This window comes from Anolis carolinensis, chromosome 1 (genome assembly GCF_035594765.1).
Source record: "Anolis carolinensis isolate JA03-04 chromosome 1, rAnoCar3.1.pri, whole genome shotgun sequence".
NCBI classification, from domain to species: Eukaryota; Metazoa; Chordata; class Lepidosauria; order Squamata; family Dactyloidae; genus Anolis; species Anolis carolinensis.
The window spans coordinates 305,658,822-306,783,338 of record NC_085841.1 but is presented as its reverse complement, the minus strand read 5'-3'; the positions used below and the strand labels follow the sequence as shown (position 1 = coordinate 306,783,338).

Here is a 1,124,517-nt window from a genome sequence, read left to right as displayed (position 1 = left end):
GTCCGACTCTGGGGATTGATGCTCATCTCCACTTCTAAGCCTAAGAACCGGCGCTGTCCATAGACACTTCCAAGGTCATGTGGCTGGCATGACTGCATGGAGCGTCATTACCTTCCCGCCGGAGCGGTACCTATTGATCTACTCACAATAGCATGTTTTCAAACTGCTAGGTTGGTAGAAGCTGGGCCTAACAGCGGGAGCTCACCCCTATTCCCAGATTCTAATTGCCGACCTTTCAGCAAGTTCAGCAGCTCAGTGGTTTAACCCGCTGCGCCACCTGAAGACTCCTTAATAATAATAATAAACTTAAATTATATCCCGCCCTATCTCCCCATGGGGACTCGGCAAACAGCGGCAAACATTCAATGCTGTAAACTGCAACCAGAAATAAAACAACCATAAATCAAATAAAGCAGATTAAACAACATCAATCAATAGTGAGACATTACAACAAAATAGGGATCACATGACTAAAAAGTTATGATATAACACATGAACATTTAGGAACAAGACTTTAAACTGGGACTAATAGAGAATTAAAACATGAATTTAAAAGCCGGATGTGTGGATAGGATTGCAGTACTATTTTTAAAAATTATTTTATGTGTACAGTCATACATGTCCCATAAAAACTTGGCTCTAATCTACTGTGTTCATGTTTTCAATCCAAATAAATGCTGTCTCTCCTACACAAACTTTATTTTCCTCCCACCAGCCCTGCTAGTTTTTATTATTTGATCTCCACACTATTCCCCACCACCGTAAGTACAGAAATGTACAAAAAAAATGCACACACAAATGATAGTAAGCAAAAGCCTGGGGATTTTCAAAAATCAAGTTACAAATGTCGTAATTCACAATACCAAGCTAAAATCATTCCTTAAAAATAAAAGTGTTTTTCTCTCCGCTACCCCAAGAGTATTCCAGCTTGTGTAGATAACAAAGATTCTTATCATAGTACTACAATTAAATTGTTATTCCTAGAAAAAGATTCCTATTAACTATAATCTGCAAAACCACAAGGGGCACTTTTTAAAAATTATTTTCCCCATAGGGTTATCTAGTCTGACAGGCAGACCTGTAACAGTGAAACCCTTTTTTAATTTATTGCAGTAGCTGTTTCTCTTTATTATTAAACTGTAAATGATGACTGTATTGTATGCAAATATTAAATCAGGAATAAAATGTAAATTTCTTTCCAGGAAGGTATTGGAGAACATATAAAATTAATGTGACAAATGGTCTTTGCAGTTCACAACAGCTCACATTCGCCAACAGTTTAGCAACACTGGCTAAAATCCTTCATGGGACACATATCTACATTCTGCTCTAATGTGATCCCCTAAAACACATATCAAACTCAAGCCCCACACATACACATCATCTTCCAGTTACTTGGTTGCTGGTAAAATAACCTCTTCAATCCTTGGTAAAGCTGCATGTCTTTTAAGGTAAGATTTAGAGGCATTCGCAGTCATGGCAATGGTGCCAGAATTATAAATGTAAACATGAAACTTATGAGGTCATACATCTAGTTTACAGCATTGTAACTGCCTAATATAATTCCAGTATCTGCTTATTAATGATCTATCATGGTTGAACTAATGGCACTCTCTACTTTCACCTGCTCCATGGCATTTGATATGCAGCCAAGAAGTTCATACATAAAATCCCCCAAAATGTGATTTATTAATCCTCTTCTTTATAATCCATATACACATAATGGGTGATTTAATGGCACCTTATAATAGAATTCTTTCAAAAATGAATCTGCATATAATTACAAAAAAGGCTTTATGGAATAGAGCTTTAAAAGTGATGTTTAAGGGGGCCTTCTAAAGTAACTAGTAACTATTGGAAGGCAGGGATAATCTTCTGAAAAATTAAAACAATGGCCTAAAATCTGGCAAATAAATGCCCTCAAATCATTTTTGTCTCAAAAATAATAAGGAAAGTTATCAGTTAAACATTACTTCTTAGATGAGAAAATAATGTTAGGGTTTGGGCAGACATTCTGCACAAGGACCATTGTTATGATTTCATTTACTTAAAAAGGAATACATTTCAGCAAATAAAGCAAATTAGAACTTGTTAGTGTTCGACTATTTAAGAAATGGTCAAATGGGAAATCATGGAAATAAATTTAATTTTTGTTTTCGTCCCCTTTCTTTAAATGTAGCACTCTCTTCAGCATTCCATTCCTATGCAAATATGGTGATGGTAGTAGACAAGAGTTTATGATTCGTGAAACAACTCCATGCCTGCCCTCTGAACCAGAGGGGGTCTTTATTTTTTAACTTTTTGATAATTTTATAAAGTATTTGTTAGATATAAGAAGCTTGTGTGAATCGCATTTGTGATTTCTCGACGTAAGCAAGTCTGATTTCTTGCTGGAGTTGCAGGAATATGGTCTGTTCTGTTAAAATGTTTAAAAAACCCCACAAATGAAGAAAATCTCATTAAGCCTTAAGTTGTGGGGTTGACATCTTGTGAATAGCTGAGTCTAGGGTCTGTTTGTGGGCTGGGAGAGGCATCATTTGAAATATGGCAAGACACTATGGGTTTCAATAACAGGGACTTGATTTGAAATCACTATATCTCTAAAACCATGATCTGCCCCTGAATGAAACTCTTACCCTTTCAAGCGGTAAGAGTTTCATTCAGGGACAGATCATGGTTTTAGAGATATAGTGATTTCAAATCAAGTCCCTGTTATTGAAACCCAGTGTCTTGCCATATTTTTCCATATTTTTCCTCCCTTGTGAAAGTAAAACACTTTCTACTTTCTAAGACTTTCTGTTCCAAATGTTCTTCCTTGCATTATTGGAGACATTAATCTTTGCTTATGGAACTGGCATTACATATTTCTTTTTGCATAATGCAATCTGATCCCAGTATGGAAGTTCCTGTTTCACTATCACAACAGGATAAATACTGGTTTTTGTGGGAAAGGCTTAGCTGCGGGTCGTTTTCTTAGGGTTAGCCTTAACAAAATTTACTTGCATTACTCCTTTCTGATGAAAAGAAAACCTGAACAAACAAAAGTCTATAGGTAAATGTGGGGATACTTTTTTTCCTTTTCTGGTCACTATTATTCACTTCTATTGAGCAATCAAAAGCCCTTCTTGGTTAAGGCAAAACTAACACATTCACACTTCCATCTGCCTAGGTGCATTGGGACTGAAACAGTTTTAAAATAATATATTGTTGTTGTAAAACAGTAGAGTCTCGCTTATCCAACCTCCACGTATCCAATGTTCTGTATTATCCAGCGCAGTCGGTCTTTTAGTAGTCAATGTTTTTGTAGTCAGTGTTTTCAATACATTGCAATATTTTGGTGCTAAATTCATAAATACAGTAATTACTACATTATGTTACTGCGTATTGAACTGCTTTTTCTGTCGATTTGTTGTAAAACATGATGTTTTGGTGCTTAATTTGTAAAATCATAAGGTAATTTAATGTTTAATAGGCTTTTCCTTAATCCCTCCTTATTATCCAACATTTTCACTTATCCAATGTTCTGTTTATGTTCGATAAGTGAGACTCTACTGTATCTTTATTAGATCAAAGGCTCAAAATACATTGCACAAACTTTCATAATGAATTTTGTGCCTCGAACAATGAATGTGTGCCATTTTGTTGACCCAATATAGTACAACAATATGGGCTTTTGGAGGTTAGGAGGAGCTAAAGATAGAGATCTGTTAAAATAAACTCTGGGAGCTTTGGATAGAGTAGAAAGCTGACTTCTGACTGTTGAGGTAGTAATCTTATCAGATGGCTATAGACCTGGCTGCTAGATCTAGATCAGTCAATAGAATAATTTTAGCTGAGCTGTTTTTGTTACTTGTGTGCCTGTGGGTGTTAAAGGAGGGAAATCATTAACTGCTCTTTCCAGCAAACTCAGAAGTGATACTTTGACACAAACTCACTTCTCTGAACCTGTAGTAACCAGTTTCAAACATGCAGGCCAATTCATCACCCCATATTTGGGACTTTCTTGTTTCTATGACTAATGAAGAATTCAAAAGCTTATACCATTGGTATGCCACTTTTCTAACATTCAAGTAGTGCTAATAAAAGGTATTACCATTTTCTAAATATTCTTTATCAACTACCTTTTGTTATGTGCTTTCAAATTGTTTTGAATTCATGGTGGCTCATGGTGTTTTCTTAGCAAGATGTGTTCAGAGAGGGCTTGCAATTGCTTTCCTCTGAGGCTGAGTGTGGCTTCCCCCAGGTGACCCAGTGTCTGAGCAGGGATTCAAACCCTAGTTCAACACTCAAATCACATTGTCCACTTTTGTTCCTTATTTATTCACGTGACTTTTTGTATAATTACTGTATGCATGCTGATCTATTATTTGGGAGTGGAAGTTGCATTTCATATGATGCTGCATATTTGGGGACCAAATATGCTTGCCCAGAACACAGCAAAAAAGCTCTTTAATCTCCAACCATTTGTCAGTGGTTCCCTATCCATGTCATCATCTCATCAGCTATCTCTCATGGCTGAGAATTATTGCCTTCCAAGTGTAGAGTCTTGACAGTGGGTCCGTAGGTGACTGTAGAGACCTATTCTTGATCTGCATGCTCTTTCGCAATGAGGACATCAATTTCCAGGTGAAAGGCGGTCCCAACAAGGGTTGGCTTGACGTGCCTACCTCTTGACATGTTTCCCCCTTTCACCCTCCATTCGTGCCTCCTCAAAATCCACAACATTGTTGGCAAGCTGACCTCCAGTTAAAATGCTCAAGGGGCAGGGCTTCCCAGATCTCGGTGTCTATGCCACAGTTTTTAAGGTTAGCTTTAAGTCCGACTTTAAATCTCTTTTCCTGCCCACCAACATACTGTTTTCCATTCTTGAATTGAGAGTATAGTAACTGCTTTGGGAGATAGTGATCAGGCATTCAAACAACATGGCCAGTCCAGCAAAGTTTATGGTGGAGGATCAGCACTTCAGTGCTGGTGGTGTTTGCTTCTTCCAGAACACTGACATGTGTCCGCATGTCTTCTCAAGAGATTTGCATAATTTTTCAGAAGCAACTCTGATTGAATTGTTCCAGAAGTTGAGTGATTGGGGTGGGCTGGGATTTTGGTTTGGGGGGGGGGGTGAGTCTGTGTGAGAGGGGATCTACCCTAGCAAACCTTTTGTATCGTTATCCCAATACCCCCATGCATATGGGATATATTGAGCATGTGATCAGATCATGATATGAATAAGCATACAGTTTAAATAATAATAATAATAATAATAATAAAAAACTTTATTTATACCCCGCCACCATCTCCCCAACGGGGACTCGGGGCGGCTTACATGGGGCCATGCCCAGAACAGTACAATAAAGCAAAATATAAAACAACATATCATAATACAATTAAACAATACAATAAATAATCATGTACAATGCAACACTATATATATATATATATATATATATAACAGGGCGGGCCGCATGAGACACTTAGTTAAAATAAAACTTGGGGTGAGAAAAGGATAAGAATACAATCACGGAGAACAGGGACATAAGATAAAAAACAATCTAGAGGATAGATGTTGGGGGAGTAACAAAAGAAGTGTGTAATAGTTACTCTCAGAAAGCACATCGGAAAAGCCAGGTTTTTAAATCTTTCCTGAAGGCTAAGAGAGTGGGGGCTTGCCTAATTTCGATGGGCAGTGAGTTCCATAAACGGGGGGCCACAGCAGAAAAGGCCCTCTCCCTTGTTCCCACCAGGCGTGTCTGGGATACAGGCAGTGGCGACAGGAGGGCCTCCCCTGATGATCGAAGAGATCGGGCAGGTTTATGGTAGGAGATACGGTCACGAAGGTAGGTGGGTCCCAAACCGTTTAGGGCTTTATAAATGATGGTCTGTAAGGCCTTCTCGCGGACCACCGAGAATATATTGTACTTTGAGCTTCACATGGGCATGCTTATTTATAAAGCTATTGTCTTCCCGCCTCTGTAATATGCCTGCAAAACGTGGACCATCTACAAACACTCCCCCCCCCCCCCCCCCCCCGGCTACATGCCTGTCTAGGCCCATTCACCACAGAGATAGGCCATATCTGCAAAGCTTTTCTCCAACACCTTTCAGATTAGTGGATTTCTTCCCCAAGAGCTTTCCAATCAACATTTCTCCGTATTGTCACCTATTCCAATGAGTCAAATATTCTCATGATATGGCCAAAGTACAAGAGTCTGGGTTTAGTCATTATGGCTTCTACTGAAAGATCAGATTGCAGTCTGTCAAAGAGTAAACTCTAGAAAAATAAGTCATTCAGGAAGGACCTGGCTAAGAGGAATCATCTGTATACAGCAATAGGATTGGCTCTCCCTTCCCCAGCACTGTGTGAGCACAAGATATTTGCACATCTGATTTCATGACACTGTGGTAGTGAATGGCTACTTTCCTGTGGTTATCCTATAAAGACGGTGAAAAAGAAAGTGTCTTCCCCTTGGTACAGCACTTGTTTTACAACTATCCACCAAACCATTCTCCCAGCTGCTACACAGCAACAAGGAAAGCATATAATCCTATAAGAGCAGTATTAACAATCCTATAAAGGCTGTATTAGTCCAATAAAGCCTGTACCAGGAATCACAGGGATCAAGTTGACTATTGGTGCTGCTTTTTGGGACACTATTTTATCATGTGCAATCTAGCACAAAAGTAACTTCAATTTTATTCTGAAGTTTCCAGTTGCTTGGGAAAAACTACAGAGTTGCCCTTATTCACTCACATAGCTTATTTCTTGGAGCACTGGCGCATGCAGCAACCATACATATTAGGAAAGTCTCACTCTGAGAATTATTCTAAAGCATTCAATTTAAACAAAGTGAAAAATAGGCCTTTCATTCTGAATTTCATACATAAATAGAAGTGATGTGGACTTTTTTGGAAGTTTTTATGTCAGTTGTATTAATTAATATAAGTCATTAGACAACAACACTGTGTTTCTAAATTTAACCAGTAGTCTTATACAGATCAAATGCATAATCCAAACGCAACCCGCTTAATCCAGATCAAATATCAAGCTGATGGTGCTCCTTTTGTCTTTGCCAGATGGCTCCTTCAACAATAAACAATCAAAAGCATTAGTTAAATTGGAAGCAATGCACTCATAATCAATCAATGGAACATATGAAGTCACTTTATTCTGTGTTTCAACCATGGATCCTTCTAACTCAGCAAGGTCTTATGCAAGGGCATTCTTTAGTGCAGCTACTTTATTTTGTTTCTAAATATTCCCCATCATTTTAATACTCCCACTCAGTTTAGACATTGATTACAGAATGACTCACAACCAAAAAGCTAGGATAAGGTAACACTAAATGAATACATCTAGCATATCTACGATATCATCATCAAATGCCATTTTGAATAATAACATTTCTATGCCATTTCAGAAAAAGACAGCAGTCAGGATTTAGCGATTCTTCAGAGAAACTACATTACAAAGATCTCTTGGCAGGATAAGTCCAGAGGTCTGCATTTATTTAACTGTCTGAAAACCCGCAATTCCGTTAAAAATTATGACCTTAACTTCTGTGCAATTTACACAAGTGGATATTAAAAACTAATTAACTTGGAATACAAATACACGCAGTTCCCAATTTATGGACAAGATCGGGTCTATAGGTATGTTTGTTTGTTTTTTTAATTTTTTTATTGAAGCTTTTAAGTTACAAAGGTCGCCCTAAAGGGAAGTTGGGGAAGGTTTAGTCAAGGTAGGGGGATCTAAACTACGACAAAGGGAAAAACGGGGTGGGGGGGTGGGGGTAAAGGGTGTGGGGAGTGGGGGAAGGTAAATTCCCTAAATCAGATCGTATGGGGAGGAGGGAGCGTAGGGGAAGGGAAAGAATACACTAATGATTGGGGTATAAGGGGAGGGGGTGGTGGTTGACTTCCTTTCTTCATTCTTCCAGTTTTCTGGTTTCTCTTAAGCGTAGTTTTCCTTTAGGTAGTCTTCTAGATCTTTCCAGTCCGTTTTTTTCGTTCTGGTACCTTTATTTTCTTTAACTAGAAATGTTAATCTATCCATGTCTTTTATCTCAATGATTTTGTCTATCCACAAGTCTTTTGTAGGTGGAGTTTCTGATTTCCAATATTTGGCAATTATGATTCTCGCTGCCGTTATAAAATAAGTGAAAAGTTTATCTTTATTTACATCCAATTTTTCTTTTGAATCTACGAGGCCTAATAAGAAGGTTTCTGGTTTTAACTCAAGGTTTGTTTTTAAAATTTTGTTGCATTCTTTTTGTATTGCTTTCCAGTAGCTAGTTAACTTTTTACAATTCCACCACATATGAAAGTAAGAACCAACTTGATCCCTACATCTCCAACAGTGGTTGTTAACGTTTTTCCACATTAGTCCTATTTTTTTGGGCGTCAAGTACCATCTGTGGATTACTTTTAACCAGTTTTCTTTGAGTTCTGTTGCATAAGTATATTTCATTTTTTTCATCCAAATTTCATCCCATTCGTTTAATTTTATTGATCTACCTATATTTTGTGCCCATTTTGTCATTGAATTGGTGGTCTCGGCATCAGCCGTTTCCCATTCTAACAATTTTTTATATATGACTGATACTACTTTATTCTTTCTTTGGATCAAAATGTCCCAGAAACCATTTTCCATTGTGAAGCCTGTCTTTACGTCGTTTTTAAAGGCTTCTTTAATTTGCATGTATTGGAACCATGAGATATTTTTAAAGGTTTTTTGTATTTCATTCAAGTCTATAGGTTTGTTCATAAGTTGCATTTGTATGTAAGTCGAAAGAGGTAAATTTTTAAAATGTAACTCCAGCTATATATACACATAAGTTTTGAATAGCATAGGGAAGGGTCAGCACCCCTGTGGTGTTTTGCTGCCTGTGCCTGTTCAGAAGATTTGACCTCACTTTCTGTCCCTGTGACAATTAGATTTTGAAAAAAAAATGGCTTATTATGGAAACAAGGATTAGTGATAAAGCTTCAGTGGAGACACTTTTTCACCTGATGACTATTCCAGGAGTTATTTTCCCTTCTTAGGAGTAGATTTCTCAGTTTAATCCAGATTTTAAATGCACCTGTAAAGATCCGGCCCATAACCTAAGGTCTGGACCTTTACAGGTAAGTGACTGCAGTCCCGGCAGTCAGTCCCCACAACCATCGGGGTAAGTTTTGGGGAAGGAAATGGGAGACTGGAGGGATTTTTTTAAAACGTTGAGATTCCAGAAGACATTGAGGAGACTTCAGTCTTGTTGCTATTCAATCAGTAAAGTTTTAACTTTGAGCATGGACTCTCAAGGCAATACAGAATCATAGAATAACAGAGTTGGAAGAGACTACACGGCCCCCTGTCATGCTGGAAAAGCACAAAGTATCCCTGACAGATGGCCATCCAGCCTCTGTTTAAAAGCTTCCAAGGAAGGAGCCTCCACCAGATTCCGAGGCAGGGAGTTCCACTGCTGAACTGCTCATACAGTCAGGAAGTTCTTCCCAATGTTCAGGTGGAGTCTCCTTTCTTGTAATTTGAACCCATTGCTCCAGGAAATTAAGACTTAGCATAAGTTGAAATGGTTATCTGACAAAAGTTTTAAAACTACACACAGAGTGAAACAAGGATAACTACCATCCTTTTGGACTTTTCATTTTGCTCAGATAGACTCTCATTCTCCTGTAACAAGATTAGAATGTTTTTCATCATGATATGGACAAGAAATTTAATGCTCATCTCTTTTTCTTGTTTAAAAATTTCTAAATTAAGCTACTACTGGCTGAAAACAGGAAAATGTATCAATACATTACTCCCAAGTTACAGTCAAAAATACAAATTCATTTTACCATTGATCCACATGATAGAGAAACCCTGCTTATTTAGAAATTTTGCTATTGTGTTGTCGAAGACATTCATGGCCAGAATCATAAAATCACACAATCGTAGAATTGGAAGAGAACTCGTGGGCCATCTGGTCTAATCCCCTGCCAAAAAGAAGGAAAAAGCATTCAAAGCACCCCTAACAGATGGCCATCCAGCCTCTGTTTAAAAGCCTCCAAAGAAGGAGCCTCCACCACTGGGTTGCTGTGAGTTTTCTGGGCTGTATGGCCATGTTCCAGAAGCATTCACTCCTGACGTTTCCGCTCACATCTATGGTAGGCATCCTCAGAGGTTGTGAGGTCTATTGGAAAACTAAACAAGGGAGGTTTATATATCTATGAAAGGTCCAGGGTGGGAGAAAGAACTATTGTCTCCAAGTGTGAATGTTGCAATTGGCTACCTTGATTAGCATTGAATAGCATTGCAGCTTCGAGGCCTGGCTGCTTCCTACCTGGGGAAATCCGTTGTTGGGAGGTTTTAGCTGGCCCCGATTGTTTCCTATTTGGAATTCCCCCTTTTTCTGAGTGTTGTTCCTTATTTACTATACTGATTTTAGAGGGTTTTTAAATACTGGTAGCCAGACTTTGTTCATTTTCATAGTTTTCTCCTTTCTGTTGAAAGTAAAGAAATTGAAGAAAATTGAAGAAATTCATATCTTGGAATTGTTTTCATTGAGTCTCTTCCTTGGAAATTATATGGGAGAGGTGAAATTGAAAAAGAGATCCAATTAAATTTAATTACAAGTAGGAATGGCAGTTAGTTGAATAAGTCTCAAACTTTTAATTCAAATTATTTTTGGTGCTGAAATTTGCAGGTTTGATCAAAGTCTTGAAACCCCCACATCATAAATTATTCAAAAAAGTTTCCCCTCTCCCATCTGGAACACTTGCTTTGCATTCAGAATTTGCCCAACTGTAACTGTGTCCATTTTAAATGAACGTATTTTTACTGTCATCTTAAGATGTTGTTTTTATTATGTTTGCTATGTTCATGCTACACTATGATGTTTTGACTATTGACCTTTTTTTTTTTTTTTGCACACATGTTGGAAACCGCCCTGAGTCTTCTTGAGGAGATCCAGCAGTATATAAAGGTTTTATTATTATTATTATTAACTGAGGACTTTTTAAAATACTGCTTAATCTGTTGTCGAAGGCTTTCATGACCAGAATCACTGGGTTGCTGTGAGCTTTCCAGGCTGTATGGCCATGCTCCAGAAGCAAGAAGAAGCCAGACTTTGAAGCTGCAAGGCCATTCAATGCTAATCAAGGTGGCCAATTCACCATTTCACACTTGCCTCAAGTAGACAAGAGTTCTTTCTTCCACCTTGGACATTTCACAGACATATAAACCCCACTTGCCTAGTTTTCCAACAGCCCTCACAACCTCTGAGGATGCGCGCCATCGATGTGGGCGAAACGTCAGGAGAGAATGCTTCTGGAACATGGCCATACAGCCCGGAAAACTCACAGCAACCCAGTGCTTAATCTGTGGCTGAAATCTGTTTATTACTCTCCAATACTTTTTAATGCATTCGCCCTGGCCTTTGGCTAACCTTTACTTCCCATTCCCAGTTATTTGGGAGCGCCTCCTTTCTTGCCTTACTCGCCTAACACCCCCAACCACAACATATCCCATCCTGCCTTGCTTCTCACTCCCGCCTCCGCCTGGCCCGCGTAGATACCGCCCGCCTACAAGTCCCACGAAGGTAGCTTCCTCTCTCCAAGATGCTTGAGATGCGTATTTCACCGCACTGCCTTCTGGGGGTTGGAGTGCAGGAAGGGGTTGAGGAGCGAACGGACTGCGCAGGCGCCGCCGCTCTCCCTGCCGCTCCTCCTAAGGGAAGCAGCGCCGCCATTTTCTCTGGCGGACCGTAGCAAGTGGGGCGGGTGGAGGCTGTTACGAGTTCGGTTACACGCCAGAAGCGCCGGTGAGTGGCCTGGCCTCATGTCGGGAGGGCGGAAGGAGAGGGAAGATGGAGGGAAGGAGGCCGTCGGAGAAGCAATGATGGCGGGGAGCGCGGTTGGGCCTTTGTTTCTCCGTTGCGCCAGCCTCGGTTGGGCCCTCGAGGAGCGTCTCGCGCGTGCGCGCGCGCTCTCTCTCTCGGTTGCCCCCCCCCCCCCCCCCTCTCTCTGCCTTGTATTTGCTTCCGAGGGACGGGGAATGCTTTCCCATTCAATTTCTGGCCCTTCTTTCCTCCCTTTCTGCTTTCCCTCCTCGTGTCTTAACACGTCGCTTTTTGCTCCCTTCCAGGTTCTCCGAGGCTAGGACTCGTCAGCGCATCTGAAACAGCCAAAGTTCACTCCATTCCGCGTGGAAGGTAAATAAATGCTAGGAAAGAAGCCTGAACTTTTCAATCGTCTGCTCCGCAAGTTGGCGAAAACTGCCTGTATACAACAGGTATGGGCAAACTTGGGCCTTCCCTCCAGGTGTTTTGGACTTTAACTCCCACCATTCCTGAAGCCCAAAACACCTGGAGGGAGGGCCCAAGTTTGCCCATACCTGTTGTATAAAACATGCCATTTTGATTTGATTTTACCTTATTTATTTACTTATTTATTCATTCAATACGCCATGGCTGTTTCAAACTGTGGATATTGGAGACCGACTTCTTTTTTTTCTGAACTGTTTCCTACTATGTTGGAGTAATCTCATGGGTCCTATCTACACAGGCAGTTTCAAACCAGCGTGGAAGAAAATGGTTTCGGTAGGCCGCTGACCCCATAGGAAACCTCGGAACCTGTTGGTGTCTCAGATAAGGATCGCACAAAACACAGGCCACCAATGCACATTAAGGGGTTTCTTTCACATGCTTTTGTGGGCGTTTGTAGTCAGCCTCACCCCACAGTTTAAAGTTGGATTGAACTGCATTAAATGGCCAGTCAGTGTAGATGGGCCTGAGGCTGTTAGGGTAGGAGGCTTGTTCTGTAGCCCATTTCGAGTGCACGATAGAGTTCTCTTTTTCTGAGCCTTTGCCTCTTGTTTGGAGGACCTTGCCAAGCTTTGAATTACAATTGGCCCTTGCAATCCATGACCCACCCTAGGCATCAAAATCTGTGGGTTATATACAATGGCCCGTTAAAGTGGCAATTGGGTTGCTGTGAGTTTTCCGGGCTGTATGGCCATGTTCCAGAAGCATTCTCTTCTGACATTTCACCCACATCTATGGCAGGGATCCTCAGAGGTTGTGAGGTCTGTTGGAAACTAGGCAAGTGAGGTTTATATATCAGTGGAAGGTCCAGGGTGGGAGAAAGAACTTGTCTGTTGGAGGCAAGTGTGAATGTTGCAATTTATCATCATAATTAGCATTGAAAATCCTTGTAGCTTCAAGACCTTGCTGATTCGTGCCTGGGGGAATCCTTTGTTGGGAAGTGTTAGCTGGCACTGATTGTTTATTCCCCTATTTTCAGAGTGTTTTATTTATTTACTGTCTTGAGGTTTTTAATACTGGTAGCAGATTGTGTTCATTTTCATTGTTTCCTCCTTTCTGTTGAAATTGTCCACATGCTTGTGGATTTCAGTGGCTTCTCTATGTATTCGGACATAGTGGTTGTTGGAGTAGGCCAGCATTTCTGTGTTCTCAGATAATATGCTACTACATAGAGAAGCCACTGAAATCCACAAGCATATGGACAATTTCAGCAGAAAGGAGGAAACCATGAAAAAGAACAAAATCTGGCTACCAGTATTTAAAAAACTCTAAAATCAGGACAGTAAATAAAGAATAACACTCAAAAATGGGAATTCCAGACATGAAACAATCAGGGCCAGCTAACATCTTACAATAAAGGATTCCTCCATGCAGGAATCGGACAGGCCTTGAAGTTGCAAGGCTTTTTAATGCTAATCATGATTAATGATAACATTCACACTTGCCTCCAACAGACAATAGTTCTTTCGCCCACCCTGGACCTTCCAGAGATATATAAACCCCCCATGCCTAGTTTCCAACAGACCTCACAACCTCTGAGGATGCCTGACATAGATGTTGGTGAAATGTCAGGAGAGAATGCTTCTGGAACATGGCCATACAGCCCGGGGTACTCACAGCAACCCACTGATTCCGGCCATGAAAGCCTTTGACAACACAAAGTGGCCATTGTTTTAAATCCCAACTAGCAAACATCAAGTTATTTGAATGTCTGATCTTTTAGTGGTCAGCTTGATAAGTGTCTCATGGTGAGGAGGCTTGTTCTGTGGCTGATTTTGGCTTATCACTGACATTAGGGGTGTAGTATGGCATTATCTTTTTCTGAGCCTTTTCCTTTTGGAGGACAGTGCCAACCTCTGAATTACACAAGAATTCCTTGCAACTTGAAAGCCTTCATCTGCCTAATGCTAGTGCAGTTGGTGCAAGGAAAAAGACCCCCTGAATTATTTATTTCAGTGGGTTACTTGTTAGTTTGTCAGGTACAGTCTGGATAAATTTAGATTCCTTTATAAATTGTTTGCATCTTTGTCGTCATGTAAAATTTTGTAACTGTTTTGAGAACATTCAAACAGAATTTTGGCATAATTATAATTCAACTTTTAATGAGCTAAGAATCTTTCCTTTTTGCCATTTAGAATAAAATGAGTGGCTGTCGTGTCTTCGTTGGACGTCTAAGTCCACACGCCCGAGAGCGAGATGTGGAGAAATTTTTCAAGGGATATGGTCGCATACGTGAAATAAATCTTAAAAATGGCTTTGGTTTTGTGGTAGGTATACCAAGCTAAATGATCACAAGCAGCTATCTGTACCTCATAACAGTTAAGCAACAGGACATCTGATTAAGTAAAATGCCAGAAACATAGCACTTGTATCTTTATTCTTGCTGATTTGTTATTTGGAAAAGAAAATACCTAAAGGATAAAATGCATTTTAGCTGAATTTTTTTTACCAATAGTCTTGATTTGTAAGTTGGTTATGTCCTAATGGGTTTACCTAAATATCTTTTTCAGCGCAGGCAACTCTCTCCACTCCTATAATTGGGTGTGTTGTATTTTTCATTTACCCTCTTTTCAAGGTCATGAAGATAGAAGAGAGGCAACTATCATTAGTGCTGAATGTTCTTTGCTTTATAGCTCTAATTGCTTAATATTGGTTCTTTCTCTTGGATGTAAACCTAAGTGCAAATGTTTGAGATGGCTGAAGACTTTATGCCTGAAAGAAGAAACTCCAGAGGGGGGGGGGGGGGGTTGCCCCTGGAATAGAAAAAAACTATACAGTCTACGGTGATATCTTTACATTTGTACTATAAGTTCCATAATTAGGTTAGTTGCATGAGAGTATACTCATTACAGCAGAACATCATTTGTTTGCTTTGAGAATTGCAGATGTAAATATGAGAAGTGCCTTTCTGCCTGACCACTTCACCTTTCTTTGAAAGAATCTAGCAATGAAGAGGCATTAGATGGCCCTTCAGCAGTCCATGCTCATATTTTCTGCACACCTTAGCTCTATGTACCGTGTTTCCCCGAAAATAAGACAGTGTCTTATATTAATTTTTGCTCCCAAAGATGCGCTAGGTCTTATTTTCAGGGGATGTCTTACTTTTCCATGAAGAAGAATTCACATTTTTTTGTTGAACAAAAAATTGAACATTTATTATATACTGTACAGTAGTTGCCATCACAAACCAGCATAACCAGACAAACTGTGAATCCTATCAAGAATTTCTTGTTACTACCATTATTTCCATGTACAACACGCTATGGTACATACATTAACCGATCCTGCATGCTCTGGTGTTCTGTTTGGCGGGCATGCTTCCAAACACAAACTTTGCTAGGTCTTACTTTCGGGGGATGTCTTATTTTCAGGGAAACAGGGTATGCCTGGGAGAACAAGCAAATCCATCCAGCTCTGACTGTTTGGAAAGCACAACAGCACTAGTGAGACATTCATCTTTCTTTACCACTGTTTCATGCAGGAGAGGGACAGAGAGTAAAGCATGTTACTTCCTCAAGATTTGATCATTTGAGTAAATTTAGTAGGGCTCATTGATTTGCATGTTCTGTTTCTCTTTTTAGCATCACTTGCTGCTTTGATGATCCACTTCCTTTGACCATCTGGCCAAGGGGATATTTTTCAGGGTTTGCAGGCTAGAATTTGCCCTGTCACGTTGTTTGTCTGTATAAAAATGTAGGTTTTGTTTTCTTGTAGAAAGAGATATATGTCTCAAAAAGTTTGTATTAGTTCGGTGGCTCGCCTTGTACTGATGCCTAATGATTTATGAAGGCATTGCTGTAAAGTTGACTAATTAATAACTGTGTAGTACAACTTGATGCATTTTAACTGTTCTGCTAAAAGTTTTTTTCATCTGGAAAGATCCAGAAAATGCATGTTAAAATTAATTTGAATTCATACATATCTTTTCCTGTTTCTTCCGAACATATCTGTAGAGGGAAAAAAGATGTTTGCCTTGCTTTCTCTTTGGTCAGGAGAGCGATTCATGTTAGGAAAAATGCATATTAGGTGAGGCAACAGCATAGTAGTGGTTATCAGCAGTAATTATATAGTAGTTCCCCCCATGGGCATAAATACTCTTAATACATGCATGGGCTAACTTAGGCTCTCCAGGTGTTTTGGAATTCAACTCGAGTAGGCTTTTAGGAATTGTAGGAGTTGAAGTCCAAACATATGGAGAGCCGAAGTTTGCCCATGGCTGCTCTAATGGCATCAAATCCCACCGGATCTCTTGGAAGCTGAATAAAGTCAATCCTGGTTACTGGTTGGGTGGGAGTTAGGGAATACCAGTGCTGTGTTTCAGAGGAAGGAACTGACCAATCAACCTATGGGTATTCTTTGTCTAAGAAAACCACTGTGTAATTCATGGGATTGTCATAATTCAATAGGCAACTTGAAGACACATACATATGGCTCAGTTCCAGGCTATTTGTCAAATCGCATCTCCTCGTATAAACCATTTCGACCACTGCAGTCAGCGGAGGAGGCCCTACTCCCAGTCCCACCCCTGTCTCAAGTGCAGTTGGTGGGAATGAGAGAGAGGGCTTTCTTTGTGATCACTCCCCATCTCTGGAATGCCCCCCCCCAAAGAAATAAAAATGGCCCCCTCCATTCTCTTATTTAAAAAACAAGTTCAATAACATATGGAGAGGGGGAGGATTAGAAGTTTACATGCAATCAAATGCACCATCTCCCTGGTACTGCTATCATGCCTTAATCTTAGTGGTCTTGGCTTACTCGGTATGGTTGGCTTACTGGCTTCACTGACCGTTTAATATTGAATAACCTTTTAAATAATGGTGTTTTGATATAATTTATGCTTAATCTATATATATATAAGAGTGATGGCATCACGGCAATTCACAAAACAACAAAAGTACAGGCCCCCCAACCTCAAAATTTGACAACACAACCCATCATCCACGCCTCAAGGTTGATACAACAAAAAGAAAAGAAAAATAAAGTCCTAATTAGAGGGAGAGCAATAATTTTTTTTATCCAATTGCTGCCAGTTTAGAGGGCTAATCGCTGCCCACTTGGTTGCCTAGCAACCAAGGGACAGCCAGGTTTCAGTTAGGGGACAGGCAGAGTAAGGCCTCACTTAGGCTTCTTCCACAGATTATCTAATTTGCACTGGATTATATGGCAGTGTAGACTCAAGGCCCTTCAACACAGCTCTATAACCCATTTATAGTCTTATATTATCTGCTTTGCACTGGATTATCTTGACTCCACACTGCCATATAATCCACTTCAGTGTGCATTTTATACAGTTGTGAAGAAGGGGCCTCATATAATCCAGTTCTAAGCAGATAATATAAGATTAGAAATATACTGTAGAGTCTCACTTATCCAACGTAAACAGGCCGGCAGGATAAGTGAATATGTTGGATAATAAGAAGGGATTCAGGAAAAGCCAATTAAACATCAAATTAGGTAATCGTTATACAAATTAAGCACCAAAACATCATATTATACAACAAATTTGACAGAAAAAGTACTTCCATGCTCAGTAATTCTATGTAGTATTTACAGTAGAGTCTCACTTATCCAACACTCGCTTATCCAACGTTCTGGATTATCCAACGCATTTTTGTAGTCAATGCTTTCAATATATCGTGATATTTTGGTGCTAAATTCATAAATACAGTAATTACTATATAGCATTACTGTGTACTGAACTACTTTTCTGACAAATTTGTTGTCTAACATGATGTTTTGGTGCTTAATTTGTAAAATCATAACCTAATTGAATGTTTAATAGGGTTATCCTTAATTCCACATTATCCAACATATTCGCTTATCCAACGTTCTACCAGCCCATTTATGTTGGATAAGTGAGACTCTACTGTACTGTATTTACAAATTTACCACTAAAATATCACAATGAATTTAAAACACTGACTACAAAAACATTGATTATGAAAAGGCAGACTGCGTTGGATAATCCAGAACATTGTATAAGTGAATGTTGGATAAGTGAGATTCTTCTTTAATATGAAATAATTACTGGGATAGAATAATGCAGAACAATATAATCTCTAAAACCAGGACAGTAAATAAACAGGGGAATTCCACACAGGAAACAAATCAGGGCCAGCTAACACCTCCCAACAAAGTATTCCCATCATCAAAGTTTGGAAAATCCTCTGTTTTCTCAGGGCCACAGACAGTAGAAGCACATAAAATATCGCAAACAACACCACTCTGAAAACAAGGGAATTCCAGACAGGAAACAATCAGGGCCAGCTAACACCTCCCAACAAAAAATTCACTCAGGGAGGAAACAGCCAGGCTTTAAAGCTGCAAGGCCATTACATCCTAATCATTTTTCCTAATTGCAGCATTCATACTTGCCTCCAACAAACAAAAAAACCCAATCAGAAATACTGTATATTCACAACCTTTAGGAAATAATATCCCCTGATGGCGCAGCGTGTTAAAGCGCTGAGCTGCTGAACTTCTGGACTGAAAGGCCGCAGGTTTGAATTGGGGGAGCGGAGAGAGCCCCCACTGTTAGCCCCAGCTTCTGCCAACCCAGAAGTTCGAAAACATGCAAATGTGAGTGCATCAATAGGTACTGCTCCGGAGGGAAGGTAACGCCGCTCCATGTAGTCATCCCACATGAACTTGGAGGAGTCTACGGACAACGCCGGCTCTTCGGCTTAGAAATGGAGATGAGCACCAACCTCCAGAGTAAGACACGACTGGACTTAATGTCTGGGGAAAACCTTTACCCTTGACCTTAACAACCACCAATTCCTCAATACTTTATTTCCCATACCACCATACTTCGCCACAGCAACGCGTGGCCGGGCACAGCTAGTGATTTTATATATGATGTTAAGGAAATTGGTGGGTTGTTTTCATTTAACTTCTGCTTCTGTTGTTGCTGTTGTTTTCCTTTTTGATATTTGATTAGTTTGTTTTTGTGTTTTTATTTATGTGTTTGGCATTGAATGTTTGCTGTTCTTGTTGGAATCCACCCTGAGTCCCCTCAAGGAGAGAGGGCGGAATGTAAAGTAGCAGTAGTAGTAGTTATTGTTGTTGTTATACACCCATCCACACAGTTGCCTGCACCTGTGAAGTACTGGAGCAATACAGCAAAATGTTACTGTGCCTGGGAAAAGAGTTATTTTTGACACTGCTCCTTTGAATATTCTGATGGCTTTTGTCTTTCTGGTGTTTTTCTGTCTGGAATGCAGAGCCAGTCTGTTCTGGTTTTTTTCACGAACAGTTCACTACATCGGTGCAGATTACTTACTATAACGCAGTAATTTGCTATGACATAGTAAGTAAAATACATTTGTCCAACAGGTTTGAAAGCAATTCAGCTTTTTTGTAGTGTTCATGCTTTCTAGTTGACGTGGTATAGTGATTTGAGTGTTTGGATTACCCTTTTGGAGCCCAGGGTTTTGATTCCTACTCAGCCATGGAAACCAACTGTGTGATCCTGAGCAAGATCTTAGGCAGAAGGTAGTGGCAGATCTTGTCTGAATATATATTACAAAGAAAATCTGATTGTAGGATTGTTATATATTGGAGTTTACTTGAATGTACATAACTACAAGTCGTTTTTGTACTGAAATACTGTGTTTTTGACCATCTGTTTTATGTGTTATTGTCAAATGATCAGTTTATGATACCGTCATGTGAAGGAGTTTTATTATGAGAGGAAATATATATGGAAAACACACATACATTGAATATGATTGCTACCATTTTCCAGTTGTTACTCAGGAAATATGCTAAGGGTGAAAATGTAGTTGCAGAAGTTTAAGTTGCAAAATTTGAGGGGTGTTATTGGCAGACCTGTACATGGCATAACTAGCATTTACTGTGGGACTGTTTTGAACAAGTGGAGCTATCCCATTAAGTCCTTTGTGAATAGAAATGTTTCCATATAATTTGACTGCATGTTGTGATAGAATGGGAGCAATTGCTATTGAACATGCCAATATGGGAGCAGTTGCTATTGGACATTCTAATATGTGCCAGTGTCCTTCTTCCTGGTGGCACATTATCCACCTGTATTTAGCATGAGTACATGAGTCAGTGATATTGCAGCCTCTGCTCCCTTACTGTGCCACAGTGTTGTCTTCCATTTTATAATGGTTCATTATTAGTTTTCTGCTGTCATGTGTAACAGAGCTTTAATCAGAAACTGCTCTTTTGCAGTTGCCAGGATACACTTTTCTTAATTTTAGAAAAAGAATCTGTCTCCGAAAGCACCACTTTTTAAAAGCATAATTTAACCAGATAAAGCAAATGTCATGTTTCCTCCCCTAAATGTAGATTTTGTGCAGAGAAAGCATAGAAAGTAAATCCAGCAGTCATATTTGAAATAGCAACAGCTGGCTTTGGGAAAATGAATTTTTCAGTGTTTCACTGTGATGCTTGAAGTTCCTTACTAGATATATGTAAGGAATCTGTTGGCACCATTGCAATGATTTAAAGACTTTTTAGTTACAATAGTCTTCTTTATCTAACCTTGCTGATTGGGAGTGATAGACAGTCAGTGATATCTACAAGGCACCACATTGGAGAAAGTGGAATTACAAGTTTCCCTTAAAACGCTCTTCAGAATTCAAAGTTCTAGTGATTTCACTTGGATTCAAAGGAAGGTATATGGAAGGTGAGAGTTAGTATTTCTACCCCACCTTCCTCTGACATCCCACTTCAGCCTGTGATGCCTTAAGGATATTTAGATCCATGGAGGCAACTGCCACTTCATTAGTGCTGATGACTTCTTCCATGCTGTGCAGTAGGCCCTCCTGCCTCACTTAACAGTCTACTGAAAAGGAAAAGGAAACGATCTTTTTTCCTCTACAAAGTTTGGGATATCCTTTGTTTAGGGTAGACCCTGGTACAAAAATACAGGGATCTAAAAGTCGGTCTAAGGTCCCACTCTAGAAAATGTCCCAGCCCATCTTTAGAGGACAATTTCCATGGCATACCATAATACATTCATATAATTTAATTTAAAATGTACTTTCTCTTTTTAAAATGAGTCCATTTTTGTATATGGAGCACTAATAAAATTCGAATTTGATTTTAAGAAAATTCTTCATGAAATGAGAGCCACAGTATGCACCAACCTAATGTGCTAGGTTCTGTTTCACCATATACTCAATGAAGGATTTGGAAGTTGTCTCTAAACTTTTGACCAATAAAATCTTCTTCATAGTTAACATATTTTATTATGTGTCTTCAAGTCATTTCCGATTCATGACAGCTCTTTCCCAGACTTTTGTTTGGGCAAGATTCTTCATAGAGGGTTTGTTCTTTCTTCTATGAAATCAAGTTGCTTTATATAAATGAAGAAATACCTGGAATTTGCAGCTGTTTCTGTATTCTCCATTTATATTTTTAACTGAAGTGTGTCAGTCTAGTTTCTTTTATACCTAAAAATGCAATCTCTGAAGAGTGTTAGGGTTAGGGTTAGTGTTGTCTCATTCTTTCTCCCATTACTCTTTTATCATTTTCTAGGAATTTGAGGACCACCGAGATGCAGATGATGCCGTTTATGAACTGAATGGTAAAGAACTATGTAATGAAAGGTAAATTTAACTTGAAATAAAACAATTGTTAGAGCAGCCGCAATTAGTAAATTGCTATAACTGATGCTTACTATTAACAGTGAATTAACCACAAATACATCATTTTGTTTTGGCAATTTGTTAACCTATTATTCCTAAAAGTAACTCCCTTTATTGAAGAATACATTCTAAATCACTTTGCTTGTAAATGAAAAGATTAACATTTATATTGTGATCTGGAGCATCTTATCCTTTTTCCTTCATTTAAGTCAAAGGAGGTGAACCTGGACTTTTCAGATGATACTGAAACACAACTCTCATTTCACTTTGACTATTTGCATGCTTGTTGGAGGTCATGGGAGTTGAAGTCAAATCGCTTCTAGAGGCTACCCTTGCACATTCCTGAATTTGGGATGGCATTATCTTCCTTGATAAAAGTAACATGGTGTCCAGCATTTTCTTGGTAGTCTTACATAATTTATCAGAAGTAACTACTAATTTTATCCTTTTGTCTCATTTTTTAAACTGAATAGTTTAAGGTATATTTTAAAACAAAATTGCAAATTTTTAAGTAATTCATTCAGCCAAGAAATTATTTTCCCATGTCCTCCAACTGATTGAAAAAGATAAGAAACAACAATGTTTTATCACACAGTCAGAAGTCAGGAGAGACTAACTTCTCCTAGAAACTGGCTTCTATTAATCCAGTACAAGAAGACTTTTTCAAACTGCAGTACAAATGAGACAACCCTAGGCTTTCATTTGTGTATTATGATAAGCATAGAGAGTTTGAGAGAAAATGCATAAGTTTAGAGACCTTCCCCTGTTCATACTCTCCTCTGTTCTTGAGCACAAACAGAAGAACTCCCACTTTCCCCTTGCTATCAGTACATGTAATGCAAAATATTGCCTTGACCTTTTTAGTCAGCTGCTGTCTATTCCTGAACAAATATACAGTAGAGTCACTTATCCAACATAAACAGGCCGGCAGAATGTTGGATAAGTGAATATGTTGGATAATAAGGAGGCATTAAGGAAAAGCCTATTAAATATCAAATTAGGTTATGATTTTACAAATTAAGCACCAAAACATCATGTTATACAACAAATTTGACAGAAAAAGTAGTTCAATATGCAGTAATGCTATGTAGTAATTACTGTATTTACGAATTTAGCACCAAAATATCACGATGTATTGAAAACATTGACTACAAAAATGCGTTGGATAATCCAGAACGTTGGATAAGCGAGTGTTGGATAAGTGAGACTCTACTGTAATTAAAACAATCAGGTATCTTACGAGTATTTCAGGTTGTCTAAAACAGATACATGTCGGAAAATGGTATTCTCAGAATGAGAGTCCCTTTCTTGTAGTGACCAGAGTAGATGCTTTTATTTTCAAATACTCCAGAAGTTTTCATTGATTTATATGGGTGCATTAAAAGAAAATGCATAATTTCAGTATGCTCATTTCCATCTGTCTTTTTTTCCCTCTTTGTTATGAAAGAGTTACAATTGAACATGCCAGGGCCCGGAGAGGGGGTAGGGGCAGATATTCACAACGGTTCAGTTATTACCAGTCCTACGGGGGTGGATCTAGGTAAGAATTTGTTTATTTTTTATTTATGAGAAATCTAAAAAGTATATTACTATGTTTGTACTTTATGTATTGGCAAGTTCTATGACTCAGAGTTGCAGAGTTGGAAGAGACCACATGGGTCATCAAGTCCAACCTCCTGCCATTCTTTTAGAGTTTCAGATATTTCATATTTGTAAGTCCTTATATGAAATTTAAAGGTCTCTGTACAACCAGCTGTGATTACTCTGTTATTTACCATTTAAATTTTTGGTAATGTCTATATAGTTAGCACAAAATTCTGCAAAGATTGTGAGATCTTGGTTTTTTAGGCTGACTTTCAACCATTTATTTTTAAATACCATATACACATACATACACTATATCCTAGCTATCTCACTGTGAAGTGACTTTTTACCTCCAAAACTGATGAAAATATGTGCTAGTGAAGTATTTAATTATTATTGTGCTGTAAGTGGCTCAAGGGGTTTATGGTTAAAATGTAATACTTTTTATAGTCACTGATATTCATTATGATGTTCAAGTTACATTCAGTTACGTGTCAATAGCCTAAACTTGTGATAGTTTCATAGAATCATAAAAGGAACTGCCAAAGCCATCTAGTTCAGTTCCTGCCATATTTTCTTAAAATATAAACCTCAAGTGAAAAATACTTGTATCTTGAAAAGCTTATGATGGCCCAGTGTTAGCAAAATCTACATCAAAATAAAATGTGTGGTTTACAAATCTATAGTGATCATTATATAATATGTATTTGTTACACGTGTTTGCTAGTCTCTTATAAAAAAAGTTATTCCTGAAAATGTTTCTCACACAATGTAGATAATTGCTTTTTCCACTAGAATCTCCTGTTTGATGTAGTCTCTTTTAAGAAATTGTTTAGATACTTATAATAAAAGCCGCTTTGGCATAGTGTATTTGTATATTATTCAGGCGCGTCCTTTTTCCATTCCAGTGTTGAATGGAAACAAATGGAATGGAACAACACATTTTGCATATTAAAACATTCTGTTTAGATTATTTTTCATTTAGTACAGTGATGTTATTTTGTGATGATAATTTTAAGAAATTGTCAGGGGGTGCTGTGATTTTTAACTTTGAATGTGTTTTAATTGATTATAACTGATTTTAATACTGTTTATATTTAATACTGTTTTAATGTTTGTATTTTTGTATATTTTAAATTGTATGCTAATACTTTTATGTTAAGTCACTTTGAGTCTCATTCAGGAGAGATAAAGTGAGGTATAAATAAATATAATAATGTTACTGCAGTAAGGACAAGGTTAAAAGTGAACTTTAAAAGAAGGATATAGGAAAGGTTTTAATGGGCATCTGGCATGGTAGTCACATTCATGACATTTGGCATATGGTGTGACAAGAAGGGATTTCAGAAGTGACTTCTACTTAAATACCTTGAAGGTTTGGATATTCTGAAAATGTGAGGCTCTTAGAGACAAACAAGTAAAATTGAATTGATTCTGCTTCCATGTTCAAAGGGAAATTTGATGGTTGTCATGTTTTGTAATATGAAAGAACCATCACCTTGGGTGGATTTTGACAGCTAACCTGAAATAATGAATGTATAATTCTCTATTCATATTACCATTTTACAATTTGTGGCTGTGATGACAGGAAGCTGGATCTTATAGTACCAAATGCATTGATATAATACGGACTATCGTGTCCTATTCACTGGAGATTATTGAAGTTAACACAATACTATATACCTTCAGCATAGCCTGATCCATTCCTAAGATTGATTCATGCAGGCACATTGATCATGTGTCTTGTGTATGCTAACTGTATGAATTTTACTAACAGAATTAACATTAGATGACATCTTCATATATAGAAGCCATTCACTGATTATCATGTGTGTGAACTAGTCTTTTTGCCTCCGTCTTACTGTTTTCGTATGTACTCATTTTGCCTTACCTACTACAAACAGTGTGACACCTGCTTGATGGTCTTGCCCTGATTTAAATAGAGCATGATCATATTTCTAAAAAACAGACTAGCTTTCAGAGCAGCATGCATTTTAATTTTGGGAAGGGAGAAGCATAAATGGAATAATGGGAATACTTGTAAGGGTAATTGATTTAGATCTACCATGTCTATTTAATTACTTATCTTTTTGGCTAGTTACTATAAGTTTCTATTGATGTGTTTGTTTACTGCTTTGATATGGTTTGGTTTGTTTCTATTGTTTTTTATAACATTTAATGTCCGCGATCTTTTGTTGGAAATCACCCTGAGTCCTCCCAGGGAGATAGAGAAGGTTATAAGCAAAGTTTATTATTATAATTATTATTATTATTATTTCTCTTGTAGCCAGTATGGTCCACCTCTTCGTACTGAACACAGGCTTATAGTTGAAAATCTTTCTTCACGCGTCAGCTGGCAGGTGAGTTGGACTTTATGTTAAATAAGATTTCTCTTACTCAAAAATGGTCTTATTTGGTTTCCTGAAGAGAGTAACATAAAATGTAACATCACTGTTAAAAGAGAGTCAGAAAACTTTATTGAAGCCAAGGCTTAAAGTTATTTGATATAAATATCAACATATAAGCATTTAGTCAGTGAATTCTTTAAAAAACAACACAACCTAAAATGCTGATTAGTGTTTCTTGGACAACTATAATCTTCATCTAAAAAGAACTGTGAAAAGTCAATTTTAGACATGTAATCTTTTAAATTAAAAGGCAGGTCTCATTCAGTGATAAAATCTGTGGCTTGTTTCCAGTTTGTATCTGGCTTTAATAGAATGAACAGAATAACCACATAGTTAAGACTATTGGTTTTCTTTCTAATAAAGGAATGATTATATATTACCTGTACTCTTCGGGAGGTTTGTCGCTTATATTGGCTAGCTGGACTGTATTTAAAATATATCTAACTTGCATATGAATTTATGCATTGTACAGAAGTTTTTGGTTTCCTTGCAAAGTGAGCTTTTTTTTAATTGCATGAACTAGGTTGTCTAAGAGTAGATTCATACTATAAACTTTTATTTTAAATTGTCTATGATGTCCTTTTCTCTTAATTGTATTTTGCTAATGGGACTGTGTAAATTCAACAGCTGTCTGTAAACATTTCCCTGCAAATCTGAACCATTTCATGTTTGAAATATTCGGAATTATGGGTTCATAATACCTGTACTGTTTTTTCTTCTCTCCTTTTGTAATATTTTAATATGCTAAATTGTCAATTCTAGCCTACCTTACTGAAATAATAGAATCATAGGATTGGAAGGGACCACCAAGGGCCCTCTTATCCAACTCCCTGCTGTGCAGGAACACATAATTGCATCTCTCCTGACAGTTAGCTGTCTAACCTCTGCCACATTCCAAAGGAGAAGATTCTCTTCTTGTCAGTTTTGTTCACTGTTCAGTTTTTTTTACAATTATACATAGAAATTGGAACTTCAATGGCATGGACAATCCTGTCTGTCATATTCAATGATATATTTTGAGAATTTTGCCTAGTTCCTTCATAGTGGCCCTTCCAAACAAATGTACTATACAAGCAGGTAAACTATATAAACCAAATGTACTGTATTCACTGCATTCCCCATGTGGAAGAATGAAAATGCTTTGAAGGGGATGGCACTAGGAAGTCTTCTTTCACTACCGCTGTTAACAAATCTCAAAACTAAAGTTTGAGTGAGGAAACAAAAATTGAGTTTTAATTGAATCAGTAAAATTATGTTTGAATGTGGTTTTATGTGCAATTGTTTTTGGAAACACAAGCCAATTATTTAATTAGGATAGGCCTATTTTCATAACATAGTTTAATACGTTCTACAAAAGCTGAAGCTTCACTTTTGCTATATGTCATATACTAATGTCTTGAAATTGAATATTTCACAAGTTAATTCCTTCCACCATTTTGGTTGTGTCCTGAATAGTAAGATTCTGTTATACTTTGGTTACCATCCATTCTAAACTTAATATTAATTAGCAGACTATTGTGGTATGGCTATATAGCATTTTTAGCTAATCTCAAGCTCATTATTTTTTCAATTCATGTAAATTTTAGAATGGGAAATGAGTGCTAGAAACATGACAAACAGGGTTTTCCTTGGCAGCTTGAAGTAACAAGGGGTAGGAACTGGCTAAGCTTGAATGTGTAGAAACTGGGCATAACGTTGTATAGAAGAAACTACTACTGGGAAAAGGAAACATCAGTGGCCAGCATATGAATTGGGGGGGGGGGGCTTGCTGAAGAATGAAAAACTCCTGAGGATGTAGAGAAGTCTGACAAATATATTATTTTTAAATTAATTGGGGTTTTATTGCTGTTTTACGTATAATTTGATCAATTTTATAGTTATTAATTTATACTTTTCTGTATTTTGTTGTATTTGTATATTGTTTGCTTTCTGTGAACTACCCCGAGTCACTTCGGGGAGATGGTGGTGGGATACAAATAAAGCTTTATTACATTATTATTAAATATAAATATATACAGTATATGGAATATATATGATACATTACAGCAGGATCCATTTTAGAATAAAATGCATCTATTTAACACATAACTGCTAAAGATAGTATAGTAATCAAAATAAAATGAGTGAATTAAAGTACTTTTTTCAGTTTCCACTATTTTCTTTGAATTTTTAAAATATGATATTTCAGAATTATAGTTACTTTCTTGCATGTTAGAAAAAAGTGTTTGCTGCTGCAGTTTGTTACAGGTATTTACTAAAGTGTTGTACAAAAGAACACATAATATATATCTGCCAGAAGGAGATTTGAATGGATGGAAGAGAAAAGCAAGATTATATATACAATTCATTTTTAAAATAACCATGTGGAATGTTCACTGATAAGTGTCTATCCATGGGTGGAGGGGCTTGGTGACAATTGGTTCTTAGAAGAAGAAAATGCTAGCTGACCATACCCAAGGACCCTTTATCTACCGTCTGATACGTTACTCTGGCTTGTGATATGCATCAGGGAATGGTACAAGCAAGCTTTTTCTCCCCAATATTGACTGGTCCACTTTTAGTGCCTCTTAATTTGAAGTGTTCATTTGAGCTGCTATGGATATTCTTCCATTAATTTGGTTTGGTTACAGTTATGGGAAATGTTTTACTTTCTGTCCAAGACTAGGTGCAAGTTGGAAACTTGTGTCTCAAACTTTTTAATATATTTTCTGAAATTTGGGCATGTTGTATTTGTGTCTACTCTTTCTGACATCACAAGGATGCAGATGCTCCTGGATACTTCTTGTATATTTATTTTTATTCCACCTCATATAATAAGATCTCTGGGCAACTAAGAGTAAAATCAGAACAATTTAAAATGTAAGACTGTAAAATGTTACAATACACAAAATTTCAACATTTTAAACATTAAACATGGCCTAATTTTAAAAGTTCTATTTAAAACAATATAAAATGTTACATCAGTACACAAAGTGAAGTGTCCAAAGGCTTTTGTAGAAGGCCAGGTTATAAGACAACATTTGATGCCATCCAAAAGAAAGGAATTTCATATCTGGCTGGTCCATTCGCTCATACAGTATATTGTTTCCATTACATTACAGCAGTAGTAACTATCAAGCCAGTTTTCTAGTTTACAGTGAGACTAACCTGTGCCTTTTATGATAGTTCTCTTGCATTGAATTTAGGCATTTGTACTGAATATCAAAAAAAAATCTTGAATATGAACTAGATCTGGTGTACACTACTGCCTCCTTTACACATACAGGAATGGTGTGCTACTCTCCTTTCTTGGGTGAATAGTTGGAGCTACTCCTTCTGACAGTGTAGCTTTATGAAATTCCTTGGATGGGACTTTCACGCCTAACCTAGAAAAATAGCCAGAATCACTTAGTCAACTTCTTTGCATGGTGGCTTTCTGGATAGAGCAGTTTGATTTTGAGTGCCTTCCCAGCCTCAGGGCTAAGAGCAGCTCAAGGAAAGCAAACACATTCTAAGAAACATAAAGGCAGTGATTATTATACTGAAGGTTTTTAATTACAAAGTTAAACATTTCTGTTCAAATCTGTTTTGCTGCCATGATACAAACTATTGGCTGCTTTATGGAAAAGCCATGTATGCTTTGGGTATATGTGAGATTACCAATTGTATGAGAAACACTAAATAATTTCAGGCATTGGTTTATCTCAGAGGCTGCTCAATGTTTACAGAATTTATACTTTTCTTGAGAAAAAAGTGGTGACTAATTTGAAGATGGTGTGGCAGATGTTCATGTCTGCCTCGTGAGGGCAGGGAAAATCCATGCACATTTCCTTTTCATTAATTTACTTTGTCATTTTCTGTACAGTTTGAAACAGGAAATGCTAAATAGCAAAATGTAGAACTTTCTAATGTATTGTTTCCCATTTTAACATAGCTAATTGCATAATCTGCTCAAGCCCTTATCACTTAGTGCCCATCAGGATCAAATAGAGAAACTTTATCTAAATGAAACCTTTGTAAAGATTTAAACTCACTGATTTTGCTAAGGCTGGCATAGTACTAATAATAATAATATTGAAGTGCAGTTTGAAATACAGTACACCAATAACTTTAAAGACCGTTGATGTGCTGTTAACCTCTTGTGAGAAGTAGTTTCACATTTCTTGCATTTGATCATTAGTTCTTTTATATTATGAGCAAATAGTGCAAAACAGCAGAGCCAGGACTTTAAACTCACAGGTTCTCTGAACATGTGCCCTGATATTCAGGACTTAATAAATAATATCTTTTGAATCCAGCATGCAGCTAAGTAAACTTTTATTATGAACATGCATACATTTTCTTTACCAGGCCTCCTTTTGATTATGAGTAGAACCTCATTTTGTCATAGCTAATTTTCCCCTTTCCTTTACAAGTTTTTTCACATACTTCAGATAGGAAACCTACAAACCTTGGCCTCATGTAGAAAGGTGTAGCAACACAGTTACTTTCCTAAATGGTCTCTGACCAGACTCTAGGTAGTAATATTTAAGATGAGAACTTTGGTACATCTTCCTTCTCCATGTGCCTAGTGTGCTAATTAAATATTAAATTTACAACAAGTTTCAAATAGACATGCAATCCTCATTTCATATGCAGTATAGTCAGATTTTAAAATGTAAATGTGTGCTTTTGTATGTATATTTACTTGTGCTGTCAAAGCTAAAGAATTGCTAATTATACAAGGATTGGTTAAAACAATTATTTAACTTTGTGTCTTATTTACCGTGGATGTAATTAGTTTGAAATATTTGTAACATAATTTTTAATTATATGTTATGAAATTTATATGGTGAGAATTCAATCTTACAGATGCTAAGTACTCTGGTCTTGACTATTCAAAATTCTTGTGCTCATTGTTTTAGCATGACCAGAACCATTACCACTAGTAGATCTTGTTAGACGTTTGAGATGTGCATTTAACAATGTCATGTAAAATTTGGACTGGAGTGCTCTGCATGTTGTAGAATTGATTGCTTCTCTGAAGAAATGTCTGATCTTGAAACTGTATAAAGGTTCAGCTTTTCAAACTGTTTGATTCACATGTTAGTTTGTTTTAAGACTAAAGTGAACAATATTAAGCACTGAATAAGTTGAGGCATCCTATAAACTGTCGTTCAGTTTTAGGCTTTTTGTTTGTATTTTTTTTCACAAATATATATCTAACCAAGTTCATTTTGAACCTCTTTTAACAGCCTTGCTTTGGGTTAGCCCTCGTTTCTCTTGTGTGGAGGAGAAAGAACCCAAGAGGTTGGGGTTCCTAGTGGCTGAATTTCTAGGGCTTGGCCTGTTCTGAGTTTTCCCTTTGGTACCCATGACACACCTATCTTGGCGATGTAGATCTTGGTTGGCCCACAGCTCGATTGGCTAGCACAGGTCAACCTCAGGTTCTAGAGCTGCTTCCGGAGACTGTGTCCAGTGCTTTCAGGGTCTCTGGTACATCTCCCTGAAGCGCAATGCTATGATCCATTCCTCTGCCCCTCCCATGTAAGGGAGATCCTCTTGGTCTGCTAGGCAATTATTGGACAAGCGACTCTTTGCTTAAGGTACCTGCTTATATCAACTGACCTCTTGTGGTATATTGTGGTAAGTAGCCTATGGCTATAAAATGTCAGCTATTATTTGGGGCACTTTGTAAAGGTTTAAGGTTATAATTCATAATCAACTTGTTGTAAGACATTGTTAATGCTTAAATTGAATAGTGTTTGCAACAGTCTCAATTTCATTAAATGCAAGTCTCTGTTAAAATAACACTGAGGTTGTGGCACGGACTGACAAAAGCCAGGAAGGTTGTTGTTGCGGCCTTTTGAGAGTTTGTGACAAAATCTTAGCATTAGCTTAATAAAGACGTTTGTGTTTAATTTTTTTTGTGTAGAAGTGGAAAGGAAAATGTTAGCCGGCAAACCTTTAATATACTAGCAATCTGAGACCAGTTTTGATCAAATCCTTGCATTTAATAATGCCTTTCAAATGTCACATAGTTAAATGTATGTGGTAATCCTTTAAATTAACAGTATAGTGTTATATGTGAGCTATTAGATTAATTTTGCTCGTAATAGCCATAAGATATGGGATTTTACTATAATTGTTAGCCTTAACCAGAAAGCCTGTTTAACATCGTTTATTGAGTTCTTTTTTTTATAAACTGAAATGTAACTTTTACTGCAGGATTTGAAAGATTTCATGAGAAAAGCTGGAGAAGTTACCTTTGTAGATGCTCACAGAAACAATCCAAATGAAGGGTAAGAGTGATTTTTATATTTAGTGTATTGATTCAGATAGCTTTTTAAAAAACACTTCTAGTGGGTAAACCTTCTATATAGGATAATCAGTTTTTGAAAATATGTTCACATCTAGAATTGCCATTTGGTATAGAGGGAGCTGTTCAGAATTTGAATTTCAGAGCAACTACGTGTGTCTCTTTGGATCTCAGCCATTGGAGTCATAGTGTTATTGCAACATCGTCATAAGGAAACTCCCTGTAGTTGTAAAATCCACAGGCTTGGCAGAAGGAAAGGAAGTAGCATACTCCACTGGACCTGTGCTTCCAGGTTTCTTCCCTAGGTGACTATATTGAACCTTTTGGCTATATAATGTTTTTGTGCAATTTCCTCAAAAGGAGCAAGGAATCTATTTCCTGGTATCCTAAAAGCATCAAACCACATCCTGGTCTTTTAGCACCAATACGTAATGTGATTATAGGATTTGAAGAAAACTAGAATTACTGCTAGACCAATTAGGAAACAAACTGCTTATGATTTTAAAACGCAAATATTTCTCTCTTGCCACCAATCACAAACTCATATGGCACTTTTGCTCATGGTTGTAGTGTTGTGGAGTTTGCATCATCTAGTGACATGAAGAGTGCAATGGACAAGTTGGATGGCAGTGAGCTGAATGGGCGCAGAATCAAACTAATTGAGGATCGCAAAAGACGCAGGTATGTTTCTCCACAAGAACATCTGATAGGTAGATGGTATCTATAGACTCCTGGTGAATAAAACACTACTGCACCAGATCTTCTCCCTGAAGTTTAATTTGCTCATGTCTGAATTAGGGCCAGTAGCAGATATGCTGCTTCATGTGCTCTTCTAGCTGTCATTCCAGATTGTGCAGGCAACCATTATTTCCTATTAGTCATTGGTTCGGTCTGTTCCCAGCTCAATATAGTCAGTCTCAGCAGCTGAAAAATGTTTCATCCTATGATATGATTTCAAGGAGAGTAGAAGAGAACTATGTGTCCATTCAGCAGCATTAGAAATTAAGCTTAGTGGAGAATATAAATTTAGAAATAGTTGCACAGTTTCCTCCTTTACTCCAGTTTATTTGAAATATTTATTTATTTATTTATTTACAGTATTTATATTCCGCCCTTCTCACCCCGAAGGGGACTCAGGGCGGATTACAATGAACACATATATGGCAAACATTCAATGCCAACAGACAAACAACATTCAGTTTTAGACAGACACAGAGGCATTTTAACATCTTTCCAGCTTCATGATTCCGGCCACAGGGGGAGCTGTTGCTTCACTGTCCATTGGTGGCTGTTCTTCCTCATTCTTTTCCTCGTGTTTTGCTGGCAGTTTTATGGTGTTGTAGATTAGTTAAATTAGCCTCCCGCATAAAGCGTACCTAAATTTTCCCTACTTGACAGATGAAACTGTCTTTCGGGGCTGCATAGGTCAACAGCAAGCCGGGGCTATTTTTTTTTAACTGTCAGAGGCTTAACCCGACCCGGGCTTCGAACTCATGACCTCTCGGCCAGTAGTGATTTATAGCAGCTGGTTACTAGCCAGCTGCGCCACAGCCTGGCCCCTAGGTATTGTTTTCATTCCCACTCAGAAACCATCACTGTTTGTAGCCAGGTGAATAACAAATCACACAACAACAAAGAAAGTCTTGTGTTGTTGAAGGCTTTCATGGCCAGGATCACAGGGTTGTTGTGTGTTTTCCAGGCTGTATGGCCATGTTCCAGAAGTATTCTCTCCTGACGTTTCACCCACATCAATGGCAGGCATCCTCAGAGGTTGTAAGGTATAAAATCAGTAGATTGGTGAATTGTCCTGAAACTTGGTAGGCCTGCAGTTGTATATGGGGTCTAAAACTGAGGTAGCTTTCATAAAGATAGGCCTTAAAATGACTGAGGATTGAGCCTTTAAATTTTCTCATTGTAGCCAATGGGCCGAAGCTTTGCCTAATAAAAATGGCAAAACTCCTCCCAATTCGAGAAATTTCCCGGTAAACAGAATGAAGGGTTAGCTGAAAATGGACCCCGAGAAGGTGTGCCTTTTGGCTGAATTACCACTCACTCACTTTGTTGTAGAATCAGCAGTCCAATCCAATTAACAAAGCCTTTAACGGCGAAGCTACATTGTACAAAGTCTTTTTATGCATATAACACACTTTTTCTCCTCATCTTTCGAGCTGTCCTTTAAAAAAAATTACCCTGCTGACTGTATAAAAGATGTGCCCTTTCTTGTTTTAAATATTTTTTATAAAGATGTGCCCTTTCTGATGCATCAAACTGCTTCTCAAACATTTTAATAATAATAATAATAATAATAATAATAATAATAATAATAATAATAATAATAATAATTTTATTATTATACCCCGCCCCATCTCCCCGAAGGGACTCGGGGCAGCTTACATGGGGCCAAGCCCGAATAGAACAATAAAAACAAGACAAGAAACCAATAAAACCAATAATCAAACCATAAAAACAAGTCATAAAAACCACATACAAAGATAAAATGTTAAAATCATGAATAAGGTTCAAAGAATCTAGGCCAAAGTACTAAGAGTGCAAATAAATCCTATCATCAAGGGAAGGAGGTTACTCAGCTGTAATGGCTATAAAGTGCCATTATAATACTAATAATAATTTTAATGTTTTTACAAAACACAAAACTATAATGAAATGTCTTTGCTTAAGTCCAGTTGCTTTGAGTTAAAATGTTGTGTGCCTTCAAGTCATTTCTGACTTGTGGCAACCTTATAGCACCTATCATGAAGTTTCATAGCAAGATTTGTTTGCCTTTGCCTTCCTCTGAGGCTGAAAAATTGTAAATTGCCCAAGATCACTAAATTGCTTTTCATGACCCAGTGGGTCTCCAGAATCTTAATCCAACACTAAAACAGTACACCATGTTGGATGATTTTTTTTAAAATGTCATTCCTGGATGCAGGGATGGAAGGAACCTTTAACTGGTGTCTAGAAGGTTTGAAACTATTTTTGTTTTGTGTGTGTGTGTGTGGGGGGGGGGGGGGTTGCTTAAACAGTGTTTGCATGGCCTAGTTTCATTTCACACGTGCATCACATTGGTTTTGAATAATAAGTTCACTAAAACATGTTGAACTGTTTTTCTGTTCTGGAATGTAGGAACCTATCCCTATTATTTTCATTTTATCTCTAACTCTGGTTCCAGATTATCTATTAAAGAAACAATGACTTCCAACACATCTACGTTATTAATTAAGACATATCTATATTATTATATATGTAGATTTGTGTCTTTTCCAATAATAATTTTAGGCCAGGTGGCAAAACAGCTAATGGCAGCTTAGGCCGTTCACTGTTTTGATGGCTGCTTTGCAAAGGACAAAGAGGCAAAAGGCAGCCATGGAGGAAAAGGGGGTGGGGAGCAGCAGCAACAGCAGTCTCCTTAGCTCCTGGGGCTTGCGGAAAGTCAGCAAAGCAGTGAACACCCCAGGAGCCAAGGAGGCTGCTCCTGCTCCTGCTCCTCCATGGGCTTCTTCGCCTCTTCATTCTTTGTTCCTGGGGCCTGCAGCAAAGCAGCTCACGGCTCCAGGAGCCTAGGACGAAGAGGCAAAGACAGCCAGGACCTACATACTGCAGCTGTGGCCGCCTTTGCACCTCCCTTCCCTGCTAGCCGGGGCCACTGCCTCACCAGGGCCATCTCCCTTGCCAGCTTCCTCTATTTTTCCTTTTCTCTGCCTTTTATTTCTCCCCTTTCTTCTTGCACCTTCTTTCTATTCTCTTTCCTTCTCTCTGCATCTTCTTTCTCCCCTTTTTTTTTGTTTCAGGGTCTTGAAAATTGAGTTGTGCATTAGATTCGATAGTTCACTAGATTCAAGTAAATACTGTATATAAGATTGGATGCAGGCAAATTATTTGATTGAATATGAATACTGGATATTGAGTGTCACATGAGAATTCTTGAAATGTTTTCATTACAAAATGTCTTCAATCTTTATCAGAAGCAGATCCCGTTCCAGAAGTTATTCGAGATCTCGCAGCAAGTCTAGGTCTGCAAGATCTTCCAAATCGAGCAGCAAGTCTCGCTCCCGAAGCCGTACCCCTGACAAGAGGGGCTCTAGGAGCCGCACCCCTGAGAGGAAGGGGTCTGAGAAGCACCCCCAAAATTCCTCCCCATCTCCTCCCCCGGCCAAGAAGAGGTCCCGCTCTAGGTCAAGCTCTGCTGAGAGCCGCAGTTAAGGTATTTTGAGAGGTGTATAAATATTCCACTTTTAAGTCGAATTTTCTATAAGCTTGAATAAGTTGCAAATGGGAGAGAGGGAAAATTCACCCAGTGACCATAGGCCTCTAGAGAATGGAGCTTATCCAACCCTCGTTCCACCCTTAATAGAGTTAGGTAAAGTGTAACCAGTAACAATAACAATTTGAATTGGAAAATTATAATGATCCAGATGCCCTTGCTGAGTAAAGCAGCCCATGTTGAAGTTAAATGTGACGGACAAAAGACACAGACTGTAGTGCCACTGTGGCTCTGCTTCTTCTTTGCATATAGATTATCTTCTCCTGACTTAGCATTGACTAAACCATCGTGGCTGAACTGAGCTAGTGATTAACATGCAGTTTTGAGAACCTCTCCTTTAATGGCTCACAGAAGGCTATCTGGATTGTGAAGGGATAATTTTATTTCTTCTGAACTCATGTTGACATGAAAAAATAACAAACCAATGAAGTTGTTTATGTTATCCATTTAAGCAGATGCTGTGCATTTTGAAATGATAAGCTGTAGTCAGGAAGTATCTATCTTTCTTCGAATTCCATCAAGATTGGTTGCAGTGTTTTTCATGACTCAGTTCATTTTATAAATGATCTTAGCATAAGGGAGACCACAGTGCGGCGTATAGGAGAATATTCAATCTGCTTCATTTTACAGAGAAAAATTAAAGAGATATAACATTTCTTGCAATCTGAGCTTGTATTTTGATATTGCAAAGAGAGCATTGTTCTGTGTGACTACCAGTGTGTGACATTAAAAATTGCAAGGTGTAATGGTATCAGAAGCAGTAAATTGTCAAATTTCATAGCGCAGGGTTATTTTCAAACTGTTGAAACACATTTTCAACAAAAATTTAATGTGATGTGAATTTATTAATGCTAAAACATAAACAGGCATTTTCATTTTACAAAATAGGTAGTACTTTGTTAACTTTAATTTTGTGATCACTAAACTGTCTGGCTTCCACACCTAAAATGAGGGAACCGGGTTAAAATATTTGTAAACAATTCTAAAATGTTTAAATGTATTGATGTGATACAGTAAATACAATAAATGTTTCTCCCCTGCTTTATTGTAGCTTCAGCAATGTTTCTGTGTTGCTCATTAAAATTTAAGTTGGTAAATTTTTTCTTGGTTAGCAACAGTTTTTATTTTCAATAAAATTGATACATAATGAAACTATCTTGTCAGTCATTATTCGTTCTCTGCCAGTAAGTGTTTTGATCTTTAGTGCAGCAGCTGTGTAACAAAGATGAACTCCATGTTTGGCTTTATTGAGAAATTTAATAATAATAATAATAATAACAATAACAACAACTAGTTTCTTCTTATATCCCGCCCCCATCTCTCCAAAGGGACTCAGGGCGGCTTACATGGGAACCAAACCCAGCATAAACGAGGATTACAAGGTAAAACACAATTAAAAACATATAACAAATAAACAATATACATAATTAATACAGCAATACAAATAGATGCTATGGTCACTTAGAATAGTTGTATAATTTTGATCAGCTCTCATCTAAAAAGATATCATGGAGCAAACGAACCCAAAGGGTGTTCACCAATTCGTCGTCTTCATCTTGGAAAGAAGTCACGAGTGGAGTGCCACAAGGCTCCGTCCTGGGCCCAGTTCTGTTCAACATCTTTATTAACGACTTAGACGAAGGGTTAGAAGGCACGATCATCAAGTTTGCAGACGACACCAAACTGGGAGGGATAGCTATTACTCCAGAAGACAGGAGCAGAATTCAAAACAATCTTGACAGACTAGAGAGATGGGCCGAAACTAACAAAATGAAGTTCAATAGGGACAAATGCAAGATACTTCACTTTGGCAGAAAAAATGGAATGCAAAGATACAGAATGGGGGACGCCTGGCTAGACAGCAGTACATGTGAAATGATCTTGGAGTCCTTGTGGACAACAAGTTGAACATGAGCCAGCAATGTGATGCGGCTGCTAAGAAAGCCAATGGGATTTTGGCCTGCATCAATAGGGCTATAGCTTCTAGATCCAGGGAAGTCATGCTCCCCCTCTATTCTGCCTTGGTCAGACCACACCTGGAATACTGTGTCCAATTCTGGGCACCACAGTTGAAGGGAGATGTTGACAAGCTGGAAAGCGTCCAGAGGAGGGCGACTAAAATGATTAAGGGTCTGGAGGACAAGCCCTATGAGGAGAGGCTTAAAGAACTGGGCATGTTTAGCCTGCAGAAGAGAAGGCTAAGAGGAGACATGATAGCCATGTACAAATACGTGAAGGGAAGTCATAGGGAGGAGGGAGCAAGCTTGTTTTCTGCTGCCCTGCAGACTAGGACACGGAACAATGGCTTCAAACTACAGGAAAGGAGATTCCACCTGAACATCAGGAAGAACTTCCTCACTGTGAGGGCTGTTCGGCAGTGGAACTCTCTGCCCCAGACTGTGGTGGAGGCTCCTTCTTTGGAGGCTTTTAAGCAGAGGCTGGATGGCCATCTGTCGGGGGTGCTTTGAATGCGATTTCCTGCTTCTTGGCAGGGGGTTGGACTGGATGGCCCATGAGGTCTCTTCCAACTCTACTATTCTATGATTCTGGAAAAGAGAGGAAAGAGACAATTAATATAATCCAGAAAGCACAAGGCATGTATTTCTTCAACAGGTGGCGCTCTTTAGTTTTGGAAAAAAGAAAGCAGAGAAGAGAAGCATGGCTGCATGACCACAAATTCAGTAAATATGTCAAAGGTCTAAATATGTGCACTGCATAGGAATTTGTTCATTTTTTAAAATTAGTTCCCCATCCATTTGCCTCTGGCCCCGCCTGTCTTGACTAATTTTAAAATGCAATGTGACCCTGTGTCCAAAAGTTTTGCCTGATATAGACAGAAAGGTCCTACTTGACAGACCTAACCGTAGTTCATGTGTTGTTTCCTGAGCCTGCTTCTTTAATATTGTCATATCCTATTAACTAAACCTATGCCTTACAATCCCCTATTCATATGTGACCAGAAGCACTGTTAGAAAAGGAATTTTCATGTTGTGAACTACCCATGTTTACTCAAGTCTAAAGCGCCATCGAATCTAATGTGCACCTCAGTTTCCAAAAGCACAACCAAAAAAGTATTTGCTGGCAAATGTAATGCGCAGTAGCAAGAAGTACTCTGTCATTTGGCCAAAAACGTTGCGCACTGCAGTTGCTGCCTGCTTGGGATTTCTTTTTTAAAAAGTGTTAGAGCAATGGAAAAGAAAACATTGGGTTGTATCTGTGCTGTAGAATGAATCCACTTTAACTGCCTTGGTTTAATGCTATCAAATCATGAGGGCAAAGGTTTGACACAGCCTTGAGCCTTCTCTGCTAACGATTACTGATGCCTCATCAAACTACAGATCCCAGGACTGCATAGCATTGAGCCATGGTGATTTAATTAGAGATGACATCTCAAAGAGGAGCTCCAGGTGCAGCTCCTGAAGCAGCTTCCTCTTTGGCTTTGGCTCAGCACTAAGATTACTGTGTGACACGAATCTAAAGTGCACACTAAGTTTGAAGACGTCATTTAGCCAAAAAAGGTGAGTGTTAGATATCGAGAAAATAGGGTATATTATTTAGAGATGAGACTAAACTGCCCCTGACTGAAAATCCTATGTAACTGAAAGTTGATTTGATTGTCCAGCTACTTAACACTACCAAAGTACCAAAGTAAGACAAGAAGATGAGCCTTGTAAGTAGAGTTCTAGGAAAAATTGCTGAGGTTACAAGCAGTGAATTTGGCTCTGATTTGGTGCACAGAACATGACAATCTGCAAAATGCAAACCAAAAGTAAGCACATGCATACTCTTAATATAGTGGATCTTCCTCCCAAAATGCTTCAAGAAGTATTGGTCTGCAACTTACAATGCAACTGAAGGGCTGCTATGTCGATGTTAAAGTGTCCGAGCTTCCTTGCAATGATAACAGTCCTGCGTTCGGGGCGTTTGCTGTCAGTGTTATCCAACAGTGTCCGTATGTTCCATGTTCCAAAGTTCATTTTTCTTTTTTGGCCGCAGAGTATTGACCCCTCTGGATGCGGCAGTCTAGTCAGGGATAAGAGAGGCAGACTATGTTTAGGGCACCTTTTCTAGCCCCTTCCCCGTGTGGGGTGAGCCGAGCTGATCCTAAAAAGGGCTGCTCAGTCATGGATACAGCTGGACTACTCAACTGCCTCGGATCTTGAGGTAGAGCGACTGAGTCCATATCCACCGCCCATGGGCCAGTCTGTGATTAGGGGCTTCCAGATTTCACAGTCCTGCCCCCGTCACCACTCGCTGATCACCATGGGACTTTTGTTTTTATTTTTCTTCGAAGACGCCTGTGCGTGATTTTTTTAAATGTGTGGAGGTTGGTGCACGGCCGGCAATACACAGTCTTCACAGAGTGAGGTTCCAGCAGTGGCGTGGTTAACACAACGACAGTGGCTTCTCAGTCTGTTGCAGCCTTCTTCTGCCTTCACAGCCATTGTAACATGTACCACTGTATTCTCCGCCTGCTCCGTTGTTGAGGTCTTAGGGTCTTCGGATTGTTCTTGGTCTGGATCCTCCCCTGTGGCCCCTCCTGGGAGTACATGACTCCAGTGGTTGTGCCTGCAGGTTTATTGGAACACCCAAGCCCCCTCACCGTGACAAGGTGACAATCCATTGAGGGGGAACCATGCTAGTTCTCACTAGGCACCACACCTGGGGAACAATGGGAGATAGCAGCTTCAAAGCTTTGCTGTTTTTTAGGTACCAGCTTAAGTTATATATTTTTTAAGGATATTTTAATTATAGAGCAGGGTACAAAGAAATAATCCTAGATACTTATTTTAGCTCTTGGATGATGTTCCTATACAGGGTTTCCTTACATTTTTCATGCGTTAATCCACTTGTGCAGTCATACATATTTCCACCAACCTTCATCAACACAAAGATATTTTTCCACTTCTTACTTCCCACAATAGACAAGCACACTCATTCTGCCCCAACCCATTCATGTATACATCCTCTCCCATGCACCTTCCCATTTCCAGTTCAAGTGACGTTGAATAGTGTTAAGGGAAGCTAAAGGCACATTTTGAACACAAGATGGCACTCTTGCTGCAGCTGAAAAGTTGACCAATTTAATGAATTTTTTCCCAAATCTTTTAAAAATAGAACACAGGTTGTAAAGTTCACCAGTTCATTCACAGGCAATCCTTATTAATAAGAAACAGCCTGTGTTAGCTTTTTCAACAGAATCTTTGAAGAGGAAAAAAAGAGGAAAGACTCCTAATTTTGTTTTGGCTGCAGATATAATAATTCATGCAGGATCACAACTGAATAGATAGCAGTAGCAGGTATTTCAGAAGGGACGATTTCAATAATAATAATAATAATAATAATAATAATAATAATAATAATAATCCTATTGGGATCTGCACGCATCATCCGAAAATACATCACACAGTCCTAGACACTTGGGAAGTGATCAACTTGTGATTTTGTGAAACGAAATCCAGCATATCTATCTTGTTTGCTGTGTCATACAATAAAATAATAATAATAATAATAATAATAATAATAATAATAATAATAATTTTATTTCTTACCCACCTCTCCTCATGGCTCAAGGCGGGTTACAAAACAATTAAAATACATAAGCACAGCAAAAACACTAAAAATACACACACTAAAACGTACCTCCAGAAAAGTTAACACACCAATATGTATCTCTATAAAATACTTATTAAAGCACCCAAAACAGAGATAAAACAAAGGACACTTAAAATTCATGCTTAAAGACTGTCTGGGTAGGCCTGCTGGAAAAGATAGATCTTTACATGATTTGTAAATTCTGAAAGCTCATTTAATTGTCAGAGTTCTTCTGGCAGGTCATTCCACAGTCTTGGGACAGTGAAAAGGCCCTCTGGGTGATAGTCACCAATCAGGTTCTGGCTGGTTGGAGCAGACACCCCCCAGAAGACCAAAGTGTGTGGGGCAGATTGTATGGGAGAAGGCAATCCTTTAGGTAACCTGGACCCAAACTATGACGGGCTTTAAAGGTCAAAACTAACACCTTATATTTTGCCCGGAAACTAATTGGCAGCCAGTGGAGTGACCTTAGGATAGGTGTGATATGCTCGCTCCTAGATGTTCCTGAAACCAATCTGACTGCCGTATTTTGAACCAGCTGGAGTTTCCGAACTTGGTACAAGGGTAGCCCAATGTAAAGCGCATTGCAGAAGTCCAACTCTGAGGTTACCAGTGCATGCACTGCCATTTTCAGGACCTCCCAATCCAGGGGCACAGCTGACGTAGCAGCCAAAGCTGATAGTAAGCACTCCTAACCATCACATATACCTGGGCTGACATTTGGAGAGACAGATCCAAGAGCATTCCCAAGCTGTAGACACAGTCTTTCAGGGGGAGTATAACCCCGGCCAGAACTAGTTGACAGACCTCCATCCGCAGATGAGGACCCTTGATGGCAAACACGTCTGTTTTGTCTGGATTCATTTTCAATTAGTTTTTCCTCATCCAGCCCTTTACCTGCTACAGACATTCATTCAGAGGAGACACACTATCCTTAACTGAAGCTGTTTTTGAAGGCATGGAGAAATATATTCGGGTGTCAACAGCATACTGATAACATCCTGCCCCATGCATACGGATAATCTTTCCCAGTGGCTTCATGTAAATATTAAAGAACAAGTAAATATTAACTGCCTATGAAGAGAGTATTCAGGGAATGTAAGCCAATACCCAACATTGGTAAGCTGCTCCTTTCTCAGGTTTCAAAGATATGTAACTTATATAATCATAGCACAGTGACAGATCATATATCTTATGAGCCTAGATTTAATCTCTAGTATCACCAGGGTTTTTTAGATGGGGGGAGAGGTCTTTTAAGAAGAAATCAGATGTAGGGAATATCAAAGATCTCTTGATATTGGAGAACAGCTGGCTAAGGGCCTTTCAACACAGGCCCTAAAATGCAGAAGAAATTGGGATAAAAGGGGGTGGTGGCTAAATGATGGTTCCTGAAAATGTGCACTGGATTGTATTAACAACCAAAAAAACACGTGTTAAAAAGGTGGCTTAAAATCCCATTTGTCAAAAAAGACTTCACATATTTTCATGACTGTATATCCCTTCACTCAAGCAAAACATGTGACTTTGTTCTATAAACTGGTGTAGACTGCTCCAGAACAAGTCCACATTTTAAAATCCTGAAACAGCTTATGAGGGTTGTAAACAAATATAGCCACGGACACACAGGTTGCTTAAAGGATGCACAATTGGAAAGCAATCCCCATTAGAACTCTCTGCAACAATTCCTTTGTTCTAATGTTTATGAAATTAAACAGAGCTTGAATTTACACAGTGGGCATCAGCATGGCAGGCAAGTGATCCCAAAAAGAAATGGGGTTCAAGAGGGAAAAAGTGAAGGCAGTAGGAGAGTGAGAAGAGCTAATGACAAGAAATCAGCTTGTATGCAAATTCAGATATCCGCATCAGTACTTATGAGGTCTAGCGCATCTTGGAGAGTCAATTACAAAAAATTAAAAGTAAACTTCCGGCAGATGTCCCCTGTCCATCTTGTGGATTTTTTAAACCTACTACAAATCAACGTTTCAGGATGGCAGGGGAGCGTTTACCCGGACTGATAGCACCGTGTTTGGACTTGTTGTCGGGTACTACGATTTTTTGCACCACTTATTTGTCCCGTATTATGAGGCTGTATGAAAGGACCCTAAGTAGACCAGGATTTTCTAGTAAACCTGAGTAATTCTAGATAGAACTCAAACAGTTTTTAACAAGCTTAACAAGTACAACTGCATTTATTTATTTATTCATCCATCCGTTTATTTATTTATCTTTAATTTTCTGCATAACTGGCCTTGTGTTAATTTATTATCTCTTAACCTCAGTGTTCCTTGCCAGTAAGTATATCAATTGCTTTGCTTTGACAGGTTTTTTTGTGCAGCTCAACTAGCCACTTAAAGAGTTGTGTTTATGTCTCTGATCTATGCTAATTCAGTTGCAGAACTATACTTGTATATGCAGCATATGTGGCACAACGAGCAATTGACACCTATACCAAAGTGAGAAGAGCATGTTACATCATTTAGATAATTGTTGTAAACTTTGCCTAGCATTTTCAAGATCACAGTAGTGAGATGTAGCTAAAGAGGAAAGGCTTCTGAAGGATGTGGTAAGAACTTCGATCATGTCAGCCTTTCTTGCCTCTGACTGTAGAAGCAAGACTTTGTGCGACTCTTGCATTCTGAGCTGAACATCAGACCAACAGCACTATCCAGTTCTAAACTTGCTTCAGAAAAGACTTAAGATATGCAATGGTGCAGACGAGATCGGGCGTGTTCAGGGTGGTATGGCCGTAGAAAGAACCAAAGGTATAACAAGTGATATTTACAAATTGCTAATAGATAAAGAACAGGAGCAGGATCACCTTAAAGAAATGTGGGAGTTAGATTGCAATAAGGAAATACACCCTCAAATCTGGAAAGAAATGTGGAATATGCGTATATTAAAAACATGTCTATAAGAATAAAAGAGAATTATTATAAAGTGGTTTGGAGATGGTACCTCACACCAATTAGATTAAATCAAATTGATAAGAAATACTCTAAGCAGTGCTGGAGGGCTGCCAGGAAAATGGTACATATATACATATGTGGTGGTCCTGTAAATATGTTCAAAAATTTGGGAGAACGTTTTTAAAGAAAGAAAGGGAATCACCAAAACAGAAATAATAGGAATGCCTGAAATAGCACTGTTGTCATTTATGGATAATATTCAAGTATCAAAAGAGTTAAAGGAACTAATCGCCAACTTGCTAACAGCAGCAAGATTGTAAATAGCCAAAAGATGGAAAGGTAGTGAGGAGTGCCAATTGGAAGAATGGTATAAGGAGATTTGGGATATTGCGATAAATGATAAATTGACATGTAAGATTAAAATTAAAAGAGGGATATTAAAAAAGGATGATTTTGGGAAGATATGGGGAAAATTTATAGAGTTTGTATATGTAGAAGGTAAGGGGAAAAAACCTGTAAAAGAAACAATGGAATTTTGGAAATAAATAATTGTAATTGGCTGGTCTGGGGTGAAGGGATAGCACTAGGTGAGGGGTAATAAAAGGTAAATAATATGAGTATGTAATATAGAGAGTGAAAATACTATATGACCTTGATATACATAACTCTGTATTGCAAATTTGTTAAAGAATGTATAAGTTTTAAGTATAAATAAATAAATAAAAAGATATGCAATGGTGCAAATCGATGGACATTTATAGGGTTATTTATCTTAAATTTCATTGTTTTGGAACTCCTTTGACCAGCAGATATATTCCATTCCCTTGTAATTATAAGATGATGCCCAAGGTAAAAAAAAATCTTCATGCTTTTATATATGGAACACTCAGAACAATAAGAAAATGCTATTTATTTTATTTTAGTTTAGTAAATGCCCCCTCTTTTTTTTTTTACAACTGATACAATTATTGTGTTTTGAGAAGTAAGGTTGAAGGCTATAAAGACAACTGCTGAGGGCCCCCAAGTTCTGCGATAAAATAGTTGCGCAAAAACTTGCATCTGGCATCTTTCAAGAAGTACCTATGTCCTCTGGTGAGGACATAAGCGAAAGCTTTATCTGTAACAGCATTTCAATTGTGGAACTCCTTGAATGTGGCTCCATTCCTACTGAGCAGGCAATCAAGCTTGCATTATTCCAGTAGCCTTTGGTCTTTAAAACCAGCTTTGGGATTAGATCTGATATTGTTCTATTTTGTCCAGCTTGAAAACACCTGGTCTTTTATAAGCATTGTAATTGATTTTTAATTGACATTTGTATCCCTTTGGGAGCCCCCACAGTATAACTGTTGGTAAACTAACATTTTAAATTAATAAATAAAAATAAATATCTAGAAATCCAGTTTCTTCATCTTTCCAAGGAACTGGGAACTAAGTTTGGGATACACTGTGCTTCGCCTTGAGTTCCAAGGTAGTTCTAATTTTAATCTTAGTAGGCCACAGTTAAACATGAGTTAACATCCAATAGGTTTCTAGCCTGCATCAATAAGAGCATAATGTCTGGATTGAAAGAAATAATATATCACTCTATTCTGCTTTGGGGAGACCTCACCGGGAATCTTGTGTCCAGTTCTGGGCACCACGACTCAAGAAGGATATTGGCAAGCTGGAATGTGTCCAGGGGAGGGTGTCCACAATGGCTAAAGGTCTGGAAACCATGCCCTATGAGACGTGGGTTAGGTGCCTGGGTATGTTTAGCTTCGTTGAATGTGGTCATGATAGCCATGTTTTAATATTTGAAAGGAAGTAATTTTTAAAATGGAGACATTTTGCTTTCTGCTGCTCCATAGACTAGGACAAAGAGCAATGGATTCGAATTGCAGGAAAAAGGATTCCACCTAAACATTAGGAAGACCTTACTGATAGTAAAAGCTCTTTTCCAGAGTGTGTTACAATCTCCTTCACTGGAACTTTTAAAACAGAGACTGGATGGTCATCTGCCAGGAGTGTTTGTGTGATCTCTTCCAACTCTATGATGGGTCTATGAAAAGGCAATGTGGTGTAATGGCTGGAGTGCTGGTGCAGGATTGACAGATCTGGGTTTATCTTCACATTCTTGGTGATCCACAAAGCTTCCTGGGTTCAGTCACCATTTCTGTCCAATCTACCTCTAGAGGTTTTGGTAGAGATGCGTGCAATATGTGCAACATATACAGACACCATTTTTGAAAGCAGAGATTTTTTTAAAAAAACAACAACCCTAAATTAGCTTCCTCTCCTGCTCATTCTTTGAAGAATTTAGCAACGTGTCATACCTTGAGTGTTGTGAAAAGACAACAAACATATAGCAGGGAAAGAAGTGGGGAGAAGGTCTTGCAGGATGATTTGTCCCAAATGCCAAAATAACTGGAGTAAGCTTGAAACCTATTGCCATTTGACTGGAGGTGAAGTTATTCGCTGTGCTACTTCAGACAGCAAAATGTCTGATCACCTAAAAAGCTACATTTTTAACAAAGAGGCTGATTTTTGTTTCACTTCCAGCCATTTAATAACATCAACCAAATGTCAATATATAAATATTACAATAATAATAAAATGGCTCAGGAAGGAACTTTCTGCTAATGTTGGAAGGGCATATATAGTTGTTCCTCTTGCCCTGCACAGCATGAGGCATTACTAACTTACTTGAACCATCTGGAAGTGTTTTACTAAATATTTCCTACAGGCAGTTTTGAGTTGGTAGAAAGTGAATGTGTAGTCTTGAACCATTTACCATTTAGCTAATTCCCAAAACAATCTAGTGATGCAGTTCATTGTTATTCTTATTTCATTGTTATTCTTATTTTACCCATTAGAAACTAATAATGAGAAGTAAAAACACCGGCTGGCATCCAGTTGAGAAACAACATAATTGGGAACTGACTTTAGATGGTGTGAAGTTGAATTGCACTGTTGAACAATATTCATAGTCTCAGGAGAGGAGCCAAGACGTATCTTTGTAATAATAACAACAATAACAATAACAACTACTTTATTTTTGTTTCCTGCCTCCATCTTCCCGAAGGGACTCGGGGTGGCTCACGTGGGGAAATTCAACAACATAGTTAAAGTGAGCATATTAATATTTAATAAACACATCATAAAACAATATAAAACAACAACAATATAACACAATATAAAATAACAACAACAACCAGTGACCTAAAATAGTAAACAGTTTCTGGGCTTGGCAGGCAGGTAGTAAAAGTCAGTTATGGGGCAGAGCTGATGGATAAAGTGAAATGTCAGAAGGGAAAACTTAGGGATAGGGGCAATATAAGTAGAGCACTATAGCTCTGGGTATGAAACAGTAATAGAATGCAAGGACTAGAATTTGGATCATAGCTGGGGCCAAAATTTTTTGGGGAATCGTCTAATCAAAAGGACAATGGAATATCCATGTTTTTAGCTCTTTGCTGGGGTGCCACCACAGAGAAGGCCCTCTCCAGAAGGAGTGAGAGGAGAGCCTCCCCTGAAGATCTTAAAGATCATGCAGGTACATAGGGGTAGATGCGATCGCCAAGATAGGCAGGCCCCAAACCGTTTAGGAATTTATAGGTGATAACCTGCACCCTGAATTGGGACCGGAAACCTATCGACAGCCAGCAGAGCTGTTTGAATAGGGGGGTTGATCCCCTGTGGTCATCAGGACCATTGTGCAAGTAGAGCCAGTAGCTTGGCTGTTGTGCAAAGTGTCTCAATGCATATACATAATTGTAAAACGAGAGCCTCTATTGCACCATGGGCATCTTGCATCGTGCCCATCATCTTTCACACCACTGAAGTCAACTAGCATAGTTGTGTGTTGTATTAGCACAGGCCCGCACAACATGCAGCCCTCACAAGGGTTTGGGGTGGCCCTAAGAGGCTCTGAGACTAAGCCTTAGAGCCAGAGAACACACGCTGTGTTGCAGCAGAGTAGCCATTGGAACCTACTATTTCCTTCTCCAAGTTTTTTGCCTCTAAACATTTCCTTGCTATATGCACCAGTTATCAAAACTAACCTGTGGCAAAGGAGGCACTTGCCAATAGATCCAGTCAGGATGCTAGACGTGCTGGTCTCAGTTGGAAACACAATCTGGGGAGATTGTTGCACTCGGCCTGGAGTAGTGGGGAGCAAGGATGAAAGTGTATTAGGCCTTAAATCATGGGAGATGGAATCTTGGACTCCAGGTTATGCTAAAATTCAACATTAGATTGGCTGTTCTAGAGAGAACAGGGAGGTGGTTATAGAAGAAGTGCCTCAGTTTTTGCCTCTGCTGTCTTCTTTTCTCGTATCTGTCGTCTCCTTCTCGTCCAGTAACAAAACCACCATCTCCACACCATTCATTTCCCTTGTTTGCGAGGGAGAAACTTAGCTTCACCATGAAGTTTCTACTTCACAAGTGAGGCTGTTTTTCCATCTGGAGGGGAAGGAGACGACCGAAACAACCCAGAGGCAAAGAGAAAGGAATAGTGGCAGAGGCAAGAACTCAGAAAAGGACTGAAACCTGCCACCACACTGAGGGAAGGCAGGGAAATCAGGACTATTCCACTTTGCTGCTTGCCCTGAAAGAAAGGCACCCTCAGAGTGAGGCGCTAAAAACCTCTGTGGCCCAAACAGGTTTTGCCTCTTTTAATTTCAGCCCCTTACTACTGCCAAATTGTTCAGGCCTGTGTTAGCACCATAGCTCTCTCATCATAAAGTTATGCATGGCAGCCTCTGAAGCTAGGTGCCGGCCATCCAATCCGTTTAATTCGGTCCTTCAAAGCATAAGCACAGCTGTAAAGATTGCTCCAAGAATTCTGGATGCAGATAACTAGAAATCTCAAGCAACTCCCATAATCTTATGCTTGGGGATCTTCTGCTTTCTTAGCATGTTTGCCCCTATTTATGTGCAGGATTCATGTTTATATATGAGTAACTCAAATGACTGATCTTCACAGGTATGCTGCTTTTATGATCCAGCTGGCTGTCATACATTTGCTGTCTAAAAAGTGGGGCTGAATATTTATTTATGGATTAGACTCAATGGATTTTTCTTCAAAACACACCCTCATGAGCCTGCCATTAATGCAATAACCAAAAGGCAACTTCTCCCAACCCAGAATATATTTGAAAAACACTGTATTTTTTATTCATCTTGCAACACAGGTTATTCTTATTTTATTCCTGTTTAAAGGCAAGACACACCAGGAAATGATGGGTAAGTCATAAGGGGATAAGTTGTCATAATGGGACCAATCGGTTTAGCAAACATATGTATGTACACGAGGCCCAAAAAGGAGTTAAAAATAAAGGAACACACTCAACAGCCTTGTGTGTTGGTCTTAATCAATAACAGCAAGAAGCAACAAAGAGCATCTGCATGATCGACCTTGCAGGTAAGGTCTTATAGTTAGGAATTCATAATTATAAGAGTTGGGACACTTTGGAATGGGGTGGGAACAAAACAGATCATCTGATAACAATGTGAAATGATTAGATGAATTGACTAAGATCCTATTTCTAGGATGTGGCAGGTGTACTTCCCTGTCCTTATACGCCTTGGTGGATGTCAGGTTCCAGAGGAGCTCTTGTTGCTGCCCCTTAACAGGGAGAAGGGGAGGGAGGTGGTGGTGGAGAAATGAGAGTGGACATACCTTTTCTTTCCCCAACTTTCATGGTCTGCAATGCCTCCCACCTTCTCTCCCCTTCCTCCCCAGTAAGTAACAAAATCAAGGTGGTGAGTGGATTTGGGGCAGAGTTCAAGACCAAGTGAAGAGCCTGTTGTGCCACCTGGAAAAAAGGGACTTATATGTGCATAGATCACCAAGAGCATGCCAGCTTCTATAAAGAAAGTTCCTCATTGCCTGTACATACGGCCAAAACCTTACTAGTGGTATATGGAGGGGAGACCGTTGGTTTGGGTGCTGCACCCCCTCAATTTTCCACAGACTGAATCACATCATTTTGGTGAACCAGAAGTGTTTATTGAATCACTTCCAGTTTCTCCAAATTAACTATGGCATTTGGGATCTTTTAAAGATGCAAGGGTCCAATGTAAAGATTCAGAAGAGAATCATTCTTCTTGGACCCCTTCAATTTAGCAGACATGTGTTATCTCAATTTACTGGAAGAATTAGCTTCTACGTGTTTTGCAATCTGTGTGTAAATGTGTATGTACATAGTCATTTGCATAGATAATCTGCAGTAATACAAGATTGCAAAACGCTGTGTTATATTTTTGCATGCATATTAGTTGACTTCCTGATGCAACTGCAATCTGACCATGATGTTTTAATCAGAAACCTCTCTATATATTAACCTTGAAGAGATGTCTAGCTAATTTCTTTTTCATTCCCAAGCAGATACATGAGAGCAATCAATCAAAATTGGTGCAGTCATAAGTGCTTGTTAAATTTGTTTTAAAAGCTGTTATTTTGCTTGGTTAGCAACAAAAAAAGAGGCAAGCTCTCTTCCCTATGCTTATCTCCTTTAACCTCTATGTCTTTGGTCCTCTCTCTTTACTACTTCAGATCAGAAATAGTAAAGATCATGGTGGTATTACATAAGGACCTAAATACTATTGTTAATCCTAACTAGAGCAGAGCAATTGAATCAAGTGGACTCCATTCAACCAACCAACTGGATTTCAGTTGATGTTTTCCATGTACTGCTGGATGGAGTGATGTCAGGTTTCACGATATGTGCTTCATCATCCTTGTCTCTTCCCAGCTTTGATGGAGTCCTCTACTTTGTGCTTCCACATCCTTTCCCCACATTAAGATTTATGACAGGCCTTCAGGCACTCTCCCTCAGTCTCAGAAAAGTGTTATGTTATGCCCAAAAGAATGTGTAATAAAATCCCCACATTAACTGTCCTGTCTTCTATGGTTAATATTACCAGCGGGGCAAGTAACACAGTTGCCTTTGGGCCCTTTCATACTATATAGTTAGCAGTATGATCCTACGGTAACTGTATCCAATCGAATCATGAGATCTAGAGTTTAATGAGTCACTAGATCTTTCTTCCGAGAATGCCAAATATACCTCCTTACACTGCAATTCCACTAGTCATACAGGTTGAGATGTTGGGAATTATAGTCCAGTACCAAGATTGACATACCAGGCTTCCCTCTACATATCACAGAATGAGACAGATTTTTTTTTACCAAGTGACCTGGCATTCATCCCCTGAAACTGATATTTGCATTTCAGCTGAAGCCCCCATTGGCATTCAAGGGTCCAGTGCACCCTTACACGGAGAGATATGAGGGTTACAGATTTAACACCATTTTGCAATTTGTTTTTAAAAATGCAATTGTGCACAAAATGAGCTGGCTGTGTGGAGCTTTCTGTTCTTAAGTTGGCTAGAAATTAATATTCTGTACAGAACAAAACTAATAAATCCTACACTAGATGACATAATAGCAAAGGTGGGGGAAAACATATGAACCGATACTGTTTTTCATCAAACGGCTTTTGTTTGTACATATTAAACCAATCCATCCTGACTGTCCGAACAGTCTGGGTGAAGCAGATGGAATGCAGTTAGTCATTAACTGTATTTGAAGTCTCTCCCCCCAAACTCCCTAGTTAACTCTTCTATGCCTGGAAAAGACTAGGCACCATCTTCTTGTAATAAAAAATGTGAAGTAACAAAATGGCTTACTCAAATGTATACACTGGGAAACAGTATGGATTAAATGTATAAATGGATACAGGGTGGGAGCAATACCGTATTTCTTGAATTCTAAGATGCCATCAATTGTAAGATGCACACTAATTTCTTTACCACCAACAGGAAAAATGTGTTACACACATACACACACACATATCTATATAAATAAAAATGTAATGTCCATTTGTGAGGACATCATCTCTGCTAAACTATTTCACGGATTGCTATGAAATTTGGACACAATGTAGCATTTGAACTGATGAGTGTTTAAAGCTATTCACATACTTACTATCACAAACCTGTCACACCTGAGACAAGTAAAACCATGCCCCTTAGCAATGGCCAATCAGTCTCATCCTTCCTTAGCAAAGGCTAAGCAGTCCCCTCCTCCCTTAGCAACCACTGTAGCAGATTCTCTATCAGTTCTTTCCCATTGAACCAGACTGGGCCACAGCAATACGCGGCTGAGTACAACTTTATATATGTGTGTGTGTGTGTGTAGTCGTGATTCTAAGATACACCCCATTTTTAGAGATGTTAAAGTGTTCCTTAAAAATGAAGAAATATAGTATATGTAGACATATGCTCTCTATACATCACACCAGGATTTAGGAAAGTTAATGTTTAGACAAGAATACCCAAGGGCCATGCTGGCTGATGCATACTAGGAACTGTCCAAAAATAATTGTTGCTAAGCTCTGTATTATACACATACAGGGCAGATTCCTGCAAAACAGAGTAGTAATAATAATATTAATAATAATAAAATAAAACTTTATTTATACCCTGTCACCATCTCCCATAGGGACTTGGTGCGGCTCACAAAATAGCACACAAAGGTGCCATACAACACATAAAATACAGTACATCAACATTTAAAAATCAATAACAAGTCAATTTACATAAAACATACACATAAAAGTAACAAGAACACAATTCAAATTGAATAAAATGATCAGTTAAATGTGGCAATAGGTTGTTGCCACATTTGTGGGAGGGATATTAGGTACCTCCCTCCAAAACCAACCATTTTGTTGTCAAAGTATCTGCAGTTGTGAACATGCAATATGGACATCAGCAAGTAATCACTTCCGTATTCAGATCCCATTTCTCCAGATGACTGGTTTCTATATTTGCGCAGAGTGTGTCTCTCGTATATTGCCCTTTTGTTCTAAAATATACTCTTTGCATACTGGTCCAGTGCATTCTGAGAGCCTTTACAATAAAAAGCCTTACTCAAGACAACTTGTAAGATATTGCCAAATGAAAACCTTCTTGACAGCTGTAGAAACACCAGTATCAGTGGCAACAACAGTGGGACTCAAGCCACAGCCCTGGCTTTTCAGTACTCAGAGCAAGCTCACATTTGAATGTATAATTACAACTTTGGCTTGTCTGAAATCCAGCACTGGGAATTGTAGCAGTAAAACCACCACACCCTCATTCCCAATTGGCTAGAGCACAAGGTTGCCTGATAGGTTGTTCTAGATCATATGGATATTTGCTAGGAACTGGAAACAGGTTTCGTATACACTTATGCATGCAACACTGGAACCTCATTGTCTGCTTGCTTCAGTTTTGCATCTGTGGTTCAACTGCTCCCTGGAGTCGTTTGGTTTCTGTTCTTGATTCTTGCAGAAGCTCTCAGTGTATTTAGTTCCATCTGGTTTAAATGGCTGGTGCTTGCTCGCATGCTGGAGAAATAAGTTTTGTTCATATATTTTGATGTGGTTAACTTATTGTAAGACGATTCTTGCCTCACTTTGTCCTGATCCTGCAAGCCGTATCTTGAATTTGATTTTGTCCATCCATAGTCTTGGGGCTCTGTACCAAGTCTGTGTATTGCGGAAGGCTTTTATGGCCAGAATCACAACCTCATAACTTCCGAGTATCCCTGCCATAGATGCAGGTGAAATGTCAGGAGAGAATGCTTCTCCAACACAGCCGTACAGCCCAGAAAACTCACAGCAACCTACTGGACCAAGTCTCTCAAATAACTTTTTGCTTAAATAAAAGCTAGGTTCATTTATTTACTTACTTTATTTATACACTGCTTTTCTCCCTGTGGGAGCTCAAGTGGCTAACAATCTCACACTTTGATCATAGTTTAAAAAGCACAATACAAAAATTAAAAAAAACAAATAATACAGTGGATTAAGGTAAGAAACAAATTAAAACATATTAAAATATAATAAATACACTTAAAATAGCCTTTAAAACTCACAATGTCTCACCTTGCTTTTGGAAGGACTATTTTCACTAATATTAATGGCTGGCATTCTGTCTGGCAGTGGTGGATTTGTAATCTAGAGTTATGGATCCATAATTGCTTCATATTCAGTAAGGCTATGTAGTCACAGCTATGAACTTATTGCCATGATTATACAATCCCTTCTTATCCCATCTCAACAGCTAGCAACCAGATTGACTGGGGAGGCCTGTTCAGTTGCCAATCAGAGCACAAGGAACGTGTTTCCAGCTCCCTCTGACTAGGGAGTGAGGTGGCAAGAATCAGAAGCAGGACCCCATTACAATTCCCCAGTGCAACCTCACTCACTGGGGTGGGGATGGAAATGCCATCTTGCATAGTTTTTTACTACGGTTCCCAGGATTGTGCAGTCAGCTTGGTCAATAGCTATCCTATGAGGTGGAGTCCAAAAGAAGTACAATTTTCAAGCTCCAAATCAATTAGATGATAGCAAGAATTGGAATATTTATAATCTCAGATCCAGCAATAGTCAATCTTTGTTTTTAGTTGCAACATTAGTACAACAGGATTCAAACTACAGGAAAACAGATTCCATCTAAAATTATGAAGAATTTCCTGATAGTAAGAGCTGTTCAATGGTGGAATATATTATCTGGGGTATTTTAAAGAGAGGCTGGATGGCTATCTGTTGGGAGTGCTTTGACAGTATATTCCTTCATGCCAGGGGTTTGACTGGCCTTTTCCAACGCTATGATTCTGTGGTCAGGAAATACTAAGAAGAATGTTAATCTATCCCCCTGCCAATATGGAACATTGCATATTGCCTTTTGATGCAGTCAAATAATCTGAAAACTATTTTATTTCAGCCACCTGCAACCTAGTGTTTCAGATGTTTGGCTGCAAACCCTTTCACCCCTGAAAGCAAGGGACGCTTGTCATTGTAGACAAGACCACTTGCAGGTGATGGTTTGTAGAACTGCTTTTTAAAATCAATTCCCTGTAGGAGATACTAACATTTCTGCTGCAGGCCCTCTCATGTGGAAACAGCTGGGCTACACAATCCCAGGACAACATTCTCCTTGAGCCTTTCACTTGACATTGAATTCAGAGAAGGAAGTAGTCATCATGGGAATTTTACTGTGATGTCACCATTTCATAACGGGGCATGTTATTCAAGCATATTAGATAGCTTTGATCAGGGGCCAGAAAGTGAACCACAGCTACACTGCTTGAACTGTTTCTGAACTGTAAAACCTAGCATTCTTTGGATTTTAATTATTTTGTTTTCATTACAGATCTCCCACTGGTTCTCAACCTGTGGGTCCCCAGATGTTCTGGTCTTCAACTCCCAGAAATCTTAACAGCTGTTAAACTGGCTGGGATTTCTGGGAGTTGTACACCAAAACACTTGGGGACCCACAGGTTGAGAACCACTGCTCTAGATCGCTGTGCTTTACCTGCATGGCAGGGGACTGGACTGGATGGCCAGCGTGGTCTCTTCCAACTCTTCTGATTCTATGGTCACTATTCCTTGTTTGTTTACATGTGCCATGTTTCCCCTAGCATGGGACTCAAGGTGGCTTATAAGAACTTCTGAAAGATTGATGCCTCACTAAGATGTGGAGATAAAATGTACAGGATTGAGATAATTGGACTAAATTGTCTATTACTGGAAACGTGACACATTATTAACCTGTCTGATTCCACCCAATAAGAATTATAACGTGCCAATTACCTTTGGAGGCAGCAGACTGTTGAGTTGGTGAGCTCTTTATTCCACAATCATCTACCTGAGAATTAATTGAGCTCTTAGTTTGGCTCTGCCTATTATTATACACACACAGAAGCAACACTTAGACACAGTAGTAATTAATGGCATTCAAGAAAATAAAGGCTATTACATTTCTTAAAAGCAAAGCAGTTTATCTATGGATGCTGTTTCACAAGCCATGGAATGGTCTGTTATGTCAGTCACTGGGCGCAAATGATCACAATACTGAACATTAATAAAGGAATTATGTGTCTCAACTTACTACATATATCTTTGTAGCATTGCTGCAGTCTTTTCAAGCTCTCTCTGCTATCTCTCTCTTGCTAGAAATTGCTTTCATTACATGCTCTGCCTCTGCCTGGACTTGATCTAATACTGCCATTTTCTTAGTGGGCAGAGATCCAACTCAAAGAAGATAGTTCATCTTGTTCTTCAGGCACCACCTCTTTCACTCAGCCCTACACAGCCCAACACACTCAGTAAGTTTTTTCTTTGACCTTCCACGTTGTATTTCTGGTGTTTGTGTGTGAAGAAAGAAGCAAGAAGTAAGAAAATCCCCTTCTGTCTGTATGACATTAGAGAGAACCTTCTGCCCATCTAGGATTTTAGCCCACCTTTTCTATAAGAATTACTTCAAAATCTCTAACCTTGTTTTTGGTATTCTGTTTACAGAAGTGATTCTTAAACTTCCTCTAGATGTTTTAGACCTCAGCTCACAGAAAATCCAGACTCTAGGGCAGATATGGGCAAACTTGGACCCTCTGGGTGTTTTGAACGCCAACTCCCAGAAGTATTTAGTTGGCACCAAGCTTTTATTCATTTAAATATGAGGAGGGTGACTAAAATGATCAAGAGTCTGGAGAACAAGCCCTATGAGAAGTGGCTTAAAGAGCTGGGCATGTTTAGCCTGCAGAAGAGAAGGCTGAGAGGAGACATGACGAGAGCCATGTATAAATACGTGGGGGGAAGTCATAGGGAGGAGGGAGCAAACTTGTTTTCTGCTGCCCTGGAGACTAAGATGCGCAACAATGGCTTCAAACTACAGGAAAGGAGATTCCATCTGAACATCAGGAAGAACTTCCTCACTGTGAGAGCTGTTCAGCAGTGGAACTCTCTGCCCTAGAGTGTGGTGGAGGCTTCTTCTTTGGAGACTTTTAAGCAGAGACTGGATAGCCATCTGTCAGGGGTGCTTTGAATGTGATTTTCCTGTTTCTTGCTAGGGGGTTGGGCTGGATGGCTCGCAAGGTCTCTTCCAGTTATATTGTTTGATGATTCCATATGATTGTCCACTATTACCACTTAAATGTGCAAATGTTTAAAGTTTGTTTTAGGCTGGATGCACTAAAAGTGTGCAAAAGAAGATTGTGAGAGCAGATTTCTCATCACCATACAGGACCAAAAGGCTTAAGGGAAATCAGCTCAAAGGGCATGAACAGCTCTCTTGTGCCACTGCTTCCTCAGTGACTAGTTCAAAGATATGGTGCTTTTGAAAAGGGAGATTCCATTATTGTGGCAAATAACTTTTGGTAGCCACTTCCATTAATGCGTTGTTTTGTTTTTGTTTTTAAAAAGACAAGAAGTTTTATACTTTGGTAGAAAAATGGAGCCTGTTGTGGATGTGTGTCTGGGGATAAAAAATTGGTCACAGAGGAACAAAACAGAATAATAATAATAATAATAAAACTTTATTTATATCCCGCCACCATCTCCCCGTGGGGACTCGGGGCGGCTCACAATGTTACAAAAGTAACAGCATTAAACAATATACACAGTTTAAAACACAAATACATTAAACAATATACACAGTTTAAAACACAAGAAGATGATAAAACAGAAGTTAAAACAAAGGTTTATATAATAGTAATAATATCAAACAACCACCAATGCAAATCCGTTAACTTCAAAGGTAGGGGGGGGGGCTATAGCAGCAATATAAGATAAAATCATTAGATTAAAATACCCCGATGAAAGGAGCCTAATAACATTCAGGATAGAATTATAATGAGTTATAGAATTATAATGAATTATAATGAGACTGGTCATCCAATGGCTGTCTCTCCAAAGGCCAGCCCGAACATCCAGGTTTTCAATTGTTTCTTAAAGGATGGTAGGGAGGGTGCCAACCTAATCTCCCTGGGGAGGGAGTTCCAGAGCCTAGGGGCCACAGCCGAAGGGAATGAAAAAAAGACTTTGGATTATAGGAACTGAGATGGGGTTTTTTTGGGGTGGCGGGGGGGGGGGGGAGAGGAAACTCTTCTTCTCAATCTCCTCCACCCCCATTTGACTGGATCTTCTAATACTCTGTTTATTCCCCCTTCCTCCCTAAAAAAGAGGGGTGGCTGGCGGAGAACTGGACACTCAGAAATGTGTTTAGGCCCACAGCCATGTGTCTCCATTTGCAGCAATGTACACAATTCCTGTAATAAAGATTATTTAATAGTCTATTCCCAATTTTAATAACTATGGCTCTATCCCTTCTTGTCCCTCTCTTCCAACCAGCTTTATCTTCTGCTGTCTTTGGAAGAGAGGTTGGTCTAGGACCTTTTACATAGTCCCTGGCTATTTAATTTCACTAGCGAAATGGCAGGCACGCCAGGGTGCCTTGTGGTGCCCTGCGTGCCTTTCCCCCTTCCCCATCACATGGTGGGGACGGGACAAGGTGCGTTGGCACCCTGTCCCCATCAGATGGAAGAAAGCGTGGCAACGCGTATTGCTGTGTTGCCCTTTTCCTCATCAGATGGAGGAAAGGGCAAAAAAAACACACACATACCTTTATGTAGTTGCCGAGAAGGCATCTTGCAATGCTTCCTCGGCACTTGGAGGGTAAATGGGATGGGGCCTGCTGAGTGTCATGTGATGGTGCTTGGCAGGCCCTGTCCCAAAGTGCTTCAAATGGGCAAACAGTCCCAATGTGTTAAGATCCTTAGACAGTGTATGTAATATATCTTCACTCCTGCAGATTCCCATTTTCTGGAATGAGCTGTCTCTCCTTCAGCCTCTCTTTCAATACAGCCTCCTCCCACTCTGTCTCTATTATTTATTCATTTACAGTATTTATATCCCGCCCTTCTCACTCCAAAGGGGACTCAGCCAAATCTGTTCCCAACACACCATGGATTTCACTAGATTTGAGACTTCTCACCATTTCACTTTTCTCGTTTTCTGACATACTTAACACACCGTTATAAAATTCTGTCCTTTCCCATTACCAGTCTATCGGTATCACCCTCCACGCACGTGTTTATACCAGGACTTTGGAATGGTGCTAAATAAACGTTAGTGATATCGCAGATCAATAGACAAAGAGTATTTGCTATGATCTTTTGGGAGTTGGCAGTTTTCCCAAGGCAAATCTCAGCTCTAGCCAACTACATTGGCACATGCAGTGAGCGTAGCAAACATTCATCACAGCAGGACCACTACTGCATTCTCCCCCCACCCTCTTAAGTGTCTCCATTCTACATGAAATCAGTGGTTGGGTGGACTATGGACAGCATCCAGCCCACCATCCCCTTTTCTTTGGCTCTCACAATGTAGTGACTCATGTGTGAATTGATCCTCCCAAAGCAGCTGAGGGCAAAACTTTAAGGGACTGCATTGTTCTTCCACACCCACTTCTCAAAGTGATAAGGCTCTGCTTTCACAAGTTTGGTTTCCTATGGAAAGAGGTCACTGAAAGCTCGTGACATATTTGTGTTTACCTGTAGGCACACATGTTAAGCATAGGTGGAGTGATGGCTTCACACTCCCAACAGGTAGCTCAATTTATTGCCCCATGTTAGGATTCTAGAGAGGGCAAGACCCAGTTATGCTAATCTATAAAGTCATTTCTCACACTGGAAAGGTAGCCTATAGTTCTTTTCACACACACATGAACTTACATGTGGGTGGTGGTGAGAAGTCTGCTTTTGCTCCATTTAGAAGACTTAAGATCATCTAACAATTAGATCACATGGAAACTCATCACCCATAATTTCCATGAGATAAATGCTTTAAAACTTTGTTGTGGAATGTCAAAGAGCGGTTGCCGTTTTTCTGGCTCATGAAACTTTCTTGAACAAACTCTGAATCTTATGAAGTTATCCTGGTTAGCGTTCATCTACACAATGCAGTGCATACATTATTCAACATGGCTTCTCTGGGTCAGAAAAATCAGCCGTTATGCTTATTTGAGATGCTGTAACTGAAGAACTACTTCTGCCCAAGACTATTGCAGGTCGGATCTTCCTTTTCCAGAAATTTGAGATCTGAAAGACTCCAAAACTCAAAACATTTTACTGCCATGTCCACCTTTAAACACACTTTTTCTGCTCAGACAATGGTGAGAAGGGTGCCTCAGAAACAGTGCACAAAGGACAACTGCTGTATGGACTACCTGGCTGCCAGAGATTTCCAACTTTTTCTGAGTCTGTGAAAGGCAGATGCATTGGGACTTTTCTTTCACCTAATATCTGCTTTTTACAAGGGCTTTGCATAAATTAAGTTATAGTACTTGGATTCCTCCCACCACTTTCCCCCTTCAAATTGTTGACAGTAGTGGAGCAAGAGCTCCTTGAAGAAAATTCAGCTGGCAGTGGATGTGTAGCTATGTATATACAAATATGATATTCCAAACATCGAAAAAACCTGAACTCCAAAAAATCTCTTGTTACAAGTATTTTAGATAAAGGGGATCCAACCTGAATGCACAATTGCTCCTGTCCCGTTCATAGTGGAAGTGCCACTGATTCCATAGAGTTAATGGCCACAAGTCCTTATGTCCACTTTCACTTCTAAACCTTGCAATGAGGTGGCCTCTTGCTTGTATCAAAGGACATAAGCAAAGATGCAGTTTGCATCTCTGTACACAGGGAATGCCAGAGGTCGTAACACACCTCCTTGAGCAAACAGGGATCCACGCCAATTGATAAATTATTTACAAGCCAAAGTCAGATGTGAAGAGCTAGAGATTAACCAGGTCATTAGGTGTCCTAACAGAATGACGTGTAGGAAGAGCTGAACCAGCAGATCCTGGGACTATAACCAATAAGATCCCACTGCACTGTTCAAAGAAAAGCAAAACACCCTTCAAGAGACAGACAGATCTATCACTAGCAGGATGGATTTGTAGTGGAAATATTTAACATTGAACTCTGAAACCCAAGTTTGGATCCTTGCTCGCACATGATATCCTAAATGTTTGAGGGAAGTCACATCTCACACCCTCTGTTTTCATTTGAAAACAACATGTCCATGATTGAAATGGGGCAGTTGGGTTTAAGGAAAAATACTGTGTACTTACTAGAACCCTGATTGTGGTGGAACACATTAATTACAGCTTACAACGAACAAATCAATTTTTTAAGCCAGATAAAAATTTTAAAGGAGAGAGAATGTTTCTCACCAAAATGCATAAGAACATCAGATGTATACCCTTTCGTAACAATCTTGTATCAATCTCACTTGTCTAATCTCAGATTAAAAGTGATCAAAAACCATCACAGTGGTTAAAAGTGAATCAGACAAGGGCCCCATCTGTATTGCCATATAGATAGAAATTAAGGACAAAAAAAGCAGAAATCACAGGAAGGTGAAATGATTGTAAGAAATAAGAGATATTATTCTTCTAAATTGTGGTCAAAGGACACACAAAGAAGCTGCTGTTCCTTAGAACTAGGCTGCCTACCATGGTTATGAGCTTTTTTTTTGGTCTCCTTTAGGTCCTAGATCTAAACCAAGTGTGGGAGACACAAACTGTTATCTTGATGTGACAGAAAATACTGCACCAGGAAAAGCTTTTTAACTTTAGTAACTGAAATAAATTACATGAACTACCCCAGCCCTGAAGAAGCCCCCAATGGCACAGCAGGTTAAACCGCTGAGTTGCTGTACTTGCTGACCCAAAGGTTGGTGGTTCAAATCCGGGGAGCAGAGTGAGCTCCCACTGTTAGTCCCAGCTTCTGCCAACCTAGCAGTTTGAAAACATGCAAATGTGAGTAGATCAATAGGTACTGCTGGGCCAGCGGGAAGGTAACGGCACTCCATGCAGTCATGCCAGCCACATGATCTTGGAGGTGTCTATGGACAATGACAGCTCTTTGGCTTAGAAATGGAGATGAGCACCAACCCCCAGCGTCAGACACAACTAGACTTAATGCCAGGGGAAAACCTTTACTCTTATTTCCCCAGCCCTGAAGAAAGATCTAAGAAGCAAAGAATCTAAGATTTTGTTTTAAAACCATGATTTTGAATGGATGGAATGTATAACAACAATGTATGTATGTGGCAAAAGATTTACTTTATAGAGGTTTTAAAATGTGAGATTAAAATGTATTTTCCAGTCTTTCCGCCTATGTTTGTCCTAAGGACTTTACTGCATCTCAGCAGAAATGGATGTAGACCTTTTATAGCCCAGGCCGCTCATGAATGATATACCAGACATTTGTTATTTCAGGGAAACTCATGCAGTGCCAATTCAATAGCTTTGATAAAAGTTCGGCTGTGAAAGATTTATGGTTTGTTTTCTTCTTTAATTAAAACCCCGCTGTGGAATTCTTTCAGAGTTAAGAGTCTTTGGATGGAGATCTAAAAGAAAGTCATTCATGTTTCTTGAATGTGCCCCTTTAATTGCAATCTGACAGAAGACAGGCAACCTATGAAGCCCTTTGCTCCTTGGACTACAAGGGAATAAGAACAGGTAAAAGCCCAGTAATTCTTTAACTAAGAGACCAGGCATAACGTTAGGTGAACAACAAATACTCCCTTGTTTCTTTGGCTCAAAGTTGCTGACCAGAGAATCTGCTTCACAGCCAATAGTACTTCAAAGAAAAGAGCATGTGTTGTGCCAGAAATACAATAAATACTCTTTTGGTTTTTTGGCTCAAAGTTTATAACCAGAGTATTTGCCGCACAGCCAGCTACCAGAAAGAGTAAATTTGAGTATTGCCTGTCTCATCTGATTCAAGGCCCTCCCTATGAAGGACATAAAGTTCATGTTCATCACCTCATGTTTGTGATTCACAAGGAAAGACCTAACACTACCTTGTTGCCCATTCTCCATGTTAGAGTGGCACCTTTTTAGTTGCAGTAAAGATTAGGGGCTTGACTAATGTAAACTTTGACAGTCTTTTTCCTTTTAGGATGCCTGATCAACAGCTTTTGGACCTTAGGAGATGTGGTAGAGCAATTGTTCCTGAACCTGGATCCCAACAAGTTACCTTTAGCTTCTAAAAGTTCCTGATGAAATGGCTCATGGTAATAAAATCTAGTCCAACATCTGATGACTAGCAAGTTGGGAACCACCATGGTAAGGGATCAAGAACATGAGAAGTTCTAAAAGAATTTCAGGTTAGAGTTGTTCAAAGGGATTCAAAGGAGAAGAGTGAATGAGAAGACTACAACAGAATTGAAATAGTTGGATCCCATCCTAAAATCTACTGTTTTAACTATAGTCCTATTGGTGTTGTTCTGTACCTTCAAGCTGTGGTTTTCTTCAGCACCAAAATGAAGCCAATGTCAACACTAACTGGGCCTCCAATTGGGCACTGCAGCTGAGAAGGCCTTCACCCATATCCCCACAAAGTGAATTGATCACACTGTTGTGATGTAGAAGAAGACCCTTCCAGATAGATATTAGGCTGAAGAGTAGGTTTCCCTGAGTGTCTGGTACCATTTTCTCCACTCCACAAGATGGGAGCATTCCCCTAAAAAGAATGTGTACATTGATCATTTTATTCGCCCTCCTCTGGACACATTCCAGCTTGTCAACATCTCCCTTAAATTGCGGTGCTTAGAATTGGATACAGTATTCCAGGTGTGGTCTGAACAAGGCAGAATAGAGGGGTAGCGTGACTTCCCTGGATCTAGACCAGGCATGGGCAAACTTTTTAACTTGGGGACTGCATGGTGGGCCGGAGCGAAGTGGGTGGACCAGAAGGGAGGGGGTTCTTCCCAAGTCCCCTCCTTGCCCTTTCCTCCCCTTCCTCTTTTTTTCGGAGGCAGAAAGTGAAGGAAAGATGGGAAATGTTTGGATAACAAAAGGGTTAGCCTTGGTTAAGGTGAGATGGTGGATGGGAGAGGAAAAGGTGTATTAATTAGACCCCGTATTTCCTACTCCCAATATATAATCCTAGAATCCTAGTGCTGGAAGAGACCCCCAAGGGCCATCCAGTCCAACCCCCTGCCATGCAAGGAGGCACAATCAAAGCACTCCCGATAGGCAACCTCTGTGAAAATGCCTCCAGAGAAGCAGACTCCACCACACTCCCAGGCAGCCTAGGCCACCTTCCAACAACTCTTACCCTCAGGGAGTTCTTCCTAATCCTTCAGTTGAATTTCTTTCCCTGCCATTTGAACCCACTGTTCCCTTGCGCCCTGGTCTCTAGAGAAGCAGAAAGTCAGTTTTCCCCCTCCCTCCTCCTCAGTGGGACACCCTTTTACATCTTGAAACATGGTTCTCATGTTCCCTCTCTACCTTCTCTTCTCTCCCAGGAGGAAAGGAGGAAGGAAAAAAAGAAGGAAGGAAAGAAGGGAGGGAGGGAGGGAGGGGGGAAGAGAAGGATGGAAGGGCGGGTGGAAGGGAATGAAGGATGGGAGCAGGCACGTAGCCAGGCTTGAGGGGCTTCAGCCTCCCCCGAAATTCTCAGAGTGGTCCGCGAGAAGGCCTTACATTTATTATTTAAACTGTTATGTTTGTTGATATCATGATCTGATCACCATGCTCAATATATCCCATAAGCATGGGGATATAGCGATAACGATACAAAAGGTTTACTATGGTAGATCCCCTCTCACCCAGACTCAGCACCCCCCCCCAGCAAAATCCCCTCCCGAATCAAAATCCTAGCTACAGGCCTGGATGGGAGGGAGGGAAGGGAGAAGGAAAGAAAGACAAAAGGGAAGGGAGGGAGGGCAGGAGGGAGGGAAGAAAGAGGAAAGGAAGGAAGGAAAGAGAGAAGGAAAGAAAGATAGTATGGTGAGAAAGAGGGGGGCTTGAGAAAAGAGCCCCAGGGGCTACATCTGGCCCCCAGGCCTGTGTTTGCCCATACTTGATCTATGATACACTATATTCTTATTTATGCAGGACAAAATCCCATTGGCTTTTTTAGCTGCCGCATAACATTGTTGGCTCCTGTTTAACTTGTTATCCACGAGGACTCCAAGATCTTTTTTACACATACTGCTTTCATTCACAGTGCCTTCAATCCAGACCAAAAGAATATTAGAATTCTATTAGCAACTGTCTTACTCTTCTATAGCAAATCACAAACATGTCTTTGCATCATTAAAATGACTGATTAATTTATTGTACTACACATTTTCTATGCCAACACGTTTTTTTTCAGATGTGTTAAGCATTCTGGAAAAAAGCAACGTAATGTATTTTCCATGAAGTCTTTTAAATTTTTTGCCACAAAAGATTCGAGTCTCAAGTCTTTAATCACGGAAGAATCTCACAATGGCCTTTTACAGAGATAGGCATCACAGATGTATGGAGTAAGTCAAACAATAAGTATTTATACTACCTAGCCACTTCAAATTGTCCTTAGTCAGTTATAGGACTGGATTTGGATTTAGTCATACTTAAAGTAGACACATGTAAATCAACTATATTTAAGTTAATCATTACTAATGTTAGCCACACAGTGATTTCAGCACGTCTGGGTTCCAAGTTGCTACAGGCTTTTCCTAAGATAAAATAATCAGATAATAAGAGTTCCTTATACCATATTTGGAAAGTGAAGAAAGCACGCAACATCACAAAAGAAAAATTATTTTAAAAAATCAAAACAGTTAAATCGAAACTTGACAGGATGGCTACTATATTAGTCAAGGGAAAAATACAATATTCAAAAGAGGTATAGCATATAGTTTTTAGGTCTACACTTCTGTTTATGTAAGAGTATATATAGGGTTTAAATACTCCAAGAGCACCATATGCTATCAAATTTTGAAAGCTTTGCAGAGACAGACTTAGTACTTGAATGGGGAACAGTCAAGGATTACACTGTATATGTAACAAAATTTGAAAAAAAATATGTTCCTGGTTTAAAAGTGTTATTTCTTGTTTAATTGTGTGGTACTTATTTTGAAAGTAGTTGCTATACTCCAGAAACTTTGTTTTTGTGGCTGCCGCAAACTATGTTGAATTGGTTGAGACCCAATGAGATATTCACTGAAAAAATTATAGCAAAATGTGCTGTAGGATGTCCAGCAAAAACAAAGTTTTTGCAGTTTAATAAACTTTCCCCATGTTTTTATGATATAACCAATTAGGAAATGACATTTATAACCCAGGAACAAAAATAGTGTTATATAGTGATATCAGGTGCTGTAGGTTATATTCAGAGTAAGGCAACAGCAAACCTCATCTGAGTAAAATATTTTGTCTAAAAATTCTCTATGAAATTCACAGTGTTCCCCTAAATCTACAGGCAACTTGAAGTCATAAACACACAAGAGTACATAAGGTTTCAGGTTATTCATGACTCTTGGGCTACGTCATCACTTTACACAATATTTGCCTGGAAACAAGTTTCAGCAAACATCAATACAATTTACTTCCATGTGGTAATATTTAACCTCTGGATACAAACTGCTTTCCATTTCTGTCTGTTGAATCTCCACAGATTTTTCTGTGGCAAATCAGAGTTTATATTTTTGCAACCATACGTTTTGTATCCTTCATTTAAAATATGTATAGGTTTAGAGGGGAGAACTAAAACAAAGAGGGACTGTTTCAGTGGCCACTTTAACATGCAGTGCCTACTGCTAACCCTACACAGAAGAGTTCTGTGGTAGATAGAAAATCCAGTATTCAGCACAGCAGTATCCAGTACTTTACATGATGCCTGGAGCATTCAGGAAACGTTATCCAAAAGTACCTTTCCCAAGCTCTGTTCCTGTAGAAATTAGGCCTACTGCATCAAGGTTAGCCAAGGCTGTTCCAGTGCTGCATTGGGCAAGTGGGAGGTCAGAATAGACTCAAAAAGTGAATTAAGGAGTGAGCAATCATCATGGACCATGGAAATTTCAAACCCAACTCTTCTCCTTCCCATTCTTGCCATGTTGACATCCAGTGGTAATACAGGGGTGGTCATAATGACCCGTTGGATCATCCGTCCCAGGACATGTGCCAAGGACTCATACTCCCAACACAGATCCACTAATATGTCCCCTAGGCTAGTTTCTTCTCTGCTCATTGCAAACTGATTGTCTATCTGCCATTGGTGTTGCTAGGTTTCCAAAACAGCAATAAGTAGAAATCAACATTCATGACATGTACAGCTGACACTCGGGGGTTGTTATTCACAAGATTGTGTTCTACCTAAATACCAAAGGAAAATGTTGATTTCAATGGACTTAGCAATTTATCTCTAAAATTATTGTCTATATCCATAAAATAATGATACATATATTTATGTCTTTTTAATGAAAGACCCACACTCCAAAATACTGGAATGGGGGCATCTTGTTCAGTCTATATAAAGGGGCGATATCTCCAATACTCAAACACAAGAGATCCCTTATAATAAAGGGCAACCTTCGAGTCCAATAAAAGACAAGCTTTATGGAATTCACATAAGGAACATCTCATTTGGCAACCTTGCCTAACTTTGCTCTAGATAATGGTGGTGGCAAATAAAATGTAGGAAAAGTAAACGTTTTAGAGGAAGGAACTGGCAAAGCCATCTCTTAGTATTCCTTGCCTAAGAAAACCTTGTGAAATTCATGGGGTCACCAATAGTATACAGGTGATGTTGACACACATATAAATATACAAGAATGAAAAGAAGACAGAAGGTTGGTGATTTACTAACATTTTAGTGTTAAGTTTACTCATTTTAAAAACATGGATAAAATAATGATACTGATGTGCAGCCATCAGTTTATTTCAATTATGGTATCTTTCTTATTGTTATTTTCCTCCATTTATTTTTCTTCTGTTAATCCAATAATTCAAGTATTTGCCCTGAACCATGATTTGTTGTACCTGTTACTATATATATATATATATATATATATATATATATCCATTTGAAATATGATCTTCAAGTCAGACTGCAGCCCTTGTGCTAGACTATGTCATTCCATCGTTCTCTGAAAACCAGGCTGTCACATTGCCACATAATCTAAGGTATTCTCCCGATACAAAAACGTAAGTGCATTTAGTTTGCTGAACATTTAAACAAGGCACCGTGAACTTAGGTTTCACTTCTAAAAAGGGAAATTAAAGAGAGAAGTGAATACTTTTGAAATAAAGCTCAAGTTTATAATGGAAAGAACAGAGTTGTTAGCCACATCCTGACTCGCCGTGCTGTTTATAACTGGTGAAAGTCCCTCTGAAATTTACTTTCTGCCCACATAACCTAAATACAATTATCTGTGCAACATTAATATGTTAATAAATGTTCTCCTTCACCCCCTTTCTCTTTCTCACTCACAAATGCCCCTCTGAGAATGGATGGCTCATTCTATACAGATGGAACTTGGATCCAGCCAAATGTTGGTCCTCCAGGTGTTTTGAACTTCATCTCACAGGATTCCTGAAAATTAGATAATCTGGCTGGGAGTTCTGGGAATTGAAGCTGGAGGACCAAAGTAGGGATCCCACTGCCCAGAGGAAAAAAAGAAAGCTAGGCACATCGCTCACTGTTCCAGAAGGCCCCCTGATCCTCCAATGACATTTTTGAGGAGTTGCAGGGAAAAGGAGGAATCAATGAGAACCCACACTTTGTTTCCTTCCTCCATTTGGCAAATGACTGATCAAACCACTTCTATTAAATAAGAGGTAATACATAGACTCTCCTAAGTATTTAGTTCTTGCGCAAGTCATATTCCTATGCATGGGGCACTATGCATGTACAGTATTCATATGCATGGAGGTGATGCTGAAAGTCATTCTTCATTATGGACCCAAATAAGAGTTAACAGGCGCTCTAGTACTGTATAGATGCCCCCAGAATCATACCAGGATATAGCCCTAGGATTAAATATACTGTATATACTAGAATATAAGCCGAGTTTTAGGGCTGAAAAAGCCCCCCTCGGCTTATATTCAAGTGAGGGTCTTGGTCGGCTTATATTCGGGTCGGCTTATATAAGTAATCAGAGTTGGACAGTCTTATCCTATTAAAATCTTATTATTCTCTTAAATTACAGTTTTATGTAAATATTCAAAAACGTTTAATCTATTGATGCCCCATTTAATGTAATTTTATTGGTAACTATTTTTATTTTTGAAATTTACTGCTGCATTTCCCACCCTCATCTTATACTCGAGTCAATAACTTTCCCCAGTATTTTGTGGTAAAATTGGGTGCCTTGGCTTATATTCGGGTCGGCTTATACTCGAGTATATGAGGTATACATACACATGCTCTTTATAGATATAGATATGATATACCTTTGAAAACAAAATGTTTTTATCATTCAAAAAAACATGACTACTAAGATATTACCAAAGATCACTCAGGTTCAGACGTTAAGAAATACTGATGAAAGAAGCATGTGGTAAAATCAGATGACTTCCCAGTTCTATCAGTTCTGTGCACCTCACGTAGAAACAGCATCTTATCCAAGCCCAGTTAACAGTTTTCCTGTCCTTTGTTTTTGATTAACTGAAGTTCCAGATCATGTTCAAAGAGAAATTGACACATGACGCAACACAAGCATCCTGCTGGGAATTTACTTTAGAGCAAAGTTCTCTGTTCAGGTAGTGTAACTGCTGAAACTTGAAAGAAGGATCTAGAACAGAGGTGAGAACCAGAAGATTCATTACAGAGTATCATCGCTTATCCTCTCACTTGGCACAGACCAAAAAGACCTTCCTTCACATCTTTGTTCCACTGGAAAGCATGCTGCCTTGATTCAGGGCAGTTGCAGGGCACTTTTAGCCTATCCCAAGGTGCACTGTGTGAATAAAAGAAGTTGTAGGGGAACACTGACGTTTTGACTCTCTGCAAAAAGGGTGGGATAAACCTGTCATTAACACTAACAATCCTAACAAAATCAAAGTGTCGAGTTAGTTAAAATTCACCTTCATGGGCAAGTAGATTCCTTCTTTTTTGAATTGAAGCCTAGAGGTCGCAGGCAGGACCAGCCACTTCATCACATTGAAGCTGGGAAGAGTAGAGCTCAGTCTGACTCAGTGTTGGAATGAAACTGATGATTTCCCTACCTTCATCGCCCTGTTAAATGTATCTGTGGTACTCAGCATTCTTTCAATCATTTTTTCATCACACTTTAATTGCTAGGCACTGCCCACCATCCCCCCCCCCCCCCACCACCACCACTGTTCTTTGTGGGTGGAAAATCTCCTGTCTTTGAAATGTCAGCTGTTGTGTGTCTTCAGTTCCAGAAGCAAGGAAGCACGGAGGGAAAGCAGTGACTACATAGTATGGAGCTATGGAGTTTAAAGGGGGTCCAAGAGCATTCATTCCATAGTATAAATACACCAGGAGAAGGGTATGGACCTTGGAAAACTATGACTCCCAGGGCTGCACAGCATGGAAACACAACACAACAACAACAACAACAACAACAACAACAACAACAACAACAATGGCATTTAAAATGGGTCCCAACTGCATTTATTCTCCAGTGCAGATGCATCAGGAGAAGGGTATGGACCTTGGGAAACTATAACTCCCAGGTCTGCACAGCATGGAAACCTGGTATAATAATAATAATCCTTCTCTCCTGGCTTTCCCATGCAACACAAAGCACAGACATATCACGAAAGGAAGGGAAGGACCCGGAAATGCTATTAAAAAAATTTGTTCTGGCAAAGTAAAAACTTGATGAGCAAAAGGTAATGCTTTATCTAACAAGGGTACTTTTCGCTCCTCCCATATTTTCTCTCCCACAAATTGGGGAAACGTTTGGTTTTAAGCCTGGGAGCAACAAATGGCAAATTGGCCAAACATCCAGATCATTACCAAAAATTCACTTTCCCACCACCTCGTCAAACGTTTGAAAAGAATGCTGGCCCCCACGCTTAAAATACACAAAGAATGCTCTATCCTACACTTGAAGACAAACTAATGTGATGAGAACCGTGGCTTCCTGAAATTTAAGTGTAGTACTCAGTGGAATTCAGCAAATGTGATAAAATGGCAGTCCAATCTGATGACTTCAACAGCCTCCACTCTCCCTTGACCCCAAACTGGGGCACATGTTGGCAGTGACACTTCCCATGCAGTGGTGAAGAAAGCCTCCCTAGATGAATTTTTTGCCCTTCATAAACATATTAAAAATGTAGACACCCCTTCCTCCTAAAAAAGACACCCACACTCAGTTAAACATCATTTGTCTAGCTGCCAGTTCTTCCCATTCTCTTTGCCCTCCTGAAAGAATACGAGATATAGATGTTGAAAGGAGTACACACCCCATGCCACTTTGGTCCCCTCTTTCATTAGGCATTTGCCACCTGCTGCTATCTTATCAACTGCCATCAGGAGTTGGAATCACATAACCCGGCAGGTGTTATTGGACTGCAAGTTTCAGCAGCCATATCTGGCACAGCCAATGCTGAGGAATCCCAGGAATTATAGTCCAGCAATGTTGGGCTGCACGATTTCCTCATATACTGTACTAAAAAAGATAAGGCTTGTAGATCAGGGAGGGCAACTTTTGAGGAAGGCCATTTGATTCCCTTATTTTCAGTCAAGACGTTGGTGGCCTTGTGCCTTGTGGAGAGGTCTCAGCAACAGTGGAAGTCTCCACTTCACTTTAAAAACTCAACTTGAAAATAACTCCTATTCACAGGTGTTGGGGGTTTATTTCTGTGCAAATGGGAAAGGAAACGAGCACCAAGCAACAAACCATGACCTGCAGAAGGAAGTCCAACCCAAAATTCTACTGCAGAACAATTGTCTATTGTGAGCTAGAATACTTGAAATGAACTCTGTGAATCAGAAGTTATTAAATAGCTTTTCAAGCCCTGAGAGAAAGCTGTTGTCACTGCTTTTCAACATGTCATTGAGCAAGAGAGAGAGACCAAACAGGTTAGACCTGACTTATCTTGTATGATCTGTGAGTCATTCTTGCAAATCTTATTAGCCTGCTTCAAAAGACTTTAAACATCTAATAATCAGCTATGGCGGGGGGGGGGGGGGGGGGGGGGTGAAAGCCGTACAAAACACCATTTTCCTTGTTCTTGCTTATCATAACCTCATTTTGTCCTACTTATCAATGATACCACACAGAGTTCGACAGCCTCTATTTAATTGGCTTGATTTGGCTTTCTTCGGGTAGGTTTGCAACATGCTTATCAGAACCTTCACCTGGCAACTGCTTTACAGCAAAGAAAATGTACCCTTTCTGACTAACGCACATCTATGGATCAAAGCACACCTGGACTTATTGAATTAGCTTGTTTAGAAAATGTTGGATCCCCTCAATACTGTTTTTTGCTCCCCTACATCCACAAGTTGTAAAGCCGGTGGTCTTAATACAGTCAATGAACTGTGCAATGCTTAAAAGATGAAGCTGCAAGTTCCAGGGATGAGGAAGTAACGTTGTGAGATAGAGGCACTGGCTTCCTCCCTCTGTTACCAGGTCGCAACCTGGAAATCTCACCTGTCTTTTTCACAGCTCGGCAGCCACAACAGAGGATGCAGCTGTGGTTTCTCCTCCCCCAGACTCATTGCGTAGCATCCTGCCTGCTAGAACTAGGACTCACAGCGGCAGGGGGACCGGGTCTGTGGAAACAAGGGGTGGGAGGTACAGCAGTTACATCCTTTTCTGTGGCTTGTGAGTCTTTAAAGTGAGAGGCAGCATCTTGCGATCTGTCAGCCGGCTGAACGTTTCCCTTCAGTGACATTTGCTATAGGAAAGGTGAAGAACTTTAACAGTGTTCTCTTGCCAGACTTTTTCAGAACATGGAATTCCGCCTCTCACACGCTCCTTGTCACTTGAAAAGCAGGTCATTCAATAGGAATATCATGTGCTGGATGAGGTTATAGGAAAGGTAAAGGTTTTCCCCTGACATTAAATCTAGTTGTGTCCGATTCTGGTGGATGGTACTCATCTCCATTTCTAAGCCGTTGTCCATAGACACCTCCAAGGTCATGTGGCGAGACTGACTGCATGGAGCACTGTTACCTTCCCGCCAGAGCAGTACCTATTGATCTACTCACATTTGCATGTTTTCAAACTGCTATGTTGGCAAAAGCTGGGGCTAACAGTGGGTGCTCATCCCGCTCCCCAGATTTGAACTGCCGATCTTTCAATCAGCAAGTTCAGCAGCTCAGCGGTTTAATCTGCTGCGCCACCGGAGACTCCTGGATGAGGTTATGCTTCCCCTGAAATCCCAGGCTCACAGCTTGATGGTTGAGTTCCAGTAGTGGCCAGGAGTACATTTGCACTGTCAAGGGTTAGATCTGGTTACAGTGACACATGCCTTGATCACAACCTGTTTGCAAGGCACTCTACATCAGATCACTTTTGGAAACTGTTCCTTAATTTCAACAGGTACAAAACACTATGTCCAGAAGGCTGACGGGGGTCAATTATGGAGAGCATAGGAGTGCCCTGTTGAAACAGCTACACTTGCGACCCATACATTTCTGGACACAACTTAAAAGTCCTGGTTAGAACTTACAAAGCCTTATATGGCTTAGGACCTGACTATGTGAAAATTGCATCTCCCTGTATGAACCTGCTCAAGTTCTAAGAACCATGGAGATGGGCCCATCCAGAGCCGGTCCAACAATGAGGCGAATTAAGCGGTCGCTTGGAGCGCAAAACATATGGGGGCACAGTCGAGACTGCTTTTTCTGTTGATTTGTTGTAAAACATGATGTTTTGGTGCTTAATTTGTAAAATCTTAATGTAATTTGATGTTTAATAGGCTTTTCCTTAATCTCTCCTTATTATCCAACATTTTCGCTTTATCCAACGCTTTTATTTTTCAGTGATTGGTTTGGGGGAGGGGCGCCAAAATTCTGTTCACCTACACTTGAAAAATACCTAGGGCCGGCTCTGGGCCCATCACAAGCCCTTCCGGTGAGAGATCAAGAGAGAGCTTTCTCAGCGGCTGCTCCTGGCCTGTGAAATTTGTCTCAATGGGCAGGTAGGCTGGGCCTGTTTTTTGCCAGCAACCAAAGACCTTTTCATTCAGACAAACATTTAAAGATTAATTAGTTTCATGTAATCTTTTATGGTCTTATTGCTGCAATATTTACTGAATTGTTATTGAAATCAAATGGTGTTTCAATGTAATTATTCATTTACCTGTTTGTTGGTTTTTAAAAAAAATCCTTTTATTATCATTGAATTTTTAATTTATCTTAGCTTTAGCCTTTATAAATTGCTTCAGTTCCCATACTAGGAGAAGGACAGCAATAAAAAAATCAATAACATGCAGAGAGGGCTACCGTATTTTGCATTTCAGTGTTATAAAGAAGAAAAATATACTATTAGATACGATGTCGACAAACAATATGATAGGAAAAGCTAAACCTGATGAAACTCTTTTTTATGCAATCTCTTTTAATAAGGAGTATTAAAACCTCTTAAAGTCTGGGGTTGATCATTCCGGATACAAATCCATTTTGCCCATTACTACAGTTCTTGTCACTTCTCTGCCTCACACTTTTGTAGAGGACAGAGTCTTAAGTTTTTGTCTGCCTCACATTCTTTATGTAAAAGATCAAAACAAACAACCCCAGTTTAAACCACTGAGCTGCTGAACTTACTGACCAGAAGGTTGGTGGTTCGAATCCACGGGACGGGGTGGGCTCCTGCTGTTAGTGCCAGGTTCTGCCAACCTAGCAGTTCAAAAACATACAAATGTGAGGAGATAGGTACCACCTCAGCGGGAAGGTAAATAGTGCTCCATGCAGGGCCAGCCCCACTATGGAGGCCACGTGAGGCCTCCGCCTCGGGTGCAGGTCCGGGGGGGCGCCGTCAGGCTGGGCCTCCCGCCCAGTGCGCCCTGGCCTGTCTGGCCTTTTCTAGCTGGCCAGACTGCAGCGGAGGTCCCTCCAGGCCGCAATTGCGGCCTGGAGGGACCTCCGCTGCAGTCTGGCCAGCTAGAAAAGGCCAGACGGGCGAGCGGGGGTAGTGTGAGATGCGGGGCCATCTCTGGCCCCGCCCCCCGCCCAGCGTGCCCTGGCCCCGCCTCCCACGCAGCGTGGGAGGCGGGGCCAGGGCGAATAGCATGGGAGGCGGGGCCAGAGTTGGCCCCGCCTCCCACGCTATTTGCCCTGGCCCGTCTGGCCTTTTCTAGCTGGCCAGACTGCAGCAGAGGTCCCTCCAGGCCGCAATTGCGGCCTGGAGGGGCCTCCGCTGCAGTCTGGCCAGCTAGAAAAGGCCAGACGGGCGAGCGGGAGTAGCGTGGGTGGCGGGGCCAACTCTGGCGCCGCCCCCCCCCGCCCAGCGTGCCCTGGCCTCGCCTCCCACGCTGGGCGGGGGGGGGGGGCGGCGCCAGAGTTGGCCTTGGCACCCACGCTACTCCCGCTCGCCCGTCTGGCCTTTTCTAGCTGGCCAGACTACAGCAGAGGTCCCTCCAGGCCGCAATCGCGGCCTGGTGTGATGACTCATGGGCCATGTAGTCCCGTTCCTAGTACTATTGTGGCAGATGAAGAGGAAAACTTGGGTTTCCCACTGTTTCAGCCAGAATTGGAGCCCTTGCACCTGCAAGATGTTTGCCCACAAGAAGTCAGCCAAACAAGCCTTGAGCAGAAATCTCCCCCATTTTCTCGCCGGGATTATTATAATCGAGATAGAGGCGCTAGGGAGGCGAATCGCAGAAGCACCAGGATTGCTGCCAGACAATTAGCTGATTAAGCCTGTTTCCCTTGGGAAATCTTAAGGAGTCATGCATCTGGACACAGTATGGGTTTCGTTTCTTGTTCCCCAGGGAAAGTGTTCCTTGGCGGGAAAACAAGATCCTATATAGGTGTTTACCCACAAGGAAATCCTTGCGGAGTCAATTCGTCAGCTTCGGGAGTGAGATCGTGTGTGGACTACGCTACTCCAGTTCCCTGTTTCCCGGACCTTGCCACGGACCTTGTTCTAGTTCCAAGCCTGCCTTGTCCTCGGATCTTGCCACGGACCTCGTTCTTGCTTCTTGCCTCTTGTTGCCACGTATCAAGCCTTGTTTGCCAAGAATCTAGTTTGCTTCCAGCCTTGCTGTCAAGCTCAATTGGACTAAAGGACCCTGTCATTTCCCCACACTTTGCTTGGCAAAGTGTGTGTTTCGGTTATTGGATTATAACTTTGGACTCTAATATCACATATTGGACATTGTTGTCCTGGACTATATTTGACCTTTCCTGAAAGGTCTACTTCTGAACTATATTCTTCACTTGTTTTTATTGACTTTATATATTCCTTTAATAAAGATATTAGATAGATTCTGGTCTCTGCGCATGGTTATTGGTGCTCTGCAGCCTGGGTCCTGACACCTGGAGGGACCTCCGCTGCAGTCTGGCCAGCTAGAAAAGGCCAGACGGGCCAGGGCGAATAGCGTGGGAGGCGGGGCCAACTCTGGCCCCGCCTCCCACGCTATTCGCCCTGGCCCCGCCTCCCACGCTGCGTGGGAGGCGGGGCCAGGGCACGCTGGGCAGGGGGGTGGGGCCAACTCTGGCCCCGCCTCCCGCACTATTCGCCCTGGCCCCGCCTCCCACTCTGCGTGGGAGGCGGGGCCAGGGCATGCTGGGCGGGGCCAGGGCGTGGGAGGCAGGGCCGGTGGCGGGGGCGCTTTTCAGCATCCCCGCTTAACATTAAAAATTATCTCCGGACGGCCCTGGCTCCATGCATTCATGCCAGCCACATGACTTAGGAGGTGTTTACGGACAACAACGGCTCTTCGGCTGAGAAATGGAGATGATCACCAACCCCCAGAGCAGGAGATGGAACCACTCCTCAAGAGCCGGAAAGGGAAACCTTTACTTTTATCTGTGTTTGTTGTTTCTAGGTATTGAATGTTTGCCTTGTGTCTGTGTTTGGAATCTGCCCTGACTCCCCTCGGGCAGATAGGGCGGAATACAAATAAAGTATTATTATTATTATTATTATTATTATTATTATTATTATTATTATTATTACCACCTCGGGCCTGCAACCTTTCACTCAACAATGACATTACCCCCTCTGCCTGAACTCTGGAGAAAGTACTAATTTGGACTCCAACTTCCAGAACCTATGGGGAAATCTGGGGAGTTGAAACCCCACCTCCTTCCTTACCAACTCTGCAAAACAAAACCATATTCCTGCTCTGGTGAGCGCATATCTCAGCAGGTCATATGGGCTTCCCTTCCACATCAGTGGGTTACCCTGAGGATAAAGGAATGTCCACAAGGATTTATCTTTCCAGTGATGAGTAATCACCTCCGTCATTCACAAGAAGGATAAAATTCCTATAGTAAGCCAAGGTCTAATAACAAGAAAGGTCTCGGCTTTCAAAGGCACTCATTAGAAACTGGGCCGGAAGTGCATGAAGCAATCTCCCTCAGTTTTGTATTGCAAACATTCAGTGACCCTGTGCTTTAAAAAAAATGATCACAAAGAACACATTGTAAACTTACTGTGTTTCAGCTACAGTTCAACCCTTCACAAGTTATGACTCACAAAACTAAATGCAGTTTAACAGTCTTGCGTAGTCTTGATAAATATGATGGTGTCATCAGAAACATAGAAACATAGAGTTGGAAGAGACCACTAGGGCCATGCATTGATGCTGCCTGCCTGAAATGGTAGAAATAGGGAAAGCATGAAGCACCTGACAGGCCCCTGTAGTTTTGGAAGGCATAGTGTGAGTCGATGCAGGCATGGGTTTCCTTCTTTAATTGTTTCTCTTTATTTCACCATATGTGTGTGTGTGTGTGTGTGTGTGTGTGTGTGTGTGTGTGTGTGAATACACACACACACACACACAAAGTAGGTCCACATTTTACATGAGGATCAGTTCCTGGACCCTTTGTAGAATACATTTTTTCTTACCTGAAATGAATGATACCTTGTGCTTCTGGGCCAAAGCATGCATGTGTGTGTGTGTGTGTATGTGTATATGTGTGTGTGTGTGTGTGTGTGTGTGTGTGTGTGTGTATATATAATTTTATTTATTTACTTCATTTCTATCCCGCCTTTCTCACCTGAAGGGACTCAAGGCAGCTTACAGGTCTGGCAAAAATTAATGCTGATAAAAACTAACAGTAACAGTAAAACATAAAAGCAGTTAAGAACGATTTACATTAAGCATTAATATACATAAAACAGTATACAGTATATATCTCCCTGTAGTTTGATATATAACCACCAAAACATGTTTTGTAAGCCAATCTTACATGTACTGTATCCATTTATTTGTTTATTTACAACATTTTTACCCCACCTTTCTCTGCTTTGAAGGGGACTCAAGGCGGCTTTACAAACTGGCAACTATTTGATGCCTTAAAAACAATGTACAATTAAAATGAATATTTAAATAGAATAATAAAATAAATTTCTATATCAGATGGCCCTTGCAATTTCTATGATCCTGTGAAATTAATTAGGTTATTTTTATTATACAACACACTGAGATGTTCAGATATGGGACAGGATATAAATGTTGAAATAAAAGAAAATTTATAGTTCAGGCTTCAGTCTATTTTAATCCATACTTAATTTCTGTCTTGTATGGTTTCTATACTCTTTGTAAGCAGTGGCTTTAATGTGATGATTTTTAAAAATTTCTTTTCTAAATTGCATCCTCTGGTTTTAGCTGATTCTCCCACATGGACAGCAGAGTGACATATAAATGGAATAAACGGATGAGTAATCCTGAAGTTGCACCTATCTAAGGTTCTCCGATTCTATGGCCTGAACCCTCTTCTCTAGTCACCAGAGTGAGACACTGTTTTGAAAACTGTATGTATATGTATATTAATGTTTCTTCGTTTGTAAGATTTGGAATTTTTTGAATGGCACACTGTGTAACGATGAGCTGATAAGTAAAATATCGTGTTCCATGACATCACTGGTGGACCTCCCGCATCAGCAGAAGTTGTCCTTGGTCTCAGGTTTTGGCCCTGAAATCTAAAGGACTGGGATAGTTTGGTAACTTATTATCTATTCCATGGGGCTACCCTAGTGGCCTCTATTATATGACTCCCCCCCCCCCCCACAAGATTTTCTCTTTCTCATTCCTTTCCCATAATTTAAAACCATCATGTTCTGCTAACTTATGACATAGGTACTTGCAATATGGATTTGCTGTAGCAAATCCAATGCTTTCTACTTCTTTGATAAGGGGTTACGGTTAACTTCCAGCTCTGCAGAAAGCAATGAGTTTCAAGGTATGTCTTTGTGGCAGTTCTGGGAACTGGATTCCATGCTCTGCTTCAGACTGTCAGCACAGTATAGGGTCAGGATGTATGCCAAATTCAATTAATTGTTTGGCTTAACCTACATACGCTTGAGCAGAATGGTGCATAGTTGGTGGCTTGCCAGTGTTCTGCCATGGGTATTATTGCCGTATGTACATAACTACTATTTTACTCACAGATGAAAACAAACCAAGCCGAGGTTATTGCCAGACACCTTTTTCTCAGATAGTCACCCAGCCCTTATTACAATAACAGTAATTATTATTACATACTCCCTTATTATGTTCAAGCACAGGGAGCTTTTTCCCACACATCAGTAGCTCTGCTTGGCTCTCATGCCTCTCGTAGGCTTCTTACCCAATGTTCTGGGACTGATTCTGTATGTTCTCTTGAAAGCTACTGTTAAATAAAACACACACAGGTAACACATCACTTACATGTCTCAGTCATTTTGAGATGGATTATATCTGCAGTGAGCCATTTATATGCTATGGGCTACAATGCTAAGGTAGCCCACCTGCATAAAGATTCTCAGCCATTCATGGGCTCCCATGCATACAAATCTATTGAACTGACAAAATGAATGGACATGATACAAACTGGTAGTGTGCACTGACCATGCAATGCATCTATTCACTAACTTTGTAAAAATTCATGAATTGGCATTGTAATCGTGACCACAGAATCTCACGGTATTGGGATTTTGTTGTTGTTGTTATTTATAAGGGAGAAGTCTCTAGTATCCTTTAAAGCTGCAAAAAATCAGATTTCAAAATGTGTAATGAATGTCTGGTGAAATCTTAGGGCTCATGATAGATTATACACAAAGTAAACAGACAGTTAAACCAATCTATATTAAAGTGAAAGTATTTCCCAAATCTGCCTATTTTAAAATATAGCATCAAGCCAATACCGTAAACTTGCTAATGTTGAAGATGAAGCACACTACAACTCCCATATCTGTGGGACCACTACCCATGGCATCATTTCTCCACATATGTCAAAATGTGTTCACACTAGGCATTGCCTAAATCCTCCAGTTTAACTCTATGCTGTTTTTGTACCAGATGTTCTTCATTTCAATAGGGTTTGCTATGAACTATGGTTTCACATATCCATGGGAATCTGAGAATGTATCCCTGCAGGTGCAAGGTTCATGCTGTATACAAAAAAAAAGGTTTTAAAGGTAGTGCCATCAGCAATAGGTTCTTTTTCAAAACAGCATAAAATCAGATTTAATTAGGAGAAATTAATAACATCAAGTATCAGAATCCTGTATCCAGCACAAAAATACAGTAGGGCTGCTAGTTCAGGGGAACAAACTAACCACACTGAGCTCCTAAAAGCTACTCCCCTCCCAACTGCTAAATCCAGTGTAGAGCCCAGGTGTACAGAGCCATATGTTTCTCTCTAAAAAGAGGTATCTGCCTCTTTCATCTGTAAAGAGAAGTGATGGAAGTCTGGTTGTGATTCTGTCTGCCAAGAAAGGAATCCTTTTTGCAGAGAGAAGCGACCCAAATCAGGCTGCATTTCTGCCCACTGAAAAAGGAAACTGCCTCTTTCTTGGGGGACAGACATGACGGAAGCCTGTCTACATTTTTGTCTGCTGAGAAAGTCTGTGTCCTTTCATGGAGGACAAAATTGACTGGAGCCTGGTTGTGTTTCTGTGCACTGAGAAAGAAACCCGACTCATTTCGCTGGGGAAGGAAATGCAGCTAGGCTCCAGTTGCTTCTCTCCTCAGAGGAAGGAGTCAGACTCCTTTCTCGGTGAAGAGAAGTGTTTGGCTCCACACAGACAAGCCTCCTGCTAGATTTGATACCTATGGAAGGGGCTGCTTTTGGGAGCTCAGTGTAGGCACCCCCCCCCCCCCGCAACTTCCCTTCAGCTACTCTCCCCTCCATGTGGCAGCCGGTGACCAGGAGAGAAAAATATTTTGATTTTGCAGTGTAGTGTTTTTAGCAGCATGCTGCTGTGTGGAAGAGATCTATAACGGTCCTTCACAGAATATACTGTATTTCCAAAGAATCCTACAAGGCAAAGATTTTTTTTCGTGTAAGGAGAGACTTGAAAAATTGCAAGTTGCTTCTGGTGTGAAAGAATTGGCCGTCTGCAAGGACGTTGCCCAGGGGACGCCAGATGTTTTGATGTTTTACCATCCTTGTGGGAGGCTTCTCTCATGTCCCTGCATGGAGCTGGAGCTGATAGAGGGAGCTCATCCGCGCTCTCCCCGGGTGGGATTCGAACCTGGTAGCTTGCAGATCAGCAGCCCAACCTTCAAGTCACAAGGCTTTAACCCACTACTCCACCGGGGGCTATGTTATAGTACTGTGATCCCACATTAACTGCCAACGGAATAAGGTATTAAGAGACTGAGAATTGGAAATTCTCCCCCCTATAATGCCGATCTCAGGAGTCCATTGAATGTTGCCTTGGATTTGTAGATTCATGAATATATTCTCTACTATCAGAGGAGTTCGCAAGGAAATTCTTAGGACGTCACACAACTATAAATCCCAGGATGCCATAGGACAGAGCCTGGTGATTAAAGCAGCATTAGGCTGCTATCATTGTGCAATGCGGATGCAACCAATAAGAGTATATTTCTCTCTTTGGTGGCAAGGCATTGCAGGGAGGGGAAGGTTCCTGGGTCACATCCATTATGCACAGCAAAGAGGAACAGCAAGGAACAGAGGGGTGCAGTTGGCTCTAGCAGCCTTTGGACATTGGAAGAAAAGCAGGTGGTAGTGATGGAGTCTCAGTTCTTTTGTAAATGCCTGCCTAAGCAAAAACACCACTGCCTCTCAAAGGTGCCATATTGCTCAGGGAAGTAAATGGGTGTATACAACGATGAGAACAAAGCTGCAATAGAGATGGGTACATTTTGTACAAACACAAAAACAGCTTGGTTTTATGTATATATTTACAGCTTAATTTCACTGAGTTTGATGAAATTCATTCCAAACAAAATGTACAGGTTTATGGCATCAAAGCTACACTCAAGCATATTTTCTCAGACTGACATCCCAGCAGACAGAGCTAGGATTTAGCAATGGAAAGGAATCCTATTGTGCTTCCTTAGGATTTCAATTCTCTTAAAGGTACAATAAGAAATTTGGTTCTATTTTGATGGCTCAGTGTGTGAGATGTGGCATCCTATGTGACACCCCTACACGGGAAAGAGCCCCAAGGTTCATCAAGTGGAAAAACATTAGTGACGAATGTGTGAAACAGTTCACAGTTATCATCACTCACATCTTACAGGCTTCTCCACTTCTGATGTATTTCAACAGGAAGATATTACCAATCAGGGCACTGTGTTTGGGGTTACTCTTTCAGATTTGGGATCTGACGGTGTTTCAAATGTAATTTAAAGGGGTCAACAAATTGCTCTTATTAGTCGCACTAAAAGGCAACAGACTCAAGAGGATAATAGTGCAGCAAAGGATCAGATTAGACTACTGCAACGCACTCTACGTGGGGCTGCTTCTGAAGACTGTTCGGAAGCTTCAACTAGTCCAACAGGAGGCAGCCAGGTTGATAGCCGGAGCGGTGTACAGGGAACGTACTACTCCTTTGTTATGCCAGCTCCACTGGCCGCCGATCAGCTTCCGAGCACAATTCAAAATGCTGGCTTTAGCCTATAAAGCTCTAAACGGTTCCGGCCCAGCTTACTTGTCTGAACGTGTTTCCCGCTATGACCCACCATGTGATTTAAGATCTTCAGGAGAGCCCCTGCTTTCGGTCCCGCAGCCTCACAGGTGCAGCTGGCGAGGACGAGAGACAAGGCCTTTTCAGTGGTGGCCCCCCTGCCTATGGAATGCCCTCCCAGTGAAATCAGACAGGCTTCCTCCCTCCTCTCCTTTCGGAAAAAAGTTAAGACTTGGCTGTGGGACCAGGCTTTCAATCAATAGTGACAGTATTAATTATAGCATATGGCTCAGGATGTAATTGACAGACCAATTGTGGACTCAGAAAATGCCTAAATATTTATTTATATGTGTATTTATGAATGTTTTTAATGTAATCTAATTTTAAATTGAGTTGAAATATTACTGTAACTGTTTATATATGGGTTTTATATTGTAAGCCACCCTGAGTCCCCATACCAGGTGAGAAGGGCGGGGTAGAAATGCTGTAATAAATAAATAAATAAAATCAGTAAGACCTACAAAAGCAGCAGCATTAGCAATGGGCTTAAGAGCCTTGTTAACAGCTTGTTGGCACTAACCATTCCTCTGTCCAAAAATGATCCTCACACCTAGGCAAAGGCTTTTTTAAAGCAAAAAAGACAGAAAGTGGTGCTCAAGGATGAAGCCACACCTTCCAATAACTAATCTGTTGTTTTTTTTTCTACAATGACCTATTTTATGGTTGTTATGGATTATCAAAAGCAGTTATGCAGCCTCATGCACAGGGTTTGACAAACAGAGATAAAACAAGTTCCCTGCCCTATAGCATTTACGGTTTAAATAAGAGCAAGACAAACACAAGATAACACATGGGGACAATAATACCAGCAGAGCAGGGTGTGTGGATTATTACCAGTGCAGAAAAGGGTGTGTTTTTGGAGGAGCCAACTGGAGACGGGGAGCTATGAGATCAAGATACAAGAACGGTTAAAGGAACAGAGCTGAATTCCTCAGGGCTGTCTGTGTGACACAGACCAGACTGTGAACAGTATAAACATCAGAACTGGGGAAGTACTGTGCTTTATTGTTACATTTGAACCAGATGTTCTGTGTACCTGACAGTTTACAGAAGCAAAAAAGAAAGATCTCTGCTCTCTGAGATCTTGCTGTCTTAAATGTCAGTGGAAAGGAAGACAACCGAGGAAAGTTGAATGTGACCCAACGCACTGAGGTTTGCACATGAGGTTTAACAAAGTGCTTCTTAGCGGGGATTGCATAAAAAACAGAACAGGCACCATGAAAAATCCAGACACAATGTAAAGCGTGGGATTAAGAGTGCAGGAAAGTGTGGTGACTGAGGCTGGATCTACGCTGCCATACAATCCAGATTATCAAAGCAGATAATCCACATTATCTGCTTTGAATTGGATTATGTGAGTCTACACTTCCATCTACACTGTAGAAATAATGCAGTTTGACACCACATTAACTGTCATGACTCGATTCTATGGAATTCTGGGAGTTGTAGTTTGATGAGGCATCAGCACTCTTTGGCAGAGGAGGCTAGAGACCTCCCGCGATTCCATTTAGTTGAACTATGGAAGCTAAAATGGTGTCAAACTACATTAATCCTACAATGTATATGCACCCTGGGAATAGCAGAGCTACAACAACAGAAGTAAGTCACAGTGTGAGCATATTGACAGATAAAGGCAGAAAGGCAGGACAGGGCAAGGTTAACAAGCAGAAACAAAAAGTTTGCGCTTCGAATGGGATGGGAAACCAATGAAGGAATGTGAAGGAGATTCCCATTTTTAGAATGTCATCAGAAGTGGGCTATTTTGGTAGAAGAGTTAGGGATATAAAAAAAAGAGAACAGATGCCGGAAGGCCAGAGAGAGAGGAGGCTGCCACAGTCTAATCATGACCAGAGGGATGACCTGACATTTTCTTTTCTTATCTTAATCTAGCTAGGTATTTGTAACATACTTTACCTTTCCTCTCATTAGCTCAAAGAGAAATACATGGCATTTCTTTCCATTTTTACTCTCAGATAACCCAGTGAGGTGGGTTGTCATTAACCCAAGGTCACGCATGGTAAATTCTTCATGGTCAAATCTCCATGAACGCGTATTTGAACCTAGATCACCTCAGTCCAATTCTAGCACTTTAACCACTTCACTGTGCCGGCCCTGTGCATTTATTCGGTGTCACGTAACCTGAAACAGTTCTTGGAGTGGCTTACAAAACTGAAAACAGTTTTGACTGCAATATGAAAGAAAGTACTGTATTATAGCTTTTTTCCGTGTCAGGAGAGACTTGAAAAACTTGAAGTCGCTTCTGGTGTAAGAGAATTGGCCGTCTGCAAGGAGATGCCAGATGTTTGATGTTTTACCATCCCGTGAGAGGCTTCTCTCATGTTCCCACATGGGGAGTTAGAGCTGACAGATGGAAGCTCACCTTGCTCTCTGGATTTGAACCACCAACTTTTCATTCAGCAGTCCTGCCAGCACAAAGGTTTAATCCATTGCACCACCGGGGGCTTCTGTATTACAGTTGAAAGTCAGCAATGAGAAGACTAGAGGACAATATTAAGGGAGGAGAACAAAGGAGTTAAAATATCAAACCTGGCAAATGCTTAGAGGCTTTAACTTCTTTACATTGAGTGAAGATTGAGTAAGTACAGTACAGAGGTGAAATCCTTTTGTTGTTGTTGAGGGCCCCATTTCCTTGAGACAATCTTGGTGGCCAGAGCCCAACATGAGTGCAGCACCTGCTTCTTTTTCCTTTGTTCGTTCCTTCCTCTCTTTTTCTTTCCTTGCTTCTTTTCCTTCCTCCCAATCTACCATAGGGAAAGAGAAAAGATAGTCTTGCCAGATATTCAAAATTACAGTACATTTAAAGGATCTTTTAAATTAGTTCGAGGGCTACAACATGCCAAACCCTGACCCAAGTGGCCTCCCTAGGATGAGAATTTAAGCTGAGCCTGGATTGTTCCTCATTACTCCAATTTGGAATCAGATTAAAGTGGAATACAGAATGGGTTATTTTCTAAGCATCTTACAATATTGAGAAGTTAGAAAGGAAGATTGTAAACTGGGCTCAGGCTGTTTAGAAAACCTACCACTTTGAAAAGTACAATAACTTACTTTCTTCCTGCTGAGCAGCAACTTCAAATGCTATGCCATTCACAATTATCACAATTATGATTCAGTTACCCTAGAAAGGGACTGAGGTTCTTCATAGCGTACATATGGAACAGGAAGGATGTAATAGAATGGCAGTTGAGCTAACAAAAGAACCCAAGAGAGGGGAGGAATGAAATATTAAATCCACAAGCTGAGCAGTGATGTTGTTGGTGTATATAGAGGAAAGAGAAAGTTTGGAAATTATGTATGATCAAGAGCAGTCTGGCCCATAGAGAGCAGTATAGGAAAAGGCAAAGATCTTTACCAAAAAAGGGAGCTAGGAAAACAGGCATTTGGTGAAGGAGGTTTAGAGGCAGCTGGTGGGAACCCTAGCATGGAAATATAGCCATCTTAATTGAACCTTATATACATCTCTGCGTTTTTCTATTATTTCATCTTTCTTTTACACTCAGACACACAGAGCAGTAAAGGAAATCATTTCAATCCATTTCTGTAAGGTTTTTCTGGTTTTGTGACAACACAGCTTCCGTCATGGACAATATTCATTTGAAGCCTGACAGTAGGTGTGGTGTCTGTATTTCTCACTGAATCACTAAGCCACGCCTCCTCAAGGCACATTTTTCATGCTCTTTTTCCTTGTCACGTGAGGTTTTTTTTTAGCTTACCACAGCCATCAGCTGCACACCAGCTTGGACCTGTCCGCAGTGGACCTACAGATCACTATCCATCATGAGATTCACTTCTTCTCCTAGAACTAGCATGACTGTAAGGTGTACAACCTACATGTTAGTGTGTATGTGCCTTCAAGTTGCCTGTGGACGTATGGTGAACACATGCATTTCTTAGGGTTTTCTTAGCCAAGGAATACTAATAAAGGAAAGGTAGGGGGGAAGGATGGGGACTTAAAATTAGATCATGTACAGGGGTCTCCGATTTGAATTCAGGATGCTATCCCACATTGGACGGGCATGATCCCATACTGGTTCATCCAGTAAACTACATAAGACAGTCTGCCTTCTTCATGTTTACCTTTTCTTCTTGGAAATCTAGACAAACAACAGGCACAGAACACTGCAAGCAATGCAGTAAGATCAGTATCTTATCCAAATATTCAGTTTACTGCATGACATAATAAAGTGTATTGTTCTCTTAGGGAAAAAAGAAGATTTTGCAGAAATCTTGGGAACTATCCTAATTCTGGAATAGGATCTTTGTTGTTGTTCTGACTTATGGTGATCATAAGGCAACCCTATCACAGCGCTTTCTTTCATTGTTTAGAGGAAGTCTGCCATTGCCTTTCTTTTAGTCTGAAAGAGTGTGACTTGACTAAGGTCACCCAGTGATTATACATGGCTGAGTAGAGATTTGAACCCTGGTCTCCAATAAGAGACCAATAAGGTGTAATGGTTTGAGTGTTGAGCAAGTATTCTGGGAGATCAGTGTTCAAATCCTTACATGGCCATAGAAATCCTTGTGCAAGTCAGTCTCTCTAAACCTAAGAGGAAGGGAATGGCAAACCTTTTCTGAAGAAATCTTGCCAAGAAAACCCTGTGATAGGTTTGCCTTAGATTTGCCGTATGTCAGAAATGACTTGATGGATCACATCAACTTGTGGATCCCTAATCCAATACTTAAATTTCTACACCATGCTGGTTTGGATTTCTGATACAATACAATAATATTAAGTCTCTCCTGAACGTTATTAATATTTCTTGTAAATTATGTAAATCTTGAGGGAACATATAACATAGCCCCTGATGGAGTAGTGGGTTAAAGCCTTGTGACTTAAAGGTTGGGCTGCTGATTTGCAAGCTACCAGGTTCAAATCCCACCCGGGGAGAGCGTGGATGAGCTCCCTCTATCAGCTCCAGCTCCATGCGGGGACATGAGAGAAGCCTCCCACAAGGATGGTAAAACATCAAACCATCCAGGCGTCCCCTGGGCAACGTCCTTGCAGACGGCCAATTCTCTCACTCCAGAAGCGACTTGCAGTTTCTCAAGTCGCTCCTGACACGAAAAAAAATATTACACTTCATCTATTAAATGTTACTAGTTTGACATGCAAAACCTGAAGACCAGTGTGATCAGATGCAAAAGAGGGCAAGGCTTCTGGACCGTTAATAACTTTGTGGAAAAAAGCATTTTATCTTCTATAAGCTTGCATGACAAGAGTAATTTTACTGTGAACCAGTTTTGGTACCTGGCAATGCACGATGCCTAGGTTAGATAATATGTAATACTATTAATTCCAAAAAGTCATGTTTTGCTTTTGTTTTTTTTTTAAATGCTCCCATTAGAAAATGTGTGAGGATGTAAATGAACCCCAACTCCCAACATCATGGGTCAATTCCCCCCAAACCATGGCAGTATTCAAAGTTGATCACATTGAGTATGCATGCCAAGTTTGGTCCAGATCCATCATTGGTTAGGTTCACAGTGCTCTCTAGATATGGGTGAACTATAGCTTCCAACCCCAAAGGTCAATTGGTCATGGAGGTTCTGTGTGCCAAGTGTGGTCCAGAGCCATGATCAGTGGGAGTCAGGATCTCTGGATGCTGAGTGAACTACAACACCCACCATTCAGAACCCACCCACCTTCAAAACTCCCTCCAGTATTTTCTGTTGGTCATTGGATGTCTGTGCACTAAGTTTGGTCCAGATCCGTCATTGGTGGGAGTCACTGTTCTCTGGAAGTGGGAGCCATCTTGGAAATAGCATACAAACATACATAGAAAAAAAACCCAAATCAATATTTTAAGTTGAAAACACCCCAACTAAAACAGTCTTCTTAAAAACTATTCCAACCTGCTTTCCCTGATGCATCACCCATCTTCTCTTCTTCTAGTAAATAGCTACTAATAAAGTCAAATTGAAATGCATACTAAATCTTCTTTCTATAGAAATCCAGGTACTGATCGATTTCCCAGGCAGAGGCCACAAGGGCGTGCTAGACAGAGAAGGATAGTCCATTTTAGGAGGACAGGGAGGTTGGAAGAGTAAAACCGTTTCCCTCTGTTTTCCTGTTATTCCTCTCACCCATGTCGCCATCATGGAAACAACCTTCCTTTTTTATAAAATGGGAAGTGGGGAGGGGGAATCACCAGTGAAAATGGGGAATATGGTTTTCCTCCTTCAACTCCACCCATGAACTATCCTTCTCTGTGTAGCGCCCCTTTGTGGCCTCTGCCTGGATAATGGAACAGCACTGAAATCCATTAATTACAATAATATTTCCACTGCAAACTAAACATGTTTTTTCTTTTCCTTTTTTTTTACATGACAGAGTGTCAAAAAGAATACTTCTAAATTTTCCAGTTACTTTGTCATCACCAACATCACCATAAAATATTTCACAATTCTCCTCTTGGTTCTTTCGCAGGAAATCAAAATCTTCAGGTACTGTAACTGTTTTACAGAATGGATTTCAAGTGCTTTGCCTATGTTTGCTTTAATTCAGAAGGAAGAGGAGCAAAAAAAAATGCTGTATGTGGTTTTCCCAGCTTTTAAAAAAAAAGAGTCAGGTCATGTAGTTTTGCATAACATCAATGGAATAGAAGAGGCAGATACGATTCAATGCAGCGGGCCCTTGATATCTGCTGGAGTTTGGTTCTAGGATCTCCCATGGATACCAAAATCCATGGATGCTCAAGTCCCATTATATACAATGGCCTAGGAATATGGTGTCTAATGTGAAAATTAAGGTTTGATTTTGGGATTTGAAAGTCTTGGATGACTGCATCTGTGAATCCACTGTATATCCTCTTACCCACACCAAACTTTATTAGTACTACTAGTGATAAAACTGATCATGCACCAGCTTTTGAGCTGGACTTGGAAAGGGAAATGCATTTTTATCACTTAAAAAAAAACCCTTTAGAGGGGGTGGCATCATTAGGACAGGACATTAAATATCCTTGAAAAATAGACCAGTTTTCTGATTTACATTGTTTTTCCAATGTGGTGGTGAGGAACTTGAGACTAAAAGGAATAGTGACATCCGGAAATTCACCTTGTGAACTGTTCTTAAATTCACATAACACTCAGGGCCGGTTGTTACTAGGCGGCCGCGGACGCGGCCGCCTCGGGCGCTGGCTGCTAGGGGCGCCATTCGGGCCTGACTTCCTGGTCGCGGCCGGCGATCGCCCGGGCGGTCGCCGGCCGCGACCAGGAAGTCAGGCCCGAATGCCCTAGCTGTGCTGTGCGCGTGCGCACAGCACAGCTAGGCCATTTTGCCCTTAGTAACAAACTAAGGGCAAAAATGGCTTCTCTGGCTGTGCGCATGCCAGAGAAGCCATTTTTGCCCTTAGTTTGTTACTAAGGGCAAAATGGCCTAGCTGTGCTGTGCGCACGCGCACAGCACAGCTAGGGCATTCGGGCCTGACTTCCTGGTCGCGGCCGGCGACCGCCCGGGCGATCGCCGGCCGCGACCAGGAAGTCAGGCCCGAATGGGCTATCTGCGCTGTGCCCGTGCGCACAGCGCAGATAGCCCATTCGGGCCTGACTTCCTGGTCGCGGCCGGCGATCGCCCGGGCGGTCGCCGGCCGCGACCAGGAAGTCAGGCCCGAATGCCCTAGCTGTGCTGTGCGCGTGCGCACAGCACAGCTAGGCCATTTTGCCCTTAGTAACAAACTAAGGGCAAAAATGGCTTCTCTGGCTGTGCGCATGCGCACAGCCAGAGAAGCCATTTTTGCCCTTAGTTTGTTACTAAGGGCAAAATGGCCACGCTGGGCGGGGGCGGGGCCAACTGTGGCCCCGCCCCCCCTCACTAATCGCCCTGGCCCCGCCTCCCACGCAGCGTGGGAGGCGGGGCCAGGGCACGCTGGGCGGGGCCAGGGCGCGGGTGGCGGGGGCGCTTTTCAGCACCCCCGCTTCCCATTAAAAAATATCTCCGGCCGGCCCTGATAACACTATAAAAACAAATAAATCGCTATGTACAGATCTTCATCAATTCTGTCCCTGTAGTCACCACCGAAGTACAGGCTAAATGGCAACATGCAGATCCACATGGGAGGTGCAGCCTTGCAAAATGTTTGAACCCTCTTGCAAACAGCTGATTTAAGAACATAACTTCTTCTTGCAGGATTATGTAATCTTATCTCCTAGATACTCTTGTATTATTCATAAGTGTAAAGTCAAAAGGATTATGGCTCATGTTTGTCTGTACTGCTCTAAGGATTCCTGCAAAGTAATGGTGTGTTGGCGACTGAGGTTGTGCAATGTGTACAAACACAGGCCTTCTCCTTGAGACTCACTACTCCACCCTTTGGGCCTTTGCACATTGCCTTCCTTGTTTACCAGCTGCTTCCCTGCTTATATTTGCCTTTTCCTCAAACAATTACAGCCTTTTTGTCTGTATGTGTAGAAAGCATGCTTTCTAGCTTTATTCAAACATAGCCCATGCTATGCTCACCGTAGCATGGGACAGGTAACATAACGCCAACAGAAGTTGGGAAAACTACTCCAAATTCCCCACATAAGAGTTAAACTTCCCCCCACCCATCCGCACCCCAAACCACACAATTTTAAAACTCAAGGAAAAAGTTCCTTGCTTTAGGTTAGACCTGTTTGATATTTACACAATGCTGGTGGGTGAGATCATCACTATTTGGGTTTGGTATGGATGCATTTACACTGTAGAATTAACAATGTTTGACATACTTTAACTGCCATGGCTCCATGCTATGGAATCACAGAAGTTGTTGTTTGGTGAGGCAACAGCACCCTTTGGTGGAGGAAGCTAAAGGCCTTGTAAAACTACAAGTCCCATGATTCCATAGAATGGAGCTATAGCAGTTGAAGTAGTGTCATTAATTCTACAGTGTAGACCAGGCATGGGCAAACTTTGGCCCTCCTGGTGTTTTGGATTTCAACTCCCACAATTCCTAACAGCCTATTTTGGGAGTTAAAGTCCAAAACACCTTGAGGGCCGAAGTTTGCCAATGCCTGGTGCAGACATACCTTGAGAGAGTGACTTGCCCAAGATCTCCCAGTTGGTTTCCATGATGGAGCAAGATTCAAAACTTGGTCTCCAAAGTCTTAGGTCCAACACCCAAACCACTGCACCACACTGATTCCCTAATTTGCCTCTATCTGTATGCATACCTGTATTTGCTCAAGACTAATATGCAATTGAATCTAATGCACATCTCAATTTTCAAAATCCTGAAGTCCAAAAAAGTATTTGCTGGCAAGTGTAATGCGCAATGCCAAAAAAAGCACTCTTTGTAATTTGGCCAACAAAGATGTGCATTAAAGTGGCTGCATGATTATAACTCCTTCTATCAAAACAAAAGTGTTAGAACACCAAAGCTTTCAGCAATGCAAAAGCAAACTTTGGGGTGCATCTATGCTGTAGACCCACTTTAAATGACCTGGCTCAATGCTGTGGGGGCTGTAGTTTGGGATCATGGTGGCTCCAAAGAATGCTGATGCCTCACCAAACTACTAATCCCAGCATTGCATAGCATTGAGCCATGGCAATTAAATTAGAGATGATGTCCTGCAAATAGGAGCTCCTATTGTGGTCCTGCAATACTTCCCCTTTGGCTTTGGCTCAGCACTAAGATTACCATATTATCCAAATCTAATGTGCATCCTAATTTTGGGAAGGCAATTTAGCCAAAAAACGGTGAGAGTTAGATTTGAGTAAATACAGTATATGGTTAGAGACTACTTTAAAATGGGTTGCTATGAGCTTTCCGGGTTGTATGTACGCAGCATATTATTTGAGAACACAGAAATGATAGACCCCTCCAGGCAGTAAGCAGCTGGACTTTGAACCTGCAAGGCTATTTAATGCTAATCAAGGTGGCCAATTGCAACATTCACATGTGTCTCAAATAGACAAGAGTTCTTTCTCCCACCCTGGACATTCCACAGGCAGTATAGCAACCAGACCTTGAAGCTGATTATTCAGTGCTAATCAAGGTAGCCAATTGCAACATTCACACTTGCCTATATATCTGGAGTTTCCACAGATATATAAACCTCACTTGCCTAGTTTCCAACAGAACTCACAACCTCTGAGGATGCCTGCTTCAGATGTGGGTGAAACATCAGGAGAGCAAGCTTCTGGAACATGGCCATGCAGCCCGGAAAACTCACAGCAACCCAGTGATTCCGGCCATGAAATCCTACAACACATATTTTAAAATGGTTTAAACTGGTGTATATGGAACTTCCTGACCGTAAGAGCTGTTCAACAGTGGAACTCTCTGCCTCGGAGTAGTGTGGTGGAAGCTTCTTCTGTGGAAGCTTTTAAACAGAGGCTGGATGGCCATCTGTCAGGGGTGCTTTGATTGTGTTTTTCCTACACGGAAGGAGGTTGGACTGAGTGGCCCTTGGGGGGTCTCTTCCAACTCTATGATGTGTTTTTAAACCGTTAACTTCTTCCTTACGGTTTCATATTTATTTTATGTATATGCCACCCTAGTAGCCAGTTATGGAGGAGGGGCTATAAATATTAAAGCAAATAAATGCATGCCTTTCCAAGCCCTGACTTTCACCTCCTTGGGAGCCTTCCAGGAGGTCATACTTCACACCTGGACAATTAAAAGACTGCTCAGAAGCAGAGAAAAATGCAAGCTCAGACCATTCAATATTCTTCCAGGCTTGGCTTTCTTTAGAAAATCCCTGTAATGACCTTTTAAAAAGGTCTAATAAAAGGTTCTGAGCCTATGAGGAAAGCTAGAAAATAACAGTAACTGAGAACAAACACTGCTTGTTCTTTGTGTTGTTGGAGGCTTTCATGGCCAGAATCGCTGGGTTGCTGTGAGTTTTCCAGGCTGTCTGGCTATGTTCCAGTAGCATTCTCTCCTGATGTTTCGCCCGCATCTATGGCAGGCATCCTAAGAGGTTGTGAGGTATATTGGAACTTAGGCAAGAGGGGTTAATATGTATCTGTGGAAAGTCCAGGGTGGGAGAAAGAACTCTTGTTTGTTTGAAGCAAGTGTGAATGTTGCAATTGGCCAGCTTGATTAGCACAAAATTGCCTTTCAGTTTCAAAGTCTGGCTGCTTACTGCCTGGGGGAGTCCTTTGTTTGGAGATGTTAGCTCTCCCTGATCAGGGCAGTAAATAAAGAACACCACACAGAAAACAGAGGAGTTCCAGGCATGAATCAATCAGGGCCAGCTAACACCTCCCAGCAAAGGATTCCCGCAGGCAGGAAGCAAGCAGCCAGACCTTGAGGCTGAAAGGCTATTCAATGCTAATCAAGGTGGCCAATTGAAACATTCACATCTGCTTCAAACAGACAAGAGTTCTTTCTCCCACCCTGGACATTCCACAGATTGCCTAGTTTCCAACAGACCTCACAACCTCTGAGGATGCCTGCCACAGATGCAGGCGAAACGTCAGGAGAGAATGCTTCTGGAACGTGGCCATAAAGCCTGGAAAACGCACAGCAACCCACTGCTTGTTCTATTCTCATTCAGGAATAGCTTCTCCCTCTCTTTAAAGAACCTAGGGGTGCCTCTACGCTGTGGAATTAATGCAATTGACACCACTTTGCCAAGGCTCAATGCTAGGAAATCCTGGGAGTTGTAGTTTGGCGAGACGCCAGTACTCTGGGGCAAAGACCTTCATAGAACTAAAAAAAACCATGATTCCATAGCACAGAGTGTAAAAGTGGCGTCAGAACGGCATTCTTCCTATAGTGTAAACGCCCCCCTTTCCTCTGCTTTCCTCACGCCGTCCCTGGAGCCAGGCCTCAATTTAGTAGGCCATAGGGAAAGGGGGCGGGGCTTCGTACTTCCGGGGAGAGGGGTGAGACCCTCATTGGCAGACGACGTTGTGGCTCTAATGACGTAAACGAGGAACTAGCTCCGCCCCCTCCTTCTCTTCTTCGCGGCCAAGAGCCCTTCCTCCTCCAGCCGTTTCCTCCCTTTTAAGCGCCTTTTGCCTGGCAGCGGAAAGGGAGGGAGAAGCGCTGCTTTCCTCCATTGTTTAATGGCGAGAATAAGGCCGCAACATAGAAAAGTGTTGTCGAAGGCTTTCATGACCGGAATCACTAGGTTGCTGGGAGTTTTTCGGGTGGTATGGCCATGTTCCAGAAGCATTCTCTCCTGACGTTTCGCCTGCATCTATAGCAGGCATCCTCAGAGGTTGTGAGGTCTGTTGGAAACTAGCCAAGTGGGGTTATATATATCCCTGGAAACTCCAGATATATAGGCAAGTGTGAATTGGCCACCTTGATTAGCATTGAATAGCCTTTTAGCTTCAAGGTCGGGCTGTTTACTGCCTGGAGGAGTCCTTTGTTGAGAGGTGTTAGCTGGCCCTGATCAGGACAGTAAATAAACACTCAGAAATCAAAGGAATTCTGGACATGGATCAATCAGGGCCAGCTAACCTCCCAACAAAGGATTCCCCCAGGAAGGAAGGAAGCAACCAGACCTTGAAGCATTGAATGGCCTTGCAGCTTCAAGGACTGGCAGTTTACTGCCTGCCCGGGGGAATTCTTTGTTGGGAGGTGTTAGCTGGCCCTGATTGTTTTCTGTCTGGAATTCTGTTTTCAGAATGTTCTTAATTTACTGTCTTGATTTTAGGGTTTTTAAAAATATTGGTAGCCTGATTGTGTTCATTTTCATGGTTTCCTCCTTTCTGTTGAAATGGTCCACATGCTTGTGGATTTCAATGGCTTCTCTGTGTCGTCTGACATGGTGGTTGTTAGAATGGTCCACCATGTCAGACTACACAGAGAAGCCACTGAAATCCACAAGCATGTGGACCATTTCAACAAAAAGGAGGAAATCATGAAAATGAACACAATCTGGTTACCAGTACTGTACTAACAAAACCCTAAAATCCGGACAGTAAATAAAGAACACTCAGAAAACAGGAGAATTCCAGACATGAAACAATCAGGGCTAGCTAACACCTCCCAACAAAGGACCCCAGCAGGAAGCAGTCAGGCTTTGAAGCTATAAGGCCATTCAATGCTAATTAAGGTAATTAATTGCATCATTCACATCTGCCTCAAACAGACAAGAGTTCTTTCTCCCACCCTGGACATTCCACACTTGCCTAGTTTCCAACAGCCTGGAAAACTCACAGCAACCCAGTTCCTACTTTGGTTTGAACACACAATTTGCAGGCCTTTTTTTTTTTTTGAGCCGTAGGTCACGTTCCAATACATGTGACCCTCCTGGAGCTCCAATCCCGCCAAAAAAATGACATCAATGGGAACCGGGAAACAATGTTCAATATTTTGTGTGTGTGTGTGCTTCAGCACGGTTGCCAAACGCACATGTTCAAAGTCAACAGAAAACTTTTTGGAATTAAAAATAATCCATGCCCAAGTGTTGAAATGAAAACCAAAGTATGTTTTGAAATATATGAGCAGATAAATTAAAAAGAAAAAAATGAGAAAACACTGAGCATAAGACTGCTGTGAGTTTTCCGGGCTGTATGGCCATGTTCCAGAAATATCTCCTGATGGCATCTGTGGCAGGTACCCTCAGCGGTTGTGAGGTCTCTTGGAAACTAGGCTAATGAGGTCCAGGGTGGGAGAAAGAACGCTTGTCTGTTGGAGGCAGGTGTGAATGTTGCAATTATTCACCTTGATTAGCATTGGAAAGCTTTGCAGTTTCAAAGCCTGGCTGCTTCCTGCCTGGGGGAATCCTTTGTTGGGACGTGTTAGCTAGCCCCGATTGTTTCATGCCTGGAATTCCCGTTTTCAGTGCTGTTCTTTATTTATTGCCTTTGAAGTGTTCCTTATTTTGTCTTGTTCTTTATTTACTGTCGTTTGAACCTTGCAACTTCAAAGCCTGGCTGATTCCTGCCTGGGGGAAATCACTTGCCTCGTCTCCAATAGACCTCACACCTTCTGAGGATGCTTGCCATAGATGTGGGCGAAAGATCAGGAGAGAATGCTTCTGGAATATGGCCATGCAACCTGGAACACTCACAGCAACCTAATTAATTTGACTGTTCTTTAGAATGGACGTGCAAACAGCGATGACAGGCATCCTCAGAGGTTGTGAGGAGAGAATACTTATGGAACCTGGCCATACAGCCCGGAAAACTCACAGCCACCCAGTGATTCCGGCCATGAAATCCTTCGACAACACACACTGCGCCTAAGAATGGTATAAAAGCATCGTTTCCCTAAAACTACGTATTCAACTCGTCAGCAAAAACAGGACTGTACAATGTCGCAACTTGCAAGGCTCTTCTTTCTAAAGGTTGTAAACAGAAATCTAGTTTCCAAGTCATGGCGGTGGCTTGCTATTGCTATCCCTGCGGGGAGGGGAGGAGGTGTTCTTTTACTCCAGAGTAAACCTATTGCTCCAGCTAAGGTTTGCTCCAACTTCGTTGTGACAAGTTTCCTTCTTGTTTTGCTCTACCCAATATGGAGGGAAGCGGAGCAAGGAAGAAGCCACTGGGACGCATAAGAAGGCTTCCTTCTCTTTCTTTAAAGTCCAAAACCCCTGGAGGGCCCAAGATTGCCCATGCCTGCTTTAAATACGAAACGAAGATGCGCTTTGGAGAGTTCCCAAAAGTGTGCAGTCCATGGAGAGGAGATTGTGGTCGTACCTTCCCTTTGCTTTACTTTGGCTGCTGTTGGTGGGAGCAAAGAAAGGCTGGATCCCGCCTTCGAGCCCAGAAAGGAGGAGGGAGAGGCACAAAGCAGGCCAAGCGAATAGCATCACATGTTGCATTCAAGCCCTGACAAAAGCCCTTTTCCCCTCCCGCCTTGTCCAAGAAGGAACTGCCCCAAGAATTAAAAACGTTGCCCTCCTTGAAAGAAACTTTTCTCTCCCCCTTCCCCTCCCCTCCCCTCCCTCCCAAAAACTTCTCCGTCCTCCTTGAAAGTATATATACATATTGCTTTTGTGACCGCATGGCTGGCTGATTCAGCCTCCAAGCCTCTCTCCTCTGCCCTCCCCCTCCTTTCCTCTTTCCTCATTCTCCTCCTTCATTTAAATGAAGTCGGAGCTCCTCCCCTGGGGTCAGCTCTGAAACTTATAAATTGAGTTTACAGAAAGTTGTTCTGGAAGGAGAGAGAAAGGCGGATCGGAGGAGCTGGAGGGGGGAGGAGAAGAAGAAGAAGGAGGAGAAGAAGGAGTCCATCCCAGGGAAGCTGGACGCACTGAGTGAGATCCCTTGGCTTTGCTTTTTTGAGACTTCTCCCTTCCCCTCTCTCGCCTCCGTCTCCTTGCCAGAAGAAGAACATGTCTACAGCCATCGTGTCTCCCACCATCTTCGAGCTCAGTGAAGTTTTATGCAAAGTAAGTCCACTTTCCCAAACTTTTTCCAAAAAAAAGGAGAGCTAAAGTTGCTGGCTCTCTCTCTTGCCCTGCCTTTGACACAAACACAAAGAGTTTCCCCTCCTTGTAAATTGTAGTTTGGGGAGTTGTAGCAAAGTTCTGTTTAGGGTTGTAATGGAAGGAAGAATCCACAGTTTGGGTAAAGAAGGATCTTCTCTCTTGTCCTGCCTTTTTTTAAATCACAAACACAAAAGTTTCCCCTACTTGCAAAGAGGGAGAGGATTAGTTTGGGGGTGTTGTAGCAAAGCTGTAAGGGATCCAAATGGTAAAGAAGACGTTTGGGGAGATTGGGAAAGTGGGAAAGGCTGCGCCCAAAGTTCAATGTTTAGGCAACTTAAAGTTTAGTTTAAACATTCATGGGCAAACTTGGGCCCTCCAAGTGTTTGGACTACAACTCCCACCATTCCTAACAGCCGGTAGGCTGTTAGGAATGGTGGGAGTTGTAGTCCAAACACTTGGAGGGCCCAAGTTTGCCCATGCCTGCTTTAAAGCAACGGAGAAATGTTGTCGAAGACTTTCTGAGTTGCTGTGAGTTTTCCGGACTGTATGGCCAGGTTCCAGAAGCATTCTCTCAATGGAGAAAGTTGGTGGCGGTGCCAAAAGTGTTAACGTTTAGTTTCAAGCAGTTCTGGGATCCTTTCCTTCCCTCCACACCCCTTTTCTCTGCTCCTGGTGTTTGGGTCTGCTTCTCTTCTTCCTTTGACCGTGAAATATATTTTTTCCAGCACAACTTTTTAAATATTCTCTTAAGTGACTTACTGGGATTTTGCCTTTTTGGATGCAGCCCGCCTGGCCTCACAACCTTTGAAACAAGTTTTTTCTCAAGTCACTAAAGCAGGCATAGGCAAACTTGGGCCCTCCGGGTGTTTTGGACTCCCAACTCCCACCATTCCTAACAGCCGGTAGGCTGTTAGGAATGGTGGGAGTTGGAGTCCAAAACACCCGGAGGGCCCAAGTTTTGCCTATGCCTGCTCTAAAGTGTATCAGAGTTGAGCCTCGTGTGTCAAAATCTGGAAGTGTGATTCAATTCTCCATTTTTGCAAGAATTGCAAAGCCAGTGGTGGGACCGCACACTTTCCCCCCTTATTCTTAGCAGACTAAAGATTTTAAAACTTTGTCAAACTCGTGTCCTCCTTCTTCTTTTTCCGTGTAAATGCAAAACAAAAGAACAAACTTCTTTGTGTTTGGAGAGCAAAACCTAGAGCTTCCTTCCTTGCAACTCTGTTCAGTCCAGGCATGTGTTAGGAGGGAAGTTTTATGGCTTGCAAGGCGTTGCTGGGCCTTGGAAAGATGGCTGTTTGTTTCCTCCATTTGTCGCAAGTGTGGCGGGTTGCTCCTCGGGGGGTCTGCGGCTTCAAGGGGGCCATCGCGTGTCTGGCCATGTGCGTGTGGAGGCGCGCTCACGAGTGTCAGCAAGGAGGAGGAGGGTTTTGGTGCAAAATAGTGTTTGTGGCCACTCACCCAACCCCTCCCTCTCCTTCTCTTTTGCTGTTGCTCTTTACAGCTTGCATTTTCTGTAGTTTGCCCTCCTTATCGCGCTTCCCACTCGTATGGCTTAGGTTTTTTTCCTCTCGTGAGCTTATCTTTGTTGAGCCAAAGTCTCTCTGGGTGCGTTTCCCTTCCATCCGTGGTATAGTATGTGTAGAGGTTGAACAAGAAGTAGCAGGAAGGCCAAGAATGTGATTCATTGAAGGCTTCTGTTTAGAACAGACATGGGCAAACTTGGGCCCTCCAGGTGTTTTGGACTTCAACTCCCACAATTCCTAACAGCCGGTAGGCTGTTAAAAATTGTGGGAGTTGAAGTCCAAAACACCTGGAGGGCCCAAGTTCGCCCATGCCTAGTTTAGAACAACACAATGTTCAAGATTAAGGGTTGTTTGTTTTTCTCTGGTGGCACCAAACACTACCAAAGGAACTGCTTTAATTTCTAACTTGTTAAAAGTTGAACACACAACTTTTAAAAAGAGGGTGTGTGGCTTAAACATGTCATATGCTAAGCTCGATGTGTTGCACTTCCTCTCCCAAATTTTCACTTTTCTGATATTTTAAAGATAGCCTAAAGTTTATCTTGCTGACTTTTCTTTTAAAACATCCAAAAGGCTAATTGCAAAGGAATGAATCCTCTTGTGGTTATGGATGAAGCCTGCCATGGATCACATGAAATGCAATTCCTGTGCAGGAGGTGGAGCAAGAGGGATGGGATTAATTTAGATTAGTAACTAACTAGTATGTTTCCCAAAGTCTCACTCCCGCCTTTCAGCTTCAGCCTTTTACTTCCCCCTCCCTCTTAGGCACAATCGGTTGTGTTCTCGAAAGAGGTCTGTTGTATCTATATGCACAACAAAGGTGTTAATAACTCAAAATTGTCACTTTTCTGTTTCTGGATGATTGGTGGGGGTGTGAGGTGGTACAGTTTGGACTAAGTGGTTTTGCAAGGAATCCCGTTAAGCCTGGCAGCATAAATTACAGCCTGGGAAAGGAGAGTGATTTGGGAATATCGCTGTAGGGTTTTCAGGAGTGGCTGTGTAGTGTGTTTAGGTCCTTGCCTTGGGCAGAGATGCAACATGTATTACTTAATACCATACACTTAGTTGGAGAAAAAAATGAACCTAAGGCAAAGGCTGTGTGCAGGAGCAGTGGTTGCCATGCTACTTGGGAGCATGCATGGCTGCTCCACATAAGATATTAGGCCAGTATTTGGGGGTCTTGCCCTCTTCCTTGACAGGTCTGTGGCATGGTTCAGGACTTGTTGGTTTAGTGACTTCAGATGAGTATGCTGTGTGGAAGACAGGTTTGGGCTGCACCTTGAAGCCCAAAGTTGCTTAAGAAACTGGGTTGCTGTGAGTTTTCCGGGCTATATGGCCATATTCCATAAGATATTTTGCCTACATCTATGGAAGGCATCTTTAGAAGTTGTGAGGTATATTGGGAACTAGGCAAGGGAGGTTTATATATCTGTGGAAGGTCCTGGGTGGGAAAAAGAACTCTTGTCTGTTGGAGGCAAGTGTGAATGATGCAATTAATTACCTTAATTAGCATTGAATGGCCTTGCAGCTTCAAGGCCTGGCTGATTCCTGCCTGGGAGAATCCTTTTGGGTGGTATTAGCTGGCCCTCATTGTTTCATGTCTGGAATTCCCATTTTCAGAGTGTTGTTATTTTATTTACTGTCCTGATTTTAGCATTTAAATGCTGGTAGCCGGATTTTGTTCATTTTTATGGTTTCCTTCTTTCTGTTGAAGTTGTCCACATCCTTATGGATTTCAGTGGTTTCTCTGTGTAGTGTGACATGGTAGTGTTAGAGTGGTCCAGCATTTCTGTGTTCTTAAATAATATGCTGTGCCCAGGTTGGTTCATCCAGTGCTCTCCTATGGCTGACTTCTGGTTGGATTAGTGTGCAGAGGAGTTTTGCCCTCTGCCTTGACAGGTGTGTGCCATGGATCAGGGCTTGGTGTAGTGACTTCATATGAGTCTGCTGTGTGGAAGACAGGTTTGGGCTGCACCTAGAAGCCCAAAGTTGCTTGAGGAAGTTGGGGTTGCTGACTGCTTTCTTGCTTCCTCCTTGCAGAGTAACAAGATGTTGAACTACAACCCCTCGGCTGTCGGAGGGTGTCTCTTGGACAGGAAGGCGGTGGGAACCCCGGCTGGCGGGGGTTTCCCCAGGAGGCATTCTGTCACCTTGCCGAATGCCAAGTTCCACCAGACCCACCTCCTGAACAGCCTCAAGGGGGAGCCAGGCCCGGTGCTGGGCCCCAGGGAGAACCGCTTCCGAGACCGCTCCTTCTCCGAAGGTGGGGAGCGCCTCCTCCAGCAAAAGCAGCCTGCCGGCCAAGTCAACTCCAGCCGCTACAAGACAGAGCTGTGCCGTCCCTTTGAGGAGAATGGGGCCTGCAAGTACGGAGACAAGTGCCAGTTCGCCCACGGCATCCACGAGCTGCGGAGCTTGACCCGCCACCCTAAGTACAAGACGGAGCTCTGCCGCACTTTCCACACCATCGGCTTCTGCCCTTACGGGCCTCGCTGCCACTTCATCCACAATGCTGAGGAGCGCCGGGCTGTGGCGGGGGGCCGAGAGGTCGCCATCAACGAAAGGCCCCGCCTCCAACACAGCTTCAGCTTTGCTGGCTTCCCAAGTGCTGTTGCTGCCAATGGGCTGCTGGATAGCCCTACATCCATCACCCCTCCGCCCATCCTGAGTGCCGACGACCTTTTGGGCTCTCCCACTCTGCCTGACTGTGCCAGCAACCCTTTCACCTTCTCCAGCCAGGAGCTGACCAATCTCTTTGCTCCCAGCATGGGGGTGCAGGTGTCCAGTGGAGGCTCGCCCACCGCTTTTCTCCTCAGACCCATGTCTGAATCCCCCAATATGTTTGACTCGCCCCCGAGCCCTCCAGACTCCCTCTCTGACCAGGAGGGCTATCTGAGCAGCTCTAGCAGCAGCCACAGCGGCTCGGATTCACCCATCCTGGACACCTCAAGGCGTCTTCCCATCTTTAGCAGACTCTCCATCTCTGACGAGTAACCTGGTGTTGCTTCTTGACCTCTTCCCCCAACTCTCTATTTACAATGTTAAGCTTGTAATCTCTCTCTCTTTTTTCTTTCTCTCCTCCCTGCCCCCTTACCCAGCCCCTCCCTCCTGAATGTCCTTAACATCTCTGGGTTAGATGTTAACACAAAGATGGTCCACCTGCCTAAAGTCCACCCACTGGCTGAAAAATCATAAGTGCCAAATTGCAACAACAAAAAGTGATAATCGTTTACAAACCTAGTGCCTTTTTAACTTGTTCACTGTGACTTTATTACCTCTCCAGCTGCAGAGGGCACCAGCAGCCTCCTCAGCTCTGCCTTTCCAGATGTGCAGGGAATATCCGGAACCAGCAGCTTCTATCACTGGCCATAAGACAGGACCCTCCTCTTCCTTTTCCCTTTGGCCAGTGTTCTGTAGATGTATGGCACGTGGACACCTGTTAACATCCAACCCTTTCAATCTTCTAAGTAAAGACTAATCTTGCCTGAATCTGCTCAGGTCAGCCAGAAGAACAGCTGAGAATGGACAGTAACTGTTAAGACATGCGTGGGGCTTGGTGACTGGAGAGAATAGCCAGATGGACAATGAGAGACTTGTTTTTGGTGCTACAAGTTCCCCCGTGTGTACAGGTGACATCTTCAAAATGAAATTTGGGGAGGGGGGCTGTCTAACGGTGTTCATTCCACACAAGCAAGTTCTGTGTAAACAAAGTTCCAGTAGTCATAGCTTTAATGGTTTTGCTCTAGAGTACAATAGACCTATCCATAGAGCACTCACGCCAAGCTTTTTTTATGTTTATTTTTTCCCTGGGTTTTTAATTTTGTATAACTTTTCAGAAATTGGAAAGCAAATTTTGCTTGTCACTGCACAACAATATAAAGCTTATTTAACTTATCAAAACGTATTTATTGCTGAAACCTATGCTTTTTTGTTAATTTTGTTCATATTTATCTGGATGATGAATTCATAGAATATATTCTTTTATGTTTAAATTATGATCTTCCATATTAATCTTAAGATTGTGAAGTCTTTTTTCTTTCCCCCTCCCCCACAGTTTAATATATTATACTACAATGACATTTTTGTAACTTTACACTTTTTGTTATTTTATTTTAAAAAAATGAAAAATTAATTTAAAAAATGCAACAGCTGTGTTTGGATTATTTATTTTAGATCGTTCCCCCTTTTTTGTGTCAGACTGCAAATTGAGTTTAATGTGCTTCTTTGCCTCTCTTTGCCCAAACAAGGCCTTTCCCAGACGGGACAGATTTCTGGCCACACTGATGTCAATTGAGGTTTTGTCACTGACTTCAGTTGGGTGAGGATTTCATGGCCTCTAGAATGTATGTGCACAAGCTGTGCTTTGAGACAATAAAAAGGAAGACTGCTTGCTTCCTTTTTTTCTAAGTATTTAAAGGAAAAACAAAGTCTGCCCTTGGGTTTCAAGTGCCTATCTTAAAGACATTCCAAATGCAGTTTGTCTTTGCATTTCTGTATTCCAAGAATGGAGTGTTTCCGCTTTTAAGGTAAACAGTTCTGGCACAAAGAACACATTGAATGTAATTTTCCCATTACTGTTCACTACATTGCTTTTTCCCATCTCTTTTCCTTTGTGTGAGTTTATTTAAAAGAATCTTTTGTAACGACTGTTTGCAGTTTAAATCAATAAATCCCAAGTGTTTTTTCAAGAATTTAACAGTGAAACTGGTTTTACTTGCAAAAAATATATATGAAAATGGTTCAAAACAAATCCTATCTTGCCACTCATCCTTTCACACCAAGAGGATTTATACAAGAATCATTGGTATAGTCCCCTAACTTTCCATAAGGTCTGTGTCAGATCAAGCTGAGTTTTATTTAGTTTTTACAGGTGGGTTCTTTCAATTTGGCTTGTGAATCAGTATTGGAGCATATTTGATTCCTTCTTATTAGAATATGTTAATGCCCGGTTCACCTCATCTGTTAGTGTAGCAAAAGCATGGAGTGACTTGCCTTTTTGGCCAAATGTTGAAGAATCTTTGAATATGAGATTCTGTATCCATAGACCTCTCTACCCCCCTCTCTTCCTCCGTATTGCTAAGTTGGGTGACAATTTAGCTAGACTGAGAACCTTTATTTATTCTAGATGAAACATTTTTAAGGGATGCACACACACAGTTTTCTTAGTTCTGCTGTTTAGTCTTTCGTACCATTGTAACTTAGCATTCCCACAAACATACAGCAATAAAGGGAAAAGATTACAATAAATTGACAGTGTAGTAGGTTTATGCTTCTTTAGGTTGTCTGGAAGAGAATTCCTTGATTCAGCTTGATTCTCTAGGGCAGTGATTCTCAACCTGTGGGTCCCCAGATGTTTTGGCCTTCAACTCTCAGAAATCCTAACAGCTGGTAAACTGGCTGGGATTTCTGGGAGTTGTAGGCCAAAACATCTGGAGACCCACAGGTTGAGAACCACTGCTCTAGGAAGCTTTGAAGAAGCTCTGAATCCAACATTTGGCAAGGGGGAAGGACAACATTGTGTCTCCTGCATTCACAACTTGGTTAGCCACAGACCAGCATCTCTTGACCTTATTGACCTTTGTTCCCTTACTGCAAATAGGATTATGCTGAATATATCCAACAAGATGGGCATTAATCAAGGAAAGCAATAATCTTTTTAAGAGTCCTAAGTGCTGTTTATAATAAGCGCTCGGTCTCCTTTGCCACAATAGGGGTGTTCTTCTAAATGGCCTCTGGGCATTGATGAGAAGTGGGAGCTGTGCATACCAGCCATGCCTCCTCTTTGTTGTGGTCTGGCAGTGGTTCCCTACCAACTGCTTGGCCAGGATAGGAAAGGGTCCCACTGTGTGATAGCATTGGCATATGAAAGGAAAGGTGGTCCTATGTCAGAATCTCCACTCATATGAATATCAGATATGCAGCGAGCTTATTAGACTTCCTTGTACCAGACTAATGACCATGTTAGCCAGAGGATTCTGGGAAATGTCTGAAAAGGTAACTTTCCAAGTTCAGGATGCCAAATTGGCAGACTTTTCCCCACCAACTCTTGAACACACATAATCATTGACCAGGCTGGTCGAGATACTCTACAATCTTCACCAACTTTTGAATAGAGAATGGAAGCTGTCAGCAAGATGTGCGTGCAATTGTAACTTTTGTGAAGAAACTGACAGAAGAGACTGGAGCAGGTGTTAAGGCACAGAAAATTGTCTTGAATAGAGTGAGAGACCGGAGAAGCTTGGATGAGACTTCAGGAAGATTGATGTGTGTTGGAGGCAGGGAATGCAGAGGTGGGGGAAAATAGGGCAAAAAGTATAAAGAAATGAATAAATTAGAAAAACTGATGCCACACATGCACACATTAATATTCACTATTTTTTCAAAATCAACATCCCTTGAGGACAATAGGAACTTGGAGGAAGTCTGTAGAATGAAGAATCCAAGATAGCAAAAGGAAACAATGAATACCCTGAAGTCGCTTCATCCTGATTGACCTTGAAAGCTAAGCAGAATCCGCCCTGGTTAGTGCTTGGATTGGAGACCACCAGTGAATAGGTGGTGCTGTAGGTGACACTTCAGAAGAAGAAACTCACAAAACCACCTCTTTAAGTATTCATTGCCTAAGAAAACCCTACCATATTGAAAGGTCACCATAAATCGACAGAAGGTGTGCATACAGGATGTGGTTTGAAAATCAAGAAATATACGTAAGAGGTGCTATGTAGATACAATAGAAGAAACACTGCACAAAGGTTTCCATAATATCCAGGGATGTCTGTGACCATATGCATGTTCCTGACAGGAAAATAGATAAGGTTGCTTTGTGAGTCAAATAGTCCAGATACATTGGATTGCTATTTAGACTTGTGTAGAAGGAAGCATTGCACTAGCTGTGACATTTGTCTTCATGGCAATATTGTGGCCTGAAACTCCTTAGGAAGCAGTACAAGCATAGAAAAGTAGTGCAATGGGCCATATACTAGGCAATTCTAGCATTTGGCTTCTATTCCAAGTATTGTCACATATCCAAGATAAGGTGGAAACGAGGAGGAGACTTCTCTTAATTTGTTTGATTATCCAAATATGTTTGCTGTAATAAAAGTGGAGTTCTAGCAACAACAGCCGGGATATACGGAGAACTTATTTTCTGAAAAGTCCTCTCTGTTGAAGCAATGTAAAACAAACAAGATCATTTACCAACTTTACAAATAGTCTCCACTTGTTTTGGATGACAATTTCTAGCACTGTTGACTATGGACTATGCTGTCAGGAACTGTTAGAAATTAGGAGCTCAAAACATTTGGAGTACATCATGTTGGAGAACGCCATTATTAAACTATTTTTGGAGCCATCAGATAAGAAAAGGGGCTGCTATTTCTACATAGATGAGTCATAACACATGAGCTCGCAAAGAGCAATGAGTAATTTATGAGTAAGAAATTGCTTAGCAGAAGAAGTTAGGAGTATTTGACATAGGTTTGGGAACACTAACCCTAGGTAACTGGGTGAGTTTCCCAAGATCCTACTGCGTGTCTGTGGGTGGAATGAGAGAGAATTCCTCAAGGTATACAGGGAAGTTTTACCACTGATGGCAAATTTCACAGGCCAACAAAATTTGAGGGTCATAAAAACGTTTTTAAAATATGTGGTTTATAGGACTTTGGTATACTAAATCCAAAAATGACCTCAGATTTGCTCCATCTCTGGCATTTTACCCAATTGTTTTCTGTGTTGTAAGACAAGGGTCCCCAAACTAAGGCCTGAAACAACTTGAAGACACAACAACAACAATCTTAATTAACTCCACTATCTAATCAGCTAAAAGCAGGCCCTCAGTTCCCACTGAAATACTGGTAAGTTTACATTGGTTAAATTGTTTGTCATTTTGAATATTGTATTGTTCTTTCATGGGTTTTTTTTTTTTGGAATACAAATAAAATATGTGCAGTGTGCATAGGAATTCATTCACTCATTTTTTTTCCAAACTAGAGCCTGGCCCCCAACAGTCTGGGGGACCATGAAAGGGCTCTCAGCTTAAAAGGTTTGAGGACCCCTGTTATAAGATATGACTGAATGAAGTTAGTATTGATAATTGTAATAAAAGAACTCTGTGGTTTGACATTTTTATTGTGCTTTTTTAATTCAGCTCAAAATGCATTAAAAACTGCTACAATATTGATCAAAGCTTTTCATCATAGGTGTTAGATAGATATATAAGTCAATATAAGGATCCTCCTATGCATAGTGGTGGCGGCGCAGTGTGTTAAAGCGCTGAGCTGCTGAACTTGCAGACCAAAAGGCCCCAGGTTCAAATCCCGGGAGCGGAATGAGCTTCCGCTGTTAGCCCCAGCTCCTGCCAACCTAGCAGTTCGAAAACATGCAAATGTGAGTAGATCAATAGGTACCGCTCCGGCGGGAAGGTAACGGCGCTCCATGCAGTCATGCCGGCCACATGACCTTGGAGGTGTCTGCAGACAACGTCGGCTCTTCGGCTTAGAAATGGAGATGAGCACCAACCCCCAGAGTCAGTCACAACTGGACTTAACGTCAGGGGAAAACCTTTACCTAACCTATGCATAGAAAAGGAGGAAGCTATGTTTTATTGAGTCTGACCATTAAGTGATCTAGCTCTGACTTGCTCCAATGGCTCTCAGGGTTTCAGGTGAGATTCTTTCCTAACACTAGCTAGAGAATGACCCTTTTATTTTTATCTTGCTTTCTATCCAATTATTAACCAGGTCTGACTGTCTTTAGTTCCCAAAGTAATATAAGAGCAGGCACATTCAGGGTGAAATCTCGGTCCTTATAGTGCCTATATGATAGGGTTCAGCTGCTCCTGTTTAGCTACCATACTAGAAGTTGCAGACATCAAAATGAGAAAGTATTAGCAGATGCTTATGTTTCCAAAAATAAACCCGAGGAATGTTTTCCTCCTAGGCCATTTGTGAATGCCCAGACAACAAGAGGGCATGAGAATTTGCTTCTTCCTGGTGCTGTTTCCAACACTTGTGTGTTTCATCTGATCCTCAATTTCTTATTCCACACTTTTCATGTGCATCAAGAACTTGTGCCCAAAGTAATAGTTCCACATGTCAGAGAGACTGCCAAATTTGAGTAGAAATACATATTCATAGTTAACCATTGTTGTTGCACAACTTCATGCCATTTCCTATCACAGGGTTTTCTAAAACTAAGTGTGTGTGACTTGTCCAAGGTCACTCCATGGATTTTTCGGGCTAAGAAGATATCCAAACTCTGTTCTCCAGAGTCATCATCCAGTACTCAAACCACCACACCATGCTGGCACTGCTTAATAGATACTGTTTATTAATAGGCAGATGTCACACCAAACCAATTAGTGACCAAACAGCATGTTGAACAGCTCTAGAAAAAAGTGCATTCCTCATCCCCTCTGCTTCCTCCTTTGTAGGACTTGGATCCACAGGACACATTCAGTGTCCTAGGCAAAAAGCTGGATTGGCTTCTTATTGCCTTCAACGTTATGAGTAAAGACAGAACCATAAGAAGGGGGTGCTGAAGAATACTGAGAGTAGCAGTACAACAAGGGTCATATGATTCCCTGTCCTGCAATAAGTTGGGTGCGAGAAATTATTTTGGCCACCGAAATCTTGTTTTGTTGTTGTACAAGTTCCAGTGGGCCCATTTATGTAAAACAGCCCCTGTTTCAGTGTGAAAATGTTTTAACAGCACACTCCTGTATGTCCTAACGTGAAAGATAAGTCCCTTTAAATTAAATGAAGGTGCTGGATTTAGCCTATAAAGCCCTAAATGGTTCCTGCCCAGCTTACCTGTCCAAACGTATCTCCCTCTATGAACCATCTCGGAGTTTTAAGATCACCTGGGGAAGCCCTGCTCTTGGTCCCACCCCCTTCGCAAGCTCGATGGTGGGGACGAGAGACAGGGCCTTCTCAGTGGTGGCTCCTCAGCTATGAAACTCCCCAATGAAATTAGATCAGCCCCTTCCTCTTGGCCTTTAGAAAAAAAAGTAAAAACCTGGTTATGGGACCAAGCATTTGGGCAGTAAGCAACCAATGAATGATCAAGGATTGTGTGCAATAGATAGGACATTTGGAATGGCCTGGACCACGATTGCTGGATTATTTGATTTTAATGTTATATTGATATGTTTTTAATTCTATATTTTAATGTTAAATGATGTTGTTTTATGATTTAATCGATTATTGTACGTTACTATTATTGTTTTAGGTCTTTGTATGTAAGGCATTTAATTTTGCCATAATTATGTTGGAAACCACTTTGAATCCCCATTTGGGGAAGAAAAGCAGTATACAAATAAAGTAAGTAAGTTAGTTAATGGGCATAATAGTGAGTCCTAAAACAGCCTGAATTAGAAGGAAGCCATCTGTCCTGTGTTTCTTGATCACAGTTCCCATCCGCCTTAGTTTGGATAGCCAATGGAGAGGAGTCAGGGGAGCTGCAATCAGAAAACATCTGGAGGGCCACAAATCACCCGCCTCGGTCCTAAAAGAGCATCTGTTGAGCTTTGATTGAATAATAAGGGCACAACACTATTGATTTATGGCCCTCCCCCTCTGAACCAAAGAAACCCACTTCAGTGTTTAAACAGCCAGAGGCGTTAAGGAGCAGCTCTGCAATAATAGCACCGGAAACAGGACTGTGGATCGGTTGCTGCCAGGCGTGATGTGGTTTATTACGTTTCCTCATGGGTATAACAGAACTCCTATTTGCTGTGGCTGTTTTATGACCCAGCCTAGGTTACAGTGGATTGATTGCATCGCAAATGCTTTGAATTCCACCACTTTGTGTTCATGCTCTCCCGTCCCCCTCCCCAGTATCTCTATATTTTGATTCTTGGAACTACAACTGCTTGCCAGTCCCTGGGGAACAGTCTCACTCCAATCTGGTGCTTTATTATTATTTTTGTTGAAGAACACTAAGGAGGAACATGAAAGCTCTTGCCGCTTTAATATCTGCTATGAATTAATCTTTTTAAAAAGTTCATCGTCTCTCCCTTACCACCCCCTTCTTGCTTAACAGGCAGAAGTGAAACCTCCACATAACTGTCTCCAGATTTTCCAACTGTCTGCTTAACATCTGGCTGCCATCTTCAGAATTGCCACAGGGATCACAGTATGCAACAACGATGGGTCCTTCCTCATTTTCTAAAGTGCCAAGGAAATAAAGTGAACCACTAGAACATCAGATGCACAAAATATAGTTATCATTTGCTGGTAAACAACAAAGGTGTACACGCTTTAATTGTGAACTTTCTTGGGCTGTTTCCCCCCTCTCTTCCTGTTCTCCTTGTGTGCGCCATGCTGACAATCTCATAAAGCATTCCTCAGCAATGTTGTAAGCGCAGTCATTAGGATTTCCTGCTGGGAATTTCATGCAGGTCAAAGCTGAATATTTTCCTCTGCCAAACTACATTGCCTCTTTCCCCGCCGTTTGCTTTTCACCCTTGAAGTAGATGGCAGCATTAAGAATGAGGCACATACTTACCAAAGTCCTTGATTGCTTCTTACCAAGAATTTGGAAGGCTTAACCATTCCAGTGCTCTCCGTTTCTGGGTGTCTATTACACATTTCCCCAAGTAACATTACTTCAACTTTCTTTGAGATTCCTTAATATGTAGCACCATATGCATTTTGCAAATGTTAATTGCCACAGAAATCCTTAGAGAGAGGCAAATAGGCCTCTTTTACAAGGGAACTGCATGAGGGAAGTTTTGTAACCTGTCAGTCTAGGAATCGTGTTTAGCCGTCCCCACCATCTCAAAGTTCACAGGAAATATTTGATTTGGATGAATTAATGCTAACATTGGTTTGCAGGGCAAAGTTGAGAAACTAATGCCACACAGATATCAGAGATAATTCAGGCTAGACATAGGTATGTTCTGTACAGAGTTTGGAAAACGTACTTTCTTGGATGATGGCTCATAGAATCCACTGGCTGGCATGATAATTGGACAGGAGCGACTTGAGAAACTGAAAGTCAATTCTGGTGTGAGAGAATTGGGCGTCTGCAAGGATGTTGCCCAGGGGATGCTCTGATGTTTTACCATCCTGTAGGAGGCTTCTCTCATGTCCCTGCATGGGAAGCTGGAGCTGACAGATGGGAGCTCACCCTGCTCCCCAGATTCGAACCACCGACCTTTCAGTCAGCAGTCCTGCTGGCACAAGGGTTTAACTCATTGTGCCACTGGGGGCTCCTAATGGACAGGATGACTGGGGGATTCTGGGAGCTGGAGTCTGGAAAAGTAATTTTTCCACTCTGGCTTTGTGAAGATGGCCCTGCCATACCTAGAATAAAAAAGGAAGGTTTTGCTGAGTACATGTACTTTAGGGAATCATTCCTTTTCAGACTTGTAGATGACAATTGCCTCACTTATTTTGCATTAAACAACAGTACTCTGATTTTCCTGTTTACTTCTTTTCCTCGATGATTTCAGCAAAGGCAATATTTGTCCTTTAAACAGGTAAACTTCATATGTGTCTGTGCATTTCCCATCATGATGAAAATGTGTCACTTTTTTCTTTGGTAGTAAATTATGGCTAATGTAGCAGCTAAAGGGATTAAATTTTGAGCATGTGCTCTGTGGCGGAAAGAAAAGCTCGACAAATTACAAATTGACTAGGGGTACATCTACACTGCAGAATTAGTGCTGTTTGGCACACCTGCCATGACTCAATACTATGGGATCATGGGTAGAGAAAACTAAAGACCTTGTAAAACTGGAACTTCCATAATCCCATATAGCATTGGATTGGGGGGGCAGTTAAAATAGTGTTAAACTGTACTAATTTTACAGTGTGGGTGCACCCTAGATTGCCTTCAATAAGCTACAGTATGTTTCTACCCCTGATCATTGATCTGTAGGTTAATAACATTGGCTTACCTGTGGAGCCTCCGGTGGTGCAGTGGGTTAAACCCTTGTGCCAGCAGGACTGCTGACCTGAAGGTTGGGTTGCTGACCTGAAGGTTGCCACTTTGAATCTGGGGAGAGCATGGATGAGCTCCCTCTGACAGCTCCAGCTCCCCATGCAGGGGCATGAGAGAAGCCTCTCACAAGGATGGTAAAACATCAAAACATCTGGCTGTCCCATTTTGACCAAGGCCTGCTTTACCAGGGCCCACTTGACCAGGGACCACTTTGACCAGGGGCCACTCTCCAACATTAGTACCAAAAGGGTTATGAATAAGTTTTTGGTCAACATTAGATTTGGTTTGGTTATTTGGGGTGCTGATTCAGAAAATTGCATTAGATAGACCACATCAGCTCTAGTTTCTGATACAGAACATATGCCATCCACTAGTCGCCATCTGCTCTCCCACAGAAAACCGTATTTAATAATCTAGAGCTGAGGTGGTATATCCAATGCAATTTTCTGAATCAACACCCTAAATAACCCCAGGAACAGGCCTAAAAATGAAGACACCAAGAAAATATTTTTTTTATTTGGCTGTGTTATTATCTGTGGATTTTCTTAACACTTGGGTCAGCTCTGCGGAAAGGAGTGGGAAAAAATAAATAGAGAGGAAGGAGGTTCGCAGACCAGATTTTTGTTCTTGTGGCCCACTGCTGGGCTGTGGCCCACAGGTTGTGAACCACTGCTGTAGAAGAAACCTTTGTGGACTGGAACCCACATTTTTGCTGGACTCATCATTAGATTTTGGCAACAATACACTCTTAAGGGAGATGCCCCTTAAGGATTGATCATTCAATTCCATTCCACTGTGGGTTAATCAAAACTATGGATTTACTTCCTGCTGTAGGCGCCCAGTTATCATAGAATAGTTAGAAATATTTAATTCTTTTCTATTGCAAAATTGGTCCCTCTTTCTGTATCTGGTATACATCTGGGCTCTGCATGGATATGCTGTTATCCCTTTCAGTTCACAGCCTTGCAACTCCCCACATTTAATATGTTTTTTTCTGCATGTGTGCAAGCACAGGTATGCACAAGATATTTACATAATCTACCAATCCAGGATAACACTTCACAGATCTGATAGAAAGATCTCAGTCTGCGAAAGTTTGTGCCATAATGAATCTTTTACTCCTTTAAGGTGCCACAAGAATCTTTACTGAGTGAAGAAATATCAAGTCATGTATATGTGAATCAGCTCTTAGTGTACTCATCACAAGGACAGAGAAGCAACTTGTGATAAACCTGAAGGCAGATATCACATTCCCCAGACGAACCACTATGAATGTGCCAAGTATTCATGTTCCCTCAGCCTCCTCTGAATACTAATGATAATCAAACAACTGAAGCCTTCTTCTACCTGGTAAATGTACAGTGATCCGAGAGGAGGCTGGGCGACTCAGGAGGAAAAAGCAGGAAAATTTAAGAGGTGGGAAACTGGAAGAGTCTCCCTTACATACATCTGGCAATAACCTATGTAGGTTTGGCCTGCCTGCTGGATGTAACAGAGCTTCAGCACCAGGTGGGGCATGCCACCACACGGTGCAAGCATTTGCCTGCTCCAGCATGCCCTGTTCCCACAGGTTAACCTCGCCCTCTTTCCCATACAACACAGGCCCCAAAAAAGCCACACAGAACTGTATGTTCTCCCGGGTGTTTTTAACCACACACTTCCTCTTACTAGTTTATTTTGTTTCTGCACTGGAGCTGAGGCTTGACTGGTGGTGGAGGGCGTGGAGCTTGTGGCACGACTGACTAAACATACCGCTGCTTCTTCATGCAGAGTGCTGTTTCAGCAGGCACACAGCTACGGTTGTTGTTTTTTTTCCCTTCTCACCCAAGTTGCAGCTGCGTCCTAGAACACATCTCAATTGTAGCTGATAAGAGGCATTCCAGACACAACCAAAAGGTCCGGTAGTTGGCTGTCTTATCCCCAGCAGTCATTAATGAAATGAAGGCTGCTTGCTTCCCGAGTGATTTTTTCAGTAGTGCATTGTGATTCCATGAAAAAAAAGGGAGGGAACAATTATTTTGTCCATGGATGAAAAGAGTACGTTAGGGTGCTGTAACTGAGCTGAGATGTCCTAACTTATAGGGGCATTGTTGTCATTATTGCCTTCAAGTCAACTTTGACTTATGGTGGCCCTATGAATGAGAAATCTCAAAGTTACATTATTATCAACAGCCCTACTCAGGTCTTGCAGACCTAGGGTCTGGCTTCTTTGAGTCTATCCACCTATGTCCTTCCACTTTTCCTACTGCAATCTATGTTGCCAAGTATTATTATAATAATTATTATCTTCCCATATGTCCAAACAGTTTTAGTCTTGGCTTCTAAGGAGAGAGTTCAGGCTTTATTTACTTTTGGACCTCTTGGTTTGTCTTTATGGCAGACTGTGGTATCCCCAAACTCTTTGTAAGCACATATCTTCCAACATTTGAATGATGAAGACTGAGACACAATATCAGAGTGTGGCCAAAAGGGCTTATTTATGCAAAAAGAGAGTAAAAGTTATTAACAAAGAAGAAGACACAAAATACTGTATTTTAAGATGATAAACCCTGGAATTTACATACAGAGTTCAGGAAAACCTTGACCAACTGGGAAGGGCAAGACCCTTTCTGCTCCTCTCTATCCTGAATTAACTACTGTACTTTGTACCTTGAACTCAGTGTGTGCAAGAGAGCCAGGATAATGGGCGGAAATGGAAGGAAAGGAGAAACTGGGACATTTTAAAAGCAATTGAGGAAGTGGAGAAGCGGACAATCAACTAGAGCTGTTCCTGCCAAACTGGGATAGTTGGAGGAGGGTATCAGCAGTTAGTTAAATTGGTAACCAGTATCTGGCTCCAGATGAGCACTTACAGAGCTTAACAGCGAAATGTATCTAGAGCAGTGGTTCTCAACCTGTGGGTCCCCAGATGTTCTGGCCTTCAACTCCCATAAATCCTAACAGCTGGTAAACTGACTGGGATTTCTAGGAGTTGTAGGCCAAAACACCTGGGGACCCAAAGGTTGATAATCATTGATCTAGAGCTTGTTGGACTCATACAGGTATTCTAGGTCTTCTTAAATCAATACAGGCATACTTCATGTCACAGAAAGAAGCCTCTGGTTGAGAGATGGGGAAGCCTATAGCACTCCAAAAGTTGCTGGATTGAAATTTCCACTATCCCACAGCATTGTCTAGACTAGCTAGAATTTGTTGTTACTGGGATTCAATGACATCTGGAAGACCAATGGTTGTTCAGCCCCTGCTCCAAATGACAGCTGTTTCATTTTTTAAAGATACTCATGCAGTAATGTAAGATTCTCTGGAACTAACTAGTCTTCATGCATTTGATTTGCCATTTCACCCGACTTGAGACCCTGTGTAAACTTTGTGAGTCTTCCAGCCTTTGATGGTTTACAAGTTGCTTTTGTTATTTTTCAATGGCGCAGTGCTATCTGACTCTGCACTTCTCGCTGCTGTCCAGTTTGCTTGTCTTCCTTCTGTACACGGTGGACAGCCCTTCTGGAAATTGTCTTTGCTGCCAGATCATGTTAAGTGTTTAATCTAATCATAACTGCTGGCAACATTCCTATGCTACGTAAAGAGCTATATTTCTTAGAAACCCATGGCACTTAGGTTTGGAAACTGGTTCATAATTATCAGAAGTAAACCAATCACTTTATTTCTTGCGCTGATGAGGAAACTGGCAATTGTTATTTATCACTATGATACTGTACCTGCTGTTCGGACCAAATGGTCAAACTGTAAAACCTGCACAGGAATATGGAAAATGAAAGAAAGGAACTAATTGTAATCTTTTAAAAAGTTTAATAGACTCTTAGGCCCCATCTACACTGCTATGTAATGCAGTCTCATAAAGCAGTTTAACTGTAGTTAAACTCATTATGTAACTGCATTATATGGCAGAGTAGATGACGCCTCAGTTAACTGGCACTCATTGGGATTGGCAAGTTCCAGATAAATATGTTTTCTGGTTTCTTGAAAGGCCTAACTAATACTATACCTTATACTATATTATACCATAAACTCTGTATTGACAAGATTAATATTGAAATGCAGTAATTAAAAGCAAATAAAGACAAATGTAACTTAATGTTACACAGTTTTATATTTCCGCTAATATAGATTCTATTTTTATTTAAAGTATTTTTTTTCTATATATTTTCTGCAGGTTACTTGAGCATTCTGCTTACTTGAATTTGGGTTAACTGAGAATCTACTGCATTATGCCCATACAGTACTGATAACTTTTTCAGGCCCTGCTAATTATATACTCTCTCAAACCCCAAGCCTGGGCAAACCCAACGTCTATCTTTAAAAATTTCAGGTGCAGTTTTGTTAAGCCTATTTCACGTGTTGCAGGTTTGAAGTCACCATTTCATTGTTATTCACAGAGTGTCTTTCCACCGAGAAAGTAAAAACTAGCCAAAACGGAGGCTGTGTCTACAAATATGTTGTTCCTCTCTCAAGCCTGTTTGTTATGATACTCTGGAAATACAAGGGGAAGGATACTTAGAGGAAGAAGTGGCAAGCAGATCAGCAGGCAGAAGGAAGCTGCTTAACTCTTGGCCCTCACACACATTCCACTTTTGGATTCTAGTTTATTCTGAAATTGGAAACTATTAGCTGAGTCCATCTGCTTTGTAGAATTAATGTAGTTTGACAATACTTTAACTGACATCTCTCAATCCTATGGAATTCCATTTCCCCCTCATCTTAAGCGTCTGAGGGGGGAAAGGAAAGGGCCTGAGGCTGTTAGGAATAGTGGGAGTTGAAGTCCAAAACACCTGGAGAGCCAAAGTTTGCCCATGCCTGTTCTAAGGGGAGGCAGGAAGGGCCTCTGGGCCTGTGCATGGCCAGGTGGATGGAACTGCACCTGGGAGCCTCAACTGCTCAAGCTCAAGGAGTTACTCAAGGAGTAACTTGATACCGGCTTGTGCAACACCAGCATAAGGTTACACCACTAGAGGTTATATCAGCATCTGTCTGACATAGAACTTCAGCTATTATGTCCTGATCTGGACAAAATGTGAAGCCAAGGCTAATTAGAGATGGCTGATCTAATTACTTGCATTGCGACAGGCTGAAGGAAAGAGAGGCATGCACATATTGTGATTCATATCTTTGTCCACAAAACTGAGATGCAATCATCTGGATGTGGCGACTACTCATTAGTCCACGCCATCGATTAATTTTATTATCTTAAGCTATGCTATATCTCTACTGCAGACTTAGAATAACTCTTCCAGATTGCCAACCCCTTCCTTAACCCATCACACAACCCACCCTCAAAAGCCACAGCTTTTCAGTTATTATATTTCATCACCACATAACTTAAAAAAAACTGTAAAAAAATGACTCAAGAGCCAAAGAACTTGGCAGCTTCCAAAAGATCTAAATATAATATCATTCCATTGAATTAAAAGGAGCAGCCTTCAGTCCTTGTGTCATTTTATTATCTAACACAAAACTTCATTTTCTGAGGAATGATCTCTGTTCTACAATACACTCCTGTGTCTCCAGCTTCTCTCCACTGCTTTTCCAACAGCTATAATCTGCATCTTGAGAAATTAAGGGGTTGTATTATGTATTCACACTCCACTATTATAGATGTATGACATAATTTTAACTGCCATAGCTTCAACATATAGATTCTTGTGATTTGTTGTTTGATGAGAGCTTGAACATTAGCATTAGAACTATCTCTAGCAAAGAATTCTAAGTACTCTAATAGGTAAAGGTAAAGGTTCTTCCCTTACATGAAGACTAGTCATGTCCGAATCTGAGAGTTGGTGCTCATCTCCATTTCTAAGCCAGCGTTGTCCGTAGACACCTCCAAAGGCATGTGTGCTGTCACCTTCCTGCCAGAGCAGTACCTATTGATCTACCCACATTTGCATGTTTTCAAACTGCTAGGTTGGCAGAAGCTGGGGCTAACAGCAGGAACTTACCCTGCTCTCTGGATTCAAACCACTGATCTTTCGGTCAGCAAGTTTAGCAGCTCAGCTAGGGGCTCCTCTAGCAAATTGCAAATCCTAGGACTTCACATGAAGAGTGAGCTAAAGAGTTATTAAAATGTACTATAATTCTGTATGGTGGAAAGGAGAAGATTCTGGAGCAGTTACTTCTTTGATCTAAAACTCCAAGAAGACACAACAAAGCCACAACTCCCCCAGATTCTGGGAATTACATTCCAAAGAAAGTGCCTTTTCCAGATTCCAGTCTGGTGGTATGAAACAACTAAACTTGAACTCTATGTAATATTTACAAAACAGCAACAAGCCCTCTGATCTGATGTTCCACTTCACTGAGACTGGGAGTCAGACCTGTTGCAGATAACCAGCCAGACAACTGCGTTTTCTCACAGAAGATGAGCGTGACAAAACAGAGTAGCTTCTGGAAAGAACCAAAAGCAGCCTGCTCACTAAAGCTTTTTGGTTCTATCTGGCCTCAATCCCTTAATTGATCCAAGAATTTCATATTATTTGCATTAAATAATTCTCTGGATTGAACAGCTACAAATAATTTGCATTGTGTCAATGCTTGTAAAACAGGGGTGCTTAAATTTTGATGCTGACAAAACCTATTTATTAAATGCTGGGTATGGGGTGAGCAGATAAGACTATATGAGTGAAAAGGTAATTGTGGGCTAATTTTTAAAAACTCTACTATGAAAGAAAAAAGCAATACTAGATAGCCAAGCCATCTGATGTTGGGTCCTATGACCATGCAAATGCACTGAATTGCCAATCCATTTGCAGTCATGATATTTTCTTGATTAGTGCCTCTTCTGCAGAAGCACTGTGTGCCCACTCAGTGTGGTCCGTATTTGGTTGCTGCTCCTGCAGCTGCTTGCTCTCAAGCTGACCTTGATTTATGGCAAGCCTATGAATGAGAGATCTCCAAGTCACCCTACTCAGGTCTTGAAAATTCAGGGCCATAGATAGACTCTGTTGAGTCCATTTACTTGTAATATGGTCTTCCTCTTTTCATACTGCCTCCCACTTATGTGAGCATAACAATCCTTTTCCAATAAGTCTTGCCATCTCAATATATTCAAGGTACAAAAGTTTAGTAATTTTGGCTTCTAGTGAAAGTGAAAGTGGGCTTTATTTGCCCCAGGACCCATTAATTTGTTTTTGGGATGCTCCATGGTATCTGTACATCCCCTTAGCTCAGTGGTACTCAACCTATGAGTTCTCAAATGTTTTGGCTTCAACTCCCAGAAATCCTAACAGCTGGTAAACTGGCTGGGATTTCTGAGAGTTGTAGGCCAAAACACCTGGGGACCCACAGGTTGAGAACCACTACTCTAGCTGCACACCCTCTTCCAATTTTGTTGATTTTCTTTACCCTCCTGCTTTCACAAACCAAGAATCTGGCTTGGTTTATATCGCTTTTGCTGTTTAATGATATAATAATAATAATAATAATTTTATTTTTGTACCCCGCCACCATCTCCCCAGAGGGACTCGGGGCGGCTTACAGATATAAAACCAACATACAATAATATCAAATACAAAAACCCACAAATAAATTTAAAGGCATTAAAAATCACAGTCATTATAAAACACTTGAGAAACACAGCAATAAAAACATAAAATGAGCTGGGCAAAGTGCAGTGAGTGGAACTTGTAAACAAGAAGGAAGTTAAGGTGCTACAAGGTCATGGGAAGAGCCTTAGACTGGGGTGAACACTGAGGCTATGTCAGGGAGTTAACCAAGGGGTACAACTGGTCAGAAGGACCCGCTAGTACCAGGGTTTAGTATACTTCTTCAAAGGCCTGTTTGAAGAGCCAGGTTTTCAGGCTCTTCCTGAACACTTCCAAGGTGGCAGCTTGCCTAATTTCCCTGGGAAGCGCGTTCCAGAGCTGGGGGGCCGCCACGGAGAAGGCCCTCTCCCTCGTCCCCACCAGCCGTACTTGTGACGGAGGCGGAAGCGAGAGGAGGGCCTCCCCCAATGAACGAAGAGATCGTACAGGTTCGTAGGGGGAGATGCGGTCAGAAAGGTAAGTGGGTCCCAAACCATTCAGGGCTTTGTAGGTCAGCACCTGCACCTTGAATTGGGTCCGGAAGGTGAACGGTAGCCAGTGGAGCTCCTTGAACAGGGGCGTAGACCGCTCCCTGTAATTCGCTCCTGTTAGGAACCTGGCTGCCGCCCGCTGAACTAGTTGGAGTTTCCGGGCCGTCTTCAAAGGCAGCCCCATGTAGAGTGCGTTGCAATAATCCAATCTAGAGGTAACTAAGGCATGGACCACCGTAGCCAGATCAGACTTCACGAGGTATGGTCGCAGCTGGCGCACAAGTTTTAGTTGTGCAAAGGCCCTCCCGGCCACCACCGACACCTGAGCCTCAAGTGTCAGAGATGAGTCCAGGAGAACCCCCAAGCTGCGGACCTGCGCCTTCAGGGGGAGTGCGACCCCATCAAGCACAGGTTGCCACCCAATACCCCGATCAGACATGCGACTGACCTGGAGGACTTCTGTCTTATCAGGATTAAGTTTCAGCTTGTTCGCCCTCATCCAGCCCATCACAGCCGCCAAGCACTGGTCCAGAATCCAAGGGGCTTCCTTGGAGTTTGATGGAAAAGAGTAGTAGAGTTGGGTGTCATCTGCATAGAGATGGCACCGCACTCCAAAACTCCGGATGACCTCTCCCAGCGGTTTCATGTAGATGTTAAAAAGCATGGGGGAGAGAATGGAACCTTGCGGGACCCCACAGGTCAATGGCCAGGGGTCCGAGCAGGTGTCCCCCAGCTTCACCAACTGGGATCGGCCCTCCAGGAAGGACTGGAGCCACTGCAGAGCAGAACCCCCAAGGCCCATCCCGGAGAGCCGTCCCAGAAGGATACCATGGTCGATGGTATCGAAAGCCGCTGAGATGTCCAAGAGAACCAGCAGGGTCACACTCCCCCTGTCCAGTTCCCTGCGGAGGTCATCCACCAAGGCGACCAAAGCCGTCTCGGTACTGTGCCCAGGTCTAAAGCCGGACTGTGATGGATCCAGAAAATCAGTGTCATCCAAGAACCCCTGGAGCTGAGAGGCAACCACCCGCTCCAGGACCTTGCCCAAAAAAGGAAGATTCGAGATTGGTCTGTAGTTATTTAGGATGGTCGAATCAAGGGATATTTAGTTGGTATTGGTCATAATAAGGACTACATCGTATCTCTAGGATCAGCGCCAACATGGCTCTGAAGATAGGTATACAAGATCTATGGCCCTTACGTCCTCATGTGAGTTTCACAAGGCATAAGAAAAGCTAAACCGGATCAGACCAAGGTCCTGTGCTTGTTCCCAAAGTGGCTAATAGGGTGCCTACGGGTAGCCAACCAACAGGACATGAGTGAGTTGTCTATGAACCAGTGGAAAACAGTTGCAGAACTAGACTAGCTAGGCTTTGGATGTGATCCATCTGGATTCTTCTTTTAAAAAAATGGCTACTTTTTGTTATAGGAGGCAAGACTAAAAGAACGTATAGCATAATAAAAAAGGCAAGGCCAAGGAGTCTTTAGTTCAAATATCTCCTCAGCCACAGTTCTCCAATAGCAATATTATACTGGAAATTTTAACCTTACTTTATACACCTGTTATATAGATTGCTGGAATGTGTGTAAAGCACATATGCTTGCAAGTATTACAAGTGAAGATTGGATTCTGTAGTTTCTAGAAACCTTTATGACTCACCATCTCTTGTTAGACTGCATCACTCAAAAGACTTATTACATTTTCTCTTGTCATTGAGGGCATCTTGCACATTTCAGTCCAAAGTATTTATAGCACAGGCTTCTGTCTGGTGCACACAAACTGTACTATCAAGTGATCAGGAAAGACGCTAAACAGGTACTGCAAGGCCAGTGACAAAGCAAATTGTTCTTGAAGAAAGATTCTAGGTCAGTCTGGACCAGGCTGGTGAAGAAGGAAGCTCACCCAAGAAGGTTGATGCACCCCAGGCTGAATGCCTCTGTGTGACTGCATTTTATGGACACTAGGATTATGGCAATGTCTGCAGGGTAAAGGCATATCATATATGCCTTTACCCTGCAGTAGATTGCCTATCAGTAGAATGCTCAACAGAACACATCCTCACTAATTTCTGTCATTCCCAGAGGTCTACAAGAACAGGATGTTTATGAAATCCCAAACAGATCACAATGCAGGGTTTGTGAGCTTTGTCATGTAGCACTGGCAGGTCTTGGAAATGCAATTTTTGGATCTTAAGTCCTAGAATCCCCTATGTGGTTTTGAGATGTAATTGCTTCAGCCCAAATATACAATGTTTTCTATAACAGGCAAGCTGAAATGCTGAGGATGGCTGTAAGAGAGGGAGGATTTGTTAGTGGCAGCCCCTGGGGGACAGAATGAGCTCCCATGCTCCCCTTGCACAACCTCTTTGGGTCCATATACATTAATGCAGTTTGACACCATATTAACTGCCATGACTCAGTGCCATTGGATAAAGGGACATCACTTTAACTGCTATGGTTCAAGACTGTCAGATGAAGGGAACTGTAGTTTTGCTTAATTTACTGATGTTAGGTTCTAATTTTACATTTACATGTGGGGTTATTCTGGATTATTTTGCCACTACGTGTTTGTTTTTATTAAGGCATTGAATGTTTGCCTTTTTGTATGTTGGTATCTGCCCTGAGTCATCCTGGGGAGATAGGACAGAATGTAAATAAAGTTTTATTATTATTGTTGTTGTTGTTGTTGTTATTTGGTGAGGCACCAGTACCTTCTGTCAGAAAAGGCTAAAGACCTTTTGAAACTATAATTCCTATGATTCCATAGCATTGAACCATGGCAGTTAATGTGGTGTCAAATTGAATTAATTCTACTATGTAGTATCATATCAAAAAGTTTTAATTTTCCTGGTGTTATTTTTTTAAGCTGGGTATTAGTATTATTTGTATATGCTTTGGAGTATGGTTGGGTTGTTTAGTTCACAAGGATCTTGTTCCTAAATCTCGATGAGATCAGATGATTCATCCTTAGTTGACATTTGTTTTATTGTCTCTATTCATCCTGTGTTGTTTATCTTGTTATAAATTGAATGTTTTGATTTTGCTTTAAATGTATTGTATATTGCCACAATAACGTATGTTGTTAGCAAATAGCAAATGTAACGATCAAGCAACTTTTGGAACTTGCTCGCACTGACCAGGGAATGTGGCTGGAACAAAAGGAACAACATGCCAGGACTCTGAGGTTAACCTTGTGGTTCCCAGTGATTTTGCAAGTACAAGTGCATCAGGGGGATAAATGAAGAGTTAATTGTACCATAGAAAATGTTAGTTCCTAGTTAGTTTCATCATCTACATTCTTGTCTTTGTAAACTTTACCTTCGTATATTGCAACACTGTTATGTAAAAGACTCATTAGTAAGGAAGGGAAGGGTTTGCAAAAAACCCTCAGAGGGACTGAGGGAAAATGGAAAGAATGAAGTAAACAATATAAACTAAGTGACACAGAGGAAAAGAGGGGGAAGCGGCAATGATCTCACACTAACCACTGCCACTTGCATGATATCCAATCCAGATATTGGATCTCATGTTATAAACTGGGTATAAACAGCAGGAGAAAAAACAGGGGAAGGATGAAAAACCTTTCTGAATACAATTTCCTGAGATGGTTAGCAGCATGTAAGGGTGAGCCAATGCAATTTGTTTTAATAAGACATTTAGAGTACACAGTACCCAAGTACATCCCTCTCTCCCAGCTCTAGCAGTAAATGTCTAGCATTGTGTGGGTCTAGAGCTCCATTTGGAGTCGTGTTGTGAGTTGTATTGTAGACTTGTGACACAGAGCTACACCCTAGAGCAGTAGTGCTCAACCTTCCTAATGTCGTGACCACTTAATACAGTTCCTCATGTTGTGGTGACCCCCAACCATAAAATTATTTTTGTTGCTACTTCATAACTGTAATTTTGCTACTGTTGTGCATTGTAATGAAAATATCTGATATGCAGGATGCATTTTCACTGGACCAAATTTGGCACAAATACCTGATACGCCCAAATTTGAATACTGGTGGGGTTGAGGGGAATGATTTTGTCATTTGGGAGATGTAGTTAACCTACAACCAAAGAGCATTCTGAGCTCCACCAACGACGGAATTGAACCAAACTTGGCACACAGAATCCCATGACGAACAGAAAATATTGGAAGGGTTTGGTGAGCATTGACCTTGAATTTTGGAATTCACATACATCCAGAGAGCACTGTGGATTCAAACAATGATGGATCTGAACCAAACTTGGCACCAATACTCAATATACCCAAATGTGAACACTGGTGGAGTTTGGGGAAAATAGACCTTGACATTTGGGAGTCGTAGTTGCTAGGAGGTATAGATCACCTACAATGAAAGAGCCCCTTAAACCCCACCAACGATAGAATTGGACAAATTGGGCTTTTGTTGGGAGGATTCGCCGTCTGTTTCCAAAAAGGAAGAGGACAAGCAAAGGGATTTTCAGCCTTCTTTGCCAAATAGAAAATATTTGTTTTCTGATGGTCTTTGGCCACTGCTCTGACATCCCCTCGTGACCCCCCACCCCCAGGGGTCCCAACCCTCAGGTTGAGAAACGCTGCCGTAGAGCCCACAAAGTTACTTTTTTTAAAAATCTGTTATGTAACTGAGTTCCAAATACTACTGCATCTTCTTAACAGTTACCTTAAGGATTTAAGAAATAGCTAAAGTCAAGAAATAGCTACATTTAAAAAAGGAACTATTTGATTTCCTAAATAAATATTATTATTATTATTATTATTATTATTATTATTATTATTATTATTATTTCTTTAAATTAGCTAATTTAATTTTGAATTTTAATTTTGGTGGTATACAATGTATTAATTTCCCCCTGCCTCATCGCCATCTCCATCACTGCCTTTAACCCTATGCTGAGGGAAAGGTGGGATATAAATTAAAAACAAACAAACATTGATGGCAGAGAATTGGATATAGCGTGAGCCAGCACTGGAAGCATGTGAGATTCCTCCTCTAGCCTTCTGTGAGGCCACACCTTCCTAACTATACAAGTAATTTAAAAGTGACAACCACAATACATAAGTAATTATGTTATTCCTCTTTAAGATATAGCTGTCATATAACCTAGTCATACTTTCATTGCTGATGAAAAAAATTAATTACAAATAGCTTGTTATGTATGACTAGTTGCTGCCAAGTTTTGTCACAATCCATTTTGAAACCCAGTGACAATTAATACACTAGCTGAGATGAAAAGTGCATGTCATTTTGTAGAAAATAAAGTGCAACCACTATTGGGAAAATTAGTTAAGCAGCATTTAAGGATTGGCATAAAACAAACGTTTACCACCCATTCCACATTTTAAAACTTGATAATCCAGAATCCCTTAATAAAGAGAAACATGTTAACTTTGTTACAAATAAGACACCTGTGAATCTTTCAGGAAAGAAGGAATCTGTTCTTTCCTGGTCAGTGTTTTTCAGTACTTTCTCTTGACAGATCAGGTAAGCTGCTCATAGTGACAACTGCATACATCTTTCATTTCAGATTTGCATTCTGACATAGCATTAGAAATTAAACAGAAATGTAGAAGTTAAAGTATGCACCATTTGCCAGGACCATTGTAAAAGTGGAACTGATTCACAATAAAACAGGGTCAAGGATGTTTTGAATGGCTTTCAGCGTGTAAGGCGAAATGCCTTGCAATCTTTTCAGACACTTGTCTTTATTCACACTTTTCATATCAGGTCACTGGAAGCTGCCTTATAATATGTTCGGGCATCAGGTCCATTTAGCTAAGTTTTGCTGACTGTGAATATTAATAACCAACTTTCCAGGGTTGGCAGGATTGAACCTGCACTTACCTATATGCAACAGAGTGACTATTTCATGTTATTCCTTAGTCATTGTCTCTCTGCCTGTCCCCTCTCTTTCCCTTACTATGCTCCTTTCTCATAAAAATACATTAAACAAAGGAAAAAGAAACATAACAAAAAGAATACTCTTGGGTAAGAATACAGTCCTGTAACTGGTCATAAAAGCTCACCAATCAAACACTAGTATTGGGGCCAGCTTTAAAATCAGTGTTGGGTTCAGGCAGTTTGAAATCCTGAGCTATGATATAGTTAAGAGGCCTCATACTACTATTGTCCTAATGATGGTGGTAAAGGTGATGATGAATCAGATTTTGTAGATCAACAAATCAAGATTTGATGCTTCTGGAAAAAGAATACAACTGTGATTCTGGCAGTCAGAGGTGTTGTCTAGAAGCAATTACAAAAAGTGACACCATTTGGAAAATGTCACATTATCTGATGATAATTCACAATTCAAAGTGCTTGCCTTGGCCTATAAAGCCCTAAACATCCCTGGCTCACCTTTCCAAATGCATCTCCCTTTATGAACCAACGCAAAGACTAAGTTCTTCTGGGGAGGCCCTGCTCTCGGTCCCACCACTGTCATAGGCACGTTTGGGGCGGACGAGAGATGGGGCCTTCTCCGTGATTGTCCCCCGACTATGGAACCCTCTCCCTAGGGAGATTAGATCAGCCCACTTCCGCCAGTCCTTCGGAAAGATGGTAAAGACCTGGCTGTGGGACCAAGCCTTTGGGGCAGTGCAATGAGGCAATAATAGTGTGGTGTTCTGAATTGGTTTAAACATCTGATTTTAAAGTAGATATAACTGATTTTAATGTTTGTGTATATTTATAATTATTTTATGTACCAGCATGGAGTGCTTGATGTATATATGTTGTGCTCTGCCTTGAGTCCGCTTCAGGGTGAGAAGGGCGGAAAATAAATGTTTAAAATAATTAAATAAATATCCTTGGGTAGGGGTTACTGGTCCAAAACTTCAGTAACACTGAGCACACTGTGAAATGAGTGATAGTGTTATAGGAGAAACAACAATTTGATAATATTAATTTTTAGTAGCAGTAACTCAGATAAATACAGACGCATTAAAGCTTGGAAGCATTACTGTTTGCACTATAGGTCCCAGAAACTGCCACTTAGCTATACAATATTGCAGTTCAAAAAGGAGCTTTCCCACGTGTAAATTTCCACAACATCAGGAATTCAATTACCTCTGTGCCAATATTGTAAAAGCTGTACAGAACAAAGAGCAGATATCTATGCAGTTCTCTGAAGAAGCCTTTAACAAGTTTATTCTGCTGTACCCTGCCCTTCTGAAATCTCTATCTTCCAACTTTCCTACAGAAAGAAATGTCTCCCTAGGCCAAGGTATGGTAAGGAAGTGCTGAATCCTCATTTGGTTTGAGATGGTTTTGCCTTATGCAGGTGCTCCATTGCCAGGTCTCATGTGTCCATCTCAGCCAAATCCTTCGTAGAAGTAACATCTCAAGAATTTGGCAAAGGTTTTTCCAACCCTAAGCCAGGATCAGGGAGGGGGCCTCCAACCTTCCAGATAATGCAACTTGAGCACAAAAGGCCAAGCAGGGAGGTTGACATGCTGAGATAATAAGGGAGGACAAGCCCACAGAAAATCAATACTCTGGAGTAAAGTTAGCAGCACGATTTTAGATTCTCAACACATGCACATGAAACGCCATACCAGTCTATGTGGCAAGCAAGCTTGTCCTGCCTAGGGCAACAAGTGCTACTCCATATGTAAATCTGCTGCAGGCTGTGAGTGCAGGGAACAGCTTGTTTTTCAAGGAGGAAATAGATAATGTAATTATAAGATTACATGTTGTGTCTTGTGGTTGCATAGTCATACCTTGGGCTTGTTAAAGGTTTAGTTCAGTTATCAAAAGACTAGTGCTTTCTCTTAGCATTCGTCCAGTCCCCCTGTGAAATTATGACCCAGGAAAAACACAGCTTCTTCTCACATCCCCATTACACATTAAGCATTTCCTAGTTTCAGAGTTTAATCTGAGTTGTGGCAACAGAGGCATCTAGGAGTAGGGATGAAGGTTTTTAGGAACAGAAAGTAGAAGTTTCAGGCAGCCTTGAAACCCTAATAATTAGAGAAACCACGAGTAGCACATTGTTTGGTTCTGAATTGTTGCTTTTTGGCATAAATATCTTGCACTTTATGTCCTCAGACTTTTACGGCAAAACTGGGTGTGGTTATCCATACCTATGAATGTCTCTGATCTCTATAGCAGCTGCAAAAGAAAAATACTCTCTATTTACCACAAAGTGCAGAAGCTACATTTTCAGTTACCATATATACTAATGTATGAAGTAACCTCATCTGTAAATTGAAGGCATGTCTTGCAGCCAAAATTATGCATTTTGATATGACCCATGGATAAGTCGAGGGTCATTCTATGGAGAGGGGGAAAGCGCCAACACTTCCTTGTAGATGTATACAGTACATGAGTATATACAAAACATAGATAGTTTTTCATTCAAATGTTGCCACTGACAATTTAAATAGCAGTCACTTATTTACATTGACAAACTCCTTATAGTTAGTTGTCAGTATAAATTACAGGTTTTAAAAAAAAATCATTCTTTATTTTCCTATACCTTGAAAATACCTAAGGGCCCTTCTAACATGCCTAAAAACCTGGAAGAAACTGGGGAAAAAAAGAGGGGTGGCTAAATGACGTTTTGGGAAAGTGTGTGCAGAACTGAGTTAACATCTGAAAAGTACATGGTTAAAAGATGAACTTAAAACTCAGGGCAAAAATGTGCACCTTTGCATGACTGTACAGTGTTCCCTCACTACTTCACGGTTCACTTTTTGCGGATTTGCTGTTTTACGGTTTTTTAATAAACTCTAAAAGACTATTATAAATCATAAAAAATTACAATTTACAGCCAAAGGAAGGGAGGAAGGAGAAGCCAAAGGGAGAGAAAAGGAGCACAAGAGGCAACAGGAGGAGAAGGAGGTGATTTATCAACACACGATTGGTTGATAAAGACTTAAAATAGTGTATAACTACTAAAATAATGTATAAATATAAAAATAAATATAGCTTCCCTACTTTGCGGATTTTCACTTATTGCAGGTGCTCCTGGAACCTAACTCCAGCTATAAGTGAGGGAACACTGTATATTCCTGCAGTCATGGAAAACATGTGACTTCTTTTCAATCCCCTGGTGTGGACTGTTTCAGTGCATGTGCACATTTTAAGAGCCCAAAACAGCTGATTAGGCTGTCAAAAATGGAGCCACAGACACACCGGTGGCTATACGGAAGCATATTTGGAAAGTAATTAGAACTGTGCCACCATTCCTTTGTCCTGATCTTTATAATATTAAATGGAGCTTGAATTTACAGTCGGGTGAGGAGAGATAATATGAAATCTGCTTGTGTGTACATTTAGATCTCCACATGAGTGCATATAAGTTCCAGCGCATTTCGGAGAGTAATTTTTTTTTTTAAAAAAAAAACCTCTGCTGGATGTCCCCCATCCATCTTGCGGATTTGTAAAATCTTCTACAAAGGAAGGTGTTAAGATGGCAGAGGGCCATTTCCTAGGACTGATAGGTCTGTGTCTGGACTTGCTGTCAGATCCCATGATTTTTAAGCCTACTTTTAAAACCCACATTTTGATGCTGCCTGGAAGCACCCTAAAACAGTTGAACAGGCTTGTGTAACCTGTGGCCCTTGAGTTGTTTGTGACTTCAGCTCCCCGAATTCCTAACCTTTGTACAAATTGGCTTCTGGGAGTTGGAGTTCCAAACACCTGGAGGGCCACTGATTATTCAGGCCTGGCTTAAAACAACACACATCTGAATGCTACAAACCACTAGCCTGTACAAAGCACATTCTCTATCTCCTCCTACCTCACTGTTACCCACAACAGAGCACAAGACAACAGCAAACACATTATGTGATGTCCCTCTTTCGTCATCTAATGAAAACCATAACCTCCAGCAATAAAAAACTAAAAACAAATTAAACAAAGCCACAGAAGCCATGTGATCCATGACTAAAAACAGTTATACCGCAGAAGTGAAGTTATAGTTCATCAAATCATAGTTGCAGTACAACCTAAGCTTCAGTTATGCCAAAAAAGAACAAAAGTTATTTAAAACTAGTGACTTACAATTTATGATATTTTGTATCTCATTCAGTGTAAAGATGAATTATCTGTCCTTGAAAGTCCTACCTCTGGTGTGCATGTCCACCTTGCCAGTCCATTTCAGACCAGTAAGTGGTTCTAAACCTGTGGGTCCCCAGATGTTTTTTGGCCTTCAACTCCCAGAAATCCTAACAGCTGGTAAACTGGCTGGGATTTCTGGGAGTTGTAGGCCAAAAACATCTGGGGACCCCAGGTTGAGAACCACTGAGTTAGAGAGTAATCCAGAACTGAGATGGATAAGCAAACTACCTTTACAGTAAGAAGAAACAGAAGCAAACAAAGTTCATTGTGATATAAATTAGGATACATAGAATCAGTATTACTAGTCTTGTTCTTTATCTTTAATAATATTTTGATTTAGCCATTAAATGCTGCATTCCTAGATGTAAGCACTCCTTAAACTCAATGTGCTTATGGCTTAAGTAAACCTGCATAATATTTGTGTTGTAAGATTCCAATCCAAAAGACTTCAAGACTAAACATGTTTAAGATGGCACTATAAGCTATCCAGTTTGCAGCCTTTTGTATTTCACATATACTTTTTGTCTTTTACTTTCTATTGAGAGCATAAACACTCTCCAACTGTCCTGATTTGGCAGCAACAGTCTCCCAATTAATCCTCTGTCATCTTATTTTTTCTGCTGATTTTAAAATATCTCAGTTTCCCTCTCCACTTCCCACTTTGTCCTGTGCCATCCTTCAGTTTGTGTGAAATGTTCAATTTGCACAAGTAGTCTGTACTAAATCAACTCAACCACAGGAGAGGACAAGGGTGGAGTCTTGTCCTTTCCTGAAGACTTGGGCAAAAGTAAACCACTGCAACCTCTCATAGATTATATGTTCTTCCTCACAAATAACTCTAGCCATCTTAGCCACATTCTGATATTGCCTGGCTAAATCTTGAAATGTTGAGAGTGTAAAGGTAAAAGTAAAGGTACAGGTTTTCCCCTGACATTAAGTCTAATCGTGTCCAACGCTGGGGGTTGGTGCACATCTCCATTTCTAAGCCAAAGAGCCAGCGTTGTCCATAAACGCTGGTAATGTGGCCAGCATGTCCGTTGTCCATAAACGCAAGGTAATGTGGCCAGCATGACTGCATGGAGCGCCATTGCCTTCCCACCGGAGCAATACCTATCGATCTGCTAATAATTTTTAATCTGATTTATAGTGCATTGTACAATTTTTATATGTGTGTTTTATTGTAAGCTGCCCTAAGTCCCCTGTCGGGTGAGAAGGGTGGGATATAAATGTTTTAATAAATAAATAAATAAATAAATAATACTCACATTTGCATGTTTTCAAACTGCTAGGTTGGCAGAAGCTGGGGCTAACAGTGGGAGCTCATCTCACTCCCCAGATTCAAACCCCTGGTCTTTTGTTCAGCAAGTTCAGCAGCTCAGCGGTTTGGCCCACTGCAGCACTGGCCATTGGCCATTGAGAGTGTATGCAATCCTAATCCCAAATGGGAACAGTAAGTAAATAGGAGGAGGATGTTAAGGTTTCTGTAAAACTGGCAGTAAGTTTTGTGTGGAATTACTACCTCCCCTGCAACAGGTGTGTTAAGAGAAAAAGGACTCCTTCTGGTGGTTAATATACGCAGGTTACATGAATGTGCTCATTAAGGCCAGTAAGTTTGGGCCACTCCAGGTGGGGTGTAACTGGGTGTCTATACTTGTTCTCCCTTGCTCGTTCTCTCTGGGGATGGAAGTTGGAGAAGCCATGCCATCTGTGTTGGTGTGCTTGCATACTATGTGACTTCTGTTACTCTGAAGGACTGTTATTTTGATGCAATGCCACAAGCTTATTTTGCTGTTTTAAACTCTGCTGAACAAGAGTAAATTTAATGTGTTTTCGAAGGCTTTCATGGCCAGAATCACAGTGGTGTTGTGTGTTTTCCAGGCTGTATGGCCATGTTCCAAAAGTATTATCTCCTGACATTTCGCCCACATCTATGGCAGGCATCCTCAGAAGTTGTGAGGTATATTGGTATAAAACTTCCTTCCTTGCTTAGTTTTTCCAATATACCTCACAACCTCTGAGAATACCTGCCATAGATATGGGCAAAATGTCAGGAGAGAATACTTCTGGAACATGGCCATAAAGCCCGGAAAACACACAACAACACCAAGAGTAAACTTACATTTCCTTTCCGTGTGTTGCTACTGTGTCTTTGATGGACAAGCTTCTATGTTAACCGCAACAGATGGCATCAATCTCCTACCTTTTTATTTTGAAATTCTCACATATCTTTGACTGTGGGAGATAAATGAAGGGAAACAGGGCTCATTTGGCCAAGTATGTACCAATGTACATAAAACTACAGTATAGGACTCCAGACAAGGAGAAGCACATATGGTGCATGGTTACACTGCATAGGACCCCATGGTCCTTTCTGTAGTGCTCCCACTACACTCTCAATTCCTCCACAGAAATATAGGTAATATCAGGCTAACTGGACAGTTTAATCTGGATTAAGATAAATCCCCCCTATTGCTGGTTCTCTCCAGCCACCCAGAGAGATGACGTGGTGATTTTTTGTTTGGTCTTGCTTACATTAAAGCCGATCTGGAGAATAAGGTAGCCTTCTGGATATTATTGTTGTGCAGCTCTCATTAGCCTTAGCCAGCATAGCTAATGGCAAGAAATGATAGGATTTGCAGTTCACAAATTGTAGCCCCTATGGCAGACCAGGCCATACAATCGTATATTTACCGGTAATTGACTTTGGGGGGGATGAAGCTCCTCTGTGTGTGTGTGTGTGTGTGTGTGCGTGTGTGTGTGTGTGTGTAGGTATTGCTCCCCAAATAAGAATTCTGCCCCAACCATGAAAGTTATTTTTGCTGCTCAAATGAGAGCATTGCAAGAGTGAGCCACTGAAAGTCATCCACACCTAGAACTCATATTTGCTGTATTTGCATTCCCTTGGTAACTTATCTGCCCCTTTTCTTTGGGTGTCTAAACGGTACTTCTAAATTTTAAGTTAGGGTAATGCTAGAAATTTGAGGACTGAAAGCATATTTCATATGTGGAAAACAAAAAAAATTGCAAGGGCAATGCAATTATCTTGCTTTTTCCTAGACTTACATTCAGACCAAGGGCCCATTTCATCTATGGGTAAAGGTAAAGGTTTTCCCCTGACATTAGGTCTAATCATGTCCGACTCTGGGGGTTGGTGTTCATCTCCATTTCAAAGCCAAAGAGCCAGTATTGTCTATAAACATCTCCAAGGTCATGCGGTCAGCATGACTGCATGGAGTGCCATTACCTTCCCACTGGAGCAGTACCTATTGATCTACTCACATTCGCATGTTTTCAAACTGTTAAATTGGTAGAAGCTGGGGCTAATAGCAGGAGCTCACCCGCTCCCTGGATTCGAACTGCCAATCTTTCAGCTAGCAAGTTCAGTGGTGGTTTAACCCGCTGCACCATCTATACTCCCAATTTCTCTATCCAGATTATCTGCTTTGGACTGGATTATATGGCAGTGTAGAGTTATATAATCCAGTTCAAAGCAGATAAACTGGATTCAGAAACTGAATTATATGGCAATGTAGATCCAGCCCAAGAAAACTACAGACGTACTCTGCTCAAGGAACAGTTGCAGTACTGCGACTGAAATATTTGACCACATTTATAGAGATGGTGAATCTTACCTGGAAAATATTTCAAGAGAAAATTATACACATGTTTTAGCTGAAATGTCATATCTACTGATTTCAGTTGGTGCAAACTGTGTTCAAAGTGCAAATGTAGTTTGTGTCCAGCTCTGCAGGGCATAGAGAGGGGCTGAATCTTGCTCTTTGTTCCCAGTAAACTCTGGCAAAGGCAAATGGCTGCAGCCTATCCTGGTTATGTGTTCTTCCTCATTAACTCCGGATTGCACTCAGATGTTTCCAAGCATCACATTATCCTGGTTTTCATCTGTGACAAATTGAAGGGCATGCAATGCTGGAAAGCATGATTAGGGATCACATAGGGTTTAATGGTTGCTGAAGAATATAGCATGATTCAAAATGTAACAGCAATCTTCAAAAAATGACAGTTACTTTGCAAAACCGTCTTGTGCAGTCTAGCACGTGTGTTGAGTTCCCTTTTCATCTTCTAAAGGAAGTGGTAGAAAGTGGGTCCATGCCTACCCTCACGTTGGTTTTTTCAGTTTCTTGCAATATGCTCAGTAAGCCAAAGTCGAAGTGCTGAGAAAATGCTTTACACAGCATGTCTTTCATTCTTTTAAACACATTTTGGAGGGTGTTTGTAATGCTTAAGAATATAGGCCCTCTTTTCATATAGTACTAAGGATCATTCTTTGAAAAGTTACTTTTTGGACTACAATTCCTAGCAGACCCTCAATACTTGCTGAGGGGTTCTACAAGCTGAAGTTACAAGAGTAAAATTTCCAAGCTTTCTCATTAAAGTTTAGGAGATTGGTTTGTTCATATCTTTATAGATTTGTAATGTATTAAATTTTTATGCATTCCCAATGCCTTTATTTGAGGAAACCAACCACATAGGAACACCAATATTTAAAATGATTTATTACAGTGAAATAAATTCCTTAAATACTACAAAAGAAATGTGTGTAACTAAGGGGTGTTTTTTTTCCAAATTTCTTGTGAGAAAAGCCAAACTCTGAAATATATTAAGTTGTTTTTCCTGGCTTTAAATATAATATAGGCTTGTTCTTCTTATAGACTGTTTATTGATTTTTGTCCTTTCTCATGAGTTGCCATCTGTGAAGTCAGTATATCCCAGCCCAAAATAATTTGGAGAATTAGGAAGCAAAGTGAATGCAAAGATGTCTTTCTCTTTTTTTAAATAGAGGCCAAAACAAGCAAACCATTAAATTTATGTTTAAAAATCCCATAGAAATTAATATAGGGAAAAAAACTGTGGGCGTCTAGATAAATTGTTGTGTGTTCAAACCTTTTCTGTCTTTCAGTGACCCTAAGGAGACCCTGTCATGGTGTTTTCCTGGCAGAATTTATTCAGAGACTGGTTGCCTTTGCCTTCCTTTGAGGCTGAGAGTGTGACTTGCTTAAGGTCACCTAGTGAGTTTCCATAGTTAAGCAGGGATTCAAATCCTGGTCTCCTATTTGAGGCTAACACTCAAATGACTACACATACTGGCTCTCAATCCAAAGCTAGGTCTAAAAATTAAGACTAATTTTAAATGATAAAATACCAGACATAAATCTGCAAATAAAAAAAATCTAATGTACTTACTATATAATTGCTAATCAAATTTTACCTGAAGCAAATGGGGATCGGTGGTCCTGCCCAATCCTTACAATTACGGAGATTTCAAAGACCATTCAGGGAACATTTACATTGGGTAGAGTGGAGGTAGGCAGTGGATGTGGCAGCTATTCATGCAGAGAGCCGTATGTGTCATGTAGCTCGCCCTGCACTCCCTAAAAAAGCTCATTGTTAGTGCCAAGGCTTGAGAGCCAGCTTGGCTCGTGGTTTGAACATTGAACTACCAGTCAGGGGACCAAGTTTTGAATCTCTGCTCAGCCATGAAACCCATTGAATATGTCACACTCTCTCAGCCTCAGAGGAAGGAAAGCAAACAACAACAACAACAACAACAACAACAACAACAACAACAACACCATTCTGGTTAGGTGCTATACATGGAATTGGGGTTGACATCTCTTCCATTTCAGGAAACAAAATATTCTGGGCTGGACTGGGAAAACCTTTAATGTTTAGAAACAAAGAATAGACTCCAATATCTTTGTATAACAATGCTTGCCTCTACCCATCCTGTTTTCAGAGAAACCCTAGAGACTCTCTTCAGTATTGGACATGGTCTTATATCTGCCTTCGCAGAATGTTTTGTATTTGGTTGTTTTTATTGGCCTGGATATTGATTTTGTCTGGAGACCATTAGAGATCAGAGTTTTGCCAAAAGGGTTGTACAGATATATCTCAGTTTACAAAGAAGCTCTTTTTTTTACAAAGTCTTTGTATGTCCCACCAGTCCTCCTTCCCCTTGTCTTCTGTCTAGTTGGCATTTTTTGGCACCATTGGCACTGGAAAGATGGTGAAGGTGGGCTGAAGAAACTATATTCTAGGAGCTTATTCCTGTTTTTTCCTTTCTATTTCTATCTCTAATACAAATTTTATGTTCCATAACAGTAATAACCAGAAATACCTCCATTTTATTAACAGATCTCTCGTATTTACCAGTAGGGAAGAACAGTCCCTAGCCAATGCTCCTCTGCTACAGCTTTGGTAACTATAAAGCTCCCAAACTGGGATCCCCTCCAAACTTATATCAAAGGTTTTCACATGTTTTGTGGCATTTTGTAGGGAAACCCCCACATGTTTCTTTACCCCCAAAATTGTAAAACATGTTTCAAATCTGGGTTCCTAGTGCCTCTCCCCTAAATTCCAAGAATGCTGTGCTAAATGTGTGCCTAACTTTGCAATACTTTGTCTGAGTTTTATAATAAAAGCCTTGCATTTGGCAGTCCCCTAGAACTGATGAACAGATGTCTCAAACCAGGATTCCAAGTAAAACCCCAAAATCTAACAGTGCCAGGTTTGCTCTAAACTGGTGCCAAAATGTTGCAAGAGTTCGGCAGCAAAACCTCATGTTTTGCAACATTCCCCAAACTTAGTAACAGATGTATTATACTAGGGTTCCTGGTAAACTATCTAAGAACCCTAGTATAATACAGGGTTGTCCGGATCTCTATAGCTCACCGTTTCTGTAGGAAATAGCACCAGATATTTTCTGCAGAACTTGGAATTTATTAACTGACTGAGTCAGTTTATCTAGTTAACTTTTTCTTCTATTGTCGATCAACTCACTAAAGCTCCCAGTTCTCATTGAGATTGATCGTCTCAGTGAGAAACCATGAGAGTTTTTAGGGTAGATGGCTCTTCCTCTTGAACATTCAGGAAATCAGGAAGATCTAAAGCAATGGTTCTCAATCTGTGGGTCCCTAAGTGTTTTGGCCAGTTTACCAGCTGTTAGGATTTCTGGGAGTTGAAGGCCAAAACATCTGGAGACCCACAGGTTGAGAACCACTAGTCTAAAGAGAAGGATGAAGACTAGAGGAAATTGCTCTGGTTGCTGGGCTGGCTATTCTGTGTTATGAATATCTTTGAACTGTATCACACAATTACAGCAGGATAAAAGTGCTGTTGGTCATGGCTTATTTTACAGCATTGTGCCCTTAGTTGCATTGTGCTTCAATTATGATAGGATTGTATCTTTTCACTGATGAGAAAAACCTGTCAATTAATTCAACTATTGTACAATTTCTTATTCAATGGTTTCCAATTCCATCCACTTCAGTCCCAATATTGCAAAGTGTAAGAAGGCCTCATGAGGACACCAAAACCTGTGACAACATAGAAAGGCCAGTGTGCATGCACCGAGTAGGGTGAATACAGGTAGGAAGCAAAGCTATTCAAAAGACTGATAGAGGGATTTCACATTGCCAGAAAACCAGCACAGCACAATTACGACAAGATGCAAAACTGATCATTACAGTAACAGTGTGTTTCCATTTGTTTAAACAGCACAATTGCCACAAGACTATAGTTTGGCATGATTAATTCCTTTGAGTAGGGACAGAAAGCGATGGCTCTGGAAACCCATCAAAGAATATCTGAAAAGAAACTGAATATATCAGATGGGGAGAATAATTGAAAAAGAGTAGAAAAGGAGAGGAGGGGAGCCCTGTTCTGGAATAGAATTATTCTGAGATGTGATTTTCTTATCACTCAAATTTTACAGCCTTTAAAGAAAGTCTCCTGCTTTAGGCCTGAATGATCAATCCTTTTGATATTAGTGTTGCTGACATCACGTGATTTTATACATTTCTAATGTCTAACGTGATGGAATAGATGTCCAGGCCTAACATGCCAGGCTCTGATTCTCTGCAAAGCATGGCTGAGAGAAGGCATGTGAAACTTTAGCCCTGACTTCATATAATCTAGCAATCTGGAGCGACAGGGAGATAGACTGTGGAGTGCAGATGAAAAAAAAAATCAAGCTTGATTTTTCTGATCAGGCTGAAAAGCCTTTATGCATAGTAACATCTGGAATAAACATTCTGCATGGGCAAGGAATGTGCTGCACCCAGCAAAGATGAATAGAAGAAACTGGGGAATCAGACTATGAGTGTGGAGTGACAAGGAATTTGGTCCATATATTCACCATATTTATGGTATTTCTCAGATTAAAAGTCTGGAGTGACAAGGAATGAGGTTAATACATTCAAACTATATATTTTCCCTATTGTCATTGATTAAAATCAGCAGGTGAAAGAAGATGAACATTGCTGTGTGCAGAAAGCATTTTTGTGCGTCTCCACAAATGTCTCTGAGATCTGGAATTTGTAGTAATATTGAACAAAGCAATCCATAAATTAGGACTTCATCAGAAGGGCAGGGGGAAAGCGTGGGAAAGAGGAGGGAACCATCCTCCTTCATTCCCTAGCGTCTTTCCCTGTCTTCTAGGATGACCTCCCATCCCATATGGTTTCCCGTCCTTTCTCCACTTCTTCTTCATGTTCTTCAATTAGTTGCCTGACTCCTTTAAAGTCACTCTGAGCTCCATTTCTCCATGTTGTCAAAACGGAGCCCCATGGACTCTTGCTGGAAGTTGCCCTGTGTCATGTAACGGGCTCTGTGGGAATCCATTTTGGCAATGGGGAAAAGATAGAGAAGACTGCGTTTGATAAGGTCCTTGATGCAGGTTGGAGTGCACCAATGGCGTACAAGGAGCAAACGAGAGAACTCCTCTTTCCAAATAAGAATTATGTCCCTCCAGTTAAATCTTCCTTCAGTTACCAAATGTCCAGCATTGCTGTAACTTAAAACTGCACTTGATTGTTTAGAAATTCAGTTTAGGCATCCACAGATGGTGTTATGAAGCCCAATGTGATGTTTGAGGATTCTGGAAGACCAGGTGACAAATCCCCACTTAGCTATGGAAACCCATGTAGTGATTTTGGGGCAAGTCATACACACTCAACCTAATAAGAGGAAATCGTAGCACAAGAAACCCGTATGATAGGATTGCCATAAGTAAGAGTTGCTGTGAAGGCCAATTGCCAACCCTGGATGGCGAAGTGCTACCCCCGTCTCTACTGGTAAAGAGTCTGGGTGTCCTCTTGGACCCTTCATTGACGATGGAGGCCCAGGTCTCCGCCGTTACCAAAACTGCCTTTTTTCATCTTCGGCAGGCTAGACGGCTAGCCCCCTATCTGTCTAGGGACAACCTGGCTACGGTGATCCAGGCTACAGTCATCTCGAGACTGGATTACTGTAACGCCCTTTACATTGGCCTTCCTGTGTCGGTGATCCGGAAGCTCAAATTGGTGCAAAATACAGCTGCCCGGCTCCTTGTGGGAGTCCCGATAAGATGCCACATAACACCAATCTTACGGCAGCTGTACTGGTAACCAATTGAGCACCGGATCACTTTCAAAGTGATGGTGCTTACCTTCAAGGCCTTACATGGTCTAGGTCCGATGTACCTGAGGGACCGCCTCACTCCCTACAAACCCCAGAGATCCCTCCGTTCTGAGGACCAAGACCTGTTGGAAGCCCCCAGTTTTAAGACCTTGCATCTAACAACAACTAGACGCAGAGCCTTTTCAGTAGTGGCGCCATCTCTCTGGAACACCTTGCCACCTGAAGTCCATGCCTTCCGGGACTTGTCGGCCTTCCGCAGGGTATGCAAGACACATCTGTTTCGACAGGCTTTTGAGTTCTGTTGTTGATGTTTTAAAAGGTCCTTTTAGGATGTTTTTAAGATGGTTTTTAAAGATGTTTTTAAGATGTTTTTTAAATTGTTGATTTTAGCCAGTTCTTGTAAGCCGCTCCGAGCCCTAGAAAAGTGGCGGCATATAAGTTTGAAAAATAAATAAATAAATAAATAAATAAATAAATAAATAAAATATTTAAAAAGCTGATATGGTAGAATCCAGCGAAATCCAACACTTAAACATCATTGTACCTGCACAAGGAAGCCTTTCTATGTAGGAAGGCCAAAATGGATAAAGTGTGGCCCATGGACCTCAGGTGGCTCCCAGGGCCATTTTTGTGGCCCAAAACCATTCAAGAAGAATTACCCTTCAAATGAAGTAATTGTGGGCACATTTTAGCACACGCCCTGGACCTTTTAAGCCCAGGAGAGAACTTTATTTAACAAAAGGAAGTAAATAGAAGCCACTTCCTATTTTGTAAAAAAGGTTCTCTTGGGACCAAAATGCCCTAGCAAACTTAAAACATGGTAAAAATGTCCATCACACAAACTAAAAACGTGATTGGGAATTATGAAAAATGCAGGGTGGGGGGAGATAAAACCCTGGAAGGCTAATGTGGCATCCTAGACTTCTACTATTGCCCATCCTGATGTGGACATTTTCCACCTTGTCACATGGCCACTGAGACTGTTGCACGTCATTGCGTGGTGTGGAGAACCCAGCGCCCAATGCCCCGCATCACCCAGCTCCAGCTGAGGGCAATCCCATGGGTGGAAGCATGGAGCATTGATTCCCATGTTGCCATAGAATCAATGGCAACATGGGAAGCCTCCCATGTTGCCACGGAAGAGGCATGCACCACTTTTGCCCTATTTCAGCCATGGAGCCCCACCAATGTTGTTTGATGGCGAGCCAGCGGGCTCTTTGCGTGAAGTAGGGCGGAGCCGGAACATGCCGCCGAAAAGTGCACTTTGTGATGAGGTTGTAAGGGATATTTGTTTTAAAAACTGCTTGGTGGTGGAAGAGATGGCTTCAGTAGATGGTGGACTGTCCATCTTTAGCCGTCTTCTTTCTCAACTACTTTAGTTGTATGTTAGTGATTGGCAGGAGGTTGGATTAGATTGCCTTTGTAATCCCTTCAAATCATAAGCTTCTATGAGACCCAAATTCATCTGCCCTTTCTGATGTTTGTCTCTCGGCTCTGTTAAGAAATGTTTTGCAATAACCCTGATACAGATATAAATGTTAATATTAATGCCACCATGCCAAGCCAATTTAATGCCAAAGCATAAAATACTTAAAGGAGTTGAAAGGGGAACTTTGGTAGCAATGAGTGGACATAAAAATGCTGTTGGGATCCCATGAAACCCAACAAGTATATGTTGCCTACAACCTGGTATATGATTTCACATCTGCTGCAGAAACATGGTCTCTGTTTGGAGCTTAAGGTAATTCTAGGATTGGTCTCTCAAATATGACTGATCTTGTGGTTTTTCAGCTATGGCCAGTCCTGATAGTCTTGAACAAAAGTTCAGTAATTCAGTTGCTCTTCCAAAATAACAGAGTCAGCAAATGAAGTTTATGGCGATAGGCTGTCAACATTTTTGGTACTTCCCCTCTCCCAGTGAGCAATATTACTTGATAAACAGCTTTTTTTGACATTTCAGCAGTTTCACTTCTAGTTAAAGGCAAAACTAAGAAATGTAGATACATTGAAACCAAATGAAATTTAAAACACAGCAAAATATCTTCACAGTTCCAGAAAAGCCCAGTAAGAGTGGTTACAAGGAACCTAGATGCAACCAAGAAACAGAGAAGTGACTTAGGCGATTCCTCATAGTTCGAGGATGATGGTCCTCCATTTTTTGGAAGATGCCTGTGCGTGATTTTTTTTAATGTGTGGAGGTCGGTGCACAGCCAATCAACACACAGTCTTCACAGAGTGAGGTCCCAGCAGTGGTGTGGTTAATACAACGAGAGTGGCTTCTCAGTCTGTTGCAGGCTTCTTCCGCCTTCACAGCCGTTGTAACATGGACCATGTTATCCTCCGCCTGCTCCGCCGTTGAGGTCTTTGGGTCTTCGGATTGTTCTTGGTCTGGATCCTCCCCTGTGGCCACTCCTGGGAGTGCGTGACTCCAGTGATTGTGCCCTCAGGTTCATTGGAACACAAAGCCCCCTCACCACGTCAAGGTGACAATCCATCGAGGGGGAGAGAAGTGAAGAGTCTATTAAAATACAATTTTGGGTGTTTTTCCTTCACAATTAATTTTATAATTTTATAATGAATTATGATTCCCATATCCATGGGGAATACATTCCTGTACTTACCATGGAAATGTGAAACTGAAGATAATAGCAAACCTCATTGAAATGATCACTAGATGCATATCATATCAAACTGCATTAATTTTACAGTGTAGCATTCAGTCACTAAAAAAAAAACATAATCTCTTTGGGGAATGCTGAGTAATGTACCTATTTTTTTTTCATGTCAGGAGTGACTTGAGGAACTGCAAGTGGCTTCTGGTGAAGGAGAATTGGCCATCTGCAGGGATGTTGCCCAGGGGGTGCCGAGATATTTTGATGTTTACCATCCTTGTGGGAGGCTTTTTTCATGTCCTTGCATGGAGAGCTGGAGCTGACAGAGGGAATTCATCCGCACGCTCCCTGGATTCGAACCGGCAACCTTCAGGTCAGCAGCCCAACCTTCAAGTTAGCAGTCCTGCTGGCACAAGGCTTGAGCCCATTGCGCCACCAGGGGCTCCAATCACGTATCTATATCGTCCTAGGGTTCCAGGAACCCTTGGTTGAAAACCCCTGTCCGAGAATCATAAAGTTCAGAGAAGCCACCAGGGCCATCCAGTCCAACCCCCTGCCATGCAGGAAAAGCACAATCAAGGCACTCTCAACAGATAGCCATCCAGCCTCTGCTTAAAAACCTCAAGAGAAAGAGACTTCTTCACACTCCAAGGCAGCATATTCCATTGTCAAGCCTGTAGCTGGGGAGGGGGGTGGAGTTACAGGTTCAACCCCCCCCCCCTTCCATTTTCAGGGTAAAAAAATGGTTTGCTCATGAATTTTAACTTGTTAACCAAATCCTCATGCTAAGTCTATGAGAAGCAAAAATTAAAAGTCCCCCCAGAACTGCAAGCACTATCTCAACCAAATTTTAACAATTTATTCACACTGTCATTACTTGCAGTAATAGCTGATATAGCAGAAGCAACCAATACAAATTTGATTAAGCCTATATAAAATATAGAATGAATCGTATAATTAAAATTGTTTTGTATTATGGACCTACTCTTCATGATTTGCAAAAAAATATTTCAACCTCCCCTCCCCCCGAATTTTTTTTCTGACTACGGGCTTGTCAGGTCTTCCTAGTGTTCAGATGGCATTTCCTTTCCTGTTATTTGAACCCATTGCTCTAAGTCCTAGTTTCCGGGGCTGCAGAAAACAAGCCTGTTCTCTTTTCCTTATGACATCCTTTCAAATATTTATACATGGCTAAATTATGGTCCGCGGCCTCACCGTTACTACACCGTTGCAACGAGAGCGACTGGTCTCTCAAAGCCCTCTTACAGTGCCGAAGCAACGGGGATGTCGGGACAGGAGAAGCTGACTACTCACGAAAGGTGCGACAACAAGCCTCCTGACTGTTGCTTCTCCTCCTCCTCCCTCCCCTGAGCAGAGCCATTCCATGTGGCACCTGGAAGTGGGGGTGCCTTGGTATCTTTGTTTTTAGGCCTGTTCCTGGGGTTATTTGGGGTGCTGATTCAGGAAATTGCTTTGGATAGACCACATCAGCTCTAGATTATTAAATTGGTTTTCTGTGGATGAGCAGATGATGACTACTGGATGCCGGCATATGTTCTGTATCAGAAACTATAGCTGATGTGATCTATCTAATGCAATTTTCTGAATCAGCACCCCAAATAACCAAACCGAATCTAAAGTTAACCAAAAATTGATTTGTAACCCTTTGGGTACTAATGTTGGAGAGTGGTCCCTGGTCAAAGTGGTCCCTAGTCAAAAAATGTTGGGAACCACTGGACTAGACACTGTATGTGGCCCAAAATCCAATTGGCTTTTTAAGCTGCTGCATCACATTCTTGGCTCCTGTTCAATGTGTGGTCCAAGATCTCTTTCACATGTACTGTTGTCAAGCCAGGTGTCACTCAACCTGTATCTGTGCATTTAATTTTTATTGCCAAAGTTTAGTACCATATGTTTCTGTCAAAATTCATTTTGTTACTTTTGGTCCAGCACTAATTTGTTAGGATCATTTTGGACTCTGATCCTGTCTTCTGGAGTATTAGCTACTCCTTCCAAATCGGTGTCATCTGCAAATCTGATAAGCAAGTCTTCTGTTCCATTCTTCAAGTCTCGGAAGATACAAAATTCCCATCCCTGCTCTATTGTCCGATAGCATAATTTGCTAGGCCTGGACACTTGGACACTTTTTCAGTGTGGTTATAATTTCTTTGTGAATCTGAATTTTTTAAATGACAACAAGAGATTATTGAAGCTGCCTTCCTGCTTTTGTTGCTGGGTTTTCTCTCCCATTTCTATCTACAGCCAATAGTCAGCCCTTGCCAGATTCTTGTTCCTTCCAGGAACTTCCCTCCTGGTTGCCAGGACATGCCGACATGCACCAGCGGTACTAGTTTCAGACTGGTGCAAGGGGTGGTGGAGAGAAAGGGGTGATCAAAAACTTGGCTGCATTTTTAAAAAATCCACTCCTTTTTTGGCAAGACTGAAAAGTTCACTATGGAGGGAGAAACTGGGCTAATGATAAGACCTTTAAAAGCTCATTAATTTGAAGTAAGCTGAACTATGTGGGTGAGTTATCTCATCCTCCCTCCAAACAGAAGACTTTTATCAAAGTGGGAGAGCAACATCTCTATGTGGTGAAAGGCTGGTGCCTTAGAAATGTAATTAATATATACACGCACACACACATAGACATACACACACTAGCTTAGGTATCCGGCGATGCCCAAGTTAGGTCTTTTATAATGGTAAACATAAAACATATTCATTGTTGACTTTTGGATTTTAAGACTGGATCCATTAGAAAATGCATAAGAATATGGGTAAAGTACAATTCCCATGATAATCTGTCATTGTGCCAACCCCACCCATATTCAAAGTTGGTCATGTCAGGTCTGTGTGCCAAGTATGGTCCAGATCTATCATCATTCGGGTTCACAGTGCTCTCTGCTTGCGGGAGATCTATAATTTCCAAAATTTAAGGTTTCTGGATGCAGGGTGAACTACAACTCTGACCATGCCTGGTCCGTCATCAGTGAGGGTCACAGCTCACTGGATGCAGGGTGAACTACTACTTCCATAATATTGGGTCATTTCCCCCAAACCTCTCCAGTAAGTTTTGTTGGTCATTGGGGGGGGGGGTGTCTGTGTGCCAAATGTGATCCAGATCCTTCATTGATGGGGCTCAGAGTGCTTTCTGGATGCAGGGTGAACTACAATTCCCACCATGGTGGGTTAGTTCCCCCAAGACCCTCCAGTATTTTCTTTTGGTCATGGAGGTCTTTGTGCCAAGTTTGATCCAGATCCATTATCGGTGTAGGTGGAGCCTCCGGTGGCCTAGGGGATGAAAGCCTCGTGACTTGAAGGTTGGGTTGCTGACCTGAAAGCTGCCAGGTTCAAATCCCACCCGGGGAGAGTGTGGATGAGCTCCCTCTATCAGCTCCAGCTCCATGCGGGGACATGAGAGAAGCCTCCCACAAGGATGGTAAAACATCAAAACATCCCAGCGTCCCCTGGGCAATGTCCTTGCAGATGGCCAATTCTCTCACTCCAGAAGCAACTCCGGTTGCTCCTGACATGAAAAAAAAATCAGTGCAGGTCACAGGACTCTCTGGATGCAGGGTGAACTACAACTCCCATCATGTGGAGTCAGTCTCCCCAAACCTCACCAGTATTCATAGTTGGTCATGTTGGGTATGTGTGCTAAGTTTAGTCAAAATTCATTGGTAGTTGGGAGCACTGACAATGCGGTGAACTGTAATTCCCAACCTCCAAGGTCAACCCCATCCAAACCCCACCAGTATTCAAAGTTGGGCATATTGGATATGCGTGCCAATTTTGGTCCAGATCCATCGTTGGTTGGGTTCAGAATGCTCTCTGGATATAGGTGAACTATAAGTCCTGGATTCTAGGGCCAATCCCCTTCAGTATTTGCTGTTGATAATGTTGGCTATGTGGGCCAAGTCTGATCCAGATCAAACTTGGTGGGAGTCAAAGTGCTCTCTGGAAGTTGGAGCTGTCTTGGAATCCGTTGCCCACAAACATAAAAACATTGACTTTTATTATAGGTATAGATAGAAGATAGATAGAGATGTAGAGATAGAGATGGGGAGGGGGTATTGACACATTCTAGAAAAATGGAGCCTGTTGAGCAGGAATCCTCAAACTTTTAAAGCCAAGGGCCGGTTCATGGTCCCTCAAACTGTTGGGGAACCGGATTATAGTTTGAAGAAAACATGAACGAATTCCTATGTACACTGCACATATCTTATTTGTAGTGCAATTTTTTTTGGAAAGAACAGTAGAATATTTAAAATGAAGAGCAATTTTACCAACATAAACTTACCAGGGAAGAGTGGGCCTGTTTTTGGCTGACAAGATAGTCAAGTTAATTAGGATTTTTGTTGTTGTTGTGTGCTTTCAAGTCATTTCAGACTTAGAGTGACCTTAAGTCTAAAATGTAGGGAGGGAGCTGGGCATCCATCCACAGGCCTTAGTTTGGGGACCTCTGCTTTTGAGCATGCTTCTCCAGAAGTCCAGGGATTTTAATTTCAGCAGACTGAACAAAATAATTATTTCTATGTCATAATCATAATTCCCAGGAAATACTCTTTCAAGCAAATCTGCATCTATCTCTCTTTGCTAGCCTATAAGCTATGAAAAAGGGGGGGGGGAATGAATTCTAGTCTGCATCCTGGATGATTTCATTTCTATGATACACTCTGACTCCAAAAATCCCAGAAAAAGATGGATTATGATGGGAAAACTAAATGTGGGGTGGAAAACATCAGAACAGCTATTCCCATACAGTGATCTATCATGGGGTTTTATTGGCAAGATTTATTTAGAAAAATAATTGCCTTTGCCTTCCTCTGAAGTTGAGGGAGTGTGGCTTGCACAAGGTAGGTTTCTGGGTTCACGTGAGGATTCGAACACTACTCAGCAGCAATGCTAACTATGGACTCCTACTCCTCAGTTCCTCCAGGAATCCCATTCTGTATTTAAGAAAGGCAAAAAGCAAAATCTGTAGGCAGATAATGTTCAACTCTATCACTCCTTTTCACCTGCTACTAATGAGGCTGTTCAGGTCCTGAACTGGTGCTTCATAACTGTGACGGTCTGGATGAGGGCAAACAAATTGAAATTGAATCCAAACAAGACAGAGGTCCTCCTGGTCAGTCGCAAGACCGAACAGGGCATAGGGTTACAACCTGTGTTGGATGGGGTTGCACTCCCCCTGAAGATGCAGGTTCGCCACTTGACAGTTCGCTACCTATGATAGTAAGGAAAAGAAGCTCAGGATACCACATTAAAAGAACTTATAGCAATAACCAATTAATGGACAAAGGTAGGTTAATTTTAAAAATCCCTGCTAGTGTGTGTGTGTGTGTGTGTGTGTGTGTAGCTTCTTTTGAGAATACTGTGTCCAATTTTGGGCACCGCAGTTGAAGGGAGATGTTGACAAGCTGGAAAGCGTCCAGAGGAGGGCGACTAAAATGATTAAGGGTCTGGAGAACAAGCCCTATGAGGAGCGGCTTAAAGAGCTGGGCATGTTTAGCCTGCAGAAGAGAAGGCTGAGAGGAGACATGATAGCCATGTACAAATACGTGAAGGGAAGTCATAGGGAAGAGGGAGCAAGCTTGTTTTCTGCTGCCCTGCAGACTAGGACACGGAACAATGGCTTCAAACTACAGGAAAGGAGATTCCACCTGAACATCAGGAAGAACTTCCTCACTGTGAGAGCTGTTCGACAGTGGAACTCTCTCCCCGGGGCCGTGGTGGAGGCTCCTTCCTTGGAGGCTTTTAAGCAGAGGCTGGATGGCCATCTGTCGGGGGTGCTTTGAATGCGATTTCCTGCTTCTTAGCAGGGGGTTGGACTAGATGGCCCATGTGGTCTCTTCCAACTCTACTATTCTATGATTCTATGATTCTATGAAATTCCACAGCTCGAGTGCAGAGACCACCAATAAGGTCTTCACCAAGCTTGCTTGTACCACAAGAAAAACTTTCCTTGAAGATCTCCAAATTTGGCAATCTCACCAAGGGAGATCCAATCTTTCAGATGGTCCAGGTACAATATTTTTCTCACCACAGTTCTCATGGACTCATCGCTGAGCCTGGAACCCCAGGTTTTGGCAGTGGCCAGGGGAGCTTTTGCACAATTAAAACTTGTGCGCCAGTTGCTCCCGTACCTTGGAAAGTCTGACTTGGCCATGGTGGTCCATGCTCCTCTTACATCCCATATAGATTACTGCAACAGGCTCTATATGGGATTGCCTTTGAAGACTATTTGGCAGCTTCAATTGATCTAACGGGCAGCAGCCAGGTTGCTCACTGGAGTGGCGTACAGGGAGCACACAACTCCCCTGTTGTGCCAGCTCCACTGGCTGCCAGTCTGCTGTCGACCACAATTCAAAGTGCTGGCTTTAGCCTATAAAGCCCCAAATGGTTCCGGCCCAACTTACCTGTCTGAACATATCTCCCCTATGAACCTCTTCGGAAATTAAGGTTGTCTGGGGAAGCCCTGGTCTCGGTCTTGCCTGCTTCGCAAGCGTGACTGGCGGGGATGAGAGACAGGGCCTTCTCAGGGGTGGCCCCTCGGCTGTGGAACTCCCTCCCTTCTAATCTTCAGAAGGAAAGTAAAAACCTGGATCTGGGACCAGGCATTTGGAGAATAGTGCAGTGTAATAACAGATTTGATATATGTACAATGACTAGGAATGGCCTTAGACTACAATTTCTGGGTGGCGTGATTTTAATATTGAATCTGATGTTTTAAATGTTTAACATGTATTAATTTTAATTTATTTTATTTTTAAGCTTAACTTTTGCATGTGTTTTAAAGCATTGAATAATTGTCGTATGTAAGCCACCTTGAGTCCCCTGCGGGACAGAGAAAGGCGGGATATAAATAGGGCATAAATAAATAAATAAATAAATAATCTGTTTTCTCTTGGCTAGGTTATTGATCTTCAACAGATGTTTTTAAAGTTCAAATCTTTAGCTAGTCAGCTTCTTCTTTGGGTTGTTAATTCCCACCTCCTCTCTTGTTCCCATCATCTCCCTCTAGTCATAGGAACAAACTTGTTGGAAGAGGGGGACAGGATTTTCCACATGGCAGCTCAGTTGGAGACAAGCGCCCGGATGTTTGATCTCTCCAGGTATCCTTAAGCATCTCCTTGCAGACTGCTGTAAAGCAATCCATTCTGGTCAAAGTCTGTCTTCAGACTTCAAAGAGACAAACTGAAGCAAGAAGAGAAGGATCTGCCCTGTAAGAATCCTGTTGTCTTTGTATACCTTCCTCCTCTTCCATAAGAGCTTGCAGATAACAAATTACAACCAATGTGTCTATAATGATTTAGTTTTGTGTTAAACTAACTAAACACTAACACAAGTAGTAGCAGTGGATTACTTTTCAAATACTGTAATGAATGATGAGAAGGAATTACTTCTTAAAAGATCACTTTCCAAGCTCGAATCACAACCGCTCACTGCATAATCTTACAATTTGCTTATCCTACAGTTTCCTGAATACCTGGAGATGTTTGTTAAGAGTCCCATTCCTACAAAGTTTTGTGCACTAGCATTAGAAAGTACAGTATTCATTTTTCATCTCCACCATCATAAATCTGGAATTCTAACCCTATCTTTCCATATTTTAGAAAAGTTACTTTTGGTGGTTACATCTCCCCAAGTTCCCTGCCCTGATAATTAGCAATACTGGCTGGTGGAGGCTGGAAGTTTTTTGGTTTTTTTTTCAGTTTTGGTTTGTCCTCATAGTCACTCACACCCCAATCAGACATTTGTCTAAAGAGATTTTAAGCATTTTTAAGTAGTTGAAAACTTACTTTAGTTAGATGGTGTTTTAACATGCTAAACCACTTAATAGTTCTAATACCATAATGTAATTATGTTTTTAAGCTGTGTATCTTCTTTTTAATCACCTTATAAGTTGCTTTAGGTGGGATGTATCAGACTTATGGGAAAGATAGAATGTAACACTTTAAAATTAAATTGTTTTATTTTCTTTATGTTACTTGTTTATGTTGTTGCTCATAGCCAAACTGTGAGTGACACTGAGTCACATTTAGGGCCTTTGGGTGTTTTTACAAACAGAAACCAAACAGGCAGCCATGGAGGACGATCAGAAAATTTGTAGGGTGAGGGAAAGCTTTCATCTTTGGTGGGTGTATTTCTCACTCAAGCATCACTCCTCACAGTGGGAAAAACATGTCTTTCTGCCCTTCTCCAAGTTTTTTTCCTTCATGAAATGTAATTCAAACCATGCATGACATGATGTCATCACTTCAACGGGTGTCTCCTGCCAACCCAAGATGTGGGGTGGAAATGGGAACACTGCACAGCAAAATGTCAATGTTTCAATGTTCTTTGCCCAGAAGTTATAAAGAAAGGAGAAATGAGATATAAAATAGTAGGAGCTTTACGCATCTGACAACGTTTACTCTAGAATTTGGAAGAAATGTGTTTACCCCCTCCGTTCCCCCCCCCCCCCCACACACACACACACACTTTAAAAAAATCCAGCAAAGAGGATTGTTAGACATGTGGAGCTACTTACCATAAATTCTCAGATTTATAGCACTGCTGTTGTTATAAAGGAATGGTTGTGCATCCCATTTTAAGTGTTCACTGCTCTTGGGTATTTACCAGTAAACAAATGGAAGAGAGTCATTGCCTTTGCTTGTGGGCTTCCCAGGGGCAGCTGGTTAACTAGAGTAGGAGGAAAAGATGATTTGGTGGGAAAGAGAGGCCTTTGGTCTAATCCAGCCCAGACTTTATTATGTTTTTATATCAGATTCAATGTTAGGCAGTATTTGTAAACTGTTAGTTGACAGTTTTCAAACAGAGAATCAGAAAAGTTTTCTAAAACTACAGCTGTTATTGGACAGAATAAACATTTCCTGCTGAAGATCTTTGCCCTACATTTTTTATCTGAACTCTTCACAATAAGTATTTGAGATGGACAGTCTAATGTCACATGGTTACAATGGTAGCTAGTGGTTTTTGTGCAAGGAGAACTGTGAATCCACTCTGGGATTTATTCTAAACCAGAGCGTAATGTATGTGTCCTCATACATTACGTTATTACAATTTATGTATGTGTCTGTATCTTTTATAAGGGTTTGATTTAATCTCTGGTTTGCTATGAAAACTGCATTACTGTGCTGCAAAATAAGGCATGTCACCAACATAAAATGTTTGAAAAGCGCTGGTCTAAACTTTAATAGAACTATCCAAGGTACTGAATCTATTTTGAGGATAGGGTTCAAACCATGTGGATATTCACCACTAGTTGACTTTAATATATTGCAGGTGAAAGACTGTACACTGGGCCTTTAGTGTCCACTGTTGCTTGGTATCAGGATTTCCTGTGGATATCCAAATCTTTGGATGATCAAGTCACTATACATACAATGGTGCAGTAAAATGACATCCCTTAAATAAAATGGCAAAATCAAGGGTTCCTTTATGAATTTTGTTTAAATATTTTAAAACCATGGATGATTGAATCCATGGGTGCACAATCTGTGGATATGGAGGGTTGACTGTATTATGAAGGCAACAGACTGGAGTGGGACATGGTGCTGGCAAAAATAGACCTACAGATCAAAAGCAAGCTTTGGTATAGATTTTTTTAAAAGTTGCTGTTTTTACCTATCATGATAAAATTAGAGAATACAATGAATCGCTTTTTAAAAGAAGGCAAAACATAGTGCAGCATAGCCAAAACTTTTGCTCCAGCTTCCCAGCCACACTGACAATAATTTGAGAAACAGCTCTGATTACACACCCTTTCTAGGGAATAGTTTTGCAGCTGAAAGTTGAGACTATTTTTGGAATCTTACAAAGCATCTTGTATTTATATAAACATGAGCTTCTATGTTTGGAATAAAGTCAACAAAACAATGGCTGCTCTTGGACTTCCCCTGATACCAGGCCATGTCTGCACAGCTTGCCAACAAGTCAATTAATGGGATGGCTTTGGCACATTAAAATCATTGTGAGACGCAGCTCTTCATTGTTTACCTTCCCTGCTGACTTTGCCATATTAAGTCCCTTTTCAGAACCCCCAAATGGTTAGTCATCATGCCTGATATCCCATAAAGACGTGCCTGAATGCCCAAAGGATGCCCATTGGTGTGGCAAGATTGGCAAGCGGTAGTTAAGAGGCAGGGTCTGATTTTCGTTTCCTTCCCTCTGCTGCTGCAAATCTTAGATGCTGCAAAAGGGAACCAACACAAATGTGAAGCCCGGCCCTGGATTCTTCTCATTTTATGGCTCCTTGTAGTCTTTACCCATCCTACCACCTTAGTTCTAGTACTGTATGAAATATTGAAGGAGAAATCTGACTTCTTGCTTCAAAAAGTATCTCCAGCTGCAGAAATCATAGAATCGTAGAGTTGGAAGAGACCTCGTGGGCCATCCAGTCCAACCCCCTGCAAGAAGCAGGAAAATCTCATTCAAAGCACCCCCGACAGATGGCCACCCAGCCTCTGCTTAAAAGCCTCCAAAGAAGGAGCCTTCACCACAGTCTGGGGCAGAGAGTTCCACTGCTGAACAGCTTGCACAGTGAGGAAGTTCTTCCTGATGTTCAGGTGGAATCTCCTTTCCTGTAGTTTGAAGCCATTGTTCCACGTCCTAGTCTCCAGGGCAGCAGAGAACAAGCTTGCTCCCTCCTCCCTATGACTTCCCCTCACATATTTATACATGACCCTCATCATGTCTCCTCTCAGTCTTCTTTTCTGCAGGCTAAACATATCCAGTTCTTTAAGCCGCTCCTCATAGGGCTTGTTCTCCAGATCCTTGATCATTTTAGTTGCCCTCCTCTGTACGCTTTCCAGCTTGTTAACATCTCCCTTCAACTGTGGTGCCCAGAATTGGACACAGGTGTGGTCTGACCAAGGCAGAATAGAGGGGTAGCATGACTTCCCTGGATCTAGACACTATACCCCTATTTATGCAAGCCAAAATCCCATTGGCTTTTTTCGCCACCGCATCACATTGTAAGCTCATGTTTAACTTGTTGTTTACGAGGACTCCAAGATCTTTTTCACACGTACTGCTGTCGAGCCAATCTCAAATACTTGCATGAAACCATGGCAAGCAGTTGCCACTGACTGATATTTATATTTTGGATAAATTATTTTAGGATTACATATCCCTTGGCCAGCCAAGCTGCAGGTAGGCCACAAAAGTAACTTTTCCAAAGACTGGACACAACATTGGTCCAGGTGAGCAATAATATAATGCACTCTTTGCTTGCTTGTCTGCTAGTTATGGTTTTTTGAAAGTGCATTGTATCCTTCAGTATTATTTGCAGTTACTGCAATTAATACTAAATGAACTAGCATGTTGTAGTGGCTTGAGTGTTGGACCATGACTCTGGTAGACCATGGTTTAAATTCCTGCTCAAGCATAGAAACCGGCTAAATGACCTTGGGCAATTCATATTTTCTCAGTCCTGGGGAAGGATAAGGGCAAGCCTCCTTGGAATAAATCTTGCCAAGAAAATCCAGTGAAAGCTTTGCCTTTGGGTCATCACTAGTTGAAAATATTTTGAAGGCATATAACAACAATGCTAAGTAGTCAGAAGTACAGCCATTTCGAATGTTGAAAAAGCATGAAATATGAAAATAAGGGAAACAAGAGATGGAAGGAATGGGAAGATAATTTGAGAGACAGACTGTACAACAACGTTTGTGAACAAAGGCAGCTGTGTGTATTCTGTGCTTTGATAAGGGTTTACTTTTAGGAACAAAGAAGAATAGCTTGTGTGTCTCTGATTTTTCTCTCTTGTCTATCAAGCATCGCATAATTTGCCTGCTTTCTCTCTGGGTATTTCCACCCTTTATATCCCATCACCTTCCAAAATTATCCCGTGAACCCTTGGTATCAGTGTCTCTTTCCCTACCAAAGCCACTTTATTTTCTCTGATCTCTGGTGTAGGGACCATCACCAGTCTGAGAAGTGGCACTGCTTTGAATGGCGCTCCTTTATAACGTGGTGTGTAACTTCCCAAGGCTTACATGTACAGTTACTTCACATCTTTAGTTCCCTGGAGGGCAGCTGCCGCTGGACACTATTATGCCATGACTGCATGGGGTCGTGTTTCATAACCCTGATTCCCCTGTACTATTTCTAGTTATAGTGTCAATTGTTTCTTGGCACCTTGCTGAAAATTGTCTTGTACTTCCTAGTTTTTGTTTGGATTTTTTTCTGTGCCAGCCTTGCCTCCTTTCTCCCAGTGGGCTCTCCTGGAGGATTGTTAGCTGCAGGCTGGGTTCTGCAACTCTTCTTTGTATGGGTTTCCTACTTTTTTTCTTAATATCATGGCATCCTTACCTTTAATTTTGCATTGCTGCCCCTTTCACTGTTGGCTACATTTTCCAATTGAGCTCAGAGCCAGGCAAGAAAGAGAAAATTGAAATGGTATTCCAAAGCTACAGTATCTTTAAATGTTAGCTGCAAAGCAGGTGCCTTTCTTCTTTTCTAGTAGCATTGAAGTTGGAGATCAGTTCTCTTCCACTACACCTCCGCATGTCACCAGAGTCCACCATCTATCAAAGCCTGTTGGGCAAGTGCTGCTAGCTAACTCATGTTATTAAGGAACCTTTTGCATAGTCATAAACTCCAAATGGAACCTGCAATATATGGTGCATCTACACTAGAGATGAAGATGCAATGCTGATATAAACTAATGCAGTCTGACACCAATTTACCTGCATTGCTCAATGCTATGGTATCCTGGAATTTGTAATTTGGTGAGGTATCAGCATTCTTTAGCAGAGAAGGCAAAATACCTTGTAAAACTACAACTCCCAGGATTCCGTAGCATTGAATCATGGCAGTAAAGGTTGTGTCAAACTGCATTAATCATATGGTGTAGATGCATCCTTAATGTACTCTGAAATCATCCTGTCCCAGCCAATCAGCCACATCAATTTTTATAATATTCCACCCTGTTTTTTCTTTTAACAATCGCTGTTTGAAGTAATCTTGAAATAAACTTAAAATGACAACATGACTGACAAAGTACTAGTATCATTTGCCAATTACTGTAAACCTGCCTACTAAATCTTATAATTTTTAAAAAAGGTTGCCCAGATGCATTGCTCCCCCCAGGACGTAAAGGACTGACACTCTGACATTGCAGAATGCAGACAAAGAGGTTGCATGACAAAGGCAAGTGCTCAGAGCCAGCTGAGGAAGACATATCTTTTGGAAATATGTGATTTACGGTCTCCGCTGTGGTCCCAACACAGATGATGGATGAATCATGCTGCACTGTATGAGCTGCAGTGTCAGCTGAAATTCACTTACTCAATGTTTATGGATAGAGAAGATGAACCCTTTGACGTTTAACTTGCTCTCTTAATCTTTTTAAAGAATTCACTAGCTTTATGATTGGTCCCCCTTCCTCTCCCATTACTGAGCTTTGTTGCAGATGTCTCAAGAAGCATGCAGAAGTGGGGCATGGGATCCTTTAATGCTATGAAATTACAGCACCGTGATCCCAGTTGAATTATTATGGTTCCATCCTGTAGAATCTTGGGAATGGCAGTTTATGGAGGGACATTCAGAATTCTCAGCCAGAGATAGATACAGTATTCCCTCACTACTTCGCGGTTTGCTTTTCACGGTTCACTGTTTCGCAGTTTTTAAATAAACACCTAAATCATAGTATAAATCATAAAATAATATTATAAATCCCTCTTTTTATTTCTTTCTAAAGAGAAGCCTAAGGAAGGGAGAGAAAAGGAGGCTGAAGCAGCTTTGTTTTTGCCTCATAAGGCAGCGGTGGGAGCACACATGCACGTGCCTGAGAGGCGAGGAGGGGACAGAGACGCTACTTGCAAACAACACAAATATAGCATCCCTACTTTGCGGATTTTCACTTTTTGCGGGTAGTCCTGGAACGTAAGCCCCGCAATAAGTGAGGGAACACTGTAGTGCCATACCAAAGTACAGATCTCGGGATTTTACCAAATGCAGCCACAGCGTTTAAAGCGGAATCATAGTGCTACAATCATGAAGTGTGAAAGGTCATTTGGGTTCTACACAGCAATAGGGTGACAGCAGCTGCTATGAAGTAAGAGACATCTCCTAGGGAGGGGCTATAGTTCAATGGCAGAGTATAAGTTTCACATGCAGAAAAAAAACAAGGTTCACAGTATAAAAAAACAAGGTTCAGCTCCAGTATAAAAAGATCTTGGCCAGCAGGGCTAGAAAATAACTTTTTCTGCAGAGGAATAAAGAATCACTCTCAAGTCGCAAATGGGCCATTCTATAGTAAAGGTAAAGGTTTTCCCCTGACATTTAGTCTAGTCATGTCCGACTCTGGGGGCTGGTGCTCATCTCCATTTCTAAGCCAAAGAGCTGGCGTTGTACGTAGATGTTTCCAAGGTCACATTGGAGCATGACTGCATGGAGCATGACTGCATGGAGCTCCATTACCTTCCCGCCAAAGAGCTACCTATTGATCTACTCACATTTCGAACTGCTAGGTTGGCAGACGCTGGGGCCAACCATTCTATACATGACTTGAAAAAGTTATAATTCCCAGGATGTCAAAAATGACTCGATTCTTGGAATTGTGGCTCAAAAGAGTATCATAGTATCATATTCTGATTTTATAGGCCCATGTTATGATCCAGTTAGAGTAGCTCTGAATCAGTGGTTCCCAACTTTTGGGCCTCCAGGTGTTTTGGACGTCAACTCCCAGAAATCTCAGCCAGCTTACCAGCTGTTAGGAACTATGGGAGCTGAAGTTCAAAACATCTCGAGGCCCAAAGGTTGGGAATCGCTGCTCTAGATATTGCAGTGATGAACCAGATTTCATGTCATCAGCATCTGCCCAGATCGAAAGGCTTTCCCAAGAGCTTGGGGATACCAAATGGGACTCTTGACTTGGTTTCCCTTGATTATCAGTTTCCTAGACCATCAGCTCCCATTTTTATATCGTAAAGTACTTTGAAGTTTTCCTCAATAGCAAAACAGATTGGCTGATGTGATTCCTGTTAAAAACACAAACTCAAGTTCCAAGGTCATGCAGAACATGCTGTGCTTTTTTGGGATCCAGGCCAGAAGTGATAACATCCTGCCTCGCAGATCTTCAAAGTATTATTGAAATGTCAAAAAAAAAAATCCAACCACATTACTCATGTCAAGTAAAACTCCACAGAGATTGAATCACAACTTCCAAAATAAATGAAGATTGTGCAATGTCCACCATCTCCCTCAGAGTCATGTTTGGGTTGTTCTTATGCTCTGAGCAACCAAAGACAGGCCAAGGCCGACATCTATGTGCGTTTCCACATGTGTAATTCCATGTTTTCCCACCACTCAACATCTGTCAAGCCCTAAGAAGTGGCCCTGCTGTGGTTGCTTACTGGGGAGGGAGGGAGGGCTAAGGCATTTCAGACCATAGAGAAGTGTTCCACGACTGAAAAGGTTTGAGAACCTTTGCTCTATAGGATACCTGTCATATTGTGCTACTAAGCTTTTGTTGAAGTCATATGTCCTCAGGGGGATGGATATGTGGTCGATGTACTGTATAGGGTTGCTAGTCCTCAGTTTATTCAAAGGGGATTTAACTTTGACTTTTTCTGAGGCTGAGAAAGTGTCATGTGCCTAAAGTCACCCAATAAGTATGCATGCATGGCTGAGTGAAGATTTGAATCCTGGGTTCAGCAATCAAATCACTATACCCGGCTGACTCTATTTTATCTCGACAAAAAAGTTCAAAGAGGACAATAACAAAGTTAAAGCTCAAGTCAGTAAACATGTGTAGATGTTGTCATGCAAATTGAAAACGAGAACATTAATTTTGTATAGGTAATTACCCTAACGGTACCAAACCCCATTTGATCATGGAAGCAAAACAGGTGAATCATGGTTACTACTTCAATGGTACACCATCAACAAATACCAAATGTGATAGGCTATAATTCAGAGGCAAGAACTGGCAAAACCACTTGTGAGAAATTCATGAGGTCACTGTAAGTCTACAGGCAACTTGAAGGCACACACACAAATACAGTATGCTTCAATCTAGAGAACCAGAGGACTGGCCTCTAATTTTTTTTGTGCCATTCCCTATTAACCGTTTGTTTGTTTAGTTCTAATAGAAGCCCCTGGTGGTGCAGAGGGTTAAATTGCTGAGCTGCTGAATCTGGGGAGCGGGGTATGCTGTTAGCACCAGCTTCTGCCAACCTAGCAGTTGGAAATCATGCAAATGTGAGTAGATCAGTAGGTACTGTTCCGGCGGGAAGGTAACGGCACTCCATGCAGTCATGCTGACCACATGACCTTGGAGGCGTCTACGGACAGTGCTGGCTCTTTGGCTTAGAAATGGACAAACCCCAGAGTTAGACACAACCAAACTTAATGTCAGGGGAAACCTTTACCTTTACTAATAGGCCTATACAAAGCATAAATTTCAATGGAAGTTGCAGGCTGGGCTTACACACATATTTTCAAATGTTTTCTTGCCTTGTTTCTACACACTATTCAAAGAAAAGATGGCTTTAAGCACTTCCTGAGGTCGAATGTTTGCCAAGACTCAAGTTATTCACCAGGTTCAGTATCCCACCTTGCCAGTAGCTCTGTCCTTTGACACCTATACAAATCTAAATCTGTAATTTCTTCCAGAGGAAAGGAGGGAGAGACAGCATGTCGAATGCTTGGCTGCAGAAATGTTGAAGTTTCTTCCCAGAAAAGAAACACACTGCACACAGTGGAGTTAGATCTAGATTTACTGCTAAAACTTGAGACAATGTTTGATGGTTCTCATTCTACAAAGGCTTAAATCAGTTTGGCACATAATTCACAGTGATTTCTAATTTAGAAACTTGCCACACATGGAAATAGGCAAATATTATGCCAGTTATTTTTTAAAGTATTTGTGTAAGTTACCATTTTTAACTTATGATTTTAAATGTGGCTAGTATGTTTGCAAGTACTGACTTGAGCTTCTATAAACAATAGAATAAATATAGATGGTTGTACACCATAGGAAACAAGCGGTGACCCAGTGTCCTTTGCAAAAGAAGCCAAGAGAGAGAGAGAGAAAGAGAAAGAGAGAGAGAGAGAGAGAGAGAGAGAGAGAGAGAGAGAGAGAGAGAGAGAGAGAGAGAGAGAGCGAGCAAAGAATGAAATTCTGGAGCTTGTTGATCCCATGTCAATTGATTCCTGTAGGTCCCAAATTGTGAAATCTCTCCCCGAAGTAGGCCAGATGTTGTGGCAAAGGAAATAAAAACAAACAAACTCCAGGCTGGAAAAGGCATAGGAGACCAAAATGACACTGCTTTACGGTTCCCTGTGGGAGAGCTCCGTTCAGCTTTCCAAGTGACTGGACCAGTGAGCAACTGGAGAGCAAACAAGTCAGATAAACAAAGTGGCCTGAGCAAGTCTGCAATCCGTTTCTGTGGAGAATTTACAGTGAGAGGCAATTCCCAAAGGAAAGGGCGGAGAAAGAAAAGGAATATCTTCTAAATGATACTGACAATATTCTGCCCAGAGATCCTGGTGTAACAGAATGTACTGCAAGTGGCTTTTTTACAGTGTTCGGTCTGGTTTCTATGGCAGTCAATCAACAAAAGGATATTCAATTAATTCACTGGAAGGAATTCCCTCTTGCTCAGTAAGTAATTCAGAAGTGGAGGTAATGCAAAAGCAGGAATGAGCCCATGAAAAAGAAGGGAGGCTCAATTGTTTCCCTTAGAAGAGCTGTATAGAAGAATCAGCACTGAACTGGTTCTTGCAAAGGCAAAGAGCCTGGGAAGGTGTCTGAACCTTAGCAAAATCCCTCAGCCCAGCAGTCTTCATGTGTGCTAGATTAGCTCAACAGCAGTGTTGATTGGGGATAATGTCATTTGTAGTCCATTCCATCTGGCCATGAGTGGGGGAGACTAGAAGAAACATTCTCTCAAGACATTAGCCATATTTTAAAAATAAGTTTGAGAGTGCTATTAGGACAGAGTTGAGCTTTTTCTTCCCAGCAAAAGCAGAGAGTCCAAATATATATATATATTGGATTAGACAATGGAAAATGAGGAAAATGATGAAATTGAGGATCTCGAAGGAAATGAAGAGACATTACTATTTACCTGATTTTATTATTTCATCTCCAACTATAGCTTGTAAAAGTTCATGAGAAGGAGTTTGGCCAAACTGAGTAAAGAAATTACTCTTGCTTAGTACACTGTAGACCCAATAATAATAATAATAATAATAATAATAATAATAATAATAATAATAATAATAATAATAATAATAATAGACACCAACAACAAGCCTTCAATTTTTATTCATATAATTTCAAAATCCAAAATGTTTGGTTATTATAATCCATATATGATGGTCTTGGGAACCCCCAATGGCGTGGAAAAATTGCGGAGCTGTTGAACTTGCTGACCAAAAGGTTGGCAGTTCGAATCCGGGGAGTGGAGTGAGCTCCTGCTGTCAGCCCCAGTTTCTGCCAACCTAGCAGTTTGAAAACATGCCAATGTGAGTAGATCAATAGGTACTGCTCCGGCGGGAAGGTAACGGCACTCCATGCAGTCACGCCAGCCACATGATCTTGGAGGTGTCAATGGAAAACGCCAGCTCTTCAGCTTAGAAATAGAGATGAGCAGCAACTCCCAGAGTCAGACTCGACTATACTTAACATTAGGGGAAAACCTTTACCTTTACCTATATTATGGTCTGTGTAATTTGGATGTAGGCCATCTATTGCTCAGATAAACCATGAGCATCAACTCACTGTTTAGCCTGCGACACACCAAGAACTTACCACAACAGGCCAAGTTGAATGTTTTTTCAGTTACTTGGCTTTTAAAACTCGATTGCATTTCCAATCCCTTTTCTGGCTTGACTGCTCCTTTATTGCCTGTTACATGGATGGCCACCAGCTCATGGGGGGCCCCTGGGGAGTCTTTCAAATGAATACTGGGTTCCTTCCTAATTTCACTGAAACAGCCGCCAGTCATTTCCTACCATTGTAAACTGATTCAGTCAACTGACTGACCCCAAACTGCAGACTGATTCAGTCAAGCAATTGACACCAAGCATGTTTTCCCTGTTCCTGTACCCTTCACCTCCAACATGCTTTAGTGGAGGGAGATAACTCTAGGAAAGACGCTAGTAATTTTGTTTTCCTTTTGTTTTCTTTCTGTAGATCACCTAGAAGTTCATGGCCATTCTCAGGGGGGCCCTGGGCTGCACTTTTTAAGACACTCTGGATTATATTGCGACTGCTACTAACACTCTTAAGAAGAGTTTGTGTTGTCAACAAACAGCTATCATATACATAGGAAATCCTTTTCCACGGGTTTCCGTTTAGTCACAGATTCCCAATGGTCAATAATTGAGTGCTGGACCACTAGAAAAAAATAAGGAGCTCTCTCAGAAGGTTTTGTGGTGCTCCTTTATTTGGAGTTACCATCTGTTGGGAATGCTAGTATAGGACTTTAGAATGTAAACAGTGAGATCATATGATGCCTGATGCATCCAACATTATGCCTGGGCCCTGCCTTTCTTATTTTTCTTTCTTTTTAATTTTTTCTTGATTCCAGCAAGCAGGAAATCAGCCCATTCAATGGATAGGCTAAATGTTCTTCCATATGGGGCAGGGGCATAGCCAGGGACTAGGAGGATTTTGTATCCAAGACCTCAGTTAACCCACCTATGTCATATCCCCAGCCTTTCTCCTATTCATTTCTTTCTACCTTCAAGCTATGAAGGATTAGGGAGCCCTGTCTTTCATTTAAGGGGCAATCTGATCTTTCCTATGACCCTGAGGACTGCAGCTTTGCACTGATTATACTCTACCAATGTAAAATCAAGCTCTTTGATCTATCAAGTTAGCATGCCAGAAAAATGAATTCTAGTTTTTCCCCCCAGAAGAAGTTCATTCTTTTGTAACTATAGGGGTGTATTTTAAAATCCGAGGAAGCATTCAAACATATGTTTCCCCAGTTGTATTCTAAAATATCCGTTTCCCATGAGGGTTGTATCATCATGGGCTTGATCTAAAAATGTCAGTTAGCAGTTAGCAGAACTGCAGCATTGCTTGCTCTAACCGGGCATGGAAATGATCTCAAGAGAATTTTGTTTTTAAGCTCCTGTATGTGTACGTGCCTCCAAATTGCCCGTTGACTTACAATGACCCCATAAATTTCTCATAGCGTTTTCTTAGTCAAGCCATACTTGGAGATAGTTTTGCAAGTTCCTTCTTCTGAAATATAGCCTATAGCATTTGCTGGCAATCTCTCATCCAAGTAATAACCAGGCCTGACCCTGCTTAGCTTCCAAGATAAGAGGGAATCTGGTGCCTTTAGGCATTGAGCTCCCATAGCGGGGTAATATTTACAGTACCTATGCTATTTGATTTTTATCTTTACTTAGAAGCCTATCTGTAATTTAAGAACTTCTCTGAGACACTCTGAGTCAGTCATTCCCAGTTCCTCTTATATTCTACATTTTAAAATATGTTTTCTGCTTTCCTCTGTATCATAACCAGTTTCTGTCTTTCTTTTCAAATTAAGCTTGGAGCCAGGCCTAAAGAATACAAAGAATATATTGTTTCCTAGTATGTCCAAGATTGGTTGTATCTTCTTATAGGCGCTAAAATAATATTGGACATTTTGCAACAACCTCATCTTGCTGACACATTTTGTTTACTAATCCTAAAGATTCACTCTAGTTCTGCTATACAGCTATTTCATACTAATGCACTTCAATTTTCCTTTCGTAAGCATGAAGCTTGCTATTTTTGATTTTCCATAGCTGTTGCTGACCAGCAGTAAACATCTTTGTATGCAAGAAGTCCCAGACTTTATCTGTGGCATTATCATCTAAAAAGATCTCAGAGAGCTGTTGCCAATTCAGGACAGACTACACTAGGCAAACTGTTGTACTTAAATGGTGCAGAATTACAACTCTTACCTGACCACAGGCATAATGTCTAGGGCTTTGTGGTCCAAAAATCTGGAAAGAATCAAGCTGCCCACTACTTGATAAACAACAATGATGCTGAATGTCAGGCATCTGTCTTGATATCAGCGAGCTTCATATAGCATCCCAGTTTATCAAGAAACAATTAAATTCAATTGCTAGATTCCCCCTCTCCTCAGTTTATCCAGTTCTGTTGTCAGATTTACAGCTGATCTGAATAATGTCATCTTTTCCATGTTGTTCATATCAGCATTAAGTATCAAATTCAGGGAAACTTGGATGAACTTCATGGGAATGAGAACTGATGTTAGGGCTTGTTTATGTGTCAAACAGTCTAATTTAAAACACACTTGTAAATGTTTTTCCGAACATGATGACAGTCCTTGGAAGCATGGCTCTTCAATAAAAAAATAAAATTCTGTCATCTTATTCCTTCTGTTTGTCATTTGCCAAATATTAATGACTTTGGCCAGAACCCTGTGGGTACACTCAGCTGGTGGCTGCACTTTTTCCAGGATTATGCAGGGCTGGTGAGGGAAGGCAGACAATTGTCTGCCTCTTTTGTGCAAATGATCCTTTACTTTTGCAACAGCTACCTTTATTCCTCCCCTCAATATCACCGACTCCAATGTAGTTATGCTGCCATAGGACACCCATGACATTCTAGCCTCAAATTATAGTGTAATTTACCATGTGCAGTCAACATATATCTTTATGCAGACAAAACTGTGGGCCTGTTGTCAGGATTTGTTGATCTCTTAAGTATCATAGCAAGACTGAAACCTTGCATGGAAATGATTCCCATGTATATGTGCATTGCAATCCGCCCTGAATCCCCTTCGGGGTGAGAAAGGTGGCATATAAATACTGTAAATAAATAATAAATAAAATAAATATGGAAGGTAAAGTTCTTCTTTGGAAGAGCCTCCCCACACCTGCGCTCTCCCCTTCCATAACATTCACTTTTCTCCTGTGCCCCATGCCCAACATGTCATAGATCAAAACAAACACATGGCAGGGAACATCAGAGAGTGGGCACAATGTCAACATTACTAATGGGAAAGAGAAGAAAAACTTACAGCAGTTTGCTTTTGCCTATTGGGAAGAACAGGATTATGCCCACTCTTCCTTCTTTCTTCCCCTCCCCACTTTGACAGTTCGAACTCACTTTGCACCTGTAAGCTGAGGACAAAGGAGGAAAGTGGAATGAAACTGTGACATTGTAAAAGTAGCCATGTGGCTGGAGGAACTAAATGGCTGAGAAGTGTCTAGCTATGTCCTTAGAGACAAACACAAAGCAACAAGGGCATCTTCCAAGACATCTCTGGATGTCCTCCAACTGTTCCAAGATATGACATGGTTGTTGTATATCTGGTTATAAAGATGCCTTTCAGACTCCTCCAGGCCTCCTCAACTACGATACAGTTATACTATGGCAGTTGTTCTCAACCTGTGGGTCCCCAGGTGTTTTGGTCTACAACTCTTAGAAATCCCAGCCAGTTTACCAGCTGTTAGGATTTCTGGGAGTTGAAGGCCAAAACATCTGGGGACCCACAGGTTGAGAACCACAGGAGACACTGTGTCAGAGGGACAATACATTCCTCCTTCCTAAAACCCACAAACAGATATGTGCCAGTGTTGTTGGTAACAGGACATCGATATAATTATATATATCAGACATAAAATCAACATACATTGGTTGGTCCCACATCACATAAACATACACCGAAAGAGGAAGAGGAAGTGCCTACCCTTTTAAAGAACACATGCCCTCTTGCTATCTTTCAGTTATGGAAAGAGGAACTTATGTGTGACTTACATAAGAGACGCCTGCTCTTGGGTGGAAACCAGAGTTCCTCTTCAGTAGATCTAGCCAACTTCTGTATTTATGGGCAGAACTAGTAGGTTGAAACTTAATGCTGCCCTTAAAGGAAAACAGTGGACTCAACTGGCTGAATTGTCTGTTTCCATGAAGTTGAGATGTTACATGCTGAGGCATGACAGCTTATTAAAACTATTAAAAAGATCTCATAACATTCTTTTAAAAAAATAAGGTTAAAAAAAAGATCTCAGGGACTTTATCCATCCTTTCTTCCAGAGATTAAATTGGATTGCATGTTTTACTGCAAGTTTCAGCGCACAATGTATGATAAGTAAAAGGCATGCCACATACCCAATATCCTGGAAATCTTGTATTCAGGGTTTCCAGCAGGCCTGCACATGTGTTCTCCACCACACATATGACTAAATGCGAATTGCATGTCTGGTTTCAAGTTTGCTTACACCTCTTGCATGAAAGAATTGTGTGCATATGTGTCAGTGCAACCATCACATTCTACATCTATACAACAAAGGTCACAAACACAAGGGAGTAGAGTTAGAAGGGGAGCCAAAGGCCATCAGTCATATCAGTTGTTCATATAGGAATCCATAGCTAAAGCATGTCTTACAATTGGCTACAATTGTGTAAAGAGTGAGTGTATAATCTTTTAAGGTTATGCAGCTTTTTCTAATATTTAGTCAATATCTCCTTTCTGGTAATTTGAATTCACTTATTCAGATCCTGTCATCTGGCATGGCAAGACACAATCCAATATTTGAAGATAAATACAAATATTTCATGTAGTACATGATGTGGAACGGGCTCTTTGGTGTTATTCAAGGCAGTGTGTGTGTGTGTGTGTGTAGTATATTGAGCTATACTTCTGTTTACTAGACACTAAATACCCAGAAGTCTTTCTGCATGTCCAGAATAACCCTACCAAAATTATTCAATTATTCAGTAATTATGAATTTCTAAACTAACTTAAGCATGGGGATGCATCATTTGTATGGTATCTGTGTCAATTTTGAAAATCTATTTAAAGCTAATGGCTTATAGGAGGGAAGGGAATGCACTTCTGGAATGCAACTCCCAGCAGACCTAACCAGCATAGCCAAGGGTGAGGAATTCTGGGTGCTGCAATTCACCAACATCAGGAAGGCCACAGAATTTTTCTTCTGGGTTAGAAATACTGATTTCAAGGGGAATGCACTTAAGTAGACCCACTGAAATCTTAAATTAAACTTAAATTATCTGTTTCTAACCTACTGCTCATACTGTAAAAACACAAGATAATAGTTAAAATTTAAACTCAGTCAAGGAGCAATCTTCTTTCTGATGTGAACTCATGGCAATGTAATACATAATTCTGGAATGCAGTTTTTAATGTTCCATATGCTCCAGTGTTTCACAGGTGAAAACTAAAATGCATGTGGCCAAGCATCATCTGAGTATGGTCAAGATGCCAAGAGTTATTAATGGAGAAGAACAGAGACTTTAGGAGATACTGCGACAGTTTGCTTTTGAGTGAGCCTACTGGGAAGGACAAGATCTGTCCAGATTCTGTCCTCTCATCCTACTGAGTTAATTTTCACTTTGAAATCAGTTTGCAGCAACTGAAATAAACTGAGGGCTAAATGGGAGGAAGTGGGAGAAACAAAGACATTTCAAAAGCAGATAAAAAAGTGGAACGGAAGATTAATCAGGACGGCCCCTGCCAAACCGGGACACCTGTGAGGTAAGGTGTTCTCCAAGGCTGGCTGGGCAAGAAAGGGCCTGTTGTGTTACATTTCAAAACTTGTATCCCTCATATTGAGATATTTCAGCTGGTATTTAAAAGACAATCTGGATTTTTATGCCAATCTACAAGAATAAAAATACAATTTTGAGGGTCACAATAAAAGCTACATTGAAGTATGGCTTGCTCAACAAAATGATCCCATGAAATCTTATTCTTGCAAGCAGCATTCTCATGCAGTTTGGCTTGAGAAGAAACATTTCACTTTTTTCCTGGTCAACAAAAAGGATGTTCTTTTGTGACTGCACATGTCAATCTCTCGGCTGTTGTAGAGACAACTTGGACATAGTACAAAGGGTGTACTGAGTAGAATGAGAATGTAGCTTATAGCTAAATGGCAAGAGTACATGGAAGCAGGAGGCAAGGCATAACTGCCAGTACAAGGGGCCGTCTAAACATTATGTATGATGGGCTCTGGCTCTGGTGAAGGATTTCGAAAAAGGAAAGATTATGTAGTGCCATTTAGCCTGGTAGTCCAAAGGTCACTTTAAATGCATTTTTCTCTTGACAGCATAAATATTATGTCCACAGACTCAAAACAAAGGTTGGAATCCTGTTGGTGTTTTCCCTTCTGCATGTGGTTGTATTTTTGGGGCCATTGTGTAATGTCTGTATTTCAGTTCACAGCTGCGTAAGCAGAGTTCTGCACGTGTTGCCGTTGCACATGTGACTGTGCATTCTTGGACTTCAATGCACAGCTTGATTGGCTGCAATTGAGGAAACATCCCTCTTTCCAACTGCACAACGGGGGAAAAGCAGATTCACAGATACACAATTAACTGCACTGTGTTGGCATTCAGCAGAAATTTGGTGTAGTACAACCACCATTTAACTGTGTGACTCTAGATTTGACTATGTCAAATTAAAGACATATGTAGACATAAGTCCACTTTACCTTAATGACATATGTAGACGTAAGTCTACCTTATGTAGACATAGGTCGACCTTACCCCTGCACGCATCTTTTTTGTCATTGTAGAGGTTGCTATTCTCTTCCATCCTCTGCAGTGTGCAAAGCCATCCTCCAATTCAGTGGTTCTCAACCTGTGAGTCCCCAGGTGTTTTGGCTTACAACTCTCAGAAATCCCAGCCAGTTTACCAGCTGTTAGGATGTCTGAGAGTTGGAGGCCAAAACATCTGGGGACCCACAGATTGAGAACCACTGCTCTAGATGACCATTTAATATCTGCAGAGCTCCCATGGCCATTCCATGGCTGATGGAAAGCCATGTGAGGGTGGGAGTGGAGAAATGGCTATGTTCCTGTAGTCAGATACAGAACAACAACACCATCTCTTGGGTCCCCCAGAGGACCCTGGCAGCTGTCAGTTGATGATGTACTCATGATGCATGTGACTCTTCTCTAGCCTCTCCCTACTTTCCATCAACATGGAATAGGTATTAGAGGAGCTATAGCAGCAGTGAGCAGGGATGGACTGAGAGATATGTACAGCCAACATTTGATATTTGAAGATTTCATTTTTGCAGCTTTGAAAATGAGTGGATTTCATTAATATGGTCTCTTAAGAATCTCTAGGTCCTCCTGTCCAACCCTATAATCAACCTCTGTGGAAACTGCTAGGCCCTCCACCTCTCGGCCTTGCATCACAACTCTAGTTCAATTTCCTATGCAAATACAATGCAGGATTTTAGTCAAAAGATTTAGAATAGCTTCACAGTTGCTCTCACATTCTTACGAACCCAGTCCACAATACTTGATTGCCTGAGATGAAAAATAAGGCAATGACCCTGCCCATCCCAGGTATGGAGAGCTCCTTAGACAGGCAGGTGGATTTTCTTCAGCATTGGTGATGGGACAGCAGCCTGCACCAAATTTAAAGGCCACAGAATAACTTAGAAGGTACAGAACAGTCTGTGTAACATAGTTAGCTTTCTTTTCCAAAACATTACTGCTGTCTCTTCACAACTGCTGCCTGAGATGATTGCCTTGCTTTCCATAATGGCAGGCCTGGCCATAATTCACCAGGAACAGACTCATATAGAATCACAGAATCATAGAGTTGGAAGAGACCTCACAGGCCATCCAGTCCAATCCCCTGCAAGAAGCAGGAAAATCTCATTCAAAGCAACCCTGACAGATGGCCATCCAGCCTCTGCTTAAAAGCCTCCAAAGAAGGAGCCTCCACCACGGCCCGGGGGAGAGAGTTGCACTGCCGAACAGCTCTCACAGTGAGAAAGTTCTTCCTGATGTTCAGGTGGAATCTCCTTTTCTGTAGTTTGAAGCCATTGTTCCGCGTCCTAGTCTGCAGGGCAGCAGAAAACAAGCTTACTCCCTCCTCCCTATGACTTCCCCTCAAATATTTGTACATGGCTATCATGTCTCCTCTCAGCCTTCTGCAGGCTAAACATACCCAGCTCTTTAAGCCGCTCCTCATAGGGTTTATTCTCCAGACCCTGGACAAGAGAAATATTTTTCTCTTGTCCTGCTTCCCCCCCCCCCCCCCCATGCTTTCCCTTTGGAGTACCTGATAGACTGATTCTGCTCATCAGTTACAATATTGTTAGATGGAATTACAATATCGTTGCTGCAGGCGATTCACATATATGTTCCTGAATGATTGAATATGAATCCTAGGATTTGTAGTTTGGGGAGCCACTAGAACCTTCCCTAAACTGCAAATGCCAGGGTTCCACAGGGCAGACCAAGAGCAAAAGCAAAATAACAATGTTATAAATGTGTAGTATGAAGAGTCCTCAGGAATTACTACTAGGTAATATAAGCAATTTTCCCTGTACACAAAAGAAACAATCTGAAATTGCGCTGTACAGAAAACTAGAGTTCTAGAAGACTGCAGATCTGTCGTAGATGTTCAATTTCATCCCTGTATATGCATTCCTTCTCTTATCTCTCAGCTGTTAAGTAATGATATTTGGAATTCGGGAGAGGTTTGTACCTAAGAATCCAAGAGAGATTTCCAAGGATGGATGAAGCCGAGCTCTCTAATCCCATGCCAGCTTTGCTTTTAAGCAGATCTCTTGTGGTAAATTAGAGCAACCTTTGGACTGTTGCATAATAATTTGCAAGGCATGCTCTCAAGGAAACATCAGCCTGGAATCTTTGCTGTGAGGCCAGCGAGAGAACAAGCCCTTCAGCCACTTCCTGGTAAAGCATAAAAATAACATTTGGTGAGGGACTAGAGCTCTCTGGCTGAATTCTGAATACATCTCCCTATTCTGCAAATGCTGCAAAATGATAATCTAAATACCCAAAATACACCAGATCCCCTCTGATATTGGAAACTAAACAGGGACAGTTTTGGTTACTACTTGGGTTGGAGACTGTCAGTGATATAGACCAGTGGTTCTCAACCTGTGGGTCCCCAGATGTTTTGGCCTTCAACTCCCAGAAATCCCAACAGCTGGTAAACTGGCCGGGATTTCTGGGAGATGAAGGCCAAAACACCTGGGGACCCACAGGTTGAGAACCACTGATGTAGACTATTTTATAGGAAGAAACTAGCAAAACCACTTTCCCTAAGAAAACTCTATGTCATTCCTGGGATTGCCATAAGTCATCAGGAGAACTGAAGGTGTGAACCCACAAGCTTACTACAAATCCCAGGATGTCACAGGATATTGACTTAGTCGTTGAAGTGGAATTATCATGCTATTAACTGGTAGTCTGAAATCCACTCTTGGCCATCATATTAATTATTCACTATTTTAACACAGTGTAATAATAATCTGTAAAACTGATTAATGAAGTTTAAATAACAAAACAAGTCTGACTCTATTGGTCTTGATCATTGTTCATACAATGGTGCTGTGTTGTGCTGTACTGGGGGTGGTAGCATACAGCTCAACCTAACATGTAGATTTATTAGGCTACACTGACCTATGCAGCCTGGATCTGAACCATGTAGGTCATAGCCATCACTTTGCCTTGTGGCTGGAAATAGATTAGTAGCCCATAAAACTATTGTAGCAAAGCTCATTGTCTTCTGTAAGGGGAATGTTTTTGGAACAGTAGATGCCTCCCTGGGGAGCCCCCAGTGGCGCTGAGGGTTAAACTGCTGAGCAGCTTGCTGACTGAAAGGTTGATGGTTTGAATGCGGGGTGCGGGGTGAGCTCCTGCTGTTAGTCCCAGCTTCTGCCAACTTAACAGTTCGACAACTTGCAAATGTGAGAAGATCAATAGGTACCGCTCAGGCAGGAAGGCAACAACACTCCATACAGTCATGCCAGCCACGTGACCTTGGAGGTGTCTATGGGCAATGCTGGCTCTTTGGCTTAGAAATGGAGGTGAGCACTGACCCACAGGGTCCGATACGACTATACTTAATATCAGGGGGAAACCTTTACCTTTATCTAGATGCCTCCCCATTTGTCTCAGGCAGCAAAATGTCTTGGGCCATTCCAACATTATGATAAAAATAATCTGAACCACATTATGTTCACAGTTCTATTATAACAGGTATATGTACTGATTCTTTACTGTCCCAGAGGTCCATTGTAAGAATATTTGGTATCTATATCAAGCAGAGAACAGCATAACCAGGGCAGTATGAGTAGTAGAAAACCAGGAGAAAAATACACAGGATGCAATTATAAGGTAAAACTTAAATTTATTGTTTCAAGAAATCCATGTTAGGCTTGTGAACAGGTTGTGAAACAGTGAGCTTTTTGCTTTTGCTTTTTGGTGTATTTCTTTGCCAAGTACTTTGCATTTTTATATCGCCATTTGTTCAGATTTTTTTTCTTTTTTATATAAATATGGACATTTTAGCTCTGTTTTTGGTTTTTGGTTCTCTCTCCCTTTTTGATCCTTTTTAAATCTCAGTTTTCCCACTTTCTGTACAATCAAATGTTCTCACTCTTTCAATGTTAATTTACTCTATCTTATAAGGTAAAACTTCAATAAAAATATATATTAAAAAAAAAAGAAATCCATGTTAGATAGAAAATGAGACAGACAAAAGAATTGTGCCTATATTTTAGTAAAGCCGGCTCTCCTGTGTGGTGTAAGCTAACCTGAAGCACGAGCTTCATGAACGCTCCCTTCCCAGACAAAGGGGCATAAAAAACTCACTTTTGGAAGAAGGAGGAAGTGACCTCTGCAGGCAGAAGTAAGCAAAAAGGCTTGAGTACAGACATCAAAGAAAGAATCAGAGAGACACACAAAAGGGCAGGCATGAACTCCCTCTGTCACTAATTACTCTGTGCAAGTGTTGGTTCCTCTTCTCTTCCAACATACATCTGGCCCTCATTATGCACGTATGTTTTGTTCTGAACATGGAAGAATTCTTTTTAGCCAATGACCATGCTCGCTGGGAGGATTTTGAGAGTTGTACCAGTCCCAGTTTCATCTCCAGACAACAGATCCTAACTCCAGAAGAGTAGCACTGGCAAAACAATTTGGGCTTGCATGATGTATTATTTGCATTTTGGTTGCCTAATAAAGGTATCACTTTCTTGTGCGTTTTGTGTTTTGTTGTATTCTGAGCTTTTAAAATTGAAGCATGAGTTTTGAGCCATACAAATGACTATGAGTAGCAAATTCAACATGGATATCTATTCCAGATGAATTACTATATTTTAAAAAACCAATTGCAAAAATCTTAAATCATTTATGGCATATATATGGACAAAGCTCCAAATGCAGCACCAGAGCAAAGGGATTTCAATGGGTTAACACAGGACGTATGTGTAATTTGGCACATGCTGTCTATAAACAGGAAAGGAGTTGAGATGTCTGGCTGCACTTCAAGAGCATATACTCTTCACTGAAATATATCTGCCTCCAAAGACTAATTAGGTAATCTGAGTCATGCTGAGTCCCCTCCCAGGCAAAAATTCCCCTACTTATCATGAGCAGCTTTATTGAAGAAACCAGCAAAAGCATTATTCCCAGAGAAGCAGGAAATGTGCAACCCTGAGTTGCTGTGAGTTTTCCAAGCTGTATGGCCATGTTCCAAAGCATTCTCTCCTGATGTTTTGCCTGCCTCTATGGCAGTCATCCTCAGAGGTTGTGAGGTCTGCTGGAAACTAGGGAAGTGAGATTTATATATCTGTGGAATGTCCAGGGTGGGAGAAAGAACTCTTGTCTGTTTGAGGCAGGTGTGAATGTTGCAATTGGCCACATTGATTAGCATTGAATGGCCTTGCAACTTCAAAGCCTGGCTGCTTCCTGCCTGGAGGTATACTTTGTTTGGAGGTGTTAGCTGACCCTGATTGTTTCTTCTCTGGAATTCCCCTGTGTGACTCTGAGTTTGTATGTTGTGTGTATGCCACATATTCTGTCTCTCAGATACAGATAAGTCCTAGTAATTGTAGCTTGCAATACACGATTCCAGTGTGAAGCTGTTTTGTACAACCCAGCGAGAGTACTTTCTGATCACTCGGTAACAGAGGTGTTGGATAACTCAACCCTCTTCAAAATATTACAAAACAATTGGAGTTTATGATCCACTACATAGCTGCATATGTTCCTGTTTTCTGTTGGCTCCTCCTCAATAGTGGAAGCTGTGAAGGGTCATGGGGCAACCCTTTCGCCTCCAAGGGAGGGAACTGGGTATGGCCAGTGAGTTGGTAGCCATTGGGTGTAGCTACATCCCTTTCACTACCATCCTCGCACTCACTATCTTTTGCACACAAGCATGCACATAAAACCACAGGCCTCTAGTGAACTAAGCTGGAGGCAGGAGAAGGTCTGGGACAGTAGCAGCTCATTTGCACATTTCTTGCTGAAGTCATTGTGAACAAAAAAGAAGCCAGGTTAGGAAGAGCAGCAAGCTTTTTTGCTAGCAGCATGTACATGTATATACCATATAAATATTACAGGGAAGGAGGCAAGAGAAACAACTACAGATTTATTTCTCCAGATGTCTTCAAAAGGAGCCTGGGACATTACTTGTTAGGGGTGCTCTAGCTGGAGATCTTGTATTAAGGAGGGAAATGAACCTCATGGCCCATGAGGCCCCTTTCAATTCTGTGATTCTCTCTCTGTTAGAGAGACAGCTACATCACATAGTAATGTCTATAAATGGTGATATAAGCACACAGAGAATACAGGGTTAATCTCTTTAAAGGTAAAGGTAAAGGTTTCCCCTGATGTTAAGTCCAGTCATGTCTGACTCTGGGGGTTGGTGCTCATATCCATTTTTAAGCTGAAGAACCGGCGTTGTCCGTAGACACCTCCAAGGTCATGTGGCCGGCATGACTGCATGGAGTGCCGTTACCTTCCTGCCGGAGTGGTACCTATTGATTGAATAGTTTTTTATTGATTTTCCAGAAATTTAGGGAATTACATTACAAAAATTGTGAGGAGGGGAAAGGAGAAAGAAAGGAAAAAGAAGAAGAAAAGAAAAGAAAAAAAGAAATAAGAAAAAATTATTACACACAGCCAGCAGACAGCAAAAAAAGGAAAAAAAAGGTGTGTGGGGGGGGGGGAAGCCAAAAAACAAAAAGCACACCAATAACTTCCGGTCATGTGGCCGGCATGATTGCATGGAGCGCCATTAACTTCCTGCCGGAGCGGTACCTATTGATCTACTCACATTGGCATGTTTTCGTACTGCTTGGTTGGCAGAAGCTGGAGCAAACAGCGGGCGCTCACCCCGCTCCCGGGATTTGAACCTGCGGCCTTTCGGTCTGCAAATTCAGCAGCTCAGTGCTTTAACACACTTCACCACTGGGGCTTTAGGCCACATTAAATTTTCCTGTTGTTGTTTTCCATCAAGTTCACTTTGATTTATGGTGATCCCATGAATGAGACTGCCAAAAGCCTGCCTTAATGGCTTGGTTCAAGTCTTGCAAACAGTACTATGGCTTCCTTTGTTAAATCAACCCATCTCTTCCTACTGCTTTGCACTTTCCGAGCATTACATTTTCTAATGGATTATGTTGTTTCAAGGCGCAACCAAAGCATGAGAACCTACGTTTAATCATTTTGGATTTTAGTGAGAGTTCAGCCTTGATTGATTCTTGTTGTCCTCATCATTTCTGTGTGCCCTCAAGCTATTTCTGACACATGCCAGCCCTAAGGCAACTCGATCACTGTTTTTGTTTGTTTTTTCTTGGGCTAGATTTGTTGAGAGAGGTTTCCCATTGCCTGAGGTTGAGACGTATGACTTGCCTAATGATATCTAATGGGTTTCTTTGACTGAATGGGAATTTGAAAGATGGTATCTTGGGGTCCTCATCCAACTTTTCTCTCTGTGCCTTTCTTTGATATGCTTCAGAGCTCATTCATTACCCTTCATTATCATTCATTATCATTCATTTGGCACCCTACAGTATGCATAGAAGTCTATTCCAAAACTACATTTAAATGAATTGTCAACTATCTTCACATTCATATGTCGACATCAGAAATATGAGGACATGAGTGCTTCTGAGTTTGATATTTAACTTCCAGGTTCCATCTGAGAGTGTCAGCTTACTGGGAATTCCAGTGCTCGTTGTTATTGTTATATCTCTCCAATCAGATATCTAGAGATGGGCAGCCAAGTTATTTCATCACAATCTGTAACATCTGTGTTTCTAGATGTTGTTTTCAATATCCGGACAAAACTAGTTATTTGTCTCCTTTCAAACTGAAGAAGCAAAGCTGGAGTGCTTTCTGTCTCAGGATGTGTCAGCGGAAGACTGGGAACAATACAATGGTTCGAGTCCTTTGTACTCATCAATGTTACCCTCCCATTTCTTTTTCTCAACAGTCAGTCACAGCTGTTTTGTTTAAAGGATGGTTGGTTTCCATGTTTTTTGACAGGAGTTGGATAAACTTTTGTTAGATACATTCGTTATCACTTTTCAATAAAGGCTACAATTGGCTATAACTTGGGTGGCAGCAGTTATTGTTGTTGTTGCTAGGAAGAAAATCAACATATTTAAAATGTTGGGCTGGAGAAAAATTCAATGAGTACTGTGAATTGCTAAAAAGATAAGTACATGGGTACAAGAGGAAAACAAGCCTGAACTTTCTCTAGAAACCAAAGAGCTGTTCAACAGTGGAACTCTCTGCCTCAGAGTGTGGTGGAAGCTCCTTTCTTGGAAACATTTAAACAGAGGCTGGATATGTCAGGAATACTTTTACTGTGCTCTTCCTGCATGGCAGGGGGTTGGACTAGATGGCCCATGTGATCTCTTCCAACTCTATTATTCTATGATTCTATGACTAAACTAAGGCTGTTGTATTTTGGGCATATCATGAGAAGCCATGAGTCACTAGAAAAAACTATTTGTGGTACGTTGTGTTGTCGAAGGCTTTCATGGCCGGGATCACAGGGTTGTTGTATGTCTTTCGGGCTGTGTGGCCATGTTCCAGAAGTATTCTCTCCTGACGTTTCGCCCACATCTATGGCAGGCATCCTCAGAGGTTGTGAGGTATACCTCACAACCTCTGAGGATGCCTGCCATAGATGTGGGCGAAACGTCAGGAGAGAATACTTCTGGAACATGGCCACACAGCCCGAAAGACATACAACAACCCTATTTGTGGTACGTTAGAAGGCAGTAGCAAGAAGAGGGAGACTGCATTCCAGATGGCTAGATTCAATAAATTAAGCCATGGTCTTGAATCTGCAAGCCCTGAGCAGGACTCTTGATTATATGGGTTCATTATAAGTCAGACTCAATCTGATGACAGTTAACAACAATGCTCTTTCTCTTTTTGTGGTATAGACCATACTTTGACATATCAGGGTGGCAGTGGTTGTTACTGTTGTTGTTGTGGTGCTGTGTGTGTATGTGCTTTAAAGCATGTTGTGGTGTGTTGGTTTTATCTTTTGATTTCAATAATGATTCAGGGCCATTCCAGACAGGCAAAAATGCAAGAGGAATTGGGATTTTAAATTGTTTAGTTTGTAGTGAAGACAGAAGGAACAAACTGAATACAGTGTTCCCTCACTAGTTTGCGGTTCACTTTTCGTGGATTTGCTGTTTCGCGGTTTTTTAATAAACTCTAAAAGACTATTATAAATCATAAAAAATTACAATTTACAGCCTAAGGAAGGGAGGAAGGAGAAGCCAAAGGGAGAGAAAAGGAGCCCAAGGGGCAATGGGAGGAGAAGGAGGCAATTTATCAACACACAATTGGTTGATGAAGACTTAAAATAGTGTATAACTACTAAAATAATGTATAAATATTAAAATAAATATAGTGTCCCTACTTCGCGGATTTTCACTTATTGTGGGTGGTCCTGGAACCTAACCCCTGCAATAAGTGAGGGAACACTGTACTGAAACACATGGCATATGTTTTCACCAAAGGGAAAGCAACTCAGAAAGAAGGAGGGGGGTAAACAATGGAGGGGGTGACCTCAGCATTTGCCATTTTTAGCAAACATGGATCAACCTAAAGTGACATCAGAGAAATCCTGAAGTGAGGGTTCAGACAGCATTAAAAGATGTTCTGCCTTTAAAGAGGCTGTTCATGTGTGTTTTCCCCATGTAAAATTAATACCCCTAAAAGTAACACTTTTATATCTTCTTGGCATTTGGGACCTTGTATACAGGTCACCTAACCCATGGGACTTATGCTTCCTCAGTTCAAGGTCAGTTGGGTTCAGGATGACCTTCAAAGGAGCTGTCCAAGGTGCTGACCTTGATAACTAAATGGGGCCTGCACTTTGGATATTCCAAGTTTGTGCTCAAACCTGGAGGCAGATTCACAATCTCACTGACATCACTGTGCTACCTACAGCCACATTTTAAGTATGTTCGTAATACTCTAACTTCCCTATCACATTGCCTGAACAAGATGTATCAGGTATAAGCCTGACATTTTAAAAACTGAGTCGGAGAATAAAACATTTGGCAGTAAAGGCCTCAGATGGGCCTTTCTCTGTAGAACATTTCATAATCTGGTTGACACCACTAAAAAGGCCCTTTCTTTTGTAGTTGCCTACTTTATCTCATTTGCTAAAGGTAACTGGAGAAGGACCTCAGAAGAAGATGATTATGTTTATTTATATCCTGGTTTTTCTCTCCACAAGGAGACTCAAAGTGAATTACATTAAAAGCATTTCAATACGATTTATAATCTACAATTATGCAAACAATAAAACAGAATTAAATATCAATTGTATTTTTAAAAGATGACCTTAGGTTTTAGATATTTAGATACAGGAGGACAGGCTCCTTCAGGTAACTCACTTATTTTATTGTGAATACCAGTACTTTGAGTTATACATGGAAATGTAAAGGATGGTAGTGCAGGTCACAAGGCAGTGGCACAAATGTTCACATCAGCAGCTGCTGCTGCAATAGCAACAGCAATGCTGGTGGTGACATTAAAAGTTCCCTAAAACCATCTTTGGGAATCAATTATCCCAGTTTGGCATACAACCATTGCAATAAAGTACCCTCCCTGGTAGACTTAGCAATGAACTGCCATTTCTGTCTCAGCGTTATGCATAAAATAGTTGTTTTTATTGGAATATTTGCACTCTACCCTTCTTCATAAAACATTGACAGTTATAAACAAATCTATATAAATAATCTCCCATCTAATCATCATTCTGTAAATGTTCCCCAATCTGATGACCCCCAGATGTGTGCTGACTAAGGGATCTCTGGAAAGAAAACTTGGAGAAAGCTACATGGGGACATTTTAAATGGTTGTGCTTTTCTAGTACAATCTGCACGTATGCCATCACAAGACTATGGACTCATTCACACTACACAATGGTAGCACTCTGATTCTAATTTAGTTGATGTGGCAACACTCTACAGAAACTGGGATTTGCAGTTTATGGATGGGTATTTAGAAGTCTATGTCATAAGATTTCTAGTGCTTTATTAGACTACAACCGCAGGATCTCATAGGATATAGCCATAGGTGTTTTTACACTATATATATATATATATCATTACGGATTATATGATGCTGGGATTTGCAGTTTATGTGTGCATACGAGTCTGCCAACTTATGGCAAACCCATGAATGTCATTGGGTTTTCTTAAGCAAGGAATGCTCAGAGGAGGTTTTGAAATAATACCTTACAGCACCTGGGACCTCTTCACATGGGGCATTTTAGCCCTGTTTTGCCACTTTTATTCACGACTTGCATGGGGCCTGCCATGTGCTATCACACCATGCATGGCAGGCCCCGCCCACATTTCTCCCAAAGTGGGATGTTAGTGCCAAAAAGTGCTTTCTCCAACACTACAGGGAAGAAAGTGTGTTTTGAGTAGCTCCAATGGAGCTAAGCTCACTTTCCTCCCCTTTTCCCCATATGATGGAGGAAAGGGCAGCAGGGCAGCACATGTTGCTGCCCTCTCTCCCATCAGATGGGGACAGAGACAGGGTGCCTACGCAACATATCCTGTTCCCACCATATGATAGGGTAAGGAGGGAGGGCACATGTGGTGCTACGAGTCACCCCACACACCTTCCCTTTCGCCAAAAGGGCTGTGTGAAGAGGTCCCTGGTGTTTGTTGTCCACTCTTCTTAGCTTCCAAGATCGGATGGGATATGGTGCCTTTAGAGCATTGAGGCCATTTGCACCTTAGAGAGGGATATTAATTATGCTCCACTAGAGAGCTCTTATAGTATCTCTTCCAAGAGCAAACTTTAGCTCCATTAAGAGGCAGCAAGGACAGTCAAAGTGGAATCATAGCTCTACATTTTTGAAGTGTGAAAGGGCCCTGAAGAGGTCATGAATGTTTCCTATTCTCCACCGAGACAGGCCTTCTCTGTGTAAATGGTGCCTTGTCCAAAGCTCCATGTTACTGTGTACTGCAAAGGGACAGTGTGATATTTCACAAAGCATTTCCATCCTGAACGCACAAACTTGTTCTCACACACATCACCATTTCCCCAAACATGTTCCAACACAAGGAGTAGCCTAGTTATTCCACTGCTTCACTGGGCCTCAGCTCATCTGTTTCAGGGACATGCTACAGCTGACACTGAAAACCGACTCCATAATTGATGCTGGAGGAGGGCAGGCTGCTCTTAATCCAGCCCCCCAACCTCCTCCTATCACACGGTCTCCTCCAGCTCTTGATAGCAGAACAGCCTCTGAGCGACCCCAGATTAATGTAAATATTTGGCTTTCATTGGAAGGAAATGTAACATACGTTGGGGATGGAAGCTATCCAGAGGCTACAGGCTCAGGAGCCAAGTTTCTGGGAATGCAGACGCCGTGGTGGTCTCTGTGACGACGTAGTTTATTGCAGAGTGCTCAGCATCCGCATCCTCTTACCTAACTTCAACACAGAGCAGCCTTCAGGCAAAGCGTGCCCCATGCCCCATCTGGGTGCAAGAGATCAAGGGGGTCTACAGAGCAGGACTTCTCTCCCTCACAGGGTCCAGGAAACAGAGGGTGCACTCACATGGATGAAAAAAGCAATTTGCCACCCTCTAAGGGGTTTTTCAAAAGGAATTATCTTACACCGATACTGCCAAAATATTGTTTTCCAGACAACAGCTTCCAGAAATGAGAAATCAAGGTTGTTTTGTTTGATTTTTTAAGATACCTTCTGACTATTCCAAACTCATGTGGGCAGTCCTGATTAATCCTCAGTCATCCCACTTTTTCAGCTGCTCTAAAATGTCCCAGTTTTTCTCCTGTCCTCCCACTTTTTCCTTTGCCTTCAGCTTACTCCAATGTCTGCAAACTGAGTTGAAAATGCATGTGGAGTTTGCATTCTGTTAACTCATTGCTGGGACAGGAGAGGAAGAGCAGAGTCTCCAAACAAAAAACTCAGAGACAAGAAACACTCTCAGCGGGGATGTTCTTCCTCACTAATAATTTTTGCCAACTTTGCCACATTCTTTCTTTGAGCCATAAGTGTCTTGGCTTTCATCAATGAAGTGTTGACACATGTGTTATTTATATCATTCCCTTTAAGCTCCTGCCTTCAAACTGCTGATCTCATGAAGATACAAGAAAAAGGGGTGGAAGAGCGAATTTTCCAAGCTGTTAGCAGGGCTAGGCATTGGGGGATACTGTGAGGGATTCTTGAAGTGTGCAGCTCCATAGGGCGAGAGGTTGGTTTCCTCCTCCAAACCTCCTGCGGTCTGCACCACATTAAAACAGGTTCCAATACCTTCATTTTTTTCCTACTTTTTTTTCAAAATGGCAACATGATGTAACATTGGATCATTTCCTGCCACCATTTTGAGAAAGGCTATATTGAGAACAGAGACACTGGGGAAGTACACTTGCAACCTTCTCTGTGGTGGCCCCTCGGCTCTGGAATTCACTCCCCAGGGAGATTAGGCAAGCACTCACCATGTCAGCCTTTGGGAAGAATTTAAAGACCTGACTATTCCAGTGTGCTTTTGAAGAATGAATAACTAATCCCCATGACAGGTCTCCAATAGCTACATCTGATGTATTTTTTATTCAGCTCCATCAGCCGGGAATAATTCTACCATTTACCCCAGACCCAAGTCTCCCATTAAATACAGCACTTACCTACTTACCTTACCCCATTAGGTTTTCAATATACACTCCTCGCACTTTGGCCCAGTTCAGTCTCATTTAATCCTTGTTCTGTTTTCAAATTATGTTCTACTATGCAATTTTTACTATTTTACTATTTTTACTATTCCATTGTGTATAAATGTGTTTTATCCTGTTTTATTTTGTACTGTTGATGATGCATGTGATGTACGTATTTTCTTTTGTTTTATTGTGATTACCTGGGCTTGGCCCTATGTTAGCCACCCCAAGTCCCTTCGGGGAGATGGAGGTGGGGTATAAAAATAAAGTGATCATTATTATCATAATTATCATATAGGCTAAAATCGGCGGCAAACACTGATCTAGCCTCGGTCACCCATTGAGCTGCTGGCTCCCATCAGACAACATTGTGCTGGCTCTTTGAGTGAAGGGAAGCAGAACCAGCATGCTGCCACTGCTGCAGCAACACGGGAGGCTTCCCATGTTGCCATTTAATCTATGGGGGAAGCCACACCCGCTCATGCATCCCCCATATGATCACCCTCCCGGTGCAAGGTGTGGAGCTACGGATTGCCCATGCGCTGTGGCGACGCAGAGCACCACCGCCTCCTGCTGCCGGCTGTCTGATGAAATTGAAAGTCTACATAGATTATGAGTATCGATTGCAAATGAGCCACCATCTCAGACTGCTCTTAGTACAGTAGAAAGCTCACTTTCTCCATCTTTTTCTTGTGAAGAAGATCCCACTGAACATCTTTACAAGAGACTTTCCCAGACTTTTCAGGAAAAAAAAGCAGCAATAAAACACATTGAGGCAGAGACACATAAAGAACAATGCTGGGTAACTGGCAGATTGCTTCAGCAGATGTGCACATATGTTTTACAGTATAGCATCTGCGTTCTATTTTTGCAGAAAAATTACTTGGGGGAGACTATATATCTGGCCTAGATATGTCTGGGTCTGCTTGGCCCACTGGCTAAGATGCAGTAAAGGCTTATGTGTAAGAGAGCGGGACAGTATTCCTGACCTTGGAAACCAAGAGCTCTACAAAGTCTGCAGTAATGTACAGATGCACCATGAAATTTTCTGACGTGCACATTGACATTTGGGGGAATAAACACAACAAATGTTAAAACAGTTTTATGCCGTTGCCTGGAGTCAGTCCATCATTTTCTGTTGCAAGCAGAGACATTTTTGAAAGTTTACTTGAGTGGGCCAGAACTATAAAATAAGGACTGTAAAAAAACGGATTTTGAAGAGGCAGTCACAGGGACCTGTTTCATTTTAAAAAGGGAAGGCAAAAGAAATTTTGTTATTACATTACGACAACTGAATTTATTTCACGAGAGATATTTGTGAACTACTTGCTCAGATGTAACCTAACGCTGAAATAATTTGATTAGTCTTAAAGATGTCATCGACTTTATTAATTTTTAATGCAAAAACAAAACATATCAAGACAGATTGAATACCATATTTCTTCAGTTCTAAGATGCCATCATGGCAAGATGCACACTAATTTAAGTGCCACAGTTTTAAATACAGTAGAGGCAAAGGACATTATACTAAATGTCCTTTGACCAGTAGCTGGCTACTTGGAGTGCTTCTGATGTTGCTATGAGAAGGTCCTCCATTGTGCATGTGGCAGGGGCTCAGGCTGCATTGTAGTTGGTGGTCTGTGGTTTGCTCTTCTCCACACTCGCATGTGGTGAACTCCTCTTTGTGGCCCCATTTCTTAAGGTTGGCTCTGCATCTCATGGTACCAGAGCTGAGTCTGTTCAGTGCCTTCCAAGTTGCCCAGTCTTCTGTCTGCCAAGGAGGGAGTCTCTCATCCAGTGTCAGCCCCTGATTGAGGTTCCGGGTTTTAGCGTGCCACTTTTGGACTCTTGCTTGCTGAGGTGTTCCAGCGAGTATTTCTGTAGATCTTAGAAAACTATTTCTTGATTTAAGGCATTGGCATGCTGGCTGATATCTGAACAGAGGATGGGCCGGAGATGTCACTGCATTGATCCTTTCATTATTGGCTGCTACTTCCCGGTGGATTTCAGGTGGTGCAATAACGGCAAAATAAACAGTATAATTTCTCCAGTGGTGTAGGGCATAGACATTCTGTAATTGAGGCATGTCTCATTAAGGGCCACATCCAATGTTTTAACGTAGTGAGATTTGTTTCATACTGGCATGCGTACTCAGCAGCAGAGTAGCAAAGCACAAGGGCAGATGTCTTCACTGCATCTGATTGTGATCCCCATGTTGTGCCAGTCAGCTTTCGTATGATGTTGTTTCTAGCACCCACTTCTTGCTTGATATTCAAGCAGTGCTTCTTGTAGGTCAGAGCCGAGCAATTCTGCTAAAATAGAGTAACAGCTTAAATTGATGGAGTATCAGGGACTGATGTGACTAAATGGCAACACATGACAAGCAGTTGATGGTGCATTGTTTACCATGCATCTATAAAGGCTTCTTTATACATTCAGTGCTGGAGAACAGCTGGAACAATTGAGATTTTGCACTTGGCATTAACCAACGTATGGAGTCCAGCTCTTCTGTTTTATATTTAAGCAAAGATAGATCTGTCTTACACAATACATAAAGAGAAGGGGAATGGCAGGCTAAAGAATGGCCCTTTTCTTCTTCAGTAACTGTGGGATTTATTTATTGGTCTGTGAATGAAAAATTCTTTCACTTCCTTCTGGAGAATATCAAAGATGGAGAAGGTGATGTGGTAAGAGTGTTCTTCTTCCTTGAGTCATTGGACTGCTGTGTGCATTTTTCTCTTTCCCTGTTCAACACCCACCCACTTTTCTACTTACGTTTTCCTTACTCATGAAGAAACAACATCAGTGTGCAAGGTACACCAATTACTAATGGAAAGGTCACTTTACTGCCTGAAGCAAAGCACAAAATATTGACTTCTCCCACCCATTCCACACACAAGAGATGCTCAGATTGGAAATTTTATTTATCTTAACATCAAAGTCAGGACAGCCAGTTTTAATCAAAAATTTTAAACTTGCATCTTATATTTAATCTTTGTTCTGTGTATTTTATTATGTATTTTGTCAAAATACGTTTTAATATGTGTATTTGTAGAATGTTTTTAAATGATTGTGTGTTTTAGTGATGATGTAACCCACCTTGAGACACGAAGAGAAGCAGGTAAGAAATAAAATTATCATCGTCATCATCATCTTCCATTGCATTTGACAGCAGCAGCCAACTATCTTAGGAAGGACAGTGCAGGTTGCATGGCACGTCCACACTCAGAACTTTGTTTGGTGCTCCTTTGGTGCTCCTCTCCACAGCATCTGCTGCCTGAGTTGCCTCATCATGACCAATGATAGGATTGTCCCTGAGTGATGACATCAAGAGGAAAAACATTATAACTGGAATCCTCTTGATGTCTTAGGCAGTCATGGAAGATAAGTTGATATTCTTGTCTGATGCACAAGGGCTGCGTTCCATCAAGGTTGTGGAAGCAAATATACATTTGTGGCTGATGTGTAGTGATCTACACCTGGCTGAAACTGGGAGTAGTCCTCTTTTGGTTGGAGAGCTAAGTGTGGTTTAGCAGTTCCAGATTCAAACCCCTACTCAGCCATGGGAGACCCACTGGATAATCTTGAGCAAGTCAGATTTAGAGGCAGGTAATGGCATATGAGGATGAGGATGATGATCATCTTTATTTTTATCCTGCCTTTCTCCCCATAAGGACTCAGGAAGGCTAACAATAATTTTATCAGGAAAACTTTAAGATAGAGTTTCCATAAGTTAGAGTTGACTTAAAGCACATAAAAGCAACAACGACTTTGGTTGCACATTTTTCACCTGGTTGATCATTCAGTTGTATAATGTTGCTGTTCAGCACAAGGTGTGCACAGCTTATTCAAGACATACCTACTTCTGCATATGGAAAGTTATATGTCTTGGCCATGGTGTCTGTTCAGGCCATTTCCTTCACATTACCTGCTCCAGAGTGAAGCCAAAAGAGAGATATCTTATCTAGATGCTTGTTGAAAAAAGGAATATAATTGATAAGACATTACGTGACACTGGAGTTTGTTGTACATTCTTATATAGGTAGAGGTAATTTTGAATAACATTTACTTTTTTCTATAAATAAATAACTAGGCTAGACAACACACCATATTTCAATTTCTGCTCAATGCACAAGATGGAAGTTGACCTTGCTTCCAAGTAGTGTTGGAATTAATCATTAGAGCTTGAACTCAATCCAAATACCCTCAAAGGTCAGGGGCTTTCAGCACACACATTTGGCAAGGTATAAAAACAGGCACCAGCTGTGATATTCAAAGCCGTATCCAAAAGTTGAGTAGTTTCTAACACTTGTGTTATTTCACATGGGAAAATGATGTGGCTCAACAATGTGGTCTCTCAGCAATATGGTTGCTCAGCCATGAGAGAAGTGTTGGGGAACATGAGAGCAGGTTTCTTACAAAGAGAGTACTAATTAGTAGTCACAAACCAAAGGGGAGCAACAACCAGTCCCACAGTATTACCCTAAACATGTATGATCTAGTAGAGAAATAAAGCAATTTCAGTGTTTGTAAAAAAAATGTATGAAGCAAGTTTACTTACAAATACTAATGTGTCCATAACATCTCATGGTGAGAAACCTGTAAAATGTACTACACAAACACAAAGGAAAGAGAAACAACACCCGACTACAAAATAGACTATCTGCAAGCTAGCTAATGCAGGAAGAGGGTGTAGCTAAGAAATAATGTGAGGATATGCTATCCAAAACTCGTAGAGAGATGTGGAGACTTGTAACTACTGGGTATAGGAATGCAACGATTGCTTCCTTTCATCAGGAAAAGCCCTGGGAATCACTGATTTATCATTTCTTATCTGAGGTGTTCTTTTAAAAAATAAAAACAGGCAAATGGTTTTCCTCCCAAAGTAAAAGCAAAAGTAATTCAGCCCATGTTAACAAGCATTGCATTTGGCAAGTGAGGGTGTCTGTGTTGTATGAAATATGAGCATAAGTGAATTTAACATTTCCAAAATGTTAAAAACAGAACTTGTGAATGTGGCTTTTTGGGGGAGAGGGTTACAAATCCTGAAATCCTCTAACCATGCTAACTGGAGCACTGTGGGAGTTGTAATCCATAAAAGCAGCATCTTCAATCCAGAATGCTTCTGGAACATGGCCATACAGCCCGGAAAACTTACAACAACCCCATCTTCAATCTTCTTTCAAAGCAGAAGAGCACTTTCTGTCTCAGAAATAAAATTTTAATGCACAATTCAAAGAATTACAGCTTTGCAAGCCATGACTGATTAACAAAAGTCGGCCAAACTTGGCAGAAGATGGTTGCAGCATGGAAACGACACCCACCCTCCTGCTTTGCTTCTCTCTCTGTTTATCCACAGGATATAGGTGCTTGAAGACTGTGCTCCTTGTGAAGCCTCCTTTTCCTTGACAGAAGTATAAGCAAACATGTCTTAGCCTGCTGCCTGTAGGGAAATGGGTTTTGTTATGGAAGGAGCACCCGGCACTGAAACAACAAACAGAAGAATGGCTGTGTTTGTTTTTCCATGTGCTGGAGGTGAGGGTGCAGCCGCTACAGGCCTCCCTTCATATCCTCTCCAACTGACAGAGGAGGGCGAGGCAGAGATCTATGCAAACAGAGAGAATTTCCTGAGGTTACTGAATGAAGGATGTGCTCCTTAATCATCCTTGCACAGATAACCTCTCCCGGCACATGAACCAGAGCATGAAAACAGTTCCTTGGTTGGACTGTACAACACAATCCCAAATCGAAAAAGAGCAGTATCTTTATTGGCCAACTGAAATGCACAAAATACAGCAATGTAATTCTTTTAGTTGTGAGCTGCTTTGAGTCTCCATATGGAGAGAAAAAGCAAGCTATAAATAAACATAATAATAATAATAATAATAATAATAATAATAATAATAATAATAGTAATAATAATACCCCAAGTCACATAAAAAACGGAAGTCCCTTTTCTAAAGCAAAGGATACTGAAAAGTGTAAAACAGGACAGAAAAATAGAATTGGTAGTTTTTTAAAAAACAAAAACAAAAACCAAGTAGCAGAATGTCCTTTTCTCTCCCTTTTCCCCACGGAGTTGAGCAAGCGTCCAGACTGGCCTAGGAAGGCATATTGGCATAGATTTCAGATACTAGTTGTCAACACATCTGCTCCTACAAGATCTTGTTCTCATGATTTTGAGCAGCATACAAAGTTCTTTCTGTCCTTCCCTGCTCAAAAAAAGTATTATTTGTTATAGAGGCAGAGAGGGCAAAGGTTGCCGAAGAACAAACATCTGTCTTTTGCGAGCTGTACAGCCATATCCTTCTACCCAGGCATGTGAGGTACTCCATTCACTTCAAACGTGGCTTCATTTCCTCCCTTGTGTGCGGAAGTCATAACAACCTTTTCTATCATCCTTATGAATGCCATATAGAAAATCACTGGATCTTTGTAGACTCTTTACGAAATGTTTCACAACAAGCAACTTTGTTCCTTGGCAAGAGGGGCTGATGGCTCACATAATGAGTGGAAGTGGGGTGTTTTAGTCCAGATTTTACAAAGGCCCCCAAGATGCTGAACTTCAAGCTCCAAATATGTTCAGCACTTTGGAGAGCTCATTTGAAGTTTGGACTAAAGTCTTTTACAGATTCGCATCGCTGGTTGGTATCAGGACTACCAGCTACTTAGGCTTTCTTAGTTTCCTTGGCCAGTTTTTGACTTGGCCTGAAACATGATGTCATAAGCAAGAAGAAAGGGCATGTAGTCATTTTTTGTTTAAAAAGTACTTTAACAATAGATTTTTAAGCAATTTTAAAAGCCCGTACAGAAAGGAAACTGTTTTAAAGGTCAATGTCCATGTACATTTTTGACTGCCTGCCAAAAGTTCAGTAAGGCTGAGTGGCTCGGACACTACTGTTGGAGGTGACAGTCCCACATATACAGAATGCATAATATTTTATTTTAATAATTAGATATGTGCTATGATTTATAATATATGAAACTGTACTGAATTGGGTGTTATTAATTTTTTTACTGTCTCAGAGTTTCTATTACCAGCTGTATGAACAAAAACCAATTATTTAATTAAAATTTGAATAAGCAGCAAAAATGTCAATAATAATGGGAGGAATGCACGTGCCCCTTAAACTTTTTGTAAACACAGCTGTGAAACTTTAGTGAAAGAGTTAGCGATTGAATCAGAAATATAAACAGGTTTTCTTTTATTACTACACATCTTGAACATCATGAAGGCATGCTCAGTGCTGCTTCCCCTATTGTAAATTTCTTGTAAATATGCAACATGTGCATCGAACCAATGCATATTTAGCATCACATAGGGAGCCCTGGTGGCACAGCGGGTTAAACCGCTGAACTGCTGAACTTGCTGACTGAAAGATCGGCAGTTTGAATCTGGGGAATGGGGTGAGCTCTGCTGTTAGTCTCAGCTTCTGCCAACCTAGCAGTTTGAAAATATACCAACATAAGTAGATCAATAGGTACTACTCCAGCAGGAAGGTAACGGCTCTCTATGCAGTCATGCTGGCCACATGACCTTGGAGGTGTCTATGGACAACGGCGACTCTTCAGCTTAGAAATGGGGATGAGGACCAACCCCCAGAGTCAGACATGATTAGACTTAATGTCAGGGGGAAACCTTTACCTTTACCTATAATCAAATACAATATACCAGGGATTGAGGGCAGTTTCTTGATACAAACTCACAGGATAGAAATCACACTTTTACAATCGATGTTAAAGTGGAATGATTTCTTCCAGCAGATTTACATTGCATCCTTTTCTCCGTTTGTGTATGGCTTGCTTCCTGTTAGTGACATATTCCTGAATAATGCCATCATATGTCTTTTCATCATTGTTGCAGAAAGAGAAATTCACTACTTTCCTCTCACAACAATCTCCACTTCTTCAAAACTCACAATCCTCCAGATGAGTGGCCCCAACTTGGCCATTTAAACTCTGGGGGAAATGGGAGACGGGAGTTGGCCAAGAGCGTCCACCCATAATTGGACATCGCTTCGCCCCATCTCAACTCCCAGCCACTAAATGGAGACCCCGCATGTGGAAGCGGATCTTTATAGGAGGTTAGATAGGAGCCAACAAAAAGTTCTGCCTAGCAAAAGTTCATGTTTCATCTTCCCAAGCAGGATCTTGGGCTATGTGTATGTAGAAAACAGTAGGATTATATGTGTAGTAGACCCTTGGTGTCTCAGGAATACCAAAATAGGAGCTTTGGGTGGCTCAGTGCGTTAAACCCTTGTGCCAGCAGGACTGCTGACTTGAAGATTGGGTTGCTGACCTGAAGGCTGCCGATTCGAATCCAACCCAGGGAGAGCGTGGGTGAGCTCCCTCTATCAGCTCCAGTTCCATGTAGGGACACGAGAAAAGCCTCTCACAAGGATGGTAAAAACAACAAAACATCTGGGCATCCCCTGGGCATGGGCAACGTCCTTGCAGACAGCCAGTTCTCTCACACCAGAAGCGACTTGACACACACACACACACACACACACACACACAAAACAAAATCTCAAGTCCTATTATATACAATGGCATAGTAAAATGGTGCCCTTTATATAAAATGGCAATATCAAGGTTTTCTTTTTGGCATTTAAAAAAATATTTCCAACCTATGAATAATTGAATCTGTGGGTACAGAATCCATGGATATGGAGGGCTGACTGTATTAAAGTTAGTGTATTTCTTTGATTCTAAGACACCACTGATTGTATGACATGCGTTAATTGCATCACTGCTGCCACCGCCAAAATACAGTACATAAGACACTCCCACAATCCTAAGACACATCTCATTTTTAGCTGTGTTTACATGGGGAAAAGTGTGTCGTGAAATAGAGGAGATATAGCATAACCGCTTTTCTGCATCTTAGGCAGCTAAACAACGTAAGAATAGATTGAAATGGCAATTTACATCTATCAGTAAAGAGAACATTATCCAACTATGAGTCAAACGTCCTCCATCAACACCTACTATAAATGATAAAGATGTGTCATCAAACCAACCTTCATCTTGGCATCCCAAGCCACCACCCAGTTTACCCAACTCCAAGGCCAGCTCTGCTCTTATCAATAAGGTGGCAGAGCTCTGCAAGGAAAAGGCATAAAGTGTTTCTGCCTGCTTTGGCATGAGCCAGCCTTAATGGGAAGCAAAAAGGGGATAGATTCATGCAGAAGATCTAGTAGATTTTGAAAGGGTGATTATTTCATACTTCTGTGTTATGACTAATTCTGGTCTAAAATGAAGAGTGATGTGTAGCATGACAGATGAGCCAGGAAGACAGCCTGGAGGGCTTATGAATGACAGAAACCACCCATCAGAGCTTCTGCATAACCAAACCCCGTCTGAATGTTGGAAAGATTCCAGTGACAAAAAGGAGGCATTCCTCAAATGATTTTAAAATTAAACATGGAAAGTCATCATTATTTGAGGAGTCAGAACAAGTCCTGGAATTGGGGGTTAAACATTTAGACCAGGCCTGGGCAAACTTTGGTCCTCCTGGGGTTTTGGGCTTCAACTCCCACGATTCCTAACCGCCTCAGGCCTCTTCCTTTCCCCCCTCAGCCGCTTAATGAATCATTAAATAAGAGCAAACAACTGAATAGGCTGAATATTTTATTGTTATACAATTTTAACATTTAGTAAGTATTAGTAATGGGTTGAATTTGTATAAATTAGTATGCCAGAGTTCCGTCAGTGCTCTGTATCCATGGATCAACCACCCACATCTTGAAAATATCCCGTCCCCTGAAAAAAAAAATCAAAAATCAGACCTTGATGTTGCTTTTTTATGTAAGGACATCATTTTACTACACCATTGTATATAATGGGACTTGAATATTAGTGGGTTTTACTGGCCAGGATGGCTGTCCTCGAACCAAATAGATAGTAGATAACAAGGGCCCACTGTACTGCTCGTATCATATCTCCCTTTGCCCTATGGACAATTCAAGGTTCTGGAAATACAGTTGCACAAGTTGTGTGTGCGGGTATATATATATGAATGCATATCCAGTTGTGCATTTGCTTGTCCATAATACCATTCTACACAAGGTTGTGTAGAATTACCACTCTTGATACAGAGATTTCGACTGTGGAACGCCAATATAGGATATCAGCCAGAAAGGCTATTTATATTTTTCATGCTATTTAAGAAACTGAGATAATACCTGTTAACTATTCCAGTGTTTACTAATGGAAGTTACACAGCTGAATGGTCACGCTCTTCAAGATGTGTCTGTCAGTTAGACTGTGTGCATACATAGATGCTTATCTTGCAATGCAACATGGAAAGAGTGTCACTTATTATACAATTAAGACAGATGCAGGTAACAACATAATTGGGACTGTTTCGGTTGCAAATTGGGACAGACATAATATATGCCCCATTTGCCATGAGGCAGATGAGATGACATCACTATTTTTTACATTCCTGAATGACAACACCTGTGTCTAATTAATGTACTCTTGTAATTATGAATGGTGAACCAAGAAAAGCTCCTTAATTAAGAAAATAGGTAAAGAAACATGAATATTGGAGCTCAGAAGTGCTCTTGCACAATTCATAAAAGGCTTTCCCTATTACATAATGTAAGCAAACAAGGTCAATCTCCAGGCAACTTCCTGAGTGAAACAATATTCTGCTCATGTCATTTACTGCTATTTACTGTTTGTATCTCAAGCAGCAGAGTGAAAATGTTTGCAAGAATTTGGTGGGTTAAAAATATTTCCTCATATCTGAGAGAGCACTACGTAGTTTATTATGGAGTTTCCATGAACTTAAGCATGGGATAGTTAGTGTAGGCTGTTCAATATTTCAATACCTCAGAGCAAATGTCAACAGCCTTTTTCATAAGGTCTAGTGTTCTAACAGCAGCTAAAATCGATCACATTACAAAGAAGTCTTGGAGTTACCATCTTCAGGTCAAATTTTCCATAGTACTTCAAGGTTTGTGAAATTCTTAAAATAATAAAAGACAAAAGGCAGCATGGTTTCCCAGGATTCTTGTTTACATAGTGAACAGAGTTGCCCCTCAGTTATTGTGTGATGGAGGCTAAGCCCATTTCTGGGTTCAAGTTGAAGGAGGTGAGCAGAAGAGGCCTAACTGGGTTTGTCATCTGGAAAGGCCCACGTCAAAGAGCGACGGAATGATCAGGGAGCTGCAAGGAGCAGAGGGTCCAAAATATCCCATCAAACATTACTCACTATTCCCATTCTCAGCTGAAATTCAGTATGCTCCCATCTGAATGAACCCCAGAAAATCCTTCTTGCATTTGAAGGACCAGGGTCCATAAAACTGTCCACTCCAGAAAGGTTATGCCAGCTTTAAAAAATAAAATCTTCCTGCAAATGTGCATCTGAAAGTATTCACTTTCCCAGCTTGTATTTCTAAATTAAGGGCTCATACGACATTACAAATGACTATATGTAACAAAAGTCTGGACAGCTGCTGGCAAAAAGCCACTTAGAGAATCAAGGTGCTGAGATCCTCGGGGAAGGAAGAAGTGTGTGTGTGCTCACATCTTCCCCTTCAGTTGAGCTGACCAGGAGCTCTCTTGTGGTCTGAATCACCTGCCATTTCTCCCTATCCCTCCTGGATAAGGGCAGCAAAAAAGGAACTTGACAACTGGAACTTGACTGGAACTTGACAACTGCCAGATAGTGGCAGGACGTGGAACTATACCTACCATGTAAATGTTGTGCCTTAACTATTTATTTATTTATTTATTTATTTACAGCATTTATATTCCGCCCTTCTCAACCTGAAGGGGACTCAGGGAGGATCACATTACACATATAGGCAAACATTCAATGCCTTTTAACATAGAACAAAGACAAGACAAACATAGGCTCCGAGCGGGCCTCGAACTCATGACCTCCTGGTCAGAGTGATTCATTGCAGCTGGTTGCAGCTGGCTTGCTCTCCAGCCTGCGCCACAGCCCGGGCCTACAGAAAGTCACTTCATGAAACCATTTCTTTTTGCTATCAGATGATCTGGCCACCCTTATCCCAAAGTGTCCTAACGATCATATTCAGAAATCCCGAACAGCAAGACCTCACCAAGGTGGATCGTGCAATAACTGCATGTTGCTTATTGCAGTTATTGGCAAAGAACAACACACAAGGCTCTCAGCATGATCCTTTACTTTTAACTCTTTTTGGGGTAACATGTAAGCTCATATGTTTGCGAAACCTTGTTGGCATTTGAACTGATTGGTCCCATTATCACTATTTATCTCTTTATGACTTATCCACAATTCTCAGATATGTCCCAACTCAAAACAGGAATAAAACAAGCACTGCCTGTGTTGCAAGGTGAATAAAAATACAGTGTTTTTCAAATATTTTATTGGCTGGAAGAATATATCCTTTGGTTGTTGTGTAAATGGCAGATGTATAGGGTGTGTTTTGAAGAAAAATCCACAGAGTCTTATCCATGGATAAATATTCAGCCTCACTTTTTACACAGCAAGTGTAGGACAGCCAGCTGGATCATAAAAGCAGCATACCTGTGGAGATCAGTCATTTGGCTTATATATAAACATGAATCCTGCACAAAAATAGGAATACTAAGGAAGCAATCCCTAAGCATTGGATTATGGGAGTTGCTTGAGATTTCTAGTTATCTGCATCCAATATGCTTTAGCCAGTCTTTATGACCTGTGCTTATGCTTAAGGGACTGAATTAAATTGACTGTGTGGCTAACAGTTCTGTATCAGAGGCTACCGTGCATAACTTTATCATGGTAGACCTACACACGGACACAATATACAACCATGCTAGTGGCCAGTGATGATGTGCAATAGGGGCACCCTACAATATGTTTTATGGTGCAACAGGGGTGCAAAGGGGCTTCCCATTTCACAATTGGATGCTTGCATTTGGACACGTTGTACAACAGCCAACTGCACAACAGTCTACTTGCACAATGGCCCTGATGGCAAAGATATGTCTTTGCTCCCTTCTGAGACCGTGAATATTGTGCAACAGTGCAATCCAACTTTACAGCATTATAAATCAATTTCCAATGATGTAACTTTCCAACAGGATGCCAGTCGGTGTTTTTAATTCTCATTCTCAGCTTCTCATTGGTAAAATAAGAACAACAATAAACTGCATCACTGGTTTGTTTTTGGAATGAGCTAAATGGTTAAAGATTACACATTCACTTTCTACCAACTCAAAACTGCCTGTAGGAAATATTTAGTAAAACACTTCCAGATGGCTCAAGGAAGTTAGTAATGCCTCGTGCTGTGCAGGGCAAGAGGAACAACTATAGATGCCCTTCCAACATCAGCAGAAAGTTCCTTCCTGACTCATCTTACTCTTTTTAATAATATTTTTATATTGACACTTCATAGGTTATTAATGGCTGGATGTGAAAAAAATATCACTTTGATTTAAAATGTAGTTCAGGTGATCAGACATAAAAGGGCAATATCATCCAAGTTCACACCAGTTATACAGAAATACACATTGCTCAGGCCTGTAGCCAGGGGGTGGGGTGGGGGTGGGGGTGGTGGTGGTTCAAACCACCCCCGAAAATTTTCAGGTTAAAAAAAACTGGTTTACTCATGAATTTTAACTGGTTAACCAAATCCCCATGCTAAGTCTATGAGACGCAAAAAAAATTAAGAGTCCCTCCAGGCACTATCTCAAGCAGATATTGACAGGTCTGTAGCCGGGGAGGGGGGGGGAGCGGTTTAGGGGTTCAACCCCCCCCCCCCCCAAATTTTCAAAACCCCCTCCAAATTTTTCTGGCTACAGCCCTGTCATTGCTAGATCCTTTGAAGAAACAGCAGGGACCAAAGAATATTTGGTTTATTTCTTTCATTTCTCCAAAACGCTAAGTGTGTATTGAATCTATAGAACTCAGCTTTACAAGGACCCTAAAAGGCAAATTAGGCAGAATGACTGAGCACAGAAAACTGTGTGGATGACAAGAATATGGAGACCTTTCCCTATGGAGAAATGTTTGGCAAGATCCTAACTAGTCCCACATCTTCTTCATTAACAGCTTTCTTTTGTTGCAGAAACAAACAACCATGAACTACCTGGATGGTATGACAATCTTATTGGGAACGATATATAAACTGTGCTGAGCACTTTGAAGAATAGTCAGAGTAAGAGTAAATATAGTCAGAAGGAATAAACCAATAAACAATTTTAAAACTGGCACAGTAAGAACAGTTCAAAGGGATATTATACTTTTACTACTTTCAAAAGCTTTTGATATGTAGCAAAAACTTTCTAATGGGAAAGTATTTTATTCAGTATATTTATTTTCTTTAGCTTAAACAACTCATTCTGTCTACTGTATTAACTCTTAATATATTTGTAAAAGATCACTCTCTCACCTCACAATTTCCTTTTTACTAGGCTAAACAAGTCTAGCTTGTTTCCCACCATCTCATAAAACCCTTTCAGAACTTATTTGAAATGGTAAAAAACAAAGATAGGCTCCTTGCTCAAGGTAATGTAAAACTGTGATGGACAAGCTTCACTCTTTTTATGATCTCTAAAGAATTGTTCTTCTAAGCAATTGATGCAGAAATACACAATAGGAATTAGTCCCACTTTCCTTTTTCACGTCCAAGCTATAGAAAAGCCTCTCTTAGTGAAGTCCAATTTAGACAAGGACCACAGATATGAAGGGACTGTGCCTAGCGAGCATTATGCTAACTGCCCAATGTTCCAGATTAAAGAACACACTCAGCAGGTGAAGACAGCCATAGAAGTTTAATTTACTATTCAAAAGGATGCAAGCATGGCTGATACTAAATATGTACAAGGTGATCTATCCCCTGTTGTTTGGAAAACATGGATGGGATTCTATTGGGCATTTACAAATGAATAACTACTGTAATTACATAGCCATGCAGTGGATTTTGGTTCAAACCATCCAACCCCCACGTACTGAGAAGTAGCCATTGCAATTGGTGGGGGTCTGTTCTCCTATCACTTGGAGGCAGCTTCCCATCACCTTCCCAGAACAATCTTCATTGTGATAAGCAGAACAGGGTCCCTGTGGCAATTTCCCCTCACACCAGGTATCATTCTTGCAAAGTAACGTGGAATGTCAGTCAGCAGCTTCCCCAATAGATTTTCAGTAGTTTTTAATTATTGCTTTCAAATCCCTTGGAGCAGGAACCTGAAAGTCAACTACTCCAATATTGGATGTGTGTGGTTTGTGTGTATGTGAATTTGAACCCTACTGTTGATGTACTGACCTTGAATTATTTGACACGGGAACTTTAATTTCTTTTAAAGTTTTACTGCTAATTAATGGCGAAAATTATTCTTTGGAAATGTTCCTATAACTGCAGGGTTCCCACTTCACAAAAGATAGCTCACTGCTCTGTTGGAAAACATAACATTTTTACTAATTACTGGGCAAAAGAACTGTGCAGGTATTTCAGAATTCTTTTCTCAGTGCTATCACCACCACCACCACCATAAGTAATTTACTTATGTCTTGACTTTTCCCTTAAAAACCAGACACAATATCATTTATAATATTAAGCCAAATGCAGTATAAGTTTAAAATACAAAAATGCTAAAAATACAATAAAAATATGTACAGCACATTGTTAAAAACCTTTTATTTAAAAACGCTTCCTGAAAAAACATCTCCAGGCTGTTGGAACTCTAGCTTTACTTGTGCAGATGCAATCCCAGGCACCACAGAAACATGTCATTCAGACTTATAGCTTAATCAAGTATTATGCTCGAACTGTAAACCTAAATCTGCAAGGGTTGTGTAATTTTATTCAGCATGGGTTGAAACCTTGTTCCCTGATATTCTTTTTAACTGATCTGAAGCACCAACACCTTGTCTAGATTAAGCTTCAGGTTTTTTTTACGTTCATTCACTTTATCAATGAGACAAGATATTGGTTTAGAGGTGAAACAGCATCCATAAATTTAAGTGGGAAGCAGACGCAGAGCTGTATGTCATCAACATATTGGTGGGATTGAACCTTCAAGCTCCAGACAAATGCTCCCCATAGTTTCACAGATAAAGACAGAGATCCATAGAGATAGATGTATCAATGGGGGTTAACATCGAACCCTGAAGAAGTCCACAAAGGAAATTAGCAAGAAGGAAGTTCCCAACATTGACTACAAAGTTTATCCCTCCAGGAAAAAAAAATGGAACCACTGTCTTCTAACCCCATCTTAGAAGGAATCCCAGAAGAGCACATGGGAAACATTGTTTGGGTGAAAGATTTATTTTTATTCTTTGTACATGGGATACATACCTCCAAAATATTATAGGGAACTAATGTGCCCTTGTCTCTCAAAGTTGCTTCACTCAAGTGAAGGTTAAAAAATGGCACGGTACAATTGAAAGGGAAAGAGTCCTTTATGAATGAAGAAAAAAACATCCCATTTGTGGGTTACTTTCTTCTTTCTGAATCTATCATTGGCTTTACTAACACAACCAGAGAAGACCCCAATCTTTTGCCTTCTGATTTTGAAGGAAGGGTCATAACCATATGTCAGAGATGCTTTGAATGCCATTTTCCTTCTTGGCAGGGGGTTGGACTGGATGACCCGTGAGGTCTTTTCCAACTCTATGATTATATGATAATAGTTTATTAAATGTCACTGAAGGTAAGCAAAGCTCATACTCTAGCATCTGGAACTATCAACTGGGCTTAGACCATATGATTTATTTGACTGCCTTTCCTATTTGTAATGTCTGTATCTCATGGATTGACTAATTCTATATTGACCTGGATGTATATATGCAAATCACAGTTCAATAATATAGTGTTCCCTCACTACTTCATAGTTCACTTTTCGCTCCCTTGCTGTTTCACAGGTTTTCAATTAATATTAATGTAGACATTTATCGCGGTATTTTTGCTGTTTTGCGGGTTTTTGTGGTGTGCAAAGAGTTTTGGAAGCGGGTGGGAAGGGAGAAATAAAAGGAGAGGGGAGGGTAAGGAAGGGTTGGAAATTTAAAAAAGGGTTATTTAGCTTCCATTCTTCTACTCTGCCAGTGTACTGTATATTGTAATAAAGTACAGACTGCATTGTAGTAAGTGGTCTGTGGTTTGCTCTCCTCCACACATAGAATAAATATATTGTCCCTACTTCGCGGATTTTCACTTATTGCAGGTGGTCCTGGAATGTAATCCCCGCAATAAGTGAGGGAACACTAGTTTTCTCTTTAATGTCCAATAGACTTCCTTCTTCATGTCCAGTGTTTTCCAAATTTCAATAGGCTAAGTGCTTTTTATAACTTTTCAGTATGTGAAAAATGGAACAGGATTTCTCCTTCCATTCCCAGGGCCCCCTGCAATGACAAAGTCTCAAAAAGAAAGTACAAGTAACGTTGTAGGAAAATAAACTCACTGGATAGGAAGGACACCAAGGGCAACATGAAGCTCTGTCCCTCCTTCTTGCACTCAATTTCACTTCTTTACTGTTTATTTTCTTTCAGCAGCAGAGCTTTTTTATGTATTAGTACTGGATTTCACATTACTTGCGTCTGCCATAGATCACTTTGCAGCTGGATCATCTTCAGTACAGTTGCTTTAAAACGAAATGCATCCATTGTAGGAATAACGTTTCCTTCCAATGTCTGCCTGTGGTAAAAATGCTTCTGGAAAAGATGCAAGGCCGTCATTTCTTGTAGGAAGGCCCCCAAATTCTTGGACCTCAAGATCAGAAGGACGGATGTTAGTTAAAATGTGCTTGACCAATTTTTGCTGTTTGTAAGTCTTAAATTATTACCAGAATTGCAGTTTGCTCTTTAAACATGGCCTCATTCTGCAAATATTAATTTGATGTTATCAAAAAAGGATAGCACTGGCTGTATCCTATTATCTTAGGACTGAATCATGGATTCTACAACAGTAGAAGGATACCTACAAGAAAGAAAGAAAGAAAGAAAGAAAGAAAGAAAGAAAGAAAGAAAGAAAGAAAGAAAGAAAGAAAGAAAGAAAGAAAGAAAGAAAGCAGAAAGAGGGCTCTGGCTTCCACTATTTTTGTAAAAATGAAATAAAGATAGCAAATAAGCTTAGCAGAGTGCCAGCTTCCATAATAAATCAGTGACAGAATGCCTACACCTTTCCCTAACCTGTTGTTTGGAGTAGTGGCGATTACCTCTGAAGATAGAGAGGCTCTGTGCTTACCGTATGTATATTGCACTAGGACACTGGAGACCAGGGTTCAAATCCTTGCTCAGCCATGGATACCCACTGGCCAAGTCATACTTTCTCAGCCTCAGGGGAAAGTAAAGGCATCCCCTCTGAAGAAAGCATGCCAAAAAAATCTCATAAGTCTCAAATGACTTGAAGGCACACAGTAACACAACTTCTGAGTATAACCACACCTTTCCCTGAAGCTTCATAATGTGATCTCCACTGCCATATGTCCCACATAGAAATTATGGAGGAAAATGTAGTATTAGGAGCAGGTATTACGCAAGACTTAAAAAGCACATGGCATAGCAACAAGAAATCAAGTGTTAATAACCCAAAAGTCTCGAATAGAAGTACTGTGCAGTGGAGGCAGCTTTGAAGTTTGAAAATAGCTGCTGAACGTTGCCTAGAATCATAGGCAAGGAATAAGAAAGTGTGTGTCAGGAGGGGGAGACTTGGGACAGAAAAAACGGTTCTTTCACTGTTTCTGCCAAAAACCTGCTAACAACTCTGTGTGATTTCAAGACTCTCACTCAATTTCTCCATCTTTAAATCCCAATACTTCATTTACACTGGCAGGGAGAGAAGGTATAAAACTTTATTAAATACACTCAAGGCTTAGGTAATATATCTCCAGAGAAAATGATAGAGAAAAACATTTAAGAGTTTTGTCCTTACAAAATTATACTGTTCTTGACAGGACAAGAGGGCCTGGTTAAACAAATGCCACATTTTACGTTTTAAAACACCTCCCTGCCCCCCAACACACTCACAAATATGCTGTGCACACATTTTCTGTCTCCCTCCCTTTCATCCCCTGAAGATTTTTGGCTTATCCAGGCCATGTTGGTTCCCTGGAAACGCAAGTGTCCCTCTGTGGAATTTGCTTTGCCATTCAGTCTATTGTGTGGCTGAAAGGTCCTGAAACTAGACATGTGATCCCAAGGGAGGGGGAAGGAAGGGAAGGGCTTCTGTGCCTTTGGAAACATTCCCCAAATATCAAACGATTATCCAGCCCTGCTCTATCCAGTTAGAGGTAAAAGCGGTAGGCTATGCCATCAAATGAGAAACTCTCCCTTTTTGTTTTGAATTTCCAACAGGTAACACAGAAGGTAGGAAACAGTTCCCCCATCTAACTTAATTTGGATTTAAAAAAAGAAAAGTAGCTCATTGCAACGTAGTGCTATGCGTAGCTGTAGCAACAAGTCCTTTGTGTCTGGAAAAGAGAGCAAGCGTGGGTGTGTTTCTGAAAAGAGTCTCCTGGACGGACATGATTCCTTCTGCATCTGTAATAAAAGTAAAATGGTTGTGGATCCAAATGATACTTCCAAAGACATTGGGTCTCTTTGCTTTCTGATTTACGTGCAGTAGGTAGGGTGTGTGATGTGTAAAGTCCTTCCACCCTTTCAATGAAAACTCATTCTGTTCATTTCAATGGAAGAGGCACTGGGGAATAGAAAAACGATCAAAAGCCAATCGAGAACTTTTCACTCAGATGATTGTTTTGCCTTCCAGGAATGTTTGTATTCAAAAAAACAGTTTACAATACATTTATACACCAGAACAGATGATCTGTAAGAGGACTTTCAAGCCCAATTCTTTGGTATAACAATATATTAGGAAGGTGGTGACATAATTTCCTAATTTGCTTATCAAAATATAGTGTGTCCCGTAAAGTCTAATCCTGGCTCTTTTGCCAACATGTTTGATGAACCAAACATTCATCTCATTCAGCTAGCCCAGTTGACCTCTTGGAAGGGTAGGTATCTTTGCATCTGAATGCTACTGAAAAATAGCTTTTAAAATCCCAACCACTTTGGATATTGTCTTTGCAGGTGACATGAACAAGATATGCTCTTTCAGCCACAGATTCGCCAAATTGCAAATATGGGGATGACAACATTGACTACTAGTTTTGAACAAGACAATGCTAAGCATTTTGGAAACCCTGAGTCTCTATATAAATTCTTTTTTTGCTATTGTTTTCTTCAGTTCACAGTGAAACTGCTGCTGGAACCATTTTTTTTAACTTAGACTAGACTTCTTCTTACTACTTCTGCTACTACAAAGGAAATAGGAAAGAGACCCGCCCAGGCTGATATCACAGGTAAATACGTGGATGTTTTGTCCAAAACAGCATTATTCCTATCAAGCATGGGCAGAATATGTTGGTCTGCCTTGATACAATAAAAATGTATGATATCAGCTGAGATCTATGAGGTGCTTTGAGAATTAAGACGAATTCATGTTGATCTTTGGAATTTTGGTGGCCATGAGCTTTGAAGATCCTGCCACACAGAGCAAACTGAAAAGAGGTTCTCTCTACCTTCTCAAACCTGGATAGGTACATTTTTGTTACATCAGAAAACAGAGGGAGATCAATGCATCTCAAATGGAAGAAAAACACAGAGCTATTTATCAACCATATTGACCAACAAAGGTCAGTAGCCCATATTTCTGCTGGTGTTAATTAAGGAGAATGTGTAAGATGGATGCCAGAGGGTATCATCAGTTCAGAAAGTTCTAACAACCTTCATGCAGAAGTTGCTCCAGATGTAGAAAACAACATCAAGTGCCTTTGCTGTTGCCAGTCCTCTGGGCTTCATCATATTCCCTCCCCCTTGCTGTATATATTTCTTTATTTGGCAACTTCTGTAGTAAACTATGGACTCTTGCTGGTGAAACTGGGCAAAGGCATTTCAGGTTCATTGTTGAAAGTATCTTTCCTCACTTTTATTGCTTGCAGTGTAGGATTTGTTCCTTCCCAACTGCAACATTGCTGGTCCTTTTGACCTGAATCTGAAAGACAGAAGAAATACGGTCAGTTTAGTGATAATGTGATGTATATTATACACTAATTGTTGTTAGGGTAAGAAGTTTGAATAATAAACAAAGAGATAAAAAAATTGAGAAATCAGCACAACCTCAAAAGCAACACAGATGCAGTTTTCCACTGTCAGCTAGTTTTTGGCTGGTTAATAACACACCTTCTCATTTTACTTCTGCTTTTGATCGACAAATCATTATAAACTTTGCAGTAGTGAGATGAACTGTTCTAAAGGTTTCAAGGAACCAAGTCATTTGGCAGGGAGTGCACTTGAAAGACCATAAAATACAATTGAAATCAACTAGGAACTATGCTTGATACTATACTTGCCCTGTTTTGCTTTGTTGTCCACTTCTAGGTTTCTGAAAGATTTTACATGAACCTACCAAAAGGGAGCAATCCTATGCTACCAGGGAGGGCAGCTGTGCTTGTAGCCTGCTTCAGAGGACCCTCTCCATAGACAGAAAGGGAAGTCAGTGTGTAGAGCCATTTCCTGATTATTATTGTTATGGACTGTCATATTGGCTTCAAGCCTAGACATAAGAGAAGAACCCATAATAAAGTGCTCAGGACTTTCAAACTCAGGATTGTGGTTTCCTTGATTGAGACAATCCGTTTACAATGACATGCTCTTTCCCTACTGCCTTCAACTTTACTAAGGAACTTTACGCCTTCATGCAGCAGGAGAAAGCTTTATTACAATACTACACAGCTGTGTGGAGGGGCAGGAGAGGTAGTCTGAGACTTGTCAGGAAAGGCCTCCAATATGCACCCATGTAGACTTAAAGCTACACCTTCAACTAGTCTAGTTTGGTTTTGTGGAGGAAAGTACTTTTAAAAGTAGCAGAACAACTGGTTATTTTGAAAAGCTAAAAAGAGACATATTTACCAAGCAACTAATTAAAACCACTTATTACTATGATAACTTCCTTTAAACACCCCCACTACAATAAGATGTCATCATTGCTTCTAGAAATATCCCTAATCTGAATAGTATTTAAAGGACAACAATTTTGCCATTGCTATCTCACTTCCCCGCCTCTTCTTTTTTGCCTCACCAAGCCACTCTCTTCCATCCCACCATGCAGACAGATGTTCCCCAAGTCGCTTCACTCAGCTAACTCCTCTTTCTCTTCTGACTCCCTCCTCTCCTCCCAATTCTCCCTTTCCCTGGGCACTTGGCTGGGCTGGCCTCTGTCTTTTCACTTAGAGCTCTCAATGGAGATGGTGAGAAGGTGATGAGTAGGCAGTGTTGGCAAGCAAGATATTAAACATCTACCCAGATGAAAAAAAGAGGGCACGTTTAGGGAAGGAGGATAAATGGTAACCCTACTCTATAGCCAGCAGGGCCCCAGGTAAAGCAGTACCTCAGCTGCTTATCCCACCCAATCCCAGGTACGTATGATTGCCTTGCCGTTGAGAAATCTTTCTTTTGTGTGTGGATATACAGTAATCTGTCAATTTAGGTTTAACAAAGAGGTGTCATTACTTTGTAAAATAATGCAATAAATACTGTGTGTTTTTGTTGGGGAAGGGTTAGTCTAACAAGTAGCATTTACTCCAGAAGTGGACACAGTGTAGCCTTCGGATTACATTTGTCTATTCTCCTTTCTCTGCCTCCAAACTAGTAGGGCTTCATCACAGGAGTTTGGATCCAGTTTAAATCCACTTTAGGGAGGGGCCTTTAAACAGCTCGGCCAGACAGGTCCTGGGCCTCACCAAACTACAAACCCCAGAATTCTTCAGGAGGCAGAAACCGGATTTGAAGTGCTCAAGTGTGATGAGGCCCTAGGCTGACTTTGGGATCTGAACTCCTCTTTCTGGCAAAAATGGGATGTATTGTCTCCTCCTGAAGCCTTCATGAATGACAACTTACATTTAAATAGGTTGCAGCTTCCCTATACAGTGGAACATCAGAAAACTGGACTTCTCCTCACTACTTCATTTTTTTTTTCAAAACCAAAAGTGGACTCCTATTTGGGGGTGGTGGTGGTGGCATTTGCACACCTGTGTAGCACCCGCCTCCCAAAGTGTCCCCAGGGCAGAAAATTGCACCCTGGATCTTAGGAGGCTGCACACCACAATTTGCACAACAATTCAAAACATCAATGGCAGTTGAATGACAATGTTGAGGATTACTGAGGCATTTTGGGAGTTTTTAAAATTAATAAAAAACACATAATTGTAAAGCAACAAATACTGGCCATTTTTGTGTGTGTGTGTCAGGAGTGACTTGAGAAGGACGTTGCCCAGGGGACGCCCGGATGTTTTGATGTTTTTGATATCTTATATGATCATATAACATATTTCTCCGATTGTAAGAAACCATCATTTGTAACACACACACTAATTTCAGAATCACCAGCAGGAAAAAAACCTCTCTCCCCCTCTCCCTCCCTCTCTGTACTGATTCGCAATTCTAAGACAAACACAACCTATTATAGATGTTTATAAGAGGGAAATGTGTATTTTAGAATCAAAGAAATACAGTACTTATAGCTGACCTTACTCTACACACCAAAATACCGGGAGGTGGGGATTCTTGCAGGTGCAGGCTGCTTCATGAATGAAGGCAGCCCACAGAATGAAAGAGGCAACCCCCCTCCGCCCCATGGTGATTGGCACTGAGATTAAAAGGAGCAAAGCAAAACCCCAACTTGCCTACCTCTGATCTCATGAATAACCTCTCTGTCCATGAACTAACCTTCAGTGGGTGCGGTATGTGTCTGTTGAAATGGATGAAACTTTGCTGATCTCTATCTGCTGAGGATGTAAACCTAGGCATATTTATCACATATCTCAGCCCCAAGAAGACGTGATGATGGGCAAGCAGCCCGCTCTGCTAATCTATCCAATCTCTCTATTAGAGATTTTCTAAAGGCAAAAGTATTTACTAAGGTTGGACAGAGCCTGGAGAGTTTAAACAAACAAATTTATCTTGCAGCCTTTAATCAGGTTGCTTTGGAACAAGGTTCAGTATTTATTAGGATTTAATCTTTCTTGAATTTTACAAATTGTGGACTGGTTTGGACAATAGTCTCCTCTCATCATCTCCTTGTATGTCAGATTGCACCATATTTATTTGGCCAGTGGGCATATATCCCACTGGCCTGGGCATATATATTCATGCACCTATCCCCATGGCATAACATTTGAATCCAACATGTATCTGTGCATCACATCCAGTCTAGACATGCCTGGATGCCACGATGGATATCTCAGTTAGTTTCTGAAAGTGATCATGCAATCTAGGCCTAGAGAGGTTGGACTTTATGTTTATATACATTATTAAAATGGTATGATTATGTTTGGCTGTCTGGAGGAAGAGGTATGGCGTGGGCAGGATTCCTCCTGGAAAGCAGCCATTCCTCTCTTGCAGGAATATGTAGGAAACAAGACTAGGGAGGTCTATAGCTCAAAATTGGTCAATTTGTGGCCCGGGTTGCAATGTGGGAAGACAGAATTTGAAGGACCCTTTGGAAAGAGATGTTGAAGCTAGTACTAAGGGTGCCCATGCTCACTACTATATGCAAATAAAGATATAAGAAATGAGCAGAGAAGAAACCAAGTCTTATCAGCAAAACAATAATTCAGGTGATAATGAATGACTTCAGCTTGCATCTCCTTGTCTGGTAGAGAGCTTAAGCGAAAGAGAAGTGTTTGCTGCTAATAATTGTACTGCAAGGTGACAGAGGCCTGGACAAACATGTGCTTTGGCAGGCTGGATTTCTTTAGCTGATCATTCAAACAAGCTCTATTGTAGTAGCCCTGAAAAGCAAAGTTTCTCCAAGGACCCCCACGGGGCAACATGCACCGAAATGAGACAACTGCTATTGTTCAGGAACAAAGCACTGGAGAATGTCAACAAAGCTGGGTAAAGATGCAGTTTTAAGGTAAAGGAATTGTCTCAAAGGGACTGATGAATTGAATGGAAATAGTATGTCAACTGGAACTTTAGAGAGGGCATCTCGTGGACGCTGGAAGAAGAAAGGGAGTAAGTATATTTTAAAAAGAAAACAAAAATACAATCACTTCTCTTCTTTGTTCACCTCTATAACCCTATCAGCTTCATCTTCCAATCAGTAAAATAGATCACCCTACCAGACTAACAAGTTCTTTGCAAAAGTACGAGGTCTAGCCTGAGGTTCTTGACTTGTTCATGTATTGTAACTGATATTCATTGACACTGTGAAGAACAACATTCTGCAAACCTCACTAAATTAGGAATAAATCCAGAATGTGCAAACTCTCATTACAGAATGAACTTGTGTATCTGACAATGGGGAGAGACATGAACATCTCCCTTCAGATGCTGGGTTGGATGCAGAGCACGACTTTACCCATGCAGTTAGATTTTTTTTGGCTCCCTCTTCCCATTGCAACTCCCTGAGAAGCCACTCCCAAGAGCTGCAATTCCCTGGAGAATTGCATGTGAAGGGGCACCAGGAATTTGGAAAAGGTTGGCACAGCTGCCTTGTACAAGTGGAAGTGCCTTTTTTGCTTACAGTACTCAAACTGATGGGACTCGAGCCACGGTGACCAAACTTCACTCTGCAGAATGTCAAAGTGCCTGCACGAAGGTGCAATACTTCTCAATAACATCTTAATCCATGCTGATTTAGAGCAAATGAGTACAGTCTGATCCCCACATTAGTTGTTTCTGTAAATACCACTAGAGGTTCCTGCAGCTGGCACCAAATGCTGAAATTCAATTTGTGCTCTATGAGTATTTTTATCACTAAAATTAATACATCATAAAATAGTTGTTAGCCTGTCATGTAAGCAATAGCTGTTTGGTCAACTCTTTCCTAAATCCTTTAATCCTGGGAATTGTGTCACACCTATTCCACTTTCATCAGGCCTTTAAATATATCTTTAAAGGGGATTTTAAAACAGTCCTCATAAGAGAGGTATTTTTTCTCATTAACTTTTCACATTCTTGCCTATTTAACATTCTGTAGTGATACCAGAGAACAAGGAATTGCTGAAATAGTAGATGACAAGTGCTGTGGTGTAGACAGCCATACAAAAGGGCTAGAAGGGACATTATGGGAAGTTGAAATATTCTCTTAGAGCTGGATCATTTAAACCACACCCAGGGAGAAATTGGAGGGATGAGTTATTGTGTTTCAAGGGTTTGTTCTTGCATGGGTTACAGAATCATAGAATATAGAGTTGGGTCATCCTGTCCAACCCCCTGCCATGCAGGAAAAGCACAATCAAAGCACGGTGGATAGGCAGATTTGGAAAGAGGATGAGGAAAGTTGTCTGGGCACCTTTACTAACACCAGCAAAGGTGCTGAGTGATGGCCAGAAGCTCTTTGGACCTTCGTGGCCACTGCTACAGAAACAAAACGTGACAAGGGCCTAACTGGGAAGCCTAGGCTCCATCCTGCTGTCACAATGGGATGTAGGTGGGCAGTGTTGCTTCTCCTGAGGCGGGGCCGGAATACTGCTACTCTGGACCAGCTTCACATTATGTGGTCCATGTAGATGGCCCCGCAGAGCCTTCAATTATGACATATTGAAAAGGGGGAAAGGGTCCAAAACTGAAAAGAGACATGGCAACACTTCTGGTTTTTACAGAGTAAGGATTAATCTAATCCCAAGTGTAGATGTGAACTTAATATCGTTCTGGCACAGCAAAGTTGTAATGCACATTGTTTTGGAAAACCACAAGCCAAATCATTATAAAAATACACTCTCTAGAGAGACATCCCTAACCTAGCTGTTGGAAGGGTGTCAGTGGAACTTAAAAGAAACAGAAATCAGGACATAGGGTTGCTAGACCCAACATTTGTCACTTCATAGTACTTTGTTATTTAAGCAAGATCTCTATAAGAAAGTTAACATTTGCTCTGTGTTCGGTTTTTATACATTTACTGTATGTGGGTGGAAGAGACTTCTCTGTGATTTTGAAGGAAGATGGAGCCAGTGACCTTTTCATGTGCCTCATTTCTGTCATCCTAGTCACAGCCAGTGACAAAAGTTCTCCTCCTTTCTCTTACAAATCTCTCAAACTACTCACCCTGTTCATAAAAAAAATCTTAACTCTAATTTCTGATTTATTTGCTTTTGCCACTGACCTCTCCTCCATAGCAACAAAAACTGGAATACATCATATAATATGACACTAAACTCATATTTAGAAATTTCAGTAAAGCTTCAGGTAATCTATGGAGTCACAACCATTGTCCAGCGTATGCAATCTCGAAACTGCTGTTGTATAAATAATGCTGGGATTGGGGGAGAAATAGCAATATTAACTTCCATGAATATCACTGATTTGTTTGTTCATTTCATTTGTATGCTCCCTTTCTCCCAAAATGGGACCCAAGGTGGCTCTCAGAGACAATTTAAAACATTACTATAAAATTTAAAAATGATTAAAATTACCACATAACACAGAGTAATTTTTAAATTAAAAAGAAAAATAAATACCCCAGAAAAAAGTTCCCTTGTTTATACATTACTATATAGTTACTATAAAGGTTCTCTCTCGTATCCTCACGAAGCAAGCCTGTGATAGTGGCTTGAGTAAGAGAAAGCCTTCCCTCGAGGACCCTAAAGTGCTGGCAGGTTTGTATGAGGAAATATGGTCTTTCAGATAGTCTGGACCTAAGCTCTTATAGCGCATGACCAGCACTAGTAACCAGTGAAGTTGTTTTAACAAGGGACTTATATGCTCTCTATAGTTGTACTTCCTGGAGTGCAGATTTTCATGTTTTAATCCCTTAAAAGCAGAGGCTTCATAACCCACTAAAATGTGGTTCACCCACGTCTAAACATTAAATGTGTGTGCATACACACACAGAGACACACACATCCCTATCCACAATATTGTTTGGAGATTACCCAAATGGCAAGCATATGATGGAATATGCACACAGGCTGAGCAATCAAAGTAGGAAATGACATATGCCTTCAACACATTTTCTTTCTTTGGTTTCTTTCCAATAGGAGACCAATGGAGACAATTGCTTCAGTACTTGCTTGGAAAATCAAACACAGTGGCTCTAGTTTAGTCTTTTGATGTTTGTTTTCAGAATAGGGTCAAGGTGGCACCACTGTGACAAAAAAATGCTGTTCTTGTCGGTTCACAAAGTGTTTTGCCTAATGTTGCAAACTGAAAGTCTCCTGGTCTTCTGTGAATCACATGTATTCATGGTTTGGCTAGGAATTTATTAGTCTTATTGGACCCTCTGCATAGGCAATGTATAAATCAGTACTATGCCTGTATGATGAACATTGAAGGAAAGTGCTGAAAGCATGCCAGTTAGCACCCTGTGTACTCACACTTGTGGGAGTCAGCTAGCACACTGTTATGAAATGAACCAACAACAGGTGATTTAATGGGATAAAGAGAGGGAAGGTATAAAGCCATTTGGGCGGAGGTAACACAAAAGTCACACTAGCTCAGTTTCAAAGCAAGGCAAAGGCAAATCCTCTCCGAACAAAGATTGCCAAAAAACCACTGTGATGTTTACCTTATGGTTGCCATAAGGACTTCAAGGCACACACAGCAGCACCAATAGCAAAGCACTACAGTCAGCCTTCCACATGTGTATGTTTGGCTTTTGTGGATGTGATTATTTGTGGATGTGATTATTTGTGGATTTGAGTAAAATGTTCTCTCTAGAAATATCTAGATCTTATGCCAGAAGTTGACCACAGAGTTACGCTGGAGGATCTAGAGCAGTGATTCCCAAAGTGGGCGCTACCACCCCCTGGTGGGCGCTGGAGTGATCCGGGGGGTGGGGGTGGTGATGGCACCTATTAGGACACGGGGGCGGGGCCAAAGGAGGGGCAGGGCCTCTTCCCAAGTGCCAGAGACAGGGCTGAGCCCCTGAGGCGCCTGTTGGGACACACAGGGGGTGGAGCTAGAGGAGTGGGTGTGGCTTCTTCCCCAGAGCCTGAGACAGGGCTGAGAATCTATACCTCTCCTGAGGCTCTTGTTCGGACACAGATGGCAGAGCTAGGGAAGGGGGCGAGGCCTCCTTCCAAGAGCCTGAGACAGGGATGAGCCCCTATACTTCTCCTGAGAGGCCTTTTAGGACTAAAGGGCAGGGCTAGGGGTGGGGGCAGGGCCTCTTCCCAAAAGCCTCTGTATACCTCCCCTGAGGTGCTTGTTAGAACATGGGGGTGGGGTATAGAGGTTCAGCCCCGTCAGGCACTTGGGAAGAGGCCCCGCCACCTGTGTTCTGGCAGGCACCGCAGGACAGGGATAGAAGTTCAGCCCTGCCTCAGAGCTCGTAACTCCGCCCATCCCAGTCCTGGCCGCCCATTTATGGCCCTGCCCACCTCCCTTCGCAACTCTGCATCTTGGACTAGGGGAGAGGCTCAGCCCCGCCCGCTTCAGCAGGAGCCACGCCCACCCCTCTAAGCCACGCCCCACCCCTTTAGAGGGGGCGCTGAGTAATATTTTTTCTGGAAAGGGGGCGGCAGGCCAAATAAGTTTGGGAACCACTGATCTAGAGATTCCTAGAGAGAAAACCTCCCCAGGAACCCTAGATTCCCCAGTGTGATTCTGTGATCACATCTAGTGGAAGTTTACCATAGAATTGGCCACAGAGTCATTCCAGAGGACCTAGAAATTCCTAGAGAGATGTTATCACAGGAAAACAAAAATAACATTTTAAAATTATTGCAGTTTTCCTACTTTTGTTGGTGACTTGTGCCCCAAAGCCCAGCAAATGTGGACGACTACATTGGAAATTGCTGGCAAATAAACAGTAAGCATGTTCTGTTTCAACAGTAACTCCTTATTCTAGGGTTTTCTCTATATTTCCACTGCTATTCTTGCTCCAAATTGTACACATGGCTCCCATTTGAGTTCACATGGATACTTCATATGCAGTGCCCTATTTAGGACCAATGAAGCCCTGTGCTAGTTAAGCAATGAGGCCCCTGACTTGGGCCTTGAAGGACGGAGGCCCAGTAGGCATACACAGCCTTCTTTGTGGCATACTCCCAGACGATCAACTCAAATCATTATGTCTGGAATCGGTGCAAAACAGAACATCTTCAAATGTAAAATTGCACCACATAAGCCAAATTCATTGTAAAACATATTTTGGGGGGCAGGAAGATGGGCCCTCTGACCAACGGGGCCCTGTGCTTAAGCACACCTGAGCTATTCTAAAATGCTACAAGATAATTACATCCCCTTTAGAGGTCCATGTTGTATTACTTCAATTGTGAAAGACAAAATTAGTTCAGAAAACTCATATCCCCTCAACAATTCCATTCCATATTCAGTATCCACTGTTATATTCCCAGCAAGATATAGCAAGATGGGAGCAAAAGTGATTTGTCAGTTTAGATTTAAAAGGAGGAACAAAATACTTGCAAATATCACAATGACAAGAATAATAAGGTGTATAGTTCTGCTTGGAAATAAGCAACATTTTGTCACATACAAGAATAATGTACATTTTAAAATAAAAGTGATAAAATTAGCACTTCTGACAGTTATCTTTTCTGCCCTCTCCCTCTTGATTTGACTCTTATTCAGGCATCTACCTAATGTGTGTAGGGCCAAAACTGGGGCATGGATGCGAGAATGTATGTAAACCTCACTCCCAGATATCAACTATGCATCCAGGGAGAAACTCGACCTTGGTGTGTTGAGCATGAAGGCCTGAGAGCTCTGTGTGTGCTGGCTGACTGTGGTTACAGAAACATTTTCATACTCATAGTGCTTACTTTGAAAGTAGTTGTTCTACTGCAGAAACTTTGTTTTTGTGGCTGCCACAAACTATCTTAAATTGGTTGAGACTTTATGAGATATTCATTTAAAAACCATAGCAAAATGTGCTGTGGAATATAGTTTGTAGTTTAATAAAAAAAATTTACATGTTTTTATAATAGAACTAATTTGGAAATTACATTTATATGCCAGGAACAAAAATCGTGTCATATAGTGTCCTCTTCTCACTTCCAATGGTTTTCACTGTGATTTTTTTTTCCTTCAAGAGTCTAACAGGGCTTTTCCTCTCTGGGTATTTTGACCTTGTTATAGATCTTCAGCTGTCAACGTTCCATGCATTGTTCTTTCCACATTTGAATTTATGCTGATTCAACAAATCACTTCCAACTGTCTGCACGGCATAAAATAAGCACACAGAAAATACAGAAAAAACATGACAGCCGATTTATGAATAGGTGCTTGCTAATCATAAATGTTATTGTGAAACTGTTGAAGATGAACAACTACCAAAGAGTGAGAAAGAGACCGTGAAGTGGCACCATGGGCTTTTGCCCAGTTTCTGAACAGTTCCTCTTTCAACGGTCTTTGCTAACATGGAGAGGTAACTAATTTTCCGTTGTAAAAACCCAACTTTTCAGCTAGTACTTGTGAAGAGAGACCAACTACTCCAGCAGAGAATTTCTAGGATCTGAAATCAGGAAATAGTTAAGTAAAAGCAGGTGGAGCACTGTGAGAGCAAAGCAGGAAATAGCAGTGTGTCTGAATGCATTCAAAAGAATGTTCCCTGTCTCTCCCCCTTAGCCCTTGGGCAGCTGCAATGACTAGCTCTCCACCCACTCCTCCTCCGCAGCCCTTATCTCTATCGGCCCCTGAAGACACGCAGTCTTGAAGGCCGCAAACACCATTGGCCTGAGTAATCCTCAGCAATTCTGAGCCAGGCCCTGGGAGTATTAGGAGGAAGCTGCCTGGAAGGCAGAAGAAATAAGAGACTCAACCCACTGCATTAAGGGATGAATGAGCTTTTTTGCTCATTCACCCTATAAGCGCCAGACTCAGTAGCTGAAAAGAACTGCCTAAAGCCTACAGTTCTAAAAACAAACCATTTCAAAACTGAGGAAACCAGGCTGTAGCTTGAAAAAAGAGCTTTTGGATGATGGAATAGATGGCATGGCTATCAGATTTGCAGATGAACCTAAGTTAGGAAGGGTAGTTAATACCCCAGAGAATGGGATCAGAATCCAAAAATGACTTTTAACAGATTAAAGAGCTGGGCCAAAACTAACAAAGCAAAATCCAATAGAAAGTAATTATTATTTGAGGTAGCCTAATGAGGAACACAGCAATTCTGGCCAAATTTCAGAGGCATTTCACCATGCGGATGAATGCAGCAACCTTCTGAGTGTATGAAATGTTTCATACAGTTTCACTGGATCCCAAGCAATGGGCCCATCAGAATCAGCACTTAATATTCATACCCTTTTATTCTTATCATTTATTTATTTTATTCTTTTCATGTGCCATCTTTCATCCAACTGAAAATAAAAATCAAAGCATAATTTAAAATCACATTAAACAAATTAAAAATGTTTTTTTAAAATCTGTTCAAAAATATAAAGGGCTTTTTGCAATTCAGCACTCATTAAATGAATTAGGAGTTTCACAGATAATAATACTTTGATTGTATTGTATCCTCTCCAGCATTTCTTGGGTCCTGTGAGTAGACTCCAAGCAGGGGTGAGAAGAAAAGTAGGACCACCAGCAGCTCTGAAGAGAAGCCAGTTCCGTCAGGCGTTGCATCTGCTCCTGTTGTTATATCCAACAGTAGATTGTAAAGAGGAGGGATTGATTGAGGTTTTGTTGCATCTCTCTATTGAAGTGTGCAGCTGAGAGGAAAGTGACCCTGTACCCTTTCCTATGGGAGAGTTTGAGACTGAGACAGATCCACTTTCTTCTCCATGATAGCTGAGAGGAGAGACTTTGAATTCAAATCTTGGTTCAGAGGGATTAATGTGGCAACATACTTGTGATTTTTCTGGTTCTTTATAATTGACTGGCATTTCTAATACATGCCTATGGGGAGTGAGGTTAAGTGGAAGTTCTCGTATTTTGTGGATATTTACAATGTACAATGGTTGGTGGTTCAGGGTTTTTTTTGTTATTATTTTTGGAGTGTGTGGAAAGTCAACAGAAGTGAGGGATGGGTAAAATATTTGGGACTACCCCACCCACATCCAGCCAGTGAGCAAAGGAGCAAGTACATAGTATTGGGGGCTCCTAGATTCATTGCTCTCACTTGAGGCTTAATGGCTAGGGTTGCCTTTTACCAGCTTCAGCCAGTTTCATTACTATGGCTGTTCTTGTAGCCTGGCCATGGTGGTCCAGCACCTCTAAATCTCAAGCCTGCATTACTGCAGTACATTCCATGTGAGTCTATGCTTGAAATTAGTCAAAACATTGCAGCTGATGGAGAATGAAGTGTTGTATCGATAACTCAGAATACCAATGTTGAAAGAGCTCCCTGTTTGCCAGTATGCAATCAGTGCAAATTCAAGGTCTGATGTCTGATGTACTATTCTATATATCTAAATTCATGTGATATACTCTGGATCACAGTGTCTGATCCCAATTCCTACTGTGCTGTTTTTATTTTTAGGACCCACAATTGTGGCTGTGGCTGGAATTCTTTCATTTCAAATCAGTACTGAAGCAGGGGGTGTGGTTTACAGTTTCCCTTAAGGTTGTTGCTAAAGACATAATATCTGAGAACATGAGCTTGCTTGATATTGTACAGAAGATGATTTAATCAAGAGACATTTTTAAAAAACCCTGCATTGTCCATAAGTAACATTAAAATATTCCCAGATTCTGCTTGTGCACTGAGTGAGTTTGCTTTGTGTCAGCTCTAACTTTCTTTAAAAAAGCTTTCAATAGACTTTTGAATGAGAAGACTAAGAAACGGTGAGAAATAAGAAAGCTACTCCTTAAATCTTTGCCCTCTTCAGAGTGAACATACACATGAAGAGAATAGAAGATATGCATGAGCAGCTCAGTAACTCTGACCTCATGACCTTTGAGTCCTGTATTCCAGGAAATGTATTCTTCCCTTGCTACCCTTAAGAAAAACACAACAATGTGTTTGTATTTACCAGCCTCCTCCTGGGATCCTCTTGTCTTCTCTGTGGTGATTTTGTCTTGTGGCTTTATGGGAACACGACTATTTGTGGATCAGCGTTCAAACAACATGGGTTGAGCAATGCAACAAATCTTTAATTAAATGTTTATGAAGTCTCCCACAGTTCTTCCACAGGAAAAGCAGGCAAACATTATTGTGTAATTCAGACCCTTTCATCCATCTGCCTGCAGCTCTGGGGCTGAAGGAGAGATTATCTTGTATTAATCCTAGTTAGGTTACCTCGGTCAGTGTCAAGCCACTACAAAGCAGAGAACTTTGTCAGGATCTAGTCTGTTTTGACCATTTCAGCAATAAAAAAAATGCAGAGTGAAATGGGGAGGAAATACCATTTCTCTGAAAAAATTATGCAGATTGCACAGCTACACAGATGATGCTCTAGACAAAGTATTTTCCCCATGGGATTTTGAATCATTTCAGAGTGTGCCTACTAAAGCCTTAAGAAAGTCTGCCGAAACAGAATATTATTAAATTATGTACTGTCATCCTACTCAGTGCAAGTTCCAATTAATGGCCGTATACTCTTCAACATTACACAGATGAGAACCAGGACACGTGTCACCAAGACAGCATTTACCTAGCCTGATTTGGAGTGAGATATTCAGGATTAGCATCGCCGTTGTCCACACAGCCAGGCACCCAGCCAGTTTGGGGACTGGATAGTGCCCTCACTGCATATCCCTGAGCCTTCCTAGTGGGCTAGAATGGTGTCCAGATGGCTCAGCAGCACTAGAACCAGTTTAGTGCTGCTGGACTTCCACCATTACCTTGCCTTCATTACTTTGGGCATTGCAGTCCCACTTGGCATGAAAATGGTGCTAATCATTATTCAGCATCTCTAATGATGATCACCAGTGAAACAAGGAAAGAGAGGAGAAAGGGGAAAGGAGGAATTGCCCTTTCTTTCATCCTTCCCTTTTCTGATCTCCTTGTTACTCCAGCTGGTGACACTCTGGGAACCAAGCAACCAATATTGTCTTTTTGTGCCAGGTGGGCACCACAAAGGCCAGAACAACAGAGTAAGGTAGGTGCCATCTCCTTTCCCAGACTGCTCAAGCCCAGAATAAGAGGAATGGCCGTGTAAATGGATGCAGTCACTTTATGAACAGGAAGCGACAGCGACACAACTGTTCACATTTGCTCAAAACACAAATGAGCTCTGGAACTTCAGGGACTTTTGTTAATGTGGTTCAAGGCTGGTTTTACCTGAATCAGCTCCATGTGCCACCACAAAGCTGATCCCCATTCAGAAGCGGCCCTAGGTAATTTCGCCTTGTAGGCAAACCTAGTGGCTGCGCCCCCCCCCCCCCCCCAGGTCCCACACATACATGCGGCAGCGGCGGCAGCATTGGCAGCAACCATTGGTTTCCTGCTCGCCGAACATGGAAAGCCTCAATTGAGGCCTAGCTGCTCTCGCGAGAAGAGCTATGCCTCAATAGAGGCCTTCCACGTTCGGCAAGCAGGAAGCCAGTGGTTCCCGACGGCGCCCCCAGGGAAATGCGCCACAAGCGGGCGCTTACATTGGCTGCTATCATTGGACTGGCACTGTCCCCCTTCCAACTTGAGGATAAAGAATCCATGTAGATGGGCCCCAAATGTGATCAGGACAACAAAAGTTATTAATGAGGAAGAATACATAAATTAGGAGAGGTTACAACAGTTTGCTTTTGCCAGCGCCTTGTGGGAAGGACAGGATTCTTCTTTATCTTCTTTTTCTTCTGCTGAGTTTACTGAATGCAAACACCTTTTGATTTTGAACTCAGTTTTGAACAACAGAAAGGCACCCTTTCCCTCCTTCCATCAGATGGCAGAAAGGGTGGCAACGCACATTGCCCCGCTGCCCTTTCTGCTATTACATGGGGAAATGGAAGGAAAATGCAGGTAGCTCAGTTGAAGACTTTTGGTACTTCTCTCCGACTCTGGGAGGAAGGTGGACGGGGCCTGTCGTGTGATGGCACGCGGCAGGCCCCGTCTTGTCGTGAAGCAAAGTGGCAAAATGGGGCAAAAATGCCCAGTGTGAAGAGGTGGTAGGACATTTTAAAAGCCTATGAAAAAGTGTCCCTGCTAAATGGGGACAGTATGAGGGTACTTGTTCCTCAAAGAAACTGCAGCATTTTTCCTGTCTTACAAATACTACAACCAATTGAATGAAATCAATCAGAATAAAGTTTCTATTCCTGTGGATGTGAGTGGGTCCACTCTAAACATAACTAAGTTTGGATCCCACTCCTAATTCCTAAATAAGAGGAAAGGCTTGAGCAAAAGCAAGCAACAAGGGAAAAGAGGGCATAAGTGTAGCGAGAGCAATGTCAAGAGTTAATCCCTAGTATATTACACTGGAGGCTAAATTCATGTTGTCAGAGGAACCGTTCATGTAAGATTTATGTGTTCCCTCCCCCCTGTGAACTTTAAGGTAAACCTCAGCCAGGGACGGCTGCATTCCTCATAAACCCCTAGCATGGCCCACTTCTGCTATTCCAAACTGCTTTCTCATTATTCAATAGCACATTTTTCCACAGCACTCTGCTCTTGTTTATACATGCTTACTGAAGTACTAAGCTGGTTTTCTTTTTTCAAAAAATCCTACAGTAAAACACCTGTTTCTTATTAAGATTCGGAAATTGTGTTCCACCTTCTCCCCTCCCTCCTTCTCTCTCTTCTTGCTGCAGTTGCATTAACCCTATAAGTAGGCTGCCTTTTCATGGCTTCTCCTGAATGACACTCAAAGGGGTGGACTGTCAAAGACACATATGTTGAAGGGCTAGAAAGAAGGGAGGAAAAGAATGCATTTGAGGAAAGGGGGGGAGGGGGCTTTACCCCTTGGCCTCTTTAATTTGCTACAGTACAATGATTGGAGGAGAAAGAGGTGATGAAATTTAAAAAGTTATGTTGATGGTGGTCTAGAAAGAGTATTTTCCCCAAACCATGTTCCATCTGTGGCCTAAAGTGACCTGTTTGTCCATCCATACTTCACTGAATGGTATAATGGCAAATGTGATTCTACATTTGTGTAGTGTTCATGCTAGAAATCCCATATACCTACTGTTGGATAGGAAGATGCATATTTCTTAGTGGTGGCACATTGCAAAATTATTGTAGGAAGGAGGTGTCAGTCTATTAGAAGAGTAAAGATTCTTGTTTGTGAAAATGTTTTCTGCCATATCACATGTGGAGACAGGTATGGATGAATATCTCACTGTAGCCCAAAGATGTGACCCAGCAACAGAAAATAAAAAAGTAAATGGGGTCAGGAGAGACTGGGGCAGTAGATGTACACAGGAATGTGACAGGAACACAACACTGATCTGGAAAATTGAGGATTTAGAGGACCTACAAGCCCTGCTTGGAAAAAAATAGAGTATGAAATCTATGAATTCAAAAGCAAAGAGGGACATGGGAAAAGGAAGCTAAAGTGTTCAAGGCTAATGACTGAGGGATCATCTACAGTCATCAGTGTAGATGGCCCCAAATGGTGATATCAGCATTGCCATGGAACTCATGGTCAGTTACCAAGCTGATTTGGGAGCTGGTGGGATTAGCACTGTGCACCCTCAAGCCAGCCTTGTGGGGGCGCTGGAACTGGTTTGGTGCTGTTGGACCCCCATCCTTGCCATTGATCTGGACTTTGTGGTGACCACTAGGCATGAAAATGGAGGTGGTCATCACTTAGCACCTGTAGTGACGATATTCAGAGCGCCCTCCAATTGCTTCGTTGCTTTGGCTATCATTACTGCAAGCCCTCAGCAATACCACCACAATTTTTGTTTCCAGTGATCATCACAAAGGCCAGATTGCCAGAACAAGGTAAGTGCTATCTCCTGTCCCTTGGCTGACTGAGAATGGGGAAAACCAGATGGCGGTGTGAATTTTATTTCCAGCATTTATACCCCGCCCGAGGGGACTGCTGCAGCTGATTCCCAAATAGGAAGTGGCACAACTGTTCACACTGGCCTAAATTGCAGGTGGGGTCTGGAGCCTCCCACAACTTTTCTTCATGCAGGACAAAGCCGAGTTAAGATGAATGGAGCTCGTGTGCCATGTGGATACTACAGAGTCCATTCACGCCCAGACTGACTCCTACGAGCCATGTAGATGGGTCCTGAATCTTAGTTTTCCAAATGCTTTCCTCAGAATCAAATGAAAGCAGGACAGATATACTCGAAGTACATGCAAATGGAAGGGTGGCCCAACCTGTTAGGCCACAGAAGGGAATACAAGATAGTTGACGTCTCTGCACAACACAAGGTACTGTATTTGTGGTGGATTCCCCTAAGATGCAGGTACCTCTTTTCTTCCCAAGTGAATTGCTATTCCTAAAGCAGCAAATAGAGGCAAGAAAAAATCCTCCTGTTTAGAAGCATTCTCAAAGCTAGATTGCTGGCATGTTGCAGGGAAAATTTCCCTAGAGATAGAATGTGTCCAAGATGTGAAGGCATGAAGAAGTCAGTACAAGTGAACTAATGGAAAAATCTCTCACTACCATTTTCTTGACAGCTTAATGGATGCTGGTGACTGAAAACTTTAAAAGGTAGTAAAAACCTTGGCGATTTGGCTCTTTCATTAGCTTTCCTCTCAGTTGTATCGGAATTATAGGCTACCAGCAGTCTTAAGCTTTTTGGCAGTTGTTCTTTTCTCTGCCTCCCCATAATGATTGTCTTCAGGCTACTAAGCAGAGATTATGGTGTTTGCAACATTCAAGGAATAAATGACCACCTCTTAACAAGTTTCAAGGCAACATTCTTCAAGTCACTTCCATCTGCAGGCCTTCGGCAAAAAAGGAAATTTATTCTGGCATTATAAACTTGATGATTTATGTGAAATTGCAGAAAGCTCCATTTTCAAGCATTCTTTCAAAATCTGCCTATATAGCTACTGGGAGTATGAAGGGGAAGCCCCCTTATTATTATTCAAAAAAGTGTATGAACAAAAGTTTCATGAGTTAGACATTTATCTAAGAGTTGCTTCAAAATGTAAAAAAATCCATTCTTTTTTTTCCCTCGCCTTGGCAGTTTGTGCTATAGGCCCCACTTGGTCTGTTTGATCACTCATGGTGAAAATCAATATGGAAGCTACTAAATGTAATTAACAAGAATAATTAACTGTGGTTGGGAAGGGCTGATACAGATCAAAATCATGATCATGAACATGCAATTGCCTACAGAAAAACCCATGATCCAAAGCATAGTGCACATGAAATAAATATGGAATTTGTAAGCTAGTAAACCACAATCAAACTAAATTAAAGTTAGGTCCCATCTGCACTGACTGTTGAATGCAATTCAAAACTAGTTTGAACCTACGCATGCTTTTGTGGAGAAATGTCCACAAAAGCATGCAAAAGGAAGCTCCTAATATACATCAGTGCTCTGTGGTTTGTGTAATCATCATTCCTGTCTCAAACTGATTCCAGGATTTCTTATGTCCTATCTACACAGAAAAAACACTTTCTTTAATACTAGTTTGAAACTGCATTAAATGGTCCATGTAGATGGTGTCATGCAATAGTGGTAGTGACAAGAACAGCAATTGCAATAACAACATGGCTAACAGAAACCAGGCTTCCCCCATGAAATGCATAATATTGAAAAGGGTAAAAGCATGGTATCCTTTCAAATTCTTGAATGTTAAGACACCAAGGAAACCAACTAAGAAAACAGTTGAGTAGATACTAATTAGCTGTTCTGCTGGTTCCCTGAACGGTCAATAAACATGAAAAGAGAGACAAAGAGCTGTCTGGCATGAAGGACGGAGCCATACACTGCTTCTTGGATCAAACACAAGGGATTAGGAACACATACCTTTTCTCCAATTGTCTGTCTATTGCAAAGCCCACTTCATGCATTCAAAATCCTTATGTATAAATTGATTTGGCCAGAATTCTAAGCACTGCAGGGCTGGTCTTCATTCCTAGTGGAATTTGGGGGTTTGTTTTTGCAAGCGGCAGCCCTTCACACCACATGTCAAAGTATTTTTGAAGTTGAGGGGACTTCCAGAGGTAGACTGTGCTTTGGCATTGGAGCCAATTTGCTGCTTATAGAAACAAGAGTCAAAAAGTCCCCTTGGGATGCCCAGGTACTTGGTTATGCTTAAAGTAGATCTTTGGGTCTAGGCCTCTGTTATTTACTCAACTGATGCATTTCTGTGTTGTATAGAAATAAGTATGTGAAGCATAGAAATAAAAGAAAGCCCTGTACAAATGTTCACAATCCCACAAAACAAGGAAAAGGCACACCTAAAATTAACAAAACCAATTCTGATGTGATTTAGCAGGTAGGAAATACTCAGTTCGTTCATGGCAGCTGAGTTTAGACAGAGGTTGTAGCTCTTGGTACTCAAATGTGTTTTTTTGTGAAGTCTTTTAATGAATGTATGCTTGAAAATTGTATTCATATTGCTCAGTACACATAAACAACTTTCCAAAGGACCTCAGTGTCATTGTGTATAAGCTGATGGACACTTACAGAAATTCACTGGTTGTCAAAGCTGTAATTTGCATTTGCTTGTAAACTGTGGTTTTATGCTATTACACATCAGAGCTATAGAACTTGTGCAAATTAAGGTAATAACATGGCATTGCCACTAATTTACATAAAATGTAAACACACCTTACTCATGAAGTACCCAGGGGCTTCTTATTATGATGAGTAAACTGCAATGATTCGCCTGTTATTTATACAGCCACCCAGACAGGGCATTTTCCTTTACTGTCACCAAGTTGGGCATCACAGCAAGGGGTCTAAAAGTCAGCCATTGGCGTATGAGCTCCCAGAGGGGGTCATAATCATTCTTCATAGGTGGTCTGGCCACCTAGATTATGCCTCTCCAGTAATGTAAGGGTTGGCTTTTATGATGCTGTGGTTCCAAACCCTTATGGTGGGGACCTCTTCCTCTTCTACTACCATCATCTAGATTCTAGGGGACAGAGCAACTGAGGCATTCTCCACATCCCCAGCTCTGAATATATCAAAATTATTCCAGCCACAAATGATCCTCAGCTATTATACAAGGTCGTTGCGCTCTATGGCATAGCATTACTCTTGATGACAGGCTTGCCAGAAACGGGTAAGCGCAAAGTCTTGAGGAAAGTATCAGCATGGTGTAAGCTGTGATCTGAAGAATAAATGTGTCTAGCACTTACTTCAATTCACTTTGTTTCTCTCATTGTTCCAGTATCAATCCCCTTATACACTTCCAGAACTGAAGATTATATTTTGATTTTGTTGTCTGCTTAAATGCTAATTCCGCCCCTGCCTTCCTCACCCCATCATTATACCCACAAGCTTTTGTGATACATTTTACTGAAAATGATGCAAACAAGCATCTTGAAGCATGCTCAAAAACTAGCATCTTGAAGCTATTAAAGATGTTCGCAGAGAAAAGCAATATGTTTAGCAAATGTACACATTTGTGTGTATGTGCCAAAAAGATACATATCAACTTTCAATGATCCCATTAATTTCATAGGGTTTTCTTAGACTGAATATTTAAGAGGCAGTTTCTCCAGTTTCTTCCTCTGAAATACAGCCTATAGCGCCTGGTATTTTCTGGCAGTCTCCCATCCAAATACTAACCTAGGCTGATCCTACTTCCAAGATCACACAGAATATGGTACATTAAGGTATTTAGACAGGCAAATGGGTACAATGGCAAAGTCTTTCCAGTTAAAATGAAAGGCGAAGAGCGTTCTCATAATGGCTAGGGCAGTGGTTCTCAACCTGTGTGTTTTGGCCTACAACTCCCAGAAATCCCAGCCAGTTTAACAACTGTTAGGATTTCTGGGTGTTGAAGGTTAAAACATCTGGAGACCCACACATTGAGAACCACTGGGCTAGGGGAAAGGACAATGGCATTTTTCAGTTCCAACAGGACCAATAACTGAAAAGCTTGTTCTTTCTTTAAAAAAATTAGTATAAGCATTTGTACAAAGCCACAAGGAAATGAGGTATGGAATGTGCTATCTCTACACATCATTATGAATAGCAGTCTACACAAACATGCCCACCTTAAGAAACTTTAAAATATGTAGCTCAGCAACAACTGCAGTTGTCCATAACAGGCATAGCACAATTAACAAAACCTCATTTTCACAAAGTCTGTTTACGCTTGCCTAGTCACCATTGTCTTCGTCTTTTTTATCCTGTTTGGTTAAGGCAGTGGTTTTCAACCTGTGGGTCTCCAGGTGTTTTGGCCTCCAACTCTCAGAAATCCCAGCCAGTTTACCAGCTGTTAAGATTTTTGGGAGTTGAAGGCCCACCCTGGGGACCCACAGGTTGAGAGCCACTGGGTTAAGGTTTTTAGCAGGGTTGCCATTGTTAGGATGGTGAAGCTGGAATGGAGAATCACAGACTTTTTGTTTCAGTTTGCAGCAACATGTCCACATAAGACAATATAGCCTGGGCAGGGAAAGGCTGGATTTTTGTTTTGATTTTACAGCTGCCTTCAGGATTGCTTGCTAATATGTATGAACAGCATGCATGTGAGAGAAATCTACGTTGCTAGCTTATCTGTCCGAACGTGTCTCCCGCTATGACCCACCTCGAAGCTTAAGATCGTCGGATGAGGCCCTGCTTGCGGTCCCGTCAGCCTCACAGGTGCGGCTGGTGGGGACGAGAGACAGGGCCTTTTCAGTAGTGGCTCCCCGCCTATGGAACGCCCTCCCCATTGAAATCAGGCAGGCTCCCTCCCTTCTATCCTTCCGTAAGAAGGTAAAAACTTGGTTGTGGGGCCAGGCTTTCGAATAAGAATCAGCAGCATTAATTACTATTATGTATGCTGGAACTCAATTGATAGACCCAGTCTTTTAAATTTGTACACGCCTATCTATATTTTATAAATGCATTTTATGAATGTTATATGTAAGTTAATTTTTTAACTGTTTTATAGTGTATTGTACTGTTTTTATATGTCTGTTTTATTGTAAGCCGCCCTGAGTCCCCTGTTGGGTGAGAAGGGCGGGATATAAATATTGTAATAAATAAATAAATAAATAAATATAAATAGCTATCCTTGGCTTACTAAAAAGTATAGATCTCTATGTTTAGCCACCAAAATGAAAACACAAGAAAACTAAACTAAAAAGTCATTCCTGGATACATTTTTAGAAGAAACCTTCAAGTAGTCTCTAGAAAACATCAAATATTTTGCTTACTAAAGCAAGGCTTACCTGATTGCTTTATTCCACTTGCACATGCTGTTAGTTTTGAATAAAATGTTTGCCAAAACACATGCCTATTTTTTCTATAATGTTTCTGTTTCTGATACCACATTTTCTGTTAAAGAAGTAAAGCCCAGAAACACAATCGACTTTGTGGTATCAGGTCCATATCAACCACTACCTTCAACAAATGGAATGCATCTGTACTTTAGGACATGCTAATTATCTGTCATCACCTGTAATTTGGACAGGTCTCAAATGAGACGCAGTGAGTTTACAAAATGAAGACAGAGCCAATTGACCCACATCAGTCTCCCAAGTATTTTATGGAAAAGGAGAAGGATACCTTAATTAGCTAATCCATGGAGGAGCAGAATCTTTGTTCCATACCATTTTGTTCCACTTTCCTCGTTGAATCCAGCTCCATGTGGACTAGTAAAGTGCTTTTATATGAAGCATGGGAATATCCATGTAAGTACAACTACTCCAATGCATATTCACTTTGAGATGAATTGGCTGTGTTCACTGCCTAACCCCAGTAAGATTGTATATTTCACCAATACTGATGATCCATACCCTGATGTTATCATGTCTTCATCATCTCATTTGCTTTCTGAAGTGACCTTTGAGTCAGAAGAGAACTATCTTTATCTCCTGGATGCCAGCTGAGCCAGTTGACTTGAAGCTTTTGCCACATTACTTGCCTCTAGACTCAATCACACCCAAAAAAGGGATATTGCGAGATTAGGGCTAGGAAAGGAAGGATGGAAACAAAGCAGAAATGTGCCAGTCTTGGAAGTAATGCTTTACAAGTCGTGTAATGTGGAATATTTTGGAGGATAATAAGGCTGTAGTAATGTTACATTTCCCTTATCTTGGGTTTTCCAGTGAGAGAAAAAAGAGGGGATTATTGACTTTGCAAATATCACATAGGGGCCATCAGACAGGAGTCCTATCATTCTATTCTAGAGCCTTAAACAAGCAGCTCTGTAAGGACTCTGACAACATCCACAACTGACAATTAAATCTCGCTTCCTCGACCTTAACCCTCTGCTCTGACCACTTCTATAAACGCATTACGAAAGCTTTTATCTTATACTTTTGTGACACAAGTATATTCAGAGAATCCATCTAAAATTTTTCTAAAATACAGTAATGGGAGACTTGACAGTGCATCTCTCTCTGAGGAAAATGTGGAGATTAGGCAGACACTTCTAGAACGTAGGTGATTTAATCTCCTCCACATTACATATTGGAAAGGGAGATAAGAGAGTTTTCTTGGCCTGTATAAAAGTAACTTTGGAAGTGGTTCTTGGCAAATGCATTAGCTGACATCTAATCTGCACTTATCCATGTGTCTGCAAAAGATTAAAGAACTGTTTAAAATGCTCTGAAAAAAGATCTTCTTTTATTCCTCTAAAGCTCAGATATTAGAAATTTTTAAAAAAGCATAAAATAAAAAGAGAACAGGCATTTCTGGACTGATTACTCAATAAGGGCCATTTGTGACAGGAAATGCAGCTGTGTGACTAATAGGCCTGACTTTCTCTTGGCTTCCTTCCTTGTTCAAAATTCTTGTTTACTGATTCAGATCTTTTTAAAAAATATATATATATCAAAAGCTAGCCATTTTCCAGGGAAAAAATGCCTGTGCAGTAAGCAAAGCAGTAAATCTTACAAAGAATCAAGGCTACAGAACTCTCCTCCAAATTTTCCTCCCAGGTTTCTTACGTCATATTCCCCCACCCCTTGTTTTTCTCCAAACATATGCCTAGCAAATCCCTCTTTCTCCTTAGGGGAGGGAAAGCATATGAATCATATTTGGAGCATTTAACTCTGGGATTCCCAAAAGGAAAATTAACTCTATGAAGGAAACAAAGGAACTTAATTCAATGCTGTGGATGGTTCCTAATAATTATTTTGCTTTGCATATAATTGGAAAGTGATTTTGCACACATAACAGACTTGCTATATATGATTGGAAAGGGTGGTTCAGAGATTAAGAGAAAGGCAAAGCATTTCTGACACTAGTTGAGAATGTGGACATGATGAAAATTGAGGTAGGGCACAGAACACAGCAACAATCAAATCTATGGGTCATGGAGGAGACCACAAGAGTTTCTAGGAGCCAAGGCTAAAGTCAGACAACAAGGCTCACTAGTAAATACAAAGAAAACTTTGGAAGGTGATGTATGAAGTGACTAGATATCACAAGAACTATATGGGCCAGTATTTGGTTTCTTATAAAGGCCAGGTAGAAATTTCAGAAGCAATTTGCCACATAACAGAGATTCCACCAGGAGAAGAGATTCTGGGAAGTCTGAAACACAGTATCAAATTCATCTCTAGACCTGACACAGTTTGGTTGTAATGCTTTGGGAAAAACACATTTAAAGAAGGCATGTATGGATGGGTGTTTATGCTGCTCAAGATTTCTGGTAGCTCAACTATCTTCTGAAATAACAAAAATGCACTTTTTTCTGCCATGCTCAAGACGTCTAAATAGACAGAAGAATGTTGGCCATCACCACAGCCAAGTGCCATGGCTAATAAGCACATTTATCTAATTTTATTAAAACTATCAGCAGATCTAGCAATGTGTCTGCTTTCATTAAAAAAAAAAACTTCATCAGTCTTGATTCAACCGAGGGTCAGTTTCATTGTATATGTAGTTCTAGCGATGGCTTTCTGGATGCTCAGACAACTTCTTAGCGATTCCCCTTTTTCAGGCACCTGTGCCCATTCTTATATATGCTGGTCATAGACCGTAATAAATTGTTGATTGATTGAGACAACTTCTTATGAGAATCCGAGGATTGGAACAGCTGCAGGGTTTCTGCCACATAAACCGACTGCCTTCCTCAGTTTCATAAGAAGGCAAGGGCAGCCTCCCTCTGAACAAATTCTGCCCTAAGGTGCACCTTAGGGTTGCCACACATCAGAAATGAAGGAATACAACTACTATTGGGATATGCATGGATGCATTTTGATACTAACTAATCTGCATTCTGTTGGGTTTATCCTTGATATATTTATAACCTACCTTGAAGTCATTCTCTTATGAAAAGAGAGATATCAGTTTTTCAGATAAATAATTGAGATACAAAACACCACAAAACTGCAAAGAAACGCAAATCTGAAAGGAATGTCACTTGTAAGTTGTGAACTACCTTAGCTAAGGTATTCAAATAAGAAATTTAGAGCATCCATTTATTCATCTTAAGTCATATTCTTTTTTGTATATTCATCCAAGGAATAGCATGTTAAAGCTATGGATTCAAAGAATAAACAGAAATGATGGAAAAATCTGCTCTGGGTAGAACATCACCTACAAAAGAAGCCAGAAAAATTATATTATTTGAGGCGTGTATATTCTTGCAGTGTGACACAGTGAATAAAACAATTTTGTCGCTATTTTTAAATTAGCTTGGAATGTACACCCTATCCCCCATTTAATGGCAACTGTTTCTGTGATGTGAAATTCATGTATGTTTATAGAACACTTGGCCAGAAGCCACTATGGAAATATAGAGCTTTCAAGCAGCTAAACTGTCCCACTGACTGAGGATGAAAAATGGACCAGGAGACATAAGAAGGAGCTGAAGCCTAGAAGTAAACATCATTATGCCCAGCCCTGCTGTTGATCGCCCTTGTTGTTTCAGCTTGAAGTTGTTATTATTATTTTTTTCAAAGCAAAGGCAAAATTCTGCAGTCAGTTGAGAACAGTTGCATTCCATTCCAATGGTACTTGCTTTTCCACAGCAGCACAGCAATCCAAGAGCATACATCTGGTATAGGACATAGGGATAAGATGAACTATAGTATATAAAAGACAGAATAATATGTTCTACCTGAAAGTGTACAGAAACTCACACCGCCTTTAATCTCTTCTTGGTTTTGCTGCTACAATCAGACTTCAATTCCAGATGTTTTCCTTCAGGCTGCTTTGGTGCATGACAGGGTTGCTATTTTCATAGAATAAATAGTCTGGAATGTACATACAGTTAAACTCCACACAGTCCAATATGCCCATTCTTGGAAATTGCTAACATTTCATTTCTCACCGGGTGGCTAACATATGGGCTGCCAGTGTCTGAGGTATGTTAGCAGGGGGTGAGGGCAGCATTTTCCATGCTATGAATACATTCCAGTGTATAGCTATAGTAGAAACCAAGTTTCTAGGGGTTTCGCCCCCACAGGCTCTCAATTACAATATATATACATTCTTTTTTAAAATTTCCTTGTCAAGTTTAATTTGAAAAATATTCAGGAGAAATGATCCATCCTTTGATGGAGGTGTGGAGAGATCCAAAGGCTCTTGGCTAATTTTTCAAAGTCCCCCCCCCCCCCCCCCCCGCCATCGGTGATTCTTTTATCCGAATATGCCAAAATGGGTCAACGCTTTCTCGATACTGTTGCAGGCTTCAGATATATAGGACAGATTTATCAAACAGTGGCATTGGAATAAAACTGAATGTAAAGAAATTAATTTCCCTAAAACATCATGGTTCTTCCCTGAATTTTGATGTCAAACTTCACAGCACCCCCCCCCCCCCCCAATGAAACACACCAGTGTAAGAAAAACCTATGCAGGTATATTTCACTAAAAGAATGCCAGTTAATATTTTGGAGTATCAGTAATGAGCAGGAGGGCCATACCACACAATATGAGAGTGACAATTTATTGTCGCATTGAAAGATGATTTGAAAAATGGATTTAAGAATTCTCTAAATGAATGTTTTCAAGTGTTCAGTTTTGTTCCTCAAGATATATTCATAATCACTTCGAAGTCTCATCAATTAACAAGTACAGTGTATTGTTTGCATAGAAGGAACAGTTTTACCTTGGTAACAGAGCATATGTTCTTTTATTTCTTACCCGCCATGGGGAAAGGTGAGTAAGAAATAAAATTATCATCATCATCATTATTATTTCCAAAAGATTGGAGGTTCAATTTCCAAGCAAGGCTGGGAAAGAAGATCCATCTCTGGAGATTCACTGTTGATCACTGGAGATATGAATGACATGGATCAGTTATTTGACTTTATGAAGAGCGTATTGCTTTTTTCCTGTGTTAAATCATAGGTGCACACAGAAAATATCATTGTCTCTAAGCTTTACAGCATTTATCAATCAATACTTGACAAGTAACATAACAATATTAGGTATGACACAATGTTAACAACGACCAGAGGAGCCCCTGGTGGCGCAATGGATTAAACCCTTGTGCCGGCAGCACTGCTGACCAAAAGGTCGGCAGTTCAAATCCAGGGAGCAGTGTGAGCTCCCGTCTGTCAGCTCCAGCTTCCCATGCAGGGACATGAAAGAAGCCTCCCACAGGATGGTAAAACATTAAACATCCAGGCATCCCCTGGGCAAAGTCCTTCAATACAGCCAATTCTCTCACACCTGAAGTGACTTGCAGTTTCTCAAGTCACTCCTGACACACACACACAAAACAACAACAATGCACAAGCTAGTAAATATTTGCCAGCTGGCCTATGACAAAATGGAAAAACATGTGTAATTATTTCGTTAATATAGCCAATCAAAACTCTAGAACTTTGCCTTGACCCAACATGAGTTTGCGCTGACTTTTATAACTGTTCATTGATGTTATGTTTTTATTGATATGACATTGTTTTATTGCTGACCTTGTTTTATTGTTTTATTGCTGTTATTGTATTGTTGTCGGGCATGGCCCCATGTAAGCCGCTCTGAGTCCTTTCGGGGAGATGGGGCGGGATATAAAAATAAAGTTATTATTATTTTATTATGACACAGCGAACAAGATAGATATGCTGGATTTCATATCACAAAATCACAAGTCGAACACTTCCCAAGTGTCTAGGACTGTGTGATGTATTTGTCGATGATGCGCGCAGATCCCAGCAGGGTGGCCTTTTGCAGTTGGCAGATGGCAATTTTGTCAATGTCTATTGTTTCCAAATGCCGGCTGAGATCTTTTGGCACGGCACCCAATGTGCCCATCAACACCGGGACCACCTGCACCGGTTTCTGCCAGAGTCTTTGAATTATTATTATTATTATTATTATTATTATTATTATTATTATTATTATTATTGTTCTGGCTGTATGTTTTGAGTGGCTTTAGAGATAAGTTCCAATTGCTTTGGATCAAGCAAACTCTGGAATTCTTTGACTGTTTGATACTTAAGACTGTTCACTTGAGTTTAGTTACATTTCTAAAATTATATCCCTTGAAAAAGCTAAGTATTTTGAAAGTGGGTTAAGGATTAAGGATTAATGAGAATAGGCTTCTTTCCATAGAGTTATCCAATGTCTGTTCATTTTTTGGTGCTGGTCACTGACCCTAATAAATACATAAATAAATATTATATCATAGAGTTGTCTTAATATTTATCCCCAAACATTCATTATAACCTTTTAAAAATAACTGATAACCAGTTGCCAAATGGTTATTTTAAGAAAAGGGAGAAACCATGGGCTCATGGTTATCTAGAAGCTATTCACCTTGAACCCATTCTGCTGAATTTGAGTGAGGTGGGAACTGGTTATGATTACTCAGTTGTGAAGGAAGGGCACTTTATTTATTTATTATTATTATTTATTTATTTCCAATATTTCTACCCCGCCCTTCTCCCTGAGAGGACTCAGGGCAGCTTACACAACTGGCAGGATCACTACCAGTATATCATAATACAATAAAAAATACAACAATTAAAATAGTTAAATAACATAGTAAAATACAATATATAAAAGATTTAACACAGTGCAACGCCAAATATATATGCCACTTTGCACATGCATAAAAGCGTTTCACAATTCCATATGTTCCAATGTGGAGTTCAGGCATCCAGAACAAGGTCTGAGGGTGCACTGTTGGTTATATGAAGTCCAAATGAAACTGATCTCTATTGAAACCAGCAAGAATCATAGAGGGTCCTCAAAGGACCAAATTGCCATTGATTTTTGAACACTGTTATTAGCATTCATATACCCTTTTGTGTTGAGAAATCGCATTTTCTCCACCAAGATTTTTTTTAATTTAGGGTGTATTTCACATTGGAAGATGAAAGTTATATGAACCCTTGAATGGAGGAAAGAGTTGGTATCTTATGGACAACATAATAGGTTGTAACAGTGTTGCTGGGTGAATGGAGGAATTTGCCATTGGGTCTGATCGCTCTTCTGTCTATGCCCGTTACACTGTCTATGGTTATGTTCAATAGTTATTTTAGATTGATGCCAGTCTCTACACAAAATAATGAATGTACATATATCTGTCATTAAAATGGAAACTTTTAAAAAGCAATGAAATAAAATTTGGAGTACATCACGGTGGCTATTCTTAAACAAAGAAACATCAAAGGCACTTATCAATATGACAGTGCTGAAACACAATTCACCAAGAGAATCAGTTCTATTTCCTGTTGTTTGACCGAGAACAAAAAGTTGTCCCAACTAGGCTCATTCAATCAATTATTGAACAGTAAGTCAATACATGGGTAAATCCCATTGAATCAAGGGTCTATTGCCTTGGGGTGTGGTGGGGTTTCCTTCTTTTGCAGTTTTTCACTAGAGGCTGGATGCCTATCTGTCAGGAATGCTTTGATTGGGTGTTATTGGATGGCAGGTGATTGGACTGAAAGACCCTTGTAGCCTCTTCCAGCTCTATGAGGACTAACACTATGGATTTGGGTTGAATACTTTTTTTATGGATGGCCACTGTTGAAAATAGCTATCAGTTACTGTATTGTCTACATTTACATTGCCCCTGACCTCATTCATATCTCCAAGCATGTACACAGAATATGAGTGCACACTTGCAAATTCTTGCAATGTGCCTGACGAATATGTAGTGCTTATGAAAGCTTATGCCATAATGATTTTGTTAGTCTTTAAAGTGTCACAGAACTCTTGTTTTTACTAAAACAGATTAACACTGTCACCCTGTGGAAATTCATATTTGTCGAGTAATTTGAAATGTTTGCCTTTTCAAGGTGTAGACGTTGAACCCTTCCTCTGTTAGGCTTTGCACTGTTTCACTGCAATGGTTATGGAATCCAGATTCTGATTAGTAATTTCTGTATTTCATGTTGTTTACATTACATAGCAAAAATGTATACTAATCATATTACCAGCATTAGCTGTTTAGGTGGCATCGCAACTTCCCTTCAAAGAAATACAGTTCTGTTGAGCTACAAATCATTCCAGTGTCTTCAGCTTGTTTTTCTTTTCTGTTTTTCTTCCTGTCCTCTGCTTGTTTTTCTTTCTCTTTTTTTGCTGCTGTCAGTATTGGTGGTGATTCTGTCATTTTAATCCCTTGAGAAATAAGCTTCTCCTGCACGTACTCAGACACCCCAGAGGCCAAGACGGTGAGTTCCTCTGAAAGGTCAGTTTTATATAGAAAAACAAACACTTGGGGTAATCAACTTTTTTCTTCTCCTAAGGATTTTGGTATCTTGGTTGATTACGTGCAATCTACCATTCAACCCAGGCTTCCTATGCTGCATGCTCAAATGCAGTGGATACGAAGCTCATGGGAATTATTAACACTGAAACAATCCCTTTTACTTATGCTTATGGGCATGGCTGTGATATGGAATGAATATGCCAGTTTCTTCACAAGGCAGAGTGAAGCTGAAAGGCCTGCCTGCCCTCACTCTGATGCTTAACTACTTCTCACAATAATATGAAGTCAAATCAGAAGACAATAATTCTTGGAGGCTGTGTGTGCACACGTGCATACGCACAATGTTCATCACCAACCAAACATCACAGGATTGGAATAATTGCTGCTAAGCCCATGAAGGTTGGTGAGTAGAGCAGTTTCACTGAAATTTCTTTCATGAAGCCTGCACTTCTAAGTGAAAATGTGTGATGGAGAACACTTGAATCCTATCTATTAATTAGCACTTCTATTATGTGGCCTTTTTTGGTAGTTGGAAGGTTGTCGGCTTCCAAGGATACTAAATGAGTTTTAAATGTCCATATATTTAAATGAATTTCATGGGTAAAATGAGGTATACCTGTGATCTGTGTTCATCAAGATGTCTCCCGTACTGGAAGACATATGCTATCACAGGGGTCCTCAAACTTTTAAAGCAGAGGGCCGGTCCACAATCCTTCAGACTGTTGAGGGGCCAAATTATCATTTGGGGAAAAAAACGAACAAATTCCTATGCACACTGCACTATCTTATTTGTAGTGCAAAACAACAATAACAATGAAAGAACAATACAATATTTAAAAATGAAAATAATTTTAACCAACATAAACCTATCAGGATTTCAATAGGAAGTGTGGGCCTGCTTCTGCCCAATGAGATAGTCAGGTTAATTAGGGTTGTTGTTGTGTGTCTTCAAGTCATTTCAGACTTTGGGCGAGCCTAAGTTCAAAATTATTTATTTATTCATTTACTACATTTATTTACTACATTTATATCCCACCCTTCTCACCCCGAAGGGAACTCAGAGCAGCTGTATGTACATACAATATATTATATTATTAGCATAGCACAATATTAGCATTATACTATATTGAACTATACCACTATACTGTAATATTATATGTAATATATAACATATAATTAATATTATTATATGGTATTATTGTTAGCATTATATTGTATAAAATGATAATATTCTTATCAATATTATATGTATATACAATATATTATATTATTAAAACTGATATAAAAATATTATATTATAAATGAGGGCGGGGGCCAGGTAAATTATCTTGGAGGGCCGCATCCGGCCCCCGGGCCTTAGTTTGGGGACCCCTGTGCTATCAAATCTGCTAGTCTATGTCTCTCTCCAGACTACTCAACATATTCTGCTCATTATTAAGCCAATGAAATAAATGGTCAGCCTGTAGAACCATATTTCTCACATGGGAACTAGCATGTCTAAGACCTGTTATCTATACTCAGCTTCTCACATATACCACTGAATAGCCGCTCTCTCCTGTGATGGAAACCCTGCGGGTGCATTATTGGTCATTCCATCGATGGGTCTTTTTCCATCAGAGGAAGGGAGATACAGGAAGGAATCTCTCTTCCTTCCTTGAACTTTTATCCACTGTACACTCAAAAAATATGATCTAGAAGCTATCCAGAACCATACATCGGCCAATGTGGATGGCTGGGGAGGGGAGGAAAAGAGAGCTATGTTGTATAAGTAGTTGACTTGGGTGTGTGTCTGTGGCCCTCTAGATACTACTGCATATTAACTCTGATATGCTGCTACCATGGGCCAGGTTGGTAAGAACTGGTGGGAACTGCAATCACCTGCTCCTCATCTGGGTGGAAATACTGCCGCCTTTGGATGGAGTTGCTAACAAAGGATTGGCCTCATAATTCTGTTAGCTGGGTGGGACAAATGAATACACCCACATGTGCACAGTTATCCATAAAAACTGAGCAGTATATGTTTAAGTGACTAATCAACTTCCAACTAGCATTGGATGAGTGTGAAATTGGTCTCATTCTAGCAGAGAAGTTCAAGCAGAGTGAAATACGGTATTAGCTTCTGCTACTGTGTTAACTACAGAGCAATAAGTCCTGTTACCTACTGCTGAATGTCACAGATACACCCATATGTTAGATGTAGAATGAGTACTACTGAGTTAATGTAACTGCAGAATGTTGGGAATTACCATAATTTTAATTATGACAACACACATCACACATACCAGATACCCGGTTTATAAATTGACTTCATCTCTTACCTTGTTTTTGACATTCTCTACCCCCACCCCCAATCCCACATGCTAATTTCCCTCAACTCCATATATTTTGAAGTGTTTTTGACTTTAAATCCTGTTAGCCACCGTCAGCATGGCTTATGATGGGGGATCATGGGAGCACCAGGTTGGGAAAGCTACTAAAGACATTCATATGAAAAAGTACAAATTGTTTAGCAGCCCTAAGAAGCACAGAATAAATACCACCATGTTGTGCAGAAACTTTGGTACAAAACAAATGGGTTGCTGCACGTAAAGGGAAGCAATGTTTATTAGAACTTTAAAATATGTTGGACATGACAAGCAACACTGAATGTAATCTACCTTGGCTGCCCGGATTCTCCGTCTATCTTTATCTCTCCTCTCTTTAAAACTGTACTTTTTGTGTACAAGTAATAAATCAAAGAGTCTCTGATGTATGTATCCTCTCTTTAGATCACACAGAATTCAGAAACTAACAGACAAAGTCAGAATGTGGAAGAAAACAGGAGTTTGCTGGAAATTGCATGGAACCCAGAAACAAGTCAGTATTCCATATATGTCAAGGACAATGGCAATAACCCTTGATCTAAAAGATAATATATTGGAAACATTTTCTAAATCACTATAGAGCCCATAAGGTCACCATATTGGTTATATAAATGTTAGTCACCCTACATTTTATTTTAATTTTGGAACCTTTCAGAGTTGTGCATAAATTTCAAGAATGTGGAAGTCAGTGGAAACATAAACTAAAATCACACCTAGAATGATTTCTGTGTTAAGTCTAAAGCTGTCTGTACATTTTCTTTTGTAGAACAGTCGTTTTGCTCAAATGTAGAAGAAGCTTGAGTCAATAACAATCCATAATGACCATATATTTTTAGTATGCAAAAGAATCTTGTAGCACCTTAAAAGAGTAACTGAGATAGTAGCGTAAACTTTTATAGATTACATCTACTTCCTCGCTGACCTATTTATGGTTACACAAGCACAAATCTACTGTGTACGATATGTTACACCGACCTTGCCATACTTTTGTATCACCCATTAATCTCCCTTTCAAGATGTATGAAAGACTGGACAAACTCTGCCACTGACTTATTACACACGCTGGGAAAATTGGGTGAAAGTGAGCCATTTCCAGGAGCTAGGAAACTGAGTTGTAATCTGTTATTGAACAAGGTGGCATGATATCTAGACATATTTGATATTTCTGGGTAGGTTGGAAGGTATGCTCTATGCTGTTGCAGACTAGAGAAACGCTGCAAGAGTCAAGGAAGAACAAAGAGCCCCAGTTAATAGATAGGATGGCAAAGAGATGGCCCAGGATATTACATGCTGTAAAGAAGAGGGAGAGCCTGTTAATGAGCTGAGAAAAGGCATCCCAAGGAGGCAGCAGGTTCAGCAAAGGATGAATTAAATAAGAACTAAGGGAAAGCATCTGATAAGAACCAGAAACCATAAGAAGTTAGTGCAAAGAGGTGGAAAACGCGGTGTGTATGTGTGTGTGTGTGAAGAAACAGAAGGTTTGGCTGAAACAGGAAATCAGTGAATTAAGAAGCTGAATTTCAAATACCAAACTCTGCTAACCGATCATCTTTGAATGTAAGATAGAAAGTCCATGCTTCAGTTTATAATTCAACTTCAGAATTTCAAAAATATATTTCATGTAGCCAATTACAGCACTCCTTAGGTTTATAGTGTGTCGTGACACATCCACTAGTCCAGCAGTAGGAAGGATGGTGTTACAGTGGGGTAAGAAAAGCCATCAGGGCACAATGCGCAGAAAACAGCAATCCATTATTCAGGGCATACGTGCTTTAGGGAGTAAGGGAGTAAGGGATATGGGTTTCATTTCAGGCCTTCACTTTCTAGGTGCCCCCAAGGGGTATACATGTTTCCTATATAAACTTCAGTCTGTTTGTAATTAAGTCCTCCTGCTCTGCTTATTCCTAGCTAAATTAAAAATAGTAAAATCAGAATAACCTTGGACTCTTTGACATAAACAAGGCCACTGTTTCCAGGGGTATAAATATACTGATCAGGTTTATGAGTCTTAGAAGGCTGAAACAGTCTTGTGAACTTTTCATGTTGAACAAATGTTACATTTCAAAGAGCTAATAAGTAGCTGAATCTCCCTTTGCAATCCAAAGGCCTTTTAGTCAGAGAAATTTCTCGTTTGAACTTCAAGTGTATTTAGTGCTGAGCTGTAGAACATCAAACCTGAATACTTCCCTCCTTCAAATATCTCTGACAGCAGTACTGATAAATTATCAGACTGAAGTACTGAGATGTTCTGCATATGTTTTTTTAAAATCCTTATGATAGAAACCCAAATAAAAACATGGCCCAGAACTCCAGGATCAAGACTACAACAGAGGAAATGATGCAAGTTTGCATATTATTGCAGTACACCACAGAGATGGATGATCCAATGCAATTCAGTTCATCTCCAGTACAGAAGCTTGACGGGAGATAAATGCTACTAACTTCTCTATTCATGATGTTGTGGTCTTGAAGAAAAAAGTGTCCCTTGTAACCTAACAACACAGTCAGTGCAAAAAGCAATATAATATTTGAGGCTAAAGAAAAAAGGAGAAGAGGGGAGAACTAATAAAGAAAAGAACAAGTTTACAAACCTAGTCTGGATAAGTCAATAGCAAGAGACAGAAGCCATTATTTTCCAGTGCTTCATTTCTAACAACTACCTGGTGCAATTTAAAGTGAACAGAAAAACCATCCTACTGCATAGCAAGAAAACTCCATCCTGCTAGATGTAGAAAAAGTACATGGCATCACCAAGCTACTTCCCAAACTGTTTAACATTAACATTTTCCTCCTCAAAGGTTAGATATGAAAATGACTTACTTACTAGTCAGGCGTGTACTCTTCAAGACTGAATAAAAGTACACAGATGCATCAAAAGACAAAATAAATAGAAGAACAGCTCTTAAAGCAAAACAAGCCTCTTACTAGAAGCAAAGATGATTGAACTGTGGCTGTTGTACTTTGGACATATCATGAGACAATATGACTCACTGGAAAAGATGATAATGTGTAGTAAAGTGGAAGGCAGTGAGAAAAGAGGGGGGATAAAATAGAGTTGGATTGATTCACTCAAGGAAACCACAATGCTGAGCAAGCAATACCTAAACAGGACTGCTGGTAGTCCAGGCTCTTGGAATTGCCATAACTCAAAGTCAATGTGACAGCAAATAACTGCAATATTGTTTTTGGTCACAAAGAAACTGCAACTTCATGGTGTATATGGACTACACTATATATATATATATACACACACACACATATACATACATACATATACACATACATACACATACTACAGCACTGCATGCAAACACTGACAATAAACACAATAAGGGGTGTTTTGTTCAATTGGTAACATCCATGAGATAGATTAGTTTATATATCAGGAAAGGGAAATGTTTCTAGACTAGGGAGTGTACTGCGGTTTAGACAAGGTCATATACAGTACTGTATTCTAGCAGTGGACAAAACTAAGGAAATAAAACCAGGCCAAAGCAATGTGCATTAGTGGAAACACGATTCTGACAAATCTCAAGTATTTCCCCATCAAATATACACAAAGTGCATTGTTATGGATGTCTGCTCAGGAGTAAATGCCAAAGTGGCAGCAAAGAGTGTCTGTGCAAGAATGTTTTTGAAAGACACTGTATTCAGTATTTCAGGATTAATGAAATGCAGATTAAAATAAAGACTTCCAACCTTTTTTTTAAATAAAAAGAATAATTAGAATTTTGTTCTGAAAATGTATCCTGGATGAAGAATCTTTCAAATATGAAAGCTTCCATTGTTTTATTAAAGGAATTAGAGTTTGCCCAATAAAGGATGCCATAATCAACTTATTCTTTTTTTAAGCAGCTTGTGATTTTCCAGCTGTAGATGTAAACTTGAGCAGGCAAAGTGCTGCCAAGCTGTATTTCTTCTGTACTTGTCTCACTCTGCCTTGCCATTCGTTCAGTCCGCCAGTCTTTATTGCTTTGTTTATATTCATGAATGGGCGAGATTTAAAATGGGTTTTAAAAGTTCGTTCTTCAACATATGAAGTCATTTTTAAAACTCGCATCAACAAAAGATGATAATTTCCAGATTTCCTCTGCTTTCCTTTCTCTGATACTAAGGAAAGTTGGAAATCAGATCTAAATTTTCAGTAATACTGAAAGCGAATCCGTTGTCCCATTGATCCTACAATTGGAAATAAGCTCCACATTTGAGCCCCCAGTGGTGCAATGGGGTAAACCCTTGTGCTGGCAGGACTGCTGACTTGAAGGTTGCTGACCTGAAGGTTGCTGGTTCGAATATGGGGAGAACACGGATGGGCTCCCTCTCTCAACTCCAGCTCTCCATACTGGGACATGACAGAAGCCTCTCACAAGGATGGTCAAACATCAAAACATCTGGGTGTCCCCTGGGCAACGTCCTTGCAGACGGCCAATTCTCTCACACCAGAAGTGGCTTGCAGTTTCTCAAGTTGCTCCTGACATGAAAAAAAAATCAGCTGTAAAGTGGCCTGGAGAAACTAACCCTACACAAGTAAATAAAGCCATCAGGCATGTAGGCATATCTTTCTTATGCAGCAAAGATATACAACCCTGGGGGTACCAGAAAGAAATACATTGAGGCCAGGTATGTTTTCACTGACAATTCTAACATACTTCTTTATGCTCACTAAGCCATCTTTTGAAGCATTTCACTGCAAAGTTGATACCAGAGGTAGTGATTAGAGTGTGGTACTCAGGCTACACCTGGCCTGGGGACCCCACTCTTTCAGTCCCGGAAGCACCCTACTAGTCCCCAAAAGCCTCAACTTAAAAAATTCTGTGATTCTTCCAAAGCTTTTGCTTGAGAATGCTCCAAGTTCCCCCAAGCATTAGAAAACATCCCCAACCCACTTATACAACTCCCCCAGAACTTTCACTGCTCCTATGTTGTAGTCATTCTCAAAATGGTGGCAGTAAATGACACAACTTCGCTTCCAGCTTCCATTTGAGAAGGAATAAAGATCAAACTGCAGAAATATAGGATACTTTTGTGCATGACCCACTGGGAAGGGGAGTTGGATAAGAAAATTGTCTTCTTCTCACACCCCCATGTAGTTGCCCACCTCTGGTTTATACTGTTAAGACTAACATTGGCCCCAAACAAACTTCCTTATATTGCAATATGGCCACTGTACCTTAGATGTGTGTATGTTTAAGGCAAGTAGTTGGGAGGGCACAATTTAAATGTACATTGTTTTTCAGAAAAAGAATAGCAAATCAACAATAGAAGTAATAAATCAAACAAATGTGATGCTGAAATTCACACAATCTTATAACTTCTGTTAAAACTGTGTGTTCCATAACAATAAAAAATCCTCACATTAATATATATACAGTAGAGTCTCACTTATCCAACGTAAACGGGCCGGCAGAACGTTGGATAAGCGAATATGTTGGATAATGAGGAGAGATTAAGGAAAAGCCTATTAAACATCAAAATAGGTTATGATTTTACAAATTAAGCACCAAAACATCATGTTATACAACAAATTTGACAGAAAAAGTAGTTCAATACTCAGTAATGCTATGTAGTAATTACTGCATTTACGAAATTAGCACCAAAATATCATGATGTATTGAAAACATTGACTACAAAAATGCGTTGGATAATCCAGAATGTTGGATAAGCGAATGTTGGATAAGTAAGATTCTACTGTGTGTGTGTGTGTGTGTGTATGTGTATGTGTATGTGTATGTGTGTGTGTGTGTGTGTGTGTGTGTGTGTGTATATATATATATATATACACACACACACACACACACACATTGCCTCTTGCAAAAATGGATACTTGCAGAATCTGATCCTTGTAAATTTATTTCTGACCTGAGCATATCCCTCCTGCAATATTGTGTGAATTAGTATTTAACTCATCCATCACCTCAACTGTTTTGAAAAAAAATCTTGGCTCAAAACTCATATACTAAAATGATGTTTTAAAATGCATACTTTGAGAGAAAATATTATCATATAAAATACATTCTAAATTCATGAAATGTGATTGATCTTGTTAGTTTTTTTAATGCACAATTTAAATAGAATGGGGAAATGTATGAGAAAGTGATATAGATCAGAAGCAGACTGATTTACCTACCTGTGCTTGAAGGAAGTTTTGAAAGCCCATGGTCCACCATGTTCTAGTGGTGTGAAAATGGTGGGGAACATAACACTATGTAGATGTTGGGGGACTCCGTCTCTCATCAACACTACTCAGTGGTCAAAGTGATGGAAGTTGCAGCACACTGACATTTGAAGGGACATGCAGCCCCCATCCCTGCCATATGGGTTTGAGTCAGTGTTTCAGGGCCTCACCAGACTACAAAACCCAAAGATCTATGGGATGGAACCATGGCAGTTAAGTTCAAGTTATAATGTTAAGCTTGTGTAACATGAATAGGATCTAGATGACCTGTATATCTGCCCTATCCAGTGGATAATTTTGACTTTACAGAGAACAGTCCTCTATTTGAGAGACGTCAGAAGCAATTCCTGTATTTCAAAGTGCCTTCTGTTTGAAATGTGATTGAAGAAGGTCCTCTGTTTAAAAGTGTCTTCCATCTGAATGGTTCTTGGTCCAGTTCTGGTTTAAATACAAGGGACCTTATGAAAGAAGAGTAGAGACACACGGCCAGTGTTACTTCCTGCCTAATATCAACCTCCCAGGAGTGTAGTTATGGGGTTAGTAAAAAGGGATGAGGGCATTGCCCCCCACCCCAAGAAAGCTGCCCCTGATGACATTTCCCTTAGTCAACAAATTCTAGCACTGTAGTAATTTAAAACTACAGATGAGCATTTAGAAATTCTGTTTAGGTAACCAAAGGAAAGGAATAGGCAAAGTTACTAATGGATTGTGAACATAGCGAATGTAAGAGTTGCAGGTGTGAATAATTTTCAGAGTCTCACCCTGCAATGCTAGAAATTTAGGGGCAGCAGGACAATTTCTTGGGGGAAGCAGAATCCTAATGGGGGGAACAACAATGTCGCCACCTCCCACAGTTAAACCTAGATGCCTCCTGATTAAGTTTAATCCAGTTAAGCAGAGGCTTCCCACTGCTGGTTTCCCCATTCCTTTGGAAAGAGAAAATCTCCTTGGAACAGGAGACCTGGCAGGGTTTCATACTTCTTGCATCTGCTTTCAAGCTTTCTCAGAACAGGCCTGCAAAGTCTTTTCTGAGGATTCTTCAAGAAGTTTTGGGGAAATTACACAGAATCCCAGGAAAAGAACCTTTTCGTAATCTCTGCATTAGACAAACTTGTCTCTGTGCCCAAGCCCCCAAGGACACCTCTTTAAGCAATGGCAACAGTACTGACTGACAAACCACTGTGCAAAAAGAGACAGATGGCAAAAGAAATATCGAGGAAGAGCTCTGAAGTAAATCAATCAACTCTTGCATTCATTCTTTCTATCTACTCTGTGTTGGAGTTGGGTTTCTGATTCACCTTCTCTTCATTAATATTTGTTGATTATTCAAGATTATGAAAGGAAAATTCTGCCTGATGTACAAAGCAGGAATTAGCTTTCCCCATAGTGTCACAGATGCCCCCCTCATTTCTTGCCATGTGTTCCCGTAACCTGGGACTGTTCCAAATCTTAAATGCACACTGGAAAGCATATCCTTAGGCCAGCTGTGATTTGGTCAGGCTGAAATGAATGAGAGAAAACCAAAAACCAGCACGAAGGGAGGCAAACAATAGGGCTCCTTGTTCAGGCCTGGAAGTGATCTTCCCTCTCCATACTCCACTCCCCATCAAAGCATCCTGCAAAAAGCAAGGTTCTGAGAGGGTTATGCAGTATGCTCTGAGTGAGCCTTCCCTGCCAAAATTACAGTCTTCTGTTTTGGGCAAGACGCCTTGCATGTGAGACCAGAAGAGATTAGGAGCTATTATAGATCATTTGAAATAGGTAGCCAATGCTTTTGCTGCTTATATCTGTCATGATGTTAGCTGTAAAGTGCAGGAGGCTTTTTTCTAAGTCTCTACAACAACGACAAGACTTCTCATGGGAATTCTGGTTTTCACTTTGCCTAGGCAATAGTTTTGAGATAATGCCCAAATCTTTGAAACCAGACTTAATTTCATCTTGGAATTCTACTAATAATATATCTTATACATTATGAGACAAATGTATCCTTTGAGACAAAGAAACAGTAGTCTGCTAGTATTTTGACCTTGGATTTTTAGAAAAGTTTCTAAATATGTCCTTTTCTTCCCTATATCCAGGAGTATGCTTATCAAGCAAGATTAACAGTTTTTTCCTGCCCACACCTCGGGCAGGAAAAAAGAGTAGATGAAACCCCAATATATTTAGGGCATGACTGGAACAATTGTTACAAGGTGTGAAATCTAGAAACATGATAGCATAACAGTTCCCTGAACTACTGGCTCATCTGGAGGAACTTTCAGTCAGCATTTTAAAATGTTTTTGTAAACGTATTCCACTGTTCACCTCTACAACAGAAAATGCCAGATTATTACATCAAAAGTTAATACAGTACTGTATTAGTATATATACTGTATTTACTTTTTAAAGTGCATATATATTTAGAAAAAGGCATGAAAGGGATGGAGATTGGAATCATCTGTAAAAGGCAACATAGAACTATAATGGTTTGTTTTTGCCCTAGTGGAAGAAAGAAAAATATTCTAGAGATTGGGAGGGAAGGTTTCTTGTGCATTCTGCCCTGGATCACTGTAGCCTGTCCCAAACCTGAAACCAGACTAAAAAGCACCCAGAGAACCCATCTCAACAAAGGAAGAGTTGTGCATGATAGCTTGTGGGGCCAGAAAGTGAGCAGAAAGATGGCTCCCTTATTGCTTTGAATACTCCTAGCAGTTTCATGATGCTTTGTGGCATCACAAGGGAGAAAGGGAGAGCCAGTCAATGAGTTTGAACCACTAGTTTAGGCTCATTGACTGGCAAAGGCCATCTGGAGGCCCAGATGTGGTTTCTAGTCTGGTCAGGCTTTGCCTTACTTAAGATGGGGACAGCTGGGAGCCTTGGCCTGAACTTCATCCCACCTTTCCATCCTGTACTTGGTGTGTTTGTGTGAACATGCAGTTGTAAGTTATGCTAATTGTCACAACTTTTGGGAAGTGGTTGGCATGGGTCATGAATGCAGGAAGCATATTTTCAGGTTTGTTGGGGGGGGGGGCTAGGGCAGAACAGGGCTTACACAGGGCAGGCCTGTAACAGTCTTTAGTATTCCTTGGTGACAGGGCGACCACCAAGCGTGGCTGCAGCCCAAGGAGTTCCCCTCCTGCCATTCCTAAGGACTCTACCGTGTTTCCCTGAAAATAAGACAGTGTCTTATATTAATTTTTGCTCCCAAAGATGCGCTAGGTCTTATTTTCAGGGGATGTCTTATTTTTCCATGAAGAAGAATTCACATTGTTGAACAAAAAATGAACATTTATTATATACTGGACAGTAGTTGTCATCACAAACCAACATAACCAGACAAACTCTGAATCTTATCAAGAGTTTCTTGTTACTACCATTATTTTCATGTACAGCTGGTATGTACATTTACCAATCCTGCATGCTCTGGTGTTCTGTTTGGCGGGCATGCTTCCAAACAAAAACTTTGCTAGGTCTTACTTTCAGGGGAGGCCTTATATTTAGCAATTCAGCAAAACTTCTACTAGGTCTTATTTTTCGGGGATGTCTTATTTTCGGGGAAGCAGGGTAGTACTTGGGCTCATTAATCAACAGGTAGGTTTGTCAATGCTCAGATCCAGAGCCATGCAACAGCTAACCCAGTTCTGCTGCTGTAGCCAATAAAGTTGTGGCTTATTTTGTCCAATTCCTTCTGGACATGCATGTGGTTTGGTATTTTTATAGAGTAGCTTGTAGGTGGTTCTGCAACCTGGAGCTGTGATACTCTACCACCTGTTCTGAGACCTTATTCCAAACTACAGATTAGAGGCTAGTGATGTTACGAAGGATAAGGGGAGCCAATGAAGTCTTTTTTCAATAATGGTCCAATTCTGACTAGTTTGGAAAAGGAGGTATTTAAAATCTTCACCACCCAATTGGTCACCCCCTCTCTTACCGCTCTTATCAGCTGGGATGGGCAAAGTTGTAGGGTGCAGTTGAGCCAGCTTCATGCCTCTTGACCACTTGTTCACAAACTGAAAACAATCTGAAACTCCATATATCACTGCCAGACAAATGGTTGCCTCAAGCATCCTGTTAGAATCTGTTTTTTATGCTATGGCGGGGTTCTCATTTTTTGCATCTCACCATCCTAGAATGGAGAGCAAGACTTGGGAGTCCTTTAACCACCCAAGCACTTCCTGTTCTAGAGAAAGGATTGGACTACTGCCATCATCATCATCATCATCATCATCATCATCATCATCATCATCATCATCATCATCACCATCATCACCAGCACCACCTTTATCACGCATGCATGGCACTTTACATTAAAACAAGCAAAAACAATGGGTCTTATTAGAGACATACAATCTAAACATTTTGATTGTTCACTTGGAACATTATTTTTGACTGGGATCTAGAAAGCCTCATACAATCTGAAGGGGATGAGTTTCTATAAGAAATCTCAGAGCATGATCTACTTAGCCCCATTCCCTCATTTTCCCCACCCCCAGTTCATGGAAATGGGATTGCAGCCTGGAGAGTTCCTTTCTACCATATGTGCTTTCTCCTTTTCTCATGTTGGGACCCTGCAGAGTCTTACTATCATATGGCAGAAATAGATCATTAAAACAAAATACTAACTTAGCTCGAAGAAACTACATTTTCAAAGAATTAACCTGTACTTAAACAGCTTTCTCATTCGGTTACAATCAGTGCAGATTTTCTTTTAAAAATGAGCATGTGTGTGCAAAGAGAAGGAGGGAGCCAGGGAGCAAGAAAGTGGGGCGTGGATTAAGCTGGAATGCATTAAGGAAGAATGCCAACGTCTCAGCATATGGAAAACAGACACAAGGGCTATATATAAGACAAGATGACTTGCAATAATTCATGTAATTTTTAAAGGAAAGAAAAAGATAAATTAAAATTCAGGGTTGCTAGGAAAATGAACAAGATGTAATGGAAAAAAACTTCATCTCAGTAAAGAAGTTGGACGCATTTAAGTGAATTGCTGTCAGAAAAGCTGCAAGGAAAAAGACTGCCACATCACTAGCAAATATATTGATAAACAATATGCACACATGATATATTGCTGGATAAATGCTTAACTTTAAGAAAACGTAAAAGAATTTGCAGCACTGAACACTTAGAACATTCACAATATTACACGTATAATCATTATACATGGCACACGTGTGCAACTGGTTGTATCCTTAAGTTTGTTCCACATCCGATCCCAAAGGAAGCCAGAATTTCACAATGTGTCTCAGTTTGTAGCTACCAACCCTGTATGACTGTGAAAATGGGCTTGAAAATATATGGGCAATGCCTGCTGAAAGCTCATCAACCAGAAGGCTCCATAATAAGCAGGATTTCTCATGGTCAAAAGGTATATAGGCCACAGCATAGAAGCCCTTATCTTTATTAACAGGCACAAAATACACAAATACAGCATATATAATTTGCATGATATTTTTATGCATTTTAATAAAAAATCTCCAGTTTGACCAAGCAAGTCAGGCTGTCTGAAATAAATGCAATTTGATAACTCTGGTTCACTCCCAGAGGAAATGGGACATGAACTTAAAACACAATAAACAGACTCCCAGGGCCCCAGTTTTTAATGTTCTATGCTTAATTTTTTAAAGCTCCAAATGCTCATAGATTTGAAACGTTTATGCTGAATCAGCAGAAGACGAGGATTTACTGAAATACATTCCCAAGCAAACAATGGTGAGTCAGATTTGTCCTCAACCTGTTCCTTAGAACTCCTGTTCAGACTCAGCTGGGTCCTCTTTCAGGGCCGTAGCCAGAAATTTTTTTCGGGGGGGGGGGGGGGGATTTGAACCCCTACCCCCCCCCCCACTACAGACCTGTCAATATCTGCTTGAGATAGTGCCTGGAGGGACTCTTATTTTTTTGCGTCTCATAGACTTAGCATGGGGATTTGGTTAACAAGTTAAAATTCATGAGTAAACCAGGGTTTTTTTTAACCTGAAAATTTTCGGGGGTGGTTTGAACCCCTAACCCCCACCCCCCACCCACCACCCACCACCCCCACCCCCGGCTACAGGCCTGTGCTCTTTGTAGATCTGGTAAAGGTCAGGCCTGTCTCTTAAAAGACATAGTGAAAAGGAGCAAATTAGAAAAGGAAATTTAGTGTAAACAGCTCTCTGCATTGTTTCAGCAGCAATTAATGATGTTTGATCGGGTGTATTACACCCCAGGTGCGAATAAACAAGTAATACCATCAAACATAAAATTCAGTGTAGCTAAAAGGACTGAAACACTTGTTCCCACAGATAAGGTGGAAGCTAACAAGGTGTGGTTTGGGTATTGAACTATGATTCTAGAGACCATGGTTCAAATTACTTGGCCATGGAATCCCACTGGGTGACACGGGACAAGTCACTCTCTTGAAGGAAACAAAGACAAGTCCTTTCTGAACAAATAATGCCAAGAAAACTCCATGGCAATGGAGTGACTTAAAGGCATACAACAACAGTAACAACAGTACCTCGAGTTTCTCAGGAAACCCAACCAGCGAACACAATCTAGAATTATAGTCTTTAGAGTGCAATTCAGAAGATTCTGAGATCACAAATAGTTCTGTGTTTACTCATCAACCAGGCAAGCTAAATATTGCTGCACATCTTGAGCCCCTCCTTCGAATTACTACTCTTTTTCTAAATAAAACTATTTATTTTATTTTCATTCATTTGCAATATAACATTGCCTTCTTTGGAATTACCCAAACATATGTCTTAACCTATAAATCAGATCATGCCCAATAACTTGCTTCGTTTTTTCTGTATTAACAGAGTTAACAAGGATCGTCCAATGCTTTGGTTGAAAGGGCACTTTCCACAACTGTTATGATCGGTGTTAATCTCAGTTATCTGTAACGCCACCTCACCTATCTGCTTGAAAGGCCTGCAGTCCTGCCATAGTGTTGCATTATTAGAACAATATTATTCCAAAAAATGCAAATAGATAGACTCTATAAATAAGTTGCCTTCAGGCAGTTGAGGTAATTGAGTCTTTGCAGCCTTCTCTTGCCCGTAAAAATGTTTTTTTCCCCTTTATTTTTTGTGTGTCATGTGACAGGAATTGCTTCTGTATGCCCGTCAACGGTTTACTTTGCTCTGGCACTGTCTGTGTATACAAGGGTAATGAAGTATTTGAAGAACACAAAGCAAATCTGACCAAGCATGGGCTAGAGCATATTTGAAAGCCTACTCCACAGCAATGGAGGCAGCAGAGAAATTGTTCCTTGATGCCACCATTGCATCTGCAAGGCGTTGTCCAGCTGAGCTGTTTTGAGTGGTCAGAGGGCTATTACATAATAATAATAATAATAATAATAATAATAATAATAATAATAATAATACTTTATTTATACCCCGCCACCATCTCCCCAACGGGGACTTGGGGCGGCTAACATGGGGCCATGCCCAGAGCAGTACAATATAATAAAATATAAAAACAGCATACCATAACACAATTAAAAACAATACAATAAATGATAATATACATTACATCAAACCCCCCCCCCCCAAAAAAAAACAGTAATACAAGGGCAGGCCGCATGAACACCAAGATAAAAACTCGGAGTGAGAGGGACAGAGGAAGAGGGACAGAGGAGTACTCCACTGTGGACAGTGCGGGACAGTCTAGAGGATGAGAGTGGGACAGTCTAGAGGATAGATGTTGGGGGGGAGTAACACAGAAATATATAACCGAAATTACTCACCGAAAGCACAGCGGAAGAGCCATGTTTTCAAGTCTTTCCTAAAAGCTAACAGAGTGGGAGCTTGCCTGATTTCAGTGGGTAGTGAATTCCATAGTCGGGGGGCCACAGCAGAAAAGGCCCTTTCCCTTGTACTCACAAGGCGGGCCTGGGATATAGACAGTGGTGATAAAAGGGCCTCCCCGGATGATCGTAAATATCGGGCAGGTTTATGGTAGGAGATACGGTCACGGAGATAGGTGGGTCCCAAACCGTTTAGGGCTTTATAGATGATGGTCTGCACCTTGAATTGGGACCGGAAGATGAACGGCAGCCAGTGGTCCTCAAGCAGAAATCCCTGACCATTCAGCAGTACACTGTGAAGTATTTCTATGGCACTTTGAGATAAAGTCACTCAGATCCATTATGACTTAGATGCGGTTATTGATACAGTTCCAATGGATGTAACTTTGGCTCCTGCTTGCCCAGTGTTGATGGATTCCTTTCAATTTGTGCAGCCTGAGCATGTGGACAGGATCCTTGGAGAGATGAGAGCTACCACATGTATTCTAGATCCTTGCCCTTTCTGGCTGATCATACAGGTCGGGGGGAACTGGCAGAGTGGGTGAAGGTGGTGGTCAGTGCCTCCTTGGAACAAGGCAGAATTCCAAGGCAGTTGTGAGACCCATATTAAACAAAATATCCGTGAACCCCTCCATAATGGACAATTATCGACCAGTGTCCAACCCTCCCTTTCCGAGAAAGGTTTTGGAGTGTATGGTGGCCTCACAACTGGATGAAATGAATTATCTAGATCCATTTCAATTTGGTTTCATGGAAGAGAGACAGCTTTGGCTGCCTTGGTGGATAACCTACTCAGAGAGCTAGACAGGAGGAGTGTGTCCCTTTTAGATCTCCTGGATTCCTCAGCAGCTTTCGATACCATTGACCATGGTATCCTTCTGGGTTGTCTTGCTGGGATGTGACTGGGGGAATTGTCTTATAGTGGCTCCAGTCCTTCTTGGAGGGCCATACCCAGAAGGTGATACTGGGGGACTCCTGTATGAACCCCTGACCGTTAACCTGTGGGGTGCCTCAGGGTTCCATTTTGTCTCCCATGTTGTTTAACATATACATGAAAATGCTGGGAGAGGTCATCTGGAGTTTTGGAGTACAGTGCCACTTATATGACACCCAATTCTACTACTCCTTTCCACCTAAAGCCGAGGAAGCTGTCCTAACCCTAAACCAATAATGGACTGGATGAGGGCAAACAAATTGAAACTTAATCCAGACAAGACAGGGGTACTCCTGGTCAATTGGAAGGCAGATCAGGGAATAGGTCCACAGTTTGGGGGTCCTCCTGGACTTAGTGTGGAACCTGGAGGGCCAGGTGTCTGCAGTGGCTTGAAGTTCTTTGATATCCAGAGTATATTCCAAGGGGAACAAAGTATTTGTTGTGGTTGTGTACCTTCAAGTTGTTTCTGATTAATGGCAACTCTATGTGAACCTGTCACAAGATTTTCTCGGTAATTCAGATGAGATTTGCCATTTCCTTTCTCTGTATCCAAGAGAGTGTGACATGCCCAGGGTTGTGTGAGTTTCCATGGCTGAGCGGGGATTCAAACTCTGGTCTCCCAGAGCCTTAGAAATAGAAAAGGTCTTTGTCTGCTGATAGGATACCACCAAAGGATATAGATGTCTATTCATTTCATTCCTACTTCCAATAATAAATAATTTCAGTGATTTTCTCTCAGTTTTTGGAAACTTTAAACTTTGGTAAACATTGTGCTGCAGCACATGTATATTTATACCACGTTTTTGTGAAGTCCCAAGCTGTGAAGAGTCTTATGGTTGTTTTCCTTTCACTCAGTGGGGTGTCCTGGATATTGGAACACCTCCTTTTTATCATTGTGGATGTGAGTATTAATGAGTATTTTTTAGCTATAGCTTTTTATCGATTATTTTAAAAGTTTTTTGCTTAAATTCCACCATCCAGAAAGTGAGAACACCCATTTCTGATGCTAAGGCTGATACTTCTGTCAAATACAACATTTTTCAGGATCTTACATTCTTTAGCAGATGGAGGTGGGGGTGGAGATGGGGGTATTAGATTTACATAGAACAGTACTACTCTAAAGAGCAAGTATTTAAAGACTTCCTGGAAGAAAACACCTGTACCTTCCTGCTGTGCCCCCTTAAGCTGTTTCTGACTTACTCTTATGGAGAACCTATAATGGGATTTTCTCGACAAGATTCATTCAGAACTGGTTGTATTTGTATTTGTCTGAGACTAAATGAGGATTTGAACCCTGGTTTCTAGAGCTGTAGTCTAATGCTATTTATTGATGTTTTGATATTTTTGTATTACATTATAATGACATTACACTAATGTGTTAATATTACTGCACTGATATTTTAAATACTGGTGTTTTATAAAAAATGTTTAATTTTAAAAATTATTTTAAATTAATTTACTTTGTTTTAATTCAAGTTGTAAAATGCCTTGGGGTTCTATTCAGGAGAAAGGCAGTATAAATTTTAAATACATTTAAACAATGTATAAAATGTATAAAACAACTGCATTTCTGTAGTAACCACAGACACATACATCTTTTGACACTGTATTTAATGTCTCTTCTTTTCAAAGTACACGTCATGCTGAGAGGAAAAAAGACTACAACTGTCCTATAAGTGCTGTTTCCTTGAAGATGAATGAATATGGTACCAATTCCGACTGGTTCCATCATGTGGTGCCAGATATCAAGCAATAAATCAGCTGAGGACAAAGAAAATGGCACAATTTCCTGCACCAGAAGCCTCCGCAGTTTCAATAATTCTTCTGCCAGGTCAGAATGGAAAGCAAGTTTTGATAGCTATTGCCTTGCCAAGAAGCCTCAGAGGGGGAAGAAATGGCGCCAACAAGGGTATTACATATGGAAATATCCACAGAATCAAAGATTGTTACTCAGCTTGAAGAACACAGCATAGGAAATTATGAAAATAAGTTATTTTATTATATAATAAGCAAATCATAGGATAGCTGGAACACTTCCTTAGCTGCAGGTAAAAGAACTTGGATGCAGCTATGAAAAGAAAAACCATGGTAGTGTTTAAATGAACAAGATCCTGTAGAGCACGCATAAGGACCATGTGGTCCTCTAGATGTTGTTGGGCTGAAATATTTAGCATTGGTCACCACTGGCCATTATATTAACTGACAATCTTGCAAAATATGTGACACACAGACTTTACCAAGAAAAACAGAGGAAGTACAGAGTTGCAAGTGACAGAACTAAATTTCCATAAGCTGTAATCACTCTAAATCATTGTGCTGAGATAGCAGGACATATGAGTCACACAAAAGTTTAGTAAGAGGTGTTTTGGAGGACGGCACTCTTCCTTACGAATCTGCTGATCTTTGAGATCTTCTGGAGAGGCCTTTGTCTATGTCACACCACTCTCACAGGTTCACCTGGTAAAGGTATTTTCAGTGGCTGCCCCAAGACCTGGAATGCCATTTCTGGAGAGGTTAGACTGCCCATCTCCCTACTTACTTTCTGTAAGCAGGCGAAGCCTTCTGTTTCATTAGGCCTCTTAGGACAGGTTGTTTAGACAGGGCAGGCTTTGGACAATGTACTGGCAATAAATATAACAGCAATAACAATAACAGCATTTCAGACCGTCTGTACCCCTTGCATTGGATCAAAAGAGATATTAGAATAGTTTTTCCTCCACAATTGTTTTAGTTTCAAAAGGAAAGGGTTAATGGCTATAAGTCTTTGCTCTGGGTTCCTAAGAAAGGATGCTGCTTTCTATTTGTGCAACAGCTAAAGTGTGACCATAAGGATCAGGTCATAAGAAAAGAATAAAATATCAAATTAAGCTACTTTTATCTTGTAGATAAGCAACTGATCAGACTGCAGTGTGTAAGCCTCTATCTTCACCTCCTTCAAGTGGATCTGGGCAATGTATGAGACACTGCTCTTATCACTAAGGATAAAAGTCTAGTGGCCAACTTGTTGACAGCAAAGAAACAACTCCAGATATCTTCTTCCCTGTGGAACCACAGTGTTTGATCTTCTGACCTCGTATCCTGGTATATATATTTGCTTCCAGCCATCCTGATATATTGCTGACATACCAGACATGCTTTTGTCTAACACAACATGATGCCCAAGTCAGGATTTTAATTTATTTATACAGTATATTTTACGTTGACCTTCATTTACAAGCCTAGGGTGGTTTACATTATTAAATTGATACAAAACATAATGCAGACATTTATTAGCACAAAATTAAGGCAAGAAGTTGTTATGATGAGCAAAAAGACAATATATTTAACGTGAAAAAAGGCCTAGGAGTCTCTCCCACTGTTCTTAAAGGAGGCCAGTGGAGCCAGAATTGGCCTAAAAGATATTGCTGCCTGAGGCAGTCAAATTTTTCCACCTATCACCCCTTAACTCCCCTTATAGAAACTAACCTGACAGGGCTTATGTTAGTTAATTTATTCCATGAAATTCAACAGATGCATTATTTTATCTATTGAATCACTTCAGACAAAGGTACAGGAGACTTACGAAAAAAGACAACAGTTCTGGTTAGTGAGAAAATACGTGTAGGAAGACATTCCCACATGACTACTCAGTGGGGGGTTGCATTATCTTGCATGGTAAGCAATACTGGCATTAGAGATGTAAATAATACTCTTTTTCTCACCCTCTATCAAAAAGGGTGTCTCTACACACTTGAAACATCCTACTGAACAAATGGCGAATCACTGAGAGAGGGGCTCGGTGGGTTTGCATAAGATTTTTTTGTAAAAAAAATAATTCATGTTTTCCACAGAAAACAGTGTATTGTTTTCAAACCTGTCTGAATTTTATGATCATCAGCACAAGTCTTGTCATATGTTCCACTACCCTACTTAGTTAGGCTGAGCAATAGATATGAGAGGGCTTTCTGTGCACCAGCACAACAGCAGCAGCAACATAACAGCAACAACAACAACAACAACAACAACTTTATTTTTATACCCCACCTCCATCTCCCCAAAGGGACTCGGGGCGACTTACATGGGGACAAGCTCGATCAACATAGTTAAAATATAACATACTAAAATTCATAAAACAACATCATAATAGAACAATATAAAACAACACGCAACATAAAATATAATCAAACTAACCACCAATGCCCTGAGTAGTAAACAGCTTCTGAGGGGCGGGCTGGTGCAAATCAGTTGCAAGGACAGGGCTGATGGATAAAGTGAAGAAGCCAGATGACAAAATTAGGAATGGAGGGTAATATGAGATAGAGCACTATATTTCTGGGTAGGGAGCAGTAGTAAAGTGCAAGGACTAGACTTTGGGTCATAGATGGGGCCAAAATTATCTGGGGAACTGTCTAATCAAAAGCACAGTGGAACATAAGTCAGGTTAGTGCCATTCATTCTGATTGAATAATTTGAGCATACATAAAACGAATACTCTCTAAATTCCTGAACTTTTGCTGTTAAAAATAATTAAAAAATATCAAAGCCTCGTGCAACAGTACAAGTACTGTAGTTAGCGATTCAGAAATCAGTAGAATTCTGAAACAGAAAAAGGAGTCTCACCTAAGCAAATTATCTGTTAGCAGCTTTGAATTTGCACCTATTATATCAGAGAAGGTCAAGGGTGGGGTGAGATCTGCACTTCTCAGCATCATATATGCCAAGTTCATGCTTCTGGTAACATTTTAAAATTAAATGTATCACTAGAAGAAACTCCTCCTATTCCTTAGAAAACAGAAAGAAAATGGAAACAAACCATCTCAACATTCCCTGGCGGAATGGATTTTGGCATGCTCTTCACAGTTCCAAGTCATGTTTTTCTCTGTTTGAGTATGTCTCCAAAAGGCACACACATAAAAAGGTATGCAGAAAGGGGGGGGGGGGGAGTTAATGTAATTGAAAAATCATTATTTAACTCTTAAAAACCACTCCCATTGCAAAATTTTATGTTTCATTGTACTGCTTTATTTTTTGTTAATTTCCGTCATTATATTTGCAGAGGCAGAGCAGGTATCTAAGGAATGTATTTTGACACTAAATGAACACAAAGTGCAACTTCTGTTTTAAACACATTTAAAGGGACTAAGCTCATGTTGCCAGTTCAAGGGAAGGAGGTTAGGAATACTGGGAGATGAGCAACAAATCCAATCTTTTGCATTCCTTTATCAGTCTCACTTGCTACTAGCAACATAGCAGTATTATAAATAGACGCACCCTGATTTCTACCTGAGTTGCAGGCCCAGCTACTTGGATCCCAGTAATGCTGAATGTGATTCTCAAGTCTCTGTATACAGATGTATAAAGGTGAACAGCACTGAAAGAGTAAAATATGCCCTTCCACCACTGCCGCTCCCCACTTCCCCACAACCTGGAAGAGAGGAATGTATGTACTCCACTGTGTAAGTTGGCCTGTGCACAACTCTCTGAAAGCCAGCTGGGGGAAGGAGGAGCCAGGGCTTTCAGGGCTGCTTCACACTACAAAGGCCTCCTTTGTTATCCCAGCTCTGTTTTAAATATCTGATGACTATTCTGAGCCCTGTCAGTGCCAAATTCCCCTCTTTGCGGCAGACTCTGTACAACAGCACATTGTGGGCAGGCTGGATGGGGAAAGGCTGCTGGTGTGTGGGTATTGCCCATTCCTTTGCTTCTCAGGCAGGTTTGCTCATTGTCTCTACCATCTTTTTTCTTTCTTGTAATCCCCATGATACTACCTGGCTGTTTTAGGAGCAGAAAAAACAGCGCCAGCTCTTCAGAGAGCAGCTTACCCTTACACAGTGTGCCAAGCTGAGTGCAATCATTCTCTTTCAGCTAAGGAAGGCAAAACAGCTCAGGTGTACCCATTCTGCCTGGAACAGCTTTGTTGAAACTGTGTGTACCCATCTCTTTTGTGATACAGACTGGAGATTTCCTAGGGGAAATTGAGTGCAGAATTTGGCGGTGAATCAGGATCTTATATTTCCTTTAAATACACATCCACAATTGGCATGTGCGGGAAATGATTTCTTATACTGCTTCAATCTTCTGATTCAACCAAACCATTTAAAGTAAGGTTATATGAGTTTTTCACATTGTAGTTTTCATCAACACAGTGCAGGTGAGCTTGTGCCACACACAGGAGTAGAAATTCACATACAGAAATATGTGAGAAGTGTGTGTGAGAGAGAGAGAGCACATGCCTTCAAGTTGCCTATTGACTATTGAGCCCTCAGAGGGGTTTTTGCCAGTTCTGTCCTGTGAAATACAGCCTATGCACCCCCTCCCCGTATTTGTTGGTGGTCTCCCATGCTGACCCCACTTAGCTTCCAAGATCAGATGGGATCTGGTGCCTTTAGGACACAATACCCATAAAAGTGCCTAGCAAACACGGACAAGGCTGCTTTGTTCTAGTTTGTTATTTGCAACTTACGAAATTTTTCAAAGCAAGTGAATCTATGTACTGATGTGTGGTACATGGGCACAAATACCCTGTGGATTGGCTGCTCTCATGGTGCAGGGACAATAATCTGGTTCGTAACATCAATAAGACCAAGGAGTTCATAATGGACTACAGAAAGAACAGACCAGAAATCCAGCCCTTTGTCATAAATGGGGACCAAATGGAGGGGGTGGCCAGTTTTAAGTTTCTGGGTGTCACTGTTAAGGAGGATCTGACCTGGAGCACCCATACCGCAGCGTTGGTTAAGAGGGCCTAGCAGAGACTGTACTCCCTGAGACTTCTAAGGAACCAACGACTGCTGGTGACTTTCTACCAATGTGCTATAGAGAGTGTCCTACTGCATCTGTGCGTGGTTTGGTAACTCCATAGCGGCAGACAGAAAGGCGCTTCAAAGGGTAACCACAACTGCACAGAGAATTTGAACAATGGGTTCAAATTACAGGAAAAGAGATTCCACTTGAAAATTAGGCTAAAATGGTAGGTTTATCTTCTTATATATCGTATGGCTCCTTTATCCACCATGCATAATATGAACCCTAATGAAAGGAACAACTTCCACCAGAAATTACTATAGGTAGGTGAAACTTTTGAGTACATGGGTTTTTCATATATCTCTACTTTCAGTATAGGACACTCTTTCACTCAGAATGTGTTGAGAAGCTGCCTCAGGACCTGCACAGTTCTTGTGTGAAAAGACACAATCACCTCTCAGAAAAATGACACATTTTTCACACAATACTCTGAATTCAATGGAAAAATGTGTAGAAAGTGAGCTTTTCTATTGGAAGATCAATAATTACAATGTGGCAAAATTATTGGAACTGCCAACATTTTTATAAAGAAAGAGTGATTTGTTCACACATTTCATCAAACTTAGGATCATTTTATAAAATAAAGCCAAGAGAACCCATGGCAATTAGGATTAGGATGCTCTTTTTCTTGGGTTCAAATAGTTTAAAATGCAACAGGGTGGTACTAGCAAAGAATACAGATTTGCACATTTGCAATTGCAGCCCAAAAGATCAGAGCTAAAGTAGCAAAATCCAGACTTGAGGACAGAAATGGAAATGGTGATGGTTTGGGATGATACAAATCAGACACTGTCATTGTTATGTTGCTGCTATCATAATTTTAAAGAGCTAGTTTTAAATTTTTTAACAAGTTTTAATGTTTATATTGGAAAGTGCTTATAAAGGTTGTACATTACTGATGTCATGGCCTATGGCTAGTACAATAAACTATTCATCATCAGAACTTTGTACATGTTAAGTCACGAAGAAGCATCCAGATGTGACCACTGTTAAAAACAGGATAGTGGGATAGAGATTGGATCCAATCCAGCACATATACTCTTAATATTGTGAACTGTTGTTAAAACTGGATATGTGAGCTCCAAAATGTAAAGGTACTAATCAGGGCAAGTGAATATGATATGAAAGACATTTGTAAGGAAGTAATTAGCACAGAACAGTGCTTTTATCCAATCTCTTTAATATGTAGTAATATCTTTTAATTGCTAAAGCAACATATACATGTCTGATTTGGGGGGGGGGGCAGCAGATGTCAGAAAACCATTCACATTGCAAAGGATCTCAAAAGAATTGCACACTTCCTCTGAAGAAGACAGAAAAGACATGTTTGGTTTGAAGGCATTCATTCCAGGATTTTAGATCTTGAATTCACAGAAACATCCTTTGCATTTAATTTGTTCCCTTGAGGCATTCAAAATGCTGAAACTGGTGCTTCTGTGTGTATGGGGGGGGGGGGGGAACTTTTGGATTTCCAGGTGCACTACTTATGTAAACCTACCTCAGGGCCACGACTCACCTTACACACAAAAATCTGCTTTCATAGAAGCTCCATTTACACCTGTTATTTATTTTGTCAGATTAACAGCCAATATACAAATACAATCAAAATAACTCAATCTATAGAATAAAAGCAACTCATTTTCTCAGGAAGAGTATCCAGATCAACACTCCTGCAGACACTTTCAAATTGCAGAATTCAGTGTTTTGCATGAACAAGTACTCATACTACTCTTGTTTCATGAAGAAATAAGATGGAAAATGAACAGGGTAGGAGCTCTGGATACAGTCCAGGAGTATGCCTTCAACAATACATAATCCAGTTGTTGATTTCTAGTTAGAATATGAAAATAATTCAGTTTTGTGTCCTAGACAGAAAATGTTGCATGAGACTTTTAAAAAAGCAGCTCTTGAGCAGTCAGACTTCGGATAAAAGCATTATACCATAAGTTTGAAATGACCTGAAGGCACACCAACATAAATGATGTAACTAAGACTCAAAGACTTGGTCTAGCAGCTGATGGATAATTTAGATAGTACTAGGAAGCCATCCTATTTTATGACACATCCTTACTTGTATTAAGCCACATGTTATATAAGAACTTTCTTTTTTGAACCCTATTCAGCTTGCAGAAGTTAAACCAGTATCCACAATGTTGCAGATGGATTGTAGTTCATCCTTTAATATCCCCAACTCAGCTATTCTTCATACAGCTAGGGTAACAGGATAAGGAACTCCCCCAAAATGTATAAACAATTTTTTCATGCTGAAAATGGGATGTGACTTCACCAAGAAGGGGGTGGTTAAGTTTCACTAACAGTTCTTTACCTGTCACCAGTCATATCTAAACAAACAATGACATAGAATCATAGCATCATAGAATCATAGAGTTGGAAGAGACCTCACGGACCATCCAGTCTAACCCCTTGCCAAGAAGCATTCAAAGAACCCCGACAGATGGTCATCCAGCCTCTGCTTAAAAGCCTCTAAAGAAGGAGCCTCAACCACAGGCAATGATCCGCACACCTACACATAACGGGTGGGACTTTGGATCCCAACCCCCCCCCCCCCCCCAATTTTAACTCTAGCTTCCTTGTAGCGTGTGGAAAAAATCACTTTTGGAATCCTAGATTTTTCAAAAGTGGCTTTTTGTGTGAAGTGGGGTTTTTTCTCAATGAAAATGGAAGTGGGAGCGCTTGCTGAATGCTAGATACATGTAACTGAACATTCCATACTGTGACCATGGTCATATGAAGGTAACTAAAAGAAAGCAGATGAATGTATCTAAACGGAAATCTACTTTTTTGGGCACTAATGCTTCAAGCACTACAGAAGAAAACATTGGGAAATGTGAGACAGAAGCATTGCTTCTAAAGAGAGTACTTTTAGAGGTTACTACATGACATTACTAGCTGTTTATAAAGTTATATTAGCTGTGAGATCCTTAGAGGGACATCACATAAGGCAACATTTGCTTTTAAAGGATTATTTCTTTCGGGTGGGGGGGGGCATGGATTTCCATATGGAAAAATCACATGTTTTGCAAAAAATGTGTATGTATAAAAAGAAACAAACACCCCTCCTCTTCTTTTGCCCTTTCTTGTTCCTCATAATGTCTTTTCCATTTGCTGCTCCAACTGCATTCTACTCTGCTAGGGAATAAGAAGAAGAGGGATCCAACTGGAACTGACCTACTTGATTTAAAAATATGAAATTTAAATACTGCATGAACCCTTACCATGCTCCATACAACATTTTCTTAGTAGACAGAATTTACAAACATACCAAACTGGCCTCGTGGCATGCTACAGGGATGCATGTTAAGAAGAGGTGTAAAAACTGGATTCCAATATGCCTTAGCCAGTCTGCCTAATCCTAAATATTTGCACTAGCTGGCCTATCTAGCACTGGTCCACAAGCCCAGTTATATGCCATCCCTGCTCTCTAATAGTCAGAAATTCTATCGTATTTGTGTTTTCTTCACATCTCAGTCTTGGCTGAACCAGGTCTAAGAACTGCACTTCATTTCTTTGGGAGGAAAGGCAAGTCTAAGGGAAAGGCAGCAACCATAAACACTGGGAACTGAATAAGAAATTCCTTTAAAAATTACAAATCTATAGAAAGGAAATTTGAAGGGAAGACAGCAGGCATTCCTCCCTTTCATGTACTGAGCCATAAAAAAATCAGAAATACAGACAAACAAGAATCTATCTCTAATGTTTTCCCACTTGACTGCATTTAAGCAGCTTTAACATGGGAATATTACATTTTCTGAACGACTTTCCATCTGGCAAACATTGATTCCTCCACCCTCATGTTTCGATTTTAGCTGCAATTAAAATGCACAGCAGTTTCCCCCTTAGCATCACCAACAGCTTATGCAACACCTGAGCTTGCCAAAACATCTCTGCTTTGCTCATCAGCAGAGCACTAGCCTGTATGTTGATGGAAATAGGACTTGTTACTTAACAAGTTCAAGCAGAGCCAGCAGAGGGAGCACAAAATATTCTTTCTTTAATACACCATGAAAGTAACACACTACCTCTCATTTTCTTGGGAACGGAGTCATTTATTAGAACACAAAGTGTACCCGCTCCCAGCTCTTCTGCAGAAAGAAATCTTAGGGATGAACTCTGAAGTGGAAGGGAGAAAAAGAAAGACAAAAATACAAAACCCGGATGATTCTATTTTTAAACGTCTAAGAGATAAGCACGGTTCTGTGGCAATACAGGCTTGCTAAATACCCACATGGGCAGGATGGAATTTTCCCTGACAGCTTTAAGCAAACCTGAGTCAAGGTTTGAATTGTATTGCAGCAAATTAGATGCTAACTGCAGACTTCCTAAGAAATGATGCATATAAGCTGACCTTTCTGTCTGTGAGAAATGCCGACTTTCTAATAGGAAAAAGTTGGAGAAATGAAGACCTTTCAATATTTCATGGATGAAAATTGAGCTACATGTGGCCAAGAGTGTGGCCAAGCCAGCAAAGGTTATTAAAGATACAAACTAGGAGAGGCTACACCAGTTCGTTTTTGCTTAACACAACAGAAAAAAATCAAAATACTACCCCTCTTTCTCCACTAATTCACTTGTTTATTTCGCATCAAAAGCATTGCATAAATAAAGTTTAAAACTGATAAAATAAAGGGATCACAAGCTGCTAAATAGTTTTAGACCAAAAGGGGCAACAGCGACTGCTTTGTCAGTAGCTTTAAACCAGTGGTTCTCAACCTGTGGTCCCCAGATGTTTTTAGCCTTCAACTCCCAGAAATCCTAACATCTGGTAAACTGGATGGGATTTCTGGAAGTTGTAGGGCAAAAACGTATGGGGACCCCAGGTTAAGACCCACTGCTTTAAACAGTTATTCCTCTGCGCATAAGGCAGGGCATTGTGAGCAAGCATATAGATACTGAGTTGTTTGTTCTGTTCCACAGTCACACGAGGTGAAGGATTCTTCTAGGTCAGTGGTTCTCAACCTGTGGTCCCTAGATGTGTTGGCCTTCCAATCTCAGAAATCCTAATAGCTGATAAACTGGCTGTGATTTCTGGGAGTTGTAGGCCAAAACACTTAGGGACAGGTTGAGAACCACTATTCTAGGTAGTGCCATTTTGTCAGGTTGTATTTTGATCACTAATTGACTGCAATCACACTTTTTAACAGTTTGCATAAACTGAAATCAGTTAAGGACAAAGAATAGCACAAAGTAGCACTGGAGACCAAGAAGCTTAGAGAAGACATATTTTGTTGGACATGCATAAATGAAATCTCAGATAATAATCTCTTGGCTACAGGGGTTGTATTGTCTTCCCAAATGTATAGCAGGTGGAAAGACTGTAAATCAGCAAGTAGAAAATATTCATAACAGTCAACACCAGAGAAATAGCTGAGTTTTAGGAGAAGGAAGATAAAGCCTGCACTGAAATCATTTAAATACCAGTTTCTCTCTATTCAAAATGTATCTTCCAGTCACAGTTTGGACTTAATGGGATATATGACAATTCAAACATGTAACAAATAATCCCCAAAAACCTTGATATAAGAAGCCTGAATAAAAATGTTACATAGCAAACTACCTCTGAATATTTCTTGCTTAAGAAAATCTGATCAGATTAATTTCATGCTCTATTATTAGATGATTTTGTTGTTTGAAAATTGTGCAGTTACTACTAGACTATGATGGCTGTAGCAGTCAGTTGATTTCTTTATAAATAAGATCTGCTACAAGTTCAGAAAAAACTCAAGCTACATGTTTTAGTGTTGCTGGGTGATAAAAGAAGCTTAACATATATTATGCTGAATAGCCCACAAGTGTGAAACATCAGTGTAGCGGTTGGGCCCATACTAAAGACCAATTATTTTTTCCCCTGTTTTTCAGGTTGTGTATACATTTAGAGAACATTATTCCCTGATGTCTCCTGACATTGGAGAAAATGGGAAATATTTCTAGCACTCTGTGTTGCCATGGGAAAAATAGTTAGGGAATTCTAATGTGCATAGGAATAAATCAGATTGTGTGGAAGTTATGTGTGAGGGGGAAAAACCTGGCATTATTTACTTGTCAGTCAAATAAATCATGTTAATTGACCCTTTAAATCAAACAAATATGCTATTAAAATTAAAATATGTACTCATATAAACTGAATATAAATGGAAGTATCTTCTTGAGAGCACTAGGAGAAAATATAAGATAACAAAACAAGCAAAAGCCATCATTCTTCATTACAAGGAAGATAATTACACCTTTAAAAGGAAGGGGTCATCCCCAACCTTTTCATTCTTTATTAGAAAAAAACACCCCAGGCTCACTATTAAAAATAAACTCCTACAGACCAACGATAGTTTTGGTAGATTAATTAATCTGTTGATTAAACCAAATTAAACCTGTAGTCCTACCAGCTTGTTCTTTGTCAAAATGCAGATTTAACCTGAAGGCATTTCCGGAGAGACACATTTTAAAGCCTCAAATGCACTGAATCATTATTCTGAGCACTAAATGGGGAGCAACTACTGAATTCTGCTAGTCCAAAAGATCATCTGGATCCATGCATGGCCAAGTACCAGCAATATGAACCCAGTCATGATGGTATGTCAGACACCATGCTAGGAAACTTCTTTTCATTGAGTATTTTTGGCTGAAGATTTTGTTCTGCATTTTGCACTTATATGTATGATGAAATAAACCACAGGTGCATAGCAATACCAAAAACAGCATCCAAAGAACCACAACTTGTTGCATATCAGCAACAATCAAATCATAATTACAATAGGAACTCATGAAACTCAACAGTAAAGGCAGTTTTTATAAAGTTTAAATTTCAATGAATTCATCCTGAAGTAACGGAATTAAACAGGGGCACATTCACTCTTCTCTGAAGACATCTAGTTGTTGAGTGTACACATTCAAACCTTGGGCCTAACCTCTCCCTCCTCCAGCTGGCAGAATCTGAGAATGCTATGCAGGAATATAGCTAGGAATTGGGAGAATGCAAAGGAACAGAATTTGACAATCCAGATGGGCACAACTGCTTGAGCAATCTCCAATTTTCAGCAGATGTTTGTTACCCCCTTGAAATCTAATGAGAAACCAATTCAGATGCCAACTTATGAGCCACCCTGTCCGACTTTCATTCCCATACATTTGGGAGAGATGGCTATGCTCTCTAAACAGATTTCTTTCTGTGCCTTCTCTTTAAGAAAAAAACTCTTACTGTTACAGAAATGACTGTGTATTTCTCTCTGGTGAAAACATATACTCAGAGAGAAACACACACACACACACACATCCTAGTGATTGACCTACATGTGGCGGTGGTGAGGAGGAGGTGCAAAGAAAACAATGTGTTTTTTTTCTATACCATTTGCCAGTATTTTGTCATTCTTACATCATTTATCTTCACAAGCCTGCCTGTGTTGTCAGTTAGGTCAAGAGCCAATGATTTCCCCCAAATAGCATGGCTTCGGCTGTGGCCTAGTGGAGATTTAAAACTCATTGTTTTAAAGTCAACCATGTTTGATCAACTGGCTGTTTTATGACAGCAAAGATAGTTGGAAAGAATATTAATGTCACTGGGAAACTTCAGGAGAAGTACAGTACTATCCTTGCTGTACAGTGCTTTGTCTGGGTATTGCTAAGGAGCTTCAGGAGATGTTTGACAATGCATAGGCAGGATAGTCCAAATTAAGGGCCCATTTGGCCATAATCAGTATTCATGTAAGGGAGCAAGAAACAAGATGCTGAGGATGGTAAAGTGAGACCCTGACCTAAGCCTGATCAGCATAAGCTGCTTGTAAGGCAAAAAGCTGCTACAGCAAAACCAGCACATGATGAACATCGCCTTTTCCCTTTCACCATTTTATCAGGGGTAATGCCTATTAGTACCTACTGTAGTTGGTGGGAAGAAGGTGAGGTCAGCAAAGACAGAGCCAACTACATGAACGATGCCACCCAGCATCAGCAAAAAACAGGATTTAAAATGGCATTCACAGCAATAGCAAAAGGGCATGGAGGTTACAGCAAAACATTTGGTACTGTTTTTGGGGGGACATGTATTTATTTATTTACTATATTTATGTACCATTCCTTACAGCCATCCAAATCCTTCACACCATTCTTTAACAAGAGGCTTGGCCCCAGAGGTTTCAGTGTGGAAAAAGATCTTATTTTCTACTCAGTAGTAAAGGTTAATAGCACCATACAAAATCCCCCAATATAAGTCTATTCACAATTCAGAAAGACTGGGTTATGTAAGAGTAAGCACTGGTAGCATGTTCTGGATGTGTAAAAGTACCTCTTTACATAAGCAGACTTTGGCATGCTCTACTCAGAAGTAATAAAACTAGGATTACCAAACATTCAGCTATCATCCCACTCAACTATCATCCCATGACCAAGAGCCTCCTCTTCTGCTGCTCTACCCAGGTGTACAGTGCTCACAATTTTTACTTTAATTAAAAAAATCAGCCTCTGGCATCCTCAAATAACCCATTTTGGAGAGAAAAAAGGAGAACAGATTATGCCAACTTTTATCAGTGGGTAAGAAGTAGTCCCCTTGGACTCTGTCCCACTCACTGACTCAGAGTTGGAAATAACCATTCATTTTTGATATGAATAAGTGGTAGGTCCTCCTTATACCTTAATTTTAAGAAATCAGAAGTAGATTTCTGGTCACTTCTAGATGTCTTTTGGTTTTAATTACCCCATTATCTTCACGCTGAGAGGACATTTCAGTTTAATTATTTGAAGGGATGTCACAATGAGGTGGGGGAAAGCTTGTTTTCTGCTGTTCTAGAAACTAGAATATGGAGCAGTGGATTCAAATGGCAGGGGAAAGAACCCAGCTAAACATTAGGAAGAACCTCCTGGTAGTAACTACTGTTCAGTAGTGGAACATGCTGCTTTGGGGTGTGGTGGAGTCTCCTTCTATGGAGGTTTTAAGCAGAGGCTGAAGGGCCATCTGTCGAGAGTGATTTGATTGTGTGTACCTTCCTTGTAGGGAGTTGGGCAGGATGACCCTTATTGTCCCTTTCAACCCTACAATTCTATGAAAATCTCCTCTCTAACATTTTCTTTTCTTTTCTATAGATGATTTCTCTCTTTTCTTAAATTAGTGTAGTTTATTCTCAAGTGCCTCTACTTAATCTTAAAGTAATAAGACGCATTCACAGGTTTGTTATTTCATCTTTGGCTTGCGAAAACTAGGCCTACAAAACCCTTTTTTCCATCTGAGGATCAAATCTCACACCACTTTTCCATGATAGGCAGGCCACTCTTTCTTGATACAGATGTATCCACAGAAAGCCGTGCCTGTGACTTATTCCCTGACAAGCCTATGGGGTAAGACATCTTAAGCACATGATACATGTTTGCCAGGAAACAAGACAAATAAATCCATGCAATGTCTTTGCACCAACATGCAGAATGGAAAAATCGTGCATGGGAATTATCCCCTATCTGGGAATGCTGTTAAGATTTGAATTGGTCCTCAACTTTTTGAAAATTTTCCCAAAGGCAGTGTTCAGCAAACACAGAGTTAAAGATCCTCTCCTCTCCCACTTGAGCTTGGCGCCCAGTGTATTGATTACACCCCTCAACAATAGCAAGTCATTAGGAGAGATTTTCTTATTCGGTCTCACAATCGTCCCTGACACTAAAGCCACTGCCGAGGGGCCTTGTCTTGAAGAAGGCACAGCAGGAATAATCCAGCAAGGTCAGAAGGAGGGAGCAGAGGCCAGAGGTCAGGACAGGTCAATGCTAGGCACCCAAAGCTCCAAGCCAGTGGAGCAGGTGAAAGGTCCATTTCGGTTTCACACTAGCCCGCCTGTCGGAAACTTAAGATGCACTTTGGGAGACTTGGTGAGCTGGTTCACACTAACGGGAATCATGGACAGGAGACGGCATATGTCTCATCTATTTTCACTCAGAAGAAGAATGGAAATTTGAAATGGAAGAATGAGGAAATATACACTATACTTTACATCTAATCGTGCCCAACATAGGCAGAGGGAGAGGGGAAAACCAAGTGGTTTATCTTGTAGCACTATCCAGTTGAACAAGCTTCATATGAAACAGAGGATTTTTTCCAAGTTAAATTATGTCACAATAACAACTGCAGCTCATTGTTGTTCCTTCTGTCTTGTCTGTATCTGGAAATGTTATCTGAGAGCAATCTATTTATTCCACTTGTTTTCATTCTGAAGGTATGCATGGGCAGTTTCTTGCCTTCTATAAATCGGTATGTAATACATAGAATATACTTTTTTTTGGGGGGGGGGGTATTTCCAAAAGTTTCCAACAGCTCTGCTTTAGTCTTTTCTTTACCTTAGGGTGCTTGATTTTATAAAAATGTGATTAATCAATAATAAGAACAGAAATAACAGCTGTACTTAGGCTGTTGGTAAAAGTCATGGCCAAACTAGAGTCCCAGATGAATGATAACTTAGAGGGTCCTATAAAAGGTATCCATATTCCCATTAAAATACCACACAGCTGGATCCTTTGAAAGGCCCACTCAACTCAGAAAATTGTATTTTTAATTTTCAGTCCACCTCCTGCTGTACTTTCTCCTCATTCTAATGCTCACTATTATGTCATAGAGAGAAAATGTATGTTGCCCAAAAACTTGGGCACCACTACTGAAATGGCTGTGAGACCTGAACCATCCAGTCTTGGGGATGGAGCGATACATATACAGGAGAGAATGACAACCAAAAATGGATACATTTAGAAATATTGTTGCCATCCTACATACTGTTTCTTGTCATATTAGACAGTGAGAGGAGCACATAGGATGTATGCAAAGGGATCTTGCAGTACGTTTAACAGCAACTAAAAGAAGTCGGTAACATAGATTTCATAACTTGTTTTGTAAACATAAGCTACAGACGTATGACTCTCTCTTAGTCTCAAAGATGCTACTAGATCCCATTGCATAATATGCATGATTAAATAATATTGGCTATGTCTTTGGATTCTACCACATATAGGATATGGGAGATCTGGCTTGATAGCACCATAGGTGGCAACATTCTACGAGTACTAGTAGATCATAAACTAAAAATAGGTCAGTTGTGCATCAGGATAACGTGACACTATTTGGTTAAAGACAGTGTGAATGGTTTAGGAGTGAAATAGGCTGTCTCAAAAGACTGACTTTCCTTTGTGGGTTTTAAAGTACAGATTAGATGACCACCTATAATGGGCATGGTAATGGTGGATTTACTTCTTTAGCAGAAGATTGGCCTAGTACTATAAGATCTTTGAGATCTTGTCTAGCTCTCAGATTTTGGGCTGGATCAGACATAAAGATTAAGATAAGAACAACTGTCGAACTCACTAGTTCCTTCCTCCCTTTGTTTATGCACTGGAGTTGCAATACTTCCAGATATAACAATGTGGGTTTATCTCTTTTTATGAATATCAAGTGCTGTGGGCTGTATTTCAGAGGAAGGAACTGGCAAAACCACCTCTGAGTATTCCTTGCCTAAGAAAACCCTATGAAATTAATGAGATCACTGTACGTCAACGGGCCACTTGAAGGCATACACACAGAATATGAAGCCAGAATATGATGCCAGAATTAGAATGTGAGTAGATAAGACCCATAGGAAATAGCCTGTCTAAGGTCACAGAGGCCCCTTCTACACAGCTGTATAAAATCCAGATTATCTGCTTTGAACTGGATTATCTGGCAATGTAGAAGGGCCCTAAGCGATATTGATAGTTAAGCAGGGAGTTGAAACTCCTTAATGCACTGCAGTTACTATAGTAATCACATATCCAGTGATAATACAAATACAAGTGTTCCCTCACTTATCACAGCGGTTACGTTCCAGGACCACCCGCGAAAAGTGAAAATCCGCGAAGTAGGAATGCTATATTTTTGTTGTTTACAATCTCACTGGAAGTCCCCTCCTCACCTCTCAAGCACACGCATGCCTTGTGAGATGAAAACAACGCTGCTTCAGCCTCCTTTTCTCTCCCTTTGGCTTCTCCTTCCTTCCTTAGGCTTCTCCTTAGGAAGGAAGTAGAAAGAGGGATTTATAATATTTTATGATTTATACTATACTATTATTTTAGTGTTTATTAAAAACCGTAAAACAGTGAGTCCATGAAAAGCGAACCGCAAAGTAATGAGGGAACACTGTATAAAGTATAGACTAAGCATCCCTCACCCAGAAATATTCCAAAGTCTGTAACTTTTTGCTGCCAGCCTCTGCCATTTTCAAGGCAGAAGTGGGAAGTTGGTAGGCTCCCCAGAGACAGGAGAGACACTGAAGAGAGACTGAGGATCTGTTAAATGGTGGGAATCTAAGCATAGTGTTTAATGTGAATCCATGCCTCCTGCCATTTCACAGATTCTCAGCCTCTTCCTTATGTCTCATGCACAATAAAGTAGTGAATGAGATATGTGACTAGGAAGAGATATGAGGCTGAAGAGATATCTCATTATATACATGCAAATACAAGTACAGGCAGCCCCCAAGTAATGGACAAGATAGGTTCTGCAGGGGTTTGTTCTTAAGCTGAATTTGTTTGTAAGTCAGAACAGGTACATTTTGCAAGTGTAACTCTAGCCAGCCAGCCAGCCAGCCAGTGATATATGATAATATGGAGCCCCTGGTGACACAGTGGGTTAAACCGCTGAGCTGCTGAACTTACTGACCAAAAGGTGGTTCAAATCCAGGGAGCAGGGTGAGCTTCCGCTCTTAGCTCCAGCTTCTGCTAACCTAACAGTTCAAAAACGTGCAAATGTGAATAGATCAATAGGTACTGCTACGGTGGGAAGGAAACGGAGCTCCATGCAGTCATGCCGGCCACAAGACCTTGGAGGTGTCTACAGACGCTAGCTCTACGGCTTAGAAATGGAGATGGGCACCATGCGTGCATGCCTTGGATAGCATAGTGAAGGGTTAACATCCCTGTGGTGTTTGTTTTGCTGTCTGTGCCCCTTTTCAGAAGATTTCACCAGACTTTCTGTTCCTGTGATGATAGCAAAAAATTGGATTGTTGTGGAAACAAGGACTGGCGATAAAGCTTCAGTGGAGACACCTTTTTGCCACGATAATCCTTTCATAAGTGAATTTCCCTTCCAATTGGTAGATTTCTCACACTTCACTATGAGTCATTTTTAAGTTGAATGTTTGTCTCTCAGGGACTGCCTATATTTCAAAATCTGAAAAAAAAATCAGAAATCCAAAATACTTCCAGCATTTCAGATAAGGGTTAATCAACTTGCACTAGTTGTCAGTCCCTCTCTCCTCCCTCTCTCTTTCTCTCTCCCTCTCTCTTCTGATGGAAAACATTCTTTAAAGGATATTCTGTACCTCCCACTGCTTGGGGATGGGAAAACTGCTTAATGTTTTCAACAGCAGTTGCTCAGGCTATGACCCATGGTTGTCTAATATATGCATTATCTCCCTGAAATTCTTTTATACAGTGATTGAGAAAACATGTGTGATTTGAGTGAGTGATGGCCAGTGGTGGTGCTTAAACTAGATTTTCATTACCAATACCCATCAGACACTTTTATTATCAGGTGTCTTACTTTCTTAGCCATAGGCATGCATAATGTATCCACATGACAATCACTTTCCAACAACTGCTGAGGGCTCTTGAGACTGGAGGAGATAAACTCCACCCCCAACTACAAAACAAGGGGGTTGTTAATATGATAGAAAAGAGGTATCTGGAAATTTATCCAAGTCAAACCTCTGAAAGGGAAAGATGATATGTAATTTCACTGAACTTGTCATGCCAAATAAATAGACAACCTGGTTATCTTAGTGTGTAACCTTACAAGATGGCCTTGGGTCTCTAACCCACTGAAGAAGAGGAAAGTACGTTCTTGGCAACGTACTTACTGATGCATCTCATAACCAAGACAAAACAGGAAATGGCCAGAAAGCAGCTGGGTCAATGCTAATATCAGAACATGCTGATACAAAATTCGCCTTCATAAGACCTGCTGCCACTTTTGCGGGTAGATCCCCCGTTTTCTGTAGATTCTGGGTGTGTTTTCAAGTATATCTAGTTCATTGCATGTGGAAAGTTATGTGATCAGTTTACTTTTCTATTCTGGAATGGAGGAACATAGTCTTTATGATGCATAGCCTGCAATTATTCTTGCTTCATGGATAAGTGGCTACTTATTTGTTTTAGGATAGAAACAGGCTTAAATCTCTGTACAGGTGAATGGACTTAACAAGATGGTCTACGATTTCTGATTTATTTTGACTCCTTACTTTTAAAAATAGTTTCATTTTAGCTAACATGTTTTCTTTTTACAGACCACATCCTCCTTTCCCAGTTTGCCTGGGTTCTAAGATGTTAAGAGGGTCTCTATGGTGGCCTTTGACAAACTTGGCAAGCAAACACTGCTTTGGAATGTAAGCTGACTCATTGTTGAAAAGGGCTTAAATTGGTTGGGTGCTATTTTGTTTTTAAATTTTGCTTTAATGTATTTGTTTTAATTTATGTTTAAAATAAAGTCATTTTAATTAATAAAGGTAAAGGTAAAGGTTTCCCCCTGACATTAAGTCTAGTCATGTCCGACTCTGGGGGTTCGTGCTCATCTCCATTTCTAAGCCGAAGAGTCGGCGTTGTCCATAGACACATGACTCCAAGGTCATGTGGCTGGCATGACTCCATGGAGCACCGTTACCTTCCCGCTGGAGCAGTACCTATTGATCTACTCACATTTGCATGTTTTCAAACTGCTAGGTTGGCAGAAGCTGGGGCTAACAGCGGGAGCTCACCCCGCTCCCCGGATTCGAACCACCGACCTTTCGGTCAGCAAGTTCAGCAGCTCAGTGCTTTAACCCGATTAAATAATGAATATTTAATTAATATTGTGTGTTAAAACTTGTTGTATAGGATTAGGTTCCTTGAGTGCCATTTTGGCAAAATAAAATTAAGAATAAATTAAATATAGAACATGGGCACAACTCCTAAAAAGCAGTCAGTCAGAACAGTACTCTTCTAATTGTTATCCTACTGAAAAACATCTTGACATCAAGTTGAGGAGGAAACCAGTCTAAATTCACTGAGAGAAGAATAGAAAAAAAACCTGTCACTGAAAATTCTGGAAGCCATCTTTCATATATTTTACAGTAATCCTCAGGGTTCTGCAGTTAAGTCGTAGTATTGGGACTGTAGCAAGCCTTGGGTGCATATCACACTTTCCATCTACAGCAGGAATGAAAAAAGGTTCTCAGACCTAGGCCTTCAGAGAAACCTACCAGCATCTGCCACCAAACATCTACATAGGGGCATGCATTTCACCTCAACTGCCAAAAAGTCCTCAATCCATCTACAGCTTTATATCGTGGAAATTTTACTAGAACACAATGATTGGTAGTAGTGGAAAAGCCATCTCACAGTGAAGTTGTTTTGTTATCACTGAGAATTTTATTAAGGCATCTCTAATTCAAGTAAAGAGACGACTGAAGCTACTGGCTTGATGCTTAAACTGATGGATATGGAACTAGAGTTTTCTTAAATTTTCAAATTCATTTGAAATTGTGTAGTACAGTGTTCCCTTGCCTATTGCGGATTTGCTTATTGCGGATTCGCTGTTTTGCAGGTTTTTTCATATGGCCTGCCCTCCCTCGCCCAGGCTGAGGTGCCCGGCCTGGCCCGAGCTGTTGTCCTCAGCCACTCACAGGCAGCACCAGTAGGCCCCGCCTGCGCCTCAGCAAACAAGGAGTACAGTGCTGTACATTAAAAGAGGGAGGGAGGGACACTATATTTATCTACTTCACGGATTTTCACTTATTGCGGGAGGTCCTGGAATGTAACCCCTGTGATAAGTGAGGGAGCACTGTATCTCTTAATGATAATGAGATGCACAGCTATTAATTTGGATTCACTGTTTTCCCAGTGTTGGAGGAAGCGAAAACAACAGACTTGAAAAGAGAAGTGGAAAAAGAAAACAAAATGTCGTAAAAGTTGAATATTCATCACCATGTTGTTGTTGTTGTTGTTGCTCTTATTATACTTTCAAGTCATTTCTGATTTATGGTGACCCTTAAGCAATTATATCATGGATTTTCTGGGGCTGAGAGTATGTTATTTACCTAAGATCACTCACTGAGTTTCCATGGCCTGAAAACTTGGTCTCCAGACTCTTAGTCTGATGCTCAAAACAATACACCACACTGGCTCTTAGTAAACAAGTTACTGTGTTGTTTTTGGTTTAAAATAACTTCTGTAACAAGCCATATGTCTTCCTGATATGGAGAAGATAAGCTTGCTGGGCTATGAGAACAGACTCTTTATTCTTGATATATGGAAGAATATGGGCAATAAAAGCCATATGATGTGAGACCATCTCCTTGTCAAATCTAGGTTTCAGCAAAGCAAACTGCCCTTGCTTTCAACTTGCAGAAATAAATCTGTCATGGTGCAGAGTGCTAGATCAAGACCTGTGCCAACTGCAATTACGGGCTCCTAAACCTAAGTAGGATAGGAGCATCAAAACTAAATCCTGTCAACATCCACACAAATAAATCAACTCCAGTCTTAAAACAGACCAGGCTCATGGCTTTGTATTTTTACCCCCTAAAATCATTTTAACCTCTGCATTTTAAATCACCAACCACTTCTTGACATTTGGTCATTGTATTTTACCTTCTCCTCCAGTGTTTAGGACTGTTTGCTGCATCTATCTGTGCTGGGGTTTTTTTAAAAAAAAAATGTGTGCAGGGGTTAAAGTTATTTTCTTTAATCTTTCTGACTTCTAAGTGAAATCTAGCCTTTCCTTCACTTATGAATGTTTGCAATAAATTACAGTAGTATTCATTTCGCATCACATTACAATTGTTGCATATCTTGAAAAACCACCTACACTTATCCATGCGTTGAAATTACAGTAGTTGTTAGACCCAGTGCTTGATTCCACATGATCACAGTCCTTATATGAACAAACTATTGTGTAAAGTAGCTGGCAACGCAGAATGATAACAAACCTTGTATCTTCTACTACATTCTGAGAAGAGGTCCATGGTTTTCACCTGACTAATAAAGGGGTCTATGGAACAAAAAAGGTTCAGAACCCATGACTTAAATTAATGGTACTCAGGCTTATAATAAACACTCAAAGAAAAATCAAAAGATAAGCTTGTTTCCAGTACATGCTCTTTTTTTTCAAATGGGAAGAAGACAGCAAAACGGAACTCATCAGTCATTTAATGGTCCTGGCTGAACACAGGCTGTTCCAGTCTCACTGACCTTGGCTGTAAACTCCAGTTTTCTGTCACCTCTATTAGAGAATTCTATATCTGGCCTCTTGCCCTCTTAGCCTTGAACAAGCTACATATGCTTCTAAAAAGTCTAAGTGAGGGACTCAGGTTACATAGGGGAGAATGAAATCGCTGATCAAAGCTCTTCCTAGTTCAAAAAAGAGTTGGGAACAAATATTGTTGTTGCTCCTGCATTCACTAACTGAACCCACTGTTTGTACTGTGACATCATACCAATGCTGCTTTAACAACAGCACATTTCATTTCTCGAAGGCTGTTATGCTCCAAGAACTTCCACTTGATAACATGATCCAGGAAACCATGTCTTAGCACAAACAAAAACTTTCTAGTTTATCAGTTTCTCTCCATGCCCTCGTGAAAAAGATAAGAGAGACTTCCAGGAAGGTGTGCCACTTTAATACTTAAGTTTTTTAACTGAAAACCTTTGAGAGTAGTGAACTTTGAAGTACTTCTGCAGATGATCATACATTATGTGGTTCAATCAAGTTTATGCTCAAGGCCTAAGCCAATTCATTCATTCATTCAAATATTTCACCTAACTTTTCCAATATAAAATTATTAATGTAGCTTAAATCTCATTGAATGCAGAGGAGGGAAACTGGTAGAAAACTAAGCAAAATACAGTTTAATTTTAAAGTTAAAAGATACACAACTAGAAATATAAGGATAACAAAAAATAAATCCTGTTGTAGAACAGAGATGTGGGCTAGAGTCTATTAAATCTTATGCCAAATAAAATGTATTCATTTTTAAGATGTCACAAGAATCATTGTTTTTCCTACAACAGAATGACATGGTAATCCCATCTAAATGTAAGATCTTTTTAAAAGGTCTTCTCACTCTTTTCCTTTTTCGAGGCTTATTGAGTGCTCTCCAAACTGAAATGAGATGGAATTTTTCAGCATTTAAAACAAACTCAATACAAAGACAGCAACAAAATGGCAGGGTATGAGTGAGAGCTGTGGCTTGTCACCATGTCAGAAGCACTACTGATAGTGGACCGTGAGACCTGCAGAGTAGTAATGGGTAGAGCAAAGGAAGGAGGAAATTATATATCCCGAAGTGCATAATGCTACCTAATAAAGTACCTATATCTGCAGAAGAATTCTAAATCTTATGCAAAGGTATATCATTTGTGCTCATTTATCCTGTGGCAAATAGTGGTTTAGACAGTTTTTCAACATCCCCATTGCTCTTATCTGGGCATTTATCTTGGAGATCAAGATGCCATGTCTGTTAAATAAATATTTAGAGGCTGCCTTGAATTATTAACTAAAGAAGGGCTTCACATGAACATTTTTTTAAACCAGACCTACTCCCTTCCCTTTCCCCGTGGTTTTTTTTTTATTGTTCAGTCATACTCAAGAGAGGAAGCCCTTAAAAAGTAATTAGTAAAAACATGTATTTCCCAGTTATAGAAAAACAAATCAACACACCAGTTCCTATGATCGGTTAAAACTGATGCTTTCTATCTATTACATACTGTAAGATTAGGATATGATGATACTAATTTGACCAGATTCAACACAACAGAATAATACCAGGAACAGATATCAGAATTTGTGTACAGTGATATTTTTTAGTTCAAAAGAAATTTAAAGTAGAAGGCAATTCTCTTAAGAGTTTGATTACTAGTCTCCCTTCTTTGGCTGCAGCATTCATTGGGTTGCAAATGGTTGTAAGAAATTTTAACCTGGAAGTTACCACAGGTGTCAAGTGCCCCCCACCTCCTGCAAACTTAACGTTCAGAAGATACAGTCCCTCAGATAACTTGTGGCCTTCTGTAAGTTTTGGAATTACAACTCACATCCCTCATGACTGATTATGTTAGATTGGGCTGATGGGAACAACAATTCCTTAACATCTCCTGTGCAACAGGCTGGCCACCCTAGGCATTCTCATGTGATGTTTGTTGAAAATACGCATACATTGTAATAAATGAATGTGCAAAGTCTTAACAACATGAGGTGTTATCCAGAATTGTCTCACTCTGCTGTAGATGTGAAGAATTTAGTGGATCATGGTGAGATCACAGTGAAGAAAGGTATTTATGACTAACAGCCACCACCAGGGTTACAGCTTCCTTTTTTCTCCCTGCCACCAGTGGCACTTCAATCACTTTGTCATTAAATTCATATGTCTGGCAGGGAAATAAAAGCTAGTGCAAAGGTAGCTTACGCCTTACTTCTGCCACCTTCTCAGCAGGCACAGAAAATTCTTGTGAATGCTATTCAAGTTTTAATTAGGGAACTCAAGCAAAAATTTAATTGGGCTTATCTGAAGTACAACTTAGCACAGTCTGTTGCCTCTATTGCTTTGCTTTGGCTTGTCTGTCTCCCAAATTTTCCCTGCTTGCTACTTTCTCTGTTCTGTGAATGTGCATTTATCTTTCCTACTCTATATAGGACTTGGCTTGTTATTATGGGCTCACTAACAAAGACAGATATGTTCATACTTAATTAACTGAAAGGTTCCACATGATTATTGACATGGTTTTTCTGGTTTATTTAATATAATAAGATTCAGACTTCCTTTCAACTAAGAGGTAGTTATTTCAAAATGACCAACATAAGGAAAATATAAGGGATCCCACAAATACTAAATTACCCTGTTGTTTGTTTTGTTTGAATGGGGGGGGGGGATGGTGAAGGTGGTTTCAAAGGGTCAAAACACCGCTTACCCTGTGTGCAAATGTGCTTTATGATTCTCCACTTTCAGTGGGGGTAATGGAGAAGAAAAGATCTAATACTTCTGTTGCTGAGGACCATTTGCTTTCATTGGCAGGAGTAGGCTGGGCATAGCCTGCTCATGTGGGAAGCTGTAAACCGGGGTCAGGGAAAACCGCTGGCCCTGGACAGACATTGGCAGTTGCTAGTACTAGTCAAGACCTGCCCCCTTCAGGACTGAACAGATGTGAATAACTCCCCCCAACACAATTCTCAAAATATTTTTGCAGCATGTACAATTATCAAATATCACATCCCCAAAACCCAGAGGTTTGTGTAGGATCCTTTCCAGAAAGAGAAGAATGTCAAAAGCAAGCCCAAAGAAACCTCTCCCAGGCAGACCAAATGTTCATCATTTTTGCATAGTACCCCGAAATCCTATCCTCTTCCTCTTAAGAAAAATAAAAATGAAAGGCAAGTTTCCGAATAGTCTCTAAAAACCACAAACCCTCCTCATGCATGTACTTGTTATAATTGTATGGCCAAACTTAGGACTAACATGAAACTCGGTGGTTGCAATTCTGACAGTCAAAAAATGAACACAAATTTCTAGGCTGGAAGGGAGTGCTTTGGGCCAACTGAAACGCTCTTCAAAATGCATAACCATGAGAACTAGAGGGAAATCTCTTTTCCACTTCGTGAGGTCTAAAAAACTTGGTCTGGACACACTTAGTTGGAAACACAGTTCATTGACTATTTTGCACAACTGTGAATGAACTGTAGATAACACCTGAAGCATTTTGGAGACAATAAGGATATACAGCAATGGTGCTTTCTGAAGTTACCAACTATGTTGGATGAACAACTGTTCCAGAATTATTTGCACTGACAGGGTTTTTTTTAGTTTTATAAAGCTCTTTAAGATATACAAGTGAAGGGCATATACCCCTTATTTGTCTATTTTTCACTTCTGTGTTTATCTTTGGCTGAGACCATAGTGTTTAGCACAAATGCTCTTTCTGTTTTGTAAGGAGGCGGGGGATTTAGAAAGCAGACTGCATCCCTAGGTTAAATATGGTCCTCTGAGCAGGAGAGACTGAAATCCAATTGACCATGTTAAGCCATGGTCTCCCTCAGTCTCAAAGGTTTGCAGTAAGAGGATCCTAGCTCTCCAATGTTTTTTCCTTTCTCTTCAGGAGCCTGTGATGTATGGAAATTTAGGGCTCAGATTCTTTCAGCTCCAGCAGGCGGTAAAGAAGCTAAGGAAAAATGAGGGGAGAAATGTGCACATGAAAGTCTGCGGCTCTGTTTTCCTTTCCAAAGTGCTGCTATGTTCCCATAAGCTTGTGGCTTCCTGCATCCTGCTGCAGTATTAAAAAAGATCCTTTCTATGATATCTTAAGAGGCAACTGTCCAGTACTAACAGGAGGCCTTTTGTTCTCTTCATTTCTAAGTGGACTTTAACCCAGTTACTACAGAGTGAGTCACTGTATAAACAAATAAAACAAAAGCTCTTCTGTTTTGTGCCCCCCTGGACAGGTCAGGGACATGTTAGACTCTGCTCTGCTCTGACCCTCTTTGCTGCCTGCAAGCAGTAACTAACTACGGATGGCATCACTAAACAAGAAACATGCTTAATTGCTGCTCTTTTGTCAAAATGAAAGGCCAGAAATCCCACACAAATCTATTCCTTTTAATCCCGTAATTGTTGATATTCCAATAGAGTTGGGGTTTCATTAGCCAAAATAATGCGGAGTAAAATTACTTCAAGTAAATGCATGGTACTAAGGAACTGTTGAAAAACTCATCTATATTGCCTTTGACAGTGGGGAAACCTGCTAGCAAATGTAGCTATAGGCCTGTCACAAAAATAATCAGGTAAAAGTGAACCCAGAATTAGAAAAATGGCCTATTTGGGGGAGGGAACAGCATGATTAGTACCCAGTCAATAAGGGTTTGAAAGACGGGAGGTGGAAATGAACCTGTCTGGCTTCAAGTATTAGAAAGAGAAGACAAAAAGGATGCTTTAAGAAGCATCTTAAGAATAAGAAAGGGTCCCCCTCTATGATAATTGATGAAAACTGCCAGCTCTTCATAGTCTGATTTGCTATGGTATTCACCTGGAAGTGAGCCTTATTGAACAAAGCAAGGCACAGGATTGGGCTTTTTTTGTCAGGAGTGACTTGAGAAACTGCAAGTCACTTCTGGTGTGAGAGAATTGGCCGTCTGCAAGGACGTTGCCCAGGGGATGGCCGGATGTTTTTGATGTTTTACCATCCTTGTGGGAGGCTTTTCTCATGTCCCCTATGGAGCTGGAGCTGACAGAGGGAGCTCATATGCGCTCTCTCCAGGTTGGATTCGAACCAGAAACCTACAGGTCAGCAACCCACCCTCAAGTCAGCAGTCCTGTCAGCTCAAGGGTTTAAGCCATTGCGCCATCAGTGGCTTCCGGTTGGGCTAGAACAGTGGTTCTCAACCTGTGGGTCCCCAGATTTTGGTCTTCAACTCCCAAAAATCCTAACAGCTGGTAAACTGGCTGGGATTTCTGGAGTTGTGGGCCAAAACACCTGGGGACCCACAGGTTTAGAACCACTGGGTAGTATAATGATGAACCATTCATTACAATGCAAATACAATTAAAGTGTTTACTTACCTAATAAATGAAATCTAGTAGACCACATCCCAAAGTGCATTAAGTAAACTTGAGTGTGTCTCTAGCTGAGTTCCCTTCCAAACGAGGCCTAGGTCATTTTATTAATTAGCTTGGGCTCAGTCCTGTGAACACTTATTCTTCAGGTAGGAATGTAAGCATGTGGGAACACACACTAGGCCATGCTTTCCTTGACAAATCTCTTTTTTTGAGGACTAGAAGGGCTAATGGTTTTATTGCACAACGGTACTATCTATATGACATGTTGTTTGGGATTATTGGTATATTAAGTAAGATGACAAGGATAAAAGATATATCTCAAAACATGCTCATATGTTTACTTCATAAGTGAAACCAAGTGAAACCATGGGTGGCAGTTTTACTACAACTGATCAAATTTGTTTATCAGATATATTCAAATGATAATTTTTAAAGAAATAAATCCAACTTCATCTTGCCATACATGGGGAAGTCTAGTGTTTGGGAGGTCCACAACAAACTGGTAGTCTCATATAACATGCCCACTGTAGGCTGAATGATTGATCACGATTTATGCACATTACATTGTTTGAATATGTTGGGACTAACAACTGGAGCAATTTTGCTTCTACTTAATAGGCAAAATCTATCTGACTTAGTTCGTTAATTTACAAAATACATTTTATAATGGAATTTTGGTTGATATGCTTTGCAAATTAAAAAAATACAGGTTCAGTCTCAAATAGATCTTTAAAATATTCCAAATAACAGGCTAGCAAAGATATCTTTCCAAGGCCCCAGAAAGCTATTGGAAAGTTATATCATAAATATAGTGAGAAAAATGCCCTGTTGTTCCAGTTCAATGCAGAGTAGCCCCTTATATTCTTTGGTTCAATGAACTGGGCCAGCTATTTTCAGGTTCATCTTGCTTATTTTAATCTACAATAATATTTTGCAACTCTTCAGTTAAAACACAGCAAAAGCAAAGTATCAGAGAAGTAAAGAGCTAGATCATATCTCCTTATCATTGCTCCCTAAAACTATGTTTTCCCTTTGTCAGTGTAAACAAAAAATAGCAAGGAGATCAAAACATTGGGGAAAAGGGGTCAGACTCATGAAGTAAACTGTGAATAACTTTCAATTACTGCCGTTAGACTTTAGTTCAAAACATATTTAATAGAAAAGAAGACCAAGAACCAAACTTAGAAATTTGGCATGTACTTTTAGGGACAATATTATGTTGCAATTAATACTGGTGACCCTGTCTGATTGCTTAATTTCCTTGCTATAAAATACTTTCTGCTGGTAGAAAAGTAGCAGAATGAGAAAAAACCTAAGATAAATCAGAAGAGTGAGTTATCAAAGGCAAGAAATTAAGTTATTTAAATCTGATGCACATTCTAAAATACAGCCTCCTCAGAAGCACTACAATAAATACAGTTTTTGAACCGTATACTTTCATAGAGAGGAAGATTAAAGGTAGGCAGAATTTTCTCAGCTGAGAATTTCTTACTCTGCCAATTAGCCACTTGATAATTGGCAACTTTTACAAAGATAATAGAACATAACCTGACCACAGGTTATGTATAAACTATATACTACATATGAATGTATGTATTAGACTTCTTGTCTCCCAATCTGCCTAAAAAGGAAATTCTTATGGGGTTATTGATTGACAAGAGATGACTGAGATCTTAACTCCTTGATATGTCTTTGCTCTAAATCTCCCCCTCTAAGCATCATCCTGGGGGCCAAAACGTGCTTATTACACACTTTACAGTCAGTCCTAGGACTCCCACCAACATGTCTCCATTCTCCCTTGCCAGTAACTTTCACTGGGTAATGCACAAATATCTATAACAACACAGAACAATAATGTATGTGTATATACACTCTTGTGTAACTCACAAGGAATATAACACAAATCTGGTTTCTACAACTTTACCTGAGAGTAAGTTACTTCAAACTATATTACATATAAAGAAATTACTTTCAGAATATCAAAAGTAAAGTTACAATTTCCATGTAATAATCCAACAAAGGGTATAATGTTCAAGGAGTAAATAACAGACATAAAGAGACAACCAAGTCCATATTATTCCTGGAGCTGTGTGAAATCTTGGACCAATGTCAATTGTAGTAAAGAAATTCAGTCTCCAAGATAGCAGCTTCTATATTCAAAGAAATCCTTCGTTTGATATGCAACGCCAAGACTGATACACAACAAGGTCTCCCGGGTTGTTCCTCTTTTTTCTTTGTCACTTTCACTGGGCCAGTAAGTACACTACACAAAGTATGGTATTTTAGTGTTTCAAGGTATTTAGATTCACTGCCAGACAACTCTAATGGTGTAAGAACTCCCATCAGAGAATGCTAAATATCTACCAGACTACAAACCTCAGATCCCACAGTCATGCTGGTTCGAGTGGAATCAAGATGTTATAAGTTGGGAAAGGTAGACACTTTTCATATACAAAAAGCATTAGGGATATAACATAAAGCTCTCAGCTCTCAGGGCCTAAGTCTTTTTCTCTGGTTCTCAGAGGCAGGAGGAAAAATCTCTGAGTGAGACCATTGCCTTGAAAGGTCTACTCTGTGTACATGTATAGGTGTGTTCCTCATTTGGTGCTTTTCTTTTCTTTTTTGAAATGGCATATGCTTAACATATGTAACATCACCAGTGCTGGCACTCTAGGTCTTGGTTATTGGCCTTGATAGTTCAGGAACTCGGATAGTCCAGACATGGCATCCCTAATCTGGTATATACCTTTATACTTAATGCATGGTCTGATTTAACTGAGAGCTTTTATGCTCAAGACTGAATTCAAAGCTTCTAGGCACAAGGTTATGGTCCAATGCACACCTCGGTTCAGTCTACACCAGTGATTCCCAAAGTGGGCGCTACCGCCCCCTGGTGGGCGTTGCAGCAATCCAGGGGAGCGGTGATGGCCACAGGTACATATATCTTTCTGTTTAATTGCTATTAAATTTTTTAAAAAAAAATTAATTTCCAGGGCGCTGAGTAATATTTTTTCTGGAAAGGGGACGGTAGGCGAAGTTTGGGAACCACTGGTCTACACAGATGTATTTTTAAAAAGATGTGAAATGTAACTATCATGGTATGTGTGTAATGTTGGAATGGAGAGCCAATTCCTCTTAGATTCTGAAGAAAAGCCAGCTGCACAGTAGGATGGAATGGGCAGTGGAGTGTGGAAGAGTGACTTGGTTTCTTACTGCCAGTCCTTCATTTTTTTCCAAACAGAAGCCTGCACAGCCATTGGCCCCGTAACCCTGGAGGGACAAATTCCCTAAAAGTAGGTTTGTGAATGGCTTTGGGAGGCTGGCCTGGGAAGACGCTGAAGTCAAGCTGAGGTTCTGAATTGGACTCGGGATGGAATTGCAGTACACCTGCTGTGTTTTCTCTGCTCTGGGACTTGATAAATCTCCTCCTTCTCCTTTTTTTAAACCTGACCCTCATCCCTGTTTTCCACCGCAAAGGACATGCACAAGAAGGCCCTTTCATCTTGGCCTCTCCCCCTGCTGATTAATGTGATGCAGTGTTCCCACGTAGGCAGAGGCAACAGTATGTCGGCCGTGTAATTAGGAGCCAGATAATGAATGCTTAGAGGCTATTCATTCGCTGCTCCCATCTCCCTGCCGACCAAGGCTGTTTTTCAGCAGTGAAGCCAAGTGGAAGAAAGGGTGGCACAAATCCTATTGGCCCTCTGCTTAATTGTGTTGGAAAGTAGGGCCTCATACTGCGGAGTGGGTGGGGAATGGGGGTTGGGAGGGGGGAGATGGACAAATTCGTCTCCTTTAATACTGTAGAGCCAAACTTTCAGTTGTTGAGGTTTTTTTTAAAATGTGTTTGACCTTGTGGCCGTAGAAGCTCTAAACATGCACATCACTGTGTGCATTTTTTGTTTCAGATCATTAGGGAAAGCCATCATAATAAGCACAAGGCTCTGCCTTCTCAGTAACCCAGGGGCAAAGATGCTGCTGCTTAGTAGCCTTTGAAATGTGGGAAACAAGCCAGAGATACAATGGTGTTATTCTTTTTATGGGGCTTTACAGTTACACCTCCATTCATTGTCCAATTAATAGTTGTAAAAGAGGCTCTCCCTTTCTCCAGCCGTCTCCACTCTCACAGGGAAAATAATAATCCATTGCTGTAAATGCAGCCACCCAGGCTTGGACAGATGTCTGACAGAAATAAAATATAAAGCAGGGGTCCTCAAACTTTTTAAACAGAGGGCCAGTTCACAGTCCCTCAGACTGTTGGCGGGCCAAACCATAATTTGGAGGGGGAAAAATAAATGAATTCCTATGCACACTGCACATATCTTATTTGTATGAATGAAAGAACAATACAATATTTAAAATTAAGAACAATTTTAGCCAACATAAACTTAGCAGTATTTCAATGGGATGTGTGGGCCTGCTTTTGGCTGATGTTAGGATTGTTGATATTGTGTTCCTTCAGGTCGTGTCAGACTTAGGACGATCCTAAGTCCAAAGTTTACTGCAGGAACCAGGTAAATGACCTTGGAGGGCCACATCTGGCCCACAGGCCATAGTTTGGGATCCCCTGCTCTAAAGGAAGCATCATATTTGTCTATTGAACCCAGCAGAATCTGTGCCAATCTTGTCAGCTCCCACAGCTAAAAAGTTTCCAAGATGCTTTCTAATGTGTTTATTTAAAATGGATGCTTGAGTGGGTGGGCAGATACCATCTGTGTATGTGACAACTCTAAAGTATCTGGTTTACATCCATGTAATTTTGACTGGAATTTTAAATTCATTGAGTCTCTGATTCAACAGGCTTGAGAAAGTGATTTGGAATCTAAACATCATTGGTGACTACTGGTCCAGTTTCTACAATACAAAGCCCATAGTGTTGTGGATATGAAACATACTCCTAAGCGTTCCTTTGTGACATTTGACAAAGTGTCCAAGAGAAGAACTTGAAAATTTTCAACGTAGCATATCATATGAAAAGGATTTTGAAGGTTCTTCTCTACAGATAAGCTCTTCTAGCCTATTTAAATCACATTGCTATTTATGTTATTAATGTTCTATCATAAATTAGACTGGCTCAGGGGACATAGGGAATCAAACAAAATGCTCAAATAAAATGCTAGCCAAAGGAGTAAATGCTTCTAGTACACATCAAAATCCTCTAACAAGCTACTCAGGATCGTGGACCTGAAGGAACTGAGAGAATTCATCTTTTTGAGTTTTTAAATAAAAAAAACAACAGCTGAGGACGATTCTTGGTATGATGCCTTTGGTATGATGTCTCTGTAAAAATAGCGTTTCATGTTCTTTGGCCTCTCTGTTTGTGTGCTCTCTTGAATGTTATTGGAGACAATGTTCTTGGATAAGACCTCAGAGCTTGGCATCTTCTTCTGGATCAGAGCTGTAACTATTCCCACAGTAGTCTAGTCAAAAAAAAATTTCAGTCTAGGAGTGGGAAACAAGAAATGCTAGAGTTCTTGTTCTGGCTCCCACCTCCTTGGGTAAATCATTCTCTGTTCTTCGCAGTGTCTCTCCCACCAATGGGAAAAATGCTGTGCAGAAGGAAAACCAACTGCTTACAGTTGTGTTGGTAAGGTGCTTTTAAAATGTGGTAACATGGTTATGAAGTGTGATTTCATTTCATCATCTTGAATAAACCCTTGGCTGTTTTACAGTTGTTCCTCATTCTGAGAACATGGAATACTTCCTCAAGTAGCAATATCTTGACTCTTAGAAAAATGTGCCAGTTTAAACTCTTGAGAGAAAACCTAGGGAGCTTGGTCATCTGCTATTTTACAGCAAAGAGAATTTTGTCTTAGATTATTGATAAATATACAATTTTTTATAATTAATTTTTATGTAAACAAATTATTGCAAAACCTACATATAAGCGTACAAACAAAAATAAAGTTAAAATACTTTTTCTAGAATAAAAGAAAACATTGCTACTACATTCAGAGCATCAGAAAACATAAACAACATACCTTCTGCATTAAAGACTTTATATTCTCTGCCTGATTATTATAGTCTCTCAATATTTTATATCCATTAAATGAGAAAGAGCCACTGATACATCCTGTCCCCACATAATAACACTCTTCTAGTCCAAAAAACTAGTGATGGAGGTCTGACCTCCATAAATGGATAAAGATACATATTGAAATTTGATTACAACTTTAACTCTTGCTGAGATTTAATTTAGAGACAATTTATTCCTCCTCCTGCCACTTTTATGCGAGAAACTATTTTGTATGTTGTCATTATTGTTGTTATTTCTACCCTACTTTATCTCTCCAGAAAAGAGACTCAAAGCAGCTAACAATAAAAGTAATATAATTTTAAACCTTAAAAAATACAAACATTAAAATAGAATTAAATATAGAAATATTAAATCCAATAGTTAAAACCTATAAAAACATTAAACAAATCTAGTAAAATGCACAAAATACAGCACCCTTCTGACTTGGTATTAAAATCTCTCTTCTTTAAAAGCCTGCTTGAATAAAAAAAAGTTTTTGCTTGCCACTGGAAGGATAAAAGAGGGCCATTGTGGCATCTTTAGATAGAGAGTTCCAAAATGGAGCATCAGCCCCTGAGAAGGCCTCCTCTCTCATTCCCATTAACTGTGCTTGTGATGGTGGTAGGACCAAGAGAAGGGCATCTCCTGAGGATCTCAGGGCCCGGGTAGGTACCCTGAGATGCAATCAGCCAGATAGCCTGGACCAGAGCCATATAGGGCTTACTAGGTCATAACCAGCACTTTGAATTGTGCCTGGAAATAGACTGGCAGCCACTGGAGCTTTAATATCATACCATGAAAACTACTATGCCAGTAAGAGGCTTAAGATGCACCCTGTAGAGGACTTTTTAAAAAGAGGGCACAGAAGATAATTGTCCCAGGCCTCACATATGAGTAGAAGAGGGTCACATTAACCCTGGCACTGCCCCATTGTTGCCAACTCATTTTTTTCACTAACATGAGCCCCACAAACGCAATAGGTAGATGACTAAAATGAATATTCTGCCCTGAACTTCTAAGTGTCTCAAAAAGGGTCCTGATCTTGTAAACCCCCCCCCCCCCCCACACACACACACACAAAATGAAAAAAAAGCTAAACCAACAAAAGGGGTCAGCATACATTTGTAACACAGGACTCTTTTTTATAGAAAAGTAGGAAGAGTAAAGGCAACAAAGATCTTTGCAACACCTATTAATGTTAAAGAGTTCAAGTCTTCATTTGAATCAATAGATTTAGGTTTGTATACTAACCTGAATAACTGTAGTAAGATTTATATTCTACATATTAGAATGTCCATCTTCTTTTCAGGATTTTTATAGAGGGGGGAAGGTGTCTTGTTTATCCTCCTTAATCAATTTTTATGCATAGTATTTGGGATTGCTAGTGGGTTCACAATTGGGTCATGATTATCTGGAGGAACTAGGTGATGAATTATCATCTCTGTATGGGCAGTGCATATACCTAAATGATGTGACCCTCTTTCAGTGGCAGAACCACATAAATGTGGCCACACAAACAACCAATATTCGATACAAGTGATGCTCCCTTGCCATTCTGAAATTGTTGCTAGGTCATCAGCTGATCAAAAGGCTATTTATGGTTCATTTGCAACAGGCAACAGAATTAATGTTCACAATTGGTTAAATATTCTAGACAATGCACCAATTTAATGTTTGGTTAGTGTTATGGAAGCTGGAAATACAATTTGCTTAATGAAGGGTGCCTTCCTCCAAACCTTTATGCATCTAGTTCATTTTTACTACAGAGTAAATGACTATATGGAGGGGGGGGGGAAGAGATATTTTCTAGATGCACTATGAAAAAAATATACTCTATATTGATATGAGAGCAAGAAGAAGCAGCTTACAGCCTGCACAAAGAACTGCACCTAACCAGGGTCTGGAGATTGCCCAATTCTAGTGCAATATGAATTTAGTTTTCCATACCTTATCAGTAGGCAACAGCATTCAGTGTCAGTTGAAACCACTCAACTGTGCTGAAGGGTAGCCCAACATTTAATACATTATAGTAGTCCAGAGATAGGGTTGCAAAGGCATGATTTCTCTGGCCTGCCCACCTTAGCAGATGAAAGGTCTCAAGTAGTGATGGCCATATAGATGACCAGCACCAAAATAAAGCAAAGAGTGCTACCAAATAAAACAACCTTATTAAAAACAGGGTCACCTTCCCCTTTCTAAACCCTGGATATGCCTGCTGAACAATACAACTGTCTTTCAGAATTCAGTTTACAGGGCCTCAAACAGCTTGTAACTAAAGAATGCATGAGACAAAATGGAAGCCTTCAGCACCTTGCTGCTAGAAGGTTATAAAGCAAAAGAGATGACCCCCTCCCCATATTACTTTATGGAAAATGTCCTGAAGAAATGAGTGCAATGCCTGATTTACATCACTTGCCTAGCTGCTGCATTCAACAATATAACCCTCAAACCTAGGAGGAACAAGAGTCTCACTTCCTCATATCTCTCCCAGCACAGGCCATAGCATCATGGTGAAATGATAGTCTGAGTGCCAAATCACGCCTTGTGAATGTGTGTTTTGAGTGTACATAAAAGGGGTCATCAGCTTGATCATTAGTGATAAGCCTTCTTTCTTGCATTGGTGCTTGGTGGCTTCTGTGTCAGTGAGATGGTGATTCTAGTCTGGGGTTTATCCAATTTTTAAAGAGCTATCAAAGATGCTGAACATGATGGATAGGGTGAGGATGGAGGATAAGTTTCAATGCCTTTTAATGAATTTCCATTCAAATTAACTGCTTTTAACTGCTTTACTAACATGGAAGTCACCAGTTATTACTGGGATATGCATAGATATAAGACATACATATACACATATGCATATAACTTTGAGTCTCAATCAAAAATTCTGGAAATCCCAAGTACATTAGGCCCTCAACTTCCACAGGGCAGGGGGAAGACCCCCAGAAAAGTGGGAAACTGTGAATGTTAAAAATGCTGCACTTTTTTAACAACCTGAGAAAACACTTCTTCTCTAGGTTCTCCAGTATAATTCTGCACCCAGCCTCTGCCAGAGCTTGACCACAGAATCATACTGAATGACTAGAGATTCCTCGAGAGGTGTTCACTCTAGCAACCTCGGGGTCCTCAACATAATTCTGTGGTCAACTTCTGGTGGAATTTGGTCATAGATTTGAACTGGAGGATCTAGAGAGACGGTATTGATAAAATATTCAAATAATCAAATCTATAAAAATTAAACCCACAAATGCGGAGGGCCAACTGTAATTAAATGTTCATTAAACATAGATGTATATTTTCTTGTAGTGTCATGAATTATGCAAATAAAGTTCTCCCCCACATGTATATTCCATAGAAGCTATTCCCTATGCCCACCCAAGTTATGGTGAGAAATGCCAAGGATCAATGTAGAAGAAGCAGTCTGATGAAAGAAACAGTCTTCCAGATTTCTCATTACGCTTTAGTAATCCAGCCATTTTAGAGTTAAGCATTCACACTGACATGAATTGTTAATGTAACTATGATTATCCAACATAATTCTTATTCATGGCCAAGAAAGGTAGGTGAGAGCAAAGAGAAATCAGAGAGGTCAGAAAGCATATGTCACAGCAGCAAGCAGTAAGACCCAAGCGGATATTCCAAAGCAAGCTAAAAAGAAATTGTGCCTCCTTTTAGGAAGATTAGATGAACTAGTTCAATCTCTGAGAAAGCAATCCTGCTCTTCTGAGTGTGCATTTTACGAGTGTGTGTTGCACAGGGAGAGGATGGGTTATTTCTGATGTGGTTGTGTCTTCACAATCCAAAGAGAATATACGGATGCACTTCATAGGAATATGTTTGCCAGAACATTAATAAGGAAAGGGCAGGAATGTAATCTTACATAATTCATTGCTGCTGAGAAAGGAGAGAGGTTGAATGGAAAAAACAGTTCATAAAGATGCCAGTGATCTCTAAGCAGAAACAGCTGTTGAAGTCTTTTTAAAAAGGCGAGAGGTCAAGCCTTTAGCAAGCCCCAGCAACAGAAAAACCTGCAGTTGATCATTTCTACCTTCATCTATGCTATGAGCTGTGACCCCCTGGGATCAATACAGATGCTCATACAATAATTTACAGAACGCATTGAATATGTCTTTTAACGTGGGTTTCAGGAACAGGACTGGGAATCCTACAGTTAGGAAAGGACTATTGGGGTGTTTAAAGGTAATTTGGGGGGGGGGGAGTACATACATGAAAGATCCACCAGATTACTCAGCCTAGCCTAGATGTGTACTTGCCAGTGTTTTATCCTGTTACTGAGTCCCCTCGGGGAGAAGGGCGGGGTATGAATGCATGTAATAAATAAATAAATAAATAAATAAATAAATAAATAAATACTTTTAGATGCCTCGCATGACAGATTTTTCTTGACAGTTGCCCAATGTTACGTTTTACCTGAAAAATTGCATTCACAATGACTTGTTGGGTATAAACATGGACATACGTTACTTATAATAGGAGCCCAATTTCCTCCCAACCTCATAATTTTTCACAACAGCTTTACATACAAACAAAGCTGTCTGGCTGAACCATCCCCCTCTAACAACAACAACAACAACAACAACAGAATGAAAATAAATGGAATAGGTTTTACAAAGCTTTCTGCTGGAACATAAAGGTATGCCTGGTGGTTGTAAAACAGCTATACTGCCTTTGCCACTCTCAGAGAAGTACTATAAGTCTGAATATATTTTTAAAGCCTTTTGACAGCAGATAGGTTAAATGGAGAAAAGGATTTTAGTTCCTTTCATGACAACGAAAAATGTGCATTTTAAGTGTTACATTATTGCTATCTTAAAAGTAAGCACTGCATAACACAAGCATTATGGTCCATGACTCCATTATACTTTTTTATTTTTTAATCTCAAATCGCAAAATTTCAGATAGTTTTAGTGAAGTTACAGCCTCTGAGTTCAGACAGTGTTTTAATTTATCTTTGAGTTCCTTCCCAATAAAGTGTGGAAACAGAATTTTGAAAGAAACAATATCCTTACTTTTGGGGTGGATGGGCAATGGAGATATAACTAGGTTCCTTTTGCAACTAATGTAGTGACTGGAACATGGCTACTTTTTCCTGGGTGATGGATAATGTTGTCTGATTATAGTTTCCAGCTAAAAGTATTTCTTGGAGCACTCAGATCGCATTTTGCAAACATTAGGCCATTTTCTTCCTTTTCTATATTAAAAACTAGCTGTACCCGGCCACACGTTGCAGTGGCGTTGTCTGGTGGTGTTGGTGAGAAATTGTTGAGGTAGTGGTGGTATTGAATGTCTGTTGTATGGCTGTCTTTATGTTTAGTATGCATTTGGTTGTTTGTGTACTGTGAAAGTGGTGAGGGTAGAGGGGGTCTATGTCCCTGTGTAGTATTGTATAGTGTTTATACGTTGTCCATGTGTTGTGAATGCTTGGATTGTGTCCTGCTACATAGTAGAAAGGGTTGGGCTGGATGGCCCTTAGGGGTCTCTCCAAACTCTTGTGCCTGTCCCCTGGGCTGAGTTGGTTGCTAGGAGACCAAGTGGGCAGAACTTAGCCTTGTAACTGGCAGCAATTGGATAAAAACAATTATTGCTCTCCCTCTAATTAGGACTTTATTTTTCTTTTCTTTTTGTTGTATCAACCTAGAGGCGTGGATGATGGGTTTTGTTGTCAAGTTTCGAGGTTGGGGGGCCTGTAGTTTTGTTGTTTTGTCCGCTGCCCTGATGCCATCACTCTTTTATATATATAGATAATAATTAAAAAGCATTGAAAAGTAATGGTTAAAAACCCAGAAATATAATTGTCACAAAGTTACAGCTAAGAGGAATGGATGAAACAAATTACACTTTACTTTTAAAATGTAATTTTTAAGGCTCTGCTTTACAAATATTGAATGGGAAAAGGGAGAGATTTAAAACTGGAAATCCTATTGGACTACTTATTTTATCCAAATGAGCCTATTCTCTTTGGCGAGGGTATGCTTATCAAATTTGCAGCAAACACCAAATTAGGAGGAATGGCTAATACTCCAGAAGACAGGACCAGAAATCAAAAGACCTCAACAGTTTGGCAAAACTAGGAAAATGAATGTCAACAAGGACAAATGTAAGATACTACACTTAAGCAGAAAAAATGAAATGCAAAAAACCTGAATTGGTGACGCCTGGCTCTACAACAGTCCTCGTGAAAATGATTTTGAAGTCTTAGTGGACAACAAGTTGAACATGAGCCAACAGTGTGATGAAGCAGCTAAAATAGCCAATAAGATTCTGGGCTGCATCAAAAGGAGTATAGTGTCTAGATCAAGTGAAGCCATGGTGCCTCCCTATTCTGCTTTGGTCAGACCTTACCTGGAATACTGTGCCCAATTCTGAGCACAATCTCCAGAGGGATATTGACAGGATGAAATGTATCCAGAGGAGGGTGACTAAAATGATCAAAGGTCTGGAAAACATGCCCTCTGAGGAGCGGCTTAAAGAGCTGGGTATGTTTAGCCTGCAGAAGAGGAACTTGAAAGTAGACATGATCGCTATGCATAAATATTTGAAAGGATGTCATAAGGAAGAGGGAGAAAGCTTGTTTTCTGCTGCCATGGATACTAGGACTCCGAACAATGGGTTCAAATTACAGGAGGTTCCACTTGAACATTAGGAAGAACTACCTGACTGCAAGACCTGTTCAGCAGTGGAACTCTCTGCCTCAGAGTATGGTAGAAGCTTCTTACTTGGAAGCTTTTAAACACAGGCTGGATGGCCATCTGTCGAGGGTGCTTTGATTGGTTGGACTAGTTGGCCCATGTGGTCTCTTCCAACTCTATTATTCTGTGATTTCATAGTGAATCTATGATCGACTATTGGCTAACAGCCTTTTCAGTTGAGATCAAGGTTTGCATGACTGGGGCTTGGATCTTGTTCAAGAAACATAACAACAGACAAGACCCAGCCCTTTTATGCCTTGACAAGGTAGCATGACATTGTCAACAGTGTATAGTTTCCTGGTGACATTTCATTTCCGCCATGGACATACGATTTGCCTTGTAGCCATAGCATTACTTCAAAGTACAAGAACAAACAGGAACCTCTGTGCATCATGTCTGTCTTATCACAGGCCTTCAACAGGGCACAAGAAGTGGACTAAGAGTTTTAACTATCCACTTTCTACTATTGACCCTTTTTCGCTAACACAAGTAGTGAAATCTCTGGATGGAAAGGTTTAAGCTTTAAAAAAATAAAATAAAACTCAGTCAGAGCTTCTACAAAAATAAATGGAAGTCTCTCTGACATTTTATCTCTCAGTTGACAGATTAAAAATAATTCTTCAGATCAAAGGCACAATACATTCTTTCTTAATTCTTGTCAAACTTGGTACTGGTCTAGCCTGCCAAGGAAGGAAGGTTGCAATGTCTTGTTAGGTCAGTCATTAAATGCAAAGAGCCCAGAAGTCACCAGAGACCATAAACCAGGAAGAGATTCTGTCATCCATCAGACAGCATGACTTCTGACCCCTCTCCCACCCCCTTCTCACTCTTGTTACTGTAAAAGAAGAATCAATCTGGTTTATGTATAAGATCTGGCTGAAACAACTAGTAAAATGAACAGCCTTGTGTTAGCACTGATCTTGTCTTTGTCACACTGCATTCATTGTCCATAAAAACATAATATCTGATTAATATCTGTTCTGATTTAGTTAACTGTGTACCTATGAGCTGAACCTCTACTCTAATAATCTGAAGTGAGGTGTGATGCAGTTACAGAAGAGGGAAAAAAGCAAATTGATATACAGCCCAAAAAACTCACAGCAGCCCACTGATATTCAGTTGCTTTGAGTTTCTTCAAATGCCTTGCAGAGTGAGCAAAAACTGTTCCATAATCCAAACAAACTCTTATCTAAAGAACCAGGGAAATGACCCTTTTTTCTAATATACACATATATGAAGAAGAAATGAGCCTTTGGCTGATATTCTTACTTGGAAGCATTCAGATAGAGGGTTTACAAAGAATCACCATGGTATCAGTAACAACTTAAATGCATAAAATGATAGCGGCGGAATTACCAATACTGTACTTCCTTAGATCTACCTCTAATTATATTGGGCACATCAGATTTTTACAGCCACTACAGACATTGAGAATCATGCACATCCTTTCTGTCATCCTTCAAGAAATCTGCACCCCACCTTCCCAAATTCACATCCCCCCCCCCCAAAAAAGGGCAATGAAATCTAAAACTAGCCTGTGTGGGTAGGATTGGTTTTTTCTTTCTTTCAACACACAGAGGAAACAAAAGATGCAAAGTCAGAGACTGGATAACTTCCAAGGACCTCAGGAAAAGACATGTCAAAAATGCCTGGCTTTTCCATTTGTTTGTTTGTTTGCTTACTTCCTTTTGGTGGAAAATGAGTAAACATAGCTGGAAGGCTGCAGGGCTGACAGAAACAAGATAATATGGGGGCCCCACACAACACAAGGTTTTTGAGGGCTGCTTTTCATTAGTCCCGCTTCAGAGCCACTCATCTCCTGCAAATCTCATCACGCCCTGGCAAAGCATCCATGGCATGTTAATCTTTTCATTTAAGAGCAAAGCTGCTATAATCTTCCTTCCTTTTTCCTTCTTAAAGGGCAGACAGTAATAATAATAGTAATCGGGCCAAAATTATTGCAGATCATTTTCCCCCTCAAAACTGATACTTGAGGCTTTCCCAGGAATGACCTTTGCATGCATCCGTGTGTGTGTGTGTGTGTGTGTGTGTGTGTGTGTACACATGCACATTCTGGCTGATAACTACCAGCTGCAACAGGCAGCTTGTGCTATGTAGGATATAGAAGGAAGTGTCTGGCTGCTTTTTAGCTGGGGTGGGGAGTGGGGAAACAGCATGACAGTCTGAAGGCATGGCTTCAAACTCAATTCTTGGGTTCAGAGGTTTCAACCGAGGCTTCCTGAGAGGCAGGAAAGAACTGGTTTTATCCAGTGCATCTTGGAGACAAACACTGTATTCCTTTCTGACAGATATCATAAGTCACACAAGCCAGCACTGCTTCTGGATGTTTTGTGTGCGAAAAAAAAGGAAGAAAGGACATATAAGGAGCTGAATTGTATGAGTTATGTATCTCGGAAAGGCACACATCATATTATTTGTCTGTAATTATCAAAGGTCAAATCGAATACAATGCTATACCCACCCCTTCCAAGTGTTTGGAAATATTTCTTGATTGCAGTGATTTATATATCTTTTATTTTGAACAATTTAATTGTCATAGCTCATTCCTCGATTCTACTCATGATTCAGTTGCAAAATCCTGCCACACATCAGTTGAGTTTTCTCACCCATTATTTAGAATCACAGTTGGAAGGAAACTAAATGATCATTTAGTATCACCATCACCATCATCTCCCTGGTATCTTAATAATGGATCTCAACGTGGTTTACAAAATTTAAAACAAATAGAATTAAAGAGACATATGCAGAAACATAAAGGCTGCAATTAAAATTCAACTATCTATAGCAGCTGTTGTCAAAGTGTGCTCCGCAGAGTCCTTGGGGCTTCATGAAGCATATTGAGGGGCTCCATGCTTCCCTCCTCTTCCCATCCAAGTTTTCCCTCCTCTTTCCTGCTCCTACCCTTCTCTCCACTTCCTCGCCCACAAAAGCCTTTCCCCGCTTCCCTTGACCCCAAAAGCCTTTTTCCTCATCTTCCTCGCCACCCAGGTTCTTTCCCCCTCGTCTTCCCTGCTTCCAAATCCCTATTTCCATCCCACCGTTCAGGGGTTGCTTTGCTTGTACTTAGCTTGCATGGCAAAAGGGGTTGAACTGGATGGCCCTGGCCATCCAGTCCAACATAATCTGAAATACTGTTTATGTTGGTCAAAAAGTTTGCACATGCCTTATATATGGATTGTATATAATATAATATATAATAAAATATATAAACATTTATTGGGGCTCCACAATAAACTTTTGCTTTAAAAAGAGCTCCAGGACTGAAAGGTTTGAGAACCCCTGATCTATAGAATTATAGCCATTTAAAACAGATTTAGATCCCAACCAAGGCCCTGAAATATTTTGGAAAGACTCTAATTTGTGCACACACTAGAAAAGGATCAATATACTTTTTGTAAAATGGAACCAAACATTCTACTGGCAAATAAACAAATTAAAACAACAACACCACCAACACCACCACTAATTACCATGTATTCCAAATTCTTTCTTAGACAAAGTAATTTGAGCATGGGGGAGTTCCAGCAGCAAGGTTTTGGCCCTTTGGGTACCTGCTCTTTCTCCCTGCAAATGTAGTCATAAGTTTAGCCTATGAACCTGGACAAAATACCTATCAGGAATTACATTAAGGTAAAAGGGACCTGCAGAGCAGAGTTTTTAGATAAGGGAATAATTAATCACCCTCCTCTTTCAGGTTACTTCCTTTGCAAATGTCCCTTCAGGGAAAACTTGTGTTTACCAAGTAACGTAGTTTAGCCTTCAGCAGCTCAGATGCTATCAACAAGCCATTGAGAATGCACTTCTCTCACACCATTGTGCTTCTAGGCCAAGAGAAGAAATGGTGAGAAGAAATTACTCAGCTGCTGTCCTCATTTTTATCTAGTCAATAATAAAACAGAAGAATATAGCCTTGGTCACCTTTAATTGTTGCATTTATGTGGACTAAAAATGTCAAGAAACAATGAAGCCAATTCACAAAATGGAGAAATGCATATTCCAGATACCCAAGGCTAAAATTCTTCCTTTAAACTTTGACATTATTGGCTTCAAGGGAGTCAAATGGAACAATGTCAATCTTTTATGTTGAGCAAGCTGTTCGTCTCATTATGGAGAAAATGGAATTTTCCTTACCATGAATATCTAATCTTAGAATCCCTGAATACATTTCTTACCTCCAGGTGATACCTCCCCTCTACCATAAACAGGAAGAGTCCAATTATCAATTTATTTTTATCTCCCTGTTGCTCTTTCTCATGGGAGAAGTGTCACCCTGCCTGTCCAAGATTCATTGGAAAAGTAAGCTTTTTGACTCACCACCGCATGCTAGGTACTTCTTGCTAACTAACATTGAACAATTGGAACAACACCAAAACACTGCAGAACTGTGAAAACAGGAAAAATTCAGTAAACCCATGCAATGCACTATTTCCTCCCTTGATATTGTAAGACAAAAAACTTTGATTTTCATGCTTATCTTGAAGCTGAGGCAGATGCAAAGTCCTTTGGACATCTCAAAAATTGTAAATTAATCTCCGTTTTTGCCGAAGGAATCTCATGAGCATGTTAGGATTTGATAGAAGAGTCCAACTGAAATAAGTATGTTAAGAAACTAATCCTTTGAAGGGCATTCCTGTTTGTAGAAAATAAGGAATCTTGATTTCTATGTGTGTTCATGCAGGTATGATCTATTCCCTGAAACACTGTGCCCCTTCCTCTAAGTAAAATAATTGTGGTTATTTCTATATGATCACATATGCTTGGGCAGTGCCACTAGAATGAGTGGTCATTTGGAATTGGTGCATTTTTTTAAAGCCTTTTCTATTTAGATTTCTCAAGGAAATGGATAGACTCACCTGGATCCAGGTGGGGTGTCCAGATAAAACCTTTCCAAGCTTCTAAGATATGCTAACTCTTTTCCTGACTTAGAGAGTATGGCTTGAAAGGAAGTTGATTTATTGGATCTGTAGAATACGGACTTGAAGAAAGGATACATCTGACCTAAGTAGCATTTTGTGTATGCAGAAAATGTTTTGTTAGGGGTCAGGTGATATTGTCATAAATTCTGATATCTATATATGTTTGAAAGCTAGCAGGAAAAAAAATTTAAGGATGGACACTTTTGTATTTAGAGGGAGGTTCCATAAGAGTTGTGATTACCAATACAGATACTATGTAGAAAATTGTGTATTCTTGGAGGACTTGCAAAGCCACTCCTCTTAGTTTCCCAGTTTATGACCTACATTATCTTTCTAGCTCATTTTCTGTAGGGTGATAGTGTACACAGCACTTATTCAGAAGATCCTAAATGTGTCACCCCAACTGGTAGACAAAAGGGTTCTCGACGCAGATGTAAGAAGCATTGTGCCCCTTGTTGAATCTAGAAACTGATATCTAGGTGGAACTGGCAGACTAGATATTATTTATTCCTGGAATGTTGCAGACACAGTTCTACCAAAGTTTAATCTTCTTAATGTTCATGGCTTTGGTATATGCTGATTTGAAAAGCCTTTTCTTCTGCTGTTTGGTGTGTGAAGTGTATTTGTCAATTGCCTCCAAGGGCTTACCAAACAGTTTTGCCTCTGTGGAAAGTATGTTGGGTAATCTCGCTTGGGATCCTGGTTTGACATCCCAGATTCTGGCCACCATGTTGGCTGCTAGCTCAGAAGTGAGCAACCTATGGCCCTCTTATGCAGCAACCCTTATAGACCTACAAGCATAATGAGGGAAGAATGGTTCTGTGAGTTGCAGTTCAGTGACATCTGGAAGACCAGACGTTGCTCCCCTTTCTCCAGCTAAAAATGACACCATATCTACAGAAGAACCCAACACAGGAGTCTTTGCAAGGCTGTATTTGATCAGCTGTGGAAGTACTACAGTTCCTATAAATCAATTCGGACAAATATTGAATTGCCAGTGCATGATGATGAAGGCAGCCTCTGGGATCTCTTGGATCTTCCAGAGGTGCTGGAGAATGATACCAAGAACCAGACTATAGCTGGATGACAATCCTTGGCAGTTTCTGCCCTGCCCACCCCATTTCATGGCTGTGTCCGCAGGAAATGGTGAGTGTGTGCATGAGGGATATGTTCTCCATCTTGGAGTTTTTAAAGATATCACTCTGTGTGTAGGGGGGGGGGCAGATTATATTGTATCATCTGCCAGTTAAACAGAATCCAACTTTCAATACCCTACAGGAGAAAATTATAACCAAAATAATATATCTTGCATACAGTCCTTCATAGGTATTATGTCTCCTGCTTTTTGTCCTGGACATGTTGAGAGGGATTGAGAAGGTGTGTGTAAAAATAAAATTGGGGGAGGGGGCAGGGGAAGATGATTGAGAAAAAGAAGGGGAGAAGTGCTCAAAAAAATGTGACTAGATTCTGGACCCATAGAATTGCGAACAGATTCAACTATTCTGCATTATAGACAAGGCCAATATGGAATGATTTGGTGTCCCTTTCTTCTGGAAAGGCAAACTGAAGCTTGGTTTTTGCTTAGCTGCAGAAGTAATCAAGACTCCAAGATTGCTTCTAGGAGAGTGTGTGTGTAGCCTTACCATCCTGAAAAGTACAGCCCATGTGCAAAAGAGAAGAAGTGTTGTCTTTCTCAGCACAGCTCAATGTTCTGTGCTGTGGGGTTTGATTACTGGACAAGGATTCTGGGTGACCTTGGGCAAGTAAGATTCTCTCAGCCTCAGAGAAAGAGAATGACTAACCTCTCTGAATATACCTTGCCAAGAAAACATTGAAGATAACTGTTTTAAATCTGAATTAGAGCATAAACCTTGAAAATGTTGCTATTCCATTATTAAACTGACACAAATAATAGATATTTCCCCTGAATATATGTTATAAATTGCTGTTGATAAAAACTCAAAACTACATGTGGAAAAAATACTGCAGACAAGGTCATAGTACTTCTAGTCTTATCCCCTAGTCCAAAAGCACACGCATGCAGCCATTCCACACTGATTTCCAATCACCACCAAATATTCTATGGTTGTGCAAATCTTTACTAGGAGAACATCCATGACATTCACAACTGTAGACATGTAGAAAGAGCAATGTGGAATTTTCTCACGAATAGGTTAACTATTCATATGAACTCTCTTGGTCTTTTTAGAAAATATACCCAGAAACACATGCTCATAATGTTAGAGATGGCTGGTGATAATTTCCTTTTATTCAGTTGGCAGGAATATAGCTTTCAGGTTGGCTTGCATTCTAAAAGGAAAATGTTTGTCAAGTTGGCAGGACATTCACTGTGCAGGAAGGTGCTTGTAGCTGGTCTCATTAACTAAGGTTACACAGGTGTTGCTGTTTCAAACTGCAGAGAAAAATAAATTATTACTTGTTTGATGGGGATAAAACACATACACATATATTTAACTTAATGCTTGGATCCTTCTACTGCAGAGATTTTTAACCACAAACTTGCTTCAGCAGTGCTGATTTCCTTCACCCAGCCAAACATCGCAGTGAAATTCTTTAGTGACTTGTGGTTTCCCAATTCTTCCATATGCAAAGCTGAGGTCTGCTCAGTTCTTAGAACTAGTAACTATTTGTGTACGTTCTGGTAAACTTTACGGCTCAACGTGCCAAGGTAAATCTCACAGGCTAATGGGTCTATGCTTTGGGATATATTATATACTGTCTTGTAAAGTTTCACAGTTTTGATATTTCTTAAAACAGAAACACCTCTCCTCTTTACCACAGAATGAGAGATCATCCCATTATATAATGGAAAAACTGAAAACTGATAGCACTTTTAAAAACTATCATTATGACCAGAAAATACTTAAGAGTAATGAAAGCCTAAAGCAAGGCAGGTTCTGTTGCTAGTAGAAATGGACCTGAAGCAAAGCATATCTCCAAAATACTCAAACTTGGAGAGATTCAGTTTTAGGTGGAATAGTTACTTAATGGACATCCTTGCAAGAGTTCTCACTTATATAACAGTGGAAGAAACAGACCAAGTAACCAAAAGGGCAATGGGACAAGAGGGAACACATGTTGACAGCACTTCTAGGATTACAGATTGTTCTTTGCATTCTCCAGTTCTGTAGTGGACAAAAATGCAAAACCCTTAAAAAAATCCAAAGTCCACTATCAACTTATTTTTAAAGAGTGTGCATGCCTTTCATTTTAGGTATCTTAAAATACAAAACCAATAAAGCAGCACCTACAAAAATTCCTCCTGAAGTGGTCTCTCCTTTCTCCTCACAGTACTTATTTTTCACTGCCTATGAACAAGAGATGCAATAAAATTTGCCATAGCCTTGTTTGCCTAGCACTTCAAAGCCCAGACGGCTTCTACATTTCAGTCTCCTGCTTGCTTAAAAGAATAGAGCAAAGCTGGATTTGGGGGAGGAGGCAAAATATATTGTGGTTCAGAATGCAAGTGAATATACAGTAGAGGTTACTTCTTATATCAATCTTGAGACAGTTTCTCTCTTCCCTTCAGAGAGATAAACAGGAAAGAAAACATATCAGGGTTACATACCACTAAGCAAAAAGTCATGTTGGGAATGAACTTTTTTGTCTAGTGCAAACTTTATTTCAAATACAGAACAAAGCAAATATGATGGGACAAATTAGATAAGAACATGGGAATTGTCTTGATCCTTGTGTTGATAATACATGAGGTTAATACAACATCAAAAATATCTTCATGTGTTATAAATGAATTTTGCTATTTTAAGGCACTTGTTAACAGGGAAAATTAAAGTATGAATATATTATTTGAGCACTATACTGAAGATAAAAGAGAACAAGAAATCCCATATTTGGAAAGCTCTTTTAATACAGAATGCAATCTTACACATATAGCTCAGGAGACATTAATCTCAACAGAATTTTCATATTGAAAAGTGGAAGGAGGACCTATGCCTCCAATGCTTATGCAGAATAGGGGGATTTCAGCAAGTGCTGCTTGCTACCACTGAAGGTACAGGAGCCCTTTACAGTTTTCAATCTGACAACTTCAAACAGGAAAGAATATTATATTTGGATATTTAGGTCAGAATTCTGTTGCTACAATACACTTGCATAGGAGGTGGTAGTAGAGTGAAAAAGGTTATGGGTACAGCGGACGTGAAGAAAGTCAGAGCAGGGAGATTTTGTTTGCCTATCTTGTCACTGTTGCATAACCTCACAAACAAAACACAACCACCAGCACAGTGCACCAGCAGCACTCTGGCCATCATCTTAATTCCAGATTGTCCAAGTGGAATGTTACCCATCTTATCAGCACTCTGAGTCTAGTGATAAGGAGCACAGACTTACTGGGAATGTAACTTCCTTGCAAAACAGTCTGCACGAAATATACATTCTCATTACAGAAGCATTACACTCATATCCAGTTATTCTACAAAAAGCTTTAAGTATCCATTTATTCACATCAAACGACCATTTCTATCTGAACCCTGAAAGTAAGGCACATTCATATCAGTACCAGAAAAGGCCTTGGCTGCTCCTCTCTAACACCACTAATGATTTTATTTATTTATTTATTTATTATTTTTTTATTTATTTCCTGCTTTTCTCCCACGAGTGGGACTCAAAGCAGCTAACAAATGGTTAAACAAAATTTCAAAATACAAAAGCACAATATCATCCCCCACCCTACCCCAAAAAACACAATAAACTAGCACATTGCATCTACAGTATATATTATATAAACCATATAAAATGATAAAGTACAACTGGAAAACAGCTACTATGACTGCTACCACATTTTCTGCTATGATACTTGCAAGATTTTACAGAATTTCATTTGTAAAGGTTGTACTTCTAATAACTTTTATTGAAACTTTGTCCTCATATTGAACAGTACACTGGTTTTCAGGATTTCCCCAAAATGTTTTGCCATCTTAAGTAAAAAAAATTAGAACACACACATATGCACATAATTCCATGTAATAAACCAACTGGATTGGCAACTGAATTTTTCCTCAACACTAAATTGTGTCCCCCACCACGTTTGAGTAGGTCTGAGGAAAGTGTGGCCAATTTGTCTCTCTCCTCCGAGTCCATGCTGCTGAGTCTCATATTTACTGTCTGAAGTGACTGTCTCATTCTGCTTTTAAGGTAGCTAGGGCCATCATTGTTCCTACTTCTCCTTTCTTCAAAACCACTGCTTAAGCTATTGATGGTCATTGACACTTTTATTTAAAATGCAAGCACACTCTCACACTATCCGATGTAGGATATGAATTATGCCATTAAAGCTCAGTCAGAGAAATTGCTAATGAAGCAAAAGTTATAAGCTAAATACTGGCAGAATGTTATTGAATATGGTTTTGTGCTAAATTAAATATGCTCAGAGCTATCAGATTAGGCTGCTTCTCCATACTGACAAGCAAACATTTGTTTTCACCATAAACTGAAGGTGAGCTAATTCTGTAATTGGTCTTTATTAGCCTCTCGTTTATAAGTAAAAATAAAGTGATGTCTTAAGTTTCTTGTTACCAGGCAAGAAGTAAAAAGGAAAACCAGTGAAATTTTACAAATCTAAAGGGAACATAACTGCTGCTTTTGTGAAAACAGTGTGACCTCTGACCCATTTTTTTCAGGCCTGATCCCAGACTTTTTCTAGCCAGCTGCCTGGAAACCACAGTAGGGGCTTAAAAGCACATGAGAAACAGTTGGTTCTAATCTTATGGGGAGGAAACTGAAGGAACAAGGTGGCTACTTATGGCAGAATGTTATTTTTTCTCCTGTGTCTGCCTGCATATTTTCCTAACATGTGTACTCTGTCACATTTCTTCCTTGGGTAAATATCTCCTATTTGAATGAAAAGGGCCTGGGGGTCTTACTGGTTAAGGCAGCACTCACTCACCTTGATATGTTGTTTTTGAACAGAGCTTATATACTTCAGATACAGTGGATGTGTTACAAAACAGGGGAATAACTGTTGGTTTTACTAATACTGCCCCAGATGCTGCAAGAAGCAGTAACCGGGGCTCCATGGTTTAACCATCACCAGATGCAAGGGGCTCCTGGAAGGGGATTATGCCAGTCTATTCGAAGCAGCTTGAATGTCTGAACCGTTTTTTTTTCTCCAAGGGGGGGAAGAAAAGAGAAATCCATGGTGAAACGCCCTTCAACATATTTCGAATACAGTTGAGGATTAAAGGTTAATTAATGTTAAAGGCTCTTCTGTTTGGCCAGAAAGAAGCAACACTTCCTACTCTATGGGAATGAGCAGGGCCTTTGATGTCTTGCCAGGGGAATTTATTTAGATAGATGATCAAGAGAGATTACTTGATTGCACACTGCACTGTTCAGCCCTCATCTACCAAGAGAGCAAAGGAGAACTTTTGGGGTACTGTTCCTTTAACAGAGAAGCCCGTGGTATAAAAACACAGTCTGTTACGTCTTCTTGCAAGCAGCTTTTAAAACCGGCTAACTGTTTTAGATCCAACCTTTCATGATATAAATAAATAATATTCCCATAGAGATTTCTTTGAACTGTCTGGCATATATACACTTTTGCCTTAACTACTTTCTCAACATTCCTTCCTGAAGAAGGGAAAAGCCAACAAGTTTTTTTTTCTAGGCAAACCATATGTGTGCACAAGAAGACAGATTTCAAGGGAATGTCCAATATTTTCCCTTCCCGTTGCTAAATGACCGACCATTGAGGAAAGCTTTCAAAATAAAAACTTTCTATAGGAACTAGGGCAAACACACCACTAAGCTAGACTTCTTACAAGCTCACATCTGGAGTACAGACACCAGGATATTAATGAATTTCTATGGTTTTCTTCTACAGAAAAATACCTAGTCCCTGTTTTCAGATATATAGACATTTCTGTTCTATATAATTTAGCAGCAATACAGTACAAAACCTAGTTGTATCTTTAATCTACAGTTGGAACCAACCAACCAACTGAAATTCACAGTTTATTGGGATCAATTGAAATGATATAGAAAGATCCACAATCCATGTTCTTGAGACTCTGAAGAGTCAGATTGGAGCCCACAAAAGCTTATCTAAAAATCATAAAGGTGCCAGAAACCTCTTTCCTTTTCTTCTTTAGCTTTCATGGTATAAAAGGTAGAGGGTGGGCAAGAGAAACAGAAAACTTCAGAAATTAAGGTAGGGGCACTCAAAACTTTGCACATTTTAATGTCACTTTTGTTCGGCTGCCCAACTGTGGGTTCTGGATTTCCTCCCTCATGGACCAGTGTTACTATCTGGTTGATTAGGGGATCAAAGCAAATGATTATGTGTGGCCCATTATTGTTAGATCAGGAACAATGAGAACACACTTTTTTTTAGTACACAAAATTCTATAATAATGTAAAATTCATTTCTGTAGCTCGAAGAAGTGAAGAGCCCATTTTTACTACAGTACTTTTAAACTGGATAGCAAGGGAGTTCAATTCAGACTATTTCTTAAAAGAGGTTCCAAACAAAACCATTTTAATTCTAGCTATATTCTTTTCCCAACAGCATGGAGGTAATACAAACCAGTGTATGTTAAAGAGTGTTCTTGCCACCAGGCCCGCCCTGAAACCATTTCCAAACAGGGAATCTAAAATTACCATATTTACTGCATCTGCAGTTGAGCCAAGTACAAATCAAGATGAATAGCTGTGACGCACAAGGTAGAGTGTAAAAGTATGCAGCTGGGTCTGTGAACAATATAGGCCCTTGGTGCTAAAGCTCCTCTAATGCCTTTCACAGAACACAGAAACAACAACAAAGGGAAAGAAGGGGGTGGGAGGAGGTGAGGGAAAGCAAAATTCCAGTAAGATGAGTGAAGACATAGCTTAAATCCCAAGCTGCTCTGCTAATGGGCAATAGAAATAACTCACAAAGGGACAAGTAGGGAATTCAATTAATTAGCAATGTGGCTGCACTACAGGGAAGAAGGAAAGAAAAGAACACTGGCAATATCAGGAACGGCCCCATTCTGCCTTTCTTGTTATTTATTATTAAAAAAAAAATCCTGCAGAACACTCCAAGGGAACGAGGAGAAAGGTGGGATTTCAATAAGATGGGCCTCATTTGTAGGAGTGGCTCCTTGTAAAATGTATGAGGATAGACCCAGACAGAATTTCTTGAGTCTAAGATGAGTCTAATATCTCATTGCAATCTCTTCCAGTAATGAGCCTGATTACAAGAAGTATGTTATGCACTTATGAAATCTTTGCTATTGTGTATCTTCAATCCTCCCCCCCCCCACCCCCCGCAATTTATGGTGAGCTCTGAGGTTTTTCTTGGCAAGATTTGTTCAAAGGCAGTTTGTCCTTGTCTTCCTCAGAAGATGAGAGAGAATGCTCAAATCTCAATTTCTGTATAAATATGAAAGGCGTGGGGGAGCTCCATGTATCCGGATCTTGCTGCCCTTCTTTGGATGGGGGTGAATAAGAAGCAAATTAATAAATGTATTAAACAAACCGAGGAATCATTAGGCTTTGCACGTTTTCCCCACAAAATTGGCTATTAAAGATGCCATTTTAAAAGGCAGCATAAATATAACCTAGCCATATAGATTATGCACCTATTTTTCTAAAATACATAGTTTTCCCTACATAAATTCCCCTCATCTTTAACCATACGTTATTGTTATGCTTGCAGTAAACTCATTGTTAATGCCAACCAGCTTTACTTCTGATAAATTCTGACTGGCGCTAACTCTAACAATAAGGTATGTTAAGATTATTGGGAGAAGTGTGAGTAGAATACAGATCTGCATTCAACAGAGGTGGGTCACTATCAGGAGTTAGGGGACCATATTGGCCTCTAGGGATCCCCAGATAGCTGCAGCTTTCCATAAAAGAAGTTTCAAAATATCAAACAATATTAACTTTGGTGGGGCACCAGAACGGCCCTCCGGACCATGTGGCCCATGGGCTGGTTTAAGGGAATGAGAGTGCAATCCTATGACATGGCCTGATCCTTTAACCATGGGTAAATATCCAAAAGGCACCAGATTCCATCTGATTTTAGAAGATAAGCAGGGTCAGCCCTGGTTAGCACTTGGAAGGGAAACCACCAATGAATACCAAATGCCATAGCCTATATTTCTGAGGAAGGATATATTCCCTGCCTATGAAATTCATGAGATTACCATGAATTGATAGGCATCTTGATGGTAGGCACATGCAATACACACACACACACACACAAACTTTGCACAATTGCATTTTGTATGTGTATATTATTATTACTATCATCATCATCATCATCATCATCATCATCATCATTTCTTAGCCACCTCTCCTTATGACAGGTTAAAACAAAGCTAAAAACACATAATCATGATATAAAACGCACCTATGAAACTGTATTTCTACAAAATACATATATTAAAATACACAGAACAATGATTAAAATATAGTGGGCACAAAATGCGAGTTTAAATGCACTAATAAAAGTGGCTGCGTAGGCCTACCAGAGGGGATAAGTCTTCAGATGTGTTCTGACTGTTCATTTAGCTGTTGGATCTCCACATATGTTGTATCCTACTAGTATACACTATTATTAACTTAGGTGTCTGTGATTCCTGTCTGCATGGAACGTCATGCTTTTGATAGTTACAGTGAGACAAAATATTGGAAGAAGAATGGACTACTGCCCCCAAAATATACACAGGAGAAGGTATATTGACTATTACGCAGGGACACTTTGCATATATATTGAATTGGTTTATGAACTACTGTTGGCATTCTGCAGGTGGCTTGCCTTGCTGCCTAATGTACTTCATCTTATTCTGCTGGCCTTGCATATATAACGCATATCTAGATATTCATAACTAGATACCTTCCCACCGTTATTCTCCAAGTTCTATCATCTCCAAAATTAAAACAAGATTACCACATATACTCATGCATAAGCCAGGGGCTAGGTTTGGGCACAAAATTATGCATTTTGATATGACCCATGTCATAAGTCAAGGCTCATTCTATGAAGAGTAGAAAGCACCAATGCTGACTCAGGGGGCCAGCTGCTTCTAGCCATTGCCACCATTTTCCCACCCAGGCCCCTTCCACACAGCTGAATAAAATCCCACATGATATGATTTGAACTGGAATATATGGCAATGTGGACTCAGATAACCCAGTTCAAAACAGATATTGTAGGATTTTCCGCCTTGATATTCTGGGTTATATGGCCGTGTGGAAGGGTCTCCAGGCAGAGAGAATAAAAGAGGGTCAGTGCTTATTTTAAGTTCTCCTGGGACTGACTAAGCTCTCACCCTTCGCCACTCTACTCAGAGAAAAGGATGCTTTTTTTTTTAGTTAAGGTATAGAACTTACACTGAATATGAATAAGTCAGTCTAGGTCAATGGTTCTCAGCCTATGGGTCTCCAGATGTTTTGGCATTCAACTCCCAGAAATCCTAACAGCTAGTAAATTGGCTGGGATTTCTGGGAGTTGTAGGCCAAAACACCTGGGGATCCACAGGTTGAGAACCACTGGCCTAGGTGAATTGGGTCAATTCTGACTAAAATTTATACAGCAAGTCTTTAAATGCATAGTACCATTGAATTCTCACTTCTGGTCATAATAATATACATTTGACTGCACAAGGTAACTCTGTGGTTTCTGGAACATGCAATCTAACACTTTTGGAGGATACCAGGTTGATGCTGGCTGGCCTTGATAATAAAATGAATGCCCCTACTCTACCTTATTTTGTCTCTGCATGCCTTTTGTTTTCACAACTATTAGAAAGACACAGTACATTCCCCACATTCTTAATCTAGTCCAGTGGTTCTCAACCTGTGAGTCCCCAGGTGTTTTGGCCTACAACTCCCAGAAATCCCAGACAGTTTACCAGCTGTTAGGATTTCTGGGACTTGAAGGCCAAAATCTCTGGAGACCAACAAGTTGAGAACCACTGATCTAGTCAATTTCCCATTGCTTTTTGCTTGCTGGACACTATTGGTCACTAAGTATGTTACTTAGAAAAATACTCTGACAAGAAGAGCAACATTTCAGAAGGCTGGTCCAGTTGGTTTATAGAGATTATAAAACAAACCTCTGTCACAAGTATATTGATTTGCAGCGGTTCAATTCATAAAATTAGGAAAAAACCTTTCTTCTATATTACTTACCAAATATCCCATTTTCCTCCTGACTTTGCTAAGAGAAATATTTCAAATAATTCTCTTTCAAAAGTTTCCCGAGGCTCTCTTATTGGGCAGTTAGGAGACACAGCAATTGCAACAGCAGTGTTTCATAAGTTGAGGTGATTATATTGTATTTGTTTGGTGTATAAATTTAAGATGCTAAAACCATCCTATAAAATATGCTGGCAAAGCAACTGACATAAAATAAATCAAGATGAAGAAACTTGGCATTGTTTAAGATGGTCTTTTATAAGCAATGTGGGTACATGGACTGGATTTGAGGTCAACAACATCCCATCTAGAAGAACTGGCATGACTCTCTAAGCCCATAACATCACTGATGCAAGATAGCAACCATTTACCCTGAACTTTAGACCTTTAAAATCCAACTAGACAGGGGCAGCATCCCAAGACTAACAACTAGATTACTGCCCAGTTCATATAAAGCAGAGAGTCAGAGATGTGTATAAAAATCCAATTACATTTGTGTTGTCGAAGGCTTTCATGGCCAGGATCACAGGGTTGTTGTATGTCTTTCAGGCTGTGTGGCCATGTTCCAGAAGTATTCTCTCCTGACGTTTCGCCCACATCTATGGCAGGCATCCTCAGAGGTTGTGAGGTATGGATAAACTATGTAAGGAAAGGGAAGAATATATATCTCTGTAGAGTCCAGGGTGTGGCAAGAGTCCTTTGTCACTGGGAAGCCAGCATTAATGTTTCAGTTACTCACCCTAATTAGCACTGGAAAGGTTTTTGTCTCTTGCCTGGGGGCATCCTTTGTTAGTCATTACCTGTGCTCTGTCCTCAGAGTGTTGGTTCCCATCCACTGTTTTGATTTAGAGTTTTTTTTAATACTGGTAGCCAGATTTTGTTCATTTTCATGGTTTCTTCCTTTCTGTTGAAGTTGTCCACATGCTTGTGGATTTCAATGTGTCATGGAACCAAGTCCCAGGGCTGAATTTCCAAGCCCTGGACTTGGAGTCATAACATAAATAATTCCAGATGTCTCATGAAGCACCTGGCAGAAGAAGATAGAAGAGCCTGGGAACTCGGGGTTGAAAGTATAAACAATTATAATTGGTAGAATGTGTGGGAATAATAGTAATGTGATACAGGGGGTGGGATTTGGTGATGATATTTACGTGTGGTGTGACGTTACGACAGAGGTGATAAAAATGATTGTATGTAAACATTAGGTCATTCCCGACTTTTCCAAAGTCATGTATTCTTCAATAAAGATTGGATTTGAGAGCAGCAATCTTTGACCTGCGTTCAGACTGGTCCTTTGAAGTGAGCCTGACATTAAAGTCGGGAATCCCCGTTCTCACCCTCCTGCGGATTCGCAGTGAAGTGATAATGAGTGGAGAAGGCGATCAAAGCCTAAATGGAGCAGAGAGGCCTCTGCCAGGGGCCCGGCCGTTGGGGGAAGAAACGCTGCAAGCCATAGCTTCCTCTACGGGGTACCCCAGGCCGAACGGCGTGACCCAGAGGATTCCCAGAGGAGGAAGAGGCGTCTCGGCGGCTGCAGAAACCAGTTGGGGATCTGGAGGAAGCATGCCGGAGACCGTGGCCCTGCGGTTATCCATCCTGGAAACTAATTTATCCAGGCTGTCGGAAACCGTGGGGAGATTGGTGCCACTATTGGAAGAGAATCTCCAGAAGGAGCCCACCCGATATGGCGCCGAGAGAGAGCCAAGTAAAGAAGGGGCTTGGAGCCAGAGGGGCCAGCGCGCCTCAACGCAGAGCCCCGTGGCGGCGAGGGGCGAGGGGGATGAGGAATACTGGCAGGAACTGGAGTTCCGGGACAGAATGGCACGCGAGGTGGAGCGCCAGCAAGCTCTGGGAACTCTGAGACCGCCAACTCCAACAGGATTCCCAACCCCCCGAATGGGCGTCGGGGTGGAAAGACCACTGGGACCAGGAATCGGGTCCAGTGGATTAGCAGAGGAAGGCGGAGAGGAGCCGGAGATCCAGGAAGAGGAGGAGGATGTGCCGTACGACGAAGGAAGGCGAGGTGCGGGGGCTACGGCGAGGCCCGCATTCGGATGGGGAGAAGGGTCGACAGCAGCGGCAGAGTTTCGGGAGCCGCGGGGAACGACCGCCAGGATGGGGCGCGGCGTGTTCAAAGGGGCCGTCCAAGGGAACCCGATGCAACCCTTCCCCATGCCTCCCAGACAGCATCAACGGGCCGCAGAATGGATGCAGAGGAGGGAAGAGCTCAAACTGGAATACGGAGGGGAATCATCTGAACTGAACTTTTTCCTCATTGGCATCAGGGGATACATGGCGGACAATGCACACACATTCCCCTCCGAAGGAAGCATGGTGCGGGCCATCGGCAACACACTAAAGAGAGGAGCAGCCAGCTGGTATGTGCAACTACATGCCAGACGCGACCCGTGCTTGAGGTCAGTGCCCCGCTTCCTCGCCGCACTGGAAAACCGGTTCAGAGACCGGCTAGAGCAATTGAGGGCTCGAGACCAGCTTAAAGGAATAAAGCAGAGGGACAAAACGGTGCCCGAGTACGCAGAGGAATTCCTCCATCTCGCAGAAAGGGTACCAGAGTGGTCTGAAGTGACCAAAGTGGAGATATTCAAAGAGGGACTACGCCCCGAGGTTTTTAGTTGGGCGGCGCACAGAGACGATCCAGAGACACTTCAGGGCTGGATACAACTGGCAGGGCGCGTCGAATCCACCCTGGCCCAAGTAAAGCGGTTCCGGAGCGGCGGCGGCCAGCAAAGACCGGTGGCGAGGGGTCGAGGAGAAACGAGGAAGCAGGAAAGGCCCGGAGGGAGGCCGGGGATCCCCTTCAAAGGAGACGACAACAGACCCAAGCCGGGATGCTTTGTGTGTGGGAAGACGGGCCATCGAGCAGCAGAATGTTGGGCCCGGAAGGGGGAGCCGCAAAAACCCCCAAAGCCCAAGCCAGCAGCCGGGAGACTAGCGGAGGAGGAGGTGCGAGCCCCAGAATCTCCGGAGAGGCTGGTGAGTCAAGACAAACGCATGCTAGTAGTGCCAATCTGCCTATCGGGGTTAGAGAATCGGGCCACCTGCAGGGCATTCGTGGATTGCGGTTGTTCTAGGAACATTATAACTCCGGAATTAGCAGGAGCGCTAAAATGCCGGCAGACGCTGCTTGACTCCCCGATTGCATTTTCGCAGCTAGATGGATCAGTTGCTGCTGGAGAGGTATCTACGAAGGAAATACGGGGGGTCCCATGTAAAATAGGCAAATGGGAAGGAAGAATATCCTTTGTGATAGCCCCTATTGCCACATACAATGTCATACTAGGGATCCCATGGCTCGAACAGGCAAATCCCGAAGTAGATTGGAGAGGAAAGAGCCTGGCATTTAAAGAGCAACAAACACAATGGGAGATAAGCAAAATAGCAGCAGAGGAGGACGAGGGAGATGAAACACCTGAATACAGAGACTTTGTGGATGTTTTCAATCAGAAAGAGGCAAGTAAATTACCTCCCAAGAGGAATATAGAAGTAGAAATTGAAATAACCCCAGGAGCAAACTTACCAAAACCAAAAGTGTATCCCATGTCTGTTCAGGAGAAGGAGGAATTGAGGAAATATATTGATAAGAACCTGGCGCGAGGCTTCATTAAGCCATCCAACTCTCCTCTCGGAGCCCCAGTGTTATTTAGGAGAAAGAAAGACAACTCTCTAAGATTGTGCATTGACTATCGAAATTTAAATGCAATTACTAAGGACAATAAATACCCTATGCCCTTAGTAAAGGATTTAATTACCGTATTGAAGAAAGGGAGCATATTTACTAAACTGGATTTAATTGAAGCATATCATAAATTAAGAATCAAACCCGAGGATACTTGGAAAACTGCATTTTCCTGCGCATTCGGCCATTTTGAATATAAAATTTTGCCATTTGGGTTAAAAAATGGCGGCGGTTGCTTTATGCAGCTTATAAATGAAATACTGCACCCATTGTTGTACCGAGGAGTATTCATATTTCTGGATGACATCTTGATCGTGAGCGAGGATAAGGAAAAGCACGTGGAATTGGTCCGGGAAGTTTTGCAAAGACTAAGGGAAGCAAAGCTGTATGCAAAACTGTCCAAATGTGAATTCAATAAAACTCAAATTGACTTTCTAGGGTACCGGATATCTCCAGAAGGGTTAGCTATGGACCCGTCTAAAGTATCAGACGTAAAAGAATGGGGAGTACCCCAAACAAGGAGACAATTGCAATCATTTCTGGGATTTGCAAATTTTTATAGATCGTTCATAAAAGGCTTTGCGCAAATAACCGCTCCCCTTACTGAACTTTTAAAAACAAAAGGGAAAGGGGAGACAGCAAAAGTGAAAGCTCCTGGCGCCAAACTGAGTTGGACACCAGAATGCCAAAAGGCATTTGAAACCCTAAAAGGACGCTTCACAGAAGAACCTGTCCTAAAACACCCCGATATCCGGAGCCCTTTCATAATTCATTGCGATGCTTCAGACTGTGCATACGGGGCAGTACTATTGCAAAAAGATCAAAATGGGAATTTAAAACCTTGTGGATATTTGTCTCGGAAGTTCAGTGAAACTGAAAAATGTTGGCCCATATGGGAAAAAGAAGCATTAGCCATATTAAAAGCCTTAGAATGCTGGCGGCACTTCCTCGAAGGGAGTGGAATCCCATTTGAAATTTGGTCTGACCATAAGAACCTCCAGTATTTAAAATCTCCTCGAAAATTGTCCCCTAAACAAATTAGATGGGCACAATACTTTAGCAGGTTCGATTTCCAATTAAAGTTTTTCCAAGGGAAACAGAATGTCTTGGCAGATGCTCTTTCACGCATGCCTCAACACGAGGGCATAACCACTACAAAAGAGGGAACATTATTTTCCGATAAACAATGGGGTTTAGCTGTCAGTACAAGAGCGCAGACCCAAAGAGAGAACACTGCTATGATTGAATTTGACGAGGAAAATAGTTGGGGAAAAGAACTGAGACAGTCATACGAAGGAGATCAGTGGATTGCATCCAACGCAGAAAAGGGGGAGCAGAAGGGGGGATTTTGGTTTGTGAACAAGAAACTGTATATCCCGGCAATATTAAGAATTAAGATTTTGCATCGTTTTCACAATAACCAGAGCGCTGGTCATACAGGGATTACAAAAACAACAAAGGCGATAGCAAAACATTGTTGGTGGCCTGGGATGAGGAAGGACATATCATGTTGTCCAATGTGATGATTGTGCCAGAAATAAATCAAGAGGAGGGAAGCCAATGGGATTATTACAAACAGTAGCAGAACCTACCAGACCTTGGGAATGTGTGGCTATGGACTTTGTGGGGGAACTGCCGGTTAGCAAGGGACATCGTTATATTTGGACAGTATTAGACCTGTTTTCTAAACAGGCCCACTTTATAGCACTGACGAAACTACCATCGGCAGAGAAGCTGGCTGAATTGTACATAAACCATATTTATAAACTTCATGGATGTCCCAGTAGAGTGGTCAGTGACAGAGGGGTTCAGTTCACAGCAAAATTCTGGGAAAAATTCTTGGAAATGCTAGGAGCAGAAAGGAGCCTAAGTTCTGCTTTTCACCCCATGACAAACGGGGCAGTAGAACGTACTCAACAGACGCTTGGACAGTTCCTCCGCATGTACTCAAACATGAGACAGAATGACTGGTCTAAATGGCTAGCCTTCGCAGAACTAGCTTTTAATTCGGCTATACACTCCGCAACAAATAAAAACCCCTTTGAAGTTGTTTACGGGTATGAAATACAGCCTCTGCCCCAATTGCCAAGATGGACAGAGAATGAAGAAACAGGGGCAGGGAAATGGAAAACTCAAATGCTAGAATGTTGGAGTCAAGTGACTGCATCCTTAAAGGAAGCACACAAAAAGTATAAAACATTCGCAGACAGAAAAAGGATGGAAGGCGAAAAATTGGAGAAAGGAGATTTAGTATGGTTAAGTACACAAAACATCAAGTTGGGACTACCTTCGAGAAAACTGGGCCCCAAATATATTGGACCATTCAGAATACAGGGTGTTATAAACGAAGTGACTTTCCAATTGGCCTTGCCAAAAAGTTTAGGGAAAATACACCCAGTATTCCATCGCAGTTTACTGAAAAAGTATATGGGTACTTTGGACAAAATGGACACATAGAGTTATTGTTTGATTTATTTCAGAATTGTGATGAAAGCAGCACTGAAGAGGAGGATGGAGAAAAAGGGGGCGCCATGTCATGGAACCAAGTCCCAGGGCTGAATTTCCAAGCCCTGGACTTGGAGTCATAACATAAATAATTCCGGATGTCTCATGAAGCACCTGGCAGAAGAAGATAGAAGAGCCTGGGAACTCGGGGTTGAAAGTATAAACAATTATAATTGGTAGAATGTGTGGGAATAATAGTAATGTGATACAGGGGGTGGGATTTGGTGATGATATTTACGTGTGGTGTGACGTTACGACAGAGGTGATAAAAATGATTGTATGTAAACATTAGGTCATTCCCGACTTTTCCAAAGTCATGTATTCTTCAATAAAGATTGGATTTGAGAGCAGCAATCTTTGACCTGCATTCAGACTGGTCCTTTGAAGTGAGCCTGACATCAATGGCTTCTCTGTGTAGTCTGACATGATAGTTGTTGGAATGGTCCAGCATTTCTGTGTTCTCAAATAATATACTGTGTCCAGGCTGGTTCATCAATGTGATGACTCATGGGCCTTGTAGTCCCGCTCCTAGTGTCCCTGGGGCAGATGAGGATGAAAACATGGGGTTTTCTCCGGATCAACAACAGCCGGAATCCTTTCAGATGCCCGATGTTGATGTTTTTGCCCAAGAAGCAATTAAAAAAGACCTTGAGCAATCCTCGCCTCCTTTTGCCAGGAGACAGTCCTATACTGCGGAAAGGAGAGAAAGGGAGCAGATTCGCAGGAGTCTGAGAATCGCAGCTAAACAAGACACTGATTAGCCATGCTTCCCTTGGGAAAATCTAGGGAGTCTCACATCTGGAGAAAACTGGGTTTCGTTTTCCGTTCCTTAGGGAAAGAGAACGCTGGACACCTGTTTGGCGGGAAAACGAGACCCAGATATAGGTGCCTGGCACGGTTGGATCCGTGCGGAGTCAACAGAGCAGCTTCAGGAGTGATTTGGTGTCCCAGTCTAGTGTGGACTTCGCAAGTCCGCAAACCCAGCTTCCTTGCCTTGCCAATCCAACTATTCAAGAACTGCCTTGTCTTTCCAAGTATTCAAGAATTGCCTCGCTTCGCCCTTAGCCACGGACCTTGCTCCAAGAATCAAGTCTTGCCTCGTACCTTGTTGTGGATTTTTACCTTGGACCCTGAAAGACCCTGGACGTTTCCCCACACTATTGCTTGGCAATAGTGTGTGTTTCGGTTTGGGATTTAACTTTGAACTCTAATATTATTTATTGGACAAACTATTTCTGGACTATATTTGACCTCATTTGAAAGGTCTGCTTCTGGACTATATTTTTTACTTGCTTTTATTATTCTTATATATTTCCTTAATAAAGATATTAGATAGTTTATTGGCCTCCTTGGTGCTCCGTAGCCTTGGGCGTGACAGTTTGACTCCGCCACCCAAAGCACCAAGCAACCTAAGGCCAATATGTCTGTTACACCAGGAGCCGGAGCGGGCACCCCTGCAGGGCCACAACCGGCCAGTTACACCATCTCCCAAGACGAATTTAACCGGATCCGGGATAAGCTTCGGGAACAGGAGGGAGAGATCTGGGGCTTAAAGGACCGTGGAGCCCGACTCCCTGCTTTGGCGCTGCCAACCAAGTTCTCCGGAGAAGCCTCCAAAGTTCATGTATTCCGTCGCCAGTGCATGGCGTACCTAGAAGCCCGCCACACCGAGTTTCCCCAAGAAGATGTCAAGGTGGCGTGGATTTACAGTCTCCTAGATGGACCTGCGGCCACATGGGCAATGGCGCTGTACAATGCGGGTTCCACGTACTTAAACACCGCACAGCAATTCCTGGCCCACCTTCGAAACACCTGGGGAATCGAAGATGACCAAGAGGCGGCTGGCCACAAACTCCGGCGCCTTTTCCAAGGGGACAGGCCGCTATCACAGTACATAGCCGAGTTCCGGGTGTTGGCCCAAAACACCGGATGGAACGATATAGCCCTCAGAGGACAGTTTCGTGAAGGTCTTAACCACGAGATGCAGGAAGAAATCTCCAAGGTGGAAGCCCCAGACACTCTTGAAAGACTCATCGCCCACTGCTTATGGGCAGAAGTCCTGCTCTCCAACAAGAGGCAGTGGCTCCGGGGCCAGGGTGGAAGAGCCAGGCCGAAACCCCCTTCCACTGCTAGGGTCCAGCCTCGCCCGGTCTGGAGACCCCCACAGCCAACCTCTACCCCCATGGGAAGAGAGGAGGAGCCGATGCAACTGGGCAATGTGCGCCCCAGATTGGATGTTGCAAAGAAAGCCCACCGTCAACGTTTGAACCTGTGTTGGTACTGTGGAAATGGGGGCCATTTCGCCAAGGAGTGCCCAGCAAAGAAGAAGCCCCCCACCCGTTTGGCGGCGTCCTCCTCCGCGGATGCGGAAACTGCAGAGGCGGCTGGAACAAAGCCGGCGGGGGAAGACAGCAACCGGGTGTAGAAGGGCTCGCCAACCCGGTCAAAACCTCCACTCAAGAGCCGCAAACGGGGGTCCTATTTCTCTTGGTGGTCACGCTGTGGTCAGCAAAAAAGGGCCCCATCATAATCCATGCCATGATAGACTCTGGGGCAACCAACAACTTCATTGATAGGGACTATGCTAATTCATTGGGACTACAATATCATGACTTTAAGAATGCCCGGGTGGTGCAAGCCATCGATGGTCGACCCCTAAAGACAGGACCAGTAAGTCAATGGACCGAGCCCACTCGAATGTGGATAAGAGAACATATGGAAGAAATTTCCTTTTTCGTTACTGAGGTTCCCCATTTCCCCATGATTTTGGGAATTCCCTGGCTGACACTCCATGACCCAAACATCTCTTGGACCAACAGAGAACTCCAGTTCACTTCCAAATACTGCCAGAACCACTGCCTAGTAGCCAAGGTCTGTCAAGCCACGGACACAGAGCCCATCATCACCTTGCCTAAGAAGTATTCGGACTTCTGGGACGTTTTCAATGAGAAGGAAGCCGAGAAACTACCCCCGCATAGACCCTATGACTGCACCACTGATCTGATTGAGGGGGCCCCAATTCCGCGAGGACACCTCTACTCCCTGACTGAACCAGAGCAGGAAGCTCTCAGGGAGTTTTTAGAGACAAACCTCCGCAAGGGGTTTATTAGACCCTCTCAATCCCCAGCCGCTTCCCCGGTGCTGTTTGTGAAAAAGAAGTCGGGGGACCTATGCCTTTGTGTGGACTATCGGGCTCTGAATAATATCACGAAGAGAAACCGCTACCCATTGCCACTAATCTCGGACTTATTGGATCAACTTCGGGGAGCCAAGGTTTACACTAAACTGGATCTTCATGGGGCTTATAATCTGATTCGCGTGAGAGAAGGAGATGAATGGAAAACCGCTTTCCAGACCAAATTCGGATTATTCGAAACGTTAGTCATGAATTTCGGTTTGTCAAACGCGCCCGCAACATTCCAGCATTTTGTCAACGATATCTTCCAAGATTATCTGGACCGCTTTTTGGTTATATATTTGGACGATTTTTTGGTGTACTCAAAATCACAAACAGAGCACGATCAGCACGTCAGAATGGTGCTACAACGTTTGCGGGACCATGGACTATATGTCAAGTTAGAGAAATGTGCTTTCGATTTGCAAGAAGTAGACTTCCTGGGGTACCGCGTCTCGCCACTGGGGCTATCTATGGACCCGGCAAAGGTTTCGGCCATACTAGAATGGCGGGCGCCAACCAACAAAAAGGAAGTACAGCGCTTCTTAGGATTTGCAAACTACTACCGCAAGTTCATCCCAGATTTTGCTTGCTGGTCTGATCCAATTACCAGCTGCATCCGAGGGAAACAACCTTTCCGCTGGACAGAACAAGCTGAGAAAGGATTCCAGCAACTAAAACGGTTATTCACGACCCAGCCAATTCTACAGCACCCTGACCTTAAAACCCCCTTTGTTGTCCAGGCGGATGCCTCTGATGTGGCGGTGGGGGCCCTGCTGATGCAACCAGTGGGAGAACATCTCCACCCATGTGCTTATTACGCCAGCTAACAGCTCCGGAGAGGAATTACACCATCTGGGAAAAGGAGCTCCTAGCCATCAAGGCAGCCTTTGAGAATTGGAGGCATTGGCTAGAAGGAGCCAAATTCCCTATCGAAGTTCATACTGACCATCGGAATTTGGAGCACATAAGGACTGCGCGGAAGCTAAACCAAAGACAGCAACGCTGGGCTTTGTTCTTTGAATGTTTTGACTTCCGGATCCATTATGTGACTCCTGCTCAGACCAAGCAAGCCGATGCCCTATCACGGAAGCCAGAATATGCAGCAGGGCGTAAAGACATCCCAGAAACCCAATTGCTGCAACCTGAAAACTTTGCCACGCTCACGGTGGGAAATATCAAGTCTACTTCAGTCGAGCCAGCTTCATCTAACCATAAATCCACAATCACAGACTCTTTATTCACTCAGGAGATCAGGGCCAGTCAGCAGACAGATGCCTGGGCCCAAGAACAGATCCGGCAAGGACTACGCTTCCCATTCTCACTTAAGAATGGACTATTGTGCTACAGGAATCATGTGTATATTCCTCCAGGCCCCGGCAGAGAAAAAGCTCTCAACTTGTGCCATGACAGCAAGCCTGCCGGGCATTTTGGACTATTTAAAACCATGCATTTGATCTTGCGGGACTTCTGGTGGGCCAGGATCCGCAAGGATGTAGAAAACTATGTCACCACCTGTCCTATATGCCAGCGATCCAAGACACGAAGAGAGAAGCCGACAGGACTCTTGCACCCCCTTCCCACACCCTCTCGCCCGTGGGAGATAATTTCAGCGGATTTTATCACAGACCTACCACCATCCCTTGGATTTACCACAATTCTAGTAGTGGTGGACCTCTTCACCAAGATGGGCCACTTTATTCCTTGCGAAGGGCTTCCTACGGCCAAGGAGACCACGGACCTATTCCTTCAGCATGTATTCCGGTTACATGGCCTGCCCAAGAGTCTGGTCACAGACCGAGGGACTCAATTCACCTCTCGTTTTTGGAAGGCCCTTCAAAAACTATTGGGCATTGACTCACGTCTATCCTCAGCTCACCACCCTCAAACGGATGGACAGACTGAGCGCACCAATGCTACACTGGAACAATATCTCCGCTGTTACATCAACTACCAACAGGACAATTGGGCATCCCTGTTACCTCTTTCGGAGTTTGCGTACAACAATGGTGTCCAGAATTCAACTAAAGAAGCCCCATTCTTTGCGAACTACGGATTTCATCCCCGTTTCTTCCCTCCCGTTGTGGAGGCCTCGGAAGGTCCTGCAGCAGAGGATTGGCTACAGGAACTCACAGCAGTACAAGAACTTTTACATCAGCAACTTAATCAAGCCAAGGAGGACTACAAACGCCACGCTGACAGCCATCGTCAGCCTGGCCCCGAGATCAAAGTAGGAGATCGGGTTTGGTTGTCCACTCGTTTTTTACCCTCCCATCGCCCTTGCCGGAAGTTAGATGCCCGCTTCATTGGTCCCTACCCAGTGGTGGCGCAACTTAACCCCGTGACTTTCAAACTCCAGCTTCCGCGTTCCATGTGCATTCATCCGGTGTTCCACCGTTCCCTCCTCCTTCTGGCGGATGGTGCCCGATGTTGATGTTTTTGCCCAAGAAGCAATTAAAAAAGACCTTGAGCAATCCTCGCCTCCTTTTGCCAGGAGACAGTCCTATACTGCGGAAAGGAGAGAAAGGGAGCAGATTCGCAGGAGTCTGAGAATCGCAGCTAAACAAGACACTGATTAGCCATGCTTCCCTTGGGAAAATCTAGGGAGTCTCACATCTGGAGAAAACTGGGTTTCGTTTTCCGTTCTCTAGGGAAAGAGAACGCTGGACACCTGTTTGGCGGGAAAACGAGACCCAGATATAGGTGCCTGGCACAGTTGGATCCGTGCGGAGTCAACAGAGCAGCTTCAGGAGTGATTTGGTGTCCCAGTCTAGTGTGGACTTCGCAAGTCCGCAAACCCAGCTTCCTTGCCTTGCCAATCCAACTATTCAAGAACTGCCTTGTCTTTCCAAGTATTCAAGAATTGCCTCGCTTCGCTCTTAGCCACGGACCTTGCTCCAAGAATCAAGTCTTGCCTCGTACCTTGTTGTGGATTTTTACCTTGGACCCTGAAAGACCCTGGACGTTTCCCCATACTATTGCTTGGTAATAATGTGTGTTTCGGTTTGGGATTTAACTTTGAACTCTAATATCATTTATTGGACAAACTATTTCTGGACTATATTTGACCTCATTTGAAAGGTCTGCTTCTGGACTATATTTTTTACTTGCTTTTATTATTCTTATATATTTCCTTAATAAAGATATTAGATAGTTTATTGGCCTCCGTGTATGGTTCTTGGTGCTCCGTAGCCTTGGGCTTAATTTACCTATTAAGCAGTAGACCCTCTGGATTGTTTTTAGGATTCATTCAGCACTTTAAGTATTACACCTGATGTATAATTATCCCTCCCTGATAACTTGATACCTTGGCCTGGATCTTTTGACCCAAATCGGGATTTTAATATTATTGTCTATATTGACTTTTATGACTGTTTTTAATCATGTTGAAGTTTTACTGCTCAGTTTAATGTTTTATCTGATTTGTGCTGTCGTGTCTGGGCATGGCCCCATGTAAGCCGCCCCGAGTCCCTCCGGGGAGATGGGGCGGGATATAAGAATAAAATTATTATTATTATTATTATTATTGGGCGTGACAATCAAGTGTTCTGCTATGGCTGATTTCTCTGGTTGAATTAGTCTGCAGTGCCTTTCATGTTCTTTGACTCTTGTTTGGGCGCTGTGTTTGGTGGTCCCTATGTATACTTGTCCACAGCTGCATGGTATCCGGTAGACTCCTGCAGAGGAGAGAGGATCCCTCTTGTCCTTCACTGACCGTAGCATTTGTTGGATTTTCTTTGTGGGTCTGTAGATAGTTTGTAGGTTGTGCTTCTTCATCAGTTTGCCTATGCGGTCAGTGGTTCCCTTGATGTATGGTAAGAACACCTTTCCTCTGGGTGGATCTTTGTCTTGACTCTCATGGCTTGTTCTTGGCATTGCAGCTCTTCTGATGTTTGTGGTGGAGTATCCATTGGCCTGTGGAGCCCAGTTTAGGTGGTTTAGTTCACCTTGGAGGAGGTGAGGTTCACAGATTCTTTGTGGTTGATCTTATTCCTGATAGAATGTCAAAATATCGATCACATTCTCAAGGAAATGTCTCATCTTCAAGGATGAGAAAAATATGTAAGAATTCTTTGCATTATTAAAAAGACGGATGGCTCAGCAAAAGGGAGTCAAATGCAGGATGAAACTAACCCACACTAGAAGAAAAAAGCAAGGGAAAGATGCTGTTTTTGGGCAAGTGGTGTGGAAATATCATAATTACCTTTTCTATCCAATTGCACTTGGAAATTTGAAGAGAAGAGTTCAGCATTTGAGATAAGAATTGCTAATCCCATTTTGTGTTCAAGGAGTGCAATTATGAAAAAGCTGTTAAATACATTCAAAGCTATAGCAAGCATTCTAAACCACAAAATATTCAAGAATGCCACCACTAACCTTCTTCCTCAAAACAATGAAGCACTGCACAACTCAAAAGCAGGCCACAGGTTTGTGTCTGAGGTCTGAAGTTCCTAAAGCAGGTATATTGTTATAAGTCCACTGTGTATGAGTGGAAAATACTTTAAAGAAATTGAATCAATAACTGATTGATTCTTTGTCAACTGAACAAAAATATTTAAGTTACAACAATCTGCTAAATGAAAGTAGTATGTGGAAATGGTGTAGAATGTGGCAAAACAACTGCTAAATCTTGGCAGAGGTTTGGAGGATATTCCGAAGTTATGCAAGTATAAATCTATGCAAGCAGTCTGCAGAATGGATTTGATCTGAGTTTCCTTCAAATGCTTGAGGAATCTGTTTGCATCAGTGTGGTAAAAAAGATGATGCAGAAAATCTGAGAAGGCATTATGGTTTAGGCTGTCTGCAATGAATGAGGTTATCCTACCAATTGGCACGAGTGTGGAACCTCTTGGAATAGCTTTACTTCTGAGAGCTTTCTATAAAGCTGTCATATTTGGATGGTTCTCAGAGTTGCAGCTCAGTTAAAAGCGTGGTGGAGCTTCCACTGTAAGCTTCAACTATTTGCTTCTCAAATGCTAGAAGGAACAATTAGAAACCTTATTCCCTAATAGTTTGTGAAAGGTGTTGCATATTTTTCTGTGTGTTTCTTTTTTTTCATTCTCAGACTTTTGTGCAAACAAAATAGTTGAATTTTTCTGCACAAGATTGAGCTTTCCTTGTGTACGCTCACATACAAAGAAGAATAGAACAGAAAACAAACAATACAAAATTGCACCCACAGGCTCTTTGCCATGGTCACTTGCAGATCCTGGACTCAGCTATAGTGTTATTTTCCAGTACTTTCTCTAATCTTCCAAGTGTTGCTATTACTGCTTAATAGCTGTTTTCTGGACCTGCAGCAAAAACTGCTATCAACTGACTGGTACTAACTGATTTTATTTATCTAATTTATAGCATGCCTTTTTTCTTTGCACAGACCTAGAACCCTAATGTCAAGGTATAGGACTTAAATAATGATATACAGATACCAGTAGGAAGAATGATACACAGCACTGGTCTCGTAACCAAATACAAATCCACCTACAGTAATAGTAGCCTTGCTTGGCCCACATTTGACTAGTTTTCTTGCAAGAAGGTTAGGGTTGATGGCCTTTCTGAGATATGCTATATCCACAGCATTCCCTGCATCTACTAAGCTTGTAACTATATTAAAAAAAGAGATAGGATTAGCCTTGCATTACTTGTTTTTGAGAAATCTATGTTGACTTTTAGTATTCACAGCATTACTTTCTAAGTGATTGCATTTTGGCTCCTTAATAGTCTGCTCCAGGATCTTTCCCGGTATTGATGTCAGGCTGACTGGATGGTAATTGTTTGGGTCCTCTTTTTTCCCTTCTTGAAGATAGGGACAACATTTGCTCTCCTCCAGCATGCTGGGACTTCTCTTGTTCTCCAAGGATTTTCAAAGATTATTGCCAGTGGTTCTGAAATGTCTTCTGCTAGTTCCTTCAATAACCTTGGATGTAGTTCATCTGGCCCTGGAGATTTGAATTCATTTAGAATTCATTTAGGTACTCCTGAACTAATTCTTCTTTTGGGTTGCATTTCCCCTATTGACCGGCCCGTTCCGTATTGCTCAGGCTGAACACCAATCTCCTTTTGGGAGAAGGCTGAAATCAAGAAGGTGTTGAGCAGCTCTGCCTTTCCCTTATCCTGTTAGCATTTCACCATCTTCTCTAATCAGAGGCCCTACCGTTTTCTTTTTCTTCCTTTTTCTCCTCACATAGCCAAAGAACCCACACATGGTGTGTGTATGTGTGGCATTGTTGGATATTAATCATCTTGAGAGCTTTCCAGTCTTAAAAGCCTTAATAAGTTTGGATCAAATTATCTTATAGTTGCTCATATTAAGCTACCTGGGTTTTAAGACAGAATGGTAAATTTGTGGGAGTGCCAGACCAATGGAATTATTCCCCTAGAGAGGTCTAACAAACTCTTCCAATTAAAAAAGTCTTGAAAAATATTTTTTTACTAATATACATACCCAGCGTTGCCCAGGTTTTTTTCTTTCTTGCATTCCTTCCTCTCTTCCACTCCCCTTTCTCCCTTCTCCAGCTTTGAGAGGGCCTACCTCACAATGTCTCCATGCCAACAAGGCTCTCTTTGTGGCTTTCTTTTATTCCTCCCTTCCCCTCATATTTTTCCCAGAGATATCACAGAAGGCCACTTCACCTAGCAACAGCAAATCCAATTAATCCACAGAAGGTCACTTTGCCTAGCGACAGCTTTGTGATAAAAAACAGACAGATTTTGTATATAACTCTACAAATATAATTAAGATTCTATTTTGTTAAACAAATTTCTTGAATTGTTCTACTGTAAATCTGTTTTAGGAAGTTACTTTTAAGAAGACAAGATGCTATTGTGCTGTTCCAGTTTGTAGTTACAGAGGTAAAATGGGAGGGAATGTAGCTTATCCTGTAGTCCATTCAAGGATAACATGTTCTGCCCTATTTTACTTTTGTTTTCTTTCAAAACAATACAAAGCAGAAAACACATACACATAAGCTCAATTTAAAATAAGCACTAAACTCACTTGTCTGACTCAGTAAATGGAAATTCAGATTGCACCATCCCTTCCTCAATCCTTCCAAACATGGCTGTATCCATTGTCTTCTTTCTACAAGTTTGAAAAGTCTCATCAATTTTATCTCTATTCCCCATTGTCTCCTTTTAGGTATTTTTGTTATATTTTGACTGTGAAGCTTCCCTTCATAACATTCTTAATTATTTTTCCTGTGATTCACCACTCGTTTATGGGCTCTTCCACACAGCCATATAACCCAGAATATCAAGGCAGAAAATCCCACAATACCTGATTTGAACTGGGTTATCTTAGTACACACTGCCATATATTCCAGTTCAAAGCAGAAAATGTGGGACTTTATTCAGCTGTGTGGAAGGGGCCCATGACTTCTCTTCTTGCACATAATTTCCACTAATCACTTGTCATTCATACCTTCACTCTCCTGTTTCAGCCTTCAAGTGCACCTGATGTGCCTATTTATTTTCTTTCTTTCCAATTTGATTTCCCCAGACTAATGTTGGTGCATCTAACCATGCAGAGAAACTTTATTTGTGTTGTGTATTGAGGCTTTCTCAAGAATTCTGTTATTGTAGAGAAACCAGATTATTATTATTTATGAAACTGTACACATAATCCACAGTTGACAAACATTAATCTAACGGTAAGAGAGAGAAGGAAATATACTACAGATGGTTACTATGTAACATACACATCTCAGAAGTTCACAAATTCAAAGGAACAATTTAACCTCAAAAATGGGCAGGGTTAAAAAACACCAAAAATAGCATCTGAAAAGTGAGGTTGACAACAGAAATGTATTGCATCATTTATGGTATCTAAACATATGTATTATTAACTCAGTGCACTAGACCTGAAGCTAAAGGTTTTCAGGGTTTTTTTTTTAAAGGTGACTACTTAACCTTTGTTTGTGGAGACTGTTGCTACTCTGAAATTTGACAGGTGGAAAATCCCTTCATCATTCCAGATGAACTGCAGTGTTAAACAAGTCCAGAACTGCTGGATTAAGCCAGCCTGTGACAGAAGCTTTGTAGAATAGCAGAGCGGGAAGGGACTTCAGAGTTCATCAAATCTCTGTTTGAAAATCTCTAATGAAGACTGAATGAGAAATTTGAGGGAGTGGGGTCCATTACTTTTTGAGGCACTCTATACTATTGTCAAATAACAGATACTACCAAGAGGTTTCTCCTAATGTTTAGCTAAAAGACATGGTGTCTCTGGTCCAGGCTGTTTGAAAGACTATATCTCCCTATATTAGCTTTTATTTATTTTATTTATTATGTTTATTTATATCCCATTTTTTTCTCTTCATAAGGAGACTCAAAGCAGCTCACAACTAAAAGCATCACAATACAACTAAAATATACAAATATTAAAACAGTATTAAATGTCATTAATATTAAAACAATTCAGATTAAAACCATAAAAGCACAGCAGGCCCTGACAATCTTAAAAAACTTCTCTTTAAAATGTCTGCCTGGATAAAAAGGTTTTAACCTGCCACCAGAAAGACAGCAGGGAAGAGGCCATTCTGGCTTCCCTGGGCAGGGAATTACAGAGTCAAGGGGCAGCTACCGAGCAGGCCCGCTCTCTTGTTCCCATCAACTGAGATTGAAATAGAGGTGGGACCAAGAGAAGGCATCTTCTGAAGATTTCAGGGCCCAGGCAGGTTCGTACAAGGGAATGTAGTTGGCTAAATAGTCTGGACTTGAATCGTCTAGGGCTTTAAAGGCCATAACCAGTACTCTGAATTGTGCCTGGTAACAGACTGGCAACCAGTGGAACTGCTTCAATGGGCGGTTGTCTGTTCCCTGTAGCCAGCCCCAGTTAGCGACCTGGCTGCAGGTCTTTGGACCAGCTGAAGTTTCCAAGCACTCTTCAGAGGTAACCTGAGGTACAGCATGTTATAGTAATCCAGACGGGATGTAACTAAGGTGTGTACGACTGTGGCCACATTTGGCTTCTCAAGGAATGGGCGTGGTTAGTACACAAGTTTTAATTGTGTAAAGGCCCTCCTAGCCACTGTCAACACCTGGGCTTCCAGGTTCAGCACAGAGTCCAGGATGACCCTCAAACTGTGGACCTGTGTCTTCAGGGGGAGCATGGCCCCATCCAGCACAGGCGGGATCCCTATTTGCAGGTCTGTCTTCCAACTGACCAGGAGTGGTCTGTCTTGTCTGGATTAAGTTTCACTTTGCTTGCCTTCATTCAGTCCATTAATGATGACAGACACTGGTTTAGGGTCAGGACAACTTCCTTCAGATCTTCAGGAGATGACTTTTTTCTGGGTCACTCTTGCCTCACATTTTTCTTTGTTTGGCAGGAACAAGGGAAAAAGCCTTCTTGGTGGCTGCATCCAGACTTTAAAACATCCTCCCTAGAGTAATCAGGATGGCTTCGTCCTTTGTCTCCTTCAACTGAAAAGTGAAAACTTCCCTATTCCACAAGGTTTTAAAGGAACAGAATGATGTGCTGTTTTGTTCATTTTGTTTTTTAAAAACATTCTATTTTTTAAATAATGTATATATTTTTTTAACTCTTTAGGTTAATTTAATTAAAGAATACACATTACATGTTTCTATATGTTTTTCCATTGGTTTTATTGATTGGTATGCAGTCTTTAGTTCTAATATGAGGGGAAAGTGGGCTGTAAATAAATAGAAGAAGAGGAAGAGGAAGAAGTGGCATTTGGAATGAATTGTCCTTGATAAACTTTTGTTGGTTTTTGTAATTACGACACATGTACACACTCAACTCCCCACAAAATTCTCACAGACCATTTCACAACCAGTCTTAGTCCTTTCTAGTGTCTAGTCAATTCTAGCATCTCATAGTTGGTGGTTGCTTGGATCTCACTTCCTTGAGGATGGAGATGACCTTTGTCCATGTTCTGGTTTCATGGCATGCTTCCTGTTCTAAATCATTTTTTTAAAAAATTACAGACAGAGACTCTAGATTCACAGGTTCCTTAAGCACATCATGCAAATCTCAACTTCATGTACAACGGTTTGGTGCTTCCCAATCACGTTTTCACCTATTTGGGCTTCAGCAGCTTCCCTTCCTCATTTGATCCATTTCTTTTTCAGATGGAGCAATTTCCCTTCTGGAAAGATATAGATGGAAAGTCAGAATCCAGCAGCTCCATTTTCTCAATCCCACTTGTCTTGTTTATTCCCCATAAGCTGTGCTTTATTACAAAGACAAAAATTGGTTGTACATGCAGATCACACTCTTACTGGTTTTTCCTGTTTCCTGGTGGATACCTCACTCAGTCTCAGTCTGCCTGGACCATGTGGACATAATGTGGTGCCACCACAGGTTTGATCGGGTGTGCCTGCCCATCCATGCAGCCAGTCTGGTCAGTCCTGGTCCAGACCGGCCTCAGATTGCGACCAGTGTGGACTTGCTAAAGTCAGTAATATAAATTAATCCTTTGTATACCATTGAATGGCTGTTAATGTTTGGTCATGATACTGACAGAGTGCTAAACCTATCGGCTTGATTGCTCAGGCTCAACTCAAGCTTTATACTCCTGTCGCCACAGCTGTTTTCTCGCCAGCAGAGGTATGCTTCAGTTGTCTCTAAAATCTGCACATAGAAGGACCTCATTGTGAACTTTTACAAGCTTCCTTTAAAAAGATGATGAAACAGACCAAGACAAACCAAGGATAGTTTGGCAATGTACTTCTGAACATTATAATCTAAGCATTCCCTTATCTATAATAGTGTCCAAAGCAATATGTAAATGCACATATAAAAGGACATTTATGTTTGCAAAAAGGCCTCTAGCTACTTATAAAGGCTGCCACTGCATGCTGAGACATGTTTATGCCCAAGACACTTTCAAGGACTGCCAGATAGGAAGTTACATCATAATTCCCTTGGCTCCATTCCTATAAAGGCAGTAGTTTCATTGATAGTCATTGAAAAAGGGAGTCGTATAGGAGACATAAACAGGCTTGAAGGGCTACAACTACTAACACTATGAGATCTGCAGCTGTGAAGCAACTTACACCAAGTAAAATTATTGTGAGTAGATGCAGCTGTGTAATGTCTAAAGGATGGGAAGCCATGTCCTTTGCAATGTCAGGCCAGGCTTTCTGGGGAGATTTGGGGCTGTGTAATGTACTGACTTTCCCGTTGCAAAACCCTGAAGTTGAGTCTTAATCAAGGTCACAACTTGGGATAAAGTGCAGACTTTACCGGCTGTTCACAGTATGTTCTGGGACACATTCGGCAAAAACAGCTGCTCAGGGATAATAGGAAAACAATTGTTCTCTTAATACAGGTACTTTACATAAGATGGTTCTCTTGGTGAACAGATTCATGCAACCCACATAATTAAGTTACAGCTTTAACTCACTGAATTACGTGGATCATGGGGAAGACAATAGGGATGAAATTACTCCAAATAAACATTCTTTAGTTATATTATAAAATTCAGTACTACTGATCTTAAAAGATAATAATTGTCAAAGATAACATTATGACTATAAATATCACATTTGATTTTTATTCTTTAAAATATTTGGGTTCTTGCCTCTTACAGAACTTTGTTATTTTGCCCATGAGTCTGAGAATCATGCAAACAGTACCAAAAGGAAAGTTCTCAAAGTAATTATTCCTCATGAAAATGCTAAACCCAAACACATCCAGAATCCTTTTATTAGTTATTATGATCAAAGTTTGATAGACAGATATCTTTTTCAAGTACCACAGTGAATCTTATAATATTTTACTCTCAGACCTTGGCCGTGGTTTTTTCTAAAGTTCATACTTTTCAGCAAATAAACTATTCCATATCTGTCTCCACCTCTACTGTAAATGTGAATAGCTTGCATTTATTTTTATTTCAGTCCAGAAGCTTGTACTGAACTCAAGAAGAAATGAGTTACCAGTGAAGAGATCTTTAAAGTGGGGTAGCTTGATTGAAACAATGGGCCCAAAAGATAATCTTAGCAGCAGGTGTTGTATGGAAACCAGAGGACTAAGGTTAGATATTGGAAGACTGGTCAAAGCTTATACTAATCAAGGTGGAAAATGAAATTGAAAGGAATGATAAGATAAATAGACTAAAAACATATTCAAGGATTTACATGTCAAAACAAAATGATTTAAAACCAGTTGAAATAGTTTAGTATGATTTCAACATGCACAGGTACCATTAATTCGTATGACCCCAAAAGTGTTAGAAAAATGTTTTAACTTAGAGTGCAAATGGCATTAATACTGATGCCAACTGGACTTTTAAAAGAGAGGGAACTCCATAGCTGGGTTGCCACAGCAGAAAAGATTTGCTCCCACTTTTTCACATGAAGTGTTGCCCCACTGGTGAGATGCACAATCCTTATTGATATATATATATATATATATATATATATATATATATATATATATATATATATACACACACACACACATACACATACACATACACACACACACACACACACACACACACACACACACATACACACACACACACTAGCTGTGCCCGGCCACGCGTTGCTGTGGCAAAGTATGGTGGTATGGGAAATAAAGTCTTGAGGAATTGGTGGTAGTTAAGGTAAAGGGTAAAGGTTTCCCCCTGACATTAAGTCCATTATAAATGGGTTATATAGCTGTGTGGAAGGCCTTGAGTCTACACTGCCATATAATCCAGTTAAAATAAGATAATCTGTATTTTATAGGCAGAGAGGAAGAGGCCTAAGTGAGGCCTAACTCTGCCTGTCCCCTGGGCTGAGTGGGTTGCAAGGAGATCAAGTGGGCGGAGCTTAGCCTTCTAACTGGCAGCAATTGGATAAAAACAATTATTCCTCTCCCTCTAATTAGGACTTTATTTTTCTTTTCTTTTTATTGTATGAACGTAGAGGCATGGATGAGGGGTTGTGCTGCCAAGTTTACTGTTTCTGGGATGTGTAGTTTTGTTGTTTTGTCCTAGGCCGAAATTTCATTACCCTTTTATATATATAGAAAGAAGGAGAGGGAGGTCCTAAGCTATTTAGGAATTTTAATGTTATCACACCAACATCTTGAATAATAATAAGAACCATAATGGCAGCGAGAGCAGTTTCTTTAAGACCAGTCTTATGGTTTGTGAATGGTGTTCCAGTTAGCAGTCTTGTTGCTGCTGCATTTCACACTAACTGCACCTTCTGTGTGATCTTCAAGGGCACTCTGCACAATGTTTATTGCAGTAGTCTAAGTGAAAAGTGACTAGTGCATAGACTACTGTCGGCTAAGTTATCCCTGTCCAGGAAAGTGGCAGACCTGCCTCGCCATCTTTTTATCTCAGAAAGGGGGCCTATTGGCCATTTTATTAAAGGCCTCCCAGCATGTGAAACTTTAGCACTGTCAACAGTTCTTTTTAATGCCTTAGTAACATAGCAACTACAAATAATCCAAAGACTTGCAATTGCTAGTTATAACAATACACTAAACCACAAATAACAAATACCTCAAGGATGCTATACAGTCCTCAACTGCTAAACAACGCTAAACTCATTAGACTCTGAATCAACAGCCCCTCCCTCCTATCATTCCCCCCTCCTCATATTTTTTCTTCTTCTGGCACTTATTAGTGTCTTAAGTAAACAGCTGCCTTCCCACATGTTGGCCAGAGCCAAAATAAGCTGCCCCTCCAGATGTGAACACCCAGACACAAACATACTGCTTTTCTCTCACAATCTCTTTCCTCTGTAATATGAGACATGTTCAAGAGGAACCGGGTACAGTTCTGAATACTGCACTGGAAATTCTTGTTTTCGCACTCTGGCACAGAGAGGACTACTGTTCTTTTTTTCTTTCTTTTTTAATCCTGCTCTTGGCAATGTTTGTTTTTCTAACTCGTTCCCAGAAATCTCTTGGGGGCTCCATACCCAGAAAGGAGTAATTACTGTATTACCTTGGCCTAAGCCACAATGTCAACCTTGTTAGGCCGGGTCTGTGGAGACGGCCAGATTCAAACACCTGCTGCTGCAGCATTTATTTGATAAGCTTCATGGTTTGTTAACATAAACCCGATCCCTGTTGACCTGAAAGAGGATGAAAAAGGAGGAGAGGTGGAAGGGACAGACAACTGAAAAGGTCTCATGACCTTCCACAGCACAACAGGAGAAGCCTCTTCCCCCCTGCAATTCCCCTATCAGTAGTATTTCACATGTCATGTAAAATGCTTTGAAGGGCTGCTTTTCTGCCTGCAGTTAGGCAAAGAGATGTGGAAGAAGCTTGGATTCCCACACTTTATGAGGGATTAACCAACAATCATAGGATCAATACAGGATTTGTTGTTGTTGTGGCTGCATAAGGGGCTTTCCAATGTAGAATGGCTTCACACACATGTTGGCAGGGTAGCATGCCCTGGAAGGCTGAGGGACTCATATAACCCATTTGTTAACAGCAAGAGGGGAGTGATGGCAGGACTGAGCATGACTTAAAACAGGAGATGAAAAAATTGTGGGGGAGAGGTGGAAACCTCCACTGGATTCTCATGACACAAAGGGTGCCTGTTTTGTAAAAAGGAAATGAAATAATACCCTCCACCCACTCTAACACAGAGATAACCCAAACAAAAGCTGGCTTCCTCCTATAATTGGTAGCAATTACACAGAAATATCTTTCAATTTCTACAGTGCTTAAAGCCTAAAAATACTAGGAAAAGTGAATAAAAGGGCAGTTGGTATGTTTGGAAGACAGTAATCCACAATGTATCATATGTGTTTACTTTCATGTTATGTTCGGCATGTAGTAATACTGCTGGTGATTTCAACTGTTGGTTTCATATATATAAGCAGTTCAGAAGTGTGTGCTTTTCTAGTACTGAGAAAAACAGACGTGAGATATCACCATGTCAAGCCTACATCTGTCAAGAATGTTTAACACTGAAATGGAAAAAGATGTGTCACAAAGCCTTATGATTTGAAACATATGACCAAATATTGAATGGTTCATGATTTCCATCTTCTTCATCTCCTTAAACAAGTGTTAATGATGAGTATGTTGCAATTTTAGCACTGTGCATGGAAAGATCTAATTATCCACTTTTCTAATTTATTTCTATTTAAAGAGATGTTGGTTTGAATTAAAATGAGATGGTTAGGAAGCAGTATCAGCATAAAAATTAATATAAAAATATACACTCTTGTTTTAATGAAACAAAAATCTAGAATTCTGGACTTATTGTTAACAAACAAGCATGCTGAGCAGTGTGCACATCACTTGAATTTTCCTGGTTTTTCTATCAGCGGAGCCAATGTCAGTAACTGGGTTCTAACCAGAAGCTTAGTGTTATATCCAAATCCAGTTTCTGGATTTTTGCTGCCAAATAAGATAGGAATTATAACTCTGACTTGTTAGGGGAAGGACAAATCAAAAGTCCCACTATGGGCACAACACTAGCTAAGGTCAATGCTATCAAAAGCCAATAGAATTTATCGAACAAACCCATGTACCTGAGGGAAGATAGACCAAACCTCATGTCTCCCTTGCTGGTGTAGTGACATTCTTATTTAGAGAAGGACTATAGCTCACAGGCAGAACACATGCTTTGGTCACAAAAGGGCAGAGGCTTGATTCTTTTCATCTCTAGGTAGGGTTGGATAAGTCTCCTGTCTAAAACCCTTAAAAAGCCCCACTAATTGGTCTAAGCAAACTAAAGATCAGATTCAGTATAAGGCAGGTTCCTCTGATCCAAACTTGTTTAAACAAGCAGTGACCTCTTCTATAATATCCACTAATGGTGGCAATGGGTAGAAATTACAGCCATAAAGGCAGATTTAATAAAATTCAATTCTTTACCCCATCTTGGTACCCATTCAACTTCGTTATATTATTCATTCTTGGGACCATAAGTCCCTGAAATTTTCATTTCCTCATTTATGTACCATCTTCCTTTAAGACCTTGTTGACTTATTTTTATTGCATGCTTCCTTTCCCTTTGCTTGTCTGACTTCCATGGAGGGAAGTTGCACTTACCCTCTTTTCAGGATATCTCCTTTAGAAGGTATTTTATTAATTCTTTTTATGTGAGAAACTTTCCCCATTTAAGTTTTTTTTTAAAAAAAAATGTGGTACAGATAACACTCTAAATCTTTCAACACAAACAATTCCTTGCATAACTGACTTTAAGATATGCTAAATCAAAATTAAAATCTCTTTCCAGATACTTTTAAACCCAACTAAGAACACCATGTTTATCTTGGAGATTTTGAACAAACTGAAGAGATTCAGGTAATGGATGACTGATGCCCAGGATTGCTCTTCTACATTATGAATGTTCTGCTATTTAGTACAAAAGAAGAGGGCCACATACATTCAGAAACCCGTTTTTCCCCATTTCTCTAACAATGGTAAGTGTTATATGTCTCTTTGTATCTTTCACTGGGTCTACACTGCCATATAATGAAGTGAACTACATTATATGGTCAGTGTAGACCCATATAATGCAGTTCAAACTGCATTATATTGAAGTACATCCAGCCTTTGTGAAGTGCAAGGAGAACACATGCCAAATGCTGCTATTAAGCAATAACAGTAAAAAAAAATCCCTAACCACACTGAAAATAAACCCAAAGAACCCAACAGTGTCTATTGCTGAATTATTGTAACAGCTGTGTCTTGGGAAGTGCTATGGGATACAAAACAGAAGGACTAATTGACTTCAGGCGAGAAATAATCCAGTTGTTTGGAAAACTAGATTCTCAAGTATGAAAAAGACAGATGCAATCTCTTAACAGTTCACTGAACAAGTACTGCCCTGAGTACAAATCTACATGGTGGGGTCTGGTACGTTCAACCAGTTTAAAATGAAATCTGAACCAACACTGATTTCCTTGTTTTTTAAAATTTTGTACTACACACTGTTTAGCTATTTTGTTTGAACTTACATTGTAATGCTCTTTGGGTCCCATACTGGGGACCCAAAGTATAGGGACCCAAAGTGGGGTACAGACTAAATCTAAGTATAAATTGTAAAGTATCAATATCTAGAAATCCTATAAAATACCACAGAAAAGATAATACACATAGTGTACTTCAGAACAGATTGTTTTATATAATTAGAAAGGAGACTAACAGCCATTTGGTGGAAGGTTTGTTTTGTTTCTCTAACTGAGTGGGGGTAGTTTTGGGAAGTAAAGACAACTGGAAGAAAACTTTTGACAAAGTATTTCCTGCTTGTGTTCTATTTAATAATGAGTGCTTGATTCATCTGTTTTTGTCTTGTATGTAACAAGAGGTGCCTCACAACAGAATTAATGTCAAAGTGTCCAGAGGGTTCACCCGTTTGCCTCTCTTGACTGCAGCTGTTCGATGTAAGTGCCATACCCTAAATAATGCCATATTTCATGTTTCTTCTTGGATTAAAAAAAGAACAGCCTAGTGAATCCAGATGCATTTTCTGGAGGTACAATACACATAAGCTTATTATTTGAAATATGAGATTATTGTCTCTGTATACCTTCTTGAATTTTTCAAGAAGGTATTTATGAATGGTACCATCCTATGATGCTTGACTGAAAAGTTTCACTGAGTTCAGTTAATTATTCCCAAATCAATGCATAGGAATGCAATCTCAGCTTTTGTTTTCCCCTCTAATCCTGCAGTTATTTGGGGATTTCAGTACCTAGCTTTCTCTTGTAGCGCTCTTCAATCCATTATATCTGGCCAATAGTAGATATAGCTATTTTGAAAGATGAAGTATGTGGTTATAAAATAAATCAGATTATAACTGTCATCAAAATTATTACCTGGTTTGTAAGAAAATAGTTTCTTTCATCTTCCTATTTTCTTGGTTTCTCCATTTTGTTAGTGCATTTTGAAAGTTGTCTTTATGTGACAGTTTCTTTTCTTTTCTGGTGGATTTATTTCAAGAAGTTCATAGAATGCAGACCTTTGCTTGTTGCTTTAGAAACTGAAGCATGGTTGCATTTATTTGTAAAGAACAGGTCATGTTTGTATGCATATTCTGAATTAGATAGTGTGACAAGAGCGGCTGTACCCTTGAGGTAGCATGGTGCTTTCTCCTCTTTGCGGAATGATCCTCACTTATCCATGGGTTATATCAATTTTGGCCTCAAAACCTGCTCTTGATGTATACATGAGTTCACCTTGAGTATATAAAGTATGCACATAGCAAATATGTATATGTATATGCCACATGCTGAATATATTTCCTATGTAACTAAAATCTGACATTCTGATTCTGTGATTCTTAATTAATATAACCAGGATTCATGTTTGCTCCATGGCTTTTGGGATACTGCCTGAAAGAATTATGACCATATTTTTGTTACAACTGTATGTAGTCTTCTAACACAACATATACAGTAGAGTCTCACTTATCCAACATAAATGGGCCAACAGAATGTTGGATAAGCGAAAATGTTGGATAATAAGGAGGGATTAAGGAAAAGCCTATTAAACGTCAAATTATGATATGGTTTTACAAATTAAGCAACAAAACATCATGTTTTACAACAAGTCTGCCACTTGTTTGGGGGAATGGCTGCACTTGTGTTGTTGTTGGGGGTGTTGGCCCACTGCGCGTTGCTACCTAGAAAAATAGTTGTGGATCCAGGAGGGAGGCAGACTGCGTTGGACAATACAGAACGTTGGATGAGTGAAGGCTGGATAAGTGAGACTCTACTGTATAAGAATTGATGTATTCTGAATCCATGTCCTGCATACCATGAAATTAGTCCTCTCTACAGTCCATACCACCAACCTTCCAAACAGAAATATTTAAAAATTATTTTTTTCTCCCCTCACTGCCCCCCAGAATACTACAAACTAAAGTAGGTGGTCTTGTAATTTTCTTTTTTTTTATCAAGTCTTTTTTATTAAGTTTTGATATATTAGTGTACATATATACATAAAAATTGTGCACACAGATATACTAGGGAAAGGAAAACCTACAAGGAGAAAAGAAGAAAAGAGAGAAAAAGAAAAAAGAAAAAAAAAAGAAAAAAAAAGGAGAAAAAAAAAGAGAAAGAAAAAAGAAAAAAAAAACAACAAGAATAACAAATACATTGAATCACAAAACAAGTTTAAAATATCGGTGGTTTGACTTCCACATCTCTGGCGAAATGGATCTATCTTTCTCTAATGGTTGGTTATTTCATCTGTGGCCACACTCGTTTCTTCCTTCTCAGTTTCTGCTGTTCATTCTCTTCTTCCTCCTTTCGGTGGGGGTTTCAGTCTATTCTTACTTCAGATATAGTGTTCAGTTTTTACATTGAACTTGAATAGTTCAATTCCCTATTACGTATTTTTAAATTCCAGGTATTTTTCTATCTGTTGCCAATTTGTCTCTTTTCTTGGCCTGCCCTGAGTTTTTGCTATAATGTAAGTTAATCTGTCCATATTTTTTATTTCGGCAACTTTAATAAGCCAGTCTTCTTTCTTGGGAGTTTCTTTTTGTTTCCAAAGTCTGGCATAGGTCATTCTTGCAGCGGTAGTTAAATACGTCATTAGTTTCTCTTCATTCTGATCTTGAGATTCTGTAAAGATTCCTAATAGATACAGTTCTGGGAGCTTTTTTAATTTTCTATTTAACATTTTTTGTATTATCTCGTGTACCCTAGTCCAATACTCTTTAGCTTTTTTACATTCCCACCATATGTGGTCTTGTAATTTTCATGTTATGTACAAATATTTATAACTCCCCCTCCCTCCAATGATTTGTACTGAACTTTGCAGTTTAATTTTGAACTGAAGTGCCTAAACTATAACAATGTACATATGTGTTCAATTACTTTCAAACTCACAAACATGGCTCAAACAAAGGCAGGCCAATCAAATTTAAAGAAAAGGTAGCAATAAAAACAGTGACAGACATTTTATTCTCTCTACATACCGGGATACTCTGATCTCTCCTCCAAACATTCTTCCCAAGCATTGCCTGGGACTTTTCTTTGTTTTTTCCCAGGCGCATCAAACACATTTTCCACTCTGTCCATTCACAGAAGTTTGCAACAAACACCAATGTATTTTGACATTCTTATTACAGATATGTATTTTAAGAGGCTAAGAAAATCTAACTAACCATCTGTCCTTACGTGAAAGTGAAGTAAAGTATCTCTTGATTTCTTGAGCATATGCAATATGAACATTTGACTACTTGGGGGGGGGGGAATCATCAAGCTAAAAAAAACCTAGCTACCAAAACAGACACAGATGTGAACGTTTAAAGTTTGGTGTAAGATAACCTCTGCCTAGCAACAAAATATTTAGACTAGGTTATCACTAGTACTGGGGCACCAACGAAGCAGATTTTCTGGAACTGCAGGATATCTTGCTTCAACTTCCAAAATGTTGAGTTTGGCTAGGGAGTGCTGATGAAAGGTTGCAGTGTAGAGCCCTGCTTTTCCTTAAATCTACTATTAGAACAGCCAAAATCTACAGGGCTCCCTATCTGTTCTGATATCAGCACTTTTTTCCTTCCTGGTTCACATTAAGAAACAATACCAATGCAAACATCAGTGCTAGATATTCTAAGATGAGAGTCTCCTAAATTCAGAACCTGACATATAACTTGCAATCAGTTTTGTTTTTCAAGGAAATGGTGACTGCTCTGTGTGGACCTTTAACCTCAACATCATAACTGTTTTTTCCTATTATCTTTCATGAATGTGCTACTCAAAGCTATGCAAGCACATTTGAAAGAATAACAGGACTGCAGCCAATGGGTGGGTAGGTGTGCCGCGCGCAAGCGCACGCATGTACAAGATTGTGTTCTTTTTCACAAAACACGGCAATTTTGCACTCACTCATACAACCATGTGGCTACATGGAAACAGTATTTTTGTGAACGAAGAACCCATGTGTATTTCTGTGCAAATTAAGTACCCAAATACAGGCAAAAAGTGGTCAAAAGTCTTGCCACTATGTTATTCTTCCTGTATTGATCATTATACAAAAATATACTGCAGCACCTTTGAGACTTACTTAAAGAATGCTGCAACCAAAGCTTTTGTGGACTGAGTCTACTTCACCAATACTCACTGTCTATGAAAGCTTGTTGAAAGCAATTGAAAGCAATTTTCTTTCTTCCTGTCTGGGTTTCCCAAGTGTCAGGAGACCCATTTTTCAGCTAGGAAATGAATAATGACAAATATTCTTTTCATTATGAACACTAAGGCCTAAATCCAGAATAGGACCACTGAATCAATGGGATTTAAGTTATGTGGTGACTTTTGATTCAGCAGTTGATTCAATAGTCTACATTTATTAGGAATAACAGTTGGAGTCAAGTGTTCTATTGTTGTTGTTTTTTTCCTGAGGGATGAGTTTGATTTGGTGGGGAAAGGCCAAGCAGTACTAACAGGGAATGTGGGGTACTGGGGGGGGGGGGGTAGAAAGAGGTCTGTGGATCAAACAAGTAAGGTAGCAAGACAGCCAAGAAGTCAAGGACAAACATGAGTTTATTATCTGCTGTGGATTGACAGAAGATACCATTTATGGTTATAGATTTCAGATATCAGTATCTGGCTATGCTATTTCTATATTTAGCTGTGCATCTTTCAGGAATGCTTGAATTGTATATTCCTACATGGTAGGGAGTTGGATTTTTTATCATGTCAGAAGTGACTTGAGGCAAGTCGCTTTTGGTGTGAGAGAATTGGCTGTCTACAGAGACATTGCCCAGATGTGTTACCATCCTGCTGGGAGGCTTCGCGCATATCCCCACAAGCTAGTGCTGACAGACGGGAGCTCACCCCGTCTTGCAGATTCTAACTGGCAACCTTCAGCTCAGCAGTTCGGCCGGCACAAGGGTTTAACCCATTGCGCCACTGCGGCTCATAGTGAGTTGGATAGGATGGTCCTTGTTGTCTCTTCCATGTCTATTATTCTATTATTCTATGATCTCATAAAAAGTAGAAATCAAACACTTTCCTTCCTGCAAATTTTCTTTTATTAAGCCCTATTACGACTCTACATGTCAAGAAAGCATTATTCAACCCTTCTCAATTACCACAAGCAACTCTTACAAAGGAATAAAAGCTATCACACAGTGATACAACTTGATTTAATGCTCTTTGAGAAACATATCCCAGTGCTTATATATAAGAAGGAGCATACTCATGTAATCAGATGTCTGGATAATGAAAGGGGGGGAAGCATTCTGCCTGTTACTTTGTTCAGTGTATATCCTCCCCCAAAATGATCCAGATGAAGAAACTGCCAAGTTCATACTAACATTGTTTCTCTTCAAAAAGTTCACTTTTCATGATGAGAACCAGGGCTTGACTTAGTTATAAATTGAAGGGACTATTGGATATGCTGCAGAAAGCCAAAGCAGTAAGGTAACATTTTTTTTCCTTTTAAAGACATGCCACAAACAAACTAGTTTATCAAATTGTCATGCTAGTAATACATACTAAGTAATCATAATTTTAAGAGGAAAAGATAATAAAGGAACACTACCAGTCTTAGACACACAAGCCATTGTTTCTTGGCCGGTTTGGAGAGCATTGGATAAGAAAAAGTGATAGATAAAAAGGCTGGTGAGGAAGGATTCTAATGAGTTTCCTCCTGAATCATCTCTCTCTCTTTCCCTTTCTCAAAGGATGTGCCAGAACAGCAACAGAGAATGAAGTAGGAATGAAAGAAGAGCAGAAATCTGCTAGGAATGAATGGGGTGCTGAAATTGCTCATTGTATTCCCAGGACTCAGTAAGCAAGTTTAACCCTTCTTCAATGGACGGGTTTGATTTGTGTACATACAGTGGTGTGCTGACATTTCCTGTGCCTTTGGGAGTATACATCAATTGATGAAGCCTCTGCCAAATCACGCAGCTGTGACCAGCTAGCAGTTTGCCTTTGCTTACTCCTGCTCAGACTTGCTGGTGGAATTTCACTCATTTTACACTCAGTTTTCCAGGAGGAGAAAACTGGAGTCACTCTTGGCCTCTTCTATTGCTTGTGAGCTTTCAGTTTTCAAAAAACTGAAAACGAAGCTGCTTTTCTGGTGGCTATGCAGTTCTGCTATATGGGAAATTCAATATCTACTTTGGTTCTGCCCTTGCTTGAACTAGAAAGATTTGTGCAAAAACTCTGGAAAATACGTACTGGGATCATTTCCCCTCACATGATCAGTCATAATAAAGGACAGCTGTGACACTGACTAAAGAGGTGCTATTCAATAACATCAGCAGCAGAATGATAGTCATAAGTCATATTTGTTATAGTAGGTATCATGAATGAGAAACTGACAAGATAGGCCCATGTCACTGAGTCATTCCAAACTGCCAAGAAGTTTAATTATTTATATAAAACAAAAGTAGGCCATTCAGATTTCTGCCTGGAACTATTCTCAGCATCATTAATCTTTTTATATCAGACAAGCAGGAGTTGATTGGAATCTCCATTAAGGAGTAAGCTGTTGTAAAGCTATGCACACCATTCTTACTATTGAGCTGTAGTTTTTCAGTCTGTACTAAAACAAGTATGGTTTATTTTCTGTTTTCTGTTTTCAGTTTTAAAGCCAAGTGCATAAACATTTTAGAATAACTCAGTCTGGCCCTAAAGACTTCAGTAAATAATCATGTTTTTAAGTTGCAATTGGGCCCCTAAAGTAAGGGCATTCCAGAACTGGGGTCCCTCTCCCATGTTTTCACACAATGTATTTATGTTGTGGTTTGAGCATTTGACTATAACTTTGGAGACAGGGTCAAATCCCTGTTCAGCCATAGAAACCTACTGGAAACCCTGGATGAGTTACAAACTCCCAGCCTCAGAAAAACCCAATTATAGGTTTTCTGTTGGGTCTCCAAAAACTGAAAATAACTTCAAGTCACACAACAAACTTATCCTAATGGAAATATACAGAAGAGGACCCATCTTGTATCACAACTCTCTACAGTGCAGGAATCCTGATAATTTTAGAAGGAACAGCTATTTCAGAATTTCCTATTTACAATCATGCCTCCCCTTTTAGAATGTGACCATCTAATCTTCTCACTTCTTTAAATCCTATTCAACTACTACAATACTCCGAGAAAACGAGAAGAAAAGAGGGAGGGAAGGAAGGGGATTAAGAAAAGAAGTAAAGTGATGATCAAAGACAGGCTCACTTTCTTTTGGGGATGATCTTCCCAGTCTCTGGGAACTGGTACCATTTAAAACAGAAAGTATCAGGTGAATTATAAGCAATTTTAACCACCACATGAAACATTTAACATCTCTGAAAACCCTTCTCAATATTTTAGGGTATTCATTTCTTTCCAGTGTTGAATCCAGATAATTCTCTTAACCACTAAATCCACCCTGGCAATCCAATCATTCAATTTCCTTGGGAGTACCCAGATGGGTGATATGTATCCAAATATTAAATGATTAAAGGTAAGCGTTAGATCCTGCGGATAAGGTAATGTTTATGCAGTCTCCCACTTCTTCCCAGACTGGCGAGATGACAGCCCAGTGCCAGAACATATGGGTTTAATTAGTTTGTGGCTTGTCACACTTCCAGCAGAGATCATTTGCAGTCAACCTCAACATTAAAAACTTACTCGGGGACCAATGAAGTCTCCGGAAAACTTTCTGCTGAATTGCAGATCAAGAGCATAACATTTCACTGAAGTAAAAGAAGCATTCTCCTGCCTTTTTCTGAGGTTATAATTTTTGTTCACCCAATTTCGACCTTAGATGGGCTATACTAGGTTGAGTTGCTAACTATACAGAAATCAATCTAAGCTGATCTAGACTATAACTCCAAATGCTGGGCTGAATAAGAACTCTAAAATTGTAAGTCTTAGGAAATGTCAGAACCATGTGATGAGCCTAATTCTGCTATTTAAAATGATAATTAAAAAGTTGTTTATATCCTGCCACCATCTCCCAGAGGTACTCGGGACGCATCACAAAACATTCAAGGTGTGACACAAAATACAACAAGTGCAAAACAAAACATAGCCAATAAACAGTCAACACTTGTATAAGTATGACTAATTAAAACAAAGTCAAACAGAAGTACCGCAATAATACAGTAAATGTACTAATAACAACCATGGGGAGGAAAAGGGAAAATCGGGAAATATATCTGAGGTTAAAATCTAGGGAAAATTAAATGGGGTTTGCTTGATGCTTGAAAGCCATTGGCATAAGCACCTCTCTGAGGAAAGAGTATTTCAAGAAAAGGACCACTGCACAAAGAGCCCCCTTCTATTGTAGCCGTTTGTTGTTGTGTGCCTTCAAGTCATTTCCAGCTTATAGTGACCCTCAGGCAATTCTATCATAGAGTATTCTTGACAAAATTTGTTCAGAGGAAGTTTGCTTTTGCCATCCTCTAAGCCTGAGAGAATGTGACTTGCCCAAGGTCAAGTGTAACATGGAAGTCTGTTGTGGAGAAAGATGTTTTCACATATAGTCAGGGGAAAGTTAAAGGAATGTAGCATTTTGTGTTATATTCATAAACAACCTAGGAACCAAAAGAGCTCTTTGGGGTATTGCTGTGTTTTATCTATGATGTATTATTCATTATATTTTATTGTATGTTGTTTTGTATTTGTATTAGAATTTTTTGGAAATCGCCCTGAGTCCCTTTGGGGAGATAGAGCGGTATATAATAAATTATTACTATTATCATTTATTATGACACAGCAAACAAGATAGATATGCTGGATTTTGTATCAAAAATCACAAGTCGAACACTTCCCAAGTGTCTAGGACTGTGTGATGTATTTTCGGATGATGCGCACAGATCCCAGTAGAGTGGCCTTTTGCAGTTGGCAGATCGTGATTTTGTCAGTGATTTTGTTTCCAAATGCCAGCTGAGATCTTTTGGCACGGCACCCAGTGTGCCCATCACCACCGGGACCACCTGCACTGGTTTCTGCCAGAGTCTTTGAAGTTCAATCTTGAGGTCCTGATCGCGGCTGAGTTTTTCCTGCTGTTTTTCGTCAATGCAAATGTCACCTGGGATGGCAACATCAATGGTCCAACCCTTTTTTCTTTTCCACAACTGTGATGTCTGGTGTTTTGTGTTCCAGAACTTTGTCAGCCTGGATTCAGAAGTCCCACAGTATCTTTGCATGCTCATTTTCCAATACTTTTGCAGGTTTGTGATCCCACCAGTTCTTTGCTGCTGGCAGGTGGTACTTGAGGCAGAAGTTCCAATGAATCATTTGGGCCACATAGTTGTGCCTCTGTTTATGGGCCACATAGTTGTGCCTCTATCTGTGCGATTTTCTTACAGCAACTGAGGATATGATCAATGGTTTCGTCGGTTTCCTTGCAGAGTCTGCATTTTGGGTCATCAACTGATTTTTTGATCTTGGCCTTAACTGCATTTGTCCAGATGGCTTGCTCCTGGGCTGCAAGGATCAGGCCTTCTGTCTCCTCCTTCAAGGTCCCATTCGTGAGCCATAGCCAGGTCTTCTCCTTATCAGCTTTTCCTTTTTGTCAAGGAACTTTCCATGCAATGTTTTGTTGTGCCAGCTGTCAGCTCTAGTTTGTAGTGTGGTTTTCTTGTACTGGTTTTTTGTCTGCTGTGCTTTGAGGAGTTTCTGATTTTTGACTTCAATCAAAGCAGGTTCTTCACTTTGCTTTACATATTCTGCTAGGACATGTTCTTCTTCTTTGACTGCTTGTTTTACTTGCAAGAGTCCTCTGCCACCTGATCTTCAAGGCAGATATAGCTGGTCAACATCACTGCGAGGATGCAGTGAATGATGAATGGTCATGAGTTTTCTTGTTTTTCTGTCCAACTTGTCCAGTTCCAACTGTTTATGATGTCCAGTTTATGATGTCAGAAGTATATCTTATGACAGGTATGGCCCAGGTGTTTATGGCCTTGATGGTTTGCCTCCATTGAGCTTGCTTTTGAGAATTTTTCTGACCCTTTGTGTGTATTCTTTGCTGACCACAGTTTTCACATGTTCATGCTTGATGTTGTCCAGCTGTAATATGCCCAGATAATTATAGACCTCTGGCTGGTGACACTTTATTGTTTGGCCATTAGGCATATTTATGCCCTCACTTTCAATGATTTTTCTCTTCTTCAATGCCACTGTCGAACATTTGTCCAAGCCAAACTCCGTGCTGATATCAGTGCTAAAAATTCAGACAGTGTTAGTCAGAGACTGGATTTCAGTTTCCATTTTCCCATACAGCTTCAGGTCATCCATGTACATCAGATGTGAAATTTTGTGAGATTTCTTAGATGTTTGATAGCCGAGATTTGTTTTTTGTAAGATTGTTGACAGAAGGATCATGGCAATAATGAAAAGCAGAGGGGACAATGAGTCTCCCTGGAAAATTCCTCTTCTGATGTTGACAAGTCCATAGCTTTCATTTCCAACAGACAGTTCAGTTTTCTAGTGCTCCATTATCTTTTCCATAAAGGTGCCAACGTTTTTACTATTCCCGATGGCGTCCAGGCACTTGATGATCCAGCTGTGTGGGAGTGAGTCAAAGGTCTTTTTGTAGTCAATCCACGTCATGTAGGTGCCACCTTGCTGTGGTGGTGGTGGTGGTGGGGGGCCTTAACAATTCCGAGGATGCTGAGGGCTGTGCTGGCGGTAGTGTAACTACCGGGCAGGTCCAACCAAGCCAGAGAGCCCTCAGCTGTGGAATGGAACCATGAGCACCTAACCCATTAGCATTATGGAGAATCAAACCAAAACGAAGTCTATACTGACTTGGTCGTTGCCCAGGATAAAAAGGACCGCGGTGGATGCCGTTGATTCTGGACATCCATCGACAAGTGGGCTACGGAATCAAAATATGAATGAATAGTCACAGAAGCGGCAGAAATATACAATGCCTGAAAACCACACTTATTATTATTATTATTATTATTATTATTATTATTATTATTATTATTATTTCCTAAAGGCCTACTCTCAGAACGCAATGTTTTCATTCTGAAAACACTGCAATTTCCAGGCAATTTTTAAAGGCAGACCCTTATGCACTGTAGCAGTCCAGTTTGGATGTTATAGAGGACTGGACTACTGTAGTCAGGCTCTCTACATCAAGGAGTAGCTGGAATTGATGTAGTAGTGTTTGCTGATAAAAAGCACTTAGATTTCTAGCAGCAGATATGATGCAACAAACAACCTCAAACTGTGAACTTGATCTTTTACTAGGAGTGGAAGCCCTATCAAAAGAGACAGGATTAGGAAAGAATGCTTTGTAAAACTTGAGAGAACTGCTAGCTGTCAGTTGAGCACAAAGATTTCTTCTCAAAGGAGGTATGTGAGCATCAGCCCCTAGATTTGAGCTCCAGGAAGCTTCCGAGGTACAATCTTTGAAAGTGCTGATATAAATATTTCAATAAAGACTACAAATCAGAGTATAACATTAATGACACCTTCAAATGTTAAAATGCTTTTTAAAAATGGTCATTATATACCAGGCATATGGTAATTTAATTTGCGTAAGAGATAAGGGGGCAAAGATAAAGAGAATAAAGAAAGAGCAACGGTTTTTATTAGTTCACCAATTCCTTTTCAAATTAATTTCATTTAATCTTTTGTTAAGTTTTTCTTTGGATGTATCCTGCGCCCTGCAGTGCAGTACCGATACCATCCAATTTACTTTTCCTGCTCTGAGACTTTCAACAATCGGACATCCTGACTACTTCCAGCCGCTGAGGAAAATCATATGCTTTCATATCCTATTTCAGAGTGGAAAGCAAAGATAAAAGCTGTTCTTTGGACCTGAATTAACTCACTATTCTCCCTGATATGTGCTTGATACAGACACAAACAGGATGCAATGTAAAGCTGTGAATTGTGTTCAGGAAATAGGCATACAAGTAAGAGGCTACAGTAAAAGTGTACTTCTCACCTTTTGCTTAATTTAACTGTTTAGAGTCATGAAGAAACCTAGGAGGATTTTAAATGGTAGAATTGTAGACTTGGATGGCACTTCAAGGATAATCTAATCCAACTCTCTAACAATGCAGGAAATCCACATTTAAAGCATCCCTGACAGATGGCCATCCAATCTCCAACAAAAAAGAAGAGTTAATTATCTTCCAAAAGAATTAATTGCAATGCTTTTTTTTAGTATCTGGACATTGTTCCTAATATTTAGCCAAAACCTCTTTCTTGTCATTTGACTCCATTGGTGTGAAGAAACGACCCAGTTTCACTTTCCCATACTGCAAGGTCCCCCACGTGTACCTTCTCCATGGCCAGAGACCAATATGGAAATAGTTAAAGATCATCTCGGGATTGTTGCAAGGCCTAAATGTTTTATGTATTGTGTGTGATTGTTGTTTTATAGTTTTAATGGTTTTAATCTATTGTCATTGTTGTTGTTTTGATATATGATGTTTTATACATGTAAGGCATTGAATTTTGCCATTGATTATGTTGGGAACCGCTTTGAGTCCCCCCGAGGGGTGAGAAAAGTGGTATATAAGTGCAATAAATGAATAAATAAATCAGTTGGACCTAGAGAATGAAAGGACCTGCTCTTAGCCTATATAACCGTCTCCAGATTTAGTTACCATATTTATTATGAATGGTTTTTCCCACTATAGTTAATACATAACTATTAGCCTACTTTTGACATTATCCCCCTTTCTTGGATGATTGGACTGTTTATGCCAGAACTAGATTCCAGTTGTGAACTGACTTGGAGATTGGCCAAGGGCAGTCTCAGATATTTTCTCTCTCTCAGATGCTTTGTATCTGAAGTGAAGCCAACGTGTAATATCTCTTTTGAAAAAATAATGGTGTAGGGATTTTTTCTGGCATAGAAAACACATGTAAGTACTTTGACCTGAGAATGTGTGTATTTGTGCAAATGTAGGGTGATCTATATGGCCTCTATGTATTACAATTCCTGGGCAAATGCAAGACAATATCAACGTTTTAATGTTAATATTAAATATGGCATTTTAGGGTGATCAACAACTATCTGAACTGGGGAGCTGGCTCTGATAGGGTCAAATATACCAAAATGTTTTGGGAAATACCTTTTTTATACAACTGCTGACTTTTAACAGTAGACTTATGTTGTGATATTGCAAAAGTTGAGTAATGGTGGCTGGAAGCTGGTTATCATGAGAAAGCATCCTTTTTGCCATTGCCTTCAGAGGCATCTGGCTATTGCAGGAGTGGGGTAAGCACAGGCTGCGGACCACATGCAGTCCCTGGACCCTCCTGTTGCAGACCCAACTCATGCAACTTCCATGGCAGTTAAAATGGTGTCCAACTGCATCAATTCTAAAGTGCTGATGCATCTTAACACACCTAATAAGTAGGAATGATAAGACAATATGTGAAGTCATTAGCTCCTAGAAATAAAAGTGAAATACAATGTTGCTCCCCACAAATGATACAACTTCACTATTTATTTACTTTCCGTTCTTGTTGAGTTTGGTAAGGAAAGAAAAAGAGGGAATTGAAAACTCTGCTTTTTGTTCTTTTTCATTCATAAGTAGACTGTATACCCTACACCAGGGGTCCCCAAACTTTTTAAGCCGAGGGCCGGTCCACAATCCTTCAGACTGTTGAGGGGCCGGATTATCATTTGAAAAAAAAATACAAACAAATTCATATGCACACTGCACAGGTCTTATTTGTAGTGCAAAAACAACAACAACAATGAAAGAACAATACAATATTTAACTATAAAAACAATTTTAACCAACATACATTTATCAGGATTTCAAAGGGAATTGTGGTCCTGCTTCTGGCCAATGAGATAGTCAAGTTAATTAGGATTGTTGTTGTTGTTGTTGTTGTGTGCATTCAAGTCATTTCAGACTTTGGGCGAGCCTAAGTCTAAAATGTATTTATTTATTATTTATTTACTGCATTTATTTACTACATTTGTATCACACCCTTCTCACCCCTAAGGGTGAGAAGTGGTTTACAAATTATATGTACATACAATATATTATATTATTAGCATAGCACAATATTAGCATTATATATTACTATATTGAACTATACCACTATACTGTAATATTATTAGTAATATTATATGTAATATAGAATATATAATTAAAATTATTATATGGTATCATTATTAGTGTTATATTGTATTACATTATAATGTTATTATCAATATTATATGTATATACAATATATTATATTATAAAACTGAGGGCAGGGGCCAGGTAAATGACCTCAGAGGGCCGCATCCGGCCCCCGGGCCTTAGTTTGGGGACCCCTGCCCTACACCATCTATTCTGAGCTGCAAGGTGTGATTTAAACTAGCCAGAATGAATATCTGTTTCCATTTCTAAAAAGAGAAACCAAGCCAAATAGCCCTTCCAGTTTCATTTTCATTTTGGTTATTGTAAAAAATACATTTGCTTTTAAGGATGCTTTTAAGAAGCTCTTGGAACTGCATCTTTGTTTGACCATACCATGAATGCTGGAAGAAAGCCAGAAAACGTCCCTTGTTTTTAAAGACTAAGTAGACTATAAGCCCTGCACCATCTATTCTGAGCTGCAAGCAAGGGTACCTGACCCTGTCTCACTAAGCTTCCCAAGACTGAGCTAGAGCTTAGACAACACCTCATATTCCCTTACAAGTTGAAAAACTACAGAACTCCTATGTTCCTAAAGCAGGGGAGTTTTCCTGTGTTGTGACCTATGGGCATGTTCAGACTCTGTTTGCTTTCCTGGAGACTTAAGAACCACCCTTTGGGGTACCTAGATTTGGATGAAAAGCAGAGCAACATTTCTGATTTTAGTACAGTCCGCTTAGCATTTTGACAGAAGGTTCTCTTTTGTCAAACATGCAAATTGACGTTTAGAAATAAAGTCTTACAAAACTTAGTTCAGCCGTAAGTATAACTTATGCTCACATTCCTTTTTGTATTAAATTAGTTAATAAAACCTACTATTTAATTACATTTTGGGATTTTGGGTCTGGTCCAACAAGCCACTTAAACACATCTTGATTTCATCTGACCGCTACATTCTCTTGAAAGCAATCCTAGACTGTGAGGGAGAGCAAGGAAATCCTACAGATTGAATGAGTTCTAGACTGAGGTTTATGCCAGAACAAAAAGTTTAGTTTTATTTTCCACAGCCACACCTCTTAATAACTTCTTGGAGAGTGCTTATGGGGTAAAGGGGGTGCTTACAAAACAATGTAAGAGCACAGTTAATTTATTCCAGGAACAAGCCACCTGAAGGGAAAACAGATACCTGGTTGTGTTCTCATTTGTTGTGTCTATTACATCTGTTTTGACTAGTGAAATTTAAAAATTGGCTCAACCATGTAGACACAATTGATTAACTAACTTGAACCATTTTTTAAAAGTTATATGCTCTGCTCACATTCTCAACTAAGATTGCATTTATTTCTGATAGACATTAATTCTCATCCATGTGTTGACCTGTTCTGTAACTCCCTCCTTTTATCTAAGGGGTTTCTTTCATTAGACTGGAGGGTTGTCGCCAAAGTTTTGTAACAATTGGGGGAAGAGAGAGGAGCAAAAAACTCATATATGAAAAAGAAAAACACTCAGATAGGACCAGAACCCCAGCACAGTTATGAAAGCTGGTGAGCGTCACCCTGGTCAATGTTACAATGGATTAAGTTATTCGTATTTGAATTTTCTAGACAAATTATGAAGAATTCTGAGCTTTCCAAATTTTATCCAAGAAACCTCAGAAAAGTAAAGTCTAATAGCCCTCCAAGGCAGATTCTCTGCTCTCAAGTGAATTCATCCTCGGAAAAATGTGGAGAGAACTAGTAGTAGAGACAGTTCATCCTTAACCACTAGATACATGTGAGTCTACTCAACGCCACAATTTTCTACAAAATTCTAGTCCTTTGTTCTCTGTTTAGTTCACTAAATAGGGTGGTAAAGAAGCAGCACTTCCTGTATCCACTGAATTTATTACAATTTCTTAATACAAAATATTTGATTAAATCTTGGTTCTCTAGGGCAAAGCCCCAACTTGATCCAGGTTTAGCAGGAAAAAATGGAATATAAAAAAGTCATTGAGCAATGATCTGAGGTTCTTACAATTTTTGTGAGTCCCTTACAATCTCACACCCCCAGTTTAAATGGAATTCTCACCCATTCTTGTTTGCAAGCAGAGGGAACTGCCGAGCTGACTGTTATGAGATGAAAGAGGCACCTTGGCATTCAGCTACTACTGGGTGAATAAACTGTGGCCTTCACCTGTGAAGGGGCCTGCAAGTTCCCTTCTGGCCTTATATGACTGTTGATTGTAGACTGACAACTCAAGCAAATCACCTTGTTATATGGAAAGGTAAAGTTGCATGTAGACTGCCTGGTTTCCTGTTCAAACTTTTACTGAGTTGCTGACTAGCTGCTATTCAACAAGTGAAGGCTGAGCATCTTTAGACCACCTGACTGTTCAAGCCTCCATTAAACTGCTGGTTAGCATAACTACCTGGTTCACGTTACAAAGCCACGGACCTACCTTTGGTTTTATGCCAGTCCCTTATGATCCTAATCTGAAGGCACTACATTTGTGTAGGATGGATACACCAAAAATACCATCATTATTTTCAAATATGACTAAGAGAAGACACAAAGATATTAAGAGATAGATATGAGTGAAATTTAAAAAAGAAAATGGTAATTAAAGAAAGAAGCAAGACAGACATCTAACAGTAACTGTGGCCTTAAAGACAGAGATTAAATTACTACACTGAAAATTATTGCTCATATAGTTGACCAAGAGGGAAGGCCAGATTATGGAGATTGCTGGACTTTTGGGAAAGCTCACAAATGGAAAAGTAGCCTTGTACAAGTCTTTCTTTATGCACCCAAACAGAAGTAAACAACTATTGGAAATTGAGGGATACACTGCAAACCTCCAGTCATAGCATTGGAATCACACCCATTGCTGCTGCTGTGCCACTGGGGAAAACCCCTGTTTTTGTATATAAAACAACCACTTCCTTATCAAAGCTTCCTTGATTAAAACATAGTTATTTTTTTTCTAGTACAAACACATTTCACTGTTTCTCCTTTACTAACCAACTATAGTAAGATAAATGGAAGTGCATTCTTTTTACTTATATGACCTCAACAAAATCTGAATAAGTTAGATGAATAAAGAAAATGTATTGCTGGAAAATGTATGTATGAAATACAAATAGATCTCCAAATGATTTTTAATCTTGTGTGAATGCTCATAAATGTGTACTAAAGCTCATATCTCTGCAAGAGAAACATCTTTTAGTCTGCATGTTTAGCTTCACAATATCAGGCTCAAAGGAAAAGAATAAATATAAATATGATATCTTGTTCCTGTTTTCAGAAGTCTTTTAGAGCAATTCAGACTTTTGATTTCTTCCTTTGTGTTTATTATAGATCTCACACAACCAGAATTTTAAACTCACCAATCATGCCAACCCCTCTGGGACTTGCTTATTTTTCTCCTTGTTTTGCAAAATGTGCTTGAAACATGGTTAGGAATCTAACCGAACCCTTTGACCAGTCATCCTTGTCTCCAAACTGTTGAGCAGCATTTCTCAAGAGTGAAAGCAGCAATAAAAGAACCACTGAATAATTGGATTCTTTTCATCAATGAGCACTTCAGGTTTACAAAGGCACAGAAGTCTCCCACTGCAGTGCTCTTGGGCAGCTTGGTGATCATCTAAAATGATATAAGAGCTGTGGTTTCCCCTCCACCCAAGACTCACTAAACAATTTTCTCTGCTTGTACCTAGACCATGAGATCCAAAGAGATCAGGCAATAGAGCAGCAATTTACATCAACAAAGGGGATTTTGATGCACTCCCCTGAATAGGGCAGCATTACCATCTTAATAGCTTTTTCACTCTCAGCCTAGCAGGCTGGAACTTTTGCAAATGGAGAACAGTTCCGCTTTCCATTTTAACTGCAACAATAGAAAAGGAGCTCCTTAAACTGCATCAAACAGCAGTCAGGGAAATCCCTAACTAGCCATCCGCTCCTGCCGTTTTTATTAACCACCAGGACACAGGAACAAAAGGGGGAAAACAACTTGGATTTTTAGCTCTATCCCCACCTCTTAATCCCCTAGGGACAGCAAAAGGAATTGCCTACAGAGCAGTTTAATCAAACTTTTTCTTTTACTGAGGATTTCTTCTTTGGTGTTTTCTTCCTTCCCTTTGCAACAAAGTAGTTTTCAGGTATGATTTCAAACGCTAGGATATTTTTTTCACCTCCTGGTTAACAGAGTTGTGATGGGACTTCACTTCCCTCTCCCCACACCCAACTTCATTTCTCAGGCAGCTGTTCTTCACCGGTTCCCACACGCATCCATTTGTTCCTTGTCACATACGTTGAATGTGCACTCCTTCTGACACTGACGGACTTGCACAATAAAGAATGAATGGAAACATTGCCTCTGCAGTCAGACTGTGGAACAGAGCCCATTCATTAGCACTAAAATATTCTTCTGCCACCAGCGTAGCTACCATCCTTTACCTGGCTTCTCTCTACAGGCTTCTTTCTAGAAAAACATTCTTGCTTTTAAGAAATTTGTGGTCAGCTTTTTAGCTGGCTCAAGAAATGAAAACATAGTCTTGTTTGCAGGCTATTCTCTCCTAGTCACCACTATGTGCATGAGAACAAGCAAAATCTGGAGCTGGCATGCTTCTTTTCTACTACTACTCTAGTCACTTATCAACAACAACCAATAAATTTTGTTTCTGGTTGAACTGCAGAAGTAGACAATTACAGAAGCAATTTCCTAGTATTCTGTGCTTCTCAGCACACAAAGTAATACCTGAACACAGAAACACATTTATTTGAATGTGAGTTCTGTCTGACCACAGAGAATCTGTGTTCAAACAGATTTATTCTGCTTATGATGAATGAAGCAGGAGAGAGAAATGTGTGAACCTTAACAGCCACTCCCAGTTTCAGAATGCATCTACACTGTAGAATTAATGTGGTTTGACACCACTGAAGTACCATGGCTCAATACTATGGGATCATGGGGGTGCTGCTGCCTCATTCTACAGTGTAGATGAACCCTCAATGCACAAGATGAGGAGGAAGCAATATCTACAAATGCAGATGAAATTATTCTTTACAGTGCTGTAGTATAGATGGGTTCTGAAACCAAACAAAGCAAGAATATCCTAAATCAGGGGTCCCCAAACTAAGGCCCGGGGGCCACATGCGGCCCATCAAAGCCATTTATCCGGCCCCCACGGTGGCGGCTCCCTCCTCCTCCACATGCCTTTCCCACCTCCTCCCTCTCCTGGTGCGTGCCTTCCAAAACTTTGCTTGTTTATAATAGTATTTAATTATTATTTAATTAATTGTTAATTATTAAGGGATGCTTTACTAGTGCTTTTGGTGCACAAAGGCAGAAGGGGGTTGGACTAAATGGCCCAAGGAGTCTCTTCCAACCCTCTTTATTATTGTTGTTGTTGTTGTTGTTTTTATTGACAGAAGGACACAGTATAACACAGCAAATGAGATGTATATGCTGGATTTCGTATCACAAAATCAAAAGTCAAACACTTCCCAAGCATTTAGGCCTGTGTGATTTATTATTATTATTATTATTATTATTATTATTATTATTATTATTATTGACACAACGACATAGTCTGACACAGAAAACAAGTTAGATATGCTGGATTTCGTACCACAAAATCACAAGTCGAGCACTTCTCAAGTGTTTAGGACTGTGTGATGTATTTTCGGATGGTAAACACTTGGGAAGTTATTATTACTATTATTATTATTATTATTATTATTATTATTATTATTATTATTAACATTAAGGCTGGGTGGCCATCCGTCAAAGGTGCTTTGCTTGTGCTTTTGGTGCACAAAGGTAGAAGGGGGTTGGACTAAATGGCCCAAGGAGTCTCTTCCAATTCTATTTATTTTTATTATGATTATGATTATTATTAACATTGAGACTGTATTTGTTCCCGTTTTGTTTTTTTACTTCAAAATAAGATATGTTCAGTGTGCATGGGAATTTGTTCATAGTTTTTTAAAAAACTATAGTCCGGCTCTCCAACGGTCTGAGGGACCGTGAACTGGCCCTCTGTTTAAAAAGTTTGGGGACCCCTGTCCTAAATGAACCATATTGTTTGTGTAGAATGAATGAGTTTATAGAAGCTATATCTCAAGAAATTAATCCAGTATAATACACAGTGAACAATGTTTGAAAGCATATCACTTTTGAATGCTGAAGATCAATAAAACAAAACTCATTTTTACTTCACTGCCTTACCTTGGAGAACCAAACCAGATTTTTCGATCACATATAAGAAAGATGTGAATGGTGCAGAGGGGGATTTGGCAATCTGAAGCTGCAAAAACAAAACAAACAGTAATTCCTATGGTGAGCACATTACAGTTCCATTTTGCAGTGAAATTCAGCAACTTCAGCCTCAAATATTCCAGCATATTAACTCACAACAATGTTACAAAGATTAAATACTAACATTTATTTCTAAAAATGTGTCTTAGATCTTTAGCAGCAAAATACTGATCTAAAGTTTCTAAACTCCACATTTTAAAAAATGTCCTTTTAGTGGTGTAAATCCCAATGTGAACGGAAAAGGTTCAAAATGCCTGTGCTTCAACAAACACAAAAGAGAAGAGGAATTTCATCAGAAAACAAGAGGTCTTTGGATTTATAAAGAGTCATTTCTAACAGAAAGTAGCCAAAACTTATACTTGGACTGGTTGAGGTTTTCTATAAGCACCCAGGACATAAAATATTGCACTGTAAGGCCAGTACCAGTGCATGTGACCAGTTTCCTACATTATGATCTGCACAGAGAAACTGCAGAATTAACACTGGCAGGTCATCAAGGTCTGAGGACTCATTGCTGCCACAAAATCAAAATATGAAGCAGATTTCCTCATTCACTTTAGCCTCAGGAAAGAAAGGGAAAGGAACGGGAAAGCAATTTCCCAGTTTGTGGTTTTCAAAGTGGCATTTCCAACTTTGTAGCCCTTAGGGCATCATTTAACAAGGCTGCTGATCCAAAGCACATTCTGGTTCCTTTTGGAGCTCCATTTCAATTAAAGTGGTGTCACGTCCATTTCACCAAGACCCAAAAATACATACTGGTTCTTTTATTTTGATCTATGCATTTACATGGATATTTGTAAAATATCACAATGACTGCAAGCAGTACTACAATGATCATTTTTTCTGTCTCAAGGTTAAAGTTCCCCAGCTATATACCTTGTCCCTATTATCAACTTTGGGCCATGAAAAATTCTGACATTTCCCATTGATCATTATATAAAGTAGTTCAGATGCAAAAACCTTTTTTGCTAGCATATCAAATAATGTTTAAAGCACCATTCCACAAACCAAATGGTTTGATGACCCTGAAGTACATCTGAAAGTATTCAGCTAATTTGAAATTTCTTTTATAGAGTCTTATGCAGCACCAATATATGGGCAAGACCCAGAATCTCTGCAAAGGAGAGGAGATATACAAAAATATTTATAATATTACTTTTGTATGTCAAAAATATTTATAATATTACTTTTGTATGACAACTCGGAATGGCATTTGATACACCATGTATATAGTTGATAGGTATGGGCAATCAGTAAAAAAAAAAATCCTAGGAAATTACTACAGTCTCACTTTTGATTAGTTGTCTTTTTCTAAATTAAGGAAGGTTTGAAGTCAGGAGAATTTAGTTATTAACAAATCCAAAGCACAGGTAACTATGCCCTGTAAGAGAAAGCACCCTCAGAAATTGTGGTTAGATTGACATTTAATTGAGTTTTATATTTAATACATTTTTCAAAATCTGGAAGTAAACCTATAGGTTGTCTCATTACTGAATAGGTGTAGAATTCACCCATAAGAGCACTGTTCCAGAACCTGAATGCGTCGTCTTCATCTTGGAAATAAGTCACAAGTGGAGTGCCACAGGGTTCCGTCCTGGGCCCGGTTCTGTTCAACATCTTTATTAACGACTTAGACGAAGGGTTAGAAGGTACGATCATCAAGTTTGCAGATGACAACAAATTGGGAGGGATAGCTAACACTCCAGAAAACAGGAGCAGAATTCAAAACAATCTTAACAGACTAGAGAGATGGGCCGAAACTAACAAAATAAAGTTCAACAGGGACAAATGCAAGATACTTCACTTCGGCAGAAAAAAAGGAATGCAAAGATACAGAATGGGGGATGCCTGGCTCGACAGCAATACGTGTGAAAAAGATCTTGGAGTCCTTGTGGACAAGTTAAATATGAGCCTACAATGTGATGCGGCTGCTAAAAAAGCCAACGGAATTCTGGCCTGCATAAATAGGGGTATAGCATCTAGATCCAGGGAAATCATGCTCCCCCTCTATTCTGCCTTGGTCAGACCTGGAATACTGTGTCCAATTCTGGGCACCGCAATTGAAGGGAGACGTTGACAAGCTGGAAAGCGTCCAGAGGAGGGCAACTAAAATGATCAAGGGTCTGGAGAACAAACCCTATGAGGAGTGGCTTAAAGAACTAGGCATGTTTAGCCTGCAGAAGAGAAGGCTGAGAGGAGACATGATAGCCATGTACAAATACGTGAAGGGATGTCATAGGGAGGAGGGAGCGAGCTTGTTTTCTGCTGCCCTGCAGACTAGGACATGGAACAATGGCTTCAAACTACAGGAAAGGAGATTCCACCTGAACATTAGGAAGAACTTCCTCACAGTGAGGGCTGTTCGGCAGTGGAACTCTCTCCCCCGGACTGTGGTGGAGGCTCCTTCTTTGGAGGCTTTTAAGCAGAGGCTGGATGGCCATCTGTCGGGGGTGCTTTGAATGCGATTTCCCACTTCTTGGCAGGGGTTTGGACTGGATGGCCCATGAGGTCTCTTTCAACTCTACTATTCTATGATTCTATGATTCTGAACATTATTAAAACCCTTTAAAAAAAAACAACAACAACAATCTTTTGGCTACATCTACTTGAAAATTGGGGCTTTAATATCTATACAAAGTTCTAACCAAAGTAATTCTGCCCTGTAATAACTGCAGGAAGTGACTTTATCTTTGTTAAGGTGCTAGCAGGCAAACTATAAAGCAAAAAGATTGACATACATGGCATGATGCTGGAGTCTTCATTCACCAAATAGAACTACTACAGAAAGCTTGAGACAAAACACTTCATCCCTCGGTTGTTGTATGTCTTTCGGGCTGTGTGGCCATGTTCCAGAAGTATTCTCTCCTGACGTTTCGCCCACATCTATGGCAGGCATCCTCAGAGGCTGTGAGGCATGGATAAACTCTGCTGTGATCCCGGCCATGAAAGCCTTCGACAACACTTCATCCCTCATTCCTCAAGAAACCATTTTAGGGCTCAGTGGGTTGTATATACAGATATACTATTCCTGTCAAAATTGAACTCAAGGAAGCAAATTCTGGCAACATGGAGCAGAGGGCCAACTGTGCTCAAAGCCAAAAAGTTAGACTCCAAACTGACTGGTGTTTGCAATGACATCTGGAACAGTCTTCAAACTATAAGTGATAACTACTCATAGTAATAAACATTCATTGTGTAGTTTTTAAACAATCCCAAAAAGATAGAGTTATATCAGAATTAGTATAATGAGCAAGTGTATTTGTAGAACAAGCTGGAACACAGGGGAAACAAAGCCAAATCCACGTTACATTTGTAGATACTAATACAAAACCTTTCTTCCATTTTAGATATAACATTTGCTCACGCATACAAATCTTCACAAACTGGCGAACTATAAAAGTACAAGACAAACAACAAGTATAGGTATAGTAAGCAGTGTCGTCCCTGAGTAATAGGATGACAATAAATGAGAACTATGCTATGGTATGAAATTAGTGAACTACTTCATGGCATTTATTTGCAATACAGGCACTTTCCCTTCCTTGGTGTAAAATGTAGTTATTCCTGACAAGGAAAAAAACCTGTTGTAGGCACAGCAAGGGGTTTACTTCAAGTCATAATCAATCTCACAGAAATATAGTTCCCTTTCCTACACTTAACCATACTGGATGATGCAAAAGTGGGAATATCACTGAGTGTTTCATGTTCTCTCTTTCTGTGAGGTTTAATGCAGTAGAGTTGCATAAGGGGGGACGGGGACATTTCAACCTTAATTATCTAGCAGAAGAAAGAACAAGTCAAATTATAAGGACTCCCTAGTGAATCAATCAAAATGTCACTTTCTGAAATTATATCAGCAGTAGATAGAAGTATAAATATAGAATTCAAGCAATAGATTCATGACAGTGGAGATGTAAAAATCATAAAACAAAACTCCATCTACCTTGCACAGATCTTCAGAATAGCAAGACCTTAGTAGACTTGACCGGAATATATGGTGTGCCCCTAAAGCATTCATATAGATTCTGACCTTAACAATTAGTCACATCCTCACATCAAACAAACAAAAGTTTAAGACACCAGGTTGAACTTGGCTAACTTAGAAACACCAAGTTGTGCAGGTCTTCATAACTGTAGTAGATCGGAGGATCCTTATTATTTCCCTTGGATCTCAGCAGGAACCCCCTCCCCTCACAAAAGTTTTTGGCTAGACACCCCACCCCCATCACATCCCTGGCAAGCCATTATATAACACACATATATATATAACACATGTGTGCCTGATATGGCACCACTTATGTTTGAAATTGCCTTTTTTGTTTGTACTGGATTTCTTTCTGGCTTCTCGGTTTTTAGGGACCATGCTAGAACTCCTGGCAGACAACATGTAGCCTGTCAAGGGGGAAAAAGATTCTGCTACCTTTTTTTATCACAGTCTAAAACAAATGTCAGTATCTAAGGCTATCTATATAGAATCAGTGTTTTGCATAATAATCAACACATTAATGTCCGCAGTGTGAGCACCTTCCTCAAGGAGTGCAGCCTAACACACATCACCAGGGGCTACCTGCCCGAGACTCAGAAAATAGAGGGGTTGTTAAAGACTTGGCACACCATAGTACATACTTTGCAGAGAGTTATCTGCTTGGTCACATATTGTGCAAGGTCCTGTTGCTTTAGGGAGAGTATATTTTCCTAATAACTTCAAGTCTACTTTGTATACAGTTGAAATGAGATAATTCTCCCATACGCCATATTCAAGGTGATTGACACACAAAACATTGCTGTGTATTATGGACCCAAAAGGTGACTGGCAGTGGCTACTTCCCAATAAAGGTTGCAATTCAGCTCCTTTGCTTCCAACTGTGTGAACTGTTTGTTTGTTTATTTGTTTTTGTTTTTTGAAAAAATGCACTTCACAAACTTTCCTTTGCAGCAAGGCTTCTCCTCCAACTTATTACATGCAGATGAGATATTGTACTACTGTCACTAGCTCATGGAACTGCTTTGCATTGGCAAGAATATCCTTACAGAGATCATGTTTTCAGAGATCATGGGAGAACTCCACAGAATGATGGAGTTGAGATTTTAAATTCAAAATATGCACTCAGCCATGGCAAGCAGAAAGTCTTTACCTGAAAGCAATGTTTTCTGGAAGAGTAATTTGTCATGTGGCACTGATTACTGCAATTACAAACTTGAAATCCTCTAACCACACTTTAACTGTGATGGTATTCTATTACTGGAAATGGTGAGAGAAAAATAGTGCATCTATATCCTGTTTGGTGAAGTATACAGTTACATCAATTATTGTGATTCAGCTGCTGAGTCCACACAAATAGCATATTACGCTGAGATGCACAGCACAAAGAGAAACAAAAAGTGCCTTTAGAACCTTTGCAGAACACTTGTAAAGACACCAATTGCTCTTTAAAAAGGGTTGGGAGGCAGTATAGACACACTTGGATCATTCTTCCATTTTATTCTTCTTGAAATAACAAGAACAGGTTGCTTACCTGCAACTGTGGTTCTTTAAATGGTCATCTGTGCCATCATACAAATGGGTTTTGCAACTGTACCCTATTCAGAATCTAGGGATGAGTAGTTTGTTGGAACACTCCACCCGCTCTTGCGTACCATGCATGTCCCAGGCCCCTTCTACACTGTCATATAATCCACATGATCAAATCAGATAATCCACATTATCTGCTTTGAACTGGATTATATGAGTCTACACTGCCATATAATCCAGTTCAAAGTGGATAATCTAGATTTTACCATATTAACTAATTAATAATTAATATTACTAATTAATTAATGAGAAAAATTCATTCAGTCAGCAATGTCATTCAATAAAGGATGTATTTAACTCTGAATTTCTAATTAGATACATCTTCTAATAAAACTACTATGAAGAAAAGAAATCTTTCGTTTGATCATGCCATATCTCTGAGACAGAAAATCCTTAGTCTAGAGTTTCCATTCTTATTGTAGATGGAGAAAATTTGTTTCTTCAGCTACTTCAAGAAAACAGAAAAAGAATCACTGTGCAAAACAACCCAGTTGGTTTTTGCATCAATTCAACAAACTTTGCTTTCCCATTAACTCACATATTCTTTACCATTTAGAGCTTTAATCTGCTTTTCTGGCATAAAAGCATAGAGGCAAATATCTCTCAATCCCAAAGTGAAAAAAGAAGCTGGAATTCAACCTTTCAAATGCTAGTTATAATTAGGAATATAGGAAGGAGTACAGTTCTGCCCTATTGTGGGTTTGTCTATCATGTTCAGCGTCATCAAGGAAGTCTTTTCAGGGTTTCAAGGTTACTTTCCTAGCCTAGGGTGAAGATGTCCATAAGTGAACCCAGAAGCCTTTGCTATAAAAATACATGTTCTCCCATGATGTTGCAGCTCTTTCCCAAAATCGTACAAGACTGTGGAAGCGTCCTCATTTTATTGTAACAAAGGTTAGGAAGCTTTATGGTGTGAAGGAAGCATCTGCACTTGTCAATTATAAGGCTTGTTCACCAAAATATGCACAGCCTTAAGAGTATTCTTGGATCCATCAATGCACCTGGGTTGTCAGACTGTTTTGAAGTCAACAACTCGCAATCATTCCTGTTGCTTTAATAACCTTGACACTTATAATAAGCTGAACATAGCACCTACCCTTAAGGATAGTTTGGAACCTCCAGCTGGATAAGAAAATATTACATCACCATGAGCACTTTACATCAGTTGTCTACAATTTGTATTGAGTTCTTAGTCCAATTTTGGTTTTGAGCATTTATTTCATGCACAACACACCATATCCTGCCCTCTAGCAACCCGTAAGAGCAACTTTGAGATATGCTTCTTGGAAATTTTATTTCTACCTTTAAGTGACTGATATGAATATAGAAAAATAACCTGTATTCCTTGATACTGGTGAAGTTTCTTTCTCCTCAAGATACAGCAGCTTAGGTACGGCAAGTAAATTTAGTCATAACTAAGCATTAGAAAATTAGTTCATAGATTACTTTGAGCCTTTTCCTATGGATCTACTGAGTGGAGTAGGTGTGGATTAGAGTGGAGTGGAGACTTCTCCTTGGTCCTCTTTCTTCCCTGGTTGTGCAGTTCTCACCGTACCTCGATCCCTCAGCAACTGAGGTGGGGGGGAGGGCTGGGCAGTTCTGCAGCAACCTCATCAATGGGGATTAATGAACTCTAGCCAACTATCTGAAAGACTGGGTGATTAAGCTGATTGAGGAGAAATTATCCAAAGGCAAATGTACTTGTGTATTTCTCTTTCTCTAAACAGAAGCCTGTGGTATTTCTTACTAGTGTTAGGTGAAGTCATATTGTACAAAGCTGAGGTATACTGGCAGCAACAGTTCATCTATGAATAGTTCAAAATTTGTCCCCAAAGAAGAAAACTCATGTACTTATTCTATGCTATAGTGGAAAAAGTCATACCGCCAAAGAGTAGTAAGTTTGAAGAGGGTTTTTTAAAATTAAAATCAGGTTAGTGGGTCACAATTCAATAAAACTCTTTATGGGGCAGTCTAAATGCAACATACCTCTCCCTTCCCCATGAGAAAATCCTGTCCAACGGAAGCTGCTTAGAAAGGGATTTCCTCTCTCCTATTTTATGGAACAGCAGCAATGGTAGCTTGGGGCACTTTATGAGAAGTGGGCCATAAATCCTGTCCAATTAGTGCAGACAGTACACAGGCACCATTTGTGTTGAGTATATATCCCACACAAGAACACTTCAGGAGGTAGGGATCAGAATAAACAGAAGCAAGATGAACAAACATAAGCCACTGAAGTGGCCCCTTCTCCAGAAACTCATGATGACATTTTCTTGCCTTGTTTGCTCTCCCCGCATTGCCCTCTCACTCAGCTTAACAGTAAGACTTTAGATAGCATTTTCTTAATATTAATTTCTTATCCTTCCAGCATTAGAAGGGGGGGGGTGCATATCTCATCCATGTACCTGGTTCTTGATAAAGAACAACAAAAGGAAAGGTCCCTGATTCAAAGTCTTTGTTGTTGTTGTGTGCCTTCAAGTAGTTTCTGATTTATGGCAACAAGGTTTTTGGGGCCAAGCATGTGTGACTTGCCCAAGGTCACTCAGTGGGTTTTTATGGCCAAGTATAAAATTGAACCCTGTTCTCCAGTCCTAGTTCAACGCTCAAACAACGTTACACTGGCTCCTTAAAGACTAGTAACATAGATACTCTTCCTCACCGGTCCACTTTAATTTGCAGGTAAGTGATCATAAGTACTTCTTCATCAATGACTAAAAATCTAAATTGCAGACAAACCAGCCACAGTATTCATAGAATCATAGAGTTGGAAGAGACCTCATGGGCCATCCAGTCCAATCCCTTGACAAGAAGCAGCTAATCGGATTCAGAGCACCCCGACAGATGGCCATCTAGACTCTGCTTAAAAGCCTCCAAAGAAGGAGCCTACACCACACTCCGGGGCAGAGGGTTTCACTGTCAAACAGCTCTCACAGTGAGGATGTTCAGGTGGAATCTCCTTTCCTATAGTTTAAAGTCATTGTTCCGCATCCTACCGTAGTTTCCAGGGCAGCCGAAAACAAGTTTGTTCCTTCCTCCCTATGACTTTCCCTCACATATTTATACATGGCTATCATGTCTCCTCTCAGCCTTCTCTTCTGCAGGCTAAACATACCCAGTTCTTTAAGGCACTCCTCATAGGGCTTGTTCTCCAGACCCTTGATCATTTTAGTTGCCCTCCTCTGGACACATTCTAGCTTGTCACCATCTCCCTTAAATTGTGGTGTCCAGAATTGGAAACAGTATTCCAGGTATGGTCTGACCAAGGCAGAATAGAGGGGTAGCATGACTTCCCTGGACCTAGACCAGGGGTCCTCAAACTTTTAAAGCAGAGGGCCGGTCCACAATCCTTCAGACTGTGGAGGGGCCGAATTATCATTTGGGAAAAAAACCGAACAAATTCCTATGCACACTGCACATGTCTTATTTGTAGTGCAAAACAACAACAACAATGAAAAAACAATACAATATTTAAAAATGAAAACAATTGTAACCAACATAAACCTATCAGGATTTCAATGGGAAGTGTGGGCCTGCTTCTGGCCAATGAGATAGTCAGGTTAATTAGGATTGTTGTTGTGTGCCTTCAAGTCATTTCAGACTTTGGGCGAGCCTAATTCTAAAATTATTTATTTACTCATTTACTACATTTATTTATTACATTTATATCCTGCCCTTCTCACCCCAAAGGGGACTCAGAACAGCTATATGTACATACAATATATTATATAATTACCATAGCACAATATTAGCATTATATATTACTATATTGAACTATACCACTATACTGTAATATTATAGGTAAGATATATCATATAATTAATATTATTATATGGTATTATTAGTATTATATTGTATAACATTGTAATATTATTATCAATATTATATGTATATACAATATATTATATTATTTAAAATGATATAAAAATATTATATTATAAAACTGAGGGCGGGGGCCAGGTAAATGACCATGGAGGGCCGCATCCGGCCCCCGGGCCTTAGTTTGGGGACCCCTGACCTAGACACTATACTCCTATTGATGCAGGCCAAAATCCCGTTGGCTTTTTAAGCTGCCGCATCACATTGTTGGCTCATGTTTAACTTGTCGCCCACGAGGACTCCAAGATCCTATTCACATGTACTGCTGTCGAGCCATTCTGTATGTTTGCATTACATTTTTTGTTGCCTAAGTGGAGTATCTTGCATTTGTCCCTGTTGAACTTCATTTTGTTAGTTTCGGCACATCTCTCTAATCTATTAAGATCGTTTTGATCCTGCCTTCTGGAGTATTAGCTATCCCTCCCAATTTGGTGTCATGTGCAAACTTGATGATCATGCCTTCTAACCCTTCATTTAAGTCATTAATAAAGATGTTGAACAGATCCAGGCCCCTGCAGCACTCCATTTATCACTTCTTTCCAGGATGAAGAAGATGCATTGGTGAGCATCCTCTGGGTTCATTCACTTAGCCAATTACAGATCCACCTAACTGTAGTTTTGCCTAGCCCAGATTTGACTAGTTTGTTTCCCAGAAGGTCATGAGGGACCTTGTTGAAGCCCTCAAAAAGCCTCAAATGATTCTTGTCACTGTCTTTTGTGATTTGGCCTATCTTTCATCAGTATTATTGTAACTCTACATGATTGGAGATTCAGTTGATAGCATTTATTATTGGGGAAGGGGGACATATTCTTCATTTTCTCAAATGTTCAGTATCATCGTAACGCAAATATATCAGAAGTCATACTTGGGAATTAAACTAAATGACAAGATAAGGCAGCAATATTTCTTGATCAAATGTACAAAACAAGTGAGGCATAACAGGATAAATTTCATCCATCAAATTATATTTAGGAGCAAATTTTTACCATGTTCTCACTCAAATATAAATCTAAAAGTTTTTCTCGTCACATACTTTTAAGAACTTGAGGAGACCAAGAATCTTGGAATTCCCAGCGGCAACCAAGGATCCTATCTATGCCTGCAGAATGTACTATACTGTTTTCTAGTTAACTACAGCAAGATTGTTTGTTTGTCTTTATATACGGCTAAAGATATTTATAGAGCCAGCATGGTGTTATGGCTTGAGTTTTGGACTGCAGCTCTTGAGACCAGGTTCACATCCTCTTTTGGCCATAGAAACCTACTGGGAGACCTTGGGCAATACATACTCTTTCAGCCTCAGAGAATGGCAATGGCAAAGGCAAACCCACTCTGAACAAATCTTGTCAAGAAAACCCTGTGATAGGGTTATGGCTTTAGGATTGTCACAAATCAGAATAACTTGAAGGCACACAACAGAACAATAATGAGATTTATGGCTACCTATTCTCTGTCAGTATTTCTTTTTTCCTAATTTGGTTAACTTTTGCAAGTCCATATGTAGTACTTCTAATGTTGTTTCATTTGGGTATCAATAAATGTAAAGCAATCAAGATATCAACAGCTGAGTTGTTAGTATGTAATTTCCAGGAAACCAGTCTATAGCTCTTTCTCATAAGTTATAAATGCTTGGGAGCTTTCATGTGATGACAAGATTGACAACTATGGGGATAAACATGAAAGAAATGTAACCAGTGTCTCTCCCTCTCACTCTTTTATGAAGGGCATTGAGCACTTTCTCAAACACATATGTAACCTAAGCTAATAAGAGTCCCAGACTCTAGCCAAGAAACAATGAGATTTATGAAAGCTCTACACCACACCATAAATACATTTTCACCCATGACAGTGGTTATAAAATGTTTTTAATATCGATCAACATGTTAGAAAACAAAATCTAGTACAGGAGGAAAAATGTCAATTTAGGTAATTGCATCTATAATCCCATGCCAGATTTTGCCTCAGTTAAATTGCCTGGTTACATCCAGATTAGATCATTGTAATGCACAATATACAGGGCCTGCTTTTGAAGACAATTAAGAAGATTCAAATGGTTCCGGGTATATCAGCATCTATATTAGTAGAGGCCAAAAGTTTGCATCTGCAATTCTGTATCAACTGTGCTAGCTTTCAACATTTTGAATTAGGATTGTCAGGGCAGGCACATTCAGAGCCCAGACCTGGGACTTATGGATAGATCCTGTTGATGTTACAAGTGGCAGGTCCTGGTGATGCTAAAAGGGGTGCCCTCTGATAGCGTCACTGTCATACCACATCAACCACAGTTGCTTGTAGACTACATCTCAACCTTTTCTTTAGAAAGGCATCAAGAAAAGAAACAATGAAATATTTTACTAGTTTAAGTTTTCTAAACTCTGCATTGATGGAGCGGGGAGGATGGTGAGATGAAAATTTTTCCCAGCTTGGTTTGTAACACATTTGCAAATACTGCTTTTAGAAACATGTGGGAGTTATTGTCCAATCATAGAAGTTTTACAGTAAAACAAATGTTTTTCAAACTACTTTTAGTTACTTCTACTAAACAGTGTCTCTTACTGGCACCTTTTTTTTCTTTCTACACAGGCTGTGAAATCTACTCATAATTATAGTACCTAACATCACCAAATATCTCTGTTTGAACATGGAAACCTACTCAGTGACCTTGGACAAGATACACTCTTTCAGCCTCACGGAAAAGCACAGGCAAGCCCTCTTTCAATAAATTCTGCCAAGAAAATCATGTGTTTGTCTTAGGGTCATCATAAGTGCAAAACTGCGTGAAGGCACAGAAAAACAAGATGGCAGAAGTAGTGACAACGATAAACCAACGGAGCAACAGAAGCTAATAGGACAATCCTATTATGCATGCCTATTAAAACATCTGATTCAATGTAATAGAACTTATAACATTAAAATGATAAGAATAAAACATATTCCAGTCATAGTTTCAAAGTTTTCCAGAGACATGGGAAGGCTAAGGAAAAAAACAGGAAAGAACCGGTTTGGGGGGGGGGGGAGAGATATTGGATTTAGTTTGGAAAAGTGGGGATAAAAGAAGAAGCTGACAGCATCAAACAGTGGGAAGCATAAGGAGATACAAGATATATGTAAATTAGAAAATTGAGAAGACATGAAAGAAAAAAGGAAGAAATAGGGGGAACTATGCAAAAAGGGATTTTCTTGTTGTGTTAGGGGTGACTTGAGAAACTGCAAGTCGCTTCTGGTGTGAGAGAATTGGCTGTCTGCAAGGACGTTGGCCAGGGGAATTTCGATGTTTTACCATCTTGTGGGAGGCTTCGCTCATGTCCCCGTATGGGGAGCTAGAACTGACATACGGGAGCTCCCCAGACTTTATCCACCGACCTTTTGGTCAGCAGTCCTGCCGGTACAAGGGTTTAATCCATTGCTCCACCGGGGCTCTGCAAAGAAGGAAAAGATGAGTGGAAATAGATGTGAAAGCAGAAGGAGGGCAGAGAAAGGGAAATGATTATTTATTCTCAGTGGTGGCCCCTCGGCTGTGGAACTCCCTCCCTAGTGACATTAGATCAGCCCCTTCCTTCCTAGCCTTCAGATGGAAAGTGAAAACCTGGCTCTGGAATCAGGCTTTCGGATAATAGTGCAGTGCAGTAATAGATGGGGAATATGTGAAATGACTATGGAACGGCCTTAGACTACAATTTTTGGATGGCGTTTTTAATGGAATGGAATGGAATGTTTTTTATTTTAACCTTATGTATTGTATGTGTTTCTAAGGCATTGAATAATTGCCATATGTAAGCCGCCTTAACCCGCCCTTCGGGGTAGGGAAAGGCAGGGTATAAACAGGGTAAATAAATAAATATCCAGAAGTTGTATACAGGGAATATAAAATGATACAATTTGGGAGTCATATAGGATTCTTTTTACTTTTGCCTTTGATGCTCATTTTGTTTAGTATTTTAAAGTCAATGCAGGTATTAATCTTTTTTGTGTCTTGGATATTACCATGAGGAAATATTATGACTCCTAAGAAATATATCTTCTAGATCTTGGTTTTTCTGCTGGGGATATAACACTGGCAAGTTTATGAAAACTGGTAGACTCTGTTATTTACATTCCACACACATCTAAGGCACAAACAATTACTAGGTGAAACTGGGAGAAGTACCTGAAACAATAAAGTCACTGTATCATTTTTCCATTTCATTTAATACAGCTTCTAATTTAGTTCCCATAAAGAAGCCAGCAGTGATATCTGACTGCTCAACAGATTAATATCAGAAAGTCTAAAATAAAGTAAACATTTTAATCTATAAAAAGCCTTTCTGAAAAGGAGAGGTACATAAATCCAGTTCTACTAGGATGCTTTGACAATGTTTGTTTTACGCATACATCCCACACATGTCCATTAGGAGGCCTGAGCCTTGATTAACAACAGCGTCATGAATAAACATCCACTGCACATAACTCTCCAGCCAAGGTTTAGCACTTTAGGCCTCTTTTCTAGATTCTCCTTTTCTGTCCTGCAGCAGTCTTTCTACCAATGCTTCACAAACACTGAGATAGCAAACATTTTTAAAGGACAGGGACAGCTATCCATCTTAATTGGTCACTAACAGTCACACAGATTCCCATGGCAAGCAAATCAAATGGGAAAGAAAGGGCTAGGGTTTCAGCTCCCACAGAAGTAAGAAACTAAAAAATGGGACAGTATGTTGTCCTTTGCCAGACACAACAATCAGATTTATATCATGAAATACATGTTTATCTTTATTGGAAAGGAACATGATAGCATTTGAACCTGTGCTTTCAATGTGTCCTGTTCAATCAATTTAGCAAAATCTGGAGTATGGACATTTTTCTGGTAAGTTATAATCAAAATATTTCATTCTCTTTTTAAAAGACCCCTCCTAGATATAAAATGGTCCATCCCTCCCTGCACTCACCTAGAAAAATGTCTGCAACATTCTTTCATGGGGATGAGAGGCATTTGTGGTCACTTTTTTAAAAAAACTTTTAGAGTCAACAGAAGCTCTAGGGGCACAAAAGGGGCACTTTTCCCAATTTATGGTATATACTTTTGTCTTTGATTCAGACTCAAAATGTCTCATTTCTATTTAATTAATTAATTTCCTGCCTTTCTCCTAGTACTGGACCAAAGTCAAATGTAAATTGTACACTCTACAGATATGTACAATTTAATTTTCCCAAGACCTTTGCTTAGTTTATTAAAAGAATGATGAATTAACACTGCGGCCCGATCTTATAGTCAAACTGTATGCTATATCTCCCTGCAGTGTGGAGGCTAAAACCAGTGCTCTGCCTGCACAAGCAGTAGGAGAGGCAGATGAAATAGCTAGGTAGTCTGAATCAAAGCAGAAAAAAGCTTATGTTCAGTCTGCTAGCTGGCAAGAAAAAAAAACATTAACCCAGGAATCTTCTTTTCCTTTCAGAAATGCCTTGGGGCAAACCAATTTTGAAATGCAGCAATATTTAATTTTCCTTCTAATTTAATAATTTTGTCATACCAAAGTGTTAATGTTAGATGAACTTCAAGATACTGACCTAAAGCTATTGTGTTCCTATGGAACAGCTACAGTAAAGGTAACCATTTTTTTAAAAAGCGATTTGTGATGGGAATGTATTAAATATTATTATTAATGGATAAATTATGGCTAAACAGAACCCCCTTATTGGAAATATCTAAAGGTATGTCTTGGAATAACTGAAAATAGAAACCATTCATAGTGCAGCAAAAAAAATGGAAGTCATAAGAAAAAATCTGAGTTTTTAGCTAAAATGGTTGCATTCAGAAACAGAAATGAATTATTTTTAAACTGCCTGTACATTCGGATACTCAGTTGAACATTATAAATATACTCAATGTATTGCTTTACTATTACATATAGCAAGTATCATATAAACAGCATTAGGCAGACTGAAGCTGTATTTATTTCACAGGACTAAGCTGAATGTTTTCCAGCAAAGGTTTATGCATCACCATCTATCTACATATGGTACTCTGTCCACAAAGCAGCCCTTGGATCACATTACAAGGACACTTAATTGGGATTTCAGGTCCCTTTTCTTTCCTGCAATGCTCATTTGCTGCACACCCCATAACAGCAGCTGTAAATTCCCCTTTCTAAAGTTAGAAAAAATTCTAGAGTCTTATAATGGTCTGTTATATTTTTAAAAACCAATAAATCTTTGTATTCAAGGTCCTTTTCTAATTCAAAATTAGATTTAAAAGGAGTTAAAGTGGGCCTGGGTATGTGGTGGCATTCATTTCCAGGACACTGCTCTCCAATGTTGTCCCCCCCCCCACCCCCACCCTTCAATGTATACCAAAATCCACAGGTCTCACATCCCATTATATATAATAGTATAATAAAATGATATCCCTTATATAAAATGGTAAGATTAATATTTGGTTTTTGGATTTTAAAAATATTTTCAGTCATGGATGGTGGAATGTTTGGATACAGAATTCATGGATATGGAGGGTTGATTTAAATGCCTTCAGATAGTCCATGATTACTGTCTTCTCCTTTTCATGTCATTTCTAGTGCAAAAGCTTATTTACATTTCATTGGAGGCCTCCATCCTTTCAATGTTTGTAATTATAAGGGGTAGAAAAACAACATATAAATAAATAATATATAATTAATAACATTAATGATTTTAAGAGTATGAAAAAGGGGATAAAATAATTTTCATCGTTCAACACTCAAATATATTCAGAGTAGTCGGTAGCCACCACTCCAGATTATGTTTATGTGACAGTCATTAGGCTGGGACACTATTTATACTGCCCTAATCAGACAAGGGCAAAGACAGCTGGTCTGTAACCAAGGACATCCAGAAAGTTATGTCTGGCATCAACAGACCAGGGGAATCTTTTATTTGTTCGTAAAACATGGGAAAATGACTAATCTACAGTTCCTGACACATTTATTGACGACAGCCCTTTTTGCATTCTAGGTGCATGAAAGAGGCAACAAGGATTCTGTGGAGCTGCTTGTTTAGCCTTATCTTCAAGGTTCCATGACTTCTCTTGTGACAAAAATGAGATTTTTTTAAAATCCCTGAACAATTCAGAATACTGCAAAAGGCTTAATGTATACCTTAAAAGACTGAAGGTTCAGAGTTCTAATCCATGCAAGGAGCTTCTCCTGCAGAAGTCATTCCTTAATGTGAGAAGACCAAGGAATAAGTGGGCAACTTGGGGGCAGTACTCAACATGTAGCCAGCCATGCAACACCGCTGTTTCATATTGCTTCTTCATTCTTGTAATTCTTGAACAGGTTTCATACAATTTTCTGTAATCCCAAATATTTGTACAAGATACAAATTCTGTATGCATATTCACATATACCAGGGATGGTGTGCGGTGGAGGGCGGGGATCTTTTTGAAACTCTTGTTTGTAACACATATGCAAAAAGGAAATTACCCCTATAGTTTACATTCTCATCCTTCCAAGGGAGACTTCAATGTACTTGGTAATATTCAGTAATTCTCAATAAAGAATGATTGATCATAGGAACAGAAGCATAAGAGCCTGAAATTTCCTATGCATCTTATCTGCATGAGCTTAAATTATAAAATTACACAAATGATGTTTTGGAACACTGCAGTTTTGGGTAGTGTATGTTTAAGAACACTGAAGGGTCAAAACAATTCATCATGCACCTATAAAATTAATGGTAAACTTGGGGCTTTAATGCCATGTGAGAACTTACATTCAATGAGAACAGAATTTCAACTATATATACAGAAAGAAAAAAAATCAATAGTATGCTTGCTGGAAAGATATGCTCCTGCAACTTTTATTTCTGTATCTTGCAGTTCCTTTTCAAAAACAATCTTTCCAATCCCCTAGATCTACCCACAAAACATTTTCAGACAACACTTGAATATATGAGTCCTACCTATTAAATCGGTGGGTGTATTTTTACTCCTGAGAAGTTTTTGTTCAAGGAAGTAAGGGAGAACTGTTGGCAGACAGAGATGACAAAATCCCACTCACAAATAGCTACAAAAAGATAAACATTCCTTAAAATGTAAAACAGACATTTCCATTAAATTACCGGAAAAAATAAGATTAGCCTCATGCACCTAAAAGTCTATGCCTGGAAATGCTACAAAAAGTAATGAGTCAAATCTAGTTGTGTCTGTTTTCTGACAGAATGGCATCCTCTTGCCCTGCGCCCCCTAAAGACATTTTGTTCTCTCTGAGGGCCCACCAGAGAAGAGGCTGGGATGCACAGAGAGTTGCTACAGAGAGGAAAGGATAGGGAGATCTTTGCACAAGTCAAAGTCTACTTGTACAGCCTGGCATGTAGTCTTAAAACCCACCCTCCAAATTAATAATAATGTAACTCCTAAAAAGCTAAAATGAACACCAGGAGATTTTTAATATTCTGCATGAGAAACTTTTGTCTCTCTATAAACCATAAAATGTTATTACTGATTGTGATTGTGGAGTTGGAGAAAATAGCTTGAACATCAGTCCAAAGGCAAGCTCTAAACTAGAAGAGAATCCAAGGGAAAAAATGAGATTGACAGAAAAATGGACAATAAATTAATAGGTGAGAACAATTGAAGCTTCAAATGTTTATACACCAACGCATAATTTGAAAAACAAACAAGATAAGCTTGTTTGTATTCTAGGGGAAATATACTTTTGCAAGATCTGCAGGGTTGGTGAACTTCCCAAAGTAAATAAGGAACTTGGTGATGCATTCTCTGAACTCCTTGCCATGTTTTGAGAAATCTTGGAGAACAAGTGGGGTGCCAAATGACTGCAGAAGCACAAACATTATTCCTCGAGGAGGAGGAGGTGGTGAAGGAAAGGGATCCAGGACCCTACAAATGAGTAAGCCTAATCTCAATACCACAGATTACACCAGTCTGTCTGCAAGTATCTTGATAAGAAGGCCTTTGACCTTTATAAAACACAAATTTGTAAAATGTTATTCTTAATAAAAAAATGTTTTTAAAAAGAGAAGGCCTTTGACCTGTGGGGTTCCTCAGGATTCCCTTCTATCTCCCATGCTTTTTAACATCGGCATGAAACCGTTGAGCGAGGTCATCCAATGTTTTGGAGATGGGTGCCACCTCTATGCAGATGACACTCAACTCGACTATTCCTTTCCACCCAACTCCAAGGAAGCACAATATGTCCTGGACCAGTGCCCAGCCGCTGTGTTGGACTGGATGAGGGCTAACAAGCTCAAACTTAATCCAGATAAGACAGAGGTCCTCTTGGTCAGTTGCATAGCCGATCAGAGTATTGGGTGGCAACCCTCACTTGATGGGGTTACACTTCCCCTAAAGTCGCAGGTCCACAGTTTGGGTGTCCTCCTGGACTCAGCACTGACACTTGAAGCCCAGGTGTCGGCAGTGGCCGGAAAGGCTATTGCACAATTAAAGCTTGTGTGTCATCTGCGACCATACCTCGAGAAGTCTGACTTGGCCACGATGGCCCATGCCTTAGTTACCTCCAGATTGGATTACTGCAACACACTCTACATGGGGCTGTCCTTGAAGACGGCCTGGAAACTCCAACTAGTACAACGGTCGGCGGCCAGGTTGTTAACGGGAGCGAATTATAGAGAGCGGACAACCCTCCTATTAAAACAGCTCCAGTGCCTGCCAATAAGTTTCCAGTCCCAATTCAAGACGCTGTATTACCTATAAAGCCCTAAACAGTCCGGCCTATCTACTGTACTACTATGAGCCTCCGCGATCCCTGAGATCTGCTGGGGAGGCCCTCCTCTTGCTCTCGTCACTGTCCCAAACACAATTGGTGGGGATGAAGGAGAGGGACTTCTCGGTGGTGGCCCCACAGCTCTGGAACTGTTGTGGCTCAGCCATCATGGCCCATGTTTCATGAAGAGATGGAGTTAGACTCAGATGAGGCAGAGGAATTCGGATACATTTCTGCTACGGACCAAAGCCCCATGGCCTTGCAGCTAACGAATGTTGATGAATCACAGGACTCACTAATTGGCGAGCATTCCGATTACTCCCCAATGCTACCTATGTCAGATGATGCAAACTTGGGTGATGATGCAGACTATGTCAGATGATGCAGACTTTTAATCAGAGAGATTTTGTTACAAAAGATAGAAGCAGGAGAGAGGGGGTGAGAAGAAGTAGAAGATTAGCTCTTAAAACTTGATAATGCCTAACTTTCCCATGAGAACTGTTGTGGGTTCCATACTCCCTAATCTTGCATCTTGGTGATTCCCTTAAAAATGCCCCTCACTGTGTTCTCATTGCGGTGTCAACTTTGCCTTTCCTCGGAAGAGGTTTCAGTTTCCAGCTCCCTGCCTTGCTTCCTGAATCCTTGCCGAGCTCCCAGTTCCAGCCGCGACTCCCGAGTAGACCTTGTCTTGTTACTACGTCTTCCTTGTTCCTGAACCAAGATTGACTTGCCTTATTTACCTTGCTTCTTGATCCTGCTACGGGACTTTTCCAGTGAAATTGTAGCGTCTGTTCCTGCTATTTTTTCATGGACAAACTTTGATTTTTTTTGGAGGAAACTATCGAGTTTTCACTTGTGGATTACAATTTAGACATTGCTGAACTCTTTCTGAACTGCAATTGACTATATATTAAGGACTATTTCTTACTCTGACTTTCCACCTTTAATGCGCATAGATATATATAAAATATGCTTCAATAAACAGCTTGTGTGTTATATTGACTCTGGTCTGGTTTTCAGGTGCTTGAGCTGCCTTGGGGTACAACAGGAACTTCCTTCCGATTTATGACGACTTATGATTTTATATGTTTACATGTTTTAAATGTTATTGTATGTTATTGTATATTACTGAGCTTGGTTCCCATGTGAGCTGCCCCGAGTCCCTTTGGGGAGATGGGGAAGGATACAAAAATAAAGTTATTATTATTGTAAGACAGTGATCAGGAGAAGCCAACACAGCGGTGGTGTTTAAAACTCATCAATAATCAAAACGAGGAATGTGAAGTTTTGATTATTCACGAGATTTAAAAACCACCGCTGTGTTGGCTTCTCCTGAACACTGTCTAGTAATAATAATAATAATAATAATAATAATAATAATAATAATAATAACAACAACAACAACAACAAGAAGAAGAAGAAGAAGAAGAAGAAGGCCTGATCCTTACAGCCCAGGAGCAAGCCATCAGAACAAAGGCAATTAAGGCCAAGATCAAAAAATCAGCTGATCACCCAAAATGCAGACTGCAAGGAAACAAACGAAACCATTGATCATATCCTCAGCTGCTGTAAGAAAATATCCTCAGACTACAAACAGAGGCACAACTATGTGGCCCAAATGATTAATTGGAACTTATGCCTCAAGTACCACCTCCCAGCAGTAAAGAGCTGGTGGGATCACAAACCTGCAAAAGTATTGGAAAATGAGCACGCAAAGATACTGTGGGACTTCTGAATCCAGACTGACAAAGTTCTGGAACACAACACACCAGACATCACAGTTGTAGAAAAGAAAAAGGTTTGGATCATTGATGTTGCCATCCCAGGTGACAGTCACACTGACGAAAAACAACAGGAAAAACTCAGCCGCTATCAGGACCTCAAGATTGAACTTCAAAGACTCTGGCAGAAACCAGTGCAGGTGCCGTGCCAAAAGATCTCAGCCGGCATTTGGAAACAATAGACATTGACAAAATTACGATCTGCCAACTGCAAAAGGCCACCCTACTGGGATCTGCGTGCATCATCCAAAAATACATCACACAGTCCTAGATGCTTGGGAAGTGTTCGACTTGTGATTTTGTGATACGAAATCCAGCATATCTATCTTGTTTGCTGTGTCATACAATGTTGTTGTGGCAATAATAGTAATAATAACTAAGAGTGTGAAAGGAGCCCCTGGTGGCGCAATGGATTAAACCATTGAGCTGCGGAATTTGCTGGTCGGTAGTTCGAATCTGGGGAGCGGGGTGAGTTCCTGCTGTCAGCACCAGCTTCTGCCAACCTAGCAGTTCAAAAACATGCAAATGTGAGTAGATCAATAGGTACCGCTCTGGCGGGAAGGTAACAGCGCTCCATGCAGTCATGCCGGCCACATGACCTTGGAAATGTCTACGGGCAACGCCGGCTCTTCGGCTTAGAAATGGAGATGAGCACCAACCCCCCAGAGTCGGACATGACTAGATTTAATGTCAGGGGAAAACCTTTACCTAGGAGTGTGAAACCCACAAAAGTAAAAGGCTGGCTGTTAAGTCTTTTACTTCTCCTTCCCACAGTACTTCCATGCACACCTACTAATTATAACACCAATATTATTGCAATATAAAAGTGCCTTCTACAAACAAAATGGGTTGATTGGATGTAAAACAGAACCTGTAAGAGTAATATACCTCATTGGGTTCCTCACCTGTCTTGTCTGTGAATTCAGATACTGCAAGATGAGTCTTGTATTCACACTATGACTCCAAGTATTTCCCAATGCTGCAGTTACATAACCAGATTCTCCAGCTCCATTTCTAGAAGGTCCTGGAATAACAATGATGATGATGATGAAGAAGAAGAAGATGAAACCGTCTGGAGACATGCACAAATCCCACCTCTGTATTATATCATCAAATGACCAGGCAGCATAGCAAAAAAAATAAAAATAAAAAATAGAAGTTTTTCTCCAACTCATCAGAAATTCAAAGAATTTTATTCAAGTTGATACCAAATTTTCCAGTACTCTTACTTCTGAACCATCTATCACCACTCCCGAATATTGAATTTTTGAAACTGATAAATGGAGATAGAAACAGGTAGCACATGGTTAATCCAGGTGGAAGAAATATATCATTACTCTCTAACTTCAGGGCACATTCCTCCACAATCAGGAATCCCCAGTAATGTCAACAGGTACTCTGAATGAAGATGGGAGGAATGGACAAGGGCATAGTGATTAGAAAGAGAACAGGGAAATAAATTACTTTGCTCTTACTTATAAAGGGAGAAAGCTTGCTGGTACCAAGCTATGGAAGCACCTGCTTTGACTATAGCTTGCAGGGCTATTTGTGTGATCCACTTTCAGATAACTCGCCAACACAAAGTTAATGATATGCATACTGCAGTACAAGACAGTTTTTATGGGGAGAGCAACCTCCTTTTTAAAGAGTAGAAAAATCAGTTGTGAGAAAATACTTTTTAAAAGACAAATACTATAAACCTCTTGCAGCCCTTTCTTTACATGTTTGAAAATCAAGGAAAGCATACCAGAAAGAAAGGAATGAGCCATGAAGGAAACTGACCCCCCCCCCCCCGGCCCCTCAAGAGAGTTCATTGGCAGTTGACTGCCAGAGACTTTATCCCTTTCTCCAAGCACTGAACTCGAGAAGACAACAGATGTCTCAGGGGCAAGAAATCGGAAATGGCAGGAAAAGAGATAGCAGCTCACACATGATGTTTAAAATTATTCTGTTATTTCATCTGCTGAATGAATTTTAATAAGAACATGAAAGAAGATAAATGGAAATTAGTATATTTAAACAGATTTGCCTGACCCTGTTTTTGACTTCACTGATAATACTTGGAGATGAATGTTAGGTAAAGGTAAAGGTTTTCCCCTGACGTTAAGTCCAGTCATGACCGACTCTGGGGGTTGTTGCTCATCTCCATTTCTAAGCCGAAGAGCCGACGTTGTCCGTAGACACCTCCAAGGTCATGTGGCCAGCATGACTGCAAGGAGCGCCGTTACCTTCCCGCCGGAGCGGTACCTATTGATCTACTCACATTGGCATGTTTTTGAACTGCTAGGTTGGCAGGAGCTGGGGCTAACAGCGGGCGCTCATTCCGCTCCCGGGATTTGAATCTGGGACCTTTCAGTTTGCAAGTTCAGCAGCTCAGCGCTTTAACACACTGCGCCACCACCAGGGGCTCTAGATGTTACCTTATCCTAAAATGGGCTGTAAAAGGTACCAGTTTTTCAATGTTTTTTTTTTAAAAAAAAAACAAACCTTGTTTAGATAATGACTTGTTTCCTTCTGAAATGTTTCTCTTCATAAGTGATGAAATATAAAAGGTAAAAACTTGCAACAAACTCTTAATTTGTTGCTAGGTTGTTCTTGCTTGTCACTTTTTGCCCTCTATCAGTCCTGTAATAACCAGGATATTAGGCAGACATCTACAAGCAAGCCTGAAAGGTCACCATGCTCTATGGCTCCTAAGGGGATGAATGCCTTCAGGTGTAGTAATAATACTACTACTACTACTACTAATAATAATAATAATAATAATAATAATAATAATAATACTTTATTTTTATCTTGCCCTATCTCCCCGAGGGGACTCAAGGTGGCTTACAGTACAAAAAACACAGAGCCAAACATTCAATGCTGAAAACCAAGAATAAACATATAACATGTGTTGTCAAAGGCTTTCATGGCCAGGATCACAGGCTTGTCATATGTTTTCCGGGCTGTATGGCCGTGTTCTAGAAGCATGGCCATACAGCCCAGAAAACATACAACCCAAACATATAACAAATCAAAATTGGAGGATGCTGTTCCTTTATTGCCACTGAAGGAAGATCCAGTTAGTCCAGTTGGTTTTCATGCATGGAACAGGATGGAGCATCATCTTATTCATGAGACATAATGTCTTGCTGTTCTTGTGTGTCTTCAAATCTTTTCTTGTTTATGGTGACCTAAAACAAATTTATCTTCCTTGGCAAGACCAGGACTGCCTTTGCCTTCCTCTGAGATTGAACTATTTCACCGAAGTCACCTAGTGAGCTCCCAAGGCTAAGTGGGGATTGTACAGTGAGGAAGTGCCGTCAGAGTGGATGATGAAGCAGCTGCTCCCCCCTGTGGCCAGAATCAAACATCCCCTCAGGAGAAGGTTAACTTGCCTCTGCGTCTGTCTGTCTCGGTCTCTGTTTGATGTGTTTATGGGCATTGAATGTTTGCCCTATGTGTGTATAATGTGATCCGCCCTGAGTCCCCTTCGAGGTGAGAAGGGCGGAATATAAATACTGTAAATAAAATAAATAATAAATAAATAAATGTTTTTCAAAAGGGGACATGGCAGTCAACTTAACTGCCATTACTACATAATTATATATATTTAAGATGTAAGATATGTGTAGATGGTTGCATTTTTACTTTGTTGTACTAATGGACAAATTTTAAGTTTATACACTCTCATTTAGTTTCTTTGAAAGTGCAGGCTTTGTTTTTACAATTATATGTTAATGTAATTGAAAAAATACACTCATTTAGTTACTTGTGCTACATCATTATGGGCTTGCAGACCATTTAAAAATGTACAATTGAGGAAAACACATGACTGAATATATGTCTACTCAAGAAGTACGTCTAACTAAGTCTAAATCCAGTTTTCTGATCCCAAATAAAATAAAGCCAGGAAATCAATGGGATTAGCATAAATATTGATTTACCATTAATCGGTTGATTCCCTGGAATGCCTCTAGTTTGGATGAGCAAATTAAGTTAGGCCTAACTTCAGACAAACAAGGGAAGGGGGTCCAAAACATTGTTAGAGAAAACAAAACAGTAGGCATGGAATACCTTTTGTAACACATGCCCATTTTGAAAAAGACAATAAATGTGTTACATTTTATTAGCTTTCAAACAGTCATCATTTAGATAAGAAGTAGTCACTTCTCCACTCATTCATAAAGGGAACAGCTACTCTCATCTTTTACAAAATATGTCAACTCCCTAGACTAGTCTCAGAGGAGCTCTATCTTCCATTGCCCTCTTCCATCTGCTAATGTCCTTACTTAATTTATTTTATTTATTTATTTATTTACATGGGGGTAGGTGGGAGAACAAACATATATGTTGTATAAAATGTTTAAAAAATCAATATGCTAAGTTTGAAGCTGATAAAATTAATGATTAATATTGGAAATGCTTTTTATACTTTGTGTACAAGTCATATGTAAAGGTTTAGGAAACTGAGGTTGAATTTTTGTTAGCATTAATAAGCATTTCCAGATTGTGCATATTCAAAATGTTTTTTAAAAGTGCAACATTTTGTTGCTAAAGTAAGTTAGTTTGTTTGAAAACTTCTTGATCAATTCAATTTAACTGAAAAACATTTTTAATGTAACTAATTTGAATATGAATATCTCTTTTAAAATAGCAAGCATCTTATTGGAAGAAGCAGTGAATTTTACCTCCCACACAGAAGGGAATGCCTTTTATAAAATGGTGGTTGGTGCCAAACGTACACAAAAGTCTAAAAACAAAGGAAGCATGTTCCTTGCTCCCTTTCCCCCCTCCCCCCAACTGTTAGTTTTGCTCCAATGGAAATACACACAAATTTAATCATTACATTTACTGACATGTTTAAATTCATGGGACAGCTCTAATCAAAATAATGATGGGGATAAACATTTTAAGAGTCCCTTCCCTCCAACCAAAACATGTACCTACATGAATGAGATATCCTTCACATATTTTTACCTCCCTCTCTTCCCCCTCTCAATTCCAAGCTCTTTTCCCGCATGACAGTATTTTGTTTGATCAGGAAGTGTGCCTCACAGACGTGATGTCCGAAAGGCTGACCTCACTCCTTGGGCAGGCTGGCCAAGGTGCATGCCGTACCCATTACATGGCATAGGCTCCACTGCCAATCCAAGTGTAGCTAATCAACAAAGGGTTGGAATCTATTCAAGTGCACTTGTGGGCCCTCTACATATAAATCACAAAAGACATATATGTAACCAGTCTGCACTGCATTCCCTTTCCTACCCCCACCTCAAAATATCAGTGTGAGGCACTGGATGCACAATATAAAGGTGCACATACTGTTCAGATAAACTTAAGTTGAAACATTCCACATCACTTGTGCCCGAGCAATCCATTATCTTCTACAGCTGTATTGAAAGGCAGAATTTGGCCAGTACCAACTATCAACAAAAGAGCTTGGTAATAAAACCTTCATAAGTGATCTAGAGGTGTGTACTATTAAGACAAGCAGTCATTTCTCCTGCTTGCTGCTGGTAAAACACTCAAGCAGAGAGGACCGCAGTCACACCCTGGAACATCAGGACAACATCTACTTGTTCTTTCCTAAGTATTTTCATATGCCAGCCCCAGAGAAAGCAGCAGTTGCTAGTTAACAAGTTGATAGAGACCGCCCAGGACAACACAAGCATGCTTTCTAGACTTTGTAAATTATTTTGAGAGAACTGCTGAGAACAGAAATTTAAATAAAACAATGTTATTATTTTCATTATTTATGTATGACACCTATTAACAAATCAAGACTGGAGCAAAAATTAGATGCCCCTTTGTATTTGGATAGTAGCTAAAAAGCATGGAAGTAAGTCCCCTTGAGATGGTCTGGCACTGCCATCATGTTTTGCATTAGAAAATTTTATCCCCCAAATTCAGAGCATTCATAACAATTCAATTTTGTTTTGAAACTCTTTAGTGACAGAGGCTCTAAACCATTATTTATGTTACAATCTACTAAAGCAAAAGACTGAAATGATCCAGCTGCTTTGAAACCTGTCTAGATGATCCACTGGATGCAGAGCCGGTCCTAGGTATTTTTCAAGTGTAGGCGAACAGAATTTTGGTGCTCCCCCCCCCCCCCGCAAACCAATCACTGAAAAATAAAAGCGTTGGATAAGCAAAAATGTTTGATAATAAGGAGGGATTAAGGAAAAGCCTATTAAACATCAAATTACATTAAGATTTTACAAATTAAGCACTAAATCATCATGTTTTACAACAAATCAACAGAAAAAGCAGTTCAATACCTTGCGGAGGCAGGCCGCAGGAGACAGGAGTTGCCTTGATGGCGCCCCCAACAAGATGGCGCCACAGGCAACTGCCTAGTTTGCCTAGTGGTTGAACCGCCTCTGACTGGATGCACCAAACCTGAATAAAATGATCAGGTTTCACAGACTCTACAGAAGTGGGAAGGCAGGTGGTTGTTTTACAGCAGAAGATCGGTGTGAAATTAGGTAGAGCTGAAAACCACAAACCTAAGAAACTGATGGGAATACCTGTCGCTATTACAAAATAGTCTTATCTGATTCAGTAATAACAATTCAATTTCCAGTATGTCGTCACCTTTGCTTTCTGAATGATTGGTGCCCAGTCTGCTTTTGCAGAAATCATAGAGGATGAATACAATAATGTATAAGATGAAGAACTTTCTCTTCTTCCCAGCAGTTCACTGTAGTGTTGATTTGATTTGTTATTTTCCTCTCTGTTCCATTAGGCTGAAATACCATCTTTTCTGACCACAGCTTTCAAAACTTGCTCTTGCAAAGCTCTGGATGTTTTTCCTGGTATTGTTGGATTTGCATTAGCTAGAAACTTACAGTCATTATGCAGTGTTGTTTATAAGTATCTGCTTCTCAGCACAATTTCCAGATCTTCCAATTGTTTATTGTGTGACACTGTCATTTTTTGCTACATCAGGAAAAACGAGATCACTGTTATACAGGCAAACATCTAGCATTAGCATCTAAACTTTCTCCCCTTAGGAGACAATATAATGGTGATAAACAGATTATATAATGTATTTACACAGAAGTGACAGCTGTAATACTTGGAATTGTATGTGTTTATGTCACTTAAGACTTGTGTAAAAAAGAGAGATCAAAATTTGTAGTGCAAATGGAAGCTATACAACACACTATTTTGGAAACCTCAGCCTAAAGCATGCCATTTTCTCACGCTACTCTCTTTCAGCTGTTATGCTATGTCATTCTTTGCTTCTGTTCACCCTTCATCCAGATTTGCCACTTTTTCACATTCCAGAAGTGGAAACATAGTAAGCTAAGGTCAAAGAGCAGGAAGTGGGTGAGAGCAAAAGAAGTATACCTTCATCATCATCACTGCTGTATTGTTATTTTAAAAATCAATACAATTTCATAGGCCACTCCAAAACATACTGCTCCATGTTATTTATAAAATGTGTCAACATATGCAGCAGAAGATGGAACTGGCTAGACCATCTCTGGGCTTTCCTTGTCTAAGAAAACCTATGAAGGCGACTTGGAGACACACACACTACATACACAGGTTCGCACAACTTTCAATGTATGTTGTATTCAAGCATTGCAATCAGATCTATATGCATAAAATTCCTTTTGCCATAATTGGGCAATCACTGCGGTCACTTGATTGCGAGATATATCACTGCAGTCACTTGATTGCGAGTTAAAAGCAAACTACAAGAAAGGTCCAAAGTGTGTTTTCATTACAGATCAAAAAGAAGTTACCAAATTATTTTCTCAAACATAGTTCAAACAATTTCCATGTAGATTTCAACTTTAGGTAAACTGCTGGGGAGGGATCTCAGTGTGATTAAAAACAGCAGCAGTAGCACTAGCAGTAGCAACAACAACAATGAGGACTCATCTATAGTTAACCTTAAACTGGGTCATCACTGGAACCCACTTTTCTATTATTTATTTATTCTATTTATATCCCGCCTTTCTCTACCCTAAAGGGGACTCAGGGCGGCTTTGCAACTATTTGGCAACTATTTGATGCCTTTAGACAACAGAAAATTGAATACATTTTTGTAAAATTTAAAAAATTAGCGTTAAAAAGCACATTAAAGCATATAAACATTATTATCACTATGTTGAGAGAGGCAACAGACCACCAAACAATTTGGTCAACTACCTTAAACTCAGGGCGTTTCCAGACATTACTAAAATCCATGCCAAAGCAGGTGAAAGTAACCCGCTTCAGCTTGGGTTCTAGTGCCCACCTCTTCCCACAACCCAAGGATTTCAATCCCGGGGTGGCTGCATTTCAATTGGGATAGCATGAAGCCAGTACAAAGCCTCTAAAACTTACTTAAAAAGGTCCCTGGCAGCCACGAAGCCTCGCTTCACATCCTCCTGGCATGAGAAAATGATGCCTGCAGATATGGGAGGGGTGAAGTGGAAAATCCTTCCTCCCCCCCCCCCCCCCCACCCATCATTTTCTCACACCAGGAGGATGCGTTTGGACATTTTGGACACCTCCAAAAAAAACCCGAGATAGCTCTTGCATTTTGGGCCTGTCTGGATGGGCCCTCTTTTTTTTTTTTTTTTTTAACCTAACTGCTTCTAGCTTACTTCAAGCTCATTTCAAAAAAGTCCACAAATGCTCTTCAGGTGGTATTGTGTACAAAGAATTCCATACCTTTCATGCAGGTAGGCTCTCTCAAGTCCTACCCTGTTTCCCCTAAAATAAGACATCCCCAGAAAATAAGACCCAGTAGAGGTTTTGCTGAATTACTAAATATAAGGCCTCCCCTGAAAGTAAGACCTAGCAAAGTTTTTGTTTGGAAGCATGCCCAACGAACATAACACCAGAGCATGCAGGATCGGTAAATGTATGTACCATAGATGGTTGTACATGGAAATAATGGTAGTAACAAGATGTTCTTGATAGGATTCACAGTTTATTTATTTTATTTATTTATTATTTAAACTTATATGCCGCCACTCCCCTAGGGCTTGGGGCGGCTTACAAGAAAGGCTAAAATCTAACAATTTAAAAACATCTTTAAAATATCTTTTTAAAAAAAATCTCAAAACCACTCCCTCAGGGCTCGAAGTGGCTTACAAAAACAGCTAAAATCTAAGCAATTTAAAAACAGCAATTTGTCTGGTTATGCTGGTTTGTAATGACAACTACTGTACAGTATATAATAAATGTTCAATTTTTTGTTCAACAATAAATGTGAATTCTTCTTCATGGAAAAATAAGACATCCCCTGAAAATTAGACCTAGAGCATCTTTGGGAGCAAAAATTAATATAAGACACTGTCTTATTTTCGGGGAAACACGGTAACTGCATGAAGTGTATGGAGAACAGCCAAACTAATATCTCACTGAGGAGCAAGACATAATTATAAGATAACAGGTCCAGACAAATGTGGGACAGGTTGGAATGAAGATCCAGCAAACAGTTTATTGAGACAGGCAGTAAAGCAAAATCCATGTAGTCGAGGCATGGAACAGACTTTGTGAGCTGTAAATAGTAGGCCTATTCTGCATGATGTCTGCTAACAGGAGAAGAGGTTTATGTATGATAGCACATAGCAGTGATGATGATGATGATGATGATGATGATGATGATGATGATGATGATAATAATAATAATCATCATCATCCTCAAGGGGATTCAGGGCGGTTTTCAGAACAAAAGTGGCAAATATTCAGTGTCATAATGAACAAAAAATTAGATCAAAACAATAAATAAATAGTATCAATATAAACTTATAAACTTAAATGGCTAACCAGAGAACAATTAAAAACAGATAAACCTCATAATACGCATTTACATTATGACAAAATCTAAATAATTAAAGTACATTAAAAGTATAAAATGATGATGAGTGATGTTGTATAAAATAATGTAATGATGATAAACAATAGCCAGACAATGCCAGAGTGGATTTCCAGTGTCCAAATGAGGTTATATATCAGGGGTCCCCAGATGTTTTTGGCCTTCAACTCCCAGAAATCCTAAGGTAAACTGGCTGGGATTTCTGGGAGTTGCAGGGCAAAAACATTTGGGGACCCCAGGTTGAGAACGACTCTTATATAGTAAGATGTTCTAATCCTCCTCCTCTCCATGGGATAAGGCGCACAGATGGGTTTTAAAACGTTTTCTAAAATCAGTTTGGTAAGGAAGGAGCTAAAGCAGTAAACAGAGGAGGGCCTAAGGTATTCAATGAGAGGCTTGTGGACTGAATGCACTTTTTGTAAATAAACCCTAACAGTTCATGGCTACAACTGTTGTTTATTATAAGTGTTCATATCCAACTAAGCCATGCCAAACATTTGGCCCAACTGTTGGATTATCTTCAATATTAAGAGAAGTATGAACCCATGTATCTTGCAAATTGCTTGAAACATCTGGCTGTAACATCTGCTAATCATATTTTTAAAAGATAGGTTTGAGATACAAACGATTTTGCACTTCTAAATCCATATGCCAGCACTTCTTTTGTTACAGAAAAATTTATTGAAAGAAGCAATTTTTCAGTCTTTCAGATAAATCCTAGCCCAAATTGCCTTTGGATGGTTCTAATGCAGAGCTTGGCCAAGAATACACAGCTAATAGGTGAGGAATTCTGATAGCAGTAGTAGATCTTTCCATCTATTTTATTAGGTAACATGGGCACTGAGGATAGTTGAAAAATTCATGCTTGTCCACACTAATTGACCTGGAGCAGACTATCTGGCCTACCTTATAGGTTTGCTATGAGAATAAAGTGAAAGTAGGATAGCTATTAGCTTTGAACTCATTGGCACAAAGGAAAGATACAAGTCTAACTAATTAATAAAATCTGAGAAAGTTAAATTTACATGGGAAGAACTGAATCAACAACAGAAGCCAGATTGGCATTGGATCATTTTATAGAAGCATCAGAATGTAGCATCTATAACATTAAAGAAAGGATCTCAAGTCTGATTCTTCACAACAGAAATAAAGAAGGCTAACATCAGAAAACATTGCTTTTAAACTCACATGAATATAGAAAAACTTGTTGGCAAACACTGTGACCAGAGGGAATATCACAGAATCACTTTGGCTTGCTATCAGAATCAAAATAATTTGTTCAACCCGCAGCTAACTAAAAAGGCATGACAATACAGGTTATTTATTCAAAATATTTTATACCCCACTTCACTAAATGCTATTCGGGGGTGGTGTATCTGCCTGTCTGTTCATGTGCATATAAATAAATATTTAAAATCTGATCCAATAAAAGCACTAAGATAAAACAGTCACAGCCATTTTGTGGCAGACTGTGGGATTATACAAATTAAGATGCCAGGATCAATAAAAACCTTAATCTGGCATTAAAAAGGATTGTAAAACAGGTGGCAGACATACCTTCTTAGGGTGGGTATTATAAAGACAAACAACCACCTATCAAGAAGATTGTCTATTGTGATTACATAATACATTTTAAATAAAGAAACACTTCATGGAGGATTTTAAGAGGTGAACTTCAAACATGGGCAAGATGCTATAAGAAGAGACAGTTCCTAGGGTATTTAGGGTTCCAAGCCATTTAGAACTTTAAAGGTAAGTGCCATTACATAAATAGTGCTCAGAAATTAAGAGCCATGCAGATCTTTTAAGAGTTGGTTGTACAATTCAAAATATAAAATAACTCTTTCATATTGTGTCCACTGCATTACAGTAATTCATAGAATTATAGACCTGGAAAGGACCTCATGGGCCATCTTGTCCAACCTCCTGCTCAATGCAGGATCTCCAGATAAAGTATCCCAAGCATTTCCCTCTGTGAAATGCCCCCCCTCCATTCAGTTATGCAAAAATCCAAAATGCCTTTTTAAAAAAATAGGGGGGGGGGGAATAGCTAAAGCTGCTAGAGACCAAACTATTTCACAGAAACTTGTGTTGTTTTTGCAATAGAGTGGAAGTGAAGGAGGGAGGGGGGAAGATGGGAGGAAGAGAAGTTTCAAATAGCAACATTGTCCAAAAGGGTGAAAGGGAACAGATGGCCGTGGAGAATGCAGACTCAAAGCTCTGAAGAAAAGGCCTATATTGACAGATCTTGCTGTTTCCTATTCAAGCATGAATGCTCTGGCATAGAGTGTTACGGTGATACAAGGAGCGACCTCTGTTCCCAGCAACCCGCTACGGGCAACTGGCCCCTGAAGCTTTCTGAGAAAAACAAGGAGACACAGACAGACAAACAGATATGGCAGCAAGCCCAAGTCTTAGCTATCAGGGAAAAAATAGAAAGGCCAGAAACAGCTGCCTTTTCCTGGCTCCAGAGCCGAGCATTAGAAAGAGCATTTCCAGCCTTTCACATCTTCCTTTTCAGAGCAAGCTTCTTCAAGAGGTCAACCTCAAGCTGCTGGTCTTTGCCCCGAGCCGAGGTGAAAAAAAGGACAGATCAGAACTTGTCTTGCTCATTGAAAACTGCTCCCTTTAATCATAAGAACTCCCTCCAGCAAACAAAAATATTTCAGACATAACTCCCTAATGATAATGCTTGAGGTTTAGTGTGCAAGAAGCCTGGGGGATTTAAACTTAAAGAATTTAAAGCTGCAGTTCCCACAGTCAGGTTTAACCGAGCCCATTCTCTAGTGCGCACAGCACAGAGATAGCCCTCCCCCCTTCTCCCCCCAAACACGGGGCTGGGAGAGTTAATTACTGGCTGTCCGATGGGACTCACACTGCTAACAAGTGGGGTGCATGAGTGTGTTGGTGTGTGCTTGTACCACAAAGAGAGAGACAGAGATTTCGTAGGGAGGGATTCTACTATCATATTAAAGTCCCAATTCTTATTGACTGATGATGTTGGGTATATTTAAGGCACTTACCAAAATCCAAATCCTAGACAGTAAAGATTAAAAAATGCAGCAGGTCCTTGCTATTCATTGTAGTTTGTTTCCAGGATGCTCAAGAGGTATTACATATATACAATGGTATAGTAAGATGATGTCCCTTACATTAAAAAGGCTTTTTAAAAAAAAGTCAAGTTATGAATGGCCAGATCCATGGATATGAAGGTGCACACTAATGTACACATCAGCCCCTTCACCATTTGGAGTGCTATGGGAATGGTTGTCAGCACTGATCTTTTATATTCAAAATGTATATTCACTACAGGTGGCAAGGAATATGTGCGAACATTACTTGGGTTCCTTGTCCCTAAGCCATTGTTAAATATATATTTTTTCTTCCCAGCATTAAAAGTTGGGAATGTCAATTGCTAAGCTCTTAAAAAATACCCACCTCTATCACACATATAATGCATATACAGACCTGTGTGTTCTCATACAGTTCTCATCACTGTCTAGCTAGAGATAGTGACAGGTTTCAGTGTTAACCTCCCTGCAGAAAAGAATGGTGGATGCTGTGCTTTCCTTACCCTTTTTCTTTTTTGCCTTCTTTTTCATTGACTGCTATTATTCACTGATGTTCCAGTTTTACTTTTCAATCCTGGCATTTTCTTGAAAGCCTTAAAACTCTACTTGTTCCTCTCCTTCCTCCAAGCGCACAGTGTAGAATGGCAATAAACATTAAGCTTCTTGAACCCACCTGTCTTTGAGAAGGACTTGTGTTTGGTCAGACACTTCCCTATCCTGAAATGTATTTCCTCCTGAAGAAGGGGTACATTGACCAGTACATCAGTGTTCTATGTGGCCATTTTTATGAGTAGATTTTCCCATGCTCCCTGAGTAGGAGACCCTGAAAGCCAGCTATTTCAATTGAGGGAGAGAGCAAACAATTGCAGCCATGAATAGTGAGAACATGTAACTTGCTAGGAGCTTTATGCATACAAAAAAGACACAAAATTCTTTTTTTAAAAAAGATTTGTATTGGAGTTTTACAGTGTTTAATAAAACTGGGAGGGAAAAGTAAAGGATTAAAGGGAGAGGAATGCATAGGGAAAGGGAGGGGAGGGGAGTAGGTAAGTAAGGACGAGGTTTAGGGACAGAAAAAAAAGAGGGGGATTTGTACTTCCGTTCTTCTTCTTTGCTGTGTAATATTATTCTTATAGTCCTTAGTTGTCTTATAAAATAGAGTCTTTCCTTCTTCCTTAATTTTTATTTCTTTATTCTGATATCTGTCTCATTTTATAACGTTTTCATATAGTTTTCAAAAGGTCGCCAATCGTCTCTCTTATAGGTCCCCCTGTATGCTTCTTTATCAAAAACTTACGTTTGTCCATGGCCATAATATCTGTTATCTTGTCCAACCAATCCTCTTTGAATGTGACTTCTTCTTGTTTTCATGCTCTTGCATATACCATCCTTACTGCAGTTGATAGGTATGCAAATAGGATGTCTTTATTGTCTAATTCCAATTCATCTGTCATACTCAATAGAAAGTATTCTGGTGTCAGATGTATTTTTACTTTTAAAATCCTTTAACTTGTTTCCTGAATTATTTTCCAAAAGTCTTTAGCTTTTTTGCAGGTCCACCATATGTGGTAAAAGGTTCCCTCATGTGAGCCGCATTTCCAACATTTATTTTGTAAATTCTTATACATCATTCCCAATGGTACATCATTTTGTACCAATTTTAAATCTGTTGCATAGGTATATATCGTATTTTTGTGTTCCACATGCATTCCCACTTGGCTAATTTAATTGATTTCCCTATATTTGTTGCCCATTTTATCATGTAGTTTTTTTACTAATTCTGTTTCGGTGGACCATTCCAGTAATTTGTTGTAGATTTTTGTTATATTCTTCTGATCCCAAAAGACACAAAATTCTTAGAGGGAACAAGACCCCTGACTGATTTTTTTCAGTTTCTCATAGCAGTTCCCAAAGACAAAGGAAAACTCCTATTTAAGATAATATGTTGGAAGTATCCATCCTGAAGCAATGATATTTGGATCACTAATTACCTCCCCAATTCAGAACATGGGCACATCAATGGCCCCTTCTTGTATCTTGTGGTCTACCTAAAATAAATACCATATAATCACACCAGCCATCTTTCATGCATCGCAGTGCATTACTAGTGGTATAAAAGAGAGGGAATGAAATCCAGGCTTTAACAGTGACAGTATCTGAAGAAGTATATATTCGAAGCACTATGCTACATGCACTCAGGCCACATTAATAGACCAATCCAGCTGATCCATATTTGGGGAAAGGAGTCTCATTTTGTTTATTGCATTTAGCTCCAGACACATAGTAGTTTCAGATACAGATTATTTGATTTATATATAATATGTTTTCCAGCTCTCTGATAATGTATGTGTGAGATTGATACAGATGGAATTAGGATTATTATAGTCAGTCAGCAACTAAGTCCTGCAGGTCCTCATGCAACCTATGGTCCACAACATCCTACTCTAGCCTAGAAATCAAGATCTAAGACTCTTGTTTCCATAAACATACAGCTGGAAGTAAAATGTTCAAAGTAAGTTAAGGAGGAAGACCTGCCATGAAAAGTAGTTTCTCAGATGGAACTGCTGGCTTCATTTATCTTTGCCTGGTTATGGGAACTATTTTGGCAGTCAATGGCAGAGGGTGGTCTATTAAAACGTTCCACCAGATTCAGGCCCTCTACAACCTCGTTCGCTCTTCGCATTTACGATCGGTGCAGGGGTATATGGAAGCATTTCTCTACTATGGACTGGCAAACGAGTTCTACAAAGACTCAGGGTTTGTTTGTTTTTTTTACACAGAAGGGCCTTCAAAAACAAAGGGAAGGATTGTAAGGCCTGAACACAAAGAGTATATGCAGAATTTATCATCTTTGAGGAGAAATGTCACAACACAAAGAATCAAAGATTTTTTTCCCTAGCAGGTACACTGAAACATGAACCAGAGTAAAAGATCTAGTCTAGTTCATGTTAAGAATGAGCGAAAGGGATCAAACCAAACTGAGTTAACTTTGAATAGCATTGGCTTTGGCCCTGCTTCCATTTGCCATTCTCAATGGGCACCAGCTGCAATGGACCAAATTATTACAACTAACATTTGAAAATGACTCAACATTTTCAAATGCTAGAATTAGTCATGCTATATAAGCTGCTATGTTAATTCCAGTGGGAGCATAAGACAATTTGGTCCAAACCATCTAGAGTAAAACAAAAGAAGTATAGATTAAAATAATAAATGCATCTTGCTATCACATATTTCTTTAGAATGCCTCAGTTTGATATTAATATTACATTATAATTCTTATGTTAACAAAGATCATATCTGAGCAAGAGAAAGAATATATGGCTAAAACTAATCTAAGAAGTAGTGCTTGCAGACTGGATCTGTCTTCCACATTTCAAGACAGGTGTCCCCAAAGTATATTCCCACACATTCCATTGACCACATCTGTTGTCTAATGCACTTTTAGGCTGCCATAGGAACAGTGGGAGTTTTAAAATATGGGATATAAAGACATTAACTGATCTGTTACAACATCTACAAGCATACCAGTATCCTTGTCACTTCCAAATGAGATTTATGTCATTAAAATCTTTATACATGATTACATCAAACCATTCTTCTTATGACTAATCACTTGAGATATTGGTGTGTACATTTCATACTAATTTGCATTCTAGACTACATTTTGAACAAGCTAATTATACATCAATGGCTCAGGATGTTACACTTTTTAACACTATGTTTTTCCCCTTAATTTAATCTTCATTTTGTGTGTGAAATTTGTAGATTATTCTTTTTACATAAAAATAAGGGTTATATAGTAGTAGTGTAAATTTTTAAATCTTCAAATATTTATTTATTTTAAATTATTCTTGGTGACATGGCAGTATGTTACAGAGTTCCTATTTTAAATGCACAACATTTAAAGATTTTTCTTGATTACTTCCATTATATTACTTTATCTTCATTTTAACTGCAGAAGAAAATATATAGAAAATCAGTTAAACAACAGCAACAACAATAAACAGATATTCTGTTTTGGATTTAAAGTGCTGCTGGGATTAATAGCTATGGAGGTCCTTTCCATTATAAGGTGGGGATACATTATTTTCTACTAAGATATGATGATGCTACACCAAACTAATTATTGTATACTTTTCGGGAATTACAAAACATATAAATGTATGTTTATTTCAACTGTTTTGTTTAGACTCAAAAAAATCCTGTTCTACTTCTTGCTCATACTCAGTTATTTTGTTATTTCATCATATTTATGTGTGTGCACATAAAGGTGACAATTTTATTTACAAACTGGAACAAATCAAAGAAGAGCAGATTTGAATTTTCAACTAAGGGAACATCCAATGTAGACACTAACCTAGTAAGATGAACTTTTCCAACTATAATCATCGCTTACATACTTCCACAATGGAATCCTTTAAACTTACTTACTCCCTATTATTTTGCTCTCCACAAAGAAATCTGAAATAGTTCTACACCAAATAACAGTTATTTTTTAAATATGCAGATTTGCTCCAAAACAGTATTAAACTTTCAACAAAAGGTGTAATTTCCCCTAGGTAAATGGCATTTAAATGTATGCACACATATATATACAGTACCTATTGATCACAAATCTGCTTCACTGCTTGTTTTATTTGTTGTTTTTATTTTCCATCAGTTTGATTTCGACGTATGGTGATACAATGAACGAGAGCCTTCCAAAATGAAGGCTGGGACAATGATAAACATAAAATAAGGCAGTATGTACTCGACTGCAGAATATAATACCTCTAGCAACAAACATTTTAATTTATACAATACTGACAAAGTGAATTTAATTGTCATTCATGTCAATGGGGAAAACATAAGGATGTACTTAACTCTTCTGTTTTTTGGAATTGGTTTTCAGTGAAGGGGAAAAAGAAGCAATGCCATCTGATTGTATAAACACTCCTCTTGGAGCAATAGTATGGGATGTCTCAGTGTTACAACAGGAGAGAGGAAATATCATTCAGAAATATCATGTACCATCTGCATAAAAGCCTTCTTCAAAAATGTTTGTTTTTAAAAATGATTGAGCCATTGCATCTTCTTATTTCACAAGATGAACATTAGAGCATGCACTTTTTTCTGTTCAAACATACATACATCTGTTTTATATCAAACCTAGATGAAGCAATGACAATGCTTAATTAGTGCTTGGCCACAGTAATGAACTACATGAGGAAGAAAAAAACTGACACACAATACAGTCCCCTCAGGTGAGAAAGGCAGGGTAAAAGTGCTGTAAATAAATAAATAATAAATAAATACAGGTAAAAGGGAGATCTGTTGGAGGTGGCTTCATCTACCAAGAATAGTGCTGTTAAATTGGCTCATGGCAAGGAAGGATTAGACCAGTGGTTCCCAACCTATGGGCCGTGGCCTAGCAGTGGGCCATGAGAACAAAAATCTGGTCCGCAAACCTTCTTCCTCTTCATTTATTTTATTTTATTTATTTTATTTCCACTCCTTTCCACAGAGTTGACCAGCCCCAGGCAAACCAAATCTAAAGTTGACCAAAACCTGATTCGTAACCCTTTTGATAATAATGTTGGAGATTGGTCCCTGGTTAAAGTGGTCCCTGGTCAAAAAAAGGGAACTACTGGATTTGACTGTAATTTCTAGGTCCCTGTTTTGTCTCTCAAGCCACAAACATTCATGGCTTACAGGGACGACTTTTACCAATATGGACTGGCTCACTACCTACAACCCTACTTGTAATATCTCCCAATAATGTGTACTTAGAAGATAGTCTTTAGAAGTTCCAGTAAATACATAATATGGCAACAATGATCAAATTTTTCCACTGATATATCATCTGCACTTATTCATTTCTGGGTTCCGTTCAATGAGATGGTTTGATCTATGGAGCCTTTCAAGTGTTGTCTAAAGCAGTGATTTCCAACCTTTGGTCCTCAAGGTGTTTATGACTTCAAGCTCCCACAATTCCTAACAGCTGCTAAACTGGCTGGGATTTCTGGCAGTTGAAGTCCAAAACACCTAGAAGATCACAGGCTGGGAAACAGTGATCTAAAGGATCATGTCCTCTGATATGTTCCTGCCCATGCCATCCGATCTTCATCAGACCCATGCTCTATGTTTACCTAGGATTCAGTAGATGGTTACTTAAGTGATAACTCCTAAACCAGAGATGGGCAACTGTCAAGAAGTTGATGCTAATTTTATCCTAAGTTGCTTATGAGCTACACCCCACAACAAGTTCAAATATTTTCCTCTGCAGACCATCTCAAAATAGGGAGATGAAGGAACAGCTCTTCCTGTAACCATTTCCAAAGTGACAGCAAAATAAAATGGAGGTATTTGGAGGCAGTACAGAATTCTGGAGTGCTTGGAGAGTCAGGTGTTGACATTTAGAACATTTTCATATGAAAGACTTTCTGGGTGATTTTAGGGCAAACACTACCTGAAAATTACACCTTTTTTGCAGGGTTTGGGAACTTGGGGTCACAGAAGTGATGTCCAGTGACCACTGATGGAAAGGGCCACATTTTGTCCACCCTTGCCTTAAACTGTGAGGCGCAAACATTAGAGAATTATGCCTCACAACAACCTTGTAGACCTTTTGGCACTGGGACCAAGACTTTTTATTCCTTTATTTTTACTGTTTTTATTATTTTAAATAACTTTAAAGATTTATTGCCTTCTCTGTTCTGCCCTTATATTTATTTTGTCTTACTAGTGACTGTTTTTACTGCTGTTTTTAATTTATTATGCTTTGAAGGGATGCTTTAGGGTTTATTTTTTGTCTTATTGTGCTATTTTTTATTATGTACCCCCCCCCCGAGCTGTGGTTATAGAACCATGGAAAATGAAACAAACAAACAAACAGCTTGCAAGACCTTTGTTTTGTGTTGTTTAAAGTGGTAAATTATACAAGGCTATTAAAAATCCCCAAACAATGGCAAAACATTATTAGACAGAAATTCAGAAACCAGAAAAATATCTTTCTTCAAATGATGTTGTAACCCAATTGAGTTAATAACCTTATTTAGAGTCATCCTAATAAATGCTTTTAACTATATTTGCCTCTCCTACAACATTCATCCTGAAGTAGGGCATAGAATCATTTAACACAGAATAATAATATGTAAAGATGCTGCTTTAGGAAACAATCAACATTTGTCTTGAGAAAAAGTGTGCCTCCAGCTTAAAAGACAGAGCTCCCAGGGTCTTTGAATTACAGGACAGATGTTGCTGGATTTAAAGCAGTGGCTGGGCAACCAATCAGCTACAAACACATATTTTATACTATTTTGAAAGTCTCTTTGGTCTCTTTTTTTTCTTGAATTTGTCATGGGAGCCAAGTGAATATGGTAACTTGTTCTTCTTTGTTGACTTTTAAAGCCCTCTCAAAAATACTTGAGACACAGGGGGGCAACAGCGGGGTGTGTGAATATTTGCAGTCCTGTATGTCAGATATTTGGCTGTACTGAGAAATAAATGTCCTATTTATTCACAAGGCCAGATGTGGTGAAGGCAGCTCTGATGCAAACTTCCTTTTGCGTTCTTTGCCAAGGATTTCAACCCTGACCCATAGAGACATTCTCTACAGGAGGTGAGAGGCAATTTACTTTCCAGGCTTAGATCAGATGCTAGCTCTACTAAATGCAACAAATTGAATACCAAGCTTTGAAGACTTAGACTTTAAGATTCTGACTGTTTTAAAAGGGAAATTTTTACTTATGCCCATGCCTGAGAATATATGAAGAGCAGATTGCTCACCCAAGGGATTTTGATTACATGAAGCACACAGAATTATCTCATTTGAAATGAAGAATGACTGATAATGCATTTTAAATATTTAAGTTAATAGTAGGGACCCACTGATCTTATCAATGTATATAAGGATGGGAACTGATGCTTACTAATTAAGTCTGGTCATTTTCATCCAAACTATCTCAAAAGAAACCTACCATACTGGAATAATTCTGTTAATGGAGTAGATTTGTTCCTGAGCACTACTTCTTTAACAAAAAAATTGTACCAGAGGCAGAAGTAAACATGAAAACAGGTTCCTACATCACAAAAAAGAAGAGCAGTTGAAAATGGTTGGGACTCTATGAGCGGTTAGACTCAAAAAATAACCCTCTCTTGGGGTGATTCCACCAAAAATATAGCAGAGTGCTAGAAACACACTTCATAACCAGCAGAAACTTACGTGCGGTGAACTGGGATAAGCCTCAGTTGCTTAGGATGGCACACGACTGCAGAGCCAAAAATATAAGTTCAAAAGTATTTATTGAAGTAAAAGAAATACATTCTGGATAGGAAAGTTCTTGGAGCTAACTAACTTTATAAATCTCATGTTCTAAGGAAGGCAAAAGGTAAAGATATCAAAAAATATATGCATGCAGCTACATCTTGTCTGGAGAATTGCAAGATGCTTCCTGACAGGAGGAGACAAAATGCAGAAGAGGAAGGTGGAGGCCGACCATGTGATCAAAGCTTAGGCTCAAACAAGATGGCAATAGAGAGGAGGTTACCTCACACCTCAAAGAGATCACATTGCTACATCAACAAATGGGGGAGGAGATAGTAGCAAAGAGGAAGAGAAGAGTAGAGACAGAAAGCCACTTCTAGGAAGGCATGCATAGGAATAGGGAAAGGAATCCCTCATTATAATCCTGTTTTTCTAGTCTAGTTACTCATTAGGGACTGGAGACTTGTGGAGTCCAGGATGACACCCAACAAAAATGTTTCAGCACAACTTTCATTCCAAACAAACATGTACATATGAAATGAAACAACCTTACACAAGTAAACAAAAAATGGAACTTTCTACTTGTGTAGTTTCCGGGCTGTATGGCCACATTCTTATAGAACTGTATAGCCATGAACACCTTTGAAAACACATTATTTTTCTCATAGCTAGCTTCCACATTCTCGGAATTTTCATTTTTGTGGGCAACCTTTTAGATCTATTTTTTTTTCAAACATGCTGAAATTAACAGATGCTGAAATTAACAGGTGGGCTAGGGAGGACAAATCAGCTCCATGGCTGTTATGCAACACACAGAGCTGACTCAGCATCACACAGCTTTGAACCATATTCACAGAAATTGCTGGATACTCTGGGGTTTTCAGAGAATTGTCAAAATGAAACCAGACAGTGATTTCCAGGAGGATCTCTACAAACATAAGAATAGCAACTCCATCCAATATGAGCAAGCACAGGATAAGAATCCCAACACCGTGTATTTGCAGATCTGAGTGACTGATTAGTACCATGATTTTGTGGTTGTGGTAGAAAAACTTGATGAAAACCTTGACCAAGTATGCAGCAGCTGTGAATATGGGAAATTCCATGTTGGGGATAAGTAGGAAAGGAAAATAAAGCTTTTATACAATCTCTGGTGCAATCACACTGGGAATACTGTGTACAATTCTATTTCTTGCACTTCAAAACAAGATAGTGTAGAAATGGAAAGGCAACAAACATGATAAAGTGTGTGGAACCATGATAGTGTGTGGAGATTACAATTTTTGGTGCTATTTAATTCAGAAAAAAAACCAACAAATCAACAGAGACATGAGATAAGTACATACAGTAATGCATGGTATGGAGAAAGTGGATGTGGAGAACAATTCCTTTTCCTGTAATACTAGAACCTGAGTTCATCCACTGAAGTTGGATAATGGGAAATTCAGAAAAGTAATATAGATGTGCCATAGATGCCATTGATGTGGGCGAAACTTCAGGAGAGAATACTTCTGGAACATGGCCGTACAGCCCGGAAAATATGCAACAAGCCAGTGGAGACTAAGTTGAGTCATTTTCAAAGAAGTAGTTGTGTTATCCTCTTGCAACATGAAAAAGAGAAGAGGAGGAGAAAAAAAGAAATGCGACAGCTCTTTTAAGGCTTTTATCTAGTTTCTATAGTACTTAATACAATATCTTATTTGTGCCATTATAATTCACCAACGATGCCAGCTCTAATGTTTTTCAGCTGAGGCAGTTCAAGGACTATTAAGTGTTTGAAAAATATCATGCCACAGACAAATGGGCTTGAAACAGCCATTTTCCACATTCACTTTTGTTAAAGTCAAAGCTGATCCTTACATTCCCAGTGGTTAATCTTTCTTGGTCATGACAGCAGTTACCTTGGCAAGATAAGAAGACTAAATCTCTAATGGGAGCTTTGTATTCTAAAAAATGTTCCCCATAGGAAATATATGATAAAAATCAAACTTGTAATGACTTTAACCCCCTTCAATAAAAAGGTAAATATAAGAATTGTGCCAGAATTTAAATATTGTAATACAGCTTTAAAAAATCTATGTGACTACAACCCTTATACTGCACAGAGGAGGTATAATGCTTGCAGTGACATAAGGCGGTCCAGACAAGCAATTATCCCAGGAACATTCACATTTAAAAAATGCGAATGTTCCCAGGTGCCTATCCACACATACCCCAGAAAGCCTGGGAGAACACCCAGACACTGTAACCCCCTCTCCAAAAAAGAATTTTCCTCCTCTTCTTCATCCCTACGCGCCAGGAGAGCTGCGGGACTACTCTAATGGAGGCCCAGTAAGTTATTTTATTTTTAAAGGGCTTTGGGGGTTATTGTCCTTCCAGACTATGAAGTAGTGGGTTTATCCTGCGCCTTTCAATAAATAATAAACCCATTATCAAATTAAAACATGAATTAATTTGTGTTTTTCATGGACGTCATCTAGACAGCCCCCTTTTTATTGTAGGAAATCCCACATTAAAGGGGCTGTCTGGATGCGCCCATAGATTTTTTTTAACACAAAGTTCACATGTCTGTATTCTGGTTTCCAGTAAGAGCTTAACGTTATACCATTTTACAATGGCTAGACTTCAAACAGAAGAGTCACAATTTTATATTCCAAGGAACTTGAGAATGAAAGGGTATGCAATAGCAAACTGCCTGCTAATTTAGGCAACCAAGTTACAAATGACCTTATATTTTTTGCAAAAGTCTCAAGGCCATTAGATGTTTTCCAATTATCGTTCTCAATTGAAAGAGCGGAAGAGGGAGGGTTCTCAAACAAATCCACAACTATGAAATGTTGTGCTACCAATAGCCTTTCGTTTCATTCAGAATATCTTCTAGAACCAAGAAGGATTTCATTAACGCATCAGCAACATAAAAATTGTCTCCGAAGTTTGAACCAGATAGTGAAACAACAGTCCTGTTGTTCATGTATTAATCCTACAACTTTGCCAGTATTTGAAACATTTTACTACTCTAACTACATTGGATTGAGACTGACATGCTGGACACCAAAATTACAAGATAAATGCTGGTGGCTACAACTGTATTACATAACAAATGAACATGTCAAAATACCTGTCAACAAATGGTTGGAAGGGGGGAGAACAGGAAGCACTGGGGTAACTTAGAACAATGCCTGTCCAAGCAGAGTAGGAAGCAATTAAGGCACCTGAATGGCAGGCAATTCTTGCAAAGATCTGCTAATCAGAGGAGAAATCAGAACAGTTCAATAGAGGTGTGTCAAACTACAATGTCCAAAGTCACATGTTAGTCATCTCATCAGCAAACACTCGTGTACAAGTAGGATGCCCTTCCAAGTCTAAGGTCTTGGTGGTGAGTCCGTAAGTGACTGTGGAGATCTATTCTTGACCCTCATGTTCTTCCACAGTGCGGACATCGGTTTGCAGGTGGAAGGCAGTACCGGTCAGTGTTCGTGCCTCTTCTAATTCCACAGCACTGTTGGTAACAGCTGATCTCCAGTTAGTGCACCCAAGGGCCAGGGTTTCCCAGTTCTCAGTGTCTATGCCATAGTTTTTAAGGTTGGCTTTAAGCCCATCTTTAAATCTCTTTTCTTGTTCACCAACCTTCTGTTTTCCGTTCTTCAGTTGGGAATAGAGTAACTACTTTAGGAGACAGTAATTGGGCATTTGGACAATGTAGTCCGTCCCGTGGAGTTGATGGTGGAGGATAATCACTTCAGTGCTGGTGCTCTTTGTATCTTCCAGCATGCTGACGTTGGTCTGCCTGTCTTCTCAAGAGATTTGCAGGATTTTTCAAGGCAACGCTGATGGAATCGTTGAGTGTGATGTCTGTCAACGGTCCATGTTTCACAGGCATATAACATGGTAGTCCTCCTATACTGACTGTGGTATAGTGATTTGAGCACTGGCTGGGCTATAACTCGAGACCAGGATACAAATCCTTGTGTGACCATGGAAACCTACCAAGTTATTCTAAGGTAAGTTGTTGCTGTTGCTGTTGTTGTTGTTGTTATTATTCCCCGTTTTATCTCCTCAAAGGGGACGCAAAGCAAATTGACATAAAAGCATTTGTATCCAATTTAAAATACACAAATATACAAACATTGAAACTGTCAAAGACAGAACGCCACCAAATAGAGTACAACACAGTTTATTGAAGTTACAGAACTAAAAAATGCCCGTAGGAAGCAAAGGACTAGGCAAACACTTGTCTTCAGTGTGAAAAGTAACAGAAACAGCTCCGTTTGAATTAAAACGGTTCGAAAGAATAAACCGGATTAAACAGGAGTTTAATCCGGATTAAATCAAAAGTGCTTACTTCAGCCTGGCAATTTAAACAAACAAAAGTTGGTAAACAGAGGTCAAAATGAACACAATAAACTGGCAGCAGATTCCTTTCTGCTACTCAAAAGCTACAGATGAGTAACTCAGGCTGTTTACTCCTCCGTGCAACGAGCGAAATCCGGGTCCAGGCACATCAATCAGGGTAACGACGGTCAGCAGGGTCCCAATCCGGTCCGAGGTCGAAAGCCAAGTGCAGACGTCTAAAGTTCCACAAGTTCCACCGATAGCCACAGAAGGGATAGTCCGAGGTCGTAGTCAGTCAGTCAGTCCAGCGTCAATCCAGAGTAGGTAATTAATGTCCGTCAAAAAGACGACGGAGGTCCAAGGTATCCAGCAACGAATCACACCCGTCTTCAGGAAGTTCCCCAACAAGAGCCCAAGCGTTCGTCCAGATTACCTTGCCCAACGCAATTAGCCATTGATCCTAAACCCCATTTTATCCCAATTCATAACTCCTCATCGCTGTCAGCTGCTATCCTAATTCCAGGTGCCTCATCATCATCCTCATCAGAACTAAAACACCTTTGACTACACCCCACAGCATCCCCAGCTGTGGATCCCGCTCCATCCCTCCAGCCCGTCCATGGGTCTGGTCCTGCAACCCGCCAATCGCCTCCCATGCTATCATTGCCGGTGACACCCAAATCCTCCCTCACACGAGTCCACTCCATGTCATCCTCCTCTGAGCTAACCATCTCTTCCTCCATTCGCTCGGTAAAACCCTCAAATGAGTCTTCATCTGTTGGTTCTGCAAATAAGTCCCGGAGCCGTTTCCTTTCGCGCTCCTCAAAAGAGTCTGACTCTCGAGGAGTCTTACGACCCCGTCTCCTAGTATCGGAGCCAGAAGGCTCAACCATAACAGAAACACAATTAAACACAAACAGCACTAAAACATATTCAGCATTAAAAAACATATTCAAAACATATTCAAAGTTAAACAATAGCATCCCCTGACTAGATCTTAAGCACCTTAATTTTTTGAATAAAAAGGTTTTAGCCTGTCGCCAGAAGGACAGCAGGGAGGTGGCCATTCTGACTTCCCTGGGCAGGGAGTTCCAAAGCCAAGGGTCAGCCACCAAGAAGGCCTGCTTTCTCGTTCCCACCAACCGAGCTTAAGATGGAGGTGGGACTGAGAGAAGTTACACTCTCTCAGCCTTGCTACAATTTTAAAATGTTGCCAGGCACTAAAGACTACCAGCCTGAACTTGGGGAATCGCATAATATGCATGATAGAATACAGGAAGGATGGGCATACTGAAGATCCAGTTGAAAATGGCTGACCAGGAAACCTGCAGCTTTGAATATAAGCCTGCCAAAGTCCCATAAAGTCTCATGAGACTTGTGGTGTTTCAAGACCCAATGAGATAACATGCTGAAGTCACATGATGATTATCCTATATTCCAGACAGCACGTGACCTAGAAACCAGGGGTTTGGAGTAGAAGAGCTGTTGAGCAGTAAACCAGAAGAACTCAGCAAGGAGTAAAGAGAGTTGTCAAAGGGTTGCTGTGAGTTTTCTGGGCTGTATAGCCATGTTCCAGACACATTATCTCCTGACATTTCACCCACATCTATGGCAGCCATCCCCAGAAGTTGTGAGGTATATTGGAAACTAGACAAGGGATGTTTATATATCTGTGGATATAGAGTTGTCAAAGCATAGCCAGGCCAGGGTCAAAAAACCCTGAATGCCCAAGAATACTGTCAGTCACCCAGATAAGATAGGTTATGAGTAACAGAGATGATAGGAAACCGCAGGGAGATTTATGACCAGCTGTTTCAAAACACCAGGTGCCTAATTAATCGGTGTCTACTATTTAACAGCCACTGGGATCAGTGTAATCTTTCCCTATCTCTTTACCCCCTGCTTGGGAGCCAGGCCTCCCACTGCCTCTGCATCCAATTTCCTGGATCCAGAGAAATCACTATTATCACGAACTGTACATTCCTGGACATCCAACCTCTCCATGTCTGCATCTTCTAACCCCAGAGGATGAGTTATGGCAATGGCCATGTGTCACATCTGTGAAAAGACTTCTTCTCAGGTCTCTAGTTGAGTAGTTACTCAACCAAACCTGGTAGTAGAAGTGCAGCCCTCAGGTTCAACAGAAGTCCCCTCTCTTTGACTGTGTCAGGGATGAGACTGTAATGTATTAGAGCTTGGAAAAATTACTGTTTGTTGCAGTTCCCAAAATTGGTATTATCAAATTGGTTCCATGACAAGAACTCAGTGCTGAAAATATGAAGAAGAAAATGTGTACACATGCACACACACAATTACACAGCCACACATACCACAGCTCTCCCAGCAATAGCAAAGGGTATCATTTTAGATGAATCAGCCTTACGTGAATTATAATCATTCCTACGCCTGCTATAGAGTCTGTAAAACTGTGGGAAACAAATGACCTCCAAGTCATGGTGCCATGTATAACTTTAGAAAAAGAGGAGGGAAACAGTGGGGAGGGAAATCCAGGCAATGCTGAAGCAGGATGAGCTGAATCTATTTTGTAACATCTTCAAATTATAACCCTACTAAGCAATCTCCTGGCACAGTAGAAACACATTGCTCATGCCACTGGACTGCAAAATGCAGGCTAGCCAGGAATAAAATTATATGACAATACAAAGAACCCTATTCTAACATTTCATCTGAAACTGCGCTCTCAACCTAGCCAGTCATGCCAGTCCAACTGTCAGTACTGAGAAAATACACATTCCCATTTCAGTTGGCAAGTAAAAATATAGATAAGCCACACATATATCTAATTAAAAGCTGAGGTCATAAATTAAATTATCATACCAACCCTCCTCCCAACAAATTGCTTAAGAGCATGAACTTTTCTACAAATATGCAATAATGTAATATCATTTAATTGCTATAGAATAACTCCGTGCTTGGCGTATACAACACATGATTCTATTACATAAGTAATTTAAAGATAACTTTAAAGACTCTGCTTTCAACAGATGAATTAAACATTTGCATTGTGTCCTTTGGAACACTGAAGGCCTCTGCAATTAACATCAACAGCATAAACAAAGATTTAGCTTTGGCTGGAAGGTGCTCCAAGATTTTTTTGTTTTTAATGTAAATCACATATTACATCTGAATGACAGTCCAAATCATTTTTGTTTGTTTATTTGCAGATTTTATATACAGGTATTCAAATCTAATCAAGGAAAAGGATATACATCTCTGGGTGAATCTACACTGTAGAAATAATACAGTTTGAGACCACTTTAACTGCCAAGATTCAATACTACAGAATGCTGAGATTTGTCGTTTGATGGGGAACTCTTGCTGAGGAGGCTAAAGACCTTGAAAAAACATAATTCCCAATATTCCATAGCATTGGCAGTTAAAGTAGAGTCAAAGGGTATTAATTCTACAGTGCAGACACACGCTCAGATTCATGAAAGCAGACAGAAAGGACAAGATGATAAAGATTTGACAAAGTCCATTCAGATACAACAGTCCAATGAGCAGCTATGTATCTACATAGATTCTATGTTTTAGTATTTATTTAAGAGATTTATGAGTCAATTTTCAACATTTCCCCAAGGTAGCACAGAAAACTCAACAAGTCAAATAAAAGTATAAGAACATAATTTTTAAAAATGGTGTTAAAATCACTTTTTCAACCAACTAGAAGATAAAAGAATAAAGTAAAATAAAACACCAGAGTTCAAAAATGTTCTGAGTAAGGAAAAAGGAGAGACTAAGAGCCTGTTACTCAACTCAAATCCAAAGATTTTAATAATGAGTCAAATTCCTTAGAAAATATCAGCAGTCTGTATTACACACTTGATATACTCTGATGCACATATCTAATGAGCTTGTAACTGCCTGGTGCTGGCAAAAACCATTGCGGGGAAGGGTGTGATTCTGTGGTTATGGAGAAGCATTATTCACAGGGTTAGCTGGCAGCATTTATTCCTTCAGTCATGGGAATGACCATATGCCAATTTATTAAGAATGTCCTTCAAGCTCCTGGGCATATAGACATCCATAGGTCTAAAGTGAAATGCATATAACTTTGTAGTACCTCTGTCTAAATCTCCCCCCTCCCCACAGGTCCTTTTCCCACTGACAAGTGTACAGTATTTGTTAATCAAGGGTTTATTACATCTTTCCACTTGCAAACCCTTTTGCCCTGAGAAATTTTTACATGACCCCAATTTATTTAAAATAGGTATAAAATCAACCATTTACAGATAACAAACCAGCATTGCAAAGCTTGCTAAACTGGCTGGTTTTCGTTTTTATAAAGTACTAGCTGTGCCCAGCCACGCATTGCTGTGGCAAAGTGGTGGTGGTATTGGTTAAAAATTGTTGTGGAATTTTTATTTGATGTTATTTGTATTTTTTTAATTAATTTTATTGTAACTTATCTTTTTATTTATTATATTTTATTATTTTCTTGTATTATTGTTAGTTATTTTCTGTTATTATAGTATTTTATTGTATTAATTTTTAGTGTTTTTAATTATTTTTAGTGTTTTTTATTATTTTTATTGTATTATTTGTATTTATTTTATTTTTATTCCTTCATTATTATTTGTGTTTTTATTAATTTATTTTATTACTAGCTGTGCCCGGCCACGCGTTGCTGTGGCGAAGTATGGTGGTATGGGAAATAAAGTATTGAGGAATTGGTGGTAGTTAAGGTCAAGGGTAAAGGTTTTCCCCAGACATTAAGTCCAGTCGTGTCTTACTCTGGAGGTTGGTGCTCATCTCCATTTCTAAGCCGAAGAGCCGGCGTTGTCCGTAGACTCCTCCAAGGTCATGTGGGATGACTACATGGAGCGGCGTTACCTTCCCGCCGGAGCAGTACCTATTGATGCACTCACATTTGCATGTTTTCGAACTTCTGGGTTGGCAGAAGCTGGAGCTAACAGTGGGGGCTCTCTCCGCTCCCCCAATTCAAACCTGTGGCCTTTCAGTCCAGAAGTTCAGCAGCTCAGCGCTTTAACACGCTGCACCATCAGGGGATATTAAAGGTTGTGAATATACAATATTTCTGATTGGTTTTTTTTGTTTGTTGGAGGCAAGTATGAATGCTGCAATTAGGAAAAATGATTAGGATGTAATGGCCTTGCAGCTTCAAAGCCTGGCTGTTTCCTCCCTGAGTGAATTTTTTGTTGGGAGGTGTTAGCTGGCCCTGATTGTTTCCTGATTGTTTCCATCCCTTGTTTTCAGAGTGGTGTTGTTTGCGATATTTTATGTGCTTCTACTGTCTGTGGCCCTGAGAAAACAGAGGATTTTCCAGACTTTGATGATGGGAATACTTTGTTGGGAGGTGTTAGCTGGCCCTGATTGTTTCCTGTCTGGAATACCCTTGTTTTCAGAGTGATGTTGTTTGCGATATTTTATGTGCTTCTACTGTCTGTGGCCCTGAGAAAACAGGATTTGCCAGACTTTGATGATGGGAATACTTTGTTGGGAAGTGTTAGCTGGCCCTGATTGTTTCCTGTGTGGAATTCCCCTGTTTATTTACTGTCCTGGTTTTAGAGATTATATTGTTCTGCATTATTCTATCCCAGTAATTATTTCATATTAAAGAAGAATCTCACTTATCCAACATTCGCTTATACAATGTTCTGGATTATCCAACGCAGTCTGCCTTTTCATAATCAATGTTTTTGTAGTCAGTGTTTTAAATTCATTGTGATATTTTAGTGGTAAATTTGTAAATACAGTACAGTAGAGTCTCACTTATCCAACATAAACGGGCCGGCAGAACGTTGGATAAGCGAATATGTTGGATAATGAGGAATTAAGGATAACCCTATTAAACATCAAATTAAGTTATGATTTTACAAATTAAGCACCAAAACATCATGTTAGACAACAAATTTGTCAGAAAAAGTAGTTCAGTACACAGTAATGCTATATAGTAATTATTACTGTATTTATGAATTTAGCACCAAAATATCACGATATATTGAAAGCATTGACTACAAAAATGCGTTGGATAATCCAGAACGTTGGATAAGCGAGTGTTGGATAAGTGAGACTCTACTGTAAATACTACATAGCATTACTGCGCATGGAACTACTTTTTCTGTCAAATTTGTTATATAATATGATGTTTTGGTGCTTAATTTGTATAACGATTACCTAATTTGATGTTTAATTGGCTTTTCCTGAATCCCTTCTTATTATCCAACATATTCACTTATCCTGCCGGCCTGTTTACGTTGGATAAGTGAGACTCTACTGTATATTTCTAATCTTATATTATCTGCTCAGAACTGGATTATCTGAGGCCCCTTCTTCACAGCTGTATAAAATGCACACTGAAGTGGATTATATGGTAGTGTGGAGTCAAGATAATCCAGTGCAAAGCAGATAATATAAGATTATAAATGGGTTATATAGCTGTGTGGAAGGGCCTTGGGTCTACACTGCCATATAATCCAGTGCAAATTAGATAATCTGTGGAAGAAGTCTAAGTGAGGCCTAAATCTGCCTGTCCTCTAACTGAAACCTGGCTGTCCCTTGGTTGCTAGGCAACCAAGTGGGCAGAGATTAGCCCTCTAAACTGGCAGCAATTGGATAAAAAAATTATTGCTCTCCCTCTAATTAGGACTTTATTTTTCTTTTCTTTTTGTTGTATCAACCATGAGGCGTGGATGATGGGTTGTGTTGTCAAATTTTGAGGTTGGGGGCCTGTACTTTTGTTGTTTTGTGAATTGCCGTGATGCCATCACTCTTTTATATATATAGATAGCTGAAGCATTTTCTGCTGAGTCCACTGTAAACATTGCATACTGTTGCTAACAGATTTATGTAAATGTGTAAAACAGCCACTAGGATTACTGCTGCCAAATTTTTGTGACTCCAACATTGAGCTAAAATTGGATCCCATTTTGAGTAAGGACCCACAGTTTAAGAAGCAGTGCCTTATGGAACAGGGGATAAACAACTGCAGTAGGCCCAGGGGCCAGTTATCTGACTTTCATGCCCTTGGGGCTACACAAACTGTCAGCAAACAATAACAAAGCAAAGTGGTCAGAAGCCTACTTCTGGTTTGGAAAAACAGGTATTTGATTGTAAATAATACAAGGAGAACCTGCAACTTATTTAAAATGTGAACTGTCTTTCCCAGTCATTCCACAAGAGACTCATCCTTTTGGGATCCAGAAAAAGGACAGGTCAGGAAGCCTACAGAAATCAAGAGCTGGCGGGAAATCCCTGCCTGATTTATTTACCAGGCAGGGACGTTGTGGTGGCAGGTGTCCGCCCGCTCACCATAGCACCTGGGGGGCTCCTTCTTCCCAGCCCCCCCCCCCCTGCACTGGGCATTTTTCCCGTGGTGCGGAGCAACCAATCAGTGGCTGGTTCCACCCTGCTCCCTGATTGGCTGGGTCCAGCTTCCATGATGATCTGCCGGCAGCCTATTTAAGGTTGCGCAAGGCTGCTCCCCAGCTAGTGTGCCTTTCGGCTGTCCTAGCCCACCCATCTTTCATATCTGTTATGTTGTTTGGTGGTTTTGTTAAGAGTTTTGTTCCTTTGTCACAACTTGCACATGGGCCCTGGATCTGGCTTGCTTAATCCCCCCATCCATTCATCCAATGCTTTTGGGTTAATGGATGGGGGGATTAAGCAAGCCAGATCCAGGGCCCATGTGCAAGTTGTGACAAAGGAACAAAAAAAAAACTCAGAACTCAGAGAAGCCATCAAGCGATGTAAGACTGGTAAAGCACCTGGCCTAGATGACCTGATGATGGAGCAAATCAAACACTTGGGCCCCAAAGCTGAAAACTGGCTTTTGAAATTCTACAATCAATGCCTGGCACACAAACAGATTCCCAGAGCATGGAGAAAAACTAATATAATTGCCATCTTAAAACCTGGTAAAGATGCCTCCAATGCCAGGAACTATCGACCAATCTCCCTCTTATGTCATCTATATAAAGTCTATGAGAGGATGCTATTAAATCGACTAGGACCTGTTATCGAACCCAAGCTTATTGCACAACAAGCAGGTTTCAGACCAGGGAAAAACTGTACAGGTCAAATTCTTCATCTGACTGAACATATCGAGGAAGGCTATGAGAAAGGCTGCATTACGGGAACAGTCTTTGTGGACCTTACAGCAGCCTATGACACGGTGCAACATAGAAAAATGCTGCATAAAGTCTACCATATCACCCGGGACTTTGACTTTACAAAAACTGTCCAGACCCTCTTAGAAAACCGCAGCTTCTATGTGGAGTTTCAGGGCCAGAAAAGCAGATGGAGGAGGCAAAAGAATGGTTTACCCCAAGGCAGCGTTCTTGCACCAACCTTATTTAATATCTTCACGAACGATCAGCCACAACCACCACTCACAAAGAGCTTTATATATGCTGATGACCTTGGCCTTACAACACAAGCAAAAGATTTTGAAACAGTTGAAAAGCAACTCACCAATGCCTTGAAAGATCTCTCCAGCTACTACAAAGAGAACCACCTGAAGCCTAACCCTGCCAAGACACAAGTGTGTGCTTTCCACCTACGTAACCGCGAAGCCAACAGGAAACTGAAAGTTACTTGGGAAAGCCAAGAGCTCGAACACTGTTTCCATCCTAAATACCTTGGTGTCACCTTAGACCGAACACTAACATATAGGAAACACTGCATGAACACCAAGCACAAAGTAGCTGCACGCAATAACATCCTGCGGAAACTGACTGGCAGCGCATGGGGAGCAGACCCACAAGTAATAAGAACATCAGCCCTGGCCTTGTCTTTCTCAACTGCAGAGTATGCCTGTCCTGTTTGGCACAAGTCTGCCCATGCAAAGCAGGTGGACATAGCACTGAATGAAACATGCAGAATCATCACAGGATGCCTTAAACCTACACCTGTTGATAAACTCTACAAGTTAGCTGGCATTGCCCCCCCTGACGTGCGACGGGAAGTTGCTGCTAACGGTGAGAGAAATAAGGTTGAACATCATGAAAGCCACCCACTGCATGACTATCAGCCTCCTCCCACCAGACTCAAGTCAAGGAAGGGCTTCATGAGAACCACCACTCCTCTTGATGTTCCTCCAGCAGCAGCAAGGGTGTCTCTCTGGGCAGCTAAACCTGGCAATTCTAACTGGATGGCCCCCCAAGAGGGTCTTCCTCCAGGGGCAAACCAAGAATGAGCAAATTGGAAGTCCCTGAACAGACTCAGAAGTGGAGTGGGCAGATCAAAGACAACTTGGCAAGGTGGCACTACCTGGAGGAATCCTCCACCTTTTGTGACTGTGGAGCTGAACAAACAACTCAGCACATGTATGCTTGCCCACAATGCCCTGCCTCATGTACGGAGGAGGAGTTGTTTAAAGCTACAGACAATGCGGTTGCTGTTGCCCGCTTTTGGTCCAAAACTATTTAGTTGCTTGTGATTTCTTTTCTTTTTTTATTTCCATTATTTGAAATGTATTTATTGTACAATGCTTTTGACACAAAATAAAATAAATCCCCCCATGGGAGGGGGGAGCATCTGGTGGCTTAGCTAATGGTTTCCCAGTATTGTGCCGGTTGGTAAACAGCTGCACCCCCTGGCATGGTTAAGTGGTATCGGTTAGCAGCGGGCTTTCCAACTCCAGATCCAGGATCCATGTATGGCGGCCAACACTGTTTCTCATTTGTAATCAATAAACAAGTTGTGGCCTTTTGTTATCCTAACACTGAGTGTTTGCCATTCTTGGGTTCTGTGGTGAGATATAGGTAATCGCCCATGCCCATGCAAAAAGCTTTATGGAGAATTGCATTTTACCTGCATTCTTGTTTAAGAATGTATGAGATTGATTAGGAGGTATCCTTAGACACTGTAGATGGCTACAGAAGTAGTGGGCTATTTATTGACGGGAGTACTATGTCAAAGTAAGCAGCACAGCTTTCACTGAGGTGTTGGAAAACCTGAAACAAAGCCTAAACGTGGCCAGGGCCCAAGGCAAGAAGAACATGCTTGAGAGGAAACCAAAACACAGACAGTGTTCCGTCCCCCAGGACGATGGTTTGCCTTACCTATTGGTCGTTTGTTTGTTTTCCCTCCTTTGCATTCTGTTTCAGCCTCTGGCTGCAAAAGCCTAGGAAAAGTGACTTGGAATCTGCAAGAGCTGGCTGCAGTTTTCTTTGCAGTGATTGGTCAAAGAGTGCAACATCTTAGGACCGCCCTTTTTACCAGGGTCTAGTCTCCATTTTGGAGCTTCATTTTGGCTATAGTCTTCCAACGTGCTGCAGCTGTGCAAAGCTAACTGGGACAAATCATCCTCAAAACCAGGCCAATCTAAGCCTATCCAAATTAGATAAGTATTGAATTATATTGATCTGGAATAGGAACTCTAGTTAGAGGAGCAGGGTTATTCTGTCGCTTCTAGAACTAATCTTTGCTGTAAAAATAGGGAAGGAAAGAGTTTCTCCTTCTAATATAGGCAGCGTGATTAGGGTATAGTGGTTTTATAATCACCTTTGCTTTCTGGAACCAGGGATAATTCTGTACCTAAAACCTATAGAAATTTGTTTCATTTTCTGCAACTTTAAGATCTGTGCCAGGTTTACAACCTTGTATGAATAAACATCCTTTTTTGAAGTTATCCAGACTCAGTCGTTCAATGTCTATAGGACAGCTTATAGGGATTTGCAGTTCGCCCGGATAAAGGACAGCACGTTTCAGTTTTATAGTTTTTTATTGTCCGGCGGACGGCACAGTTTTGAGGTAGATCAGCGGTTTTTCCGCTTGAGCTAGCTTGCACGGCTTATAGTTTTTTATAGTTTAGGAAGTTTAGTATAGGCCGCGGCTTTTCCGCCTGAGCTCAGTCTGCATACCTAAAGACTCTACCAGCGTCTGAGGCAGTGGAGCCCGCTCTCAGACCTGAAGGAGTCAAATAGTGGGGCTCTATTTCCTTGCTATTTGGCTCGCGTGTGCGCACGTGGCCCAGTGGCTTTCTGGGTTTGCACAGGCTGTGCAGTTCCCAGCAACGTCCAGGGCTCCCTCGGCGGTAGACCTCGAGCCGCGGAGCACCAGCGACAGTTCTTTGGCTGGCTCTGAGGCGTGAAGCCCACCAGAACCAGGCTAGAACCTGGACAGGCCTGGCAACGCTGCTGCGAGTTCGGCCGGAGCACTCGGCCGGCTTCGACCTGCCTCATCGTCCTGCGGTGGTGACCTGCCTCATCGTCCTGCGGTGGTGACCTGCCTCATCGCCTGGTGGTGGTGACCTGCCTCATCGTCCTGCGGTGGTGACCTGCCTCATCGTCCTGCGGCGGTGACCTGCCTCATCGTCCTGCGGGGGTGACCTGCCTCATCGTCCTGCGGTGGTGACCTGCCTCATCGTCCTGCGGTGGTGACCTGCCTCATCGTCCTGCGGTGGTGACCTGCTTCATCGTCCTGCGGTGGTGACCTGTTTCATCGTCCTGCGGTGGTGACCTCCCTTCACAGCGGGGAGGAGGCGTCTCTTCTCTCCTCCTTTCCAAAGCCAGCCTCGGTGCTCCTTCGGCGGCAGGCCTCGAACCGCAGAGCACGAGGTGCTTGAAAATTTGGCGAAGTCGCCATTTTGGCAGTTTACGTCACTCGGGCAAGGGAGGTATCAAGTGGCAAGTTGCTGTCAGTTGACATTTTGCAGCTTGCCTACCAAAGTCTGGCGCCAAAGGTCACAATCTTTGTAAAGTATAGTTACTTAGTGATATATATTGCTATGGTTAAGTGTTGTGCATTGTATTATATATTGCATTTGCTTTTATTGTAAATTTACTTGCTGGTATGTTGTATTTGCTTTTGTTGTAAATTTACTTGCTATTAAGAATACATAATGTCTATGCAATTTCAAGATGATACAGATGGTATACCTCCTTCTGAGGCTGAAAGTAGGAATGAAAGGCCCCAAAGGATAAAGCACCCTTCAGCCAAGATGCTAGCCCATCTAATAGGTGAAAAGGAGCTCCTCCATGTGAGGTTAGGTTCGGCATGGGAGCGAATTGTAACATTGATGGGCAGAATTGAGAGCTTGGGTATTACAAGGGTGCCATCCATATTACAGACCGACCTTGAAGAGACCTTCGGTCTCTGGAGGGGTTTGGTGTCTAAGATAGTCCAGGTCCTCGAGCGCATTAACGCCAAGGATTCAGAGTTAGAAATAGTGAGTGTCTTAGCTGACACTAATGAGAAAGAAAATAAGGTGAGGGCAATTCTAGATGCCTTGGAATTTAGTTCTCCATCTGTTAATCTAAGGTCTGAGCCAAAAGGAAATCAGTCTTCCTTATGCAGCCATGAGACCAATCTTTTAAAATCACCTGCTGTGGCACTTAGTCTTAAGTCCAACCGCTCTAGCCAGGTATCTAAGCTAAGGGAGTGTGCATCATCTAAACATAGCCACTCTAGCAAGTCTTCTGCTGCTGGGAGTGCCATCTCTTCCCTAGCTGCCTTGCACATTAAGGAGGCTGCACGTCTGGAGCTAAAGAGCAAGGTAGCGGGGGCGGAGGCTGATGCTAAGGCAGCTGATCTCACCCTTCCCTTTAAAGAAGAAGAGCAACGACTGCAAATAGAACAGGCCCGTAGACAAAGCGAAATGCAAATGGAACAGGCCCAAAGGCAAGGTGAAATAGAAATGCTTAGAATAAGGATGGATGCTACTGCCAAAAAGGTAAGGGCTGAGACTTTGGCCAAGGCCCTAATTGAGCCACTCACAGAAGAAAATGTAAGTCAGTTGCCGAAGCAGGACCCTTCTTCCAAGGTGCTTGTGCATCTTAATAGCTTAAACAGCCAGTTTTCGGATGAGGAACAGGAAGACTTCTCTCCTTACCCAGAGCAGGGCCCCAAAGTCACTTTTGAGTTTCCTGCAGAGCAGAGCGTCATAGCGGGGAGCTCACCCTTGCTCGAGCTACCTGTGCCTCCTGCTAAATCCCTAGGTCAGTCAATCAGGGCCTCAAGGCCGAGTGCTAGTTGGCCCTTACAGACAGCTGCACAGGGAGCCACCGATTCGTCAGTGGTCGATGTCATCCCTCCAAGAGGCCAAAGGTTGACGCAAGGTGCACGGTGGGAGTCCACTCCACAACAGCAAACTCCTCAATTGTTCCCTTCGACGCCAGAGTCCCAGCTTGTCTCCATCATCAGAAGCCCCAGAAGAGATCTTAAGGACAAGGGTGTCGAAAAGTTTTCGGACAAGCCTGAGGAATTTCTTCTCTGGAAGGCCACCTTCCAGAGAGCAATCAGAGACTTAAAGTTATTGCCTGAGGAAGAACTGACTCTTCTGGCTGCATGGTTGGGCCCAGCCTCATCCTCACAAGTTAAGAAGATCTACGCAGCCCACGTAGCCGATCCCGACAAAGCCCTGGAAAAGGCCTGGGCCAGGTTGCAGCAGAGGTATGGGGCCAGCACAGAGATTGAAGCATCTCTTATGGACAAGCTCCAAAGGTTCCCAGCTTTAAAACTCAAAGACTTCAAACTCTTGTGGGACCTCAGCGATCTCCTTGCGGAATTAGAGTCGGCCAAGGAGAATCCAGAACTGCCCGGTTTGAAGTGCCTCGATCAGCACCTGTCCCAGAGGCAGATCTTGACCAAGCTGCCCTTCACTTTGCAAGAACGCTGGGGACAGGAGGTCTTCAACTACAAGGAGGCCCACTCCCAGGCATACCCTCCATTTTCTCATTTGGTCCAGTTCATCACCAGGGCAGCCAGAGAAAGGAATGATCCACAGACGGGCCTCCCCACCTTATACCAAGGGACCCAGCCAGAGAAGGCACCTGAAGTGGACAAGAAACCACCTAGAGAGGCCAATAGACCTGTCAGCGTAAAGGCAGTCGAAACTCAACTCAAGACTGACGAACCCAGGTCGGAGGTAAAAGAGTTGCTTTGCCCTATTCACCAAAAGCCTCACAGCTTGGCCAACTGCAGGGAGTTTAGTAGAAAGACATACAAAGAAAGGCAACAGCTAGTTCAAAAGCAGGGAATCTGCTTTAGATGCTGTGGAGCAACTCCACACTTTGCATCCAACTGCAAAGAAAACATCAAGTGTGAGAAATGCAACAGCCTCAAGCATTGCACCGCAATGCACAACTCCAATATCATCTCCCACCCCAAAGAGAACGCTTCACCAAAAGAAAAGTCAGCAGTCGAAGACACCGACAAGCCAGCCGCACCAGAGATGCAGGTGGAAGTTTCAGCAGTCGCCTGTACAGAGCTGTGTTCTGACTCGCACCAGTACAGAGTTTGTCATCCTATCTGCCTAGCGGATGTATATCCAGCCAAGAGCCCTTGGCTTAGAAAGAGACTCTATGTGGCCCTGGATTCACAGAGCGACGCCTCCCTGGCTACTCCAGAGTTCTTCCGCATGTTTGACCTTAAAACCAAGATGGTCGACTACACTATGACTACGTGTGCAGGAAAAAAGAAGTTGCAGGGTCGCATAGCATCTGGCTTTGTTGTCTCCTCTTGCGACCAGAAGAGACAGTTCAAGTTGCCAGACCTGATTGAGTGTTCCTCCATCCCTCGGAACAAAAAACAAATTGTAACTAGAGAAGTTGTGGAGGCTCATCCACATTTGCGACGGTTAAAGAATGCTATACCAGCCTTTCGGCCAGATGTGGACATTGCCCTTTTGCTTGGCTCGGACTGCCCGAGCTTGTTCTGTGTGAACGACCAAGTTAAAGGACCTCCAGGTGCACCTATCGCACAACAATTGCCATTAGGCTGGACAGTCATAGGCCCAGTGTGCCTAAACAAGATGCACCCACCATCGTCGTTGGACTCCAATCAAGCACAGGTGCTTAAAGGTGGACGTCCTACACTTGTGCGCAGTTGCCTAAGTCATATCTCGGTCTACTGCCAAGCAATAACTCCAGAGTATTCCTCCATCTTCAAAGTCTCTGAGAGAGACGAAGCCACAGCGCTCTCGAAAGATAAGCAAAGGTTTTCGGACATTATGAATGCTCAAGTCTCACGAAGTGCAGAGGTGAAAGCCTGCAAATCAACCACAGAAATCAAGATGGGCCAAAGATCTTGCCTGGAACCACACCGTTTTGAACGTTTTTCGGAGTGGCACAGTCTTCTTAGAGCAGTTGCTAGGCTTATACATCGCTTAGTCTGCAAAGATAGTCAGCCTTTGCAAGTTCAGGACATGTTGAAGGCTAAGGGAGTAATATTCAGGTCAGTTCAGAGGCATGAGTTTAGTCTAGAAATAGCCAGGTTAGAACAAGGGCTTGACACCCCCAGTCGGAGTTTCTTGCGTGAGTTAAACCCATTTCTAGGCAAGGAGGGTATTTTGAGAGTTGGAGGAAGGTTAGCCAAAGCTAAACTCAAGGCGTGCATAAAAAACCCCATCATCATACCCCCTAATAGTCACACTGCATTGCTGCTCGTTCGGCATCACCATGAAAGGATCCATCATCAGGGTAGAACTCTGACTGAGGCGACCCTTAGAAATGAAGGCCTGTGGGTGGTAAATGCTAAAAGTTTGGTCAGCAGTGTTATTTTTAAGTGTGTCAAATGTCGGCGACTCAGACGTAACTGTCAAAGTCAGTTAATGGCAGAACTACCTCAGGATAGGACTTTGACAGACCCACCCCTTTCCCATGTGGGAATCGATGTGTTTGGTCCTTGGGAGGTTGTCACTAGGAAAACCAGGGGTGGTGTTGTAAATAACAAAAGATGTGCGGTTTTGTTTACTTGTTTGTCAGTACGAGCTGTCCATATAGAGGTTGCAGAGGGAATGGACACTTCATCATTCATAAACGCATTGAAAAGGTTCATAGCCCTCAGTGGGCCAATTAAGTCAATTCGATCGGACTGTGGCACCAATTTTGCATGTGCAGACCTTAGCCAACCACTTCTGGAAGAGGTGGAAGGCCGAATACTTAAGCCAGCTTTCAACCAGAAGACTCTGGCAAACCCCAGAGGACAATTTCAAGGTGGGAAACCTTGTGTTGCTAAAGGACAAAGACTTGCCCCGCTATGCCTGGCCTATGGGCATTACACTAAAGACCTTTCCTTGCCCTGACGGTAAGGTTAGAAAAGTTCAAGTAAAGACTCATAGTAAGGACAAAATGTCTGTCCTGGACAGACCAATTAGTGACCTCGTGTTGCTTATTGGAGATGTTTAAAGTTTTATACTGTTGTATTGTTGTGTATACAAAGGTGTTTGTATGTTTTTGATTGGTAAATTCCCACATCCTGGGAATTTAGCGGGGAGTGTTCCGTCCCCCAGGACGATGGTTTGCCTTACCTATTGGTCGTTTGTTTGTTTTCCCTCCTTTGCATTCTGTTTCAGCCTCTGGCTGCAAAAGCCTAGGAAAAGTGACTTGGAATCTGCAAGAGCTGGCTGCAGTTTTCTTTGCAGTGATTGGTCAAAGAGTGCAACATCTTAGGACCGCCCTTTTTACCAGGGTCTAGTCTCCATTTTGGAGCTTCATTTTGGCTATAGTCTTCCAACGTGCTGCAGCTGTGCAAAGCTAACTGGGACAAATCATCCTCAAAACCAGGCCAATCTAAGCCTATCCAAATTAGATAAGTATTGAATTATATTGATCTGGAATAGGAACTCTAGTTAGAGGAGCAGGGTTATTCTGTCGCTTCTAGAACTAATCTTTGCTGTAAAGATAGGGAAGGAAAGAGTTTCTCCTTCTAATATAGGCAGCGTGATTAGGGTATAGTGGTTTTATAATCACCTTTGCTTTCTGGAACCAGGGATAATTCTGTACCTAAAACCTATAGAAATTTGTTTCATTTTCTGCAACTTTAAGATCTGTGCCAGGTTTACAACCTTGTATGAATAAACATCCTTTTTTGAAGTTATCCAGACTCAGTCGTTCAATGTCTATAGGACAGCTTATAGGGATTTGCAGTTCGCCCGGATAAAGGACAGCACGTTTCAGTTTTATAGTTTTTTATTGTCCGGCGGACGGCACAGACAGCACTTTGGAAGAATCGAAGACTTAAAATTAAAGTCTGCAAAGCCAAAAGGCAAGAGTGTAAAATGGTTTTTGAAGTCATGAAGGGCCATTTAAATGGACTAGATAAAAACAAATCCTTTAGAGTACTGACTTTTTTGATTAAGATAGTTAAGGCAAAGTGTTATTAATCTGTCAGCTTGATGTAAAAGTAATCTGATTTCCTTTGTGCCGCACTAGCACCAAGAAATGGAAGAGTAGTGATTAATTTTCTCTCATTTTTTTTTTGAAGTGAAAGGAAGGGAGCAATAAATTTTAGTATTGCGAAGAAATGACAAACCTATGTGATAATTCCTGAATATCAAACTATACTATGATATTTTTAGAACATAAAGCTGGGTTGTTGAAGCAATTCACCAATTCCCAGAGAGAAAATAACTGCTGAAATGAGACAAACAATAATTACATACAAGCTAAAAAAGAAACTGCCTGCCCACAAACTAAACAGGAAAAGAGGGTAAATGTCTGAAAGCCAGTAAAGTACAACAATGCATTAGCTGAGCATTTCCTTCTTTGGAAAATGAATATCTGTATTTGTGTACGTACGTCACAAGGTTGTAGAATACCCATGACATTTTTAATATTTAAATACTACATAGTTTAGCATAATTATGTGCGTACTAAACAACCCATATTTACCTACTTCACATTCCACACACATGGCCACTCCCCTGTCACTTATTTTGTGGGACATGAGGAAGAATGATATGAGAATGCAAATTTGAGGCTAGGGAAACCTGAATTAGGTATTCCCAACAGAACTATGTGAATGTTGGGATAAAAGCAATAAAAGCATGTTTATACTCATGCTGAAGAAAATATATATATTTGAGATCAGAAAAGGCAAAAGCACTTTATTTTCATTAGAACCTAATAATCCTTCTGTAAATTATCCAAATTCAACAGAGCAACAGCCTGCTACATGGATTAAGGAAGGTATTTGATGCAGCTCACTGTAATAGCAATTGGGTACATAATATGCACTCCGTTGCTGAGGTCAGCATAAATTAATTTCAGAAGAGACAGTCTAAACCTGACTAATCCTACAGTCCTACCTTACTTAAATCTCTATGCTGACGTTGAAAATATATGAGTAGGAACATAGTTCATAAAATGGCATACTAATGATTTGCTAATCTATATCCATATTGAAGAATAAAATGGAATTTGGAGATACAATATCAGACATTAGAAATGATGATTTTCAATGCTGGTTGAGTCCTGTATTGATCTCTGGAGCAAGGGAGAAAGCATTTTTCATTTCATCAATGGATTGCTATAAATCTGCTCCCAAGAGACACAGGACCTGTGACCTCAGGTTATATGTTCTGGAAAATGTAGTGGAATATAAAAATTACAATTGGTGGGAGTGCATTTGAAAAGAATTCTTTTAAAACTTACAAAATGTGGTTAACTATTATTACATTAGAACAGTTTCCCTACAATATTTTTTCATTCTACCTTTGTTCTAAATTACAGTACATGAAGAAATGGTGCCTGGAGTATACTTCCAAAGTAGATTCAAGAAAATGGATTATCATGCTCATCTCAAATAATAAACAAATTATTTGGGACCATTTTGGATATGGTGTCTTTTTTTAATAATATTTTTATTGAAATTTTGCTATTACAGAAAAGTGAAATAGGGGCTAAAGACTAAGGGAAAGGTTAGTGAGGAAGGATTTGGGGGGGAATGGGGTGGTAAGGGAGAAAGAGGGAGATGGGAAAAGGGGGAGGGGGAGAGGGTAAATATGGATTGAGGGGGGAAGGGTAGAAGTACTGGCTATTAGTCAGGGGATGTCTTTTCTTCAAGGGTATAAATGTGCATATTAAAGTGTTGCTGACATCCTGTTAGTGACATATGCATGCTATGCAAGTGAGATGAATTATTAACAATGATGCAACAGACAAATTCTACTAACAGTAGTGGGAGCAGAGCTGCACATACACAACAGCAGCCACTGATTTGCATGTGTTGCACAATGTTGCTATTCTACATGAGGCTTGTGTAGGCCTGGCATAATATATCTCTGCATGTGGATATTCCCACTATGCTAAAGGGTAGTAAATAATAGCCTGTATCAAACTGTAGATATTAGGAACCAGATGGAATGCATATATACATGTGATGATGTACCATCATCTCCACCTCAAAAAGGTTTATAAGAAAAAGACTATCATATTAAGTTTCCAGTAACGGGACAGAAGAAAATTAATCACTGTATTATTCCATCCAGCACTGCCTCCTTAAAAAGAAGGCAAGAGTAAAAAAAAAGACAGAAACCATGCAAATTTGCAACATCTCCTGGATAAAATCATGCTGATCATATCAGAATGCAATTTGCAGAAGATTCTAAGCCCATGGTGTAAGGCAGTTCTAGGGCTTGGGTTTATCCAGCATTAACAAGCCTTGATAGTCTAGTTCAGCTCAGACATAACAAACGGAAATGTCTTTAAATTATCCTTCCCTTAAGACATGATTTCATAAGAGAACAAACTCTATATGCGTATGGAGAAATTTCCAGTATAAACATGTGGTGGACTCTAAAAGCTGCAGTCGAGGTTAGGATAGGGATATGCCAAATGCTGAGTGCAAGATAAAATTTCAAAGTGACTGATTTCTTTCTAATTCACAGCATGTACTTGGAGGTCTGAAGAACACATGTGAGATGCTTTCTAGCCAGAGTATAATCTGGTCTATTTCATTTCCCCCTACATAAAATGAATGAGCTATAGCTGCCAGTCAAATTATCTGATCATCAGCATCACAGACCTTTAGTTTCTTACACACTCCACCTCTGTGCCTTGGATTTGTCATGTATGGGCCAGGGAGAAATGCCTCAAAATCAATCCCCAAAACGTTAATTGACTTACATATAGGTGAATGTGGTGTCCCTGTCAGAGCACTGTTTCCACCTTTTTATAATGCCTGTGCAAAACAATGATGACAGTGGATCTTTTGCGGGGAGATCGGAGGAGTCTGAGGGAAGCTGAAAAAAGCAGTAACACAAAAAGCAACTCCACCATGATGGCAGGTCTTTGCTGCTTCTCTGCCAGGATAGAGTGAAGCTAAAAAAGCCCCCATCACCTGTACTTACTCCACCACGGCTATGGTTTTCTGATGCTTCTCCATCTCAGTGGGGAGAAGTGGGGGAGTAAGTAGAAGCTGAAACAACCATGATCCATTCTGCTTTCTCCGAGGTTGCAGTATATCCTAGCTGCTTCTCTGTGGAGATGGAAGTTTTGAGCGGGTCAGGAGGAATTGAAAAAAATGTGATCTCCTCTCCTCTTTCTGTGGTGGCAGTAGTTCTTTGCCTCTTCTCTACCAGAGTAGGGACAATTAGAGATGATTAGAAGAAAGTAAAAAAAAAAAAAAAGCCTCGAAACCCTCTCTTTCCACCACAGTAGCAGTTCTTTGGCGCTTCTCCACTGGGACAGGCAGCAGCTATTGGGTCCTTCCACACCAGGTGGGGAGAATGGGAGGGATCAAGGCTTCTTTTAGATTCTCTATGGACAGACTAAGCTCTCTTTCTTTAGAGCTTTGTCCGTCCTTGGAGAACCTAAAGAAGCACCAATTTCCCATACTCTCTCTGGAAATCTTTTGCAATGTTTGTACAAGAAACTGATAGCAGTCAGGGTACTGGCACTTTTGCCTCTCCGTGGAATAAATTCAAGGATCCCCATGATGGGGTAAGTTTTACACTTGCCTTATCTATAGATCATATCAAAATCCATAATTTTGGCCTCAAAATCTTACCTTGATTTATAAAAGAGGTTATCTTATACACAACTATATACAATGAACACCGTTTGCTCCTGGGGAAATTTGATTACAACTGTAGATGCCTCCAAGGTCATGTGGCCGGCATGACTGCATGGAGCGTCGTTACCTTCCTGGCGGAGCAGTACCTATTGATCTACTCACATTTGCATGTTTTCAAACTGCTAGGTTCGGAGAAGCTGGGGCTAACAGCGGAAGCTCACCTCACCCCCGGATTCGAACCGCCATATTTTTGGTCAGCAAGTTCAGCAGCTCAGTGGTTTAATCCACTGCACCACTGAGGACTCCATATAAATTGTTTAACTGTCTCTAATAATGTATATTTATACTTTTATCAAAGTTGTGTATAGTTTTTAAACTGTATTGTTTTTAAATGTGCTGTTAGCTGGCTTAAGTCCTATTATTGAGAGAAACGTTGGATATAAATGAATACAATATGGTCTCCACTAGTACTCTGCACAAACTTAATAGGGGCTTAAAAGAGAGATTACATTTACAGCTCTCTGCAAGCCTTGTTTCACATCCATAGACACTCTGCAAGTCTCTCCAATCTCAAAAATGTGTTGGACAAAGTACAGTACAGGTACAGTACTGTGTATTGTGCATATTTGAATCAACAGTGAGCAGAATCCATAGACTGTGAGGCCATGAACATGACTGGTGCACTGATTCCCACCATCAAATATAATTTTAAAAACCCACCAAGTCAACATGTCATGAACTCCCATATACATTAAAAAATTTCCCTTATGATGCAATTGGCCCTTCCCTGGCTATAAAAGCTGGGGGCTGATGGGAGGTACAGTTCAGTAACATTGGGGAGGCTACAAATTATGCACCCCAGCTTTATTGATAGCTCTGATGAAACTCACAGCTGTAATCTCAAATAAATTACAGCAATGTAAATTTTTATTATAATAGTCTCATCGCACCAACAAACTCACAGGGCTTGTATCGTCCTTTTATTTTTAAAAAAATTTGAACAGATCTTTGTGCCAGAACTAAAAGCAATAGAATGATGAATGCTTCACGGCTGAGATAACTCCAGGAATGCTGGAATTCACTCCCTTGCCATGAATGATCAGAAATCAGTTATTGAACACAATTAAAAATATTCCCGCATTTCCTTTTCTACATAAGAAAAAATTATAAAGATGAGCAAAAGAGAGCAGCAACTGAAAGCAAAGAAAGATCCATTATTCTATAAACTGGCATCTGGCCTAAAGGAAGCTGAAATGACTACTCCACTGTGAACTATTCTTTCCAGAGGCAGTTATTTCTGAAAGAACTTAAGTTGCCCTAGATAGTTTTGACAGATGACAGGAAACCAAATCCAAATGAGATGCCAGTTACAAAGCGATAAACACGAGAACTACTGTTGAGCCATTCTCGGACTCTCAATTCAGACACAGCAAGATCCTAGGATATGCAATTGGCAGCAGGAATATGAAGATGGCAAGATGAACTGGGAAGGCCTCTCAAAGAGCTGAAATCCAATTTGAAAATGCTGGACTCTTGCCTATAAAAGCTCATGCCACACTGAGATAGTTAGTCTTTAAGATGCCAAAGAGTGTTTCATTCCAAGAAAGAAGGCACTTGTATCACATCCTCCTGTCATAAAAATGACTCCAGTATCTACTCCTCCTCTAGCAGTATAAAACTTGAGCTTCCTCTTATGCCATCAGACACAGCAGGAAAGGAACACATTGTCTGCAGGAGCACCTTACCCTGTCATTTTGTACTTCATCATATGTAGTTTGAAATTATGTTTGACATTCATTGGTAGATTGCTACTATAGTAGAAATTATTTCAAAGTGGGACCATTTTTACAGGATGCTATCCACAGGCAGACACCAACACACAACACACAAATAATCAAAGCCAACCCAAAGCATTTATTGTCCTACTCAAAATCACCATAAGTACAACTAACAAGGAAAAGTAGCCACAGTTTCTATCCACTCTTTCAGCAAGCTCACTGATCTTTCATTCTCACTTTCACTTAATTCCAACACACTTAGAAAGATGAAGGTCGAGAATCAAAGCATCATGCAATTTATTTAGTACTATGTGCCTCATGGAAGCACTTTTTATAAATGTTTTTGAAAGTAAGGGATCTTTTCAACTGAAAAGCAGTATGTGATATTAAGGGTGTGTGGCAGACATCAAATAATTGTACCTCACTGTCACTACTCTAGATATTATTCTAGTTCAAAAACTAAATTTTAATGCTTGAAAGCATTAAAATTGTAGATAGATAAATGCTTTAAAATCTGACAGCTTCTTAGTGTTTTGAGAAGATTAAAGTTTTTGTTTTACTGCTTGGGCTCACTTAAATTTCCTAATTTCTCATAATCTGTACAGTTACAGCACACAAATGGTCAAAGAAAATACACAAAATCTCAGCTACCATTTTATGTTTCCCAACAGAGACACCATGATTTAAACAGTATCAATTTTATTCAAAAGAAGTTAAAAGCATATCAAGTCACACAAGGAAAATCAGTATGTTACTTAGGGGATCCCTCGTAGTTCGAGGACGATTGTCTTCCATTTCTGTTGTCTTGGGGGGGGGGGGGTCCGTAGGTGGCTGAAGAAACCTATTCTTGATCTGCATGTTCTACCACAGTGAGGGCATCGGTTTCCAGACGGAAGGCTGTCCCGGTCAGGGTTGGCTTGACGGGCCTTCCTCTTGGCACGTTTCTCCCTTAATCCCTCCATTCGTGCCTCTTCAAACTCCGCAGCACTGCTCGTCACAGCTGACTCCAATTAGAGCACTCAAGGGCCAGGGCTTCCCAGTTCTCAGTGTCTATGCCACAGTTTTTAAGGTTGGCTTTAAGCCCACCTTTAAATCTCTTTTCCTGCCCACCAACATTACGTTTCCCGTTCTTGAGTTGGGAGTAGAGTAGCTGCTTTGGGAGACGGTGATCAGACATTCGGACAACATGGCCAGTTCAGCAGAGTTGATGGCATAGGAGCATCGCTTCAATGCTGGTGGTCTTTGTAGGTCTCCTACAGAAATACACTCGTCATATGTCTTCAAATCTCTAAGCTTAAGATCACTATGTCTTTCTGGCAAGATTTGTTCGCCTTCCTCTGAGGCTAAGAGAATGTGGCTTTCCATGGCTGAGTGACATTTGAATCCTGGTTTCCAGAGTCCTAGTGCAACCAACAAACCACTACAGCACACTGGCATTCTGTACTGATTCCAGAGTGAAGAATGCTGTACAAAAAGCACTTGTAAATGTCATTAGTAGTACTACAGACCCTTTTAAAACATAATTAGAAACTAGTCTGCTAAGAGCACCTTTTTTGTACAAGCAATGTCTTTAAGTCTTGAGATCACCACAATTGGTTAAGCTGGGACCTTCAAACGAAAATGAGCAGAAAATATTTGAAGTACACATAGACACTTTGCTGTTGGAGGAATATCCAAACTGTTTAGGCCTGAGGACATGTGATGTACACACACACACTAGTGTACACATCCTAGCAACCCTCTTTCCTTATTGGGAGTGGAGAAATGTCATCCTCTGCCACTCCTGAAACTGCTGATTTAAAGCAATCCTGGTTCAGAATGATCTTTCAGCAATGTAAGAGCACTCTGTATAAGTATTTCTGGAGAAGAATGCAGGAGGAAGCAAAGAACAATCTGTTTCAAACCAGACTGTGGTTGTGGCAAGGGGGGAATGCAGTGGTAGCAGGAAGAGGGCAAAATATTCCTGCAGGGAAAAAACCGTAAGGATTTAAGGGGTCGTCTGTTTGTGGTTCCAAAATTGGAGACTATGCACATCTTTCCTAATGGATGGATTTATGGAAAGTAGTTTCATGACTTCAAATACAATAACACAAAGCTCATTTTTAACAGTGTGTTCTTTTTCAATTAAAACAATAAAAAAAATAAGTAGAAAGCAACTGGCTAAACATTTATTTCCATTTGGGAAAAATGCCCCCCAAAATTTTTTTACACTGGAGTCATTGCTGTTTCTTTACCCAGTTATATTTTGAATGTTACTTTTGACACACTTTAAAATTAGTGGAGAACAATAAGTGGCACTAAGATGGAATTGGAAAGATTTAAATATCAAGATATTGCTGAAGTGTGGAGGTTACAACAAAGAGACCTCCTCCCTGTATAATGAAAACCAGGACGATAAGGCATAAGGAAAAGGCTGGACTAGCATCCTGACATGCTATTGTTGATAGGAAAGACATTTTGTCACCATATTTTGTTTAAATCACAATAAATAATTGCTGTTCAATTTATTTTGTACGTTGCAGGGAACCTGCCCTTCTTCATTCCCCGCTTTGACAGCAACAATGAGAATGCTAATGCACACCATGGAGAGACTCTCTAGGGTAGAAACAAAGAGAAAAGAACTCAAGAAAAAAATGTGCTCTCCTCCTTTGGCCTGAAGAACATCTCTCTAAGGAGGACACATACCAGCACAGCAGGTCATTCGTCCTTCCCTCACAGAGATCTTGTGAAAACATACTCTAGAGCACTCGTAGTGCCCTTTGCAAGATTTGAAGGATAGGCCCTATCTTGTGTAGGGCTCAGGCTGTTCAGGGCTCTTTAGATCAAAGCTAGCATTATGAATTATTCTCGGATAATAGGGAAGCAATGCAGAGGCTGGAACATTCATCTGCTCTCCGCATTTAGCATTATCTGCATCCCTCAAGTTGTTTTCAAGGTCAGTTTGGATACTGACTCTTGTTGGAAAAAAAAGATGTCATTTGCTGTATACGTGCAGCAATGAGAGTTGCTTGAAGGAATTTAAAAGTCTTTTAAAATTGTCTCCTATGTTTTTCTGCACATATTCAGAATACTCTGTAAACTCTCCCTTTATTCTCTCACACCCATTTCATGTCACAACATGCTGCTAACTGATATTACATAGCTCAAGTGCAGTAGAGCTTACATTGCTGTCCTCTATTCCCTTTCTCTCCACTCAAACTGTAATGTTATGGACAGGCAGCTTTCTGAATTAGCAAGGAATCAACAATTTCTTTTTGCTGTATTCAAAAAACATTATTACTATACACAGACACATGCTCCTATGAAGCTGCAAAATTAAAAATATAAATGTGAAGAACAAGTTATATAGGCTAAAAAGAGTTTTAAAAGGAAAAGGTTGGGAGCTTTAGCTGATTTAAGCATAGTAGTGGGAGTGGTGGTGTTTTTAAATTGTTAGATTTTAGCCTGTTCTTGTAAGCCACCCCGAGCCCTAGGGGAGTGGCGGCATATAAGTTTGAACAATAAATAAATAAATAAATAAATAAATAAATAAATAAATAAATATGATCTGCTCTTCTTTTATAAAGATAGACAAATCCTAATACATTAAATCCGAATACACCCAGAGTGCTTCACAGAGCACGATAAGAAGATCAAAGGAGAAATATATGTTTTTAAAAGAACAAAAGCACTGAATTCAAGTGTTCATAATGGTATTCAAATACCTTGGAACCTCAACACCTGAGGAAGTAAATTCCCCCAATATACATCTGCCCAACACAGGTTTGCTGTACAGGCTCTCCTTTGTGCCCCACCAGTAGGAGGATATATTGCATGTGGATACAGGAGAGAGACCTCTCTGCTATGGCACCAAACTCAAGAATGTCCTACTATTGGAGATCTGATTGCTGCTGAGACCACATTCTTTCTGGCCCCAAGTAAATTTGTTTTATTAATGCTTTGGGCTAATGGTTTTCTAAAAATCCACATGTACATGAAACCGTTTATATTTTACATTGTTTAATGTACTTTTAAATGTGTTTATTTGTACCGTTTCACATTTTGGGATTAATCATCTATGGTAGATCATGAAAAATCATGGGTTTTCCAAAAGGAATAGTTGTGTCACAACACTTAGCTGTCCTGATGAGTAAACTATACTCAGACAAAACACAATATGGAGAAACAGAATGCTTCCCAATTGGCAATGGGCAGGGACAGTTTATCATTCTATTAGTTTAATGTATATGCAGATCACATCATGAAAAATAAAGGAAAATGTAAAAGCACTTTAAAATTGTTTAATATTAAGAAAACAAAAATAATGACCACAGATAACTTCAAAATGTATGATGAAGACATCCAAATAATCCAAATTTTCTATACCTTGACTCAGTCATAAATCAAAAGGGTAACTGTAGTGAAGAAATTAGAAAGGCAGCTATGAAGGAACCCGATAAGATTCTCACATGTAAAGGTATATTATTGAATACCACAGTTAGAATTATCCATGCCATAAAAATCTAAAATACTATGTATGGCTGTGAAAGCTGAGCAGTGAAGAAAGCTATCAGAACGGGTATCAACACATTTAAAGTGAAATTATTTGAAATTATTTTATTTTGCCCCATCTTGAGATCTTATGACATAGAGCGGGCTAAATACTTTAATTTAAAAACTGCAGCCATGAGCTTTTTTTAAAAAAACAATTATCCCGAGTGTCTTTTTCAGTAAATTTCACTTTTTCCAAGAGTCAGCTTCCACTATCTGGTCAGTTCTGTTGTTCAGTTTTACAACACAGAGCACAAAATCTTGAGTCAGAGCTGAAGAGGGAGAAACAAGGAAATGTGACATCACTGTCGGGTTGAGCCTACCTGGAAAAAAAAAATCTTCATCTTACACAAAAGATGCTGGTAATACCTAACAATGGGAGGAACATGCAGAAAAATACATGGTCATTACTTTGAGGTTTGGATAAATTACTGTGTTCCAAAAAACTTGCCTGAGTTTGGCATAGCTCCTACAAGTCTGAATTTCAAAGCACAGACCAAGCTCTTTGTTTATTGATGTTGCTGGACTGTTTTTTTAAGGCAGGTGTACGGAGAATATACAGACTATAACAAAAACACACACCAGTTCTTGTTCACTGCAATTTCTAGAGTGGCTTTTGGAAATAAATATGGCCAGTAGTGTTTCTTACAATAAGTTGGCACTCTATAAGCTCCTCTGAAATTAAATGTTTTACTCTCAATTCATATCTGTAACTTAATCTATGTTTTTTTAAAGGCACTAAATCCTAATTATAAGCTAAAAGCAGATAAATTATTCCATCTGCCTGGAATAGTTGTTCAACACAACTGAGTCTTTCTAATGCACATTTCTTGGCTAATCTAATTAGTATCTCTTAATCTAGACTCAAACTTCGACTATGAAGTCCTTCATACATAGGCAAAATTCTGACATAAATCTACAGAGAAAATCCATATACAGTAGAGTCTCACTTATCCAAGCCTCACTTATCCAAGCCTCTGGATAATCCAAGCCATTTTTGTAGTCAACGTTTTCAATGTATCATGATATTTTGGTGCTAAATTTGTAAATACAGTAATTACAATATAACATTACTGTGTATTGAACTACATTTTCTGCCAAATTTGTTGTATAACATGATGTTTTGGTGCTTAATTTGTAAAATCATAACCTAATTTGATGTTTAATAGCCTTTTCCTTAATCCCTCCTTATTATCCAAGATATTCGCTTATCCAAGCTTCTACCGGCCTGTTTAGCTTGGATAAGTGAGACTCTACTGTACTTAGTAGTAGGAATTAAAACAGTATAATAAAACAGTATAATGAAGGAGCCCCGGTGGCGAAGTGTGTTAAAGCACTGAGCTGCTGAACTTGCAGACTGAAAGGTCCCAGGTTCAAATCCCGGGAGCGGAGTGAGTGCCTGCTGTTAGCTCCAGCTCCTGTCAACCTAGCAGTTCTAAAACATGCCAATGTGAGTAGATCAATAGGTACCACTCTAGCGGGAAGGTAACGGCGCTCCATGCAGTCATGCCGGCCACATGACCTTGGAAGTGTCTACGGACAACGCCAGCTCTTCGGCTTAGAAATGGAGATGAGCACCAACCCCCAAAGTCAGACATGACTGGACTTAACGTCAGGGGAAACCTTTACCTTTACCTTAATGAAAGAGAAGCATAAGTCCCTCCAAAAACATTACTTTTAGAGCAATTCATCACCGTTCCAAGGCACTACCCATCAAATGGTTAAGTTATAGTATCTGTGGATTTGATGCCCAGTTTCACATACCAACATTCCAAAAAATGTTATCCACAGCAGTGTTTGTGGATCTCTGTAGGCTCCCCAGTGCTATTCCTTGGTATGGATAGTCAAAATATAGAGTTCACTATCATCCACATTTTCAGGTATCCACAGGGGTGTCTTCGAATATATTCCCTGTTGATACAGGGATCAAAATGTACTGTCAAAGCTAAACTGTTTTAGAGTAGTTATTTAATTTCTCATTATTTAAAAATAACTAGACGTTACTTTATGTACTATAATGATGCCAAAAAATTGGCCTATGGTATAAAATACATCTAAGTAATTATGTCATGGAGCCCCCGGTGACGTAGCAGGTTAAACCGCTGAACTGTTGATCAAAAGGTCAGTGGTTAGCCCCAGCGTCTGCCAACTTAGCAGTTCGAAAACATGCAAATGTGAGTACATCAATAGGTACCTCTACGGCGGGAAGGTAATGGTGCTCTATGCAGTCATGCTGATGACATGACCTTAGAGGTGTCTACGGACAATGCCAGCTCTTCGGCTTAGAAATGGAGATGAGCACCAACCCCCAGAGTCGGACACGATTAGACTTAATGTTGGGGGAAAACCTTTACTTTTTTAATAAAGTCATAGCTACTTGGTAAGTTTAAATGTAATTTTTTAGCAAAATTGTTACATTAAACACCAAAAAAGAGTGACCATATTTTTCTTGAGTTGCAATTGCAATGTCTTGGTTATGTCTTGACTGTTGCAATAAAATTAATTGCAAGCAATTAGCAATTTCTAACTAGTTTATTTCAAAAGCTGGTGTCTCCCTCCACAACACACAAAATGTTCTGTATTTGTCAAGGCCTCTATATAAATGACCAACTATGAAATGGACCTCTGTCATTTATTCTGCCACCAGCCACTTTTAAAAATGGGCAGATTCTCTGTTCAAATGAGCAATTTCACATGAGAGGCTAACCCTACTAGAGAAGAAACTATGTTCATCTTCACCACCCTATTTCAACATTAGTCTCCCGTAAATGTATGAAATATAGCTCTATCATTTCCCAGAAATCTGTAATAGGAAATAACACCCTTTAGAGTGGCTTTCAAGGCTTGTATCAATTAAACCCATTTCTGGCACTTTCTTAATGGCATACTTTCCCTGGAGTCAAAAGCAGCTCCAAAATCTGAGGTCATTTGTTTAATATAAAAGCAAAGGTTATGGAACAACAATGTCAGGTTTCATCAGCCAAATCCCCATGGCTTTCAAGAAAAAATAAACTAATAAATTTGCTGTCTTATGAACAAGATAAATTAATTATTCTGTTCCTGTTAAAATATCAAATTTCAGCCAGGGTTTTACTCCATTGCTGCTATTTTTTTAATGCTAAATCCTTCTCTGCTCATTAAGTTTTAACATTCTTGTCTGACTTTGTTACTTGCTGCTCTTGCCCACCAAACATCTGGAGTAGATTTTGTCAGCTGGGTTTAAAGGAAGAACTGTAAACGATGCAGTAATTTTTAAAAATTAAATTTATTTATAGCAAGACCCAAAATCATGTTTTAAATGGTTGAAGTTTCAGGCTGGTGGGTCTCCAAGAATGTGTAGTGCATGGTCTTTGCTGCTGTTTTCTTAAGAATTCCCCGGGTGGGATTATGTAATGCTTCATCTTCTACAAGACCCCTTAGTTCTGCACGTCCTGTGCCTGAAGCAGCTTTATTATACCAATATGTGAAACATTTTCTGTGTTGTTTTCTTTTTCCCTATAAGAAAAGCCAGACAGTCCATCTTGGATGATTAATAAAAGAGTGTGCCTTAATAGTTAGAGATTTGTGGATTTGTTTCCCACTCCACCACTTTTAAATAAGCATGAGATCTGGGGTACATATCATACCCCTGGTCATTGAGGATACTAATGAAATTACATTGAGATTTCTGAATGAGTTCTTATTAATATGTTGAGGATACCTAACTTAGTTGTTGCATTTCATCATTACGTGGCCCCCACTATTTACAATGACAAACGGAACAATATGGTCAAGATGATGATACAGACAAAACAAAAGAATGATTGGAGGGAGAAGTTACCATTTTGTATCCCCAGTCACTCACGTTTACAAAACGTATCTATCATTATCCCTAAAGATCTAGTTTTTACATAGGATCAATAATGCTTTCAATAATTTTACGTAATGAGAAGCAATATCTTTCAGAGTCAGGCCTCACAATTATCATGTATCATTGCATAACCAAAATTTCTAACATCCTCTGCATGGAGCTCTCCTACAAGGCTAGAAACTTTGCATCTAGTGGTGTATTGACTAGAGTCATGCTGGAAGACCTAGAGATTTATAGACAGATTTTATCTCTGAAAAAAAATAGCGTTTTCTTAATTTATGATCTTTCACCTTTTTTTGGGGGGGGGGGGGTCCTCTTCCGCTAACTGCAACAAATATGGAGGACTGACTGTATTGTGGTGACAAGCCATAGAGGGCTTTAAATACCGAGTGTTTCAAATAGACCCGATTGAGATTACTATATCTCTGCAACCATGAACCCTTACCACTTGAAAGGGTGGGCATGTAGATTCAAAAGATTACCACTAGATGCCTCTCCCAGTGCATAAACAGCCCCTCATTTCCAAGATGGTAAACCTGCAATTTAAGACCTAATGAGATTTGTTTCTGGCTCAAAATACTTAGTAAAACTTGATAACGTGAAAACTCATGAAACCATTTGTAACTTTTTTTGCAATTATAACATGTGTCCATTTTGAAATATATTGCTTTGAAATTGAGTTCTGAAACAGTCTGTATACTCACCAGCTCACAAAATTGAGTCTAGAAGCATATTGGCATCACTACAGGACTTTTACTTTCATTTTAATTTTAAATTATTCTATGTGATAGATGGATTTGATTTACTAACACTCATTTTCAATGTGTGGAGATTTTTTTTTCTTTCCTCCTATGGAGCAATATTAAAATATGGATCAAAGTCACTGAATACAGGGATGGTTTTGCAGAATCTTACCAAAGATCATCAAAGGCAGTATGTTTATATGCAAACAGAAAGTTGCTTGATTGACCTAGAACTTGCACTAAAATAAGATACAATACACATTTGCTCCCGAACTCAGCAATTTAAACCTATTTCAATCTGGAATGAACCTCTGAATAAAACTAGTGGTATAGCCAAAGTAAAAGCTGCTGCAGAAGAAACAGTATGTGAGACAGAGAAGCTTCCTTCCTTTCTCCTTATTTTATACTACACGTGCACTCCTCTCACACTAATGTAAATTTAAAGCATGAAAATATAAAGAAAGGGTTGCTGTGAAAGACAATTAATGGTCTCAGCACTAGACCTTAGACCTTCTTCCCCTACTTGATATAGATGCTGATTTTCCCCATTCCTTCTAATTTTTTTGCAATAATGGATCCCAGACTTCAATCTTTTTTTAAAAAACAAAACAAAACAACAAAACCTCTGGATCTACCAAGAAAGGCTATTTTGTAGCATCCTTGGGCAATGTCTTTAAGATTTAAGATATGGTATTACACACACACTTTCTACAACATCTAGTCTCATTGCAACTGAAACCCAGGGCTATATGCTCTAAAGGTTTACATACTGGCTAAGGATAAACAGGAAAATTGAGAGAAGTGGTAAATATTTTAATGTTTCAGAACACAGGGGAAATCCATAATCTAAAAGTTTAAACAGGAAAAAAAGAAATAAAGTATCAATTATGGAAGTATCTGGCAGTCATGTGTAGTAATCAGACACAGCAAATCCTTTTTCATGAGATTTAATTGGATACTTTGGTTTCCTTTTCAACTCTGTGATCCTTCAGAAAATAAAATATGAAAACCCAAGGAGCACTTTCCAGTGCACCGAGTCTGTCTGGCACATTCTCAGGGCCGCTTACAAATCTTTAGTGCTATTAGTCATCATAGCATAGATATGAATGAAATGAAATCTTACATTTGCTTCAGTTTCTCAAAACACTGTTATCTGAACATGATTTAAACAGTCATTTGCAGGATAGTGTGGGTCATGTTCAAATCATGGGCATCTTTTAAAAGGACTGAATCACACATCAACCACCAGCATTGAAGCTTCAACTAAAAATAGTTACAACCCAATTATGTCTTTCTTTATTTCTAAGTTTAAATGATCCAGGCATCGCCTTAAATATGTGGGAGCAATCTATTACCCTTTGAAGTCTAATCTGTCTACAGAATGACTCCATGAACTCAAGCAACATTTGGATTTAATTCTTTGCTTCCACAGAGCTCTTGTTTCTAATGGACTGTTTCTACATGCGCACATGTAAAATGTGCCTGAAATGTGATATTTTGTATTCCTACCCAGAATACCCACACCACACAGACTTTCAGTTACTGTTAACAAGAGTTTCTTTCCATTCACGAACATCTAATGCTGGAGCATAAATCATCACTAACATTAAAGTCAATTTCAGGGGGATCCAAATGATAGACATGGGTGGCTGTATAGTGCGGCAGGAAAGTGTAATCCAATACTCTGGCCATTAGCTAGTATGATGTGCTGTCAGTTTATTCTACTCAAAATGCTAACCAAAACCAGATATTTTATTACCACTGCTATGTATTTAATTTCAGGAAGCAAATTTTAACAGATTTGAGGCTACAAAGGATGCCTAATCACTTATGATTTGCTAAAAACTTTCTAGTAAAATTGAGTATTTGACAAATTATGAATCATTCTATTTCAGAGCATGTCTCTATGAAACACAGGGGTAAACTATAGCTGCCATTGTAAGGAGCTTGCACAAATAGGTTTGCAATAGATTTAAAGAGTTTGCAGCTGTAACAATGAAGAGAACTCAACATGTGTCAAAATGTTATCCCCTCAAGTGTTTTTTTAATTTTTAACATGCTGGAACACTTAATGCTTGAAATGCTTGTTTAAAGAGTTGCTCACAACCAAACAAATTCTGAGAGTTGTTTGTGCTTGAGACTTTCACAAGAATTAGTAAATATTACTGTAGCTCAGGGATGTCCAAGTCACTCTGAATTATGAATCCAGTCACTCTGAGGGACATTTTATTAATGCAAGAAGGGTGTGTCACTACTTCAACCACAGAAAAACATTCTTTCTCTCTATTTTAACGATTTATTAAGCCCACTCTGTTAGTCCATTATTATTAGCACACAACATCCTTTTCTCTGTTAACTTCCTCTTTCTTTTCTTTCTTTCCCATGGTGCATGTTTTTTTCTCTTACACACACAAATTCTCTTTTCTTTTTTCAAGAAGTCTGTCTAGATTCCCATTGAATAACTAAGAGTAACCATGCTGGATCAGATCAAAGGCCTCTGGAATCCAGCAATCTGTTAATGCAATGTAATGCTTATGGGATGTGCATAAGCACAGTGGCTCCCTGGCACTGGAATTTCCTAGCAACTTATATTCAGCGATATATATTGCAATATATATATATATATATATATATATATATATATATAAGCAATATATTGTCTTTGATATTTGGATTAATATTTAATAATCATGACAAATAGCTACCCTATATACTCATAGAATCACAAAATCATAGAGTTGGAAGAGACCACATGTATATGTAAGTCTTGGAATTTTAGTATAAATATTAATGGGGGAAAAAAACACCTGGGCTGACATCCACATGCACACACAAGCTATGGCATCATTGTTAAGCACATATTCTTCCCACAAAAGTTTCATTAAATCTAAGATAATATCTGGAAACATTTCAGCCTCAGAAAGTTAGAACCAATCAGGGGATTGAATGGAAGCTGACTTGAAACGAATGTCTTTAGAAAAAGATTCATTTAAAGATGCATTCGCATATTGGACAATGCTCAGAAGCAAAGAACGGGAAGCGGATTGAAAAAAACTGAAGAGAGCTTTGGAAAAACAGAACAAGTACCAAACAGCGAGAGGACAATAGGACATGTGCAATCCAAAATAGGTAAAGAAGTAGTCAAGAAATACCTGCCTATTCTAAACGAATTCAAGTCTCTGGGCCAGATGAACTACATCCAAGAGTATTGAAGGAACTAACAGTAGCCATTTCAGAAACAATAATCTTTGAGAATTCCTGGAGAATGGGAGAAGTCACAGCAGACTGGAGGAACACAAATGTTGTCCCTATCTTCAAGAAGAGGGCCCAAACAATTACTGTACAGCCAGCCTAGCATCAATACCAGGAAAGATTCTGTAGCATATCATTAAAGAGGCAGTCTGCAATCACTTAGAAAAGAATGCTGTGATCACTAAGAGTCAACATGGATTTCTCAAATATAAGTCATGCCAGATTAATCTTATCTCTCTTTTTCAATAGAGTTACAAGCTTGGTAGATGCAGGAACTGCTGTGGTTGTAACCTATATTGATTTCAGTAAGGCTACTGACAAGGTCCCCCATGATCATTTTCAAACAAACTAGTAAAATGTGGGCTAGGCAATACTACTGTTAGGTAGATTGGTAATTGGTTAAGCAACCAAACCCAAAGGGTGCTCACCTACAGTACCTCTTCATCTTTGAAATAAATTACTACTGGAGTGCCGCAGGTTTTGGTCCTGGGCCCCGTGCTGATCAACATCTTTATGAAAGTTTAGAGAACATGCTTATCAAGTTTTCAGATGACACCAAATTAGGAGGGATAGCTAATACTCCAGAAGACAAGATCAGAATTCAAAATGACCTTAACAGATTATAGTTGGGCAAAAACTAACAAAATGAATTTCAGCAAGAAGAAATGTAAGATACTACACTTAAGATGGGTGACACCTGGCTCAACAACAGAGCACATGAAAAAGATCTTGGAGTCTTAGTGGACAACAAGTTAAACATGAGCCAACAATGCGATGCAGCAACTTAAAAACCCGATGGGATTTTGGGCTGTATTAAAAAGAGTATAGTGTCTAGATCAAGGGAAGTCATGTGCTTCTCTATTCTGCTTTTGTTAGACCTCACCTGGAATACTGTGTCAAATTCTGGGCACCACAATTCAAGATACAGTAGAGCCCCGGTTAACCGAGCTCTGTTTAACGGAGGCTCTGTATTATCCGAGGCGCCGCCGGGGGTGCCCCTCCCTCTCCCTCTCCTTCTCTCAAGTTCGAGAGGAGAGGAAGGAGGAAGCGCCCCACGATCGCTGCTGCCTAGCAGCGATGGCGAGGTGCTTCCCAAGAGGCGAGGCCTCGTGCAGGGATGAAAGAAAGAAAGAAAGAAGTGGGATGCAATGTGAGGCTCTGCGACAGGCAGCGTCGACGCCCTAGGTGTGCAGCAAAAGGTGAGGCACCTCAACAAGAGGAAAGAGGGAAGGGGGGGAGAGAGAAGTCGTGACTGAGCTCGACCCCCCAGTTTGGCTGCCTCTGAGGCGGAGCAGGCCCCAGGTCTTCCTCTTGCCTTCCCTAGAACCGTCCGCCCGATAATCATGTGTGTCTGTGTGTGTGTGAGAGAGAGAGGCATGGAGGTATCTGCAACCCGGGCACGTCCCGGGAACCATGGCAGACTCCCTGCCTTGGACTGATAGGCAGCCAGAATGGTGCACTGGGCAATCTCAGGAAGAGCGGCCTAGCCAGGAGCGATGGCGAAGTGCTTTCCAAGGGGCAAGGTCTCACAGAGGGGCATTCCTCCACGAGACTTCACCCTATCCGAGCCATTCAGATATCCGAGATGGGGCCCACCCCTTTATCTCGGATGACCGGGGCTCTACAAGGAGTAGGGGAGGGAGCTAGTAAGAAACCTCTCATCAATTGGGGAAAGTGCCGATAGACTAACAGAGAAATTTTGGGAAAGGACTTTTGGGAAAGGACTTAAGTGTACCAACCCCCCCATAATAGATCAGGACAAAATCAAATGGTAATGCTATGAAATACTGTTAATGCTTATATATCTAAATTCACCCCATTAATTTAGAGAAACTCAGAGAAAGTAAAACTGAAAATAAAGCTATTGAAGATGACTACCCCAAGAACAAAGATAGAAGACAAGAAAGTCTCCGCAAGAAAGGGATCAATCTCGGAGGAGGTGAACCTGAAAGACATTATGAGGGAACTTCAGAGAATTGCAGAGAACCAAAAAACGTTTCAGGACCAGCTGACAATAATGAAAAAAGACCTTACAGAAGAGTTTACAGAAATTAAAAAAGAAATGAAAGGCTTGCAGGAAGACATTAAAGATATAAAAGAAGACAACAAAAAATTAGAAAAAACACAAGACAATTTTAAAACAAAACTAGAAAAATTAGAATTGAGGAACACCAAATTAGAAGAAAGACAAGAAAGACTAGAAAGGAAAGAATTAGAGTTCCAAGTGAGAATAAGAAATATAGTAAAAGAACCAAGAGAAAATGTGAAGCAAATAGTAACTCAAATTCTAGCAGATCTGTTACAAGTGCAAGATGAAGAAATGGAAGAGAACATAGAAAAAGCCTTCAGAGTAACAACAAATTTTTCAAAGAAAAATAAAGTAGCAAGAGACGTGGTGGTCCATTTTGAGAGAAGGAAAACCAGAGAGGAAGTACTGAGACTAAGCCAAAAAAATACTATCAGATTTAAAGGATTAAAAGTAACAATCCTCAGGGAATATCCGACTATCACTATGCAAAAAAGGAAGAAATATCTCTTTCTCACGGAGGAACTAAAAAAAAGGCACATTAGATTTAGGTGGGAAAGAAGAGAAGGAATCATGGCCACCTACAAACAAGAACAACACTGGATCACAACAGAGGATAAAGCGAAGGACTTCTACAAATTACTAATGAAAGAAAAAACTAAACCAAACCCAAATATTAGCCCCCCGGAAGAAGAACTGGAAAGGGATAAGAAAAGAGCCAGAGCCATTTCCCCTGAGAACCACTCTATTAAACCCGTCGCACAACTCCCAAATTTGATAGACTTAGAGGAAAAAGAAGCAAAAGAGGATTAAGAAAACAATATGGAAATAAAATGTCACTCAAACAATATCAATGGATTAAATTCCCCTAATAAAAGAAATAGATTATTCAACCATTTAAAGAAGTCGAGATTTGATTTAATAGCCCTTCAGGAAACACACATCTGCCATAGACACGAAGAACTACTATCCCACAAGGGTCTAGGTGTTGTATTCTCATCGACAGCTAAGGAGAAGAAAAGGGGGGTAGTGTTGTATATAAATGAGAAATTGAATCCAGAAATAGCATTCAAGGATGAGGATGGCAGATGGGTTGGTGCAAAGATTAGGACAGAAAATCAGACAATTCTAATTTGCAATATCTATGCTCCAAATGGTCCAAAAATAACATTCCTAGAAAACTTAAAAAAGAAAATAGATGAACAAGAATTCGATGAACTAATAATATTGGGGGATTTTAATGGAATAATTGACCCAGAGATAGACAAAAAGGGAGGCTGTACAAATAAAAAAAAAGAGGTAAGAACACGATCAGGCTTATTACCAACGAAATTTGTGAAGGCTTTACAAGACTGGGATCTAAAAGATGTGTGGAGGATCCACCACGATGAGCAAAGGGACTTTACTTACTTCTCCAACAGACATAATATCTGGGCGAGAATAGATATGGTTTGGATGACCTCCCCAATGATCCTTAAAGTGTCAAAAATAAACATCCTGCCTCGGTATATCTCGGATCACTGCCCAATAGAATTCATAATTAATAAGAAACAAAGAAACTATAACTGGAGATTAAATGGGAATCTCATTAAATCAGAAGGAGATATTATAAAAAATAAAAAAATCCTCCAGGAATACTTCGAAATAAATAACACGACTGAGGTCCCCCCACAAGTAATCTGGGACACGAGTAAAGCATTTATGCACGGACACTTTATTCAACAAAATGCCCAGAAAAACAAAGTTAAGAATAAAATTAGAACCAATTTAAAGGAAGAAATCAAACGGAATGAAAACAAACTAAAACAAGATCCGACTAATGGCAAAGTAAAACAAGATTTGGAAATATTGAGGAAACAAATGACCTCTATAGATTTAGAAGAGATGGCCAATAAGTTAAAATTTCTGAAACAGCAGCACTTTCAAAACGCCAACAAACCGGGAAAATTGCTAGCCTGGAAAATTAGAAAGAAAAAAGAGGCTAGAACAATAACAGAACTAAACTCAGACGGGAAAAGATATACTACAGAGCATGAGATAGCGGCCCAATTTAACAAATTCTACAGTAAACTATACTCCAAAGATAATATTAGAAAGGATAAGATAGGGGAATTCCTTAGTAACCAAAAAATACCTAAAATAACAGAAAAACAGAGGGAATTATTAAATAAAGAAATAACGGAAAAAGAAATCCAAAAAGCAATTAATAGCATGGAGAGTAACAAGGCGCCAGGTCCTGACGGACTAAATGGGCTGTACTACAAAACGTTCGCGGAAGAAATGATCCCATTCTTAAAAAAAATCATGAATGAAATCTTAGAAAACAAAAAAGTGCCAGACTCATGGCGCTACGCAACAATAACAGTTATCCCAAAAGAAGGGCAAGACTCAAGATCAGTGAAGAACTATAGACCCATATCTTTGTTAAACTCAGACTATAACATTTTTTCAAATATATTAGCAGAGAGATTGAAGGAATTTCTGACCGATTGGATAGGGGAGGATCAAACAGGTTTCCTGCCCAGAAGACAAATGAGAGATAATGTGAGGGAAATCATAAACATAATTGAATACTACGAGGGTACAAAAAAGGAAGAATTGGCGTTACTAACGATAGACATGGAAAAAGCCTTCGACAACTTAAATTGGGATCTTATTAAATTAATGATAAAGGAATTGGATATGGGATATAAATTTACTAACGCGATTAATCAAATTTATGACCAACAAGAAGCTAAAATAAAAATTAACTCATTGGAATCCAAAAACTTTAAAATCCAGAAAGGAACAAGACAGGGCTGCCCACTATCCCCTCTTCTATTTATCTTTGCAATAGAACTGTTACTAAATAATATTAGAAACGACCCCCAATTAAAAGGAGCCAGTATCAGAAAACATAAATATAAAATTAGAGCATTCGCTGACGATTTGATATATATAATAGAGGATCCAATTAAAACAATAAATATTTGGCTAGCCAAATTTAAAGAATTCGAAAGAATATCAGGACTAAAAATAAATCTAGACAAAACTATGATATTAACAAAAAATATGACTAATACTAGACAAAAGGAATTGACAGAACTAACAGGTATCCAAGTCAAAAAAAAATTAAATATTTAGGAATAATACTATTGGCTAAAAACTCCCAGCTTCTAGAAAATAATTACGATACCAAATGGAAAGAAATTAAAAAAGATTTAGAAAAATGGAAACACTTAAAATTATCATTATTAGGGAGAGTAGCCGCAATAAAAATGACTGTATTGCCAAAAATGATATTTCTCTTCCAAAATATCCCAATTATAAGAAACTCGTTAAGATTCAAAAGATGGAATAAAGATTTGAGTAAATTTATATGGATGGGGAAGAAACCAAGAATTAAAAGAATATATTTGATGGATGAGAAAAAAAAGGGGGGGCTAGCCTTCCCAAATCTCCAACTCTATCATGACGCCTGCGGATTAATGTGGGTAAAAGACTGGGCCACTCTCCAAAAAACAAAAATCACAGCATTAGAAGGGGCGGACTTAAGATCAGGGTGGCACGCATACTTATGGTATAACAAAAAGTCAATAGAAAAAAATTTTGGGAATCATTTTATTCGATCATCACTGCTGAAAATATGGGATAAATACAAGAAGAGACTATACTCAAAAACACCGTTATGGATATCCCCGTTAGAGGCGTGTCAGAGAAGGGAATTGGGTATGGAAAACTGGCCAAGATATAAAGACATATTAATCAGAGTAAATAACTCTTACAATTTGAAAAATCAGGAAGAATTAAATACAGAATTTAAAAACATAGGATGGCTCCAGTACATGCAACTAAGAGACTATTATAATAAAGATAAAAAATTAGGATTTGAGGACAAAGAGAGTTTTTGGGATAAGATAATGCAACTGGAAAAGAAGACAATATCAAAAATTTACAAAAAGTTGCTGGAATGGGAAACAGAACCAATCAAGACGTGTATGACAGAATGGGCAAAAAATTTTGGGAAACCGATACAATTGGCTGAATGGGAAAAAAGTTGGAATATTAGACTCAAATGTACATATGCCACAGATATGAAGGAAAATTGGATAAAAATGTTTTACAGATGGTACTGGACCCCACAAAAAATTGCAAAATTCTACAATAAAACATCAAATAAATGCTGGAAGTGTGGGGAGGAAGTAGGGACCTTTTTTCACTGTTGGTGGACATGTAAAAAGGCAATGTCCTACTGGAAAGAAGTGCACCAAAGAATTCAAAAGATGTTGCAGATTAGAATTGATCTGAACCCAAAATATTTCCTCTTGGGGATGTTAAATATAGAAAAAGATAGGAACAAGGAGATCCTTTTTAATTATCTCACTACCGCAGCGAGGATGAACTTCGCCAAGGTCTGGAAAGATAAAGAAATACCGGATGTAAATGGTTGGTTAACAAAGATTTGGGATGTGATGAATATGGATAAATTAACCTATTTGCTACAAAACAATCAAGGGAGACCAAAAAAACAGACAAACTGGGAATTGGTAATAACCTATTTGAAAGAAACAGAACATAAGGTAATTATCTAGAAAGGAATAAAAGTCTCGTAAAGGAATAGAACATGTATATAAATGGAAACATACATAATAAGGACACTAGATGGAAATGGATGAAGGAACAAAATTTTGTGATTTATTGTTGTATAGGACACTGTGCAAAGATGGAAGTCAATTTTAAGCAAAAGTCTGTACGTCTGTCTTTGTATATCTTTATTGGTCTTTGGATCGAGGTTTTTTTTTTTCTTATTCTCTTTTTTCTATATTTATGTATAAACATTTTTTTTAATTATTTTTTTTACTTTCCTTCACGCTGTCGGATTCTCCCTCCACACACCCCCCACCTACCCTTACATCGGTGTGATTTTATTTATATGTTGAAAGCATCAATAAAATTATTTGAAACACATATTCTGCTTTTGTTAGACCTCACCTGGAATACTGTGTCAAATTCTGGGCACCACAATTCAAGATACAGTAGAGCCCCGGTTAACCGAGCTCTGTTTAACGGAGGCTCTGTATTATCCGAGGCGCCGCCGGGGGTGCCCCTCCCTCTCCCTCTCCTTCTCTCAAGTTCGAGAGGAGAGGAAGGAGGAAGCGCCCCGCGATCGCTGCTGCCTAGCAGCGATGGCGAGGTGCTTCCCAAGAGGCGAGGCCTCGTGCAGGGATGAAAGAAAGAAAGAAAGAAGTGGGATGCAATATGAGGCTCTGCGACAGGCAGCGTCAACGCCCTAGGTGTGCAGCAAAAGGTGAGGCACCTCAACAAGAGGAAAGAGGGAAGGGGGGGGAGAGAGAAGTCGTGACTGAGCTCGACCCCCCAGTTTGGCTGCCTCTGAGGCGGAGCAGGCCCCAGGTCTTCCTCTTGCCTTCCCTAGAACCGTCCGCCCGATAATCATGTATGTCTGTGTGTGTGTGAGAGAGAGAGGCATGGAGGTATCTGCAACCCGGGCACGTCCCGGGAACCATGGCAGCCTCCCTGCCTTGGACTGATAGGCAGCCAGAATGGTGCACTGGGCAATCTCAGGAAGAGCGGCCTAGCCAGGAGCGATGGCGAAGTGCTTTCCAAGGGGCAAGGTCTCACAGAGGGGCATTCCTCCACGAGACTTCACCCTATCCGAGCCATTCAGATATCCGAGATGGGGCCCGCCCCTTTATCTCGGATGACCGGGGCTCTACTGTAAATATTGACAAGCTGTCCAGAGGAGGACAACTAAAATGATCAAACATCTGGAGACCATTGGCTTAAAGTCCTGGGGATGTTTAGCCTGCAGAAGAGAAGATGGAGAGGAGACATGATAGTCATGTATAAATATTTGAAAAGATGTAATAAGGAAGAGGGAGAAGGTTTGTTTTCTGCTGCCCTGGAAACTAGGACTTGGAACAAGGAGTTCAAATTAAAAGAAAGGAGATTCCACATGAACATTGGGAAGAGCTTCATGAGCGTAAGAGCTGCTCAACAATGGAATTCACTGCCTCAGTGTGTGGTAGAAGCTCCTTCTTTGGAGGCTTTTAAACAGAGGCTGGATGACCATCTGTCAGGGGTAATTTAATTGTGCTTTTGTGTATGGTAGGGGGTTGGACGAGATGGCCCATGTGGTCTCTCCCAGCTCTGTGATTCTATGATTCTATCCACAGGTCAATATAAGTACTCTGCCTTAATTCTTATCAAAGAAGGAGACATCCTTTTCTCTGAGTAGAGTGAGGAAAGACGAGAGCTTGGTCTTTCCCAGGAGAACCTAAAAGAAGCAACCCCTGATAATCTCTCTGCCGTGGGTCCACTTCTGACCTTTCTAAATGTCCGAATGGTGGCAGCGGCAACCAAGGATGGCTGGCCTCTTGAGGCATGCTAGCGCTTTCCCCTATCTGCTAAATGTCCCTCGACTTCCCACGAGTCATAAAAAAAATTGTAATTAGGTCCCCAAAACCTGCCCTTGACTTATATATGAGTACTAGCTGTGCCACAGACAACTGTGGCGTTGTCTGGTGGTGTTGGTGAGAACTTGTTGAGGTAGTGGTGGTACTGAACGTTTGTTGTATGGTTGTTTTTATATTTAATATGCATTTGGTTGTTTGTGTACTGTTAAAGTGGTGAGGGTAGAGGGGGTCTATGTCCCCGTGTAGTAGTGTATAGTATTTATATGTTTCCATGTGTTGTGAATACTTGGATTGTCCTGCTGCATAGTAGAAAGGGTTGGGCTGGATGGCCCTTAGGGGTCTCTCCAAACTCTTGGATTCTATGCTTCTATTATTATTATTATTATTATTATTATTATTATTATTATTATTATCATCATCTTATTTATTTATTTATTTATTTATTTACAACATTTATATCCCGCCCTTCTCACCCGAGGGGACTCATCATTATTATGTAGAGGCTGGATGGCCATCTGTCAGGAGTGCTTGGATTGTGTCCTCCTGCATGGTAGAAGGAAGTTGATCTGGATGATCCTTAGGGGTCACTCCAAACCTTAGGATTGTATAATGTTGCTGTTATTATTATTATTATTATTATTAGTAGTAGTAGTAGTAGTAGTAGTAGTATTAGTATTGAGAGGCTGGGTGGCCATCTGTTGGGAGTGCTTGGATTGTGTCCTGCATGGCAGAATTGGGTTGGACTGGATGGCCTTTAGGCGTGTCTCCTAACTGTCTGATGCTATGATTCTATGTGTATTATTATTGTGCAGATATTGGATGGCCATCTGTCAGGAGTGCTTCATTTGTGTCATCCTGCATGGTAGAAGGAAGTTGAACTGGATGATCCTTAGGGGTGTCTCCTAACCTTATGATTGTATGATATTATTATTATTATTATTATTATTATTATTATTATTATTATTATTATTATTAAGAGGCTGGGTGGCCATCTGTTGGGTGTGCTTGGATTGTGTCCTCCATGGCAGAATTGGGTTGGACTGGATTACCACAGTAATTATTTCATATTACAGTAGAATTTCACTTATCTAACATTCGCTTATCCAGTGTTCTGGATTATCCAACGCAGTCTGCCTTTTAGTAGTCAATGTTTTAAATTCATTGTGATATTTTGGTGCTAAATTTGTAAATACAGTGACTACGACATAGCATTACTGAGCATTGAACTACTTTTTCTGTCAAATTTGTTGTATAACATGATGTTGGGTGCTTAATTTGTATAATCATTACCTAATTTGATGTTTAATCGGCTTTTCCTGAATCCCTTCTTATTATCCAACATATTCACTTATCCAACGTTCTGCCGGCCTGTTTATGTTGGATAAGTGAGACTCTACTATATATTTATAATCTTATATTATCTGCTTAGAACTGGATTATATGAGGCCCCTTCTACACAGCTGTATTAAAATGCACACTGAAGTGAATTATCTGGCAGCGTGGACTCAAGATAATCCAGTTCAAAGCAGATAATATAAGGTTATAAATGGGTAATATTGGAAGGACCTTGAGTCTACACTGTCATATAATCCAGTTCAAATCAGATAATCTGTATCTTATAGGCAGTGTGGAAGAGGCCTGAGGCCTAACTGTGCCTGTCCCCTGGGCTGAGTAGGTTGCTAGGAGACCAAGTGGGCAGAGTTTAGCCTTGTAACTGGCAGCAATTGGATAAAAAACAATTATTCCTCTCCCTCTAATTAGGACTTTAATTTTCTTTTCTTTTTGTTGTATGAACACAGAGGCATGGGTGAGGGGTTGTGTTGCCAAGTTTAGTATTTCTGGGATATGTAGTTTTGTTGTTTTGTCCTAGGCCGAAATTTTTTTATCCTTTTATATATATAGATTGTATTGATAACTGTATTCTACATGAATTTGACTCCCTGGGCCTGTTTTGCAGGGAATCAGTCCTGGCCATGCACATACAATGACATGGGACACACTTGTCTACATAGGCTGTAGTCACTTTATTTCTCTTATAATAATCCAGTGATGGATTCTGATGAAATGTTAAGGTGGGACAGGCTCTACAATACAAGGAAGAGGTAATCTGAAGGCTAGGGCATTTTTTATAACATGCTACATTAAAGTCTATTGCCACAAACTATATTACACTCTAGATAAAATCGCATGGTAGGAAGATGAAGAGTCACCTTTTATATGATGTAAAACTATTAGCTGTATCTATTTTAACTTTTATAATCTGCTTGAGCCCTGGATTGGAAAAAGGGCTGGATAAACAAATGAATTTTCATCACATCTAGTTAGAAAGTTCTCGTAGTTACTTGTAGTTAATTAGTAATTAATACTGGCAGTCCCCAAATTACAAACATTCGACTTAAAACAACTCAGAGTTAAGAATGGAGATGAGACAACAGGAAGTAAGAAAATATACTCCTAGGAAGGGAAATCCACTTCTGAAAGAGTTATCATGAGGAAAAGGTGTCTCAACTTAAGCTTTATTACCAATCCTTGTTTCCACAAAAAGCCTAATTATCACAGGGACAGAAAGTGAGGTGAAATCTTCTGTTTTATTCTTAGGGGCACAGAGAGTAAAACATACACTACAGGTGTATTAACTCTTCCCTATGCTATCCAAAGCTTTTATATCTCTATCTATCTATCTATCTATCTATCTATCTATCTATCTATCTATCTATCTATCTATAAATGTAATGTCCGTCCATTAGGGACATCATATCTCCCAAACTATTCCACCGATGGCTATGAAATTTGGACACAACATAACATTCGACCTGGTGAGTGTTTTAAGCATACTCTCACAAACCTAACCCACCTTAGAAAGTTAAAAACAATCCCAAAAGCAATTGCCATCAGTCACCTCCACCCTTAGCTACCGTCCTAACAGACTCCTCCTCCTCTTAGCAACAGCCAAGCACTCTGCTCCTCCCTTAGCAACTGTTGTAACAGACGGCCTCTCCCCTTAGCAACGGTGCAAGTAATGGCTAAGCAGTTTCCACCCTTTAGCAAACGGTGTGGTCGGGGCCGCACAGCGTGAGGGGAACGGATTCCTCAAGTATTTTTTTCCCTCACGAAGGCCTCTCCCGATGGAGAGAAGGCCTTTAGCTGCTTAAGCAGAAAAAGAAAGGGAAAAGGAATAGAAATGGGCCTGAGGCTATTAGGAATGGTGGGAGTTGAAGTCCAAGACACCTGGAGGGAGGGCCCAAGTTGGACAAGGCCTAAGAGAGAGAGCACTCTGCTCATGCCCAGAGGCATGTGGTACCTGCCCCTTTCCCTCCCTCCAAGGAGAGAGAGATAGAGAGAGAGAGAGAGAGAGAGAGAGAGAGAAACATACGTTAAAATGTACCTATTCTGACTTACAAACAAATTCAGCTTAAGATCAAACCTACAGAAACTATCTTGTTTATAACTTGGAGACTGACTGTACAGTGTCAAAATAACTAAATTTAATCCTTTCTGGTAGCAATATTTCAGGCTACTATTATAGCCATCATCAATGTTATAAAATGACAAACTTTAATTATTTCTCTATAAAGTGATTCCCAATCTGTGTTTCGACATTCATTGCCTGACCACATCTTCAATAAAATAGCAGATTCAGAAAATTGTCTCTGATTTTAACTCCTATCATTTCACTGTGCTTCATCTCTTGCATGATATAAGCATAAAAAATATAAAGTACTTAGTATAAATACATGACCATATGGTTAGATAGAAGATAGGGTCCAAATTGCATCATCTCCATAATCTTATCAGATGGAAGTTTTAACAATATCAAGCTGTGTTACATCATATACAAGTTTCAACAGCATAATGTAATATTTAGAAATGCATGTTATTAAAGTATAGTTGAAATAAAAAAACAAGGCATGGTTTGAGATGCACAAGTGAATCTATCTTATTTTTCCATCAAAGCCAAGCCGGTTTTTTCCCTTCTGAATAGCTGATCATTACAATCAATGCTTAATTTCACTCCATCACTCTTGAGGAAGAGAAGTATCTAAGTGATCCTTTAAATATCTTGCCTCTAATAGTGAGGGTTAAGTCCTGTAATTCACCGGGTCAGTGAATGCTTAGAAATACTTTCACACACACAACCAAATCATGAGCTGAAAAATTCCTGCTATGGACTAAGAATGTAGGTCTTAGATTAACAATTTACTGGTCTTAAATAATAAAGATATAAATAATTTTAAATTACTTTAAATTGTAGCTGAAATTTATACTTTCTCTGATAACTATATTGGCACTGCCCACTAAAATGAACAAGAATGCCAGTGGAACTTTGGCTAGAGTCAAATTTCAACTGTAATAAAAAGGACCGCTTACCTTCGGACAGGGACAAGTCATCAGCTGGAGACAGCAGGTCTGCCTGTAGAGCAAGGCCTTCGCTCAGCCACGTAGTAATCTGATTCGTCAAGATAACCTGTAAACAGACACAAAGAATAAAAATATCAGAATTACAAGAAGTCAGACACAATAGCATCCAAGACAAAAATAAGAATGTATAGACAGAAGGCAACCCCCAACACACACCTTAATATTCAATCATTTCATCTCCTTCCTGAAAAATGTGTATCTACAATAGTAGCATCTTAACAGATTAGTACAGAAAACATTTTTTTTCAAGCAATTCTTTCGAAATCACTTAAGGGGTTTCACATTACACATCTGCTCTCTCTTTTAAAACTATACTTTGTTGAAAAGGAAGAGTGGAAACAGAAAAAATAAAAGTGTAAGAGACAGAACAATAAATGATAAATGTGTAGGATGGGTTTAGATGAATAAAACCAAGAAGAGGGAAAGGAGCGTAGATGGAGTATAACAAGTATACAAATTGGAACAGTTGGAGTACCTACTGGAGATAGCAAAGCTACAGATGCAAGGTGCATGAATAATATTGTGATATGATGCGTCCATTTCTTGATATAAGATGATGCTACTTGTTCTAAACAGTAAGGGCTACCTTGGAAATAAAACATAATTAGGGCTATTCTTACTTTATTGTTTAGTGGTAGCAAGTGTTCAGCATTTAAAATATTATTGGATTGATTTCTAGATAAGGTAAAAATCTACAGTAGCTTCTTCTAAATGTTGACACATAACACAAAAAACAACATTGGGAGGGGGGTATACTGGGAGCCATGTGACAATCTGAACCTATGTTTATTGGGGTCTCAAGGAAGGCGAGTTCAACGTGTGCATATCAGAAGCATGTCCTTACAGATGTTAGCAACCTAAACAGAATTTGGAAATCCCTCTATGAGAAATTATGAATCTAAAATGAAAAGAGTATATGAGAGCCCAGGCCTATACACATTGGGAAATAAGTATTAACTTTTAAATTAATTAATTTTATTTGAGGATTTATTTATAAAGGTAGTTACATACTGCCTTTGAGCACCTCCTACAGAAATGCCCTGGAGGTGGTTTATAACAATAACACAAAATACAAGAAAGAAAAATGGGACCATAGAAACAAACAAAAGATAGCACAATTAACAGACAAATAGGAGCCCCGGTGGCGAAGTGCGTTAAAGCGCTGAGCTGCTGAACTTGCAGACCGAAAGGTCCCAGGTTCAAATCCCGGGGGCGGCTTGAGCGCCCGCTGTTAGCTCCAGCTTCTGCCAACCTAGCAGTTCAAAAACATGCCAATGTGAGTAGATCAATAGGTACCGCTCTGGCGGGAAGGTAACGGCGCTCCATGCAGTCATGCCGGCCACATGACCTTGGAGGTGTCTACGGACAACACCAGCTCTTCAGCTTAGAAATGGAGATGAGTACCAACCCCCAGAGTCAGACATGACTGGACTTAACATCAGGGGAAACCTTTACCTTTACCTTAACAGACAAATAAAACCCACTGATAACCTGGCAGAATATATATTATCTTCACTGCCCACCTAAGAAAAAACCACTGAAAGGCATTAATTATTGTGAGCATTACAATTATAGAAAACAGAGGTGGTTACATTGCAAAACTGAAGGCATAGTTGTGCTGTTAAGGATCTGGGTTAGAAACCCTGAGCGATTTCCATTTAGGAAGGGCAAAGTCTACCTTGAGAAGAGAAAGACAATTACAAATTAGGGAGTAAAAGACATGCATGTTCAAAATGTGTATATCTGTTTCAACCTTTATACCTCACCAGAGAATTTACCTGTCTGATTTTATAATGATAACAGTAACAATTATTAATATTATCGTTATTATCAGTATGTCCATTTTAAAGTCAACACCAATCACCCATTCATTCATTCATTCATTGTGTGATTTATGCGAGGCCGGCTATAGACTTCTTTTACCTTTAACATTTTTTTGGAAATATATCATCATTTTTTTTACATATCCTTGTTTCATATAAGGAAATAAGTATTCATTGTGGAACGTTTACGGCCCAAGAAGTTATGCAGTCTACAGCCTCTATGAATCTTTTGAGGAGGGGAGGGGAGGGGATGGGGTAGTCCTGGCATATTCCATTTTCTCTTTATTTACTTCAGAGCAGCATTTTGTCTCTCTTTCCACATCTCCTTGCACATGCCTGCTTGGGCCCAGAGGTTTTCAGGAGAGGCCATTCTCTTGGTCCCACCTGCATCACAAGCTCGGTTGCTGCTCCTCAACACTAGAACTCCCTTGTCCCCCCCCCCTCCCCTGGGCGGCAGGTTAAAACCGTTTTATTCAGGCAGGCTTTTAAATATTAAGGTTTTTAAGATCAACTCAGGGGGTGCTGTGGTTTTCACTTTGAATGTTTTTAGTCAGTTTTAAGGATTTTAACCGTTAATTTTTAATTAATAGCATTGATGATTAATTCTATTTTAATGTTTGTATATTTTTGGATTTTAAATTGCACTGAAATGTTTTTAATGTAAGTCTCTTTGAGTTTCCTTTGTGAAGAGAAAAGGTGGGGTATAAATAAACTAGTCCACAGCATGGAGAGTGCCCGAATAGGGCAGCCTAACATTAGGGGAGACTTAGAAACTGGAAACTAGAAAAGGGAAGATGAGAATATAACCAGTTAAGGGCGAAAAATTCCACACCAAGGTACCAAAAATTTCAGAAGCACTAAAACCCTTCCTAGAAGCATTTACGTAAGTACATGAAAAGCTTTTGCTGGCTAGTAATTATTTCTGTCTGCCCACAGATTATGCGGGTGCTTGCGATGTTCAGCCTTATGTAGTATTGGTTGGAAGAATGGAATTCCAATGTCAAATGAATTCTGATGGGATTTCCTTGGCATTTCTAACTGAGGTGCAAGGAAGTTGTTTTCTTTTTTGATGTGTATACAGTGCTGTAGACTAGAGAAAATCATCATGCAATCATATGGGATGACCGAATATAATCCCCAATTCAGTACAGTCTGTTATCAGCATGCAGCTCCTGAGAGAATGCAGACCTTGACACAAAATAATCCTGGCCCACCCATCCCGCTACTTCAATTTGATAAGGTTTTTGTAATTTGGAAAAATGTTAAAGGAGATTGGGTGTGAGAGATTGTCATTGGAATGAAAGGCCTATTAAGAGTATATGCAGTACTCCATTCACAATGTAAGTTCTCAACTGTTGGATGGTGAGTTTGAAGAACCAAAGCAGAAAAAAATACTCTGCTTTGGTATTCTCATCAAGAGGAAGATTTATTAAGGGTACATTCTTGGCGAGCAATAGCCTGATCTTTTCTACACTAATCTAAAATAGAAAAGGATGTGATGGAGATATGTTGCAACATGTACCTCTTCATCAAAGAGTAGATGGGAGGGTTCAGTCTTGCCCCGGTCTTTTTCTATTACAACAGTCACATAATTAACCTTGCCTGAACCAGACAATATCATCTGCTCAAAATGCTTTTGTGATAGAGGAAGGAAAAGCAATCCGGAAATGAAGACAACAAACCCTAATCCTTCTCTTTTTAAGCCATCCCATCCCTAGTGGACAAGAGAGCAGCAAGAACGAATGCTAAAGTTGCGGTTTCTTCCAAAGCATGCGGAATATCTGATATTAGGTATGACATACTATAAAAAGAAGGAAAAAGCCACCATTTATCTCAACTTTATTTTAAACACGTGCTGTAATGCATACATCAATTTTATGCCCCAAGAAGCCACATACACACACACATATACACCATACAAACGACATATGTAATTACTAGGCATGAGCGATCCATGAAAAAAATGGTTCTAAACTCGCTTCAAAAGTAGGGGGCACTGGTGCTTCGTTTCTGATGCTACTTCCAAATTTTGTCTTCAAAATTTGCGGAACCTATTGAATATTCAGAATTTGATTTGTTAATGGCAGATGCGCATGCGCAGTTGCGAAAACCAGCCCTGGGGGGGATTTTACAGGGCTCTCCTGCCCTCATTTTTTTTTAGCTATCCTGATCAAATTTGGTACAGTGGGAGAACACATTCAACCCTGCTAGCTCACCAAATTGCAGAACGTTTGCCTTATCCTCAGATTTAATGCTAATTTTCATAGCTTAAATAAGAAACCATTTTTTCAAAATTGCAGAAATTTGTTCCTGCATTGAAAGTCTTATTTCTTGTTCAATTGGGTTTTCTTCACTGTGAAAGTCCTTCTTCTACTTGGGTAACTTTGTTTCTGTGGCCGAAAATCCGTGAAAATGGTGGACATGGTGGACAGGACACACTCTGCTGCCACAGGCATCCGGGAAGGAACCCATTCCCTGGACACTGGCGGTGTAATTACAGGTTACCTTGAGATCATTCATGTACTTGTGTAATTGCTCCCTATTGACAGAAGTAGAGACCACCATTAAGAGTTGTCAGAGATCCCAGTATAGCACTCTTCTCACTACAGGAGATGAGCTGTCCAAAAATTACATGTTCCAACACCACAAGATTGACTTCTACCCTGTCACTGTTAACACTTGAAAAAAAGGCTTATGCTTGTGTGTACAAAGAGCCTGAAAAACCACCAGAAACACAGACACAGAAAGGAAAGTACAATTTAAAGAATTCTAAGGAGTGCTGTGGAAGTATAATCTTACATAAACAGCAATGACAATTCCGTCAATTGCAGCCGGTCCAATGGTAAAAAGAAAGGAGTGGATTCAACACTAAAGCAGGCTTCATTGCTCCCAATATACCAGTTATGCCAGTGTGCCAGTTCCATCCTTCAAGTGAACAGAGATGTGTAGGAAGAACCAAGAGAAACTGATGTAAAAGCAAGGAAAAGGATACACTTCAGATTAATATACAGCGTGTACAGACTTCTCCATACAGCCTGGTATAATGTTTTTAGTGGCAGATGTTTGTACTGGGTACATTATTCACAAATGAATCCATGATTGATGTGGTCATCTCAAATTTGTTCCAATATAAACTTTGCACTGTGCCATTTGTGTGCTTTGTTTATGTCACATGCCTTTTTTTAAAAAGTAACTGCGGTACATGTGATATTTTCTTTTTAAAGCCAAAGTGCTGCAATTCATAGCCCACTTCAGCGGAGGGAGGGGGACTTAATTCTATTAGCTTCCAAATACAAAGAAAGCATGTCTAAATAACAAATGAGTAACTGGAAAAACAAAGATCTGTAACCACAACATGCAGTACTCTCTCACACACACAGAGGGGGTGTTTTAACTGCTTTGTAAGTTGTCTTAAGTTTAAATTTTCAAAAGTTATTTATTTATTTAACATCCTGTTTTCTTCAGAGCCCTGGGACTCAAAGCACCATACAAAGTAAAAAGAGACAAAGATAAAAGTACACTCCATACAACAGTTATAATTAAACTATCAATAGAAATAAAAGCATGCCTATTAAAAATATATAAACTATATAGCACATTATCAAAAGCCATTACTCTATGAGCAGTAACTCTTCAAAGGCCCGCTGAACCAATTTTCACCTGCTTATGGAAAAATAGCAGCAAATGGGTCATTTTAAGCTCTCTAGGAAGGAAGTTCCAGAGCCTGGGAACATCTACTGATAAGGCCCTCTCCTATGAGAGAGCTAAGGCCGAGAGGCCTCCCAAGAAGACCTCAAAACATAAGCAGGCTCACATGTGATTTCACTGTTACCGCCCATTTTGTGAAAGATAAGTGGAGTACAAATATAATAAAGTAGTTTACTTTGGCCATGAACCCACATTACAGCTCACGTTCTGGGCTGTGGTTTGCGCACAACAAATCCATATGTTGACAATGTGTTGGAAGCACACTTGTTAATCAACATCTAAAGTACTTACTAATGTTCAGTTACATTGACTTTCATACACATTGTGCAAATCTATAGCTCCTGAGATTTCTAAAATGGAGAGATTCCATCAATTGACCTAAAACTGTTTCCTTATAGCAGACTACGAAAGCTATTTTTATGGTGCATTTTCCCTCAAATGCATATTTCCTACCCTCCCCAGGACCACACTGAAACTACTATATCTTACTCTGTCATCCATGCAAGTCTGCTTGAGTAAATAAAACCATTGTCTGTAAACTTGTGGTCTCAGCCTCCTTGTTGGTTTATTGCAAAATTAAAGGGAACATAGTACGGAACTGGCAATCAGTAACCAGAAAAAGGTACAAAGACATTGGAATGCACCAAAAGAGGAGGGGGAAACCTCACATGAAATGGCTGTTTATTATGAGAACAGGGAACAAATCCTCATTTCACATGGCACATCGTTTAGGAAAATACTTATTAAAGACTTCCAGTGGAGATGGGAGAACTAGTACAAAACACTGAAAAAGAATCTAAAATGACTCTCCCCATTATTAGTTCATGTTTCTCAGTGCTATTAGTGTGCTCCAGCAACAAAGCCAAAGCTAATGAGGTTAAGCAGGCAGTTATTTGCATTGATCTGGAGCAGCCCCTCAGCTATTATAGAGGAAGGGGGTGCATTTTTAAAAATATCTTTAGGTCAGCAATTTCATTTATGTCTGGCAAAATGGCTGGGCTTCTCAAACCCCTAAGCTATATGTTTATCCTGCCCAAAAATGTCAGGGTGCATTTATATAGGCAGCAGCACTCTTCTACATTGTTGAACTGCTGGCCATTGGTCAAAAATGGTTTCCTGAGTTGAACTTTGATGAAAAGGAAGTGCATGGCAGAGGTAGGAATACTGCGAAAACATCTGTCAACCCATCATGACAGGTAAACACAGTGGAAAGGTGGAGAGGCTAGATAGAATGGTGATGAGATGGTGTCTCCTGTATGTTGACCTCAGGCAAAAAGCAGTGGTCATCTGAGCCCGGGAGAGCAGCTGTATTCAGGTTTGCACCTGCTGTGAGAGGAAAGCAGTAGTTACTGACAACACATAACTTAGACTAGACATTGGATTAGCAGCTTCCTTCAGGTCTGGGCTCTCCTCAGGTAAAATCTGTTCCATGAGAATTAATAATAGCTTGCCACACATGGTTGAACAGTTGCCCATTATCTCATCTAGACTCACAGTAAATCATTGTGATATTAACAGTTTCAAAATAATTATCAGATTTTATACAACCCCATCCACAGGTATTTAAAGGACAATTTGAGATATTAGTGCAACCAAGAAATATGAGACGTTAGAAAGAATAAGAACTTTTCCAACTAATATAACCATGAAAATTATTCTGTCCTGTTAGAATTCTTCCATGCTTGTGTTACATGAATTGGCATTCCCAGTGGAGGGTAAAGATCTGGCTGAGCTCTTCAAGGATCAGAACTGTACAGAGCTTTTTCTACCAAATGTTCAGTGTTCTGAAAACATCTGTTCTTGTTAGTGCTTCCACTTAATTTACTGAGTAAAATTCACTAAAAACAAGGCATTTTCAAATAATTCCAAACGAATACCACTCAGAAATCTTAGTCCCGCGTACAGCACCTTGCTGCTTCCATAACTGGTGCTGGAAGATTTACACCCAAAAATCCTCAGGCAGCTGAATGTGAGAGACAGGAAAAATATATGTGCTATTCACAGATCACTCACTGAAGGCGCCTCTGATTTCTTTTTCAGGAGATTGAAGAGATTGTTGTTGGGGGGGGGGGGGGATTTAACTTATACCAACATTTGGATTCAGCCAACATATGGTAAACCACAAATCTCAACATTCACAGGACAGAATTAAGAATGGCCAGTTAATTTTGATATTTGTGATTTAAAATACATTGACTGCCATAGTAGAATGTTCTCCCTGTAGGACAGTGGTTCTCAACCTGGGGTCCCCAGATGTTTTTGGCCTACAACTCCCAGAAATCCCAGCCAGTTTACCAGCTGTTAGGATTTCTGGGAGTTGATGGCCAAAAACATCTGAGGACCCCCAGGTTGAGAACCACTGTTGTAGAATGATACTGGATTTTCTCAGTTTGACTTGCATAAGAATACTAAACTAATAATATTTCTTTGCATATAAATAACATTCATAAACATTCATAAATAACCCTACAGCCTAATAATATTTTCCCCTGCTCAGAGCCCTTATTAAAGCTCCCATGAATGTCTAGCACATAGTTTCTCAAACGGTGCTCCTCCAGATGTTTTGGACTTCAGCTCCCACAATTCCTAACAGCTGATAAGCTGGCTGGGATTTCTGGGAGCTGATGTCCAAAAAACCCGGAGGAGCAGTTTGAGAAACACTAGAGGTGAGCAGGTTTAAAAGACATGCTTCCTGCACCTTTAACAACTGTTTAAAAATGAATTTCAGTAAATGAAACAAGCTACACTGTTTTAACCACTTACTAAAGATTCAGAAGAACTATTTTCATTTGCCATCTATCTAACATGCTAAGTTTTTATACTGATTGAAAGTTTAGTGTTTACAGATTTGCCAAAATGTTACAGAAAAGTAGCTCTCACAAAGACTGTACAATTATATTATCACAGCCATGAACTTGAACCATGTTCAAATCCTGGACTATGAAGGAGTCAAGGTTTTATTTACAAGATGACCACTAGCTATACAACCTACACAGTCAATTTGAATATTAGAGTAGAAGAATGCCACCCTAACAAGAGATACTGTGTTTAACCCTAAATAGTTATGAACAGCTTGGTGCTAAGCCTAAAGATTCAGGTGTGAAAAGATACTGACCAAAAACACTCTAACATTAAGCAGTTCAGGTGTCAGATGGCAGAGGCATTGCCTGGTTACAGTAGTTTTATGGTTTGGCAGATTTTCAACCATATTGGGGAAATCTTTAATAATACAGGTTTGTCCTAGTATAGCTGAAAATGGCCTGAAGCACCTGGGCATGATTTTACAAGTAACTAACTAAGCAAGCAAGCTACTCTGGGATTTCAGCAGCATTGGTATCATAGGAATAAGAAGTGAATCATCCAACTTCAATCATTAACATTATTCCTCCATATCTTTTAAAACCCCTAAAGTCATTTGTAACAAAGTTACCACATTTCACGGATAGGGGAACTCCATGGATTTCAAGTAGCTCTCTTCTCTTTGAAATTATTAGTCTAATAATGGTGTCTACCCATAATAGTTTCATGGGGGAAATGTACTTTTATAAGCATACTCTCCAGTCTGGAAGCAGGACTTTTTGATATAATAATAATAATAATAATAATAATAATAATAATAATAATAATAACAACAACAACTTTATTTTTATACCCCGCCCCACCTCCCCAAAGGGACTCGGGGCGGCTTACATGGGGCCAGGCCCGATAAAACAAACAAATAACAGTAACAAAGCAATAAAACAATTATCCCAGTAAAAAACATCAACATCAATAAAAACAATCATTAAAATCAACAAGCAGGATACAGTGTTAAAAACAGGAGACTAATTCGTAGATCCCAGGCGAAATGCAGAGTGTTACGAAATGAGAAAAGGAAATCTCAAGTTGAATGGACAATAAAGTGCGGTATAAAATGGCAAGACAACAACAATAGGACTATTAAGGAATGGACAGATAGATCAATCCAGCAACAACTAAACATCGAAGGCCTTTTGGAACACCGAGGTTTTTAAGCTCTTCCGGAAGGAGAGGAGGGTAGGGGCCTGCCTGATCTCTCTAGGAAGAGAGTTCCAAAGCCGGGGGGCCATGACGGAGAAGGCCCTCTCTCTCGTCCCCACCAACCGCGACTGTGAGGGTGGTGGGAGCGAGAGAAGGGCCTCCCCCGACGAGCGAAGAGAACGTGTGGGTTCATAGAGGGAGATGCGGTCTCTATGAAATTGATTTCCCATCTCAAAGGAGACGATTTGTATAGGCCATCTAGAGTTCCATGTTTTCCCAGTAGTGCTCTGTGATTTTATGTAGCAAAACTTCTTGCTTTGATGTTTGTTTGCTGTCCGAATGGTGTCAGGATTTTTGCTATCGATGGGGATAAGGATTTTCTAGGATTGAAAAATATAAAGGGTGGAGCCTCCTGCTACATGAAATCTCACTGATGTTCTTCAAGCCACAAGGAGTCTTACCAGATACCAGCCACAATCAAGTATGCCACTGCTTCTTTTTCATTTACTATAAATGCCACCAGGTTAGACTTCAGTATATGCCTAAGAAACAGCCAGGCACTGACTTTGTTTGCCCAGCTCCTTAATCATGTTTCAAGTGTCTTCTAGTTTGAAAATTCCCAAGCTGTCAGTGTCTCCATTTGCAAATCTACTTCCTGCCTCATATCTGCATCCCAATGTGAGCATATCCTCAATAGACATTTGTCTGCAATTTACTTTAATTTCATGTTACAGAACTGATTGATTTTGTTCTATGTGTGCCCGGTCCCTATGGTCAAGCACTGACAAAAGGTTGTTGTTGTTTATTCGTTCAGTCGCTTCCAACTCTTTGTGACCTCATGGACCAGGCCAGGCCAGACCTTCCTGTCAGCCGTCACCGCCCCTAGTTCCTTCAAGGTCAAACCAGTCACTTCAAGGATACCATCCATCCATCTCGCCCTTGGTCGGCCTCTCTTCCTTTTTCCTTCCTTTTTCCCCAGGATCTAATAGCCTTCCCGCCAGTGAGCAGCCAGGCATTATTTCCTGGATAAGATAATATTTCCTGACAAAAGGTAGCTCCTGTAAAACCTTCCTGTTGGGGCACTTCAAGCAGCATACATTCTGTATAAACCAGTAGACAAAACCAAGAGAATTAGTAGTAAAAAACTAAATCTTGGTGCAAACTAGGCCTTCTATTTAGTTCTGCTTCAGAGAGGAAAAATACCAAGTTATGCAATTCTTCTTTAAACGCCTTCTGGGAAGAGCAGAGCCTGGATGCAAACCTGTGCCAAAAGCTTAAAAATAATCACAAGAAATTAATAAGAGTTCTACAACAAGAGAGGAAGACACAAAACAAACAGAAGAAATGTGTTAGTCCCAAGCAGCTACATGTCTTCAACTTGAAACTACTACCACCCAGAAATAGCCTCTGGGTATTGCCTTTCCTCCTCATGAGCAAGGAACGCAGCCAACACAAACGTAACCTTCAAAACCTACCCTCCTGCCCCCCGTGTTGTTCTGCTCCACCAAAAAAGGTCTATGTGCCCAGAGGGGCTGCTTCATATCCAAACAGTGCTCGCTTTTGCTGCCTGTATAAACCTGTTTGAAGAGACATGCGCAAGACATCCCCATAGGCCAAGGCGGATCAGATTGCCTTGCCTCTTCCACATCCTGCCAGACTCCCAGGGCTTATGGGTCTGTTTCAACATGCTTTTCTGATCCTCCATAAAGTATTGAATAAAAGCACAAATTTCTGAATGAAGATTCTTTGCTCAAAAAATGTGAACTGTTGCAAGTAACTTGATAGGACAATTCTGCATTACAACTAATTGACTGATCGAGATTTTCTTCATGTAATAGATGCAAACACTACATAGAGAGTTGGAGACCAAAGGCAGGTGGAAATGAAACTATTTTGCACAATCTTACTATTAAATTTCTTCTACATTCCAGAGAGTACATGTATAATAAACAATATTTTAATGGTGTTAAGACTCAAAAGCAGTGTTTCTCAAACTCTGCTCTTCCAGATGTTTTGGACTTCAGCTCTCACAATTCCTAACAGCTGGTAGGCTGACTGGGATTTCTACGAGCTGAAGTCCCACACACCTAAAGTAGCAGAGTTTGAGAAACACTGCTCTAAAGCATTCTATAGCTATTTGCTTGAAGTCCAGATTTTACTGTTAGAAGACATCACTGTGATCATTTGCTTAGCTCAGTGATTCAAATGTGGACCCTACTATAAGTTGGTTTTAAATCATGAGTAAGAAGATTTGTTTATGATGCTTCGAGGCATATAAATGGCTGATCGTTATGCCAAAAAAGTAGTTTTCTCAAGGAAATCTTTAAGCAAGAAATATCTTCAAGAAATGCAATTTTCCCTATAGAAACATTTAAAAAGCTTATGGGAAGACTGCAATCAGGACATGAGTACTGTAAACCCTTTCTGTCCAGGAACCGATTCTATGACTAGAAGTAATAAAGTCACTAGACTAGTAGCCACTGACAGTCTCTAACAGAGCATCTAGCTCTTGTTTACTTCAGACAACAGTATGCCGAGTTTTAAATATACACCAGTAGCTAAAATAAATTTACAGAAATACATTGCTTATTGGAGTGAAGCTGGAAAAAGCAGGAAGGTCATTACTGATTTGCAACATATACGCTCCTAACGGATCCAAAACAAAATTCATAGAAAAACTCAAAGAATTTCTTTCGGAACAAGAAGTAGATGATATAATGTTAATTGGAGACTTCAATGGAGTGATGGAAGAAAAATTGGATAGGAACGTGGCAAAGAATTTAAAGGGATCATTAAAACTAGGGAAACTACCAGAAAGATTTTTTTACATTCAAAAAAGATTTTGCTCTGGAAGATGCTTGGAGAGTACATCACATCAACAAACGAGATTATACCTTCCATTCAGAGAGGCACAAAGGTTGGTCCAGGATTGATATGGCCTGGACCTCCAAGACCCTCACCTCAAAAATTCACAAAATTAAAATATTACCAAGAAGTATATCAGATCACTGCCCCCTGGAAATTGTTATAAATCAAAGGAATTCAAACAAAAAATGGAGATTAAATGACAATCTGCTTAGATCAGAAGAAGATATATAAAAAAATCAAAAATTCTTAACAGAATACTTCCAAATAAATTCCTCGGAGGATGTCGACAATCAAACCATTTGGGAGGCGAGCAAAGCCGTGATGAGGGGCCACTTCATTCAACAGAACAGTACCAGAAACAAGCGGAGAACCCAGAAATTAAAAGAAATACATCAAGAAATAGAAAAATTAGAGAATAAGTTAGTGTCAACCTGGAAATAACAAACTGAAATGAGAATTGAATCTTCTGCACAAACAAAAGAATTTTATGGAACTGAACCAGATGGAAAAAGAATTAAAATTTATAAGACAATATCAATTTCAAAATGCCAATAAGCTCGGAAGATGGCTCTCAAGAAAACTCAGTAAAAAGAAACAAAAACAACACATTTCGCATGTAACCATTGGAGACAAAACCTATATAAATGATCAAGATATTCTAGAACAATTCAACAAAAACTTTAAGGATTTATATAAGAAGGATAACATCAAAGAGGAAGATATAAATAAATATTTAGGGCAACAAAAGATCCCTCGTCTAACAGAAATGAAGAGAGAGGCACTTAATAAAGATATCTCGGAGGACGAAATAGAAAAAGCAATAGACAAACTAGTCACGGGTACAGCACCAGGACCGGATGGCCTGACGGCAACCTATTATAAGAAATTTAAAGATATCTTAAAACCACACCTTAAAACAATAATGAATGACGCTTTGCACTACAGGAAAATCCCAGAAACATGGAAATTGGCTAATATTATACTAATTCATAAAGAAGGGTCCGACCCAACCAATATTAAAAATTATAGACCAATCTCCCTTCTCAACATCGACTACAAGATCTTTAGCAACATCATTGCAGACAGACTTAAAGTCTTCTTAATGTAATGGATCAAAGAAGAGCAGACCGGCTTCCTCCCACACAGAAACATCAGAGATAACGTCAGAAGTATAATAAATATTATTTATTACTATGAAGCCCATAACAAGAAGGAATTGGCTATACTATCAGTAGACGCCGAGAAGGCATTTGATAAGCTGGATTGGAATTTCTTCAAAATGATCCTCAAGGAAATGGATATAGGTCACTATTTCTATAATGCAATTGAAGCCATCTGTAGTCAACAAGAGACCAAGCTTCAAATCAACGGCCAGAATTCGAAGAAAATAAAAATATAAAAGGGTTCCTGACAGAGCTGCCCCCTCTCTCCATTGATCTTTATTTTAGCAATGGAAACACTACTAAACTCGATTAGAGAAGACCCAGAGCTGACAGGTGCAAAAATCCACAAAGAAACATTCAAGCTCAGAGTATATGCCGATGATTTAATTTGTACAATTGAGAACCCTCTAATTAATATTCACAAATGGCTTAAGAAAATAGAAGACTTCGGAAGAGTCTCAAGCTTCAAAATTAATAAAGACAAATTGAAGATACTGACGAAAAACATTTCGAAAGTAAAAAAGGAAAAACTAAAAGAATTTACTGGCCTAAATATCACTACCAAATTAAAATACCTTGGAATCTACATCACCGCAAAAAAACTCCCAGCTTTTACAAAATAATTATGAAAACAAATGGAAGGAGATAAAGAAGAGTTTAACTAATTGGTCATACCTCAAATTATCCTTGTTAGGCAGAGTAGCCACTGTAAAATCCAGCATCCTCCCCAAAATGTTGTATATCTTTCAAAACCTTCCGATAATCAGAAGCAAAAGGATATTACAGCAGTGGAATAAAGATATCTCAAAATTCATATGGAACAATAAAAAAAACCAGGGATCAACTACACAATTTTAACAGACGACAAACGAAGAGGAGGACTGGGTCTGCCTAACCTGGAATTATATTCAGAAGTATGCTGTCTAGAATGGGTTGGAGATTGGACAACACTACAAGACAAGAAACTACTCACACTAGAGGGCCATGATCTTAGGGCTGGTTGGCACGTATACTAATGGTACGAAAAGAAAAAAACCGAGAAAAACTTCTGAAACCACTTTATCTGGTCTGCCCTGTTAAGAACATGGGAGAAATACAAAACCAGATTTTACAGTAAGACTCCACTGTGGATCTCACCTGTTGAATCGTGTCAAAGAATAGAGCTGGGGTGGGATGTGTGGCCAACTTACAAGGATATATTGATAAAAGAAAACAAAGACTACAGGATGAAATCACACGAGAAATCAACACGAAATTCACCAGGATATCTTGGCTTCAATACTACCAACTGCAGGAGTACTTCAAAAAGGACAAGAAACTAGGGATCGCAACAGAGCTATCTTACTGGAATGCGATAAGAAAAGAAAAGAAGAAAGTTATAACAAGAATTTACAAAACATTACTAGAATGGAGCACCAAGAAAGAATCTGTCAAACAATATATGATAAACTGGGCAAGGAACATAGGAAGAACAATCACGCTAGAGGAATGGGAGACAATTTGGAAAAGAAAAATGAATTATACATATTCCTATGAATTAAAAGAAAACCTGATCAAGATGACTCATCAATGGTACTTAACCCCATACAAATTGGCAAAAATCTTGAAAGATCCGAATGGAAATTGTTGGAAATGCGGCAAAATTGAAGGAACCTTCCACCACCTTTGGTGGAACTGTGATAAGGCTAAACTGTATTGGAAAGAAATACATGAGATCAGTCAGAAGATTTTGAAAAAAAAAATTCCTCTAAAACCAGAACTCTTCCTGCTTGGCTTAGCAAACCCCGAACGGAGCACAAACATAGACAAGCTTCTTACTTATATCATCACCGCTGCAAGAATTGTATATTGACCTCCTGGATTGCCATAACACGGGCAAAGAGCAGAAACAAGACCGACTGGACTCTATTTAAAGAATGGACCAAAGAAAATAAGCTTAAGTTACTTATTTGAAAATGAAGATAACAACACGACTGATATATAAAAGAACACAGTAAAGAGAAGCACAATGGACAATTTTTATTGTATCTATTTCACATACTCTTTTGTTTTATTCTATTTTTGCACCAACCCACTTTAAAGAAGAAAGGAAGTTTGACTCATCCCCCTCCCCTGTGTTTTTTTCTCCCCCTTTTTTATCATATTGCTTCCTTTTTTAATTTCCCTCTTTTTCCTCCCTCTTCTTGTCAACTCCCCCCCCCCGCTCCCTCATCCCCTTCCCCCCTCCCTTTTTCCACAATTTCCTCCCCCTCCCCCTTCCCTGGAAAATCCCTCAATAAAATTATTCAAAAAAGAAAAAGAAATACATTGCTAAAAATGTTAATCATATAGCCATCATCCCTTAACAAGAACTTGACCCTCAGATAAATTTGTGTGAATATGTGCATTCTGATACATGACTTTTGCTGCTTCTTTGAGGGCCCCAACATCTTTCTTATACACCTGTTCTAGCCAACATACAATTTAGAATATATTTAAATTGCTTTATATGTCTAGGACAGATAAGAAGACTCCAAGTATAATGGTATAATGGCCCCCTGATTGTGGAACTCACTGCCCGGTGAGATTAGGCAAGCCCCCACATTAGCAGCCTTTAAGAAAGACCTGAAAACATGGCTCTTCCGTTGTGCTTTTTGAGAGTAATCACTATATACATCCCTTTTGCTGCTCTCCTTCAATATTTGTCCTCCAGATTGCACCGCCATTTTATGACCCTGTCCTCTGTGGTTTTTACTCCTACTTCCTTTCTCACCCCGAGTTTTAACCTAGTGTTCATGTGGCCCGCCCTTGGTTTTATTGTTCTTTTGATCTTGTTTAATATAGTGTATATTTTCTTTTATTGTGTTGTTTAATGTGCTATGATTTGTTGTTCTATTATATTTTGTTATATTGTATTGTTCTGGGCATGGCCCCATGGAAGCTGCCCCTAGTCCCCGTTGGGGAGATGGTGGCGGGGTATAAATAAAGATTATTATTATTATTATTATTATTATTATTATTATTATTATTATTATTATTAAAAGCAGATTGACATTTCATTACCAAAGTCTTCCATTAGTGTCATTCCTCTACAGTCTTGTGTGCAGAAATAAACAAAGGTTAGAAAGAATAAGCAATAATATGGGCTACACCCAAAACCACAAGAGCAAACTTTCATTCACACAACAGTACTTCCTAATCCTCAAACTTCCCTGTTTGCAATCTATTCTACAGCGTTCCTCAGACTTCAAGACTTTATTTTACGGGAAGCATTTTTGCTGGTTCATGGACCCTTTTGAAATAAACAAAACATGAAAAAATGTTAATAAATATGGAGGTACTCTATGGCCATTTCTAGTTTTGAATCTTCTGCTGAATCTTCTGCTGAAGATTAACATTTACTACCAAATGAAACTTGCTTCCAAACGTAACTGATATGAATTATTGCTGGCACAGATACACACTAATAGCAGAACTGCATACTGTGGAGCAACTCACACCTGCCAGATCGATGTTCACTATTTTGTAATGGAATATATCCTTGTGTAAAGAGCTTATATAAAATAAAGATTACATATTTTGTATAGTGTTCCCTTCTTTACTTAAAAGAAGATGGCAGGTGTGGTTCTCCCAATTTTAACTGGAGTAGGTAAAGGTGAAAGATAGTGTCTGGCCCAATGTAATACAGTGACCTTCATGGCTGACGGCCAAACTATAGATAACATTAGAGACATAGAGCTGAACTTAAATGCAAGGTGGAGTTTTCAAAACACAACAGATGGCCAACATGCACTCCCAATCCCGATTGAAACCTAAAGAGAGAGATGGGTCCTTTTAACCCTTTCCACAGGTCCAGTCCAAATCATGGTGCCTGAAACGTACAATTTGCATCACAGAAAGGAGTTGCTATTGTTCAATGGTTGTTTTTCCTTTGTCTGCTCATTTTTGTAGGCAAATTTAATGCCTAATGTGGAATGTTAAACACCTTCCCTCAAAGTATGCATGGCTCCATAAGGATATGAACTTGAATATCCACAGATCTCATCTAAAACTCTAATGACTTGATCACGTTTACTCTTTATATAAAGCCTGATCTGAAGGCCTATTCCACAATCTCATTTGGATGGAGGCACTAGAGTGATTCAATGGTGCAGGAAATGAACTCATTTAGACACACTCACCCATTATCTATTGCTTCACTATGTCCTGGCATTAATCACAGATTTCGGCACTGTGTTTCAGAAATTACCAGCTCACATCACCTGTTACTGATACCACTGCATTAGAAATGTAGTTTGGCAGAGTCTAAATTAACTCAAACAAACCTCACAAGAAATTATCACCCTAAGAATGAAACAGAAGAAGGTACTATCAATCATAGTGGATTATAACAAGGATATTACAGAAAACAAGGTACTAGATGCAAGAGCTGTTGCATATTCTGAACCAACAGGAGAGTGCCCTGTGACCCATATGTAGTAACAAGTTTTATTTTCTATTCAGTTTCAAGGTGCCACAAGACCTTTTACTATTCCTATGAAAACAGATTAGCATAGTTACATTTTGAAGTTCAAGAATACAGTCGACATGTTTATAGTCTCCTCATACTGAACAATCTTGCTGGTCTGGGTAACAGAAATAGTAATAAAAGTGAATGGGAGAGAATGATAATTCATAAACTTCTGGAAAACCTACAACATTTGGTTGGAGTTAGACTTAGTTATTTTACTTAGTGAGGGGATGAAAGCAGAAAGCTTTCTACTGAAATGAATATAGAATATCCCCACTTTCTTGATTTAGGGAACATCAATGCCCTTAGGACATGAGAAGCTATGACACCCATTTCAAAATGCAACTTAGAAATTAAAATTCTTCAGTTTAAGAAGGGCACCTAGTTAAAGCCAAGCTTAAAATATAAGGCAAAGAATCTAAAACAAACATAGGCTTAAAGAAGCATGGAATTGCCAGCAATTACCCATCTATTCAGATACTTCTCATTAGTATGGTCACAACTCATACACAGTTCCTCACCTGGTGGATGATTTTATGGCTGAACGCAGAATGGTTTGGGCAGGAGCACAAAAGATGGGAATTTAGTACCTTACAAAGATAGTTGGTGAACCATATGAAATTTCGATGACTGAAAAATGTGCTGAAGTGTCAGTTGGGTTATCTTAATAATGCCAATTTGAAAAGCTGAAATTATGGAATTTTTAAATATTTAATTGTACTGTTTCATTTCTGGAGAACCATATGCAGAACGTATGAACTCTCTATGATATTTCTATTCAGCAATTATATGGGACTTCTCAGGGCTCCCATAAAGAAGATTGATCAGATCTATATGGGTTTGGCGTCAGTCAATGTTGCAGCATAGGTCGTTCCCAGATGACTCATTGAGTCCCCTACAGAATAATTTGAATGATAAGCTAATTGCATTAAAATATGATGTGGAACAAGTATTGGTATGAACACCACATGGCAAAGCTCAACATATGCCCCAATTAATGCTATTTTCCAAGGATCATCAAAACAAGTATCAACTAGAAAACAGTTTTGCATTTAAAAAATTAATAATACAAAATCCCTTTAGCTATTGGCTTTCAACCAGGATTTAGGAGATCTGACAAAATGAAATTTGACATTGTGCCCACAAAGGCTGCCACAATTTAGATTCTACATGTGTTTATCTCATCATAAGCATATTGGCAAGTTCACACATATGCAATCAGGGGATCTGTTTCCATGTTACTTGTATCTGTTTTCACATGAAAAGACAGCTACTGATTTTCATTCATGTCATATAGTTTCTCTGACCACCAAAAAAATCACCCTATGTAATCTAAAAAGGTAATCTTGCCTGTCTTTTTTCATGTTTTATAGCAAAACTGGGGAAAATGGAAGTCTCTAGTTGGACTGCAACTCCCAGTATTCCCCAGCATTTGCTATGTCAATGTAATATGCAGCTCAACACATGAAACTTCTGCCTTTCACTCTGAATGACAATTTTTAAAAAAATGGTTTAACAGAGCATTTATGGTTTAAAACTTTTTAAAAATCAATAACATTTTGACTCTTATCATTGATTCCAACACTCAAAAGCTATTGCATCTAAGAACGTCATGTAATATTTTGTCGATCTAGATATTAAAATGGCTTAAGAAAGTAATTCCTACAAAGACACAAATCAAAACTCAGACTGAAAAATAAACTATGATTGACCTCTGTAACAAACCAAACCAAAAGCCACAAATGACATATCCTTCAAAGTGTTCCAGCAATTATGTGTATAGGAAATCAGATGACAGCTGAACTGTTAGAAGACAAGGAAAGTTCTGTCAGCTGTTCCCCAAAAATGTGTGTGTAGCGGGTGAAGAGGGTGTCAAAAAGTTTTCAGGCAGCAACATGAATAGAGTCCAGCAATCACATTTGTTTAAAAAATGAAGATAAGAATTCCCCAAAAACTGGAAAAATATAAAAACTATAGGTTGTAAATAAACAGGCTTGTCAACTGGGAAGAAAAAACAAGCATTTTAAAGAATCCATTAACAAATCCAATGAGTGAACTGTTTTCCTGTTCCTAATGGCTGGTTTCAGAACCACTGACGGTCTCTATTCAAAAAGTGCTTAACTTTGCACTTGGTTTGGATAGGAGAGAGCTTCCTAACTGCATAGCCCTTCTGAAGGTTCATAAATTGGTCTGAGCTGTGCCTCATGGGTTAGGTCAAGAATTGCATAATTCCCCAAAGTTTTACAAGTCAGCATTTAGAGACCTTTGAACATTTCAGACTAGTTCAAACATAGAGCTAAACTATCGTTCAGCCATGAGATTTAACCACAAGGACATTTAACCGCAGTTCTTGGTGACACTAAAACCCAAGTGTGGGAAAGTCTTGAGGCACAGAAGTAGTGAAACTCTCCCTCCTTCAGGCTTTCCATGATGACATAATAATGGCAAAATATAAGAATAAAAAATAAAGATCTATAGCACTCAGTTATGACACTGATTTCCAACAATCTTTCCACCCATCTAGGAGAGAGACCTCTTGTATCCCTGCCTTTTCCCAGCATTAATAGCTGGATTACATAGAACCTTCAACCACCCACTTTTTAGAACTTCCTGTCTCTCCAAGGTAGGGGTGGGCAACTCTGGAAGGCTGGGGAACTACATTACCCCCCTCAGAGACTGTGGAGGGTTGCACTTGCTCTCAGAAAAAAAGGACCATGTGGTGGAAATGTATTCTATGTCTCCAGTTAATTTTCTGGAGCAATTGGGAGAAAAAATAGATTTTAAAAGGAGTATTTTAGACACCTGTGAGGTCCAGAGGGCTCTAACATGGTAGCAATGCCATCCATGCCTCAGAGTGCATCTGGGACTATTATGGAAAATAGCTGTGTATCTAAAATAAACTTCCCATAGTTAGTTGACTGGTTTTTAATTTAGTAAACATTTTAAAACTGGTCTTTATCCTTGTGGACATCAGAGCAAATTAGAAATATAATTTAAACAATTAAATATACACAACAAACAGTAAAGGCTTTTTAAAAGGTCCTATATAATTATATCCTTAAGAAAAGCAGGAAACATGTGAAAAGGGACAGAAATGTAGGTGAAAACTCATGCTGAGATGGGGGTGTTGAAGGTACTGCAGCAGATCAGGGGAAAGGAAACTAATGGCCAAAGGTGAAGATTCCCCCCACAGTGAAGCTTTCCTGCCACAGGCTGCTTTGAAAACAAGGAAAAGGACTCCGGGGGAAAGGAAAGGAGGAACCTTAAACTTTTTCCTCCAATCCATAACAAATATATATTTTGGGCAGTATGGAGAAGGCATGTAACCTACTTCCCTCATCTCACCGCTGAATTAATTGGAGATTTAAGAATGTGCAGTTTAGATCAGGGAAAGGGAAATAGGAAGAAACGATTAAAGGGTAAACTCCCTTTAACAAAACATCACTTTCCCAAATGTCAAAATAATAGCATGGGCTTTAAAAAGCAATTGCATCCTTAATTTTTAGCCATATAGTGAACCAGTGACAACATGCTGTATTAGCTGAAAAATCTCATAAACCAGGATATACCACATGCTAAAATGAAAGCAATCCATTTTGAACATAATTCTGTCCTAGACATAGGCTGATGAGAACATTCACTCCAGACTTTGCACATTAGTCTATTTTCATGCACTAGGAGGAAGGATAGCTAGAATCCACAAATGAAAGTTCAAACCATCTGAGAAAAAAAATCCTTTGGACCTGATTGGAAAAGAAGAAAAAGATCAAGTGTGTCAAAAAGCTGGTGAGAGATCAAATAGAACAAGAAGTGAATAGAGGCTCTCTGATTTAGCAGCCAGAAGGTCATTGGTGATTTAACAAGAACTGTTTCAGTAGAATGAAAAAGGACGTAAACCAGACCAAAAAGGGTCAAAGGAGCAATCAGAGGAGAGAAATGTATTACAGAAACTGTAGTAGACCACACATTCAAGTAGCCTGGAGACAAAAGGAAAGAGAGACCAAGTGGTGCTTTCTGAGGATGAAAGAAACAGGGAATGTTTGAAAGCTGTGGGAAAGTGAGAAGTTGATGATGTGCAGCAAGATGGTGGCCTGTTAGAAGAGAAAGACTACATAGTAAGAAAAGGCAGTAGAAGAAAAGACACTGAACATTTCGCTCAGAAAACCAGCATTGAAAACATTTTTAACTGACAATTGAATAGGAAGATGGTGAGGTGAAACATTCAAATTTAGCCACTCTTGATTTCTGAAATGAAGAAAAAATGGAGTAGAAAATATAAAATTTTAATAAAGAAATGGGGACTAAAATTCAGAGTGCATGGCTTTGTGCTGGTCATGGACCGTAATAAAGATAAATAGAATAAAGAAATGGGGACTGAAATTCAGAGTGCATGGAACTGATGAAAAGGGCAGTCTTTTTGGAAGAATTCATTGAAATGCATTTAGTGTATGTGACTGATGCACACATGCACATTCTTGGCCTTTGGCTATCCAAGCAAAGCAGAGACAATAACAATGAGCTACTTTTCACATGTGAAAACCAGCACATCATGAACATGAGACAGAGACTATGTGCAGCATCTATGTCACTGTAGCTATTTGTTCAATATGGTATTTAAATAATTTCCACATAAAGACAAAACTGGACCTTTACTGTTGTGGCTTCAGTATTCTCAATTATTTTAGTTATTAAGACTGTCTCAATCTGTATTTGCAATTGGTCAAAAAAGCTATTCAAACTTATTCAGAGGACTACTTTACACATGATGCTTTGATAGACCCCTGGCCATTGACCTGTGGGGTCCCGCAGGGGTCTATTCTATCCCCCATGCTATTCAACATCTACATGAAACCGCTGGGAGAGGTCATCCGGAGTTTTGGAGGGCGTTGCCATCTCTACGCAGATGACACGCAAATCCACTACTCCTTTCCATCTGAATCCAAGGAAGCCCCTCGGATGCTGAACCAGTGCCTGGCCGCTGTGGCGGACTGGATGAGGAGGAACAAGCTGAGGATCAATCCTGACAAGACAGAGGCCCTCCTGGTCAGTCGCGCGTCGGATCGGGGTATTGGGTGGCAACCTGTGCTGGACGGGGTTGCACTCCCCCTGAAATCACAGGTCCGCAGTTTGGGGGTCCTTCTGGACTCAGCGCTGACGCTTGAGGCTCAGGTGTCGGCGGTGGCCGGGAGGGCCTTCGCACAACTCAAACTTGTGCGCCAACTGCGACCATACCTCGTGAAGTCTGACTTGACCACGGTGGTGCATGCCTTAGTTACCTCTAGACTGGACTACTGTAATGCGCTCTACGTGGGGCTTCCCTTGAAGACGGCCCGGAAACTACAACTGGTTCAGCGCTCGGCGGCCAGATTAATTACAGGGGCGAGCTACAGGGAGAGATCTACTCCCCTGTTCAAGGAGCTCCACTGGCTGCCGTTCACCTTCCGGTCCCAATTCAAGGTGAATACCATCATTTATAAGGCCCTAAACGGTTTGGGACCCACCTACCTTCGTGACCGTATCTCCTATTATAAACCTGTTCGATCCCTCCGCTCATCCGGGGAGGCCCTTCTTTCGCCACTGCCTTTATCCCAGGCCCGTCTAGTGGGAACGAGAGAGAGGGCCTTTTCTGCTGTGGCCCCCCGACTGTGGAATTCATTGCCCTCTGAGATCAGGCAAGCCCCCACCTTATTGGCTTTTAAGAAAGATCTAAAAACATGGCTTTTTCGATGTGCCTTCGGGGAGTAAATGTTATATACCTTTGATTACTCCCCTTGGATTTTATTCTTTGGACTGTCTGGACTGTTCCATCTTATACCCCTGTTCTCTTTATTTATATGCCTCTCTCTCCCGAGTTTTTAATTAAATGTTCATGTGGCCCGCCCTGTCTGCTCTGATCTGTGTTGTAATGTATATGATTATTTTTGTACTATTATATTGTGTTATGATATATTGTTTTATTTTGTTATATTGTATGGTGTCTGGGCATGGCCCCATGTAAGCCGCCCCGAGTCCCCATTGGGGAGATGGTGGCGGGTTATAAATAAAGTTTTATTATTATTATTATTATAGACTACACTGCATTAAACAGGAAGCCAAAGGTGACCATAACCCATAGATGGGGGTACCTATGCAACTCATGGGTTTGACCCATTCATATATTTTATATTTTGGCATATGCTCATTATTGGACATACATTTTGATATACATCTTTAAAAAATAGCAGATATATTTTTGCATTCAATGAACACATGAGTTCACAAGGATGATTACAGATATGTAAAAATAAAATTCCATTTGAATGTAACCAAAGATTTAGTAATGAGATAACCTTCAAAATAAGATACAGAAACTCATCATTGTGTCTGTTGTGGAAAAAGTCTACAATGAGTCATCTAATGTGGGCATGCTGTGGACATACTCTTATTGGTACAAATGAAATATAAAACATGCCATTTAGATGTGCCTATTCTGCCACCTGCTGTTGCTTACATTGATAAATTAGAATTGCTACTGATTAAATGAATCAAGCACAATAATGCTTATTAGTGGGGGTTTTCTTTATCAGATGACACAAAATGTATGTACTATTTCAAATTTTCCATAAAAGAAAAATTAAATACTGTGAATACTTGCAGGACAATGACTATTACATTTCTAAAATTCCTTTCCCCTCAATTTATCTTTCTGTACAAAAATAATTATTATTGCACTATTACTGTTTTATTGACTCCATAAATACATTACTGAAATCTCATTTAATCTTGCATAACATGATTCCTTGTAGACTACTCGACTATAAAACATTACATAGCTCACAATTCAGACCAGAGAAAAGTGGTATATACATGAAATAAATAAATAAATAAACTGTATGTCGTGACATGTTAGTGTGTCAGTTGCAGGTGAGTAGCGTGGACATAATAAAAATGATAAAAACTTGGAAATATATGTTATTATGTTACAATATATATATATTTTCAAAATATAAATGAAAGGTTTTCATGATATATGTTGTGTCTCCATATGTTTCAGTATTACAATTTATGTACGTATATCTCTTATAGGGAGTTGGTATAATCTCCAGTTTGCTAATAAAACTGAATTACTGTGTTGCGAAATGATACATGTCACCAACAAGAAATGTTTGGAAAGCTTTGACTTAGAACCAAGGGTAGACCTCAGCAGCCCTCCAGCTATTGTTAGATTGAAGCTCCCACAATTAGCTATATAGACTTATTTTGGTCAAAATACTCCAAGTATTTTAATCTAGTGATTCCTAGCTTTGTTGTTGATTCTTGTTAAGTGCCTTCAGGTTAACACCAATGGATGTCAACACAATTATAGGATTTATTTTGGCAAGAGGGAGTTTGAGGTATTGAGGGGGTTTGCCATATATTCACCGGAGATTTGACATTACCAGGGGCTCAGAGTGTGTGACATCTCCAGTAGGCTTCCATGCCAGAGTGGGATTCAACCCCTGGACTCCTAGGGCCCATATAATCCAGAATATCAAGGCAAATAATCCAGAATATCTGCTTTGAACTGGGTTATCTGAGTCCACACTACCATATAACCCAGTTCAAAGCAGATAATGTGGGGTTTTATACAGCTGTGTGGAAGGGGCCCCAGAGTCCCAATCTAATACTCAAACCAATATACTAGCATTTCCCCAAATTTTATGTTTATCCATCCCAACATCTAAGTCAAACACCACATTCCAGACTTTTATTATATTCTTGTATCAGCCATACAACCAACACATAGCACTCTGCCAACCCATTTGCAGACTGGACCCATAGTTTAAAAATCATGCACTCAACTACATTTTGATATTCTGAATATGGAGCCCCCAGATGGCATAGTGGACTAAGTGACTATAAGGTTGGGTTGCTGACCTGAAAGCTGTCAGGTTCGAATCCCACCTGGGGAGAGTGCAGTTGAGCTCCCCCTATCAGCTCCAGCTCCATGCGGGGACATGAGAGAAGCCTCCCACAAGGATGATAAAAAAATCAAAAAAACATCCGGGCGTCCCCTGGGCAACGTCCTTGCAGACGGCCAATTCTCTCACTCCAGAAGCGACTCAAGTTGCTCCTGACACGAAAAAAAAATATTCTGAATGCTTAAACATTACTCTAAATTATTTGTCATCACAGATCCCACTGTAGTGTAATTATCTTTCAGTTCCCCACTTTGTGGTTTTGTTACTTCTGCTGCCTGGGATCAAGACTTGCTTTTTGGGTTTTGTTACTCTACATTTTGTCATGTATACTCTACAGCAGGGGTCCCCAAACTAAGGCCCGGGGGCCGGATGCGGCCCTCCGAGGTCATTTACCTGGCCCCCGCCCTCAGTTTTATAATGTAATACATTGTATATACATATAATATTGATAATAATATTATAATGTAATACAATATAACACTAATAATAATACCATATAATAACATTAATTATATATTCTATATTACATATAATATTACTAATAATATTACAGTATAGTGGTATAGTTCAATATAGTAATATATAATGCTAATATTGTGCTATGCTAATAATATAATATATTGTATGTACATATAATTTGTAAGCCACTCTGAGTCCCCTTTGGGGTGAGAAGGGTGTGATACAAATGTAGTAAACAAATGCAGTAAATAAATGATAAATAAATTTTAGGCTTAGGCTCACCCAAAGTCTGAAATGACTTGAAGGCACACAACAACAACAACAACAACAACAACAACCCTAATTAACATGACTATCTCATTGGCCAGAAGCAGGACCACACTTCCCATTGAAATCCTGATAAATGTATGTTGGTTAAAATTGTTTTTATTTTAAAATATTGTATTGTTCTTTCATTGTTGTTGTTGTTGTTGCTTTTGCACTACAAATAAGACATATGCAGTGTGCATCGGAATTTGTTTGTATTTTTTTCGAATGATAATCCGGCCCCTCAACAGTCTGAAGGATTGTGGACCGGCCCTTGGCTTAAAAAGTTTGAGGACCCCTGCTCTACAGTCAAGAATGGCACAACAATCACTGACACAATGTTAAAAAAGACATTTCCACAAGGTAATGAACTTCAGTTTCTTAGTTTCTGTAAATTGTAGGCACTACCAATAAGGGAAATAAAAGGTTAAAGCACTGTGTCTCTCATTTACAGTTCCATTAAAGAAAGGCTTGTGTTGTGTTAGTTTTGGCAGCTAACAATCACTATCTAAAGTAAACATACACCCTCTCTCTCTAGTCTTTGATTTCCAGCTGCCTCATAAGACTATTTTTTTCACTTCCCTAAGTAACACACTTGTAGAAGCATCAAGGACACAGGAATTCATTTCATTTCACCAAGTTTACAGATTAACTGTCATGACAACATCACACCTACAGTATTTCTCCGGGATGTATTCGAGGAAATCCCATGATGAAAAGCCTGCAGGAAAACACAGCCAGATACTTCAAGCAGCAGCACAAGGGGACTGACAGAGAAACAGATTTTCCATTAATTCATTAGAGCTGCAGGAATGTACATGTGGATTTTCTGGTTGAACTGCAAACTACAGTTTATGCTTAATTATATTGTTTATTATATTATTATTATTTCACAGCCAGAAGCCATTCTTTCACTTGCTTCAGGAATGGGAAATGTATGGTCAACAGCACATTAGACTACAACTTTCTTCATCAATCATCAATGCCAGCTGCCTAAATCTAACAGCCCAATATCCCAAGGTACATAAATAGTTCACCCTTAATTTTTGTAAACAATCCCCTCCAAATATTTTTATTTTATTTATATCCCACCTTTCACCTAGCATAGAATAGTTATGATCCTGGTCAATCTTTATACCTAAAGACGTGTACAACGTGAGTATCCCTTATCTGGAATTCCAAAATCAAAAATTTCCAAAATCCAAAAATGCCCTCATGGGTGGCTAAGATGATGAATTTTTTGCTTTCTGGTAGTACAATGTACACAAACTTTGTTTCATGCACAAAATTATCAAAAACTATTGTGTACAACAGTCTCTTTCGGCTATATGTATAAAGTGTATACGATTACATTAATTTGACATTTAGACTTGGGTCCCATCTCCAAGATTATCTTTTAAAAAAACCCTGCAAAACACTTCTGATCCCAACCGTTTTGGATAAGGTATACTCAACCTGTATTTACATTTTTAAAAGACACAAAAATGTTATTTTCATAATTTTTTTCCGTGTCAGGAGCGACTTGAGAAACTGCAAGTTGCTTCTGCTACAATGGTCTCACTATACAATTAGGATAATGTGTGTGATTATATGATCACTAAAGATCATATAATTAATTGACTAGAATCCTTCTTCAAGATTGCCCAGTTACTAGAATCTGTGCTCTCCCAAACTATTTTATCTTTTTTTTAATTGAAAACTAGTTTGGGGACTTGGCAATGCCCGGATTAGAATCATAGAATCATAGAATCATAGAATAGTAGAGTTGGAAGAGACCTCAAGGGCCATCTAGTCCAACCCCCCGCTAAGAAGCAGGAAATCGCATTCAAAGCACCCCCGACAGATGGCCATCCAGCCTCTGCTTAAAAGCCTCCAAAGAAGGAGCCTCCACCACAGTCCGGGGGAGAGAGTTCCACTGCCGAACAGCCCTCACAGTGAGGAAGTTCTTCCTGATGTTCAGGTGGAATCTCCTTTCCTGTAGTTTGAAGCCATTGTTCCGTGTCCTAGTCTGCAGGGCAGCAGAAAATAAGCTTGCTCCCTCCTCCCTATGACTTCCCCTCACATATTTGTACATGGCTATCATGTCTCCTCTCAGCCTTCTCTTCTGCAGGCTAAACATGCCCAGCTCTTTAAGCCTCTCCTCATAGGGCTTGTTCTCCAGACCCTTAATCATTTTAGTTGCCCTCCTCTGGACGCTTTCCAGCTTGTCAGCATCTCCCTTCATCTGCGGTGCCCAAAACTGGACACAGTATTCCAGGTGTGGTCTGACCAAGGCAGAATAGAGGGGGAGCATGACTTCCCTGGATCTAGACGTTATTCCCCTATTGATGCAGGCCAAAATCCCATTGGCTTTTTTAGCTGCCGCATCACATTGTAGGCTCATGTTTAACTTGTTGTCCACGAGGACTCCAAGATCTTTTTCGCACACACTGCTGTCAAGCCAGGCGTCCCCCATTCTGTATCTTTGATTTCCATTTTTTCTGCCGAAGTGAAGTATCTTGCATTTGTCCCTGTTGAACTTCATTTTGTTAGTTTCGGCCCATCTCTCTAGTCTGTCAAGATCGTTTTGAATTCTGCTCCTGTCTTCTGGAGTGTTAGCTATCCCTCCGAGTTTGGTGTCATCTGCAAACTTGATGATCGTGCCTTCTAACCCTTCGTCTAAGTCGTTAATAAAGATGTTGAACAGAACCGGGCCCAGGACGGAGCCCTGCGGCACTCCACTTGTCACTTCTTTCCATGATGAAGACGACGCATTGGTGAGCACCCTTTGGGTTCGTTCGCTTAGCCAATTACAGATCCACCTAACCGTAGTTTTGTCTAGCCCACATTTTACTAGTTTGTTTGCCAGAAGGTCGTGGGGGACTTTGTCGAAGGCCTTACTGAAATCTAGATATGCTACATCCACGGCATTCCCTGCATCGACCCAACTCGTAACTCTATCGAAAAAAGAGATCAGATTAGTCTGGCATGACTTGTTTTTGGTAAATCCGTGTTGACTATTAGCAATGACCGCATTTGTTTCTAAGTGTTTGCAGACCACTTCCTTAATGATCTTTTCCAGAATCTTGCCTGGTATTGATGTGAGGCTGACCGGACGGTAATTGTTTGGGTCGTTCTTTTTTCCCTTCTTGAAGATAGGGACCACATTATTTGAAAAAAGCATGATTGGTCTTTGAATGTTATGTATTCTGTTTGGAGTGGGTGAACTACAATTCCCAGAATTGTGGGCCAATCCTCCCCAAACCCTGCCAGTATTCAAAATTGGCCTTTTTGGGTCTGTGCACCAAGTGTGGTCCAGATCTGTCGTTGGCTGGGTTCAGTGCTCTTTGGATGCGGGTGAACTATAACTCCCAGAATCAAGGCCCATTCCTACAAACCACTGAAGTATGTTTAGTTGGTCATGCGGCTTCTCTGGGCGAAGTTTGGTCCCAGTCCATTTTCGGCGTGGGCCAGTTTCTCTGGATGCAGGTGAACTATAACTCCCTTTCCCCCAAACTTGTCCAGTATGTTTTATTGGTTATAGAGGCTCTGTGTGCCATGTTTGGTCCTAGTCCATCATCGGTGGAGTTCGAAGTGCTCATTCATTGCAGGTAAACTATAAATCCCAGTACCTACTACTCCCAAATGACCAGGCCAATTCCCCTCAAAAACCACCAGTATTCAAATCTGGGCATATCAGGTATTCATGGCAAGTTTGGTCCAGACACATCATTGTTTGGGTTCAGTGTTCTGGGTGTAGGTGAACTACAACTCCTTTACATTTCCCAGTAGGAGTCACAGTTCTCTGACTTGATGTCGGGTGAACTACAACTCCCACCATGTGGAATCAATCCCCAAACTCCTCCTCTGCTGTGTTTGTTCTGCAGACAGATTTGAAAGGGAAGGGCAGTAGGCAGGGTCATGCAAATTTCCCACAGTGGAGAACCCTGGGATGCCTGCCTGTGGTGGAGGAAAATGCAAAATCTAGGATAAAATGGTCCCCAAATGAAAGCATTCCTTGGGTGGTGGGCCGTAGTGTTTGGGGAGGGCATTGGCAGGGTTTGGGCTAAATGTTCATGGAGCTCGCTGTAACCGCAATGTCAGTGGAAAAGAGTGTCTTGCTGGCTCCTCAGCACTGGGAACTGTAGCCTGTTTGTGGAGGCTGGAGGCTGTCTGTGTGAGCAGACACCCATGCCACATACATACATACATACATACAGGTTTTCACTTTTATTATGGACTAGCTTGGGGACCCGGCGATGCCCGGGTCATTTGAGAATTTTATTTTTGGCTTTTAATGTTATGTATTCTGTTTGGAGTGGGTGAACTACAATTCCCAGAATCGTAGCTGAATCCTCTCCAAACCCTGCCAGTATTATAAGTTGGCCATTTTGGGCGTGTGTACCAGGTGTGGTGGAGTACTCTCTGGATGGGGGTGAACTACTGCAATTTCTAGATTCCCGGGGCAATTGCCCCGAAATATCTATCAGTATCCACAGCAGGCAATATTCAGTCTGTGTGCCAAGTTTGGTCTAGATTTGTCATTGGCTGGGTTCAGTGGTCTTTGGATGGAGGTGAACTACAACTCCCAAAATCAAGGCCCCTTCCCACAAATACCTGCAGTATGTTCAGTAGGTCATGAGGATTCTCTGTGTGAAGTGTGGTTCTAGTGCATTGTCAGTGGGGGTCAGTGTTTATCTGGCTGCAGGTGAACTATAGCTCCCTTTTTCCCAAACTTGTCCAATATGTTGTATTGGTTATGGGGGCTCTGTGTGCCAAGTGTGATGCTCACTCATTGCAGGTGAACTATAAATTCCAGTACCTACTACTCCTCAACTTCCAGTCCAGTTCCCCTCCAAACCCAACAGTGGTCAAATCTGGGCATATCAGGTCTGCATGGCAAGTTTGGCCGAGAGCCATCATTATTTGGGTTAATAGTATTCTGGGTGTAGGTGAACTACAACTCCTCTATGTTCCCCAGTAGGAGTGACAGTGCTCTGACTTGATGCAGGGTGAACTACAACTTCCACCATGTGGAGTCAATCCCTAAACTCCTCCAGTAAGTTTAGTTGCAGCTCAGTTGTGCTCTGTTTGTTATGCAGAGAGATTGGAAAGGAAAGGGTAGTGGGCGGGGCCATGCAAATTCCACAGCAATGGAGAACCCTGGGATGCCTGCTGTGGTGGAAGAAAAAGCAAAATCTAGGATGAAATGGTCCCCAAACTAAAGCATTCTTTGGGTGGTGGGCTGTAGTGTTTGGGAAGGACATTGGCAGGGGCTGGGCTGCATGTTCATGGTGCTCGCTGTAACCGCAATGTCAGCGGAAAAGAGTGACTTGCTAGATTCTTAACCCTGGGAACTATAGCCTGTTTGTGGAGGCCGGAGGCTGTCTGTGTGAGCAGACATCTGTGCCACATACACACATACAGGTTTTTGCTTTTATTATGGATTTAGATAGATTTAGATTTTAGGTATAGGTATAGGTATAGGTATGGATATGGATATAGATATGGATATAGATATGGATATGGATATAGATATAGGTAGATAAATATTTCTGTATTCTTCTCATTATGTAAACAGAAGACTTTTTTCATCCTGAATGGTATAGTCAGGATTTTATATTCCCATGCATTTTTCTATTTGTTCCTTACCTCCCACTTTCCCTCCAAATTTAATTTTTTTCAGTCATTCCTAGTTTTCCTCTGAAACTTAAGCTGCCTTGCACTCTAGCTTTATCTGTGTATTTGTATGTTATGGGAGTTATGAATTCTATTTTAAAACTATTTCTTTGCTAACTTTACTCTTAGCCTTGGGATAAGGAGGATCAAATATAAGTAGAACTGTGTTTGTCTAATAACTGGTGATAAACACCTTATGTAAAAGAACTGTTAACGTTCTCACATTTACTCTATCTGGTTTGTACACATCTACAAAAAATTGTGTGAATCAAGTCTAGCTGCTTTCTACTAAATATATTCTAATCTGTTACTCCTTCCTTGTTACTCTTATTATTTGGGAAATAAATAATGTTCAATTTTTTCTTTCCAAGCCAAAATTATATTATAACAAAATATATCCCTTTTTAGGGCCGACAGAATTCAATGAAATGTGATAAGCAGCAGTGTTTTTACCTTAATCATTATCTAATAAATCAGGTATCCATATTTGATGCAGTCATGCGTCCCCAAGTCAGTTCTGATGTATGGCAACCTATCATAGGGTTTTCTTGGAAAGATCTGTTCAGAGGGTTTGCTGCCACCATCCTCTTAGGCTGTGTGAGTGTGAATTGCGCCAGATCATGCAATTTGTTTTTAAGGCTGAGCAGCAAATTGCATCCTGGTATTCTGTAGTCCTAGCCTAACCATCAAACCACAACACTACTCTGGTTCTAAGTTCTAAGTACCCATTTTTATTTGGGTAAATGAGCCCCTTATGTAAGTAAGTAAGTAAGTAAGTAAGTAAAAGTTTATTTGTATACCGCCCTCTCTCCCGAAAGGGACTCAGGGCGGTTTCCAATATAAAATCAGCATAAAACATTGTACAATAAAACACTGAAAACACTATAAAACGCTATAAGAATTTTTTTTAAAAAAATCACAATTGACTAAAACAATCACATAAACAGAAACAATATAATCACTCAAATAACATATGAATCAGAGAAGGAGAAAAAAAAGACCACTGGGATGGAGGAGAGGATGGCCTGGAGGGGCCACTAGAACTAAAATGCAATGTTATATTCTAAGATGCTTTGGGGCAGAGGAATAAGGTGCAGTGTTTCAAGTCAAAGAGATGGCCTGTGTAACTGCTATAGCTATGGGCTCAGTTATCCAAAGGCGCAGCGGAAGAGCCAGGTTTTAAGCAGCTTTTTGAAGGAAGCCAGGGTGGGTGCTTGCCGGATCTCCTCCGGAAGGGAATTCCAGATCCGGAGAGCAACAATAGAAAAGGCCCGCTCCCTCGTCCCCGCCAACCGAGCCTGGGATGGTGGCGGGAGCGATAGAAGGCCCCTACCGGATGAACAAAGAGGACAAGTGGGTTCATAGGGGAAGATGCGGTCACAAAGGTAGGCGGGTCCCAAACCGTTTAGGGTTTTATAGGTAAGAACCTGCACCTTGAATTGGGACCGGAAAATAATGGTGCAGCGAGTTAAACCGCTGAGCTGCTGAACTTGCTGACCAAAAGGTTGGTGGTTTGAATCCGGGCAGTGGGGTGAGTTCCCGCTGTTAGCCCCAGCTTCTGCCAACCTAGCAGATCGAAAACATGCAAATGTAAATAGATCAATAGGCACTGCTCCAACAGGAAGGTAACAACGCTCCATGCAGTCATGCTGGCCACATTACCCTGGAGGCGTCTACGGACAACGCTGGCTCTTCAGCTTAGAAATTGAGATGAGTACCATCCCCTAGAGTCAGACACGACTAGATTTAATGTCAAGGGGAAACCTTTACCTCTACCATTATAACACAAGTGCCAATGTGGTGTCACAGTCTGAGGGTTGGACCTGAGGCTCTGCAGGCCAGAGCTGAATTCCTCACTCAACCCACTTCAGCGAGTCATACACTGTGAGCCACAGAAAGCCCCTTGATTGGGTTGCTTTAGGGTTGCCATACATTTGGAAACAACTTAGAAGCTCCACCAGTGCAAACCCTCTAATTACTGAGTACAGTGTTCCCTCACTTATCGCGGAGGTTAGGTTCCAGGACCACCCGCAATAAGTGAAAACCCACAAAGTAGGGACGCTATATGTATTTTAATATTTATGCATTATTTTAGTAGTTATACACTATTTTAAGTCTTTATCAACCAATTGTGTGTTGATAAACCACCTCCTTCTCCTCCCATTGCTACTTGGGCTCCTTTTCTCTCCCTTTGGCTTCTCCTTCCTCCCTTCCTTAGGCTGTAAATTGTAATTTTTTATGATTTATAATAGTCTTTTAGAGTTTATTGAAAACTGCAAAACAGCAAATCCGCGAAAAGTGAACTGCAAAGTAGTGAGGGAACACTGTAATAACATTTTGCATGTGGCAAAAAAATAGCAGAAAAACCATCCTGTGACACTGCTCTTATCATATGATTTGATGAGTATCATCTCTTCTCTTAGACCAATCTAAGCAATGCTTCTTATTTACTAAATGCCCTCTGTGCCTAAAGTGAGCACAAACAACAGCATTCCTATATTTGTAACTGTGGGTCAGGCACAGAAAGCCTCTATGGCATTTATTTCCTCACTAGCAAAGTGCTTCACTACAGACAAGTCAGGTAAAAGTCAACAGTGAGTCAAGCTGACATTGATATGGCAAAGCAACTACTACTGAAAAGAATAGTAGTAGAAAAAAACTACTACCGAGAACCAAAATATCCCAACTCAGTATGTACATAAAAACTGCCAGAGACAATACCCTGTTCATACCAAAACAACCTAAACTACTTCACATGTCAAGAATAAGGTGTTGAACTATGATAAAACAATTGGAGTTTAAGCCACAAATGGAACACAGAATATGAAAATATTCCTTTAAAATTTCAAGTATTTCATTGTTGTTGACATTCATAATTGAAATCATTTGATTTAGTTAGGTTAGCGCTGCTTGATACATTACTTACAATATTAGGTTTTAAACTAGGTTATTTAGGTTATTGGACCCTTCAAAGGTATTATTTTTGTCACTTTAAATTTACCTTCCCCCAACCTGTCACCTCCAATTCGATTGCAAATTGACAGGTTGGTACATGCTGTCCTGAAGCACAAAACCTCATCTTATGTAGTTATTTTAATTACATTTGTCTGCTCTTCTCTTCACCCCGTTAATATGTATATATCAACTATCACTTTAACCTGATTTGTTAATGATTAATAAAAAGTGATGCTAAAGATTATTGAAGGAATATGTTAATTTCAGCTAGAGGACACAGATTCACAGCAAGTGCAGAAGTAGGTGGCTGACTACAAAAGTAAACAGCTCTTCATCAGAAACAATGACTGTCACCGAGCATCTGCACAATATTTTTCTGCACAAATGCAATCTCTGCATCCCTTTTGCCTCCCAGCTTACTATCGAGAAGCAAGGCCTCCAAGGGTCAGGGGTGGGGCACATGATTTCCACATGGGAGCCAGGAATCCCCTATTCAATTTGTGACATTTTCAGTTTTAAAAAGCTATATTTAACAAGCCCACTATTCTATACACCCGTCTTACATTCATTTCATTTCTCTTTGTCTCGCACTTTCAAGACTAATAAATTACGTGAATGTTTGCATTCATTCATATTCTAGTTTGTTTCTTTTTAAAAACCTACATGAGCTGTTTGCAATAAAGATTCAGCAGGACATCAAAAAGCCCACAACTTATGAATAATTACCATTTTAAAAACCCCAAATATCTACACCTGCAGTCTTGCCTTACTGGCCCTCTGTGACCAAACCTTTAAAAAATGAAGTTAAAAGTCCAACCTAGTTCCACAAAGCAAGGATGGGTGGAAACACAATGGAAGAAGGTAAAAACAAATGAATAGGACAAATGTGAAAGAAAAAGGAGAAAGCCGAGACAAGAGAAAAATGAAAAGCGGTTTGAGGGTTGCCTTTGAAAATTGTTCAGAAGCTTCAAATAGTCCAACGGGCGGCAGACAGATTGCTTACTGAAACGGCATACAGGGAACACACAACCCCCGTTTCATCAACACCACTGGCTGCCAGTCTGCTACCAAGCACAATTCAAAGAGTCCTCCGTGAGTCCCGCCCCCCCCTTCCGCTTCCTCCTCCTCTTCTCCGACTCCTTATTACGCGCCAGGCTCCTCCTCCTGCTCCCGCTCCCTGCTCAGGATCCACGTGTGCGCACACAGGGGCCACAGGCAAAGGCGGGAGAGGAAGAAGCATCAGCTTCCCTTGCTGACAGTCAGACCCTCCTTTTCCTCCCCGCTTTCAACGGCGGCAAGGGGTTCCTAGGCGAGGGCTTTGGGGGTGAGCGAGCGCAAGCGACTGCACGAGGAAAAGCAGCAGACAGTGCTGCCTTGCCTTGCTTCCCCTGCGTCAGAGGCGAGCGGGGCAGGGCGCTGCCATTCCCCAGCCTCTTTTGCCAGGCGCGCCTTGGTCCTAGCAGAGCCCACGTTGTGTTTCTTCTCCCCTCCAGGTCCGAGAACAGGGAGGCCAGCCACATGGGCGCGAGTGGAGGGAGCGTGCCTGCAGCACCCCCGCCAGTGAGTGGGGGAGGCCAAGCAGGACCCGACCGCAGATGGGTCATAGGAGGAAAGGACCAAAATAATGTATAAATATTAAAATTAAAATAGCGTCCCTACTTTGCGGATTACCACTTATTGTGGGTGGTCCTGGAACATAACCCCCGCGATAAGTGACAGATTTCTACATTTTCTTTATTAATTTTTTCATTAAAAGTCCTAAGAGGCACATTTCTGGATTTTCCCTAACATTTTAAGTAATCATTTTGTTTGTTTCTTTTACATTTTCCCAAAAAGTTTGTATCAATTTACAGGTCCTCCAGGCACGGAAGATTGTAGCTTTCTTTTCTTTTTTTAATTTGTTTTTATTGTTGTTTTGTCATTTTATCCCACTCCCACCCTCCCACCCTCCCCTCCTTGTACATACACTTTATACAACAAACGACAGAAGTTACATTTGAAATATCAATCTCAATCTTAATTTTTCCACTCCACATCTTAATACATTCTCTAAATAGTTCTTAACTGGTTCTCACATCCCCTTGATTATTGCAACATTTTCAATTTTATCTATATTATTCCATTTGCAATTTGTGATTTCTACATTTAACATATCAACTATATACTTATACCAATTTGTCAGAGTCCATTTTGTTTTATCTTTCCAACTGCTCACTAAAACAATTTGTGCACATGCTATTAATTTGTCAATCATTTTTTCTTTTTGTATATTCTTCACTTCCGTTCCGTAATTTACATCTCCAGCAATTCCCCAATGACATTTGTCTATTTTAGCTATTGCCTCAGGTGTTATGTAGCTTCTATAAACATTTTGTACATGTTCTCTTTAAAAGTTCCCACTATTGAAAATTTAAATCCTTTTTTCCATAAATCTTCCCAATTATTCAACTCAATATTTTTCCCTAAATCTTTAACCCACAAGATCATTGCTGGTTTATTTGGTTATTTTCTAGACTGTAATCTAATACGTATCTATATAATCTGGAAATTAATCCCTTATTCACCTTCTCCAAAATGTTCTCCAATATCCTTTTCGCAAATCCGACCTTATTGTCTTTTTAAAAATCTGTCATATAATTGGTGACAGTGAAACCAATTGTTTATCCCTAACTCTTCTGTTCCTTTTAATTTTTAATGCTCATTTTCTTTAATTACCGTATATACTCGAAGATAAGCCAAGTTTTTCAGCCCTTTTTATCAGCTGCAAAAGCTTCCCTCGGCTTATAATGGGGTCAAGGTGGGCGGAGCCTGGAGTCCATTGCTTGCAATATATGATATATTTCTCTCCTCCCTTATAAGTGTGTTTTATTTTGCAAAACCTCCCTCACTCTTAACCAAGAGAATGTTTTGAAAACGAAAATAAGCCCTTGCAAGTCAGGAAGAAGAATATATATATATATATATATATATATATATATATACCCATTAATCTTATAAAAGCATTTCCCCCTGAAATATTAGTTAATCTCTGCTACAGATATGTAGGCACTTCCCCCTTCCAAGCCTTTGTAATCCCTATGTACCTAAATATTTGTATCTCTCTATATATATTAATTTTATATATGAATTTCCCCTCATATGTTTGCAAGTCTTTGCACATTCTATATACATGTACCTGTATATATGTATCTATGTGTATACATTATTTTTATATATGAATTTTTGGCTCACATGTTTGCAAGTCTTTGCAAATCCTATGCATATATAATTATTTATATATAGAGAGATGTCTAGCTAGATATATATGAATATAGATATATAGGGCTTGGAAATACTACAGGGGAAATGCATGCGCACGCACACACACACAGATTTCTAGATAGATGCAGGAGGGAAATGCACATATATAGAGAGGATTTGCAAACATTTCAGGGGAAAATGCATATGTGAAATTAGTATATATAATTTAGATCTATATCTCTGCATTGTTTATATAGGCATTGAATGTTACCTGTTACTATGTTGGAAGCCGGCCTGAGTCTCCATGGGGAGATAGGGTGGGGTACAAATGAAGTTCTGTTGTTGTTGTTGTTGTTGTTGTTGTTGGTAAGTTATCGTTAATACCATATTTTGTTGACCCTACTTTTCCACTTACAGAGCTCGTTTACTGTTTTTCTTTAAAATATGGTAAATATTCAAAAATATTTAACTTGCTGGTGCCTCAGTTAATGTAATTTTATTGGCATCTATTTTTATTTTGAAATTTACCAGTAGCTGCTGCATTTCCCACCCTCGGCTTATACTTGAGTTAATAAGTTTTCCCAGTTTTTTAATGGTAAAATTAGGTGTCTCGGCTTATATTCGGGTCAGCTTATACTCGAGTATATACGGTAAGTACTCTCTATAGGTTCTCATTTTCTCGTTAAATGTTTGGTTTAGCATTACTTCCAAAGGGTGCAGCCATAGCGGGGTTTGTTATTCCATCTCTGCCTTATATCTTTTCTAAATTGCTAAAAGTGTAGCTTTTATAAGATGTCTATAGAAGTCTTTATTAATCTTTATTAATCTTATCTTTTTCATACCATAAATATGCATGCCAGTCAAATCTTAGGTTATATACCTCTAAATTGAGTAAAGCTTGTTTTTCTAATCTTATCAATTCCTTTAGCCAGCTCAAACCTACCACATAATACCTAAGGTCTGGCAGTGCTAAGCTCCCTCTTTCTTTGGCATCTATTAGATTTTTATAAGCAATTCTAGAATTTTTCCATTCCATATAAATTTAATCAAATCCTTCCTCCATTGTTAAAAAATCCTCATTCATTTAATTAACAGTAGATTTTGGAATAAAAACAGCATTTTGGGTAAGACCGTCGCTTTTATCACAGCTATCCTTCCCATCCAAGTTTGTTGAATTCTTTGCCATCTTTCCAAATCTTGTTTAATCTCATGTTTTTTAAATAATTATTTTGATATAAGTTGTTATTTTTGTTGGTTAACCATAATCCTAAATATTTTACTTTCAAAGCTACAAGTTGATAAATTTTCCAGTTTGTCAATACTGCTTTTTGACAAATTTTTGGTTAAGAACATAGACTTCTCTTTATTCATTTTAAATCCTGCCTCATTCCTATACTTATTGATAGTTTCCATCAGGCTTTCAATGCTTTTTTTTTTGATCTTCTATAATGCAAACCATATCAATACTCAGATTTTGAACCCTGTGTCATTTAAAAAACAATCATAGTCATAACTATGCTATTCATAATAATCTTATATTTTGAGATATATTTTTGGGATACCCGTTCCAACTTTTGGCTTGTTTTGTGCAGCCAGCCACTGAAAACCTATGTGTCATGAGAGAGGAAAAAAGAAACAGTGAAGCCAAAAGCTGAGCTGTTCACAAAGCCCCAAAATTGATATGCCCCGCTTCTCTGAAAAAGTTGCTTGTTTAAAACTTTTAATTCTAGAAATGTCTACATCTGAGCGCACACATACACACACACGCACATATATGTGCATGCACAGTTTGATGCAAATGTTCATTGATAGGTGTGGGCTTCAAGTCTTTCATGTATCTAGCAATTTCCCTAGGAGAAAACTAGTCAAGTTATAGTGACATATATTTGTTCTGTCTGTAGCACTCAGTGTGAAGAGATGTAATAAGACCCAAAGTAACACAACCACCATCTTTTTTTTTTAAAGCAAAGAGTTCCTGAGCTCTACCTATGCAAAAAAGGTACTTGTTAATGCAACATGTTTATATATGCATGCACTTATCCAAACTGTTTACATACTGCTTTTTATCCAGTATGTATATAGGGTAGCACACACCATGCAATATTGAGATATTCAATAAAACTGTAGCATTAAAGATAGGCAGCAATCATGAGGAAGCAACAAATAATCTATGGCATTTATTATACTTAATTAAATGTAAATGTCAACCTGTCAAAACAATCAATCAACCTATTTTGAGATTTCTGAAAAGTTAAATATTATAAACAGTAAGAATGTAAGAACCAGACTTATAAGTATATATTTTCCACATTACCCTTTTGTTTCAAAGGTTAGCTGAAACTTTGCCAAATTCCTCAGCAGCTTTAGTTTCAGTTTCACAGTTAATGCAATGCAGATTTTGAAAATACAACTACCAGTAAAGAAACCCATATAGTGAAAGCAAAGTCCTGAAGAGTTCTATAAAGACTTGGACCATTTCCTGCTTTGAACTGGAATTGAAGATGAGATTTCATGCACACAACCCCATTCTTTCTTGATTGCTTCAAAACACATATTTGTAGTTCCAATTAAAGAAATGGGCCTCTGAAAACAACTTGTTTCTATTTTAGCTAACTGGCCCTTCAAAGGGAAGTATTTTTCTGGCGAACATAATTAAGGTAGGCAACATAGCTTCTACTGTTTACTTTTATCATCCACTTTAACAGGTAGAAGTAATATACAATCTTCCACCTCTTTTTAAACTTATTGTCCTCTAAATATGCTGGACTGCAAAATCCAAAATCATGCAGTTAGATATCTAGGGAATTCTGAAAGTTGGAGTCCAACACAACCGGGAAGCACAATTCTGGGGAACGCTGCCGTACCTTACAGAGAAATGCATAGAAACCTATAGGTTAGGTAAACTATCGTAATACATGATATAACTTGCCACAGTTTGAGTTTTATGGAACAATCTGAGATGGCCTCTTCCAATTAGGCAAAATGTATTGTTTGAAATTTAAACGCAGATTATAACAGAATACACCTTCAACCTTAAAAGGAGTGAAGGAAATGGTGGGAGGTCTTGCCCTTACCTTTAAATCTGCTTTTGACAAAGTAATCCCTTGAATGTAGGGTTAGAAAAATTGTGGGAAAGTTTATCTTAAGAAGGGAGACTTCACAAGAAATATCTTACATACAGCAAAATAAAGCAGAGACAGCAATGTCAGGAAAACTCAAAGTGGAGTAATAAGAGGTAATCAGAGGACTGTTTGGTTTATTTTTGCACTAACTTTTAAAAGCTGGATACTTCTAGACTGCCTAAGTAATAATTTAAGGGAAATACAAAGATGGGTTTATTCATGTAAGAAATACAGTGTTGTAACTGAGTAACAAAACAAAATCTGGAGCAACAAGGTCAGAAATAATGGAATATAAAAATATCAAAAAGTATGGGATATGATACTAATCATAAACTCATGGACAAAAAGTATAGAAAATAATGCTAATCATAAACTTAAGGAAAATGACTAATGGGAGAATCCAACTCTGCACCAGAAGAAATCTGCTTGCAGGATTGGACTTCTTCCTTCCATATCCCTCCTCTCCATCTTCTCTGCTATGATCCGCCTTCAAGAACAGGATTTCAGAGCATATGGAGGGAGGGACAGTGACCTCCATCCTGTTTCTGCTGATGGAGACAAGTGAAAGGGCTTAACTGGATACAACTCTGAGTAATAAAAACACATATTTGTACATATATTTAACAGTAAAGTATAGTGAATGTAGGTATTATTTCTAAGTGTCAGGAAAAATAACACATGAAACTTAATACAGAGCATAACATGACTGTGCAGGCTTATGGGTTTGTCAAGCAAACAGACAAATGCTGATTTCCCAACATACAGTTTTGAAGGTCAGGAACTTACCACATTACAAATCCTGTAGAATAATGAAATGAATTTCAACACTATAAGGTACTAGAACATTGTAAAACACTACTTAGAACTCTTGTGTGTCTTCAAGCCTTTTCCAAATTATGGTGAACCAAGCACAAGGTTTCTGAGGCTGAGTGTGTGTAACTCACCCAAGATCACACAGTGGGTCTTCATGATCAAGCAGGGAATCAAAGACTTATCTCCAAAGTCACAGGCCCCATCTACACTGACCATTTAATGCAGTTTCAAACCAGTATTGAAGAAAGTGGTTTCACTATGCCGTTGATTGCACAGAAAATCTTGGAACTAGTTTAAGGTCCAGATGGTGATTGCACAAACCACAGAGCACTGATGAGCATTGAAGACTTTATTTCATGCACTTTTGTATGGAGCTTATTGTTTGATCACCACTGCTGGAAGCAAGCTTCAAATTGCATTAGATGGTTGGTGTAGATGGGATCCTAGTCTAACACGCAAAGCACTACAGCGTGAAATGCAGAGATACAGGATGGGTGATACCTTGCTTGTCAATAGTACATGTGACAGGGATCTAGGAGTCTCAGTAGATCACAAACTGAACTGAGTAAACAGTGGGATGGGAAAGCTTAAAAACCCAATGTGATTCTAGGCTGCATCAAGAGGGGCATAATATCCAAATTGAGGGAAATAAATGGTGCTCCTTTAATCTGTTTTGCTCAGACCTCATCAAAAATACTGTTTCCCATTCTGGATGTAACAATTCAAGAGGATATTGACAAACTGGAACATGTCCAGAGAGCAGCCACACTGCATTATATGACACTGTAGATGGGACCTGAAGTAAGTTTGTCTTTATTTGTTGCTTCTAATTACTGGATTTCAATATTAATATCAGGTCAATAGGGTTTATGGTATGCAGTTTGAGATTTAGTATTAGTTAGGCCTATTTTAATAGTAACTCTCAAGCAACCAGAAACTACATTTTTCTGGCAAGTACCAATCCCCACAGATGCTGATTAACTGAGAGTCTACTGTAGTATAAAATAAACCAGTGTATTTTTCTTAATAGTCACTGTGGCTGCAATCTTATACAAATGTGTCTGGCATTAAGCACTACTGAACTCTATAGAGTTTACTTTCGAACAGACATGTATAGAATTACACTACATGGATCTTATGCCTAACTGAAGTTCAAAAATTGCCTCTTGTTCTGAATAATGAACTTAGCTTTGCTCAGCTGATGACTCAACCTGTTCACAAATTAGCTTCTGGGTTGAGTTTAACTGACTACACACAAGGCCTGTGTGTCCTATACCTGGAAAAGCAAGTATGTTGTAACTTTAAGAAATCCTCATCTTGTTGACTCACATAAAATTCCAGTTTACCACTATTATCCAACTGCAAAAAGCAATCCAATATTGCCTAATAGTTCTCAACGGTTAACAGCACACTACCGTAGTTTCTATTACACTGTAAAAAAGAGTATTTGTCAAGTCCACACAGAACAAATATTCACTTGTAAAATAATTATAATAAATAATTCTTTAAGCGTGGCCATCTAACATTTCATACAAAAATCCTACACAAAAAATACTGGTTGTATCTGTTTTCGTGGTTGTTTTTTAATTTATTTACAGTCATCCAAACAAGAAGTAACCGCTGATCTTGTCACTTTGCTGGGCCAGACCTGTAGCCCTATGAAATTCTTCAGCTTAAAAGAAAAAATGGTTTACCCATGAATTTTAACTGGTTAATCAAATCCCCATGCTAAATCTACAAGAAGCAACCTAAAACATGGGGGGGGGGGGATTTGAAGGCCCTCATGAAGGAGACCAGACTTAGTGGTGGTGGTGGACAGGGACGGAGCTGCAGGCTATTTGAGGCTGCTCCGTGTCCCCCCTCCCCCCCCCTGCTGTGCTTTGCTTCAGCTTGAGGTAGGAGACAGGTTCCTAATGGGTAATTAGGCCTTTCCCTCCTTACTCCCTTCCTTTCCCTTTTCCAGAGGATAGTAGGATTCTCATTGCTATGCCTTTGCGCCAGAGATCAATCCTACAATCTGGGCAGTTTCTGCCCTTGGCATTTATTGGCAGGGGTTTCCCAGAAGTTCATAAGGACTGGGCTGGAGGTTCTAGTACTAATAAAAACCCCAGAACATGCACACCTGAACTGCAGGTGAAAACTGAGGAAAATGCAATGTCTACCACTGGTTCATCTAATCCAGTGGTTCCCAACCTTTGGACTTCAACTCCTAGAAATCCCAGCCAGTTTACCAGCTGTTAGGAACTGTGGGAGCTGAAGTCCAAATCACCTGGAGGCCCAAAGGTTGGGAACCACTGATCTAATCCAAGCCCTGTCAAAGAAACCATGGAACAGGATCAAAGACAAGAAGCTGTGTCATTGTTAGACCTTGGACTTTATATGAAAAAGACTGTTTCTGATAACCAATTTAAAGCTCTATTAGTGAAAAATCCAGACTCCATTGCCAGGATGTGTATTTCTTGTGGATAAGAAGAGACATCTAAGTATTCAACTGAAATGGTTCAGCAAATTTCCCTGGTTAGGCTACTCATTACATGTACATAGTGCACTCTGCGACTACTGTGTGGTGTTTGGAGGAGAAGTTGGGGCTAAATGTGGTCATCAGCAGCTTGGTGCATTGGTTGCTAAACAATTGTGGCAATGGAAATATGCAATAGAAATCTTCAATAAACACCAAACACAGAGTACAATCAGAAGAACTTGTGATTGGTTGAAAACATCTTGCTAATTCACAGTGGAAAACCTGTCATCACAACAAAGGAAATAAATAATAATAATAACAACAACAACAACAACAACAACAACAACAACTTTATTGTTACATCTTGCCCCATCTCTCCAAAGGGGCTCGGGGCAGCTTACATGAGGACCAAGCCCATTGGAACAAAATTAAAATACAACACCATAAAATACATTTACATTTCAAAGCATAGCCACATAAAAACATGTAAACCATCATTAAAATATAAACTCAATAGCAACTGATACCAGTAGCCACGCCCAGTAAATATGGTCAGAGCTAAAAGGCGGGCCAGGGTTTATGCAGTGTACTCCAGGGACGGGGCTGGTGATAAAGTGCCAAGGCTAGATATTAAATAGGGCTTACAGGGCCAAGTCAAAATGTTAATAAGAAGGAAATAGAAGAAAACAGAAAGGAACTTCTGTCAAGTGTAGAAACTATTGTCCTTTGTTGCCAACAAGAACTGGTATTACCTATGAAGAACCTTTGCACAATGATGGTAATTTCAGGGCCTTGTTGAGATCTTGTGCCAGATCAGGAGCCCCTGACCTAAAAATCATCCCGAAACTGCAGCTATGAACACCTCAAATACAAAATGAACTAATAAACATTTGTAGTGACAAGACAGTCCAAACAATTATTGAAAGATGCAATGCATCACAGTGTTTTTCTGTTTTGGCAGATGAAACTTTGGATATGAGTACCTCAGAACAGTTATTGCTCTCAGTAAGGTACATTGATGTCGAAGTTGCAGGAATAAGAGAAGACTTTATAGGCTTTGTGAAGATAAGTGATATGACAGGTGATATGACAGTGTCATAAGTAATTAAATAGGGCTTACAAGACTGGAAAAATTGGGCTGAACTCGCAATATTTGTGTAGACAGGGTTATGATGGTGCTGTCAATGTGAGTGAAGCACAGACAATTACATCGTAGAAGTGTCCAATGGCTGTCTACATCCACTGCAGTGCTCACTCGTTAAATCTAGCCTTAGCAAAGACTTGCAGCATTCCATCTGTCAGAAACTGCCAAGGAACAATATCATCTGTGTGTAATTTCTTCAGAACATCTTTCAGCAGACTGGAACTGAAAAATATAAAGAAAAATAAAGAAAAATATAAAGGACTGTTTTCCTGCATCAAAAGCAAACAGCCTGTTGCTGCTTTGTGAAACCCGTTGGGTTGAGCAACATGATAGAGTTTTATGTTTTGTTGAAGCGTATGGGGCTATCACTGAAGAGTGTCCAGAAACGTCAGTTGGTGAAAAAGCTGCAGACAGAGCATTAATTGGGATGCTTACAGGGATCATACAACTCTCCTACTCCAGTGGCTTCACTGGCTGACAGACTGCTTCTTGACAGGTTAAATGTGCTAGTCATGAGTTCCAACATGTACAGCTTAGTTCCAGGCATATCTTCTCCATGATCTTGTTCAGGCCCTAAACTCCAAAGGAGAGGGGTTTTTTTGGTCCATCTTTACAGTAATGGTTGGTGGGAACATGACAGGACCTTCTCAGTGGCTACCCCATGACTTTTGAATCCTGTCTCCAGTAAGGCTTAGGGACTTTATAGCACAAATCTGCTATTGCATGGCAGATACGCAAGCACCAGTAGTAGCTACATACTGGTATGAACCTTCCTATCACACATCTCTTCATTTACTCAACTGTGTCACATAACTGCATAATTCCACCCTCTCAGTTTCGCTCTATATTTTTAAAAATTCGTTTGAAGTAATTTCAGTGGTATTTGAATTTTTTTTAAAATAAAATACCGCTGAAAAAATTAAAAATCCAGCTCAGAAATAGTGAGGGGAAGGAGGAAAGAGTGGAGAAAAGAGACAGAATGCCAGCTTAGAAGTGGAATAGTGACAGGAGCGTGGCTCAATTTGCAATTCTTGATGGGTTTCGCCTGCAGTCAATAGCATGGGTTAGCTTTGGAGAAAAGTCTCAAGGAACTCAGTGGGCCTTATTTATGAGTCCATAGCTATTCAACCGTAGTGTCTGAGTACTTTAATACTGAAATGAAACATTGCATAAAATCGAGAGTCAGCCCAGTTGAAAATAATCTAAGCCAAATTTAAATGTCTAGCACCAAATACTGCAAAATTATTTTTAAATAACATAACTCCAATTTTCTTTCAAACATATAAAAAACAACTGTGCAATGTTGAGTTTTATGACAGTTTTTCAGCTGAGAATTGTGAAGCTTGGTGTTCTGAAGATTTCTGAAGAATCACGGAGAAAATTATTCATATTTGATTGTGAACTTGAACTAGTCTTTGATACATACCGTAATTGACTGCTAACGTGAACTGGTTGACTTGAATTCTGTATTTCTTTTTTCTCAAATTGTTTCAGCATTAAGAAGTTCAAATACAAATTTGTATTTGCATTTTGTGAAGATTCATAAATTAAAATAATTGAGGATTTGTTTCAGGTGGGTTTGATTTTATTTTACACCTTTACCATTTTAACCCTATGCATGGAAGCAGGTTATTATACTTATCCCAGTGAAAATCAAGACCTAGTTAAGCTTAACTCAGAATATATTTCCATGCTTTGCGCTCCATTCTCATTTTACTAATTTAAGCCTCAATAAGAACTTTCTAATGGAGATATATAGTCATATGCTTGCAAACACAGACTTTTCTGGATACCAGGCACTGGGAATTACAGGGCTTCAAGGCTTTAAAGGAAGAAAAGGCTTAGATTCCAATAAGGAACCTTTTGCTTCAATAGAATGGTGCCATAGAAACCAATACTGACTCTTAAAACAGTTTTCATGAAACTGTATATCACCAGTGGTGCCAGAGGTAGCTTTAACCAGCCAGATGTAAACTGAATGAAGAGAAGTTCTTCTCATTTGTCGTCCATTTTATTGAGATGAAACGGAACTGTTGCACAGATTTTTTGAAAAAAATCAGACTTCTTTGGATCATAAAATGCCAACCAGAATAATCTGTCCTCATATGTGATAAAAGTAGAAATCCCATAACTTTCTGTTCACTGTTTGTGAATAGCAGCTATGATTAGACACATGTTAAATACAAGACTTCAGTTACATATTTGTACCATTTTTAAAAAAAGCCTCTAGGTTTCTTGCAAAGTTTAGTCAGAAACTTCATGATATTAAAATTCTTCAGTCTTGTCACAGCTTTATTATTATAGTTTCTTCTCTCTTTAATTTTCTGTACAGTCAACTCTTCATATTTATTGATTCTGTATCCATAGATTCAACCATCAATGGCTAGAAAGTATTCCAAAATATATTCCAGAAAGCAAAGCTTGATTTTTCATTTTATATAAAGGGCACCATTTTCCTATGCCATTGCATATAATGGCATGGATTTTGGCCATGGATTTTGGTAGCCATGGGTTATCATGGAACTAACTCAGTGATATGCTGAATTTATAAAAATTGCTTCTATCCATCTGGTTAAGGGTGTTTTTTAGACATTGATGTTCAGATATATTCACAATATCCACGGCATGGAGCGCCGTTACCTTCCTGCCGGAGCGGTACCAATTGATCTGCTCATTATGCTCGCTATGTAGCTTCTGAATGTAATTGTTACTGTTTTAATTATATATGCTGTCGTCATATTGTTTTATCTGTTGATCGGGCTTTGTCCCCATGTGAGCCTGCTTGGGGAGATAGAAATGGGTTATAAATAAATTTTTTTTTATTATTATTATTATTATTATTATTATTATTATTATTATTATTATTCACATTTGCATATTTTAGAACTGATAGGTTGGCAGAAGCTGAGGCTATAAGCGAGAACTCACCCCGCTCCCCGGATTCGAACTGCTGACCTTTTGGTCATCAAGTTCAGCAGCTCAGCGGTTTAACCCGCTGTGCCACCAGAGGCTCCATAAGTGTGCATATGTATTTAAAAATGTAAAGATCATCATCAGTGACCTAAAAGAGAACTAAGTGCTAAATGAATACCAGTCTGAGCAAAAGAAAAAAAGGGGTCTTTCATACAAAAAGTGGTAAGTCTTCTTTACTTTCTTGAAAGACGTATGTTTTATGCAATGAAGCTAGGGGAACATAGCTGCACTATTTCTTAGTCCTTCTATTATTAGAGCCTTTAGACTAAACAATATGCCAAATACTACATAGAGCAGTGCCTCAACTGTAGCTCACAAATCAACAAGGCAGATGCAGAGACTGGATTAAGGGGGCTTTCTAGCAATGTTTCTCCCTAGTAAAAACTAAATTCAGCCATACACTACTGTTCTTCATTTACATAAAAACTGTGTCATCAAGAAAACCCTTTTATGAGTACTTTTAATAGTTAATTCTTCACCTTAACTCTAAACACAGGGAGACAGGAAGCAGACATTGAGCCTGCACAACATTATGCACTGAAGATAGCAATGGAATGTATATTCAAAATCATTTGAAAACTGCTACAGAAACATATTTTTCAAATGCCAAAAAAACTGAAAAGAAGAATCCTTGACTGAAAAGAATCTTTGGAGTCCAAGACTTATTATGAACAAAAATTGTGCATGGGTATTTCACGCAGCAAACACTATATTCTGCACAGAAAATTGGGGGCTTGCTTCTGTGTAAAATGTACCCATAGCTAACTTTTATACTTTTTTCTGTGCAGGAAAACAACTTTTTGGTCAAAAATAATGTTAGAAACAGAAGTATTTATGTAAAGAAATTTTTATGCCAAAAAAAATGTTCCTTACCATGCAAATTAACTGGGTACAAATTTTGCATACAACTCCTGAATTATAGGTTTCAAAAACTACTTGTGTTTGAAGATTTTCTCACAGTGGGAGGGACACTGTGAAACATGTCATCTATATATCTGAGATGTAATCAGAAGAATCAGTCAATTACATACCCTGTTTTCCCGAAAATAAGACAGTGTCTTATATTAATTTTTGCTCCCAAAGATGCACTAGGTTTTATTTTCAGGGGAGGTCATATTTTTCCATGTTGAACAAAAAAATGAACATTTATTATATACTGTACAGTAGTTATCATCACAAACCAGCATAACCAGACCAACTGTGAATCTTATCAAGAATTTCTTGTTACTACTATTATTTCCATGTTCAATGATCTATGGTACGTACATTTACCGATCCTGCATGCTCTGGTGTTCTGTTTGGCGGGCATGCTTCCAAACACAAACTTTGCTAGGTCTTACTTTCGGGGGAGGCCTTATATTTAGCAATTCAGCAAAACGTCTACTAGGTCTTCTTTTCAGGGAACCAGGGGAAACACCCAAGGCCTTAAAAGAATAAAGATGGGCTGGGAGTGTCACAGCTAAATTGTCAAGGAATGTGACATCTGACTTTGGATAAGCAATATATTCATTATAGGTACTTGATTTGTGTGTGTGTGTGTGTGTTACATACTTGCCACATAAGTGTAATAGTAATTATATATACTAAATCATTTCAAATTGGTTCTGTATGATGGCAAGGATAACAAGTTGATTATTATAAACCCCAAATGTCTAACATACATGGGCATTTTAATGTCTGAAGAAGCTCCATGTAATGGACTCGCTGTACTTCCAGAATATATTATGTGTATTGATTTCACTCATTGTTTTCTAGATAGTGTACCTTTTTACTAAATACATATTGAGCTCATATAGATTGTAAGACAGGACACCTGGTGACCTAGTCCCTCATGAAGGCCACAAACTCGTGGAGGCATCCCTAAGACTACTCTGTGATGAGATATGCCACTGTTAAACTTATTGGGATCCCAGTCATTGCCCCACTGATTATGGGAGAAAGAAGCTACTTCTTTTTTAAATTATCAGCTTAGAATTTTCTGTCTCTAACAGCATGCTTATACTGCTTCATTTGCATGAATAGTTCAGTAATTGTGTGGCAAGATTGACACTGTAGGTGCAACCCGGGGGAACCAAACAACAGCATCACTGGCACGATTACACTGTTTTGGCCAAAAAGGATTTCTAACCAGATTGGCACTGAATCATTTCACACCACAACATACCCAGTTCACAAAGTACTGACTACTTCTCAACATCCCCTTCCACTTCCCAAAGAGTTGGAGGAGAAGGTACACTGACTGCCCGAGCAAACTCACAGAAATGTAGACCAAATAAAAGCATTCTTGCAGCTTTCCTTCTTATAACTTTCTGGCAACAGAATTGAAAATAGCTTTAGTCCACAAGGTGGACTAAAGAGATCATTCTGTAAAGGATATTGTAAACACTGCACAACCCTCTCTATTTTTATAGTGAGCTAATTTTTGTAGGTAACACTCTCCCATTCTTTGTTTACAAAGTTAATTTGCCCTATTTGTTTACTCTGTCTCATTTACTTAAGGCAAATATGTTGAGAGACTAAAAGTCTTATCCAACCCTGGGAAAGGAAAACTAAATCAAGTATAGTGTTTTATTGGTAGATAAAGGGCAAACATTTACAATCTAACCAAATAGACAGTGAAGACCTTTAGCCAGTATTTACCAGAAACAAAATTAACCTTGAGTGGCAAATACTTATCAGATCTTAGAGCATTAATCATTGCTAGTGTAAAAAGTTAATCCCTTCAATTGCACAGAACACTATACAACTTGTAGAATTGAATATGTAATAAATACAACTTCATTCCTATTACATGTACTGTTTGGAAACCATCTGCTTTAGGTGAGGTATCTTTTAAACAAACTATCTACTTTTGACTAACTTTACTTCCCAACTAAATCACACCCAAACTCTTCAACATAAGCATTTAGAAGCAAATTGACTACTTGTGGATGATTTGGCATGTCCTGTTTGTAACATACATTTGATTAAAACAAACAACTGAACTATTCAATGTGCTGCCGGAAGCTTTCATGGCTGGAATCACTTGGTTGCTGTGAGTTTTCCGGGCTGTATGGCTATGTTCCAGAAGCAATTTCTCCTGATGTTTCACCCACTTCTATGGCAGGCATCCACTTGCCACTTGCCTAGTTTTCAACAGACCTCACAACCTCTGAGGATGCCTGCCATAGAAGTGGGCGAAACGTCAAGAGAAAATGCTTCTGGAACATGGCGTTACAGCCCGGAAAACACAGCAACCAAATTGAACTACTGTGAGAGAATGAGAGTACACAGAAAGACAGATTTCATCATGATTCCCATTAGAATGGCCTTATTTTAATTTCTGTTATTTATTTTTTATTAATTTCTACAAAATAAGAACACAGCGATAACCCATATGCCAACAATATATATCACAATCAAACAATGGTACATTAGAAAGTAGAGTGAGAGAAGAATGGGAGATACTGATTTATGAAGGTAATAAATAACGTAACTAAAATAATCATGAAATGGGTGCTAAGCTTTCCCTTGGAGTTAGCACTTGTTCGTCAAAGCAAGCTGGACTAGCAAACTGACCTTGCATGCATATGTGAAACCTAGTTAACTGACCATAGAACATTCAGAAATCCTTTTGGATTCATTAGTCTCTAGTGATGGACTATTTTAATAGTCCTCTTCCCCTGCAAAATTAAAAAAACTTATGGCAAATCTAAACCCAGCAAATCTAAACCCAGCAATAAATGCAGTGATTTTTCTATAGTAATATCCCCCCCCCCCCAAAAAAAACCCTACCTCTAGGTCACCATTAGATCAAAAAGTGAGATCAAGAGTTTATTCGGCTGCATATGTAGGGGCATAGATTATTAGAGACAGGCCCACTGCTGCCATGAAATCCTGAGCTGGCCCTGATAAGGGTGCCTCAGCATGGATGTTAAAAAATATTCAACACAAATAGTTTGAGGGAAGAGTAACACACCCGAGACCACTTCTAATAGTTCAGGTGGGCAGACAATTGCTCAGATTTGGGCTCCACATTGAAGGAGGGGCATTATGGAGAATTTCCTGACACTAAGAAGAACCTCCTTATGGTAAGAACTGTTCAGACTTGGAATATGCTGCCTCCAAGTGTGGTAGATCCTTTCTCTGGACATATTTAAACAGAAGCTAGATTACTGTCTGTCAGGAATGTTTTCTTTGTGTGTTCCTGAATGGAAGGGGGTTGTAGTCTCTTCCAACTCAATGATTCTATGATTCTATCTGGGTATATATATCCAGTTTTGATGAGTGAGTTTGAGTTTAATCAACATGATGACATGGACAAGTTGTTTGGAGAGATGAGACTAGCCACTCATCTGTTAGATCCATGTCCATCTTCACTAATTAATATTCCAAATTACCTCATTAGGCCAAGATCTTTTCATTTAGAGATGAATTGGTTGTTGCAGAGAAGTATTTTAAGAGTAAGAGAATTAATATGCTTTTATGCTCATAGCTATGCTTCAAATGCTTTTTAAATAAATAAATTGGTGTTAAAGTGACATTTTTGTTTTTTTCTAATACCTGCATGCTAAAATTGTTTACAAAGTCACTTTTCTCAGTGACTCTCAATCTAAAGTTCAGAGATAGGCAGGGTCCTTTTCAGCAGTCACCTCCATTGTGGAATGTTATCCCAAGAGAAGTTTGTCTCCTGCCTACTGTAATGAACTTTCAGCAACAAATACGAACATTTTAATTTTCCCACACCATTTTAATAGCATATCTACATTTTTATTATCACCTTCCATGACAAGTAATTTTTTTCATTAAGAAGTGTTTTTACATGATTCACCAACTTTTACTAATACATGCCATTATGAGTTTGTGCTGGATTTGGATATTACAGTTATGCTATTTTGTTTTATCAAGGAAATACTGTACTAAAACTAATGTCCTTTTCCTATATTTTTTCATAAGAAAAACAAATCAGTCACCTTCAGCAGTCAATTCATATGTTCGTGATCTAGTCTCGTCCATAACAGATTAGCAGTCTAAACATTCATAAACCAGGTAATGTACACTGGGAAATTCGAGCTAGAATGTAATCTCCCCTCATGAATAGAGGGATACTTCCAAGGACCCTTGTGGATACCTGAAACCATGGATAGTACCAAACCCTATCGTTTCGGAGCATGGTTGACTCCTGAAAGTTGATCCACTGCTACAAGGCTAAAAGGGCGTTCAAAACAATGTTCCCTGTGGCTGGGAAGATTCCCTCACCCCATCCCACTCACCTGCAGTTCTGCAGAGGACACGGGAACCAATCTGCTTCCATCTGTCCTCTCATTGCTTCCTCAACATGTGCTTGCACAGTACCGAGACGGCTTTGGTCGCCTTGGTGGATGACCTCCGCAGGGAACGGGACAGGGGGAGTGTGACCCTGCTGGTTCTCTTGGACATCTCAGCGGCTTTCGATACCATCGACCATGGTATCCTTCTGGGACGGCTCTCCGGGATGGGCCTTGGGGGTTCTGCTCTGCAGTGGCTCCAGTCCTTCCTGGAGGGCCGATCCCAGTTGGTGAAGCTGGGGGACACCTGCTCGGACCCCTGGCCATTGACCTGTGGGGTCCCGCAAGGTTCCATTCTCTCCCCCATGCTTTTTAACATCTACATGAAACCGCTGGGAGAGGTCATCCGGAGTTTTGGAGTGCGGTGCCATCTCTACGCAGATGACACCCAACTCTACTACTCTTTTCCATCAAACTCCAAGGAAGCCCCTCGGATTCTGGACCAGTGCTTGGCGGCTGTGATGGGCTGGATGAGGGCGAACAAGCTGAAACTTAATCCTGATAAGACAGAGGTCCTCCAGGTCAGTCGCATGTCTGATCGGGGTATTGGGTGGCAACCTGTGCTTGACGGGGTCGCACTCCCCCTGAAGGCGCAGGTCCGCAGCTTGGGGGTTCTCCTGGACTCATCTCTGACACTTGAGGCTCAGGTGTCGGCGGTGGCCGGGAGGGCCTTTGCACAACTAAAACTTGTGCGCCAGCTGTGACCATACCTCGTGAAGTCTAATCTGGCTACAGTGGTCCATGCCTTAGTTACCTCTAGATTGGATTATTGCAACGCACTCTACGTGGGGCTGCCTTTGAAGACGGCCCGGAAACTCCAACTAGTTCAGCGGGCGGCAGCCAGGTTCCTAACAGGAGCGAATTACAGGGAGCGGTCTACTCCCCTGTTTAAGGAGCTCCACTGGCTGCCATTCACCTTCCGGACCCAATTCAAGGTGCAGGTGTTGACCTACAAAGCCCTGAACGGTTTGGGACCCACTTACCTTTCTGACCGCATCTCCCCCTATGAACCCGCACGCTCCCTTCATTCATCGGGGGAGGCCCTCCTCTCGCTCCCACCTCCGTCACAAGTACGGTTGGTGGGGACGAGGGAGAAGGCCTTCTCCGTGGCGGCCCCCCGGCTCTGGAATGCGCTCCCCAGGGAAATTAGGGAAGCTGCCACCTTGGAAGTGTTCAGGAAGAGCCTGAAAACCTGGCTCTTCAAACAGGTCTTTGAAGAAGTACCGCCTACTGTATGCTAAACCCTTGTACTAGCGGTTTCTTCTGACCAGTTGTACCTGTTGGTTAACTCCTTGACATAGCCTCAGAGTTCACCCCAGTTTAAGGCTCTTCCCATGACCTTGTAGCACCTTAACTTCCTTCTTGTTTACAAGTTCCACTCAGTGCACTTTGCCCAGCTCATTTTATGTTTTTATTGCTGTGTTTTTCATGTGTTTTATAATGATTGTGATTTTAATGCCTTTTAAATTTATTAGTGTGTTTTTGTATTTGATATTACTGTATGATGGTTTTATATCTGTAAGCCACCCCGAGTCCCTCTGGGGAAATGGTGGCGGGGTACAAAAATAAAATAATAATAATAATAATAATAATTATTATTATTATTATTATTATTATTATTATTATTATTTGGAAGATGGGAGGTCAACATCTGGCCCAAGCATCCCTTGGAATTGTATTGGTAAACCAAGAGATGGCCATAAACACATCCACTTTCACATGACAATCTCAATCTCCCAGTATGTTTTCAGACTGGAGTTGACTAAGAAACTCAAACCATGGAAAATGAACCCGTGGATATTGTATTTGAGTAGGAACAAAATTACACCGCTTAATCCACATGAATTACAAACATAATGCAACTGTGGTAAAGTTTATCATTTAGGCCAAACAAGCAAATCACAGGGTTATATTACTTAAAAAAGCATATCTGGCAAAATTACAACTGTGCCAAGGAGATTCAGATAATTTACTCTGGCTGAATAAGCAACATTGATTTTGTTTTGTATGTACAAATATTTCATATTTGGGATGGAAATTAAGGATTTCAACGCTATACAACCAACACTTAGAAAACAAACAATACAAAGACAAGAGTAAATTAACAACAATAATAAAAGGCTTATGTTAATCTGCAGTGTATGGCTATACTCTAAAGTCATTCTATAAAAATATATCCGGAATGAACTCTATAAAAATCACCTAATTTCTGGTTACAAAATTACTCTTAATTTTTTATAATTAAAACCTTTTTATAATTGAAATCAATATTTTAACTTAGGAAAATGGCCCTATTATTTCATTCTTCACTAGGCTATAACAAAACATTTAAAGACTGTGTGTGCAACCAGCATATGTGGTGGTGGAAGGTAATAAAATACCCACTGTGTTGCTATGAATGCCAAAAGCATGGCTAGTTCCGAGTTATGTGCTGGTGTGTAAAACTATAATATAAACTATAGATTTGTGATTCTTGGCAGACAGTCACCATCTTGTTAAAGACATCTAAGATCTAGTATCTTGGTGGAGGTGATATTCACTGTTTATTTTAGCTTTGGTTGTTAGGAGTTACCATGAAGGTTTTGTTATTCCATGACATCAGCTGTTCTAAAGGGAATGTGTGCCAGTGAATTTCAGTAATGACTCTTGTCTCACCACACTGAAAACCCAGCCAAGCTTGGCTGCACCTGCAGACCAGCTGAGTAGAGGAAAAACTGAAGTATAAAGATTAAGTGGAATTTCTTATTTGGTTCCTAATGAATCAAAATTCCTCTGGAGGGAAGTGGAAGGCAGTCTTCTTTGGTTTTCCTTCACTTCTCAAAGTACAATTTTTGAAAGCTCCAAAGCAACACACATCTGTCCAAAGAAGGATGCTTCCTGCAGGATGCATTAAGGCAAATACATACATTACACAAGAATTACTGTTTTCCTTTGGTAACCTTTTTCTTCAAGTTGTAAAACTCATAATTTAAATTGGGAAAGTGTAAGCTTCTGAGCAGTGACTAGTATATATAATTCCAGCCATTAAAAAAACAAGAAAAAGAAGTCTGCTGACTAACAGATTTTGTAATAAATAAATTATTCCAATTAAAACAGGCAGTGATAAGCAATTATCAACTGTTAAACTATATTAATACTGCTACTATAGAAAAATATTTCACTATGTTTATATTCATCAAAATCCACAAGATATCTTAACTAAAAATAAATACTTTAACAGAACACACACAATACCATATCACCAACTGCAGCAAAACAATAATTATGCATACCATCTGTGCATGACTGTTCAGCTTTCTTCTTATTTCTAGTAATATTAGCTGCACGTTAGAACTACACAATATACTGTATAACTTGCGCATTAGCATTGCACATTCATTCACCTCTGTCCTGGTACTTCCTTCAAAATAATGTTGCTTTATGAAATATAAAAGTACAAACATGGGCCTATCCCAATTGGTTTCCGGATGATTTTCATCTTGAAAGATACGGATCTGTGGGCGGAGGTGATCAATGCCTCTGAGTTGTCATGGACAGATCACTTTCTGGTCAGGACTAGTATCACAGCTACAACCTTTCCCTGCAATGGTCCACTCTCAAAAGCTAATGGATCCTCTGAGATTCCAGGAGACCTTAGAGCAGTGGTTCCCAACCTGTGGGTCCCCAGATGTTTTGGCCTTCAACTCCCAGAAATCCTAAGAACTGGTAAACTGGATGGGATTTTTGGGAGTTGTAGGCCAAAACACCTGGGGATCACAGGTTGAGAACCACTGCCTTAGAGGATGGATGGCATTACTGACGATCCTGAATCACTGGTCAATAAGTGCAATCAAAATCTAACCAGGGCTATTAAATGATTGCTCCCAAACATCCTCTCCAACCCGTGACAAAACAGGCTCCCTGGTATATAGCAACCCTCAGGGAAATGAAACAGGAAGGATGACTAAAGCACAGATGGTGGAAAACTCAACTTTTATGCGACAAGACACGGTATAGACAGCACCTTTGCTTCTATAAGGTGGCAACACTTGAAGTGAAGAAAGCTTTCTTCTCTGCATGCATTGCGTCTGCCAATTCATGTCCAGCTGAGCTGTTCAGAGTGGTGAGAGGCTTAACCCAGGTGCCCTCCCCTTTGAACCCTTACAAGGTCTGTGCTGTTTACAAGATGAATTTGAAAGATAAGATTGGGATACCTAAAGCACAACCTAAAACACTAAAATAGAATTAAACCAAGGACTATTAAAAATAAATATTCCCTGCTCTGCCTTCTGACTGACCAGGAGCACCTCTGTCTTGCCAGATTAAGTTTCAGTTTGTTTGCCCACATCCAGTCCATTACTGATATCAGGCATTGGTTTAGGATCAAGACAGAAAAATGTAGCCTCTTCCAAATTTTCAAGCAAATGAGAATGGGAAGTTCATCAGGTCCAAGGATGAATTTTCTACCCCGGGACCCTTTGTTGGCTGGGAGTGGGTGGGAGTAAAGCACCACTTAAAACTGTCAGAAATCTCCTTCTCAGCTTGAACAATTCTCCTTCCCTCCCTCACGCACATACACCAAAGAGAAAGGGGCCATGTGATCTATTAAACCACTGCTTCTGGAGGCTTCCAAGAGGCAGTCTACCTTTTCTTATTTTTTTCCAGATAAAGAATGATCTGATGAGTAAAGGGGATCAAGGGGTCTCAAAAAAGTTATAGGGTTAGAACTAAGGCTGCATGAAGTTTTAGAGCCTTCCTTAACCAAAACCATAATATATGAGGTTTGAGGGAACATTCCATAAAGCTTTTATAAAATAAAACATCCTAGGCCTTTATATCAATAACAATTAAAATATATTTCAATTGAATTTTAAAAATTATTTCCACTATTTTAATTCTTTTTCAATATTTACTTTGCTTACTTTTAATTGTATTGCTTCTTTAGTCATTGTGAGCTTCTTTGGATCGAAATCTTGATGGAAAAACATGATGCAAATGTAAGAAAAACAGGGAGGAGTCACTACTAGATTTTAAATGCTTTCACTATGAACACCACTGGAGCGGTACCTATGGTTCTACTCACATTTGCATGTTTTTTAACTGCTAGGTTGGCAGAAGCTGGGGCCAACAGCAGGAGCTCACTCCGCTCCCTGGATTTGAACTACTGACCTTTCAGTCAGCAAGTTCAGCAGCTCAGTGGTTTAACCTGCTGCGCCATTGGGGGCTCATATAGTATAGTTCAATAATTTAACTATTAGTTGAATTTATATCTCAGTAAAATCGCCCTAAAAAATAATGCCACTGATCACCCAAGAGGTAGGTAGTCCTGCAATAAAACACAGCTCCATACTTGGCACTCCCTGTAATTGTTTGCCTTTCAAGGCAATGGTCAATGGTCTACAACAATGAACGTAGCCATAGGCTACACTCTAGCAACTATTCCCAAAAGGGGGGAGTTGACCTTTTCTGTGACCTATGGTGAAACACTTCCTATTATCAGAGAAGATATAAAGACTAACCATAAATTCTGAAAACTCACATTTATTTACACACATTTGTGTGTTTGGCCTATTACTTTTCATCCTTCCAACTATTAATTACATTCATTTTTGTCTTACCTTAGATCTTTCACTTCAACGTGGCCTGGCAGATAATTCATAACACTACCAAGATACAGCAACTGCATTGAGATCACAACAGATGAGAAAAATATATATTAAAAAGCTGCTGTGACTGCTTCTTCTCTAGGTCTGCTGTTAATAGAACACAGCTGGGATACATCTGTCAGTTTTAGTTCGCAAATCTTCATTAAAAACAACTCAGGCTGATCTATCCCTGAATTACAGAACACTGAACGTGGGCATTCAGAACATTAATTTTTGGTCTGCTGCTAGAGGGTAACAAACAACCCTAAAAGGCTAAGATGTATTGACCATGGTACCATTTGTGTATATGGCATTTAATGATACAGAACACTCTTCCTGCATTTAGAGCAGCAGAAAAGTATGTCTGCTATTGTATTTTGTAGCCTTCAGCTATGAAAGACTGGAAAAGGTTGTAATAAAAATGCAGCCTATTCGTACAGAGTTGGTATTTTCACTTTTTTTAAGATCACAGTTGCAATGTCTGACAAGCATTTTGCTCTTATCAATAACAGAAAAATGTTTTATAATCTCCGCCTAACATTGTGTGATAATTTATTATTGGTGCTTATAAGTCACTTTTCCACGTGTGGCTCAGTTATTTTGAAATAGAATATAGAACAATAATACAATAAAATATAAGCAACTGAATAAACATGATGATGGGCTGTTAACTGTACTCAGTCATGCTCACGCCTTTCTACCATTTGTGCCCTAGTTATTCTCCCATTGGCTTTGTACTTTTACTTTCTCAAAATATCAAAGAATAGGTACAGGTCTGTGGTGTGATGCCTGGAGATATTCCTGTATCAGGCAAGAGAGCTGGGCTCATGTCATCTCATTTCATGAGTCCCCAAAGATGGACAACCGCCCATTGTTGAAGTATATTACTAAACTGACTGTTATATTTTATGTGAACTGTGAATAAGTCAACACCTCCTTGGAGATGGAAAAAAACAAGAAGCTTGAGGCAGATGACTTGATGACAGACTACTACAAAAATCTGTTCCTAATACAGTAGAGTCTCACTTATCCAAGCTAAACGGGCCGGCAGAAGCTTGGATAAGTGAATATCTTGGATAATAAGGAGGGATTAAGGAAAAGCCTATTAAACATCAAATTAGGTTATGATTTTACAAATTAAGCACCAAAACATCATGTTATACAACAAATTTAACAGAAAAAGCAGTTCAATACGCAGTAATGTTATGTTGTCATTACTGTATTTATGAATTTAGCACCAAAATATCACGATATATTGAAAACATTGATTATAAAAATGGCTTGGATTATCCAGAGGCTTGGATAAGCGAGGCTTGGATAAGTGAGACTCTACTCTACATGTAAGAAATTATTTAATGGAGGGTGACAAACCCATGTGGGTAAAAATGCTGTAGGTGGGGTTTCCTACTCCTTTTGACTGGTTTGTGAGTTAAGTCCTATATGGCATTCTTTCTTTTGCTGTGCATGCCATGTAAATATGTAGGAGAAGAACAAGGCGAGATCAGGTAAACAAAATGTAACGAGATAGGGGGATTTCCAGTTGCCGTATATATTTCTACTAGAACACCTTTCAACCCACGTATTTCTCCATGCTATACTTCCTACTATAAAATATGTACTTTAAATGGCAGCTTTTAAGGTTTATACAGCTGCTCTACTAGTACCAGAAAGTTCAATTTTTTAAAAAGATACCACTTTAGAATTCTCAACTAACTTTTTCCAATTAAGTACATTTTTCTTTAGCTGCTTTAAGGAGCACTTAAATTTATTATAGTTTTTCTTTAACAAATAGCCTCAAGAGCCATTGCTTCCTCTGAACAAAACTGGAGGCCGGATGTTCAGCCTTATTACAAGTACCCTATATAAACACATTGAACCACTCATAAAAAACTGCTGTTTAGAAAACAAAGAGATACGAATAAATGAATGTTCCCTACACCAAAGTCATCAAGCTGTTATTCAAGCTTAATCGTCCCATGTGCTTTTTATCAAACTTTAAATCACTCCCTACCCCTGACAACATGCTTCAATGGACTGTGTTGTTGGCCTGTGACCCTCTTATAAAGTGGTGCAAACGTCAAGTCCTGTAGAAGTCTGCTCTAGCTAGGCCATGGACTCGAAAGCTCCTAAATCAAAGATATGCTCCTGGGAATAAATGTGGTTCCAAATGATGTAAGTATAACAGTATGTCACACACCATTTCAAAATTAATACAACATTAAAAATAAAGAATGTGTGGGTAGGAAATATAAACACAGATGATATAACGTTAGTTTGATGCCAGTTGCTGTCTGTTTTCAATCAAGCCAGCTGTTGACAAGTTATTTTAAAAGGAGGAAAAGGCTCACTAACTTAGGGAGAATTTTGTTTAGAGCAGACCCAAGGTCATTTTTAAAACTGTAATACAAATAAAGCCATTCAAAGTACGCATACACACACCCAAAGAACAAGGCAAGTATAGTCTCACATTAAGCTACTACTGTACAAAATTTATCGGCTTTACGGCAGGGCTGGCCACAAAGAAATTAAAATAGTTATATAAATACAGAAAAGATGAATGTGCAAAAACATTACAATGGAAACACAAAAAGATTGCCCGAGCCTAACATGATATACTGTATTCATGTGTATCTTTTCCTTTTATCTCACTTAAAGAGGCCAACAAGTTCTTCAAAACACCTTTAGAAGCCACATTAAAATCACATTAATACAGAATAAAACAATTTCTTAAAATTAGATAGATAATTTCTACAACCAACTGCAATAAACTTACCCACAGTCCAGTCATGTTAACAGGGAATAAATAGTTTGCTAACCTGATACGGTCAGGTTGCTTACCTGTAACCATGTTTCTTTGAGTGTACTCTGTGAATTCATACTAATGGAGAAGGCTGCGCCTGCGCAGGCTCCAACGGAAACTCTTCCAAGCTAAAGTTTGAATTTTGGCGGTAACCACGCCCCTCTCGCCGCAGGGCATGTAAGGCAGCCCTGGGCGCTCACTCCCCAGTTCCTGCGTCGCAAAGGCAACGAGAAAGAGAGAGGTTTGCCAGCGGGGATGGAAGGGCGAGTTTGTGTGAATTCATAGAGTACACTCGAAGAAACATGGTTACAGGTAAGCAACCTGACCTTTTTCTTCGTGTACTCTGTGAATGCACACTAATGGAGACTAGCAAGCTGAGGTCCAGGACGATGGGACAGAGCAAACCCGTCAATGAGTTGAATGTCCAAACCCAATGTTTATTTGGTACAGAAGAAATAAGGCACAATGCGGAATGGGATCGGAATGTGGACCCAGTGCACATAACGAAAGACATAACAGCGTCAAAGTGTACCCCCTGCCATCATGGCCACTCGGTGTGAGCAGGGGACAAGTGCAATCAGAAATAGCAATATCTCCAAAAAGGAGAAACAAAGTATAACCCGTCCCTGAAATAGGGCCTACGGGCCAAAGTAACTGCAACCAAGAAAGCTACTTTCCATGAAAGCAAATGGAGGTTTGCTGAGGCCAGCGGTTCGAAAGGGGAGGACGTGAGTTGGGACAACACGAGCTCGTCGGCAGACAGACGTTATTGTAGCCCCTCAAAAAGGTTTTTTATGAGATAGTCTGCAAACAGGGAAGGCTAGCCATGACACTGAAAACACCAAGACAGGGCAGCTAGATAGGATTTGATAGAAGCCAGAGACAGCTTTTGACCGGTATCAGGGTTGAGAAAGAGTCGATGTTTCGGGACTAAAGGAAGGTACGAAACCGAGAGATCTTGTAAGCGTAGGCCTTGGTCGTAGCAGGCTGTTGGGCTGCCTGGAGGTTCGGAAGGGAGCTCAGGCAAGGATCCTCCATGCAGAGAGATGGAGAGAATTTGCCCGTTTTGCCTGGTCAAGAGGTGAGGAAGAGACGGAAGAGAGCGAAATGGATACCCAATCTGTGCTATGGTGAGAAACTCACAAGTGATAAAGCTAATAGTATAGTTATTTATTTAACATCAAAATAATCATCATGATCATCCTGGAGTCAAAATACTCAGGTTCTATAGTTCTTCCCCCCCTTTCAAAACCACTTTCCCTGTGTTCTCAGCTTCCTCTTGAACCATAAACTGCCTTTCTTATTAGGCACCCAAATCACAAGGCTCATTTTATTAACAAGTCTCTGTTGGTTCCTCCTGCCCAAAGGTTAATATGGATAATAAATCAATTTATCATTAAGACTGGAGCTTAAACAAAAACATTGTTGCCACCACATTTATTCATTTATGGTGCAAACAGCACATATCTAAGAACTTTTTTCAATGAGAAAGAATATCTCCAACCTTTCATTCTCAGATTTGCTAGCCTGAATTGAGGCACCAGGATTGTATTTTTGCCAGCTCAAAAAAAAAAACTACACATTCTCTAAAGCAGGACTTCTTAAATTTTTCCACTCACAACCCCTTTCCACCCAAGACATTTTTACATGATCCCATGTATATAAGGTTAAAGGTATAAAATCAAAGATTAACTAATAATAGTTAATAATTATTATTAACTAATAATAAATAGCATTTGCAAAGCTTGCCAAACAGGCTGTTTTTCATCTTATGAAGTACAGCTGAAGATGAGTCCACTGTAAATAACGCATGTTGTTGCTAACAGATTTGTGTAAATGAGTGTGTTCAAAAATATTTTACTGTGGCCAATTTTTGGGACCCCAACATTGAGCTAATGGGACTCCATATAGATTCAGGACCCATGGTTTAAGAAGCAGTGCTCTAAAGAAATGGCTCAGATTGTTTCTGTGTTATTATACCATATATAACATTGTAATTTTATTTCTATTTTGAAACCTTATAGAAAAGTCTCTATGTAAATAGGCCTCTATCTCTGAAGAGCAAGGTAAAAGCCAAGTTGAAGAAATCACAAGATTCTCAAAATCAAAACTCTGGAAAACTTCTAAGGGGGAAATCCAGAAAAACGGGGGAGGGGGGGGTGCGGAGACAGAGATGGGACTGACAACTGAGTAGGAGCGGAAATTAAATTGAGTGCCTGAAAAGGAAGGACGAAAGAAGCGACACACAGAGATTAAAAAACAGTACAGTGAAAAACATCTCATTTTCTGGATAGTACATTTCCTGGTTCACAGCAAGAAGTTATTTTAAAATGTCCCCAGGGATGGAAGTGACACTGCACGTTACAATATTTTGCAACTTTTCCCTATTTGTTCCATTTACAACTTTTGCACTGCCCATTTAACCATTTCCTTTCTTTAATAGCATTTTAAATCCCAAACATTTTATAATGGTTAATACTAACCAGCTTAGTCAAAATCATCTCAAATCAAGGAAGGGCTTCATGAGAACCACCGCTCCTCTTGATGTTCCTCCAGCAGCAGCAAGGGTGTCCCTCTGGGCAGCTAAACCTGGCAATTCTAACTGGATGGCCCTCCATGAGGGTCCTCCTCCAGGGGCAAACCAAGAATGGGCAACTTGGAAGTCCCTGAACAGACTCAGAAGCGGAGTGGGCAGATCTAAAGACAACTTGGCAAGGTGGCACTACCTGGAGGATTCCTCCACCTTGTGTGACTGTGGGGCAGAACAAACAACTCCGCATATGTATGCTTGCCCACAATGTCCTGCCTCATGTACAGAGGAGGAGTTGCTTAAAGCTACGGACAATGCGGTTGCTGTTGCCCGCTTTTGGTCTAAAACTATTTAGTTGCTTGTGATTTCCTTTTTTTTCATCATTTTAAAATGTATTTGTTATGCAATGCTTTTGACACGAAATAAATAAGAAGTCAAAATCATCAATCCTGAGAGGGCCATCCTAGGCCACAGAGACAACGACTAAGCTTTGCTGAGTTGCTCATCTCTGCTGAGTAACCATAATGATTCAAATCATATTAATGGATCAAATCACATTAAAACTCATTTAACTGATGGCAGCACACTGGACATACACCCATGTGATAAAATAATGACTAGTTAATTTAGTTCACTGGAGCAAAAATCCTAATTGTGCCTTATGATTTGCAACCAGGCAGCAAACTGTACCGAATAGGGATTAGGATAAAATAACATTCTGAGACTGATAATGGAGCAGCAGGATGCATAACTAATTGTTCTTTTCTCATCCTCCTCTCTGCATAGCCTTGGACTCCCAAGAAACCTTATCCAGTGGGTGAGTACTCCCACCTGAACTATAGGATCTGTTTTGTACTGAACTATAGGAGGAAAGATTGGCTGGGAAACATTAACAATTTCACATGTCTGTGGGCAAAGTAGATGGTACAAGAAAAGGACAAAGTTGCATGTTCCTCTTCTATTGAATATAGCATCTAGTCCGAGGGCCTTATAAAACTCCCCCTCTCATCCCAGAATTGTTTTGAATTTTTCTTACCAGATTTCAAAACTGTTAGTGGCTCAAGTGAGGAACAGAACCGGTAGACACAAGATGGGTAAAACCCCTTCTCTCTCATCCATTTATCAATTCAAAACACTAATTCCCTTGTTTTCTTCATAATGGGTTGAGACCACACATTTGCCAAGACAAACTCTAAGTTGACCCTGTGGTTCATGGAAAACTAGACAAAAATGCCTGTGGTTACTGAAAGACAAATCACCAGCAGACACCTATATATTCCTTGATTAACTGATAAAAATGTGAATCATAATTTTTGTTGTTCTGTTTGTTAGCTTCTTTATGAGCAAAGTAATTTATATGACAGATCCATAACCACTAAATCTGAACCAGAATGTTAAACGTAATTCAACAGCATGAAGAACATTGTAGAAGTGTACACAAGTTTTCATTAGTATAATAAAGCAAGTGTCAATGTACACACGGCTTCCTGGAGATTAATGAAAGGTAAGACAACATTGTTACTTGATACCCACTGGGTATTACCCAGGAAATTCTCTCTATATATTGATTGAAAATCTTATTCTTTCCTTACCAGCAATGTTATATTTATTTCCTGTTCAATGGATGATGACACTTGTGATATCAATGACACTTCATTTACTACTTACATTTGGAGCAGTCCCACATTCTACAAGGTTAGCACAGAGAGATATAGGTTAACTGTCAAATAATAATAATGATCGTCTAAGAGTATTACTATTTCGCCATTGTAGTTCTTAGTATGGAGAGAAATGTTTTGACATCTAATATAGTTTTGAAATATATAGATTTTATTTCCTAAACAAGTAAAAAGAAATATGACTTCGCTACTCTCACACAGTATCACTGTTGCAAAAACTGACATTGACCACTTAGGTCAGTTTCAAACTGTCATAGAAGAAAGCAGTTTCGGTATGTGAATGATTAGATTGGTAATCCTGGACCCAGTTTGAGACCCAGATAATGCTCACACACACCACAGAGACTGGTCTTGGACTGGTTCCAGGATCTGCAGGTTTTTCTCATCTTCTCCCCTAAGGAGCCAACTTTGTGTACTAAGTGGTTTACACTACAGCACACTGATGTCTACTAAGGGCTCCATTTCCAACTATTCTCCAACTTTGCTTGTATTAGATTATCTGGTTTAAAGCATGCTAGAACATGCTTCCACAGCATGCATTGTCTACCACCACATTTTAAAGTTAGCTTGCATTAAATGGTCGGTGCAGAGGGGGCCTAAGAAAAGCCATTTAGAAAGGGAAAGGGCAATACAGCTTCACAAAATTGCTCTTGCTGATCTATGCTAAGAGCTGCACCACTCACACTCCTCAGAAATGGCATAGTGAGGACTTTCTTTGCACCAAACCAAATTGTGCTTTCTTTTCTGTAGCATGATTTGACTTCCAACTCAATTTGCCTAAAGAGAGATACTCTAGACATAAAGATTAAGGAAGAGAGATGCCTCCTGCTTTTACTGTCCAATGCAGCCTGGCCTTTACCATGCGGTTTTAACTTTTCATACTGAGTGAGCACACCTCATTTCTACATAGCTATTCAGAATACTGAGTCACACGATAGTACTACCCAGGAATTTTGTCTATGTTATCATCACTAATTGAAGTGAAAGAAGCTAGAAATCTGATGTTGCTGTATGCTTTCAAGCCCTTTCCAACTAATGGAGAATTTATCATGGGTGGTTTTTTGGTGAGAGTACTCCTGTCAAAAACCAAAGGTTGAATTCCACAAAAATGTAGATGATGCTTCTTCTTCTGGCATAGCCTGACCTCTACCGGCAGAATCCTCAGGAGGGAAAGCCTGTCCCTCCCATTTTTCCAGTAACATCTCAAGTTACAGAGGGGAAAATAGAGAAAGCCATGTTTATACCCAAAGTATAGCCAATAAAGCAATATTCTCAGGTTCTGTCCTCACTGAGAAACTGATAAGTCATCTCATACATCTAAGGAATCAACTGATGGCACAGCAGCCACCAACTTTACTATTTAAGAATAATAATAACAATAACAATAACAATAATAATCCTCCCCGCAGGTGCCACCTTGACGTGGTGGGGGGGGGGGGCTTAACCACTCCAATGATGACTGAGGGCTGTGCTGGCGGTAGTGTAACTACCGGCAGGTCCAACCAAGCTAGAGAGGCCTCAGCTGAGGAGTGGAACCAAGAGCACCTAACCCATTAGCATTATGGAGAATCAAATCAAAACGAAGTCTATACTGGCTCGGTCGTCGCCCAGGATAAAAAGGATTCATTGAAAGTGAGGGCATAAATATGCCTAATGGCCAAGCAATAAAGTGTCACCAGCCAGAGGCCTATAAATATCTGGGCATACTACAGCTGGACAACATCAAGCATGAACATGTGAAAACTGTGGTCAGCAAAGAATACACACAAAGGGTCAGAAAAATTCTCAAAAGCAAGCTCAATGGAGGCAATACCATGAAGGCCATAAACACCTGGGCCATACCTGTCATAAGATATACTGCTGGCATTATACATTGGACACAGGCGGAACTGGACAATTTGGACAGAAAAACAAGAAAACTCATGACCATTCATCATTCACCGCACCCTCGCAGTGATGTTGACCGGCTATATCTGCCTAGAAGATCAGGGGGCAGAGGACTCTTACACGTAAAACAAGCAATCAAAGAAGAAGAACATGCCCTGGCAGAATATGTAAAGCAAAGTGAAGAACCTGCTTTGATTGAAGTAAAAATCAGAAACTCCTCAAAGCACAGCAGATAAAAAACCAGTACAAGAAAACCTCACTACAAACTAGAGATGACAGCTGGCACAACAAAACATTGCATGGCAAGTTCCTTGACAAAATTGAAGGAAAAGCTGATAAGGAGAAGACCTGGCTATGGCTCACAAATGGGACACTAAAGAAGGAGACAGAGGGCCTGATCCTTGCAGCCCAGGAGCAAGCCATCAGAACAAATGCAATTAAGGCCAAGATCGAAAAATCATCTGATGACCCAAAATGCAGACTGTGCAAGGAAACCGACGAAACCATTGATCATATCCTCAGCTGCTGTAAGAAAATCGCACAGACAGACTACAAACAGAGGCACAACTATGTGGCCCAAATGATCCATTGGAACTTATGCCTCAAGTACCACCTCTCAGCAGTAAAGAACTGGTGGGATCACAAACCTGCAAAAGTATTTGAAAATGAGCATGCAAAGATACTGTGAGACTTCCGAATCCAGACTGACAAAGTTCTGGAACACAACACACTAGACATCACAGTTGTGGAAAAGAAAAAGGTTTGGATCATTGATGTCGCCATCCCAGGAGACAGTCGCATTGACGAAAAACAACAGGAAAAACTCAGCCGCTATCAGGACCTCGAGATTGAACTTCAAAGGCTCTGGCAGAAACCAGTGCAGGTGGTCCCAGTGGTGATGGGCACATTGGGTGCTGTGCCAAAAGATCTAAGCCGGCATTTGGAAACAATAGACATTGACAAAATCACGATCTGCCAACTGCAAAAGGCCACCCTACTGGGATCTGCACGCATCATCCGAAAATACATCACACAGTCCTAGACACTTGGGAAGTGTTCGACTTGTGATTTTGTGATATGAAATTCAGGATGTCTATCTTGTTTGCTGTGTCATAATAAAATAATAATAATAATAACTGGACAATTTGGACAGAAAAACAAGAAAACTCATGACCATTCATCATTCACTGCACCCTCGCAGTGATGTTGATCGGCTATATCTGCCTAGATCAGGTGGCAGAGGACTCTTACAAGTAAAACAAGTAGTCAAAGAAGAAGAACATACTCTGGCAGAATATGTAAAGCAAAGTGAAGAACCTGCTTTGATTGAAGTCAAAAATGAGAAACCCCTCAAAGCACAGCAGATAAAAAAAATCAGTACAAGAAAACTGCACTACAAACTAGAGATGACAGCTGGCACAACAAAACATTGCATGGAAAGTTCCTTGACAAAATTGAAGGAAAAGCTGATAAGGAGAAGACCTGGCTATGGTTCACAAATGGGACACTGAAGAAGGAGACAGAAGGCCTGATCCTTGCAGCCCAGGAGCAAGCCATCAGAACAAATGCAATTGAGGCCAAGATCGAAAAATCAGCTGATGACCCAAAATGCAGACTGTGCAAGGAAACCGACGAAACCATTGATCATATCCTCAGCTGCTGTAAGAAAACCGCACAGACAGACTACAAACAGAGGCACAACTATGTGGCCTAAATGATTCATTGGAACTTATGCCTCAAGTACCACCTCCCAGCAGTAAAGAACTGGTGGGATCACAAACCTGCAAAAGTATTGGAAAATGAGCATGCAAAGATACCGTGGGACTTCCGAATCCAGATTGACAAAGTTCTGGAACACAACACACCAGACATCACAGTTGTAGAAAAGAAAAAAGTTTGGATCATTGATGTTGCCATCCCAGGTGACAGTTAAAATGACGAAAAACAACAGGAAAAACTCAGCAGCTATCAGGATCTCAGGATTGAACTTCAAAGACTCTAGCAGAAACCAGTACAGGTGGTCCCAGTGGTGATGGGCACATTGGGTGCCATGCCAAAAGATCTCAGTCAGCATTTGGAAACAATAGGCATTGACAAAATTATGATCTGCCAACTGCAAAAGGCCACCCTACTGGGATCTGCGCACATCATCCAAAAATACATCACACAGTCCTAGACACTTGGGAAGTGTTCGACTTGTGATTTTGTGATACGAAATCCAGCATATCTATCTTGTTTGCTGTGTCATACAATGTTGATGTGTCATAATAATAATAATAATAATAATAATAATAATAATAATAATAATAATAATTTGAAGTATGCTGCCTCAGAATGAGTTTCTTTCTTTAAAGATTTTTAAAGAAAGGCTTGATAGCCTTCAGTTAATATCTCCAAACAGATGGTGTGCAGCTCTGTCTTTCCTGTTTCAAGCAAGAGTAGTACTAGGTGGCCAACAAGACCTTACAATTCTATGATTCTTTGGTGAATGGGAAGAGCCACAGCTCAGGGTCCAACATAAGCTTTGCACGTATGAGGTCATAGTACCATCAGAACATGGTAACAAATTTAAAAGAAACCTTTCTATGAGACCATTTACAGTTTTGTTAGCCAGACTAAAACTTGGTGAAAATTGGTACCAAATTGGTACCATAATTTTATATCTAATGTGGTTAGCTATTTGGATTACTGATAAGATGTTGCTTCAACTGCATTAGGCTAGTTATTAACTTCTCACTTGAAACTTGATTACTCTGCACATTCTTATTTTCTTTACCTTTCCAGTCAAATTACGTATGTGTATTTCCATACCTTCAAGTCACCTGTCAATTCAGAGGTGGTTTGCCCAGTTTCTTCCTTTGAAATATAGCCTACAGCACCTAGAATTCATTGGTAGTCCCCCATTCAAGTACAAACAAACTATATGGACTGCATTAATTTCATCAGCCTGGGTCTCACAATGTTAGTCTGCTAACAGCAACATTTAAGTTATGAATGTGGGCACCTCCCTGCCTCAAAATCCCTTCCTGATTCCTTCCCTCCCCTCTTCCTTCCAAATCTGTTCCAGTGGACTTCCCAGGTTTTAAGAGCAGATAATAAGGTGTGTGGGCAGGTACAGGATTATCCTGAAAGTTTAATTGAAAAGCTGTTTCTACTGGCAAAACTACTTTCCACACTGAACCCACATAACTAGATCTAGGCCATCATGCATGAAAAGATATAAATTTTCTTCTCCAATTACAATTTAAATGCTAGTCAGCATACTGCAAAATATATTTATACTTTATTTCTTCAACACTTGTTAAGTAAGTTGTCATATCCACATTGAATTTGCTACCTCCTATATCGCTCCCTCACAATTCCTAGTTTGGGAAAACCAAAACTTTTCCACTTGATTGAATGTACTCAATAGAAGAGCTTGAATTTCATAGCATTTCCCCTCACAGCTTAATTTAAGTGGAACAATATCAAATTCTCCCCACAGTTAATCCCCACAATGGTTTCATTGTTACTGGAAGCTACCGTCAATCCACCTGTCAAATGTTTGCAGGGTAAGACAAATTTAAGAATTTGTACAAACTTCCTAGGAATGTTTTCTCATCAATGTAGTTCTCAATATAGTTCTGCACTTACCAAAGCAATGTCATCCAAAGAAGCTGGATGCTGAACAGCTACGTATTTCATGTGATATAAGCATTTTGGAGAAGGGAGGGAATAAATGTAAAGGTTTTTTTTTTAAAAAAAAATCTTTCATAAAGTGGATTTCCACTAAGCAACAATTGTGAAAAATGACTCAATCCTCAATTTATCAACTCTTCTCTAAGGGTTCTCAAACCTTTTCAGCCATGAACCCTTTTTGAAGCAAAAGTTTCTCATGGAGCCCCAAAAAATGTTTACACACACACACACACACACATATATGGCATGGGCAAACTTTTGAACAGAGGGCCCCATTGCATTTTAAAATTTGACAGACGGGCTAGGCCAGTGGCAGATGGATGAGCAGTGTTTGTGTGAACTAATTGAAAAAAACATGAACAAATTCATATGCACACTGCACATATCTTGCTTGAAGTGCAAAAAAGAAGAAAGAACAATACAATATTTAAAATGAAGAACAATTTTAACCATCATAAACTTAACTGTATTTCAGTGAAAGGCCCCAGGGGTCATCCAGTCCGACCCCCTTCTGCCATGCAGTAGAAGCACAAACGAAGGCTGGATGGCTATCTGTTGGGGGTGCTTTGAAATACAGTAGAGTCTCGCTTATCCAACGTAAACAGGCCGGCAGAACGTTGGATAAGTGAATATGTTGGATAATAAGGAGAGATTAAGGAAAAGCCTATTAAACATCAAATTAGGTTATGATTTTACAAATTAAGCACCAAAACATTATGTTATACAACAAATTTGACAGAAAAAGTAGTTCAATACACAGTAATGTTATGTTGTAATTACTTTATTTACGAATTTAGCACCAAAATAGCACGATATATTGAAAACATTGACTACAAAAATGCCTTGGATAATCCATAACATTGGATAAGCGAGTGTTGGATATGTGAGACTCTACTGTAATAATAATAATAATAATAATAATAATAATAATAATAATAATAATAATAATAATAATAGGAGCAACCTCAGGAGCCATCCAGTCAACTCTTTCTGCCATGCAGGAAAAGCACAATCAAAGCCCTCCCTGAGCGGTGGGAAGGAAATAAGGTTTTGGAAACAAAGAAGGGAAGGGGGAAGGTCCGGGCAGAGAGAACTAGAGTGTGAGCAGCGAGGGAGGGGGGGGAGAAAGGGTCTGTGCCCCAGGAGAAAGCTGTTGCTGCTGCTGTTTCAGCAGCTCCGAACTTTAATTTCCCTACATTTCTCAGGAGGAGGAGGAAAAGGGGAGATGGGAAACAAGAGGCCACGGAGCCCCTCACAAAGCCCCAAGTGCTCCATGGAGCACAGTTTAAGAACCCCTGCAAATCAAAAGTCTGTACCTGAACTTGCATAGGCTGTCTCAGTTTCAGCAGCCGAAATCACTCCAATAGTACAAATCACACCAGGAAACGTACACAGCACTAATCACAATCAACTTATTTTTAAAAGTTCACCTGTGTAAATCTAGTTTTTATTTTCTCTGTTCCATCAGAATCTGAAACGAGGATTCATTGTTAGAAAGAAGTGGCCTAGGATTTATCACTGCTGTCACTGGGTTATGCAAAAGCAATGTTAGAATCAACACATATGGCAAAGCATGAGTTAACACAACCAAATTCAAGATGCAGAAGGAAGTTTGCTTACCATTGACTATGATTCTTGGACTAGTCATGTGTGTCCTCACACATATGGCCAAGAGCAGGAGTTCACATACCACACAATGCACTCCTTTCTCTCATTTCTAGGTTTTCTATAACAGTACAGCAAACAGAAAGGGTGGACATTTGGGTGGGAAGTGGAGTGTGTGAGCAAACACATGACCACTCAAATACCTACAATTACGGGTAATCAAGCTGTGCTTCTCCTTAGCCTACACCAGGGCAGAGATCTGGAATGGAGGCAGGGGCTAATTCCTACCCTCACTGTGAGATGTACTTCAGCTGAAAATCAGTCCTGGATGTGATTAGAGATCTAGCTCAAGCTTTCACCTCTAGGCTTTCTAGGCAACTGTAGTGGATGAGGACCTTCAGAATGCATGGGTCACTTTTGTTGTCATATTTTAATACAGATAATACAAACTGTGATATAAGCCAATTATATTTTTGCAAAAATATACAGCATAGTCCATCCAAAAATGCAAGTCCTTTCAAAGAACCAAATAACTGTCACTAGCTTAAAGGCCACTACTGAAATATGCACATACACAATCAAGGTAAGTCACATTCCTTCACATGAATGTTGGATATCCATAAGCATGTGTCATAGTGGAACTGATATTTCTTGTCATATTCTTGGAATATTAATATTCATATTTCCTGTGTGGAAATAAAGTTATTTTTAGAGAAATTATGATATGGCACAATTCCTAATCAAAATTTCCCATTTTTTCCAGTAAATATATCTTCCTATGGCTACCATTGCGAGGGAATTGGAAATAATTCTACTGTAGCTTTTCTAATGTAATTATTTTTTATATCTGCAGTAGTGGGAGCCAGTGTAGTATAGCGGTTTGAGTGTATAAAAACTACCTCAAGACTAGAATTCAAATCCTCTCTGAGACTGGAAATCCATTGGGTGACTTTCAGCACGACACATTCTCTCAGACACACAGAAGCAAAGGCAAACTCCCTATGACTTGTGATGCCTCATGGGCCTTGTAGTCCCGTTCCTAGTGTCACTGTGGCAGATGAGGATGAAAACATGGGGTTTTCTCCGGATCAACAACAGCCGGAGTCCTTCCAGATGCCTGATGTTGATGTTCTTGCCCAAGAGCCAATTAAAACCGACCTTGAACAGCTCTCACCTCCCTTCGCTAGGAGACAATCCTTTACTGCAGACAGGGGAGTTAGAGAGCGAGTTCGCAGGAGTTTGAGAATTGCTGCCAAACAAGACACTGATTAGCCATGTTTCCCCTGGGAAAATCCAGGGAGTCTCACATCTGCAAAGTTGGGTTTCGTTCCCTGTTCTCTAGGGAAAGAGGACGCTGAACACCTGTTTGGCGGGAAAACGAGACCCCGTTAAAGGTGCCTGGCACGGTTGGTTCGTTGCGGAGACAACAGAGCAGCTTCAGGAGTGAGTTTGTGTTTCCAGCCTTGTGTGGACTTCATCCGCAATCCAGTTTCCTTGCCTTGCTTATTCAAGTATTCAAGATTTGCCTTGCCTCGTTTCTAGCCACGGACCTTGTTCTCAGTTTCAAGCTTTGATTCCTGCCTTCTTGAGAATTTACCTTGGACCTTGAAAGACTCTGGACAATTCCCCACACTATTGTTTGGCAATAGTGTGTGTTTCGGTTTATTGGATTTTATCTTTGGACTCTAATATCATTTATTGGACAAACTATTTCTGGACTACATTCGACCTCATTTGATAGGTCTGACTCTGGACTATATTTTCTACTTGTTTTTATTATTCTTATATATTTCCTTAATAAAGATATTAGATAGTTTATTGGCCTCCGTGTATGGTTCTTGGTGCTCCGCTGCCTTGAGCGTGACATGACTAAATTTTGCCAAGAAAGCCTTATGAAAGGTTGCCATAAATCAAGAACAACTCAAAGACATACAACACCAATAATCCAAAGTAGTAAAAGATAACTGTAGATAAATTTTTCAAGAGTTTTATTAGGCAGAAGGGAAGTGGTGGCATATATCATTTCATTTCTATAAAGAGCAGCGTACATTTACCTTTGAGTATCTCTGTAATCCAAGGACTTATCTGTAGGTAGACAGTACATATTGGATTGAAGCACCAGGGAAACATATTCCAAAAAGATCCTGTATCAGGTTTTATGATTATTTTGTTTTTAAAATGTCAGATATTTAAATAATCAGCATCTAAATAAAGATCTGGTCATTATCTGTATCATTAATTATGGTGAGGAACTAAAATAAGAAACTAAATTGAGGCTACCATACTCCTGCCACATCATGAAAAGATATCAGTCACTAGAAAATGCAATAATGCATGCTAAAGTGGACGGCAGAAGGAAAAGAGGAAGACTGCATTCCAGCTGGATAAGCTCAATCAGGGATGCCATGGACCTGAATCTGTAGGGTCTGAACAGGGCTGTTAATGATAGGGTGACTTGGAGGTCTCTCATTTACAGGGTCACCATAAGTCGAAGTCAGCCTGAAGGCACTGTGTATTGAAATGAATGACAGACAAAACGGAAACACTGGCACAGTTTTAGTGCCAGAAACCTCCACAGAATCCCACTTGTCTTCCATTTAGATCAGTCTCCCCCAACCTGACATCCTTCAAATATGTTGAATCACCACACACATCATCATTTCTCTATCTGGAGATGTTTGTGAGTACACCTGGAATCTTGTACACAGAAAGCATGAGCTTTATCAATATACTGCAGTATGCAGTCAATCACTTAAGTATCTTCACAGCATATATTCCACAAAAACAGAAAAACAAAGGGTATGAGGACAGTGGCTGAAATTATCAAAAAGTTAATCAGTCCTATTGGCCACACTATTTATACACTGTAGCGCTTGTTTTGTTTCATACTTTATGATATGACGAATAGATTTAATAAATTCTCTATTAAAATAGCCAGACGTCATGTGGATAGTGTGATGCCTCATGGGCCTTGTAGTCCTGTTCCTAGTACTATTGTGGCAGATGAAGATGAAAACATGGGGTTTACGCCGGTTCAACAAGAGCTAGAGTCTCTTCACCTGCCGGATGTTGACGTTTGCCCTCAAGAATTCAGTAAACCAGGCCTTGGGCAGTACTCCCCTCCGTTTCCCAGGAAGGAATCTTATTCTAAGGACAGAGGAGTCAGAGAAGCTAATCGGAGAAGTCTAAGAATCGCTGCCAAACAAACAGGCTGATTAGGCCTGCTTCCCTTGGGAAAATCTAAGGAGTCTTGCATCTGGACAGAGTTGGGTTTCGCTTCTTGTTCTCTAGGGAAAGAGATTGTTGGCGGGAAAACGAGACCCAATATAGGGGTTTGGCGCGAGAGATTCTTTGCGGAGTCAATTGATCAGCTTCAGGAGAGAGATCGTGTGTGGACTTCGAAACCCCAGTTCCTTGCTTCCCGGATCAAGCTTTCAAGCCTTTGCCTTGCCTTGCCGTTTAACCACCGACCCTGCTCCACGCTTCATGTTTTGCCTTGTCTCCAGTCACGGACCTAGCCAAGAATCAAGTTTATTTCCAGCCTTGTTGTCAAGCTTCATTGGACTTTAAGACTCTGACATTTCCCCACACTATTGCTTGGCAAGAGTGTGTGTTTCGGTCAAGTGGATTAAAACTTTGAACTCTAATATCATTTATTGGACAATACATTTTTGGACTATATTTGACCTCTTTTGAAAGGTCTGTTTCTGAACTATATTCTTCACTTGTTTTTATTGATTTTATATATTTCTTTAATAAAGATATTAGGTAGAGACTGGCCTCTGTGTAGGTTATTGGTGCCCAGCAGCCAGGGTTCTGACAGATAGTGAGCCATGATTACTTTGGATTTTGTGGTTATGAATAAAAGACACAATATATGTGAAATCCAATTATCTCAATCCTTGAATAGAATAGATATTGCTGGCAGAACAGATTCTTCCCTCCCCTGTTGCAGGGCCCTATACACTTCCAAAAAACCTCCATTTTAAGAGTAAGAAGGCAGGATATACAAGGGGAGAACAGGAAAGGGAAGTCCTGATGCATGAGCATCTGTTTGTACACACTGGTACGAAAGACCAAAAAGGACCTTCTCTGAAGATGTTAATAGACATGTTAATAAACATGCAAGATAATTTTGAGGGAAGTGTTCCTTTGTATATTTGGCGCCTTAACTATCTAGGCTTTAAATATGTGCCTTGATTTGAGACTGGTAGCACATAAGGTACCAATTAAATTCCGTAGGAATTATTATATTTATTTGCCATATTTATACCCCGCCCTTCTCACCCCAAAGGGGACTCAGATCGACTCACATATATATAGGCAACAATCTGATGCCATACAAACATGCATTCAGCAAATAAATATTCATATATTAAAACCCACCATTAAAAACATCTCAAATATTAAAACCAATTAATTAAAACCAATATTTCGCTATCTAGGAAAGCCTGACAAATTATCTACATTATGAAGTGTCTGAATTGTATTGAATGGTAAAACAATGTGTGTCAAATTTGACTGTAACCTGGACCACCATAGCAAGACAATGCCAATCTGAGAAAGATTACAACAGTAAGACTGCCCCTACTGTTAGGCAAAGTGAATTAGACACCCCAGGGCAGATGATGAGCTGAGGGGATGTGGAGAATGGCAATGAGGTGTTAGAAGACAAGGCATAGTGATTTGCCTTGTGGAGCTTATGTTAACCTGATAATTTCATGCACAATAATTTAACGCAGAATTGATATTTCCAGCACTGAATACTCAACAGCCACTCTTGTCATGAAATGTGGGTGGGAGTGATGACGTCACATCTTTCAATTCAATAGCATGACTATAGCCAATCCTGTCGTAAAATATACTCTGAAGCATCAAGGCCATAGGTCGCTATTAAAAAATTAAATTGTCAGCCTCCAAACAGCACACCTGCTTCTTTACAGGAAGTGCTGAAATTCCCAGTTCTTGGAACTACCTACCTAATTTGCCTTCATCTAATTCAGTTAATTTCCCCTTTAGCCATCTTTTTAATTCCAAGGGAATGATTCAATTGCACCATTGCCTCAACTAGTTTGGATGATATAGAGAATTAGAGCTGAATACCACTAAATATGGATGGCAGTTTACTTATAGTTCTCAAATGACCCTAGGCAGCAGCTTTCTGTAGATGTGAAGAGCAAAGAACCATACAGAATACCACAGTTGAAATGCCAGGAATTTAAGTACTGGTAATATCCTTCAAGACCACTATTACAATACCAGCCCTGCAGGCATAATTGGAAACATTATTACCAACGCCTACCCACAGAGCAGTTGTTGGACCAAGTTATCTAACAAATTAATTAGTGTTTATGGTTGATTGTCAATTCTTCCAGTTCTAGCACCCAGAACTCTGATTACAGGCAAATTTGCCAAATGTTTATATACCACTTACACAGGTCAGGGCAAGTATTTAGCATTCAAAACCTGGGAGTGTAAAATCAAATATGGTCTAGTTAAAGTGGGTTTATATATTGATGGAAGGAAATTAATTAAATTAAATCCAAGACTCGAGAACAAGCATGCCTCTAAAAACTCATCATGCAGATGAGATTGCAAATTTCCATAGTAGAAATTCCATTCTAACAGATGACCATGAAAAAAAATACTAGATCTTCTGAAAAAATTAGTGTTACTTTAAATTCAGTTTTACTTAAATTCTAACAACTGATTTAGCAGTTGACTCTTCCAGCAGGTCATTCCAAAGTCGTGAGGCAGAAGATGAAAAGGTCCTCTGAATGACAGTCACCAGTCAGGCTCTAGCCAGTTGGATTATCTACCCCCCAGAGAACCTAAATGTTCAGGATGGATTGTATGAAAGGTGATCCTGTAGGTAACCTGGACCCAAACCATGTAGGGCTTTAAAGGTCAAAGCCAACACAACCAATGGAGTGACTGTTGTATAGATGTAAAATGTTCACTACTGGATGTTCCTGTAACTAGTTTGGCTGCCAAGTTTTGAACTGATTGTTTCTGAACTTGGTACAAAGGTAGCCTGATGTAAAGTATATTGCAAAAGTCCAACCTTGAGGGGTTTTTTTGTAGTTTTAAAAGGGTACTACCAATACAAATTTCAAAACAAATGCAATTGATTCTCCACAAATTGCATTACAGAAGCAGAGGTTCTGAGATAGATACAATTATAGAAACCTGAAAATGTAGTTCACAAATCACTATTGTGTGGTAAAGATAGGCTGCACTTTACTTTTGGCACTTTACTTAAGACTGCTAGAGAAGTAGTTCCTAAGCTTTGTTCCTCCAGGTGTTTTGGACTTCAGCTCCCACAATTCCTAATAGCTGGTAAGCTGGCTGGGATTTCTAGGAGTTGAAGTCTAAAACAACTGGTCTACAGGTACCCTCTCAAATCAAACCCAAGGCCAAACTGCAAAGCCTTGTGCGTGTTATCTTCTCCCCTCCCCCTTGTTTCACTTTTAAATGTTCGAAAATGAAATCTTTTTTGGACATGCTAGTCTGCCTAGGTTTGCCCCAGGGTCGGTCTTGAGGTCATTTTGTATTGTTGGATATACTGTACAGATAATACACACAAAGCAAGAAAACAATGCAATATTTTGTTGCAGAATCTCACTAGTTGCAATATTATTTTCTACCAGGGCTCCTCTGTGGCTGAGGCAGAGTTTTTAAAATTTAAAGATATTTTCTGGAAAAAAGGAAAGAGTTATTAGGAGAGCCAATCAAGGAAATAATATTTAGCGTACCATACTCTATGCTTTATTATATATTTTTCTCCAACACTGTGTACTTGGGCATATCTTCCAGATCTGAATTTTAATACTGATTGACTGGCCATAGCTACATTAAAGAACATTAACTCTGCCTACCTCTATTGGCAGCTACTGCAGACATTTTATTCCAAGAATTGTAAGAGAGTTTGCTAAATACTAATAACCGTCTTAGCAAACGATTGGAGCAATTCATCTGTAGAAGGCTTTGTGGTAAGATTTCTTGACAAGACAGATAAGCAGGGAAATACTTAGTGTTCTAACTTGCTAGAATTTCACAGATTATAATCAACATATTTCTTGGCCTCAACACATGAACTACTATCTTGGCACACCTACAAAATAACACATCAAAAAGTACAATACATCTGCCAACTTTATTTTCTTACATTTATTGCCCTTATCCATTTGATACATTGAAATTTTAATTATTGACCAAATCTGCTCTCGCATATTCATCACTAACTCAATGATTGAAACTCAGTTGATCGAAGTACATGGGAGACTAGTCACATGAAAGTTGGGCATTAGTACAGAGAATGACTATACTACAATTACAGTTGCTTAATGCCAAATAATTAACTAATTATCATTGACATGCACAATGCATCAGATTCAAGTCAATTTGAGATTTTTTTTAAAATAGAAAATGATTCAAGCTCAAGGAAAGAATTTAGCCTAGTTAAGAAAATGCATTTTTCAAGCAGTGAGTTTCTTAAAAGCCAATCAACAAAACAAAATGCACAAAAAACTTTAAATGACTTTAAATCCATCTACACATGCTCAAAATGTGTTGTTTATGGCACATTGATCCTTTGTAATTATTATGCCTGCACACAATGGGAAACAATAACACAATGAAAATCACACAGCAAGTTCACTTATTATCTCCAAATAATAGATTACTTTGGAGTGTAATGTAGTTTCCAGGTTGTAGATTACTTTTTCATTCTGGTAGCCAAGGAATCATCATATCTGCAATTAACTAGTCAAATACTATATGCACACCAAGAAACATTCAGGGGCAGTCATGCAGCAAATTACAACACACATCATGCAAATTTTTGATGCTTCACTGGCTTCTTCATCAGGTAAAGATGGTTAAAAATCATATGGAAAAAAGTTATGATGTTTGAATTAGGCTCACATTTTGTTTCAGATGTTACTTTTATTGTCAGTTAAGATGATTACTATTCTGTTGCTAATGAAAATGAAATTGGGCGCTTGAAAGTTGAGTTGAAATTCTCTGCTCCTTCTTTCTGTCTTGCCTGATACCGCTTTCATCAACAGGAATTTCCTGTATCTGATCCATCTACCCTACCACCAACCTTCCCATGTGCATACAGGGAAAATACATTTGGTGTGATTTGGTTCAGTGGTTTTGTTGTTTACTCCATGGGAAAAACGCACATTATATGTGTGTGTGTCTGTGTGTGTGTGTATAGTGTATATCTGTGTGTGTTGGCGGGGGGTATTTGTTATTTATAAAGTACATTTTTCTATTTTAAAACACCTAACAAAAATGTCGGGGGTTTTCAGAGGGCCAGAACTGATTAATAGCCTTTCAACGCATTTCAACTGAAAAATTAACTTTGAGGGAAGAGCGTTTTTGAGTTAAGGCTTAATGTATTACTTTGTGCCAATACATTCAGATTTTTAAAAGCTTTTGAAAATGCTGCTTAGCTTATACTTAGTTGGTGTAAACCCAAGGGTAATGGCTACCATCCTGTTTTGGAACAGAAAAAAGTTATCACCACACTTTCCATGTTGTTATGATTGATACAATCTCTCTTTAGGCCTGGTATTGTGGCTAGAATCTGTAAAGCCTAAGATCTCACCTCCTTATTTTAGCTTCTAACAATACTGATAAGAAAGATAGCAGACAGAGCTTCTGCCATGCAGACTGAAACAGATAATTCAACAAAAGGCAAATGATGATGATGACACTCATAGCTACAAATATCACATTCTCAACGTAAATATTTAGGCTCAAGGCAAGAGAAATCGGGGAATTGGGCTATATTAATTTTTATGCTGCACATATGCTCACTTCAAACAAAATAATTTTATACATGCATAATGGGAAACTTGGACACAAATCTGGCACTATGAAATCTTCAAGTGGTCACTTAAAAGTCATATTTCAATACTTCGACTAATCCCTGATCCCTGATATAACGTACTGCAAAATCCTAAAGACTTGCATATATATTCAATAAATCAAGGTTTTAGAATTTCAATATTTTTATATCATAACTATCTGTAAGACTATATGAAATTTAGTACACACAATCTAAACTTAAATTCATAGAAAAAACTGGGACAAAATGTCCTGTAATTTCCATTATTACGTGTTGCCTTTCAGTAACTGGCAGAAACATAGAAACGTACTTTTCTATGGCCACAAAGGCTTCTGAATCACTGTCTGAGAAGCATATGGTCTTCCAGGATTAAGATACTCTCCAGGTGTCTACATAGATACGTCTATTTGTTTTTGGGAATCACAACTACCCATGATAATTGATAAAACATTTAATATTTTCCATTTTTGATGTCAGGAGTTTATTCGTTTTGGCAAAAGCTTATGGAAACGGGTATGAAATGGCCAGGATAACTTCATATTTCAATGAAACAGTTTTCAAGGAACAATTCCCCTTGTAAATTTGTCTGCACCTCATTTAATCAACCAAATTTCCAGCTGTTCACAGTTGTCCTTCTGTATCATAACAATATATAAATAAATGTTGTAAATCTGTACAGAAGAAGGCTAAAAATCAGAGTGTTAAGCGAACAGCACAGAAAATAGATAATAAATATGATGAGAGATAATAAAAACAAATATTTTTTCTGGTTGCATAGATCATATGTAAAGACAGTCTCCAAGTTATGAACAGGGTAGTTTCTGTGGGTTTGTTCTTAAGCTAAATTTGTATGTAAGTTGGAACAGGTACATTTTTAACTGTACCTCTAGCCAAATATTATATCTATATATCTGTATCTATATCTATATCTAGCCCTTTGGTTAGCATAGGGAAGGGTTAACACCCCTGTGGTGTTTATTTCCCCATGACAGCTCTTTCAGGAGTGAATTTCTCTTCTGAAGGGTAGATTTCTCTCACTTCCTATTGTCTCACCCCAGTTCTTAACTGTGAGTTGTTTATAAGTCAGATGTTGTAACTCGGGAACTGCCTATACTGTATTTCAAAAACTAGGCTAACTGAGCTCAGTGAATCATCACAAATTTTGTATTTATATTGTACTTTAAACGAAGCTAAAAGAAACAAAGCTAACCTAAAAAATCTAGAAGAGACAAAAACATCTAAATGGAAAGATGCCTCTAAAGATGCCAAAGAAATCTGCTGACACTGTTTTACCACCACACTGCAAACATCTGTAAGGGTATAGAAAGTCATAATTTCTTCCCATAGGGCTTGTCTAAACTACAGGTTTAGGCAAGTTATCAGTTAATTCAATGTGATTTGGGCCAAATATAATTGGAAAACATTTGGAAATAGGTAAAGTGCCAATAGATGTTGTGTATCAACATTGTTCAAGCACTACCACTCACTCTCAAGACCAAGCACATTACTCAGACTTCCAAGTTAGAGCTCAGTAATTATCTGCCATGTATGAAGAGCATCAAATGATATTTGTGTATCTACTCCTCCCTTACTTTCTGTCTCCTTCATCTATTCCACACAGAAGATACTATTGTACATGTAGGTAAGGATGAGGTGCTTGCTTGTAACTCTAATTCTTCAAATGGTCATCTGTGACTCACACAAATGTGCTTACAGCGCCTGCACAGTGCATCCTTTGGAAATTTCTAGAGATTTCGTGTAATTATTTTGGCAGTAGGCCCACTTTCCCTGGTCTATGTGACCAATCTAATTCCCGCTGAAACCCTCAGTTCCCTGGACACTGTAACAGCTACTAGAAATAATAGAGCACAATGTGGGGAGGAAGGGTGGGTGTTCTGTGAGCCACTTGAAGAACTATTGTACAACCCATTCTTTAAAAGCTTGTAGGCCAGGTGAATGGTGAAAGTGACCCAGTTTAAGAGACACCAAGATGAACCTGACAGACTCTTCATGCAAGAAGAGTAGCAGTCCTGTCAATGTAAAAGTCTAGTGCTTGTCAAACGTCAAGGCAGTGGAGGGCGTGCTCAAGGTCTAAAGCAAGATTCTGCATGAATACAGGTAAGACAATATCCTGGTTTAGATAAATAGGGAGAGAAAGTAACATCCAGTCTCAGCCTCAGTTTGTCCTTGTGGAACTAAGTATGGAGGATTTGCACAAAGGGCACAAAGGTCTCCTGCTCTTCTGGCAGATATTATTGCCACCAAGAAGGCAGTCTTCTAGGTAAACATATGGGTTTCACAAGACACATGTGTGTGCCTACTCTCCTTAAAATTATCTTAAAAGTCGCAATTCTATATTTCTGGAATGATATGTAATTCTTCTAATTCTGCTTAGCAGTTTGAAGTCTGAAATAAGAGCATAATAACCCACTTGCAAAGATGAACTATGGTGAAAAACGCACAACAGCAACAACCATAAAAAGTATCAGGAAGAAAACCTCACTTCTATTACATTATAAAATATATAAAGTATGCCTTTATTTAATCTCCCTGGAGCCTTTATATATTTGAGGATTTAACTGAATGGATGCATAAAACCTTAAAGAAAAATATCCTTATACTGCTTACCAAGCTTCCTTAGCACCAGATGGATAACTCTTTCTACAGTTCATCTGTCATAAATAGGAAACATAGCCTGTCTAACGACTCACCCATGTTATGTTTATATTTCAGTTTTATAGGACTCACCATAGAAATAGGATATTCTGGTAGGCACTTCATTTGCAATGTCTGCGAAAGCCATTTTATAGTATAAGGTTTGCTTCCCTCCCAGGGCACTTGCCTTGCTCAGATGTTATTTTCCCATCTCTTGATGAAGCCCAAAATGATGATAGCATTATCTCACACCATTTTGCAGCTACAGTAGCTTTCGCTCATAGAATCACAGAATAGTAGAGTTGGAAGAGACCTCGTGGGCCATCCAGTCCAACCCCCTGTCAAGTAGCAGGAAATCGCATTCAAAGCACCCTTGGCAGATGGCCATCCAGCCTCTGCTTAAAAGCCTCCAAAGAAGGAGCCTCCACCACCGTCCGGGGGAGAGAGTTCCACTGTCGAACAGCCCTCACAGTGAGGAAGTTCTTCCTGATGTTCAGGTGGAATCTCCTTTCCTGTAGTTTGAAGCCATTGTTCCGCATCCTAGTCTGCAGGGCAGCAGAGAACAAGCTTGCTCCCTCCTCCCTATGACTTCCCCTCATGTATTTGTACATGGCTATCATGTCTCTTCTCAGCCTTCTCTTTGCATGCTAAACATGCCCAGTTCTTTAAGTCGCTCCTCTTAGGGCTTGTTCTCCGGACCCGTGATCATTTTAGTTGCCCTCCTCTGGACGCTTTCCAGCTTGTCAACATCTCCCTTCAATTGCAGTGCCCAGAATTGGACACAGTATTCCAGGTGTGGTCTGACCAAGACAGAATAGAGGGGTAGCATGACTTCCCTGGATCTAGATGCTATATCCCTATTTATGCAGGCCAGAATCCCATTGGCTTTTTTAGCAGCCGCATCAATGAAACAGCAAGACAGCTATATTAGTAGAAATATATTTAATGCAGATTCTAGTGTATGGAATATTTTGAAGGCTGCTTCATATTTTAATTTTTTCCGACATAAACATGAATCCGGTCTTTCAATAACATACATACTGCCAATCACTTGTGTTGCTAGCCCCACGTTACAGTATTCTGACTTTCAAACAGAGCCAGGGCAGAAAAAATAGAAAAGAAATTATATTATTTGAGAAACTAGTAACAAGATATAATCTAAGCAAGTCAGAATAGCCCTAGTGTTTGCTTTAACCAAGCACCTAAAACAGAAGTTTGGCTACTAAATATGAAGGGACGGGAAACAACCTCCATTTGTAAGGAAAAATAAAACTAAAATAAGTCTAAAATCATTTCACTTTCCACATTTTTGTAGTTCCTTAACTGTATGTTAAGATGTTTCAATTCATCATAATGTTGATATTCAAATGAAGAAGCTACTTTAGATGGAAAAAACCTGCAAACAAAAGTATAGGTCTTAGTAACTTTTATTCACTTGCATTTAGTCCAGGTCCCACACTTAAACAACTAACTGAACAAAGGGTGACACAGCTCTGAGTCCATCCATTATGAAACAGTCCTTTAACTTCACAAGTCAGAGGTAAAAGCAGAGAGAGTTGTGTGTGAGCTTATGATGGATGATTGGATACACTTGGGATTGTGCATATACAACTTCTGTGAAAATGCTACCCACTTATGCAACTAGTTTTTCATTAGTATAATGCCCCAACATATTTCTGTTCTTCAGGATTTTTTATATACTGTTCTAAAATCACAGCAATATGTATTATTATTATTATTCCTATATCCATATTACTTGTGGGATATATGTTTATTGTGAGGTATTAGATATGATCAAGCTATCCAGGGTAGGATTTCAGCTAAGGCATATAAACTTTTAAGAAATTATATCAAGAACTGTAATAGGAAACAGAAAGAAGGGGAACGAGGGTGGAAAACTTTGGTGGCAATTTCAAAATTCCCTTTCCTTGAAAATAAACATTTTCTTGACACAAAAATAATACAACTACAAAAAATGTAAATTCACCACTCTCAAAAAAAATAACAGTCTCTTTACAAAAAAAACCCCTTTAAAACTTTAAAGGAAGGAGGAATCCACAAACTATTTGTTAATTTTGTCTTCGGGATACATTTCCAGAGTTTAGCCTCATGGGGATGTTTGAATCAGGCCTGTATAAACTATGAACAGAAAACAAACCCTCACACCCACCCCAGAGCCCTGTGGGGAAAGAGTGGCTACTTAAAGCAGCACACTTTTTTGTTCTTCTGCTGTTTTAATCCTTAGCCAAATCTGTTTTATGTATTTTTTCTTAATCTCTCTAATCATCACTCCTTCCAGGTCTCTAACATTCTTATCTCCTTTTTCATTTCTTTTTAAATGCTTGACATTTTGGTGTGTAACATTTCAAGGCCAGCAGCATTTTAGTTTGATGCTTCAGATATTCAGAATGTTACTCAAGTTTCATTTTTTGTGAAGGATATTTTTTCAAAAAGATGTTTGCCATTCAGAATTAGAGTAAAATAATTGTTTTATTCATCATTTTCAAAAGGACAGGATGATGTTAACGGCTCTAATTACATAGCTGAGAAGACATAGCAAGGGGAAAATACCTTCAAATTCAAGGAACTCTTTTATGCAGCTTTATATTCTAACTGAATTTTGGCATAAGGAAGGTGAACGCCTTATACATTGTTGGCAACTGTCCTCTCACATCTGCTAGAGATCTACTCTTGGATAAACTGCATACACTCATATACTTCTACTCAGAAAAAAGCCTTCACTGAATTCCATAGGATTTACTCAGTGGTGAGTACACAATTGCACTTTTTTCATAATGAACCTATTAAATCATCCTTGCTACATTATGCAGTTTTCTGCTGCTCTTTATCACCTGCAGCTGTAAAGATACTATGGCCAGTATTCAGTATTCTCACTCCACTAGCACAAATGATATTATACTTCACACACAAAGTGTGATACCACTCTCAAAGGGGAACCCAATGTATTTACATAACAGATTGTAGAACCAATTGCATTTTCCTGATTAGTAAATAGTAACATGCCTAGGAACTACAAGAATGAATAAATGTGTTTCCTCTTGTGTTTCTAAAAACATGCAAATGAAATTCCACTAGTGGACTGTCTTCCACAGCTAACATTAGGTCTATGTGTGTCAAGAATGAACACATGTAACTTATGGAAATCCAGTAAAGTCATAGTATTTCTTATGAAATTTTATAAAAACTATTCAAAACACTTGAAATCAGAAGTGTTTTCGATTTCATTTTGTTCAGATTTTGGAAAACTTGTGTTTGCATATATGTACATAATGGACTTGAAGTCCAAACAAGAAATTGCCAGTAATTTATGTTTCATATACACCTTGTACATATAGTCTGAAGGTAAATTTATACACTATTTTTAGTAATTTGGGCATGAAACAAAGTTTGTGTAAACTGAACCATCTGAAAATAAAGGTGTCATTATCTCAGTCAGTCTTGTGAATAATTTTAGATTTCAGAGCATCTTAAATTTCAGAATCACATATAAGGGGTGCTCATCCTATACCGCAAAGACCTTTTACATTTTTTTATTTTTAAACTGAAGTAAAAGAATAAACATTAGATCAACAAACACTGAATGGTTTCACAAAAAATGAAACCACAAGTTGGGGCATAAAAGAACTGATCGATTTGGGTAAGTGTCCAGTTTTACACCAGAAACAGCCTTAGACACAAGTGAAAGCAAATAAAAAGGCTTTACTTCAGACAAAATAAAGAAAATGCAATTAGTGAAACAGAAAGTTCAATCTCGATGAAAATGCACGGTCTTCAAGAAAACATAAAATAGAAGTTTTCATATCAGACAGAAATTAAAGTCTTTGATAAACAGGCTTATAAGTTGCAAACGACAAGAGCATTCAGAGATCCAATGCTGGAACGAAGACACAGTGCTCATAACAGAAACTCCCCCAAAATAGGTCAGTTGCAGCCAGTAGTGGTCCCCTGACCTTGCTGCTAATTTATACCCCTGAGCTTCTTTTTCTCCGATAGCCTATCTAATCTCCTGATTTCTTTCTCCCTTTGACATTCCAGAAACGTAGGGATTTCTGCTATATCTGCCACCTCTCCTCCTCCTCCGTCTTCTTCTTCACCACTTAACTCCAAATCCCCAAGTGCTACTTCTTCAACAACCTGTCCTCCTTTTCCCTCAGAATCAGAAGACCAGTCAACAACAGTAGGAATAGTTTAAAGGCAAAATAAATTTGTGACGTACTGAGAAATAAAATTGCTATAAAAGTTGTAGGGGAGACCTTTCCAAAATTAGGATCCAGGAAATCAATTAAATCTCCATACTTGAAAATCTCTTTACTTGAAGAAAAGGAGAGGATAACACCAAACACTCCACTTAACTTTGAGGCTGCAAGGGTATTGCTAATCATCCTAGTTCTAAAGATAAGAGAAGAATCTGATGAGGAGGACTGTTTGGCCAAGCATGGACTGGAGAACCAACCTACCAAGTGAAAATCCTGTCAGTCTTTCCTACTACAGAGCAGGGTTAGATATCACTCTCTCAAAGTACTCAAAACAGCTACCAGTAGCCTTTAAATTCCCCACTGCCCCATCCCTTGGGAAGCAGAATTAGCCTATAAACCTATGCCTATATATGTTTACTTCCCTTTCTCCTCCTCCACATCCTCTTTCAACTTTTGTTTTGCACTATACTCCCACCCATGACCTTTGCTCCTTTAGTTCTGTTACTCTCACTCTTGCATTCTGCTTTGTAAAATTAACCTCTTTATTTTTTGCGAGGAATCCTTGGACATGTGTCTGGTCCTATTTGTTTCTCTTCCTTCAAATCCTCTGTCAACCCAGCTGGGCATTAGGCTCAACTGCTTATTATTTATTAAAGGCACAAATGAGTGCAGGTAACTAATTTGCTCATATTCACCACTGCTTTATTCCACGTTTTCTTATTTTTACCAGAGTCTGTTTTAGTGTGTAAGTTAATTACTAGGGTTGTGCAATCCGGCTGAAACGCGATCCGTTTTTGGTATCCGAATTTTGGTGTATCCGCAGATCCATTTTTGCGAGCCTCCCGAAAATGGGTGGCATCTGAAAAGTCATTGGCAGCAATGGGGGGGGGGCTTCCTGGGCTTCCCCTTCCTGTCATTTTTAGGGCTACCAGGATGAAAATGGCCACACTTGGAGGTCACATCTACAACACTTAGCCCCCCAAGTTATATAACGTTTGGGTCAGCCCGATTTTTAGGAAATTCTTAACTTTCTAGAAATAAAATCTCATTTACAAATTTCCCAAAAAGGGATCCCCACTGGTCCCGCCCTGTCACTTTTCCAGGAGCAGCAGTAGGGACACCATTCCTTCCTGACATATGTCAAACTGTCAAAGTTGTAGAGTTCCACATCACACAGCCCATTATTATACTTTCTTTACTACAGTAGAGTCTCACTTATCCAAGCCTCGCTTATCCAAGCTTCTGGATTATCCAAGCCATTTTTGTAGTCAATGTTTTCAATCTATCGTGATATTTTGGTGCTAAATTCATAAATACAGTAATTACAACGTAACACTACTGCGTATTGAACTACTTTTTCTGTCAAATTTGTTGTATAACATGATGTTTTGGTGCTTAATTTGTAAAATCATAACCTAATTTGATGTTTAATAGGCTTTTCCTTAATCCCTCCTTATTATTATTATTATATTCGCTTATCCAAGCTTCTGCCGGTCCGTTTAGCTTGGGTATGTGAGACTCTACTGTATTAAAAAAACCAAAAGCTACTTGTTCAAAGCTTTTCCATTTCTTGTTTTCAAAACATACTGGAAGATGCCAGCTACCATCCACAAGCAAGCAAACAGCATGCCCCCTTATTAGAAAAACACTCCAATATGATCCACTAGGGGGAAAAGCATTTTAGAAATGTATTGCGGAAAATCTAGCCATGTTTGGAAAAAAAACCCAATGTTTTTGGAGCAGTATTATTATTTTAGGTTTTTTAGCAGTTCAGAGCATGTAATCAGCTTCACTGATTCAGAAAGGCAAGGCAGCATCAGCTCTAAAAAGAGCAATGGAGGGGCTCGGGGAGAAGGATTGCTGCAGGCAGGCAGGCACGGCGGCAGCAGTGTTTTGGCTGCCAGGCAGGTGACTGGCAACTGGAGAAGATGGGGACTGGGGCTGCTGGCTGTGGTTGGTTGCGACTGGATGCTTGTTTCCTTGCATGTCTTGGCCCAGAGAGCCAGCCGGGCACCCACCCTTTAGGTTAACCTGCTTTCCAAACAAGGGAAAGGTAGCAAGTAGCGGGGCACTGTGGGGTAGGTGCCTGCAGCCAGCATGTTCTGGCCAGGAGAGCCGGCCAGACACCCATCCCTTAAGTGAACTGGCTCTCTGCACTCCGCATGTTCCCGAATAAAAACCAATAAAAGCCACATGGTTTGTTTCAGATGAAAAAAAAACATGGCTGCAGAACCCTTGCTATTACGGGCGTCCGAACAAGCCAAAGATTGTTTTTGAAAGCGGATCCTGGCACAACCCTACCAATTACACTCATTGTGCATAACAAAGAACCAAAATAAAACAGAGGTAGAACAGGGACATCCCAGACCACTTTAGCGACAGATTCCTACATGTCAAGAACTGGACTAGATGGCCCTTACAGTCTTTCATCTCTATGGTTCTCTTTGAGTTAAGAGAAATTAGAAAATTAATGTAAACTTTCACAGTACATGAGACAGCATCCTTAAAATCTTTTGCTTTCAAGATCATAAGGCTATTGCCCACAAATAACTGAATTTTTTGTGCCCCTATTGCCATAGGACTCTGAGCGTTTTTACTTGTCCTACTGTTGTGTTTTTAACAGCCACCTGTGACACTGAAATTTAATAGGTAAAGCTTTTTCTGGCAAAGAGATTAACTGGGAGAGGCCTTACTATTCAAACTAATTAATATACTGTGAGTAACATGCCACCAAAGAAATAAATGCTATTAAACTGAGCCAAAAATCTCCAAATAGCAGAATTGGAGAGGACAGCCAGAAAGCAAGAGGCTTTATTGAAATGCTCCACTTGCAGACTGGAGACTTCGAGAACAGAAAAGAGATTTCAATGAATGTTGTAAACTATACAAAAAGGCCTATTAAAGAAATAAATCAAAAGCGGGAGCATAGCTTTCTTTCTCAACTGGACAAGTTCAATTGAGCAAACGATAGTGACACCATGTTGGTTCACAATGTTAATTAAGAGAAATTAGATCTAAGGAAGAAAACCAGGGACATGGTGTACAGTTCCTTTTTCTTAATTACTGTATCTGGAGAACCCCGGGCTCTCCTAAGAACATTAATTTAAAATTCTAGGTTTGCTTATCTATTTGACGGCTGTGAAAATCTGGAAGGAAAGAATATCTAGAGTATTGAAGTTATCTTATTTATCATGATTCATCTAAGATGGCAAGACAAATAATTGAAACTAACTAATACCTTGATCTATCCACCCAGTATAACCCACTTCAATGGTAGCAGATGTCCACTGTAACAAGCAAAGGACTTTGCCAACACTGCTGTCCAATGTATTTTTAGTGCCAGGGGTTTTGACTAAAGGGGAGAGAATTCTAATTTTGTAAGGATCTCTTGAGCTGCCTTCCAGTAATGGTCAGTGCTAAAGGCATAGAGGAGAGGCACAGAGTGATGTGATACCAGTTATAAAGGAGTACTGAACATAGATGGTGAGCAAGCTGCTGCAGTGGCACACGGCTTTTGTGCTATGTTTGGTCCTGGCCTGAGGATGTGAGGAGCTTTACCTGCATCAAGTGCAGGCTGGCTGCAACACTGTAAGAGAAATTGCAGCAGCTTGAGGCTCACATATCGACCCTCAAACTTATTAAGGAGAATAGAGAGACAGACAAAGCAGTGTTCTCCTGGAAGGACAACATACAGGTGATATCTCTAGGAAATCGCAAAAACCAGGAAGCATACTCTTGAACATGGTGACACATAGTAGAAAAACCGTAAGTAGCCATGCTAGATAGATAGATAGATAGATAGATAGATAGATAGATAGATAGATAGAACTTTATTTATACCCCGCCACCATCTCCCCAATGGGGACTCGGGGCGGCTTACATGGGGCCATGCCCAAGACAATACAATAACCATAACATAATACAATTAAATAATACATTACATAAAATAAACAGTACAACATAAGATCAAAACAACAATATAACACGAGCGGGCCGCATGAATACTACATTTAAAAACTAGATTAAAAATTAAAACTCTGGGTGAGAAAGGGATCAGAATAAAACCTCGAGGGACGGGACATCAGATAGTGAACCAGTCTAGAGGATAAATATCGGGGGGGAGTAGCATAGAACATTTACTCTCCGAAAGCACACCGGAAGAGCCATGTTTTTAAATCTTTCCTGAAGGCTAAAAGGGTGGGGGCTTGCCTGATTTCAATGGGCAGCGAGTTCCACAAGCGAGGGGCCACCGCAGAAAAGGCCCTCTCCCTTGTTCCTACAAGGCGAGCCTGAGATATAGGTAGTGGCGACAGGAGGGCCTCCCCTGATGATCGGAGAGGTCGGGCAGGTTTATGGTAGGAGATACGGTCACGAAGGTAGGCGGGTCCCAAACCGTTTAGGGCTTTATAAATGATGGTCTGCACCTTGAATTGGGACCGGAAGATGAACGGCAGCCAGTGGAGCTCCTTAAACAGGGGAGTAGATCTCTCCCTGTAACTCGCCCCCGTTATTAGTCTGGCGGCCGAACGTTGGACCAGCTGTAACTTCCGGGCCGTCTTCAAGGGAAGCCCCACGTAGAGCGCATTACAGTAGTCCAGTCTAGAGGTAACTAAGGCATGCACCACCGTGGTCAAGTCAGACTTCACGAGGTATGGTCGCAGTTGGCGCACAAGTTTGAGTTGTGCAAAAGCCCTCCCGGCCACCGCCGACACCTGCGCTTCAAGCGTCAGCGCTGAATCCAGGAGGACCCCCAAACTGCGGACCTGTGATTTCAGGGGGAGTGCAACCCCGTCCAGCACAGGTTGCCACCCAATACCCCGATCCGACGAGCGACTGACCAGGAGGGCCTCTGTCTTGTCAGGATTGATCCTCAGCTTGTTTCTCCTCATCCAGTCCGCCACAGCAGCCAGGCACTGGTTCAGCACCCGAGGGGCTTCCTTGGAGTCAGGTGGGAACGAGTAGTGGATTTGTGTGTCATCTGCGTAGAGATGGCAACACCCTCCAAAACTCCGGATGACCTCTCCCAGCGGTTTCATGTAGATATTAAAAAGCATGGGGGATAAAATAGACCCTTGCGGGACCCCACAGGTCAAAGGCCAGGGGTCCGAGCAGGTGTCCCCCAGCTTCACCATCTGGGAACGGCCCTCCAGGAAGGACTGGAGCCACTGCAAAACAGTGCCACCGAGTCCCATCCCGGAGAGCCTCCCCAGAAGGATACCATGGTCGATGGTATCGAAAGCCGCAGAGATGTCCAGGAGAACCAGCAGGGTCACACTCCCCCTGTCCAGTTCCCTGCGGAGGTCATCCACCAAGGTGACCAAAGCCGTCTCAGTGCTGTGCCCAGGCCTGAAGCCAGACTGCGAGCGGTCCAGAAAATCAGTGTCATCGAGGAACTCCTGGAGCTGCGTGGCCACCACCCGCTCCAGAACCTTGCCCAAAAACGGGAGGTTGGAAATTGGTCTGTAGTTGTTACATACAGATGGGTCTAGCGAGGTCTTTTTTAGTAACGGTTTTACCACCGCTTGCTGGGAGTTGGGAGCTATGCTATGCAATTCCAAACCATCTTCTTGATCAAACCTTTTAGCACAGGAGCAAAGGTCTTCAGAGAGCAAAAGGCTGGCTTTGGAGGGCTCTATAGATGGAAAGTCTTTTGTCAGTTTTCAGATGGTGGGGATAATCAATTTCCCAAATAAAAAGAGTAGAAGCAGTTGTGTACAGCCCTAAAAAGATATTTTAAGACAGTGGTTCTCAACCTGTGGGTCCCCAGATGTTTTGGCCTTCAACTCCCAGAAATCCCAACAGCTGATAAACTGACTGGGATTTCTGGGAGTTATAGGCCAAAACACCTGGGGAACCACAGGTTGAGAACCACTGTCTTAAAAGGTGAAGATAGTCTCAAGTGATTCATAATGTTACAAAGAAGCTGACAAGAATCAAACTCAGCAGTCATTAACTCCTCCTTCTGATCCACATGGGAACAAATAATATTGCAAGATTCTGTGGTTATTTCTTACCTGCCTCTCCCTATGAATTTGGGGGGGGGGGGGGGGACAACCGATTGAAATACAGTAATAAATGGACACATAACACAGTTAAAAGACAAAACCACTAATTACAAATCTATAATCCGTTAAAATAAAACAAAACAGCTTTCAATGTATTCCAAAAGCCAATTAGACTTGGGTAGAAAGCTCAAGGACTTGGGGGAACAAGTTGTTATTTCATCACTTTTTGTTGAAGGACTTGACCCATAAAAAGAAACAAGAAAACTGGACATGAACATAGAATCATAGAATTGGAAGAACCTCACGGACCATCCAGTCCAACCCCCTACCAAGAAGCAAGAAAATCGCATTCAAAGCAGGAAAACAAACTAGCTCTTCAGATAGTGCTACAGGGAAATATTTGTCTCCATAGACTCGTACTTTCATGAACGACAGCTGGAAGAGATGGGTTATGCCTTACAGAATTTAGTAAATTAGTGGTGTCGCACAATTGATCAAGACAGCTTTAAACTGAGTTATGCAAGGGAGACGGAGAGCCATATTTCAGAGGGTATGCAGACACCAAGTGCTAGGGACAATTGATTGCAATGATGCAAATGCTCAAATGTTCAAAAGGGAGAGATATTGTCATCTACCTAAAGTCAAACTGCAAAAAATGAACAGTCTGACACATACCTCACTTACTTTGCTGACAAATTCATTCCCCTGAGGAAGAAACAGAGGAGAACCGTTCAAAGGGGTAGAAGTAGTGAGAACAATGGGTGAGAGTTTTACAGTGGAAGGAGGAAGGGTCAATATAATATGACTTGTTGAAAGGTGATTTCACCTTCTCAGCAATCACCTCATCCCACTTCTGTTGACCCAGTCATAAGAATCTTGATCATGACATCATTTTCCAGAAGACATGTTCAATCTGATTCTAGCAAATTCAATTTCCGTGCAATCAGAGTGATCTACATAGCAAACAACTTAGAAATCTCACATGGAACATCCATCACCATGTCGCAAGATTAAATATATAGTTACTGTGATCCTAAGGTGAATGTACAAAAGCTTTTAAACCACTCTTCCTGCTGCAGTTTTTGGCAGTTCACAAAAAAAACACTCTTCAGGGTTAGGGGGAAATAAAGTGAAGTGCTTTAAGTATGGATATGGATATCTTTAGGTTTTTCTCCCATTTTATGTATCAGTTCTACTATTAGCAGCAAACAATCAACAAAAAGTATTAGAAAAGCAGAAGACAAGAGGATTGTTAAACCTTAGAAAGTAATCACAAAAACACTAAGGAATATACATGTGTCACGGAATCAGAGAAGAAATAAGCAACAGGAACAGAAAACATCAGCATAATTCAGACCAGTTACCATAAAACAACCCGTTTTTCTTGACAGTCATATAAAACACTGAAAAGCACAGTGTTTTAAGCACTATGTAATGTAGTACAGAGAAGCCATGAAACAGGGTTTTTTGGGGGGGAGGGATCATTCCTTTGTTCACACAGACTCAACTAACAGAAATATGTTCATAATCAAGAGAACCCAATGTGACAGGATCTGGCATACATTGAATGAATTACTTCCCAACCCATTTTAGTATGGTTTGCAATTTTGAGAAATGAGAATTAGAGAAAGTATGTTCCTTTTTTAAACAAGACAGCCAAAAAGACCAGGAAATGAAACAAGGAACAAATATTAGAGCAAATGATTGGAAGACCAGATTAAAAAACAAAGCAAACGTTTGGCAGCATTCAAAAGAGAAATAAATAGATAAATTTCACCAGTGTATTTATGGTTTCAACTGATTATGTCTTTCATTTTCAGAGGCCAATGGAGCATACAACCAGGAACTCTGAGAATAGTAGTTTGTTTTGGAAAATATTTAGACTATGCTTATCTTATCAAAAGCAAACACTTTCCAACCCCTTCACTGATGAAATATTGCCTATTCAAAAATAGTGTACTTCAGAGCCTAACCAACCTTAGATTTCTTTGCCATCTACATAACGAGGATTAAAGCGCCATCTACTGTGTCTACATTTCAGTTCAATATTTGTGTGGGTCTATCTGGGAAGAGGGAGAAGTACTGTAATAGTTTTGTGATAGTTGCTCCCAGCACACTAAATTCTCAAGACTAGATACAAAATTTTAGACTTCATATAATTGGAAAAGAATGGCCATGCAGGTTCAGCCGGCACACTAAATTAAAGCCACACACCAAGTCTCTTGCACTGTCAACTGCCCCAATCAATTTACTTCTTGCTTTTTGAGATTTCTTTTCTCTTCAAACAAGGTTGTACATTTGTAAGCAATTCAAAATTGAAAAAAAGGAATTTGTGATTTCAGGTAAGGCGTGGTGTTACAGTGGTGTTCAGAATGGACAATAACAAAACATTATTTCTATTTTCAACTGTATCGCTGTCATGGGAATCCACATCACTGAAAACAGGAAATGCCTGTAAGATAATACTTGAGATGATTGCTTAATATTTTTCACCTCCCAAAAGATGCTTCCAGACAGGGCTTTTTTATTTTCTCTAAATATATGCAAACAGTCCCCGAGTTACAAACATATGACTTGCATGACTCATAGTTAAGAACAGGAGTGAGACAACAGGAAACGAGAGAAATCTACCAATAATAATAATAATAATAATAATAATAATAATAATAATAATAATAATACTTTATTCTGATATCCCACCCCATCTCCCCAAGGGGACTCGGGGGCAGCTTACAAAGGGACCATGCCCAAACAATATAAAAATACAACAGTAAAAACAAATCCAAACACAGCAATAAATACGTCAATAAAAAACATACAACAATAATTTAAAAACAATTAAAACATGTTCAATGCCCTGGTACTTCAATCTTCATTTCCATATGAAGGGAAATTCACTCCTGAAAGAGTTATCATGGGGGAAAGGTGTCTCCACTGAAGCTTTATCACGAACCCTTGTTTCCACAACAAGCCACATTTTTCAAAATCCAATTATCACAGGGACAGAAAGTGAGATGAAATCTTCTGAACAGCGGCACAGACAGCAAAACAAACCACAAAGGCTATCAAAGGCTAGTGTATATATAGCTGTTCCAACTAACATACAAATTCAACTTAAGAACAAACCTACAGAACCTACAATAGTCATGACTTATCCAACCTTTGCTCATCCAACATTCTGTATTATCCAACTCAGTCTGCCTCCCGCCCAGATACACAGCTTTTTCTCTAAGAAGCAATTCTATCTTTATTTGTAGTCAAATTTTTAGTAATGTTTTTGTAGTCAATGTTTTCAATTCATTGTGATGTTTTAGTGCTAAATTGGTAATTATAGTAATTATTACATAATGTTATCGTACTGAACTGCTTTTTCTGTCAATTTGTTATAAAACATGTTTGGGTGCTTAATTTGTAAAATCATAACATAATTTGACATTTAATGGGCTTTTCCTTAATTCCTCCTTATTATCCAACATTTTAGGTTATCCAACATTCTGGCAGCCCGTTTATGTTGGGTAAGCGAGACTCTACTGTATCTTGTTTGTAATTTGGGGACTGCCTATATTATTATAGGGAGTCTAAAAACACTTTGTATTTGTGATCTCTTTCTTTTTTAAACTGCTGTTTCTAGCTTTTTAATACTTATTAAAAGTATTTGTCAAGGCAAATAAAGCATTACAGTATATTCCAATTTGTCAGAACTGAGCACTCTATCTAGGAGTACCTTACTTACAGTAGTTACCAGCTTGGGGACCGGGCAGCGCCCGGGTTATTTGAAAAATGCATTATTTGTCTTTGAATGTTATGTATTCTGTTTGGAGTGGGTGAACTACAATTCCCAGAATCGTGGATCAATCGTCCCCAAACCCTGCCAGTATTCAAAGTTGGCCATTGTGGGTCTGTGTACCAAGTGTGGTCCAGATCTGTCGATGGCTGGTCATTGCCTGGCTGCAGTGCTCTCTGGATGGGGGTGAAGTACTACAACTCTCAGATTCCCAGGGCAATTGTCCCAAAACATCTGTCAGTATCCACAGTAGGCAATATTGACTCTGTGTGCCAAGTGTGGTCCAGATCCCTCGGCTAGGTTCAGTGCTCTTTGGATGCAGGTGAACTACAACTCCCAGAATCAAGGCCCATTCCCACAAACCCCTGTAGTATGTTCACAAGGCTTCTCTGTGCGGTCCATTGTCGGTGGGAGTCACTGTTTCTCTGGATGCAGGTGAACTATAACTCCCTTTCCCCCAAACTTGAATATGTTCTGTTGGTAATGGGGGCTCTGTGTGCCAAATTTGGTCCTGGTCCATCATCAGTGGGATTTGGAGTGCTCATTCATTGCAAGTGAACTATAAATCCCAGTACCTACTACTCCCAAATCTCCAGGCCAATTCCCCTCCAAACCCACCAGTATTCAAATCTGGGCATGTCGCGTATGCATGGCAAGTTTGGTCCAGAGCCATCATGGTTTGGGTTCATAGTGTTCTGGGTGTATGTGAACTACAACTCCTCTACATTCCCCAGTAGGAGTCACAGTGCTCTGACTTGATGCAGGGTGAACGACAACTTCCACCATGTGGAGTCAATCCCCAAACTCCTCCAGGAAGTGTAGTTCTGCGGTGTTTGTTCTGCAGACAGATTTGAAAGGGAAGGACAGTGGGCGGGGTCATGCAAATTTCACATCAATTGAGAACCCTGGGATGCCTGCCTGTGGTGGAGGAAAAGGCACAATCTAGGAGGAAATGGTCCCCAAACGAAAGCATTCCTTGGGTGGTGGGACATAGTGTTTGGGAAGGACATTGGCAGGGGTTGGGCTACATGTTCATGGCGCTCGCTGTAACCGCAATGTCAGTGGAAAAGAGTGACTTGGTGGCTCCTCAGCACTGGGAACTGGAGCCTGTTTGTGGAGGCCAGAGGCTGTCTGTGTGAGTGGACACCCGTGCCACATACACACAAACGGGTTTTCACTTTATTATGGATATAGATGTTATAAAGTATGGTTGCTTACCTGTAACCGTGTTTCTCCGAATGGTGATCTGTGGAATCCACACATATTGGTAATTCCCTGCACCTGTGCAGCTTATCCGGAACTTCAAACAGCTGAGTCTAGTTTGGCTACAGCCCCACCCACCTTCCCCTGAAGGTATATAGCCTCAGGTGGGGATGTAGCCCACGTTCCCTACCGCCGTAGCGGCAGTTGAGAGAGGCATGATGTTAGCGGGGAGGATGGGTGGGGATGTGTGGATTCCACAGATCACCATTCGGAGAAACACGGTTACAGGTAAGCAACCATACTTTACTCCTCATGGTGTCTGTGGAATGCACACATATTGGTAGATTAGCAAGCCACTTACCGAGGACGGAGGGCATCATGCCACTGCTGAAAACAGCACCGCTCTCCCGAAGGACGCCTGGCGCTTGGACAGCAGATCCACCTTGTAGTGTGACACGAAGGTAAGTGGTGTAGACCAGGTTGCTGCCCTGCAAACTTCCTCCAAGGATACACCGCGGCCAAAGGCTGTGGAAGCCGCAACGGCCCGCGTGGAGTGGCCCCTGAGCCCCGAAGGCGGCTCTCGCCCTGCCAACTGATAGGCGAGCTTAATCGTGGCGATCACCCACGCCGACAGCCGCTGCGGGGACACTGGGGTCCCCCTGGCGTCCGCCTTATACTTTAAGAAGAGGCGGGGAGACTTCCTGAATTCCTTTGTTCGCTCAACGTAGAATGCTAATGCCCTGCGGACATCTAGCAGGTGGAGGGCCTGCTCTAATGGAGTAGCAGGTTCCTGGAAAAAGGCCGGGAGCACGATGTCCTGTGCCGAGTGGAATAGGGTAACGACCTTGGGGAGGAAGGCAATGTCAGTTCTCATCACCACTTTGTCCTTGTGGAACCTCATGTAGGGGTCGTCGACGCGCAGGGCGCAGAGTTCACTGGCGCGTCTCGCCGTCGTAATAGCCACTAGGAAGGCTGTCTTCCATGACAGGTGGGTAAGGTCGATCGTGGCGAGAGGCTCAAACGGGGGCCTCGTGAGCGCCGAGAGGACCAGACGGAGTTGCCAAGCGGGCGGCGGGAGGGCGGAAGGTGGATAGGTGTTTTTATAGCCCTGCAGGAAAATCTGAACCATGGGGTCCTGGAAGCAAGATGTGAGGCCACGGCGCTTCCGATAGGCAGAGATCGCTGCTAGATAGCATTTGACAGAAGAGAGCGCCATGCCCCTCTGTGCCAAGGAGGCGAGGAAGTCCAACAAGAGGGGTATTGGCGCAGCTAGCGGGTCAGCCCCTCGCTGTTTTACGAATTCTGCGAACTTCCCCCACTTATAGGCGTATGACCGCTGGGTGGACGGTCTGTGCGCTGCTGCCAATATGTCCAGCACGGCTTTGGAGAACGGCTGGGGCGTACTCTCCATGCCACCAGATGAAGCCAGTGGATGTCCGGGTGGCGAATTGTGCCGTCTTCGGTCGTCAGAAGATCTGGTCGACGGGGAAGGTCGTGATGACATCCGTCTGTCATGGCTGCCAAGAGGGGAAACCAGGGCTGGCGAGGCCACCAGGGTGCTATCACGATGGCGTCCGCCCTGTCGTGATACAGCTTGGAAACAACCCTGGACAGGAGCGGAGTGGGCGGAAACACGTATAGGAGAGGGCCTGTCCAACGGAAAAGAAACGCGTCCCCGAGGCACTGTGTGCCCTCCAGCTTCGCCCCCCAGGCGCAGAACAGGTCGCACTTGGCATTGTGCTGGGATGCGAACAAGTCTATGGTTGGGCGGCCCCAGCGGCGAAACACCGCCGCTACCTCGTCGCGGTGTAGGGACCATTCGTGGTCGCTGGACGGGGTCCTGCTGAGGTGGTCGGCCAAGGTGTTGGAGTGCCCTGGCAGGTGTACTGCCGACAGCAGGATGGCGTTCCCCATGCACCAATCCCAGATTGTCACGGTGAGGGCCAGTAGGGCACGGGATCTCGTGCCCCCCTGTTTGTTTATATACCAGACCACCGTGGTGTTGTCTGTACAAACTTGTACTGCATGCCCCCGCAGGACATCCTGAAAGGCCTGTAGGGCCTTGTATAGAGCAAGGAGTTCTAGGAGATTGATGTGTCGTGTGCGCTCGGCTGGTGTCCACTGGCCACGCACGGCGAGGCGTCCGGTATGGGCGCCCCACCCGAGGGGGGAGGCGTCTATCGTGATGGTACGGGATGGGTCCCGAACACGGAAGGGCATGCCCTTGCAGGCGTTTGTCCTGGACAGCCACCAGAGCAGGGAGTGGCGGACGTGCGGAGGCGGAGCGAGCAGAGTGGAGGGTTCGTCTCGCAGTGGCTTGAAGCTTCGAAGGAACCACGACTGGAGGGGCCGCATCCGAAGGCGTGCCAACGGGGTGACCGCCGTTGTTGATGCCATATAGCCGAGCGCGGACTGGATGTGGTCCGCCCGCACCAAGGGCTGGTGCCTTATCCGCAACAGTGATGAACGAAGCGCGAGAAAGCGCTCCTCTGGTAAGTATGCCCTCCGGGAGGTCGAGTCGAGGAGAGCCCCGATGAACTTGGTTTTCTGCGACGGCTGGAGGTTGGATTTTGTGTGATTCACAACCAGCCCCAGGCTCTGGAGGAGTGAAAGAGTGAAACTAATATCGGGTAGGAGGCGGTGGCGAGACTCTGCGACCAGCAGCCAGTCGTCGATGTACGGGAACACCGTGACCGCCTGGGTCCTCAGGTGTGCTGCCACCGCCGCCATCACTTTTGTAAATACCCGGGGAGCCGTGGAGATCCCAAAGGGGAGGACGCGAAAAGAAAATGCTTTATTGCCAATCATAAAGGATAAAAAACGATGATGTCGTGAAGTTATCGCGATGTGAAAATAAGCGTCCCGGAGGTCAATCGTCGCGAACCACGCCCCCTCCGGGAGGAGAGGGAGAATGGTTGCAAGCGTGACCATCCGAAAGGTGGGTGCCCAGATATAAGTGTTGAGGGCTCTTAAATCCAAAATAGGGCGCTGACCTCCGCCCTTCTTTGAAACTAAAAAGTACTTAGAAAAGAACGCCCTTGAAAAAGAACTAGGGGGCAAGGGGACTACAGCCCCTTTATCTAACAAAGTGCGCACCTCTTGCCATAAAACTTCCGAAGGCTGGGTGGCCCTAATGTGGCCTGTAACCGGCCGCGTATGGAAATCAATTGAGTAGCCATTCTGGACTACATCCAAGACCCACCTATCCGTGGTAATGGCGGTCCACGCCGCGAAAAACTGCTGCAGGCGTGACCCAAACGTAAAATGTACCCCTGGTAGGGCCTGACGCTCCTCTAGCGCCGTAAGGTCAGCAAGGGAAAAAGGAAAATCACCATTGTGCGGGGAGAAACCCATCACCACACGTGCCCTGGGCGCCCCAAGGGGCGAATGGGTGGCGCTAAACGCGCCGTCTGGACTGGGATTGAAAGCGGCCCCTACCCTGCTGTCGTGGGCGGGACGACGGAGGCTGGCGGGTTGCTTGAGATGATGACTGCTGCGGGAAAGGCCTAGTGCCCGAACTGTAGGGCCTACGACCATAGGTATTCGAGGGCGCCCATCTACCGCGACTGGGGTATCTTTGCGTGGTATACCCATACTTGTTGGCCGCTTGCCTGACCTCCTGCTTGTGCTTTAGCTTCTCATCTGTATCCGGATTGAAGAGGCCGGTGTCGTGTACGGGAAGGTTCTCGGCGAGAGCTTTCCCCTCTTCCGATAACGTCAATGCGCGCAGCCAAGCGTGACGACGAATCGCAATGGAAGTAGCAAACATACGGCCAGCGGTGTCTGCCGTATGCTTCGCCATATCCTTCTGTGCCCTAGAGAGCAGGAGGGCTTCCTGGTGCACTGCAGAGGCATAGGCTTGATGTTCCTGGGGAAGAGAATCTACATAGGCGGCCATACGCTTCCAAAGGTATTCTTGGTACGCCGCCATGTAGGCGCCATAATGCGCAAGGCGCGTAACGAAGGCCGCGCCGGCGTGTACTTTTCTGCCCAGGCCCTCCAGCTTCTTTCCTTCTTTATCAGAAGGTGAAGTTTGGGACCTTGACCCCCTTCCACGAGTCATATCCGCCACAATGGTGTTGGGTTGTGGCGGCTTGGCAACCCAGGGAGCTGTCGCCAGGTCAATCTTATACAGAAGCTCGTTCCTTCTGGAAACTGGAGCTACAGTGGGAGGTGCCACATCAGGGGTTTTAGTGAGTTGTAGAATGTAGGGAATGGCTGGTAAAACCGTGGCCGGGAGTGGGGCCTGCTGTTGCTGGTCAGAAGGAAACAAGAAGTCCTCCACTGGTTTTTGAGGAGGTGCTACTGGGACCTTGAGAGCCTTAGTAAGTCGTGACAACAAGGCTGGAAGAGAGGCAGCATCTGCAGCCATAGGTGTTTCCCCTTGAGCCTCCTGATCGTGCTCTACCAAAGAGTAAGGAGTGCGGGAACCAGAGAGAGACATGCCATCCAGGTCTGGAGCGTCTACCCCCACCCCAGTACAGGGGAGTTGCAAAGGCTGCGGCCCATCCTGCAGAGAGGGGACCGATGGCTGGGCCCTCTGATTTTCTGGCACAAGGATAGGGCCAAACACATAGGCTCGGCCCCCTGGTGAACGATGTACAAAGTCCTCCCGGTACGGACGGTCCCGACTGACAGAGTCTCCCTGCCATGTGATTAGGCTGCTGGATCCAGCCACTCGCCTTGGGGAGGATGCAAAGTCTAGGAGGCCTGCCTGGGACGGGCTTTTAGACCTACACAGGGAGGGCGAGCGAAATGGCCTACGCGGCGAAAAGGCCGCACCAGGGCCATGCCGGAAGGGGGATAGCTGCCGCTCACCCCAGGCAAACGATCCCACGGAGGCGGCTGCCTGCCGCTGGTCCCGGGGCCCCGGTTCAGCAGCAACATACTGCAGTGCGGCTTGGCCCTCGCTGCGGGGGGCTGCCTCCGCTTTGGGGAGGAGCTCCGCACCCGCTTGCCGGCTCGGCGTCTCCGGCATGGCTTGCCCAGCCTCGCCCGGCCTCTGCGCTGCGGTGGGCGGAGCTTGCGAGGACCCGGATGCTCCTCCTTCCGGAATCGGCCGCATGGCCGCAGACGCTGAGGCCTCAGCGTCCCCGCGTCTTCTTTTCTTCTTGTGGCCACGCTCCTCTCCTGAGGCCCGGGGGGACCGCTCTCGCTGCAAGGACGGGGAGCGTGGCCGCCTGGAGCCTGCCGGCCGCGAAGAGGTAAGTGAAGGTTGGTCCGGCCGGGAGAGGGCTGGAGGGCCTGAGGGAAGCTGCTGCTTCTCTGGCTGCACAGGGAAGAGCGCGCGCTCATACAGCAGCGCCTTCAGCCGCGCTTCCCTGTTCTTCCGGGCCTGGGGCGTAAATGCCCGGCAGACCCCGCAGGTTTTCACGGAGTGTGCCTCCCCCAGACAGAGGAGGCACCTGTCGTGGCCATCAGACTCCGGAAGGTTACCCCCGCAGCCTGAGCATTTCTTGAATCGAAGGGTGGCCATGCCGGTTAGCTGGGCCTGAGCCACACTGCCAATGTCAGAAAGCCAAACTAAACTATTGAGAGAGTTCCTCAACGCTGCTGCGGCGGCAAAAAAAAGGGAACGTGGGCTACATCCCCACCTGAGGCTATATACCTTCAGGGGAAGGTGGGTGGGGCTGTAGCCAAACTAGACTCAGCTGTTTGAAGTTCCGGATAAGCTGCACAGGTGCAGGGAATTACCAATATGTGTGCATTCCACAGACACCATGAGGAGTAATCTGTTATTACTTTATTATTATTTCAGAGTTTCAGCTTGGTTGTCTATTTGTTTTTGTTTAATTAATTATGGCATTGAATATTTGGCGTTTTTTGTTGGAAACCGCCCTGAGTCCTCTCAGAGAGATAGGGCGAGATATAAATAAAGTTTTATTATTATTTATTATTACTCTTGAACAATAAATATTTTATCTCTCCTGGTTGTTAATTAGGTAGTGATGTAAGAAAAATACAAATCCCACAAAGAGAGCATCTTGAATTTTCCAGTAGGAAAAAAACCTGGTTCTTAATTGTTTGAGACCTATTCTTTCTTGTTTAGAGCTAATATTATGGCATTAGAAAAGAAGGAGAGAAAAATTGAATATACCTCCAATTCCATATACATTTGGTCCTGGACTTTCACAGTGGTTAGAAGGGCAAAATCCACACAAAAATGGAAAAAGAGCAAATATCTTAACCTCCTGAGTGCTATAAGACTCCTTTCCTACCAAACCGCCTCAAGCCCACCTTTGGCGCCATGACATCGCTGCCTCGCTCTGGGGCTGCCTCACTCTGGGGCCACCTCACTCTGAATCACAGGAGTATAGAATTTTAGAGCTGGAAAGGGCTGAAAAGAGAGCAGAGTAATTGCTGTCTGTTGAACCAGTTGAACTAAACTCAAAAATACGTGAAGTAACAATGTCACCTAGGATTATCAGGTTACAAAACAGAAATTTCAATAAAATCTGATCTCAATACATTAAAAATCCTCCTCAAAACTATTACAAAAATAAAAACATCCCTCGCTCCTCCGCAACACAAACTGCATCAAGCAAATCCTTTGCTGAAATTTATTTCCACTAACTGTGATCAAAAGAATGCAAAATCTTAGAAGATCTTTCACTGATTAGTATTCAATTGTAATACAGTGGAGGGGGGGGGGAGTATTTAGTCAGATACCAATTGTACAAGTTCTCCCACTTAAAAAGATGAGAGAGGCCTGTAAATGACATCATAGGTAGACCTCAACTATGAGAGACAACATGAGAAAACACATTCAGAAAATCACATTGTCTGATTTTTCATGAATTTATTTTCAAATTATGGTGGAAAATAAGTATTTGGTCAATAACAAATGTTTATTTATTTTATTTATTTATTTACAACATTTATACCCCGCCCTTCTCACCCAAGGGGACTCAGGGCGGCTTACAAAAATTGGCAAAGTTTAATGCCCAAAACACAATCATAAAAACCAAATAATATAAACAGATCTATTAATAACATTGTTAAAACACATTATAAAAACCTTAAAAACGTATATATAGTTAATTCCATTCGTCCGAGATCCTCATGCTTCATCTCAATACTTTGTTATATATCCTTTATTGGCAATGACAGAAGTCAAATGTTTTCTGTAAATCCTCGTAAGGTTGGCACACACTGTTCCTGGTATGTTGGCCCATTCCCCCATGCAGATGTCCTCGAGATCAGTGATGTTTTGGGGCTGCCGCTGAGCAACACGGACTTTCAACTCCCTCCAAAGGTTTTCTATAGGGTTGAGATCTGGAGACTGGCTAGGCCACTCCAGGACCTTGAAATGCTTCGTACGAAGCCACTCCTTCATTGCCCTGGCAGTGTGCTTGGGATCATTGTCATGCTGAAAGACCCAGCCACGTTTCATCTTCAGTGTCCTTGCTGATGAAAGGAGGTTTGCACTCCAAATCTCATGATACATGGCCCCATTCATTCTTTCATGCATATGGATCAGTCACCCTGGTCCCTTTGCAGAGAAACAGCCCCAAAGCATGATGTTGCCACACCCATGCTTCACAGTAGGTATGTTCTCTGAATGCAACTCTGCATTCTTTCTCCTCCAAACATGACAAGTTGTGTTTCTGACAGACAGTTCTACTTTGGCTTCATCTGACCATATGACCCTGACCATTGGGACCATCTCTCCCAATACTCTTCTGGATCATCCAAATGCTCTCTAGCAAACTTCACTCGGCCCTGGACATGTACTGGCTTAAGCAGGGGGACACGGCTGGCACTGAAGGATCTGAGTCCCTGGCGACGTAGTGTGTTACTGATGGTAGCCTTTGTGACGTTGGTCCAAGTTCTCTGCAAGTCATTCACTAGGTTCCCCTGTGTGGTTCTGGGATTTTTGCTCACTGTTCTTGTGATCATTTTGACCCCACGGGGTGAGATCTTGAGTGGAGCACCAAATCGAGGAAGATTTTCGGTGGTCTTGTATCTCTTCCATTTTTTAATTATTGCTCCCACCGTTGATTTCTTCACCCCAAACTGCTTGCCTATTGCAGATTCAGTCTTCCCAGTCTGGTGCAGGGCTACAATTTTGTTTCTGGTGTCCTTGGACAGCTCTTTGGTTTTCATCATAGTGGAGTTTGGAATGTGACTGTTTTGAGGTCATGGAAAGGTGTCTTTTAGACTGATAACAAGTTCAAATAGGTGCCATTACTACAGGTAATGAGTGGAGGACAGAGGAGCCTCTTCAAGAAGAAGTTACAGGTCTGTGAGACCCAGAAATCTTGCTTATTTGTTGGTGACAAAATACTTATTTTCCACCATAATTTGCAAATAAATTCATGAAAAATCAGACAATGTGATTTTCTGGATGTGTTTTCTCATGTTGTCTCTCATAGTTGAGGTCTACCTATGGTGTCAATTACAGGCCTCTCTCATCTTTTTAAGTGGGAGAACTTGTACAATTGGTATCTGACTAAATACGTTTTTCCCCACTATAGGTCCTTCTTACACCAGGAGGGTATAGGCTAAACATTTCTGTTCAGGTGTTCAGTGACTCACAGCCTGATAATGGGAGACCCCTTTGGGAGCCTGCCCATATGCTAGTGTGGCAAGTATAACGCAATTGGTCCACTCACCACCACAAGCAGTTATACATTAAAATAGAAGTCAACATGGAGAAAAATGGAGCAGAGACACAGCAGATCAGGCCTATCCAAACCTTTCGTATTTTTTTAATTGGGCTTCAATAATCAAAAAATGAACATCAAAACCTAGCCCATTATAGAACACAAGTCTCTACATATATGAACAATGTTTTTCCTTTAAAACTACCTTACACATCAGATACTCTCTTAAGATAAGGCTTCAAACCACCTATACAGTTGTGTTTGCTTCCTCAGCTGTCAGCAGAGTTTTCACCTTTATGGTAAGTAACCAGAAAAGGTGGAGGAAATTACCCTTCTGCCCCCCATGAGCACAAAATCACCCTGTTGCAACAGTTCCACTGACTGCCAGTCTGTTCCCAGGCACAATTCAAAATGCCGTCCATAATCTATAAAACTCTATATAGCTCAGGTCCAGACTAATTGACAGATTGTGTTTCCCTGTTCAAACCTGCCTGGGCCTTGAGACCCCAAAAGAGGCCCTTCTCTTGGTTGCACCACCACCGCAAACTCATTTGGTGGGGATGCGAGAGGGCCTTCTCAGTGGCTGCCCACCAACTCTAGAACTCCCTGCCTAAAGATGTCAGAATGACTCCCTCCCTATTGTCCTTCCGGCAGAAGGCTAATATCTTTATTTTCAGGCATGCCTTTAAAGAAGACAGTTTTTAAGACCAAGGCAGGGGGTGCTGTGTGTTATGTAATTTAACAGATTTGTTTCTTCTTTTTCTTCCATCGGGGCACCTTGAGGAGGCATTGGACATGTGATATAAATAAGGAAGAACAGGATTTTCTTCAAAACAAGGCATTTCAACAACTGTCAATGCTTTAAAAATGGAGAGAATTGGTGTATTTATTCTATATTACTGGAGTACCAAAATATCATCAATATACATTCTATTTCTATATCTGCTTTTACGGAAACAGTTTAAAATAATCTTTCTGAGCCTTTGTACCCTGAAGGCACCCTAGACACAAATTTCAGGGCTCAGAAAATCCATACATTAAAATAATTAAATTTACACTCATTATTCCCCTTAAAAGCATGCTCCCACATGGAATTTCTAACAACCCACATGGAACCTTAGGATTCCAGGGAACCTTGGTTCAGAAACTCTGGTTTAAAGCATTCTATTTCCAGACCTACTGCTACTAATATCCTTGGTTTTCCAAAAACAAATGAGCTAAGTATCTATCTATTTTAAATTTTAAACCAGAAGTGGATCAGCACAAGCCACATGCATCGCTTTCTGGTTTTATCCACTGATAGGTCCTTACAATCATAGGATATTGTGCCGTAACTTCTTAAGTGTAAGCCAACAACCTTTTAAATGCAATTTGCATGCTCTTGTCCCAAGGGGAAGCAGGAAACCCAGCAGATTCTGATGCATCCAATAAATATTGACCTATTTTAGAAAGCTGGGTAAGATGGATTTATACCTCAACTTTATCCAAAACTCCTGAGATATTTTAAGATCCCACTGCATAAGGATCTCAGTTAACAAGTATTGTTCTCAGGGTCTTCCAACAAAGGTATTTAAGCTTTAGAGAATTATCTTGTTCTTTATAAATATGTGCATTTCATCCAGGATTATGGTTTCTTTCAACAGGTGTGAAGATTTTCAATTATTCTAAAAGTTAAATGCACATGGGGCTTTGGCAAAACTCTTTCCAGAAGAGTCTCAGCACCAGGCCTGCTCTCCATGGTCACTGCTATTATTACCAGACGTCTTACAAATTACTTATGCAATGCAAGTAAAATATAAGCCTTTTGTGGCAGTATTTATATTTCAATATAAAGCTGAATTGCTGTAATAGCAGGATTTTCTTATGTGGAATAAACACATGAGCAATAAAAGAGGAATCTGGAAATTCAGGCTGGCAGAAGTGAGTCAGTAAACTCCATATAAACCTACAGAGACAAGAATTTCTAGTGTTTTGTAATTTATGTGTTTTGAAAGTGCCCCAGATATTAAATTCAAAAATATTTCTTATATGCCATAAAATGCACTGACATTCAATATATTGAAAGAAATATAATTGAAACCTGAATTTTCCAAAACCGCTTCCAGGAATTTAACTTACCCATGTTAACCTGAAAACCGAACTATTGGCATTGTCTTTATTATTTCTGGTAATGTTTAATAAAACAAGAATAAAGGAGTAAGTGCTTGGTTCCAGATGTTCACTTTGTCTCCTAATATAATAGTGTGGCAGGCAGATTTTGCAGGAATCAGAGGTTAAGAAACTCAATACTACACTGAATGCTGCAGTTTGATTTTTTCCATAATAGGAGGCACTTAGATGGCTGCCATAAAATCACTATTACAACCATTACTGTCATTTTGGCTTTAAGTATGGGTGTGGTAGCATTATGGAAGCTATGATGCCAAGGATGTAGGGAAAAGACATTGTAGAACTGACAGTATTAAAAACTGACAAACTGTTAAAAGTATGAGAAAGCATTCACATCTTTTCCCAGAGTATATGGGCATTCATCTTGTCACTATAATTTTTTTCAACACCGATTTCTGTTTTCTTATTCTTGTGTGAACATAGCAAAAACAGCACCACTTGCAGAAAAGAAGGTATCAGCAAGGTCTCAGGGTTTGAAGGAATATGAAAATCTTTAAAAATATCAAGGTATAAAACTACAAAGGTAAACCAATGACACAGAAAATGGTAACAGGATGGATGGGTTAAGAAACAGCAATTGGAAAGATGGAAGAGGAAACACTCAGAATCAGCTCACTATCTGGAGATGGCATTTTCTAGATTACCTAGAGATACAATTTTAAAATGTCCCCATCGACAGAATTGAAAATGGTCCATGTGATTTTAATGTAAGTATGATTAATCACAAGTAGAAACCTCGCCCCACCCTACTAGTGGTGGGAGTAAATGAGAAATAAATGCAGTATGCACATAAATAATTAAGGTACAGGTAAATGTATAGGTGTAACATCCTCCAAGGAGCCAGCACAGTGTAATGGTTTAAGGATTTAACTACATCTCTGAACATCAGGGTTTAATTTCCCCCTCTACCATGAAGGCCCACTGGCTAATCTTGGGCAAGTCACACTCCTTTTGGTCCAGCAAGCACTTAAAGGTTTACTTTAAGCTCACTATAAGTCAGCAACGGCTTAAAGACACACAGCAACAAAACAGTCCTCCTATGGGTAACCATGACCTTTATGAATATCCTTGTGGCTAAGGAATGGCTGGATCAAAGGCTATTATAATGATAGTGATTTTTCATGCAGGTTAGAGATGAGGCCACGAAGGCATATACAGTACATTCTCATTTATCTAACATAAACGGGCCAGCAGAACATTGGATAAGCGAAAATGTTGAATAAGGAGGGATTGAAAAGCCTATTAAATGTCAAATTAATTATGATTTTACAAATTAAGAACCAAAACATCATGTTTTACAACAAATCAACAGAAAAAGCAGTGAAATACACAATAACATTATGTAGTAATTACTATATTTACGAATTTAGCACCAAAACATCACAATGGATTGAAGACATTTGACTACAAAATGTCCTAACAAATTAACTACAAATAAAGATAGAATTGCATAAAATGAACTTACTGTAACGACATTGTCAAATTAAATCTATAAAAAAATTCAGTCCTTGCTGCCTAGAGAAACAGCTGTGGATCTGGGCGGGAGGCAGACTGCATAGGATAATCCAGAATGTTGGATAAGCGAGTGTTGGGTAAATGAGACTCTACTGTACTTTTAATAATTTTAAAGTGTTTGCAAAACATATATACATACATTGTCTATGACCTGGCTACCTAGATGTTCAAGTAAAGGGGAAGCTCAGCAGAGCTGGTGCTCCACATCTTTAGGGAGCGAAAAGAAAGACAAAGGAAGAGAGGGAGGGCTCTTATGTGGTTGCAGGCACACCTGGAAGGTTCTCTGGTCACATGATGTTGTTGCTTAGGTGCATGAATATATAGATCACCATGAATTACAATTAGGTGGCTGAACAAATTGGGAAATTCTAGTGAAAGTATATACAGGAGACCCTTAACTATTAAACCCACATTGCCCTAGTTGCAAATGGGAAAAGTGGGCGAAGAGAGGCTGACTAAACACTTCATTGAGAAGGATTTTCTAACAGATTGACTTCATGCCTGGACCTAGTCTATGCCTACTCTCTCAGTATTATGCTGGTTAACACACAAATATTCCAGCTTTCTACTTTACACAGACACACTTGTTTCTTCATTATACAGGCTTTACAGATCTAAATTTTGCAAAATATTTTTCAAGTTTGTGCCCTGCATGTAACAGAGCAAAGTGTGAGTTACAAGCTAGACATGCCCCCCCCCCCCCCCTTAGGTTCAAAAAGCTTTTTTTTTCTCCTGAAGCTTCCAAATAGCTTCTTGAGGGCATGTGTGGAAATTTCATCATGTTTTGTCCCGGGGCTATTTTAATCCCTAAAGAGATCTTCTTTTGAAATAGGAAGTGACTCAGAAACATCCCTCATTCATTGTGGAAGACTGAGGTCCTAGGGTTGCTGACGATGCAGCATGGGCAAAGTTTTAATCTCCTTTAATAGAGTTCCAAGAGATAGATGGAGTAGGGGTGGCAGAAGATTCATTTTCTGTAGAGAGATTCCCCTCCTCCTTCAAGGGGGGTGGGATTGCTGTTCAGACTATTTGGTCACCAAGAATGTCCTCCTCCAAGGAAAACAGAAAAGACTGTGCCTCCATGGGGAAAGGAAGTAGTCTTGTTTGTGCTGGGGGGTCCTGGCCCAAGATCTACCTTTGGAATGGGAGGCCCTGGAAACCAATCTGGGGAATGAGATCTTGGCATCTGCCAAGACAGCTTCCAGGCATTTTGAGAGAATCTTGTCAGAGATTCAAAGTGTGTATGTGTGTGTGTGTGTGTTAATATGCCCCTTTTTGCTGACTGGAAGGGCAAGAGAGAAATGAATGAATAGGGAAGGAGATGAGTCAGTGCATCCAATTCTGGTTAAGGTCCTGAGCTGCTGTGGTGGTGGAGGTAGCAGAGACAATGGTAGCAGCTGCTCAGGAGATGTGGACTCTAAGTCACACTATAAGCTTCAAAGACAGTGTCTGACCTCTAAAGACCGCAGTGGATGGTTGAGTATTCACAAAGCCTGTTCTCATTACCACTTTGGGCTGGGCATCAGCTCCACAAGAAAGCAGTAGGACAGAGATTCTCCCCCAACTGCTTGTTTCTTCATTGCTTCCCTTGGGACTCATCCTCTAATACGGTCCTTATTTTAACTTCCCCAGAGATTAGATGTCTGGACCATCGCTGCTGAAGAGTCAAAAGGAAGAGCTGTCCTCACTGCCTAACAAAGTTGTGCCACCTCAGCAAAAGGAGAGATGTTAGGTAAAATGAAACTGACCTTCACAAGTTGCTTCCACTAGAGTGAAAGGGAGGAGCAACCAATATGATAATATTTCCCCTTCAGTAAATCTAACTAAGATTTCAAATAATCATTTTTGCACTATTTGTGAGCTGTTTCATTTGGTCTGAATTAAATTAGAAACAAGCTCTTCCAGTAAAATCTCCCATCTTCCTATTTTCTTTCACGCAAAATATTAACTAGAATCTCAAAAGCAGCAAGTTTTAGATAGCAATAAAAGAAAACCATACCAGCAGTTTATTAGACTAAACATACTTTCTGAAGCTATGTCAAAAATATAAATTTATGGCCTCATTTTAATAAGCTTAACTTGTAAATTTTTATTTTTACATATTTACAATGCTTAACATGCCATTAATGTTATAACCGACATAGAACTTCCCTCCCTTGTGAATAATTCCTCCCCAATATAAATGTCCCTAGGTTAATCTAGGAACTCTTATATTGGGAGGGGAACGATTTATGACAAAGTGAAGTTCTGTGAGTAGTTTCTCTCAAATATAAATGCTCCTTGTAGTAAGGATAACATTTAAATCCTTAAAGGTACCAAATTCTGTCTGATCTTGGAGGCAGGGACAATTCTGGTTAGTACCTGGATGGGAGATTGCCAATGAATACAAGCTTCTGTAGGCTTTATTTCAGAGAAAGGAACTGGCAAACTGCCTCTGAGTACTCCTTGCCCAAGAAAACACTATAATATTAATAGAGTGCCATCACAGCCGACTTGAAGACACACACACACATATGCAAACACAGGTTAAACTAAGGACGTGAAATGTAATTGTTTGGTATAAATACAATACATTGTTATTCATGTTAGTTCTATGCTACTTCTCAATTTTAAAAGTACATGGACATTTCCTAACATAACATAAACCATTATTCAGACCCAATACAAATAAATAAATAAATACAATTATTACCATAAAATAGCACAGCAGATATAATTCAACAGCAACAGGTCATAAATAATCATTAGAAGTAGAGGCAAATCAAAACTCGTACAATGGCATTCAGGACACCTGTCCAAAACTTCTGAGAAGGAGCACTCAAGCCACATGAAGCCATTTTGCTCTGAAGACCACAAACAGAACATTGTTTTTCCTGGAAATATTTTTCATCATGTCCAACAATAAATTTCTATGTGAAATTTTACCAACTGTATTTAGTGTATCATCACCCCGATTGACCTTTGCTCCAGTTTCCTGCTCATGCACAGAATTTTGTAAAGGTATTGACACAAGTTGTTCAAGACAGCTCTCTCCAATCTGTATTCCAGATTTTTCCAAGAGTACAATTCCCATAATCCCTAATGTATACAGAACTGATGAAGTTTGTCTCAGGGGCATCAGATTGAACATGGCTGTTCTAAATAACCTTTCATTTACAAACATACTGGTGGATGGAGATTAACTCTGTTCATCTGCTAAGGAAAGACAGAGCCACAAGTAAAAAGAAGATTCTTCTGTTAAATAACAACTCCCCAAATGCCGTGACAACTTTACATTGCATTTAAAAAAATAACGCTGTGAGTTGCTTCAGATATCTGTATTGAGAGAAAAGTGGGAGATAAAAGTGCTTGCTTTCCAATCTGCATCAGTCTATGACTCTGAGTGGAAGAAAGCAAAACACAGAACTTGATGTCAAGACTACCTACCCATCTCAGATTAGGAGAAAAGATAACACTGGACAACATACGTTTTGATGCCTCAAATGTTAGACCTGGTTCTGGGTATATTTGACCTGATGATTCCAAAAATGGCGCCAGTTTTGCTCTATCAACTCTAGTTTTTGAGATACAGAGCATATGCCATATACTAGTTCTTAATCTGCTTGCTCATAAAGAATCATGATAGCCATTTCTAAGACATTAGAGCTGATGCAGTCTATCCAATCCAGTTTTCTGAATCAGAACCTCAAACAACCCCAGGAGCAGGTCAAAAAAACCAAAACAACAAGAATTTTTTGGGGGCTGTGCAATTCAAGGATGCCCTTTTTGAAAGCAGCAGTTCTTCAATTTCCATAATCGCATAGCTTTCCCATGCATTGCCTTATTGTCTTAGGAACATCATGAGCCAAAATGCAAATAATTACTGCGGCTATCCCTTAGAACTTCTATAAATATACGTAACTTCCAGAGATAGCCAAACATCTACCACCCTTGCCATTCTGAATGCATATCAAAAAAGCTTCCTATGATATTTCAGAATTTGTTGTCTAATGATTACAGAATGAACTATCTGCTCTGATAGAACTTCCCAGCTAACTCTTCAAAAGCAAAGCAAAACATTTGATAGAACAATACACCAAACAAAACACAGTGTTCCCTCACTACTTCGCGGTTCGCTTTTCACGGTCTCACTGTTTTGCGGTTTTTTAATAAACACTAAAATAATAGTATAAATCATAAAATAATATTATAAATCCCCCTTTCTACTTCCTTCCTAAGGAGAAGCCAAAGGAAGGAAGGAAGGAGAAGCTGAAGGGAGAGAAAAGGAGGCTGAAACAGCTTTGTTTTCGCCTCACAAGGCAGCGGCGGGAGCACAAGGAGGGGACAGAGACGCTACTTGCCAGTGAGATTGTAAACAACACAAATGTAACAACCCTACTTTGTGGATTTTCACTTTTCGCGGGTGGTCCTGGAACATAACCCCCGCGATAAGTGAGGGAACACTGTATCTGAATAGTTGTAACAACATAAAATTATGTTCAAGGGAGGCAATTTTAATATTTCTTCAAGTAGGCAATTACTTTTCGTCTTCCAGAAGTTTGTGGTTGGTTTTTTAAAAGGTTACATTCAACAATCATTAGAATAGGCATTTCAATCATGTCAGATGTGATTACTTCCCATGTCCTAAGACCAACTCTATTATTGGACCAAGTACAGGCTTGCTTTCTGCTGCCCTGGAAACTAGGACTTGGAGCAATGGGTTCAAATTAAAGGAGAGGAAATTCCACCTGAGCATCCTGACTGTAAGAGCTGTTCAGGAGAACTCTCTGCCTTACAGTATGGTGGAAGCTGCTTCCTTGGAAGCTTTTAAACAGAGGCTGGATGGCCATCTGTCAAGGGTACTTTGTTTGTGCTTTTCCTGCATGGCGGGGGTTGAACTAGATGGCCCATGTGGTCTCTTCCAAGTCTACTATTCTATGATTCAGCCCCATAATACGCAATGGGGGAAAGGTAGCATCTTGAAAATAAAAACAGACACAACTTTCTTCATTGCTATATTACCTTAAAACCAGTTGCCCTCCTCTATCCATTATGCTAGCCATTTTCATTACTTTTCTCAACAGTATTAAAATTTTATGAGCATGACTATTCCTGAAGGAATACTGTATCAGACCATAAACTGTAGAAATGTATATTCTTGAATTACTCATAGCAAAGCACATAGAGTCATTGAAAGTAGTTACGCAATAAATATAACTATGATAGATTTTCAATGTAAAACATTGCAAAAAAAAAAGTAATACTGTAGCCATTTTAGAAAAGTTTACATGGTGAACTATTATTTATTTAGGCTAGAGGGCATTTAGTATTGACCCAAGAATGCAGGATGCTGGGATTAAAGGTAGAAGCGGGGGTGGGGGGGGGGGACTTGAGCCTCTCTGAATGAATATAAAATGTTCTTCCTAAAATACAACTTTCTTGCCAACCCAATTTTCAGTGTTACTGAGTGTTATGGCAAAATTTGAATTTTTAAAAGAAGCTAGCTATTTTGAAAACTTTGCACCATATTTCTGGAAGTCACAGATTTTAATTATCTGTTAGGGCAAGGAAAAATAAATTAACACTCAATAGGCATGAAAACAAACTGGTTGGTAACAGGGACATATTAATGATGAATCAATTTAATTAGAACAGCTGCCTTTCCACTCAAGCCTTCAAGAAAGAATCCAGAGTCAGCTTACATGGGACAGTAGGTGGACAGGACAACTCAAAATGGCAACATACATCATTCAAGATGCATCTACACTGCAGAGATAATGCAATTTGACACCACATTAACTGCCATGACTCAATACTATGGAATCATGTAACTCACCAAACTACCACTCCCACGATTCCACAGCATTGAGCAATGAAAATTAAAATGGTAACAAACTGCATTAATTCTACAGTTGAGATGCACCTACAGATGCTCTATAAATATAATAGTGATTGCTTGATCTCACATGAAGTATGTTGCCCATGGTGTATACGGGGTTAATATTTAAAGAGCTGCACTAATAAAATAAATGCCACTATGTCTTTTCCATTCATTTAGCATCTCTGGAAAACATTAAAAGCTTCATGCTTCTTAGCACCCTGTCTCCATGTTCTTAAACAAGGCCAAAGGGCAGGATTTTTGGGCTGTTCCCAGAACTCAAGTTTACAGTTTTAATCAACTGAAATTTAATACCTAACAGACAGAGATATTAGCATCTTCCAAAACAAATTGAATAACCTTCAACTTTGCCAGGGAATTTCATCAGGTTTGTTCTGAATGTGAAAAGAAGTGCCAGACTCTTTCAAAAACAATTTTCTGGCTTCTTTTAAAATATCTACTTAAGTAGTTATCATTGCGTACAATGGTCTGGGCCACTACATTTGCATATAGATTTTTAGAAATAGATTCAGAATGTTTTCACTTTTAAAGAAATCGGTCAAAGTTTCCACTAGATTACAAAAATAAAATTAATCCAACTGCCTCCAAGTTTGAAAGGTCCTTTGCTTCCTAGCTCAAAATGAATGTCTAACTGAAGCGACAGCTTGCAAGAAACCAGAGAAGTCAAAGACAAAAGAGTTCATTGGTGGAGCAGAACTCTCTAGCACACTTTTAAAAATGTGCTTCCCACACTTATATGAAAAAATTAGGTCCACATTGGTGTATCTTGGCAGCCATTCTCTTGTAAAAATTCTTGTTAGATACATTGAAAGTCTCATACAATAAATTATTTATTTTAATGCAGATTCAATTAACTTTTTATTTTTTTAAATGAATAAATATATTTATTATGACATTAGTTGTTTCTCCTCTAAGGATTTCAGAGCAGTCTCTGAACAAATTAAACTACCAAACATGCTTACCTTCAGTAATAAAACTCTAGGGTCATTTTCTTAGTTTCTTGTGGGCACACATGAGATAAAAACAAGTAGCATGATGTATTTGTGCTTTTTAGTTGGCCCAATAAATATTATATGTAGAAGTGTGATAACCTTTTGAATTCATCCCCACTACCGCCAAGTATCTCTGGCTCTTTCCATTCTTAAAGGATTTTTATTTTATTTTTCCCCACCAAGCTTTGACATTTTCACCTAAATCTGTGTTGCTCCCTTGCTGTTGGCTTTCTGCCACAATATCAAACATTTCCTATCCAATAAGCTTCAATATAAAATAATTATGATATATACTCAGCCTCATGTATAAGTCAGGGGCAGGTCTAAAATTTCTAGACTTATTCATGAGTAATATATATAGTAATCATTTAACTTGGTCTTATATTTATATGGTTCCCAGGAATCTTCAATACTTTAAACATGGAATAAAAAAAAACAAAAAGTAATCAATTGAAGGATGAGAAAGATTATCTCTGTCAGAAGCAACTCAGTTGCGTTTCATTGACCATCATGGAAAAAATACAAAAACAAAACTAAAAAATTTGCTAAATGTGTTAGCATTTAAATTAAACAATATGGTGAAAGATTATAAAACATCACATATGGATTAAACATGACCCTTGCTATGAATATTCCATTGTGCTGTAACTAGTAGCACACCCTATAAACTTATTTTTGCCAGAAACACTAATTCATGCTGAACATATAATTAACACAACATTAAAAAGCGCAAAAATAGTAATTTTAAAGGAATGAGATCAAAAGATGCCAATCCCTTTGTTAGCTTGACTTAAATGCCTTTATATTTGGCAAGCTACAGTGCTAATGGTTGATGTTGCAATCCTCGCCAGAACAGAAGCAGGGGGAGAAACTTACTGGTATTGAAAATTCTTCAGCCAAGTACTTCAATATTGATGCCTCTTTAGTCAATAAGTTGGTCCTTTCTCTCAGATTGCCTTGAAGTTTTGTATCAAATTCCTTTCTGACCACAGAAGCAATAGAGTCTAATATTACTAGTTTAACATTCTTAGAAATAATTTCTTCTTCTAAGGATTCAATCCTGAAAAGAAATAAAAATGTTGATTTAATAGGGACACTACACGACAGATTTACTATAAATATGTTAGATGCTAAACTGAACATGACAATAACAGAGTTTTCTCAAGGACCTTCTCTATTTCATTTGGAACTTTATATATGGTCCCTCAATACTGGTAACTGGAGCCCTAAGTGTACACACTCGTATGCATGCAAAGCACACATACATTCTCACATTCACTCCTCGTTGCCCGTCAAATATGATGTTCCATAAGGTCCTTAGAAAAAGAGGGTCATGAGATCTACCAGAGAAAGTGTGACCTAATAATAATAATAATAATAATAATAATAATAATAATAATAATAATAATAATACGTTATTTATACTCCGCCACCATCTCCCCAACGGGGACTCAGGGCGGCTTACATGGGGCCATGCCCAGGACAATACAATATAACAAAATATAAAAACAACATATCATAATACAATTAAACAATACAATAGATAATAATGTACAGTACAACACAAAGTCAAGAAAGCAATATAACAAGGGCGGGCCGCATGAACACTAAGTTAAAACTCGGGGTGAGAAAGGGATAAGAATAAAAACCTTGGGGGACAGGGACCTTAACATGTGACAGCCCAATAGTTCGCAATCATATGTATGATAGCATAAGATTGTTTTTGTTGTGTGTTGTTCTGATTCATGGCAATCCTACCATGAGATTTCCTTGGCAAGACTTGTTCAGAGGAGATTTGCTATTGCCCGAAATCACCCAGTGGGTTTTAATGACTGAGCACGGATTCAAATCCTGGACTTCAGAGTCAAACCAGTGCTCAAACTATTACACCACAGTGGGTCACCCTGGGCAAGTCATACTCTCTCAGCCTCAAAGAAAGGTAATAATAATAATAATAATAATAATAATGGTTCCTCACAACTTGAAGTGGGGCACACACAACACAGTCAAAATACATGATCAAAAATACATTCAATAAATGCATGTATCAAAACATATTTCTATAAAATGCAAGTATTAAAATACATGGAACACAGATTAAAATACAATAGTCATAGAATGTAAATTTTAAAATTCATTGTTCAAAACTGACTGGGTGGGGTCCACTCTAGACACACTCTCACCACATCTTTCCAAGAAAAATCTGTGACAGAGGTGCCAAGGTGGAAACCTGAGGGGATGCAAAAGCAACAAGCATACAGCAACATCACAGAAAGGTAAAACTGGAATATTCCTGAAGTTACAAATATAGTTATATTTTAAAAATAACAGCCAGTCTCAGGTGGCTTAACTTTTTTGGGGGGAAATCACTAGGGATACCCCTATCCAGTAACTTCAGTATTCTGTACAAAATATTTTAGGCAATTCATTTCTTGTTGCACCCAATAAAGAAGTCTCACCTTTTTAGTACACCATCACAGGTAAGTTCCCGATAAAGATAAATGCTACTGGACATTGATATCAGCTTTTCTTCTGATGCAAAATAATGAGGGAAACGATGCTGTGCTATTTCAATAAGCCTGTTCAGAGCCCAGAAGACATGTTATTGAGAGAAAATATGAATCTGAATTCAATCATGTTTTCTAAACCTGTACATTTATTTACAGAATTACTGATCCTAAATGAAAGAAGATAGCAAAACAAACCAAAACAGTGAAATGATATTGAGTGTACAGAGCAGCTTGATAATTTCCCCAAATCTCTCTGCACAAATCTTGACTCAAATCACAAAAACTACAACAGCACCTTTCTGACCATTGGCTTCTAAACAATTGAGGAAAATTATTTGCTACAGTTCCTACTACACAGAGTTGGGGGGACTTGGGGCTGCTGCTCTAAGTTACCATACCATTTTCTCTAAGCCCCCTTCCACGTAGCTGTATAAAATCCATAGCTGTATAAAATCCACTAGATTATATGGCAGTGTGGACTCAGATAATCCAGTTCAAAGAAGACAATGTGGATTATCTGCCTTGATATTATGGATTATATGGATGTGGAGGGGCCCTAATACATCCCTTTCCAAATAAAGGCTTTTTCATAGAACAGCATGCTTTGGTTGCTTCTTCAACATGGAAGTCAGGAGGCATTGTCCCCTGTTAACTGAGTTTCTGGGAAAGCTTTATTTGCCAGAGGCTGATCTCAGGAGGGCAGTTGGTTCTCGCAGAAGCAGAGGAAGCAGGAAGACATTTTTGCTCCCTGGCTTCAGGTAGGATTTGGCTAAGATTTGGCTAAGATTTTAAACTGAGTGTGGGCTTGGCTCCTGTGGTCAAAGTCTAACTGTTGTGTGACTGTTGTGTTGAAAGAGAGCCAGGTACTTAAGTTGATTGACAGCAGGTATTGTCCCCTGTTAATTGAGTTTCTGGGAAAGCTTAATTTGCCAGAGGCTGATCTCAGGAGGGCAGTTGGTTCTCGCAGAAGCAGAGGAAGTAGGAAGACATTTCTGCTCCCTGGCTTCAGGTAGGATTTGGCTAAGATTTGGCTAAGATTTTAAACTGAGTGTGGGCTTGGCTCCTGTGGTCAAAGTCTAACTGTTGTGTGACTGTTGTGTTGAAAAAGACAACTTTACTAACTATCCTTTGCCGTACATACAGGAAACAAAACAACATAAACAAATACACAAAGAGGTGGTTTGGGGCAGTCTGCACATAAAGCGCGTGCATATTACTTAACTGTACAAAGATCCCACTTGGCCACCACACTCACTAAGAGATGCAACAAAAGCAAAACATTCCCATCACATGCACCAGCTGTGGCATGTTCCGCTTTTTCACACAAAAACTAGTCAACTACATCTGCTCCAAATGCAAACAGATGACTCTGATGGAGCAGAGGATCCAACAGCTCGAGCACTGTATTAAGACCCTTAAGGACATTCAGGCACTCGAGCTCTTCTTGGACACTGCACAACACGCTGCTGTAGATCTGCAGCCTGCATCACACCAACACCACCATGACCATGATCAGGAACCTTATGGGGAGATCAACTCACAGATAGACAACCCCCAGGCTTGGAAGGAGGTCACCCATAGAAGGAGACATAGGACCCGGCAGCCTCCGCAGACCTCCTCTGCTCAGCTGGATTTACACAACAGATTTGAAATTCTTACATCATTAACATACAATCAGGAAACACATCTTGTGGAGGACCACAGTTTCTTAGATACCACTCAGTGGACCACCCTTGATCAATGCGCAGGGGATAGCCCTGACGGGGACAGTGCATCACCACATTCACACTTATGGAATCATGCAAATGCTCCATCCCTAATCGTAGACCAGGAGCAACAGGAACATCCTTGGGAGAGTAATGGGCTCTCGGATGTATCTCAATGGATTGTAATTGATGAATGCACTGGGGATGTTGAGGAGGAGGACAACACTTTACACCTACATGATTCACTTCAACAGGAACACTCTTCAGGGGACATACACACTGTCTTGCACAAAAGGGACCTTGTCAATCCTCAAAGGAAACTGGTCTTGGTAGTAGGTGACTCCTTAGAGGAACGGAAGCCATCATTTCCAGACTGGATGGGATGGCTCGAGAAACATGCTGCCTGTCAGGACCCAGGCTGCAGAGCACCAATAACCATGCGCAGAGACCAGAATCTATCTAATATCTTTATTAAAGGAATATATAAAGTCAATAAAAACAAGTGAAGAATATAGTTCAGAAGTAGACCTTTCAGGAAAGGTCAAATATAGTCCAGGAAAACAAGGTCCAATATGAGATATTAAAGTCCAAAGTTATAATCCACTTCACCGAAACACACACTATTTGACAAGCAATAGTGTGGGGAACTGTCCATAGTCTTTGAGGCTTAAGGTAAATCCGAAGGAAACTGGAAAACTGTCACGACCCGGCTGCAGAGCACCAATAACCATACACAGAGGCCAGAATCTATCTAATATCTTTATTAAGGGAATATATAAAGTTAATAAAAGCAAGTGTAGGAAATAGTTCAGAAGTAGACCTTTCAGGGAAGGTCAAAATTAGTCCAAAGAAACAATGTCCAATATGAAATATTAAGGTCCAAAGTTGTAATCCAATAACCGAAACACTCACTTTGCCAAGCAAAGTGAGGGGAGATGACAAGGTCCTTTAGTCCATGAAACTTGAGCAAGGCTAGGAAGTAACTTGATTCTTGGAACACAAGGCTTGAAACAAGGCAACAAGAAACGAGGAGCAAGAACAAGATCCGTGGTAATTACTTGGCAAGGTCCGGGAAGCAAGGCAAGATCCGGGGAGTAAACAAGGCTGGGAGCGGAGGCTTGGAAACAGGAACGAGGCTTGGAAACTGGAACGAGGCTTGGAAGCGGGAGTAGCGCTGTCCACACACACTACTCCAGTAGCTGACGAATTGACTCCGCAAGATTCCTAAAGGGCAAGGAACCTAAATAGGTTCTCGTTTTCCCACCAAAGAACACTTCTCTGGGGAATCAGAACCGAAAGTCAATCTCTGTGCCCAGATGTATGACTCCCTAAAATTTCTCATGGAAGCAGGCTTAATCATCTGAATGCTTTGCTGCGATTCTCAGGCTTCTGCGATTAGCCTGCTGAACTCCTTTTTGTTGCTGATAATAATTACGGCGAGAAAATGGGGGAGATTTTGACTCAGGGCTTGTTTGGCAGATTTCTGGAAGACAAACCTCCTGCAGGTGCAAGGGCTCCAATTCTGGCTGGGAAAGTTCCCTTTCTGGCTGAAATGGTGGAAAACCCAAGTTTTCCTCTTCATCCGTCACAACAGCACTAGGAACGGGACTACATGGCCCATGAGACATCACAAAAACAAGGCTTGAATCAGAGAAGCAAGGTCCGTGGTTTAAAACGCAAGGCAAGGCAATACTTGAAACTTGGCAAGATCAAACTTGAAACAAGGCAAACATGAATCAAAAACTGAGTCCATAGAAGTCCATGGTACAAGGCTGGGCTGGAAACTTGATCCGGGATCTGGGAACTGGAGTACGAAGTCTACACACGATTTCGCTCCTCAAGCCGACGAATTGACTCCGCAAGGATTCCTTTGCGGGCAAACACCTATATAGGATCTTGTTTTCCCGCCAAGGAACACTTTCTCTGGGGAACAAGAAACGAAACCTATACTGTGTCCAGATGCATGACTCCTTAAAGTTTCCCAAGGGAAGCAGACTTAATCAGCTAATTGTCTGGCAGCTATCCTGGCGCTCCGGCGAGTCGCCTCTCGAGCGCCCCTATCTTGATTATAATAATCCCGGCGAGAAAATGGGGGAGATTTCTGCTCAAGGCTTGTTTGGCTGACTTCTTGTGGGCAAACATCTTGCAGGTGCAAAGGCTCCAATTCTGGCTGAAACGGTGGGAAACCCAAGTTTTCCTCTTCATCTGCCTCAATAGTACCAGGAACGGGACTACATGGCCCATGAGTCATCACACTGCCTCCCGGGGGCAAAAATACACCATATCACTCAGAGGCTCAGCAGGCTCCTAAAGCCCCATCACCCTCACAACCTTATGTTGATTCATGTAGGTACCAATGACACCGCTAGGCATACTTTTCAAAAGATCACAAATGATTTTCGAGCTCTGGGAACAAAGCTAAAACTGTATAATGTACATGTGATCTTTTCATCCCTCCTCCCCGTTGTAGGACACGGCTCTACAAGGGCCGGAAAAATAGTACAGGTCAATAACTGGCTCAGAAAATGGTGTCAAGAGGAGCATTTTGGCTTCCTTGACCATGGTCTACTCTTCCAAGAGGATGGACTACTGGCAAGTGATGGGGTGCATCTCACACAAGTAGGAAAACATCTTTTTGCACACAGACTCACAAATCTCATCAGGCGCACTTTAAACTAGATCCGCTGGGGGAGGGGAACAACAGCCTGGCGAACACTATATTACCCACGACCAAAGGGAACTGCCAAAAGGCTAAACGGAGGGCTGCACAAACACAGCAAGGACCAAGTACAGAGAGCACAATAATCCCAAATAAACAGCTCGAGGGGAGGTCACAGGGGCTCACATGTCTTTACACCAATGCTCAGAGCATGGGAAATAAGCAAGACGAACTCCAACTCTTAGCACAGCACCACACATACGATGTCATAGGCATCACTGAAACCTGGTGGGATGACTCCCATCACTGGAATTTAGCCATTGAGGGCTATAACCTCTTTCACAGAAATAGAACAAAGGGGAGAGGAGGGAGAGTAGCTTTATACGTCAAAAACAGTTACGTTGCAGAAGAAATGCAAGACTGTAATCCGGGAAACCAGCTTGAAAGCATCTGGATAAGAATCAAGGGAACTGGGACTCAAAAAGATCTTGTTGTGGGTGTCTACTACAGACCTCCGAGTCAGGATGAAGGACTTGATGAAGCCTTCTGTCAACAGCTGACCAAACAGGCACAAAGAAGAGATATAGTAGTCATGGGCGATTTCAATTATCCCGATATCTGCTGGAAAACAAATTCAGCCAAGAGTACAAAGTCCAACAAATTCCTCACTTGCCTTGCAGACAATTTTATGGTACAGAAAGTAGAAGAGGCAACAAGGGGATCAGCAACTCTTGATCTAATCTTAACAAATGTGGAAGACCTGATCGATACAGTTGAAGTGGTTGGATCCTTAGGGACAAGTGACCATGTGCTCTTGCAGTTTGCAATACAAAGGAATGCTGAAACTAAGACAAGTCAAACACGCATTCTGGACTTTAAGAGAGCTGACTTCCAAAAAATGAAGGAATTACTGAGCGGCATTCCATGGACGCCAATATTAAAAAACAAGGGAGTTAAGGATGGATGGGAGTTTTTCAAAAGTGAAATACTCAAGGCGCAAATGCAAACAGTGCCAACAAAGAAGAAAAATAAGATAAGTGCAAAGAACCCAGAATGGATGTCCAAAGAACTTCTAACTGAGCTAAAGCTCAAAAGTGACATGTACAAGAAGTGGAAAAGGGGAGAAATCACCAAAGAAGAATTCAAACGTATAGCCAACACCTGTAGGGAAAAGGTTCGCAAGGCTAAAGCACTAAATGAGCTCAGGCTCGCCAGGGACATAAAAAACAACAACAAAGGCTTTTTTGCTTACGTTGGTAGAAAAAGGAAGAAAAAGGAGGCGATAGGGCCACTGCAAGGAGAAGATGGGGTGATGGCGACAGGGGATAGGGAAAAGGCAGAACTGCTTAATGCCTTCTTTACCTCGGTCTTCTCACAAAAAGAAAGCCATCTTCAACCTCAGCAACATGGAATGGACGAAGGATTGGGGGAAATTCAACCCCAAATAGGGAAACAAGTTGTCCAGGAACACCTGGCCGCTCTAAACGAATTCAAGTCCCCAGGGCCAGATCAGCTACATCCAAGAGTATTGAAGGAACTAGCGGAAGTTATTTCAGAACCACTGGCAATTATCTTCGAGAGTTCTTGGAGAACGGGAGAAGTCCCAGCACATTGGAGGAGGGCGAATGTGGTCCCTAACTTCAAGAAGGGAAAAAAGAACGACCCAAACAATTACCGTCCGGTCAGCCTCACGTCGATACCAGGCAAGATTCTGGAAAAGATCATTAAGGAAGTGGTCTGCGAACACTTAGAAACAAATGCGGTCATTACTAATAGTCAACACGGATTTACCAAAAACAAGTTGGGTCGATACAGGGAATGCTGTGGATGTAGCGTACCTGGATTTCAGTAAGGCCTTCAACAAAGTCCCCCACGACCTTCTGGCAAACAAACTAGTAAAATGTGGGCTAGACAAAACTATGGTTAGGTGGATCTGTAATTGGCTAAGCGAACGAACCCAAAGGGGGGTTCGTCTTCATCTTGGAAAGAAGTCACGAGTGGAGTGCTGCAGGGCTCCGTCCTGGGCCCGGTTCTGTTCAACATCTTTATTAACGACTTAGACGAAGGGTTAGAAGGCACGATCATCAAGTTTGCAGACGACACCAAACTGGGAGGGATAGCCAACACTCCAGAAGACAGGAGCAGAATCCAAAACGATCTTGACAGACTAGAGAGATGGGCCGAAACTAACAAAATGAAGTTCAACAGGGACAAATGCAAGATACTTCACTTTGGCAGAAAAAATGGAAATCAAAGATACAGAATGGGGGACGCCTGGCTTGACAGCAGTGTGTGCGAAAAAGACCTTGGAGTCCTCGTGGACAACAAGTTAAACATGAGCCTACAATGTGATGCGGCAGCTAAAAAAGCCAACAGGATTCTGGCCTGCATCAATAGGGGTATAGCGTCTAGATCCAGGGAAGTCATGCTCCCTCTCTATTCTGCCTTGGTCAGACCACACCTGGAATACTGTGTCCAATTTTGGGCACCGCAGTTGAAGGGAAATGTTGACAAGCTGGAAAGCGTCCAGAGGAGGGCGACTAAAATGATTAAGGGTCTGGAGAACAAGCCCTATGAGGAGCGGCTTAAAGAGCTGGGCATGTTTAGCCTGCAGAAGAGAAGGCTGAGATGAGACATGATAGCCATGTACAAATACCTGAAGGGAAGTCATAGGGAGGAGGGAGCGAGCTTGTTTTCTGCTGCCCTGGAGACTAGGACACGGAACAATGGCTTCAAACTACAGGAAAGGAGATTCCACCTGAACATCAGGAAGAATTTCCTCACTGTGAGAGCTGTTCGACAGTGGAACTCTCTCCCCCGGGCTGTGGTGGAGGCTCCTTCTTTGGAGACTTTTAAGCAGAGGCTGGATGGCCATCTGTCGGGGGTGCTTTGAATGCGATTTCCTGCTTCTTAGCAGGGGGTTGGACTGGATGGCCCATGAGGTCTCTTCCAACTCTACTATTCTATGATTCTATTATTCTAGGAGCTACTCCTAAACACCAATTTCACCATCTGCTGGCACTGCACTGCAGAGAGGAGAATGATGCTTTTACATTCTTTCTCACTAACCAACAAAAATATAAATGTGAACTGGAAAAACTAGCAATTATATAAGCCAACTATAAAAGGAAAATAGGTACGTTGGGAATGCTCAGGCAGGGTCCAACACTCCTACTCTAATGCCTTTAAGTTGATGAGTGGGTTGGATGACAGAAGCAACTTCCTATCAAAAATCTTTTCAAGGAGAATCAAGTGTTTCTAATGCATCTGCTATCAAGGATTTTGGTACTTGCAGTCCTAGTCCCAATCCCTAGTCTCAGAAAAGCACTCACCATTAACTGCACCACCCACACTGCCTTCCCGACACATTTTGTGCTTGCAGCAGCAAGAGAAGCTTTATGAGAAGTTTTAAGCATCCATGCCAAACATATACAAAGTTTCCTCGAGCAAACAGTAGATATGTTAGTAACTAATCAGCCTCTTTCAAGATAAGCACTCCTCTTTCTTGAAAAAAAAAACCCCTGCATATCCCTAGAAGGGCAGTTTTTATTAAACTGCTACATTATTGTTTTAAGTTATGTTTATTCTGTTAAAACCTTAGTTTATGATGCTTGTTTTGTTTGTATGTATTTTACTCTGTTTTATTGTGGTTTTTTGAGCCTGGCCTCATGTTAGCCGCCCTGAGTCCCTGCGGGGCAATGGAGGTGGGATATAAAAATAAAGTTATTATTATTGTTGTTGTTGTTGTTGTTGTTATTATTATTCTATACAGGATGATCAATTACATGCACTTTTTAAATGATGTGTTTCCTAATTATCTCAAATGTGAAACCAGAGAAATGGGGGATATTATGTGAAAGCATATAAAAAACATGGTAGCAATGATGCAAGCAGAGTGGCATTTCACTAAAGGCAACACTGTACTAAGACAACTCTTATACCAGTGGCATGGGTAACCAAGCTGTACAAGGCACAACCTTACATGGGCTCTAAGACCCAGCACCTTTTACAATTAGCCAGAGTAGACATAATTCAAGAATCATGTCTGCAGGCTGTTGTGCTTTCTCTCACTACATACAGCAGCAGTTAACAATAGTTTATTTCTCATGTTACTTATGAAACATTAATTTCTAGACTCTGGGCATATTTGGGAGAACAGAAAACTAAAACATAATGAGGAGGAAATAGCGACACTATAGTACATAAGTAACCTTAGGGTGGCAGACATATTAAATAAAGAACACTATATAAAGCTAAAATTGCTGTCTTTCTCCCCCATCTTTTTTTCAAATCATACCTCTCAGCACTGAATGCAGATTCTGTATCGATGTATATAACAGCTCCACTGAATCCTCCCATGCTGGTGGGTAATGTGGCCAACAAGCTCATCATAATACAAAACTGAGTTTTGCCACAACCTGATGGACCAGTTATCTAATGAAGAAAACCACAAACATGAAATAGGATTGGAATAATTCTACACAAACGGCAAAATCTTTGCTATCATTTCAACATTCATTTGTGATGCCATGTAATCTAAAACAGTGTACAGGTGTCCCTCACTGATTTAACATGTGAGAGGATTAATGAACCGTTGAAAACTGTAACTGGTCAAAATACAGAACCTGGTGTTTAAGATGGTTAATGAAACTGCTATGAGAGCAAGAAACCGGCACAAATGGTTACAGCACAAGAGGTGGAAGAAGAGGAAGAACAGGGACAGATGTGGGGCAGTTGAGATAAGGTGGGAATTCTTCCAAAGTATGCCCGCACAAAACTCATAACAACATCCTATCCCCTTTTCTTTAAGAAAATTTCTGATTGAGTGAGATTCTGAGAGGGGCAGGATATATAGATAAAGTAGTTCTAGTGACTATTTAAAGAACAGGCCATCAAAAAGCAGAGGATGCATATACTGTGCGTTCTAATTGATAAGAATGATTTTTTTGAGAGAGAGATTTATCAGCTCCAAGCATTCTGAGCCACAGAGGTCACCTGGGACCTCAATGTCTAAGGATCTAAGAGTATTCCCAACCCACACACCTGCAACCCCATCCAGGAAGGTCCGTCTGTGCAGTTTACAGACCACCAGTCCACACAACTTCCATCTTATCACAACTCAGCTTCAATTTACAGATGCTCATCCAACCCACTACTGCATCCAGGGACTGATCCAGAACCTGCTAAGTCTCAACATGCTTTGAAGGTAAGGATAAGCAGAGCTGAATGACATCAGCATACTGATGGCACACCATCCTCCTTACATTTTCAATAAGCATCTTTCCTCAAAAGAAGTAGGGATTTTTTTACATTATCAATAAGGGAACATTTTATACCAGAATAAATGAACACAAAATGTTGTATACAATTAAACCAAACATAAGCAGTTTTAGGTCTCACTGATATGAATGAATAAACTGAGTGAAATATTCCTCTCTTCCACAAAGACTTGAATTTTTTTTAGTTTTCCCTGATCATACTGCAAGACTGAACCTGTTGATGACACAAAATGCTGACGCCCTAACCTCTTTCCAAAACCTGTTGAAAATTCATGGAGTTCATCTCATTCCAATTTTAATTTGAAATCAGGTGTCCGCCCATGAAACAGAGATCTCACTATGATAACAATGTTTGGAAACCAGCACTTTTATTTTTCAGTAAATGGTACATTATTTTCTAGACATGCGTTGACTGACCACAAAAAGTTAGAATTCAATTTCTAACTTGAACCTCAATAGTGGTTTGGAAAAAAAGGGTCCATGCCAGTAGAGTTTCCTGGCGCGTTGAGAAAATGCACAAGATCTGGCAGGAGACTATACCACTGAAATCTTTACTTTAAATGACTCATATATTTGAGTTCCAACTTTCCAACCACCATCATTGTTGGATAACATACTAAGAAAGAGTAGCCAAAAACAGATAGAATAGCCACATTTTTCAAAACAATTTAGTTAAGACCACAAAAGTAAAAAATAAAACATTCCTCTTTTGAGATTAAAAAAAGCAGTGCATGCATTAGCTACAGTCCTGTTACATAGAAAAGCAGAGATTAAATTGCAAATGTTCTAATGAAATTAAACTCTGCATCTACATTTCAGCTTTATCACAAATTGTAATTTCAAAATTTTAAATAAAAAAAATATTTTTTTTAAAAAAACTGTAGTACTATTTTTTAAATGGTAGTACTATTGTAGCCCCCGCTGGTGCAGCGGATTAAACCGCTGAGCTGCTGAATTTATTGAGCGAAAGGTCAGTGGTTCGAATCGGGGAGTGGGGTGAGCTCCCACTGTTAGCCCCAGCATCCGCCAATCTAGCAGTTCAAAAACATGAACATGTGAGTAGATCAATAGGTACAGCTTCGGCGGGAAGGTAATAGTCATGCCAGCCACGTGACCTTGGAGGTGTCTATGGACAACGCCGGCTCTTCGGCTTAGAGATGGAACTGAGCACCAACCCCCAGTGTCGGACACAACTAGACTTAATGTCAAGGGAAAACCTTTACCTTTATCTGGTTCTATTAAGAGTAATATACATGAAAATCAACTTTTTTTTCCAAAATGGCTGTATTATACTGAGAATATACATCAATTTTATCTTGATTTTTGTCATACTAATAGAGTATTAATGATAAACACTTTTCTATAAAACAGTTGTCTTATTAAATGTGTTGAATACTAATTAATATTGTCTTCTTTACTTCGTAAGTCGTGCTTATTCATTCTGTCATGATTACTGAAACAAGTCAAGAAAGAAAGTGCAAAGGCAAGTCTATCGTTGAACATTAAGTAAATAAAAATAATGAGCACAGATTATTTACATAGCATTGAAGTAGATGAAAATAATTCAAGATGTTTAATATCTTGCCTCAGTCATTAATCAGAATAGAGACTGAAGACAAGAAATCATAAGAAGGCTAGGACTTGGAAGGGCAGTTATGTAGAAACTAGACAAGATCCTCAAGTGTAAAAACATATAATTGAATAGAGTTAGGATTGCCCATACTATTATCATTTTCCCAATGACTATTTCTGGGCGTGAAAGCTGGACAGTAAAGAAAGCTGATAGGAAGAAAATCAACCCATTTGAATTGTGATGTTGGGGCAGAATTCTACAGATACCATGAACTGCTAAAACTATAAATAAACGGGTGCTAGTGCAAATCAAGGCTAGTAGAAACTGTTGCACTTTTAACATATCATGGGAAGACATCACTCACTAGAAAAGCTTGGTGAGGTAGAAGGCAGTAAGAAAAGAAGAAAACAGCATTATGGGACGATGGGCTCAATCGAGGAATCCATGACCTTGAGTCTGCAAGACAGAGTGACTTTTGAGGTCTCTCATTCATTGACGGGGTTGCCATAAAATGAAGTCAATATGATAGCATATGACAACGATTTGTAGAAACTTGCAATTAGGGACAGGCACTAAAAATATTCTTGAACTCTTCAGACAGCTGAGGACTCTTCAGTCCTCAGCTGTCTTTCTGCATCTCTATCCTACTCACCCCGATCCCAGAGCCACTGCTCTCAGCCTGAGAGATGTTCTTGGAATGTAAAGAAAGATAGAAGGAGGAGAAAGTCTCATTGTAACGTCCAGACTCAACCCTCTATAAAGCTTGCCTCCTCCTTCCTATAAGTCTGTGTTTGGACCAGAATTCTTGGGAAATCATCTATGCAAAGGCACTAAAGTAACTTAAACCAGCAGCAGGGAACTTTTTAATCATTTTATTTTCCCTTAAAAATCAGAAACTTCCATGGATTTTATACTGCATTGAAGAAACATATTAATAAATAGTAACATTATTTAAAATATATCTAAAAAGTGTTAGAAAGAGGAAATTCTCAGATCGGAGACTATTCTCCTAATGTTTATTTTCAAAAATTTTATACTACTTGGGAGAAAAGTCAGAGATGTACAGTAGACAACAGGAAAAATACTACTACTTGTCTGAATGTGTCTCCCGCTATGACCCACCATGTAATTTAAGATCTTCTGGGGAGGCCCTGCTCTCGGTCCCACCAGCCTCACAGGTGCGGCTGGTGGGGATGAGAGACAGGGCCTTTTCAGTGGTGGCCCCCCGCCTATAAAATGCCCTCCCAAATGAAATCAGACAGGCTCGCTCTCTCCTATCCTTCTGAAAAAGAGTGAAAACTTGGTTGTGGGACCAGGCTTTTGCCCAATAACAACAGCATCGATTTTAATTATATGATACAAGATATAATGACATACCTGGTTTGGAATCGGAATGCGCTTTGAATGTATATCTACTTGTATATTTACGAATGTTTTAATGTAATTTAATTCAAATGATTTGAAATGTGAGTGCAACTGTTTTACGTATGTGTTTTATATTTGTAAGCCGCCCTGAGTGAGAAGGGTAGGGTAGAAATGTTGTAATATATAAATTAATTAATTAATACTTCTCCTACCTTCTGCAGGTAGCACTTCATAAGATACATTATAGAGAGGTTTAAGTGAAAAGCTATATTTTAATTCATAGTGAAAAGATTGTTAGACAAAATATTTTTATTAAGTACAGTAATTAGATCTGAAATGAACCATACTTTATCAAAAGAAATCTGTGCCTTGTGATTTAAAAGTTCTAAATAAATAACAACTCTTTTCAATGTGCAAAACAGAAAGCTGTCTTCTGTTTTCAATTATGCCAACAAAAACAAATGTTCATCACTATGTAAATCTTTTACCTCTGTAATAGATCCACAGGCAATTCCACCATGCAAAATTTTATCCAGATCTTCCAGTGTTGTTGGCAAGAATGCTGTTGAAGGATTCATAGTTCTTTTCATTTTCATTTCATAAACCTATAATAATCATATCCATTTTTAAATAATCAATTCAACTGGTAGGAAAAATGTCTGGTATTTATTTTTCCAAATGAAGAATTGCTTAGGGCTTATTTGCCAAAAACCAAACATACAGGCCCTAAATTTGCTTTCCTGTCCTTTAATAAAATTTTCTCCAACCTTCTGACCGAACCTAACATCACAAAATACTATTAAAGACTCTAGTGTCTGTAAAAATGTTTATAAAACAGTCTTTAATTTTACAAGCCTACAAACATATTTTAAAAGAATTGTTCATCTTTTGGGTAAAATACATTTGATTTGTAAATTACCACTTCAGAAGAAAATATTATCCTTGTGGTTAAGTACAGCTGGAAAAAATGCACAGTGAAACCGCAGACTAAGAAAAAACTGACTGTCCCTGTTAGCTATTCCAAAAAACCTGGGTTCACTGAAAGGTTTGTTGAGTTTTATTTGAGGAATTACAAAACTTTTACAAGGAAATATATTGAAGCAAATGAACTAAAATGGGTTTTTAGGTTCCTTTCTCAATACAGACAAACTGAACAAATCTTGTCAAGAAAACCCCATGATAGGTTCACCTTGAAATTGAAATGTCAAAACAGCTTAAAGATATACAGCAACAAAGTTTTTTAAAACATTTCTACACTATCACAATAATCCTTTATCATGTAAGTGCCCTTCCCAATATTTTGATACCAATATTTTGTTATCATATTGATCTCACAAGTAAGGATCACTCCTAAAAACATTAATTACATTTAATGAAATTCAAAGCTAGAGAACACACACAAAAGAAAGCCTTTAATGTGCATCACTGCTCTACAGTTTATGTAATCACCACAGAATTTCCTTATGTAATCATCTGCACAATGAAACCACTATCTTCAATGTCAGTTTGAAATTGAAGTAAATGGTTGATGTAGACAGCCCCCATGTTGCTTCTTGGTACAGGTTACTGATGAATGAGTAGAGTCTTTTATCTGCCCCAATGTCAATTTCTATTCATGGGAGAAGATATTATCCATTCCCTCCTTCGTAACAGCAAAGTAGCCTGAATTCTTCAAACTATTGGAGGACTACAGAAATCACTGACATGTTGTATTGCCTGGGTAATGTATACATTGATCAAAATGTTAATTCAAGCAGAAAACACCAATTTAGAAGTAACACATATTTGCTATAGATGAGAATCTAGAGTGCGATACCCAGACAGTTCAGATAGGAATGCACACAACTAGATTCCTTCTTCTTCTACTTTGCAAATAGATACTCACCGTTTGCATTCTGGGAGCACAGAATTGGCTGACTGTGTTAAGAAGTTTTTGAACTTTCCAATAGTTCTGTCCAGTCACTTTCATCAGTTCCAGTAATGAAAGACGTAAGAGGTCCTGAAACAATCATTTTAAAAAATGAGGAATTACTTACTTCTTAAGTACTTGGGCAAACTCATCATGCCTTCAGGATGGTTTTGTTCATGCCATATTGATTTATTTGTTGAAGAAACTCACCTGACAAGTAGTGATCTGATGTCGACTTAGTCTTTCACAAAGATTCTGTGGTAAACCTGCTCTTCTCAGTTTCTTGCTTGCCATGAGGATGTATTCAGTGGACAGAAACTCAATCCTATTAACATAACAAATGACAAATTATTTTAAATACACTTAAGAATATGTATACAAAAATATTTTCATCCTTCAAAATTTGATAATTTGCCGGAATACTGAAACAGTTTATGCTGAATAATGACTCAAATGCATTTGTTCTGTTTCTTATAAGCAGTGATAAAACTAGCTTGGGCTCCTCCAAGTATCAGTTAAAATATAATCAAAGAGGTGCCAAACTGATTGTCTCCACAGAACGCTTTATCTCAGTGATGCTGAGGGGCACTTTAAAAAACTGCTACAAACTTTCACTTTCTGGGACAGTGACCTATCTCCTACTAAGACTGTTCTCCCCAGATGTTCTGTATTCAGGGTACTTGAGCATTTGATGCTGCATGTTCAGCATGAGAGTTTGAAATCAGTTAGCTTCTATTACAGGCATTGCCAACTATATTGACCATTTAATGCAGCTTCAAGCAGGTACTGAATAAAGTGGTTTTGCTGTGCAGATAATTACATAGGAATTCCTGAAACTGGTTTGAAGCCCAGATGGTGATTACACAAACAACAGTGCACTGGTGTACATTAAGGGCTTTCTTTCGCTCACTTTTGTGGGATTTTGTTGTCTGGCTACCACAGTTTGAAGCTAGCTTCAAACCGCATTAAACGGTCAGTCTAGATGGGGCCTCAAAAAAAGTGCACTGATATTTCTGAAAGGTATTTATTTATTTACCATATTTATATTCCGCCCTTCTCAACCCCAAAGGGGACTCAAGGCAGCTTATACATAGGCAACAATTCAATGCATTAAAAACAATGTACAATTAAAATAAACGTTTACATTAAAATTAAGATTAAAATACATTAAAACATTTAAAATTATTACAATCACTATTAAAGCCACGCTATCCACAATCATAATTCAGGCCATTCCAGTAGTCATTGCACATAATTCCAAATCCATCTATTGCACTGTAATTATTTTCTGAAGGCTTGATCCCAAAGTCACGTTTTCACTCTCTTTCTGAAGGTAAAACCATAATTCCTCTTGATACATACAAGGAAGAAGTTTGAACCCTGGTATAAGGATAAAACCTACATTACAGCCACATAAATTTGTTTACTTGGAAACACTGCTCATGTAGGTCAATGAAAAATATTTTGATTGCGATCGCAACCTAAATCAAAAGTATATTTGGATTATTTCACATGTGCCCCATTCCTATCCAGGAATATCTTTTTTAGAAAGAATATCACAGAAATCAGGCAATTCCTTTTAATTAATGTCATATCTTTGAATCCAAGGTGTCTGGGGATAGTGATGGAAATGCAGTGTACACATAAGCTTAGGACTTGTACAGAATTCATGGTCTTAGCGCAGAGATGGGCAAAGTGTGGCCTTAATGTATTTCTGATTTCACTGTTGCAGTCTATGATTTTATATTGCTTGAAACTAATTATATAGTCATAACAGATTTTTTATTATTATTTACTGTATTTATACTCAGGCCTTCTCATCCCAAAGGGGACTCAGAACAGCTTACAAAGGATATTGTAGATATTGTAAGCCATCTTGAAGAATCAGCTGTTACAAAATGCAGTTTAGACTGCCACTATTATATCTCCTTTTTGCGCATTTTGCTTTCAAAGGATTTTATCAAGTTTGCCTTCATTTCTCTCTCACATACATCAAAATTGCATCTTCCATGATATAACTGTGCCATCTCAGGGGGATACCTCCTTTTATCTGCCTTGACACACTTGCTAGTTAGTTTCGCCAAATAACCCCAAATCTGGTATTTCTGAACGTAAATTGTTTTTAATCCCTCTATTTTGTCTCCCTTTACTCACCATCTAAAAAAATGACACCCAACATCATAACCTGTTATCATGATCAAGCTACTGAAATCTTTTGGCCATTTTGTTAGCCTTCTTTCATTGAGAGCTGCCATGCTGTAGTTCTGCATCCTCTACTTCAACTATCAGTTGGATTTTAGACAGAGACATTCCCCAGATTTTGGAAGTATCAGTGCATGAGGCTAGGACCCACTGCATGTACAGGATGTCTCTGCTACAAAGCTACAGACCTTTTGATGTTGGTGCTTTCCTCTGCAAAGACTTATAGAACTATATGGCATATAAGAGGCATTTGCTTTTCCTACAAAGCCAAAAAAAACTCTCAGAATTTGTGGGAACTGTATTAGCAGCCTATTTTTATGAAAACAGTATGACGTTTTTGAACTGAGAAGGCAGTCAATGAATAGAAAAAAATTACCAGACACAAACACTCAAGATTTCACAATACTAGAGCCCACCAAAACAAAACACTTTCCAGTGCTGAAACAGGTTTCCAGCAGACAGTAACGCATATTGAGGCCCCATCCACACTGACCATTTAATGCAGTTTCAAACTATTTTCTTTGCATGATTTGGTGGGAGTTAGATGTCTGGCTGCCACAATTCGAAGTTAGCTTCGCACTGCATTAAATGGTCAGTGTAGATTGTGCCTGAGGGTCAGATGATGACTCTAGAGACCAGGATTCAAATCCCCACAAGTCACTCTTTCAGCCTCAAAGGAAGGCAAAGGCAGGCCTCTGGCCAAAAAGCCTTGTGACAGGGTCGCCTTTGGTCGGAAAGGACTTGAAGGCATGCAAAAACATCAAGACGCAAGCTTCCATCCAGCACTATCCATGCTCAAATAGCAACTTGAGTAACTGAGTTGCTGTGAGTTTCTGAGCTGTATGGCCATGTTCCAAAAAGCATTCTCTCCTGACATTTCACCCACATCTATGGCAGATATCCTCAGAGGTGTGAGGTCTGTTGGAAACTAGGGAAGCAGGGTTTCTATATCTGTGGAAAGTCCAGGTTGGGAGAAAGAACTCTTGTCTGTTTGAGGCAGGTGTGAATGTTGCAATTGGCCACATTGATTGGCCTCGCAAATTCAAAGCCTGGCTGCTTCCTGCCTGAGGGAATCCTTTGTTGGGAGGTGTTAGCTGGCCTTGATTGTTTCCTGTCTAGAATTCCCATTTACAGATTGTTGTTCTTTATTTACTGTCCTGATTTTAGAATTTTAAAATAATGATAGCCCGATTTGGTCATTTTCTTGGTTTTCTCCTTTCTGTTGAAATTGATTGCAAGGCCATTAAATACTGATCAAGTTGCTCAATTGAAACATTCACACTTACCTCAAACAAACAAATGAGTTCTTTCTCCCAACCTGGACTTACCAGATATATAAACCCAACTTTTCTAGTTTCCAACAGACCTCACAACCTCTGAGGATGCCAGCCATAGATGTGAGCGAAACATCAGGAGAGAATGCTTCTGGAACATGGCAATACTGCCCAATAACTCACAGTAACCCAATGATTCCAACCATGAAAGCCTTTGACAACATATTGGGTAACATTTACACCAGGATTATTAATGCAGTTTGACACCAGTAAGAGCCCTTCCACACAGCTGTATAAAATATCACATTATCTTCTTTGAACTGGGTTATATGGCAGTGTGGACTTTGATAACCCAAGGCTCTTCACACAGCCATATAACCCAGAATATCAAGGCAAAAAATCCCACAATATCTGCTTTGAACTGGGATATCTGAGTACACACTGCCATATATGTCAGTTCAAAGCAGAAAATGTGGGATTTTATTCAGCTGTTGTGAAGGGGCCCCAGTTCAAAGCAGATATTGTGGATTATCTGCCTTGATATTCTGGATTATATGGCTGTGTGGAAGGGCTCTAACAAACCTAAAGAAAGTGAAAAGTACACTCGCTCTTAAAATACCAGAACTTCGGGGTTATTCAATGAAACCGAGGGCGCATCTTCTGTAGAAATGCTGAAGTTCAGCATCACCTTAACTGTCCTGGCTCAATGCTATATAATCGTGGGAGCTGTAGTTTGGCCTTCTCTTTCAAAGAGGGGTGGTGCCTCAACCTGCAAATCCCATGATTCCATACCATTTAGCCACGGCCGTGAAAATGGAGTCAAGCTGCTAACAAGCCCAGAGAAAGGCCAGCCTCAAAGCCTTGCCAATGGCGAGGGACTGCCGACCCCGCTCAGCCCTGTCCCCGGAGGCAGAAGCAGCAGCAACAAAACCAGGGCCTACTGAGGAGAAAGGCTCCCGCCGAGAGACTGAAAACACCCTTTCCTTGAGGCCGTTGCCACGCAACTTCCCGTCCTGACCTGGACACTTTTCAAAGTCTCCCACTTCTCGGCAGGAGGCGGCGACATAAGCGAAACAACACCGAGAGCTTCTATTGGTCACGGGCTCGGGGACGTTATCCAATCCCGTGCAAAACAATCCAAGTTTTTTTTTTCCGGACTTCAACTCCCAGACGCCCCAGCGGCCTTGGCCCATGGTCAGGAATTCTGGGAGTTGAAGTCCAAAATCGCTAGAAGACCCCGGGTTGAGAATCACATAGACCAGTGGTTCTCAGCCTGTGTGTCCCCAGATGTTTTGGCCTTCAACTCCCGGAAATCCTAACAGCTGGTAAACTGGCTGGGATTTCTGGAAGTTGTAGGCCAAAACGCCTGGGGACCCACAGGTTGAGAACCACTGACATAGCCCCCTATCTAGACGGCCATATAATGAGTTTTGAAACTGCATTATTTGGCCAGTGTGGACTCATATAATGCAGTCTAACTTCACAGAACCAGCTGGAGAAATGTTGATGGAATGTACCTCCGAATTCTACCAGGTATATAATTAATATAATTAATATGACAGAGTGTTGTCGAAGGTTCCACTGGAATCACTGGGTTGCTGTGAGTTTTCTGGGCTGTATGGCCATGTCCCAGAAGCATTCTCTCCTGACTTTATTTTTTTTAAAAAAAAAACTCTAAAATCAGAACATTGAATAAAGTACAACACTCAGAAAACGGGAATTCCAGACAAGAAACAATCAGGTCCAGCTAATCACCTCCCAACAAAAAAATTCCCCAGCATGGAAGCAGTCAAACTTTGAAGCTGCAAGGCTATTCAAGGCTAATCAAGGTGGTCAACTGGAACATTCACACTTAAACAGACAAGAGTTCTTTCTCCCACCCTGGACATTCCACAGATAAATCAACCCCACTTGCCTAGTTTCCAACAGACCTCACAGCCTCTGGGGATGCCTGCCATAGATGTGGGTGAAACGTCAAGAGAGAATGCTTTTGGAACATGGCTGTACAGCCCGAAAAACTCAAAGCAACCCAATATGACAGAGATTCGCAGCAAGAATGAAAAGACATGGATGAAGATTAATCCCAGGGACCAAAGACCAAGAAAAGAAGCATCTCAAGTAGGCAGAGAAGCAGAACTTTAAAATGCTAGTGTACAACAAACAAAAAGAAACGAGGTGGGATGGAGAAGAGCTCCTCTTAGTGTCTGAAACTAACTTGTATTTGCAGCCAAAACATATACAGTAAATCATGATCAAAGGACAGGAGTGTGAACAACAGGCATGGACAAACTTCGTCCCTCCCGCTGTTTTGGACTTCACAATTCCTAACAGCCAAAGTTCTCTTTGAGTACAAGTATATCTCAGTTAACAAAACATTTGGTAAAGGACCTCATCACATGTAGAAATGTCCTCATTTCATTTAAAAACAAAGTTCCAAGGTGGTGATCACACAATGCAAAGCTACTTCCAGGGGGTGACCGTTACCCCATTTTTATATTTCATAATAACATGGATTTTTTGAGGCGGGTATCTATCAACTCCACTTATCTCTATGCAAAACACGCGAACTTTCATGTGTGATGGCAACTGTTGAAGTTCTCCAAGTACAGTAATACAATTTTGTGACATATATTTGTGGTGGGTCTTTACACTTGCCCTCAATTTTTCTCCTGCCACCATTACTCTGTGAGGACGAATCCTCCAAAGGTTATTTTATTTATTTATTTTTATCATGTCAAAAGCGACTTGAGAACATACTGCAAGTTGCTTCTGGTGTGAAAGAATTGGCCATCTACAGAGACATTGCCCAGGGACACCCGGATGTGTTACCATCCTGCTGGGAGGCTTCTCTCATGTCCCTGCAAGTTAGACCTGACAGATGGGAGCTCGCCCACCTTCAGTTCAGCAGTTCAGCTGGCACAAGTGTTTAACCCATTGTGTCACCATGGCTCCTATCCTTCAAAGGTAAGTTTTCTTTTATTTTTTTAAGGACATTCTGTAATTACCGGCACTCAATATTCATTACTCAATGCATTGACATTATAATTTTTCCTTTTGAAGTAATTCTCCTTTTGAAATATTTTTGAGGTAATTTGGAAGTACAGTAATAATAATAACAATAATAAAAACTTTATTTATACCCCGCCACCATCTCCCCAACGGGGACTCGGGGCGGCTTACATGGGGCCATGCCCAGAACAATACAATATAACAGAATATAAAAGAACAACACATCACAACACAGTAAACAATACAATAGATAATAATATACATTACAATGCAAAATCAAGGAAACAATAAAAACAAGGGCGGGCCACATGAACATTAAGTTAAAACTCGGGGTGAGAAAGACATAAGAATAAAACCACAAAGAACAGGGTCATAAGAAAGTGGTACAGTCTAGAGGATAGATATTGAAAGGGAGCAACGGAAAAGAAATATAAAGTAGTTACTCTCCAAAAGCAAAGTTGAGTAGAGTCTCACTTATCCAACACTCGCTTATCCAACGTTCTGGATTATCCAACGCATTTTTGTAGTTAATGTTTTCAATACATTCGTAAATACAGTAATTACTATATAGCATTACTGCATATTGAACTACTTTTTCTGTCAAATTTGTTGTATAACCTGATGTTTTGGTGCGTAATTTGTAAAATCATAACCTAATTTGATGTTTAATAGGCATTTCCTTAATGCCTCCTTATTATCCAACATATTCGCTTATCCAACATTCTGCCAGCCCATTTATGTTGGATAAGTGAGACTCTACTGTAATTTGGAAGGTAAATAACATGTGTGCACAGTTCAATAGAGAAAGGGCCATATCTGTGGAAGAATTTGGGCTTTTGCTCGGCTTTTGATAATGCGGGGCAAGATGTTACTGCAGATCATCACCAGGAGGTGTATAGCTGTCGTGGGGCCAATCCTAATCTATGTGGTGCTTGGTAAAGAGGCAAAAAATGAGAGCTTAGTCTGTCCTGGGAGAACCTAAAAGAAACACTGACCCCATCTCCTCTTTTTGTTGCAGCACCACATCTGGCCCTTTTAAATGCCTGGGTGGGAAAATGGTAGTGTTGGAGACCAGGGATGGCTGGCTTCTGAGTCACCACTGAAGTTGTGGAATGACCCCCAACTTCTCCAGAAGCGGTGCTGGATTTGCCATTGTGCTTAGGCATACATAAGGACAGGACCCCCTTAACCAGGGGGCCATCTTCCTGCCAAAATAATTTTTATGATAGATTTCGCTTACATGATGCAATTATAAATTTGAAGGAGTTCCATTTCAGAGGGATTCCAGACATAATGACTGAGTTGATAGTCTCTGGGGGTGTGCCAGAAAGCAGGCAGTGTAGGCCTACCTCCCGGGGCCCCTCCTTCAGGGCCCAAGTAAGGAAGTGGCCTCCTAATTTAACTACCACAGGGCCTCATTTGTCCTAAATCTGGCACTGTCCACAAGTCATTTCACAATCCATAATTTTGGCCCCCAAACCTGCTTATACAAGAGGTCGACTTATACACAAGTATATATGGCATTTGAGTTTAGAAATGTCTTCAGGTGAAAAAAAATTAAGTATCTAAGACAGTGGTTCTCAACCTATGAGTCCCCAGGTTTACCAGCCAGTTTACCAGCTGTTAGGATTTCTGGGAGTTGAAGGCCAAAACATCTGGGGACCCACAGGTTGAGAACCACTGCTCTAAGGCCCCTTCTACACAGCTGTATAAAATCCACATTGAACTGGATTATATGGCAGTGTGGACTCGGATAATCCAGCTCAAAGCAGATATTGTGGATTATCTGCCTTCATAGTCTGGGTTATACGGCTGTGTGGAAGGGCCCTAAGAAAGAAAGAACAAGACTTTGCTCCTTTCTCTTCTCTCCCTGCTGCAGATTTCTATGAAAACTAACTATTTTTGCTCTTTGAACTGAATTTGTAGCAACTGAAATGAACTCAGGACAAAAGAGGAGAAGAAGAGATAAACTTGGTCATTTTAAAAACAACTGAGAAAGCAGGACAGCAAATGATTAATGCAGACAGTCCCTGACAAACTAGGACAGTTGGGGAATATGAAGTTCCCATTTATGTTTCTCTGGCAACAGTCAAAAGAAAAAAAAAGCCTTGAATTTCCACAAAGACAGCAACCTGCGAATCTATCACTGTTGGACAAGGAAGGAGACATATTTTGTGGGCTCAGCAGAGCAGTCATTTGCTTCTGTACTTTAAAGCAAGGTCTTCTTGCACAAAGGATGAGCTTACATACGTTTCATCTAAAAAATCCCCCAGGATAAACAAGAAGCCTTGTGGATTAGTCTACATTTAGCCTTGACTCCATTAAGAGGATTGTTCTCCAAGATCATATTTGTTGACCTTATCTTGGTTAGAGGGGAAACTCTTCCCATCTGTCTCTGGCAGTGTGTCTAAAATAGCTCCCCATGATCGTCCTCTTCAAAAAAAGCTTTGAAAGGGGTCAAGTGATGCCGGCAGAGTTCACCCATCACAGCAAGGCAGACTTCTGTAGAGCTCTGTCTCACTGTGAATGAGACTAAATGTGCTGGTTAGGGATGGGGCTTGCGAGACAATCTATGCCTGGTTAAAAGAAATCATATACACAACTATTAACGGTAGAAGAGCCCTGCTCTCCTTTCTCTTGTCACCTTCCCAGTACAGCCCAGTACCATCTTCTGCAAGCAGGAGCAGCGCAATAAAGCACAGAATTGCCATTGTGGTTTATTTACTGTGATGTCTGAGTGACAGGCTCCACTTTTTTGAACTTGTCTGGAAGGGCCTTTAAAAAGAGCAAGACTTTTATTTACCTCCCTCCACACCCAGATATGTGGTGGTAAATAAACCAGCGATGGAATAATCAAGATTTATTGAACTTCTTCAGCTGCAAGCAGGAGTGACTGACCTCTGGACACCATCATCCACCTCATCTATTACACTTTTCTTTATCATTCTTAAGTAAAATATTCCATAATCTGTTTGTTTGTTTTGTTTTGGTTTGGTTTTTCAATTTGGAGGTGGGGGAACTTCCAAGGTAAAAAAAAAATCACAAGAAAAACATTTCATTTCCTGATTTTTTTCCCAGCTTGGCATAATAGGTTATGCCAGTGTATGTCACCAAAGAGATTTCAGGCAGAATCATAATTTAACTAAGTATAGTTTTGATACCTCTTAGACCCCCTCCACACATCTGTATAAATTCCACATTGAACTGGATTATGTGGCAGTGTGGACTCAGATAATCCAGTTCAAAGCAGATATTGTGGATTTTTTTTCATGTCAGGAGCGACTTGAAAAACTGCATTATCTGCCTTGATATTCTGGGTTATATGGCTGTATGGAAGGACCCTTACCCAAGGAAGTATTGAGTTCTGTTGGAAAGAGCCAGCAGATGGCAGCAGTATACAGTCAAACAAATACCATAAGAGGAAATATTTTTAAATATATATTTTAAAACCTCTCTCAAGTTGTTGATGCCCCTAATGATTGAACAAGCAAAACAAACCCCAAGGACCTTGTACAATTTTCTGTAAGGAAATTAAGTATTTTCCAAGCCTGAAATCTAAGGTATTTGGGAGAGAAATTATTAACCAAGGAAATCATTTTAGTGGTTTAATGAGGACTGTGATTTTGTTTTGACTGTGTGTCAGTGCACATAAGAGGCACAGGTAGTTCTAATCTGTCTCCTGTTATCAATTTTGAGAGCACATCTTATGCTATGGGTTGATTCACATAATCACAAATAGTGTTTCCTCATAACCCAAGGCTCGCCAATGTTCTTTTATTAAGGAGAAGCTGGGATCTTTCTTCTCCGATTACATTCCCAGTGGGCAAAATAACTAGAGGGCACACACCCCTTCCCCACTGCTACCCACTGCACCAAACAGGATATTTATTGAGCGCACAGAAGGGATGTCAGGTAGAAGAGAGAGTGAGCATGTTTTCTGCAGCTCCAGAGACTAGAACCTAAACAAAGAATTCAAATGACAAGAAAGGAGATTCCACCTAAATATTAGGAAGAACTTCTTTATATTGAAGGGCTATTTGACATTATTTCTACCATGTAGGTGCAGCTTTAGTCCAACGCTCAGACCACTGTACTGTGCTGACTCCCCTGATATGTAATTTCAAATTATCAAGGATATGAGCTATGGCCCATCTCCCCTGATTAAAAGAAATTATAAACTTTATTCAGCTGTTTTCCTTATGTGTAAAATGGGAGCTCTAAACAAAAGATAAAAAAGTAAGGCTGATGTTCTAGTGTTGCCACTCCATTATAAATTAATTGATTAAATCTACATATAAAATCATAGAGTTGAAAGAGGCCAAATGGGCCATCTAGAGCAACTGCATTCTGTCATGTAGGCATACCCAATCGAAGCACACCCAATTGTTTTAATTAGATTATTTATGTGTTACCCTGTTTCCCCAAAAATAAGACACTGTCTTATATTAATTTTTGCTCCCAAATATGTGCTACGTCTTATTTTCAGGGGATGTCTTATTTTCACATTTGTTGTTGAACAAAAAATGAACATGTATTATATACTGTACAGTAGTTGTCATCACAAACCAGCATAACCAGACAAACTGTGACTCCTATCAAGAATTTCTTATTATTACCATTATTTCCATGTATAACAATCTATGGTACGTACATTTACCAATTCTGCATACTCTGGTGTTCTGTTCAGAGCAATGTTGCCATTCTGTGGAAACCTGATTGGGTAGAACTGGTATGAAAATCTGTCTTAAAATAAAGTGCTTTGTGGAATTTACATGTTTGATATTTCAAGAAGAACAGAGATTAGTAGATACGTTACATGACTACACAGACCAAAAATCCAGGGCCAATCCAGCACAAATTTCAGCCCATTACAGAGGAGAGAACAAGGGCAATAGTTACATAGCACACTACATATTGTGATGCAAGTGTCCTCATTGTTCCACATATAACAAAGGGAATGTTCTCAGTGAGTTTTGAACCCAGGAAAGCTGACTTTTGTTAAGCACATTTCTTTCTTTCACATCAGTACTAATTGTACACTATTCTTGATTTGCACGCTCTTTTGCAGTGGGGAGATTGGTTTCCAGATGACCTGTCCCTGTCAGGGTTGGCTTGATGCACCTTCCTCTTGACACGTTTCTCCCTTTCACCCTCCATTCGTGCCTCTTCGAATTCCACATCACTGTTTGTAACAGCTGACCTCCAGTTAGAACGCACAATGGCCAGGGCTTCCCACTTCTTGGTGTCTATGCCACAGTTTTTAAGGTTAGCTTTAAGCCCATCTTCAAATCTCTTTAAGCCCACCAACATTCTGTTTTCCCTTCTTGAGTTGGGAGTATAGTAACCGCTTTGGGAGGTGGTGATTGGGCATTTGGACAACGTGGCCAGTCCAGTGAAGGTGATGGTGGAGGATCATTGCTTCAATACTGGTGGCCTTTGCTTCTTTCAGCACGCTGACATTTGTCCACCTGTCTTCCCAAGACATTTGCAGAATTTTTCAGACACAATGCTGATCGAATTGTTCGAGAATTTGAGTGTGACATGATTAGACGGTCCACGTTTCACAAGCATATAACAGGATCGGGAGGACAAATCGCTTTATAAACAAGCATCTTGGTATCCCTACGAATGTCCCGATCCTCAAACACTCTCTGTTTCATTCAAAAAAATGCTGCACTCGCAGAGCTAAGACGATGTTACTACTGCTAAATTAGTACCCCACCAACATGTCTCACCAACCACAGCCCCAGGTTATAACATTGCGCAGCTGCCCTTCCAATTGCTATACAGTTTTATCTTGATACCAAAACTGTATAGCATCCATATAGAATCATAATAGAGTTGGAAGAGACTACATGGGGTATCTAGTCCAACCCCTTCCATGCAGGAAAAGCACAAGCAAAGTACGCCTGACAGATGGCCATCCGCCCTCTGTTTAAAAGCTTCCAAGGAAGGAGCTTACACCAGACTCCGAGACAGAGAGTTCCACTGCTGAACAGCTCTTACAGCCAGGAAGTTCTTCCTCATGTTCAGGTAGAATCTCCTTTCCTGTAGTTTGAAGCCATTGTTCCGCGTCCTAGTCTGCAGAGCAGCAGAAAAACTAGCCTGTTCCCTCTTCCTTATGACATCCTTTCACATATGAAGTTAGGGAAAATAATTGTCTATTACCTCGTATAATGGAATTATGGAAGTTGTAGTTTTAAAAGGTCTTTAGACTTTTCTGCCAGAGAGTGCTGGTGCCTTGCCAAACTACAAATGCCATGATTCTGTAACTTTGAACTATGGAAATTAACATGGTGTCAAAGTGAATTAGTTCTACAATGCAGACCCTAAACCATAGAAGATGGCAACAACAAATATCTGAATGAATTTTGCCAAACACAAGATGGGGTTATTTTACATTTCAGTCACATAAAACACACAACAACAGCTCAGTCTTAAACTAATGCCTAACACTTTGTTCATGTCAGGAGTGATTTGAGAAACTACAAGTCGCTTCTGGTGTGAGAGAACTGACCGTCTGCAAGGATGTTGCCCAGAGGACACCCAGATGTTTTTGATGTTTTACCATCCTTGTGGGAGGCTTCTCACATGTCCCTGCATGGGGAGCTGGAGCTCACAGAGCTGTTGGTCAGTGGTTTAACCAATTGCGCCACTGTGGGCTCCTATGCCTAACACTATGGAGACACTAAAGCTAATTTCAGACAAGACGGAGCTAGTCATTAATTGCTTCCTTGGGAATTTTAGAAAATCTGTTCTGTCATCCATTTAGTGAGTACTGATTTTCCCTGCTACTTGCACTTTAGCATTATTTATATACTGTTTTATGTGGTTTTATGGATTTATTTTTAATGGGTATTGTACTGTGGTTTAATTATTTTGCTGTGCATTGTTTTGGAAGCTTTTCTGGCAGAAAGGTAGTTACACTTATTGGAAAGAAAACTAAAAGAAATGAAATCCATTAGAAGACATTTGTTTCATAATGACCCAATGAATCAAACTTCACTTTAATCTATTATTTATTGATACAGCTTTTTTATCTAAAGTAGTCTCTTTCAAAAGGCGACACAGTGATAGTTTTTTTAGATGCAACCTTGCATCGTTTAAAAATAATAATAATTCTTCTAATTAATATGTCTGCAGACATTGTACCAAAGGAGAAATATGTCAAAGAGAACCAACTGTTCTAGGAAAGCTGCATCTGTACAAAATGGGAATTCTGCTTGGACTGCAACAATAAAATAGTCTCATAACTGTATTTATCTCCATGTGATGCTGACTTTTGAGGTGCCCTTGGCAGAGAAATTGCTCAGAAGATGACAACGGAACAAGAAATTTGCAATCCAATACTCTTTCCATCCTCTCGTTCTAAGGAATAGATTAAAGGCACTGAATATATTACAGGTGTCCTTTGTTCATATTAGAAAGAATAAAATTACTCTCCACTTTGTGTAACTGAAATAATTTCCCCAGGCATGGTTTCCCACTACACAGTGATAGAACTATGATTCCACTTTAACATTCATCCTCTCGAATCGTGGGTTTTGCATTTTAGGGAAAGGTATTCAGGTTTGGTAGTGCCTCACCAAACTACAAACCTGGGATGCAGTCATGGCAATTAAAGTGGAACCATAGCTTTGGAATTCTATACACGAGAAATGGCCTAAGGACTTAAAGTTGGTCTCCTGGTTCACGCCAAAGTCCAACGACCCTTTCACACTATAAAGTTAAGTACTATAATGCCACTTTAGTTGCTATAGCAACATCTTATGGAATTCTGAGATTTGTCATTTAGTGAGACAGTAGAATTCTAAGCCCGAGAATTCTAAATGCCCTGTCCCTAAACTGCAGATCCTAGGATTCTATAGGATAGAACCGTGGAAGCTAAGTGAGAGAATAGTTGCTGTAATTGCACACGTAAAGGGGCACCCTCATTCTGTTCCCTCAGTAACCAATAGCAGTTTCCTTCCTATTTTCACTAGCAATTGCTATTCAGAGGCATGTTGCCTTCAATAGTTGGAGGCAATACATAGCCTCCTTGAGAAGAAACCATCAGAGCTGGCCCTCTATTGATCAAAATGAGACAGCTAACTCAGCTGTAAGATGCTAGGAGTCAGCAGTGGCAGCCACTCCATCATTCCTCCAGAGCCCCCGCTCCAGGAACATTTCAGTTTCCTTGAGAAAAGAACTTTGTGTGACTTCTGCAGTCCTGAATGAGCTTGCTGCCCTAAGATATGTCAAAGAACCTATATTTTCAGTGTTTACTGCATATACACATGTATAAAGATAAAGGTTTCCCCTGACATTAAGTCTAGTCGTGTCCTACTCTGGGGGTTGGTGCTCATCTCCATTTCTAAGCCAAAGAGCCAGCGTTGTCCGTAGATGCCTCCAAGGTCACGTCACCAGCATGACTGCATGGAGTACCGTTACCTTCCCGTTAGAGTGGTACCTTTTGATCTACTCAGATTTGCATATTTTCTATCTACTAGGATGGCAGAAGCTGAGGCTAACAGCAGGAGCTCACCGTGCTCCCTGGATTCAAACCGCCGACCTTTTGGTCAGTAAGTTCAGCAGCTCAGCGGTTTAACCTGTGGTGCCACCGAGGCTCCCACGCATGTATAAGTCAACCTCAAGTATAAATAGAGTCCAGGTTTTGAAGACAAAATATAGATTTTGCTATGACCCATGCTTACTACTTAGAAACATGAAGATGGAACTTTTCAAATATTCAGATAGTAAAATCGTTGTTGTGTGCCTTCAAGTCATTTTTGACTTATGGCTACCTTAAGGCAACCCTATCATAGGATTCCTAAGGCTAAGAATGTGTGACTTGCCCAAGGTCTCCCTGTGAGTTTTCATGTTTGAGTGGATATTCAAACCCTGTTCCCCAGAGTTGTAGTTGAGTGCTCAAAGCACTACCCCACATCCAGGACTCCACATCCAGGAACAAATCTTGATTCACGGTGGCATACTTCCATTGAGGGGTCTAAATAAGCTTCCATGATAGGCAGGACATTTAATTTATCTTGTCAGATCCATTTCCATACCAGGTTCTTGCCAGCAATGTAGATTAACACATCTCAGTTCTGGGAGTGTTGCAGCTATCTTTGGTGCACAACCTTTTTTCCATAACTTTCTGAATATCAGCAGATTCTTCTCTTTTTTTCAGTAATGCTGCAACATTAGCACTATTATATGTCAAAGCTACCAACATCATTGAAGAGTTGAAGAGCTCTCTTTGCTTTCACCTATCCAGAGCTACATCTTTCAAAATTATGTAAATGTGGTGAAAGTGAATCAGGCTGCCTTTTTCCTTCTTCCAAGTGCCCTGTAAGACTGGTAGGATAAACACAATCCATCTTCCCACCATAGTGTAACTATCTGCATTCATACTTAACTACACTAAGCTACATACTCCTCTCCCAGCTTACGTGATAAGTCTCTGGGTCCATCTAATGCAGTTATATAGCAGTGTAGATGAGGCCCCATACAGCCATTCCATGATAGGGACCTTCCACACAGCTATATATATCAGAATATCAGAATATCAAGGCAGATAATCCAAAATATCAGCTTTGAACTGTGTTATCTGAGTCCACACTGCCATATAATCCTGTTTAATGTGGATTTTATACAGCTGTGTGGAAGGGGCCACAGAAGGCAGACAGGCTCAGACATGTGTCTGGTTATATCCCCACCGTTTATATAGTCTGTATGGTCTGGTTGCATCCCTACTAAATGATCACAGCAGTACTGTGATCCTTGGAAGACTCTGGGAACACAGATGGCACATCAGGCAATGGGAATGTAGCTAGACTATGGAATGACCATGTGGGACAGCTTCAGGGGCTTTTCTGTTAGGGGCAGTGGGCTTTGGATGCTGCATTAAGAAAAAAGGAAAAAACCAATTCTCACTGTATCTAAAAAAATAACATCCACATATGTACGAGAAACTTATGCACATCGGTTGGAAAAATATGGCAAGAGAAACTAATGCATGCAGAGATCCTAAACAGAATTCTGGTCTAGTGTCCAAGGAACATTTAGTTTGCAACTTTTTCAAAACTGTATTCATAGAGGTTTAACACCGTCCCACCAACCAGTTCTTTCTCTTTTCCTGTTTATACTTTGTTAAATTTTGACGTTCAGGTGGCTACCTTTATGCTTGCAGAAAGTCTGCTTGAGAAGCAAATACGTATTGAATATGAATAAGAGAAAACAAAGTTGCTTTGGTTATTCTTTGTTTCGATGTCATGTATTATTAAACTATATTGGAGTGCTCTTGAACATTCATACCCATTTTGTTACTTCTAAGCATCGCTGGGCAGTTTCATAATCTCCCATGGATTTCTATGGGAAGGGTATGCTCATTTTATGTTCAGTTATGTATGCTTGTTTACCTGGCTTTGAGAACAGACATCAGCAAGTTTTATTTTTAAATCAGTGTGTGTCAAGATAGGAACATATGGGTGCACATCTAGGACAGGCTCCTGTGTTGCTCCCACTTTATGCCAGAGCTGTGATTAATTCCCACACTCACAGTTTTCTAGAAGGATTTAGGACACATTTCTTCAAACTATCAATTAAAACTGATAGCTACTGGTAATTGTAATGACATTTTGATTATCTAAATGGCTTTATTTTCTAATTTGTTTGAAATGACTTTAAAGCTGCCTTAAATGATATTGTTTTTAGTGAAATTCTGAATTTATATTTAATTTAATGAATAAACAACCAAAAATGTGGAATTTCCATTCTGACTTTTCTTTTTTCTTAGGGCTAAAGCATCCAAAAGCATCCCAGTGCAGATGCTTCTTACAAAATAATATATGGGACAACTGAATAAATATGTACAAGGATAAGAATCAGAAAGAAAGAAAGAAAGAAAGAAAGAAAGAAAGAAAGAAAGAAAGAAAGAAAGAAAGAAAGAAAGAAAGAAAGAAAGAAAGAAAGAATTCTCTGAAATATGGTAAGCAAATTTAATAGAAATGACTGGGAAAAATAGAATACACCTGGAAGTAGAAATTATTTCATTTACAAATGGGTTGTATTGTAAATGTATCAGTGCTTCACAAGTGATTTTTCCTACATGAAGAACAGAGCAAAGTAAAGTATAAATCACATGTACAATATTTTCACTTTTGAGAAACAGCACAAGCATGGCCATAGCCAGAAAAAAATTTCGGGGGGGGGGGGGGGGGGGGGGGAGAGAGACTTTTTTTTAGCGAATCATGAAGAGTAGTTCCATAACGCAAAATAATTTAGAAATCAGGCTCCATCAATAAACTTCAATGGGCACTCAGAGGGATTTGGTTAGCCAGTTAAAGTTCATGAGTAAATCAGGTTTTTTTAAAAACCTGAAAATTTTCAGGGGAGGGGAGGGTTGAACCTCTAACCCCCTCCCCCTCCTTGGCTACAGCCCTGAGCACAAGTATATATTATATTTCATTCTACCTTACTCATTTCTGGGAGTTGGTGGATGTTAAAATAAACGTTGTACTGTCTTTTCCCTGTGGAATATGTTCTTGAGGTAACCTTGTGGTCCTCTTTTAACTCCCACACCATTTATGGGGACTACTATAATGCTGCTGCTAGCAATTGAGAAGACAGCTGCTGAAAAAGTACATGCTGATGCATGGACTTCTTGTACAGTCCCATAATCGGGGTTGTTGTATGTCTTTCGGGCTGTGTGGCCATGTTCCAGAAGCATTCTCTCCTGACGTTTCGCCCACATCTATGGCAGGCATCCTCAGAGGTTGCCTGCCATAGATGTGGGCGAAACGTCAGGAGAGAATGCTTCTGGAACATGGCCACACAGCCCGAAAGACATACAACAACCCTGTGATCCCGGCCATGAAAGCCTTCGACAACACAGTCCCATAATCGTAACTAATTTTACTCTCCTTAATAATTTGTGAATACTTCCCATGGTTGTGACACATCTTCTGCTGGAAGACTGAGGTGAGTGTGTTCTTGATTTCAGTTGACCTATATTAAAAGCCCTTTCAGTCAACAATATCCAATTGCCATCATGTAATGCTCTCTAATCTAGGTCATCTAACTACACCTATTTACATAGAGGCAAGTGATGCTGCAGCAGAAACCCAGGATTTGATTTCCTAAACATTTTACAATAATATAAATAAGGAAGGTTCTCTAGGAAGTGTGAGGATAATTTTACCATGTTTTTTGGGATCCCTTGGTCAATTTTAGATCCAGGAGAGGACTTTTATAACAAGGGAAGTGGGCAGAAGTAACTTTCTGGCACTAAGGAAAAAAACGAATAAGGAGTGACTGATGTTCTGCTATACCAGTGGTTCTCAACCTGTAGGTCCCCAGATATTTTGGCCTACAACTCCCAGAAATCCTAACAGCTGGTAAACTGGCTGGGATTTCTGGGAGTTGTAGGCCAAAACATCTGGGACACACAGGTTGAGAATCACTGTGTTATACTATGCTATCATAATGAGAGAAGACCAGGGCAACCTGATGTGGTGAAGAAACCTGCAATGATGCAATAAAGCATGATGTCATCCTCCCCTATTTTTATAGAACTATGATTAGATGAATTTTCTAGTAATAATTTGGAATTAGCTGAAGTCTGTATTGGGCCCATGAAAGAAATCTTTGATGTAATGGGGGAGAGTTTGTCTATTGCAATAGCCCATTCCTGGAATGCCTTCCCCTTGGAGGTCTGCTTCATGCTGCCATCAGCTTCATTTCACTGCAAAAACTTAACTACCCCCGTTTCCCCAAAAATAAGCCCTAGCATGATTTTTCAGGATGCTCAAAATATAAGCCCTACTTCAAATAATGTCCTAGTTATAGTTCATTAAAAAGTCAATTTAAATAGTATCCAGGCAGCTATATGTAGGTCCTAATTAATCCTTTGGAATAAAAATTAGTATAAAACCCTGTCTTGTTTTGGGGAAACCGGGTATGTATTATAGCTAATGGAACCTAATTCTGGGTTGTTGTATGTCTTTCGGGCTGTGTGGCCATGTTCCAGAAGCATTCTCTCCTGACGTTTCGCCCACATCTATGGCAGGCATCCTCAGAGGTTGTGAGGTATGGATAAACTAAGTCAGGAAAGGAAAGAATATATATCTGTGTAGAGTCCAAGGTGTGGCAAGAGTTCTTTGTCACTGGGAGCCAGCATTAATGTTTCAGTTAATCACCCTAATTGGCACTGGAAATGTTTTGTCCCTTGCCTGGGGGCATCCTTTGTTCAGTCAAGTCCTCATTGTGTTGGTTCCCATCTACTGTTTTGATTTTGGAGTTTTGTAATACTGGTAGCCAGATTTTGTTCATTTTCATGGTTTCTTCCTTTCTGTTGAAGTTGTCCACATGCTTGTGGATTTCAATGGCTTCTCTGTGTAGTCTGACATGATAGTTGTTAGAATGGTCCAGCATTTTTGTGTTCTCAAATAGTATTCTGTGTCCAGGCTGGTTCATCAAATGCTCTGCTATGGCTGATTTCTCTGGTTGAATTAGTCTGCAGTGCCTTTCATGTTCTTTGACTCTTGTTTGGGCGCTGCGTTTGGTGGTCCCTATGTAGACTTGTCCACAGCTGCATGGTATCCGGTAGACTCCTGCAGAAGAGAGAGGATCCCTCTTGTCCTTCGCTGACCGTAGCATTTGTTGGATTTTCTTTGTGGGTCTGTAGATAGTTTGTAGGTTGTGCTTCTTCATCAGCTTCCCTATGCGGTCAGTAGTTCCCTTGATGTATGGTAAGAACACCTTTCCTCTGGGTGGATCTTTGTCTTGACTCTCATGGCTTGTTCTTGGCCTTGCAGCTCTTCTGATGTCTGTGGTGGAGTATCCATTGGCCTGTAGAGCCCAGTTTAGGTGGTTGAGTTCACCTTGGAGGAGGTGAGGTTCGCAGATTCTTTGTGCACGGTCTGTCAGGGCTTTGATTGTGCTCCTTTTTTGACTTGGGTGATGGTTGGAGTTTTTATGAAGGTATCTATCTGTATGTGTAGGTTTTCTGTAAACTGTGTGGCCCAATTGTTGATTGGGTTTGCGGATGACCAGAACATCTAGAAATGGCAGTTTTCCTTCCTTTTCTTTTTCCATGGTGAATTGGATGTTTGGGTGGATGCTGTTAAGATGGTCCAGGAACTTGCTGAGTTCTTCCTCTCCATGGCTCCAAATTGTGAAGGTGTCATCTACGTATCTGAACCAAACAGTTGGCTTTTTTGGTGCTGTTTCTAGGGCCTGTTTTTCAAAGTATTCCATATAGAAATTTGCTACTACTGGGCTGAGAGGGCTCCCCATGGCCACTCCATCCTTCTGTTCATAGAATCCAGTGTCCCACTGAAAGTAGCTAGTGGTGAGGCAATGGTGAAACAGGGCTGTGATGTCTTCTGGGAAGTTTTGTTTGATTAGTGTGAGGGTGTCAGCTACTGGGACTTTGGTAAAAAGGGACACCACATCAAAGCTGATCAGGATGTCCTTGGTGCTTAGATTGAGGTTGCTGATCTTTTCTATAAAGTGTGTAGAGTCCTTGATATAATGTGCAGTGAGCCCAATGTGGGTTTGTAGCTGTGTAGCCAGAAATTTTGCCAGGTTGTAAGTCGGCGATCCAATGGCACTTACAATGGGTCTGAGTGGGATGGAGTCCTTGTGGATTTTGGGGAGTCCGTAAAGCCTGGGTGGGAGGGCTTCTGATTTGCACAGCTGTTGGCGTATGTCAAAGTTAATGGAGGAGTTCTTGATTAGAGTGTTCGTTTTTCTGGTGATTTTGTTAGTGGGGTCTTGTTTCAGTTTCTTGTAAATTGTGGGATCTAGAAGTTGTCTGATTTTTTCTTTGTATTGTTTTGTTTCCATGATTACTGTGGCATTCCCCTTGTCAGCTGGAAGAATGATGATTTCAGGATCTGAGTTGAGATCTTTGATGGCCTGTCTTTCTTTTCTCGTTATGTTGCTGGGGGGGAGTTTTGCATTTCTCAGGATCCTTGCTGTTTCCATTCTTACCTCCTCTGCTTCTTCCTCAGGGAGCTGGTAAATTGCTGATTCAACATTGGCAATGATGTTTTCTACTGGGATCCTGGTGGTGGTGACTGCAAAATTTCCTCCTTTTTCTAGAATGGATACTTGGTCTTCAGTGAGTTGTCTGTCTGTCAGGTTGATGATGGTCCGTGATTTATCCAGTTCTGGCTTTGGCTGTTGCTTACGGCATTTGTCAAATTTTTGTTTTTGTCTCTTGGTGTGGAGAACCATGTCTTTCTCCATTTTCTTGTAGGTAAGGCTGTCTATTTTATCCCAGTCCTGGGTATTCATCTTTTGGCTGATGTTGATGTGGAGGTGCAGCAGTTCTTTGTCTGTGTTTGCGAGTTCTTTACGGATGGTGTGGATTCTCTCTCTCAAGAGGTTGCGTTCCAGGCGGTTGTAAATGCGATGAGCCTGTGGTGTTTTGAAGGTCCTTTTGGCTGCAAGAAATTGTGGGATGGTATCTGTGTCTCTGCAGCGTAGAAGGAAGGTCAGGGAGCACAGTAGATGTGCTTTCCTGGTCCTTAGTTTTTCCAATCTCCGTGTGTCTTGGAACAATTTCTCCCCGTAGAGATGTTCAATGTGTTGTCGAAGGCTTTCATGGCCAGAATCACAGGGTTGTTGTATGTCTTTCGGGCTGTGTGGCCATGTTCCAGAAGCATTCTCTCCTGACGTTTCGCCCACATCTATGGCAGGCATCCTCAGAGGTTGTGAGGTATGGATAAACTAAGTCAGGAAAGGAAAGAATATATATCTGTGTAGAGTCCAAGGTGTGGCAAGAGTTCTTTGTCACTGGGAGCCAGCATTAATGTTTCAGTTAATCACCCTAATTGGCACTGGAAATGTTTTGTCCCTTGCCTGGGGGCATCCTTTGTTCAGTCAAGTCCTCATTGTGTTGGTTCCCATCTACTGTTTTGATTTTGGAGTTTTGTAATACTGGTAGCCAGATTTTGTTCATTTTCATGGTTTCTTCCTTTCTGTTGAAGTTGTCCACATGCTTGTGGATTTCAATGGCTTCTCTGTGTAGTCTGACATGATAGTTGTTAGAATGGTCCAGCATTTTTGTGTTCTCAAATAGTATTCTGTGTCCAGGCTGGTTCATCAAATGCTCTGCTATGGCTGATTTCTCTGGTTGAATTAGTCTGCAGTGCCTTTCATGTTCTTTGACTCTTGTTTGGGCGCTGCGTTTGGTGGTCCCTATGTAGACTTGTCCACAGCTGCATGGTATCCGGTAGACTCCTGCAGAAGAGAGAGGATCCCTCTTGTCCTTCGCTGACCGTAGCATTTGTTGGATTTTCTTTGTGGGTCTGTAGATAGTTTGTAGGTTGTGCTTCTTCATCAGCTTCCCTATGCGGTCAGTAGTTCCCTTGATGTATGGTAAGAACACCTTTCCTCTGGGTGGATCTTTGTCTTGACTCTCATGGCTTGTTCTTGGCCTTGCAGCTCTTCTGATGTCTGTGGTGGAGTATCCATTGGCCTGTAGAGCCCAGTTTAGGTGGTTGAGTTCACCTTGGAGGAGGTGAGGTTCGCAGATTCTTTGTGCACGGTCTGTCAGGGCTTTGCTCACTGAAGACCAAGTATCCATTCTAGAAAAAGGAGGAAATTTTGCAGTCACCACCACCAGGATCCCAGTAGAAAACATCATTGCCAATGTTGAATCAGCAATTTACCAGCTCCCTGAGGAAGAAGCAGAGGAGGTAAGAATGGAAACAGCAAGGATCCTGAGAAATGCAAAACTCCCCCCCCAGCAACATAACGAGAAAAGAAAGACAGGCCATCAAAGATCTCAACTCAGATCCTGAAATCATCATTCTTCCAGCTGACAAGGGGAATGCCACAGTAATCATGGAAACAAAACAATACAAAGAAAAAATCAGACAACTTCTAGATCCCACAATTTACAAGAAACTGAAACAAGACCCCACTAACAAAATCACCAGAAAAACGAACACTCTAATCAAGAACTCCTCCATTAACTTTGACATACGCCAACAGCTGTGCAAATCAGAAGCCCTCCCACCCAGGCTTTACGGACTCCCCAAAATCCACAAGGACTCCATCCCACTCAGACCCATTGTAAGTGCCATTGGATCGCCGACTTACAACCTGGCAAAATTTCTGGCTACACAGCTACAAACCCACATTGGGCTCACTGCACATTATATCAAGGACTCTACACACTTTATAGAAAAGATCAGCAACCTCAATCTAAGCACCAAGGACATCCTGATCAGCTTTGATGTGGTGTCCCTTTTTACCAAAGTCCCAGTAGCTGACACCCTCACACTAATCAAACAAAACTTCCCAGAAGACATCACAGCCCTGTTTCACCATTGCCTCACCACTAGCTACTTTCAGTGGGACACTGGATTCTATGAACAGAAGGATGGAGTGGCCATGGGGAGCCCTCTCAGCCCAGTAGTAGCAAATTTCTATATGGAATACTTTGAAAAACAGGCCCTAGAAACAGCACCAAAAAAGCCAACTGTTTGGTTCAGATACGTAGATGACACCTTCACAATTTGGAGCCATGGAGAGGAAGAACTCAGCAAGTTCCTGGACCATCTTAACAGCATCCACCCAAACATCCAATTCACCATGGAAAAAGAAAAGGAAGGAAAACTGCCATTTCTAGATGTTCTGGTCATCCGCAAACCCAATCAACAATTGGGCCACACAGTTTACAGAAAACCTACACATACAGATAGATACCTTCATAAAAACTCCAACCATCACCCAAGTCAAAAAAGGAGCACAATCAAAGCCCTGACAGACCGTGCACAAAGAATCTGCGAACCTCACCTCCTCCAAGGTGAACTCAACCACCTAAACTGGGCTCTACAGGCCAATGGATACTCCACCACAGACATCAGAAGAGCTGCAAGGCCAAGAACAAGCCATGAGAGTCAAGACAAAGATCCACCCAGAGGAAAGGTGTTCTTACCATACATCAAGGGAACTACTGACCGCATAGGGAAGCTGATGAAGAAGCACAACCTACAAACTATCTACAGACCCACAAAGAAAATCCAACAAATGCTACGGTCAGCGAAGGACAAGAGGGATCCTCTCTCTTCTGCAGGAGTCTACCGGATACCATGCAGCTGTGGACAAGTCTACATAGGGACCACCAAACGCAGCGCCCAAACAAGAGTCAAAGAACATGAAAGGCACTGCAGACTAATTCAACCAGAGAAATCAGCCATAGCAGAGCATTTGATGAACCAGCCTGGACACAGAATACTATTTGAGAACACAAAAATGCTGGACCATTCTAACAACTATCATGTCAGACTACACAGAGAAGCCATTGAAATCCACAAGCATGTGGACAACTTCAACAGAAAGGAAGAAACCATGAAAATGAACAAAATCTGGCTACCAGTATTACAAAACTCCAAAATCAAAACAGTAGATGGGAACCAACACAATGAGGACTTGACTGAACAAAGGATGCCCCCAGGCAAGGGACAAAACATTTCCAGTGCCAATTAGGGTGATTAACTGAAACATTAATGCTGGCTCCCAGTGACAAAGAACTCTTGCCACACCTTGGACTCTACACAGATATATATTCTTTCCTTTCCTGACTTAGTTTATCCATACCTCACAACCTCTGAGGATGCCTGCCATAGATGTGGGCGAAACGTCAGGAGAGAATGCTTCTGGAACATGGCCACACAGCCCGAAAGACATACAACAACCCTGTGATTCTGGCCATGAAAGCCTTCGACAACACATTGAACCTAATTCTTTTTTTCCTAAATTCAAGGTTTTTTAACTATTTTAAAGTTGACATGTTTTGACATAAGTTTTTAATATGTTTTAATCTGTTTGAATTATTTTGTTTTAAATTTTATATTGTTTTAAAATGTACTGATTTATTTTATTTGTCTGCGAGTTCAAGAAAATGCAGGAATAAATATTTTAATAAATAAGTTACTCAGCCAGTGTTGTGCAACACTTTGAATGCTCAAGTATTCTGGAAGACCGGGATTCAGATTCTCGTTTGAACATGGAGCCAACCTTGGGGATGTCACACTGTTTCAGTTTCAAAGGAGGGCAATGAAAGACAAATGAGAGAGTATTTATTTAATTGATATCCAAGTTCAAGTGTCAAGTTTTAATTCTCCTCTTACTTTGGCCACTTTGCAAAATAGGATGGTGGACTAGGTAGACCCTTTGTTTTCTGATCAGTTGTGATCATCTGATGTTCTTCCTTTTCATCTTGTTGCAGTATTTCTAATATACTCTCTCTCTTCCCTTTGTAGTTTTTAGGCTTTATCAGCAAAGATCTGTGATTGTCTTTCCTAAATTGCTGACTCCCACTAGTGTTAGTAAATAATTAATCACAAATAATTATGCTGTGGTCAATGACTGTACTTCAGGGCTGGCTGCCATTAATTCATCTAGGGTCTATATCTCCAAACTTTTCTCTGATTTAGCACTCATCTTTAATGTTGTTTTTTTAAAAAAATCATTGTAGCCGTTTGCATTTCTAAAGTGACAGCACTATGTTTTCCATATAAGGATTTTTATGACTCAATTGTTTATGTTAACCCTTTTATTGAAATATAAATCAATTATTGAGGAAAATATTACAGTGGGCCCTTGTTTCCAGACTACCTTGTAGATGCCAAAATCTGTGGATGCTCATGTCCCATTATGTACAATGATGTAGTAAATGGCAGCCTGTATATAAAATGGCAAAATCAATATTTTCAGAACTTAGATGGTTGAATCCTAGGATACAGATTCTGTGGGTAATCTGTGGATAGAGGGCTAACAGTATCAGGAAAAAAATACATTTATCAAGTAATTACATTGATAGTAAGCTGATTTACTATACAGTATGACCCCTGAATCCATAGGACCAGTATCCGCAGTTTTAATTTATGCACATCCCATAAAATATGTCATCTCGAGACATTTTCTAGGTCCTCCAGCATAACCCTATGGTATGCTTGGGCCAGAAGTCCTTCATTTAATAGGATTAGTAAATATATATTACAGTTTTGCGTATCCATACGCAGTCCAGTAACATACCGCATTATTGCATAATAGTCACATTTTAATCCGGCTGAAAAGGGGGGAGTACAACTATTATGTGGTAAAACAAATCCAGTTAAAATGCTTTCACTTGGTTAGCGTTTCACTCTCGCCAGAAGCTTCACTTGCCCATGTGTCTGCCCTCCTTCCAGCTACAGGGTTTCACTTGACTGAGCCTCACTCGCTTGTGTGCAAATGCCCCTTCCAGTTACAGAGCTTCACTCAGTGAGTACTTTGGGCCAATGAATCAAGGGTGTAACTATTGCTCAAAGAAAGCAAAAATACAAATTGAAAGGGCCAAAAAATGGGGTTGCAACTATTGTGCTGTAGCGACTATTATGCGGTGAAATACAGTATTCCCCCCACATATATGGTGACATACAATATTTGATTCTGCCTTTCTCATTTTATCCATTTAGAAGTTTATATCATCAATATTAGTTACCCTTCAACATAAATGTTTAAAATTACCATTATATGTTGACAGGAATTTATCTGATCTTGAATGAGAGCATGGAACCGAAGTAATGTCCATATAGGCTTTGTTAACTGCTGCTCAAATTTGAAGATTTTAACATTATGAAATCAGGCCTTAACTATTCCTGGGGGGAAAATTGCATACTCGTGTTAACTAATGGAACACTTATGTCATGAATTTTGCTCATTCTGCATCCGTTTGGCACAACCGGACAATCAGTAGCTTCAGTTTTGCTTGCTTAATGTGAGAAGTTTAAAAAAAATCCCCCTTCTGATAAATGCCTTTATATATAAATAAATCTGTGAGGGGAAAGGATAATTCAGTATTATCATCCTGGCTGTCATGTAGAAAATCCCAAGAGTAATGCCTGGAATCTTAGGGTAAGACTGAAAAAATAAAAGGATATTCTGAAACCCTTATGGCACACCCAGACTGGCGCAAAGGACCCAGATTTTGTTGCTGTTCTTTTCAATTTAATCCTGGTTGAAAATAAACCTGAGAAGCTGGTATTTAAACTTTCTGATTGTGCCAGTTTATAGAAAAAAATCTGGGAATATGTCAAACATGTATGTAAAGAAAATGGGAAAAAACAGGAACAAAATCTTGCAATACTGAAATGGACAATTGGTGTGTCCATTCCCTGCCCTAATATGATTGTAGTGAAATAGAAGGGTGGTGTGATAAAAGTCCAGATGGAGGAGGGAGAAAAGCTCATTTATCCTTGAAAAAGCACCCTGTTGTGTTGGTCCTGGAAAGATTTTCATGTGTGCTTTCAGCTGTGATTTTAGAAGTGTTTGCGGCACTCAGCAGCCATCTCACCTGTTTTGGAAGTCACGGCATACATCAGATGGGAAATAAGAGATGAGTTTACAGAGATCATTCTAAGAACATTACCAACGAATCTTTCTGCCCACCAGAAATTGCAATCTCTTATGTTCAGAAAAACATTTTAAAAAACCTTGAATATGCTTTGTAAACCAGAGAGTTTCCACGAAATCAGGAAGACTAGAAATAACATATTTGCAAAGTATTCCTGACCAAATTAGTCAGATGAGCAAAGTCTAACTTTCACTTAGAGATTGGAATTGGCAGGCATGAGAGTGGCTGGCAATTTTGTAAGCAGAAATGGAGAATATTTAATTGCAGCACCAGAGATCCCTACAGTTGAAGAAGGATGATTATTTAATATGGTGACCTTCTAGTATAGAAGCCTTATTATGGACAAGTCCTATATATCCTAGGGATGGGTGAATGTGACACAATTAGAATTCTGATTTCACACAGGTTCTGAACATTTCACCTGTTTCTGAACAAGACAGCTACTCTGAAGAAGGGATTTACTACCTTGTAATACAGCTTGGTTAAATAGCCATCCCTCCACATTTGTGGTTTTGACTTTTGTGGCTTTGATTATTCACAATTTGATTTAAAATGTTTTGTCTAGGAATCTATAGGTCCTCTAGTGTGATTCTATAGTCAACTTCCACTAGTTATACTGGAGTATCTAGAGATGTCTATAAAAAGCACCTCTCTAGGATTCTCCAGGTCCTCTAATGTAATACTATGGTCAACTGAGAGACCTAGAAATTCCAAGAGAGGTATTATCTTAGGTTTTAAAAAAGGCAATTACTTCATTTGAGGGTTTTCACTGTCACAGGGGTTCCAGCTAATATGGAGGGCTGATTGGGGGGGGGGGGGGCTTTGTGGTTTTGATGTTCTAAAACTGTGGTGTCCAACCATTGATTCTCCAAGAATTCCTGAACATTGGACAAGCTGTGCAAGGCTTCTGGGAGGACCAAATACTTGGAGGACCAAAAGTTGTACACCACGGTTCTAGAACTTTCAGAATACTACATCTGAATGTGCTAGGATTTGGTTGCCTTTAAATCTCTTGCAGAGCCAGACTCTGAAGACAAGAGTTGAATTCCCCATTTGGCCAAGGAAATTCACTGGCTGACCTTGGGGAATCACACACTCTCTGCCTCAGATTTTAAAAGAAACATACGTTCTCCAAAGAGTGCCTCCACCCCCTACGTAGAAGCATAGCATTTGGAAAAGTCCTAGAAAGATTCATCCATTGTCTGTGAAGCATGGAGCATGGAATTCTCTTGTTCATCCAGAACATAAGATGATTTGATAATCCATATAATCCAAATGTTGGTTTTGTTGTTGTTGTTGTTGTTGTTGTTGTTATGTTCATGTCCTTCTTTCTTCTTTTAAATGAAACTGAAAGTGTCTTGCCTAAGGCATATCATCTATGTGTGGAGGAAACTGTTTGAAAACTGCTTTGTTAGACAAGTTTATAATAGGTCCATCCTCCACCACCACGTCTGCAACAAATCAAATAGAGCCACCCTTTCCGCATGAGCAAAGGCAAAGCTAACAAACCACACCTTTTTTTATTGCTGGTGAATTAAAACAGGCAACTTTAATCTATTGAGGAGGATACACATACAAGCAAACATTTAACTGAGGACTGTGTGCGTTTTATTGTGTGTTTTAGATGCCAGTGGCTTCTCCACTGCACAGCTACTGGGCTACAGTTGTCAATAGTGTGGCCATTGCTATGTAGTTTAAGCAAACCAGTTATAAGAGTAGGAGTTCCCATCCACCCACCCCCATCACATGAACTGAAATAATGAGAAAATAAACATAAAGGAAATGAAAGAAGTATGTGGCTGCACATTTGGAACTTCCTCCTAAGTGAAGAGATCTGAAGGGCTGACACATACAATGACTTACAGAGGAGGGAGAAAATGTCAAAGAAAGGTCATATAGTCAAAAAGTTATCTGGAGGACATTACATGGGAAAATATTGATCTTTTGAGCTCAGTTCAGTTCCCCATGTTCCAAGTGTAAATAAAGTGCATGTGTTTGTGAAAATCGGAGCTCCTTGAGGAAATGGTTATGCTATATGAATTACAGAAAATGGCATAAAATAAACTTTAGGAAATGATATTCTGGTACATCATGGGGAAACATAGCTGATTTCTATGAGGTGTCAGCAGATTAAAGACTAGATGTTGTTCTTCAGTGTAAGTAAACAACTACTTACCAGCCTTTAAAGAATGGTGCCATTTAGGAGGAGATTAGAGTTACCCAAAGAACATGGGACTGTGTTATTAATTGCACAAAAATGTAACCCTTGAGACTTTGCTATTTTTAGACATTTTCCTTTCATGCTTTTACAAGCCCATTTAAAAGATCAGTACTTTGGAGAAGTATAAAACTGGACATCTACTCATTGGAAATCAGTCATCAGCATTAAAAGTGGCAAGACAGTACTTACCGAGTCTTACGTGATGCTTCACAAAACAAAATTACCAAGAAATGTAAGAGAAGCCCATTTTCTACTTTTACTATTCCCTCAATCTTTCCCTCAATCATGGAACATTTGGAGGAAAATTGCTTTTAGTGTTTTCTAAAAAGTTTTTCATGAGAAGCCACACAGCCAGCATCCAATATCTTCCCAATTTATTTTGAGAGAACAGAACAGCAGTTTAGAGATGTGGGATGCCAAGAAAATGTGTTTTCTCCTTACAGTATTCACTGCATCCCGATATCAATTAAGGCTGCAATCCTATGCCCACTTAGAATCACAAAGTGTTGGAAGAAACCTTGGAGGTCATTGAGTCCAGTTCCTGCCCAATGAATTCAAGTTGGCATGCTGCTGAGTAAACATGTATAGGACTGAACTGTAAGAAGGCTTCAAATCATGACTCCAGAAACAGCGGGTTTCCCATCCACCTTATTTCCACTCCAATTCACTAGTGTTGCAAGACTGCTAAGCAATAAATCAAGTATGCCCCCACACCACACAGAGATTGATTCGATCGTGATTTTAAAAATCTGACTAACTAAAAAAGAGACTGTTAATCTGTGTGGTTGTTTGCTAAGTGCTGAGTATTTCAGGAGACACTGTTAACCACAGAGCAGACCTGATTAAAAGTCTGCTGGCAGTGCTCCTGCCCATCCATTGCCAGCAATGGATGTCACACCTGAAGGGAAATGGGGAGACATAAATTAATCACACTCTGAAAACACAAGACAGGTTAATGCTACACTTTTTCTCATGTATAACACATTGTAGAATCCATTCAGGATGACCAGATGTCTTTTAGGTCGTCGGCAATGCACAGTTGTAGCAGTATGATGCTATGATACTTTAACTCATGGCTTCTTGCTTTGGAATCCTGGAATCTGTAGTTTACTAGAGCTTTCTAGCAGAATGGTGTTTCACCAAATAACACATCTCAGGATTCTACAGGATGGAGCCTTGACAGTTAAAATGGGATCAAACTGCTAAAACAATGTAGTATGGATACATTCTCTCTCTGGGTGTATTTTGTTTCCCCTTCAATGGAACTCAATAGGACAAAGAACAGCTGTTTGAGCTGATTACCAGGTGGATGAAACAGTCAGTGGTCAGCCAAAGAAATCATCCATATCTTCAAATGCAGAAGGGGCTTTGGGACCGACCACATGAGGAAATGCACATCACAAGTCAAGCTTGTTGCTAGTGCAATTCCATTCCATTCAGATACATGGAACTGTTCTGGCCCAGGTGGCCGAATCACAAGCATGACCTCCTCTTAAGGCTCTTGGATGCTAATTGTTTTCAACAAACCCACTTATCCCAAAAAAGATAGGTTGGGATTTGTTGTTTTTCTTTTACTCTAGGATTGACAAAACATCCTTTGATGGGTGCCAGATGAAAAGTATTTTCCTTATGATTGCTACTTCTTGCAAAATACAAGAAAGCCATGTCCCCTTGGGAAGTTTGCCTCAAGTTCTAGAAAACGTGCAGAAAACTGTTCACAGCCCATCTGGAAGATACTGGAGAAAAATTCTTCAGTGCCCCTCACGCTGAAGCAATAGGATGTCATCAGCAGCTACTCATCAATAACCTGATGAAGAAGAGGGTTAATTGCTGCACCGTTAACACTGTGATTAGCATACTGGATACAGTAGGCAGGGTGCAGAGAAAATGCAGTAGAAACCAAAATACGCACAAGCATTCAACAGTCTGTTTAACAGGATTCCAAATCCCAAAGAGGGCAGGTCTCGTTGACACCAGGGCTCGCCGATGATCCACAACAGCAGCATTAAGTGGCAGAGCATTTTTCAGCTGCGGAGAACACTTACTTTGAGAGTTGCAAGGATCAGACCTGGAGGAGCCCTTCTACTGAGTTCCACTACAAAGTGTAAGGACAGGAGGCAGGGAAGACTTCGGCCATACTTCTTTCCCACTTTTAACTACTTGGCCAAAATGCAGCTTGTACAGGAATGCTATCATTCATCCAGCAAAAATATATATATCCATATATATATATATATATATATATATATGAATGAATGAGAGGACAGGCTCTTGAGCGAGCATTACAATGGATGGTTCAAAAAGTGTGTATTTTATATAAATCCAGCAAGATGTCCAGCACCATAATATTATATGTGGTGGTGCAATCGTTTTTTTAAAAAAGCCTCAGGAGGAGCACACAAGACGGCAAATTTTACCTCCCCAGAAGGCTGCCACTGTTGGGCTGTCTCAGCAGCAGTTGGTTTTTCCTTGACCCTGTAGCATCTCAGGTCCCATGGGAGGTATTGGTTGCAAGCAAGCACCTGAATATTGCCCAACGGAATAGAAGCCAAATCTACATTAACTGGGCCATATGTGTCAATCCACTAACTTGTAATTTTGTAAAAGTTGACTAGCATTTGTCTTATCACCCCACCCCACCCCTATGCAGTAAAATGCAGGTAACAGGACTGCTTTCACAGTAAGTTACAAGTCAAAGTATCTAGCCAACAGATAGCTGACTGTGCTACTTGTTTAAGAAAGAAAAAAGGGCAAATTCCATAGAAAACCTATTGATTCAACTTTTTCATGCATACCTCCAAATCTAGGAGGTTTGTTTATCATACAGGAAGTTTTCTTTTGGAGGCCGTCATTGCAAGTCTTCAACAGAGGGGGCAGGAAAGTTCACAGCATCACTTCAAGTTCACCTTTCAATTAGTTTTCACATGGCCATTGGCCAAGGTTACAGTAGGACTGGGGACCCCGGGTTCAGCATTCTCATCAAAGCGCAAACGCAGGGTGTTCCTGATGACTAGCTGTTCCATGATAATTGCCGCACAGAACCACGGAACTGCATACTCCAGAGTTATGAGGCCCATGAAGTTCAAGTCAAACTGAGAGTAGTCCCAAGGGCAAGCGTTGAACTGGCGTAAGATGAAGCCAGTGGTGAATTCCCAAACATACGTCCACAAAGTATAAATGAGGCAGCGCAGGAGTATGTTACACTTGTCCTTCAGGTACAGGTACATCTTTTCTACAATGAGGATAGAGGTTCCATAGATGAAGAGGGCCCATACACTGGTGACGCCTGGGAACTTCCAGTTGAAATTAACTACAAACTCCCAAGCGGCTGTGAACATCACCTCACAGAAGTAGCCATGAATGGCATAGAGGTACCAGCGGGAGAATGCAGTCAGGGGCTCTGCAGCTGCCATCCTTCCGCACAGTCCCCAGCAGGAACTCTGTAAGACAGGAGGGGGAGAGAGGTTAAAGCCTCAGTACACACAAATAATGGCAGAACATCTTATCACACCAGAGATCAAATAGGTAAGGCAATAATACCCCACTTTCCCCCAAGAACTAAAAGCACTTTCCAAATCAAAACAACAAAACAGTTAAAAATAAACAAAAAGGCAATACTGGAATAGAACTAAATTATTAACCATATTTTAATAGTTTACAACACACATTTAACAAGTATAAAAAGCACTTAACACAGCACAACATACTGTAAACTATACAGCATTGCAAGCCCGTTCCTTAAAAGCTGTCAGTTTTAAAAGCCAACTGAAGGTCGCAAGAAGAGGACCATTCTGGCCTCCCTAGAGAGGGAGTTCCAAAGCCTAGGAGCAACTACCAAAATGACTCTATCTTGTACTCCAACTAACCATACCTATGAAAGTAGTGGGAATGAAAGAAGGGCCTCTCCAGTGTACTTCAGGGCCTGAATGGGCTCATAGCGAGAGATGTTAGAAAGCCGGGTCCTAAGCTACATAGGGCTTTTACGGTAATAACTAGCAGTTTGAATTATTCCCAGGAATAGATCAGTAGCTGTTGGAGTAGTTAGAGCAGGGGAGCTGTATGATTCCTATAACTACTCCCTGTAATAGGCAATTACTCTTTCTACCATCAGTAGTTTCCAAAAAAATTTCAAAGGCAATCTCGCACAGTGCATTGCTATAATCCAATTGAGATGCAACCAAGGGATGTAACACTGTGGTCAGGTCAGGCACCTCGAGGAATGGGCATTGACAGAATCATAAATAGCTTTGGGGATGATCCAAGGGACAATGGCCATGGAGTCAAATTGAGGTCTGCTCTTCAGGGCTCATCCTTCCAGGAAGAAATACAGTCACTGTTAAAATAGTGCTTCCAGGCCTCATCTATGCAAGGCAGCTCTGAAGGACACCACGGTCAAATGAAAACTGCTGAGAGATCCAGCAGAGACATCAAGGGCCTACTCTTCTTTTCTAGGTCATCCACCAAGCCAACTACAGCCATCTCTGTCCCCTGATCAGGCCTGAAACCAGATGGCTATGGATCAAGATAATCCATTTCGTCTAGGGATCCCCGCAGCTGGGAGTCCATCACATGTACTTTTAAACTGCTCAAAAGCAGAATGATGGATATTGGCTCCTATGGACATGTTGGAAACCTGCACTGTTGTGAATGGACATTGACTACAGGCAGACTCCAAGTAGGTTCTGTATGTTTGTTCTTAAACTGAATTTGTGTGTAAGTGGAAACAGGTACGTTTTTAAGTGTAACTCCAGCCATATATATTTGGATAGCATAGAGAAGGCTTTAAAACCCATGTAGTGTTTGTTTTGCTGTCTGTGTCCCTGTTTTCACCTCACTTCCTGTCCCAGTGATAGCTGCTTTTGAAGAAAAAAAAAGGCTTGTTGTGGAAACAAGGATTGGCAATAAAGTGTCAGTGGAGACAGCTTTTTTGCCATGATAACTCTTTCATGAGTGAATTTCCCTTCCAAAGGGTAGATTTCTCTCACTTCCTGTTATCTCACCCCTGTTCTTAGCTATGAGTCATTTGTAAGTCAGACGTTTGTAACTCGGGGACAGCCTGTACTCCCTTTACACAATCAGCCAATCCCACCTGGTGCTTTTAATGAGTCAAGAAGGGCAACAGTCTAGTAGACAAATGGAAGCTTTCAGTTCTCTTAGGATCCTGTTCACATCCTCAGGCTTGAAAAGAGTCAATTATTAGTGGACAAACAGAGGGCAAAATATCTTCTGGCACTGTATCAAGTGTGGCATCCAAGTTGGTAAGGATCTAAGAGGGTTTACTTCAAAGTGCCATGTAGGAAATAATTGAGTAGTTTAGATATTTAGCAGAATATTCTATTTATTTGAATTATTGTAGCATATTTAGAGAAATTGGTTTGAGTGTTAGATTAAGACACTGGGAGACCAGGTTCAAATTGTCACTCAGCCATGGAAGCCCAACAGATAGCCTTGGGTAAGTCACAGTCTCCTGGCCTCAGAGGAAGGCAAAGACAATGCACCTCTGAATAAATTCTGCCAAGAAAACCTCATGTAGATTCACCTCAGTGTTGCCATAAGTCAGAAATGACTTGAAGGCACACAACAGGAACAGCAGCAGCAGATTTAGAACCAGAAATCCAGTGTAATGAAGTGTCAATTTGCACACAGCTAAGGGAAATTTATCCTCAGACCTGGCTATGGAAGAAAGCTTTGGGTTCATATACTCTGTCATTGCAGATATGGCTTCCATGAGAACAGAGATTTTTGTGCATAAATGTCTAAATGAGGAAGTCCCACAAACAAAAAACAGGACACAAGAAGCCAAAGTAGCCAGGGGACAGAAAGGCAAGGACAGTCAAGCCTTTGAGGTCCACTAACCCAAATGCCAAGTAAGTAAAGATACATAATCAGTGTAAAGGTATCTACTTGCACAAAGGGTAATGAAAACTAAATTAAGAGATATATAAAAAAGAGTAATGCTAAAAAAGCAATGGATCAGTTCATGTGTATGTCAACAGCATGGTTTGGTGTTATGTGAATGAGTCCTTTCCTTGTTCACTTCCCCCTCAAACACACTGATTTCTTCCGTTATATCCAAATTAGAATCCCAATCCTACCTAATTCTAATTATTTTCTTTCTGCAGATATAAGTGCTAACTGTGCTGCTAAGGCAAAAAAGGAACACATATTGCCAAAGCATTATTTGGAATAATGTTTGCATCCCAAGCAGTCTCCTCCCTTCCAGTTACACTAGCTCACAGTGGCTATTGCAAAAAAAAAAAAAAAGCCATCTTTCTTTGCACATTTGCTACCCTAGCTGGATGAGCTGGCAAAGCACAGAAAACAGTGTCTATCAGCTGCTGTATCTCTCCCTGGACTACTCTGTTTGATATTGACATAGTTAAAGCTTGTTGGAAAAAAAAAAGGGGGGGGGGGGAATCAGCAGAACACCAGTAAAGAAGATAATCTTAGCTCTTGGGACAATGAGTTCCGTAAACAGGTTGCTGCAACAGAAAAAGACAAAAATCTTTAAAAAGCTCTTTGAACCTCCACCCTGTGCTATAGACTCTGTAATACAGATGCTCACTAGTGCAACCTTGCAGTGAATGCATATGTATTTTTGTTGTTCCAGAAGAGGTGTTATGTTCAGTTATGACAATAAAGTGGAGTTCTAAAAATTAATCAAATGAACTGAAGATAACTTCAAATAATTTTCTTTTATGGCAATTTGTTCTGACAGCACTTAGGAAAAGATTTCATCTTTTCCATATACAAAACATCTCGATATTAGCAAGCAACAGCCTGGGAACCTCAGGACGAATGTCCTGTGCAATGCTGTTTCCCCAAATGGGGACATTTCTCATGATACCGCATCCTCGGGACATCAATTTCTTGCTTTCCACAAATTTGGTTGGGCCCAGTTGTGCTTGGCTCAGAGGGGAAAGGCCAGTCTCAGACCTTCTTCAAGGTTGGAAGTGTGCTCAATTTTATATGTTCCTCCTCTCTCTTTCTTATATTTATGTTCCATTTCTCTTCGAGGTGTGTGGGTTCACAGAAGACACATCTAGGAATTACTGTCAGCCACCATAGCTTTGGAACTGTTTTTTATCTTCACAGCAACTCTTTATGGTAGGTTAGGCCAAGAGGAAATGACTGAATCAGGACCACCCATTAAGGTTCATGGCCGAGTGGGTACTGACCCTAGATAATCCTAGCCTGGTGTTTAAAGTGCTATACCACACTGAGTTACCAGGAGTCCCCGGTAGCGCAATGGGTTAAACACTTGTGCCTGCAGGACTGCTGACCAAAAGATTTGAATCTGGGGAGTGGGATGAGCTGTCAGCTCCAGCTTCCCATGTGGGGACATGATAGAAGCCTCCCACAAGATGGTAAAACATTCGAGTGTCCTCTGGGCAACTTCCTTGCAGTTTCTCAAGTCGCTCCTGACACGAAAAAACACCAATTTGTTGCAGAGCCAGTTAAAGGAACTAGTTGAGACTTTATGATGACCACTCCATCTCAACATAAGCAACCATTCAGACTGCAAAAGATGGGAAGTTGAGCCACACCATTAATTCTGCTGGTGAGTCTTCCTCTTCCAGAACTGTTTTCATCCTGAGTACTCAGTATAAGTGCTCTGATAATTTTACAGACTGATGTCTGAGCTTGTTTCCTCCTGACTTACTCTCCCTTTCCCCTTTTGTGTTGTCTCATTTAGGTTGTAAACCTGGCTGTGTTTTAATCTGTGAACTACTGAGGGCAATAATGCTTCAAATAAATACATATGCTTATGCAATCTACATTTGAGTGAAGAATTATTTCCAGGTCTCCCAGGAAGATTGAGGCAGCTCACTGTCCCCAAGGCAGTTAGCTATAATGGAAATTGCTACTGAGGAAAGTGGAGAGTGGCACGAACAAGGTGAGCACCACTCTATAATGGAACGTATTACAATCTCCGTATGAACACATCTTCTTTTGTTTGTTTCTCTTTGACACTACTTCTTCTGTACAAAAAAGAGTCTTTGGTACATTCAGGTCAACTTTAAATAAAAAGAAGTTGTAAAGGACAAATACCTACTTGATTTCAAATAGTTCTCCATGTGAGGTGAATGAAGCCAGTACTCTGTTGACATTCTGCCTTTTCCTATATTACATAATATGGAACTTTGCCCCCAAAGTGAGACATTTTCAGGCCAATATCCTATCCTATCCTTCCTGAAGACAGCACATTATCAACTGCTATTGAGGGAGGTCTTCACTGTCATTTTTGAGGGTTGTCTGTTGTCACTGATGAAGTCACAAGAAGTCCACTGACTTGGGAATAAACTAGGCAACAATATATTTGAAGTTAGTTATGTGTGTATTTACATGGTTATGTCCCAATACCATCCAAGTTTTTATGTTCTCAGTGAGCTCGAGGTATGATATTTTTATAGTTTGTGTGAAAATGTGTACATTATTGTGCACATTTAAATATATATTATATATATATTAATGTGCACTTCATCAAATGTACACATTTCAAATAATTCTCATGTTGAATAATGTTTTTGTGTTCATTTTTCAAAATGTATGTGTGAGTTTTTGTGTATATCAGGGGTTCTTAATTTGGGGTCCCCAGATGTTTTTAGCCTACAAATCCCAGAAATCCCAGCCAGTTTACCAGCTGTTAGGATTGCTGGGAGTTGAAGGCCAAAAAATCTGGGGACCCCAGGTTGAGAACCACAGGTGTATATCAATAGATGCCTTATTTATTTATTTTACAGTACAGTCCCACTTATCCAACATAAACTGGCCGGCAGAACATTGGATAAGCAAATATGTTGGATAATAAGGAGGGATTAAGGAAAAGCCTATTAAACATCAAATTACATTATGATTTTATAAATTAAGCACCAAAACTTTATGTTTTACAACAAATTTGACAGACAAAGCAGTTCAATACATAGCAATGTTTTGTAGTAATTACTGTATTTACGAATTTAGCACCAAAACATCACAATGTATTGAAAAGATTGTCTACAAAAACACTGACTACTAAAAGGCAGACTGCGTTGGATAATCTAGAATATTGGATAAACGAATGTTGGATAAGTGAGACTCTACTTTATTTGCAAATCAAATTCCAAACCTTGGATGGAAAAGTACTGACCGACAGATTTGCTAAATTCATGCTGAAATAAAAATCTCCTTAATTTCATCCCCTAATTGAAATTGGGTAGAATGTGTTAGACATGTTGATTGGAATAGTGTTTGACAGGGCTGGCATGTAGAACTTTTGATTCTAATTTAGAATAGTTCAGTTTAATTGATTCAATTTTTGGCCTCATTCCTGTGAAAATGTCTAGATGAACAAATCTGGAATTTTTCAAGAAATTCTATCCTATACATGTACACTCAAATGTTAATGTGACTTTTCTTCTAGACAGGTCTGCAATGGATTGCAGCCTAAATGTCTTCCATTTTTCATACCATGAAGAAAAGTATTCTTCAAATAATACATAATCATCTTATGGAATTCACCAAAAGATGTATGACAGCCATTAACCTGTGTTTCCCTGAAAATAAGACAGTGTCTTATATTAATTTTTGCTCCCAAAGATGTGCTAGGTCTTATTTTCAGGGGATGTCTTATTTTTCCATGAAGAAGAATTCACATGTATTGTTGAACAAAAAAGAACATTTATTATATACTGTACAGTAGTTGTCATCACAAACCAACATAACCAGACAAACTCTGAATCCTATCAAGAATTTCTTGTTACTACCATTATTTCCATGTACAACTGGTATGTACATTTACCAATCCTGCATGCTCTGGTGTTCTGTTTGGCAGGCGCTGAGCATGCTTCCAAACAAAAACATTGCTAGGTCTTACTTTCGGGGGAGGCCTTATATTTAGCAATTCAGCAAAACTTCTACTAGGTCCTATTTTTCGGGGATGTCTTATTTTTGGGGAAACAGGGTAGATGGCTTGTAAGAAGGGGTAGATAATTTCATAGAGGATTGCTCTATCAAACGCTATTAGCCACAATAGTTAGATGATATTATCTTGTTCAGCAGAAGCAGAATTGCGTATTTATACAGGGACCAATATGTAGAGGGTTATTTTATGATTGTTGGCTTATGGTGCCAAGTGATTGGCCACTGTATGAACATTTATTTATTTATTATTTCCAATATTTATATCCCGTCCTTCTCACCCGAAGGGATTCAGGGCAGCTTACAACACTGAAAAAAGCTAACTAGATGGATATTTGCCTACTCTATAGCCATTTGTACTAATCATTATTATTGGAAATGTTAATAAATTGTTTGTCATGAGCACCATGAAAGTGAGGCACAAATTGAAGAACAGAGCAATATAATAAATCATGAGACAACAAAAGCAGAAATGGAACCTTCTTTGAAACAAGCTGAAGAAAACCATTTATATTACAGATTATGAAGCAGTATTGGATTTACTACCTGCCTAGTATTTTGTAGAGACCTTCCCACATATAGAATACCTTATAGAAGAGGCTCCACCTTTGGTGCCTACCTACCTGCTTAGGGATGTACAATGGAACCTCTGATTAACATTGTGGATTGTGGGGAGATTCATATAGAAAGAGGTTGTCATTTAGATATCCGGAACCATAGCTATTTAAGGTTTTTTAGTTCAAACAAATGGCTTCAACTGGGCTTGACAACAAAACAAAAACCACTGTGGGTGACTCAAGTCCAGTGTTATTTGAATCTACAAAGCATATGCCAGATAACAGTCTGGCAGCCATGTTTTACGCTATCTATAGTTCTAGAATATTTTTCAAAAGCAGCTTCATGCACAGTGTGTGATCTATTGATTTATTTACTTACTTGATTTTTATCCCTCATTTCTCTCCATATAGGAACTAAAGGTGGTTGATGATAAACATGACACAGTGTAAATTAAAACAATGTAAATGTGCGTAAATATTAGTATAAAAATAAATAATAATAAAACCCTTTGCATCATTAAAACATTAAACATAAAATATTAAAATGCATTAAAATTACAGCTACCCCAAAATCCCAATCACACTAACCCCAGCAGCCCGCCTCTCAACAGTCCATAAATGCCTGATAGTAGGGGTATGTTTTCACCTGCCTGTGAAAGGCAAGCAGGGACAGGGACATCACTGCAATCCTGTCTCCTAGAACTACTACTCAAAGTGGTGGTCTCTAGCCTTGTGCCAGCCCATGAGGGATTAGCTGGTCCATTAAGAGTTTCTCAGAAAGAAAGAAACCATTGAACATCATCTTTACAATTTCAATTCTTTACAGAATTGAAACTATAAAGGATAATTTTGGATGGACTGTATGGTACCAGTCCTTGGGGCATGAGTGAAAAACTACTGCTGGTCCCCCATATCAGATCATAACCCAAGAAGCATAATTCAGAGTAAATTGCAGTAAAGGCTTCAAGGGAAACTCTAGATCTCTACATCTTCCACCCCATGTGTGGCAGAGTCATACAAGCAAACTGTGGATTCAGACATGGTGCCACAACACAGACCTCCTCCTCTGGCCCTACAGAGCAGAAAGAAGTAGCAATGAAGTAAGGGGAATATGAATGGGAAAGGAGAAAAGAATGATATTTCCTTAACTGCAATTGCTGCAATGACAGAACCCCCCTAGATTCCTGCCCTCGACCATGTTTTAACTCTAAGGCACAGCACGAAAATGTAATCACAGAGAGCTTTTAGAATATTGGCTGTGGCAGTTCCTAAGTGTATGTGGCACATATGCCACAGACGAGGCATATTAAATACACTCTAATGGATGGAAAGGAGCCAGAATGGACAGGACCACAAGAAATGTGATGGCAGGAGACAAGGATGAAAAGCACTTGATACTTCCATCTCCTGGGGAAAATCAGACAGGTGTGCCAGCTCATTTTCACAATTAAAGACAAGAATAAACAGAACACTATCTTTGGAGTATATCTCATATCTCAGAGACAACAACACTAGCAGTGCTTTATGAATAATAGCTGTCATCCCTCACTTGGAGTATTAAATCTGTCTTCGGAAATATGCTTCATTATAATGCTTTCCTGACTAAAGGGAAAATACAGCTGGGTATATTTTGCTTGTGCCCTTTGCTTGGTCTGTGGGTGAACTGCACAGCAATCATAATCTGACTGTGGCACTGACTGCCTAAGAGCAGATGGTATGGATAAGCCCCGTCCCTCCCTTTCTCTTGGTCACCGATAGGGATAGAGGCATCATAAACATCACAAGACACAGCCATGCACACATTGTTTTGTTCCAAACTGCTTTGGGCATGACCTAACACATCTCTTTTGATTATCAGGTTTTAAACTAGTCTGTTTTAACTTGTCACATTTTTAAATGTGCTTTTACTCTGTTTAAATTACTTTTGTTAGTTTGAATGGTTTAAAAATTATTTTATTCTATGCTGCCCTGAGATCCCATGATAGTGTGGGATAAAAATATTTCAATAATATATTTAATGAAATATAAAATTAATAATATATTCAAATGTATTACATATGATGATGATGAAGAAGAAGAAGAAGAAGAAGAAGAAGAAGAAGAAGAAGAAGAAGAAGAAGAAGAAGAGGAGGAGGAGGAGGAGGAGGAGGAGGGGGGGGGGAGGAGGGGGAGGAGGCTGTAACTTCCCAATATTTCTAAGGTCTTCTGGCTCTCACTGGATCGAATTTGTTGCTCACTATTTTATATATTAGGACAGCATTTGACATTGTATATAATGGGACCTGGGCATCCATGGATTTTGGTATCCACAGTGGGTGGGGGTCCTGGACTCAAACTTCAATGTATAGTGAGGACCCACTGTATAGTCATCTCCCATTCAGTGAATCTCGGGCCTCTTTTATTTGAAAAACCTCTGAAAAAGTAGGTGATAAGAAGGGCACTGAGAAGTGACAGCAAGACACCATTTCAACAAAGCAATTACTGAAAAATAAATGGTCTGCGGTTGCTGGAGAAAGGAAGGCAATCAGTAAGGTAGCATCTAAACTTTTTGGACAACTGAAACGGGGTCTAAGAATTCTCTTGCTGATCAAGACTATCAAAACACAATGAATTCTCATTTTATGACCAAGTCAGAAATAGCTAATGTGTGAACAAGAAATATTTTAGAATAGTGGATTAATAAAAGTGATCTACAAAGATAGGCCTCTTTCTGAAGTTATTTGGGGTGCAGATTCAGAAAACTGCATCAGACAGATGGCATCAGCTCTAGCTTCTCAGATAAGGTGATCATAATTTTCTATGGGTGAGCAGATGGCGACTTATAAATGGCATATGTTTTATATCTCAAAAACTAGAGCTGACTAGGGGAAACTGGTGCCATTTTTTTGGAATCAGCAGGCCAAATATACCCAGAAACAGGGCTATATTTGAGGCACCAAAATTTGTATTGGGCAGTGATTCTACCTTATTGAAACTGCCTTTGTTATTATTTGTGAACCTTAACAACTAGGAAAAAACAAAAACTAGCATTTTGAGAATTTATGTAGCAAGAATGGAATGACCTGTGAGTCAGATATGTAAGAACTTTCTGGCATATGGACTGGGATGGAAAAAAGACTTGCAAAATATCAAAACTATGGAACCATGAAGGATTCCCCAGTTATTTAATGGGTCAGTAGGTTCCTAAAAAGGTCACTCCCTCATTATCTGGGCTCCTCCAATACTCTTAGTGGGAGCAGCAGTTCCCACACTGTTTGGAAGATAATGACCATGACAACAATTGCGAAGTCTAATGGTAATGCAGCTGATTGGCTTGTCCCTTCCCATATGCCTTTAACCCATTCAAATGGTTATAAATGTCATGCCTTAAAGACAGTAATCTTTTTTTATACATATATAAAATTGAAGAATAGCCCTGAAGAGAAATTGGGAAGTGACATCCTCAGGAAATAGTCAATCAGTTCCGCCACTGGCAGCTTTATCAGGGAATAGGAATATATTTTGCTTGTGCTCAGTCTTTATGAAGACATATACATCAGAAAGATCACAGCAGGTACCTTTACCTAGTCTGCTCTTTGCTGTATTATTTTGCTCATAATGGCATTTTGGTGGATTCCAAGTTTGGAATGTAAATACTACTGGTGACTCCAAAGAAAGTTTACCGAATATCTGTCTACATTAGATGCATGCCACTAAAAGTAATGGAACTGTGTCTGGATCTAAGAAAAACAAGAAGTTTCGCTCTTGGGAGAACAGAATGATATGAAGAAAGCATAGTACACAAACACATTATACAGTGGAGTTCACAACTTTGATACAGGGACATTTTACACTCGAGAAGTTGTTCTGTACTTTGCAAAAACATCTGCCTTCATCGGCATTTCATAGCTCACCTGCCTAGATTCTTCCACATTCACAGGCATGTCTGGGCACGTACAATTCCTACAAGATAAAATTGAAAAGTGAACTAAGATTCTAGAAAAGGTCAATGTTTCTTGAGAGAGTTGCACAGAAATAAAAATACAATGCTGTAAGCAAGTAGCACTCAAACCTCACAGCTGTTTGTACAAGGGCTATCTCCTGTGATTTGTCAGAACATGTCAGGAATGGGTCCATATTATTAACCCAACCAGGGCAAAATATCCTGTATGGTGGGCTTTTGGGGATAGGAAGGCTGCTATGAATTTCATTTTTTCTACAGTTCTTTGATACAAACAATGGGGAACAACAAAGCAGAGGCAATGTGGCTGGTATCTTTTGGCCTTCCAAACTCAATTTTCAAATGTGACCATCAATTGACTTAAAATAGTTGTTCCCAGTTTTATCACGCTGGTCCTAAAAATTGATTGACTATCAGCACTCGGCACATAGACATCCATGAAAAGTACAACTAGGACATGGCCAGGATTCTGTTGTAGAGCGGTTCTACCCAGAACATTTTATACCCTTCTCTTAAGCAGTCTACATTTACTCTATCACTGCTGGCACCAGGGAAAGGGAAGACATACATAATTAGAACAGATCTGATTAATAAACATTTACTTAAGACCAGTGCAGTGTTAATCTAGGTGAGAAACAATCGGTCCATCAATCAAAGTTTCAACAGAATATGTGAAGATTAAAAAAATACAGATTGCGGCAATAGAATAATAGATTGTTAAAGTTTTTAAAATAGCAGAAATTGACAAATTAGCAGTGATGAACAAAGAAAAAACAAAAAAAACGTTATCAAAGACGGAGCCATTTCTAAACTCTGGAAAAAAAGTAAAAGAAAGACGAAAAAGATTGTATAGAAGGATTCATAATTGAATCTGTTAGAATCTTTGTAGGAAATGTATAAATAATAACTATTAGGCCAAAAGAAGGAATAGAAAAACAATGTTATAGGCAGGAAGAACGGAAGTTACCACAATGGGACGGATGGGAAGAGGGAAGGGCATAGTCAAATACAACTATTGTATAGATGTTAGGCAGTATTGTACTGCTCTATGTATATATATACATGTGTATAGATTTGTTTCATTTTGAATGCATATGTAAATTAAATAATAATAATAATAATAATAATAATAATAATAATAATAATAATAATAATAATAACTTTATTTATAACCTGCCTCTACCTCCCCAAGGGGACTCGGGGCGGTTCACACGGGGAACGAGCACAAGAATCAACAGATAAAAACAGAACACAATAACAGCATATATAATTAAAACAATAAAATAAACATTTATAAAATACATCAGCAGGTGTCAAGACAAAGGTTAAACTATTAAAAATAGCAAGGGAAGGCATATATATATATATATATATATACACACACACACACACATACACAGTAGAGTCTCACTTATCCAACGTAAACGGGCCGGCAGAACGTTGGATAAGCGAATATGTTGGATAATAAGGAGAGATTAAGAAAAAGCCTATTAAATATCAAAAGAGGTTATGATTTTACAAATTAAGCACCAAAACATCATGTTATACGACAAATTTGACAGAAAAAGTAATTCATTACACATTAATGCTATGTAGTAATTACTGTATTTACGAATTTAGCACCAAAATATCACAATGCATTGAAAACATTGACTACAAAAATGCGTTGGATAATCCAGAACATTGGATAAGTGAGTGTTGGATAAGTGAGATTCTACTGTATATAATGAGAGGGGGGGAAGAGGATAATTTTTAAATAATAATAAAAAATAAAATTTTAAGTATGTTAATGCAAAGAAGTGGCAAAACACAGTTTGTATGTAGGAAAAGAAAAGGGTGATCCATAAGATAAAATTGTGAGAAAACTTAAGTTTTTCATGTAATATTAGCAACAGTCTTGTTGAAGAAGTACAGAGGATTCCACTAGAGAGAAGAGGAACTCTGCTTTTATTGCCTTGCATTAAAAGTGGTTTGGAAGTGGTATGCAGATTGCTTTGGAGGTAGACAATCTTGTTTGTTAAAACCACAAAACTAAAAATACAGAGGCAGTGCAGCAAGGAGAGTAAAGGCGAGCCTTTCTGAACTTTATGGGAAGAGAATGTGATGGTGAAAGTAAGGAGTGTCAAAAGGAGGAAGAAGAGAAGGAACTATGGAAGAGAATATTGACAGGTTGTAAAGATTGGGGATCTAGAGAAATCCTTGAGAAATGCCTACCTAATAGAATTAGCCTAGAATAATGGCATAGAGAGACAAGATCAGTCGCAAGCAAAAATGGGAAACAGCTCAGCAGCACAGTTACTAACATTCAAAATGATAATGTCAACATGACAAGATCTTCAGCTCTTAAGAACACATGCTCTTTCAGGGGTCATACTAAATATAATGTCCATGCAGTTTATAAATTCATACAATTTGCCTATACAATCAACAACACTTCTAAAATCTGTTCTTACTGCCTCAACTGCTTTTAAGAGCATCTCTTTTGCTGCATGAATAGGGCTGGAACTGAAGGGATTTAGCCCAGAAAACCCCGTGACAAAATAAAATGATCCAGTAGGGCCATTTAGGGAGAACGTATTTCTGACCACATAGGATACTTACTGAAAAACATCTTTGTCAGTAGTAATTAATTATGAAGTATATAAAGTAACTACAACAAATATTCTTAATACCCTCTCTGGAATTTGACCTTGAATTTGATCCAGAGCGGAGCCTTTGAATCTTGCTGAGAACATTTTTTTCTGCCCTGAAATCTGACATGACACCTTTGCACACACTTTTTAAAATTTTAGCAATACATCCCAATGAAGTTCTAAGTTCAGAAGCTTAATTTAATTTTGTTGTGCTCCTGACCAAATAACTGTAATCCCCTGCTTGGGGGCATACAATAAAAAAGAACTATTCTGTCTTTACAGATATACCTGCACTCAGCCTCATGAAAGCTCCCAGGAGCTGCGATTTCACTTCTTAAATAGGTTCCAGTTGACAGGAAAGAATTCCATTTTTCAAAACCATACATAGACCTCCAGCTACTTCCTGTTTATTTCTTTTTTGCTGTTTGGAATTCTTAGTCTGTGCAGCCTAAACACCCCCTGAATTTGCCCATCCCGATTTAAAAGAATTGAGGATACATGCTAGTAGTGCTTGGTGGATTCTGTTCTTAGAGGCAGGCAACAGCAAACCACCTCCAAAAAAATCTTGCCAAGAAAGTCCTATGATAGGGTCACCATAAGATGGAAATGATTCAAAGACACATTAACAACAAATAATCAAACGAGGCATAGTTTGATCCACTAAATTTGTCATGCACAAAGCCCCCATATGTTAAGACTTGTAGGTTTCCCCCATTCTGGCTTAATAGCTTTGGGATGGGTATGATTTGAATCTGTCTTGTGGCAAGGGGGCAAAGATGATCCTAATCCGAAATCCTCTGCAGCTGCTTTTCAATTAAAAAAAGAGGTTGGACATTCCAACTACAAAATTCCTATGTCATGTGCAGTTTGATCCTTAAATCTTCTGTAATCACTACCAAACTGCTGTTGCTGTTGCCTGCTTTCTAACAGATAATTAAGAACAGTTCATTCTGGGGAATTAGAGCTCTTTCACAGATTACATAGCATGTCTACAGTACTTATTTATTTATTTAAAATATTTTTATTCTGCCCTTCTCACCCTAAAGGGGACTCAGGGCGCAGCACAACATATATATGGCAAACATTCAATGCTGGAACATACAATAAACCATGAATATACATAAACACTAAAATCAGTTATCTTCACATTAAAACCATTATTTTAAACCATCACAAGTCAGACGCACCTTATCTGATCAGCAGGGTGAAATTTCCTATTGCTACCATTATTGCACTGCCCCAAAGACTTGGTCCCACAGCCAGGTCTTTACCATCTTTCTAAAGCACAGGAGGGAGGGGGCTGATCTAATCTTGCCAGGGAGGGAGTTCCATAGCCAAGGGGCCATCACTGAGAAGGCCCTGTCTCTTGTCCCTGCCAATCGCGCCTGTGACAGTGGCGGAAGAGAGAGCAGGGAATCCCTAGAAGATCTCAATCCCCGTGGTGGTTTGTAAAGGGAGATGCGTTCGGACAGGTAAACTGGACCGGGACCGTTTAGGGCTTTATAGGCCAAAGCCAGTACTTTGAATTGTGCTTGGTAGCGGACAGCTGCAGAACTTGCTGGCCGGAAGGTCGGCGGTTCGAATCCACAGGACAAGGTAAGTTCCTGTTGTTAGCCTCAACTTCTGCCAACCTAGCAGTTTGAAAACATGCAAATATGAGTAGATCAATAGGTACTGCTTTGGTGGGAAGGTAACGGTGCTCCATGCAGTCATGACAGCCACATGACCTAGGAGGTATCTACAGACAACGCCGGCTCTTCAGCTTAAAAATGAAAATGAGCACCACCCTCCAGAGTCGGACTTGACTAGACTTAATGTCAAGGGGAATATATCTGTTAATGCCTAAAGCACTCTAAAAGAAGGAACAATTAGCATACTGAAAGGACTGATGAAATGCCATAGTTAGTGGAAGAGCAGGATCGTTGAAGAGAAAGGCCTTAATCTCCAGGTAGTGCAGAAAAACCTCCAATCTGAAAACCCTGGAGACTTATTGCAAGTCAGTGTTGCTATGTTGGATGGACGAATGATCTCACTACAACTAAGGCAAATTCAGTACTTTTTACAATTCAGATTATAACGAGAATATTGATATGCTCAATATTCCTGGAGACTCTGCCAAAAAGTCTTGAGGCAAAGGGAGAAATTTTGTCAGCTAGGGTATATAAATCTAAGGTGTATTTCAAAGCCGGGCATGTTGAGTACACTTTCTATCACGCTTGCTGGGGGTGATGGGTATCATAGACATGAAGGCTCCAAGTTCTGAAATATATAGACTCATTGTATAGAGCCATTTCTTGAAATGAGATATTGCTCTCAATGGAGGCACAGCTAGATCCCTATGGTAACTTGCTTGGCAGTTAGCCACTCTCTTGCTGGTTCCCAGCAATTATCCTACCACAGGGACTATTATGTTCCTTACACCTGTGGTTTGCCGACTAATTAATTAGCAGTGGGAACATATGGTGTGGTCAGTGAAGAGTTTGGCCCATTGAACTGCGTCTTCAGGGCATTTCCTGGAATCTGGAAATCCATGAGCAAAACACAGGCCGTTCTTATTTGCTTCGATAAGCAAAACAGAATCTGATGCTTGTCATACAAATGCACCTCTAAGAGATCAGAAGAGCCCAAGTGCTTAATCTCCTTTTATCCCTCTGGGATGGTTTCAGATCAAAGATATAATGGTGCTCTAGAGAAGATATGATGATGCTCTTGGATAGATTTATCAATTTATAGTGCAATTCCTACCCTAACAAATAGGGAACGACATTTTCACTCTCCCATTGGAAGATGCCCCATCCTGTATTAATGGAGTACACATGGCATGCTAAGTGCACAGGCTGGCACCCTCTGGAGCCTGCACCATCCCAACCTCAGCTGCTCTGGAGAGCTGCAGCATACCTTTTGAAGCAACCAGAAGTGATGTTGCATTGACCCCAGGCTGTTTGGCTGTTTCATATAAAACTAGAGCAATTCAAGGAATATATCTTTTCTTGCACTAACAGGTGACTACATTTCCTAGGAGACCATCCTCAGCATTTACTATCTGATAATCTTTCTCTTTCTCACTAGTATTCTTCTCCATCTACTCTAATGTGCATTCAGACCTTCCCCGTGCTCACTCCCCTTCCAAACTAGACAGCAGTACACACATCATCTGTGTCATTGAACTGTTTACAAAGTTTAGAAACTCTACATAAAGAAGAACTATGTATTAATATTAATTTTAAAACAAAATGACCCCAAACTATACACCCCTAGAGTCCACTTCGTATCCACCCCATGTTTTCGGGTATTTAGGTATCATTGCCCTGGAGCTAAAGCAGAAAGAGTTACACAATCTTTAGGTTGTGTCAATTTAATGCCTTCCTCCAAGGCATTCAAACTGATATACATGTTTCCTCTTCTATCATGCTGTTTATCTTCACAACAAGCATTTGAAACAGACTAGACTATAAGACAGAAAAGTCAAAGGCTGCCCGCTGAACAGTGTGTCTGAATGCAGATTTGAACCCAAGTTCCCTCTGGTGCCATAATGATCCAGTGTCTAAAGTGACCAGACATTGATGAGGGACAAGAAAGTATGTAACCCCTCTTTTGCATTTGTTTACCAAATTGGTTTTCAGCTGATTTCAAACTGCTGGATACTTATTGTAAAGCTTCACAAGTTCTGGAATCAGACGAAATGAAAGACCATTACCCATATGATTCTGCTTTGGTTATCAGGGATTTGCTATTGTGCAAAAGTTAAAGAAAGGTAGAATAGCAAATTAATTAATGCTAATATCAAGTTTTATTATTTGCAAACCATTTTGTAAAGTTATATCCTTGAAATGTCATATATAAATATATGAAAAGCATGGGTGGTGTATACATACATGGTCTCTCTGGATTCACTATTTATCTAGGAACAGAATATATTTGAGCACTCCAGGAACAGAATATATTTCTAAATATTCAGGAACGGAATCTATTTTGAGCACTCTCTGCAAAGAAATCAATTTCTGCCATCCACAGCAAGACACCGCACTAAACTGTAATACATAATGAGTCCAGGCCAATTTTGGAGACACCAACACACACTAAAAGAAGAAGCTGGCTAAAGAAAACATGGGTGGCATTCTGGTTGTGATTTTATATTCTGGAAGTATCAGCTCATTTAGACTAAGGATAAGTCAAATTTCCATAAAATTAAAGTTTCAACTGTCAGGACCCTGGCTGCAGAGCACCAATAACCTTACACAGAGGCCAGTCTCTATCTAATATCTTTATTAAAGAAATATATAAAATCAATAAAAACAAGTGAAGAATATAGTTCAGAAGCAGACCTTTCAAAAGAGGTCAAATATAGTCCAAAAATGTATTGTCCAATATAAGATATTAGAGTTCAAAGTTTTAATCCACTTGACCGAAACACACACTTTGCCAAGCAATAGTGTGGGGAATTAGCAGAGTCCTAGAGTTCAATGAAGCTTGACAACAAGGCTGGAATTAAACTTGATTCTTGGCTAGATTCATAACTGGAAACAAAGGCAAAACATGAGCGTGGAGCAGGGTCCGTGGTGAAACTGCAAGGCTAGGCAAGGCTTGAAAACTTGATCCGAGAAGCAAGGAACTGGGGTACGAAGTCCACACACGATCTCTCTCCTGAAGCTGATCAATTGACTCCGCAAAGAATTCCTCGCGCCAACCACCTATATTGGGTCTCGTTTTCCCGCCAACAGAACTCTTTCCCTAGAGAACGAGAAGCGAAACCCAACTCTGTCCAGATGTGTGACTCCTTAGAATTTCCCAAGGGAAGCAAGCCTAATCAGCTTGATTTCTGGCAGCAATGCGTAAACTCCTCCGTTGAGCTTCTCTGTTTCCCCTTTCTCTGGAATAAGATTCTTTTCTGGGAAACGGGGGGCAGTTCTGCCCAAGGCCTGTTTGGCTGAATTCTTGAGGACAAACATCAACATCCTGCAGGTGAAGAGACTCCGGCTCTTGCTGAACCGGCGAAAACCCCATGTTTTCCTCTTCGTCTGCCACAATAGTACTAGGGACAGGACTACAAGGCCCATGAGTCATCACATCAACTCAAAATCTGCTATTTCAATGAAAACCAAAAACTTCTTCAATTTTCAAAACGCCAAGCAAAGTCACAGACCTTGAATGTGACAATGACTAAGCAGCAGGGACTGTGAGAAGGGTGGATATGGCTGTTCTTTTGTTGATATAATTCAGATACATAAATTCCTTCAGAGATAGTAGAAACAGCAGCAGATGGGCTAAGGATGAATAAAGCATCTGGTCCCCTGCTTTGGAAACTTGAACCATGTCCCATGGTTGTCTGCTTAGGAGAAGTAAACCTGCTGAACCATCTGCTCTTCCATTCTTGGAATAAAGGAATTTTTGAACTTTGTTGATGCAGCCATCCCTCCACATTTGCGTTTTTGACTTTTGCAGATTTGATTTAAAATGTTCTCTCTAGGTTCTCCAGTATAATTCGATTGTCAGCTTCCAGCACAAATTGATAACATTGTTGTGCTGGAAGACCTACAAATCCCGAGAAAGGTCTTCTCTTAGATAAAAAATGGCAATTTCTTTATTTATGGTTTTTCACTTCAAAGGTGTCCTGTGCCTCTAATTCCAGAAAATGTAGAGGGCTGACTGTATATGTAGCTAGCTAATTATGAGCCATGTAAAACAAAACAGAACCCTTTTGGAGACATACATTGGCATAATCTCCATCATGCCAGCATAATTACCTCCGCAGTCCTCCCCAGCAAATGTGGAGGGCTGACTGTACTGCTATCTACTCATACAATGAGAACTATGAGAGACATACTAGCTCCTAAACACCTGAGGCTTCAGTTATTCATAACCAGCATGCTGACAGTAGCTGTACTCTAATGAATGACTTAAATCATGTGAGCGTTCGGTCAATCCTTCTCGTACAATCCTCTACAATTGCTCCTCGTACAATCCTCTACAATTGTAGAGCATGTAAATACCTCTGTGTATTCAGAGGCAATGAGGCATAACAGAGTGTGCTGCAGAGCAGAGCAGGAGGATGTAGTGTTCCCCCGCCACTTCGCGGTTCGCTTACTGTGGACTCGCAGTTTCGCGGAAATATTAATGTATTGACCCACCCCATTGCTGCTTTTAATAGTTAAATAAGTGGCCTTTCTCCCCCTTGCAAGCCTCAGGGAGAGTGAAGCCTTTCTTACCAGCGCCGGTGGGCCCCTTGCTTGGTGCCTGCCATGTTGCTCTGGCTGCCTCTGCTCCTACAGCCAGGGAAGAAGACACCACTCCTCCCGGTAAGTGAGCGAGCAAGGGAGAAAGGGAGGGTGGGTGCGAGAGTGAGGGTGGCCAGGCTTCTTTTTCTGCCGCCCGCTCCAGCCGGGCCATGCTGAGAAATGTGGAGGACTCGGAAGAGGGATTCGGAAGTCTCGCCCCCTCTTCCTTCTCCTCTGCTGCCCCCGCCCTCCCTCGCTTGCTCATTTACCGGGTCCAGCGGTGTCTTCTTCCCTGGCCTCACGAGCAGAGGCAACCAGAGCAACATGGCAGGCGGCAAGCAAGGGGCCTGCTGGCGCTGGTAAGAAAGGCTTCACTCTCCCCGGGGCTTGCAAGGGGGAGAAAAGCCACTTAACTATTAAAATAATGTTTAGATATTAAAATAAAAATAGTGCCCCTACTTCGCGGATTTCCACTTATCGCGGGTGGTCCTGGAACGTAACCCCCGCGATAAGTGAAGGAACACTGTAACATGAGGTTCGTGCCCCATTCCTCTGGCATTTTGAACTTTGCTGCTACATAGGTGGAAAGAGTTTTTATATACTATTTTGGCACAAGGCAGGCATCGCCACATCACTGGCTCCACAAGCAGTTTAAAAAAGAAGTGGCTGATGCCACAGGATCCACTATCTTATCTGTTGTGCACGTGATGACAGATATTTGGACCAGCTGTCCCTAAAGACTGTCAATGACTTCATCAAGGTCCTCAGTCAACCCTGGTTTTAAATTTCCATCTCAGTCTGTTCCAAAGGCAGCCAAAGGATAGGTATGTCATTAAGGAAAAGCCAATCCTGAAAGAAGTGGGCAGGTTTGGAGCAGCTGCTCTAAGTGATTCTACATCTACTGGAGAATCACCCACTGATTATCTCTAATTAACCCACTACCAGAAAGTGCCATTTATGAGTCAAGACGACAGCTTTTAACTGCTGAGCTCATCAACAGAGCTGCTCTTTTCTCTTTATCATTCCTATCACATGCCACATTTTGCAATTGAATCGACTTGCAATTTTTTTTGCTGATGCACAAGACATTTGAGCTTCCCATAACTATATGTCCTGGGGATCTACAATTGCAGGGACAATCGATTTGTGTCTTTTAAAAATGTCCATAAAAATCCTGGCCATAGAAGAAACAGAAAAGGGTCACTGTTGGATCGTGATGCATTTTGAACTCTACTGCTGTACTAGACAGTCTCAAATCTTCTTAGATTAAGAAGATTCAGATTCGAACTAATATAACTAACATTTTAGAGATAACGTTTCAAAATTCCACACAAGCCATGCAATGACTAAACTCAAGGACTAATATTTTCAGACTCGTGTCAAACCATTACTTTCCCATTTTATTTTTATTTTTTTGCAGTTTTAGATCAATTAGGATAAGACTGTCCTGCATATCAGTCTTTGCATTTTAGTTCCTTATCTTGAGAGTAAGGAACTTCTTACTTCCATGTTAGGCAGCACTTTTTAACCACAAATAGTCACTGTTCTGAAGCTTTGTCACAGCTAGCCTCTATCTGAGACTAGGTAAAATATGTAAAAATAAACTGAATATTTTTCAGAACAAACACATGAAATTGTTCTATACTGTTATACTATTTATCCTTGTAGCCTAATAACTGGCAGCAATTCTCCAGTTTTTCACATGTTGGAGATGTTGGAGACAGCTTTGAAGAAGCAAAATGTTCTTAATACATACAGTCAATTAGCACCTAAAGAGCGTGAATGTGAAACTTTGGATGTCCTCTACTCTAATTTAATGTCTCCCTCATGTAAGAATGCAAAGCATTAGAATTTCAGATAAAGGCAGCTGTCTGCTTAACAAATAAGTCACTGCATAGTGATCCAGGGTTCATCTACATGGGCCTTATAAACCAAACTCCCTATGTAATTAACTATCTCAACTATCCCCACAATATCCCTGCACTTCCAGTGGGTATTGTGGAGTAAACCAGAAAAGCTTATATTCAGTCTAGGAATCAAGCTAATTAATCTTATTTGAACTCAACACAAGCACACCTTAAAATGAATTATCTCATATGTCCAAAGTAATAGCAAAAATGCATCCCAGTTTCTTTATCAATTACCTAGTATCTAATATTATTGTGATCATATTGCAATTATCTTTCATACCAGATATTATACAACTAGCAAATCTGGAGTTCCTGTTTCTCAATCCAAGATAATAGAGGCATTTGCTGATCAAAAGAGGGGAAACATTGTACTCACAGTACTGTATTTCCTCTAGTATCAACCCAGCACTAGATGTGCAAGAGCTTTCCCACTAGTTAAAGAAGGGCAGCTGTGTTGCAGGGTAGAGATAAAAATGCTGATGCAAGGTGGAGATAATCCTGTTCACTACTAATGGCAGACGTCAACAGATATGTGCAGCCAAATGCTGGAGAGAGGCAGTATGCAACTTTTAAAAGAGGTAAACATTCGTTTCAGAAATTCAAAGGGTTGGGACTTTGGCTAAAACCAAACCGGTAAAATAATTTGTCTTTACCTCAATCTGGATTCTGTTTGAACAAATGGCATTCCTCCAGTTTCAAAGTGAAAGCTTTCAGGTGCCTGAAGGGTTTAATGAGATTTTTTTTAAAATAACCAACCTTTTTACTCCTCATTTTTCAAAAACAAAAGAGTTTTTTGAAATGTGTGTCCTGCACCACAGATCAAGAGGAATGGGAGGTTGAGGGGAGGTTGAAGGGTGGGAGGGGTAGGTGGGAAGCTACCTAGGTCTGGCAAGGTGCACAAGTTTTCAGTAGAATGGAAGAGGGGCAGAACAGAGAGTCACTGCTGTAGTCCCTTGCCATTTCTCTTGTAGCATTGGCCTTGTTGGGTTTGGTCTTATTAGAGCAGTGGTTCTCAACCTATGGGTCCCTAGATGTTTTGGCCTTCAACTCCCAGAAATCCTAACAGCTGGTAAACTGGCTGGGATTTCTGGGAGTTGTAGGCCAAAACACCTGGGGATCCACAGATTGAGAACCACTATATTTGAGGCTTAATTGAGGTCAATGCTGCAAGGGAAGTGGGAAGCGACTGTGGCCCATCCTCTCTTGAAAACATTTCCAAAATCCAGCACCAAAGGAAACATCACGTGAACATCCCACAGATATATGTACACCCCACTTGCCTCATTTCCTACAGACCTCTGAACAAATCTCTGAGGATGCCTGTCACAGATGCAGGTGAAACATCAGGAAAGAATGCTATATACAGCCCGAAAAACTCACACCAATCAATACAGTGTGGTGGAGGCTCCTTCTTTGGAGGTTTTTAAGCAAAGGCTGGACGGCCATCTGTCGGGGTGCTTTGAATGCGATTTCCTGCTTCTTGGCGGGTGGTTGGACTGGATGGCTCAGGAGGTCTTTTCCAACTCTATGATTCTACATGATCACTTCAAAGGCAGAAAACTTTACTAGTTTCAGAAAGTGTTCAATCTGTAACTAGAGAACAATGCTTAAATGGGAGCCAGTCCAGGGATAGAAATACCTAACCCTCATCTACCCAAAATCCTTCCTTGAAAGATAAGGAAAAGTTCTCTATCAGACAAAGGTTTTCAGAGAAGGAAACTGCCACTTTGGGTCTCCTGCAGGAGAGATAAAGCAGGGTATAAATAAATATAATAACTGAATGGCTTCCATTTCCCCGTTTGCTTCAAATGAATCATAGGAAATGGGGCTACAAACTGGAGTCCAAGACATGCCACCTTGAGTACCCTTCGGGGTGAGAAAGGCGGGGTATAAATGGGGCAAATAAATAAATAATAATAAATGTGAGTGTGGGGAAGAGCAAACCACAGACCACTTACTACAATGCATCATCATCATCATCATCATCATCATCATCATCATCATCATCTAATTACTTATTAATCGCCCTCTGCAGTCTGAGCCCTGCCACATGCACAGTGGAGGAGTACCTTCTCACAGTGACACCTGAGGCACTCCAAGTGGCCAGTTTCTGGTCAAAGGAAATCTAGTATAATTGCAAGTTTTTAACTTTACTTGTGTTTTAAATACATTATAGCTGTATCCTCAATTCACTTCTGACACGATAAATAAATAAAATAAATTAATCTTTTTTTTCCCTTTCTTCTCATGCTTGTTTTTTCTCCTTCCCTGACTGCAGTTCACACATAATTTCTAGGGCTTTTGTGCCACTATGCAAGCAGTGTATCTTCCTGAGGAAATCTGAGCATAACTGAATTGTTTGTTGTGGTGTGATCCTAGGCGAGTCAATTTAGAAACAAGCCCCATTGAAACCAGAGTGGCTTATTTGGTGTGTGTAAATATATTTGTATAAAGATGGAAGCTGTGCAGAAATTTCTCCTCGTCCTTCTCCCTTCCCTTGCAGCATTGGCCCCGATTAGTCTGGACTTAAAAGGTTTGGAAAAGTCCCTATTAAGGACAGATCCTTTGGGGCCAATCCTATATAGGCTTCCTCTCCTTCCCTCTCACTGCTCCCCCCCATCTTCCCCAAAGACTAATGCATCATGCACCTTCCTTACTTCTGCTCCCCCAATCCCATTCCTTTCCATCCCAAGAACCGGCAAAGATTGGTCCAGCCACCAGTTTAAATTCTTCCCAATGAGAAAAAAATATGGGGAGGATTGGGTCATTATTTTTTCTGGTTTGGGCCATAGGATTACAAACTACCTATTCCATTCTATAATTTAAAAATGTGACATAAAACAATGTGACATAGTGAATACCATGAACAGGTAGAAATGCCCCTTTTACCAACGCCACTTCAAGAGCAGGAAATGTTTGGCTTCTAATATCAATTTGTGTTTGAATTAAAATGGGCAAGTGTGGCTGTAATAGGGCTAAACAGGGACAGAATACTGTGCACTAAAGCTGGGATATACTGTATATATCTTGTGTAGATTCAGCCTTTACAGGGAATTGTCCAGTTCTGGTTGTTAAAAACTTTAATGACCACTTTCACATTGCAACAGAGGACAGGAATGAACAGCCTGCAAATGCAATGACACAATCGGTCAACCTGCCTGGTGGCAAAATGCAATACTCTACAGTTGTAGAAATGTTGCCTCGAGAAATGATAGCCAAATGGCTTCCAAGAAATGAATAAGAAGTGTGAAAATACAAGAATGGTCCCAAAGCCATCAGCCATGAAATAATAGCAGCATCACACAAATATGATTCACACATATTAGGCCCGTTTAGAATAAAACTAGAATTGTGTATAATAAAACTAATTTGATTCTACAGACAGAAAACACGGGTAATTACACTGAGAAACTATCCTCTCATGACTGTTCCCAATTTGCCTTTATTTTTGGACAACCTTGACAAGCATTTGCTAAACATAAGCTGATTTCCTTCGCATTACAGATGTGTTCATTCTAGAGTTATTGCTTTAATATATGAGCAAATTAAACAGACTTTTATTACCACTACTTATATTTTACTGAATATCAACAAATCACGGCAATCCTTAGTGCTAACAAAACAACCTGCATGAAGATCCTTGTACCGCAAGCCTAATTAATCCCTGGCATGCCGGTGCCCTTATAAAAGTGGGACGCAAAAAGCAGTCCAAGTGAAGTGGAGTAATCCAGCCATCCGAGTATCAGACTATCTTAGTCTGGGGCAAAGTTTCAAATGTAAGCCTTACAGAGAGCAAAGCGGGTTACTTTACCATTCAGTGTCTCATTTCCTGAAGCAGCTCCCTGTAGCCGTCAGTTCTTGTGAAATCATACCCTGTTCACAGTCAACTCACCCCTGGATGGGAGACAGAGTGAGCTCTCCGCTGCCGAGAGATCAAGTGAGCGCTATAATCAGCAGCTATAAGAGCCACCCAGCACTTGAGCTTCAGAAGGAAGTTGTGTGAAGGCTGCTTCCTGTTTATAGAGCTTTCTGGCAGCTGTAGTCATATTTGCTTATCAACATACAGACTGCTGAAATTTCAAAAAAGAATTTAGGAAAAATACGAGACACCTGCTACATTTACTCCATGAGATAGGCATATGTCCAAAACCTTATCACAGACATGTAATAGTGCCTGGAACTAAGATACAACAAAGATGCATCTACACCTTAAAATGAATGCAGTCTGGCACTATTTTAGTTGTCACAGATCAATGCTATGGATTTGTATTTTGGTACGGTACCAGCATTTATTGGCAGAGAAGGATAAAGATCTTGTAAAACTACCACTCCCAGGATTCCATAGCATAAACATTTCTAAATCAGGATGAATCTTACGATCGCAAGTGTCTTTGTATGTTTATAAATAAAGTTTTTTTCTGTTGTTAATACTGAAATTGATGTGCACCTTACAATCGATGTCATTTTAGAATCAAAGACACACACACACACATCTAAAACAGAACAACATCCCAACAGCATCTCCCTGGTAATAAAATAACAACTGTAAATCAAACTAAGGATTAATAACTTGCTGCCCTTTTTTGATAATGACAAACAGTTGCATGATTCAACTTCCTCTCACATTATATTCGATCCATCTTGCCAGTTTTTCCAGTAAGTCACCCTTTTGCAGTGGGATCTCATTCCTAAAAATAATTATGCCACCCTTTGTACAAAGACGACTCGTGACACCAATGATGACAATGCTACACAATCAAGAAGACAGTCTGCCCCTGTAAGACCGCAGACGAAAGTGTCCAGTATCACAGCCAGTATCACATACGTTTAAAATCAGATCTTAACACATTAATTTTAAAAAAGTTATTCAATACTCACCAGCAGCTTTTTTCTGAAATGAAAATGTTTATCAGAAAGGAATTCAATAATGCTACTTGTGATTAGCTCTATAAAGAGTAACATTTTACTGGGAGTTAATTATATGAAGAAAGGTAAAACTCATTCACTAGAGAGTAGACCAGTGGTTCTCAACCTGTAGGTCCCCAGGTGTTTTGGCCTACAACTCCCAGAAATCCCAGGGAATTTACCAGCTGTTAGGATTTCTGGGAATTGAGGGCCAAAACATCTGGGGACCCATAGGTTGAGAACCACTGGTCTAGGCTATAGCTTTCACCTTTTTCTAGATGAAACAGGACAAAAACTCCTTGAGAAATACAATTTTCTCTGTCTAACAAGAAGCAGCCAGTTAGCATAAAATGACACAGAGAAAGCAGGATTGCAAGGGAAGTTAGTTTTCAACTACTAACAGAATTCAAATTGTGTTACCTGTCTTATTGACCTATGTTCCTGGTCCTCTGCCTGCTCTGAGATGCCTCCAGACCATTTTAACTGACAACAGAGTAGCATCTAAGACAAAATATAAGCCAGTGCTCGAATATCATCATCTTTTTCTACTATATGATGTTTAACATCTGTTTCTAATGCAAAAGACAATGAAGCTCTTAAAATCTGTATGATATATTTTCTGAAATTTGGTTGTCTAATGCAGATATCACTCTTTTTTAATTTTTGTGTATATTACTAATGGGTTAGAATCATAGAATGATAGAGTTGGAAAAGACCTCATGGGCCATCCAGTCCAACCCCCTCCCAGGAAAATCGCAGTCAAAGCACCCCTGACAGATGGCCATCCAGCCTTTACTTAAAAGCCTCCAAAGAAGGAGCCTCTACCATACTCCAGGGCAGAGAGTTCCAGTGCCAAACAGCCCTCACGGTTAGGAAGTTCTTCCTAATGTTCTGGTGGAATCTCCTTTCCTATAGTTTAAAGCCACTGTTCCGCATCCTAGTCTCCAGGGAAGCAGAAAACAAGCTTGCTCCCTCCTCCCTATGATTTCCCCTCATATATTTATACATCATGTCTCCTCTCAGCCTTCTCTTCCGCATGCTAAACATGCCCAGTTCTTTAAGCTGCTCCTCATAGGGCTTGTTCTCCAGACCCTTGATCATTTTAGTTGCCCTCCTCTGGACACATTCCAGCTTATTAACATCTCCCTTCAACTGCGGTGCCCAGAATTAGACACAGTATTCCAGGTGTGGTCTGACCAAGGCAGAATAGAGGGGTAGCACGACTTCCCTGGATCTAGACACTATACTACTATTTATGCAGGCCAAAATCCCATTGGATTACATTTGGATCACTTTTTGTCATTTTCTAAAAAATATTTTAAAAATACAAAAATGGAAAAAAAAACCTGCACAATGATCCTTTTCCAAAATACTTTGGTGTAACCACTCCTAATTACACCAAAAAAGAAGTTATGTTCTGAAAAATTATAATTTATATGTCAGAGACAGAACGCCACAAGATAAGATATAACAAAGTTTATTGGAGTTACAGAACCAAAAATGCCCGTAAAAGACAAGGGCTAGGCAAACAATGGCCTTAAAAGTAAAAAGACACAAGGAAAACGTTCAAAAGACAAACCGGATTAAACCGGAGTTTAATCTGGGTTAAACCAAAATAGCTTACTTCAGCCTGGGACTAAAACAAACAAAAGCTGGTGAACAAAAGGTTCAAAGGAATACAAAAAACTGGCAGCAGATGCTTCTCTGCTGCCAAAAGCTATGTTTGAGTAACTAAGAGGTTACTCCTCCACACAACAAGCAATTTCCAGATACAAACGCAGCATTCAAGGGCAGAAGCGGTCAGCGAAGTTCCAATCCGGTCCGAAGGTCGTAAGGCAGGTACAGACGTTTGTAGTTCACCAGGTCCAACGATAATCACAGGAAGGAGAGTCCGAGGCCGTAGTCAGTCAGTCAGTCAGTCCAGAATAAACAGATGGCGTCCGTCAAGAAGACGACGGAGGTCCAAGCTATTAAGATTAAGCACAGGTTGCACAACAAAAGCCCACACAGTTCCTCCCGCCGTCTATGCCCAGTGTCCTTGGTAACTTACGTAGTCAGCAAACGAATCACACCCGTCTTCAGGAATTTCCCACACAGAGCCCAAGCGTTCGTCCAGATTACCTTGCCCAACGCAATTAGCCATTGCTTCCAAACCCCATTTTATGCCAGTTTACAGCTCCTCATCACTATCAGCTGTTACCCTAATTCCAGGCGTTTCCTCATCACTTTCCTCATCAGAACTGAAACACCTTTGACTACGCCCCACAGCATCCCCAGCTGTGGATCCCGTCCCATCCCTCCAGCTTGTCCACGGGTCTAATCCTGAAGGTCCCCAATCGCCTTCCATACTATCATTGCCAGTGGCACCCAAATCCTCCCTCACACGAGTCCATTCCATGTCATCCTCCTCTGAGCTAACCATCTCTTCCTCCATTCTCTCAGTAAAACCCTCAAAGGAATCCTCGTCAGATGGTTCTGCAAATAAGTCCCGCAGCCGCTTCCTTTCTCGCTCCTCGAGAGTATCTGACTCCCGAGGAGTCTTACGACCATGTCTCCCAGTATCGGAGCCATAAGGCTCAACCATAACATTATATCTCCTTGTTATCTCTCATACAAACACTTCCCAAGTAATGTCAATGGTATATTACTTTGAGCGCTGTCCAACCTTTGTCAAAAAGGCTGCAATAGCCTTCAGATGGAAAGCTCCCGCTCTAACAGAATGCTAGAGAGAAGGCTAGGCAAGGCATCATACCAAAACAAACTTCTTCAAGATCAAAGACCCTTTCACACTCCACAATTATAATGCTATGATTTCATTTGAATGACCAATGGAAGCTTATTAAAACCTTTGGACCAGAGAGTGGAGAATTGTCAAAGTAAAAGATTAAGCACAAACAGGAAGGTCACCGGCATGAATCTCTCTATGCTATGGAATCCTGGAGTTTCCAGTTTAAAATATATTTGCAGTTCTGACTGATTAAAAATTAGTGTTTTTCACATGTATTTTTTGTCCCTAACCTCAGTGAATGTGGGGGACTGGCTGTATTTGAATTCTCAATCAGAAAGCTTTAATGCCTTGCCAAACTACAAACCTTTGTATATTTCACAGGATGTAGTCATGGCTGTTAAAGGGGAATTGCTGAACTATCTATAACTTTGTAGTGTGAGAGAGCCCTTAGAAGTTATACAGGAAATTCACAATGGAAATGGTTTACAGACATATAAGACTTAATTACTCTGGTTACTAAAAAGAGTCCAACTCTCGCAAAAGTAAAATTCAAGAAGCAAAGTGCAAACCATATCTATACAAAATCAGGACAGTAAATAAAGAACAATGCTCTGAAAACAGGGGAATCCCAGACATGAAACAATCAGGCCAGCTAACACCTCTCAAAAAAGGATTCCATCAGGCAGGAAGCAGCCAGACTTTCAATCTGCAAGGCCATTAAATGGTAATCAAGGTGATCAATAGCAACATTCACATTTGCCTCAAACAGACTAGAGTTCTTTCTCCCAACCTGGACTTGCCAAAGATATATAAACCCTAGTTGCCAACAGACCTCACATCTCTGAGGATGCCTGCCTTAGATGTGGACGAAACATCAGAAGAGAATGCTTCTGGAACATGGCCATACAGCCCAGAAATCTCACAGCAACCTATATCTGTATTGCACCAAAAAAGGCTAATCTCACTATTTTTGAGACGGTCAAAGTCTATACTTTCAAAGTATAATATCTTAATTCTGCCACAATGAAAGCCGGCTCCTGTGTCCAGTCACACTCGCACATTACCCCAGTGTTCTCGATAGGAGCTTTACTAGTTCTGTGTGTGGCAAAAGGGTTCATAGGTGCACTCTTTTTTATGCATGGCGGGTCTGAATCATTCAACAGCACCAGTATGTGTCCATTTAATTGAAACAGCAAAGATTACTGCTGCCTGCCCCATACTGTCAGAGAGTGGGAGGACTAAAAGTGTGTGCAAATAAATTTGAGTTCTATAGGCAAATGTACAGCTTTAAAAAGCAAAGAATAAATTAACTGCAGGTAGGCAAATGTAAGACGGCATAATAGAAAATTATATAGTTGTTTTGAGATGCATAGCTGGAGGGTTGAATATAACTGTTTTAAATTATGCAGTTAAGAAAATATGGGAGATCTGAGTAGAACAGCTTACGCATCTAACACCCTTACTCCACATGTACAAAAGTACAATGTGTAGCCCCTATTAAGTAGAGACATTACAAGCATGCCACAGTTAACAAAGTAGCTGCATTCCAGGGCATTACTTACAGTACTTAATTTTTTAAAAGTTGGTACCAGAGGAAGAAGTAACAGGGAGGGATTAGGAACAGGACCCAATACCAAACAAAGAAGTGGACTTCAACATGTTTCAGAAAACGTTTTTAAAAACTAACAATATGTACATGTTAGTTTTGGGGGGGAAATAATATGAAACACAACAGGCAAGCCTAGCATAAGTTACAAAGAAGTTTGGAATCGTCTAGTGACCAATCTTGCAAAATGCCTTCAGAGATGACTTTGGTCTCATCAGGTTTCAATTTCTTATTTCCATTTTTGCAGCCAAACTTCTGGATCTATGTTTTTCATATGCTGGGAACAGCTGGTGAAGTAGGGTTATTTTGTCTCTCTTTTCCTCGTAGTTTTGCTACTAACATATGTCCAGCTGCTATTTGCCTTTCCTGTTGCAGGTAGGCACACACAACTACAGTAGGATCGGCTAGCATAGAAGTCCATCCATTCATCTCTCAGCCTTTTATGCAAGATTTATTGTAACTTGGTGCTACAACTCCATAGCAAAAACCTATGTTTTCCAAGCCCTCCATCATCTTCCCAATGTCAGAATTGCTTTAGAATTTCCAGTTGGACAAAGAATGAGGAAGAAAAGAGGATATGGGGTATAAAATGACTCTGTAAAAGAGAAGTTCTTTTTCAGAGGCTCTGCTATGCTTATATTTTCTCAGAAACTTGCTTCCACTAACACAAAAACAGAAAGGTCATATGCTGAGACCTTATTAAGTCTCTCCTTTTCTTTGTGATTAAAACAAAAACAATTATAAAAGCCCTGCATTCAGACTCACAATTTGAGGTTTTGTTTTATTTATTTTGCTGCTTTTTAAACGTCTTATTCCTGGTTTACCCAAAGGCCACATCTCATTTTTTAAAAGCCCTTGAAAATCGAGCAGGAAGAAATTATTTAAGAAAATTAAAAGAAAGCAAAGATTTTCATTGCTGGTCATTTTTTTTACAGAAGCAGTTTTACTATTTGATTAAACAAAACACCGTGATTTAATTTTAAATCTAGTTAATATAAATCAACATGTTCACCTTCATTGAAAACAAAATCCATAAAGTTCTAAAACACATACCTTGTTCGAATATGAGAATTCATGACACAAGCTTACAATCTGAACTCCAATTAATTTCAAAAGAAAACACTATTAGCTTTTCTTGCATTTGGTTAATTTAAATATATAAAGTGGGGCTGAGGTACACAATTTTTATTATGGAAAAAATAAGACATGCAAGATTGGATTTTAGGCAGATGTTACTAAGGCAGGCTCTGTATTGTGATCCATCATTTTGTCACCATCTAAAAACCTATCTCTTCCAGCAGGCCTAACCAGACAGTTTTTAAACACGAATTGTGTATCCTTTGTTTAATCTCTGTTTTGTGTATTTTAATATCTATTTTATAGAAATACATTTTAATATGTATCTTTTTATAGAAATACATTATAAAATGTGTATTTGTGGCATTTTCACAATGTTTATGTGTTTTAATTATTCTGTAACCCACCTCGAGCCATGAGGAGAGGCGGGTAAGATATAAAATTATTATTATTATTATTATTTGGGCACAAGCATTCTGTAGTCTTCTTTGCAAATATATATTATCTATTATCGCTAGAAAATTCTGGGCATTTAGGACAAGGAACAGTTATCTGAAGGTCAAACTTAAACCCATTACTTGCACAAATGCACCCTTCATTTATCTCGCATCCAGTGGTTGTCAACCTGTGGGTCCCCAGGTGTTTTGGCCTACAACTCCCAAAAATCCCAGCCAGTATACCAGCTGTTAGGATTTCTGAGAGTTGAAGGCCAAAGCATCTGGGGACCGACAGGTTGAGAACCACTGCTCTAAACACATACATCTGCATATAGACTGCAATTTCTAAAGCTTATATTCAGTGCCCTTATACAGAATAAAACCTCTCAGCTGTGTCCAGTGTTTTCACTGTAATAACGACTGGAAGCCCTGGGATAATGCTTTAAAACCCCTTTTCTCAAATAGACAACTTATCTGTTTTTAAAGTGTCATGCTTAGATCTTCAAAATAAAAAAAGACATAATCATAAATGCAAATTTGATAGGAATAGCAATCTTGACATGACCAAACTGCAAGTATATCTATAGTGATACACCTGTCAGGGGCTCACGTATACCCCATTTGAAGAGCAGTATCAGCAAGTATCAGAGTGTAGCACTTCTCTGGCTGCCATATGTCATGATATCATGAGGCAAAGGCTGAGACATCTGTGCTTAACATACATTAACATATACAGCACCATCTGCTGCTGCTCAAATACGATCCTCCAAATCCACATGAACTTTCCGTGGAAAAAGAAAAAGCAGGAAAAATCTGTCTGTGGGAGAGGCGAAACCATTAAAATCTATTCTTCCAAAAATAGTTTTCTGAAATACTCCTTTTTCAAAAGACAACCAACCAACATAAAATCAAACACAAACCTACTCTTGTCCAACTTTGGTTTTCTTTTCTCAACATTCATACATTTTATAGAAAAACTTGCTGTTTCTCATAGAAATGAATGGCAGGAAGAATCTTATAGCTTAGAATCAGCTTTCATGCAAAAAGTCAACGTTTCCACTTAAAAGATAAGTACTAGGTGATGTGAATAATTCTTGTTTAGGAGCCAATCAGATAAAGCAAGACTGGACTAGATGGACAGATTGCCTAACCAGGCATAAAGCAGTTCTAAAAAAACGAGAATGGGATGTCTAAGGAAGACAATTTCTTCACGGAAGCCCAGTATATATAAAAAGTAACAACTATATAAGACAAATGTACAGTGACAGACTTGTGAACAGCTTTCTGCTGGGGCAAAATGTGGCAATATTGCACAGTTGATTAATAGAAGTAGATGGTGATAGGAACATGAACAGTTTTTCCAAAGAATTCTCATCAGAGGTATACAGTATTTGCAATACACAGTGGTATCACCTTGATAGCTCTTAAGCCGCCATGGCTCCCATCCTGTGAAACCCTGGGGGCTGCAATTTCCTAAGTGACTAATGTTGATAGTGCTAATTAAACTAACACTGTTGGGCTGTAGTTTAGAGGAGCGCACCAGATAATTCTAAGTACTTCACTCAACTGCAATCTACTCTCCAGATGCCACAGGGCAGAGCGATGGCAGTTTTAAGTGGTATCAATCTCAGATAACTGTGCAGTGTGTATAAGTGGCAGATAATGCTGTCATGTTCTGATACCAGGTAAAAATTGTTTTAGCTTTCCAAATCACTATAAATGGTGCTGTTATTTTTTAAAGGAAAAATATGCCAAGGTTTTAATGGGTGCTGCTGCATTTAATAGTTGCTGCAATTCTTTTATACAGTACTATATGTACTACACTGTGTGCTGCTCTCAGAGCTTGGAGTCTTTAAAAATACAAAAGGGAAATAAATAGGCAACCCAATTATGCTTCTGTGCTCCCTGTGGCTATTATTACAGACTGAGAGGCTCTTATAAATGCCACTTACCTTCTCAAAGGTATGTACCTACCTCCATACATTACAGCAGAAGTGTTTTTCTGATTGTTTAATTGATTGATTAAAATAGTTCTATCGCGCCCTCTATCATGAGATCTCAGGGCAGCATACAATTAAAACAATATAAACATTTTAAAACAGTTCTAAATACAATACAATAATTTAATTAGACCAAAATCATATTTAAAAATCATCAAGTGAAAATAGTAAAAAAAAAAAAGGTGCAGACTTCAAACACTAGTAAGATTGCTAACCTTTCTGTCCCCACTCAATCTGTGGGGGGAGAAGAAATGCAAGAAGGGGTCCTAAAAGGCTGCAGGACCAAAAGGAAGGCAGTCCAAGCGCAACCGTCTTGAGCTGGAGTAGACAATCAATTGTCCACTGTAAGAACACTGACTCACGCCGAAGTTAAACACCTGCTTCAAATAGCAAGATAATACTCTTGCACACAAAGCTTGCCAAGATGGTATATTGCCTGTTGGATCAAGGATAGTTTAAACAGCCAAATGTGAATGCAAGTTATATATTATCTAATTCCTATCACTTGTTATCATCAGTGCAAACAAAAAGGATAAACGGCTGCACTATAATCAATACCCGGGAATGAGCAGACAAAGAGCAGGACTCATTGCAACTCACTGGCAATGTACAACGGGTGCCAGAGGGAACAAAGTTCTGTTTACTCTCCTCGCCTCCTGACTTTCTCCTCTCATCCTGGCTGCCCTGCCAACGCACCTCATTCTTGACCTAAAGGGACCCCTCCAAGGGCAGGGAGAGAAATTCCCCCTCTGAAATGCTTAGCTGCCAACTGTGATATGGCCAACTGCCCAGCTAGCGAGTGAGTGACTCCAACAACAAATTTACTTTGCTGAACAGCTATTTGCGCCACTTTGCTTCTGAAGAAGGTGTTTTCTATCAAGTCAAAGAATCACCTGTTTAAACAAATTTTTGGTGGAGACCACCTTGTCTGGATTTCTCCCTTGCTCCTTCTTCCCACAATAAGAGACACTACTAACGACAGAAATAAAGTGATTTCCACTAAGCAAAGAGCCACTGCCCACTCCAGCAAAACCACTCACCCAGAGAAAAAAGAAACCAATTCTAATGCTGCCCTCGCTATAGGACCTCTCGATGGCCCACCACTGTTTTGCTGAGATGGCAGCCCAGGGTCCAGCCTTCAGCCCGTTGGGCTGAAGACAGAGCAGCTCACTCTTCCAAACAGGAGGCTGACAGCAGCAACAATCAGTCTGAGGCTTTATCCCTGTGGCTTTAGAAGTCGATCTGTTTGCATCTCGGCAGCCAGAGCTCCAAAGCAGCCTAAATGGAGGGAACGGCACAGGAGGCATTGCAGGGCATGAATTATTCATTCCCTTGTTTGGCTGCCAATACATCTACATTCTTCGAGGCCCACATGGCGCTCCACTTTTGTTTTAACAGTAATGGAAGACATCTCACTTTCCTTTGATGGCAAAGGAGAAGGAGACATTGCTTCACCCAACGGCAACAGCAGGCTGCCTTTGACTGGAGCAGGAGGGCCGCCACTCGTGTCTGTCTCACCCACACTGCACTGTTAGGGTCCTCTGTAGCTCACCAGACACAAGGCAAAAATCATGCCAAGCATTAGAGGTGAGTGGTGGGTGGGGGGATCAATAACTGAGTATTGTAGTGCACACTGAAGTGTCTTAGACTTTGATCCATAGTATACATATTTCAAAAGACCGACCACTAGTATCCTGCTTCATACAAAATCCTACAATTAGCAAAACATTTAAAAAAAATAGTTACAGTATGACTTTCATGTTCACAGTTTTATCTAACCACATTCAACAAAAATGTCCTAAGTCTTCCAACACAATTCTACGCTATTCTTCAGCCAAAAGTATTTTACTTTAATAGGATTCACTATTATTCATGTTTTTGCATATCTATGCAAAGTCCTCATGGATAAGGAAATTGTACTATACTATCTTTCCATTTTCTTATTTAAATGATTCATGAATGGATGCTTCTGTCATTTGAACTGAGCAATGTTTGTAGGACTGCACAACTCTTACCTATGACATCAGAGCCAATCAATGTATGCTTATAATCTAACTTTTCTATCAAGACCCAAGTATATTCAGAAATAAGTACCGTGTTTCCCCGAAAATAAGACAGTGTCTTATATTATTTTTTGCTCCCAAAGATGTGCTAGGTCTTATTTTCAGGGGATGTCTTATTTTTCTATGAAGAATTCACATTTATCGTTGAACAAAAAAATTGAACATTTATTATATACTGTACAGTGGTTTTCATCACAAACCAACATAACCAAACCAGACAAACTGTGACTCCTGTCAAGAATTTCTTATTATTACCATTATTTCCATGTACAACTGGTATGTACATTTACCAATCCTGCATGCTATGGTCTTTTGTTTGGCGGGTGCCGGGCATGCTTCCAAACAAAAACTTTGCTAGGTCTTACTTTCGGGGGAGGCCTTATATTTAGCAATTCAGCAAAAACTCTGCTGGGTCTTATTTTTGGGGGATGTCTTATTTTCGGGCAAACAGGGTATTATCCCAAGCAGCTCCACATTTAAGAAGATAGGTGCTAGACTTAGCAGGGCTTTCTATTCAATATATGAAGATACCATAAACATTTTTTACCTAGAGAAAGTTAAATGAAAGAAGTGTCTCAATGCTCTACAGAACAATGTAGCAATAACATTCCAAAAATAAAGAAGATAGAATCTTCTGGGAGACAGCTATTGGAAATAAACCCAACTAGGCAAATGAGACATCACAGGAGAGGAAATTTTGTATTGATATAAGTTTGAAATTTGGAGTCAAAATAGAATACAAAAATAAAGTGTTGTTGTGTTGGTCTTCAGGACTAAGAATTACCAATGTCCAATTTTTTCTATGAGTCCAGGAAGAACAAAAGCAGCTCTCAGGTGTAAGTTCCTCATATTGTAACCTGGCTTGGGTCCAATACTGGGAAAAAGATAGGACAAAAATTGAATAAATAAAATATCCACTTAGCAATGCCTAGTTTTAATATAATGAGCATAAGATAATGATATGCTACAAATATGGCAGCCGTCTCTGGCACATTGATGAAAAATGTTGGTCCACCCCACCAGATAGTCTGAGGCATTGGTTCTCAACCTATAGATCTCCAGGTGTTTTGGCCCATAACTCCCAGAAATCCAAGCCAGTTTACCAGCTGTTAGGATTTCTGGGCATTGAAGGTCAAAACATCTAGGGACCCACAGGTCAAGAACCACTGGTCTGGGGAGCCCTGACCTAGAGGACTTCCCAGAGAGAAGGGTAGGGCAGGTGGCCCCTGAGGTCCTTATCAGTTGCTCTCCTGTTGAGCCAAATGTCTCTGCTTCAGTTAACAGGAACAGGCAAGAGGAAGATATTAGTTTTATTAGCCTCTGGTCTACTGAGAATGAGATCTTTCTGTGTCTAGTTATAACTCTAAGAATGGTTTGTTCTGACTCTTATTTCATCTTGGTCCACTAACACAACAATGGAGGATGAACACAGAAATATACTTTATTAATAATATAGAGGTTTGGATTCAATTTGCAGGTTCTCCCCCTCTCCCTAATAAAAATGTTACCAAGTAAAATGATATTTCATTAAATCAAACCAGGAATAACTCCTTTGTGCTATAACAAAATTAGGATGCTTTACATATATATCGAGATATATAGTGCATAAATATAGATATACATACATTATTATTCTGTCTTTTTTTGAAATGTCACTTTACCATACTCTGCATTTGACAAACTTTTTCAACAAAAGCAGAAGCAGAATTTATCTACACCAATTTCTTAACTTTGGCTGTCCTTATTTAGTGCAACTGAGGCAAGTAACATCATTGGAGTGACACATAACAATAATAACCTTGGTGTTAAACAATTTAGCATAAATATGATTCCCATGGAAGCCAGAGAGCATCCGCCCAAAGCCTATTTGAAAGATTACATGTCTCAAGACACCTGTTAAAGTATATACAAACTCCCCAGGATGCAATGTAGGGAGCAGTCAAACTTCCCGAGAGAGGCTATTCCACTCCTGGGGTTAGTCCAAAAAGCACTGGTTCCCGCGTGTACTTTCTATACCTTTTTCAGCAGGGCATGCAAGGATAGGCTTCAGAAGTGGAACAAATGTCTCAAGACATGAAACAAGAGAAAGTGATTCTTCAGATTCTCCGGTGAACCGTCCCGGCCATTGAAAACACTAACAGAAAACACTGAGAAACAAATTAATGGTGGAGTTTCTAAAGAGTAATCTGATCTGGTGACATTAAACAGAACCCCGGACAGCCATATTCTAGTCCAAATTTCCTGTACACTCTGCAAAAGCAGCACAGCACTTCATTCCAAATTAAAAGGTACAAAACAACATTATGTGCATTCTTGGTAAGATTATTTAGAGGAGGTTTGCCATTGTCTTTCTCTAAAGCTGAGAAAATCTGACTTGCCATGACTGAGAGGCATTTGGATCCTGGTCTCCTGGAGTCCTAGTACAACATTCAAATCATTGCACCATGCTGGCCATATAAAACTCTCCTTTGCTGAACAAAGATGAGAAAATCCACAATACTTTACACCCAGAGCTACCTATTTGTCTACCCCTCAACATAATTTGTCCTGGAAGGCAAGAAAAAATATTTCAACGAACAGCATAACAAATCTGAATAGGTTAGATTTGTAGGTCCTTTATTAAAGTTTGCTCTATGCATTTTAATGCATTTTTCTCTTCCTTTTTTATTTATTTCAGGAATAAATAATTACCTAGGCATCAGTATTCATTAATGTTAGTCGATGAGGTACAGGAGTGGATGGATAAGAGGCTGTACGCATATTCTCAGGGTACCTTATATTATTGGAAAGGGAGGTGGTAATCAATGAAGACAGGGTGGTCAAGTCAACAGACCCTTCATCCAGGGTCCGCTTGTAAGGAACCGGTGATTCAGTTCACAGATTTTTTAGAGACAGATAGGCCAGATACACCCAGCATGGAACAGAGAGGAGAGCAAAGGTGATACATGCTCGTGCAGCACTAGTTCCCAGCAGGTAGGAATGTGTTGTCTTGTTCCACTGATTGGCTAGAAAACAAAACCCAACAACCCACAGGCACGTCCAGATGATAGAGAAGGTAACATCCAGTACAAGGATAGAATACTTTAATTTTAATGCATTTTAATGCAAATGAACAAAAAAAAAAACCAAATGTGTGCCCTTTGAAGTCATTCCTGGGTCTCAAAGAAGGGCATGGAGCCATTGAATACATTCAAATAGTTCTAAGAAAAGAGAGGGAAACCACACCGATTAATAGCGGCATGACTCAACTGAAAAATAAACATTTTCATCCTGTAATCCCAGGGTCTCTCTGTCAAAATGGGAGAAGACTAAAATATTGAAAAACTATGGTACTGCAGCAAAAGTAAAGCTACAAGGTACCATGAATATAATATCACAGGGTGAGTAGCAGCGTACACTGAGTGAAGCTCATAAGATTCTGCCAGCTCTCACTCCAGATGTCAGAGTTGTCTTCTTCCTCCTAAAACAGGAAAAGAGGCAGACAGCATGGAAATTTTACTTGTTTAAGACTAGGCTCCCAGAGTCTCCTGACCAGCATGGCCACTTGCCAAACTTTCCTGAGCACTTCTTTATCTGCATTACTTTCTGTTGTCAGAAAGTCTCATCAAACATTTACTCTGATGATCAGGGGTCTGAACAGCCACAGCTTGTCACCGATAAGCAAACAATTACCTTTGTGTACAATGGACTTTCCTCTATGAAAACATATCTGATCCTCATGATAGCTCACCTGCAGAATGTGAATTTGCCTAAGGAAGAGTTAGGTTAAAGGAGGGGCATGAGATCTGGAACAAAATAATCCATATGGGCTGAACCTATCCACTATTTTAAGGGAGTGTCAGAGTACATACTAGGCACGCAAAAGATCCCATAAGCAGCTCTGAAGGATCCAGGCCTAAACTTTACAGTCCAGCAGCCAGTTCAAATAGATCAGCCTTACACAGCCTGACATCATCTCTTAATTTATTGGATTACAAATCCTCTAACTGAGGATGATAGGAGTTATGGTCCAAGGATCCAGATTAGGGAAAACTGATACATGTTCCCAGTGTTCCTAACACAGACCTAGCTTTTCCTACAGAAAAGAAGATAAACTTTTACATTGCTAAACATGCTTTTCTTTCCCCATTTTCTGATGATATATTGAACATTTAATGTGTGTGTTATACTTTGCCTCATTAACCATCTGTGTTTAGAATTGCAGCAACATACTGAAGTAAATGTACGGCTCCTACTGCCAGTAGGAGAACTCATTTTTACATTTTCTTTTGCAAAGTTTGTTTTGTGCAACTTCACACTGCTAGCTCCCAGTTTATTTTTGAAGCTTGAATTTGTAACACTGAAATTTGTGATCACCAAGCACTTGTAAGCAAATGAGAACTATGTAGAATAACCCAATTTCTGTGAACAAGAAAAAAGGGGTCCATTCTCACAAAACCCCACCCACATCGACTTGACCAAGGTTTAGAGTAGAAAATGCAATTCATAAGCAAAATTCCTCTTGATCCAATAGGGATTGAGGTCAGGACACAGTTGCTTAGCAATTTAGTAGATTAACATTTTCCAACTGTTATATGTTCTGAGGGCAGCGGTGGGGTGTTTACCAGGATAGGTCAATTCTATTCCTGGTCCTTTCATTCGTTTACTGCTTTATTTAGGAACTGGCAATGCAGGCTTCAATCTTATACATGCTTACTTGGGAGTAACACTAAATGAGGTCAATATGTTTTATTCTGCAGGCAATTCTCCTCTAAAACAAAGAACATGTGGTTTCATGTTTGTTTGTTTGTTTTTAATCCACTTTCTGAGAAATCAAGAAATAGGGGAGAGAGTACTTGTACTTTTTGCCACAGTGCTGGATGTTGCTGGCATCTCATAGTAGGAGGGACTGCAGCACTCAGCCAGATCCAAAACTAGCCTTCAACTTTGTGAAACTGCCTATGCCTGCTTTATCTAAACAAACCACAAATGTGAACCATGCTTTGAGGTTGTTTGGAATTATCATTAACTAAACATAGTTTGTTTCAGATGAGACACAATAAACAACAATAAGTTACAATGGTAAAGAGATGATTCTGTTAGCCTTAAACACTATGCTAAAGTGTCTTCATTTTGCATTCCTTCAACCATTTTTTTTTCATCTAGTGCCTTTTATGAACTCTGTCTGAGCAAGCAATGTAAGGAAAGCATGTGACCCCAAAGTTAACCTGAACAGACCATGCAGATCCAGAAGTCAGTTACAAACCCACTGCCAAGACTCTACCCTTGGAAGACAATTACACTCGGCCTATGATGATGATGATGAGACCGAACGTAATCATGATGGATTAGCTAAGCCATGCAGGTAGCAAAGATGAGCATGCATAGTTGTGTTGTCCATAATTGTGCATAGTTGTGCATAATTTTTTCTCATGCAGGTTACTAAAATGTGTGCACTTAATAAACTTCTCCCACTCACTCTAAGACTGTGTAACCTGAGGGGAAATCTGATCCTTTCAATCAAAATATTATGTGTGTGTTTCTTTTTCAACCAAGATCAAAGTTACTTAAACACCTGTGTGCTTGCTTAGGTTGTGGAAGGTGGACTTTTGGGAACTGCCTACAATTTTAATCTGCTGATGTCTCAGAGAAGGAAAACAAGAGGAAAGGAATAATCCGATCCAAGGCTTTCTTAGGCTTGGTTCTCTAAATTATGTTTTATTGCTACAGTAGAGGCTTGCTTATCCAACCTTCACTCATCCAACGTTCTGTATTATCCAATGCAGTCTGCCTTTTAGTGGTCAATGTTTTTGTAGTCAATGTTTTCAATACATTGCAATGTTTTGGTGCTAAATTAGTAAATATAGTAATTGTTACATAGCGTTACCGTGTATTGAACTGCTTTTTCTGTCAATATGTTGTAAAACATTATGTTTTGGTGCTTAATTTATAAAATCATAACATTTAATAGGTATTTCCTTAATCCCTCCTTATTATCCAACCTTTTCGCTTATCCAACGTTCTGCCGGCCCATTTATGTTGGATAAGTGAAACTTTACTGTATTTCTAAACAAGGACCCTTTATAAATTAACATTAGTGATTTACACTTATCTCATTTCTTCTTAGCTCTTTTTGTCACCTTTCTTGGCAATGAAAAGCAGTTTCTCTATCCTAAAGAAAAAGGATTTTACAGCTAACATTTGGTTCTGGTCAGACACTGGACTGAAACAGGAAAAAGTGAGAATCACAACTTAGTTCAAGCCCCGCCCCTCCCATTTAACTGTAATCTAATGAGCAGCCATTCTCCAACCTTATGCAATGTACAGAAGGTAACACAGAATACTGAAGGCGCTTAATGGATGAGATCCTCTTTATGCCTTAATCCATCTTTATATACAGCCTGAAGACAAGATTGCAGAGGGAGAGGATTTATTAGGAAGGGTTGTCCTAAACTGCTGCACTGGATTAATTAATTCTGTGGCAGCAGTCAAAGCACAGGATGATACAATTCCATTCATTCTTCCATACTAGCACAAATCCATTCCAAATCCTTACAGGGGTGATGTGCCAAGAGAACTTCCAGAGAGCTCGAGTCCAAACCTGTTATGAATGAGCACTCAGTGTAAAAAATAGTATACAACTTTCACGTTAGTTGTGCCAGAGACCGTGGCTCATCTCTGCTCCATGACACACATCGATAGTCATGTCACTGACAAAGAAATAAACTCTCTAAACGAATCACAATGTGGAATCATTAACCCAATTAGTATACGCAGCAGGGCTTTTTGTTAATGAGCCAGAACGTCAATGAAGTTTGGGTTCTTTTCTTCACGAACTGCCAAAGCTGCCACTTTGTCATTTAAGTCACAAATATCATGCACAAATGGCAAAGTGTCATCTTAAAGACAGGAGAGAAGAATGTATGCTATGTAGATAAGATAATATTGTAAGGATTACTATGGCAGGTACAGGGCAAAAAAACCTGCCAAAAAACCAACACAACTACTCTTGAAGTAGCCTGAATTCTGTATCTGGTTTTGAAAAACTTTTTCGGGATGTGTGCGTGTGTGTTAAAATAGTAAAGAGGATCCAACGATGTATTTAAAAGTTGAATCCTAGAGGCTTCCAAGATCTAGGGTCTTCCAAAGCAACCTGGGGGCATACTTTGCCCATCCTTTGCACTATGGATTATTTCCCCATTACATAGACAGGCTGAAAAGGGTGCCTTTGAAATGTGACTAAAAGCAGCTTTTTTCTTGAATCTGCACAAAGATCTATGGGAAACCTGTGCCTTCAAGGGCTACCAGGATGTAGATGTCAACATCCTGGTAGGTTATTTCCATATAAGGGTGCTGTGTTACCAGGAAAAGATCTTTCAACTGCAGGAAATTTGCATGAGAAACTGAATGAAAGATGTAAGATCGTATTATATAACATTAAGAGGAATTTGTCTAATAGAATTAAGACAATGGTTGTCAATCTCAAACAATTTCACTGGCTGCCTATTTCCAAGAATAATTTAAAGTGCTGAAGCTTATCTTTAAAATTCTATGATATACTGTCTGGGTATATAGTGGTTTGGCTTCTTCCATATATTCCGGCAACTCTTTAAAGTTATTCAATGGTCTTTCCTTGGATGCTTCTACAACTAACACCTTCTTGGGGGTGGCACTAATTCTCTCAAATACTCTCTCAGAACTTCATTTCTAGTAACTCAAGTACTTTAAAGACTCTTTTCTTTTTTTATAGTCAGGTTTACTAAAATATAACCTAAACTTGGGTTTTCTTGTGTGTAATACTATTAGAAATCTTACTCATTTATCGATAGTACTGTGACTGATTCTAATTGCTTTTCTATTTTATTCTGCTGACAGAGTAGCCATGGGCAAACTTTGGCCCTCCAGGTGTTTTGGACTTCAACTCCCACAATTCCTAACAGCCTATCGGCTGTGATAGAGTGTACTAAAAATGGATGAACTAATTTAGACCCAGAATTTATTTCATCAGCTAATACATACATGTACTTAGATGGATACGTTATGGTTTGCAAATAGGTTTCATGGCACATTGTTCTTAACACAGAATACCTCTATTTGTCTAGGTTCACTTTGCTCTGTTTGGACTTCTGGCCAGTGTGAGCTGAATGGGCATGCTACCTGGAGAATTTGGGGAAACTGTAGCTAAAAAGGAACTTTCCCAGGCTTCTATTAATTTTGGTGCTGGTTTTATGTGGTTTCTTTTTTCACTTTCAACCTTTTGCTTTAGTTTTTAGCATCTTTTTTTTAGTTCTAATAACACCTGAAGATAAACTCAACAACAATAATAATTTGTTTGAGCCCTATGCTTCAATAGCCACAAAATGTTCACCCTATTGACTATTTGTGGCAGCTATCCATAATACAGAAGATGTGTGAAAAATTAATTCAACCCCCCCCCCCCCCAATAGTTCTTTATTTATTGTAGAGGAAATAGGCTTCCTGAGATCCTCTGTTTAAGAATGCTGGAGCAACAACACTTTTGTTATTAAAATGGGTCAAAGTGTACTCTAATTCAAACCGTGAGATAGCGGCTTATACGCAGGTTCTACTGCGCTTTAGGGATTTTTTACAATTTTATACTCTTACAATTTTATTAGTGGAATTTTATATGTGCTGTTGTTTATATTTATGTCATTATATTTATATTTGTGCATTGTTGTTTATATGCAGCACTTGGAGTGCTTCTGTGAGCCACCCCAGGTCCCTTCGGAGAGATGGTGGTGGGGTACAAATAAAGACTTATTTTAATTATTATTATTGGGGTGTGTAAGAAGGATAAGGCTAGATTAATTTTGTTTGGCCCCTGGACTAGTTCCAAAGATACTGACCCTTTTGAAAACAAGTGAGCAACTGTAGGAGTGGCACAAAAATGAATAGGTGAACATATAAATAAATAAAATGCTAAATACAATTGATGGAAGAATGATAGAACCCATGTTTGGGTCTTTGCAACTTTGATGAATCTAACCACATGACCCAGTTTTTACTCTGTCACTCAAGTAACGCAAAAAGACATTAATAAAATCAGAAACATAGGGTGCATCTACACTGTCTAATTAATGTGGTTTGACACCACTTTAACTGCCACAGCTCATTAGTTATAAAAAAATGGGATTTCAATCCCTGGAACTTGCTGGTCGTGTTCTTCTTTCTGTAACTTGTACTAGTACTAACTAGTAGGGTGAGAAGACTAATCAGCATCTTCACCACCTTTCTGAGCACTTATGTAAGAGTGAATCCAGGCAGAGACAGCAAGTGGGAAGAAACCTGCTGCCGGGGATATTTTGCTCAAGGAAACACCAAAATCTGGAATCAGATTATTTGAAACTTCTTTAAGAAAGGAAACAATAGTGTTTCAGACATAACAGCAGACAACTTAAATTACGTGTCCGGCTTCTATGCTCACTGGGTGTTCATGGACGAATCACTATTCAAATCAAAATTTAAACATGATGAGAAAATTATGGTTTAAAGGGAGCCTGGTTTCTTATAATCATCTAAGCTTAATGTCAATGTGACATCGATGCAAGCATCCACTCAGTAGAAGATAACAGTAATAATGAAAACCTCTGCTCTGTCCTTCCATGTACTACCACTGGCAGTAGTATGAGAATGTAAGCGATGCTATACTTTTTAATTCATTCATTATTAAAATACTTATTGTGAATAGCCACTCACCACAGTTAAGACAAAAAATGCCTGAGCCTGGCTAGCAATGAAACACTTCTGTACAACAAACATGAAACAGAAGTTTTAAAGAGCAAAAATTAATGAGCTGCTGAAAGCACTCCCAACAACGCTGCGTCTCACAGAAATGCCTACATTGGTTACCAGTTCAATTGAAGATTATCAGACAGTTACCATTTACCTGAAAGCAGTTTCCTTTCCCTACAAATAGAATTTCTCTGTCCTTGTTTTGTAAGTGGAAAAATGAAGGTTTATTTCCTATCATAATGAACAGGGCTAAAGGCTGTCCCATATTACAGACGAATATGATATGATCACAAATCTTTCCTCCTTTTAAAAAATCTCTTGTCTGCTGCAGATATTTATATTCAATGCTTTAACATAAGTCTTACTGCAGCTGATAAGTTTTGTTATTTACTTCGTAGCATCCACGCTTACTTCTTGTCATACATGTTTTTCTAAATAACATTTCCAAACTATGTGTAAAACCTGAATTACACGTTCAGTGAGTAATGTCTAGAATTGTTGTTCTATGCATAACCTATGTAACTTATTTACAATCCACAGAAGTAACATTTAACAAGGCTAAGAATATGTTAGCCTCAGGTGGCGCAGTGGGCTAAACCACTGAGCTGCTGAACTTGCTGACCGAAAGGTTGGGGGTTTGAATCCAGGGAGCAGGGGTGAGCTCCCACTGTTAGCCCCAGCTTCTGCCAACCTAGCAGTTTGAAAACATGCAAATGTGAGTAGATCAATAGGTACCATTCTAGCGGGAAGGTAACGACACTCCATGCAGTCATGCCAGCCACATGATCTAGGAAGTGTCTACGGACAATGCTGGCTCTTCGGCTTAGAAATGGAGATGAGCACCAACCCCCAGAGTTGGATATGACTAGACTTAATGTCAGGGGAAACCTTTACCCTTTAATAATAATATGTTACTGGCCATCCTAAGATGTATCTACAGAATCTGAACCCAGCATTTTAATTCTAATATAATAATAACTTTAATAACTTTATTTTTATATCCCGCCTCCAGCTCCCCAAAGGGACTTGAGGCGGCTAACAGAAGCTGACGTAAGTTGTTCTCTGGCCAAAATAATGAGTGAGGCTTAAATATATATATTCCATTTTGAAATCCAAGTATGCTTAACTTTTAAGTTAACTGCATTCCAATATATGTCTTATAGCTAATTTACTCTCTTACCATACTCTTTTTTGTATGTATTATTTTACCTGTTCTTTAAACAAAACATTATCTCTTGTAAATACACATTTTGATTAGCTCTAGAATTACAAAGGTAACTACCTTATAAGCCATCATTGGTCTTATTGAGTCCTCTGGTCTTTAAATCTAGAGGGGAGTGTATATAGAATTAAAAACAACAGCCTTATCACTGTAAAAGAGTTTAATCTTTTTAAAATGAAGATAGGGAAGGAGAGAATATGACCTTGTTTCTTTTTATTCCAATGCAAGGAAACTTTTCACAGCAGAAGTACAGTACTACAGATCATGAGTGTATTCTAACAGAATATGCAGTGCTTATATACAATTTTCATAATAGATGGAAAATTCAGCAACTCCAAGAGTGTTTTATAAGGCAAGTTTCCAGACCCTATGATTCGAATAGGTTTGACAATACATCTCTGACATCTCAAAAGCTGAAGTGACTAGCTGAAAAAGAATTTCCACAATCAGAGGTTAAGGCAGGCCTGGGCAAACTTGGGCCCCCCAGGTGTTTTGGACTTCAACGCCCACAATTCCTAACAGCCTCAGGCCCTTTCCTTTCCCCCCACAGCCGCTTAAGCGGCTGTGGGGGAAAAGGAAGGGGCCTGAGGCTGTTAGGAATTGTGGGCATTGAAGTCCAAAACACCTGGGGGGCCCAAGTTTGCCCAGCCCTGGGTTAGGGATAACAAGTGCTTGAGTAGAATAAATTATGTAAAATAAACATTAAAAGTTGTCCCTCCACTTTTGCAGATTTGATTATTCATGGATTTGAATAAATGCTCTCTCTAGGAATCTCTAGGTCCACCAGTGTGAGACTATAGTCATCTTGGAGGACCTACAGATTTCGAGGCAGAACACCTCTCCAGGAATCTCTGTTCTCCAATGCAATTCTATGGTCAGCTTCCAGCGGAAGTTGACTGTTGAGTCATGCTGGAAGACCTAGAAATTGCTACAGAGAAGTTCTCCTAGGTTTTAAAAAATAGCTTTAGAAAAATCCTGCATATCTCTTGGGAAGGGAGATGGACAAGCATCAGCATTCTGGAAGAAGCAACGGCCACCAGCATTGAAGCATTGATTCTCCACCATCAACTTCGCTGGACTGGCCACATTGTCCAAATGACTGATTGCCGTCTTGCAAAGCACTTACTTTACTCTCGGCTCAAGAACAAAAAACAAAATGGTGAAGAACAAAAGTGATTTCAAGATGGCCTTAAAGCTAACCTAAAATAGTGTGATAGATTTTGAAGAGGCACGAATAGAGGACAAAAGGGAGAAACATGCCAAGAGGAAGCTGCGTCAAGTACATTTTTGTCAGGACTACCTTCCATCTGGAAATGTATGTCCTCACTGCAAAAGTCCATGAGTATCCAGAATAGGTCTCTACACTTACAGACCCACCGCCAAGACTCTATCCATGGAAGACAATTATACTCAACCACAAGTGATGGTCTATGATGATGACCATCAGGAAGCTCTTCCTAATGCTTATACAGAATCTTCTCTCTTTTTTTGAAGTTGAATTCATTGTTTAGCAGAGTTTATTCTATAAACTTAGATCCCAAACACACTCACGTATATCTGCAGAGTTTAGTTCAGACTTCTTGGGAACCATTTGCTTACTTTGGACATTCTCAGCAGAGATTATATCATTTCAACTATACATTCTACCCAATGGAGGACATTACATTACATTCATTTGATACAAGAATTCAGTACTCCCATAACTGTTCATAATATCAAATTCACACCCAACGAGGCTATAATCCATGAATGCATTTGCTCAATTGTCGTGGTTATAGGCATTAACAGTACTCCTTGATCACAGAACACTTGTAGGCATCTGTCAACAGCTGGCAGAAACTTAACTATGGATATTCTTTAAAAGTCATTGTAGTTTCCATCCTCTCAAATAGTTAAATAGGAAGAAAGCAGCTAACATATCATTCCCCCAACACTTTTGGCTTTAGTTCCTGACTTTGATTCTGGATGACGTGTTTTAATATTGTAATGTATTTTACCAATGCTACTATGTACGCACTAATTTTAATCCATTTTTATCTCATGTTCATGTTTTATGTTTTAAGGCACTGACAAGTGCCATTTGTAAGCTGCCTTGAGTCCCCCTCTGGATAGAGAAAGGCGGGGTATAAATAAAGTAAGTAAATAAATAAGTAAATAAATAAGCGATCTTGTTTTCAGGGTTTTGTATGGCTTCCCGGTTGTACGGCCCTGTTCTAGCAGCATTTTCTCCTGACATTTTGCATCCATCTGTGACTGGCATCTTCAGAGGTAGTAAAGCAAGTGGGGTATTCAGGGTGGAAGAAAGAACCCACGTCTGTCAAGCAAGTGTGAAAGGTGCAATTAGCAAGCTTGACTTGTGTTTGAGCAGGACCCATCCATTAGCAGGTAAGTAGCTATGAAGATCTCATAGTCAGTAGTGAGGGCATCTGCCTAGAAGAAGCCAGGAACAAAGGTTCTTTCCCCCACCCTGGACATTTCACAGGTATATATACTCCACTTGCTTTACCACCATCAGATGCTCTCAAAATGCCAGCCATAGATGCAGGCAAAACATCAGGAGAAAATGCTGCTAGAACACGGTCATACAGCTCGGAAACCACACAACACTGCAATGATTCCAGCCATGAAAGCCTTCGACAATACATTGCTCTTGTTTTCAGCTGAGAATTTAAAAAGTAGTATAGTCTTATTCATCAAAGCAACTAAATAAACTAGACATGTAAAATTTCTTTGGCTACCAAAAGCAGTGAAAACAATGATGCTAGTAGAAAAATTAACACAATTCCTAAAAGATGTTTTCCCTCCTTTCTCTGGGTGCATCTACACTGCAGAATTAATGCAGCTTTGCACCACTTTAACGGTCATGGCTCAATGCTACAGAATCCTGAGACTTGTAGTTTGGTGAGACATAGCACTCTTTGGCAGAGAAGGTCAAAGATGTTGATAAAACTACAACTCCCAGGATTCCAGAGCACTGAAGCATCTCAACTAAAGTAATATCAAACTACATTAACTCTACAGTGTAGATGCACCTTCCGTCTCTCACACATGCTTGTTGTTGACATCCAGATATTAATGGTGCATTACAAATACACAGATCACTTTCATTTCTTCTTTTAAAAAAGAGGAAAATCCTTAACTATCTCTTTCTTCCATGAAAGAATGAATAATTCTTTACTAATAAGGATTAAGGTAGTTTTCCTATTGCGAGAAAAAAATGAAAATTCTCCCAAAGTATTCTCCTCACATTTGAATGCCTCAAGGTGTGGAGTTTTTCTGCAGGAAAAAAAATACATTTTTGTGCAATCTACTTTTTTTCTGTACAGAAAATCATGCAAAACCATTTTTGCATAGACACAGGGACCCTTTTTTATTAGCAAAACAATTCTTCTGCTACACAACAGGACACTGAATACTGAGAGAAAATTCCGCCGGCCTAATATTTTTTCCAATGGGATTTCCCAACCTGTTTTGAACCTGGGAGCAAGGAATTACAAACATCATTTCCATCCCTACCCTCACAATGCTTCAAAGCACAGTGTTTTTCAATGCAGCCCAGTAACACATTTAGCAGCTGCCCGTCATCAGATCTAGAGTGATCCAAAGTAGAGAAATCAAGCCAGATTCCTGCCGATGAGTCAAGCACATTATTTTACATGTCTCAAGAGTCCCACTCCCTGCTTCCATGTACAGTCTCTGGATCAATGCTTGAAAAAGCTTCTTCCTGAACCCTCCAAACATCATGAACAGGATTCTGGGTGTTATAGGCTAAAATACTGCTTTTCCAAGATGTACGAGAAGCTCATTTCATTATCTTGATAAGGAGCCGCAGTGGGTTAAGCCCTTGTGCCGGCTGGGCTGCTGACCTGAAGGTTGGGTTGCTGACCTGAAGGTTGCCAGTTCGAATCCATGAGACAGGGTGAGCTCCCATCTGTCAGCTTTAGCTTGCGGGGACATGAGAGAAGCCTTCCAGCAGGATGGTAACACATTTGTGCATCCCCTGGGCAATATCTCTGCAGACAGCCAATTCTCTCACACCAGGAGCGACCTGCAGTATGTTCTCAAGTTGCTTCTGACATGATAAAGATGTAGTATGGGTGTGCCTACACTATAGAATTAATGCAGTTTGACACTATTTTAACTGCCATGGCTCAAAGCTATGGAATCCTGGGAGTTTCCATTTTTGGGGGCTCCAGAAATATTTTGAAGAGAAAGCTAAAAAAAACTATAACCTCCATGATTCCATAGGTTTGTGCCATGGCCGTTAGAGTGGTGTCAAACTGCATTAATTTTATAGTGTAGATCCTGAAAAGTAGGCTGCAAACGGATGGTGCTATCAAATGATAAAAAGCAAGAATTAACCCGGAGAGACGATGCAAATTAAAGGCAACATCACGGCCTGACAGCTGGAGAGCACAACATGAAGGCTGTATAACCAGAGAGTTTCCTGGCAGCAACTCCAGTACTTAACAACTATTGTCATTATAAATAACAACTACAAGTTGAGTATCTATTATCCAAAATAATTGGGATCGTTCGTTTTTGGGTTTCAGGCAGTTTGGAAAACCTGTGCTTCCCTATATGCACATAATCTTGGAGATGGGAGCCAAATCTAAACAAAATAATTCAATGATATTTAATATACACCTTAAGAGTTTGAAGATAATTTTATGGACAATATTTTTAATAATTTAGTGCGTAAAACTACGTTTATGTACACTGAACTCTCAGCAAGCAAAAGTATCACCGCCTCAGAGGACAATCTTGGAATATTTCGGAATTCCAGACCAGGGATGCTGTACCTGCACACTATGAAACAGACCTGCTTTGGCGAAAGGGAGAAGAAGAGAAGAGCAAAGCCAATAGGCCATGTTGCACATGAGGAACAAAGAGCCCTTCAACCCCACTCTCCCTGGTGCAACTCACACACAACCAGTGGGCTGTTGGGAATTATGGGAGTTGAAGTCCAAAACACCTGGAGGGCGAAGTTTGCCCATGCCTGGTTACACTGTAGAATTAATGATAACCATGTGTAGTCGAAGGCTTTCATAACCAGAATCACTGGGTTGCTGTGAGTTTTCCGGGCTGTAGGGCCACGTTCCAGAAGCGTTCTCTCCTGATGTTTTGCCCACATCTATGGCAGGCAACCTCAGAGGTTGTGAAATCTGTTTGAAACTAGGCAATTGGGGTTTATGTATCTGTGGAATGTCCAGGGTGAGAGAAAGAACTCTTGTCTGCCTGAGGCAAGTATGAATGTTGCAACTGGCCATCTTCATTAGCATTGAATGGACTTTCAGTTTCAGATCCCTCAACTCTGCAGGAGTCTACCGTATACCATGCAGCTGTGGACAAGTCTACACAGGGACCACTAAACGCAGCAGCATTGCCCAAACACAAATCAAGGAAAATGAACGGCACTGCAGACTAATTCAACTGAAGAAGTCAGCCATAGCAGAGCTCTTGATGAACCACCCTGGACACAGCATATTATTTGAGAACACAAAAATGCTGGACCATTCTAACAAATGATAAAATGTTTTCTGGGCTGTATGAGATGTTTCAGAAGCATTCCCTCCTGACGTTTCGCCCACATCTATGACAGGCATCCTCAGAGGTTGGGAGATCTGTTGGAAATTAGACAAGTGGGGTTTATATATCTGTGGAAAATCCAGGTTGGGAGAAATAAGTCTTGCCTGTTTGAGGCAAGTGTGAATGTCGCTATTGATCACCTTGATTATCACTGAATGGTCTTGCAGATTCAAAACCTGGCTGCTTCCTACCTGAGGGAATCCTTTGTTGGGTTGGCCTTGATTATTTCCTGTCTGGAATTCCCCCGTTTTCAGAGTGTTGTTCTTTATTTATCTATAAACTCTAAACTCTAAAATTATTATAAACTATAAAATCAGGAAAGTAAATAAAGAACAACACTCTGAAAACAGGGGAATTCCAGACATGAATCAATCAGGGACAGCTAACACCTCCCAACAAAGGATTCCCCAAGGCAGGAAGCTGCCCAGCTTTGATTCTACAAGGCTATTCAATGCTAATCAAGGTGATTAATTACAACATTCACTTGCCTCTAACAGACAAGAGTTCTTTCTCCCAACCTGGACTTTCCACAGATATATAAACCCCATTTGCTTAGTTTCCAGCAGACCTCACAACCTCTGAAGAAGCCCGCCATAGATGTGGGAGAAACATCAGGAGGAAATGCTTCTGGAACATGGTCATATAGCCTGGAAAACTCACAGCAACCCAGTGATTCCGGCCATGAAAGCCTTCGACAACACAATGATAACCATGCTCAAATATTTAAATCAGGCATGGGCAAACTTGGGCCCTCCAGGTGTTTTGGACTTCAACTCCCACCATTCCTAACCGGCTGTTAGGAATTGTGGGAGTTGAAGTCCAAAACACCTGGAGAGCCCAAGTTTGCCCATGCCTGATTTAAAAGGATGCCAGGGAGGGAGGGCTGGGAGCAATGGGGGTTTTTTTTCCGTGTCAGGAGCAACTTGAGAAACTGCAAGTCGCTTCTGGAGTGAGAGAATTGGCCGTCTGCTAGGACGTTGCCCAGAGCACGCCCGGATGTTTTGATTTTTTTTTTTTACCATCCTTGTGGGAGGCTTCTCTCGTGTCCCCGCATGGAGTGGAGCTGATAGAGGGAGCTCATCCGTGCTCTCCCCGGGCGGGATTCGAACCAGGCAGCCTTCAGGTCGCAAGGCTTTAACCCACTACACCACCGAGGTCTCCAGCAATGGGTTCAAATTACAGGAAAGGAGGTTCCACCTGAACATTAAGAACTGATCGTTATGGGAGTGTGCCGGTGTCTCCTTCCCTGGGGGTTGGGTGGCCATCTGCCGGGAGGGCTCTGGTGGTGTCTCCCTGCCTGGACCGGATGGTCCTGGGGATCCCTTCCAGCTCTAGGATTGGCTGATGCTAAGGCCGAGGCAGAGGCTTCCCTGCGGCTTTGTTGTGCCCTGGCTCCTTCCTGCCTCCCTCCCTCTTTGCCCGCCTGCGGGAGCGAGGCCTCTGCGGATGCACCTACCAGGGCGGGGCTGGCGGTGCAGGTGCTGCGAGGAGGGCGGCTCGGCCTCGGCCCCTTTTGGGCGGCGCAGGCGCTGGAGCCGCGGCGAGGGAGCCCCGCAAGGGAGCCCCGCGAGGCCCGCTCCTCCTCCTCCGGCGCCGGCTGCCTGGCTCCTTGCCCCTGCCGCCACCGCAGCCGGCCACGCCTGGCTCTAGCCGAGGGGACCCATCGCCGGGATGCGGCATTGGCAGGCAGGCAGGCGGGCTGCGCGGACGGACGGACGAGCGCCCGCCTCCTGACGGCCGGCCGGCCTGCCTCCCCGCCCCCTCCGCCCTGTAACCCTTTGCGGGATGGGAGGAAGGAAGGAAGGAAGGCCGGAAGGAAGGAAGGAAGGAAGGAAGGAAGGAAGGAAGGAAGGAAGGAAGGAAGGAAGGAAGGAAGGAAGGAAGGAAGAGAAAGAGGGAGGAGCGCCAAGTGAAAAAGAAAAGGAGGGAGGCAAGAGAAGGAAGGAAGGAAGAGGAAGAGACAAACGAAAGAAGGAAACGTGTTGTCTAAGGCTTCATGGCCCGAAGGCTTTCATGGCCCGAATCACTGGCTTGCTGTGAGTTTTCCGTGCTGTATGGCCACGTTCCAGAAGCAATCCCTCCTGACGCTTCGCCTGCATCTATGGTCTGTAGCGAGGGGGGGGGAGAGTTAGGAGTCCACCCCCCCCCCCCGAAATTTTTCAGGTTATAAAAAAACCTGCCAAGCTAGCAGTTCCTGCCAACCTAGCAGTTTGAAAACATTCAAATGTGAGTAGATCAATAGGTACCGCTCTGGCGGGAAGGTAACGGCGCTCCATGCAGTCATGCCGGCTGCATGACCTTGGAGATGTCTATGGACAACTCCCGTTCTTCGGCTTAGAAATGGAGATGAGCACCAACCCCCAGAGTCGGTCACCACTGGACTTAACGTCAGGGGAAACCTTTACCTTTAAAAAACCTGGTTTACTCAAGAATTTTAACTGAAGCCCCCAGATGGCATAGTGGACTAAGTGTCTTGAAGGTTGGGTTGCTGACCTGAAAGCTGCCAGGTTCGAATCCCACCTGGGGAGAGTGCGGTTGAGCTCCCTCTATCAGCTCCAGCTCCATGTGGGGACATGAGAGAAGCCTCCCACAAGGATGGTAAAAACATCAAAAACATCCGGGCGTCCCCTGGGCAACGTCCTTGCAGACGGCCAATTCTCTCACTCCAGAAGCGACTCAAGTTGCTCCTGACACGAAAAAAAAAATCTGGTTAACCAAATCCCCATGCTAAGTCTATGAGACGCAAAACATTAAGAGTCCCTCCAGGCACTATCTCAAGCAGATATTGACAGGTTTGTAGTGGGGTGGGGGGTGGTAGGGGTTCAACCCCCACTCCGAAATTCTCAAAACCCCTCCCGAATTTTGTTTCTGGCTACGACCCTGATGGCAGGCATCTTCAGAGGTTGTGAGGTCTGTTGAAAACTAGGCAAGTGGGGGTTTATATATCTATGGAAACTCCAGGTTGGGAGAAAGACTCCTTGTCTGTTGGAGGCAAGTATGAATGTTGCATGTGGCCACCTTGATTAGCATCGAATGGCCTTGCAGCTTCAACGCCTGGCTGCTTTCTGCCTGGGGGAATCCTTTGTTGGGAGGTGATTGTTTCTAGTCTGGATTTCCCCTGTTTTCAGAGTGTTGTTCTTTATTTATTTATACACTCTAAAATCTAAGATTCTTATAAACTCTAAAATCAGGACCGTACATAAATAAAGCACAACACCACTACAGTCACCAAGAGGGAGGAGCAAGCCTTGGGGATCCCGACTCCTTTTCCTCTTCCTGCATTGTGGAAGCCTCTCTGCTTTGCCCAGGAAAAAGGATGATACTCAGGGGACCAGAAACACATGGCAAACCAGAGGAGGAGGAAGTGACCCTGTGTGGGCCTGTAACATCACTTACCTGGTGAATCCTCTCCTCCTCCTGTATGCCATGTGTTCCTAATCCCCTGGTACTTCCCATTCTTTCCCCAGATAAACAGGAAGAGGAGCTGGATCTTCCCTATATGCTGCTGAGTCTTTGTTTCAGGGAGATACTGGGTAGAATAAAGACCTGGCACACACACACACCCCTCCTGGAAATGCCCCTTCCTCCCCAAAGGTGCAGAAGTGGAGACCCAACTGAGTATGACCTTCTGGAAGAGAAACTCTTTAATACCACAAAGGCCACCACAGAGAAGAGCAAGCAGGCCTTCTTGCTGCCTCAGCACAGAGGTAAGACCAGGTTTTAAGTTACAGGAGAGGAGATTTCAATTCAGCATTAGAAGGAACTTTTTTACAGTAAGAGTCATTTATTGATGAAAATAATTGACTACGGAGATGGTGGACTTTCCTTCTGTGGATATCTATCTGGTCACTGTGAATGAAGTGGAAGTTGTGAAGGCAGAAAGGGTGCAGAAAAAGGGTGAACAAAATAATCAACTCTTTGGAGCAATTCCATTGTGACAATATCAGGCACTGTTTTGCTTAGAAAAAGGCAAGCAAGAGGAAAAGTGATGAAGAGTGTACATAATTTAAAATAATACACCAGAGCTTTCCAAACATTTCATGTTGGTGACCTACATTTTAGGCATGCATCATTTTGCAACACAGTAATCCAGTTTTACTCGCAAACAGGAGGTTAAATTCAACACCTCATAAGAAGTACGGACACATACATAAATGGTAATAACGAAATGCATGGGGAGACAACATATCTCATGCACACCTATCATTTATATTTTTTAAAATATACATTTCCAAAATTTGTCATTTCTTATTACATTTGTGCGGCACACCTACACATTACAACTGACACACTAATGTGCCATGACACACCGTTTGGAAACTGTCATACACAATCTGGAGAAAATGGATAGGAAGGTTCCTCCTCTCTCATAATATATAATGTGAAAAGACCAAGGAATATTAGGTGCTGTAGGCTATATTTCATATGAAAGTAGTGGCCAACACCTGTAAGTATTCCTTGCTGAAGAATCTCCTGTGAAATTTGTCAGCATAAGCTGACAGACAACTTGAAGGCACTCACACATTCACAAGACTATTTCTAGGTACCAGTCATGATGACTTCTGTCTACCAATTAGAACCAAAGGAGAAGCCCTACTTCTGAGCATCCCATGGGGATCTACCCTGTTTCCACAAAAACAAGACAGTGTCTTATATTAATTTTTGCCCCCAAAGATGCACTAGGTTTTATTTTTGGGGGATGTCTTATTTTTCCATTAAAAAGAATTCATATTTATTGTTGAACAAGAAAATGAACATTTATTATATACTGTACAGTAGATGTCATCACAAACCAGCATAACCAGACAAACACTGAATCCTATCAAGAATTTCTTGTTACTACCATTATTTCCACGTGTAACAATCTATGGTACGTACATTTACCAATCCTGCATACTCTGGTGTTCTGTTTGGCGGGCATGCTTCCAAACACAAACTTTACTTTCGGGGGAGGCCTTATATTTAGCAATTCAGTAAAACATTTACTTGGTTTTATTTTCAGTGGATGTCTTATTTTCGGGGAAACGTGGTAGTTGGCAACTATCGGAACAGCATGCTGGACTAAACAGGCCTTCTGGTTTGATCCAGCATGGTTATTCTTTGCCTTTATAAATAGATTTTTCTGCCATCAAAAATAATTGTTCCAATTATTTTAATGACAGTTTATTTGAAGGGAGATGTTGTCAAGTTGGAGTGTGTCCAGAGGAGGGCGACCAAAATGATCAAGGGACTAGAGAGCAGGCCCTATGAGGAGTGGCTTAAAGAGCTGGGCATGTTTAGCCTGCAGAAGAGAAAGCTGAGAGGAGACATGATAGCCATGTATAAATATGTGAGGGAGGAGGGAGCAAGCTTGTTTTCTGCTGCCCTGGAGACTAGGACGCAGAACAATGGCTTCAAACTACAGGAAAGGAAATTCCACCTGAACATTAAGAAGAACTTCCTCACTGTGAGAGCTGTTCAGTGGTGGAACTCTCTGCCCCAGAGTGTGGCGGAGGCTCCTTTGGAGGCTTTTAAGCAGAGGCTGGATGGCTATCTGCTGGGCGTGCTTTGAATGCAATATCTGGCAGGGGGTTGGACTGTATAGCCCATGAGGTCTTTTCCAACTATTATTCTATGATTGTATGATTTAGCCCATTGGAAATTGGTATTGAGTAAACTGCATACATCTGCAAAGACTAAAAAAGGTATGAAATAAATTATTTCAGATAGAAAACACAAATCTTTTGCCACTTGTCAAAAGTTAAATCTTTTGAACATATATTTATCTCCACCTGTCACCTCTCTTATGAAGGTTTTTCTATTTGCTGAAAGCACATAAAAGGGGAAAAGTGAGCCATTTATGCAAACTGCACATGTTAATGCAGCTGATTTTCATGATAATCAAATCAGGTTTCCTGGTTTTGTGGATCTTGTGTCAGGCAGGCCCTTCTGAAGGAACTATGATTCAAATCATGTCTGTTCCAGGATGTGCCTGTGGAAGTCAGCTTCGTAAATAGGCTGGGGCTGCCAGGCCGTACGCTTGGCGGATACGAGGGATCAAATCTTTGCTCAGGCTAAGAAATAGCACCTATGAGTCCTACCTATGTTTTGGATATAGCGATATTGTAGCAAGACAGTGGGAGTTTCACTTTCTGAACACTTAACCATTTGTTCAAATGCATAACACCTATTTCTTGAATAGGCTTTGCATATACAGTAGAGTCTCACTTATCCAAGCTAAACGGGCCGGCAGAAGCTTGGATAAGCGAATATCTTGGATAGTAAGGAGGGATTAAGGATAAGCCTATTAAATATCAAATTAGGTTATTATTTTACAAATTAAGCACCAAAACATCATGTTATACAACAAATTTGACAGAAAAAGTAGTTCAATATGCAGTAATGTTATGTTGTAATTACTGTATTTACGAATTTAGCACCAAGATATCACGATATATTGAAAACATTGACTACAAAAATGGCTTGGATAATCCAGAAGCTTGGATAAGCGAGGCTTGGATAAGTGAAACTCTACTGTATAAGCGATTAAGACACATGCTAAAAAAGGTACCACTACTATTCACCATATTTTTCTTTCTCAGCATATGTAATGCATTATCTTTTAGAAAGCATAGTTAGACCATTAAATTCTGAAATAGTGCAGGGTTATGCATATTTCCTTGGAGGTAAGTGCCACTGCACAATCTTATAGGATTCTAACTCTGAAGATGGCACAGTTGAGAGCTACTCTTACTCAAATACTTACTGAGTAAGTACTTTCCTCTTGAATGGTAGTGGAATAAATCTAATCTGGACTTCCTAGGGCAGGTCAACCAAATCTGAACCTCAAAATAGGTTGGGCTTCCCAAGTAGCTTCATTAAACTTCAGACTATAACCCATAATGCATTCACTATCCCATTCTTGGTAAATTTTATGGGAGAAAGAATGGTGGTGGAAGACCATCACATAGTGCAAGCAATGGTTTCCACTGTGTTTCATTAAGTTACTATCAGAAATATTTAAAAGGAACGAATTAGTTAGAGTTGAGTATCGCTTATCCAAAATGCTTGGGATCAGAAGTGTTTTGAATGTTGTATTTCCTTTTTTTATTTTTTGGATGGATTTGCATTAACATTCATAATGGAGATGAGAACTAAGTCTAAATACAAGATTAATTGGTGTTTCATATACACCTTATTCGCAGACCCTAAAGATAATTTTATGCAATCTTTTCAATACTTTTGTGCATGAAGTAAAGTTTATGTATATTTACCCACCAGAAAGCAAAAGTGTCTCAGCCATCCATGTAGACAATTTTATTGGAATATCAAGAATTTCAGAATTCCGGCCTAGAGATGCTCAACCTGTATTAAAAAAAAATAGATAATACAAATGGTTATGTTTTCATTTTTGTGCACCTGTGGCAGTAACTAGCAAGTCTTCTGGGCCAGTGTACTTTAGCTAATTCCTTTCCAAAGTAATTGGCCAAACCTTGAGTTAGACAAGTGAACCAAATGTACATTTAGACATAATTTTAACTGGAAAAGTGGAATTAAATCAAGGAAGAGCCATGGAGAGTTCAGGACAAATGGACCAAAACCCTAGAAAAATGGAAAAGCGCTTCAAGAGGAAGCACAGTTTGAAACTCCACATTTGAAATGTAAAATACTTTCTCAGCGGTTATTCTCTGCTTTCTTTGGCAGAGTCTATTGAAAATCTGAGGCTCATAAAAAGAAGGTGACTCTTTTGAAAATCTAGAATATATTTCCAGCGTAGCAGAAGTGGCTTGAAAATATGAGTCATGATGGAACATTTGTAAAGTTTGTAAAATGCTGAACATAATATATTATTAATTAACATTTTTGTTGTGGAATTAATTTTTCAACTACTGTATTCAAACACACAAACATAACAAGGCATTTTCATGAACTCTAAAATATAAGTGTTGATATGCATGTATGTATACATGCTTATATGCCTCTATGGAAAGACACAAGTTTTCTTTTAAAGTTTATCATAATTCTTCGACCACAGAAGGGAATAGCAGTCAGGGAGAAGACATATGTGTGCTTAAAGACCATGGATTTTGATGCAAATGTTGACTGACATGCTATGGGAATGGCATACATTATTCACCACTACGAAACACAATGAACCAGGGAAGGTGATTTGTAGAAAAAGAATTTAGGTCAGAATTTCCAAGAGAGAGAGAGAGAGAGAGAGAGAGAGAAATGTGCTGTAAACAAGTTCCCTGAGGAGATGAGCTGAAAAATATTTCTGCAGACGTTTGTAGGACTGGAATTGACACTTTCTTGGAACATGGAGATATCATTAAGTGATCTGTGACAAGAAAAATACTAGTTTGCACAGCTCTAAACCTATTTTTTTGTGTCTGGAAATTAAAATAAAAAAGGTCAAAGCAAGATTTCTTAACTCAGCCTTGAAGCACTCAGGTAAGAGCCTTGACAGAATTCTGACATATATACCGCACAACCTCTGAGGATGTCTGACATAGATGTGGGCGAAACATCAGGAGAGAAGACTTCTGGAGCATGGCCATAGAGCCCGGAAAACATACAACAACCCTGTGATCCCGGCCATTAAAGCCTTCGACAACACATTCTGACATTTGTTTTAGATCTTATGATTTTTTTCTCGTGTCAGGAGTGACTTGAGAAATTACAAGTTGCTTCTGGTGTGAGAGAATTGGCCATCTGTAAGGACATTGCCTGGGGACGCCCGAGTATTTTGATGTTTTTACTGTCCTAATGGGAGGCTTCTCTCATGTCCCCCCATGGAGCTGGAGCTGATAGAGGGAACTCATCTGTGCTCTCTCCGGGTTTCAAACCGACAACCTTCAGGTTAGCAACTCATTCTTCAAGTCATCAGTCCTGCCAGCACAAGGGTTTGACTCACTGTGCCATTGGGGGCTCCAGATATCATAATTAACCAAATCATCTTGAGATGTACTGGAAATTAATTGATTGTTTGTACTATTTATTTATATAACACCATCAAATGTACATGGCACTTAACAATAAAAATGGTTTGTTGAAAAAATTAAATGCACAGATATAGAATGAATGTCACCTGGCTTGAAAATAGTACATGTGAAAGGGATCCAGGAATCTGAGTAGACAACAAGCTGATGCAGCAGCTTGAAAAGCCAATGCAATTTTGAGTTGCATCAATAGGAGTAAAGTGCCTAGACCAGTGGTTCTCAACCTGGGTTCCCCAGATGCTTTTGGCCTACAACTCCCAGAAATCCCAGCCAGTTTACTAGCTGTTAGGATTTCTGGGAGTTGAAGGCCAAAAACATCTGGGGACCCCAGGTTGAGAATCACTGGCCTAGACTGAGGAAAGCAATAGTACCACTCTATTAATCTTTGATAAGTCATCATCTGGAATACTGTGTCCCTTTCTGGGCACCGCAATTCAAGAAGGATATTGAAAAATTGGAACATGCCCAATGGAAGGTGACCATACCCTATAAAAAGCAGCTTAGGTAACTAGGTATGTTTAACCTGGAGACAAGGGAACCGAGGGGTGATGTGATAGCCACATTTATATATTAAAGATGGAGCTAGTTTGTTTACTCCAGACATTAGGACACATAGCAATGGATTCAAAGTACAAGAAAAGAGATTCCACCTAGACATTAGAACCTCCTGACCATTAGAGGCATTTGAGAGTGGAATATGCTGCCTGGGTGTTTGGTGGAGTCTCCTTCATTGTAGGCTTTTAAACTGAGGCTGGGTAGGCATCTGCCGAGATTGCATTCATTGTGTGTTCCTGTACGGCAGAGGGTTGGATTGGATGGCCCTGGTGGTCTCTTTCAGATCTTTGGTTCTGCTTCATTTATCAAGTTTATGCAGAGTGTCACATGCACTAGCCACTGAAAGTAAGTTAGTTATTTTCACAATACAAAACTTGTCATATAAAGGATAAACATGGCACACAAGTTTTGTGTGATTGTGAGCTGGTCAAAGATCCCAAAGCAGGTCCCATCTCTAAACAACCAGAAGCATTTAAACAACAGTCTCTTAGAGTTAAAGCCTGTCTTACTTGATTTATATCCTGTAATTAGTTTTCAGGAAGAGTTTTGCAGGCTCAAAATACATCAGTGGGGCTATTCACATAGAAAAAAGGAGCCTAGAAACATTGACCCAGTACTTTAAATACCGTGTTGCTTTCAGCTGCATCCCTTGAAGAAGAGATGATTGAAATTCTAGCTGGGTACAAAAGGGTATTGTTAAATGAAAGCAAATTAGGATGAGATTTCATGTCGCTAAGAGCCACAGCTTTGGTATGCAAGAGAGTCAAACAGCAAGGGCAGGGTAGAAGTATCAAATGTTTAATATTGCTTCGCACCACCCTTTGCCAAGGAAGTTCCTGGGAGCCTTTATAGAATCAGTTTCCATTAGCGCAAAGTTACAGTATTGCTCAGCAAAAGTTGTCACACATCATTATTCTGGTCATGAGCTTAGCTGCAAGAGGTAAGAGTTCTGGCAATGTGATCGAGGACGAGGGGAATTTAATCTGTCTTCAGAGGATTTCACAGCCACACTAAATGAATAAAAGATCATGTTAGTGTAGTGTTTTGTGTGTTGGGTTAGGGCACCGGAAGATCAGGCTTCAAATCTCTGCCCAGTTGTGGAAACCTACAAGAGCAAGACACTCACTCTCAGCCTCAGAGGAAGGCAAGAACAAATCCCCTCTGAATAAATTCTCCAAGAAAAACCTCTTGATAGACTCACTTTAGGATTACTATACATCAGAAATTATTTGGAGGCACACAACATGATTATAGTGAAGTGGTTCTCAGCCTATGGATCCCCAGATGTTTTGGCCTTCAACTCCAGAAATCCTAACAGCTGGTAAATTGGCTGGGACTTCTGGAAGTTGTAGGCCAAAACACCCGGGGACCCACAGGTTGAGAACCACTGGTATAGTGCATCCAAGGATGAAGAGGGATCCCTTACCTGTGCTATTTTATTTGCTGACAATTTATGGCATATTGTAATAATCTATATACCTGAACAGGGCCGTTAGGTATGGTGTGGCAGCCCCAGATACCTGAAATCTTACTGTACCATCCAAAGAGTTAGTGAGTCCACTATACTGTTAGGACAGTGGTTCTCAACCTGTGGGTCCCCAGGTGTTTTGACCTACAGCTCCCAGAAATCCCATCCAGTTTACCAGCTGTTAGGATTTCTGGGAGTTGACGGCCAACACCTCTGGGGACCCACAAGTTAAGAACCCCTACATTAGGAGGAGAGACAACTAAAATAAGTGCCATATGTTGGGCAGATTTTGGAAATGTTACTTTTAAAAACTTTCCAGAATCCCCCAACCAACATGGCCAGTGGTGTCAGGACCCAGGCTGCAGAGCACCAATAACCATGCGCAGAGACCAGAATCTATCTAATATCTTTATTAAAGGAATATATAAAGTCAATAAAAACAAGTGAAGAATATAGTTCAGAAGTAGACCTTTCAGGAAAGGCCAAATATAGTCCAGGAAAACAATGTCCAATATGAGATATTAAAGTCCAAAGTTATAATCCACTTCACCGAAACACACACTATTTGACAAGCAATAGTGTGGGGAACTGTCCATAGTCTTTGAGGCTTAAGGTAAATCCGAAGGAAACTGGAAAACAAGGCTTGAATCAGAGAAGCAAGGTCCGTGGTTTAAAACACAAGGCAAGGCAAGACTTGAAACTTGGCAAGATCAAACTTGAAACAAGGCAAACATGAATCAAAAACTGAGTCCATAGAAGTCCATGGTACAAGGCTGGGCTGGAAACTTGATCCGGGATCTGGGAACTGGAGTACGAAGTCTACACACGATTTCACTCCTCAAGCCGACGAATTGACTCCGCAAGGATTCCTTTGCGGGCAAACACCTATATAGGATCTTGTTTTCCCGCCAAGGAACACTTTCTCTGGGGAACAAGAAACGAAACCTATACTGTGTCCAGATGCATGACTCCTTAAAGTTTCCCAAGGGAAGCAGACTTAATCAGCTAATTGTCTGGCAGCTATCCTGGCGCTCCGGCGAGTCGCCTCTCGAGCGCCCCTATCTTGATTATAATAATCCCGGCGAGAAAATGGGGGAGATTTCTGCTCAAGGCTTGTTTGGCTGACTTCTTGTGGGCAAACATCTTGCAGGTGCAAGGGCTCCAATTCTGGCTGAAACGGTGGGAAACCCAAGTTTTCCTCTTCATCTGCCTCAATAGTACCAGGAACGGGACTACATGGCCCATGAGTCATCACAAGTGGCTATAGTGAATTGGGATCCTCAAGAGTTGTAGTACCAAAAGTAACCATAACCACCAACATTTTTCAGCCATGACCCTGAAAAATAGGTTTTTAACCATTGTACACAGCTTTTAATCCCATTCATGGGAGAAAAGCGGGATAAAAATAAATAATGGGTGCATTCAAGACTGCAATAATTATTAATGAGGAGGAAGACATAAGCTAGGAGAGGCTGCGGCTGTTTGCTTTTGCCTGAGCCTACTAGGAAGGGCAAAATCTCACCCCCTTCTCACCCTAAGTTGAGTTTAAACTACTTTTGCTCTTTGTACCCATTTCACAGCAATGGAATTAAGGCGAGGAGAGAGAGAGAAGGTGGGAGGAGGAGAGAGAAACTGGTATTTCAAAAGCAGCTCAAAAAGTGGAGCCAAATAGGATTAATCAAAACTGTTCCTGGCACATCAGGACAGTTGAAGGGCATGCAGAAACTAAATTGTCAACATGAGGAGCTTCTTCTTTCTACTCAGAAAATATACTAGATGCCTCAGCAATTGTACTCCCTTGTAAGCAGACAACACAAGGCACAATGTTAAGCCCTTTAACTAAATAGCCCATCACATGAAGATAATAAATTCCTTTGAGATGAGGTACCACATATCGCACAGGCAGAATGGAGACATCCGCAGGTCCCAGGCTGAGCAACCCATGTGGGTTGGATGTGTTCCCACTTTACATGTTCATTATCCCTAGATTGTGTATCATGTGAGCATAGCTAATGCCTCAGTGCGGTGCAAGGCTTTCAGCCAGAACACTTGTTCTTTTGCATTCCTTTCAGGCAGCCTCAGATGAGGAGCCAGCCTCACAAAGCAATCCCCAAACTAGGATGCAATAGTTATTGTGGGTTCTGGCATTTGTTGGTGCAGTGTCTGAGCCACCCACAAACTACCCTAGATATAGATCCCCTATAACTGATCTGAATACTTGTTAGCATCACCTTGTTACTTCCAGTGCCCTCCTTTCCATCATTGCTTGGAAGTAATGATAACATTAACACTTTACATGGTGGGGTGCACATAAAGGCATAGGAATGTTTTTTATGAAATGATATTATTGGTTGTCTATGTATTTTTAAAGAACATTCCTATATATTGACGAATATTCTCATTTAATGAATAGCCTTTAGCTATTACTTTGTAGTCGTACACATTTTTGGCAGACAATGTAAGGCAACTTTTTGAAATGTTAGCCCTTTTTCATTTAATATCACCTACACCCCCTGCATAGGCTCTAATAAGTATAGTGGGCTGTATCTGCAGGAGTTCATTTGTGGAACCCACCATTCATACAAAAAAATGCAGATAGTCACGCCCCATATTATGAAATGACATTGAAATGAGCCTGAACACTTCAATGTGTCCATGTTCACATTTACTGCTTTGGGTGAGAGATCTGGCAGTCCCATGGTAACACTAAAATTACAAGAAATCCAACAAATAATAGGGGAAACAGAAAAAGTACGGTAACCGCTCTTCTGAAAACACACCTATGCACTTTATGGAGAGAGGGAGAACTAGGACACTTTAACCCATTGGAACGCTAACTAACCCGCTTATATAATATGGCTGCTGTGGTACATCTTAAATGAACACCAGTGTTAGCCATTTTTAATGTAATTTTATCTTAATTGTTTTTAGAGTATTTATTGTAATGTTTTCTCATGTTTTAGTTTATTATATCTTATTGGACTGTTTTTGTTTTATTTTCATTTTGATGCTTAATTCTTTTATTGTAAGTTTACTGTAGTTACTGAGCATTATCCTGTATTATTTTTGATGTGTTTGTACTCATTTGAGGCATTGAATGTTTGCCTTTTGTGTGTGTGTGTAAACAGCCCTGAGTCCCATCAGGGAGAGAGCACAGTCTAGAAATAAAGCTTCATTATTATTATTATTATTATTATTATTATTATTATTATTATTTTATGTAATCATATTTAGATTTTTCCCATCGTTAAAAAAAGATTAAGAGAAACCTTTTCTCCTGAAATTCCTGCCACCTTCAAATGTTTCACTCCTATTGCCTCCTGTCTCGATGTACTAGAACAACATTTACTGAATTCTGAATATCTTCCAAACATTTAATATTTATTCGTTCCTGTTGTCTTTTGAGATTACCTTTGCCTCAGAGCTTAGAAAGAAATGTTGGAATCATACAGTTATCTAGAAGTTGTTGAACTTTTATTATTCCTCAGCACTCCCTTTACTGGCCAGGACTGACAGGACCCACAATTCAAGAATATCTGGTGAGCCAATTGATTCTTATTATAAGAATTTAGAATAAACACCATTCTCCAGCCAACAGTTGCACTAACATCCATATATAAACCTAGCATGATCTGAGTTCTACAAAGTGCAGAAAGAACTCTTTGTTTTTAGTTCATTTGCTGAACCATCAGCATTGCATAAGCATATAAGTACTTTCCCATTTGAGAGCATTTATTTCAGTGATCTTCAAGAAGAACATGTCATGTAAGCTGAGCCTTAGGGCAAAGGAGTTCAGCGTTTCAGGGCAAGGAAGGAAAAACAGTGAAGCCATGGGATAATTCAGATGGTGACTCATTAGAATCAATTTCCCCTTGAGTGGGGAACTTAATAAAACTCATTAAGAAGTCGGGAATGTTAGTTGCTTTATAAATCAGCTGCCCCAAACCTACAGGATGATCTGCCGGTAGAGCTCTCACAGCTAAATTCATGGTTGGAATTTAAGAGACAATTGAAGACCTATCTCTTCCAGGAGGCTTTTGTTCTGTGTATTTTACTATATGTATTTCATAATTTTAATACAGTAGAGTCTCACTTATCCAACATAAACCTGCTGGCAGAACATTGGATAAGCGAATATGTTGGATAATAAGGAGGGATTAAGGAAAAGCCTATTAAACAACAAATTAGGTTATGATTTTACAAATTAAGCACCAAAACATCATGTTATACAACAAATTTGACAGAAAAAGTAGTTCAATATGCAGTAATGCTATGTAGTAATTACTGTATTTACGAATTTAGCACCAAAATATCACGATGTATTGAAAACATTGACTACAAAAATGCATTGGATAATCTAGAACGTTGGATAAGTGAGTGTTGGATAAGTGAGACTCTACTGTATATGTGTTTTACATAATCTTTCATGATTATGTGTTTTAACAATGTTGTGACCTGCCTTGAGCTGCAAGGAGAGGCAGGTAAGAAATAAAATAATAACAACAATAATAAAAAGAGTGAGAACCCAGTCAGTACCATCATCTCCAAATGAATTTACTGCAGATTGTGGTATTCTATGAATACTGGACAGTTAATAAATCAGATGGAGCAGCTTATTCAAAGTGACATTAGATCAAATTTTGGACTTCTAGCATTCTAATTTCCAGCAATAATCCTCTCTCTTGTTTTCAGCTGACAATGAAATTGCACATTTTTATCAGGATATGAATCATGCAGCTCTCCTCCAGATGTTATTGGGCTGCCAGTCTAAGAAGCTCTACTCAGCATAGGAAATGGCAAAGAATGCTGGATGTTGCAATCCAACAAGATCTAGAAGACTGCATGATTTCCAATCCTGAAGCAAATATATCTCTTCCCTTCACCCTGATCCAGAAATGAGGTGGGAGCTTGTAGTCCAACAGCATCTGGAGGGCCACAAAGTTCATACCAATGCATACCAGTGCATTGAACAAGGAAGAAAATATAGTCATCAATGCAGTAAATAATGTTTGCCAGTAGGTGGCAGCAACAGGCAGGAAGATAATTGCATCCGGAAAAAGAGATTGAGGCCCCTTCCACACAGCTGTATAAAATTCACATTGAACTGGGTTATATGGCTGTGTGGAAGTGTCTTGAGAACCTTCTTGATGCTGCAAGAATTAACAGCATTGAGAGCTTGTGAGCATGTGCAGAGTATCTTTTTTCTTTAGCAATAAGTAACCACACCATTACAATTTGGGAGAGCTCTCAAAGTTGGAGGGTGCTTTTCAGGCAAGTTATTCAAAATTAGCCCATTGGTCTTCACAGAACTATTCAAGACAATGACGCATATATACACACTCATAACTGCGGAACCTGTATCTGCCATTTTACTTACCTATGTTCAGAGGAAAATGGTCTCTAGAAATGTTCTGGGTCCTTCAGGTAGTTTTATGGTTTGCTTCCATACCATAAAACCACCTGAAGGATCTAGCATATTCTCAGGGCCTTTCCACACAGCCATATAACCCAGAATATCAAGGCAGAAAATCCCACAGTATCTGCTTTGAACTAGGCTATCTCAGTCCACACTGCCATATATACCAGTTCAAAGCAGATAATGTGGGATTTTATTCAGCTGTGAGGAAGCGGCCTTAGAAAGTTGTTCTGGAAACCAAGCAAATTCCTCAAGAGGCCATTTTCCTCCTGGAATAAATGTATAAATGTAGAGTCAACACGGTGTAATGGTTTGAGTTTTAGACCAAATTCCCACTCAGCCATGAAAACTCTTTGGGTAATCTTGAGCAAGTCATGTTCTCTCAGGCCCCTTCTACACTGCCATATAATCCAGATTATCAAAGCAGATAATCCACATCTGCTTTGAACTGGATTATCTTAGTCTACACTGCCATAGAATCAAGTTCAAAGAAAGTAATCTGGATTTTATATAGCAGTGTAGAAGGGGCCTCAGTCTCAGAGGAAGGCAACAGCAAACTTTCTCTGAAGAAAGCCTTCCAAAAAAATCCCATGATAGGTGCATGCTAGGGTTGCAATAAGTCAATGGTTCTCAATGTGTGGGTCCCCAGATGTTTTGGCCTTTAACTCCCAGAAACCCTAACAGCTGGTAAACTGGCTGGGATTTCTGGGATTTGTAGGCCAAACCACTGGGGACCCACAGGTTGAGAACCACTGCCATAAGTGGAAACAATTTGAAGGCACATAAGACACAAATCCCCGCTTGATCCCCAAAAGAGGACATTTTAGGAGTAACAAGTAAAAATACTTTAGTTACTAGTAGTTGGATGATTATTTTTTTATTTATGCCCCACTTTTTCTTCACAAAGGAGACTCAAATTGTCTGATATTAAAGCATTTAAATACAATTAGAAATCCACAAATATATTTGTATATCCAAAAAAAGATGGCATGGGTGAGGGCTTTACTTATGGTGCATTACTTCCACTTTCAAGGTCAGCGGAGGCTGGTGGCTCCCAGGGCACCGTGGAGTGATGGATCTGTTTCAACTTTATTTTGGGGTGGAATTCAGCACCCTGGATTGCTGAACTCTTATCTCCCAAATACTGCTTCTTATTTCTCAGTTCTGCCAAATAACTGTACAGTAGTGGTTTCAGCAAATATTAGCCTTAAGGGAGAAGCTGCGGATTTGATGGGATCCCCCAAACAGACCTGGTTTCACTTTAGTTCTGGGTTGTATCAGCTGTGTTTGCTTCCATGAACCTTTGAATGACCTCTTCTGGATGATTCAGGCGGAGGAGAGCTCAGCAGGCAATTTCTTTCTGGGAATGAGATGATTTTCTGCAGTCACACTTTACTCTGACAGCCCTGAGAGAGAGATAAGAGAGCAGAGAATTCAAACATTTGGGAACAGTCTGCCAGCTGTCAAGATGAAGCTAAGACAAAAGCCAAAAAGACATTTGAGAAAATCGAGCCTCATCACTGATTAGCTGCTGTCACCTTTCAGCCCTTTCAATCTGTCAAAAACCTTCCCTGTCATTTCTTTGGAACCTCTAGTGTTTCAATTGTTCAGCAATAAGTCAACATTATTCACATTTTTGCAGAACAGTGAAGTATAATGAGTTGTTGAGGGTTAAACTGGAATTTAAATCTGTTTCTGATCTTGGTAGTCCATAGGGCAATTCTATTATTCCCCAAAAGCAAAAAATAGAGATACAGTATAGAAAACGTCTTAATTCATGACTTCAGATCTGACAGATTTACTCTACAGACACAGCCAATAATGATTTAAAATCTATATCAAATGTTAAATTATGTATGGCTCAAAAAATCAGAATCCGTTAAGGAAAGGCACAGGGACCAACATGGTGTAGTGGTTTCCAAAATCAGACTATTGCTCTGGAAGCTAGTGTTTTCATCCCTCCTTGACCATGAAACCCACTGGGTTACCTTAGACCAGCGTTTCTCAACCAGGGGGCATTCAGTGGGGTCACCAAAGACCAGTATATTTTGATGGTCATGGGGGTTCTGTGTGAGAAGTTTGACTCAATTAGATCATTGGTAGGGTTCAAGGGGATTTTTGATTGTAGGTGAACTATAAATCTCAGCAACTACAACTCCCAAATGTCAAGGTCTATTTCCCCAAAACTCCACGAGTTTTCACATTTAGGCATATTGAGTATTTGTGCCAAGTTTGGTCCAGATGCATCATTGTTTGAATCTACAGTGCTTTCTAGATGTAGGTAAACTACAACTCCCAAACTCAAGGTCAATGCCTACCAAACCCTTCCAGTATTTCCTGTTGGTCATGGGAGTTCTTTGTGCCAAGTTTGGTTCAATTCCATTGTTGGTGGAGTTCAGAATGCTCTTTGATTGTAAGCGAACTATACATCCCAGCAATTACAATTCCCAAATGACCAAATCATTCCCTTTCCCCAACCCCACCAGTATTCAAACTTGGGCGTATTGAGTATTTGTGCCAAATTTGATCCAATGAATGAAAATACATCCTGCATATCAGATATTTACATTACAATTCATAACAGTAGCAAAATGACAGCAACAAAGTAGCAACGAAAATAATTTTATGGCTGGGGGTCACCGCAACATGAGGAACTGTAATAAGGGGTTGTGTCATTAGGAAGGTTGAGAACCACTGCCTTGGGCATATCAGACTCTCTCAGCCTTAGATGAGGGCAATGGCAAATCTCTTCTGAACAAACCCTGCTAAATAAACCCTGTAATAGGGCTGCCTTAGGATTGCTAAAGGTTGAAAGTGACTTGAAGGCACACAAAAGCAATGAAAAACGCATACCGGTAGTTTAGAAGTGCTCACTTTTACATTGGTAAATGTAAAGGTAAAGGTTTTCCCCTGACATTAAGTCTAGTTGTATCTGATTCTTGAGGTTGGTGCTCATCTCAATTTCTAAGCCAAAGAGCTGACGTTGTTTATAGAAACCTCCAAAGTCATGTGGCCGGCATGACTGCATGGAGTGCCATTACCTTCCCATTGGAGTGGTACCTATTGATCTACTCACATTTGCATGTTTTCAAACTGCTAGGTTGGCAGAAGCTGGGGCTAACAGCGGGAGCTCATCCCGCTCCCCAGATCTGAACTGCTGACCTTTCGGTCAGCAAGTTCATCAGCTCAGCGGTTTAACCCACTGCACATTGAGCCTGTGGATAATCAAGTAAAAAAGAAAAAGAGAAAACAATTGATCTGAGCATGATTTCCAGGTTGGACTGCTACATCACCTACCTGCAAATAAAGTCAATTGAATACTTTTGGGTTTAATGCATGGACAGATTTTAGCCCTGAACTATATTTTGGATAAAAAAGCAGGTACAAAATACATAAAGAAAGACTAGACATGCACAGAATAACATTGAGAGATCTTTGAAGATTCTAATTGGGTTAAAAAACCAATGTGCTTGCCTTGGTGTCCTGTATTTAGAATCAGTATAAACCGAGAGGGGATAGTCCCTCTACCCAATTATGTTGGTTAATTGGGAAAGAATAGGATAATTGTTTCCAATTCAGGTTCTCCGGCTGACCAAGGCAAACAAAACCATTGCCTTATACTTCTTGTAGGGGTGTGTATGTGTGTGCTTGCATTCACAAACACTATGCTCCATATTTAAACCTTGCCAGGAGCCATCTAGATCAGTGTATGCTATTGTTTCCTTCATTGGCTAAGTTCCAAGTAGTTTTCATTCCTTCAAAAATTACCCATATCCATAGCAAATGGACTGGTTCTTTCCTTCCTGAGATATGGGATGTTTGATGATATTTACATGGCACTTACCAGACAACTTGCTGACTCAAGTGAAAGGTGTGTGTGGAGTGGGGGAGAAACACAGCGTGTACTGCACACCATCCAGCCCCAGGCACACAATGACTATAGAAGAGCTTATCTGTTCCCCGAACACATTCTTCTTTGCTGTGGCCTTGTCACTCCTACACCTTTGCTTCTCATTCTTTACCCCCTTCATAATCCGGAACAGCCACAGAAGAGAACTATGCACATATTACTTTTTTTTGTTTTGAGACTCCAATCACTACTGATGGCAGAATGATGAAAATGAAAATCTCTGGCATGTTAATGTGGTTCAGCAGTGAAATATTTGACAAATCTAGTGCATACCACTTGCTTCAAAAACAAAGAAGCCGTTTTGGGGACACATCAACAGCGACAAAGAGTGTGCAGAGATTTTGGGATTCTGAAATAAAATTCAATAAACTACAGGAGGATAAACTAGCTATAGGAAAGAAGGTCAAGGTGGCTGAGTGAGATTGCCATCTTACCCAATGAGCCATGTTTTTCATGGAATGTGTCCATGTGGACCATCATTTGGCTTGGACTCCAAACATTCATTTTCAGAAAAGAAAGTCTCTAGTCCTTATAAGAGCAAAGTTAAGAGCAAAGATCTGCCCCTGCTTTCTGAGTATACTTATAAAGGTAAAGGTAAAGGTTTTCTCTTGACATTAAGTCTAGTTGAGTCCAACTCTGGGGGGGGGGGGGTGCTCATCTCCATTTCTAAGCTGAAGAGCCAGTGTTGTTTGTAGACACCTCATAGGTCATGTGGCTAGCATGACTGCATGGAGCACCATTACCTTCCCGCTGAAGCGATACCTATTGATCTACTCACATTTGCATGTTTTCAAGCTGCTAGGTTGGCAGAAGCTGGAGCTCACCCTGTCCTGCGGATTCGAATCGCCAACCTAATGGTCAGCAAGTTCTGCGGCTTAGTTGTTTAACCCGCTGCTCCATTGTGATTCCTGAGTATACTTAACTAATGAGTAAATTCTCATGACTATGATTGACGTTGATGAGCTGTTGTCTGTTCGTTTCATTTCCTAGTTCCTTGGGTCAATGTAAAAGCTGTTCAGGAAAGTTTTAATTTTTGGAGGAAAGTTTGCTCGTGCCTGTTTTGCCAAGCTCATTGCAGAGGCATAGGAAATGATGGAGCCATTAAGCGAAGGAGGAGGGATGCAACAAAACCGGACAAAGTGCAAAACAGTAATTAGTATTTAAGGTTATTGGTTTCCAAGACTGGCTTGGTGTTGCAATGTTATGCATTTTTATTAGATGTCAAAGGGGATGGGGGGGGGACAGGTTCCATTTTATGATGGGCAGTCAGTTTTCAGCCACTTGATGTGGAATCAAAAGAGATATCCTCTTCTTGCCATCTACTCTCCTCCCCACCATGCCTCTCCCCCAACACTTTCCCCAACCTGGATTTATCTCCCATCCCCTCTCCCTGTTTGGCAAAAGTGGCAGCAACACTGCCTTCAAGAGCTGCCTGTATTAAGTCATTGCTTTACAAGGCAGGCAGGCAGGCAGGCAGCAGAATGAATTGAAACACAGGGAGGGAATTGCAAAGAAGGTACAAGGTGAAGTAAGCTAAGGAGGGAGGACAGAGAGTGTTGCAGATGAATGTAAGAAAAGAAAACTGTGGCAGCATAAGAAGAGGAGAAGGAGGGAGAACGAAGCTGCAAGTGGCAAACTGCAAAAAAGCAAAGGAAGGGGGCATGGCGATGGCGTGACATGAGGCAAAGGAGAGTGAGATGTGATGGTAGGTGGCAACGGGTGAGAGAAGTGGGCATAAGGTGATAGACACTGCAAGAAAAGGGAAAGTGGTGGCACAAGATGTGGCAAGGAAGGGTGGGAGGTGCAAGCAGCAAGGGCATGGAAAACATGCAAGGTGAGGCAAGGAAACAAGAGATATCTAGTCGCAAAGTAGGTTTCGAAGGCATCAGAAAGCAGGAGAAAAGGAGGGAAGGAAGGCAGGAGATACCATGAATGGAGCAAGAGAGTACAGGCAGTCCCCATGTTACAAACATCCGACTTACAAATGAATCATAATTAAGAATGAGGGTGAGACAAGAGGAAAGGAAATAAATCTGACCCTAGGATGGGAAATTTACTCCTAGAAGAGTTATCATGGGGGGAAAGTGTCTCCACTGAAGCTTTATCACCAATCCTTGTTTCCACAACAAGCCCTTTTTTTTTCTTTCAAAATCCAGTTATCACAAGGACAGAAAGTGAAGTGAAATCTTCTGAAAGGGCACAGACAGCAAAACAAATGTCACAAGGGTGTTAACCCTTCCATATGTTATCCAATACATACATACATATGCATAACAAAAAGTTGTTTTCATACCAGGCATCCCCGTGACCAATGTATGTGATTCCTATTTTGCTGCTTATTCTCACAACTCTGTCAGATTGATTTGCTGAGAGGCAACAATGGCCCGAGATCAGTCCATGGCCATATAGGAATTTGAACCCTGCTCTAAGGAGTAACATTTCTAGTTATTTTCAAACTGTGACTTTTGACTGCATTTTAAAAGGCATTTTGACACAAAGATTCCATGTATTATGCTGTCCTATTATTAATCCTTTTTTTCCACTAAAAAGGTAACATTAGTAAAGAAAGTACGACAAACAGTACAACAAACAGAAGTACAATATAATGTGGCGATAGAGTAATTGAAGTAGGTTATTTTTAACCTCACAACAAATAATGGGACAAATTATGTCCCAAAAGTAATATTTCAAGGTCTGAACATTAATTTTGAGTATTAGGATGATGATGATGATTGTGACATTGTTATATTTATTTGTATCATACTTGTCTCTCTTGATTGAGACCCAAAGCAGCTACTATACCTTATGTTAATAATGCTACTATCAGCATTGTTTTTATCCATCAGCATTTTTATTTCAGGCATTCCTTGCTTCTACTATTACAGTATGTCTATGCAGAAGACATTTATTTTTAAATTTCCATTTTTGTTAGTCTCCAAGATGTGATGTATCTTAGATCTCCTGGTTCTGGACATGCTTTCCTTTGTCGCCAGTCTCACACTGAAATGTTCATTAGCGAGAGACAGAGGTTCTATTCTCTCTTGTTCTTTTAAAAAAAAGACCCTTTGGGAAAACTTTAAACAGATCAAAACTGGTTATTTATTACAATACAATAGCAACTTCAAATAATTATTAACATAAATGGAAAACTCAGTCCCATCGTCTGCTCCCTGCCAGGTGCTGTTCACGACAGAGCTAGGAATCATTAGGACACAAAAGCTTCCTTGAGTGAGACTCAGCAGCTGCATCAGTAGTAAATTCAGCTCTGTCTAGACATCTTTAATCAGTGCCTGAAAACAGACATATGACACTTTCTAGCTGCCTGCCTCTATTCAGCCTCCATTCAGCTACCTGTGCATAGAGTCTCCCGTCCTTTCTTCTGTAACTGCTTTCCATATCACACTGTGCCAGGTACCATTACTTTGCTCAGCTCTGGACCTTTCTCCACTACAGTGGTAAACCCAGATTTGCTGCAATGTACAGTCATCCTTCCACACGTAGTTTTGGCTTTTGCAGATTTGATTGGAAACCCAAGTCCTCCTTTGTGACCTTCTGGTCAATGTCCTCTGGTCATGCTGGAATTTCCAAGAGATTTCTAGAGAGAACACCTCTCTGGGGACTTCATCCCACGGTCTTCGGACTCCATTTCCAAAGGAAACAAGCCTCATGAGAGTCCTCCAGAGGTCATCAGACAACGTAAGGGACTTCTGGTGGTACTCTGTGGTGCTGCGTTTCCCAAGCACATGGAAATAAACCCTGAAGACCTCTATTAGGAGTTGGGTGTCAATCAACTTCTGATAGAGAAAGATGGGGTACAGCGGAGGAAAGACAGGGGAAGGCACAGTAAGTAAGTGGGATGGCTGGCCATCTCTGAAGATGAAAAAACAGGAGTTAACCATGTGAGACTGCTTTGCCCCACTTTCCCCCTGCACATTTGATGAGGTCCTAGGACCCTCTTGGTGGTTCAATGCAGTTCGGCAGCCAGGCTTCTAACAGGAGCAAACTACAGGGCGCGTTCTACGCCTCTGTTTAAGGAGCTCCACTGGCTGCCGTTTGTTTTCCGGGCCCAATTCAAGGTGCAGGTTATCACCTACAAAGCCCTAAACGGTTTGGGACCCACCTACCTTAGAGACCGCATCTCCCCCTATGAACCTGCACGATCTCTTCGCTCTTCGGGGGAGGCCCTCCTCTCGCTCCCACCACCTTCGCAGTTGCGGCTGGTGGGGACGAGAGAGAGGGCCTTCTCCGCTGTGGCCCCCCGCCTCTGGAACTCACTCCCGAGGGAGATTAGACAGGCCCTCACCCTCCTTGCCTTTTGAAAAAGCCTTAAAACCTGGCTTTTCCAGAGGGCCTTCGACGACTAATTTTTGGGGGTTGATTTGTCTGCCCATTTAATTTAATTAGAGAGTGTTCTGCCATGATTATTGATACCTTGCTGAATACTTCTGCCACGAAGCTACAGAAGCCCTCTATTTCGGCCTAGAACTGTTTTATCTCCTTGTTTTTAACATGTGATGTATGTATTGATTGTATGACTGCTTTTCATGTTTGATTTTACAATGTGTAATTTGTCACTGTTTTTATTATTGTTGTGAGCCGCCCCGAGTCCCCTCGGGGAGATGGGGCGGGATATAAGAATAAATTTATTATTATTATTATTATTATTATTATTATTATTATTATTATTATTATTCCAGCAGAAGCCAACCATAGAGTCATGCTGGAAGAAACAGACATTTCTAAAGAGGTGTTATCTCAGGTAAAAAAAATAGCAATTTCTTTGTGTTGTCAAAGGCTCTCATGGCTGGAATCACTGGGTTGCCTTGGGGTTTCCAGGCTGTATGGCCATGTTCCAAAAGCATTCTCTCCTGACGTTTCACCCATATCTATGGCAGGCATCCTCAGAGGTCACAACCCAGCAATTTCTTTATTAGTGGTTGCAAAGGCAATCCCCCCAACAAATTTTGCCAAGAAACCCTTGTGATAGATTTGTTTTAGGGTCATCATAAGTTGGAAACAACTTGAAGGTATGCTGCTAGCACAACAAAAAAAGAGCTAGATTTTTGTTATTAAACCCAGTATTCGTAAAAATAAAAACTATAGGGTTTAGTTTCCTAGACATGAGATTACTAGAGCCTTGCGGTATCTCTATCTTATTGAAATAATCATGTAATTACGGATTTCTTCCTGTAGAGAGCAGTAGAACATTATGCTTAGATATCTTACCAGTATACTGTTCTACAACTCTAGTGAGTAGCACATCTCTGCTTTCTATTTCTTAATTTATTCATGTTTCTTAAAGTTCATATGAAGGAGAACTAAGACCTAGGACAAATGGGCCCCTTTGGGAATTCAAGTGCAGATTTCAGAGTCTTTGGCCCCATCTACACTGTCACATAATCCAATTTCTGAATCCGATTATCTGCATTGAACTGGATTATGTAGTAGTCTAGACATATAATCCAGTCCAAAACAGATAATCGGGATCAGATACTATGGCAGTGTAGATCCAACCATGCTTACACCAGTACATAGGAAGATTTTGTTTTTGGTCACATGAGGGTCTCTCCTTCCAGCTTAATATTGAGTCCAATGATTGGCAGCACCTCTCCTCTGAATATTCCTTGTCCAAGGCTGTATCCACACCACATAATTATAGCAGTTTGACTTCTCAATTCTATGGAATTCTGGGATTTATACTGTTGTGATATACTCTTTTGTTAGGCTCCTTCTACACTGCGATATAAAATCTAGATTATCTGCTTTCAACTGGATTATATGGCAGTATAGTGTTCCCTCATTACTTCGCGGTTCGCTTTTTGCAGATTCGCTGTTTCGTGGTTTTTCAGTAAAGACTTAAAATAGTGTATAACTACTAAAATAATGTATAAATATATAACGTCCCTACTTCACGGATTTTGATTTACTGCAGGTGGTCCTGGAACCTAACCCCCATGATAAGTGAGCGAACACAGTATAGACTCATATTATCCAGTTCAAAGCAGATAATGTGGAGTGTCTGCTTTGACAATTTGGATTATATGGCAGTGTAGAGGGGGCCTCAGAGACCTCTGGTGCCAAATTAAAAATCCCAGGATTCCATAGGATGGAGCCAAGTAGTGTCAAGCTACTATGCTTTTGCAATGTGAATGGCCTCTAAGAGAACCCTGTGGAATGTATGGAATTGCCATAAATTGACAGGTGACTTGAAGTCATCTATACACACACCATAGAGCTTTGAACAAAGCCTTTTCCAACCTAGATACAGACGCAGAACTACAGAATTGTAATCTGTTGTTGCCATTTGCCATCAAGTCAACTTCAACTTATGGTGACACCATGAATGCAAAACCTGCAAGAAATCTTGCCTCAACAGTCCTACTCAGATTTTGCAAACCCGGGCTTCCTTGATTTGATCAATCCACCTGTAAAGCAGTCTTTCTCTACTTGGCCTTCCAATGTGTCAAGCATAATCTTTTATATTTTAGCAATCCACAGTATCTGCAGAACTCTTCTCCAGCACCACATTCAAATGAGTTGATTTTCTTCCTGCCTTTTTTTTTACTATCTATTGCATAGAAATCAGAAATGCTATGTCCTGGGTGATTCTAACTATAGCATTTAATGATATATGTTTTTACACTTGAAACTTTTACAGCTCTTGAGGCTCATGACTACCTTCCAAGTGTAGTTCTGATTTCTTGACTACGGTTTCAATTTTGACGAATGAGCCAAAGTATAGGGAATTGTTATACATTTTAGCTACTTAATTCACCAGGGCATTATTTTGTAATCATATGTGAAAAGTGTCATCTCTAGTGATGGTTAGCAGGGGATATTCCACTCATTCTATAAGATTTATTTATGAAACATTGCTTCATTAATGTAATGTAATTGATTAATTTTAAAGCAAAAAAATGACTTGTGTATATGATACTTCAATAAAGAAAAAGGGGGAATGATTGATATTTGGGGTTATATTGTTTAGCACGTTTTGGGTGAAGTGAAAAGGAAAGAACAATGTTACTGAAAATGCCTACCAGGAGATGCAAGGATTCAGTCTGGAAACTTTTGCATGCAAAACTGACTCTTCTTTATGTCTATGGCATAGTGTTTATATCCTGTTGCTTCTTACATCTTGGGTCAATCATTTGCCACTTACTACCCATAAGAGTGAAATAAGTATTCCAGTTGTAATGCTGAACTAAAAGTCTGTCTGGTAACAACAACAACAACAACAACAACAACAACAACAACAACAACTTTATTCTTATATCCCACCCTATCTCTCTGAAGGTATTCGGAGCAGCTTATGTGGGTACCAAGTCCAATAGTACAGCAATAAAACAATGACATAAAATACAATACAATTACAAAGAATTAATACATAAAATATATAAAATATTATAAAACATAAACTGAACAACAACCAATAACCAATCGCCAAGTGCAGTGGACATGTTCAGAATTTGGGCAGGGTAATAATGATACATGTACAATATATTGCAGGGCTACTGGTAAGATGGGCAAATAATAAAGTGCAGAGGCTGAGTATAAGGTGGAGGTAGAAGGACTCAGTCAAGTTGTAACCAAATAAGTCAAAGGCACATTGAAATAACCAAGTTTTCAGGTCTTTCTGGAAGGTAGCCAAGGTGGGGGCTATTCTAAAGGAGGGAGTTCCAGAGCTGGGGGGCCACCACCGAAAAGGCCCTCTCCTTCGTCCCCACCAACCGTGCTTGAGATGGCATTGGGAGCATGAGAAGGGCCTCCCCAGTAGATCTTAAAGTTCATGCAGGTTCATAGTAGAAGATATGATCACGAAAATAGGCTTGACCCGAATCGTTTAGGGCTTTATAGGTGATAACCAGAACCTTGAATTGGGACCGGAAACTCATTGGCAGCCAGTGGAGTTGTTTTAATAGGGGGATTGTCCCTTCCCTATAATTCGCTCCTATTAACAACCTGGCCACCATCCATTGTACTCATTGAAATTTCTGGGCCTTCTTCAAAGGCAGCGTCACGTGGAGTGCATTGCAGTAATCCAGTCTGGAGGTAACTAAGGCATGGACCACTGTGGCCAAGTCAGGCTTCTCGAGGTACAGTCCACAAGTAATCCATAAGTCCTGCTTGTATATGCTCAGATGTATGTGAGAATCCTCTGAAATAAAAGTTGCCATGAGCAACAAAACCAAGCTGTTAAGTTTCCCTCCCCGGCTGCATCTGCACTGCAGAATTAATGCAGTTTAACATCCCTTTTAACTGCTATGGATAGGGAATCATGGGAGCTATAATTTTACAAGGTCTTTTTAGCCTTCTCTGCCAAAGACTGCTGGTGTCAAACAAACTACACATTCTAGAATTCCATAGGATGGAGCTATGGCAGTTAAAGGGGTGTCAAGCTACTTTTGCAATGTGAATGGCCTCTAAGAAAACTCTGTGAAATGTATAGGAGTGCCATAAGTCGACAGGTGACTTGAAGGCACCTATACACATCATAGGATTTCATAGCATTGAGCTGTGGCAGATAAAGTGGTCAAACTGCATTAATTCTACAGTGTAGATGCACCCCTTCATCCAGTAGTACTCATCTGCCTATCCAGTACTTTTTGGGTCAGAAGGGAGGTGGGAAAAGATATTTGCACGAAGGTGTCTGTATCAACCTGTACTACAGAATTTGTCCCAAACTTTCTCCTCATACATGATTCTGTATCTGTTGACATCTTAGTAATGTTCATTTTGTTCTCTCACTATTCTAGATTTTTTAAAAACCTTGTCTCAAGCCCTCTACCTTCTTTTCTGAAAAATAAAACGGACGTGTACTGTGGAGCACTTGGTAGCATGGATTTATGGATATGTTTGTGCAGCTTCAACATTGAAGAAACATTGCAAACCCAAGGAACAGATTCCAGGAATAAGATTTTCTTCTGGGCAAACCTGAAAGAAAAAAAATAAGTGACTGTTTGGATGACCAAAAAGCCACTTCTTACAGAATGACTACAAAATGCTTGAGGTTATGGAAGACCCTCTCACCTGCTCTTAATACAGGCAGATAATGGCTGCCCGGAAAGGGTTAAAAGTGTATAGTGCCAATGCTGATGTCAGTTCCCGTGCTTCTTTGGAGGGCTGGCCCCGCTGTGATATTTGAGCCTGGCTCTCCCACTTGAGGGGAAAGACACAGACAGCAAGCACCGAGAGAGAATGGGAAGGAGCTGAATGGGATCCCAGGAGAAGCAGAGCTCAGCCTGGGAGGGAGCCTTTGGTTGGGGTGCCCTGCCCCACCTCCAGGCCGCCTTTCTCTGGCTTCACAGACTGGAGGAGAGCAGGAGCGGGCAAGACGGTGTCCCTGAGCACAAGGCAAACTTGGTCTGATCAAGAACAATACAAGGTCAGCCACTGAGGAAACTGCTGCACTCTTTGCTCTTTCTTCCCTATGTCCCGCTTGCCTCTGCTCTCATTATTCTTGCTAGAGCAAAGGTTAAGATCGGATGGGGTACACCTGCTTCTCCCTCCACCCCATGCCTAGAGCCTGTTTTGTGCAGATCTACTAAAATAGTTGGCAGCAAGTGATGGCATTCACTTGGGGCTTCGTTGTTGTTTTTGTACAGAAAGTGATTGCTATAGCATGCATATGTTATGTACTATTGCTGATCTGATCAGAAAAATGTCATTTTTTGAGTGTCTACATCATGCATGGGCAAACATTGGCCCTCCAGGTGTTTTTGGACTTCGACTCCCACTATTCCTAACAGCTGGAATGGTGAGAGTTGAAGTCCAAAACATCTGGAGGACCAAAGTTTGCCCATGCCTGGTCTACATGATGGTGGGGATGCTTGCTATTGTTGTTTTCTGCTTATTAATACATACTACTGATATCAACCAATATGAAATATGGGCAGAATAACTAGCTGTGGGTTGTTGTGCATTTTCCAGGCTGTATGGCCATGTTCCAGAAGCATTCTCTCCTGATGTTTCGCCCACATCTATGGCAGGCATTCTCAGAGGTTGTGAGGTATTGTGGGCAAAACTTCAGGAGAGAATGCTTCTGGAACATGGCCATATAGCCTAGAAAATGCACAACAACCCAGTGATTCCAGCCATGAAAGCATTCAACAACATAACTAGGAGTATTTGAGATCTTTGCCATCTCTCTTAAATAGTTTAATTACTATATTAAACACAGAGGAAAAAGTCCATCAATACCAGAAAAATTGTTCGTAAGTAAAAATTTCAGATTGTGCTGTGTCTCTTGTACAAATGGATGCCAGAAAAAGCGGGATGCCATGAACTAATGTCAGAGTCAAGGGCTGTGGGAGATGCCTTCATGTGTTGCCTAGTATGAGTGTCCTTGGGAAAAGATAAAAGTAAACAAGCTTTTGTGGTCCTTTGGCTGCTGACTCCCAAGTTCTTAAAAGTTATTTCTTTAACTCATCATGATTTCAGCTTTATTGTTTATAGTTCAGCCTTTTTGCTTGGGTGCTTTATTTGTTAAAGGATTTCTATACTGTTTTCTTCCAAAATCAGTCTGAAGATATAAATCAATCAGTTAAACCATAAATAAAACATAACAGTAATATAAAACAGAGAAAGAGAAAACTACAGAAAGCATGGCACTGTTCCCTAAAACTCAGCTTTTAAAAGTGGACTTTATGCTTTTACTGTATTTAAAAATGAGAAAACCAGGTGCACTGATTATTTATCTGCATGAAAAGTCATTCTGCAACTTGTAACCAAAAGGAACTGTTCCCTCCCTTGAACTCATCTCATGAGTTCCCATAGAATAGATTGACTTCCCAGTAGCAGGCTTTCCAACTGTCTTTTAACTTGCAAAGTACTTGTGAATTTAGTTTAAGAAGAGACTGCCTGAAATTTCACATACAAATTAGAAGTCTTGTTGCTTGTGCAATGTTTGTTTGTTTATTTATTTACAGTATTTAGATTCCGCCCTTCTCACCCCGAAGGGGACTCAGGGCGGATCACAATGTACACATACAAGGCAAACATTCAATGCCATATGAACATAGAGACAGAGACAGACAGACAGACAATGTTACCTCTTTAGAATCATAACTTAACCTGTGATCTACCTAGTTGGTTATACATGTGTATACATGTGTTACAGTGATTGTTTCCATCATCAAATCTGTAGGGGAGCACAGAGTGGTCCAATTATGTATAACTCCGGCAAGTGCACTAAACACTAGAGTACCAAGTCAATGAGAAGATGTGAAGCTGACACGCTGCATTATAAGAGTATATAAAAATTGTAATGTAATAAAAGTCCTGTCTGATGTTGGAAGCTAAGCAGCATCTTTAGTGATTGTATGTGGGTTGGAGACCACCAACAAATACTAGATGCTGTCAGCTATATTTTAGGGGAAGGAAGTGACAAAACCACCTCTGAGTATTCCTTGTCTAAAAAATCCTTGGGAAATTAATGGGATCACCATAAGTCAACAGGTGACTTGAAGGCATACAGAGAAACATATTTTCCAAGCGCTTTGCTAGTTTCTAGTCTTTTGAACAAAAACAATCTTAGGAAGTTTTGAAAGGAGATTCCACCTGAACTTTAGGAAGAACTTCCTAACTGTGAGAGCAGTTCAGTGGTGGAACTCTCTACCCCAGAGTGTGGTGGAAGCTCCTTCTTTGGAGGCTTTTAAGCAGAGGCTGGATGGCCATCTGTCAGGGGTGCTTTGAATGCGATTTTCCTGCTTCTTGGCAGGGGGTTGGACTGGATGGCCCATGAGGTCTCTTCCAACTCTATGATTAAAGTTACCTGCTTGTGAATTTCTTATCTTCCACAGACCATCTGTGATCTGTGATGCAACAAGTTGTGTTACATGAACCTGCATTAGAATGAGCAAGCAGTATAGCTGGGCTGTTTGGCAGCTGTGCTTGATTTATGAAGTACAACACATTGTTGTGAACTGTGCTATTGCTAAAGCCAGCTAAAGTAGTGATAAAACTACTGAAGTGGCAGAATAAGGATGGTGTTAATTAACATGAGAAAACAATTTTAATTATTTATTTAATGGTTGGCATTTTTGTCATTAATGCGCTACTTTTGAAATGCATGATAGATTAATCTATTAGAACGCTTCAACTGACTAATCAGGTTGATGTGTCATTCAGAATTCTGTTGTGGACTTACATCTTCGTAAGTAGACTTGCATATTTGGGAATTAGAATTGCACAATTATGTAATGCCCATATTTAGGAGAGTGCAGCTATTTCTGTACTATGTCTCAAAGCCAGCAAAGTGTCTGCTGCACATTGGGGCCAATGTGTATTGCTTCTGATGTGCTATGTATTGGGCACCAGTGCACATCAGGCATTCCTTCTGGTGTCTCTTTATACCACTTTGCCGTTCAGTAAAAGGGTTCCTTAGTACCTCTGCTAAGTATAAGTAAAGCATAATGTAACAAGTCATATAGAATTCCAGCAATTATTTTTAAGATTTATAAAAGCAGAGATTCATTTTTTATCGCACTTATAGCACGTTCATGAGCATAATTAAGTTTGCCTTGTTCAGGAAGGATGTTTCCTGCATGGCAATTTTATGCAAATATATTTGATTGCTTAGTTAATTAACTAAAATGAACTATCAATTGAAGAGTTCTTTAATTGGGTGGCAGGCTGTGTAATGCATGTTTCCTAAGGTGCCTAGCAATATTCAACAAGATGTATATGATTATATACATATTGAAAAATACTGTGTAATGTCGAACAGTGTACAATACATAGTTTTTTCTCAAAATGAGCAGTTATTAGGCTTTGCTTTGAAATTGTTTGGTAAACAGAAAAGATACATTTCCAAAAATTTATTTTTCAAATGTGAAATTATAACAATTCCATATCATTCCCAGAAAACTGGCAGCTCCAGAGCCAAAAGGAACAGTTTCAGAATGAGTCATTTTGTCATAATAAGTGATAACAGAACTGTAAAACTAGATCTTTGATTACATTTTTGGCATTCCCCTCTAGAGAGATACATTCATAGTGCAAATGGCACAATGCACCACTAGTCTAGCACTACCAATGCCAAGTGATATATTGTTGCAAAAAAGGGGCTTGGTTTTAGATTAGGAGGAACATAATTTGTCTGAATTCTCCTAATTTTGAAAAATGAACACATGGGAGAAGGAAAGTGAAGCCAATACTTATCTAATCTTTGTTTAGAAATTTCTGAATTCTGTACATTTTTATTTCTTCTCTTAATGCAAGCAACAGCTCAAGTGTGTGTATGATCTGTCTTCTCCCATAAAAGAAAAAGTTTCTTATAGTGCAGAAAATAATAGAACCAACATTGTCCTCCTGTGTACAACAAAGCACAATGTTTTTACTTAGCAAAAGGGCTTGGGAGCTCATACTTTGGGCAGCTGGTGGTCAGATCTCTAACTCTTGGCCTCAAGATGGGTCATACCAAGAATCAAATGCCCCCTGGGATGCTCTGTCAAGACCTTGTAACTCAGTCCTTAATATGTTAAGTTGGAAGGGAGACCCATTGAGATTAGTGGGGCTTCTTCCCTGATATACATAAAATTTAAGATTTCAGCCCTGATAATAATATCATAGTGATCTCTGCCCAGGATAATCTGAAGAGTTAAAGTTGCATCAGGATAACAGCATCTTTGCTGAATTATCACATTACTTTGCTCCTTTCCCACCACACTCCCAATGGCAAATAGCCTGGAAAACATTTCTTTTAGAAATACACAAAATTGGTTAATTACCGCCTTTTAAAAAGAAATGTCTTTCAACAGCCTTCCTCTCAGAGAGCAGCGGGAAAGGAGCAATATCATGTGATAAATCCAAAGCAAAGACACTATTGTCCTGCTGTAATTGTGATTTGCCTGCCTCGTGATGAACTCCGAAGCGGTCATTATGCATCTATATTTAGCAGCAAAAGTGATCAGGAATAGAACAGCACTTAGTATTGTGGCATCTTGCCAAAACATTTCAATTAATTTTTATTTGTGAACTTTAAAGTTCCAGAAAGCATCTAAAGCATTTTCATGGCTTCCCTACAGAAACTACTCAATTGCAGTGTGCATGCTCACAACCAATGAGATTTGAGATTATTGCATAAATCAACCTACAACATATGGATTCCCATTTACTATTACAATGTACTACCGTACAACAACGGTTGTAATTGGATTCACTTTACTAAGATCTGAATTTTCAATCATCAATTATTTGGATTCAGTCTAAGAATTTAGGATTCAGTGAAATATCTTCAGATAATGTGGCACATTCTAATAAATATTACTTTTCGTCAATGTGCTATTGTGATTTTTATCTATAGTGATTTTACTGGGATTGCTCCAAGATAACTTATCATATAGGAACTTCTGTTGTTGAGCAATGTCGGAGTTACGACCTTTTGTAAAAGCGCTCAAGACTTGGCTGTTTGGTTGTGCATTTAAGTAAATCAGATCAAATTTGCCAAATAGTCACTGTTGAATGTTTTTATGTTGAATGTTTTTATATTGTGGAATGATATTTTAAATTGTAAGTCGCTCAGAGCACTCTGGTGGAGAGCGACTAATTAAGAAATAAAGTGAAGTGAAGTGAAGAAGTTTTCTAGGGGCGCTGAAATTCAATTTGTCTTAGACTTCATAATGTTTCCCCTTTCTTTCTCTTTGATTCCCCAGAGATTCTTGCATCTATAATTCAAACTTTCTTTTTCCCAGTCATTGTCTGACATATTATGTTTGAATCGTTTTGTCAATTTGGTTATTAAAATCTCATGGGGTTGTTACCTCCCTAATTTCAACAACTTTTCCAAGTATGTATCTTTCCAGATCTTGGTGAGTATTAGATTATATTTGCATAAATGACATTGATGGTGGTAATGATTTAGATGTTGATGAATTAACTACTTTGCTCTACCTTCAAGCATTTCTGTGTGTTGATTAATTAATCACAATATTTTATAGAATTTTTCTTTTTTGGCCACTTTTCCAAGATTTCAGCAGCTCTTTACATTTATATCCATTTAGCTTGAGAGCAAGAAAACAGACAAACAGACAAGACTAAATATATTTTATACTGAGTTAGTGATGTGATGCCCTGCTGAAACCTAATGAACCAGGCGGTATCTTTGCTCTCATTATCTTATTTGCTTGGATACTTCATAAACAAAGCTTTTGCCACAGAAGGGTTTCTGTCGTCTGTAAGGATACTTGGTATATTGTGTCTTCTGCCCACTTCAATTATCTCATGGCCTTCTAATGAAGGGACACATTGGCCATGTGAATCTTAAGTGTAAGCTAAGCAACAGGCCTGTTATTCATGCTTCCTTAGCAAAACCACATGCTAAATGATTAAATACATAGTGACAAGCTGTTGGGATAGACTTGCTAGCAAGTATTAGAGTCAATGTGACTTGGTGACAGTGGTTCCCAACCTTTTTGACTTGCAGAACCTTTTTTAGAATCAATTTCTATGATGGAGCCCCTTAGGCCTGCCCTATGTCTTACAAGTTGATGGTGTTTAGGAGTTTGTTATTTGAGGGGGGGGGGGGGGGGGCAGGAAGATAAGAGTAATGGAATGTAAATCATTGAGCAATGTTCATGCAATGACACTGTATTTTAAAAACATTGAAATTTACCATAATATCTCAATTTATTCTCAACTACTACCAATACACATGATATTGTCAAAACTTGGCTCAAAACATAGGCCAAAAATGACCCAATGGGAAAAAGCATGGAAAAGAAGAATGAAATACACGGCATGTCAGAACCTGAAGGAAAATATCTACAAAATGCATCTACGTTGTTATCTCCCTCCAGAGAGATCAGCGAAGATGTACAACTGCACCGACAAATGTTAGAAATGTGGAAAAGAAAAAAGCACATTTTACCACATGTGGTGGACATGCAACAAAGTAAAAAACTACTGGAAACAGATTCATGTATATCTCGAAAAAAAATGTTAAACACAAACTTGAAAATGACTCCACAATTGTACCTTTTGAACGTGCCAGATGAAGAACTAGAAAGGAAATTCAGAAAATTTTTGCTTTATATGACAGTGGCAGTTTGAATAATATATGCCGGATATTGGAAAACCTCAGAGAAACCTCCCTTAGAAGAATGGGGGAAATACATTACAGATTTGCTAAAGTAATTGTACTCTTGACAGGAGAATTATTAGAGAATGTTGTTAATGAATGGCAACCAGTGATTCAACATCTCAATTAAAAGTATAATTAAATTAATAATGTACATAGGGGATCTTAAAAGACTGTAGACACAGAGGAAGTGAATATTAATTGAGAACCGATGATACCTTTACATGTACTATTTAAATAGAAGACTGTGGCCCTTTATAAAAGGTATTATGCAAAAAATTATAATGAAGCATTAATAGCTGGAAAATATTGCACGATACGCAACAAACACCTAGAAATGTATGACTATTTGAATAAATAAATAAATATTCAAACAGTAAAAAAAAACTTGGCCATACATAAAAAATTCTTCGGTTCAATAAACCAAACCATTTGCATTACAACAGAACTAGAGTCCACAGTAGTGCAACAGTATGCCTAAGTTAAGGCATTACATAAAATAATATATAAATATTTAATGAGATACCTGTGGTTGCATTTTTTTTTTTTTTTGCACAGTGACAAATTCAACTCGGCAAATTTCTGTTCAGAATGTAATTTCTAGTTTTCTTATTTTGATTCTACTTTTTGTTTCTTATCCTTAATTGTTATTAATTTTTTATTTATTTTTATGTTCTTGGAGTGGCTGTGGAGCCCCTGGGAAGTGCACGCAAAGCCTTTAGGGCTCCGCGGAGCACAGGTTGGGAACCACTGCTTGGTGGTCTAAATTTGAAAGCTGTGCTGGAAAGAAAAGGAGAATATGGAAACCAGAGAGCTTTTTATAATCTTCAGAAGATGATGGTAATGAAACTATTTATGCCTGCATTTTCTCCATATTAAAATCATTGTTGTTAACTGCTATCAAGTTGACGCCTATAAATGTGAGATCTCTAAGTCACTTTGTCATCAACAGTCCTGCTCAGGACTTGCAAACTTAGGGCTGTGGTGTCTTTGTTTGAATCCATCCACTTGAAATGCAGTCTTCCGCTTTTCCTACTGTCATCTTTCCTCCCCAATTTATGGTGATCCTAAGCTGAACAGGATTTTATAAGGTTGAGTGTGTTTTTCCCAAGGTCCCCCAGTGGGTCTTCATGGCCAAATGGGGAATAAAACCCTGTTCTCCAAAATCTTATTCTAACACTCAAACCACTATATGCTGACTTCATTATTGTCTTATCTAGTGAGGCCCCTTCCACACAGCTGAATAAAATCCCATATTATCTACTTTGAACTGGGTTATATGGTAGTGTGAACTCAGATAACCCAGTTCAAAGCAGATATTGTGAGAATTTCTGCCTTGATATTCTGGGTTATATGGCTGTGGAAGGGCCCAGAATAATGTCTTCTCACAATATAAAATGATTACAGTATAGCTAAAGACATACAAAATGTTGTCGTATTATGTCTGCACTTACCACATTACACTATGTAACAGAATTTGGAAAAAAATGTTCCTGGTTTGAAAGTGTTATTTCCCGTTTAATCGTGTGGTATTTTGAAAGTAGTTGTTATACTCCAGAAACTTCAGTTTCATAGCTGCCACAAACTACCATATATTTAATTGGTTGAGACTCAATGAGATATTCACTGAAAGCAAAAAGTGGTGCAGGATGTCCCGCAAAAAAAAAAAAGTTTTTTGCAGTTTAATGCACTTTCCCCATGTTTTATGATAGAACCAAATAGGAAATGACATTTATAACCCAGGAATAGAAATTGTGTTACATAGTGTTATAGCTCCTACTGGTTTATAGCACACTTTTAAAGTCTTATGTTATGAGACTTGGTTCCCAAATGTATGATTTCTCAGCACTTGATTATAGTACACTTGGTGACTACCAGTTGACTGCCAGATTGATCTAGTGGGCTGGCTCCACTTGAAAAAGCATTGCTATGGAGGTGCTGGGGTCATCAAGTGACGGGTAAGCATGTATCAAGCATTTTTTTCATAAAAACAAGTAATAATAGTAAGACTTCATTTATATTCCACCCTATCTCCCTAAAGGGATTCAGTAGTTCTCTTCTCTTTTGTAACACTTAAAAATATTTTCCACTCAGTTATGGTAGACCTATTTTTTCCGAATGGAAATCTCCTTACCAATATTTGGATTGGAATCCAGTTATTTTAGCTTAGGAAGTATTCAAAAGCATTGTATAGAAAGTGAAATGTCCCAAAAGATTCTGACAGCCCCCCCTTTCTTTTTTATTTCTAGAAATCTATCCCATTTAGAATTTCGGCTTTTCATTTTTGAACTGGGCACTACTACCAGGATGACAATAAAAAACACTCTATGTATGTTGACCACAGTTTCCCAATGAGGTATGTCTTGGTTCTGTTTCTTTGCTTTTAGCGATCTACTCATACACCCAGTCTGAGGTTTGGAATTCCAACTCAAGATGAGCAGCAATCTTCAATACTCCATCCAATGTTGAGGTATCTAGCTGAATATCGAGAATAATTATGACTGCCATAAGCAAGCAAACACATATATAGGCATTCTCTTGTATTACTATAAAATAAACATATTTATTGGAAAGTAGAACTTTTTGCAATGTGAAGGCAGGAGACCTATAAAGATGACAAATATATGACAGATTTTTTTCCTTCTTGATCTTGCTTATTTAGGAATTTCTGAACACTGTAAAGGAGTTCAAAATGGCAGAGCTCACTGCTGAAAATGGCAGCTGTACGGACTGGCAGAAACGATGCTTTATGTTAGAGACACAGCTTTTCAAATTCCGGCTGCAGGCTAGTAAAATCCGGGAGCTTCTGGCTGAGAAGGTAAGGCAAAAGCCATGTATTCATCCACTATCATAGAATCAAAGGGTTGGAAGAGACCTCATGGGCCATCCAGTCCAACCCCCTGCCAAGAAGCTGGAAAATCACATTCAAAGCACCCCCTATAAGCACTATATTTTTTTGCTTATTTTATCAACACATGGATTGAGTGATCAGTAGAATGTTTGAATGGCTTTCAATAAGGTTGGTTGACCAATAGGGGAATATACAATATTTTCAGGACAAAAAGCTATGGAAACCATGTAGTGAGGAACTACATAAAAATGAAGGAATAATAACTGGATTGTTGTAATAGTTTCCCTTGTAAGCAAGATGATGCTCTAGATTTCACAGCTATTTTCTCTCTCTATGCATCAAAAACACACACTACAGATTGTTCTTTGAAGGATGATAAATAATTGTTGTATATGAGTTAGTGAGTACCTACGGGTTGCTGAGCTAAATGGACTATCTCGTCTTAACTAAGACCTTATCTTTGCCATTTTGAAAGGAATTTTGTTACTGTTTTTGAAATTCAAAACTATTTTTTGCCTTGTGTGTTTCTGTTGATTTCCAATACAAAATCTTGGAAAGCCCCAGTTAAAAGCCTTATCCCATAAATAATAATATTTTTTAAAATCACCTTTTGAAAAAGAAACATGTTTGTTCAATCCTTGTTCTCCAGAACACCTGACTCAGCTCTGAAAAGGGAAATGAAGGCTCTGGAATTAATCCAGTACAGGAATGGGTATATCTGTACAACTCTTTGTTGAGATTAGGACGTAGTTTGGTTCATTGGTCAGGTTACTCTGTAACCGGATGCCTGTCTTTGAGGGTTTTCCCCCTCCTCAAAGGCCAAGGAGCAAGCTGTTAAAGGATCTATCAAAACAAAGTTTTAACTGTAAGAATATGGGTATGCCCATGCTGTGTTTCAGGCTAACCAGGCAGTTGAAAATATGATTTTACAGTTGTACTTAATGCTTCTATTTCTTGAAGTAGAGGTTTCAGTACTTCAGGCCTAAATGATCTCTCACACATAATTTATTTAGGATATCTCCCACAGAAACGATAAAGGATTATTTGATAATATACTATCTAGCAGTGACTTTTGTGCATCAAGGTCCAGAATGTGGTTAAGAAACACAGCACTTTGATAAGGATTCACACATTTCACTTTGAACCAATATGTTTTGACTGCAGGGGAGAAGGTGAGAAATTATTGCATGTAGAGCTGACCTCCATATCTCCAGTATATATAACACAACCCCCGTATCTGTGGGGCATACATTCCTGAACCTACACTGGAAACAGGAAATTGATAATAGCGAAGTCTATAGTGAACCATGGGTAATAGTGAACCCTATAGTGAACCATGGATAATAGCGAACTCTATTAGTGAACCATGGGTAATAGTGAACCATGGGTAATAGTAAACCCTATAGTGAACCATGGATAATAGCGAACTCTATTAGTGAACCATGGGTAATAGTGAACCATGGGTTATAGTAAACCCTATAGTGAACCATGGGTAATAGTGAACCTTGGGTAATAATGAATCCTATAGTGAACCATGGGTAATAGTGAACCATGGGTTATAGTAAACCCTATAGTGAACCATGGATAATAGCGAACTCTATTAGTGAACCATGGGTAATAGTGAACCATGGGTTATAGTAAACCCTATAGTGAACCATGGGTAATAGTGAACCATGGGTTATAGTAAACCCTATAGTGAACCGTGGGTAATAGTGAACCTTGGGTAATAATGAATCCTATAGTGAACCATGGGTAATAGTGAACCATGGATAATAGTGAGACCTATAGTGAACCATGGGTAATAATGAACCTTATAGTGAACCATGAATAATAGTAAACCCTATAGTGAACCATGGGTAATAGTGAACCTTATTGAAAGTTGCCATAGAGTCACCCTGGAGGACATAGCAAATTCCTGTACTAAGCCATTTCCAATATTTCATTGGATGTGCTGTAATGCTGTAATGTTGCCTTAATAACAATTCTCTGCATTGCATTCTGCCATGATTCCCTTGAGAAACCATGACAGGTAGAATGCAGTTTTTATAGGATGCGTGAAGTAATATTGGGATCTGAGATGCTGTGCGTTGCATGTCTTTGGAGACTGGGATGGCGACTTTTCTCCAACCGTCTCCCATTTGCATTCACCAGGGAAAGGGGATAATATTCTGTTGATGAGTGACATGGCACACTGTTGCCATGGCAACTTGATGACCCCATGGTAAAACACGCTGTGGGGCCCCTCTGGGGAGGAAGAGAGCAGGGCACTGAATCCAATTACCGGTAGTTTAAAATGAGAAAAGGGGGGAAATCCTCAGATTTTGACATGAATGCCTGGCTGGGCTCAGAAGTGGATCGATGTGCCTAGGATTTCCTGTGCACCTTTTGCAGAGGCCCAGAGGAGGGATGTTCGTGCTGAAAGTCAATACATCCTCCGACAGCAAATCTGGAAATGCTTCCATGAGCTTCATGCCATCGGGAACTGGCATGTACTTACACAGTTGTGCACACAAAGGGAAAGAGCCGTAATATTGTCTTGATGAGTGATATGTCAAACAGTTGCCATGGAAGCATGAAGACTTTATTAACATAAAAACTCGAGACATGAGTCTTTAGCCATCCTTCTCATTTTTGAGACATACTGTAAATCTGGTGCTTTATTGTTCTAAAACCTGCAGAAAGAGAGAGTATGGTGGGCTAATGACTGGAAAAATACTAATCAGACTTTGAAAATGGTTTTTCAAAGTTTTCCAACTATTTGCCACTTGGCTCAATTTGGCTATTAGTACAACTATGAAATGTGATGTGTGGAAAGTACCGTTTCAATGTTCGGCACATGGTTAATTTCTCCCTTGAGCTCCTTGAAGAATGCATGAACTTCAAACAGCATTATGAAGGTATAGTCCAGCCATGGGCAAACTTCATCCCTCCAGGTGTTTTGAACTTCAACTCCCGCCATTCCTAACAGCCTCAGGCCCTTTCCTTTCCCCCCCTCAGCCGCTTAAGCGGCTGAGGGGGAAAAGGAAGGGGCCTGAGGCTGTTAGGAATGGTGGGAGTTGAAGTCCAAAACACCTGGAGGACTGAAGTTTGCCCATACTTGTTATACAATGTCCCTGATCTAATTTCCCCTCTGTTCTGCTATGTGCCTGTTATTCCTCTATCCCAAATCCTGGAATTTCTGCCAAGCATGTACATACAGATCCAGATTTATATCACCACATCTGAATGAGCATATGCTGTAATATAGGGTGACCAGATCTTGGAGCTAAGGAATTAAAAACAAAATAGCTTCCAGAAACTAGTTACATTATGGTAATCGGGGGTGTAATAAAGGTACATTTCAAAACTCATGTAATGAGTAGGATTGAACTTATTTTCCTGCTTTAATGTTTTTCTTGTGACTTTCAAAAGTTACTTTTTAAGTGTATATTATGGGATTTTTAGAAACATTTTTACAGTTCTTTTCTGAATTTTATGCAATTTCCTTTTGGATTTTTCAAAATAATGCAAGTAGCGAAATAGGAACGAGTAATGCAACAAGTAGTGCAACAAGCTACTTTTCCCAAAAGTGTATAACAGTAGGCTACTTTCTGAATACTGTACTAAGAATGAACTACAAGGCTTTTTAAAGGTAATTTCCCAAGTTATAAGAGTTACTATTGGAATACAGGAGTCATCACAAGTCATTTGCAAATGTTAGGTGTCTCACATTGTTGCAAATAACCTACTACAGTGACACTCCTAAATTGAACTTTTTCAACTGGAGGCCAAAAGGGCAGACTGTGATTTCCTGATCCAATTTTGGTTTAAGATCTACTAGGAACAGTCTTTGTTTCTGAGTGGTTTTGGGGAAAAAGTCTCTTTTGCAAAACGCCTAGATTCCCCTCATGTCTAGCTCTCTTACATTAAGATATTATTCTTCCAACAGATATTTAACTGGGTTTACAGCTTAACCTAAAGGTTTTATTATAAGCTCTAGTTTCAGTTCTATTGCTTTATTGCATGGATGACTTTGTGGTTGTTTTGGTCTTTTTGGAAGCTATTTTGAGCATGATCTGGAAGACTGGGTGCAAATATATTTAGATAGATAAATAATTTCAAATAGACTTACTGGCAGTCCTAGCCAGAATTAATTTATCTGTCTAATTTTATTGAATTTTAAATTGGACTTTTTGTAATGTGTTGTTTTTATCTTAACTGATGTTGTAATTGTTTAATACATGATGTAATTTTACCTCTATTTTTATGTGTTATCCCACTTGTATCTGCTTTTGTAAGCCGCCCCGAGTCCTTTTGGGAGATGGTGGTGGGGTATAAAATTATTATTATTATTATTATTATTATTATTAATTTAAATATTGGTGCATGTTACTATGAATTCAAGCAAAACTATTTGAATTGTTTTTAAAATGTACTGAATAGATTTGAAGAAAATGGATGCTGTAAATTGCATGTAGATATGGAACTTATTTTACATCTTTGGATCCTACAATGAAATATATGTAAGGAGTTCAAAGACAACACATTTTTTAGCTATCCTAATAAGATCTCTCTCACTCTCTGAGTTTTCTTCATTTCATCCCCCATCCCACCACACTGCCCTGACTAATCTGATGTTATAACTGATCTTTAGATGTTCAAAGTTAGAGCAATGTGGAAAATGACTGAGAACAGCTCTTTAAAAGTTGAGGAACACCAGTGCCAACCAAGGACAGAAGGAAGAAACTATTGACAGTTCTTAAGGCCCATTCACGCTATGAAATTATAATGCTATTATTCCACTTTAACTAGTTTAGGGTGTGCAATTTAAAACATATAGTCAGAATGCTCTTTTGCCTCACTCTTACCAGTTCCAGGACTGCACAGGATGAGACTATGGCAGTTAAAGTGGAACAATAGTGCTTTAATGGTGTAGTATGAATGAGCTCTCAGTTGCTGTTTAGAGAAAGTCAGTGTATTCATTCACCCAGTAAATGATTTTGGAATTCCTGGCTTAGAAATTTCTGAAGCTTTGATTCTCCACAGCCCTGAAAAAGTGTTAAGAGTGGCTGCTGTTGAAATATGTAGGCCTTTCAACAAATACACAGAACATCTCTGGAGCATCTTTTCTTTCTTTTATGAGTTTCAATGGGTTCTCCCCGGTTTTGTTTCTTTTGTTCTCTAATTACTGATTTCATACTTTAAGCATAGTCTGTTCCTTGAAGATCAGCAAAATGAGAATCAAAGCAAACCTTGGGTATCAGGTCTGAAAGGAACTTTCTAAAACACTTTTATTTCATCTGCCAGAAGTAATGCTGAGTCAGTGCTGCAGCGCAGTCATACCACAGCGTGGTGATAATATTGCTGACAGCCTGAGAAACTTTAATTAGGAAGGCATGTCTGAAAGAAATGAGGACATTCCTATTAGTGCAGTTAAACTATAATTGAAGGACAAAAGCAAGTGAGGATTAAAAGAATGTAGTCGCCAGTGGAAAATGGCCCTAAAGGGCCATTCAAATCAGAGTAAGATTTACATAATTCTTATGAAAGATGGCATAGAAGAATGAGAGCAATGTCATTATCACTTTCCAAAAGAATAAAGATAAGGATAAACAGAATACAGTGTGCTCTTGGTATCTACAAGGGTTTGGTTCCAGGATTCCCTGTGGATAACCAAATCTGTGGATGTTAAGTCCTATTATATAGAGTGGTCTAGTAAAATACTGTTCCTTATGGCAAAACCAAGGTCTGCTTTTTGTATTTTTAAAAAACACTTTACACTCAATCTTAACCAAAAGTCTGAGCAGCAATTTTGGGGAACATTTTAAAGCTGTGGATGGTTGAATCCATGTACACAGAACCCGTGGATATGGAAGACCAACGGGTATTACTAGATTACATAGCCTTGTAGTCTCATTTTTCTATTTAATTGTTTCATTTTTATCATTAACATTATCCTCCATGGGATATTGTGAAAAAAGGAAATACATTCCAAGCTCCACACTTTACATTATGATGCAGAATTGATCACTATTTTCCCCTAATTTTGATCACTTCCCCTTTATATTCTGCCATAAAGATGCAAGAACTGGAGCAAAGAGTGGCCGAGGCAGAAGACAGAGCCCAGAGTGCAGAGAAGCAGGTAAGCGTTTTCCTGATATAATTTCAATAAAATGTGAAAACCTTCACAGCTGCTCTGGCATCACAAGAGGCCAACCACTCACAGTGTATAATAAGTGACATATTATTCTTATGGAAGATTTTCTGATACTGTGGACAGGGGCTATAGCTTTTGATAGAAGCATTGCTGTCCATGAAGCCTGCACCAAAAGTGAGATAAATTCAGGAGGGGCTCAATTCCAAGTTGCCCAGTCTTCTATGTGCCCAGGAGGAAGTCTCTCATTCGGTATCAGCCATGGCTTGAGGTTCCAGGTTTTAGCCTGCCACTTTTGGACTCTCACTTGCTGAAATGTTCCTGAGAGTATCTCTGTAGATCAGTGGATGACCTACATTCTCGCCTTCCAAGGAAGACAAAGGTAAACCTCTTCTGAATTAGCCTTGCAATAAAAGCACTCTAATAGGTTCTCCTCAGAGTTGCCATAAGTCAGAAATGACTTGAAAGCACACAGTAGCAACAACATGCCATCCCACAAAAGGTATGGCAAGAAAAAGCAGTAGGCATAGGAAATGAAAGGGCTACAAGCTCAGTTTGAAAGGTGACATCTTCTGTGACCACAAGAGGTTGGAGCCTGATCTGACCATGCCATGGGCCCCCCTACAGTTGTCCTCAGATGAGAAAGTCATATGGTTATCCTGTCCCTCTGCTTGTTCATTGCTTCCAACACAGAGTCAGATCTCAAGCCTCAGACAGATGGAAAGGGCTTTTTCTTTTGGGCTGCAATTATCCAAAGCTCTAATAAAAACACATCCAGCTCAGCAGGCTAAATTTTTTTGGCTGGGATGCCAGGCGCTTGCCTTTCAGGTTCAAGGCGGGGGAGAGTCTGTTTGCCCCTCTTTGTCTAATGCAGACAGACAGGAGGACAAAACAGTTTTCTGCAACCGTTATGGTGAGGAATGTCCATTAGAGCATAATGTGTTTGCACAGAGAAATTGGCATGTAGACTGGGAAGTATCCCAGCATGGCATTGCCAGACTAGGGCTTTGTGGAGGAAGACAGAAGACTTTGGTCCTGTGGCCATCAGTGCTTTGAAAGAGGGAAAAGGGGGCGGGGGAGGTAATGAAAACGATTGGCCTCACTGAGAAGGATCACTTGATTTTAGGAACAGCCAAATAAGCTTTAAAATGCCTCTTTTAGAATATAACTCCCTGAAAGTGTGAAATTTCAAGAGTTGTAGTCCAGAGAAGTAATTTTTCACATTTCTCCTCAAAACCCTTGGAATAGTAATACCAATGATGAGATGGAGAGAAGGAAATGTGGGGATATGAAAAATTAAAGGCTTTGGCTAGTGTGCCCTGGCAGTGGCCTTTTCTTCGCCATCTCCATGCTATTGGGTCAAAGGAAAATGCTGAGAAAACTGAGCAGGTGGCATAGTAAAGAAGAAAAGAAAGATTGGAAGAAGGTCCCGTTTTCCCCCATACTCAAATGAAATGAGAAAAAGATTGCTATACCCACCCCACTCCATTGCTTGATAATAGGGTGGTTGTTTCTGAAAGAATAGGTCGTCTATAACAAAATATTCTCAACAACCTCCAAATTCTCCCTTATCATGAAAAATATCTCCTCTTTAAACCTTTAATATGAAGTTTTCGGTATAGATTCCAATGCAGTAGTTCATGGGATTAGAAAAAATGAAGAAACAGAGTGTTACTCTAAGTCTTAAAGAAGAACCATCACCATCCCCATTGTCACTGTCGCCAAAAGTAACTCCATCAGTGAATAAGAACTTTGTTCATTAAACCAAGGTCCAGTTTGTTTCTTTCCTTTCCCCCACCCATTCTCATGACATTAACAGTTGAGGGGATTTTTCAGGTTGAAATCATGGAAGAGAAGTTGAAACTTGCCAACATGAAAACCAATGAATCAAATGAATACAAGAAATATCAGCAGATGATGAGCAGAGTGCAAGAGAAGGATGAATTGATTGAAAAACTGGAGGTCCAATTGGAAAAGCAGGTAAAACTGCAATTACCTGGAATACATACAGTATTTATGAAAAGTGAGAGCCAGCATGGTGCAGTGGATTGAGTATATGGTCCCCAATATCAAGCACAATTGTCTTCCATATATCCTGTTGTTTCCAAAGCAACCAGAATGGAGTCCAAGGCACCAATGTGAAAGACATGACATGTCACTACCGAAACCATGTGAGATCCCTTCTCTACTATTTAGTGAGGTCACATCTTTGCATATGTAATTGCCATACTTACACCATAAAAATTACAATTGTTATGTAAATAATGTCTTTGTTATGAGGAAAATATATTAGATACAAGTAACTAGTTTTGTCACCAGTTAGAATTAGTTCTTCTAAACTATCTTCTGCTACTCTAACACATTTGTTTTTGTTTTTATTCACAGAAACTGCTAAGGGAAGAAGAAGCTAAAACTGTTCAAGAAAAAGCAGCCAAAATTAAGGATTGGGTGACAGCTAAACTAAGAGAGGTGATTGCCAGTTCCTTCTTTTCTGAGTCAATGGGTAGGATAAGTGCATGTTTTCACAGGAGTATAGACCAGTGGTTCTCAACCTGGGGTCCCCAAATGTTTTTGGCCTACGACTCCCAGAAATCCCAGCCAGTTTATCAACTGTTAGAATTTCTGGGAGTTGAAGACCAAAAACATCTGGGAATCCCAGATTGAGAACCACTGGTATAGATGAAGATAGTTTTGTGGGTATTAACAGTAAGACATTCGTATGATCAAGGAAGACTTGCTTATTGAGAATATATGAAATATAGTTATTTATTGGCTATGGTATCTGACCAGTGTGACATGAATTTTTGTCCATACACCTGTTCTGTAGTTCTGTATTACTGGATTAGGGCAATGCAATGCAAAGCTTCTTGCTTGTTTCCATTATAAAATTTTGTGTCACGAAACTAAGTGTTCAAGATTGGGCTGAGTCTTCTATAGCATGTTATAAAATGTATTGAGCTGTCCCTTTTCCTACATTGGCTTTTTAATTGTTCAATGTTGCACCTCTCTGTTCATTAGGGTTCCATTTAAAGGCCATGCCAGGGAGGCATCATTAAAAATAACACCAACTGTTCAACTGATACAAGGCTGCATTAGAATCCAGTCACTGCTTCAGTAATCTTATTTTTTTCTACACTGGCCCTATACTTCAGTTTGAACAGATGTTGCTCCTGGACATCAAGATGACATCCAGGACTTTCAGTTGGTTGTTAGCCCAGTTTCACCTCATATGAGAAGTCAGAGAATGCTCCAGAGTTCAAGCAAAACTCTAAAGCAGCCCAGCACTCCCAGGGTAGTGTGGACAGCTGAACCAGCTCTAATTCAAATCAGCCCACCGTCCACAGAGCCAGGCACCACAGTTTCCTTTCCCTGTGCTCTATAGCACAGAAAACGTTGTTGCTGTCACCAGAGTTCTGGAGAGATCCTGGTTGTCACCATGCCCTTTCCTGACATCAGCAAAGGCACTCACATGTCATGGGAAATAATAGGGTAATCCCCACACCTTCTCCTTGGTCTCCTTTGCTTGTGTCAGCAAAGATACCTGGCGTTGGCTGGGAGCTCTCCAGAGCTCTTGGCCGGCTGCTGCAATGATACAAATGACAGTCTGAGTGAGGGTGACTGTCTAGAGGGTCCGAACTGAATTCATCCCAACCATACAGACTGGACATTATCCACGTTGCACCTTCAGCTCAGAGAAAGAGTGTCTAAACAGCATTGCAGAATCCATGGCTGGTCCAAAGAAGCAATGCTCCAGACCAGCCCCAGATTTCAGTGTATGTGTAGATTAGCTCCTAGTTAAGTGTCCTCTTTCTGTTTTTCTTGTCCATGGAATAATGATCCAGGCTTGTAGTATAGACCAGGGTTTCTTATCCAGAGTCCTTTAGAACTTTAGTGTTCTACAAAAGGTTGTTAAAGTTTGTTCAACTTATGATTAGGGGAAAAGTGAACATTAGATACAGTAATTTTTATTCAGAAGTTCTCTAAGATTTGGAAATTATTTCAAGCTTACTGGTACTTCCAAAGAGAAAAGCTCAAGAAGGACTGGTTTATAGTATAGGCCAACTTTACATGTTTAAGCGGACTGAAGACGTGATTAGTCACAGAGAGTACAGAACAGAGAACAATTCCTAAAGGTAGACCTTGAAAGGATTTCCAGGGAAATATCTGACTTCAATATTGTTGAGATTAAAAAAAAAATCAGTGTTTTGGACATGATCAATTCCCAAGGAGGGCTACATCAAATGATTTCTTTTCTATTGTTTCACAGCTGGAGGTGGAAAACCATTATCTTAAGGATTGTAACACAAGGTTAACAGATCAGATCAAAGCTCTTCAAGCAGCTCTACAAGGTAATATATATTTTTTGTTATGATCATCAAAGTAGAGGCGAAGGGCCTTCAGATTTGATCTTGATTTCTCCATAGTTTTTGTGCAATACTTTAGCATGCATTTTCTGCATCAGTTTCATGATGGCCATTTTGGTTTCCTTCCAGAACTAGCATTATCAGAATGTGAGCTCCCTCATTTTCCATTTTTTGTTTTTTTTAAAAAACATACTTTCAAAAAAAGAACTGTCCATAAGATCTGTGTGTTGTTTCCATGGCATTTTGTTTAGTAATGTCAAACCTTAGGCAGCTGTTTTTACTTATTTTTGGGGTAACATACGGTACCAGAAAACTTATAAACAATACTATTTTATTGCATGGCCATTTTAGCAGAATGGAGATAAAGGCCCAAGAAGACATCTTGTACTTGGGATGTTACAATGTCATTTTCATGTTAATGATATGCACAGTGATTATTTTCACTGACATGATACATCAGTATCAACTGTTTACATTTGTTATGTTTACTTCTTAACATTATTGCTAATATTACTATTAGTTAAATAATATTCTGCCTTTTTCAAATTGGTGCAAGGTATATGGTTCCTCTCTTTTCGTATCCCAGTCATCCTGCAAAGGTCAGTCAGAGAATGAATTGCTCAAGGTCATCCTGTGAGTTTCATGGCTTAGTGAGGACTTGAGTCTGGATCTGTCAAATCCCACACCAACTCCTTAAACACTGCTTCACTTTGACTCATTGACAGAAATATCAGAAGCTGGTGCTCATCTGGGGATCCTGAAGGTGGACAGTAGCTTTCCCGTTCACATTGCTTTATTACTGAATGGTAACACTCTAAATCAGTGGTTCTCAACCTGTGGGTCCCCAGACAACCAAACTGAAGCACTATAGTATGCAAATGCATAAGAATGCCAGTTTTGTGCTGGTGCTCCTGAATGGTATGCATTCTGCTTCTCCGTGCTTCAGCTTTCTCTGCAAAGGGAGGCATCATTCCATTTGGAAGCTATGCAGTCAGGTTGTCCTCATCTGTTCTGACAGAATGAGATGGCTGCTATAATAACCTGGTATTAAGTGTTCCCAGAATGCCACCAATCAGACAGCTCTGAGTGATACATTGCCTCCTGCAAATAATTGTACTGTCTCATCGTGTCTGATTCAATTTGGAGGCTCCAGCTGAGGGGCTAATTTGAACTAAGGCTTAATCCTTTATCTTCCATGCCACTGCTCAGTGTGGCAACCTGACAAGTAAAAATAAAGAAAACATTGACTTTGTATGTGTGTAGAGTGACTGAATCTATAAATTGTTTTAAAAGCTGGGTCAGATGGTATCCAGTTCAACGTTCTCTGTGCTTTTTAATCCCATACTGTAGATCTGGTTACTGTCCCGTCTGAAGAGTCTGTTTCCAGCTGTAATATCAAACTACTTAGAGACCCGCTGTCATGCCTCCTTGAAAACTCAAACCAGGATCCTAGACTTCTAGCTGTGGACATCAAACAGACATGTCAGGATGTATCTACACAAGGAATTCCATATATAGCAAGTGTGGTCTTTATGGATGAGTCCTCTGTAGCTGATGCGGTGGATAAATCAGTGCTTTCTCAGAGCTCACTGAGGCTTATCTCTGACTCCTCAAATAACAATAATGCTTCTGTGAATGAACTGATCTCTATGGCAGAGTCTCCGTTTTGCACAACTTCATTAAAACACAAAGTCGAGGCTGTGAAAATCCGTGGAGCATTAACTTTTCCATCTCCTCTGGAGGAATGTAACAACTTGACTAGTGCCTCAGACAAGGCAGTACACAACCTGTACAAGACATCAGATGAAATGAATTCTGAGATTAACACTTCTAGGTGGACCTCATCCTGCTCTGGGGAAATGAGAAACATCTGCAGAAGTTCTGTCTCAGCATCAGCCCCAGCTTTGAAGCTGCAGAAATCCATCATGTCAATACCCTCCCATTTTCCAGGGAAGGAAGGTGGACTTGGCAGCAGCATGACTCTCCCCAAGGTGCGGACCCCTAGCAATCCAAGGGACAGCATCCTGCTAGCCAAGAGGCATTATAGCCAGCCACAATCAGGATCAGATTGCTTGCATCATGTGGTGAACATTGAGATCAGCACTTTTCATCCTAAAAGAGCCACTGCTCATTGCCAAGGAAAAGTTGAGGAGACAGATATCGATGAAGAGGTAGCAGAGAAGATGGAAACTGATGACCGTGTGGTGGAAATGCATCCATTGTCTTGTCCAAGAAGTGAGACCAACACTCCTGAAACCACTATAGTTCTGGATCCAGGAGGCAAGCCACCCACCCCTCCGTTGCACAGATTTCCATCCTGGGTAAGATCATCAGGATTTTATCTGGATTCGGATCTGCTATCCGGGGCCGGGAAGGTGTCACTACTGATTGAAAGAAGGTACCTCTGTACCTCCTTTTGAGTTCTTTGGGACCAATCATAAATGAACGTGGTAAACAAAATCACAATTTAATTTCAAAATATTTTAAAAGAAACAATAACAAAACAACACATTACAGCTTAAACCGAACATGTATCCAATATTCTAAAATTCTGTGCATCCAATGCGGCACCGTTGAAAGACTTGATTTTGTATGTTTTGTATATGCTGCTTAGTATAACAAGCTTGGAGACAAACTTTGAAGCTCTAAATAAAAGAAATGAAACAGGTAGAAATTTATAATAGAAATTCCACTATAAGAACTTTATGTTTTTGTCCCTTAAATACACAAAAATTGACCCCCTCTGCCTTGCTGGTTGCATGGGTCCCTGTTCTGACATAAGCAGAGGCATCCAATTTGACCATGAGCTCAGATGGAGCTCTGTGAATGGCTAGGAATAGCGACAACACAGAGAAAGTGAAATGTGGGCTGCCCCAGTGGAGCGGATGCACTCCCAGGCTGTCTAGATAAGGTCTCAGTTTTGGCATGAATATCCAGGGCTACTCCGAAGGCAGATTTACAACAGGTTCAACTGCCTAGTGTAGAGAGCCATCAGTCAACCTGGTTGAGTCTGTGTATTTTCAAATTGCAAAACAAGGCAATAGTATATATTTCTACTGCCATCAAATGAATTATCTTTCCAGTTAAAATCTCAATGGACTTACATCATATCTTTTTTCAATTTAAAAGCAATTTTGTTTGTTTGTTTGTTTTGTTTACAAATAAAAGGAAAACAAAATAGCTCCCTACTCTCAGACATGATACAAAGGAAAAGAGGATTAAGTTCAGCACATGCTGTCTCTTCTTCTCCCCCTCCGAGGCCAGGGCAATGGCAGTTGGGGTGGAGAGAGGGCCTTTTGTTTTCTTCTGGGTCTCGGCATGACAGAGTTGTGCCAGTCTCTTCTTCTCTTCCTCAAGGACCTACAGTTGAGGTGGGGTGAGGGCCCTGATTTGCTGCTGTTGCTGCTGATAATCACAATATCAATAATGTTGTGCCTCCTGCTAGTAGTTTCAGGAATAAGGTAAATGTGCATGAAGAAGGACAAAGCAACACAAGGTGTCCGCAAACTATATTTTTCATTTTCCCTTTTCTTTTAATATTTTTAGGAGAGTCGGATCTACGCAGTTGCTAAGTCTGGCATGAGACTTTCAGAAGTGGCTCTTGCAAGTGACTCTTCTGGCCATGGTAAGTACTAACTACAGTCAGCCCACAGATTTTACTCATGACTAGTTGCCACAAGTATTAGCTGGATAACACATACGGTATTGTTGCAGACATTTTGGCTGGTAAATGTATTAGCAGTTGAATTCATACTGCATTTATTGACGTATCTGTGGTAATAAGGGACATTTAGTCATAAAACAGTAGGTAAATTTCATACATTTGCACCCATATATTTCCTAGAATAGTTTTGCACTTTTTATCGTGTCAGAAGCAACTTGAGAACATACTGCAAGTCGTTTCTGGTGTGAGACAATTGGCCATCTACAAAGACATTGCCCAAGGAACGCCTGGATGGGTTACCATCCTGCTGGGAGACAAGCTAAAGCTGACAGACAGGAACTCACTCTGTCTCGCAGATTTGAACCAGCGAACCGGCAATCTTCAGGTTAGCAACCCAACCTTCAGGTCAGCAGTCCAGCCAGCACAAGGGTTTAACCCATTGCGCAACTGCGGCTCCTGCACTAAAACCTAGATAGAGTGGTCCTATTTAGTGATCCACTAGAGGGCAGCTGCATCAAAAAGTAATTCTGTTTCAGGATATTTCAAAAAGATGGACCCAATAAAAATAAATTTATGTCTCAGTGATACCATATCGGACTAGATGTCTCAACTGTTGGATACATTTACACATACATGTGCACACATTATACTCTTAAAATAAACCAGAACATCAAGGGCAAGGCTAGGCTAAACATTTGCTTTCCAAAGTCTAGTATTATATGTGAAAAGCAAATGTCATTTTGAATAGAAGATAATTTAGTCAAGCAATTCTTTGCAATACAACTCAAACACAGATTTTTCACTTGACTGAAGCTCATTTTGTGCTATTGCAGTGCATACTTGCAAATATTTATTCAGAAATCCCATTGGCCTCAGTAGGATTTAATATCCATTATGTCTCCAGGATTGCAGCCTTTAATTTGTGTAAAAACTGTATAAATAAGTAAATTTATTCAAGACAAATGGTGCTTGGATCCATTGTGCCAAGAACTTTCTTCTCAAACCTTTTCATTGTGATAAAAATGGCTCCTTTTAGATTTGTTTACAGTTGAAAAACCCAGTTGTCAGTTGCTAATTTTGATCAAGACTCCTTGTTTTCAGCATAGTCCTAACTAATTGTACAGACTGGGTTGCTGTGATTTTTCCGGGCTGTATGGACATGTTCCAGAAGCATTCTCTCCTAATGTTTCACCCACATCTATGGCAGTCATCCTCAGAGGTTGTGAGGTCTGTAGGAAACTAGGCAAGTGGGACTTAAATGGTGAATAGGGAGTTCTTTTTCAAACACCCTGTATATCTGTGGAATGTCTAGGGTGGGAGAAAGACCTCTTGTCTGTTTGAGACAAGTGTGAATGTTGCAATTGGCCACCTTGATTAGCACTGAATGGCCTTTCAGCTTCAAAGCCTGGATGCGTCCTGCCTGGGGGAATCCTTTGTTGAAAGGCGTTACCTGGCCCTGATTGTTTCATGCCTGGGACACAGAAATGCTGGGTCACTCTAAAAAGCACCATGTCAGACTACACAGATAAGCCACTGAAATCTACAAGTATGTGGCCAATTTCAACAGAAAGGAGGAAAACATGAAAATGAACAAAGTCTGGCTACCAGAATTTTAAAAACTCTAAAATCAGGACAGTAAATAAAGAACAACACTCAGAAGACAAGGGAAATCCAGACAAGAAACAATCAGGGCCAATTACAACATTTACAAACAAACAAAAGTTATTTCTCCCACCCAGGACATTCCACAGATATATAAACCTCACTTGCCTAGTTTCCAATATACCTCACAACCTCTGAGGATGCTTGCCATAGATGTGGGTGAAACGTCAGGAGAGAATGCTTCTGGAACCTGGCCATACAGCCCGGAAAACTCACAGCTAGCCAGTGATTCTGGCCATGAAAGTCTTTGACAAAAATTGTACAGACATTTGTTAAAATATTCTGTTAATGTTTATTTTCTGCTATATCTTCTTTCCATGCAAATCATCGTAGCTTCAGATTTCCCAACGTATTCATCACCTGGGCCATACACTTGCCACATTTACAAAAATGTCACAGTGCCAGTCTACACTATGCTAAAAGGGGTAAGGAATAATTTCTTCCGTCAAGGGAAAAATGGGATGGCGGGTCTAAGAATGCATGTAGAGATTGTGAAGTTGAGATGAGAAGTTTCCTACGTTTTTTATTTAAATATAAATTTTGACTGTTAGCAGAATTACATGTGTAACAGAATACTGAATATAGGAAAGGACAGAAAAACAAAGCTGTTTTTCAAATTAGGCTGATATCAATATGAAGCAAAAATATAATAGCATTGTCAGGAAAAGGGTAGAAGGGTGAGAAATGATAATATATTACTGTGTGAGTGTAATACAGAGACAATGTTGAACTTCTAAACTATAAATGCAATGAGCAAAGGAAGGTTAGGAAAAAAACTTTGATGAAAAAGTCATATACCCCATTCAGCCCCATCAGTAAAACCATCAAGGAGTAACAGGACAGTGGATATATATGTGATCATTTACTCCTGTCTGTATTGGACATCCCCAGAAATCCTTGCCTTGGGCTCAAAAAATATCTGGCTAATTCCAGAAATAGACTGGTGGCAGGAAATAGATCAGGATTGTACACTGTGGATATTTTAAAGAATTATGATACGTTCAGGTACCACTCCAACCAAATTATAATATCTTTGACCCATGTGGATGAGACCTAAAGGAGATAGTGATGGGACTTTAAGGTATATTTTGTCATGGGAGACTCTGGTAGAACAGGCATGAGAATATTTCTGGGAAAACAGAGAAGGTAAAAAAAAAACCTCATATCTGTGGGGAATACATTCTCAGACTTACAACAGTTAGCAAAAATCACAGATAATAGCAAACTAATGACTTCTGGTGGTAGTATACATCATGCTGGAGAACTTAGGAAATTCTTAGAGAGGATATCTCTCTTGGCATTGCTAGATTCTCCAGCATGACTCTATGGCCAATTTTGTACTAATTGTATTTATACAGTGCAGTATTTGAAACACAAAGAAAATTATTTGTAAATCCAAGATAAAGGGTTGACTGGAGCTACCTTGCTTTGATAGAGAGGCAAAGTGCAGAGCCATAGCAACCTAATGATTTCCCTTATGCTAGTTCTGCACAATTTGTGGTGTTTGTGGGGCGCTGAGTTGCTACTTTCCCAGTCATCCTAATTTCTGAAGCTTGATTTCCAGAAAGCCACCCAAATCAGCAACATTCCTTTCGTGGATGAGTCCTCAGGCTCTGATGATGACTGCAGCTCCCATGTTAGCATCAGTACCTCCAATGCAGGATGCGAACTCAGAAGAACAAGCATGCCAGGCAGCCCTCGTGCAGTGAAAAGGGGTAAAAAGAAAGAAAAAGAAAGGGGAAAGGAAATGCAACATTGCTGAATTATATGATTATGTGTAACATTATTTTTGAAAACTTCTACATAGATAAATTCAGACTAATATATCCATGATACAGAACTGCTCTAAAAATCTTCCAACGGTGCAACCTTGGTATATGTGCTCAAGTCCAGTGGAATTCTCTCTTAGGATGAGCTCAGAAAAAAACAATTCACACTGGTTTGAGAATTCAAGGAATCGCGGTCTCAAAAATGTAATTTTTCTGGACTCTGCACAGAGTTAACTGTGTTTATGTTTGCAGCCTAAATTAAGTACCAGTCTTGTGATCATCTTTCAACCCATATAACCAATAATTATAACTCTCATCTTATAGAGAGTGAACATTTGCAGTCTTGTAACTATGCTAGAAATGAGAATCATGTAACGCTCCAGATAGTGTTGGACCACAAGTCCTACAGAAACCACTATAGCCAAGGGTGAGGAATCCTGGAAGCTGCAACGCTATGATATCTGGTGGGCCATATTATTCCCACTCCAGCCTATACCCTCAGGATTTCAAAATTAAGAAGCAGAGGGTGTTATCTTGCCAGAATTTAGCATATTCACTCATATGATACAAGAAAGAAAGAATTTTTTTAAAAAAACAATAGGCTCATGTTTAGCTTTCCTTTTATGAGACATTACAAAGCCATTCCACCAAGCGAATTAAAATGATCCTGCAGGCTATAGTCCAATTTAAACAAAAAATGAATCAATCTATTTAAAAAAGAAAATCAAACAAAGCTATTGAGGGCTTGATGTTTAATTGAACCAAAAAATAGAACCAGCCTTTACAGTTGCAGTTCTACACCCATATAACCTGGGCCTATCAATGAAGCTTATTCTAAATACAATCGGTCCTTGGTATCCACTGGGGTTTGGTTACAGAAACCCTTGCCCCCGTGGATTCCAAAATCTGTCAGTGGTCAAGTGTACAATGTGGTGTCCCTTATATAAAACAGAAAAATCAAGGTCTGCTTTCAGGAAATTTGGGGGTGTGGGTATTTTTAATCTCTGTATACTGAATCCATAGAGACAGATGGGCACTCTTGATATTGTATGTGTATTTTAAAGATCACAAAGAAATTACATGTTTTCTAATTTCAAAAAATATTTCCAGCAGGTGTCTCTATGTCTTCAATTAGCTCAGAAAGTGATTATGCCATTCCTCCCGATGCTTACTCCTTGGAGGAAGACTATTCTGAACCTGAGCACAAACTCCAGAGAACATCATCTTATTCCACTGATGGTGGGGTAGGTAATGTGGACTAAGTTTTCTAAAGGGCATTTAAAAAATACGTGTCCAACTCAGTTTTTTAAAAAGTCAAGGCAACTTATACAGACCCATATATGTGCAATTATATAATGAATAAGAATGTTAAAATGAATTTCTGGTTAGCATTGTGGCCTAATAGCCAAACAGGTGGGATAAAGTTTTCATATTATTGCACAGTTGGTGAGCTTCACTGCAATCTTATTTTGAAAGCTGAGAAGTGGGCATTCAACTTCAGTTTATATTGGAAATTGCCTTACCTGGGCCCTAGTGACAGTAATTCTCCAAGTGGTTCAGTATCAAGTCAAGTAAAAAGGAGCCTTGAATCCCAGGAAAATGCACTTGTTTTCTCTTTTCTAGGAACTGCTAGAAAAATCTGGTTACCTATTGAAAATGGGTGACCAGGTAAAAGCATGGAAGAGACGATGGTTTGTTTTGAGAAATGGACAGATCATGTATTATAAGTCTCCGGTGAGCTGATAACAAAACACTCTTGCTTGTAGTTTTATTGAGTGAAAACCGTTCATACTTATGCTATCTTCAATATTTGTTTTCATTGCCCCCTTTTTTATTGTTCCCACACAAAACCCTTGCAGTAAATTCCATTTACTAAAATTGATTCCCATTAATAATTATAATAGATTATTGATCAGACATGCTTTCAGATGTGTGTGTGTGTATAAAACTTTCATGTTGCATGGACTTTACTTCTAGTTTTAAAAAATTAATCCAGGTATTTACTTGCAATGTTTCTTTTATAGAGTTTGCATCCTATAATACTGTTTGCTCATTCTTATTGGTGTTTATATCTTTTGGCCCTTTTCTACTCAGAGCGATGTTATCTGTAAGCCACAGGGGCGGATTGAACTGAATCCTTCTTGCCAAATTGTAAGGTGTGAAGGATCCCACATTTTCCAGGTGACTTCTTGGGTTTTGTTTATTATCTGTGAGCTTTCAGTGATAGTGCCTGGGTGGAGATAGGCCCAAGACCAATTAATAAATCATTATCGTTTCTTTAAAGCAATAGCGTGAACATTGATTCTATGGGGTTCCTTACTCAAACAGGAAGGCAAACCAACATCCCCCAAGCTGATAGAAAGTAAGACATGTTAGCATTAAAGACATTTAAAGCAGCTTGGGTGCAAAAGCAAAGTCATAAAGGATGGAAAGCTAGACACATCTATTCTATCACAAAGGATTCACTCCAGCCTAAGCCCAACAAAGCTCTTTTCAGAAGGGAGCAAGTACTATCTGAGCAATTTTTCAATTAAATTATTTTTTAAAAACAGAAAACCTTCCTGTTGTTACCAATGGCCATAGACACAGATTTGCTCTGAAGGACATCCATAGTTTACTTCATTTTGGAAGCAAAGCTGGGGAGTCATGAAGGCTAGGAATCCAACAAAACCACGTCTTTCCCTTCTCTGTCCATCTCCATGTCCCCAACAAAATGATTTTTGGTCTTTTATGAAGTTACCACCATGGAAACATCTGTTTTGCAGGCTTGAGGGACTGATCCAAAATCAGATCTCTTTTCTTTAAATTGTGGTATCATTGATAAATGAACAGAGTGGATTCTGAGTCATTCTATAACACCAGATATATATTCCCGGGACCATAACATTGCAATTTTAAGAAGAACAGAGCTGTTCCAAAAACAGGAAGGAGAAACATATTTCTCCTGTCTTCCCATTGCTTTCAACAGGAAGGAATTAAATCATACAATTTTCAAAGTTTGCCTGAATCTATTGCTGATTGGAGGCCAATCGGGAGACTATAGGAATTGGGGGGAGGCTGTAAATCAGGGGCCCAAAAACTTTTAAAGCCGAGGGCCAGTTCACGGTCCTCCAGACTGTTGTGGGGGTTGGACTATAGGTTGAAAAAAATATGAACAAATTGCTATGCACACTGCACATGTCTTTATTTGTAGTGCAAAAATCATGAAAGAACAATACAATATTAAAAATGAAGAACAATTTTAACTAACATAAACTTACCAGTACTGTATTTCAATAGGAAGTGTGGGCCTGCTTTTGGCTGATGAAATAGTCAAGTTAATTGGGACTGTTGTTTTTGTGTGCTGTCAAGTTGTTTCAGATTTAGGGCTACCCTAAGTCTAAAGTTTAGTGTGGGGGCAGAGTCAATGACCTTGGAGGGCTGCATCCAGCCCACAGGCCTTCGTTGGGGGACCCCTCTGGTAAATCCTATCCTGAGACATCCCTGTCACATCTCCTTTCCACCTCCTTCTGCCATCTGAGTTTCCATGCTGCCAGCAAATGTATGGACCTTGAGGTTTGATTTCCCATTCCAAGTCAGACGTGCTCTCCATATGTCTCCTTTATCAGAGGAAGATGTCAGACATTTCATCATAGGAAGTATTGAACTATAAGGCCTTTATGTTTTTTGTCTTTAGGAAATCCTTTTTAAATGAGTGTGGCCAAAAGATCAGACATAAACACCTTTACTACTCTCTCCCCACATCTGATTGCTCATGCCTTTTGTTCATGACATTTTCTTCACAGCTCATCACTGAAAAAAGAACTTACTTCCTGACAGCTGACTCTCCTAATATTTTGGAGGAGTGGATCCGTGTCCTTCAAAACATCCTAAAAGTACAAGTGACCAGTCCCTCTCAGGTGTCTCTCCGAGATGCCAAACCCTCTGTGAAAGGCTGGCTCACCAAGGTAATGGTGGAGTTGCATTGCCAGACTATGTTAAGGCTTCTCTCTTAACAGCATGCAGAATGGGCTATGGGACAACAGAGACTGATTAATTTTCAGTTCAAGCAATATGCAAAAGATTTAACCTGATTGAAAAGATAAAAGGGTTATGTGCCTTATAATGGATTTTAATGGTTGTAAATCCTCTTCCCACTTCATTTACTATCTTAGACCACAACTTTCCAAATATTTCATGTTGGTGACTCACTTTTTTAGACATGTGTCCTTTTATGACACAGTAATTCAATTTTACTAGTATTTATTTTTTTTAATTTATTGTGTCAGAAGCAAATTGAGTTATAATGTTGTTGTTTTTTAAAAAAAACGCAAACAAAGTTTAAAAATTGACATTATACTAGATTTCATTTGACCAGAAACTGGCCACTTGGAGTGTCTCTGGTGTCGCTATTCCATTGTGCATGTGGCAGGGCTCAGGCTGCATTGTAGTAAGTAGTCTGTGGTTTGCTCTTCTCTACACTCGTATGTCGTGGACTCCACTTTGAAACTCAATTTCTTAAGGTTAGCTCTGCATCTCGTGATACCACAGCGCATTCTGTTCAGTGCTTTTCAAGTTGCCCAATCTTATTTGTGTCCAGAAGGGAGTTTATCATCCAGTAACAGCCATGGATTGAGATTCTGGGTTTCATCCTGCCACTTTTGGACTCTCGCATGCTGAGATGTTCGTGCAAATATCTCTGTAGATCTTAGGAAGCTGTTTCTTGATTTAAGGTTGTTGGTTGATATCCGAACAGAGGATGGGCCAAAGATGTCCATGCCTTGGTCCTTTCATTATTGGCTGCTACTTCCCGGCGGATGTCAGGGGACATGAGAGAAGCCCCTCTGCAGGATTGTAACACATCCAGGCATCCCCTGGGCAACATCTTTGTAGAGGATGATTCTCTCACACCAGAAGTGACTTGCAGCATGCAACCAAATTTTACTCGTGAACAAGAGGTTTAACGAACCCCTTATAAGAGATACAGGCACATACATAATTTGTCATAATGAAATGTACAAGGACACAACACATCTCATGAAAACCTTTCCTATATATATTTACAAATATGTTATTAGAAAGAAAATAACATATATTTCCAAGATTTTTGTCATTTCTCATTATGTTTATATAACACACGTACACACTGTGACTGACACATTAATGTGTCATAATACTCAGTTTGGAATGCTCTGGTTTAGACTGAAATCTTCACCCCAGGAGGTTTCCAGGAGCAGTGAGTCTCTTTTCTTTGGCAAAAAAATGCAATTCAGTGGTGTAGTGGAGAGGTTCAGTGGGGTCCCGGAGGCCTGTAAAAATGGCTTTGCATAATTTTGCAGGATTTTTATCCCTGCTTTGGATATTTGTTTGTTTTATATATTACCTTTCTCACAAAGTAGAGAAAATCAATTAAAATAATACAATTTTTAAAACAATTATAAACAGTAAAAATTATTTTTAAAAGGTACAAAAAAGCAAAGCATGTATCCCAATTTCCTCTCTGAGACTAATCATATATGAAAAACCTGCTTGAAAAGAAGCACCTTTTGTTTCATCTCATCTTGTCTTACTCTCTCAAATCTGGGTTGATCAGATGAGCTAACACTGTGGTAGAGTGTGATCCATGCTCTTTCAATAGCTGCCTTTTTTGTAATTTTGCTGGATGCGCACACCCCAGCAGCCCAAAGAGAGATCAAATGAATATCATCTGAGCCAGTTCATGGCATCCACATGGATCAGAGGACTGCTCCAGGGTAGAAACTGGTGGAGGCATTTTGATCTGTCCCTCCCTTCTACGTCACGGCACAAAAAAACATAAAGTTTTACAGGGCAGCAATTTATTGGAGTTCGAATTGAAATTTAGACCCTCTCTCCGCCTAGGACTAAATGACATTTAATTTAAAGAACATTTTGAAGGAAGCAGTATAACTTTCATTTCTAGACTTTAAGTTGTTGTTTTATGTACCTTCAAGTTGACTCTGACTTACTGATAGTGTGGTGTAGTGGTTCGAATGTTGAACTAGGAGTGCAGGAGAACAGAGAACAGATCCCTCTAAGCTGTAGGAATCCACTGTATTTCAAGTCACACTGTCTCCGCCCTCTGAATTCATTTTGCCAACAAAATCCTTGGTTAGAGTTGCCATACATTAAAGTAACATAATATCTGTTTGTTGAGTTTCCGCAATAATTGTATTGCGGCGAAGTGCTTTAAAGCACTGAGCTGCAGACCAAAAGGTCCCAGGTTCAAACCCCGGGAGTGGCGTGAGCGGCCGCTGTCAGCTCCAGCTCCTGCCAACCTAGCAGTTCGAAAACATGCCAATGTGAGTAGATCAATAGGTACTGCTCTGGCGGGAAGGTAACAGCGCTCCATGCAGTCTTGTCAGCCACATGACCTTGGAGGTGTCTACGGACAACGCCGGCTCTTCGGCTTAGAAATGGAGATCAGTACCAACCCCCAGAGTCAGACATGACTGGACTTAATGTCAGGGGAAACCTTTACCTTTACTATTCCTCATTGTAAATTTTGTTTTATAGATTATTATTTATATGTATGGTGATTTGTATTGCTTTTATAATGTTGTGAACCACTTTGGGTCCCATTTAGGGAGAAAGGTGGGATATAAATAAAATTTATTGTTACTAATTTAGTATTATAATAATAACTGCAGTGATTTGTCCTAGATTTTAAGTCGTGTTCTTCCAAATGTGATAGTTGTAATTTTCTTTCTAAAAAGATACTTCTTCATATAACTTAAACAGTATGAATGGATCCTTACAAATAAACTGATACAAGGTCTTTTCATTCTACAGGTGAAACATGGACGCTCAAAGCTGGTTTGGTGTGTGCTGATTGGGAAAATATTTTATTATTATCGTAATCAGGAGGACAAGGTATGTTTCCTCCTTTCTTATATTGGATGTGTGTAATTATCTTCACACTAGTCCTAGCAAGTGTATTTCAACCCAGTTCATGTTCTCCTCTTTTTGTTATTCCTTTCTTATTCATTATTTCACAAACACACCCTTTTACACATTCAGTCTGTATTCATTGTATTCCTAACGCATGAAACTAACAGAGGCTGTTAAGTATTCATAGAAATCTCTAGTTCAATCAGTGTTTTTAAAGTTGCTGTTAGACCACACAACAGTGAATTCTAAAATTATCTGGGAGGAATTGTTAACAACACAGAATAGGTTTATTTTTAATTGATTTTTTAAATAGACTCAGTATGAAACGAACTCTGAGTATGTCACATCAGTGGCAATCAATTGTCTGTACAAATGTGAGGAAAGACCAACAAAATGCGCTATATTCACAGTAGGAACACACTTGAGTGTATATGCCCAAGCATTAGGATGATTCTACTTCCATTTAATTGAGGTTGGGTTGGACCAAAGAGGCTGGGTGGGCATAAGCCTGGAGCACATGCCTGGGCACAAGCATGAATTTGTATCTCCCCCATTGCTGTTGGCCCTCCTTCTGCTCTCCGGGCCTTTTGCCAGTTGTTACTTGTTCCATTTGTCTTGTAGCACTTATTGCTGAAGTAGCACTTCCTGAACTAAACATCCAGCTCGGAGTCTCCATTGCTGAATGAGTCTACAGCAGTGATATGATAGCAGTCTGGGAAATGATGCCAAGAGTAAATGCTTTTCAGCAAAGTTTACTGGATACAGAATAAGGGCTTGCTGGGCAGTCCTCCTGGCTATAAGATGAGAAGAGCACATCCTTGGCAATAGCTTTAAACACTACAAAGATTGTACTTGCATCAGCATACTCACTAAGTAGGCCAGCCAAGGGACACCAGCGGAGAGGACACAGACAACTAAGCCTCAGCCATGCCCACTGGGATTCAAGGAATCCCATGTATTTAAGCCCTGTCTAAATACATGGTATGAATAATATGACTGGTGGTGACTCACCAATGGTAATAACTTCAAGGGATGTCATCAGGCTTGAAGTATTTCATGTTTGAAGGTTTGTAAGGCATGCTTTTTATGGTGGCATCCTCCTATCTAATACTCAGCTAGAGAGCAAATATAAGGTTTTCCTGACTAGAAAGCTATGACTAGGTCTATGTCACTAGATCTGGTTTGTATATTGCACTGAAATACAATTTATCATCCACGTTTGCAGGTTTGATTTTTGCAGATTTTATTATTCATTGATTGAATTAAAATATTTTCCCTAGGATCTTCAAATCAACGCTGTGATCAACTTCTGCTGGAAGTTGAGCAAAGAGTCCTTTTAGAGTACCTAAAGATCCTCCAATGCAATTCTGTGATTAACTTCCAGAAGGAGTTGACCATAGAGTCATGCTGGAGAAAATAGGAAAATGTTTTCTCACAGGGAAAAAAAAGAAAAACCCAGACTTATTTTTGCAGATTTTTAGTTTTGCAGACATCCTATGCCTCTAACCCCAGCAAAAGTGGAAAGTTTATGGTATATTCTTGTTGTGTTATATTGATAACTTTGTGTTCTAATCTTTTGAATGCCATTTTATGTTACACCTTTTTTTCAAATAAAGGAACCACATAACTAAGATTAAGAAGCTCCCTCTAAAATTGTGTTTCCATAATCTGGTAGATTACAGCATCTGTCCAGGAGTGACAATTACTTAAGAGAGAGCCAGATACACTAAATCAGTGGTTCCAAGCCAGTGGTCTGCAGACCACCAGTGGTCCACAAGAACTAAAATATGATCCCCTAAATAATTCAAGTTTCAATGCGGACAGCACTGGCTAGTAGGATGCATGGCAAGCACAGGAGGCCGGGGGGAGGGCAAGCGATTGCCATACATCTCACGTACTCACACCACCCAGCGTTAGTCAGTCGCACATATTCTTTTGACTTGCTTGGGTGTGTCAGTCATTCTGTTTTGCTGTTTAGTGATTCGACGGCTCCAGTAGTTTTACTGACCGTGAGTCCTCAATATTCATATTCATATTTGACGTATTTAATGATGATTGAAATGTTGGAGAGGTTACAAAAGAAATCCAGGAAGAGCTCATTGAATTTCAAAATGATAGAAACTGCAAGGACACTTTTGAATCTGTTTCTCTTGAGGAGTTTTAGTGTAAAAAAAATTATACTAAAATTCGATGAATCGCCTTACGCTATCTTATGCTCTTCTTCACAACTTATTTATGTGAACAAGGGTTTTCTGCTTTGCTGGTAGTTAAAAACAAGTCCAGGAAGCGATTGAAAGAAAGTGATGATGTGGATGTAGCTTTGAGCCATAATATTAGCCCCAGGATTACCCAATTTGTAAAGAAGATGCAAGCTCAAAAATCTCATTGATGCAAACTACATGTGATTTTCTATTTAAAATGTTTTTTATATTATAACAGTACTCATAATTCATGTCACTATTAAGTTTAATGAATATGTTAAAAGTTTTGATTAAAGTTTATTTTTAGATTAATAAGTTTATTATTTTGAACCTTGTGGTCCCTGCTAACAGCAAAAAAATCAAATGGTCCCTGGTCAAAAAAAGGTTGGGAATCACTGCACTAAGTTAACCACCTGCTCTGGAGCTGGCAAAGTGCAAAATACATGTTCCAGGAAACTCCTGCATTATGACTTAATTTGTCATAATCCTGGCAGCATCTCTCCAGTCCTGGAGAGATGCTGATAATCACGTCTTATAGATGTTAACCCTTGAATTGGACTGAAAATACTGCTTGTTGCTTAAAATGGATAGAATGATCTTTACTGCAAAGTACCTGATAAAACAGGTGTACCTGGTAATAAAAAAGTCTGTCTCATAGGTGTGCCCTATACACTTGCATTCTTTTTTCAGTGTCCACTGGGCCATTTGCATCTGCATGAATCAAAGGTGGAAGAAGTAGATCGCTCCTGTGATTCTGATGAAGATTATGAAACTCACGGTGGGAACCTCCTTTCTTCACATTGCACCCTGGTTATTCACCCTCCAGATCAGAGTCCAACCTATCTGCTCATTGGTACTAAACAAGAAAAGGTATGTAGAGGTTCACAAATGTATTTGCTAGCACTTAAAAGTGACAACTACATTCAAGGACTGAGAAATAAAAAGGAAGTGGAAAAGAGGAATCTAGCAGCACCTGTAAGACTGATTTATTTTAGTATGAACTTTCATAGATTTCTTCAGATGCACAAAAGTGGATTAAAATCCAATAAATCTCATGCTAAAATAAATTTAGTGCTGCTAGATTTCTCTTTTCACTTCCCTTTTTTCTTTTTTTGCTGCAAGACTAGAATCTCATAGAGAAGAATTGGAAAAGTTACTTTTGAGGACTACAGTTCTGAGAACCATGCTGGATGAGGCAATCTGAGTTGCAATCCAAAAAGTAACTTTCCCAAGTTCTGACAAGCATTAGACCAAATATATTAGCTACTAGCTAGAAGAAACTACACTTAGATCTTTTCTTTGTTTAATTATGGATGTGAGTGGAAGATTTTTGCCCCCTTAGATTAATTGCAGCAAATAGTGTACGTGTGTGTAAATGGCTAAAGGAAGGGTTCAATCTTCCCATGTGCAATAATCCTGATGGGAATTGGGAAACCCAAACATTTAATTAAGTAATGAAAAAATCTACCATAGATGTCGTTACTACCTACATATTAAGATTAATGTGTAGTTTGAATCAAAACTTGATGCTTGGTTTGGGATTCCTTATTTTCCTACATCAGGCTTGTAGGTATAGCACTGTGGCCACCTTCTGGTAGCATATATTTGATGGTAAAATTAGGTCAGTGGAAGAATTGGGGCTGAAACATAGAAATACAAGGAAATGTATTGTCAGAGGCTTTCACAACTGGAATCATTGGGGCATTTTGTGGATTCCGGACTGTGTGGCCATGTTCTAGCAACATTTTCTCCTGACATTTCACCTGCATCTGTGGCTGGCATCTTCAGAAGATATAATGGTAGTTAAGCAAGTAGAATAATGATATTTCTAGTTTAACAAGATCTTTAGCCTTCTATTCTAAATAATGCTAGTTTCTCACCTAACTACAAATCCCAGGATTCCATATGAACAACCCTATTGCAGCCAGTTGGACAAGAGGGCAATTAGAGATAAAATCATTGAGATGGATGGATCTGACAATTTGCAGGCTAGTAAACAGCAGGGTTTTACTATATGGTATCCCATAATAAAGTTTGACCAATATTGCCAACAATATCTTCAAAAGTTAACATCTGTAGCCCTTAGGAAAGCATTTACAGCTCTGCGCTTCCAGACAATGCCATCAGGCTTGCCAGAGGGCAGATATAGAGGATTTCTGCATACTCAAAGACACTTTGTATTTGTAGGTCGAGGGAAAGAGAAGATTTAATGCACTGTCTGGTACATTGCTTTTTGTATAATGACCCCAGAAACAAACTCATGGGAGCCCTTCTGGAAGAAAGGGCAGCATGGCAACGGTCAGGAGTTACCTGTGACCTGTTAGCGTATTATTAAATATATATATATAACATTTGCAACTGCAACCCAAAAAATCAGAGCTAAATTTGTGAAGTCCACAATGGAGGCTAGAAATAGAAATGGAAAAAGTTTGGGATAATACAAATCAGATTTTGTTATTGTTATCATGCCTACGGGGATTGTCACTGCTACTCTAATTTGAAAGAGCTAGTTCATAGAATAAGTTTTAAAGTCTATATTGGAAAGTGTATAATGTACTTTTAAAAGTTGTATATTATTTGATGTCATGGCCTATGGCTAGTACAATAAACAACTCATTCATTCATATCATTGAGTCAGTGCAGTTGAAGTACTGAGCCATTCCAACTGAATTAATTTTACAATGAAATAATATCCCTAAATTAGTTCTGGCTCTTTGATACTAGAGCCAGTTAAATTATTATCATTATTGTTAATAATAATAATAATAATACACTTTATTTGTTACCCACCACTCCTCACAGCTTGAGGAAGGATACAACACAGTTAAAACACATTACCATAAAATACATATACATAGTACAAGGATTAAATGAAGCATTTGGAAATATGCTTCAAATGTTCTGGTGTATATTAATATGTCAAGTTTCACACTTCCTTTTTTACCCTTTTACTTCAAGGATACTTGGTTATACCACCTAACAGTAGCAGCAGGCAGCAGCAAGAGCAGTGCAAAGGTGGGCACTGCCTATGAGCAGCTGATTGGGAAGCTACTGGATGCAGAAGGAGACCCAAGTAAGTCCAGAGAAAACTGATTATCACTAACAGTGTTAGGTCTTATTTATGAGTCTGAATCTATACAAAAACAGAGTTTGGAAAGTTACTTGTTTGGACCAGAACTGCCAGGAACCCACAGTTTAAATACTTTTGTTCTGTCTTGGGGGTTCTACAAATATTATTCTGACCTTTATCTGTGGCTCCTCAAGAGTTTATCTGGGATTTCACACATTTATTACAGGATTTTTAATGGAACGTTCTAGAGTTAGGAGCCCCCAGTGCTGCAGCGGGTTAAACCGTTGAGCTTCTGAACTTGTTGACCGAAAGGTCGGCGGTTTGAATCCGGGGAGCGAGGTGAGCTCTTGCTGTAAGCTTCAGCTTCTGCAAACCTAGCAGTTCAAAAACATGCAAATGTGAGTAGATCAATAAGTACCACTCTGGTAGGAAGGTAACGGCGCTCCATGCAGTCATGCCGGCCACATGACCTTGGAGATGTCTACGGACAGCGCTGGCTCTTTGGCTTAGAAATAGAGATGAGCACCAACCCCCAGAGTCGCTCACGACTGGACTTAATGTCAGGGGAAAACCTTTACCTTTACCTTCTAGAGCAGTGGTTCTCAACCTGGGGTCGCCAGATGTTTTTTTATATATAATGTTTATTTATTTTCATTCAGATGTTTTTGGCCTACAACTCCCAGCAATCCCAGCCAGTTTACCAGCTGTTAGGATTTCTGGGAGTTGAAAGCCAAAAATATATGGGAACCACAGGTTGAGAACCACTTTTCTAGAGTTAGCTTTTTCTCATGAAACCCCATTTCTCACTTCCTTGGTGTGCTTGTTTGGGTACAACTTAGCTAACTCTCCTCGGTCCTTTTTCAGCCACAAAAATGAGTGTTTGGGGAGGTTCCTGCTGAAAAAAACTCAGCCTTAGAAGGTTCTTTGAAAGGCTTCCTACAGACACAACAGCTAATTGTGTGATTCTCAAAAAGAACTTAATATTCCTGCAACTACATTCTAAAATGGGGCAGTCCCTTATAAGCTGGCTGTGTGGCTTGGTGACACCTTTGTACATAAGCTAATTTTGTCCTGTCTACCAATCCAGATTCCCCTTTGTGGAAAAATCCAGTGCTCTGTTACAGCAAGGATGGGCTTCAGATGCCCCTCACCACCCTGCCTTCAGAAGCATTGCAGACGGAGGCCCTCAAACTCTTCAAGGTATTCCAATAGTCATTGTGGACAGTTATTGAAGTACACTATGACCCCCCTTATCCATGGATTTGATAAAAGATGACTTCCTGGAAGTATTTTTGGAGTCTCTCAAGATTTTCTAATGGGATTCTATGCTATATTTCCAGACCAAATATAGTCAAAGTACGGTATAGCGTTCACTATTACCCACAGATTAAGCATCCATGAGGAGTGTTGGAAAATATCTCCAATGGATAGAGGAGTCGTACAGTTTAGTACTCAAATTAGGAAGAAAATGGATCCTTCAAAAGGGCAAAAAGTAGAGTTGGGTATATACAAGATATATTAGCATGGTTGCATTTGTTACAGAGCTTGAAAGAATTGTTTTTTGGGGGGAGAAAGTCCTCAAAAGGAACTTTTTCAAATTTTAGTTTCATCCATCAGTTTTAAATTTTTGGCGAATTTCATCATAGTGTTGTAAAAGAAATTCAAGATTCCACCTTCATTTCTTGTTGCATATGCCTAGAAGTGTTGTGTCCCTCCAAATTGTTTCAGATGTATATCAACTCTATGGTAACGCTGCCAAAAGTGATATATTCTGAGATCTCTATGGATACCTTAGAGGAGGTTTATCTTTGCTTCCTTTGAGGTTAAGAGAAGGCAACTTGCCAAAAGTTACCCAGTGAGTAACGAGCTGAAATTTGAACCCTGGTTTCCAGAGGCATAATCTAGTGCTCAAACTACTACACTACATTGGCTTTTGTGCTTGGAATCCTAGAATATATACATAGTGCCTTTTTTCTTATTTTATTCAGTTGCCTCCTCTTTATTTTTTGAGCAATTTATTTCTCACAATCCAACTCTTACTCAGCCTGTTAGTAAAGCTAAGTATGTGTAATTGAAACAACTCAGTCTGCTTCTAAATTTACCTCCACTTCTCTTCCCTTGCCTTCCCTGTGTGTTTTCCCATATCAAATGTTAAGGTTTTCAGAAAAGGGTCTGCCCAATTCTGTTGTGGAGAGTACTATGAATACTGATTGGGGGGGGGGGGAGAATTAGCCTATATCAAACTGTCAATCCCAACTAGGGCAGACCTAGCAAATCAATGGGCCTTATATAAGTGTTGTCTTACTGAGTTCCCATTGCTTTAATGCAGTGGTTCTCAACCTGTGGGTCCCCAGATGTTTTGGCCTTCAACTCCCAGAAATCCTAACAGCAGGTAAACTGGCTGGGATTTCTGGGAGTTGTAGTCCAAAACACCTGGGGACCCACAGGTCGAGAACCACTGCTTTAAGGGGTTTATTCCAGTTGTGACTAACAGATGGAATTCATCTGTTATCATCATGGCTGATAGGAAAACTGAAATGCATAATGACTAAACTCTCTCCATCCATGTGCTTTTGTTCTGCTTCTTCCTGCTTCAGTCTTGCCAGCTGTTCATCAATGTCCCCGTAGAAGCTCCATCAATTGATTATCACGTTACATTGGCACAAACAGCACTCCAGGTCTGCCTGACCCACAGTGAGCTCCAGAATGAAATCTACTGCCAGCTGATGAAGCAGACCAGCAGAGAGGGTCAGAATCACTCTGTTATTCAGGTGAATGGCCCTCTACCTTTTCCTACTGCACAAAATGCCAATTGAGAATATTACTATGTTTGAGAGTTCAATCATTATTCGCAGAAACTGTATTAATACTGGATTATATGGCCCTTCTATACAGTGACATTACACAGTGGTGTCCCTAATATAAAATGGCAAGATCAGAGTTTGATTCTTGGGGAGGAGGGTGGAATAGTGAAAAGCTGTGATTGAATTCATAGATATGATGGTCTGATCATTTTTCCAAAAAAGCAATAATGAGAAAAAATGGAGAATTACTATAATAACGGTTGATTCTGTAAATACACGCTGAAGCAATAGGGGCAGGACATAATGATTCAGTCATGCTGGTTAAAGAAGGGATCCGTATCAATGACGGATCATTGAACTTGAATGCGTCATACTGAGAGTCAGGATTTATTTTACACAGAAAAATCCGTGGTCAGATCTCCAGATGTTTGCTATTGTTGTTGTGATTGTTTTTCAAAAGCTTAAAACCAGTAATGGGAAGGATACTCAAATTGGGTCAAGATTGAATGGGATCTCCAGTCTTTGAGAAGCTTGTAAGCACATACACAGTTTTCTAAAAGTTACAAGCTTCGGTAGCAGAAAGCAGATTTATTAAAACAAAAATAGTAACTCTCCTCAAAACCAAAATATAAGGAAGAAGTTGGTCCATAACAGAATGCCACAGTTTGTTAATCCAGCACCAATTTCATAGTAGAGAAACTGAATATGCTCAGAGAAAAATAATTGGTCAACACAAATCAGAAAACCCAGAAAAAGCATATACCACATGAAAACAACATACTGTATATGCACTCATACACAAAAATACACCAGGTAAAAATAAATGCTGTCTTATGACAGCACAAAAAGCCGAAGAACCAGGGAAGACATGATGGGGAGAGTGGTACGCCTGTCTCCTGGAGTCTTTTCTTTTATTAGGAGGGGAAGAGAGCAGGTTGTACCATTTAGTGCTCAAATTAGGAAGGAAACGAGTCTTTCAAAAGGACCTAAAGGAGTATTGGAAGAGACCAAAGGAAGTGTCCATGGACAGATTGGCCTCAGCATGAAATCCTTTCTTCCAGCATTGTTTTGTCAATAGAATTTAGTTTTTAGTTTGGGAACGTGGCAGGAAGTCTGAACCCTTTCCCTTTCCTCTTGGTAGGGGTAATAGTAAACACTGTGCTTTTGTGTGTGTGTGAAAGAGATTTTGATCTGAAAAATAAGATGGGAAGGGGAATTATAACCTTGCTCTGGCACAGTTGTCATGACCCTGTTTGCCCACTTTCCCTTTGTAGTAATGTTTAACAGTGTTTTTAAAAAAATCTTCAGGAAAATTTGATCTTTCCACAAAATATGTGGTTTAGTCCCTGGGAGTGATTAAATGTAGTCCTTTCTTCAAAGGCTGCTTTATTTGTTAGGAAGCACATTCTTAAAGATATAAGCCTCAAACAAGGAGCCTCAAGGAACTGCAACTCCCCTTGTGCTAGAGATATGTCTTCTTCTCTAGTGCACATGCTTGTTGTGTGTCCTTCTCACAGGACAATGCAGGACTTGTAGCACGTTAAGTAGTTCTCCATGATAATTCTGTTCAGGACTTCTTTGTCTTAAGCACAAAAGAACGGAACGTGAGTGGTTATTTTAATAACAACAAAGTGATGTGTTTTTCCTCCTTTGCAGTGCTGGCAGCTTCTGGCTCTTTGCTCGCCTCTCTTTCTGCCTCAGCACCACTTCCTCTGGAATCTCAAGCATCATCTGCAGCACCATGCGGACCCAAAGTAAATATTTTCTTTTGTCCCTGTTGAGTTATTTTGAAATTATTTTATCTGGACAGTATAACCGGATCAATAGAAAGCCCTTAATTAACCACTCTATAAAAAAAACAACCACAATACAGAGCCTATTTAAAATGGTCTTTGGATTAAGATTGTCTCACATGCTAATAATACTTCTGTATTTTTAAGCATTCCTTGTCTAAGAAATTAATGGGGTCACCATAAATCATCAGGTAAATTAAGTCAAAGCTTCAAGAGATTTATTCCGCTTTCAAAGAGATTTATTCCCCACTACCTCCAGCACCCCTGGCTTAATGATATAGAATCCTGGAAGTTGTAGTTTCGTAAATGCCAGTATTTTTTTGGCAGAGAAAGCTAAGGATCTTGTGAAGCTAGAACTCCCAGGATTCCATAGCATTGACTCTTGGCAGTTAAAAGGGTATCAAACTGCATTAATTCTATAGTGCAGATCATTTTCTTTTCTATGGAGAAAAGAGATCCGACCCCTAGGAAAAGAAGAGTTGGTTTTTTTTCTTTGCATTCGGGATGGTGATGAGGAAGGAAAGGCCACAATGGATGGCATATTCTCCAATGCAGAGATACATTTATTTCAACTCATAGTAAAGGTTCAAAATATCTTCAAAAGGGATTCGTGTGGTAGGAAGAGGGGCTAGGCAGACATGCTCCCATTTCAGCCAAGATGGGTTTAGGAGACAAGCGTGATAGCATCCTTACTTATTTAAAAACATTCCAATGCCACTTTTCATTAAAGGAATTGCAAAATGGTTTGCAGTAAAGTGGTTTACAATAAATACAGCTATATAAATAAATGCATTTCTTTATTTGTGTGATTAGAAGTGAAATAGGCAAGTATGCCATCTACTGTCAGAGGTCAATGGAGCATACTTTGAAAGCTGGAGAGCGAGAAGCCAGACCTTCCCGAATGGAAATTGTGTCCATTTTGCTGAGAAACCCCTATCACCACTCCCTCCCCTTCAGTATTCCAGTCCACTTCATGAATGGAACCTACCAGGTGAGACATTACATATGTAATGCCTATCAAGAGTCTTTCAAATATGGATCCGTGGTTTGCTGTGTGATCTTCAACATCAGCAAACATTTTTTGAAGTTAGTAATGCTTAGTGAAGGGCCGAAGTACCTTAAAGGCGTCAGATCCTGTCGGGTCTTGGAAACCAAGGAAAATCAACCCTGATCAGTACTTGGATAAAAGACTGTCAACAAATTCCTGGTGCTGTAGGTTATATTTCAGAGGAAGGAATTGGCAAAACCAACTTTGAGTATTACTTGTCTTACAAAACCCTATGAAATTCATGGGATCACCATTAAGTTGACAGCAAAAGCCTTTTTATTCAGAGAGGCTTTTAAATTTGAAGGTGTTGAAGATCTATTCACGGGGGGGCTGTGGGTTTTAACTTTGAATTTGTGGATTTGTTTTAGTGGTTTTTAACTGGGAATTTTGTAAATACTGTTTATATTTAATCTTGTTTTAATGTTCATATATTTGTATATTTTAAATGGTTATGCTAATGCTTTTATGTTAAGTCACTTTGAGTCCCCATGGGGGAAGATAAAGTGGGGTAATAATAATAATAATAATAATAATAATAATAATAATAATAATAATAATAAGTGACTTAAGGTACATATGCAAATTCACACAATGCTTTATGATGGGTTTGTACATGTGGAATGTGATACTCTTACTTACCTAGAGTCTTTATTGCATCTCTTACAGGAGTAGAAAAAAAACATTATTTCTCTTCTTGCTTAACTATGAGATGAACCATTATAATTCTTTGATATCTTTGAGCACATGTGCTGTAACCATAATAGATGTTATGCAGTAGTATTTGCTTGAGCAGCATACTGGGAAAAGCTCTGTACAAATCTTATATATCTGTCAATCCATTCCTAGTATAGTCAAAGTCTCTGCCCATCTATGGTAATGACAGAAAGATTTTGCCTCGCTTTCCTGATCATTTCATTTGTCCCATTTTAGGTGGTTGGCTTTGATGGCTCTTCAACCGTAGATGAGTTCCTGCAGCGGCTGAACCAGGAGACAGGGATGAGGCGATCAGCTCTCTCTGGATTTTACCTCTTTACAGATGATCCTTCTGGTAGAGATCTAGAACACTGCCTACAAAGCCCTGTGAAGGTGGTTGCAATACATTGCTCGTTCTGTCTTTTGTCTAGTTTCCCAAATTCTTGGGCACGTTTATACTGACCACTTACTTCAGTATGTCCAAAGATCAGCATTGTGGTGACTAAACACTGTATGGGGCTATTCCAGCTTAACCTGGGGGGGGCGGGGGGAGCCACATAAGTGTGCAAATATTGTCTACAAATACTGTCCCATGCCTTTTTTCCCAATGCATGTCTTGTGGATTTTCTGAATCACTTCAGACATTTCTGACTTCCTTTTTTTCCTTTTTAAGATCTGTGATATCATTTCAAAATGGGAGCAAGCCTTGAAAGAACTGAATCCAGGAAAATATGATGGTGGTACACGAATAGTGAAACTAACCTATAAAAATAGGTACTATATACTGTGGTTAAGGGTTTCATTATATCATCCTAGCTGCATATTCGAACATACATGATTATAAATGTTACACGCATCTACTGTTTTCCAGTTTTATTTTTTCTTATTTATTTTAGCAAATAATAAAACACATTCTTAAAAAAATAACTCATATTATAACTTTTTAATATATGTTATGGATATTGTTGGTTATAGTGACTGAGAGTGGCCATAGAGCAGGCGAATACCTGGGACTGTAGCAGTACTACAGAAGAACTTTAAAAATAAACTGACTCTTTGTAAGAGTGCAATTGTTTATTCCAAGAGGAGAGGAGAACTTCTCAGGAAATTGCACCTAAGTCATATATGAAGATAACTTTAGAAGTGTATATTAAAATAGTCCTTTAACTTAAGTGGTCAAACTCCAAATATTCTGCATGTAGGAGCCCTTTTAAAACTTACGTTGCCTTTTTTCTTAAACTTAGATTATATTTCCGAAGTCAAGCAAAAGCTGAGACAGACCGAGAGCGCTTATTGCTGGCTTTCCAGATCAATGGTGAAATAGTGAATGGGAGATTCCCGGTCAATAAGGAGCTGGCTCTGGAAATGGCAGCTTTGATGGCTCAGGTGAGTGGTCAGGCCTTTGTGCTTATAGTTATCAAGGAGCACTGGATTCATTGTCAGATATGGGAAAAGTAAATGTTGGGGACCAGAATACCCCAGATAGCATTTGTCATTTGGAGCTGTAGTGCCCAAAATCTTATTTCTTCAAGCTCTAGATTGGTTTCAAAGGAGCAAAACACCAGTGCCTTCCAGATACAGGAGAAGCATCAAATAAAGGTGAAATGTTTCATTTGTGTATGGCCATGACACACTACGTTAATCCTGAAGCTACCCATAAATGCCTCTGGGTGGCAGAATCAGAAAGGGCACAGCATTTTTATTTGAGAAGGAAATCGAATGGAATGCATAATACTACTGTATAGTTCAGGTTGAATATTCCTTATAAATTCCAAAATCTGAAATACTCCAAAATTTTAAAATGTCCATATACGTATAATTGAATTCAAATGATTATTCCTGCAACTATTACAAGTATGATCAATTGTGCCAATCATATTGTTAGATTGCTGGATCCAACAATCTCAGCCAGCTCACCTACTCACTGTGAGATATAATGGGAATTGCAATCCAACATTATCCAGCACATCCCTGCTCTAATAGTACTCTTACTTTTGCCCATAATACACATACCCACTCTAATACCAATTCACCAATTGAGTGGTGACGAGGCTGTTACTAAAACAGAGCCATTGAGAAACAAGAGAAAAGTATCAACAGACTAGGAGAAACCCCAGGGCCTACAGGAGTGATCCAAAGCAAACTCATCCAAAAAAGTCCCTTAAGGGCTGAGCATATTCAGTGGCTACAGAACATCAGGAGTGTAAACTGAAATAGAAGAGAGGAAATTGAATTAAATGTCCTGGAAGAGGAATCGTTTACATGGACACCTAACAAGAGCAATCCCTCCGGCAATATTCTGTTGAAGTATCATATGTTGGTATAGTATAGTATTCAAATGCTGTTAAGGACCACCCTGATTTATCCTGTTTCTGTTGGATACATATCTTCCTTTACACATGCACACAAACACGTGCTCACTAAAACTTCTTCACACAAAGCCGTATTTTTGTCGCATTCCATTTTAATTTCTTTTTCCTAACCTATCTTCAACTTTTGCTCCTAGGTGGAATATGGAGACTTAGATCGACCGATACCATCAAACCCTGGGGGATCACCCCATTCCAAAATGCAACATTTTCTCCAGCAGGTTCTGGACAAATTTTACCCCAAGCGCTACAGACACAGTACTTCTTCTGAACAGTTACGGTAAGATAAGTATGCCAGTCTGTATTCTGCTGTATTGGAGTTGGCAAAGTGCAAGCCTAGAGATGTGGGATTGTACTTCCCATCAGCCTCTGTCACCACAACCAGTGGTGAGGAATGCTTGGTCCAACCGTATTTGGAGGCTGCATGTGCTTACTCCTGTGTTTCTGTGGAGCTTTGTTGTTACTATGTGGTTTCAAGTTCAGGGCTGGTGGTATTGCCTTCTAAGGCCAAGAGAGTGTGAAAAAAGATACCCAGTGAGTCTCCACAGCTCACCAGGAATTCAAAGCCTGTCTTCTAAAGTCCTAGCTGAACACTCAGACCACTGTTGCATACTGGAGCTGTGTGTGTGTGTATGTATGTGTGTGTAAGTCTACTTGTGTCTGACTCTGGGGGTTGGTGCTCATCTCCATTTCTAAGCAGAAGAGCTGGCGTTGTCCGTAGACACCTCCAAGGTCATGTGGCCGGCATGACTGCATGGAACACCGTTATCTTCCCGCCGGAGCGGTACCTATCGATCTACTTACATTTGCATTTTTGAACTGCTAGGTTGGCAGAAGCTGGATTCGAACTGCTGACCTTTTGGTCAGCAAGTTCAGCAGCTCAGCAGTTTATCACGCTGCGCCACCAGGGCCCCAAATAATTACTATTGTTAATAAAATATCATTACTACAGTAATTATGCAGGTGGCTAAAACAAAAAGAAATACATTTTACCCTATACATTTTATAGTGTAAATGAAAGCAAATTACAATATTATTTATGTTTTAACAAGTCTATCATTCCACAGTTTCAATATGCAAATTTTTCATACTTATATAATTGATAATGACCACATGGTAAAGAGAAACCTAAAGGCTTTAAAAAATATTTCAGTATCTATGCAGGCACTTGTATGTGATCCACACCATCTTGCTATGAAAATAAATCCATTACTACTCTGAAAAGCACTATAGTCATTCTTAATGACAGATATGACATGAATGTAGTGATTTTACTGGCCTTCTTTTGAAAATTGTGACAAACTAAATACTATTCTTCTAGGCGGCTGGCTGACCGATTAGCTACCAAATGGATGGTGCTGCAAGGGTGTTCTATGCAAGAATGTGTTCGGATCTATTTGACTGTGGCTCGGAAATGGCCCCTCTTTGGAGCCAAATTGTTTACTGCTAAGGTAAGGAGAATGGGCTTTGTTGGTTTGTACTGGCGAAAATTTTCAAGCTAAGAAAAGAAACTTCTTTTACTTTCAGCAACATACTAACAATGCTTTATTCTGTTATCGCTTGTTTGGATGAAAGCCTTTAAAAAGATAGGACATTAAATCGATGTTTGATTTGGGAGAGCATTAATCAAACCGTATGGGACACAAGGCAGGGCTAGAACATACCATCTCTTTTGCTTTCTTAGTCAAAGTCAGTCAAGTTGGTGGACTGCAATTTCAAACTCTCAGCTTAGTCTAATACTGAGTTTTAGCTCTGCATATCTTATTCTAAAAATCTTTCTAAGATTAAAATGAGAAAAAGCCATGTTCTCTATGATTCAGATTTTCATCAGATACCATAATAAAGTGTTTAATAGTCATTGATTGCCCTTACGGCACTAGTTGACTCAGAGAGCTCTGAATTGTTAACTCTTAATTGTTAATTGTTGTCTTTAATATTATTTTATTATAAGGAATTGTTATATCTAATTTCCCCAGCCTGTCCTACCTTCTTCTTTGGAAGACGCTCCGCTATGGATCGCTGTGAATGAAGATGGGATCAGTATACTGGACTATAACACTTTGGTATGATTGGCAAATGAATTTGAATTCTTCTCTCCAGAAGCCTATTTCAGTAATTGCATCATTTATAATTCATTCAATGATACAGTTTATCAAGCAAGAAAGGCTATTTGGTTTTAGTCAGTTACAGCCAGCTTGATTGACTAAATCAGGAAAATTAATTATTTATCATTCTTGAGAAAGATAGTGACAATGAATAGAAAAGGCTATTTTAGATATGCACATAAAGCCAGCTTTTACCTTGTCAACTGGAGCCCCCGGTGGTGCAGTGGATTAAACCCTTGTGCAGGCAGGACTGATGACTTGAAGGTTGGGTTGCTGACCTGAAAGTTGCTAGGTCGAATCTAACCCGGGAGAGTGCGGATGAGCTTCCTCTATCAGTTCCAGCTCCATACAGGGACATGAGAGAAACCTCCCACAAGGATGGTAAAAACATCAAAACCTCCAGGTATCCCCTGGGCAACGTCCTTGCAGATGGCCAATTTGCTCACACCAGAAGCGACTTGCAGTTTCTCAAGTCACTCTTGACATGAAAAAACCTTGTTAACCAACCAATGTGTACTCTTGGGACATACAAACATAAATACTATTGTTATCTTGAGAAATTCAGACTGGCAGATATGCTCAAAGCTGTAAGTGAATGAATTGATCACTGCCTGCTTCTTTCTGCATCTCACAAATGGCTGCTTAGTATGTTTCCTTTATCAACAAAGAAAAACTTTACAGAGGGTCAGTGTTTTTCCTTCTGGGCAGCTTACTCAATTAAGACTGCACTGAACTGCACCTTGCTTCTGTTAAGGCGATCACACAACCATGTGATTACAGAGAAGATTTTGTCCAATATTTGTGTCAGGAAACCTATGCTGACCTTCTCAATTTGTTATTGTTTTTATTCCGCACTTTCAAGTTGACTCTAACATATGATAGACTTGCCAAAGGGGGTTGGCCATTACCTTCTTCTAAGGCTGAGAAAGTGTGACATTGCCCAACATCACCCAGTGGGCTTCCATGGTTGAGCAGGAATTCAAAATTGACTTCAGATAGCAACATATATAATAGAAGTTATCCCTTCCAACCTATTTGTGTATGCGTGTGTGTGTGTGTATTGTAGCAATCAGTTATTAACTAGATCTCCTAAGTATATTACACAAATATTTTGCATGTGTGGCTATGTAACAACATTCAATACCAGTCTTAAATACGTTCATTCATGTTTTAAAAGCATGTGGTGGATGGAATGGAAGGAGAGTTATCTTATTTGTCTGTCATTTGCTTTCATACAGCACTTAAAATTGGCTTATTCCTATTCTTCTGTGCTGACTTTTGGAGGCTATCATGATGACTTTATGATCGTAGTCAGTCAAGTGAAGGACAGGTGTTCTGGCAAAGCCAATCCTGAAAAACTGCTTTTTACAATGGCATCTGTAAAGGTGAGTCCAAAGAAAAACAACCCCTCCCTGTTTTACTAAGCACAAATGTATGTGAATTTTAGCTAAACAGCTGTAAGTGGAAAATTCCTTTTAACTAAGCAAAAGCGAATATGGATTTTAAACAAACAGCTGCAGCTTGCTTTTCTGGATGCAAAGAGCAAAGAATTATTAAATAATATTTTTGGTTATGAAATACCCAAGAATATTGCCATTCCTCTAGATCAGAGTTTCCAAACTGTGTACGTGTATTGTCTGTAGGTGTGTTGCGTAAATGTAATAAGAAATCTCTGAATATATGTCAAAACTTCTTAAACCTTGGGTTGCAACACAAACAGAGTAACCATAACTTAATGTAGGGGTCAGGAAACATTTGGCACTACTCTGTTAGAGGGGGGCCATCCTGCTGGGCAGATTCCTGTTAAGAAGAGCTGCGGCATCTGAAGAAGGAGGAGGAGTCGGAGTCTGGCCGGCATTGGTGGACCCAATCTTCCCCTTCCTTTCCTTCCTTCCTCAGCTTTCTTTCTCCTCCTCAGTGCCTCCCCTCCCCTCTTGCTCTCCACACAATTGCGGTGCCCTCAAACTTCCTCTCTTTCCTCAGTGCTGATCTCTACTTCGAGTCCTGCAAGCCCCTCTCATCCAGAGAGTTTTCTATTTCTCCTTCTCCTCTTTCCCCCCACTTTTCCTTTCCCCACCTCTTAAGAAATGTGTCCCAACATGTTTCATGGGCTGGTTTTGTTAGTTGTGTTATTAATGATTGATTAGTTGTTGCTCCAACCGAAAAAGAAAGACCAAAGGCAGCAATAGCCATGTTGGCATCCACTTCTCTTCAAGTTGCTACCAAGTGTCTACTTCATCGTGGTCAGATTACCATAACCCATTTAATTGATTTTGGAGCACCGTGTTTCTTAATGTCTTCTTAATTATTAATGTCAGCAAAACTAAATTTATGATTTTTACCAAGAACCTCTCCCTGATTAAATGGGCTATAGACTGGATGAACTATAGAAAAGGGTAGATTGTTTAAGCATCTTGGTGTCATTTTGAATGTTTTGGAACTGGGGCTTCTCACTGGGCTTTGGTTATTCAACCAGCTATGGTATTAAAGCTATAGTCCATTTATTTTAGCCTAAAGGAGGATAGTTGGGGTATTCCAGCCTCAGATGTTGTCACAACTGTTTTGGCTTCAGTAAGATACATAGGAGACCCTGGTGGCACAGTGAGCTTAAACCCTTGTGCTGGCAGGACTGATGACTTGAAGGTTAGGTTGCTGACCTGAAGGTTGCCAGTTCGAATCCAACCCGGGTGGAGCACGGATGAGCTCCCTCTATCAGCTCCAGCTCCATGCGGGGACATGAGAGAAGCCTTCCACAAGGATGGTAAAAACATCAAAACATCCGGGCATCCCTTGGGCAACATCCTTGCAGACGGCCAATTTTCGCACACCAGAAGCAACTTGCAGTTTCCCAAGTCACTCCTGATACGAAAAAAGATACCTTTTATAGTAGACCCAAGAACATTAATGTTACTGTATTTTTCCCTTCCATCTTTCCAATAGATTGTTGAAGTGACTCTCCTTATTGCCAGCTATATTAACTGCTGTTCTTCAACACCACACTTGTCTCCCGGTCCACCTGCTCAGATCATCAGTCCACCATGGAGTACGTCATCTGCTAAGAAGCTCATGGGACATGAAAGCAGGTCTTTCTTTCCTTCACTACCCCGGACCACTAAGGGACCTACCCTGCTGTAAGGACTGCTCCAAGTGCCCTTTTACTGTGAACTGTAAACTGCTGTGATTTCAATGATGACATGCCCTGTTAGTCAGGCAGACTCCAGGTCTACCTCTTTAATGAAGTGCAACATTCCTTGTTTAAAGTTGATTCCCTTTCTTCCTCAATAGCATTAGAGCTGGAAAGGGAGGGGTTGCCTGTTTTGAACCAACATGTTTATTTTATATTCCCCATCACCCTTTATTTTATGCCAAGATCTGCATTACCTCCTGGCAATTTCAACCATGCACCACATTCACTTCTTCAAATAACTTTACCAATTCCTTCCTGCATTTATACTGAAGTTATTTTCACAACTTGTTTACATATTAGGGTTGCTCTTTAACTTCTCATCCACTAGATATTGCAAATTTCCTCACTTAACATCTACTGCTAGAATCTTTATACTAACCTAATCTCTGAATGGTATTGCCTAAATTCAGTTCTAATCCCATCTAGATCAAATAATTCAGTGGTATTTATTTAAGCTTTGATCTATCACTCAGCAATTGATCCCTTGGATACCTTCTATTTGGGACATACAGTTGGATTTAGGTTGTGTGTTCCCATTCATTTTTTCAACTACTATTATTCATTTCTTACTGAATACTGCATATAATCATCTGCTCTTGACATGTAAACATCTTAAACAACAAGCTTGATTTAGGATATCTATCTCTTGATTACCTTTGTTCTCCACTTTTATCTATATATCTAATATTCTGATTTCTCCATTTTGTTTTCCTTTTTTTGTTCTCAGAAGCAAGTTAGGTAAATGACTAAATGACTTGCATTTGTACAGCATTACATAAAGTCCAGTACAATAGGAGAGGAACATCCTATGACCATACACTAATATTATTGGATGCCAACAGTATTATATATGTGATACACACTGGATTAGAGACTTTATACAATAGAATGGGGAATTACTGTGTGTCTATGTAAGTTGCTTCTTGACTTACGGTGAATTTCATGGGTTTTTCTAAGGCAAGGAAAACGAATTTATCCACTATATTGAATTATATGTTGTTGCTTTTGGAGAACTTTGGAGGAGGAAATTATTAGATAGCATTTCTCTTTTTGTGTCTAAAATCCACCTTATTGTTAGTTGTCTGAGAGACAGGGCAAGGGCTGGCTTTCAGAGGGAGAACCCAGAACAGAAAATAGCTAACCTGAGAATTTGCCCCCAGTACTAGTGACCTTTCTACCTGTTTTTCCACAAGCATGCTGTATTTGAGGAAATAGCTTGAAGGGCTGGAGCCAGATCGGTGTAGGAAAGCTTAGGCCCACAAATTAATATCTCCACTACATTTTATTCTAGCTACATTTCCCCCCATAAACTCTCTCCCATGTATCTATATATTTATACAGTTGTGAGAGACAATTGTAATGTTTACTTCTGCTTTTAGCTTTTGTATATTCATGCCACACTCATGCTACTCAACTACTTATGCTACATAAATGTGAAGCCTTCGGTCAGGGTGGGCAGTCTGTGGCCCTCCAGACGCTGTGGGACCTCTGGGCATGAATCCCTTAATATGACTAAACTGACTATAGCTAACTGAAGTTACAATCCGAACACCATGTGGGGAGCAAAATGTACTCCAGTCCACCCTGGATGCTGTGCTAGATGGTGCTCATTGAGCCTATATGCCTGTGAAGAGATGGGTGATACATAGCTAAATGCACCTCTGGACCATAGGGAACAGTGCAGTGTGGCCTTAAGAGTGAGCCATCCTTATGTTAACAGAAAATTGAAATTACATTACGGTAGTTTCCAACAGAAGTTAAGCGATAGATAAAATGTCCACAATATCACCCCTCTTCTGATAAAAGATGGCTACAAGTATCTAAGGGCTATGTTTTGAATGAATGGGTCAGCATTATGTTATAGCTGCCTAACTGACTGATGCCATTTTAAAGTGACTGCTGTATCAGCAACCAATAATGTCGACCAGAGGTGAAGAAATGCACCATGTAGTAATGCCACATCAAGAGTAATATTATCAGGATTGTTTCCAGTTATTTTTATCAAGTGAGAAGTGAATTGATAATATACTGTAAGTTGCTTCTGGTGTGAGAGAATTGGCTGTCTACAAAGACGTTGCCCAAAGGACGCCTGGATGTGTTACCATCCTACTGGGAGGCTTCTGTCATGTCCCTGCATAGCTAGGGCTGACAGACGGGAGCTCACCCCATCTTATAGATTCGAACCTTCAGCCTTCAGGCCAACAGTTTAGCTGGCACAAGGGTTTAACCCATTGTGCTACCTTGGCCCCGGGTCTCTCAACTTTACGATGATATAGTGGCAGAAAACCTACGTTGGGAAACAATACCTATGGAGACATAACTAACCCCCCCCCCCGAATCTACCTTTTAAGTATGGCAACACTCCCCCTCCCAAATAAGGACTTTATCCATATTGCTGGAGAGTGGGGAGGGGGGTGTGCATCTCTTTTCCAGAAGCTGGACAGACTATGAAAGATAACAGTCGCATGGCATCCTGTTACTGGAAAAGAGCTTCCTTGCTTCTCCCCCTGCTATCCAGCAACCCATTTCTATGTAGGTTTTATGGAGATTTTTGGTTGTTGCATGGCTCAGAGACTCTCCACTATATAATGACCATAAACGTGAATTGTGATGGCATGAGTCAGTATCCTAATTCATGAACACAATGCCAGGCATAATTTCACTACTCTGCAGTGAAAGTATTGGTCTGTTAATGAGAAGACTGTGTGTGGAATGTTGCATTCTTCTCTGAATATTGAAGACAATTCCTGGAAAGACACTTTGGTAGAACTTGGCATATTTATCCAAAAGAAAAGAAAGCTAAGATTCCAATTGAACACAGCGTCCCTGGTAATAATTCCCAGATAACTGTGGAAGCTAGTTGCAAGTTAATGTTCAAGGCTGCCTGAAGAATACATTGTTAGTTTCAGAATTATATAAATCAGAGACAACATTCCTCCACCCACACACTCCAAATACAGAGTTCTTCTCCAGTTCCCTTTTTAATTTTTCTTTTAAAAAATAAGGTGCCTTCCCCTGTTTCAGTCAAATTCCTGTTTGTTTGATATTTTTGTGGGTTTTTAAAAGCCTCTTGAGCATAAACCAGCCAGGTACAGGGACACAAATAAGGTAAAGTTGTTGCTCACACCTCCAAGTGGAGGGGGATTAAAAAAACTTTTTGTAATATTAGGGACCTCTAACATAATTGGGGGACAACATGTCAGTTTGCCTACACGATAGAAAAGAACATTTGAGAAATTAGTTTTGCATCCCATGTACTTAGGTCAAAAAAATAAATCAAGAGGTCAGAGCTATAAGGAATTGGGATTTAGTGTTTGCCTATGAATGATAAGAACAGTTGAGCAATATAGCAAGTTGCGTAGACTATTTGGGATATTTCCTTTCTGGGGTGTTTCAAGGAAAGCTGGATAGGTACAGTATATGAAGGCTTTTCTTAAGACAAGAATGGGCAAGTCATGGGTCACGTGTTTTGATCATTTTTATACAGGCCTCAGAAACTTTAAGGAGCCCCTCCTCATAAAACTTGTCCAAATGACTTAAATAATAGTTGATGAGTCTTAAAGCAGAAGCTGTTCCTAAAGCCCCTTCCATTGCATGACTGGGGTTTGGCTAGCCTTTGGAAATTAAACTAAACATAGAGAAAAGATAAAGTAACAGCCCATTGTTGAGCAGCTTTACTACCTCTAACCACACGGATATAGAAAAAGTGATTACTGTAGGCAAAACTTGAATGGCTATAAGAGAATAATTCTTAATGTGTCTAATGGACATTAAGGACAACCCTTAGGCTCTTTGTCATGGAGGTGCATTTTATTATACACATTCTCAGGTGCAGTTGTAATATTGTAACCACTAACTAGATAGTATTTATTTTTGGAAGTGCTGACTACTGCATTTGTACCTTCATTTTGAAATGAAAAGGTATATAATGTTCACTTACCTTTCCTTTTTAAAGCAGCTGTAATTTTATGAACTCCTACTTCTTTCCAACAAGGGGAAGTAGATAGCAAATCTTTTTCTGTGTGCTACTTTCTTCCTTTCCCAGCTAATGACTTATTAATTTCCATGATCATTTTGACAAAACTGGTAGATGTATGTCATGACATCAGTTGCAGGTACTACTGTGAGATTTTTCCCCTGGAGAAAATGTGTGTACCAACTATTTCTATAAGACAATAAGATTTACAAATACTATTTACTTAATTGAATAGATATCCATTATCTAATATTCTTGAGCATAAGGTGACTACTATAAGCATTTGGAAAGGCTTTTCTTCCTTCAAAAGACCAAGAGGAAATCTATTGCAGAATTATATGATGCAATTGTGTATCTGCCTGTACATCCTAAGCAAGGTGTCCATCTGGAAGCTAAAAAGTAGGCTAAAATAAGATCCTCATATGTCTGTCATGTCGCTGTCAGGAATATGTGCTCACATTGATTTTACAATTCAGAAGGCTGCATTCCTCTCACCTATTGTTTTGACACACTAGTCACATGCAATACTTGTGCCCAACTGGACTTCATTAGGCACACATTATGTACTTCTGCACCCTTCTCATATCCTGTAACGGAATCCTTTTAATCCTCTTTTAAAAGGTAAAGATTGATAAAACTGTGAAAAGGAACAGATAATCCATAAGTGTTTGCTTTTGTGTCAATGTTGTTTCTCTAATTAATGAAGACATTTTACTTAGGAATGTTTGGAGAGTTATATGTTGTCTACCTTCAGCAACTATTTTCAAAGGGTTACTTTTCAGCTTGCTCCCATGTCGTCTTTCATATATGTAATGCTCTAACTATTTCAGAATTAGAGTCAACTCATTCCAGAAGATCACTTTATTAGTCAGTGGTAATTTGTTTTTATATAGTAATTTGCAAGTTAAAAGTGCTTTGAGTTAGGTTTCCCATTGCAACTACAGTAGGAGCTAATTTAGTATTGCCATTTTACAGATGAGCAACTGAAGTCCAATTATAATAGCATACTACTTGATGTCCATGAAGTTTGAACCTATTCTACATATTTTATTCTGACCATTAAGTGTAAATTAACTGCAGCACTGAATCAGCAAAAAAGTTATTGTTTTTGCAATTATTTCCCTATATAGTAAAGGCTATGACAAGCTGTACTGAGTTTATAGTGATGCTAATAAATGTGAATATAAGCCAAACAAGAAAATATTCACCCGTTGCGTTAATTCTATGGGAGTTTGTTGAATAGTTTTGGATGATTTAAGCAGATGCTACTTCACTTGTCTGGGCAAGGAAGGGGAAAGGAGCACATTGTTGTTCAAGAACCCGCAAGAATCTAATGTTCCACTGTGTTTTAGTCAGATATGAGGTTTTCTAGAAAAACAGCTAAACTTGTAATCCAGAAATAACAAATGTGCATTTAAAATGAATTAATAAATACAATCTTATGGGCTCACATGAGATACAGCAAACTACTACTAACACACATTAGAGAAATCTTTATTTACAGGCATTTAAATCAAGTAATAAAAATGACAAATCTAATGAGAAACCTGAGTGTATAAGCAGGTATACCACATAAACCTAAGTACATCTCATAAGCAAAAACAAGTTAGCTTTGGAAAACGAAACTGAACAGCGTTGCCAGACTTATTCTATTAAGAAAAGAGTCACTTTCTTGCTTCCAAATCATTTCTGCAAATCTTTCCTTGTAGATTTCCAGTCATGGAAAGTTAATTTTTGACAGAAAAGATTTTCATTGAGTTTCTCACATCATCATCATGTTGACAAAAGAAGAACTTGGGAACGTGGTGTTTTTCTCTTAACATTTCAAGGTTGTGCATTCAATCCTTCCCAAGGATTCTTCAGAATACAGTACCATCTAGTTATCCAAGTTCATTAAAAGTGCTTCCTTTTCAATGCCTTCACAAGTATTTCTTAGAGTTGGCATTACAGCAAACATTTTGCCTCAATAAATATTCAGTGTTAAACACTGGTGTCAAGATTTCTTCTTCTGCCCCAAGATCTCCTGGCAGCTTTTATACACTTCTACAAGACAGTCTAAGCGTGGCTTGGAGCTCTATTAACAAAAAGATATGAGAGATACTCAGAAAGTTGAAAATGGCTCATTCTAGTTCCCTTTTTATAGTCAAAAGAATGGAAAAGCCTCACACAAAGCACCTGGTGGAATGAACCTGAATCCCACGCTGAAAAAAAGGTCAGATATACATTTATAATGAATACATAAATTGATTGCACAGGAAACAATGACTCAGTGGCCAAAATCAATACTATGCCTAATCCATTACTTTCTGTCCTCAGGATCTCCATGTTTATACCACGTTTACAACACTAATATATCATTTCCAAAATTTATCACAGACTAAAGGGACTCCAAAGAGTAACTGTTCTTTGAAAATCAGTTAAATCATTTTTAAAAATCCAAAATATTGTATATTAAAAACATTTATCATACAAAATACAAAAGTATAATGCTTAAAAATATTTTCTAGCCAGTTCCCTCTCCCAAATTTGGCATCTAAATTCTTTACCAATGATAGATGCAATTAAAAAAAATTGCAATCTGTAATGTATGCACAACTCAAATAACACTATTGTAAATCTGTTCCTGATTTCCTGTTTAATTGTGCAGTACTTACTTTGCAAGTAGTTGTTACACTTCAGAAACTTAGTTTTTGTGACTGCTACCAACTATGTTGGTTGAGACTCTATGAGGTATTCATTGAAAAACAACAGCAAAATGTGCTGCAGGATGTCCCACAAAAACAAAGTTATTTTGTAGTTTAATAAACTTTTTCCCCATATTTTTATGATAGAACCAATTTGGAAATAACATCTATAACCCAGGAACAAAAATTGTGTTACATAGTGTAACTGAATATGTTTCTTAATATTTATTATATTTAATAAGCTTTTATGAATAGAACCACGTTTTGTAACATATATGTGCACTTGTATTTCTAGATATATTCATCTACTACCCTGAACACATAATGATGAGGACAGTCTTACAAAGTCATATTCAGTTTTATTGCAATTCAGATGGCATTCACTCTGTCGCATAATCTTTCCCAAAATAGTCCACATACCATCTGAAAGGTATTGGCATGCAACAGAAGCTTTTTGCTAAAAATCTCATGGATTTATTTAGTTCTCTGAAAAATACCTTTCCAGCCTTTTCAAAGCTTCAGGCAACTAACAAAAAAGTTAATTTTTACTGTTGCACCCAAAACTACAGCTACAGCACTGCAAAGATAAATGATTATAGAGATGAATTAATTTTTGAGATCCAATTTATTAGATTCAGCTAATTTTGTTGTCAGCAGTCCACTTGATTATGTACCTGAAGTATTGCCTCAACAGGCAGGTATTTATATGTATGCTACAGTGGGAAGGAGATAGGTGGGAATCCAAATAGAAAAGATACAACATTATCTTAACATCAGATCTTAACAATTTCAATGGAAATTGAAAAGTTTATATTACACAAGTGTACACGTGTATGGTATAAAAAGCCTTTTGCTAGTCCATGTTACAAGAGTTCATTGTGCAGCTCACTACCTCTCAAACTTTGGCCTTCCAAAGCTACTGGGAGTTTTAGAGAAAAAACAGGTTCACTCTGTACGTGTTAATAGGCTCACTGAGATGATAAATTGTATTATTTAGAGCTGACATAACTGAGAAAATCAGAGGCTTAAATGCACCAAAGAGTGGCAAAGGTTAGTGCTCCACCTACCTAGGCAAAATTAATAGTCTAGAAAGTTCAGTGGTCAATCTATGCTTAACTGAGCATGTTACTGCCCCAGCTAAGTTGACATTAACTGCAAATCAGTGAATTTCAAACTGACATGGACAACAAGTTCGGGTGACAAAATCACGTAGCACTAAAGAGCTCTGCAAGATAAGAAGCCACAGTGAACAGTGGACAAGCTAGCATTGATTTTCTAGGATTTCTAATATTCTTAAGTGTACCTTGAGCACCCCATAACCCACCCTGCTAGACACAGATCGCCTTGATAAGCTGGATGTTTGCTGGACCCTTCCCTGCCCTGTTTGCGTCAGCACTTGCCTTGTACGTGGTGGGTTGGGACGAAAAGTTCCTGCTGATAAGAACTGGACAAGGGAGGCTACAGGGGAGGAGATATGGACCATGGTGTGAAACTGACTGATTGTGCTTTAACCAATTGAGCCTGACAGTGATTGAGTAATTCCCCAAAAGGGTGGCATGGTACTGTGAAACTATACATAACAAAATTTTCTTTCTGAGAGAGAAAAATGCCTGGTTACTTTGCTGGCCTTGCCTGGAAAGCTGCACTTTTACTTTTCACCTTTAAGAGATTGGGGTGACAATACTATGGCAAAAAATACTGAATTCAAATAATTTGGCTCCAAGGTATACCTAGGCAAAGATGGATATCACGGAATGCAAACTTATAGTCAAACATTAGTGTCTCACCTGAAAGAGTGGTACCACCTCAGAAACAACATGAGGTTCCACAGGGTCTTGGAGAAGAATGCACAGGTAATAGATAACCTTTTGCTACAAAAACAAGTATCAGAGAAGAAGAAGAGTTATAAAATCGTTGTTTCTTATCACAACATCCAAACTTTAAAAATAAAGTATGCCAAGTATGCCATATCACAATAGGTTATGTATCAGGAAATCCCATCTTCATACCAGCATTCAAATGTCTCAAACTAATGACACAAAAACAAACTAAGGCCTTTGAAAGAGCCTTCTAACCTCATTCGAATGGTAGAAGAAATATGTCACTTTTCTCAGGTGGTTAACGTTAAAACAGATGGGCAAGTACAACTGCTAAGGGCCCACTGCAGGTCACAACATCCCTAAGACACATGAAGAAAGGCTAAACCAATAATCAGAAATTGCCAGTTGCAATTTGAGGGACCTTGGCAGGTTCAGAGGGTTGTTCTGTGCCGAACTACAGCTTTTGGAAGCTTCTGGGGCCATTTTTAAAGGGAGGAAGAAGACAAATACCTTAAAGCAGTGGTGTCAAACATGTGGTCTTCCACATGTTTGGACTTTAGCTCCCAGAATTCCTGGCCATTGGACAAGTTGACAAGGGTGTCTGGGAGTTGGAGGCCAGGAAGGAAAGAAAGAAAAAAGAGGAGGAAAGGTGTACGAGGGAAAGCAAAAGAAGTCAGAAAGAAAAGAAGAAAAGATAAAAGAAGGTGTGTGAGGAAAATGGAGGAAGGAAAGAAAGAGCACTGCAACTGAGACTCTGTGAAGTAGACCTTCTCAGAGCTGGAGAAGGGAGAAAGCTGGCAGGCAGCGACCTCTTCAACACATTGGGCAATGCCGGGTGTTTATGCTAATTAATAAATAGATAATGCTTACCATATATATGGCTTCGTTGATGACCACATCTTTTATCTGGCTCATTTCTATAAACGCCGTACTCTCTTTACCAGATGCATAAGATGATGTCATCTGTATCCCAAGGGAACCAACGATCAGCAGGGACTCCTGGTCAATTTTCACAAAGTGCAAGTACACAAGCAAGCCGATCAGTGTGACGAATATGGCAGCGGAGAGGACTACACTGTTCTGAAAGAGAAAACAAGCTGGCGACTTACAACCACATTCAGTAATTGGCCAAACAGAAGCCAGTTGTGTTTCTATCCATTTGACTCGTACACCAAGCAACACACTATATGACAAACCTTGGCTGGAATTGAGCACAACCTCCAGGATGCTGAAGATGGGAAAATGCCTATATTTATATACTGTATACATCTATCTGTTGTCTGTCCTGTCTGTATAACGGCATTGAATGTTTGCCGTATATGCGTTCTGTGATTTTCCCTGAGTCCCCTTCATGGTAAAAAGAGTGGAATATAAATGCTGTAAATAAACAAACAAACAAACTGCAAAATGAAAGGCAGGCTGTGTAAGCTTTTTATCATGGATTCAAATAAATAAATAAATAAAGGGGGAAAGGGAATATGGCACCTTTAATATTAACTAGTTTTTATTTTAGCATGAACTTTTTTGGATGTGGGAATGGAATAGATATTATCCTTGTGCTCAGAACTGAGAGGAGACTAAAATGTCTCAAATGAAATGACACTAAAAAGGCATGCTTTATTCTTACACCATAGGAACGTGTCTCTACTTCCAGAATCAGATATGGCCTATCCAGCTATATATAAAGATATCCACATTCTTAACTATAGATTATTATTATTATTATTATTATTATTATTATTATTATTATTATTCTTATTATTATTTTATTTCTTACCCACATCTCCTCATGGCTCAAGGCAGGTTGCAAAAGAATTAAAATACATAAACACTGCAAAACACTACAAATACACAGACTAAAGCGTACCTCCATAAAAGTTACATACCAAAACTTATCTCTATCAAATACATATTAAAACAGACAAAACAGAGATTAAACAAAGGACATTCATTAAAATTCATGTTTACATTTAAAGACAGGCCTTCCAGAAGAGACAGGTCTTCACTTGTGTCTTAAATTCTTTCAACTGATCTAGTTGTTGGAGCTCTACCAGCAGGTCATTCAAAAGCCTTGGGGCGGTCAATGAAAAGGTCCTCTGGGTGGTGTTTGCCAATGTTTTAGAGATAAAAAGCCTTTTCTACAACAGACTTGCAATGTCTGAGCATTTACAACTGCTATTCGTTGTTGCTAACTGTCACATCAGCTTCAGCATACAGCAATCCTGTGAATGAAAGATGCCCAAGACTACATCTATATAAACTGTGTTCCCTCGCTACTTCGGAGTTCGCTTTTTGCGGATTTGCTGATTTACGGTTTTTTAATAAACACTTAAATAATAGTATAAATCATAAAATATTAGAAGTCCCTCTTTCTACTTCCTTCCTAAGGAGAAGCCGAAGGGAGAGAAAAGGAGGCTGAAGAAGCTTTGTTTTCACCTCACAAGGCATGCGAGTGCTTGAGAGGCAAAGAAGGGACAGAGACACTACTTGCCAGTGAGTTTGTAAACAACACAAATATAGTGTCCCTACTTCGTGGATTTTCACTTTTTGCGAGTGGTCCTGGAACGTAACCCCCGCGATAAGTGAGGGAACACAGTTGATTGCTGTGAGTTTTCTGGGCTAGATGGCCATGTTCCAGAAGAATTATCTCCTGATGTTTCGTCCACATTTATGGCAGGCATCCTCAGAGGTTGTTGAGGTGTGTTGGAAAATATGGAAGATGAGTTTATATATTTGTGGAAAGTTCAGGGTGGGAGAAAGAACTCTTGTCTGCTTGAAGCAAGTGTGAATGGTACAATTGGCCAGCATGATTAGCATTGAATGGCCTTGTAGTTTCAAAGTCTGGCTTCTTCCTGCCTGGAGGAATCCTTTGTTGGGAGGTTTTAGCTCACCCTGATTGTTTCTTGTCTGGAATTCCCCTGTCTTCTGAGTTCTTTATTTACTGTCCTGTTTTTTTAATACTGGTAGCTAGATTTTGTTGATTTTCATGGTTTCCCCCTTTCTGTTGAAATTGTCCACATGCTTGTGGATTTCAATGGCTTCTCTGTGTAGTCTGAAATGGTGGTTGTTAGAGCAGTCCAGCATTTCTGTGTTCTCAAATAATATGCTGTATCCAGGTTGGTTCATCACGTACTCTCCCATGGCTGACTTCTCTGGTTGAGTTAGTCTGCAGTGCCATTCATGTTCCTTGATTCGTGTTTGGGCAATGCTGCGTTTGGTGGTCCCTATGTAGACTTGTCCACAGCTGCATGGTATACAGTAGACTCCTGCAGAGGTGAGAGGATCCCTCTTGTCCTTGGCTGAATGTAGCATTTGTTGGATTTTCTTAGTAGGTTTGTAGATAGTTTGTAGGTTGTGTTTCTTCATCAGCTTGCCTATGCAGTCAGTGGTTCCCTTGATGTATGGCAAGAAAACTTTCCCCCTGGGTGGATCTTCGTCTTTGCTCTCATGGCTTGTTCTTGTCCTTGCAGCTCTTCTGATGTCTGTGGTGAAGTCCGTAGATTCTTTTTGCACCGTCTGCCAGGGCATTAACTGTGTTTCTAATACAGTTTGACACCAGTTGAACTGCCAGAGCTCAAGGCTATGGAATCATGGAAATTGTAGTTTGGGGATCCAGCAGCTCACTTCAGCAAAGACGCCCAAAGAACTTGTAAAACGACAGCTCCCACTATTCTGTAGCAGTAAGCCACAGCAGTTAAAGCGATGTTAACCTACATTAATTCTAGTGTGTAGATGCACCCCAAGAAATCCTATTATTTTTATCTTTCAAAGTCAGGCTCATGGAATTCAGTGGAAAGTACAAAGAAAATGTGGCAGAGTGGTTTGAGCACTGGACTAGGGCTCTAAAGGCCATGGTTTTGCTTCTCCGCCTGGCCATGGAAACTCACTGGACGAGTCACGCACTCTCAGCCACAGAACACACATTCAAAGAGTCGCCATAAGTCGCAAACTATTTGAAGGTAACTCAGCAATAAATTCCCCCCCCCCCCTTTGAATTCAATTGAAAGTTCTCATGCAGCAGGCACATCAATACAGAGTGGGCTAAACCATATGAGACAAGGGGGGGCTAGAGTACAAAAGAGCTGCTGGTCTATTTACCGAGAGGGAGTCCCTAACCAATGGCGGCGCACCTTCAGCTTTGCCCCGCCCCCTAGGCCTGCGAGAGAGCGGGGGAAGTGGGCGTGGCTTTCCGGAGAGCCGTTCTGTATGGAAGGGGGCCTTACCTGGGTGAGGACGAAGAGCCCGTAGGCCGCGAGCCACACAGAGCACGTGGCGGCGCTGAGAGAGCGCAGCTGGAGCCGCGGGCAGCGCACCTGGAACTCCCGGCAGGCGGCGCTGTGCTGGCAGCGCTGCAGCGTGATGCTCTGCCCGGAGACGGTCAAGAAGCTGCGCTCTTCCTCCGCCATTTCCCAGCGGCGAGGGAGGAGGGACAACGAGCACAGGCCTCCGTGGCGCCTAGAGCGGCTTTTGCTGTAGCTTCCGGCTGCGCGACGATCGGGAGGCCCCTCCCTCCGCCGGAAGGAGCTGTCTCTTGTGCTGGAAAGCTCCCCCCCACCACCACCAGCCTCGTTCCTATTTTTCCTGTTCAAGCGACTGTGAAGCATACGGTCCCTCCTTCTAAAAGAGTTTTTTTTAAGTATTGCCCCCAAAAGTTGTATTTTCGACTTATGGCAATCCTAAAGCGAATCTATCACAGGATTTTCTGAGGCTGGGAGCGTGTGGTCAAGCTGGGTTTCGCACTCGGGTCCCTAGAGTCTCAATCCAACAATGAATCCACTACACCAAGCTTCCTCTGGACCTTCATCTTCCAATGATAGTTACCTTGTCGATTATTGACATAAAGGCGCATCTACATTGTAGAATTAACGCAGTTTAGCAGCACTTTAATCTCCATGGTTCAGTGTTACAGGATTCTGGGACCTATAGTTTGGTGAGGCACCAGCGCTTTTTGGCGGAGAAGGCTGAAGGCAACTCCCAAGACACCTCAGCCTTGCACCATGCATGGCAGTTAAAGTGGTATCAGACATTATTGATCCATTATTTCTACAGCTTTTACAAACTTATTGCTAATGTGTTGGATGACAATTCCTGTTATCCCCATGCAGCTGTTGGTTGGGAGAATAGTGATTTCTAATTTACCAAGTTAGAAGGGGGGAACCCTGATTTAAGTCATCATTGCTTTGTTTTGACGTAGGCTTTCATGGCTGGAAACACTGGGTTGCTGTGAGTTTTTCGGGCTGTATGGCCATGTTCCAGAAGCATTCTCTCAAAATTTTTAATACTCTCCAGTATTAAAAAAACCTCTAAAATCAGGACAGTAAATAAAGAACAACACTCAGAAAACATGAATTTCAGACAGAAAACAATCAGTGCCAGCTAACACTTTCCAACAAAAGATTCTACCAGGCAGTAAGCAGCCAGTCATTGAAGCTGCAAGGCCATTAAATGCTAATTAAAGTGGCCAATTGCCACAGACAGACAAGAATTCTTTCTCCCACCCTGGACATTCCACAAATATATAAACTCCTCTTGCCTAGTTTTCAACAGTCCTTACAACCTCTGAGGATGCCTGCCATAGATGTGGGTGAAACGTCAGGAAAGAATGCTTCTGGAACATGGCCACACAGTGCAGAAAACTCACAGCAACCCATCCTTTATTTCTTTCCGAGTATCTTACTAAGGACTTAAACAATAGATTTACTTGAAATGCTTGGAACAGGATTGATGATCACCACTGTTTCTTGTTGATTTGGGCCTTCAAGTTGTTTGGGGACTTCTGACTCTGAGGCAATGGGTTTTCTTGGCGAGATTTGTTCAGAAAGGGTTTTGCCTTTTTCTGAGGCTGAGAGAATGTGACTGAGGGTCTCTCACTGTTTTTATGGCCCAAACATGGCCTCCATACTCTATCATCATCATCCTATTCTATTATTATTATTGGAGGCAGCCTTTCCATTATTATTATTATTATTATTATTACAGCATTATATTATTACTGTATTATTACATCCCTATATTCTATTGTATTGTATTGGGGGAAGTCTTTCCCTTATTATTATATCATAGTTTATTATTATTACATTATTATTATTATTGGAGGAAGCCTTTCCCTTATTACTATTATTATATTAATATGTCAATAAGATTCCTTCTATAATAATAATGCAATATAATAATAATTAGGTGCAACGAATGTGACTCAAGGGTCACCCAGTGTGCTTTTATGGCCAAAACATGGCCTCCAGAGTAAGCCCGCACAGCACCGTCTCCTTAATTACAGCCACGCCAGTGTTTTTCCTTGCTTGAAAAGGAATTTTCCACTCGGTGTGGGGTTTATCATTGGGACTGGACTAGAAAGTCTCACTTACCTACCAAGCATATTTCACATACAAAAATTGCTGTATCTAACAAAGGCATGGACAAACCTGGGCCCTCCAGATGTTTTGGACTTCAACTCCCAGAATTCCTAACAGCCTCAGGCCGTTTCCTTTTCCCTTCCCCTTCAGTCACTTAAGCGAGGAGAGGGAGGAAAGGGAGACGCTAAGCGGCTGAGGGGGGAAAGGGAGGGGCCTGAGGCTGTTAGGAATTCTGGGAACTGAAATCCAAAACACCTGGAGGGCCCAAGTTTGCCCATGCTTGCTCTAAGATGCGCATCTGGCCTCAAGGCTTGGAGGCACTATGTTGCTGGAAAACCCTTCCCACCCCCCCTAGCCAGCACAGAGTGATGGGAGTTGCAGTCCAACAGTAACTCAGTAGGGCTGCATTCCCTCCCCGCCTGCAATACAGACAATGGGGATTCTTTCCCAGGGATGAGCCTGGAATGGTGGGAATGCTTTCTCTGTGACTTAACCCGCCGAGAATGTTGCGAGGCCCAGCGCTGGATATGTGGGTCTCCCTTCGGTCCCCTTGTAGTCCCTGAAATATGGTCCCCGCCGCTCGGTTCCTTTCCTCGCTACTTTCCGCCGCAGAAAAGCTGTGAGGAAAATGAGGTTTCAACTCTTGGAAAGCGGGGGCGCCACTAGAAATAGGCGAGGACTCTAAGGGTGCATCTACACTGCTCAATGTTATGGAATCATGGGAGTTGTAGTTTTAAAAGGTCCTCAGGGTTGTCTACCCAATAACGCTGGTGCCTGTCCAAACTACAGCTCCTAGGACTCCATGGAAGTGGGCGAGGACTCTACACTGCATCTACACTGTTCAATGTTATGGAATCATAGGAGTTGTAGTAGTTTTAGAAAGTCCTCAGCCTTGTCTGCCCAATAATGCTGGTGCCTGACCAAACTACAGCTCCTAGGACTCCATGGAAGTGGGCGAGGACTCTAGGGGTGCATCTACACTGCTCAATGTTATGGAATCATGGGAGTTGTAGTTTTAGAAGGTCCTCTGCTTTCTCTGCCCAATAACGCTGCTGCCTGTCCAAACTACAGCTCCTAGGGCTCCATGGAAGTGGGCGAGAACCCTAGGGGTGCATCTAAAATGCTCACTACTATGGAATCATGGGAGTTGTAGTTTTAGAAGGTCCTCAGCCTTGTCTGCCCAATAATGCTGGTGCCTGTCCAAAGTATAGCTCCTAGGACTCCACAGTACCAAACTACAGCTCCTAGGACTCCACAGTATCGAGCCACGACCGTTCAAGCGGTGCAAAGCTGCATTAATTCTACAGTGTGTAGATAAGATAGATGAACCCTTGGACGCGAAAGGGCGGCTTTCCAAAAATGAGAAGCGGAAGCTGCCCATTTTAATCTTAATGCTGCTGAATTTAATCTTAAACTTTAATCCGGCGGGATGACTAACGCTGAGAACCGGAGGATGGGAGCGAGAGAGAGGGAAAGGAACAACAAAACAAAACAAATCCTGGAAGCCAGCCAGCAGCGCCCCGGCACGTTCCCCTCCTGGCGCGCGCCGGCTTCGAAGGGGGCTCGGAGGCACACCTCCGGAAAGCTCAGCGCCGATTGGCCCACGCGTGATTAAAGGACTGGGCCGGCGACCAAGGGGCGGGGAGGAATCTGAGCGAAGGGGCGTGGTCTTCTGGTGGGCGGGGCGCCGCGGTGGGTATAAAGCACCGGCTCAGGTAGCGGTGCCGGTAGTCTTGATCAGGCGGTTTGTTTGCGTTGTTTTGTCTTTCTTCTTTATTGACGTTATGTCGCTTCGCAGCAGCTTCGGCCGGCTCCTCAAGCAGCGGGCGGGATCCACGTTGAGGGTCCAGAAGAGACCGGCGCACTCGGTGGCCCTAATTGGAGCCCCTTTCTCCCGGGGCCAGGTAAGCGAGGCTGATTTTGATTATTATGATTAATATTATATAAGTTTTGTATCCTGTTTTTCTCCCGCAATAGCAGGCATGGGCAAACTTGGGCCCTACAATAACATACTGGTTTATGTTACTGGGCCCTCCAGGCGTTTTGGACCTCAACGCCCACCATTCCTAACCGCCTCAGGCCCCTTTCTTTTCCCCCTCAGCCGCTTAAGCGGCTGAGGGGGAAAAGAAAGGGGCCTGAGGCGGTTAGGAATGGTGGGCGTTGAGGTCCAAAACGCCTGGAGGGCCCAGTAACATAAACCAGAATAATCAACAACCAAATTTTTTTTAAAAAAATACTCTAAAATCTGGACAGTAAATAAAGAACAACACTCTGGAAACAAGGGAATTCCAGGCATGGAACAATCAGGGCCAGCTAACACCTCCCCAACAAAGGATTCCCCTCCCCTCTGGCAGGAATAAGCCAGGCTCTGAAGCTGCAAGGCTTTTCAATGCTAATCAAGGTGGTCAATTGCAACATTCACACTTGCCTCCAACAGACAAGACTTCTTTCTCCCAACCTGGATCTTCCACAGACATATAAACTCCACTTGACTAGTTTGCAGTAGATATCACAATCTCTGAGGATGCCTGCCATAGATGTGGGCGAAACGCCAGGAGCGAATGCTTCTGGAACGCACTATCATATTCTCCCCCACTTCCATGTTGTGGGATACTGACTCGACCATGAAAAAATAACAAGTGTTGTTCTTTGTATTCTGTCCCCAAGTTCTGCAACTGGATATTGAAACAAATGTTAAGCAGTGCAAAGTTTAAAAAGTGATGCCGGAGTGCATTAATTCTGCGGTGTAGGGTGTCTTGAAAGTGGTTTCAAGGAAAGAGGGCTTTTTAAAGCTGCCCCAGGAGATAAAATTTATAATTTTCCCATGGCTTTTGCTTGGCTGTCCTGGAAGTCTGGGGTCGGCCCCGCCATGCTGCCGGCTTTCCCTTTAAGAGATGCTTCACATGGAGAGAAGGCTAACTGGGGCAGGGAGAGAATCCAGTGGGTCGCCTTTGTGCCCCTGATTCCCTTTCCGTGGGGGTGGGGTGGGGGAAAATTCCTCTCTTCTCTTGCTCATCTCTTGCGGGAAAGGAGTGGAAATTTCCTTTGCGGAGGAGGCTCGGCGCGTGACGTCACGGGCCGGCAAAGACCGCGCCGCTCCTCTTCTCTTCCCCCTCCCCACCAGATGCGTGTCGTCATCACCTTTTTGTTTAGTTTTGTTTTCCTTTTTCTTTTCTCTTGCAGAAAAAAAGCGGAGTGGACCATGGCCCTGCCGCCATCAGGGACGCGGGGCTGGTGGGCAAGCTCTCCCGCATGGGTAGGTCGCCCTCCCCTCCTCCCCCTCCCCAGCCTTGAGCAATGCCCAGTTGTTGTTCCTCCTCCTGAAGGGATGGGAGATGTGACCAAGGGAGCCTTGCCAATGGAGGGCGCTTTGGGGAGGACATCTGCACAGGAAAGGCAACTGTGGATGGAAAGAGAGAGCACAAAATGCCAAAGGGCAGGCTGACCTTGTTTGACTCTTTTCCAAGAGTTTGTTTGAATTGCCCTGAAACTTCATAGAATCGTAGAGTTGGAAGAGACCTCGTGGGCAATCCAGTCCAACCCCCTGCCACGAAGCAGGACAATCGCATTCAAAGTAGGCCATCCAGCCTCTGCTTAAAAGCCTCCAAAGAAGGATCCTCCACCACAGCCCCGGGGGAGAGAGTTCCACTGTCAAACAGCCCTCACAGTGAGGAAGTTCTTCCTCATGTTCAGGTGGAATCTCCTTTCATGTAGTTTGAAGCCATTGTTCCAAGTCCTAGTCTCCAGGGCAGCAGCAAACAAGCTTGCTCCCTCCTCCCTATGACTTCCCCTCACATATTTGTACATGGCTATCATGTCTCCTTTCAGCCTGCTCTTCTGCAGGCTAAACATGCCCAGTTCTTTAAGCCTCTCCTCATAGGGCTTGTTCTCCAGACCTTTGATCATTTTAGTTGCCCTCCTCTGGACGCTCTCCAGCTTGTCAACATCAATTGCAGTGCTCAGAATTGGGCACATTATTCCAGGTGTGGTCTGACCAAGGCAGAATAGAAGGGTGGCATGACTTCCCTGGATCTAGACCAGTGGTTCTCAACCTGTGGGTCCCCAGATGTTTTGGCTTTCAACTTCCAGAAATCCTAACAGCTGGTAAACTGGCTGGGATTTCTGGGAGTTGTAGGACAAAACACCTGGGGACCCACAGGTTGAGAACCACTGGTCTAGACACTATACTCCTATTTATGCAGGCCAAAATCCCATTGGCTTCTTTAGCTGCCGCATTGCATTGTTGGCTCATGTTTAACTTGTCCACTTTTTCACATGTACTGTTATTGAGCTAGGCATTTCCCTTCTGTATCTACATTTCATTTTTTTCTGCTTAAGTGGAGTACCTTAAGCATAAAAAAATGAAATGCAGAGATAATTCCATAACCAGAAGCAGCTTTCTTCCCATACCTGCTAGAGAGAAAAAGAATGAATGAAAGATCGCTGAGCTGGTTCCACAGATGCAGGGGAGTAATATACAGGGGGTCCTTGACTTACAAATGACTTGTACTTAAGAATGGGGTTGAAACAACAAGAAGTGAGGGAAATCTACCCCTAGGAAGGGAAATTCACTCCTGGAAGCTTTCTCATCAATCTTAGTTTCCACAACAAGCAAATGTGGTTATGATGCAGAAATCCTTTGATTGCCCTATGGGATTGTACGTTTTTAATCCTGAACCTTTCAGCATCATGTAGTATAGAGGTGTAAAGACACATTTTAATCGAGGGCCTCGTCAGCCTTACGGTTGTCTTCAAAGGGACTATATAAATGTAATGACATTGCCCTGGCATTGAAAGCCTTGTGGGCCACAGAAAATGACATGATTGGTTTTATTTGGCCCGTGAGCCTTGCGTTTGACATGTGTGATGTAATGCAGTATACTACGATATCACTGAGAGCCTACTTCTCTGTAGTGGTTCTGTTCATACCTGGGGGGCCATTTCCAGAAGGTGGTGGGAGGGGATTTATTACTGTACCTGTAGGGTTTATACCCTGCAAAGTCTGGAATACCTTCTATGATACTTAATATCCACTTGAAGAAAGTTACCTGGGGTACAGAGTACAGTATCACACATATGTAGACGAGACCTATCTTTGTTTTTAGTTTTCCCTACAAATTTGGGCCAGGCAATCCGTGCAGATTTATATAGGAATAACAAACTGAACGAAGGCCAAGAAATGGAGGCTCAATCTAGAAAATACAGAGGTATTGGTTGGCCCCACAGTTCCAAAACCTTGGGCTGCTGTCGCCCACCCTTTCCCTCAGGATCCCTTCCTGGATCAGGTGCTCTGGTCTCAAGGTGACCACAATATGGACCGGAGTCTGTGTTCTCTGAGTTCACTCTGATAATTGTGACCAGATTCTCTACCAAACTGTAACAGGAACAGCCAGATAACGGTTGTAAAGAAGTATAAACAAGTAGAAGTGTATTAAGACACAATTAACGAGTTAACAATTAGTACACAGATTGGACCACATATTAACCCCTGAACTATCTAGTAATTCACAGTTCCCCAAAACCCTATTCATTTCTTCCCCTTGGCTCAATTTTTCTATTACAGATTTCCCCAATCTCCCAGGGCCATCTTTTCCCTATCTACCTTCTGTCAAAGCCAAGGCTCAGTTTTGTGTCTTATCTTCCTCAAAGGCCTTTCCTGGTCTGTGATTCACTGGCATCAGCCAGGCTTGCCTGGCTCCGCTGCTTCACAGTGCTTTATAGGCATGGAGTGAGTTAGTCTCTTCTAGTTTTCCCTCAGATTTATAGTCTCATGGCTTCTTGTGGTCTCAACTACACAATTTTAACCAATTTTAGGCTGGTATAATGGCTATGGCCCAACCCGCACAGACATTTGCTTCAGCTATTTATTTTTTAGTAGCTTCTGTTTGTATTTGAGTTGTGCAAAGAACTGCCTTTGAAAATGTTCAATCCCAAGCTGCTTGTGAGCTTGCTAATTGAGAAATATTTCATATATTGCTGGAATCTTGCTGTCTTCCAGTGCATTTACGAATCCAGTTCAGTGTTTTAATGGCTTTCAAATCTTGGAACAGTAGTACCTTTGTTTCCTTCAACATGTGCTTAGTCCAACCTTGAAATCTCTATCCAAGGCCCTTTGCCGGGTGCCCTGCTAGATGACACAGTCTCTGCTGTTGGGTTCAGTGACACAATTTGAGGCAATAGGATAGGAGCAACAGGGGCGGGTTTTTCTCTAAACTTTCCTTAGTGTTTCACTTTGGAAGGACAAGGTGTTTACTATACAACTGACAAACAACTGGTTTATAGGAGCCATGTTCCAAAAATAGATTCCAAGCTCTGCTGTATGTGGCAGAGGACATCATCATAGTCAGTATTGAAAGTAAGGTTCAGCTCTCAACCCAACTAGCTTCTGTTTAAGAACTCTTCCTTTCTTTCTTGTCCCAGGCAGCAGCCTTTCTTGGATTAGGCCTGAATCCCAACTGATTTAGCAAGGCTTGTTGACAACTGCATTATGTCTGAATCAAACAGTAGCTTTGTTTTGCTTACATAATATGCTTAAACATGTCTGTATTAAAACTGAATATGCTGTTTCAGAACCTTAGAGCTGTCCAGCACAGCTAATGTATATATTTTAAAGTCTTGTTTCTTTTAACAGAAGATTTAATCATTTGCCCAAGTTTCTTCTGTGTCTGATTACAACAAGGTTATGTAATTAATAAAATAGTTGTAATCTTTAGCTGACTTCTCTTTGAACAAGTCTATCTCTTTGTCTGTGACTCCGCATTTAACCCCACCCTAGACATACTATGCTGATGATTCATGGAAAAAGTAGCTTTGTGGATCTGAATCAGCAATAAAGAAATATAACTGAAATTTCTTGGAATCCAGAGGAAATTCAGGCTTTACAAAACAGGAAATCATAGCCTTTAAGATATCTGAACCTTTTGAAATTCATACATTGACCAAAATTGCCCTGACATTAAAAGACTTGTGGGCCACGTAAAATGACGCAGAGGGCCAGATTTGTCCCATGCTCCTTATCTTTGGCACATGTGCCCTAAAGGTTCTAGATCCTCTCTGATCTTAGAAACTAAGCAGTACTTGGGTAACTGCCAGGGAATACCAGGTACTCGAAGCTATATTGAAAGGAAGGCAGTGGCAAACTTCCTCTGATAGGATTTTCAGGAGTCAGAGTTGATTTTCATGATGCACCTAACAAAATTAACCATCTCATACATTGTTGATAAACTGGCAGTCTTGTTTACCGTTTTTGCTTCATTCTGCCAATATGTCCAGAAGCAAGAAAATAAAAGCAGAAGTGACCAATAGGTATGGTATTGGTCCAGGGTTGGGTGGCTCCTAGGCACCTAGCAGCAGCAATTAGCCCACTTTTTGGCCAGGAGAAGGGTAACCAGGGCAGCTTTGCTCTATTTTTTTTCCATGGAGAAACCCTTTAAATGATCTTGGAATCCTATAGCTTAAAAAAATAATTTTTTTCAAGAAATATTTTGTTGAACCCTGAGCAATGTCTTGCAAGGTTCCAAGAAACCTTGGTTTTGGGAGTCTTTCACACTAATGATAGAATTAATTTAAAAACAATATTAATAATATTGTTTTGTCCTATGTAATTTTCATTCCTGTCATATACCACAGCCCCTTTGTGCCCTGCATTTCAAAAGATGAATATTAAGAAATTGAAGAGATTTCTAACAATTATAGCAAAAAATACTTGGTAGAAAGAACAATGGTTCTTTCAAACACTGATGAAAAGTGCAGCTTGAAAAGGAGTGCCTAGTGGAAACATTATACTATCAAATTGTGAAATTGCCCTTCCATTACAAACATAATTAATCTTGCAACCGTAGAAAAGCTTTAAATTGAGGATTTAATGTCAACCACTTACTAAGAAAAAGGGGCCAAATATTCCCTTTGTTTGCTAGTTTAATTTGAATTGGACACATCATGTGGTTACAGTTCTAGAAGTGTTACAGCTTGGGGACTGGGGCATATGGGATCAACAGTCAACAAGCTTTGTGTGATTATTCTGGGAGCTGTAGTCAAAATGTAATTTTCCTAAGTGGTAGCAATTTCTTTTCCATCAGAAATAGCAATAGGATTGCGAGTATTGTATGTGGTAGATTTTTAATAAAGCATATTTTATCAGATGCATGAAGTGGCAAATCCATGAAGTGGCAAAATTTACAGGCAGAGTGATGCATGTGCACCCAAACTTTTGGATGGAATATGTCAGAATATAAGAGACTATATAAGGAATTAATTTATTATGAAATCTGGTGAAATATTAATTTACTATATATTTATTTTTATCTTGCTCTCTCACCCCGAAGGGGACTCAGAGTGGCTTACAATTGGCAATATTCAATTCCGCACATTTAATATTATATAATATTCAATATATATTATATAATCCATCCAGAACAGGTATGACTCATTTCCAAGTCTTGATGAGCTGATGTAGAGTACTTTAAGTAACAATCTTTTATGGTGAGTTAGCCACTTCCAGTTCCTCTTGAATGCCATTTTCATTGAGTCAGACTAGCCAATGAATCACTGCAGTAGCCTTTATCTTCAAATCTCTTGGAAACTATTTAGAGGGTATAATGTTCTATCCTTGTTTCCCTATGAATTCAAAGTATTGCTAGACACTTTTGCCTCTGATTAATTTCAGATGCAACTCAAAGACCATATCAATTGAGAAACAATCACAGTATATCAACTGTTGATCTGATCAATTTAAGAACATTATCTCACTGGATGATCAAATCAAAGGACTGAGCAAAATGCCAGTCTTTTTCTCTTGGATCAGTATATGGACATGAGTATAAAAAAGACAGTTTTTTCAAGTGGAAGCTCTTATTGCGTGTCATTGTGAAAGATAAAATGTATTTGATGGGAATGTGGAAGAGTTATCCTGGAGCCGTGGTTAAACCCTTGTGCTGGCTGAACTGCTAACCTGAAGGTTGCCAGTTTGAATCCGTAAAACAGGGTGAGCTCTTGCCTGTCAGCTCTAGCTCGCGGGGACATGAGAGAAGCCTCCCAGAAGGATGGTAACACATCCAGGCGTCCCCTGGGCAACATCTCTGTAGACAGCCAATTCTCTCACACCAGAAGCAACTTGCCTCAAGTCGCTTCTGACATGATAAAAAAAATCTTGGCTTTCAGATTATCACTTTTGGGGGAGGTAAAAGAAGAATACAATTATCCCTGAAAAACAACTTAAAGGGATTAAAAATGTAACTGGGCTGATATAAATGGCTTTGTAAGTGACACTTTGCACTTCTCTTGGAGTCTTGCCAGAAATTCTTGTCCTGCCGAGAAGTTAGAAGGGGCATCTCTGAGGTCAGACTATTCTCAGTTACAAGACATGAGCACGTGCTGACTTTGTAATAATATCTGTGCATGATAACAAAATACATTGCAATTGCATCAGCCCATGATGCAGTGTTGTAGGTTGAAAGACTGCAGACAGGCTGATTTAGGTGGTAGTAAATGACCTGTAACTTGTTTGGGTTATCCTTTTAAGGTAACGGGCATAACTGGCTGTCTCACTGCCCAGTATGAGGCACTTGTCTTGGGTGGTGCATGTTGGAGCACTGATGGTAGCCTCCCACTGTTGCCCTGAATCTCTTCAGCTTGCCTAGAGTCCTCAAATGTGGTTGATGATTGTGTCATGATGAAGTAAGCTCCTCATACTGGCCTAGTGACCAGCTGGCCCTGGTTCAAGGAGGACAGAGCCAAAAATAAAAAGGCTTTTGGAACAAGCCTTTATGTGGAGATAGACTTTACGTAAGACTTGGATTTAATCTTCAGTAGTATGTGGTATCTCTGAGTCATTATTCCCCTTCTACCTGCATGAGGATTATGAAATTGACTATAATGTATTGATCATCCCACCCCTTTAGGGGGAGTGGAACTGTGAACAGAAAATATTGATTTTGGGTAGACTATGAGTAATCTGAGAATACTGAAGCTGATTTGTTGGGCAACAGTCTAGATGCAACACCACTAGGAATTCTATGTAAGAAGTTGATATCTAGCTCTCAAAATTAAAAGAGGTTACTTAGCTTTAAGTTTAGGGGGGCGGGTATAAGCATCACTTGAAGCATGTTTTCCCTCCATTACAAAGAAGCTGTCCTGTAAATGGTTTCTATGTGATTAGGGTTTTGAAAATTTGGAAATCGTGGAGAAGGAAAAGGGGATATTGTGATGTATTTTTCTTCAAGTGTGTAGATACCACAGTATGGAAGCACTGCTATTTTGGACTTGAATTCAAATCATTATCTGGCCAACATGGTGCTAGCGATGAATTCCAGAAGCTGTTGTCCAAAAGAGTGACTTTTGGACAGTGGTGATAGATGCTCCCAAAGGAGCATCTTTCTCCTCTTCTTGGTATCGGGCTTTTAAATAGAAAAAATATTAAGATGGTGCACTCAAAAATACAACAGAAATCCACAATCAGGGATATATTTTGATGAGCCAGCTACAAAACATAAAATACAGTATAGACACTTTTAAAGCTTCACTGCTCTCTTCATCAGGCAAAGATGTTAAAAATCATACAGGAGAACAATAGTGATGGTGTTAGAGTCACAGTATGCGGAATTCCAATAAAATCCTGGAAAGCTTACATAATGTATTTTATGCTTTAGAGTTTGCCCCCAAATGATATTGCTGTTTGTGGATTTAGTACTTTGTTGCATGGGCAACATAGTTACCCCTGAATATTTCCCCCAATGGTGTTCTAAAACACTGGAATGGGATGACCTCTCAGAGAATGATGAAACAAACGAACAGAGTTGCAAATGCCTGACTTCTGGGGATCCAATTTCCTTGTGGCAGGGACAGAGCTCATGTAGGGATGCATGAGCTGAGCAGCTATGAAGAGGGGCAGGAAAAGAAAGAAGCAGCCCTGTAAGGAGTTTTAAGAGTTAGCTGGATATAAAATTTCTATCCTGTGAAAGCCACAAAAGATTTTTCATAGGGTATGTAAAGTTAAGTGCTACCTGTGCGTCCCAATAAAAAACGGTTGTGTACATGTATCACAAATTACTTACAATGATTTAAGACCCATAATGCTCTCTTAATGAACCAGTCCTAATTCTAAGCCTTTTGGTGGCCTTGTTACTATTCTGGAAAGAAATGGAGGAGCCTGAAATTGAAACAGATCCTTTTTGTGAAGTTAGAAACTAATTGTTGACTAAAATGACTTCTGCTTTTGGTCAACAGAAAAAAATATTTAAAATATTCCAGTATTTAAAGACACCAAATAAAGGTGGGGGTGGGATCTGGGTGTAATGGAATACAGAAAGATATTAACTGTGATGCTGGCAACAAACCTTTAAAAGGTGATGTAGGATGATATGGGTCAATCAAGAAGAAGGTCTGTTTTGACGCCTCAACTGGATTCACCGCTTTTAACAACTCAAGACTAACAAGCTCATTGTTTGGTAGAACCTTTGGCAGTTTGTATAAAGGTGTGAGATTCTATCTCCCTTCATTTTTTATAAAGGTAATCTTAGACCTAAGAATCCCCCTGAGGATGGCTCAAAAGTCATAAGCCACAATGCTGTCACTTTAAAGAAACCTTTGTCTTCTGAAGTGTAGAAAATTGTTGTAGTTCACAGTGCAATCTAAGTCACGCATTCTCTCACTGTTTCCGCTTTGTGAGTGTAGGATTGCAGCCTAAGTATATTTGGTAATGGCATTTCCACGCAAAAATAAGCAATGACGCAAGATGATGTAAGTTCCTGGATATTGCTTCATTTGCAAAGGTGAAAAACAAAGAAATCAATACCAATGTGAAGTTCTTCCTTCTGCAAAATTTTACAAGATTGCTTAATATTGTTCTTGATGTAGGACACTGGCCTAAGTGTCTCTTGCTGTTTGATTTAATGAAGTCTATATTTGTAGGGCACTAACCAGTTGTAATAAGAACAAAACAATTGGCATAGTGTATAATAGAAACAGACACATATAAATATTTACCATTAGTTGACAGTTGATTCCTATGGATGGTGCAGGGTTTCAAGGCGTACTTGCCAATTCAGTATGCACCAATAAGGACAGATTTCATGGCTTGGTGCAGCATTGACAGCTATTTAGCCAGATTAGTTACTGTAATATCTAAGAGTATATTATCCCTATTTTAAAGTAACTCAACTAGTTGCCAAATAGTTTCCAGGCAAAGTACAAAGTTTTAGTTTTAACCTTTAAAGGCCTTCATGGTTTGGGGTCAAGATTACCTACAGGATTGCCTTCTCCTGTACAATACACCCCTTAGTACACTTTGTTCCTTCAGCCAGACAGAACCTGACTGACAACCGTCACCCAGAGGACGTCTTCATTGGCTGCCCAAACATTGTGGGACGACCTGCCAGAAGAGCTCTGACAGCTAAACGAGCTACTAGAATTTAAAACGCTATTGAAGATTCATCTCTTCCCGCAGGCCTACCCAGTCAAATCATGAGTTTTGATTAGCATTCTGTTGCTACTATATGTCAATTCTGTATCTGAGTTTGGTGCAAGTTTTTATATTTTTGTGTTTTTATCTATGTAATGTATATATTTTATGTTCATATGTTTTAGCTTTGTTGTAATCTGCCTCAATCCATCAGCAGAGGTGGACAAGAAATAAAATTTTACTATTATTATTTAGTTCAGTGCTGCCCTCCAAATGGCTGGTCCGTTGTTGCACAATGCAGTGATCAGTGAGGACCATCTGTTCTGCAAACTATTTCTGGAAAAATTTGATAGAAGTTGAGATCCAGACATCAGCTAACACATTTGTTTGCCTTCTATAAAAATGAAGGAGGGGTCCTTGCATAATGTATAGTAAGGTTCAAGGCTTGTTTACTCTTGTACATCAGTGGTCTTTCATAGTAACTGCTGGCACTTGCTGTTTATCAGCAGGCTGGACATTATGTGTTCTTCAACTTTCTTCTTGTCTACCCTTTCCTAGGTTGCCAGGTATATGATCTGGGAGACTTAAATTTCACTCAAATCCCCAATGATGAGCTCTACAACAACCTAGTGAAATATCCACGCTCTGTAGGATCAGCTAGCCAAGTTCTAGCTGACACTGTGAATGGAGCCGTGGCTGCTGGTCATAGCTGTGTAACCATCGGAGGTGATCACAGGTGAGAGGTGAAATAAGGTGTGAATATGCTTTGCATAAAGAACAGGAGAGTACATTATACTTTTATTGCACTCATTGGTTTGACTTGGAGATCAGTGCTCAGTTCTTTATAATGTGAAATAGATAATAATCATGCATAATAAAAACACTTCTAGTAACATATTCCCTAGTGATGACATTAGCTACATTTGAATAAAGTTTGAGACTAAATGCTGACATATACTACAATATGTAAGTTCAGAATCACTATCACTTAATTATAATTAACCAATAGTTATACATTTAATTATAATTTTGTTTTCCACAAAAGCAGGAGTAGGCAGAATGTGGCCCTGAAATGTGCAGAACTACAACATCCATCAGCCATAATGAAAGAGATGAGAAAATAGCACTTTGCATACCACTTTGGATATCACTCTGAATAAGTTTTAGTCAGTTTTAAGGATTTTAACTTTTTAATACCATTAATATTTAATTCTATTTTAACATTTGTATATTTTTAGGTTTTAAATTAAATTGCATTGGTTTTATTGTAAGTTGCTTTGAGTCTTTGGTGTAGACAGATAAAACAGGGTATAAATAAACACAATAACATGTTGGCAACCCAAGTTCAAGAGCCTTTGGTAAAGTACCTTCATAATGCATTAACTAAGGATATTATTATGGAGACAGTAAAATGCCTCCCCCTAAGAAGTCAACCCTCTCCTTGAAAGTGTCTTTCAGTCACCAAATTTCTAACATTGTAGTAGCTTCAAAGCTATGCTGAACATTTCAAAATACAGTTTAGGTATCTAAAGAAAAGGGGCAGGTCATATTACCAAGGGAGGACAAGCAGAGCAAATATAGGAATTCTAGGTGTGAACATTTTCACTGTCTCCCTCTGCAACGATGGATATATGTGGGGGTTTAAGGAAAATTCCAAGAAAGGAGAATTCTTATGGGATGAAAAATGCTTTCATTTTGCCACCCCCACCCAGCTGCATCCTTGTCATTAACTCACACTTATTTGTCCCTTCTTATTTTATTCTATAACCATCTTCATGTTCAAGCTCGGATCTGTTTTTGTTTCTTTTTGCAGTTTAGCACTTGGTTCCATCAGTGGCCACACAAGGCAGTACCCACACCTCTGTGTAATCTGGGTAGATGCACATGCGGACATCAATACTCCACTCACCACAAATTCAGGGAATCTCCATGGACAGCCAGTTTCATTTCTTTTAAGGGAGCTTCAAGATAAGGTAAGCAGGACTTGTGCTGTCCACTAGGCAGTGTCTTTGGCCTGGTGATACCTACCTAGTGACTTTTAAGTTGTGCATTATGACTAACAAGTTTTTCATCCTTTCAAAATTGATTTGACACGAAGATGGTGTGCCATTTTGATTAATTGTGGCATATCAGTGTGCCCAGACCATTCTATGGTATTGTTTCACATGATTTAAAGGTCATTCAACTCATTTCACTCGATATCAGATAATGGCATAGCATGGGATGGCCTGCATCAATGGGATAGTAAACATCCAGCCAAGCTATTGTCTATTACGCACAGTCACACCAGATTTTGAATGCATGTAAATAAGTCTGCACTCAGCATTATACAATACTCCTAATGGACATGGCATTATTGCATCATATGCATTCAAACTAGGAGATTTCAGTATACTGTTCTTTGTTCTATACGTAAGTTGTGGCTAATTACAGCATATAGTTAACCAGAATATGGGTGTCATCTCTCTTCCCATCTCTTTGCAAGTACAATCTATTTGCCAGGGCAGCCAGTTTACTGGCTTGGCTCTACCCACACTTGTCAATAGCTTTATCAAAGAAAGCGGGTTCTGTATGAAAACATTTTCCGTTTAATCAGCAAACATTACTTCTGCCTATTTAAGAACATTGGTATTTTGCAACATTTGTATTTTGCAACTACCTTTTATTTGATCATACTAATCTTAAGATAATAGCAAATCAATCTTAACAGAATAAGCACGAGGATATTATGAATGGCAACTAACATTTTGATTTATGGAGTAACATGCAAAATATGTAGAGCATACTGCAAATATTTTTTTCCGCGTATTCCAAGTTATTTGCCAGATAAACAGGAAGTTACAAACTTGCTGTTTTTAAGCACTGCTACAATTGCTAAACCTGTGAAAGCCATATACAATCAGGTAGAATTTAATTAAGTTTTTTCTATGTAGAAAAACCAAATGAAAACTTGTTATATTGCATAGCTTGGCTGTTTTCTCTTTGGAGAATAGTATCTCCAAAACTTTTGTGAAAGGCTAAGTGCTGAGAATATTAATCTTTCAGGCATAGTTGTCTTTGAAGTAAACAACTGAGAAGTTTTGTTACTGCACATTACTTATGAGGAGAAAGAATGTGCCAGACCATTAACTGGATCTGTTTACATTAAATAGGAAAATGTAATGTTCTTTCATGGATATTTCCTTTTCTCTCTTCTGCAGGTGCCACAGCTTCCTGGCTTCTCTTGGCTAAAACCCTGTCTTTCACGATCAGATATTGTATATATTGGCTTAAGAGATGTTGATCCTGCTGAACAGTAAGTCCTGGAAGGATGGTTTGGGAGAGCTCTCTTATAATTGCGTTCACAGACAAGATGGTGTGGACTTTCATAGAATCATAGAATAGTAGAGTTGGAAGAGACCACATGGGCCATCTAGTCCAACCCCCTGCTAAGAAGCAGGAAATCGCATTCAAAGCACCCCCGACAGATGGCCATCCAGCCTCTGCTTAAAAGCCTCCAAGGAAGGAGCCTCCACCACAGCCCCGGGGAGAGAGTTCCACTGTCGAACAGCTCTCACAGTGAGGAAGTTCTTCCTGATGTTCAGGTGGAATCTCCTTTCCTGTAGTTTGAAGCCATTGTTCCGTGTCCTAGTCTCCAGGGCAGCAGAAAACAAGCTTGCTCCCTCTTCCCTATGACTTCCCTTCACATATTTGTACATGGCTATCATGTCTCCTCTCAGCCTTCTCTTCTGCAGGCTAAACATGCCCAGCTCTTTAAGCCGCTCCTCATAGGGCTTGTTCTCCAGACCCTTAATCATTTTAGTCGCCCTCCTCTGGACGCTTTCCAGCTTGTCAACATCTCCCTTCAACTGTGGTGCCCAAAGTTGCTGCATCTATAGGCTATTAATGCCAGTAAGTGGTTTTCTGACTTACAACAAAGGGAAAACAAATACGACCCTGGGACCATAGTAATACCCAAGGCTGTTTTTGTAGCCTTCGGTTCCCAGTTCCCCAGACCACTCTTCCCTTGTTTTTAAAAGGTGAAGTCTCTAGCAGTAATCAACCTTTTAAATAGATCACACACACTCTCCTCATATTAAACATGTTTTAAAACATTCAAAATCAAGTTTTCAATTTGTTTTATGGTGCCAGGCTGTGGCGCAGACTGGTGAACAGCTGCTGCAATAAATCACTCTGACCATGAGGTCATGAGTTCGAGACCAGCCCGAGGCAGGGTGAGCACCTGTCAATTAAAAATAAAATATAGCCCCTGCTCATTGCTGACCTAGCAACCCGAAAGATAGTTGCATCTATCAAGTAGGAAATAAGGTACCACTTATAAAAAGTGGGGAGGCAAGTTTAAATAATTTACAACGTTGGAATGAGGAAGTGCCATCAGAGTGGATGATGAAGCAGCTGCTCCCTCCGTGGCCAGAATCGAACATCCCCTCAGGAGAAAGTTAAATTGCTTCTGTGTCTGTCTGTCTCAGTTTGATGTGTTTATGGGCATTGAATGTTGGCCCTGTATGTGTATAATGTGATCTGCCCTGAGTCCCCTTCGGGGTTAGAAGGGCGGAATATAAATACTGTAAATAAATAATAAATAAATCTCTATGGTCCTCAGAAGAGCTTAGATGCAGAACATTGGCTCTCCAACCTATCATGTTACCCACCCTGACTTTCACCAAAAGTCAGGATGGAGGGAGGAAAAGACTTTCACCAAAACTAACACACTGCGGGTTTTTTTGGTTTTTTTAAACAGCTATATTCTGAAGAACTATGGCATCCAGTATTTTTCAATGAGAGATATTGATCGCTTAGGGATCCAGAAAGTGATGGAGAGAACCTTTGACCACCTTTTAAGCAGGTAAACATCTCTTGGAAATAATTGTTTAGGGGAAACAGTTTGATAGGCAAAACTATTTTACTTATTCATATATTAGCAATGATTATCAGTCCACTGCTCCTGTGGAGGACAGAGGACACTGGAAATAGGTTTTACAGTTGATACAAACAAGATGTATGTCCTTCCACAGAGGACAAAGACCTATCCATCTCAGCTTCGACATTGATGCCTTTGATCCAACATTGGCTCCATCAACTGGGACTCCTGTCTTGGGTGGCTTAACATATCGTGAAGGAATGTACATTTCAGAGGAAATACACAACACAGGTAAGAACCAGACAAGCATGTTTTACTATTAGCTCAAAATAACATGACATAAGGGAATAAATAGCAGGTGCTTATATGGCAGCTACATTACAGAACGATTCAGAATTAGTTTAAATCAAAAACTGCAGTCTACCTCAGACAGAATCCAAGGTTCTCTCATTTATTCATCTCCTCAAAATGAATGACTTACCAGACAGCAATAAGGCCAACAAAACAAGATTCCCTGAGTCTTTCAAAGTCCCAAAAGTATTTTTTCCAGTTAAAACCAAAGAAATTTGACTATATGCTACATTGACATATTGTTTTACTGCTAGGAACTGTTGTTTTAAACTACCATATTATTCTCACTCGCAATCTTCCATTAACTGGAAGTTTGGTAACTTTTGAAGGATTGGGAGGGGGATGTAACACTTCTTTTTCCCTTTCTAATTTTAGCCATTAGATGCCTGATGCATGTAAAGTTCTCCAAGTTGCCCCATTACTTTAAACACGTGTTGCATGCCACTAGTGATGCCATAATCCAAAAGAACATGTAAATACTAGTAGTTATTATCTTTGTATTGCCTTTCAAAGAGCTAGCAGGTGATGTTGAATAACGCATAACCTAACAGTTGCAAACAGTTTATTACAGCCAACATACAACTAGATTTAATTTATGCAAAACCCATTGCACTACATGTAGTACCAACAACTTGTTCTACCTTCTTATAAAAATTTATTTCTCCTGTTTCTCTCTTGTGACTGCCTTTAATTTCCCAGGCCTGCTTTCAGCAGTGGACCTTGTAGAAGTAAATCCGTTGCTCGGAACGTCCCAGGAAGACGTGGCTGCAACAGCTAACCTTGCAGTGGAAGTGATTGCCACATGCTTTGGCCAAACAAGAGAAGGGGCACACATTGTTTTTGATGGCCTCCCCACTCCCAGTTCCCCTGATGAATCTGACAGTGAAGAGCAAGTGCGGATTTAGGATGCTGATGGCAAGCAGATACTTTGCAACACGGATTATGTAACACTCTGGCGATCTACTCAAATGGAAGGGCAAAGAACAGACTATATTATGCTCTGAAGTATTAACCGGTCTTGTAGAGACTAGTTCTTTTTTCCCTATTGTGTGACCAAAGAGCTGTATTGCAAGTTAGACATGACATTTTAGACAAATGTTTATTACTTTCTAATTACACAATTTTATGTCAGTCCTTTGTTTTTTCTCCTGCCCCTCAGCCGCATTTCTTCCCACTGACTTCTCAGGTGAACATGCTGTGAGGCTGGCAGCATGTTAATAGTGTCCTACAACTGCATTAAAACATAATCCACCTGGTTTAAGAACTGTTCCTTGGCAATGTCCATGCATAGTCCTTAAGGTGGATGGAAGACATCAAGGCAGAAAGCTGGGTGTTTTGAAAGTTCAGGTGAAGAACTTGTAGTAGACAACGCCTCCCAGGATGGCAAGCTCCAAAATAATGATAACGGAGAGCAACAGTTTGTTTGTCATAAGCCTACGAAAGAAATAGAATGTGAGCAATATTTGGCTTCTTGATATTTCTGCCTATCTAAGCCACTATGATGACATGCAAGATATTTCAAAAGTCCAAAACCTAATTCTAATCTGGAATGCTGGTGATTTATGAATGCAGTACATTTCCCTACATAAACAGCTGGATATTTGTTTGATGCAGAATAGTAGAATTCAGTTTAAGATTGCAGAAGTAGAGTTGGAAATGGATGCACATTATGGGCCTGTTGTGTTGAATTGTGTAATACAACCCTGCCATTCAACAAAGACTATGTAGCACAATAAATGCATAGATCTGCAGGTACAGACACCCCAATGCAAGATCTCAGCCCTACTATCTTATGGGATCTTGCTCTCACTTTATTTAGTAGCTTTAGGACTTCAACCATTGCTTGGAAGAAGTGACAAGAAGTTTAAGAATACGAGACATTTAATTATACAGAAACTCACTGTTCCTGAGATTCTTTATCAAACAATGTAGATCAAAATCCTGTACTAGTTGTAATATTGAGTATAATTAACTGATCCTTCCCCAAACCTGATGGAAATGTCATTTATCTGTGCTATAATTATTGGCATAATGGATATCCTTCTCCCCATGCAGCTCATGCCCAGTAAAATAGATTGGGGGAGGAGGAAATTACAACCAAGGCAATGATATCACAATCATGACTTAGCTGATCAGGAAAATAAAATGAAAGTTACTTAAAACTACTCCTCCGTAACTGGTTTACACTCACTATGTAATCATGACTATGACACTACTGCCACAATCATATCTCCAAAACTACTTTACCAGACATTAGCTGTATGAGGGGAAAGAAGAGCCATTGTGTTAGCCACTGGAACATATATAAAAAGTGATTCATTAACATAACAGCTGGAAATAAGGTATCGATCTGTAAGCAGGAAACAAACTAGGAGTTTAAAAATGATTTTAAAAGCTAAAGAAAGAAATTTGTATCCACATACAAGCTCAAGTTGGTGTGTCAATTGCTCATGGTAACAGAAGGTGAGAAATCAAATCATGATTTTGGTTCCAAATAGACTGGAATCCTGTTTCATTCTCATTTTCTGATTGTCCCTCTCCCCTGAGAATCTTTGGATCCTATACCAAGCTCCTTCAACTTGCCCTGCTGCCAAAAAAGTGACACTGCATGTTGTCTTCTCACTGACCAGGAGGTACAAGGAGCAGTGCAGCTAAGGATGTACCCACTTTGATGCTTTCTGAACACATCTGTGCAAAACAGTCCTCCCATTGAGCATTTTGCCAAGGAGTATCCCTGTTCGCCTTGATGCGTGAATTAAATATCCTTTGATTACCAGAAGTATTGCCTCTCCACCACACCTTTCTAGTGAAATGGAGAGCCATAAGGAAACTGCTGAAAAGACCTGGAACTTGCACAGGGATGCTGGTATCTGCATGCTTCACACTCCTTTGTGCAAATGAAGTTGCAATAATCAAATATGAAGAGCAACCCTGGCAAGAACTGAAAACAACTGATAATTATTAAAATACGATATATGAAACTCGGACAGTTAGTGCAATAAATTTTAACTAAGTTCCTGATATCCTTGTCCTCGTTTTCATTTATAGCAAGTATTGGCATGGAAGCTGCAATACACAGAAAATGCCAGCACTGGATCAGGATGGTCTGTTGTTATCTCCTGTATGCTTATAGGCAGATGACAGCCTGGAGAAGGACATCCTTAGAAATCACAGAAAGGTGCTCAGAACTCTGACCATATTTCTTTGATTGTAAATCGCACCCTAATTTCAGGACCACCACCACCTACAAAAATACAGATGATATCCCTGCGATTCTAAGACACATCCCATTTTAGAAATGTTTATAGCAGACTCACTTATCCAACAAACGGGCTGGCAGACTGGTGTATAAGCAAAAATGTTGGATAATAAGGAGGGAATAAGGAAAAGCCAATTAAATGTCAAATTACATTATAATTTTACAAATTAAGCGCCAAAACATGTTTTTCAATAAGTCTGCCACTTGTTTGGGAGCATGGCTGCACTTGTGTTGTTGAGCGTGTTGGCCTGTTACGTGTTGATGCTTAGAGAGACATCTATGGATCTCAGTGGGAGGCAGACTGTGTTGGATAATGCAGAACGTTGGATAAACGAAACTATATAGAAAAAATTGAACTGAAGAAATGATATTTCTGTGGTCTACTAGCCTCAGGACTGAAGTAATGAAGTAATCATGGTATGAGGATTGCATGTAAATCAAGATCTAGCTAGCATTTCATATCTCTAAAGATTCTGAAATTTAAAGTGGTCTCATACTAACCTTCTTGACATGGAGCGTAATATTTTCCGGCTCTTGCTTAAGTTTTCACTTGTGTTTACTAACTAAAAGGAAATATACATACACACAATTATTTTTGTTAAAAACATAGATTTTAGCATTTGTATGGTTTTTTTGACAACAGAGTTAGCATTTTATGTTCACAACATTCACATTCGAAACTAAGAAAACTACTTTTAAAGAGTAATATGCCAAACAGATCATAAATCTGATAAATCTGAATCAGAATAAGAGAATTTTATATGTTCTGATACAATATAATAATGCTGTAAAGTTAAATGAATTTAGCACAAGGGGGGGGGGGGGATAACCTAGATCAACTACACGACAAATTGTAAAAAAGAAGTTTGGGATAGTTATGGCTGAGTTTTTCCCCCAAAGATGTTTTTTCAATATTTCCCTAGACTGCTGTTCAGGTTTCTACATGTACTGTATATGAAAATATATGTAACACAGTGATTTGCAATGCCAAAAGATCCGACTAGTGCACTCACTCTGCCTTTGGTGCGTTCCAGCTGCTCCCGCTGTTCGCCAAGCTCTTCAATGATTTCAGAACCAATTTGGTCTGTTTCAGCAGCAATCTGGTGTGAACGCTCTATGCTCTGACTGGCTCGGTTCAAGCTGTCTGTTCCTTGAAGCAGCAATACCCTCTGAGACTGTACTTGAGTCTAAGAGAGACAATTAAGACCTATTTAAAGAGGCAGAAAACATGTTTTACCTTCTGGTACATTGTAAGGTTGTTAAGTTGCAAGATTAATTCTCCAAGCTGGAAGCAGTCTCTACTTTCTAAGAATGTTCAGTAAAATTTTGGTACAGTTCAAGGGTTTGCTTATTCAATTACATTAGGTAATATTATTAGGCTAAAAAAAGAAGCAGACAAATGGGCATTCCCTGCATTTAAAAACAAAAGTCCATTTATTGTTTCATATACAGAGAATCCCCTAGCTTCAGTAATTTGTAAGAAAATGTCAAAAATACAGAGAACTCAAAATACATGGCTACTGACAACATTCTATAATTACACCAACTAGGCCCCTGATATTCACAAGACATCTTGCAATGGAAGGTGACACAAACATATTTTATCGTTGGTAGTTATCAGCATATCAGGTTTGATGTGTGCCAACCCCACAAATGAATTACCTTCAAAAGACCCTGTTATGCTCTCAAGTATTGCAAAATCAGGGCAAGGACAGCTTTCACAAAATCAATCCATCATTAATGTGATCTTGTAGTATAAAACAGTGGTAATTGGATAAAAGTGCCATGCTAGTTCCTTCAGACCATTTTTCCTACTCTCAAAGGATATTGAGGTGAAAATCTGTCTCTCTACTCTTCCTAAATTCTATTTATCCTTCTTGTTTATAATTTTTATGAACTAATGAGTGGCTATAGAATTTTAGGTACAGAACAGTAAGACAGAGTTGTACTTTTAACAGTAACATAATAAAGGGTGTATGGGAGTACTTGCACATGTGTGGACTTCTTGTTGTGCACCTTCAAGTAGTTTCCAAATGATGGCAAACCCAAGGTGAACCTAACATGGAGGTTTCTTGGCAAGACTTGTTCAGAGAGGCGGTGCCTTTGCTTTCTTCTGAGGTTGAGTATGACTTGCCCAAGGTCACCCAGTGAGTTTGTATAGCAGAGCAAGGATTGAAACCTCCAGAGCAGTAGCTAAATACTCAAACTACTACTTCATGCTGGTTTGTATATGCACATACTAACATACATATATAAAAATGTACAATATACACTCAGTCAGCTCTCAGTAGAACCAGTATAGTGTAGTAGTTTGAACACTGGATTACCACTCCAGAGACTATCTCGCTGAAATCTCCTGTGTGACATAGAAATTCAACAGATTATCTTGGTCATATCATACTCTCTCAGCCTTAGAGGAAGGCAAACACAACCTTCTTCTGTACAAATATTGCCAAGAAAACCTAGGGTCACTGTGAGTCAAAAATTACTTGAAGGCATACAAAAATAACAAGGATTTCAGTGGAAGATATCCTACATACTGGGGGGGTGGGGTGGAGATGACATTGTAGGTCAAGTCATTTATTATCATGAAATCCCCTACTTACCGTGTTTCCCCGAAAATAAGACAGTGTCTTATATTATTTTTTACTCCCAAAGATGCGCTAGGTCTTATTTTCAGGGGATGTCTTATTTTTCCATGAAGAATTCATATTCATTGTTGAACAAAAAAATGAACATTTATTCTATACTGTACAGTAGTTGTCATCATAAATCAACATAACTAAACCAGACAAACTGTGACTCCTGTCAAGAATTTCTTGTTACTACTATTATTTCCATATACAACTGGTATGTAAGCCGCACTGAGTCCTTCTTGGGAGATGGAAGCGGGGTATAAAAATAAAATTATTATTATTATTATTATTATTTACATTTACCAATCCTGCATGCTATGGTGTTTTGTTTGGCAGGTGCTGGGCATGCTTCCAAACAAAACCTTTGCTAGGTCTTACTTTCGGGGGAGGCCTTATATTTAGCAATTCAGCAAAACTTCTACTAGGTCTTATTTTTTGGGGATGTCTTATTTTCAGAGAAACAGGGTATGTAAGAAATATGAGGGAATGGATGTCTTGAAGATTTCAAACTTCCTTGCTAAATTGTGTCTTGATTGTGAAAGGAACATTTTCCCCCTTGCAACAAAATGATTACCAAAATGTGTCCCTTGCACAGACTACAGTCCAGCATAGGTTGTTTCCTAGTTATCACTGGGTTAAAAGAAGATCTTGAATGTTTGGTGACAAAACAGGATTTAGGAATTGGGCTAGAGGTGCCCTTGTAGTGCCTCATGCTTTTGATGTCCTCTTAGTAGTCGTTCATAGCAATGTTTAGGGTAATAGCACCTCCTCTATGGAATGTTCCTTATTTACCATTTTGACAGGTTCCAGCTAATCTAAAGTTTTCAATGCTTTTTAAAAACATTATTATTTAAACAAGATAATCTCAGTCTAACCAAACAATTTTTTCTTGGATTTTATGAAGAATGAATCTTAACTTATTTGTGTATATTTATTGATATAAACTGCTTTGACATGTTTCCATCTAAATGGGATGTGATTCTCTATAAGTAAATAAATAAATTCCAGATACTATTTCTTCTACAAACAAGTGAAAATGTGTGTATTCTTAAACTGTTGAAGACTGACAATTCAAAAGATTAAAAACTTTTAACACATTTTGTTAACTCTTACCAAAATGATATGCCTATAGTATAGACATTACCAACCTTTTTAAAAAGTTCATAAAGGTTTCTATATCTTTGCGATGTTACTATCAGTGCAATCCCAATATTCTATATAAAAGTTATACACACATGGAAAGGTAAAAACACCTAGTAGTTGAAGACTTCTTCTAGTAACAACAAAAGTCTTAAATATGGTTAATTTATAGCTAGTACTCACACTCTGTTCATTTTCTGTTGAGAAGATTCCAAATTTTGGGTCTCCGCGTACACCTAGGGTCACTCCCAAATCTATACTTTTCATCTTCCTCTGGAATGTGGCAAGGTCTCTCTTGTATGTCCGAATTTTGGCCATCATTTGATTGTTGAAAGACACTGGAGCATATTTCAGTTCGTCTTCCATTTCCCGTAACTTTATTAAGTTTAAAAAATAAACACAACAAAATTCTAGTTTTATATGTTTGAATTACTGTACTTCAGCCAAATCTGAGATGGTCAGTGTGCCAAAAACCTAAGTGGCCTAACTCGTGAACAAAACTCTTATCCTCACCCAGACTACATTACTGAAACGTATCAGTTGACTATTCTTTATGATTAAGAAAATATATTATAACCCCTGTATTTTCTGTTCTGCAAGACAGAAAAAAAACTATAAAGAGAAACACAAAACTGTTTAAAAAGATGGAATTGTTATTTCTCCATAGTTGCACAATGATATTAAAAACATACACACACACACACACATATATACATATACAGACAGTAGAGTTCCTGTTATCCAAGATAAAGGGGCAGGCCCAATCTCGGATAACCGAACTGCTTGGATAATAGGGAAGGCCCTAATATACCTCCCGGCAATCTGGTTTAGGGAAGCGCCTCGCGATCGCTGCTGCCTAGCAACGCTTGCAAGGTGCTTCCCAAGGGGCGAGGGCTCTCCGAGGGATGTCCCTCAGCGAGCCCTTGCCCCTTGGGAGGCATCCCACAAGTGTTGCTAGGCAGCAGTGATCGTGGGGTGCTTCCCTCTCCCTCTCCTTCTCTCGAACTCGAGAGAAAGAGAAGGAGGGCGGCGTCTCGAATAATACGGAGTCTCAGTTAACCAGAACTTGGTTAACCGGAACTCTACTGTACTAGCTTTGCCCGGCCATGCGTTGCTATGGCTTATGGGAATCATTTGTTGGCCAGGTGGAATAGCAGTGAATAGCCTTTCAGCCTCAAAGCCTGGCCATTTTCTGGAATAGCTGGAGTAGCACCCTCAATCAAAGAGCCGCTTTGAAGCCTGGCTACTTCCTTTGTAGGGGAATCATTTTTTGGCCAGATTGAATTGCACTGAATAGTCTTGCAGCTCAAAAGCCTGGCTGCTTTCTACATAGGGCATCCTTGCTAGGCCAGGTTGAATGGGATGGAGTAGCCTCGTGGCTTCAAAGCTTAGGGATTTTTCACCCTGAGGAAATCTTGGTTGGCCAGGTTAAAAAGCACTGAATAGCCTCGTTGCTTGCAAGCCTGGCCGCTTTCTACCTTGCGGAATCCTTGGTTGGCCAGTTTGAATAGCAATTAATAGTCTCGGTGTGGCAGGTATGAATGCTGCAATTAGGCACCTTGATTAGCATTTAATGACCTTGCACCTTCAAAGCCTGGCTGCTTCCTGCCTGGGGGAATCATTTGTTGGGAAGTGTTAGCTGGTCCCGATTGTTTTCCTTTCTGGAATGCCCAATTTCCCTGCTTTCAGAGTGTTGCTCTTTATTTACTGTCCTGATTTTAGAGATTATATTGTTCTGTATTATTATATCACAGTAATTATTTCATATTATATTTATAATCTTATATTATCTGCTTAGAAGTGGATTATATGAGGCCCCTTCTAGACAGTTGTATAAAATCCACACTGAAGTGGATTCTATGACAGTGTGGACTCAAGATAATCCAGTTCAAAGCAGATAATATAAGATTATAAATGGGTAATATAGCTGTGTGGAAGGACCTTGAGTCTACACTGCCATATAATCCAGTTCAAATCAGATAATCTGTATTTTATAAGCAGTGTATATGAGGCCTAAGTGCACTCTGCCTATGCCCTGGGCACCCTTCTGGCTGAGGGAGTTGCTAGGATACAAAGGGGGCGGGGCCTAAAGGCAGCGGGGGGAGGGGGCAAAGGCAGCAGAGCCTACCTTTCTAATTGGCAGTTAGGGGGAGAAAGGCTCTTCCTCTTCCTCTGTAATTTGGACTATTTTTCTAGGTTTTTTATTGAAAAACATATTTTGGACGACTATGTCTTTTGTGGCCAAATTTGGTGTGATTTGGTTCAGTGGTTTTGTTGTTTACTCCATAGTAAAATGAGAGAGAGATATACACACACATATACACACATACATTTTTATATATATAGATATGAAGCATTTTCAATGTGCATACATAAAAGCAGTAAAAAGGTATCACAAAAGATTACTAAAATGCAAGACCATATGGACATTTATAGAATCAATTATAGAAACAAAACTGAGTCCTATACAATAATCTGGACGTCAGTGAATTGAACTACTCTGGATACAAAAATGGCCTTCCAGAATGCCTTCAGGTTTTTGTTTGTAGTTTGTTTTTTTTTTAAAATGCATGTTAAAAAGTAGTACCTGAAGAAGGCAAAACCAGAACTTTTTTCTCTATTTTTTGTATGAGGTTGGGCCTTTTTTGTACAGAGAAACATACAATCATATGGGTGACCTTCTTACAATTATTTAACCCAAATACAGATGCACCTGAGGGACAACTAAATTTTCATTGACAATTTGAGTAAATCCTCTGCTCACATAGATTCTTAAAGCAAAGACCAGGATTGAAATAACTGCAAAATTAATGTATGGGGTTTTAGATGTTTCTTTCTTTGAACAGTATCTCCCTTTGGTTCAGGGCAATGGCTATTCAAGCCAACAGAAACTTTGAAAACAGTTTGTGATATAGTATGAAAATCAGTTGATTAAAAGCAAAGCATTAAAAATTCTACTGGACCAACATCTATCTGCCTTGTGAATCCATGCAGTTCCTGTCAGAGGTGGAAGGGGGAAACAGTCACTGCAAACAGCCCTTTTAGGTAAATGCTAAGGTCTGCTGGAAGACAAGGCAGCTGAAGGGAAAGTTGATAATAATAATTAAAAAAATAGAATTTCCATTTCATATTAATACCAATGGATTAAACCCCGTGTTTTAAAGAAATGTAACTACATTTCACACCCATGTGTATTCTAACATATTCTTTCTCTATTTATAATTCATATTGTTACCGTTTCATGTGCTTCTCTTTGTTTTTCATCAAATTCTCTTATCAGTTTCTTCTTCTCTTCTGAAAGATACAAGATATGAAAGGCTGCTATTCATCGAAGAAAAACAACACAAACAAAAACAGTGTCATGAGATTTTTTCAGAATCAATCTTCAATGTAACATTCATGCATTCTTGTGTAAGATTTAAGGTTTTCATGTTTGTTTTCATGAAAACTATCTTATGACTTTGGTTTCATTGTAAGTATAATCTGCATATTCACTCAGTCAGGGCCCTATCAGACAACAGACCAATGGAAACAAGATATCATGTGGAGTGAGTAATGTGTACATAGATTCGGACATTGAGATTTAGTTAATCACATTTCTCTACCTACCTTTGTTTTTGTCAGTAAGGTAGAATGTACATGGAGAGGCACAAATAATACAGCTGTGGCACTTTGTGATGGACCATTGGTGATTATGTCTGCCAATAATATTAATATGTTTCCCACTTCAGCCCCTAAAGGGTGACTGGCTCAAGGGCCGTATACCCAGAGCTTTCCCTGGCAGCTATGGTAACAGCAAGAAGATGACAAAAATAAGTGTTCTTCCCAGTCCCGCAGGCCCATCCACCCCAATAGAACCTGCTTCTGAAAAGATATGCACAGACAGAATTGCCCTGATGGTTTTTATTGTCTTATTGCTCTTATTAACGTAAGTATAATCTCTCTCCTCCTCAAAAGCTTTATTATGGTTACAATGGTGGGAGATGAGTGGCCTTGGCTAACTTATAAAAAGCAGGGAGCAGTGCAAAACTCCCTTTAAACACATACTGTTTTGACTTCAAATTTCACATGTTAAAACCAGTGTTTAGGAAAGTGTTAAAAGCTGGAATACATTTAGTTTTTCTTCTGTTCAAAGAATTTGGAAAACTTCTGGATTATTGGACAATGGACTTAAGAAATATTATGTGAGAAAGGCAGGGTAGAAATATTGTAAATAAATAAATAACTTAATTTTCAACAACAGAAATATTCTCAAACATATTTTTACATCTGGGGTTGTTATTTAGATTAGTTGTCCTAAGCAACTGCAGCTGATGCTTAACGGCACCTATTAAGCCTACTTCTTGGGGCATCCCTTGTGACTGTCTCCAGATGTAAGGTTTTGGACCTGAAAACTCAGGACCTAGAATACTCCTCACTTGGCAACTATATATTAAACTGATTTTATCAACATATTTGTAAATAGCTCACATCACTAGAGAAAGTAGCTCAAGTAATAAGACCTAAAGAGCTTTATTAATTATCTGCAAAACTAGAATATGCCATCAAATGGTTAGTCTCGAATAGAGTACGTCTACTGATTCAACGTTACTTAAACAAATGTTTTTTTAAAATAATCTTTATTGAAGATTTTTTTAATCTTGAAAAACCAAACATTTTGGAAAGAAAAAATAGAAATGTATCGAGAGGAAAAGGAGAGAAGAAGAGAGAGAAGCAAGAGAGAGAAAAAGAGAGGAAGAGAAGAAAAAAACAAAAGAAAGAAAGAAAATATCTTGAGTCTATTCTACATGGGACTGTTGCATTTAGGACTTCAATATGTTACTTTTAATTTTAGTTGTTTTGTGTGTCTTCAAGTCATTTCCAGTTCACGATGACACTAAGGCAAACCTATTTATTGGCAAGATTTGTTCAGAGAAGTCTTTTGTCCTCCTCTGAGCTGAGACAGTGTGATTTGCCCAAGGTCACCCAACAGGTTTCCGTGGCCAAGTAGAGATTTGAGCCGTGACCTCCAGAGCTGTAGTCAAAGGGTGCATCTACACTGTAGAATTAATGCAGTTTGATACCACTCCTTGTTATGAAATCCTGGAAGTTGAAGTTTGGTGACGCACTGGCACGTTCTGACAGAAAAAGCTAGACTCTGAAAAACAACAGCTTTCACAATTATATAATACTGAACCATGGCATTCGAAATGGTGTCAAACTGCATTAATTCTACAGGATACATGCATACCAACAGTCAAACTGGTATTCTTAATTTTAACACAAAAGTGAAAGAGATTATCATGAAACACTCTCCGAAACCAGGGACAGGAAATTGTGGAGAGAGTGGAAGCCAATTTTCCCCAGCAGTCTGCACTGGCATGCCAAAGCCTGCTGGACACAATAAACTATTTTTAAAAACATTTGGGCAGTTTTCCACTAAGGTGCTATGACTTAAAACCACTGTAAAACACAGTGCTCCCTCCCCTGCCTTTGTATACTTTAAATCTCCCCCAAAGCCAAACAAATCTGAAAAAAAATCAGCAAAAATAGAAGTTCCTGCGTATTTGGTATGTGATAGTCCTGGGGTCCCCAAACTAAGGCCCGGGGGCCGGATGCGGCCCTCCGAGGTAATTTACCTGGCCCCCGCCCTCAGTTTTATAATATAATATATTGTATATACATATAATATTCATAATAATATTATGTTATACAATATAATACTAATAATAATAATACCATATAATAATATTAATTATATGTTATATATTACATATAATATTACAGTATAGTGGTATAGTTCAATATCTATATATATAAAAGAGTGATGGCATCACGGCAATTCACAAAACAACAAAAGTACAGGCCCCCCAACCTCAAAATTTGACAACACAACCCATCATCCACGCCTCAAGGTTGATACAACAAAAAGAAAAGAAAAATAAAGTCCTAATTAGAGGGAGAGCAATAATTTTTTTTATCCAATTGCTGCCAGTTTAGAGGGCTAATCTCTGCCCACTTGGTTGCCTAGCAACCAAGGGACAGCCAGGTTTCAGTTAGGGGACAGGCAGATTTAGGCCTCACTTAGGCTTCTTCCACAGATTATCTAATTTGCACTGTATTATATGGCAGTGTAGACTCAAGGCCCTTCCACTCAGCTATATAACCCATTTATAATCTTATATTATCTGCTTTGCACTGGATAATCTTGACTCCACACTACCATATAATCCACTTCAGTGTGCATTTTATACAGCTGTGAAGAAGGGGCCTCAGATAATCCAGTTCTGAGCAGATAATATAAGATTAGAAATATACAGTAGAGTCTCACTTATCCAACGTAAACAGGCCGGCAGGATAAGTGAATATGTTGGATAATAAGAAGGGATTCAGGAAAAGCCAATTAAACATCAAATTAGGTAATCGTTATACAAATTAAGCACCAAAACATCATATTATACAACAAATTTGACAGAAAAAGTAGTTCCATGCGCAGTAATGCTATGTAGTATTTACAGTAGAGTCTCACTTATCCAACACTCGCTTATCCAACGTTCTGGATTATCCAACGCATTTTTGTAGTCAATGCTTTCAATATATCGTGATATTTTGGTGCTAAATTCATAAATCCAGTAATTACTATATAGCATTACTGTGTACTGAACTACTTTTTCTGACAAATCTATTGTCTAACATGATGTTTTGGTGCTTAATTTGTAAAATCATAACTTAATTTGATGTTTAATAGGGTTATCCTTAATTCCTCATTATCCAACATATTCGCTTATCCAACGTTCTGCCGGCCCGTTTATGTTGGATAAGTGAGACTCTACTGTACTGTATTTACTAATTTACCACTAAAATATCACAATGAATTTAAAACACTGACTACAAAAACATTGATTATGAAAAGGCAGACTGCGTTGGATAATCCAGAACATTGTATAAGCGAATGTTGGATAAGTGAGATTCTTCTTTAATATGAAATAATTACTGGGATAGAATAATGCAGAACAATATAATCTCTAAAACCAGGACAGTAAATAAACAGGGGAATTCCACACAGGAAACAATCAGGGCCAGCTAACACCTCCCAACAAAGTATTCCCATCATCAAAGTCTGGCAAATCCTGTTTTCTCAGGGCCACAGACAGTAGAAGCACATAAAATATCGCAAACAACACCACTCTGAAAACAAGGGAATTCCAAACAGGAAAGAATTAGGGCCAGCTAACACCTCCCAACAAAGTATTCCCATCATCAAAGTTTGGAAAATCCTCTGTTTTCTCAGGGCCACAGACAGTAGAAGCACATAAAATATCGCAAACAACACCACTCTGAAAACAAGGGAATTCCAAACAGGAAAGAATCAGGGCCAGCTAACACCTCCCAACAAAGTATTCCCATCATCAAAGTTTGGAAAATCCTCTGTTTTCTCAGGGCCACAGACAGTAGAAGCACATAAAATATCGCAAACAACACCACTCTGAAAACAAGGGAATTCCAGACAGGAAACAATCAGGGCCAGCTAACACCTCCCAACAAAAAATTCACTCAGGGAGGAAACAGCCAGGCTTTAAAGCTGCAAGGCCATTACATCCTAATCATTTTTCCTAATTGCAGCATTCATACTTGCCTCCAACAAACAAAAAAAACAATCAGAAATATTGTATATTCACAACCTTTAGGAAATAATATCCCCTGATGGCGCAGCGTGTTAAAGCGCTGAGCTGCTGAACTTCTGGACCGAAAGGCCACAGGTTTGAATTGGGGGAGCAGAGAGAGCCCCCACTGTTAGCTCCAGCTTCTGCCAACCCAGAAGTTCGAAAACATGCATATGTGAGTGCATCAATAGGTACTGCTCCGGCGGGAAGGTAACACCGCTCCATGTAGTCATCCCACATGACCTTGGAGGAGTCTACGGACAACGCCGGCTCTTCAGCTTAGAAATGGAGATGAGCACCAACCCCCAGAGTCAGACACGACTGGACTTAATGTCAGGGGAAAACCTTGACCCTTGACCTTAACTACCACCAATTCCTCAATACTTTATTTCCCATACCACCAGACTTCGCCACAGCAACGCGTGGCCGGGCACAGCTAGTAGTAATATATAATGCTAATATTGTGCTATGCTAATAATATAATATATTGTATGTATATATAGCTGCTCTGAGTCCCCTTCGGGGTGAAGGGCGGGATATAAATGTAATAAATAAATGTAGTAAATGAATAAATAAATAATTTTAGACTTAGGCTCACCCAAAGTCTGAAATGACTTGAAGGCACACAACAACAACAACAACAACAACAACAACCCTAATTAACTTGACTATCTCATTGGCCAGAAGCAGGACCACACTTCCCATTGAAAGCCTGATAAATGTATGTTGGTTAAAATTGTTTTTATTTTTAAATATTGTATTGTTCTTTTGTTGTTGTTCTTGTTGTTGTTTTTGCACTACAAATAAGACATATGCAGTGTGCATCGGAATTTGTTTGTATTTTTTTTTCAAATGATAATCCGGCCCCTCAACAGTCTGAAAGATTGTGGACCGGCCCTTGGCTTAAAAAGTTTGAGGACCCCTGATAGTCAAATATTAATTCAAAACGACAAGATCCTGTCAGATCTTGGAAGTTCAGCAGGGTCAGCCCTGTTTAGTACTTGGATGGGAGACTATTAATAAATACCAGGTACTATAAGCAATATTTCAGAGATGAGACCACCTCTAAGTGTTCCTTGTTTAGGAAAAGCCAATAAAAGTTATGAGGTTACCATAAGTGGATAGGCGACTTGAAGGCAGAAGCACACTGATAATCAGAATGGACATACTGTACTCAGGAGCAGGCTTTATGTAGAAAGCCACCTCCTGACATCAGTGTGCATGATTTCAAGATAAGCCTGAGCACCAGGACCCCTCTTTCAGGAGTCTGAACAGCAGAATGAATATCTGCTATCACAACTCAAGACGAGGATATTGTTCCCTCCTACCACCCCCACCCTCTATGACAGTGGTTCTCAACATGTGGGTCCTTGAACTCCCAGAAATCCTAACAGCAGGTAAACTGGCTGGGATTTCTGGGAGTTGTAGGCCAAAACACCTGGGGACCCACAGATTGAGAACCACTGCTCTATAACAATCACTTTTGAATGTCAGCTGTTCTTTAAGTCCTTATAATAGAGCTTTCCAAACTATGCGTTGCGACGCATTAGTGAGTTGGCTGCAGTGTGCAGGTGTGTTGAATAAATGTAACAAGAAATTACACAAATCTTGGAACTGTGTGTTATCTTACAAATCACATATTTTAAGAAAATATAAATGAAAGGATTTCATGAGATATGTTGTGTTCTTCTACATTTCATTATTCCAATTTATAAATCTGTCCCTGTTTCTTAGAAGGGGTGGTTTAACCTCAGGTTTGTTAGTAAAACTGAATTACCGCCTTGTGAAATGATGCATGTCTAAAAGGTGTGTGTACAACATGACATGGTTGGAAAGCTCTGTCTTATAACAATGCTGTAACAGTGTAGGGCCTTGTCGCACTCCCATTTGAGGCCAAAAAAGGCCTGCATTACAGTTGCTGTGAGCGTATAATTCCTTCTTTTAAAACAAAAATGTTAGAACACCTAAGCTTTCAGCAATGGAACCTTGGGGTGCGTCTATGCTGTAGAATGAATGCACTTTCACTGCCCTGGCTTAATGCTATGGAGTGATTGGGGTGCCAAAGAATGCTGATGCCTCACCAAACTACAAATCCCAACACTGCGTAGCATTGAGCCATAGTAATTAAATTAGAGATGATGATTAGGTACTCCAGGTGCTTCTGAAGTAGCTTCCCCTTTGGCTTTGACTCAACACTAAAAATATCATGTTACATGAATCTAATGTGCACCCTAATTTTAGGAAGGGAATTTCGCCAAAAAAGGTGAGCATTACATTTCAAGTAAATACAGTAGTTTTAAAGCAGTGGTTCTCAACCTATGAGTCCCCGGGTGTTTTGGCCTACAACTCCAAGAAATCTCAGCCAATTTACCTGCTGTTAGGATTTCTGAAAGTTGAAGGCTAAAACATCTGTGGACCCACAGGTTGTGAACCACTGTTCTAAAGTGTTATAGTTCTATTATTCTACTTTAACTGACCTGTTTCCATGTGAAGTCTATGGAGGGCTGTAGTATGAGCTCTGGGGCCTCATACTACAAAACCCAGAATTCCACGGGACGTTGCCATAGTAGTTAGAATAGAATGCTTGTGCTACAATAGAATACAATTGGAGATCATCACACTATGCTTTAAAGCAGACATGGACGAACTTCGGCCCTCTAGGTGTTTTGGACTTCAATTCCCACAATTCCTTTAAAAAAATAATTTTTATTTGCATACATTAACAACTAACAGTGTAAACAGAACACAAAAAAATGAATGTTTTACAAACACATAACCCCACCAGTAGGCTGTTAGGAAGTGTGGGAGTTGAAGTCCAAAACACCTGGGGGGGAGCAAAGTTTACCCATGCATGGTGTAGCTAGCTGCACTTAAGCTTAAGTGGCTGAGAGGGGAAAGGAAAGGGCCTGAGGCTGTTAGGAATTGTGGGAGTTGAAGTCCAAAACACCTGGAGGGCTGAAGTTTGCCCATGTCTGCTTTAAAGAGTGGGCATCCTTTTAAATCCTATGGCTACTTCTTGCATAGTTCTGGGGTTTGTAGTGTAGTGAGGATAAGGATCTCTCTGGTGGAGGATTTTAAAGGCCCCTCCCTAAAGTGCCAATCCCTGGATTCAACAGGAGGCAGCAATTGCATTTAAAGTGGGATACTAACCCTTTAGCAGTTTAGTGTGATCATCAACTGTTGATTTGTTATTTGTTTGTAATCAACCCACATGACTTTGTGAACTTTGGTTGGCTCCTGTAAACCAATATGGACATCTCATGCTGACATTTTATGTTGTTATACAATTTTGTGTGCCCACATTTTGCTTAATTTACGGATGTTAGGTTCTAATTTGACGTTTACATGTGGGGTTATTCTGAATTATTTTGCCGCTATATGTTTGTTTCTATTAACGCATTGAATGTTTCCCTTTTTGTATGTTGGAATCTGCCCTGAGACCCCCTGGGGAGATAGGGCAAAATATAAATAAAGTTTTATTATATTATTATTATTATTTTCAGCACTGAATGTTTGCCACTTTGTTACTTTAGCTGGAAACCACCCTGGGTCCCCTCGGGGAGAAAGGGTGGATTATACATAAAGTATGATTATAATTATAAATTATTTATTTATATGTATTAAGTCAGCCATAGCTGAGCACTTGATGAACCAACCTGGAGACATTTGAGAACCCAGAAATGCTAAACCACTTTAACAGTTACCATGTTAGACTACACAAAGAAGCCATTGAAATCCACAAGCATGTGAACAATTTCAACAGAAAGGAGTAAACCATGAAAATTAACAAAATTTGGCAACCAGTATTTTTTTTTTTAAAAAAAAACCTCTAAAATCAGGAGAGTAAATAAAAAACAACAGTCTGAAAACAATTCCAGACATGAAACAACCAGGGCCAGCTAACACCTCCCTACAAAGGCAGGAATCAGCCAGATCGTGAAGCTGGCAAGGCCATTAAATGCTAATCAAGGTGATTAATTACAACATTCACACTTGCCTCCAACAGACAAGAGTTCTTTCTCCCACCCTGGACCTTCCACAGATATATAAACCCTCCTTGATTAGTTTTCAATATACCTCACAACCTCTGAAGATGCCTGCCACAGATGTGGGCAAAACAGCAGGAGACAATGCTTCTGGAACATGGCCATACAACCCAGAAAACTCACAGCAACCGAGTGATTCCGACACACTACTGTTGTTGTTATAGCGTAATTACTCTATTTTCATTGCCATGGCAACCTTCTTGTGAATGTTGGGAGTTGTTGTTCTGGAGTTGGGCATTTCGCATTCCCGCTCAGAGCGCTCTTGGGCCTCCCTAAACTACAACGCCATGGCAGTGATTTCATTCAAGTGAATGAGATAAAATGCAATCAGGGAATCCATAAGAGTGTGGCACCACGGCAGTCTTAGGCCCTGCCCAATGGAAAGTCACTGAAAGTTCGGCGAATGCTGGCAATTTAGCCTAGGCATGGACAAACTTGGGCCCTCCGGGTGTTTTGGACTTCCGGTTGAGGGGGAAAGGAAAGGGCCTGGGGCTGTTAGGAATGGTGGGAGTTGAGGTCCAAAACACCCGGAGGGCCCAAGTTTGCCCAGGCCTGCTCTAGCCCCTCCTCCTTCCCCGCCTCGAAGGCTCCGGTTGGAGGGCCCTTCTTCACGTACCGACCGCCTGGCTCCCGCGCAGCCTCTCCGGCCCGGCTCGCAACTCCTCGTGGAGGCCGCGGAAGATTTCGTGTAGCCGCTCCAGGTGCTCCGAAGAGCCGCTTCCGCGACCCTCCATGGCGCTGGCCTCCCCAGAAAGCGGCCCTGCCCTCTCCCCACTGCCTTCGCGCCCCTGAGGCCTCCTGACAGGCGCTTCCGGCCCCGACGCACAGCCCAGAAACAGCCACGAGCCCAGCGGCACAGCGCCCCCTCCGCCCTGGAGGGGGAAAGCAGGCCCTCATTGAGTTTTATACCAGGAAACAGGTAGAGTCTCACTTATCCAACATAAACGGGCCGGCAGAACGTTGGATAAGCGAATATGTTGGATAATAAGGAGAGATTAAGGAGAAGCCTATTAAACATCAAATTAGGTTATGATTTTACAAATTAAGCACCAAAACATCATGTTATACAACAAATTTGACAGAAAAAGTAGTTTAAAATGCAGTAATTCTACGTAGTAATTACTGTATTTATGAATTTAGCACCAAAAAATCACGATATATTGAAAACATTGACTACAAAAATGCGTTGGATAATCCAGAACGTTGGATAAGTGAATGTTGGATAAGTGAGACTCTGCTGTATGGGCAAACCACCACGTCAGACTACCCAGAGAAGCCATTGAAATCCACAAGCAGAAAGGAGGAAACCATGAAAATCTGGCTTCCAGTATTTTAAAAAACTCTAAAATCAGGACAGCAAATAAAGAACACCACTCAGAAAACTGGAATTCCAGACGAAAAACAATCAGAGCCAGCTGATCACCTCCCAACAAAGGATTTCCTCAGGCAGGAAGCAACCAAGCTTTGAAGGTGTAAGTCTATTCAGTGCTAATCAAGGTGATCAATTGCAATATTCACATTTGCCTCAAATAGACAAGAGTTCTTTCTCCCACCCTGGACATTATTCCACTGATACATAAACCCCACTTGCCTAGTTTCCAACAGACCTCACACCCTCTGAGGATGCCTGCCATAGGTGTGAGTGAAACGTCAGGAGAGAATGCTTCTGGAACATCGCCAAACAGCCCGGAAAACTCACAACAACTGATGACCGTCACCCCGGCTTTCAAATTGATTTGAAATCGCAGCGAGGAGTTCCGCAGATCAGCCACCAAAGGAACGGAGCGGGACCGCAGCAGACTATTATTAAAAGATTTTTTTTTCTTCACTTTCCCCTTCCCTGCACTATGTAACAAATCCCCCAATAAAAGTAGCATTTATTTTAACAGTAACACTCTCTATCTGGTTATTTTGTGTCATTCTCTGACTCTCTCCTTTGCATGCAATTTCTCTCCCTCTCACTAACCCGTCTGATCTTTAAAAACCCTAGCGGAGGCTTCTCCGCCATAGATTAATACGGCGGACGATATAAATTGGCTCATATCTCTATCAAAATTACCCCTAGAACGCTCCTCTTTTAGTCCTAACCCTTTCTAAGGCTCCTGACTCGAAGACCACCAACGGAACCGAAATCGGTCCAGTTTTCGGCACCTCAACAGCTGACTGTCAAACGGGACCGACTGTCTTTTCAAGCCGGGCTGCCCTCCTCCAGCCTTATCCCGGACTTTCCTCTCCCCGCGGCTCGCGGAATGGTTTTAAGAGATCCCTAGCCCCTTTCTGTGAACTGGGGATGGGGGGATCGCTCTCCCGCTGGAGAGACATAGATCTCCAAGTACCCTCACTCTCTCTGCAGCTGCCAGGGGGTGCCCGGACGGGTGCCCTCCACGTTTCATTCATACCTTCATAATTTTATGAAGGAGAAGAACACTCTTCCCCAGACCTACCCCTGGACTTATGAAATCTTATACCTCCGAAGACTATAACCCACATGGGCCCCGTCCCCATGCCATTTCTATGAATTCCTTCCATCACAGATGAACTCTTTTCCCTCATGTATCCATGGATTTTCATATTCTATGTACCTGGACACCCTCATGACCCACTGTTGTATGAACTTCTAATCGTTGGGCTAACTTCATGAATTGTGAAATCATGCTGCTAGAACTCCACTCCTATGACTTTCCATATTGGGTTCCCCAGATGTTGTAAACCTCGTTCTTATCAAATGTTTTCAATTGTTTATATCATCCATGATTCCCCTTTATGCAATGTAACCCCCCTATGGATTTCCCCCTTACTTCCTTGAAATCTGTCTATCTGCCTATATGTATTTGTACTCTTTGGGATCCCCGGAAATTATGTGTTTTTCCTAGCTGGGTTTACGCTCCAACTTTATTTTATTTTTCATTTTATCTCATATAATTGTCAAATCCTGAAATCAAATGGGAAATATTTTGACCCCAACATGAACCCTAGCCCCTATGACCCAGACCTCCCTTCCCAAAAAACAAAAGGATAATCTGCTACAGTTTAACCCAATCTAATACAGATTGCATGGACAATATAAGGCTGAGTCACCAAATTCGGAGTATAGTCCTAAAGGTGATTCAGCCCCCAGGGCAAACATTGTCATATCTCAGGAAATTCCAGGACGCCCCACGTTGAGCGCCCTGTGGAGCCTGTCCATTTTGGCTCATCAACACCCATCACCACTTCCCGTCTGACACCCCAAGGCATATCTAAAGTCTGTGAATGTGACAGGACCCCGGACATCCTTGATGGGTGCCATTAATTCCTTTAGAAATCGGCCGGGCAAGGATTAATCTGATATTTCCTGTCCTGTCACTTCATTGTTTCAATAGCTCCCGCCTCCTCCTCTCTGATTGGCCCGAGTGGGGACAAAAACGGCTCCCCATTGGGCCAGCAGAGCAAGGCGGGAAACGAAAGCCCGCCTCGTTCAACCTCCCAGCCTATCCACGATCAGATGGGCGGGGGAGCGGGGCGGGAAATTCAAAGGGCTGTCAGACCGAAACATTGTATAAATATGGCTTTATTTGAAACATATGTTACGCTAGTAGATTGAATGATCGCTATTAGCGTCCTTTTCGGCTGAATCGCTCAATAAAGACTCCTTGGCGGATTTTCCTTCAACTTTGGCAGACCTTCTTCATTTCGGCTTCAGGTTGTATTGCGGCTTATATTCTCCTTTTGGCTTCGCCAAGGTCCGTTCCCTCCGGACCGGGTCGGGTCTCTCCTTAAGGGCCCGATCCCCTAAAACGCGGTCGATAACACAACCCAGTGATTCCTGCCATGAAAGCCTTCGACAAAACAAACATGGGCAAACTAGGCCCTCAAACCAGCTGTTAGGAATTGTGGGAGTTGAAATCCAAAACACCTGGAGGGCCCAAGTTTGACCATGCCTGCCAGGAAAGTGAACCAAAGTAGATTCCAAAAGATCTGTGCACGATGGGTCCTGTGAGACTCTTGTTCATTGTTGGCAGAAATGTATCCATTTGTCTGGTGATGATGTGGAAAAGTGAATAGTGGTAGTTAAAGAGCCCATTCTAAGGATTATTTCTGCGTTTGATTTATTAAAATATTCCCATCGAAACCCAAGTAATGAAGGTGGAGGCATTACTTTTCATTCAACCCTCGTACTTTTATCCTTGAAAGGTTAACTTCCTTCCTGCAGCAACGTTTTTCCAAACTGTCAGCATTTTCTTAGACATGGGCCTCACAAAGGCCTTTGCAAATTAGGTTAAAATGGCAGTAAATCAGGACATATGGGACCTATAGTTGTTGGAAACGTCCCTGAAAATTCCGTTTTAAAACTATGTCTCCCTCAACAGTAAAACAAAATAACAGATTGTAATTAAAAGCAAACTATACAAACCGAGTTTAATGTCCCAGCCACAAGACGGGTTAAAAATATCAGCATTAAAATGTCAGGGTAAAACTTCATTTAGGTCATCCAATACAGATGATACCTTAATCATTATCAAAGGCCTGCTTGAACAGCTATGTCTTCAGCTCCCTCCGAAAAGATTGAATTGTGGGGGCTTGCCTGATTTCCCTGAGGAGGGCTTTCCAAAGCTGGGGGGCAACAACCAAAAAGGCCCTCTCCCTCGTCCCTACCAGGCAGGTTTGAGACGGAGGTGGGACTGAGAGGAGGGCCTCCCCGGCAGATCTTAGAGCCCACCCAGGTTTATAGGAAGGCAATGGCAACCAGTCTTTAAATAAGTTTTGGCTGGCAATCCCTGAGATACTCCAGCTTGGATCGTTATCTTGACATGGTGCTGGGGCTTGAGTGCCTCGATGAAGGTCACGAAGAGTCGGAGACGACTAAATGACTGAGCAGCAGCAGAGCAGCAGCCCTGAGATAGGACTGCCATAAGTTGGAAATGACTTAAAGGCATACAACAACAAGAAAAATGTTGAAGCATGCCTTCCTTTAAATCAGTGGTTCTCAACCTGTGGGTCCCCAGATGTTCTGGCCTTCTACTCCCAGAAATCCTAACAGCTGGTAAACTAAATGGGATTTCTGGGAGTTGTAGGCCAAAACATCCAGGAATCCACAGGTTGAGAACCACTGCTTTAAATATATTCCTGGCCTTGTTTTCCAATTGAGATCAGAAACAAGGAGATTATAACATAGCTTTATTTCTGCAGGCCGAACTTCAGGTCATAGTGTTCGTTGCTAAGGAAACCTTTACGTTCCATCATCTGTTATCCTTAACCAACTTCCCCCTGCCATCTCTGTTGTGCTACCTGATTTACATTTCAAAATTACAATTAATACAGACCATTTTCCTTCTGACAATTAATAAAAATTATATTTCAGTCAGGTGCATCTTCACAACAACCAACACAAGCAACATATTTGTATCCTTTCTCAGCCATGGGAATCGTTGGGTGGCCTTCAGGAAGTCACGTTCCCTCAGCCTCAGGGGAAGGCAAAGGCACTTTGGAAGAAATCTTGCGCAAAATACTTTATGATAGCTTCGCCTCAGGGTCACCGTGGGTCAGAATTTACTTGAAAACACAACCACAGATATTTCAAATACTTTTAGATTTGATGATTTCTTGTTTTTTGAAGGGCATTTCCTCATCAGGTTGAAAGATAAGGGAGAGAGGAATTGAGACAGCATACTTCTTGTTGTAATGTGCCTTCAAGTTGATTTTGACTTATGGTGAATTAAAAGGAAACCCATCGCAGGATTTTTGTGGCATGATTTGTTGAGAGGGGGGTTATCTTTATATCCCTCTGAGGCTGAGAGAGTGAGTTGTCCAGGGTTAGTGGGTTTCCATAATTACTGTAATGGTTTCTCTTCAGATCATATAAATCTTTTACAAAACCCTTTCTTTGATACTGGTTTGAAATTAAGTGGTCAGTGTAGATGGGCTATGGTGGCTCTCACCTTTCCAAAGATCCAGCCCACATTCTCAGGTTGTATAAATGGAATGACACTGGACAAGCAGGCACCAAGATTATATCTGTTGGAGATTTTATCAAGTCAGGACAAAGCCATGCAATTTCATCTGTAAAATACATTTGCACATTTCTCACAACAAGTTGTTCAGTGGTCCAACTTTTGTTATTTTTAACATTTCAAACTGCTATTTTTGTTGTTGTTAACTGTCACAACAACTGCAACGTACAGCAATCCTGTGAATGAAAGATGCACAAGAATGAAGACCACCAAACCCTTTTTTGGGACTTTGGACTTTCTGAAAAACATTTCAGGCTTCAATTTTCTTCAAGCTATTTTATGAAGTCTCTCTGTATGAATTATGAACTCCTGATGTATTAAGGATATCACTTTTATTAGTTGTTTTAGCGGGAATGGTTTGGATATGAAATTCTCTGGGGACTCCTCTTATTCCTGTATATTTTCCTACATGTATCTGTCTTTGCCCTGACCCCTTTCCACCCCCTTCCCTTCCCATAAGGAAGCGCCCTGTCACTGAAAGGATGATCAGCAGTCATGAAAAGACTATTATCTTAGAACATATTTGCATGGATAATAACAATGAGAATTCTCTCTGACTTCGGAGTTGGCCCATCAGAATGAATTCCCTTTGGCAAACCCTTCATCACATATCAATGAGGAACAAAGGGACCTTCGGAAAGTCCCCCTTCCCAAAACTGTGTGCTATTCAAACCCCTCCACCAAAAGATCACCCACCCCAGCCTTGCCATTGTGTTATATCTGATTACGACAGGAAAACCTGGATTAAGTGATCAATATCTATGACAGACCCATCTCAAGACAATAAAACAGGCTTCTTTAGAAGGCCGATGTCCGGACTCAGGGGCCGCCGGGCATGGAAAACTATAATCCATTCATGAAAGCATTGTTCCCCTTCATCCCGCCTCCCTCTCTTCTGGTTGGTCAAAACACCGAGACGGGGAAAGCCCTGTGATTGGCTCAAGCGCGGGACAGGCGGCCAAGCCTCCTCCCAGCTGAAGCGCGCCAGCCAATCACCAGGGAGCTGGGAGGAGGGAGAAGGGCGGGAAATTTGAAAAGCAAACCTCTGTATTTCTTATAAAAATGGCATTTTTCTCTGCATCTACATGCTTTGCTTGACGAATGATTGCGGCATCGCATCCTATTCAGCTGAATCGCTAATAAATCATCTCGGTGGCGCTTTTTCACTTTGGCAGAGTCTTTTTATTGGATTTTAGGGAACTAAAATTGCTGAAATCAGGCTTCTCTGAGCTCGCCAAAGTAGCGATCCCTCTTTGTTGGGGCCATGGGGTCTCTCTCTTGCTGGGGCAGACCCCCCAAAAGTCCAGCTCAGTTTCATCCTCAGAGGTTGTATTGGAAACTAGTGAGGTTTATATATCTGTAGAAGGTCCAGGGTGGTAAAAAGAACTCTTATCTACTGAAGGAAAGTGTGAATGTTGCAATTAATCACCTTGATTAACATTTAACGGCCTTGCAGATTCAAGGCCAAGCTGATTCCTGCATGGGGGAATCCTTTGTTGGGAGGTGTTTAGCTGGCCCTGATTGTTTCATGTCTGGAATTCCCCTGTTTTCAGAGTGTTGTACTTTATTTATTGTCCTAATTTTAGAGTTTGAGGTAGCTTCACTGGTTGACTCTACGGAAATAATGTTAGCAAAGAAATACAATTTATTTGCTGTCACCATTGCCATACAGTAGACTTTCCAATGAGATGTAGCCTGTATGCAGTCGGATCTGCCCCAAGGTTTCTGCCATTCATGTTCTAATCTAGGCATTGGCAAACTTCAGCCCTCCAGGTGTTTTGGACTTCAACTCCCACAATTCCTAACAGCCTACCGGATTTAGGAACTGTGGGAGTTGAAGTCCAAAACACCTGGAGAGCCAAAGTTTTCCCCTGCCTGCTCCAATCTCTCTCACGCTCATTTCTTCACTTCAAGTTCCTTAGTAAACCAAGGTTCTCACATAGCTCCACTCCGTGGGATGAGACACTCAAGGGGAGTGGTGTAATTTCCCCATTCCAGAGATCAATCAAGACTTTGAAAAGGATCACACTGGTAACAAAGTGTAATAAATATACATTTAGCATCTTTGATTACATCAGCATTGTTTCTGAAACTCTAAATGCTGTGTTCTCTATGGGTGCATCTGACACTGTAGAATCTATGGGTGCATCTGACACTGACACAGTTTGACACCACTAATTGTCATGGTTCAATGCAATGACATTTTGGGAGTTGTAGTTTGGTGAAATACCAGCACTCCGTCAGAGAAGGCTAAATAATAACATATTTTATTTGTTTATCCTCACAGCTCGAGGTGGGTAAAACACACAGATAAAATATACTATCAAAATGCATATATTAAAATACACTGAACCAATGATGACAGCAATATTATCAAAAGACCGTGTACAACTGTAATTCTCAGGGTTCCATAGCATTGGCCTATGGCAGTAAAAGTGATGTCAAGCTGCATTAATTCTAAAGTGTAAATGCATCCTATGCATTTGGTGGTAGATGTTGCCCTTTATTGGCAGGAACATTCTTAAGCACTTTTCAGTGGCATAAACCAAGAGTCTTTGGTTCTTGTAGAACTTTACTTACAACAAAGAACTATGGTATCTTGTTCCTTTTACATTTCTCTTTTTGAAAGTTTGGTAACTTAGGCCCCCTCTACGCTACCGTATAAAATACAGATTATTTGCTTTGAACTGGATTATATGGCAGTATGGACTCATATAATCCAGTTCAAAGCAGATAATGTAGATTTTCTGCTTTGATAATCTGGATTATATGGTGTAGATCCAGCCTCAGAGAAGCACTTGTGTAACATGACCTTGATGAAACATCTTTTGGCTCCTGCTCTCTTGGTTCCACCTACTTGGCAGCAACTACAATAAATGATGTCACAATATCTTATGAAATATAATTGCATACTTTCGGACCAATATAAAGCTTCCACACATTTATTCTTTTTCTCTTTCGTGAACAACTTCCTAGACAGAAGAGATGTCTTCTACATTTTCTCCTTTCAGGTTTGTGGTGTCACCCCAATCTCTTGAAAGGTGCAGCTTTAGGGACACAGCCAGCAAAGTAACCAGATGTTTTTTGCTCTCAGAAAGAAAGCTGTATTCAGAAAAACTCAGATAAGGTAGGAAAGAAAACAGAGAACTGGAACTCCAGTGGTGCCACCAAAATGGAGGTACCCCAAGTGGTGATAGTACCTTTGCTTGTATAGTTTCACGGTGTTGCGTCCCCCTTTTGGGGCATCACCCAATCATTGTTAGGTTCAGTTGGTTAAAGGACAATCAGACAATTTTATATCCTGGTGCATGTCTCTACCCTGTAGCCTCCCTTTATCCAGTTCTTATCAGCAGGACCCCTTCGTCCTAACCCACCATGAACAAGGCGAGTGCTGACATAATAGGCAGGTAGAGTCTGGCAAGCCTCCAACTTATCAAAACCATCTGTCCAGTAAATTAAACTTTAAATTTGATTTTTTTTTTCAACCCCAAACCATTATGTCTTTTTAAAACCAGTTTTTCTGTGATTTTATCAGCATTTTAAGAAATGGGGTGTATTTTCTGGAAGTGTGTAGACAAAGAATTTTAATATATAAATGTAATGTAAATGATATATGGTTATAACGCTCTCAGTTTCATATATTTATGTGGTGTACTTTGTATAGTATTTGGATCCCACTGTGGGAACCAGTTTATTACTTTCACTTCAGCCATGTATTAATGTACAGACTCATAAAACAAACTGCATCTCATAAAATCATGTGCCACAATATAATCTGTCTGTAAACTTCTTTTGGAATTGTATATCTATTCTACTCAGAAGTACATTTTATGGAGTCTACTGAAATTAGTAAACATGAACATGAATTGTGGAAAAGGTCATCAAGTGGCTAAACTTAAATCTTATGCTCATAAACAGATAAGCCTAAAGACAACTATCTTCTTGGGGAGCAAGTCCTACTTAACTCTGCTACACTTATTTTTGAGTAAGCATCTATATGTTTGCACTCTTATTTTGTAAATTTTGGATGACTAGCCATTCATCGTTATCAGTAAAGTTTGGAATGACAAAAATATATGTCAGGACATTATATGCTAACCCTGGTTTATCCTTGTCAAAGGAGGTTTGCAATGAATGCTGGTGGCTTCCAGGGTGGGAAGAGTGCAGTGAATTCACTCTGGATTTCAGTCTGAATTTTAAAGCACCTATCCATTGTGCTGAATCCTCTCCTCAAAAATAAGTACAGTCCATAAGATAGCTTCTTGAAAATTTAGACTGAGATCCAGTTCATATCCACTGCCTTACTGCTATGTGACTCTCCTTTTCTTCAGCTGTTGATCTTTTCCTGGTCCTCTAGTATTATTTTGCAATATCTGCTGTCACTTTTTATGGATGTTTATTTCAACATTTACTGATGTGTTGTTTGAAGCTGTCTTGAGTAACACAAACTGAGGTAGAAACACACACGTTTAAATAAGTAAAATATAAAACAAAACAAATGTTAATGTGTGTAATGAGAGTGTTATCTATTGGAGTGCAACAAAATGGTTGTAGTTAAACAGCAGAAACATTGGAGAAAATGACTAGTTTTCCTGCCAATGACTAGATGCAATCCAATGGAAATGCAATGCAACAAAGGGAGGGTCCTGATGTTGTGTGATCAGGAAAGATCAAGTCACATAATAGTTTTGTTGCACTAGAGCAATGATGCAACAAATCAATTGCATGATAAAGTTCAAGATTAGAGTTTAAAATATTTATAACAAGTGAGCACTGTCCTTCAGAAACATATTTATTTCAAACTATACATTTATTTTTCAGCCTTCGGAAATTGTGTTAGTTATTTTGTTTCTTAAATTGTGGAATGGGTTGATGAAAGATTTTCTTTTTGACATTTCATTCTGCCTTGACTTTAAAAAGAATTTAAAAAGAAAAGGTTCGTACCCATTTCTACACATTACATTTGTATTCCTAATTTATAAACAAATCAAAGAAATTATTCACTAAATCCATTGGGATGCACCTACTGATCGAACAGCTCATTTCACTGGAATTGAAACACATATGGAAAACCTGCTCTTTAAGTAGTCCAGCCAGTTTTCGGCAGCACAGAAAGAGGGAAGAACAGTTGCATTATTATGGAGTGCCAGGATTATTATACATATTCATGTATAAGTCAACCTCATGTTTAAGTCAAAGGCAATTTTCTGGGGTCAGAATAATGATTTTGATAGGACCTGTGGATATGTCAAGGGCTCATTCAGCAAAGAGGGAAATCACTAATGCTGACTCAGCCAGCATGTCCCATGTATTAAAATTACATTCAAAATGGTCCATGGCAAAGAGAGTAGAAGGGGGTTTCTTTTGGGTTCTCCAGGATGGAATAAACTGGTTCCCTTTTTTAAATAATAGTTGGATTACAGTACTCACATTCACTTGTGAATAACTTGACCCAGATATTTTTAACTGACTTTTTACTGACTAAAATTTCTGGACTTACACATCAGTATAAAAGGGACATTAGATCTTGGCCAGTTTTATATACATTGGAACCTCGACTTAAGAGCACCCCAAGTTAAGAGCACTTTGAGTTAAGAATGATTGCTTGGCCTGTGTTTCACTTTGACATACGAGCAGTGTTTTGAGTTAAGAGCTAGTGCAAACATTAAAATAGAATTAAACACAAACAGCACAAAAAGATTCACAGTTAAAATCCATCAAAACAGTTAAACACCACAGCACCCCCGACTAGATCTCAAACACCTTCCTCTTTAAAAGCCTGTCTGAATAAAAATGTTTTTGCCTTTTTAAAATGAAGTTGATCTTTCTTTTTTATTGTTCAGAATGGATTAATAGCATTTCAATGCAGTTCAATGTAAAATTCATTTTGAGATAATAGTGATTTGAGTTAGGAGCTTGGTCGTGGAACTCTTAACTCAAGTTGTATCAATGCATATCTAGTAAAACGTAGTGCTGTTGCACTCTCTTTCAGGAAATGGTTTGCAGGCGGCGTATGCACATCAACAGCTATGCTGCACGGAAAGGTGGCCGTGATCACAGGAGCCAATACTGGTATAGGGAAGGAGACAGCTAGAGAACTTGCACGAAGAGGCAAGTTGCCAATGGTGTACTCAGATTTTCAAATGAATCAAGTATACTTTATTGATTTCTATACCTTTTGGTGCATTTGTAAATTCATAAGTGCCTTGGCTTGTCTGTCTGTCTGTCTGTCTTTCTAATAAACACTATGTTTCTTAAACCTATTTTTCAAAGTGATAACATGCAGCTTTATACGGGGTATATCTGCAACATCATAGCTGTCTCGTGTTCCTTCTGGCTACAATCCTATGAATGCAATATACTTGTGCAATAGTAAATTGACTTAATGGTTCTTGGAGGTCCAGCACTTAGGAAGGCTGATTTGGGCAATGACTTATGCTATGTAGAAGTGCCTGTCAAATTTGCAAATCAGCTCACAATTTCTTTAAAAATATCAGGAATATACTGTAGTAGTCCATTGCTATCATTCCACATCACTCTGTTCACATTCTCTACAGCATACTCAATTATTTTAGTCTCTTGAATTCCTCTCACTTTAGTTTTTTAGATGTTAAATAATATGATGCTTTCCTGTCACCCTCCATTTGCAAAGAGTTTAGGTTTAATCAGAAGTAAATCCCACTGAGGCTGTATCTATACTGCCCTAAATCATAGTATCTGGTCCCAGATGATCTGTTTATCCCAGATTATCTGGCAGTGTAGACTCATATAATCCAGTTCAAAGCAGATACTCTGGGGTCTGATCCTGGGATATAGGGTAGTGTAGATCCAGCCTGAGTTCAACTGGGCAGATATATATAGGGATAGGACTGTGGCTTAAACTATAGTTTACTACTAGAGAACAGGCTAGTGAACACATGGAGTTCTAGATATTGAACCTCAAGCGTCTTCTACACTGCCATATTGTCATGATCCCCCCATCTCATGACATCTCCGAACACAGAGCAAGCGCTGACAAAGAACAGATGCCAGCCATAAAACTGGCCAGCCATAAAACCTCAATTACCCTCTGGTATGTGCGAGCCCCTATATAAATGGGCTACAGAGAAGATTCTGGTATTCCGTACAATAAACCTGTTTGGGTCTACCCAGCATGTGTCTTGGTGCTTTCTTCTGGGGAAGACTTAACACACAGCACAACTGGAAGACGAGAACCTTACACATATAATGCAGATTATCAAAGTATTTTTTCATGTCAGGAGCAACTTGAGAAACTGCAAGGCGCTTCTGGTGTAAGAGAATTGGCCGTCTGCAAGGATATTTTAAATTCTATTAAACTTGTGACAGTATAGAAAAAATGGTACTACCAATACTTTTTTCTCATCTCTAAACATTCTTTAACTGACAAGCAGTTTCTTGCTTTAGGAGTATTTCAAAGTTCTGTTTATTGTGAAACAGCAGAAATCAATTAGACAACGAATTAGCAATTTGTTTCTGAGCCCCGCTGGCGAAGTGCGTTAAAGCACTGAGCTGGAGACCGAAAGGTCCCAGGTTCAAACCCCAGAAGCGGCGTGAGCGGCCGCTGTTAGCTCCAGCTCCTGCCAACCTAGCAGTTCAAAAACATGACAATGTGAGTAGATCAATAGGTACCGCTCCGGTGGGAAGGTAACGGTGCTCCATGCAGTCATGCCGGCCACGTGACCTTGGAGGTGTCTACGGACAACGCCGGCTCTTCGGCTTAGAAATGGAGATGAGCACCAACCCCCAGAGTCAGGCATGACTGGACTTAATGTCAGGGGAAAACCTTTACCTTTACCTCTGGCCCCTGAACTGAATTAAATAGAACTGAGCATGAATCTTCTTTTCCCAAAATCCATATACAGTAGAGTCTCACTTATCCAACACTCGCTTATCCAACATTCTGGATTATCCAACGCATTTTTGTAGTCAATGTTTTCAATATATCGTGATATTTTGGTGCTAAGTTCATAAATACAGTAATTACTACATAGCATTACTGCGTATTGAACTACTTTTTCTGTCAAATTTGTTATATAACATGATGTTTTGATGCTTTATTTGTAAAATCATAACCTAATTTGATGTTTAATAGGCTTTTCCTGAATCCCTCCTTATTATCCAACATATTCGCTTATCCAACGTTCTGCCGGCCCGTTTATGTTGGATAAGTGAGACTCTACTGTAAATAAATATTTTTGATGTCTGTAACATCTGCTGGCTAGTGGGTTTATATACACATGTTCCAGTAACATAAATTGATTTAGAAATGAAGGATTTGGACACATTAGCCTCTAGTCTGACAACCCTGTCGCCTTTTTTGTTGCTTCTTATTGAAGGTGCCCGTGTCATAATTGCCTGCAGAAATACAGAAAAAGGAGAAGCAGCTGCCCATGAAATCCAAAGGGAAACAGGGAATCAGCAAGTCATTGTGAAGAAACTGGACCTGAGTGATACCAAATCTATAAGGACATTTGCTGAAAATCTCCTTAAAGGTAGAGCAGGGAAAAAAATATATACCCCTATACAATGAAGAAGGATGTAACTTTATACTCAAATCTTCCCTTGACCCTCTGGCACTTGGAGTAATGGCACATTGTAGAAACAATGATATTTTGATTTTTCACTTGATTGTATAAAATATTCAATAATGATAAATATTAAATAATTTGATAAATTAACCATAAATATGGAGCCCTCAATGGCGCAGTAGGTTAAACCCTTGTGCCGGCAGGACTGATGACTTGAAGGTTGGGTTGCTGACCTGAAGGTTGCCCGTTCAAATCCAACCCGGAGAGAACACAGATGATCTCCCTCTATCCGCTCTAGCTCTATGCGGGGACATGAGAGAAGCCTCCCACAAGGATGGTAAAAACATCAAAACATCCGGGCATGCCATGGGTAATGTCCTTGCAGACAGCCAATTCCCTCACACCAGAAGTGACTTGCAGTTTTTCAAGTCACTCCTGACACGAAAAAACCCCCATAAATATAGCTCAGAATGGCTCTTAGAAGCTTTCTAACTGCAACACCGTTTTATTTATCAGTAAATCATATGTTTAAATATAATAAACAATAATGTTACACAAATCTGGTAGTTATAATGACACTCTGAAGAAGTCTTGTTTTTGCATAAGTATACGAGGTGGGCAAAAACTTATAAACTGTATCATATATTCAACTTCAAACCTGGCATGTAATAATAGTACTATTCCAAACACTTCACTCACAGATTTAAAAGTGGGCATGAAAACTTAAAATAACAACTGTAAACAATATACATTTAAGGCATTATTTATTTGAAATAAAGTTAGAAAGAAATTTATTGGACTTAAAACTCTATAAGCATAGCACTTTTATACCTTCCAGAATGTATTGTTATTTTGTGAACATTTTCTTGAGCCTTTGCACATTTGCAATAATTGCCTGGCATTTTTTATAAAGAGCACACAAAACAGTGTTCCGGATTTTTAAATACAAACAGCTAGAATATGTGTAATTGGGGGGAAATATGCTGTAACCTGTCTTAAATGGGGGGAAATTCAAACGAGACAAATTCAGAGCTCAGAATGCCACATTTAAAAATGAATTCATTCATGTTGATTGTTAGATGTGTTGTTCAATGTTTCATGAACAACTGAAATTGATTAATTTGTTGAATTGTAACAAACTGATTAATTTTATAACTTTAATCATTATTTTAAAATATTTTTTGTAACGTGATACAAAAAATAGGCTGGGATGGAAATGCAAGCAAAGTGTAAAGAAACTAGACAAACTTGATATTTGCACATCCCTAATTATACGTTTATGCAATTTAGGCAATGTATCACTCCATCTAGTTGTTACTGGTTTTTATCTTGCCACACAATCTTCTGCAGAGGATCAAATGTTTTCACAGTTGTTGAATGCTACATAGCATGTGTTTGCAATTGGTAACAGGAATCATCAGCCATTTGTTCTCCATACTTGATAATTGCCATAGGTCACATTTGCAACTTTTTTCTGTGCAGATAATATCATATAATCCTCAGTCTTTCAAGATACTTTGCATGTCTCATTTTATTGCTGAAGGCTTTCACAGGCAGAATCACTGGGGTGTTGTGAGGTTTCCGGGCTGTATGGTCATGTTCTAGCAGCATTTTTTCCTGACATCTCATCTGCAACTGTGGCTCACATCTTCAGAAGATCTGATGGTAGTCAAGCAAGATATATGTATTCCACTTGCTTGACTACCATCAAATCCTTTGAAGATGCCAGCCACAGATGCAGGTGAAATTTCAGGAGAAAATGCTGTTAGAACATGGTCATGCAGCCTGGAAACCACACAACACTCCAATGTTCTCATCAATTTTCCTCATCTTCCTATTATGGTTGTTACTGTTGCATACTTTCAAGTCATTTCTGACTTAGGAAAAACCTAAGGTACACCTATTTTGGGGTTTTTCATGTCAAGATTTTATCACAGGGAGTTTGCCCTTGCGTTCTTCTGAGACTGGCCCCACCCACACTGCTATATAGAATCTAGTTTATTTGCTTTTAACTGGACTACAGACAGTCCCTAAATTACGAAGAAGATTGTTTATGTAAGTTTGTTCTTAAGTTGAATTTGTTTGTAAGCCAGAAAAGGTCAAAAAAAATTAAGTGTAACACACACACACACACACACACACACATATATAGTCATCCATCCACACACATAGATTTGGAATGCACAGGGAAGGGTTAACACCCCTGTGGTGTTTGTTTGGCAGTCTCTGCCCCTCTTCAGAAGATTTCACCTTACTTTCTGTCCCTGTAATAATTGGATTCTGTAAAATTTGGCTTATTGTAGAAACAAGGCTTGGTAATAATGTTTTAGGGGAGACACCTTTTCTCCATGGCAACTCTTTAAAAGAGTCAATTTCCCTTCCGAAAGACAGATTTCTCTCACTTCCTGTTGTCTCACCCTCTTCTTAACTATGAGTCATTTGTAAATTGGATTCTTGTAATTTGGAGACTGCCTGTATATGGCAATGTATTTATTTATTTGTTTAATTTATATACTGCTCTTCTCTCCCAGGGGGACCCAGAGCAGTCTTACACAATGGCAAAATTAAATGCCACATCTATATCTATCTATCTTCTATATTCTTCTATATCTATATCCATAATAAAAATGAAAATCCATATGTGTATATGTGGCACAGGTATCACACAGACAGCCTCCACAAACAGGCTATAGTTCCCACTGCTAAGGAGTCACCAAGTCACTCCCGTCCACTGACATTACGGTTACAGCGAGCTCCATAAACATGTAGCCTAAACCCTGCCAATGTCCTCCCCAAACACTACGGCCCACCACCCAAGGAATGCTTTTATTGGGGACCATTTCATCCTAGATTTTGCATTTTCCTCCACCACAGGCAGGCATCCCAGGGTTCTCCATTGGTGTGAAATTTGCATGACCCTACCTACTGCCCTTCCCTTTCAAATCTGTCTGCATAACAAACAGAGCAGAACAGAACAGAGCAGCAACTAAATTGCCTTGAGGAGTTTGGGGATTGACTCCACATGGTGGAAGTTGTCGTTCACCCTGCATCAAGTCAGAGCACTGTGACTCCTACTGGGGAATTTAGAGGAGCTGTAGTTCACCTACACCCAGAACGCGATGAGCCAAACAATGATGGGTGTGGACCAAACTTGCCATGCATACCTGATATGCCCACATTTGAATATTGGTGGGTTTTGAGGGGAATTGGCCTGGACATTTGGGAGTAGTCGGTACTGGGATTTATAGTTCACCTGCAATTGAACCCCACCCATGATGGACCAGGACCAAACTTGGCATACAGAGTTCCCATAACCAATGGAACATGTTGGACAAGTTTGGGGAAAAGGGAGTTATAGCTCACCTGCATCCAGAGAAACAGTGGCCCCCACCGACAATGTACCAGGACCAAACTTCACTCAGAGAAGCTTCATGACCAACTGAACATACTGCAGGGGTTTGTGGGAATGGGCCTTGATTTTGGGAGTTGTAGTTCACCTGTATCCAAAGACCACTGAACCCAGCCAACGACAGATCTGGACCACACTTGGTACACAGACCCAAAATGACCAACTTTGAATACTGGCAGGGTTTGGGGAGGATTGGCCAACGCTTCTGGGAATTGTAGTTCACCCACTCCAAAGTGAGAATACATAACATTCAAAGACAAATAATGCCTTTTTCAAATAACCCGGGCACCGCCGGGTTCCCAAACTAGTATAATATAAAATGTAGGAAAACCAAACAATCGTAAAACACATTTAAGTGTAGACTCATAATCCAGTTCAAAGCAGATAATCTGGATTATCTTGTTTGAAAATCTGGATTATAGGGCAGTGTAGATCCAGCCTGAGAGAGTGAGACCTGCCCAAGGCCAGGTTTCATGACAAAGTGGGGATGTGAACCATAATCTCCCAGAGCCCTAATCCAACACTCAGACTATTACACCCTATATGTTTTGACATAAGTATGTGAACAACTATTTGCATGTGAATGTTTTCCCACACAACCACTTTCATATCAGAAGATGAAATCAATGTCTGTATAAGCATCTTTCCTAACTGAACATGTTCTCTACTCCCAGTTTCAAGCATGGATATTAGGCACCTTCTGCACTGCCATATACAATCCAGATTATCTGCTTTGAACTGGATTATATGGCAGTGTGGACTTTTATAATCGAGTTCAAAATAATGTAGATAATCTGTTTTATATGACAGTGTACGAGTGGTCTGAAGACCACATCAGAAAGACCCATGGATTCGCCACGGATCATGGCGAATTCATGGGCTCTTGGCATGGGGCATGGGGAACCCGTTGCTCCACGCCCACATTGCATAATTTACAGTGAATCCTTTCCCATGGGGGAAGCGTCACTACCCGGCTTCTCACCATTACTGGTAAAGCAACACGGGAAGACTCCTGTATTGCTCTCCTGTTTCTAGAGGTAGCCTGACCAGGAGTGCACATGCACTGTGTAATGGACTCTATCCTGAAAGAGGAGAACAAGCAGCATACGACAAGGAAAGTCTGATGAAGTAGTTAGTTTCACAATAATGTGAATTCTAGAAATCAATGACAGTACCACAGTAACAGCTTTGCTCCTGAAAACTACCCTTTTTTAAAGATGACATTGAATATAGGGGATAATTGCGGCTGTATCTACACCGCCCTATAACCTAGGATTTGATCCAAGATTATCTGCTTGTTCCAGATTATATTTTTATCCCAGATTATCCGGCAGCGTAGACTCCTATAATCCAGTCCAAAACAGATAATCTGGGATCAGATTTTGGGAAATAGGGAATGTAGATCCAGCCTGAGTTCAGATGGACAGATATGCAGGGATAAGATTGCGGCCTAAACCATAGTTTACTACTAGGGAACATGTTAGTGAACACATGAACCTCTAGAAGTTCAACCTCAGTTGCTTTGAGAATTTACTGAATGCTTATTGGTGAACGATGATGAGAACTGTAGTGCAACATCTGGAGAGCAAATTGTGCAGGCTTCCTTGGCACCATGTACACTGCCATATAATACAATTTCAAAATGAAGTTTAACTGAATTGAACTACTATATATGAATCTACACTGCCATATAATGCAATTCAATGCAGTTAAGATGCATTATGAAATTGTATAATATAGCAGTGTAGATAGGGCCTGCAATTAGCATCGTCATGTTTGTTTCTTTGTCTCTCTTTGGCCTTTTGTGTTCAGAACTCCATCTTGTGTCTTTGTTTTTTGTAGAGGAAGACAAGCTCCATATCCTCATTAACAATGCAGGTGTGATGTTTTGCCCTTACTCTAAGACAGCCGACGGCTTTGAAATGCAGTTTGGAGTCAATCACCTTGGTAAGACTACGAAATCACAGGCAGCATAGATGACTTCATTATACAAGTTTCCCCATTTGGTCCCCTCTCTACCTCGGTTGGTTGCCATCTCTTCCCTTTTCTTCTCCTACTTTAACCTTTGATTATCCCTTCTTCCATTTACAACCACTTCCTAGTGGCAGAAGTGTGAGACCATCCTTAGAACTGAATGAATCATGTGAACCTAAAGTTGATTAAATTAAATATACATAGTTTAGAGAAAGGGGTTTGCTGAGAGAACTTTGAGTAAATGGTGCAACCAATAACAAAACAACTTAGACAAACCTCCAAATAGGACTTAATGAAAGGAAGAAAGTGGCCAGGCATGGGAAAGCAGCCAGCAGGCTAAAGTTTTTCTACCTGTGGTCAAGATGCTAGGACTCTTAATGCTAACAAAGTAACTGTGCCTTAGAACTTGATTCCATGAACAGGGGGAAAGCGGGTGGGGAGAGAAAACCATCTTATTTTGTTCCCTACTCTCTTTCCCAGCCCTCCCATGTCCTTTTCCTGTCTCCTGCCTGACCTTCTCTGTTTTAAGCTGTTGCCCACTCCTGAAGACAGACTTTTGGCTCTGTTTCCATGTGCTGCAGAAATGGAGTCCCACAGAGTCCCACCAGAAATGCCTTAACGTCATGTGGAACTCTTGTGGGGCTCCATTTCCTCAGTACATGGAAACAGAGCCAAAAGTCAATCTGATGAGGTCCTTAGATAATTGTACAATATAGAACGGTGATCTTCTGGGGCTTTTACGCAGTGGCATCACTAGGGAGGTGCAGGAGGTGTGAACTGCACAACGTGACACCAAAGGAGCGATATCAAAATGACTGTTTATAAATTATTTTGTGCAACAGAAATGTAGTATTTCTTATTACAAATCAAAACCACCAGTTATAACCACAAAAATATTTTTCATAAACCCAGTTTACAAGTGCAGGATCTACAAGGCTAAAACTTCATGCTGATTTGCTTTTTGAACCTTTTTATATGCATATGCTGCAGCCAGAGCTGTCATTATTATCCAGTTACAATGATGGCTTGAATCACATGGTTTTGTCTGCACACTCTATACACCGTTGCCTTTCTTGCTACTGGTTTTTTATAGTTACATTTTCTAGTAATTTAGCTACAATAATGTGGAGTGGTATGAGAGGAGGTCCATGAGGGTGACACCAACCCTAGTTACAACACTGATTTTATGGTCACTTCTGGCAACCATGATCTGGAAAGCAAGAATCTGAGAGACAGTCAGTTGACAACGAGAGGCTGAGTCTCCCATGTTGATTTGAATTAATCAGATAACACACACACACACACACACACACACACACATATATAGTTTTTAGTAGATATAGAGTAAAATAAATCTTCGGGTTTTTTTTACATTTTATTTAACATATTTGAATAGCACTTTTATGTTATTTAAGCAGCATTTTAGCGTACTAATACGTTGGTTAAAATAACACAAGCAATTAATAAAAGGTTTCCTCTATTTCTAGGGCATTTTCTCCTAACATTCCTGCTGCTGGACCGTTTGAAAGAGTCAGCTCCTGCGCGAATAGTGAATGTGTCCTCACTGGCCCACATTTTGGGGAAAATATATTTCCAGGACTTACAGGGAGAAAAGTGCTATAGCGCACAATTTGCATATTTCCAAAGCAAATTGGCAAATATACTCTTTACCAGAGAGCTGGCTGGTCGGTTGCAAGGTGAGTTTCAGAGACAATGTGATACCTGAGTCCATTCGAAGCCTGAATGGATAACCCCAGAGGTTTGGTAGTGAAAGAAACAATGAAACCAAGATGAGTTTGATTGAAAACATTAACATTAAAATGTTTCTGTCTTTCAAAGCACACTGTGTGGAAATTACTGAAGCCAAGGTTTGAGGCAAGGAAACATTGGTAGGGAAATCAGACATTATTCTAATGTGTAGCTGGAGAGGTTTTATTCAGTGGGAAAAAATATACACCAGGGAATATATTTTCATACATTTGGCAATATGGGTTTTTATAAAAACAAATTATGTAATTAAAACAAATTGACAAGAAAAAGACAGACAACTTTAAAAGGTAAACTAACCTTTTGAGACCCCGCATGGTATCATGATTTGACTGTTGAACTGTGATTCTGGAGACCAGGGTTCAATGCCTGTTCAAACATGGAAACCTACTAGGTGACTTTGGGCAAGTCACATTCTCTCAGCCTTAGAGGAAGGCAAAGGCAAGCCTCCTCTGAACAAATCTTTAGGATCATAGAGGTGGAAGGAACTACAATGGCCATGTAGTCTAATCTCCTGGCATGTAGGAATGCACAACTAAAAGCACTTCTGAAAGCTGACCATTCAAACTCTGTCTGAAGACCACCACAAATTGAGGACCAACCCCCACCATCCTGAGTTAATATGTTTCATTAGCTTTGGATCCGTGTTTTGTTGACGGCTTTCATGGCCCGAATCACAGGGTTGTTGTGCATTTCCCAGGTTGTATGGCCATATTCCGGAAGTATTATCTCCTGACATTTCGCCCAAATCTATGGCAGGCATCCTCAGAGGTTGTGTGGTATATGACAACCTCTGTATATGCCTGCCATAGATGGGGTGAAATGTCAGGAGAGAATACTTCTGGAACATGGCCATACAGCCCGGAAAACGCACAACAACCCAGTTTTGGATCCTTCTGTGAACCCTTCCACATAGCCATATAACCCAGAAAATCCAGGCAGATAATCCACAATACTGTATCTGCTTTGAACTGGATTATCTGAGTCCACACTGCCATATAATCCAGTTCAATGTGGATTTTATACAGCTATGTGAAAGGGGCCTGTGTTGCTGCTGGCAGGTTAATTGCATGCTGCATGCTCAGCTACACCTACAGAGATTAATAGCAATTAGAAAGTACAGTACATTTTTATCATTAGGTACACAACATCCCTTGCAATGACAGACATAGGACAGATGGACGTTTAACACTTGTACCTTTCTCCCAGACTTTCAGTGTTATGCAGAATTGTGCAAAGAATGTTGTATATCTTCTTTCTTGAAAAGCAGTGTGATTGGGCCAAATTCTTTGGTTTGCTTATATAGAAAAGTGTTTCTATAGGTTCCCACAAATTGCGTTTTTCCTATTTTTTTAGGCACTGGAGTTACTGTTAATGCCTTACATCCCGGTGCTGTTCTGAGTGAATTAGGGCGTCATTCCTATGTAGCAAAGTTTCTGCAAAGAGTATTTAATTTCATGTGGAAGACTGTAGAAGAAGGAGCTCAGACTACTGTGCACTGTGCAGTGGCAGAGGAACTGGAGTCAGTGACTGGAGAGTATTTCAGGTGGGTCAGGGTAACAGTGTATATTTATTTATGCAGATTGAATATTCTCTGTCCAAAATGTTTTCAATCAGAAACATTTTGGATTTCAATTTTTTAAAAATTTTGGAATATCTGTATTTCCATATACAGAGGTAATGAGATATTTTGGAGATGAGACTTAAGAAAGAAGAAATTCATGTATGTTTCATATATGATTATACACCTAGCCTGAGGGCAAATGTACACAGTATTTTTAATACTTTTGTACATTTAAATCAAGTTTGTGTGCACTGAGCCATCAGAAAGCAAAGCTATTTCAGCTGGCCATGTGAACAGTTTTGGATTTTAGAGTATTTAGGATTTTGGAATTCTGGATAAGGGACATTGAACCTCTGCCCAACGTTTTCCCAGGTGAGGGGTCAAGATTGCTCAACAAAGTTAAACTAATACATTGTGCAAATGAATTAATCTGCCCTGCCTGTGCCTTTAGCACCAAAAGGAGGCCCAGTTAATAGGTAAATTCAGGTAATCTTTGGCCCCATCTACACTGCCACATAAAATGCAGACTATCTACTTTGAACTGGATTATATGGCAGTGTGGACTCATATAATCCAGTTCAAAGCAGATAATGTGAATTATCTGTTTTGATATAATCTGGATTATATGGCAGTGTAGAAGGGGCATATGTCTCGCCTTTACTTCCCACTCCTAGCTGAGCATGAAACTCATTAAATATAGTGGCACATGCTGATTCATGAAAAATGTCTATTTGCTGTGACTGTAGGACAGCATGAAATACAACACAATAGAAGTAGAAATGCACAAAGAAAGTGCACATAGTCTTTTGTGGTGCAAGAATATTTCCAAAGAACTGCCATCCACAGTCCTAAAATGCCACTTGGGATTGGGCAGGCTGCTGCAGTTTGGTGACGGTGCTCCTGTATCTTTAAGAGGGAAGTCCTATGTCCTTCTGACCTTGGTAGAAAGGGCTTGCCTCCAATTTTACAAAGACAAGATTGATTAGGGACAAAGCTGATTGCCCAAGTCACCCCTTGGGCAGGTTACAGATAATGAAACAGACCAGAAAGAACTGGATGAAGGCAGCCCGCGCCTTGGGAGACCAGCTTCCACCACCTCTGCAGGAACACAGAATCAAAGCACCCCTGACAGATGGTCATCCAGGGGCCCTTCCACAAAGCCCTATATCCCAGAATATCAAGGCAGAAAATCCCACTTTATCTGCTTTGGACTGGAATATATGGCAGCGTGGACTCAGATAACACAGTTCAAAGCAGATAATGTGGGATTTTCTGCCTTGATATTATGGGTTATATGGCTGCATGGAAGGCCCAATATGAGTCAGCATTTCCAGATAATCTGGGATAAACAGAAAACCTGGGATCAGATCCTGGGATTTCTGGAAGGGCCCCTATCCTCCAGAGCAGCAGAAAACAAGCTTGCCCTCTCCTCAATGTGATATCCTTTAAAATGTTTAAACATGGATATAAACCTATTTTGAGCTGGAAAATATGCCCCTTGTTTATTTTGAGTAGTCTTTCTTCTTTTGGTTTAAAAATGTGGCTTTCTAAAACATTTTTTGTTATGAAAGGGGCCCATAATGTTTAAGGAGATGAACTATTAGGTGCCCAATGGACTTTATCTATCTATTTATTTATTTTACTTAAATTTTATCCTCTTTCTTTCAATATAGGGACTGATATACTTCTATATTTCTTCCTCCACAGTGACTGCAAGCCTGCCTGGGTTGCTCCTCAAGGTTTGGATGAGAACACTGCAAAGAAGCTCTGGAAGGTGAGCTGTGAGCTGTTGGGCATTCAGTGGCAGTGAACTGAGAGAATCTGTGTGGACACTGTCCACCAATATACTGTCTTCAAGGGGCAAAACCCACTGAAAATGCATGCAGTCAAGCGTTGTCTTTATCTTTTCATCTACCTGAGTCTATTCTACATGGATAAGCGGACACTCATCCTATTGTCTGTTCTCACTACAGTATAGCTCTCCTGTTAAATTAATATGAGCCTGAAGAAGTCACATGACTCCCATCCCTGATTTAGCATATCATTGATATGCATATGATATTAGTATTATGTTAAGATACACTAGATGTTTCATGAGCAGTGTTGTGTTAAATCTGACTCTTTAGTGGCTTAAGAGAATGATACTCGGCTCCTAGATCAGCATCACTTACCTGAACATTTCCTACATGTGTTTGTGAATCCGCCACCTTGATTTGTCACATAGTGGATAATTTCTACAAATAAGATTTTAGAAATCATGGCTTTAGGAGAAATTTTGCAAGCGGAAGAGGCAAGGATGGGTCATTGCAAAAACCTGTTTCAAGAGAATTCTGTCTGTCTGTTTTGGTTGTTTTGTCAAGTCCTCCATGTTCAGATTTCAGGCTGAAAACTTAAATGGTAATGAAGAGAAAATATGGATGTAAAAAGAGTGAGCCTGGACCCTGTGGCAGAGAGGGAACTAAACTGTTCTCTTAGGTCACTTCCACACAGCTGCATAAAATCAGGGTTATCTGCTTTGAACTGGATTATATCAGAGTGTACTCAGATAAACCAGTTCAAAGCAGATAATCTGAATTTTATATGGCAGTGTTTTTGCCATATAATCTGGGATAAACACACAATCTGGGATCAGATCCTGGGATATATGGCAGTGCAGAAGGGACCAACATTGATCAGCTGTATTTTGTAAGAAGGCAGATGCTTTTCATTTACTGCAAGAAACTGGAAATGCTGGAGTGCTACAAAACACTGCATTGCATAGAAATGTCCATAGCAGATCAGCGAACAACAAATGAACAGCGATCAACAAATGAAATAAGAGTTATGATGCATCAGTATGGTGCCTTGACCCAATGTATACTCCATGTACATTGTACCTTATAAGTAAGAGATAATGTCCCTAGATTATGAAATATCTGTATCAAAGAGCATGCCTAGCATATATGGCGTTTGCGAAAGCCAATGTGCGTAGACATAGCCTGTTAGTCCATGTATAAAATAAATATATAAACCTTTACAAAGCCGCGTGTGTCTTAAATTCCTGTAGAGATAAAAAGGGAGGGGCCCCGCCTCCCCTCCCTGCTCCAAGGGCGGAATCAGGGCCGCATTCGCTCTTTGCCTGAATTGTGCGCTGTGCGTTCGTGGCCTCCCTCTTTGGCGTCCGCGGCTGGGCCAATCCGGTGCGGCAGCGCTCTTCGTACCCTGCCTGGCCACGCCTCCTGCCCGTGGCCCCGCCCCCAAGCGTGTTCCAAAAGCATCCTCCGGGCCGAGCGCGCGGCAGGAGCCTCTGAGATGCAAGACTTCCCGGGATGCGCCCTCGCGCTGGGCCTCGCGCTCGCCCTCCCTTTGCTGGGCCTCCTGGCCGCGCCTTATATCAGGTGGGAAGCAGAGGGACCCCTGGCGCTCTCCATCCTCAACTTGGGGCTTTTATGGGGTGGCACTTTGTGTGCAGCCACACTTTAGAATTAATGCAGTTCTCAAATAATATGCTGTGTCCAGGTTGATTACTCAAGTACTCTACTATGCCTGACTTCTCTGGTTGAGTTAGTCTGCAGTGCCTTCATGATGCTTGCCTATGTGCTGCGTTTGGGGGGTCCCAATGTAGGCTTGTCCACAGCTGCATGGTATACGGTAGACTCCTGCAGAGGTGAGAAGATCCCTCTTGTCCTTTGCTGAAGATAGCATTTGTTGGATTTTCTTAGTGGGTCTGTAGATAGTTTGTAGGTTGTATTTCTTCATCAGCTTGCCTATGAGGTCAGTTGTTCCTTTGATACATGGTAAGAGCACTCCAACATCTATCATGTCAGATTCCTCAGAGAAGCCACTGAAATCCACAAGCATGTGGACAATTTCAACAGAAAGGAGGAAACCATGAAAATGAACAAAAAATGGCTACCAGTATTTAAAAAAACCTCTAAAATTAGGACAGTAAATAAAGAACAATACTCAAAAGACGGGAATTGCAGACAAGAAACAATTAGGGCCAGCTAACACCTCCCAAGAAAGGAAGGAACCAACCAGGCTTTGAAGCTGCAAGGCCACTCAATGCTAATCAAGGTGGCCAATTGCAGCATTCTCACTTGCTTCAAACAGACAAGAGTTCTTTCTCCCACTCTGGATATTCCACAGGTGTATAAACCCCACCCGCCTAGTTCTAACAGACCTCACAACCGCTGAGGATGCCTGCCATAGATGAGGGTGAAACATCAGGACAGAATGCTTCTGGAATATGGCCATACAGCCCAGAAAACTCACAGCAATCAAGTGATTCCAGCCACAAAAGCCTTCAACAACACATTGTAATGGCAGTTATGAAGTTCAAGATCCAGAGGATAAAGGCACGATTGATAGTTTTTGCCTCACAAATGCTTTTTGTATTTTTAACAGGCTGAAATACCAAGAATGCAAACCATCCTGTTTTTGTTTGGGGAAGTATTTGTAATAAGAACATGTGTTTTGCCCTGGAGTGCGGTGGAATCTTCCATTGAGGTTTTTAATCAGAGGCTGGATGGCCATGTGTCAGGAGAGCTTTGATTGTGTGTTCCTACCTGGCAGAATGGGGATGGACTGGAAGGTCCTTGTGGTTCCTTCCAACTCTAGGATTCTATTCAGGGGAATAGGGATTTGGGTCTAAAGGACCAATGCAAGGCCCTTGTGGTGTTAGGTAAAGGTTTTCCCCTGACATTAAGTCCAGTCGTGTCTGACTCTGGGGTTGGTGCTCATCTCCATTTCTAAGCTGAAGAGCCGGCATTGTCCGTAGATGCCTCCAAGGTCATGTGGCCAGCTTGACTGCACGGAGCGCCGTTACCTTCCCACCAAAGCGGTACCTATTGCTCTGCTCACATTTGCATGTTTTCTAACTGCTAGGTTGGCAGAAGCTGGGGCTAACAGCAGGCGCTCAGTCCGCTCCCTGGATTCGAACCTGCGACCTTTCGGTCCATAAGTTCAGCAGCTCAGCAATTTAACACGCTGCGCCACCAGGGGCTCCACTGTGGTATTAACTAATACAATTTCCCAAATCATTTAACAGATTGAATTTCTTAGAAGAAAAAAAGCCTTTCTTGTAGCTCTTCTTAAGTGTCACAGAAGACTGCTATAGTAATTGCAGTTTAAGAAGAGGTAGCTTAAAATTCCCTTCCAGAAACCTTTGGTGCCTCACTAAAGTGCAAATACCAGGATTTCATAGGATGTTGCCTTGGCAATTAAAGTAGACTCAGAGTTGTGTAGTGTGAAAGGCCTCCAGCAGGCAGCACAGAGCTAACTTGTATTTGCTATGTGAAACAGGGATCGGAGCCTGATGTCAGTGTCTCCGATTGGGCTGGTGGAAGCAGGTTTTCTTGGCTCTTCTTGCTTGTAACAGTTCCTCCATATCTCAGAAAATGCTACAAAGGAGGGTTGGACAGAAGAAGCAAAGGACTCCTGAGGATCCATTGGGGATGACTTCTTGCACACTTTTCTATTGTAAGAGCTAATCTGAAATATCGCAGCCACAACTGGCTTGAACAAGAGATAGGGCCTTCTCGGTGGTGGCCCCTTGGCTATGGAACTCCCTCCTCAGGGAGATGAGATCAGTCCCCTCCCTCCTGACCTTTTGCAAAAAAGTGAAGACATGGCTCTTTGACCAGGCCTTCGGAAATCTGGTGCAATAATAGATACGAAAGATGTGTAGCTGACTAATGGAACGGCCCAGACTACGCCTATGGATCATGTGAATTACCCTGTTGTATGAAGTTAAATGCTTTTAATTGTTTTTAATTGTATTTTAATATTTTATTTTATTTAAATGCTTCTTTTTTGTACTCTGTTTTAGAGGCATTGAATTGTTGCCATGTTGTGAAGCTGCCTTGAGTCCCCTCCGGGGTTGAGAAAGGCGGCATAACAGTGCCGTAAATAAACCTATCTATATATATGAAAATGTAATGTGCATTTTACTATGGAGTAAACAACAAAGCCACTGAACCAAATCACACCAAATGTGGCCACAAAAGACATAGTCATCCAAAATATGTCTTTCAATTAAAAAAAAAAACAACTCTAGAAAAATGGCCCAAATTATAGAGGATGAGGAAAAGCCTTTCTTCCACTAACTGCCAGTTAGAAAGGTAGGCTCTGCTGCCTTTAGCCCCCCCCAACTGCCTTTAGGCCCCGCCCCCTTTGTGTCCTAGCAACTCCCTCAGCCAAGATGGCGCCCAGGGCACAGGCATAGTGCACTTAGGCCTCATACACACTGCCTATAAAATACAGATTATCTGATTTCAACTGGATTATATGGCAGCGTAGACTCAAGGCCATTCCACACAGCTATATTACCCAGAATGCCAAGGCACATAATCCACAGTATCTGCTTTGAACTGGATAATCTTCAGTCCACACTCCTATATAATCCACTTCTAAGCAAATAATATAAGATTATAAATATAATGTATAATAATCACTGTGGTATAATAATACAGAACAATATAATCTCTAAAATCAGGGCCGTAAACAAATAGCAACATTCTGAAAGCAGGGAAATTGGGAATTCCAGAAAGGAAACAACCAGGGCCAGCTAACACCTCTCAACAAAGGATTCCCCCAGGCAGAAAGCAGCCAGGCTTTGAAGCTGCAAGGCCATTAAATGCTAATCAAGGTGGCTAATTGCAGCATTCATACCTGCTACACTGAGACTATTAATTGCTATTCAAACTGCCCAACCAAGGATTCCGCAAGGTAGAAAACAGCCAGGCTTGCAAGAAGCAAGGTTGTTCAGTGCTATTCAACCTGGCCAACTAAGATTTCTCCTAGGTGAAAACCCCCCTGGTTTTGAAGCCATGAGGCTACTCTGTCCCATCCAACCTGGCCTAGCAAGGATGCCCTATGTAGAAAGCGGCCAGGCTTTTAAGCTGCAAGACTATTCAATGCAATTCAAGCTGGCCAAACAATGATTCCCCTACAAAGGTTGAGGGTGCTACTCCAGCTCGCCAAACAGGGATTCCCCTAGGTATAACACAGCCGGGCATTGAAGCTGCAAGGCTATTCAGCCCAATTCAGCCAGACAAAAGATTAACCTTGGTAGAAGGCAGCCAGGCTTTGAAGCAGCGATACTACTCTGTACTATTGAAGCTGACTAACCAAAGATTCCCCTAGGTAGAAAGCAGCAACGCATGGCCGGGCAAAGTTAGTATATATATAAAAATGTAATGTGCGTTTTATTATGGAGTAAACAACAAAACCACTAAACCAAATCACACCAAATTTGGCCACAAAAAACATAGTCATCCAAAAGATATCTTTCAAACAAAACCTAGAAAAATAAAGTCCAAATTAGAGGAAGAGGAAGAACTCTTTTTCCCCTTGCTGCCAGTTATAAGGGTAGGCTCCGCCCACTTCGTCTCCTAGCAACCCCCTCGGCCAAAGGACAGCCAGGGTTCAGTTAGGCCTCTTCCACACTGCCTATAAAATACAGATGATCTATTTTGAACTGGATTATATGGCAGTGTATATTCTAGGCCCTACCACACACCTATATAACCTAGAATGCCAAGGCAGGATAATCCACAGTATCTGCTTTGAACTGGATTATCTTGAGTCCACACTGCCATATAATCCAGTTCAGTGTGGATTATATATAGTTGTGTAGAAGGTGTCTCATATAATCCAGTTCTAAGTAGATAATATAAGATTATAAATATAATATCTAAAATTACTGTGGTATAATAATACAGAACAATATAATCTCTAAAATCAGGACAGTAAATAAAGAGCAACACTCTGAAAACAGGGGAATTCCAGAAAGGAAACAACCAGGGCCAGCTAACACCTCCCAACAAAGGATTTCCCCAGGCAGGAAGCAGCCAGGCTTTGAAGCTGCAAGGCAATTAAATGCTAATCAAGGTGACTAATTGCAGCATTCATACTTGCCACACTGAGACTATTTATTGCTATTCAACCTGGCCAAATAAGAATTCCACAAGGTAGAAAGCGACCAGGCTTTCAAGCAGCAAGGCTATTCAGTGCTGTTCAACCTGGCCAACCAAGATTTCTCCTAGATAGAAAACCCTCAGGTTTTGAAGCCATGAGGCTACTCCGTCCCATTCAACCTGCCCAAGGAAGGATGCCCCTATATAGAAAAAGACCAGGCTTTGAAGCAGCAAGGCTATTCATTTAAATTCAAATTGGCCAAAAAACCATTCCCCTAGAATGGAAGTATACAGCCTTCCAAGCAGCAAACCTATTCCATTGTATTCCAGCTCATTTGCATAAAAAGAAAACGGCCAGGCTTTGAGGCTGCAAGGCTATTCACTGCTATTCCACCTGGTCAACAAATGATTCCCATAAGCCAAAGCAACGTGTGGCCGGGCAGAGCTAGTAAATAAATAAATATAAGCTGAGTGCTCCTTGTTTGCTTGGGACCAGAAATGTTTTCAGTTTTGGAATACCTGGATTTCAAGAGAAAGAGAGAGAGATTTTAGTGCATCAAAGTTTGTACAGTATATATTGAACTGTCAGAATGCAGAAGTGTAGATAATTTTGGATTTCAGATTTTGAACTGTTTTGGAAAATATATGCCCAATATATACTTAAGAACTGAGAAACATGATTTATTAGTGCATCTTTTTAAAAAAATAGGAAGTATTTTGCAGGAGGCAAATGTACGTCTACAGCGAAGCTGAATGGGAAGGTTGTAGTGATCACAGGAGCCAACACAGGCATCGGGAAGGAGACTGCCAAAGACCTTGCAGGAAGAGGCAAGTTGTTCACCCCCATCCATCAGAGGTTATTCCCTGTAACAAAGGATAATCAAGAAATACAAAAAATGTAAATAAAGTTGTTGCCCTCACTGCCCTCACAAATAAAGCTGTTGCCCTCACTAACTTTTTTCAAGGAACTGTTTTTGCTATTTCTAAACAGTCAAATAATGGGTTGTTGTGAGTTTTCTGGGCTGTCAAATAATGTGTTATGATCAAATATTACCCTCTATCTATCTATCTATCTATCTATCTATCTATCTAATAATTAACTTTCTGGAAACTACAACACCAACCTATATTTACTTAAGACAGGGTTGGGCAAAGCGTTACCTTGGATCCAGTCGCAATTATGCACAAGGTGAATCTTCTCTAGACACCATCAGGAGGAGCAATTTGCTATCATAATTTAGAGTCCCATACATTGTTTAAGCAAGGTGAAAATAATCTCTTCCAAGTGAGGAAGGCAATGACCAGATGTGCTTGTTGAGTTTGCTGTCCAGGAGCTAAATTTGATGGGCAACTTCAGATTTCCTGTCTGGCTAATGGTTCTTTATTTTAAAATCAGGCTTTGAATGGGAAACCCTTCAAATACAGGGCATTTTAATTGTCTGCTGGACTGTTCTAAGTACAAATGACCGCATGGCAACCTAACTTAAAAGAGCGCATAGCACATGTTCCGACTTGAAATGGATGACGGAGAATATATGGCTCAGCACATGATGATCTGCAGCTCTCACTATTCCTCATCCCTAGTAAAGATGGTTAAGATTGATGTAAGTTGTACTTCAACAACACTTGTGGGACCATACATTCTCCACTTTTCTTGTATACTGTAGTATAATTTCATGAAATATTGACAAGCACAGTTCCGGAGTTTGAGACAGCTAGCATCCCAAGTTTTTGTTAGAAAAATGAGTTGTGCTCTATGAGCGAATGAAGTTTTCTAAGTATCTTAGTAATCTGCTAGTATCTGATTAGAATAGCAAACACAGGCAAGAACAGCAGAGATTTCTTTCCACAATCAGGAAGGCTGATTGCAGGTTTGGCAATATAAAACACAAAAAGCTCTGTACACAAAATCAAGTCCTCTCAATTTTCCTCCTCTCAGCAATCTTCTGCTTTTGCATTCCTACATATAAAGTAGCACACAACGTTTCATACAAGTTTTTTTCTTTCTTTTTTAGGATATGTAACTGACCAATCTATCTCTGAACTACATGGTTTCCATCAAACTCATTTAATTTACATTGCCCTATTATAGGTGCTAGAGTCATTCTTGCTTGCAGGGATATGGAAAAAGCAGAGGCTGCAGCCAATGAAATCCGGACCAAGACAGGGAACCAGCAAGTTATTGCAAAGAAATTAGATTTAGCAGATACCAAATCCATCCGAGAATTTGCTGAGAATTTCCAGGAAGGTATGTCAGAGATGCACTCTTTATCTTGATCCTTTGGATGCCTGTTTCTATCTGATAAATTGATTGAAGATATAGCTAAATAAGGGTAGGACCAATTCTGGAGGTGATCCCTGGCTTGAACTTACGTTGTACTTTTGTTTTGATATAAAGGTATATATATTTAGGATCTTTAAAAATTACATGCACATATACCAATATCCAGTGGGTCCACGGCTAGCATCACAATGCCTTCTTTTAATATACTGTTTATACTGCCATACCCCAGGGGTAAATATGTCTCCTGCTAATGAGGACACACCCTAATTTTTACATCCAATGATTTGATTAGATAGACTCTCCCTAAAACATTAAAAAAGCATATTCTTGGAACATCCTTCATAATTGTTGAGTGTAAATGAGTTTATGAAGAAGTTTGCCCAGCACAAGTTTGAAAAAACTGAATGATAAATTTTGATACGTTCATTTGAAATGTCACGATCTTTGGCTGATGGTTTGATGTATCCTCTGTTTCAGAAATCTTTTCCTGAGGTTTAATTTTTTGCTATGATAACCTGAGTTCTCAGATTATTGTTTCAAGGAATTCTGTTTGCAGCTATTAATGTTAATGCGGTTCATTCATAAACAAATTCAGCCAATTTCTTAGTTCAATTTAATTTGTCTTAACATTTATAAATGGTTGCTATCATCCAGAAATCTCAAAATGTCATCTTAGGCCACCAAAAGAAGTTTCTGGAAAATGATTTTTTTTTTTGTAAGAAGCAACAGCCGATACAGGTTGGATATCCTTTACCCAGAATGCTGAACTTAAAAATGCTCCAAAATTGTCCACATGGATGGCAGAGAGAGTGGCACTGTTGCTTTTTGGTGGTTCAGTGTACAGCAACTTTGTTTTAATGTACAACATTGTTAAAAATATGGTGAGTAAATTACCTTCAGGGAATTTTGCTTACCAGACGCCCACGGAAGGGCTGCAAGGCCGTTTCTTTAAGCACAGTCAAGCAGTTTTCTGACAAAATGGGCCCCTATTTGGACTACCACTGCCATAGCCCCAAATAGCCGTTTAGGGATTGTGGGAGTTGTTGTTCGCTCTCCCTCCCTTCTCCTGCCTGCGTTCACGTTATATCATTTTCACAAAGTCCTTGACTGAATTCCAAGAAAATAAGTTTTTAAAAGCTTGAAAAGGGGAAAGCTTTCCTTCACCCTTTTTTCCTCTGCCTCGTTCACTTGCCGGATGTGGTTGTTTAGGCCTATTGTCCTCCTCCCTTGCATTACACAATCCGCTGGCCCCAGCATGTATGTCATCCAAGGGTGGGGGCTACTTTGCACATGCGCACAGGGCAGTTTTCGTTTTTGGGGGTTTTTGAGTGACTTCCAGTTTGATTTTTTGATTTTTTTTTTTTTTGGTTTTGATGTCTAAACACAGCGGGGATGACCATGTCTTTTGTGGCCGAGTTTGTGGGTTTTGGGTGTTTAGTTTCACTGTTTACTTTAAGGCAGAAATTCAAATTCAAATTCTTCAAGTGTCAAGACTGAGAGCAGTGTGTCTCGATCAACGCTTCTTGAGCTTTTTTGTGAGAGAGAGAGAAAGAAAGAAAAAGAAGAGATGCAGATGTGCAATAAGGATAGGAAGTTGACCCCAACATATAGTTAGGACAACCCTGCTGGGGGTCATACTTTAAGAAGCTTTGGTCTAGACCAGCAACAATAGACCTGAAAAATAATGAAACTCTGTAATGCAATTCCTGCCTTTAGCTCAATGCTAGTCATTATAGAAAGATAAATTTAAATATATTGGAATTGCCATACCAATTCAGTTACATTAAGTCAGTCAGAAAAACAGTCAATTGCAGTGAAGTAGAGTCAAAGTAGACGAAGCATTCTTTTGGTCTGTTTATAATCCACCTTTCTCCCAGACTGGGGTTCAGGATGGATTCGAATTATAACCATCTAGGACTTTGATAAAACTCACTTTGGAATTCAATCTGGTATACACCACCCAAGTCCCATTACTTTTGGCCAGTCGTGAGGGATTATGGGAACAGTAGTTCATCAAACCTGGGTGGTCACCAGTTCTACAGCTCTGCTTTGGAGGACAGGTGAGCTGTAGATCCTGTGGCTATATGAGATTTTCTTTTAGGCTTCCCCTTTTTAAATGTACCTTGTGTTGTTTCTTGCAGAAGAGAAAGAACTTCACATCCTCATTAACAATGCTGGAGTTATGATGTGCCCCTATTCCAAGACAGTGGATGGCTTTGAAATGCAGTTTGGAGTCAATCACCTTGGTAAAGTTCTGAAAAATGTGTTGAGTGAATGGCTTTGTCCTTTCACCAAAACAGACCCCCCCTCCCCAAATTGGTACAGAACAATCTTCCTCAATCTGTGAGGGAGACATTCCTTAGTGTGTCATGAAATAGTGAAACCGATTAAAATAAATTACTTCTGCCAGAAGGCCTTGAAAGAACTACCGGTAGAAAATTCCATATTTTTGGGGATGTGGGTAGACAAAATTGGTCTTGTGGGTATGGTGTCATCTTCTAATCTGGGAGGCTTGTCTCCTCACTTGCTATCATAGAATGACAAGGAGAAGTTGCTGTAGAAACTAATATGCCCAGAGTTAACAATGTGGCTGATTAGCTTAAGATAGGGATGTCCAGTGTGCTTGGTCCACAAGCTCTTCTTCAAATGTACCAGTCCAGCTAATGCAGAAGCTCAGTGGTTTGGAGTGTTGTGTGGTTTCCAGGCTGTATGGCCATGTTCAGTGGTTTGGCTTTGATATAGTTATAGAGCTCATTAGGATGAGTCTAATACCTTATTGTGGGTTTTAATTCTGTGTCTTACTCCTTATTGTTGGGAACAAAAGTCTCACACAATCCCACACACACAGTGACAATTGCATCTGATTCACTATACATTTAAAAAGGAAATGTATACCCACCTCTGCTTTATAGCCCAAGATGGCTCTTCAACCCTATATAACATTTTTCAGAAATCCTGTTTTTCACTAGTGCAATGCACAGATATATTTGGGATGCAAGCCTGCTTTCTTCCAGACCTAAACAGTTTTACTGTATCCAAAGTCTTATTATTTCCCTCTTTGTAGGGCCCTTTCTTTTAACATTTCTACTGATTGAGTGCCTGAAGCAATCTGCACCATCCCGAATAGTCAACGTGTCCTCCTTGGGTCATCGTAGAGGGAGTATTCACTTTGAGAACCTCCAAGGCGAGAAGAGCTATAACGGGAATAAGGCCTATTGCAACAGCAAGCTGGCGAGTATCCTTTTTACCCGGGAGCTGGCCAGACGACTGCAAGGTGAGCTGGAAACCTGCAGTGGTCACTTGTCCACTATTTCTCAAAGAACAATAGCCTTACTTTGCAGAACATAGCTTTACATTGTGAAAAACAGGGATTTGGGGAGAAATGGTGGGTGAGGTTTAAAGTATGTCATTTCTTCAATTGTTCTTTATTCTAAATAGACCTGCAAAACGTGATTGGAGCTAAGGTTGCCAGACTGAATACAAGACTGGGCTCCTGTTGCTGTTAATACTTAGAACATCCTTGATTAGGAAGGCTTACCATAGATGTCCTAAGGAGTCAGCCACATAATATCCCAACTAAGTGTCCTTCAGTGTGTAGATCTGTTGCAAGTAATGCAGCCTGTCTTGGGTAGAAAATCACATTCATGGAAGTACAGTGGTCCTTAACATGGGTTCAATTATCTTATATCAATATTGAATGTTAGCCATCTTTTGTTGTAATCCACTGTGAGACTCCTTGGGGAGAGAGGCCAGAATATAAATAAAGTGTTATTATTATTATTATTATTATTATTATTATTATTATTATTGACAGAAAGACATAGTATGACACAGCAAACAAGTTCTATATGTATGTATGTATGTATTATTATTATTATTATCATCATCAACTTGTGAAACTTCCAGGGACCAATTGTACACTTTCGGGGACTGCTCATAATCATAGGTGATCCCTTATGGCCGAGTATGATTGTCTTCCAAGTGTAGGGTCTTGGCGGTGGGTCCATAGGTGACTGTAGAGACCTATTATTGATCTGCATGTTCTTTTGCAATGAGGGCATTAATTTCCAGATGAAAGGTGCTCCTGACAAGAGTTAGCTTGACGTGCTTTCTTCTTGACATGTTTCTCCCTTTCGTCCTCCATTTGTGCCTCTTCGAATTCCACAGCACTGTTGGTAACAGCTGACCTCCAATTAGAACTCTCAAGGGCCAGGGCTTCCCCATTCTCGGTGTCTATGTCACAGTTTTAAGGTTAGCTTTAAACCATCTTTAAATCTCTTCCTGTCCATCAACATTCCATTTCCTGTTTTTGAGGCGTGAGTAAAGTAACTGCTTTGGGAGGCGGTGACCGGGCATTTGGATAAAATTGCCAGTCCAGCGGAATTGATGGTGGAGGATCATTGTTTTAGTGTTGGTGGTTTTTGCTTCTTCCAGAACACTGTCATTTGTTCACCTGACTTCCCAAGAGATTTGCAGTGTTTTTTGGAGGCAACGCTGATGGAATCATTTCAGAATTGGAGTGTGACCTCTGTAGACAGTCTCATCACGTGCATGACAGGATTGGGAGGACAGTAGTTTCATAAACAAGCATCTTGGTCTCCTTACAAATCTCTGCTTCATTTGGAAAAATGCTGCATTCTCAGAGCTCAGGTGGTGTTGTATTTCGGTGTCAATGTTGACTTTTGTTGAGAGGTGGCTGCTGAGGTAGCAGAAATGGTCAATGTTTTCTAACATTACACCATTAAGCTGTATTTCTGGCATTGCAGAGGGATTGGCTGGTACCTGCTGAAGGAGCACGTTGGTTTTCTTGATGTTTACTGAGAGGCTAAGTGTTTCATTTGCTTCTGCAAATGTGTTTCGAGTGGCTTGTAGGTCTTCTGAATGAGCACAGACTGCATTATCATCAGCTCATTGGAGTTCTATAACAGATGTTATTATGACTTTGGTTTTGGCTTTCAGTTTGCTAAAGTTAAATAGTTTGCCATCTATTCGATACATGATTTTCATTTCGGTGGGAAGATTCCCATCAGCAAGGGGCAGTATCATTGCAATGAAAATAGAAAACAAGGTTGGGGAATAACACATCCCTTAAATGGGTCACTTTGGGAGCCTTTGCTGTCCAAGACTGTTGCCATCATGTCATTATGGAGGAGGTGCTGGATGTTCAAGAATTTGTCAGGGCATCCGACCCAAACTTCCAGGGATCAATTGTACACTTTCAGGGAGTGCTATAATTCAGACTAACAACAACAAAGCATCTGTTTTCTGTTTTTTGGGTACAACATTATTAAAACAAGAGATAAAACACTATTAAAATATATACAACAAGATACACAGAGTTAAATAAAAATTAAAATCCACTCACGAAATGCAGACAAAAATTCAAGCTTAACATTGACTCGGTAGGCCTGCCAGAAGAGATGGGTCTTCAGTTGTGTCTTAAATTCGAGTCGCTGATTTAGCTGTCGAATCTTTTCTGGCCTGTCATTCCATAGTCTTGGAGCAGCTGCTGAAAATGTCCTCTGGATGATGGCCACTAGTCTGGTTCTGACAAGCTAGAGTACCAACACCTTGTACTTTGCCCAGAAACTTTAATATAGGGGTAATATGCTCACTCCTAGATGTTCCTGTAACTAGTCTGGCTAATGTTTTGAACTAATTTGAGTTTCCGAACTTGGTACAGAGACTGCCAAATGTAAGGTTCATTGTAGAAGCCCAGCTTTGAGTTTACTAGCGTTACACTACCAACTTCCTCTAAATTGAGGAAGGGCTGCATCAGCTGAAGCTGGTAGTAAGAACTGCTGACCATCACATCAATCTGGGCTGATATTTGGAGAGATGGCTCCAGGAGCACTCCCAAGCTGCGGACACAGTCTTTCAGGAGAAGTGTAACCCCATCCAGAAGTAGTTGACACACCTCCAATCCTAGATTAAGACCCTTAATGGCAAGCACCTCTGTCTTCTCTGGATTCAGTTTCAATTTGCTTTTCCTCATCCAGCCCATTACCTCTTCCAGACATTCATTCACAGGAGACATGCTATCCTTAGTTGAGGCTGTTTTTGAAGGCATGGAGAAATATATTTGGATGATCTCTCCCAATGATTTAATGTAAATATGAAAGAGCATTGGGTATAGAATGGCACCCTGTGGATGCCATATAACAGCTCCTTTTTTTTAGTAGCAGCTATCCCTAAGCGCTACTATCAAGAACCTGCCTGAGAGGTGTGACTGGAACCACTGCAATACAGTGCCTCTGATTTCCAGCCTCCCCCACACTCCAGAAGGATACCATGTTGATGGTATTGAAAGCTGCTGAGAGATTGCAAGAGCACCCTTTTTGCTTTTTCCAAAATGAAGATATTTTAGTGTGCTTAATGTTTGCATGCATCATTCCTTTCCCATAGGTACCAGAGTTACAGCCAATGCTTTGCATCCAGGCGCTGTTATCACTGAATTGGTCCGTCATTCCGCTATAATGATTTTTTTGGGAAAGCTGCTGACCTTCTTTTTGAAGACAGCTCAGGAAGGAGCCCAGACCAGTGTCTACTGTGCGGTGGCAGAGGAGCTGGAGTCAGTGAGTGGGAAATATTTCAGGTAACTTGAGGTTTAAAGACTGACCCTGAATTCAAAGATAAAAACAGATTTCAAAAGGAAAAAGAATGATCACACAAGTGCTACTTCAGTCAGTTTTTGCAGTCAATAGAACCCGTATAAGCATTTTGAAAGAGAATTGCAAGAAGATAATGCACTGTAAAGCCATTATGTTATAAACACTTTGGGATGAATGTGACATTAAAGTTGTATTTCTCCTATATCACAGGGAGTTAGGCCTAGCTTGAACGATGCTAATGCAATCTAAATTTCCTAATGCAAACTTTCACCTTTTTGTCACAGTGACTGTAAACCAGCCTACATATCGCCTGAAGGACGTGATGATGAAACAGCAAAGAAGCTTTGGGATGTCAGCTGTAAACTCTTAGGCATCCAGTGGGACTAAATCGTGGATGGCTCTTATCTTTGGCAGAGCTGAAGCCCAAATATCTCATGCTCACTCAAGACATAGAAAAATGGAAGCGTTTAAGGATTTAGACATGTAGGGTTGTTTCTGTCTGAGTTTGTGTACAAGATGCTTGTTTCTAACTGAAGAATAGTGTCTAAAGAATAGTGTCTAAAGCACAAAGACTTGGAAAACTTCTGTTGGTATGATTTTCAAACCCAACACATCTATAGGTAGGGAATATTTTCCCTGATTTTTGGTTAGGTCTGATCAAAGAAGAGTTTTGTCTCTAATGGGCTAGTGATCAAAGCATACATTTTTTTTCTTGAGGAGCAGGCAAGATTTACAGAAAGTTAGGAACCAGGGTGGAGCTGTCTTCAGGGGTCAGAGGTTTCCTGCATGTGTTGTTGGCATTCTTTAACCCATAAAGAGCAGGGTTCTTCAATAAAGGAGTAATGCTTATAGTAGCTATAGCATTTATTACGAGAACAAAGCTGGGATTTTTAACTCTACATATTAGAGTCATGTGGGATGTGTCCCCTTAGGTCAAGACACAGATAAGTTTGTGTGCATGATATAAGCAGGGACACACAGATCTTATCCAATCTCTTTACTCACATCTAGAATTCTCTGGGAATTTACCAGATTGGAGCCCCGGTGGTGAAGTGCGTTAAAAAGCACTGAGCTGCTGAACTTGCAGACCGAAAGATCCCAGGTTCAAATCCCGGGAGCGGCTTGAGCGCCTACTGTTAGCTCCAGCTCCTGCCAACCTAGCAGTTCGAAAACATGCAAATGCGAGTAGATCAATAGCGGGATTCTCTAGCGGGAAGGTCACAGAGCTCCATGCAGTTTAGAGTTTCTAAGCTCTTCGGCTTAGAAATGGAGATGAGCACCAACCCCCAGAGTCAGACATGACTGGACTTAACGTCAGAGGAAACCTTTACCTTTACCTTACCAGATTGAGATATAAGCTGTAAATGGCCTTGGGAGACTTATCTTGAAAGATAACTAAGAAATTGATGAGCTAGAGTAAACGCAAATCCTGTGTTGATCACTGCATACGATATTTGATTCTACTGTCCTTTAAAAAAGAGCAAAGCATACTGCTGAAAATCCCCCATGTATTAGTAACTACACATGGAGAAATTCTGTATGAAAAATTTGAGTTGTGTACACACTCTCTCTGTGTAAGAACAGCCATGTATATTCAGTACTACAATTTTTTCACTGGAAGAGTCAAAGTATACCATAATGAACAGCTCACTCATACAAAACGTTCTTTGATCAGCACAGATGCCTCCAGTCTCTACAAAAATATCCATGATAAAAAACAAAGTAGAAAATCCTTCTGTTCCAAGTTACATGATAACTCTGTTCTCTTAAGTCATTTTCACGGATGCAGAAAATCATGGGCACCTACCAAACTTTTAAGCAATCATTCTTTCCATCATTCTGTCTTGTTCCTGACTTTAAAGATCTTTTTCTGTATTCCTCTTTATAAGAATAATCAGTAGATCTTTGCCTTTGAGTGGGAATGTGCAGAGATGGCTCATCATGTTCAAGACTGCTGACAGGTTTTGCCCCAGGGCTTCAAGAACAGCCCCACACTCTGGGTTGGCATTGGCATTGGAGCTGGAGAAATGGCCAGATCGTGACCAAGTCATCCTTCTTCAGTACGTAGACTATCTTCTCAGTGGGGCCAACCAGTTGGAGACCTGCAAGAAACCCACCATCAGCCTCCCCAACTTCCTCGACGAAGCTGGCTTCAAGGTGTCCAAGAAGAAGGCCAAAGTCTGTGGAACAACTGTGCAGTACTTGGACTTTGACATCTTCCAGGGACAAGGAAGTCATCTGCCAGGTCCAGGTGCCAAGGACTAAAAAGCAACTGAAAGGTTTTCTGGGTATGGCAGGCTTCTGCAGGATCTGGATCCCAAATTTTGGACATTTATCCAGAGGCCACCAGCGGGCCAGATTCTGCCCTGACATGGACTGCCGTTGATGCCAATAAGAAAGCTCTCATGACAGCCTCTGCCCTGGGATTCCCAAACATGATGAAGCCATTTTTCCTTTATGTACATGAATGCTTGTGGGTGGCAGCGGGGGTGTTGACCCAACCACTGGGCAACACCAAAAGGCCGGTGGCAGCAACAGCCTTGGACATGAAAGGGATGAACTGGCTGTCAGCAGGTCAGCTGACCAAGTACAATGCCATCCTACTGGACCAGGGAGACATTATCCTCGCCGCCACCATCTGCCTCAACCCAATCACCGTGATGCCAACCAAGCAGAACAATGAGGAAGATGAAGAGCCCCATGACTGTGTGGCAAGGTCTACTCCAGCCACCATGATCTCAAGGACCAGCCCCTGCGGATGCAGATCTGGAGTTCTTTACTGATGGCAGCAGCAGCCTCCATGAGAGACAATGATGGGCATTCCCACTCTAAGGCAAAGATCTCCTGACTATCCTTATGAAGGGGAATACAGAAAAAAAACATATTTAAGGTCAAGAACAGTGAAGTAGGCACAAGAAGGTGATATAGTGGAAAGGAAATTATATGGATTAGGCACCACTGGATGGATGTCTGTCACGATGGCAATAATGGCCCTCACCAGTCAGAAGTTTCTTGACGAGAAGTACAGGTAAAAAGAAAAATAAACAATAAGACAAAATATCCAGCCTCCCTTTCCCTTTAAAAGGTTATGTGCCTAAAATAAACATCAGAGACATCAAAATAAAATAGCAAAAATATGTTTGCTCACAATCTTGTATGATGATGGTCATACAGGTAAAAACATCTTAGTTCCAAAAGAAAAATCAGTTCAAGATACTACATTTCTCTTAACAAACAGGAACATCAGTATGGCATGGCATGGTCAGGCAGGCACGAAGAAGGAGGAGACAGGAAGAGACATCTGTACATCACTTCACGTGTGTCCCCAGAAAGGATATTCCCATTTCTCATTTCATATGCAAAAACCCCTAAATGGTGTCATCAACTCTGGAATGCAGCTTGGCTTCAGGTTACTAAGCAACAAACATAACTAACTACATAAACCATCCCACATTGAAAATGCATGCATGATTGCTTAGATAACCCAACATGACTCCCAGGACTTCTCATAAGGGGGCCTGTATGATGGCAGTGGCAGCCAAGGGGGCATGGTTACTCAAGCTGTCACTGGTGATGGCAGGCTGAAAAGCTACATCCTGAGGTGGTTGAGGAGCCAAGGGCAGAAGGGAGAGGGGTAGGAGGGGCATCGAGCACTGTTGGGGACACTGTGGGGCAGGAAGGATGGAGGAAGGAGGAGGAGGTTGGGATGCCACAAGGAGCCCTGGGGTAGGAATCAGATAGGGAAGAGTAGAAGAAAATGTTTCTAAGAAATCCTCTTCCTGTGCAGGAAGAGGAATGAGAGGGGGCTAACTAGGGCCAGCTAATGTTTTTCCTTGGGGTCCCACTACCCAGGTGCCTACTGTTGGCCCCACATCCCTGCAAAGTAAGAGATGAGAGCCTTGAGCCCTTTCCTCCTCCCTCTGGCATAAGGTCAATGAAAAGATGCAATCCAATGGAAATGCAGTGCAACAAAGGGAGGTTCCTGATGTTGTGTGATCAGGAAAGAATGGTGCAACAAATACATTGTTTGATAAAGTCACATTGCACCAGTGCAATAAATCTATTGTGTGATACAGTTCTAGATTAGTCTGAGTCCCTTCGTGGAGAGAGGGCGGGTTAGAAATAAAATTGTATTATTATTATTATTATTATTATTATTATTATTATTATTATTATTAAGGTAGTTATAACAAGTGAGCACTGTCTTTTAGAAACATATTTATTTCAAAGTATACATTTCTTTTTGCCTTGACTTAAAATAAATTTTAAAAGAAAAGTTTCATACCATTTCTACACATTATGTCTGCATTCCTAAGTTATGAATAAGTCAAAAAAAAAAAAGTTGGCTACATCCATTGGGATGCACCTACTGATCAAACAGCTCATTTCACTGGAATTGATATTCCCTCCCTGCCACATATGGATCTCCTGCTCTTTAAGTAGTAGAGCCAGATTTCAGCAGCGCAGAAAACAACAGGATTACTTTTTATACTGTATATACTTAGGCCCCTTGTACACTGCCAAATAAAATCCACTCATATAATCCAGTTCAAATTTTCTGCTTTGATAATCTGGATTATATGGCAGTGTAGAAGGGGCCTAAGTAGACCTCATGGTTAAGTCAAAGGCAGTTTTAAGGGGGTCAAGATCATGTATTTTGATATGATCTGTGGATACATCAAGGGACATTCCACAAAGGGATGAATTTACCAGTGCTGACTCAGGACCTCATTACCTGGGGGGACTTTAGCATCCTAGGATACTTTCACCCCGTCTTGTGGATGGAGCTCCATTGGAATGGGGAATGGGAATTGGGAATATATGGAATGGGAGAAAGAAGCTAGGTAGATCCAGTCTGAAAGAGTGTCACCGGCCCAAGGCCAGTCACTAGGTTTCTATGGCAAAGTGGGGATGTGAACCATAATCTCCCAGAGCCCTAATCTCAGACTATTACACCATACATGTTTGAACATAAGTATGCAAACAAATATTTGCATGTGAATGTTTTCCAATGCAACCACTTTCATAACAGAAGATCACCATCTTTCCTAACCGAACATGTTCTGTACTCCCAGTTTCCAGCATAGATATTAGGCACCTACACTGCCATAGAAAATCCTGATTATCTGTTTTTATCTGGATTATACAGTATAGACTCTTATAATCAAGTTCAAAGCAGATAATGTGGATTATCTGATTTGATAATCTGGATTATATGGCAGTGTAGAAGGGGTCTTAGAACCTTATCCCAAAGACCCATGGATTTGCCATGCATCGTGGCGAATCCATAGGCTCTCAGCGTGGGGCGTGTGGGGAACCCATTGTTCCACGCCCCACATTGCATGATTTACAGAGACCCCTATCCCATGGGGGAAGCGTCACCACCCAGTTTCCCGCCAATGTTGGTAAGGCAACATGGAGAGGCTCCTGTATAGCTCTTCCCTTTCTGGATGGAGCCTGACCATAAGTACATGTGCGTCGTGTAATGGGCTCCTGAATGACGAGAACAAGCAGCATACAATAAGGAAAGTACTCCATCTGATTAGGTAGTTACTGTATATACTCGAGAATAAGACTAGTTTTTCAGCCCTTTTTTAGGGCTGAAAAATCTCCCCTCGGCTTATACTCGAGTGAGGGTCCTGGCCGGCTTCTATTCAGGTCGGCTATATAGGTATTCAGAGTTGGACAGTCTTATCTTATTAAAGTCTTATTATTATCTTAAATTACAGTTTTATATAAATATTCAAAAACATTTAACCTACTGATGCCTCAAATAATGCAATTTTATTAATATCTATTTTTATTTTTGAAATTGACCCGTAGCTGCTGCATTTCCCACTCTTGTCTTATACTCGAGTTAATAAGTTTTCCCAGTTTTTGTGGTAAAATTAGATGCCTCGTCTTATATTCAGGTCATCTTATACTCGAGTATATAAAGTAGTTTTACAATAATGTGAATTCTAGAAATCAATGACAGTACCACAATAACAGCATTGCTCCTGAAAGTGACTCTTTCTTTTAAAGATGATATTGAATATAGGGGGTAACTGAGGCTGGATCTACACTGCCCTATATCCTAGGATCTGATCTCAGATTATCTTCTTGTCCCAGATTATATTTTTATCCCAGATTATCTGGAAGTGTAGACACATATAATCCAGTTCAAATCAGATAATGTGGATTATCTGCTTTTATAATCTGGATTATATGGCAGTGTCAAATAATATAATCCAGTTCAAAGCAGATAATCTGAATTTTAAATGGCAGTGTAGATAGGGCTTGAGTCTCCACTGCCATGAGTAAAGTAAATATTTACACTTACATTAAGTCTAGTCGTGTCCCACTCTGGGTTTGGTGCTCATCTCCATTACTAAGCAGAAGAGCCGGCATTGTCCGGCCACCTCCAAGTTCATGTGGCCGGCATGACTGCAGCGAGCACCGCTGTCTTCCCGCTGGAGCAGTACCTATTGATCTACTCACATTTTCATGTTTTGAACTGCTAGGTTGGCAGAAGCTGGGGCTAACAGTGGGAGCTCACCCCGCTCCCCAAATTCGAACCGCTGACTTTTCAGTCAGCAAGTTCAGCAGCTCAGTGGTTTAACTCACTGCGCCACCAGGGGCTCCCTCCACTGCCATATAATCTGGGATAAGCAGATAATCTGGGATCAGATCCTGGGATATACAGCAGTGTAGAAAAGGGTCCTACACTGATTACCATTGGACTGTATTTTGTAAGAAGGCAGCTGCGTTTCATTTAGTGCAAGAAACTGGAATTGCTGGAGTGTTACAAAACAATGTATTGCATAGAAATGTCCATAGCAGATCAGCCACGTTCTCAACAAATGAAATAGGAGTTACAATGCATCAATATTGTGTCTTTACCCCGTGTATACTCCATGTACATTATACCTTGTAAGTAAGAGAGAATGTTTCTCAACCTGGGTGTTGGGACCCGGGGAGGGGGTGGGGTTGCGAGGGGGTTTCAGAGGGATTGCCAAAGACCATTAGAAAACACATATTTCTGATCGTCTCAGAAATCCAAGTCCCTTCAGTATTTTCTGTTGGTCATGGGAGTTCTGTGTGGGAAGTATGGCTCAATTCTATCATTGGTTGGGTTCCAGAGGCTCTTTGATTGTAGGTGAACTATAAATCCCAGCAACTACAGCTCCCAAATGACAAGGTCTATTTCCCCCAAACTCCACCAGTGTCCACATTTGGGCACATTGAGTATTCGTGCCAAGTTTGGTCCAGATCCATCATTGTTTCAAATCCACAGTGCTCTCTGGATGTAGGTGAACTACAACTCCCAAACTCAAGGTCAATGCCCACCAAACCCTTTCAGTGTTTTCTGTTGGTTATGAGAGTTCTGTGTGCCAAGATTGGTTCAATTCCATCGTTGGTGGAGTTCAGAATGCTCTTTGATTGTGGGTGAACTATAAATCCCAGCAACTACAGCTCCCAAATGTCAAGGTCTGTTTACCCCAAACTCCACCAGTGTTCACATTTGGGCAAATTGAGTATTCGTGCCAAGTTTGGTCCAGATCCATCATTGTTTTGAGTCCACAGTGCTCTCTGGATATAGATGAACTATAGTTCCCAAACTCAAGGTCAATGTCCACCAAACCTTTTCAGTATTTTCTGTAGGTCATGGTTCATTTCCATCGTTGGTGGAATTCAGAATGCTCTTTGATTGTAGGTGAACTATAAATCCCTGCAACTACGACTCCCAAATGACAAAATCAATTCCCCTCCCCCCCAACCCGGGCTGTGGCGCAGGCGGGAGAGCAAGCCAGCTGCAACCAGCTGCAATGAATCACTCTGACCAGGAGGTCATGAGTTCGAGGCCTGCTCGGAGCCTATCTTTGTCTTGTCTTTGTTCTATGTTAAAAGGCATTGAATGTTTGCCTATATGTGTAATGTGATCTGCCCTGAGTCCCCTTCGGGGTGAGAAGGGCAGAACATAAATGCTGTAAAAACCCCACCAGTATTAAAATTTGGGCGTATCGGATATTTGTGCAAAATTTGGTCCAGCGAATGAAAATACACTCTTCATATCAGATATTAACATTATGACTCATAACAGTAGCAAAAGGACAGTTATGAAATAGCAACGAAAATAATTTTATGGTTGGGGGTCACCACAACATGAGGAACTGTATTAAGGGGTTGAGAAGGAAGCATTAGGAAGCTTGAGAACCACTAACCTAGATTATGAAATATCTGTATAAAAGAGCATGCCTACATAGTATATAGTAGTTATGAAAGCCCATGTGTGTGTCGTATCTTCTTGTAGAGATAACAAGGGAGGAGGCCCTGCCACTCCTCCCGGCTCCCAGGGTGGAATCAGGGCCGCCTTCGCTCTTTGCCGGAATTGTGCGATGGGCGTTCGCGGCCTCCCTCTTCGGCGTCCGCGGCTGGGCCAATCGGGTGCGGCAGCGCTCTTCCTCCCCTGCCCGTGGCCCCGCCCCCAGAGCGTGTTCCAAAAGCATCCTCCGGGCCGAGCGCGCGACAGGAGCCTCTGAGATGCAGGAGTGGCTGGGAGGCGCCCTCGCGCTGGGCCTCGCGCTGCTGTGGCTCCTGGCCGCGCCTTCCATCAGGTGGGTAGCAGAGGACCCCTCGCTCTCGCCGCTCTCAATTGGGGCTTTTATGGGGTGGCACTCTGGGTGCAGCCACGCTTTAGCATTAATGCAGCTTAACATCCCTTTCACTGCCATGGTTCAGTTCAGTGCTGTGGAATCCTGCTGGTGTCTCACCAAAGTGCAGCTGCCAGGATTCCACAGCATTGAGCCATGGCAGTTCAAGTGGAGTCCAACTGCAATAATTCTACAGTGTAGATCAGGCATGGGCAAACTTGGGCCCGGCAGGTGTTTTGGACTTCAACTCCCATCACCCTAAATAGTCTGAGAAGCGGAGTGGGCAGATCAAAAGATAACCTGGCAAGATGGCACTACCTGGAGGAATCTTCCACCTTGTGTGACTGGAGCTGAACAAACAATTCCTCATATGTATGCTTGCCCACAATGCCCTGCCTCATGCACGGAGGAGGAGTTGTTTAAAGCTACGGACAATGTGATTGCTGTTGCCCGCTTTTGGTCCAAAACTATTTAGCTGTTTGTGATTCCTTTATTTTATCACTTTTAAACTTATTTATTATGCAATGCTTTTGACACGAAATAAATAACTCCCACCATTCCTAACAACCTCAGGCCCTTTCCTTTTCCTTTTCTCTCAGCAGCTTATGCTCACTACCTCTGAGGATGCCTGCCATAAATATGGGCGAAACGTCAGGAGAGAATACTTCTAGAACATGGCCATAAAGCCCGGAAAACATACAACAACCCTATTTCATAGGATGTTACCCTGCCGATTAAAGTAGACTCAAAGTTGTGTAGTGTGAAAGGCGCCCAGCAGGCAGTACAAAGCCAACTTGCATTTGCCGTGTGAAGCAAAGATCGGGAGCCTGATGTCGGTGTCTCCGATTGGGCTGGTGGAAGCAGCTTTCCTTGGCTCTTCTTGCTTGTGACAGTTCCTCGGTCTCCCTGAAAATGTTACAAAGGAGGGTTGCATAGAAGAAGCAAAGGGCTCCTGAGGATCCATTGGGGATGACTTCTTGCACAGTTTCTATTGCAAGAGCTAATCTGAAATATAAGCTGGGTATCCCTTGTCTGCTTGGGACCAGAAATGTTTTTGATTTTGGAATACCTGGATTTTGAGAGAGAGTCACACAGAGATATATATATATATATTTATGCATCCAAGTTTGTATATATTGAACTATCAGAAAGCAAAAGTGTGACTATCTCAGCCCCCCATGTAGGTAATTTTGGATTTCAGATTTTGGGCTGTTTTGGAAAATATATGCCCAATATATACTTAAGAACCTGAAAACATGATTTATTAATGCATCTTTTTTAAATAGGAAGTATATTTCAGGAGGCAAGTGTACGTCTACAGCGAAGCTGAATGGGAAGGTTGTAGTGATCACAGGAGCCAACACAGGCATCGGGAAGGAGACTGCCAGAGACCTTGCAGGAAGAGGCAAGTTGTTGCTCTCACTAACTTTTTTTTTCAAAGGATAGTTTTTCCTATTTATTAATAGTCAAATAATGTATTATGATTCAATTTCAGTATTACCTTAATCGGAATTACTTTTCTGGAAACTCCCAACATCTGACTGTATTTACTTAAGACAGGATTGGACAAAGCGTTACCTTGGGTCCACACTGCAATCTCCACCAAGTCTCAATTTTGGGAAAAGGCATCTTGTAACTGGTGGTGCTGGTGATGAATCTTCCCTAGAAGCCATCAGGAGGAGCAATTCACTGTTTCATAATGTAGAGTCCCATACATTTGACCTTACACAGATCTCTATTTTATAAACCTGAAGTGAGTTTATGGCCCCTTCTGGATTTTTTCATATTTATGGCAGTTCAGGCGGCCCACTGGAATTTCCCAGAGCAGAAAGCTGGTTCTTTCCCTTGTCTACACCTAATTGAATTTCTCTTCCTTCAAACTAGGTACACGAGAAGTCTGCACCCAGGGCACTTCTTTCTGTCCCATTGTTTCTTTGTGCTTGAAAACAGAAGTTTTGCCCTACTTTCCTTAGGCTCAGCAATTGTCAATTTTGTAGAATGGAACAGTGCAGTGTCAATCAGAACTTGGACAACAATGTTCATAATTCTGGCATCTTTTAATATAACAAAGGAACACTTTTGATAGATAAGACAAGCCTCTGTCCTCCACCATCTTCACTTCCCCCAGCCTGTTTACATGATTGTGGCTGTCATTTTGCAAAGAGAATATTCAGAATATCATATGGTAATAGAAAATGTCTTCTCATTGTGTCAATCCTTATGTCGCCAAAAGTTATACCATCGCCAACAGTCACATGGGATGTGAACCTGCTCAGTAGTCATGCAATGGGAACAGATAAGAGAAGAAGAAAAACCTGTCAGGATTTGTAATGAAAACAAAGTATGTCATCATATCCAGGTTCTAATTGCATAGTAAGAATGATAAGGCAAATTTCAGAGGTTGATGAAACTAGAATACAATGCCTGATGCAACCATGGTGCAGTGTTGGGATACCATGGGTGATACAATTGTTATGAATAACTTTTCAATAACTTTAAAGCATAGGTTCCTTTTATTGCAATTTTCCAGTAAGAGAAAAGGTATCAGGTCTTTTACAGAACAACAACTAGACATACAGGCATACGGATTCTGTGTAACTACATTGGATTCACAAACAATCTACAGTTACACTGGCTAACAAACAAAGAGGAATTACATTTTCACTCAGCATTCACACAAATAAAAAATTATCCATCCTCATGCATACATCACCATTTCACCATTCTTCCTCTGTGAAGAACACCTCTTAGGTCAGACTGCTTCCTTGCAAATCTGCCAATGCACCAAAACTTCTAAAATGCAAAAATACATTCTTTCCGTAAGCACAATGCCAAGAATCAGATCCCTGTTTTCCATACAGCAGAACCTAACTCCCTGCAACATAAAATGAGAAAAGGAGGCAAAGTGTCCAGAATTCTGCTTTCTCTTGCAGATCTGACACTCTCGATACACCATCTCTATCCTTCCCATGGAGTAGAGCAGCAGGTGAACAGCTCCATTATCTGTGACACTTTTTGGATTTTAGAAGATCTCTAATATAGCAATATTTCTTCTGATGTTGTCCCAAAGTTGTAAATGAACAATTAGTGATTGGTCATATCTAAGATAAAAGTGGGACAGCTAGCATAATGACTGTGGGTAAGTGTTTATGCTGGTATTGTTGCTGATCATTACGGACAAAGAAAAAGAAATCTACATGGGAGAATTGTTGTGACGATTGCTCAGGGGGGGAGAAAGTGAGAGGACTTGATTTTGTACAGAGCTTTGTGTGTATATATTGCTGAAACGGCAAGATAAAAGCCTTCCTGATTGTGGAAAGAAACCTCTGCCATCCTTGCTTGTATTTACTGATCTAATCAGGTACTAGCAGATTACTAGGATACTTCGAAAACTTCATTCACTCATAGATTGAGCACAGCACATTTTTCTAACAAAAATGAACACTGTGTTCAAGTCGTGCTTGTCAATATTTCGTGAGATTATATTACAGTATAAAAGAAAACTGGAGTATATATGTTCCTACAAGTGTTGTCGGGAGTACAACTTTCATCAATCTTAACCATCTTAACCAAGGATAAGGAATAGTGAGAGCTGCAGATCATCATGCGCTGAGCCATATATTCTCCGTCCTCCATTTCAAGTTGGAACATGTGCTATGAGCTCTTTTAAGTTAGGTTCAAGGTTGCCATGTGACCATCTGTACGTAGAACAGTCCAGCAGACAGTAAAAAGTGCCCTATATTTGAAGGGATTCCCATTCAAAGCCTGATTTTAAAATAAAGAACCATTAGTCAGAAAGGGAGCCTGAAGCTGCCCATCAAAATTAGCACCTAGACAACTCAACAAGCACATCTGGTTATCGCCTTCCTTGCTTGGATAACTTTATTTTCACCTTGCTTAAAAATGCATATCTCAGCTGCTTTTGCATTCCTATATATAAAGTAGCAAACTACATTTTATACAAGTTTTTCTTTCTTTTTTAGGATATGTAACTGACCAATTTACCTCTGAACTACATGGTTTCCATCATACTCATTTATTTTTCTCTACATTGCCCTATTATAGGTGCTAGAGTCATTCTTGCTTGCAGGGATATGGAAAAGGCAGAAGCTGCAGCCAATGAAATCCGGACCAAGACAGGGAACCAGCAAGTTATTGCAAAGAAATTAGATTTGGCAGATACCAAATCAATCCGAGAATTTGCTGAGAATTTCCTGAAAGGTATGTCAAAGATGCACTCTTTATATTGATCCTTTGGATGTCTATTTCTATCTGATACATTGATTGAAGATATAGCTGAATAAGGGTAGGATCAATCGTGGAGGCCATTTCTTGCTTGAACTTATGTTGTATTTTAAATCACTGTTAGTAAATTGAACATGGTGACTAAATTACCTTCAGGAGCTCCGGTGGCGCAGTGGGTTAGATCCTTGTGCTGGCAGGACTGATTACCTGAAGGTCAGGTTGCTGACCTGAAGGTTGCCAGTTCGAATCCAGCCCTGGGGGAGCGCAGATGAGCTCCCTCTATCATCTCCAGCTCCATGCGAGGACATGAGAAAAGCCTCCCACAAGGATGGTAAAAACATCAAAAACAGGGTTGTTGTGTGTTTTCTGGACTGTATGGCCATGTTTCAGAAGTATTATCTCCTGACGTTTCACCCACATCTATGGCAGGCATCCAAATATAACTCACAACCTCTGAGGATGCCTGCCATAGATGTGGGCAAAATGTCAGGAGATAATATTTCTGGAACTTGGCCATACAGCCTGGAAAACACACAACAACTCTATGATTTCGGCCATGAAAGCCTTCGACAACAACATCAAAAACCTTCGGGCATCCTTGCAGATGGCTAATTCTCTCACATCAGAAGCAACTTGCAGTTTCTCAAATTGCTCCTGACATGAAAAAAAACAACTTCAGGCAATGTATAAAGTGTACATGAAAATTGTGGTTAGACTTGGGTCTCATATTCAAAATATGGATCACTTCTGGTCACAAACATTTTTGACAACCTATATCTTTCATTTACTTCTGCTTCTTGACATCCATGGCATTTTCTCATTCATCCTTGTTTAAATGTTTGATATGTGTCTTATATTTATTTAACTGAAGACAAACATCTTGTAGGACTGCTACACCTATCTTTTTAATGTCTTCAATAAATCTGTTTTTCATGATGTGGTATTTATGATCAATCTATGAAAGAGTTGTAAGCATTAATCACTTTTTTTGGATAGGCTAATAATAAAAGTGGTATTTTTTTTAACAGCAGGAATTTATAACCAAATGCTTATACAATCTCATTTTTCTTATCTGGAGCTACTATTGCTGATTTCAAAAACACACATTCAAATGAAGTCAGTAACAGTGACAATATAAAGTAACCAGTGTATACTTCATGTGAAAACTGATTGAAGCTAAGTTAATAGAATTCTGTCCCTTATGCTGTTTAACATTTACACAAAACTGCTGGGAGAATTTTGGGGTTCGGTGTCAAATTTATGCTGATAACACCCAACTCTATTGCTCCTTTCCACCCAAATCCTTTCATCAGTAATGGACTGGATGAGGGCTAATAAGTTGAAATTAAATCCAGGCAAGACAGAGGTACTCCTGGTCAGTCGGAAGGCGGATCAGGGTGTGGGGTTACAGCCTGTGTTGGATGGGGTCACACTCCCCCTGAAGAGTCAGGCTCGCTGTCTGGGGGTAATCCTGGACTCATTGCTGACCCTGGAACCTCAGGTGTCGGCGGTGGCTAGGAACGCCTCTGCACAATTAAAACTTGTGCGCCAGCTGCGCCTGTACCTTGAGATGCCAGATCTACCCATGGTAATCCACACCTTAGTCAAATCCCGTTTGGACTACTGCAACTCTCTCTACGTGGGGCTGCCTTTGAAGATAGTTCAGAAGCTTCAACTGGTTCAGAGAGCGGCAGCCAGGTTACTAACTGGAGTGCCGTACAGGGAGAGATCCACTCCCATGTTGCAGCAGCTCCACTGGCTGCCAGTCTGATTCCAGGCTAAATACAAAGTGCTGCTTATTACCTATAAAGCCCTAAATGGTTCGGGCCCAGACTATCTGATAAACTGCATATCCGTATAGAAACCAGCCAGGGCTCTGTGGTCAGAGGAGGTGGCCTTGATCTCGGTCCTGCCTCCGTCACAAGCAAGGCTGGTGAGGACAAGAGAGGGGACCTTCTCCGTGATCGCCCCCGCCTCTGGAACTCCCTCCCCAAGGAAGCAAAAATGGCTCCTTCCCTCCTCTCCTTTAAAAAACGACTCAAAACATATCTTTGTTCTCTAGCCTATGGAGAGGAGGAGGATTAGCAATATGTCTATAGTATGTATAGAACAATGCAATTGATGACCGGAATGGCTCCTGGAATATGCCTTTGGATTGTGTAATTTTAATTAACTGTTTTAAGATTTATATGTTTTAATGTATATGTTGTTTTATTCTGTGTATGTATTTATGGCATCAAATTGTGCCTGTTTTTTGGGTCGCCCTGAGTCCCCTTCGGGGTGAGAAGAGTGGAATATAAATGCAGTAAATAAATAAATAAATAAATAAATAAATAAATAAATAAATAAATGGTAGTTGATATAGAAAGATTTAAATACAGTAGAGTCTCACTTATCCAACATAAACGGGCCGGCAGAATGTTGGATAAGCGAATATGTTGGATAATAAGGAGGGATTAAGGAAAAGACAATTAAACATCAAATTAGGTTATGATTTTAAAAATTAAGCACCAAAACATCATGTTATACAACAAATTTGACAGAAAAAGTAGTTCAATACACAGTAATGCTATGTTGTAATTACTGTATTTACGAATTTAGCACCAAAATATCACGTTGTATTGATAACATTGACTACAAAAATGCGTTGGATAATCCAGAACATTGGATAAGCGAGTATTGGATAAGTGAGACTCTACTGTATATCATAATTGCCATACCAATTCAGTTATATTAAGTCAGTCAGGAAAACAGTCAACTGCAATGGTGTAGCATCAAAATAGACAAAGTCTACATTTGGTCTGCTTTTTGATCTGTTTTTATACTCCACCTTTCTCCTAGAATGGGGTTCAGGATGGATTCCAATTATAATCATCTAGGACTTTTTTGTCAAACTCCATTTGGAATTCAGTCTGGTATATACCATCCAAGTCCCATTATTTTTGGCCAGTCATGAGGGATGATAGGAATAGTAGTTCATCAAACCTGGGTGGTCACCAGTTCTACAGCTCTGCTTTGGAGGAAAGGTGAGCTGTAGATCCTGTGGCTATAGATAGATGTGAGATTTTCTTTTAGGCTTCCCCTTTTTAAATGTATCCTGTGTTTTTTCTTGCAGAAGAGAAAGAACTTCACATCCTCATTAACAATGCTGGAGTTTTGTTGTGCCCCTACTCCAAGACAGTGGATGGCTTTGAAATGCAGTTTGCAGTAAATCACTTCGGTAAAGTTCTGAAAAATGTGTTGAGTTAATGGGAGCCCGGTTAAAATAAATTACTTCTGTCAGAAGGCCCTGGAAGAACTAGAGAATGCCATATTTTGTGGGATGTGGTAGGCAAAACTGGTTTCATGAGTATGGGGTCATCTTCTAATCTGGGGTGTTTGTCTCCTCACTTGCTGCCATAGAATGACAAGGACAAGTTACTGTGGAAACTATTATGCCCAGAGTTAATCATATGGAAGAATAGCTTAAGATAGGGATGCTCAGTGTGCTTGGTCACAAGCTCTTCTTCAAATGGGCCATTCGCGCTAATGCAGATGTTCAATGGTTTGGAGTGTGGTGTGGTTTCCAGGCTGTATGGCCGTGTTCAGTGGTTTGGCTTTGATATAGATATAGAGCTCATTAGGATGAGTCTGATACCATATTGTGGGTTTTAATTCATGTGTCTTACTCCTTATAGTATACATCAGTTTTGCTTAGTATTGTTGGGAACAAAAGGTTCACACATTCCCACACACACAGTGAAAATTACATCTGATTGAGTATACATGTAAAAGGGAAATGTATACCCACCTTTGCTCATCTTTATAGCCCAAAATGGCTTTTCAACCCCATGTAACATCTTTCAGAAATCCTCAGTTTTTCATTATTGCAATGTACAGATATATTTGGGATATAAGCATGCTTTCTTCTAGACCTAAAATGTTTTACTGTACCCAAAGTCTTATCATTTCTCTCTTTGTAGGGCCCTTTCTTTTAACATTTCTACTGATTGAGCGCATGAAGGAATCTGCACCATCTCGAATAGTCAACGTGTCCTCCTTGGCTCATTGTTTAGCGAGGATTCGCTTCGAGGACCTCCAAGGCGAGAAAAGCTATCACCGGGGCCTTGCCTACTGCAACAGCAAGCTGGCGAGTATCCTTTTTACCCGGGAGCTGGCCAGACGACTGCAAGGTGAGCTGGAAACCTGCAGTGGTCACTTGTTCACTGTCTCTCAAAAAACAATAGCCTTACTTTGCAGAACATAGCCTTACATTGTAGAAAACAGATCTGGGGAGAAATTGCTTTGCGAGGTATAAAATATGACATTTCTTTTCTAGCTTCTATTGTTCTTTATTCCAAATAGACCTGAAAAACTTGACTGGAACTGAGATTGCCAAACTGAATGCAAGACTGGTCTCCTGTTGCTGTAATACTTAGCAAGTCCCTAATTAGGAAGGCTTATCATAGATGTCCTAAGGAGTTGGCCACGTACTATTCCAACTAAGTGTCCTTCAGTGTGTAGATCTGTAGCAAGTAATGCAGCCTGTCTTGGATAGGAAATCACATTCATGAAAGTACAGTGGTACTTAACATGAGTTCAACTATCTTATATCAACATGTGAAACATCCAGGGACCAATTGTACACTTCCAGGGACTGCTCATCATCATAGGCAATCCCTCATGGCCAAGTATGATTGCCTTCCAAGTGTAGGGTCTTGGTGGTGGGTCCACAGGTGACTGTAGAGACCTATTATTGATCTGCATATTGTTTTGCAATGAGGGCATTTCTATGCATATGGAAATCAGTCCCGACAAGGGTTGGCTTAATGCACCTTCCACTTGACATGTTTCTCCCTTTCGTCCTCCATTTGTGCCTCTTCGAATTCCACAGCACTGTTGATAACAGCTGACCTCCAGTTAGAACGCTCGAGGGCCAGGACTTCCCAGTTCTCAGTGTCTATGCCACAGTTGTAAGGTTAGCTTTAAGCCCATCTTTAAATCTCTTTTTCTGTCCACCAACATTCCATTTCCTGTTCTTGAGATGAGTCAAGAAACTGCTTTGGGAGACATTGACCCAGGATATTTGCAGGATTTTTTGGAGGCAGTGCTGATGGAATCATTCCGGAAGTTGAGTGTGACTTCTGTAGATGGTCCAAGTTTCGCAGGCATATGACAGAGTTGGGAGGACAATAGCTATATAAACAAGGATCTTGGTATCCCTACAGATGTCCCAATCCTCAAACACACTCTAATCATTTGGAAAAATGCTGCACTTGCAGAGCTCAGGCAATGTTGTTGTATTTTGGTGTCAATGTTGTCTTTTGTGGAGAGATGGCTGCCAAAATAGTGGAAATGGTCAACATTTTCTAATGTTGCACCATTAAACTGTATTTCTGGCACTGCAGAGAGATTGGCTGGTGACTGCTGAAAGAGCACTTTGGTTTCTTCGATGTTCAGTGAGTAAACAAGCTTTTTGTATGCTTCTGCAAATGTGTTTAGATTGACTTATAGGTTATCTTCTGAATGAGCACAGACTGCATATTAATAATAATCATCATCATCATCATCTTTATTTATATCCCACCACCATCTCTCAAAAGGGACTCAGGGCAGCTTACAAGACACTGCAGTGCAGTACATAACATAAATGGTAAAAAGGTAAAGCTTTCCCCTGATGTTAAGTCCAGTCATGTCTGACTCTGAGGGTTGGTGCTCATCTCCATTTCTAAGCCAAAGAGCCGGCGTTGTCCATAGACACCTCCAAGGTCATGTGGCCGGCATGACTGCATGGAGCACTGTTACCTTCCAGCCAGAGCGGTACCTATTGATCTACTCACATTGGCATGTTTTCAAACTGCTAGGTTGGCAGGAGCTGGGGCTAACAGTGGGCGCTCATTCCGCTCCCGGGATTTGAACCTGGGACCCTTTGGTCCACAAGTTCAGCAGCTCAGCGCTTTAACACACTGAGCCACTGGAGGCCCCATAAATGGTACATGAGTATAAAACAATATCAAATAAAAATTATGAAACAACCACTATCAACACATAAATAAAAATAAAATAACACAATTTAAAACACAGAACCATCTGTAATTAAAACTAGCTGTCATCAATTCACAAACTAAAATGCCAGAGTGTCAATATTGGCATTCTATAACAAATGTTGTGACCTTGGTTTTGGCTTTCAGTCTGCTGAGGTTAAATAGTTTGCCATCTGTTTGATAGATGATTTCCATGTCGCTGGGAAGCTTCCCATCAACAAGGGGAAGTATCATAGTGATGAAAATAGAAAATACAACAAGATACACAGAGTTAAAATACAAGTTAAAATCCAGCCATGAAATGCAGATTAAAATTTACAGCTTAAAATGGACTGGGTAGGCCTGCCAGGAGAGATGGGTCTTCAGTTGCATCTTAAATTCCAACAGCTGATTTAGCTGTCAAATCTTTTTTGGCAAGTCATTTCACTGTTTGGGGGCAGCTGATGAAAAGATCCTCTGGATGATGGTTGCCAGTTGGGTTCTGGCAGGCTGGAGTAGCCGCTCACCAGAGGACTGAAGTGTCCCTGGCAGATTGTACAGGAGAAAGCAATCCTGTAGGTAAACTGGACCCAAACCAGTTTAGGGCTTTGAAGGTCACCTTGTGCTTTGCCCAGAAACTAATTGGTAACCTGTGGAATGACTTTAATATGGGAGTCGTATGCTCACTCCTAGATGTTCCTGTAACTAGTCTGACTGTTTTATTTTGAACTAATTTGAGTTTCCTAACTTGGTACAGAAGCTGCCCAATGTAAAGCACATTGCAGAAGCCCAGCTTTGAGGTTACAAGCACTACACTACCAACTTTAGGTCCTCTAAATTGAGGAAGGGGTTCATTAGCCGAAAGTTGGTAGTAAGCACTCCTGACCATCGCATCAATCTGGGCTGATATTTGGAGAGATGGATCCAGGAGCACTCCCAAGCTGTGGACACTGTCTTTCAGGGGAAGTGTAACCCCATCCAGAAGTAGTTGACACACCTCCAATCCTAGATTAAGACCCTTTATGGCAAGCACCTCTGTCTTCTCTGGATTCAGTTTAAATTTGCTTTTCCTCATCCAGCCCATTACCTCTTCCAGGCATTCATTCACAGGAGACATGCTATCCTTAGCTGAGGCTGTTTTTGAAGGCATGGAGAAATATATTTGGGTATTATTAGCATAACACCCCACCCCATGCCTCTGGATGATCTCTCCCAGTGATTTAATGTAAATATGAAAGAGCATTGGGTATAGAATGGCACCCTGTGGGATGCCATGTAACAGCTCCTTGAGGAACAGCTATCCCCAAGTACCACCATCAGGAACCTGCCTGAGAGATATGACTAGCACCACTGCAGTATAGTGCCTCCGATTCCCAACTCCCCAAGCTTTCCAGAAGGATACCATGGTTGATGGTATTGAAAGCTGCTGAGAGATTGCAAGAGCACCCTTTTTGCTTTTCCAGAATGAGGTTTATTTGTTTTAGTGTGCTTAATGTTTGCATGCATCCTTCCTTTTCCATAGGTACCAGAGTTACAGCCAATGCTTTGCATCCAGGCTCTATTGTCTCTGAACTGGGCCGTCATCTCACTATATTGATTTTTTTGGGAAAGCTGCTGACCTTCTTTTTGAAGACACCTCAGGAAGGAGCCCAGACCAGTGTCTACTGTGCGGTGGCAGAGGAGCTGGAGTCAGTGAGTGGGAAATATTTCAGGTAACTTGCGGTTTAAAGACTGCCTCTGGATTCAAAGAGAATTCAAGAGGAAAAAGATTATCGCTGAAGTGCTACTTCAGTCAGCTCTTGCAATCAACGGAAACTGTATAAGCATTCTGAAAGAGAATTGCAAGAAGATAAAGCAGTATAGTCATTATTTCATTATTTTATAAACACTTTGGGATCAATGTGACAATAAAGTTAGATTTCTCCTATATCACATAGTTTGAACTATGCTAATGCTATCTAAATTTCCTAATGCAAAGTTTCCCCTTTCTGTCACAGTGACTGTAAACCAGCCTATGTATGGCCTCAAGGATGTGATGATGAAACAGCAAAGAAGCTCTGGGATGTCAGCTGTGAACTCTTAGGCATCCAGTGGGACTGAAATGTGGATGGCCCTTATCTTTGGCAGAGCTGAAGGCCAAATATCTTATCCTCACTTAATACAAAGAAAAACAAAAGTGTTTAAGAATTTAGAGATATAAGGTTGTTTCTGTCTGGATTTGTGTACAGGATGCTTGTTTCTAACTGAAGAATAGCGTCTTTTGCAGTCTAAGGCACAAAGTAAAAAATGTATGTGTCTGGTCTTTCTCATCCAATGTGGAGATTTGTTTAGAGAAATCCGTTTGAGTATGTTTAATCAGGATGGAGAGACCATTTTTGCTACTTGCAAAACTTCTGTTTCAACCCCAACATGTCTATAGGTAGGGAGTATATCACAGAATAATCACAGGGTGTCTCAAACATACACCTGCGGATAAACTCTACAAGATAGCTGGCATTGCCCCGCCCCCTGATGTGCGACAGGTAGTTGCTGCTAACTGTGAGAGAAATAAGGTTGAACACAGTGAAAGCCATCCACTGCATGGCTATCAGCCTCCTCCCCGTAGCGTCAAATCAAGGAAAAGCTTCATGAGAATCATCACTACTTTTAACGCTCCTCCAGCAACAGCGAGGGTATCCCACTGGGCAGCTAAACCAGAAAATCCCAAATGCATGGACCCCCATGAGGGTCTTTCTCTAGGGGCAAACCAAGAATGGGCAACTTGGAAGTCCCTGAACAGACTCAGAAGAGGAGTGGGCAGATCAAAAGACAACCTGGCAAAATGGCACTACCTAAAAGAATCCTCCACCTTGTGCAACTATGGAACACAACAGACAACTTCGCATCTGTATGCTTGTCCACAATGTCCTGCCTCATGTACAGAGGAATAATTGTTTGAGGCTACAGACAATGCAGTTACTGTTGCCCATTTTTGGTCAAAAGATATTTAGCCGCTTGTGCTCCTATTTTTAATCACTTTTATACTAATTTATGCAATGCTTTTGATACAAAATAAATAAAGTAGCTATAGCATTTATTACAAAAACAAAGCTGGGATTCTTAAGTCTACATATTAGAGTCATGTGGGCTGTGTCCCCTTACGTCAAGACATGGATAAGTTTGTGTGCATGATATAAGCAGGGACACACAGATCTTATCCAATCCCTTTTCTCACATCTAGAATTCTGAGAATTTGCCAAATTGAGATATAAGTGGTAAATGGCCTTGGAAGACTTATCTTGAAAAATAACTAAGAAATTGAAGAGCTAGAGTAAAAGATTGCAAATCCTGTGTTGATCACTGCATATGATATTTGTTTGCACTGTTTTTGGTGGCACAGCAGGTTTGAATCCGGGGAGTGTAGTGAGCTCCTGCTGTCAGCCCCAGCTTCTGCAGTTCGAAAACATGAAAATGTGAATAGGTACAGCTCTGGCGGGAAGGTAACGGCGCTTTCAGTCATGTTAGCCACATGACCTTGGAGGTGTCTACGGACAATGTCGTCTCTTTGGCTTAGAAATGGAGATGAGCACCAACCCCCAGAGTCGGACACGACTAGACTTAATGTCAGGGGAAAACCTTTACCTACTATACGGCTGAAAGTCCCTCATGTATTCGAATCTACACATGGAGAATTTCTGAATGAAAAATTTGAGTTGTGTATGCTCTCTCCCTCTCTCTGAAAGAACAACCATTTATATTCAGTTGTTTTGGACATACTACACTTTTTTCACTGGAAGAATCAAATTATAGCATGATGAATCGCTCACAGCGTACAAAAGATTCCTTGATCAGCACAGATGCCTCCAGTCTCTGCAAAAACACCCATGATAAAAACAAAGTAGAAAATCCTCCTGTTCCAAGTTAGATAACTCTGTTCTCTTTAGTCATTTTCACGGATGCAGAAAATCATGGGCACCTACCAAACTTTTAAGTAATCATTCTTTCCATCATTCTATCTTGTTCCTGACCTTAAAGATTTTTTTCTGTATTCCACTTTGTAAGAATAATCAGGAGATCTTTGCCTTTGAGCAGGAATGTGCAGAGCTGGCTCAACATGTTCAATACTGCTGACAGGTTTTGCCCCAGGTCTTCAAGAACAGCCCCACACTCTGGGTTGACATTGATCAGATGAGAAAGGTCATGGGCACCTACCAAAATGTTAAGCAATCACCTCATGCCGGTACTTTTTAAAAATAGTCTTTCTTTCAATCATTCTACACCATTCTTCCTTCCTCTCTTCTTTCATAAGAGAACTATGCTGCAGGCGTCATCATATGTAGAGTATTACTAAAGAGTTGTTAAGCAAACACATTCTGATAGACTGCAGGACTTGAAGGTTAGTCTGTATTAGACTGATCAAGTTGAAGCTTGTTTGCTGATGAATCCTTGAATGGGTGAGAATATATCATTTAAATATGTGGACATAACAGAGTTAGCAATACTCTCTAAACAAATAGCAAATGCCTTCTGTATTACCATCTTTGAAAGAACCAACATGTACAAAATGCATAATGCAAGCTGTTATTTATTGGCCCTTTTCTCTTGTCCCCATGTGGCTTAGAAGGGATGCATTGAGGTCTCTCCAAGCCTTCTTAATTAACAACGGAAGTAACGTCAGAGGCAAAATGTAGGTTGATGACTCTAACACTATCACCTTTCTTTTCCTGTATGATTTTTGTCATCCTTGCCTGATGAAAAAGCCAATGGAGCTTCAAAATCTTACATGATGTGGGTAAAGCATGGCTTTATAATTGTTATTCTGTTCACTGTCATCCTGGTTACATGTTGTTGGCTCAGATGTTCCATAATGCTCAGATGTTGCCTCACTACCATGGTCCCTGTCCCACAACAGCTACCTTCTCATTACATGCCCCTGATGCAGTTTGCCACCTTGGATGGGATGGGAGACATTCTGGGTTATATGGATGTGTGGAAGGTTCCTATGTTATCTGAAAACCCACACCCAAAGCAGGGCTTGGATGGATGATCTTCCAGTGCCCCACCTGACATCAGAAACAGGAAACCTTGCACGGGGCCTGATTTTTCTCCCTTTTGCTAACACCACAATGGGTACAGGTCACCAGTAGGGCATAAGAACTTCTCCTGCTCAGGGTAAGCACCATCCATTGGAATGTTAGCCAGCAGCCGATCATTCAGGGACGTTATAAGTCTCATCGAAGGTAATTTGAAAACTCATCACTACAGCCCAGCCCCCATTGCCCCATTTAGGGGGACCAGGAAATCCCATCACTTCATGGACATTCTACTCCAAGTGTACCCAAACTATGACCTGAAGGCCAAATACCAATGTAATTTTCTATGGCCCCCACCATAGAACTTTCCTTTGCCCAGGAAGTCTCAGTCAATGGAAGGGGGGTGACCACCAGCAAAACAACGACTTCATGTCTTTCTCTAATAAGGTTTTATAAAAGTTTCCACCATACATGACCCACCAAAAACATGACAACAATGAATGTACAACAAACCAACAAGAAAACAGATTGAATCAAGTCCATTATTTTTGAATGTTCATAAAATATCGATGGCCTCAAAAAGAGAAGGCATGTTCGATCTGGGATTGTCTCTCTCCTTGGCATCCTTCCTTGATCAATGAAACAATAAAACCAACCTCTGATTCTGCCTTCATCTCTTGATAGGGAAAGAGGTAGCACGTCGGGAACAGACCTGAATTTCGGGCAACTGGTAGATGCTTTCTATGTAATGCAATATGTTGGAAATGCTTTTTAATTTATTTTAATTTTTTATCATGTCAGAAGCAAATTGAGAATATGCTGCAAGTTGCTTCTGGTGTGAGAGAATCGGCGGTCTACAAAGACTGGCTGTTAGGAATTATGGGAGTTGAAGTCCAAAACACCTGGAGGGCCAAAGTTTGCCCACGCCTGCACTAGAGCTTGGATCCACTTAAAATACACTTTAGGGAGGGCGCTTTAAACAGCAAAGCCAGATAAGTCCTGGGCCTCACCAAACTACAAACCGCAGAATTCGGTGGTAGGCAAAAACTGGATTTAAAGTGGATTTATGCTCAAGTGCAGTGGTTCTCAACCTGTGGGTCCCCAGATGTTTTGGCCTTCAATTACTGGTCTAGAACTACTGGTCTAGTGTGATGAGGCAGTAAGAAGCTAAAACTGGGTGTAATGCAATAGTTAGGCTTTCAAAGTGTTTTGGCCTTCAGCTCCCAGAATTCTTGAGAGCTGGCCGATTTAGTTGCTATTTCTAGGAGTTGGCGTCTCCATGGATTTGTTTCCAGTGGAGCACAGAACATGGGGGAATCAGGGCCGCGTTCGCTTTTTGCCGGAATTGTACGCTGGGCGTTCGTGGCCTCCCTCTTTGGCGTCCGCTGCTGGGCCAATCCGGTGCGGTGGCGCTCTTCCTACCTGCCTGGCCCCGCCCCCTCCCCCCTCCCCGTGGCCCCGCCCCTAAAAGCACATTCCGAAAGCGTCCTCCGGGCAGAGCTGCGTGGCCGGAGCCGAGATGCAGGACTGCACGGGCTGCGCGCTCGCGCTCTGCCTCGCGCTCGCTCTCCCTTTGCTGATGCTCCTGGTCGCGCCTTGCATCAGGTCGGTAGCTCCTGGCAGCCCTTGTTTACAACCCGGTGGGTGTAACCAGGCAGGGGCAAAGTTTGGCCCTCCAGGTGTTTTGGACTGCAACTCCCACCATTCCTAACGGCCTCAGGACCTTTAGGAATGGTGGGAGTTGCAGTCCAAAACACCTGGAGGGCCCATCTTTGCACATGCATAGCTAACCAGTGCCTATTAGGCGATAGGAGTGAATCATTTCTATTCTGGGGAAGAGAGAATGGTCTTCAAGGACCAATGCAAGGTCCCTGTGGTGCTGCTACCTGATATAATTCCCTGAAGCATTTATCAGATTAGATGATTCTTGAACTTCTTAGGAGAAAAAGAGCCTTTCTTGCAGCTCTCCTGAAATGCCGCGCAGGACTACAAACATGGTGACATGGCCCCGAAAACTCACAGCAACCCAGCTGTGTATGCTGTTTGAACATCGAGGATGAAATGGTCCCCACATGAAAGCTTGAATGGTGTTTGTGGAGGACACTGGCAGAGTTTGGGTTACATGTTCCTGGAGCTCACTATAACCTGCGTGTCAGTTGAGGAAGGGCCATTGGTGTCTCCTGCTCAGTGGGAATTATAGCTGTTTGTGGAGGCGGGAGGCTGTAAGTGGACACCTCCGCCACATACACATTTATGTGTATAGATTGCTGGGCTTGGTCCCCATATAAACAACCCCGAGTCCCTTCAGGGAGGTGGGGCGGGATACAAGAATAAAGATGTTATTGTTGTTATTATTATTATTCAGTGATATTTCAATAGAAATATCAGAGGTGGGAAGTATCAATAACACAGTTACCTGCAATGAATTTCTTTTGAGACAAATGAAAGTTTGATAGAATCACATTTCAAAAGTGAGCAGTGAGGTTGCATGGGCCATCCCCTGGTTTGGTATGACATATAACATGTTGTAGTTTTAAAAGATAATTTTTCAGAGGGATTTTGAGAACAGCTTTTGATTTTTATGCCAATTCCTCTTAAAAAACAATCTGTGGTATTTGTGCTGTTGTACCTGAGCTGCTTTAAATGTCTTTAGTGCAAACGTGTATTAATTTTCCATCTGCTTGGGGAAGTGATTCTCAACCTGTGGGTCCCCAGATGTTTTGGCCTTCAGAAATCTGAACAGCTGGTAAACTGGCTGGGATTTCTGGAAGTTCATACAATCATAGACTCATAGAGTTGGAAGAGACATCACGGGCCATCCAGTCCAACCCCCTGCCAAGAAGCAGGAAAATTGCATTCAAAGCACCCCCGACAGATGGCCATCCAGCCTCTGTTTACAAGCCTCCAAAGAAGGAGCCTCCACCACAGTTGTAGGTTAAAACACCTAGGGACCTACAGGTTGAGAAACACAGGCTTGGGGGATGTTGGTTTGCCTTCCTGTTTGAGCAAGGAACCCCACAGAGCCAATGTCCATGCTATTGCTTTCAAGGAATAGTAATTATTTATTAATTGGTATTGGACCTATCTCCACTTAAGGCAATGTCTTGATTTCCCCACAACAAAGTCCATACTTAAAGTTTGAAGATAACTGGTTGTTCTTGAAGTCGCTGGTCATGGATGATTTCGGAGACGAAGGACAGATGAAAGTTTCCTGTGATCATTTTCTCTAGTAGAGGGGCCTCTGGGGTGTCCAATGCCCAAGGTGATCAGGCCTATTGAGGCCTGGCACCTTGCTGAAGGCGCTGGAAACTCTACAGGCTGTCACTGACCAGTTGTAGATCAGTATGGCCAAATGAGTTCCCAGAACAGTAGTAGTAATAGTAAAGGTCAAGGTTTTCCCCTGACATTAAGTCTAGTTGTGTCCAACTCTGAAGGTTGGTGTTCATCTCCATTTCTAAGCCGAAGAGCTGGTGTTGTCCGTAGACACCTCCAAGGTCATATGGCCGGCATGACTGCGTGGAGTATTGGCTTGAAATGGCTTGTCTTGCTTCCAAGATTCCCGGGTGATATTACGTAACTCTAAACTAAAGATGGCTCTCTTTCCCTGGGCAAACTTACTGCTCTAAACCAGAAAGGGTTTCCTAAGTTCCACCCTCATAAAACTAACAGAAAAATAGCTATTCTCAAGCTGGGGGTGAGACAGCCTAGCAAGATGAGCTGGGACTTAAGACAGTTCCATCGTAGTATTTGAAGGATAAGTAAAGTGGGCAAATGTGGATATAAAAAAAGGGAAAAGGCCTGACAGATTAGTGGCATTGCACCTAACCTGCCTGTTTCTAGATTGCTTGTACTGTACAGTGTTCCCTCACTACTTCGCGGTTTGCTTTTCGCGTCCTCGCTATTTTGTGGGTTTTCAATAAATATTAATGTACACAATTTATCGCAGCATTTTTGCTGTTTCGCGGGTTTTTGCAATGTGCGGGCTTAGAAAGAGTTTTGAAAGGTGGGGAAAGGGAGAAATAAAGGGAAAGGGGGGAGGGGAGGGAAGGGTTGGAAATAAAAAGGGTAATTTAGCTTCCATTTTTCTTCTCTGCTGGTGTACTGTATATTGTAACTGCTAAAATAAAGTGAAAATAAAGATTTTCACTTATTGAGGGTGGTCCTGGAACGTAACCCCCTGTCTTAAACCATCAAAGTACATTTTTAAAGAAACCAGTACAGGCAGTCCCTGAGTTACAAACATCTGACTTAGTACCATCTCTAGGAAGGGAAATTCACTCCCGGAAGACTTATCAATAATAATAAGAATAAAACTTTATTTATACCCCGCCACCATCTCCCCAGCGGGGACTCGGTGTGGCTTACATGGGGCCATGCCCAGAGCAAAACAATAAAACAAGTATGAATACAACATAACACAGAGCAATAAACGATACAGTAAATAATAATATACAATATACACTACAACGCAAATCACAAAAAACAGTAAAAACAGGGCCGGCATGAATACAAAGATTAAAACTCGGGTGAGAAAGATAAGGGAATGGAGACCACGGGGAGCAGGGACATACGAAGGTGGAACCGTCTAGAGGAAAGATGTTGGAGAGGAACAAGAAGAAGAATAAAAACAGTTACTCTCCAAAAGCACAGCGGAAGAGCCATGTTTTTAAATCTTTTTTAAAAGCTAACAGAGTGGGAGCTTGCCTGATCTCAATGGGCAGTGAGTTCCATAGTCGAGGGGCCACAACAGAAAAGGCCCTCTCCCTAGTACCCACAAGGCGGGCTTGGGAAATAGGAACTGGTGTAAGGAGGGCCTCCCCAGATGATCGGAGAGATCGGGCAGGTTTATAGTGGGAGATACGGTCACGAAGGTAGGTGGGTCCCAAACCGTTTAGGGCTTTATAAGTGATGGTCTGCACCTTGAATTGGGACCGAAAGATGAACAGCAGCCAGTGGAGCTCTTTAAATAAGGGAGTAGATCTCTCCCTGTAACTTGCCCCCATTATTAATCTGGCAGCCGAGCGTTGGACCAATTGTAATTTCCGGGCCGTCTTCAAGGGAAGCCCCATGTAGAGCGCATTACAGTAGTCCAGTCTAGAGGTAACTAAGGCATGGACCACTGTGGTCAAGTCAGACTTCACGAGGTATGGTCGCAGTTGGCACACAAGTTTGAGTTGTGCAAAGGCCCTCCCGGCCACCGCCGACACCTGCGCCTCAAGCGTCAACGCTGAGTCCAGGAGGACCCCCAAACTGCGGACCTGTGATTTCAGGGGGAGTGCAACCCCATCCAGCACAGGTTGCCACCCAATACCCCGATCCGACGAGCGACTGACCAGGAGGGCCTCTGTCTTGTCAGGATTGATCCTCAGCTTGTTCCTCCTCATCCAGTCCGCCACAGCAGCCAGGCACTGGTTCAGCATCTGAGGGGCTTCCTTGGAATTAGATGGAAACGAGTAGTGGATTTGCGTGTCATCAGCGTAGAGATGGCAACACCCTCCAAAACTCCGGATGACCTCTCCCAGCGGTTTCATGTAGATCTTAAATAGCATGGGGGATAAGATAGACCCTTGCGGGACCCCACAGGTCAAAGGCCAGGGGTCCGAGCAGGTGTCCCCCAGCTTCACCATCTGGGAACGGCCCTCCAGGAAGGACTGGAGCCACTGCAAAACAGTGCCACCGAGTCCCATCCCAGAGAGCCTCCCCAGAAGGATACCATGGTTGATGGTATCGAAAGCCGCTGAGATGTCCAAGAGAACCAGCAGGGTCACACTCCCCTTGTCCAGTTCCCTGTGGAGGTCATCCACCAAGGCGACCAAAGCCGTCTCGGTGCTGTGCCCAGGCCTGAAGCCAGAATGAGAGCGGTCCAGAAAATCAGTGTCATCGAGAAACTCCTGGAGCTGCATGGCCACCACCCGCTCCAGAACCTTGCCCAGAAATGGGAGGTTGGAGATTGGTCTGTAGTTGTTACAAACAGATGGGTCTAACGAGGTCTTTTTTAATAGCGGTTTTACCACCGCTTGCTTAAAACAAGATGGAACTGACCCCTGACCCAGAGAGGCATTTATTATGGCTAAGAACCACTCCAACAACCCATCTTTGGCCAGCTTAACCAGCCAAGATGGACAAGGATCCAGAGCGCAAGTGGTCGCCCTCACAGACCCAAGAATCCCCTCCACGTCATCAGGAAGAACAAGCCAGAAAGAATCCCACAAAATTGGACCGACAGGTGCCTCGGTTACCTCCGCTGGAACTACAGTTAAGCTGGAGTCCAACTCATGATGTATCTGAGCGAATTCGCTGCACCAAGTTGCCAAGTCATCGGGGAGCTCCTGGGCCTCAGCAGGCCGCAAAAGCTCCCCAACAACTCGGAACAACTCCGAAGGCCTATTGGCCGCAGACGCTATGCGGGCAGTCGTGAAAGCTTTCCTGGCTGCTCGCAGAGCCACGGAGTAAGCCTTAATGGCGGCTTTAGCCCGTGCTTGGTCAGACACATCCCGAGATTTCCTCCAGATGCACTCTAGTCCCCTCCTCGCACGCTTCATCACAGCCAGCTCCTCAGTGAACCAAGGAATCATGGGGAAAAATCTCCACTGAAGCTTTATCACCAATCCTTGTTTCTACAGCAAGCCACCCTTTTAAAAATCCCATTAGCACAGGGGCAGAAAGTGAGGTCAAATCTTCTGAACGGGCCACAGACAGCAAAACAAAAACCGCAGGGGTGCGAACCCTTCCCTATGCTGTCCAGAGCAAATATATATGACTGGAGTTACACTTAAGAAATGTACCTGTTCTGTTACATACAAATTCATTTTAAGAACCAAACTACAGAACTTATCTTGCGTGTAACAAGGAGACTGCCTGTATTTCTGGACTATTTTGGATAAGAGGATACCTCACCTGTATTCAAGAACTTGAAAACATGATTAAGTAACATTTTTTGTTTGTTTTTATAGGAAGTTTATTGCAGGAGGCAAATGTACGTCTACAGCGAAGCTGAATGGGAAGGTTGTAGTGATCACAGGAGCCAACACAGGCATCGGGAAGGAGACTGCCAAAGACCTTGCAGGAAGAGGCAAGTTGTTCACCCCCATCCATCAGAGGTTATTCCCTGTAACAAAGGTTCATCAGGAAATACAACAAAATTGTAAATAAATTGTAAATAAAACTGTGGCCATCACTGCAGCTGTAACCTTTTCAAGGGACCTTTTTTGCTATTTTTAAATCGTCAAGTAATGTAAAATATCAAATTTCAGTAATTCTTTTCAGTTTAAAAAATTATACTGTAAACCATAGTTGCGGTAACTTCCTTTCTAGCACTGCATATGGACGCAGAATATACCAGGCCATATTTATCCAAGGCAGGGTTGGACAAAGCGTTGCCTCGGATCCACATTGTAATCCACCTTGAGTCTCAATTTTGGGGAAAAGGTGGCATATATTTGGTGGTGGTGATGATGATCATAGAATCGTAAGGCCATCCAGTCCAACCCCTGCCATGCAGGAACACAATCAAAGCACCCCTGACAGATGACCATCCATCCTCTAGAAGCATCCCCCTAGAAGCCTTCAAGAGTTGCAATTTACCATCTCATAATATTTATTTATTTATTTATTTATTTACAGCATTTATATTCCGCCCTTCTCACCCCGAAGGGGACTCAGGGCGGATCACATTACACATATAGGCAAACATTCAATGCCTTTTAACATGGAACAAAGACAAGACAAACATAGGCTCCGAGCGGGGCTCGAACTCATGACCTCCTGGTCAGAGTGATTCATTGCATTTAATTGCACTGGCTTGCTCTCCCGCCTGCGCCACAGCCCATGGAGTCATGGTGGCGCAGTGGGTTAAACCCTTGTGCCGGCTGAACTGCTGACCTGGAAATCTGAAGTTTGGTGGTCCGAATCCATGAGACAGGATGAGCTCCCGTCTGTCAGCCCTAGCTTCCAATGCAGGGACATAAGATGGTAACACAGCTGGGTGTCCCCTGGGTAATGTCTTTGTAGATGGCCAATTCTCTCACACCAGAAGCAACTTGCAGTATGTTCTCAATTCGCTTCTGACATGATAATTTTTTTCCATAATATTGAAATCCCTTACATTTGGCATTAAAAAGCCATCTATTTTGCAAAACTGAAGTGACTTTCTGTCCCCTTCTGGATTTCCCCCCATATTTTTGGCAGTTCAGGCAATCCATTAGAATTTCCCAGGGTGGAAAGCTGGTTCTTAACCTTATTGGAAGAAGTTTACCACAAACCAGTAATGCTCGGAGCATTTGTTTCTGTCCCACTGTTTTTTGTGTTGGAAAAAAGAGCTTCTACCCTGCTTTGCACTTGTTTAGCAATCATCAGTTTTGCAGGACAATGAAGTGTCACTCAGGCCTTGGAATAATTCCTCTGTTGGACAACAGCGCCCAGACCTCTCTATGCAGCACAGTCATGTTGTTTGAAGAATTCTGCCATTTGTGGTCTAACAAAGGAACTATTTTTGTAGAGAAGGCAATTTACTGTCCTTCACCTCATTTGTGTGATTAATTTTTTCCTACATTTCTTTGTTGCAGGTGCTAGAGTCATCCTTGCTTGCAGGGATATGGTAAAAGCAGAGGCTGCGGCCAGTGAAATCCGGACCAAGACAGGGAACCAGCAAGTTATTGCAAAGAAATTGGATTTGGCAGATACCAAATCCATCAGAGAATTTGCTGAGAATTTCCTGGAAGGTATGTCAGAGAGATCTTGATCCTTTGGTTGTCTGTTTCTGGCTGATGAGTTGGTTCAAGGTATATCTGAACATCTGAATATATAATAATGTTTTGAATAAACCTGGAAGTAATTTTTGCTGAAAATTTTGCTGTGTCTGAAACTGCTGTGATTTTCTCCTGAACAGCAGTAATTCATAATCAAATGTTTATAGAAAATCGTTTTTCTTACAACTTTTCAATTGGCATGAGATTTTTACTGTCAAGCTAATTTAAATATATTTAAAAGTTTACAGTGATCTGTTTCCTTTTTTGAGGGGGGTTGTTTGTTTTAGCTCCACAATAATCTTGCTACTCTTAATACATCTCCAATTAAAAAGATTACAGTAAGTTTATGGATCCTCCAAAATTGCAACAGGAGTCCAGCTTAAACATTATGTCCATGTCATTTCTTTAAAAGTATCTGCAGTGAAGAAACTGTTCTGCTAAAATTAGATTTTCTACTAAACCATGTTTGGGATGAATATTAATGATGCTTCTATTAAAGAAAAATAATTTAAGAGAAGATATTTCTACAAAATTATTAGAAAAAAATTGATAGGATTTTTTAAACGACTGACTTCAAGCTACATAGGCTTACATGCAGAAATTATACATGCTGTTTGTATTGCCTTTTTAAAGGATCTTACCTACCTTACAAGGTTGGTAAGTGGCCCACCTTGCAGGACTGGTGTGCAGCCATTTTGTGGACAGGGCTGATTGTGTAGCCATTTTGCAGGCCTTACTTGCAGAAGCTCAGCAGAGCAAGGGGGAGGAGCAGTCAAGCAGTCATCACAATGGATGCAGTCAGATTGGCTGATGCAATTAAGAAGTTGCTTAGCAACTGGAGATGGGCGGAACTAAAGTGACAGTTGGAGCCAAGGAGCCAGAGAATTCTTTTTCAGTTGAAGTTTGGAATTCAGGCAGTTAGGAGTTAGGGTTTGGAATCCAGCCAGTTAGCAGTTGGTTTTTGGAATTCAGTCAGTTGGGAACTGTTTTGACAAGGGAGGCCCTTGGAGGAATATAGTTGAAGTCTTCCCGAAAGGAAGGGCTGAGAATTATATTGTGAACTCTAAAGTCTAGAGTGTTGCTGTTTAAATCCCAGGAGAAGTGGATTTAAAAGTAAATTGTCCTGTTTGTGTTTCCTTAGTGAAGGAACATGTTTACACAGAAACCAGGTTATAAGACCATCCTTTGAAGAGAAAAGCATAAGCCTTTAATGAAACTGCTAAGCATCTTTACTGTTCAATGTTAATGAAACCATCATGCATATTAACTGTTCAAACTACAAATAAACAACAATTTCTTGTTTTTCCTCACATAAAGTGCCATGTGTCTCTCTCAATCTCCTAACCTAGAAGAGGCTCCTGAATAAAGCATTGGTGGCAGCATTGGTAGAGGTAGCGAGTTTGAATTCTCTACATTTTGATGGCAGCAGAAATAAAAGCCTTTGCAATTCTGGCAATTTGAAAAATCCTCTCTGTTCTATAATGTTGAAACCCCCCCAATCCTCCATAGCTTTGCTCTGAGATTGTAAGAATATAATCATGAGAGGGTCTGCTGTTGAACTCTGGTTCCCATTAATTTTGGCCAGTTGTGAGGGATGATGGGAAGAGAAATTCATCAACTGGTCACTTGTTCTACAGCTCTGTTTTGGGGGAAAGGAGAGTTGTAGATCCTGTGGTTCATAGACAGCTGTGAGGCAAATCCAGTGGTATAAGGATTAAGATTTTATTTTAGGCTTCCCCTTTTTTAATGTGCCCTGTGTTGTTTCTTGCAGAAGAGAAAGAACTTCATATCCTCATTAACAATGCTGGAGTTATGATGTGCCCCTATTCCAAGACAGCAGATGGCTTTGAAATGCACTTTGGAGTCAATCACCTTGGTAAAGTCCTGAAATATGGGTTGGATAAATGACTTATTCCTCTCACCAAAACAGATTTTTCCCCATTAGACTGTAGTACAGTATGTCCCTGTCCCCCCAGCCCCATGTATCTGTGTGGGAGACATTCCCAAATGTATCGTGGTATAGTGAAATCTATTGAAATGAATTACTTCTGCCAGTTGTTACCATACAGTCAAATAACAATGGAACGTTACTATGAAAATTATTATGTCCAGTGTTAATCGTGTGGAAGTATAGCATAAGATAACTCTTTTTCAAATGGGCAGTTCAGCTAATGCACAAGCTCAGTGGTTTGGCTTTGAAATATGTATTACAATATTACATTGCTATTGCCAGAGAATTGGTGATCTTGCTCATTAGGATGAGAAGACTACTGGACTGTAGATTGCGGGTGTGTGTTAAATCCTGTGTCTTGATCCTGATTTTACACACCCTTTTTATTTTATTCATCTATTCTCCCTTTCTCACAGTAATAGGATTCAAGACAACTAAGAGCATATTTCAACAATACAAATTAAAAATGATACAAAGTCTTTTATAAGTCAACACTAGTACTTTGAATTGATGTGATCTCTCTCCCCCCCCCCCCCCCCCCAAACCGACTTGGGTACATATCCACAATGTTAGTTGCTAGATTGTGCTAGGAATAGAGTTGGAAAAAGTTGGTTTGTTTGGACTGTAGTATTCACTGACATGTTCGTCGTTAGGTTCTTGGACTTGAAACTTGAAAGAGTATTATTTCTGATCTCTACCAGATGGGTACCTTCTTAAGCATCTAGTTTTTCACCCATTTAGCGATATACCTGAGAGAACTTACTTCTGCCTACATATATAGGCTGCTTAAATGAATTGCAGCAACTCACTATCCTTGGAGAAACACAGCAGATGCATGTCAGTTGGCTGCTTAAAAACCCAAGGATTAATAAAACATTACAATCAATTCACTACACAGAACAGCTAATGCCTAAACACTACAAATATGTTTAAATTCTTGTGCAGGAAGAAACCTGCACTAGATGGCATTTGAAATCCTTGTAACTCTGTGGTTTTATGCATAACCTCCCCGAGAATTGCTATGGCTTTGATGTGGTGTTTAATATCATGTTAAATTTGATTTGTTAACATCTTCCTTTTAATTTTTTCAAGTGTTAACATGAAAAAATTACAGCTTACAGCTTAAGTGGATAGTTTCTTAATTGAATTTTGTGATTACAAATTATTACATCCTATTAAAAAAAGCTACTTGCTTTTGTAGTGATGCCACAGCTGAATGCCAACGAATTGGATTCCCCTTACAATCGTTTATTATCTTTTATAAATGCAAATCTACAAATACATCTGTGATTTGGTTTTATATCCATAAAGAACCATAGGCCAAAGGGCGGAAAAGAAATATTTGAGCAGTAAAGATTGCAAATATAGCATTATAGTACTGTGGGGACCAAATCCTCAGACATTCCTGCATGCACTGAAACAGTTGCATTTGATTTGCTAGACTTGTTAAAATGTGTACCTACCTTTCCTTTATAACCCTTTATAACCCAAGATGGCTCTTCAACACCATGGGTTATAATGCCTTTCAGAAATCTTCAGTTTTTCATTAATGCAGTGTACAAACATTTGGGATGCAAGCCTGCTTTCCTGCAGATCTTTGGGGAAAAAACAGTTTTGCTGTATCAAAAGGAGAGAGATGGGGGTGGTAGTGGGGGAAGAGAAGGGATCTACATTAATTGCTGCAATAACATGTTTCATGCGTATGTCTATGTTTGATGTTTTTATAGTTTTAATGGTTTAATCTAGTTGTTTTTGATTGAGATATGTGATATATTTGTGTGTGTGTATATATATATATATATATATATATATACACATGAGGCATTGAATTTTGCCATTTATTATGTTATAAACCGCTTTGAGTCCCCCCAGGGATGAGAAAAGCGGTATAGAAATGTAGTTAATAATAAATAAATAAATAGATAGATAAATAATTCAAAGACTCTGGCAGAAACTAGTGCAGGTGGTCCCGGTAGTGATGGGCACACTGGGTGCCGTGCCAAAAGATCTCAGCCAGCATTTGGAAACAATAGACATTGACAAAATTACGATCTGCCAACTGCAAAAGGCCACCCTGCTGGGATCTGCGCGCATCATCCGAAAATACATCACACAGTCCTAGACACTTGGGAAGTGTTCGACTTGTGATTTTGTGAAACGAAATCCAGCATATCAATCTGGTTTGCTGTGTCATAATAAAATAATAATAGTAATAATAATAATAATAATAATAATAATAATAATAATAATAATAATAATAATTTCCCCTTTGTAGGGCACTTCCTTTTAACATTTCTGTTGACTGAGTGCCTGAAGAAATCTGCACCATCTCGAATAGTCAACGTGTCCTCCTTGGCTCATCATGGAGGGAGGATTCGCTTTGAGGACCTCCAAGGCGAGAAAAGCTATCAATGGGGCCTGGCCTATTGCCACAGCAAGCTGGCGGGTATCCTTTTTACCCGGGAGCTTGCCAGACGACTGCAAGGTGAGTTGGAAGCCTGGCACCGTGGTCTTATTCTGTGAAGGACAGTGAATATAGCCTTGCATTATGGAAAGCAGGGATCTGGGGAGAAGTGGCTGTGTTAGGTTTAAAGTATGGCATTTCCTCTCTAGCGGTCACTGTTCTTTATTCCAAATAAATCTGCAAGGTTTGATTGGAGCTAAGGCTGTCAGGTTGAATGCAAGACTGAACTCCTGTTGCTTGATCAGGAAGGCTTAACAAAGAGGTCTTCAAGAGTTTGCCACATACTATTGCAACTAAATGTCCTTCATTGTGTGGATCTGTAGCAAGTAGTACAGCCTGTCTTTGCCCAGTGATAGGAAATCACATTCCTATAACTACAGTGATCCTTAGCATGGGTCCATACTGTCTTACATCAACATGTGAAACTTTCGGGGAGTGCTATAATTCAGGCTAAGAATAACATCCTATTTGCTTTTGCCAGATCAAAGTTCACTTTTGCAATGTGCTTAATGTTTGCATGCATGGTTGTGCTCCCTAGGTACTGGAGTTACAGTCAATGCTTTGCATCCCGGCACTGTTGCCTCTGATCTGCCCCGTCACTCCACTATAATGAATTTTTTGTGGAAGTTGTTGCCCTTCCTTTTGAAGACACCTCAAGAAGGAGCTCAGACCAGTGTCTACTGTGCGGTGGCAGAAGAACTGGGGTCAGTGAGTGGGAAATATTTCAGGTACGTTGAGGTTTAAAGACTGACCCTAGGTTCAAAGAGGTAAACGAGAGGAAAAAAATCACCCACGTGCTACTGCAACCAATTCTGACAATCAAAAGAAACCTTATAAGCACTTTGAGAAGGAATCTCAATAAAACAGTGTACAGCCATTACTTTATAAACACTTTGGGATCAATGTGATGATTAAATTGGATTTCTCCTACATCATCGAAAGAAAAAAATAGCCAACTTATAATGCATGGGTTAAATAGATGGTTGACTGTGGGTTCTAGACCACTTTCTGCTGCAATGGGCATGCCTGCCTCTCTTGTAGTTCTTTCAGTGAGAGAAACCACTAAAACAGGGAGATATGCATGTACAATAAATGAATGGGACAGGTTGAGCATCCCTTATGTCCAAGATTGCAAAATATTGCAGAATTGCCCATGTGGATAACTGAGATAGTAACTGAGATAGTAAGATAACTGAGCTTTCTGACATTTCAATTGTGCAAACCTTGTTTCATGCACACAACTATTTAAACTGTTATGTATACAATCACTTTCAGGCTTTGTGTATAAGAAGTATAAATATATATTTTTTAATCTTGGCTTCCATTTCCAAGGTATCTCATTTGCAAATACAGTTTTTCTAAAATCTGAGGGAAAACTGATACCTCAAATACATCTGCTCCCAAGCATTTCAGATAAGGGATGCTCAACCTGTAGCAGCAATTGCCTCTTTAGAAGGCTTGGAAGTCTGAATCCATCATGTCTGCCTAGAACAACGACAACATCATTTGCACTCCCGATAGTTAATGCTGATGAAAAAGATCTGTACTGGAGAACCATGAGTGCAGCACTCTTGTCCTTTAGGTTTCCAGTCTTGTTGCCCCACTCTGGCTGAAGAATCCCAGTGTCGCATAAAATACATCTGGCAGCTAGCATATACCAGTGGTGAAGGTGGTCTCCAAGATCCTGCAGAAGTATTTAAGACTTGCAAAGCATATTTTCAGGATCTCCACAAAGTGTATATATAAAGAAAGTTCTATGTTTGGAGAAAGGGATGAATGCCATTAATTTGTAATAGCAAATGAGAAGACACAAAGGAAGGAGATTTCAGCAGGTTTTTACACATTTGCTTATCTTCTCATCTAGCTGGATGTTGGGAAGTTTTGAACTATGGTAATGCTGTCTGAATTTCAATGCACACTTTCCCCTTTCTGCCACAGTGACTGTAAACCAGCCTATGTATCACCTCAAGGACGCGATGATGAAACAGCGAAGAAGCTCTGGGATGTCAGCTGTGAACTCTTAGGTATCCAGTGGAACTAAATCATGGATGACCCTTCCAAGAGAGAACAAACATTAGCAGAGCTGAAGGCCAAATATCTCATGTTCACTGGATACAAAGAAAAATCAAAGCAGATTTAGGGCCATTTCCATCTGAGTTCATTCTCAAGATGCTTGTTTCTAACAGGAGGGTAGTGTATTTTCCAGTCTAAAGCACAAATATAGAAGTATAAAAAGGCGTAGTTTTCAAATATATGCATTGGATCTTTCTCATCCAATGTGGAGATTTGTTTAGATAAATCTGAATATATTTAACCAGGATGGAGGAACCATGTTTTTGTAACTTGGGAAACTTTTGTTTATATGTTTTTCACACCCTATTCTTTTGTTAGGTCTGATTATAAAAGAGTTTTGTCTCTAATAAGCTAGTGATCAAAGCATATAATTTTGATTGAGGAGCGAGGGCTAGACCTACAGAAACTAAGGAGCCAGAGAGAAAATTCCCCAGTTGGAGCTGACTTCTTACAGTAGCTGTAGCATTTATTGCAAGAATAAAGCTAGGGATTCTTAAGTTTACATATTAAAGCCATGTGGGCTGCTTTTCTCTTAGGGCAGAACACAGATAAGCTTGAGTTCATGGTTTAAGCAGGGACACATAGGTCTTACCTAATCTCTTTTCTCACATCTAAATTTCTGAGAATTTACCAGATTGAGATATATGCTATAAATAGCCTTGGGAGACTTACCTTGAAAGATAACTGAAAAATTGATGAGAGATTTTAGCCTCCCTGTAAATCAGCCATCATTATTACATGTAATTTAAATCCTCTATATCTTCTAAATCTTTATCAGGACAGCAGTGTTACATGCATGTGCTTTTATTTTTTATTCAGCTAAAGATGACAATTGAAGTATGTGTGTTCTTTACTGTTTTAAGGGATTGTCTCTATATCCACAGCAATTTCTTGAGAAGATTTGCAAAAGGTGAAGGTTGTTCTTTCCCGCAGAGTGCACTCTTAATCTGTTTTTTTTTTTTTGGGGGGGGGGGGGGGATTAGAAGAACAGAGCTGATAAGATAAAGTATGCTTATGGAGTCAGACCAACTTGTGAATGTCCAGCTGAATAGAATTTTCACTCCTTTATATGTCTATAACAACTGTCTATAACAAAGGTGCTAATATAAAGAATTAGAGCAGATATCCTGAAAATGTTTTCCAATGGGCTGTACTCAAACGAGTCCCGCTAGATTATAGAGGACTAAGCTTTACATTTACACCCATTTTTTCTTTGGTTGGAAGGTGCAGTACTGAAATTTCTCAGTACATTTCACTAAATAAACAGCACTGGTGTTTTGTCTTTTAGATGTTCTTTTTTAAGTTACGGTAGAGAGAGCCCCCAAATGATTCAACCTGTTGCTTTTAACATATGTTAGAGTTACACCAACAGTAATGACCAAATACATTTTATTTTTGTTGATTGGTGGCAGATGCTCATTTCCCATCCATGCTTTTAACACATGTTTATGTTTGAGCTCCTTGATTGAAATAGTTATGATGCAGGGCAGGTTTTGCTGGTAAGAAAGTGATCCTTAGCAGGAGTTACTAAGGAATTTTGAGTTACAAACAATGTAAAGTGCATAAAGTACAGTGCAAGGGGAAACACAGATTAATCATTTATACTCATTAAATACATGTTTTTCCCTCTGCAAAAATGCCTGAGAGATATCTGATGAAAGTGTGACATATGCAGCAAAAACTTCAGCTATTAAAGAACAAAGTGACTTAAAATACACAATCAGTGCTGCTCTTCTCTTCTTCCCTGGAGAAAAGCATCTCAGTACCCCACCCAACCAGATTAGAATGGAAATTTAGTTCAGACAGACAACAAAAGCAGCTTTTGTAAGCGTTGCATTCCTAATGAGATAAACTTCAAAGTCTGGGAGGTGGGAGAATCTGGAAGCTAAATGTAGCCATCCCCAACAGTGTAAGCTGCAAGCTATTTCTGAGCACCAGATCCAATGAGCCAAAGCGTAACTGATGTCTGTGTCTGTGACAACACTCATAAGACATGAGGTCAATCAGGACCTTGGTTTTTCTAGAAACTGGGCTCACAATCACTGAGATTTTCAATCAAGTTCAGTTGGAAAACAAGTCACCTAACAAAATGACACGTTCAAATAATAAAGAACAAACATATATGAAGAACTGTTTACATTCCAAGACACAGAAAGAACTATTCCTTAACTCACATTTGTGACGGATAAAATGTCAGATAACATCAGATTCCTTTTACTTAGAACAAAGAGAAGGGACACAACAGGAAGGTCTCTTGTTTACTCTCAACAGCTTGTTATAGTCCTGGGCGATTGACAGAAGGAAAAAGGAGCACTGCCACACCCAGAAGTACCCAGGAATGGCAATTTGTCTTGTAAAACCACATGCTGCCTTTCCCCATATCTTTATAAAACCATGAGCAACTTGCTTGGCTAGTTGTGGATCCATTGGGAATGGAAAACTGGCTCCTAGACCATGTCCTTTCCGGATTTAGGGATTGTTAAATACCTCTCAACCGATTTAGAAGAAAGTGGTATCTTCACCCAATTTGGAAAAGGATGACAAAAGATGAGTATTAGACAACTCAGGATTCAGAAGGGTATATATCAATTTCTAAATTGACTTGGAGCAGACATATTATTAACTTTTTAAAAACATAAAATGTGCTTATTTTGAGAATAAAAATGCGGGATGGGCAGCAAAATACCAGGGGAAATAGGCTGTCCAGGGATTGCACATCCCCCACCTGTTTCAACATATTCAGATAATTTATTTGGGTGATCAGTTACAAGATCCTTAACATTCCTTCCTTTTCACTGCTTGCAACGGCTAGGCAGAACATACCATTGTGACCTTTTCAGCCACTTATCTTATTCAGCACCTGTTTTGTTCAGAAGAGTCAAGCTACGCACACAGGAGCCAATAAGGCTTTCAGGAACTGCCTCCAGGCTCAGTGATACCCTTTTCAAACAGAAGAACACATTTCATCACTGTAAAGTATATCATTGTTTTCAAGTTCCTACTAAAAATGGCACATACTGTACTTTCTATACAAAAGTAAACCATAGCAGATAACCACAATCTGCTGAGCGTAACATCTGTTTCCTAATTAGAAAGTAGCATTTTCTTCTGTTTTATGACTTTCTATGTTAGACAAAGCCAGCTCCAAATTAGCAGGTATGGCTTTTGAAATAATGCTATAATGCCCTAAGCGGCACATGTCTTAATGGGAAGGGACGAATCCTTGGCTAAAGCAAGACTGAAAGATCAAAAAAGATGAGGATGATGGAAGAGAAGGAAGGAAATGAATGACTAAACACTTCTGGTAGAGGTAGTTGGTTGTCATCAGGACATGACTGGCACTTTTAGGAACTGGATCCTTTCCCTTTCATTGGAGGCATTTAAGTAGCTGTTTTTCAACTTGCTACTAAATGCAGACTAAGCTGTACTAACCAGCACACATAGTCTTCCCTTTATAGAAACACCAAACTACACAATAGTCATTTCTTGGAAGTTTGGGTGAGCCAACTTCTTGGTTTGGTGTGATGCACTGAAAGCCATTGGGCGCAAATGGCCTGCACGACATCCTCTCCGCTATCCTCAGCCAACTGTCGGACATGCTGGACCAACTGCACGGCCCTCGTGTTTTCCTGTTTCACTGAGACCAGGTAGGCAGAACGTAGCTTGTGGCACCTCAGGTAGGCTTGGATCTGAAATGGACAGCAAATAAGAGTTCCACTTTCAGGATGGGACTTTAATCTTCCTTCTTAATGCAGACAGATTTACATGCTCATTCAACATGTCATCTGTTCTTGACTGTTAGGGGAAAAAATAGCATGGATGAAAACAAGGGCCCACCTGCACAAATGTAGGGTCTTTCCTGTGCCTGCAGATCTATTTTGCATCAGAGCCAAAAGGTATTCCCATGTTTCCCAGAACAACATTATACAAAAGGTCCAAATTTACAAAAGGTGATATGGTTGCTTTATTGATGTGATTCTGAAATGCACGCAAAAGAACTAATATACTAAGCTTACTAAGGATTAAGATAACTCTTGATGATGATGATGATGATAGATAATTCTTAAGATGAGTCCCACTCTGGGAGAAAAGTGAACAAATGCAATAAAATAATCTGAACTTTATGAAGCCATCTCCCTCAAACTGGAGGTAAAAGTAAACTAGTCTCAAATATACTAGATATCCTTCCCTTTTCACTATTGAGTGTCATTTTCAGTCTCATAAAAAGATTAAAACATACTCCTTAAAGTTCTCCCAGGTTTTAGTACCTATGTATATCGAAACTCAATATGAAAAATATATGGAAAAAGCAATGTGTAGTGTGCTCTCCTCTCTGAAAAGAACAACCATTTATATTCACTTGAACTGGAAAATACTGCATTTTTTCCACTGGAAGAATCAAATTATAGCATAATGAATGCCTCACAGAATACAAAAGGCTTCTTGATCATCACAAATGCCTCCAGTCTTTGTGAAAACATGCATGATAAAACAAAAGAGGAAAATGATTCTCCAGACTACATAAAACCTCCAGGTTTTCTTGTTTTCATTGGTAAGGAAGATCATGGGGGAACCTAACAAAATATTAAGCAATGATCCAACAGTCATTTTAAAAGGGAGGGAGGGAGGGAGGGAGGGAGGAAAGAAGGATGTGTTTCAAAGCCATATATTGTATGATGGCAACAAGCAGTATAATGAGTTATCAGGTTTTACTAGCCATTTTGAGCAAGAAAAAAAATCCCAAAAATAACTCCGTAAATGGAGAATATCTCATTAGTCTGTATGTTGTGGGATAGCCATCTTGTGAATGATTGAGGCTAGAGGCTGTGTGCGCGCTGGGAAAGGCATCACTCTTTCAAGGGTAAGGTTTCATTCATGGGCAGTTCGTTGTTGCAGAGATACAGCAATATCAAGTTGGGACTATTTTTCAAAAAATACCCTTTAGTCTTTCTTCTAGCATCCTTCCTCCCTTCTTTCACAGGTAACATCATTCTAATCCCCACATTATATAACACTTTGCTAGAATTGTTAATCAACTCTGTCAGCTCTAGCTTGTGGGGACATGAAAGAAGTCTCCCAGCTAACACATCCGGGCATCCCCTGGGCAATGTCTCGGTAGACGGCCAATTCTCTCACACTAGAAACGACTTGCAGTATGTTCTCAAGTCGCTTCTGACATGATTTAAAAATCAAGCATATTTTGATATTTGTTGCTGAATCTGAAAAGCACAGACCTATAGGTTGTGGGGAGGAGACGGGGAAGTAACAAAAGAACTTTGCAGAAAATAAAACAAATTGTTTCATCTTCAGAATTAGTGCTTCATATTATATTGTACTAACCTTATTTTCATCATTCTCCATATCTTGTATCAGATTGTCTAATTCCTGTATTAAAAGAAAAAGAAAAGGTATATTTGAAAGAGCAATGTGACATAATTTATGAAGCACTTTGTTCATGTGTTAAACATCTGCACGGGCTTTTGATAATTAAATGTTTACATTGCTTGAAATATTATATACTCTATCATCTGAGGTTGTCTGATTATGTATTATGGTCTTTTGGGGGGGGGGGGGTATGAACTAGTTTTTAGAAAATGAGAAAAGCCTGTTGGAGCAAATCAAAGAGTCCAATACACAAACACTCATAATCAATCCCTGATGCAGTAGAATGAATATTTATCAGAATCTTCATAGATGTACATGGTTATCTCCCTTCTGCATCTTCATGGAAGACTTCCTAACATTCTGAAAAGGCAACCAGGAGATAAAGCCCTCACAACTAGGATCCTCTCAGTATACATTTGTCGACCATTTACTGTTTGACCACAATATCAACACTAGGAAAATAAGAAGAATTCAGTCTGAAAGGCAACAGAACTTTTTAAAGCTTTCTGCTATGCTTAGAGAAAGTGAATGTCCCTTTTCTTCCCTAGATAGTCTGTAATTACCTCAGCAGGGACAGAATCAAAATCATCTAGACAGTTTAGGATGACATTGTCCCCATCATTTTTATTTGCAGCACCGGATTCCTTGATACATTTGAGGAGCTGTCTGATCTCGCTGTAATTCTGCTGCTTCACCAGCTGCCTGGCCACTTTATTGTACACTGCAGCGGCCTCCAGCTGGAAGTCCTAGGGCACAAGAACCAGTGTCATTTCAAAATGGTGAGATGCCTACCTACAACATAAGCTGGGGGAAAATAGGGATTTGTGGTAGCTGAACTATTGTACAGTACAGTAAATAATCACAAGGAGGTTGGCATCTCAATCGGGTTGGGCATACACTCCTTGAACACTGCTGTGCACTTCTGTCTCCTTCAATCTCTACTAAGGCCGTTGTTCAGCCACAGCAAACCTGGATGCCAAAAGGTAGTGTGTTTTCCTCCCAAACTGTCTAGCTGACCAATTTTAAAGACTACACTGTGACTCCCTGTCTTCACACAGAAGTACAGCCCTACAGCAAGGGATCATGTCATACGAAATGCTGATATCCTTTACAAAATGTTTGGCTGGGTAACAGAACAGATTTTTTTTCTTGTACATGCCTTTACTCTGTATCGTATTCACTTTGGTTTACTATCCCTAATATGTCTTGTCTTGTAAGACTTGACAGATTAGCTAGTTGTCTTTAAGACTACAACATTTAAATTACTTAACCAAAAATAACTAAAGCCCTTTCCACACAGCTTTACAAAATCACACAATATCTGCTTTGAACTGGATTATATGGCACTGTGGACTCAGATAACCCAGTTCAAAGAAAATATTGTGGACTATCTGCCTTGATATTCTGGATTATATGGCTGAGTGGAAGGACCCTAAAATTCAAGCAGTTATGTCTAGTAACAAAGTCCCATGTCGACCCAATCAGAATCAGCATATAACACATAAGCATTGATATTTCATCCCATACCATGACCTTTCCACAGTCTATAGAATCACAGTTGCAATAGTATTAATCCTTAGTAAATATGCATTTCATATATGCCAAATTCCTACTTCGACTTTAAGAAATAACTATAATGCAGCAAATAAGCTTACACTGTGAGCTTACTGCTCCATGTAGTTTGTAATTGCTTGCACTGACTGATAAAACCTTTCTATAAATTTACATAGAGGTCTTTCCTAGTCCTCCCTGGGAAATGGCAGAGACAAACCTCTGATCATTTGCATGCAGTGTGTGCATGACTCTTTTAGCTTATTTTTTAAGAAATATGAGAAAATGCATACAGCACATAAGTAGCAACACTATTAGTCATGGTCATCCATTTCACAGTTATATCTCAGTGAATCTGAGCTAGAGAAGCAATTCTAAGAACCTTTGTACAGCAGTCTTCAAGTGCTGCTTTCAGTAGACTGTAAACAATAGAACAAGCCAAACAAGATAATAATACAGTCTTCAACTAAATAATTATAATCTGATATTTTAGATCTGATTTTGCCCCAGTTTTCTTTGGTGTCTCCCCTTACTTTGTTTTGCTATAGAGTTGAAAGATACCAGTTTATAAATTATTAATCTCTCTGTGGCAAACCCAGGTCGAAAAAGACCGTTCAGGAATTTCAAAACTCATAAAATGCCATCATTTTTTCACAGAAAAAATAATGCTTTTGTCTTTAAAACTTTAATGTCGAAGGTAGAGTGAAAACAAACACAATTATTAAATATAGCAGCTTAATTCAAGTTTTCATAGATATCCAAACTATCCAAGATAGGAAGCTGAAAGAACACAATAATTTTCAATTGCTTTACTGATGTCTACAAGGGACCAGTGTTAGCTTTAGCGGCTTCTTAAGTGCACCGTACCTGTAGAACTCTGAATGCAATCCCAAAGCCTTCTTCAATGTTTTTGCCTTCCAAAATGACCTGGAGGAAAATCACAACAGCTTAAAAATGGGTGGTAGTGGTGAAATCATGTGTAAGTGACCAGCAGAAAATGACCACAGAGTTGTGGCACAGACCTCCTAGAGCAGGTATGGGCAAACTTCGGCCCTTAAGCGGCTGAGGGGGAAAAGGAAAGGGCCTGGGGCTGTTAGGAATTGTGCGAGTTGAAGTCCAAAACACCTGGAGGGCCGAAGTTTGCTCACGCCTGTCTTAGAGAGATGTTCTTTCAAGTTTATATAACAGCATTTATTCATAGCTTTTCCACTTTTGCAAGGGTCTTGAGTTCTTAACTCCAGCAAATAAGGAGGGCTGCCGGTGTACAGTTTATAAATGTAGCATGCAGCCAAGGTGGGATAATACTGTCTCCTTTTCCATACCTTTCAACAGATGATATATAATTTCCTTGCTATTGTAAAGGTGTGCTTTTGTTTTTTGTTTCTACAGTTTCTATTTGTACAGTATTTGTAATCTGTAACTTTAATAAAAGTTATTTTTAAAAAAACAGAAAAGAATTTCTCCTACACTACACCTTTGCACTCACACTGAGAGAAGGAGATGGAGGAAACGTCTATGTGAATACAGAGACCTCCTTACTAGACCTACTTGTTTATGTGTTAAAGTGACCTTCAGTTAGGCGCTTCCACAAATAAAACTCCATAATCCCTGGACAGAGTGATGTTTGCACAGAGCTCAAATTAAGTCTAAACACAAAAGACTGGTAAGGAGTTGGAAATGAAAAAGAAAAAGAAAATTACTTAGACATTTTTTCTTCCCAGAAAAACACTTGCTCAATCTCACCAATTTATAATTTATTTCCATAAATGTCAAGGTCCAAGAAAAAAATGAGAAATGGATGCTTCTCCCAGGGGCTTCCCCCTCCCCTGCCATTTAGATCTGTAGTTATGCCCCTTGAAAGAATCTTAAGGCTGGCTGCACCTTAGCAGCCCAGTAAACAGGAATGTAGGTTAAGCACGGATAATCCTCTGCATTCTTGCTGTTGTTGTTGTTGTTGTTTTGTGCCTTCAATTTATTTTTTACTTGTAGAGACCCAAGATGAGGTTCATGAGGTTTTCTTAACAAGGTTTGTCCAGCAAAGGTTTCCTTTTATTTTCCTCTGAGACTGAGAGGATGTGGCTTGCCAGCAACTCACCCAGTGGGTTTCCATGGCTGAGCAGGGATTTGAACTCTGGTCTCCAGAGTCACAGTCCAACTCTGGAATCATAACATCACACTGGCTCTTCACATGTACTTTGGACTAAACCTTACAATGTTCAGAGATGTTTATGGATGCGTCTTTATGACTGCAGCTATGGGCTTCTACTGTTATGATTTGTTCAAGAACTGACTAAGAAAACAGATCGGGCACCTTAAAAAAATGATAAACCTGCTCTAATCTACCACTTGGGCTTCAATTCCTTGTGCTTCCCCACCTTTCATTAGTATATTCCTTCCCAATCAGAGTGATGAAAACTTTGCATGGCATGAGACCAGTCAAAAAATTACTGTTAGTAAAAAAAAACCCTACATGATTTCAGTGTCATCTATACTATCCTGCCCATTTTATATTTAAAAGCATGCCATGACTTTAAGTGGAGTCCAGTACCTTGCAAGCAACTTCCATCTTCATTTGATTGTTCCCAAAAAGTGTGGGCACTGTAAAGGCGCCTGTGGATGAGGCCCCTTGTTTCTCACATCGATGGAGGAATTTTGTAACTTCCATCTGAAGTTCAACTGTATTGATGTGTCTAATTGGGAGAAAAATAATAAATATAGGAAAATATAGATTGCGTGGCCATTTCTTAGCAGTGCTAAGAAGAGACATGCTAGCAGAAGCATTCTGACAAGTTGTACTCCAATAAGAAGTCAATGCTTCTAGAGGTCCAAACTGTAAGTTAATTATTTGTCTTTCTTTCTGTTCTCCTTTTATCAGAAAAAAGTACCTTTTATCATATCAGCAGACAGATTTTAAAAAGTGTCTGTTAGCACTGTTGAAATAAACATTAAAAACTCATCTATTAATTCAATACAATACAGAAATTGGAGATGGATTTTAATATATTAATACTGCCAATATTAGCATTCTCACACCCATTGCACCATCAGACCAATGTCACAAAGGTCATGCTGCTGGCTGAATTTGCACAATAGTTCAGGAAATGAAGTTATGCGTGTGCACCCTTCCTGGGAATACAATTCATTTTTAACTTTATTTATCAAACAATGGCATGACATGTATTACAGGCTGCCAACCGTAGCAATTAATGCTAGCACTAGAGTTGCAGAACCTCAACTTCACTGAATGCAAACTACCTCAGATGTGAAGTATACTTTCTCACATTATCTGGATCAAATTAGCTAATACAATGAATAATAATAAAATAATTGTCAAACAGCATTTTCTTTGTACCTTGACACATCAGGAGCAGACATTTTCTTGCGGAAACTGCATGCAGACTTTTTCCTTCCTGAACTACGTGAAACTTCCTGAAGGTAAACTTTGAGGTGGTCCTTGACCTTCAAGAGCCACTTCTGCCTTTCTCCCAATTCAGTGTAAGTTTTTGCCTTGTGTGTGAAAAACCGAATGCAGGTCATAGCGGCACGAACTTGATCCTGGAATGGGGAGGAGAAATGTTTAAGTATGGCTAAGGTTTAAAATGAAAGGATCAGGTGAACCTGATTAACACACAGAACCTGATTAACACACAGAAAAAAGACAAAGCCGCTTTGTTTGAATGATTCAAAAAATGAGTCAAAGGGTAAAGCTCTATGGTTGGTTTATCCATTTTAGATTCAAGCAATATATATCACAAAGCTCTGCTGCTGGGAACAAGATAAATCACATCCAAAATCCCTGCAGGTTCTTGTGAAAAGTCTCCACAAAGGTCCACTGCATTTACAGTTATAGCACAGTAGTATATCAAAGTCACTTACCTTCATAAATTGCTGCAGCTCATACAAAATGTGGTAGTAATTCTTTTTCTGCAAGTGTTTGCAGGCTGCAATGAGATAGTCACCCCAGCTCTCTAAGCCTGGATCGATAGTTTCCAGCAAATTTTCCAACAAGTGAAGCTTTCCACCTTTATAACTTGGGACAAAGATGCCTTCAATAAACACTTCCTGTGGGCTCTCCTAAAACAGGGAAAATTAAGCTTTACCTATACCATTACTTTTGGCAGGGAAGCATACAACCAGTTAAATCACCATTGATGACACTGGGACCTCTTAGTTTCCTAAATAGAGCTCCATTTTTCAAGTTCATCAACGAGGCAGAAAAAAGTGGTTGCATATGAAAACAATAACCAGGCAAAGTTAGGACACTGCCAAATCTAGAAGATATTAGATTCTGGACAGTTCAATAGATGGTTTCCCTTCCAATCTTGTGAATACCTACCTAACAATTTGCTTTTTTAATAGGGTTAGAAACATTTAGGAGATGAAATGTCTCCTTGCTTTCTTCACTCCCGTTCTATGTTACACATCCAATATTTTTGAAGAATCTGAACCAAACCTTTGCCATTTTATGAAATGAGACATTAAAAGGGCATCTTTGAGGCAAATGATAACCCAGAACATATTGTTATTCACAACAAGATAATTAAGCAGGGTTTTTATAAAACAGAATCAAGGTCCTCATAATATTACAAGAACTGGTTGCCATAACATGTCAACACACTCCTACGGGAATGTACCCAAGTGGGAATGCAAATGATAGAGGTCCCTCTTTCGAATGCAGCTTGAGCCAACAGCAAGATAGAAACCTTGGTATGCACTCATTAATGCAATCATCAAGGTGTGTCTATCCAAGGAAAAAATGTTTGGATCCAAGGAGTACTTTGGTCTACCCTTCTGTTGGGTTATGAACAAAAAGCACATATTAACAACCCAGACCCAATGTAAACCACAGCAGGTCACTGTGCCAAATCACAAACTCATACATTGGGGAAAGTGCTGTTTTAAAAGCAGTTTGCTCTCTGGCAACTGGGGGCGGGGTGGCATTTCTAAGGCAATCAACTGAAAAGTCTACATGACCACATAAAACAAGGTATATCGAATATAGGGCACGTTTGATACTCCAAATGTTATTGTACTTCAGCTCCCATGAGCCCCAGAAAGTTGAGCAGGCAATCCAGGATGATGGGAGTTATAGTCTAACAATTCTTAGTTTCCTATTACTGAGATGTACATTATGTGGCCCTCAGATAAAGGTTGTGAATCACAACAATGACATGACAAATAATGGCCAATGGATGTCCTGATGGGAAAACTGGACAGCAATTCCCCTAAGCCCTAGCCAGAACAGTCAATAGTGAATTATAGGAGTTGCACTCCGCTAAAATGTTGAGATCCCTTCCATATAACTATACCCATTTAAAAGGTACATGGGTTTATTCCTTCCCTTGGAGACTAATATACAGAAAAATATAGGGTGCAAAATGAAGTTCACAGGCAATACAGCACATGAGGATATATAATGCATATGGGCGCAGGTGTATGTCCTGCTTCAAATTTGCTAAAACAGTTAGGGATGGCCAAAGTGTGGCCTGTGATCCTGATTCAGCTCACAACACCAGAAATTATTTGCTGTTATAAAGGACCTAAAATGGCAAAATACCTCCCAGAAGGCTTTTGGGACATTTGGATATATATATTTAAAATAAAATTGTGGGGATATTTGGTGACAGGGTACAGCCTTCCAATGTCTCCGGAGGGGAGGGGAGTTTAGCCTCCTACAATTGCCCACCCTTGTTATGCATTATTTATTTGCTGCATTCATATCCTGCCCTTCTCACCCCAAAGGGGACTCAGAGCGGCCTTGCAAGAGGCAACAATTCAATGCCTTATCAAACAAACAAATAATAGAAATAACATATACATTAAAAGCATAAAATTTAAAAAGCAATATAAACATTAAAACCAATTATTAAAACCACACAATCTGAAATCATGGCCAATCTATGTCCTTATAAAGCAAGTGTCACCTTATTCAACAAATGTAGTAGTGCTTCTCGCATGCAGTCATGTCTCATATAGAAACTAATGATTGCCAGGTTGGTGCCATAATTATGTAAATAAAAAAGACACTCTTGATAGTAGGTGTTATGTTGAATTTTCCCTTCAGGTGTCATCTCCAGGGACAGGCTTCGTGTTCGTAGCACCGCTTCCAGTTCTCTCAAAGTAGCAAAGTAGTCGTCATCCTGCTATTAGGGCAGAAAATCAAGGGTTACAGGATTAGACTGGGACTTCCCACAAATGGAATTCTGCCAACCAAACACATCTATTGAAACTATGGGAAAGAGGCCGTTTTCACCAATTCTTCCTTTCTTCCCCCCTACAGCACCCTAAAAAGCTGGCCCAGAGGAATGGGTGGTCCTTCAGCTTCAAACAGTGTGGCTGCAGGGGGAAATAATTCCCCTTCACTCTTTCCTCCTGATGGATCTGCCTTTCTATGAAGAGCACTCTGAATTCAATCCTTAGTGCAGTTGTAAACATTATGCTGATAGCTTCAAGCCATGCAACAAACACTGCTGGACTCAGGGAAGCTTATATGATTTCAGATAGGTCTTAGAGTGGTTCCAAGACTTTGAATTATTGTATGTACTCATGCCTAAGTCTTCAAATTTGAGTTTAAAAATCAACCCCACAAATCTTTGACCTTGTTTAATGTAGTGTATATTTTCTTTTATTGTGTTGTTTAATGTGCTATGATTTGTTGTTCTATTATATTTTGTTATATTGTATTGTTCTGGGCATGGCCCCATGTAAGCCGCCCCAAGTCCCCATTGGGGAGATGGTGGTGGGGTATAAATAAAGTTTATTATTATTATTATTATTATTATTATTATTATTATTATTATTATTATTATTATTAGTCTTGGTAGAATTATCCACAGGCCAATGTAAGTACTGTACCTTAATACTTATCAAAAAAGGGAATCATCCCCTGAAAAAGAAGGCCTTGCCCATCCTAGGAGGTCCTAAAAGAAGCATTGACCTCTTTCTTTTCTCTCTGTTGCAGGACTGCCTCTGGCTTTTCTGAATGCCTGGGTGGGAAAATGGTGGCCAGGGATGACTGACCCCCTGAGGTGGCACTAGTGATTTCCCCTTTCTGTGGAAAAACCCTCAATGTATCTATAGGTTATATTAAAATCCAAATATTTTGGCCCCCAAACCTATCCTCGATATGAGATAAGGATCCATTCATTATATTTTAAAAATGAGAAACACAGTATTAGCATGATAAAAACATATGACTCTACACAAGCACATAAGAAAACGATTGTCCTTTGTGGGCCAGGATAGATGGAAGACGCCATCTTCTACAGCTAAGATAGAAAAACAGTGAGCTGCATGAGACACTCAGCCCTTCATCCATTCTCTCATAATCCTGGGAAGCTGGTAAATTTGTCTGCAGGTTGGTAACTTCTGTAGACTAATTTACAAGGCTAGAAAAGCATGGGGTACTATTTTACTTATCTTATCTCTCAATATTAAACTTGCTCCTGTGATATGTACAAATGTGCAAGTAACAAGAATGAAACTCTTATTTTTAAGCATCTTACTTTAAAAGTATGTATTCAGGCACTTAGTGTCTACTGCAAAATAAAAACCCAACTTCTGAATAAAACAATAAGGGGGCTTAATGAATGCACTGGGTGGAAATAATATTCTAAGGTCTTGTCTTTGTTTCACAAGGTCTAACTTGATTTATTTAACAGGGAAGAGAGGCAATTAGTTTGCTTAATTATAATGCTTCACATGCCGGATTCAAGTTCAGTTAGGTTTACATTTTCATAGATAAACCCAGAAATAACCTGCTACCATGTTAAATACTTAGATACAAACAATACCGTGCACTTTCTGTTGTTGTTTTTTGTAAAATGAATCCTGATGTGATCATGGTCCCCACTTGCTTGCACTTATGGCCAAGAGTGCATCAGTGATCTTGCCATCACATTTGAAATTCTTAAGGAGCCACATCGCACCATTAGCTGTACTCTGACCCCACAGAAACCATCTATCTGTTAAGCAAGAAGAAGACTAGGTTCTTACCACAGACAGAATGGGCTTTACTGTGGATTCTAGATACTGTACCACATCTTGGACCAGTCTTGAGCCCAGATTTAGTTGATTCAAGTCAAGCGGGGGTTTAAGGCATCGGCTGAATTTTTCCCTGGCAGCATTCAGGTTGCCAGCTTTAAGGCAAGCCATGCCCCAGGCATGCCATGCTCCAGCTGGATCCAAACCAGTCTTTGTTGAAACCTAGAGGTGAGGTCAATAGTCACAAAGATAAAGTCAGACAATCTTAATTGATCACCATTGTTCTCTGTGTAATTAGTGTGATAGTTCTTTGACAGTCTTCTGAAATGTACCAAATGATTATACATTATACTACAAAATGGGAGAAAGTAAAAGTCAAAAAGCAAGCAGGAGATTCACATTTAACGGCAAGATTAGATGGACCAATGTTTTGATCTGATATAGTGTCAGCTTCTATGTCTTAATATTCCTAATAAAGCTCAATCAGATTATGCTAAGTGTGTCATGGTGGTTCATTTCACCGGTTAACCTACTCCAACCTGTTTCCTCAGAGGTTATTTCCAGACAGACAAAATACTAATGTTTTAAAGTGCCTATAGGTCAAATTCACAGCTACATCTTCCCTATTGCATTACCTCCACTGCTAGTTGATAGTATTCAGCTTCCAAAAGTTGATTCCTTAACCTTGTAACTGCTGCAGGCTGCAGGATCTGATCCAAAGATGGTACACGGCGATATGCAGCAGCTACTAATATATTCAACACATCCACTTTGCTGATGTAACTGTTGGAAGTGGGAAAACACAAGTTAGATGTGTCTTGGATTTACAGATAAAAAGTTTAACACAGTCCATATGTAAGAATAGAGGACCCTTGGTATCTGCTGAGATCTGGTTCCAGGATCCCCCATGGACAATAACATTTGTGGAAGCTTAGGGGATGCAGCCAGTGGTGTCCCTTACATAAAATGGCAAGATCAAGGTTTGTTTTTTGGATTTTGGGGTGTATGTGTGTGATATTTTCAAGCCACCCTTAAATATTATATAGTGATGTAACTAATGGTGTCCCTTATATAAAATGGCAAAATCAAGGTTTGCTTTTTTGGATTTTTGGGTGTATGTGTGTAATATTTTCAAGCCACCCTTATATATTTAAAAGGATGTTGTAAAGAAGATGGATCAGATTTGTTTTCTTCTGCCCTGGAGACTAGGATTCAGAACAATGGGTACAAATTACAGGAAAGGAGATTTCATCTGAACATTAGGAAGAACTTCCTGTGCATAAGAGCTGTTCAGTGCTGGAACTTTCTGCCTTGGAGTGTATTGCAGACACCTTCTTTGAAAGCTTTTAAACAGAGGCTGGATGGCCATTTTTGGGGGTGCTCTGATTGTGCTTTTCCTGCATGGCAAGGGGGGGGGGGGGTGGACTGGATAGTCCTGGATGCAGCTGCCCATGTAGATGGGCCCTAAGTCTGTTTTAATTTCTTTTAAGACTTTTCATAATTTCCTCCTATTCTTTGAAGACTACTGTTCTTTGTAACTCTCAGCTATTTAATCCTCCTTTTTCAACTTTAAAATAGAAAATAGTAGTTAATTCATTTTCTTCTTCTGCAGCCATAGTCAGTCAAGTTTTATCACAATTCACTATAAAATCCAGAACATGACTCAAAACACCTTGTTTTGCCTTCATTGTGTCCAATTATCACAAGATCATCTGCATAAACAGTCTGCATAAGCCATAATACACAAATCAAGGCCACTTCCATGCAAACCTCTAACATGTTGAGATTGTGTACAGTTGTGGCACAAAAAAGAAATGAGATGGATCTCAGTTGCAAAAGAAATGCACTATTCTGAAAGGACTGGACATGGCATAGCCACCCACCATGGCACATCTTATGCAGTTATTAACAATACACAAATGAACAGGATCAGTATGGATGTTGTATATCACAAGTTTTCCTAACCTGGAGCCCTTCAAATGCACTTGGCAACTAACTGATCCCAATATTCCCTAGACCCCATGGCTGATGGCATCTTCTGGAAGATACCAGGCTGGGGAAGGCTGAGGGAAAGACATCACAGGGGAGACGACTGTCAATGTACCTGTCACAAAGAGCTAAATCCTGGCTCCTACCAGCTTTTACAAACATCATTTTGGCACTAAAAAGCAGCTGTTTCATGACATCAGTGAGAAGACCAGCATCCACTTCAGGGTTTGTCAGGCCTCGGGACAGTTTGCAGCAGTGCTCTATCAATTTGTGGCCACAGACTATGCTGTCTGAGTGCAGATTGAAGATGGCAATACATAAGGATGCACTGGGAGCCTAGAAAAGGAAGGAGGTAAAACAAAGGCAAATATGATAATGATTCCACTGAAACAGCCAACCTAAGTCAAGAAAAGAAGCACAAGACAATCACAGAACAATATTCTTTCCTAAAATAAACAAAAGAGGCAGGACTGAAAACTTTCTCACTTCACTCATGCACAGACATTGAGTGACCGTTAACAGCTTTACATGCCATCTGATCAGACTATGATGAAAAGACATGCAAAGACAGATATCATTCTGTGTGGTAAAGAGGGAGTACCACTAAATCCAATGGCTCCCAGTTAAAGAACATCACAAGGACCTCTTCACAGTCCTCTCCTCCTGGTATTTCCTTTCATAAGATCTTCTATTTTTCCCTTCTACCCCATATCCTCACTCCTCCTTCTGCTTCTCTTACAGTGCCATAAAGTAGTGGGAATGTACAAAATATTAATAACATGAACTTACTTGCTCATAATAAAACTCGCCACACACAATTTCATTCTCTTCATCCCTCAATGAGAGAAGCCACTCAAGTTCTGCCATCCTTGGTATTTGGACCACTCCATAGAAATCTGAGCATTCATTATCAGAGGCTGCTGCTGTTGTAGACAGGCAATCTAAGTTATGAAAAATTCACAACAAGAAGCCACATTTCAAAAATTACTCTAGGATAAAAGGACCAAGAAATCAATAAATACTTGTTGGTCTTTTGAGATATTTTTTCTATGCTGCTCACAAACACATAAAAAGAATTAGAAATTTGGGAGCTCAGCCCTATTACATGCCAACAAAACAAGGTTCTCCTCACCTTCCTCTTGATCTGGAGCCTCCTCTTTTGAACTGTAAGAAAAGAAAAGAATGCTTTATACTCATTCTAAACTGCTGAAGTTCATTTATAATCATTTGCTACTGCAAGCATTTTCATATTTGTAAATAAAAGCCAGCAACTATTCTTAGCTGCAAATACTGGCATATAGAATACAATACTCCCCTCACTGACTCCACAACTTAAGCTAGAATTCTAAATGAAAAATCAGTAGCAAAGCATTAAGAACTTGCTTGCGGACAGGCTAGTAAAATCCATTGACTCATACTATTGCCCAGTTTATACTGACTTTATATCTACGGTCACTGCACAAAGACAGCTGTAATCCTTTTTTGCTCAGTTCTAGAAGCTCCTCTATGCAGTTCTCTCTCTCTCTCTCTCTCTCTCTCTCTCTCTCTCTCTCTCTCTCTCTCTCTCACACACACACACACACACACACACACACACACACCTTCCTGCCTATTGAAAAAATCTTTGAAAGTTCTTCTTATCACTTTAGTCATTGGTCAAGAAGAGATCCCTTTCACAGGTGGTATCTAGGCTTTGCAGCCTTCTTCCAGAAAAGGCACATCTTGCCCAATTATCAATGGCCTTTTTTTTTAAAAAAAATTACTTTTTACAAAGTGCTTCAGACTAGATGTGGCTTTAGCCATTCATGTTGGGGCAGATAAACACTTCCATGTCAGTGGTGCAGTGAATCCACTTCAAATTTCATATCAGACTTTAAAGGAAGCTATCCAAGATGCCAAAACTATTTTGGAAATACATTTCTAGACACTGGCTATCCCCTTTAAGGTCTAGAATAGAACACAGAAGAGAGTCTCAGTGCCCCTGATGCTACTGCAGTGTGATATCAGTTTAACTGCAAGGGGTCAATGCTATGGAAGCCTGGGATTTGTAGTTTGGTGTGGTACCATCATACTTTGGCAAAAAAGCTAAAACCCTTGAAAAACTACAACTCATTGCATAACAATGAGTCTTGGCAGTTAAAGTGATATCAAACTGCATTAATTCTACTGATTAGAAACTGAGTTCTCAAAGGATCGACTAAGTGAAAACAACATTATTTTAATTGAGGCTGTTCATATAATGTTTCCAAGGGCACCACTCCAGATACATTAAAAAAAAAAACCAGGGAGACTATCTACACACATTTTGTTATCATCGGGCAAGAGGGCTGGACATTCCTTGTTGCCGTAAGCATAGCACTGGTCACACACACGAGCTGGATTTTCTCTGCAAGTTTCCACCACCATTTTGTGGGTAGAACAGGAACTACACACCAGCCTCCCGCAACGTCTGCAGTGATGCCGTCTATTGAACTGAAAGACAGAGGAGAAAGTAGTAACCAACAGTAAACAATAGTAAACAATATTTCGGTACAGTAATTGCCATTTAGACAATTCAAGAAACTTCAATTGTGCATTTTTTTGTTCAAAGACATGACTGACAAAAGTTATCCATGAGCCACTGAACAAATATTTATTCAAGAGCCTGTCATATCCCAGATGCTGTTCCTGTTTCCTCTTACCATAGAAAAACGTTCAGTTCGGCAAACCATGCATGTGTCTTCAGTCTCATCTGGAATCCACTGCTGTTTTGGAGGGGGCTTATCGGGTGGCACAAACTCCTGAGGGGAGACAGTCTGCTGATGGTTTCTTTCTCCTGGGCTGGAAGACTGGTTTGTATCTTAATAATAAAAAAATGGAAAGACAAAGATAATGGAGGATGGAATTATTGCTAACTCATTAGAAAACATTAGATTTATGTTTTCCAAATCACAGACAGTATTCAGTATGGCCATCTACAATACTCTGTTCCCAAATGTCAGGGCTTTTAACATCCACTATGGGATCTTAGTGGGAGAGACTGCAAAGCACAAACCCACTCTATGCTTTTCTGTCCAATTAAGTGGATTAACCAATACTAAGTGGTTCTTTCGTGTAACGGCGCTCCATGAAGTCATGCTGTCCACACAATCTTGGAGGTGTCTAAGGACAACACCGGCTCTTTGGCTTAGAAATGGATATGCACACCATATCCCAGAGTCGGACACGACTTAATGTCAGAGGAAAACATTTACCTTTATCTTAGTTCTTCTGCGTATCCCAGGAATTTGGGGGGAGTGGGAATAACAAGTGTTCTTAGCATAACTAAAACATACTAACTAAAGTAGCATATAGGTTAAACATTTTCAATTTGGTGTGATTATCTACGATATTTTCCAATTCGGTGTGATAAATAATAATAATAAATATTTTACCAATTGTTATGTTAGCTATATTATATTTTGTTTTTAAAATTTGATGTCTTGAGTGCTGTTTATCATAAAGGAAGGAAGAACTATAAAGCAAGGCCTGAATTCTATCAGTAGACAGACACAACTAAAGCAGATCTATTTAATCAATTGTTGAATGTTAAGTTACTTATAATCCAATTGATTGAAAAGGTCCAGTTTATTTGAAACTAGAATAGGAGTCAGATCTGTATGAAAACTTGAATAGCATCCAATACCAGGAGAAAAGCACCACAGTTAACAAGTAAGCACAGAGAGAAGAGTACTCAAGCAATAAATCTAATACAATCATATTAGTAAAGCAATTTGGATATGTAATCATTGATCAGCTGACCTTTCAAATTTGTATCACCCTTGGCAACAGAAGCTCCCAATCACATTCTTTGTACACTCACTTTGTAGTAAGCAAAATACAAAAATGCATTGTTTTCACCATTGCAGAGAGAGTTAACATAAAGTAGAAGTATAAAGCCTGGACATTCTAACTGGACATAAGACCTTTTTTCTCTCACCAGGAAAACTAGCTGGAAATTGATCTGTTGATTCTGATTTGGACAAAGTATCAGACTCCGATCCTCGGTACAGACTCTCTGGAATCTGAATCATAGAATCTAAAATAGGGAAAAGGGGCAGTTAAGGTATTGGTTACCTATTTTTTCTGACACAGATGAAAATTATTGCAATGCAAACAACTCTAACTTTTGTACAGCTTTGCCCATAAGGAGTTTATTAACTTGCCAGCATGCACACCAAGATTAAGTTTCACACTTTGCATCCAAGTAGTATAGTAAGACTGGTACTTAAAATTTTAAGTATGCTTAGCCTTTAACACTGCTTTTCCTATATTTTTAACTGTGTTCTCCCTTTTTTTAAATATACAGAAGATAGATTTACAAAATTAAGCTAATCAATCAAAATTAAAATCAATCAAAATTAAGCTTTTTGGTTTATTGTATCTTTACTTTTGAATGCAGGTACTTTTGCTATTAACGAAAACAGGAGAATTTAACAATATTATTAACACTACTTGGTGAGAATGAAAATAAGAGAAGCACTTCTAAGTCAAGTCATGAGATGCCACCCAGGTTCTTGTGGTTTGTGGTGAGGAAATTATAACTTGGAGCTCCATTACACCCCACTTCTTTTCTGCAAGTTTCAACCTCCCCACTTAAAAAAGAAAAACCCAGAAAATTACACAAAATTCTACCAATTGCCCTCTGCATTAAACGAAATCAATCCCCCAAATATTACAGTATCAGAAACTGGCCAAAAATCTGAAAGTGCATTGAAGGTAGATTTCCAGCCACTTAAATTACAGTGAAGAAGGGCAGCCATAGGTAATATAGTGGCAAAAACTAGCTCCACACCTATTGCAGCTGCCCAACCTGTAACATATAAGCATGTGTAAGTAGAAGCACACGTCTACATTCCCAATCTCGCCTCTATTCTGAGAATCTGTGCCATTTGGCTAAAAAGCACACAAAACACCTTTGTTGCCTGGAGACTCCCAAAATGCAGTCACCTGATCTCTTCTCTTTTAATGAGAAAGGAAAATCAAGGGCTTTCCCAGCATATTTGGAGAGCAAAGCATCAATATCTTCAATGGTGAAACCAATCTCTTGCCCCACCAAGAGCTGGTGCAGGGTCTGTACAGCCACAGCTGCCCAATCCACTTTCATGTTCATCAAGAGCTGTTCCAGCATGAGCAGCGGCTTGCAGGACAGGTGGGAGTAGCTACCTCGGTAAGGCTCAGGAAGAGTTAGTAATACCTTGAAAATGGAAAAGCAAGTACATTTTTAGAAATTAAGTGTTATTATCTGAAACAAAAAAGATCTTAAAATGCCATAGCTGAGTACCAGGACCGGCCCGAGGAAATTCAAAGGGGTACGCAAATATTTTTTGCGCCCCCTCCCCTGCGCTGCAGGAGGCGGGGCCAGGACTGGCCCCACCTCCCGCGCCCTACCCCCGCCTCCCGCGCGGGCGGCGTGGGAGGCGGGGCCAGGGTGCGCGGCGTGGGAGGCGGGGCCAGACGTTGCCCCGCCTCCCGTGGGGCGTGTCCTGGCGCAGCCAAGCTGCGGCAGGAGTTCTTCCAGGCCGCAGCCTGAAAGGACTTCCGTTGCAGCGGGCGCGCGCCGTGGGAGGCGTGGCCGGTCCCACCTCCCACGGGGTGCGCCCTGGCCTGGCTGCGCCATGGCGTGCCCCACGGGAGGCGGGGCCAGACCTGGCCACGCCTCCGCATCACATGGCCCCGCCTCCGCCAGGTGTGGCCCCGCCTCCCAGGGGCTCAATAGCGCCCCTGGGAAGGTGGCGCCCAACACGGGGGCGTGGCCAGCGTGCCGTGTTGGGCCGGGCCTGCTGAGTACAATAGTCTTGTAACACAATCTTCAGAACTGAATAGCTTCTGCTTACCTTTGACCCCATATAAAGGGCCTGAATTTCATTATGGCGCATAACTGTTAAGTGCTTGTAGAAGTATGTTGTGAGATAATCTGCAAGGAAATGAGAAGCTGCCAAGCTGGGATGTTTGTCAAGACACTGTTCACTTATGACAAGTTGAATGTCTGGATCCTCTATCCTTTGCAAGAGCTACAAATAAAGTAAACACACATATACTTTATTCAACTGTAGCTAAACATTTTTGTTGTCTGGATCCACTTCTTCCACTACACACACTCGGTGAAAAGTCTCATTGTCTGTGAGACTGAGAATTTATTTCACCTCTACGACCAAAAGTGAGGACTTTCATTTATCCCACTGCTGCCAACATCACTTGTGGGGACCTTCCAGTTGTCCTGGTGGTTCCTTTCTTCCTATCAGCATGCACCATTAAGTGTAAGGGGTTTTACTTAAGTTATCTTCCATCTTAAAATGATTTTGGAGACAGAAAGCATCAAAAATACAAAACAGTTACCTGCAAAGCCTTTTCCATGTCTCCCATCTCTAACAAGTGAAGGAGATGCTCTTGGTGAAGGCTGATCAAATTGTCCCGTGGAACAGGATATAAGCCACCCCATTCTTCACATAATTCATAATCCTAGGGCAGAGACAATAACCTTTCCTATTATTGTCACTCAAAATACTATAACTTGGAAAAAGTTAAAAGAAAGAAACATTACACAAGATTGACCCATTTATCCAGAGGACGAAAATATTTCTACTGGACACAGAATGAACCCAAAGGGACACAATTTGTTTCTCATTCAAGAAAATATATGGACAAGAATTGCAAGCTCTTCAGAAGCAGCTGTTAACCCATTGTGGAGAAAGATGGGGTGGAGCCTCAAAAGTATTCTATTAAGTTTTGTACTTGAATAGTAAACGCTGAAAAAGTAAAATAGTGATTCAAAAGCTCATGTCCTACCTTTGCCTCTAGAATCATTGCTATAATAGTTTGGGGATCATCCGTACAGGTTTTTTTCAGGTCCTGCCAGTCTTGCCACATTGTGACATCTTGCAGACTTAGAATCTGATTAAATAAAAGCAAATGCAGATGAATAATTACTTACATATTTCTGTTTCTTTGTTTAAAGGAGCAAGGAGAACAACTGAACTGACCATTTGAGGAATTTATTTTGAATTGTAAGTGAGCAGCTCCTAATAGAGCAATAAAAGTTGTGTTTTTTTATGTACCCTTATCAATGTACAATATCATTTTAGAACACAAGGAAAAGAGAGTAGTTCCCACTTAAATAAGAATGGACACATTAACTATGTCTGTCAAAGAGAAGTTAAGAATGTACACACAATGTTTGCAAAAGAGGGGAAAGAGAAAAGAATATAAGACATAACTCTAGTGTAACTGTCCCCACAGGCATGTCATGTCTCCTCTCAACTTTGCATTTACTTGTCAACCATAAACTTATTATCAGCTAAGGGTTATGTAAATAGGCTTCTAAAGAATGCCCTTATAGCCCCAAACAGTCTTGGATGGTATACACTTTCAACCAGTTGTATAGAAGAATAGGAGTTGAGATTGCTATCATCACATTGGCAGTGGGGGTGGGAATGTGTCCTGCTAATGCTTTTGAACCTCTCAGAGACATTCAATACCATCAACCACAATATCCTCCTGGAGCACCTGAAGGGTTTAAAGAATCAGAGGCATTGTGCTTCAGTGGTTTCTGCGTACCTCTCAGGTAAGTTCCTGATAGTGATGCTTGGGGACAGCAGCTCCTCAAAAAAGGAGCTGCCATGTGGCATACTTTAAGGTGCTATTCTTCTTCCAAAAACAACAATACTGAGTAGAAACAATATACAGTTATAGCTAGAGATGTACAATCCAGATCCTTTTAAGCTTCTAAAGCAAATTATTCTGAACATGCTTATACAGTAGTTCTGATCACAATGGAATGTACTTCTAGGTAATTATTTTCCCCTACCTATTCTATCAAAGGCTTCAAACTGCTAAATCTATAAAGTGTAGAAACATGATCAACTCCGTTTTTGCCACAACTGTTTCCACTGTCATTTTACAAATGGAGCCAAAAGTACAAGATCAGGACATTTCAGTAATTCTCAAAACCAAAGCAGTACTGAGCCATAGAGAGTATCATTTCCACATTCAGCAATATCTTGCAGCTATTAGCCATGGTCCTTAATTAAACGGACTGTCTACCTTTTGATAAACCTGAAGCTCTCTTGTTTTGCTTCGTAGATCAGATCTCAGTTCTTCAGACACCTCAGGGTCACAGGAGCAATAGGCTAAGATCTCCAGACAAGCCTCCAGTGGCCACTGATCCAAAAAGCGAAGGGCTAACCTGCTCCTCAGCATGGCATCTCTAATTGGGAACAGATATTTCCAACTTTCCTTACCTAAAAAAATGAAACACAACCCACAGATGATGCAGAAGAACATGGCAACCACACTACAGGCAGTCGCCAAGTTACGAACAAGATGGGTTCTGTAGGTTTATTCTTAAGTCGAATTTGTTTGTAACTCGGAATAGGTCCATGTTTAAGTGTAACTTCAGACATATATAAGCTTTGGATAGCACCCCTGCAGTGTTTGTTGCTGTCTGTGCCCCTGTCCCTGTGATAATTGGAGTTTAAAAAAATTGGCTTGTTGTAGAAACAAGGATTGGTGATAAAGCTTCAGTTGAGGCACCTTTTTCCTATGATAAATCTTTTCAGGACTACATCTTCCTTCCTGGGGGTAGATTTCTCTCACTTCCTGTTGTCTCACCCCTGTTCTTAACTATGGGTTGTTTGTAAGTCAAATATTTGTAACTTGGGTACTGCCTGTATTAAGAATTCAGAAGACTGCTTTTGGGCCAGGATCAAATTTAGGCCACCCTCCAAGGTATCACCTATAAATAAAAACTATTTTCTGTTTACCTTCAGCAGCGGCACAACTCAGGACAGCATCCCGCACAGAGATTAGCTCTTCCATATCCTGACTGTAGAGATCCAAGACCTTCAGGGCTCTGGGCCAATCCCCTGCTGTGAGCGCTTCCTCAAAGGTCTCCATCAGGGCCTCAATGGCCACATCAGAGTGCAATCCCAGGAAAAGCAACGATATACAAGACTTGCCACAAAGCCCGCTAGCCAAGCTGTTCCCCTCATCTTGAGAGGCCTGCAGGGGTTCATACATAGTAAGCAAAAAGGCCTCCAGAAGTGGGAACTCTTTTAATAGGGCTTCACATTCCTTGGTAATCTGATCAACAGACAGCGGAACTTCCCGCTTGCCTCGAAACTCCATCCATGACAAGCTCTGTTTGGAAACTCGCTGGACCTTTGATACACTCAAGCAAGCCATGACAGCAGTTAGTTTTGACTGAGACTTCAGGAAATTGAGGGTAGAAGCTGTGAGCATGTGCTGGTTCTGTTCACTCAGAGCGGAAGGGGGATGAGTGTCAGGATCCTCAGGGTCCATGGCTGGATGATGGACTGGTATCTCAACATCAGGGAGACAATGATACGCATGCAAATGTGCTAGACTGCTAATATTGGTCACAAGGGACGTAGTCTGGCTGCTTTGCCAAGTGCTACAGAGAGGCAGTGACTTACAGCAACAGTTAATGATCACTTGCTGCACATTTAAGTTCAGTTCTTCATTGGCCAGCAGCAAAGACAATCTACAGGATTAAAAAGTAAAACAGGTCATAAATCAGGCCTCATATGAGCGTTTCTCATTTATGGCAGATAATCCATGTTTTCCAACTGAATCAACAAGATAGACAAGAAATTCTAGGCTCTGTGATGAGCACATTTGTTTGTTGGGTTTGCTGAATGTGAATATCACATTCAAACTTTATATTTTCAGATATACCATCAAATGTCTTATAAATAGTGAGTGAATAAGCCCTGTTATATTAAATAGCCAATTATTTTATATGACGGTTGTCAATCCATTCTTACATATTACACTGTTAGAGGACAAGCAGAAGCATAACAGTTGTAAAAGGCAAAAGATGTATACAATCTGAAGAGAAACCAGAGTATAAAATAGAATTAATACACTTGAATTTATGTAAAAATTATAAATGCATCTCCATAACTGATCAAGCAAATAAAACTTTAGAATAATGGAAGACTCCATAATTTTATTTGCTGAATAAGTAACTTAGCTCTAGTGTTAACCATATATAAAAATACGTATTTCCAAGATCAGTCTGGGCATTTCCTGTAATTATCCATTCACTCTTCCAATCTAAAATAGCTGATTTGCATATAATTTAGTTTGTATTGCAATGCTAGCATCCGTAAAAGATTGTAGTCATAAAATCCAGATTCCCAGCACATGCAGGAAGATGTACAAGATGTTTTATTGCTTGAGATTTCATTAAAAATCATGTTCTAACATTTGATTGCCAGATGAAAACTCCATTCTTCAATATAAGAGAAAACTGAGCTAAACTACACCATCGTATTTGTATGTTGCTGCTTCAGAAAATACTGTACTAGTCGTGGGAATTATTTCTTAAGAAGCACTTTATGTACAATTTGAAACAGAATGAAATGAAATATCATGCTTCCAAGTGCCATATTCCAAGTACTGCTTTGTGTCCAAGATGGAAGAAAAGTGGAGCATTATATTGATACTGAATGAATAAATAAATAATCAACTGGTACTGCATTCATGTCCGAAAGTGACTCACCTGTCAGGAGCAACCTGCTTTTCAAACAAAAGCTGCGAAAGCAAATGAGAAGGGCTCTGTTGTAGTAATATAAAAGGGTTTCCCACTTGCACTTCTACAGATTGATCTGGAACAAAAGATATCGGTGGGAAATCATTTCTCGTATGCCTTGAAAGACATCTTCTAAATCTCATGCTGTGCAGTAAGACTGTTACCTTGCTGTGAACTCCTTTAAGAAGTCATTTTTACTGCAGATTACAACTTCATTTGCTATATTTTAGTGAAACATTGTTGCAAACAACTAATTAATCTGATATAGTGATGGGAAAGGTTATCCACAAATGTACATGAAATACTAGTTTTCTTATTATCAATTTTGTTTTGTTTCCTTCATTATAAAGCAGGCATGAGCAAACTAAGGCCCGGGGGCCGTATGCGGCCCCCTGGGCGCTTACCTCAGGCCCTCCTCATTTTCCCTGTCCTCTTGGCATAAGAACATGGCAGCCTGCCCCACCCTTATGCCAAGAGGATGGCTCGAGGAAGGCATGCAGCAGCTGAGAGCCCACTGGAGTACTCTCAGCCACTGTCTGCTTCACCCTCCTCCTGGCATAATGCCAAGAGGACAACCTGAGGATCGAGGGAGGAGGATCGAGGGAGGAGGATCAGGGGAGGAGGATCAAGGTAGTTGTCATGTGTCCCCCCTTCCTCCCGCCTCTCGGCATAAGGAGAGCAGCCCTGTCCTCATGTTGGGAGGACAACCTGAAGATGAGCCGGGCCCTGCTCTGCCCACTCCTGGCCCTGACCCTCCAGGGCCCTCCCCCTCCTGGGCCTGCTCCACCCAGTGTGTGCTTGGCCATCCTCCCTACTGGCCCGGCCCTTCTGGCCGGACACGCAATGCGGCCCCAAAGCAAAAACATTTTCTCATGCCTGCTATAAAGACTGTTGGCTACTGAGTTAAAACCTGGATCATTATTTTTTCTAGTAATGTACAATCACTCACCTAGTTCTGGATTGAGGCTTCGGAGGACAATAGTAGCCAGCTTATTCATATAATGAAAAAACTTTTGCACATAGATATTCTGCAGATGACTGTCTTGTGTATGACCTTCTTGCATAGTCTGAGAATATTGGTCTAGAGTTCTTAGCAAAAGTTTGATCTGATTGCAAACTGGATGTGCCTCTATTTCTGCATGTTTCAAAGAAGCCTGTTCCATCAAAGAGGCAAGGAGGTTCCCTTTGGAATCTATTATGATAAATATAATATGGATTAGATATAAAATGCTTTATCATCTCATTTTCAATCACAAAATATATCCTTCCCTTCAAATAGGCAAGACTAATATGTAGGAAAACAGAAAAAAAGGGTTCAAACCACTTTCAGCAATGGGAGAAATTTCAAAGAATTTATACCCACAAGCATGTAGTGCATATAGCAATCTGTTTATCAATTAGTTTGCACTAATATGATTGGAACTCTGTAAACAACAACCCTGCATGTTGAATTCAACAATTTAAATTGTATTAAAAAGGAGCAATTTGTTTAACAAGGAAATGCAAACATTTGAAATCTGCATCTGGACTTCAAATCAAATTAGCTCAAGAACAAGAGATTACAAAAAACAACCGCTAAAAACTGTAGCAGAGTGGGTTTCCCTGTTATAAAGTCAACATACATTGGTAAAAAGCACTCCAAACAGTGTACAAAGAAGTTTTTCATTGTTAAATATATATTTATATCAAATACGAAATGATGAAATCATTTTCTTTGAAATATCCCTTATAAATTAGCTAATATTGGAGGAATTTCTTTAAAAATTGGAGAGAAAGATAACTTTTTTATACCCTGTTTCCCCTAAAATAAGACATCCCCAGAAAATAAGACCTAGTAGAGGTTTTGCTGAATTGCTACATATAAGGCCTCCCCTGAAAGTAAGACCTAGCAAAGGTTTTGTTTGGAAGCATGCCCACCAAACAGAACACCAGAGCATACAGGATCGGTAAATGTACGTACCATAGAGTGTTGTACATGGAAATATTGGTAGTAACAAGAAATTCTTGATAGTATTCACAGTTTGTCTGGTTATGCTGGTTTGTGATGACAATTACTGTACAGTATATAATAAATGTTCATTTTTTTTGTTCAACAATAAATGTGAATTTTTCTTCATGGAAAAATAAGACATCCCCTGAAAATAAGACCTAGTGCATCTTTGGGAGCAAAAATTAATATAAGACACTGTCTTATTTTCGGAGAAACACGGTAATTGTGCAATGAGAAATTTCTAAGTTAAAAAATATGGTGCAGCCAAGGGAAAAAAATGACTCCTTAAAACACATGCACACATACCTGAAGAATCTTCTACATGTGCCAATTTTTGCAGTATTTGGTCAAAGTGCTGTGACACAACAATATGATTAGTAATACAATTCTCAGTCAGGAACGGATAACAAGACAGGAGCAGGTCCACAATGCTGCAGTGGAAGTGACTACTTATTTTCTCATCTGATATTTCTGTTGGAAAACAAAATGAAAAATCAATTGATAACAAAGCTCGGTTTCATTTTAAATATTAAATAGGTATGTAGAAGCACATGCAGAGGTATTTTCCATATTAAATACAGAGGATTGAATTGAGTGAATGTATTCTATGTCAGTTGCCTTGCAGGAAATAAGAACACAGCTCCCTCTTTATTTGCACTGTTTACTTATCAGCTCCTGATCCCCTCCAATTTGAATCCCCTCTTGTTTCTAACGGCTGCTTTAACACATCTATATATTTCTATATGAAACACAAGCTCCCTATACACGATCATCTCAGAGTTTTTCCTGTTAGAGCTATACCAAATGGGCAGGCATCAGTGACTGCTGGGTCAACATGCTCACAGTCGGAAGTCTATTTGGTTCACACCTCACAATGTTTGGCAATCAAGCTTCAATGGAGACATCTTTTCCCCATGATAACTCTTCCAGGACTGAATTTCCCTTCCGAGGGGTCAGTTTCCTCTCACTTCCTGTTGTCTTACCCCCATTTGTAACTAGGAGTTGTATGCATTTGAGGGACTGCCTGTACACATATTTATTTATTTATTATTTATTTAGACTATTTATTTTAATTTAATTTTATCTTCATTTCTATCCCGCTCTTCTCACCCCGTAGGGGACTCAGAGTGGCATGCAATATACATTTAGGCAAAAATTCAATGCCTCATTATACAAAGAAAATAAAAAAAAACATAAAATAATAGAAACAATAAACATATAAACACAATTTAAAACCATTGATATATTAAAACTTAAAACAGCATCTAGATACACCCTACTAGCCCCCCTCCCTCTCCCTCTCCCTCCTTCTCATTCTGAAGGGGACTCGGGACTGATCACAGAACACATATATGTCTATTATAACAATGATAAGACAGACAACAGATAGAGGTATATATAGGCTTTCCCATCTTTTGGCATCTCTGGAGGCTGTGCTCGGTTCCTGCCACCAGGGGATGCTGTTGCTCCATCTCCCTGAAGAAGAGCTTTCTTTGTTCATAAACTTCCTCTTTTTCTGATTGAAACTCTGAGCCTAAATACCTCCCCACCTTAATGCGGTTCCTATTTGTCTACTCACATTTGTTTTCAAACTGCTAGGTAGGCAGAACCTGGGCTAAAGGTCAGGAGCTCACCCTGACCCGGGCTTCAAACTCTCAACCTTCCGGTTGGAAAGATTTATTGCAGCTTAGTGATTAACTTTCTGTGCTAAAGTGCTTCAGTAAAACTGTAGTGTCCAATGTAATATTAAAATATCCACCTTTGGTTTTGGTTCAATTTCTCTATTTAAATAAATGCATATCTTAACAGGCCAAGGTGGTATTGCTGCATATGCATGTATTTTGACTAAGTTTCTGTGGGATCGCCACTTGTGTGTATGTGTGAAAAATACCTGGTCAATCACAATTCATAGTTGGGTAATTAGAACAATCAAGGATAACAAGCTTGAACCACTCCCTGAATGGGGTATAACTTGGGGAATGTTTGTAATGCTGTTTGGGATTTACTGAATCACTTGCTTCAGAACTTACTTGGAGTAAGTTCCTGGCTGAGAGCCTACTATGCTTGTCTCCATGCACCATTGAAGAAGAAATCTCCAAAGATGCATGAATTTAATGCAAAGAACTTTATGTGAGCTTGTTGCTCCAGATGGACTGAGTTATTTTGAAGCTGGAGGTTTTGTGTTTTTGAAGCTGCTTGTTTAATTTTCTCCTTGACTCTGCTACTTAAGAATAAAGTTTGATTTTTCTCATTTTCTTGGCTTGTATTTGCTCGTTGTGGATGCACAAAAGGGCTGGATAAGTCTGGACAGGACTGCACGCAGTTTGTTTTTTCACAAACCCGTAACAGGTGGTACTGGCTAGTAATAATCATAATGCAAGAACACAGTCATAAAGAAGGATAATAAGGAATACTCATAGACACTCCTTAAAATATCCTCAACAATATTGAAGACCAGTACTAGCAATAGCAGATTTACAAACAATGACTCCAGCCATTGAATACAATCACTTAAAGAAAACCAGCTACTGAAAAGAAAAGCAAGAACACAAGGTCAAAGGATGAAAGCATTTCTAAAAAGAAAAGTCAGCACCATTGCTTGAAAGACCAATAAAGAGATTGTATTTATCTTCCTCCGAAGAGAGTTCCATGAGCGAATATTCCGACAATGGAAACAGCCCTTTTGGGTGCCAATGAAACTGGTATAAATGAACTAATGATAAGAAGTAACCTAGTTACCTGATTTAGGTTGTCCTTGTGTAGTATTGATAATTTTACTAATTTCTTGAAGAACTGCTGGGAAGCCCCTCATCCCATCAGAGCAATTTAGAACAGAATCATGTTTTCGGCCTATTATTGGATGAAAAGACAAAGTGAAGATTTAAAAATGGGAGGAAACATACTGACACAGTTATATGCAAAATCTATAACTGCCATGATTTTAAAAAATACTTTCAGCGGCACACATTTTTCAAAAAGCCAGTGTAACTGACGATAAGAGGACACTTACCCTTAACATCGAGGCTGTTGTGCAACCGTCTCTCTGCAGGTTCTAAGAGATATTTGCAGGTTTTCCACAAGTGGCACTGAGTAGAAGCTAAATCGAATATGGCCATTGCAGAGGGGCAGAGGCCTTCCAGGACATTACACAGTGGGTCACTCTGCTCCAGTTGGAGGCTGCTGGCCCAGAAGTCCTCTTGTAACACAGGGACTGGGCTGTCAGAAGGGGCAAGCAGCTTATCAGTAACGTCCGAAATGGAGTAAAACACCATACCTTGGGAAAATGAGACATAAAACTTGTATGAAGGATCTGAGCCAAAATATAATAATAATAATAATAATAATAATAATAATAATAATAATAATAATAATAATTAATTATACGCCCCTCTTTTCAGCTCAAGGCAGGGCACAACATAATTAAACACACATATTAAAGCATAGTTAAAATGCAACTATAAAAGCATATAGTAAAACATACACATATTAAAATACCTGAGACAAAAGTTAAAACACAATAAACATAGAATGTGATGTAAATGTATGAATGAATGAAACAAAATTTTATTTATAGCCCACCCTATATTTCCAAAGGGAGAGATAGGGCAGACTATAAATAAAGTTTTGTTTCATTCATTCAGGGCGGTTTACAATAAAATAAACAATGGCAAATGTTCAGTGCTGACAGCAGTATATAAACAAATCAAAACAACTCAGTTATAAAACAACTTAAATAAACAATACATAGCACAATCTACATAATTATAAACGTATTAAATCTTTAAAATCTTGTTAAAAGTCTCTAAGTGTAATGTAAATGTAATGTAAAACACAGTTTTGATTATTCCAATCCTGAAGACATCCTTAGGCTTAATTTTCATTTTGTCAAATAATTGATAGTAAGTCTGCACAATATGTGCCTCATCAATGTCATGGGTTGTGGTATGCCAGGTATTTGCAAACCATGGAAATGAATGTTTCTTGAGCCTATATTCTATGCTGGTTCCTTCCTATTCACTTTGTGGGATACATCAAAATATGCTTCACTGAATATTGAAATATAATTAGCTTTTAAGTCACCATCACACATACATCATATATATAGTTACAACTGTTTTTATGGTGGCATTTTAACTATGTTTTAATATGTAAAAAAATCTAAAATTTAAAATCCATGTTCAGGTTTTTTTACCTGCTGCTGCTGCATTCCCAATGGCCTGCAGTGTTGAGCGGCCACCGCCAGACTGTTTGAGATTTCCCGATCCCTCTGAGGACTGATGTTCAATCTTATGTTCTACGTTTGCCAACTCCCTGATTACTTCTTGGTAGCGTTCAAAAAAACTTAGCTCTCCATAGGAAGCAGAATTTTCCAGCCCAAACATAATAGCCACCTGTCATTGTGGAATTGAGAAGCGTCGTAAGTTTATTAGGTAAGAAATATTTTCCCAGTGTGTTTATACGTTCTGTTAACATAGAAGCATTATGAATTTACTTCTATTGGAAAGCTTTTGGGGATAAATCCCATAGAGCAGAGCTTTCCAAACATTTAATGTTGTTGACACACCTTTTAGACATGCATCATTTCGAGACACAGTAATTCGGCCTTACTAGCAAATCAGAGATTAAACCAACCCCTTATAAGGGATACAGGCACACAGATAAATTTTAATAATGCAATATATGGGGAAACAACATAGCTAATGAAAACATTTCATTTATAATTTTAAAAAAAAACTTCACATAGACTCAGCAGTTTCTCATTACATTCACATGAGACACCTACACACTTCAGATGACACACTAATGTACCGAGACACACACTTTGGAAATGTCTGCCATACAGACATGTTTCCAAAAGGTTGGTTCCAAGGAAGTTCAATGAACCAGAGGATATTGTTTCTCCTAGGTTCACCCACCCTACTGTGATTACCTTAAATTGTGGATGCGCTATGTAAACATTTCTGAATTCAATGAAAAATATTATTTATTAACATGAACTACTGAACACAACTTTAATAAATTAATTCTGTATTAGCTTGGGATTATGCCTTGGGCCAGTGGTACAAAATATCATCAATGCCTTAGACTCCATTTTGGTCTTTAAGATGCAGATCAAGCCCTCAATTTCATACATACCCTATTTTAGTTCACCCATCAATAGTGGGAAGGGATAACAAGAAAAGGCCAAATAGAAACCAAGATATTGCTTTCACAGAATCAACCATTCCCACTGATGTATATGCACCACAAGCACTGAGTAGCTAGGATCCATGGAGAATTAATTTACGTAATTTCCTGAATACATGTGCATGGAAGCAGGGTAACTTCCAAGAATCATAGAATCATAGAGTTGGAAGAGACCTCGTGGGCCATCCAGTCCAACCCCCCCTATCAAGAAGCAGGAAAATTGCATTCAAAGCACCCCCAACAGATGCCCATCCAACCTCTGCTTAAAAGCCTCCAAAGGATTCTCCATCACACTCTGGGGCAGAGAGTTCCACTGCTAAACAGCTCTCACAGTGAGGAAGTTCTTCCTAATGTTCAGGTGAAATCTCCTTTCTTGTAGTTTAAAGCCATTGTTCCGTATCCTAGTCTCCAGGGCAGCAGAAAACAAGCTTGCTTCCTAAGACTTCCTCTCACATAATTTATACATGTCATCATGTCTCCTTTCAATCTTCTCTTCTGCAGGCTAAACATGCCCAGCTCTTTAAGCCGCTCCTCATAGGGCTTGTTCTCCAGATCCTTGATCATTTTAGTCGCCCTCCTCTGGACAAATTCCAGTTTATCTTGTCAACATCTCCCTTCAATTGCGGTGCCCAGAATTGGACACAGTATTCCAGGTGTGGCCTGACCAAGGCAGAATAGAGGGGTAGCAAGATTTCCCTGGATCTAGACACTATACTATTTATGCAGGCCAAAATCCCACTGGCTTTTTTTGTTGCTGCCCCATCACACTGTTGGCTCATGTTCATAAAACCTGTCCATTACTATAAAGTCTTGCAGTGGCTATGCAGTTACCTGATGGGCTTCTACATAATTTCCTCTTAAGATACAGGCAACAAGAAGAGATTCTGGTGGAGAAAGCATCATTGGGATGAGGGACTTCTGCTGAGGTTTTATCCTATATTCGGCATCACTCCAGTCAGAAAGTGTACTAGCACTTTCTTCTGAAAAAAACAAAAAGGAAAGAAGATTGAACAACCATCAGGATCAATACTAATCTCCTGATGAGGGGCATACTATTTATAGCAAAGTAGTTCCTGCCAAATCATGCCATTTATTAGCAAGCTGAATGACGTACAGAAAGTTCTGTTAAAGTTTTAAATGTGTTTGCTGTGCTTCAGTATTGTTTCTTTCAGGGTGCTTGATGATTAATAAAGATATTAATAACCAAGTTTTAAGCCATATGATTAAAACATTTCTTAAAATGATTAAAAATAATAAAAACTTACAGTGGCAAAATGAAAGTTTTTTAAAAATAAGCTATTTAAACACCCATAATACACAAGTGTAGGCGCAAGATGGGTCTTCTTGTTGGGCTGAACACAAAAGCAGAAAAGGGTTCATGCTGAGAAAGATGCTCTATACCTGATGCACTGGTGATACTTAATTCACTGCTTGTGCTTTCTGGCATTGGGCTTGAAGCCTCCACCTTGCACTCTAAAGTGGGGAAAAAGAAACACACACTTGGTGAAAAACCCTTCAGTCACTTATAGCCATCAATACCTTTTCATCCTATATTTCATGGGAACAACAGGGAGGTTTATATAATGGGGTGAGTTCACATTAAATGACATTTTTCAATATTTCTGAAAATGTCTACTCAAGGCATTCTCAAACAAAATATTCTGAAGGAACAGTTTAACTGCCAACCCAATGAAGAATTTTTTACTTGAGACTTATTTCTTCCTCGGGGTAAAATAGCCTTTTAGTACTGTGATCCTAAAAGATACTAATTTATTGTTGCAGTTTTGTTGGTAAATGAAAAACAGCACACAGACATGTTTCATCTTAATCAATACAGAGCAGTGTATAATCGAGCCATAGGGAGAGGTGGGTAATAAATAACATTTATTGGAAGCTGGAAGAAAAAAATTGGATAGAATGGAAAGAAGCCTCGTGTAATGGGGGGAAAGGATTAAGTAGTCAACAGGGAAGGGGGTTGGGAGTGGGGAGGGAGAAGGGAATGAAAAAGTGAAAAAGTATGGTAACTATGATTATGTATATACAAATAATAAAGAATTTTTTTTAAATATTATTATCATCATAACCATCACCATGTAATTTTGTATGAACATCTTGTCACATGTTTATTGCTGTTCCTCATCATTCTAGATGGGACAAGAAATCACACCATGGCTGAAATCCAATTCTAGTACCTCCTAGAAGAGATTCACCAATCAGCAATTTATTCTACGGGTCTATTTTATTTGGACCTGGAAACTGGATTTAGGACTATCTTTTAGGATCACAGTACTAAAAGGCAACTTTATCCCCAGGAAGAAATAAGTCTCAAGTCTAAAATGAGTACTGAATGTTGAACACCTGGCATCTTTATCAATGGTAATTAAAAATCCTTGGTGAAAGGAGCCAATTAGTGATCGAGATGGATCACAGCCTCACTTTTTGTCACAATGTCTTCCAGCTATGAAATTCTGAAAAAAGCACCACATAACCCAGTGGCAGAACTGGGGTCATAAGTAGTTTCACTAAGATGGGGGAAGGGTTTTGCTGTAACAATGTTTGTTTATTTTAAAAATTCTGATTTATCCAATGTGTGGCTTGCAAGCCTATTAATGAAAGTACAGATGTACATAACACATATCTGTTTTAAAAATACACCTGAAGATACTTTAATCAACAGGGAAATTGTGTAAAAACTAAGGACATTAGTAAAAGCAGATATCAAAATAACACAGACATTTCCATGTGTAGAGATGAAGATCCTTGCAACCCACATTGGATGGGAAGAGAATGCTGGTGAGAGATTGAGGAATGACAAAACTGAAAGATTTCCACACATTCAGATTTCCCCATTACCTGATTTGTCTCTCTGAGATCGAGTGTGCTTTTTCAATGCAAGTTGTCTTGTTATATTGCGGTGTGTTCTGATGGAAGCATGCTGACTGCCTAGAAGAGCAAGATTACTTTATGTACCTATAATCATTTTCCTTTCAATGCACTTTTGGTGAAAGTAAAGATGATGAAAAACCAATCAAAGAAAAAAAAGAAGCTGCCATCCTACTAGTCTCTAGGTCAGCATACTGAGTTAAACTTAGGTTCTACATAGATTTGGAGATAAGGTGGTCCATGGGCTATTGAGTGATCCCAGAACCTGCTTTCAGTGGCTCTTGGCATCCTCTGAAGACCCTTGAAAACCCCATGACCCTTCATAAAGAAAAAAAAAATCAACATCACTACCGTTTTCCTTCACCAGCCCTACCTGACCCTCCACAAATGGCAGGCAAACAGCTAAAATGAAATCAGTCAGAAGTGGCATTACATTAGTTTTGGTTTCAGCACCACAACACAGCGTGTCCCACCAGGGTGTTGAGATGGTAGTAAAAATACTCTTTGCCTTAGTGCAGTGAACTCTAATTCTATAAACAATAACTTTATGTATTTCCTGCAGATTCTTAACTTAGCTTGAAAACTAAGCATGGTTAGTACTTAGATCGGAGATTGCCAAGGAATATCAAGTGTTGTAGGCTATGTGTCAGAGAAAAGTGATCACAAACCATCTGTGATTATTCTTTGTAGAAGAGAACTAATCTAATATTTTTTTGTGATCAGGTCTCTCGTTTAATAGATGGTGGTAATGTTGTAGATTTCATTTATCTAGATTTCAGCAAAGTATTTTGCAAGGCATTGAACTTCTGAAGTAGTAAAATCCCTAGAAATTCTTACCTGCGTTTCTGTTGCTCAGGACTATTTTGTACCGCCACTGAGCTTCGGAGAGGTACTTGGAGAACAGCTGAACACGACACTCAAAACCGTCTCTATTTACAGATAAATTCAAACAATCCAGCAATGCTAGCTCCTCCTGAGCTGCATGTTTTGAGTCCCATGGAGAAGAACTTTCCACTTCTCTTAAATGGTCCTGGAGCATTTTGAGAAAAATCTCCATTGCTACATCATCTACTAAAAATCCACAGATATCATGGGTGAAATGTTTCAAGTCCAGGTGGCTCCGTTTGAAGGAATCAGAGTTGCTATCATTCATTTCCAAATCAGGCTGCTTTTGGATCTCATTATGCTGTGGGGATGTAATGGCAGGATGTACCTTTGGTTTCCTTTCAGGCCCTGCAGGATGTTGTGGACTTGCTGAAGCGGAGGAATCTCTACTGGCACAACACTCTGACTCCCTGTCCCCACAGTTCCTTTCCTCAAAACCAGCCCCTTCTGTGTTATCTTCCCTTTGGAGCTCAGCATCGCAGAGATCGCTGCAGGAAACAAAGAGCAAGGAGAAGATGTTCTCCAGAAGCTCCAGGCGTAGAGGAAGAGGTAGTGTTCTTAAAAAATGCTGGCACTTGGAAAGATACTGAGAAAAGGTATCTGCATAGTCTGCATTTGTGGAAAGAAAATAATTTTAAAAACATATGTAACTGTTTTTCCTCCTACTGACAGTCATTCAACAGCCAAATCCTTTAATGAGGAGTAGGGGTTGCAACTCCTCTCAATCCCTATATTTGCTGGGACTGATGGAATTGCAGTCCAACATCTCAAGAGACACAGTTTGTTCACTCCTTATTTCAAAACTGTATCTGCCTTAGACAGCCAATCATTTTGACCTGACAAAAAATTGTCCCTGGGCCATTCCTGATTATGTCCTACACGCATTTCTGAGAAATTCCACCTACAGTTGGCCTTTCACACATCCATGGCTTAAAAATATTTAAAATACTGAAGTATTTTTAAAACCCAAAAGGCAAATCTTTGCCATTTTATATGAAGGACGCAATAATAAAATAACTTTCATTTCTAAAGGTATGTTTACATTGGATCTAGATGCAATTTTTGCTTCAAAAAACGCCTTTCTTTAATCTTTGCACATTCAATGTAAAATGTGCATCAGAAGTAAATAACATAATATGCTGACAGTGCTACACTGATTGGTGCCTACACTTCAGGTTTCAAACAAAATAATCTTTTTATTTTATCTGGAGAGGCCAAGGATTAAATGCCTGTTTCTACCACTAACCTACAACCCTTCTGATAACATATTAGTCCATGACATCCAAAATATCAAATGCCACAAGCAAGAACCTGGAGGAGACCATGATCATTGTCAACAAGGTTATCAAAAGTTGGGAATACAATTACCAAGAAAAAAAGGTGTGCAAGACTAAAGAAAAGCTATGCTCAAACTACCAGACCTGGGTGAGTAAGATGATGTGCTTGTTCATCCTGATCAGGCAGCTCTTCTGGGAAATTCCTGATGAAACAGCTTTCACAGTCTTTGCAATTTGATGCCTTGTGTGCATTGACACAGAGTGCATAGATAGCGTATTTCATGGCACAAAATGCCTGGAAAAGAACTAGGTTGCGTTGCTGACTCAAAAGGCTAGAAACTGGCATCAATGAATCTAAAGAAGAGAATAATAAAAAAAAATTAAAAATAGGGAAACAACGACAGTTTGGTGGATTTCCAAATAGTTCTGTTACATCTGATATTCTGCATAGGCCTGAACCCAAATGCGGTCTTAATATGGGACAGGGTGGTATTTATATAGTTTTACAGTATGACTACACAGTTCTACTGAATACAGAACAGTTATGGATCTCTAACTCTAAGTTACAAACCCATAATTGAAATACTGGTTGTCAACCAACATTTTTAACTTTTGAATTTCCCCGTATATAGCATTTAGTTTTCTGAACCTAATTCAACATTTGTTCTACCTAGAGCAAATGCATTGAAATAATGGGATTTGTTAGTCCCAGAATGGGAAAAGGGACACTTTGTCCATGTACTGCAGTCCAGAATACTAGCTTGTTCTATAAATCGGTTATTCACAATTGCTTCGATATCTCAATCAATGATCACTGGCTACGTATTTAACACTTTTCATTATGCTAGACTAAATCTGAACAACGGAATTAGGAAAAATATTATGACTTTTGGCAAATGCGTGAAGCTACCAGAAATGAAGATAAGGATGTATCACACTTTCCCCAAAGGATTATGAGGAGACAGGCAGAGAACACCTCTTATGTCCCTTAACATAACAACTATGAATCTAACATTATCAACAGAAGTATGTCCCCCAGCCCCCCAATCAACAGAGACATTGCAAGGATACTTGATCATATCAACTCCCCTTAAAAGCTTTTACCTTTAGACTCTGTTTCCCTAACTGGATTTTTCTGGAGAAGCTCGATAACAGCTTCTTCGTTCAAGGCCAAGAGGCTGGTAAGATGATGGAGAAGGTAAAGGGAAGAATGACTCTCCAAACTGTGCAAGTACTGCAGAAGAACATTTTCTGGGACAATATTGCTGCAAAACAAAGGAAACCTGTTTTCAATGGGAACAAGATATTATCAGCTTACTATCAGAAAAGATTCACAGCATTCCCAAACCTAACTCATATTAGTCTGAACACAATCTTTTGTTCTTTTAAACGTACATTTCCAAGAACCATGTAAGCAATCTGTAGATTATGGGCAAAAGTAACTAGTGACAATAGCCAGTCCCAGAAATATTTTCTTTCACCACACAACTAACAATCAGTAAATCAGTACATGCTGGATCATGTCTATGTACAAGTATTTCCTAAAATGGAAGATAAAAGCCTTTGTTAAAATAATTGATCCAGGCACTCCCATGCTGTGTTACCTATTCTGTTGAATGCACCACTCAAGGACCTCAACTTGAGCGCACAGCCCATCACAGAAGTCTTTCAGTGCTGAGTCATTGCAGGGACCCTATTAAAAAGAAATGGGTAGAGAATGAACTATAGACATCCAGCCATTAAACACAAGCCAACCAATGTACTGCTCAATTTTTCATCTAGAAAAACAAGCACCTATCCTCACATGAAAAAAAGGTCTTACATGCCTGAGATTTGTGAAGAGTGTCCAACAGCATCTTGGCAGATTCTATGCTGCGACACTGAGTCCATCCTAGCAATATCAGGAGGCGACTGAGATGGCTGAATTCCCGTCTCAGCAAGTGGCTGATGCTGGAGAATTCTTCCCTTTTCATCAAAGATAATGCTGTAACCTAGAGAAAGAACAAGTTTTTAAATTTAAGACTAGGATTCCAGATTTGGAAGAGTTACTAAGATAAAGCTACTTAAATGGGGCAGCTGACAAATTGGGAAAAGGGTGTTACAGCATGTAAAAATCAGTTGGTATGTGTGTGAACAGGAAAATACAAAGCACCAAGCTGATTGGTTGTGCCACACCCAGGGAGCTAACTACGCCTGGGAGTTTTGGCTACAGTTGTAGTTTCTGCTGGAGCCCGGTTTGGAAAAGAGCTTACAGAGAAAGGTTTTGCTCCTGGGCTGCTGGAGGAAGATATTTTACACATGGACATCTAAGGACTATTTGAATCTCTCTTAAAAGGACATTGTGTGAGTCAATGCAACTGCTCATATCAATGTATATATGTTGCTTTGCATTTTGAAGAGTAAACTTCTTGTTATTTACTGTTCATCTGCGTGGCATATCTTTTCTCTGGCAAGACTGTGTGTGGACTTATTAAATGTGAAATATGCATGATTTTCATTCCGCCAACAAAGGGGTCTAGGTCTAAATCATACAGAATGTCTCCTTGAAAAACAGCTGATTTAAGCATGCTACTACAACATTTCTGTTTCATAGGCCTCAATCTAGTTCCAGTCACCTATTTGCAGATTTGTACCACTCCTAATTATTTGTTCCAGGTGAGTAACTGAAATTCATTGAACAAATCATTAATATTACTGGACAACACAGCTTGGAATGGCTCTGATTCTCAGATACAAGGGGGTGCTGTCCTTATTTCCAGTTGTTTCTTGATAATTTCCCATTTAAAAAGTACCTCTAGGCTTAAAAAGGTTCCAGGGAGACAAATGCTTGGTGAAGGAGTCTGGATAGCTGCTAGAAAATGTTTAGGGCCATTTGAGAGAAAAGCAACTGGGCGAGAGGATTGAACCTTGGTAATGCTGGGGTTAGAAAACAGCCTCACCGAGCTGTGTGAGTACCATATTACCAAATTGCTTTACATGAAATGGGAAGGAGAATACATCACCAGTTTCTAAGGCAGAGGGGCATCTTGGCTTGGTCCTGGCTTATTTTGGAGACACTGGGACCAGCACAACTTACTATTCAACTATTGTTTTATCTCATTGGAGATTTACCAGAATCTGTTCCAAAAAGTGCTTGCTGCTGCTAAGACAGTAAAAATAGGCAGCTTTCCAAGAATAAGCCGGCTCACGATCCAGGAACAATGCTATCATTGCCCGTTCGGTATCCAGCTGTTCTGATGTACCTGAAATAAATATAATTGATAGGACATTTGCATATACCGAAAGCCTAAAGGGCCTATTCAGCATTAAAGCTCTCACCGAAGTGAGGATTAAAATCACACAAGTGCAAGAAGCAAAACGTTCCCTTGGCCCCCACAACATTCCTTGGTCCTACAAATTAAAGATTTACAGTGAAACTTCCTACTTATGACAATTGCATGATCACTCCACTAGTGAAATTGATATAGAATATACCATTGCAACCTACTCATAAGCTCTGTGGGTTGCTGAGGTGAGGGGAGGATCCTTCTTAAACAGATACCTGCTTCTTTTTTTCCCAACCATTTGATATATTATCCAAGTAGCCCAAGATACAATTCACCAGTCAAAGAAGACAAGTATGTCCTTTCTTCCATAATAAACTACACCAGATGCTTCATCATTGTTGCAAACTTCTGGGGGGGGGGAACTATCCCATTTATTATAGGCCTTGAATGTGAAAGGGGTGGAGACTAGATGAGCACTGGACAGAAAAGGATAGGGGCTGAACAGAATAGTATAAACATTGCTCATTGCGACCATTAAATTGTACACAGACCTTTTCCGGGTGACTTTGGCCCCAGAAGCTTCTCCCTTGTCTTCTCAAGAAACATACTACTAAAAAGGCTGAGCAAGACAGGGTTGCCTTTTCTGAGAAGGCAGCCAAGCAGCCTCTCCTCCTTCAGCAGGCTGTGTTCACCCCAGCAAGCATCTAGAAGTTCCCTGCAGAGAAGGCGCAGCTCTCCTGTCAGGCTCTCTGCCTCTACATTCAACAAGCTAAGAGCATTATAGATTTCATCCACAGTCTTGCTCTGATCTGATTCCAATAATTTTTGATTTAGCTGGAGATGCTTCAGATGCTTTAGGGAGTCCCAGAGAAAGTCAATAAAGATGTGTTTTGGTGAATAACCATGTGTTAGCACAGAGCTGTGCTCAACAAAATCTCTCTGAAGAAGCTCTAAAATGGCTTGCAGCTTCTGCGGTGCATGCAACAGCATTTTTCGGAGAGCCGCAGTCACTTCTGCACTAAATTTTGGTATAGATCCATCCCTTTGTTTCCTACTCAACACATGTATGTCTTCAAAGGTTTTGTACAGTTCCTGGAAAGGAAACACACAACTATGATAAGAGCAAGTAATTTCTCATCATGAATATATTTATAAATATGAGATGAGAAGACAATTCAAAGATAAAATTAACTATCAACAGCATCAACCAAGTGTACATTAGAGGACTTAAAAAGAACCTCCATAGCAAAAATTGGAAACTGGCCTCCAGACCTTTCTGGCCTCCTCCATTAGCCCAACCTAATACAGTCAGTGCTAAGCAATTATATGTTTTATCATCAAAAATATCTAGTCATTAGTCAGTTCCCCAGATAATCTTGGCCCCAGCTTTGACCCAAGATCTATTCCCAGCACTTTACTATTATCTCCTGCCCACAGATGAGTATTCTACTTCATATTGCCCTTCTACTCCTAATTCTGTCATCTGACTTTTGCACTTTATTCATCAGCCCTGTCCTCGCAACCGATTACACCACCCGGCCCATCCAAGCCCAGTAAATGTTTACTCTATCAGGCTACTGGTTGTTTGCTTGATAGTTTTATATTGTGTTATGATGCTGTTTGTTTTATATTTCTTACTACGTTGGTTTATGAACTTTATTGTGCTATTTTAAACTATGTTGATTGGGCTTGTTCCCATGTAAGCTGCCCCAAGCCCCTTCGAGGAGATGGAGGCAGGATACAAAAATAAAGTAGTTATTATTATTATTATTATTATTATTATTATTATTATTATTATTCACAGCAAACTAGATAGATATGCTGGATTTCGTATCACAAAATCACAAGTCGAACACTTCCTAAGTGTCTAGGACTGTGTGATGTATTTTCGGATGATGCGCGCAGATCCCAGTAAGGTGGCTTTTTGCATTATTATTATTATTATTATTATTATTTTAGTAGGACATACACTTATACAAATAATTAACTTTTCTGAAGTGATGAATATATGACAATGTAAGTCTGGTGTATATAATACTAATTTACTAACAAAGGGAACTGATTTCCATGGATTTATTGGGAAACAATTAAAACTAGAACAATTAGAACTAGAATTGTAAAAAAAATATTGAAAGAGTACTGGATATGAGAAAATATGACAACAAGTTTTGACACTGGATGACAAATAGAATGTATCTGGTTTTTGCTATAGAGGACATTTGGAACTTTAAAATATAATACTTGTGTGGAAGATATGGAAGAAACAACTATAACAAACATATATATCTATATTTCTTTTATCTTCCCAAACCCCTACATTTTCTTTGGTGATACAACAAATATTTATATAATTCTAATTTACTAACCAGAGCTCCACTATTTCCACCCCTTTTTATTTTTATCCTTTTTTTGCGTGTGTAACAATATTATATGTTTCTATTTTTTTCTTTTTAAGGGTATAATAATAAAAACTATTATTTAAAAAGTCCAATTACTTAGGAATAAAACAAGGCAAACTAAGCAGCAGAGTTTGCACAATGTACCATTATGTGTTTCAAAAAGGTTACTATGCTTGTTCCATTTTAATTGTTTTGATTAATTTGATACTTCAGGATACTTCAGGGCAAGTTAGGTTCATATATCTGTGGAATGTCCAGGGTGGGAGAAAGTATTCTTGTCTGTTTGGGGCAAGTGTGAATGTTGCAATTGGCCAGCTTGATTGGCATTGAACAGCTCTGTAGCTTCAAAACCTGGCTGCTTCCTGCCTGGGGGAATCCTTTGTTGGGAGGTGTTAGCTGGCCTTGATTGTTTCCTGCCTGAAAATTGCTACACCATATTGCTTCCGTTGCCTTCTCTGGTACTGCAAGAAGAATCGGGCTAAATAAATGAAGAGACTGGCAAAGATGGCATGGAGAAAGATCTGGACAATGGCTTCTAGAGAAACTGTAAATATCTATGGAAACAAAGCCAACAACTAGCCAAAAAAACCCACAGCATAAACAATCAAGATTTTAAAGAATCACTAGGATTGACATTAATGGGAAGAGAAAGTGAAGAAAACAACTTTCAGAATAAACAACCAAATGTATGGGGGAAATTGGATATCAAACAATCTCCGAAAGGAACAGAGTGGCATAGGGCCCTTCCACACAGCCCTATATCCCAGAATATCAAGTCAGAAAACCCCACATTATCTGAGTGTGGACTCAGATAATCCAGTTCAAAACAGATATTGTGGGATTTTCTGCCTTGATATTCTGGGATATAGGGCTGTGTGGAAGGACCCCTAGTCAAACATGTGTCAGATCCATGTGTTATCTTATTTTCAGTATGCTCTAGTTTCCTATGATCCTTACCTAGGAGTCACTGGGAGGGAGAGTAAGCACATATTCTTAAATATGTGCTTGCCTTCTTTGCACTTTTTACTATATAGAAAAATAAACACTACATTGCCAAGAGAAAACTACATCAGCAGTCACCTGTCCAAAAATAAACATTACTGTTTCTTCTTTCACTGCTTTTTTTGGGGATTTCCAACCAAAGTCATGATACAGCTGGCTACAAATATCCAAAATACCCCAATTTATGACTGCAACTTTTTATATTACCTTCATGATTCTAGAGCACATTTACTTTCCATCAGTATTAATGTTCTTGAATAGACTCTCTCAGAGCACGGGAGTGGGGCTGGGGGGTTGGAAAATAACACCCTGGCAGCTTCTTAAGCAAGAGTGATTTATGTGCTCCAGAACAAATTAAACCATCTGCACTATCTGGTGGTTGACCTCAGCCTTGTGGTATCTAATACAGAAATGAAACCACTAAAATAACAAATTGTAAGGTGTCTTACCACTACAGCCGTTTTTGTAAAATAACAGTGGCTGTTCCCATTAGAAGAATTTTATGAATCCTAAAACAATATTCCATTTTCAGAAGGCTGGCAATAAACTAAACATTGCAAGAAAAGAAGAATCAATGCATATCAGAAGCAAGGTTTCACTGGTCATCTTCACAAAGATTATCAGAGACACATAGATTCAGACAAGCAACTGAAGTGATAACTGATTCATTCCATTTCAGAGGAATCCCGGCAATTGCTTTCCTGCCACTCCTGCTCAACTTTTGTACACACTGTAGAATAAATGCAGCTTGACACGACTTTAACTGCCAAAGGTCAACACTTTGGAATCTGGGAGTTGTAGTTTTACAAGTTCTTTAATCTTCTCTGACAAGGAGTGCTGGTGCCTCGTTGAACTACAAATCCCAGGATTCCTTAGTATTGAGCAATGGCAGCTAAATGTGGTGTCAAACTGCATTTTTTCTACAGTGTAGATAAACTAATAGTGAAGCATCCACTGAAGCTTACACTAGATTTTACTCCTGGTAGTTCAATCAATCAATGTACTAACTCTTCTATTCATACAATTCTGCACTAGATGGCTATACTGTACTATGGCTACATCTAGATCATTTTGAAGAGGTAACTCTACCTTTAGGACAGTGTGAGGGATGTCCTTCTCCAGTTCTTCCAAGAGAAGTAAGAACTCAGTTTCTCTCTGCAGAGCTACTGGTACTGTTTTCTGCAATGGATAAAGAGATAAAGAAAAGTGCCAAAGAAGCATATTAGGGGATCACATAACTACATACCAGTTAGCAAGCTCTTACCGACAGGCACTTTAGGAGTTTTAAAGCTTTTAGGGATTAGGGGAGGATTGTAGTTCATTCCCCAGTCTACTTTGATACTTTCTGCATAAATGATCTATTTGCAATTACTCAACTGGCAATAGCTATTTACTGGTAGTTATAAATTCACAGATTCCTCTCAACTATTATTGAAAACTACTACAATAAAAAAGAGCTGTTGGTGAGAACTATGTACACAGCTGGAAGCCCCCTTCCCATTATTACCAAGTTTAACAGGCCTGTTCTTGTACAGACAGAAATTGGAATTAATATTTTTTTATATATTTGTTATATTACTGCCTATGCAAAGGACTCTTATAGCAACTTAGAGATTAACTGAGAGAACAACACTGGTAGCATAAGCTTTCATAGATCAAGTCTACTTCCTCAGCTGCAGACTTAGGGTGCATCTTACTATAGAATTAATGCAGTTTGCCATCACCTTTAGTGTTATGGCTCAATGCTATGGAAACATGAGAGTTGTAGTCTTTAACTTTCTCTGCCAGAGTACTGATGCCGCAACAAACTACAATCCCCATGTTTCTATAGTATAGAGCAGTGGTTCTCAAACTGTGCTCCTTCAGATGTTTTGGACTTCAGTTCCCACAATTAAATCCTGCTGGTAAGATGGCTGGGATGTAAGGGAGCTGAAGTCCTGGAGGAGCACAGTTTGAAAAAACTGGTATAGAGTCACGACAGTTAAAGTGGTATCAAACTGCATTCATTCTACTGTGTGAATGCACCCTTAGTCTGTGAAAGCTTATGCCACCAACTTTGTTATCCCAATTTCGAAGGCTATGTCTTTGAATTGTACCACCATTTTTCCACTATGTTTTTCTAAATTAGGGCATAATATCAAGGACCATTTTTCCTCAACCAAATCCCATGTAATTTAAGGGAATTGCATTGGAAACATTACGAGCAAAAGAATTTTCATTTGCTACTTTGTGTGCATGGGAAGCAATTGCAGATGCATCCTGCACAAAGGACAATAGGCAGCAAAACACAAGAGGGAAAGGGAGAAGCAGAAAAAGAAAGTCTGTGGTATGCTGCATTGTGGCTTTGTGTTCACACATGACAAGGAAGCAGAACAAATTGGAATAAGTCAATGGATAGAGAGACAAAACAACATGGAAAAAATTTCTTTACCTTATCCCATGCTAGCCATTTTCGTAATACAAGAAGCCAAAACCAAGCAAGCTTTTGAGGACTTCGATTGGAGCTATACCTATAAGAATTTTTAAAGGATTAAATCCTATATCCACGTATGTAAAAGATCTAAGCAGAATTACTAATATTGCTAATTCTCATTTGTCGTTCCTACTCTTCAAACACTATGGCTTGTAAAATTTCAGCACAGAGGGACATTTTGTAAGTTTACCAATCCCAAATACCAATTCTAGGCTGTATATTAGGATGGCTAAATGCAACCTGGTCAAGGAAGCCTAAACAGAGTATCCTTGTGGAGAGAAAAAGCAAGGTACAAATAAACATAATAATAATAATAATAATAATAATAATAATAATAATAATAATAATATTTGTTCAGACTATAATAGATTTACAGGGGAGAAAATGGCTGAATGGCAGATCAAAATTTAGGCCCCTTCTACACTGCCATATAATCCAGATTATCAAATCAAATAATCCACATTATCTGTTTTGAACTGGATTGCATGATTCTACACTGCCAAATAATCCAGTGTTCCCTCGCTACTTTGCGGTTCACTTTTTGCTCCCTCACTGTTTCAAGTTTTTTTTGTGGTCCAAGGCACTCTCAGAATGCCTTGGACCTTAATGCTATCCAATCAAAAGTGGTATCTATCTATCAAACTAACCAATTAAACCACACAAAGCAACTCACGAAGGACTAGGCCTTTGGCACATGCGCTCTTGCCCCACCCCCTCTTCCTGGAAGGCTTCACTGGCTCCCCGGGAATCCTGGGAGTTGCAGGTTTATAGCCTTCTCTCCCAAATTGCTGCCCGCCTCACCAAACTAAAACAACTACAGTGCAAAACAGGCTTGTGAAGGAGAGAAAGGCCACCTAACTACTAAATTAAGGTATAAATATTAAAATAAATATAGTGTCCCTACTTCGTGGATTTTCACTTATTGCGGGTGGTCCTGGAACATAACCCCCACGATAAGTGAGGGAACACTGTAATCTGCATTTTATATGACAGTGTAGAAGGCGACGGAGTCTCAGTACAACATAAGGTGAACATGAGTCAACAGTGTGTTGCAGTAGTTAAAAAGCAAATGCAAATCTAGGCTGCATCAAAAGGAGCCTAGTGCCTAGATCGAAGGAAGTCTGACTCTACTCTGATCTGGCCAGCCTCACCTGGAATACTGTGTTCTGTTCTGGGCAACACAAATTAAAATGGATATCTGAAAGGTGTCCAGAGAAGGATGGACAAAATGATCAAAGATTTTGAAACCAAGCCCTATGAGGAACGGGTTAGGGAGCTGGGTATGTTTATCTTGGAGAAAAGAAGGCAGGGCAGGAACATGATAGTCATGTTTAAATATCTGAAAGGTTGTCACATTGAGAAGGGAGCAAGTTTTTTTTCCTGCTGCTCTGGAGACTAGGGGCCCTTCCACACAGCCCTAAATCCCAGAATATCAAGGGAGAAAATCCCACAATATCTGCTTTGAACTGGGTTATCTGAGTCCACATTGCCATATATAATAATTATAATAATATAATAATAAAACTTTATTTATATACCGCCCTATCTCCCGGATGGGACTCAGGGCGGTTTACAATCATAAAAGCAACACAAACATTACATAACAACATATATTCCAGTACAAAGCAGATAATGTGGGATTTTATTCAGCTGCGTGGAAGGGGTCTAGGACACAAGGGAGCAATTGATTCAAACTGCAGGAAAAAGGATTCCACCTAAACATTAGGAAGAGCTTCCAGTTGATAAGAGCTGTTTGGTAGTGGAATGTGTTGCCTCAGAGTATGGTGGAGTCTTCTTCTTTGGAGGTTTTCAAGAAGAGGCTGGATGGCCATATGTCAGGACTTTTTGTTATGATTGAGCCTCATGGCTCTGTTACTGACAGACGTGGGCGTAAGACTCCTCGAGAGTCAGATACTCTCGAGGAGCGAGAGAGAAAAAGACTGCGAGACATATTTGCAGCACCATCTGACGAGGAGTCTTTCGAAGGGTTTACGGAGAGAATGGAGGAGGGGCTGGTTAGCTCAGAGGAGGATGAGATGGATTGGACTCGGGTAAGGGAGGAAGTGGGTGCCACTGGCCATGATGGGACAGAAGATGAATGGGGACCTTCAGGATTAGACCCATGGTTTAGCTGGAGGGATGGGACGGGATCCACAGCTGGAGATGCTGTTGGGCGTAGTCAGAGGTGTTCCAGCTCTGACGAGGAAAGTGATGAGGAAACGCCCGGGTTAAGGAGGACAGCTGACAGTGATGAAGATTTGTAACTGGCATAAAATGGGGCTTGGGAGCAATTGCAAATTGCGTTGGGCAAGGTAATCTGGGCAAACGCTTGGGATCCGTGTGTGTGTGGGACGCTTCCCTGAAGACTTGTGTGCTTTCCTGTGCTGTGACGTAAGTTGATTGGAATCCAGGGTCAGACGGCGGGAGGGATTGTGTGGGCATTTGTTTGTGCAAACCTGTGCTTACTCTTATTAGCTTGACCCTCCGTCGTCTTCTTGACGGACGCCATCTCCTGCTTTGAGAACTCGGACTGAACTGACCACGGCTTGTCTTCCCCCCTTCTTGGACTTGGAAAAACTACAAACGTCTGCTTCTGGCTTTGATCTACGGAACGGAACTGGTCTACTCAACTGCTACAATCCTTGGCTGATTTACTCGTGTTGGAGATCCTGTCTGCTGTGTGTGTGGGGGAGCGACGCAAGTTACTCTAAGCACAGTGTTGGCAGCAGAGAGGAATCTGCTGCCAATTAGTTGCATTCTTTGTATCTTTTGTTCCTTGGCTTTCGTTTCGTTTATACCCAGGCTGAAGCAAGCAGTTTGTTTTTACCCGGATTAAACTCCGGTTTAATCCGGTTTATCTTTTGAACATTTACTTTTGCCCCTTTTTGCTCCTAAAGGCAAAAACTGCCTGGCCCTTGTGTTTTACGGGCATTTTTGAGTTCTGTAATCTAATAAACTCTGTTACTTTGAATCTTGTGGCGTTCTGTCCTTGACAGATTGCCCAACGCCCATAAAAAGTTTATTGCAGCAATAAACCCGTCAGGAAGACGATGGATGAGTTAAGGGCCAAAGTAGACCAATTGCAAACGGCTTTTACCGTTATCCAAACAGCTCAGGCTGTGAAAGGACATGTTTTGACTCCTGAACGCTTTGACGGAACCAGGTGCAAGTTGCCAACCTTTTTGGCACAAGTGGAGCTTTATTTTTCTCAGCTCAGTGCTCATGCTTTTCCTACAGACACTAGCAAGGTGGCCTTTATTTTGAGTTTGTTGACCGGTCCCGCAGGACAATGGGCCACTAATTTAATTTTGGGAAATGACCCAGTCAAGGACAATTTGAATAATTTCAAAAAGTTGTTAACTGATACTTTTGGGGATCCTCTCCGCACGGAGAACGCTGGGTGGGCTCTGTATCGGTTGAAACAGGGAAAGGGGACTGTTTTGGATTACTTAAATAAGTTTAACCTGTATCGCCACCAGCTGGATTGGGGGGAAAATGCATTCATGCTTTTATTTACTGCCGGGTTAAGTGATATGCTCCAGGATGAATTAGCACGCTTGGAGCCGGCTGAAAGCTGGGACGCCTTAGTAGCTAAGGTGCTGCGTTTAGACGCAAGGTTCGAGGCTCGTAAACACTCAAAAGCAATGTGTGCGCCACCCATGCATGTAACCAGGGCACCTGTGGTGATGGGGGAAGAGCCCATGGAGCTTGGGGTCTTTAAAAAGCTGTCTACAGAGGAAAAGAGCCGTAGGAGGCAGCTGGGCTTGTGTTTGTACTGTGGGAATGCTGGGCATTTTGCCAAAAATTGTAATGTGAAACCTTCCCAGCTTTCGGGAAAAGGCCAGCCCTAGTGCGACGTGAGTCCAACGCACTAGGGCTCCTCAAGCAGTCAACTGAGGGGAGGAAGCATGTTTTCGTACCCATTACATTATCTGTTGGGGGAAGGGAACTTGTTTCTACTTTGGCACTGCTGGACTCAGGGGCTACGGTCTCCTATGTAGATATTGAGTTTGCTAAGAAGCATGGCATTCCTAGAGTGCGCAAGGCATGCGACGTGTGGGTGGAAGGAGCAGATGGGAGACTGCTGGAGACTGGGGTGGTTAACCATGAAACCTCAGCAGTAACGTGGGAGGTGCAGGGAGTAACGGGAACGTTTGTGTGGGATATTACGAGCTTGCCTAGATATGATGTGATCCTGGGGATGGATTGGCTAGCTGTAGTAAACCCACATGTAGATTGGGCAACACGTAAAGTGATCTTAAAGAGGCAGGATTGTTGCACTCTAAATGTTACTCATTCTGATATGGAGGGAGTGCCTGCTGAGTATGGGGAGTTCTCTGATGTATTTTGTAAAAGAGAAGCGGACAAATTACCACCGCACAGGCCATATGATTGCGCCATCAAGTTGGCAGAAGGTGCGAAACTGCCAGCAGGGAGGCTGTATGCCTTGACTGTACCGGAAAGGCAAGCTTTGCGGGAGTTTCTAGATGAAAATTTAGCCAAGGGGTTTATTCGCCCATCTAGTTCTCCAACTGCGGCACCGGTATTCTTTGTAGCCAAAAAGACTGGGGAACTTAGGTTGGTCTGCGATTATCGGATCCTAAACAAATACACCATTCGGGATAGGTACCCGCTGCCTTTAATCTCGGAACTGTTATCAAGGGTGCAAGGGGCTAAGGTCTTTACCAAGCTTGACCTGCGGGGGGCCTATAACTTAATCCGTATACGGGAAGGGGATGAATGGAAGACGGCATTTAACACGTGTTTCGGATGCCACGAGTTCCGAGTCATGCCTTTTGGGCTTTGTAATGCTCCTGCGGTATTCCAGAGGTTCATGAACGATGTGTTCAGGGACCTAATTGACCAATTTTTAGTGATTTATTTGGATGATATCTTGATTTTTTCTAAGGACGAGAAAGAACATCGTCAACATGTCAAGCAGGTTCTGCACCGACTGCGGGCTAATGGGCTTTTCGCCAAGGCTTCCAAGTGCGTCTTTCATGTGCCTGAAGTGGAGTTCCTAGGTCATGTAGTGTCAGGTAGGGAACTTAAAATGGACCCACATAAGGTTGACGCCGTCAACTCATGGCAGGAGCTGAAGACTAAGAAGGATGTACAAAGGTTCTTGGGTTTCGCTAATTACTACCGGGAGTTTATTCCGAATTTTGCAAAGCTCACGGTACCTTTGACGCAGCTTCTGCGCAAGAAACAGCCATTTGTGTGGGGGCGGGAAGCTCACGAGGCGTTTCTACAACTAAAGTCTAGTTTTCAATCGGACAACATACTAACCCATCCTGATGTTGACAGACCGTTCGTGGTAGAAGCGGACGCTTCTAGCTACGCGTTGGGGGCTGTATTGTCTCAGAAGGATTCCTCAGGGACCTTGCGTCCCTGTGGATTTTACTCGCGGCAACTAACACCCTTCGAGCAGAACTATACCATATGGGAGAAGGAGTTGTTGGCGATTAAGGTGGCGTTTGAGGTGTGGCGGCACTGGCTTGAAGGGGCACGGCACCAGATCGTGGTCAGATCTGATCACAAGAACTTAGAGCACTTGCAAACAGCAAAGAAGTTAAACCAGCGTCAAATCCGCTGGGCTTTGTTTTTCTCCAGGTTTAACTTCAAGGTGCAGTTCGTGGAGGGGAAGGCAAACTTGCGGGCCGATGCTTTATCCCGCAAGCCGGAATTTAAGACCAATGAGCAGGTAGTATGTCAGACCATCTTGCCTACTGCCTCTCTGTGTGTTGTAGATAATGAGCTTGGGTTACATGACCAGATCCTTGAGGCACAGAAGGATGATGTGTGGACTCAGGAGCAACTGATGCTGCTCTCTGCAGGTAACCGTACCATACTGCCGCATCTCCAGGATCAAGACGGGGTATTGGTGCGTAGGGGGCAGGTTTACGTACCAGTAGGGACCCTCAGGTTGGAGGTGATTAGAGCCCACCATGACGAACCCATGGCTGGGCACTTTGGCAGGTTCAAGACCGTACAGCTTATCACCAGGAGCTACTGGTGGCCAAAGATGCGGCAAGACATTCTGCGCTTTTGTGACAGCTGCGCCGTTTGTCAGCAGAGTAAGACGCCTGTTGGGCGCCCTAGAGGGTTGTTATCGTCTTTACCTGTTCCGGAGAGGCCATGGCAAATCATTTCCATGGATTTTATTTCAGATTTGCCTAAGTCTGGGGGTTATACTTGTATTTGGGTGGTGGTGGATTTATTTAGTAAACTGGCTCATTTTATTCCTTGTTCAACCATTCCGGCGGCCCCTACGTTGGCCTTACTATTTACAAAGCACATCTATCGTTTGCACGGAGCACCCGAGGTGATTATTTCAGATAGGGCTCCGCAATTTGTGTCACGCTTTTGGAAACACTTCCATGAGTGTTTGGGGACTAAGTTAAACGTGTCTTCAGCTTTCCATCCGCAAACGGATGGACAGTCGGAACGGGTTAATGGGCTCTTAGAGCAGTATCTGCGTTGTTTTTGTTTAGATCAACCCACGGCTTGGGTAAAGTGGTTACCGGTGGCGGAATTTGCTTACAACAATGCGGTGCACACGTCTAGTCAGCATACGCCATTTGAGCTAACTTATGGTTTTCACCCACGGGGAGGTGTGGCGCCGTCGACCAATGTGGTCTCTTCGGACCCTGTGTACCGCTCTTCGGAAATGGCTGCATTGCATGATGTTGCCCGTCGCTTACTGTTGGAAGCTAAGGCAACGCAGAAGACTCAGGCTGACCGCCACAGGCAGGCAGGGGAGGAGTTGGAAGAAGGGGATTTGGTGTGGTTATCTTCCAAACATATTAAACAGGCTGGGGGAAAGTTTGCGCCTCGGTATTTGGGTCCCTTTCCTATCGTTAAAAAGATTTCTTCTGTTGCGTTTCGTTTGCGTTTACCGTCTAGTTTAAAGGTCCATCCAGTCTTTCATCGTTCGCTGTTGAAACTTGATACCTCTAGTCGTCGTGGTGCTATAGCGGAGGGTATCACTGCCACTTCTCCGCCATCGGGGGAGGAGGCCTTTGTGAGAGGGGATAGTGTTATGATTGAGCCTCATGGCTCTGTTACTGACAGACGTGGGCGTAAGACTCCTCGAGAGTCAGATACTCTCGAGGAGCGAGAGAGAAAAAGACTGCGAGACATATTTGCAGCACCATCTGACGAGGAGTCTTTCGAAGGGTTTACGGAGAGAATGGAGGAGGGGCTGGTTAGCTCAGAGGAGGATGAGATGGATTGGACTCGGGTAAGGGAGGAAGTGGGTGCCACTGGCCATGATGGGACAGAAGATGAATGGGGACCTTCAGGATTAGACCCATGGTTTAGCTGGAGGGATGGGACGGGATCCACAGCTGGAGATGCTGTTGGGCGTAGTCAGAGGTGTTCCAGCTCTGACGAGGAAAGTGATGAGGAAACGCCCGGGTTAAGGAGGACAGCTGACAGTGATGAAGATTTGTAACTGGCATAAAATGGGGCTTGGGAGCAATTGCAAATTGCGTTGGGCAAGGTAATCTGGGCAAACGCTTGGGATCCGTGTGTGTGTGGGACGCTTCCCTGAAGACTTGTGTGCTTTCCTGTGCTGTGACGTAAGTTGATTGGAATCCAGGGTCAGACGGCGGGAGGGATTGTGTGGGCATTTGTTTGTGCAAACCTGTGCTTACTCTTATTAGCTTGACCCTCCGTCGTCTTCTTGACGGACGCCATCTCCTGCTTTGAGAACTCGGACTGAACTGACCACGGCTTGTCTTCCCCCCTTCTTGGACTTGGAAAAACTACAAACGTCTGCTTCTGGCTTTGATCTACGGAACGGAACTGGTCTACTCAACTGCTACAATCCTTGGCTGATTTACTCGTGTTGGAGATCCTGTCTGCTGTGTGTGTGGGGGAGCGACGCAAGTTACTCTAAGCACAGTGTTGGCAGCAGAGAGGAATCTGCTGCCAATTAGTTGCATTCTTTGTATCTTTTGTTCCTTGGCTTTCGTTTCGTTTATACCCAGGCTGAAGCAAGCAGTTTGTTTTTACCCGGATTAAACTCCGGTTTAATCCGGTTTATCTTTTGAACATTTACTTTTGCCCCTTTTTGCTCCTAAAGGCAAAAACTGCCTGGCCCTTGTGTTTTACGGGCATTTTTGAGTTCTGTAATCTAATAAACTCTGTTACTTTGAATCTTGTGGCGTTCTGTCCTTGACACTTTTTGTCTAATAGTAAAAGAAAATCATTCCAACACTCACCTCAAATGGGAAGGGCAGACTATCAGTGCATGCAGAATCCTTTCCACTTTCTCAGAGCCATCCTGCCACTGATGTAACTGAGGGATGCAGGCCTGGGCAAGTTCCCACTCTCCCCTCCGTAGACATTCACAGAAAAACTGGAAAAGATCCTCCAGCGAGGCAGACTCTTCTTTACCAAATGGATGCATCCTTCTGTTTCAGAGGGTAAATGCAGCAAATCATTAGCTCCTACAGTAAAATCATAGTCAACAAATCGTTGCTTACAATGCATTTGTTCAACTGAAAAAGAGGCAAACCTGGTATGGGTTGAGCATCCCAAATTATTTCAAAATCTGAAATAATCCACACAGGTGAGTGAGATAGTGGCACCTTTGCTTTCTGAGGGTTCAAAATACACAAATTTTGTTTCATGAACACAACTATTAAAAATATTGTATTAAATTTCCTTCACACTGTATATATATAAATTATACATATAAAGCATAATTTGTGTTTAGACTTGGGTATTATCTTCATGTATGTACATATATACATATATGTAAATACAGGTATTTCAAAATTGGGGGAGAAAATCCAAAATCTTTCTGGTCCCAAACATTTTGGATAATAAATATGCAACCTGTATTCCCCAACACACTTGCTTCAGTGTTGGGCTATGATTTAGAGAGCCAGGCTCAAATCCCTGCTCTCCCATTGAGAGGCCATGGTCAAGCTAGATTCTCTCAGTCTCAGAGGAAGGAAACCTCCTCTGAGCAAATTTTGCCAAGAAAATGCCATCATAGAGCTCCTGTTAGGTCAGAAATAGCTTGAAGGCATACAACGTCAACAATTCTGAGAGATCAACCAGGCAAGAAACTGGTGCTAGAACAATCACTCTAGTTTTGACATTAGCACTAAATAATAATAATAATGGTATTATTATTATTATTATTATTATTATTATTATTATTATTATTATTACCACCACCATCATCATCTCCATAGATCCAGGTGGGAATATTAATATACAACATATACACGTAGTTAAAAATACATAAGCCAGCTAAACATCACTTTAAAAGAACATATAAACCAGACACTCTTAACAAGGGCTCCTTTGTTTACCATGACAATCCCTGCGATATCAAAACAAGGGAGACTGCAGGAAGCTCGGCCAAAGCAGGTGCCTGATCTAGAAGCAAACAGGCTGTCACTCTCCCAGAATCTGGGCGGATCTGAAACCACATCAAGGCTACAGGACTGGGAGAGAAGGGGTTAATTCCTGGTCTCCAGAATTCCACCTCAAACTTCCTCCTGGCAGCACTGAGCATGCGCCAGCAACATCCTTCCCATTGGCTCCCTTCCATGCTGGATCATTTGAGGAGCTACCCAGGCTAGTCTCAAGACAAGCCTGTATCCAGGGGTGCATATGCAGTTTGACTCCACTTTAATTGCTATGGCTCAATGCTATAGAATCTTGGGATTTGTAGTTTGATGAAACACCAGGATTCTTTGGCAGGGAAAGCTTGAGACCTTGTGGAACTAAAACTCCCATTATTCCTTAACATTGAGCCATGGGACAATGTGGGGTCAAACTGAATTAATTCTACAGTGTAGCCTTAGTCAAATTTATTCCCCAGGAAATGTGTTTGTTTTGATTATGGCATCAGGCTGTGAAATGAAAGGAGTACACATTTATTATGCCCCAATTTAATTGTGGAGGAGTACGTTAATGAATGTATCAGCATACATTTCTGATTTTACCCTTTTTTTCTCCAGGGCAGAAAGTATTGTGCTACATATATTTCAGAAATATTTTACCAGCCTTTATTCTTTCTCTTTTAAACTTTAGATTTAAAAAGCACTGTTATTTGCAAACTGTAGGGCTACTATATATTAAAATTATGGATTTTCGTTTAAGAAGGTGTTTACTTTTCAGTCTTGGGTTTTTTTTTTAAGAAAACAGATTGAAATATATTTAAATACATTTGCATTTTACCAGATCTAAGGAAACGTTGTGTTTTCATTCTCTTTACCCTTATGATTAAAGATTGATGACAGATCCAGCTGATCTTCTTCAGAAAGGCAGGGGGCGCAGTGGGGTCTTGCAACAGGTACCCACAGAGACAAGACTCATCTGCACAAATTAAGTTCAATGAACTTCCCCAAAAAGGAAGTATAGGAGAAATGGAGCAAGAATCTTTAAAGGGGACTAGTAACATTGTTGCTATTAACATATGTGAAACAAGAGAACCTTTCCTCTAAAAGCTTACGAAAACGATTCTACCGACAAAGGTATAAAACAGCTCTACATCATAGTTTAATTTAAGAAAACAATAACAAATCAGTGTTCACTACACTGGACTGATGCTTATCCACATTGAGACACCTCCTACTTTACTGACTTGAAAGGCACTGAAAGGCTAAAGTAAGTTTTTCACAGATTTCTAGTTAAGGTTATTAAGTCCTCCCTGATCAGGAATTTATTTCAGTTCATAACATTTAAGCGATTTAAAGAAAAATACTGTCAAACATGGTCAACTATGCAAACAGCGGGGTTTGGGGGTGACTGACCTTGAATTCTGGGAGTTGTAGTTCGCCCTTATCCAGAGAGTACTAAAACCAGCTGATGACGGACCTAGACCAAACTTGGCACACAGACCCAATATGGCCCACTGCAAATACTGGCAGGGTTTGGGGGTGATTGCCCTGGGAATCTGGGAGCTGTAGTTTGCCTGCATCCAGAGAGCAGCGCACCCAGCCAAAGACGGAGCTGGACCAAACTTGGCACACAGAACCCTAATGACCAACAAAATATACTGGATGGGTTTAGAGGGGACTGACCCGCTTGCATGGGAGTTGTAGTTTGCCTGGCATCCAGAGCGCACCCTGATGCCTACCAATGCCAGATCTGGACCAAACTTGACACACAGACCCAACATTGCCCACTGTAAATACTGGCAGGGTTTGGGCATGATTGCCTAGGGAATCTGGGAGTTGTAGTTTGTCTGCAACCAAAGAGCAGTGCACCCAGCCAAAGACAGATCTGGACCAAACTTGGCACACAGAACCCTGATGACCAACAGAACATACTGGATGGGTTTAGAGGGCACTGACCCACCTGTGTGGGAGCTGTAGTTCACTCGGCATCCAGAGAGCACCCTGATGCCCATTGATGATGGATCTCGACCAAACATGGCACACAGACCCAACATGACCAACTGCAGGGTTTTTGGGATGGTTGATCTTAGAATATGGGAGTTGTAGTTCAACCACATCCTAGAAAAAAATTCACCCAAATACGTTGCACCCAGCTCAGCTCGGATGGGATAGAGTTAGGGTGTATCTACACTGAAGCATTAATGCAGTTTGACACCACTTCAATTGCTGTGGGAATTGTAGTTTGTTACGGCAGCAGCATTCTTTGGCAGAGGAGGCTAAAGGCCTTGTAAAACTACAACTCCCGTGATCCCATAGCAGTTAATGCGATGTCAAACTTCATTCATTCTATAGTGTAGACCCGCCCTTACTTCAGCTTGCCATCTACATAACTTGTCCCGAAGAGAAAGGGCTCAGATCACCTAGAGAAGTTTCCTCTCGCTCCCATCCCTCTCTTTCCTTAAGGATGAAGGGAGGGGCCTGCATTCACGGCGTCCCTGGGCCTCCATGTCAACTCACCTGGAGAAAGCGGCCCCCCCGCCGGTGGGATCTCCGCTCAGCGCTCCCAAGCAGGAAACAGTCCTGTTGCCGCCGCCATGTTGAAAAGAAAGTCAGGTGACCTAAGTGACGGGCCAAGCCAGCGGCTGATTGGAGCAGAGGGGCGCCATCTTCCTCCAGGGCAGTGATATCGAAACGGCAGTCTTCCAGGAGCCTTGGACTTCATCTCCCAGAAGCCTCGGCTGCTTTGCTCAACGATAAGGGATTCTGGGAAGTGAAGTCCAAAACGGCTGGTTTAGGAATGACAAAAATCCGGGTCTTTTCCAAAGGAGCTGCACACCTTTAGGGTAGTTCTCTTTCTTTGCCTGGGCTTATATGAAAGAGATCTGAACACACCTTTTGCTTTCTTCGCCCCCCCCCCCTCTGTTTTTTGCTCCATTTCTTCTGGGAATTTACATACGCCGACTGATCCACACAGCACTTTTATAGGAGTTTGATCCCAGTCTAAAACAATAGCTCCCTCCAATGGAATGCTGAGAAGTGTACTTTGTTATTTATTTAACGTGTCAGAAGCGAATTGATAATACAGTTAGAATGTATTTTTTAAAAACACAAACAAAGTAAAAAACTTGGCATTATACTAAATGTCCTTTGACCAGTAGCTGGCCACTTGGAGTGCCTCTGGTGTTGCTGTAAGAAGGTCCTCCATTGGGCATGTGGCAGGGCTCAGGCTGCATTGTAGTAGGTGGTCTGTGGTTTGCTTTTCTCCACCCGCATGTCGTGGACTCCACTTTGTGGCCCCATTTCTTAAGGTTATCTCTGCATCACATGGTGCCAGAGCACAGTCTGTTCAGCGCATTCCAAGTCGCCCAGTATTCTGTGTGTCCAGGAGGGAGTCTCTCATCCGGCATCAGCCATGGATTGAGGTTCCGGGTTTTAGCCTGCCACTTTTGGACTCTTGCTTGCTGAGGTGTTCCTGCGAGTACTTCTGTAGATCTTAGAAAGCTGTTTCTAGATTTAAGACGTTGGCATGCTGGCCGATATCCGAACAGAGAATGAGCCGGAGATGTCAGTGCTGTGGTCATTTCATTACAGGGTGCTACTTCCCGATAGATGTCAGGTGGTGCAATAGTGGCTAAACAGTATATGTGGGGCGTAGACATCCTGTGATAATGCGGCATGTCTCATTAAGGGCCACAACCACTGTTTTAACATGGTGAGAGGGAGCCCCCATTGGCACAGTGGGCTAAATCCTTGTGCCAACAGGACTGATGACCTGAAGGTTGCTGGTTCAAATCCAACCTGGGGAGAGTGCGGTTGAGCTCCCTCTATCAGCTCCATGCGAGGACATGAGAGAAGCCTCCTACAAGGATGGTAAAAGCATCAAAAACATCTGGGTGTCCCTGGGCAACGTCCTTGTAGACAGCCAATTCTCTCACAACAAAAGCTACTTGCAGTTTCTCAAGTTGCTCCCAACACAGAAAAAAAAAACATGATGAGATGTATTCCACACTGGGCATGCATATTCAGCAGCAGAGTAGTAAAGCCCATGGCAGATGTTTTCACAGTATCTTGTTGTGATCCCCAGGTTGTGCCAGTCAGCTTTTGTATGATATTGTTTCAAACACCCACTTTTTGCTTGATAGTCAGGCAGTGCTTCTTGTAAGTCAGAGCACGGCCCAGAGTGACTCCCAAGTATTTTGGTGTGCTGCAATGCTCCAGAGGGATTCCTTCCCAGGTAATTCTCAGAGCTCGAGATGCTTGTCTGTTCTTAAGATGAAAAGCACATGTCGGAATTTTAGCTGTATTAGGATCAGCTGGTTTTCCCTGTAATAGATAGTAAGAGCACCTAAAGCTTCAGAGAACTTCTGTTCAACCATTTCAAAGCTCCCGTTGAGATACTTAGAATTCCTTAGTATGCCATTAGAGCTGCTTAGCTAAGAATTCATTAAACGACAAATCCCAGAATTCCATTGCAAGGAGACTTAGCAGTTGGCAGTGGGATCCAAGCTGCTATAGTTGCACAGTGTGGACACGTTGTTTTCCTCAAGCGTCATTGATTTTAATAGGGCTGGTGTTTCGTAATGGGAAGATTTATTCGTTTATGTATTTTATTTTATTAGAATAGATCTGTGCAACTTTTAGCCCATGAAAAGGAAGATGTGGCTGTTGAACTGCACCAGGTTTAGCTAATTGAAGAGGAGATCCTTATTGCTATAAATCAGACCCCTTCCACATAGCTATATAAAATCCACATTGAACTGGATTATATGGCAGTGTGGACTCAAATAATCCAGTTCAAAGCAGATATTGTGGATTATTTGACTTGATATTCTGGATTATATGGCTGTGTGGAAGGGCCCTCAGAAGATGCTGTGCAGCTATTTTCTCGCAACAGATTTCGGTGTAGAAAGAAAATAGGCAGCTATGAGGAAACATAGAAGGGTTAACATTCAATTAATGCAGTAGGATGACTGCAAGATAAAAGCCTAATCTAGAATTATCCTAATCTGCCCAAACTAATCGCAAGCCGTGACCGCATTGTCTATTTTACTTAAAGATATGGGTATAGCACCTTATCAGGATCACAAGCTTTGTATTGTGTACATAAAGTTTTGGTCTTGTTGAAATTATCTCGGATGCCAGCTAGGATTTTCCTGATCATGGCAGTCATTTGATAAAGTAAGAGTCATATATGTGTGTGTGTGTGTGTTTCTTATATCTCTGCCATCAGACATTTGGAGGATGATATGGCACAGTCTTCTGCGGAGGATGTGAGTGAGATTTTGGGGGGGAAGTTTAGCTTTTGCATGTAATTCTATTGTGTTTTACCTGTATTTTAACTTCTGTATTTGTTATCAAAAACTCCAGACTCCCTCCCCCTAATCAAAGATCTGTAGTTCTCCAAAGGACGGAGGCCATAATGAATTGGAAAAGGCCTCCATCCCCCATGGTCCCTCGGCACCCCCAGGACCAGCAGCAACCCACCCGTCAAGACCCCCAGATCCCCATGCACCCACAGCACGGCAACACGACTTGGGCCAGTCCACGCAGTACCCAAAGCACCTCCATTCCTCAGCCCCAGCCACTTTGTATCTACTAGGTATCTCCTTTTTCTTCTTATTATTATTATTTAATTTCCTTTTTCTGCAAAGGAAGCTAAAAATATAATAAAATACTACAAATGACTCCTCATCTGCTGTTCAGCTGTGGAAAAGACCCCACTCTTTCCCCTTCTCTCATATCTCCCTATCCCTCTCTCACTCCTTTACTAAACATCATCCAAAGACTCTTTTCTATTTCTATCATTTTCATTACTTATTATTTTATTTACATTATATAAAAGGAAGGCAAATGTTCATGAACTCCAGTAACTTCTCCCCTTGAGCAATCTTCCAGACATATCCATACCCAGATGCCAACCAGAGATGGGTCATAATCTAGACAAAGGGCTGGTCCGGATCCCAACTGGAGGCCATCCATTCACGGCCCTGAGATATCTTCTTGAAGATCTTGGACAGTCACAGGACAAAGATCCAGACTGAAACTGTGATTGCAATCCCATCTGCAAATCTACGTCTTCAAACTCTACTTTTGTCTCTGGACTTGAGAACCCATCTGGGACAACAAGGCCCATTGTGTCATTTGGCAGGGCCATGCATTTACATAATCCTATCAGATCAGCTTTGGTCTTCTTCTTTGTTCATTGCATTCCTGAACTACACACCCAGGAGGCTGTCATGGCCCCTGGAGCTCCCCCGTTCCCTCAAACGTCTCCACCAGCTGATTGGAGGCTCCTAGGCTTCCCTGCCCAGCTGGGAGGAGATCCCCGACTACGTCACCAGCACCTCCCCTAATCAGGGCGAAGCGCGGCAGCTTGGACCCGCTCCCAACCAATCAGAGGCCAGGAAAAACACCGGCTGGCTTCGCCAGCTGGCCAATCAGGGAAGAGGGAGGGAAATTTCGAAAACCGGGCAATGTCAGTGAATGGGAACTTTTGTGTATAAAGATATCTGCTTGTGAATGTACTTTTACACTTGTACCCTTTGAGCACCTGTGCTGTACGAGCGTCCCTTTTGTACAAATTGAATAAAGCCTCTGTCGTTTGCCTTCATCCTGGTGGAGTCTTCGTTTCCTGCTTTGTTATCCCTGCCAGGCATCCCTTAGGGTTTGGGAGAACTGCAAATTCTGGCATCATATCCATTACACAAATATGTAATATATATATATATATATATATATATATATTCCTTGTTTTTAAATTTTATTGATTTGTATCATGTTATTGTTAGCTGTCCTGAGTCCCTATGGGAAGAAAGACAGGATGGAAATAAAGTCAATAAATAAATATGTTCAAAATGCATGAGAGGCTGTTTTAAAATGCATGATGGTTAGTACTTCAGAATATCCACCTCCATTGTATACTCCCCTCTCCCAAAGAGCATGTAAAAAAAACCTATATATTTCTTTATCCAACAACATCACTCTGTTAATTTACGCAGGGGTGATTATGGGCCCGTCGACACAGCCATATAACCCAGAATATAAAGGCAGATAATACACAATATCTGCTTTGAACTGGATTATCTGGGTCCACACTGCCATAGAATCTGATTCAATGTGGATTTTATAAAGCTGTGTGGAAGGGGCCTATGTATGTAAATGTAGGTCTCTAATTTATTTATTTATTTATTTGCCATATTCATATCTTGCCGTTCTTGCCCCAAAGGGGACTCAGAGCTGTGGTCACATATGGCTTCCCAGGGACCAATTATGTTTCCGGTCATTTTCTGCTGTTAAAAAGGCCTCTCTTAAAATGGCCCATGAGTTTCCAAACATGGTGAAGATGCTCCTGTACCCAGAGTGGATTTTTAGGACACAGAAAGTGGATTGATTGATTGATTGATTGATTGATTTGCATGAACAGATGCCATAGACAGGCTCAGCTATCTAGGGCCTCCTGGAGGGCTAATGTAGTCCCTTAGGCTGGATCTACACTGCCATATAATCCAGATTATCAAAGTAGATAATCCAGATTATCTGATTTTACCTGGATTATATGAGTTTACACTGTCATATAATCCAGTTCAAAGCAGATAATCTGGATTTTATATGGCAGTGTAGATGGGGCTATGAGTTTCCCACTTGTTTATTTCTTTATTTATTTTGCAAAAGTGTCATCTGGGTGAATCTAGGGATCTCAGGGTGAAAAACAGTCTTGTAGATTGCACTTTGCCCATACATTGTGTACATCAATGTATGTTCATACTGGACCTAGAAAAAGAAGTTATTTTATCCGCATGTTTGCAATTTGCATGATTCTGTACACTCTATCTTTCTGTATGTATACCTTCAATTCACCCTTAGATTTATGGTAATCCCATGACTTTCATAAGATTATTGGAGGTCCCTTCTACACTGCCATAAATCCAGATTACCAAAGCAGATAGTCCATATGATCTGCGTTAACTGGGTTATACGCATCTACATTGCCAGATAATCCCGTTCAAAGCAAATAATCTAGATTTTATATGGCAGAGTAGAAGGGGCCTTAGGCAAAGGATAGCCCAAGATGGTTTGCCATTGACTTCCTCTGAAATATAACCTAGCCTATGGCGTTGATGGATGAGTACGATCTGGTAGACTCATGGAGAGAATTTAATCCGGATTTAAAAGACTACACGTACTACTCTAGCAGACACCAGGCGTGGTCTAGAATAGACATGATCTGGTGCTCTAGATCAATCTTGGTTATGATAAATAATATTCAAATTCTTGCCCGAGACATATCAGACCATTGTCCTCTAACTTTAGAAATTAATAGGAGGTTAACGATAAGGAAGTGGAGATTAGATGGTAATCTGATAAAGCAAGAAGAGGACATAATAAAAATCAAGGCCATGACTAAGGAATATTTTAAATTCAACAAAACCCAGGAGATGAAACCGCAAATAGTTTGGGATGCGTACAAAGCGGTGGCGAGAGGTTTCCTGATTAAACTAAATGCGGAAAAGAGGAAACAGAAGGAAGCGTATTGGAATAAGTTAACGAAAGACATAGAGACCAAAGAAAAAGAATTAAAAGCCAACCCCAAAAAATCAAAAATTAAGATAAGTTTAGATCTGCTAGTAAGACAGAGAAAGAGCAGGGAGCTGGACAATTTAGCAAAACAGATGAGATGGATTAAACAGAACAATTTTGAAAACGCAAATAAACCGGGTAAGTGGCTAGCAAGACTAGTGAGGAAAAAGAAACAAAGCCAGCTGATTACCAAAATTAGAGTACAAGATAGGGTTATACTGTCAGATGAACAAATCAGAGAAGAGTTTAAATTATTTTATGGGAAATTATATACTAAGGACCCGATAGATGTGGAGAAAATATCGGAATACCTAGGGAACCAAAAGCTTGACAAAATCACAGACGAACAAAGACTTTACCTGAATAAAGACATTACAGAAACAGAAATAATTGAGGTTATTAGGAAAATGGATAATAATAAAGCACCAGGGCCGGATGGCTTCACATCAGGATTTTACAAGCTACAACTAGAAGAAGTAATTCAATCACTGAAAGAAATAATGAATCTAGCACTTCACAATAAGATTATCCCTGACTCTTGGAAGGAAGCCACAATTATAATGATCCCAAAAGAGGGATCAGCCCAAGCGGACGTGAAAAATTTTAGGCCCATTTCTTTATTGAACAATGATTATAAAATTTTTGCGAAAATCTTGGCTAATAGATTAAAAGATTTCCTAGAAGGATGGGTGGGAGAAGAACAAACTGGTTTCCTTCCTGGAAGGAACATAAAGGACAATGTTAGGGTCATTATTGATTCAATAGAATACTATGAACAAAACAGCCAGAAAGAGGTGGGCCTACTCTCTCTGGATGCGGAGAAGGCTTTCGACAATCTTAATTGGGATTTTTTTAAATTGGTAATTCGGGAATTAGATATGGGATTCTATTTCCAAAATGGAATTGAAAGCATCTATAATGATCAATGGGCTAAAATCCAAATTAACGGGCAAGATACGGGGAGAATCGCAATTAGCAAGGGCACTAGACAGGGCTGCCCCCTGTCACCCCTAATTTTCATCATGGCTTTGGAGATTTTGTTGAGAGCTATTAAAAAGGATGATAAACTTCAAGGGATTAGGATCGATAGACAGAATTACAAATATCGGGCCTTCGCGGACGACCTGATTTGTATTGTTGATAGCCCGAAACAAAACATTAAAAACTGGCTTAAGAAATTAGAGGACTTTGGGGCAGTGGCGGGCTTTAGATTAAACAAAAACAAAACGGTGATTCTCACGAAAAACATGTCAAAGGAAAATCAAGAAGTGTTGAGAACCATCTCAGGTCTGGAAACACCATCAAAGATCAAATATCTGGGAATCTGGCTCTCCGCTAAGAACAATCAATTATTGAACTTAAACTATATAACAAAATGGAAGGAAATCAAGCAAGACCTAGGGAACTGGGCAAATTTGAAGATATCGCTGATGGGTAGAATCGCAATTATAAAAATGAATGTGCTTCCCAAATTAATATATTTGTTTCAAAACATTCCGATTATTAGACAGGCAACAATTTTTAAGGGCTGGCAAAAGGAGATTTCAAAATTCATTTGGGGGAAAAAAAAGCCGAGAATAAAGTATTCGACTATGATTTTACCAAAACTGCAAGGAGGTTTTGGACTTCCAGATTTTAAATTATACCATGAAGCATGTGCGCTCCACTGGGTAAAAGAGTGGATCAAATTAGAGAAAAATAAAATCTTGACTCTGGAAGGACATGACCTGAGAAGGGGCTGGCACAGTTACCTATGGTACGATAAAACAAAAATCGAAAAAAAATTTGGTAATCATTTTATAAGATCTACATTATTTAGGACCTGGGATAAATATAAAAACCGCTTTCACACTAAAACCCCTCTCTGGCTTTCCCCGGTAGAAGCAAACCATAGAAGGCTACTGGGATGGACCAGTTGGCCCACCTACAAAGAAATCCTAAGCATTATACCTAATGCTAAAGATAATCCCCAATTGAGAGATCTAACAGAGATTCAATCATCACACAAAAATGTTTTGTGGTACCAATTTTTGCAAATTAAAGAGGCATTCAAAGCAGATAGGGTGACTGGTTTTGACCTTGACCCGATTTTTTGGGATAAATTTCTTCAAATAGATAAGAAGAATGTCTCAATACTATATAAGAAATTACTATCGTGGGCCACTGAAACAGAAGAAATAACCAGCTCAATGATCCAATGGGCTCAGAACATAGGCAGACCAATACAGCAGCATGAATGGGAATCAATTTGGAGAAGAAAATTGAAATTTACATATTCAATTGATATGAAAGAAAACTGGTTAAAAGTTATCCATAAGTGGTACTTGACTCCAAAAAAGCTAGGCTTTATGTATAAAAACGTCAACAACAAGTGTTGGAAATGCAAAGATCAAATAGGCTCCTACCATCATATGTGGTGGAGCTGTAGAAAAATACAAAAATATTGGGCAAATATATTAGAGGAATGTAACAAAATTTTAAAAACCAGCTTTGTATATAAACCTGAGCTTCTCCTGTTAGGGCTTTATGACTCCCATACCAAAATCGATTATAATACAGACAAATTGTTTACCCTCTTTATTACGGCAGCCAGAATGGTGCTAGCAAAAGAATGGAAATCCGACAAAGCCCCTACCAAAGAACTGTGGATAGACAAAGTGTTGGACATAAAGGATATGGACTACCTAACTTTTATGATCAGAAGAAGCAATGGGAAGGCTACGAAGGCAACAGACTGGTCCTGCTTCGAGGATTACTTGAAGTTAAGAAAATGATTATGAAGTATTACAAAGGAAATAATGAAGAAGCCAACGGGAAGTCAACGCCCCCCCCAATCCCCCCTCCCCCGCACCCCCCTGTTTGGTTCCCTGCATGCCTCCACCCATTCTCTATCCCCCCCCCCCAATTCCACCACCCAACCCCCCTAACCCCTTACCCTTTCCCGCCCAACCTCCCCTACCCTATCCGATTTACTACATTTGGAAATATTTTGCAATAAAAATTATTTAAAAAAAAGAAAAAAAAGAAATATAACCTAGTACACTTGACAGTCCCCTATCTAAGTGCTAACCAGGCATGACTGTACTTGACATCCAGGTTCAGATGTGATATGATTTACTTATACTTTCACATAGGCCCTATCTACAGTGCCATATAAAATCCAGATTATCTGCTTTGAACTGGATTATATACAATGTAGACTCATATAATCAAGTTCAAAACAGATTATTTGGATTTTGTAGTGTAGGTGGGGCCATGGTCACTATACATTGATTTAAAACAGGTCAATCTCACACAGGGATTCTTTCAGGCTGGGCTTTTTTAAACATGTAAAGTCATACAGAAGTCAAGTTTCTGAGCCTTACTTTTGGACATTGGCATGCTTTCCCCCTCTGGCTCTCCCATTTGAAGGTGCTGGAAGTTGTGACTCAGCTAACTGTTGCGGGTGGTGTCTAACTGGTGTTCGCTAGAGATAATGGTCACTTGTCACATCCTCCTTTATTCCTCCTCTTTTGTTTGTTAGGAAAGCAGGATACTCTAATTTTCTGACAAACATCGGGGAAGAATTGAGTGTGAAGAGCTCAAAAAAGATGACAGAAAATGACAAATCTACACATGTAAGTATAGGCATGTATTTGTACTTTCCAGAAAAATATTCCTTAATATATGTAACAGTATAAATAGGAATAAGAGTTTCTATTTGATATAGTTTTAAGAATATCTCAAACATATTGCAATCGCAAAGGCACAACTGAATTAAAATGATCTTTTTATTCTAGTAGGCAATTTCACAATGATATCTAATAGTGAACCTGTTTCACTCTGCAATTGTACTAGTATTAGCCACGCATACATACATACGTACATACCTGTGATTATTTAGAATATTTTAAATATCCTAAGGCTGCTGCTTAGACTAAAAGTCTAATGTATATATACTTGTAAACCGCCCTGAGTCCCTTTCGGGGTGAGAAGGGCGGGATATAAATGTAGCTAATAATAATAATAATAAAGCTTGCATCAGTCCAAGATCTAATTCTAGGCTTATTGGCCAGAAAATAATATAATCCAATTCAAAGCAGATCATCTGGGATCAGAAACTGGAGTATATGGCAGTGTAGAAGGGGCCTAGGATTACAAAGAACAAACCCGCGAAATGTCCATTTTGTGGAGTTCCCTTCCCTAGAAGGTAGAATCAAACACTTCTTTATTATGGTTTCTTTACAATGCTGTTAAGACTATTCTGCTTCACTCCATTCTTGAGGTATTTTTTGGGAGTTAACTTGAAGCCCCCATAAGGGCCATAAGGTAAAATATAACAATAGTAAAACATAATGCATAGAAACATTACAACACATTTGCAGTAACAGGCTATAGCACAGGATGTATGGAAACTACCAGCATGTAAAAATAATTTATTTCAATATTGATCATATATGGTTTGGACCTAATTCTAAAATGTAAAATATTTAGCATTGGATGAATAGGATTCTTCCAGCATTCGATGGCTATATATGGATATAATGCAGGAGCTATGAATCATATATTATTGGAACAGATGTGTCTATCCTTGGTATCTGCTGGGGTTTGGTTCCAGGGACTCCATGGATACCAGCATCTGCTCACACTCAAGTCCAATTATACATGTTAGTGTAGTAAAATGGTGTCCCTTATATAATACAACAAAATCGAGGCTTGCTTTTTGATTCCCCCCCCCCCCCCACACACACACACACACTCACACGCACAAATATTCAAGCTGTGGATTGTGGAATCCATATACAAAGAATCAATGGATGACTGTGTACAATTGCCATAAACCGGAGGCAATGTAAAGTCATATAACAACAACAAAAGCAGTTTATCACCTAGTTTTGAGTGTTACTATGTTATAAATGCCCTTTACAGACACAAATTCTTAAACATTTGCTTTTTCCCTTTCAGGCAGAGAACTATGCTGGTGAAATTAAGGGAGGGCTTAGGCCAACCATGAAAATTGTTATCATGGGAGTAATATCTCCCAATCCTGTCAGGTAAGTGAGTCAGCTGATAGTATTGTCAGTGTTTTTAATATAATAATATAAGATTATTTCTTATTCTGTTTAACTCTTTCTAACTAAATGTTTGGATGTATTAGAAGACTTCTAATTCTATGTGATTCTCTTGTAAGCCTATTTCTTTCTTGAGAAACTACAGTCAATCCTCCACATTTGCTGGGTTTAAGGAAGTGATTCTCAACCTGGGGTCCCCCAGATATTTTTGGCCTTCAGCTCCCAGAAATCTTAACAGCTGGTAAACTGGCTGGGATTTCTGGGAGTTGTAGGCCAAAAACATCTGGGGACACATGGTTGGGAACCACTGGTGTAGGGGCACAGGAGCCCCATGAAAGTGAAAAAATGCAAATAACAAAATTGCTATTTTTTTTTTACATGAAAGAACACCTCTCTCTCTAGTAATTTCCAGGTCATCCATCATGACTCTGGTCAACGTCCTCTGGAAACTGAATATAGAATTGCATCTAGAGCAGGCATGGGCAAACTTCGGCCCTCCAGGTGTTTTGGACTTCAAGAAGTCCAAAACACCTGGAAGGTTAAAGTTTGCCCATGCCTGATCTCGAGATTGCATCTTGAGCAGTGAGTGGTTCTCAACCTGTGAGTGCCCAGGTGTTTTGGCCTACAACTCCCAGAAATCCCACCCAGTTTACCAGCTGTTGGGATTTCTGGAAGTTGAAGGCCAAAACATCTGGGGACCTACAGGTTGAGAACCACTGATCTATAAGATCTAGAGATTCTTTGTGAGAACATTTAAAACCAAATCCATGAATAATCCAAAGTCAAAACTACAAAGATAGCAGGGAAGCTATAATATCATAGAGCAGGGATCGGCAAACTTCAGTCTTTATTCTAAATTTTGAAATGCATCAACAGGAGCCAGACACAAAAGTTATGTTCTTTAAATTAAGGAAGTTCACTGGTTACTCATTTTCTTCATTTCAGCAGTAAAAGGTGAAGAGTGAATATCATTTATTGTCCCTTTTTTAAAAAATCCAATAAATTTCAATCAACTACTAATTACAGATAAATAAAGAAGGAATATTTCTACTCACCTTTATGCTTTTATAAGATCAGTTGATGGATTGCATCACACAATGAGATGGTCATTGTGTGTCTCTAGGCAATTTCTTGCAGAGTGCTGTGATGTGACAGTCATATCATGAAAAAAAAACCCAAGCTCTATTTTTATATGTTATTTTTCTTAATAGTATTTATACTGCTGCAAAATGCTATGAAATTCATGGGGTTGCCATAAACTGATAGGAGACTAAAAGATACATGGACATAGGTATTGAGATAAAAACATTTAGTTGCTTCTGCCCAGTTGCTGGTGGAGGTATTTAATTAGCTGGTTAACATTATTATGATTGTTTTTATGTGCCTTCAAATGAACTCCAACTTATTACATCCGATCCATTGGGTTTTTGTTGGCAAGATTTATTCAGAAGAGGTTTGCCATTCTTTTCTTATTAGGCTGAGGACTTACCAAGGTCACCTAATGGGTCTTCATAACTGTTTGGGGTTTTGAATCCTGGCCTCCCAGAATCCTAGTTCAGCACTCAAACCACTACACCACAATGGCAGTCATGGGCCAATGCCATACTTCTTGTTAAAATAAATACAACCTTATACGCATAGCAGCATTATATAGCAGCATGCAATCTATGAGCTCTTTCCTTTTGACTTCTAATATTATCCTGTTAAACTGCTGTTTTTCCCTCTCTCCCTTATTACATGGTTATTTCCTACAGTTTTTCATTGACTTTATTCTGTGACCCCATTGATGATCAGCCAAGCAAGGATGTTGGATTCTTCCTTGCAGTCAGCTTTCCTGATAAATCAATTATTCGGAATTCACGAGTTGATGGGAAATGGGGCGGCGAGGAAGATGAAATTCCTTACTTTCCGTTTACAGCAGGGGAATCATTTAAGGTAATTTTATTGGATTAGAGCATGTGTGAGTGTATGTATGTTTGAGGGAGAGAAGAGAGAGACTTATTTATATAAGTAAACCTGTCTTATATCATCAGACCATGGGTCTACATCTACTCTGAGTAGAACCAGCCTTCAAAGTCCTCAAGAATCCTTTCCTGATTCTTTGAATCCTTTAACTAGAGACAGTCTCCAAGGTGGTGGCACATTGTATTAGAAGTGTTTGTGGCGAAAAGAAAATCACGTGTAGTTCACCTTTGATCAGTCCACACACTGTCTTGCCAGAGAAATGATATGCCACGCAGATGATCAGTAAAAAAACAAGAAGTTTACTCTTTAAAATGCAGAGCAACATATATTCAGTCATATGAACAGTTGCATTGACTCACACAATGTCCTTTGAGAGAGATTCAAATGGTCCTTAGATGTCCATGTAAAATGTCTTCTTAGCAGCCCAGGAGCAAAGTCTCTCTTGCTAAGCTCCTGCACAGAAAACTATGTACAGTAGAGTCTCACTTATCCAACACTCGCTTATCCAACATTCTGGATTATCCAACGCATTTTTGTAGTCAATGTTTTCAATATATCGTGATATTTTGGTGCTAAATTCGTAAATACATTAATTACTACATAGCATTACTGCGTATTGAACTACTTTTTCTGCCAAATTTGTTGTCTAACATGATGTTTTGGTGCTTAATTTGTAAAATCATAACCTAATTTGATGTTTAATAGGCTTTTCCTTAATGCCTCCTTATTATCCAACATATTCGCTTATCCAACATTCTGCCGGCCCGTTTATGTTGGATAAGTGAGACTCTACTGTATATATAACTCTAGCCAAAACTCCCAGGCTCAGTTAGCTCCCTGGGTGTAGCCCAACCAATCAGCTTCGTGCTTTGCATTTTCAGTTAACACACTCCCCCCCCCCCCCACTGATTTTTACATGCTCCAATAGTGTTCTGTACTTCAATTTTTTTCAGACCTTGGAATACTTGCATATAGGCAATAAGGTATCTTGGAGACCCAAGTCGAAGTAGGAAATTCATTTATGTTTCACAGGCACCTTACATACCCTGAAAGTAATTTTATACACAATATTTTAAAAAGTTTATGCATGAAAAAAGATTCTGTACATTGAAGTATCAGAAAGCAAAAGTGTCACTATTTCACCCACCCATGTGGACAATTTAGGATTTTGGAGTATTTCATATTTTAGGATTTTCAAACTATAGAGCAGTTGTCTGTGCTAAAGAAAATGCAGTGATTCCCTCTGGAAATCTACAGGGCAGAGCATCACCCTTCCTTCTGAGATGGAAGGCCAAAAATAAAGTTATCTCTGTGCTTCTTTTGCCACTAATTTTCAACAAATGCCACAAAATAGTATGTCTCCTGTGTGCTGCCCATTCTTGATTTTGAGGGATGGGTGGTACTTGCGACCAAATGCATACAAATATTTGCTCCATATTGGCCTCATCATCATTCACAGGAGCAAAAGAAAGACTAGCTGGTTTGATTCATGTATTCTTTCAAATTATTTACAAAACAACGCAGAGGATGTTAGAGATGTTGAAACCCAACTGAAATCAGTAATGAGATATACATAATTTAGAAGCATCAGTTTAGAGGGCTTTAGCATATCTGGTTACCTCTGCAGAGCACTCAGTTGGTGTTGATGCTAACCATTGACACCCTTTGCTTTTGCTTTGCTTTCCAGATGGAGCTCTTGTGTGAACATCAGCAGATTCGGGTTCTAGTCGACGGGCGTCAGCTCTGCAATTTCAACCACCGTGTCCAACCTACGCAAAGGATGACAACTTTAAAAATCTCAGGAGACATCAAGCTCACCAAGGTGGTATGAAGAAAAGAACAGAGCTCTCAACATGATTATTGGGTTATGGCAAAATAAGTGCTTTCCCTACATCCCCAACTAACTGTAACCTTTGGGTGTGCATGATGATTGAAATATTAAATGTTCCAGAAATCTTGATTAGAGTGTGTTTCATTTGTTTCTCCTATTTTCTGAAAATAATTACATGTTTGTCTAGTGCCTGAAATACAGTACTGCAATTCAATTACCATGTAGCTTTGAGGCCACTGCACACCTATTCTGTCACCTTTTTCCAATAGCAGGTCAAGCACTGAGATCCTGCAAACATTTTGTCCATGTGAAAAGAGATACAGATGCACCGTGGGCCTGTTATATTCATTCCTAAATGGAAAGCAGAGCAGAGCAAAGCAATGGAAAACACTTCATTTCAAGCAACTACTAAAATGAAGAGAGGATTAAATCTCCACTTTCCAAGAAACTTTCCTGGGAAGTCCTTCCCATGTTCATTGGGACTTCTCATGGAGAAATGTACATCAAATGGCTGTCAGCCAATGAACGCTTAGGTACATTTATCTGGAAGTAAGTTTTGCTGGGTTAATGGAGGCAGCCAAGGACTTGAATCCTATTTTTAGTTCCAAGCACAGTACAGTCATTGAACTAACTGAAGTTAATTATTTATTGAATCAGTAATCTAATAATTGATGCAGGAAGCCTACGCTGGGTTGCAGTTAACCAGTAGGATATGGAACTCAATGTAGTGAGAATATGGACATGAAAGGTTTTAATTCACTGAGTTCATAAAAAGGCCTACTACACTTTGCTACTCTGTAGCATCAACCATACTACTGTCTCTTGTGATAAGAAATAGAAACTAAAATCCATTGATGATATTTGTGTCAGCTATTTAAAATTGCTCTATCAGTCTCCCATGGGGCTTGATAGATGCCAGAGGGGGAGGTTACAGAAATGTACATGCAGAGAGTTATACATTGTATGAGTGTGATCTCAGGATCTCAGCCAGCAAGCTTTTTTACTAATACAGTAGAGTCTCACTTATCCAAGCCTCGCTTATCCAAGCTTCTGGATAATCCAAGCCATTTTTGTAGTCAATGTTTTCAATACATCGTGATATTTTGGTGCTAAATTCGTAAATACAGTAATTACAACATAACATTACTGTGTTTTGAACTACTTTTTCTGTCAAATTTGTTGTATAACATGAAGTTTTGGTGCTTAATTTGTAAAATCATAACCTAATTTGATGTTTAATAGGCTTTTCCTTAATCCCTCCTTATTATCCAAGATATTCACTTATCCAAGCTTCTGCCGGCCCGTTTAGCTTGGATAAGTGAGACTCTACTGTATATCTGATGTAAAATATTCAAAGTCTCCAATGGCCTATCCAGATGGTAATGAACTCTGCATTTTGTTCTAAGGGATGATGGCATAGCATTACCTTAAGACCACTGTCACCCAAGTAGTTTTCCTCCTTTTACAGATTTTTTGTGTGCAAAGAATTGTAATAGAGTGTAATACTGCATTTCGGTTTGTCACCGAACATGCTCTCTTTAAGGAGCTAGGACACAGAATCAATCAGATCTCCTACCAAAGTCAAAATCATAGGAATAAATGTCTTCTCTCATTTGGTCAAGAGTGTTATTTTATGTTCTCTATGATGCTGTTGTGGACATGGCTGAATATTCTCTTTGCATATTATATGCAATTTATATGGTCTCCAAAGAGACCAAGGTAAAGCAGTTATAAACTATTAAAGAGGATGCACAATTTATTAAAATCAGCCTTATATTGCATAGCTCCATGTACTTGAATACGCAATAATTTGCCATTTACACCAAATTTGTGGGGGAAAGGAAAGGGCCTGAGGCTGTTAGGAATGGTGGGAGTTGAATTCCAAAATACCTGGAGGACCAAAGTTTGCCTGAGTTAGCCACATTTAAGTCCAATTTGTGCTTTTGAATTAGTAACCATATCTGGTCAAGCCAACTGAGAACACAGTGCAAATTACTAATAAATTATGATTATGAAATAGTTGTGAAAAGTATTTATTTGGTTTTGTAGAAATATATCCTCCATGTACAATGTCACTGTTCAGGAATTACTCTAAAAACTTCCTCCTGTGTTTATTAAATCCCAGGCTGTTTTTAAAAGCTTGTCAGCATGCTCTGGTTCTTTGAGATTTAAACAACAACAACAACAACAACAACTTTGTTTAAAACAATAGATTTTTATGAGTTTATGGCAATGACACAAATAGTAAAATTAGAAACACATAAAAATACAAAAATTAGTCATAGTACTGTAATAAAAAATGCAAGAGAATATTAAGCTACACTGCACTTCACTCTTTTTTTTTAAAAAAAAAATCTGTAATAAAATATCACCGCCTAGCAATACACAGTTTCTTACTGCTTCACAAGATGTGTTTATATCTTTGAAGCTGACTGTCAACTTATACTAACACCATGCATTTCAGAGAGTTTTCTTAGGCGAAGAATATTCAAGAGGGTTTTACCCCCCGGTTCCTTCCCTTAAAATATAGTTATAGCACATTGTTTTTGTTGGTGGCCTACTCCCATTAAAAAAAACAATGCATATATGTGTGTGTGTGAATGACATGTAATTTGTGATTCACACTTCAAGAACTACACTATTGAGAAGAAGCCAGTGGTGTCCATCTGTCAATGGGACGTCTTCTCCTTCTCCATTGCAGCTCTGTCTCTGCCTTTACCCACAATCTGTCAGATGTCACAACAGATAAAAAAGCTCAAGTTGTGTTTTCAATTTCCCAAAACAATTCCTATGAAACAGATCCCAGCTTTCTCCCCTAGACAACATGGAATTTGGAGACCAAGAACAAGAGTGTGCTCACACAGCACCCTTCTGTTTTGTTTTTCTGTAAAGGTAAAACCCCATGGTTTGTAGCTGAAGAATCTGAAACCTGAAACTTTGCAATATGTAACTACTAGAGCAAATATACAGTTGGACTAGCTAGCTTTATGTACAATAGTTCAAAGAGAATGCCCTCCATGTAAGGGTAAAAATCAAAATTTGTACAATATTTTAACACCAGACAATAAAACAAGCAATGGAATATTCACAAACATATATACAGTATATTAAAAATAAATCTGAAACAGTATACAGTGGATTCCCAGTATCCACTGAATCCCCACTGTGACTGGGCTCCAGGACCTCCCACTGATATCAAAATCCATAGTAAAATGGCATCCTTTACATTGACAGGTGGCTCAGCAAGGTATGTCTACATATCAGCACAGTGTTCAGCACAATTGCAATATCCAAGTTTTCTGTTTGTATTCCCCCCCAAAAAAATATTTTGAAATTTTGGTTGGTTGAATCTATGGTGGGTTCAATCTGTGGATATGGAGGGCCAATTGTATCCTCTACAATTGTTTCTCCATATCCTTAGTTTAAATTAATCCAGGTAGGGTATAACTAACAACCCAAATCTGATGTCACAATTATTGATTAAACGTATTACAACCTGCATATATCAGCCACTTCAGTTTTATTCAGGTGAAGACACCTGGTGGATTTATCTTGGTACCAGAGTGGTACCTAAAATCACTATGCAGCAATCCTTTGAACCACATATAGAAACTGGCAAAAATAGGCATGAGTTACCAAAATTTACAGATCTTGAGACACACCTAGTATAATATAACTTGTATTTCTGTTTCATAGAAAAAATCTTTGTCAGATGGACACTTCTTGCTTGAATAAGTAAGTCAGTAGTGGATCTCAAACCTAGCTTCTGTATACTCAGACAGCAACAAGTTAACGCCTGAAGTTTTTCCCATTTTCCCATATGTACACACTAGGACATTTCTTATGTGACTTGTTTGATAGCCTCAATCCATTGAGACCTTTCAGCTTTGCAACTAGCTTGAATGTAGTAGTGAATGTCATTCTTTGTGATGATTTTGAAAAGGTTGCCTTGCACATTTCCTTTCACTCCTGCAAAGCAGTGGGAAGAGGTGGGGTAGAAAGACAATAGATTAATATGAGAATAACGTTGCTGCAATAGCTACAATCTCTCCAGGGAAAGTGTAGTATTTGAATATGATAAAACAAAGATAAGAACAGTTGATCTTGTCAAAGTTACCATATGACTCACTGCAATATGTGGGCTTGAATGCTGTCTTCAGCTTTTCATGTGGCATAATGATAGCACCGTTATTTGGCTTTAATTGCCATGGCAATAGCCTATAGAATCCTGGAAGTTGTATTTTATGGAAGGGCCTTTAGAGCTCTCAGCAAGAAAGTTCCAGGGCCTTGTGGTTGTATACCTTCAAGTCATTTCTGATTTATAAAGACGATAAGGGAGTAGTTCCCAACCTTTGGGCCTCCAGGTGTTTTGGACTTCAGCTCCCACAGTTCCTAACAGCTGGTAAACTTGCTGGGATTTCTGGGAGTTGAAGTCCAAAACACCTGGAGGCCCAAAGGTTGGGAATCACTGCTCTAAGGAGAGCCTGTCATAGAGTTTTCTCTGAAAGATTTGTTAAGAGAAGTTTGCCATTGGCTTGCTCTTGTCTCCCACCAAACTACAAACTGCAGGATTCCATAGGATGTTGCCATGACAGTTAAAGGGCTATATCAGTGTAGTGTGAAAGGGATGTGAAGAGCTGGCTTGCACAAATAATCAGCACTTACCTTCTTCATTTGATTGTCTACTTAACTTATGAACTTGACTACTTGAGATGGTTGTTTATTATGGAGTGTGTCACTGCCATTTCAATTTTCATGGCTGTCCTTTCCCAAACTACCTTGGTCAGTACACAAATTACAGAAGGCCTGTGAAAAGCTGGCTCCTTTATCATTGAGACAGAGTACTTAGAAGATGATAGCAAACGTTAAAAAATTATGCATAAACTCTATGTTGTTCAGTGTCGGGGGTCAAGGTGATGGGTCACATTGGGGGTGGGTTGAGAGATAATTGTATTGTGGGTGACGGGTTGTCTGTGTATGTGTATATGCATATGTTTGTAATGTGTATTGTGGGTGCTTTACCATTTTAAAATAAAATTCTAAAAAAAATTGATAACATATAATATTGCTTTCATTGTATAAGATAGAAAGCTATAAAGTAGTATGTGGCACTCAAATGAGCTAAAATTAGAACAAATGTGATGCTTATGAATTTCATCTTTGCATTTCCGATTCCTTCATAATTTGAGAACTGGCTTCCAAAACTGAAATTACAACAGCTGTCTCAGGGTAATTCTCTTGAGCACACTACCCATAATACACCTTAACATCAGGAGCTAATCTGGAATGTCAATAACTTGCCTGTTGGGACTCCATTATCTTCTAATGCTGAGACAAGGCAGCCACGGAGAGAAAACCCACCAGCAGGTCTGTTATCCTCCTATGTGGGAGAGGGGCGGATACAACAAGATTAATTATGTATTTCTGGTACCACATTTTACATCAGCACAGAAGATGTGCCGTGCAATAGATAGCAACATCATCAGTATCTGAAACATGTACCGTCCTGTTTCTTTTCAAGTATATGTCTGCAGTTTTCTCAAAAGTGTTGGTCTCTCCTTTGATGATAAACGTTATTCATGCAAAGAGGCAGTATATGCATCCATCACAAAGTGGGTTAATAATAGTGCTGAACATCAAGCTAAGAGGACATTGTAACATCACATGAAGTAAGAAACCTTATATCAATTTTGTGCTTGGGGGATACATTTTGAAAAGGATGGTCAAATGTAAGAGAGAAGAAGTTTTCTGCATCTTTACTGGCTGCCTACAAAAATATTGGCCACATATTCTGAAACCATTGCCTTTTTTGCATTAGCTAAATGCAATGACTCCTCAGATTTCAGACAGAGATCTTCCATATAAATCATGTATTCTTTTAACTGTAGTCTCGGGGTCTAATCAAATAGTTTCCTGCATGTAAAAAGTATCCTCTTCCACTAGAGCATTCCCCATTCCCCAGTCCAAAAGACTAATGTCCTTCATTCTTCTCCAAGAGGAAACAGTGGATACCAGATATTCTGCATTTTTCAGATTGGTGCAAGAGACATTGCTGCTCCTGAATCAAGTATCTTTTCCCCTGCTGTCTAGATTATTAAATGTATCATAGGCCTTATCAACACTGCCATACAATCCAGTTTCAGAATGCAGATTAATTGCTTTGAATTGGATTATATGGCAGTACAGACTCATATCATCTAGTTCAATGTGGTTCAATCTGCATTATACGAGTCTACGCTGACCATCATAATGCAGTTCATACTGGATCTTGGCAATGTAGATGGGGCCTCAGTAACAAATTTTCTGAGAACATATGAAACAATTGGAGCATATTTCAAAATCACTGGAATTGGGTCCGATGTGGCAGATGACTCAGGCATAAAGCAGAATTTAACACACCACATCTTGTCTTGATCCCCGTCTCATGCCATCTCCGAACACAGAGCGCTGACACAGAGCACATGGCCATGGGCCAAAAGGGAGGACAGGACATATGACCAAGCCATAAAACTCAATCGCCCTGAGGTGGGGAGAAAGGGACTCTAGAATGTGAGAATGGGCAACCTGCAGGCGCCAGGACTCTAAGAGTGATTTATTACACTGTAGCTAGGCCTATATACATGGGCAGTAGAGCAAACTCTTATATTCCGAAAAATAAAGCCGTATGGTATCTTCAGCCCTTGTGTAGCTTGGTGTATTCTTCCAAAGAAGACTAATCCACAGCAACACAGTTGGAGCTGTCAAGCCTTACACATCACACACTCCTAGTGTAAACTCAGAGTCTATCAACTTACCTTTGTAGGATCATAATAATGTAGGAAAGCAGGATCAGCCCTCAGGACAAAGTGTCTCACCTTCCAGTTTTTTCTTTTGTGACCCTAAAAGTTGAAAGGATGGAATACATGTCATCTTCCTTCTCGCACAGTACACTGTCCTGAAACACTTTAATTTTGTTTACCGTTTGTTTCTTGGAAGAGAAGATTGTAGGCTTTTGTTTTGTGACTGCCTTGCTTCAAACATGGAATTTTCCATCAGATTCCTTTTTTAGATGTTTGCTAACCTTTGCATGCTTTTTTTTTGCAAGTTTTAAGCCTTTTATGCTACACAGTGGTGACTTTAGCTGCAATGGCAACAGCTTGTGGAATCTCGGGATATTCATTTTAGAGGAGGACATTCAGGCTTCCTTACAACACAGCTGTAGCAGTTAAAGTGGAATAGTGATGCTAAAATTCTGTAGTTTTACAGCAACTTTTGTGGTTCTGGAATAGAGTTCTTTGGATATCATGGACTTCCAAACGGACAGATAAATGAGTGGCTTCAAGTGCAAATCAAACCTGAATTTTCCCTAAACTCGGGCTATCATAATTCGGGCATAAGATAAGATAACATGGCACATTAGAAAAGATAATTATGCTTAATAAGGTAGTAGGCAATAAGAAAAGAGAAAGATTGCATTACAGATGGCTAGACTCAGCCAAACTTGCCTGAATTTGCAATCCCTTAGCAGGGTTGTTAATCATAGGTTGACTAAGAGGTCTCTCATTCATAGAAACCAACTTGATGGAAATTAAGGAAACAAAGGGGCTTTTGACTGGTGAAGAAGTCAATGGCCTTTGAAAGTTAGCACAATGACTTTTGTGTCTCTTTATTTGACATAATAATGATGTACTTTACATTTTATTTTATAGTCACTCTTGGTTACTCTTGTATTGTTATGTTTTTTATTACCACATAAATACCCTGTTTCCCCGAAAATAAGACAGTGTCTTATATTTTTGCTCCCAAAGATGCGCTAGGTCTTATTTTCAGGGGATGTCTTATTTTTCCACAAAGACGAATTCACATTTATGGTTGAATTTTTAAAAATGAAAATTTATTATCTACTGTACAGTAGTTGTCATCACAAAACAGCATAACCAAACTGTGAATCCTTTCAAGAATTTCTATATTATATTTTATTGCTATACTGTTTTACAATTACTGTTTTAAATTTCTGTTTGTATGTGAATTTATGTTGTTGTTAGGCTTATCCCTGTGTAAGCTGCCCTGAGTCCCTTCTGGGAGATGGAGGTGGGATACAAGAATAAAGTTATTATATTATTATTATTATTATTATTATTATTATTATTATTATCTTGATACTACCTTTATTTCCATGTACAACGATCTATGGTATGTACATTTACAGATCCTGCATGCTTCCAAACAAAAACTTTACTAGGTCTTACTTTCGAGGGAGGACTTATATTTAGCAATTCAGCAAAACCTCTACTAGGTCTTATTTTCTGGGGATGTCTTATTTTCAGGGAAACAGGGTATAAAGTGTCAAGGAGGGAAAGATGAAATAGCTGCACAATGCTTTGTGAGTGATAATGCTAGGAACTGCCCATCTGAGTATTTACTCTATGTAATCTTGTAAAACTTCTGAATTTCAAAGTGAGAGTATTTTCTGTTAATAAACCCAACATCTCATAGGGTAAATGCAGATATTTATGCTTTTCCTGGAAGGTTTCCCCTGACGTTAAGTCCAGTCGTGACCGACTCTGGGGGTTGGTGCTCATCTCCATTTCTCCATAGACATCTCCAGGTCATGTGGCTGGCATGACTGCATGGAGCGCCGTTACCTTCCCGCCGGAGCGGTACCTATTGATCTACTCACATTTGCATGTTTTCGAACTGCTAGGTTGGCAGGAGCTGGGGCTAACAGCGGGCGCTCACTCTGCTCCCGGGATTTGAACCTGGGACCTTTGAGGACTTCATAATATCATAATATCCTAGTGGTGCCATTATAATGTCAGAGTTGTCATGAAATGTAAGGACTAGAAATATTTGTGGAACAGCTCTGTTCTCAAAAATATTTGTCCAGAGGTGGGCAATATGTGACCCTCCAAAAGTTGATAGACTGCCATCCCATCATCCTTAGACAGTATAGTCACTTGCCATGTACATTGGGAGTCGCGCTCCAACAACACTTGGGGGACCACACTTTACTCACTCTAAGTGTAGACACTGCTGTGCCAGAGAAAAACATTTCCTATTCAGAAAACTGTTGCTGATGATTGGAGAGGTTCCATTACTCCAAAAGCCAGATTATGCATTCATTAATACCATGTGAGCCCTCTCTTTATAAATCACCATATCAAACTTCAAGTGTTAGACTGTGTTTAAAAATCTGCTCATGAAAAATAAACAAGAGTGCAAATTTTCCTTGATCTCAAACAATGATTTCAGGTAGTTATAAACCTTTATTCCAAATAAGTAATAGGCCCACAATCCCACTGCTTTTCTAAAAGTCTAGCCCGTCTCTTTGACAATAATGCAACAGTGTTCTTAGGATGTAATGTTTCCATTTCAAATGTATTAAGCCAGAAAGAATTTGTAATATATGTAATACAACATCCCCCCCTCTTCCCATTACCACCTTGCCAAAAGAATCCAGAATCAGTGGTTACCTGCTTTATTAAAAAGCCTTGTTTTACGATTGTACCACTCAGTTCAAGAATGTTGAGATGAATCTCTTCTTTGGAGATTATTTTCTTCTTATAGCTTTCAGCCTGCAATTTGAAAAGATAATCAGATAGAAAGATCTGAAGAAATTTAAAGTGGCAGTGGAAGAATCAATAAATACTAACAAAGTGTTATTTCATCTGTTAACATGGAATATTCATTGCACAATTTTGGAACACTTCCATTTTTGTTTTTGCATGGCAGGGGGTTGGACTGGATGGCCCTTGTAGTCTGTTACAATTCTGCAATCTCTGATTTATCTCCAGAACATTACCAAGGACAACATGACAAAATAGCACATTTGACTTCAGCATCTAGTATCCACAAGGAGATACTGGAGCCACTGTAATTCATGAGATTCACTGGCATAATCCAAGAAATCTCCACTCTACCAAAGACAGACCTGTGAGCAATCTAGTATTTAATAACACATGCTGCATCTCTCTTAGAGACAATGCAACTGCATGAACAGGCTGATGAAAAAAACAAATGCCTAGCAGAGCACCCAGCAGAAGCGGGATGTGTTTTGACTCGGGTGGTCCTCCCCGCAACCAATGAAATCAAATCCTCACGATTTGATCCCATTGGCTGTCCACAGTAGCTCCCATCCCATTTGCCACCATGCCGGGCTACTCACACTGAGCCAACTTCTTTCTGCACACGTGACCAGCCCCGACTTTTTCCCCAACTTGTTATGCAAGCTCCCTACTCCACACAGTTTGAACAGTATGCCCTACAGACATCTGGTGCAGGTTGCAGCACCTGTACAACTAATGCCAACAGGTGGGCCAGTCAGAAATCTCCATTCATCTAGATCAGTGGTTCTCAACCTTTGGTCCTCCAGGTGTTTTGAGCTTCAGCTCCCATAATTCTTAATCTCTGGAAAGCTGATTTGGATTTCTGAGAGTTGAAATGTAAAACAACTGGAATACCAAAGGTTGGAAACCACTGTCTAGATGAACCATTGGAAGTCATCTTGACGCTGGTCTTGGAGTGCTTAGATCTGGAATTGGACTTTAGAAACACTGACAGAGGCTGAAACACATTTATTTATTTATTTACTTTATTTATACCCCACCCTTCTCACCCCGAGGGGAACTCAGAGCACCTAATTACTGTATGTTTCCATATTGCATCTACATCTAAGCCAAAACCTACCCAATGTTTGTCCTCACCCAGTCCAAAGTCTAGCTACTGTATCAGTTTCAGATACAAGTCTTGAAAGTGTTAGAAAGTTCAAGTTATTTTCCCTAGTCTTTTTTCCAAGCAGTTTTTCAATTGTCTGTTTTTTTTCTCCTTTGGACTCCCCATGTATATACACTGCTGCTCTCCCATTTGATTGCCAGAGGAAGAAAGCAGACCTGACTTTCAAAAACCACATCACTTACAAATAGGTACAGTGCAGTAGAGTCGTCTAAAAATTGCTCAGCCAAATCACCATTCCTCATGGCTTCAACACTCTGGGCTCCCACGGGCTTGATAAAATTTTCTTCTATCAGCATAGAGGCCAGTGTGACTGCCTCTAGTCGGGAGGCTGCAAAACTACTGGATATCAGCCAGTCCACCAACTTAGAACCTGAAATGAAAAAAGATAGCTCTTAAGGTAAATGAAAATATGCAGATAGCATACTACTGTTAAAACGGATATGTCAGCAGATTCATCTGTTACTTCCCCTTTCATTAAGACTTTTCTAAAAGAATTACCTCAGTAAGGATATTCAGAAAAGAAGATGTAGAATAAGGGGCCCATTCACACTACAGAATTTGTCTCTCCTTAGCTGCTTGAAGAGTGTAATGTGTCATCCATTGAGGCTTCTCTTTCATTTTAGGTGCAGTTAGTGTCTTTTTGCATTCTTCCCAACAATGTCTCAGGCTTCAGTCCAGAGGTCTTCTAACTCCTGGTCTATTAGGCGTAATAGAGCAAATCTATTTTTACATTATCTTTACATTCTACAGATATTTTCTGCCGGTTGAATTTTGGAACAATGGTTGGTTTTGTGTTTGTCTTTGATTTTACTCTGGTTTCTTATGTTAGCAGTTAATGGCCTGTGTCACAATCTGCTCCTGGTCATGTTTTTGCACTCCTGGACTAACCGAAATCTCCAGAGCAGGAAAGACTAAAAGACTTCTTTTGGCAGCCAAGCCTCATTCAAGCAGCAACATATTCCAGAACTCTGGTATATTCCTGTATCTTTGGTCCAGATTTTTTTATTGTTTCTCAAACCTGCCTCTTGATTTTTCCTTTGCTTCTCCTGACATTCTTTGGTCAAGAGCCTACTTGGCTTGTTTTTAATTTCTGGTTCTTTGTCCAGCTTTGACATCAAATGAATTTCTGGGCACACAAGGGAACAGAAGATGGATTTCCTAATCTTAGTCACAATACAGCTAAACACTAAACCCCTCAAGCTCTAGAAGCCATGGTTATTATTATACCATTTCAAACACGAAAAATAGATTCTGGAGATATATCCTTGTTCATCCATATGGAAACAACCCCATTTTGTATTGGAGAATACTGATCCAAGATATAATACGAAGCAGGTATGTACTGGTTGTTTACCTGTAAAGCTTTCTTTGTATATGCTGCCTTGTCTTGTGTTAGGCGTCAACTTAATTCCATTGCTGTTGTCATGCATTTTGTCTATAATTTGACTGTGGAGGGAAGAAACATGAAATAAATAGAGTAACTGGTTTTGTCAATTTACCAAAATTATTCTTTTTCCTTTAAAAAAACCCCAAAAACAAATAAAGTAGGCAGAAAGGGGAAGCAATTCTAATAAATAAAAGATAAAAATATAATTTTTGCCAGTCCATTCCATCACAGCCATAGTGCCCATACCACAATGCATCCCATTCCTAAGAGTCCCCTGATATTCAGGAGCAATGTGTACATATATGTGAAACTAAAAGAAACCGGGATTTGAGGCTCCAGTGTAAATGAGGGGTAGGAAATCTCAGTGCATGAGTCAGAGGTAGGTTCAGTCTTTGATCCATGAACCGAGGTTTCCTATCCCCTCATTTACACTGGAGCCTCTGGTCCTGAAAAAATGGGTAACTGCAGAGGCTTCTATGGGAATATAAGGCATATTCATAGGGCTAGTTTGCATGTATGAGTTCCATTATATGTATTATGCCTTACATTTCTGAATATACTACCAAAGGCAGGAGCACAAATCTTGCATCACTTCATATGTATTGGCAAGCTGTTAAGCATAAGAGCCTGAGAGGCACCCTATGCTAGTAAAGGGTGATACTATATTGATGTTGCCTTAACTGGATCAAGGATTTCCCACATGGGAAAACAAACATGAGGAACTTGCAAATGACACTTGTGCAGAAGCCAAGTGAGTTGGTCATTGGTACTTGTAACACAGCTTAAAAGTAATTTTTCAGTGGGGATCATTTGACACACTGGCCTCTAGTTTGGGGTGTGAGGAATGACAAAGATAGAACAATAAGGTTATGTCCAATCGCCACACTCGCACAGCACAGGCAAGCTGATTGCAGAATCTTGTAATACTTACTTCAGACTGATATTTGAAGGCAATTTGAAGGAATTTTTCTGGAGGTGAAGTTGCTGGACTTGCACTGGATTGCCAGCATGAATGGCTCCAGTTATATCCAGTGCCCAAGAGTCTCGTTCTTCTCGGGAGCAAGAATCAAGGAAATATTCTGTGTTGGTTTTGGTCCTCAGTTTAATGACCAACTGTGAAAGGCCAGCAGGAAAACAATAAAATGTATGCACATTACCAAAAATGAAGATTTCTTGACATCACTCAGATATTTATTATGTCTACTTCCACATCATTCTGCCTTGACTGTATTCTCTGAAATTGCCTAGCATGAGAAATACTGTATAGCAAATAATGACTAGTAGCAATAAGGGATTTTCAATTGTACTATCATGGGGTTGTGGGCAGTGGTATTTGCTCACCAGAAAACAATGTCTAGTGCACACACTGGTCTTTTTTTGTATTACAAGCAGCCCCCCTTTTAATCCCCCAAGCTTTTAACAGTGTATAACAAATGGGTACCGAAGAGGTCATACCGGTCTGTTCTCGTATTCCAAACATGGGCAGGTGATAGTGCAACCATCCAGAAGAATCCTGCCCTTTGGTGAAGACTCCTTCTTTCCTCCCACAATTTTATAATAGAGCAGCCTGTCTTGTAAAAGAACAAACCATCTTGCTTTCCAGTTGTGGACAACATGCCCCTGCCAAGCAAAATAAAAATGTTTAGAATGTTGTAATGTTAGGAATATCTTCAAAAGAACAGCATTTCTTTACTTTGATGCTGCATGTACTTTCTTTTTATGCATTGTAATGTATACTTTTTATTCTTAGTGTGCTCTTGGTTTGGAGGACTTTAAACAAAAGGCCATTCAACACATTGAAGCCATCAGCAGTCAGGGTAACGGCAGTCAGCAGGGTCCCAATCCGGTCCAGAGGTCTACAGCCAAGCGAAGTCTTCAAGAAATCCAAAGGTCTCACCGATAGCCAGCAGAAGGGATAATCCGGAATCGAAGTCAGTCAGTCCAGCGTCAATTCAGTGCGAGTAGGTATTGCCCGTCAAAAAGACGACGGAGGTCAAGCTATCGAGATTAAACACAAGTTGCACAGAGAAAAACCCCACACAGTTCCTCCCTCCGTCTATGCCCAGTGTCCTTGGTAAACTTACGTATCCAGTAATGAATCACACCCGTCTTCAGGAAGTTCCCAAACAAAAGCCCAAGCGTCCGTCCAGATTACCTTGCCCAACGCAATTAGACATTGGTCCCAAACCCCATTTTATCCCAGTTCAAGCTCATCATCGCTGTCAGCTGCCATCCCAATTCCAGGCGCCCCAACATCATCATCCTCATCAGAGCTTAAGCACCTTTGACTACGCACCACAGCATCCCCAGCTGTGGATCCCGCCCCATCCCTCCAGCCAGTCCATGGGTCTGATCCTGCAACCCGCCAATCACCTCCCATGCTTTCATTGCCTGTTTCCCCAACACCCAAATCCTCCCTCACACGAGTCCATTCCATGTCGTCCTCCTCCGAGCTGGCCATCTCTTCCTCCAAACCCTGAGAAAAACCCTCAAATGACTCCTCATCTGTCGGGTCTGTAAACAAATCCCGGAGCCGTTTCCTTTCACGCTCCTCGAAAGAGTCTGACTCTCGAGGAGTCTTATGACCCCTTCTTCTATTACCGGAGCCCGAAGGCTCAACCATAACAGCCTCCTAACAACTTTCAAAAACAAAACCTATAATTAAAATTAATATTATTAAATTGGGATTGCTCAGTTAATGTAATGCAATCAAATACAGATGAAAAGTTGCTGCTCCTAATAAAAAACAATATACAGTATAGCTAAAAGTTAACTAGACACATTATAACAACACAGTCTGTGAACCTTTCACAGCTATAGAGCAACTTTCCTTCTACCTGGATCTACACACGTTGGGTTTCACCCAGTTACTGGCAGAGGAATATATGATTCTCCCTGTGGCAAAAGTGTAACTGTGGCCAAGTTTAAGATTATATGGAAATTTCTTTAATTAGCCATGAACAAGATTCTAACATGGTTGATTTCTGGGTTGCTGTGAGTTTTCCGGGCTGTATTGCCATGTTCCAGAAGCATTATCTTCTGACATTTTGCCCACATCTATGACAGGCATCCTTAGAGGTTGAGGGGTCTGTTGGAAACTAAGTAAGTGAGGGTTATATATCTGTGGAAACATCAGGAGAGAATGCTTCTGGAACATGACCATACAACCCAGAAAACTCACAACAACCTGGTGATTCCGGCCATGAAAGCCTTCGACAACACATGGTTTATTTCTATAGGAAGGAATGTATAAAGCGTGGCCGTGCACAGATATGAACAAGAAGAAGGAAAACTGCATCAGAGAAAGCACTGGAAATTAGAGTTGGTATTTGCAGGACCTTTTAAAAGATTCTATTTGATGAAAACTCCAAGAGATTAAGAAAAGCTAAATGTTATTTATACTTCAATGAGTCTATTTGAATAAATGGAGCTAGAGTTTGACTAACAGAAACTGTGTGCACAATAACGAATTAGCATTGAGATAAGCAGCCGGGTAGAGCAAGCAGAGCAAGATTATTGCACTTTAGCTCAGAAATGCAACAAAGCTGTTTGAAAAGCAAGAAAGGAATGTAAAAGGTACATTCACACTATGTTTGTTTATCTGACTTCACCATCTTTTTCAGGCTTCAGCATTTCCAGCCTCATTCAGAATAACAGGAGTTTCCAGTCACCACCATTAACCATGTTGTTAAAATGCTAGTGGCCTGAGTGTTTCAGAAATAATCTTTTCCATTAGTGTACAATAGAGCACCACAGTTCACATATTAACACTATAGCGGTGCCATTCAACATTGATGCCAGTTCTCAAGCCATCAGCTACTGGTTCATAGAGTTGTCAAGAAAGAAAGAAACAGAACCAATGGGAACAAAATATGCTGCTGGCCTTTGGCAGATTAGAAAACAGCAACTGTTAGTCTCCCACACAAGATAGCCTATGGAGCACTGTACTAAAGCACTATGGTATTATAACATGATTGCTGTGTTTCATTAAACAAGGATACAGCCAGGAAAGAAATATAGTGTCAATAAAAATACTGATTTTTCAAAAAATCAATGGGGTCATGAAATAGCACCTATTCTAAGAGCTATAAGGAATATCTTTTGAGCATCAAATGGTCCCATCTTGTAGGATTAATGGATCTTAGAATATTATCTTGTCAGTGCTCAATTTGTATGGATACAGCATTGTCATGAGCCCCCGGTGGCGCAGTGGGTTAAACCCTTGTGCAGGCAGGACTGATAACTTGAAGGTTGGGTTGCAGACCTGAAGGTTGCCGATTTGAATCCAACTCAGGGAGATCATGGATGAGCTCCCTCTATCAGCTCCAGTTCCATACGGGGACATGGGAGAAGCCTCCCACAAGGATGGTAAAAACATCAAAACATCTGGGCGTCCTCTGGGCAACGTCCTTGGAGATGGCCAATTCTCTCACAACAGAAGCAACTTGCCATTTCTCAAGTTGCTCCTGACATGAAAAAAAGCATTGCCATTATCTTTAAAAGGGACCTGACAAGCTCTAACCTTGTCACAGTTGCTATATTGTACTTACATATAAAAAATTACATTATTGCATATGCACATATTTAAAAAGCACAATATTCCACACACATACACACATAAAAGGTTGTGCTGGATGGTATCTTCCAACTCTGAGTCCCCTTCAGGATGGAGATAGAGCAGGATAAAAATGCTGTAAATAAATAAATAAATAAATAACCTTTATAGTTTGATATATTAGAAAGTGCAATATTCCAATAATGTGGAAAGCCAAGTGCAATTCCTCTTGTAACTTTCAGCAGAAGAATCTCCCACCTGGAAGCTGCCCAAGAAGATGAATGTGAAGAGTACACAAGACCAGACTTGACAATAAATGAGGTGCTGCAGGTTCGAGCGGGACAGGAATGTTAGGAGAAGGTTTGCATAAAATCCTCTACCTATTTTTGCTTATGCATAAGACAACTGTGAAATAACTCCCACCTTAGAAAAGCAACCAGTATCAACATTCTTCTTATTTCTAACATTCCTACTTCTTTCCATAGGAAGGCTGACGCATTCATTTTCTAATTCTTACATTCTTCACTGACTTCACTAACACATTTTTGAGCAGTTGAAGTTTTACATCTGATAGACCTCCTGATTGTGACCGCACCGTACCTTTTTAACAAGAAAGCCCTCTTTCAGAATGCCGCTCCCTTCTTCCATGTTGAGCCTGTGGCCAAGACAGTGTGCCTGCAGAGAGGTTTGGAAGCAGCTGCACACCGACTGACACGCATGTGACGTTTTAAAAGGCAGGCAGACAGGCCGGCTGGCTTGGTGAGCCCCCTCCCTTGCTGTGACGTGCTCCTCCGCACCCTGCCAAGGAGACAGTAAGCAAACACTGAGCTGGCACCGGAAGCACACCTGCCCTGAAGGGAGTTCAACGCAGGGAAAGTTTTCACAGGGCAATTTTGCCACAGCATTGCTTGTCCCAGAACTTTGAATGGATGAGGTGCCTCAAGTGACTCAGGTAATGCCAGTCAGCCCTCCTGTTATACAACACAGGAAGGAGAGTGTTTTTCTGAAAATTGGAGCTCAGAGCCAAAGTCTACAATATTTGGTTGGCTGGGTTTTTCCCGTTTTGACATGTTAACAAAGTGGAGTTGGCATTCAGTGAGATATGCTTGCCTAAATCGAGCTGTGCATGTGAGGCAGATTATTCACTATAGCACGACACACATAGTCTGCTAACAGCAGCGGAATTGAGTTGGGCATATGTGGAGCTTGTTTCCAAAAGGTGCCAAATCCATCTGAACACCTTTTACAGGAATATGCAATTTTCCAAGCCCTGTAGCAAAGTGATTTGATATACAGTAGAGTCTCACTTATCCAAGCCCCGCTTATCCAAGCTTCTGGATTATCCAAGCCATTTTTGTACTCAATGTTTTCAATACATCGTGATATTTTGGTGCTAAATTCGTAAATACAGTAATTACAACATAACATTACTGCGTATTGAACTACTTTTTCTGTCAAATTTGTTGTATAACATGATGTTTTGGTGCTTAATTTGTAAAATCATAACCTAATTTGATGTTTAATAGGCTTTTCCTTAATCCCTCATTATCCAAGATATTCGCTTATCCAAACTTCTGCCGGTCCGTTTAGCTTGGATAAGTGAGACTCTACTGTATTTCGATAGTTTTGATTTTTACATAATATTCTACTACTAACCAACATTATGCTGCCACCTAAAACTCATTTTTCTTTTTAATTTGGTACCTTTTGGAAACAAACTCCTCGATTCCGGCCACAGGGGGAGCTGCCGCCTCATTGTCCACTTGTGACACCGAGTACTTCATGGAGTACTTCCTCATTCTTCCACAGGCAGCTGGAAGTTTTTATAGTGTCGTAAATTAGTTAAAATAGCCTTCCCACATAAAGCAGTACCTACATTTTCAACTTGACAGAAGTTGCTTAGGTCAACAATTAGTAGGGCTATTAATGGTTGTTAGCTCAATCTGACCTGGGCTAGCTTCAAACTCATGACCTTTCGTCAGTAGTGATGTATTGCAGCTGGCTGCTAACCAGCTGTGCCACAGCCCGGCCATAGCCTGGCCATGTAACTCTGAATGTGGATTTAAGTGCTGTGTTGAATGGATTTTAGATGGCAGGCTTCATCTGTGTAATTGTGTGCATTGTATGTACAATACTACTGTGTAGCTACAAGTTCAGAAGAATAGTGACCAAAGCTCTTCAGCTTTTATAAAAGTATAAAAGTCCATTTTTGCTACAGGGCTTTAAAATGCAAAAATAATGGAAATTGTGTTCAAATAGGGTATGTTCTTGAACAACGTATTTCTTTGAAACTTCAGAGAATAAAGTGCTGTTGATAAGGCAGCTCTAGTTATAATCCAGAATATGTCCTCAACAGATCAGCAAGCATTTGTAGTGGGTTTTTAATCTACAAATGGTCATAACACTATATGCATACCAATTGCAACTCCCTAGGAAGTTACATTTTTTAAAAAACAAAAAGGTAGGTTTTGATTTGACATAGTCACTCTGGTGATAAAAAAAATGAATGAAAACACAAAGCAATTGTGTGTATCAGCACATCTTCAACATACATAGCTATTTCAGACTGTGAGAAAGAGTAGATTTGAAAGATCTCTGCATTAGACTTTCTGCTATTTCCATGAAAAAAGAAACCCAGCACACACAAATTTCCCAACATGTGTACAGATTGAGCATTCCTTATCCAGAATTCCAAAATCCAAAATACTCCAACATCCAAAATTGCCGACATGGATGGGTAAGATAGTGACACTTGTTTCATGAACAACATTATTAAAACTATTTATAAAACAACCGTAATTTAAAATGTATATAGAACATAAATGGACTTTATGTTTAGACTTGGATCATATTATGTAGTAAAGGTAAAGTCCAGTTGTGTCTGGCTCTGGGGGTTGGCGCTCATCTCCATTTATAGCTGAAATGCTGGCAATGTCCATAGACACCTCCAAGGTCCTGTGGCTGGCACAACTGCATGGGGCGCTGTTACCTTCCTGTCTGAGCAGTACTTACTGTGTTTCCCCGAAAATAAGACAGTGTCTTATATTAATTTTTGCTCCCAAAGATGCGCTAGGTCTTATTTTCAGGGGATGTCTTATTTTTCCATGAAGAAGAATTCACATTTATTGTTGAAGAAAAAAAAATGAACATTTATTATATACTGTACAGTAGTTGTAATCACAAACCAGCATAACCAGACAAACTGTGAATCCTATCAATAATTTCTTGTTACTACCATTATTTCCATGTACAACTGGTATGTACATTTACCAATCCTGCATGCTCTGGTGTTCTGTTTGGCAGGCACTGGGCATGCTTCCAAACAAAAACTTGGCTAGGTCTTACTTTCGGGGGAGGCCTTATATTTAGCAATTCAGCAAAACCTCTACTAGGTCTTATTTTCTGGAGATGTCTTATTTTAGGGGAAACAGGGTATTGATCTACTCACATTTGCATGTTTTTGAATGCTAGGTTGGTGGATGCTGGGGCTAACAGTGGAAGCTCACCCCGTGCTCCGGATTCGAACCACCAACCTTTCGGTCAGCAAGTTAAGCTGCTCAGTGGTTTAACCTGCTGCACCATTGGGGGCTCACATTATGTACATATATGCAAAAAAACTCCAACACACAAGTGTCCAAATATGTACACAGAACTTTCAACTTGTGCAAGAATTTCTCACCATTGTGTGGCTTCCCAGTTTTCTAGATCACTGAGTGGAAGAAAACAGGCTTTTGTAGTCCATCAGAACACGTCTTTAAACAGGATTCCTGGAGATAAAAATGTAAGAAAGGGAGAATTCTTGGCATGCTTATAATACTCCAGTGAATACCTGCTTTTATCCCTCTTAAGATCACAATCTAAACTCTGGGAGTGTGAGTCAGGGCAGGAAGGATTAGTCACCAAACCATTGTCTCTGCCTGCCAGACTAACTGTGTCCACAGACATTACTGAGTTGTAGTTGGGGGATAAATCAGTAAGTATTTGTTTTTATTGATAACTCATGCTTTCTATGTCATAAGCAAAAGTTAACCTTGGAACAGATACTTTTTGTTATTCAAAGTGATGGTAATAATGTATAAAGCATATATAGCTGAGGTCCAGGTTATCTGAAGGATGGCATTCTAACATATGAGTTTGCCCATATCTTGAGATCTTCTGGGGAGATCTGTGTTTCTGTCTCAGTATCTTTGGGGGTACATCTGGTGGGAGAAGGTCTTCTTGATGGCCACATCTTGTGAACTACCTTCCTAGAGAGCATAGATTCATGTCCTCTTTGCTGTCCTTCTATAGGCAGGTGAAGACCTTTTTCTATCAACAGCCTTTTGAGGACCGAGTTCTCAAGGAGAAAGGCTTCCCGGAATGTGCTGTACTGTTTGTTGTTTTCTTTTTAGTGGTCAGGATTTTAAGTGTTTGAAAATGTTATTGTTAAATTTAATTCTGCTGTATTTTAATCTCTCATTGTTGCCTGTCTCAATCCATGGGAAGAAACTGGTGATAAAGATGATGGTGATGATTTAAAACTTTTGTATGATAGGAATTTTTTAAACCTGTTTTAATTTCTTTAAGCCACCTTGAATGCTGGACTGCAAAAAGCACAAGACATTTATCATAAGTCATCACCTAGTAATCCTAGTAGGAATAGTTGGATCTTCAATGGTAGAATAATATGTTTTTCTTTCTGATTTATTTCTTTCATTACAGTTTGGGTCGGGGAGTTAGAGCCCTTTTATGCTTTAGTCAATTTGTGTTTGGTATTTTGGCTTATTATTATGATTATGTTTGTTTATACCCTGCTTTTTTCTCCAGAAGGAGGCTCAACAGTGTTTTAGTGTTGTTTTCATTTGCATTTAGTCTTAATGAGTTGTCAAAGACTTTCATGGCAAGAATCACTGGGTTGCTGTGAGTTTTCCAGGTTGTATGGCCGTGTTCCAGAAGCATTATCTCCTGATGTTTTGCCCACATCTATGGCAGGCAACCTCTGAGGATGCCTGCCATAGATGTGGGCCAAACATCAGGAAAGAATGCTTCTGGAACATGGCCATACAGCTTGGAAAACTCACAACAACCCATTTAGTCTTAGTTCTCTCTCAGTCACTAGTAAAAACATAACCTTAACAAATTTAAATGTATATTTATAAATATACATTTTTCTTCTTTATTCCTTTTCTTCCTTTTATTCTGAATATTTACTACATTTATTGTTAATTTTATAGTTTAAAAAATAATAAGCAAATAAATTTTTCATCTTCATCCCCATCATCATAATGGGGACAGAGCTGATCAGGTTCTGTATTTTTTGAGGCACTACCTTTACAAACATTGCATTCAGGGCTGGATCAATCTGAGTTTTTCATATATGGTTCCGTTATATCACTGCAATCACTTAGCAGTGAGCACTTAAAATCAACAAGTGGAAGTGCTGAAAGATGGGAGGCCAGGCCAGGCCAAGATAATTTGGGGCCCAAAGCACAGTAGCAAGTATCTTCCAATCCCCCAGTGCCGAGCACATTATTTTGGCATATGTAGTAGAACATCCCACAAATATTTCTCCTCATATGTGGCAATAAAAATATAACCATAACAAATATTAATTTATTATCCTATGGTGACCTCACTGCCAAATTATAGGACCTCATGAGAAATGGTCATTATTATTCTAGTAGAGGATAGGAGGTGGGGAGTGGGACAGACTGAGGAATGAGGAATGAATGTGCTTCTTGAAAAATCCTCTCATAAAGCAACTTAGCAGATGTCTTTCCTTTCTCAACATACTCTTGAGAAAGCGACACAGTAAATGATAGGGTTATCAGATAGCAGTGTTTGCAAAGCAGTGAGAGAATGGTTCTGTCTCTTATGCTAATGGCTGCAATTTTTCCAAGATTATAGTGTCAGCAGAGCCGGTCCAACAATGAGGCGAATTAAGCGGTCGCTTCGGGTGCAAAACATACGGGGGCGCAGTCGAGACTGCTTTTTCTGTTGATTTGTTGTAAAACATGATGTTTTGGTGCTTAATTTGTAAAATCTTCATGTAATTTGATGTTTAATAGGCTTTTCCTTAATCCCTCCTTATTATACAACATTTTAGCTTATCCAACACTTTTATTTTTCAGTGATTGGTTTGGGGAGGGGGAGCACCAAAATTCTGTTCACCTACACTTGAAAAATACCTAGGGCCAACTCTGAGTGTCAGCAAGGTAAGTCAAGCAAAACCTGCTTGTTCTTTGAACTATATGGTTCTCTAAATGTCTTATTTTCTTCTGTGCCTAGGTTGTGTTTCTTCCATAACTGTCTATGCCAGTTTGGTTACATGGGCATGCTGCACCAACAGGATTCCAGCCTCTATCTCCAATCTAAAGGTGGCCCTTCTTAAAGAAAAGAGTTAATCAAGAGGTTCAGTTTTATCTCTCATGGCTTGAATAGGGACAAAGACCTTTTGTTTCAGTGGAGGTATTAATCAGCTCATTTATGAAGGGATACCTATATAACAACTTGCCCTTTGTTTATTAAATGCAAACTGATTGGCATTTCACTGCCTGTAGTTTTTGCATTGTTGTTCCCTTTGGCTCTTTCCATTATCATGCCTTACCAAAGTAACAGTTCTCAATTTTTGACTCTCCAGAAGTTTGGACTTCAAACTTCCAGAAGAATCAAACCCTATGGGATTCTGCTTGCTGGAGTCCAAAATATGTGGTGGACAAAAGTTTTAAAACCTCTGATGTAGAAAATAATCTCTGGAACTTGGATTCTTTGAGCCACCATACAGGTATTCATTTGGCTGTTTATGTGAAGATTTTATTCTCACCTTTCAACATATTTTTGTTGAATTACTGCTTTTAAGTTAGCCACCAGTCTTTAAAAATATTTAATTTTATACTAATACAAAAGACCTAATAACAATGACAAACAAATAAACCACATACGGCATTACAAAAACAAATCTAATGATTAAAAATCACCGCAAAACAACAGAAATTAGTGTTTGTACATTATGCATCATATCTATCGTATCTCAAATTGGCATGAGTATACATATGCATGTGTGTGCATTGTATATAACCATCTGCCTTCAAATGTTAGACTTCAAGAACTCATTGAGGGGGATGTCAGTCCTGAAAACCTATACCAGATAAAACCAGTTTGTTTTCATAGGTTGACAATGACATACACTAGTTACTAGGAGTGAAATCTTTTATCTGGTTTAAACAGATCATCCCAGTCCAGATGAGTGGTGTCTACAGGCCACCACTAATGTCACCTGATGTACATATAAACCAAACACTTACAGGAGCAAAAAAGGGAACACCCTGGCTTTGTTTTCCTGTATGGAATAACCCTTTAAGAATGATTAATGGTAATGGAGACCGGTGTAACATTTTGAGTGCTAGAGGCAATAGAAGACAGGGAACATGAGTATTCAACGCCTCCTTTCTCTAACCCAAGAGGCAAGAAAGACTGCTGTTGTCTTACAGATAAATTGATAAAGACCACACAGAGTTTCAGCCTGTTTGCAGGGAGCCTGCAGCTGCACAATCTTATCTGCTAAGCTTTGATTCAATAGTTCTGCAATGAAATAAGTAGAGATGAACTGGGAATCCTGGTTTGTGGTTTAATGAAATGAAGAAAGGGAAATCCCAGTGAAATGTAACAAGATCTACCTGTGAACTTACCTCAGGTGCCCCATTAGGCAGAGTTCTTTGGCAGAGCATTCTGAATGCTCTTGTTGTGATCCTTCAAGTGGTTTCTGACTTATGGTGAAACTAAGATGAATCTATCAGGGGGTTTTCTTGGCAAGGTTTGTTCACAGAGGGTTTGCCGTTGTCTTCTTGAAGCTATGACTTACCCAAAATGACTCAGTGAGTTTGCATGACCATGTGGGATTCAAACCATGGTCTCCAGACTTGTTGTTCAACAGTCAAACCATTACACAACATTGCAAATAGCAAGATCCCATGCAAAGTTTTCAAGGTAAGTCAAGTGGAATCATAGTGCTATTGCTGTGTAGTGTGAAAGGGCCCATGTCTCTCACTCACACAGTCCAGGATTGTAGTCTGTATTCAGATTACTGGTGTGTGTGCATGTGTGTGCAAAGTACCATTCATCTCTTAGGCTACTATGTTTGGTAGAACAGCTGCAACTGAAGTAATTTCAGAAGTAACCTTGTTAGGTTTCACTGGGATTTCCATTTCTTCATTCAAAAATACAGCATCCAGATAATTAAAAATAAAATCAATAGAGATACTCATATTACACTATACAGTAACAGTTACTGTGATGCTATGGGACGAAAACCCAGAAACCAGCTTTTGTGTCATGGCTTAGCATACAGTGTGATCCAGAGTACAGCTACAAGGGGCCAAATGGGAGCACTACTCCTTCTAAATAAGAATTCTGCACCCTTACATGAACATTTCCTTTTCTGTCCCTACATTTCTAGCATTACAGTGGTGCATTTAGAAACAGGGTCTAAGCATTAAAAGAAAATGGGCAGGCAGCATTACCAAGCAGATTTGAACATAGTGCATATTAAGCATTCTATGTGAGTGATTTTCAGTCCATCCTCTGTGATGCTAACAATTTTGATACAGTAGGAAAAAATCATTTTGGAAGGGCAGAATTCGTATGCTTTCATTTTGCCTCATTTCCACCTTATAGCTACATCCCTGTCTTGACAAAACTTGAAATAAGTGTGTAAGATCCCTTGATGTAATGTCCTGACTGTAACTATGTCTATTTTAACTGAACTGTTTTTAGCCTTGTTATTATGATGTTTTAGCCTTGTTATGATGTTGTTTTATTATATTTGCTGTGTTCAAGTTGTTGTATGATTTTGACAATTGACTGTTTTGTACACATGTTGGAAACTGCCCTGAGTCCTCTTGAAGAGATAGAGCGGTATACAAATAAATAAATTATTATTATTATTTATTAGACAATTACTAAGCATGTTCATTATGGCTGCAAGAATAATAGTAATATAATGTCAGCCTTATGTGCACAGTATGCCTCAGAAACAGGCAAGCATTTATATTAATTATTGCAACAACAAAGTTTAATTAATCTTTCTTTTGTGCATCAGTCCAAACAATATTCCCTTATAGGTGGCACAAGGTATAAAATAGACAGAGCATCTCAAGTACATTAGATAGGGAGTGGGAATCAGGTGGCCTGCCAGATGTTGGCCTTCAGCTCTCAGCATTCCCTACAATTGATTAAGATTCAGAGGACTTCTAGTCCAACACTAGAGGACTTCTGAATACCCACCCCTACATTCAATATTCCTTTTTTATGGATCTATATTTATATGCATGTATTTAAGTATATAACAAAAGTGTTCAATGATAATAGCAGCACTGCTTCTACATCCCTGAACTATTGGGCTAAAGTATAAACTAATGGTTCCCAACCTTTGGGCCTCCAGGTGTTTTGGACTTCAGCTCCACAATTCTTAACAGCTGGTAAGCTGGCTGGGAGTGCCTTGGACTGCAAGAAGATCGAACCAGTCCATACTCCAGGAAATAATGCCTGACTGCTCACTGGAGAGAAGGATATTAGAGGTAAAGATAAAGTACTTTGGCCACATAATGAGAAGACAGGAAAGCTTGGAGAAGATAATGATGCTGGGGAAAATGGAAGGAAAAAGGAAGAGGGGCCGACCAAGGGCAAGATAGATGAATGCTATCCTTGAAGTGACTGGCTTGACCTTGAAGGAACTGGGGGTGGCCACGGCCGACAGAGAGCTCTGATGTGGGCTGGTCCATGAGTTCACAAAATGTTGGAAATGACTGAACAAATAAACAACAAGCTGGTTGGGATTTCTGGGAGTTGGAAGTCGAAAACACCTGGATGTCCCAAGGTTGGGAATCACTGGCTATTGAACAAAGTCTACTGAACATAAACTCTGGCATCTACTAACATTTGGCCGTAATGCTAATAGGGATCTATTGCCTTGCCTTGTGGCAGGCCCCATTTACTACGCAAAGTGTGAACAAATTACTCTGTGCAGTACGATAAGCTCTCTCAGACACTAACAGTATTGAGGCAGTGTTTGTGACAGTCTAGTCTAGATATAGCTTGAAGCCAATACCTGAATTTCAACATGGCTTAACCTGTTACAAGAAATTCTCAATGTAATAGTAAACATAGCTACATGCTGCAAAAGACAGGTACAAGCTTGTATGGATATGAGCTCAACTCAGACAGTGATGTCACGCTTAGAGAAACAGACATAGCTGCAAGGTCTTCTAGCTAGAAACAGGTGCTCGCTTTTTGTTTCCATAGACCACCTAAGGAAGAGCTAGCAGTCAAGTTACCTGTTAGAAATGCCATATTGATTGAAGCTGTTTATGCAATAGTCCTGAAGATTTCCTTGGAAATTTAATTTGGAGTGACATTCTTCTAATATTTTTCAAACTCTCTGTAGCGAATAGTCCTTTCAGAACACTTTAATTTTGAAGCTTGGGAACAAGCTTTTTGCCAACAATCTCTTCTCCCTTCCCCATCCCATGCCAGTTAGGATTACTAGAAACAATTACTTTAAAGAGGACTGAGAAGTCTTTTGACAGTTTCTCACGTTTTATGCCATTTATCTCAAGAGGTTTTACAAAGACATGAACAATAAAATAGTAATAAGTCACTGTAAAGGTAAAGGTAAAGGTTTCCCCTGACGTTAAGTCCAGTCGTGACCGATTCTGGAGGTTGGTGCTCATCTCCATTTCTAAGCCGAAGAGCCGGCGTTGTCCATAGACATCTCCAAGGTCATGTGGCCAGCATGACTGCATGGAGCGCTACTACCTTCCCGCCGGAGCGGTACCTATTGATCTACTCACATTGGCATGTTTTCAAACTGCTAGGTTGGCAGGAGCTGGAGCTAACAGCGGCTGCTTACGCCGCTCCCGGGGTTTGAACCTGGGACCTTTCGGTCTCTAGCTTAGTGCTTTAATGCACTTGACTACCAATTATTTTTCATTGTAACAATGGAACACATCTTTAAAAGATAGTCAGCCCTCCATATCCACAGATGTTGGTATTTAGAGGGGATCTTAGAACTAAACCCTAGTGGACCCACGGGTGAAGCTCGGGCTCACTTCTGCATGGTGCTTTGGCAGTGATACTGTTGCCTCCACCACCACCACTCCTCTCTTGTAAACATAAGGAAAGGCAGCAGGGGCTGTGTAATCCACTTTCTTGGGCCTATTTGACAATAGTAACAGCAAGGAGAGGCTTGGAAGTTAGAAGACCAACACGATTGCAGGAAAACACCAATGGGCAACAAGTGCTAAGAGACTCTGCTTGATAGGAGGCTAATTGAGGCAATCTGCCCAATACTCTCCCACAATCTGCTGCCTGGATAGGATCTATAATGTCTCTGGACCCCAGCTCAGGGCATTGCTAGCCCACATTTTAAGTAGCACTATCAGCAAGAAATAGGAAGCTTTCCCCTCATATCCATATGCTAAAGCCCTTTATCTAGATTGAATTTCATTGTTACAATCTTATGATGTCTTATTCCCAGAAATGTACAACTCTTTCTCTAGTTACAATCCCAAATTCTGCTTGCAAGCTCCTTGGAGCTCAAAAGTATAAAAGACAAAGAAGGCAGAAGACCTAGATAATGTCTTCTGAATACTGGAAAAGGTGAGAAGATTTCAGCTATAGCACCGCAGATATTATTTCACTGTGGGTTTTCAAATTTGCATAAATTAAAAGCCCCACATCTCCCGGGCAAAGAATAATTTATATTGCCAGTTTCTTACTTGCTTACATTCATATGTAGTATTACTTCTTTGTACATTCAGATCATTTTCTCAGTCAAATAATAATAATAATAATAATAATAATAATAATAATAATAATAATAATAATAAAACTTTATTTATACCCCGCTACCATCTCCCCAACGGGGACTCGGGGCGGCTTACATGGGGCCATGCCCAAAACAATACAATGTAAACAGCATATAAAAGAACAGCACAACACAATACAATAAGCAATACAGTAAATAATATCCATTACAAAATAAAACAAGGAGACAATAAAAACAAGGGCAGACCACATGAACATTAAGTTAAAACTCGGGTTGAGAAAGACATAAAAATAAAAACCACAGCAAACAGGGTCATAAGGGAGTGGGGTATTCTGGAGGATAGATATTAGAGGGAGCAACGGAAAAGAAATATAAAATGGTTACTCTCCAAAAGCACAGCGAAAGAGCCATGTTTTCAAGTCTTTCTTGAAGGCTTCTAGTGTGGGGGCTTGCCTAATCTCAGCGGGCAGAGAATTCCACAATCGGGGGGCCACAGCAGAAAAGGCCCTCTCCTTTGTTCCCACAAGGCGGGTCTGGGATATAGGGAGTGGGGACAGGAAGGCTTCCCCTGATGAACGAAGGGATCGTGTAGGCTTGTGATAGGAGATACGGTCACGAAGGTAGGTGGGTCCCAAACCGCTTAGGGCTTTATATGTGATGGTATACACCTTGAATTGGGACCGGAAAATAAAAGGCAGCCAGTGGAGCTCCTTGAACAGGGGAGTAGATCTCTCCCTGTAACTCGCCCCCGTAATTAACCTGGCAGCCGAGCGCTGGACCAATTGTAGTTTCCGGGCCGTCTTCAAGGGAAGCCCCACATAGAGCGCATTACAGTAGTCCAGTCTAGAGGTAACTAAGGCATGCACCACCGTGGTCAAGTCAGACTTCACGAGGTATGGTCGCAGTTGGCGCACAAGCTTGAGTTGTGCGAAGGCCCTCCCGGCCACCGCCGACACCTGCGCCTCAAGCGGCAACGCTGAGTCCAGGAGGACCCCCAAACTGCGGACCTGTGATTTCAGGGGGAGTGCAACCCCGTCCAGCACAGGTTGCCACCCAATACCCCGATCCGACGGGCGACTGACCAGGAGGGCCTCTGTCTTGTCAGGATTGATCCTCAGCTTGTTCCTCCTCATCCAGTCCACCACAGCGGCCAGGCACTGGTTCAGCATCCGAGGGGCTTCCTTGGAGTCAGATGGGAACGAGTAGTGGATTTGCGTGTCATCTGCGTAGAGATGGCAACGCCCTCCAAAACTCCGGATGACCTCTCCCAGCGGTTTCATGTAGATGTTGAATAGCATGGGGGATAGGATAGACCCTTGCGGGACCCCACAGGTCAATGGCCAGGGGTCCGAGCAGGTGTCCCCCAGCTTCACCATCTGGGAACGACCCTCCAGGAAGGACTGGAGCCACAGCAGAACCGTGCCACCAAGCCCCATCCCAGAGAGCCTCCCCAGAAGGATACCATGGTCGATGGTATCGAAAGCCGCTGAGATGTCCAAGAGAACCAGCAGGGTCACACTCCCCCTGTCCAGCTCCCTGCGGAGGTCATCCACCAAGGCGACCAAAGCCGTCTCGGTGCTGTGCCCAGGCCTGAAGCCAGACTGCGAGCGGTCCAGAAAATCAGTGTCATTGAGAAACTCCTGGAGCTGCGTGGCAACCACCCGCTCCAGAACCTTGCCCAAAAATGGGAGGTTGGAAATTGGTCTGTAGTTGTTACATACAGATGGGTCTAACGAAGTCTTTTTAGTAATGGTTTTACTACTGCCTGCTTAAAGCAGGATGCTTTACAGGTCTTTAACTTTTAAACATCAGAAATGCTTGTGATAAACTAAAACGCATCTAGTATTACCAAAGTTTAGTATTTTGAGCCAGTGTATAATAGTAACTTGAAATGAACTCAATATGGAATTATGACTGGCTTAGTCTTTGTGGCAGAAATAATATTATGAAAAATCAGTTGAATTGTGCCATATTTCCAGGTAACATCAGTATAAACTATTTCGGAAAGCACAGTAATTTCTTTAAAATAATAATGTTAAATAAGATTATACAATGTATAGCTTATTTGACAATGTGCACGTATCACACCTTTATTATCTCTTTCACTATTTTAAAAAATTCAGAGGGGAAAGTCCTTAAGAAATTAATTATACTGAGTATGTATTTTAGCACACTTGCTTCAGTATTTGAAGATCTTGTGAAAAGAGATTTTTCTGTTTGAAAATCTAAAACAGAAGAATAATGCAACAGAAGGGCCATTTTTCCACTAAAGGGGATTATTTACTTTCTGTGGTGGATGTGTTCAGACAATTTAATCCAAACCCCTTTGCTACTTCCAAACAAATCAGATTATAGCTATCTCATACAGAGTATAAGGAAACAAATCTCAGTTTGTTCCAGGCCTTTTCATAGCACAGTAAATTAAAAATGAAATGAAAAGCTTTGAAATGATTGAACTAAATCTATAATATTCAGTGTTTCTACATAAAAGAAAAACATCCAATATTATTTTTATTATTTCATTCTTAAAATCTTAAGCAACTGTGTCCTGTTCTGTCCAAGATTTGTCTTTGCTAGCAGAAGTCACATACACACAACTCAGACATCAGGATACACATTGTCATCTCTAAAATTTAAAGTTATTCCTTCCAATGAACTCTTTGTTATGCTAGTTTTTTTTAGTTTATGTAAAGAGAAAAGAAACCGAGATAAATGTCCAAGAAATTTATTGAATATTTGATAGAGTACAATCTGGGAAGAAATATTGGTTTAATTCTCGAAACCTTACTGACATACATACTGAATACTTTGCCAATCTTTTTAGATATGAAAATATTGAGAACAGCATTTTAGACAATGCCTAGTTTATTGAGGGGGAGGAAAGCAAAAATTCAGTCAAAAGCACCTTTCCTTTAAAGAGATTAAGCAATAATTGCAGCAGATGGTTTCTTCAAAATCTTCAAAATTTGGTCTCATTAAAACTTGAAAATATTTCAAGTATTTTCTTCTGGAGTTTCAATACCAGATGCCCTGTCAATTGAAGGGGTCTTCACTTGTTTGGTGTATGCATAATTGCCAACTATACTTTCATCCTAAGAAGTTTAATCCTCGGTTTTTGCCTCCATCTCCTCAGCATCATCATCTCCATCTACTTCAGCATTTTCACGCTCCAGTCTCTCCAGCTGTCTTGCAAGCTCAGTCTCATCAGTGTCAGTGACCACTTTGGGCTGAAAATCACAAAAAGAGAAATGATACTTCATTCGCTTTCCAGTGTCACCATTTAAGCAGATGTACAGGAATCAAAAATGGTCTTGTACAACCCTCATAGGTCAGCCCATCTAAGCCTACAGCACCTTTTGCAACAGTAGCCAACTGCTGCTACAGAAAGGAGTATTACTGGTTATGTATATTAAGTAGTAGAAATCTCTGCTTAAAAAATAATTTAGAAAACAAACTTTATTTTCTTTGACCTTTTTATCCTGAGGAAAAAACTGTAAACATTTCAAAAAACTGCTGGGAGTTCTCCAATCCACAAAACAAAAGTAGTGTGCATTCTGGGTCTGAATTAAAGTCAGTAATGATTGATTCATAGGTTTTGGATTATTTTTTTTTAACTACAGGACTGATAATACCTATTTTCTGTTGTAACCTAGTGCCAGTCCCTTAACCTAGTGCCACCCATCACCTAATCAATGAACATGATGGCTCAGGCTGTGGGAGGAAAGCTGAGATAAACAGTTAAAATTTCCGAACAGTACGGTATGACCCCTTTACTGACGGATGTGATATCCAGTTTCACTTACCCACCCATCCCCAAAGTGTTTGTGGACATCTCTAAGCCTTCTAGTGTGGTTCTATAGTATTCTTCCAGCCCAAGTATAGCCCAAACCAGCACCAGACGACCTAGAGAGGACACACTAACGCTCCGCCAAATACTATTCTTTGATATACTTGCACCTCAAGTATAGTCAAGGTATAGGGCTTGCTATTAATCACTTTCAGGTATTCACAACAGGTATCTTGGAAAGTATCCCCATGGATATGTGGATTATACTGTATAGAAAACAACACCAAATTACATTTAATTAATTCTTCTGACATGAAATCCAAGCACTGTATCTCAAAGCAAACCAAACAATACATGAAACATTTGGCCTGTGGGAGTTACATTTCTGCTTGATTCTTCCTTGGGGGTGGATTTCCAAGAAACAGTAGTTCTCTTCCTAGGGTAATTTAAAGTTCTAGTTATGACCTATACAGCTTGGGTCCGGAATTAAAGTGTCCGGACTGAAACACTTAAAGTGTATTCTTTTTTAATTCAGAGGATGTCTACTGCCTTTGGTTTTAAATATGGTGCTATTCAGTCAGGTGCTTATTTTCAATGAGCAGCATGATTTAGCCTCTATCTGGATATTTCCACTGCTGATTTTTTTGCCTGTCTTACTTTTCTTATCTCTTCTTCTTTCTTACTCTCACTTCTTTTTATTTTCACCCCACTTGAAACTGTGTCTGCTGGTTGTCCCCAGAAGGCCTAAGTTGCACAAGGCACATTGTCCATCTCTCAGTTTGAAAACAAAACAAAATGTCTATAATCTCTTAGCTGCAATAAGTGTAATGCAGGAACCATAGGTGGTCCTCTGCAGGCACAGTTACACAAGAACAGTATTGGAGCCCCCTTGTTTAGAGGTACATGTAATACTTACCTCCATCTGCACGTTGAAGACACCCCTCTTCTCCTCAATTTTTTCTTTAATGACAGCCATTGCTTGACTGAGGACAGAAAGGCCTTCGGTTCTCTCCAGTGTTGTAGTGGTCATCACATATCGAGGAGGAGCTATCAAATTTATCTACAAGAGTGGCAAAACAACATCAGCCTAATCTTCATAGGTCCAAAGAAAAACAAAATGTTGTATTTGATTAAATCCTAAGACACTGTGTGGAGTATAGAAAATGATACTTGAAAATAAACTTTCAAGGTGTGCGCAAAAGATAACAGCTGTTCTATCCAACTAATTAATAACAATTAAGCAAATACAATACAAATTCAATTGGTCATTTTCAAAGTTTCTTTCCATACCATCCTGGCTTATCTACTCACTCAATGAATGGGATGGACAGGTAAAAAGCACACAAAAAGATATTATGCAACTGTCCGATTTGATTACGACAACTGCTGTTTTAAAAATTTCCAGAACACACAAACTAATGAATGCCACTTACTTTGATAGGCATGTTTTCTGTAGAACAGCTAAGGCCAGCTCTCAGAGCTTCTTTCACTGCATCAATGCCCTCATAGCCATAACAGGCAACTTCAATATCTAGACGGAACAGCATTATAACTTATATTAAAATACATACAAAATATTCTGAAAAAGACTCCAGATATTAAAGTCTCTGTTTTATTCTATTATTGTTCAAACACAGGTCATTCAATCTCACAAGCAGAAGTGGGCAACATCTAACATCTTCTCTAAGTTAGTTCTATTTGGCTGTAGTTCTTCCCTTCAACAAGGTACATGTATATATTAAACCACTGCCCCAAGGGTGCTAGGTTCAGTATCTGCCTAATGGTGCCAAATGGAAAGCAACTTCAGCACTTTCTCAAAAACAGGGGGCACAAACAAAATTCAGGCATTCGTGTTCTTCCTTATAGTTCTTCACATAGTTTGTTTGATGTCTTATGTCCAGGAACATCTTGCAGTATAACAATGAGAGATACACGCTGCTGGGTAGATTTCTAACCTCTGTCACTACTACTACTGGGTTCCTTTCCATGACACCAACCCTGGTCCCTCTATCATTTCCATTTTTTGTTTCCTACATTTTTATTTTCTGAGGACGTGAATCAACCGTCTCTTCTTTCTACCTCTAAGACTGTTTCATATTATGACAAGAGCATCCAATCATTTTCTTGTTAGGTTGGGCATTGGGAACAATGGGCTGACTTTTGGGTTTTTACAAAATCAGGCAATTAACTCAATTATTGTCAACATTTACAGAATGTTAAGAAAAACCGCCCTCTTCTTATGTGGACCTGAAACATTTTGACCTGACAACACAAATTATTTTTCAGTATCTCATACATTTTAATATGCTTAATTTCTATCTAGGGAAAAGTGCCTTAAAAGAAGTTATATAGGGCACGCAGAGAAGAGGGAATTTATAAACAGTCAACAGGTTGAGCATCTTGAATCCTGAAATCTAAAATACAGTACAGTAGAGTCTCACTTATCCAACATAAACGGGCCGGCAGAACGTTGGATAAGCGAATATGTTGGATAATAAGGAGAGATTAAGAAAAAGCCTATTAAACATCAAAATAGGTTATGATTTTACAAATTAAGCAGCAAAACATCATGTTATACAACAAATTTGACAGAAAAAGTAGTTCATTACATTAATGCTATGTTGTAATTACTGTATATACGAATTTAGCACCAAAATATCACAATGCATTGAAAACATTGACTACAAAAATGTGTTGGATAATCCAGAACATTGGATAAGTGAGACTCTACTGTACTTCAAAGTTGTCCATTTGGGTAGCTGAGACAGTGACCTTTTGTGTTCAAAATCATGTTTAGGTTTGGATGCCATCTTCCAAAAATCTCATTATGTACATATATGGAAATATACTGAAATCCAAATTCAAAAAAAAAATCAAATTCCAAACACATCTGGTTCCAATGACGTGAGATAGGGGGTATTCTACTTTTTCTTATAATCTGTATCTGCTTAAAATCTTGTTAATAGCAATTATTTAAACACACATCATTCTTAAAAGACAGTGGCACTTTCTGTTTTGGAAAATTAAGTCTTATCATGGAGATTATAACACATGGCAAATGTCTTACTGACCTGAAAAAAAGGTTTCATTATTAACTGAAAGTCAGATTTTCTCAGCCTCAGAGGAAGGCAAAGATAAACCCTTTCTAGACAATTCTTGTCAACAAAACCCTATGATATGGCTGCCTTATGGCTGATTGAAGAGACAAATGATCTGAAGGCACACCATTGGCTGCAATCCTGAGTCCTCGACTCTGCAGTTCTCGGTACATTGGTTGACTCCAGGAGTCCTCTATGGATGCCAAAATCCATGGATACTCAAGTCTCCTTATATATAATGGCATAAAAAATGTGTCCCTTGTATAAAATGACAAAACCAAGATTTGCTTTTTAGATTTTTCAAAAAATATTTTCAAGCCATGTATGGTTGAATCTATGGATACAGAGGGCTGACTGTTTATGCATGAAGATCCAAACATATAAAGCAGTCCTTTTCCATATTGGTGACTCAGAAAAGTAAAAAAATAAAATAAAAAAGAAATCTTAGAGCCAAGTTCAGATGAAAGAGTAAAGTTTGAGTTTTTTTGTTTTAACCTCACTCTTCTCAACTGTTCCTTAGCACTACTATTTTATAAAGCAGCAGACAATGCAACATACATCTTGGTGATTCATAACACTAGGCAGTATTTGCTGTGGTAACAACTGATCTGATAATTACCCTGAGTACTAACCTATTTCCTACAAAACAAAGTTTTGGGAATTTCCATTATTTCCTTAAAAACAACAATAGTTAAATCCATATTTAGGCTGCTCAAGTAATTCAGAAATACAAGCGCTTAAGGAAAGGAATGCAAAGCTTCATATAATTTTAGATGAAACCAGTCTAGCAGCTTATGTTTCTGGCCTCATTCCGTAATTGTAAAATATAAATACTCTGAGCACTTGTAGAACATCTAAATCAAAACTGGTATTTAACTCAATTAAACGGTGAATCACCTATAGAGAAAAATCATTATTTTACCCATTCAGATATGGTGCAACGTTCTTTTGTAAAACTAATCCTCCACATTCGAAAGTTTTAGAGGTGTGAAATCTCACAAACATGGGAAAAATGCAAATTTAGATATGCTATTTACTTTATGTGAACAAATATGTCTCTAGGCATTTGTAGGTTCTCTGGCATGATTTTATGGTCAACATCTGGGGGAATTGCCTGCAAATGCTTAGAAAGAATGTATACTTTTGGCCCATCCTAGGATATGGGCTGGTATGACCTGATGGATTCTGTGGATTAATATGAAGTTGAACACGGACTGGCTCTGACTTTTGGCTCAATTCTACTGCCCCTGTTGTAATGGTCACATGGTTTTTATTGTTTTAATTTGATTTGGATACCGGCTTTTAATTGTGTTTTATGTTTGGTTTTACTACATTTGTATTATATGTGGCATCTAATTCTGCCTTTGTGTAAGACCGCTCTGGGTCCCCCTGGTGGAGAAGAGAGGTATATAAATAAAATAAAATAAATACTTTTCAGTCATGTGTAAAGCAGCAGCAGTAGTGGCACATAAAACAAACTGCAGTAATCAAACCTAAATGCTTAACCCAGAAATGTGGAGGGACAACTGTATAATGAATGTATTCTAAACCAACAGTCCAATTTCTTCAGCTAGTTTATTTTTGAGGGATTCACCTGCTCGAATTTTGACGGCTTGTGGAGTCAGTCGCCTGTTGATATTGTCAATTAATACACGCTTCTCATCTTCATTCAAATCCAGTCCATCAAGGATTGAGGGATCCCTAAATTTAAAAAGAAGAGTTATAAGTAGCTGCACCAGCATTTAGTAAAGCATGCAATAGGCGAAGAAGAAGCAATGTTAATGTATTATAAACTCCTTGAAGTTAGTGTAGTTATATTCTGTAAAGGGATACTGAAGATGTAACTAGGATAATGAGACGGGGAGGAGGATTGTGCACTGCTCTTTGTATTTACAAATTTTCACTACTGCTGTGTCATCATGTTTTCACCCATGTCAAGCCAGTTTTAGCATCAGCAAAGGTACAAGATACAAACTGTACCTTGGTTAATTGAGATAAATGAAGCTGAGAGAAAATGAATTTCTGCAGAAACAGTCATCAAATTGCTCTCTGATCTCTTCACTATACTTGATAGTGTCACATTTGCAGTGGGGCCCTTATCAGTCACTCTAGGAGCAATATGAATATGAGGCTAATTATTAAACACAAATCTACACTGGAGTAAACTACTCAATACTGAACATTGCATTAATTTCACACAAGTAATCCTTAGATGCCACTGCAATCAAACTACATTCCTATGTTCTAGCCCCACGGCCGAATCTGGCCAATATTTAGTTCTCATTGAGGCATTAAACCTGCATTTTGAGGGCTCAGATATTTGAGTTACAGTAGAGTCTCACTTATCCAACATAAACGGGCCGGCAGAACGTTGGATAAGCGAATATGTTGGATAATAAGGAGAGATTAAGGAGAAGCCTATTAAACATCAAATTAGGTTATGATTTTACAAATTAAGCACCAAAACATCATGTTATACAACAAATTCGGCAGAAAAAGTAGTTCAATACGCAGTAATCCTATGTAGTAATTACTGTATTTACGAATTTAGCACCAAAATATCACGATGTATTGAAAACATTGACAATGCGTTAGATAATCCAGAATGTTGGATAAGCGAATGTTGGATAAGTGGGACTCTACTGTATTATCAAATTGACAAAAAATCTGACCAAGCCTCTCTTGGAGACTCAAAGTGGCTTTAAAAAGCCTGACAGAGAAGGGTTCTTTCCTTGTCTTCCCAACCTATATGCTTTTATATGGAAGAACACGTCATCAGCTTCAATTATCATGAAAGAAGTGAACTTGTTCTTAGGATATTTAAGATAATAATCTCTCTTCCTCTGAAAGCTTATTAAAATATACACACTAATCGCAAGCAGCTTTGTTTTTAACTGGCTTTTGTCAGTGAGGTTCAGAAAAAACAGAAGAGTGAATGGAAAGGGTCTTTCTCTTTAAAGAAGGGACTGAGACCCAGAACCAGGAAATTTTCATCAGCTCCTCTGATAAATTCCTAATACCACCTCCCTTGTGGGACCCTAAATATTTGTTTTTAGTAGGTGAAAGAAAAGGAGCAACTGGTAATAAGTACTGCTTTCTACCTCCCTCTGAGTCTAGGATCTATTGCATCTGGCAATGGTACATGTAGAGAGAAAAAATCACGCCTATTAAAACTTTTGGAGAAGTTATAACAAGGTGATAAAAATGTACTTACGAAACTGCATGTTTGAAGGCATCATATGCACCATATCCAGGCCTTTTGTACTTGTCATCAAATACCCAAGCAGTTCTCTGGAAAAGACTCTCCAGTTGTTCATCCTTTGTGTAATCTAAAACCTCGGCAACATGACGAAGAATGCTGTAAACCTAGGTATAAATGATAATAAGGCTCACAAGAATAGATCTAAGATATTACAAAATACAACACAATGAAGTTCAATGATGGACACAGAAAAGAATAAAGGCTTTCAATCCCATGTATATAACACACATCTAAGGAGCATTTGTTAAATATTCCATACTAGCATATATACCTGGCATTGCTTAGGTGTCATTGAGGACCGCTCATTCAGCTGCAACATTGTGGCTGCCTTTGTGGCTTTTTCTTTCCTTTCTCTATTTCCCTCATATACTTTCTCCATCTCTTCCTTTCCTTCTTACATTGCTTTACCTCATACACCTTCCCCCCTTTTTTCCCTTCCTTCCCTTCCTTCATACTTTATTTTCTTCCTTTCATATCTTTCTTCCTTTTATTTCTCTTCTCCCCTCGTTTTCCTCTCTCCCATTCTTACACGTCACCTAGCAGCAGCCAAACCACATCCCTTTCCTAATGACATCACGGGGGAATTTCACTTAGCAATAGCCAAATGCCAATCCACTTTGTGCCTTTTCTTTCTTAATGACATCACAGAGGGCCATTTCACCTCACCACGGCCAATCTTTCACCTAGCCACTGCCAATCTCCTTTGTTTCTGTTCTTTCCCTTAGCTCAGAGCCCAAAAGGGGTGGGGTTTTTTAGTTCAAACTTCTCAATTATTTTAAGTTGGACAATGAAAGGGTATGTGTGCAAAGTTTGGTTCACACCCATCACACCATGTAGGAGCCTTTGTGATACAAATTAATGTTTTAAAAGGTGCTTTTATGAAGTTTTTAAGATGTTTTTAAATTGTTGATTTTAGCTAGTTATTGTAAGCCGCTCCGAGCCCTAGGGGAGTGGCGGCATATAAGTTTGAATAATAAATAAATAAATATGCCAACCAACATACATACATACTTTTTCTAAGGTAAAGGTAAAGGTTTCCTCTGACCTTAAGTCCAGTTGTGACCAACTCTGGGTGTTGGTGCTCATCTCCATTTCTAAGCCAAAGAGCCAGCGTTGTCCATAGACACCTCCAAGGTCATGTGGCTGGCATGACTGCATGCAGCACCGTTACCTTCCCGCCAGAGCGGTACCTATTGATCTACTCACATTTGCATGTTTTCGAACTGCTAGGCTGGCAGGAGCTGGGGCTAACAGCGGGTGCTCATTGCACTCCCGGGATTTGAACTTGGGACCTTTCGGTCCGCAAGTTCCGCAGCTCAGCGCTTTAACACAGTGTGCCACCAGCGGTGCACACACACACACACACATATACACACAGATGTTGCACAGCATACACTTAAGAATTGGTATCACTTTTTATTCATGTATTTTATTGTACTGTCACAACAGTCTCGAACAGCTTTTGAAAACCTTTCTATGTTGTCTTCATCTGGTCTTGATGTGAAGGATACAATAATGGGGCAGGAGGCCTTAGTCACATGGGGCCACCTTTTCTGGAAACAGCTCTTACAGTTGAGGTAAAATTTGAGTTTTGTTCTTTTGCTCGTACTGTTGCACATACATACCTGCTTGCAACAGATCCAGCCTACTTTTTCATAAATCAATCAAATTATCACAAATCATTTCAACAAATGATTTATCCAGAACTATGTTATTGACATGATACAAAAGGTCATATTTTTCTCCAGGGTTTTTGTTCTCTTCATTTATCATTTATTTTATAAGTTACCCTTTAGGGTGCCCCAGTGATTTATAAAAAACTAAGCTAATTAAGGATCCTGGATAATAAAATGTGATGTTTTCACTGGTTGTCTATTTTATATTTCATCCTCTTGGTTCCTTAATTGGCATAGGTTACTGGAATTTTAAGAAGTATTTTAAGGATCTATCCTAAAAGCCAATAAAGACAAGGATCATGCTTATTTCTCTAATTTTACCGTGTCAAATTCTCTGCAAAGGAAGCCTTGTTAAGAGTACTCATCAAGCTCATACCCGCTATTAAATGAACAGCAGAGTTGCCACAGCCAATGGCAATACTCTTACACATTGAAGCTATTTCCAAGTGCAAACATTTCATTCTACTGCATAAGCTAAATCATGAAACATTTTGCAACCACTTCTAAACACATGAATACATTAACTGAAATTTATTCCCACTTTAAAGTTCTGTAAACAAAAGAGCATAAACAAATAAAATGGAAACTTACAGTTTTTGACTTGGTGAATTTGTCCTCACATTTAATGGCCTCCTCTGGGGAAACTCTTCTTTTTGACAAATCAATATAACCTAATACAAAATGAGCATGATTGGGTTTCAATATAAATCCTTGACTTTGCCTTTTCACTTGTGAAAAATGTTACATCCATCTATTTAGTGCACTAAAAATTATGTGGTTCCAAAAACAAAATGACAAGCCATCCAACTTTTAGAGCCACTTTCTTTTTGCCTTTCAATTCACTGTCTCCATATACAATTATGACACAAAAAATCAACTGAAAAATCATACATACATTTAGGCTTGCCTTCACTTATAGATATTTAGAACTTTACTACTTTGATGCTTAGTGTCCCTCCTTTCCACAATAACTGTTGTGCCTCTTAATACTACTTAAGGAGACTTTTGGAATTGTGTGCAACTGGACACAAGGAATTGAAGCAAGACAAGACAAGAAAATGAGATTTCAGTGGGACTAGCTTGTGTTTATGAAAGGGGTTTTGCTTCAAAGTAAATCTGGATGCAGCCTTTAAAATTCAAAATGGGATTACATATTTCAAAACTCTACTTACCTTTCTCTTTATCCACCCTTATGACAACAACACATTCATTTCTTCCAATTCGGATGAGTTTGTTTATAGAACGGATACGCCTCCTGGACAATTCACTGAGTAAAATCATACCCTCAATATTGTTATATTCCAGAAGGCTAACATAAGCTCCCATTTCTGCAATGGACCGGACGTTGACCATGACCACATCTTCAACTTCTGGAAATTTATGCTGGTAAAATCTACAACTTAGTCCAGGCATCCTGCAATATTGTGAAAAAGAGAGAGAAGCATGTGTTGTTTATAATAAAGACTGAACTAAAGAACAACATAAATTACCGTAAAAACCCATCTATTTAGATTATCAAATGGTGCATTTTGCTTCAACCATTGTGAAAATAAGACATCTCCGTGATTTTGAGCAGCATGTCATAAAAAGCTTAATCATTTTGTGTATTAGGTAACAACAATAATAAACAAATTACTTATTGTTGTGCAAACTAAATGCAAAATGTATTAGCAAACATGTCTGGAGAAATATTTAAAACAGATGTTACTGTAGTTACATATTGGCAGCAGGACAATATGCTGGGAAAAAGGAGAAGGAATAAGACTGCAAACAATTCCCTGAAACCTCCTACTAGAAAACTTGGATAGTCTTATGACAAAAAGTGCAAACTGAGAAATCTTCTGCATTTGTACATGCCTTCAAGCCACTTGGCTGATTTATGGGGACCCCAAAAATCCATACGGTTTTCTGAGGCACAGAATCCTCAGAGGTGGTTTTACCAGGTCTTTCCATTGAAATATAGTTGGCAGTATCCCATTCAAGTACTAGCCGGGGCTGGTCCTGTTTAGATTCCAAGCTCAGATGGGATCTAGCACCTTCAATCGTATTTCCTTCTATAAACTCACCTTAACTAACCAGCCACCTTGGCCTCAGCCCCAAATTTTGCAAAGCCAACAAAACAAAAGACTTGGTGGGGGGCTTGGACTGGATGGCCCTTGTGGTTTCTTCCAACAATATGATTCTATTAAAAGCCCAAAAACGTATCTACTTTGCACAACTGTGGAAAGAATTGCATAATCTGTACATACTTTGATAAGCATTCAAAGCCTGTGAGGCTGGAAATGCTCAGTGGTACTTTGACACTGCACTTTATTTAGTTGTTCCCACCTATCATACCAATCTTTCTCCAGAACATAATACAGATTTTAAACAAAAGGCATTTTATAATTTTTTTAATTTATTACATGCTACAGACCAAAAGTAAATTTTAGATTCTCCTGTTCTTAATGAAAAAAAAATGGATTCATTTCCAGCAGCACAATTTGTAGAGTGCAAATCTGTGCCAGTGTAACTGTGCCAGTGATCTGGAAGACAAAAGCTCCTCCTTCTCAAGATGTGCAAGCGCTCACAGAACACTAGCTAATAATTGATCACAAGGCTAAACCCCGGTGTTGACTGGTTACTCTTGTAAACCCAAGGAGGAAGCAGCAGCCTTTCCTTCAAAACTGCAGACGCTTCTTCTTCCTCTTCTTGAGTTGCAAAAGTGCTATTGGACACAACCTGAATGGGCCTTTTGTGATAAATCAGCTCACAGAAGGCAGAGCTGCACTTGGGAGCTTTCTGGCAAAATGCTGCACAGGTAAGCACTGGATGCCTCTTTTCACAATATTCAATAAAGTACTTCTTATAGGGTAATGGGGGTGAAGGTTACCTCAGCCTAAACCACCAACAGAATTAAGATGTGTGATTTAAATCACTGAGGCCTTTAAAATTAGTGAAATGCTGTATTAATTTTGTCACATTTTTGGAAGCTAATTAAAAAAAAACAGACTACGGACTACCAAAGGGAAACGTACCCAATTCCTTCATAGAACCAACACAAGCAGTGTTTAGAATTATATATCTGTGTGCATACACACACACTTTCAAATATCTTAGGAACTGTACAAAACGTTAAAATTATTTTGAAAAGCAGATTAGCTTGATTTATATTTTGTTTAAAATTCCTAACACACTTTTTCAAAACAAAAAGCCTCCAAAGTAATTTACAAAGTTAATTTTAAACATGCTTCAGGGAAAATGGTGCAGGAAGTTTCTACCTAACAGCAATACTCCATCCTTTTCTCTCTGCTCTAAAATTCTGTATCTTCAATGCAATTTTAATTCCATGATTGTTTGTTCTTGCCTTTAGAAAACGTGTGAGCAGCAGTAGCTGATCCAATACCAAAAGATGGTTATAAGTAATTCCTAAACAAAGGCAGATTATTGTCATGTGACTCAGACAGTTTTATGAAGGTGAGCAACCCCCAGGACTGTCCACCTGTGGAACGTGGGGAGAAACATGGCTAAGGCACATTACAGATACCAAAGCAACTTTAGCTCCTAAATATATAGGAGGGCAACAAGTTATCTCATTGAGGGGAAAAAAACCATGAACTGAAAGCCGGCTGGGCACAGTAAAAACCATTACATAAGTGACTAAATAATCAGTCAACACTTAGGCAAATCCAACTAGTTCAATAGTTATACTTCAGTATAGAGCCAGTGTGGTGCAATGACTTGAGCATTGGACAAATCTGAAGACTAGAGTCCAAATCCATACTTGGTCATGGAAATTCACGAGATCAGTGGTTTGCATCCTTTTTTTCAAACAATGCCCCACCTCAGCATCTCTAAAATCCTGATGCCCCTTGTGACCTATAATTCTTATTATTCAAAAAGTGAGCTCCTTATTTATTCACATGGAGGAAGCCCAAAGGGCCATTAACTTGGTCTAAACAAACTTCCAAAGAACATGGCATATATAAAAGTGACAAAAGAATTGATTTGAGTCATCTGCATGAGGGTAACCTGAGTGTCCAACTTGGTGGCATATATTTGGTGAGAGTATGTGAGAATATCCTGTCACGAGATATTAATTTTCTTGCGGCTGATAATCTTTATATATATACTAGCTTGGGGACCTGGCAGTGACTGAGTTATTAGAAGAAGTCATTGTTTGTTTTGGGATGTTGGGTAATATCGTTTAGCTTTGGGCTCTCTGGATAAGGGTGAACTACAACTCCCAGATCCGAGGTCAATTACACCCAAACAGGCCTGTAAGCAGTCGGCCATGTTGGGTCTCTGTGCCAAGTTTGGTCCAGATCTGACGACAGCTAGGTTCAGTGCTTTCTGGATGCAGGTAAACTACAACTCCCAAAATCAAGTTCCATTCCCACTAAACCCCTGCAGTATGTTGTGTTGGTCATGGGGTTCTCTGTACTAAGTTTGGTCCCAATCCATTGTTGGTGGGGGGGTCACAGTATCAATGAAGGTAGTGCAAGTTCCATCATCCGTGGCAAGTTTTGTCCAGATCCATTGTTGGCTGGGTTAATAGTGCCCTCTGGATGTAGGTCAAGTACAACTCCTGTAAATCATGGTGAATTCTCCCCAAACCTCAGTTGCTGTTCAATTCCTGTTAACTGTGTGCCATAGGAAAGGGTAGGAAAGTGTAAAGGGATGGGTGGGGTCATGCAAATTAAGGAACCTTGGGATGTCCATTCTAGAGGAAAATCAGAACATCTAGGAAGAAATGGTCCCCATATGGTAGCCTTCGCTTAGGTGGGTGGGGAAGTATGGTGTCTGTGCAGGACACTGGCAGATTTTGGGCTACATGTTCATGGTGCTCACTATAACCTGCATGTCAGTGAAGGGAGGGCCATTGGTGTATCCTGCTTGCTCAGTGGGAACTATAGCTGTTTGTAGAGACGGGAAGCTGTCTGTGTAGTGGACACCCCCACCACATACACATTTTTCACTTTTATTATGTGTGTGTGTTATGTGCAAAAATATTAACTTACCTATGAAAGGAATTGTGCTTGGGATTTTTTCACAGACTTCTTGTTACATTCATATGTAGAACAAAATTACGTTTTATATATTTTGTATAGCTCATAATGTTAACAATAATAATAATAATAATAATAATAATAATATAATAACTTTATTTTTATACCCCGCCCCATCTCCCCAGTGGGGACTTGGAGCGGCTTACATGGGGACCGAGCCCGAAACATACATGTTAAAAGAACACTGAGAGGAGTGTGGTGTTTGGGATTAAATCTATGCTCTCTCCACCCTTCTCTAGTAGGGGCTTTTCCTGCTCTTCATTGTCACCAGCTGACCACTATGTACATTCGGATTTTAATTTTTAAAATATGTAGGTCACAATATACATTTATGTAGGTTACAGTGAGTTTTCCAGGCTGTATGGCTATGTTCCAGATGCATTTTCTCTTGGTGTTTCGCCCACATCTATGGTAGGCATCGTTAGAGATTGTGGGGTATATTGGAAAGTTTATATATATCTGTGGAAGGTCCAGGGTGGGAGAAAGAACTCTAGTCTGTTAGAGGCAAGTGTGAATGTTGCAATTAAACACCTCGATTAGCGTTGAAAGGCCTTGCAGCTTCAAAGTCTGGCTGATTCCTGCATGGGTGAATCCCTTGCTGGGAGGTGTTATCTGGCCCTGATTGTTTCATGTCTGGAATTCCCCTGTTTTCAGAGTGTTGATCTTTATTTACTGTTCTGATTTTAGAACTTTTTAATACTGGTAGCTAGATTTTGTTCATTTTCATGCTTATGTACTGTTTATGAGACTCCTATGACCACAAGAAATGCAAAATATCTTCTATTAATAACTCATTATCCAACTGCCCCCTTTAAAAATCAAATTATACCCTGTGGGGCATGTGCATCTCCTTATATGAAACTGCCAGGGCCTGGAGATAGAATCATAGAATAATAGAGCTGGAAGAGACCTCACGGGCTATACAGTCCAACTCCCTGCCAAGAAGCAGGACATTGCATTCAAAGCATGCCTGGCAGACAGCCATCCAACCTCTGCTTAAAAGCCTCCAAAGAAGGAGCCTCCACCACAGTCTGGGGGAGAGAGTTCCACTGCCGAACAGCTCTCACAGTGAGTAAATTCTTCCTAATGTTCATGTGGAAATCTCCTTTCCTGTAGTTTGAAGCCATTGTTCCACGTCCTAGTCTCCAGGGCAGCAGCAAACAAGCTTGCTCCCTCCTCCCTATGACTTCCACTCACATATTTGTACATGGCTATCATGTCTCCTCTCAGCCTTCTCTTCTGCAGGCTAAACATGCCCAGTTCTTTAAGCCTCTCCTCATAGGGTTTGTTCTCCAGACCCTTAATCATTTTAGTCGCCCTCCTCTGTACGCTTTCCAGGTGGTCAACATCTCCCTTCAACTGAGGTGCTCAGAATTGGACACAGTATTCCAGGTGTGGTCTGACCATGGCAGAATAGAGGGATATCGTGACTTCCCTGGATCTAGATGCTATACCCCTATTTATGCAGGGAAAAATCCCATTGGCTTTTTTCGCTGCCGCATCACATTGTAGGCTCATGTTTAACTTGTTGTCCATGAGGACTCCAAGATCTTTTTCTCACATACTATGAACTGGGATTTTTAAAACACTGGTTATATTTAATCCTGTTTTAATGTTTGTATATTTGTATATTTTTAAATTTTTATACTGATGCTTTTTTGTTAAGCTGCTTTGAGTCAGCGGGAGATAAAGTGGGGCATAAACAAATATAATAATGATGATGATGATAATCCTGGTCAAGTCACACTGTCTCAGCATCAAAGGAAGGAAAGCGCAACTCCCTTCTGAATAAACCTTGCCAAGAAAACCCTATGGTAGACTTCCTTTAGGGTCGCCACAAGTAGGAAATGACTTGAAGACACACGAATCACGACAAAAACAGGATCGGGGCCATAACCAAATGAAGCTTACCAGACACAGCAGTGCCTCTCCCTCCCTGCAGCCTGGGAAGACATGTTCATCACCAAAAGCACATTGCAGCAGCACACTGTGGCTTCCTGGACCACCCTCTACAAGCCTTTCCTCAGCTCCTGAGGCACCAAAACACCACTGAAGCAGAGACAATGGGGAGCTTTGTGACATAAAGCCTAGCCTCAGCTAAAGGAGGCAGGCAGGCAGGCAGGCAGAGAGCTGGGAGGAGGCCCTTTTTGTGGGGCCGCCCACAGCAAAGGGAGGCCTGTGGTCCCTACAAATCCAAGCCGAGCCCCGGGGCAGCTCCCTTATTCCTGTTTGAGTGGCTAAGAACCGGCGCAGAGGCTGCTGAGAATGTGGGCCAAGGAAGGAGAAAGCCTCAAGCCTGCCCTCGGCCCCTCTTACCTGTCAGCTTCGCAGGCCCCGCTGGCTGAGGTCTTCGCCGACTGCTCCTATCCGCCTCTCGACTCAGCGTGTACTCCGCCCCGAACTGCGCAGGCGCCACCCCGCCTCTTCCTGTTGGCCCGCCACCGGAAGCACTTGAAAACAGTTGTGCTGATAAATCCATGCCACTCTTGAGTTTGGGAATTGAGATACTTCCTACAATAATGCCCAAACTGATCCTCTGAATGTTTTTTTTGGACATCAACTCCCAAAATGCTCTTTACCAACGATTAGGCATTCTGGGACATGAAGTCCAAAACAAATGGAAGCTCAGAGATTGAGGAGAACAATGGTAGAGAGTGCATCTACACCAGGCATGGGCAAACTTGGACCCTCCAGGTGTTTTGGACTTCAACCTCCGCAATTCCTAAGAACCTCAGGCCCCTTCCTTTCCCCCTCAGCTGCTTAAGGCCTGAGTCTGTTAGGAAATGCGGGAGTTGAAGTCCAAAACACCTAGAAGGCCCAAGTTTGCCCATGCCTGATCTACACTGTAGAATTAGCGCACCTTGGCACCACTTGAAATGCAATGGCCCAATGCTATGGGGTTTGTAGTGTTACAAGCCTTCTCTGCCAAAGGGTGCTGGTGCCTCAACAAACTGCAGAATTCATGGCCGCAAGTGGTGTCAAACTGCACTAATCCTACAGTGTAGATGCAGCCAAAGATGGAATGATAAAGGCAATCTATTCAAGAAATGAGTTGGACTATTTATGGCTGGATCTACACTGCCATTCAGACTGCCAGTTTCTGATCCCAGATGACCTCCTTTGAACTAGATTGTATGAGTCACGAGGGTCCTGGGACCAAGCCCCCTGTGGATACCAAGAACCCATTACATCGCTTTTTAAATAATCCAGTGAACACATCCCCCTTTGTGTTGTTGAAGGCTTTCATGGCCGGAATCGCTGGGTTGTTGTAAGTTTTCCGGGCTGTATGGCCATGTTCCAGAAGCATTCTCCCCTGATGTTTCGCCCACATCTGTGCTGCAAGTCGCTTCTGGTGGGCTTTGATAGGAACTAAAGGATGGTAGTAATTGGTGGCTTTTGACATAGCCATGTATGGGGCTATGCTCAGGATAAAAATTGAAAGGGTGTACTCTCCTAGGCTGAATTGCATAAACTATCGTTTATTCATGATAGTAAGCTCCCACCATCCTATGACAGTGGGAGATGGCCCTGAGGATATCACCCAGGCCTATTTGTGAGTGACAGCATTGTGCAGCAATGCACTAAATCACTCGGACCACCAATACCAAACACACTGCATTGGCCAATAATATGCCAATTGTTCCCAACTATAAGGGCTCAGGAATTTCAATTTAGGCAAAGATTCAACTTCAGAAAGGCCCATATTTATGGCAGGCATCCTCAGAGATTGTGAGGTATATTGGAAACTAAGCAAGGGAGGTTTATATATCTGTGGAAGGTCCAGTGTGGGAAAAATAACTCTTTGTCTGTTGGAGACAAGTGCGAAAGTAGCAATTAATCACCTTGATTAGCATTGAATAGCCTTGTAGCTTCAAGGCCTGGTAGATTCCTGCCTGGGGGAATCCTTTCTTGGGAGATATTAGCTGGCCCTGATTGTTTCATGCCTGTATTTCCCCTGTTTTCTGAGTGTTCTTTATTTACTGTCCTGATTTTAGAGTTTTTTTTAATACTGGGAGCTAGATTTTGTTCATTTTCATGGTTTCCTCCTTTCTGTTGAAATTATGGATTTCAGTGGCTTCCCTGTGTAGTCTGCCCTGGTGGTTGTTATGGTGGTCCAGCATTTGTTTTCTCAAATAATATGCTGTGTCCAGGTTGGTATAGACATGAAACAATCAGGGCCATCTAACACCTCCCAACAAAAGATACTTTCAGGCAGGCAGCAGCCACGTCTTGGAGCTGCAATGCCATTCAAGGATAATGAAGGTGATTAATTGCAACATTCACACTTTCCTCCAACCGACAACAGTTCTTTCTCCCACCCTGAACTTTCCACAGATATATAAACCTCCCTTGCCTAGTTTCCAATATACCTCACAACCTCTGAGGATGCCCGCTATAGATGTGGGCGAAACGTCAGGAGAAAATGCTTCTGGAACATGGTCATACAGCTCGGAAAACTCATAGCAACCCACTTGACCCTTTTTTTAAAATCCTTTGCATAGTTCTATGTTTCTGACAGTCGTGCCCACGTCAGTTCCCGTGCCTTGGCCACTGCGCCTTGCAAAGAAGAAGACCCCACCTTCTTCCCCGCGAGTGGGCGGGGCTAGGTTACGGGAAGCGGAAGTGGAGGCCGTGGTGCCCTTGGCAACCGAAAGGAGTCACGTGACGGCCCCGGCTGGAGGGGAGACTGGAGCGAGCTGTTTTTTCTTCACTGAGCTCCAGCTTCCTTTGGTGCCAGGATGTCGGGCAAGGATCGGATCGAGATCTTCCCTTCGCGGATGTGAGTCGAGCTCTTTGCCTCTGTGGGCCCGTGGTGGTGATAATAAACGGGGCTGCCTTTGCCTTGGGCCCAGGGAACCTGCCTGTAAGCTGCGGGTGGGGGCAGTTTGTTCCCACATTCGGCCTACCACGGATTAGCCACCCCCTCCCTTGCCCCACTTTTGCCTTCATTCCCTCCTTTTCAGAGTATATGCTGTCACTTGTGCTTCCTCAGCCTGAGAGCCCAATAGTTTTAGCTGTTTGGGGGTGCGCCTGCACTGTCGGATTAATGCAGTTTGACACCACTGTCACCGCCATAGCTCAATGCTATGGAACCATAAGATTGTCTTTAGTCTTGTATCTCATGCTTCACTAAATTACAATTCCCAGGATTCCATAGAATGGCAGGTAAAATGACATCAAACTGCATTAATTGTACAGTATAGAACAGGCATGGGCAAACTTGGGCCCTCCAGGTGTTTTGGACTTCAAGCGGCTGAGGGGGAAAGGGAAGTGGCCCAGGGCTGTTAGGAATTGTGGGAGTTGAAGTCCAAAACACCTGGAGGGCCGAAGCTTGCCAATGCCTGGTATAGAGATACACCCAGGGAGGCATTGTTCAGGATCCTTTGCTTGACACCTACATAATTGGGGTAACCGAGATTACTTTCCATTGAGGATCCTCTCTTTCTATTTGACAAACAGGGCCTGTAAGCCTGAGGAAATAGGGAAGTTGAAAGCAAGTCATTTCCAGGGCCAGCAACAAATGCTTTGTCATATAGTCAGATGTCATTGACAACTACGGAACAAGATTGTCACTTGGGACTTGTAATGGCATGGGTTTGAATATATTTTGTCAAAGCTCAGTTAATTTTTATTGGCACATAAGAAACTGAATGTAATGTATTTTGATTAGCTATTCTTATCTTCAGAGCACCCAGTGGCACAGTGGATTAAACCGTTGAGCTGCTGAACTTGTAGAGCAAAAGATCAACGGTTCGAATCTGGGCAGCGGGGTGAGCTTCCACTGTTAGCCCCAGCTTCTACCAACCGAACAGTTCGAAAACATGCAAATGTGGGTAGATCAATAGGTACCGCTCTGGCAGGAAGGTAATGGCACTCCATGCAGTCATGCTAGCCACGTGACTTTGGAGGTGTCTATGGACAACACTGGCTCTTCAGCTTAGAAATAGAAGTAAGCACCAACCTCCAGAGTCGGACACGACTAGACTTAATGTCAGGGGAAAACCTTTACCTGTACTTTATTCTTATTTTCATGCATTCCAATCCTATCCTGCCTTCTTTTGCCTTCCAGTTCCATTTATTTCAGTAGAAATTACTCAAGGAAGCTGTGGATCACAGTGCAGGCATACAATGTGAACTTGTTTGTGTGTCTCTCATTCCCCGTTGACTTATAGCAACCCCATGAACCCCCTAGGGTTTCCTTAGAGGTGGTTTTGCCAGTTCCTTTCTCTGAAATATAGCCTTTCGCACCTGGTATTCATTGGCAGTCTTCCATCCTAGTACAACCTAGGACAGACCCTGCTTAACTTCCAAGGTCACATGGAATGTGCTGTCTTTAGGGTCTTTAGGCCTACAATATAATGTTAGATGGACACATGCTTGTTGATTTCAGCAGGTTTACAAGCTTAACTAACTACTGTATACAGAATTTTTAACCTATTAAATAGGACTGAATTTGGCATTTCTAAATTCTTACAGAATTATAGTGAGATATGCTGCTGTCATCGCTAGTCCCTTGAGATAATCTCATACACACACAGCTTGGTTAAATGTCCATTCACTGATAGTATTTGTAGAGTCGGGAGGCCCAGAGTAAGATAATTGTCCTAATTTTTCCATAAGGGGCTTGATCTTACTAATGCAAAAGTGTATATGAAGCTTACTTATACTGTATTGAATTAATGGTTCTGCTAATGGTCCTGTTGATTTTGGCTCTCAATGTGGCATTTGCAAATATTGTATAGAGCAGCTGTTGTTGGTTCCAGCCAGTTTGTCATTACTGAATAAAGCAATAGATCGTCTCAAAGTTATTGTCTTCCTTTTAAGATAATCTCTAACAGGAGATTTCAGAACTGAGTTTCTTCGCAGAAATGTAATTTATTTTGATCAACAGAGAGAGAAATTAAATAAACAGACTGAAATGAATAAATTTTTTTAAAAATTGTTCTTCCTGCTTTCTGAAGGAGAAAACATGATCTGTTTCTAGCTGAGAACATCAAGTCATGACATTCTTGAGAGTAAACAGTGCCTTGTTTAACTGAATACATGCTATTCTGTTGAATCTTGTTCCAACTAGTGACTGGGGTAGACTGAGAGAGAGAAAGAGTGGAACAAACCAGTTAGTGCAGAAATGCAAAAGCCACACTTTTACCTCCATTTTAACAATCATCATTTTCTTAAGTTACTGTTTTAGCTGAGGACCTTTCTATGATTAAAGTTAAGTCTTTAAAGAATAGAAATTGCCATACTCAGAATTATGAGTGCCATTCAGAATTATATAACGATTGGGGTTCCAGCAACCTTTCTAAGAAGGTCATAGACATCATGCCATTTGTGGGTGGACACAATTGTCTCAGAGGCAGATATAGCTTCTGTATACAGACTATAGCATTCACACAGAAACTTCATCACCATGTTACAGTGAATGTTTAAAATCATTATGGCTCAACTACATAGTACAATTATTTCACTTTAATGGTCATGGCTTCAACCAGTGGAATCCTAGAATTTCAAGATTACAGTTCTCCAGAAATCTGTAATCCTCCAGTTTACAGGATTGATGAATTATGTGTATGTTGCCTAACTACAAATCCTAGTCACCTCAAGGTATGTTGACGTTCAAATACGGATCTCAAGTGTTTTTTTTTAAGAACACAATGTTTATTTCATCTGCTTGTGAAGATGAATAACACTCAATTTATTAACGACTTTATTAATGGGAAACCTATACTGTATATGGTTACCCAATTCTGAAGTTCTGTGTTTATTTCTGAATACTATAGGAGGAAAACCATTTCCCTGTTTTCCTGTTGCTCCCCCCACCCATGTCCCCATCATGGAAACAGCCCTCGTTTATGATAGGGAGAGGGGGAATAACCAGACAAAACGTGGTGCGGGGGGCGGGGGTGGTTTTCCTCCATCAACCCGCCATCACCACCACCAATGGACTATTATTCTCTCTCCAGCGCCCCCTAGTGGCCTCTGACTGGATAATGGAATAGTACTGTTGGGGTGCATCTAGATTGAAGAATGAATGCAGTTTGGCACCACTTTAACTGCTGTGATTCAATAGTATCGAATCATGGGAGCTGAAGTTTTACAAGGTCTTTAGCCTTCTTTGCCAAAGAGCGTTAGTATTTCACCAAACTAGTTTCCAGGGTTCCATAGAATTGATCCATGACAGTTAAAGTGGTGTCAAACTGCATTAATTCGACAGTGTAGATGCACCTTATGTTTAAATTTGCAGCCTAAGGCTGTGATCCACATATACATCTCCAAGAATTCAATTCATTGAACACAATATGACATGTATCAGAAGAAATAGGCATGCTGTCAGTCATGTTTCCTAACTTATGCTTAGCTTCTGTGAATTCTAGATGGCTATCTCATTTTTAAGAAAGAGAAATACCTGTTGCCTGTTTACCTGAAAAGAGCAAAAAGTATCTACCCCCTTCTGATTTTTGGCAGGGCTCAGACCATCATGAAAGCACGTTTGAAAGGAGCCCAGACAGGCCGCAACCTCCTGAAGAAAAAATCTGATGCTTTGACTTTACGATTCCGGCAGATTCTGAAGAAAATTATTGAGGTGGGTTCTCCAAAAATATATTTGCTGTATTAGACTTTTTTTAGTTCAATTGTCTAATATTGCCTAAATATATTTTGCTTACATTTTTAAAAAGTCCCACGTTATAAATAATCTCCTTTGTGTGAAGTAACCTTCAAAAGACTCTCTTTTTGTTGTATTTGCAGACAAAGATGTTAATGGGCGAGGTGATGAGAGAAGCGGCTTTTTCACTTGCAGAGGCAAAGTTCACAGCTGGAGACTTCAGGTATGGCTCACAAATCTGGGGTGTAGCTGGAGGTATCTGCAATAACATCTGGTCTCAATTATTGGTCCACTCGTGGAGGAGAAGGGAAAATTATGTTAGAAGCCCTATTTAAAAAGAAAATACTTTTTAAACCTACCTTTTTTTATGGGTTTGCAAATATATAGAGATAAGACGAGCACTCTTGGGAGAGGGCAAACCTTTTTATATCAGAACTGAAAGGTACCAGAAGAGACATTTGAATGTTTGAGGATTTATATTACACGAAGAACTATTCATTATTCTTTATCTCTCTGAGTATTGTCGTAATCTATCTGAAAATGCCTATGATAACAGCCAGAAAATGAAGCAAACTGATTGACAAATGTTTCCATGCATCTTTTTGATAATACGTTGTTTATAATATTGCAAAATGAAGATTTTTTTTGTTTCTGCAGTACTACTGTGATTCAGAATGTAAACAAAGCTCAAGTCAAGATCAGAGCAAAGAAAGATAATGTAGCAGGTCAGTATGTCCTGAAACAGAAGTAATCACAAACACAATGTAGTGGCGGAGAATTTGTAAAATGTCTACTGTGGGTTGTGAACAGTCTCAGTATTTACTCCAAGTCAAAGCCATGCCCTTAGATCCAGCATTTTTTCTTTGGTCTGTTTCAAAGAAGACAAACTTATTGATTCTCCAATATTATTTCTGCGTAGGTGTCACTAAAACTATACAAGACATGCACATATGCTCATTCTTTCAGTCTCAGTATCACTATCCAGACATGGCCATGTTATTCTATCTTCTTCTTCTCCCCCTACTTTGCTCAGTTCTGATATTTATGTTTCTTTTACCATCCCACTTTCCTTTTTATCATTGAGATACAAGACCAGATACCTGTTAGTGGTTTCATGTTTTTCAGAAAGGAGCTTTAATTGGGCTTTCTCTGTTCTAATTAGTTTCCTCTCAGTGTCTGCTGCTAGTGTTTGCCTTTTATCTTGTTTGAATCCCAAGGAAGCCTTGATGTTAGTGAACACAAGTTTTCATTGTCTAAAATATTAGCAATTATAATTATTTTGTTCTAACAACTGTTTTGTACTGATTTGCAATTCCTCTCTTCACCTACCAATTGCCTGTTCTACTCTGAACTCTGTTTTGCAGAGTTCAAAGTAAAAAAAAAACACCTATGGTTTGTTAGAACTGGAACATGTTATGAGCTATGTATTATTAAGCTATATCTTTTATATGCACAGCTAAATCATGAAAATCTGATTTGAGCAGTCTTTTCAAGCCAGGACATATTCTTGAATTAAAGACAATTTCTGGATGGAGAAGTTCCAATAAGGAGCTGTAAGAAAGAAATTAATCAAAATTGAAATTAGGAAAAGCAACATATTACTTATACAAGCTATTGTGTATGGTGTTTACAGGTGTGACCCTGCCAGTTTTTGAGCACTATCAAGAAGGAGGGGACAGTAAGTATGGCGTTATTCTTTTCTTTCTACCCTAAGAATGCTTTGTTGTAAAACTAGCTTTTATCATGTATGTTTTACCTGTTAGCTCTGGGATTATATTTGTGTATCATAGCTTAGTGATAGAACAGGCAACAGTTACATGGATTTTTTTTACAGCTTTCTTGTAAATGTTCTCCAGATCTTATGAGAAGTAGATGGAAGAGAACCACACAAAGCCAGCCCCTAAAGCTAGTCCCCAGAGATGCTACAATACCTACTTAAATCAAGGGATCCAACCATTTTGCCAAGCTCTGGATTCCTCTACTTTGAACTCATGTTGATACCTGCCAAGACTACCCATTGTGCTGGATTGCCCCAATCAAATTATTCACACAGACTCAGCTCTATGCTCCCATCACCCACCTTGTCCCTTTATCACACCTTGGGTTTACTACTTTGAGGCCATAGGAAGCTAAATCTGTGGACCAGCATGACTCCTCTTTCTGTTTGTAACTGATATTTTTACAGTCCCCCTTTGTAGGCAGAGATTATAATGGTAATAGTCAATATATTGATTACAATGACTTCTTTAGAAGTTCAAGCACAAATGCTGTTTCACAGTTTCTGCCATTGTCTAGGAAAGAGCTCAGAGCTCTCAGGACATTGTTGAGGATTGCTGCAACCAGGGCAATTCTGGTTTCCAGAGGTTTCAAGCCAAACATAAAACAGCTTTTAGTAGCAATAACCAAGCAGCCAAGGTGTGGATTTATTACTGGCTTGACCTTTTCAGTATCCATGCCCCCCAAATTAAACAGATAAATGTATATTTACTAAAGATTAAATCATAACAATAAAAGGACAATTGGTCATCACAGAGAACCATAACAAGAGTATACTTGTGACCAACCAAAAATAGACTACACTTCCTGTTTCTAAACCCACAAACCTATAGCAATGTATAAATCCCTGAGTATAGGATTCGATCAGATAAAATATACAGAACAGATGGCTCCAAGCAGACTTGAAGTCAGCAAAAAGGAACATATACCAGTTTTACAGTAAACTCTGCTTATAGTTGAGATTATTTTAATTAGTCCATCAGGACCATTTCGGCATTCATACCAATTTTACAAACCCCAATAAAACTCTTTCTCAGGAATTAGCAAGTCTTTATGCTCTCCGTACCACAAGTAATGATCAAATAGACAATAAGATGCATGAATAATAACATTCTTGTATACTCCACTAACTTATTTGCTGGAGCCCCCGGTGGCGCAGTGGGTTAAACTATTGTGCTGCCAGGACTAATGACATGAAGGCTGGGTTGCTGACCTGAAGGTTGCCAGTTCGAATCCAACCCCGGAGAGAGCATGAACGAGCGCTCTCTATCAGCTCCACCTCCATGCAGGAACATGAGAGAAGACTCCCACAAGGATGGTAAAAACATCAAAACATCTGGTTGTTCCCTGGGCAACGTCCTTGCAGATGGCCAATTCTCTCACACCAGAAGCGACTTGCAGTTTCTCAAGTCGCTCCTGACATGAAAAAAAAACCAAACTTATGTGCTGGTCAGCTAATGCATGGTAGAAACTTAAGAAATGAAATAGAGCCTTTTGCATCCAAGGAAGAACCAAGCCTGCAAACTTGGCTAGTTTTTTCTCACAACTTTATCGTAATTGGTTTTTACATCACAAGTTCCTTTCAAGTGCTGGAGGAGAGGCAAGATATGAGGGCGGACAGTGGCTCTTTCAGGGTTTCCCAACAACTCTTGGGCACCAAGTGTTTATTTTAGGATAATTTTGAGTTGATTGTATTAAATTACTATTTTTATTTCCCATATTAGAGCTGGTAATAGATAGCTAATTAGACGTTACTCTCATGAATAATATTTACTGATGATTTAATGTATTTGAAAGTTGTTTTTTCCCCTTGCCAAGACTATTAATTCCATTGGATGAATTATTTTAGGTTATGAGCTGACTGGTTTAGCCAGAGGTGGAGAGCAGTTGGCCAAACTGAAAAGGAACTATGCCAAAGCAGTAGAACTCCTTGTAGAACTGGCATCACTTCAGGTAAGTAGAAACAGAAAATGGTCCAAAATGCTCAATGCACAATGAGGCAAGAAGAATCGGGTAGCCTCTGCTTCTCTAATCTGGGGGCTTGCAGTTGTGTTACAGAGTTAAAAGTAAAAGGGAATCTGGGAGAAAAGTGAGGGGTGATATCTGGATGGGTGGGTGCGTAGGGTGGGGGGAAAAGGAGGGGAGAGAAGGAGGGAGGAGGGAGGGAAAAGGGGGATAGGGAAAAGGGAAATGGGGAAAGAAAGGGCAACAATGGGGCTGAGGGGTTGGGGTAAAAAGGGGGGGGGAACAGTTTTGGTCTTCCATTCTTTATCCATACGGTAAGTTCAGTTTTTAACTCTATTATATATCTCCTGGTCTGCTATCTTGTATTCCACCATTCTTGTATTAGTTCTCAAATTGATTCCAATTTGTGACTCTAATAGGTTGTCCTTTATTTTCTTTCAGGAAGAAGGTTAGTTTGTTCATATCATATATTTCTTGTATTTTAGTCAGCCAGGATTCTTTCGTTGGAATTTCATCTGATTTCCATTGTTTTGCAAATGTTAATGTTCTTTCTACTACTGGTACAGCCAAGAGAGATTACCTTGAGTAGTAACTTGTGGGTAGGAATATGTGGACACTGCTATTACCATAGATGGCTATGGATATTTGTAAATAGGAAGCCATACCAAAACCAGCTATTGGCTGTGAGTCTTTGAAACTCCCTAGATATGCCTGGACTAGGTTCTTCAGATTATGGGAATTGGCCAAGATGGGTAAAGAGGCTAATAACAATAATAATAATAATAATAATAATAATAATAATAATAATAATAATAATAATATAATAATAATAATAATAATAATAATAATAATAATAATAATAATAAATATAAAGGTGTTTGAAGGAAAATTCTCACAGAACAAAATGGAACAGATGGAAATAACAACTAAAATTTATTTATTTACAGCATTTATATTCCGCCCTTCTCACTCCGAAGGGGACTCAGGGCGGATCACATTACACATATAGGCAAACATTCAATGCCTTTTAACATAGAACAAAGACAAGACAAACACAGGCTCCGAGCGGGCCTCGAACTCATGACCTCCTGGTCAGAGTGATTCATTGCAGCTGGTTGCAGCTGGCTTGCTCTCCAGCCTGCGCCACAGCCCAGAAATGATCAGCAAACGAGTGCAAAAAGTCAAGAACTGGACATTGCCTGGTAGTGATCAACTTCATGGATTTTGGCTCAAACATCTGATTAATTTACATGGAAAAATGGCCCAACAATTCAATGAGATGCTGTAGAAAGGAAGTATCAGTGAATGGCTAACAACTGCAAGAACTTACCTGATACAAAAGGATCCAGCAAAAGGAGCAGCACCAGGAAACTACAGGCCAGTAACGTGTCTGCCTACTATGTTTAAACTACTGACTGGCATAATAGCTGACAAAGTTCAAGATGATCTTGAAAAAAAAAACATCTTGCCAGATGAACAGAAAGGCAACAAACAGAAAAGCAGGGGCACAAAAGGCTAGTTATTGATTGACAAAATGATTCTGGAGAACTGTAAGAGCCAAAAAGCCAATCTTCACATGACGCGGATTGACTACAAAAAGGCCTTTGACTCACTCCCACACAGCTGGATCATCAAGTGCCTGGACGCCATCGGGATTTGTAAAAATGTTGCCACCTTCATTGAAAACATGATGGAGCACTGGAAAACTGAACTGTTTGTTGGAAATGAAAGCTATGGACTAGTCAACATCAGAAGAGGAATTTTCCAGGGAGATTCATTGTCCCCTCTGCTTTTCATTATTGCCATGATCCCTCTGTCAACAATCTTACAAAAAAACAAATCTCGGCTATCAAACATCTCAGAAATCTCACAAAATTTCACATCTGATGTACATGGATGACCTGAAGCTGTATGGGAAAACAGAAACTGAAATCCAGTCTCTGACCAACACTGTCCGAATTTTTAGCACTGATATCAGCATGGAGTTTGGCTTGGACAAATGTTCAAAAGTGGCATTGAAGAAAGGAAAAATCATTGAAAGTGAGGGCATAAATATGCCTAATGGCCAAACAATAAAGTGTCACCAGCCAGAGGCCTATAAATATCTGGGCATACTACAGCTGGACAACATCAAGCATGAACATGTGAAAACTGTGGTCAGCAAAGAATACACACAAAGGGTCAGAAAAATTCTCAAAAGCAAGCTCAATGGAGGCAACACCATCAAGGCCATAAACACCTGGGCCATACCTGTCATAAGATATACTTCTGGCATCATAAACTGGACACAGTTGAAACTGGACAATTTGGACAGAAAAACAAGAAAACTCATGACCATGCATCATTCACTGCACCCACGCAGTGATGTTGACCGGCTATATCTGCCTAGAAGATCAGGGGCAGAGGATTCTTACAAGTAAAACAAGCAGTCAAAGAAGAAGAATATGCCCTGGCAGAATATGTAAAGCAAAGTGAAGAACCTGCTTTGTTTGAAGTCAAAAATCAGAAACTCCTCAAAGCACAGCAGTCAAAAAACCAGTACAAGAAAACCGCACTACAAACTAGAACTGACAGCTGGCACAACAAAACATTGCATGGAAAGTTCCTTGACAAAATTGAAGGAAAAGCTGATAAGGAGAAGACCTGGCTATGGCTCACAAATGGGACCCTGAAGAAGGAGACAGAAGGCCTGATCCTTGCAGCCCAGGAGCAAGCCATCAGAACAAATGCAATTAAGGCCAAGATCGAAAAATCAGCTGATGACCCAAAATGCAAATTGTGCAAGGAAACCGACGAAACCATTGATCATATCCTCAGCTGCTGTAAGAAAATCGCACAGACATACTACAAACAGAGGCACAACTATGTGGCCCAAATGATCCATTAGAACTTATGCCTCAAGTACCACCTCCCTGCAGTAAAGAACTGGTGGGATCACAAACCTGCAAAAGTATTGGAAAATGAGCACGCAAAGATACTGTGGGACTTCCGAATCCAGACTGACAAAGTTCTGGAACAAAACACACCAGACATCACAGTTGTGGAAAAGAAAAAGGTTTGGATCATTGATGTCGCCATCCCAGGTGACAGTCGCATTGACGAAAAACAACAGGAAAAACTCAGCCGCTATCAGGACCTCAAGATTGAACTTCAAAGACTCTGGCAGAAACCAGTGCAGGTGGTCCCGGTGGTGATCGGTACATTGGGTGCCATGCCAAAAGAACTCAGCCGGCATTTGGAAACAATAGACATTGACAAAATCACGATCTGCCAACTGCAAAAGGCCACCCTACTGGGATCTGCACGCATCATCCGAAAATACATCACACAGTCCTAGACACTCGGGAAGTGTTTGACTTGTGATTTTGTGATACGAAATCCAGCATATCTATCTTGTTTGCTGTGTCATAATAATAATAATAATAATAATAATAATAATAATAATAATAATAATAATACCCTGCCCTATCTCCGTGGCAAACATTCAATGCCATAAAGTGCAGTCCAAACCAAAACAATCAAAACAGCAATAAATCATATAAAACGTATTAAACATCCACATCAAGTAATAGTGAGACAAATTAGGCATGATATGACAAAATTACATTTTGACAGAAAAACATTTTAAAACAAGACCTAAAATTAGGACTAATAATGAATGAGAGAAGGTTCCTGTGTGGGAGGATCTCACTGCGAAATAGAAAGAAGGCAGAGAGCTGCTGCTGCTGTAAGAGAGTAAAGCAAAAAGAAGAGCAAGAGAGCAAAAACATCACATAGGAATGGATTGTACCAAGCATTGTTGCCACTAGAGGGTGTACCTCAAAGGTCTGCTATTTCTGTCTGTTGGGATGAGAGGGAGGAGCATTCAGTGTCAGGATGTTCAGCTTTTAACTGCTGGAAAATGTTCTCTTTAGGAGTATTTGCATGTGAAATGCCAGGTGAGCAGTCAGACCATCATGGCAGTTCAGTTTGACCCACTGTAATAACATCTTTTGATATTTATAGGAACCTTTTTTTGCTCAGGGTTAATTTTCCAAGAGACAATCTTCCATCTTTATTCTGAAAAAAACTAAACACTGCTGTTTATACTCAGGGTTTTTTTGTTTTGTTTTCTCTAGACTTCCTTTGTTACACTGGATGAAGCTATCAAAATAACAAATAGGCGTGTAAATGCTATTGAGCATGGTAAGTGTAAAGAGATGATCCTTAAGTGCTGATAGGCATGCACAGGCCATTGTATCTAGCTTTGGACAGCATAGAAACCAGTGGGTCATTTCTGTGTTGGCCTAGAGTTGCAGCTTCCCATTCTGATGCTCTTTGCTTTGTAATGTAGTTTACAAGCCTGAGTTTTTTAAAGGTGGATTGCATTATTCAACATTTTAGTGATGGGGAGCTCTTCCCAGACCTAATTGTATAGCCTTGTTCTGTAAGAGAGGAGGGTCCAGTAGAAGAATAATCTATTTAGTATTTTTCCATACAACTCAAAGAGATGCTATAATCCAGTTTTTAACCTTAGGAGACTGCCTTATATTGAGTATAGCCACTGTTAGTCTAGTATTATCAGTTTGACAAATAGTGGCTCTCCAAGTTTCATACTGGGGTCTTTTTTAGCCCTGTCTGAAGATCTGTGGTGATCTCCAATCCCTTTTAGGTTCTGAAATAAGATTGTGTTTATTAAGGATGGTTTGGTAGTGATCATAATTTCATTCCAATCATGCTGTAGAACCCTCCAACCTTTTTTACTGGGGAATCTGAAATTGAAAGGATGAGAAATGCCATGTAGATTTCTATGCATGTTTTATTCAGTACACACTCTCCATAGATATAATCATGGCTAAACTGTTCCATTTACTCTGATCTCTCAGATGTAAATGAAAATATGTCTTGATGGTTTGGATTGGAGTCAGCAGCACAACAGGACAGGGCTATTAAACTTCCTGACCCCTCCACAGGATTTACCATTGTGCAGCTGAAAGCCACACCACTCCTGGCTCTGAGGTCTAGCCTAAAAACTGCCCTTTCTCTTCCTTTCTGGACATTTGGAAGTAGTGGGTTGCATGAGGATTCAAACTGCTGCAACCATGTTATGTCATCACAGGAAAAAGTAACCTTTTCTTTGCCTTTTTATATATTGACCAGTCACTCTTTTATTATGGACTAGCTTTAACATCTAGCACTGAAGTCAGCATGGCATGAAAGTTTCAATTTAGGCTTGTGAAGTCTGTACATTTGTGGAAATATGTTTACATTTATGTGCTTATGAATAGGGTACCAATATCCCAGAATTCCCAGAATTCTAACACAAATCTGTGTGTTTTATAAAATATGTCGTCTCAGTTTTTCAGTAATGAGAAGAATGGGTTGTTTATCTGTAACCATGTTTCTTTGAGTGATCATCCGTGAAATCCACACAAATGGGTCTTGTACACAGGTACAAGGCAGGTTGGAATTCTCTAGAGCTCTTGAAAGCCTTCTGATGTTAGCCCCGCCCATTCCCCTTGAATATATAGCCAGCTGTAGGGGCTAACATCTTAGTTTCTCTGCCGCTCTAGCAGCAGCTTAAAGACACCAAGGCATGACAACAGTGAGGAGGATGGGCGAGGATGTGCAAATTTCGCAGATGACCACTTGAAGAAACATGGTTACAGGTAAGCAACACATTCTTCTTCGTGGTGTCTGTGAAATTGCACATATGGGTGACTAGCAAGCTACTCACCTTCGGTGGAAGGGGGAGTCATGCCACAGAAGAAAAAAACATTTCTTTACCAAAGGCAGCGTCTCTCCTGGAGAATTCATCCAGGTTGTAGTGAGATTTAAAGGTGAGTGGAGTCTACCACATTGCTGCCTGGCAAATGTCCTCAAGAGGCACTCCCCATAAGAAAGCCTGAGGGGCAGTGATGGCTTTGGCTGAATGACCCTTGAGCTGAGGCAGAGGAGGTTTGTCAGAAAGCTGATAAGCGAACTGGATGGTGGATGTGATCCATGAATAAAACCATTGTGGATTGCTGAAGGCATCCCTGCAATATTTTAGAAAGAGTTTAGGGAACTTCCTGTGAGGACAGGGGTGGTCCGCGTAAAAAGCCAGAGCCCATCTAACATTAAACATATGGAGGGAGTGGAGTGTTCCAGAGGGGAAACCAAGTTCTATAAAAAAGCCGGCAGAACTATGTCCTTGCACGTGTGTATGTAAGTATGGAGGACCACCTTGACTTTATGAAAACAAAGATAAGGGGGATCTACCCTGAGAGCACAGAGCTCACTCACCCTCCTTACTGACATAATGACCACAAGGAACACTGTTTTCCATGATAGGTAGGTGAGATCTGTTGATGCCAAAGGTTCAGATGGAGGCTTTGACAATTGGGAAAGCACAAGCTCCAGAGGACAAATTGGTGGTTGAATGTTTTTGTAACCTTTTAGAAAGAGTTTAATGAGTGGTCTTGAAAACAGGAGGAACACCTTGCTTTCTGTTGGTACCAAGAAATGGTGGCCAGATAACATTTCAGAGAAGACAGGGAAAGACCCCTCTTAGAAAGTGACCCAAGGAAATAAATAATTATGGGAGTAGGGGCAACCAGAGGGTTCACGTTGGCTTGTTCTAAGAAAGAAGAGAACCGTTCCCACTTATAAGTGTATGTTTGCTTCGTGGAAGGCTTATGGGCAGCAGCAATGACAGCTTCTACTGAGGTGGAGATAATGTTTTGGGTCTTAGCCTCCATCCGTGAGGCTGTCTGGGCGAATCAATGGCATTTAGGAGGAGGGGGAAGCATAGAGGAATCCCGGATGCCATGTGAACAGGAACACATTGCCAAGACGGCCTTGAACTGCATCAAGTGATGGCTACTATAAAGTGAATGAGTTGCATTGGTTTGAGGGAGGACTTCTTGTGGTTAAGGACCCAGGCTCTGCAGGAGAGATAAAGTTGTAGTAATGTGAGCCTGCAGCTGAGACTGCAACTCTGAGACCAGGAGCCAATTGTCAATGTAGGGAAAAACCATTACGCCTTTAAGGTGGAGGTGGGCTGCCACCACTGCCATGCACTTGTCTTTCAAATCTGCCATTGCAAACCACACCCCTTTTTGTAGCAGTGGCAGATAATAGGAAACATCACCATCTAGAACTTGCGAGGGTCAGTATTTTGATTGATGCCCCAGAAGTCCAGATTGGATGAATGCCACCATCTTCTTTGGGAACTAAAGGTATTGTGAAAAATAATGGTTGTGAATCCGAGATCGACTCTGCTGACGTATGGTGCCCATTTGCAGTAAGGCGTGAACCTCCTTTCTGAGTGGGGCAGAAGGAGGTGTAGTTCTAAGACGGCCAAGTGGCAGGAGGTGAGTAAATTCAATAGTCTAACCCTCCTGATGATATCCAGCACCCAACTATTTGTAGTGATATTGCACCATGCCTCCAAAAAGGGGCGGAGGCAATCCAAAAATGTTGGCAATGATCTGGGGAGAGAGTCTACATCAGCTGGAGGCAACCATGTTGTGAAGCCTATAAAAAGTGCTAAAAGTGAGAAAAGAAAGGTGTAAAATAATCAGAGCTGGGCTGTTGCTCTGCTACATTGGGCAAAGCTGCATCCAAAGAAAAACTAGAAACTGTGCCTGGATTGAGCAGGCTGCTTTCTCCTACCCTGATGTTGGATTCTGGGTGGCAGGGGCAGCCTGGTAACAGAAGCTGGTGACGGCTGTGACCTAGTTCTGGTTCTGGTGGTAGCAGGACTATACCAACGGTGATAAAAAAAGTGAGTATGTTGGGCCTGTTGACCATAGCTGTTGGAATCCTGTAGGTGGAAAACCATATCTGTGTGCCGTCTACCTCATCTTATGATTATGTTCTGAGAGTCTGTGTAAGCATGGAAGAAGCCAGACTCATGCATTGGCAGGTTCTCAATAACCATTCTTGCCATAGTGGAGAGTCCTGTTGTCAGAGAGTCACTGCAGATGTGAAGAGGCAGTCAGCTGACTCCATAGTATGTTCTGCCAGATTTTTCTGGAGCCCTGCAAGAGTCTGAACTACTTGTATGAAGGTATGGGTCATCCGCTAGTCCTCTGCTGGCAAATGGGTGAGGTAGGAGGTATCCTTTTCCAAAGAAAATCTTAGTACGCTCCCATATATGCCCCATAGTGGGTCAATTGGGCAAAAAGCCGCACAGAACAGTAGACTTTGAGGCTTGTAGCATCAAGCTTCTGTCCTTCTTTGTCAGAAGGGGTGGAGTGGGTCCTTTGAGAGGGCCGGGACTGTGAAACGTCAACCACAATTGAGTTGGGCTTGAGGCTTCGCCAACCATTCTGCTGTAGAAAAGTCCACTTTGTAAGGTTGTCTAGTAGTCTCAAGGTGGTGACACTAATGATGGAGGTACCTTTAATAAGCTGTAACAAGAAGGGCAGCAATGGGTGCACTGTTGGTATTGGCATTTGTTGCTGATTTGAGGGAAATTGAGATGCTGTCATCAAAACCGCATCAGTTGGCTACTGCTGAGGAGGAGGAGCCATGGACGGTTCTGATGTTGATCATTTCCTCAGCTGGTTAGGAGAGTGTTGCAAGACATGTTCATAAAGGAAAGCTTTTAGGCACACCCATCAGAACTTGCGTGCCTGGGGAGTAAATGTTTGGCAAATTTCACAAGCCCCCACAACAGGGTTTCTCCTAGACACAAAAAACAGAGGGCATGAGTGTCTCGGGGATTCTTCCCCATATGCCTGGCATTTCTTCGCCATATTCCTGCCAAAGCGATGGGAAACGTCAATTAACCCTTAAAGCCCTGGGAGAAACTGGTGGAAATAGCAAGCCCTTGAGGCAGGAAGGCTAAAGTATAGTCCAGGAATAAGGTGAAAGCATTGTTGAGCAGTCCAAGTCAAACCAGGAGTCAAGAGACCAAGGTATTAAGAAAAGTTGTTAAACAGGAATATCAATGAGAAAAATCAAATCTGGTCCAAGTGAAATATCTACTTTAATTAGAGTGAGAGCAAAGAGCAATTCCTTAGTTGCTGCTACTGCTGCGGACGAAAAGGAAATGAGTTGTTAGGACCTACAGCTCACTATATTCTCAAGGGAAATGGGCCCCTTGAGGATACAGATTTTGAAGAGCTCTAGAGCAGTGGTTCTCAACCTGGGGTCGCCAGATGTTTTTGGCCTTCAACTCCCAGAAATCCTAACAGCTGATAAACTGGCTGGGATTTCTGGGAGTTGTAGGCCAAAAACATCTGGAGACCCCAGGTTGAGAACCACTGCACTAGAGTATTCCGACCTGCCTTGTACCTGCGTATAAGACCCATATGTGCGATTTCACAGAGACCACGAAGAACAATGTTTTTGCATGGTATTCCTTGTGTTTTCTGTCTCATTTACTAATAGCAACTTTACTTTTTCATAGTGATTATTCCCAGGATTGAACGTACATTGTCTTATATCATAACAGAGTTGGATGAACGAGAGAGAGAAGAGTTCTACAGGTTAGTAGGAGACTTGGTAATCTGAAAAATAGATTTGTTTTGTAGATATTAGGTACAGGATATTGATCCAGCTAACCCTGCATAGTAAATATGGTAGAGCTGAATGTTTTTGTTACATTTTTGTAATACAGCTAAAAGCTGTTTTGAGGACCAAGATAATGGATTTTGATATGACCACAGAGACGAGAAAGTGTCAGTACGCTACTGGCTATTGCTGCTGCTATTTTCCTGTCCAGCCATTCAAAATGAATGGCTGGACGGAGGGGGTCAGTGTTTCTTTTGAGTTCTCCTGGGATGGATTATGCCTTTGCCACTCTTCTTAGAGAAGGGTTAGTTCCGTTTTTGATAGGAGTTCAGGTACAGTATTTACAATGAACTGTGGATAAATTGATCCAGGATTTTGGATTGTTTTTTTTACTAACATTTCTAGGCATATTTATAAGTATATACAGTAGTTCCAATAGTTTTAAGCTACAGGAGCATAGATTTTCAAATGTTAAAAGAAACTTCTTGACAATGAATCTAGTTTGGCAATGGAACCGGTTGCCTAGGGAGGTGTGAGGTATCCTCTGGATTTCTTTAAAATGTGGCCGGACTGCTACCTGCTGGGATACTATAGCTCAGGCCTGTGCAACCTGTGGCCCTCCAGGCGTTTGGGCCTCCAACTCCCAGAAGCTGAGCCAGCTTGTCCAATGGTCAGAAATTCTGGGAGCTGAAGTCCAAAAGGTATGGAGGGCCACAGGTTGCGAAGGCCTGCTCTAGCTAGAGATCCTTCATAGATTAGCAAGGTGGACTCTGGGGCCCAAGGGGCTCTTTTCAACTTTATTCTGTTGTGCCAACTTTCAGTTCTGTTGCCTTGGGTATTATTTACTGACATCAGTTCATGCCACTGCAGATATGAATAGTTTCAGATTTCAGTTTCAATAGTATTCATTATATAGCTGATCATCCAAGTCATGTAGGCTGTTGTAGTCCTAACAGCTTGAATCTACATCCAGAGCCTTCCCTTCACTGCAGCAAGCAGAACAGCTCTGAATATGCCAAGGAATTGAGTGTTCCTATATATAATTCTATACAGATTAACAGTTAGGTCTTTTCTTAGTTAAATTGATGTGTCTAGTGACAGTTGCTAAGTGCAGACAGAGCTAATAAAGTATTTCATTCTGTAATTTTGTTCATCCGAGGATTATGTTGTCTAGTGTAAACTGATTGCTTAAGAGTGACAACAGACCTACATGTAGATACAGATTCTCTTATGGCACAGCAGTCTGTTTTCACTTCCTTGTAGTACATGATAGGCACTTGTTGGCAGACTGGCTATTGCAGGAAATGGGAAGCCCGGATATATATCTTCTACATCCTTCCTCCGTCATGTGCCTTCATCTTGAAGGTTGATTACCCTAGCCTTTCCAGAAATCAAAATATTGGGAATACTGAGAGTGAAAATCTCAGCTTAATGGTCTTATCAGATTTCTTATATTTGAAGAAGAAACAAGATTTAGTACTGTCTGCACTGATAATATATGTAACCATCTTGCTCTGCAGATTAAAGAAGATCCAAGAGAAGAAGAAAATAATAAAAGAGAAGAATGAAAAACTGCAAGCAGCACGGAGAGCTGCTGGAGAGGATATCCGAGAACCTGCCAATTTGCTTGTAGAAGATAAAGATGAGGATCTTCTGTTTGAATAGCTATATGTAACAGAGCACTGAGAATAAGGTATTGTTCTGAATACACCGTGGCCGTTATTTATGTCGTGGCTCTTCATTTGTATTTGCCTGAACTCTCCACTCAGTTATTTGGGAATTTTTTTCTGTTATGCAAAGCGGCTAATTTTCAGTAGTTAAACATATGCATGAAGCAGAACCACTAGCTGTTTTATTCCCCACAGAAAAATTGGAAAGCTTGGCATCTTCTATTCAGCTTTACTGAATTTCCCTTCTTGCATACTATCCAATTGTTGTGAGCAAAAAAATGTTTTAACCTGCTTCATGTTTAGAGGTGAAAGCTATTGTAATATGTTTGGAAATTTTGAAATCATTTCCACTTTCTTCAACTTGCTGAAAACAAATCCGTATTCGTATTTTCAATGTAGTTTGCCTCCCTCCTTCCCAAAGAACAATTTTTTATTTTGATTGAATCTGCCAATTCATTTGTGCTGTAAATCATTAAAAAGTTTAAATTTGGATTGTGTCTGTCAAATGTCCATGAAAAAATAAAAATTAGGTCTGCTGGGGTCAGTTGTTATCCACACTTCCTGGATTTCAGTAAGGAGTTTGTAAATAACTTCAGATATTGTTACTGTCTAGTTATGATAAAAGCTAAAGTGATGGACACAAAGACCAGCCTCCTGTTGTTGATAGCCCTCATAGAGTGGGGGGAATCGGAAGTATCTAGTTATGCCCCTGTAGCACTATGCAGAATTGCTGAGACCACTGGCGGAAAATGGAACATAACCAGATGTTTCTCCAGTCCGCTCATTTCCCACTAGTTATAGAACTGACTTTCCAGGTGGTTATTGCAACAAAGCCATGAATCGTGGGTGAGTTGAGAGTTGTAGTAAGGTCCTGCTTGTGCAACTCTTATACTACCCTGGATAATATGTTTTCTCAGCTAGTTAAGTTATTTATTTACTTCATTTATATCCCGCCTTTCTCACCCCAAACGGGACTCAAGGTGTCTCACAACAGGCACAATTTGATGCCAAACATACATAATATAGAAAAAAAACCAATTTCAAATCACAGAATTAAAACATATCAGTCTTAAAACCATCATTTTAAAATCACACAATCCAAGGCACATCCCTGGAGCCATTCTGATTGTCAATTGCATTGTTCATTATTGCACTGAGAAATCATTATTGCACTGGGAGTCATTTTCCAAAGATTTGGTCTCACATCCATGTCTTCACTTTCCTCCTGAAGGCCAAGAGGGAGGGGCTGATCCTGGGGAGTTCCACAGCCAAGGGGCCACCACCAAGTAGGCCCTGTCTCTCATCCTCACCAGTCACGCCTAGAAGGGAGTGGTATCGAGAGCAGGGCCTCCTTGGACAATCTTAACCTCCCAGATGGTTCATAGAAGGAGATACATTCAGACAGATAAGCTGAGCTGGAATAGTTTAGGGCTTTATAGGCTAAAGCCAGCACTTTGAATTGTGCTCAGTAGCAGACTGGCAGCCAGTGGATCTGATGTAATGGGGGGGGGGGTTTGAATGCTCCCTGCACCCCGCTTGTTCTGTTAAATCAAAAATGGTAATGACCCACTAGATACTGTCTGACAGCATATGGTTCCTCTCCCTATTATGTCCCATCATTTGCTTTAGGTTTGGTGTGCACTGCAAAGACAACTCAGCTTCTCTGACCTTGACCTCAATGTGAACATTGCACATTTGATAAATCTCCAATAGTTTTCATAAAAGAACTTATACATGTGTAAGGCACCCAAGCATTCTGTCCATTGTGTGGTTAGTAGTGAATGGTTGTCTTGATTAGAATGCATTCATCTTTAGTTGTGTTAGTGTGGCAGAGGCCATCTCTCACCTTTATCAGGATGTGTCTATACTATAGAATTAATGAAATCTGGTACCACATTGACTGCCATGGCTCAATACTATGGAACCCTGGGAATTGTAGTACTCTTTGGTAGAAAAGGCTAAAGACCTTGTAAATTACTCTCAGGATAGGTGATTACCATATAAGGGAAGTGAATGTGCAGAGGAAATAGGTTGTATCCATTGGTGTCATTTCATTAATGCAAGGCTTAGGGAATCTTGTTTTCATCCTTGCACAACTGTGAAAATGTAATGTTTGGATTTTTGTCATGTGAGCCATTATAACATATTTATTGTTTCTTGTGGTAGGTGCAACCATAAGCAGAACAATACAATCTCTTTCAATTTTTGCACTCTTGTTGAATAGAATATTAAGATTACAAGTGGCATTTAATAAGAGTTCCATGTTCAAATTACGATTCACACAGGACAGATGGAAACTTTAATATTTGGTTTCCCCACCAAAAAATTAGGGCAGATTTACAAAAAGGCACACGGTTCAGGTGAATACAAAGCATACACTTTATGTGCTATGGAATAAGCAACAAGTGACTTTTATTTTTGGTAAGTAAATAATGGTGCAAGAATGCTCTCCCCAAAGACCATGAAAAACATCCACAATTAAACATGTAATATTCAAGTCTCATTTTTCAGTCAAGTAGTTTAATTATCAGCATGATATTAAGACAAGTTAAATATATGTCAAGACTTTAAAAAAGCAAGACATTTTAATAGTCCGAGAACCATTTCACATGTTGTGATGGTGCAGTTGCCACTGGGAAGCAAATAATATGGCCACTGCTCCATGAAGTTAATTATCTATGCAAAGCTCTGCCAATGGAATTTGGAATAAGTATGCAACCAAGGTAAAATCCACAAGATCTTCGACACTGTATCCAAATAAAATTTTATATGCTAATCTGAACAACGTAAATCCCAGTGTAGTGCTTAAACAGATGCACTTATTAGAGTACTTTGTTTTTATACCTCATTCCTAGTGTAGGGAGCCTATAGTCATCCAGATATTGCTGGGCGAAAAATCTCATCTTTTTTGAGCAATGATTGTGCAGCTGGAGCTGTTAGAAGCTGAAAATCCAAAAATTTAGGGGGACATACCCCAACTACATAACATTAATGACTTAAGATTTCTGTGATGCAGCTCGGTGTCCAAAGAATTTTAGGCTAGTAAAATGGGAAGCTGGCTCTTCTGTATCCATTTGTTAGTATGCAGTGGCTTTGGGAGTTGCACCATGCCAACATAGCCAACAGGTTGTACATCCACACATCAAAAGAATGGACTCTCCTCCTCATCTCTATACTCCCAAGAAGTTGGAAAACTGGATCAGACTAGGAGGAGATACAAGTGGAAGGAGAGGAAGGGGCAGTCTTGTGATATCTGTGGAAGACTATGTTTTGAGGTGGAAGTCAATGACAACCAACATTCTGAACTGTGTACATACATATTAATAGCTTAGAATGCTTTGACATAATATTTTAGGCCCCATTGCAACCTCAGGCTTTTAATTGAACCTTCTATCTGCTTCACAGATACAAGGAAGTTTCAGCTACAAGGGATTTCTTTAAAGAGCAGAAGTAGAATTTTGCATTCTTTACATTTGTTCACAACAACTCATAACAGATTGCAGGCACATGATTTCATGCTTCCAGTATGGAACTATTTCATAGGTACAAAAGCTATAGAATCAAATGTCTCTTATTTCATAGACACAATTATATTCATGGTTTTCCATCTATCTCTTATTTTAGGAAGTATTTTTGTCATTAACATGACATACAACAGCTCTGATTTAGCTTGTGGTAACACAGCAATACAAAACGATGTGATCTTTGGAAGGAATTTCCTAGTTCCTTATCCTGTTCAAATGATATGACCACTATCTGCATGACACACTTCAGAAGATATAATGACAATTTCAGAAATGAATCAACACTTCTGAAATGAAAGATCTGTAACATTTTGTAATTACTACTGTATACAGCCGTACATTTCTGTAACCTGACCTCTTGAGATTTTTTAAAAAGTATCAGTCTTACCGTGTATGTTGAGACGAGTGATAGCAGACTTTACAATATCAGGTAATTTTGCCACTCTCCGAAATACTGGTTATAATCAGTAACTATTTGCAATTATCTCAGAAACTGAAAATGGCTTTGAGTAGGAAAACAATGCATTTATTGTTAAAGCATGTTACTCTTCAATACATATATTGGTGTGTCAATTTCAGTATCTCATACTGTCCTAGAATGCATTCTGAATAACATGAACATTATCTATTATTTGTTAAGACTAGGATACTAATGTGTACTATAATTCCTATTACTCCTCCCCCTCCCCCATGGATACAAATCCTTTGTGCAACTCCTTCACATAAATGCTTGCACAATAAAAACTGTATTTGATGCCACTTATGCACTAACCCTGAAAATGCACAGGTGCTATTGTGACTTGTACAAGCACAACATCTTCTTGCAGGGTCTGTAGTTCTCCATAATCGCTTCATGTGCAAATTCTTGTGTGCAAATTCTACCACATTTCACCAACATTATTCATATCTACACCAACCATAATCTTTGTGAATGCCAGTCAATGCAATATGTAACCTTGGATTTGTAAACTGCTTCCAATTCTGGTTTCAAATGCCAGGGTGCAGGCTTCAAAATGGGTGATAGCAATGTAGACATAAATGGTAGTTAGCCCAGTAGGGAATGGGCTGGGGACTCATAACAAAGAAGGGAAGGAGGAATCCCAGATCTGCATCTGAATGGTCCCAATTTATCTGAATCCCTTTTCTATCAAACCAAAAGAAAAATACACCACAGCATTCACCTTCATGGCTTGCATTCTAGTCAAAGCTGATTATTGGAGAAAAATCATTTTAAGATAATACATATAAGGATACAGAGTTATTTCATATACAGGCAGTCCCCAAGTTACAAACATTAGATTTACAAACAACTCATAGTTAAGAATGGGGGTGAGAAAGCAGGAAGTGGGGAAAAGTTACCATTCACTCACTCCCAGAAGAATTATGCGGAAAAGGTATCTCCACTGAAGCTTTATCACCAATCCTTGTTTCCACAGCAATGCAATTTTTTCAATCCAATTATCAGTGACAGAAAGTGAAATCTACTGAACAGGGGCACAGACAGCAAAACAAACACCACAGGGGTGCTGGCCCTTCCCTATGCCATCCAATTCTAAAAGGTATATTTTTTGGCTGGAGTTACACTTAAAATGTATCTGTTTTGCCTTACATACAAATTCAACTTAAAAACAAACCTACGGAACCTATCTTGTTTGTAACTTGAGGACTGTCTGTAATTTCTATTTTGTACCCAAACACATTATTGGATGGAGGCACATTGTTATTTTATAATATCTTGATAAATGTACTGCATTTTAAGACCCTTTGTATATAATCTGCACAGAACATTTTCTGATCCTGATGGGGAACAGATAATACTGAGGAACTTCTATTCCTAAGCAGTTTTTCTGTATACATGCAGTGTGCCAATGTATACTAAGCTTAGTTACAAACACACAAAAGTGTCAGCTTCGCCTATATATTTTTTCTGTTCACTCTTTTAGAAAAGAACAGCCAATTCTTCACTGTTCGGTACACTCAACCATTTGTTGATGAAATTCCAGTGTATGACAATATATAAAAATAAAAGCTATAACAGAACAAAGAAAAACTAGTATTAATATTCACATTCAAGGGCCCCATCCACAAAGAAGCAACAAAACTAGCCAGTTTAAATGAGCTAAAATTGGAAAAGCTTCATAGACACAAAAGCTGTCATATCTGAACCTTCATGGGTATCTTCAATTGCACATAGAGGGGTGATTATTCTAGAAAAGAGAATTTGCCTTCTTCCCAATTTTAGTAATGTTTCCACCCCATTCGTTCACTACAGGATGACTTATTTAATAATATTAACTCCGATTAACTACCTACATGACAAATAGCCATGAGATATCTTGCACCTATATATAAAAATACAAGAAAAAACTCTAATACTCATGATCCCAAAATCTGTTTTTGATTATAAAATACAATTTTACATTGTAAAGAAGCAAAGGCTTTAAAAAATTCATATAAGAACATCTATTTTCATAAAAATATAGCTTCCCTTCTAAAGTTGTCTACAATCCCAATGGGACAACAATGACTCCCAATAAAATGGCAGCCAAGAGGAAAAAAATCATAAAATATATCTAAGATGTCAACTTTTCACACACTCACACACACATGATATATCATATATCACCTTCATGGGCCTTAGTGTTATTTAATAAGCTATCAACCTGATTTACAAAGTAACTAAATACAAAGAAGTTTGAAATATTTACACTGTATATATTTTCAAAAATTGCAGTGCTATTAGATAATGGAATGTTTCATCATTAAAAACAAATTCAAGACTAAGGGCAACTCTATATCAAAGTAACCCATTTATACAGTAAAAAGTGAACTTCCAGATTAATTCCTCTATTCCCCTTGTAAATTATTTCCTTTTGTCCAGTATTCTGTTGTGTTCTTAAAAAATACGATCATGTCCATAGCTTAATAAAGTTAACAGTGTTAAGTAACCAATATTTATAATGATCAGAAATGTTAATGCTTGGTTTAAGATCAAATCTTTAAAGAGAAAAGAAAAATTTAGAGCAGCTGCTTGAAAGGCTATTCAAAAGATTAAAAACATAGAGGCTTGTTCAGAATATCTGCATCTGATGAAAATGTAGTGAAAGTTCAGACTTTCTAAATCACAGCAGAACTGTGTCAGACTACAATGTTTCTATAAAAAAAAATAGTACACTGAGCATGAGTGCAGACTAGAGCTTAACCCGTCATCTAATATCAAGGATGAGCAGTCTTCTGTGAGCGAAGTCCCCTTCTCCCTTGGAATTGTTGTCCTTCACCGTAGCCAAGATGATGGAACCCACTGTGGTTCGGTATCAAGTTTATTAATTAAACGGAGTAATTCTTGGTATGCTTTATCAATATCAGAATTTACAATTGCTGTATCAAAGTAATGGCCATTATTTTGCTCCATCTCTCTGGTTTTCTCTATGATTTCTCGCAGTTCTTCTGGCTACAATAGAAACAGAAATGGAAATAAATATGCAGCATCAGCAGATATTTATGGAACCTTCCTTTCCCCTAAAACAATCTGAGACTTGGAGAAAATTTAAATCAAAGCGGAGGCAAAAGAAATAGTAGCAAGTTTACGTATCAAAAACTACAGGCATCAGTTATGTGAATATTCTGTTGCAAGGATGTACAAAGGGGTTCACATAACATCTGTACCAGGTTCCTGACAGGTGAGGGGAGGAAAAAGAGGTTGAAAAAGAGCTGCTGTCCAAGGAAGGCTCCTTTCTCTGCTATACAGAATGGTTCCTGTCTTTCTTAAGTTACTTAAGGACCACAGTTAGAAGCTATCTATGCAAGAAGCCTGCCTAAGCATGCCCCAAAGCCTATCATAAGGAAAGGTTTGGCTGACACTAGCTGTTTCTGATGTCATACTGCAGTGCCAAAGCCGCTTTGAGTATTCTTGTGGAAAGAAAATGTGGGGTATAGATGATGGTGATGATGATGCTAATGATGATGATAATAGTAATAGTAGTAATAATAATAATAGTAATAATAGTAATAATAATAATAATAATAATGGGACAGCCCGAGTCTGATTGGCAGAATGGGGGTGATGCTTCAAGGCTACAGATGCCAAGATAGCCAAAAAAGCTTTCTCTGAACTCCCATAGCTGGAGTTATGTTGCATTCCTGGAATAACTAGAAAACAACAAGTTTGGAGATGGCAACAGGGAAGTAGGAAACTACAGTTGAAGATAGTGGAGGGAAGGACATACAACTTCATTGGTCTAACCTAGAGCAACAAAAAGACTCTAACTCAGGTACAGGCTAACCCAGGCCCTTTGAGCTCTTTTCTCAGGCCCTCCTCTCTTTCACCTTACTATAAAGCATGAGGACATGGTGGCTCGCCCACATCCTCATGTGGAGAAGAGACCAGGGAAGTCACACGCAGCTGCACCACCAGTCCCAGGCAGAGGTTTTTCCTCACCTGCACCCTGGCCTCCACCTCCAGAGGACTTAGCTGCTCCTTACTGGCGCGTGTGGAGCCAGTACATTCCCTCCTTCCAGGCCTTCACCTCTGGCAACAAGGAGGGTGGCTCCTATTCCACCTCCTCTTCCTCCTTCTCTGATGGTGTCACCTTCCTCAAAAGCAAGGTCCCCCTCAGAAAAAAGAACAACAGGAGCAGGAGGGAAGGGAAGAAGAGGCCTAGGCAGCCGCATGTCCAGGTGACGAAGGTGGAGGAGGAAGAAGAGGAGGAGCTGCTTTCCTTGTCAACAAGGGCAGAGGCCCAGAAGGGGAGTGTGTTGGCGACGGGCAGCTGAGTCCCATGGAAATGGAGGCCAAGGTGCAGGCCAGGAAGGGCCTGGTGCCGATGAGCACAACTTTCTGGGTGCATCTATGGACAAGGCAAGCTGCAGTGTGTGAAGCCCTCCTCCGCTGCACCAACCCCCCTGGCCTCCCCCCTCCCGCCCTGCCCATCCCACCCACACTGCTCCGGTCCACCATGTGGCTCCTAAGTAAAAGGTTTGTCCATGCCTGCTCTAGCTCCTCATGAAGATGAGGTCAAGTAACTTTTTCCTAGATGGAACTAAAAACTTTTCACTGACTCTGTCTTCTAAGGTGTAAGGATTCTACCTATACTTCCAATAAGCAAGAATGAAATGTCAGAATGTTCAGAACAGCATATATACAAGTAGAATCATAGAATCATAGAATCATAGAATAGTAGAGTTGGAAGAGACCTCAAGGGCCATCTAGTCCAACCCCCCGCTAAGAAGCAGGAAATCGCATTCAAAGCACCCCCGACAGATGGCCATCCAGCCTCTGCTTAAAAGCCTCCAAAGAAGGAGCCTCCACCACGGCCCGGGGGAGAGAGTTCCACTGCCGAACAGCCCTCACAGTGAGGAAGTTCTTCCTGATGTTCAGGTGGAATCTCCTTTCCTGTAGTTTGAAGCCATTGTTCCGTGTCCTAGTCTGCAGGGACTAGATGTACTAGATGTTTGAATAAATTGACTTCAGAAGCCATACATTTTGTTCATACAACAAATTTATTTTTAGTTATGCTTTTGAGTGGCTAATCCAGAACTATGGACATTTCTTCTGAAGTTTTGGCAAATTAAGATATTAGCATTTCACATTATCTTTGACATCTATGGATTAGATAACATACTTTTTGGAGACAGGATTAAATTTGAAAACATAATGTTTAGTGTATGACCAGGGCTAGCCTTTTGTTTTTTATTCTATTCAAATCAACTGCTGGACAGCACCACCTAGTGACCAAAGCCTGGAAGAACCTATAAATATGGGACCCCCCCCCCCCCCCACACACACACACATTTGGTTAATTTTAGCTACATATTCCCTCCTCATTGTGCCCATATGCTCTCGGATTGTTGTATTATTCTTGTAAGTGTAGATATTATTATGTGTATATTTCTGGTGTGTATTCATACATAAGCAACAGGAATCGATGGCTCTGCTGGACAATAGCAGGAAAACCCATAAGCACAACTATGCCATCTAGTCAGAGATTGATCTGATCTGAATTTCTGCTTGTTTTGCTATGCAGACAAGAAGCAAAAACACATATCAAATCACTGGGAAATAAAAATGTAGTATATGAGTGTGTGTTAGATTAGCATTTCTTTATAGATAGGATTTAAATGCTGGAAAACAAATAAAAGATGAATCAACATTGTTGTAAACATTTTGTTGTGTGCTTTCAAGTAATTTTTTATTTATGTCATCCCTTTGTGAGTTCTTCACAGAATTGGTTCCGGAAGAGCTGCCCTTGCCTTCACCTTAACCTGAGTGTGTGTGACTTGCCCACGGTCACTAAGCAGGTTTCCATGGCTAAACAGGGATTCAAATCCTGGCTTCCCAATATCCTAGTCAAATGCTTAATTACTACATAATGCTGGTAAGAGTAGTACCTTTGGATTTTTGCCCTCTTTGGCCAGTAACGCACGAAGCCGTTCTTGTGAAGGTGGGGCAATGAAGATAATATAGGGTTTCAAATCTGAATTCCGTAGGCTCTTCAGTGACTAATGGGAAATACAAATTTAGACGATTAGCATCCAAACAGACAAAAGCTAAGCTTTGTTAATAAAAAGGAACTACTGCCAATAGAAGTTTAGCAATGCAACTTTTTACACAACTAATGAATTTCTATCTTAATTATTGTGGAAGGTATCTACCTTGAAAAAACAGATATCAGAGGAACTAGTTTAATGTATTAAACTGTAATCTTAAAAATAGCTTCACTTTAGGCAGCATGAGAACTACAAAAATAAACTCAGCCTAAGGTAAAGATAAAGGTTTCCCCTGACGTTAAGTCCAGTCATGTCTGACTCTGGGGGTTGGTGCTTATCTCCATTTCTAAGCCGAAGAGCCGGCGTTGTCCGTAGACACCTCCAAGGTCATGTGGCCAGCATAACTGCATGGAGCGCCGTTACCTTCCCGCCGGAGCGGTACCTATTGATCTACTCACATTGGCATGTTTTCGAACTGCTAGGTTGGCAGGAGCTGGAGCTAACAGCGGCCGCTCCCGCCGCTCCCGGGGTTTGAACCTGGGACCTTTCGGTCTCCAGCTCAGTGCTTTAACGCACTTCACCACTGTGGCTCCATTAAACTCAGCCTAGTATGGAACTAATATGGAATGAGTATGGACCCCAAAACATTAGAAATGCAGCTGAAAACGGGATTTGGATGCAGAGAAATTGGGTCTAAGACGAATGTTCTTACTACCAGGCTGTATTATTTATTCAGATACAATCATCACAGACACCAGCAGAATGGAGAGGTAAGAGACAGCTGTATAATGAAAGTACTCTCACAGATGTCTATGGTAATTATGTGAACAGAGCCTAAAACCAACATTTTAAAATGTTCCAGGCGCTCTACATTTGCACAAATCATATTCTTCCTTGTGATCATGATTTACCTGGAAAATAAGCATGAAATATACTACGCCCTGGCAAAATATGAGGAAAAATACTTCAGCAATTTATTGTTTTCAACTATTTTAAACGTCTCCTTTCCATTTCTTCATGCTTAAGACAGGGACACAAGTCATATGACTCTAGGGCTAGCAACACATGGCTGAAAGACTTCCCAGGATGGAATATGTGCCCTTAACATGATTATAGGGAAATCAGTTTGTCCAGTTGCTTCCCAGTGTAGATGACAGATGGGTTATAATGACATATGTTGTGGTAAACCAAGGTATGAGCAGAAGTCTGAAAGTAACATTGGAATATATTCACTGCTTGTTTAGGGATTATAATCCTTCATATGTCTGCTGTGGCAAACAGGAAAAGTTACAGCGGATAGGCTGCAAATATTTAGGCATTCATATTATGGAAATGGATGCGTAATATATAAATTCATGGAATGGGTGGATTGTGCAAATAGTGTGCACATTTCTGATCTGACCAAAGAAAGCAAAACCAAATGGGCACTAGGCCCTCTTTGCATTCCACATGGGGGAGTGAACAGGCAATGAACCAATTTTATTACATGATCACAGTAGTAAAACCAATACTAAAAATATAGCCTTGGTCAACATTTCCATTACCTGTGTATGAAGATTTAAAAGACATATCTTTCCAGAATTTATCACTTGCCGGACAGAGTCTATGCTGGTACCATACAGATTCTTCTCAAATTCACCGTGCTCAATAAACTTTCCTGCTGCTATGTCAGCCTCAAATACTTGCCGTGATACAAAATGGTAATCTCTGGCAGCTACTTCATTGTCTCTCCTATTTCGTGTCGTATCTGAATGAGATCACAAACAAGCCAAAATTAAGCCTAGTAGCCTTACATTTTGATATGCCCATGGCTTTATGAAAAGTAATTACTTGGAATGGAATTTATTTCTGCAGAATGTGCTTATACTAAATTAACAATGCTGATCTTCAGAGTCTTTCATCCAGAAAAGATTACGAACCCTTAACTCGGCCCAAAATACTTTTATTATGCAGCAGTCTCTGGCATATGTCCAGCCATGCATAGCACATATCCAGTCATGCAAATGTACTCAGCACAAAAATGTATCACATGAAGTACAGAATCTCACAGGCAACTGAAACAGGACATACATAAGTGGCAAAATTACATTCCAATAAAGAATTTAACTGATTTCAGTTCTGCAATGGCTTCATTCCTATAAACAGAGTCAAAATTATCTCTAGGGCAACTGGGTTTGTGAAACATATATTTAGCAACAGAAACATATGTTTAGGAAAGAATTCACTAAAACAGAATTCCCTCCATACCAATGTATTTGTGTACTTGTCTCAACTTGCAAAACGACACGAGGTCAAGTAGTACAGTTTTAATTTCAAAACACAAGACAGCAATAGGTCCCACCCATTCAACTTACGAGGAACTGCAGAAGCAAACCGGTCTGCCTCATTATTCATTAGCCTTTGCCGCAGTTCATTTTGGCCACAGTTCTGAGGCCCAATCAGGACAATGGGCCGTTTTCTATTTGCTGGTTGGTGATAAAGTGACATTTCCTCATAAGTCAAGATTTCCTCATTGTCATAATCTTTAAAAATAAAACCCCAAATAAAGCATTAATTTTCTTCAGCACTGTGAAATGCACCTTATTACAGTCTTCTTCGAAATGGTTATTAATTTGTATGAAATAGAGGTAATTAACAGGAAAATTGGGAAAAGTGTCATCTGTATGTACATTGCTGTGCATATCGGAATGCAGACACACCCAGTTTTATTTCTTTGTTACAGTTGAGTCACGTGGCAACATGCAACCTGGACTGGTGCATGGATGAAGTGGTTGGTTAGATAAGGGTAGAAGACAAATTCCAGAAAGATTGAGGATTTGTATGTAAGGCCTGGGATATGGATAATGTACATGGATGCAACATCCTTCGTTTGTCATTGAAGAATAAAGGAAAACAGAAACCAAATGGAAAAGCTACATAAACTGGAGTTGCTCAAGTGGCTCCAGGGGTAAGGAGTACCTACCACCACTTGACTAGTATGACTGTTACAGTCATTCCTGTACAGGGACAGCTTAATCCCAGTGGTTCATTCACTGACATTTGTGTTTATGTAGACTGTCAGAGTATGTAAACTGTTACCAAGCCAGAGTGTTACACTTGATTTACAAGGTTCTAAATAGCACATGATCAAGTTATCGAACAGACTGCCTTCTTTTGTAAATATAGCCCTGTTTTCTCACTTTGCGGGGAAAGGCCCCATTTATCATACTTTGGCCAAGCAAGGTTCATTTGGCTGTGGTACAGGGGAAGGTCTTCTCTGTTGTGGCACCCATTGATCTCCCATCAGGTGGGCTCTTAATGTTGGGGTTTTCTGCTGCTAGCTAAAGAAGCATTTACCCCCAAGTGACTGTAGAGAAATGTTGTTAAACTTTTGTGGTTTTTATTCATTTATTCACTGCTTTAATGTATTTTATTTAAAAAATAATGAGAAGTGGCACATTTTTTCCTCAATCTGTACACTATGACAGAGAAAGAAGATTCAGTTTTAAGAGGAATGTTGTTTTTTACAATCTTAATCAAAACAGGATGTGTGGTACATATTCCTACACATGCACAGTAGATTAGGATTTGATCACTTCAACATGATTTGTCTGTCATACAATGGCCTTAAAACATCAAGGAATTCTTAAGTTGAATTTAACATGTTTAAATGAGTAGCTTATGGGCACAAGCAATAGATCGTTGGTGACTCCTTTTTAAGAAACAGAGAGTGTGCTGAAATGAAACTATGATTCAAAGCACACTGTGCATGCAATTCTGTACATCGGTTTTCCAGGTCCCTGTTTTAGCAGCAACTCCCTTGAAATCAGTATTCTATAAAGTATATAAAGCATATATATTTTATATATACTTCATATAATAGTTACCTGTCTATACCCATCTAGATCTATGTCAATAGAGATGATGCCTTTAAATTGATCTAAGTGCAGTTTCTCAAGTGATTTTTGCAGTACTGTACTTTAATTCAACACCGGAACCTTTCAAGCATGAGGTGTCTTATTTGTATGTGTGCATACATGCACAATAATGGGTCAATGCAGACATAACATAAATTGAACAAAAAGAAGGAGAACTCTGGGAAAATAAAGTAAACAAAAAATATGCTAAATGCACAAACAAAGAACGTGTGAACTATATTACGTTTTGTATTTTTAAGTAACCAATTTAGGTTTGATAATGGTGTTAATTTAAACAAAAGACAGTTAACATGGAGGAATAAAAAATAAACTGGAATACATTCTAATAACTTTATTTAACTTGAAAAAATCTTGATGTCAACTCCTTTCTTACCATCATTTTTATTGGCATTATATAAAACTTTCTTCCGTTTCTTTTTGTTCTTCTTTGCACACCAGAGTTTCCCTAGAAGTTGAAAAACACGTCAATGTTTGTAAATAAAAAAAGTCAAGTTCTTCCATACACATACATATCACTTAAAATTGCAAGGTATTCTTCAAAAATTAAACCTGAGAGATAAACTGTCCACATTCTTACAGTTTAAAACATGACACAAAACATGTTAGGGAGGAAATAAAGGGAAGGAGGATCAATCATGATAAGCCATGCTGAACAGAAGGGGTATTTTTTAAGCTTCAGAGATAATTTATTCATTTAATTTTTGGGGGTGTGAACAGAAGATTTTGAAGACCATTGACCATCAAACAGAAAAAAATCCATATTTTCAAATGTACAATTGACTATACTCAATGCCATCCAGAAAGACAATAGCAGTTTGCTGTTAATATTTGATTGAAATATCAGTACTAGGGAACTATCACCAACAGAGGAACACACACACATACAATTCACGGTTTCCTCTTTTGAAAATTCTTGGTTATTAATCAGGTCTGAATCAGCATCATTATGCCGAAATACAGACAGGGGACAATACTGGAAAGACACAAACCAATATTATTCCATTTGTTCAGCTGTGCTGAAGACCAGAAGCACCTGTGCATGAATCAAAGAGTTGGCATATTTTTTGCAGAGTCTCAGCAATAGCTGATCCGTCAGTTCAGCCCTATCTTATGTTTGTGCAGATAGCTGTGGATATGGATTCATTATAAATGGGGTATTTGGGCTGCCCTGAAAATGGGGGTGTGGAGCTCAATTTCATTAAAAAAAAACAACAACAACCAGATGTTGTAAGGATTTCTTGATGATTTTCATCTACCTGATTTTTCTGGTTCCTTGTCTTCCTCTATAGTTTGTTTCATAGCTTCTCTTTGCTGCTGAAAACTTTTTCCTTAAAGGTAGAACGTGTATAAAAATATAATTAGTAATGGAACACAATCCTCATTGACAATGAATAACATACCACTGTTCTGAGAGTGACTGTATTTTGAAATGGGCTGAGATTTTGATTCCTAAAAGGGCTCTGAGATCTTAATCCCACAAATAGAATTTATCTCCAAAACTGTGAAGCTGATAGAATCTACAAAATTAAGAGTTCTATCCCCTTGTGAATATGGACATGTCAGTTATTAGAACTTTTTGAGCTTGCCACAGGAGACATACATAATAACACAACAGAGAACTCGAAGAAGAAAAATAAATATATAAGATCCTAATAAAGGAATGTCTATAGACTTTCCTTATCTCTTCCCTGAATCTCAGAACAAATGTACATTAATCTGAACTTGTATTTTAAGGATAAAGGAGACCCTCTGAAGTAAAATAATGGGGGAAATGGATATTTCAGCCATGATTCATTAAGAGTACATGTGAATAACATGTTAAACTGTCATCTCAAATTGTTTCTGAAATCTGCATTTCAAAAGAAGATTATTCAATCTGCTTCAAGCTTCTTCTTTGAAGGCTTTTAAGCAGAGGCTGGATGGCCATCTGTTGGGGGTGTGATTTTCCGGCTTCTTAGCAGGGGGTTGGACTGAATGGTCCATGAGGTCTGTTCTAACTTTATGATTTTATGATTCTATACAAGGTTTTTGCTGCTTGAAAAGTCTGAACTGTAACTCTGTATCAGAACTCTCCAAACTGTGTTGAAGCATTTTATTGTGTCAACTGCAGTGTATGTGTAGCATGAATGTAACAAGAAACTTCTGAGTCTATGTGAAATAAGCAAAAAATCATATATTTTTCAAAATATAAATGAAAGGTTTTCATGAGATGTATTGTATCTCAATACATTTCATTATTATAATTCAAGTATGTTTTTTAAAATCTCTTATAAGGGGTTGTTTTAACCTCCAGTTTGCCAGTAAAATTGAATAACTGTGTCATGAAATTATGCATGTCTAGGTGTGTCACCAACATGAAATGTTTGGAAAGACCTTTTGTGAGCCCAGGACTACTATCTTCTAAATAACAGCTATGAAAATTCATTAATGGCTACATATAATAGCAATTATTTAGCAGTCAATCTCTTTGCCTGCAGATAACATCAGCTTCCTACCAATGTGACCTAAAACCACATGGTAATATTCTCTTTCAATCCAAGAAAATTGAAGATACGTGAAACATATGTGATTTTTCAAGATATTTATGAACTTAAATCCTCTTCATGATAAAAGTCATTAGAAACCATTGTCTTATTACCATAGGAAGAGCTATTTGGCAAAGGATTAAAAAAAATAAACCAGAGCAGGCCTTCCAAATTAAAAGTAGCAGCTAAGTAACACTTTCAGACTACTTATTAATTGCTTTAAAAAGGAAAAAGACAGGGCTATACTATTATGGTTAGTAAAAGACATCAAAAATAAGCTATTATTTTCTTTGACTAACATGAAGTAGATCAAAATTAACCATAAGGCAATAACCCAACCATCATAAATAAATGTTCCATGGGTAATTACCTGGAATAAGCCCCGCCAAAGGCTGATTTTCCTCATCTCCATCTCGGTAGGCCTGCCACCAATTTGGATCTTCTTGACTGATCACATGGAGTATATCTCCCTTTTGAAAGGATAGTCCTAACTCTCTGCAAGGGACATAGGGGTCATCAGAAGGATCATAATCAAAATGAGCTTTCACGTGAATCTAGGAAACAAAGAGGTATAAAAATAAAAATGGACCAGTAATGTCATATATTAATATTTGATGTGATATCCTTTTATATACAAGAGATTCTACTTCCATTTCAACCCAAAATGAAGCATTCACCATGCACTAGAATGTAACCTAGCAGAATGGTAAATAATGAAGAATTAAATAAATTAAAATTAATATTCCATTTTCTTACATTTGACAACACATAATCTAAACAAAAACAAAGAAGTAAAATGAAAAATCTTTGTTAAAATGAAGCAAGATTACTATTTGTACTTTGGCTTTTTTAAATAGCGGAGAAAATTTTTCTATACAATAAATATCTCTAAGAAAGACACAGTTTTCATAATCACAAATGGGAAAGACTCTGTGAGAGTGTTTTTAAAAAGAGCATCAATCTTCCAGTCACAAAGTATTCCTTTACTCATTATAAGCATGATTCCCCCCCCCCCCAACTTCAATCAACAAGCAATACATAGGCCAGAATCCTGTATGGAACAGCACTGTGTATGAGTTCCACATGTATAACAACTGGCTATTCACTTCACTGGATTTATTGCAGAGCCACCACAACCCCCTTCCCCAGGCAGAAGTCATATGAATATATCATATGTTGGGAGCTGCCAAAGTCCTCTGGTTTCAGCGAATGATGTAATAATTTTGTGTCTAGCTATGATGACATAGTCAGACGCTTCTGTGACCCCCTCCTTTCTCCAATAGCTAGAAAATGGGCATGTTGGAGGAGGGCTGCAGAAGCTCAATGTGAAGTGCTGAAGAGGTTTGTTCATTGTGAAAGCAAGAAAGGAATTCCAACACCCACAACATCCCAAACAGGAATATTCAGGTATAAATCAGATCTACGTTGGCAAATGTCACTAACATGATTGATAGTCAAGAGGTAGAAAACAATTTCAACAAATTTTTGTTGAAGTAAATCCTATCAATTTTAGATAATACAGATTTTTTATGAAAATTCTGGATGTGTATCCTTTCTCCCAATCACCTATTTAAGACATTGTCCTATTCATATGGGAAAGGTTGGCATTATCACTCTGTCCAATGGAAGAACAATTATTTGTGTCTGAAGGCAATTACAAAAAAATACCTCCAGATGGACTGGACAGAAGTGGGAGAAAAGCAAGGAAATATCTTATTGGACATTACAAAAAATAGAAATTAGATCAGAAAAAATCTGTAGTGGAGAACGTAAGGTATAAGGTTAATCCCAGAAGCGAACCATTCTCAGCCTTATTTCTCGATTATAGCACAAGTGAAAATACCAGGGCAATTCCACCCTTAAAGGATCTATGCATAATAGATATGCAATTAATGGGGAGTGGGGATGTATTTATGTATTTTGAACATAACGTACAAGTCAACCTGAAATAGGATGTATAGTAAAAGAGTTGAGAGAGCTGCTAACTGAATACTAAGGTCTTTCCGTCTTTCCTACTCACCACTATACTTCATAAAAACATCTCAGCATAGTGCTAGTCAGGGAACTTTCAAAAAAGCCTTGAGATGTGGTAGGGCAGAGCTGAAAATCAGATGGAATAGGCTTGCATGACCATTACATGATTAGATCTGAATGTTAAATAGTTGTATCTAAACACCCAGAAAGCCATTTCCTGCCCTTGCACAAGGGAATTCACTCTCTCAAACTATTATTCTTGGACATTTGTAGAACCTATAACCATTCCATAAAACATTTAAAATATTATTTCTTTCTGTTTCCCACTAAATATCTATGAAGGAAAAGATATTTTATAACCTTTTACTTTTTCACATAAGTTATATATTTAAAACAGAATTGAAAAGTAAATATTCTGGGAAAATTCCTTTAAATGATGGAAACATCTATTTTCAAAACATAAGCATGTTTAAATGCCGACCGGGCAGTGGGGATATCCAGTTGCCAACCCTGGATGGCGAAGTGCTATGCCCATCTTCACTAGTAAAGAGTCTGGGAGTCCTCTTGGACCCTTCATTGACGATGGAGGCCCAGGTCTCCGCCGTTACCAAAACTGCCTTTTTTCATCTTCGGCAGGCTAGATGGCTAGCCCCCTATCTATCTAGGGACAACCTGGCTACAGTGATCCAGGCTACAGTCATCTCGAGACTGGATTACTGTAATGCCCTTTACATTGGCCTTCCTGTGTCGGTGATCCGGAAGCTCAAATTGGTGCAAAATGCAGCTGCCCGGCTCCTTGCGGGAGTCCCGATAAGATGCCACATAACACCAATCTTACGGCAGCTGCACTGGTTACCAATTGAGCACCGGATCACTTTCAAAGTGATGGTGCTTACCTTCAAGGCCTTACATGGTCCAGGGCCGATGTACCTGAGGGACCGCCTCACCCCCTACAAACCCCAGAGATCCCTCTGTTCTGAGGACCAAGACCTGCTGGAAGTCCCCAGTTTTAAGACCTTGCGTCTAACAGCAACTAGACGCAGAGCCTTTTCAGTAGTGGCGCCATCTCTGTGGAACACCTTGCCACCTGAAGTCCGTGTCTTGCGGGACTTGTTGGCCTTCCGCAGGGCATGTAAGACACACCTGTTTCGGCAGGCTTTTGAGTTCTGTTGCTGATGTTTTAAAAGGTGCTTTTAGGATGTTTTTAAGATGTTTTTTTTAAAAAAAGATGTTTTTAAAATGTTTTTTAAATTGTTGATTTTAGCCGGTTCTTGTAAGCTGCTCCGAGCCCTAGGGGAGTGGCGGCATATAAGTTTGAAAAATAAATAAATAAAAATAAAAATAAATGTTCTTCAATAATAGGAGATACATCAAACTATTAAACATCAAGAACCATAATAAAAAATGAACATAAATGGAGCATCAATTTAGTTTCTTATATAATGTATGGCAGTCACATACCACAGTCTCCTTAGTTGGTGGTGGTTTGTTCTGCTGACTAGGAATTAGCACAAACGTCAGAGTACCATGCATGTCCGCCTATGAGGAAAAGCAGAAATGAGTGACAATTTAAAATATTCTTGAGGTTAGCAAAAGGCTTCAGTTTATATGATATACAACAAGAGCTTCAACAGCAGAATGGAATTTCAAGCTGCTACTCTTCATTTTTGGTCATCCTTTTGAATATCAATTCCAATTCCCTAATCCCTGTTTGTATGTGCTTTGCACATTTCTATGAGGAACTGTTCTTCTTAGATATTAGCCAAGCTCACCAGACACGGCAGCACATATTTCAGGCCAATAGTAAAAGATACAATGCTGGTGTGGACCTTTGATCCATTATGTGGCTCCTATCTTTTAACCTCAATTTCAGCTCTTCCTGTCAAATATAGCTGGCTTGGACATTACATCCATAAGAAAGCTGTAAAGCTAGGAAAAAGACAGAACAAGACAGATGGGAGTTTCTGACTTTTCCAAGGTAGGAATTTGCATTCAAAGCTAGGACAAGGTAGAGGAATGTACAGCATTCCAAAATTTATTTGTAATACCATTTATGCCTATAATACTTCACAAATAACAGGGATGACAGGGCCTTACTCTAAGAGTTTGTAATTTAAAAGATAGAGGAAAACATCTGCATCTTGAATTTCAACTCCCAGCAGCCAAAGGAAAGGAATACTGGAAGCTGCAATTCAACCATGTCTGGAGGATTACATACTTCACATCCCTCTTTGAATGAGATAATACCCTTTCTCACACATCACAGAGAATGGAAGCTCTTCCCAGTACAGGCAGTTCCCAAGTTACAAACAAGATAGGTTTTGAAGGAAAAAAAAGACTGGTATTATACAGTTGAATGTGTAGTGTGTGTACTAGAATTCTGTCTTCATATTTCATATAGTCCATTCTGAAGATATGTTTGTATGAGTTGGACTTGTCATATAAATCATATAACATACAGGCATTCCCTGAGTTACAAACATCCAACTTACATATGACTCATAGTTAAGAACAGGGGTGAGACAACATACATACCACTAGCTAATGAAACCTGTTTAAAATAAAGATAACAACTTCTAACACAAGACTGTGTTAGAACTCCATGGGATAAAGATTTTAGAACTAGAATTAGCAGGTATTAACTTCTCTTCTCTGCTCTTGTCATTTATGCTTGATATAGTGAAGACATTTATCAGAAGGTTATTCTCCTCTGACCTTGGATAATGTAATGAACTGGCTTTTTACTAAATATACAAAAGCCATAACATGAAAATGCTAGAATTTGGGAAATGTAAATACTCACCTAGTGAAGTAATGTTATATAATGTTAGAAAATCATAAAAACAAGTAGCAAATTCAACATACCAGTAAGTCAAAGACTTCATTAACATCCTTCCCTCGAATTTCAATTCCATTGATTTCCAGAACTTCATCACCTTCATGCAACAGGCCACTCTTTTCTGCAGCACCTCCCTTCACTATTCGACTAATAATGACTGAATCCATTTCATTGCGTACTGTAGCACCCTGCATAAATTACAGTGACAATTTCAAAGCATCTAATATATTTTATAAATTTAAGAAGTCTCTTCTATGAGTTTGGTGTAAATACAAGCAGATATTTTTCTTAAGGTAAAGTCAACTAATCACAGGAAATCTTTTTAAAAGGAACATTTGAGAGCATTTTTGTACTTTGAACAAGACAACTGAAAGTTAAAATCAAGACAGGCATTTTTAAAATAAGGCAAATATCTTAATTAGTTTGCTTACATGCAATTTAAGGGAATAATTAATCAAGATAAAAGTAACCACAGAAGCAGGAGAAAATAGTTTTATTTAAATTTGTGTAAAGACAACCATGTACCGTATATACTCGAGTATAAGCCAACCAGAATATAAACCGAGGCACCTAATTTTACCACAAAAAACTGGGAAAACTTCTTGACTTGAGTATAAGCCAAGGGTGAGAAATGCAGTAGCTACTGGTAAATTTCAAAATAAAAATAGATACCAATAAAATTACATTAATTGAGGCATCAGTAGATTAAATGTTTTTGAATATTTACCATATTTCAAAGAAAAACAGTAAACTAGCTCTGTAATAATAATACAGTAGAGTCTCACTTATCCAACACTCACTTATCCAACGTTCTGGATTATCCAACATAGTCTGCCTTTTAGTAGTCAATGTTTTTGTAGTCAATCTTTTCAATACATTGTGATGTTTTGTTGCTAAATTTGTAAATACAGTAATTACTACATAACATTGCTGTGTATTGACAAATTTGTTGTCAAACATGTTTTTGTGCTTAATTTGTAAAATCATAATGTAATTTGATGTTTAATAGGCTTTTCTTTAATCCCTTCTTATTGTCCAACATATTTGCTTATCCAACATTCTGCTGGCCCGTTTATGTTGGATAAGTGAGACTCTACTGCACTTCATTTGTACGCCACCCTATCTCCCCATGGGGACTCAGGCCAGCTTCCAACATAGTAACAGGTAAAAATTAAATGCCTATATAAACAATGTAGAGTTCGATATAGATCTATAATTATATATACTAATTTCACATATGCATTTCTCCCTGAAACATTTGCAAATCCTCTCTATATATGTGCATTTCCCTCCTGTAACATTTGCAAGCCCAATATATTTATGTTTATTTCTAGACATCTCTATATGTGTGTGTGTGTGTGCATTTCCCCTGCAATATTTGCAAGCACTATATATCTAAATTCATATATATCTATCTAGACATCTCTCTCTATATAATTATATCTGTATAGGATCTGCAAAGACTTGCAAACACGTGAGGCGAAAATTCAAATATAAACAATGTATGCTATAGATACAGATATACATGTACATCTCTAGATATCTATATGCATATAGGATTTACAAAGACTTGCAAACGTATGAAGGGAAATTCATATATAAAATTAATGTATACAGACAGATAGATACAAATATTTAGGTACAGAGGGATTGCAAAGGCTTGCAGGGGGAAATGCCTATATCTCTGTAGGAGAGATTAACAAATATTTCAGGGGAAAATGCTTTTATAAGATTAATGGGTATATTCTTCTTCCTGACTTGCAAGGGCTTCTGTCTCTTTTCAAAACATTCTCTTGGTTAAGAGGGAGGGAGGCTTTGGAAAATAAAACACACTGATAAGGGAGGAAAGAAATATATCATATCCTGCAAGCAATGGCCTCCAGGCTTCACTGCTCGGATTGATCTTGACCCCATTATAAACTGAGAGAGGCCTTTTCAGCTCATAAAAAGGCTTTTAAGCAGCTGGATAACCATCCGTTGGGAGTGCTTTGAGTGTGCATTCCTACATGGCAGGAGGTTGCCGTTGATGGTCTCTTCCAACTCTATGATTCTGTGGTCTAGTATTTATTTATTAATGCAAAGAAATATTTAAACATAGATGTTGTAATGTTAATATAAATGTCTCTGATGAGCATTATGGACAAATGGAATGCAAAATATGGATAAACTTTTCAATGGCAGCAAGAATACTGTTTGCTCAAACTTGGAAATTGACTTAAGCACTATTGATGGAATAGTGGAGTGTTAAGGTCTCTGAGTTAGCCTAACCTGTCAAATTAATGTGGGTCCTAAAATATATACAGTAATTCAAAAAGTACATACATCACTTCAGAAATTACGGACAAAACCCATAAAGGGTTCCATGATAATGTGGGCCCAACATTTTGGACATGATATTCATATGGATGTATGGGGAAAACATAGTCCAAAGATATAAAATTTACTTTCTGCAGGTTTTTTCCATGTCAGGAGTGACTTGAGAAACTGCAAGTCGCTTCTGGTGCGAGAGAACTGGCCATCTGCAAGGATGTTGCCCAGGGGATGCCCAGATGTTTGGTGTTTTACATTCCTGTGGGAGGCTTCCCTCATAATTTAAAAGAAAACTTGTATGGAATGCTGTACAGAGTGCATCTAACTCCATATAAGCTGGAGAAAATGTTACAGAATCTTTCAAATCAATTGTTTTCCTCTCTGTTTTTTCTATATAATGGTTAGAGGCATGAAACAAGGCAACTTGGGTTCATATGCCTAGAGCGAGTCCCTCCCTGTCTATGCTTCTGTTATTTTACATTATTGTTTTACTCAAAGAGCTGGTGCAACAACAAAAAAATGATGAACAAAACTGAAATAGAATTTAAAAAATAAAGAATAGAACTCATCAAAATAATACAAATTTATCATTAACAAGCAAATGTATCATTAGCAAGCAATACTTTCCACAGTTGAAGAATAGAGGAAATCTGAGGGAAAAAGAAATCAACACAGAATGTTTACTGGTAAGTTTTTTTTTAATGCACAGAGAATTCTTCACTACAGAGAACTCTGTGAAAATCGCTCTTCGGGAAGTTTTTTAACAACTAATTATGTTGTGTTTATATTCATTTTTCTGTCCAAAGAATATACTTTGTACTTTAGATCATAGAACTGATTTTAATTGTTTACTATTATTCTGTATTTGCTTGGGAAAACCTTTTCTTACGAAAGTGCAAGTTTAAAAAGATGCACATCAATGTATTTCATGTGATATGAAATGAAAACAAAAAATACATTTATCCATTTATATCAGAATTCATATTCTGCCCTTCCAGTACTTATACACTACTTTGTTTGCATTAGAAGAATGCAACCACAAAAAATACAGCAGCATTCCATAAGAAATAAAACGCAGGAATTATGAGGTTCAAATATGTTCCAAAGCACAGTTGCTATCAAAACAGCACAAAAAGAACCAGTAGTGTAATCCCACAAACTGTTTTAGATCTGAAGCAGTTCAAATAATTGGTAAGATAAATGAGATCTTGTGACAATCATTTTGCCTTTGGATACCAAAAATGTTTGTCTCCCCCTTAGTAATGAATGTGTTATGTCAGCGCCAATTTTGGTGAGTTCTAGGGCTCTAAAAGAATCACACTATCATTTGGAAGAAATTAGCTTTTACTAACAAGCCTTCTGCAATCTTTTGAGTGATTATGGCTGAATGGCTATGCAATGGGAAAAGGAAAAAAAATAGGTACAGGTTGGGAACTAACACAATGGTGATGAAATGGGTTGTGACCAGGTTCCTAGTACTGGTCCCAAAGTATCTGTAGAAACCCTAGGTTGTGGTAGAAGAGAACAGGCCTACTACATGTATGGCAAAGTCCAAGCACAGTGTTTAGCGTGCATGTGGTTTCTGTCTTGTTGTGACCCTAAAGCGACTCTGTCATGGGCTGTGCTTTTGCTTTTATCTTAGGCTGAGAGAATGTGACTTGCTCAGGGTTAAAATAACTCTTTGAAATACATTATTCATGGAAAAATAATAACAATAACAAAAACAACAATGGACAGCACACATTTTGGTACCTCAAATGTTAGAGCTGCTTCAAGGTATATTTGAACTGTTGATTCTAAAAATGGCATCAGTTTTCCCCTATCAGCTCTAGTGTTTGATACAGAATACAAGCAATATATCAGTTAGCATCTGCTCGCCCCCAGAAAACCATGATAACCATAGCTAAGAAACTGGAGCTGATGTGGTTTATCCAATGAAATTTTCTGAATCAGCACCCCAAATAACCCCAAAAACAGGTTTAAAAACAAAGACAGCAAGACTTTTTTGGGAGTAGAGGGCCTGGGAAATTATAATTATTATTGACACAACGACGTTGTATGACACAGCAAACAAGATAGATATGCTGGATTTCGTTTCACAAAACCACAAGTCGAACACTTTCCAAGTGTCTAGGACTGTGTGATGTATTTTCGGATGATGCATACAGATCCCAGCAGGGTGGCCTTTTGCAGTTGGCAGATCGTAATTTTGTCAATGTCTATTGTTTCCAAATGCCGGCTGAGATCTTTTGGCACGGCACCCAGTGTGCCCATCACCACAGGGACCACCTGCACTGGTTTCTGCCAGAGTCTTTGAAGTTCAATCTTGAGGTCCTGATAGCGGCTGAGTTTTTCCTGTTGTTTTTCATCAATGCGACTGTCACCTGGGATGGCAACATCAATGCTCCAAACCTTGTTCTTTTCCACAACTGTGATGTCTGGTGTGTTGTGTTCCAGAACTTTGTCAGTCTGGATTCGGAAGTCCCACAGCATCTTTGCGTGTTCATTTTCCACGACCTTTGCTGGTTTGTGATCCCACCAGTTCTTTACTGCAGGGAGGTGGTACTTGAGGCATAAGTTCCAATGAATCATTTGGGCCACACAGTTGTGCCTCTGTTTGTAGTCTGTCTGTGCAATTTTCTTACAGCAGCTGAGGATATGATCAATGGTTTCGTCAGCTTCCTTGCACAGTCTGCATTTTGGGTTATCAGCTGATTTTTCGATCTTGGCCTTAATTGCATTTGTTCTGATGGCTTGCTCCTGGGCTGCAAGGTTCAGGCCTTCTGTCTCTTTCTTCAGGGTCCCATTCGTGAGCCAGAGCCAGGTCTTCTCCTTATCAGCTTTTCCTTCAATTTTGTCAAGGAACTTTCCATGCAGTGTTTTGCTGTGCCAGCTGTCAGCTCTAGTTTGTAGTGCAGTTTTCTTGTACTGTTTTTTTTCTGTTGTGATTTGAGGAGTTTCTGATTTTTGACTTCAATCAAAGAAGGTTCTTCACTTTGCTTTACATATTCTGCCAGGGCATGTTCTTCTTCTTTGACTGCTTGTTTTACTTGTAAGAGTCCTCTGCCCCCTGATCTTCTATGCAAATAGAGCCGGTCAACATCACTGCGAGGGTGCAGTGAATGATGAATGGTCATGAGTTTTCTTGTTTTTCTGTCCAAATTGTCCAGTTCCGCCTGTGTCCAGTTTATGATGCCAGAAGTATATCTTATGACAGGTATGGCCCAGGTGTTTATGGCCTTGATGGTGTTGCCTCCATTGAGCTTGCTTTTGAGAATTTTTCTGACCCTTTGTGTGTATTCTTTGCTGACCACAGTTTTCACATGTTCATGCTTGATGTTGTCCAGCTGTAATATGCCCAGATATTTATAGGCCTCTGGCTGGTGACACTTTATTGTTTGGCCATTGGGCATATTTATGCCATCATTTTCAATTATTTTTCCCTTCTTCAATGCCACTGTCGAACATTTGTCCAAACCAAACTCCATGTTGATATTAGTGCTAAAATTCGAACAGTGTTGGTCAGAGACTGGATTTCAGTTAATAATAATAATTATTATTATTATTATTATTATTAATCACTTTTACTTAGGAGGGACCCAAATGCACAAAAACAGGAGGATACATCTGTGTCCTTTATAATTAACAGTGGTACTGCCAAAATACTATCTTAGACTGATTTTCAGAGAGAGTACGTTTGTAATTGCAGATCAGATTCAGATTGTGCCTTATAGAATACAGTAAGTCATGAAAGCTTGTTTTCTCAATAGTTGTTTCCATGTACAAAGAAATACACATGAAAATTTAAGGAGAAGTCTGAAAACACTGACAATTATTTTTCAGGGTTGTTGTATGTTTTCCGGGCTGTATGGCCATGTTCCAGAAGTATTCTCTCCTGACATTTTGCCCACATCTATGGCAGGCATCCATTTGGGCAAAACGTCAGGAGAGAATACTTCTGGAACATGGCCATACAGCCTGGAAAACATACAACAACCCTGTGATCCCGGCCATGAAAGCCTTCGACAACAAATTATTTTTCAGTTTTAGATTCAGGCCTGCACTCTTATTTTATATACCTGGCAAGGTTGCAAGTATTCTTTTTTCCTTTTTTTGAAAGGAGAATGCATAACAAACATCTGATCAAGTACCATGGAAGTTATATCTTTTTCTTGGAATTTCAGTTTACTCACCAAAGGAATATCCCGAGCCTTCTCAATACGAACTATTTTAACTGTCTCTCCTCCATAAAGACCAACATTTTCATAAATCTTTTCATCTGTTAGTGGTTCTGGCTGCATTTCCTGCTCAGCAACTTTATCATGAGCCAAAAGCAGTGCCTAGTGTAAAGGAAATAGTACTATTTAAAGAAAGGTTGCGCTCACACATTAGAGTTAATTTGTACCAAGTAAGACTGCTTAAAAATTCAACCAAGGAAACAAAAAGAACAGTGCTCTCTTCTAATTCAAAAATGGATGGGTTGACATGGAAAAGAGACTGCAATTATGAACCTTTAGTTACATGGCTGCACTTCAAACTAACAACATGTGCATACAGGACAACACACTCAGTGTTACAATTTTGACATTTACACTGCAGAAAAATACAAAGAAGCGAGTTTCAACTGCAGAGTAACCACTGCGGCACCTCCACAGTGCCACTGTAGAACAAAGATAAAAAATATCCAGCTCTGCCTAGCATGAAACTATTACGGGTTGAATAACCCTTATCTGAAATGCTTGAGACCAGAAGTGCTCTGTATTTTTTGGCAGTGGTAATCCCCAGCTGCCAGGCATACATTTTTAGTCTCCCTTACCTCCTGTATGTTCAGCTGGAGATAGACATGAGAGTATTTTAAACTGCATCATTTCACATCTTTCTCCAGCCACATCTCTCTACAGCCTCATAAACACAGTATAGGTATGTATGTGTTGTAGCTCTAAAAGTTTTGGAGTTTACAGAACTTCAAAATTCAAGACAATATGTTCAACCTGGATTCCTTAAATTGCCATGTTGTACCCCAAGGGACATAAATGTTCGGTCATGAAAGGCGTTGACATCATACACATAAAGAAAGCAATGTAAGTCTATTATACTTTCAAACCATGATTTTGTTCCTACCTGAATATGAGGGGCATTCAATAATGAATTAAGTTCTACTCCATCCTTTTGATGGCTTGGTTTCAAAACACTCTGTACCTGAAAGACAGGAGAATTCTGAGAAAATAATGAATTAAACTGCACCCTCTACCTCAGATTCTCCAGCTACCGATATACACAGGCATATTGTCATTGTTCCCGGAAGTGACATTGTGTCATGCTGATTAGTAGCTGTTGCTGGACTAAATTCTATGAATATATCCAGTTAATGCTATACAAAAGTGACAACCATAACTATATCTCACGGCCATTAAAAAAATCCAGCTTAACTAGGCACTGTGTGAGGTATGGCAATTCCGTTTATCTATTCTTGACCTCCTATTAGTCTCCAGCATTAGTGAGTTAACTTGGATTCCAGTTTTATAAGAGAAACAAACAGGAACCATGCATGATTTTATATAACTACCACATTTATCCTACAACAGTCTCCAAAAATTCATACTTGTTTAATACAAGACTGTCTTAGGTGTGACCTTTTTGCCCTCCCCCTTCAGCTCTAGGATAGTTGTTTTCCAGTGTTATAACCAGAACTGTACAAAGTATCTCAGATGTGATCACTGTTCACATAAAGGCAGTATAGCATCTGGAATTTTTATTTTTGATTTCTTTACTAATTATGTCCAACATGGAATTTCACTCTTTTAAGGCAGTCACACACTAGGATGACATAGAGCAAGACCACATGATTCATGGTCAGTTGCTACCAGTTCAGATCAAAATCAATTTGTAAGTCATACATACGATCTGTATTGGTATAAGATAAAGGTTTGCAAGTGCCACTTTACAAGGCAAAAGCAACATTATGTGAGTAAATAACCTTTTCCTCTCAAAACTCCATCTCCTCAGGCTGGGCTCTCAAATATGTGAATTTAGAACTCATTTGACTGAACTCTTGTTGACTATTGTAAAGTAATGTAGATGTTTGATTAGATTTTATGTTATTATATAATTTTGTCTGACTACGTGTAATTTAATTTATTGATGTTAGGCTTCAATTTGATGTTAGGTTTTAATGTTATTTGCATATGTGGTTTTTTTCTGGGATTTTATGTCAGTATTTGTTTTATGAGTCACTGAATATTTGCAGATGTATGTTAGAATCCGCTCTGAGTCCCCTTGGAGAGATAGGGCGGAATACAAATAAAGGTTTATTATTATTATTATCATCATCATCACCACCACCACCACCATCATCCTTTGAATAGGAGCTACACAACAAAAACTGATGTGCAGAGAAGAATTAAGGCTATCCTCTTGCCACTTCTCTCCCGAAATCTCCGCTAGTATGTATTCACCTAAGTAGGGGTTTGTGAAAATGTGGCCCTTGGGTTGTCTGCACCCCAGACTCCTTTTTATGAGGCCTAACTCCCGAGGACACCCTAAAGCCTCCACACCAGTGGTTCTCAACCTGTGGGTCCCCACATGTTTTGGCCTTCAACTCCCATAAATCCTAACAGCTAGTAAACTGGCTGGGATTTCTGGAAGTTGTAGGCCAAAACACCTGGGGACCCACAGGTTGAGAACCACTGCTCCAGACTATCTTTTCAAAAAAACCAATCAGGCAAAATAAACTAACCTGCCATACAACTCTCCAAAATGCAATGGTTTGCCATTATCCACACTTGAAACTGCCCCGAGCTGGAAATTAGGTGTGACTGGTTACACTTCTGGTTATTTCTACTTACTATTCTTTGCCAATTTTATCCAAAAATGTAGTAGGATAGCCCACCTGGAGTCTCAGGGCTCAACTGTAGTTGCCTACTCTGATCTAATTCAACAAATATAAAAACTCAATTTGACTTATACAGTGGAAGTACTATCCTAAGCTATCTCTAAAGAGACAATTCCCACGATTAAATAAAATACTGACAAAATGGTCTTACAACTCAATCTATTCTTCCATAGGCTGATTTTTCATATGGCAGCTTATAATAACACGTGAAAAAATTATACATAGAACTCACCATGCATATTTTTATTTCGATACGGACCAGCTTAGAAAGCATACATACCAAAGCTATCGAAAATATTTTGCATGAAGATGCCTTACTGTCCAAATTACAACACAAAATATAGCAACTCTCAGCCTCAACTAATGAAGTACTACTGGTGAACAGATGTTCATTAAAGGGCAAACCCTACCAGCTTTCCAGAGTGCTCTGCTTACAAAACCTCTCTTGAAGATATGGGGAATTGCAGGTGATACGAGACAAGAGGATACTGAACTAAGGAAGAATTGGGGTTAACAAAATGAAGTCATCCTGCTCAAGTTAATTTCCCCAACTTTGATTTTTCATAATTTACTCTTCCTCAGCTGGTCATAAAATTAAATTCCGAATTTCTTGTAAAGTAAATTTCATGGCTTATCTTACTAATTCCTGTAATAGGAAATGGGCCAGTATTTTACTGAAATGTATTTCATATTTTGCATGTTAAATACAATACAGTGTTTCTGACTTAAATTTGAGTTTAAATGTCCAATTTATCCATAGAAAGGGTTATAATTTTCTAATTATTAATACTATTGCGAAATATGAATAGGTTGATATAATTTTGCAGTTCATTATCTGACTTTTCCCAGCCTTTTGGGCAAGAAACGTAAAATAAAACGAACAACACGGTTACTTTTATTGCTATAATATAATCAAACGTTTATTTTCACTATCTCTGTTTAACGTTATTCTTTTGTACAGTTTTCCACAATTGTTTTCTGACAATCTGTTAATTTAAGAAACAAATATTTAAATAATACATCTAGGAATTTGCCTAGATACTGAACAGAACAGAAAAAAAGTGTTTATTAGAAAATGTTTGGGATAATAATACTTGCCTACTAATTTCTGAAAAGATATTATACAGCTTTACATTCAGATTACAAATGCTCTTGGTTAAAACAGATGCTGTTAATAGCAGGACACTTTTGATGTCCTTTTTTGAGTGGCCTCTACATACAGCCTTTTATTGGGAGTAATTCCTGGGAGCCTTTTGATCTGGAATCTATGCAACATTTTTCATTTAGATTTAAAATATGCCGCTGTATGTATTTTTATTTTGTTTAGCAAACACAAACGTTCTGAAAATTTTAGTCATTTCATGTCGATGTCAGTAAGACTTTTTCTGCCTGCACAAATGAGTAAACAGACAGCAAGGAGAGAACTGCATGCTGAGAATGGACATGTTAAAAGAATGGAGGTCAGTGGAGAAAAACCCATTACTTTTACTTAAGCACTATAATGGAGGCATGGTAAATACCTCCTAGCTTGAAAAATGGGGCAATGTGGCAATTGTCCAGCTCTTCCTTCCCAATGGAGCCTCCATGTTGTTCCAAAGGGCTGGAGGATTCTGTGGAACAGCATGGCAGGTGACTCCAGGCTGCAGAGCAAAAGGAGAACAGGAAAAAAAAAAACTGTTCCCATTGTTCCAATGTCACCAGAATCCTGGATCCAATCCATAGTGTTTAAATAACTACAGTGTTCCCTCACTACTTCGCGGTTCACTTTTTGCGGATTCGCTGTCTCACAGTTTTTCAATAAACCCTAAAAGACTATTATAAATCATAAAAAATTACAATTTACAGCCTAAGAAAGGGAGGAAGGAGAAGCCAAAGGGATAGAAAAGGAGCCCAAGCAGCAACGGGAGGAGAAGGAAGTGATTTATCAACACACGATTGGTTGATAAAGACTTAAAATAGTGTATAACTACTAAAATAATGTATAAATATTAAAATAAATATAGTGTCCCTACTTCGCGGATTTTCACTTATCGCAGGTGATCCTGGAACCTAACCCCAGCGATAAGTGAGGGAACACTGTATATGGATTAATTTCAGCATTAAAAAAAGCTGAATGGAAACATGTTCACGTCTCAAAAATCAAGGTGATTAATTCTTGAAGAATCAAGTACCAGCAAAACTAGTATGTCAGCTTTATTTTAATGGCTTTAGTAAGAGAACGAAAAGTTTCTGCATTATGGCTTCAGATATGCTAAACATATTGTCATTCTAAAAAAGTTTATTATAAGTTACAGGACTACAACTCTAACATCTTACTAACGAAGGACATATTGTTCCACATCAGAAACTACTGTCATTATTGCTGTATCAACTAATCTTGATGGTCAGCACTCAAGCTATGTTTCTTTAACCTTAGCTTCCAATTTTGTCAACTTTAACTGGCTTTACAATCCATTTAATTAAATTTGATGTTCAGCAGCTATTTTTATAACAGAGACAGAGTGCACTGCATTATTTTAGGGAGTTAATCTCCACATAAATTCCTTAAGCCTGCATGCTTTACTTAGTGTTCTAATTAAATTAAAGTTTCAAAAAAAAAAGGTGTATTATATTTTCTTTGCGTTATGATGAAAATTATGTATTGTCCTCGACAACAACTGAAGAAATGCTCATACTAGCAACTATTCCCCCAATTAGTCAGCATTTAAACAAACAATAACACCAATTATATGCTTTATTTTGAATCTTCAATAGTTGAACAAATAGTCAAAAAGTCCCCTGGGTGTGTGCAAGGCGTAGGAAGATACATCTTCTCTTCTTGGTTCTCACAGGTAAGAAAAAAATAATGCCTTCAATATTCTCCATGCTGGGTAAAAACAAAGATTTCTGTATTGCTCTTCATTGCCATTTCTACTTTAAGAAGTATTCATTTATCCAGAAATGTTTTCTATGCAGGAACACATTTTCCTGGAAGAAAACTATTTTCTGAGCAAAGGTACATGCGATTTTTCTGTGCAGAAAAAACATTTCAACATGGATAAACCATGTTTATTTGTGCATTTGAATACTTCCCAAGAGCCAAATAATATTGCAGTTGGGTCAGACTGCCAGCTTCCAATGGGGCTTCCTGAACAACAGAAATTTTCTTTAATGGAAAGAAAGAACAAATGAATATTCTTTCCCTCCGGAATTTTGAGAGGGTGGGTTAAAAATCAAGATCATTTATTATTTCCATACCTAGTGCAGAGTATCTGCAATTACCTGAATCAATCTGATTTTTTTTTCCAAATCTTGTTCTGGCTCCCCCAATCCATCTGGGACAAAATAACCACCAGCCAATGAGCAAGTGGCATGCCACTTCAAATTCATTGAGTGGTCAGATGCCCAGCCATTTAACAGGAAAGGTTTCTCTGAGCTGAGGCTGGCTCATGAGAAGGAAACAGGGCACCAGGTCTCCTTTTCACTGAATCCCATTACCTCCTCCGCCTAGACACTCCAGGTAGGTCAGCCAACGCGAATATTCTTTCCATACCTAAAGTATCTGTGCAGTTACCTGACCCAATTTGAAACATTTCTTCCCAAATCTGTCTCCACATGAACTCTAAACTGTTCCCCACCCCCAATATGCGCTTTCTTGGGGAAGTCAACAATTTTTATTTACACTAACAGCAGTGCACATGAACCTTGGACTGAATTCAGGATTTAGCACGTGCTAGCAGACGGGCCCTCTACGAACTTTGAGTGATCCTCCTTCCCCCACCACAGTTCACCACAGTCAAAAGCATTCCATGAATCTCTGAGTAGCCTTTTCACTGGACTGCTGTGGAAAGGAAGCAGCAGAAAAGTCCACTTCCACCAGTCAACTATGTCAAAACCTAGATCCTACTATGTGGTGTGTGAATGAATGACGTTTTATGTATACATGTTCTGATTATGTACAAAATTTAAATATTTGGTATCTCATAATAATAAAGCATAGAAATCATGTTCACCCCCAAGTCCGTGTCTACTTCCTGTTTAGTCATTTTCACTTGTTAGAACAGAAAACAAAAGCAATAGATGGTAGAAACAGAAAATATAGATACAGTAGAGTCTCACTTATCCAACACTCGCTTATCCAACGTTCTGGATTATCCAATGCATTTTTGTAGTCAATGTTTTCAATATATCGTGATATTTTGGTGCTAAATTTGTAAATACAGTAATTACTACATAGCATTACTGCATATTGAACTACTTTTTCTGTCAAATTTGTTGTATAACATGATGTTTTGCTGCTTAATTTGTAAAATCATAACCTATTTTGATGTTTAATAGGCTTTTTCTTAATCTCTCCTTATTATCCAACATATTCGCTTATCCAACGTTCTGCCGGCCCGTTTATGTTGGATAAGTGAGACTCTACTGTATTCGACTGCCTATTTGAATGGAAATTAAATTATAGGCAAAGCTCAAATCTGTATTTTTGATATACATAGCGTGACTTAAATTATGCATACTTTATTTTTGGCATCTTTATATTTTAGTTATATATCTATGGCTCACAACTTTGAATAAACAAGACAGCTAGTAGTTTAATGACCAGAAAGAAATGTATGTAATACATACCTCTTGTGCAAGCTCTTGTGCATTGGAGATAAGGGGGTAAGGGGGGCTGGCTTTGTTCATATGCACAGTAACAGCATTGTGTATCTTAAATGCATTTTGAAAGTCAGTGTTTTGCACAAGTTGTAAAATTAGAGCAATTTCCTCTTGACTTTGGGGATCTAACAGAGTGTGCTGAACATGTTTAAGTGAAGATAGAAGCTCATCAACTTCTGAAAAAGAAACAGATACACATTACTTAGCCTGGCTGTACATAAGACCAGATATCAGCAATCAAACAAACTGCATCAACAGTGGTTAACCGAATTATTTTTAAAACATTTCCTTCGCTAATGAAAGCTACACTCATGCAAGAAACAACCTAAAACCAGACAAACAATTATTTCATTAAAAAGATATACATTAAAAGCTCATCTCTAAAATTATTAGTATTACCATATCATTTTTGTTACACTCCCCCCTAAAAAAACTCTTGAAAAAAATACTGAATAGATACTTCAGGTCAAGTCATAATATGCTAGTGTCCAGTAAGTCCCAAATTTCCACTGGAACAGGGGCTGGAGAACCTGTGAACTACAGAATTGCTGAATTTCAACTTCTATCAGCCGCAATCAATGTAGTAACTGTAATCCTGCAAAAGGTTCCTTGGAGGTTCCCAAATTCCCTACTCCTGAATTAAAGGTACAGAATAAGATCCCAGAGTCTATTTTAAAGCTACATATGTACATTAACATAAAATCATAAACAACAGCTTTTTCAGAAGTAACTGGGTTATCGCATGGTATATATCAGGGCACTGAGGATGTAGTTGCCAATACAAATCCAATGTAGATCATTCAGGGTACTTATCAAGTGTCATTCAATGTATGTAAGGCTTACCTGGTTTGTGAGAGAAAGCAGAATTTATTCCAGGATAGCCCTAATCACTTTAGGAAACCTTATGTTAATTCTCTAGAGTTACTGATACCATACAAGAATAATTTCTCTATGAAAAACTAAACATACTCAGGAACATAAAAAGTTCTTAATCACCAATGTATCACCATGTCAAATTCAGAACAATACACGCAAGAACAAAAATTATGCACTGGTGTCAGCATTATTGAAGTAAAGTCAAAAGTGCTCTTTCAGTTAAATACCCAAACAATTTACTTAGTGAGGATGAATGGAAGAAGAGAAAGTAGAGAAAGATACATCATTTCTAAAACATGAAAAAGACAACTTAAGATCTTTTTGTATTTGATCATAAAGCATGTTTATTCCACTTTTCAAAAGTATGAAGTCTGAGATGTCAAATGATTTTACTACCAGTTTAGCTCTTGTAATTAACATGATCACACTTCAGGTAGGGCAGGGTAAGTCATAATTCGCATCACTACAACCAAAGGTGATGTAAACTACAATTTCCAAAACAGTGGATTGCAAAATGTTAACAACACACTCCTATGCCTGCCTACTCAGAAGTAAGCTTCACTGAATAAGCATATCTTTTTGCAACCTAAAAGATGTACTTCCCCACTCCTTAAGTGAATACCTATAGAAGTTGCCATGGTTGAAATGATACATTAGCAATACATTTCTGCTAGTTGAGTACAGGAAAGAGAATTCTATTCTATCTTGCTTCACTGAGAGTCACATATGAAAATCACATTACAAGTTTTAACGGTCAATTTGACCCAATTTGCCTTAATGTCAGACAACCTTCCATGTTTCTGATTTAAGACATTAATCAGGGTCACACCTTAATCCTTAATCTCCATCCCCATAAGTTTTCCCAGTTAAACAGAAATGGGCTGAAATTCAATGCACCATATTCTGGTCGTCTACATATTTAAGCTCCTCTCTTTTGGAGGCAGTGCACTAAAGTTAGAAACATCTGGATCAACACCTCATACTGTTGCCAGAAGTAAAATATTTCCTATCCTATGCCTAGAAGTATACACACGTTTCTGTGACTTCGCCAATATATTGCAATCTGCTCACAATATAGCAAGGTTTCTGCTCATTAAAACAGATTTGTTAAATGCCCTACCTGATACTCAATTATATCCTGCTATGAGTTAGACTGCAACTTTTCTCTGGCTTCAGGAACAGGATGAATGCATTAGTGTGTGTATCATTCCAAAGAATAAGAGAGAATAAAAAGATGAGCAGCTGCAGGGGTGGATACTTTTTCAACATCAGAAGAAAGCAGAGAAGAGGGAGGGGAAAGGAAATTGTGGCTGGGTCACATTAAATAAATGTTATATGAGGCATCTCTTGAAGAAAAGAACAGTCAATACATACACACTCTACCAACTAAAATGTATTTCTGTTTTGGGACAACATAATTAGCAAATGGAAGACTGGATCTTCCAGGAATTAGCCTCACATGATTTGCACATGGCAAACACTAGACCCTGATATATTCAGTAAGGGAGGGGGGCACAAGAATAATTATAATTCCTTGCTTTATTCCTTTTAACACATAATTCAAGTTGTAACTTACTTTTTCTCTTGAAAAGTAAATTAAAGAAACAAATAAAACAAGAGAACTCTGTGTGAACCAGCACTATTTATGATGTAGATTAACTTTTAACTGAGCAACAATAGTATATTATCATATATAGGGGTTTGATTATTTGAGTATATGAATTTATATTATAAATTTGTAGAAGAATATCACATTCCTAAGTTACATAGTCAATCGTGTATGGCTTCTTTCCAAACAACTAAAAATAAAACTAGTATAGCTGTTCTCGTCACCTACACAACTTAACAGAGTTTGACAGCTTTCAATGCAAGATAGATTTGTGATCTGAAGTTCATCTGAATTGTCTGATGTACTAAAAAATCAGGCGATTAGGGCATGACTACACAAAATGCAAGCTTTCAGAAACAACATACAGTACAACTCTTTAGTGTTTACTTTCTTTTACTTTTTTGTAAGCTAAATATTTAGTAAATGAAAAAGTTGAGATGTAACTTATAATTCATTTACGAAATTGTGACATAATATAGTTACCCCTATTGGGTTTCTCAAATATTGGATTACCATGAATTCTTTTCAGATTTATTTTGTAAAGAATACCAGCTTTAACAACAATTGCAGCTATAATTATAAGGATGATGATTTGTATCCTACCTTCCTCTTAGAATTGGGACTCAAGGCAGCAAAAAGCAATACAGTTAAAAGCATATCAAAAGTGAATATTAAAACAGAATGCAGCTAGTCACAACACTGGTGCAAGAAGAATGTGACAATACAAGAAATTTCAGACTTATCCCAATGAATCAGTAACATGCTGACACCGGAGACTGAAAAATACCAAGTATATATGCACATATAAACAATTGGTGGCTGGGATATCAATGCATCATCTTGTATCATTTGAGTAAAAGAGTTTGAGAACATCTATAAAAAGCCTTTTGCTATCCCAAAATGGAAGGTAAAGAAACCTCATGTTCCTGAAATCAGAGTGTGGAGTAATTTTATATGTGACGCCTGCTTCTGTCTTTGCTGTACATGTTTTCAGAGACAACATTCTTTAATTTGTTTAAACCTAGACAATGGGTGTGACAATCTCAAACAGTAATTTTGCTGATGCATTCTAAAACTATATTTCTACGCAGACTTATCTGGGAGTGTACTCCACTGAAACAGTAAAAATGATTTCTGAGTAAACATGCACAGAACTGGATATGTAATTAAAATTTTAGCCAGAAGATACACTTCCATTTTTACTGTTGTATCTCAATGCCAGAAATGATTCAGAGTAATCACAATGATGCTTTTGACCCCATGCATTTTACCAGACCCATATGTATTAAAACTAGGAAATCTGTGCAGTGTCAACAAAGCACAGTAAGGAGGTGATCCACAAAAACATCTCAGTTCCAGTAATTAGCCATATTAAACCTTGTTGGAGATTTACAATCACTAGTGATACTACAGTCAACCCTCCATATCTATGGGTTCTCCATCCATGGATATAACCAGCCATGGCTTGAAAACATTTAAAAGAAAAGCCTAAAAGAGAATCTTGATTTTGCCATGTACTGGATTAATGTGTAGGCATAACCCCCTCGCCATTTCTCTCTAGGCATCTCTAGGTCGTCTATTGCAATGTTATGATCAACATCCAGTGGATTTTGGCTATAGAGTCACACTGGAGGATCTAGAGATTCCCAGAAAGAACATCTCTCAAGCATTTTAGATCTGCCAATGTAACTCTATTATCAATAATGACCAGAAGTTAACTGCAGATTCATTTAATAGGACCTCGAGATTCTTAAGAGATGTGTTCCTTCATGTTTATATACAGTAGAGTCTCGCTTATCTCACTTTCCCTTATCCAACGTTCTGTATTACCCAACGCAGTTTGCCTCCCGTCCGGATCCACAGCTGTTTCTCTGGGCAGCAACGCACAGCGGGACAACATGCTCAACAACAACACAAGTGCAGCCACACTCCCAAACAAGTGGCAGACTTGTAGTAAAACATGAAGGGGGAGGGGCATTTGAGTCCAGGATATACTTCCTTTTCTAAGGTTTGCCTTTTTAGAGCAAGTAAACTAAATTGATCCTATCCCTCCAATACCTGCTGCAAGATACCACTGTAATGTATGCACATGTTTAAAAACTGCTGCTTTTGTAAACAGGTACATATACCCTATGAAATTCATGGGGTTGTCATAAAGTCTACACATGACTGGATGGCACAGATACACAACACTGACACCCTTGGTGTCTTGCTTGATATAGTTAAGCTTCTGACAGGAGCAATATGTGCCTCTATTAAGAAAGAAACGGACACCCACTTGTCAATTTGTTTCAGCTCCACATGCCTGAGGACTAAACTAAAATTAAATATTTATTTACATATAACCAAAGCAAACAGCATGGGTTGTGGGGATAGAGCGACTAGTGATTATAGGTCAGCACCCAGCAGGTAACCTTTTCATCCTGTGCAAAATTCCTGACAGTGGTTCCAGAAATCCCTCACTGGTGCCGAACATCTGAGTCCAAGTCACAAGAATTCTAGAATTCTTGTGGTATTCCTAATGCATTAGCTAGATAGTGGGGCAGTCTATGAACTTGGTGAAAAGCAGTCTAAGAATTGTTCCAGCAAGAACTTTAGAGTAGCTCTATCCTGTGGCAACCATTCGGTTTCAAGGAGGACCACCAGATGCAACAGCAGTACCCCAACTCAATCCCAAACTGCAAACCCTGCTCAGTTGGTTTCTTCAAAACCCTGTGCAACAAAAAACGATTTCTTCTCCTCTGCCAATAAGGTACCATCTGGCAGAGTTTTTCTTGTTAGTGAAAGGAATCTCCTCAAAGATTAAGCCATGCTATACCTGCTGTGATGGCTTTCATATATATTAATCCTCCCTGCATGACATTTTAACTCACAAGAACAGAACATTCATGAGTGAAAACTGAAAGGATTAATATCTAGTGGTATTTTTTTACTTGGAACTTTAGAAAATGTGATTCTTCTTTGAACAAATTAAACAGAAATAATACAGAATGATGGAAATAATACTGAAAGATTTACTGAATTTGGGCACAAGTCTGGTTGCTGGTCTGTGAAAATCAAGTGAATACTGGGTGCACATTCAAGTAATTCATTTCCTCACTTGCCACCAGGGCTACATTTTATTTAATTTACGTAAGTCACATTTATAAAAAATAAAATGCCATCAAAACCTTTCCTGGGACAATTAAAATGACAAGTTGAAACATTATCAAATTATAACAAGAAATGATTTATTCCAGATACTTACTTTCTTGTTACTAGTCTATGCTGGGTACAACTATTGTACCTTCACAGATATACTGACTATTTCTAAAAATATTCAGCATTCAGGCTCCCTACTTATTCAGCAGCCTTGCCTAAAACTAGTATTTAATTAAACCATGTTTTAAAGAAGGGTGAATTACAGTTGAATGAGATGTGTAAACCATTGGTTGGAAACAAGAAAACATAAGTGGGCCCTGCAACACAGTGTTTCAGTGTTAAGTACTCGTCTTCAAGGTTGTATGCACTGTAGTATATGGGATGGGACCTAGGAACATTGTTTCAGTGATTCTACTGCTACATGAATGCCAAATTTCAGAAGGCATTCTGGGGACTTAATGTCCATAACATCCATCCTGTCACCAACAGCGTTTAAATTTTACATGAAACCACTGAGTGAGATAATTCAGAGTTTTGGAATGTTATGTCATCAGTATGTTAAGGATATGCAAGTAATTCTAACCTAATTCTAATTTAACTAGCTGCTGAAGAAAATATAAAATATGGTGCTTGCATAAGTAAGCACTCAGATGAGAAACAATAAACTGAAGCTCAGTTGTGGTACAGTTTGATAGGTAGCCCACTAGCCCAGGGAGACAGCAGTCAATTTGTTTTGGTTGCCTTAAAGGATGCTTCAGTTGTTGTTGGACAATTATTCTCAGCATTCCTTCTAGTGATTATACTGACTAGGGCTGAAGAGTGAACCTGCACTAAAGGTTCACATTTACAGTTTAGCAATACTGAAAAACATAACAGCAGTATTGTGTTTGAATACCGCCCAATAGCTACAGTTAGTTCTAAGTATAGTTATTAGATAGCTAACTGTGGCTGATTACTGGGAATGTTTCACCAATATTTAAAACAGTTTGTGTTGTTCATGGCCCAGTTCTGGGCACAATTCAAAATGTTTACTTTTAAAACTCTATGAGATACAGGTACCTAAAAGATTACCAGTGCACTAAGATGACCTTCAAAGATTTTCTTCCTGCTGCCACCATGAACTATCATGAGCTGGATGTCTGCTAGAAAGAAGCACTTCTTTTTAATGTGGTTTCCTAACTTTGAAACATTCTCTCCAAAAAGTCTCAACTGGTTCCCCTCTGGTTCCCTTCTTACTTCCACATGTTTTATAACTTTTCTGTGATACCATTTTGATGCTGCTGTAATATCTGTTATTTTAAAATGACTGGACTTAACGTCAGGGGAAACCTTTACCTTTTACCTACCTTCTCTAATTTTTTAATTTACTGTTTTAATGTAACTGGATGTACTAGTTGATCTAGAAATATTTACAGTATTCATAAGTTAGGACTTTGTACATGAACAATTTGCATACACAAATATTTGTATGCAGCATGATGACCAGATGTTACTATGGGAAAAAAACTCCTAAATTAGAGGCAGCCATAAAGATATGTGTTAAAATAGTTATATTTAAGTATTATGCTCTTGATTCTCTTAGTGAAAATGGAAAGCAAGCAGTCTTTATGACAATAATAATTCACACTGTTCTGAACCATCAGTGACTATTAATTCTGTTTTCAGATCAATAACAAGAATGGGCATAATGCTAATATTGAAAAGACTATTTTGGAATCCTAAATTAATATATTTATATCTAGGTTTCAGTTCACTAAAAATATACATACCTAGGACTTTCACAGCACAATGTGGGCTCTCCAAAATAACAGTTTCACCAGTGTCAAACATAGGGTTATCTATGCCAGTTTTGGGAGGAATTTGAGCTAACTTCTTCAGACGCATAGAAGAATTAAGGTCTAGTTCCTGTTTCTTTCCTTCTTCTTCCCTTCTTCGTCTCAGGTCCTCTTGCTGTTGTCGAATTCGCTCAAGTTGAGCACTCCGCCGCAGTGGCATCATCCTGGTGCCCAGGTCACTAGGGCAGTCAACAGCCATTTCTCTATGCTTTTGAGGTTCCTCCAGTGGTGAAAGATCCACATTTTTTGTTTCATTATCGGAATCTTCTGTTACATGTCCATTCATATGAGAGGTTGTCATTGTTGTGTGCAATAAGCTGTACCACTTCTCAGACATAAATTTTATTATAAAGCCTGTCTTCTTGAGGGCACCATTTAAAATCCATAATAATGTAAGAAAGTCTTCTTATTTACAACTAGATTAAGATGAAGACACATATCCATCAGGAGAATCTAAAAAGATACATAAAAAATAAGAGTTAGTGTAGAAAAAACAAATTCCTGTGCATACCATTAGCACTCTATTTCTGTCAATGGATTTAGCAGGAATACACAGGGACACAGGTATTGTATTGGTGTGGTAGGCATCTACTTGCAATCTAGTGGGACAAATTAAAACAAAAATTAAACACTGTTTCATATGTCAATACAAATAATTACATAGTAGAGATCAGGAACCAGCAGATCTTAACCAGTGTTCCATACAAATGTAGAAATGCCCAGGGCTGCATATGCAATGGATTAGCGTGTATGTACGCGCTCATGCACACACACACAATGCACACATAATTGGATTAGCCTTACAGAAGATGATTTAATAACTAGTAATTATTTCTGAGGATTTATTTCACTGGGCAGTTAGTTGCTTTTACTTCACTGACCAGATTTTCATATCACTTAAAAGTGCCTTGATAGAAATCTTGTTTTTCTCTGAGTTTCATAAACTATCATAGCTCTAGAACTACTTCTCTTCTGCACTGATAAACCTTTAATTTCCACTTATTGCATGCTCCTGATCACCGTCTCCTAAAATCTCAAGATATTCACAAGACCAAAACAGCTCAGTTTTTAAAGCATTAAATCGAACAGTTTTGAAAACTATGGCTTTCCACTGAATTTAAAACCAAAACAATTCGTTCCCATATAATCCATATTAAGTGAGTTCACATTTTGAAAATATTAAAGTATTCTAGAACATCAATTAGCAGGCTTCAGTTTACAGTGCAGGGTATGTCGCTTTTTAATCTACTTTATTGCCTAATGTGCTTGGCTATTCAATTATTTCATTAACACACCAGGACTCTGAAAGGTGATTGACTGTGATGACTACTTCATTCTTTTAGATTTAACAAAACAACTTTCTGTTTACAGTAGTTAATTACCTATAACTCCCATCTACTTAAAACTTTATAAAAGGATCCAAAGGAGTGTTTTGTTTAAGACATTTCGGTCTTCCCTTTAGGATATTTTGTTTATTGTAAATAGTGGTTAATTTTATGACATGGCATAAAATTCTCATTTAACATTAAACTCACTGTGCTTTCTATTTTAAAATTTAACAACATTCTCATTTAGCTTTCTATTATTATTTAACAACATAAAACTCACCATAATAGCTAGTCAGATGTTGGATGTGAATGTATACTCCAGATATAGGAATTGTGGGGGCTGCATCATTTGAGTTACATGCAGCTGACCTGTGGGCTTTTTATGCGACTTTTTAGTCCCCAAACTGTTGAGGTTTTTTGAAAATTCTTGGCCAAAAATTTCTGTGGAAATCAAAAGTTTGCATTTCAATACTGCTCCCCACCCCCCAAAACTAACATTAAATCACCCTGTAATTCAATCATAGGAAATTTCCAGTTCTTGGAATGTCAGTTTAGGTTACTTATAACAGCAGTGCTGTTAGCCTACATGGGAGCAGAAGGGGCCACAAATGCCCTTCCAACTGCCTGTTTATGCCTGCCCTGGTAAAGAGTATGACCCTTATTTCTTTGGAAATCTGTCACTCAGGACCATGTGTAAGCATGTGTCAATTCATCTTTTGAAATTGTGGTATCCCTATTAATTTCACAAGGTTTTCTTAGGCAAGAAATCCTCAGATGTGGTTCTGCTAGTTCTTTCCTGTGAAATATAGCCAACAGCACCTGGTATTCATTGACAGTCTCCCACCGAAGTACAACCCAAAGCAAACCTTGCTTAGTTCCAAGATTAATTTGGGTACTTGCCTTAAGGGTACTTAGGCCAGCTCTTTAGAGATACACTGACACTCATTTTCCTATCATGGCAGAAATGCCTTCTACAAACTTGTTTGCTCTTATAAATACCACAACAGTATGCTGAAAATTTATGCAAAACAAAAAAGTGTTTTCTCTTGTGCTGACTCTTCACAGTACCCAAAAATAAATAAATAAAAGGGAATGCAAGCTCTAGTAGCAATAGTTGAAATTAAACCTACAGCATGATGTGGCCAGGATTTTATCAGCAAGCATCACTTGACAACACTAGGCTCACAGCCTCTTGTGTCACAGAGTAAAATCTCTGATGAAATATGGGCATGCTTATGTCAGCAGGCCTGGTCTTGTAATTTAAAAGCGTGTTCAGTCAAGCTATTTATACCAGTACACAACTACAGTAGAGTTTCGCTTATCCAAGACTTGCTTATCCAAGGTTCTGCCAGCCCATTTAGCTTGGATAAGTGACTCTGCTGTATCATTTTTGTTGTTCTTGTGTACTTTCAAGTTGTTTCCGACTTATGGGGACTATAAGGGGAACATATGGGATTTTCTTGGAAAGATTTCTATGGAGGGGATTTGCATTTGCCTTCTTCTGAATAAATTATATCACAACTACAATATCCCAATCCAAAGGTAATTTCAACAGATTGCATTTAAAAAAAGTATTTCAAGATAGCCTTCTCTGAATTATCCTGTTCAAAGTGACAACCATAGAAAAAAATGCCAATTTCAGTGGCCGGAGGTTATAGATAACTTTAATATGGTGCTTGTTGTAAGTTTTAAAATTGTTTTATTTGATATCTTGAGTTTTTATATCGGGATATGATGTTTTAATTGAGTATGTATTGCTGTCTAATGTATTTGTATGAATGTTGTACGCTGCTTTGAATCCCACCCACGGGAGAAAAGCAGGATAGAAATGAATTAATAATAATAATAATAATTCCTAATTAAAATAAATGAAATGTTTTTTATCAATGTAATCCTGCGGGTATTTTAAACTTTAGTTAACAAAAGCATTTCAAGATTTTACATCAACAAGAAAGATATAAACTTGCCATTTACAGATGGAAAAACTGCTTATTAGAGAAGAATTCAGAATTTTTTCTCAAATAAAACCCCTCTGTGATAGGGGTCACCCTAGGGTCATCATAGCCTGGAAACTACTTGAAGCTCACAATAACAAGAAAAAGTTTAAAATATAATATGTAAATTAAAACGGGATGTCTTAGTTATATGTAATAGTCAAGATTAGATCATAATTAACTATGGCACATCTTTGAAAAGCATGTAAGATCCCAAACAGAATGCAAGCAAGCATTACTGGAATATGCTACATTTATCAAAAACAGTCAGCCTCCTGCACCCAGTTTCGGTATCCAATGATTCAACCACCCACAACTTGAAAATATAAAATAAATCCAAAAAACCAAACAAACCACAATTTTGCCTTTTTATATAAGGCCACTTTTACTATATAATGGGACTTGAACATCTAGTTTGGTACCAAAGCATAGCAGATACCAATGGCCCACTGTATCAGTGTCTAGTGGCATACTGTGATGTTGTGCAATTCATAGAATCATAGAGTTAGAAGAGACCTCACGGGCCATCCAGTCCAACCCCCTGCAAGAAGCAGGAAAATCTCATTCAAAGTTTGAGATTCAATTGGTCTTCGCATTCTGATTTTAAATTCTACAGAGGTTTAAAGAGAATTTCTTTCTTTCTTTCCAAATCACAAGATGCCAGTTTTTTAAAAAAACAACAACCAAGAATCACAATGGACAACCCTTGGTTTTTAAATATACCTTTTGAAGCAAGAAAGCAAGAAGTCTTTCTTAAAATAAATAACTTCAATTAGTATTGTGCACTGTAGAATCTGTAAGAGAATCTAGTCACTAAATTTCTATTTCTTATAATTTCCTGCTTACAATGCATTGGCTATGCAACAAGCATTACTGTTTTCTGACAACACAGTGACACATTATTTTGGCTCATATTCAATAACAAACCAGCAGTTTTGGATCATGTTGATGATTAAGAATAATAATAACTTTAACCATTCCCCATCTTACCTAAGCATTCAGGAAAGCTTACAAACTAAAACAAGCAAAACATCATTTAAAACATCTGATAGATATAAAATATCATTAAACTATTAACAATATTAAAACATATTGTTAAAAAAGACAAAAACCCCAATTACAACAGCAATTAAAATAGGGGTAGGCAAGTATAGCATGTAGGCTACAAAGAGCCTCCCAAGACCATTTTTATGATCCTCAAAGGTATGTTTTGCCTGAAAATACACTTTAATGGGCAGGAGAATTCTCTGCACATTTTCTTCCCTGGTCATTTTAAAAACAAGAGAGGTTTTTCTTTTTTTAAAAAAATCTGGGAAGTGAACAGAGACTTTCTGTTGTTAAAAAGACCATACATGTACCTAAAATGTTTCAAGGGGCCTAAAGATACATGAAAATGCTCAGTAGGCTGTTTCGGAGCAACCTAGGGCACAGATCGATTTAAAACAACTACAACAACTCCAATTGATCGAAATAAAAGGGTATGGGACAAGGAGAGACATAAAATACTACTACTACTACTACTACTACTACTAATAATAACAATAATAATAATAATAAAAGAATATACTTAAACAGATAATAGAATTATATGCATAGTATGTTTCATGTGGTGAAAGTTCAAAACTAGATGAGAAATATTTTATTTTATGTTTATTGTTATTTTAGATAAGCTATTATGCAAAATGTTAATATGCTCAATGGTTTTATGTATAAGCTGTACTAAGACATCAACAATTTTTCATCTTGTTTAAACAGTATGGACTTTCCTGATTTTGCTATTTTTAAAAATGAATAATTGTATATTCTGTTTTAATAAAAAAGATTAAGAAAAAAAAACTCCAGTTGACCGATTAATTTTGCAGGGAGTGCAGGCCTCCAAGTCTCTGGTATGGTGACAATGCAGACCCCTAACCTCCCACAGCTACTTGCACCAGATATAAAACAAGACAGCACCTTCCAAAAAGTCATTTCTTTTTTTTAAAAAAAACAACTTGAATTCTACAGTCTGTTTGGAATAAAAAAGTATCTGCTTGTAATATCCCTAGGGAGCGAGTTCCAAAGCCCTGGGGCAGAAGCTGCTCTCTCATTTCACCAATGAATATACCTGTGAAGGTGTTAGGACAGGAAAAGGCCCTCTCTTGCAAGATCCTAGACCCAGAAAAGCTCATATAGAGAGATAGATAGCCTAAACCAAAACTGGCATTTTAAATTGTACCTAGAAACAGACTATAAAAGCAAGCATTATACTGATATGCTGATCCTCCTTATGCACTTTACTTAAATGTTTTTGATGTGTAGTGAGCAATGTAAACTAAATAACTATGATTTGTATTGGCCTTGAAAATGTATTTACAATACAGAGCAAATACACTCCAAGCCGGGCTGTGGCGCAGCTGTTGAGCAGCTGCCTTAAATCACTCTGACCATGAGGTCATGAGTTCGAGGCCAGCCCGTGGCGGGGTGAGCACCCGTCAATTAAAAATAAAAAATAGCCCCTGCTCGTTGCTGACCTAGCAACCCGAAAGATAGTTGCATCTATCAAGTAGGAGATAAGGTACCACTTATAAGTGGGGAGGCAAGATTAACTAATTTACGACCTGGAATGAGGAAGTGCCGTCAGTGTGGATGATGAAGCAGCTGCTCCCCCCTGTGGCCAGAATCGAACATCCCCTCAGAAGAAGGTTAATTTGCCTCTGCGTGTGTGTCTCAGTCTCTGTTTGATGTGTTTATGGGCATTGAATGTTTGCCCTATGTGTGTTATAATGTGATCCGCCCTGAGTCCCCTTCGGGGTGAGAAGGGCGGAATATAAATACTGTAAATAAATAAATAAATAAAGTATGCAGAGGAAAGAGGAAAAGAATAATGTGAACTCAGAGAGCCATTTTCTGTATATTGGTTTGGTGCTATGTCAACCAACTCTCAGCTATCCAACCTCTGCGGGCAAGATAATTGAGATAACTATCTTACACATTTTTACACATACGGCTTCAAATAAAGCCTAAAGTGCCACTGTTAATTTGCAAACAGATGACTATAGTCAGAAAAGTCTGACAACAGAATAAATCCAATGTTGTCAATGAAACTACGAAGCAGTCTGGTGTTGTGGTTTGAGCACTGGACTACAACTCTATAGAGATCACGATTTGATTCTCCGCTCAGCTATGAAAACCCAATCAGTCATCTTGGGTGACTTACTCTCAGCCCCAGAAAAACCCATATAGGTTGCCATAAGTTGGAAATGACTTTACGGCACACCACCACCAGAGTTTTTATTGCCATGAAAGTTTTGAGGTAAATCTACAGTACAGAATTAATGCATCCTGACACCATTTTAACTGTCATGGTTCAATGTTATGGAATCCTGGGAGTTGCAGTTTGGTGTGGTAGCAGCACTCTCTTGTAAAGATGGCTACAGAGCCTGTAAAACTACAACTCCTAGGATTCCATAGCAATGAACCAAGACAATTAAAGTGATGTCATACTGCATTATTTCTACAGTGTACATGTACCCTGGGTCTTAGATAAAGAAAAATCAGAACTGTAAAATTCCTATGTCAGACAATTTCATTTTAGGTTTTCAACACTATTTTGATCCAACCAATTATGTTTTCAGCTTCTGACATAGACGTGCAATCAATGGACTGAGGGAGAAAAAGGTAAGCCTGTTCTCACTGGCGTTTCCTTCTTCTTGCTGCAGTCCTGTGCTGCCTACAAAGCTGATCCGGGGGCTGGGGATTTCTCCAGAACAAAGCTGGTAACCATAGAGGGAAGGAAGATAGTGACAAAAAACATTGGGAAGCCTCTATGGATCCAAATTCCCTCAGCAAATAGATGGAGCCCTTAATTCTAATCAGGCATGTCAGGTTCTAGCCCATTGGTCTGGAAACTAAACTCTTAATGATAAATACTGAAATATTCCAGTTTTTAAAAATTGTATCACAGAAAATTAGAAGTTTTTGAGTTTCACAGAAGTTTTCTACACTTAAAAAATGCAGTGCATTATTCCTTCTGGATCTCTTAAATAAATCTGCATAGCAGAATTACACACTGTAAAATCTCAGTGAAGGTAGATTTTTTTCATCTTTAAGGCAATAATTTCATTGTAACTGCATATGCAAAGCTAGCATGCAAGGGACCACAATTTGTTGTTAAAACAAAAAGGATATTCATATCCAACAAATTCAGGAATAAAATATTTTCTAATATATTAGAGTGAAATGGCTTAAAAAAACAAACTAGCTTGAAGGCCATAATAAAAGGAAAGTTTAAAATGTATTGCCAGTTGCTGCAGCAGAACAACATCAACACAGCAGTCAGCGTTCATAACCCTATTAGGAAATCTACCAGTATCTCAAACCAAATTCAAGTTCAAAGTCAAAATCATCATTTTGTACAAATCATTTAAAATACCTAAGTCTGCAAAAGCAACCATATGAAGAGAAAACTTTAGTATAGAGTATATGGAGGCATTTAGTTCCAGAAATTTCATTATTTCCTACCCATATGAAATAACGGTGCCAGGAGTCTATTGATACTAAAATAATGGAATGTAGTTTCACTCCCTTAACTTCCTCTCTTATGTCTCCTCACCTTTGGGAAGCAGCTGGAACTTCTCATTTATATCAGATTAGCATTCCATTGCCCCTCTCTGGAGTTGAATATTTGTTTCCATAGCAACAGTTTTGCCTGCAAGCATGCAATTTATGCATGAAAAATACACACCCTTACATCTGAAATCACACTCAGACTTCACTCCTTCTAATTTTTTCTCTTTTATAATCTCAGGTAACTGATTAGATGTTTAAACCTGTTAAATAGAAATGATTGCTCATATGCAGAGCTGTACAATATGTTTCTACTAGCTATATCAGGCTCAGCTGGCAGATGGCTAAACCTTTCTAGTAAGTAGTAGTAATGATGCCAAAATCTCTAAAGAACAGCACGTAAACTATGTGCTCTATTTACGTCAGTCATTCAGGACCACCTAAAAATGGAACGACTAAGGTGAAAATGAAGTGGACATATACATTCCACTGCAAATGGAAAACATCAGGTTCAAGTATAACAGTACTGCATATACATTAATAATATTTTTCGTTACAGAATACTTAAGAAGTTTGATTTTTACAGTCCCTACACCCTAAACAAATATTCCCAAAACTCTATTTTCTATTGATCCTATCCAACTGGTGAGACAAAAAAGGTATACATGACTAAAGAAATTCTATTCCCACTCTTCTCACAATATCATTAATTATCCAGCTTTGAGAAAACCAGGCAGGAGTTACAATAGAGGCAGAATAACTATTTCAATCTGATCTTCAGAAAATGTAATTCAGTTGAAGGTTTTATTTATAAACAGTCACATCCACTGTCACTTGGATCCAAGAACTGTACACCTACATTCAACACTCTCCTTGTTACAGGTCCCAACAACAACAACTACTACTACTACTACTACTACTTTATTCTTATAACCCGCCACCATCTCCCCAAACGGATTCGGGGCGGCTTACATGAGGACCAAGCTCAGCATAAACAAGGAATTCAAAATTACATAATTAAAAACCTATAACAAATAAACAATATAATTAAAACAATTAAAACTGGAAAGTAAAACATCATAAAAATACATCAATCAACATCACATCCAATAACTGGAAAAAGTGGGCATGTTCAGATATGAGAGGGAAGGGCAAGGCTTGTGCAAAACGCCTCTGAAAAGGCAACTCAGGGATCTGCTAGACTTGGCTGGGTGGGGGGTGAGGAGTTGAGGTAGAGGAGAGAACTGACAACCCATTCTTAATTCAGGAGTCAATGAGGCTTTTCATCTAAAGAGGGGTCTTTTTTTTTTCAAGAGAGGTTTAAACTAAATTATTACATCTGCTTAAGAGATGTCCTTAAAATATTCTATCATTTTAAACAGAATCTTGACTGCAATTACTACACTCTTGCCATCAGATAGTCCCATATTCCTTTTTAGAAAGGGTACAAGCATCTCGATTATATAATGTTAAAATGGAAATCCTGTATTTGCATTATAATTACCATATATACTTGTTTATAAGTAGAACAAATGACAAAAATCTGACCCCCCCCCCCCCCCCCCAAAAAAAACCCAAAACCCTGGGCTGACTTATATAAGTCACATGTTAATGCTGGAACAGGAATTCAGAGTTAAGGTAGTGATAAGAGGCAGAGATGAGAAACTCCACACTATTATTCTTCCCTTGTCAAAACCAGAGAAAGAAACGCAGTACTCGCTTCATCTCACTTTTTTCCCCAGTCTGAGCAGTGTTCAAACAGCAAAATGGGAGAGCTGAGAAAATGGGCACTTGAGGTGGAGGAATGATGGTGGCCATTTTTAATGAGGGATTACTGCAATAAGCCTTTTTACAGAGATACTGCAGTGGTCATTTTTAATAGAGAAAGACAGGCCTTCAAAGGAAAACCCAATTAAAATGGCTACTGCAGCTTTTCTGCAGACTTATTGCAGTGAGACCTTATTAAAAATGGCTGTTGCCATTCTACTCAACCATAAGCGCCCAAAATAGTGGGCAGCAGTCCGCATGTTGCTGCTCAATGCTACTTGGGTGAGGAAGGAGGGATGATCCCCCCTCTTTCTCTGGTTTGAGCAATAAAGGATAATGGGGTGGGATCGTCTCACCCCTGCCTCTTGTCACTAACTTCATGCTAGGTTCCTAATAGAAGCAAGTTGCTTTCCTTGGACTATTCTCACCCCTGGTTTATTCAGACCACATTCTCATTCATTTTTCTCATTTATATTCCTTTTTTTTCTTTGTATAGATCAGCAACATAATTTATACCTCCATACACATTGTAGCTACTCAAATAACAAATTGTCTCATTCGCTTTAGTTCTCTCTGTGCATTTTTAAAAAGAAAGGACAAGATTTGTTTGTCACATGCCTTTAATTTTACCCTCAAGTTATCCATGACATGAGCTAAGCCAGTTTTCATAATTTTGGCCCCAAAACAAGTCCTTGACTTATACATAAAATATCTTCTACATGAGTATAAACAATAATGTTAGCAATTCCTTTTATTTTGAAAAATAAATCTCAACATCAATTTTCATTCAACAAACAAATCCTGAGGGTGTTCCATGTAGGGGAAATCTTGATTGGGTAGGTTGAAGAGCAGTGAATAGTCTCAGTGCTGCAGGTATGAATGTTGGTATTATTTAACTTGATTAAGCTTGCCGTTCCGAAGCCTGGGTGTTTCCTGGCTGAGGGAATCCTTTGTTGGGAGGTGTCAGGTGGGCTTGATGTTTTCCTGTGTGGAGCTGTGCCCGGCCACATGTTGCTGTGGGTGATGGGAATCATTTGTTGACCAGGTGGAATAGCAGTGAATAGCCTTGCAGCCTTAAAGTTTGGGTGTTTTCTCCTTACGCGAATCCTTGTTTGGTGAGCTGGAATATAATGGAATAGGTTTGCTGCTTGGAAGGCTGGGTACTTGCGTTGTAGGGAAATGGTTTTTTAGCCAGTTTGAATGGCATTGAATAGCCTCGCTGTTTCAAAGACCGACTGCTTTGTACATAGGGGTATCTTTTCTTGGGCAGGTTGAATGAGACGGAGTAGCCTCATGGGTTGAAACCCTGAGAGTTTACTATGTAGGGTAAATCTTGCTTGGTGAGGTTGAACAGCACTGAATAGCCTTGGTTGCTTCCTGCCTGGGGGAATCCTTTGTTGGGAGGTGTTAGCTGTCCCTGGTTGTTTCCTTTCTGGAATTCCCATTTTCAGAGTGTTCCTCTTTATTTAATGTCCTGATTTTAGAGATTATATTGTTCTGTATTATTACACCACAGTAATTTTAGATATTATATTTGTTGCCTGAGACCACGGCCAGGCGGCCCCTCTTTCCAATCCCTGGAAGAGAGAGAGAGGCCCAGGTAGGTGAGGCTAGGAAGGTAGTGCCTTCCTCTGAAGAGTGAAAAAGGGGAGGCAGGGGGGAGGGGGGTGGAAGGAGCCCTCGGCCGGCCTCAGGGGCCTCCAGAGCCCCTTCCGTCCTCTGCCAAAGAAAGGGAGGGGCCCCGAGTCTCCCTCCTTGCTGCCTCCAGGCCTTTGCCACCTGAGCCTGCCTGGTCGAGGCCCCGCTCGCTTTGCTGAGGTGAGAAGCACAAGGGAGCAGTCCCCCCCCCCCCACACACACACACAGAAGGAGGCAGAAGGAAGGATGAATAGGGCGAGAAGAAACGGCCCCTGTTTACCCAGGCAAGATGTTGGATAATAAGGAGAGATTAAGGAAAAATCTATTAAACATCAAATTAGGTTATGATTTTACAAATTAAGCACCAAAACATCATGTTATACAACAAATTTGACAGAAAAAGTAGTTCAATACGCAGTAATGTTATGTTGTAATTACTGTCTTTACGAATTTAGCACCAAAATATCATGATATATTGAAAACATTGACTACAAAAATGGCTTGGATATCCAGAGGCTTGGATAAGCGAGGCTTAGATAAGTGAGACTCTACTATATATATATAGATCTAGATAGATATCAAAACATAGTTCATATATTTGAAGACATAGGCTTATATAAGCTAAAATCTAAATGTGTGTGCAAGTGCAAGTGTAAAATTTTGATATAATAAGGGGTCAGATTAGCAATTTTACACAGTTGCTATCCTAACTGATATGTCATTCACAGGACACATGAAGCTACTTTATACTGCCAGAAAGTTGGTCTAGCTAGTTCAGAATTGTCTATTATAACTTGCATGTGGCTTCATTCATGCTAGTTTTTAAAATAAAACCCCCTCTCAATTCTTTCCCAGCCCTACCATCTATTATTGTTTCAGTGGAAATAAGAACTGAATGTGCAAGTTGTTGCAAACAAAATGTGTTCTCTGTCTACTGGATAATCATCCTTTACTGTACATAAAAATCATGTAGAAAATTGTATTTATAAGAAATATAGCTATGAGCTGCAACCTTCTGTAACTATATGTTTAGCTTCATAAATTATCCATTCATGTCTTATGAAAATGTGCCTGGTAACGTTATTTATTGATTGTAGTTCAAAGATTGCCTGGTAACAGGTAGCATATCATGAAAAAACGATAAAGCCATCAACCAAAGCACTACTGCATCTATTAAAACCAGCAACAATACATAAGAATACAAAATCTATAAGAACTAAAACCAATACCCCAAAGTGTGTGCATATATGGGTTCAAGTCACCTCTTGGCTTATGGCGATCCTCATGGGCAATGAATACTTAGTGAGGTGGTTTTGCAAGTTCCTTCCTTTGAAATATAGTCTACATTCATTGGTATTCTCTCATCCAGCATTAAGCAGAACTGACTCTGGTTAACTTCCAAGATTAGACAGGATCTGGTGACTTTGAGGCATCTCAAAAACTAAAATGCAAGTGAATTTTTATGATGAGTGGATTTCGCAAGACAAGGTACCACCCTCTAGAAACGGTTCCCTCTCTTGTAGCTAGCCTGACTTATTTTCTTCAGCAGAGAGGTACAGTAGAAGACTTTAGATGATGACCACAGTATATGAATAAAGGAAATGCTATTTCAAGTACTCTGGTCAGGGCTACAAATGATCATTCCAAATTGGAACTAGAAGTGAAATTGGCATTCTGTGCAACAGAGGATGTCTTGGTCTTTTAATTTCATTTGACAACTCATTCACCTTTTTATCTTGCTATATTTTATTTCTACTTACCAACTAAAAACTCATGATCACTTTTGAGGCTGCCCAATTTTAACCTGCCACAGACATGGACACACATTTATTTCCCTCAATTCTGTTTGACTGAGGAACACTGAGACAAATTAGAGGATAGTCTTTTAAAAGAGAAATAAAATCAGATTTATAAAGATGGAGAAATTTTAAAGTTGTCACTATTGGGAGGAATATCTGCTATCAAAATGAATATACCACCAAAAATGCTATTTCTTTTTCAGAACATTCCAATTATAATAAATGACGCACCTTTTAAACAATGGAAAAAAGACTTAACTAAATACATATGGTAAGGCAAGAGGCTAGAATTAAAACCAAAATTCTGCAGGATGAAAAGCAAAGGGAAGGATTGGGGTTACCAGACCTGAAATTGTACTTTGAAGCATGCATACTAGTTTGGATAAAATTAAAAGGTCACGATCTACATTTTGGATGACAAGCCTATATATGGTATCAAAAAGCAAACGAACTCACAACCATTTTATAAGATGAGCCATACTAAGGATTTGGGAGAAGTACAAAATTAAACTATGTCCAAAAACCCTGTTACCAATTTCAATGGAAGAAGCTTTTTACAAGTTAGATAATAAGAAAGGAGAACACTGGATTACATACAGAGATTTAATAATACATGAAGATGAAAAATATAGATTTAAAACTCAATAGGAACTGAAGAATGCAGGACTTCACCTACAGTGGTACAAATATAGGCAACTAAAAGAAAGATTTACACTAGGCAGTAAAAATATGGGATTTGAAAGAGGAAATCAGAATTTGAAAAGGAACTGTGTACTAATGAAGCACAACCTTACTGGAAAAATATTACTGCCCGTTACACAGAACAGAGCCAAGTCTAATGTGGTATAATGTGGAGCTGGCCATGTTGAAGCAAATGTGTAGGAGACTAGAGCAACACTGGCACCGAACTCGCACCAAATCTGAACGAAAACAGAGCGTGTTGGAAGTCCTACTCTGCAGCAATGAAAGCGGCTGAGAATTCTTTTACAGTGGCCAACAATCCATCTGCAAGAAAACACCCAGCAGAACTGTTTTAGGTGGTCAGGGGACTCCTCCAATTCTCGGGTGGAGCCCTCTGGCCACTTGACGGCTTGCTGTGAAGAATTTGCAAGGTTTTTTGCTGATGAAGTTGCTCAGATCCGTTCAGACTTAGACGTCAGTATTGATAGTCTCTACGGATGTAACTCAGGAACTTGCTTGTTGTGTTTTAATGGATTCATTTCAATTGGTACAATCCAAGGATGTGGACAAGATCCTTGGGGAAGCAAGATCCACTATGTGAGCTCTAAACCCTTGCCCTTCTTGGCTAATCAAACAAGCCAGAGGGGGTTTAGTAGGACTGGGTGTAGAGGGTAGCAAATGCCTCCCTCAGCCAAGGTAAATTCCCACCCAGCCTGAAAATGTATGAACTTTACTTAAGAAACCATTATTGGACCCTACTGAATTGGGTAATTACCACCCAGTCTCTAACCTCCCCTTTATGGGAAAAGTTCTGGAGCACATAGTGGCCTCGCAACTTCAGGAATTCCTGGATGAATCAGATTATCTAGATCCATTCCAGTATGGTTTTCGGCCTGACTATGGGACTGAGACGGCTTTGGCCTCCTTGGTAGATGATCTATGCAGAGAGCTAGACAGGGGGAGTGTGTCCCTGTTGGTTCTCCTGGACCTCTCATCAGCCTTCGATACCATTCTGTGTCGCCTGGCTAGGATGGGACAGACCCAGAAAGTGATATAGGGGGATACCTGCTCAACTTCATGCCATTGTCCTGTGGGGTCCTGTACTGTCCCCCATGTTATTTAACATCTACTGGGAGATGAAGCTGCTGGGAGAGATCATTCAGAGTTTTGGAGTTCAGTGCCAGCTGTAAGCAGATGACACCCAACTCTACTACTTATTTCCACCAAAAGCTAAGGAAGCAGCCCATACCCTGAACCAGTGCCTGTCAGCTGTGGTGGACTGGATGAGGACAAACAAATTGAAATTGAATCCAGACAAGACAGAGGTCCTTCCTGGTCAGTCATAAGGCAGATAAGGGTATAGGATGGAAACCTGTGTTAGACGGGGTTACATTCCCCCTGAAAATACAGGTCCGCAGCTTGGGGGTCCTCCTGGACTCATCTCCTGGAGGCCCAGATGACAAGGAGACAAGGAGTGACAAGGAGAGCTTTTACACAATAAAAATTGTGCACCAGCTGTGACTGTACCTTGAGAAGACGGACTTGGCTATGGTGGGCCACATCTTTGTTACGACCTAGACTACTGTAATGGGCTCCACGTGGGGCTGCCCCTAAAAAATGCCCAGAAACTTCAATGAGTTCAAAGAGCTTCAGCTAGGCCATTCACAGGGGCTGGACCCAGGAGGCATACCACCCCCTTGCTCCAGCACCTGCAGTGGATACCAATATGTTTCTGAGCCCAATTCAAGGTGCTGGTTTTGACCTTTAAAGCCCCAAACCAGTGGTTCTCAATCTGGGGTCCCCGGATATCTTTGACCTACAACTGCCAGAAACCCCAGTCAGTTTACCAGCTGCTAGGATTTCTGGGAGCTGAAAGCCAAAAACATCTGGGGACTCCAGGATGAGAACCACTGCCGTAAATTGTTCAGGTCCCACTTACCTATTTGACTGCATCTCCTCATATCAACCTGCCTGATCACTAAGATCATCTGGAGAAGCCCAACATCTCAAATGCAGTTGGCGGCGATGAGAGAGAGGGCCTTCTCGGTGGCTGCCCCAACCCTTTGGGACACCCTCCCCAAGGAGATTAAAACAGCCCCTTCCTTATCATCCTTTAAAAAACAGCTGAAAACCTTCCTGTTTAAGCAAGCTTTCAGGGATGAAATATAGTCTGAATGGATGGGAAGGCCAACTTTTATCGAGCTAAGTGAAGTGCAATATGATCCAACAAGACTCTATAATAATGTATTTGGTTTTAAATGCTTATTTATGTTTTTTTTATAGATGGTTTATGTGTTATATATGCTGATTTTTTTGGACGTGAACTGCTTTTCATATGTTGTAAGCCACTTTGGATCCCTTTACAGGAGAAAAGCGGGATACAAATAAAGATTATTATTATTAGTATTATTATTAGGAAATGGAATCAGAACTGATAAAGGATGGTATGATTAAATGGGCACAAAATGTCAGGCACAGCATAGAATTAGATAAATGGGAAAAATGTGGACCACTGGCTTAAAGAAAATATGATGCTAAGATCTTACAGATTTTTTTTTATAAAATGACGAACAGGTGGTACCTGACCTCAGCAAAACTAGCTAAAATGTGTAAGGGAAGAAACAACAAATGCTGTAAATGTAAAGAAAAGGAAGCAACTTTCTTTCACATGTGGTGGTCCTGTAAAAAAGCAAGAGATTCTGGGGCAAGATACAAAAAACGCTGCAAGAAATTTTTCATTCAAAAATATAAATGGAGCCTGAATGATTTTTATTGGGAATGTCAAATAACCAAACAAAATCACTAAACTACATGATCATAGCAACAAGAACAGTATACACATAGTTCTGGAAGAAAGCAGACCTCCCAACAATGGAAGAATGGATAGTTAAAGTCTTTAAAATAGCAGAAATTGATAAATTAACAATGATGAACAAAGAAAAAACACAAAAAAACTTTATCAAGGGCTGGGAACAATTTCTAAACTATGTAAAAAAAAGAAAGGAAACGTTTTTACAGAAGGTTTCATAATTTAATCTGTGTAGGGAATTTATAAATAATAACTATCGGGTAAGAAGGAAGAACCGAAAAGCAATGTAATAGGAAGGAAGAACTGAATTATATAGGAATGCCTCCAACCCAAGGGATGGGAAGTCACTAAATTGAGAGGGGTTGGAGGAGGGGAGAGCATAACTGAACACAAATAGATATTAGGAAGTATTGTATTGGTTCATGCATATATATATATAGATTTGTTCCACTGTTTTTTTTATGAATATGTAAATCGAAAATAAAACATATTAATCATAAAAAGAGAATAGGCAGTGTAAATTTGATGCTAAAAGGCTAGCTGCCAAAATAGAAAAATGGTCTCAAACTGTTACCTGCCGCATTACTTCTGTTATAGATTGAAAAAATAATGGTATAATATAATCATATCATCTGTTCTCCGTGAGCAATCTAGCTGCCTTGCTTTGGACTAACTGAAGTTTCTGGACTATTTTCAAAGTCAACACATTATGATAATTCAAAGTAAAAAATGACTAAAACATTAATAACTGCTGCAAAGGTATTTCTATCCAAAAAGAGGTTGTAATTGGCATATCAACATAAGCTAATAAAAGGTGGTCTGAAACACAAAGGCCACAGTGATAAATCTAACAACTCTCCTAAACTGTGAAGCTAATCTTTTAGGCCCTAACATTTAAGAAAAGTGTATTCTACACCACAACATACCAAACACCACTTATTTGAACAGACAAATCACTCATAACAAGCATCTCTACCCTGTCTGAATTGATTCTTTGTGGAAAGGCCTTCATTCTGTCCCTACCTCTACTGAAGTACTGATTCAGAGCATTAACTCTCTCAGTTATACTAAATTAAAAAAAGGAATAGAGCTAGGTGTCATCTACATACTTGATAAATGAAATGGAAGTTGCAGGTTAGCAATTTTTTTGTTTTATTTATACCTTCAAGTATGGGAGTGATTTATCACTAGAGAATGCAACCTACTGGAATGCAAGAAATATTTTAGCAGGTTAAAGAGCTGACAAAGGGCTAATGCATTCAATAATAAGTTCTAAATACTTGGTGTGCAACAGGTTCTCCTCCTCTGGTAGACAATAAAATGAAATACAAATAATCAGATATGTTTACTATTTGGATGCCCGTGGCTAGAAATTTTACTTATAAAGCCAGCAAGCTTCAGTATTGCAGTACCCAGAGTAATTTGAAATGATTGTCCATTCACTCAAGACTGCACTTCTTGAGGAAAAATGGCCTATAAAAGAACAATGGGTTCAAGTACATGGGGTAATATATTCAGTTAGAATTAGTATTCCCACTTGTTATATATTATTTTCAAACTGAAAATAATTACAAATTGCAACAATTACAAATTCTATCTTTATCCTTTTCCCTGTATTTTTAAGAGAAATCTGCTTGAAGAGAAATCTAAAAAATCAGAGTTTCACAACTGAAGGTTATGGTGAGTTAGAAATACTAAGAGTCCCTCCTGCACACATACATATATATTTGTCATAGCAAGAAATTATTTGGGGAGAATGTGGGGCTATTCACAGTCGATATTACTTTATGCAGGTTTCTAGGAAGTAGGTAACCAATATTTAATTCAGAGGTTGGGTGTGTGTGGCCCCTTAGGTATTGAAATACCACCTCAACAGTTAGCATAGCCAATGATGAGATGTGGAGGTTGCACCCCATTTAACTGGAAGTCCATATGTTCTCCATTCATGAATGAATATGGGTGGTCACCTCAACAAATGTTAACCATTACATCCGTCCCTATTCCATTGATAGAAGCTTCCTAATTAATTCCATTTTGTAGTGTAATTTATCAAAGGTTTTAAAGGATTTTCATCTTCCAATATGAACCACAATTAAAGACCTGAAACACATTTACAATAAATACGTAGTACAGTAAACTTGATTTATTATACTATTGTAAAAATCAATCAATTTCCTTGAGTTTTCAAAGAAAACACATTCTCAAAAAATGTTTGGATCATACTAAAACCTCATGGTTAAGCTAAAGAACCAGAGCAATTTATTCAAATTTCAGGAAAATAGATTCCACCTAAATACTAGGGAGAAGTTCCTGGTCATATAAGTTGTTTGGCAATGGAATATCTGGCCTCTCAAGATGGTGCAGTTTCCTTCTCTGGAGGTTTTTATTTAAGCAGAAACTGGATGGCCATTTACTGGAGGTGCTTTGATTGTGTTGGACTGGATAATCCAGCCCACAGAATCATAGCATTGGAAGATAGCCCTCTTCCAACTCTATGATTCTATGAATTTACATTGTCTTAGTTTAACAAGTTATGACAAACAGAACTAGTCACTTCTATTTGAAATACTGAACAAGCACCAAGTTAAATGGTACTCCTGGTCAATCGAAAGGCTGAACAGGGTATAGGGTTACAGCCTGTGCTGGATGGGGTTACACTCTTCCTGAAGACACAGTTTCGCAGCTTGGGAATTCTCCTGGATTTATCACTGAACCTGGAACCCCAGGTCTCAGTGGTGGCTAGGGAAGCATTTGCCCAATTAAAACTTGTGTGCCCAGTTGCACACATACCTTGGGAAGCCAGACTTGGCCACGGTAGTCCATGCTCGTTACATCTTGAACAGACTACTGCAATGCGCTCTATGTGAGATTGCCTTTGAAGACTTTTCAGAGGTTTCAAGTGGTCCAATGGGTGGCAGCCAGATTCCTCACCAGAGCGCTGTACAGGGAGCATATAACCCCCCATTACGTCAGCTCCACTGGCTGCCAGTCTGTTACCAAGTACAATTCAAAGTGCTGGCTTTAGCCTATAAAGTCCTAAATGGTCCCAGTCCAGTGTACTTGTCCGAACATATCTTCCTCTATGAACCATCTCGGAGATTAAGATCTTCTGGGGAGTCCCTGCTCTCAGTCCCACCTCTTCCGCAGGAGTGGTTGGTGGAGATGAAAGACAGGGCCTTCTCAGTGGTGGCCCCTAGGCTATAGAATTCCCTCCCCAGTGAAATCAGTTCAGCTGTCTCCTGACCTTCAAAAAGAAATTCAAAACGTGGATGTGGGACCAAGCTTTCGAATAACAACTTTCAGTGCAATAAGTGTTTACGTGCAATTATGTGATGTCAGTGCAGTAAGTGATTATGACTACTGGAACGGCTTTGGACTATGAACTTGGATTGCATGGTTTTAATGTTAATTATGTTTTTAACTTTATGGTTTTGATGTATTCACTTATTTATTGGTGTATGTTTGTGTGGCGTCTAATGATTGCCTATTTGTAAGCCGCTCTGAGTCCGCTTCGGGGTGAGAAGGGCGGGGTATAACTACTGTAAATAAATAAATACATACATAAATAAGTGTACATTGAAATCAAAATATCATACAAACTAAACTTGGTTGTTGTTCTTGTGTGCCTTCAAGTCATTTCTGACTAATGGTGATACTAAGGCTGACCTATCAAGGAGTTTTCTCAACAGGATTTGTTCAAGTAGGAGTGGCTGTTAGTCATCAAATTATTTTCATTTTGTTTAGCTTAGTATTAGTAGAATTTCCAGAGAGCAATGACAATCTATTTTACAAGCCTCAAAGCCAAATATTTATCTCATGTGTCACATTTTTGAGTGCACTAGATGATAGATATATTTATGATGACATTATGGGGAGATGTATTTGGTAACCATATGGAATATGGGATATGGATATATATGAGAAATATTAATAATTTTGGTGTTTTTGAGCAATTTCTTTCATTTGAATATGGAAATTCCCCTACCAAAATAATATAGATATGGCATTAATGTAAATTACAGAATTGGAAGACATCACTAGGACACCATCCAGCCCAACCCCCTGCCATGCAGGAATACACTGAAGTAATGACTAACCACCTCTTTTCTGCCCTTGAAAAACTGATCCCCATTTATCTTTTCCTATTCTTCTCTTCTCCTGTACTTCTTAACTTGTAAGCTGATAAGCCCAATTACAAGGCCTGTTTCATTTTTTTAATGATGTGATCCATTTTTGGAGAGAAGCACAAGAAAAGAACAGTAAACAGACAAATGCGGTACAATTAAGATATGAAGGCAATGTATTTTTTCTGTTACTTCCTTATGAGTGGTAGTATGAGAAGACCCAGCTTCAAAACATTACTGTCTGATGGACAATTACAGCAGTCATCTAGGAATATGGATATCATGGATGGACTGCTACCCGAGACACACTTTGCTTTTGAAAAATCTCTCAGGGCCACATGGAAGCGCAAGTGTTCCACCCATTAAAATGATCATGTCATCAACTAAAATATTACCCCTGCGAAAAAATCACTCAGAAAAAACTAAACCAATTCTATAAGAGAGTTCCTCCAGCAATTTTCCAGTAGTGGTTTTAGAAATCTTTCTCTGGGGTCACTATACAGGGACAGTTTAGCATAGAATACACAATGTGTTTCATCTGACATAGGCTACAAATACATAGACTATTTTCCAAAGACAGCTTATTATACTGTCCATCTAATACTGCAGTGGCCATTAGTTGAAATCACAGTTCAGTAAAGGCAATTTTTCAGGAAAATGGCTTAAGTTTGATAAGCCAGCTGGCTCTAAAATGTTCAGTTTTCAAAAAAGGAGAATCATGGACACATTTTTGAGATCATAATTGATTGTAGATCCCTTCTTGGGTCTACTTAGCCAGTCTCTTAATTGCCTCTTATTCAAAGCCAAAACAGAATTCAATAGGAAAATAGTATTTATGTAGATTTTATAAATTTGGTTTCCAATGCTGATTGTTACTCATCCCCCCCCCAATGTTGGAAGATGATTGTTTGATAAAGCAGCAATTTGTTTGAAGTACCTCAACTGAGTACCATGTATTTTTGTTTTAACTGACAGTCAGCCAGATTCAGTATGCAAAAAAGGATCTCCAGTTGGAAAGAAATAAAGTTACTGGAGAAATTTGTTCTGTAAAATTTCCAAGGCTTTACATGTATTAATATCCAATCCCTTGATCTGCGCACCATAAAGTATCTTTGCAATCACTTTACTATTGAATTTTTTAGGGCAGGCTCAATCAACTGACCACTCTGATGGCAATAAAATGTTATCAGTGGTTGTAATAAAATTACAACAAAATTATTACCCTGAATGTAATACAAATTTCTTGGCTTTTAGTTTCACTGTCTCCCTGTGCCATATTCTTCAACAGAATATCAAGATCTCTATAACAGCTAATGTGATATATCCATAGGTTTTCCTGGACATTTTTGTACAATAAAGCAATTGCACCACTTTTTTCTTATGCAGAATGTGATGCAGATAAAATGCTTTTGGCTGTCTTTGTGCAAAGGTGTTCTCTCTAATCTCTTAGTATCCAAGTCTTCGTTACTTTTTCCTTGAGAAAGGGTTTATCTTGTTCAACCTTGCGCCTCAAACCCCCACCTGATACCTTGACCATTGCTGTTAGAAAGTAGATAATTAGAAAACTGCCATACATGGCCATTGATGTAGACTGAAGCTTAGGCAGAGTACTTGTTCTATGTTTCCTGTGGAGTGTATATGTGGCCCTTTTTCCATGGCCACACAGCAAGATAAAACTGCTCAACCATACACTAGATAAGCACAAGTTTCTAACTGAAAAATATTTAACAAGTATTCAATCCTAAACACACACACCTGTGTACAATATATGGTGACATTTTGTATCTACAAGTATAATTTTAACTACTGTAAAGAACACAAATGAATCCAAAATAACTATTTTTTTGTTTCTGCAAGTAGTGTACTCAACAGTAATCTAAATAGGTCAGTCCATAAGGAGACTTATGGTAGGTAATTTCAAATTTTGATGAGAAGTCTAAAATAATCAGTAGAATCACTCTCCTATATATATATATATCCTGGCAAAGGTGGAAGACGATAAAAGCAACCTCAGATTTAAAAAGAGCTAAATAAGGCATTTGAACAAAGAAAATTTGGAATTTTCTGGCCCTTAATTCTCATTCAGGTATATAGGGTATTTTAGTCCAGCCCCCCCCCCCCCCAGTCATATTTTTGCACTTGAAGAAGCATAAACAGTATCTTTGACTTTCAGCCACCTGTCATCTATAGTTTTTTTAAAGAAACAAAAATGCCAGAGACAAAAAAATTCAACAAATCTAATACACTTATATTAGTTATATTTGCTACAAACAAAGCGTGCCAACAGCTATTCAGAACAAATGTTTCACTTCATGTAGCAGAACATGTTTTTTTCTGGCTCTGGCTGCTTGGATATTGTGGAATACCCTTGATTTTGTACCAATTCTATAGATATATGGCATTTAATACCATGTCCTTGAGCGTCAGAAATAGTTGCGATTAATTTTTTATAAATCTATCTCAATTCAAGTTATAAATAGATAACCCTGATACCGATGGCTCGATTTGGACTATACAATGCTTCTACCAGATGGATTCAGAATTGGAAAACTATATTCAGGAGTGCTCATTACCAGTTAACTGAATCAAGTTCAACAGGGATTTGTTATAAAGTGAATATTCAAAATTTCGATCAATGATTTAAGATGAAGGGATGGAAGAAATCCGTATGAAGTTTGTATATGTTATCAAACAGAAAAATACAAGTATCACTTCAGAAGTCAAGTATATAACTGGTAACAACTTTGGTAGAAAGAAGAACTAGACATGAAGTTCAGAAATAAATGCAAAGTTGTGCACAAGGCAGAAATTTCAACAATTTAAAAAAGAGATATATGGTATAGGGATTTTTCTGGCTTGATGCTAATTTGTGTGAAAAGATCTATTTTGTAATGGATCACAAACTGAAAGTCATACTCCTTAGGACCTCATCACACTAGACATATCTATCCATTTCTAATCCTCTGGCTGCTTCCTGCAGCCACATAATTTTAAATGGATACTCTAGTGTGATGAGGTTCTAAGAAAGATGGCTCATTTTAAAGCAAAATATGGATAACTAACTATTGGGCACATTCGAACTCTGTATTTCCACATTAAACTGGGAGCTGTATTAGACAGCCTATAATGTCCAAGCTGCACTAACTCAAGTGTCACCAAGGGAAATATAGGTCTAACTCATTCTTGTTCTGCTTTGGTTAAATTTCCCCTGTGATCCAGTGGGGGGAACCACAATTTAATGAAGATATCAACAAGTTGAAACATGGTGAAAGAAACCAAGTTGATTAGGGGCCAGACACCAAATCCTCTGAAGACCAGTTGAGCAGACTAGATGTGCTCAGCCTGGGAAGAGATATGATATAATAACCATTTCAAATATCTAAAGATATTTCACACAGAATATGAAAAATGTTTGAAACAAATCCAAATTAATTGGTTCAAATTATTAAAATAAATGTATGGAACTTCCCCATGATAAGGTCTTTCAATAGTAAAACAATTATATCAGAAGGTGGTAGACTGTTCTTCACTGGAGGTTTCAAAAAAAGAAGTTGGACAGACATCTTTCTGGAGTGCTTTAACTGCTGATTCATACATTAATAGGAAACTGATCTAGATTACCAATGGGGTCCCTTCCAATATAACATGACAGGCCACTTGTTTAAATCCCAAAAGTTAAGCAATATCTTTTTGACAAAATACCATATCTATTTCACTACTGGCTTTTAAAAAAAGTACTGTATTACATCAAACCTTGGATGCATGCCCAAAAAGTGGTGTACCTTATTCAATGGTGTATCAGTACTCGAGGAGGGGCGCTGGGAAAAAAAAGAGGACAGAGAGGGAAACAAGGTGTCCTGGGCAGCCCCCAGAAAGTCTTCCTGACCTCACATCTGCTGCTGCCAGCGCTTCCCCAGCCTCACACTAGTAGCCAGCTGAGCACACAGGGCTTCTACCCTCTGGACTGTTGCTGGCCTGGTCACTGCAGTTTGCCTTAAAGTGAGAGGACCGAGGCAGTGGCAGAGAGAGCAGGGGCAATGTGGTCTCTCTCTCTCTCTCTCTCTCTAAAGAGGACGTCCTGTGTGCCAGGAGCGTAATATATAATATAATAAAACTTTGTATACTGCTCTATCTCCCCAAAGCAGTGTTTCTCAATCTGGAGGTCAGAACCACTGGGGAGGTTGCAAGGGGGGTGCCAGAGGGCTCGCCAAAGACCATCAGAAAAGACATATTTATGATGGTCTTAGAAACCCCTTTGATAGAGAAGGCTGAAGATCTCTCTACCTGTCCTTCTCTTCCTCTTTGGAAACAGTCGGCAAATCCTTCCACCAAAAGGCCTCCTCCTACTGTAACTGGCTGGCCTCTCAGCCAAGGGGAGGGCTGTTTCTGAGATTCAAGTGGGGAGGGGAGAGCAGGCATGCTCAGCACATGTCAGCGTGGTGTGCATGCACGGGCGGGGAGAACATGTAAGGCTAGAGGGAGGCTCACAGTAGCGAGTCCCTTCAAGACAGGGGGGAAAGCATCCATGCGACGTGGGACTGAGAGTAGCCCAGTAGCATCAGGAAAAGGAGCAGCAGCAGAAGCAGCCTAGGTAATTTGTGATGCTATTTATTAGGGAAAAGTCAGTCTTTCCCCTAAAAACTGGCAAGTACTGTAAATAATGCTGCTGCTCAGACATACATTACATATGATCATATGTGGCACTAGATATTATTTTGGAATTCCAAGGTATTGTCTCCAAATCACAATAGGCAGAGTCCTTGTTTTCGTTTGTTGTTATCAAACACAGAAGCTGCAACTAGTTTCTCACCTCTCCAAAGCTATCTCTTAAGATTGAGCCATACTCAGAAAAGAGATAGACCAACTGTGCTATAGGAACATCAGCTACACTCACAGACACATTTCAAGATGAAACCTGTAAGCATTATAAGGAAGCATCACTGCATTATAAGCATCAGCATTATTGGAGATCCCTCTTGGCCGAGTACGATTATCTTCCAAAAGTAGAATCTTAGTGATGGGTCTGAAAATGCCTGTAGATCCGCAAGGTCTTTCATAGTGAGGACATACATTTCCAGATGGAAGGCAGTCATGGCATGTGTTTGCTTGACGCCTCTTCGTCTTGGCACATTTCTCTCTTTCGCGCTCTATTTGTGCCTCCTCAAAATCCACAACACTGTTGGTAACAGTTGGCATCCACTCAAGTGCAGGTTTTCCCTGTTCTCTGTGTTTATTCCACATTTTAAAGGTTTGCTTTAAGCCCATCTTTAAATCTCTTTTACTGTCCACTGATATTCTGTTTTGCATTCTTGAGCTGAGAGTAAAGTAACTGCTTTGAGAGACGGTGATCAGGCATGTGGACAATGTGGCCGGTCTAGTGAAATTGACGGCGGAGGATCATCGCTTCAATGCTGGTGGTCTTTGGTTCCTCCAAAACGCTGACATTTGTCTGCCTGTCTTCCCAATAGATTTGCAGAAATCTTTTGGATGCAATCCTACTGGAATCTCTCCAGAAGTTGAGAGCGAAGTTTGTCCATGTTTCTTAGGCATATAACAGAGCTGGAAGGACAATAGGTTTATAAACAAGCTTCTTGGTATCCCTACGAATGTCCCAATCCTCAAACACTCTCGGCTTCATTCAAGAAATTGCTGCACTTGAAGAGCTCAGACGGTATTGCATTTTCGCATTGATAGCTTTGTGGAGAAATGGCAGCATAGGGAGCTGAAATGGTCAAAATTTTCTAGCTTTAAATAGTTAAGCTTTATTTTTGAAATCCCCCTCGATGGATTGCTACCTTGTCGAGGGGGGAGGCTTACATGTTCCAGTGAACCTGTGAGTGAAGATATCATGTATCCCCAGAAGGGTCTTTCTTGGTAGCAGGGTCCCAAGGGAGAAACTAGATCAAGCATGATCTGGAGAAATAAGACCTCAACGACTGAGAAAATGGATGATAACATCGCATATGTTACAGTGGCTGTGACTGTGGATAAAGATTGCAACAGATAAGAGGTCACTGGTCTTTGGGTTAACCATGCCACTGGTTCAAAGCCTCTTTCTTTGAAGAATGTGTGTTGGTCACTGTGCACTGATCTCGACACATAAAACAAATCCATGCATAGGCATCTTCCAAGTCAAAGCAAAACCAACAGAAGTCCCATGGCGAATGGCGACGGTGACAGGATTATGAAATATGGAAACCCTTAGCTAGGGACCAACACATGGGCGGTGGATAAGGATTCAGTTGTTTTAACATTATAAACAAGAGAAGTTGACCCATTTCTTTGATAGTTACAATTAGATATACACTTTCATGTCCCTCATCAACAGAAGTCTTTGTTATTCACCTCAACAGAAACCTATATTTCCTGATTAGAATAGCGGTTGCCTCCTAATGCAGTCAATGTCTCCTGATGGCTTTTGGCACATTGCTCCATATCTCAGCAGCCCAAAAGGCCAGGCTTGTCAAGAATGTAATCAGCTGAAAACTGATCTAAGATCTCCTTACATGGGGTGGGGGATCACAATGGTTGGTAGCAAGGTTTACATGCTCTACATTTGTTCAGCCTGTTGTGTGATCTTAGCACAACAGAAAATTCAGAACACAATCTACAGTAAGTAAATATACCAGAGTCCAGGGAAGTTAAGCAATCACAAACATCAAAATGCAATTATACTGATAAGCAGGCAAGCAATAAGCTGCAAAATGTTTTATTAGCCTAGGAACTACATTGTTACAAGGTTGGCTGAATAAATTTAATTAAAATATATGTACTCAAGTGTTAAGATTTTAGACAGTTTACATAAAAACACAAATTTTTATTACATATGAAATTACCAAGATTATACATAATGAGCAGTTAAAATTCTATGTAACAAGAAACTAAACAACTGGCAAAATCAATCAGAATAGAACTTCTTTTGTCAGCTAGAAAAGTGGTGCAAAATATAGAAGCTGCAGATGTGCTTTTAAGGCCTTGGTCCCAACTGTTGACAATTTTACCTAAAACAGCATTGGGCCCACAGTGTTTTTCTGAGAGCCAGAGGATTCAGCACATGGTTTTGCCTCAACCAACAGAAGCAAAACTATACCAAACGTAGGGGTTTAGAGAACATCCCCTAGGAGAGCACCTCTCTCCCCCTGCATCCTGGGCCAATATAATCATCACCATCACCACATTGCAACAGAATACTAGCCTTTCTTTCCCCATCTAAAGTTACATGTGACAAAATGCAACTTAAGCAGAGACAATGTGGTGGCAACAGGGCTGACTTTTGAGAAAGAATACCTAATTTCAGTAGAGGGAGAGAGCCAAGCAGAGCTGGGAGAAAGATACATTTAAGAAACTAGAAGGCCCTGTAGGGTCACCCACAGAAAGAGGATACACTAGTCTCTACAAATTCAAGTGAAGATGACTTTGAGCCCCTTGGAGAAGGAAACTCTCTCATCTCTGATCGGGTAGGCCTGGGACTCCTCTGCCACTACCTTATTTCATTCACTAAAATTCTGCAGCTGGATTTGGAGATGACACAAACCCCTTTTCAAAACCCAACTGGCACATCATTCAGGATATCAAAAAGAACCCCAGAGTAAAATCCTATGATGTTTAGGATAATCTCACATGAGCACTTGTAACTCTATGATCAAGAAGAGACTGAACAATAATGGTACTTATGGGAATATATATAGGGGAAACTTCTGTTCTATATAAAGAACATTGCTACAAGTCTGAAATTCCCTATAGATTCCATAGGCGATCCCCAAAATTCTGACTGACGGTTAAAGCTGTAACTTTTGGTCTCAATGGCACACATTACACTGGAAGAAAAAAAACACCAAGTCTCAACAGATGAATCTAATTTCAGCTGTCAAGCAAGATGGTGAGAATATCATGGATTGGGCCTGCTTTGTTGCCCCAACACCTGGTCAGCTTGCCATTAGTGATATAGCCATAAATACTACAGAACATTAAAAATTCTACAAGAGAATCTCAGGACATCTGCCTTACACTGATACTGTAAAACAACAATAATTTTAAAAATACAAGCAAATCTGTCAAAGAATAGCAGCACCATTTTGATATTAACGAAGTAATTAAAGTTCCAATGAAGTGCAACCAATCTCTACTGTAAGACATACAGAAGGATGCATTAGGAGAATTGTAATGAAAGAAAATATAGCTAGGATGCCCATAAACAAAATATCTAAATCTGATTTAGTGCTATTTTATTATGGTATCAACCAAAATATCACAAAACTATTCAAGACTTTAAGATCTACAGACCTGTTCAGAAGGCAAGATTACAATATGCTGTTAATGGAGAAATAGGAATAGATCAGAATATTTTCTGTCTATCATATGAATACATTGAGTCAGAAAACTTAAAGAAATACTAAGGGTCATCAGGTCCAATCTAGTACCAGTGCAGAAATCCCTGGTTAAGGTATTCCTGAAAGGGTGTTCACTCACCGATTCGTCTCCCTATTTCTTAATTTATCAGAACAAATTGGTAGTTGTGCACCTGAATTATGCCAATTCTAAGGTGAGCCAATCATTTGGGTTTCTGGGGCTGAGTATGCGTGACTTGTCCAAGGTTACTCAGTGGGTTTCCATGGCTAAGCAGGGAATAGAACCTTAATGTCCAGAGTCATAATCTAACACTCAACCACTTAAAAATACTACACGACTGCACTAAAATGCATTCTGAACATATTATCCTACAAGATAAGCACCTTTAAATGTACTAAATATTTCTGAACGAAGTTTATCTTAAAAAATTATGTGAATTTTAGCACACATTTTAAAATGCTGAAAATTGCATCATGAAATTTGGAAAAGTACACAACTAAAATAAATTTGTGTTTTGAATGACACATTAGTCTAATAAGTGTTGATTGTGTCAGTTTGTATTGGAATTCACAATGATCTAAAAATCCATGTGCTTGTTCCAACTAGAGTAAACACAGCCACCCAATGAAATCAATCAGTGGAAAGTTCTGAAATAATCATTTAACATCACTTCCATTAATTCATTCGTTGTACTCCTGAAGGAACAAATAATTTGATTTCAGTCAAAGAATAAATTCCTCAAACATTTGTAGTAATAGCAAAGAACATATTAATCAGATATAAAGACAACCACATAATAAAAACTACTTTTGGGTTTCATTTATTCAAGCTAGATAGATTTAGCAGACATTTAATTCTTCTACTGAAATCAATGGGGAAAGTGCTTCATTTCAGCTAAATACCATCCTTCACATTTAAAGAGGTTTAACAAGCAAAATACACATATTCCCAAAGCATCTGTTTGCTATGCCAAAGTTTTATCCAGATAAAGAGCTTAAGACTTAGCCATACAAGACAATCCAAACCATAAAATTCTAACTTATTCAGACATAGTTTTACGTACTATCAAAATTATTATCAAGTATATTTTTATTTGCAATAACTAACTGAAGTCACTTAACCTAGATTTAATAAGACAACTCTATATTTTATTTGTAACTACTAAACACGTCACTGTGGTACGACTACATCTTTGGGGTTCAAGGTGAAGTTTACATTTCAACTCTGCTTCTGCATTCACCTATAATTTGTTCTTCCTTTCAAAGCACGTCTGAACCATGCAATTTTATAATCAAACTTATTTTCAATAAATGATCACAGTAAGAATAGGAGTAATACCAATTTTTGTAGTTCATGCTATGGAAATTTAATTGAAAATAAGAGGAGAGCATTACTAACATTCCATAGTCTGTGTATGTGCAAACAGTCAACTTTTTTCTGAAACAAAAAGGAGAAAGGAAGGGGGGGGGGAGGAATGTAGCAGAACATTTATGACCAACTAATTTTACCATGAATATAAATTCACTAGTCACCTATCGAACCCCATTTTAGATGGCTAGAGCTAAACTGAAAAATGAGTTTTAATGTACTACTTTAGTCTTAATATTTTTAAAAAACGTTGTAGAACAGTTGGCCCTTGTGCTGAAAATTCAAACATAAAAGACCTGAGCTCCAGATTGACATCTGGCTAGTTGATGCCCTTCTAAACCTTAAATGATGGGATTGTATAGGTTGTTTCAATTGTCAAAGTAGATCCTTAATACTACTAGCTCAAGGATGACTTATCGACCACCCAGCAGGAGAAAAGAGCCTATGAGATCAGCTCTTAGCTCATTAACTCTAAAAGTCTCCCTTAATACTACTGTTGCTATCCAAGAGACCAAATTTAGAATTTGTCTTCTGCCTGAACAAAGACAAAAAGAGTATTTTAGCACATGTGGAAAGGAGTCATAATAGTTACCCTTCCTCCAAACTTTTTTCTCCCAAAGCTAATTTTGAGGGGAGGTTTCTTACTAAAAACTACTACATTTATATCACAATTATGCTTAAATATGTTATACAGCTTGGAGTAAACAATATAGAAACCAAAAGCGAAACAGTTATATTGCATTTCCATATATTTTAATATAGCAACTTTCTTTCTTTCTTCTGGGTTTATTTCTAAATGCTACTTTTGTCTAAACACTAAAACCATAATAAAAACAGCAACCCAATGAAATGACCTCTCTAAAACAAAACAAACCATGAACATCCAAAGTTTCATCCAAAGTCAGGTAATTATTTAAATGGTAGAGATTTATGACTGTGCCTTTATTGCCGAAACGGAAAAAAAACTTTTAAATAATCAGACTTTTGGCAATAGTGTCCCATGTTGTATGGATGTCTGCCCAGAAATAGCCATTTTATGTCAATGGTGCCATGTAGAATTGCAAGTTAATATAACATTACCTAGAAAGAAGAATGTTTGTTAATAATATTGTAGAACCATTCAGTTCAAAGAAATCTTTACATGAAATGTGTTCCTATACGTATACCTTCTAGGAAATTAGTTGCATTAAACTCACTGGGATTTAGTTCTCATTGGGAGTGAGAAACTTTCATCTTAATATAAAGAATGTAATAGAAGTCCAATGTTTGCCTTCACTTCCAACTGTTCCACACAAGCCAATCAAATCACATGCATTGCTGCTTTCCAGTCACCTGTTGAAGCAAGCTCTTTTTGAGAGTCTGCCAACTACTGTACAACAAACTTAATCAGTAAGCAGCTTATTCAAAATATTTTTAATAAATAAAATGGATAACATTATTTTGCCTACAGCTCAAATTACAGAAATACAAGATTACGACTTGTGGTAACTTTCTGACCAGTTTCCAAGAAAAAAATGAACGTAATTTGTATGTATTGTCAAATGTTTTTGTGTTACCTAACCATACACTAGAGCCTCTTAAGTATAATTTTTAGAACTTTAATCAAAAAGTTGTATCTTATAATTCTCTTTAGAATTTTCCTTTTTCAAGGCCAAATGACAAGAAACACCTCTGAAGAAAAGGTAATGAGAAAAGTGAGTCTAACTGGTTAGCAGACATAGTGATGTCCATAGACCTAAACTTCTCAGATAAAGCACCATTTTTATATAAGATCAAAGTAAATAGGTCAGCTGGCGAGACAAGGAAGTGCTCTGGTCCAGTATCAATCGTCAGGAAATACTTTTATTCTCTCCCCAACTGATAACTAGACAATACCTTCATTCAGAATTATTGAATTGTCACTAATAGTACAGAATTTTCTTTCAAACTCGGTACCACAAATATAAGAAAATCAGAACTTCCCCAAACATTAGAAAACTAATTCTAAATTTTTGTACTGCCTAACTCTAAAATAATTGTTATAATTCAACAGGGCATTTAAAAAAGTAACTATCAACATATGGCATGTCATAAATTGCACTTTCAACATACAGTAGAGTCTCACTTATCCAAGCCTCGCTTATCCAAGTTTCTGGATTATCCAAGCCATTTTTGTAGTCAATTTTTTCAATATATCGTGATATTTTGGTGTTAAATTCGTAAATACAGTAATTACAACATAACATTACTGCGTATTGAACTACTTTTTTGTCAATTTTGTTGTATAACATGATGTTTTGGTGCTTAATTTGTAAAATCATAACCTAATTTGATGTTTAATAGGCTTTTCCTTAATCCCTCCTTATTATCTAAGATATTCGCTTATCCAAGCTTTTGCCGGCCCGTTTAGCTTGGATTAGTGAGACTCTACTGTACTAACGAAGAGGTGATAAAATGAATTATAAATCAGAACAAGAAAAAATTGAATGCCAGCTTTTCTCTTTCTTTAGGAAAATAACAATTTCCCAAGTGTTTGTTGAAAGACCACAAAGACTGTACCCAAGCAAAGGCAATGTGTACATGTGTTGCCATCAATATGCAACACGTCTTCCTATTTTTTTCTACTGCAGTTGAAATTTCTGCACCTGTTTCACAATACATGTTAGACATAGAGAAGACAGTTCCAACTTTTGACAATAACAACTAAATTGGGGGGGGGGGGGGGGGAACCACGTGTATTAATATTTTTAGTTATGTGATCAACACAAGCACAAATGATTCCCATTGAGATCTCTCTTATGTTTTCAATAAAAATATAGCCATGGCTCCTCCTAAATGATACAACCTTAATACATGGCAAGTAATTCCAAAGAGATAAATTTGCTAATCTTTGCCCCGGGTGCTGCCAGTGTGTGTATGCCTTCAGGTCTCTTGGTAACCTTGTGCATCTTTCATAGGATTTTCTGAGGCAAGGAATACTCAGGGGTGGTTTTATAAGTTCTTTCCTCTGAAATATAGCCTACAGCACTTGGTATTCGTTGGTGGTCTCCCATCCAAGTATGGATAACAGCTGATCCTACTTAGTTTCCTTGATCAGATGGAATCTGGTGACTTGCCAACACAATTCTTCCTAAAAAGAATTAAATATGGAAGTTAAGACTAATAGCTTTGCATGGCCAGTTCCCCCCAATATGGACATTTTGGTAGACTTGGGGATTGGATTAAGTGCAGAACAAACTGAATTACAATGCTAATGGAAGTAGATGCACCCAAAGAACCCTGAAATGGCAATGGAGAAAAGGGTGGTACTGAATTTGTTTGAAGTGCCTTGGAAAGAAACATTGCATTTTGCACACATCACCTACAAGAACAGGGAAAGCAATGTGTGACAACAAAGCCACCAACTACAGGGTGTCCTCCAAAATTGCACACATCCATAACAGTTTGTAATTTTGGGGGTGCCCCCCCCCAAAATGTATAAATTCTTGACAGGATTCAAGACCCCAATAGTAGAGAAGTGCCGCGAAATAACAAGAAAAAATTTAAATGAGGTTTGCAGCTCTAGTGCTTTGACAATACAAACTATGCATTGCGACAATTTGAACACCTCACACACACAAAAAGCGAGATAAATTTGTAACTCTGATGAAATCATAATTATAACATTTATAATTATCAGGCATCAAATAACTGTGACAGCTACACTTAGGTATGCAAAGGTTTACACTTTTGGAGGACATCCTGAATTATCTGAAGGCCCTTCCAGATAGGCCCTATATCCCAGATTTTCTGTTTATCCCAGATTATCTGGCAGTAAAGACTCATATAATGCAGTTTAAAGCAGAAATGCCCTCCCGAGGGAGATCAGGCTAGCCCTCACTCTGAAAGCGTTCTGCACACAACTGAAGACATAGTTGTTTTGACAAGCCTTCGACCATATTTAGATGCCCTTAACGAATATATGTGAGAACCCACAGATTTCATCAAGCACTTTACATGACTGAGATTCGACTTTTGTTGTTTTATACCAGCAGCTATTGCTGTATTTTACTGGTTTTTACCAGAGTTTTGTGAAGTGAGATATTTATGTTGGCTGTTACTGTTTTATGTTATTGTTTTTGCAATTTTTGTGTGTTGCACCTTTAAACTTCTGGCAAACAAACTAGTCAAATGTGACCTAGGCAAAACTACGGTTAGGTGGATCTGTAATTGGCTAAGTGAACGAATCCAAACAGTGCTCACCAATATTTCCTCTTCATCCTGGAAAGAAGAGATGACTGGAGTGCAGTAGGATTGTGTCCTGGGCCCTCTTTATTGATGACTTAGATGAAGGGCTAGAAGGCAGCATGACCAAGTTTGCAGACAACACCAAATTGGGAGATATAGTTAATACTTCAGAAGACAGGAGCAGAATCCAAAGCAATCTTAACAGATTAGAGAGATGGGCCGAAACTAACAAAATGAACTTCAACAGGAACAAATGCAAAATGCTCCATTTAGGCAGAAAAAAATGAAAGGCAAAGATAGAGAATGGAGGATGCTAATCCTCTATTCTGCCTTGGTCAGACCACACATGGAATACTGTCTCCAATTCTGGGTAATTGAATGGAGATGTTGATAAGCTGGAATGTGTCCAGAGGATGGCGACTAAAATGATCAAGGGTCTGGAGAACAAGCCCTATGAGGAACAGCTTAAAGAGCTGGGCATGTTTAGTCTGCAGAAGAGAAGGCTGAGAGGACACATGATGACCATATATAAATGTGAGAGGAAGTCATAGGGAGGAGGGGGCAAGCTTGTTTTCTGCTGCACTGGAAACTAGGATGCGGAACAACAGCTTCAAACTACAGGAAAGGAGATTCCACCTGAATATTAGGAAGAACTTCCTAACTGTGCGAGCTGTTTGGCAGTGGAGCTCTCTGCCCCAGTGCGTGGTGGAAGCTCCTTCTTTAGAGACTTTTAAACAGAGGTTGGATGGCCATTTGTCGGGGGGGGGGGGGGTGACTTTCCTGCTTCTTGGCAGGGGATTGGACTGGGTAATAATAATAACTTTATTTTTGTACCCCGCCTCCATCTCCCCAAAGGGACTCGGGATGGCTTACATAATTAAAATATAACACAACAAAATTCATATAAACAATTTCAACAGTATTAAAACAACCACATATAATATACAGTATAAAGCAAACATCTAACAACTGTCAACAGTTTTAGTAGTAGGTTTGAATCCAGGGAGCTGGGTAAGCTCCCGCTGTTAGCCCCAGCTTCTGCTAACTTAGAAGTTCGAAAACATGCAAATGTGAGTATATCAATAGATACCGCTCCAGCGGGAAGGTAACGACACTCCATGTAGCCATGCTGGCCACATGACCTTGGAGCTGTCTACAAACAACACCGGCTCAGAACTGGAGATGAGTATCAATCCCCAGAGTGAGACACGACTAGACCTAACGCCAGGGAAAAACCTTTACCTATTAGTATTATAGGATATAGGGCCTGTCTAGAAGGGTCCTGAGTTGAATATGTCGTTGTGGTGATCAATGTTCAAGGTGTCCCAAAACGAAATAGGAAGCATTAACAAATTCTTATTATATTCACCATCATATTTAGTGTTATAGGTTGCAATGGACTTTAACAGAAAACACCACACGAGAAGTGCATTGCCAAACTTATTGAGCATGAGAACGACGAAGGAGAGTTCATTTTTTCTTGGGTAACAGGTACATTTAGCGACAATTTCCCATTTCCTCTGATGTAGAGCAGGCATGGACAAACTAAAGCGGCTGAGGGGGGAAAGGAAAGGGCCCGAGGCTGTTCGGAGAGGTGAAATCCAAAACACCGGGAGGGCCCAGGTTTGCCCATGCTTGCACTAGAGACTCTAAGAATAAATTTTAGGCAACCTACGTGAAAGTTAGCGGGGCGATAATTTGTTTGGAACGCCCTGAATTAGAAAAAAAAAGAACAGTATATTCTCCTTCTATCACTTCAGGGATAAAAGGAGAAGATGACAAAAAAAGGCAGGAAGAGGAAACAGGGAAGGAAGGAAGGAAGGAAGGCAAGCAGGCGGGGTCCGGGGAGAGATTTCAGGCGATAAGCAGACCCGGGGACTGAAGTTCACACGGGGAGGGAGGGGGCGCGGAGGCGGCTGAGGAATGCGCGCCCAGGACACACACGCCGCCCCAGGTCCCACCACCCCCCCAAACGCGAGCAGAGGCGGCTCCTCCGAGAGGGCTCCTTTCTCTTTCCCTCAGGATACCTACCTGTTGGGCAGCCTCAGGCCGAGAAAAGGGCGCCTCGCCTTCGCCTTCCCCGGTGACGACGATACCGGCGACGCTCCAGGCCCCTCTCACGGATAGAGACGCGCCGAAGCCCTCTCACCTCACCGACAACTTCTTCTTCGTCGCCGTCGTCGACAACGTCGGCCGCCGCCCCGCCTCCTGTGCCAGATCCCAGCAACCAAATCGCCGTCTTCCCTCTTCCTCGCGCATGCGCATACCCCGGTTTCTTCCCCTCCCTCCTTAGGTTCCCACCAATCTTCAAGCTCCGCCTTCTTTCAGGGCGGAGCTTGCAAACGTGCGCCGACCCTCAGCCGCCGAGGGTTCCGTTAGTGACGTCACGGACGCTGAACGCGAGACTCTATCGGCGCGCGCCCCTCCCCTCCCCCCTCCCTTTGTCGCCATTGGACAAGCTGAGGAGGGGCGTGGCCTCCCCAGCTGAGGTGAATAGTGTTTACCTGTGTTAAGAGATTAAAGAGCCCCCGCTGGCCCGGCCAAGGGCACCTGAACCAACCTGGACACAGCATATTATGTGAGAACACAGAAATGCTGGATTACTCTAACAACCACCATGTCAGACTACACCGAGAAGCCATTGAAATCCACAAGCATGTGGACAATTTCAACAGAAAGGAGGAAACCATGAAAATGAACAAAATCTGGCAACTGACATTTTAAAAACACTAAAATCAGGAGAGTAAATAAAGAACAACACTCTGAAAACAGGGGAATTCCAGACATGAATCAATCAAGACCTGTTGATACCTCCCAACATAGTCTGGCTGCTTCCCACAGGCAGGAAGGAGCAAGACCATGAAGCTGAAAGGCTATTCAGTGCTAATCAAAGTGGTCAATTGCATCATTTACACTTGCCTCAAGCAGACAAGAGTTCTTTCTCCCACCTTGGACTTCCCACAGATATATAAACACCACTTGACTAGTTTCCAACAGATTTCACAATCTCTGAGGATGCCTGCCATAGATGTGGGCGGAATGTCAGGAAAGAATGCATCTGGAACATGGCCAGCAACCCAGTGATTCCGGCCATGAAAGCCTTTGACAACACACCTGAAGTATTTGTGAGCAGTCTCAGATGGAAATGGAGCAGGTGAATTTCCTTTACTTCATGTTTCCATATCGAGAACTAAGTCCCAGCGCATCTTTTGAGTTTCCCTCAGATTTTTAAAAAAGTTTGTGTATATGTGTACCCCAGTTCAGTAAATTCTAACTCAGGCGTGGGCAAATGGGCCCTCCAGGTGTTTTGGACTTCAACTCCCACAATTCCTAACAGCGTCAGGCCCTTTCCTTTCCACTTAAGTGGCTGAGGGGGGGAAATGAAAGGGCCTGAGGTTGTTGGGAATTGTGGGAGTTGAAGTCCTGGGGGGCCCAAGTTTGCCCATGCTGGGGCTAGATACTTAGAGAGAACAGATTAATCAATTCTATAAGTAATCAAATCCACAAAATACACAACTCCATACTATCTACTACTAAAATACTACAATTAGCCAAAAATAACAGACAGAAACAAAACATACAGGAAAACATGTCTACGCACTTCCCACTCTGATGGTTGTTATCCCTTATTAATCTATTCCCTTTAAATACTATTATATTGTGACACTAGGAGCCCCCGGTGGCCAAGGGGATAAAAGCCTCGCAACTTGAGGGTTGGGTTGCTGACCTGAAAGCTGCCAGGTTCGAATCCCACCCGGGGAGAGTGCGGATGAGCTCCCTCTATCAGCTCCAGCTCCATGCGGGGACATGAGAGAAGCCTCCCACAAGGATGGTAAAACATCAAAACATCCGGGCGTCCCCTGGGCAACGTCCTTGCAGACGGCCAATTCTCTCACTCCAGAAGCAACTCCGGTTGCTCCTGACACGAAAAAAAAAATTGTGACACTTCTGATTTTGGCAACAGTCCACTAATTCATGAATCCTACATTTAACACATGGTAATGAACAAATACCAAGCTTTCTCCTTAATCAGCATAGTCAATTTGTCCATCTTATCTCATTTGCAGGTAATTCAATAGCCATTCTTCCTGTATTGGTGGTACCAAACAGAGACCCCCCTTTTTGCACAAAAAAGATGATTTATCATAAGGTTCACATATAAATATATGAAACAAAGGTAGACCAGTAAAATAGGTTGGGATCCAAGTAGCATGAGACAAAGTGACCTTTTGGCTTGGCCAAAACTCTAACGACCCAGCTATTGTCTGAGCTGGCAGAAGAAAATTTGCATCTCTATACATCTGGGTTGATCTAATCATCTCTAGGGTAGTAGAAGAAAAAAACCAGAAAAACAAGTGTTGTGTCTATTTCCAATGAGACTTTATAATGTTGCAACTATTTCAAACCTAAAATTGTTTAACCTATCTGCTTACATTTCATTCATATATATATATACACACACACACACACACACATACCTGTCAGAACCCTGCTACTAGAGCCTGGATGTGGCTCTGAGTTTCAGGGTCACTGACATTGATAAGACACCTGCGTCCCAGGACTCGGAGGAGAAACGGCTGATGGACTTGGCGGGGAATTTGCGCGGGGTTTTACTGAGCGGGAAGAGACTGTTCAAATGAGGGGGAGGGTATATAAAGGAGGGTTGGCCGGAGCCTCCCATTCTTGGCTTTTCTGATGTTCATGTTTCCTACAGTAAAAGTTTCTGGTGATATCACAGAGAGTCTTGTGTGTTCATTCAGGAGCGGCTGTGGTGAGCTGACACTAAGCCAAGAATACGGACACCATCCCGCTGTAGCGGTGAGGTGTAACATGCAAGTGGAGGATGAAGAGCTCTTGGGCGCCGGAGGAGGAAGGTCGGAAAGGGCCACTCCCGAGACGGACGCTGAGTTCCACCAGCTGGCGGCCCTGGCGTCATCCACCGCTTATGCCCAGCCAAATGGGGTAACCCAGAGGCGCGGAGTGGTGCGGGGAGATAGCACCGGAGGAGAGGAAGGTTCACCTTCCCCAGGCCCGCAAAAGATGGTGTTTCTGGAGGAGAGGATGTCGGCGATGGAGACCACCCTGGCAGTGATGTCGAGGGCGATGGAGCGCCTGGCGGTTTTGGCGGAGCCGGAGCGAGGAAGGGAACTCCGGGCTAGCTCAATGTGGGACGTGAGCATGGGAAGCAGCCAGGGCTTTGCAGACCTCCCAGCACCGAAGGGAAGGGAAATGCGAAAGGAGCCCGGTGCCCGGCCCAAGATCCAAACGAGCCTGACGCGGGTGGAGGAGAGTGACGACGAAGGGGAAAAGCCTCCGAGAATCCCGGCTACGCTCCCAACTGAGACCCTGGTGCCCCTGGCGAATGCCGGGCGTGGCACAGGACAAAGGGAAGCAACAGCGGGGCCCACTGGCCCGCAAGGGGGCTTGCGACGGGCGGAGGATTGGGGATTGCCACCACAGGGACCCCTACCGAGACGAGAGGAACTAAGGATCGAGTTTGGGGGAGAGTCCTCTGAACTGGATTTTTTCCTGACCACGGTGAGGGGCTATATGGAGGACAATGCCCACACTTTCAGAACGGAATCCAGCCGGGTACGGGCCATTGGTGCAGTGTTGAAGAGGGGAGCGGCCAGCTGGTACGTTCAACTACACGCGCGGCGCGACCCATGTCTGGGGTCACTCCGACGCTTTATGGGGGCCCTGGAGACCCGTTTCCGAGATCCACTGGAGCAGATCCGGGCGAGGGAGGAGTTGAAGACCGTCTCCCAGGGGCAGAGGTCGGTATCTGAGTATGCGGAGGAGTTCCAATGCCTCGCTGAAAAGGTGCCGGAATGGTCTGCAGTGACAAAGATAGAACTCTTCAAAGAGGGGCTCAGGCGGGAGATCCTCTCCTGGGCGGTGCATCGTGATGAGCCTGACACACTGCGCGGATGGATTCAGCTGGCGGGGCGCGTCGAGACATCGCTGGCCCAGGCGAGGAGGCACCGAGGAGGGCTACAGCAGCGGCCGCAGATGAAAGAGGGGAGCCGGAAGGAGGGATCAACCCCAGCCGGGAGGAGAACGGAGCCGCCAGGGAACGTGAGCACCAGCAGGAGGGGCTGCTTCGTGTGCGGCCGTTTGGGCCACAGGGCTGCCGAGTGCTGGCAGAGAAAAGGGGAAGGCGGAGGCCCGCCCAAACCAAGAGCCGTGGCAGGGAAACGCGCCGAGGAAGAACCACCGATGAGGCACCACTCGGGGGGGTTGGTAAGTCAGGACAAAGCCATGATAGTGGTCCCCATTCAGCTGGAAAGTGGCAGCAAACAAGCAACCTGCAAAGCATTTGTGGATTGTGGATGTTCCAGGAACATCATCTCCCCTGAATTAGCCGAGGGATTGGGATGCGAAAGAACGAACCTAGAATCCCCAATAGCTTTTTCGCAGTTGGACGGATCCACAGCATCGGGATCATTAGCTAAGTACAGTGCCGAAGATGTAAAGTGTAAGATAGGGAGTTGGGAAGGAAAGGTGTCATTTGTGATATCACAAATAGCCAGCTATAATGTTATACTAGGCATGCCATGGCTGGGGCAGGCCAACCCGCAAATCAACTGGGAGGATAAGAGCATGATCTTCAGGATGAAGTTGGAAGAAGGGAGCCAGGAAGTGGAGAGAGAGCCGGGGAAAAGGGGGGAGGAAGACTCTATCAGGATAGCAGAACTGGCAGATAAATTACCCCCAGAGTATCGGGATTTTGTGGACGTATTTGATGAGAAGGAAGCAGACAGTTTCCCACCGAAGCGGAGAGTTGAAGTGAAGATAGAGCTAGTCCCAGGAGCAGAGCTTCCTAAGGCAAAAATATACCCAATGTCGGCTAGGGAAAAGGAGGAACTGAGAAAATACATTGATAAAAACCTAGCGAGGGGTTTCATAGAGCCTTCAGATTCCCCTCTAGGGGCGCCTGTGTTGTTCAGGCGCAAAAAGGACCAAACGCTGAGGCTCTGCATTGACTACAGGGGCCTGAATGCAATCAGTTCTGGAAATAAATACCCCCTACCTTTAGTGAAGGACTTGATCGCCCAGTTATCGGAGGGACAGATATTCACTAAATTGGACTTAATTGAAGCATACCATAAATTGCAGATTAAACCAGAGGACAGGTGGAAGACGGCCTTCTCCTGTGCATTCGGATTATTCAATTATCGTGTGCTCCCTTTCGGTTTGTGCGGCGGAGGCGCCGCGTTCATGCAATTAATCAACGAAGTGTTGCATCCATTGTTGTACAAGGGAGTCTTTGTTTTTTTAGATGACATATTGTTAGTATCTCGGACTAAGGAGCAACACGTAGAACTAGTCAGGGAAGTCCTGCAAAAGTTGAGAGAAGCAAAACTGTATGCGAAGCTTGCCAAGTGCGAGTTCAATAAAGACCAGATAGACTTTCTGGGGTATAGGATTTCCTCCCAGGGAGTGGCGATGGACCCTGCGAAGGTAGAAGACGTGAGGGGGTGGGAAGCCCCCAAAACACGGAAGCAGCTGCAATCCTTCCTAGGGTTCGCAAACTTCTATAGAACATTTATCAAGGACTTTGCGCGCCTCACTTTGCCATTAACGGATTTGTTAAAGACTAAAGGTAGGGGAGAAACAGCCAAAGTGAAGGCCCCAGGGGCCAAACTGACCTGGACAATAGGATGCCAGGAAGCTTTCGAAGCCCTTAAAAAGCGTTTTACGGAGGAGCCTGTCCTACAGCACCCTGATATGTCTAAAGCCTTTGTATTACATTGCGATGCGTCAGACCGGGCATATGGGGCAGTTCTGCTACAGAAAGACGAGGGGGGGAACCTGAAGCCATGTGGCTATCTGTCAAAAAAGTTTAGTGATACAGAAAAAAACTGGCCGATTTGGGAGAGAGAAGCCTTAGCGATTCTAAAAGCACTAGAGTGCTGGAGACACTTCCTGGAAGGAAGTGGAACACCGTTTGAGGTGTGGACTGACCATAGAAATTTACAGTATCTAAGATCCCCTCGTAAACTATCAGCGAAGCAAATTAGATGGGCCCAATATTTCAGCCGTTTTGATTTCAGACTCAGATTCTTCCAGGGGAAACATAATATACTCGCTGACGCTCTCTCTCGGATGCCTCAGCACGGGGGAGGAATTCAGGAATCTGAAGGGAGTATTTTTCTTGATAAGCAATGGGGCCTGGCAGTACTAACTCGAGCACAAGCGGCCAAAGAAAACAAACGTACTGCCATTTCCACGGGGGGAGGAGAAATATGGGAGGAAGAGTTGAAGCGAGCGTATGGAATGGACAAATGGTTACAAACAAACAAAGAAAAGGGAGAATTGTGTGGGGATTTGGTGTTTGTAAATAAGAAATTGTATATTCCTGAATGTTTAAGACGAGAAATGTTAAGGAAGTACCATGATAACAAGGGTGCGGGTCATCTAGGCCCCACCAGGACTATTAAACTGTTGGCCAAACAATGCTGGTGGCCCGGAATGAGGAAAGACGCCAGGGGGTACGTCACGCAGTGTGAATTATGCGCAGAGGGAAAAACACCACCGGGGAAGCCCCAGGGGCTATTGCAGAAGGTGGTAGAGCCCATGAGGCCATGGGAATGCGTAGCCATGGATTTTGTAGGCGAACTACCCCCCAGCAGAGGCCACAGATACATTTGGACAATATTGGACTTATTCTCAAAACAGGCACACTTTGTGGCTCTGCCAAAACTTCCTTCAGCTGAAAAACTTGCTGATTTGTATGTGAAGCACGTATATCGCCTACATGGGTGTCCCGACAAGATAATTAGTGACCGGGGAGTCCAATTTACTGCAAAATTTTGGGGAAAATTCTTACAGCTGTTAGGAGCAGAAAGGAACCTGAGCTCGGCCTTTCATCCCGCGACCAACGGGGGGGTCGAACGTACCCAACAGACACTGTGCCAATTCTTAAGGATGTACACCAATTATAGACAGGATGATTGGGCGGACCTTCTTCCGTTTGCTGAGATGGCTTTTAACGGGGCCGTACATTCGGCCACAGGTCGTGCCCCATTCGAAATAGTATACGGACAGGAGGTGGCACCTTTCCCCAGGCTACCCGAGTGGAAGGAAGGGGAGGGCCAGACCGACGAGGAATGGCCGGCCAAAATCAAGCAAGGGTGGCGAACCGTGGTAGAGGCATTGCGGGAAACACAAAAGAAGTACAAGCTCTTTGCGGATCGTAGGCGCCGAGAGGGGGACAAATTGGGCGAAGGAGATCTGGTTTGGCTGAGCACAAAAAACCTGAAATTGGGGTTCCCATCCAAGAAATTGGCTCCACGCTATATAGGGCCATTCAGGGTAGCAAAAAGAATAAACGAAGTGACCTATGAGCTGAGGCTACCAAAGGACCTAGGAAAGGTACACCCGGTATTCCATTGCAGCCTGTTAAAAAAGTATAAAGGAACTCTGGACAGCGGAGAACAATAGTTGTGTTTAATCTTTTCCTTCCAGGACGAAGGGGAGGAGGACGCCATGTCAGAACCCTGCTACTAGAGCCTGGATGTGGCTCTGAGTTTCAGGGTCACTGACATTGATAAGACACCTGCGTCCCAGGACTCGGAGGAGAAACGGCTGATGGACTTGGCGGGGAATTTGCGCGGGGTTTTACTGAGCGGGAAGAGACTGTTCAAATGAGGGGGAGGGTATATAAAGGAGGGTTGGCCGGAGCCTCCCATTCTTGGCTTTTCTGATGTTCATGTTTCCTACAGTAAAAGTTTCTGGTGATATCACAGAGAGTCTTGTGTGTTCATTCAGGAGCGGCTGTGGTGAGCTGACACATACCCTTTTCCCACCGTGACCTTTCTTTTCTCTCCCTCAGCATGCCTAACATCTCCACCAACACCCCGGCCATGTTGTAGCCAAATCTTTAGCAAAAATGTATCTTTTTCCCCCTTTCACTGTTGCATGTATTACTATGTATCTCTCTTTTCTGATTCTGGGGTTCGGGATTCCCTCTTCTCTCCCTTCGAGCCCCAAAAGGCTCGCTCTTTCTCTCCACCCCCCCCCCCCCCCCAGCACCCATTCCGGGCTGCACTAACCCTTGGGAAACTATAACTTACCCTCCACCCTGCTTTTCCTTTCAACCAGCTCCATGGGCTCCAAAGCAATCCTTTCTTTGGCTTTTTATCCCATGTGGTTTATGAACTTATCTTGGACTTTTTGGTGGGTGGATGGGTCAATATGGAATATGAATATTCCTTGTATGTCTCCCTTTCCCCAATGCCCCATATATGAACTGTAAAATATGAAATGCCACTCTTGTGTGACCCCAGCCCTAAGGGAAACCTTCTCATTTCTGAGGGTGAATAATCCCCTAACAAAAAGGACTCAACCAAAGACTCTGCATGGACAAGAACAATGGACATCCTCTCCAGGCATCGGAGCAAGGCCACCTGGAGGAGATGCTCCTGGTGATCCTGTCACATTCCAATGAGGGACAGTCCGCCTTCGGAAAGCTAAGATTGGCCCAAACGGCTTCTTCCTTTATCTTCACACACTGGCCGAAACTGTCATCAAGATCTCACCTAATTGCTTCCATATCCAGTCTTTAGAAAATCCGGATCCTGACAGCTATGTCAGACTCAGATATATTCACACAATTGGAAATAATACCTAGCTTGCTTGAGGACCCCTGGGGGTTATCGCCAATTGTCAGACACCCATTAAGCCATTTAATCCACTAAAAATTCCACTCCCCATCCTTTGTTTTCTGCTTGGACCGCCTCCTTGCTCCTGATTGGCCGCAGCGTCCACGCCTCCTCTACAGCTGATGACAGTAACCAATCAGCGCGGAGCCAGCAGAGGGGGAGGGGGAGTGGGAAATTCAAAGCTCACTGCCCTGTTTTTTTGCTATAAAATGTACTGTAATGCATTTTGTGGTATGTCTGCTTGACAAATTATTGTGGTTTGACATCCTTTCCAGCTGGATCGCAATAAACAACTCGGTAGCATTTTCTTCAATTTTCTGGTGAGATTTATTTAGGAAATTCAAGGGGAATCCTTTATCTAGAGGCTCTCTTTTCTCACCAGGGTAACGAATCCTTATTTGTTGGGTCTTAGAGCGACCCTCCAAATTTTAGCTCGACATCATTGGGATAACTGGTTCCTTCAGTCTGATTGATAAAGTATTATTGGGGGAATGAATAGACAGGTTTAAAGTTAAATAATTAGTTAAGTACATTGGCATGTCAACAAAAATGAAACCAGACAGACAAAGTTTGGAAACACTAGCTCTGCAACCCAAGAACAAAACCCTTATTCCTTGAAAGAGTGGAGACATAGAGATTCATACTAGATGCCTCTCTCAGTGCACAAACACCTCTTTGCTTCAGCTGTTCGCAAGATGGCAACATTAGGCCCAATGAAATATTTTCCATCTGCAGAGTAATTTTTAAGATTTTTTTTTTACTCAAAATAGTTAATACAGCTTGATAACTTACTGAACTGTATTGGGGTAATTGTAACATGTTGCCATTGTATAATAGTTGAACTCCCATTTTCTGGGTACCAAAAATTGTATTTTTGTTTTCCTAGCACAATAGTTGTACCCCGATTTGAGGCAGATTCTCCCTTCTTTCTCCAAAGGCAAGGCAATTTAAATACAAAATGGAGGCCTGCGAAGCTGCACTCTTCTCTCCTTTCTTCCTCCTCTGAGACAAAGCAGTTTAAAATACCTGAAATTGAGGTATCTGGAACTCAGATCTTCCCCTTTTCCTCCTTTTTCCAAAGCACTCAGTCCCAGGTTTTATAAATTGCTTTGCCTTGGAAGGAGGAGGGAGGAGGGAAGATCCAGGTTTCAGATAGTTTTTTTCATAGTTTTTAAGCCCCCTTGCCTTTGAAGAAGGAAGAAAGGGATAATCAGTCCCAAATGGCTCTGTAATTGCTGTTTTTAAACCAAAGAAATAGAGCTGTTTGAGGCAGGATCATTCCTCCTCCTCATGTTTTGGGAGTAAGACATTCTGTTTATTTTTTTTAAAAACAACCCAACGGAATTGTTTTCCTCAGGTAATAGTTGCATCCCCTTTTGATTAAAAAGGTGGAAGTGCAACTATTTTATGATGAAATACTGTATACTGCTTTGAAATGGAGCTCATTTTGATAAATCCTGTCCAGTAGTGCTTTTTGTAATATGGAAATGTAAGGCATAGAGTCACTTGTGAAAACTGGAGAGAGCTGCTGTAATGGTGGTGGTGAAGGGGGGATTTCAGCAGATCTTGCTCCCTGGGCCACAAGCAATACCTGCTATAAATTCTTCTTTCACAACACTGTTAAAGAAACTGGAACCCTTATCCATTTTCAGTTTGGCAATTCTGTAAGACAGCATAGGGCCTTTCCACACAGTCATATAACCCAGAATATCAAGGCAGAACATCCCACAATATCTGCTTTGAACTGGGTTATCTGAGTCCACACTGCCATATATTCCAGTTCAAAGCAGATTTGTAATATTTTATTCAGTTGTGTCGAAGGGGCCATAGTTAATTCAACAAAAACTGTCATTATTAGAAGTGAACCCATTCCTAGTGTTTCTTATTCCAGCTTTTACAGTATGCATTACTACCAAGATAGTAAAAAAAAGGTATGCTATCAGTTCACTGCCCAATTAGCAAAATTAACTCTCAACATTTCTTTCTCCCCTTCTCACTTTTACTCATCCACATACCTTTACCCTTTATCATTCTATCCTTTCTCCAAATTGGTTGTCTAATGAGCTAAAGTCATTAAAATGTGGAGGCTGAAAAAGAGAAGGTCTAATCTAGTATATTCCTCTCCTCCAGTCCAAGTTCCCCCCCAATGCATTCATTCACTCATAAGTTAACATCACTGTACATGCCTCATTTTTACAAAGTCTTTTGAGGGAGCCCACTTTTTATTGTGCAGTATTAGCATTGGGAGGATGGTGAAGGAGAGTTGGTAAAGGAGGGTTTGAGAAAGATTTTTAGTGTTGGATTGCATCGGCATGTCTGTCGCAAACAATACATTAAAACTTAACCTAGGAAAGAATGGTATTGTGCTCTAGGTCATTCTATTGTAGCTGCTTATGTACACAAAACAAAGTAAACAGTTGCCACCTGAATCACTTACTGAGCGTGTATGAAAAAACAAAAGGGGCAAAGCAGATTAGTTTGCCTCACCAAAATAGAAACAATATGAAAAGTGGATACTATTGAAATAAAAAAATTCTGAGTTGCATTTTGGAAGAAGCTTTCAGATGCTTTCTAGAAGATTCAAGATGTTTTTTTCCCCTTATGTATGGGTTACCTGGTCTAATTGTCTAATTTCACATATATGTAATTCTGGTTTTATATAAAAGGTTTGCTGACACATGATGAACGTTACTTTGTTTTGTATTATAGGAACCTTTCCCCCTATTCTTTCCATGTTATTTCTACCTCTAGTACCAAAGTTTAAGTGAAATAAGTAATGCCCAGAAACACATCTGCCTTGCTAACAAAATTAATGTTTTTAATGGATTGTTGTTCATTGCCTTTTAAATTTTCTTATTCAGAATGTTTTAATTGTTTTATTTTAACATACATTATAGAACACTTTGTGTCCCATATTGGAGAAAACCATGATATAAGATAAATAACAATTCCTATCATTTCTAAATAGCAACAAGATACATTAAAATATGAAAGATGATATCTTCTTTATAATGGCCTTATACTCAGTCAACTTGTTAATGATTTCGTACAGCACTTGAATGCTTATTTAGAAATCGTGATGATGTGTGCATTATATATTGGGGTTGTTGTTTATCACCCAAAGCATTTTGATACATCATTCATTCATGGCTGGAATGGAATGTTAAAAGCTTCAAAGTCCATCTTTCTCTCTTTCATGAACATACTCTTTGAGTAATGGATAAACTACATGTAAGCTGCCAGAGCTTCAGATTAGTTAGGTAATATCCCTTATGATAATACATAATTGACATTTCCTTCTGTAAATCATTAACCAGCACTATGATTCTACATAGAATACTTCAGAATTGTATTTCACCTGACATAGCAGGTCTAGTAGTTTAGGAGTGTTCCATGAATCATCTTGAATCACAAGTTTTCTTTAAGTGTTGGTGAATTCTTTACCAGATTAGGCTGGTTTTCTAGCTGTTTCTGTACTTGAACAGAGTGGACCATACTTCAGTAATCTCCTGCATTAATAACTGTATTGCATTTCACTTGGGCTGCCTGTAATGATAATTCAGTAACTACAACTAGAGTACAATATAGTTGCTTGACTGTGAATTGGGACAGTGGGCTCTTCTAGACAGTACCAAAACATGTCTGTTTTATCTGAGGCATCCAAATGATGCCTCAGATAAAACTAAATGAATCTGGAGAAACCTGGGATTTCCCAGTTTGCTCTGAATTAATAAAATACCTGGAAAGATCCATACCTTAAGCTAAGATCCAGGTCTTTCCAGGTGAAGGCCCTGTGGGGATTTACTCCCTGGACATAGCAATCAAGGTTCCTTGAGCTCTAAGAGCTCCTCCCCCCAAAAAAACCTACTTGAGGGGCTTGCCAGCGGCGCAGGGAAATCCCTCCTCCCCACTCCTGACCCATCATTTCCGAGCACCAGGAGAGCTCTTCGGAGGTGCCTGCGCTGCTGGCAGGCCCCTCAGGTAAGTTTTTTGGGGGGGATGGGGGGCTTGGGGATGGCTCAATGTAGCCACCCCACCATGGAAATGCAGTTCCTCCCGGGATTAAAGCGTGACTGGAAGGGCCCTCAGGTCCCTTCCACACAGCTGAATTTAAGAATTGGTACCTCAGTCCAAGATGTGAAGTGCTTTACAAATTTAATGCAAGGTGTCAGTACTTTATGAACCAGAGTACTTTTCTTTCCATTGCTGGGCCCCATTCAAAGTGCTAGTCATGACTACTAAAGCCCTTCATGCCTTTGGGTTGGAAAATGTGTGTTTATGCCTTTAAGTCTTTTCTAACTTATGATAACCCAAAGATCATCATCATCATCATCATTTAATTACTTATTAATCGCCCTCCATCCACAATGCTCTAGGCGATTTACAAGATAAAATGAACTTGTTCTGTGGTTTTCTTGACAAGGTTTGCTCAGGGCCCTTCCACACAGCCATATAACCAAAATATCAAGGCAAATAATCCACAATATCTTTTTACAAAATTATCTGAGTCAACACCTCCATATAATCCAGTTCAATGTGGATTTTATACAGCTTGTGGAAGGAGTCTCAGAGGTGATTTACATTGTTTTCTTTTGAGGCAGAGAAAGTGTGATTTTTAAAAGGTTATTCAATAGGTTTTCATAGGTGAGCTTTTAAGCAGAGGTAAGAACTTTGGTCTCTCGTTGTTTTAGTCCATCTGTCAGTCACTGCAAATGTTTGCTCCACTTAATTTATGTGGAATCATTGGGTTGTAACATTGGAAAGAATACCTACCAATTCAATATTTAAAACATCCTTAACAAATGGCCTTCCAGTCTTTGCCCAAAAACCTTTAACAAGGCATATGCTACCAGCCATGAGAGACATTCAGTTCTAGTAAGCATAAAGTATTAAAGTAACTGTGAAAATGTAATAGTGATTTTGTGTTATTTTAAATCTTTTAATGCAACTTACCTTGATAATGGATTTTCTGCCTTCTCTTAATAAAGTAAATCTTAACAGATTAAATGCGATCCAGGAAGATGTGCAA

At 40.2% G+C, this 1,124,517-nt stretch overlaps 18 protein-coding genes and 3 long non-coding RNA genes across 44 annotated transcripts; 13 read left to right on the top strand and 8 right to left on the bottom strand.

The window, feature by feature from the left end:
- The first annotated feature begins 11,639 nt into the window (after window positions 1-11,639).
- On the top strand, window positions 11,640-37,598 carry LOC100556404 (serine/arginine-rich splicing factor 5). Its single transcript, XM_003224868.4, has 9 exons — window positions 11,640-11,795; window positions 12,119-12,185; window positions 14,432-14,563; window positions 21,804-21,874; window positions 23,361-23,453; window positions 25,785-25,857; window positions 32,092-32,165; window positions 32,753-32,863; window positions 36,148-37,598. Exons 3-9 carry the CDS (start codon window positions 14,438-14,440, stop codon window positions 36,383-36,385), a joined length of 786 nt encoding a protein of 261 aa, XP_003224916.1. The 5' UTR covers window positions 11,640-11,795; window positions 12,119-12,185; window positions 14,432-14,437; the 3' UTR covers window positions 36,386-37,598.
- A 34,720-nt stretch (window positions 37,599-72,318) lies between these two features.
- LOC134295454 (uncharacterized) lies at window positions 72,319-90,708 on the top strand. Its single transcript, XR_010002024.1, has 3 exons — window positions 72,319-72,592; window positions 79,300-79,445; window positions 89,965-90,708. It is a non-coding gene; the product is annotated as an uncharacterized LOC134295454 (long non-coding RNA).
- A 7,944-nt stretch (window positions 90,709-98,652) lies between these two features.
- On the top strand, window positions 98,653-105,165 carry zfp36l1 (ZFP36 ring finger protein like 1). Its single transcript, XM_062968056.1, has 2 exons — window positions 98,653-98,909; window positions 102,515-105,165. Exons 1-2 carry the CDS (start codon window positions 98,853-98,855, stop codon window positions 103,466-103,468), a joined length of 1,011 nt encoding a protein of 336 aa, XP_062824126.1. The 5' UTR covers window positions 98,653-98,852; the 3' UTR covers window positions 103,469-105,165.
- A 96,075-nt stretch (window positions 105,166-201,240) lies between these two features.
- Window positions 201,241-598,415, bottom strand: rad51b (RAD51 paralog B). 6 transcript variants are annotated; one of them, XM_062968053.1, is made up of 11 exons: window positions 598,353-598,415; window positions 587,427-587,541; window positions 587,193-587,306; window positions 585,796-585,912; window positions 581,388-581,524; window positions 572,675-572,794; window positions 571,092-571,275; window positions 450,051-450,147; window positions 377,813-377,931; window positions 355,896-355,974; window positions 201,241-203,461 (listed from the first exon to the last, which is right to left on the bottom strand). In XM_062968053.1, coding segments are annotated over exons 1-11 (1,221 nt in total). In that variant the 5' UTR covers window positions 598,355-598,415; the 3' UTR covers window positions 201,241-203,324. The 6 variants fall into 6 exon arrangements, with proteins under 6 accessions (XP_062824123.1, XP_003224924.2, XP_008115162.2 ...); XM_003224876.3 differs by lacking the exon at window positions 598,353-598,415 and adding an exon at window positions 591,711-591,805; XM_008116955.2 differs by lacking the exon at window positions 598,353-598,415 and adding an exon at window positions 591,634-591,727.
- LOC103279872 (uncharacterized) lies at window positions 245,238-259,205 on the top strand. 2 transcript variants are annotated; one of them, XR_010002023.1, is made up of 3 exons: window positions 245,238-245,397; window positions 252,817-253,015; window positions 254,070-259,205. It is a non-coding gene; the product is annotated as an uncharacterized LOC103279872 (long non-coding RNA). The 2 variants fall into 2 exon arrangements; XR_010002022.1 differs by lacking the exon at window positions 254,070-259,205 and having other exon boundaries at window positions 252,817-254,055.
- An 18,213-nt stretch (window positions 598,416-616,628) lies between the features above and the next one.
- tmem229b (transmembrane protein 229B) lies at window positions 616,629-675,572 on the bottom strand. Of its 5 annotated transcripts, none has more exons than XM_008116966.3 (3): window positions 675,290-675,572; window positions 631,670-631,718; window positions 616,629-620,759 (listed from the first exon to the last, which is right to left on the bottom strand). In XM_008116966.3, the coding sequence occupies exons 1-3, from the start codon at window positions 675,511-675,513 to the stop codon at window positions 620,229-620,231; spliced, it is 804 nt and encodes a 267-aa protein (XP_008115173.2). In that variant the 5' UTR covers window positions 675,514-675,572; the 3' UTR covers window positions 616,629-620,228. The 5 variants fall into 5 exon arrangements, with proteins under 5 accessions (XP_008115173.2, XP_062824120.1, XP_062824119.1 ...); XM_062968050.1 differs by lacking the exon at window positions 675,290-675,572 and adding an exon at window positions 656,268-656,291; XM_062968049.1 differs by lacking the exon at window positions 675,290-675,572 and adding an exon at window positions 655,443-655,612.
- Window positions 675,573-675,676: 104 nt separating this feature from the next.
- On the top strand, window positions 675,677-766,735 carry plekhh1 (pleckstrin homology, MyTH4 and FERM domain containing H1). Of its 3 annotated transcripts, XM_062968046.1 has the most exons (33): window positions 675,677-677,540; window positions 702,920-703,548; window positions 710,924-711,081; window positions 712,491-712,597; window positions 712,904-713,059; window positions 719,151-719,213; window positions 721,062-721,205; window positions 721,611-721,694; window positions 723,493-723,574; window positions 724,940-725,910; window positions 727,136-727,214; window positions 729,249-729,340; window positions 730,480-730,630; window positions 731,795-731,928; window positions 732,308-732,418; window positions 732,779-732,865; window positions 734,470-734,631; window positions 737,474-737,554; window positions 740,464-740,643; window positions 742,732-742,846; window positions 743,931-744,043; window positions 745,441-745,614; window positions 747,304-747,401; window positions 748,254-748,431; window positions 749,419-749,574; window positions 749,855-749,955; window positions 750,426-750,567; window positions 751,688-751,830; window positions 752,872-753,001; window positions 753,527-753,613; window positions 754,894-755,040; window positions 756,596-756,786; window positions 762,962-766,735. In XM_062968046.1, the coding sequence occupies exons 5-33, from the start codon at window positions 712,934-712,936 to the stop codon at window positions 763,047-763,049; spliced, it is 4,410 nt and encodes a 1,469-aa protein (XP_062824116.1). In that variant the 5' UTR covers window positions 675,677-677,540; window positions 702,920-703,548; window positions 710,924-711,081; window positions 712,491-712,597; window positions 712,904-712,933; the 3' UTR covers window positions 763,050-766,735. The 3 variants fall into 3 exon arrangements, with proteins under 3 accessions (XP_062824116.1, XP_062824117.1, XP_062824115.1); XM_062968047.1 differs by lacking the exon at window positions 710,924-711,081 and having other exon boundaries at window positions 731,798-731,928; XM_062968045.1 differs by lacking the exon at window positions 710,924-711,081.
- Window positions 762,297-769,941, bottom strand: pigh (phosphatidylinositol glycan anchor biosynthesis class H). 2 transcript variants are annotated; one of them, XM_003224869.4, is made up of 4 exons: window positions 769,546-769,941; window positions 766,193-766,402; window positions 765,290-765,373; window positions 762,297-762,892 (listed from the first exon to the last, which is right to left on the bottom strand). In XM_003224869.4, exons 1-4 carry the CDS (start codon window positions 769,924-769,926, stop codon window positions 762,812-762,814), a joined length of 756 nt encoding a protein of 251 aa, XP_003224917.1. In that variant the 5' UTR covers window positions 769,927-769,941; the 3' UTR covers window positions 762,297-762,811. The 2 variants fall into 2 exon arrangements, with proteins under 2 accessions (XP_003224917.1, XP_062824122.1); XM_062968052.1 differs by having other exon boundaries at window positions 762,887-763,019.
- Window positions 769,942-773,384: 3,443 nt separating this feature from the next.
- arg2 (arginase 2) lies at window positions 773,385-792,305 on the top strand. Its single transcript, XM_003224853.3, has 8 exons — window positions 773,385-773,579; window positions 774,859-774,931; window positions 784,631-784,808; window positions 785,886-786,045; window positions 787,273-787,367; window positions 788,814-788,918; window positions 789,088-789,224; window positions 789,984-792,305. Exons 1-8 carry the CDS (start codon window positions 773,460-773,462, stop codon window positions 790,187-790,189), a joined length of 1,074 nt encoding a protein of 357 aa, XP_003224901.1. The 5' UTR covers window positions 773,385-773,459; the 3' UTR covers window positions 790,190-792,305.
- On the bottom strand, window positions 789,230-808,901 carry vti1b (vesicle transport through interaction with t-SNAREs 1B). Its single transcript, XM_003224870.4, has 6 exons — window positions 808,625-808,901; window positions 799,555-799,613; window positions 796,503-796,694; window positions 793,557-793,730; window positions 793,045-793,106; window positions 789,230-790,718 (listed from the first exon to the last, which is right to left on the bottom strand). The coding sequence occupies exons 1-6, from the start codon at window positions 808,740-808,742 to the stop codon at window positions 790,628-790,630; spliced, it is 696 nt and encodes a 231-aa protein (XP_003224918.2). The 5' UTR covers window positions 808,743-808,901; the 3' UTR covers window positions 789,230-790,627.
- An 8,023-nt stretch (window positions 808,902-816,924) lies between these two features.
- LOC100556987 (retinol dehydrogenase 12) lies at window positions 816,925-834,281 on the top strand. The gene is made up of 7 exons (XM_008116972.3): window positions 816,925-817,009; window positions 819,991-820,109; window positions 822,356-822,511; window positions 827,799-827,903; window positions 829,418-829,627; window positions 831,054-831,243; window positions 832,969-834,281. Exons 1-7 carry the CDS (start codon window positions 816,984-816,986, stop codon window positions 833,069-833,071), a joined length of 909 nt encoding a protein of 302 aa, XP_008115179.1. The 5' UTR covers window positions 816,925-816,983; the 3' UTR covers window positions 833,072-834,281.
- A 221-nt stretch (window positions 834,282-834,502) lies between these two features.
- LOC100557184 (retinol dehydrogenase 12) lies at window positions 834,503-848,903 on the top strand. 2 transcript variants are annotated; one of them, XM_003224872.4, is made up of 7 exons: window positions 834,503-834,638; window positions 839,869-839,987; window positions 841,252-841,407; window positions 843,585-843,689; window positions 844,508-844,717; window positions 847,849-848,038; window positions 848,339-848,903. In XM_003224872.4, exons 1-7 carry the CDS (start codon window positions 834,553-834,555, stop codon window positions 848,439-848,441), a joined length of 969 nt encoding a protein of 322 aa, XP_003224920.1. In that variant the 5' UTR covers window positions 834,503-834,552; the 3' UTR covers window positions 848,442-848,903. The 2 variants fall into 2 exon arrangements, with proteins under 2 accessions (XP_003224920.1, XP_062824113.1); XM_062968043.1 differs by lacking the exon at window positions 839,869-839,987.
- Window positions 848,904-856,520: 7,617 nt separating this feature from the next.
- Window positions 856,521-871,513, top strand: LOC100557378 (retinol dehydrogenase 12). 4 transcript variants are annotated; one of them, XM_062968041.1, is made up of 8 exons: window positions 856,522-856,651; window positions 857,287-857,867; window positions 857,974-858,092; window positions 860,753-860,908; window positions 864,048-864,152; window positions 864,895-865,104; window positions 868,457-868,646; window positions 868,932-871,513. In XM_062968041.1, coding segments are annotated over exons 2-8 (885 nt in total). In that variant the 5' UTR covers window positions 856,522-856,651; window positions 857,287-857,865; the 3' UTR covers window positions 869,035-871,513. The 4 variants fall into 4 exon arrangements, with proteins under 4 accessions (XP_003224921.2, XP_062824111.1, XP_062824110.1 ...); XM_062968040.1 differs by having other exon boundaries at window positions 856,529-856,651; window positions 857,290-857,867; XM_003224873.4 differs by lacking the exon at window positions 857,287-857,867 and having other exon boundaries at window positions 856,521-856,651.
- A 1,879-nt stretch (window positions 871,514-873,392) lies between these two features.
- Window positions 873,393-888,468, top strand: LOC100557577 (retinol dehydrogenase 12). The gene is made up of 7 exons (XM_062968039.1): window positions 873,393-873,551; window positions 878,900-879,018; window positions 880,511-880,666; window positions 882,465-882,569; window positions 884,920-885,129; window positions 885,647-885,836; window positions 887,047-888,468. The coding sequence occupies exons 1-7, from the start codon at window positions 873,466-873,468 to the stop codon at window positions 887,147-887,149; spliced, it is 969 nt and encodes a 322-aa protein (XP_062824109.1). The 5' UTR covers window positions 873,393-873,465; the 3' UTR covers window positions 887,150-888,468.
- Window positions 888,469-888,553: 85 nt separating this feature from the next.
- zfyve26 (zinc finger FYVE-type containing 26) lies at window positions 888,554-948,033 on the bottom strand. 3 transcript variants are annotated; one of them, XM_008116973.3, is made up of 42 exons: window positions 947,910-948,033; window positions 944,253-944,444; window positions 935,983-936,061; window positions 934,641-934,730; window positions 930,702-931,242; window positions 929,996-930,126; window positions 928,711-928,875; window positions 928,489-928,577; window positions 927,989-928,149; window positions 927,029-927,238; window positions 925,560-926,216; window positions 924,693-924,782; window positions 923,241-923,312; window positions 922,671-922,819; window positions 920,845-921,043; window positions 919,663-919,926; window positions 919,392-919,502; window positions 916,959-917,123; window positions 915,612-915,854; window positions 914,633-914,738; window positions 912,870-913,609; window positions 912,151-912,347; window positions 910,897-911,001; window positions 910,447-910,569; window positions 909,945-910,121; window positions 909,058-909,304; window positions 908,048-908,146; window positions 906,771-906,928; window positions 906,392-906,561; window positions 905,222-905,253; window positions 904,879-905,030; window positions 904,205-904,425; window positions 902,736-902,883; window positions 902,113-902,322; window positions 900,042-900,260; window positions 897,994-898,191; window positions 897,470-897,672; window positions 896,666-896,807; window positions 894,985-895,044; window positions 893,130-893,312; window positions 892,522-892,566; window positions 888,554-890,870 (listed from the first exon to the last, which is right to left on the bottom strand). In XM_008116973.3, exons 2-42 carry the CDS (start codon window positions 944,438-944,440, stop codon window positions 890,661-890,663), a joined length of 7,749 nt encoding a protein of 2,582 aa, XP_008115180.1. In that variant the 5' UTR covers window positions 944,441-944,444; window positions 947,910-948,033; the 3' UTR covers window positions 888,554-890,660. The 3 variants fall into 3 exon arrangements, with proteins under 3 accessions (XP_008115180.1, XP_062824108.1, XP_062824107.1); XM_062968038.1 differs by having other exon boundaries at window positions 904,879-905,012; XM_062968037.1 differs by lacking the exon at window positions 947,910-948,033 and adding an exon at window positions 945,357-945,570.
- A 9,412-nt stretch (window positions 948,034-957,445) lies between these two features.
- Window positions 957,446-962,945, top strand: LOC103279873 (galectin-related protein A). The gene is made up of 4 exons (XM_008116978.3): window positions 957,446-957,586; window positions 958,914-959,002; window positions 960,775-960,955; window positions 962,673-962,945. The coding sequence occupies exons 1-4, from the start codon at window positions 957,560-957,562 to the stop codon at window positions 962,814-962,816; spliced, it is 441 nt and encodes a 146-aa protein (XP_008115185.1). The 5' UTR covers window positions 957,446-957,559; the 3' UTR covers window positions 962,817-962,945.
- Window positions 962,946-965,011: 2,066 nt separating this feature from the next.
- On the bottom strand, window positions 965,012-980,273 carry plek2 (pleckstrin 2). The gene is made up of 9 exons (XM_003224858.4): window positions 980,072-980,273; window positions 976,372-976,536; window positions 975,848-976,029; window positions 974,884-974,975; window positions 973,712-973,899; window positions 972,269-972,370; window positions 969,611-969,694; window positions 968,118-968,196; window positions 965,012-966,785 (listed from the first exon to the last, which is right to left on the bottom strand). The coding sequence occupies exons 1-9, from the start codon at window positions 980,117-980,119 to the stop codon at window positions 966,658-966,660; spliced, it is 1,068 nt and encodes a 355-aa protein (XP_003224906.1). The 5' UTR covers window positions 980,120-980,273; the 3' UTR covers window positions 965,012-966,657.
- LOC134295452 (uncharacterized) lies at window positions 980,263-989,283 on the top strand. Of its 2 annotated transcripts, XR_010002019.1 has the most exons (3): window positions 980,263-980,423; window positions 985,739-986,234; window positions 988,890-989,283. It is a non-coding gene; the product is annotated as an uncharacterized LOC134295452 (long non-coding RNA). The 2 variants fall into 2 exon arrangements; XR_010002020.1 differs by having other exon boundaries at window positions 980,263-986,234.
- A 4,700-nt stretch (window positions 989,284-993,983) lies between these two features.
- Window positions 993,984-1,010,603, bottom strand: eif2s1 (eukaryotic translation initiation factor 2 subunit alpha). Of its 2 annotated transcripts, none has more exons than XM_003224859.3 (8): window positions 1,010,462-1,010,603; window positions 1,004,270-1,004,511; window positions 1,003,689-1,003,768; window positions 1,001,374-1,001,525; window positions 999,754-999,860; window positions 996,495-996,592; window positions 995,978-996,121; window positions 993,984-994,501 (listed from the first exon to the last, which is right to left on the bottom strand). In XM_003224859.3, exons 2-8 carry the CDS (start codon window positions 1,004,508-1,004,510, stop codon window positions 994,376-994,378), a joined length of 948 nt encoding a protein of 315 aa, XP_003224907.1. In that variant the 5' UTR covers window position 1,004,511; window positions 1,010,462-1,010,603; the 3' UTR covers window positions 993,984-994,375. The 2 variants fall into 2 exon arrangements, with proteins under 2 accessions (XP_003224907.1, XP_062824104.1); XM_062968034.1 differs by lacking the exon at window positions 1,010,462-1,010,603 and adding an exon at window positions 1,010,057-1,010,195.
- Window positions 1,010,604-1,012,765: 2,162 nt separating this feature from the next.
- On the top strand, window positions 1,012,766-1,032,134 carry atp6v1d (ATPase H+ transporting V1 subunit D). The gene is made up of 9 exons (XM_003224861.4): window positions 1,012,766-1,012,925; window positions 1,016,612-1,016,729; window positions 1,016,894-1,016,973; window positions 1,017,408-1,017,475; window positions 1,018,384-1,018,428; window positions 1,020,376-1,020,479; window positions 1,024,610-1,024,676; window positions 1,029,871-1,029,949; window positions 1,031,495-1,032,134. The coding sequence occupies exons 1-9, from the start codon at window positions 1,012,885-1,012,887 to the stop codon at window positions 1,031,637-1,031,639; spliced, it is 747 nt and encodes a 248-aa protein (XP_003224909.1). The 5' UTR covers window positions 1,012,766-1,012,884; the 3' UTR covers window positions 1,031,640-1,032,134.
- Window positions 1,032,135-1,033,914: 1,780 nt separating this feature from the next.
- On the bottom strand, window positions 1,033,915-1,111,139 carry pals1 (protein associated with LIN7 1, MAGUK p55 family member). Of its 3 annotated transcripts, XM_062968033.1 has the most exons (15): window positions 1,110,853-1,111,139; window positions 1,108,837-1,108,928; window positions 1,074,148-1,074,666; window positions 1,066,720-1,066,928; window positions 1,060,341-1,060,436; window positions 1,059,413-1,059,559; window positions 1,052,936-1,053,097; window positions 1,051,532-1,051,609; window positions 1,048,467-1,048,650; window positions 1,046,828-1,046,899; window positions 1,045,945-1,046,016; window positions 1,044,009-1,044,176; window positions 1,043,199-1,043,401; window positions 1,041,556-1,041,666; window positions 1,033,915-1,038,619 (listed from the first exon to the last, which is right to left on the bottom strand). In XM_062968033.1, exons 3-15 carry the CDS (start codon window positions 1,074,548-1,074,550, stop codon window positions 1,038,443-1,038,445), a joined length of 2,082 nt encoding a protein of 693 aa, XP_062824103.1. In that variant the 5' UTR covers window positions 1,074,551-1,074,666; window positions 1,108,837-1,108,928; window positions 1,110,853-1,111,139; the 3' UTR covers window positions 1,033,915-1,038,442. The 3 variants fall into 3 exon arrangements, with proteins under 3 accessions (XP_062824103.1, XP_062824102.1, XP_003224910.2); XM_062968032.1 differs by lacking the exon at window positions 1,108,837-1,108,928; XM_003224862.4 differs by lacking the exon at window positions 1,108,837-1,108,928 and having other exon boundaries at window positions 1,060,341-1,060,418; window positions 1,110,853-1,111,136.
- Window positions 1,111,140-1,124,517: the final 13,378 nt, after the last annotated feature.

Bases quoted from the DNA above. Each gene is read 5' to 3' on its own strand.
- LOC100557378 (XM_003224873.4), top strand. From the start codon at position 856,578: ATGCAGGAGTGGCTGGGAGGCGCCCTCGCGCTGGGCCTCGCGCTGCTG. The intron at 860,909-864,047 runs GTATGTCAAAGA...TTTTTCTTGCAG, and splicing joins TGCTGAGAATTTCCTGAAAG to AAGAGAAAGAACTTCACATC. The intron at 868,647-868,931 runs GTAACTTGCGGT...TTTCTGTCACAG, and splicing joins GTGAGTGGGAAATATTTCAG to TGACTGTAAACCAGCCTATG.
- plek2 (XM_003224858.4), bottom strand. From the start codon at position 980,119: ATGGAAGAAGGGAGCGGCATTCTGAAAGAGGGCTTTCTTGTTAAAAAG. The intron at 976,537-980,071 runs GTACGGTGCGGT...TTTGCTTGGCAG, and splicing joins AGGGCTTTCTTGTTAAAAAG to GGGCATGTTGTCCACAACTG. The intron at 972,371-973,711 runs GTAAGTGATGTG...TTCAAATTGCAG, and splicing joins CTACTGCACTGTACCTATTT to GCTGAAAGCTATAAGAAGAA.
- zfp36l1 (XM_062968056.1), top strand. From the start codon at position 98,853: ATGTCTACAGCCATCGTGTCTCCCACCATCTTCGAGCTCAGTGAAGTT. The intron at 98,910-102,514 runs GTAAGTCCACTT...TCCTCCTTGCAG, and splicing joins TCAGTGAAGTTTTATGCAAA to AGTAACAAGATGTTGAACTA.
- arg2 (XM_003224853.3), top strand. From the start codon at position 773,460: ATGTCGCTTCGCAGCAGCTTCGGCCGGCTCCTCAAGCAGCGGGCGGGA. The intron at 773,580-774,858 runs GTAAGCGAGGCT...TTTCTCTTGCAG, and splicing joins CCCCTTTCTCCCGGGGCCAG to AAAAAAAGCGGAGTGGACCA. The intron at 789,225-789,983 runs GTAAGAACCAGA...TTAATTTCCCAG, and splicing joins AGAGGAAATACACAACACAG to GCCTGCTTTCAGCAGTGGAC.
- pigh (XM_003224869.4), bottom strand. From the start codon at position 769,926: ATGCTTCACAGTCGCTTGAACAGGAAAAATAGGAACGAGGCTGGTGGT. The intron at 765,374-766,192 runs GTAAGCATTATC...TTGTTTTTGTAG, and splicing joins TCAACGAAGCCATATATATG to CAAAAGGTTATCTATTACCT. The intron at 762,893-765,289 runs GTGAGACACTAA...TTTTGTTAATAG, and splicing joins AGGTGGTACCACTCTTTCAG to AGCTCCAAGCCACGCTTAGA.
- zfyve26 (XM_008116973.3), bottom strand. From the start codon at position 944,440: ATGCATCCATTTGGTAAAGAAGAGTCTGCCTCGCTGGAGGATCTTTTC. The intron at 919,927-920,844 runs GTAAAAAAACCT...CATTTTCCCAAG, and splicing joins TGGGAATGCAGCAGCAGCAG to GTATGGTGTTTTACTCCATT. The intron at 914,739-915,611 runs GTGAGTGATTGT...CTTTTGTTCCAG, and splicing joins AAGCCTCAATCCAGAACTAG to ATCAATCTGTAGAAGTGCAA.
- LOC100556404 (XM_003224868.4), top strand. From the start codon at position 14,438: ATGAGTGGCTGTCGTGTCTTCGTTGGACGTCTAAGTCCACACGCCCGA. The intron at 21,875-23,360 runs GTAAATTTAACT...TTGTTATGAAAG, and splicing joins AAAGAACTATGTAATGAAAG to AGTTACAATTGAACATGCCA. The intron at 23,454-25,784 runs GTAAGAATTTGT...TTTCTCTTGTAG, and splicing joins TCCTACGGGGGTGGATCTAG to CCAGTATGGTCCACCTCTTC.
- pals1 (XM_062968033.1), bottom strand. From the start codon at position 1,074,550: ATGTCTGAGAAGTGGTACAGCTTATTGCACACAACAATGACAACCTCT. The intron at 1,053,098-1,059,412 runs GTGAGTAAACTG...TAATTTATGCAG, and splicing joins AGGCTCGGGATATTCCTTTG to GGTGCTACAGTACGCAATGA. The intron at 1,048,651-1,051,531 runs GTATGTGACTGC...TTTGTTTCCTAG, and splicing joins CACCAACTAAGGAGACTGTG to ATTCACGTGAAAGCTCATTT.
- eif2s1 (XM_062968034.1), bottom strand. From the start codon at position 1,010,106: ATGAACATGTCTTCCCAGGCTGCAGGGAGGGAGAGGCACTGCTGTGTC. The intron at 1,004,512-1,010,056 runs GTAAGCTTCATT...ACAATATTGCAG, and splicing joins GAGAGGCACTGCTGTGTCTG to GATGCCTGGACTAAGTTGTA. The intron at 996,122-996,494 runs GTAAGTGGCATT...CCACTCTTGTAG, and splicing joins CAGAAAACATGCCTATCAAA to ATAAATTTGATAGCTCCTCC.
- atp6v1d (XM_003224861.4), top strand. From the start codon at position 1,012,885: ATGTCGGGCAAGGATCGGATCGAGATCTTCCCTTCGCGGAT. The intron at 1,012,926-1,016,611 runs GTGAGTCGAGCT...GATTTTTGGCAG, and splicing joins GAGATCTTCCCTTCGCGGAT to GGCTCAGACCATCATGAAAG. The intron at 1,024,677-1,029,870 runs GTAAGTGTAAAG...ACTTTTTCATAG, and splicing joins TGTAAATGCTATTGAGCATG to TGATTATTCCCAGGATTGAA.
- LOC100557577 (XM_062968039.1), top strand. From the start codon at position 873,466: ATGCAGGACTGCACGGGCTGCGCGCTCGCGCTCTGCCTCGCGCTCGCT. The intron at 879,019-880,510 runs GCAAGTTGTTCA...TCTTTGTTGCAG, and splicing joins CAAAGACCTTGCAGGAAGAG to GTGCTAGAGTCATCCTTGCT. The intron at 885,837-887,046 runs GTACGTTGAGGT...TTTCTGCCACAG, and splicing joins GTGAGTGGGAAATATTTCAG to TGACTGTAAACCAGCCTATG.
- plekhh1 (XM_062968045.1), top strand. From the start codon at position 712,934: ATGGCAGAGCTCACTGCTGAAAATGGCAGCTGTACGGACTGGCAGAAA. The intron at 740,644-742,731 runs GTATGTAGAGGT...TTTTACTTCAAG, and splicing joins TTGGTACTAAACAAGAAAAG to GATACTTGGTTATACCACCT. The intron at 751,831-752,871 runs GTAAGATAAGTA...CTATTCTTCTAG, and splicing joins ACTTCTTCTGAACAGTTACG to GCGGCTGGCTGACCGATTAG.
- LOC100556987 (XM_008116972.3), top strand. From the start codon at position 816,984: ATGTCTTCTACATTTTCTCCTTTCAG. The intron at 822,512-827,798 runs GTAGAGCAGGGA...TGTTTTTTGTAG, and splicing joins TGCTGAAAATCTCCTTAAAG to AGGAAGACAAGCTCCATATC. The intron at 827,904-829,417 runs GTAAGACTACGA...CTCTATTTCTAG, and splicing joins GTTTGGAGTCAATCACCTTG to GGCATTTTCTCCTAACATTC.
- LOC100557184 (XM_003224872.4), top strand. From the start codon at position 834,553: ATGCAAGACTTCCCGGGATGCGCCCTCGCGCTGGGCCTCGCGCTCGCC. The intron at 834,639-839,868 runs GTGGGAAGCAGA...TTAAAAAAATAG, and splicing joins CTGGCCGCGCCTTATATCAG to GAAGTATTTTGCAGGAGGCA. The intron at 848,039-848,338 runs GTAACTTGAGGT...TTTTTGTCACAG, and splicing joins GTGAGTGGGAAATATTTCAG to TGACTGTAAACCAGCCTACA.
- LOC103279873 (XM_008116978.3), top strand. From the start codon at position 957,560: ATGACAGAAAATGACAAATCTACACAT. The intron at 957,587-958,913 runs GTAAGTATAGGC...TTTCCCTTTCAG, and splicing joins AAAATGACAAATCTACACAT to GCAGAGAACTATGCTGGTGA. The intron at 959,003-960,774 runs GTAAGTGAGTCA...TATTTCCTACAG, and splicing joins ATATCTCCCAATCCTGTCAG to TTTTTCATTGACTTTATTCT.
- vti1b (XM_003224870.4), bottom strand. From the start codon at position 808,742: ATGGAGGGTCGCGGAAGCGGCTCTTCGGAGCACCTGGAGCGGCTACAC. The intron at 793,731-796,502 runs GTGAGTACTAGC...TGTCTCTCTTAG, and splicing joins CAACAGAAAATGAACAGAGT to ACTCAAGTACAGTCTCAGAG. The intron at 790,719-793,044 runs GTTAGTATGAGA...TTTCTTTCGTAG, and splicing joins TTACGCTCCATGTCAAGAAG to GCTTATGACAAACAAACTGT.
- tmem229b (XM_008116966.3), bottom strand. From the start codon at position 675,513: ATGCCGCATCCCGGCGATGGGTCCCCTCGGCTAGAGCCAGGCGTGGCC. The intron at 631,719-675,289 runs GTAGGTGCATCC...TTTATCTTGTAG, and splicing joins GCACCGCCAGCCCCGCCCTG to GAATTGTACGTGCCCAGACA. The intron at 620,760-631,669 runs GTGAGCTATGAA...CCTGTCTTACAG, and splicing joins ATGTGGAAGAATCTAGGCAG to AGTTCCTGCTGGGGACTGTG.
- rad51b (XM_062968053.1), bottom strand. The intron at 587,307-587,426 runs GTGAGTTTCTTC...TGATTGTTTCAG, and splicing joins ATCAGATCACTACTTGTCAG to GACCTCTTACGTCTTTCATT. The intron at 571,276-572,674 runs GTGAGACTTCTT...ATTTCTTTTCAG, and splicing joins TGTGATGGTGTACTAAAAAG to GATTGAATCCTTAGAAGAAG.